The sequence below is a fragment of the Lepidochelys kempii genome, chromosome 11 (assembly GCF_965140265.1).
Source record: "Lepidochelys kempii isolate rLepKem1 chromosome 11, rLepKem1.hap2, whole genome shotgun sequence".
NCBI lineage: Eukaryota > Metazoa > Chordata > Testudines > Cheloniidae > Lepidochelys > Lepidochelys kempii.
The window spans coordinates 25575528-26728960 of record NC_133266.1 but is presented as its reverse complement, the minus strand read 5'-3'; the positions used below and the strand labels follow the sequence as shown (position 1 = coordinate 26728960).

At 40.9% G+C, this 1153433-nt stretch overlaps 7 protein-coding genes across 36 annotated transcripts; 1 reads left to right on the top strand and 6 right to left on the bottom strand.

Moving 5' to 3' along the window:
• Positions 1-15263: 15263 nt before the first annotated feature.
• Positions 15264-81879, bottom strand: LYPD6 (LY6/PLAUR domain containing 6). Of its 2 annotated transcripts, none has more exons than XM_073304729.1 (5): positions 81794-81879; positions 35522-35710; positions 30864-30962; positions 20641-20771; positions 15264-17052 (listed from the first exon to the last, which is right to left on the bottom strand). In XM_073304729.1, the coding sequence occupies exons 2-5, from the start codon at positions 35637-35639 to the stop codon at positions 16891-16893; spliced, it is 510 nt and encodes a 169-aa protein (XP_073160830.1). In that variant the 5' UTR covers positions 35640-35710; positions 81794-81879; the 3' UTR covers positions 15264-16890. The 2 variants fall into 2 exon arrangements, with proteins under 2 accessions (XP_073160830.1, XP_073160831.1); XM_073304730.1 differs by lacking the exon at positions 81794-81879 and adding an exon at positions 80610-80633.
• Positions 81880-137064: 55185 nt separating this feature from the next.
• On the bottom strand, positions 137065-267424 carry LYPD6B (LY6/PLAUR domain containing 6B). Of its 5 annotated transcripts, XR_012154247.1 has the most exons (8): positions 267171-267424; positions 164682-164770; positions 162425-162579; positions 161092-161190; positions 158175-158305; positions 152783-153283; positions 144415-144516; positions 137065-137093 (listed from the first exon to the last, which is right to left on the bottom strand). XR_012154247.1 is itself a non-coding variant. In XM_073305438.1 (6 exons), the coding sequence occupies exons 3-6, from the start codon at positions 162537-162539 to the stop codon at positions 153119-153121; spliced, it is 510 nt and encodes a 169-aa protein (XP_073161539.1). In that variant the 5' UTR covers positions 162540-162579; positions 164682-164770; positions 267171-267424; the 3' UTR covers positions 149049-153118. The 5 variants fall into 5 exon arrangements, 3 of the variants coding, with proteins under 3 accessions (XP_073161539.1, XP_073161542.1, XP_073161541.1); XR_012154246.1 differs by lacking the exon at positions 137065-137093 and having other exon boundaries at positions 144030-144516; XM_073305438.1 differs by lacking the exons at positions 137065-137093; positions 144415-144516 and having other exon boundaries at positions 149049-153283.
• Positions 267425-273666: 6242 nt separating this feature from the next.
• On the bottom strand, positions 273667-393259 carry KIF5C (kinesin family member 5C). Its single transcript, XM_073305437.1, has 26 exons — positions 392756-393259; positions 357828-357918; positions 348192-348265; positions 343315-343419; positions 341760-341808; positions 340681-340736; positions 339302-339389; positions 334853-334977; positions 332957-333061; positions 332426-332574; positions 326677-326825; positions 319344-319519; positions 316079-316147; positions 309426-309632; positions 307548-307694; positions 305084-305272; positions 302815-302932; positions 301318-301394; positions 297933-298042; positions 296814-296915; positions 294954-295014; positions 291122-291193; positions 289963-290067; positions 287944-288160; positions 286602-286711; positions 273667-277495 (listed from the first exon to the last, which is right to left on the bottom strand). Exons 1-25 carry the CDS (start codon positions 392879-392881, stop codon positions 286617-286619), a joined length of 2862 nt encoding a protein of 953 aa, XP_073161538.1. The 5' UTR covers positions 392882-393259; the 3' UTR covers positions 273667-277495; positions 286602-286616.
• Positions 393260-415965: 22706 nt separating this feature from the next.
• On the bottom strand, positions 415966-575704 carry EPC2 (enhancer of polycomb homolog 2). Of its 4 annotated transcripts, none has more exons than XM_073305427.1 (14): positions 575701-575704; positions 470762-470922; positions 458785-458930; positions 452869-453075; positions 450076-450224; positions 449650-449782; positions 445215-445406; positions 444145-444234; positions 440238-440383; positions 439783-440126; positions 422864-423000; positions 420465-420624; positions 418861-419194; positions 415966-417236 (listed from the first exon to the last, which is right to left on the bottom strand). In XM_073305427.1, exons 2-14 carry the CDS (start codon positions 470859-470861, stop codon positions 417164-417166), a joined length of 2211 nt encoding a protein of 736 aa, XP_073161528.1. In that variant the 5' UTR covers positions 470862-470922; positions 575701-575704; the 3' UTR covers positions 415966-417163. The 4 variants fall into 4 exon arrangements, with proteins under 4 accessions (XP_073161528.1, XP_073161527.1, XP_073161529.1 ...); XM_073305426.1 differs by lacking the exon at positions 575701-575704 and adding an exon at positions 500642-501066 and having other exon boundaries at positions 470762-470921; XM_073305428.1 differs by lacking the exon at positions 575701-575704 and adding an exon at positions 478662-478895 and having other exon boundaries at positions 470762-470921.
• On the top strand, positions 509041-916611 carry ORC4 (origin recognition complex subunit 4). 13 transcript variants are annotated; one of them, XR_012154236.1, is made up of 16 exons: positions 830135-830265; positions 852560-852619; positions 853840-853911; positions 859663-859739; positions 863067-863157; positions 869989-870064; positions 870420-870505; positions 872574-872622; positions 874250-874401; positions 877390-877563; positions 881156-881242; positions 886846-886954; positions 890537-890632; positions 890713-890780; positions 891656-891917; positions 893011-893099. XR_012154236.1 is itself a non-coding variant. In XM_073305436.1 (15 exons), the coding sequence occupies exons 2-14, from the start codon at positions 853855-853857 to the stop codon at positions 893197-893199; spliced, it is 1311 nt and encodes a 436-aa protein (XP_073161537.1). In that variant the 5' UTR covers positions 830135-830265; positions 853840-853854; the 3' UTR covers positions 893200-893230; positions 897246-899559. The 13 variants fall into 13 exon arrangements, 2 of the variants coding, with proteins under 2 accessions (XP_073161537.1, XP_073161536.1); XR_012154237.1 differs by lacking the exon at positions 852560-852619 and adding an exon at positions 842386-842474; XR_012154238.1 differs by lacking the exons at positions 852560-852619; positions 891656-891917 and adding an exon at positions 901589-916611 and having other exon boundaries at positions 893011-897416.
• MBD5 (methyl-CpG binding domain protein 5) lies at positions 560611-829934 on the bottom strand. Of its 7 annotated transcripts, XM_073305422.1 has the most exons (18): positions 829388-829934; positions 754464-754559; positions 690017-690153; positions 682561-682753; positions 676711-676768; positions 675750-675794; positions 672985-673054; positions 654701-654751; positions 648895-649590; positions 642731-642833; positions 641083-641263; positions 633708-635843; positions 612440-613465; positions 610562-610776; positions 607287-608495; positions 591175-591248; positions 566911-566986; positions 560612-564573 (listed from the first exon to the last, which is right to left on the bottom strand). In XM_073305422.1, exons 9-18 carry the CDS (start codon positions 649005-649007, stop codon positions 564502-564504), a joined length of 5205 nt encoding a protein of 1734 aa, XP_073161523.1. In that variant the 5' UTR covers positions 649008-649590; positions 654701-654751; positions 672985-673054; positions 675750-675794; positions 676711-676768; positions 682561-682753; positions 690017-690153; positions 754464-754559; positions 829388-829934; the 3' UTR covers positions 560612-564501. The 7 variants fall into 7 exon arrangements, with proteins under 7 accessions (XP_073161525.1, XP_073161523.1, XP_073161522.1 ...); XM_073305421.1 differs by lacking the exon at positions 654701-654751 and having other exon boundaries at positions 672985-675794; XM_073305419.1 differs by lacking the exons at positions 654701-654751; positions 672985-673054; positions 675750-675794 and having other exon boundaries at positions 648895-649029; positions 649464-649590.
• ACVR2A (activin A receptor type 2A) lies at positions 896707-1013671 on the bottom strand. Of its 4 annotated transcripts, none has more exons than XM_073305430.1 (12): positions 1011780-1013669; positions 960206-960413; positions 954576-954685; positions 951077-951231; positions 936771-936794; positions 931288-931431; positions 929669-929812; positions 918032-918177; positions 907274-907388; positions 905848-905986; positions 902522-902652; positions 896707-900635 (listed from the first exon to the last, which is right to left on the bottom strand). In XM_073305430.1, the coding sequence occupies exons 1-12, from the start codon at positions 1011832-1011834 to the stop codon at positions 900441-900443; spliced, it is 1566 nt and encodes a 521-aa protein (XP_073161531.1). In that variant the 5' UTR covers positions 1011835-1013669; the 3' UTR covers positions 896707-900440. The 4 variants fall into 4 exon arrangements, with proteins under 4 accessions (XP_073161531.1, XP_073161532.1, XP_073161533.1 ...); XM_073305433.1 differs by lacking the exon at positions 896707-900635 and adding an exon at positions 904908-905025 and having other exon boundaries at positions 902576-902652; positions 1011780-1013671; XM_073305431.1 differs by lacking the exon at positions 936771-936794.
• Between the last annotated feature and the right edge of the window lie 139762 nt (positions 1013672-1153433).

Here is a 1153433-nt window from a genome sequence, read left to right as displayed (position 1 = left end):
TTTCATGGGAACTTGATTAAACCTATTAGTTGGCCCACCAGGGCCTGGGTTTTAATCTCTGCAGTCCTCCAAGGCCACAGCTGTTCCAATTGCTCTTGTTGAAGTATGTACTATGCCTGTGGCGGGATAAGATTAGAAAGCCAAACTTTTTATGTTCTCCAGCCACAAAGCTCATGTTGCCTTTGCCATTTTGTAACAAAACCACAATTATCGCAGGCTGATTTTGACAGAAATTCAACACTGCTCAATAAAAAGGATGAGTTGAAAGCTCATATAGACTGGCTGCCAGACGCAACAGGGCTGTGAATGGCACAGTCTGTGTTCAGCAGAAATAGTCATTTTCAGATTAGGCTTGCTTGGCTATCTAATCAGATTTTCTACCTTTTATTTTTTTAGTTTGTTTTTGTTATTATTAGGTTCTTTTTACATGTTCACTTTAGGGCTTAATAGTAACCAGCAGCTAGCACTAAATAACCTCCTCGGTGGCTACTTTGCACAGGAAACTATTTGTTAGGCATCTTCTAAGTGATGATTCCCAGCTTCTCAGAAAACTATGCCACTTCACCAGAAAAAGACCACAGCTGTACCACTCTGCTGTCTCCTTATCCTTCCCCATCCCTGTATCTAGAGACTTGCTCACACCCTACCCCGGTACCTAGTAACCAATTTGTTTCCCTTCTGTTTATCATTGACTCCTTGCTTTCCCTTTCCACATCACTTCCCCCCAACCCCTTGATGAATTTGAAGTCCAGCTGCTCTTCTGGGCCCCAGTGATATAGCCACCCGCGTTCCCACACAAAGCCTTTGCAGTTCTCCATGTGCACACACATAATGGAGCGTGGGCTCAGAGCAGCAATGAGGAGACGTAAGACTATTTATGTGAAGGTTTTGACTTCACACTACTGTGTTTTCTCTTCTGTGTGGACATTCAGGACCTTTGAGGCTGGATGGCCTTTCCCCTTCCACTCTGCTACCAGCGAATACCAGCTTTGAGGACAATGGCTGGAAAACTCCATGAGGCAGGAATAACAAACAAATCGCTTGCTGGAAAGTCAATATCTAAGTTGAAAGAAGCAAATCTACTTCTGTATATTAAAAGGTGAAAAATATGGGTTGACTAAAGCTGGGTGGGAAACAGTTTTCCCATACTGTGAGAATCTTTGAGATTTCAAGAATATTTCCCATCCCAAATCAGGACCAAAAGGCAAAAATCTCATAAATTTGAACAAACCAAAAAAATCTGAAAAATTCTGATTGGGTCAATCAAAACATTGATTGTTGAGACTTTCAAAAAATTTTGTATTGATTTTGATCTTTTATTTTTATTTATTTTTATACATTAACTTAAAGTTCTAAACAAAAAGTAATTTTGAACCAAAAAATGGAAGTTTTATTTAGAAAATGTTGAAGTAGGACATTTACACACTTCCAACCCACTTTCAAAAATGTTGGAAATGTGAAAAATCATTGAAATGCCCCTTTCCCACAAACAGTTTCAATTTTGACAAATCAGCATTTGCCAAGAAAAAAGTTTCACAGAAAAAAGTTTCAGCCAGCACTAGTGTTACCAAAGTTCTGTTATTAATGGGTCAGGTCCTTCCCCTACATCTTGATAACCACAGAAGGGGCAGGGACTGTCCCCATGGTGCCATTCACTCTCCAAGGCTTTTCTTGCACAGTTTGCTCTGTAACCTTCCGTTGAAGAAGGTTTGGCCTCCTATAGAAGAAAGCAAAGGTCTGACCCACACATCTCTGACATGCTCCTAGTTACTGCAAACTGCTTGGAACATATGGCCATGTATGAGAACAGTTGCAAGTTGGTGATGTTCATTAGCTTGAACAAACTGCTGCAGTTCCCTTAAAACAAAGCTGCTTCACAGCATCAATTGCCATTCTTTGTTCTTTGCAGTGAGACTTAAAATATCATTTCAGGAGGTGCAGGACTGCAAAGGTCTAATCACTGTGGAGTCTTACTATGAAAAACTAACAGGATTATGAGACTGAAATTTCATGCCAACGGATGTCACGCTTCATCGAGAAGGTAATCTCTATTTCTAAACCTGCAGAGCCCAACAGGCAGGTAAAGCTTTAGGAAAAGTAATATGTGCTACTGAGTTTAACTTTGGAGAAAGTATTTTAAAAAATAATGCCCTGTTGTTTCATTTTATAATAAGGAAATTTGTACAAAGCTATGGAGAGACAAATTATTATGTAAACCTAGGCAAGAAGGGCAACATCACCTTTTAGAGAACAGGACTGATTTGGGGCATGCTTTCAGAAAGGCATGAACTCTAATAAGGCCCCAGCTCAAAAAGGTGCATATGCACATCCCTAATTTTAAGTATGTGTGACTAGTCATGTTGAAGCCAATGAGTTTAAAGTTAGGCCATGTGCTGAATTGGAGCCTAAGGCATGAGCAAGTCCCTTTGCTATGCTATTGTTCACGTGAACATTCTCCAAGTATTGTATATTTTATTTTCCAGTTCTTTTTAATGTCACTCAGTGATATTCTGTTTGTTCTAAGTATAGTAATGCTTTAAATGAAAGTCTATATTTAGGATGTGAATAACATTGTGTGCGACCATTAAAGGCTGGTAGGTGCCCATGCTACAACAATGCATTAACAATGAACAGTAAGTGGAAACTGGAGTTTCTGTGGAACATGATGGAAAGCAGAATCTTTACAGGAAATAGGAAATGCCATTGAAAGGAGATAATACTTTATCATTGCACTTGTTGACCTAGAATTTCATATCTATTTGGAGTGGGAATAATAAAAGACTCATCATGGGCTACCTCCCTTAGATTTAACTTTACCAGGCTATAACATAGTTTGATGATGGTGTAAATATCATGCTAGAAATTAGGAAAGTGAGCTGTTTGGCCTGATACTGTTAACCGTATGTTACACTTCTGTAGTCCTTTCCACCCACGGATCTCAAATCATTTTGCAAACAGTCAGTTAAATCTCACAACAGACGCTTTTTGCAAAAATAGTCAGTTAGTCAAAAACCCAATTTTCTGTGACAAAACATTGATGGAATATTTTGCACCACCTCCTGATCCCCCATTGATTGCTATAATTGACTTTAATGAATTAGATAAAGTAACAAATACCAACCCCACATGGTCTGTGGGTAGGATTTCTTTTCTAGACACAAAAAAATCATAGAATCATAGAATATCAGGGTTGGGAGGGACCTCAGGAGGCATCTAGTCCAAATCCCTGCTCAAAGCAGGACCAATCGCCAACTAAATCATCCCAGCCAGGGCTTTGTCAAGCGTGACCTTATAAACCTCTAAGGAAGGAAATTCTACCACCTCCCTAGGTAACGCATTCCGGTGTTTCACCATCCTCCTAGTGAAAAAGTTTTTCCTAATATCCAACCTAAACCTCCCCCACTGCAACTTGAGACCATTACTCCTCATTCTGTCATCTGCTACCACTGAGAACAGTCTAGATCCATCCTTTTTGGAACCCCCTTTCAGGTAGTTGAAAGCAGCTATCAAATCCGCCCTTATTCTTCTCTTCTGCAGACTAAACAATTCCAGCTCCCTCAGCTTCTCCTCATAAGTCATGTGTTCCAGTCCCCTAATCATTTTTGTTGCCTTGTTATGAAAGCTGAGATTTTTGGTCGAGAGGAGTGCACCGCACGATTTTCTGCTTTTCTGTCCGCTAGAACAATATGGGGCACTTTATGTGGATTATAGCAGCATCCATTTTAAGCAGCTACAAGGATTCAAGGACAGATGACACCACCCTCACAAGTGCAAGGATTTTTTTTTAAAGGCAAGCCCCTAGAAATACATGATTTAGAGATAAATGTGCCCACTCAGAATGGGAAATTCAACCCAGTGCAGAGGACCTGAACAAAACCCAGAGGGCCAACTTCTCTGCTGATGTAAATCAATATAGGTCCAAACGTGCATGCTAAAAACTTTGCAGCCCTAGCTGAGACTGAACAGAAGCTTTTGGATGATGTTGTAATACACATATCTCTTTTTAAAATTCATAGTCTTAATCTAACCCATTCACCAGTGAATCCTGTGCTACCACTTAGGGGTTTAAGAAACTATTAATAGAATATGGGAAAGGACTCAGTCAAGACACTGATGGTGGAATTATTGTATCTCACTGTTCCAATTAATGGTTTTTGTAATGATAATAGCACCAGTGAATTGTGGGATGACAGGCTTCCCACAGTTGTGCTGTATGAAGAAATGTGTTACAAACTAATTCAGTCCCATGTGCTGGGGCGTGAGAAGGGAGGGAAATGTTTGGTGGTAGGCTGCTATAAGCCTCAAATTCCCCAGAAGCAGCAGGCTCACAACATATACAAAGGTTTCAGAGTAGCAGCTGTGTTAGTCTGTATTCGCAAAAAGAAAAGGAGGACTTGTGGCCTCTTAGAGACTGAATGCATCTGATGAAGTGAGCTGTAGCTCACGAAAGCTTATGCTCAAATAAATTGGTTAGTCTCTAAGGTGCCACAAGTCCTCCTTTTCTTTTAACATATACAAAGTGTGCTACACACTATGCGTGGGTCAGAAACAAGGTGAGAGGTGTCATCCACAAAGAACTGTGATGTTGCAGAACACAGGAAAGGGGCATCTAAAGTTACTGCGGCTCGTGGCAGCCATAGCTTGCCATGCAATGTGACTGGACTACTGAGAGTTCTCGAGAGCGAGGAAAGAAGCATCAGGGAACCACACACAGAAGAGACATGGCAAAGGCACAGACAGGGACATGCAATGGGTATCCACAGCTACAACTCTTTGCATGCACATGAAATTGTGACGTCCACACGTACTCTCAGGGGCTGCGCTAAAGGTAGGCATTGGTTTGTGGAATATTCACTGGTTCTTCTCGTCTACATGTCTTCTTGTAACCCACTTTCTGCTCAGCTGTGGACATGCAGCAACGTGATTTTCCTTTGTACATTTTGGGATCTCTAGGTACCTACCACACTGTTTTGTGTGGGAGGGCACCAAGCAGCTCTGAATACAAAAAAATCACTCAAGAAAAATGACTTGGCTCACCATCATTATGAGTTGTCCAAATCATAGTCTCCTGGGGTAAGTTTTGTTTTTAATACTCGGTTATTTGCATAAAGCAGCAAAATAATTGCTAATAAGTTTTCACAGTTTGAACTTTAGCTCTCTTTAAATAGAGCTTCATTTACATTTTGTACTATTCATCTTATAATGCAAATCACTTTATCCTAAATAAACTCTAATTCATTGTTACTTTCTGTGAGTTATGCAAAGTCTGCGGAAGAGCAGAGTTAAATAAGCCAGCTTATTCAAGCTACCTTTACCAGTTTTATTTAGGCTGATTGTTGCATTTCTGTTGGGTTGTGGGGGGTAAGACTTGGGGGCATGCTGAATTTGCTGTACCCATAGAGATCTTCAGCTGGAGGAGTGCTGTTGTCATACCAGTATTCAAAAAGGATGACTGAGGGAACTATAGGCCGATTAGCCTCACATCAATCCCAAGCAAAATAATGGAAAAACTGATATGGTATTCAGTTACAAAATAATTAAAGGCTGGTGATCTAACTAATGCCAGTCAACGTGATTTTATGGACAATAGATCTTGTCAAACCAACTGGATTTCATTCTTTGATGAAATTACAAGCTTGGTTGCTAAGAGTACCTGTGTAGATATAATATACTTAGACTTTTGTAAGGCATTTTACTTAATACCCCAAGGATATTCTGATTAAAATATTAGCACTATACAATACCAATAAAGCACAGGTTAAATGGATTAAGAACTGATCTCAAAAAGTAGTTGTCAATGGAGAATTGTCATTGAATGGGTGTGTTCCTAGTGGGGCTCTGCAGCAATTGGTACAAGGCCAGACACTATTTAACGTTTCATCAGGAATCTGGAAGTAAATATAAAATCCCTGCTGACATAATTTGTGACTGATACAAAGATGGCAGAGTGGTAAATGATGATGACAGGGAAGGCATACAAAACAATCTGAATTTCTTAGTATATTGGGCCCGTTTCTTCTTTTCTACTCCCTCCCTGTGCTACCGCCTTTTCAGTGTTTTACACAGCCAGTTCCCATAGCAGCTGTTGTTGAGCCTGCATTAAAAACCATAATAAAATACATGTCCCAGGAAATTCTGTAACACGCTGTCCTTCCTCACTCTTAGAAGTCCGCTTCTGATTACACTGATGAAACCCAACTGACTTGCTGAGAAATAGCATTCCTTGCATCAGTGTAAATACTGTAATTATTAGGATTACACTGTACCCCAAGCCTCTAGGATGCCAATAGCATGCTCAGTGTTACTTGTCTTGGAGGAAGGTATTGTAGCTGATTCAGCACTGTAGCATTGTAGGTGCTAGCCCTTGTGGGGCCCAATAACCACTCAGACACATGGCTAAGGGAAAGGCTTTTGCTAGGGCTGGCAGGAAAGTGGAAAGGTTGCAAATACCTTAAATAGCAAGGTTTAAACAGTTACGGTTCAAAGTGCACAATAGCAGTTCTTGTGGGGCCCTGGTACAGCACAATCAAGAGCCAGGGCTCATCAGGCTAGTGGCCTTTGGTGCCCTCTCCAGTCTAGTCTCTATTCAAGCAAATAAGCATTTCTGAGCTTCCAGGTCAGGCTCACTTAGTGTCATTCATTGAGGCCCCTTTGCACTAGTTTCCTGCCCAGCCACTGCACCCCCATAAGTCCCACACAGACCTACATCCAACTGTGATATCCGTCAGTCAGAGACGGTTCCATCTGCAGCTTTGTCCACAGACTAAGGGCTGGGCTACACTGAAATTTTACATCAACATAGCTACGTTTCTCAGCAGTGTGAAAAGAGATGTGGCTATGCCAACCTAACGCCTGGTATAGCTAGTGTGATGGACAAATTCTTCCATCCACCTAGCTACCGCATCTCAACTAACTACAGCAACAAGACACACCTACACACACATCCCGTTACTGTGGTAAGTGTCTAACACACATACACTGCTGCAACTGTGCCACTGTAGCATTTTAAATATAGCTAGACCCTCAGTTCCTGGCGCTTCTTCTCTCCAGCTCCCTGCTGCCATAAGGCTCCCACTCCCTCCCAAACACAGCCAGCCACTTGCTGGTTCAGGACCTCTACCTCGTCTCTCCTCTTATCTGGCCAGAGGAAGGCGAGTGCAATGGGGAGGGGACTGATGGCAAACACAGTCATTACTTAGCCAGCAGGAAGGGAAGGTAGTCAGGAGGGGGCTGATGGGCATTGCAGTCCCTGTTTTGCAGCTCCATCACACTACAGAGTAAGATCAAAAGCAGGCCTTATGTATTTAGGTTCACTGATTCTGAGCTTTAGTTTAAGGTTGGTTTGTTTCTTCCTGTAGTTGCTAACCAAGCTCATATTGACCCAGAGCCTCATTTCCAGCCAACTTGGGCTTGGCACAAAGCTTGAGCGTGGGGAGGGTCAAAAGTGGTTTAAAGAGCTGGCACACTAAAAATAACAGTGTGGACATAACATAGGGTGGCCACTCATGCCTTCCTGGAATACCAGACATTCCAGTACAGGCAGGAATGCCATGGACCTGTCCCTGCTTGTGCGATCCTCACCCCTGCTGGTATGCCCGCAGATACATGCTGTGGATAGGGATGCTGGAACAATTTGTATAGTTAGGATGCTGAGAGTCATTGAACCAAACTGTAAACCATGTATATGATGGAAAGCACTTCAAGCCGGGGGTGTGTGGCAGCACCCCCAGCACTCCTAGTTCCAGCACCTATGACAGTGGGTGCCATTTTTCAGACAGCACTCAGCCTCCCCCTTACTTCCCCCTGGCATGATTTTTGTGTGTGCGGTCACGCTGGTGGGGGATGGGGGCAGCACGGTGCACTCTTCAAAAGGGCTCTTCCATCCAGTACCATGTCTGGTTTTGTCTGACTACTAGACAGGGGAGAAACCCTAGAAAAGCAAGACTGGCCAGTTTAATACTGGATGAGTGGCCAGCCTAACACTGCTGCATGGGCAGCAGCTGCAACTCCCCAAGTTCAAGCCTGCCCAACACCCCCTCTCACCCCCCGGCTCACCTTTTAGGGGGAAAACTCAGGCAACTAGCCTGAGCCACCCCATCTACACTGCTACTTTTAGCACACTACCTTGAGCAGAACTAGCACGAGTCTGTCTACACACAATGGGACCTCGCAGCTGCACAGACATATCTCTAGTGAGCCTTTACACAGGGAGGGATTAATGGAGCATCTGGCCCCAAAGTTAGCTATAGCTTATGAAGTCTTTGCCCAGCATTACACCATTAGAACACGTGACAGGAAAGCAATCCAATGTGTCATATGTTTAAATGCAACAGATCTTGTCTGTTCTTCAACTTGCTCTGCTGGTGATCTCACTGGTCAAGGCCAAATAGCCTGAATCAAACCAAGCCCTCCTCATCCCAAGAAATTTCCAATGAAAATTACCACGGACTCCATTTACTGATCAGATTCCTCTCCCCCGGCCCTCCAACATCAAGTATGTAGGGAAGTGTGTAGGGCAATAAAAAAAACATGCTGAGGCAAAAGTTTGCAGGCTGTTTGGTCTCTTCTATTGCTGCACCTGAATTTCTGGCACCCGCAGGCTTCACCCCTACCAATGTTTCAGATGAGTATAACATGATTCCCAGGTCTAAGTCCACGTGAGAGGTTTGTAGGCAATGCATTGTTGTCCGGTAGGTGGGATTCACGACACTGCTAGGAGCTTTCACTCTTTTCCCCCCTCTCTCCCTGGAGCAGAGACTTTGCAGACAGCTGATTAGAGTTCTGTGAATTTTCTTATTTGGGACAAGGAGTTTCCTAAGGTTAGAAGATAAAACTGAGGCCCAGAAAAACCTGAGAAAGGTTGCAAAAGGACTCAGACCCAGCACCAAAGGGACTTAGGTACTTAGAAAATCATAGGAACCGCATTGCAATCTACAAAACCTTAGTTAGGCTCCCTGTACAATGAATGGGGAGAGAAAGGTGCCTAAGCATGTGATCGACATCCTACTGTGCTAGGCGGGGAGCTACTGAGACAATCCATCGAGGATTTGGTAGTCCTGGTACTGTAATTAATAGGGTGGATGGTGTTAGGCAAGCCCTCATTTAAAAAAGGTGTCATGGGCCACTTGATATCCTTAAGAAAGAAACTCATGGCCTTTAGATTAAGACCAAAGGTGGTGGTGGTGGTGATTTTAAAAATAAAAAACAGCTAGATGAGCTAGATCATAAATGATATAGCTTGACTGGTCTGGCTGTCAGTGAATTTAAACACCTTGCAGATCCAGAAGTAAAACATTTGTGAATATTAACATCTGCTCACAGACACTTGAGTATCTCTGCTTTAGGAGGTGGGCTAAAATAAGTTCTGTAACCCTGGGATGGGCTGTAGTTTAGTGTAATTAATCTGCCCTTGAGTGTTGCTGGATGCACCTGTTGAAATATGAATGAGTCTTTGACCATGAGGCATGATTATAAACAGGCATATGTACAGGAGCTCGGAGGGCTCAGAGCAACGCATATTTTATGACCGAGGTGGGAGTGAGGAAATGCAGGTCAACGTGCTAGAAGGCAGGGACTGATATACAGAGTAGGAATGTGTGGGATGCTTCGGGCAATAATTGGAGAGAGACTGGTGGGGGTTAGCTTCAGGGGCAGGGAACGTGTTTTCACTTGTGTCGGGCAGTGCCTAGCACATTGTAGACACCACCCCTTCAAGGAGCAGTGGGCGCTGTCTGGGGTTCTCTGCTCAGTGTCCCCATCAGGTTCCCTTTGTTTAGCCCTGTGATCTCACTCCCGTTCCTATTATCTCATTAGTTGTCCCCTGCACTTATTTGGAATCCTGGATTTGTGAATCCTCCCCTTAGGCTAAAGGGAGGTCCTTTAGTAGTGGGCGGGCAGAAGCCTGCTCACCTCCTGGATACCAACAGGACATTGTAGACGCTACTAGCATACAAGTATATAATAATGAAAGGAGGTGAGCATTGGTATAAATTGCATAATCTCTGCTGATCTAACTAGTACATTTTGAAACTCTGCAGGGGATAAGTCTATGTGTGACTGCTGAGCACCATATTCCTTGTAGGTAAATATTTCACTGTTGATAGTGAATCCTATTCTTTCTTGATATGCCCTCTGACATTACAAACGTCCAAAGAACTGTTTTGTGTTTTCATTGGAAATTGCTGCTAAATCCTTGACCAGTGCCATTATTCTTTCTCCCAAGCAAGCAGCAACCTACTGAACGGTCCTGTAAAATTGGTTTATAAATTGTTAATGAACTCCAAAGTCAAGCTATTATCACATTTCTACTCCACAGAGAGAATACTGTCAATGCAAACGCTCTTCCTGATGCTTTAAGCGTTTAGCATAAATTACACTCTCCAATGGGATCTATTTTCATTTTTGCTCTCTGAGCATTTGTTATATCCTTCCTCGGTAAAGTTTGTTTAGTCTTTTTTTCGTTTGCCACAGCATCACCTTCTGCTGCCAGAAGACCCTCAGATCAGCCTTTCCCACTGCTAAAGTGGTCAGTGATCTGTAATGACCTTTATTATAACTTTCTACAACAGACTTATGCAAGCTTCTTTTCCATTTCTGACAAGTTCACTAACTGCCCTTCAGTCCAGTAGGGATAATGAATGCAGAGAGAAGCACAGAGACACACATAGCATTTGGAAACCATGCCAACAGCAACCTTGAACTGCTAGAGTCCTATTATTGTTGGAAACTATACCAGAAAAGAAGGGGAACCTCCCCCTACCCTGTATTAAAACCCATTTATAGGAAACGTATATAAAACGCTTGGTATTTTTCATAAGATCACTCTCTGGAGGGGATGTCTGGAAACTCTGCATTATATAACAGTGATTCCCTGTTGACTCTCACCACTCTCTTTCTTCAGGGATTTCACGTTTAAGCAGACTCACTGTATTGCAAACAGGACATTTATTTGTTTGGGTTTGATAGTGAGCTTTGGGTAGTCTTAGCATTTCTCTCTCCAGACCCTAAATAGTTATTACAGACCAGAGACAACATGTTTAAATGGGTAAGAGAGACCGATAAACTGTTTCATTAACCGTCTTTATTTTTTTTTCTATCTCAGATTACTTTCAGCTACATGGACTAGGTAGTTAATTTTTTTAAGAGGCCTATACATTTCTATGGGACATCTAAGGAATACCATTGCTGATAAGAACCCTCATAAATGTCTGGGGAATTTTGTTTATATTTCATGTCCATATGAGAGTAGTGCTTTCTCAAAGCAATTTCAGGACGCTATCAAGCTAGTCTACAGAGTTACTGGCTGCCTGGTCACACCACAGCCTTAACAAAAATCTATTGAAAAATCTTGTATTTCCAGTTTACAACAAAATGTTTCTTTTATGGTACAAAAATGAATCTAGGAAAATCAGCTAAAATTACTTCTGTAAATTGAAACTTTAATGAGAAAGCACAGAATATACAGTATCTTCTGAGCAAACAGATGTAAACTGTGTGCATCAGCTTCACAGGAAGTTTAAGTCTGAATTAGTTCTTTAGGTGTCTGACGTTTTTTCAATTGAATCAGAGCTCATAAGGATATAAATTGGAAGTAACTACATGAAAGCAACAGAAAGGTATACTGGTGTTAAACTGGTGAGAGAGAAGAATTAGGCCCTCTGTTTAGAAAATTACAATTTATCAAGAAAGCAGGAAATAGCTACACAACAATTACAAATTTGACTCATTTTAGGCTTGGCAGAATTCAATTTTCTTTGTAATTTCAATTGATAAGATCAATGTTTATTTTTAAGCATTTTTTTCCATTTTTACCAATTTAAATTTTCACAGCTGTGGGAAATTGAAGGGGGTTCAGGTATTGAAGGATCTGACAACAATTACTTGAAGACAGTAGATGTTGAGATTCAAAAAGTTAAAACTTTATAAACACTAAAACACAACTTGTCACCATTGCATGTCAAAATATACCAAGTAAATATCCTTAAAACAAACTCTAATAAGTTCTCAAGCAGCATTTTTCTTACTGTGGCATCTCTAAATTTCTGTTATCATCGATGGAAATATTTTTTCATTGGTTTGTGTGTGTGCAGAGAAATTGATGTTTACTGACATTTACTATTAAAAATCTAATCCTTCCAAGCCTATTTTATACTACCTCATATTCACTTTTTTATTATATGCTGAATTTTAATTAATGTCAACAGCAATAAGAACACAAGCTACTCACTGCTTAATATGGGATTTCTTGTTGGAAACCTGGCATGGTTGCAGTTCCTCCTAAACCTACAAGTAACAAAAATTACCTGGGAGGAATAACTGACAGGCTACATCCTTCAACTATTTTCATGAGAAGGAAGATTACTGACCTCAACGGAATATACTCATACACAGGAACACTTACGTCCCAATCCTGCTGGTATTCTGTGCATGGAACTACCATGGACTTCTCTTAGCGAGTGCCAGAGGATAAATATATAGGATCCAACCCAGCACCCACTGAAATCAAGGAAAAGTTTCACATGAGGTTTAGTGGGAAATGGATCAGACTCATGGGCACTTCTTTCTGTGGGAGCAATGAATGTAGTTCTTGACTTCAAAGGTTCTTCCTTTGCTAATGGGACCTAAAAGAAGCTAACGAAGGACAAAAGAAAGTTTGCAATTATTTTCTAAGAGGAGGAGGAAGAGAGGTAGAAAACCTAGTGGAAGAGCTGGAATTATCAAAACAATTTAAAATACATACAGATTATCAGACAAATAGGTCAACCTTTATATTTAAAACCTCATTTATTTGCACTATGTACAAAATTTACAACATTTAAAAATCAGATATTTAAAAAGATGATATGTTGTTCAGAGCCTAAAAATAAATATGTAGAATCTAACATTTGTGTGCTATTAAAATATCATACTACATCCACAGATTGGCTGGTGCACTAAGAGTTTGGGGCAAAGAGGAGAATTATGCACAGAGTCTCCGTAAACATTGTTTTCAGAGAATTTAATTTTTTTAAAACTATTATAACTATTATCTCCCACACTGTACAGTCCCAGTAACATGGACTTATTTGTTGACCACCCCCTGTAACTGTATATAACAGAACTGGTAGCAACTTCATTTGACAGTTCCAACTTCTCCTTTTAAGGGCAAGACAGGTCCTTGCACACCTGCAATGCACTGATGGGGATGAGGTTAGAGGAGATGGAGCTGCAAAGTAGAAGTAGCCTGAATCATTCTATCTATGCAATGATGAAACCATCAGAATAGCTTGGGTTGGCTGGAGAACATGATTACAGTGGCTGTACCTGTTGCTTTGGAAAGGTGAGTATGTGCCTTGACACAGCCTTGTACCTTCAATGGCTGGAGAGCACTACTGGGTTCACAAGCCATGTCTCAGTCTAGCACTCCCTTGATATGAGGTCTGCATAGGGACTGAGCTATATATGCCACTGGGGAGAGGCTCCCAGGGCCTGCTTGCCTATGAGTGCATCTGCACAGACACACCCAGAATTTGGCCATATGTCATTTAACTGTACAAATGGTAGGTACAATCCATTTTTAAATGCTTTACTACTAATAAAACATAATCCCTCCCTAGTAAAAAAAGATAGACACTATCGCAGTATAGTCAAGATGGTTCTACTCATCTAGCTCATCAAAATGTTGGTTACATTTGGTGAAGCTTCAGCAGTAACCTAAAAATATCACCCCGTTAATCAAGCATCAAAAACGTAATGTCTATAGGAAAAGTATTAAAAATAGAGATACAGCTTACATGTAGGGAGACTACTCTTGCAATCTCAGTGGCTGACCTATGCAGCCCTAATGCCAATGGGAGTTGAGGGTGCAGAGCAGCTCACAGGATTGGGCTTTAATAACCTAAGAAAGTCTACTCAAGAGGGGGTCAAACTTTGTGCAACTGCAGGCCACACCATTAACTCACCAGGAGCCCAAATGACATGCCTCCCTTGCATAAAAATAGTAGATTGCAACCACCCTTGTAATTAATACCAGGGATTGTTGAGATGGTCACTCAAATTAGAGATCCACATATTTTACTGCAATACCATAAAAATGATGCAACTCAACGAAAACACTGAAATTCCATGGTTTTTGACCAAGAACATGACCATTTGTGAATGAAAATGGGCCAACTTTCATGCAGTTTTATTTGTAAGTAAAATTAATTATTTTTTTTTAAAAAAGGGGTAAAGCTCAATTTTCACACTGAAATGTGTAAAAATATCTGAATTTTCACACAAGTAAAAGTTCTCCAACCCCTCAAAAATATGTGGGGCATGGGGAGGAAGGGTTCAGATGAATTGTGAGGTTTTGCAATTTTCCCATAAAAAAAATCTTTCACACAATCCTAAATAGTACAGATGTGTAGACCAAAAGAAGCCATTGATCATTACAACTAAGGGCTGGTCTACATTATGGGGGCAAGGGGGAGAATCGATCTAAGTTATGTAACTTCAGCTATATGAATAACGTAGCTGAAGTCGACGTACTTAGATCTACTTACCACGGTGTCATCACTGTGCATTTTTTGTTGAGGTGGAGTACACGCTAGAGCGATCGGCGGTTGATTTATCACATCGATACTAGACGCAATAAATCGACCCCCGCTGGATCAACTGCTGCCTGTCGATCTGAACGGTAGCGTAGACAAGCCTTAAGACAAGAGCATTGCTTACTGGGCTCAGTAGTGTCTACAGATTATTGATATTTCGAAGAAACTCTACCGGATTAGTGTTTGTGGACAATTTTTATGCCCTTTAGAAGGTACCTTCTTATCAAAGATTTTTTACAGAGCACTTGGATTCCAGCAATATTTCCTCCCTCTTTATAATACATTTCACTATATAAGCCTCGGAGCATAAACCTGTATTGTAATTTGATTAAGTGCAAGTTATCAGTTGATTCTTGCTAACCAAAAATAGCTCAAAAACACTTACATGGAAAATTACACGGTTGTACAATCTATCAAAATTCCACCCAGTTTTTTCTTTAGTTTTAAGTTAAACCAGTGAGGGAAACTTTAATTTACTACTGACCTTGTAAAGCAAGTTAATCTTTTTTCAACATTGGTGCAAAATATTATAAATTATCATAGTATATATTACAGTTTTACCCAATCTTAAAACAACTATCCTATTAGGGTAAATTGTTCTTAAGAATGTTTTTTTTAAAAAACAATACATTAGATTCTAATCATACCATACAAAAATAAATATTGTATAAATGATTTACAAGTGACATACACAACAGTTGGTGCCAAAATTATAGCCAAGACTATTAAAAGTTTCACCCTATATACCAGGAGTAAACATTAGAAATAAATGACGTTTTACTAGCCTTTCTTTGTCAGAGTACAATCATGCACTACAATGTGTTTCTTGACATGTGGCTAAACAGTTTTATACATTTTGATATATACTTTTAAATGTAAAACCTCAGGCATAGTCCTGCAGTTGTTTGGGATGTATAATTCTCACTGAAGTCAACAGGAATTTGGAGAGTGGGAACATTGCTGGATCAGTCCTTAATTTAGTAGTAATTTAATTCTAAATTCTGTCTCCAATGGTATTTAAAAATATTGTCATAAAAGTTGAATTTAGGCAAGCTTTATCTTATTCTCACTCTTAGTGTCCATACCCCAATGACATCACTGGGACTGGCATGCATGGACTCAGGCCAGAATATGTCTATGTGGTTGTTCCAAAACACAGTGAGTTCAATGGGACTTCTTACGTGCTTAAAGGTAAGCATGTGCTTAAGCGCTTTGCTAAATTAGAGTCAGTGTTAAGCACCTTGAAGGACTGGGCACCTACCTGTAAAAAGAAATAAAATTGTGAAGCACTATGAGCTGTGCTGCCTTGCCATGCACCATCATATTCCACAGGAGGCTTTCAAATAGCTTTTAATATACATTTTCCCCTCTTAGACTAAAGCTGGCTGGTTGTATTTGAGCCCATGTTTCAATCAATAAAGCTTAAAAAACTAAGGTCTCAGGCTTGACTTACAAAAGGTTGTGTGATGTCATTCTTTATAGAATAGATGAGTTTTTACAACAGGTAACACCACCATGCTCAGCACCACATCCAAACATTTTAAAAGTCAGACGTGAAGGTTTCTTTTTCCCCTCTGGGTTCTCATGAAGAAAAAAAACACATTTTCGCTGTTGATGGACTGCTTTAGAGAAGGCATTTGTGAACAGCTGAAGCCTGTTCACAATCTCCCATTGGACCCAGTTCTCCTCTAACTACTTTTATACTGGTGTAACTCCATTGACCTCAATGGAGTTACTCCTGATTTACATCACTGTAAGTGAAAGAAGCAGCAGATCCAATGGAAGTTTGTGGTGTGCAACAAAATGACAGGGCAGGCGTCGAGAGCTGAAAGGTTAGATTAGCTACTGTGAGGTTTCCAAACAAATCAGGAAGGTGCCAAAGATTGATATGAGAATCAAATTATTCTGTTGGAATCAGTAAATAAATACCTCTTCATGAGAGAGCTTCAAATAAGCTGCATAATATATCTTTAACAAATATTACCACTTCACAGAGAGAAGACAAATTTCTAGAATATTCTATGTACCAGTGTATATGGGTGACCCACTAGCTTTGAAAATATTTCAAATGTGTTTCTACTCAAAATATTAAGTGAAAACAATTGGATTATTCTCCCCTTCAGGAGAATACACTTCAGGAACATTTAGGTGCAGTACTAACCAAAATTAACAAAAAAAAATCAAGAAGAAATTAAAATTTTGGGAATGTTGTTGAAATACTAAGATTTTGAACATATATTAAGATAAGGTCATATATCGATACTAAGGTTTTCATCCAGTTGAGCTTTTCCAACTATACAAATGGCACCATATGACATCGCTATGAAGTAAATACCAACAGGAGACATGACGTTATTATTGATATATGTTGGGAAAGTCTTTTTGTCTGATTTATAGGGGATGTCGTTGCAAATATTGCATCAGTTGCATTTCTGGGTAATGGCAAGTTACAGATATTTCCTTCACAGCAGGAAGTGCAGATCTGAAAGAAATAAAACTGTTCAGTAACCAGAGTTATTCCACTTTTGAAGATACCTCAGTACCTCAGACTAACGAGTGGATTTATCATGATGTTTGCAAACCATCACATCGGTCATTCTGCTTGTATGTTATATCCCTGCCCCCAACTCTTTGTCTGTCTTTCCATTTACATTGTAAGCTCTTAGGTGTGGAGACGGTCTCTTATTCCATGATTGTACAGTGACTGGCACAATGGTGTCCCAATCTCTGTGGAGGTTCCTAGGGACTACTGCAATACAAATAACAACAGTCACCCCTCCTTATTCTGGAGAGGCCTGGAGACACTGAATTTGTCTAGGATAGTATTAAGGTGTTAAGAATAGCAATTTGGGGTCTGGCACGCGGTCAGGTGGGCAAGAGAGTTGTCTAGGACAGATGCGTGGCCTGGACAAGTGATGTCTGCTATAGGGAGGGCCGTAGCATTCAGTTTAAAACAAATATACTTTTTTTCAGAGTAAGCCATTTAAAAAATAACACCCATTTTGGCTGTATGCTTACAGCAGAGTCGATGCGATATGTAGCATAACTTTCAGAAATTAATCATGAATTTATCTAGGCCTTTCTAGGTACCCATCACCTGATATCTAGGCTAATATAATACTGGAGAATTAAATACACAAAGATACATGTTCTATGTATACAGCCTATTGGGAATAAATACTATTCAAAGGCCTGAATTCTCAGTTTCATTAAGGTCCCTTTACACCATTCTGGCAGCATAAAGAAGACTTAAAAGGTGTGTAAAGTAAAGTCAGCTTCAATGGGACTGCTCCCAATCCCATGTATAAAGTTTATCTTGTGTTTTTGTCTTGGAGGATCACCACCATAATCTGTCTTGGAGTTTAATTACCCGAGCAACTCTCTTTAGTTATTAAGAGTTCAAGGGCAGAGAGAATTAGAAGTTTGGTTCCACAACAGTTAGTGATAAAAGATTTTAAATGTTACCAACCGGTCACATTTGAGAGCAACATTCAGAAATATTAACTAAGTACATTGGACACCACGCATCTTAACTGACCTGAATGCTGGAAGTGTAGATGGGAAGGGGCGCATTTTAAGGTATATCACTCAGTTGTGTCCTAGAATTACTGAATGCTAGCATAGGATAATAGATAGAAATGAGCATATGGGATTTTTAACTACCCTGCAAGGCCCGCATGATGAGTGTCGCCTAGTGGAAACACCACAACATTTCAGGGGGTGTTGATTCCTGTCCAGTATCCCCTGTTAAAAAAAAGGAGCATAAAGTTGGTGCCAGTGACTGACACATACCCAGATACAGCAGGCGTTACTGCAAGTGAACATTTCAGGGAAGATTGTGCTTTGGTTCCATAGGACTATGCATGGACATGTAGGACCAGTCAGGAACTTGGCTCAGGGGACAGAGGAGTTGCATGCCACCAAGAACAAGTGAGTCAGGTGTGGGGGACGTGAGGGAGTGGCTTCCCCCCACTTTCAGGCATCATCCACTGATCTGGCCAGGCACCAGGTAAAAGTAAGTTGCACCCTTTTCAAGGCTACAGTAAGTTACTTCTCCTTGCAGAGGGAGCGAATAATTCCTTCCTGGGTCTACTGCATGATGTATCAATATTTAATGTCATTTGGGAAAACTTATCCAGTCAACATTAACATTCTCATTTCCTCCTCTCTTTGGGGGCTGGAGGAGTGGTTTTTTGGTCACCAGCCCATGTCAGCATAGTTCCTGCAGAAACAGTAGTGACATGGGCCAAAAGAGAGGCGGGGGAAGGAACAGGTGAAGAGGAACATGGCCTTCACACAGATGGCACAGGCCCCTGCGAATAGTGGGGGAGTCACTGGTTTACCCCTGCTTCTTTTGTCCCTCACCATCAAGTGATAATCATAGAATATCAGGGTTGGAAGGGACCTCAGGAGGTCATCTAGTCCAACCCCCTGTTCAAAGCAGGACCGATCCCCGACTAAATCATCCCAGCCAGGGCTTTGTCAAGCCTGACCTTAAAAACTTCTAGGGAAGGAGATTCCACCACCTCCCTAGGTAACACATTCCAGTGTTTCACCACCCTCTTAGTGAAAAAGTTTTTCCTAATATCCAATCTAAACCTCCCCCACTGCAACTTGAGACCATTACTCCTCGTTCTGTCATCTGCTACCATTGAGAACAGTCTAGAGCCATCTTCTCTGGAACCCCCTTTCAGGTAGTTGAAACCAGCTATCAAATCCCCCCTCATTCTTCTCTTCTGCAGACTAAACATCCCCAGTTCCCTCAGCCTCTCCTCATAAGTCATGTGTTCCAGTCCCCTAATCATTTTTGTTGCCCTCCCCTGGACTCTTTCCAATTTTTCCACATCCTTCTTGTAGTGTGGGGACCAAAACTGGACACAGTACTCCAGATGAGGCCTTACCAATGTCGAATAGAGGGGAACGATCATGTCCCTCGAACTGCTGGCAATGCCCCTACTTATACATCCCAAAATGCCATTGGCCTTCTTGGCAACAAGGGCACACTGTTGACTCAAATGTGTAGGAGAACTTCACAGATCTTCATGTGGCCCAGGCAGGAGGGAATGCTATGGCCCTAAATTGCTAGAATACCCCAGGGAACACAGAGCTTGGTTGGTTACTCATAGGAATATCTGACTGGAACCTACTTTTGAAATGTGTCAGGAGTTTGAAATCTTGACTTATTTTTCAATAAAACAGCCTTTTAAAATAACCCATTCCTGATAAAATTAGAAGATCCAGCTCATGTATGGAATAAATAAGTCACTGCATGATTACTGACTGGCCAGTGCCCTTTCACCTATCACCAATGCCCTACATTGGTGAGGGTACAAAAACACTTCACAGGACAATGTCCCCACTCATTAAAACTAACTGGGCTGAGAAAATCAGGAAGTATAATAGTATAAGCAAAATGTTGGTTTTTTTTTAAATTCATTAGAATGGTTCTCTTTCCTGCAGTACCAGTGGGTCTTTAACATACCATCAAAAACATCTAGCCATGTCCCTGTCTTTCGTCTTGTGGACCCAACATTTTAATTCCTCAAGGAGAGTGGGATGATGTTACTCTTTCCTGTGTTTATGTTTTCACACTTTTCAATCTGTATATATACATACTGGCCCAAATCCTTCCTCAGTTATTACCAATTTTTACTCAGACAAAGTTTCCTTTGCCTGAGAAAAGGGAGTTTTGTCACTGCGTAAAACCTGACTAAGGATTTCAGGATTTGCTCCTGTCTTTGTAAGGGGAATGTTTATAGATTTTGCCTAGCTCTGCAGAGTTCATGCAAATTATATGCTCTCATTATTTAACACGGACCAAATTCACTTAAATCACTAACATCAGTGGGAGCAGGAGTTAGCCCATAATCCTCTTTACCTAATGCTTAAAAGGATCACTTCCCTTTTTTCTATGAAACAAAGCAACATGAATATAGCAAAGGACTGATCAAAAATAGAGACATTACAATTTTGGTGATGTTGTTCCTCCTGTTGTATGTGTCAGACTTCTGGCTAAGAGCAGAAGATTTCTGCACAGTTTTTACCAAAGCAGATAGCTTTTGCTCCTAACCTTGTGGCCTTCATGTTTTGAATCTATGCATCCAGTAGACAAACAGTCCTCCAGTGGCACACAGCGCTTAGTGACAGATATACTTTCTCCACCAGCTTCCAATATGTGTTGAGTGTAGCAATATCTTGTCCCTAGAAAGAGAGAGAAAAGCATGTTTGGGTTTGGACAAATTCTATTTATAATTCATACTTCACAGAGTAGTTGTGATCACATTCTGGAAATATGGATGCAATCAGTAAGTAAAGAAAGTCATGGCAAAGACCAAAAAAATGGAAGAAATATACCAAATTCCTATCCTAGATCAAAGTGTAAATATATACACACTAGTGCTGTAAGCTCTTATACAGCTCCTCAGATCTCAAACATCTCTGAAACTTTTAAAGTTTTGATCCATATCATAGAGTCATAGAAGATTAGGGTTGAAAGAGAGGTCATCTAGTCATATCTAGATATGGATCCAAATATCATGGGTGAACTAAAGAGACCTCCAGACTCTGAGCATTTCAATATGGATCCAAGTCTAAAAATCAATAGCTCAGGACCTAGTGCTAGTTTATAGCACTGCTAGCTAAAAAAAAAAAAAGTATTAAATTCACACCAATTGCAGGAATTCGCCATTCACGTTTTGTCCCTAAAGCTGACCTTTCATGGCCCTTAACATCAATGTATATGGGTTTAAAGATTCTCTTCCACTAACTTCATGTACATGCTTTCCTTCCTCATGATTGAGATCACTGCAAATGCGAGTCATCCTTCCCATAGTCCATAATCTAGACAGAGGACTGAACAGGTGGTCAGGAATGCCTGTCTTCTAATCCTGGCTCTGCCACCAGCTAGCTGTGTACTCTTGGGCAAGTCACTTAGCATCTCCATACCTCAGTTTCTGCACCTATAAAATGGTGATTAATGCACTTCCCTACCATACAGGGAACTTATGAGGATTAACTAGCTCTATGTTTCCCAAACTGTAATGAAGTCAATGACATCCTCCACTATTCCCACTAGGGGCGAGGGTGTTAAACACCTTCACATCTCAATTTATACATCTTCTACGCCTTCCCTTCCCCCTGGCCAGTCCTTTGCACCCTTCTCCCACCCCCACAGGAAGCTGTACCCCACCCTTTTGGAAATGCTGAACTAGCTAATGTTTTTTAAATGCTCTGAAAATGTAAACCATTGTGTGAGTGATTTAAAAAATCATAATTGTCTTCAACTACAAAGGGAACAGAAAGCCACTGGGCTCTAATTTCCTATTTCTGTAAGATGATAGCAAAATAATATAAACATAGGAAACGTTTTTTCTCATTTTTATGTCCTGCTTGGTAGGTAGTGATGAACATCCTGCCTGCTTTCATGGGGGAAAAAAATGTGTAATTAAATTAAAGTGGATGTTCTTGTGCAGCTGTTATCTTTAACTGGAAGAGAATCTCTCAAACTTTTCCCTTTTTAGGTATTCATCAACTACAAAGAGAAGGATTATTGAACAAATGTGTTATTAGTTAACACGGGCAATAAAAATACCAAATGTTTGTCATAAGTTTGGCCAGCTCTGAACTTGAGTGGTGATACCCATGACAAACAGACTTGAGCATTTCAGATCTCTGACGATGATCTAACAGACTGCCTTTGCTTAAATCTACAGTCACTACAAATGCAAGACTTTTAATATATATTCTACTAAGAGGTCAGAGCCTAATTTTATCAGATGTTGAGCGCTCTCTACTCCCACTGAAGGTGACTGGACTTGAAAGCACTCAGGCCCAGATCCTCAAAGATATTTAGGCACCTAAATCTTATTGAAATCAATGGGAGTAAGGTGCCATTTAATACCTCAGCACCTCACAGGATTGGGCCTCTAGAGTAAAATCCATTCCCAATAAAGCAACAGAACAAGGCCTATGCATGTACCACTTTAGCCTCACATAAACCTTATCTGTTGCACAGAGCCCGTGCTGTCCCTCTGCACAGGGATGAAGTTCACCCTTTATACATATCAGCTGAAACCCATTTACAATTCCATGTTTCTAGAAGACACCCCAATATAATGCACCCACTGGCTCTCTTTAATAGGAGTTTCATTGTGATTCACAGACTTACTTTGGGCTGAAAAAGTTTGATAAGGAACAATATTTTACGTAGTTTTTTTGAAAATATTCTAGGTCATAACCAGTGAGATATGTGCATTTGTGTGTCATATGAGACCTACCCTTCCTCTCTTTCATAAATACTTCTTAGGTCATGAACATCTCCTGCAAGGTGAGGATCACCCTGAAATCCTGTTGAAGTCAGTTGGAATTCAGGGGCTCTGCAGCTTGGAGAATCAGCTCCCTAGTGAGCAACAAACTGTGTTTAAGTATTACTGAGGGTCAGATCATCCAAGGCACCTAACACCTATTAAAATCAATGGCAGTCAGGTACCTACGTATCTTTTAGGATCTGGACCAGAGTGCCTGGGTGACAACTGAGAACACCTGGCACTTCTCAAGACATGCTCAGTACCTCGCAAGATTGAGCTCTCACAGAGAAGCATTGCAATGCTTGCATTTACCAGCTTCCATCTACATGCACCAGTGAAGATGCTCTTATCATCCCAAATAAAAGTCTTTTTTCCCTGGATTCAAAATACATGCATACAAAAACACTCTCAAGGGACTGAAGTAAAGTAATGTTCTTTGTGCTTTCTAGCCTTTTGTTATATATTGCCTGTTTTCCCAGTGCAGGGTAAGAGCAGTGATCACAGCTGATAAGATGAAGGCATACCTTGGGTTTATATAGAGGACAAGAGGCAGCCCAGAGCAAAGATGAGTGTAAAAGTGAAATAGATAAATCTACATTACAGTTAATACCTTGGAAAGGTGAGAGCTTTGGTATGCTGAAGCTGATGGGGTCACAGGTAAGCAAATGGGCTGATGGGCCTGCCCACTACATAAAGTTAAACCAAATAATCAAAGAATTCATAATGGAGTCAGTGTCCTTTAGCTGTGCATCATCTCTTTGGCACTAAGGTGTCCAAGGCAATGTAGGAACTGTGACATAACCAAGAACAGAACAGAGTTCTCCTGTTTCCCAGATACTTGCCTTAATTATAAGATCATCTCATATCAAGTTAAATTTTACCCAAATTTTAAGTTGTGCAAAAAAATGAATTTTTAAAAAATAATATATGATTTAGAAGTTGAATATGTTTCTTTAAATACAGTTTCAGTTAAAGGTGGAGCTCGTACTGCCACCTATAGTTAAGGTTGCTCAACACTTTCCATTATACGACCCCGTTTTCAATGACTTATAAGTTTATAAACAGTTCAGGCTAAAATTTCCCAGGCTGGATGTCTGCCTCAGAAAGAACTGTGTTTTTTTTTTTTTTTTAAGTTTCAACAAAAATGCTTCAGTCATTTCAGATAATTAAGATTAGGGGAAAATCTGTTGTTTTGTCCATGTTAAGAGAAATTCTTTCAACCATTCTGTCAACAAGCTCTGGCACCTCCATGCTGTGCCATTTGCCATCACAATGAAAATTCGCCTAAATTTGATCAAGTTATAGCCTCTGGAAAATCTCCGTTTGCACATGCTCAGTAGACATTTGTTAGAATTTGGTAGCAAGTTCTCCAAAGACTCCATCTCCACTGAGCATGCTCAATCCCCTCACAGCTCCTATGAGCAACTGGACTGCATATGTCTATCCCCACAGAGTGATTGAGCATCCTGAAGCCTCAAGTGCTGAGCAAGCATTTCCTTCCAATTGCTCCTCCCAGCTGCTGAGAGCTGCTGGGGTGTTGGGCACAGGGAGCTGTCTTGGGAGAGAGGGACAGGATTTAAGTGGGGATGGGCTAGAAGAAGAGGGGGCAGAGGCTGGGATGTGGTGGGGGAGGGCAACAAAAGCCAGAGTGCAGGGGAGTTAAACAGGCATAGAAGTGAAGGGGGCAAGAGATGGGGCACTGGAGGGGTGGTGTTGGATGACAGCAGAAGAGGGAACAGGAGCTGGGGCTTGGGTCTGTTAGACAGTAGCAGAAGGGAAGGGAAGCAGGAGCTTTAGGAGGTTGGATAGGAGCAGAGAGGGCTTGACTTTCAGTTTTACCATGCTTTTAACATAGGATTTTTAGATGTAATATGTATACAGGATCTGACAGTCATAACCATGACGCTGCTTCAGATGGCACCTATCCACTTAACAGTTTGCCTCAGTTGTCAGACTCTGCTCAGTAGCCATTCAGGAACTGAATATCAGGAATACTCCTAGTGCTGGGTCATAACAGAACTGGATAACTAACCCACTGTGCTTGAGATGGGCCTACCCAGAAGAGTGGGCAGGCTAATGTACAATGCTAAGGCATGAGCCCGCACTCTTCTGCACTCTAGCAATTGCTGTCAGTCATTCATGTTCACTCCAGGGGTTGTTCATGTTTTAATAATACACTGCACTAATCTTTAGTTATGCAGAAATGTGCTTTCCATGGTAACTCTTGCATTTAAGCTCCTGTGAAAGTGACTTAATTTTTTAAAATATCTATTTAACTAAAACAAATTTTCTATTATTTTTTTAAATGCAATACCGAGAATTTTCTTATCTTGCAATATCACATAACACAAGCAGCCCAGAAAAGGCTCAGATAACTGCAGAGCAGGAGGTGCTGCAACTTTACTCCTCTAACCCCCCCCGAGATAAAATCACCAACCTATGGAATGAGTAAATAACTTCAGGTCTTCACAATTAGCCTGGGGATCAATTTTCAGTTATAAGGTAAATTTTTAGGCCTGTTTACTAGAACTGTGACATGAAATTATTTTTTCTTCTTTCAATTTGTTTAAAAAAACTGATAAATTAGTTTATTTTGAAATGATTTGCTTGGAAAGTTGGAGATAAAAAAACAAAAACAAACCAACAAACACACACAGACACTGATTTTGCATCCAGAAGGAACAAATACAGATCACATCTGACTTTCCTTACAATGTGAACTGGTAAAGTTTTCAGCCTGATTCTGACGCATGTAAGCCAATAGCACTGATTCATTTAGTTACACCAGTGTAACTCGACTGACTCAGTGGAGTTATTCCTGAATTACAATAGTGTTAGAAGACAATCAGGACCAACAGATTTACACCAGTTTAAAATCAGTATTAAGTGATAGCAGAATTAATGCTTCTCTCTCCCCCTTTCTCTCAAAAAAAAAAAAACCCACACAAAAAACAAAAAACAAAACAAGACAAAAAGAAAAGGAGGACTTGTGGCACCTTAGAGACTAACCAATTTATTTGAGCATAAGCTTTCGTGAGCTACAGCTCACTTCATCGGGTGCATAAAGTGGAAAATACAGTGAGGAGATTTATATACACACAGACCATGAAAAAAATGGGTGTTTATCATATACATTGTAAGGAGAGTGATCACTTAAGATGAGCTATTACCAGCAGGAGAGTGGGGTGGGGGGGAGAGAAAACCAAGGTGAAGTGAGTTGTAGCTCACGAAAGCTTATGCTCAAATAAACTGGTTAGTCTCTAAGGTGCCACAAGTACTCCTTTTCTTTTTGCGAATACAGACTAACACGGCTGCTACTCTAAAACAAGACAAGCTACACTTTGTTCCATCTCTCAGACTTTCCTTTGCATCTGTTCCAAAATCCATGGTCATAAATAAAAAATGCCAGTGCACGTTATACTTGTCATTTCTGCAAGCAACAGCTCATGGAAACTACTCCTTCCTTCTTCCAAAGAAAGAGCAACTCTGGCCTTGGCCCTTTAAATTTTCTACTTGTTCTGCAGAAAAGGAGAGCTGTTTCTTACAAGAATGCAGTGGAAATCACCTGCAGGACAGGAACACTTTAAAGAGCCAGAGCTGTAAAATGGAGTGTGTTGCATGCATTGCTGCCCAACACCAAAGTAACACCGTGCTGTCTAGGTTATTATTTTCTATTCATTCCAAAGAATGCCACTATAGGGAGGTGGCACACAAGGACATTGTCTCAGCCTCTGAAGATAAAAAAAAGTAGAGCATATAGTGAATCTGAGCTTGGTTCAGGCTGAAGTCCAGCTACAAAGTACACTGTTCCCAATGTACCTTGATAGTTTTAGGACTAAATGCTCCATGCTATGTGAGCAAAATGCCATCTGATAACTCCATTCTACGAAGATTTGGGTTTCTTTGTTCTAAAGATAAAAAGATGGATTTGAATTTCCACCTGGTCGATTCCGGGCTCCAAAATCCCATATTCTGTAAATACGTAGTGATCCTGCTGTGGTGAAATGTAAGAGAAACCAAGCATTTTTAAAAGCAGATAAAACAAACAAGCTTTAATACAAGGTAGAGTGGCAACAGTAGTTCACAGACATACCATCAAAAGCTGGTCTGCATGAGCCTGATTAACGAAATAAAGAGAGTCACTGGAAACATGATTTCCAAAAAGAAAGCAATTGGCATTGCCTAGCTATTGGCTTCCCTTTAATGTCTGAACCAGTGATTCTTTGAAGCTGGGAAACATTTTTATTGAAAGCAAGCCTTGCAGTCATTCTTTTGTGTCTGATAGACTAGTCTGCAGATTGTTTTTAGCCACTATCATCATTGTCAATTATTTAAAATAATGTGTATTCCTGCCAAAACAGGGTGGGAACTGCTACTATTGCCATCATTTGACACAAGCTGTTCTGATCTTTCATTGTTATTGAAGTTACATTAATTTAAACTCTTAAAAAAACAAATTAAATTCAGAAGGATTTCCTGCATCTCTTTGGTTTAGTCTAGGGACACAGGATGGCTGGTCTTTGCTATTGGGACTATTGTCTTTTGGTTTCGGAGATGCATGAAAAGCACTGACTACAGAAGGCATTTGCAATGGGCCAATCACCACCAAATCTAGGTACATAATTCAGAAAGATGCTGGATGAGAAAGCTAAAGGACATTATTAAATATATATTAAGTGCCGATTGAAAAGAACTGGCTAGATGAAGGCTGCTTTCCAAAAACATCAGCTGCTTACATCTTGAGTTCTGTAGATTCAGTTGCAAAAGGTCAGTCAGCAATATTTCTTGACCATTGTAAACTTCTCTCTGCAGCTCCTTTATTTTGAACAGTTTCATGAGTAACTGTCAGGGCCAAATCTGGATCCCCTATGAATGGCTCAAGAAAATGGACTTAGTCAAGGGGACTTGTACCGGTTTTAGAGGAAGACGTACACCAGTGCGGGTATCTAGCAGCAAAGTGGAGGATACTCACACACCTGTTTTGCTGTGGCTGGACTATGATAGTTTATACCCTTGGGCTTCCCCTATATATGGGAAGGATATGCTTGGCCAGTGGATCTGTGTAGTGTTGATCACCTGGCCCTGCCTGTCCCTCTCTCAATAGCACTGGGGAGAGAGACACCATGAATAAGGCTCTGTGCTTGTCACAGAGGTCATGGAAGTCACGGATTCCGTGACTTTCCATGACCTCCGTGACTTCTGCAGCGACCCAGGCAGCTGGCCCGGGAGCCACCTGAGCACCTCGGGCAGCCCCTGGGCCAGTCCCACCAGCTGCTGCTGGGGCAGTCTTGGGCCCACCCCCAGCAGCAGGAGTTTGGGTGGGTGGGAGCTTAGGGCTGGGGATTGGGCTGCGGGGCGGTGTTTACCGGGGGGGGGGAACCTCTCCAGAAGGGCTACAGGAACTCCCCTCCCTCAGCTCCTAGCTCCGCCCACAGGCACCACCCCCACAGCTCCCACTGGCCACAGTTCCCAGCCAATGGGAGCTGCAGAACCGGGGTTTGGGGGAGAGCAGAATGGAGGCAGCACATGTAGCTAGGAGCTGGAGGTCGCTGCTTCCCAGGAGCCGGGCAGGAAACCTGCCCCAGCCCTGCCAACCCCCCACCCGAGCACCTGCCGCACCCCTCAGGCTGTGGCGCCCCTCCTCCCCCAGCACCTGCCACACACCCCCAGGCCATGCCCCCCTAGTACCCACCACACCCCCTAGGATGCTCCTCCAAGCCGCCCCTCCTGTCCCCAAGTTTTAGTCAGAGGTATATAGTAGATGTCATGGACAGGTCACAGGCTGTGAATTTTTGTTTATTGCCCGTGACCTGTCCATGACTTTTACTAAAAATACCCATGATGAAAACGTAGCCTTAACCATGAAGCATTGCCTGTAGTACACAGTAGTACACAGTCCCCTGGTATCTCTTCATAGCCCACTCTCTGCTCCCCATGCTAGGCAGGCTAACTATGGGACTACATGGCCCCACCAAGGCTAGAAGGATTTCTCCCAACACACAAACACAAGACAAAATGAGGAAGAGCAACAATGAGAGACAAATGGAGTGTGAAGGTGATGTTATATAAAGGATGTCAGCGTGGGCAAGAAATGAAAGATGAAAGCAGGAAGCAATTAATTGAGAGAATTAGGAGAGACATTCAGAGCACGGAAGAGAAAATGAATGAAGAGAAGATAAAAAGCAGAAAAGGGCACCCACAGAATTTGGATCCCTGTCAGGATTTCAAAGACTTCAAAATTTCAGAGGTATGCAGATCTGTTGTTCTGCGCTGTGCTCAATGTCAGGCCAATGGGAACAATTAGAAATGAGGCAAGATTTTTAAAAAATAAATAGTTTTCCAAAAGGTGGAGTATACCTTTGATTCAAAGATTCTCACAACTATCTCTAACTAGAAATCATTTCTACTACCTGACCAAAACTGGTCTCCAGATCTGAGCTGCTTTAGTTTGATTCAAATTTATGTTAGTTGATTTTCTATGGGAGTTTTGCCATTTTGAGTAGAATTATGCACAATACTCTCTCATTATATACTATCTGGTGGATGATAACCCTGCCCCCCCCCAAACAAATCAAGACTGGTTCTTTTTCCTTGTATGAAACAAAACTTTCCCTCCCAATGTTCTTGTGGGTTTTTTTAGTGTTGCTCCCTGGTGTTCTAAGGGAACGCAGCAGAATACAGAAGTCTCATTTGCAAATTAATAAATATTTTCCACACTCTCCAAACAGGATTCTGTTACATTTCATGCCATTCCAGAGAGTCTTCCGGTCCAAGGCCAGGTCCTGTGCCACTTCCCCTGGCACCCAGGCCCACCCACTACTTCGAGTTCCAGCCACGGTCTGCACAATCTCTAACCTTGCTGCTCTTCCTTGGGTTGCTTACTATCCCACCTCCCACAGGCTTTCTCCACCTTTCTAGATGTAGGCAAGGATCCCAGGGCTTCTCTCTCTCTCCCTAGGGCTTTGTCTACTCTACCACTTTTGTTGACAAAACTTTTATTGGTCAGGGATTTGAAGAGAAACACGCCCCTCACCGACATAAGTTTCACCACCAAAAGCACCCATGTGGACAGCGCTGTCGGTGGGAGACGCTCTCCTGCCAACATACCTACCACCACTTGCTCGGGGTGGTTTAATTATGCCGGCAGGAGAACTCTCTCCCGCCGGCATAAAGTGGTTACACAGGAGACCTTACAGAAGTGCAGATGCACTGGTACAGCTGTGCCGCTGTAAGGTCCGTAGTGTAGACATAGCCTTGGTTTCCTCCTCCCCTTCCTCCCAAGCCCAGAGAGTGACTGACAGCTTCCACACTGTAGCCCCTTTCTGCTGGGAACTTCCTGGTTTCATACCTTATCCATCTTCTCCCCTAGCTGGGCTTTATTAGCCAGTAGTCATTTCCAATCATGCCAAACTCTCCACCAGGTGTGGCCTATAAGCTTAATTGGCCCCATCTGCACCACCATAACCCCTTCAGGGCTGGTGTGGGGTGAACACCTCATCACAGTCCCATTTCTAAAAGTGACTTACATACTTGGGAGCCTACGTCCCACTGACACTTAATTTCTGTTTCAGCTGTGGGAGAACATGGGGATCAATTAAAGCTCTAAACCCATCTACTGCAAAGGGAAGTGTGAGCGTTGGATGCATCATTTGTATCATCCACCAACCTTGCTTACAATAATTGAGGCTTACGGGTATGAATAGCCATCACCTGAATTCAAATACTTTTGGAGAATAATGAAAAGCATAGGATCATTGAAATGTAGGGCTGGAAGGGACCTCGAGAGGTCAGGTAGTCCATCACCCTGTGCTGAGGCAGGATTAAGTATATATAGATCATCCCGGGCAGGTGTTTGTCCAACCTGTTCTTATAAACCTCCAGTAACGGCGGGTGTTGGATACCTGTGCATGTTATCACTTAAATGGGACTACTTAGGCATTTCCTTAACATAGATTTAATCTAAACAGATAGCATGGAGCTAATTTACCTTTTGGACAATAGATATCTGGAGCCCATCGGTTGCATTCATAATTGTCTGCCGCCTTTTCACAGGTGAAACATTTAAATCCACCAGGATATGGTGTGGCTGAAAAATGTAAACAAAATTAATTTAAACTGATGATCATTTAGCCAGTCTGTACCATGCTTTTTAAAGGCACCATGATAATACTCTTTTTTAAAAATGTATTTGCTGCTAGATATGTGTGCCTCAGCCCCATCATAAATTGTTCTGGATTTTAAAATTCTGGAAGAACAAGTACAATGGCCCAGTAAAACAGTCATACTCAGGAAAATTGCCCACAGCTGACCTCCAGGGGAGTTTCATCTGAATAAGAGGTATGGGATCCAGCCCCGTAATTGCATTTGCTCATTCTCTGTGCAAATATTATTTCACAGCAGTATTCAATACTGTTACTCCAACATCACTATTAACAAAACGTCAGCTGGACTAAATACTTCTGAAATCGGTCTCACAGAGGAAATACACTCACACTTTTGAATGCCGACTGATCTCCCAAATGGAGAAAACATCAATTTGCTGAACCTCCAGCTATCAGTAATCTGCTAGAGTACAAGTTATTTCGCCAAATGTGAAACGAAGTTTTAAAGTGCTCTCTTGGCAAGACCTCTGCAATATATCCTAAATGAATCCAAGTAAATGGATTTTTCCAGATGCTGCCATCTCTCAGTACAATGCCCAGAAACTAACCAAAGAACAATAGGTGAAATGTACAATTGGCACAAAGCCAAGGCATTATGTGGGGCAATAAAATGGGGATAGTATAAATTAAATTTCACTCCATCTCATTTCAAGCAACCAATGCAAGATTCAGTACAATACCTCTATAGTCACTGTTCCAGTCCAAAGACTAGAGTAGTAACCACTGCACACCCTATACAGAGGTGTTTGGGGCCCTTGAATCAACAATCCGTGGCCAGTCCCTGGATCTCAAATGTACTTTGAATACCAACCTATATGGAGTTGGTATGCATCTCTGAAGGCTGGTCTGTCCCAAAGCCCAAAGAGCTTGTATGATTTAAGGCAGTGGTTTTCAAACTGGGGAATGCAAGGCACTAGGTTGCGGCGGCTCTGGTCAGCACCGCCGACCAGGCCAATAAAAGTCCCATCGGTGGTGCTGCCCAGCTAAGGCAGGCTAGTCTCTACCTGTTCTGACACCGTGTTGTGCCCTGGAAGTGGCCAGCAGCAGGTCTGGCTTCTAGGTGGGGGGGGCCAAAGGGCTCCGCACGCTGCCCCTACCCTGAGCACTGGCTCTGCGCTCCCATTGGCCGGGAGCAGGTTTAAGACAATCTGCAGCTCACCTATTTGCAAAGGTCTAGGTAAATGCTGTGTTAAACTTTGATTTTGTTGGACACAAAGCATTACATGGCACCTGACCAGATGTAATCTTCTGAAATTAAAACATAGGCCAATTTGTATTAGCAGAGACTGTCACAAAATATAGATTTTCTCCTCTATATGCAAAATACAAATCTGCCTATGAAATGATTATTAATTCAGTTTTGGCAAGCAACCCAAATGAGAGCACAAAAGTACTCCAAACTCTTCTTTATGGCTGTCTTCAGGCCAGCATCCCAAAACATATTCATCTCACAAGTGTCCAGGGATTGGGGGGTTTATTTTAAAAAGTAAATGGCTCCTCTGGATATCAAAAGGCAGGAAGGGTTCTCTGGAAATAGCTTCTAGACAACAGAGATGTGTGGCTAGACACACGTGTGTGAACACTGCTTCTTGTAGTAGACCATTAACTAATACTATATCTGATAAAACAGGTGAGCAAAAAGGAGAGACTGTGGAAGTTCCTGAGCTGCATGGTATTTTCTTTATCTTCAAAGCACTACTGGAGTAAAATAAAGTTTCAAACAGTTGTTGCCACAGCTGTGAGTGAATCTCATTTGGCTCTTGATCACAGAAGTTAATAAGCTCCATAGACTGTGTTTCAGGACATAAGGCCTCAGTCCCTCAGGAAAGGACGATTCTAAAGAAAAAACCAACCTCACGGTGCCCCGTAACTGCCTGTAACTTTATCCATCCATTAACTCCCTTGGTCAGCAGTGGTTCACTTTGTACCAGCTTTCTTTGGAAGACTACTGTGGAGATTTAGTCTTTGTTCAACATACACTAAAAAAAAAAAAAAAGGCTACATTTCTCCAACAAAGATGTTTGTTAGGGGTGCGCAAACACATTTTGCCTAATTTCAAACCCACTAGAACAAGTGTGGGTTCAAAAGTTTGACTCACAAAGTTGATCATCATCAGATTCCATTAGTGCGGGTGAGGGGGGGAAAGTTGGGTGAAAAAGGAACACAGAGCAAGCAGAATGAAAAAAAATACAATGAGACTGAGAAACTAATGAAAAATACATGCAGCATCTTATATTGCTATCGAAATGAAATGCCTTAAGGACTTGGTTGTGCAACCTTTGCTCATGTCAGTGAGCACTTAAATGAATAATCACAGTGATTAAATAATTGCTAACCACAATAAGTAAGACCTGCATAACTGAGTCCTAAATTGGGCAGCCTCTAGTGCCAGTCTAGCTCCCTTCTGCCCCTAAACAGAGCTGGTTGAATTTTTTTTTTAAATTGTCAATAATAGTTTTTGTTCAAAATTTAACTTTTGATTAAAAGAAACCTGAAAATGGTTGGGATTTTCAGTCACCTCTAGCTCCTAATACATAGGCTTCCCTTTAGCTCAACAGATATTGGACCAGACCTTTAGCTGGTGTAAATTGGCACAGCTCCACTGACTTCACTGACTCTATGCCCATTGACACCACCTGAGGATCTGGCTCATTATTTTTAATGACTCATCCTTGGGGCAAATGGATTTAAATTATATGGGCATAAGGACTGCAACCTCACACTAGAGCCAGAACCCATGAAAGAAGTTCACAAAATCTCAAGCTCTATGAGCTTCACCTCATTTAATCAATCAAAAAAACCAGAGGCTCAGAAAATTAACAACTTAGTGGCTGAGGAATTGCAGGGATAACATCCTTTCAGCTCTAGCTGAATGCTTTCAGTGTGGCTTGGTCAATGGTAACAAAGTCATTGCCATCCGACAGCTGTTCCCTGGCCCCTGTGAAGGAAATTAGTGATCTTAAACCATTTCCTAGGGACAGGTGGTCACGCTACCAAAAATTAAAAAATAAAAATAAATAACTATTGTTGGCAGAGAGCTCTTCGTAGAGAAATCAAAGACTGAGGACCTAATCCAAACTCACTGAGTCTTTCCATTGACTTAATAGGTTTTAGCCCAGGCCTTGATGAAGGACGGAGCCTTCACAAGGTTGAGCTGTATAGGCAGGGCCACATTAACAGGCGTCTACTGCTGTTGCTTGGGGTGCACCTGTTCTGTGATCAACAGTCGACTTCAATCTCCAGGGCTATCAATGTGGCACCTTTCCTGAGTGCTGTAAGTTGTGTTTTTATTTCCATGAGTCTATCACAAAGGACAAAAGTTGCCTATAAAAGTGAACTATGCTTACCTCAGCTGTCTGCCATTTACACACATTAGTAAAAGAAAATAATTGTCCTAACAGTCTGTAGAATTGAAACATAGGTGCAATGCTAGACTGGGGAATGAGATACTCAGTAAGCATTGAGGATAGCTTCACGTTATAAACAAGTGCCCCCATTAATCCCCTTTGCCAAATCCTGGGTACTTATGGCCCACACCTTGCAGCCTATTGAGCACTGCTGAAATAAATCTAGAGAACCAAGAACTAGCACCTGGCACTCACATTTACTCCACACTGAGGTAGGGAGGCTTCCACATAGTACTCGTTATAATACCAAGAGATGTTCAGCAATGTAAGCAAACCTCCACTGCCATACTGAATGGAGACATGGTGAGCAGGCGATAAAATGGGTGTGTCAGAGCCCGACAGAGTGGGACCACAACATGAGCAGTGAATGCCAATGATGTGTGTACCAGCCATTTTCACTACCAAAAGTAGTGAGTTACTTGAGTGTGCTGAAGAGCTGCACTTAGAGGAAACAGAGAGCAGAGACAGCCATGATGATCAGATGCTGCTAGAAAAATGTGTCCTAAGTTTACTGGGAAACAGTATCCCAAGGCCAACTGCTCAGTGCCTCATGACACGTACTAGCCAAAAGTGTTTCTGCCATCCCATTAGTCTGTAATGCCAATCCCGGTAGCTTACTTCACTTTATTAGACTCTCAGTAACAAAGTATCAGATTCAGCCATCCTACCAGTTGTTCAGTGCTGCTATCGCAGAGCTTTCATCTGAACTCCAGAAGGATCAAGCCCTAAGTATACATTGAGCGAGGTGACCTAGAAGATCCCTGAAGATACCTGTCTGGTCAGCTTTATTATATCATTTCAATAGCACAGGTAGTTTGGCTTTTAATCGTTTGTTGTCATGTAAACTGACCAAGAAATATTCTTCTGACACAAAGTATATTGTATGTACACACATATAAAACATACTTCCTTTCTATTTTAATAACTTACTTTCTTTAGTGCAGAGGCTAACATTACAAAAAGCTACATATTCCTGAGCTCAAACTACCCGATGTTTCTGCTGTCTGAATTCAGGGTTTTTTCTTTAAGCCTTGGCACAGTGACATCCTATTTTAAGCATGTGAAATGAATCTTACTTGAAGGATGAAGGTAGATAATATCTTTCACTGTGAAGTCTCTAGGTTGAACTGCTTTCAGACAGTCAGCGATCAGGCTAAGTAGCAGAACCCAGGCCAGGGTAGGCCAGGATTCCATTGCAGAGCGGGGCCTCACTCATACGGGTTTCTTGGGAGCACGCTTTCTTTATAATTGGAAGAAAAATGCACCTATGATACAAAGAAGAAAAACAAAGAAAAGTGAAAATATTACAGCTACTGTCTCGACAGCCCATCCAAGGGCCAATCCTCCTCTCAGCACACAGCCCAAGTAACCAAGCTGGGCACTAGGGAGTTGTGCAGAGGCCAGGAAAGAATTCTACTTGCACCCTAAGGCTACAGCTGCAGTAGCCCTCCTCCCCTGTAGTTGTGGATCTACCACCTCTGCCCCCTCCTTCCGTCCATCCCAGCCCTCCAAGCCCTTCTCTCAGCTGAGGCACAGGGACCTCCTCAGAGCTGTGCTCTGCTAGAAGCAGCTGTGGAGCTGAGTCCTGACTGCAGCGGAACCAGTCTATTTGCACTGCACAAAGTTTTGAGCCAGGATCTGAGAACTTCAATGGCATAGATTCTAGTGGGGTCAGCAAGCTCCAAAGCACACATGGGAGAGAGTTTTGCCCCTGAGCGAGCAGCAGGACAGCTGTCATAATCTCTGGCTTCTGCAATGCTACAACAAGGTAAGTTTAGATTGCTTGGTAAAATTCCATGTGACCTTTACTTTGTAAACAGGGATACTGTCATCCCATTAGAAGCAGTCCCCTGAAAAATCCCAGGGTGATTTTTATCGCATCTGAGTTATAATGAGATCTAACTAGTTCTATCTTAGAGACCATTGGAAAAGTGCCAGACTCAGACAATAAGAAATCCAGTGAGGAAATTCAATAGAAGATTCTTGTTAGCAGTGTGTGGTCTAAGGCACATTGGAGCAGCTTCTCTTCGTACACCTGTTCTTGGGAACCAGAAGGGCTTTAGGGCTCAGTATAAAGAGACTGACATTAAGTTGTTGTAGTCGCTGGTAATATGCCATTATGTACAACACAGCTCTTCCCCAGATCCTACCCTCTCACTAAAAACACATACAAGTCATTGCTTCTTCTGTCCCTATGGAGTCCTGTGAAGAGCTAAGCATCTTTGTCACAAAAGTGGCTTCTCAGTGATTCCATCCACAATTCAGCAGAGCAATTAAACATGTGCTTAGGTCCCTTTGACATGCTTCAGGGCTTTGTTGACGCAAAGCCTCCGTCCCTATGTCACCCTCTCCTTTGCAGGCAGTAGCTTTAGAGCACAGGCAGTCTCTCCGGAAGAGGTCCTTGTCAGGCAGGACAACAGCTCTGCCTCTTTTGGCAATAGTCTCACTTCCAATGTTGATCTGCTACCATTGAAAGATCATATGAATCTGCTGATATTCAACCACCAGAAAAGCTAAAAGTAGATTTCCATGTTTGTTAAAACTATGCCAGTAGCACTGTTATTCAAAACAGTGGGCTAGACCCCCAGGTGTGCCTAGAGCTGCGGTTGGTAACCTGCAGAGGGGACATGGTTTTACATCATTGCTCCACAACCTCCCACTCCCCTATCCTGAAGGGTTTGGGGGCAAACCAGCCCCCAGTCCAAGTTAGAGCAAACCCAGAGCTACTCCAATTTGTCGAAATGGACAGTGGTTCCCAAAGGAATAAAAAAAACACACTGCACGCACAATTCTCCCCCGGGAGAGAGGATGAGAGAAAGAATGAAGTACATGAGACAGATGTTAGTCACGTCATTTCATGGTCTCCTGGAACCACTCAGATACGACACTGGTTTAAGAATCAGAAAAGCATAGGAGCCAAGCAGCTGTCCAGGACAAAGGGAGTGTATCATCATCTCTCCTTTTCCTTGGCATGAATACCCTCTTTGAAGAGGGAGGAGAGGATGGTATGGGTGTAGGCAGCAAAGTAGTCAAAAAGGGTATTTTTTTAAAAAAGAAATTTCACAAAGTTTTTCATGATTCTTTCCCTCCCCTCTTCCCATTTTTCGTAGCCAGCTCCATGGTTTTTGTTCATTAAAGTTATTACTATTTTATATGTGGAAATTAGGACCACTCATTATCACAGCTGCAATGGGTCCATTAAAGGCCCACTCCTGAAGCCCAAATACAAATCCATAGAGCACAACCACAGAAATTCACACCTGTTCAGATACCTATATAAATAAATCTGTAGAAACTGACTCCCACACCTACATGCTGGTACACACATGTATTCATGTGTACACATCTAGCATGCACGAACACACATACTTTCACATTATTTATTATTACAATGGTTGTTTAGTGGCTAGAGACCCCAATTAAGATCAGAGCTCCAGGGTGGTAGGTGCTGGACATACACATAAAAACAGAGTCTGCAACATATCGTTTATAAGGTAGCTAGACAAAGCTAGGGAGAAATGTATGATATATTGGCTCTTCTGTAACAACATTCACTTTTTAAGAAATAATACATTTCTTTTAGAGTTCCCCTCTCTTTTAAAAACTTGTTATGGAATGAATACACACATTTTATGTCATCCATTTTTTTGTGCGCAAGCCAGCAAAAGGAATAAACATCAGAGAGTTAGGCTGAAAATTTTATTCACACAGGTACACACACATGCGGCAACACATGCACTTCCCTACACAAAGATACACACACAGTCTATGCATGCACACACTTGCCTACAGAGACACCCAGCCAGGAAGGGAGGAGGGTGGGCCGGAGGGGAAAAGATGGGGGGAGGAGGTGAGGAGAGAGGATGGGGAGGGAAAGAGGCCAAGGACGAGAGCAGAGTGGGGTGAGAGGAGGCAGTGAAGGAGAGAGGAAGGGGTGCGGGTGGGTATGTGGGATGGATGGGGTTGCAGGGGGAGGCAGAAGGCTACAGGTGCATGAGGATGTGGGGGGCACAGGGACATATGAGAGTGCAGCAGTGTATGGAGGTGAATGGGATGCAGGGCTTACGGGGGTGAGGAACATAGGGGTGGCAGCTCTGGGTGGTGGAGAAGATGGATGGGAGAGTGCTGTAAGGGGTACAGGGCTAGGATGGGTAGGTGTGGGGGGCAGGGTGGGATGAGACGGGAGACGGATGCAGTGAGGGGGGTGGGGGTGCAGCCCCATTCCCAGCACTCAGAGATGGGGATACATACCTCTAATTCCTGGGTGCCGGCGATGGAGCGACAGACTGTGGTTTGCTGCAGGGCACGCACCGCAGCTCAAGCCCAGCCACAGGACGAGCGCGAAGAGAAGAGGACCAGCAGCAGCGGGTTATGGAGGAACTGCTGATCTAAATCTGCTGGGTCCTTAGGGAAACATGCTGTGTAGACTGGCTGTTCCCCAGCTGCACCCCCTCTCTGCTCCTACATGCCTCACCACAGATCCCAGCTGAGCAGTGTCCACGTGGAAGTGTTCTGTTCGCTTTTAAGGGGGAGCGGATGGTGTGGTCACCACTCAATACCTTTCCACTCTTTTGTTCTGATCTGAGCAGACGTTTTCTCTTTTGCTCCCCTCCACGGTGCAGAAGGAAGGGGAGTATGGAGCCTACAAGAGTCACTATATAGCAGTTTAACACAAAGCCTGTATCCAACACAAACTACAGCAATGCTAATCAGAGAGGCTGGGGGCAACATTCGAAATAGAATCTGGATTGAGTTTGGGCTAAGGTTCGGGGTTTGGGTTTGAAGGCAAATGCAAGACAGGGTTTGGATTTACTGTCACAAAGCAAGACATAGAGCTCAGAGTTTCTGGCTTGTGGTCACTCAATTATAGCACACTGGCACAACACAGAGGGAATTTAGGTGGACAGATGACTGTTAACCAACTAAGGGTTTTTTATTTTAGGACATCAGATTTTATCACCACCATCCTAGTGAAAAGAGCCATGGATCTTCTATTCACATGCATCCACAAGTGTCAGGATTTTAGTTTTAGGTCTAAATTATACACATTTAACTATCACAACATATTTGCTGTACCACGTTTATTGTGAATTGTCATGGCATTCTACTAAACACAGTCCAAATACCTTTCATTTCATTTGAATGTCAAACTAGTTTTAGTTGAGTTGTGTCTTTGAACATTATGTCCATGTGATAAGCAAGTTCTCGGATAGAACACTGTACAAACAAGGCCTGGTTTTCATCCCATCCCAGTTTTACTCCAGATTTATGCTAGAGTGAGAGAGAGGTTCACCAGATTTATTTTCATGTCAAAAATCCTGCATAAAATGGACAGTGGAAGAGATTTCTCTCACCTTTTAACTCGATTGAGTTTTCCATTGCCCTATCTCCCCTAGCTAACTTTTTATGTAGGAAACAGGATGGGTGAAGCTGTTTATTTATTCAGACTGCTGTGGACTTCACATCATAATGAAATAATGATATTTGGTATTTTGATCTAATGGCATATTATCAGTAAATGCAGTGCATGTGTTAAGAGCTGGTCAATAGCTGGTCTAAACTACGGTCCCGAAGGACTCATTTCAGTGCTGAGATTCCTTCTCCACTGCCTTGTTTTTCTTGTGGTGCACATATCCTAGAGAATGCATGGAGCAGACTGAAGCAATATTAGATTCAAGTTTCTTCCAGCTCCTAAACTTGGTCACCACAGGTTTGGTGATGCTTAGATACAATAAAGTTGATTTAATATTCTTCTCTGGGACATTCTGAGGCCTTAGTTCCATTCTATGGTAGTAAGTATATCTGTATTGCACATTAGATTTAAAAGCACAGCATAGTTCCCCTTGTGGGGGGGGTCCCCTAGAGGAAGGAAAGTAATTTCTGCAGCCCTATCAGCACTTGTTTCTGCTATTTAGGAGGTTGTCCAAATGCAGTAGTACTTTGGCATATTTAAATCCATGCTTCAAATGTAAACATTTTGCTGTGAGTTGTCTCCTTGCTCAGTACCCTACACTCCAGAAAAATTCAAGATCTGTATCCGTACAGTGTTTATTACCATTCATAATAAACCTAATGCTAGTGAAGAGGGAAAACTTGTTCTTTAACATTCAAAGGGACAAAGGAACCCTCTGTTTTAGTTTCACTTTGCTTGATATGTTTCCCTTACATAGATACTCAAAATAAAATGTGAAGGAAGAAGAGGAGACTCTCTTAAAGTTAAGAGCTTACGGGATTAGTTTCACAATTCTCTGCAATCTGATTGGCTTGAAGAAGAGGGGTGGGAATCTGGGTTGTACAATAACTCAGTGGTAATTTCTCTTAGTGAAGGAAAGAGAACCTTCCTCAAAAAGCAAAACAGAGGAGGGGAAATATTAAGAAGATTGAACTGGCTGGGTGAGGAGGGGGCAGAGCTAAGGGAGCCATGTTTGCTGTGGGCATACAGATGGACCAGTCTAAGGCCTAGAATGGTAAATCAGAGTTTAGGGTGAGAAGGCCAAGAGCAACACATTGCAATATAACCGCTTTTAACTTAGCAATAACCATATTCTGTGCTAACAAATCCTCAACCATCAGTTCCAGAGTTTATGAGCAACCCAGATACTGTAATAAACTAATTAACAGGAAGCACCCCCAACTTACCATTTAAATAAACTGTTCAGATGGTTCACACTGACTGTTTTTTCTAAAAGGAGAAAGAAAAATTGATCCAAATTCCTATATGAAACCTCTTTAAAAATATGTATTGCTCAAAAAGGTACACTTATAAACTTCATACAGATATTTTCCCCAAGCAATTTACAAATTTTGATAAAGATTAATATAAAATAATAATCAAAAATCCTTGTTTGCAGTTAGGATGTTCCAGATCTGCGTAAGCTAACTTTCATTTCTAGCTCTGTTTCTCTCAGGCTCACTGTGGTAGTCACCAGGGGTGTGCACAGGATCAGCATTTAGATGAATATCAGAGGGTCTGACGTTTTCATTTGCTCAGATTTGGAAACAGCTTTTTTATTAAAATGGCATGAAATCCATAACAGTGAGGAAAGCAGATAACAGGCCTATGTGGTGCATTAAGCTTTGTTGCTGTAACCCTGAGAAGAAGGAAATGCCAATTTCCATTTATTTTATTTATTTATTTATTTTATTTCCACAAATGTGTATAATCCAGAAAAAAAGTCACCATTAGAAACAGAAAGGAAATAAAATTTCACTCCCAATTAAATGAAGGAGAAGAGAAACAGTTACACTTGGTGTGGTCTGAAATAGCACAGCCCCTTGCCCTGCACACTTAAAGCCCTGATTCAGTAAGGTACTTAAGCACATGCATAACTTTGGGACTATTCACATGCTTAAAGTTACTCACATGCTTAAGTATCATGCTGAATCAGAGCCTAACTGACTACCTGCTGGCATTGGTGTATTGGTCTGAAACAAAGGAAAATCAAATAAAAGAGAACTTGTAATTGCATAAAAATACAAGCTGAGTGAGAAAAGACTAATAGCCTGACCATGTAAGGTATGTAAGGGGAAAGGAGAGGAAACAGAGTGAATGTATCCTCAGGCCAAGCTTTGCTAGTGTACTCCCCAGCACGGCCCAAAGCCAACGCTCAGGCAGGCAAACCCTACAAATACCGAGTACAAACAGAATTATAATGGACACTCAGTTGCAGCCTTAACTATGGAGTGATAGGTATATTACATAGGGGTAATATTTGTGTTTTGGTTTTTTTTACAAGTACACTTACACACACACCCCAGTACAAAAGCTAGCCATTTATTTAGGCCCCTTGAACTCACTCCACCATCCCCTACACATCTCCAGTCATTCTTTTGCATCTGAAGACTGGTCTATACACATATTCCTAGAGTAATGGATCATTTTCTTCATTTTTTAAAGATTTATTTAAGTTTTAAGAAAAAAGAGAAACACCTGCATAGGTACAACAAGAAAAAAGATTCTTATAAATATGAAGCCACGTTTGTTTTAAGAAGTTATTGTGATACAATGAAATATAGTTGATTCACATGTATCAGCAGCAACTGGTTTTACAGAATAAAAAGCAAAACTTCGAAAAAGAAAAGGGCTATACATGATTCAACACGCAGTTTACATACAACATTTAGTATTAGCTATTCAACAAAAGGCATGCATAAACAATGCTTTCTTTGTAGTTAAACCAATGTAAAAGAACAGAAAAATGGGGGATGTCCCTGGTATGTAAAAAGAAAAAAATATGATGTAGAAAAGGAATTTTTAACCAGCCTAAAACAGGCATGTGAGGTGCTTGCTGGTCTTTTTCAGCAATAATCCAAGAAGGGGTTGCATTTTTTTGATACTAATCAAAGTCTCCAGGTTTAACATGCCAATCTTCCCCGTAAGAGGTATGGCTCCAGATTTTCTAGAACCAACTGCTTATTTTAGGCCAATACTTAGACCTCCAGTTAACTGCTAGTAAAAAACTGATTGACAGTATCATAAACTCAGTGACTGTCAAGACTGTGATAAATTTCAACCGAATGTCCAGGATACACAAGTTCTGGAAACCAGGCCAATTGTCTATTTGTAATTCATTATTTTTATCTGTGAACATTCCTTTTAATCTGTAGATGAGAAGCAAGAATGGATGTGTTGAAATGATATATGCAAATATCATCTGTCTCCATTTCTTGTGTTTGAGAGGGATTTTGTTACAATAGAGGAGTTAAAAGAAAACTCTGTATTCCATAGCAGTCAAATGCAAGAATTCCCAAACAGAATGAGGGGGGGGAGGGGCAGGAAGCACAATATGACCAGTATGTGGGGTGCAGGAGAGGGCTTGGGGCTGGGGCAGGAGCTTTGGCGTGGGAGGGGGTTTGGGGTGTGGGCTACGGGAGGGAGTTCAGGGCTGCAGCAGGGGATTGGGGTGCAGGCAGCGCTGACCTCAGGCAGCTACCAGGAAGTGTCGTCATGTTCCTCCAGCTCCTAGGCAGGATCTGCTCCAGGCACCAGCGAAGGAAGGAGATGCCTGCGGCGGCAAATACAAAGAGATGGCACGTCCGGGCCTTCGGCAGCAACTTCAACAAATTTCATAAGTATCATGCTGAATTGTATCTGATCAGCTATAGAGTTGGTGAAATACTGCAAAAGTGTTTTGAATAAATTGTTCAACACAAGCCAATGGAATTCATCAAATATAGTCAGCAAACACTATTCAACCTGCTCTTTGTTCTACCCACTCTCATTTTTATATAATGTAGATATATAATGAGATAAAATGTAGATATGGATATGTAGAAAATGTATGAACCATACTGTATATTATACATTCTTAATAGTACTGGTTGAAAATTTAATATCAAAACTATTTTTCATGAAAAATTGGGTTTTTGACTAAACAATTTTTGAGGGGGGGGGGGAAGTATATGCTGCTTTCCAGGGAAAACTGACTTTTCACTGAAAAAAACCCCCCAAAAACAAAAAGTTTCAGGCAAAATTTTCAGTTTTTTGGCCAAAAACTTTTCGGGTTTACAGTTTGTTAACAACATCATAATTTTGTGCAAAAGAGAATCATTTTCTAAACGCCTCCTATTGTTAACAGAGGACACTATTGGTTTAGACTATTAAAACAAAACAGTCTTACTCTTTGGAATACAGTACTGTACTTTTAAATTAACTCCCTTCTTTGACAAGTTTCAGTAGCCTCTTGTGGGTAATAAAATTTGCGCATCTAAACTGATATAACAGAAAATGGCACTGACCAGCCTGATTTTGATATCTGATTGTAGTGAGAAGAGAAACAAGGGGGTGAGATAATATCTTTTATTGGACCAACTTCCGTTGGTGAGAAAGACAAGCTTCCAAGCTTACACAGAGCTCTTCTTCAGGTCAGTAGTTAGGGGAAACAGTTCTATGGTATTTAGATCATATGGTCTGGTCTGTTCATAAAACGGCTTAGGACACTGACACAGAAATCCTAGCTAACTCATAATCCTTCCAGCCTTACACAGCACCTTTCATACAGAAACACATCTTCACTAGAGTTACACAGCAGGATTATCCCCTCCCTGCCCTTTTGCCCTGACACAGAGCTATTGAAATTCACCAAGCAGCAATCCAACTGCTCTGTCAGATCTGATTAAGGGGGCAACCTGTTGTCCCCACTGTCACCAGCTCTGGAGACAACAGAATGTAGATGTACTTAAAAGAAATAGTGTTATAGACATTTTCTTGTACAGCCAATAATTAAACATGCAATTTTCAGAAACTGCAAGCCTCTTGGAGAAGGGGATTATTGTAGTGGTTCTCCCCATTCAGTCTGTCCTGTCCCTGACTCTAATTCTCAGTCATATATACACTAGCTGGCCTTTGCTGGAAATTATTAAACTGTTCAAATAGTGGTACATATTATTGAATGAATTACTGCTGGTAGAAAATGGATTATGTCACAGTTTTAATTGTTTTCCCAATAGCTTGAACAAATTACAATTAAACAGGTACGTGTTTTCCTACTCCATATGGTCTTTCAATTTCCTCCAGCCTCTTTTCTAACCAAAACAGAAACTCTCAGTAGGAGTTTTCCATTGCTAAAACTACCAAAAATGCTCACAAATTTGTATCCTTACAGTGTCTAAAAAAATAATAATAATTTTAAAAAAAATCTAAATTTCTTATCAGCACTACCCCAAGATAATAAAACGAAGACTTCCCATCCAGCGTAAGAGTCTGACAACAGAGAGAACCTATTAATCAACATTAGTGCATTTAGAGAAGATAGACGCAAATACCAGTAACAATGACCTTGGGGAGTGCTGTATTAATTTAGATGGAATAAATGGGCCCAAAGTGTCAAAGGTATTAACAAGACCCTGTTACTGTCCAACAACAAACAGCGTTAAACAAGGTTCCAGTTTGGTATACAGAGATCTCAGTCTGCTTAATAACATAGCAAACATCATTAAAAATCTTCGTAACCTTTTATTAAAGGCACAGGAAAAAAAGGAAAACAATTAAAACGCTTGAAATGTAAAGAACTGAGTAAGGTTTTATTTTAACAACATCCTTTGTTTCCTTTCCCTTAGGCTGCAGGGAGATCTTAGAAAGAAACACCCAGTATGATAGTCTCTTAGACGGTAATAACTATTTTCTTTGGTGGGAGGGGCAGTTAGTTGACATTGGCTGGAGCTGTTGTAGTTGTTGTTAAAGTCAGATCCCATTTCCCAGAAGACAAATCAAGACAAATACACAAGGGGTTGAGAAAAGAACCACAAAGATAGAAAATGCAGCTTTTGTCTCCGACATTGACTTTTGCTTGCAAACTTACTGCTGAAAACCCAGGCCAAGCACATAGTCTTATTAGCCACTTTGAAATCTGGCGAACTTGTATGAGCATTAGCTGTTCAGAGCACTGGATTTAGCTGTTTTTCCGGTTACGGGCTTACAGTAGTGTTGCAAAACATTCAGTCTTGGCCAGCTGAGCCTGACTCTTATTAGACAGAAGGCAAAAGGAGAGGGATAAGAAAAGAAAAGAAATAAGATGGGGAAGGAAAAGGGACTCTTGGGGAGAGGTGTGACAAAGTCTCACATCCCAGGTGGTGTTTGGGATTTATCTGCAGCTGGTGGAGGTGGTGATGTCATCAGGGTCCCTCTCTCTGGCCCAGTCAGGTGTCAGCACCTCTCTCAGGATCAGGACAAAGAAGGTCCAGGTGCTCAGGAGACAGTTGGCATGACAGCCATGATGGTGAAGTTTGCTCCTTCCTCTTCTTTCAATCAGCCAGTGTAGCAGTAACCTCCATCCATATTTGCCACCCAAAGAGAGTGAGGATGGCTTGGCCCATTCCCCTGTTATTTTCTCCACCAATTAGGCCTAATTTCCAACACTCCAATGTTGATTCATTGATTTTCAGCCTCACAGACATGATGTTAACAGTCTTGAGTTATATTAGCAGGTCTTTTTGGTTTGGACTAATTTAGTTGGTTTTTTTCCCCTCATCTTTTGCACCTTTCCCTAGTAATATTTATTATTAAAGGTATTGTGACATGTTATGAACTTTTAGTTACTGTTTCTCATTTAGCTTACAAATAGGGTAAATTTGCAGGCCCAGTTACTACAGCAGGAGTCAGTATGGTTCATTAGGGCATGCGCCTGGGACTCAGGTAACCTGGATTCTATCTGTTCTCTTTCACTGACCTTCCGTGTGACCTTCATCTCTCCCTGCTTCTCTTTTTCTTCCCACCCTTTGTCTGTCTTGACTAGTTAGAATTAAAACTCTTTGGGGCAGGGGACTGTCTCTGTATTTGTACAGCACCTAGCACAGCAGCACCCTGATCTCGGACAAGGCTTCTAGAGACTGCTGTAATACAAATGACTAATAGTGCAGTCAGATCATGTCTGTTCACTACAGGTTCTCACTTCCATGTCACTGAGATAATGCTTAGGATTCCTCCCTGCCCCTGACAATATTTCACCTATTTCCACCCTTCAGAGACCATTCCTCATTACAAACTGTACTATAATCCACTTGATCTGAGAACTCACTAAAGCTGCATAACAGCTGTCACAAGGGGCTGACTCACAGTGCTGGGTTTTTCTTGTCACTTGTATTCGGAAAGCATTTTTCTTATTATTATGAATGGTGTAAAAAGATGCATAGTACAAACAGGCATGTCTTGCCTCCAGACAGCATAGAGGAGCATACTGTATTGACATACCTTACAACCTCACACAATGTTGTGCAACTTCATAGTATTCCACCAGAATTGTATGCAGCTGGCCGCTACATTGCTATAACCATATATTTAAAAAAAAAACAAACTGGGGCACATTTCTATTACTCTCAGCCTCCCACCGTCTCTTTTTTATCTCTTCGTGTTTCTGCTACGATGGTCTCCCATTCTCCACCCGCTAGCAGATATCTTTTCTATCCTGTTACTTTGTAGGACTCTCTCCTTTGAGCCACTTGAAAGTCCTACATTTTTGTTCCTTTCCTTCTGCCTGTGTCCTCCTGGATTTTCTTTACTTCTTTGTTTTTGTCATGTTTTCTGCTGATCCTCCCGTTTTTTCCTCTCCCTTCAACTTACCACTGGCCAGTAAAGGCTTTAATAGCAGCCTGTATTTGTTCCGTTTCTCTTCCCCTCAAATCAATCCTTCTTTCTCCTTCTAGATTTCTTCTCTTAGCTTTGGGAATAGTTAAAAATATTCTAGCCTCTTGAGAGTTGTGTGAGCTTTACGACACTGTACCACACTTAGTCATCAACAGGCCCTATAGCAGCTATTGTTAAGGGGTCACCATCCGGCCTCAATTACAGTAAGCAAGTGTAATTAAACAGTCAAACACAATTAGCGTACAAATTACTCTCCTAAATGTGGACCATCTAGTCTCCTTGCTGCTAATTACAAAGCTGTTCATTGAACTAAAAGCCTACATCTTTGAAAAAAATGTACAATAAACTCTTCTCTCGCACTATGTAATCATTACTTTAATAGGATGCATTACAAAGGATATTTTTAACCCAATTCCTAAAACATGAGCTTCTTATATCTTCTGAATGATTTCAACAATCTCTAATTTCATTTTATTTTTTTAGATTTGTACAAAAGCATCTATCCTAGGCCCTAGGTGTTTTGTCAACATTTAAAAAAAAAAAATCAAACTGATTCCTTGAATGCTAGTATTGCTGAAGAAAAACATAGAAGAAGAAAGCTTAAACAAACATACTTCTATCATTGGGCTGTACATCAGTATATTATTTTTATATTCTAGCTGTTAGTTATATTAGGATTGAAATGGGAGGACAGAAAAATGTCTCAAGTGCATGTGAATTTAGTTAGGTGCTTATCGACATCGCACACTGACAATACACCTCAATAGAGTGCATAAGCTCAGCGTTCATCCTAAACCTGGAAGTTCATGAGTTTGGGGGAACTGGAGCCAGATTCCTTACTCTACGTGGTCATTGTAGCAGTGGTTATACCAGTCCAGTCTCCCGCTCCTCCTCTGGCCCCGCCCCAAATGCCATTGCAGTTGACATGACCTCAATCCACACCCAGCTCTCAGACAGTCAGGCCCCACATGATACAGAGGACAAGAAAACCCTGAATGGGCGCTGGAAATCCTGTGATTTTTACTGCCTGGAGGAAGCAAAAATCACATCAGGTCCATTGCATTTAGGGCCCTCTACAGTTGCAGAGGTGAGGGCGGGGCTCTCCGCTATATACATGCATATGTTTGTTTGGGGACATTATAACTGCTCCTCTTTCACAGGTAGAACTCTTCTCGGTGGGCAGGGGGATTCTTTTTGTGGATTATGGGTTGTGTATGGCCCTTGGAGTCCTTTTAAAAATAGGTGTTAGGTAAATGATCAAAGCAGTTTAAAAATCTACAGGTAAGTCTTCTTAGGTACAAACTTTGAAAAGCTGGTCTATGACTAGACAAACTAGAGTTGCTCAATGTCAGTGAACACTTCATAGTATCCTTGCTACTTCAGTCATAACGCTTTTTGATATGGTTCTGTTTTCTGTCACAAACCAACAGACCCCAACTTTGTAATTTGATCAATGTGGGCAGATCCTTAAACCCACACAGAGACTCATTAAAGTCACTGGAGTGCCCCATGGGTGCAGGGGTCTGCTCTCTCAGATCAGACTAAAGAGTCAGACTGATTATTCAGCTCTTAGATGGAGACCTACAGGAAACACCTAGATTCTATAAAAAGTGTTTCTTGTAATTTGATGAATGTAGCTATCTTTGTGAAACAGTACTGAACTAATTCCCCTGGTTAGTGATAGCAGGCAGTGTGGGGCTGACTTTCAAAGGAAACGTGAAACCAAGGTCCAAAGCATATGTAATTAGTGAAATCTCATGGCACTTTGTGCAATAGACAGTGTGTTAACTATGTTGTCCTGGCTATATTCTAACCCCAGTAAGCACATGATGCCTACTTAACTCCCCACAGCCCTTCCTATCCTACAATTGTTGTGTAAGCATGTTGTACACTGTTAAACAGCTCAGGGGTGCTCGAACAATTTGTACAATGGGGGTGCTGAGAGCCATTGAACCAAACTGTAAACCCTGTACATGATGGAAACCACCTCAAGCCAGGGCATGTGGCAGTACCCCCACACCCTTAGTTCCAGCACCTATGAAACAGCTGCCTGATTTCATCCCAGAGGACCCTGCATTTCACTAAAGGACAAAATGGTCCCTATCCTATTATACATAGACTGTAATTTTGTAAAGTGTGGCAAGGTTTACAAAAGGTGCTATAGAAATATGTTGTTGTAATTACACTCATGGTTGCTCAAAAGATCTAATGTATCAATGCCTGGAAATTTTCATGGAATGTTTGAATACAGCTTTTGTACCAGTAGCATCTGATTTGCTAAATAAAACTTTTTTTCTTCCCAGAAAATCTCTTCAAGATACAGTACTAGTTTTATGGATAAGTGTCATGCAACATTGGATATTGCATGAGCTATACAAGATTCAAGGTTCAACATTCAAGCAAGTTATTTTTTGTGTTACAAAAAGGAGTACAAAAGAAATCTCAAAATAATCTGACAAACAATAACGAAACTGACTTGTGAAAAACATTGTGTGACCTCAATAGGACCACGACTGCAACTGGAGTTATCCGTTACATACAAGATAACCTCGGGTGTCCACTCATTCAGATTTGGCCCCCATGTTTTGTCATGATGGAAGACTGTCAGGACTAGACCTGAGTGCGCAGTGGGGCAGCCAGCAGTGCTGCTCCTCCTCACTGCTGCCAATGGTACCCACTGTGAGTAATATTCACTGTTACATCCACTGGTACAGCACCATGTACACCTGAAATGCTAGATAAAGAGTAATTAAAGTACCTTTCCAGATACATTTCAGCCCAAAGCAACTTTTTGAAAAAGCTATGATATAATCCCCTGAAAATATGGGCTTGTGATTCCAGTTGGTGCTGGTTACATAAATTCAATCTAGGCTTGATCCTACTCCAGCTGAAAGCAATCTGTGTTTTGCCATTGACTTTTAATGGCCTAATTCTATTACTACGATTATTTGTTTGTGCCAGTAAAGATATCAATGAATTCACATGCTTTTCCAATACATGCAACACTGTCCCGTGTTTTTCCACGGCAGTTTAACATGTGTATGTAGTAGTTAATGAAACACCAGGCATTGTTGTCCTGACTCTTCAGCAACATATAAATCAGTCTATGGAAATTCTCAGTTTCACTTTAGTTCATTCCAAGTTCATGTGAATTTATATTTTTCAATTCCTGAATAAATGTCCTGTTGACCATTCTACAAATACAGTCAACACGCGAAATGAAGGGATATTCAGTATTAGGGACAGAACATCAAATGTATCTGCATGTGGTAGTTTCCAAAAAGACACTGACATACTGGTGTAATTCAGGTTAAGACACGTTGATGCAGGCAGCTAAGTATTCATACCAGTGCAAATATAATTTATTAACTTCAATTAAAAATGTAGACACCTACATAAATATTTACAAACAACATATTGAGCCTCACAACAGCCTTGTGGAGTAGGTAACTGATCCCCATTTCGCAGACAGGAAGACTTCGGAAAAGAGAGATCATGTGACTTGTCCATGTCTACATAAGGAGTCAGACCCAAATCCACAAATGGACGTAGGCATCGCAACACTCACAATTGCAACGCATAACTTTTCGGTACTTAGGCCCCCTGTTGAGTCCCCACTCCGAGTTAGGCATGTACGGAGAGACTGTCACCAGAGCCTGCATTCTAGGCAAGGAGTAGTCTAAGCTAGCCAATAGCAGATGTCAAGGTCAGGGGTGCGTCCCCTCTTGTGACGTTTAGATCCCAAGTGTTGGGTGCCTAAACCAGGAACCCTCTCCTAGAATCAGACAACTAAGCCATTTCTTTCAAGAATGGCAGCAGCAAACATTTAACGCCATACAAAATGGATGGAGTGTGGGGGAGAATTCCATTATAACCTTAGCCCAGTGGTTACAGCACTCACGCAGGATGTGGGAGATGCTGGTCCAGTTCCCCCTGCCTGATGCAGAGAAGGAATTTAAACATACTCTCAGGTGAGTGCCCTAACCACTGGGTAGCATCATTCTCACTTTTCTTTGGCCCAATGCAGATTCAACAGGAGAGACTGAGAAAAACCCACATGGGAACAGCCCAGAGCCCTGTCATTCGGGCACCCACCTATCAGCCTCAGAGCTGGTAAAAGTAAATTTAGACCTTTCCCTTAAAATGCTTAACCATTAACACTCTTTTCTTTGCATTTCAAAGCATTAATAGACCCTGGGAAGAAACCTGTTTTTAATATTTTCCATAATTAGCCATATTATCTTAAGGGTGGAGGCTTCATCTAATGTAATATAGTATATCTGTTATATGCTCTTGAAAGTTCAAATCCAAATACGTCTCCAATAGAGCTCTGTATAAAATGTATTGTCCTAATGCTGTCTCGCCATCAGATTTTAAAGTCTTTTATTAAATTAAAATCTCGAAACATTAGAAGAGCTATATTCTTAATATTTAAATGATCGAAGACAGCCCAAATGATAACTGACTGTCAGTAGTGTTTCAGGTGTCCAGTTAATGGAATGAGTAAACATCACTAGTTAGTGCACTTCACCAGCTTTTCAGGAATAAAACATAAAAAAAACTGTCTTATCCAGAATTTCAATTTTTGCTGAACAGTTTCCTCACGAAGCTCAATTTCCTATCTGATGACTTGGCACCTTTCTTTCCTGAAAAAAGAACTCAAGGGTACACCTGTACTGCATTGGGGTGGGGGGGGTCAGCCTCCCAGCCCAAGTCCGCAGACTTGTGCTAGCACACTAAAAATAGGTGTGCACATGTTGCAGCTCAGGCTGTAAAGCCTGAGATGGGGGGAGTGGGCTCGTGAGCTCAAGTCCCAGCCTGAGCCACCGCATCTACAGAGCTATTTTTAGAGCACTAGCATGAGCCCTGCCAGCATAACCCTGTAGGAGGCTCGCTCCCAGATGTAGTACAGACATGCCCCAAGAATCATTCATTTTCACTAATACAGCCCTGGGGCTATGGGAAAAAAATTATAATCACTGTAATGGAAAGCTATGAAACAACCTCCTCACAACTAGCCATCTTTAGCAAGATTTGATGAGTTGTTCTTCATTCCAAAGTATTTACGCTGGAAGCATAAGAGAATGTGCTTCAGCTGACATTCCTTTAAGCTAGATCACTGCTGTGAGTGAGTATTTTACACGGCACCCAAGCATACGCTATTGAGCAAAACGGAAAGCTACACGGTCAGAGCTTCCTACTAAAACCAGACTATCATTATTGCACAAAACCTCTCTGCAATAGTTATCATCTGATCATTTTGCTGTGATGTCCATAGCGGATATATTCATTACTAATATATACTGCAGAATAAGCTCTTGGAAATGGAAAGCTTGCTTTGAGAAAGTAAAAATATACACTTTACAGACTGGGTCAAGCTATGAGCTTGCATACTGCAAAGACCAGTATTCCCCAAGGAAATCTCTCTTTAACTGCGTAAAGACCAAGGCAGATCGAGGCAGAACCCAGAAGCAGAGGATGCAGTGCCCCAGGTATCTCTTCGCATGTCACTTGCTGACTTATGCTTCTGTATACTGGCCACAATCCATGATGACAAATTGAATGAGAAAGCCTGAGGACCTGTCTCCAGCTACCAACAGGAGTTCTGATGCTCAACTGTATTTTAATCAATGCACTCCATAGTCCAAGCTGCTGGACATGCTGTTGCCAGATATTGGAAAGTGATTGTTTTGGGGAATTATACCATTTATATAATGAATAGGCAATGAATAAACATTAAGTGCATTATGTTCAGGGTGCTTATTGTCTAGTACACCAAGCATAATCAAAACACAGCATCAAAGTCATCCTTGCTATAACTCCTGCCACACCAGAATCTTTTGGCTCTTCTGAATTCAGATTGCACAGAGGATAGTTGAGTTACAGCAGAGTGAACTGATAGGGGGAAAAAAACCATTAAACTGACTCGCATCAAACTTCAGGACGGATTTGGATTCAGATCAATTCTTCACTCCGCAGATGGCAAGGAGATCCAGGATCTCAGCACGCACGGTTCTAACTGGTTGCTCGAGGCATGCTGTAGGGCTTCTGGAGCAATATCGCAGCAACGTCAATATATCTGAATCCAGGGGCAGTTTTTAAATGGGGAAGGGAATGTCAGGTCAACCTGACACCAGAGCAGCGTAAGGTTCTCAGGTAAACAAACAGATCAGTAACAGACACCCACAAAGTAGTGTAGGAGAGCATTTGGAGGACCGCCAAAATAATGTGCGGCAGCACACGAACAATACTCTGCACTAACTCAATAGGCATCAAACATAATACACTTTGCAAGGGACTCCAGAGGTCATAGTAAATGTGGAGTTACTGTGCTCTAATTAACAATGTGGTGTGTACGCAGGCATTTTCACACCAACCTAACTCGAGTTACTATGGATTAAACCCCTGGTGCAGACAAGCCTGCAGTGTAACTTATTTTATTTACATTGCATACACCAGTCCTTCATCAGAATTGACCACAAATGGCATGCACACAATCCCTTCTTTCAGGGATCTCAGCCCAAACAACAATGCCAAGTTCCCAGAAAGCAACACTGCCCCAAGAATTGACTCTTATGATGGAGATTAAGGGAGAGTAAACTCTTGCTGTTTGGCACAGCTTCCTCATGAGAAACTCCCTCACAAAACTAACAACACAGCATTTCTTCAATGACTGTACATTGCTCACATTTGGGATACGTCTAATCTACAGTCATGTATGTGACTGCAGCTCATGTAGACATACCCACGCTAGCTTTATTCTAGCTAGTGCAAGCACCGAAGCAGCGTGGGTTTCAGCAGGACTGCGCCCGGAAGCCTGGGTCATTACTTGCACGCTGCTGCTGCAGCTTCACCACTCTGGTACCTGAGCCACCTAACTCAGATGTGCCTACGTGAGTTGCAATCACACTCCGTGATTGCAACGAAGAAAAACTTGTGTGACTATGTGTGACAGTGCCATCCGGTGACTCCGGATAGAACTATATAATTTTACATGATCAGGAACCAGGCACAGTAATTGCTTTTCTTTCCCCGCTTTCAATCCCAGATAAGATAAAAAGAAAAAGGAAAGGTAACCAAACTGTCTCACTTCCCTCAGGGATGCTTCTCCGGCACCCTTGCCCAGAGCCTTCAGGGTAGGTCTGTCCTCTTCCCCAGCCGTCTCCCTTCTGAGCTGCGTTGCTCCCTTTTCAACCCCTTCTCCAGTTGGAGCATGCTGTGTGGGGTGGGAGAGGCAGGACAACCTGGGCCCAATACTGGCCTTTAACACCTTCTGACCCAGTGCTGGGTTTGTATGCCCCATCACAGAATCCCTGACCTAAAAGCAAGATTTATCAGCCTAGAAGAAAATATTCTAAACTTATTAAAATTTAGCAAAATTAGTACAATTTCTACACTACCTAGTGAACTAAAAGAAACAGAAATCCTAACAACCTCAGAAGGATGCTTCAGACCATATTTTAATAAGAGGAATTTTAAATGGCTTCCCAAAGGACTGTTCTGGATCTCAGTCTAGCTAACGAATTCGAAAAATAATTTAAGATGACCTTCCGCACAATTACATCATATCCAAGAAGATGGGGACAGTTAAAACAGCCTAAGGGCTACTGCAAGCTTACTGAAAATGAACGTGTCTCCAAGAATATTAAATATAATAAAGACATGATTATTGAACTGAAAAAAATAATTATTTTAAGATTAACAATACAGTATAACAAAAACTTTTTTGGGGTGGGGTGGATTGAATAGCAGCCAGACCAGCCTTTAGCAAACCTACACATTCCTATTTATAAAGATTAATTTAATTTCACAAACCTGAAATTCTATCACCATTTATTTACTACCAAACAGGCTACACACTTAATTATTACTTCATCTTTGGTACTAATTGAATCAAAATGCTGGAAGGAATGTTTGATCCCTCTTTCATTAGCACAGAGTAAAACACTATAATCTCAAACATACCATACAATACAAAAGATCATGTAAAAAACAGCTTAAAATTTAACATCTGTTTAAACCCTGAGCGGAAGGGGAGACACATTATGGAGCAAACCAAAAACAGATAGCGAAAAGAATTATTTGGTAACACTGGATACTAGAAAGTATAACAAATAGATCATTTATTTCAAGATGTGACTGCCATACTAGGGGGAAACATTTCAAGAAATTTACAATATAATGTTGGGGCCTATTTCTGCAAACTCCCCAGAAAGAGATCTCCCACTGAAGTCAACGTAATAAAAGAAGTCAACACTTGGTGTATTCAGAATTCAGGAATACCATTCAAACAACCAATTGGAAGAATGGCCCAGAACTGTCACAAGTAACATTCTGTTCAGAAATTCTGAGCCAAAGAAAATGCCATGCTGCATTAGTAGCTGAATAAACTAGTTCCAGAGGATGAGCCATATTGTGCTACCAGGTTTTAGTTATCCCAGTGAGGAATTCTGCTTAGAAACTCACAGCACAATATGGGGCTATGGAAAATGAGAACTATTTGGAACAAAGAGCTGACACTAAACATTAAAACTTACTAGATTTAGGTGCAAAATGACAGTGTGATCGTGATGTCTGCATTCTTTTTCTACCCTTCCCTGGTTCCCTCCATGCATTATCTCCACCCATTGTTTTCATTTTAACAAGTGCCTGGTTCTGCAATCTTCACTACTCTAGATAAGGACCTTAAATTGGAAGCTCTTCTAGAATCCATCTTCATTCATTCAGCAAAACACATCATGCCATCTATGTGCCTTATTTATAAGAAGAATTTTTAAAGCTCCACTTCCTCTTCTTTCCACTTGATCTATCTTTCCTTCCTTCCCCTGCTAAATACATATGCACACACACACACACCCACCAATTGCCAACAGAGTCATTTTTTATTCAATTACTTAAAAGCTGAAGGGATCAGGGGAAGCAGTACTTGACTCCCACCCACGAGCACTGAAAGCTGAGGAAGGAGAAGGATGGGGAGCTTCAAATATATGCATAATTAAATCTTTTTTAAAAGTTACTTATTTTTTGCAGAAGATCTTGGAGTTCGGGAGTTGTAAGGGCAGGAGTCAGAGCAGAGTGATTTGTAGTCAGATAAATAATCATACCGCCATTATGCAAATCAGGCACCTTCATTTAGTCAGAGTTCAGGGATTTCCATAACTGAGAAATAATCATACAGCTTTGAGTCAGCAACTGTACAGCATCCCTGTGCTAAGACTGGCAGAAATAATTCAATTTTGATATAATGCACTTTATTATGTAGAATTAAATAAGCCAATAAAACTCTAAGACTTTTCCTGTGCGGGTAGTTTAGGATCTCTGCCAAATGTTTATAAAGAGATCAGGGTGCTCTGCTGAGGCCCAACTGAAGAATTTGGGTCTGATTTATCTGTTACACCAGTGTAAAACTGGAGTGTAAGTCAGGCTCTGCGTTCTGACCCTGACATGCATAAAAGTATGAGCTAGGCTAGAGACCAGGGCACAGCATAGCCAACTGTTATGCAGAGAGAGGCGCAGTCTGGGCACTGACTAAGAGCTAGGAACTCCTGAATTCTAGTCCTGATTCTAGCACATAAGCGCCTTTGTGCATGTCATTAGCTCCCCATCTGCAAAATGAGGATCATGATTTCTCATTTAATGTCTACAAAGTGCTTTGAAGAAGAAATGAATTAAGTATTGTGTCACAGGGGGAGTACACACCAACCCCATCTTGGGGCTGGACAAGGGCATCACAGCCCTGTGGCTAAGTCCACCTGCCTGCCCTTGGCCTCAGGGCAGTCTGCCCTACCGGTCTGAGTCAATATGGCTCCCATCTCTCGCAGGGCTACGTGTCTAGTTGCCAGAATCAGTATGGTTGCACTTTCATGCAGGGCTGCATGGCTTAACAGTCAGAGCCAATATAGATGTCTTCTCTTGCAGGGCCATGCGACCTACTGGCCAGAGTCAACATAGATGAGGTTTGATGGCTGTAGGGGCGATAGGCCACCACCAGGAGGGGATGGTGGCTGGGGTAGGAGGACGTGGGCCCTCCCTACTCCACCAGGTCCCACCGAGGGCCCTGTCAGCAGTGAGTCTACACGTCACTGAGTAGTCAGGGATCCTATTGAAACATGCGGACATATCGCTCAGTTCTACAACCGGATCAATGCATAGTCCCCCTGGGCTACTTCCTACTCTGTCTCCCGATGCGGAGGCCCAGGCATCTCCGTGGTCTCCAGGTTCCTCAGCCTGTGCAGTTCTCTGCGGCTCCCCTCTCCCACAAGCATTCTCAGGTAGCCGGGTATCAGCCTGCATCTCGGTGGGTCTGGCTTCTGCAATCGGGGGCTTCAGCAGCTCCCGCACAGGAGCCAAGAACGTGTGTCCTCTCTCCTCGGCTGTCAGCCATGACTGAGCTGAGCTGCTCCCTTTTATACTGGTGCTCCAGTTGGAGCCTGCCGAGAAGGGGCAAGGGGGCGTGGCTTCCTCAGCCCACAATGTGGGATTAATCCTTCCCTGTCCTGTGTGGGATGAGTACATCCCATCACATACTAGTAGAAGCAACAAAGACCACAAGACTTTTTCAACTTACTAGGTCTCACCCTCAGAAATGGGCAGTAACCTTGCATTAAATCTATTTGTTGCCAACAGCCAAATGAGCTCTGTGCTTGACCCTTGAGAAATCATCTGCATACTTCTTGTCTGACCATTGAATCCAAAGTAGGTATCTTTTCCCATATGCAGTGAAAAGAACATTCAAATATAAAACACTGCTGAACAATTAATTCTGCGCTGTAATTGGGGAAATAAGAAGTGAAAGCACTTGCAACTACCCTTAAAGTCAGTCAGAATCCTGAGTGCTCAGTATCTCCTAGGATTTGACCTGTAATATTTTATATATTTATATATGTATATATTTGGTGTGAGGAAAGGGGGAGTCAAAGAGAAACCTTAAGAAGAACCCTTAGCAGGGAGGGCAAAACAGTCTCACCATAAAGCAGATGAAAGCAGCAACAGAGAGGAATGGAAGAGACTAGTTTGGGGGAAATATTGGCATGGGAAATATTGGCATGTAACACAATAAATACATTTTATATCATTATTTACCATTTACGATATTGAAAGACACAATATTCTGAAATAGGCTGAAAGAGACTCCACTCTATGTGGCTCAGTGTCACATCCCAGACTGTTGAGTACTGAAGCCATTCCCAGCGTACAACGTAAAAGAATTATGTTCTGTTTTTGAATCCCAGTGCTGTGTTTGTTCACACTCTGTTCATGCTCTGCAGTGCAGACATCAGCACTGATCCCAAGTACAAACCTTGGTTAAAGTACAGTGAAAGTTTTGTTATTGTCTGTTTTTTTCAGTTGGCTTGAACTGAATTGAACATGGATTGCTCTCCTTAGAGCATTCCAACAGGCTTTTCAAATAGATTTTCTTGTATAACTTAACTGAGAATATTGTCAGGGTCCTTTTATTACCATGGGAACAAAAATCTGCCCTAGCTTATGCTGCTGTAATTCCAATTCAATTGGCTTCTCTGGAGTTACTCCAGATTTAAATTAGAGTGAGAGCAGAAACTCGCCCTTTATTATCTAGGTTTTCCACATGATTTGTGAGGTTTTTCTTTTAATATTATATATTACATTATTTAATTTTGTAATTTTTCTTTTATTTTTTATTTAGGGAACCTACCTCAACAATGTGAGCTTCAATATCCGGAAAGATAATGGAGAAAATAATTAAGCAATCAATTTGCAAACACCCAGAAGATAATAAGGTGATAAGTAACAATCAGCATGGATTTCTCAAGAATAAATCATGTCAAACCAACCTAATAGCTTTCTTTGACAGGATAACAAGCCTTGTGGATAGTGGGGAAAGCAGTAGATGTGGTATATCTTCATTTTAGTAAGGCTTTTGTCTCATATGACCTTGTCATAAACAAACTAGGGAAATTCAACCTAGATGGAGCTACTATAAGGTGGGTGCATAAATGGGTTGAAAAACATTCACAGACAGTAGTTATCAGTGGTTCACAGGCAAGCTGGAAGGGCATATCGAGTGGGGTCCCGCAGGGGCCAGTTCTGGGTCTGGGTCTGTTCAATATCTTTACCAATGATTTTGATAATGGCATAGAGAGTACACTTATAAAGTTTGTGGATAATACCAACCTGGGTTGCAAGTGCTTTGGACGACAGAATTAAAATTCAAAATGATCTGGACAAACTGGAGAAATGGTCTGAAGTAAACAGGATGAAATTCAATAAGGCACAAAAGCAAAATACTCCACTTAGGAAGGAACAATCATTTGCACATATATAAAATGGGAAAGGACTGCTTAGGAAAGAGTACTATGGAAAGGGATCTGGGTATCATAGTGGATCGCTGGCTAAATATTAGTCAACAGTGTAATGCTGTTACAAAAAAACCAAACATCATTCTGGGATCTATTAGCAGGAGTGTTGTAAGCAAGACACAAGAAATAATTCTTCACTACTCCATGCTGAGTAGGCCTCAATACAGTATTGTGTCCAGGTCTGGGTGCCACATTTCAGGAAAGATATGGACAATTTGGAGAAAGTCCAGAGAAGAACAACAAAAGGTCTAGAAAACATGATCTCTGAGGGAAGATTGAAAAAATGAAGTTTGTTTAGTCTGGAGAAAAGAAGATAAAGAGGGAACATGATAACAGTGTTCAAGGACATAAAAGGTTGTTATAAGGAGGAAGGAGAAAAATTGTTCTCCTTAACCTCTGAGGATAGGACAAGAAGCAATAGACTTAAATTGCAGCAAGGCCAGTTTAGGTTGGACATTAGGAAAAGCTTCCTAATTGTCAGGCTGGTTAAGCACTGGAATAAATTGCCTAGGAGGTTGTGGAATCTCCATCTTTGGAGGTTTTTCAGAGCAGGTTAGACAAACACCTCTCGGGGGGGGTCCTAAATAATACTTAGTGCTGCCATGAGTGCGGGGCACTGGACTAGATGACCTCTCGAGGTCCCTTCCAGTCCTACGATTCTATAATTCTTTCACTCTGACCTTTCTCCATTGGTTGGTTCAATTTACAATACTGAATCACAAATAAAGCTAGCATCAGTGCTACTTATTACGCAGGGCCAACAAGATGTACTTAAAAGGTGTAGGCGTACACCTATCTTTGTACATGCTCCCATTCTCCTAATCTTTATATCAAGATTGGCTGTCTTTCTAAAAGATATGCTTTTGCTCAACCAGAAGTTATGGGTTTGATGCAGGAGTCTCTGGTCCTATGCAGGAGGTCAGACTCCCTGATTATATGGTCTCTTCTAGCTTTACAAACCTATGAATCCATGAACCACTTTGCAAAAATGTACATTGTCACATGACTCGAGAACTTTTGAATATGTATAGTAACTGATATACTGCCTTCTTGAATATGCATTTGATACACAGCGTTAACAAAATTAAGTATGCCATCTAAAGAAAATACAGCAGCCATGAAACTTTAATCAATATTCACTAACAGGAACAGGAAAAACAATTGGTAGATTTCACAAGGGCAGTCTTTGCAGGGTTTGGTCCCATGTAAACGTCTTGTTTACCTCTAAAACACACACACACACAAAAAAAACCTCCAGAATGACCCAGGAGAAGATGCTGCTTGTAGATTCCACTCCTCCTGTTCTACCTTACATTCTGGTGCTTTACCGGCTACATATAAAGTACAATAAAGGCCCTAACTGTGTTCCTCCACTGCAGAGCAGCAGCAGCATTTCTTCCTACAAAGATTGAGTAATGAAGTGAACCACAGTGTGATTCTCCTTACAAGGGATGCTGGAGTTTCAGAATACCTAGTGTCCAAGAGATTTGCACACAGAATTCTTACCCCAATATTTATGGTAGCTTACCATGTAAATTCATATTTATGGAGCTTAGCTTGTTTTTAGACTCCTCTCAATTTACATGCAATTTCTGAATGGATTCTTATGACCCTGTCTTTCCCTTACATAAACATAATGACAGGTTTCAGAGTAGCAGCTGTGTTAGTCTGTATCCGCAAAAAAAACCAGGAGTACCTGTGGCACCTTAGAGACTAACAAATTTATAAGAGCATAAGCTGTTGTGGGCTACAGCTCACTTCATCAGATGCATTGAATGGAACATACAGAACACTATCACATTTAGAAAAGATAAAGTCAGTTTTAAGATTCTGTTCTGTTGATGATGCATTAGCCTGAACAGAACTTAGCTCATTCTGTCAGCATCGTGTTGGCTGTGCAGTGCTAACAGGAAGGGGGATGGAAATCACTAAAAATCAGTATAATCAATCAAGAATCAAACTATACATAGGGAGAAGATGTGTTGAATAAAAAGGTGGCCTTTTTACAGTCACTTTTCAGAGAAAAACCACACTTTAAGTGCAGCTTAAGAAGTGCATAGGGCCTTGTTCAGTCCCTCTACACGGGTAATTTCACCCACAGAGTACACACAGCATGTCTGGATCTGGAGTTCTCTTCAATTTAACCTAAAGAAAAATATAGCTGCAAATATGTGGTAGGTTAAGATATGTAGTTACAGTGTTTGAGAGTGAGAGGAACCTTATCTTTTTGAACTCCTTACTAAGTTAGGCAGCAGTGTTAAAAGTTTCAGCAATTAATTAGAGGGCAAGTTTCAGTGCAGCTGTTTAAGTGATTGATCACATGCCTGCATTTCCTCCTATTGCGCTATTTACAAGAAAGAGGATGGAAAAAACATACACCTAAACTGGTTCATCTAGAATAGGCATTTACCAGGCACTCTCTTTAATGTCTTTTGCTTCAAAGAAATGAAAACAAGTAAAAGAGAATAAGAATTGCAAATGGTTGCTCAGGATAAAAACAGATGTGTGAGAAATTAGGCAGAATATTAAAAGGGCAGGAAAGGTCCCAGTGTGCAGAATCTAGCCCAAGGTTTGCATGTATCATCTCAAATGGAGGAAGATTTAACACCCTTATGCACCACTGGTATACAAATCTGAGCTTTCCTTTATTTTCTTCAGGTAATAAAAGGAATGAATCAGAGAAGCAGTACATGTCTGACCTCTGAACTGCGGGTTTCTGTCCAGATTAACCCACTGTAAAAATCAAAACTTTACATTCCCTTTACCATTCAAGAAAAGTCTTCATTTGAGAAATTTCTAGCGGGGTCTCTAACCCCATTTCTTTCTGTTTTTGGAACAAAAAGGGGCAACTTTATGACAGAAGAGCAGCAGCTGTAACTCAGGCTACGTCTGCATGTTTTCTGACCTACCAGTGCAACATTTTCCTGCCTCTCACCTTGCCATTTATTTATTAAAAAAAACAAAAACACACAAACACTCTCCAGGGAAATGTGTAAACATCAGATTTAGATATTGTAACAAGTCCCATGATCCATGACAGAGCATTGCCCACTAGAGCACACACAGGCAAAAAAACGACCATAAAGAAGGAAACAGGTGAAGTATAATTTTCAAAAGTGCTTAAAGGAGAAAATTTTCAAAAGCACTTAAGTGCCATAGGAGCCTGAGTCCCAATTTTAAAAAATGACTTCAGTACATAGGAGACTATGAGCTAGATCCACAAAGGGGAATCCGCAGCCCTGAGTTAAGTGCTGAGAGTCTCTATACAATGCACTGGGAGAGCTGGACTCTGAGACTACTGCGGGGGGTGGGCTTTCTGTAGTGTAGACAAACCCTCCATTGCCTAAGAATATGATTCACAGAAGCCAGCAGGCTGAGCAAGGAGCTATCTAAACTAGCTAGTAGGGAATGCGGAGGAGTGGGGTGGGACATACCTACCAGACAGGGCCCACAAGTGAGCGATAGGCAGGGAAATGCCTACTTTGGGATTCCTGCCAGGGCTTAGATGCAGAGGAGCTTGCCAGCATCAGGACCGAGGTGGCTTTGTGCCTGCACACTGTCAGAAACCTGGGCACCTATAGGTTTAACCAGTGACAGCTGAATAGGGGTTTTGAGGATCTAAATTTTGGGTGTAGGTGCCTATATCCCTTTGTGGCTCAATGCCTAAGTCACTTCTGAAAATGAGACTTAGGCTTGGTCTACACTTAAAACTTTTCACAGCATAGCCATGTGGGTTAAGGGTGTGATTTTCACCAACAGAGCTATTCCAGTAAAAGCCCTAATGCAGATGCAGTTACACTGGTATTGAAGTACTTACCAGTATAACTTATGCCAGTTCCCCAAACCAGTATAAACTATATCATTATAAATCACTGATATAACGGCATCTACACAAGTAGGGGTTTCCCAGTTTATCTATACCGGTACAGTTAAACTGGCAAAGCTGTTAAATGTAGACAAAGCCTTAGGCTCCTATGTCACTTAGACACATTTGAAAATTTTATCCTTGATCTATAGATGGAAAAGACCAAAGGAAAAATGTGACCTATTAACCATTTTGTATTAAGACTCATGATCTGATACTAACAATTTTAAATAAATGTTAATATTCCCTAAAATTAGATATTTATATTTAATTTTAAATGAATTATTTGGAAGATTTGGTTTCTATAAAGCCTCAAGTCATGTTGCTATGCCAGATAGGACATCATCTATCAACTGAAGTTAAAGTTCTAATACTCTGCCAGTTTGAGCTGCAATATTAAATGAAGGCATAATGCGCTTCCTGCTCTAAATTGGAAACAAAAGAGCAATTTATTTAAAAGTTGGCCCTCGAGAGCAATAGAAATTTACAAGTGTCTAATTTAAAACAAAATTCCTATCTTATCATACTAGCAACTTTCACACTGTACTGACATAGCACACAAATCTAATGCAGGACACTGCATATCATTACAATATTATACTGGATGAAGACAGACACAGACAGACCTCGGAATAATGAGATTCTGCCCACTCGAATTTGGGGTTTTTTTTGCCTAATGGATCATTTTCGAAATTCAGATCACATTACGTAGTCTTTGAAGACATACTGTAAACTGCAACCCCAATGAAAAAAGCTAGCAGAATGTCAGTGTTACCCTTTTTAAATGAAGAGAAATTATTTAAGTTATTATCTACTCCCACTACCAGTCTGCCCTGATGTCCCCAGAGCTCAACCCTGTGATATGCAAAGTATTCTCAAATTACGGTATATGGACAGCAATGCTGAACTCACTACAGGCCACACACACAAAAAAAACAATAACTGTAATTCACGGGTGGGAATAAGTCTCAGATTTCCTGGCTACCAGCTCTGGGCCTTACCCAAGAGACCATCCTTTCTACTGACAAAGGAGTGATACAGTAAATCCCTGATCCAACAAATATTTAAACATATGCTTAACCACAGTGGGACAATGTACAAGTGTTAAAGTTCTTAGCTGGACTGAGGCCTATCTAAATGGTATGCTTGATCTTAATAGAAACAAACTGTATTGTAGTTGGGAGACAGTGTGTCCTGGTGGATAGCTTGGACTTGGGACTCATGAGACCCGAGTACTATTCCAGTATCTACCACTGGTGCTGGTGACCTTGGGCAAGTAATTTCACCTCCATGCCTCAGTTTCCCCATCTGTAAAACAGGGGTGATGATACTGACCTTCTTTGTAAAGGCATTTGAGCTCTACCGATGAAAAGCGCTACAATCAGAGCTAGGTATTATTTATCCCTATTTTCTGAAATAGCCTCAACAGATTGTTGTCAGTCAAAAGAAGCAAGAAGGTTTCTATAATCAGAATGGCTGTAACAGTATTCTTATTCCTTACCTTGCCCCTCACCAGGTAAAATGTCATTATAATAAGATAATAAGATGCAGCTTCATTTTGTATAGCATCTTTCAGACAAGCTGCGTCCAAAAATGTTTTATAATGCTAAAGACAGTTACAAAGAGACAATCAAAAAGAAAGGAGAGAAACTAAAAGGGTGACAAGATAACAGTTTCAATAATTAGCTGAAAATGTAATGGGATGTCAATGAGGTAGAGAGCTACATAAAGACTGGGGTCCAGATGGAAGGAGCCATAGAGGTGAATGCTCCTACCAAGTGTGGGAAAATTGTGTGGAAGCTAGTGATAGCAGAGGGAGCAGGGAAGGGAGGAGAGACTGAGTAAGAAAAGGATACATGTGGTAGGTTGGAGACAGTCCATGGAGGGTACTAAAAACAAGAACCACCAAATGGAATGAATATGGAGCTAGTGGAGTTCTTTCAGAATGTGGGAAACGAGGGGAAGTTAATAAGTACAGCCCTGCAAATCTGTGGATATCCACTTTATATCCACGGACTATTTTTGCAGATCACAGATCGGATGCAGATATAACTTTTGTATCTACGCAGGGCTCTATTAATTAGAATTTTTGAGCATCACCTTTTTTTAAATGCTCATGTTATTTTGATCACTTTACAGATAATTTTGGGGTAAAATGTATCTTTTTCTTGGAGGCTAATAGCTGCTTTGAAAAGCATTAGAATTTTGTGATTTGACAAGATTCGCTGGACACACAGAATGGTGCTACTTCTGACCACTTGTGTGGTGCCATTATTCTAAACATCCACCCTACAGTACATACATGTACAAATAGGTTTGTACGATCTGCCATTCCTACTCTAGACAGATGCTTATTTTTCATTAAAAATAAAAGCACATGTAAGTCTAAAATGCTTTCACATGAATACAGAATGTCTTCTAATAACTTAGCAGATCAAAACATATCATACATGAAAACTTGCTAAATGTAAGCAAAACTATATTCAGCACCAGAATTGAGATTCCCCCGATGGTAGGAGCACATTATTAATAGAAAAATTATAATGCTGATCCAGCTGTCATTTAAATCAATGGTAAAATTCCCATTCATTGAAATTAGTGACTGGATTGGGTCCTGCCCTTGGATTCTTGATAATTAAGGTTTCTTTTGGCTGCCAGGTACAGTTCTTAAAGTCTCATATTCATATGCTTCATAGTGTATGAATAAAAGACGATAGCAAATACCACTATATCCCCTGCAATTAAAGCAATTTGGTGCATAAAGTACCAAGTACCAAAACCTGTAGTAATCATCTTGAGCTCATTAATTTACAAAGCTCTGGGCATTTGCCAGGCACTGCAGTTCTGATCAAGCCCTATTCCTGCTTAGTCCACACAATCCCAATTAATAGAGTAAAAGACATTTTCAAAACTAGCTAGAAAATATATTCACACACATATTGCATTATTAGAAATGGTAAAAAAATTAATCATAGAATCATCGAAGATTAGGGTTCGAAGAGACCTCAAGAGGTCATCTAGTCCAATCCCCTGCTCAAAGCAGGACCAACCCCAACTAAATCATCCCTGTCAGGGCTTTGTCAAGCTGGGTCTTAAAAACCTCTAAGGATAGAGATTCCACCACCTCCCTAGGGAACCCATTCCAGTGCTTCACCACCCTCCTAGTGAAAAAGTTTTTCCTAATATCCAACCTAGACCTCCCCCACTGCAACTTGAGACCATTGTTCCTTGTTCTGTCATCTGCTACCACTGAGAACAGCCTAACTCCATCCTCTTTGGAACCCCCCCTTCAGGCAGTTGAAGGCTGCTTTCAAATCCCCCCTCACTCTTCTCTTCTGCAGACTAAATAAGCCCAGTTCCCTCAGCCTCTCCTCATAAGTCATATGCCCCAGCCCCCTAATCATTTTTGTTGCCCTCCGATACCAAATTCCTCCGGGTGGGGGAAAGAACTTGTGTTGTTTACCTCTTCTTTCATTTAAACTTCTAAACACCAAGGGTGAGGCTTTCCAGTCACATATCCTGTCTTGCACCACAAGTGGTATCACGAACGGGTTAGCCTCTTAATCTTCTCTCTCTCGTTGTTAGAAGAAAGTACTCACTTCAGTAAAAAAGCATATCACTTCCAGTACTGTAAGATCACTCCATTTCTGCTCTTCTCCCCCATCCCCTCCCCCAAACCAACCACTCTGCCACAGGGATCTAAATCTCAGAGGTCAAATGATACAAGCCCAGCACCAACCTCTGCTCAATTATCTAGCCAATATTATCCAAAGGTCCTTGTGAGTTTTATTGTAAGCTGTTCCTAATTCCGAACCACTGTAATGAAATTATCTGTTTGTTCTTAAAATAACACTATTATAATTTATACTATTATAGCGCTAGGAACCCCAGTTGTGGACCAGGACCCCATTGTGCTAAGTGCAGAACAAACACAGAACAAAAAGATAGTTCCCGCTCCAAAGAGCTTACAGTACAAATGTAAGACAAGAGACAACAGACAGACCAACAGTGGAATACAAGAAAACAATGGGATAATATTGGGCTGCATGATAGGCTGTGGTCTCAGCCACCAGCAGCCTTGCCATTAAAAAAAGTGGAGTTTTTGTACATCTAAATAGGGTTGTTGATCCTGTCACAAACGGTTTGCAATAAACACAGCTTCAGAAGTGCAGGACAACTACATATTGCTGTACTAGAGAAGTGCTGTAAATCAGAAGCCATAAATAAAATGCCTGGATTACCGTATCACCCAGTGGCACACCATGGTAATGAAGAATGGCAGGTATACCATTACAGACTTGCTTCTATTAAAGCCCATAAGGTTTTAATGGCCACGGATGTAAACATGCCAGAGAGGAAGCCTGATGGAATCTCAGAGTTTTATTCACCCATTCTGTTAATCTTAGTTCTTTTAATCACTTTTTTTTAAATTGCACATGGCCATATAGTTATCTTTATTACCATTTTAAAGTGTACAGACAGGTCACACTTAAAGCAGTTCTTTTTATTATTATTTTAACCCAGTTCCAGAAATTCCCCATTCCATGAATAGGTAGTATCTCTCCACCTGACAAAACCTTTCAAAGCAGTAGAAATGTTTGAAGTGTGACTTTTGTACATACCACATGGTCCCTAGTTTAAATGCTAGCACACTGGAAGGTTTTATTTTTGCTAAAACAATCACACTTTCACCCTCCATAAGCATATTTATGGCAGCATAAATCAACAAGTGTTCAAAGAAACAGCTCCAAGGAAATATGATCACAACAGCAAGCAGCAATGAAAAAGAATGTGTGTGGTGATTTTACTGTCACACAGAAACAGGAGGTCTGAGATAAACCTTAGAAAATTGTGTCTTGGAACTACAAAAGCCAAAACTCTCCACCATTCTAAGCAGGCAACAATTAAGTGCTCAAATAACAATGTCAATTATGAATACAAATGGATCAAGATTTGATACAGGCACTCAAAGTTTAAATCATTATGAGCACTCACATTGCAAACTAGGGCCTGCAGTTCTTTCTCAACAATCTGCCATGGAAGTCAATAAATATCTTGGTTAAATGAAGAAGGCAGGATCTCACCTCTTTGTATGTTTATAAAATATGGGTTAAACTTTATAGACTGAAATATTCAACATGAATATATTATTAATATAAGTACTAATACATAATAATTAGCAATAAAATAGAATTGGTCAAAACATTTTGACCAAAAAGAAAAAAGAAAAACCATTTCCCATAAAAAAATATGCTTTCATTGAAATCAATTTTTTCTGTGAGAAAATGTTGATTTCAACAAAAATGTTCAGTTTTTCCAACTGGAAAATTTGAAATAAAGATTTCATATCAAAATAAGATGCTCATTTCAACTTAAACTGTCATTGCTTTTCAGTTTTTGGATCAAAAATATCATTTTCCATTCTCTCCATTTTGTCCTTCCTTCTTCCCCTTTTTACCTACAGTGGAAAAGAAGTGTCTGAAAGGAGAAAAGAACACACTTTTCACACTTATTTGCTGTTTTACAACCGGAAAAAAAAAGTAAAGTATATTTTCCAACTTGTTCCCCCTGTTTTCAGCGGTTTTCAGTCAAAAAATTTTGAAGGACTTTTTCCTTACAAAATGTTGCATTTTCCAGCCAGCTCAATAAAATAAAAATAGTGATGAATAATTCCCCTGAAGTAAATGGGAGTAAGTTGCTACACATAGTAAGTAAAAGTATCAGAATCTGAGCCTAAGTTATTATTGAGCCATATTGGCTTCTTGGTCATTGAATAAAATTCCCATTGGAGCAAGGACTGACTGCGGCCTGTAACATATAGCTGTATGGGATAAGAATAGAGAATATATTGGGTCTCTTGTTGCTCCTCAAGAAGTTCAAGATTTGCAATGTCATATTTAGACTCAAGTCACAGTCTCAAACTAATGAAAAACTAACTAACTATCTAAACAGACACATTGTGTTTAACTGTTGCCTGGTTTTTCAACATAAAACCAGGCACAAATTGAATGCAAATACAGCGTGAGTCTTATGGACACCAAAGTCCAAAGAGTTCAGATGGTCTACTTCAGGGAGATCACGAGTCAACTCCAGACCATGAAATCTTTTTATTTACTTATTATTATCATTATTGCTATTGTGGTTTGAAAAATGTTTCTCTGGAGTCTGGACCTTGACCAAAAAATTTGGACCTTGACAAAAAATAATTGACTACCCGCGTCTACTAAATAGGATTCTTCTATATCTATGACCAATTCTAGGTTGTCTCTGGTGACATCGGAAATATAGTCACTTAATAGTTAAATTAGCTTGGTAAAATGCTGCAGTACACTTGGGGTGGTCTCAAGGCAGGTGGTCTTTGAAACAGGATTCACTGTATTTTTCTATATAAGGTACATACTAACGAAGGCCTCCGTGATAAATAATAAACTTCACCAAATAAAACCTCACAACAAAGAGCAAGTAAACAAAAATATCAACATTGAAAAGAACAGCAGTATTGCAAGCCACACGCATTCAGAACCCATAAGTCAGGTCCCACAAAATCATGAGGTTTTAAACAGTGCAAAATTTTGGATTATTTTTTATTTGCCTTCAGGCTTTTGTCCTTTATGATGGACATTTTCAAGCTTTTCTTCACAGAGGGCTAGACAATCATATAGAAAAACTTAATTAATTAGCCTCTTACAGTTCATATGGCAACTTCCACCTTCTCTGTGTGTGTATATATATCTTCTTACTATATGTTCCATTCTATGCATCCGATGAAGTGGGCTGTAGCCCACGAAAGCTCATGCTCTAATAAATTTGTTAGTCTCTAAGGTGCCACAAGCATTCCTGTTCTTTTTATAAAAACTGAGATTCTTGTGCAATCACGTCTGCACTTCCACTTAAGTCAATGTAACTTACGTCGCTCGGGGGTGTGAAAAAGCTACCCCCATGAGCGACGCAAGTTACATCAACTTAAAGCAGGGTCCGCACCGTGCTATGCTGGTGAGAGACGCTCTCCTGTCAGCATAGCGTGTCTTCACCAAACGTGCTACAGTGGTGCAGCTGCATTGGTGTAGACTAGCCCTGAGAAGTTCAACATCTATAATTACTGATGGCCATTATACAACAGACATTGGCAGGCTAAGGATGACATTACAAACCTCTTATTTTTTGGGAAAGACCCAGTCAGGAGTAAGAAAATCTAAAACTGGCATCTTAAAAACAGTATAAACAAATATGCACTACAGTATATTTGACAGGATTAAGCAGTTTGGCATAGGCAGGCTAAACATGTAATTAAAAAGAATTCAACGGCAAGGAAAGCTGCCATAATTACACTGCAGCTTTTCTAATGTTGACAAAGCTACTTTTAAAGAATTTTAAAAGCTATAAAGGCCAGTCGATTGAAAAAAGAACGGAAAAAAACCCAAACAAATTCTTACGTATCATTGAACAGAGCCCGATATAATTAAAATGAAGCTGACATAAAGCATAGCCTTCCTCAAAACACACTGTAGTTTTCTTTTTTTCAAAACATCCACCCTCTTCCCATTCAAATCCCTGTGTACTTTCCCTGTGAAGCATTGCAATGATTATCCACCGAATAATGTTATTTAGTTTATATATATAAAGCAATTCAAAAGTAATCAGCATGAAATATGGGATTTAAATAACATTTACAATCTAGCCTGCACAGGAGAACTAAGCTCTCCATAGCACTCGGCTTTGCTTCTCCTCACCCAACATTGTCCAGTGTCAATTCTGTTGTGCCTTTGATTTAACTTTTAGACCACTAGTCCTGCAAAGACATAATACATTGTTTACAACCAAGAATAATCCCACCGATAACTGTAAACTCCTTGGGATGGCGAGCATAGCCAAATTCACCAGTGGTGTAAGCTTATTATGCCGCTCTAAATTCAGGTTTCAGAGTAACAGCCGTGTTAGTCTGTATTCGCAAAAAGAAAAGGAGTACTTGTGGCACCTTAGAGACTAACCAATTTATTTGAGCATGAGCTTTCGTGAGCTACAGCTCACTTCATCGGATGCATCCGATGCTCACGAAAGCTCATGCTCAAATAAATTGGTTAGTCTCTAAGGTACTCTAAATTCATGTATGGATTTAGACTGGCACCAGTTTACCCCAGCACTGAATTTGGCCCAAGTTTTTTAGTGGTCTGGAAAACACTATGAACACTTATTGTGCTAAATAAATAATAAAAACAAAGATTTCTATGAAATAAGTCATACATGCTGACAATAAATAAAGACTTTAAATAGGCAAGCTACTTTTTACATTAATTCTTTGGTTCACTGGCCATTGTTTAATTCTGAAGGCTATGTTAACAAAAAAACATCTAAGGAAAATATCTTCTCTTTACTAAATATTTAAGGCCACAAACATTTATTAATGCTTTTGAAATTTTCCCCTCATATCATAACTACTTCAGAACTCACCATAAAATTAAGAAACGAATCAAAACAGGTAATATAAAGCATGTTTTTGCTGCCTTATGGAACCTCCACAGATTATGAAGTCTGTTAAACATCTCTTTTGACAGCACATGTATTTAAATATTCACCACATATCAGTTTTAAATTACAATATATAACGAGGCATAGCACTATAGAGATGTGTGGATTTTAGTAATAGCTAGACCTGAAATTCCATTCATTCTTATGTCAAAACCACCTTCCCCTCCTCATTTGTATTGTTTAAGAAAAACAGAAACATACAATTATTTTAATTTTACTTGTTTATTTAGATTTATAGAACTATCAGAAGCTCGAAGCACTTAAGCAAATTTTAAAATACCATATCATCAGGTGTGTCAAATAGCTGCATTGTTTCATTCATAATTGCCCCACGTCGAAAATATAATTATGTTGTATCACATTCTGAGGCGGATGCGCTGCACTCCTCTCTTCTTCGTTCCTTGGTGCCGGCCCTGACGGTGGGCGCACATAAATGCCCTGGCAGGCGCCATGGCACCTGCGGGCACCGCGTTGAGGACCACTGGTCCAAATTGTTTGGGATTATAGGGTGAAATCCCATATCAACTGAAGTCAATAGGAGTTTTGGCATTAACTTCAATGGAGCCAGGTGGTCTACCAAATGTGCTGACATACTGTAAAATTACAAAGATTTCAAAAGTTTTAAAGACCCAAACTGGTCACTTCTGTTCATGTGAGTGCTATTTTAGGATGCAAATTGTACACATTCTTATATTTAAAATTTGCCAAAACGAAGAAAACACAAATATCTGATCTACAGTAAAATAGTATACGGGTGCAATTCCACTTGTAATACTTCCAATAACTAGGTTTAAATTGAAATTAAATCTGATATAATTTTAGGAAGAAAAGTGTCAAAATTTGGATTTATACAAAAAGTATTTCATTTTTTTCCCCCCACACAAGCTCATTTTCAGGTGACTGAAAGCTCTATGGAGGCCATTATCCAAAGTTCCAAAAGTCAAATGCAAAGACGCAGTATTTCCAAATAAAGACCCTAACGTTGTAACTGGATGTGTATTTACTGACCCCTCCAACTGCCCCGAGCCTCACAGACTTCACCTTATCCTCCACTGGGCAAGACACAAACCACACAGAGTTTGAGCCAGAATTACAGTAGGAACTATTTATTATTGGAAAATAAGACATTCAAATAGTGGTATGTCAGTGCAACAATTTCCAATGAACTGCTTTGAAGCAGTAAATGAGGAATATGTAATGCTGGAAGAGAACAAGCACTAAAAAGTTATCAATATGCTAGTATCCAAGAAAAAAACATCATAAATATTTTAACATGACCAAGGGGCATATTTTACAAGTTCTAATTCATAGGCTAAACAACAAGACTGGAGCGTGCAAGTTTAGTTTAATTAGAAAAGGAAAAATTTTAGACTGTCCTTACAGTACTGCAAGCACCAATAACCAAACCTAGCAAACAAAGTAGGAAAGATCGTGGGAATCCAGCCTTGTTCTCCTCTGAATGCAAAAAGCCAGGAAAATTCAGAGTTTACACGGATTTCAAGAATCCTTGGATTTCAAGAATCTTACTTTTCACTTCAGTGCAGTAAAGAAGGTTTCCAGATTTGAAACTTTCCATTTGTTAATCAGTTCATATATTTCTCTTCTTTTGCACAGTGATTAATTACACATCTTAGTTCAGAAATGCCATTGTCAGAACAAAACCCATGTAATTTTATAAATTGTCTGCTTTGGAAATACTTCACCTTTATGCTGCCAGCATTTTCCCAATCAAATAAATTCAGAATAGGAGGGCCCATCCAACATCCACGGCAGCCAATCGGTAAAATGCATGCAATACAACTGTTCTTTATGACATTTTCCCTTTGTACTACTGTTAGCTAGTATATGAATAATAATAAAAGAGTAGTAGTAGACAGACTAATTAAATGCCTGTCACCAAATTCTGACAAGACTTACCCTTCATCTAAATCTATTCAAGACAGCAGGTTGAGGAGGGTATAGGAGAGGGCAGAATTTGATCCCTGGAATTTAAATATAATGCAGAATGGTTTCTGTGAAGCTTGAATGCATATGAAAGAGCAAAAGTGAAAATATGACATTTATTTATAATTGACCTATATCCCTTCCAATTACTTCAGTGCAAAGTCCCATTTAATTTAATGGGATCATTTAATTTAATGGGAGTTGACTTGTGTTTATTTTGAAATGCTGCTGATGGAGCAGTAAGCTAGAAAGTTTATATCCATACCTTAGATAAATCCAAGGCTACTGCTTTATATTTCGAGTATTACAATTCAGCAGATTGTAAACTCTTACTGAGGCATCTGAGCTGTATTGTAATAGAAATAAATATTAATACCAAAAATGCTATTTCAGTGAATTCAGATACTCATAGTGAAGCAGGATGTTAATCTTGTATAGTTTCAAAGCCCTACAAAGCACAAATTGCAACACCAGTTATAAGGAACCTTTGCTTATTGTGAAGTTCTTCAATGGGAAATGGTGACTTCAGTACAAGAGAGGGCTATTGTTATTAGTTGTGTAACTGTAGCACCTAGGAGCCCTAGTCACGGACCAGTACCCCATTGTGCTAAGCACTGTACAATCACTGAACAAAAAGACAGTTCACTGTATGTTCCTCCAGCAAGTAGACACAGCAAAGTATTTAAAAGGCTCGTGGTGCTACAGTGGCTACAGAGTGCTACAATGGCTACAGAGCCATTACGTGGCTCATAATGAAATAACACCATTTACTTATTTGTATATCTGCTGCATACAAATGAAAACCTCAGCTCTTCCATATTAATCATAAGAAATAATGTATTAGATACAACAAAGTAAACACATAATAAAATGAATAAAGTTACTTACCTAGGACATCTGAAAATAAACATCTCCTATGATGAAAATAGGGTGTTTTTAATGTTAAGAATCAAGTTATTTCTACCCATTTGAGAAGCACACCAAACTTTCCATAGTAAATGAGATAGAGAAAATTCTAAGGAAGAGTTCATATGAGCTCTACTACGACTCTAAAAGGAAAAATCAGTAAGTAGTATAAATATGAAAATGTGAGTTCTCCAACACATCATATAGAAAAATGACATTCAAACTAAAAGAAAAGTGTTGAACTGTGGAGACAAAAACACCAATAAAACAAGTACAAAATACTTTGTGTTAATATGCTATAGTGCTGTTACTCTACTTTGCTTACAGTATAGGCTTGGCTTTCCACTTTGTAATCATGTTTACATAATGAGAACCAATCTGTGACTATTACAGATGGCCATTGTATAAAACAATAGTCTTGACCGATATCAACCACCCCTAAGATTCGCCAAAGTGTTGGTCAATGAGGTGGTGGATTTCATGTTAATTAAATATATCTTACAGTATCCTAAAAATGCACTATATTTTAATGAGTAATACAGAACCAAAATATAAGGTATGGTAATTCATTCTTTGGATCTTCTCGAAGCAGTTCACTGTAGGCCAGATCCTGCTCTCATATCACTTTACTCACAGAACTCATCCCACTGACTATTCATATGAGCAAAACAACCTGATAGTATCATGTTTAAGGAATTTTTGTTACTTATATATGGTGCACTGCACTAACCAAATACAATGTTTTAGTGGTAACTACGGTTCAAAGCCAACAAACAAGAGCCGGGGGTCAGCTCAGTAGTGGCTCTGCCCCCATACAGTCTTTCATGGTAATAGAATTGGATTATAATAGAATTGGATTATATTTTATCAAGTGTGATGATTATTTTTCATGCATTAAACTTATTCTTAATTCACTGTTTGATCAAACCAGTTTTCATTTTGTTGTTGATGATGCTTCTGAACTTGAAGAAAATTAAATAAAGTTAGGCTCAGTACAGAATATCTTTCTTGCCCATTCCAATTCACTTGTACTATTGCCAGCAAATAAAATTGAAAGATATCTATTTTTATGGCAAAATTCTGCTCTCAGATCAAGGTGGCTGATTTCAGCTCCAACTTTCTACTCTCCCTGACTGCATGGAATGTTCTTTGATATCAATGTAGAACGCTGCACACATAGAAGGAGCAGAATATCAGAGTCAAGAGCCATCATATGAACATTAGTTAATAATACTGATTGATCATCTTAATTGATAACTAAAGTTTCACACATTTCATATAAGAACATGTCCTCTGCTTTAACAGAGCAAAAGGGGAGAGCAACCCTCATGCACTCTGTAAATACACGTTTAAAAAAAAAAAAAAAAAAACAGAAATCAAGGGGCCAAATTCAGCCATGATTTCTGCCTCATAAAACCCCACTTAGGGTTTGATTGGATGACAAGTGTGTTTGGAAATTGTTTCAGGATGTTTGAGTACACCATTTTATCTGAGATATGTTGTTCCTGTTTATTAATGAATAAATCTTAACCCACAGACAAACACTTATGCCATACTTCTTTCAATCCACAGTAGTAGTGTCAGATTATTAGGTACTTGTTAACAATATATTTCATGGACTTACACATAACTTACAAACACTATTGACAAGAAATATTACATGGACAAATGATTTCTAATCAGCTCACTCCCCTGTGTTTTTTAAAATGCTAATGAGTGATGTGTACCAATTGATAGGCAGGAATATCTGCATGAACATTCCAGTTGTTCTGTCTTAAACATGCTTTTTAGGTCTTGGACAAGGATAAATAACATTAAATTTCTATGCTAGAAATGATGAAAAATCAATGTATTTTAGAGGCCTAAAATCAATGGAGTTACACTGATGTAAAACTGGAGTAACATAGTTGTGAAGCAGGCCTTATTATATATATGTGCCCATCCATATTTATTTCTAATGCAATCCAACCAGTAGGATCTAGGTGCCCAATGTAATTTCTACATCAATAAAATTGAAAAATTAAGAATGAAATACAGTTGTGAAGAAACTGTAGTGATAACTTATGAGACCCTCATGATGTTCATATTAAAATTTGCCATTAATTTCAACAGGAGAAAGTGATATGGAGTTGTATTATCATGATTTTTGTAAGTATACAAAGGTTGGAACCAACCCTGCCTACTGGGTGCGTTCGCTCTGTAGAGAATAAAAATCAGACTAAGACCTTGATCATGCAGAGAGATCCATGTGTGCATAAAAATTTGGTCATATAATCTCTTTGCAAGACTGGGGCCTAAGATACTGTGATGTTAACATATATATAGTGATGTTGGCATATAGGTCCTATTCCTGAAAACTTATATTCTTATAAGTAGTCCCATTGACAGACTACTTGAATGTATAAGGGTTGCAAAATTGTCAATATACTTTATTAAGCATTTGCTATCTAGAAAAAGACACATGAAAAGAAGTAAAATTAATGCATTACAGAGTATTTTGTTAATTATAAAGGCAAGCTGTTGAATTTATTTTTGTTCTATATGTCATTCATTATAGTAGCAATATTTACATTATTATAATTGAGACGGTCAATTTTCTGTTCTAAACTATTTCTGTTTCAGAGAAAATATAATTTAGCAGTAAAAATAAAATTTAAACTGCCTTCAGTTTAGAATACAAAATCTCATCTCAGAAAGGAATTTAATTTTATATATATTCAAGCACTAAAAATTATTTGGCTATTTTTAAGTAAAAAAAGCCATCAATCAAAAATATATAGGTTCAGAATATTTTTTCAGCAGTGCTGTAATTCCAGAAAGGCCTCCATTTCAATATGACAATTTGAAGGCCATAAATCCATTCCTTTTGCTATTTTGAAAATAAAACGTAAAGGACTTGATTTTCATAATTAGACACACAATTACATGCACAGTTACCTGCCTAATACACATGCACAATGTAATTGTGTATGTGAATTCAATAATAAAGTGTCAGTTGAATGTGGAAATGTCCAGTTACACATTCAATTACCAATCTGCACACTTAATTGCAGTAAATGCATAGACAAATTAGTCATGCATTTTTTGAGCATAATTACATATGTTTAATTTTGTACATCAGGTCCCAAATCACTAAGAGCTAATTCTTGCTCTCTTTAACGGCAGTGGCAAAACTGCCATTGATTTAAATGGAAGCAAAATCAGGTGTTAAGATGTCTTGTTTTATAAATAAGTTAATGTTCATTAAATCAAATGGAAAGCACTGTGAGCATTTTTAGAGATCTTTCCATGCTCCACAAGTATGCACCTGCAAGAATCTGATTCATAGTCTATCTAATATATTGGATGAATGAGTTGCTAAATAAGTCTTGGCACAACACACCCATTAAGACCGAAAAAATCATTGTAATATATTCACTCAACTGTATCCACAATGACTGTACAGATCATAATAGATCAGAGGGACCATTACGGGCTAAAGCTCACACATTCAATAAAGTAAACACTGCCAACAAAGCTGCAAGAATTCATCCACATCATCATACTTTGAAGGGATTCCATAACCTAATGCAAGTTTCCAAAATCATAGTATTCTTTATTGAATAGGACCCCATCAGATTAATTACTTCTAAGACATTTCTAAATAGGTCCTGACACAAATTCTACAAGACTTCATTAGTACTATACAGTAAATTTAATTTATTTTAAAAGATATGTAATTACATATTTCTAGTGTAACAGGGATATGGAGTAAATTATTATTTCAACTAGAAAACTGTTTAATTACATAGTACTAAATAAATATAATGGAGATGTTTAAAAATTGTATTTACATTAGAAAGCATACCTGGAATATATTAAATACAAATAACTTCTTGAATTAATGCAATGTACAATAAATATATTAGGGAAAGTCAGGAAACAAACAGTTAAGCTTCCTTGAGTGTACTCATTTCCAATTTTTTTTAACTGTGCAATCATAATGTTGGATTAATGAAGTTTTCTGCATTTAATTTCCATGTGTTTATTTTTTAGAAAAAAGAAAAGATGCCTCTTTGCTACCTTAAGGTAACACAGGCCCTCAAAGGGACAGATATTTAAAGACTTTGGGGAACATAAAGATGCAAACAGGCACATAGAGGGATTTTCAAAAGCACCTAGGCACCTAATTCTCAAGTCTTTAAACAAGCATAAGTTTATATCTCTATGACATATATTGACAAATGCAGATTTCTGAAAGAACACACACACACTGCATCTCTTCTGAAGTGAAAACACTCATGAGGGAGAAATCCTGATTCCACTGAAGTCAATGGTAAAAGTTCTATAGACATCAACAGAGCCAGGATTTCACCTTCAGACTAAGTGAAATGTTACATTACACATGTACAATACTTAGTTTTCAATCATTCAAACTTTATCAATAGCCAACCCATTTTTTTCAAATTTGTTGTGGAGATACTCTTCACTAAGGATCAATTACATTCAAAATTTCAAAGTTTAGCTATTTTTAAGTTAGCTGTGTGGAACAAAAGATGATGCTTATTTTTTTAAAGGAGGTGGAGAAATGTATGGATTTTATACAACCTGCACTTTTTGCCAGTTATTTGATATCTATGTGTATGTTTTCATTTCGGGGGCGCGGGAGGGAAAGAATCAAGGCCTGAAAAGCTTTATTCAAATTTAAACAAACAAACCATCTTTGACCAGAGACTAATATGAACAATTTGAGTCAAAAAGATAAGCTTTCTAGAGAGTTGACCCTGTGAAAACAGGTTACAACTGAAACTGTTTTTTTCATCATTATAGTTTTCTCTACCAAATGCTCACTATAATCTCTATTTACAAAGCACAAAGTGATTGATAATCAATTCAGGTGATTTCACTTTGTTTTGTTCAATTTGCACAGCAACATGAATTAAAGATAGGAAGGATTTTTACTCTCATCTTTGTAATGATCTTCGTAAATTCACATTTAAACATAGTTTCTGTAGTTGATTAACAACGCATTTGGCTGCAGTATGTTTTCTGCTAGCAGCAAAAATACCAAACCTCCCCCCCGCACACACCTCTAAAACAACTGACAACGTTGCAGCGCAATCCCTACTCGGCCGGAATTAACTTATTTTCTTTGGCTCTGAAGTTCATAAGCTAAACTAATTTGTATTTTAGCAACTATTAGAGACACTGAAGTTCCCAAGAGAAGAAAAAATGTACATTTCCAACCCGTTAAGCGTCTATTTCCCATCCCTTGGGCTATTAAACGACAATGACACTACTGAAGTGTGGTGTGAAAAGCAGACACGAGGGAAAATACAGCTCCTGAGATAAACTTGAAAATGATAATAAATTACTCAAGCCTTTTATTTGTTGCTGCTTTGGAAACTATCTGGGACGCAACATGCCCCCAGGGCCCTCTGAGACTGCTGCATGTGCACCATCCTCTGCACTTGAACTTCCTTTCCTTTGTGCTCAGTTAAATACTGGGAAGAAGCTTTACTCACCAAAGCAATGCACCAACTCCACCCTCCAGCCAGCCGCCCCATCCCAAGAATGCACAACGCAGCTACCCAGACAGCGCGCAACGCCACAGTCCTGCTCCGGAACGCTCGGCCGGCCAGGGGCCCAGCCTCTCCGCACCTTCAGCCAATCAGAAGGCCGGGGCCAAGGCTACGTTGAAAGTGTGCTTTTTAATTGGCTAGTCAATTAGCGTGGCTGCCGGATCAGCTGTGAAATAGAGTCGCTCGGCCAGCCTAGCAGCCTGTCATTTGCCTATGCAGGCAGGAGGGGCTCGGAGAGACAGTAAATCTTGCAGGGAACCAGTCGTTTTGGAGGGACCTACCTGGTGCCAAGGCTATCCGGCTCAGCTCCAGGAGCTGGCTGTGTTCCTGGGGTAGGACCGCTCTTGAAACTGCGATTCCCCTCAAACGACCGTCAGTCGTTTGGGAAACCCACTTTCCGCGACTCTGGTGGGGCCTGAGTTTTCCCTTCTCTAAGAGGCAAGGAAAATCCAACCAGCAACACCCTGTCCTCCCGCCCCTCTGACACTCATCCCTGAACGCCGGGTACCAAAACCCTCCCAGGCCCCGCAACGGGAGGCAACCCTAATTCGCAGCTGAAAAAACCTTCCCAGAACCTCCCTACCCCAGCTGCCCAAGCGCTCTCACATCCCAGGGGAGAGGAGCTCTGAACTTTCCCCTCAAGCTGCCAAAGACCCTCCCACGCCCACCAGGGCAACAAAAAGTGTCATCAAGCCCCTCACTGCCAAAAACCTTTACCGGGTCACCTGTCAAGTGCCCTGGACCAGATCTTCCCACCCCAGCCTGCACCAAGTGTCCGGAGCCCTCCGCCTGCCCCTGCCCAACAAACCCACCGCGGCAAGTTGGCAGACTCCCCCCAGCCCCCGCTAGCTGTGCCCCGATGCCCCCAGGAACCACAGTTCTCTCTGATCCCCTGGGACCGGGGCCCCCGTTCCCCACCTGTCCCCCACGCCCAGCCAGCCAGCGGCGCCCCCTTCCACCCGCTGCCCCACCGTGCTTGCTGCAGCCGAGTTTTTTCACCCATTGTCTCCTCTCACACCTCCTGTTTCATCAGCTTCTGCGCTGTCTTCTCACGCCCGCTCCATTCCCCCTGCCAGCCACCTTCACCCCCGCTGCCCCTGGTGTCTTCACCCCCGCTTCGCCCTTACCTGAGAGCCGTGAGGCGAGCCCGGGGGCAGCGGTGGCTTGACAGAGCCCGGCTCGCTCCCAGAGCACTCCGGTGTTAACAGCCGAGGACGCGGGCTACACTCAGAGGGAACCGGCAGCGCCGTGTGCACACAAGCGGCGCGGTCTGCCCCCTACTGCAGTGAGCGGAGAGCGCTGCCGGCCATTGCTGTCCGCTCTGCACCTCGGTGGAGGGGGAGCCTGGGACAATGAGCCCCACAAAGGTCTCCCGGCCGGCTGCGGACCTAGATAACCGGTCGTATGCGGAGTATCATGCAAGCCACAGCAACCACAAGTACTCCTTTTCTTTTAGAGAAAGGGGAAGGGCTCTCCTTGCCAAGGGAAGCGACTGAACATTGCAAGCTGGGGAAAGACTGACCTGGGCTTTCTCTGAAACGAAACCACCGACACCGAGACCATTTGCAGGATTAGGCAGCTAAAGGGGGGGGGGGGGATCTTGTTCACCGTTTTCCTTTTCTTCTCACTTCCCCCTTTCAATTAAAGCTGGTTCTCCTGTGATTGTGGTATGAACTAAAGGACACATATCTCTCCCTTAACTTTATAGCCCTTCCAGGAAACATTTATTATATTGGAAGTTTTCTGGGACCCATTTCAGTCCTCATGGTGCTAATCAAATACGTTGTAGTCTGGCGGCTAAAGAGTCTGACAGTTTTTCAGAAATATTGTGGTTTAAATCCTGTTAGGTTGGTACCTCTCCTAAAATATCTATTACTCCCCCCCCCCCCATCGATGTTATTCTAAATTATCTTTTACATCTAATCTAACTGCAAAAACAATGGGGGAAATTATACCAGATTAAAAAAAAAATCACATGTACAAAGGTAAGTTAGAGAAAAGAAAAACAGCTGAGCCATATAAAGAAGGGATAACTATGCCATGTTAGGAAAGGGGCAGCGTTTTAATGATCGAGTTAAATAAAACAATTAAGACTAACTTGCTCCCAGTCCTCTAATTCAGATGTCCCTTATGTGGGTTTGTACCAAAATTAATCCTAATTCCTTCTTGTTCCAGTGTTTCACTGACACTTTTAACAAAGCAGTTGAAAGAGACTTCACATCCTATGTTTTTTATATAATTTGCCTTTTTACATATGTGAAATATTTTAGCTGAGATAAAAATTACTGTGTGCTCTTTTTTCTGACAAAATACAAGGCATAGTCAATTATAGAATGCAGCTTTGTATTCAGACCTAAGGGTGGACAGGGTTTTGTTTTATCACTTTAAAATGTGACTGTTAATATATACATTTGTTGCTCAAAATATTACTGTGTTAAGTTTGAAAAATATAAATGAGGTGTTTGCTTCTCTAAAACTGCTTCATTTTAACTGACCCTTGCCCTTGGAAACAAGGAGTCTTTGAAAAATAAGCTGCTCTGACCATTTTACTGTAATACACAAAATAATTATTTTTATATGCACTCCATATTTTCTGCTTTACTATTCACAATGTGTTAATTATGAAGCATGTCCTTCAAATTTAGGAGATCTTACAGATTAGTACAGCTCATGGAATATTATGTCCCTTGTTCATCCAGTTCCTCATTTAAAAGGGTCTCTCTCCTAACTCTTTGGGCTCGAATTTGTCAGTTTCAGCATGGAGAAGCTCAAGGTTAAAACAGAGTAAATTCATTTCTCCAGTCCAGCAGGAGGTGCTTTCACAGAAATACATTTTGTTTTCTTTCCAGTAACAAACACATCTACTGAAGGCTTTTATACCGTGTGTTCTTTGGAAATCAACACAGGGATTAGAATCTTTCTTAACTGAGCATAGAATTTTATCTAAATGCTTTTCTTTTGTAGTTCATTTAAAAACTAGATGCTAGTGTATCCCAAATACAAAAATATCAACATCTGCATTCTCATCCCAGGCCCCTTTTTCCTTGTATCATGGGGAAAACGTGTATGTGATGCAACACAAATGCAAAACCATGGAGAACTCAACTCATTATCCTGTCTCAGAGGCAGAGATTATTGGCTGAACTAGAAGATGTGGGGAAATGGCCTTAATCACAAATATTTCTAGAGGGCCCTTGGGGAAATCAGGGCTATAAATAGGGTCCTACCAAATTCAAGGTCCATTTTGGTCAATTTCACCGTCATAGGATTTTTTAAATCGTTAATTTCATGGTTTCAGATACTTAAATCTGAAATTTCATGGTGTTGTAACCATGGGGTTCCTGACCCAAAAGGGGGTCATGATCAGGGGTTCACAAGGCTATTGTAGGGGGGATCACGGTTTTGCCACCCTTCTGTACTGCTGCCTTCAGAGCTGGGTGGCTAGAGGGCAGCTGCTGGTTGGGCTGGTGAGGGTCGCATGGTATGGAGGGAGGGGTTGTCACTTTTTCAGAGGCAGTAGGGCTGGCATTACAGGTGAGTGATGTGGGTTACCATGTAGGGCCGTGTGTGTCACCATTTCCCTTTCCTACCCATGCCAGGATCTCTGTGCCCCCTCATTTCCCTTCTATCCATGCCCACCATCCTCCCTTTTCTCTGCATCAGGGGCTCTGTGTGTTCCCCCTACACTCCATGCCCAGTGCTAAGGGTTCTGTTTATCTGCCATGTAATGCCTCCATATACCATTGTCCCCCATTTCCCCTCCCATTCTAGGGTATCTATGTGCCCCCATTCCACCTTTCCCCCATGCCCCTATTTTTCTCTTCCTCTCATGCCCTTATTCCCCTTTCTCCCTATATCAGGGTCCCCATTTTCTGTCAGGGTCTCTATGTACCTCCCACATTTTTCCCTTCCCCTCCACTGCCCTTATTTCTTTTCTTTCTGTCAGGGATGTAAGTCATTCAGGGTTCAACATCTTTTTTACCTGTATTGGGAGTCTCAGCAGAGTTGAGATGGGTATCTTCCATTTCCTCTTTCTGAAACATTCCCTGAAATTTTGGAATAGATTGGATGTGGCATTCAAAAGCTATCAGGAAAGAGACAGACAATCAGTGTACTGTTAGGCCTTGTAAGCTCAACCAACAATTAAAATGACACCTATATCATATGAAAATCAAGAAATAGGAAAAAGGCAGCTTAAAGCAAACATGATTGAGTACATCCCCTTCATTACAGTATGTAAAAGCTACAATCTGAAATAAATAATTGCTAATAAGACTGGATGTTAAGAAGAATATTAATAACTAATTACTAGAAGAAGTGGGAATTTTTTATCAGAATAATTTTCTGAGGAAAATTCACTTTTTATGTAATCAAAATGGGTCTGTGGGTTTGCCTGAAAATTTTCAATTTTCCATCAGAAAATCATTCCCAGCTCTGTCTCTTTTCCCCTCCCCACTCAATAGCCTTCCTGGTGGTCTGGTGGGGAGCTCAAGCTTTCAGGCTCCCCAGCTCCAGGGCAGCCAATGGGTAAACTGTCTCAGAGCTGGAGTTACCAGACTCCCCAGCTCTGGCAGACTGCACCAGGGAGAAGGCTCACAGGGTTTCCAGGCTGTGGGCTCATTCACTGTCCCAAAGCTGGGTCTCCTAGGGCTTCTCCGCAGCCCAGGAGCACCGTCTCCTAATCTCTCTGAGCAGTCCAGTTCCTTCCTGTTTGGCTGCTGGGACTTTGGGCAGCTCAGGGAGCCTCAGCATAATTTAGAAAAAGATCATAACAAAATTATGTTTTGACTTTTCCTAAACTATCTTTAAGAATTTCCATTCTGCCAGAAATTTCAAAATTTCAGGGACTGGGAGGAGGATGGGTAGTTTTTGGAATTTTCTGCAGAATGGGAATTCCAGTTTGTGGCCATCTGTACTAACAATTGCTAAAATTATTTTCTTTGAAACTCATTATTCATTTTTAAAAAATAAGGATTTTGTTTTCTAAACTTTCTACTGTAACTTTAGAAATCATCCTTTAGGGAAAAATCCTCCTCTCTGATCCACACTGCAGGTCCATCTCGCATATCCTTCTCTTTTTCTGTACATGAAATTCCCATTTTACCCTTAGAATGTCATGTGCATGAAAAATATTTTAAATGTCCAAGAGGAATCTAAATGAAAAACTAAGTTAGTTCAATAAACAAATTTTGGACTGCAAAATGAATCTTAGCCACAAACCAACTCTTTTTGAGTTTTAACACTTAGGATGTTATATTCCTGGTTTTGATATTTAATGTTTTTAATTCATGATGTGTGAAAGTCACAAGTTCAAAGCCTAGGTAAACACCTTGTTTACTAAGGAACTAAGTAAAGGTAGGAGCCTAAAATATAGCCTTTCAGGCAATTACACTAGTGAATGGGCTACAGCAGGAGCTAATGGGCCTCCGCACATTTATGTTAGAATTTCCAGCCACTGCACTTGAATCAACATGGATACAATGTCCCATTCACCCCCACACTTTACCATATAATATTGTAACTAATTTTGTAGCTGTAACTAGAATAACTAAAATGTATATTGTAAATATCTACTGCTAAGTGATTGTCTCATCCCCCTGGTTTTATCTTATGAAAACTCTGATGTCATATCTAAATGGGGTCAATATCCAAATGATTCTTAACTGCTTTCTCATCAACAGAGTATCTATCTTGGTATAAACCATGCTATCTTTCTATATTGGAGACATATGGAGACTTTAGTTGGAATCTTACCTGAGTAAGGAGTCCTGCATGAGACCCTGGGTTTGCACCTCTTGTCGATGTCAAGTGAGTGTTGTTATTGTTGTAGGAACATAGTTATGTCCATCTCACTATACTATACGAAACCCACTCCTCAACAGACCTAAACATGACTCCCTAAGTGTACCTTGGGGATCATTTTTATAATTTACACACTACACTCCATCAGAGTTAAATGGTTCTGCGCTAGCAAAGCGGCGTCCTGGTCTTGCGAATGTTACAAGATAAAATATTGAATACTTAAGACTAGAAAACACAGTTCTGTGCTTTGTTCATATCTGTAGAATTTAACGACAGATTTTATTTTATTACGTTATGTACTCATGCGGAAAGTATTCACAACAGAATACGAAACAATTCATCAAAAAAGCATTAGTATTAAATCTGCATTGGCTCATGGTTATAGTTAATAAGCACAGGAATTTTCTTTCTGATGTGGGAAGTTATAAAATCTGGCTCTGATTCTGAACTTACACTGGTTTTACATTTGTTGAGGTCCATTGATTTCAATGGAGCTATTGCTGCACACCAATGTTAGAGTTATCATAATCAGCCTGTTTCTGTCTTTCTTTCTTTCTTTCTTTCTTTTTTTTTTTTGAATGATCTTACAAATATAATTTGGCTTGGCAGAATTCAATTTTTATTTTTTTAAATATTTTGATGGATAATATTAATGTTTATTTTTAAACTTTTTTATTTTTATCTATTTAAATTTCACAGTTGCACAAAATTATGAGTTTTAAGCATTTTTAATTATCAGTTTAAATTTTCACAATTGTGGGAAATTGGGGATGGTCAGATAATGGGCGAGCAAACAGTTATTTTAAAACAGTAGATGTTGAGATTCAAAAAGTTAAAGATTTATAACTGTTAAAATAGAATTTGTCAGCATCACATCTCAAAATATCCAAAGTAAATATCCTTAAATCAAATGCTAAAAAGTTTTCAAGAAGTATTTTTCTTACAGTGCCTATCTGTAAACTTCAACCAATGGAAATATTTTTTCATTGTTTGTGTGTGTACAGTTCAATTGATTTTTACCAACATTTACTGATAAAAATCAATTACTTCCAAGCCTAAATATAATCAGTGGAATACAAGCTACCTTAAATATTTGTATGAGATTGTCAAAGATATTTTAGTTCTCTGGCTTACAAATCCTGCCACCCCCATTCATGTGAATAAATCTTATTTACATGAACATAAAAATGGCCATACTGGGTCAAACCAATGGTCCATCTACCTCAGTAGCCTGTCTTCTGTCTTCTGTCTTCTGACTGACTGGTCAGTGCGAAATGCTTCAGAGGGAATGAACAAAACAGGGCAATTTCAAGTAATCCATCCCGTCATCCAGTCTGAACATCTAGCAGTTGGAAGTTTATAGACACCTTGAGCTTGGGGCTGAGGCCCTGACCATCTTGGCTAATAGTCATCGAATTCATCTGATTCTTCCGGCAGCTCACGGAAGCTACTAGATCGCATGCCCTGATTCTCATGGGTGACTTTAATTTTCCTGATATCTGCTGGGAGAGCAATACAGCGGTGCATAGACAATCCAGGAAGTTTTTGGAAAGCGTAGGGGACAATTTCCTGGCGCAAGTGCTAGAGGAGCCAACTAGGGGGGGTGCTTTTCTTGACCTGCTGCTCACAAACCGGGTAGAATTAGTGGGGGAAGCAAAAGTGGATGGGAATCTGGGAGGCAGTGACCATGAGTTGGTTGAGTTCAGGATCCTGACGCAGGGAACAAAGGTAAGCAGCAGGATACGGACCCTGGACTTCAGGAAAGCAGACTTCGACTCCCTCAGGGAACGGATGGCCAGGATCCCCTGGGGGACTAACTTGAAGGGGAAAGGAGTCCAGGAGAGCTGGCTGTATTTCAAGGAATCCCTGTTGAGGTTACAGGGACAAACCATCCCGATGAGTCGAAAGAATAGTAAATATGGCAGGCGACCAACTTGGCTTAATGGTGAAATCCTAGCGGATCTTAAACATAAAAAAGAAGCTTACAAGAAGTGGAAGGTTGGACATATGACCAGGGAAGAGTATAAAAATATTGCTCGGGCATGTAGGAATGTTATCAGGAGGGCCAAATCGCACCTGGAGCTGCAGCTAGCCAGAGATGTCAAGAGTAACAAGAAGGGTTTCTTCAGGTATGTTGGCAACAAGAAGAAAGCCAAGGAATGTGTGGGCCCCTTACTGAATGAGGGAGGCAACCTAGTGACAGAGGATGTGGAAAAAGCTAATGTACTCAATGCTTTTTTTGCCTCTGTTTTCACTAACAAGGTCAGCTCCCAGACTGCTGCGCTGGGCATCACAAAATGCGGAAGAGATGGCCAGCCCTCTGTGGAGATAGAGGCGGTTAGGGACTATTTAGAAAAGCTGGACGTGCACAAGTCCATGGGGCCGGACGAGTTGCATCCGAGAGTGCTGAAGGAATTGGCGGCTGTGATTGCAGAGCCACTGGCCATTATCTTTGAAAACTCGTGGCGAACCGGGGAAGTCCCGGATGACTGGAAAAAGGCTAATGTAGTGCCAATCTTTAAAAAAGGGAAGAAGGAAGATCCTGGGAACTACAGGCCAGTCAGCCTCACCTCAGTCCCTGGAAAAATCATGGAGCAGGTCCTCAAAGAATCAATCCTGAAGCACTTGCATGAGAGGAAAGTGATCAGGAACAGCCAGCATGGATTCACCAAGGGAAGGTCATGCCTGACTAATCTAATCGCCTTTTATGATGAGATTACTGGTTCTGTGGATGAAGGGAAAGCAGTGGATGTATTGTTTCTTGACTTTAGCAAAGCTTTTGACACGGTCTCCCATAGTATTCTTGTCAGCAAGTTAAGGAAGTATGGGCTGGATGAATGCACTATAAGGTGGGTAGAAAGCTGGCTAAATTGTCGGGCTCAACGGGTAGTGATCAATGGCTCCATGTCTAGTTGGCAGCCGGTATCAAGTGGAGTGCCCCAAGGGTCGGTCCTGGGGCCGGTTTTATTCAATATCTTCATAAATGATCTGGAGGATGGTGTGGATTGCACTCTCAGCAAATTTGCGGATGATACTAAACTGGGAGGAGTGGTAGATACGCTGGAGGGGAGGGATAGGATACAGAAGGACCTAGACCAATTGGAAGATTGGGCCAAAAGGAATCTGATGAGGTTCAATAAGGATAAGTGCAGGGTCCTGCACTTAGGACGGAAGAACCCAATGCACAGCTACAGACTAGGGACCGAATGGCTAGGCAGCAGTTCTGCAGAAAAGGACCTAGGGGTGACAGTGGACGAGAAGCTGGATATGAGTCAGCAGTGTGCCCTTGTTGCCAAGAAGGCCAATGGCATTTTGGGATGTATAAGTAGGGGCATAGCGAGCAGATCGAGGGACGTGATCGTTCCCCTCTATTCGACATTGGTGAGGCCTCATCTGGAGTATTGTGTCCAGTTTTGGGCCCCACACTTCAAGAAGGATGTGGATAAATTGGAGAGAGTCCAGCGAAGGGCAACAAAAATGATTAGGGGACTGGAACACATGAGTTATGAGGAGAGGCTGAGGGAGCTGGGATTGTTTAGCCTGCAGAAGAGAAGAATGAGGGGGGATTTGATAGCTGCTTTCAACTACCTGAAAGGGGGTTCCAAAGAGGATGGCTCTAGACTGTTCTCAATGGTAGCAGATGACAGAACGAGGAGTAATGGTCTCAAGTTGCAGTGGGGGAGGTTTAGATTGGATATTAGGAAAAACTTTTTCACTAAGAGGGTGGTGAAACACTGGAATGCGTTACCTAGGGAGGTGGTAGAATCTCCTTCCTTAGAGGTTTTTAAGGTCAGGCTTGACAAAGCCCTGGCTGGGATGATTTAACTGGGAATTGGTCCTGCTTTGAGCAGGGGGTTGGACTAGATGACCTTCTGGGGTCCCTTCCAACCCTGATATTCTATGATTCTATGATTCTATGCTTTTGGTCTTCACTTTAATAGACCCATTGATGTAACCATGGAGTTTTCTCACATGCATAGGAATTACTGAAACTTTTTAAGTTACTTGTTTGTTACTTGTCTGTACAGCGCTTAGTACAATGAGGCCCTGCTCCTTGACTGGATTCCTAGGTGTTTTGATAATATAAATGAATAAATCTAAGTTTCTAGTTTGCAAAAAAAATATTATGTAGTAAGCAATACACAATATTGTAAGTGATGCTAATGTACATTTCTACTGACTGTTATCCTGGTTTTTTAAATTGAACTGAAACCCTTTTATCCATGTCATAATTTGTCCCAAAAATATTTATAGCTTCTTACATTTCAATGTATTCTAGTTGTTGAAAAATAAAAGGGTTTTGAAATAGCCCCGAACAATTCTTTCCCCTTTAGGGTACTGTATCCTGCCTTGCAGAGGAAATAGATTTAGTGATCAAATAGTTCCTTTCCATCACTAAGAGCTATGGGTGAAATCCTGGCCCCGTTGAATTTAGTAGTAAAACTCCTATTGACTTCCATGGGACCAGGATTTCACCCTATGACACTGTTAATTTGATTTCCATATTTCATTGAATGACCATTGCAAAACCATCTAGGCCACTGTACAGAACAAAGCAATAATTAAAATAATCCCATCTGAATAACTCAGATATAGCAGCCCTCCTTGCCACCAAGAACAAATGGGTAAAAAGAAAAATAACGTCTTAGTTAGAGTTAATGAAGACACCTGAGTGCTTGAATAGATTTTGAGTACAGCTAACCAAAGAACATCCAGTGGACATCTTCAGGGATGGAATTAGGGTGACCAGATGTTTCGATTTTATAGGGATAATCCCAATACTTGGGGCTTTTTTTTAAATATGGGCTCCTATTACCCCCCATCCCGTCCCAATTTTTCACACTTGCTATCTAGTCACCCTAGATGAAATTCCACTGAAATCATAAAAGCCACGAGCCACACAGAGGCTAGGAGAACTTTAGGCATTGTTAAGAGGCATACTGTGGTACAAATGTATGACTGAAAGAAATTTTATGGGGATCAGTCTATACCCACATCACTCCTGTTGGTTTGTTTCTTTCTGGTAAACTTAGCAGGGGAGCCTTCAGTATATGTGGGGTTTTGTAATACAGTATGAAATTGTTCCAAATTTAATCTGGCAGTATTATATATTAAATTACAGTTGAAATAACTGTAAAATTGTAAAGCAGTAATTGTTATGTGCCAGCCACAATTTTGGGACTTAACAAATAAATAATAATACATTATAACAAAAAATGTATTATTGATTCAATAACTATTCAAGGCTATTATATTGAATACTCCAGGCAAATGCTGTATATACTTTCTATCTCCTTCAGAGTTAAAGTTTTATAATGATCGTCAAGGTTCCTTCCCCACTTTGAACTCTAGGGTACAGATGTGGGGACCTGAATGAAAAACCCCCTAAGCTTATTTTTACCAGCTTAGGTTAAAACTTCCCCAACTATTTTACCTTTTGTCCCTGGACTTTATTGCTGCCACCTCCAAGCATCTAACTAATATAACCGGGAAAGAGCCCACTTGGAAACGTCTTTCCCCTCAAAATCCCCCCAAGCCCTACACCCCCTTTCCTTGGGAAGGCTTGATAAAAATCCTCACCAATTTGCATAGGTGAACACAGACCTAAACCCTTGGATTTTAAGAACAAGGAAAAGCAATCAGGTTCTTAAAAGAACAATTTTAATTGAAGAAATAGTAAAAGAATCACCTCTGTAAAATCAGGATGGTAAATACCTTATAGGGTAATCAGATTCAAAACATAGAGAATCCCTCTAGGGGGATTTCTAAGTTACAAAATGACACAAAAATAGGAATATACATCCCATTCAGCACAACTTATTTTATCAGCCATTTAAATAAACCAGAATCTAACGCATATCTAACTAGATTGCTTATTAATCCTTTACAGGAGTTCTGACCTGTATTCCTGCTCTGGTCCCAGCAAAAGCAACACAGACAAAGAGAACCCTTTGTTTTTTCCCCCTTCCAGCTTGTCTCCTCATTGGTCATTTTGGTCAGGTGCCAGCGAGGTTATCTTAGCTTTTTAACCCTTTACAGGTGAAAGGGTTTTTCCTCTGGCCAGGAGGGATTTAAAGGTGGTTAACCTTCCCTTTATTTTTATGACAATGATAAAGGGAAATTGAAGGGAAATTACTAACCAATAATAATAGATAACTACAACAGATGGTGAAGTCAAATAAGGAAAGTAAAAGCCCAGACAATATTTACTATTCCTTTTGTCTTAAAAAGTTCCTTGAATCACTAGTACATTTGCTTATTAATTATCATCATCGTTATGTTTTAAAGCTCATGTAAGTGAAAGGTTAAGAACAGTGGCTATTTGTATGTGCATTAGAAAACTGAAATTTTGAAAAAGTCCCATTTAGATGTCACTAGAGAAGTGAAAAAAAGATTAGAAGATACTCCCTTGAGAAGGAAAGGAAATAGTTAACCAAAAGTCCCAGGGGGCTAGATTCTGCCCTGGGGGTACAGGAGCAATGATGCGTGGCTGTAAGGAACAAACAGCAGCTGAAGAAGGTGTTGCTAATAATTCTAAAATATCACACAGTAAAAGAACCAAAGGTTTGAATCTGTTTTTATGATCCAAAAAATTGTTCCCCACTGAACTCTATATAAAAACAGAAACTTCATCTGAAGTTCTTAAAATGGCTTCACAGACATTTTCTATTTGCTTCTGTGCAATACATGCTACCATTCAAAGTCCTTTCCAGCACTGCCCATTATTTCAATGCTCAACTTCAAAGCATTTTGTTCATCTCATTTGCTACCTACCTCATCCTTACTTCCTTCTTGCTCATAAATATTCACTTTCTAGTTGTGAAAAGAACAGGAGTATTTGTGGTACCTTAGAGAAAAACAAATTTATTAGAGCATAAGCTTTCGTGGGCTACAGCCCACTTCATCGGATGCATTGAATGGAACATATAGTAAGACGATATATATATAGATAGATATATATATACACACACACACCCCCATACCGATAAGTTGGAAGTTACCATACAAACTGTGAGAGGTTAATTAGTTAAGATGAGCTATTATCAGCAGGAGAAAAAAACTTTTGTAGTGATAATCAAGATGGCCCATTTAGACAGTTGACAAGAAGGTATGAGGATACTTAACTTAAGGAAATAGATTCAATATGTGTAATGACCCAGCCACTCCCAGTCTCTATTCAAACCCAAGTTAATGGTATCTAGTTTGAATATTAATTGAAGCTCAGCAGTTTCTCATTGGAGTCTGTTTTTGAAGCTTTTCTGTTGCAAAATTGCCACCCTTAAATCTTTTACTGAGTGGACAGAGAGGTTGAAGTGTTCTCCTACCGGTTTTTGAATGTTATGGTTCCTGATGTCAGATTTGTGTCCATTTATTCTTTTGCGTAGAGACTGTCCAGTTTGGCCAATGTACATGGCAGAGGGGTATTGCTGGCACATAATGGCATATAATACAGTGCTAGATGTGCAGGTGAACTAGCCCCTGATGGCGTGGCTAATGTGATTAGGTCCTATAATGGTGTCACTTGAATAAATATGTGGACAGAGTTGGCATCGGACTTTGTTGCAAGAACAGGTTCCTGGGTTAGTGTTTTTGTTGTGTGGTTGCTGGAGAGTATTTGCTTCAGGTTGCGGGGCTGTCTGTAAGCGAGGACTGGTCTGTCTCCCAAGATCTGTGAGAGTGAGGGATCATTTTTCAGGATAGGTTTTAAATCTTTGATGATGCGCTGGAGAGGTTTTAGTTGGGGGCTGAAGGTGACGGCTAGTGGTGTTCTGTTATTTTCTTTGTTGGGCCTGTCCTGTAGTAGGTGACTTCTGAGTACTCTTCTGGCTCTGTCAATCTGTTTTTTCACTTCAGCAGGTGGGTATTGTAGCTTTAAGAATGCTTGATAGAGATTTCTTTGGCTGGGTATGGTTTATATAGATCGTTAGTTGTGTATATCTCTTGGCTCTTACCACAGCTGCGTCTCATTCTCAGAATCCCCCAAGAACATCAGCTGTCAATGGGATTCTTTTCCTTTATGTCATGTTGAGGTTTGCTGTGTCTAGCACACATTGAAATGTTGAATAAAATGTAGTAAAAGCACATTTTAGTCCAAAGGCTAATCTTTTCACTGTACCCAGATCACAGATATAGTAGCTAGAGTATTCAATACTTTTTTTTTTAAACAGTTCTCTGTCTTCCAACATCCACTCTAATTTGGTTGTCTAATTAAGTGAAACTATCTGCTCCTTCCAAGTTTTCTGCAAACATCCATCAACTGTGAGTCAGTGGCATTTATGTTGCAGCCTGAGAGTCTGACCAGCTTTTTGGGGATCTGCAAAAATGACTGGATTATTGCAAAACTAGGTTATACTCAAAGGTTACATTTGTAATTACCGCCCCCCCCCCCGATTAATTCATTGCCAGTCAGACAAAGGAGATAAACTCTACACAAAAGTGTCAATGTAGACCTTATAAAGTACACGCCCCTTACAATTAGATAGGTGCTAAAGCCTCAAAATTCAGATTTTGAAACACACTATCTTTTTGGGAGTATTTGGACCTCAGGTTTGGCAGAGTTGAGGACGGGCCTCAAAATTCTGATTGTACAGTTGAGTCATGATTTGGAGCAAAGAGTGGGGGGAGATGTGAGGGTAGATTTAAGGTGTTTGAAGGTATCTTTGAATGTGTAATGACCATCATCTGGCTTGTCACCAGGGATTGAACCTCGGGACCTCCAGAGCTAAGAGAATAAACTTCTCTGACTTGAGTTAAAGGAATGGGGGTGAAATCCTCACCCCATTGAAGTTAATGGCAAAACTACCATTGACTTCAGGGGGGTCAGTCTTTCACCTTGAGGTCTTTAGCTGGAAGCTGTAGTAAACCCATCCTCTGTAGATCCGACACAGAGAAGTACGTGTAATATACTTTAAATAGTAGGTAACGCCTGATTCCATCCATATGTGCTAAATTAAGAAATCTTTTCTTACAAATCTTTTTAAAAAAATGTAAGTATAACAGGAGAGAATTTAAGAATATCAGTTGGAAAGGTTATTAAATTCTCCAATCAATCTTCCAGAGAAAAAAGGATTGAAACTGGCACAGGTCAAAATTTTATGCAGGTTTAGTTGGGACTCCATCTTAAGATTTCAATGAAAAATTCCAGGTAAATTGTTTGGAGATGAATTCTAGGGTATGAAAGTGTTAGTCATACTTTATAGTCATAATATAAACATAGAATCTACTCCCATATTCCTTGCATACCCCAAACTTTTATTGACTTTAAATGGAGTTATTAACATAACTAATAACATTTGGCAACAATTACTTAACACTTTCACAGATATTCTGGGCCAGAAAACTGAATGAGCACTCCAGATGGTATTTCTCCATGATTTTGGCAAGATAGTGATTTTTTCCGTGAGCAATAGCACTTCCTTGTAAGGTGCTGAAGATCTACTGAGCGTCCAGAGATAAAACTCTGGTGTGTCCCAGATGGCAGAGATAACAGCTTACAACAGAACATGTTATGCAGTCAAAGAATGATACAGATTATTATTCTTAAAAACCATAGGTATAGCACAGTATCAGCTCACAGTGTTTTATGGACATAGTAAGTAAGTCACATTGGGTCATACTCTTGTCTCTTACCAGGTTTACACATGTTAGTCCACTGATGTCATACCATACAGGTTTCTGATTTACACGTTGGTGAGAATTCAAAATCAGGCCCTTTCCCTGATCTAAATGCTTTGATTCTAAGACCCCAATCCTGCAAAGGGATCTCCAGACCCTTATACTATTCAGCATTCCATCAGCTTCAATGGGTCTTGACACAGGGATAAGGATACACTCTTGTGGATCTCTTTTCACAGTGGTGGCCTAAGATAGATAAACATGCACAAGGCAAGATACAGAACACCACCTCAGGGAAGATACAGTGAGGAGAAATTACTGGTGAGAATTCTAGGAAGAAGGAGTTTTAAGGCAAGGTTTGAAAGAGAACAGATACAGTGCTGCAGGAGAGACCATTCCAAGGATAAGGGGTAGAGTGACAGTTGGAACAAAATAAGGAGTGTGAAAAAAGATGGAGGGAGCTGTATGGTAAGATGATTGGGAGGGCCCCAGATCTCAAATGGGCTGCTGTTCCTCTGGCATGTTTTCCCTCTGGATATTGGAAAAAGAGGAAATTGGCAGTACTTGTGAGGGATCTGCTGTACTTTCAGCCTTTTTTTTATTATTACTAGTTTTAAATTTATTACATTTGCTCTGTGTTATGTTAAATATTTTCTTGATGTGATAGTTCCAAGAGCATCTTGTAAGAAACAATAGTGGAAATTCAAAGCAATCCAAAAATGAACAAGGATGACCACATAAACCCCTTATTATTTATTATGTTATTGGAAAATAGTGTTCTTGGCACTGCCTGAGACAAAAAAATAAAAGTCTCTGCCCTGAGAAGCATACTGGGAGACCAAGGAAAATTTATCTGAACTAAATTACAGAAAGAAAAAAAATCACAAAAAGCAAATAAGTCAGTCTGAGAGACTAATTTTTCCCTTGCTTTGAGCTGTGCTATGTTAGAGATAAGGGGTAACATTTTCAAACGCACTCTAAGTCTTTACAGCCAAATTTACAAAAGTATTTAGGCACCTAAAGATACAACTAGGAAACTTGTGGGATTTTCAAAAGTGCCAAAGCAGGTTAGGCACCAATCGACAGTTGTAAAGGGCTTTAGGTGCCTAAACAGGTAGATAGGAACCTAAATCCACCATGTAGGTGCCACTGACATTTTCAAAGCCACAGCTCAGGTGCCATCTAATTCCCCATACTGCCTAACTCCCTATGATCCCTACATTGCCACCAGCCGGCATTTTCAAAGCAGGCTAAGTGCTGCTGCCACTCCACACCTATCAAGAGGCCCTAGCCCTAGCTGAAGCCGAGGCCTTGGGTGTGGGATTTTTGAACTACAGGGGAAAGCTGGGCAAAACTCAAATTTCTGTTCCAAGGGAAATCCCAAAATTTTGAAAAAGTTTTCTTTCTAATTCAGAACAAAATGTAGAAATGTTGACATTTCCTGTGGAAAAGGAAATTCCAAAAAAATTCATTTTAGAAAAAGTAAACTGTTTAGGAGAGTAAGCCCTGGTCCACACTACAGAATTACCCGGAGTGATGTAGTTATACTGACCTACCTCCCACCTTCCCCCCCGGTGTAGACAAAGCTATGTCGACAGGAGAGCTTCTCCTGCTGACACAATTATCACCTCTCACAGAGGTGGTTTCACTACGCCAACGCGAGAGCTCTCTCCCGTCAGCACAGAGCATCTTCATTAAAGCGGTACAGCTTTAGTGCAGCTGTGCCGAGGCAGCGTTTTAAGGGTGGGCCTGCCCTAAGTCACTTAGGGAACTTCTGAAAATTTGAAAATTGAAATTAGGGCTTGTGGGTAAGTGTGTTAAATGCATGTACATATAAATACACCACCTGCAGGGGAGGCTATTTTGGCAGTGCTGAAGTTCCAGTCTAGACATCATCTTATTTAAAAGATTTTTAAATCGTCACTTAGTTTTTCTTTTGATGAATAGAAAATGGGGAAGTTTTTAAGCCAAAGCCTTTTCAACTTAAATTTAACAAGGACCAATATGGACAATAGGGGTGGGGGAAGCACGGGACCACTTCTCTCTTTTCCATTAAAAACACGGGGTTTTTTTCCCTTTCTCAGCCCTATTCTCTCAAAAAAGTGCTCACTCAGAGCCTGGTAAAGCAGGGAACAGTCAGAGAGGTCCTCAGTATCCAGCTCTCACCCTCACCTCTGATTTCAGCTGCCAGTTTCTTTTACAACCTTCTCCGTCCCTGGATCTGTATTGGGCTCCTCTTGGTGGATTCTAAGAGGCTCATAATATAAATATTACTAATAAAAAAAATCTAGTAATGGTGTGCACTTATAACAATCATATAATGAGCATTTCAAAAGCATTTATTAGTTACACCTCACAACACACACTGTTATAGAGGTAAGTATTATCTCAGTATTACAGAGGGGGTAAACTGAGGCACACGGACATTAAGTGGCATAGCCAAGGTCACATAATAGAGCCAGGACTAGAACACAGTGCTTTAACCACTAGACTACATACATTCATAGCTATGATTCCACTTTCCTTTGTTGAGGTTAGTCATCCCACATCTATTTAAGACATTTGCATATGGCATGTTTTAATAATATGTTGCTTGTTTTACAGGGTGGAACTTTCTGTACTGACAGGAGTTGATTTAACGTGTACTCTACACGCACTCAGAGGCAGTATGTAAGCAAACTACTTAAAAGCATTTTACTCATCAGACAGATTTTGCCACTAGACACCTCCATTTCAGTAAGAACATGCTGCAGGCATATATCAGCCTTACGAGAAGAAAAAAAAACAGGCCAGAGAACCTTTCTTAAGGATGAAGTATGCTTCACAGAAAGTTCATTTCTGGATCAATGACAGCCATAAAAGCATTCTGACCATGAAGTAAAGTATTTAAAAGAAGATTTAGTGGGATAAAAAGAGGGGTTTTCGACATTTTTTTCCACACACTGGTTCCTTCCATAGAGCAGAGGGAAAAGTGACAGCCATGAAAGAAACCCTGATTGCCTATTATTAACTGCTAGTAGCACCATTAGTTTGTTTACTAGAGTGAAAACTAATAAGACTACTAATGAGAGGTCCAGTTGGAGGCATTGTGGCATTCCATTACAGTCTGGTGGAAAACTGGAAATGCACCTGATAGTTCTTTACTCTTGTAGCTCTTTCTCTAGAGTCTGTGTGCAAATGCAAACACACAGAGCTGTATTCACTTGTAATGATCAGAGAGTTCCTAATGGGGTTGTTTGGGGTTTTTTGACAGCTTTAAGCCTGGTGATAGAAGCCTTCCTCCCATATTTGCTCTTTAAGTCTAGTGTTGTGGTGTTACAACATTAAAATTAGTTTGCAGACAAAGTAATAATAATAATATGTTGCACTTCTGTTGTGCCTTTGATCAGAGACTGTCAAAGCACTTTACAAACTGTAACTAATTAAGCCTCCCAACACCGCTGAGCGGTGGGTACAGGATATAGAGAGATCATTTCACCTACCACACACATGCAGCTACCTAAGGGACACTTCAGCTGTTTGACAGTGTACAGAAACACTTCACAACAGCTGAAACTACAGTGGGGTAGATTTAGAAAGCAAAATGTCATTTGTTGGAATTGAGCGAGGACATCAGCGTTAATACAACTGTCGTATGGTAAGGGTCCCAGGAACAGCAACACTCTGATTGTACAGGTGGAGGGGCACAACTACCAATACAAATTGAAAATTCTCGAGCAAAAATTTTGAAACTATTTTTTTCTGCAAATTAGGTGGCCTAAACAAAATGCAAGGTGGTGAGATATGCAAAGTTTCTATGGTTTGAGATGCCTTGCATAGCACACTATGGGCTTTGCCCTTTGTGAATAACAAGGCCATTCCTTTCACATGGAGCTAAAATTTCTATACCAGTCCAGGCTCGCGCTCTCGCTCGCTCGCTCTCTCACACACACGTGTGGTCTCCAGTGGCTTTGCTATTCTGATTGTTGTTGCAGGCCCCAAGTAAACAGAAGTAGGGATCTAAATATGAAGAATAAAAAATGATTTATGCCAGTATTAAAACAAACAAAGAAGCCACACATGTTTTCCTTCCTCCACCTTAAAAAATGCACTGGGCATTGTTGCTGAGCATTCCATTGATTACCACCAGTTAGATAAATATTCCCTGCAACTGGAAAACATCCAGGTTGCGTCATGTCATATGACTTAATCCGGCATTTGCACAAGGTAGCCTCATCCCTTAAAATATGCTTTTTCCCCCCGTGAGCAACAGACAGAAACAAGTAATTGCCACTGATAGCAAGTATTTGACCATTACAATGTCTTTGGACAAAGTTAGGTAATTGGTATCCATTATTTTGCCTATCTCTAATCTTTACACCAAAGTAATTGGGGTGAAAAATGCCCATACCTTGTTCTGACGCCTGCTGTGTTTATAGATGACACTTTGGTTTCTTAAATAAGAGATTTTTGAGGAAATTCTCTGGCAATTTGTTATAAATATATATATTATAATGACTCTTCAAGTAGTCAGAGATGGGTGCTTAATTCAGTACTATGGAAATACACATACAAAGAAAAGTCTGCAACACAGTCTTGAGTCTAATGCCAACCTTTCCTTCCCCTCCCTCTGCCCCCAAAGAAGTAGTAGTCTGAAATTGACATGGCTTTCAAGTAACAGCCTCCCTTCCTTGGAGAGGGGTATCAGGCAATGCAGATGAGCTAGACAAGGGATGCAGCCTGCAATCCCACAAAGCTCTAGGTCCTCAGGGAAATCAGGCTCCAGTCTCAGAGTCATGGGTTCCCTTTCTCTGGACAAAGCCATGTTGCCATTGGCTCTATCCCTTTTCCCTTCTGCCCCTGCCAAATCTGTGTGCTCCCCTCGTCTCTAAAGAGCATCACTAAACTAGAACAGGGATTTGCTTGGAAAGCTGTCACTGGTTGAGGAGTGTGTGTTCTGTAAATGCCTCTGCCTCCTGCCTATCCCAAACACAATTCCTTCCAAATCCCACAGAGCCCCAGCCATGCCGTTTGAGCACAAAGAGGCTTTGTAGGCTCCTGGGAAGGGGGCAAACAGATCACAAACAGCCCTCCTCTCCAACACATATATACAACCACCACTAATTTTGAGATACTTTCACCCCTTTTTACTACCATTTGTTCTGCTCTGAGCTCCAGAGTGAAGGAAACCATAGGGCCCTTGTTTGATTTGGAGCTAGACATGAAGTATTAGTAAGGGTTAGATCCAATGTCCATTGAAATCAATGTAAAAACTCCCACTAACTTCTGTGGATGTTGGTTCGGGTCCTAAAACAGGTGTAAACTTTCCTATTCATCAGAGCTTACATACCCTTTGGTCACCTTTGGTGCATGGGATTTAATTATAAAGAAAATCCCTGCTCTTCTTTTGTGTCTCTCCTGCTTTTGGGTCATACTTTTATTATACTTCCATTTAGAATACCAAAACCTCTGTCAAAAAGTTAGTTACCTTTGCTTTTAACAGTAAGTTTCTTTTTCACATTCTCTTTTCTAAACTACATTATCATGTGAGAGAAAAAAATCTGAAGACCTGGAACGGTGGCATGACAAAAATGCATCTGTAGTGGACCTACAGTCATTGTTCATGCTAGTGAACATTACAGTTTTGCTGGGCTCTGATGTCATGTTGCCATATATTTAGTGTAGGGGATGAAAGGCTTTGAATTTAATAAAATAAGAGGAAAAACAAAGAACAAAACACTTCAAAACACTTTTCACCATCTTTAAAGTTTAGACATTAAACACTCCAAAATAACATCTCTGGTTTTCCTAGCTTCTTAAACATTATTTGCTGATTGTGTAGGTTTTCTTTGAAATCCCATAGAGGATCATTATTTCCTCTGGAAAAAATGTACTTTGTTCTTCCTACAATATCTCCTCCCAGTGATTGTAGCTTACCAAAAGAAGCTGCTTTGGGAACATGCCAAAAAGAATGAGACAATGTCGTATATTCTAAGCAGAGACCATTATGAGCTATGGGAGAAAATCCTTTTGTAATTCTAAAATCTGCATTTGGTGCAAGTTAATGAGAAACTTTGGAAAGGCTCAGGAGGTCTCATTACGAGATGTCACTCCAAGATTGCATCTTTGTTTTCTTCATTTCTTCTTTAAATGGGTCTTAAACTAGCTAAAGAGAACTTTTACTCCATAAGAGAGAATGGGGTAGACTTCAGGGATTCATATTTTAAAGCTGAATAGTCCAGATTTAAGCCAGTTATTATGTTAATATAGTAGGTTGGAACAGAATAGGCCTACCAGTCCATATCGAAGAGATACAGAAGGCATACAATTATATAAACAAATCTGCATCTTTCTTTCACAGTGCTGGAATCTTTTTGTGGCACGAGTGGTCTGGGGATAGAGCTGGTGAGATTTTGAATACTATTTGTTAGGCATTTAGTCCCTTTTTTTCTACTTGTGAATCATCTGCTAACCTCTCCTAATTTCTGAAAATATAGTCATTACTTCAAACTATTCACCAGACACTTTAAAATAACAATTTTCAGTCTGTGGGTTATTTGCAAAATGTTCACAGTGATTATTTGCTATTCATAGTGCATGACTGGTCAACTATGTCACATGGTATTGCTGTTTCTAATCCCCAGCTGGATGACTAGAAATATTTAAATAGCAGAACAATAAATTACAATTAGCTCTGGGAGAATATTCTTGTTCAGGCATATTCTCCTGTGAATCAGGATACTCCTATGAAGAACAGCCATTCCCAAACAATCATACAAACAAAATCCCATTCACATGAATGTTCATGAACATAGAACAGCAAGGGGACAAGAATCAACAAGAGTCAGGAGTGAATAGTGAAAGACAAAACTTGGTTATTGTTGAAATCTGCCATATTCACTTTTCTATGTGTAAGTATCCATTTGCAAATACACGACTTCATGTGTTTACCCATGTGCTTGGGTCAGTGTGGTCCTTCCATTGACTTCAGTGAGCACTGGATTGTGCCCTAATAATCCATCCCTTCTTAGGAGCATCACACCATTTCATATTCAGAATAATTCTCCATAATAAAATATTAATGTATTACTATTCATCATTATTATTATTTATTGGGTGCTGACATTTTGCTCAGGCAGCTAAACAGGATATGTCCTATTATCTAGAACCTCTGAGCAGCTGGTTTAGTGGTCCTACATTTTGGCCCACAGACACAGGGCATCTCAGAAGATAAGCTGTTCTGATAAAATATTTGCCATTTTGAGCATCTTGTGTCCTTATGAGGTTTTGGCTATATCTGAACCAGAACAGGAAAATAGGTCCATACCAGTTCTGGTGCCAACTGAGCACTACAGCTAGAAAGCTAGGTTTAGATTTAGGAATTCAGTTATGAACCTACCTAAAAAATTCAAAGCAATGAGACTGAACCAGCCCTTTTCTGAAAAGTAAAAATGCATAATATTTTAATCAGTTTGCCAATCAACAGTTTGCATTAAAGATATTGAATTGTTATCAGAACAGTGATTTCATATAGATTGAATAAAGTAATATCAAGCCACTGAAATCAATCACAAGTTTTAGCTTTCAAGATGCATAAGAGTATGTGAAGGAAACATATGGAAGCAATCCTTTTCCTCTGATAATCTCAAGTGAGAGTTTAATTGCAACAGGAAAATGTCTGCAATGAGTCTTTGCTTCAGTTCAACAGAAACAAAACTTTACACAGCATAATGAACATATACTCTTCCAAACTCCATACCCCTTTTAAGTACATAAATTAGAAAGCCACACAGGAAACATGAGCAAGTGTCATCCTGCTTTTAATAATAAAATAGCACAAGTAGTCAGAGAAGCTCCAGTGATTTAATAGGAATCAATTTCCTACTTATAAATATCATAACAGCGGAATATAATTTGACCTGAGAAGTTATAAAATATATACTGTATATTCATTATTCAGTAACTAATCCAATTGCCTGGTAGATATGTAATGATCCAGGATTTTTTAAATAATTTATATAGTGTACCTGACAAAACAGCATACCCTAAGACTCATTCTCGGGTTTATAAGCAGTACTTCAAAATGTGTGTAATGCACCTAAATGACAGAAAAAGATCTTTGGTGCTATTGACATAGATTCATAGATATTTAGGTCAGAAGGGACCATTATGATCATCTAGTCTGACCTCCTGCACAACGCAGGCCACAGAATTTCACCCACCACTCCTGCAAAAAACCTCACAACTATATCTGTGCTATTGAAGTCCTCAAATTGTAGTTTAAAGACTTCAAGGAGCAGAGAATCCTCCAGCAAGTGACCCGTGCCCCATGCTACAGAGGAAGGCGAAAAACCTCCAGAGCCTCTTCCAATCTGCCCTGGAGGAAAATTCCTTCCTGACCCCAAATATGGCAACCAAATAAACCCTGAGCATATGGGCAAGATTCATCAGCCAGATACTACAGAAACATGTCAATAATTAAATAAGCAATAATACAAATGTTTGTTTTATTTTTAGAACACATAGGACATGACCCTGTAGTCCTTTCACAAACAAAACCCTCTCTTCAATGGGAATTTTGGTTCTGCTAAGACTGCTGGATCAAACATTATGGCCCTGATCTTGGGGTACCTCCAAGCTGTTCTCAGTGCAGCCTAGTGTGGCAAAAGTGGCTTTACACCGTGCACTGTGGGGCCAACTGTGGACTGGTCCAGTTCTCTGTGCAAGTCAGAGGGGCTTGATTCCCAGCTGTCTGTGTCCCATGAGGGCATTCTGGCAACTGGAGAGTGCAAATGTGTGAAACATACTGGCCGTGTCACTTTCTTTCCGGCATGGCCTCAGAGCTACTGTTTACCACCTGAGCGAATCCTCAGCCAGTGGCACAAAGTAGCTGTAGGGGAATCTCATCCATTACACATACCTGTGCAAAATGTTGGTGATTCATTTGCTAATTATTTTATGTGGAATGCTGTCCACTCCTTGAACGAATGGCATTATTAAAAGTGCTAGGTATTAATATCCTTCTGGTTGTCAGTGCTTCAGGAAGAAATTACAGGTGACCTTCTAATAATCTCTGGTATAAATCTCATCTCACCTCAGAAATGTTTGAAAAGATTTATTACTTCAGTGCAAGAGAAACCAGCACTAGAGCTCATTTCATATTCTTTTCCAGACTTTGTGAAACCTTTAGGTAATTTACCACCACCAGAAATGGCCCTGCTCTCAGTATAATATATTGGCAGCTGGCTGTGTTAGATTTTATTTTCAGCATCTTTCTATTCTGAAACTTGAAATTGCTGTTTACTCCCACGCACAATATAATGAAATACAAACTCCATATTTAAGAAACATGAATGCTAAATTCAGAATTAGCTCATGACATTGGGAAAGGCTGGCACATTAAACTAGAACATAGATTAACAAGGATGGGCTCTACTCATCCACATATCGTGCACTATTCATATACACCGTGGGTCGGCAACCTATGGCACGCGTGCCAAAGACGGCATGTGAGCCGATTTTTAATGGCACGCTGCTGCCTGCCAGGTCCCAGATGCTGGCCCCGCTCAGCCCGCTGCCGAACCCAGGCCGGGACCTTGGCAGGCAGCAGCGTGCCATTAAAAATCCTGCCCGCCCTGGCCCGCTCTTGTGTCCCCCGCCGCCCAGGAAGGGTGAAGAAGCTTGGTCCTGCTGGCTCCTGCTGCAGGGCAGGCAAGGTCCCCTCTCCCCTGCTTCTTCCCCCAGCGCACTGGGTTCCTGCCCCTCCTCCTCTCCCTCCCTGCCGCCCATCAGCTGATGGCCCTTGAGAGGAGGGGGAGAAGCAGACCCGCAGCGCGCTCACTGCTCTGGGGAGGAGACGGAGAAGAGGTGGGGGCAGGGCCTTGGGGTGGAATCAGGGCATACCCCTTCCAGCCCCCTGCTGTGAGCCGCTCTGGGCAGTGGGCTGGGACCACCCCCACAACCCTAGCCCACACTCCCAGCCCTCTGCCCTGACCCCTACACCCCCCTACGACCCCAGCCCCCTGCCCTGACCCCTGCACCCCGCTCACACACACCCAGCCCTCTGCCCTGACCCCTGCATCCTCCCACGACACCAGCCCTGACTCCAGTACCCCACACACATACCCAGCCCCCCACACACACCATGCCCTGACTCCTGCACCCCCCTCACATGCCCTCAGCCCCCTGTCCTGACTCCTGCACCCCCCACACATATCCAGCCCCTTCACACCATGTGTTCTGACTCTTGCACCCCCCACATTCCCATTCCCACCCCCACCCTTAGCACCAAACGGGAGCTCCTGCACCCCTCACACCAAATGGGAGCTGCCCAGGTAAGCACTCCACACCCAAACCCCAACCCTGAGCCCCCTCCCTCATTCTAGCTCCTGGCCAGACCCTACACTCCAACCCCCAGCCTGCTCCTTCACCCCCAGCCCTGTGCTCAGTGCACTCCCACCCTCAGCTCAGTGCAGACAGAGAGGAAGAGAATGGGCTAGAACCAGGGAGAAGGTAGGTACCCACTCTATGTGGGCAGGGCCGGGATCCCAGACTGGCAGCAGGCTAAGCAGGGCTGGTAGCCGGGACTTTGGCTGGCAGGAGCCGGCAGACAGAACCCCAGACCAGCAGCGGGCTAAGTGGCAGCGGACTAAGCCACTCAGCCCACTGCTGGTCTGGGGTCCCAGCCACCAGCCCCACTCAGCCCGCTGTCGGTCTGGGCTTCTGTCTACCAGCCCCTTGCCAGCCAGGGTCCCAGCCACAGGCCCCGCTCAGCCTGCTGCTGGCCTAGGTGAATGGAACCCCAGGCTGGCAGCGGGCTGAGCGGGCCGGTGGCGTAAGATCAGCATGTTAATTTAATTTTAAATGAAGCTTCTTAAACATTTTGAAAACCTTGTTTACTTTACATACGACAATAGTTTAGTTATATAATATATAGACTTACAGAGAGAGACCTTCTAAAAAACATTAAAATGTATCACTGGCACGCGAAGCCTTAAATTAAAGTGAATAAATGAAGACTCGGCCCACCACGTCTGAAAGGTTGCCGACCCCGATATACACAATGCCACAAAGGTCTTTGTCCCTGTTTCTATGCTCACGCTAGAGAAAATGGATCAAAGTCAATGGCACTGCTCACATGTTTAAATTTACACACGTGCTTAAGTACTTTTCTGGATTGGGAACCAGAGCCCTTCTCTAGCAGCTGTAGCAGACTCATTAATAGGTTATGTGGACCAGCAACTAGAGGGAGATGCAAACTCTCATTGAGGAAATGTGGGTTACAGAAAGAATACAGGATTGAGGCCAGAAGTTGTGTACTCACCCTGAAAGGTCAGAAGGTTGGAATATCAGCAACCACAACAGAGATGACAACAACCACATCCTAGAGAACAACAATGTGCACACCTCCTTTTTCATGCTGACATTTCCTAATGAAAAATGTAAATATAAAACAAAAGCCACAATTGCGAACAGAAGATACACAAGTACTGTGCTAAATACATGACTTTAAACAATATAGTAATGAAAGAAACAAAATATACTGTAGTAGCAACACCAGGCTAGTGAGGTCCACTGGGGGGGTTCATCAAGAAGGATCATGGTATAGTTGCTTGCAGATACAATGAGATATAAGGCAACTTGTCTACTATATTCTTGTTTCTAATAAAATAAGAGTTAAATAGACTACAAAAAAATTACAAAATTATACCTTGAAAGGCAAAGATCAGATCCTCAGCTGGTGCAAACTGGCATAGTTGCACTGAGTCTGACAGTCTGGGCAAAAATTTATAACTTACAAATATAGAATGAGGCAGAGTTTTCTAATGGTCAAAGCAGATCCTGAGAGTCAAGACTCTGGTCTCTATTCTTGACTGCGATTGACTTGCTATTAAACATGAGCCCAAGCCTCAAAGATTTGATCAAGATTCTCAAGCTTCCTAAGCTTGAGATGGTTGTATCTAGGTTTTTGGCTTAGGCCCACCTCTATTCACTATGTGACCTTGCAAAAATAATTTGAATGCCTAAGCTCACCGATCTGTAAAAAGGGTATAATTGGGGTTTTGTGAGACTTAGTGTGTGTAAAGAGCTTTGAAATCCTCAGATGAAAGGTGCTATATACTGTAAAGCATCATTGTTGAAATGTTGCTGTTTTACAGTGGATTTGCTCACTCTCCAGTACATCCTGAATTCCATAGACTGCTGCATTTGCAAAAACTGCACCACAGTTTCAAACGGTGCTAGCATGTGTTAAAGAAAACAAACATGTTTTCCACGTTAGAGATACTGATCTATAAAACAAACAACTGTAATAAGCAGCCTTGCTTCTGTCGGCAGTATTGTGGGAACGTTACTCTCTAATCCCCCTTATTATCCAAAATCCTGTAAGGCTTTTATATATCAAAACACTGTAACAAAATAAAATGATGTAGCATTAATCTCATGGAGGTTTGTTTTTTCAAGGTCTGGGGGTGTTTTGTGCTGGTGTTTCTTCTTCCCAAAGTCACCTTGTCATTCTGGGAGCGATGAAGTTCCCAAACCAACATTTTCCAACTCTCTTCTTCCCTAGTTTTTTCCCCATTATGGCACTCCCCCTCCACAGCCAGGCTTATTGACTGTGTTTACCAGCCAGCAGAGGGCATGCATATAGGGCTTAAAACCCATTTCTAGGCCCAGAGTGGAGCAATCACCTCTTTTTTTCCTCCAAAGCCAAGTACTGCTACCAAGCTGGCTGGCATATTATGTAACCCTTCTGCCCGTCAGAGTTGGCAGCAACAAGGGCCGGGTTCAATATCTAGGGGATCCATTCCAATAACACAATGCAAACCGGCTCGAGCCCCCACCCAGTGACCTGGGACAAATATATACCACCCCCGCTGGGCGCCTCCAAGAGGCAATACTTCCCCTCTCGCAAGCACATAGTCTGAGTGTAGCAAAAGTCTTTTAATAACAGAGAGAAACAATGTGGCATTATGTTGGGGAAACACCACCAACAGGATTCATAACACAACCCATGAGCAAAAAAAACCCACCCCAGGCAAATTGGGGCATGCCCTTTTCCCTTTGGTTCTTGAGTCCAGCAACCCCAAATCACCCAAAGTCCCAAAAGTCCAATGCCCCAAAAGTCTCTGTCCCTGGTCAGGGCAGCCCCAGAGTTCAAAAGTTTATCTGCGGAGCTTTACCTCCCAACCTGGGTGGAAATGGGATGGGGGTAAGAGGCACCTTACGTGATCTGAAGCTGACCGCCCCATAGCTCCATAGCGGCGCTCCACTCCACCAGCCGCCCCACGAACTCCTTCGCTCAGCTGCGCTCCGCTCCGCTCCGCCAGCTGCCCCACGAACTCCTTCATTCAGCTCCATGGCCCACAAGCAGCTCCTGCCATCCACACACTGCTCCGCGTCAAACTGCTTCACCAGCCGTCCCACAAACTGCTCCACAATATATCTTCAGGCTCCCCCACTACTTAACACAACACTCAGTGATTTCAGCTCTTAGGTGAATTCAGCTTATAGTAGGGGAGCCCCAGTGCTGGTGCACTGTCAGCCCAAAGTGAGCTCAGCAGCCTATAACTAGACTTCTAATGAAATCAAAATTAGCTCTGATATTCCACAGTGGAGAGAGGAGGAAGTGCAATCAGCATGTAAGGCCCTCACCAAGGGGCCCATGCCACCAAGTATTAATACTTGTCCCCAGCCTCTCTCCATTCACACAGTTTTGGAACCCATGACCCTTGCCTAGCGAGTGCTACTTAGTTGATGGTGAATCCCTCCATCATAACAAAAGGCCACGTACAGTTCCAAGCACAGTTCCCATAATCAGGGTAATAACAATTTATTCTTCCTGCCCCAATAACAGAGACACTGGGGATCCCACAGCAGCCAAAGTGACCATTTGGGCAGCTATGGTCTCATTCTAGGCGTGATGGGTGTGCCTATGCAAATGAGATCGGCCCCTGAAGTTCTTTTCCACAACTTGCCACACCTCACCACCAGATGTCAGGGTGGAGCTCATCCTGACACTGCTTACATCAAAAGGGAAAGTAGGGCTTGTTGTGATAAAGCCTGGAGCTTAGGGAATTATCGGGGAGAAGCTTGTTGCAGTTAAATAGTTAACACACATTTCAAGGGACCATTCAAGGTGAAGTTAGCACCCCTCCAATCGTGGTGGGGGGGAGGAGAAAGAAGGGGATTATAACCCACTAACAACCTCACCCCAGCTGCCTCCCCCACCCACGACCAGGAGGGCTGTTAATGGGCCACTTCACCTTGAATGGTCCCCTGAAATGTGTTAACTTTGTATTTAACAGTGACACTCCCAGTACGTTTCTCAGACCTGAAGAAGAGTTCTGTGTAAGCTTGAAAGTTTCTCTCTCTCACCAACAGAAGTTGGCTCAACAAAAAAATATTACCTCACCCACCTTGTCTCTCTATCTGCACCTCTGACCAGCCCAGTCATCAGGCAGAGACAACGAAGGTCCATTTACATATTAGGTAAACAAAGTCATCAAACTAACAAGTGGAGGAGGAGAGAACTTCCAGCCAGAAAGAGAAACTTTATCTGGGCTAAAAAGACAGGGGTTCTGAACCCAAAGTGATAAGCATTTGAAGCAATTGACTGTATACAACATTATTGCATAATTAAAGCTAATCATCAAGTGAGATGTTTTATGAAAGCCTATGACACACTGGTGATTAATATCATCATAAAATACTATACTGTATAAGGAATTATGGATACTACTTGATATTAGGCTTTACAATCTGTGTTCAAACAAAGGGATAAACAGGTCAGTCTCAGACAGGAGAAAACACCACAACTATTTACCTGTCTCCTATGTAAATTAAACATGGTGACATCAAAGCAATGGAAGCCCCAGTTGTATGCAGGAGGATGGGAAGCCCATAGAACGCAAAAACCAGCAAGAGGTCATCCTGCCTTTTGAAACAAGGTCATTAGACTTTGGAAGATATTAGCAAAGACAGGAAGCCATTTTGGCATCCCTCACCAGACAGACACTAGGGAACAGAGTTCTTGCAAGCTGAGAAAGATGGGTCCTTCAACCCGAGAGGGCGGGGGATTGAAGTCTCTGGAAACTGAATATAGTGAGAAACCTGCTTAGGCAAAGATCTTTCACCTAGGAAGACAAGGGAAACCAGCCTCTTGTACTTCTGTAGAAGGTCCTGACTGAGGGAAAGTCAGCCATGGCTGGGAAGAAGGAAGATTGGTGAGAGAAACCATCTTGAACTAAGCCTGTAACTTGCTGCTAGGGTCAGTGCTGCTGTGACAGGACTTTCTAGCACAGACACTCAGGGTCTGACCTGCATGCTTGTAGGCTGGCTGTGAGCATCCCAGGCTGGGCGCTATAACAGCATAGCATTGTAAGGCACCCAGGGTTGCAGGGCAAGCAGGGACACGACCCCTTACTGGTCTGAATTTCACCCCCAGAATGCTGTGACATCCTCATTCTGCCTCTTGTCTTAATCTCCTGTCTTTCTAGTCTGTCTCCCACTTCAACCTCTCAAGTCTTTGCTGCTGGGCACTATGGCGGCCACCTCACATCCCTCCACCAGGTGCCCACTACTCAATGCTAGTTAGGAGGTGACAGCAGGGGAGCAGCGAGAGCAGAATAGGAGAGAGAGCGTGGTTTGCCTGCAGTTAATTGTCTACAGTGGCTCGCAGTGGCATGGCAAGGTGCAGGGGAAACCCCACTGCCTACCTGTATCCTGGCTTGATACATGATATTTCAGTGGGACTACACACAAGTGTTACTGAAGGATGGGGGGAAATGTGCGAGTGTCAAACCCAATGCATGTCAGTTGGCAGCCCTGTTATTAGTAGTCATTTCTACAGTGCTGTAAATTTGCATAGCTCTTTGCAAACAGAGGAAGGCATATTCCTTGCCCCAAAGAGTATCACCTATGATAGGCAAGACAAACAAAGGCAAGATGAGACCCAGGACAATAGTTCCAGTAAATAAGGAAGAGTGAGGAAATCACTGGTGAAAACAAGGCAGAAAGGATACCTGGAATTCCAGTTCTCCACCTGCCACGGCCCAGACATGAGATACAATGTGTGACAAAGACCCCAAATGGGGAACACAAAAAGGATTTGTGCAGGAAACTTAAATTCTGTGGGATTTGTCCCTTTAGTGTAAACAACTCTTTCCATAATTTCAGTTTAATGAGTCTTTACTTCAAAGTAAACCGTTTTCAACAATAAAAGTTCATAGACACCAAATTTATATGGATAAGAAGTGACTGTCTGTTCAAAAGCTTATCAGAGTCAATTGAGAGATCCCCATTGACTTCAGTGGACTTTGGAGCAGGACATAGGAGACTATTCCAATTACTGAAGTCTAGCCAAGAGGAAGGAGCAAAAAGGACAAAGGAAAGAGGATTCTGAGGCACAAAGGGAGCATGAAGGAGAGAAGAGAAAAGTTAAGAGATAAAGTCTGCCCATTTGTTACAGAGCTACTTCTATACCAGCTTGTGCATCAAGCTTCTCTTAGGACAGATTTACAAAAGGAAAGGCACACACAACTGTCTAGCTCCACGACCACTCCGGGCACAGAAGAAAAGGTCACAGCAGCAACCCCATGAACAGACGAGGAAAAGTATCCGTCCCAGAAAGATGAGCTCCACATACTTGCTGTGAGGTTTTTTTTTTAACCACAGTGTCTCCAAGTTATTTAAAAGTGATAATACTGGGTTTTCTTGCTAAAATGGGGTGGGAAATTTTCAATTACAATGGAAGGAATTCCCAACACTGGGAATCAGAGAGGCACCTGTGTGAGACCTTCAGCATGTAAGTCAATAATTTAGGTGCAAAGAAAGGTAAGAGAGGGTTACATGAGATGGTTAGGCTGTTACTCTTTGATGATGCATCTTCCTCTGAGAGGTGGCTATAGCCAGACTGATGACTGAGAATACGAAAGAGTGAACAATCTCGGATCAATACAATGCAACATAATTTAAAATATGAAATTCTCTCCACCTATTCACCTCTACCATAGTCATGGAGTTTAGGGCCAGAAGGGACCATCAGATCATCTAGTCTGACCTACTGTATATCACAGACCACCAACACCACTCTGCACTTGCCCTCTAAACCCAACAACTGAAATTACACTATAGTCCAATCAGACCACAGGCAACTAGATTATTGTGTGCCACAGGCAGACAATAGGACAAACGGAGGTGCACCAGTGCCTGAGACCCCCTGCAATGGCAGAGAAATGATTAAGTAACAGATGCTCAGATAATCCTTGCAAGTTACCTGCACTCATGTCCTGCAGAGGAAGGTGAAAAACCCCAGTCTTCAGCTAATAATCACTTTATTTCTTCCTACAGATTACTTCGTCTCCCATTTAGACGCCTCCATGAAATGGCCTGATTTTCAAAAGGGCTCAGCACCCTTGAGCTCCCATGGGAGCTATTGAGCTCTTTTGGAAATCTGGCCCCGAGTCTCTTTGATTTTTACTTGATGTAAACACAATCTAATCTAAGTAAACATTATTTTCATGAGTGTGTGTAGATGACATAGCTATTTCTAAATCTATCATCTTTGGCGTTTCACCTGGGCTGAATTTAATCTAAAGCAAAATTCTTCTTTCCATTCTAAGTGCCAGGTTACAACACTGACATTCTGATCTCCCTGTGCATGTGGATTTTCCGTTGGCATCCATGGGGAATTCTGCACATATAAAGAGGATAGAATATTAGAATCATGACCCACTGTGAGAATAACTTGGGCCATATAATATGGGTTAGGGGAATTTCTAGATTTCTACATTTTAAATTCAAACCCTGGATATTAATATAATTGTCCTATCCCAGGAATTGCATGTGTTTTTAAAAAGTCAGCCTCCAGCACTGTTATCTGACTCCTTGCTGTCCATTCTCAAATTCTCTTTGCTTGTTTTACAAAGGTTCCCCTTCCCACCAGCCTTCAGCATATTTAGGTCATTAAGAAATTTTAACAATTGGAAGATCTCCAGACATGTTGGTTTATCAGATTATACGACTGCAGTGTAAGGTGGCAGAGTGGATCAGCTAGTTCAGCAAAAAAAGAGCAGTCCTTTAGTCAGTGAGTTTTTCTCATCAGGGCTTCATTCCCGAGGCTTCATTCAGAGTGATGGGTTGCAAGAGAAGCAAAGTAAAATGATTTTACATAACAAGAGCACACAAAAACTCCACCCTGAGCTATACAACCTACCCTGCACCAACTGAGGGTGGTTCTGTCCCTCCCAAAGGCCCTCTCCCTATCAGACTAGTGCGTAGCTGTTTGTTGTATAGAGTTTTGTAACCATATGGGAACCCTAATACCACCACAATCAGTATGAATCTATCAAAAAAATCAATGTAAACTAAGCATCTGGTTCAGACTCAGAAGGAGCCAGTGCCTGGTAACATCTGCTACTAGAACTTTTCTGCCAAAAGGCAGCCAAGATATAGAGGCTTATTTTGAGTTGTTTCCCAGGGACCTGTTGCAGAGACACAAAAGTGGATAAGGACTTGTTTTAATCTGCACCCTGTCCTAACCCTGCTGCCCCCACATCTGATTCAGATTGCTATTCTATAAACCATGGGGCAGCTCCCCAACCATAACTGAACAGCGGGTAGAAGGGTGTTTGAACTGGAAATCTTGTTCTTCACATTCATACGAAGAGCGAATGCAGAATGAATACTATCTTGCCTGCCAGAAATGTTTCCATTTTTAGGATAATGGGATACTCACTAACTAGCTAGTTATAACTTTGCCCCAGCAAATAGGTGGCAGGCAGTGTAGGCTCTCAATGGGCACCATTGCGAGTGGCAGCTCTTCTGCAGGAAGCATCAATACCACATGCTTCCCTGTTTTAGGTGAGGGCACAAAATAATCCTGAGGAATGATGTTTTGCCTTGCTATAAATAAGAAAAGTGCTGAGGCAGGGACTTTGTTCCTGCATCCCTGACACTCTTTCCACATCAGTTGCCAAACGCTGGTTTGAGGATCTTATAAAGCTGGCAGGACACAATCAGCTTAATTCTCCTCTTTGGCTCTATCATTGATTGCTAATACCATATCAACCTGCCAAAGACACATCGCCTCAGCTTTGTTGCTCCACTCCTCGATGCTCTTGTTCTTAGGGATTAAACTGGATATTTTGTGTTCAACTGGCTAGGTGCTATAGGACAATGGTCTTTTAAACAGGACTATCCCTGTCAAACCTGGACAGGTGGCAGCTTGAAGTGGATAGAAGGAAGATATGTAACATTCATGGGTATTTCAGACTACCACAACTTAGACTGTGTTGCTGTGGGCACCATAGAAAACTATAAAGGTAACTGGAATGTAAATGTCCTTTGGCACTGTGACCCTAAGAGCATCACTGTGCCGGAAGTCAAGGGGCTTCCTGGTAACTAGGACTGAGTTTCAGCTGGCTGTACCCCAACTCACTATTGTTATAATCTATATCTGAAAGGTGTCATTTAATAGGTCACTGGAAAACTAATAACTCACTGATCATTAATATTCTTGCATGATGTATGTATGGGCAACCCATAAAGGATTATATAGATATGCTGAAATTATGGCTGAAACATGTTTAAACCAGGCAAGTCAGGGGGAATTGATAAACAGGATTTTTTTTTCCAGACAAAGGAATGCGGTTCTGCTCCTTGAATGTGTCTCCCATGTAAATTGAGCAAGGTATGACCAAAGACAAAGAAAAGCACATTTGCATGCCAGGCAAACAAAACCATCAGGAGAGCCGGTGGGGAAAAAAGTGATCACTTAACAATCTCAACAAGGGATGGAGACTGCACTCCCTAGGAAGCCTTCCTGCCTCTTGAAGCAGGGTCAATGAACTTCGAGAGAGATACTTTTCAAAGTTTTACTGGACTATAAAGAGAGGGGCAGAGAGTTTCTGGTTTATCCTTTATCTGAGGAGACAAGGAAAACCAGTGCCATGGACTCTGTGGGGATCCTGACTAAGAACCAGTCAGTTGTTGATAGACATGGAAGATTGGTGAGGAAACTACCTTGACCAAAGACTGTAGCTTATAATGTTAGGTCTTCGCCATTAAAAAGTGTATTTTTACTTCTGTTCCTTTGTAATCCTTTCTATCTCTATACCTTAGACTTGAACTCACTTAAAACCTCTCGCTTTTTGATAAAATAAATTCAGTTTACTTTTCATCTAAACCATCCCACTGCTTTGATTGAATTGAAGTGACTGTTAACTACAGTCAAGATAACTAGCTGCTGTTTCTGTCTCTTTAAAGGAACAGCAATATTAATAACTTCCATAAGTGTTCCAGGAAAGGGCTGGACACTGCAAGGAGACATTTTGGGGGGAATTCAGGACTGGCGGATGTTGGGGTCACTCTGCAAACAGTAACTGGGTGGTGGAAACCAGGATGTGACTTGCATGCTGTCTGCTCACTGTTGGTGTCCGGGCTGTGTGCCACAGCAGCATAACATTTAAGGCACCCAGAGTTGCAGGGCAGCTGGTGACAAAACCCCTTACTGGCTGGGTTGAACCCCCAAACCTCACATTTTGTGAGACATTTTGTGTGGAAGCAAATGAGAGCCGAGAGATCTGCAAAGGAAGGAATCAGAAAAACTAATGGTACAATAGTGCTCTTGGGCATCATTGGGCTTTATGACAATCAAGCTATGAAAAGTCCCTGAGAGGAGTCAGACAATCCAAAGTATAGAATCATACAAATAATGGTTTGGAAGGGATCTCAACGGATCACCTAGTCTATCCTCCTATGCTGAGGCAGGACCAAGTAAACCTAGACCATCCCTGGAAGGTTTTGTCCAACCTGTTTTTAAATATCTCCAATGATGGGGACTGTCCACAACCTCTCTGGGAAGCCTGTTCCAGTGCTTAACTATCCCTATAGTTAGAAAGTTTTTCCTAACATTTAACCTAAATCTCTCTTGCTGCAAACTAAGCCAATTACTTCTTGTCATACCCTTAGTGGACACGGAGAACAGTTGGTCACTGTCCTCTTTATGTTTGAAAAAAAGTGCTAAATTGCTTTTCTAACTCACCCAAGAATATTTTATCATGTTAGTCTAAAAAGATGCATATACTTTAACTGCCAATAGGCTTAATGGCAGGGATTTTTTTTAAAAGTGTGTGAAGCAAGTTTCCTGCACTTTGCAAGCATATTTTACCAGCATAATATAATTGACAATAGTGAAGAAATTGTACTAACTGTGAAATTTATTAATCAAAAAGTAGCTTCAAATTTTCATAATTAAAGGGTCTGCTCCTGCTCATGTTGGAGTCAATGGGAGTTTTGCCATGAACTTCAATGGAAGCAGAAACAAATTGTTGAGCCCGCAAGACAAGTGTTTGGCTAGAGAGTCTCACGTAGCCTTTGTCAAATGAGTTCACTGGTGCTGCTAACACTTCACTTTGACCCCAAGTCATCCCTCCATATAAGCTAATTTCCTAGCTCATATACAAATAACGGGCCAGATTTACATCTGGTGTAAGTCAGTTTAGCTCCACAGATTTGCACCAGCTAAGGATCTGGCCAAAAAGCACTACATTCTAAACATTTATCTCGTAAAGTTTGTCAACACTTAAGATAACTCAGGCTGAATAGTTAGAAACAAACCTATTAATCAAGTGGCGTTGGGTCAGATCAGCACCAAGATTGCCTAGGCTTCCTTATTGAAACAGACAGTACAGTCATAAATTCATATCTACCTACCCAGGCACTTAGATGCCCCGCATTGCTGTAGTAACTGAGTGCCATACAAGGAGTACTGTCACCACTACTAGGGAAGCTACACTCCGTTCCCTCTCTAGAGCCGTCCTGAGCCACTCTGTCTTTCTAGCTTGATTCCTTACAGTATTCTGTTAAATTAAACCAATCTGTCCATACAGTAAACATCCCAATAACCAGGTCAGCAAACAGCCTTCATATATTATTACAGAGCAACTCCACGTCTGTCACATCTATCTCATCTTGTCACGCTGTGTGGTATATGTTGGTCAAGGTCCGATAGACACTGGAGAGTATGCGAAGAATGTAATCCCTTCCACCGCGTCTGCTGGGAATGTCTAGCAACGCAGGTGCTGGAACGAATGGTGCTGGGGGTTCTGCCGCACCCCCTGACTTGAAGTGGTTTCCATTTTATACAGGGTTTAGTTTGGTTCAATGGCTCTCAGCGCCCCCACTATACAAATTGTTCCAGCACCCCTGTCCAGCAATTAGGAATTTGGACATTATCAGACATACTTTAGAAATCAGAACACAATTATGACTGACCATTGGACTATTAGCAGATGTCCATGTTTAACTGTGAATCCATCATTCAGCTTTTAACAGCCACTAGTGGCTCAATCCTGCTTCCTATGAAATCAATGCCCCGACTCCATTGACGTCAGTCAGGGCAGGACTGGGTCAGTGTGAGATGCAGCATGGTCTAGTGGATAGACCACCAGAATCAAGAGACCAGGAGTTTATTCTCAGCTCTGCCACTGGCCTGCTCTCAGACTGCTTCTGTCTTGCTTATTTAAATTGTAAGCACTTCAGGCAAGGCTCTCTCTTACTACGTGCACATAAGTTGCTTAGCAGGAGGGAGCCTCAAAGCTGGTAGGAACCTTTAGGCTCTATAGTAACAAATAAAACAAACAAATTAATAAATAATAATAATGAAATAGCACTACAGAGAATTTCTAGCTTCTGTTCTTAGCTCTCTGTGTGACATTAGGCCAGTCACTGAACAATTCAGTGCCTCATTTTCCCCATCTGTAAAATGGGAATAATACTTGGCTACCACAGATAATTATTTTAAATATTAAAGTTTTTAAAGTTCATTAGGCCCCTCAATTGATTCATAATACTATATTTTATCTATCTATAAAAGCACAAAGTGTTAGCAGAAGCAGAACACTGTCAGCAGGGGGTGGTGCCTACATTGGCATGTTAGTATGGCTGTATTTTAGCGACACAAATGAGATGGAAACTATGAGTCTTACTGGAGAAATATCAAAACTATCATTGGATTGGGTTATTCATTCATTCTGGGCCAGTATACACTGTATTGAAAAAATAATACAGCTGTAGCCCCCCCACACAAAAGGAGATTACAGTTTAAGGGCATAATGAGCATACTGCAGGACAATTCCAAACTGAACAACAGCAAAACACTGTAGGGACTCACCCGAGCTAAACGTGCTTGAAGTGACTTCGGAACCTATATCCCATGGCTTTCAATGGGATTTGGCTCCAAAGTCACTCAAGTGCATTTGAAAATTTCATCTGAAGTTCAGATCCAAAACCAGATCTCTAATTCTCCAAAGTTGAATAATATTTGAATTCAGAGCCACTAGTCTAGCTATTCTTGAGGCCTTTTGTTGAATTTGTAGTGGGAAGTATCTTGGCTACCTCCTCCGCGTATTGTCACAACCACCAGATTATTCCTCTCCTGAAAATTCAGAGTTCTTGTATTCTGATTAGAGTGATTTGGATTGATCATATTGTCCTTCTCTGTTGATTTTTTGGTAAATAGACAGGAGCAGATACCAAAATTCAAATTTGGGTCTGCATTTCAAAGAGCCCTGAAGTTGGGGATGTTTGAATGTTGTGGTATCTTGGAATGTAGGCCCTGATCCTGCACCATTAAACCAATGGCAAATTTACCATTCACTTCAAGCATAGGATCAAGCCCTCAGATAGTACGGCAATAGGCTACTTATAAATACAATAGATTTGCCTGATAAATCGGTTTGATGGATCAGGCAGACAATAATTTGTTTCAGCCCATTATTAGATATGTCCTATTTGCAAAATTCAGCTCTGGAACCAGATTTTGAGAACCCCCAACATTCACAGTTTTGGTTCACCCCCAGTGGTAGATGGTGACTTTTATTTCTGTAGTTGCAAAATAATGTTCCCACAACTTCATTTTTGTAATATCTCTTTCTATATACAGAAGGGAAGAATAGTCCTCATTTTTCTCTAACAGCAAAGGACAATCTATTTACTCACTCATTTTCAGTCCTTAAAGACCAGTATGAATAAGACCATTGTTACATACCAATGCTCAAGACTAGGATTTCATTTATATCTGGTAATAAATTACTGAAGTACTACCACTGCCATACAAATAATATTTTATTTTTTAAAATACAGTCATATACCAACTAAATATTATTTGCAGTTAAATGTAGCACTCTTCAGCTTTTATTCATGAATCAAAATTAGAGCTTTGGTTTAGCTGTCAAGATGTAAAACAATATCTTTCTTTCAGATAATGCAAATGGAAGGCTGGATTTTTTTGTTTCTCTCACTACATTTATCAAATTTAAAGTAACAATGGGAATATTGAAAAATCCAAAGAGGAAACACAGAGCTATTGAGCTTCCATAGCGTATCGAGGATTCTATCAATCTTATCGTCTAATGCTACATTCTTCTTCACTTAAATTTCAAAGGATACATGAAAGAGTCAAGTAAATTTCATGTAATTGCTGTGCACTTAAAAGTTCCAGAGGAAACAGCATTTCAAGTTTAGTTACTTTACAAAACATGAAACAGAAGTGCTGTGAAAACCTGTGCTAATGGTCACCTGCAGTCATCTGACTTAGTGGCCAGTTAAATCTCAGTCCCCTCACATTAATTGCACAGCATTATTTGGCCTCCTGTTGCAATGGCCAGACAAACACCAGTCCATTGAGTGATCCTTACTAATAAGTTTCACTGTGCCTTTAGATTATGATAAGACAGAGCTCTATGTGGTGTATTGTATTATAGCTAAACAGCCAGCATAATAGAGGGAGGAATACAGAGCCATAGTGAATCTGTATTTTGCTTAGGGACAAACTGTGGAGTTCTTAGGTTGATAAGCATTTGTTCATGCAAGTTGACCCATTGACATCAATAGGACAACTCCCATGAGTAAGTGCTCACAACAGTGGGTGAGTGCTCCACAACATGACTTGTAATGTTGTATCCCTGTTATTGGGAGCGTCTTAAATTAAAGCACTGAGGTTCAGTAGCGATGTATACAACTGTGAGTTTATCCATCATGGGTAAAATTTGCATGTGCCTAAGGCCCAGATCATCAAAGGTATTTAGGAGCCTAACTTCCATGGAGTTTAATGGGAATTAGGGGCCTTAATACCTTTGAGGATCTGGCCTTAGTGACTAAGGAGCCTACATCCCATTTTCAGAAGTGACTTAGCCACTTAGGGCCAGAATTTGAAAGGTATTTGAAAGGTATTGGCCAAACTTCATTGGCTTAAATGGAAGCTGCATTGCATTCCACATACTAAACTCTTGTTCACTAAACAATCAGTTTGGGTTTATTACAAGTGACTTCTCATGCCTGTGGTATTTCCTAACAACTAGTGCCCAGCTTCTGTACTGCTTTTTGGCCTTGGCAGTGTGGTTTCTGCAGGAGACATGTTCCCATGCACATGGAGTTGCCACTTTCTGTGATACTCTGCTTGTCTGTGTAACATGGGTTTGTGCTCCCACTGAGCTCAGAGACATAGAAGGAAGAGGCATAGGAGCCACTTTTCCTCACTTGCAGCCTTCTGCCCCATTTATACTCGCTCCTGCTCTTCCCCGCCAGTGCAACTCGAGGGAAGCATTGGGCCCTTTTACCTGGCATCTAATTGGCACCTCCCAGAAAACTTAGTACAACACTGCATTTAAAGACAACTCAGCTTCTCTAACCCTTGGCCCAGCTGCCACGTATGGTGCTTGCATGCTTGACAAAGAGGCTGGGGAACACTCTGAACTGAGTGTGCCCGAAAAGTTCCTTCCCCGTTGGATGAATGTCAGTCAGCCAGTCATGAATTTTAAAGAGGCCTTGGGCTAAAGATACCTGGATTTCCTTGTCAGCCACAGAGTGAAGGAAAGGGAACCACTGGGACAGACTAACCCCATTGAAAATAATGTTAATGGGAGTTGTGCAGGAAAATTCCCCTAATTATATTTTAATTCTTGTGAATACATGTTGGATGGTTATTTCATTATCAGAAGTTGTGTTGGTTTTTCAAAAATGAGTAATTAAACCCCTCTTTTATGGCTGAGTGGCTTGTTCAGCCTGCAAGTCAAGTGTGTCAGTTTGTCATTACCAGTGTTCAGCTCCCATCTGAAACCCAAGGTACATACACAGGGAGCTAGCCCATCCCGCTGCACGCACCACCATAACCACGCTATTTTTAATGCACCAGCTCAATCAGTGATAGTGGGGGGAAGGCTCCTAGAACTGGAAATTACCCCTCCAACTCCAGTGCTGATAGACCCCGAGAAGCAAGGAGATTAAGGCTGCGTCAGCGCTATGAGCGAGGGGTGTGATTCCAGCTCTTGTACACATTCTTGTTCTACCCCTCATTGAGCTGGCATGCTAAAAATAGTAGCGTAGCCATGGTAAATAAGCACCCAGAGTATGTCCCCATGGAGTGCAGGGGGGTTTGCACTTGGGGCATCTAGCCCATGCTGCTGATGCACTATTAATTTTAGCATGCTAGCTCAGGTGATAACTAGCACCAGTATGCTACGAGCACTAGAAATCACACCCCAGCTCGTAGAATAGATGTAGCCAAAGCGCTTGTCCAAGATCACGCTGGAAGTCTGTGACAGAGCCAGGAATTGAACAGAGATCTCCTGGGTCCCAGTCCAGTGCCTAATCACAAGCCTACCTAGTCTTCTGTATATTACATAATACATGAAATTCTCTTCCAAATGCCCAGGAAAGCACAGGGTTCATTAATCTGTAGAAAGCAGGTTAAAAATTTCAAAGCTTTATTTTGATTCTGTTTTGGTTTAATCAGTTGCTTTAGCCCAAATGGCTCACATACTAAGACCTGAAAGAGTTAATTATAATCTTATCTGTCAAATATAACACACTGATACTTACACTTTAAAGCTATCAAATTGTTGCTCCAGCTGTATGATTAACTGTCGGCCTGCTCTCTCAGCTCATTTTAGACAACCTGTAATTCAGCTGTCTTTACCCTCTCTAAATGTGTCGACTTTGCCAGATTCATACAAGAAAGATTTATAGGACAGAATGGCAGGAAGGGTTGGAGGTTAGTTAAGGAAGCTCAGAGATTCCTTGCCTTAGGACAGTGAATTTCAAAGCAGCTTCACTAGACCACAGGCATAATGACTGCTTTGCATATACTCATGACAGACAGAGATATACGATTAAGCATTAAATGGTTCAAGTTGTTCTGCATGCAGAATTCTCCCAATTATTTGTGTTTTCAGTACAAATCATTCATAGTTAACATACAAGGATGTTTAACACTTAGAACCATTTATAAGTCATTTATCAGGAGTCTGTAAACCTAAGATGTATAACACCAATGTGTTTGTATGGAAAGCTTAATCATTCTCCTTATCCATGTCATTCAGTACCTCTATGACACCTGCAGCTTCAGTTCGTCTGAGTTAAAAGGCAACTTCAGTTTAATCATCATTGCAACACAAGTTTTACATCCTGCTTCAGCTCAGCTGAATTTAAAGTTTCATTTCAAATTGTTCTCTGTAACTGTGATGTGGAACTACTGAGCTCTGCTCCACAGCTGCTGCAGCACCACAAATTGTCTGGTCATCCCACCCAGACCATAAGTATTCTATCCTCCTCCCTCCAAGAGTTGCTTCCCATGAGCCATGCTTCCCCATATTACTAATACTATTTGACTTTTCTACCAGACATTTAGGTTTCCCTTTCCTCAACACCTAACCTTCTTGCTTCCAAGATGACCAGGCTATCCAACCTTCCCTGCTGTTGGTCACCCAGTCAGTAACAACTGAAATTCCTCACTTCCTTCTCATTCCTTCCTCACACACAGCCACATACTGTACTCCACTGAGATCTCCAAATTTATTCTGTCTGCCCCGACTCCCCCGCCTTAGCCTTTTCCATTAAATCTAAGATTTTCTTATTAAAAAGATGGTCGTATCAATAAAACTCTTCCACCACCATAATCAGGATTTTCTGTCACATTCTCTTGGATATTTGTTGATTACTCTATGATCCTACACAAACACTACCTACCTCACCAAACATTTGTTAAAATTCAAGATTTTCCTGCTTGGTTTCCTCATATTGATGCCCACCAGTACGAATCAATAAATACATGGGGGGAAGTATTAATGTTGATTTTTTTTTTTACCAGTACACTTCAGTTGACCATATGTCTGTAAATTCATCCCCTATTCAAGATGCAGTAAAAAATCATCTTGATCAACCAAAGAATATTTTAGAAATATATTAATATATATATATATTAATATTCATATCCCTAAATCCTCACCCTAAGCATCTAATAGAAGATGTTTGGCACAACAAATTACTGTTGCTAGTTTAATTCAACTTTGGCTTTTAAGATCAAAACTTATTTTCTGGAGTCTTCTCAATGGCCTCTGCTTGCCATTTGCGTACGTTCACCAAAAAATTTTCCTCTGAGCTCATGTCTTTTAGTATTTTAAACTAACATGCCTTCTAAATACCCAGGATATAAATGACAGCATTAAATGTGATATGATGATATGAGAGGGGCATGTAAAGATAACAAGACTATGATAAGCAGGAATTTCATCCTCCAGGGTATTAATTGGAAACCATCTAAGACAGGAACATGAGAAAGATAGAAATGATGAATGTATTAAATGACAGCTTCTTAAGCAGAGAAATTATAGCACCTCTCAGTTTCTAAAGAAAGAGTAAGTTAATAGTAATCTCTTTCAACAGAGCAAAATAAGTAATTAGTAGTGTTATCAGATTTTATCCAAAATCTTAAAGGAAGCCAGTGAAAATATTTGCTTGAAAAGGAATGTAACACATATTAGAGAATTTTCAAGCAACTGAATATAGATTTTAAAAACAGCCTCTCAGACCACAGAAATTAGTGATTCTTCAGCTTACCAAAACAAAAGCTGCACAATGTCACTTCTAGAGCATCTGTCATCTGAGAATCTTGAAGCACTTTACAAATAATTAAGCCTTAGAAGGTAAGTATGGGATAAGCAGGAGTCACCAAGGCTGACTGCTAAAATACTCCAACCTGAAGATAGAGCCCAACTGCTGGTTTATAAAATATTTTAGGACAGGGAGTAAGGAAGTATCCGTTATCCAATTACAACTGCAGGGGAAATCGAGGTAGGCAGTCTACAATTACCTGAGTTAGAATTTGGCTAGAATACCAGTGTTTACACCTCTACTTTTATGGAGAGTACTATGGAGTTCTAAACTCGAGCATTCAGACCCTTGTTTTGTAATTCATCCAAAAGATTTCATCTGGCATCATAGTCCCTTGTCACGCCACGCTGGGACATTAGTTCGGTACTGACTTGGGTGAGAAAGAGTTACCTAGTAGAGCTGGGTGAAATTGCTCATGCAGAACCTCTCCCCTTCCCTCCCCAAAAATGCGGATTCAGGTCAAGCAAAGCAACATGAATTTGGGACAATTTTTGTAAAAAAAAAAAAAAAAAAAAAAGAAAGAAAGAAAGAAAATGTCAAAATGGCTCATTTTGGCATTTCTAAAATGATACGTTTTAACTTTTGTTTTGGAAAAAGGTTTCATTTTGGAATTTCTCCTAATTTTTTTAATGTAATAATCCTTGAAGTCCAAATGAATTTTTTTTAATTTGTTTTGTTGAAAAATTTGAAACATCTTTGCTTTGGGTCAACCAGAATTTTTTTTTTTTCAGACCTGCACCTGATGCAAATATTTAGTTACTCAGATAGCCCTATTACCTAGACACTCGCCAGCACTATTGCTCCTGGAGGCTTTTTTTCAAGTACCATCCAGTCTTAAGCCTGCTTAAATTTGATATTGAACTGAATCAGAACACATGGTGATATTGTTGCAGGTAAAGATGCTACTTAAATAATTTCTTAAATATCACAGGTGAATTTGACAACGATCATGTAGGTGAACTCACAGAGTTTTCATAATAATAAATGACATAGCACTTAATAACATTTCCCCCCCAGAGATTTGAGAGGTCTTTACAAAGTGGATAAAATATTAGCCTATTTTCAGATTGGGAAACTGAGATACAGAGAGCCATTGGAAGAATCAAGAATGGAACCCAGATATCCTGACTTTTAGCAATATTAGCAAAAATACCTTACTGCCAATATTAGCAAAAATTCCACTTAATGGGGATGCATTTGGCTAATGCCAAGGGGCTTAAGTGGGGCATACCAAAGTGCTAAGTAGGGATTAAATCTTAAGCATTGTTATATTATGCAGAAGTTGCCAACAAATAATTAAGATCTATGTGTGGGGAACATGCGAAGGCAGGAAGAGCCAGGACCAGAGCACACAGCTCTCTGGCAAACCTTGGACTGACTTTACGCTGTTCTACGTTATCCTGAGGGCCATTTCAGTGGCTTGCAGCCCCAAGCTGAAGGGAGCTGAAAAGTGATTTAGAGTCTTCTCGTTTTTAATAAACTATCAAGATGATATGTGATGAAATTTAAAGCATAAAGTGAGAATATGTGTTTATCCAGACCAATTCCAGGATTTTAGTTTCAGCACATCTTCTGTATGCGAATGAAATACTTTGGAATGGCTGCAATGACAGAAAAATCTAGCTCTAGATAAAAACCCATAAACAGGAGGAAATAAATAGCAAATCAAATATCATTCAATTAAATCCTGCAAAGCTGCAGATTTTTGATGGTTAGGGCAGCAACTGTATTTGATTTTAATTGCATTATTCGTTAAAAGACAAATTTGTCATAAAGCCAAATTAATCAAAGGGTTTTCTAAGTGAACAATGACAGAGGAGAAAGTCTGATGGCTGGAGAAGCTTCTTAGTGGGAGACAGAGCTCACTCCTAGGGCTATGTAACAAAACAAAATCAAACAGCTTAAAGGCTCAAGCTACTACCAGCAGAAATCTGTTACGGACGTACATTAAACCAATGGTTCTCAAACTGTGGGTTGAGACCCAGTACTGGGTCGCAGAACGTAAGGCACTGGGTCACGGCGGCTGTGGTAAGCACCGCCAACCGGGTTGTTAAAAGTCCTGTCAGCGGTGCTGCCCGGCTAAGACAGGCTAGTTCCTACCTGATCTGACAGCGCTGCACCCTGGAAGCAGCCAGCAGCGGGTCCGGCTCCTAAGCGGTGGAACACGGGGCTCCACACGCTGCCACTGTCCCCGAGCACCCAGCCAATGGGAGCTGGCTGGGGGCAGTGCCTGCAGGCAAGAGCCGCGCAGAGCCGCTTCTGCTTAGGAGCCAGACCTGCTGCCGGTTGCTTCCTGCGGGGAGCGCAGTCTGCGGTGCCAGGACAAGCAGGAAGCCTGGCTTAGTCCTCCCTCTGTGCCGCTGACCAGGAGCCGTCCAAGGTAAGACCACGCCCAAAACCTGCACCCCAATCCCCTGCCCCAGCCATGAGCCCCCCGCAACCCGGAGCCCCTCCTGCACCCCAAACCCCTCATCCCTGGTCCCACCACAGAGCCTGCACCCCAGCCCAGAGCCCTGACCCCCTCCACACCCCAACCCCCTGCCCCAGCCCTGACCCCCCTCCCACACCCTGAACCCCTCATTCCCAGCTCCATCCCACAGCCCTGACCCCTGCAGCCCAACCCTCTGCCCCAGCCCTGAGCCCCTCCTACACCCGAAATCCCTCATCCCCAGCTCTGTTGTGTCGTGGGCATCAACAATTTTCTTCAACTGAGTTGCCAGAAAAAAAGTTTGAAAACCACTGTATTAGACTCACACCACGGCTTTGATTTGCTATTTAAAACCACTTTGGTGTTCTCTACTTTGACAACAAAAACAATTGACAGATTCGCCTTCAACTTAAAATAATATGAAGAAAGGATCCGTTTCTTCAACGGTATTCTTAAAAGATTTTGATCAAGCTGGGTGATAAATATTGCTGTATAGAAAGTCACATGGGTATATAGTATGAAAGACTGTCATTGCAATTTCTGTTTTATAGAAGAGCAAACAAGACAAGAGAAATTCACTGGAATGCTACTGCTTTCCCAGACCATTCCTATTGCTCAATGTACATTTGACAATGACATTTCTTTCTCTAAATGTCTGAAATGTGGGAGGAAAATCAAGACAGAAGAGTGTCATTACTTTCACTTAGGAGTGGTAATTTAATGTGTACAAACACTGACATACACATTCTAGCATGATATGCACTCATGGAAACTGTACACATCTGTTGACTGCCTTCAGTTTTCTGACTTGAGTAGTTATGAAACTCTTTCTAGCTGGAGGTTGAAAACAGTTTTAACTCCACTCTCTGTAAGATGTACAGAATGTGGTGTAAAGTACCACAGGGCAAGATTTTCAAAAGTAACAATTGTATATCTATTTTCTTGCACTAATTTATAACTCCACAAGTGACTGCTGTTGTTCACTATTGCACAAGAATGTGAGGGACAGATCATTTTCACCCAAGAACATTATCTCACATTTTGGAGAAAGCAGCCATTAATCAATTTTAACATGCAAAATTATCCATATGTGTGCTCGAAAAGTTACATTTCTTTTAGGCATCCGTCAGCTGTCCAATGAAGTCAGTTGAAGGCTGTCCATGGACTTCAGCAGGAATCGGATCAGGCCCTTAGATTGCAGTTTCTATCTAATCTATCTGTCTCTGTTCTTATTTGTCTTCCATCATGGTGGAAGCTGACTGTAGAAAAAGCCACATTGTTGGAGTTCAAGTGAGGCTTTAACTGGCAAAGCAGAGAGAAGAAAAATGATTTTTATGGACTGTTATTAAATGGGACAAAATTATTTAGTGCACCACCACTTAGAAACAAGCAACCTTGAAACTTAGAAACAAGAAACTTAGAAACCTTGAAGGAGGGTTCCAAGGAGTTTCATGAAAGAATGCATTTGTATCCCCCTTGCATTTTATAAACATTTTTGATTAATAAGTATTTTTAGGCTTTTCCATCTCTAAAATTAAATACCGGTTGTTTGTGGCCACAGTGGATCACAGAGTGCACCTTCCCACGTTTAGGAAATGTAATTTGCTATTAAGCCTAAATGTTAAATAGTACCCAGACATTACAGTGATGGGTGCTTCATGAATGCTAATAAAATAATAATAATTACTAAATATGACATGTATTCTTTAGTATTTATATTGAAAATGCATTTTTAAAAGCAGACACTGGATGATCTGGACATTGACTTTGGGCACTGCTCCCTGGCCTGCAATGGAAGGCCGCAGTGGCTCAAGGCCAATGCTCCAGTGGAGGCAGAGGAGGGCCTGAAAACAACTTGTGGAAGTGCTTCCCAACTTCGGAGAGTCATTTCTCTTCCAGTAGAAGGGACCATCTTTTCTCCAGGTGCCTCAAATGTAACATGAACTGGTGCCGTCCAGAGGCAAAAACTCCAATCTATGCCTTAACTGCAAGGAAAAGTCATATCACATCACAGCAGCATCTTCTGTTTATTGATGGTAACTGGTTACCTGTCCTTTACAGTATCATCTTCCTTCTAATTTTACTGTTCATTTCCTGCACATTATATAAAAGACAATTTAATGGGTGTACAACTTCCTGGTTGATCTTCTCTGTCTTTTGAAGGTTGATACATTACCATCCCCTGGAAGCTATCTGATTTATTTCATTTGCATGTACTTTGAAAGCTTGAAAAGAGGCATCAGCTAAAGAAAATGTTTTCTCTAATGAGCATCCCTTGGGGATGTGATATCTGCACATAGGGAGTGAGAAGTAAAGACTTCAAGTAACAGAAGAGCTAACAAACATGATGGGTGAAAGAACTTATGAAGTGATGAAAACACAGAGGAGCCGTGCACCCCAATTAAAAAAAAAACGTTGAAGACTCAAACTTGTCATGCCTTCCAGGAGCATCCCTGGACCCCTCTGATATTAACATCTCAAATTTTAAGAAGATAAATGACTATTTTCTGTCCATTCTGATTCCCCTAGTTTTTTAGACTGCAAGCTCTTTGGGGCAGGGACTGTCACATACTGTATCTGAAGAGAGTGTAACATAAAGGGGGCCCAACTGAGCTGAGGCTTCTAAACTCTACCACCATATAAGTGATTAATAACAATCATGCACTGTAGTAACACCAGATTTTAATGGCTTCCTACCTCTGCTGTTCCCATACTGAGCTGAATGGACATTTTGGAAACACTGGGCCAAATTCATCTTTAGTGTAACTCCTTTGACTTCAGTGCTGTTATTTCAGGGGTGAATTAGGCTCAGATTCTTCTGTCGGGAAGAGCACAGTTTTCAGAAGAGCTAACTCAGCCAGCCTGGCAATGACAATAGGAAAAACTTAAAAGCACGTTAAAAACTAGATTTGGCCAAGGAGAAGAAAAGAGGAAGCAGAATTTATTCACTTAGTTTCTTTTCCCCCTTCTTTCACTCCTACCAATCCCAATGATGAAATATTCAAGCAGCCCTGCCCAGATTTATTAAAATAATTAAAACTTTTACACCGATTTGTTAAAAAAAAAATCCCAGTGGGAGTTTTGGTTTTATATAAGATCAAATGAACTGTGGCAACAAATAAACACTGTCGTTTGACTTTAGGTTTAAAATATTTTAGATCTGGTCTATGTTCATTTGACATTAACATAATAAAAGGTTAACTGAATTATTTGTATTGTATTTGTATTGTGGTAGCACTTGGGAGACCCAGTCCTGGATCAGGACCCCATTGTTCCAGGCACTGTGCAAACACTGAACAAAAAAGATGGTCCTTACCCTAAAAAAGCTTAACAATTTAAGAGTGAACATTAAAAGCAAGTAACTTTTCTGGAATATCATTTACAATCTGATGGCTGTTTGGTGACCTGTGGAAAATGGATTTGGTAGCCCTAGTCCGGTTCCTAGTGGATTGGTCCCTATCACAAAAAGTACCATGGTTCCGGGCACTAATTTCACTCTGGTTGGAAGTCAGCCGAGAGGAGAAGGGATAAATAGGCCTGGAGACTGAACCACTCTCTCCTGTCAAAGTGGTCGTGTTCTCTCGCAGAGGTGAAGGCACATTTTCCGCATTCTTTCTGCTGGTGATAAGCCTTTTGTGTGGATAAAACAGGGACTTCAATCTCCAAGGCTCTCACAACAGCATCTTTACCCAGCAATAAATTCATGAGGCATATCATTTTGCAGAGTTTAGTGTTCTGCTGACCGTTTGGCATCTCTGATATAACATTCCCCCAATCAGAAGCTTTGTGTTGTAATTAATGACAACGTGGACAACAACAACAACATGAAAAGAGGATCTTTACAGTTTGTGTTTGTGGACGTGATTCTCTTCTCCCTCCACCCCCCGAGGAAGATGTCTGTAATTTTGTCAGATAGTGAAGACAGAAAACTGTCTCCTGTTCTGTGAAAGACAAAAACTGATGGCCTTAGTAAGGCCTGGATGCAGACCTCCTACAGACACGCAGTGCTGAAAGATCTTCTCTATCTTTTTTACAAGAATGAAAAAAAGATAGAAAAAAGCTGCATTCTATACTTCCTACGAAATCTTAATGCAAAATATCCCACAGATCTTGTAATAATTTAACAACTGCTATGAAATAAGGGAGGGAATGCATTTGTGCTCAAAAACCATTTAGGACAGACATTATTTTACAAGGTAGCTCTATTTAATTTCACTTAGAATAATTTAAAAGGAACTAATTATAAAACCTTATTTTAATTACTACAGGTAAATTTCATTTGCAATCCATGCAGTTCACATACAGATGCTACCTGAATGTTTAAAGAGCAATTGTTTTTAAGAACTGTGGTTGAAAATCATTCTTATTATTGATCATTTTGTGGACTGGTGGACTAAAGGTTTTCTATGGACTTAAAACAATATTGTCAATTTAAATTTGGTCCAAACTAAAGTTTAATAAAAAGAAGCATTTATACAGGGTATCACCAAGAGAAATGTTTCTACATTTTAAAAGATTGCAAATGAAAAATATCTGTTTGTAAATAAACATCCCCCTTGAAGACTGTGAAATTCAAACACTGCAGCACTAATTAATTAAAGTGAAAATATCGGTAACATGGTAGAGGAGCATTTGCAGCTGTACTGGACTGTGAAAATAATTTTTAAAGAAATATGGCTTGCATCTTTTACAAATAAGTAACCAGTTGTAAGGCGTGTTTCATTAAAATTCACAGAAAAATGTGGTTAGGTTTTAACAAGACCAGATATTCCTGATTCATTTCAAATGCCGAGATCTTAAATCCCAGGCAAATATATGAACTTTAGTCTAACTTTAAAAAAAATTATTCAACTGTAATAGATACCCCTGTTATCTCCCAGTTTCTAAAATAAAGGATGCTGTATATAGAAATCTCTGAAATCTAGATGTTAAGTAGGACTACAATAATGAGAAACTAATTGCTGGTGTAAAGTATCCGATTTTTTCAAATCAAATCAAGAAGCAATTTACTATCTTCTGCAGTGTTCTCTGCCAAAGTAAAGATGGCAAGAGAAAAACTGAGCCCCATTCATTCTGTTTTGTCTTGCAGCACATTGCCAAAGGGTAGCTGAGTATTCAGAGGCCTTTCAGCACAAATGTATATTTCTGGGAAGTTTTTACCATTTCTCCAACTCATTCTTTCTCAGCTCTTCTTTTCTACTTCTTTCTCAGAAGGAAACTAGCTCCAAGCCATTGGCAGTGATACAGACCGGCTATACTTTTTACTAGGCTCAAATAAACCCAGTAAAGTTTGGGAACTTTCAGCATGAGGCCTTTTATTATGAATTGCACTTCACCTTTCACACCTCCCTAAGCCAAAAATCTCACCAGCTACCTCAATAATAACGTGACTGAGAAATCATCAAGATTTTGTATCCTGGGAGAGTAGCCATTTCTGAATGGCTGCTGTGCCACTGAGGATCTCCCCATTTCTTCCCCACCCGTGAAACCTCATGCAATGGTCACTATCACAGCTGATGAAAAAGTGCAATTACAATTAAAAAGCAAGAAATTACAATACTTTGGGGAAAAAAAGTCCCAAATTAGGATGAAAAGTCAGAATTTTTACATTTTCCATGAAATGCAAGTTCCAAAAAGATTTAGATTTTGAAGCATCAAATTGGTTCATATAGATAATATGAAAACATTTAATATAAATGTAAAATATAATACATAAATATAACATTAATGTTACATATAATGTAAAAGTCAAAATAAAATTAAACAAAGTAATAAAGCTGACATGAAACATTTCAACATTATCAAAATACAACAAAAAACTTGAAACAAATTGTTCTGAAGTTTTCCAGTAGAAAATGTCCCCAAAATTGACATGTTCCTAAACTGACATTTAGATTTTGATGAAACTGCACTTTCCAATGGAAAAATGTTCTGCCAAAAAAATGTTCAACCAGCTCTAGTCATCTCATCGTCTTTCAGGCAGGACTAGACAGAACTCTCTTTGGGGCCTCTCCTACTGCTCTTTAATTGACTGGAAAGTTCCCTCTGGAATGCTGCAAAGGACTCCCTTTCTAAGGCTCTAAGGGCTGAGAACGTCCAGAGAGAACACACAAACCAAGACTTGGAGTTCAGACCAGGCCTTCCACTGAAAGCTGAAGTTTTAAAAGCCGCACTATTTTCCATCCAGACTTATGCGAAGGTAGTGAATTGCACGGCATGCTTTCTTTTTCCCTTGGCGCTATGAAAATGGGTTCTACTGATAGGGAGGGGGACAGACACTCTCAGAGACATTATTTCCTCCCAACCCTGCAAGGACTCAATGCATAAATTCATAATGACTACATTAGTGTTACTGAATCCAAATTTATAAAAATTCCTGCCTCCTATAGGGAACAGGTTGATCTATAGTTATTGACCCTGTTTGGAGCAATGTTTTGAAGCTAATAGATTATTGTGGCAAACATGGTTAAGACATGAACCTCCCCCTAGGAGGAATCAGAATTCACTGTAGCCCTTCTCATTGCCCTAATGAGATATGTATTAACCCAGATAATCTGATGTGTTGGACAGAGGAAAGAAAACACAGCATGTACTAAATCCAACAATCTACAGTCAGCTGCATAAATATTTTAAAGCAGAGATTTGACAGCTTAAAAACTGTTTGTAAATATATGAATTAGATCCACACCATGTGAAAGCTTCTTAATCCTGTCCATACTCAGACATATAAATCAGCAGATGACATGACGGGTTCTGGAAAGTGAGGTCACTCATTGCTTATTTGCTTCATGCAGATTGATATCTACATCTCTAGTGCCAAGATCTATGCCCACATCCTGCTCACCTTACAGACTAACTGTGTAAGTCTAGCAGGATTTGGCGTTGAATCAGATGCCAAAATAAACAAGCCCTTAAAGCTGTGTGGAGGCCTGGCGGAAAAAAACTGCATATGTGTATGTTTATGAGAGTTATCTGGGGAGCACAGGCACAGAAAGATCTGATTATATTTCCAAATGCAGCAGCTTAAAGGAAGCTATGGTCAAGCTAACACAAAATTACTATTCAGTGAATGAGTGAGATAATTAAATTGACATTGAGCCACTAAAATTCCCCTTTAAGTGCACAAATTACAGCATTAAACAACTGTCTATGAGGAATTAATAAAAAGGAAAAGAAATCAATAGACTTCCCATAGTATGATTATTGCTGGTGCTTATTAGTTCGTCAGAATCTTTGGCTAAACAACCTAATGAGAAATTCCCCAGGATGCAGCGGTATAGCAAAAGGAGAAGGCTCCTTAACATCTGTAAATATAGCATACCAGTGGCGGATTAATGATTTTCCCACCCCTAGGCCCTGAAATAATTTTTGCCCCTGGCCCCATATGAACTAGTTTTAGTTTTTTTACAAATTTGTTTGAACTAAAATGAATCTAAATATCATTAAAATAATTGAACATTTACAAGTTTTATTATAAATAAAATTACAAGTACAGCAGACCCTCGCTTGAACATGCGTCTGTATAGCATGATTTTGCTTATAGTGCGGGACCGCGCATGGATCCAAAACCCCACATTCAAGCTGCGGTCCAGTGTATATCAAACATTTATTTTTTATTTTATGTAGATACTATAAAAGAAATAAAAGTATGTGAGTAGTAAGTAGTTACATTTGTTTTCGCCTACACCTTTGAGCGGAAAATTTATTAATTAATTCCGTATAATCCGGAGAAGTTGTTAGATCCTTTTCAATTGTCAGGAGAGAAAGGGAGTTTAATTTTTCTTCACTGAGATTAGCCCTCAAATAGTTTTTCACCCTTTTTAATGCCAAAAAATGATCGTTCTACTGAACAGTTTGTAGCAGGTGTGCAAACATTCGGAAGGCAATATCAATATTTGGATATACTGAATGAATGTTTTGATTTCGAAGAAGGCTGCAATATCTTAAAATTGACTTCTTTTCACTTTTCAGGAATTTCAACACCTTCCAAATACGATAAAAAAGGAAGACACTCATTCATGAATGATTCTTCTAAATCTCCTTGGTAGCATAGCTGTAATTTTTTAGCGTGAACTGTTATATCTGTTGTTGAAGTATTGGGAATGTTAGAGAGAAACTAAAATCTGCCATAAATTTCTTGATACGCATTATTTCTGCATTTTAATTCAGAGCATACAAGGTCTAGTATTGTTTAAAAGGTATCTACTTTAAATTTATCTCTACCACACATTTCCACTTCACCTTTGCGTGTCATCAGATTGAAGTTTACGCTTTCTTTTTGCCTTGTGTCAAATTCGTATCAGTTTCAGATTTTTCTTTGGCTTTCTCTTTGTACATATCAAACAAGCCCTGTACAGAGTTAATGTATCCTATTAGTGAGTTGTAGAGTTCTACAACTGTCTGTATATCAATATTAATATTTTGCAGTTTTTGGCTAGTTATATGAAATCAATCCAAGAGTGAGCTCCAAAATACAGCCATAAAAGCTGCCTTAAGTCGATCGAGTTTTCGCTGCAGGCCTGCAGCTTCATTACATGTAACAGGTTTCTCAGTAGCATCTTCCTTTACTGTATTTAAGGCTTTAATTATAGCATTCCAGTTTTCACTCAAATTATGACAAGCTTCCACTCGAGACGACCATCAAGTCTCAGAAAGTCTTTTTGTTATTTTACTGCCTGGCTTCAAATCAGATAGTAAAATCTCCCACTGGTGAGTAGAGGCAGAAAAAAATGAAAAGAAAAAAATAAAGATGTTGGACAGTTAAGAAAAATGAACGTGCTTCTTGACAACTTTCTGCTGCACATACTCCAACCAGGTTTAAAGAATGCGCAGAGCAAGGCACAAACACAGCATAAGGATTTATATTCTTTATTCTTGCTTACAACCCGCGATATACACCAGACATGTTAGTGGCATTGTCGTACGACTGGCCACAGCAGTTTGCGATATCTAATCCATAACAATTCAAAAGTTGAAAGTAGAGCATCAGCTAACTGTTCTGATTTGTGGCCAGTATTTGGTAAAAAAACAAAGAAACCTCTCTACTGGTATGCCATCATCATTTACATATCACAGTATAAAAGCCAATTGATCAACATGAGATATGTCGGGAGTTGACTCAATGCTTATCGAGAAATATTTGGCCTCTTTACTTCTTTAATAATATTTGAGATCACATTTGAAGCCATCAGTTCTATAAATTCATTACATGTATAGGATGAAAGATAAGATATGTTACCTCAACCTTCATTTCCGTAATGTGCAATGTGATTTGCTAAAAATGGATCGAATTCTGTGACAAGCTCAAGGGCCATCATGTAATTGCCATTATAAGGTGATCCACATTTTTCCACCTTACCTCTAAATGCAAGTCCTCTGCTTGAAAGTTTCTTTACCACTGCTACAATCCTCTTCAACACATTTCTCCAATAAATAATATCTTCTTCCATTTGAAATTTTAAATTCGTATAAATTCTTCCAGATATCTCGCCTCTCCTCACCATTGTCAGTACACATGTTTTATGTTCAGTCGAATTTTCATGTTCACGTAGTCGAGCTGATATGTTTTTCCAATCATGGTATCCACTCGTCACCAGACTAGAGATCCCTCCGAATAATCGACATGGGGCACAAAACATGGTTCCTTTGTTCTCCTAATATAGAAGATATTGCCGTGGCTTTACTTCACTGTTTAAAAGATGTCGTTCAAACACATTTTTTGTTAGAACACACATTTTATCAGTATATTGTCTTTCTGAGTTAGTAAAATCACTATCGATATTTTGTTTAATACCATGCTTTGATAAATACTCAATTGTAGCATCATTCAATATCCGTTGGGCCGGGTCGTCACTTATGGTAGATATTTCAGTGTCAGATTGAATTTCTGATTGACGTGATTCGCAAATCTCTGCAGTATTGTCAAAGATATCCAGATCAGCATGATTCCCGGTAGTCTCTGATATGCTAGTATTTGGAGTATTTTCTTCAACACTAACCGCAGCCGAAATTTCTCAGTTAGTTTCAATATGTACTTTAATCACATCAATATTTTCAATATCAACACCAATATTTTCACTTTTTACTTCACTACTACTTTCAACTATTTTTTCTGTCTCACTGTCAGCACTAACTGATATAACAAAGGAATCTATTTTGCGCATTTTTGCTGTCATTTCATTTTCCCTTTCTTTCTTTTGTATAGCCTTTTTTTGTTTGTTTGTTTGTTTTTTAACTGAGAACTGCTTAATTTCTTCCTTCCGGTCATATTATTAACGTTTGGGATTCTCGCGAGTATGTTTACTAAATGGTGTCGCACCGTCATTGGTGGTTTCAATACGTGCTGTGATTGGCAGAATCACGGCGTCACTGATGCCAAGATTACAAAAATGCTGCTATTATAAATTTGCCGTCCCTGCAAATTTGCCGGCCTAGGCGATAATAAGCCGCTGTAGCATACACATTTTTTTTTAAACAAACAAAAGTCTGCTGTTCTTCGAAGTAACTCCATCACCTAAACTCTGGACTTAAACACTCCTGAAATGAAATCCTGAAGTGAATTTGCTGGGTGTCTTGATTCTGCTTGCTATAGTGAGATGTTAGCACTATGATAGTTAAAGCTGAGCAGAGATTGGCTTGAACTGTGAACTCTGACCTGAAGTAGGAAGACCTGGTGCCAAGGTTCAATGCCATGTTCATCCCATCACTTTTTCCTTTGTGCTAATGGTGTTCTAAGGGATCACTTATTTAGATCCAGAAATGATTCCAGAATGCTAAATATTTAGCAAGAACACCTCCATTATTGTATTATTAATGGTGGTATCTCCTGAGATGGTTTATTCTTTTAAGATTAAAGAAAAGCTGATCATCAACAACAGAGAATGATGTCCCAATGGCAGATTCTCATTACTAAAATAGGTTTTCCATGAAACTCGTTTTTACAAACTTGATCTACTGCCAATATTGACAGACTAACTAAGAATGATAACTGTCCTCTTGAACCAACTGATGATCTTCAGCAACTGGGTTTTATGTATTAGCATGCACATTGTCCCAACAATCCAGAAACAGTTCTTTTGCCATTTGTGTCTCAATTTCAGATCACATAAGGTAAAAATCATCCATGCACTGAGAGATAGCAAAAGGCCTAATGCACCAAGATCCATTTTAACCCTATTTTGAGGACATGAATTTAGCACTGCATAGACCTCCTGCTGGCCATCATGATGGGGAGAATTCAACCCATGGGGAACATGATGTGACTTGTCTCCTTCTAGTTTCACATTTAATTTAAAAATATTTTAAAGTAATTTGTGCACATACATTTGATTTAGCAAAAGAGAGTTTGTATTCATCCCACTGCCATCTCTCCCTATACAAATCTCAGTTAATTTTAGCAAAATGAAAGGAAATTCAGAACATAAGCAGGCATTGCAGTAATTACTCCAGCCTTCTGCAATTCAGAGATATTGCATTAAAGCAAGATAATTTTTGTTTTCTAAAGTTCACACATTAAATGGACCAGTCATGCTCTGTAGCAAGAACAGGGAGGGAGGAAAATGTAAGTGCAATTGCGGTCCCTTGTTGACTAGTTTTCTGGACAATTTTTCACACAATAGAGAACGATGTCCCAATGGAAAAAGCTCATTAGTAAAATATGTTTTCCATTAAAAGTATTTTAATGAACTTGAGTTATTGCCAATATGAACAGATCAACTGAGCATGACAACTGCCCTCTCGAACCAAATTACTGTATTGTATTCAGCACAAGCCATAATTAATTATTGTGGCAAACTGTCTACTTCCCAGTGCCCGGGACTGAATTTTGGTTCTGCTAAGTGAACAAGATCTTTACTTTGCACTTTCTGGATCCAGTGCTTAATTTGTGCCATGGCTTGCCGGGGCTGAGCCCTGGCATCTCTGGGCTTGCTGTGTCAATTATGAAAGTAAAAAAATTGCTTGGGTCCCTTGACCTCTTTCATTACAAATGTCTGGATCAAATATGAGACAGCAAAAGGCAAGTTTCCTGTTTATTGTAAGTCTGCTGGCACTCAGGAAGATAAAAACTGTGCAGAGTTTCAATAACTCTTCCATAGCGTCTCCAGTGCTGAGCTTAATAATGAAGGATCCTACAATGGCTATGAACTCCCCTCATCAGAAGATATCATCAGGCACAGTGAATACACAAAATTCAAAAATGGTTGACTAGTGCTAGTGACTCCACCTCTGAATACAAAACATTACTAGTAGATGCAAGGTGCAATATTTGAATCAGATTTCAAACACACAAAATATATTTGGCTCCAATGTTTTTCACCAGCCTATTAAAGAGAAAAGAACAGTTGCTAATTTCAGTTCTGGATTTTTAACAAAATATGGGGACTCTGGTTCTCTGGTTTTGCTTTGGCCCATCTCTGTATAAAACAGAGATATTCATAAAATGAATAGTCAACATATTGTCCAAAATCTGTACACGGAGCTTTCACAGTGTGCTGTCCTGTCTTTTTAACATATGCATTCACAGAATATACAATAGTGCAGTTTTACAGAAGAATAAAACAAAGAGGAGAGAAAGAGACCACATTCTGCTGGTCTTCATTATTTATTTAGTTAGTTTACATTATTTATGTAAAAATATTCTGAATAAAATATTTTAATGAAAAAAGTAATAAGGGTGTAATGCTAATGAGAAAAGAGCCCCAAACTACAATGAACATCCTTATAGCAACCCATTTTCATAAATATTTTTTCCAAAAAATACCACTACAGGGAACGTATGCTTCCTTGGGTACATGGGTATAATTTCCAATGAGGCTAACCAGCATTACAGTATGTGAGCAACCTGAGGGGAAAATAGGCAGCGAAGGAATTAAAATATAGTAGTACATTCCTCTAAGCAATCTCTCTATCTCTCCCTTTCTTTCAAATGTAAATGCAGAGTGGCTTAGAGGTAGTTACAAGAAACTGTTGTAATCACTCAAATGCTCATAAATTATTACATTATCATAACAATCTCTCTTCAAAATGCTGAAAATATCTGGTTCTTTCCACTGTGAGAAGGCAGATTGCCAGGAAAGGGTTAAATGAGTTAGAAGGATAAAACATGGACAGGAATTGAATCGCAAAAACGGAATTACAAAGACTTTGGGCTCAGTCCTGGAAACCCTTACTCTGAACTCTACCTATTGAAACTGAGAACATCAAGAAGGGCTACTCACATGAGGAAGGGTCTGCATGCTCTATCCAACACTAGGTTTGATTTTTTTTTCCAATTAACAAGCCTCACACACAGGAATGATTAAGCCGCTCTAGGGCAGCTTGTAAGAAATGATAATTTTACATACAGCAAATTTCGTCCTGGTGGATGGTGGATTTGCATACTCTAAGCCTGATCTTGAGAGGGGTTGAGCATGTGCAATTCCACTGACTTCAATAACTGCGGGTGCTCAGGATCAGGCAGTTTATTCTTACGGGAACCATGTAACCACTCCTGGTGGTAGGGAGAGGAAGGCAGCAGTTGGCCAATGGTTTTGAGAGAAACCCTTGCTCTTATGAAAAGCGCCATGGGATATTTAATTTTCATAATGAGCAGAGAGAGCCTAAGTCACATGCCCATTACACTGCATGAATCTCACATTATCTAACACAGAAGGGCTGAGGTAATGGGGCCATGGTTCAAACCCATGATTTCAGGGAACCTAGGCATTTCACACCTGACACTTTAAACTACTAATGGTTTGTTTACATATGGAGTTATTCAGGAATAGCTATTCTGGAATAAGTCCATGTGTGGATACATGTATTGTGGAATAAGACTGCCTTGCTCCTATTTACCTGACTCCACTTTCAAAGTATGTTAAGCTAAACAAGAACAAGGCATCCTCATTCCAGAATAAGAGTGTCCACATGTGGAGTTATCCCTGAATAACTCCATTTGTAGACAAGCCCTTATACAACCCTTCTGAAATAAATAACTAGTCAAATACATTATTCAAAAAAGAAATGTCACCTAGACAACTTTTAGTATAAAGTCACCCATTTTTGTAGGATAATAGCTAGATGCATAGGCTCTGAAATTTGAGAACCCAAATGCATTTTTCCAAGGTTTCTGGAGAACACAAACCTAAGGCTGTTTCATGAGTTTATAGCATTTGTGGTGACTCAGTGCCATGCAGGATAATGTTTAAACCACGAAAACACAGTTGTTTTACACCCTCCACCTACCAGTTCTGCCTTGCCCCACATCTGAATATAAACTTTGAAACAGGAGGGGGACTTTTTCTAAAATAAATCTTGTGTATTTTTGGTCTCAAATATCCATTAACACTTCATTCAAGAGCTCATCGTTTTCCATTAAGTGAACCTACCCGCTCAATAATGTAACCTCAGCTGATCTGTACAGCACCTCCCAGGGGCAGATCAAGCCTTAATGAAAACTTCTGTAAAGCCAAAACCCTTGTAAAGGGTATAGTCTATTCCTTTCCACAGAGACATTGTGTTTTCCATGTCTTTCAAACGTCCAGGCTGTTTACATTAGCCATTCTATCTCCCTAAACGGGCTTAGACTGGCGGGGGTACCTGCTGGTTTTCAGCAGTGGCTGTTACTGTAAAGTAAAATGAAAAACAAACTACTCTTATTCTAGATTTTCCTCTAGGTACACCAAACTGAAAAAGAAAGGGTCAGGGAGAGGACTTCAGGGCTTCTCATAATGTATAAGTGAAATTCCAAAAGCAGTGGTGTTCAAATAAATGTGAAGAAATTGAGAGGAGGCACCATATGCTCCCACTTTCTCCAGGCTCTATAGAAAATAAAATGCTCATTAATCGAGTTCAACCTCCAGAAGACTGATCTATGAGTAACACACTCAGAGAACCTACTTTTTAGAAAGACCTTCTTGGTGTCACAATGGTGACAGAGCCAGTGAGAAATTAGTCAAAACAATAACTAATGACATTGCATGTTACCTGGAAGAGGCCCCTTTTTAAGGGTCAGAACCATAATGTGCATTATCATGGAAACTACAAGCAAGACATTGTAAAGAGGAGCTTCAAATTAACCTGCAAGGGTAACTATATGTACCTCTGGTCAGAGTTCCCATCCGTCTCTGCTTTCACTTTGCTGATTTTAAATTACTCAATTTTCTTTCTTTCAGATGACTAGGTTTTGCACACTTTTACGATGCCTGTTTATCTTAGCATTTTCTATGGTGCCTACGCCATAATTTTCTAAGCCCTTTATGCCAGACACACAAGGCTATTTCTTAAAGTGACACTGTCAAACTTGACCTATGATCTGCAGAAAATAGTCCTATTTGGAAGCTTTTTTGTTTCTCTCTCTCATGACCCTTCATTCATCTCCTTTCATAAAATAACTGAATGATTAGGAATGGCCCCACAGCTGGAGCTCCTTTTACCAAGCATCATCATGTTACCACTGTGTTTTCTGTAAAGTAAGCTGAGTTCAGTAACCTTAAATATTTCAGGAACTCATGGCCATAACACTGGCTAAGACACTGAATGGCAGTGGGGAATCAGGTGAAGAGGATGACTTCAGATTCCCAAGTTTCCTGTGATAAGCAATGTAAATTTAGGGCAGATTGTGTCACATTGGGTAAAACTTAGTCAACCCATAGCCTCATTCACTTCATTGGGACTATACATGGGGTGAGGTACTACCCAATATGACTAATGCTACCACAAGCTGGCCCTTAAAATCATGTTTCAAGTTCCAGAAAATTGGATACTGGTTGCCTTTATTTGGATGCACTTTGTCTTTATTTGATTTGGGGGAGAATAAAAATGAATAAAAGACAATACACGGAGAACCTTTGGAGGAAGATTCAGATTAAGGAGCAGATTTTCAAAGGCACACATGTGAGTTAAGCATCGAACTCCCACTGGCTTTCAGTGTGAGCTGAGTACCCAACAGTCTTTGTACCATGGGAAATATCCCATGTCCCTTAATTAAAATATATTGACAATTGTGTCTCCTCATAAGTGTGATTCTTGCAACTCTCATTGCATATAAAGACCCATCTTCATCATGTTTTTGTCCCAGGGTGATACACAGTGTACCTGCTGGCACCAAATTTAAAAGTTATAAATCAGGGGATGATGATTAATGTGAGATGTGGGTTCTCTTCCTGGCTCTGCCATTGGCCTACGGGGAGACCTTGGGCAAGGCACTTCACCTCCTTGTGCCTGAGTTTCTCCACTGTAAAATGGGGATAATGATGCTCTCCTCCATTGTAAAGCACTTTGTGAGCTACTGACGAAAAGTGCTATATAAAAAGCTAAGTATTATTACTGTTCTTTCAGATGGCGACAGTAACATTCTATTTCATTCTATTTCTTTAGATTATTTCTCCCAGCTAACATCAGTTCTTCCATCAATTCTGTACTGCATAGTTCATTTAACAATCACAATAAGAAGGTAAGGCTTTGGATATTTATTGCCTCAGGTCAATTAGCTTTGCCACTTTGGCTGTCAACTCAAATATTGTTTATACACACAAACAAATTTTCAAGTGCTAGGAGAAACAATTCAGTATTCTTCATATGATTCATCATATACAAATCACTTTAGCCAGCCTTATTTAAATTAGTAGGATCTACCCAGAATAACCTTATCACAGTAATTCATTCGTATTATCACAATAATGGCTTAATGGACTGTAGGCTGACAGATTTTTGCCTGCCATTTGTACTACTCTCATTTGTTTTAAAATAAGGAATTGTGCATGTAACCACCACATATATTGGGTGAAATCCTTGCCCAAATAAAGTCAATGGCAAAATTCCCATTGACTTCAATCAAGCAAGGATTTCACCTATTGTATTCAAAACTTACACTGATCATTTAAACATTGCTTTTCAAAATACATATCCCATGTTTCCTTTAGCGTGTCATACTGTTCTTCAGCCGTATATTCTTTTCAAAGTTAAACAACGTAGAAGAAAGAATAGTATAAGAACCTTGCATAGAGTTGGTTTGGGGACACAGTCTTGTTTGTCAAAGCCGTGAATGGAATTCCAAAATATATCTGATGATAGACTCAGTAGTGTTCTGAGTTCTACCTGGAAGAAGCATATAAGCATCATTAAACATAGATTGAAGAGGTATCTCACTACAAGAAAATAGCCATAATATAAGTCATATTCGCTTGTGTGTGTCCAGCTGACAATGTAGACAATGTAGCTGATAATTTTAAGGAGAAAGAAAGAGAAGCTAAGTGATTTCAAAATGCTAACACAATTCTTGGAAGCTGGAACATGAATCAAGAATTGCAGATCGAGAGGATGAGTGGTGTTGTGGTTAAAGCACTGGATGCACCCCTAGGAGAAAAGGGGTCTCTTGTATACCAATTCCTCTGTAAAGTGAGGATATTATTTCCCCACCATACTCAGGAGCCTAAATTCATTAATAATGTCTGTGAGGCCCTCAGATATTTCTGTCATAGACACAACATTATTCAAGCATGGAACAGAGGGCTGTTTGTTTATTTTTTGGTATATATGTTGCCTGTGGTATAACTGGTGGGGGTTACAATGTATATCTGTGTGTGTATGTGTGTGTGTGTGTGACACACACACACACTCTCACTCTCTCTCTCGTTTATTCTGTGAGTAGTTCTTTTTCTCCCTGGAATCCAAAATCAATGTCACAGAAAGGTCAATCAGCTACTCCTACTTACCAAGTGTGATACAAGAACAAGATGGAATGAATGAGAAGAGAAACACATTTAAAACAGATACTAGGAAATATTTTCCTAAACACAAAGTATATTCGGCCACAGAGTATTGTAAAGAAAAAATACCTTTCTAAACTTGGCTAATTGACTTGATTATACTTAACCTGAGTAAACGTAAGTTGTTGTTATTCCCTTCATCCTCCTTCCCTAATTCCTTCTGACTTTACATCCCATTTTAGCACCTTGTCACAAATTAGTCTGTTAGCTCTTTGGCGCAGGGACTGTCCTTTATTCTGTGTACAAACAGCACTTGGTGGGGCTGCCATCCTGAACAGGGCCTCCGGGTGCCACAACAGTAAAAACAAACAATAATAAAGGAAAGCTCAATAGGGATGAGAAATAGAGGATGAAAAATCATGTTAAACACAAACATTGGTATAATGTAGTCAAGTGTAACACTTCTGTAGGAACACAGTGGGAAAGGTCAGACAACACAACCTGTACAATGGAAACTAAAAGAGGAAAAACAAATGCAAGAATAATGTGTTTACAAAAGCCAAACGGAACTTTTGTTTAGTTCAAATGGAAGTTTCAGAACTGCTACACTGTACTAACCAAACACTATATTCATTTTGTTTTCATATTACTGAAATGAGTGGTTCTATCCCCACCTCCTAATTTGTACCTCATTCCAAAGTACATACATTCAACTTTACCATAGGATTGTCACTTCAGAATAGCATCACATCACTCTTTCTTCTGTTTATAGTGGCACAACATAAGGGGAGGTGGTTTAAAAACTAATAAGCAGCAGTAAAAGGCCAAAGCAAAGGAAAACAAAGGAACACTGTGATGTGACCTTTAAACCTTTTCCTGCAGTACCGTAGCTTTTATCCTTGCACAAATATATTCCATCATTCAAAACACTGAACATCTTCAGAGTGTTTTCCTACTTTTGATAATTGGAGCTTTCTAACAGAATACTTTCCACTCATACTAAATTTTAAAGCAACCATGCCAAATTGTAATGGAAGTTCAGCAGTCCAGGACAATGAGTATACATACAATAAGTATGTTCATTCCCCTTTCCATCCTCCACCCACATATTCACCAGGCCCAAACTTACTTACAAGGAATGATGACCACAGTCTGAGATGGCAAAACCCCCACTGACTTCACTGGGACCAGGATTCCACCCTACGTTTCCACTGGTGCTAAGTTAGTATAGTAAGCACACCCCACAAAGCATCTATTATGGTACATGGAGGGTCAGGGAAATGGTCTTATTCTTTTTTCCACTTAGAAAAGCAAGCCCACTCCCGAAAACAACTTCATCTTGGTCCACTTCTGCAGTTGCAAAACCATGTTTTGCAACCAGGAGGGGCAATGGGTCATTGGTGGTGCTACTTTCAATTATACCTATTGGCTTGCTAATTTCACACGTTGTCATGCCTGTGTATTATAACCACTAAAACTAACACAGACTTGCTAAGCAGTGGTGGATGTAGCCTCCATATTCAATGGATTCAATCAGGGCTTAAATTCAGCCAAGCTATTTTCAAAACCCCTGGAGGAGTTTGTATAGCACACTGCAGGGGATAGGGGAGGGGGGCACTCCAGGAAATACTCTATAAGAATGTAAGCCCTAGTTGCAATCCTCCTCCTTCTGATGAGGGTGCACTGACCATCCATAGCAGCACCCTCTGCCCCAGCACCACAATCCTAATCCTAGCCTGATGCAAAGGGGAAGCTCTGGAGTGGGTGGGGGAGGGCAAACCTGTCCCACACTCTCCCAGTAGCAGCGACTCTTGTTCCGCGGTGCTGGGCCCAGCTCCCTTTTCTGGGTATGGAGACCTTGTGCATGGAGAGGCCTGGCTGCCTCTCCATCATAGTGGAGGGGCAGTTGGACCAAATTGGAGTGGCACTGCAACATAGCCCACAGCTTGCTCTGTTTTCACCCCCGCCAGGGCCTGCCCTCTGCACCAGGCTGGGATTGGGGTTGGAGTGTGGGGCCAGAAAACATTGTTGTGCATGGTTGGTGCCCCCAGGTCACAACACCATAGCATGTGACAATTCATGTCATAAACCTCCTTTTGTCAGTTTCATAATATGCTTGAAAAGGCACTACACAGACACCTAATGGCTGCCGGGAGCGGAGGGGTCAATTCCTACCACTGGCAGTTCGTGTGAGCTAAGGGTGCTCAAAATACTGCAGGAACTGCTCAGCCCATATGAGAAAGCCCAAAATGAATGGAGATATTCCCCTGAAAATCTAAACACATACAACTTTTCTTTTCATTACAGGCAGCACGGTTTGGTAGTGGTCAACACTGTGGATCTTAAAGGCTCAACTAGAGCTGGCCAGGAAACAAAATCTCCATACCACTAAAAAAACAGCGAGTTCTGGGGGAGAAAAAAATTGGCCTGAACTGGGACAATAATTCAAAACCTCAAAATTTTTCATGGGACTAAAATGTTCCTGCTGCCTGGGCTTGCTGGCTCTCCAGCTGTCCCCCTGGCAGGTGGGTGTGACTGCCCAGCTCACCAGCTGCCTGGACTTGCCAGCACCTTGGTTGCCTGGGCTTGCCAAGCACCAGCTGCCTGCCTAGGAGACAGGCAGGCACAGCCTGGCTCTCTACCTGGTAGGCAGGCTGCCAGCTCCCTGCATACTGGCCAGGCAGCCTGGCATGCAGGCAACTGGACAGCCTAAGAAGCTCACCAGCCCAGGGAACTTGCAAGCCAGGCATCCTCAGAAGCCAGGGACCCAGTATCCCAGGTACCTGGGCAGGCAGCCAGATGTGGAGCCAGGCAACCCATCAGGCAGGATGCTGGGGTGCTAGGCAGCCTAGCAGGTAGGCTGCCAGGGAGCCAGGAGGGATGGCAGGAAGCCAGACCAACCTGCCTGTATTCTGTTAAAAGTTTTGATGGAATAGACACGTCCGCATAGAATGTTTAGATTTCATTGAATTCAGCATTTTCTGACGTAAAATTTCTGTCACAAAAGTTTGACCAGCTGAATTGCAACCTTGTTGGCCACCAGTTGAGGAGTCAATATGGTTCCATATGATTCAACATCTGGTTTTGTCAGGGTTTTTTTAAAATAGCAAGTTATATTATTAATAATAATTGAATTAAAAGAATATTAAGATTGCAAAATCAAGCACTCAAAAATTAGGAAATGCCAGATATAAGCAGCCCTTATTCAGTCTCCTCATTAAGAGCATGCAGTCTTTGAATACATGACAAAATACTATTCCTTCCACAGGATCCCTGTCTCATTCAGGGCACAGAGTTGTATTGTGAAGGAGGCTGCTGTCCATAGGACCCTGTCTCATTAGTTACAGAAGCTGGAAGCTATGCAACTGAGATAGGGGATTGCAGAAAAAGAAAGGATAGTCTTGTGTGTAAAACAGTTGAATGCTAGACTGGATTCTATCCCTGCCTCAGCCACAGATTTCCTTTGTGATGCTGGGAAAGTCAAACTTTTCACAGGTGATCACTAATTGCATGTTCCACGGTTTTTCTTTGTGCCCAACTGGAGACTTTTCCTCCATTGAGACGCTGACCTTCAAAGCCAAGAACTCTGCTACCAATCAGCAGAGGGACAATAGTAGTGTCAGAAGCTGGGCATTGCCATCGGAAGAAGGGGTAACAGCAATAAACAAGAAGAGTATAAGCATTACATCTAACCTCAAATTCTAGATCAATAAACCCCACAATACCAAAATCTGCCACTCTTACTTACCAAATTGAGTAATACATAAGTGCACTGGAATCAACGGACTGGAATGACTCCTCTTGGAGTCAAAGTGCTAGGAAGAGTGACAGTCTCTGGCCCACACTATTTAATTTTTTTTAAGTAGCAAAATTCAGTTCTTTCTTCTAGGCTATTTCAATATATAAATATTCTCCACCAACTAATATTTTAATACCTTTAATCAAAAGTGCCAGTTTTTCAAAGGAGACTTAAAACAGGAACACTGAGAGATAAGAAACACTGATACAGACACAAACATTGAATAGTTGAAGATGTTTTGTTACAAATACATTCAAACTTTGGAAAAAATAATCGACTCTAGACTGTCCCTAGTACAATGTAAAAATGCAATATTTAAATAAAGCTGTTTGCCACTCAACTGTACAAATTACTTCAAAGACAAGAGCAATACCCTTTTTGGGTCCTATTTGTTATAATCTTGGAATAACCATTTTGTGGTCATGATATCTTAATCTTCATAGCAGTCAAGGGCCAAATTCAACACTGGTATAACTCCATGGATTGGATTTCACAACATATATTTAATTTTATTTCAAAGCAGAATACAAAGGGATCATTCTGTCCTGGGATGCACTTGAGTATGGCTCCCATTGATTTTAATGATTGCTTGCTGCATCCAAAGACATTTATCCCATCACAGATGGCAGTGCAATAACATTTAATGCCTGTTTGGTAGGAGAACATTCATGTGTGTTTAAGTACATGCAATGCCTAGCTACTGAAAATCATACTCCTAGAGTCAAATGGTGCCCCCAGATGCTCCCACTGAAATTAACAGGACTTGCACATTGATAACTGCGGGTAGAACGTAGCCCATATTTTAACCTATTTCTTAAATGTAAAAATGTTACATTAATATAACATGATTCCACATGCAAGCCTTATAAAGTCAAAAAATGTGAAAGCTAAGCTTTAATATGAAATCCCTATATCCCATCGTGATGCAGTCTTAAATTATGTAATCACATCTTATTTCTCTAACACACTAGAACACAATCTTTTTCTATGAACTTAGATTCACAAGTACGTCCAAGATAAAATACAATCACAAATATAGAGGTTTTATGTATGTGCAAAACGGCAGAGGCAATGATGCACAATCAATCTTAACTTTCACATCTTCTGAGCCGAGTGCTTAATTGTACAACCCTCATGTTGAATTGACATTTTTTTGCATTTATTTCCTAGAGTTTCTTAACAGGGAAAAAAAACAAACAGTTCTATAACTAACAGGCACCAATTAACCAAGGCCAACTAGAGCCTATCAATGTCATTAGCAGCCTGCAAATGTGCCGATTTAAGAAGCACCAGACTGCCAATGAGGAACTACTGCCTCTTATTATTGTCAATTGCATTCCTCACCTGTGCATGCACAGGAGATAATCTCATCAGTTCAAGAAAATCTTAAAGTAGCATCAGCATGGCCAACCTTCTGGCCAGTACTTCAAGATCCTAGCTCTGCTCCCAAGTTGTGTAGTTTGGAATCTTATTTGCAAAATAAACAAATCTAAAGTTTTAGATCTTTTTAAACTATTTACAGTAAACTCATCTAAGGCCACAAGCCTTGTTAAGCTTTATATTGTCATTTTCAACTGCACAAATCATTCCAAGGAACAGAATTTGAGGGAGCACCTCGAGCCTGGAGGGCTGCCGGGGTAGGAGTATGCAGGTGAAGAGGCAGAAGTCAGGAAAGTGTATTTTTACATGCTTTCATAATTCAGAAAACCATTGAAAAGATTTTGCTTTAATTTTATTGAAGAATTCACCTTCGGGCAGAGAACCAAGTCCAGAAAATGTCAGCCCAAAAGAGAATGTTGCAGAAACCTAAAACCAGGAACTAATAATGGAAAGTGTTCTGTGATCTCAGCTACAGCTGTCATTACCTGCTAGACTGATAAAACAATTAAAGAAGCATTAAAGACATTACCTTTAAAGAAAGAAACATTTTGCTCAATACTAGAAAATTCTTCCTTATAGCTTGATCTACTGGACTTTGGAATAGTCAGTCTTCCATAAGAAGATGTCAAAAATCCATTGCTTGAAATAGTTAGATTTAGATGACAGGAGAGAACCCTGCACTGGCAAGCGAAGGGAGTGAATGATCTTTTCCATTTGTAACTTATTACAACTCTAATTATTTTTTGTAAGTGCCTCTTCATCAGATTGTGGCGATAGATTTTAGACATGTCACATATTTGCATACAGGAAAAATAGAAGAAAAAGGGTCACCATTCTAAGAACTTCTCTGGATATATGTTGGTGTAGATCATCATCAATTTTGAAAACATCAGTAAAGCAGGTTTTCCAATTGCCAGTTAAAATTAAAATAGCTAAGTGTACCTAAACAAGTTAGAGAGAAATAAAAAAGATTTGACACACACAGGTTGAAACTACAGAGTTGTTCAACATTTTCAGAGATTCAATTTTTGATTAAATCTTTATGTTGCACTGAAAATTTCAATTACAAATCCTACAAAAATATTTGGACAAAATTTTCACAACTTTTTCCCCCCTCAATTTTTCAACCAATTCTGATGGCACAGAAAACTTTTGATTTCTCATCATCTTAGCTTTTCAATAAAGAGTCTAACTTATTAGTGGTTACATCTATGAATTCACAAATAAAGTACTAAAAAAAAATTCTGAAACAAAAAATGCAACACAGTGCTCTGTTCAAACTGTATGGGTCAGACTCATGACCATGCTGCAGTGCAAAGGGGATGGTGGATCCAGTAAGTAAAGACTCTGGGCACAAGCTTGGGCAAAAAAGGAGGCATGGTTGAAACTTCCCTCCATACATAACCATCAGCACAGGTCCCAGAGAGTCCTGGGAGCCTTGAGGTTGTGCTCAGGACAGGGCTGACGTATGCTGGTACACAGGATCAGGGTGTTTGCAAGCACAGAGAATCTGAGCCAAAATATTAACAACAAAAATAGTCAAAAATAGTCAACATTGGCATATGTTGTAAATCAGACCGAATACTGACAAAGTAAGTGAAATCATTCTCTATCAGTCTTCAGAATTGACTTCTTCATGTGAAAGAGACAGACAGTGAATCTGAAAGTATCCAGCCCTTGAACCAGAGGGATGAGAATACACATAAATATGACACACACATTGTTCATTTCAAGGCTTACAAAGGAAAACAAAGATTTTTTTGTAACATGCAACAGTAACCTAAATTCTACCATTTTTAATTTTTCCAACTGGTCAGATGTGCAACATTAGTCAAAATATGCAATAAACCAGGCTTTAAAAAAAATCTACTACAACTGTGGGAAAAAAGGGTAAGATTGGCAACATTATTTTTAGAAACTTAAGCCATACTTTTCAAAGCTGGGTGCCTAACGTTAGGCTCCTAAATAAAAGTGGTGAGGTATCTGGAAGAACTGATCACCCACAAATCCTATCAAAGACAATGGGAGATACAGGTACTCAGCACTCTTTCAGACTGCTTTAGTTACATGCCTAAATAGAGACTCATAGGAGCCTAAGCAGTTGGTCATCTTTTGTTAGGATTTTATTTATTTTTTGGTGGATTCATCATTTTATAATCTGAGGAGGGGTCACAATGTTTTTGTAGGAGAGAAAAAAAAATTTAAATATTTTTCAGTTTTTCCATAGGACATCGAAGTTCTGACCAAAACTGAATAAAAAAAGCACTTTTGTCTATTTCTTAGACACCTTGTTCTCAATGAACATGGTGTTCATGGAGAACTGTAAAGGATGAACTTAAACATAACATTTTCTCATCAATAAGGCAGACAAGAGACTACAACACTACAAGTCAATACTCAAAGTTATGAAAAAAGTGGCTTCTCTTGAGATAAGCTTGGCACAGCTTTTGCATCTAGAAGTATCCCTTTATCTCACCTGGTAAATTGACTGCCTACAGACAACCAGTTTCCTTGTTCAAGTAATGTGCAGAGTGTACACACGCTTCCACCACCAAATGAAGAATTCAGATAACTGGTTAAAGTCTACTATAGTGTCTGGTCACCAGTTTGTTTGTTTTTAAATACTTCAAACTCTTTGCAAGAATTTTCAATAAATGATCAACAAACTTCATGATGTGCATGTCCATGTTTTCCTACCATCTTCTATCATCTGAAGGGGGCCGGAGTCTTTCTTCAAACTGAAATGTTCTTCTTATAGCTGAGCCCAGAAAGTTTATCCCTCTGAATCACATTTGGCACATGGAAAGCTGCATCATAACAACATAATTGTTATGACTGATGCAAATACTGGAATACTAATTGTCCTCCTGCTGCCATCTGATGTCCTCGGAGCATGCATTACTGAAAATACTGCATTTGTGCGATTGGTTGGTATTTCTACATTGCAGATCATCCCTTCACAGCAAGAAATGCATTCCTGTTAATAAAAAGGAGATTGGTAGGCAGGAGTGGCTGCAACAGAAGTTTATAGTGTACATGCTTTCAATTGCAAGGGTTATTACTAGAGCTGTCAAGCAATTTAAAAAATTAATCGCAATTAATCATGATTAATCACGCCATTAAACAATAGAATAGCATTTATTTAAATATTTTGGATGTTTTCTACATTTTCAAAAATATTGATTTCATTTACAACACAGAATACAAAGTGTATAGTGCTCAGTTTATATTTATTTTTGTTTATAAATATTTTCACTGTAAAAACAAAAGAAATATTATTTTTCAATTTCCCCATTGCAAGTACTGCAGTGTAATCTCTTTATCATGAAAGTTGAATTTACAAACGTAGAATTATGTAAAAAAAACCTGCATTCAAAAATAAAACAATGTAAAACTTTACAGCCTACAAGTCCACTCAGTCCTACTTCTTGTTCAGCCAATCGCTCAGACAAACAAGTTTGTTTACATTTGCAGGAGATAATGTTGCCTGCTTCTTGTTTACAATGTTACCTGAAAGTGAGAACAGGCGTTCACATGAAACTGTTGTAGCCAGCGTCACAAGGTATTTACAGGCCAATGCCCTAAAGATTCATATGTCCCTTCATGCTTCAACCACAGTTCCATAGGATATGCATCCATGCTGATGACGGGTTCTGCTCGATAATGATCCAAAGCAGTGTGGACTGACACATGTTCATTTTCATCATCTGAGTCAGATGCCACCAGCAGAAGGTTCATTTTCTCTCTTGGTGGTTCAGGGTCTGTAGTTTCCACATTGGAGTGTTGCTCTTTTAAGACTTCTGAAAGCATGCTCCACACCTTCATCACTCTCAGATTTTGGAAGGCACTTCAAATTCTTAAACCTTGAGTCGAGTGCTGTAGCTATCTTTAGAAATCTCACATTGATACCTTCTTTGCGTTTTGTCAAATCTGCGGTTAAAGTATTCTTAAAACAAACAACATGTGCTGGGTCATCAACCGAGACTGCTATATGGCAGAATTCAGGTAAAACAGAGCAGGAGACATACAATTCTCCCCAAAGAGTTCAGTCACAAATGTAATTAACACATTATTTTTTTAACGAGTGTCATCAGCATTGATGCATGTCCTCTGGAATGGTGACCGAAGCGTGAAGGGGCATACGAATGTTTAGCATATCTGGCATGTAAATACCTTGCAATGCCGGCTACAAAAGTGCAATGCGAATGCGTGTTCTCACTTTCAGGTGACATTGTAAATAATAAGCAGGCAGCATTATGTCCCGTAAATGTAAATAAGCTTGTCTGTCTTTGCGATTGGCTAACAAGAAGTAGGACTGAGTGGACTTGTAGGCTCTAAAGTTTTACACTGTTTTGTTTTTGAGTGCAGTTATGTAACAAAAAAAATCTACATTTGTAAGTTGCACTTTCACAAGAAAGAGATTGCTCTACAGTACTTGTATGAGGTGAATTGAAAAATACTTTATCATTTTAGAGTGCAAATATTAGTAATCAAAAATAATAATATAAAGGGAACACTGTAAACTTTGTATTCTGTGTTGTAATTTAAATCAATATATTTGAAAATATAGAAAAACATCCAAAAATATTTAATACATTTCACTTGGTATTCTATTGCTTAACAGAGCGAATAAAACCATGATTAACTGTGATTTTTTTTAAGTTAATCACATGAGTTAACTACGATTAATCAACAGCCCTAGCTATTACTAAAAAAAAAAAAAGCTAATCACTATTGCTGGGCAGGAAACCATTTTCCTGTCCCACAAGAGTTTCAGATTTTGAAATTTTTTCCCCACCCTGAATCTTACAAAAAGTCAACAACTCAAAAAAATTTGTGAACCTAAAATCCAAAAGAATTTTTGGAATGGGATCAATCAAAATGTTTCATTTAGATTTTGACCTTTTTAAAAATAAAACTATAAATTAACTAGTATTTTGAAATGAAAAGTCCTTTCAACAATTTCAATTCCCCCCCCCCGCAAAATTAGGAATTCAGATTTGTTGTAACTGACCCTTTCCCACAAATAGTTTCAGTTTTCACAAAATCAAAGTTTAGCCAAAAACAAAACAAAACAAAACAAAAACATTTTGCCAGAAAATTCCCAACCAGCAATACTAATTACTTTTGTCTGGTATCCTGTGAGCTGAGTTGGACTATCAGTTATATCTGCAAAACCATGCACAGTAGTGTTCTCACGGCTCATTATCATGCATTGTAATTAATGGAATCCTGTTACCATGATCTGATGATAGTTAACCGTTAACTATGTCTGACAGATTTCCCAACATATAAGAAAGTAGGGAAAACATCCCATAATTATCACCTTCCTATTTATTAAGCACAAACATGGTTTTGAATGTTTTCTTGTCACACATTTTTAATGAAAATAGACTATGATCATGTTTAATTTCCCTCATAAGCTTTTATGCAGCATTATCTCGTATTTTGATCTTTACATTTGCATCTCCTGTCAAATTTCTAGTGCTAGAGAACAACTGTTAATGTTCATCATCTTCTTCACTAGTAGTTTATTTGGGGAAATATTGAAACTGATTTCCTTATTGGAGCATGTGAAGATGCAGAGTGTACCCATTTCCACACAGCAGTTTGCACTGTATGCAAAGGAACATTAGTATATTTTACAAGATAAAATGCAGCATAAGACAGGCTGGAGCTTCTAAAGGCCATATACTTCCCTCAATCCATCAACACTCATTGACATCAATGGGAGTCTGTGCTCAGATCAAAGGCAGCATATATATGTCCTTTCATATTTAACATACAGATTGTCTGCTATCTTCAAGATATCTGAAATCTTACACACTAAGATCATTCAAATCCTGCTAAAAGATTTTACTATGACACTGATTTCAAAAATATCCTTCCAGTTCTGTATTATATAGGATATAAAACATTCTAACCATTTTACCTGGAACATTTGCTATACTTCCTTTTCAGAAGCAAGAGTTATAGCAAAGGTTGCTTACGTCAGTCAGTATGTATAACACACTACTACACAACTCTTCAACATTATACTGTACTCTATATTTTTAAAAATAAAGATATTCATTTTCACAGTGGATTGGACTAGAAGTCAATGGTTTATACCATCTATATAAAGTAATAATCTGTAATTTTAGCTATTTTGTAATTTACCAGATGCTAAAATTAGATCATAACTGAAATGGGACAAAAGCAATGTAGTAATAAGAATGACATGGTTTTAAAGTCTGGTATCTTGTTAATCAAACATATCAACAAATGTTGTAGTACATTTTTCTCCACTTACAAATGGTTGTGACCAAAAGTACTTCTCTATTCACACCCTACACATTATTGTATTAATCTTTGTGCAAAATATGCCTTGTAAGATATAATTTAAAAACTAATAAACAGATCAATATTCTTGTGTAACCTATGTACAACATGCATATTAACAGTTATGAACATAAGGTGAAATTATGACTACAGTATGTATACTGGACAAGTATACTGTATACTGGACAAGTATTGGGAGGGAATAAACTGGTTTCTCAAAGGCAAACGACAAGCTGACGCCTTTAGCCAGATGTCAAAGTTGTTTGGCAATCACTGGTCAAGTGGCCATTCTTTGGTAGTGAAGGGGGTGAGGAACAGATTGATCTGCATTTTAGCAAACAACAACATGGAACCTCTTTCACCACGAGATTCCATGTCTCTGTTCTCACAGCTGCAATGAACTTTATCTAGGGGTAACCCTCAGGAAAATGTATTTCAAAGGGTGACTGAACTATAAAAATGAGGGGAAAAACACCCTAAATTCTCTCTCTCTCTCTGTCTCCCCCCCTACCCCGCTAATATGACAAAAGAACCAGCCCCTTGACTTTGGGGGGAAATCCTGACCTGAGACCCAGCCCCTTAATGCGGCAGTACTTTTTCGACACTGCTGCCCAAAGAAATATAGCAAGTTCCAAGCCTAAATCTAGTGTTGTTTTGTTTCCATGACTTACACTGGGGAAATTATCCTTCTGACTGAATAAAGCTGAACATGGCTGCCTCCAGCCAGACAGGTCACTATAGAGCTACAAGAGGTGCATCCTCTCCAAAGGAAAACTACTCCTTTTATGAGCAAGACAGCCAATTGCCACCTAGAAAAGGAATGGCCAAGTTTGAATTGGAACTCGGATCCTCTACAAGGCAGCTTGATGTTATAATCACCATAGCAAATGGTGTTATAGAGCTAAGTTTCACTCAAAAATTTGACCCTCCCTCGCAACTACAGCTTAACTTCTTCATAGAAAAATAGGGAGAGGTGCTAATCTGAGTCCTGTTCTAGAACTTTGACTTCTATTACTAAAACATTTTCATGGTCCACAGGGTTTACAGGAGAAGCCACACTTCAGCCTTCCACTTGGCAGCCTGCTGACAACTGCTGACCCTGGACGCCTAGCCCCAGTTTGAGGCTCCACCCCTGACATGTCCAACCTACTTAAACCAGCAACAGGACGCTCTCCAAACAATTGGGATCCACCATGCTCAGGACTGTATACCTTGTGCCTCCTGCACCAGCTCACCTGGCTTGACTTCCTGGTGCCCTGACCTGGCTTGGCTCATGGCATCTGACCTGTGGTTCTGATCTCCAGTTTGTCTTCTGCCTCTGATCTCCCGGTACCTTGACCCAGCTGACCCTTGGCTCCTGACTGTGAACTGCAGCTCTGACCACAAGGTCCGGCTGCCCATGACCCAGCCCTGACAAACATTAGATAGTCTCATTTGGCAGGTGTTATTCACTCCAGCAGTAGTTATCTGAGTAACAAGTGCTGAACAGGACCCTTATTTAGAATGTCTTAAAAAAAACATTCACCATTACAAAAACTGATGCTTACTGTACGGCCTGTCTCTCTGCGTGGGTGACAGCCAACAAAACGGCATTCATCCCTGGTAGCACATTTTTTGGTCACAGATGTACTCCTTCCATGGCTTGTGAAATGATGAACTGTCAAGCAGTACTTTGTATCTAAGAAATACATCAAAATCAGGTTTATTTTCATACAGTGTGAGTTCTTTCACATACTTCAAAAGTTTTCACTAAATGACAAGTTACAATAAAGTGCTTGCACTTAGAAAACTTAGAGATTGTGTGGGGTTTAGAGCAGTAAAATAGCATTATATTCCCAAAAAATTGTCATTTAACAGTCATGATGTATTAGGTAGACCTTAAATTAAATGTGCCATTCGGCCCCTAGGCTGCAACTTATGAAAAAGGGCATTGAGATTTGTACTATCTATCTAACACTTCATCTCTAGCTAGCTAGTTTTAGCGGCTTCTCTCCTGGTTCTTCCTTTCCCTCTTGCATTCACTTCTCATTCCCTTTCCCCTCCACCTAGACTTCTTTACCTTTTTCATTTCCCACTTCCACCCTACCTCTCCCCTAGCCCCCAGCTCCCCTTCTTCCAACATCTTTCCTCCTTTCCCCTCTCTTCAGGGTATGTTACCTTCCCTAGTTTCAGTGACCCTGCTATTCTCTCTTCCAAGTGTGATCTTCAGGCCTTATTGCCAAATGTGTCTGCACTACCAATGGATGCACTAGCATGACACTTTCCATTTTGAGAGTTCACATACAACACATCTGAAATCACATGCAGCAATGATGTACGCCTACAGTTTAGCATAAACCTTGCATTAGGCCTTTTATATAGCTGTCTTTTATAAAAAGAAAAGGAGTACTTGTAGCACCTTAGAGACTAACCAATTTATTTGAGCATAAGCTTTTGTGAGCTACAGCTCACTTCATCAGCTTTATCGGTAGCTCACGAAAGCTTATGCTCTAATAAATTGGTTAGTCTCTAAGGTGCCACAAGTACTCCTTTTCTTTTTGCGAATTCAGACTAACATGGCTGTTACTCTGAAACCTGTCTTTTATGAAGTCATCCCTAATTAACAAAACTGCACTAAATATTAGAAGTAATTGTTTCAGCTCCTATGTTAATTTTGCAAAAGACACTAGGAATGATGGTAGATTTGGCAGCACATTTAGCTTTGACTGCGGGACTGAATTAAGAAATAGTCTTTGCCCTTGAACAGCTGACTCTTGGAGACAGTACTAAAGTAATAGCTGGCTTTGGCGAGGGGAATATAATTTGACAGTGCAAATTGTTTTCCCACCATGTATCAATGTTGGATAAGTTAACCGCTAAGTTCAGAGGAAATGCAAACAAGACCAATATTACATTAGAAGTATAAAGACAACCTAATAAAACTATTTGTTTCTTCACAAGCACAAGGAAAATAGGGAAAAAAGGATTGGAAAACAGGAATCCTGAGTCTGTTTATAGAGATTTACGATATATATTAGATTAATCTGGCATAGAACTACGAAGAGGGAGGATAACATAAGAATGGCCATACTGGGTCAAGACCAATAGTCCATCTAGCCCAGTACCTTGTCTTCCAACAGTGGCCAGTGCCAGATACTTCAGAGGGAATGAACAGAACAGGGCAATTATCGAGTGATCCATCCCATCACCGGTCACAGCTTCTGGCAGTCAAACATTTAGGGATACCCAGGGCATGTGGTTATGTCCCTGATCATTTTGGCTAATGGACATTGATGGACCTATCCTCCACAAACTCACCTAATACTTTTTTGAATACAGTTATACTTTTGGCCTTCACAACATCCCCTGGCAATGAGTTCTACAGGTTGATTTTGGGTTGTGTGAAACCACTTCAAGCCAGGGCAGCAGCTCCCCTAGTTTCAGCACATAGGTATTGTTGGATTGTTTTTTCTAGTTTGTACCACTTTGCACTTATTAACCACTGAAATTCATCTGCTGCTGTGTCACCCAGTCACCCAGTTTAGCGAGATATGTTTGTAACTTTTCACAGTCAGCTTTGGACTAGCTATCTTAAGTAATTAAATGGAAGTCTCAGCTAGGGCTGTGCTTTGATCATTCATTTTGAATCTAGAATGTATACAGGGCTGAATTCAGCTGTATACTTAATCTCAAATCCTATATTCTCCACTCACGGCACACACATCACTACAAGGCGTCCATCTACCCAGAAATGTGACTATGCTTTAAGACTACAGTATTCAAAAATTCCTCTAAAATCCTTAGCACAAGCTTGCCAACCCATAAAAATGGTAGAGTTACATTAACGAATTTCTAGTTATACATACTCTAGTGAGCAGCTTCCTTATTCTATAAAAAGATACTCTACACAATACTCATTCAAATATGTACTACAGTAGAATCTCAGAGTTACGAACACCAGAGTTACAAACTGACTGGTCAACCACACACCTCATTTGGAATCGGAAGTGTGCAATCAAGCAGTAGCAGAGACGAAAAGTAAAAAAAAGGCAAATACAGTACTGTGTTAAACGTAAACTATGAAAAAAATAAAGGGAAAGCAGCATTTTTCTTCTGCGTAGTAAAGTTTCAAAGCTGTATTAAATCAATGTTTGAAAGAACAACCGTAATGTTTTGTTCAGAGTTATGAACATTTCAGAGTTACGAACAACCTCCATTCCTCAGGTGTTCATAACTCTGAGGTTCTAGTGTAAGTCTAAACATACAAGGTCTTCAACATGATTTGCAATATTGCTTAGCGTATTCAAATGGCTGGAATATCCATTTCAAGAGAAATCATAAGGCTCATGATTACTAATTCTATCCCCAGGGCATCAGTATGATGGTATGTTAATCCTATATAACTAGCTGTCTGAGAGACAGTTGAAGAAGGGGAAAAACAAAATTAAATACCTTAAAGAATCTCCCTAAGACAGGCACACTTACTTTCAGGGCACCATTTATCTTCAGCCCATCTGTTACAGTTGTAATTGTCAGCTGCATTTGCACAGGTGAAACACTTAAAGCTGTTTGGAAATGGAGTGGCTTTAAAAATACAATAAGTATGTTAAGTTTGCAAATATCAAAAATTAAAATGTCAAACAAAAAATGCTTGCTTTTACATTTATTAGACAAAAATACTTATATATATGCTAATGTTTATATTTACACATATTCACACATTTATACACATATTTATAAGAATAGCACATACAGTTCATGTCAATCTATTGGGTAAATTAAGAACTATTTCATATCTTACCATAGAAGCTTTTACTTCTTGTACTAACATCATCATGCCTTAACTTTAAAACATTTCCCGGTCTTTTCATTCTCTCTCACAATCAAAATGCTGTTTAAATGGAGAGTGTATCATTGCACATTACATATACAGTATTATAACATACAAGATACACATATCTCCTCTGCATATATGCACACATGTACACTGTTGCACAATCTACATTTAATCAGCTTTTGCTTCCCTAGATGTGGCAGATACTGCTTTGAAACCAGCTCCAAGTCACTGCCTCCAACTCTGAACAAGCAGTTGCCAATTAGGGATTAGTGCGTTTGATTTCAAATTCTGTTTTTATAACATTTTATATACACACATACAGGAGTTTTAAAGCAGTTTGGCATCAAACACCCCAACTGCTAAACATCACTACTTTTCCACTTTAATCCTTTATATCACAGATACTCTTATCCAGTTGGGTGCACAGGGAGAGTAATCGGAGTGCAAGGTAAGAAGCAGACATATGATGCTATTACTGACAGCTGATTTCCCAGCTACGACAGTGGTTTTAACTTTGTACTAACTTTCATACTTTTACTTAGTGCTAACTTTAAAAGTGTTCAATACACGTACCTCCCTACCCCACCCACACAAAAGCAGTACAACAAACAGAAATGGATAGTCCATTGCATACATTTACATTGTACAAAATAAAGTTATTTTGAGACATAAAAGGGCAAAAGCATCCAAAATCTGAAACTGTTTATTATCAAAGTACAAATCAAAGAAAACACTTCTCTCCCTCTCTGTTCAACTTCATTCAGACTGTATCTTAAATGTTAGGAATGATACTGAGCAACCATAGGAGGCACCCAAATGAATGTTTTGTTTTAAACTCTAGAGGAGATCCCAAATGTCTAAGAGATAGACGCTTTATGTTTAAGAGAGAGCCCTGAAAATGAGGGATAACAATGGAAAAGGTGGTAGCTGAAATATTAACCTATATTCTCAAATACAAGAAAGCCAAAACTGGCTACTTACGGTCTAGTGGAGGTCTCACATTATAGAAGTTGATGTTCTTGGCTAGAGCCCAATTCTCTGAGAGGATGAAGATCTGAAGAGAAGCTAATGCCAACATGTGATAGAATAGTAGCATGCTGACGATTACTGAACAGGGAAATTTAAAATACTTGTGCCTAGAAGAGAAGAAACATACAATTATGACAGAGGAACCATAAAGAACTGAGAATGTGAAGCACTGGAGTCCTATATTTGAAACCTTGACAGTTCAGTGCTTGGATCCAGACTGCTAGTGCAGGTAAGCATACATTCCTAACCATTATGAGCAATTCAAAGCTGAGCAGCTGCTGCCTTCTACTGGTTAGCATTTTGTACAGGACAGCTACATTTCTACAATCAGTACGGTAGTAATTTTGTTATGCTATGTTATTCAGCTACACGATGAGTTCCCCCAGGCAATCAGTTTTAGAAACGGCTTATAAGGGTATGTCTACACTGTGAAACAAAACCTGAGGCACTGAGTCTCAAACCCCACGTCAGCTGACTTGGGCTCATGGGCGCTCAGGCTGCAAGTCTAAAAATAGCAGTGAAGACATTCAGACTTGGGCTGAACCCAGGCCCAAGGGTATGTCTACAAGGGGATAAAAGCCCCACAACATGGCTGCACCTGGCCCAGGTCAGCTGATTCAGTCTCACAAGGCTTAAAAACTGCTGTGTAGATATTCAGCAATTTTTCAGCCCCAGAGCCCAAGCCCCACGAGCCTGAGTCAGCTGGCCCAGGCCAGCCGTGGGTTTTTTATTCCAGTGTAGACAGAGCCTGACACCCTCCCTCTCATGGGAACTCAGAGCCCAGGCTCCAGCCTGAGCCTGAACATCGACACTGCTATTTCATAATCCCACAGCCCGAGCCCAAGTCTGCTGACCTGGGCCAGTCATGGCTGTGCCACAGGGTCTTTTATTGCAGTGAAGAACTACCCCCCTAGTTCATGGAAAAATACTTTCATATCTTGCTTATAACATGAGTTTGACTAAATTAAAATATCTGTAGACCAGGCAAGACGCAATCTCAGATATCATTCTTTACATCAGCAACGTAAAATCTCAGCTCAGAGGCCCAGATCCCAGCTGGCCTAAATTGGTGTAGAACTACTGACATCTATGGAGCTATGCCAATATACAGCAATGCAGGATCTGGTCTAAAGTGTTGGTCCTTGTTTTTTCATAAGCATACTTTTGACTGGCATGGTATTTAACTGCATAGGTTTTTACAATCTGATTTATCTTTAAAAAATGTATTTTTCAAAGAAAAGCCAAAGCAAGCTGTCATCATAACCACAAATTAGAGGGCGAACCAATAGCAGCATTCTTTCATTCCTTTACCCTGGTGCACTTAAACTTGGCCTCTTGCAGTACAGGGTCCAATCATCATATCAGCCCCACCTTTTTTGTACACATTCAGCTTGTGTTCATACTTTTCAAGCAACTGCATGTACAGGTGATAGGTCTTCAGTGTGAAACTCTATTTGTCTCCTCGGCTTGTGCATGTAAATTCTAGAGTTGGTCGAAATAATTTCACAACTCAATGTTTTTCTTTGAAAAACAGGGACACATTTTTTGCAGACATTTTCACAAACAACTCATGCTACTTGTCTTTTTTTAGCCAGTTCTAGTAAATTCTATCCCCTGCATTCACAGGTGTTAAGTCCTCTCCCCTGTGTGAGCTAGTGCAGGGGAAATACCTGTGCAAGCATTTACATGTGCATTATGGAGCAAACCCTGTGCCCCTCTGCATGGATGTTGAGGACCCCAGATTCAGTGGGATGGTGACATTCTGGATGGAGAAGGGTGGGGTTGGGATTGGGATGGACGCTGGGCAGCCCTTAGGGGCCCACTGCAAACAAATGTCTAGCAGACCTTTGAAGACAGAGCAGGGATGAGAAAGGAGAGCTGATTCCTGAATCCTCCAGTCAACCCAAGTCCATGGGGTGGGGAGAGTCAAAGTGCCATCAAGTCAACTCCAGGCCAGACACTACATGCAGTGCACATGTGGCACACTGAGGGGAAAGGGAGAGGGGCCTGAGACTTTCTTCCCATTCCTGTGCGTCAGGGAAGAACTACTTCAAACAGACTCTTGGCCTGCAACCAACAAGTGGCAGAAGGTTTTGTTTTGTGCACTAGGCCTTACTAACTTTTGTGAACATATATATTTTTTTAATGTGTGTTTATTTTTAGGATATTTTAACAGATATTTGAGAAACTGTTTTTGCACCACACTTACAGTGTATCCCCAGGGCTGTTTCCTGCGGATGCCCCAGGTCTTCCTTGTACTGGAGCCCAAATTGTTCACAAACAGATCAAGAAAAGCATCTGAAAGAACCAAACAGTGGCTTTGTGATCATTATTCGGTACACAGGGAAAGAGTCAGCTCAGATATAATATGCCTTTAATATTATTGATAATAAAAGAAAAGAACATAGGGTATGTATCTAGGCTGATAATATATATACCGTAACAGATTTGAACTCTATTGCCCTACTATTCACTAGTGAGTGCCATGCTAATCACAGTTGCCAACTTTCACACGGTAAATAAACACCCCGACTTTCACAATAAGCCAAAAATCAAGCTAATCCCATTTCAAAACAAGGCCCAAACAAGCCAATTCCTAAGAACCCCAACATTTAACCGATGGGATAAGTGTTTGTGCCATGAGTGATACTTTCCTGCTGGCAAGGCATAAATCAACATAACATTGCATCACAATGTTGTAAGTTGATGTCATGATGCAGTGATGTTTCATGGGAGCTGAAGTCTATTTAAGGACCCTTTAATATTTTACAAGATAGATTTGCAGAGAATGGGATTATCCCATAGAAATCAGAACCAACAATGGAAAAAAAACAGGATGGTGACCCCAGAACAACATGTCATCTGTCTTATTTTGTCCTCATTTGATCCTTCCTAGAACTAATTGTTTGAACCAACATTTGTTGAGAGAGCAACAGTCCCCCAAAAGTTCTGAGTGTTCTGCATTATTTGCTTTTATTTTAAATCAAAGCCTGAAGAAGGTCCCATGGCAGAAACACCACTTATGTTCTTTTCCTACCCTGTACATTATAAATCACGTGGCTCATTCCTCTGTGTCAGTTCTTGCTACTAGATTAACATATTATCCGTCTCAAGAGAGGGAAGTTTTTCAGTTCCTTTCCTCTGAGAGAGCCATTGAGAAAAGTGACTAGTTCCTTCTTTGCTTCACTGACAAAGCTAAAAAAGTCCTCACTCTTTCTGCTCCAGTTTCAATGCATCACACAAGAGAAGAAATCAAACGCTGCCATGCAGTCATTCATTAATAGAGCCATACCACCACTCCTGGATAAATGAAAAAGTGCAGGTGTATTAAAGGTCCTCAAAGTAAATTCCCATTTAAATAAATTTCCTATAAAGATGCACTTCCCCTAAAAACAGCCACATTAGAAAAAGGTTTTCTGTTTAAATGATCAAATTAAATGGTCAAGATACATTGGGGCTAAAACTTGGTTCTCTCCCCTAGCTCTCAAATGATAGCACCAGTGTGTACATTTAGAACACCTAGGAGGGGAGATTAATTAATCCTAATTATGATCCATTTAAATAGCCAGCTCTTTTCCATTATGCCTATTTTTACAAATACAGAGGGCAGTCCCCACTCACACAACATACCATATGGGTCACTCTGGTTGCACAAAGGGAACTAAGCTGCCCTAAAAGGGCAGGATGGGATTCTGCAGCAGTAGAGGTCGTTCAGATACAGCACCCCCTTCGCCCTCCCTCCTGCACATACCCTAGTATAACAGAGACACATAAGGGGTAAGGACATGAATGGCCACTGGTGCACCCCTAAAATTATGTCTGACCTCAGGCTGCTCTAACTAGTGCCAGGGCAAACTGGCTCCCAACAGGCCCCAGGACAGGGGTGACAGAAAGTTGCCTTTATGCCTCCACCTCAATCCCTGCACCCCTTAGACAGGCAGCATGATGTGTTTAATCTCAGAACAATTTTGAATGTTTGCATCAAACCCATAAGGGCTAAACACTTAATTCGGCCCTGAATCCCTGCATGATGCTTTGAACATTTTGGTGGGACTGCACCAACTCAGTTGCTTTTTTTTTTTTGTTCTGAATGCAAACAATTATTCTTCCATTCTTTCATTAAATAGCTCATGCTATGCTCTTCACTTAGTTGGTTTTACCTAATCAGGAGAATTTTAATCAATCTTGACTCTAAATGTACTTCTGACAGCTGGGCTAGCAAGCCTATTGTTTTATGCTTGCTCTGTGAAGGTTGAGTACTGAACCATTTCAATGCACAGCAGCAGTGAGGTTTATCTTCCTCATATACATTTCCTTTAGTTTGTATTGGCAATTTGCCTTCATATAAAGAAAGATCTATAAAACCAGTGAACTTTATCAAATACATCTGATAGCACACAGAAGCACAATTACACCTGTGCCAACTTTCTACAAGTTCAAGATTCCCCCACCCTATCCCAGTTCCCATGGCTCAAATCACATAGCCTGTGGCAAATGGCAAATTTTAGGGAATATAAATACAGAAAGGCGGGTTCTCATCCGTGCACAGGCAAGGACTTTTTCCCCACGACACTCCAGACACAGGGCCTCAGGATCGCCCTCCTTCACCCAAATCTCTTCTCCTCTTTCCCCAGGACTCCCATTCTCCCCTTCCCCCCCCCCTTCCCCTAGGACTCACTCTCTGCAATGAACTTTCTCGAGAAGCACTGCTCATGAGCCAGCACCCCCTGCTGGGACTCAGGAATCTAGCTCCACATACAGTACCAGGAATCCAGCAGGCAGGCAGGGCCCCTCCCCACGACACCCTTCACGGGCCAAGGTGGACAGGCATGTAGGAAGCAGAGTGGCTCAAAAATAGATTTGGGAGGTGAGGGCTGACCCTGCTCTAGCCCTGGCCACCTGCTGCCTATGACAAAGGGTGATAGACATATGTGGGCACTGGAATACTGGCAATCCAATGCACACACTATGGCCCCACTCCTGCAAATACCTATGGATGTGAGTAATATTAGAAATGGGAATATTCCCACTAAAGCATTTGCCGGATTGAGGGCTACATTTGTATAAAAACATACCCGCATGAAACCTCCAGGAATATGTCCAACCAAAACTGGCAACCCTACCCATGAGAAAAAGTGATATCCATTTAACATGATGATTTATCATTTACCTTTCACTGCCTAACCTGCTCTCTGCCTATTGATCTGTGTCCATGAAAATTATTCTTAAATTGCAAAACTCGGATCACCTTTGAATCGCCTTTTCCCTTCTTCCTTCCTTCCCTCCCTCTTTTAAAAGCAGAACCCTGTCACGAGAACATTTCCTCCTCCGCTCTCCAAATACTGAATTTCATCAAAGAATTACACCTGCCCAAGGGCAGGGATAGGCAGCCAATTCAATCCTGGACCTATAATAGCTATTATGTAGAACAATGTAATGACTTTAAAATCTGTATCTCCCAACACTAGAGAACTGCAAATGGGAGCTTACACTAGTCAGGAAGAGGAGTTTACTTATCTGTGTTCCACTGAGGGTTTCCACATGTGCGCCATGCATCCAGAGCCAGAGAATTTGAAAGTAGTAGTGTCTGTTGATCTGCACATACACCCTTGTTTTGCCTCATGGTTTTGACGGTAGTGATAAAAGGAGAGGCAGACCAGGGTGCACCTCCAGTTCCTTTTCCACTGCAAATTGAACAGATCTGCAGCAAAGGGGAAGGAGGGCGGGAAGTGGAATACAAATAGGGACCCCGCATCTCGAAGAACCTCCAGTTACAGGTAAGTAACCTCCTCTTCTTCTTTGAGTGATGGTCCCTATTGTATTCCACTGTGAGTGATTAACAAGCAGTACCTAATTTGGAGGAGGGTACGAGGAAGAGGATGGAATGGTGGATTGGAGAACAGCCATGCCAAATGAGGCATCCGTCACAGAGTCTTGCACCAAGATATAATGCTTAGCGAAGGTAAGTACCAAACTCCACATGATTGCCCTACATATATCTGGAAGCAGTATATTTTGCAGAGTGGCTGTAGTCGATGCTTGTGCTCTCGTCTAATGGGCTCTCACCCCAAGGAGTGGAGGAAGTCCCAACAACTTATAGCAAAGTGTAATGCATCACAAAATCCACTTATAAATCCTCTGTGTGGAGATTGCCTACCCCTTAATCCTTTCAACTATAGCAACAAACAGTTTAGGGGATTTCCTGATCAATCTTGTTCTCCGCAGGTAAAAGGCCAAGGCCCTGCGGAGTGAAGGCACCACTTCTCCATTGAGACATGAGGCTTCAGAAAGAAAGCAAGTGTATGGGCTGGTGGAGATGAAACCAGGATACAACCTTTGGTAGAAACTTGGGGTGCAGATGCAGGGAGACTTTGTCCTTATGGAATATGGTGAGAGGAGGAGTCTGCCATCTTGGCCCCCAGTTACCCTTCTCATGGAAATAATAGCTACTAGGAAGGCAACTTTCGTGGAAAGGTGGGACAGGGAGCAGGAAGCCAGTGGCTCAAAAGATGATTTCATTAACATAGAGAAAACGAGATTGAGGTGCCACTCAAGAGCAATAGGTTAGAAGGGTGGGAAGGTTCTGAGGAGACCATTCCAAAATCTGACAGTCAATGGATGCGTAAATATGGAGTGGCCTTCCATTGGGAGGATGGGGGGATGGAAGGCACTGATAGCCATTGTATGGACCTTGATGGAGTTCAGAGCAAGTCCCAACGTCTTCAAGGCAAGGATGTCTTGTACTCCAATGAACATACCCATTCTAGCAAAAATGCCCATCCAAAAACCAAGCTCTCAGGTGAAGTGTGTATAGATTGGGATGCCTGATCCTGCTGCCATGTTGCATGAGGAGTTCCAGAAAAGCTGGCAGGGGACACAGGGGACTAGCCAACATGCAAAGAAGCTGAGGAAACCAGAATTGGAATGGCCAGAAAAGGGCAACCAGAATGACCATGGCCTTCTCCTGCCTGATCTTGTAGAGGTCTCATTGCAGGAGCGGGAGATGGGGAAAGGTGTAATTGATCTGGTCCAATCAGTGGAGGACGAAGGCATCGCCTTGGGAATGGACACTGATACCCCTTCCCATGGAGCAGTAGATGGTGCACTTGCTGTTGGCATGGGAGGCAAAGAGTCCCTCATTGGCTGAAAATATCATTGACTACAGTGTCATGAAGTTCCCATTTGTGGTCGGCCATAAACTTTCTGCTGAGAAAGCCTGCAGTCACATTCTGAGTCCCTGGAAGATAGGCTGCTGACAACAGGATCTTGTGGGCAATGCACCAATCCTATAGATAAACCGCTTCTGCACAGAGTGCAGTTGACCTCATGCCCCCTTGTTTGTTGATGTAATAAATGGTGGTGGTGCTGTCAGACATGATGAGAACATGATGGGAGCAAATGGATGGGAAGAATGCTTGATATGCTCTCCATGTCACCCAAAGCTCCAGAATGTTGATGTGCATTCTGGATTCCCAAGGGGTCCAAGTCCCTGGCGTCATGTGCTCACCCATATGGTACCCCATCCAGCAAGTGATGCATCCATTATGATCATTGTGTCTAGGGAGGATAAGAGGAAAGGCATCCAAGCCCAGATCTGCCTCAGGTCAGTCCACCACTAGATGGAGGAGTGCATTTTGGAGGGGACTGTCAACAGAATGTCCATAGTATGTCGCATGGGAGAATAGACTCTCTGGAGCCACAGCTGAAGACAGCGAAGGGGAAGGTGAGCGAAAACAGTGATGTATATGCAGGCTGCCATGTGGTCGAGGAGGAATAGGCAAATCCTGATCGGAACAGAAGGACCGTGGACCACTTGTGTGACGAGTTCCTGCAGTACCTGGAACCTATCCCTTGGTAGGTAGGCTTGTGCTGAGACCACATCAATGAAGGTCCCTATGAAATCCAGGGACTGTGTGGTAACCAAAGTTGATTTTTTGACATTTACACTTACCCCTAGGTAGGAAAGGATTCTGAGTAACATGGAGGTCAAGGCTCGAGCCTCCTTTCTTGAGGACCCCATGACACCAGAGGTGGTCTGCTATGACAGAGAAAACCTTGGTGAAGACCACGGAGCAGCGGTGAGTCCAAATAGTAGAACCCTGTATTGCAAGTGCTGAGGGCCTACAAGAACCTTCTGTGGATTGAATGGATGTCTGTGTGAAAATAAGTACCCTGCATATCGAGAGCTATAAACCACATGCCTCTTTCTAGCAACAGTAAGCTGCTAAGGTGACCATACGAAACTTGGGTTTGCAGATGAAACAACGGAGGCGGCAGAAGTCCAAGATTGGTCTCCACCCGCCTTTCTTCTTGGGTAACAGAAAATAAGTGGAATAGAACCACACATTCTGATAGAACACTTTCCTTTGAACTATCACTCCCCTTTGAGGTAGGGAGTCTACCTCTAGAGCAAGGATACTGTCATGAGAGTGGTCCCTGAGGAGGGATTGGGGTAGGGGTTGTCGATGAGGTAGCATTGTGAATGAGTTTGTATAGCGATGTCCAATGACATCCAGGACCCACTTGTCCAGTGTTATCACACTCCAAGCTGATAAAAAGAATGCTAGATGACCCCCGAAGGGTCAGGTGCATGGCAGGAGGCAAGGTGGTTGGCAGCTCTCTAGGTGCATTCAGAATATCGCTTCTGAGAGGACTGAACATGTGGTGCTGAAGACTGTGAAGGTGGTCCTGGAAGACGGGATTGCAGGGACTTTTGTCGTTTGTGAGGTGGGTTGTAGGGTCATAGGTGGAAGAACTGGGGAGTCCTGAACCGTTGTGCAAGTGGCGGATGGTAGAATTTTCACTTGGGTGCACATGTATGGATACCCAGCGATCGTAGTTTGGCTCTGGAATCTTTGAGAGAGTGGAGGGAATCGTTGATCTTCTCATTAAAGAGGTTAGACTCATAGAAATGGAGGTCTTCTATGGTATTTTGTACCTCTCTGATGAATGTAGCCAGATGAATGCTGCCATGATTCCCTCCACATGACAATAACCATAGCCACAGTGTGAAAAGAGGTATTCGCGGTGTCCACAGCAGACTGAAGCACCATTCTAACTATCAGTTTGCCCTCTTCCAGGACAGCCAGAAAACAGGCTCAATCCTGCTGGGATTTGTCAGTAAAGTCCTCCGGTTTACTGTAGTTGAGAAAGTCATATTTGGCCAATAAGGCCTGATAGATAGAGATCTGAAATTGGAGGCTAGCCAACAAGAAGACCTTGTGACCCAGATGGTCTAGTCACTTACCCTCCCCGTCTGCCAGGGTGGATCATGGATGCTGTTGACTGGCCTGCTCCGTTGCCACTTGGATCATGAGAGAATTGGGCGGGGGGTGAGAGAACAGAAACTCAGACCCCTTAGCTGGTACATAGTGCTGTTTTTCTGCCTCTTGGAGATAGGTGCGCAGGTGACTGAGCTATGCCAAACAGTTCAAGCTGGCTGAAGAATGGAATCATTGATTGGTAGAGCAACCTGGGTCAGTACCAAGGCACGAAAGATGTCCAGCTGATGCTGTTTGTTCTGTACTTCCTCCAGTGGAATATGAAGGTCAGCAGCCACCCTGTGTAGGAAGTCCTGGAACTGGTGAAAATCATCTGGAGGCAAGGAGGGGAAGAAGAGGTCACACAGTCACACAGCAGTCACTCTTATCTCCTAAAAACTAGTACTTTACACGAAACTGACTTAACACAGCAGGTCACAGCACCACTGGAGAGGTTGGGAAATGTTCCTGTTCCATCTGTACCGAACTGAATGGCTTCTCCAAAACCAGTTCCAAAAGCCTACCCGAGAGTTGCTGAAGCAGGGATGGGGTGGACCCTCTCTTGCTGAACAGGAAGGCTCCAAAGGAAAATACTGAGACCAGGACTCCCAATACAGCCAACAGAATGGATCCAGAGGATGCTGCGGATGGCCTCATGGGGTAAGATATCAGTAGCTTCTCTGGAAAGGAGGGTACTGCCCATGAAGCTGTTGATCCCTTAGGGTATTCATAGTGGATGCGCAACCCCTGCGCTTCATCCAAATCCTCTGATGACAAAAACTCAGATGCCAGTTCCAATGGCAGTACCTGTGGAGCTGTGTACCCCATAGGGGAATGGGTGGAAGCAGGACGCAGTAAGATCATACCTCCCTAGGTGCAGACAGTAAACGAAGGCATGGAGATGACGGTTCCCCAAGGGCGAAGGGTTCATGTGGCTCCAGCGCAGTCTCCAACTTCCCCGGTGTCAGCGGCACACACTTTGTAGCCAGAACCAGAGCCGAAGTGGAGGACTGTCTCAAAATGATTACTTAAGGGGGGGGGCAACGTGGAAGGCATGTGTGGCTCAGTACTAGCAGATCTGCCGGTCTGCATGATTTCTTGTCCTGCTTGTGAGCCTTGGAACATGCCACTTCTCTGTGGCTGGAACTCATAGAAGGCACATCACCCTTCTCAGGCCTGGAGGAAGACTTACTGCCAGGCTTATGCACTTGCTTCCTTGCCTCCCGACTAGGCGACAGCACAGGGTCTGTAACACTGGTACCACTGGAATCAGACTCAATCTCTGCCAGAACTGGACTTGATCTCTGTGGTCAGAGACACGCTCCTGGGTTTCTCAGGCCGACACACTGGAGGGGTTCCCCAGCCTGGATCCTACTATGGCCTCATGGTGACCTCCATGAGGTGCTTCTTGAGGTAGAAAGCCCAACCTTCTCGGGTACAACTTGAGAAGGGCAGGCAGCTACTGCACCTGGATGAAATGTGGGCTTCTCCCAAAGCAATAGAGACAGCGTTGGTGCTCGTCACTTACTGAGAAAGAACACGGGCAGAAGGCGCAGATCTTGAATCTGGGTGTCTTTGGCATAATTCATATCCAGGCATGGGTTCTGGATCAGGGGTTGGGGAAGCCCCACTGGTAAACGGATTCCCCAAAGACTCTTATCTCCTAAAAAATACTACTTTACACAAAACTGACTTAATACAGCAAAAACTAGAAGAAAAATAATTTTATACAATTCTAATACTACCTGGGGATTTTTTAAATGCATCAGAGACAAGAGGACAGTAATAGCTCCAGCTCGGACCATGCAGCCATGAGAAGGAACTGGAGGCCCTGCCCTTTATCACTTCGGTTGAAACCATGAGGCAAAGCAAGGACACATGCATGGAGCAACGGACACTACTACTTTCAAATCCTCTGGCTCCAGACGCATGGTGTGCATGTGTATACCCTCAGTGGAATACAATAGGGACCATCCCTTGAAGAAGAATGACATGTTTCCCATGTAGCAGTAAGCTTTTACTTTCCTTGTGGAAAATCAGAAGGAAAGGATTTATCCACCCTTGCTTCAAATTGAAACACACACACACACCCCTTTCCTGCTACCTCTGAAAATATCTGAATGCATCTGCATTTCTCATTTCTTTTCCACATAGCCAAAATTTCTACATTTATGAGCTTAAGCTTCTTTCAATATCTCATTTAACTATTTTAACATGAGGGTACTGTATAAAATTGTAAAATATTTTATATTAAAGCTGACTTAGCACTTTAAATGGTCAATGACTGAGTATTATTTCTTTGCTAAAAGCACTCATAAATTAGATTGTTAGTTTTACTATTTTACACTTTTATGGAACTTATCATTCAAGTCCCTCGAAGCACTAAATCATCATTAACTAACTGAGTCTTAATACCCCTGTGAAGTAGGTAAAAATTACTATACTTCTTTTACAGTTGAATAAACTGAGGCACAGACAGGTTAAGTGATTTAAATAAGGATCATATAAAGCATCATCAAACAAGCTGGGAATACAACCCAGGATTCCTGACTTGCAGTCTCTTGCTCCAGATATGGCTCCCTTCTTATACATTATAATGTTCTACATTATTACGTACATAGTTTATATTTCTCTTTATTCTCTCTCTTTATTCTCATTTGTTTCTCTCAAACAGTTGCTCTGTCATTAGGTAAAATTATTATTCTTTTTGTGACAATTGGTACCATAAACAACTTTGTTCCAATGGGCTGAGATTAAATCATTCCTACCCTGTGTAATTCATGAATTGATGCAGTGTTAAACTGTATGTTCCACAAATGGCAAACCAGACTTGTCCAGTATATCTTCTGGGTGGGGGGGGGAAGGAAAAGGGAGGACAGACAGACAGTGGTCCAAAAAACAATAGACCAGATCTTAAATCAGCCTGGCTCTACTGATGTCAATGGTTTCATGCTGATTTATACCACATGAGGATCTGGCTCATCATGTGTAAAACTGAATAGAAAATGGAAGTGCCAACTTTTTGCTGTTTTTTAAAAATAGCATAAAATTCCAGTTGCTTCATTTTTGATGCTTTTTATGTTTCAGGAGGAATTCTGTTCCTGATACAAAGTGGGCTCCAATAACATACATCTGGATGCAATGCAAAGATTATGCACCTACAATCTATCTTGTAAAGAAAGTCATTCTAGGTAATAAAAACTGAGAACTTGCACAAGGTATTTTTGTTTATTATGAGTTAAAATGCTATCTTAAGCTTTTATCAAAAGGATTATAGCAACAAATAATCTTCAGTCACAGCAATGCAAAATAAATCTCTTTTGTACAACTGTATAACCAGCGAAAAATAAATTTTAAACTAAAGAAGCATAACTGTGATTAAGCTGGTTAGTAGATATGGCCTGACAGCTTTGTCTCATTCATAAACAATATTTCTCACAAGCTTCACTCTCAATTACATTTCTTAACCAAGATTTCAATAATTTGTCACCTTGATTTCAGAGCTGAAGAGAATGCTTCTCTCACTCTGGTAACCCAACATAACTGACACATCGGGCAAACCCCTTGATATCTATCAGCCTCCACTTATCTACACCTGCTCATTGATCTAATTTCATGACACTTTGTCTTCTTTCCCACCAGCAGAAAATTGATTACAGTCACACACACCAAAAATTTGGGTTCTCTCTACCTGACCTTTCCTATTCTTCCCCCCTTACAGCTAACGTCTTCCAAGTCAAAACCAGTTCAGAGCAGCATACGTGTTAATGTAAATTCTAATCCGTGACGCCAACTTCTGCTTTGAATAAGTGATCAACTCAAACTTTGGAGGAGGGAGTTTTTTCTTGCCAGAACCTTTCAGCGAAAGCACTAGAGGTTCGGAACTAAAAACTGTGTCACACAATAATAGCTCCACTTTTACAATGTGTACATGCTGTTTTTTCACATGTTTCATGCTGCAAACTTGAACAGCCACATTCCTAACCCTACAATCTTCTCTTCCCCCCACCCCCACTCCTGCCCCTATTAGCTCATTAACAGAAACTTTGGTCTCTTATCACCTATTTCTCCAAAGGTCAATTTTAGTAGCACACTGGTTATGTCATTTTTAACAGACAACACAAGATATAACACTCCAGATGGAACTAATCAGTTCCTGGCTCCAGCACAAAGCAAACATACAAGATCATCTTTCAAAATGTTTCTGCCCCCAGTTTATTTTGTAATTTTTGAACAAAGAACTAGGCAGGAAAGAGTTAACTTCCATTTTTTCATGTGAAAGATGAAGGGGGAAAAAACAAACAAACACAGCAAGCTACAGAGAAATATATTTGCTCTAGTAGCATGAATGACCCTAAATGGACAGAATAATAAATAATACATTACACTTAAATAGAGCCACAGTCTATCAAAGCAAATTACCAACATTAATGAATTTAGCCTCACAACAGCCTTGTGAGGCAGGGAAACAATCACATCTCAGTTTTACAAACGGAGAAACTGAAGTAAGGAGATTGGCTGACTTGCTTCACATTACACACGAAGTCTGTGGCAGAGCTGGAAATAGACCTCAGTTCTCCTGAGCCCCCAACTCATGCTTTAATCTCGACACTACCACGGACCTTAGTGAAAGGTCTGCATCTGTTCAACGCAACTGCATACACTCCAGTGTCCCGGGTCCCTAAATTATGCTCCTTTGGATTTCCTAGCACATCAAAATAGTTTGAATAAATAATGCACAATGTCAGTTTGTTGTACTGTTATTCATTTAAGTTCTGACCTTTTATCAGTGTATCACTGGAGATGCTGCTCGAAATGGGCAAAGCCTGACATATATATTCACGTGGAGATCAAGGCTTAATTATTCCCTGCATACAAGCTCTACTCAGCACAGAGGGGAGCATCAAGTAGTCATTTAAGTAGTCCCTGTTTCAGCATTGACAGACCCCTAGGCTACTTGAATTGGAGCAGCCTAGCTCTGCTATGCCACCACCCACCTTCTCCCTGTCCCAGTACATCCACCCCATGATGTGGATGGGAGAGGTGGCTGGGCTTCATGCCAGTGGGTAGCATTAGCCTCCACTGGCCAGAATCTGACCATTTTGTACTACCTGAGCACCACAAAGTAGTACAGATCTCAGACTTTGACACCCTCTCCCCAGAGTTCCCAAAAGATGTAGTGATGCTGTTCAGTCAGCCACAGTGAGCCTAAAATTCCATGCGGAGATTAACAAAATCAGTTGAGAATTTTGTTCACATGGCTGTTGTGACCTGAAGTGCCTAGGGTAGCCCACACTGAAAATGCCAAAGTCAGGGCAGACTGCAAAAAGGAGAGCAGATTCCCCCAAAACTGGTGGTTAACACTGTAGTTAGACTCACCGACCAGTCACAAACAGTGCTTCTGATCCCCAACATTAGTCATCAAGAAGCTGAAAAAAAAGAAATCACACAGCCCCCTTTATTGCATTCCAGTCTCTGACTCCCAGTCAGCCCAGTAAAGTGAGAAGATACTTAAAACTCTATTCAATATACAGAATGTTTTTCTGACATCCAAAGAGCCAGCCACATTACCAGATCAATACTAGTTTGGATGGTACCCAAATACCACACTGCCAGCCAATCCTTTAGTAGCTAAAACTAAAAGTTTATTAGAAAAGAAAAGAACGAGAAGAGAGCTGCTAAATGGTCAAAGCAATCATATACATACATGTGATTTCAGAGTCCATATATCATGTTCTTCGAGGCATTGGTGAGTCTGCTGGCTTGTAAAGTCCCTCTGGAACACATCCAAAGCTTGGATGGGTCTGTCTGTCAGTCCTTTATACAAAACGTCAGTTTGTAGAGAAGGTACTCCAGAGGTGTGAAGCAGGACTGAAGACAAAATGGAGAAGATGCAGCTGCCTTTTAAATTCTTTGCCATGTGGCTTGTACGTCCTTTGTCCCAAACACAAACTCACAGCACATGGGCATGAAAAAGCTCTTGGAGACCCCTGACCATATGCATGTCCCTACACATCCTGTTGACTCATAAGCGTCGCCCCTGGATTCTCTCAATGGGTTCATTGTACAGCTGATTGCCTTTGATGGGCCATTAAGCAGACTGGATAGTACTGATGCCAATCTGTCTGAGGTTGTCACCAGAAACACAGCACAAGTTTGAGATACAAATATAACACACATATTTATATCCCACAATACAAAGATGATACATACATATAAACAAGAGCATCATACTTAGCAAATCATAACTTTTCCACTGATGCCTTACATGGCGTATCTTGTAAGATTCGTTGCAATTTGGTAATATTGGGTATCCATAATATTATAAATGGTCATCTGTATTCCATAGAGCATCACAGGTTTCATCAACCTCCTTAGCTAGGCTGTTTTGTTTGATGTTGCTCATGAGCTTCTCCCCTTCCACCCCAGGCTCGCAAATGAAGCATTGAACAACAACAGGAATTACCTACAGTTCAACTACTGAGTTTTGTGGAATGTGGCATGGCTGGAGTTCATCAAGATTTTTAAAAGGCCATTTGTGATAGGTGTAGAGATATGTTTGTAGAAGATTATAATTTAGAGATGCTCCCTCATAAGAATTGAGCGATGTGCCCTGAAGGCACGGATTGGGAACACCACATTGCTGTGTGCAGCAGCTCACCAGAGCTCTCCAGTTTGTTTTATTAAAGTTTTATTCCTTTCTCATTCACTAGTTTGTTATTTAATGAACCCCAACATCATTACAATAGCAACAATGCAAATTCAATGTTAAGGGTATTTTAAAAGATAGGTTATGAAAGTGAAATGACTGAAAAACCCAGCCTACACTGAGTAAGCATTTAACAGGATTGTGTTTGAGAAAAAATCTGTGAAAATCTGTCAGCAGCAGCTGCAGAATGATTACATTTACAAATGTAGTCCGTACACCGAGACTTGAAATACTCTTATTTGGTTAATTGCACCCAGTGTTAGAGTAAGAGCATCATGTTTTGGCAGATGTGGTCTTTCCATGTTTATCTCCAGAGCTGTTCCTATTCGGCAACGAATTAATCCAAACACACAAACAGGAGAAAGTAAAACCAGGCAGAATTTTTAGAAACTCCCTGGAAAGCTAAATCTTGCCCTGACACTAGCAGGGGAAGCGTGTGTGTGCAAAGATGCTTTTAGGTAAGTCTTCTGCTGCAGGAGACTTGCCAGCACAAGACAATGGTGTGCACTCTGTTATTCTAACCCTCAGAAGCAAGATGTCCACCATCTACCAGGTAGTGTTTGCTGCTCATAGTGTTAAGCTGGGGAGGAGGTCAGGAGCACAGCCTGTACCAAAGACCAAGCCTACCTGGGAGATGCAATGCCCAGGCCAGTATACTAACAAAATATATGTCCTAGCTATGGATAAATGCTGCAAAGCAGCTGAAACCCCAAGCAGAGATGCTTCTGTAGTTGCCTATACCCTCCTTCTCTCCTGTGAACAAACAGGATAAGACATAGCCTTATGTTTGAATTCTAAACAACTGAAGAACAGAGAAGTCCAAATGCATATTATTATTAAACATTTTTATTGCATCTACCCGCCGAACCAGGGCCCTATTGTACTAGGCACTATATAAACAAGTTTTGGCAGGAATCACCAGATGATGCTGTTACATATAGCCTTACAAGTTCTCTTTCTTAGTTTGTGAGCAAGTTTTTAGTCTTTGAAGGAATGCTGTACAGTTTTGTTTGTAGCAGCCCTTGGAAAGACGTTGTGGCAGACAGTTTGCTCTCTACTTTATTTTCTATATTTGGATGCATTTCATGGGACAGAGTAGCTTCCTGAGAACCGGGCATTACAGTAGAACCTCAAAGATATGAACACCAGAGTTATGGACTGACGGGTCAACTGGACATTATGTGGAACTGGAAGTAACCAATCAGGCAGCAACAGAGACACACACAAAAAAGCAAATACTGTACTCGCAAAAAGAAAAGGAGGACTTGTGGCACCTTAGAGACTAACCAATTTATTTGAGCATAAGCTCATAAGTGCCACAAGTACTCCTTTTCTTTTTGCGAGTACAGACTAACTCGGCTGTTACTCTGAAATACTGTACTGTGTCTGTATTGCCTCTTAAAGGTAGACACATGTAGGCTGCCTGTCCCCCCCACTCCCCACCCCATGTCCATGCGCAGGGCATCCACTTACAGCTAGAAGCTCACTGAGATTCACAGGCAAAGCTGTGAGTCCCCACTGCCAGCCCAAGGCAATCGGAGCAGGAGCAGCACTGGGGTCTGTGCTGCTTTCCTGGGTGCTGTTTTCAACACCCCCCTCCCCATTCCCAGGTTGGGAGGGGGTGCTGTTTCACCCCACTGACCCCCACCGGGAGGGGGATGCACTATTTTCACCACAACCACCCTCCCAACCCCTGGCCAGGAGGGGGACAAGCTTGCCTGGGCAGGGAAAGAAGCTGCCTAGCTGCCTCTGAAACCTGGCCCAGAGCGTGAACTACTAGAGTCGGAGCTGTGTTTTGTTCAGAGTTACGAACACTTCAAAGTTATGGACCACCTCCATTCCCGAGGTGTCCGTAACTCTGACTTCTACTATAGTATATGGGCTGAGATTTCTGGATGAGGGCACTGACTATTCGCTGTGGCTGCCTCTGTTGCAGGAATGGTGTGTATGTGTAAATAAGGCAAATTATATCTGGAAGCATCTACATCACTGACATCTCCTCCACTAATTACACACTGGAATTTCTATTTATCATGTACACTGGTGATAGATAAGCTATACTCAGATCCATTTATCCATTCTTTCTTGGAGGTCCTATTGCTGAACTTCAGAGGATAAAATGAAACAGAGATATATCAGATCCAAGACCAGCCTTAATTCTGCCCATGTCTAAATCACAGATTAAAGGTTAGATCCTGCGCCCCTTATGCACACAATGGAAATCAATAGGACTATTTGCATGAGTAAGGGTTGAAAGATCCAACCTGCACTCTCTTTGCTCAGCATTTAATTGTGTCTCACTTGTCTTAAAATGTGAGCTACAAGGACTTGGAAAACAGAATGTAAGGGCTGTCTACACTACCGCCGAAGTAAAAAAAAAGCCACTCCCCTGAGCAACACAAGTTACATCGACTTAAAGCGGTGTCCACACCACACTATGTCAGCAGGAGACACTCTCCTGCCAGCATAGCTTCCGCCTCTCGTTGCGGCGGACTAATTATGCCAAAGGGAGAGCGCTTTCCCATCAGCATAGCGCATCTTCACCAGATGCACTACGGCATCACAGCCGCATTGGTGAGCTGCACTGATGTAGCACAGTAGCTAGACTAGCCCTCAATGTCTAGTTTTACTGTAATTTGTGTCAGTCTCTGGATCTCACAGTGGGATGTTCTTTAGTAACTTCCTACAGTAACACACCTCACTGAAACACAATAGATCTCCTCAAGACTTCAGCAACAACAGAACACTAGAGGGACTATTTCTCCACTTCTTCTCCAGCAGTAAAGCAAATGAACAATTTAAAAAAATGTGCCAAATCAAGATTCTGTCACTAAATGACCTTACATTTCAATTTAAACCTAAAAATTAAGCCTTGGATTCTATTAACAGGGATGTACCCAGTGGGATCTTCATCAATTAAAAGGCCAGAAGGGACCACTGTGCTTATCTAGACTGAGCTCCTGTATAACATAGGCCATAAAACTTCCTCAAAATAATTCCTAGAGCATATTTTTTAGAATTGCCAGTGATGGGGAATCCACCATGACCCATGGTAAACTGTTATGATTAATTACCCTGTCTGTTAACACTTTTTTTCCAGTCTGAATTTGTCTAGTCTCAACTTCCAGCCATTAGATCGTATTATAGCTTTCTCTGATAGACTGAAGAGCCCATCATCAAATATTTGTTGCCCATGTAGGTATGTACAGAATGTAATCAAATCACCCCTTAACTTTCTCTTTGTTAAGCTAAATCAACTGAGTTCCTTAAGTCTATCACTATAAGGCATATCCCCTTATCCTTTAATGATTTTTGTGGCTCTTCTTTGAACCCTCTCCAATTTATCAATATCCTTCTTGAATTGCGGACACCAGGACTGGAAACAGTATTCCAGCAGTGGATGCACCAGTGCAAATACAGAGGTAAAATAACCTCTCTGCTCCTGCTCAAGATTACTTTGTTTCTGCATCAAAGGATCGCATTAGCCCTTTTGGCCATAATGTAGCACTGGAGTTCACATTCACCTGACTATCCACCGCCTCCCCAAATCTTTCTCAGAATCATTGCTTCCCAGGATAGAGACTCCTATCTTGTAAATATGGCCTACATTCTTTGTTCCTAGAAGTATACATTTACATTTGGCCAAATTAAAACACATGTTGTTTGCCTGCATCCAACTTAGCAAGTGAGCCAGATCGCTCTGTATCAGTGACTGTCGTTTTCATTAGTTACCACTCTCCCAATCTTTATATCATCAGCATACTTGATCAGTGATAATTTTATGTTTTCTTCCAGGCCATTGATTAACATGTTAAAAATATAGGGCCAAGAACTAATCCCTGCTGGACGTCTCTAGAAATACACCCTTTTGATGATGATTCCCCATTTACAGTTGCATTTTGAGACCTATTAGCATGCCATTAACACTTGTCTGGTGTGAGCTTTGCCTCATGTTTGACGAAGTATAGTTACTGTACATGTTTTATGATTATAGATTTTGTAGTCCCCTCTAATGCACTGGGACTGACCACAAGGACAATTTATGGATGCCTGTAGGCCCATGCTCTGTAATTCCGTACCCAGTGAATCACAACTGTATTGCAGTAGCCATAAACCACTGCTCATGGTCTATCTAATTTGTGTTAAGTTTACAGAACCTGTCATTAACTTATCTCCAGCCAGTTACATTACAAAGAAACACTGCCCCTGTACACTACAGTGATCTGACAGCACTGGCAAATGAAACAAAGCCTGTATTGGCTTTCTGTCTAGGACAATGTTTTTGCTTAGGGCTGGAATGAGACTGTCTCTCTCACTCTGTATATAAAGCAGTACACAGCTGAGCCTAACAGCAGCCCAGGGAATGAACTATGACTTAGAGTTGCAGTTTCTACCTTGGTTCCATCTTGGATATCCAGAGAGAAATCAACTATCTCACCCCTTATCAGGCACAGATAACTTTCCTGCCCCCAAGCCAGGTCAGATCTGCAGACTGGCATGTCAGGGGCAGAACCAAGAATAGGAAGGAAGGGGAGAAGTGGCGGCCCCATGGAGCCTGGTTTCCCCCCTCCGACACATAGAGCAAGATCCAGGTAAGCTGTGCAGCTACACAGGCAAAACAATCATGCTCACAAATATAGGATGAAATTCAATAAGGACAAATGCAAAGTACTCCACTTAGGAAGGAACACTCAGTTGCACACAGACAAAATGCCTAGGCAGGAGTACTGCAGAAATGGATCTGGGGATCATAGTGGATCACAAGCTAAATATGAGTCAACAATATAACATTGTTGCCAAAAAAAAAAAAAAAAAGCAAACATCATTCTGGGCTGGAGTGTTGTAAGCAAGACACGAGAAGTAATTCTTCCGCTCTACTCTGCACTGATTAGGCCTCAGCTGGAGTATTGTGTCCAGTTCTGGGTGCTACATTTCAGGAAAGATGTGGACAAATTGGAGAAAGTCCAGAGAAGAGCAACAAAATAATTAAAGGTCGAGAAAGCATGACCTATTGGGAAGATTGAAAAAATTGGGTTTGTTTAGTCTGGAGAAGAGAAGACTGAGTGGGGACATGATAATAGGTTTCAAGAACATAAAAGGTTGTTACCAGGAGGAGCGAGAAAATTATTCTCCTTATCCTCTGAGGGTAGGACAGGAATCAATGGGCTTAAATTGCACCAAGGGCAGTTTAGGTTGCACATTAGCAAAAACTTCTAACGGTGGTTAACCACTGGAATAAATTGCATAAGGAGGTTATGGAATCTCCTTTGTTGGAGATTTTTAAGAGAAGATTGGACAGACAGCTGTCACGGATGGTCTAGATAATATTTAGTCCTGCCATGAGTGCAGGGGACTGGAGTAGATGACCTCTTGAGATCCCTTCCAGGCCTACAATTCTATCTCCAGCGCACGCAGGCTGAGGCTGCCTGGGCACATTGAAGGATCTAGCAAGGCCAGCTTTTATGAAACAACCACAAAAATGTATTTTTGTAAAACTTAAGCGAATGGAGATTTCAGGTCTGAATATTATGTTTTCATGGCTCATGTGTTCTTATGTTTATCACGTGAATTGATTTTAATCAGAAATATGTTGGAAGCCAGGGGTGAAAAAATCCTGGCTCTATTAAAATCATTGGAGAAACTCCCATTAAACTCAATGAAGCCAGGATTTCACCTATGGTGTTTGTGTTTTCTGAGAGGTTTGCTGAAAGCAGCAACTAGCTAATTCGTATAAAAACTCTTCACTTAAAATTTTGGACCCTACATGGTGTTGTATCATTATAACTTAGCATAACATGTCACATTTAATGCTGCAGTGAAGTCATGTAGCACAATTAATTTCAAACAGAAAATTATACACTGTATCACCTATTATACCTACCAGATAACGCAGACCTTATTGAACAAGTCTGAACTCTTCCAGATTTCTCATATAGACAGAGGTTCTGGCAGTTGACTGAAAAATACTGTCTCTCCCCACCCACATCCATCATGAGCTAAAGAGACTTCCCCAACTCTCCTCTCTGCTATCTCAGAAATTCCCCTTTCCCTAACAATAACCTCCTAAACGTCTTTGCTCTTGAGATGTCTCCACTGGACAGCCTGCAGAGCCCCTTTTTCTCAGATAAGCCTGAGCCACCTGATACATTCATATCATGCATTGCTCTGTGATTTTTCTCTCAAAAGCACTTTGCATAAATAGATCAGTGTGGATTGATGGATGCTCCAATTAAAATTTCTTAAAGATATAGTAGTAGGCAGTCTATAAAAAACTATGGAGAGAAATAAATGTGATCCGATTTTCACTATGAAGTTTTCTGTTTACAGTATCCACTGGGGACTCTTTCCACTTGAACCCTTTCACGCTCAGTACTTGCCATCAGATGAGATGACAGGCTGGAGTTGATGAGAGTTACTAGTGCTTGACATGTGTGGCAGTATACATGACAGCATTTGCTTTTTAATTCGAGTCTTGCAAACAAGGTACAGATCTCCTCCACCTCACAATAAATGTAAGTGATGGGGAAAGGAGAAGCAGTGTTTGTTTTTATGTTTGACAAGCGTTAAAAGTTTCCTATGAGTATTAGTGGACAGATGTAAAGTCAGTTTTAATTCCTTATATGCTAACTGTGGTGTATTGAGGGCCGTGTTGGATTTGTAAGCTATCACTTTAGGAGTGTGGTTGGGGTTTTCTTGTTTTTTGCTTGCAAGCTAGGAGGCAGGCTCTGCTCTGTGTGATCAGCAATCAGTTCTTCTGAAAGCCAACTTACAATAAGATGGGGCAAGTTGTGTGTGAGTCTACCCAAGGGAGCAGCCTGTTTTCTGTTTTGGGGTTCTTGCATGGTTTAATTCTCAATTCTCAGAAATGAAGTAGACTGTGTTGCAACTTTTCAACAAAGGTAATTCTATTTATCTAATTTTTCTGTGTGTATACTGTGAACATAAACACTAACAAACTCAAAAGAATAAAGAATTCATTGCTGTATCTCTGGGCCTGGTTTCACAGATTTCCTGCCCAGAAGGAACCGTTAGATCACCTAGTCTGACCTCTGTGTAACATAACTTTTGTTTCACACCATATAACAATACAACCCAGAAAGTGGAATGTAACAAATGGCAGATCATGCTGCTTGGTTTTCAGGCTTGCTAGCTCACAACTATTTTAGTGAAGCATTGTTTGGCTCAATTTATCTTTCCAACATAATATATTACTTTTGGCAATGTAATAGCAAAATGCATTGCCTATACTGCTGAATGGTGTGTGAACATAAATACCTCCTGTTCAGAAATGTCCAAACATGTATGCCGTAACTGCAACTAGAAAAAACAAATATTGCCCTGCTTCATTCCACTCTAAGAGTTAAATCTTCTACACAGTTGTGAGCACACAACTTCTACTCACAAAATCCCACTGGGACAATCTGGTGCTAAGCAATAGGTTTTGTACAATTTCTTATGCTCCATCCTCACTATGAATAACCTGTATCCAGACTATTGAGCTGGAGTTGTAGTTTATTCTAGAGGATACAAGAAACTTAATTAACCATAGCACATGCCAGCTGAAAGTGAGACCTAGCTTCCATCATCTCTAGGTTGCTAGGCTCATTTGCTAGAGTGAATCAACCAAACACCCATCCCAGGGTTCAGAAAGAATCAGAACATCCAAAGACAAAGGGCACTTCAAGATGCTTGTTGTCAAAGCCAAGCTGATATTTATTTTATCAGAGACACATGGTGAGCGAAGAAATAGTTTTATTGGACCAAATTCTGTTGGTGAAAGAAAGAAACTTTTGAGCTCCACAGAGCTCTTCTTACCCTCACCCACTTGTCTCTCTATTATCCTGGGACCAACACGGCTACAGCAACATGGCAAACAACATTTATTTTACAAAATCGTTTTCACCAATGATTCTCTTTTCTTTTAGTCTGATGTGAAAGGCACTGAAGCCTGCACAGGCCTGGGAATCAGGAGCACCTGATTGCCAACCCCAGCTTTGCCAGTAACTCACATGTGAACTGCAGCAAGTCACTTTATCTCTCAGTCTCAGGTTCCTTTCCAAACCCCTGCCTGTATCTGAAGAATACAAATCCCCACACTTGGGACCCTTCCATTCTCCAGATATTAGGAACAGTCCCATCCTTATGTTAGTCCATAGCACCATGGAAGGATGCAGTAGGCTAGTGCGCTCTAACCTTTTGCCTGTGGAGAACTGAGTTCAAATCCTGTTTTGATCACAAATCAAAGCAATTTTGGGCGCTTTTTTCCTAATCTGTGTGCATGACAAAAAACACTGTACTGAGCATGACTGGCATTCTCTGCTCAAACAGAGATCCACCAAATGGACTGCCTTTCTTAGTGCTATGTACACCTCCCTCCCCACTCAGAGGCTCTGTTTATCTTTTTACAAAGTGGTCCCAACCAGGCAAAGAGGATTTCCCACCAGCAGGGCTGGCTGCAGCATGTCCTTGGTTGGGAGGAGCCCGAAAGAGAAGTAAATAAGAGTTCTGTGCATGCCTGCTCTCCTCAACCATTGCACATGTATCAGGACAGATTGAGCCAATGATCCTCTCCACCTCATGAACAGAGGTCCAGCTCTCCTGTTGCATTCCTGGCATAATGACCAGCTACTACACACATGAGCAGTTTTTTCACTCAGTTGGCATGCAGAGGTTGAAAGGCCTAGGCACAGGAGTTGTACAAATTACATTGCTTTTAGGGGCTGGCAAAAACTGGGTTTGGCACTGTCAAGAACAGACCATCATGCTAACGATGATGCTATAAATTCACTAGAGGTTCTCCTGAATACAATATTTGTTCCACTGCTAGGAACTTTTTCCATTATACACACACACACACACACACAATCAATCAATCAATCTTTCCTTCCCTACAAAGTGTATCATAGAATCATAGAATATCAGGATTGGAAGGGACCTCAGGAGGTCATCTAGTCTAATCCCCTGCTCAAAGCAGGAACAATCCCCAACTAAATCATCCCAGCCAGGGCTTTGTCAAGCCTGACCGTAAAAACTTCTAAGGAAGGAGATTCCACCACCTCCCTAGGTAACGCATTCCAGTGTTTCACCACCCTCCTAGTGAAAAAGTTTTTCCTAATATCCAACCTAAACCTCCCCCACTGCAAACTGAGACCATTACTCCTCGTTCTGTCGTCTGCTACCACTGAACAGTCTAGATCCATCCTCTTTGGAACCCCCTTTCAGGCAGTTGAAAGCAACTATCAAATCTCCCCTCATTCTTCTCTTCCACAGACTAAACAACCCCAGTTCCCTCAGCCTCTCCTCATAACTCATGTGTTCCAGTCTCCTAATATTTTTTGTTGCCTTCTGCTGGACGTTTTCCAATTTTTCCACATCCTTCTTGTAGTGTGGGGCCCAAAACTGGACACAGTACTCCAGATGAGGCCTCACCAATGTCGAATAGAGGGGAACGATCACGTCCCTCGATCTGCTGGCAATGCCTCTACTTATACATCCCAAAATGCCATTGTCCTTCTTGGCAACAAGGGCACACTGTTGACTCATATCCAGCTTCTCATCCACTGTCACCCCTAGGTCCTTTTCTGCAGAACTGCTGCCCAGCCATTCGGTCCCTAGTCTGTACCGGTGCATGGGATTCTTCTGTCCTAAGTGCAGGACTCTGCACTTGTCCTTGTTGAACCTCATCAGATTTCTTTTGGCCCAGTCCTCGAATTTGTCTAGGTCCCTCTGTATCCTATCCCTACCCTCCAGCGCATCTACCTCTCCTCCCAGTTTAGTGTCATCTGCAAACTTGCTGAGGATGCAATCCACACCATCCTCCAGATCATTAATGAAGATATTGAACAAAACCGGCCCGAGGACCAACCCTTGGGGCACTCCACTTAATACCGGCTGCCAACTAGATATGGAGCCATTGATCACTACCCGTTGAGCCTGACAATCTAGCCAGCTTTCTATCCACCTTATAGTCCATTCATCCAGCCCATACTTCTTTAACTTGCCGGCAAGAATACTATGGGAGACTGTGTCAAAAGCTTTGCTAAAGTCAAGGAACAAGACGTCCACCGCTTTCCACTCATCCACAGAGCCAGTTATCTCATCATAGAAGGCAATTAGATTAGTCAGGCATGACTTGCCCTTGATGAATCCATGCTGACTGTTCCTGATCACTGTCCTCTCCTCTAAGTGCTTCAGAATTGACTCCTTGAGGACCTGCTCCCTGATTTTTCCAGGGACTGAGGTGAGGCTGACTGGCCTGTAGTTCCCAGGATCCTCCTCCTTCCCTTTTTTAAAGATGGGCATTACATTAGCCTTTTTCCAGTTGTCCAGGACCTCCCCCGACTGCCATGAGTTTTCATTGTATGAACTATGGGAAATGCCTCCTCAATAGTAAGATGGAAAAATTAATTGCCTCTGCTTAAACTTGGAATTCTTGAGTGAACTGGGAATGCCAGCAATTGAAGAGCAAATTCACTTCTCTTGTGAACAAATGCTTTGTGAACAAATGCAGCCTCTACAAACCCGGCTGACAATGGTTAGATTTTTAGTATGCATGCCAAGGTATAGTAACATTAAGCCTTATTCAAGTTAGAATTGTGAAAATTTGGCAGTGTTCAAGAACCTTTTTTTCATCCCAGTTCACATGCGTTCACAGCCTCTGGATTTAACTTAAGTCTGGGATTTAAACAAATACTGAGCTGAAACCAATAAATTGTACCTACTTCTGAGATGAAATCATGGGGCTTACATGGTTTCAACTACAGGCGGTCTGAATTAGAATATCAGATCCACATACACACATCAGATCTGGGGGTAGGTGGGGTTTAGAGATGATCCTATATCCAAATTTTACTGTTTGGCCATATCTCTGGTTTCAGGGCAAAACCATATATCGGTCCAGCCTTGAAAGTTAAGCAAAGATATTATTACCTTGACTATTCTGGGCCTTGTTTCTATTAATAATGAAATCCAGAGCAGGCATGCTCCTCAAGGGTGGAGCTTTTGGTTCTAGTGAGGTCTCACCTTCCATAACACCCTGCCTTTTCCCACCCTGCCTTCACCCCACATTAAATATTAAAAAGCAGCTGAGATAATCCTTGTTATTACATTGGAGAAATAAAAAGTCTCTTGGAAAATGGGCTGTTTAAACAGCAGAAAAAAAAAGCTGACTGCTTTGAACACTTCTAATTAATTATTGCCTACCACCAGTGACTTTATTAATCAAGTTGGTTTTGCAAGTGTAATGGTGTGTAACAGAGTCTGCTACTATATTGCTTCCTGAATCAAAGGGCAAGAACAAGTGAAGTTTAGCAAAAATCTGGCATTTCTTATACTCAGAAACTAGAGAGAATGCAATACCTCCACTAGTTTTCATTCCTATTTTTTATTAAAAGGTAAACAGAACTACTGACCGTACAGGGCATCCTTTTACATGAGGCATAAGAGCACTAGGTGTACATGAGAATACATTGAGTTATAGGTTAGTCTGAATTCAAACTAAGTCATAAAAGCTGTAACGGTGATTTGTTTTTACTTAATTCTTTCCACTTGCTCCAACTTTCCTTAGATCGTTGTGTTCAGTTACTGCAATACAGGCAGTAAGTCTTTACATTTCTCTTAATTTTTGGCTTTTATTCTTGTGAACAGCATTTTCACCTCAATTCACTGAAGTTTATTTAATGTATATTAATTTTTCTGTCAAACATAAAGGTTCTCTAAAGATTTGCACTGTACATTTTTTATTTATCAGCAAATGTCTGTCAAATCCTCTAAGACTAAGAATGAGTCAAGTGCTCACAGAACATTAAGATTCCCAAAAATCCACTTTCTAAAAGTAAAAGGGAGACACACTCCATGAGTGTTAGTTTTCGACATTTCCAAACCATTTTACCAATCCATTGTACTGCAGCTAAATTACAGCAGGGTTTCCCCACTACCATTGCTTTTGTTTTGTTCCATAATGCTAGTTCACTCAGTACAGCCTGGAATTCCTGAGTTCAAATCACTTAGGATGACAGCTGTTAAGAGATTGCTCTACATCTGTATATATGTAAATAGTTAATAAATAAGGTCTCAGTAGAGGGTGCTCAAGAATATTTAGCATAGATCCTGGGTTTTGTAGGACCACTAAAACTACTTGTTCTTCTGTACCATAAAAGGCTTCCTCTGTGGAGCATTTTACATCAGCAAATAACTTATCGTTATAGTGTCAATCAATATACAGTGAGTGATATTAACAAATAACATTTACTGCATGATATTTTACTTAGTTGGTTAACATAAGAAATACTGCAGATACATTGGTAAATTTATCAACCACAGGTATTAAATGCGAACTGTTTTTTAATGTAAGTTCCTTGGGGGTAGGAATCGCGTTTCTCCTCGGTGTATGTATTACTTCCTAGTACAATAAGGCCCTATCCAATGGGGGCTTTGAGTTGCTGAAATGATAAATTACAATAATGCCACCCAGAAAGCCTTGGACAGGGTCCCTCACCAAAGGCTCTTAGGCAAACTAAGAGGGGAAGTCTTCTTGTGCATCAGTAACTGGTTAAAAGATAGGAAATAAAGGGTAGGAATAAATGGTCAGTTTTCACAATGGAGAAAGGCAAATAGCTGGGTCCTCCAAGAATCTGTACTTGAACCTGTGCTGTTCAACATAGTCATAAAAGATCTAGAAAACAGGGTGAACAGCGAGGTGGCAGATGATACAAAATTACTTAAGAAGAGTTATAAAAGGATCTCAGAAAACTGGGTGACTGGGCAACAACACAGAGGATGAAATTTAATGCTGATAAATGTAAAGTGCTGCACATTGGAAAACATACTCCCAACTATGCATACAAAGCTATGGGGTCTAAATTAACTGTTACTAGTCAAGAAACATCTTGGAGTCATCACGGACAGTTCTCTGAAAACATTTCTTCAGTGTGGAGCAGGAGTCAAAAAAGCTAACAATGTTAGCAACCATTAAGAAAGGGATAGATAATAAGAACAGAAAATATCATATTGCCACTATACAAATCATGGTATGCCCCATCCTGAATATGCATGCAGTTGCGGTTGCACCATCTCAAAAAAGATATATTTGAATTGCAAAAGGTGCAGAGAAGGGTAACAAAAATGATCAGCTTTCATAGACAAGGAGAGATTAAAAAGATGGAGACTGTTCATCTTAGAAAAGAGGTGACTAAGGGGCGGGATATGACCGAGATCTATAAACTCATGACTGGTGTGGAGACAGTGCATAAGGACGTGTTATTTATTGCTTCACATAACACAAGAACCATTGAACATAATAGGCGGCAGATTTAAAACAAAAGGAAGGACTTCTTCACACAATGGACAGTCAACCTCTGGAACCTGTTGCCATAGGATGTTGTGAAGACCAAAAGTATAACTGGGTTCAAAAACAGAACTAGATAAATTCATGGAGGATAGGTCCATTAGAGGTTATTAGCCAAGATCATGAGGGATGCAACCCCATTCTCCATGTGTCCCTGAACCTCTGGCTGCCTGAAGCTGTGACAGAACAACAGGGGATGGACCATTTGAAATTGCCCTGTTCCATTTATTCCCTCTGAAGCATCTGGACCTGGCCTCTGTCAGAACAGGATACTGGGCTAGATGAACCACTGGTCTGACCCAGTATGACTGTTCTTATGTCCTTACTAAAAAGGAAATAATCATCAATTAAAAAAATTCTTTTAAGTATTTACATTGGGTTAAATAATAAATGATTTTTGCGAGTATGTCTATCCGTACTTTTTATGTGAAAATAAGAACAGCCATTTTCAAGTTTCCAAGAGGTCACCATTGTTCTACTGCTGGCTGTTCTCAGGAGGAGCTAATGATTCAGACTGTGCTGCAGGGTAGCAGTTTTGAAATTCTTCTCTTCTTTCTTTGCAAACCAGCTCTGGTATGCACGCTGTGCTCAGGGTCATGGACTTGCTAGCTATTGGCCCTACAATCTGAAAAAAATATTAAAAATGTTAAGCGACTATTTGGCCTCCACGTCTACTCAGCTGCTGCTTTGCCTCATTTCTCATAATGATATCCCCAATTTCCATGTTTTAGAATATGCGTTTCTTATTAGGCTCCTGAAGAAAACATGTATTAGAACCTGGAAGTGAGCTCTCCAAACAGAGGATAACTGTACATATCGTATGAGCTGCACTATACCATGCAGAATGTGAAAATGAATGTTAAATCATGGAATCAGTCCTTCCTCATATGGACAATCCTGCCACCATCAATGAGATTGCTCACGTAAGCAAGAGTGGAATCATAGTTTGTTATTACCTGTTATTTTAAAGTGGATTATCTAAAAATTGACAACAGAAAATTACTATCTACTGCTTGACTTTGTAGCTGTGTGTGAATATGTAGTAAAATCTTTCACAAAGCATTCCCAAGTTCAGATCTTCTAACCAAAGTGTAAGCCTGGGGCAAATTTTTATGGCTGAGCTACAGTATTCATTCTTGAAAACCGGGAGGGGTACATAAATGATATACTGACAGACTCTTAATTATTACTGTCCTGAAAAAATATAGCTTAACAAAAGAGCCGGGGGAAAAACCCTCTTCAAACATAAAACCTAATATGGACTGAATTAATAAAATAATTAGACAATAAAAATCATAGGCAACAGATCTAGGACTTAGCTCAGAATGTGAAAAAATGCACTGAATTAGTAAATATCTTTTATTTTTAAGCATACATTGACAAATTCTGTGGCATTAATTTACACAGCAGGTGGCAGGTAACTGTCTTCTATATAACCATGCAAATGCACAGGAAGCAATTAAGTTTATTACAGGAGAAAAGAAGCTCAGCAGCCTTTTGAAAGACGAGAACCTTCCTGCTGGAATTCTCTGCTTTCCACTTATCTGTCATGAATGGATTTGAGCGATTCAAATGCAACAGAAAAAACATTAGCACCACCCCTAAAACCTGGAACATGCTTATCCTAACCTAAACCAAACACACTGGGCATTGAATGCTATGGTATAGGGTTGATCCATTCCATAAACTAAGTTAACATATAAACAGAAGGACATGTACAATATCATGACATAATTATCAAGCAAAGCACTTTTACAATATATTTACATTTTAATACAATTTCTATAATAATTGTATTTGGATAGAGTAAATACAGCCACTGGACAGCTGATTATTAATAACTTACATCGTAGTCTATGCAAAGAAAAGGAAGCAGCAAGTTCAATGGTACACCACAAGATGGATCGATGAGAGAAGGTCCAAGTTTTTAGAATAGAGTCCTAACAATTGCAAATGAAGCACAGCATTGCTGCAAGTTAGATGGAGAGAAAAGCTGACAAAACATGCAGCAGTTGCTTGGATGGGAATAATGCAAAATCAAAGTGATGCTTAATAGGGGAGGCCTTTGCCCATCAGTGGTCTGAAAAGAGGAAGTTACTTACATGTAACTGGAGATTCTTTGAGATGTGTAGTCCTGATCTGTATTCCACTGAGGGTGTATGCATGTGCACCATGCACCCAGAGTTGGAGAATTTGAAAGTAGTGTCTGTTGGTCCATGTATGCACCCTGGCTCACCTCATGTTTCTGTCTGAGATGATAAAGGGAAGGGTGGACTGACAGCATTTCCAGATCCTTCTGCATTGTGAATCAGATCTGTAGCAGAGGGGAAAGGAGGGTGGGAAGTGGAATACAGATAGGGACCACACATTTTGAAGAACTTTCAGTTACAGGTAACCAACCTCTTCCTCTTCTTCAAGTGATGGTCTCTATTGTGTTTCACTGAAGGTGATTAACAAGCAGTACCTAAATCAGAGAAAGGTGTGAGGATGAAGATGGAATGGTTGTGTGGAGAACTGCCACACTGAAAGAGGCATCTGCTGCCAAGTTCTGTACTAAGATATAGCATGTTGCAAAGTTTCAGAGTAACAGCCGTGTTAGTCTGTATTCGCAAAAAGAAAAGGAGTACTTGTGGCACCTTAGAGACTAACCAATTTATTTGAGTATAAGTGAAGTGATGAAGTGAGCTGTAGCTCATGAAAGCTTATGCTCAAATAAATTGGTTAGTCTCTAAGGTGCCATAAGTACTCCTTTTCATGTTGCAAAGGTGTGTACAGAACTCCACGTGGCCGCTCTACATATGTCCAGGAGTAGCACATCCTAGACGGAGGTCACGGTCGAAGTCTGGGCTCTCATGGAATGGGTCTGCATGCTGGTGAGGGGAGGCAGACTTGATAGTTGATAGCAAAGTTTAATGCAACCCAAAATCCATTTAGAGATGCTCTTGGTGGAGATGGCTTTTCCCAAGTCTTTCTGCTACTGCAACACACAGTCTGGGGGGTTTCCTGATGAGGTCCATGGTGTAACATTTTGGTGGGTAAATGGTGTTGAGTCACATCTGGAGGCAGCAAAGATGGAGTTGAGTGAAGGCAGTCACATATGTACACGAAGCCAAGTGGCCAAGTCCTGGCTGGTACATAAAGCTTGTTGACGTTGTAGTATAATTTTTCTCATATGTGGAACCTGTCCATTAGTAGGTAGGCCCATGCTATGACTGGATTGATGGTGGCCCCCATAAAGTCCAGAGAGTATGTTGGGTCTAGGATTGATTCTCAACATTGCTGCTGACTCCCAGGGATGAAAGAAGGTCGAGAAGCATGGAGGTTGAAACTCTGGTTTCGTGCCTGATCGTGCGACTAGAAGCCAGCTGTAGAGATATGGAAACATCAGGACCTTGTAACATCTGATATAGGCCACTATGATGGAGAAGACTCTGGGAGCAATGGGTATTCTGAAGGGGAGCATGCTGTACTGGAAATGGTGGGTGCTGACTGTGAATCTCAGGATGTGTGTGTGGGCTGGGTGAATATCAATGTAAAAATAAGGGTCCTGCATATCAAGAGCTGTAAACCACATGCCTTTTCTAAGGATGAAATAATAGCTGCCAGTATGACAAATATGAAACTTGGATTTGTGGATGAAACAACTGAGATGATAAAGGTCCAGGATTGGTCTCCATCCGTTTTTCTTCTTGGGTATCGGGAAGTAAGTTGATTCCCATTCCCTAATATTCCAGGGGAATGTGTTCTACTGCTCCCCACTGTACTAAGGAATTCACCTCTTGGGTGAGAATGTTGTCATGAGAGTGGTCCCTGACGAGGGGAGTTTTGGAGGAGGTAGCATGATGAATTTGATCATATAACAATGGTGGATGACATTCAGCACCCATTTGTCTATTGTTATTGCATTCCAAGCTTGAGTAAAGAGTGCTAAACAACCCCCAAAGTGGGTAGCGTGGTTGTGAGGTGGCAGTCAAGGTGGTCAGTGGCTCTTGAGGTTGTTTCAGAAATATCTTTGTCAGAGGTTGAAGCTAGGAGGTGGAAACCTGTGAAGGGGGTCCCAGGAGGTTGGCTCTCTGGGTCTTCTGTCACTTCACTGGTAGATCATAAGGTCTCTGAAGCTAGAATTGGAGGGACCTGTAGAATGTGGGTGGCAGGCAGTGGAACTTATGCTTCGGGGCAGGAGTGTAGATGCCCAGCAAGCAAATGGTGGCTCGAGAGTCCTGGAAGGTATGTAGGGAATCATCTGTCTTTTGATTAAGATGGGATTCATCAAAGGGGAGGTCTTTGATAGCGTTTTGCATTGTCCTGAGGGAAACTGGAAAAGTGGAGCCAAGATTCTCTATGTATAACTATGGCCATACTCACAGCCCTGGAAGAGGTATCTGCTGCTTGCACAGCTGATTAAAGTGCTGTTCTGGCTACTAGCTTCCCTTACTCAGTGGGTGTCTGAAAATGAGTCCAGTCCTGTTGTGGAAGTTGATCAGCAAATTCCTCAAATTTGCTATAATTCAGGCAGTCTTATTTGGCTAGTAATGCCTGATCGTTCAAAATCCTGAATTGCAGACTGGCTGAGGAAAAGACCTTACTCCCCAAAAGGTCCAAATGCTTGACCACCTTGTCAGATGGAGTGTTGCAATGGTGCTGTTGTCTGGTTTATTCAGTGGCTGCTTGGACAACCAGGGAGTTTGGGAAGGAGGGGGTGTGAAAAGAGAAACTCAGACCCCCTTAGCCAGAATGTAGTAGCATCTTTCCGCCCCTTTGGGGACAGGTGTGCATGTGGCTGGGGTGTGCTATACTGTCCTGACAGGCTCAAGAATGGCATTCATTAATGGCAGTGCAACTCTAGTTGGTCCCAAGGAGTGGAGTATATCCTGGACTTAATGCTTGGTATCTTGGATTTCCTCTAGGGAAATGTGATGTTCCCCAGCCACTCTGCACAGTAGCTCTGAAACTGCCTAAAGTCATCCAAAGGTGAAGGGCATGCGTCATCGGGGAACAGGTGGGAAATATCACTTGTTCTGGTGGCACCATCAGAGCTGGGCTAAGGGGTTCCTCCTCCATCAATGGATCCAAGCATCTGCTAGAAGAGACCCTCAATGGGAAGAGAGATAAAGGTTCCTTCACAGGTTGAGCTGGTTCTGAGGAAGGGTATTGGGACCAGGGTCCCCAGTATGGCCAGTAGTTAGGATCCAGAGGATGTTGAGGTGGTCCCCATGGCATGGGATACCAGTGGCTCCATGGAGATTGGAGCAGAGAGTGGAGTTGACCGGGATGGCCTCCATGAAAGCCTGTATGGTGGTACGACATCAGTGGTCCCTCTGTGGTGTCCAATTTGTGGGAGTATGAGAAAACAGACTCCGGTTCCACTGGTGGTACCGTTGGGGCCAGTGGAAGGGTATAGACTGTTGGAGTGGGAAGCGAGGGGTCCCGCAGTGGTGACAGATCATGACAGGGGGAGAAATAGCCTCCCTAAAAGGAGGAGGGCCCAACAGATGGGATGATACCGGTTCTGATAAGGCAAATACATCCTAGGGCTCAAACACAGTTCCCAATCTCCCTGGTGTCAGAGATAACCTCTCTTTACTCGGTGCCAAAGACCTCCCCAGAGCAGGCAGATCCCACGTCTAATGGGGCACCGATGTTGATAGTACCGGTGGGCCAGTGCTCGGAACCACAGGGTACCCCACTTTTTGTCGTGTCTATATGGTTTTGTGTATGCTCAGTCTCCGTGGCTCAAACTTGTGGAAGGAGCATCCACTTCCTTTGCTTTTGAGGAAGACTTATTCCCAGTTTTATGGGTAGGCTTCCTTACTTCCCTACTAGGCCCCAGCATGTGGTCCACAGTGGTGGTACTGCTGGTGCCAGATTATATATAACCAACTTTTTAAATTAATCAGTGTTATGCTATAGCTGCAATACAACAGGACCTGTTACTATGTCATACTGAAACTAGCAGCTATGATGCGGATGAATACACAGTACGAGTTCAGGGTATCTGGTTGTATGGCAATTACAACACAGCTTTGACAAAGTTGATAAGATTATATCAAAAACAGCAAACTGAGCTGATTAGCAAGCTACTGGCATCTAAATGTGCCAGCACACAAAGTATCCTAGTGTAGATCCCCTGCGCCTCAAGCCCACATGGGCTAAGAATACTATAGTGGCAGCATACCAAGTTCCTAGGTGGAAGAGTGGGAGAGGAGAGAACTGTTTATCTCCATCAGGCCTGCCCAGACATTATTCCACATCTGATGAGCTGTGAGGATAATCTCAGGCAGCTTTCTGTACTACAATAGTCTCTTTGAGGGGACGAGGCAACAATGAGATGGACACAAGGGGATCCCAAGCTTTTCTAACCCAAAAATGTCTAGATGATGCAATGTGCTGTAATATTAAGTGCAAAACAATGTTAAAGCCTAGAAAAATAATCTGAAAACATTCCCGCCAACAGCGCTTAAACAAATCCTACAAGCCCCCGCCACATTGAAATCCTGCTGACACACACAAAACGCTACAGAAGAGCAGCTAACATTTAAACACCTAAGTGCTCTGTTAGTATGTGTGTGTCACTTCCTACACTGACTTTGGCTGACTCTTTGATGTTTCATAGATTTAAGGCTTAGAAAGGACCACCAGGGTCAGTCAGTCTTGTAATTCCACCACAGACAGTGTGCCTGTCTGATCTTTGATGTGCACTGTTTATTTGCAGTACTTAAAGATGGAAACCCCTTTGCCTGTATTTTAAATTTGCTCTCAAGTATGCAACTAGCAAAACTTGTCAGAACAAATCTGTGGCCACACACACCCCCTCCACCCTCACCAGCCATCAGCTATTCAATAAACACATAGCATATGGGAATAGAATATAGCAGTCGTTCTCAAACTGTGGGTCGGGACCCCATTTTAATGGGGTCATCAGAGCTGGCGTTAGACTGTCTGGGGCCTGGAGCCGAAGCCTGAGCCCCATCACCCTGGGCAGTGGGCCTCAGGCTTCGGCTTCTGCTCAAGTTACAAGCCCCCCCTTAGGCTTCCACTTTAGTGCCCCAGCCCAGGGCAGCAGGGCTCAGGCTTCAGCTTGGGGCCCCCTACCTGAAGCAGCAGGACTCGGGGGGCTCAGAATTCGGTCCCCCCTCCTGGGGGCATGTAATAATTTTTGTTATCAGCAGGGGATCATAGTGTAATGAAGTTTGAGAACCCTTGGAATATAGCATAATTTCCTCCAACACATAAGCCTCTACTGCTTGTGCTTGGAAAAATATCTGGTAGCTGCCAGTTGCATCACTGCCACCAGTAAGCTGTGAAACATTCACGCTTGTTTAGGATTTGTTTAATTTATTTGATTTACTATATAAATTGCACCCAATTATCTGTCCTAAAGGTTAGGACACTCTGGATCTATCAGGGAAGCAAGGGAAGCAAATTCCTAAATCAAGAGCACCCAGCTCAAAAAGGGCCCCATCAAAATGGGGCAGCCAGTTGAATCACACCAATCAATACTATCACAAAAGCAAGGTAGATAGCATTTTTACTGGGGAAAAGCATCTTCAGTGAGAGATAACAGAACCTTCTAAACTATTAATATGTCTCTACTGTGTCTGTAATTATGGCATATATATGTAGACTTTACTCTATCCAACGATGATTTTCATATACAAGTTAATTTGTATCCATATTGCAAACTCAGTTTCCTTATATTCTGACAAAGTAACTTCTGACTAAATGCAACAAAGCGACTTCTGACTGAATGCAAGAGACCAAGGAATTCTGCTCTTCATTCTCTAGATACAGGGTAAACATTATAACAGCCATGGGAAGATAAGCTTCTCCCTGCACAGATGGTTGCTACTGTTATCCCAGAATGGGGTCAGAAGTTAATGCACCCAAATTAAGCAGGCCCAGCTCAGGAACGTGATGCAGTTTTATTACAGCTTAAACTTTTGCTTTAGAGAATGAAGCTATAAAGCTGCTCAACTGGAGAATGAAGATATTTGCTTGCAAGTAAAGCAGGTCAGTCCACCCACGATAACAAGAGATAAGGTAAAGTTAAGGACCTGCTAACTTGCACTGAGAACAGCTTACTTGAAGCAATCTGAACAATAACTAGTGACAGGAAAATTAATGTGATAAAGGTGCTGGAATGAAAGAAGAACGCTTTAATCTCACTCCAGAGCATTAACTGTTGTACTACTCTTTGTATAACATATTCTAAAGATAAAGAACAGAGACAAAACTATAAACTGCAGGACTAAGTGGCCTAAGATAAACCACTGGCTATTTACCTGAAGACCTAGAAATGACGGATGGTCCAGTAGTTAAGGGCACTCACTTAAGGGTATGTCTATACTTTGAGTTGCGGGTGTGATTGGCAGCTGGATGGGACATACCCACACTAGTCTGATTGAGGTTGTGAGCAAAAAATAGAGTGTAGCCACAGCAGTACGAGTGGCAGGAAGGGCTAGCTACCCTATGAACATACCTGTCAGATGACAGACACAAACTCAGGGTGGCCAGCCTCTCACGCCACTGCTGCTATGCTCTTTTAGTACACTAACTTAATTGGAACTAGCATGGGCACGTCTCCTTGCGCTGGCAATCACATCTCCAGCTCAAAGTGTAGACATACCCTAAGATTGTGAAGTGTTCAGATCCTATGGTGATAGGGACTACTAAATACTTAAAATTGATACATATAGAGTTCAAATCCAATGCTAAATCACAAGTGAAATACGGTTAGTGGATTCCCCTTAACTCACAATAAACATTAATCCATATCACAAAACCCAGTACAGTTTAACAAAAATGCTTCTACTCTTGAAAGGCAAGGAAGGAAATGGGGGGGTTTACAGGCCAGGGCTGAAGTCCGTTGCAGTACTGCCAAATCTTCCTGTTTTATCATGAGTCTTGCAATATTTAGTTTTTTTCTTAAATCCCATGTTAGTACTCAGAATCTTAGGGAAAGGTGGGTATTTTTATTTTTTATTTTGTTTAAAGTTTCTAGCCCTCCCGGTAGTGGCTATAAACTTGAAAATGTGACCCCTACAGGGTCCAACATTTATTTTCAACCTCTTGTGATGTTTAATCCAGTCCCGTGATTTTCTGGGGCCAGCCTTGTGATTTTTGATTGTTTGTGACTGGTAACATTGCACTGGCAGAGGTCTGAATCAAAGCCTGCACAGCATTCTCCCTGACAAAGACTTGGCTTTACATTCCTAGGAAGGAGAGAGAGAGAGAGAGAGAGAGAGAGAGAGAAGCAGCCCACATTTTAAACTTACAAAAATAAAACTATGTTGTCTCCCAAAAAAACAATAGCTGTGAGATGTAGATGTCTAATTAGTCATCTACAGGACTCATTCATATCCAGAGCTTGGTCTCCAGTGAGTAAGGATTGAAAGTGTTGCATTTACAGTCACAGGGCAGCCCAGAGATCATGCCAAGGGGTAGCCAGGGATAACAGGCATCCCTCCAAAATATTTCCCACTACCCCTTCCACTACCCCACCTGACCAGAGAAGTAGAATAGCAGCCAAGGCAGTTTGTTCCCTTACTGTAGTGTACAAGATGTAACTGTGGAAGTGATTAGTAAAATACAAGCAGCTAGTTCTTCACCTCAGAGAGCAAGGAGATTGCTGCCAAACTGCACAGTCTACAGGACACGCCAGCATAAGTGAGATTCAAACCAATGACCATCCTGTGTACCTGCTTGCTTGGGGAATATCTCTGAAAACTATGTGTCTGCAATGGAGTGTCTCTCTCTCACACACACACACACACACACACTCTTACACTTCTCAGGCCAGATCCTGGGTCAAGTGAGTCCATGTGCAGAAGAATACAGTGCATGGATCCTTTCTTTTCCAGATGATATCCCATTGTAGGCTTGGGCTATGGGCTGGCACAGTGCCCCCCTCCCATATTCACACACATTCTTTCCTGATGTATGGACTCGGACAGGAAGAAGCAGCAAGGAGGCAGAAACAGGTAACCTGCAAGAGGGCCTGACCTGGGCCTCCGCCTTTGAGGGTCCCCCCCCGTTTCTGAACACAGGCAGCTAAAAAAAATACTTTCAAAAATGTCAAGCAAGTGATCATTGACAATTTCAGAACTCCTCATCGAACAAAATGCATCAAAGTGAAGCAAGTACATCAAAATTCAATACAATTGACCCTCAACTTCAGAAATAGGCCTAATTTAAGAAAAAAAAATCAATGAGTGAGTGCTCTACCTCTGACCTCTGTATTTTAGGTATTGACAAAAGAAGATTGTATTTTAAAAGAATCAAAAATGGAACATTCCATATCAGAAGAAGAAGAGGCGGAAAGAAACAACTGAGCAGTACGGTACCGTGAATGGAAAGTAGAAGAGAACCCACCTGGTAATAAAGTAAGCCCAGGGAATAAAATTCCACCAGGATCAAGTGATATTGTGCAAACTGTATCTGATGGCCCAAAACAACCACAGATAAAGTCTTATACTCAAAACAAAATACAAGAATGAGTGGAGAAGTTTCAAAAGAGAATGGTTTGGTTTGCATCCATTGGTTGAATATAGTGAAATAATGAATGCAGCCTACTGATTCCCATACAGATTTTTTTTCAACATCTATTGCTGTACAAAAATCTTTGTTGATTTGTAATGGCTTCAGCAACTGGACAAAAAGTTATGGATGCAGGATTCTGACAGCATGAAAATAGTCAATCACAAGAGCTGTCAAGTGCAACAGACTTCAAAGATATTTAGTCAAAAGGTGATGGTCTTTCAGTCCAGTTCAGTTGCAAATTACTGATGCATATTTTGTTTAAGTTCAAGAGAACGGCATGTATATCGAAGTTATGGCAGATGTCCTGCAACTCACTGCGGTCTGGGGGATTGCTCAAAGAGGAAAAGACGAGAGTGAAAGTATCGATGACAAGGGCAATTTCCTGCAGCTCCTGACACTAATCACCAAATTTAATTTTCTTTCTTACCAAGTCATTGTAAGTGGACCACGCAATGCAAAATATACCATTCACCAATACAAAATGAAATAATTCACATGATGTCAGAAATGGTACTTGCATGCAAGAAGCCAAGAAGTGAAAGAGGCTAATGTTTTCTCTAGAATGGCTGATGTAACTAAAAACAATAGCAAAGCAGAACTGTCAGTTGTGCTGAGACATTATCTGCACAGCACTGTATGTGAAAGATTTCTTGGTTTCCAGCCTGGCGAGTCACTTGATGCAAAGTGTCTGTTTCAGTATGTGAAGAGCACATTGTCACAGAGTAGTATGGATATACAGAATTGGATTGCCCAGATTAAGATGGTGCCAATGTCATGAGTGGAAATCTTAATGCACGCAAGCTCACTTACAGGAAGAAGTTCCTTAAGCATTGTACATTCACTGTTTCCATCACAGCCTCAATTTAGTTATTGTTGATGTACGCAAAGGAAACAAACAAGCATTGAATTTTTTTACTATTTTGGGGAAATTGTACCCTTGTCTCTCTGGATCAGCCATACACACTAAATTCATAGCCATTCAAAAGAAAGTACAACCCAAAAATAAAGTCTTAGAATTCAAGAAGCTCTGTGACACTCAATGAGCACGACAAGTTTCTGCTTTTAATGCTGTGAAAAAGAAAATTTCATCCATTCGTGTGACACTGTACTATCTTGAGGTATTTAGTTCAGTATTAGTCTTTGACTTTATTGTCCTCCTTTTGCAAGTTCACAAAAATTCTTTGACTGTTTAAAGTTATATCTGACTACTTGCAAGCAGTTCAGTGCAACTGTCTCAGGCATGCTTATGTGTGAATGCCCTAATCAGTGAGCTTCTGAACACGAGGGATTCATAAGAGGCTTTTGAGGAAATAGGCAGTGAAGCCATTACCATAGCTACAGAAAATTATCTGAAGCTGCCTGAAGTTTGGGGAGTATGCCATCACATACTAAAGCTGCCTAAAAAACTTCAGGAATACATTTTGACTGAAGAAGTGCCAAGTGACAAACAGTGCCTTTTAGACAAAGGAGACTTCAGGAAATCCACCTTTTTGCCAGTGCTTGATCAATAACTGGAGAATTTCAAAGAAGATTTTCTGAAAATAAATCTGTTTTTGTAGGTAGCAAGTGCCCTAACCCAGAGTATGAGAATTTTCTTGACTTTCTCAAAATAAAACCATTTGCAGAACACTGTGGCTGCAATACAGACAGTGTGGACACCGAGGTAAAAGTCTTGCCAAAAGTGATTAAACGCTATGCAAAAGAGCTGAAGTCCAAGACTGACAGTTTGCTGCAGCTGCTAACATTTTTGGATAAATACAAACTTGCCATCCACCAACTGCATAAATAGTGTGTGACTGGTGTGAGTATGCCTCCATCAAGTGCTGCACGTGAAATAACATTCTCATGCCTTCAATGGGTAAAAGGCTACACGAGGAACCACAGGGCAAATGACTGGTTAAGAGATTTGGCTGTCATGGCTATTGACAAAAAGTTGTTGAAGTCTCTTGATCTGAAGAGAGTTGTCACGGATTTGCTGCTGCTCACAAACAGGTGTATCCAGCTTCAATAAGGCAAATAGTCACTGATGTTATTTTCCCCATTCTATAAAGTGTGTGTAGTAAAATCCTTGCTCCCCCAGAACCAGTCTTTGCCACCCCTTCGCTCTCCCAAACTAATTATTCTAGCATTTTTATAAAGCTGTACCGAGATAGTTTTCTATCTTGCTCTCCTTCCTCTTTTCCAGCTGAGGCAACTGCTTTTAAACCCCAGTGAATGGCTTCTGCTTCTCACGCTCATTTTTTGGGCCTCTCCCAGCCTGCCTTAGCTACAACACTTGTCTTTGAGGGCAGGACCAGACAGTCTCAGTGAGCCTAGGGAACCCTAGTCACAATGTAGAGCACATACACATGTTCCAATACATACCCACATCTAGCGGCATGCTGATCCTAGCAATCTCAACTCCTCTCTCCTAGTTTGAGGTTTTGTGAGCACATCTTTCCTTGCTTTACTTGGTGGCAACAGGAAAAGGGCAGGGAAGAATGCAGCAGCTCTGTTTGTAACATCACTTCCCCCCCCCCCCACACACACACACACTTGACAAGGTTTTTAACCTATCACAGGTCTCCTTGCCACAAGCGCATGCTGGAAGCACTCCAGGAATAGAGTAGCCAGGGTACATGTGCCATAGAGCTGACCTCCCATCCGAAGAGCTCACTGAGACAGTGAAAAAACAGCGATAAAAATCCCAGACGCTTCAATTATAAATAGCTTTGGGTTCCCACCCACATCAAGCCTCTCTTGGCTTAAGCCAGGCATGGCTGCAGCACTCAAAAGCAGCCTTGAACAGGAAGCCCTTAGAACATGCTTCCTGCATGTGGAGTTTAAGCGGTTATTCATGTTGAGAGGAAAAGGGGATATTTCTAAATAAGTGTTCATTCCCCAAACACACAGAACCATGAGTTGTTTTACTCGGAGTCGGAATAGACTTGATATACCCACTGCCATCATATATGGTCTCCATGAATATTCTGATGACCACCCCTATGTCCCACTGGCAGTCTCAGCAGAGGAAGAGGGTTGAGCATTGAGACACTACTAGCATAGCTCACAGAGATCTGAAACTAAATTCTTGAGCTTCAGGCCTCCAGTGCGTTCTGTTGCTATCCAACTCCTTCTCTGCACTCTCTGCGCCTCACCATTATATGTGTGGGGGGGCCTATTTGGGGGGTTCTTTTTGTTTTGCTAAAGGTGGTAGCTCCCTGGAGCTTCCATGCAACCCTGATTTGTTGACACAACCATCCTTGGTTCTTCCCAGAAGGAATTTCCTTGTGAATACATGTGGAACACACCTCTGTTATTAAAAGTAAATCACCTTCGGGTACTCCTAGGTCTGCAAACAGCAACTTTTTCAGTATCACCTGGGTTTCTGGTTTATCTTTGTGCAAACAGCAGAGGAATGTAACTCGCTGCAGATTTTCCTCTGTGAAAATCAGAATTCTATAATTACCAGGCAAAGGGGAATTTGTCAAACCTGAGCAGAGATAAATTGAATTTACACTTCTGAGTTAGTCAGCCACTATCTGCAGTTTCAGAAACATTCATCCTTCAGCCTAGAATTGTAATAGGGAAAACATTCTAAGTGATGCATATAGAATAACAGCTCCACTGCAGGGGTCTGATATTAATGGGAAATAGGTGCATGCAGTTGATGGTCACAGAAAAAGTGGGGAAGAAATTAGCATCAGCTTTCTCTTCCTGGGATTGCCACTAGTGCAGGAGAGGTGGGACAAGGGGACCACACAGAGCAGCCCACTGTCAGCTTCCTTCTCCACCCCACCCCTTCACCCCCCTGAATTCATTACTGCTGGAGGGAAGGGAGACTATATAGGAGGTTTCCAATCAGACTTTTATACTCAAAGCTGCTGCTGCTGGGAGAAGATTCTTTGGCCCAGCTCAAATTACATAGCCACAGAACCATGGAGTCCAAATGACCAAACAAATACACTACAATATGCACAAAGCTCTTCTGAAGGATCAGTGAAGTCAGCTCACTGGACTTCACTACATAGATGACACACGATGACCAGACAAGCAGAGACTGTGCATCCCAAGTGTAAACAGAACAGATGAAGCACATAGATTTCCAAAGAAACCATTTAACTCTGCACTGTAAAACCTCCTCCTGCAACTGATCTGGAAAGCCACCAGCCTCTCCTTGAAATCTCTTCTCCAGGCCCACTTTGGCTGTGACTCCAACAAGGAATTTGCCAATAAATGCTGGCTGGGCTCTGGGACAGATGGAGATAGCTGCTACCATTCATAGATTTTTATAAAAACTTTCAAAAATTTGGAGCCATCCAGTTGTGTATAGAGATAACCTACGTCCTTGTGTGATCTGATTGTTGTTACTCTTGTCCTCCTTCCCTTCTGCTGTTCCTTACATGCACTTTTAAAATTAGATTGTGGGCTCCTGGTGGCCAATGACTGTCTCTCTTTCAATATGTTTACATAGTGCCTAATAAAGCTGGTCAGGAACTTTTCGACAAACAGTTTTTCATCAAGACCAAAACTTCTTGCAAAAATGTATCCATTTTGATAACACTTACCAGGAAGGTTTCTTAGTTCCAGGATGGAATCTCAAATAAAACCAAACCCAGAGTGCACACAACAAGAACAGACAACAGTCCAGTGGTTAGGGCACTCACTTGGGATGTGGGAGATGCAAGGACAAGCACATCCAATCTGATTGTCCTAACTACTTGGCTATAGAGTCAGCCACTATCTGGCCTGATGAATATTTAATAATTTACACATAGTGAAAAAGTTCCAACAGGGGAGAGAGACCCGCTCCAGAATAGCCAAAAGTCCAGTGGTTAGGGAACTCCCCTAGGATCAGAGAGAGCCAGGTTCAAGTCCTGCCTGTTCAGAGCAGGGATTTGAAACTGGGGTCTCCCACATCCCAGGTAAGCATCCTAACCATTGGGCTATTGACTATTTGGGCAGAAGTGGGGAGAAATATGCTTTCGCTCTCCCCCACCCCCCAAATGCAAAAAGTCTCAGTTTTGTTCAATGCAGAATGGGAACATTTTTTGAAATTGCCACAATTTTCACAGAACAGGAAAACTGTTCCCTCTTTGTTCTACTGACTAGCACAGTGGGGCCCTGATCCTGACTGACGCCTTTAGTCACTATTGTTGCAAAAGTACTAATATCTAACTCTTGGGAGAGTCATGGTTTTCTCCGCACTCAGAAATACTTGCTTTCTGTTCACTCACTAGAGAAATAAAAATAAAACCAGTATCATTCTCATTTATAGTGCATATCTCAGCTTTTATTTTGTGTTTACATGGAACCATTAAGATCTACATAGTAAAATAAATAAATAACTTAACAAATGGCAAGTGAAAGTCACAGTAATGACCTGAACCAAATTAGAAAATGAGCATCACTGTGACTACCAATACAGGGCCAGAATTTCTAAGAATCGTGTGGTACATGCCCTAACGACATCAAGCACAAACATCACTACGCCTCTCATGCACAACCCAAATCCCCAAAAGCAAAGGTAAAAATCTCACTAATAGGAGTCTTATTTATGGAGAAACCTAGAGCTATGTGCAGAAAAATTCTTGTTATGCTTACTTTTGCTTTTAAATTGAAGAAGACAAGAATAAATTAAAGCTTATTCTCCTGGAGGATTGAACGGCTAAGAGTTGCACCAAGTTTGGATAACAGACCTCAAGAAAAGTCTGTGTTGCAGGATATGGTGCTGGGGCTGCATTAGATGGTGCTTTTCCTTCCAAAACTTCTCTGAATCAATCATGGCATTAGGGGCTCTGTTGCATTGGAAGTAAGTACTGAGCTATTTTTCAGATGCTATGTAAATAAGGGGTCCTGAACACTTGTGATCATTAAACAACCCACAGTACATTTTGCAAGGGAATTTTATTATTGCTGCTGCCTTGGCCAAATCCTAATTTAGAGAACTACAATCTGCCTAGCTTAATTCCCCATGCAGTTGAATACAATGTCCTACATTTTGCCTAGAAGTGCAGAAGTGGTTGAATCTAGAGCTGGGGAGTAAATGGTTTTCCCATGCACTGAGAATTCAATTTTTTCCCCCATCCTGAATCAGTACAAAAAGTTGAAATCTGAAATTTTCATTAACCATACCCCAAAAAATCAGATTGGGCAAATCAAAATGTTTCATTTTGATATTTTCCATTTAAATTTTTACCAGGATTTATTGTTGAAAAAAATTTGAAATTGTGAAAAAAAGTTGTCATTTTCAAAACTTTTTTCAAAAATTGTTTAAAATGGGAAATTCATCAAAACTGACCCTTTTCCAATGTTGTCTGTGGTGTTGTTTTAGCTTTGTTGATCCCAGAATATGAGACACACAAAATGGGTGAGGTAATATATTTTATTGGACCAACTTCTAATGGTGAAATAGACAAGGTTTCAAGTTCCAAAGTTTTTCAGGTCTTGGAAGAAGCAGCTCTGAAGAACTAATCTGTGTAGCTAGAAAGCTTGTCTCTTTCACTAACAGAAGTTGGTTCAATAAAAGATATTACCTCACCCACTTTGTCTCTCCTTTTTCCCCAATAAAAAGTTTTGGTTTCAACAAATCAGAACATTTCTTTGAAAAACGCCTCAGCGGCTCTGGTTGAATCCAGTGATGCATAAAGTGATTAATTTATAAATGGGTTGGAAAGTGCTTTGGGACCCTCAAAGATGAAAGGCACTATATGCCAAATGAAGGAGGCCTGGTCTACACTCAAAATTTATGTAAATATAGCTATGTTGGTTACAGGTATGATTTTTTGTTTGTTTTCTTTTCTTTTACCAACATAGTTGAAATGATAAAGGCCTGGTGTAGATACAATTATACCAGCAAAAAAGTGTTTTGTCAGAATAGTGTATTTGCTTGGTATAAGCTACATCAGCAAACCCTTCATAACGTAGACAAGGCTTTAAACACAGACAGAACTCCAAACGACTTCAATAGAAAAGTTTATCCGGAACATTTACTGAAGGCAATGAGACTTTTGCTTCAGTAAAACTGGTAAAGACTTAAGGATTTGGGCCTTTAAGATATACATTTTGAGGAACAGATATAATTTGTGACAAGTCATGTGACACTCTACATATCCCCATGATTTTGAATAGACTAAGGACTTGGTTCTTGGGAACTATTTCTGCCTCTTCACCCTCCTTTCAACACGTATAGCTACAGAAGCACACTACTTACTTCACTCCACACTTTCATTAATTTGACAGGGGATGGCAAGGAATGTCTCAATAGGAACACATAGTGCCACCCACAAAGGATCTACGAGTCAGCAAATGGAACTATTCATTATTTACAGCTAATTAAAAAATCTAGAGTGAAAAGTTGTGTACTTATGTTTTATACATTTCACTTTCTCGTGTTTTATCTTGGTAAGAAATTATAAATACAACAGATACTTCATGCAATCCTGCCACAGAACCAGAAGTGATCCAATGAAGTGAGCTGTAGCTCACGAAAGCTTATGCTCAAATAAATTTGTTAGTCTCTAAGGTACCACAAGTCCTCCTTTTCTTTCTGCGAATACAGACTAACACGGCTGCGACTCTGAAAGAAAACACACAATCACTCTCTTTCACCTTAGAGATGGCTGCACATTATGATGGACCAACAACTCCAGTAAGGTAAGGATACTACTCCCATTAGCTGTGCTGACTCAGCTGTGAGTAAAGTGATCACTCCATTTTCCAGTATACTACACACTTTAAAGCACAACAGACAAAATACATCTTTCATGTTAGATCTTTAAAATATTGTACAGATCATGGCTATATTCCTCTCATTTCATGTCACTGAAATACTGTGCTGCATAGCTAATTCTAATTTAATTCCTCTAAAATCAAATCCAATGGTGTTGAAGTTCTACTGAATATTTATTATACTAAATGTAACATACAAGTTGGCTTTTTATTGCACTCTCTTTATATTTCTATTTGCTACAGGACTGAAACACATCCCATATATCCTTCACAATGAAAATTGCCCAAAGCTTACTGTTAGACATAGAGTGCAAGAAGTTATATGGTTTATCAATCTCAGTTTATTTAGGTTTGGCAGACAATGCAAAACTAACAGTGTCTCTGATTGCTTATGTTTCACAATATCCCTATTTACAGAAGTAGGACTGTTGGCAGAGTTGTCCACTTAAAGTACAGTACTTTGTTTCTAAAAATGCTGAACAGGAGTTTCAAGGGTTTAGCTATCTTGATAAATGTCACAGCTGCTAGGACACTAATAAACAATGCTATATGTGTTGTGCAACTGTACCATAGTTTTCTATTATGTTACTGACAGTCCCGTCTCTTTTCTTCTCCAAACAACAGACTCCAGCACAAATATTCTTTCATATGTCATAGGGCATTTTTTTTAAATTGCACTCAAGGATTTTTTAAAACCTGTATTTTAATATATATTCGTTGGACCTTGTTTTTAAGATCTAGCAAAAAGAAGAAAAAAAACAGAATCAAAAGAGGCAAAAAGCTTAAAATTCCCGAGTTTTAATCCCAGCTCTCATACCCCTTCCCTCTGTTACCTTGGGCAAGTCATTTAACTGCTCTGCCTCAGTTTGCCCTTACATAAAATGGGAAAATACACATCTCTGAGAAACTGCACACACATTCTGGGAGCACTAGGACCTAGGTGGTGTCCCCTGCATCCACCAATGCGGGCTTGGGAGAAAGCTGCGAAGAGGAGCTATCCTGAGACTCCATCCTGTTAAGGGCAGAAGCAGAACCTTTGGTCCTTTTGAGACCTTTCTACAGTTTTCTCTGGACTTTTTCTGCCCTGTGCTGATTGGCTGTTTCCTTTAACCATCCCACTCCTCCTCCTTCAGTCACTTCACCTCAGTGTCACTCTCTTACCCTATTCACCCCTTTCTTGTCCCCTGCACCTCCTTTCCCTGCAATCTCCCCTCTCCCTTCCCTGCAGCTTATCCCCTCCTAAGTGAACCCACCAAAGAAAAAGAAAAAGTCATGGAACTCAGAATCCAAGTACAGGAAAAATCAAAAAAATCAGAGAAGCTTCTGAGGTTTCTTACTATCGTCCATGACCACCTGATCCTGCTCTTGATGTTGGCTCTTGAGTAACATGTTTCTATTGCTTATGTGCTTTGGCAATAAATCATTTCACTCACAGCAGGTATGTACTTGCCTATGCTCAGACACCTGTATGATATAAACACCACAGACAGATGGGGCCTGATCCTGCTCCAATAAAAATCAACAGAAAACCTCCCATTGAAGTTAATGGGAGATGGATCAGGCCCATAGTGCTGAGTTTCCTCAGACAGAGTTGAGTTCCTCTCTAAGGGCCCAGTACTGAAGACCTGATGCACAAAAGCGATTCTACTGACTCCCAAGCCAAAGTCAAAACTACATGAATAAAAGCTACAAGAATAGGCCTTATTCTGTTCTTACTGTGGAACCCAGAGTCATTCCTAGGGTTCCCAGATGTCCAGTTTTCAACCAGAATGCCCGGTTGAAAACATACCCTGGTAGCTCTGGTTGGCATTGCCAACTGGGCCATTAAAAGTCCGGTTGGCAATGCAGCAGGGGCCCGGAGCTAAGGCAGGCTTCCTGTCTGCCTTGGCTTCATGTGGCTCCCGGAAGTGGCCGCCAGATCCTTGCAGACCCTAGGCTCTACATGCTGCCCCCACCAGAGTGCTGGGTCTGCAGCTCCCATTGGCCAGGAACTGCAACCAATGGCAGCTGCAGGGGCAGTGCCTGCAGGCGTGAGGACAGCATGCAGCACTGCAGAGCCTCTCTGGCTGCTCACGCATCTAGGGGCTGCAGGGACCTGGCAGGTGATTCCTGGGAGCCATGGTAAGCGCTGCCAGGACCCCGCACCCTCTCCCGCACCCCAACCCCCTGTCCCAGCCCAGAATCCCCTCCTGCACCCAAACTCCCTTCCAAAGCCCACACCCCACACGCCCCTCCAACCCCCTGCCCCAGCCATAAACCCCCTCCTGCACCCCAAACCCCTCATCCATGGCCCCATGCCAGAGCCCACACCCCCAGCTGTAGCCTGTACTCCCCCAACATCCTACAACCCTGCCCCAGCCCAGAGCCCCCTCCTGCACCCCAAAACCCTAGGCCCTGAGCCCCCTCCTGCACCCGAAACCCCTCATCCCTGTTCCCAAGCCCTCTCCTACACCCCAAACCCCTCATCCCCGGCTCCACCCCCAGCCAGAGTCCTCGTGACCCCCTTCACCCTAACCCCCTGCCCCAGCCTGGTGAAAGTGAGTGAGGGTGGGGGAGAGCAAGCGAGGGAGGGAGGGGGGATGAAGTGAGCGGGGGCAGGGCCTCAGAAGAGGCGGGGCATGGACCTGGCCTCTGGGAAGTGACGGGCAGGGGTGTTTGGTTTTGTGCTATTAGAAAGTTAGCAACCCTAGACTCATTCCCAAGTCAGAATGATTAACTTGTAGGCCAGCAGATAACGATTTCCAATGTTGTTTATATGTCTAGTTCCATCCTTGTAATGACCACTACACCAGGGAGCTGCGAACCTCTGAATGAGGCCCAGAAATTTGACTCTTTGCAGCCTTTTCTCACTCAGTTACCGCCAAAACTGAAAATGAGTCCTCACTAAATCTCAGAAGTTAGTCTAGCTGTGTTTCATCTCTCTCTCTCTCACTGCCCCTGAAGGGTTGTTGTCTACAAATCCCTTAAAAAGAAAATCAAATATCCATAATTAAGTCATAGATCAAAGTAATTAAGCCTGAACTGTTTATCTGTCCAAGTTATTTTTAATGGACCCATCCCCCGAATATCTCAACATGAGCATTGAGGCTCCTGCTCTATCATTGTACCCTGGTAAATGTTTACACTTAAACTAAAATCATTTTCCCCTTCACAAAAACTCTTATAATTTCTACTTATCCAGTTTAAGACAAAACAGTTACATGTTAAATACATGTTAGAACACCTGTCACCACTTACCATGAAGTTCTCTTGAACCAACACTCACAGCATTTGCATAAAATTCCTAGGTACTCCTGTAACATTATTACTAGACGAGATAGAAATGGGGTCACCTTAATGAGATGTCAGATTACATCTCCTGGTCTCCCTCTGAAAACGTGTACAGCTGAGCAGCATAAAGTCACTGTTTCTTATTTTTCTCTCTAACAGCAACGCTCTTTGTGCACACCTGACACAAAATGAAATGCCTTCATTCTCGTGCTAATAGCCCAAACAGAAACAGCAAGGATATCAGTGCTTGCATTCCATGAGAAAATCTGGGCTTTGTTAACCCACAGTGGCAATCATCCAGATACAAGGAAAATGCATTTCTATTGATATACCATTCTTTACTACTCAGAAGACATAAACAGGTTCCATTATATGGACACTGGGAAATTACATTTTGAACACGGCCCAATCAAAATAATTAGAGCTTTTTAAAAAAATGGGACAGGAGGAGAGAATCTGGGGGAGGGGGAGAGGGAAAGGATCAGAAACCATTTTTGTTGTTCAGATTTCAAGAAAGAAATCATTTTCCTTTATTCCAAACTTTTAGTGAATTTTTAATAGAAACTTTCCATTTTCATTCTCCCTACCTCTTTGCATTTTTTTGCCCCTCTTTTGCCATTGAAATGGGGAGAGAAGAAAGAGGAAAGAAATGGGGGGGGGGAGAAGAAAGTAATAAAACAAAAAGTAAGAGTTAATATTTCCAGTTTAATTGAAAAAAATGTTTATGGAAATTTTTGATTTTGAAAAAAGGCCATTTCTCAGACCAAAAAAAAAAGGCTTTTTCATTTGAAAATTTTTGGACCAGCTCTATAAATAATGCTAGATCAAAAAGACAGAAATGTCCAACGTTCAGGAGGGGCTTGGTTGGTAGTTGTTGGGAGGGGGAGTTTTAGGGGGGGGTGCATTTTTTAGCATGGCTGAAATCCTGAGTATTGAAATCAATGGCAAAACTCCCATTGATTTCAATAGGGCCAGGACTTAACCCTATATTTTCAAAAAGGATTTTCATTGAACGGTTTCCATGAACCCAAAAAGAAAACTGCAGAATACAGTTATATTTATATGAGAACTTTGTTTTAATGAACACCCAGAAGTTAAGACTGAAGATGTCATTCCAGCCTAATCCCCTTTTCTCAATTTTTTTTTTAATTGTAAGATGAAGTTTCTTGTGTTCCATATCATCTGACAAGTGGATTTGTTTCACATCTTTCTGGAAAGAAAATCAGGAAAGCCATATTGAAATAATGGGCTGTGGAAAGCATGTAAAAGGCCCACTAGTGGAGAGGGTAAGGGTGACTGCCAAGTCTCCAGGAAAGATAGCTTTCAGATTAGATGGGTACCAAGGCTCACCCATAAATTGATGAAATTATGAACAAAGTTAACTGCTCAAGTAACTTGAAGGACTTGAAAAATCCGGGAGCTCCAGAACCTATTTAAACAGGCCTAATGTCTTTCAGCAAGGAGAAGAGTAAAAAACAGTGGGAACATAACAGATTGTCAAGGCTTCTAGATACTAGAGACCATCCTTCTAGCTAAAGAGGACTGGATCAAATTCCCTCTGGAGTAATTCAGGACCTCTCTTTAATCTAGGGTCCAAACGGAGGAGAAAGCAATGGAACTCTGCTCATGCCCCATTTTAAACTGAATAACAATAAAGTCATTAGAAACAACCCCCACCCTGAAAACTGTGTTATAGGACGTTCTTATTAGTGTTTAATCATAAATGGCTAATAAAAAAAGGAAGAGGTGGAAAAACAAAACTGCAGTATGAAAAACCAAAACTAGCAGTAACTATGAAAGCAAAGCCACAGGGAGCAAATCAGCTAGCGCCTGCATAAAAGAGAAGACTATTTGTAGTAGGATGTGATGATGCTCATACAAGGCTGGATGAACCTAACCTGAACCTTCCTAAATATGATTACCCAACTGTTGTAATTAACCTTTTCACTGCTAGACCCCTTGCCACACATGTTGTGCTGCTATCATCACCTTCATTGGTATCTAAGGGTTGGTAGGATATACTTAATACATTCAGCAGGTGTATTTGACTTAGATGTGCTTAGATTGTTTCTTAGCAGTTAAAATTATAACATTTGTACACTCACAGTAGTAATCTATACTGCTAATCCACATGATGGGCACAGAGGGTAAAAACAATGGAGATAGCCTCTTACACAAGGTATTTAGGAAAACTTACACTAGCAAGCTACTTGGCTGCCAGTTTCCCTTCAGTTTAATACATAACTTGACTGCAAATATGCAGTATCTGTGCAAGTCTGGCCCCTGATCCCATCAATCTCCCCTCCCAATCCTAGTGCTTAGTTATAGCATTGCTTAAAAGAAGGGATAAGAAACAAGAGATGGCAACAGCTAACAAGTCTACAGCAAAGCCTATTGTTTAAGAGTGATATAGTTTAATTTTCTTTGCTCAGTGCCTATTAATTTCCCTGAATGGGAGCTGCAGTGCAAACACTTTGATAAATAGGGGGAAAGCTGGTGGGGTTTCACCATACCCCCATTGTGTCCTTTGTGGAAAAGCCATTTTTAACATCTTACAGCAAAACACACCAGTGAGTCCCAAAAGTTAGCCTGACACCTCTTAAAGGACACAAGTGCAATCATTTGAAACTGACAAGGGTTTTTCTGGTTTGGGATTTTTTAAGCCAGTTTTTGATAGAGCTTCCTTTACATCCTAGCGTTTAAAAAACAAACAAACAAACAAAATTTCAAAAAGTTATATGGTTTTCCCTATTCCCCTGTTGAAGTGTTTAAGGGGCTTTTCAACAATGAAGAAAATGATTGACTATAAACCTGGTGCTGTCAAATTAAAGTAAACAAACTGAAAAACCGATTTTTCTTTACTAATTTCTATATGGTCCAGCCATCTTGGAAATTATGAGTAAACTACAGGAAGCACATGTTTTCAGAGAGAAGTGTGATCTTCAAGTTGATGGTGCCTCTTTAAAGTAACAATGTAATAAAAAAAATCACCATTGTCACATAGCTCCATTACCAAAGATTAATTCAGTAGGTCCTACATTAACGTGCAGGCCCGAAAAGGAGAACTAAACTTGTATGCAGGATACAGAATCAGAGAGAAAAGCACAAGAGTTTCCTTGGTCACACACATAGCAGTTTGAGTTAATACTTGCAGCACAGATCCCCACCAGCATACACCTGGGTGCCCACAGCTACACAGGAAGTTGCAGAACCAGAATTAGATTCCACATCTCCTTATTACAACTCCTATGCTTTAACCACTATATCTATGGATATTGCAAATAGGACCATCACATTTTGATCTGTATTCGTACAGTGCCTAGTACAATGAGATGCTTTTCCATGACTGGGGCTCCTAGATAATACCAATTTTTTTAAAAAAATCAGTTTATATAGTTCCCAACTATGCACACAAACATTTCGATTATGTCAAGTCCTGATGCATTACCTGGTGATTTATTGCTTTAAAGGAAAGACATCATCACTGGAAAATAAAATCTGAATACCATATAGGTGGAAACACACCACAAACTAGACAAAAGAGCTTGACAGGTCCATTCCTGAGAAAATCCACTGTCAATGCACTAACACTGCAAGTAGCCACAGCCCATTTAACAAGTATCACAAATGCACCTTAACAACTATTCTTTTGTTCCGGATCAAAACCATGTGGAGAGAGTTGGAAACAGAATAAGCTTTTAGCCTTCAGAGTGATTACTATTAAATGAAGATCAATAATTACGATCAGTTCTTCAACAGTACTGGAGCTTACCCTAAAAGAAAGAGCTTCAATACACACAACATCTGATAAGTTCTTGGCAGATTTTAATTATAAACAATGGGAGTCTGTCTTGAAATCCACAAGGTATCCGTGTCCTGCTAAACTCCTAACTGCCAAGGAGCCATGAAGCACTGCATTTACAATTTTCTCAACAAGCTAAAGAAAGCAGGGGGACTAATTTAATGGGGGAGTAAGGCCAAGTACAATTAGTGTATATTCTACACCTGTAGGTCACATGCTTTGCTTTTAAGCAGTCTCAAATATACCTACCCTCTCCTCCTACCCAACCCCCATAATCTGTTTCCAAGTTACAGAACATCCCTTTCAGTTGGAGCACAGCATCTTACTAGCCCTTGATTTAAAAACTAAACCACCCCCTTCCTTGCACATTTTCATATAATTTTAGGAAATAAGAAACAAGTAATTAGAATTCAAAAAAGGGACATTTTGTTCAAGGACACAGAGGCAAACCACTAATTTTATGCCAAGCTTAAACAGGGTCTCTAATGTCCACATAGGGCAGACAGAACATCAGCTTGTAAGGTGCGATACAAAAACCATTCACACTATAAAATACCTGGGCTCTCAATTTCTGTACCCTGGGAAGAGGAAGGACTGGCTCTGGACATACAGCAGCAGCAGCACAGCACAGCTTTGTAGTAACTCGTAACCTTTCAGTGAGTTGTGCTAAGAAATTTAAGAATGTTTTTGCAGTTCAAGTAACCCAAAGGGAAACATTTCTGCATTTTGACCTTCAGCAACAGCTGTCAGTTTTGAGAGAAGGAAATAATAATTCAAATCCTATGTTAATCTTGGATCAGATTATCGGGCAAAAGTAATAAAAAATTATACAGGAGTGATAGACGCATGAACATCTACAAAATATGTAGAAATTAATATAGATACAAAATCAACTTCCAGAACAAGAAAGTCCGAATAGTGGACACAGGAAGAATTCAGTGAGCCAGTTAGCTTTGAAGGCTAAATACTGTAAGTAGGTTTCAGGATAAATCTGTCTTTTCACGCAGCAAACAATCCTACTATTCATTCCCCAGAACATCTATAGGGATTCAACTGTGCATTTCAATAAAAGATGAATTATTCATTAAATAAAAGATGCATTTCACAAGGTGAAAGTGATCATTTACAAACATGGAGTGGGCTTTATGGCAGGTGGCTGGCATTAGAGCTGTTTTCACACAACGGATCTTCTGCAGCACTCATGCATGACCTTGGGATGAAGAACAAAATACAGAAATGAAGAGCTAATTTACTGTTCATAAGGTAAATTTCATTTCACAGCACAGACAGGAACTACTTACTATGCAGCCTGTATCTTTTACAATTACATAATACGTGTGCATCACCAGCTCTGCATACAGCTCCCCAGCAATATCTTCTCCCCTCCCCTATTTCTTCTATTACCGTTTTGTAACTGGAAAGCCCCCCTCCTTTTTTTCCCTTTCTGGGGCCAGCCACCACACTTTCTCCCTGACTTTCATTTTAGCTCCCCCTGTGTCTTCCAAGCCATCTCCAAGCATGGATTTTCCTTAGTCTTGCTTCCTCAAACAAATGTTGCGTATTTGGTAGCGCCACATGATGAGGGAAGAGAGATGGTCAGAGGGCTCAGTTCTCCTGGTCTAATGGCAAGCAGCAGAGAGCATTAGTTTGATCAGCATTCAGTTCCCTGAAATCGGGGAAAGGAAGCTAAGCATTGATCCGTACTGTCATGTGACACTGGCAAAGCAGTACAGAAAGAGTCACTTCTAACGCTGAACAATGTTAGAATAAGGAAACAGCATTAGCCCAAGAAGCTACTCTTCCCCTCTCTTCTTCACTGTCCAGCTACTGCCGAAAACTTTCCCTAGCTTCCCTCCTACCTGACTTCCTGATGTAGAGATTTAAAGAAACAGTGAATGTATTCTCGCAAGCTCTAGCAACAGTTTACACCCTTCGGAGTACTTGTGGCACCTCGTTCTTTTTGCTGATACAGACTAACACAGCTACCACTCTGAAACAGTTCACACCATTAGTTACATGTATCATTAGTAGCTAGCCACAGTTCTACCAACACAGTTTGGGGGCACTGCAAGAATCAGGGGAGAGCAGCGTGACTAGAATGTAGCATTCTACTTTGAGCATTACAAGTTAATAGTGCTATTAGCAGCGGATGCTACAACTCTTCCTACTCTCCCATCTTAGTGGCAATCTCCCACGTGACACATAGAATCACAGCACAATGAGTCCCAGCAGGGGAAAAAAACGTGGCAAAACATGCAGTAAATGAGACAATGGATTTTTTTAAAATGACAAATGTCCATTATCTGCATAGCCCCATTTTAAGCAAGTCCCTTAAATAAGTAGTCATTTATCCCATATGAAGTCACACTAGAGTTGCCTGCCGAGCTACAAGTAGAATTAGATCCCCTAAGTTCCAGTGTTGTGCAAAACTACAAGTTCATCCCTTCCTCCGAGTCCCCATGACCTGTTCATCCTTGGCAAACCTTTCTGTGAAACTGACTAGACTTTTTGTAATAAAATGAGTTTGATTGCAAATGGACTGCACAGCTTCAGATATTACTCTCTAGTAAATAAGTAATTTAATATTATGTTTTAAACTAGCCCCCGACCAGGAGGATTTACTTGCCTTTCAAAAAATCAGTTTTTCACCGTATTTTTAAAAACAGATACATCATAAAAATATTACAATGACGCCTTTTACTCCCCCAAATCCACAATAATGGAAATTTTAGGCTTGGGGCATTGAGGAAGAGTGGATTTGCAAATAATATAGCAAGCACACAAAATACTTGCAAAGCTGTGCCTGTATGAGGCCTGTAAAGGTCATGGAGAACTTGGTAACAAGAGGCATCTCTCATCAACGCAACAGTTTAGCAGCCAGCAGCATACTATGCTGCTGTGCAGAACATTATTCAGTTACAGAAATCAAGCTACAAAGGGCAGCAACAAAAAGGTATTGAGATTTCTTCCAGGAAGAAAATGGATGTTAGGAACATGCAGTGGAAACTGAACACAGAAAACACCATGGATTCTTTTCCAAGGGATACAAATAGTCCTGAATAAATGTTTACACAGGAAATAAGAACTCAAACTCGTCCCCATAAACAGTCTGTGCATACATGACACATTACTGCTATCACAGGTGCCTTATAAATATAGGCTAGTGGCATCTAGTCCGGTCTCTTGTCTCCAGTAGTAGCTAATCCAAAATGCTTCAGAGGAAGGTGCAAGAAACACCACAGTGGAATACCTTGCCCATAAAGGGAGTTTCTTGACCTAGCCCATATCAGTTAGTGATTTGATTATAGAGTCATACGTTCCAAGGCCAGAAGGGACTGGAGGCATAAGGGCTTACATCCTTGATAACTTTGTCCTCTAAGAAATAATTGTGGATTCATTGTAAGTGTGGATCATCTCATTATTTATATAAAGTCTTATGATATGTGGTGGCAAGGAGTTTTGCAGACTAATTGTATATGGTGCAAAAAATTCCTCTTATCTTTAAATATATTGTCTTTCAGTTTTATTCTATTCCCTTATTTTTTATAATATGAGAAAAGGTAAACAGGAGAACCTGATTTACCTCTTCTCTACCATTCCATATTTTGTATTCTCATCTCTCTTCTACAACTATCTTGGTCTTCTCAATTTCTCCTCATACAGAAGTCTCTCCATGGCTCTAATCAATTTTGTCACCCGTCTCTGGACATTTTCAATATCCTCCATATCTAATTTTGAGAAGGGGTTAGGTCTCTGAACATAATATTCCAGATAAGAGTGAACCATCAATTTATATAACAGGACTATAATATTTTCAGTGGAGGGGATCAAAAATAAGGGGCATGTGGGGAGAGTGAAAATGTTCACAGCATTTGATTTCCATTAAAACTTTGTTTTTGTCAACATTTTTCTGACCAGCTCTAATATTCAGTATGATTTTCTATCCCATTCTTGAGACATTCAAACCACTCTGATTTTTGAACAATACTGTGCACTGAGCTAGACACAATGCTGTGGGTTTTTTCTTAGAGAAGTTACAGTTAATTTGCTAAAAGTTAGGCTATTTGGTGTGCTAGACAAGTATGAAACCAGCCTTCTATTTTAAATTGTCCTTGGGCTAATTGAAGTGTTGTATTTCAAAGGGATAAGGAGCATATAATAAAAAAATCAAATCTCCTGAGAGGCAATTCTTCAAGTCGGAAAACAATATCTTCATGGGTAGAGTACCAACGGCTTTTCTATAGAATGTATTTACCAAAGTTAAATCAAGATCCAGCAACATACAGTAGTGCTCAGCCTTTTCAAAACAGTTTGCACATCTGATGCTTTGTTGACTCCATTACAGAAACTTAAACAGAAAGCTTTAATGCTTTCATCAAAAATCTCCTAAGATGACCTACCTCATTCAGCAATTTTTCTTCCTTAGATTTTATTTTTTGAGCATTGCCTGCCTCCTTGAGAAAACTGTGATAATAGATGAATGGTTATGACCCTAAAATTCTTCAAACTTTTGTTTTTAATGAAATGAAGGTGGTTGTTGCTAGTTTCTGTGGGCTGGGAGCCAAATCATGTAATAGAAGTCTATGCTTCGCACATCCTTCTGAAGTTCAAAGTTAATGTGTAAAGTCCTGAAACAAAAAACATATGTCATGATTAAAAGAACATTCCAAAAGAAAGACTTTTTCCCCCAAGGGCTTGAAGCAAATGGTGTCAGGGAAATACTTCACTCATGTCAGAGATATAACATGACGCTCCCGCACGCAGTTAACTCTTATTCATCAAATTAAATTCAGGCATTCATGAAGTACTTCAATCATAGAGACTTCATAAGGTAAAAAAACAATAAATTGCTCCAGAGCATAATTCTTGCAACAGATTTATTCATATTACATCACAAGATCAAATCCGCACAGACACACCCCTGGAACCCCGACCTGGGATATTCTATCTACTACCCAAGATCCATAAACCTGGAAATCCTGGGCACCCCATCATCTCAGGCATTGGCACCCTGACAGCAGGATCGTCTGGCTATGTAGACTCCCTCCTCAGGCCCTATGCTACCAGCACTCCCAGCAACCTTTGAGACACCACTGACTTCCTGAGGAAACTACAATCCATCGGTGATCTTCCTGATAACACCATCCTGGCCACTATGGATGTAGAAGCCCTCTACACCAACATTCCACACAAAGATGGACTACAAGCCGTCAAGAACACTATCCCCGATAATGTCACGGCTAACCTGGTGGCTGAACTTTGTGACTTTGTCCGTACCCATAACTATTTTACATTTGGGGACAATGTATACCTTCAGATCAGCGGCACTGCTATGGGTACCCGCATAGCCCCACAGTATGCCAACATTTTTATGGCTGACTTAGAACAACGCTTCCTCAGCTCTTGTCCCCTAACGCCCCCTACTCTACTTGCGCTATATTGATGACATCTTCATCATCTGGACCCATGGAAAAGAAGCCCTTGAGGAATTCCACCATGATTTCAACAATTTCCATCCCACCATCAACCTCAGCCTGGTCCAGTCCACACAAGAGATCCACTTCCTGGACATAACAGTGCTAATAAACGATGATCACATAAACACCACCCTATACTGGAAACCTACTGACCGCTATTCCTACCTATATGCTTCCAGCTTTCACCCTGACCACACCACACGATCCATCGTCTACAGCCAAGCTCTGCGATACAACCGCATTTGCTCCAACCCTCAGACAGAGACAAACGCCTACAAGATCTCTATCAAGCATTCTTACAACTACAATACCCACCTGCGGAAGTGAAGAAACAGACTGATAGAGCCAGAAGAGTTCCCAGAAGTCACCTACTACAGGACAGGCCTAACAAAGAAAATAACAGAACGCCACTAGCCGTCACCTTCAGCCCCCAACTAAAACCCCTCCAACGCATTATTAAGGATCTACAACCTATCCTGAAGGATGTCCCAACACTCTCACAAATCTTGGCAGACAGGCCAGTCCTTGCCTACAGACAGCTCCCCAACCTGAAGCAAATACTCACCAGCAACCACATACCACACAACAGAACCACTAACCCAGGAACCTATCCTTGCAACAAAGCCCGTTGCCAACTGTGCCCACATATCTATTCAGGAGACATCATCACAGGCCTAATAACATCAGCCACACTATCAGAGGCTCGTTCACCTGCACATCCACCAATGTGATATATGCCATCATGTGCAGCAATGCCCCTCTGCCATGTACATTGGTTCAAACTGGACAGTCTCTACGTAAAAGAATAAATGGACACAAATCACATGTCAAGAATTATAACATTCATAAGCCAGTCGGAGAACACTTCAATCTCTCTGGTCACGCGATTACAGACATGGAAGTTGCGATATTACAATAAAAAAACTTCAAATCCAGACTCCAGCGAGAGACTGTTGAATTGGAATTCATTTGCAAATTGGATACAATTAACTTAGGCTTGAATAGAGACTGGGAGTGGCTAAGTCATTATGCAAGGTAACCTACTTCCCCTTGTTTTTTCCTACCCCCCCTACACAGACTGGATTTGTGTGTGTGTTGGGGGGGGGGAGAAAACCTGGATTTGTGCTGGAAATGGCTCACCTTGATTATCATACACATAGGAGAGTGATCACTTTAGATAAGCTATTACCAGCAGGAGAGTGGGGTGGGGGGAGAGAAAACCTTTTGTAGTGGTAAACACCCATTTTTTCATGCTTTGTGTGTATAAAAAGATCTTCTGTACTTTCCACAGTATGCATCCGATGAAGTGAGCTGTAGCTCACGAAAGCTTATGCTCAAATAAATTGTTTAGTCTCTAAGGTGCCACAAGTACTCCTTTTCTTATCGCAAGAGTTGTGCAACTTCCTTGAAATGTATCATAATATTTAAAAAGATACAGGTAGCCCCAATACTTTGGGGTTGGTTTTTTTCAAAGGTAGGGCACACCGTGCTGATGCATGGTTAGAGCAGGGGACTGGGAACCGAATTTCTGGACTCCATTCCCGGCTCTACCACTGACATTCTGCGTGACCTTGGACAAATCACTTCACCAGGTCTGTGGCTCTGTCTCTACTCTTCTGCAAAACGTTTTCCTACCCCAGAGGGTTGGTGTGGACAGTACGTCAACTCAGTAAATTCAGATACAACAAAAGTAACTTCACATAATGTTTAAACTTCCAAGTCTGTTCTGCTGTATCTCACCGTGTTTAACTTTTGAACTAGACATCACACAGATCTCAAGGTTGAAGTCTCCTTCAGGTTCAGCTATCAATTACTGTACAGAAGTGAAAACCCAGAGAATCTAGACTGACTTCAGTAGTGACCTCACCTACACACTGAAGTAAATAAGAGAAGAATCTGGCCCCTCTGTATTTAAATTGCATAGATCCCAATTTAGCAAAACATTTAAGCATGTGATTACATCTCATTTACTGCAGTGGAGCATACCACATGCATACATGCTGTGCTGAATCAGGGCCATGAAGCTGTGCACCCTCTCCTCAGAGCCCAGACTAGATTTAGTTCAGCAGTGCAGAACCCTACCTTACAGGTCCCAGGGGCCTTGTGCCAGCTTCCCTCTGTGGCCACTGACACACTGAATCCAGTTCTTAGGGTATTGTAGGCTCCCAAAAGCCTGATACAAATTCTAGTGAAAGCTATAAGGACTATGATTCCTGCTGAATCAGGGTAATATTCTGTAGAATTTCTCATTGTACAGTACAGCACCATTAGAAGCATTATCCCAATAAGTCAGAAAACTTCTCTGAAGCATTTGGCACTGTTGGAGACAGGTTATTGGAGAAGATAGACCTTGTCCATGCTAATATGGCAGCTGCTAATGTTCAGAAGATATCTATAAGTTAAGACTGGAAATAAATAGAAGCCAGGACTAGTAGAAGGGTTTTGGATTTCTGGTCTACAGTGTACAACCACTCTCTCGGCTTGTGTCTGTCATTACAGATTAACCCTCTAAGCAGCCCTGTATGAACTTTTGTGTGGTGATAAAAGTGAGCTTTTAAAGTTTTCATCATTCCCAAAAGCTTCATTTGATGCCTGCTGACAGTCCCATGTTAGGCTGACTTTTTAGGTCTTCTGCATTTACAAAGCAATTTCTTCTCTCAAGGATGTAGTGTGTGGGAAGGTGCAGGGGATACATCACTTTTACTCCTGGTACCTCATCATTCTGCTGTCTGTGACTATTTTTTTAAAAAGTTATACTCTGTTTATTTTGGGTTCCATTTTTCTTGCTTTTCAAGCACAAAATATAATGGTATGTATCATCATTGACCTCTCTTTCTGCAATGGTGTCTTGTACTCTTCCCTTGTCTTGATACCATCTGTTAAGGCTACCACAAGAATTTATTTTTCTAGAATAAGCCCAAGATATTAAAGTTGAAACAGACAAGGAAGAAAAATGCCAATTGTCTTATTAGTACCTTATTTTCACACTAAAAATAAGATTACAATGACACTGTCTGCCCCACGTCCAGAGTGAATGCACACGGCATTATTCAGAAATCTCACAAACAACGGAAAAGTGCCAAATGTTCATTCAGACGGTAATATTGCACTCCAGTATATACTGAAGGGTAAAATATCTTTAATAGTTGTCTTTCAAACTTCACGTTTCTCCTGTAACATCCCTGAAAACCATACTTGGAAAAAAGATCAGTGGAGCTCACTTGTTGAAAATACTGTGTGCTTTTAAAGATAAATACAATTGCTTTCTTAAAAAAACCTAAATATTTCCCATAGCCCATTTTTTTTAAGGGTAGAAACTCTGTGAGAAACTCTGCATCCTTAACTCCAGTGGAAGTCAACTGAAATTGATTGTACTCCTCTCTTAAGGTTTTATACTGCTGCCCATCACCATAGTCTCCCACATAAAATCAATAACAATAGCAAAGTTCCTAGGGGATTTTCATGGAGTCACTGACCCTCGTCCCGTTATAGGGTCAAAGCTTTGCTTGCAGGTAAGGGTTTTTGGTTTTGGTTTTTTGTGAGGTAGTTGGCAGGGGGTTGGGAATAAACGGAGTATTTTAATTGTGAGCATCACTTAACGGCAGAAATTTCTTCTCAAAGAGGAAGGCATTCCAATGTTTCCTAAAGATAGTCAGACTCTTGATTTGCTTGGTCTCCTGTGGAAGATTGTTCCATAGCTGGATGTCCTCAACAGAGGATGCTTTGACCCCAGCTCTCACATGCCATGTGCTGGGCTTTGAAATATGCATTGTCCTAAAGGAGCACAACCATCATGGTGGTCCATAAATCAAAAGTTAGTCTTAGATGTAGTTGGGGCTTGATCCATTAACTGCTTTAAAAATTTGGACCAGGGTCTTAAACTGGCTTTGGGAGGAGGTCTGGGAGCCAGTGGAAAGACATGAGCACAAGCCTGATAGCGCTCACAGTGATCTGAACCATAACTTCAGTTTTGCCTGGATTCAGCTTGAGACAGCTACTCCTCACCCAAGAGCCAGTATCTTGTAGGCATTCTGACATTTTAGCAGTTGCAGTGATTGCATCAGCTGAAAATGACATACAGAGTTGAGTGTCATTGACACAGTGCTGGCAGCCAAGTCCATAGCATCTCACTATCTCTCCCAATGGCTTCATGTAGATTTTGAAGAGAAACAGTGATTATATGATCCCTCTGCGACCCCAGAAGGGGAGAACCAATTACCCACCCCCACTCAGGGAGTTCTTCTGGAGAAGAACAATTGGAGCCATTATAGTGTTTCATCATCTACTCCTGCTAGGTCACATAGGCATCTGACAGTACTCGACTACAAATAGTACTAAGGCTGCAAAGGAGTCCAGCCGAACTTGTCAGCCACCTGTCAGGAAACACTTAGCATCACACACACCTGGGACCTTGGACAGCTGTGCATGAATGCACATGGAAAGCATGGACTTTGGGACTTTTCTATTGCACACTCTTACATTTCTGAACAATTAGAGCTTCATTAAACCAAAACCAAATTATTCTGTCCTAGCAAAGACACTACAGCTCAGTTAGATCTTAAAATTATTTCCAAGATCATACTCTGATGGGATAGCATCATTTTCTTTGCACAAAGTATCTTTGGAATTACACAACAGATGCTTTTACTGAAATACACACATTGCAAACAATTCAGGCTTCTGTAGCACTACATGAGACAATCTGGAACCAAATCCAATATAGAGAGTTATAAATACTATGGTTATCTCCAGCTATTGTCAGGCCAAGAGAGATGGCAACAGAAATGAATTGTGCCAGAAGTTTAATTTCATCCAAATTAAAGTTTGAATAGATTTCCTTAGGACCATATATTGCCTGTACTCTATGAACATCACTCCCAATGCATGGAATTCCACTGCAGATTTAAACTAAAATGTGGGCCTCAGAAAAAAATGATGTGTATTACAAGACTGAACTTGGTTTTCTGAGGGACATCTATGTTTATCATCAGCTGGAATCTGACCCAAATGTTTTGGATGATATGTACATATATCTTCTTACGCACATATATACACAGAGAGAGAAACCAGCCAGAAGCCTGCAAATAATACTGTAAAGATCATGGAAGTAACAATAATTTGTAGTTTTGACATGGTAGTAATTATTCAAGACCCCCAAGTCATGCCCTGAAATGTGAACTTAAGCTTTACTTTTTCTTGAATTGTTACATGCTGGTGAGATCAAAATGTAGAAAAACCACATTAGCAGGTGTTGTGGCACATATTTCTGAGGTGAAGAAAAAGATTGATGTGCTTTTTATTAAGTGTTTAGCATAACATTATAACTGCAGCCTCCAGGAACTGTCCTTGCACGTCGGATACATTGTTGGCCATTACACTGCAGGAAACACATACGCAGCCAAAGCCACTTCTGTTAAAACTTGGGTTAAAAATTCAGGAAGTTTTCTGAATCACTGGTCATTGCAATGACAGATCAATATGTCTAGCAGAGAAAGACATTTGGGTGATTTGTCAACATTCAGGATGTGAAAGTGCATCCATGCACAACCTGCTGCTAAGTCATTATTAACCCTTTCATGGCAGAGGCATCCAGGCTGGGAAAGAGTTACAAAGTTCTTTATTTGAACCATTCCTATTGCAAAGCTGATTGCATTAGCCTCAGATATCAAGGGAGAGTTAAATATATGTACATCACCATCAAAACTGCCACCAGTCCTGAAATTTGCAGAATAGCTAGGATGGAGGTACATAAAACCTCTGAATATTTTTTCTTCCATGGGACAAAAAGATGGCAAATTTATCTGTGTCCAGAGCAGAACTGTAATTAGTCCACAGCTATAGCAGATTGTCAAACAAATAAACAAACAAACAAACATGTGGTACTCTGTGGCTGGAAAAATCCCTAAATGACCACAGAGGGTTTAATGTAATAAACTTCATCAAATCTAAACCAGATACTGTTAGAAGCCTACAATATTTTATTGAGATTAATGATTGAACTCCGTCCCAAAGTGGGTTTGGAAGAAGTTGTTTAACAACTGCATCCGTGGTACAGAAAAAACAAGCTTTACTGGTGAATGTTTGTTCAACTATACTAAGGAGGATTTTGCTAGATGAGAATGACCACTTGACAAGGATTATAACTATTACCTGAGCCTCTCAAAGGATTCCCATGTCTCTTAGCTCCCTCTTCAAAGGGCACTAACTATATTTAGTTATATATATAGAACACATCTGTTTACATTGTGAGGATATTACACTTTTTTCCTGCAGTAGTAAAATGAGTAAAGTAAACATGAATCTTTCCCTGTAATTTTATTGCTCAGTTTATGTTTTTCCCTAACCTTTGGATAAGCTGCCCTTGCAGAAGGCAATCTTAGCTTCACACCTTTATTGTCAGTACTGCTGATGTCTAATACATGCCAAAACTCCACTTGGAATTTTTCCTTGGCATGTCAATTCTGCCACAAAATATGGTATGTTAGGGCAGGAGTTCCCAGACTTTTTTCCCCGAGGCCTACCTGTGCAACTGTAATAGGCACTGCAGCCCACTATTAACACTTCTTGAGGAAAACTATTAATTTGAATTATTACCTACATATAAACGTCACTGTAAATAAACAATGCACGTTTCCTTTTCATTTTAATGTAAACAATTGTAATGATAGAAATCCTGAGCAATATGCATTCAAAGAAATGCTGCAAGATCTTTGAAACCAACAGTTTTAGTAAAACTACACTTTAAAAAAATGTCGAGAGCAAAATGTGGTGCTCAAATAGGGAAAACACAATTTTGTATAAAACAGATTAATAAGCAACACAGCGCGAACAAAATTGTTTTTAAAAAACACTATTTGTTAATTTTAAAACAAAATATTTGTCCAACTACGAACACTGTATTCTGTTTTCAATTTTTATAGTGTAAAATCTAAATGTCTGTGCTGTTTAAGTAAAGGCCCAACCCTACTCTTTACAAATAAGAAAAAGTATCAAATACTGTAAATAAAAACCAAATTACTTACAGACCTGGAGTCTTCTTAATGAGATGAATGTGCCTGCTTCTTCTTGCACAGTTTTTCCAGGTGGGGACATATGTTAGTGAGGCTCAACCTGATCTCATCTTCAATTTTCATCCCCGTTTACTCCAGCCCTTGAGTGCAGACCCATATGCTTTCCCTATGTAGGCTCTGTCAGGCAGGGCAAGTGGATGGGGCCATGTACCCTGGAGCTGCGCTGAAGGGCTAGGGTCAGGAGGGGAGTGGAAAGGAAAGATGCAGCTTTTTGGGGAAGGAGCAATGCCCCTACATGCCCCCCCCCAAAAACCCCTCTCCCAGCTTAATTGGAGAATGCAGCTGTGTCAATGGACCACCAGGAACTGCGTCGCAGCCCACCTTCGGGCTGTGGCCCACAGTTTGGGAACTCCTGCATTAGAGAAATAAAATGCAATCCAAGTGAGACTCATCAACAGAGACCACAAAGAAAATTATATTCTGGGTGTGTCCAAACTTCACCCAAATGAAAGCCACAGTGACAGGTTTATAGGTGCTTCAAGCCTGGGATAGTGTTGTTTTATCTCATACAAAGAAATTAAATAAAATTTGCCAGGAGCCAAAGGGCTGTACTGTGGACCCAATACTGCAAGATGATGAGCACTCTCTTCTCCAAGTGAAGTCAGTAGTTGCGGATGCTCAAACCCATTGCAGGATCAGTCCCTTAATGTCATTAAACAATTCAGATTCCAGCTGACACCTTTAAAACAGAAATGAGGGGATAACTGCCATTAGTCCCAATGCAAAGTACTTGTTGACAGTGGAATCAGTGCATGTCACTGTATGAGAGAAAGTGGCAAAGTGGTGGCAAATAGAGGATGTGCAACTCCTGCACAGAGCCCAACCCAGGGAAAGAACCCTGTATGGAAGGTGCAGGGGAGGAGGGGCCAGGACACAGATGGGCAAGGGGAGTGATGAAGATGGAGGACCCATGACTGCACTGGTAGTCTCATTCTCCCCACATGTGTGGTCTGGGTAAAGACTGAAGGAGGCTATTTCAGCCATTGAGCTGAAATAACCTCTACAGAACAGCTCAGCAGGCATGGCATAGTCTGAGGGAACGTAACCCATGCATCTGTCTACCTGATCAAACTATTTTGGCTGAGTGCTGGGTAGTACATTTGCCCTTATGGTTGAAAAATATATGTACTGCAATCTCCGTACCATAAATGTGACTAGTAGCAAACAAAGGACCCAACCAGCATAACTAAAAAGCTCTACATCAACCATCACTTAACTGATAAGCCAATAGCAAACATCTTCAATTGTAACTACTAACTACTGTGCAAAGGTTGAGGTCACTGTTGTACTTAAGTACTTTCCATAAACTTAATACATGATACCAAAGAAACAAAAAGGCAGGTTTCATTATTCCCAGCTGTAGCCAAGGCAACCCATAGGCTGTGGCCATTTTCAGTCATATTTGTTTTAAAGGATTTCTGCAAGGCTTCATGTCATATCTTGCATATGACCAGACATATGATTTACCATATTAGAAAAATTATTAACACTCCACTTACAGCAGAAACCTCTGAAACAGAGAAGTAGCAGGACAAACAGGCATATACTGTAGGATTACTACAGGCAAACCATTAAGTATCTCTTCCTATTATTGTTCAACCATAAAGATTGCAACCATTTAATATGCTGATTAAATTCACTGCAACAACAACAAAAAAACCACTCTCAAAGCCAGGAACAGTCATTAAAACAATAAACAAAACACAAAGAAATAAAATTTAATTGTGAATTTTATTATTGCTCCATTGCATTTTAACAGTCCCTGTAAAAGAAGGCCCATGACATCATCTAGAAGTGGTTAACCACAGACAAGGTTGCAAACATGGATTTTACTAGTTAAAAGAGCATTCTATCAGTTAGACCCAGTCTCTTTTCTTATTTCTACACTTAGAGTTCATTTCCTCAGATCTGGCAGTGAACTGTACAGATTAAAATGTATCTTTCAGTTACCTAACCTCTTTAATGTGGGTTTACATCCGTTTTAACATGGAATTCATTCAATATGGATCTAGCCAGGTTGATGACTACTTTCAAAATATCCCTCTGCAATTTAATCACTTAACTTCCACACTGGCACCTACTTAAATATTCACACAGCCAAAAAATGTTTTTATATCTGTGTAAAAGTAATTACGTCAAGACCAATATATTACACAAGTCATCCTTTCCACTTACTACTGATGAAGTGTTGTGTCTTAAACAATAGTAATTGAGTCTGGAGGAAAGTTTTAAAAACAACTGGCGTTAAACCACACATTAAGAGATAAATTCCTCTGAGCTTCCACTGAATTCCATCATTTAAACTCTCAAGTAGGGCATCAATAGACTCAGAAGGAACACACTAGAAGCATTCTCAGCATAAGAATTCTCACAACGGATCACACCCTGAAAAGGAAAATGTATCTGTTGGGGTACCATTAAAAGCAACTTTATCAAGGCCCTAAAATTGACACACCCCACAAAATGCATTTGCAGAAAAATTTCTAATGAAGTTTCTTGATAATGATTCACAAACAAAACTGGACTTTGAATGAAAAAAGCATGTTAAATGTCAACATTTATCATCTTCATTACAGAATCATAGTGTGCTCTCCAAACTCCCCTCCCCAAATATATTACGAATATAACATAAACTGACTTATAACATTGAAAAATAAAAATGAAGGACTGCTAAATGGTAAAATTAAAAGCTTTGTTATATTTTAATTATGCGTATAGTGAATGAGTACAGATGAGGAGACACTTAGGCCAACACCTTGCTGGCAAGTGTGTGTTTTTGCCAATTCTTTGATATACATTGCTGAGCTGCTTAAAATGTGGTTATTGCTGACAGAACAAAGGTAACATATTGTGCTGGAAGTTTTGAGATAAAAATATTCAAACAACAAAAAACCCTTTTTCTGGGAAGACCCAGGGCAGAGACACAAAAACAATATGGCACTGAAACTGCAAAACCAGCAAAAACAAATGCAGAAGTTGGGTAATTGAAACTTGCAAATGCATAATATACACGTTACCACAAACCCAAAGGGCTGGTGTGTTAAAAGCCAATTGGATAAAGGTTAAGTAATCTATAATATAGAAATGTATAAGAGACCAAACTGGAGAAACACCAGACCAGAAACTGAAGGAAAGACAAGACCAAGGAGTCAGAGAAGGCAATGATTTCCCCAAATGTGGTAACTTGGGCCTATTTACCAATTCTGTCTGGTCTGTTATTATTTGTCTGGCATAAATGTATGTCCAGATACTCTAAGTGGCAATAATTCTCTCTGAAATTGTATAAATAAAGGCAAAAATTGATTAAGCCTAAATTGGATGGTCTTGTGACTCAGTTTCCCAAGTTTTACTCCAATATGTCAATGAAAACTGTCGGTGTCCTGGTTTTCAGAGCCCCTAAAAAAAAAATTATGTGCCAGGCGTTGTAACCTCCTGTAGACTCTGGCTGCCTGCAGGAACCACCAGCCAAGCCTACAAAATTGACAGCAAACTGAGTAAGTGGATATGAAATTCAGATGCCACCACTTGCCAGGCTGGTCATTTGTAGCCAGCCTGCCATTCTTCTCACCAGTAATCCGGTTGATCAGCTGTGACTGAGTCACATGCCACCATGAGTCAGCAGTGTGCCCTTGTTGCCAAGAAGGCCAATGGCATTTTGGGCTGTATAAGTAGGGGCATAGCGAGCAGATCGAGGGACGTGATCGTTCCCCTCTATTCGACATTGGTGAGGCCTCATCTGGAGTACTGTGTCCAGTTTTGGGCCCCACACTTCAAGAAGGATGTGGATAAATTGGAGAGAGTCCAGCGAAGGGCAACAAAAATGATTAGGGGACTGGAGCACATGAGTTATGAGGAGAGGCTGAGGGAGCTGGGATTGTTTAGCCTGCAGAAGAGAAGAATGAGGGGGGATTTGATAGCTGCTTTCAACTACCTGAAAGGGGGTTCCAAAGAGGATGGCTCTAGACTGTTCTCAATGGTAGCAGATGACAGAACGAGGAGTAATGGTCTCAAGTTGCAGTGGGGGAGGTTTAGATTGGATATTAGGAAAAACTTTTTCACTAAGAGGGTGGTGAAACACTGGAATGCGTTACCTAGGGAGGTGGTAGAATCTCCTTCCTTAGAGATTTTTAAGGTCAGGCTTGACAAAGCCCTGGCTGGGATGATTTAACTGGGAACTGGTCCTGCTTTGAGCAGGGGGTTGGACTAGATGACCTTCTGGGGTCCCTTCCAACCCTGATATTCTATGATTCTATGATTCTATGACTCTCTCAGTTTCAGGGCAATTCAAGCCCTCTGGTCAACTTTACATTAAACATAGCCCCACACCTCACCCAAGTTTTTGAAGACTGCTTCAGAGCTATTCCTAGCCACAATGTGTAGCTGCACAAGGAGGCAAGAGGAAAGCAGGGATTCCAGCCCCTCTCTCCAAGCTGTCAAAACCCTCCCTAGTCTGTACCTCGCAATTACTGACTCTCCACCATGCACTTGCCCAGACCCCAAACCCCTGTGAGATACTATCCTAGCTCTTTTACTTTGAAAAATCAGGTCACCCTAGCCAAAAGCCACCAACGATATTTCTAGTATAGTTCTGAAAGAAGTTGCCTCTTCCAAATTAACTCTTATGTGGACCACACAGACATCCCCTTAAGTATGTATGAATTCCCTAGGGGTGATCAAATTTTCAGGTGTTCAGCACCCCCAGTTGGCCAGATTTCTCAAGAGGGTCCTATTACTTAGGCACATAAAAAAGAGTTCATATTTTCAAAAGCGCTCAGCTCCTAGCTGCTCCCATTGTGACACTTTTAGGCACGTTGTCAAAAGACATCTGCACCCAACGCGCTGAGCTCCATTCAAAAATCTGGCCCACACTGTAGGCATGCAAGTGTTTTCTACTGGTCTAAGGATTTTGCAGAGTTGCTGTTTTGTTCTTATGTGATTTTGAAGTCTACGGCTGAAATCCTGGCCCCTTTCAAATCAATAGGAGTTTTATTATTGACTTTCGGGAGGAAGCGGGGGGAGTATTAATTTCATTAATGCAGCTAAAAATGAAATTCTTCTCTGGAAGGGAGGGCGACACTGCAATAGTTTGGAATTCAAACACAACGGCTACAGCCAAATAAAGGTGCAGCAGGACCGATCAATCCATTACTACTATTATATATGCAGCACTCAAAAATGTATTAGTCATTTTATTAAGCTGCTTTATTCTTAAATGCTAAAGAGAACCAGGAAGGATTTAAAAAAATGACTTGCTTCCTTTGCTGAAGGTTTACTTAAGTTTTCTAGCCAATGGCTCCTTTATGGCTGTCATTCCATAGTGGTTACTTCTATTTGCTTTGCTTTTCCCAGGTGGGCCTCCCCAGTGCAAAGTAAAATGGAGAGTGGATAAGAATTGACAGGGTGTTTACACTGGTGCAGGTGCTATCATATGAAGTTTTGGCTGTTTTTCACTGGTTGGACAGTTCTTGGATTCATTCCTTGCCAGGTAGTTAGTTGTCCAGGGCAACATGGAGTTTAGATTTTATGGAGATCTCTGCCTTCCTTTCCCCCAGGAGCTGCTGTAAAGATGTCAACATGTATGTGACTTGTTTCCGCCACAATTCAAATATGACACAAACCTGGAAGGAAAACTTTGAGTCTCTCAGTTTTAATTTAAATGTGCTATGTATCGTGACTAATACACACTATGCAATGCACTAAAAAGGACTTTAAAAACGAGTCTCTTGCTCCCTAAAGACTGGTCAATAAATGAAATCACTTCTGGCTTTGAAGCTAGTGTAAATAGAGTATGCCAGCTAGGAGTTTCCCTTCATTTCCTATTTATTCTTTCTGAGCTACCCCACTGTGCCTACTGCATCTGGCTTTGTTTGGACTGGTGCAAACAAGGCTTTCCTGCCAAACAACCCCTTATTTCTTAAATCACTAGGACGTTACTAGAGTCAATGGTGGACAGTAAAAGGTGGGAAATCTACTCTGGCATTTACCAATGACTATCTCTGGGCAAACACATGAGTTGACAAACAGGGTCAGAATTTCATACCGTGGTAGCACCCACAAATCTTGTGTTTACAGAACTTGCATTTGAACAAACAGCATTTGCACCAAAAAACAGGAGTCAATGCTACAGAACCCACCTAGCATGTGTAAATGCAGATTTAGCATACATGCAAAACTTGCATGCATGCGATTCAGTCTGAAAACATTAGCTTAGAACATGTTCCGCCTAGTTAACATCAGCTGATTCTCTTCACCCAGTTGGGACGTATAAATCCTAAACTGGCTGTTGTCCTCTGCTATTGTCTCTAGCAACACCACTGCATATCCCTGGGGAGTCAGGTTTCAGAGCACTGGGGGCGAACAAGTAATTACAAATGGCAAGTGTCAATGAGGATGGATACTTTTTGGCTAAGCAGACTCAACTTGATTCATTACTTAAAATGACAACTAAACCAACATCTAAAGACCTTAGACTGCCATCTACTTGCCCCCCATTTCAGTACTTAAAACCAGACCACACAAATTGTTCAAGATCTAACCCCAAGGTCCTGACAGACCCATTGAATGCCAAGCCTGTGGGCCCCATGTAAGTTACTGCATGGGGAACTGCTTGACCTCACAAGGGCTAAGCTGTTCATACCACTCTAATTTACATCAGCACAGAAGAAGGGCGAATGCAAAAAAGGGCATTTACCCTATTTCCCAATCTCCAATGGGCAGGGAACCAACCATCACACCTGAATGATTCTAACCCCACTAATAGGAGATTGATCCCTGCTGCTAATGTAACCCACAGACGAATGTGTGTTACAAGTCCCCCCTATGCCTGATCTGCAGAGGACGTGAATCTGTTACAGATCTTTAGCTCACGTTGTAGTAGCTCATGAGTTTTTGGAGGTCCTGAGTTGAATTCCCAGTGTGTTGATCGAGATGGCAGCCATCACACTAAGACAAATTGTTTCTATTGCAATTCTAAGAAAAACATATCAGTAAATTAAACCACAACACCCATGTTCATGTCTTGGGTATTTTGTGACCATTCAACATAACCTGCACAATTGCTTCGAAGTCCAAAAGGACCTACACAATCTGATGACCAAAAACCCGGCAATCACCTAAAGCATGATAAAAAAACAGAAAGCAACACTTTAAATTGGCTCAAAACCAGTGAGCTCTGCAGGAAGGAGGATATTTGTGATAGCAGAGATGGAACAGGCAGAGGCCTGCTTCTAAACTGCCTTTTAAGGGTGGTGTCCCATCAGCCAATCTTAGTTGCCTTTAGAGACCCCAAAATTGACTAATGGCAACACCCCCTGCAACAAGAAAGTTTTGGGGTTGGTCAAGAGGTGCCATAGCAACACACAGAGGTGGGGCTGGCCCTCTGGCCTCACAAAATGGCTCCAACTTAAAGGGTCAGTGCCCTTATATTTATGTCTGTGTTGCAAGCTATTTGTAAGGCTTGAGGAGAGGTAGCAGGGAAGCTATTGTGAACCTGAATGTTGAAATTCAGTTTATCCTAGAGTGTCCAAAAGTGGGCAAGTTCATTTTATTTTAACAACTCATCCTGCAGTCTTCCAAACTAGCATAGTGACAATTGCCCTTCATTTTTGAATGACTAATAGATTCTAAACAAGGTTCAAATTTGTGTTAAATTAACAGCACACTTGAATGAGTATAAATTAGGGCTCAAGCTTATACTTCAGAGCTTTGAGAATACAAAGTGTTATATAGCATCTGTGCACATAGCCAATTCAAATTTCCTTCTCAACCCTACACCTAATTTCTCTCAAGCAGCTATGCATCTGTTCCACACACTGAATCCCTTATTTCCTATAACTAATGAAGTAGAAAGCCTGGTTCATTTGTCACGTCTTCCTGGTTGTTTGATTAAACAGTGATTATTAACCACCTAAATGGATTCCTTCACAGGCAAATTGTGAGGGGCTTGACTTCAACGTTATGCTGTTTAACTTCCAATACTCTGTAGTTCTAAACCCTCCTATTTTCTTCAAGGAAAGGTTTTGAAAACATTCTTATTCTTGGTATTTGGTATAATAGACAAACTGTATATGTAATTCAAATTCTTGTTAGTCTTGAAATCTTTTTAAATCTTGAAATCGCCTGAAATGTGGGATTCACTTGGAAATTGCACTAGATGTATGGAGGTAAAATGAAGCAAAAAGTTGTTAAACAAATGCTACTAGGAGTAAAACACAGCTACATCTATTCCAATACCCGGTATGTTTATAGATAGAAGAATAAAAGGGTTAAGTTATTTGTCATATCAAAGGATGTACCAAAATAAAAATAACTTCTTATAAAGCCCTTTGCTTTGTGATCCCCATAATGGGACCACTTAAAACATGCATAGAAAATGCTGGTTTTAGATGCCCCTCTCTCTCTCAGAGCACTACACAATTTAGCTTGGCTATTATTCCCTGCTCAGGAGAGTATCACAACTGGAATTGTTGGATGATGCAGGGCACAGACAGAGGTGCCCTGTATGTTGGGACTGAAGATGCTACACAAGGAACCTTTAACAATACAAGACCTCCATTAGCAAGTTTTATTAAATTATCCTCCACCATAACTTTTAGATTGGAAGATCACTGAAGCAAAGACTGTCTGTGTCTTAATGTGATGAGCACTATTATTGATGCTTAACAGAACAACAAGCACTAGTATTGGCTGATTTTAATTGTTTTTTTTTTTAAATGTAAAAGCAGTGAAGATACCAGACCAACTAATGCCAAAGCTCATCACTCAAACTTCTGCTAACCTACCTGTATTAAATCACATCCACTCACTTAGGGAAAATAGGAATCTTATGGCCCAATCCTGACAAACCCTTAACCAGCCAAATTTCAATGGGTCTGCACTTGAGCCAGGGTTTACAGGATCAGGCCCTTAACGATGCGTTCTGCTCTAAAGCATCCAGCGTTTGCCAGGATAGCTTTATATTCCAGCAAAACAATAATTAAGTTAAATATGTTTAGTGTGGTAATTGCACAGCTATACAGACTTAATCTCCTGGGTGGAGCTGGGATGGGATACTAACTTGTGCCAGCAGAACCACCTGTCAGCCACGTGCTTTTAATATAACAGAGGTCTTTAAACTGCACAGGGTTTTTCAGGCAGGTTATTATGAAACATCAATGGCATTCACCTGCAGGTAGATTGTGCTCTAATCCTAATCTCTGTTTTAGTGTCTCTTTCCAGAGTTGAAAAGGATTTCCTGGAAGCAGAAAATAAGTGAGAAGATTTGAGAGGGAATTTTGAGAATCAACATCACAGCTTTCAGGCTATATCAGTTTCTTGCTCTCACATGAAAGCAGATGAATAAAACAGAGAAAGGAATAGTTGGTGTTTGAACAACTACCCTCAGTCATTTTATACTTGAGACATGAACTTTGGTAGCTCCATAGCTCCACTCCAGGAAACTACTCTCCCACCAACAGCCTTCCTCTAACTACCACGCAACAGCTACCCCTGTTCTGTCAGGGACTTTCCTTCCTTCCTTTCCTTTTAGTTCAGGTTTGTATAGACAATCCTTTGGAAAAGCTGCTCCAGGGCCTTCTCTTCCTCTCTCACTCTCTCACCTGTTCTGTGTCTAGCACTAAAGATAATGGCTGCTCAATGGTTATCCATGTAATCAATAAATATTTCTTTGCTATTTGGGATACGAGTTCCTCACTGGGAATTGACAGTTCGGGAAGAAGACGATCCTCTATCACCCAAATATGCAAGATAACCAGGAAAAAAGAAAGAAACAGTCACATCCATATCCTCCTATACAGGTCTCAAGTGAGTTCAGCTGTTACTCCTAGACTGCTCTTCTGTCTTATGGGAGTGCTATGTAGATGCTGACTAGACAATAGAAAGTATGTAAATGTCTGAACATTTTCATTAGTGGCCCACGTAATGGAGTGGAGGGTATGCTTATAAAATTTGTGGATGACACCAAGCTGAGTGAGGTTGCTAGCACTTTGGAGGACAGGATTAGAATTCAAAACAACTTTGACAAATTAGAGAATAGGTCTGAAATCAACAAGATGAAATTCAATAAAAATACAAGTGCACAATACCTCACTTAGAAAGGAAAAATAAAATGCAAAATAGCTGTTCTCCTCTGCTTGCTGATAAAGTAGTGTGCAATGTTAATGGATGCAATGGGACTTGATTCATTAGTGTGTATGCTTAATATGGGGTGACAAAGGCTATCTAGCAGGTCTTACTAAGCCACTCAGGATCTCATCTCCTTTACAGTCTGGTACTACAATGAAAACGGAGGGAGGGTTCGGGGTTGCATAGCTATAAGAAGAATCACTTAAGGGATGTAATGTTATGTGTGAGGGATGTTCTAAAGAGGGAGACCTCTAACCATGAGAGAGGTCTGCCCAGCACTGCCTTTTCTATACTTGTGGGAGAATGGATGTCTGAGCAATGCCACTTGCACCCATGATGAGAGGGCTCTAAATGTCTTAAATTTTCCAACTATCAGTGAAAACATATAAATGATTCATGTTTCATTTCTAAAAAAAAAAAATAGGGAATAACTGGCTAGGCAGTAGTACTGCTGAAAAAGAAGTGGGGTTTATAGTGAATCACAAATTGAATATAAGCCAACAATGTGATGCAGTTGCAAAAAAGGCTAATATTCTGGGGTGTATTAGCAGGAGTGTCATATGTAATACATGAGACATAAAATTGTCCTGGTCTATTCAGCACTAAGGCAGCCTCAGCTGGCGTACTGTGTCGAGGTCGGGGCTCCATACTTTAGGAAAGATATGGACAAATTGGGGAGTCCAGAGAAGAGCAACAAACATGATACAAGATTTAGAAAACTCTGGTCTTTGAGTTTTAAAAAAACCGGGCATGTATAGTCTTGAGAAGAGAAGACTGAGGAGGAACCTTATAACAGTCTTCAAAGGCATTAAGGCCAGTTATAAAGAGGACAACGATCGATTTGTTCTCCAAGTCCACCCAAAGGTAGGACAAGAAATAATCAGATTAATCTGCAGCCAGGGAGATTTAGGTTAGATATTAGGAAAAACTTTCTAACCATATGGGTAGTTATGTTCTGGAATAGGCTTCTGAGGGAGGTTCTGGAATCCACATTACTGGAGGTTTTTAAGAACAGGTTGGACAAATACCTGTCAGGTATGGTCTAGGTTTACTTGGATCTGCCTCAACATGGGGGCTGGACAAGATGATCTCTCGGGGTGCTTCCAGCCCTACATTTCTATGATTGTATAGACTAAAAGTTTGTAAATTTATTATGTACCTACTGGTGCATAACATGGAGCACTGTCCATACCTTAGTAGGTTCAATGAAGTTGTTATGCACTGCCAATGGGTTCTGAATTCTTCCTAAGTTCTTACTGTAGTATGTTTTTGCACTTTTGTTTCAATCACATCTTTTCTCTGTAAGCTAGGGGCTAAGAGGGAAGCTGGGAGGCAGCAGCCCCTTCTTTGTATGGGCACAGTGCTTTCCAATTCTGCTGCAGTGCCACGATAGACCTTGTTAAGACCAAAGCAGATTGCTTAATCCTCACAAGGCTCCTGTGAGGGAGGTGGGTAAATATTATTAGCCTCATTTTAATTATGAACAAAGCGAGCCACAGAGAAGTTAAATTATTTGCCTAAGGCCACACAACAAGTCAGTGGCAAAGTTGGAACACACCTCAGCTTTCCCAGCTTCCACTCCCCTGCCTCTCTGATGTAAAACAACAAGAGGCCTGAGTCTAGCAAAAAAACAAAACAAATGGATAGCCCCCCAGAGCAACATGCTTCAGCTCTGATTTGAAGGCAACACAACTAGGGTGAGAGAAGTTCCACTTCCATGCTCACTACGTCTTTCTGCATGACCTGCCAACAACAGTACTTGCTGGGATGTGTACATCTAAGAACTGGACTCAGACCACTGGACAGTTTTCTGACAGCAATAGTTTTCAGATTCTAATTACTTTTGCACAAGGACTGTCACTGTAGGTAATAATAGCCACACCTATTAAGGTTCCCTGACGGCTCCTATTATAAGATTCCATTTTCAGTTGTTTATAATTTTGTGAAAATTTAACCATTTGGCTGAAATTTTGTATGCCTGGTGGCTGCCTCAGCTGTTTTGTGTGTGTGTGGTTTTTATTTCAGCCAAAACGTTCCAGCCATTTTCTAAAGTGAAGCTAAAGAAAAATAAGTTCTTTTGCCCGTATTAAAAAAAAAATTGAGACCTTTGTTTTGAACAGTTGTCACACCTCCATATTTTGGAGCAGGAGGTTTTGATATTTGGCATGGAATGGCCTTTGTGTCAGGGATGTGCCATTTGCCATCCCCATGAAAATCCTCCCAAATTTGGCCAAGTTATAAACCTTTGAAAGATTGCAGATCGCATATGCTCAATAGAGACTTCTTAAATTGATGCAGCTAAAATGTCTGAAGATTCTATCCTTACTAAGCATGCTTGAGCCTCTCGCAGCTCCTTGCACTAACCAGACTGCACATGCTCCAGACTTGGGCTACTGGGGCTCAGAAAGGCTTTCTCTTAATGGATGTCTCCAGCTGCTCCAGGCCAGTGTGGGGCCGGGCACTGCAACTGACAGCAGGCATCCCATTTCTCCTGTGCTCTCAATCACTCCACTGTTGACATCCAGGCAACATGGAGACAGAAGCTGTCTGATTCAAATGAAAAGAAGGGACAAAAACTGGACTGAGGGGAGGGAAAGGAGAACTTGGGACAAAGAATCTAGGGATAGACTGGAGGGCAGTGGAGAGAAACCGGAAATTGGCAGGGGGAGATGGGGACTGAATGAGCAAGGAGGCTGGGTGCCCCAATGGGAAGGGCAGGCTACGACTGGTTGGGTGGGAAGGCTGGGACTAGGAGCCGGCAAGAGTTATGTAGGGAGGGGAGGACACTGAGATAAGGCAAGGAGCTAGAGGGGAGACTGAGAATGTCTGAACAAGGAAACTAGGATTAGGAACCAATATGTGGGGGGAAATGGAGACATGGGGAAGGGAAAAAGATCTGGCAAGGAGATGGAGTGCAGGGGAAGAGCTATATAATGCTAAGTGCCTTGGAAAATCAGGTTCTAGTCATCTATAGAGTGGGCACCAAAATTAGTGGAAATTGGAGCTTAATATCTCTGTCCCTCTCCTCCCCATCTGTAAAATGAGGCTAATACCTGTCAGAGGTGTGGGGAAGATAAATTAATGCTTGTGAAGCACTCGATACTGTTGTGGGGCACGCCAGAGAAAACTCCATGAGGAAATTAATCATTCAGTCTTCAGAGCTGGGTTTGAACAATATGCAGAAGATAAGGCCACACAGCTGTACGTTTGTACAGTGCCGGATATACCAGGACCCTGACCTGACTCCAAGCCTCTAGACATTATCATGATTTGAATGTTCAACAACTACTGATTCACCTAAAGGTTAAAGACACTGCAACCTATTACCAATTCCATGCACCATCTGGTCCCATTGTTATGTCATCTGAACGTATTATCCACATATAGTGGACAGCATTAAAGAGCCAATATTCCTTAACAGTTCTCACAAGTCTGTCGTACGCGAAGTACAGTGTGTGTGTTGGGGCAGGGGAGAGGGGTGGAATGTGGTAGTCTAACTGCTATGCTAGCAACTGCCAACTTGTTAATGGCAACCATCTATTGTACATAGTTTGTCAGCTCTGAGCCTAAAGATCTGCCAGACCTATTTGGAAGGATGCATTCTACTTTGTTTTAACATTTGTCCTAAGACATCTTCAAGTGCTATTATACTTTGAAAATTGAATAAGTACAGCATTTTTGTTTCTTCCAAATGACTCCATATCAAATGTACTCAGTTTATAGATATGGAATTTTTTTCCTGTTTGCCCTGTAAACTGAAGGCTAAGGGCGTATGTAGGTCATGTCTACACTACTCTCCTTCTGTCGGTGGTGCTCGTCCTCACCAGGAGCACTTCCATCGACTTATGAGGGGTGGTCCAGGTTTTCAGGTCTGCATACATCTCCTCGCCAGGACCCCAGCTGTGCCCTGGGCTCTCGGCTCTCTGCTATCCTCTAGGCTCTCAGCTCCCCTCCAGGAGCTGGCCTGCTCTCTGAGGTCCTCATTCCCCACCAGGAGCAGGCCTGCCCCCTGCTCTCAACTCCGAGCTGGGGAGCTGGGAGCCCGGGGAACAGCTCTAGCTGGAGCCCCACCCCCAGCCTAGGGCGACTGCCCAGCTGACTTGTCAATTTCACAGCTCCAGCCTGGAGTCGTGAAATTGACAAGAATGAGAGTCAACAGGCAATGTAAGTCATCCACAGCATCTAGGTGGACACTGCATCATCGTAACTACCCCTACGCCTCTCGAGGAAGACATAATCCCTACGCCTCTCATGGATGCAGAGTTATGATGTGGCTGTAGTAGGGCACTTACATTGGTGGGAACAAGACTGTAGTATGACATAATTGACATAATTAAGTCCACTTAAGTTGCCTTACCTCGACCTAACTCTGTAGTATAAACCAGACCTATGCTGTACTCTCTCTCTCACTCATACATCATTACACCAGACTTCAATAGGACTGTTCATATGACTAAAGTTAGACTTTTTTTAAATATCAGAATCACAGCCTAGTAATTTAGGGCCTTAGTTCTGAGAGGTTCTGAGCACACTCAAATTCCACTGAAATTACAGAATCATAGAATATGATTAATGGATATTGATACAAGTAGCCCTGTAAATTGCTGTGCATCAAGTCCTTAAGTTAACAATTCTGTTCACGTAAGACCCAAAATAGAATCCAGATCCTTCACCCTTGTCTGTATTGGGTATTAAGTGCTGACATGTAAAATGTGGTAAAAACCTATTTTATTCAGGAAAATAAGCAGACAAGATAGTGAATATACAGAGACAATCCTCTGAATAAGAATGGGTCATTTTTACCATCACTTTTCTGAGCATAACCCAATTTTAAACTGCTAAACTTTACACAAAATATTTAAAGCTTCCTTGGTGCCAATAAAATCATACAGATTTATAGGGGAAAATTATATGCATCACTCCTGAGACAAATCTTGAATGATAAATTTCAGTACTCAGCAAATTTTGTTTGACTGAGCTATAGATAAACCCCAGAAATCGCATTTAGAATGGCAACTGTGTCATGCCATGAATGGCACCTCCAGAATTCTGCCCAAAAGCATTACTCAGAAAAAAACAAATATTGACTCAGAAAGAATCTCATCTTCAGTAAAGCGTTCGCACGGTTAACGAGGGATTGCCATTAGCTCAGGAGATGTCCGTGCAACTCTACAAAGTAACTGACTTGAATTTTCTTGTGTTCCATTGTTTCATGTCAGGTACATTCACCAAACAAAACATAGGCCCAATTTATCAAACGCTTAACTGAGAGCATTTTGCAGCTTCAAAGTGAAGTACAAATATTAACTAATTAATCTTCACAACACCTTCAGGTAAGTAAACATAATTAGCAGCAATTTACAACCAGGAGAGAAAGAATGGTCCAGTGGTGGGGCACTAGCCTAGGAGCTAGGAGATTTGGGTTCAAGTCCCTATTCTGCCACAGGCTTCCTGTATGACCGTGGGCAAGTCAATTAGCCTCTCTGTGCCTCAGTTCCCCATTTGTAAAATGGGCCTACATCTAAGATGGCGGGTGATCTAGGTACTTACCTAAACCAAGAGACAGACAGAAGTCACCCTTACCCAATATTGGCATTGGACAAAGTAGATGAATGGTGATGATTTTACATATAGGGAAACAGACTAGGTCAAGTCACTTGGCCAAGGTCACAGCAAATCAGAGAGCCAGGACTATAACCCAGGATAGTTCTGGTTTTCAGTCCTATACCCGGCCCTCTCATCCTCAGTTTATGAGAATCTCATATTAATCTGCTATATTAATGCCACTTGAGGGATTAAGTCATAAAGGCCACAAAAAAAGGCATGGGTTTAGGTACTAAATGTTATACTTGGGCTTGATTCTGAATTTAAAGTGTACATGGATTTCAATGAGAGTTGTAGGTGCAGATGTAATACAAAATTTAAGCCTTTAGTCTAGTCCAAAAATTGACATTCAGTTTCTTATATATTCATAAAAGCCAAATAGGCAGCTCCCTGGGTGAAGTGTTTGTGCCTCAGAAGTGTATGAAGAACTATTTAAAGAGAAGAATTCTTGCCTGCAAAGTTCATGTTTAATCATAAAAATAAAATGTGAACTTTCTAAAACTACCAAGTAAAGTCTGTCAGAAGCACAGCAATGTGTGCAATCCTCTATAAATCGCATTGCATGCTCCAACATGTTCACTTAGCTGCATCTGGGCCTATAATGAAATCAGCTAAATTCTTACTTCAGTAAGAACATAGAGTCAGTTAACTTTACATGGGCCCAACTTGAAAATTAGATGTGCTTATGAAACTGGCAACTGTTGTATTAATTTAGATGGAATATATGAGCCCAAAGAGTTAAAGGTGTTAAGGTAACCTAGTCACGGTCCAATATTAAACAGTTTTAAACAAGGTTCAAAGTCTGGGATACAAAGACCTCATCCTGCTTGGTACCATGGCAAATACATCATTAACATCTTTTTAACCTTTTAATAAAGATACAGAAAAGAAAAACAATCAAGCATTTGAAATATAAAGCATTAAATAAGGCTTTCTTTTTAGCAACATGCCTTGTTCCCTTTAGCGAGAGAATTCTTAAGACAAAAAAAAACCCTTGCTTGACAGTCTAAGATTATATTAAATGTGGTAATAGCTGTACATTTTGGGGAAAAGAGAAGTCCGCTGAGATGGGCTGGAGCTGTTGTTATTGCTGTTATTGTTAAAGTCTGATCCTATTTCCTAAGACAACAAAACAAGACAAACACACACAAAAGATAAAAGAATAGCAAACAGAAAACACAGCTTCTGTCTCTAATATTGACTTTCACTTGCAACCTCACTGTGGGAGGGTGGGGGAGGAGGAAAAGAGAGCCTCACAGGCCCAGCACATCATCTTATCAGACACTCAGGCCTTGTCTACACTGCCGGTAAGTTGACCTAAGTTACGCTACTCCAGCTCCTGTAAATAATGTAGCTGGAGTCGACATAGCTTAATTAAATAATCCTGTGATCCAAGGCAGCTAATTGTGACCATGGGAAACAGGCAGATGTAGATCACATTTTTCTTAGCCAGTAAATAAATCTGAAGAAGTAAAATCTCCTGCTTTATTTGTATACTAAAATAGTTTTGCTATATGAGGCATGATCACTATTCGAGGACAGAAAAGGATTGTATGGGACAGGAACAGGCACAATGCCTTGGTATTAAGCCAAAAAGAATAAATGACAATCTGACGTCCAAGTGAACAACCACTCCTTAGATTTAGATAAGTGAGGTTATCAGAATGCATCTGCCAACTGACAGGCACTTATTACCTTAACCTCAGTGATGTGCTATTAGATGTTCACTATTCAAAGAGCAGTTAACAAGTACATGCTTGAATACCAGGTATCATCTGTCAGAAAGGGCAACCAAGTGGAATTGTCAATAGGATAATAGGCTGGGCTCCGAACTGGTTAAAAAAGAATGCCCTTGGTAAAATTTCCCTAGGGAAAGAGGCAGTTGAAGAATTGCAAAGGAATGTAAGGGCTCATAGACTGCATGTAAGCAAGCTGTAATGGCATTTCCCTTTCCCATTTTGAGCTTTATCGTCATCACCTGAGATCAAGCAGGGTGCAATAATAATCTTTAAGCTTTTTTTTTTTAAGTCGTTAGCATCTGGGTGGCCTTTAAGTTTTGCACAGGTAGGTGAGATCCCCTGAAACTTACAATCACATGGTGTTTCGATACAAGGTACATCCTAGTGGCTGTGCATGCTGCTCAACAAAACAATGCCAGATGAAGCCCAGTGTCTAATCTGGCTAGCCATGTTACACAATATCCATCTCACCTCTCATTTGCTTGGAATACTTTGTTGCTCAACTTTTGCTTTTTAAGAGAACAATTTTGATCCTTTTTTAGACAATTAAATAAATTTATCCTGAACTGGAACAGGTGTAGGAAATGATCATTAGCTTGTATTTGCATTCCACAAGAGGAATATCAAATTGAGGTTTACCAGCAAGGTACTGTAAAGGAAGTATAGATCTTCAGGTGTGAGGTTGCAAAATATAATCTCACCATTCACCCAATCAGTTACCAAAGCACACAGATGCTAATAATTGGAACGGCCTCCAGACAGTCCCAGGATCAGGGACAGTAAGCCATGCTTGTGCCCCAGCTAAGCACAGTTCAGGTGGATTGGAGGATCTGGACCAACATGCCAGCTTGCTGTTGGATTTTTTTTTTTTTAAACTGAAATAGATGTGGGCTTTTGAATGTTTTGTGGTTTTAATTATGTTGTTGTTTAATACAATTCTATCTTTTGAGAAAACGTTTTTAAAAAAATAAACTCAGCTTGTTTACATTCAATTCATGGACATAGATTTGTAGAAAGCAGACAAAGGACTTGTTGTGTGGGCAAAGTCGGATTTTGGAGTAGTTTGAAACTTTCCTCGCTAGCTCAGATTCCAGCTGATAATTTTCCCTCCCCCGTAACTTTTGTGTAATGAACATTAGGCAAAAGACAATACCATGCAGTCTTGCAACCATGAGGGGCTGAGAACTGGGTACAAATAATGGCAATGACAAGTATGAGTGAGGTGTTGCATTACCTGAGCCAGACAGGCAAACAATGGTCTTCTGGAAAGAAAGAAGATCCCAACCCAGAGTACAATGCTACTGTGACAACACTAGTCATGAAGCTATGAGCTGTGGGGAATCTGGTTGGAAGGAGCAATGGCCAAATTTCTTTTCCCAACTAGCCTTCACTTTTGATGGGAGAAACATCAGCAGTCCGAGCCACCCCCTTGAGCGATGTAAGTGACACTGACCTAACTGCAGATGTGGCCAGCATTATGTTGGCAGGAGAAGCTCTCCCGCCAACATAGCTCTCGCCACTCGGGGAGGTGGAGTAATTATGCCGACAGGAGAGCTCTCTCCCATCGGCACAGAGCATCTGCACTAGCCGTACTACAGCGGTGCAGCTACATCGGTACAGCTGCACCACTGTAGCAATTCTAGTGTAGACCAGCCCTAAGTGAAGCTTCATCTATGGCGGAAGGAAGGTCAGTGCTAGTAGGCCAGGCTTTGGAGTCAAGGGGACATGCATAGTGCATGCGAAGTTTCCAAGGCTCTGAGATACTAGGTTCCCTATGTTTTCCCTACTGATTTCAGAAACTTCTAATCCTAGCTCTATATATTCAAATGAGCTTTGAGTTTTAGTACCACTTTGTTACAACAGAATCATTGCAATCATCAAGACAAGTATTGTGGCTGCACTTTTTCTTTTTTTAAAGGAATAGCTGCTAGATGACTGTATAACTATTAACATCTGCAGTTATGCAAGTTTCAACTACAGTAAAGGTAATCACCACCACATTTCAGGGCACAACCTGTGAGAGTCAAAGAGGCATTCCTATCTGCAATCTCATGTTAAGGACATTGCACACGTGTATTATAGACAGATTTTAGTCTTCCTTTGAAACAGATGTTGGGCGCTGCCTGAGACAGATTACTGGTCTAAAATCTATGGTCTAGTCTTTGTGACAACTTGTGTGATCAAATATTCAAAAAAAATCTCTGTATTCTATAGTCTGAAGATTAAGTCTTATTTCAGACTGCAGTTATTTGCTCCTCTAGCTATTTAAGGATACATGACAGCAATCCACCAAATATCACAGAAGGATTTTCAGAATAGCAATACTATTACTGTCAATGGTTTATAATCCACTACAAAAAAAGTGGACAGTCTTTTATATAAGCTTGCCATTTAAATAAGTAGGCAAAAATCACTGCACTTCACATTTAAACCTAGGATAAACCAAATAAAATAAAGTGAAGCACTACTCCTACTCCTACCACTGGTGTCAATCTTTAATCCTAACTAATCACCTAATCCAGGGTGAGACTAAGTATTTCAGGTTCATCTTCTCTATCACTTGTATCTACAAGTACAATTTTATTAGGCTGTAAGAAAAATATTCCTAGAAAATCCATCAGCTAATTTGTCTGAAAGCTCTCACACACAGAGATATTCTTGACAGACAAAAATTTAAACATGAGCAAAAAATCCCAGACCTCCTGCCTCCTTGTATTGTGCCTCAGCCACATCCTCCTCCTATCATTAGGTAAGATAACAATCAGCTCTTCTGAAGCACCTATTGTCAACATGCCGCACTGATGTGTTTAAGCCTAACCCTAACCCAAACCAGGTTAGCCCATATAAATTTTCACGTGGTTTGAAATTCCTGATTTATAGGCAATGGGTTCATTTAGCTTAACAAAAAAACAAAACAAAACACCTCACTGGACTGAACTGTTTGTGCTGTAACTGATTTAATTTAGATAGGGGCCAAATTCTGCCCATGATGCACGTGCACAGCTTTCACCAACGTAAATGTAAATAAGGGCAAAACCTAACCTGGTACATTCTCAAATCAAATCACTTTTTCTCAACACTTTGAGTCTTTCAATACTTGGCTCAATTTTTATTTTTATTTTAAAGCTTCATTTTCAATCAAATAACTGCTTGGCAGAGGTCAGATTTTTATGGCCCATCTACACTACAGACACAATGGTGGTGAAATACCCAGTTCTATCACAGTAGTATCCGGTTCTGAGTACTACCCAGAGATGTAATCATAACTGGAAATGAGCCAACCAACATGCAGATAGCTGAGCTTGATTTGATAGTAAACCTAACAGAGCTGGAATGGGATCAGAGGATAGGCCCAAGACAAGACACACACCCGGGGGAGGAAAACCATCACTGAGAAACCCTGGGATGGGTGGGCAAAAGCAGTATTCCATACGTGGACAGCGGCATCACTTGGCGAGGGATTGCCCAATGCACGCACTGAGGCCCAGTGCAGTGCTTGAAAAGCCAGTTGCACCCTAGCCCCAAAGAGTTAGCTGTGTGATTGAAGCTCCGGTGGGAGGAAGTCACACAGCCAGTCTGCCAATGGCATATAATGTTCATGCTGAAGCATTTACACTTCAAATCACTGCCCACGTCATGCTACACCCTCCCAGGTACAGATCCATCTGTCCGTCAGTGGGAGAGGAAGGTGGTAGTTAACGGGGAGACATTCACTGGATGGAGAGATACTGGGGCTGCTAAGACTATAGTTAAGCCCCAAGTCATTAAACCCTATGAAATGCTCCCAGGGTGTGAAATCTGGTGTAAAGTTTCTGGTGTAAAAGCCTTCGCTCAGCCTACAGCACAGATGTCTATCCAGACCTAGGAATGGCCAGGGTGCTAGTACAGGCACATTGTCAGATATCCCACCGTCTTCCCTTTTGGGGAATGATGTTACGGCTTTAAAAGAAGGAGCGGTCAAATCAAACCCCCTCAGGTAGCTCCAGACATGAAAGTGACTGTCAGCCAAACTTCAAATGGAGTAGCTGACAAGGAGGAAGCTAGTATCCAAGAGGAATCAGGTTACCTCCAGAGGGTATGCAAACAAATACATGCGCGGGGGAAATGAAAGACCCCCATCCTTCAGAGAATTAAGCTCTCTGCCTACCCTGAAAAGAGAACCAGAGGCAGTACAGAGTATGGTGATGGCAGTGTCTCCAGCCAAAGGTAGGGATACCGACACCAGGGCAGGTGCGGTGCACTGCCAAACCTATGACTCCCACCTCAGAGGGGGAAATGCCCAAATAAAGTGCAGGACAGCTGCCTGGGAAATGATAACAGTAACTACAGCAAGGAAGGACAGGGAACTTCTTCCTACAGTCTCTGCCTGATTGTCTGTAAAAACATACAGCCAGATGGGACTGGGAGATGGCACAGAGAAAGGAATTTTGCTAAGGGGAAAAGTTTGAAGACTCTCCCTTGCCCAGCCCCTTTGCTGTTAAAAGCAGCTGCATGGTTGACAGCCACTTCACAGGGAAGTAGCCCTAACATGTTTCTCCCTGTAAAGTAGATAGGTAAGCATTATTACTCCCACTTAGATAGGAAAGCACAGAGAAAGTAAGTGGCTTGTCCAGAGCTAGTTAGTTAGAGCCACAACCAGAACCCAAGTCTCCTGACCACAAGTCCCATGATCTAATCACATCACTAAACTGCTCACAGAGTTCTCGCCATAGCTGTGTAAAATGAAGTAGATTCAGTGCACAGAAGTTTGAACAAACATTTGTTTCACTACACACACATGCATGCTGTAAGGGCAAATCTACACTATGAAATTAATTCGACCTAAGTTCCGTTGTCGTACAGCTGCCACAGTAATTAAATCACTTTTGCATGTCCACAATGCTCCTTGTGTCAGCAGTGTGCCCCCTCACTACCAGGGCTTGCACTGATGCAGAGAGCAGTGCACAATGAGTAGCTATCCCACCGTGCAGCTTGCCACCATCTTGCACAGAGTGTTTTAGGAAGGGTTTGCGACGCCTCATGAGGGCAAACGAGTTGCACAGGGGTGACTGGGAACATGGTTTCAACATCCCACGATGCAGTTTTCTCCTTCCCAGAATTTTATCTGCATCCCATAATGTTTCGTGCCTCTTTTCAAAAGCCCTGCAAACCAGCGCATCTGCCATTGGTGTGAGACGCATGGATCCTACACAGCTCTGCACAACTGTGATAAGCGTTGCGAGCACCATGTGCCTGATCCTGCAGTATTTGCAGAGCCGCCAGAGGAGCCGGGCAGCAGAACAAGACAATTCTTGTTCTGACCAGAGAAACAAGCACTGACTGGTGGGATCGCATCGTTATGCAGGTATGGGATGATGAGCAGTGGCTGCAGAACTTTTGGATGTGTAAGGCCACATTCCTGCAAGTGTGTGTGGGACTTGCTCAGCCCTCCGGCATAGCAACACCAAAACAAGAGCTGCATTGACAGTGGAGAAGCGAGTGGTGATGACTGTGTGGCAGCTTGCAATACCAGATTGCTACCGATTAGTCGGGAATCAATTTGGAGTTAGGAAATCTTCTGTGGGGGTTGCTGTGATGCAAGTGTGCAAGGCCATTAATCGCATCCTGCTGCAAAGGACTGTGACTCTGGGCAACGTGAAGGACATAGTGGATGGTTTGCAGCAATGGGGTTCCTGAACTGCAGTGGGATGACATATGACACACATCTCCCTATTTTGGCACTAGACCACCTTGCCACAGAGCACATCAACAGAAAGGGCTACTTTTCTATTGCATGCGGTGGTGGATCACCGTGGATGTTTTACCAACATCAGTGTAGGATGGTCAGGGAAGGTGCATGATGCACTAATTTTTAAGAGCACAGGCCTGTTCAGAAAGCTGCAAGCAGGGACCTTCTTTCCAGACCGACAGATTACCACTGCGGATGTTGAGATGCCAATAGTGATCCTGGGAGACCCAGCCTACCCCTTTCTTCTGTGGCTGTATACCGGCCACCTCAATAGCAGCAAGGAGCACTTCAGCTACAGGCTGAGCCAGTGCAGAATGACATTTGAATGTGCCTTTGGCCATCTAAAAGGCCACTGGTGCAGTCTACTCACAAGATTAGACCTCAGTGAAAAAAAAAAAATCTCTGTGGTTATAGCTGCCTGCTGTGCAATTCATGATATCTGTGAAGCAAAGGGGGGAAAGTTTCTGCTGGAGTGGAGGGTGGAAGAGGAATGGTTGTCTGCTGATTTTGAGCAGCCAGATACCAGGGCTATTAGAAGAGCTCAATAGGGAGCTATAGGGATTCAGGGAGTCATTAAAAGACCGTCTTAATAGTGAGCCACAGTAATGTGCGTTTATGTAGTGTGCTCTGCCTGGCATTGTTTTTGTGCACCCTGATATGAACCTTGTAATGAGTGCAGAGAGTAATATTGCACATGTACCTATTGCTATTATCTCTGAATGAGGCGAGACCCAGCCAGCATAGGTTGTGAACTAGTAAAGATTAATTCAGTTTCCATAACTAGCCATTTATTCCAAATCCAGGCAAATAGACATATTTATAACTGAATGAGACTTTATAAATACAGGGAAAAGAACCTTTGAAGGGGAAAAAACAGTCATTTTCATTTCACAAACGCATACACCAACCATGTCTCTCACAGGTCAGTGTATGTGCAGCTGTGATTGGTAGGTGTAGAGAAGTAGCCCCGGACACCACATGGAATGGGAGTGGGGATAGGGAGGTCCCGAAATGCAGTTCTCTGTGGGCTACAGAGGGAGGTGAGCACAAGTCTGTTGAAACTGAAGGTCAACAGGTGTCTCCAGCATGTCTGTTTGCGTCTTGAGAAGCACTATCATGTCCTGCTGCATGTCTCTCTCCTGTGCTTTTCTCCTCTCTGCTCTATCCCTGTCTGTTCTGTCCACGACAGTGATCCTCCAAGCCCTTTGCTCGGCTTGCAGGATCTCTTGGACCACGTCATCCCATGTCCTCTTCCTTCTCCTCCTTATCTGGCTGAGCTGCTCTGCTGATGTGAATGGAGAGTCCCTCAAGGCCATATTTCCAGCTGCAAAAGACACAATGCACAGAGCTACTATTGAGAGCGTATTCACAAGATAAATGGAAACTTGGCATACGGAACTCACTCTCTTTGATCCACACAAGTTTCAAGCACTACATTCTCACTTCTCCTTGGGATTCACAGAGCACGGTGGCAGTTCCAACCAGGGGACAGCTTGAGGGGCTGGGAGGGGCGGGAGAGTGGGCAAATTGGGACTATGGATGAGGGTGGCTCACAGGTATGAGTATATGCAGATAGGGCCATTGAACTGAATATTGGCACCATTTTCTACGGGTGGTGATTTTAGCTGATATCAAACTCCTGAGGGTAATGGAGACCAAAAGGGAACAGCTCCTGCACGCGTCTGGCTACAGACCAGGTCCGTATGCTGCTAGCTTGTGCTGCAATGGTGCCTGCTGAAGTAATTGCTTAGTGGTGTTCAGAAGTGTCCTACCACAGCAGAAAAAAAATAAGGCAGCCCTCCCCAGAAACCTTCAGCAGAGAATTGAAGACTACCTTCAGGAAACTTTTGAGATCTCTACGGAGGATTCACAAGACATCCTGGTGCACATAAACAAACTGTGCAGGACCCCCTCTGCCTAATTATGCAGGGGAATGAGAAGCAGATAGCAACTTAACCTCTCTTAGTTATTTCATTACCTCTTCCTAAGTCAAAATGATTAAAGAAGAGAAAATGAACAGATGTGTCCCTGCAATATCAAAGTAAACTGCATATTTACCAAAGGTTCCTTCCCCTCCATCAGGCTCACCCATGCTGGACTGTAGGGACTGGCTCAACTGCTCTATAGTCAAGAACAGATCCTGGTTCCCTGCACCACTGGATCCCCTGGTCGCCTGTCCCTCATACTCCTCCTCCTCTTCCTGCCCAATACCTCCTCCTCGCTGTGACTCCAGCTCCACCAAAGTATCCATAGGACTCCTGGCAATGATGGTGGGGTCTTTGGCAGGGATGGCACACAGCTCTTTATGAAAGCAGTATGTCTGCAGCTCCACACCAAAACAACTGTTAGCCTCCTTTGCCTTCTGGTACACCTGCCACAGCTCCTTGACTTTCAGGTGGCAATTCTGTCTGTCCCTCTTGTAGCCCTTCTCCACCATGTCACGGGCGATCTGCTCGTAGATATCTACCTTTCTATGGCTGGATCGGAGCTGTGCCTGCACAGCCTCTTTTCCCCACGGACCCAGGAGATCCACCGCCTCCTGTGTACTCCAGGCAGGAGTGCATCTGCACCGTGGGGCCAGCATGGTCTGCTGGGCAATTGCTAGGTGAGCTCTCCATGCCAAGCAAACAGGAAATGGAATTTCAAAAATTTGCAAGGCTTTAAAAGGGGAAGGGCGCATGCATGTGTATCTGGCCACCAGGCAGCAGAGTTCAAAACGGTGACCAGAGCGGTCATGGTAGGGCAGGGGTTCCCAAACTTGGTTCGCGGCTTGTTCAGGGTAAGCCCTGGCAGGTCATGGGACTCTTTGTTTACCTGAGTGTCTGCAGGTATGGCCACTCGCAGCTCCCAGTGGCCGCAGTTCACCGTTCCCAGACAATGGGAGAACCACAGCCAGTGGGAGCTGCGAGCAGCCATACCTGTGCATGCTCAGGTAAACAAAGCATCTCGCAGTCTGCCAGGGGCTTACCCTGAACAAGCTGCGAACCAAGTTTGGGAACCCCTGCGGTAGGGCACTGTGGGACACACTCCTGGAGGCCACTAAAGTTGATGCAAGTAATGCAGTGTCTACACCGATACGACCCTAACTACGTCAACCTAAGCACTTCGCCTCCCACAGAGGTGGAGTTATTAAGTTGGCATAGTGGGCGAGTTACATCAGCAGGAGGAACATTTTTACAGAGTTAGGTCAATGTAAGTTGCCTTGGGGGAACCTACAGGGCCGTCCTCAGGCATACGCAGCTGCATGGGGCACCACTGGGACAGCAGGTAAGAGCGAGTCGGCTCCTGCCCTCCGAGCGCGCGCTGCAGTCTCCTTAGGCAGGGGCTGTATTCAGAGCTGAATGCACCAGTGAGGTGCATTCTGCGCGAGGGAGAGGGTACAAGAGTCTCTGCAGAGAACTGTGATTCTGCCACCATGAGGCAGGCTGGGCGGCTTGGTATCCTTTTCTGTCTTGTCCATCCCCCATGGGCTTCCGCAGCGTCTGCTATGTACGAAGCTCGTTGTGTGTCAGCAATGTGTGTGGGGGAGGTCTTCTGGGGGTCTGCGGGCGGGGGAGGTTGCTGTGCCCCCTCGACACACTGGGGTCAGCGGTGCTGTCTGGGGACCGCCTTCAGTGGAGCTCCCACCTTCCCCTCCCCTCAATATCCCCCCCTCAGGAGTCCCCACCTTCCCCTCCCCCATCCCTCAATAGCATCCCTCAGGTAACTTGGGGGTTCACAAGACAAATTAGACTCCTGAAAGGGGTACAGTAATCTGGAAAGGTTGAGAGCCCCCAATGTAAATAGATCAATGGCATTATCCAGTTTAATAAGATGGGTTTCCAAGGAGCAGAGAAGTAGATATTGGTGAAGAAGGAAAAAAGTCTGTGAAAAAGGATACTGATGCTGAAGTTTTGGAAACTTTGTGGGATTTCACAGACCGTTCATGCACAGCTCTAGAGTAGAAGGAAAAAACCCCAACCCTACTTCTAGAAAGTCTTTCTTCACTATTGGACAGTCATTGTAATGGCTAGCCAAACCTGGCATTACAATAAGAATGTCATCTGTAAAAATTACTGTAAGGGAAGAAAGTTAATATCCAGTAAAGATCGCAAGTGATCGGAAGTTATCATAATCTGATTACTCAATTGTCTATGTAAAATGAACTCGTGATGGAAGTTCAGTGTCATAATTGACACTGTTTACCAGAAAGGATGAGTGACAAAACCTGGAGAGGGTCCTTCTGTTACAAGGGCACATTAGCTTGGAAAAAGAAATTAGCTTGTCTCTGTCCATGCTGTACTAATTTTAGTGGATAGGACTTCGGTAACATTTCTGTCCTACCTTAATCTAGATGAGATGATTCTGTGCTGGCTTCATTGCTGGTCACTTTGTGCTTTACCTAGGAATAAAACTAGGGTCCTATTTTCCCGCTGCTTGGAAACCTAGCTTATTAAACTGGATAATGCCATTGATCTATTTACAGTATAAGGTTGATATAGAGTTGTAACTAGCATTAAGACTGATGCCCACTACACATTTAAAATTAAAAAGGGACTTTGTAAAAATGACATGGTTTTCCAACTCTGTTGTGTCTCAGTCAGGGTGGAGCACCTTGTGAGGTGTCTCTACACTAGGTCACAGACTCACGGCTATCCTCTACTGGTTATTTTAAATAATATTTCTGATAATCTGACAATCATTTAAACAGTTATTTCCTTAAAAAAAACACCCTTATAAGTTATGTCATATCAAAAACAACCTTCCAGGTCGCAAAAAAGAAAATGAAAAGATGAAATAGAATTAGCTATAAAAGCACAAAAGGGTTCTCTACTTAAGTTTGTGTGTCATGAAAACAACAAAGTTGATCAAGATCAAGTAATTGCCGAAGAAAATTTTTATGCAGAAGTTCAAGAAACTCAAAACACAGAACAATCATTTGAAACAGATACAGACACAAAACAATAAATTACAACAGCTGAAACTATACTAGCACGGGATATAAATGACATTGGCGCATGGCCGCAATCTTTAAAAAACAAATTACATGACATTATACTTGAGAAAGGCCTTGTGAGAATAGAAGGTCTCAAATATCCTAAAGACATTAGAGGTAGGGAATTCACAGAAAACTATTACTATAAAAGACTTTCCAACAATGAAATTGTCAACAATGATGGCTTGTGTACTCTAAATGTAAGGATGCTGTATTTTGTTTTCCATGCAAGATTTTCAACAGTGGCAATTTTAACATAGCAACCGTGGGTATTAATGATTGGCAAAATCTTAGTCACACATTACCACAACATGAAAAGGCACAACACCACGTTGAAAGTATGCACAAATGGTGTGAGCTGATTTGTAAGTTTAAAAAAAATCAGACAACTCTTCATGCTCAAAGTCAAAGATTGCTGGAGTCAGAGAGGCAGCATCAGTGTTGTGTTCTTGAATGTCTATTATCTATTTTTGGATATCTATCAACAAACAATCTTGCTTTTAGAGGAAGCGTTGACAAATTATACCAGCCCAAAAATGGCAATTTCTTGGGCCTTGTACAACTGCTTGGAAAATTTGACACAGTGATGAATGAATATTTCCAGAGAGTAACTGAAAATGAAATACATGATCACTATTTGGGACCAAGAATTCAGAATTAACTGATAATGCTAATGAGTGGTAAAGTGAGAGACAAAATTGTTTCACTGGATTCTTTGGCAAAATATTTTGCCATAATTCTAGATTGCACTCCTGACATAAGTCATCAAGAACGGATGTCGTTAGTAGTGAGATTTGTCGACATTAGTGATTCAGCACAATTCCAGTTAAGGAATCATTTATCACATTTTTTGGACACTACAGGTTTTGGACTTCTTCAAGCTCTCCTTGATGAACTAAAACGAATGGGATTGTCCGTAATGAACATTAGAGGACAAGGCTACAATAATGGTGCCAAAATGAGAGGAGGTATTTCTGGCGTGCAAGATTGTTTGCAGAAGCACTCAGTGTAGAACCAAAATTTCCATGTCTGAATGTGACAAGAGTTTCGAGGAAAAAATGGCAAACAGAATATGAAGGAGCAGATGAGCCCATAGAAGATCCAGAAAAGAAATTTGAAGTTGAATTTTCTAATGTTGTGATGGATAAAGCACTACCTGCCGTTGATGGAAGGTTTAATACTTTACGAGCACCAGGAATGCTTGACTGGTCTTGCTATTCTTGCAATCGAACAAGATTGTCATACGATGACATTATTATTGATTTTGCAGCCAAAAAAGCCAGAAAGATTGCTTTTAATTAAAAACAAATCCTTGTTCCAATACCTCTTCATAGTAATTTCCAATAAAATGTTGACAAATTTAAAAAAATTGATTTGCATCTTTCTGTCAATAAATTAGAATTTTTTCTAGAGCACTACTTCTTTAGTGTAAGTAGAGTCCATCAGCATTATAGTGTGCTTAATTTGTTTAAATTTCTTTTTAATAAAGTGCATGTGGCAAGTTTTCCAATACTGTAAGCTTACGTTTGTGTTGCTAAGAGCAAGTCAGGCATGGTTTAATAATTTAATAATACTGCGTAGGGCCCCATATATCCTAAGGACGGCGCTGTCGACCTAACTCTATAGTGTGGACCAGGCCCCCCCTCCCTCACACTCAGTTTTGGGTTTAAACCCGAACTGCAAAGTGAAACACAGATGAAACTATCAACTTGACCTGGTTTTAAGCAAAAATAATACAAAACCACAATATTCCACCTCGTTCCTTCCAAAGGCCGTAGCTCAACCCAAGTTCATCAGAAAGCCCACAAACTTTGGGGAACTGAAACCTAAACCTAACTCTGTTCCAAATCTCAGGCACAGCTTTAGTGTCAGCATTTCCATAACGAAGCAGAACAATGTCCATTATGTTGTTCAGTGTATGATTACTCAAGAAAAAAGAGTAACTTGATTTTTTAAAAGGCATTTCAGCTACAAATATTCACAGCTATTTGGAATTTATATAGCTGTAGAGTTTGTCATTGCAAATAAAAGTTTTACTTAACTAATTTGTTGCTAAAGCAACCAAGCAGAAGGAGGTTTTTTCCCCCCATTTACATCTGCTTCCCATGTTAGAAGAATGCTTTTCCACACACTGAAGTGTAAATCCTGCAGTCCTTACTGCAAGAATTTAAAGTGGATTACAAGGAACATGGTTACATTTATTGTAAGGACTGTAGGTCCGGGCCCTGAGTGGGACAACCCCACCCCTCCCAGCAAACAAATATTCCTACATAAACCAACCAATTGGCATCAACAGTAACTAGAGAAGTAGAAAGCCTCTCAACATATGCTGCCATAATATTTTAGTGAAAACAAAAACAGCAAAGCTTTGGATTTTAACATATGTCTCGTATCCTGGTTCTGAAGTACACTTTGAGCATGAAAAGAGCACAGACAGGGGTAGAATTGAACTCTACTTTGGTTTCATTCAGGCATTCTGGGCTCAGAATAAAGAGCACTGTGATCAGCAATCTCCTTAAGCAAATACAAAGCCCGGAAGGTTTTTACCTACTATGTAGATTGAATGGCTCATTTAACAAGTAATAGAATAAAATGGAATCACACCTGCTGTACACAAGACCAGGACCCAATCTCTGAGTGAAGTTATTATTGGAAGTTTTACCCATGAAAATGTTTATCTTCATAACTGTACCTTTTAGTACCAATGGTTTTGATCTCTAAGTGTTAATGATAATTTGGCTCTGCTGAGTCGGAAGTTTATGAACAATGCCGCCTCAGCTGTCAAACACACGTTTCCACCTGCTCCAAACTGTCAAACATACACTTAATCTCAAGCCTAGAAGTCATTAAACTTTTACTCACTTTACATACATGTAACAACATAACTGTCAGTGTTCTTTGAATCAATAGAATCCCAGTTACAGGGTGTGAGTGTGGCATAAGGATAAACAACATTATTTTAATTTCTCATTTTCCATGTATCAGAAATGAAACCTTATTTCTGTATGTTGGAAGAGGGGATTTTCCCAAAAACCTTATGAAGGGTAAAATGGATTAGGGAAGTAATTTTCTTTATATCTGTTGTTCCTTCAGTACTCCCAGAAACTTGTGGATTGATGAGTGATGAACAATCACAAAAGTCAGATGTTCACTAAACAGCCAGACTAGCTCCTCATCCTACCAGGTGTCTCCCTTTCTCTTAGAGAAACCACCCATCTTGTGTTTTAAGAGATTTTCCTTATTAGGTTGAAGGACATTAGGCACCAATCGCCAGTAAGAAGCTAACAAGTATGACTAAAACATCAATTGTCTCTTGAAAACAACTGTATAGCAAAGGGGCCTTGATTTGTAAAGGCCAGTCCACCATCAGAATGACAAGCACAACACTGACATCTCCCTTCTATCCCTCAATCCCTAACAGCAGCAGCAACAACAAAAAAGGGAAATGAATAGTCTAAATCAGAAAACACCCCACTCCCCCCAAAAAACCTCTACTGCAAGTAGAGATTTTATCCCCAAAAGGAAAAAGTGCCAGAGACCCATTAAGTGACCTAGGGCCTTCACTATTGAAAGTGCTCATATATTATGGTGATGAACAAGGCTGATGAGAGGGGGGGAACAAGTGAAAATTGTACCAGGGCCCCAAGCTTGAGGGTCCCCAAAAACATATGTACTGTCTGTGTAAATTAAGTGAAATGAGAGGGGATGGAGCCCCAGCGAACATGATGTAGTGGGGCCCCAAATTTCTCTCAATAGACCTAGTGATGGGTACCAGGATATACCACCAAAATAGTTTTTTTATGTGACCTTTATTTTCCTGATATGTGGTTGGTCATGTCCCCTCTCCCCCTTAACTTTATTTCTCATTATTAATTATTTGTATTACCTTAAGCGGAGGTCATTGATTATTTTTGTCAAGGCCCAAAGTTCTTGGTCAAGGTATAGTCAAGGTCCAGATTCCAGAGAAGAAAATTAAAACAACAGCAATGATAATAATAAGTAAATAAAAATATCTTGAGGTCCATTCAAAGCATCTGGCAGTCCGGATTTGGCCCACAGTCCACCTACTTATGACCCCAGACTTAGAGACTTGTAGCCCCCATCATGGACCCAGACCCCATGGTCCTAGATGCTAAACAAACATAGAACAATGTCTCTCCTTTTTTCCTTATATGGCATTTGCTTTGCAGAAAAAGGCATCTCCAGAGGAGGATCAGCATTGTGCTGCTCCATACAAAATAGGGGGGTAAAGCTTATTTTTAATTTATACTACAGCAGTCTCAGATGGTTCCAGTCAGGAATCAAGGCCCCATTATTCTAGGCACTGTGCAAGCACAGAGTGAAAGAAAAGGAAAAAAGGAAAGGATAGCCTCTGCCCCAAATAAAGCAGCAGAATTAAGTGGATGAGAATTGCATGATGCGTATCAATTCCACTCTGCTGTGCCAGGTAAAGCACCCTGCTTTAGTGTCGCTCAGAGGACAGCATTATCCTTCATTTCTGGATTGTCCAAGACCAAAGTGATGAAAGTAGGAAGGGAAGATGACAAACCAGAAATGAATTATTACTAGGGCTATCAAGCAATTAATCGCGTGATTTAAAAAAGATTAACCGTGATTAATCATGCTGTTAAGCAATACATTACCATTTATTTTAAATATTTGTGGATGTTTACTACATTTTCAAATATATTAATTTCAGTTACAACACAGAATACAAAGTGTATAGTGCTCACTTTATTTTTATTACAAATATTTGCACTATAAAAAACAAAAAAAAAATTTCAATTCACCTCATATAAGTACTGTAGTGCAATCTCTTTATCATGAAAGTTGAACTTACAAATGTAGAATTATGTAAAAAAAACTGCAATCAAAAATAAAACAATGTAAAACTTTAGAGCCTAAAAGTCCACTCAATCCTACTTCTTGGTCAGCCAATTGCTCAGACAAACAAGGCTGGTTACAATTTGCCAGAGATAATGCTGCCTGCTTCCTGTTTACAATGTCACCTGAAAGCGAGAACAGGCATTCGCAGGTCACTGTTGTAGCTGACGTTGCAAGATATTTACATGCCAGGGGCACTAAGGATTCATATGTCCCTCCATGCTTCAACCACCATTCCAGAGGACATGCGTCCATGCTGATGATGGGTTCTGCTTGATAATGATCCAAAGCAGTGTGGACTGACACATGTTCATTTTTCTCATGTGAGCCAGATGCCACCAGCAGAAGGTTCATTTTCTTTTTTGATGGTTTGGGTTCTGTAGTTTCTGCATCAGAGTGTTGCTCTTTTAAGACTTCTGAAAGCATGCTCCACACTTCATCTCTCTCAGATTTTGGACGGCACTTCAGATTCTTAAACCTTGGGTCGGGTGCTTTAGCTATTTTTAGAAATCTCACATTGGTATCTTCTTTGTGTTTTGTCAAATCTTCTGTGAAAGTGTTCTTAAAATGAACATGTGCTGGGTCATCATCCGAGACTGCTATTACATGAAATATATGCAGAATGTGGGTAAAACAGAGCAGGAGACCTACAATTCTCCCCCCAAGAAGTACAGTCACAAATTTAATTGATGCTTTTTTTTTCTTTTCTTTTTTTTTTAAATAAAACTAGCATCATCAGCATGGAAGCATGTCCTCTGGAATGGTGGCATGGAAGGGGCATACGAATGTTCAGCATATCTGGCATGTAAATACTTTGCAACGCCAGCTACAAAAATCCCATGAGAAGGCCGGTTCTCGCTTTCAGGTGACATTGTAAATAAAAAGCAGGCAGCAGTATCTCCTGTCAATGTAAACAAACCTGTTTGTCTTAGCGGTTGGCTACACAAGAAATAGGACTTAGTGGACTTGTAGGCTCTAAAGTTTTACTCTGTTTTGTTGTTGAGTGCAGTTATGTAACCAGGAAAAAATCTGCATTTGTAAGTTACACTGTCACAATAAAGAGATTGCACTACAGTACTTGTATGAGGTGAATTGAAAAATACTATTTCTTTTGTTTACCATTTTTACAGTGCAAATATTTGTAATCAAAAATAATAATATAAAGTGAGCACTGTACACTTTGTATTCTGTGTTGTAATTGAAATCAATATTGAAAATGTAGAAAAACATCAAAAAATATTTAATAAATTTCTATTGGTATTCTACTGTTATAAGTGCAATTAATCACAATTAATTTGAGTTAATTGTGTGAGTTAACTGCGCTTAATTGACAGCCCTAATTATTGCATGACCTCACATCACACAAAATTCATCACATTTTGACAGAGGTATCACATACTGAGAGATGTGCTCTTCCACTGACTTGCACAGGGAAACAGAGCTGCCTAGTGTCCTGCAACTCATGTGACATGGATTTGGCAACTCCGCCACACACAAATAGCAGGGATTACTCTGCAGTACCATCTCCCTGCCACCTGGGGCCACAGCTGCTCCCCCTTCCCTCTCACTGTTCCCCCAACTGGATCTGAGTGGGGACAGCTGTAACAGAAGGAATGGTGGGACAGAAGTTGAGGGGGGCCCAGTGCCAGTACTGGGCTATCCAACATCTTCCCCGAAGAGCCCCCGAACACCCTCCCACCCATTCCAGATGCAGCTGCTAAGCTCCACCTCCCCACACTGCTTGGGAGTGTGACTAAGTCAAAGTTTATAGTGGATATGCAAATATGCTCATTAAAAAATCTGCACAGAATGTGTGATGCTACCAAAAGTCCAGCAACCTGGTATCGCTGACCACATAGCCTCTCCAAGCTGAAAGGTTCTACAGTCAAATGGAGGGGTTTCCTAATAGGTTTAACTTTGTTCACATTAGCATGTTTCTTTCTTTCTTTTCTTTTTTTTTTCCTCGCTCCCTCCCTCTCTCTCTCTCTCTCTCCAGGAACTCTGTCAATATACCTTCCATGGCACCCATGTAACTGACACAATGCCTGTGTGAAAGGGAGCATTCCCTGTCCCCTATTTCACATCTACAGATGGGCAGGGGAAAAGTCCTAGGAAGATAAATCCACTGGGTGGAGAGGATCGCATTTTGCCACTAATAGGAGGTGACACTCTCTCTCCCAAACAGACCCCAACAGTGCAGGAGGAGAAGTCTCATCTCCAGCAGTTCCTGTACCTTTCCCCTGAAGCAGCTTGTAGAAACTGCACTAGCTAATCACCATCCACAACTCATTGACTCTCCTCTCATCTCTGCTGCACCCATCCAGCAGAGAATGAGAGGGACAAAGCATGCACCATCTGGAGCCAGCAGGGGGTGGAAATCACCAGATGTGCTCCCTGGATCAACATGCTGGATCCATCCCATATAAGCTGATTACAGGATTTACTGGACTCCCTACAGTTAACATCCTATGGATAAAGGAAAGGAGGACTTGTGGCACCTTAGAGACTAACAAATTTATCTGAGCATAAGCTTTCGTGAGCTACAGCTCACTTCATCGGATGCATTCTATCCAATGAATAGAATGCCAGATGCCAAGTGTGCAAGACACAGCTCTGATAAAGCCGGGCTAACACCAAGTGCCCTATCACTGTCTGCTTTGGGAAGGATGTCATTAAAGGGAAGGAACTGGCTGCAAAACAGAACACAGTAATTGTTGTGTTGGGAAATCTAACCCACTTAAAGTGATCAAAGGAGGAGAAGGAGAGGGAATGGCTCCTGTGGCCAGAACTGGTAGCTAAGCTAATTGTGCTGATAAACTGGAAGAGCAAACCAATACCAAACATGAAGCACTGGCCTCTTCACCAGGGCCAAATGGGACAACTCCCTTCATCCAGACTATAAAATGAACATCTACAATTATATCTGGATGCCATTACTAGAACTACATAGGAAGTAGATGACCTTGTGCTACCCACTTCTTGCACAAAGCGGCTTGATTATTTGGATAGGGTGACTAGCCAGAGTTGGGTCATCCTCCATCTACTTTTGTATTCTCTGTTTTCTGGTCTGAACGTCTGTTTTCATACACTTTCAAGGGAGTTCTTTACCTGCTGTCATAATTTTAATCACAAGTTTTACATTTTGGGGTGTTTTTCTTTGTTTGCTTTCCTTTATTTTAAAATCTAATGCATTTATTATAAACCCCAATGAATCAGTTAATCTGCTAACATTACTATGACCAGGTAAAGCACTATCAGGTCCAAAGGAGTAGTAAATATAACAATATATACAAACATCTCATAAAAATAGGACATCTGGTTTATACTTTGGATTTAAAGCATTTAATAATGAACACCTGATGCCCTTCAGATTTTCACTCACACTCTTGTTTCTTGAATGTTAAATAAAGTTTCTGTCTCATTAATCCAGAAAATTTAGATCTGATCTCTCTCTTTGAAGTAAATGCTGTCTGCTTTCCCATGTATTATATGCTATTACAGTGGCTATAAAAAGAATGGTGAATTGTACATGGCAGACAAATGGATAGATCTGTGAGTAATGGAGTGTAAGGTTATACGGGATGCCCACATGCCTTGAATGCACTGAGAAGCATGAGGTCAAAGGCCAAGTGATTTCAACAATCCCAGAAGCAAAGGGATCCTCCATAACTGCACTGTTTGACACAGTCCATCTTCTGGGAATTACTTTGTTAAATGTTTAAAGCCTGTCAATGGGAAAGGCACAGTGTGATCTGATTGTTAAAAGCAAAGGCCAGTGTGCTTCTATTTCCTGATCTGACAATAATTCACTCTGACCACGGACAAATTGCTGCACCTGTACCTCAGTTTACCCCCCTAAAAAACAGAAATAATACTTACACATTCCACCTGAATTGGGGGGTGGGAGAGTGGGGAGCACTTCCCAATCCTAGGCTAAATGGTGCTGCAGGACTCAGACGCAAAGTACAGTACTAGTAAAAACGAACCCTAGCGAACCCTTCCCTGGCCAGGCAGATTGCCCCTGTCATAAAGCCCATGTGAAACACAAATAAAGTGACGACTGACTCGCTTGGGTGTGAAGTTTTCCACGGCAGCGATTGGCCGAGCTGTGCTCACAAACCGCAAGCCCGGGGCAGGCTCGCCGTTGTTGCTAAGCCGGCCGAGAGCCCCGGGTGGAAACCCAGCGCCCCGCCAGTGACAGCGGCCAGCCCGGGCTCTGGAAGGGCGCGGGCCCAGCGGGAGAGGGGGGCCAGCAGGACCGACCCTGCCCGCTCAGAACCGGTCCCAAAGCCCCGCGGCCGCCGCCATCCGTCACGCCCAGGCGCCAGCTGCCCGCCCCTGCCCCGAGGAAGAGAGTCCGAGCGGCTGCGAGCTGGGCAAAGCCGGCAGAGCCGGGAGCGCCCCCCACAGTGGCGCCGGGAGCCGCCGGCCCAGCCCCGCAGCGGCCCAGCCCCGAGCACTCACCGGTTAGCGGCAGCCTCCCGGCTCTCCGAGCGCCTCTTGCAGCGGCCGGGGCTGCCAAGCCCCTTCCCCGCCAGCCCCCAAGGGGCTGGGGACCGTCTGCGGCTCGGGGCCGGAGCGCGGCGCGAGGAGGCAGAGGGGCGAGCGCCTACTGCAAAACCCGGGAGGGGGGCGGGCACCCCCGGCCGCGCCAGACCCCAGCCCGCTGCCTCACACACACGCGCCTCGCCCGGGCGGCTGCTCAGCCGGGGCGGGGCCTGCTCCCTGCCGGGGGCGGAGCAGGGCGGGCTCCAGGTAAGGAGCGCCCGGTGCCAAGTGGCTGCCGGCTGGGGCTCGGAGCTCCGCGGGCCGAGCTGTAGAGCCTGGCCGCAGCCGCCTCCTCCCGTCTCGGCGAGCTACCGTGAAACCCCGAGGCGCTGGCGGGGCGCCAGGGGCTGCATGGTCCAGAAGGCAGGGACGAGGTCCGTCCCCGGGGCTACGCGCCCTGCCCCCTGCAGCGAGAGGGGGCCGGGCCGGGCCCCTGGGGATTTCCAGAGTGCTGCTTAGCAAGGGGGGAGGGGGGTGAAGGAGCAGGAGGCGCCAGCTCTGCCATGGGGCAAGGCTGCCCTGGGACCCCCCGCCCCTTTCAGCAGGGTCTGACAGTACTTGTCATGCTTGTGGGTACTTGGCACAGGCAGCTGGCCCCTAGCAGCGGGCACCCAGCCTAGCTGGGCTAGGCTTGCCACAGGAGAATGAGCCAGCCCCCAGGCACCTGCGAGTTTCTTAGTGCCTAGGTGGCTGGGCAGCAGTTAGTCAGCTCAGGAACAGCTGGGCCTGAGGTCAGGCCATGAGGGCTCACTGAAGAATGCAGAGGAAGCTCCTGAGGAGAGGGACTGCTCCAGGGAGCTGGTCCGCGAGTGCCCCAGGAAATGAACTCCTAGAGGAGGGGTGTGACACTCTGTGTCTCGGGGGAACATCCTGCACCCCTATGTTCATCCTTATGATTGTGTGGTACCAATGCAAAGTTTGTCATGTCAGGTGTTTTCAGAAGGCTCATGATGCACTGACCATTGTTGTGATAGTAAAGTTACAGGTTGTAATTTCACGTATATAGTTATGAGGCTGAAAAATGTGTCCTCGGGGCTTAAAACAACGCCAGGCAAAACTCTCCAGGAGCAGAGGGGCAGTTCACACCTCATCAGGGCATGTATGGGACAAACCCAGCCCAGGCTCACAGGAAAGAAGGACACTGGCCTAGGCACCAACAAAGGATCTGTTGGACGCTTGAGTGAGTCACACCCCCCCTTCCCTTGTCCAGTTTGGGACTACAATGAGGTAATGCTCACTTGACTTTGAAGGGGGAGGAGGGGAAGCAAAGCCAAGAGGGAAGAAAGAACATGATAAAAGGGGGACACGTTTGCCATGCTCTTCCTCTCTCTTCCAACTCCATCTACAGACATCACCACCAAGCGCCTGAACCGCTGATCAAATGGAAGAGCCTGGCTGAAGGATAACCAGCCACCCTGTAGTGAGAAGCATCTAAGTTTGTAAGGGTGCTGAAAATGTTAAGAGCAGCTTAGAATACATTTTGCTTTTATTTCATTTGACCAAATCTGACTTGTTATGCTTTGACTTATAATCACTTAAAATCTATCTTTTGTAGTTCATAAATTTGTTTGTTTATTCTACCTGAGCAGTGCATTTGGTTTGAAGTGTGTCAGAGACTCCCCTTGGGATAACAAGCCTGGTACATATCAACTTCTTTGTTAACTTGATGAACTCATATAAGCTTGTAGCGTCCAGTGGGCATAAGTGGACACCGCAAGACAGAGGTTGCTAGGGTTGTGTCTCGGACCGGAGATATTGGCTAGTGTCATTCGACTGCAAAATCCAAGCAGCTTACATGCTAGAGGCTGTGTGTGAACAGCTCAGGAATGGGGGTTCTCACAGCAGAGCAGGGTAAGGCTGGCTGCCAGAGTCAAGGATTGGAGTCAACTAGCAGGTAACCAGTCCAGATAACAGCAGAGGAACATCACAAGGAATTCTCAACCTTTTTCTTTCTGAGGCCCCTACAACATGCCAGAAAACCTCCAGAGCCCAGCAATGGATGGGGGAGGGGGAGACTCTGGCATAGGTGTAGTTTAACTTCTATTTTGGGTGGGCAGGGGCCAGCAGGGCTCAAGCCACCTCCACCCCCAACTCATCTCAGGAGGCCACCCACTCTCTAGCCCTGGGTGGTGGGGGGGTGCAAGTAAAAATTATAACTCAAAGGTGGGGGACTCAGCTCAAAAAGTTTGAAAACAGTTTAGGGAGAGGGGTACCTAAGGGCTGTGTGGGCAGGGAGGATAGTTCAGGGAGAGGGTAGCTCGGGATGCAAGGAGGGGGTAGTTCAGGGTGCAGGAAGAGGGGTAGCCAGGGGTTGTGCCTCCCCTGCGGCTGTAGTCCCTGTTCCCCCAGGGCTCTGCCAGCCATGGAGTTGGGCCCCAGCCCAACAGCTCTTACTGGCTGTGTGAGCAAAGGAGGCTAGCAGCTGAGCAGCAGCTTCAAACCACTGCAGCAGTAGGAGATGAGGGAACAGTGCCGTTGTCTGCTCCATGGTACCAGCCAGAGCAGCAGCAACTGTCCCATACTGCCCGGCTCTGGCTGCCCACCTTGATCTGGCCAAGGGGCAGGGAGTGTAGAGCCAACTGTGACAGGACTGCCCTACTCTTAGACTGCAGTTTGGGGGTGGGTAACACCCCTGTGCTCCCCAACTCTGCCCATGGGCTCAGGGCTTCTGCCCTGTGGAGGGTGCCAGGGAATAGGTCTTCTGCCTCACGGGAGGTGCTTGGGCTCTGGGTTTTAGCTGCAGGGCCCTGTGGGGGCTTGGAGCTCCAGGGCTACAGAGGAGCCCCCCACCGCCCACAGCAGCCGGGAGCTGTGGAGGGACACCTGCTGTCCCCAGCAGCTGGGAACTCCAGGGGCCCCCAGCGGCCACGAGGGGGAACCTTGAAGCTCCTGGTTGACTGAGATGAATTCACAGAGGTTGCTGGAAGTCATGAATTCCTCTGTGAAAAAATTCTGTAGCCTTAGTTATGACCCCGCTGTGAAGTCTTCCTCTTGTACCAGGTTGTGGCCTTTTGTTAAATAAACTAGACCTCTAAAAGCCTCACTGAAGTAACCGAAAGACCCTTGGGGAGGCCGAGACAAGGATACAACTACTTTCTGCAATGGGCTGTCAGGGTACGCTCTAGGGAGACTATGCATCATAACTATTTCATTGCTAATTAAAGTACCGTTAACCCATTTGTCATCCTTAAGCTTCTGAGTCAACAGCCCATTGCAATAGAGAAGGGACAATTTACATGCCTCTGAATTATATTTTAGGCTGTCCAAAGATTCAGGCAAAAACCACACCATTAGTTTACACTTAGTCAAGGGTGCTGGAATTTTTTTTTTTTTTTAAATAATGGAGGTGCTGAAAGCTATTGAAACAAACTGTAAACTATGTATATAATGGAAACAACATCAAGCCAGGGGGTGCAGCAACACCCCTAACACTCATAGTTCCAGCACCTATGCACTTTGTTCACATCTTTAAGATTATCTTCACAACCACATAGGCTAGAGCCTTTTTTATTTTAAATAAAAATTCAGAGTATTTCTGGCATTTGGCTTCTTGTAACTAAAACCAAAATCAACTCACCTGTCCCCTATGAATCAGAGTGTAGGGGTTGAATTGGGCTATGTATTAGCTTTTATCTGCATCACAGTTTACAGTTTCAGGACTGCACATCAGCTAGTAATTACTTCATTACTCCTAAACCTGAATGTTAAATCTTGAACTTACTTGGGGAGTTATCTTGCTTTACTGACCATGTATTGTTAATTTAATCTGAGCTGGATACCGCTGCCAAACCCACCTAAAATCAAAACAGTGGCATGAACACACTTAATCTACCTCCTCCCCAGTTTAAAGTTCCTAATCTTGTAAACTTTTCCAAGTATGCCTACTTGGAATCCTGATGAGTTGGGAGGGAGGGTCTGATAATGCAGAAAAAATTGCTGGATGAAGGCTTAAGACACATTTCCAATTAATTCTACAAACTGTAGTTGAGAAAATGTATAGAAAGACATTTCATTTTATTAGCCTGATCAGTTTTCAGAGTCGCAGAATTAGAGTGAAAAAAGAATGGAGTCTTGCAACCAAAAATTAAACTTTTTTTTAAAAGCTAATGTATAAGATAGGTTAGTGAGGTACATATATAGAACAATTGGTTATTTTTATTAAATGGAGAGTTAGTCTCAAACTAGATGTGTGGCACATTACAAAAGTGACTTACAACATAAATGTGTTGTGTACCATGCTCCTTGAACTTTAATATTTGTTCAGTTAGGTGGGAATCTGCACTGACTTTAGGATGGAATGAAAGAACAAATGTAAATTGGAGCCGGTATTTTAAAGTAAATATAGTGCTGATGAAAGGAGCTGTCTTGACAGCCCAGGTGACTGAAGCCATAAGAGATCCAGCATGGGCAGTGCGAGTGCACATTTAACCCACCAATGACCCTGCTGATCACCAAACTGTCATCAACTGAACTTTACAGACAACACTTTTTTGACATTAAGGACTGAATTGTCTACTAATGTTTCTGTTTCGGGACTGAAGAGCTTCTCTTTTCAAGACTGCTAAGCCAAATATTTTGCAGTTCCCATTTAAAAATTATATTGGCCTTCAATTTAAGCACCCAAGTTTGGCATGGTTAGAAGAGAAATGTACTGTATTATAGCGTTCCCAGTGTCTTGTCAAGGATACATTCTCATCTAAACTGGTAGCTTTAGGTGGAATTAACATTTGAGTACTTGAACTAATCTCTTCTAGAGATACAAAAATCTTATCCTTTGCTCTTTATTGCAGTTTGGCAAACTGAATTTTGAAAAGGAAGCGGAGAGAGGGAAGGTAATTAACTGATGCAATCCAACCCTCTGAACAAGAAAACTGTTGGGATAGTCCCGCAAGCCTTTTGCTGTTATTGAACTTGTCCTCCAGGCACAAGCTGATCTGTGGGGGCTTTTTTGGTGGGGGGGGATGTTTGGGGGTTTTTGTATCTGATGGGAAAATATATTCTCTCCCCTCCTAGTAAGGCAATTCACAATATCTGCCTTTGCTTGCAAGGCTGGGGAAAAAATGCCCAGGATTGAGTTTCCTGATGTATTCTCTCTAACTCCCTAAAATGGGAAAACTTCCTCATGCTGCTGAAGTGAAGCTGTTTGTTCTGTATACATGGCTTTTGAGCCAGCATATAGAAATTATTCCCCATACACTGAAAACTAATAAGAAAAAGTGTTTAAATTTAAGCATCAAAATAATCAATTGTTAACTCCCAGATTTAATGGCAGAATAACCTCCATTCCCACAGTGATCAGCAGAGAAACAGACTGGAAAATAGTCTATCCAAGAACAGGATTATGTACATATACTTTAGCTGGTCAGTGGCATAGTAGTCAGCAATCAGAAGGCCAGCAGCTGAAATTTGCAATGCCTACTGTGAAGTAAGAGGCCTTCATCTGGCATTGAGCAGCCATCATGAACAAGGAGCTGCCTATTGCTCACAGAAGAGCCTCCTGCCCAAGAATACTATTTTGAGTGTTTAAAGGTTGGTATGGATCCCAAATGAAGCAACAGAATGGAACATATGGTGAAGATTCAAGTGATGATGAATGTCAGCTCATGCACTTTTTCAACAGAAGGTATGTTTATACAGGAAAAAGAAGACCCGCGGCAGTAAGTCTCAGAGCACAAATGTCTACACAGCTATTTTCACCTTGTTTGTGCGTGAGCCCTTTGAACACATCAGTTGACCTAGGCTCTGAGACTCGCTAACATAGATTATTTTGGGGTTTTTTTTAGTGCTTATGAGTATCTAGAGAAATAATCAACTTTCATATCAAGCCTAAACTCCCTCGCAGTTTAATTCTAAAGTAAGTGTTTTAGTGCATCATTTAAACACAAATTTAACAATAAATATCAAACATTAGATAGCTCAGAAAGGGAAGTTGTGAGGATGCAAGAGCCTTCCCCCTTGCACTGTGTGTGTGTAGAGGCTTGCTATAATTGGAGCACAGAAAGCAGACGGTGTCACTATGATTAAGCTCCCTAAAGGGGATAGAATCAGAGAAGGACGATGCCCTACCATCTTTCCCTCACATATGCCAACCAGCAAAGCACAGGTGGATGGAAGATTTGGGTGGGGAGCTGGAAGGGAAGAAGCACTTCCAGCTCCCTACCCAGGAGGTAGAGTCCCCACACCCGCACATGCTCCCCCAGAGCACATGGAAAAACTTTTGAGTACCTCTCACACCTTCGGGGGAGGATTAAAATGCAGACGTTTTTCTAGTGCTCCAGTACATTTATACAGCTTGCCACAAAAATAATTAACTTCCATAATGCCAGGAGCTGAGATTTCTTGGTGAAAAAAGCCAAAAAGACATGTCGGCACTACAGACATTGTTAATACATGCCACAAACACAGCATACAAGAAAGTTTAATTCAATTTTATTTTCCACTTCAACAGTTTTTAAATGATACATCATGCAGTCTGCCAGTGTATCCATACATCTTTAATAGATAGTATTTTAGAACCAAGTTTAAAAGATTTATCCATGGAAGGGGGAGAGGGATTCAGATCTGCTGTTAAGAGTTTAATACATTACAGCATCATTTGCTGTAGTGGCAATTTATTCCCCTTGTTACCACCAAAATGTGTCCACAATTTAATTTTTCCTAAAATGAACACTACTGTACAGATACACAGAGCCCAGAAAATACACATCTGCAGTACACATTACACACTTTACAAACTAGACACGCATAATTCTACAGAATGCCTCAGTCCCCATAGTCCTCCTGAAATGAAAAGTATTTCAAATTGACAAAGTTGTTTAAGACAGGCTCTGAAGTGGTGTTTCTGTATTTGTTTAGCAGATATTTGTGTGTTTTTCAGTTCATAAAGTCCTTAAAGCAAAAAATCTCAGCAAGGGTCAATTAAGATTACCCTGCTAGTATGATTTAATGATTCCCTTTCTTGTCATGGGTATCTACTTTATATTATAAAAAGTTATTTTCTCCTCCTTGCTGTCCCTGCTCCCCCGCAACAGAAAATTACATTCACGCTATTGTATGAAGCCACAGTCCTCAAACACTTATTCCTTTCAGATATATGGAATCCAAAGACTAATTTGGTTTAGTTAGAAATTTGTTCATATTTAATGAACTGATGAGGATAGCACTCTATTTCACATATTCTACAGTTATAAATCTACCTGAGAACTGCAAAGGTATGTTAATTCCTGGTTCTTCATAAATTGAAGTTTAAAAAAGTCACTCAGAAGTCTGTTGTAGACAGACATTAACACACTTAAGAATCTATTTTTAAAAAAGTTTCCAATACATTCAGGATAATCTATTCTCACCCTTGTTTGGTGAAATACACACTTGGTTGCACATATCAGCCAAGATCTTTCCAGCTTTTAAAGCATTCCTTACTTTCAGCAAAACCAAAAACACATTTCAATAAATAAATGATGAATTTAAGGATAAAACACAAGATAATAGAACTCATTAGTAAAAAAAAACAACAGAGCAGGAACATGCTGTTAATTAGTAGCAAAATGAAAAATGTGCATTTTAGTTCCATATTGCAAATCAATCCATGAAAGTATCCCCATTATCTTAGTAAAACTTGTCCTGCATGAGTTTTACATATGAAATTTAATCTAAATCAGTTTCCTTGCAAACATCTAGAATAAATATGAAATTTGACATTCAAAAAGGAAAGAAGAAAGAAGCACAACAGCACTAAGTGAAATAGCAAAATACAGACTTGAGCTCTGAGTTTGAGCTTGAGCTCATGAGCAGAGGCATGGTTTCCATTTGTATATACGATATGTAAGATACTGTAAAAGTAGTACAAAAATGTTGAATGCAAATTATGTAGGATGAAATTAAACTGTTACCTAAAACAGTCTTAAGAATGGAAGATACTAGCAGCAGTATAAATTATAGCAACACATTCATGAGTTTAAATTATGTAAATTTTCAATCCTTCATTTTGAGGATTAGAGTATAATATACCTCTTCAACATTTCAGTGATAACGTGATCAAAGGCAGGATCTAAAAGTTAACTCTGAGACACTTAAGTGATCTAAGCTAGATGGACTGACTGGCTGATCAGCACTAGCATGATTATCTAAGAGACATCAGAGCTAACTCATCAATGAAACTGAAGAGAACTATCTAAACTGTTATGCATAACAGGATAGATTTTGCTTTTTGTTCTGATGTGGAACCTGGGCTTTGTTTTTAAGCTAGAAGAAATTTTTAAATATAGCTGTGTGACAGATTTCAAATCAAGGAGACAGGAAAAACATTCTACAGTAGTCCAGTTATAGGACTTCCGTGTATGAAGAAATAATACAGAATGTTTGATGTATAATAAAATGATAGTAATTCATAGTTGGCATTCCTCTCAGACAACGTCTTTTAGAAACAAAAGAAGAGGAGATTTGATATTTTTTTACATATACACATTGTAGCTATACACAGCTATTAAGATAGCACAGGGTAACTTTGAAATAGTCCCATTACTGGAAATTGCATATGACAAGTTCACAGTTCATTTTCCTGGTGGTGCCTATGCACATATTTAAAGAAAAATAAAAGAAATGAAACCTAGGAAAATACAAAATAAATTAAATGCAAATGTGAAGTCTTTATTAAATACTTTTAACAAAATGCTCCCCAAAATAGTGCAACATTTAAAAAAAATAAATTAAATCCAACTTACTGTGCTATAATTGAGAGCTTTCTAAATAATTTCTGTAGAAAAAAATGTCTGAAGTAAATTCAGAATCTTTAGATATTCTCTATAGCAGGTTAAATATTTTTAAATATATGTCTAACACCACACAGGACACATTCAGAACCCCAAAACTAACCCCAACATTAAATAAGAATAAACAGCAGCAACCAAGACTAAAGGGGTATAATCTCGCTTTACTCATCTTGAAATCTATACTGCTTTAAGACAGTTTGATATCCATATGTGAAACAAAAGCAGTAGGTACCCAACATAAGAGCTTTGACTTTGGCCCGCTAACCTAGCTTTTCCACGGTGAGTCCAGTGCCCACTGCTGTGAAGATGGAAACTTCATATCTGGCACTAAAAGAGAATGCAATAAAGGCAAGTAGTCTCATTACTGGTTGAATGAGCTAAAGTTACCCAGAGGCAGATTTAAATATTATCAAGTTCCAGTATGAATTTATCATTTACATTCTTTGCCTTTGCACAATGCTGTATTAACATGTGCCATCTTCCTAAATTCTCTTTCTACAGCACAATTGAAGTATGTACCCCCATGCTCTCTTAGGAGCACTTAATAGAATTTTCTCTAGGTACCCAAGAGACGACTCACTCCCATTTCTGAATTCCAATATGAACCGATCAGGGCTTGCCAGAAACATGATGGGAGGGGGAAGCATTTCATTTTTTTCAAACCAAGATTTCTGCAGCATTTTGAAAACTTTCAGAATTTCATGATGAACAGTGCTTATAAACTCCTGGCTAGCTATCAAATTCAGGGCATACCCATCTCATCATAGGCAGAATTACAAGCAGATCGGATGTTATGTTAGTTCGTGTGATCACTGAACTCCAAAACGTAATGCTATACTAACAGATTTCTCTCCATTCCATAGTTTGATCTTTAACAGGTGTGAGAGTAAAGGATATTTTTATACAGGTCCAAAGATTTTACCAGGATATTAAAAATGCTTCTTTGGGGAAATTTACTTCAGAAAATGTGTTTAAAATAATTTAATCATATAGCAGCACATTTTCATCTCCTAAAAATATAAAATAAATATGTATATTATACAGTAAATCAGTCATGATAGAACACAATCAACTGCCTTTGATGGCACTTGGTCAATGAATGATTAACTCTTTGATGCCAGAAGTCAGGATTTACTGATTCCACAGAGTATTTCAAACAGCATCAGTGCCAGCAGAGAAGCCCCAACCTAACCAGCGCCAAGGGGTAAAATTAAGTCAATGGAAGATATTTTGAATGGCAGACCTTCTATTGTTACTTAGATGGATATGTTACAGATATTGTACAGGTTTCCAAAGAAGAGCTGAGCTGAACACACTTCTGTACACATGGAGATTCTATGAAGCTCAAAGTATTTGAAAACAGCGCACTGCAGATAGCTGTAGAAAGTACATGGACAGGACACAGAGCAAGTTGAAGAAAAAAAATATCAGTGAATTAATGTCTGTCTTTTAACATGCTAAGTGGAGCCTGACCTGTCAAAAGAGGAGAAGAGAAAGAAAAAAAAAGTTAGCGAACATTTAGGTCAGCAAGGGAACATTTATTGGGCCCAATCCTGTAAACAAACTACCCACATAAAGAACTTTAAGCACAGGAGCAGTCCAGATATCATATATGGGATTACTCATATGCTTAAAGTTAAATGTGCGTCTAAGCGTTTGCAGGATGGGGCCTTAGACAATAAGCTACAAAGGCAGGGGATTTTTTATCTATTTTTAAAGCCCCGAGTAGACAATTGGCACAATACATAAAGATATTAATAACCCTGGTGAAAATCATTCTTTTCCATCGGAAATATAATGTATAATATAATGATATAATAATAATTTAAATATTGAACCATTTACAATCATAGAGTACTTAATTGTTTTTTCCTCCTTTCCCCTCAACCTTTTCTATTGCTAGGTATATGGATATAACAGTAGAGATGTACAATTCAGAATGGGATATCTTTACTAACAAGCCCATTTGTCTAAATATTATTCAGTAAGGAACGTATCTGTATTTGAGTTTGTAACCACAGCCGGATGTGGATAAAGAAAAAGAAATCACATCCAAAGGTGCAATGTATGTCTTTACATAGAGAGGCTCCTCTGATTGTTCAACCTCTATCCCTCTTATCCACCACAAGTAATGGATCAAACAATTTAAGGAAACAAAGTTCAAGGTATATAAAACAGCCAAGTACAAGGGGGAGCTACTTAAAGTACATTAAAATAATTTCACAAACAGCAACTTGGAAGAACTGGCTTCCAAGAAAAATATTTGATTTTAAATCATGTAATAGGTTTCCCATTATGTATATATCAAAATTCCCGGTTTCATTTGCTTATCACTAAACCAATTAATATATTTAATACTTTTCTGCATGTCTGGTTATAACAATAATTGGAGATTAGCAGAAGATCAAAGTCCTGCTCCCAGGCAATCCAATTATTCTCTTTTTCTTGTAAGTTTGTTATTGTAAATAAAAAAAGAATAAATGCTGTTATCCAAAATGCAATTAAAAAGTCAATGGACCCAATACTTCTTTTTATCTGTGTTTTCAATACCAAAACACTGAAATTTTTTCTTTAAGTTTGCTTTGAAACAAATGCAAGGACAGTATTTCAGCTTCTATTCACTCTGTTTGTAAATTCTTGCCAACTAACCAGAGCAGCTTTTAATATATGCTTTTTATTGGTTGATTAAATAATGTTCTAGCTTGTGTAAGTATTGGGAGGTGCTGGGAACATACCACAGATTTCAGGATTAGGAAAAGGCACAGAGATACATGACTAGCCTATGTTTACACAGTATTTCATTCACACACATCCCAACACATATTGCTTTAATAATTCCAGTAGACCACGGAGTGGCATTACTTCTATTGTAAAAGTATTTCCATTTGAATTTCCCCACCTCTTACTAAATAAGGTGTCATGCAAATTTCAGCAAATATCAAGAAAAAGTGGGAGGAGCAGGGAACAAGCCACCTTGAAGACTGAAACATGACGACATTCATATATCATCAAGGAAGAACTGAATACATTTGTAGGCTTCCTACCTATCGTTAGCTAGTCTGTTCGGTATTTCCACACAGATAGTGGGCTCCAAGCACATCAGTTTGCTTATTTGTATATCATCATCTGGTTGCAGGTCAGTATCTGAGTAGTAGTGCTGGTAGCAAACAAAGTTTTGGGGAATGCTTTTGTGTTCATTAAGCTTCTCTCTAACAAGGTGGTTTGTGAGAGAGAGAGTTGTGGAAAGCCAAAAGCTTTCACACTTGACCCTCCATGGCTCAGATCCTCAGCAGCACCAGAGCTCTACTCAGTGTCACTTTTCTGCTCCCCTGATTCCTGGGACTGTGGAGGCAGATCCAGCCCCAGCTATAGTTAGAGCAGAATCAGGAATGCTCTAAACTATGCCTGGATGTCACAGCCCCCCAAAAGCCACTGAGCAGTCATGAATGGCCACAGTGCCACACTGCTCTGGGCATGCCCCCAAAACAAGAACTGCTACATTTTTTTCTCTTCTTCAGCACCCAGCTCAAAGTCAACAATGTGAATTACTACGGTCATACTTCAAGGATCTGTCAGGCCCTGACTTTTTGTGTTTTATTTATTCACTTTTTTTAAAAGCTGTTATTAATACAAATTATTTCTATAACTTGAAAAAACACATGAAAACAACTCATTTAGGTTTGAGCATTCCCTGCAGTGTTTGCAACTTAGACAATTGCTTGACAGCATGAAAAGCAGAAAATGAAAACTGACTATTAGCATTGTCCAAACCAAGCAAAATGCAACAACCTCCTTCTCACCCCCTGAACCATCCCTTCTCCTCTTCACCAGATTAATGGTGAAAAATAAATAAGCCATTTGAAATTTGCAGTTTAAAAAAAAAACAGCTTAAGTTGCATTTAGTAACACAAGTAGATTCTTTTATTTTAAATGTAGTTTTTAAATTTGGCCACGTATCTTTAAATTCCCTGGCTAAGCATCACAGAAACTAAAATGCTCAACCAAGTTCTGGAATTTGGGTTTGATTTGTAGCTAGTCAGGAGGAGACTGTGTGCATGCGTGGTGAGAAGATTTTTTATAAATAAAACAAAAATCTCCCACCACACACTTTTCCCCAAAAGTCAAAATTTTTAAATTCTAAAAATTTCATTGAAATTCAAAAAAATTTTGAACAGCTTTAGTTTGATCTACTCTGAGTTTGTAATTAAAAGAATTGGTTCAGAACTGGTTAAGTAATTGTGGAACCAAAGTAGAAATTTTGAATTCCTTGATGTTCTGTCTCCATTACGCACTGGCACCAGAGTAACTACATTGATGTACTTACTTACTAGTGCAGACACAGTGCACAGTGAAGTGAAGATGACACTGGTTATACTTATCTAGTAAATTAATGGAGTAGCCACACCAGCAAAAAAAATCCCACTTCTTATCAGTGCAGCACATCTACATTTGAGGTTTGCACATTTTGCAAATTTCTCTAATGTGGATAGGGCCTAACACCTCTGACATGATGCTTACAAAACACTTGACAATGGTTAAGCAGCTAGTCTGCTATGACTGCTACTTATGCCAATTATTTCCCTGTTCCCTTCTTCTCTTCATTCCCCTTCTTTCTTTCCTCCACCTGCTGTCTTGTCATATGCGAAGTAACTTGAACTAGAGACTGTCTTTTTACTAGATGTGTACAGCTTCTAGCACAATGGGACCACGATTGGGCAATCAAAGTCTTGATTGAGTGACTTTGTTTCTTTGTCCAGATCTAGTTTTTTATACTTGCACACGTTTGGATAAGCATTGTACCACTGGAGCTAGTAGAAATGGCAAAAATAGCACTGACTTACCAACAAATGCTTTGCCATGCTGTGATTAATAAGTTAACATCAATAACCAGACCAACATCAATAAATGACTATTATCTCTAGTGTGAAATGATCAATGGCTATTAAGATAACTTCCCTCATCATGTCATAAAATTTCCATTCCGGAGACAGAGTAGGCTACGCCACTTAATAATAAACAGTTCATGTAAGAATCACATTCCTGTTTCGTTGCTGTTGAGAGATTATAAAGGAAGTTCAGCAGGGCACAATTTTATTTCACAAGTTCTAAAACAATTCAAATGATGGGGTGCCATGGTGATGATTTATCAGCTATGCTGTGAAAATAATCTGTGTAAGTATCCGTGCAAGACATTCCATTTTAATAATACACTGACAGTTATGCAGTGGCTTTCATCCAAATATCTCAAAGCATTTGGACAACTGTATCTAGCCAGGAATCACTTGCTCAGCCAGGTTGCAGCGTACTGGCACTTAGCTGCTGGGTCAAAGTAATCTCAGAGAGTAAATAATTTGGTAAATTGACCAAGGCATATTAATGGACTGGAGAATGAAGTTGCCCTCCTATATTTTTGCAATATAATTGAGTTAAAAGAAAAAAATTTAAAGCATATAGTTATATTCTGAAGTAGCAACTCTAAATATGGTAACACAAAGTTCCACATTTATTGTGTCAGTGACTTCCAGATCAAAGTTACTCAACTGACCAGTTATTAACTGTCATATTCTAGGATCTGAAATTCAAGTAATGTCTTTTATGGCCCAAGCATAATGATCATTAAGAAATATTCCCCATATCAAAAACTACCTTATATTACACATGTACCATTTTTAATAGGGTTGCATAGATGTAACAGAGTGAATTTGGTCCTGCAACTGGAAATTAAATAAAAATTCTATGGATGATGCAAGTACCAAAACAGAATCCTGCTCATAGCTGTGCTGGTTTTCTGTTCTAGTGAGATTAAAAACTTGAAAAGAAAATTAATATAAAGCATATATGACGGTTTTGTCAAAAATGCTGATTTGTTGAACCCAAAATGTTTTGTGAAGACATTTCAGGTTAGACAAACTTTCAAGAATCACCTCAATTTCATGCATAGCTGCTGATCCAGGGGACATGTTTTATTTTAGGAACATCATGTGTCAGTGTGTCCAAAATTTAAAAATTTCAGAATCTCTTTGCAGGAAATTTCCAGTTTCAGCCAGATTTAGTTCCGAGGTCTGTTGATACAGGGTGTTTAGCAATAGTGTGCTCCTGCAACATGGAAGCAGTGAACAGAGTGTCTCTGAGAAGATGACCGCTTCTGCAGTTCAGTTTGTTTGAGGGCTTCTTGCACCTGCTTTGTAGCAGATTTGATTTTGCCATTCATTATTGTACTTTTGTGCAGATGATTTCCTAAAGGCTCACTCATTATATGCCGATACAGTTTCTTCTTCCCAGAATAGTTCTTGTTGTAGAACTTCTTATGTGCCTCTTACTGAACACTTTTCCTTTGTACTTATGTGTCGATGACAATACAATGAAGTTCTTAGGTTATGTTGCTGGCAAGACCAAAAAGCAAACTTCAATTAAGAATGAGCTAATACATGAAAAACCCCATCAAAGGCTTGCCCATTTCATCTATAGCAAAAATATGCTGCCTGTAGCCACAGGGTTCAAGGCAAACACAAGCAGCAAAAACAACCCACACAGGATATTACATAGCTTTAATGTGATTAGACGAATGGTTTGCATGCATGTATGACAAGAAACATTCTCAGCAAAAACCACACAGTATCCAAGAATGCTTAGTGCCTAAAGGAAACAGCAAACTTTCAAAAAAGAAACCAGAGAAGAGCCACAAAATAGCAGAATAAGAGCCGTTCTTAAGGGAGGGGAAAAAGTCAAAATCACTGGACAGAACGTAACCATCCCCCAGCCTCTTCCACAATTGATAGGCACCTGGCTAGAGTCCAAGTCATTTTAGTCAGTGTGATGGAACTGTACAGTTAAATAAAGCTACTAACTGCCTAAAATAATAATTAGAATTTTAAAATTTCAAAGAAATAAGCACTTTTAAGAGACCGTGCGTTACAAAATATGCTAGAGAGGATACATTGCTGGTCCTACCAGTAGAAGCCCCTTTGCTCATTTGAAATCCTCGTGACTAATTCAAACTGTTAGCTAATAGTTTTTCAGTTGAAATCTGCCAGAAAAATGTAGAAAATATAAAAAAGCGAATAATAGGTTTACAAAAAACTTATGTATTAACATCAACATCAGCATGGAGTTAACCATGTGAAGTCGTCAGCACACTGTCCCAGCGCAATCCAGGCCACATTTACTAGAGTTTAAAGATGATGAATCTGCTGAGAAAGGGGGATAATCAGATGGCTAGGAATTTCCAGCCTTTATAGGAAACAAATTTGTGAAGCAGTCATGCACACAAAAAGGGGGAGGGAGGCTCCAACCAACCACATTTCCTCCCTTCATGAGCAATTCCTTTAAAAAAACATTTTCAGGAGCGTCATACTGGCTCCACCTGGTGCACAAATATTGAAGAACTTTCATGGTTCTCACTGCTTGACAAATGTTTTTAACTAGCTCCACATTCAAGGAACTAACGTAAATCAATGAAGAACGTATGAACAAACTATATCTGAATTGGGATATTTAGCCACAATCTATATATACAGACAAAAATTCCTAGATGAGGAAAAAGCCACATGAACATATCAAAGCTGTACACAGAGATAAATGCTTAGGCAAAGCTGAGAAAACAGAGAGGAGAGGAAACATTTAAAGCCAGCAAACTGATAAAAGGATTAGGCTTCACAGATGCATACATTTTAGGGTCAGAAGGGACCACTGTGATCACCTACTCTGATCTCCTGCATAACACAAGCCATAGGACTTCCCTGAATTAACACCTGTTTCACATCCAATAGCTAGAGTCGAATTAGAGCATATCTTTTAGAAAAACCAGTCTTGATTTAAATATTTCCAGTGATGGAGAATCCACCACAGCCCTTAATTAGTTGTTCCAATGGTTAATTATCCTCACTGACAAAAATTTGTGCCATATTTCCATTCTGAATTTATCCAGCTTCAACTTCCAGCCATGGAATCTTGGTATATTTGTGTCTGCTAGAAGGAAAAGACCTCTATTACCCAGACTTGGGTTCTGTTCCTGGTTCTGCCTCTGGCCTGCTGTGACACCTTGGACAAATTACTTCACCTCCTTGCCTCAGTTTCTCCTTCTGTAAACTGGGGATAACGACACTGACCTCCCTTTGTGAAGCACTTTGAGATCTACTGACGAAAAATGCTATACAAGAGCTAGATATTAATGTAACTATAAGCAGCCCTTTTGTCCACAGCATCACATTGTGAGCTCATGTTAGCTGATTAACCACCATGACCCCGAACTCTTTTTCAGTCAATGCTTCCCATGAGAGAGTCCCCCATTCTGTAAGTATGGCCTATACTCTTTGTTCTTAGATGCATTATTTTACATTTGACCTTACTAAAACACAAAACATTTGCTTGCACCCAGTTTACCAAGCACTCCAGATTGCTCTGTATCAGTGATCTGTCCTCTTCATTATTCATCACTCCCCCAATATTTGGGTCATCTGCAAACTTCAGCAGCAATGATTTTATGTTAGGTAGCATATGGACAACCAATCTCTGAGGTTGGACCCTCCATCTAGAAACACTCAATGATAATTTCTCAGTTACTAGAACATGGAGACCTGTCAGTTAGCCAAATTTTAATCCATTTGACACGTGTCATGTTGATTTTGTATTGTTCTAGTTTCTTAATCAAAATGCACGTGTGTTAAAACTGCAGCGATGCTTGATGTAGCGTAATTGCCTCTATTGCATATCCTGAACGTTGCTTGTATTGTATGATCCTAGGGGGAAAAAGCCCTCCTTGAAAGTCAGCTTTGCCATTCACGCCTTTGCTTACAATGCAGTAAGATCTTCACCACCACTAAACATCAATGAAAGTCATAATACATGAACTAGAGCTGGGTGGAATTTTTTTTCTGAACACATGTTTTCCATCAGAAAATGCCAGTTCATCAAAACAACTTTTTTCATAGGAAAGGGTCGGTTTTGATGAAAAATTTTCAACTGAAAGATTTTGAAGTTACCAGAATGTTTCAGTTTGACATTTTCAAAACAAAAATTCTGGTTTTCTGGTTCAAAACATCTGCTGTAAAATATGGTAAATAGTAAAAAATATGGTCAAATTCGAAATAAAACATTTCAAAATTATCAAAACAAAATGTTTTGATTGACCCAAACCAATTACCTTTGGATTTTTGGTTTGTGAAAATTTGCTATTTTGATTCTGCATCCCAATTTGGCATGGGAACATTTTTTTAAATCTCCAACATTTTTGCAGGATTACAAAATTGTTTCCCACCCGGTTCTAATATAAACAACCCAATTCCTCTTTCACTTTCCTAGCAAACACATACAGCTAATCTCAACATGTTGGCCAACACCGATCCCCTTCCTCCGGCTAAATGGCAGAGTGGCTGAGGCATTAGCCCACTGCCATATTGTTCTCCCTTCTCTTTACAACTGCTACCATTGCTCTAGCTGCTCGTGTTATTGAGTTTGGTAGAATGTGGTGCAAGAAATTGAACGTTGCTGTGTAACAGCTGCAGAGGATTAAAACAGAGGATGGTTCTTCCTGAAACTTGTTCTGCTTGCTGGCTGTCTGGAATTACAGTCACCTTAATTCAGTACTGGATAAAGCCAAAGCTAATCAAAGAGCAATTGCCTAATTTCACCTTCCTTCATTTTGCATCAAGGACACTTTTCATCAGCATTTTTATAAGACACCAGTTTTTGTAAATCCTACAAAGTTTCCAAATTGCTGCTTTTTGTTCCTCTTTGGAATGCCACTTTCCATAAGCAGCATTGACTGTACATGTTTTAAGCTAGGCCTGTATTGCTACAGGAATGACCTACCACGTCTCCATCTCTGAAGTGGTTTCTCACCTTTATGGCATGAGATCTGCTTCTCGAAGTTCACATTCTGAATGGGGTCCAGTAGACATCTTCATCACCCAAGCATCTAGAATCACTGAACAGCCTGTTTCTGCATGTGTGCAAGGGCACACATACAAAATAGTTGCTCTTAAACTTTTCAGCTACATAACATTACCTCTGGGTACCCTGGGTATTCTCTACCCTAAATATAGGGAATATTGCAAACAATGAGGGCACACTATATTATCCAAAGCAAAAAATGGAAAGTTTGCAAGGGCAACCACTGTACATAGGGAATCCGCTATATATAACATATGGAATGTACAAAACTAAACCCTAGTTTAGCTTATATTTGTAACAGTTCAGTTTACATAAAAAACATCCACAATGGGAAGGTTGCTTGCACGTTGTTGTAGCTGTGTTATTCCCAGAGAGATAAGGTGGGAGAGGTAATATATTTTATTGGACCAAATTCTGTTGGTGAGAGAGACAAGCTTTTGAGCTACACAGAACTCTTCTTCAGGTCTGGGCATAATGAAAAAGAGCAGATAATCTAAACCAGCAGCTTGCAAAGTGTTCTGACAGTGCATTCCTTCTCACTACAATGGTTATTAATGTTCTTCATAATTAAACCACCAGAAAAATAGATTCCATACAAAAGCCTTCACAGGTTTTCTAAAAACAAGAATAGGAAATAAAAGGAGCGAATGTTGAACAGCAACAGATTTAAAAGTCATCTTGAACTCACTGTTTATTTCATGTTCTAGCAGTAACTGTTGTTTGACATTCCTCCTCCTCGGATACCATGAACAGCTGTTGGAGAAGATGCTGGGTAATGGCCAGGGCGGATAGGCTTGGCTGTAGTGTGAAAATCAGAACAAAATTTAGCACTCACTTTCTGCTCTAGCACATCACTGTACTGTTATAAAAGTAACTGTTCTAGGCATTTCCTGACAGCTACAATAGTTTGGGCCAAATTCTGGCTGTGGGGAAAGTGGCAACTTCCCTCACCCTGCCAACAGCCACATGCTGCAAAGACGATCATTTGCACCTGTTTTCTGCCAGTGATCATCCCTCTATACAACCATTTCCTACATTCTGCTTCTGGAAAAAGAGCTTCTCAGTGCAGCTGAGTGGGGAAGACTGTACATGGTGACCACTGCTTGGCTTGGCCAGCCAGGTACTTGCATGTGCCCACTACTATGGAGGAGAGGAGAAGGTATCTTTGGGGGACTTTCTGGAGGAGGCAGAATGAAAGTATATGTGCTCCCTGCTGCTCCCTCAGGTTGTCTGGTGCTCCACCACAAAATTTGAAAACGGTTCCACAATGAATTCCACTTTAAACACCACGTGGCTGTGTGTGCAGTCTGTCCAGTGTCCTGGTAACATCAGACATGCCCAAGCTGCACAGCAATTACATTTTAAAATAAAGTGTGTACAGAAGTGAGAGGATGAGAAAGGGGGGAAGAGCAACAAGGGGGATAGAAGAGACAGTCCAACTTAAGAAAGGTCATTAGAACTACATAAGACACATTAAGCTATCTAAATCAGTAAACAAATATCTGAGGAGCTTTATCCTTCAGGTGGATTCTGTTCTACAAAAGTGAGGTAACTGAAGTGTCCCTGGGTGGGGCGTGCACATCCTGTTCGGGGAGGCTATTCCCTTGCCTCAGCCCTTCAGCTGGAGGCCCCGCCCCACTCTGCCAGAAGCCCCACTCCACCCCACCCCACCCCTCCAAGCTTTCATTCTGCCTCCTCCAAAGCAGTCCAGAGGAGCCCCGAGTCTTGGTAACCCAGACCAGTCCGGAGGAGCCCCTCGCCTGGGGCACCTTAAGGAGCCCTGAGCCCAGCCGTGGCCTGGCCCCAGGGCTGCAGCAGGGAGCATTAGCAGAGATTTGGAGAGGCTTAGCCTTCCCCAGCCTTCATTACCCACCGCCCATGGAAGTGTCCTTCCTGTAAGGAAGGGTGCACTGGTGAAATACAGCTGGGAATCCATAGTTTGCCCTGGAAGCCTTCTACTATCACAGCACTTTTAAAACCTACACAAAGTTTGTGAACAACCCAATACCTTGTTTGCTTTATGTCCTTACCAATCTGAGCAGAGTGTGCTCTCCTTGCCATGTTCTTGGCTCTTACAGCCTCTTTAATGCGATCTACCTCCTGCTGGTAGCGTTTGCGGTCCCGCATGGCATTCTCCTTAGCTTCCTTCAGTGCACTTTCCAGAGTCTTAACTCTCTCTGCTGTAGCTCGAAGTCGTTTTTCCAGCTTAGGAAGCTCACAACGAAGATCTGCATTATCACGTACCAACTGTAGTAGGAATAAGAAGAAATGGTATTACTCCTTTTGCAAAGCCATATGGTCTAGTGGATAAGCCATCATGACACACGGGAATAGAAGATTTCACTGTCATCCTTAAGGAAATGTACTGGGATGAAACAAATAGGGTTCTGTAAAATTCATTGTAAAGTACACAGGAAAGAGGAGGCTTTTTCAACTATAATGATTTAGGGTTTGGTATTCCCTTGTTCTTCCACCGAAAAAACCTGAAAGTTTTGTATGCTGTGTTTTAATAGCTGTGTTGGTCCCAGGATACTAAGAGAGACAAAGTGGGTGAGGTAATATCTTTTATTGGACCTACTTCTGTTGGAGAGAGAGAGAGAAGCTTTTGAGCTACACAGTGCTGCTCAAAGAGAAGTCCCGTAATGAAAGTTTTGGATATGCAAGGAAAGCAAGAGTCAAACCTCTTTCAGTGACAGCTGTGTTTAATTTGTAAACCTCAACACCATCTTTAGGAAATAAATCTGCCTAAATTTAATTTCAAAGATAAATAAATCAGCAAGCATAGCTTGTGGTCCAGATTCATACAAGATCAAAGCAGAGATGCTCTTTGTGTTCCATATCCTTAAACTTCATGCTACTAACAACAAGACTGTTTCATGTATTAGACTGCCTTCAGCACTACCTTCTTGAACTGTACCAGCATCAGTGGTTAAATGCATGTGAAACAGAGCCTAGTCTCCCATTTCCTGTCAGCTCTTTCTTCCAACCTCAGTAAGGATTTAGAGCTTGTTGAATCAGTCTGCTGCTGCTGAAACCTCACAAAGGGGAAAAAATGATCAAGCAACAATGAATTCATTAACCTTCAGCACTCTGACTACCCACAGATATTTAACATAGGGGGAACACCTAGTTTTCTGCGGTTTCAGATGAACTACTGGAAGCGAGTGGGCATTCCCCATCACAGAGGGCGGATGGGTTTCTGGCTGCCAGGAGCTGGGCTAGCATCAGGACTCTTGGGAGGAACCAGTCCTTAACCTGCACAGAGAACCCTACATCTTCTCTTCCATACTGCACTCCACTTCCCCCTGCTGTCAGTTCCAGATTTCTCCCTCAAGCCAGGAACCACTGTTGGCAAGATAGGTCATACCTGCAAACCCGTCTAGAGACAGGAAAGAACAGTCATAGAGCCAGCAACAGAGGAGAGCAGGGGGGAACAAAGGGACAGGCCCAATGAGGGATGTGTGTGTGCTTTATTCATCTCTAGTCCCTACATAAAAGGGCACTGAAGATAACTATCGGTCTTGTTTTTTTAAAATGTTGTACTGACACATTGACAAAGTCTTGCCCAAACAATTACCAAAGCACATTAGACTGGCATAAATATACACAAATGTATATTTATGCCAAGCATCACATATTCATGACACATGCATTCATTACACAAACACTGTGAGTATAGGAGACCAACTCAGACTCCGATTCACTCCTGATGCAATGAATTTTAACTGAATATCATGGGTATTTTGGCAATTTAAACATTATTTCAATCAATCTAACAATATCTGAGGCAAATTACTGTCAATAAACTATCCTGGGGTAATTATATAGATAATTAGTCTCAGTTAATTACAAAATCATCCATCAAAAAAGGTCAATTAAAAATGTGATTTGGAATCATATAAAATAGTAAAAAGTTAACAGGATTCTCCTAGGGCTAGAATTTCAGCGAAGACCATGGTTAAAAATTAACTGAAGGAAAACTACTAGACGAGCCCACTTTCTATTTAAAGAGTGACTGCTAAAATCAAAGCCAGAGGTATTAGTCCCACCTGTTTGTGAACCTTTGTAAGCTGCTCCAGGTTGTTCTCAAGAAAGGAAATTTTCTGCTTCTGAGCAGCACTTCCTCCTCCATCATCGCTGTCCAGTTCAACACTCTGCACAGAGACCAAATTATAGAATTAGAGCAAAGCCTTTGAACCCAGGGAGAGGGGAAAGCTAGGGTTTTGTTGGGGGTCTTGTAAGTCCCCAAAGGGAGACTACTTCTCAACAAACAGGTCAAAAAGACATTGCTTTTTCTGTTCATTTTGTGTTCTCAACAGCTACATTCCCTCAATATGGAAATTAAATAAATAAAAACTGTCACAAAAAAAACCTAAAGGATCTGGAAAGGGGAGTGCCGTGAAACCTTTTGACTAGCTTTCATGTTGACAAAAATTTCAGTTTGTCTGTGATAAAAAATACCTTAAATTCTGCTAAAAATCATATGTCGGAGGTGCACAATGAATTTCTCAAATTTATTTTGCCTGGGAAAAGGATGAGGAGTTTTGAACCATAAAAAAGTACCACAGCCCACAATTCTGGCTCAGGTCAGCACAAGTTTTAGGTGTGGGTTTGGGGCAGTTCTGGTTCACTAAACTCTGAGTCAGTAACTGAACTGATAAGAAAAGAAGTACTTGTGGCACCTTAGAGATTAACCAATTTATTTGAGCATAAGCTTTCGTGAGCTACAGCTCACTTCATCGGATGCAGTGAGCTAAGTGAGCTGTAGCTCACGAAAGCTTATGCTCAAATAAATCGGTTAGTCTCTAAGGTGCCACAGGTACTCCATTTATTTTGCGGATACAGACTAACACAGCTGCTACTCTGTGAACGGATAAGTGAGATCAACCTATTTCACTGAATAACTAGTTAGAGGAAAAAGCCTCAAAAACAGGAGCTGAAGCAGAATTTGATTTTCCTAGACAGATCTGAGAGCACTCCAAATCCCACTCTCCCAGCGTACAACTAGCAGGGGAACAGCAAGCTCTCAGGCTCCCAGAAACCAAGGTAACTGGGCAAGGTATAAGAACATTGATAAATAAATTACAAGTCTGCTGGATTTACACCAGGAATTATATACACTAAGCAATATAATAGCCTGGCAAGATTTTTACTGGGGGAAAGGGGGAGATTGTGTTAAAATAAAATCCAAGTAAGATTTGAACTTACTTTTTTGACTCGAGTGGTGAGGTCTTGAACAAAGAGTTTTCGTAGGTTGTGGAGGGTCTGAAGTTCTCTTGCCTGGAAATAGAATTTAAACAAAAAGTCAGTAAAATTTTTGCAGACACTGTTGTAAACTTTCTCCTCACATAAGAACATGTAGGGTAAATTATAGTATAAGTATATATGCAGGTATGCCTGAAAATATACATATATCATTACTGTTTAAGTAACTTTAAATTAATGAATTGCATTAGTTGACAGAAGGGCATGAATTTGGGATGTAATTGGTGTGTGGGAATCTGATGGTTTCACAAAAGTGATTATCTAGTGTGAAACAGTACCTCTATCACACCTCACTTTACTGTCCATAATCATTTCACATCAGCCAAAATTGAACTGATTGTAAAAGGGGGGAAAAAACCATCACAATGAGTTAAGGCTTAGTTCATGTGACTAAAAGAAAGCAATTGTAATTAGGAAAAAACCCAAACCCTTGTTTCTACATGTTCTGTCTCACTCAGTCACATCCCCATAGTTCACTGTTTTTTGCTATGTGTCTGCAGTGACGTTCTCTCTGAAAACACATCTAACAAACTGAAGAAAAAAATAAATCAACCAGAAAGACAGTCTCAAAAGCTGGCTGTGGTAACATGTACCCAGCTATTAAATGATGCTTAAATCATTGAGCCTTGGATTCATGCTATAACAATTTTGCTGATCAAACCTATGCACTGAAAGATGGTGACATTATACAGGCCCTTAGATACCAAGGTGATAGGTGCCTTATAAATACCACAGGTTCGTTCCTAATCTTTCAACACTACTTAATTTTGCTAAACTTCAGCATAATAGCCACTTCATTCAAAGAGAAATGCGAGAGGCGTGGCACAAAAAGTCTTAATCCTTTGCCCATTCTGTGAAGGGCAGAGAAACCAGTTACAGGAAGGAAATGTGCATAACTATTTGGATAAACAGTGAATTCCAACCCATTCTCCACTTTTTAGATGCTGCACTAGTATGAAGGATATGCCCCAAATTGATAAGCACAGCCTTTGCTTTTCTATCTTATTTTCCTCTTCTCACACACTGAAATTTGAACTGGCCACTCAATAAATCAGGAGCAATAAGGCTATAAGCTTTTGGACTGCCACTTCTTATCTTTATCACTTACTGGGAAAAACTAGGAAGTGATTCTGAACCCAAAACAGGAGATGTTACTGCAAAAGGACGGATAGAAGTGCTTACTTCCAATTATCCACAGACACAAAAAAAACAAAAATCAGTAGAAAAATGTGATGTACAATTATCCACATATACGGTTGTATTCATAACACATACCTTACACTGTTCTAATACAAACATACAGGTGGACATTACTACTCTCTGAAGGGGAAATGTAATTTAGAGCTAGACAGAGATTATTCTTATCCCACAGCTCTTATCCAAAGCAAGGGGCAGCATGAGTCCCTCTACTGCCCCAGAGAAACTCAGTCACAATTCCTTCCCTGGTTCCATCCTGAAACTAAGCAATCCGCTACTGATTACTTCCCTCACCACACTGGCTCAACTGTGCTGGTGGTCGGTGGGGGGCCAAGTTAAGGCTATGCCCATTCTCTAGCCCTGCTCACCTACCTGCACAGGACAGGGAAATAGCAACCCCATGGAGACAGTTCTCCCCTCCACACAGTGACCTAGGAGGCACACCGTGCTTGCAAGGGGTTTACAGTCCCTTACTTCTTTGTTCACTTGGGAAAGCCTCGATCTTGGACTAAAATGGCACATGTTGCATATAATTTGTTTTACTTGATTCTTCCTCCTGCTGCAGTAATTACCGATTGAAATTTTGATCATTGCTAATATTTTAATATAGCTGCTGCAACGCCCTCCGAGATGCCATGGGAATGAACAAAAGAATGCATGAGTGTACAACAGTTTAAGTAGTTCCTTGAATTTAAACAAAAACATCGTCTGATATAAATCAGTGCAAAATGTCCATGTCCTACTGCTTAAAACTGAGCTCCAACTATATCGCTTACTCACTGAATAGGACAATATCGTCACAGGTCATTCTTACAATTCTTGAGCAGTATGAGCTGCAAGAGAACTCATCTGAAATCAGGAGGGTAGTTAAACACTTTTTCTAAAATCAGGAAATGTTTATATCAAATTATATATATTTTATATATGAAATCTGGGTGCCTAAAGTTCAGCTTCAAAATAAAAATAGCCTGATTTTTGAGACTGTTCCCAGGGTCACAGCCTTAATTTTAAATTACGCTCCAAAGGAAAAAAATAAGCAAACATACATAAGCAATTATGCTTCTATAGTAACTGGAAGAATTACTAAAAAATGAAGTTCTGTAAAAAGTTTAAAAGATAATGTTTACCTTCTTGAGCAAAACATTTCAAGGAAAAACAAAACTGGCTAGAGCCAGACAAATTTTTGACAAGGGCTGAACAAGTTTCACCATACAGCTCTGAATACACACATCTTTCCTGAACTACCTCTGACATTCCAAACTTGAGCAGAAAAAACTGCCTACTGTGTGGTAGTTTTGGGGCACACACCAGTGTCTACCTGGGATTTGAGAAACACTACCAGATTTATTTTCCCTTCAGATTCAGTTTTCAGAAGTAAAAAGCTAGCATGTTAACCTACCATACAATCTACTCCTCCTTCATAGGCTGACAGAAATGTAGGGCAGGAAGGGACCTCAGGAGCCCCCTGTCCTGAGGCAGAGCCAAATACACCTAGACCATCCCTGACAGGTGTTTGTCCAACCTCCAGTGATGGGGATTCCACAGCCTACCTTGGAAGCCTATTCCAGAGTTTAACCATCCTTACAGTTAGAAAATTTTTCCTAATATAAAACCTAAATTCTCCTTTTTGCAGATTAAGCCCATTACTTCTTGTCCTACCTTGAGAGGACATGGAACACAATTGATCATCTTCCTCTTTAGAACAGCCCTTAACATATCTCAATACTTATCAGGTCACCATCAGTCTTCTGTTCTTAAGACTAAACATACCCAGATTTTTTAATGTTTCCTCATACATCAGCTTTTCTAAATCTTTTATCATTTTTGTAGCTCTCCTCTGAACTCTCTGCAATTTGTCCATATCTTCTTAAAGTATGGCACCCAAAACTCGACACAGTACTCCACCTAAGGCCTCACCAGTGCCAAGTAGAGTTGGACAATTAAGTCACTTGTATTGTAATCAAGAAGAAAACCACTATTGTTTCAACCAGCCTTTTACCTCTTCCAAAAGTCTTGTATATTACACAAAGCCAAAGTAAAAGAGTTTCACAAGAAGATTTCATAGCACTGATCTGAAGACAGAACTAGTTCTTCAAAAGAAGTGTCCTTTCAGTACGGATTGCAGAGCATAATGCATTTTATATAGGATTATACTGATTGCACAGTGACAAAGTACTAACATCTCTGAGAAATGCAATTTAAATTTATTAATACATTAGTTATGACATATTAAATCATAAATATCAAGTATTGAAAAACTTGTAAAGTGAGCCATTTGAGATGAGTATATGTAGGATCAGAAGTAAACAGATTAGTAAAATAGCTTTAGGAAATTTAGAAATAAGGTCTAACCTAGAGATGGGCAAAAAGTGGGTTGGTTCAGATCCTAAACTTATTCAAATCAAGTTCAAGACAGAAAGACAGTTTGGAAATATACTACTTTTAAAAACTTATTTCTCACCTAAACCGGTCATTTTCTTGCAAAAACACTGTAGGCAACAAGCACACATAAAAAGGCTCGCAACAAATCATTGCCCTAAGCCCTTGCAAAAAAGCTGATGTTTTAGTTATAACATACCACAGTTTCCTCCAGCCCTTTAAGATCTTCTCTTGCTTGTTCCCTTTTATCATTAAGCAGTCTAAAAAGAGAGACCCTTATGTAAGCCAAACAACAAACCGAAATCATGAAAATAAAAACATGAAATAGAATAGCATCAGTCAAAGTTTTCAGATTTGGGTGGAACATTTGCACATCTGAGTAAAAGGCACATCTGCCTGTTTGCATGTGCAATTACCCAGCTGCACACATACATGCAGGCTTTTTCAGCAGTAATGACTGAGCCACCATCTCCATTTTTACATAGATCTCTTAACTGTATTTGAAAATTTAATCTTCTATATTTTCAGGGAAGTCTGAGAAAGAGCCCAAATAAGCAACTAGTCGGTTTTCTTAGTGGTGGATTGTTTGTTTTTATAGTACAATAAGCCAATCTTCAATCTTGAAATGAGCAAGACATTTTCAGTTTATCTCCTTGCACAAGATAACAAAACCGAGCTCTGAAAAGCTTATTTTGGAATATACCAAAACAAAAAATAACCATGACATAACCAATATGATGTGCCCTGTAATTTGTAGGTTAGCCTGGTTATTGGGATAGTGTTTTCTGTATGGGTATTTTGGTGTAAATGCTTCTCACTAGGAGACAATCTGGGATGAGTCGGGCAAGAAGGAAGACATGGCTCAAGATGGTCAGCTTCCACTTAAGAGTTGTTAAGGGACAACACCATAAATATTAGCTCTGGTGACTCTGGCATGGTCCTGGACAACCTACAGAACTGGTCTGACCAGGATGGTTCAAAGCTGGCCAAGACTTGAAGTAGCCTCCTAGAGAACAAAGAATCCTTGTAGGGTTAAAAAGGACTCTCCTGAAGGTGTAAAGGGGGAAACCAGACAGACACTCTCAGACTGTACAGGTGTCTGAAGAAGCTAGGCCTGCCTCAGTTTCCATTATGGGATGGTAATGCTTTAGGTAAGATAGACATGTTTACATGTTGTAGACTTAAAATCCACTCTTCTCTAAATGTTTTGATCCAGTTGTTAAAAATGCTTTGTTTTAAGAAGATTGCTGGTCACTAGGGGCAGGTCTTCACTACCCGCCAGATCGGTGGGTAGTGATCAATCTATCGGGGATCGATTTATCGTGTCTCGTCTAGTCGAGATAAATCGATCCCCGAACACGCTTCCCATCAACTCTGGAACTCCAGCTCGCAAGAGGCGAAAACGGAGTCGACGGGGGAGCGGCAGTGGTCGACTCGCCACCATCCTCACAGCCAGGTAAGTCAACCTAAGATACACCGACTTCAGCTACGCTATTCGCGTAGCTGAAGTTGCATATGTTAGGTCGACTCCCCTCTCCCCCAGTGTAGACCAGGGCTATGTCACTTGTCTCTGAAACCCAACTGGATCTGCTGAGTGATATCCCATCTTCTGTGGTATCTATATGGCCTTCTCCATTCCCATAGTATCCAAGCACCTCAGTCTTTAGTGTATTTATCCTCACAACACTTCTGGGAAATAGGCAAGTGCTATTATCCACATTTTACAGATGGGCAAATGAGGCAAGACAGGCAAAGTGACTTGCCCAAGGTCACACAAGAAGTCTGTTGGCAGAACAGGGAACTGAACTCATGCCTGCAAATCCTAGGCCAGTGTCCTAACCACTGTACCATCCTTCCCCTCTAAGCAGCTGGTATACAAAGGGTAACAATCTAAGAATGGAAGAATTGTGTGATTTCACCCAAGACAAATAAGGCCTATCACCTGAGCAGGTGCACTCAAAGAGATCAGAAAGGGATCAGAGGTGTAGCTAGCCCATAAGTATGACAATATACAAGAAACAAAACTTAAAGAGATCAGAGAAGGAGACTGCAAACTTACATGAGCTTTTCCAGTTTCATTTCTCTTTCCTGATCCTCTATTTTCAATTTATCATAATCGGAGCTCAATTTCTCTTGTTCCAATTGCAGCTTCTGGTTCATACTGAAATGAGAAGGGGAGAAACCTATCCAGCTTGATACAGACCATTGTAGGTAAAACACTTAGAGAAACCTTCACATCCAGAACAGAGTTACCCACAGAGAATGAACCTGCAGTTCCGCTGAAAAATTCTTGTATTTACACTAACCATGAAGGATCATTAACTGGAGTAAAAGCCTTAATTTAAATATCTGGGGGAAACAAAACATACAAACATCTTTTGTCCCCTCCCTCCACATACTCTTTTTATACCTCAAAGGCACAACCTGTACTTCCAAAACTTTTCTGTTTTCACATTTCTCATTCTCCTATTATCATGCCTCATCCCTTTTATAAATGCAGTGGAAAATATGAGCATTACATTGGGATGAGACAGATTTAATTATTTACAGAACCAAGGATATAGCAGTAAAAAGCACAGTGCCCCGCACTGTACTTTACATCATAATTCTATTGAGAGAGAATTCCAGTGCAGAATTATGCACTAGAAGTACAGACGTGGCTTCAGTATGTTTTCGGGGTACTTCATTAACCAATATATAATGAAACTGGTGATGCCAAGAAAAAACACCCCAAGTACTGTAACAGGCAGCAGCTGGAGTTTACTGGCTAGTAGTTGTTTGAAGAACCAGAAAGGCTGTGGCAGGACCAGTGACCATGACAGGTGTTCAGAGTCTTTATTTTTCCAATTTGTTCTCATCCACTATTTCTATTATCTATAAGCCTTTAGGCATAACGTTATTCTGTCTTTTTCCTCCCCTCCACTATTCTTTTTATTGAAGTAGATATAAAATAAGGAAAAGGACAGTTTAATCCATAATATTCTACACTTTTCTGTCCCTTTATCTTCAAATCAGCACAGAATAGTTATATCGGTACCTGTACATGCTGGTTTCTAAGGCCAGCTAGTGCTAGTAGAACTCTTGAGATACATAGGTACGGATGGAAGAACAATCTTACAATGTCATTAGAACAGTATAGAAAAGGGCTAAATGACAGGAAAACAATGAGCAAGCGTACTCTCGGATTTCATCAATGATTTTCTGCTTCTCTTCAATCTCATCTCGTAGCCTGGACAGCTGTTTCTGGTGGGCTTCCCTGTGACTCTCCATCTGTTGCTCCAGTGCTTTCTGCAGTTTGAAAAACAGAAACAGTGTATTTCAATAGTTCATCTGCTTTTACTAATGCCTCATCCTTTCTCTTCTGTACATACGAGCTAAGTCAAACCTATAGTTTTAGATTTAAAAACTAAATCACAGCAGAACTTTACTCAATATACTGATTTACACAGACAGTGGTACCATCTCTTGCACCAAGTGCTTGACTCATGACAATGCAGCTGTCTTATGTGGGGAAGCCCTGATTTCTCTTTCTGTGGCTTTGAAAAGAACATGTACAGGAAGATGCCAGGTGTGTGTTACTAAGCATACCCCAAGAATTACAGCTGCTCCTGCCCTCTTCTATACCATTGTACCCATCTGTTTACCAGGAAAATCTTTTTACCACTGTAGTTGTGCAGATGAAGAACACCCAAAGGGGGGAAAAAAAGCAGCTTACCCATGACACTACTGCTGAACTCCTGAAGCTAAAGATATTTCAAGTACTTTGGAAAGCTACATTTTTATTCTCTCTCTTTTTGGCTTGATGTTACATAGGACTTTTTTCCTCACACCAGCCATGGAATAATTCTGCATGGCTATTTAATGTAATCATTAATTTAGGTTTTTGAATCAGAGGTCAAATTCTTGAAGATCAGTTACTATCCCTGTTAAATACAGGATTTTCCCCCCACTTCACACAAACTGTAATCCTCATCAAAAAAAGTACCAGTTCTCTACATTATTGCTTAATATTTCCTCCTTGCATTCTACTTGCAGACAGGAAGGATAAATATCAGAAAATGTGTTTTGGCTTTACAATTCATTAGGTCATTCTGAGGAGGAGGTACTCAACATTCTTTCCAGATGATTGGGCAATTGTTTTTATATGATCTGGCCTTTTCTTATTAAATTCCAGTATAAAAACCATATTGATCCACAAGGCCTGATTCACCACTTAACTAATTTACTTCAATAGATTTCCACTGGTATTAAACTGAAGTAATGCAGAGGTGAATCAGGCTCATTTTTGTGTGTGTGTAGGTAAGGAAACCATTTCCAATTATAGGTGCTATATTAGGCATTGTGGCACCTTAGAGACTAACAAATTTATTTGGGCATACCCTTTTGTGGGTTAGAACCCACTTCATCAGATGCATGGAGTGAAAATACAGGAGGAGGTATAAATACATGAAAGGATGGGGGTTGCTTTACCAAATGTGAGGTCAGTCTAACAAAGGAGGTGCTGCAGTCATCACGACTATGTCGGAATATGAACAAGAGGCTGCTAGACAACACTCTCTGACATGTTTCAGAGTAGCAGCCGTGTTAGTCTGTATTCGCAAAAAGAAAAGGAGTACTAGTGGCACCTTAGAGACTAACCAATTTATTAGAGCATAAGCTTTCATGAGCTACAGCTCACTTCATCGGATGCATCCGATGAAGTGAGTTGTAGCTCACGAAATCTTATGCTCTAATAAATTGGTTAGTCTCTAAGGTGCCACTAGTACTCCTTTTCTTTTTACTCTCTGACACCACATTCTACAGGCCATTACCCTCTGACTCCACTGACTCCACTGAGGATTACCAAAAGAAACTACACCATCTGGTCAAGAAACTCCCTAAAGAAACACAGGAACAAATCTACACTGACACACCCTTACACCTCCAACCGGGGTAGTCTACCTGCTACTCAAAATCCATAAACCTGGGAATCCTGGACGCCCTATCATCTCAGGCATTGGCACCCTGACAGAAGGATTATCTAGCTATGTGGACTCTCTCCTCAGGCCCTACGCTACCAGCACTCCCAGCTATCTTCGAGACACCACTGACTTCCTGAGGAAACTGCAATCCTTTGGTGATCTTCCAGAAAACACCATCCTGGCCACTATGGATGTAGAAGCCCTCTACACCAACATTCCACACAAAGATGGACTACAAACTGTCAGGAACAGTATCCCTGATAACGTCACGGCAAACCTGGTGGCTGAATTTTGTGACTTTGTCCTCACCCACAACTATTTCACATTTGGAGACAATTTATACCTTCAAGGTCAGTGGGACTGCTATGGGTACCTGCATGGCCCCTCAGTATGCTACCATTTTTATGGCGGACTTAGAACAACGCTTCCTCAGCTCTCATCCCCTTACACCTCTACTCTACTTGTGCTACACTGATGACATCTTCATCATCTGGACCCATGGGAAGGAGGCCCTTAAGGAATTCCACCAAGATTTCAATGATTTCCACCCTACCATCAGCCTCAGCCTGGACCAATCCACACAAGAGGTCCACTTCCTAGACACTACAGTGCTAATAAGCGATGGTCACATAAACACCACCCTATACCAGAAACCTACTGACCGCTGTACTTATCTACATGCCTCCAGCTTTCATCCAGACCACTTCACAAGATCCATTGTCTACAGCCAAGCTCTAAGATACAACCACATTTGCTCCAACGTGAAGCTGCAGAACTGGAATTAATTTCCAAAGTGGACACCATCAGATTAGGCCTGAATAGAGACTGGGAGTGGTTGGGTCATTACAAAACCTAAACTTAAATTTCCCCAATACTAATTTCTCCCTACTGTTACTTACACCTTCTTGTCAACTGTCTGTAATGGGTCACTCTCTTACCACTTCAAAAGTTATTTTTTCCTTCCCTTAGTATCCTGCTGTTAATTGATTTATCTTGTTAGACTGACCTCATACTTGGTAAAGCAACCCCAATCCTTTCATGTATTTATACCTGCTCCTGTATTTTCACTCCATGCAACAGATGAAGTGGGCTCTAACCCACAAAAGCTTATGGCCCAGATAGATCTGTTAGTCTCAAAGGTGCCACAAGGATTCCTCGTTATTTTTTGCTGATACAGACTAGCACAGCTACCACTTTAAAACATATTAGGCACTGAATTTCTTTCCTGGGTTCAAATGAAGAAGTGGATTTACTAAAACCTTTTAAATTCAATTTGTACAAATCTTTCAACTGAATCTTTTCATCTTTTGAAGTTAGCTCAACTTCCAAACCATCCACCTCCGATATTTTGGCTATAATGTACACCCCAGCTTTACGTAAGTGGCTTAACATTATCAAGCTCTTCCCTTTCAAATCAGGAAAGTCACTCCTGCATGGCATGTAGGTTTCCTAATGGAAGTTTATGGCTCTGATAGATTATAAAAGTTTGTTAAAAATTATTGAGCATCATGTGTGCGTCCGAAAGCAGAATTTGGACCTAACTGTCAATTTGACAAGTGTTCTTGGTGAGAAACAATCTATAATTGTGGCCTGCAATGCTACCTTCATTTCCTCTGCATCCTGAAGCAGGGTCAGATGCTCCTTCTCTTTATCCTGGAAGCTGACTTCATGCATTTTTTCTGTTAATAGTTTTAAAAAAAAAAAATTAAGAATTAACCAGAGACTTACTCGACACACTGAATCTGAGACCATTAAAAAAAAAAAAAAAAAATCACTACAACAGCTTTTTCTTTCCAGAAGCAGACAGAGAACTTCTGTGCTCACTTCAGGAATATCATATATTACCCATCTCTGATATAACAAAATACATGGGCACACTAACAATCATTTGTTGAAAAAGACTCACATATGGCTATGTAGGGCTCTATGTGAAGTGACATGTGGATAACCCATCCATCACCTTCTCCACTTATCACCAGGTCATACCCCCTCCATATTCCTACAACTCCTCCCCATTCCCAGCATCCTGATGTCTAGTTGTGACCCTTCCCACTCTCTTTAGGCCATGGTGACTTCCATCCTTTTCTTCTACCTTTTTTAGGGGATCCAAAGCATCTGATGCCACACTTACCCCTAGGAATAGATGGGGAAGCCTGAAGGTGGAGACAAAACTTGCCAGAACGTTAAATAATGAATTCTCTGATACAGCCTGCTGCTCCTGGAGTCCGAAAGGACCCCCAACAAGAAATATGGGGTGATGTTCTGGTTGGCAGGTGTATGGTGGAAATCAGGACCCATTGTGGCAGTGTGTGCTACAGAGGCTTAAGGACACTAGAGAGAATTGCTCTTTCAATAAATTTTGCATATGTTGTCACAAAAACCTAATTTGCAATCCATAAAATGAAGCCCATGTATTTGAAGGATGTAACATAGCAGCTAGAAAAGGAACATTTCACCCAGGATCAAACAGTGAGCAGTCTCCCCAGTTGTAAGCAGGCAACCCACAGGGCTTGTATGGGTCAGCAACTAGGGGGATTATTCCAGCTGGACTGAACTCCAAGAACATTACAATACCATGGAGGGCCTGATGCTGTTTCCACTACATGAACTAGGCTGCTGTGGCTTAGCTTTCATAATAAGCACAGTGTGCACTGCAAGTCACTGAAGTGTGTGACAGTGACTGCGTTGTTCTGTCCTAGGACTGAATACTAAGCATGCAGGACAATTTATTAGGAGGATGGAGGAAATCATTTGTTGTCAAGTTTTCACATTCAGGTTTCCCAATAGTAACATCCATGCAGCCTCTTCAGAGCTGCTTTTGCTTCAAAGAGACCCTGAGCAATGCCTAGGATTAGGCAAACAAATTAAAATCCCGACTATCCAGTCTGGCTCAGCCATGTCATCCTTCTAGTAATGGGATGAATTAATGGCAGGTGGGCAGGGGCAACCATTATTTGCAAGGAAAGCCACAACATGCAGGATCCCCAGAAGGTTGAGAATGTGCCAGTTGGACAGAACTCAATTTTCTAGCCTGTAGAGACAAAAAGTCTATGACTAGAGGCCCCCCACAATTAAATTACCCTATTTTAAGAACAGTACCTTGAGCACGCAACTTGGCCAGCTCTTCATTAAGCGAGTCTTGTGACTCTTCTAGGTGCCTTCTCTTCTGTTCCATATTTTGCATGTAATCTGTAAGGGACTTGATCTTTGCTTCATGCTTTAAAAAAGTGAACAGTAAGCAGATATAACTGGCAAAGTTTGTTATTTAGAAAATCAGGTGCTTTCTTCCTATAAAGATTAGGGACGTGTGAAAGCTCTCTGCATCCAGAGCTACCTACTAGGAGCATGTGCTGTACAGGATCTAAGATAGATGTAACACCAACACAATCTTAATTCTTTGTGGCCTGTGGTTAACACTATGCAGCATGACAGGGATTTTCACAGTACCATATGGAATGCAGGACCAGCTTGTTATCAAACTGCAGCAATATTTTAAAGTCAAATTCACTTAACATTAGGATGGAATATATAATTGAGTGGCTTCCTGGGCATCTCAAGCTGTACTGCTAGGAAACCAGATGTGTTGGTCAATAGCAACACTGACCATTTGCTCCTATTTTTTGTTAGCACATCTTTAAACAAGAAAGGTCACTTTAATTAATAAAAATAGCAGCTCACATTTCAAAAGTAAAAAGAACAAAATATATTTTATTTTGAAACAAATTCTATTCCTAATTTCTGAGTTAAGAGGGGCCTGTGTGGGAGCTATTACAGTTCTACTGATGAGATCATTTCATTTTAAGAAGACCTGCCTCGGCATGAAGAAGAGGTCTAGATTTTTGAGTTCACGTTATATTTCCGCGTTAAGGGCAAAAGCTTGAAAGGTTCCAAGTACCTCCTAACCTTAATGGGAGTTGAAAGAGTTCAGCACCTCTCAGGAGTGAGTTCTCAATGAAAAGTACATGTCAAATCCACATCTATCACGGTGACAGTCTGCTAGATTTCTAAGTTTGACAAGAAGTGTTTGGAATACTCATTCCCCAATGTGGGGAATTAGAGCAACACATGGCAGAGAGACTCAATTTTAAGGGCTCAATTTAACAGTCCAAACCTCTGTTAACTGTTACTAAGTTTCCTTCTAGGCTTAAATACAGATAGAGCCTCAGCATGGTCTTATTCACAGGGCTCCCAGAATGACAAGAAAAAAGTTCACAGGCTTGAAAGAATTAATCTGGTTGGTTTCCACACAGCACTAAAAGCATTCAAATGCCAAAACAGAGATATGGACCATCAGTCTCAGCACAGTAGTGAGTTCCACTCCCACTTCTGATCCTGCCTCATTCAATGGCCTCTGACAAGTCACTTCACCTTTTTCCTCAGATTCTCTATCTTTACAGGGGTGTTGAGGGGAATAATTAGGTAACATTTGTTAAGTGCTTTGGACATGAAAAGTGCTATGTAACTGTTAAGTATTAGCAGACTCCAGTACAGAATTTCATTGATTAAAAAAAAGCCCTGGGATCAGATCATTCATATGCATGGTTCATTTCACATTTCTGAACAAATGATCTATCCAGTCACAAATTGGTCTCATGTCTTTCTGGAACATTTAGAAGCACGTTACAACTTCTGCCTTTCCTTATCAAGATCTACAGTAAGTTCAATGGCTTGGAGAGCCACAGCAACTGCAAAACTGGGCCTGTCCCTACTTATATTTTAATGATAAACTCCAGTTTTTTCAGACTACGTGCCAGCAAATTACAAGTGGTGGCCTCACAATCCCTCCCCACAATCAGGGAACATGGAGATGACCATGTAGAATCAACAAAACCCCACCATATTGGCAGTAGCTGGTATTCAGCACATTTCCTTTCCTTTTTCCCCTTTAGGATCACAAAAAGTCTGACCCAGAGGGGAATCCTCCAAGCTCTTTTTCTGGTCACACAACAGCCACCAGGAAACCCTGCTGCTCAGAATTATATGGTACCATTCTCCATAGTTTTAACAGTATCATTTCATATACTGAACTGTAGATCTGCTAATGGAATGAATGCCTCTCCCGGCATGTTTTACGAATGAGCTGGATATTTGTTAATTTCATTTGCATGACATTTTTTAAGTTAAAGGCACAGTGTTAAAGGTATAGAGTTGCAGAAATAAGGTTGTTTCTTCAGCATGTGTGTATAAGCTGTACTTTACAGTGTGAGGGCGACAGAAATCTACAGCCAAGCAGCATGCTCTCATCACTGAGAAGTAGCATGTTTAAGAAGGTTGGGGTGGAGGCAGGACATTTCAATGAAGAAGAGGGTAAATCACTGAGACTTATGCCGAAAAGAGGAGGAGGAGGAGGAGGAGGAAAGAGGCATACTTGTGAGATGAGAAGCTGGCAGGCTGCAAGTTCCCTCTCACTGGCATTCATCTTCCTGTTGGAGTCTATCTGGGCACTTTCCAGCTGCTTGCTGCGGTTCACCAGAGATTTCACCTCAGACTTCATCTTACTGATGTACAGCCGTGCCATAGTGAATTCCTCCTCAATTACCCCATTCACATCTGCTAACTAAACACACAAAGAGTTGCATTGTTTAATACAGGCTTATAAAAGAAAACAGTCAATGTAGAAAACTTTCTACTAGTGAACCAGTTGTCTAGAGCTAGGGAAATCTCAGTAATACACAGCAGAACTCACAAGTCCTGCGTATACCAGCTCGGATTTTTTTCCATTTACATTCCAAGACGTCGTATCACTCAACTTCTCAGAAACTTCATGGATAAAAGTCAGACAAAGGCCAAAAATTAAGTCTTCCTGCTCAGATTATAACCACTGATCCACTGATTCAACATTAAAAGTGGGAATAATTTAGAACACTTGCCTTAATTGCAGTGACACATTGCAGAAGAGTTTTCCTATGCTGCTGGACTGGCCATGAACCTCCCTTTTTAAAGCGACATTATAAAGCACCCTCAATTGTTACTTGTTTACACTGAAAACTGCCCTGTAAAGCCCTGGATTCTTAATTAGTACAAAGCCTCCACTAAATGATAAGCATCTATTTTCAAGTACTGTACCCTTTAATATAATTTCATATACAATTACATGTCCACCAGGGGTTGCTGTAACATCTTATGCAAGATTCACTCTTGAGCTACTGGAAAAAAAATGGTTAAAAAGAACTTCCAGATCAGATTACATTAATTTGGACAGAGCTCCCTGTAGTCTTATATCAGCCCTAGATTTACTGGCTATTTGGATCAACTGAAAATTGAAATGGCATGACAGTTTATTTAAATATTGCTTATTTTGAGATTGCAACAGCTAGATTTCCAGAATTATCAGATATTTTAATATCAACTAATACACTGAGGAACATTCAGAACCTGTGGAATCCAATGATAACAGCAGAATTCCACAAAAAGAAAAGGAGGACTTGTGGAACCTTAGAGACTAACAAATTTATTTGAGCATAAGCTTTCATGAGCTACTAGTCACTTCAGAATTCCAGGTGCCCAATTTTCTCACCGTTCATTGAGCTCGGAATTCCTCAGCAAGCATGGATTTTCTCTCCCTCCCATACCCAAACATGCCTTCTAGCACCTCTTAAATGAACAGTTCATACTCCAGGAAATAATGATGCAGGATGTTTCATAAGAAACACGTTGCCAGATAAATAAGGATCATGTCCTTTGTAATCAGAGAGGAACTGAGCACTTGCAAATCCCATTGACCTCAGTGAGAGAGAAGCAGGTACACAACAACTCTCAGGATCAAGTCCAAGGGGTACAGTATATCATGGCCGGGTATCCAGAGGCACATACTGTTTTTTATCCTTGAAGTACGGGGAAAGAGTTTAAAAAGTAAGATGCTAGCTCCAATATTCCAAGTGAAGCAAAGAGGAGAAAGTTAGTACACTAAAAAGACAACATGAAACACTGCTTAGAAATAGATCTGTCTCATGCAAACTTGCCAGAAGGGTCTAGCAACTAGACAGAACATTTAGTTTCTAAAGAAAAAAGTGACATGGCCAACAGCGTAAAGAGAATGTGTACATGACCTACAGTGAATAGTTTGTGTAAACGGATGCACAGGTTTAGCCAATGGCCATTAAAATACTATTTCCAATGGTTGGAATTTCCTTTATCTACAGTGGGAGAAGTGAGAACCTTGAAGAACGTGGCCAGCTGTCTGTATTCAGAGGAGCCAGTCAGCATGCAAATTTCAAAGCACTGAGTGGCTGAAGATTTCAGGTATCTCCAGAATCATTTCCACACCCAAAGTTCTACTGTGTCAATAGCATTAGTTTATTTTCCACTTTGTTATTTCACAGAAGAAGAAACCATTAATAAGTTTCCTCTCCTACATTGGCTATAGTCAGGCATATGCTACAGCAAGGCTGACATATATTGGGTAATCAGAAAAATTCACCAATGCTGGAAATTGACAGATTTGAGTTTGTCACCAATACTTTGATTTCCCTGAAAATTTGTGAAATTTCTAAACTCAGCCAGTGTTTAAATGGTGAGCCACAAATGTTTCTCCTCACAGGACTCCGGCCTGATCTGCTGAACAGGTGCTAATACAAATCTCTGACTTCTCAAGAACAGAGCACGCTCATCACAACAGATTGCATAAGCTGCATGGTGGTTTTATGACCTAGAAAAACATCCACTAAGACCAAAACAAAATTATTTTAATTTGTGATCCAAGGAGGATTTAAATATCAGACTACAGAGGTGAAAGGTTGGAGTACCCAAAGGTTGTAAATACCCAAAACCACCCATCCTCAGAACTACATCTTCATATTCTTTTGAAAAAAGCAATACAAGATCTGGCTTACTGTTTTAACATCATTGGTACCAATGATTCCTCCAATCTCTCCCAGATCTTTAAGCAGTAAGTTCAAGATCTCTGTAGCTCTCTTTTTCTGATGATTGCTGAGTTCTTGCAACTGACCCAGCTCTCGTTGGGTGGCTGTCAAAGCCGTCTGGAAAAGATTTAAGAGATGAAATTACAAACCTGTCTAGTGATTTACCCTTTATACAGGGCAGCAACTATAGTTCAGAAACCCGACAGTTCATACTCTGAGCAGAACAAACCCACAGGAGTCAGTTTTCCTATTTCAGCATTTAAAAGGTTGTCTTTAAATGGTTGTTTTTATGTCTCCCCTTTGATAGAGGTATAATTGTGACCTCACTTTTTATTTTCCCTTGTTTCAGTGCCATTCCATGGGTACAGGCTGTTCAATTGTGGCTTTCAGGCTACAGGATTATTTATTTTATTCCTCCTTTTGCAGAATTCACTTAGAGTCTGACATCCAAGTTACATATTAAACACACCAACATCTACATCTTTCTAGTGTTTGTACAGTAATGCCTTCTATCTAACTGCCTGTCCTCATCACCAGGGCCCTCAGCAGACAGCCAGTATGCCTTTTAGCAAATAGCATAGTAAAATGAAAATTGCTAATATAATGTTAAAAGCATTACCAACATGAAATCAATATTGTTGGTATCAGTTACAAAATAATGGAAATCAGAACCTGACAATGACTCAAATAGACATGACTCACATGTGCTCCAGAGTCTATCCTGCCTAACCCTTTGGGTATTTAAACCAAATCTAGATTTGAAGATCTTGTAGACTAGGAAATAGTGGGTGATGTGGTTTGATCACATCCAAGAAGCTAAGGTGTGTGTCATGGGAGAAGAGAATAAGAAATGAATGAATACAAAATGTTCTTGTAAATATTGGCACTCTTACATCATCCCCAATGCCTGTGTTTTCTCTACTGCAGTCAGAGAAGTCAGGAAAAAGAAACATTTATGTTACATCCTGGTGGGGCTTGTCAAGATGCAGATTATTCCAACCTCCTTGAAGGGAGAGGGGTGAAGGAGGGAGATTTTCACCAACTTGGCAGTTTTAGGGTAGACCTACACTTCTAACTGGGTAAATTTCAGCTTGAAGCAACATACCCATGCTAGCTCCAATCAAGCTAGAACCGTAAAAAGAGAGCGTAGCTGCAGCAAGGTGAGTGGTAGGAGGGGTTAGCTGCCCTAAGTACATGCTTAGCATCTGGGATAGGATTGCACTTGAGCAGCTAGCCCATCCCACCACTCCCAACACTGACTATATTCATAGAGCACAGGTCCCTCAATCAGAGCTAGCGTGGGTATGTTTCCTTGTGCTGGAATTTACACTGCCAGCCTGAAGCTTAGATATACCCTTAGTGAGTGAGGCTGAGACATTGTAGTGACAAAGTTGATCTACATACCGGAATATTGGAAGAACAAAGAAAGGAGATAGCTAACAGATGCTGAGAAGAAAGTCTAGTCATTAGAAAGAACATTACTATCGTGCTTTGCTCCTACAAATTACCATTATATTTTAAGTGTTGTATGCAAGTATCTGCCAACAATTACCACATAATAGAATCAGAGTCTACCACAATTTTATTCTTCAAGATGGGCGATACAAGAGGTAACTCTTGGAAAATGTTGGCCTTCTAATGGCTTCTCAACTTCAGTTTTTAGCAACAGCAGCTAGTTATACACTTGACTAGAATATTAATAAAAGATTTATAAATTGGTACAGACTAGTGGATATCTGGGATGCCCCAAAAACTTTTACATCTTCCTAAAAGTCAGTCTTTTTGACAAAGATAAACTGCATGTGAAAAACAGACATCAGATAGAGGAATAACCAGCAATGCTCCTACTGTTTTCTGTGACAGTTCATCAGCCAGCTGTTCATTGGCTCGGGTCTTGTCCTCCACTTCTTGTGATTTCTGGTCATAATTGACAGCTAATTCCTCCAGGGCCTGAAGAACCTCTTTCACCTCATCTTTTGCAGCTTCGTTTTCAATCTGAAGACGGGTCAGTTCCTCTTGGATCTTCTCATAATCTCTTCTAGTGGAAGCCAAGAGCTGGAAATAGATGGCAAAGATCCCAAGTAGGTCACTGTTCCCCCAAGAACTAGCTCAAAAGAGTTACAACATTGACTACAGGAGATCTTGACACGCTACCAGAAACAAGAGATTTTGACTCTACCAGAAACAATATCAGCAGCAGGTGTAATGTGCAAATATATCTTTGAAGAAACTAAGCAAAAAAACCTCTGGACCCCATAGAAAAGAAAGCTTAATCAAATGCTATTATGCCACAAGATTCACACAGAAATACTTATTTTGAGCAGTTTCATAGCTTCAAATGCTTTTTCCACTCTGAATTCAATGCTGTCCAAGCTAAGAACCAAAATGAAAAAGACTTCAAGCCACAGTGTCACAACTTTGAAGTGAACCACATAGTAAGCTGCCTAAAGTAGTTTGGGGTGTCTTGTGGCATTTTGTTATAGGGAATATTTTAACAGGAAAAACTGTGATAATCATTTTAAGTTGAGTTAAAAGAAACTGTAGACAGACTTCTTTTAAAAAATTGCTCCTATTTTCAGAGATCAACTTAAAATAAGCAATTTTACACGCAAACTGTTGATTAATAAAAAGAACACAGGTTTAGCACAGACTGATGGCTGTCTCCAACCTTCCTGTTATACCCATCTAATCCATTTCATTCTCAAATAAGAAGGGACATAGGTAAGTTTATAGGATGGCGAAGAGTGTGCAGAGGTCAATTTCATATTCTACTCTCATATCCTATTCAATCTTAATAAAAAATTAAACCATGGAATATTCTTCAAAATTCAGATTGCACACACTCTGAACTGGAAAACCTCTCAAGTAAAGTTACCTCTAGGAGAACAGTGTCAAAATAAAAGAGAAAACTGAAAAGTATCTCCCAATATTTATTGCTAATAATACACTTTTGGAAAGTCACAAGTTGAAAAATCATTGTTTAAAAAAAAATAAAGGCAAAATGCAGCACCAAATAAAGACTACAAATTTCATGCATCAATTAAAAGAAGGGGTTATTGATCGGGGTCATCCTAATGGCAATATCCTGGACATTTATTCAGTAGATGCTTTTGTTTTTAAGGGTCTCACTTGATGGGTTGGCTGGAGCTTGAAGTGCTGTAGATGTAGTTCTCCTAAACTACTCACAGCCCTTAGTGCCAAATTAGTAGTCCTGATGGGTGCTGAAGAATTAAATCCTGTCCAGCTTAGCCAGAAGGATAATGAACATGCCATGGGAGTGGAGGGTTAAAACAACGAAGAAAAAAAATGGAGCTCTGAAAGATGGTGTGGTAGGCTCTTCTTTCTACTGCCATACTTCATAGGAGTGATAAAAAGTTAGGAAAGTATATGGTTATCAGCCTGAACTACCACTGTCCACTATCTCTTTGCCCCCAAGCCTTGAGGAAGTTCAGCTCTAGATACAAAACCAGAACTGAGATAGACATTTCTAGATGTTGAATATATAGAAAGAGAAGGTGAAGAGGAAAGCTGGAAAATAGAAAGCAAGCAGGTCAGTTTCAGGACACATGCCCCTGCACCAAAAGTGTGGAAGAGATGATTCATCATTAGGGAAATGCACCCAGCTGGTAATACTGTATCCTCAAAGTGAAGTGTAAGTTAATTTATCAGGACCTAGGGAAAGGAGATGATTTAACAATAATAACCAAACACCTTAAAACTATTTCTCCACTAAACTAACATAGACTACTCCTTACAATTTATTTCAGGTATTTTGATGTGCTTACCACTGCGGTTTCACAACACCAAAATCTATTGGTGCAATATACTACCTAATGTGTAAGTGACAACACTGCCCTTTACTTGATTGCAGGGAAAGGGGGGAAAATCAAGACTTCAGGAGCTTAGTTATCTCATTCTTTACCTACTGGTTCACAAAGAAGAGATAAGCCTTAATAATACTGACAGATAGGTGCAAGGAAGAGTTCTCTGTCTTAAGGGGTAAAGATCTGTGTTTCTGGAGTTCTGTTCCCCATGTTTCGCAACTTTGAGATGTAAGCTTCACTGTGGGGGCTATTAGAAGCAGTGTATTTACTACAGAGGCCAAAGAGAAAGAATCAGAATATAGAGGAGTGAACAAGTTATTGGACATCCATCCAAAGGAAGAGTGACTGAAATCTTAGGATGGTTGGAACACTGTGAAAGGTCAATTTATGCACACATACATACAAAGAAAGCAGACCAGAACAATTTACCAAGCAATTAATCTTAATTTAGTACATGGAGTTCTATCCCTCATGTTCTAGTAAAGTTTAGGCACGGCCTTCCTGCAAAGATTCAAAATTACACCTGAGAATACCGTATGGCAGTAGGTAGCCCAAGTGTATGTACTTTCACCGGAGAAAGAAATAGTTAACCCATGGCAAAGGAATTCTAAGGGTATTATAACAGCATGTGTCCTATCTGTAACATGGTTTATAATAGCATTGAATCTACTAGTTTAATCAGCCAGAAATAAGTGCTCTGGCTAATTAGGGAGAACAGCCACATTGCATCATATATCAATGAACTAATCACAAGCAGTAGTAGACTGCAGGTGGATCATTTCAATGAGAGCTGTGAGAAGCTGGTGAAGTTTACAGATATGAAGTCAAATCCCCAAAAACCTCAGTTTCATTCTCTAAAAGAGGAAATTAGCAAAAATATTGCACTGGCTTCCAGAAGTGACAGACTGCCATCCCCCACAACTTCCAATAAAGCTTCTAAGCCAGTGGTATACTAGCCTTAGGATTTTGATAATAAAGTTGGTGACGCAGGAATGAATGCAAAAAAGAAAGAGAATGGTCAACATGGTAGGGATTAGAGGCCACTGAAAACAAACTAATATTGAGTAAGGATCCAGACCGAGGCAGGAGATGAGCTAGAATACAGGAGACTCCCAAGTAATTAAACATCCAAAAGGAGAGTGATGCAAATAGCCCAAGAAATAAAGGTAAGAAAAGATGCCAGAACTCAGGAGTACAGAAACTATACAAATGGGAAACTAGAGAAAATGAGTGAGATTTGGACTCTAAATTAGACTTACAGACATTAGATCCACAAAGGACTACATTCTTTTATGAAACAGAAGTAGATGGTTTAAAACCCTATAAAGTTAAGAATACACACCAGCAAGTTGTAGAATGTAATTTGAAGTATTATTGCTGGCAGTATGTGAAATGCAACACTAATCAAGACACTCATAAGAACATAAGAATAGCCATACCAGATCAGACTAATGGTCCACCTATCCCAGTTTCCTGTCTTCTGACAGTGGTCAGTGCCAGATGCTTCAGAGTGAACGAACAGAACAGGGAAATTTATCAAGCGATCATCCCCTGTCATCCAGTCCCAGCTTCTGGCAGAGCATGGGGTTCCATCCCTGACCATCTTGGCTAATAGCCATTGATGGAGCTATCCTCCATAAACTTATCTTATTCTTTTTTGAACATACAACATCCCCTGGCAATGAGTTCAACAGGTTGACAGCTGTTCAAAGCTGAACAGTCCCGGTCTTCCTAATTTCTCCTTGTATGGAAGCTGTTCCATATCCCTAATCATTTTTGTTGCCCCTATCTGAACCTTTTCCAATTGTAATACATCATTTTTCAGATGGGGAGACCAGAGCCACATGCAGTATTCAAGCCTACCATGGCTTCACATAGAGGCATGATGATATTTTCTGTCTAATCAGCTACTCCTTTCCTAATGGTTCCTAACATGGTTAGCTTTTCTGATTGCCGCTACAGATTGAGCGGATGTTTTCAGAGAACGCCGTACAATGTCTCCAAGATCTCTTCCTTGAGAGTGGTAACAGCTAATTTAGACCCCATTATTTTGTATGTATAGTTGAGATTTTCCAATGTGCAGAATTTCATTTGCCATTTTGTTACCCAGTCACCCAGTTTTGTGAGATCCCTTTGTAATTCTTCATAGTCGGCTTTCGGATTAACTATTTTGAGTAATTTTCTATCATCTGCAAGCTTTGCCATCACACTATGTACCCCTTTTTCCAGAACATTTGATGATTACCTATTCTTTTCCTGAAGCTCGTCACACTGGCCATTGTGGGAAGACAGGATACTGGGCTAGATGGACCATTGGTTGGACCCACTATGGCCATTCTTATTTTCTTATATACTATGTTGAAATAGAGAGTGACCAGATGTCCCGATTTTATAGGGACAGTCCCAATATTTGAGGCTTTTTCTCATATAGAAGCCTATTACCCCCCACCCCCTGCCCCGATTTTTCACACTTGCTGTCTGGTCACCCTATGTTGAAAAGCACTGGTCCCAGTACAGATCCTTCGGGACCTCTCTCCCTTCTGAAAACTGATCATTTATTCCTACTCTTCGTTTCCTATCTTTTAGCCAATTACTGATCCATGAGAGGACCTTCTCTCCTATCCTATGACTACCTAGTTTCCTTAAGAGCCTTTAGTGAGGGACCTTGTCAAAGGCTTTCTGAAAGTCCAAGTACACTAAAACCACTGGATCACCCTTGTCCATACATTTATTGACCCCCTCAAAGAATTCTAATGATTGGTGAGATGTGATTTCCCTTTACAAAAGCTGTGTTGACTCTTCCCCAACATACTGTGCTCATCTGTGTTTCTGATCATTCTTTTTTTTTTTTTTTTTTTTTTACTATAGCTAACCTAGTGAGGAGAGTTCTAAACTACATTTGATGGGGGCAGAAGACAAAAGCCCACAGGTAAGTCAAAAACATGGAGACCTGGGACAAGGGTCAGAATCTAGGCGGAGCATGGGCCGTTACAGGAGGAAAAAGGGAAAGAAAAGAGAGAACATAGAGGGGCAATCAAATCAGTATCATGTCTGGACACTGATGTGAGAAATAGGAGAATAAGCACGAAGAACTCTCAAAAAAGAAAAAAAGAGGTAGGTGAAGGGGCGAATTTTTCTGTGTTTAACGGATCTCAGTTCACTTGCTGCACTGGTGTGTTAGAGTTACTCTGTATTTCGACTGCTTTAACAGCAGAACTTGACCCAAGAAAAGCTTAAAATATAAAAAAAAAGTTGGTCAAATGGCAAAAGAAAGGACAGCAAAAAATAGAGAATTTAACGCACTATAAAAACATTTCACCTCCTCCAATATTCCAAAAAAACCCACAACTACATTTGAGAAGCTCAGTAATAGTGATTTAGCATTTGTACCGTACTTTACGTCATGTTCACACAATTACTACTGTATCCTCTTACCATCTCTGTGCGGTAAGGATCATCCTCATTTAAACACACGCATATTCCTTTTCCAGACACAGACACTGATATAAAGAGATATTAACTGATCCACTTAAGGCCTCAGAGCACATCAGTGGCAGTGCCAGGATGAAAACTCAAGAAAAACTGATTCCATTTTCCAAAGACACTCCACTAAACTATGCAACCTACCAATCAGTAATGCCCAATCCTGGGCACTACTAATTCATCAGAAGTAATAATTTTTAAAGTGTCAGCATTCCCAAGGAACTCAGGTAATTGGCTAACGTCCACCTTGGCTTGCATTTTACAAGACAAACACAGTGAAAAATGTTTTACCAGCATTTCTCACTTTCAAACCCACAGAGGTACCATCCTGTATATCAGGAGTGGGCAAACTTTTTGGCCCGAGGGCCACACTGGGGAATAGAAATTGTCGGGTGGGCCATGAATGCTCACAAAACTGGGGTTGGGGTGTGGAAGGGGGTGTGGGCTCTGGGCTGGGGAAGAGGACTTTGGGGTGTAGGAGGGTTCTCTGGGCTGGGACCGAGTGGTTTGAAGGGCGGGAAGGGGATTAAGGCTGGGGCAGGGCGTTGGGTGTGGGGAGCGGCTCAGGGGTGCAGACTCTGAGCGGCGCTTACCTCAAGCGGCTCCTGGAAGAAGTGGCATGCCCCTTCTCCGGCTCCTACATGGAGGCGCAGCCAGGCAGCTCTGCACGCTGCCCCATCCACAGGCACTGCTCCTGCAGTTCCCATTGGAGTGCTGGATGGGGCCATTGGAGCATATAGGAGCCGGAGCGGGGTCATGGTGCAGCCCCCGACCCAGTGCCCTAGCCAGAGCACCGGAGTGGGGCCGAGCCGCATGGTGCGGCCCCTGACCCAGCACCCCAGCTGGAGCAGGGCCGAGCCACATGGTACAGCTCGCAGGCTGGCTTAAAACAGCTCACAGGCTGGCTCCATCCCACGGGACGTAGTTTGCCCACCTCTGCTCTATATTATGGCCCAGCAATATGGTGTACTCGAATGTGTGCCCATTTAGACTTCAAATTCTCAAGATGACCAAACTAACAAACCCAAAGTTTAAACCCTTCCATCTGTCATATAAGGCAACTCTCATCCAATAGATTTTTAGACAGTTATAACATTTAGCAGCATAGCTAATACGGTAATATTAAAAAACAAAAGCTCCCTGTGAAACAAAATTTTTCTAACAAAGGTTATTTGGATTTTTTTTTTTTTTTACCTCATCTTGATCCAACATTTGTTGTTTTAGTTTCTCAGCCAACTGGCTCTGCTGGTTGATTTCATCATCCTGCAATTTAATAAAAAGATTTATTTCTGTAATTTGGATTTGAACCCTTTTCTTTTCTTTTGCGGGACCTGTACAACAGTAATGCCCCAAGATGGAAATAAAATCAGTATAAATATGGATGGCAGAAGAAAAAGAATTATAAAGAACAGCTACATGGTTAAAAAATACATAAGTGATTAGATGTCTCAATAAAAATCATAACATGCAGCTAAGCAGGCTTGCCTCAGATCATGACTACGACACTGGAATGGCAGTAACTGCATCAAGCAAACAAACCAGTGTTAGTCAATTTGTAATTACATAACACAACAAGATATTCAGTGCTATGGTTGTAGACTCCAATTAAGGGCTTTTCCAAACACACATTTATATCTCGTCTCTCCCTCCTTACACTGAAAGAGTTCCAAAATCTTGACAATCCTGGTGACTCCAAAATGGAGGTGCTTTTATAGGGAAAGATCAGTCAGCAGTTTCACTGTAAATGTTTGATGTTCAAAAGTTTAATTTAGCTGTGATAATATAGATATTATTTTATAAAAATGTCTGCCACTCTATTCTGAATGGAAATGGATTAGAGGTAGGTTTATTAAACAAGAACTAGGACCAGTCCTGAACTTCATTAAAAAAAAATACATCATAAAACATGGGTACACTTTGTTACATTTATTTCTTTCCTTCCATATCAAAGACCTTGAAGGAAACATTATCCACCTTTGTGTGGATACTGCAATTCTATTGACATTTCAGGTTTTTAGTTAAGGCAATATCCTCAGGGCTAGAAATTGTTGTTGAATGCAGAAGTAGAAGAGAGGTGTCAGACTCCACTGAATATATTCTCTAAAAGCATGGATTCAGATAGACAGGTCAATCCTGGCAGCTGACAAAGTCGCTCTCATCCATTCTTGTGAAAAGGGATGTCTATCTGTAAAGCAACTCAGCATCGAAGTGACTGCTTTTGTGCCCCATCGGAGTCCATCAGAATTCTGAATTTTACTGGCAGCCATCCTAAACAATAGATTGATTTCTGATGGCAAGGCTAGCTATCAAGTATAGTATATAGGACACTTCACTCCCAACACTTAAAATGGTCTTTCAGATTTCCTGTAAACATAAAATGTGGGTTCTTGAGAGTTATAAATGGGAAAGTCTTGTTTTTATATTAGGGAAAATCACCACCCTTCATATTCCCTACAATCGTGTAATAATGGATTGAATTGTGCATTCCTATATTTCCTGGAGAAATAAATCTCAAAAAAAGTGCAAGTGACTACAACAATCTACAGTTAGTCCTCTGAATAATAATATAGCCTGTGTGGCTTTAGAGGGGACGGGGAGAGTAAGTAGTTAAGTACTTTATGACTAGAATTTTTACCTCTTGATAAGCTATGTCGAATATCTGCAATTTCACCAAGCAGCTCAGATGGTATTTTGAAAATCAAATCAAGGATTAAAACACTGCTTGATATTTCTGGGGTCAGACTGTGCATGGTTCTTGTCCAAGGACAAGAGCACAATGGAAAGCACATGTTCAAGTAGCCCTAACACTCTCTCCCACTGCATTCAGGACTCAGAGACAAGTGCAGTCCCTGTGCTCTCCTGAGTCCAACAGATTTTAGCTATCAGCAGACAGAGAGCCAATGCAGCTTTTTAGGCATGATTTTCCATTTGTGTTGAACAACCCTGATGAAAAAATACATGAGTTAAAATGAAGTTTTGATTCAGGAATATTTTTAAGCAATCATCAGTTTTTGCCAAAATGTTCTTATCTTTTGGCACTCCTAATATATATGTTATAGTTAAAAGAAAATATTTCTGTTCGGGAGATTTTGTCACCCAAGCCCACCTATTCAGAATGATAGGTGCCCAATAAATTCCTCTATCATATATTTGAGAAGTACTGATAATGTATTGTACCTGAACAAGACAAATAAAAGACTCCTGTCTCAAGGTACTTGCATTCTAGGAGACTGACATAGATAGACAAGATGCATTAGAAGACCTAAAGGATGGTCTCAGATTTTACTTATTAAATTTTAATTTAACATTTGTATCTCATGCTCTCTTCCCCTCCCACCCCTGCCTGCTCCTAAATAATGTTGAGATGAGGTGGTAGATAACTGATGTGGGTTCTGGATCTCCTGGAAAAGGTGAGGGATTCAGGAGGAAGGGGGACAGGCCCTTACAAATTAATGTCTATCTTTCCATAGACTTCAATGAGAGCTGTATAGAGACATACATGAAGAAACTGTGGAGTAAAATAGATGGATACAGGAGATCTGGTGGTGGGACTTCGAATCCTGGATTGCTTCCTACCCACCCAGAAAGAAAATTCATGGGGCTCAAAATGAAAATATAGAAAATCTGTGACCTCCACACTGAGTAATTATGTAAAATGGAGGATTGGTAGAGGTTTAGTGAGTTTCAATTATATGGCTCTGGTGCCAAAATTCACTAGATGTTTAAAAAAAAAAAAAAAAAAATCAAACAGGGCTGGAAGGCTCTCTCCCCTGTTCTATTTTCATATCAGCTAGTGAGTATTAAATATCAAGCTGTAGATATCAGATGAGCTTACTGTTTTTAGGATGATTAACCAATAATAGAAAAGTCAAAGTCTGTTTACTATTCTGTGCAGTTATAGTCACAGTGGGACTGCATAAGGGGAAAAAATAATCCATAGGACCAGTATTTACCATAAACAGAGACACTCAAGAGTAACAGCGGTAAGAACATAAAAGTTCCTATACACAACACAGAGAAATCCCTAAAGCAGTTCAAACAGTTCCATACTATGGTTAGACTGAAAATGAGCAACTTTGAGGAAGAAAACTGAAGGCAATTAGGCTATGGCTACAAGCCAAGAACACACACAGAGACTAGTTTAAACAAAAGTATATAGCAGAGAAAATGTTTCTTAAAACTATATAAAAAACTGAAGTAAGCCAACAGCCCCCTCACCTGTGGAGAGGGGCAGCCTCAAAGGTGCCTCTCACCACTGTGAGGGTAGGCAGCCGTGCACGTCCCTCCCAAGCTGTGAAGATGGAGTGTAGGCCTATTCTAAATAGTAAATAGAAGGGACAACAGCTTGAAGTTTGGGAAGGATACAGCACTGATAATGAAACAGCTGGGTACATGTACCCATTGACTGTTGGAAACAGTTTATGTACTTAGAATAGACTCAAAGAAACAATTTCCAGACCTTGTCGTCCAGCTGTCTGTAGAGACTGGTAATCTCTTCATCGTATTTCTGCTTCTCCTCAGTTGAGATGCTGGCAACAACAGGTGCAATGTTGTCAATGATGGGTGTGTTGTCACAGGGCTCCAAATTTTTCTGCTCCTTAGCACTGATCTGCTCATCCTCAGGCACTGCTTCTCCTGCAGTGGCAGAGAAGAAACAGTTGCAGGAAGCATGTTATTAGAATCCATGGGAAATAGAGGCAGTTCTGAAAACAAGAGGCCAGGAACTCAGCTGTCAGACTGGTCTCTAGCACAAGTCAAAGGAGCTAGACAGAAGAGATCATAAAAACAGGTATTAAGTCAGATTCACGGATGGTATGGCCACACCCCACACTGGTAATTAGGAGGAGGAATGATGTAAGTAAGAGACAAAAAAAAATCAGACTCATTTTAAAATATTAGGCTTAAATATCTATTTTCCCCATTTTCCTGCTGTCCTCTCCTTCCCACCCCTACGTATTGCTATAGGAATACAAAGATCAAAACAGTTGCATGAAAACAGCAAAGTTCCAATACAGTCACAGAGACTGAAACAGCAAAAAGCAACATGCAATTGTAACTCTGGGCATCTAAAGTGGAATGATTTAGATTGGTATGCAGTGGCAGAATAAAACTAGATATGATGTTCTTAAACTTTTTTCTTCCGAAGAATTTTCTCTGAACAATATTTTCTTTACAAAAACATATGTGCATTCCAATTACTAGTCTCTTGCAATTCATTGAAAAGGAACAGGCAAGTAGTTAATGCCAAAAATTGAATTGATGTTCATTATAATCTGGTGGAAACACTCCTGTAGTTGGTAAATACTGTGTGTATTGTATGGGGTTTGGGAAGGTTAAATTCCACTATTCTGCATGAAGGTTTTTTTAAATCGAGAGAATAGCTACAGTTTAAGTGAGAGCCTACGATATTGTTGTTCCATAGATGAAATAACTAGCAGTCACTCCTGTCAACTGTGCAGACACTATCCATAATGCTGCTAGGTAAACAAGTAAATAACGCAAATGTAACAAAACAAAAGGAGACATGGTAATTCAGCCCTGGGAGAAAGAACAGGGCTTGGGAGTGCAATGATCAATATTTCCCAGCTGTAATCAAATTTAGTGAGAAAATAAAATTTTCAAGCTTTAAAAAAATAACAAAATTATTAAACATATAACATGAAAATCAAGCACCATAGAAATCCAACATTAAAAATATTCCTGGTATACATTGCTGATATCACTTTATATGATTAATACTGAAAATGTTAAATATAATTTATTTTTCACCATTTATGCTATTGATTTAGCTTTTGCATTTCGCTCATATTAAACAATGAAAGCAGATACTTTTTGGCCCTTGGGAACTAGAACAGTGCTGTCACGTTTGGGTTCCCAAGATGTGTAAGTAACCTCTACAAAAAAAAGTTCAAACATTTTAATTTTCTTTTTTTGGTTTTTAAAAAGTCAAACTTTTCCATTCATATTGCTTTGTGTGGAAAAACCACCACCACCGAAATTTGGGTCTTAAAACTATATGACATTATCCTTCTTACTAGAATACACAAGTCAAATTCTGTCCTTGGGTATGTGCACACTTAATTGGCGCTGACTGACTTCAGTGGGATTTGTGCACACATCTTTGTTTCGACTACAGCTTCATTTGGAGAGAAAGTCACCTTTTACGGAGCCTTCCACCAAACAATGCTATTCAGAAGGTCAGACAGATAGCCAATAATATATTTCTGAATGCAGTTAATCTGCTTCTAGGCCAGGCCAGTGAGACAGAATTGGGGGTGAGAAAGTGCATACATTAAGAAAAAAAATAAAAGGAGACAGTTTTCTGTAAGAACTGGTTACTCTGCGTACAGCCATGCATCTGTGTTCCCTTTTCTAAAATGCTACTGTCCCTCTAGGATGGAAAGGAGATTTGGAAAGTTACATTTAACAAACATAGAATCAAACATACAAGCATATTAGGAGATTATAAATTCCCAGCACTACACAAGACCCAACACCAGGCAAACTGTCTCCATGGCAATTTCACTGCACTAATGGAGAAATATTCCCTGCACGGAAGTGGCCTGAGTCTCTAGAGATGGCCCAAGAAACCTATCATTGCAGTCAGTTGACTGTAATAAGGAATACAGCCACTAACAACACCTGGGGAAAGAGAGCATTTATATAAACAGAAAGGTTTGATTTCTCCTGCTTTCATCAAAATCAAAAGCAGTTGCCTCTTCCCATAGAAGATTTTACATATGATGTTCAAAATGAGTGTAATTGACCTATCTTCTGACCACAAATTCAAAGATTTTCATATCTGTCCATGCCAAATCACTGGTGTGCATTTACTTCAGACTATCAGCGTTTTTTGTATGTAGCATACAAATTAACCTTTCGATTACTAGCTGCATAAACACACAGGATTTGGCTGAAGTAAAAAAAAAAAATTTTTGTAATGACCCCATTCAAGTGGTCTTCCCCAGAATTACAGTTTATTTTTAAGAAGAAAAAAACTGCAGTCAAGTATTAAGTAAAGATAGTCACAGTTAACTATTTGTCAAAATGTCACTATTTGTCAGAATGCTGGAGTAGATAAAATCCTATAAATTGGCATTTACATGCTGAAATTTCAAATACAAAAACTACCAACCAAATTACCTTCTCTCCCCCTACATGAACCGAACCCTACACAGAGAATGGAATAGCAATTCCACTCTTTGTGCTACTCAGAGCAACACTTTTACTGATCTCCACAGAAATTCCATCTGAAAGCCACAGGAGGGCAGGCGGGTGATCAGACTGACAGTCTCTAATGCAGTTCTAACAGATTGCTTATTCTAATGACAAGCTCACACCAAGGAGATATCCAGCTATATTAGATGCACCATAAAGTAGAATTCCATGCTGGAAAATAGTGATTAAAAATTAAAATAAAGGTGAGAAATTAATAAGATCCTTTATAAATGTTTGTATCTCCTCTTCTGTGCCTTCCCGTGACCCTATGTGAATTTTATTACTTATGAAACATATTGTAAACTGCTTGCAGTCTTGCCAGCTGAAATAATTGGTCTAGCTCAAAAGTTTGCTGTGCAGCTTTTTACTTCCAGAAGCTGTTGGTACACTGGAAGAGAACAGAGCTCTGTGCAATTAGTGATAGCCATTCCAGAGGCCAATGTCTGCTTTCAGCTGTACCAGTGTAAGTCTAAAGCAAATCACTAACTTCAGTGCAGTTACTTCAGATTTACACTGGTTTAATTGAAAACAGACTTTGGAGCTAGATGCCTTATAATAGTTGTATGTATTGTTATTATGGTAGTTTAATTATTTTGTAACAAACCACAGTGAAAACCACATTAAAGAAGATCTCTTACAGGAAAAAAAAATCTTAACATTACATTTTCTGTTTATAAATTTCCACAGTTATTTACCAAGTAAATGCTCTATGATTTCATGACTACAACAGCCCAGTTACTCCAGATGAACTTAATTGAACATTGTAGTAACAAATAAATTAAAAATATAATTTTCCATTCATAGACAAGCTACTGTATAATTGCAGCTATCATATGACCATTTATGCTCTAGAAAAATTACCTGAAATTGTGTTCACTTGTAGTAAATTAATTCAATTTAGTGGTTAACAAAGACAAAATCATTTAATCACAAATTCCTTCATTTCTTTTGAGAAAAGCCATTGGCACATACCAAATTTTAAGGTTAAAATTAAACAAAAGACTTTTCAGATCTTGCTTCACATACACACACAAAAAATCAATACCAATATTTTGCCCCATCTGGGTGTTTTTATCAACTCCAAATGCAGAAAATGATCTTGTCCTAAAAAGTTATTACAGACAAGCGTGAGCATGAGAGGGATTACCAACATGTCCAATTCCAATATTACATGTATCTGTATGTAGGATTTTTTTTAAGCTTTGTTGAACACTAGGATCTTCCTTGCCTCTATGGATTTCCAGGAGCATGAACATTTCATCTGAGTGTTAAAGAATCAGGGGATTTCTACCATTCCGGGAAATGAGCTAAACTGGTGGAGGCTAGACTAGGATGAACCAGACAATGGCAGGCATTACTAGGTTTGGCTGCAAGTAGTTACAGCCTGATGGTCAGCAGTTCTGTTGCTATGAGGTGGAAGGTGCCATTAATTAGATGTTTGTTAAGTATGATAACTTAAAGCAATATTGATTATTTAGACTAGGGGTTGTTTTGTTTTTTTATGTTTTAAGATTTAGTTCTGTATTACATATGTTCCTAAAGTGCGCAATAGAGACCTGAAACTTTAAAAAAAAAAATCCAACCTGCAATAATTAGTATTGCTTATATAGGCTCCTAAAATTGTGGTTCATGGACTCCTCCTCCTAATTTTTTCAACTGCTAAACAGCATTAAGAGACACTAAAAATATATAAAAAGAAAAGGAGTACTTGTGGCACCTCAGAGACTAACCAATTTATTTGAGCATAAGCTTTCGTGAGCTACAGCTCACTTCATCGGATGCATACTGTGGAAAGTGTAGAAGATCTTTTATATACACAAAGCATGAAAAAATACCTCCCCCCACCCCACTCTCCTGCTGCTAATAGCTTATCTAAAGTGATCACTCTCCTTACAATGTGTATGATAATCAAGTTGGGCCATTTCCAGCACAAATCCAGGGTTTAACAAGAACGTCTGAGGGGGGGTTAGGAAAAAACAAGGGGAAATCGGTTACCTTGCATAATGACTTAGCCACTCCCAGTCTCTATTCAAGCCTAAGTTAATTGTATCCAATTTGCAAATGAATTCCAATTCAACAGTTTCTCGCTGGAGTCTGGATTTGAAGTTTTTTTGTTGAAGAATTGCAACTTTCATGTCTGTAATCGCATGACCAGAGAGATTGAAGTGTTCTCCAATTGGTTTATGAATGTTATAATTCTTGACATCTGATTTGTGTCCACTTATTCTTTTACGTAGAGACTGTCCAGTTTGACCAATGTATATGGCAGAGGGGCATTGCTGGCATATATCACAGTCTGCTGTTTCGACCTTCAGGAGGAGTCCACCTAGAATCCTTCTTTCTGTAGTGTTGGTAGGGAGGTCTCTGTGGATTAGTATGTTGTTCAGAGGTATGTTGGAAATATTCCTTGAGTCGGAGACGTCGAAAATAGGATTCTAGGTCACCACAGAACTGTATCATGTTCGTGGGCACTGCATTTAGCCGTATGGAATGGAAATCTATCAACTGCATGAAAAAACTTGTACAGATACAGACAGACATCATCTTCCTTTCCAAATGCAAACAGATGGACATCGTACCAAAAAGACTGAAGGTAAAAAATCCATTACAATCTACATACCACACAGACTATGCTGACAGCTTGTGCCACACGCTCTCAAAGAAACTGCAGAATCACCTGATCAACATCCTCTACAGCAAACAGGGAAAGATTAAGAATGAGCTCTCAAAAATGGATACTCTCATAAAAAACCAACCTTCCACACAAACTTCCTCGTGGCTGGACTTCACTAAAACTAAACAAGCCATTTACAACACACACTTGAATAGAGACTGGGAGTGGCTAAGTCATTATGCAAGGTAACCTATTTCCCCTTGTTTTTTCCTAACCCCCCCTCAGACGTTCTTGTTAAACCCTGGATTTGTGCTGGAAATGGCCCACCTTGATTATCATACACATTGTAAGGAGAGTGGTCACTTTAGATAAGCTATTGCCAGCAGGAGAGTGGGGTGGGGGGAGGTATTTTTTCATGCTTTGTGTATATAAAAGATCTTCTACACTTTCCACAGTATGCATCCGATGAAGTGAGCTGTAGCTCACGAAAGCTTATGCTCAAATAAATTGGTTAGTCTCTGAGGTGCCACAAGTACTCCTTTTCTTTTTGCGAATACAGACTAACACGGCTGTTACTCTGAAACCTAAAAATATATACTTCCGTAATACTACTTTTCTGCATAAGCAATGTTATAGTTGCCACAGACACTATGCAATCATAAATGAGAGGGAAGCAGACCACATACTCATGAAGAGGAGGAAGCAGATTGTTCATGAGACTCTCTCTGTAAAATATGGCCCTTATCATGGAAGGGTTTGGCACCTCTGGTCTATTATAACTTCAAGTAAATACCTCCTCTGTTTTATCTACCCTGAACTGGATCGGCTTGGGAAAGTGACAAGCTAGCTTTTTAAGAATATCATCTCTGTCCTCTCTCAAACCCTTAGAAGAGATTGTGACCACCTCTGATACTGAGATAAGCACAGAGGCAGCTATGGCTGCTGTTCCCCGTAAGGGCAATGAAGGCACCTGCAGTCACAAAGGATATGTCTACACTGCAGTTAGACACCCATGGCTGGCACAGGCCAGCCAGCTTGAGCTTGTGGGGGCTGTTTAACTGAGATATAGAAATATGGGCTCTAGCTGCAGCCTGAGCTCTGTGACCCTCTCACCTCGACTCCAGTCTGAGTCAGAATATCTACAATGCAATTAAGCAGCCCCTTCGTCCACTAGTCCAGGCCAGCCATGGGTTTTAATTGCAGTGTAGACATACCCCCCAAGGGCAAAAAGTGATCTAAAGATTCTAAGGAGCCATTAAAATGGCCAACTTTGCAGAATGGTAATCTTGAAAGGAATTATTCTGCTTTAGCACAGTGATTCAAAGTGGTAAGCAACATCAGTAAAAAAAAGGCAGAAGATGCAGCAATACATGAATTAAGCTTCTATGCACATCCATCCCCAAACTCAAAGGCTTTAAAGTTCTTCCAAAGACACTATGGTGAAATTAGGTACTCATGAAAGTGAATGTTTAGTACTGTTCTGAGACTAGTACAATGCAGACAGATGCTGTGCAAATTTCCTTATACAACTGTCACTCCAATTCAATCCTGATTTATTATTTCCTATTCCAGTGCTTGTATTTCTCTGAGCAAAAAAACCTGCTAGTTATGGCAAATAATACAGCAGGTCAATAGTTTGCGGTCTAATGGTGATGCAACTAATTTTTAGTTATGGCAACTCAAACCCAGTCTTCATGAGGTGAGACTAGTGAACTAACTCACTAGCCACCTTGGTACCCCAATGTTCCATTTTTTCTGGTTCTGTATTATATATATGAACCTAGTAGACTGAATAATCATTTATCATGGAAGTGTCTTTTACCAGTTCAGTATAGTTCATCATCATTTGGAAATTTTGTATTTGTGTGTTGAAAACTTGTATGACTGTTTTGCAATTCAAAGAAAGATTTAAACATCTAGAATTAAAAATAAATACATATTTTGTTTCACTGTTTCTTACCATTTCTCCACCTATTCAGTTCCATCTCCAGATGCTGGATAACATTCTTCAAACTCTTGTTTTTGTCTTTTTCCTTCTCATACTTTTTCTTCCATTCTTCTGCAGTCAGCTCTAGATTCACAGAAACTGTGTTCTTAATAGTCTTGGCTCTGAGCAATAATAAGGAAGGCATGAAAACAAGTGATTAAATTGTTTTCATCACATTATTTCTCTCAGTGTGACATAGCAAGGATTCAGATTTAAAAAAACAGAACCAAAAAACTGAATGCCTGCACCTTAGGAAATAAAGTACAATGCCACAGTTCATTCTTCTCTTAAACACCTTGGCTTCTTGGAGCTTAAATATGAACATTTTCATATAGCAAATACAGCAAACTGGTTAGTAAAGGGGTCAAGTCTCAAAAAGAAGATCCACTTTGAGGTACAGAAGTTCAAAAAAATCCCTTTTAAATTAACACACCCCCCCAAAAAAAACAAAACAAAAAAAAACCATGCTGTGGGAGGTGTTCAGCACCAGAAAGTTTTGCCTTAATTTTCTTCAATTTAGTTAAAACTCATGTCTGTGAAGAATTCTCTCCCACAGCTTGGTTAGAAGAAGGATTCTGCATGTAGAGTTAGGAACAGATTTTAATATAAATTTTGTGATTCACCTTGGACAGTATAAAGTAACACTGTGTACCACTTTAGCACAAAAATATTAGATCCAGCTGAATTTGCAGAGGGAGTTTAAGTAGGCAGAATGTAATTACCCAAACTGTAATGTGGTTGGGATGTCATGGCTAACCCTGTTCTCTCAAAAAGAGAGAAAAAAAATCTTTAATGACCACAGCTCGTAAAAATGGATAACACTACTTCCCCTCTAAAGCTGCCTCCGTCCATGGAATGCTGCCCCCCCCTAAAGCCATAGTGTGGCACTGTCTCAGAAATGATTAAATTATTAAAATCACAGCACAAGTGCATGAAGAACGCTGGCCTTTCCGAGGGTGTCTCCCATCGAGATTACTGACCAGGGCCAAAACTGCTGAACTTGAGAGATCCTGCCTGATGTGCTCCAAGAGGGATACAGGCCAATAATACTAATAAATGTTTAAATTGTTGGTACTCAATATCCAAAAGCCTTTGTGTGCCCTAGAAAAGCATAAACAAAACTACAAGCCTTATTATACTGTTAGAGTAGGAAGTAAGCAAAACCCTAATACATATATCAACAGTAACAATGAATGAAGTTGATTCAGTTGCAATTATTTTACCCCAGCAGGGATTGCAGTTTTGCACAAAAAAATCCCCACACAACTCACCACCCAAAACATGCAGAAGAATTAGCAGGGCATCTGCTTTTGAATATATATTTTCTAAAAATAAAATGAGTTAGGAATAGAACAGAGCGAATAACTGATTTTTCAGTTTGGGGGCCAAAGTGAAAAATTAAAAATTCAATTTTAGGTTCAAATCAATTTTTTTGTTTTTTCCTCACGAGAAGGGGTACAAAATTGTTTTGGGTCAAAGAAAACATTTTGTTCAACCATATATAAATGTCAGTTTTTTTGTTTTATTTTGGATCATTTTCAGGTGGGTTTTTTTTTTTTTACTTTAAATAAAAAATCTAAACTTAGAAACAAAATGCCATTTTGAAATGAAAAGTCAAAACATTTCAAAATTGTCAAAACACGCAGTTTAGATTTTAAAAAAATCCCCAATTTTTTTCACCTGAAACTATTTAATAAATTCAACTCAAATTAGCAAATAGTTTCAGTGACATGGAAAAAAAAATGCAGTTTTCAGTGAATTTACTGTTCGCCACACAAATATCACCAGCTCTAGTTAGTCAAGCTACAGTGTTGACTGCCCTTGGATTGCTCATCTATTGAGCCGATCAGAGTGAAGGCAACAGTATCAGGTTAAACAAACTTAAAGCAAAGGAATATTAAATACACCTAGGACAAGCAATTTAACAATCAAAAGATGCAGTGTATAAAAGCACATATGCAGAAGAGCTGATAAAGAAACTACTTTTCTAAATAGATTACTTCCAATGACTAGCCCAGAGACACAGGCTAATTATTAGCTGAAAAGCCTGATTATCACAATTCTTTTAACAAACTTTCTTCATGGCTCCATTAGGTGATTCTAAAAGCGTGGTTGATAACAAAAAAATCCTGAAGCCCTCTTTCACATTACCCACAGCCGGGCCGGCATCCTGGCCCTAAATAAGAAATATTATATATGATAAAAAATAAAACAGGTTTCAGAGTAACAGCCGTGTTAGTCGGTCTTTGCAAAAAGAAAAGGAGTACTTGTGGCACCTTAGAGACAAACCAATTTATTTGAGCATGAGCTTTCGTGAGCTACAGCTCACTTCATCGGATGCATACCGTGGAAACTGCAGTAAACATTATATACACACAGAGACCACGAAACAATACCCCCTCCCACCCCACTGTCCTGCTGGTAATAGCTTATCTAAAGTGATCATCAAGTTGGGCCATTTCCAGCACAAGGAGAGTGAGTTTGTATGGGGGTGGGGGTATGAGAAAACCTGGATTTGTGCTGGAAATGGCCCACCTTGATTATCATGCACATTGTAGGGAGAGTGGTCACTTTTGATAAGCTATTACCAGCAGGAGAGTGCGTTTGTGTGTGTGGTTTTTTTGGAGGGGGGTGAGGGAGTGAGAGAACCTGGATATGTGCTGGAAATGACCCACCTTGATTATCATACACATTGTGAAGAGAATGGTCACTTTGGATGGGCTATTACCAGCAGGAGATTGAGTTGGGGGGGAGGGTGAGAAAACCTGGATTTGTGCTGGAAATGGCCCAATTTGATGATCACTTTAGATAAGCTATTACCAGCAGGACAGTGGGGTGGGAGGGGGTATTGTTTCATGGTCTCTGTGTATATATAATGTCTACTGCAGTTTCCACGGTATGCATCCGATGAAGTGAGCTGTAGCTCACGAAAGCTCATGCTCAAATAAATTGGTTAGTCTCTAAGGTGCCACAAGTACTCCTTTTCTTTTTGCAAAAAATAAAACATATCTTGAGATAAAATTGCCCCTAAAATTCCCCCTCCTAGAAAAATACTTAGCGTTTTTAGCACGATACTTTGTTATTTCTAGTTTTACATATGACATAGTAAGTGAAACAAATTCACAGCACTGCATCTATTATTCATGCAGCAGAAATTAAGGCTCTCGTTAGCCAAGCTGTGCTAAGTCATACAGTTTCTAAAAACTCATTTGCCTTCTGAACATAAGGTCTATTTTTGAATCCCAGAGAGATGAAAATCCAAATACAGAAATTGGACTTCAGATGTTCAGTGAGCTTCGCTATGTATGTATAAAATGAGGTTTTGATACATATATCGCACTATCTACACACAGTGAATGTGCATATCATTTCCAGTAATATTAGAGGGGATTAATACACGTTTATGAAGGGAAAGTACCTTTCACGTTCTTACAGCTTTAAAAATATGTTAACCTATAGTCACCTAAACGGAACTGTAAAATTATATGGTATCCAACTTTGTAGAGATAAAGGTCAGAACACACCAACAGGCAGCTCAGTGTTAACCTCATCGAGGCCCCAATGAAGCATTTACTCACATGCTTAAAGTTAAGCACCTATTTTACTGCTTCACTGGACTGAAGCTCTATCCAAAAAGGAAAAGGGACAAGCAATTTATTCAGACAGATGTAGTTGGCGCAATAGGGACTATTTATTTTGTTATGTTATGAGGAGGTGTAAACATTCACCGCCAGAATGAACTGAATTCAAAGTGAAAAAATTACAGGTATGAAGTTGACAGCATTGTGACCCCATCATACTGTTTAACAGTAACTCCCTGCTCCCAGTCTCTAACACCGGGCAGTATTCAAGCCAATAAGCCACAACCACTGATCCATTACATAGCAATGTTTTTATAATTATTATTATTGCATCCTAATATTTGCATTTACTCAGTTTCACTACTCAGTTATTACATATCAATAAGGAGCAAATGTCTCCAAGAAATGTAATTGATTTTTGCATGATATACGTTTAAATGAAAACAAAATTAATGAACAAGAAAATCTTTAATAATCCCTCAGTCTAAGCATAGAAACGACTATTTCTCCATTTTATAGTGATTTTTGAATTATAGTTTTGTCATAACTACAATGGGCCAGATGTTCCACTCCCACCAAAAACCCAGAATGAAAACCCCCATAAAATTCTCCCTGGGGAGTTCTTCCGCATGCTCCTATTCAAAGTGAGCAGTTTATGGTGCCACAGAGTGGGAAGGGGACAAAGATCCTTCCCCAATGGCAGCAGAACTCACAGGAAGTCAGTCATGCTTCCCATAGCTCATGTCTGCTTTGCCACGTCTGGGTCCTAGCAGATGCCAAGGGCAAGTTAATACTGGAGCAGCATCAGAATGTCCATAAGAGAAGAGTGCTGCAGAATGGCTCCACTCACTGTCACCTCTGGCTCCACCCACTAACTGCCCCACACAGCAAAGCTCCAAATGCATAGGGGGGGACAGGAATTGTGAGCCTTTTCACCTCCTCCTTTGCCCCCTCACTGCTCCCCCACCCCAACATATTGCACTCTTTATGCCCCTTTCTGTCTATATGCAAGGAAGGCATCATCATCAGGCACTGATTAAGAAATACAGGTCCCATCCTTCTCCCACTGAAGTCAATAGCAAAACTCCTATCAACTTTAATAGAAGCTGGAATGGGGCCATAATGAATAAAGGGTTGCCAGGTAAAACTTTACACATTCTTATACTATCCCCTGTAAAATGCTCCTTCAGAAGGGTGGGTTTTGTTGCAGTTTGTGCACCTGAAAAAACATAACCCAATTTCTGACAGATAAATGAGATTCCAATATATTATACAATGGTTAAGTAAATTACATTGCAAAGAGCAATTATTAGCACATATTGTTTTGTTTATCAGTCATACACTACACAAAGCAAGTCATTTCCAAAAGTATCAGAGGCTCCATAGATTATAATAAAAAACACTAATTATTCAATGAGTCTGGCATATTTTTACAGACTCCCACCATGGACTTCATAGAACTGTTTCTTGTGGACCAGTGAGAGACAAAGATTTTCATTCTGACCATTTCCACCCTTTTTGCTTCATCCTTGCCTTCATCTCCAGAGATCTTTAAAAGTGGCAAGATCCCATTTATGCATAAACCTACTGAAAAAGACATTACACACAAATCCACATTATATTCCTTCTAAGTGGCAGCAGAAAATGCTTCCTTTGCAGTCCCGTCAGTTACATCAAGCTGTCATTCAAGGGAAAACTAAACCTCAAAAGCTTCAAAAGCAGCCTCAAGTGAAAGCTCTCTAGATGAAGCAAAACCAGAAGTTGGCTACTGGGTTAGCTCGGGGATGAAAAACACAGTGCTGTTGCCATTTCCATAACATTTTAAAGTGATGCTACTGTGCTTAGTCCTTCCAGTGACAAGCTTTGAACTCTTGACTAGTGTAGTTTCTTGCCATCGTAAGATTTATTTTTTCTTATAATCCAAGGAACAACTTTCCCATTTATATTTCTGAAGCATCCTTCAGGACAAAATAATTTTTTTTAACTACAGTTTGTACAGAAACTGAAGCCTCTATTTAAAAACCAATGTCCACCTAACATAGTTCTCTTCTAAACACTCTGCAGTTCAGCTGGTTCAGAACCTGCAGCCAGGGCGGGAAGACAGAAGAAACAACGTCCAGGCCAATGCTGGGTGGACTCACCTTTGTCCAAACATTAGGGTAGACTTGGTTTCTGCTTCATTGAAGATAGAGGGAGAACAGCAGATAACAATGGTAGTTCTGCAGTTCCCACCTAGGGAGTCTTGAAGAATTCGGGTCATTTTGCTGTCTCGGTATGGAACATGGGTTTTCTAATTGAAAGACAGATAAATTACTCTTCAAACAATGTTTTTAATAGGCACATTAGAAAGAGCACGAGGTACCAACAATTTAGACTTTACTGAGTTTGCAACGTGTGACATAGGTATACTTGTTTTAATTCTATTAAGATGTGTTGTGCCTGCTAATAGTTCAACTGGTAGTCATTAGCAGTTAGTTTTCATTATACTTTCTAGATTCAGTAGAAAAGGACAGTGTTATATTAGTTTACAGTTCAAAGCTAATACTCCCCTTTCTCCTTCCTAAATGGAGATGTCGGCTTATTTCATGTATCCATGGTAAAGAAAGCTGATTGACAAATATAGCTTTTTTTATTATTATTTAGTAGCACAAAAAGTAAAAAGGATTACTTACAGTTCCCTCTGCCAAGGCTGAGATCACGTTGCCCAGAGCAGACAAAGACTTATTGATATTTTTAGCTTCATCAAGAACAGAGCCCTCTGCTCCAGTTTTGCTGACCTACCAGATAGCAGAAATATGTCAGATTAAACTGTCAATGAGGGCTTGTGCAAATAATGTTACGATACAGAAAGAGACAATGGAAAAGTTACAGAACCTTGGAAGAGAAAAAAAATGTTACCCTCAAACTAAAGAAGTTATTTTAAAAAATGTATCTAATACTTTTAAAGCATCTTAGAAAAAGTCTATTTAATGGCATTTTCCCATCTTTCTCTTGGTTCTCTTCCCATTAGCTCAAAGTAGAAACATCGTCTATGGGTGGGTCCTTACTTGGTCAAAGGAACCACTGAGTTCAATGGGAATTTTAAGAAGTGTAGGATCAGGCCATATGTGTCTTTTTAATTGTACCGCTGAAGGTACAATATATGCCTGATATTACTTCTGCATCCAGCTGTGGGAAATGGATGCTACCTCACGGACAAGTGAAAAATTTTTCCACCAATGAACAGGCTAGCCTACTGAGAGGCTACATAATTTCAGGTTGTCTTCTGAATGCCCCCAAACCAATTTAACAAAATCACAAATCTGTGAATTTAAGGATGAGGGGAAGCTAACTGGGAACTCATTTTCCAAACTGCTGTAACAATATTCTGAATTCTCTAATGGACATAAAATAAATCCATGCATACATTTCTTTAAGTGAAAGTGCTTTTTGCTGCCAATCACCAATAGAATTATCAACCAATATATGAAGAAGGCTATTTTACCAACCATGCAATATACTGCAACTCAACATTTTATTTTACCCATTTGTCTCTAAAGTGAAAAAAAAAATAAAGTCTATTACCATTATGGAACACCCATCTATGCTATTTATGTTTGATTATTTTTCAAATACTTTAGTCCAAAGCGTGTGGGTGGACAGTGCAGAGATATGCAACAAAGTCCTAAATTAGATCTGAAGTAATCCTTCTAACCAAGGAATTTTTTATTACTATTTATTTGCAACCAGACATTCCTTTTGGCTGCATGTTAAGAACATTTTCTTTGATGTTCAGATCAATTCTGGGCAACAAAATGGAGATTTGTTCCATTGTAATTCTGTTTGGGCTCATTCTTCTGAGTAAACAGATATAAATTTCATTCTGCTTAACATTTTTTCTGTATCCAAATGAAAGCAAAAATAGCTTATGCCATCAGTGTTATGAAAATTATCATGCAGGGAGCCTCAATAACATATATGTAGCCTTCAGCGATATCAACTGTATTGAATACTAATATCTCAACACCCTAATATGCTAAAAAACGGAAGCACTGGAAATGGGGTATGTCTGAATTAAAACTACAGTAATGGCCCAATCTAACATCTTACAGAAAGGTTACATGACACACACACACCCAAACAAAAACTGGTGGAAAGTCTATACTCATGCCCATAACAGTTTTCTCTAGATGCTAGTGAACAAACCTGGCCTTCCATTAAAGTAAACATGAAGATACATGCTCTGATACAGGATGTGTCAAGTTACATGAAAATTATATTGTTGCAATTTGCTCCATTACAAATTAAAGACCAACTACAGATGCTGTGTTTTGCATTTCGTTCTAGTTAGTACTACTGACCTGTTGCTTTCCCCGACCTTGAACTCCAAACATGTCACAGATTAAGTTTGAGCCAATATTCTTACCTACATACTAGACTTTTAATAATAATAATAATAATAGATATGCAACATTTAAGTAGCATAAGCTACATCCATAGATTTAAGTTGCACCAAAACACACTCAATTTAGGAATACAGTAATACTTCTAAGCCTGGTAAAAATTACTGATAAAAATGTACTCATTACCTTTTCACTTCCAGCCAAGTCCACCAGATAAAGCTTTCCACTGAGTTTCTTTTCAGTTTCTACATTCTCTTGTTTAATATTAATCAGGAAGATACTGTGGCTTCTAGAGCTGTGTTCATTCATATCTATAAAGAAATAATACTTTTAATGGTTTTGTTTAACATTCCCATTTGTAGAAATTTTTAAAATCTGCCAATATGTGTTCTTATTTCATTTTATCATAGTTGGCCTGTGACTAGTCAATAAGCATGGAAACTCCACACAATAGTCTACTTGAAAGTATAAATTTCAGACAACAACTTCTTGAACCCTTCTGAAAGCAGTTGCCCCTCAAGAGTAGTGACTAACATTTATGCTATCTAGAATGAGCTTTTATTTTCCACTCACATGGCTAAAAATTAGCCAGATTCATGATAAATGACATGATCTTGGGGTGATGGGGTGGAAAATGTGAAGTGTTTCTTTAGAAGGACCCTCACCAAATAATTTTTCTTAAACAGCATACACTTTGGGCTTAAATTGAGAATCCTAATTTGTTTTCATTAAAATAAAAAGTCAATGAAAACCCAAGAGATTTAGGAGTACAAAGCAGAATTACAGATGATATTCCTGTGATCAGAAGTACCCCTATATTCACACCCTACACATTACTGTAATAATCTCTGTGCAAAATATGCCCTGTCAGGTATCATTTAAAAACTAACACCACACTGATCAATCTTCTTGTGTAACCTATGTATGAGATGCATATTAAGAGTTATGAACAAACTGAAATTACTACTACAGTGTGTTTACCAGACAAGTCTGGGGAGGAGGTAAACAAACGACAAGATGATGCCTCTACCCAGGTGTCAAAGTGGATTGGCAATCACCAGTCAAGTGGCCATTTTTTGGCAATGAAGGGGGGCAGGAACAGATCTATCTGCATCTTAGCAAACATGGAACCTCTTTCACCAAGAGACTTCATATTTCTTTTCTCACAGCTGGAATGAACTTTATCTAGTGGTAATCCTCAGGAAAATGAATTTCAACGGGTAACTGAACTATAAAAGTGCAGGGCAAAAACATCCCAAGCTCTCTCGTTTCTTTTCACATAAGATGACAAAGGAACCAGCCCTTGGACTTCGGGACCGACTGATCCTGATTTGAGAATTTGGTTACCCCTGTTGCTGGGAACATGTCGTAAAGATTTTACCTTAAACCAAGTCTAGCTTGTAAGTTTCAGCTAGTAGGAGGCGTTTTATCTTTTTTTTTTTTAAATAACCATTTCTAACTTTAATACCTTATACTCACTCAAAACTTCTCTTTGTAGTTAAATACATTTGTCTAAACTAATCCAGTTGCCAAATAAAAGTAGCAAATTGTTGAATATTGACCTTTTAGTGGGGGCAACAGAACTTTAATATCTAACCTGCCCAGGCAAGGGCTGGACAGTGCAGAACATGTTTCTGGGAAAATCTGGGACTGGGAGTGTTTTGGTATCACCCTGCAACTAGTAATCCAGGCTGGCAGAAGACAGAGTGTCAGCAGCCCTCTAGTCACAAGCTACTGGGGTTGGAGTTGCTGGACCAGGGGTGTAGCTATACACAGACACTCAGGGTGTGGCCTGCACGCTGTTAGGTTGTTTGTGAGCAGCCCTGGTTGGAAGCTACAATAGCAAAGCATTGTGAGGCTCCCAAGGTTGCGGGGCAGACGGTGACACAGCCTCTCGCTGGTCTGGATTGCACCCCCCCGAACGTGACAATTCCCCTGCTGTGTTTGGTAACAAGGACATAGCATGCGCACACACACACACACACACACACACACACAGGCATTATTAAGAAAGATACATTATTAAGAAAGATAGTACTGTAACAAGAGAATGACTACAGTATATTGGAATGGGAAGGAAGTTTGTTAAGGTGTGGAGTGCAAGTGTTTTTGAGAATTATGATGCAAGTCACAAAGCATCTGAGTTGAAATGGGTCTGGATGTAATCGTTGCCATGGAGTTCCTCAGAAATACACATGAGGATTTGTATGGGAATTTTAAAGCGATTTTTGTTGCTTGTGTGTCAGAGTGAGAGCCCTGGGGCCTGGAATCCTCAGTGATCCACACAATAGGTACAGCATGGTCAGGTGCAGTGCAAGTTTCCATACAACATAAGCTTGGATCTAACCACATTGTGTTGGAGGTTGTAGTGAGATATCCAAGAGAAGATGTCAGACAAGTAACCACCTCCTTTCCCTCCACCCCCACCTCTCTATCACCACTGGCTTTCTTCTCTCCCAAGCTTGGAATCTTTGTGTTCACTTCAGTTCCACTCTGTTTCTCCCCTCACTTTCTCTACAGCATTCCCAAAGTTTTCCTCTTCCTCTCCCTACTTTCAACCCTGGCACTAGTTCGTTCTCTGGTTGATTCCTGTCTGGACTTCTACACCTTGGTGTGGGGCTGGATATGAGGTTAGAGTAGATTTGGGTGTTCAGTCAAAAGAAAGACAGAAAGAAAAGCTGTTCTATAGAAGTTTTTTAGGTGTGGCAAGAAAGGCAAAGCAAAAGCAGAAGAGCACAGTACTTCAGAAAAGAAGGAGGTGAGAGTGTAGGGGAAAATCCACTGAGTAACAGCAAACTGAAGAACAAGAAGGATTCAGAAGGAACTGCCAGAATTGGCTAGGAGGTAGTCATTTGCTTTTTTAGGGAAGAAGTTTCCAAATATACTTGAGTAATGAGATTTGTCTGTGCCAAAGTCACTAGTTGCATCAAAGGCAACCTATGTTATAGTCTGGGGACTGGATCAAAGATATCGGTCTTTTTCATCACCATGCCTAGCATGGTATAATGCACCATGACAATAGTTACAGATCTGGTATAGGATGCAGTAAAAATACAAAATAATAAATACATGTTTTAAAAGGTTTATTTGCTTTCCAGCTACTGGAACTCAGTCCAGGCCACTGCTTCAGTGGGATAAGGAAACACAGCAAAAGACAGAGCAGAATAAGAGCCTATTCTGCCGTCTTTATGTGTTATTGTGAGCAACTGATTCCTCCACAAATTTGAATTATAATACAGAAAAAGGATAAACAATTCCACTTTTTAAAATCTTATTTGTTATATTCAGGTCTCAAAACTCTAAATGTAGCCAATGAAATGTATGCATGCAAAGAAGCCCAAAATCAGTAGGATTCCATCAAATGCATTCTGTAACAGCAGTAGTGACAATTACATTAAAACACGGCACCGTTCACTTAGTATCTCATCATCAGTTAGGTAGGAAACTATTATCTCTACTTTACAGATGAGTAAACTGAGGCAGAGATAAATCATAAACCTAGAGCAAATCACAAAGCGAGGGCAGGGGCATAGTGGGAATATGGAACAAAACCTAGAATTCACAAAACAAAACCCTCAGCCAGGAACCCATCAGATGCCTACATTCACGTTTTCAAGATATCAGAGGTTTATTGAACAGCAGTAAACTGTGGACAAACTAATACATTTTAGAGCCAAAGTTATGAAATCTAGCATTATAATTTGGACTGACTTAAATTACAATTGAATAGAAATCCATTGCTCAAAAGTAAAAATTACTTGTTTTCCCCTGGTAAAAGCTTAGAAATTATTTTTCAGGCATAATTTGTCAAACAAACTACAGTGAGCTATATGCAGTTACTGCATCCATCCACTGCTCATTTTCTTAATGAAACACACATCATAACTAAAGTCAACACTAACAAACTGTCTACACAACAGTCACCCACAATACAAAATAGCAATAACAATGATTTTAAAAAAAACACTAGCTTGATAATATTTCATAACTTTTCATTCTATAACTTTTGGCTGCTAAAATAAATATTACAAAATAGTATTTAAAAATCTTTTAATGTGTTTTCAGACAAATCTTAAAAAATAATCTCCATGTTATTTTGAAAACAGTATCACAAGCCATTCTTTAAAAAGTTATACCTTTCATTGCAGTTATACAATAGTATATATTGCTGCTAAAAATGTAAGGAATCTCACAAAGCCTATGTCGAGAAATTGCAATGCATGTTAAACTGAGGTTCCAATTCAGCTCCCGTTGAAGTCAATAGGAGTTTTCAAATTATCAGTTGGAGCTGGACTAGCCCTAAATGTGTATTTGCACTTGGTTTTCCCAATTGCTTTTTAATGTTCTCCAAGAGTCATTTATTGGGCCAAAGTAAAAGATCTTCTCACATCACAGATCATCATTAAAAAGTCAACATTCACCAACTGTTCTAGCACACTGGTATCTTAGAGTGAGTAAGTAAGTAAAATACTTAAACACATCCTTAATTGTAAGCACATGAGTAGTCCTGTTTACTTCAATAGAATTATCCACGTGCTTTGATGGATTGGGGTGTTATTTCCTAATCTAAGTAAGAGACAAAATATAGGTACTAAGCACTATTGTTTCTTTATATACTTCTTTGAGATCACTTACTTGTAACAGCTACATGGCGGTTTGCTTTCCCTTCATCAATGACATCCATAACTTCTTCAGGACTAGAGACAAACCTCTCTGTACACCCCTAGAAACATGTACATTCAGTATTTAGAAGTATAGAAAATGTGTCTTTGCATCTTTTCATAGTAATGTAAAATGTTCATCTTTCTCAGGCAAAAATAAATATCCAATATGAACATTTAAAAGAGATATGGCCAAAATCTGCCCTCATATTGACTTCAGTAGGTTTTATGGTGGGTAACTTGAGAAGATTCTACTCTCAGATTGCATTAAAGGATCAATCAAATCAAACACTCCAAATAAGAGGATTCTATACAATCAGAAAATGCTGAAGTATCAAATAACTTCCAGTAAAACCTCTAAGTTCTTTTAGATTCCGGTGCCATAATTACTTTTTCATTCCCAGCTCAACAGCAGGGGGGAGATTGCTCTCCTTCTCTCCTGTAATATGGTAATGTTTATGGAATGATTTGGCCTTCTTTGCTCTCCCATCTGAGGATAAGAGGTAAGAGAAAATAGAATACTTCCCCTTTTCATCAGAAATGTCCAATTTCATTTTCTATGGAATTTAAGTAGAGGAGCAAGAAGCTGATAAACAACAATCTACATTGTTGTTTGTAAAACAACAACATTTTGCATTGTGTTTGTTGGAAGATTATAGATCAACCACACATAGCATCCATACCAGTGAATTTTGAAGAAAAAAAAAATTATGCTCTTCAATTCTCTATCATGTTCCGTATTAAATATTAATAAAAATGTTTCACTTTAAAAGCGTGTATAACAAAATGTAATCATTTAAAAACACTTGGGAAGTGAAGCAAAGAGAAATGATTCAATCTGATCAATGTTTCACAAAACTGTTTAAATGCAAGGACTATTACAGCTACAATTCAGAACGGATTAAGCAACCAGCACCTACAAACAAACAATACAAAACCCACCAAATTCACTAGTTCAACACGTGTTGGCATGCACATGCACACACCCCTTATTTTCCTCACAATTGCCTACATGCTCAGGGTTTTTATTATGTAAATTTTATTTCCTCCACACACACACACACACACACACACACAAAGTATCAGAGGGGTAGCCATGTTAGTCTATATCCACAAAAACAATGAGGAGTCTGGTGGCACCTTAAAGACTAACAGATTTATTAAGGTGCCACCAGACTCCGAGTTGTTGTCCATCCGTCCCCCCCCCCCACACACACACACACACACAAAGTGCATGTTAAGGAAGGTCCAAATGGAAATCCCCACATAAAAGTAGAAGCTGGTTTAAGGACCCATGGGGTGGGGAGAAGGGGAAAATGAACTAAATCACACATATGAAAGTCTTCCTTATACCTTTACATATGGAACTCTGTTTTTATCTTCATGTACTGCAAGGTTCGTCTTTGACACTGGAAGAAAGATTACATGTATTAGGAGCATTTCACTTACAAATTCTGTCAATTGTAGGAATGACAAAAGAATAATTTGAACACAGTATAACTCATTATAAAACTCAAATTCAGAATGAGGATTTTTTTTCCTGTTCCTTACTTTAAAAAAGTTACCCTTAATTTCCGGGGACGGCTTTTTATCTAAAATGATTTTCATGGGTGAGAGCTTTCATTGCATGCTCCAATCAGTATAAACACGTATTGAAGAAACATGAAACCAACTTGGATTTCCTGAACAAAGCAAATATTTCCAAGGCTTAATAGAGTTCCAGCCAACTTCACTGCTCGTGTGTTAATATTACAGTTTACCCCCCTCCCACATCTCCAGACTAACTGAATAGGTGCAGGCTGGAACAACAGTTGAAACAATCTATTATTTTTGTAATGTTCCCAAGTTCTTCTAACCAACAGAAACATAGTAAAAACACTGATTAAAGCTTGGTCTATTCTCATACTCTGGGCTAAAATTTAATTATGTAAATCTAACCTAACTTCTGACAAATACTGTATAAAGTCTGCATTTCAATTGCAAACTGGCTGTAAGTCATGAGGCTTACATGTACAGTATGCATGAAAATGTTAGTTTGCAGGACTCAGAAGTAGTCTGGTTGGCAAGAAAGTACAAAATCTCAGAAGTCTATAGCTTATAAGCAAGCTATGTATATCGACACTGGACACAAATGCACCTCTGGCACTTGGATTTTGTACACCACTGAAACATCCTCGTTTACACAGAAAAGCTGTGGCACACAGTGTCTCAACAATTCAAATGCCTCTTCTATTATCATAAAGTAAGAGACAGATAATCAGATAACCTAAGCCAGTTTAAATAAAATTTAGAAATTCAGTCTTTCAACTGTAAATTTAATTCAAGCTTTTCAATACGACAGCATTGAATCAATTATAAATAGGAAAGAAACACATTCCTCAAACTCCCCACAACCCAGCCAGTGGGGAACAAAACAGCATGCTGTTACTTACCATCAAGTAAGTCCCTTATTTTGTCCAAGTAAATTTCAAAGTAAGAAACCTAGTGCAAAACAAGTGTTTGTTTTAGATTTATAGCACTGACTCAAAAGTGTTGTTCTTTACCTACACTGCCGTATCTATGAAAATAAGAGGAGGCAAATGACTCCACTAAAAAGGTGTACAGTACTACTCAGTGAAGGGTAATTTCACACTGGTCCATCAACAAAATAAGGTGAATAAATCTACCTTTGTTCTTTTCTTTCACGAAGTCCCTTGAGATATGCAGAATTGAAAATGCAAATTGAGATCACAGAAAATTAATAAGCTCAAATGTTACCTTAGCATATGTAGCGAGATACCACTTTGACATTTGCGAAAGCTATACTGATGTACATTACAAGACGACACTTTTAGCAGGTTTAGTACAACATCTGTATTAATCTAGTTAATCCAAGTTAAGCCCATCCTTAAAGTTAAGCACCTGCATAAGCGCTTTCTGAATCAGGACCAAAAGGAGGAGGAATGAGCTGAAGAGAAACGATGCTTTGTTTAAAAAAAAAAAAAAAAATTTGGAGAGACAATGAACAAAAACCTCAAAATAAAGGGCTAACTCAGCATTGGCACAAACAAGCAAAACCCCATTTAACTTAATGGAGTTGTGGCTTCTAGTATCCGGATTAAGTTTTGTCCAGTGAGTATTTGTATAGTTAGGCTCCATTTTATCTGAATAATTTTATTCTATGGAAAAAATAAGCTACACTCATAACTCTGTTGCCAATTTGTTTTAGAATGGCTCCACACAACTCCTGGAACTAGCGGCATGTCCCCCCTCCGGCTCCTAAACATAGGAGCAGCCAGGGGTCCCCACATGCTGTCCTCGCCCCAAGCGCCAGCTCTGCAGCTCCCATTGGCCAGGAACCATGGCCAATGGGAGCTGCAGGGGCAGTGCCTGCGGACGGGGTGGTGCGCAGAGCCGCCTGGCCGCATCTCCGCGTAGGAGGCAGAGGGGGGACATGCCACTGGTTCCAGGAGCCGCTTGGAGCCACAGCATGCACGGAGTGGGGCAAGCCCCTGACCCCGCTCCCCGGCTGCAACGGGGCAAGTCCCCGACCCCACTCCCTGGCAGGAGCTCGAGGGCCGGATTAAAAGGTCTGACAGGCTGAACGCAGCCTGCAGTTTGCCCACCCCTGCTCTATAGTCTCTCAGTAAAGTGCCATGCATACCAAACTGCTAATAACTAACTACAAGGGCTGATCTGAAACTCCATGTATTTGAGTTAGGGAAGGAATATAGAAAAACAGTGCATTATACTATTATAGAGATCTGAAAGAAATACAAACAGAAAAAAATCCCAGCAAGGATATTTCCCATAGCCTAACTACGGCAGACACAACTACATCAGATTCCTGTACAAAAACCTCTTTTATATTAATGGGTCTTTGAATCACCTAAGGAAAAATGAAAAACTCTGCAGTGAAATGTTACATTTTGTAACAAAATGGAGTTTTACCATCCAGTTCATTGTCTTCCATCTGACCCATTACATAACATGTCATTTTGCATTTACCTTTATGTGAAACTCCAGGTTTTCATCCATGGAATAGATGTGATCAAAGATGTCATGTGCAATTCTTGGAATTATTCCCATTAGCTGATGGTCGTGCAGCTTCCCCTAAAGACACAACGGCAAACTGTAACTTGGAAAGGGTTGTTTGTGTGTGCCAAAATAGAAAAGAAAAAAAATCTTCTGAAGCTGCATTTATCAGACTCTTCACTAGTGCAGGCAGCCAAAAGAGAGATCTGGGAAGGAGGGTATATTGGTTACACTGTGGCTTGTCAGGCCAAGTTGCCAAGATGCAGTCTTGCAAACAGGACCATTCTCTGTATTAGTGGGCACAGCCAGCTTCCTATGCCCTATCAAGCAGTTCCAAATATTAAGTAAAAACAGTTTCCCTAACTGCAGGACATACAGATGAATCAACCTTAAGTGAATTATGATGAGAGTTTGAAACAAAATCTTTCTATGAACAGAACAGAAAGATCTCACACCTTGTGCAGTCATTTACGTTCACACATAGTTAAAGAAAGGGCTTGATGATACAATATAAGGGATTTTTCCAGTGATTATGGATTATTATTGAAAAACATATGGACTCAAAGATATGGCCTGCAAAAACAAACCCCATACAAAAGTGTTAACATCACGAATAAAAATGGTCAACGTCAGAGAAGATTTCACGATCATACCCTTACTTTTAAAAATTGGGTAGATATCCATGTTGCCATGAATCATGAGAAATCATTTTAAAAATATAGTCAGTAGTCATTTCTATGAGTAAAACCCATTTCAACTGTAAAAGCAACACACACAAAAATCAGAGCAAGTGAGGAAGAAAAAACTATGAATTTACAGACTAGTTATACAGCTTTTTATATAATGTACAGATTTCTGTGATCTTACTGGTTTGTCATATACAACTGTCCTACCAATCAGTCAGCTATTATTACTGTTTTCAGATACAGTCCCTGAAGACACAACTTGCTGCATTTAAATACACTGGAGCGCGTGGAGTGACAGTCATCTTATAAACATTAAGCCAGTATGACAGAAATTAAACATGAAAACTGGTACGTTCTATATATATAGCTGTCTAGCTCAAGGGTTTTGTTCAAAGTATCCACTAGTTTTCTGCCCTTGAATTACAGATCCTAGTGAAAAACCGAATCATTTATACTGCTAAATGCCCCTTTCTAGAAAAGCAGAGCTCAGCTACATTTAGACTATGAATATTCAATTAATGTTAAAACAAACATGTATGTGTTTTGGTATTTATACAAAAGTCAACGTTAACCACTATATAGTTTCGCTTGGAAGAATTAGATTTTTATTGGTAAATGTTAGTAAACATGATTTCACCATACAAATACAAATCGCTGTAAAAGTATTTCCATTGACAATAATTAAAATTTACAGATAGGCAAAGTAAGAAAAATGCCTGACAACTTGGTGTTTGATTTAATTATATTTACTCTGTATATATTGACAATTTGTGATTTAATGGTCAAAGTTTAAACTTTTTGACTCTCAATGTCTGTCATTAAATAATTGTCTGATCTCATAATTCCCCACAACTTGGAACATTTAAATAAAAAAAAAATTAAAAAAATAAAGAATACTTAAACCCCATAATTTCACACAACTGAACACTTTAATCAATGGAAGTAGAAATGCTCAAAATAAACACTGACATCATCTGATGGGAAAAAAAATCAAATTCTGCCAAGCCTATATGTATGGCAACCCATTCAGCTCCTCAAGGAATGAGAAGCTTGCATTGTTCAGTACAGTGGTTCGCAGCAGTCAGTAAGAAGGAAAATAGAGGTGATATATTAAATTAAATATAAATTGTTTCTGAATCCCTGATTATTTTGGGGGGGAGGGGGAGGGAGCGGAGATGATCCCATGCTTTACCTTGCCACCAAAGGGCTCATGCCTCATTGCCTATATCTGTGCCATTAAGACACGCTATTACTGAACTGGCACTGCAGTATAACTTTAATGCCATTAATTCCTGCCCTTTGGATCAGTCTGCAATCAGCTTTGCAAGCACATCTGCCCAATAGTACTGCTTGGAGTGTGCTTTCTCTAATGTGAAGAGAATATCTTACACACACTCCATCTCACCCCAAATAAATGACAATGTAAAAACATAAAATAAAAAGTTCTCCTTTCCCTAATGAGCTCTCATGCTCCACCCTCTCCTCACATACATAGCCCAGTCCCAGAAAACAAAGCGTCTATGTGAAAAAGGATAAATGAAGTGTGCATGCAAATTGAACACCCAGTATACACTTTGTAATCCTCTTCTAGGGCCAGACCCTGTTTCCATTGAGGTCAGTAGGTACTTTCTTCAATGGAAGCAAGATCATGCTCGCAAAGACATTTTTCCTCCTGCCACACAGAAATACTTTTTTCAAGAGGCTCAGCATAGTGGGACTTATTAACATTTGCACATTGTGACGCACTGAAAGAGGAGGAAATTGTATTCTATTTCACGATAAATCGAGTTTCACTAAAAGCAGATTTCAGAGTAACAGCCGTGTTAGTCTGTATTCGCAAAAAGAAAAGGAGTACTTGTGGCAGCTTAGAGACTAACCAATAATGCTCAAATAAATTGGTTAGTCTCTAAGGTGCCACAAGTACTCCTTTTCTTTTTACTAAAAGCAGAGTTCACTGAAGCAGGTTCTACTGTATTAGAATTAAAAAAAAAAAAAATTCATGCCAACATTGGAAGGCAGAAGAAACCAAGGTGATCTAGTAACACAGAAGTTAAAGCTACAAAACTCTCAGTGTCCCAGCTGTAACCTCAAGAATGGGTTAGAGGAAAGTTCTACTGCTGCCATCCTGACAGCACGGTCAGTGAACACACCAGAACAGCAACACTTTGCTCATTAAAACCCTTTGTTTCAATAAGGGAACATTATTTCCCACATTTTAACATGGGAGACAAGCACCCACGAGCAAAGTGTAACACTGAGACAGTGCTCTTATTTCAGGCCGTTGATACAATAACTAGGACCTATGGCAGACTTGCTTCTGAAGAGTCTAGAGTGAGCTCAAAGTCCATGTGAATCAACTGAACGTAAGCTCATGTGAGATTAGTGGAGAAAAGAAAAAGGTACCTCCCTACAAATGCAGATTGATACGAGTCTTATCTAGTTCAGTGTGGCTCTCTCACAAATGCAAGACATGGTTTACCATAGCTCCATTGTACTACTTTGTCCTGTTAAATGTAACACTGAAATGTGACATGCATGCAACGAAGTGGGTATTCACCCACGAAAGCTTATGCTCCAATACGTCTGTTAGTCTCTAAGGTGCCACAGGACTCTTTGCCGCTTTTACTGAAATGTGAGATACTTCACATATATTGCAGAAAATCCACCATAAAAGCTTCACCTTGAGGATTTAATATTTCTTCAATTTTAGATCAGCTTATGCTTTCCCCCTTTAAAGTATTGTATTGGCATTACAAGAGGATGTTGGGTTAAAAAGAGGGATTAAAGCTGAAAACAAGACATGATTCCTCTTTAAATGTGACAGGTGGCTTTATTAATTTTTTTTTAAAAATTAAAAAAGGAAGAAAATACCCCTTTTTCCACAGCAGGCAGTTTTCCTTATCAGAGTCTGTAATTCTGAATATAAATTGACTTGAAGAGATCTTTCCTCACAGTACGTGAAAGCACCAGCTCAAGCCCTGCTGACATTTTGATTTAATTACATTCTGAGCTGGTGGATTATTCAGTCAGTCATCCCACCATCTGTGTGGATTGAGCTGATGTTTCCTCTCCCCTCCCACTCCAGCCCTCAATTTCCAAAAGGAAGCAAGGGCAGGCTTAATTAGACATGAGCCATCAGTTATTAAATCCCTCTGTAAAGGAGCAATTGTGCCAAACAAACAGCAATTCTACAAACACCTGAAAACAAAACAAAAATTAAAAAGCTGAAGAAAATATTACTGGCTTTCTCCCCTACACCCTTAGGTTAATTAGGTCACTTGTATTAATCATGCAGCAAATCTGCCTGATGCTGCTAAACAAGTTTGAGTAGGACTTCTTTCCTGGTTGGAGCTGCTTCTTTCACAGCCTCACAGCCCTCTATTTACGGTTTGTAGCTTGAACTGAAAATATGGTGGAAAAACGTTATCCAGTTTCTTATATACTGACTTTGGGAGGCTCTTGCTGCGAGACAGATCTCAGCCCAACACGCAGACTGCATCACATGTAAGTAAACCCATCACACAATTAAATGTTTGTAGAGATTCAGAGGATTAGATCAAGAAATCAAAATATCATCTAACCGCCTCTGCTTGTAGGGTACCTTCCCCTTGTTAAGGGTAAGATGCCCTGAGACTGTAGACCACATTATACTTCTGTGCTGGAAACATGGATATTCACAGGGACTTCAGCCTTTGGCCTTGCATTCCTCTCTTCAAGAGCAATGATTCAAAAGCTCAGCTTTTTATGCTGCAGCATGCATGAGTAGAATTTCCATAAGAGGATTGCAAAGGAGAAAAACAAAAATTGAAGGATGAATTTTCACAATGCTGCATGCAAGATGAGTACACAAATCCTTATTATTGCTTTTGTTTTGTGATTAACAAATCCCATTCAAAACCTCTAAAAATACATACATCTAACCTGGTATGATACATCTGGAGAAGCTGCAGTTTGCACTTGTCATTCACTGTTCCTTATTTCAGCTACTTATCAATAAAATCCTTGAGAAAACTCCACACTGAAGAAATTTCTGCAAGCATTATAAACAAGACATATGCCACAGAAGTACAATTCATTTTTCTAGACATCCAGATTGTCTGAAACAACTGATTCCATTTAATTCCCAAATTCCTGCTCAATTACAATCAAATATTGTTAATTTACCTCCATAGTATGTGTTTTTCCTGAAGATGTCTGTCCATAAGCAAAAATTGTTCCATTGTAGCCTTCAAGAACATCTGCAGGAAAGAAGAAAATAATCAAAATCCACATTGTTGTCTTAAATACTACATTTTCAGAAAAGAGTGTTTAGCAAATCACTATTTACATTGATCAAAAGTCAATAATAAAATCAAGAGATTTGTGGAAAGAAATAGAAAAGGACATAGATGCACTGAGTCACTATGTTAATGAAAAACATGGGATTTCTTTACAAGATCTAATTTTGATAATTAGAAAGTCATCTGTACCCCCTAAATTTATCAAGTGCTGGAGAGAAAATGAAAAACGCAGATATAAATTTGACACCTACCATTTCCCATAGCCATGGCATTGGCAATATTTACAGCTTCATTAATTTTCCAGGGAGTAGTGCGGAGGGGGCACCCTGAGAGCTGGAGGATTTAGAGTTTATTTTATTCTGATTATATTTGCTGGTGAATATTTATCTGTTAAGGCAGGATAAACAATCCTTTATAATGTGTTGTTAGCACTATGTTTTTAATTTATAGAATGGATGCCTATACACGTTTTTATAAAATCTAAAAATAAATAAATAAATGAAGTAACCAGAAAGTTCTAAACAAGGAGTTATCACACAAAAGATAAGCACTCTAAAAAACAAAAAAACATACCACCAAGTATTAGTTTCTACAAATATAAATACAGGAATCTCCCAGGAGTGTTAGCAAGGTGAAAGCTCACTTACCCATGAGAGTAGGAAGCTTTTCTAGACAATGACCATCTACTTACGCAGCTTTTATTACAACACACTAAAATACACGCACCACTTAAATTTCTAATCCTTATGGCTGCCAGTAAACAAGCAAACCAAATCACTAAATATGAATCGAGTATAACCAATGCAGTGCTGTCTTCCTAGGTCACTGCAGAGGGACAGCTCCAGAGCCTCTGTGGCTGCTCAGAGTTTCCCTATACTGCCACAAAGTGAAAAATGAACATCTTCTCAGTTTCTATTGCTGTAGTTTCACTCAGCGGTTGCAGAGGTAGGCACTGGAGCCGGCGTAGCCCACACCTGCTCTGGATAGTACAAACCCAGCATGGACACTGGGTACTTACTCTGCTCGCTAGCCTGCTCCGAAGCTCACACAGAGGTGTCTTTACTTCAATAGGATTCAAGCTTGCCTGGGTTGGCTCACCTGTGCACAGCTTTTGCTGTGTAGCTATATCCTCAGTGTGGCACTGTGTCCCATTCTGACACACCTCTTGCCACTGAGGAGTGGTATTAAGTACCAGAGACATGCTACCTGCCACTGTAGCAGCCAGACGGGGAGGGCGAAGAGAGACAGAGAAAGAGCAAGAGCCCGTGTGTACACAAGAAATAAAAATGCTCTCCCCCACCCTTCTAGAATGTAGAAAAGGCTGAATGGAGACTTCAGATTGGTCAGCCAACTATGTTTTATTTTTTTAAACTAACCTTCAGCTCAGAGTCCCAAGCAGTTCAGGGACAATAACTTCATAGGAACCCCAATACTCTGTCCTTTCTCTGGTGCATACAGGATGAGGGAAAATGAATCCTCACATCGGCACTGCCCTTTGACAATGGGCCCTCCATCTTTCCTAGCAGTCTTTGGCCTTTAGGTTTAGTCCTCTCTGGCTATTAGGTATCTGATAAGATTTCCAACCTCTGTTTCTGTGCAGGTTGATGGGTATTAGGAGGGTATGTGCATGGAGGGGCCCAGAGAGAAGAGGAGAGAGATTAACAGGATACATTAGGAGGGAGATGGAGATGAAGAGGGGAAAGTGGGACAAGAGAGAGAAAATACAGGGAGACAGTTGAAAATGATAAATGAACAGGAAAGGTGAAAAAAAGAAAAAGGAGGTAGTAGAGACTGAAGACAACTCAAGTGAAGAGACACCATGATCTGATGTACAATAAGACTAAAAAAAGAAAAGGAGCAAAGTTATATTTTAAAAAAATTATTAAAAATAAAGTTGATTGGTACAATGCTATACTTCAATACTGCACACAACAGTGCATAATTGTTTGTTTATTTACAATGTAAGCAAGATCTTCAGGCAGGTGTGGGGGAAATATACACTGGTGTTCATAACACTTGTAAGCAGTGTCAGGATGAGCTCCACCCTGACATCTGGTGGTGAGGTGTAGCAAGTTGTGGAAAAGAACTTCAGGGGCCGATCTCATTTGCATAGGCACACCCACCCCGCCTAGAATGAGGCCATAGCTGCCCAAATGGTCACTTTGGCTGCTGTGGGATCCCCAGTGTCTCTGTTATTGGGGCAGGAAGAATAAATTGTTATTACCCTGATTATGGGAACTGTGCTTGGAACTGTACTTGGCCTTTTGTTATGATGGAGGGACTCGCCATCAACTAAGTAGCACTCGCTAGGCAAGGGTTATGGGTTCCAAAACTCTGTGAATGGAGAGGGGCTGGGAACAAGTATTAATACTTGGTGGCATGGGCCCCTTGGTGAGGGCCTTACATGCTGATTGCACTTCCTCCTCTCTCCACTGTGGAATATCAGAGCTAATTTTGATTTCATGAGAAGTCTAGTTACAGGCTGCTGAGCTCACTTTGGGCTAATAGTGCACCAGCACTGAGGCTCCCCTACTACAAGCTGACTTCACCAAAGAGCTGAACTGACTGAGAGCTGAAATCACTGAGCATTGCATTAAGTAGTGGGGGAGCCTGAAGATATATTGTGAAGCAGTTTGCGGGACGGCTGGAGTGCCTTGTGGACAGGCTGGTGGAGCAGTTCATAGGACGGCGGGAGCTGCTGGTGGGATGCGGAGCAGTTCGTGGGATAGCAGGAGCTGCATAGCGGAGCGGAGCTGAGCGAAGCAGTTTGTGGGGCAGCCGGCAGAGCAGAGCAGAGCGAAGGCTTATGGAGCTGTGGAGCGGTCAGCTTCAGATCATGTAAGGTGCCTCTCACCTCCACCCCCATCTCCACCCAGGTTGGGAGGTAAAGCTCTGTAGATAAACTTTTGAACTCTGGGGCTGCCCTGACCAGGGACAGGGACTTTTGGGTCATTGGACTTTTGGGACTTTGGGTGATTTGGGGTTGCTGGACTCAAGAACAAAAGGGAAAGGGCATGCCCCAATTTGCTTGGGGTGGATTTTTTGCTCATGGGTTGTGTTATGAATCCTGTTGGTGGTGTTTCCCCAACATAATGCCACATTGTTTCTCTCTGTTATTAAAAGGCTTTTTGCTACACTCAGACTAGGTGCTTGCGAGAGGGGAAGTATTGCCTCTTGGAGGTGCCCAGCGGGGGTGGTATATATTTGTCCTAGGTCACTGGGTGGGGGCTCGAGCCAGTTTGCATTGTGTTATTGGAATGGATCCCCTAGATATTGAACCCAGCCCTTGTTGCTGCCAACTCTGACGGGCAGAAGAGTTACACACTCATGGATTTTTAAGAACTCAGGCTAGTAGTACTGGGTAAATTTTTCAGGCCCTGAATTCAAATAATCAGATAATGATGCAGAGCACCAGAGTATCTGTGCATCAAGGTGATTAAAACACATTTGTACTCAGATCGTTTCTCCTCTTTCCATATATAAAAATATCACAGAAATAAAATGTAATTTCCCCCTTCCCTAGCGAGAGAAGGCCCATAATAAATTCACAAATGGAAAATGGGTATTAAAAGAAGTCTACTCTGGTATAAACAAACAAGTCCATGAATTCAGCACAGCCCATTACATTTACCAAGGGGCCTCTAAACAGGTCTGAGTTTCTCTTTATTATTTCACAACATTCATTCAGAATTCCTTTTTGGAAGAAGCATCTTATTGATCTGCAGTTAAATGAAGTGTGAGCTTGGGCAGACAGAAATGCCTACAGCAGTAGTAGCCTGAATATTATAGACACAACAGCCTTCCCAGAGGTCTGGTTGCAGCTAGCCTTCAATTATTTATAGGCCCTGATTCTGACCATTATTATACCTACCTACACCAAAACTAAACAAGTTCACTTGTAATTTCATGGGTGCGATTTTAATGTCACTTTTCTAGAGAGCTTGAGGCACATCAGACAAGGTGTTTAGAAGATATGATGGTTAAAAGAGGGGGGAGTCTCTCTTTTAACATTTTCTTAACTTTTGTGGATAATCAAAACTTTAAAATGGCTTGCCCTAGAAACTTAAATGTTGAGTTTCTATCTGTTGGTCTAGGGGCAACGGACAATGCCTGGGGCAGCCCGGCAGGGCTGTTGTGAGTGGGTGGATAGGGAGGAATGCCTAAAGCAACGAGAATCTGGGAAATAGCTGTGGTGGTACTGAAAGTGGGAGGGAGAACCAGAGAGTCGACCTTAGGGGTGGGCGACATCCCAGGGCACCATACTCGGGTTGGGGTGCTGTGGTGAAGAGGCAAGGGCAGCAGGTGAAGCTTCCCCTGGGCCCCACCCCCTCCCCACTCAGTCCCCCCCCCAGCCACTGCTCACCACATCCCACCGCCACTCCTTTTCCCAAGGTGGGGGGTGGCCTCACAGGGAGGAGAAGGATATGGTAAGGAGGGGAGCCTTGCTGGGGATGGGGGTGGAGGAGGAATGCAGCGAGCGGCAGACATCTCGTGGGAAGGGGGTGGAGGAGAGGAGGGTCACACAGGGTATGGCTTGTGAGATATTTAAAAATTCAATTTGCTGATCAATAATATCATGCCAAAATACACATAACATTATATGTAAGGTTATGAACATAAGCACGTTTCCAAGATAAATCTGGGGAGAGGCTAAGCCAGTTCCTCAGAGAAAAAGGACAAGCTGACGCCTCAGCCAGGTGTCAACAAGGCTGATGGACCATGACGTGCTAAGTGGCCATTCTTTGGCAAGGAAGAGGACTGGGATAAAAATATACATCTTAGCAAAAATACTGCATGTAGCTTCCTTTCTTCACCAGCCTGCCTCTCCCCTTGACTCCCAGATGGAAATGCTTCTGAAAGGGAAGGGGGACAGGACTATAAAAAGAAGGGGCAGACAGCCCAAGAGATCCCTCTCTCTCTCTCCCTGCCCACTTCATTCTCTGCACCTGTGAAGACAAAAGGAAACAGCCATTGGACTCTGGAGGAGGGGTCCTGACCTAGGAGTTTGGTCAGTAATCTGCTGCAGCATATGGTGGGAAACTTGCTTGAAATTGAATATCATTTGACAAGTTAGGCACTAAAAGAAGTTCTATTTTTATTTTTCTTGTAACCACTTCTGAGTCTCATTACTTATACTAAAAATCTGTCTTGTTGTAGTTAATAAACTTGTTTTACTGTTTTATCTAATCCAGTGCATTTAAATTGGACTGTTTGGGTACGCTATTTAAAATAATAAAATAGCGTAGTATTCCTTTAACAGTATAACGGACTAAATATATTTGCAACGTTGAGGAGAGGGCTGGGCAGTGCAGGACATATATTTCTGGGGAACAGCTGGGACTGGGAGTATGTTGGGATCACCCTGAAGTATAACCCAGGCTGGTAAGAGCCAAGGCATGGCTGACTGCAGCACACAGCCATATCCGGGAGTGACTACACGCTGGAGGCTGTTTGTGAGCCATCCAGGTTGGAGGCTACAGTAGCAAGGCATTATAAGGGACACCCCAGATTACAGGGAAGGTGTGACAGAGCTATTCATTAGTCTGGATTATGCCCCGGTATATCATAATGGCATATTACACAATTGCTATGCAACATTCACTGGCTCCAGAATGAAATACGGCATTTGCTTCAAGGGATTGGTCCTGACTACTACAGCCCTGAAAGTTCTAGGTTCAGGTTCTCTTACACCACATTTGGATGGATGTGTGCACATGCATACACGCACACATACACACTTGGCCCTTATCACTTTCTATTTTCTCTCCCTTTCTCTCGCTCTTGTTTTCTGCTCTTTTGGCTCGTAGTCTCTTTGTGACAGACTATCTTCCTCTGCTTTGAGACAGAGCCTAGAACATTTAGGGTTCTGCTGCAATATATAAACAGAGAAGGTTCCACAATGGAAAGCTTTCCATGTAAAATGTCCTCTTCCTTCGTGAGAGAGATTTTTGCTCTGGCCTTTGTCAGTTATATTGCCTTCGTTGACTGCAGCTCCTGCAAAGGGTCATGGAGTGAGAGGTGGTCTGTACACATTCACACACACACACACACACACGCCCCTGTTCTGAGTCATTCTTAATTCCTGACCCAACCCTTCTCTACAAACACATTTTAAGTGTTATTCTTTTCTTCAAACTCATTAAAATCCAAACAACACTAATCCTTAATTCACAATATCCCCCTGTACCCACATGCCTGCCCTCCCTGCTTCCCTCTATCGACACAGTGAGCTCAGCCATTCAGCTTGTACTGTGTAGTAAATATTAATGCATGCTGACCACTGACGGTCAAGTCATATGGGACCACATTCTCTGGCCCATTCCATTCATTTTTCTCCTTTGTTATCATTCCTGTCCTTGCTACTTAGCCCTCTCATACTTATACCCTCTCACAGAGCCTGTCTGCTCCTTTCCACAGTTTCTTTTTTTTTTTTAAGCAGTGCTAAAGAATGGCCTGTAAAAAGAAACACTTAAACTTGAAAATAAGGCCACTTGTGTCCTTAAACCTCTTTGTAGACTCTGTATAATGAAAGTTTTCTTGCATGTGTTTTTAAATTTAAAAAAATAACTTCAGTGCTCCTATTTTCTGTGAAGAATAAATGCCTTCCTTACAGAATTCATGAACTGTTTTTTTTTTTTAAAATAAAGCTTGTTCTGCTCATTCTGTTTAAACAGACTACTGGTATTTATATCTGGTACAAGGTCCTAAGGCAAGACTTTCAAATATTAAATATAATCTAAAATAATATACAGTTTTAAAAATATTGTTGAATCAATTATCCTAGAGGTAGGCAGTATAATAGTATTTCTCTTCCACCTACAGTTCTATAATTAAATATTCGAAAAAGTACACAAGAATGGAAAGAGATGGTCAATAGGCTATTCAATGAGAACTACCCAGAAAGCAATTACCACAAAGAAATCATTAAAACAATTCATTATCTCTTCCTTCAAGGCTGCACACACACAGTAAAAATTGCTACAACTAAAAAGCAAAGCCCACTGAATAGCTAGTGTTGGCCATTACATATTGACCACGTAGTTTAACAACAATGTCTAGTAACCATGGTGTTTAATTCCTTTCAGTCAGCAGTATTCTTCCAACAGGACAGTGCATGAAATACAAAGACCTCAGACCTAATCATCTCTCTGTATAGGAAAAAAGCTGAAGCCTTTTTTCTGACGATAAAAGACCAGATGAGAGTGGAAAGCAACAGGAGGGTGGAAAATAGAGCAAAAGAAAAAAGAATGACTATACAACCCACCACTGCATATTATAATCCTTCCCAAAAAAATGGATTTTAAAAAATCACTACACTGGAGAGATTAACAAATGCCTCTAAAATCTAGATTATTGTCCTACATAGATTTTCTGTACAAAAGAGTATGGTTTCATATGTTCCATATACATAGGGATATGAAAATAATTTGACTTAGCTATTGCTGTTTATTAAAAAGGACTGCTGTTTTTCTGATCTTTTGCTAAAAGTCCTCATTTAGAAAATTCTACTGTCAATGCAATTATTATAACCATTTTAGAAACCAGTGGTCAGTCATTAAGCTAGCTGGCATTCTCTACAATTATATCAATCACAATGAAACCACTGGGTCCTGTGTGAGTATATTTTGAATAAGAATACAAGACAACTATTGGAAAGCTACTTAAACATAAAAACAATGGAGTCTGGCACCCAGGATGCCAGCAAGATAACATCAGTAAATATCTTCAATGGAATGCATTAAACCAGCGTTTTCCAAAAACATTTGAAAGCTGAGCCCCAGTTCCGGAAAATGAAACCAATCGCTTCCCTACTTCCCCAACCCAACTCCCATTGTGTTGTTAAAGGCAGACCCTTCCCAATTTACACAATCCCTACAATTGGGCCCCCTCCTTTGGAAAGCATTGGGTGTAGACCTTCATAACAGGATACCAATTTTTAAAAAAAAAAAAAAAATACCTTGAGCTGTGAAATAGTTAACGTTGATATTTAAAACAACATCACTGGCATCGGAGTTAAACCCCACTAAAAAGAATGAGGCAGTTCATACCTCAGAGCTGTTATTTCAGGCTCTCTATGAACTCGGGTAGATGGATATCCATCTGTTACACTCACTTCATGTTTTGAAGATTTCCTTTACAGCCATAACAGCTGAAGACACAGCTTTCATTGGGGGGGGGGGGAAGGAGAGTGAGACTCTGGAGAATAACCAAGAGGTCTGTCCACACTTCCCCAGCCAGCCGTTCACACCCCTAGGGAGCATGCCTCACACTGAGAGTAACACTGCATTAAACAACAAGCCAATGCACCTCTGGACAGTTTATAACACCCTAAAGGAGCGTTAAAAAGCTTCAAGCAAGGCTGTCAAGTGATTTCAACATCCAAAAAGCACAATCATCAACCTGGGTGTCTTATTTGCCATTATGAAACAGATCTGGGCTGACCCTGAGGGGTACTGAATAATTACATGGCCACCTGCTACTGCTCAGCACCTCTGGATCACAACCTTAGTGGGTGTCGAATAAGTTCAGGGTTTTCAAGTTAAATCATAAAACTGAAACGACTTCTAGTATTTTGTTTTTCAGATGCAGATGTGCAATCTGACAGTCACTACAGTACGTCTACACTGCAGCTTGGAGCATGACTCCCAGCCCAGGCAGGCACTCACACACATGCAAGCTCTACTTGAGCTAGTATGCTAATGAGCTAGCCAACCAAGCTCAAACTCAGGGGGTCAGGCATGCTCATACCTTGGTGGCTAGCCCATGCCACTACCCATGCCTCAAAGTCCACACTGCTATTTTTAGTATACTAGATTGAGCAGAACTAATGCACGTCTGTCTACCTAGGCTGGGAGGCATGCTCCCAGCTACAGTGTAGATGTACGCTTTTTATGTGTTTAATTCCCTTTAATGGAAATAGCAGCAGAATCAAGCCCTTCATGTTCTTAAACAAGAGACATCTTTGAGGCCATAAGTTGTTCTAGTAAAGTACATCAGCAGCAGCTGATCTCCATCCTTTTAGCAAAACTGAAGTTTCTCATCTTTCTTGAAGCCACTCTCATCTTCAGTTGGATAGGTGACCAGGCCCTGTCCTATGGTCCTGCCCACATTTAGGAAAGTTTTTAGAAAGCAGTCTCTACGACTGTTTTGTGGGATATTTTTTCGAAATCAGTTCCTGCTAACATGGGTTTAAAATACAGTTTCCTTAGTCACAGTACAGCAGACAAAAACACGTAAACCAATTTTAGAAAGCCATTTTCTAGACGAGGTGTTTTCCTATTGTTTTACCTAGTGGAGAAAATAGTTTCCGACAGTGTTTTAAAAGGATTCCACGCTCACTAAACAAACTGTGTTTAACCTACGTTAGCAGAAACCGCTTCTAAAACTCATTTAGAAGCTTGTTCCTACCAGGGGTTGAACTCCAATATAAATGGAACAATACAGCTTTTATAGTTAAATCCAGGAAAAAAACCTAACATTTACATTTGCTGTAATAGAGAGCAATTGTGACATCACTTACCTTTAACAATCTGCTTGGCACAGGCATTATAAACTTGTTCCTGGGTCGTGTTTGGTGGTAACACTCTGTCAAAGACATAAGGTTTTGCCTGCTGAAATTAAAAAAAACAAACACAAAATAATGTTTTAGAAAATGATAAAAACCTATAGCCAAAGCAAAAAGAAGGCAGAACCCATTTAATAGGCACCCTGATAAAAGGCATGGCTGTTTAAATTAGGGAAGATGTCCAATGCAACAGAAATGATGTGTTTCAGTGAACAAACAATGAATAAACAACACATCTAGTGTCTCAAAGTCTGTTCCCAGTCATTAGCAAAAATGGAGTGGCACACGTTGCCCTCAAATTTCCTACATATTTAGCTCATTTAATTGGATAAAGTTAAAGAAAGTGGTAGGAAACAATGGGCTAAAATGTGACTAATGTAATCCTGAGCGCTTCCCCCTCTCTTCCAGAATTTAAGACAGAAGATCCATATTTCTAACCCAATCTATGATTGAAAAGGAATCTGTGTCAAAGTTCATCACAATTTCCTACCATTCTAACCTTAGGGTAAAGATCACTGAAGACAGACCAAATGAATTCAAATCATCATCTGTTTTAAAAGCCCTGCACTGCTGTCTAACTAGCCCCATATCAATCTTGAGTGTTGTTAGCACATTTTGATTATGTGGAAAGAAAATAGCTGGGCTTCAGCTAAGTGCTGAAAATGCAAATAAGCTGAAGCATAGCAGTAACCAAAGAAAGAAGCCCAGGAGCAGAAGGTCTAGCCAGTTAGTAGACTGGTCTTTTACTTGAAGAATTACAAAGATTTTCAGCTTGAAAGATATGAATGCTTTTGTGTGTGCTAGAAACAAATATGATTACAAAGTGAAGCATGTGTTTATGAAACGAAACAAAAATGAAACAAAAAAACATTTGGCTTTGGGGATTTTATCAGGTTGCAGAGGATGATTCTGCCACAGAAACAAAGTTAGCCATGGCTTCTAAATACCATGGCAAATGGTGCACTGAAAAATACGTGAATAAGTAAGGGGAAAAACGATTTGCATGCATTAACAAAATGGACTCTGCTTTTTCTTCCTTCTGGCAGCAACATGGGATTGGTTACAAAGAAATACATGTCAGCTAATCTGAAATGAACCTTCGATGTGGAAGACATTAAAAAGTAAATCATTTTTAAGACAGAAGCTTAGATAGCTTAGCATTTACTTGTTTTCACTGATATCTGAGGATGCTATCTTCTTTTAAAATAAGATTTCTTCAGTTAAATGCCATGAAGAACAGAAGCCAATTCTTCTCTCTCTTTCCATCAAAGAATGCAATACTTCCAATCCAAAATACAGTATTTGTTCTGAAACAGCATTACAGGGATCTCCAAGTAACTGATCAATGGCTAAATCTGACATAATGGTCATACTCATGTCAATCATGCAATCACATCTGCCATCTGTTCAAATATTTGTGCTTGACTCACTGTTTTCTTGTTGCACCGATTTATTTTAAGCTATGTACCTGACATCTCCATAACTCTGAACATTCACTTCTTAAACTACAGTAAAACACATACAAGATAAATATAAAATATATTAGAAAAATCTCATCCTTGAGATATGAAATACTGTAGATAAGAATATATATTACCAATCATTTTTTAAAAAGTTGGAGGCACACAAAGCTATGTACTGACCTGTTGTAATAAAGCATGCACGGTATAGTCTCAAAGCACAGATCTCGAGTAGCCTATGTGAAATGAATGTAGTTGCCTTCATCCAGTTTCTAGTTAATAGGTTTCCATCTCTCTCTCATGCACATGCACGATCCCCTTTTTTGATATCGTAGGGGCTTATCTACACTGGGAAGTTATTCTGGAATAGGGTAGGATGTGAATTTAAAGTGCTATGGCTATTCTGGAATAACTTCCTGAGTAGAAAAAAGGACATTTTTTCCCCACTTCAATTTAATCCACAATAGCGATCCTGGTTAATTTCCCCATGTAAGGCAGGCCGTGAGCAGAATGGCTGAGGAAGGACTGAATGATGATGGAGCCTGAACTACCCTCTCACCCACAGAGACATTTGCCCCTGGTTAGGGTTGAGGCCCATTAGCCAAGCAATATGGCAGACCTTCCACCATGTTGTTACCATGTACACAGAGAACTTCAGTCTCCAGGGCAATCAATCCAGCTCTTTCATGAGCGCTCAACAACAAAAATGTCAGAGATCTTCAAGAACCCAGGTAGATTATCACAATTTTGCTGTACACAGCTGAAAGGGGAAATTTCACCACAAGCACCATCTGCAAGTTACAAACATTAAATCATTTTATTGATCAAACTAAAAAGTAAAAGAGTATGAGCAAACAGCTCAAAAAGTGCCAAGTAGGTTAAATTACCTCATACAGTTCTTTTGAAAAAAATGCCAGCTAATTTATTTTATATCACTTCTAGCAGCCTCACCACATTAATTTTCAACCCAGATGATCACTTGCACTTTAGAAAGGAGAACTTCAAAAATGATATACTAATAGCAACAATAAATAACTAAAGAAAATTAGACTGCAAGATTCATCACAGCTGTCTAGAACCATTCACTTCTGACCTTATGAGGTATCCCTGAAAGCACACACTAAAATTAGAGATGGACTCAAGGCACAAGTTTGGGCAATCATTCAAACTCCTAGAGTAAGGAGCTCTTTAGATCCAGGGCTTTGGTATAAAGTAATCTCTACCAAACACTGTTACTGGTAGCCAAATTCTGGAGCTATTAAAGAATGCGTCCCAATCCATCCAATTCAATGGACAGTGCTCTCTCTAGGAAAAGTTTATAAATTACATTTAAGATAGTGTAAACAGGGTTCTCCAACTCCTCTATCCCCCGCACACCCCTTCTTTAGGCTACCATCCACCCCCTACCATGAGCTCCTCCCACACCTGTTCGTTTTCAGGTTTAATCTTAACATTGTGCACAGCTGCCTTTGGAATGTTTAAAAGTATCATATATATAAACTCTTCACACCTTTGCTTTGTTTTTTTCTACATGTGAAAAAAAGATACAAGTGGCAAATGTTTTATAAAAGGGACTAATGTGAGCTCACTTTAACTTGTAACAGCAACATACACACACACAAAACCTATGTTAAAGGAACATTAAGACTCCAACACCAAGCACTCAAAAGTTAGGAAATGCAAGAATTAAGGTAGTCTACAACCTTAATTCAGACCCCTTATGTATATGCATGACAACACATTCTTCAATTACATGATCGTATATTTTTTCCCAAGATTATTGTGACAATTGGGCTACAACGTCTGCCTGCTTATGTATTTACCATGGAAAATAGGTCAAGACATTTTCAATAAAGAATGATACAAGCAAGTAAAAGAGAACATGGAGAGACTAAATTAGTCCGAAGATCATAGGCCTTAAGAAAATTCAAGGACAGTGTTGAAATCATGCTTGTATAAACGGATGGGGAACTGGAAAATAATGAACCAAAATTGGTGTGTCGGACATTAGGCCTAATTTGTTGACAATAAATAACAAGAGGATGAGCTATTCCAATCAGCATCCCCTTTTTGCAACCTTAAAAATTTTTTTTGAGGAAGAGATAAAATAACAGTTGTAGGCTACTGAAGCAAGCCTCACCATCCTGGCTGCTACCTTCACCATCTTCTGGAACTCAGAAGCTTCTTTATCCTAATCCGAAGAGATATCTTGACCAGACCAGGGGAGAGAGGGGGACCCAGATAACATCGCCACCCTCTGCCAGCTCCAGATGAATCTCAACCACTAACTTGAGATGAAATGTGATCAGACTAACAGCAACAACAACTGCTCCAGCCCACCTCAAACCTTAACTGTCCTTTTGGGGAAAAGAGATTACCATCTTTGATACCCTCTAAAAGACTGTCAAACAAGGGGAGGTTTCCATCTAAAAACTTTCTCCAGGTAAAGAGAAAGGAACAAGGGATATTGTTAAAATGAAAGCCTTACTTAATATTTTACATTTCAAATGCTGTAACTGGTTTCCCTCCTTTTCTGTATCTTTAATAAAAAGTTAGAAGGATTTTTAATGGTGGCTTTCCAATAGCATTAAGCGGGCTGAGGTCTCCGTATACCAAACCCCAAATCTTCTTTATACTGTTGAATAGTGACTGGGTTTTGCAAGGACTTTTGCCCATTTATTCCATCTAAATTAATACAGCAGGACCCCTCAGATCTTCCTGAAGATGGAAAGTCTGTACTATTTGAAGTACTTGTACAGGTGGGTCTAAGCCCACCCATAACTAAAGGTACTCCCCCTCAACGAAGGCAGAGGGACCACTCTATCCAGGTTCCAGCTGATTATGGGGGACAAAGGAGAAAACAGGAATGGGAATGAGGTCAAAGGCTGAAAAATTAAGGAACCAGAAGGGGACATCAAACAGAGAACCCCAGACAGTGCCCACAACTCCTCAAAGGTATCCAAGATGTCAGACACTACCCAGAGGAATTCTGCGAGGATATGAGAGCAGACAAGGGATCAGAAATAGGCTCTGCATATGCAGAGCGCCCCGTGTGCAGCTTCCTCCTCCTGGATGGATGTCCATCTTAATCAATGCCAGGAAGAGACTGATGAGGAGATCCTGCAATTTTTTAGGGCCACAAATAGGGTGTACATACATCGGGAGGTGTGGGGAACAATGCAGCCAGAACCTCAGTAGAAGGTTCTAGAGGAGCCGGAAGAAGGGCTGCAACCTGACACGCTAAATAGATGTGCACCAGGGTCTCCTTCTTGCAGCACAAGGGACAGGTGTCAGGGGAGTTTGTGAATCGCAACAGGTGCACACCCATGTTCACAACTCCATAGAGGAGCCACCAACTAGTAGCCCCAGAGGGCCATAGAACCAAAGTGGAGTACAGGCTGGCCCACTGGAGTTCCTCGTCCTTCTGAGGTGGTAAGAGGTCTGGCCACTTGGTGTTGGGGAAGGACACAAGAGCGAGGAAGTGGATATTATGAAGCATGACCATATACAGATATTCTCTGGATTAAGCTCAGAGGCAGACTGGCTGAATGTTGTGCAGGCAGCTCAGGTGGCATATTGGGTGTGTCCAGGGAGGCTCACAGGGCAGGGGCCCAATGATTAATTTCTGTGGGCCAGAAGTGAGGGGTGGGTGGGGAGCACCCTCCTGCAGGACCCACTCAAGAAAAACTGGAGAAGCAGTCCCAATCCCAGTCCCCAACCCCACTCCCAACTCGTGGTCCCATTTTCCCTCCCCGGCACTCCTCCCCTGCCCCCAGCTTCCAGATAGTTTTCGCTCCCCATCCCAGGCTTTTGTCCCAATCGGTGCTCCTTAACCCCTGCCCTGCAGAACTGGCTTTTGACCCCTCTGCGTTCAAATCAGGCAGTTTCCTCCTCAACTTTGTCGGTGTTTAAATCAGGCAGCTTTCTCCAGCAAGAAGAGAGAGACTCCCTGCTCTCAGTTCAAGTGCTTGGGCCTGACACAGCCTGCAGCAGCCCAGAGTTGCAATTGCAGGGAAAGACCCATCCAGCTATTTTGCTGTTTTCAAGAATGAAGCAAGGATAAAAGTACAGAGAAGAGTGCCTTTCACTGAGAGCCCTCTGCTCCCAGAGGTACAAATCTAGAGTCTATGGGCAACAGCAGCACTTCAGCTAATCAAGAGTAAAGAGCAAGAACAGGGAAAGAGATGGCAAGACACATGGAAAGACAGACAAGATACAAGGGATGTGATTTAGTGAGGCCAGTGGCTCTCAACCTTTCTAGACTAGTGACCACTTTCAGGAGTCTGATTTGTCTTGCATACCTCCAAGTTTCATCTCACTTAAAAATTACTTGCTTACTAAATCAGACATAAACAACTAGAAAAGTGTCACAGCATGCTATTACTGAAAAATTGCTTACTTTCTCATTTTTACCATACGATTATAAAATAAATCAAATAGAATATAAATATTATACTTACATTTCAGTATATATCATATAGGGCAGTATAAACAAGTCATTGTCTGTATGAAATTTTAGTTTGCTAGTGCTTTTTATGTAGCCTGTTGTAAAACTAGGTAAATATCTAGATGCATTAATGTACCCCCTGGAAGAGCTCTGCGAGCCACCAGGGGTACCCGTACCACTGGTTGAGAACCACTGAATTAGGCCACATCTTTAGTAAATTAATTCAGCTGGGAACTATCCAGCAGTGAGTCAGACTGTGCAGGTCATGGTTCCTTCCATAATTGCTTCCACCAGGTGGAGGGCTGCCATCAGTCCCACAGTGCTGGTCCTCCATCCATTGCTGGGACTCCACCAGCCTCCTCACCTGTACTAGAAAGCGGGTTGTCCCCTCACTGTACTAGACTCAGAAGCCCCAGTTCCATTCCGCCTCTTCTTTAGAGTATGCCTTCCCCCAATTCCCCTTCAATTTCTGATCCATCAGGGAGCTGGATTCTTTATGGGATGAGTACTTGCATTGGACACCTGCCAAAGGAGGCACCAGCTCTTAGCATGGCCAAATACCCAACAGGGCTCTCAGTTAACAGTTTCTGCCCTAACATCAGACACACTAGATCCTCTCCCCAGTTGGAGAAGGGTACTGTGCCTGGATAACTCAGGTAGCAACTACAATATTTTTGTGGGGGGATTACCAAAACTCCCCATTCCCAATACTTCACACGTCTTCTGGCCTCGTCAACTCATAGAAACCTGGCAGCTTCCTGCCACACCCTCCACTGCAGCATATCAGACCAGTCTACAGTGACCCTAGGGGAAAAAATCTTGGAACTGACCTAAATTTCTGTGCCCTGGCTATTAAGTCAGATCCCTAACAAATTACCAAATATTATTGTACATATAGATGAAAACTCATTGCAGGTGGCTACTTCCTGCCTGCTAAGGTCTCCTAAAAGAGGGGCATCAGCTGGTTCCAAAGCACATCCCTCTTTTGATGCCAACTCAGATTCACCTTGCCACCAAGATTGAGCTGTGAAACTCCAGGGGAGCTGGCCACCCGCCTGTGGGCCCAATACACAATACTGTGCCCGCAGACCTGAACACCAGCTCATGACCCATTCCCTTGCTCCCTGTAGCGTGCCCCTGTATCCACGCCAACTCAAGAGCTACCTCACTAATGAGGCCTATCAGTGAACTTCCAGGGGGAACTGGCCACCCACCTGTGGGCTAAACCAAAATATTATACCAGCACATCCAATTATCAACTGTGACCTGTTCAAGCAATCCTGAAGGAAGGAAGTTTAAATATAAGCCACTGAATTAACCTCAACACAGGGAGCCTCCATACACCCTTATATTCATTTGGATGAGACCAATAGCTAGGAATAACCTGTTGGGCTCCCATTCCAAGCTGTGCTGTGGATGTAACCAGTGCAACCCCGAACGAATGGGATCCCATTATACCAGGGAACCTCAACAGCATGCACTCTCTGACATGACCATGAACTGAAGTTTCCTTTTCTGAAGTAACTCTCTTCCCCATGAAGAGCGAGCAGCTTGACACCAGCATCCAATACTAAGCAAATCTGTCCTGCTTTGACTGGGAAAATCCCAGCTCCCCATACTCTCATAGTACGGTTATTCACCTTGCCAACATGCACCTCACCATTCCTTATTGTTTTGACACTCTCAGAATCAGAGTTTCACATCTCTCCCCCAAATTGCAGATCCCCAAATTCCAAAGCCCTATCTAAATCCTTCCTTGCTGATCCCCTTATTAACCCTGATAGAGGCTATCCTTGCAGTAGCCATAACAATGCACAGTGAAGTGTCAACAACTCAGAGGACAAACCCATGCCTTCAAATAAAGTGAAGTAAACTCCTCCATAATGTCAACCTGAATGTTCAAGATGTTAGTTGCTTGGCAACAAGTCAAACTGGTCAAGAACCAAGGTTCCAGAGATCTAGCTGCCCCTGAATGGCTGGCTGGCTCCAAACACCAACACTCAAATTTCATCCACCTTGTATTTCTAGTGATTTGAAGAACTGGCAGTTACCACTGTAGATCACTGCCTGCTTTATCCTTTAGAATCACCTCTCTCACTCGGGACTTCATTCTTGCAGGTAGTCTCTGCCATCAGGATGGGAAAGAGCTCCTGAGGGTTGAGCTACTAATCTGGAGATGTGAGGGGACTCAGGCTAGACTCTGGAAGCACAGGATTTAATATACCCTCCCCCACATTTGCAGGAGCCAATGGCTTACCTGAGCTTTGACAGCCGTCCCCCATCCCCACTCAGGTGATGGGGCCCCCTCTCCCAGTGACCTCCCACTCACAACCATCAAGGGAGCGGGGACTCTTAAATGAGCCACTACCCTCCTCCACCCCTCCCCCCACTAGTCCAGACAATGCCTTTGAGGTGCATTCAGAGATGTGACTCTGATAGTTACTGTCAGCCAATCATTTAGTGGCATCAAATCCTTTTGATCCTCTCAGAGGAGTTAGACCACATAGTTGTCTTTACCAGTTGGATTGCGTTCACTATGACTATGGAGAAAACTTGGTCATTATTCTGCATCATTGCTAATTCAGGTCAGAGATTTTTGTTGTTGATGCTAAAATTAATAATGTATAACTGGGTTTAACATATCAAGCAAAGTATATTCACCAGGATAGAGAAAGTTCTAACAGATGATCATATGACTTCATTATACGTATAATATCTCAGAGCATTCAAATATGCACACTTAAAAAATGACACCATTCACATACAACACAAACAAGAAAAGAATATTTGTTACATGCCTGAAAGGGAACATAAGAACATAAATTTTATGGAGAGTGGAAAGCAATGTATTATTCGAGGCTGTGGGAGGGTGCTGGTTGAGAAGCCCTTAATCAGCTCCTACCACTCCAGCCCCAAACAAGGGGTAAATAGCCCCTTGGTAGGTGCAGCCAGGCAGTCTTATTAGCCTGGCTATAAAGGCTGGGAGGAAGGCAGAGAAGGGGGGGGGGGGAGGGAAAGAGAAAGGTCAGGCACAGAAGGCAGTAGGAGCCTCCTAGTCTGTTGCTGGCCAGGCCTGTTGTAGGCAAAGTAGCTGTGAAGTCTGTATATACTTGGGAACTGGTAGTGGGAAACCTTTTGAGAATAAAGAGCACAGATGTTGCACCAGACTGAAGTGTCCCTAACTCATTGAAGGGGGGGCACAGCATGAACCCCATTACAGAGGCACTCAATCTTTAACTCAGCCACCCCATCTCTAGTACTAGTATTATTGCCAAGAAGAGAACAAGTATTTCATGTCATCTTCCTGGCCTATATTAGTGTCAAAATAGTAAGGCTGATGCCATCTCAAAATTTTAAGTGTCGGGACCACGTTGATTGCATCATAACTGCTATATCAAATTTGTTCCATTCACAAGTAGAAAGGGCTAACAGCCTTCCCTCCTAAGTCAGTCTGGGATCTGAAAGTCTAAATGGGTTCTTTTTCACCAATAATACAGATTCTACAATTGAATCTTAGTTTACAATTCCTGCTGATGCACAACAACAAACAGAACCCATCTCACTCTCTCATAGCTATGTTAGCTTCAGAGTGCCAGCAGAATTAAAAAGAGGTTAAAAATGTATTTGTCTGGAAAGTAAACAAATTTGATTAAATAAAAAGGAAGAGCCAGCGGTTTTACTGAGTAAGGATGTGCCTTTTTTAGTCAGGACATTTTCTGACTGTAACTGCTCTTTATTTAAAAAAAAAATAAATACATCTAACAATAAATAAGATTTAAAGACAGGTGTAAGAAAAGGTTTTACAGGTAACTAAATTAATTACTCAGCTCATAATCTTTCTGGAATACCATAATCTATGTATGCCAACAGCATTTCCCATGAACTATTAAATCCTGATAATAATCCTAATCCTCAACCAAAAAATAAATGAGACCAAGCAATTACATACAAACAGGCACCGCAGAGCAATTCAAGTCAGGAAATAGCTTGACAGCCCACACAGCAGACTTGAGTATTTTGCTAGGGTTGCTGGAATCTAGTACATAGCTGCAGTGCAATTTGTAACTTTCATTCTCTGCAGAAAAAATCTTTAACCTTTTGTAACACGTTCAAAGAGTACAGAAATTTTATACCATGAAATTGTTGATACAGTGGAATAGTTTGCAATCTAGAAATAGAAGTTCTAGAAGTCACTCCTCAGATTTAACAAGGAGTCTGGTGGCACCTTAAAAACTAACAGATTTATTTGGGCATAAGCTTTCGTGGGTAAAACACCACTTCTTCAGATACATGGAGTGAAAATTACAGATGCTGGCATTATATAATGGCACATGAAGGGAAGGGAGTTACCTCACAAGTGGAGAACCAGTGTTGACAGGGCCAATTTGATCAGGGTGGATGTAGTCCACTCCCAATAATAGATGACGAGGTGTCAATTCCATGAGGCAAAGCTGCTTTTGTAATGAACCAGCCACTCCCAGTCCCTACTCAAGCCCAAATTAATGGTGTTAAATTTGCATGAACATAAAAAGTCTCCATAATACAATGAAGCCAACTTAAATAGCTAACTGATAAAAGTAAATTCTTTAAGTGCCCAACCTTTCCATAAGCTTCAACCGCTAAATGCACTAAGTGAACAGAACATGCAGTCTTCACCATTCATAAATTTTGATAGTGTAAGCCTAGTGTCAACTGTCAAGAGTTACAGATGTATAAACTGTTTTAGGTCATCTAATCCATCCCCTTACCAGTGCAGGAGTGTTCTCTACAGTTCAACCTCCTGTGCTTAGTCCAGTTTTAAGTGTCCCAAGTGCTGAAATTTCCAAAACTTCCCTGGAGTAGCTATTCCACAGTAACTGGTCTTTGTTAGGAAACTGTTTAACTTAAATTTTCCTTCTGTGTAATTTTACCCTATTACTCCAAATTACACTCCATTCCAAGATACATCCTTCTCCCTTCTTTGTGATCATACTGGTAGACAATCATGTCCTACTTAAGTAGAATACGTCTCTGGGTATATCTACACTGCAATTAGACACCTGCAGAAGACCTATGCCTGCTGAGTTGGGCTCACAGGGCAGTTTAATTGCAATGTACACATTCGACTTCAGCCTGGAGCCCAGGCTCTAGGACCCTTCGAGATGGGAAGGTCCCAGAACTCGGGCTGCACCCTGAGCCTGAACATCTACACTGCAATTAAACAGCCCCTTAACCCGAGACCCACAAGCCTGAGTCAGCTGGCACGGGCCAGCCTTGGGTGTCTAATTGGAGTGTAAACATACCCTCAGCTTTCAGTCTCAGATTTCCATCATAGCAAGAATGACACTCTATTCAATCACCCCCTTTTCAAAAAAAAAAACAACAACAACAACAAAAACCACCACCAATTGGAAACAAACAGAAATCAAACAACAAAAGCCCTATACCCCAAGCAGGGATTTTACCCCTTTAAAAAAAGAGAGAGAGATTCCATGAAATTCATTCAGGACCTCACTATCACTACTGATTTTACATGGAAGGTGCTCAGATACTATGGTGATGGGCAGCAGTACAAAACTCTTATGGTACATCTACATTGAAAGAAGGGGGGCGGGGGGAAAGGGACATGGCAGCAAATCTCAGAGTTCAAGATAAACTGGCTCAGGCTTGCAGGGATTGCACTATGGGGCTAAAATGGACATTACTGCTCAGGCTGGAGCCCAGGCTCTCACATCCACCCCCCTTGACAGGCTTCAGAGCCCATGCTTCAACCTGAGCAGTAGCATTCACATTTACTTTTAGCCCCATAATGCAAGCCTCAGTGGGTCAGTTTGGCTGTTTTTTTGTTGTTGTTTTTTTTCTGGGGGGGGGCGGGGGGTGTTTGCATTGTAGACGTACCCTTTGAGATAGGACCCATGCTGAAGGGAGGAAGCCCCGCATTCGTCTTTAGCAATCTCCCCATGCAGATGCAAAGAATACTGCTGAGGGGCTCTACAGGGAGCAACATCCAGCCCTTATTAGCCAGAGGGTGGGTCACGACAGCACTGGACCTCTGAGGCTGCTTTGTGGAGCCATTCATCCAGTTTTAAGCCATACAGTCCTGTTTTTCTAAAGTACTTCCCCCTGTCCAGTAGCAATTTAGAACTGGATATGGTTGTCTGGTATTTTCACATGCAGTTGGTGGATGCATGGAGGACCCCATTTTTTCAATGTGTGCCACCCCCAGCCAGCGTGACCCACCTCACACATCACTCCGGCAGGGTGCAATCATGCCATTCCCAGAAGCACTAGAATGTCTGATATTCTGGGTATGCCACAGTGCCCATCCTATTATGGAGGAAACAGAAATCTAGTGGGAGGAAGAAGAAATTGCAGGGAAGCCTGAGGAAAAGAATTAACTACATTTTGTAGGATTCCCCAGATAGGTATGTTTGGTGCTTAAAGTGTCACTTATCTGCCCTCATTGTGACAGCAGTTCAGAACTCACCATTTTACTAATTGTAACAATTACACATACCAAGTTTAAATTACAAATAGGCCTTACCCAGAAAAAAAAAAAATCATATATGGATTTTGAGCACCTCAAAGTCAAAGGGTATCTGGATCCAGGATCTGTAGTTTACATAAGATCAGTTTTAATAAGGAACATTTTACACATTTCTTGTTTGAAAAGAAGAAGAAGAAGAAGTTTTGCCACAGAGTTTATATCTTTAATCAAACATGCATCTGTACTGTCAAAAACACCACCGATCATATACTCTAGCTTGCAAATAGACTTTTAAAAATATATATAATTACCTTGTTTATCAGGTTGATCTGAAGCTGCGATGTAAATATAATAGATTTACATGAAAGCTAGTCTAAAAATGGGGTATAATCAATTGTAAATTACCAGAGTTACTAGTAATAAACAAAGCAGAAATAGGAATTATCTCCATTTTACATCTGGAAATCTGAAGCAAAGAGGTCATATATCAAGTCTGTAAGAGCAAAAAAAAGAACCCAGATGTACCAAATCCTAAAAGTCCTGAGCTTTAACTAGGATACCCATTCCTCTTTTTCCACCTTCCATTTTGTTTGTATTAGAGTCCATAACAAAGAAAGTCACAGCAACAATTTCCTAGGTTTGAGCCCTGAATGCTTTTGGTCATTTTAGCAAAAATATATCAAGATCCAAAATTTATCAATGACAACATGGCCTCATGTTCAAAAAAAAGATATAATTAGGATGGCTTATCTAGCTAAAAATAAAGTAGTCTATATGAAACACGCTCATGTCTTTTTACAGCAAGTGACTTCATATCTCTAGGATAAATTTAAACTGTTCTCTGAGAACAAATATATTTAGAACCAATTTTGGTGCCTGGGCTATTCAGAATAAGATTCTATAACATTAATCTGGCATAAATACAAAAAAAAAATCCTACTTCGTATCAGTGATTGAGAAAATAAATCTAAACTCTGGTGGATTTTCCAGTTTTTAAAAATACTTACTAAGATGGCTGGTTCTTGCATTTGCGTTTTGGTAGAAGGGCAAGTTTATCATTAAAAATTACCAGAGTAAAGCCTCAAATGGATTTATCCAAAAGAATGGTAACAAACACCACCTTTCTATAGTAGAGTAGGATGACTTCTTGCTATCAGATATGATCAGGAATCCTTCTGCCTATATTAAGGGCAATAATGGACAAAGAATTAGGATGGGCTGATAGGTAAGTTACTGGAATGAAGTCAAAAGGTCTGGATTCTAGTCACAACTCTCCCACAAACTTGTGATATTGGACAAGTCACGTAACTTATTATTTGCACTTTAATTTCTCCTGCTGCAAGAGGGACATACTTCCCACTTCACAGGAGTATTGCAAGGATAAATTCATTTTGTAAGATGCTTAGATACTACAGTGATGAGCACCAAGAAATACCCATAAATCAGATAAATGAAATCCCCTTCCCCCCATTTCTTGTCTCTGAGAAAGTTTATAATATTTCTCTACATCTTAATTTTGGCCCTTATTTAGCAAGCTGCACCATGCAGGGGGACCCAAGCAGCTTGCAGGTGGGGCCCTTAATTACTTTTCAATGTACGTAACACCTCCCAATCAGGTTGTTTTTTCCCCTCTCTCTCTCATACACACCACTTGATTAATTCACAGCAAACGATGGGCATTTGAACAGCAGCACTATCTTTCTGCAGTCTAATTTAAGCTTCATTTTTAGTCTTCACAGAGAAGAAGCCATGCAGAGATGTTAATAATGAATTGGAAGGAGGATTTAATTTAGAGCCCCGTATAACACTGATTTAAGATGCACATTCACAACCTCACCATTTGGGTCATTTACCATGTGCTGTGGAATTAAAATCATGAATTTCCAACTTAAGTTGCTTTCATAAGGTTAAAGGGCTTCCCCTGGCCTTCCTCCCCCTCTTTTTCCTCTAAATTATATGAATTAAGGCAGAATAAAAAAAAATATTTCAGACACACAATAAATTAGGCATTTATTCCTAAATCACAGAAAGGTTGCTGCATTAAGAATCCAAATGTAGATAAAGGCAGATCAAAAAAGGGTAATTTTTTGCCAAAATGAGATTGCAAGGAGAAACCTATTCTGAGTTTGAGATGTTAGTTTGCACTTATCTAAAATAGGTGTACATCTCTCCCATTATATTGGGCCACTATATCACACAGTATGTATCAAATGAACCACTAGCATAAACAGATGCAATTCCAACACACATCAGTGAAACTGGATTTACTCTTTTACCTACAGATGCAGTTGAAATAGTACCACAAGAGAGAGCAAGACATTCTGTCCAACTTGTTCTCACAGTTTTCCACTAGTTTGTGTTACTGCATTATGGGGGAAAAGTCAGTGTTATTTTAGGTTAAAATACCCTTATTGATATGGAATGTATTTGCAGTCCTATTCAGCACAGTCACAAACCAATTCATTTTACTTCCACAAAACACAGCCAAAATCAGTCTAAACATTTTAAAATGCTGCTTTCCAACTGCTCTTAAGACAAGCCATGCTCTCTCAGACCATGTTCTGAAGTCCTAAGGTAAACAAAAGTCAGGTAAGGACACTAGACACATTATTCCAGGCCACAATTAACATATTGGCTTTCTTTTCCAACACGTTCAATGCTTTCCATCTTCAATGGTGACATTCCAGGGCCAGCAAGATGAGAGATTCCTTGTAAGCATCCAACTAAAGCATTGCCAAGCAGACTTTTGAATAAAAGATGGGCTCATGATTTTTCTGACAATCCTTTTGTCATAAATATAAAGGGAAGGGTAAACCCCTTTGAAATCCCTCCTGGCCAGGGGAAAGCTCCTCTCACCTGTAAAGGGTTAAGAAGCTAAAGGTAACCTCGCTGGCACCTGACCAAAATGACCAATGAGGAGACAAGATACTTTCAAAAGCTGGGAGGAGGGAGAGAAACAAAGGGTCTGTGTCTGTCTGTATGCTGCTCTTGCCAGGGACAGAACAGGAATGGAGTCTTAGAACTTTTAGTAAGTAATCTAGCTAGGTATGTGTTAGATTATGATTTCTTTAAATGGCTGAGAAAAGAACTGTGCTGAATAGAATAACTATTTCTGTCTGTGTATCTTTTTTGTAACTTAAGGTTTTGCCTAGAGGGGTTCTCTATGTTTTTGAATCTAATTACCCTGTAAGATATCTACCATCCTGATTTTACAGGGGGGATTTCTTTATTTCTATTTACTTCTATTTTTTAATAAAAGTCTTCTTGTAAAAAACTGAATGCTTTTTCATTGTTCTCAGATCCAAGGGTTTGGGTCTGTGGTCACCTATGCAAATTGGTGAGGCTTTTTATCCAACATTTTCCAGGAAAGGGGGGGTGCAAGTGTTGGGAGGATTGTTCATTGTTCTTAAGATCCAAGGGTCTGGGTCTGTAGTCACCTAGGCAAATTGGTGAGGCTTTTTACCAAACCTTGTCCAGGAAGTGGGGTGCAAGGTTTTGGAAAGTATTTTGGGGGGAAGGACGCGTCCAAACAGCTCTTCCCCAGTAACCAGTATTAGTTTGGTGGTGGTAGCGGCCAGTCCAAGGACAACGGGGGGAATATTTTGTACCTTGGGGAAGTTTTGACCTAAGCTGGTAAAGATAAGCTTAGGAGGTTTTTCATGCAGGTCCCCACATCTGTACCCTAGAGTTCAGAGTGGGGGAGGAACCTTGACACCTTTACTCAAATTTTACTGGGTTTGAGGACAAAAGTCAAGGATAACATGGCTGCTTTCCTGAATCATTGGGTTGTAAAAATTAAAAGATAGTGTTCCAATTCATCTCCCATGTTTGTTTTTGTGTGTGTAAAATTAATAACTTGGGTACACTATCAAAACCTAGCTTTACAGAAGGACAAGGGGAAGAGCAGTTACTGTTTGTAATACCCTCCCCTAGGCCTGAAACTAACACTCTAATACATGTACACTTCTCTAATAAGCCATCTTTATTCTCCCCTTGCACTAAAAGTGGCACCAGAATTACATCGCTTTTAATATTCCATTTTTTATAAAACACACAAAAGAACTCTGCTGCAGAACCACTAGAGAAGCAGCAAGTATTGTTTTTAAGTCCCATTTAAAGAAAACCAGAAATTTAAAGATTATACTACTATTCACAACGACTCAGAAATGAATTTATTAATAAGATATTCTCAGCCAGATCATAACCGTAGCAACAGACGACACACAATGCCCTCTCAAAAAGTCAATGGCAAATGGTCACCTTCAGATGAACTACAAATAGAGCAAAAAGTCTATTTAACATGAAGTTTTTTTACAAAAGCATTCCTAGAAGCACAAGAGATAGGCAAACGATCTGAGAAAAATTAAACATGCTTTTGGGGAAGCACAAATGATAAATGGAGCTGCTGATTATCAACTCCACATATGGAAGAGAAGTGCAGCATCAGTGACAATAGTATGTGACCCCCTTCATTGTAACCTCACTTTGGCATCTTGGGTCAAGGTATCACTTACAGATTTGTGGGAGACTAGATGGCTCAGGGGATTAGTAATTGGACACAGAGCATTCTAGGTCACAGATTCAAATCCAAGTCAGGTCAGCAAGGGGACATTGTGAAATAAGATGGCAGTCTTGGTCCACATAAACAGTATCCTTCTTGGCACTCTCAGCAAAGCCAAGGCCTGAATGGGAATGGAGAGCTAAATTAGCGGCTTCCTGCTCAAGGTGGTCCCTTCAGGTCAGGGCAGACATACATTCGAAGGAAAACGTATGGAAGCTTGCATGCCACTGCCTGTGCTATACAATACCTGTTCTGTCGGCAGGTGCACTGGAGCCAACACAACTCACAAGCACATATAAAACTTCCATATTAAAAAAAAAGCCCATGTATTTCTGCACATGAGATTCATTGCTTGTTATCCACACTGACTGATTTCCTCTGCAACACAATCCTGAAGATATATCCAAGTCAAAGTAACTGAGACACGGATATTTCCACAAACTCTGACTGTTTAACATCCAGACTACCATAACAGTAACAATCCCATTACTGTTAACGTGCAACCACAGATAGTAAATTTTATTACTAGAAACAATATTGGAACATTTAGGGAGTTTTTCCCATCCTACATGAGAAAAACTGTAGATTCTTAGATGTCAAAACCAAAGTAGTGTTGCAAGGTAGCAGAAAGAGCATGACAACAGAGCCTGTGATCTAGTATGTTACTAGGGCCCAGGAATGCCTAAATTCTGGTCCCTGCTGCATCACTGACTGACTCACTATGAGGCCATAAGCAAAGCACTTGAACATACTAACTCGTCAGGCGCATGAAGTAATTTCCAATCTTAGAGAAGGGTTGAGAGGCTCGATTATTTAATGTTTTTACAACACTCTGAGCATTTATATTTTGCTCTAAATTTTAAGTATTACCAGCCTACCTCAGCTTCTTCGCATGTAACACAATTTAAGAGACACTTTTTTTTAAAAAAAATTGTAATTGAATTAATGTTGGCAAACTTCAGCACAACCATTTGCGTACCTCCTTCCATCTCTCCATAATGTTCATCTTTGGGGAACTACATGCAAAATACATGGACATAAAAGATAGCAAACACTCTGATGGTAGCTTCCGCCTTGTCTACACTGGAATTTTAGCCACCAGCATAGCTGCACAAGCACACACTTCTCGCATGCAGCTTACCTGGTTTCAATCTATTTACATATTGTGTAAATTGTTTATGTAGGGGCTTGCACCAATGCACCTATACCAGGGATGAAAAATCCCATTGTCCAAAAGGCTTCCCAAATCCCAAGTGTCATCAAAGCAGGTACTGCCCTGTCTCCGTAAGTGATGCAAAGACTGGCTGCTCATGGCAGAATCCTCTTTTGAGATGGAGAGAGATCCTATTACACTTATACATGTGTAAACATTTTGATTATTAATTGCATGCAAGCCATTTCTCTTGGTAGTGGTACTTCTGTAGATTCCCCTCCACTGACTGCAGAGATCTGATTTCTGCTTTGTGTACAATATTATTACAGCACGGTATAAGCTTGATTAATGTAACTTGTACCTAGAAGCTCACTGTATAAGAGCAAGAGACAAACAAACAAACAACTATCAGTAAGAAATACACAGGATCTATTTGTTAAAGCTGTATTTTCCATCTCTTTGGTGTAGTGTTCCACATGCGGTTGGACATCATATTCTCTCTTCGCAATCGCTAAATTCTTGTCACCTTGCAACACTTGGATTTCATTTGTCATTTCCTTAGGGTGACCAGAGAGCAAGTGTCAGGACAGAGGGTGGGGGGTAATAGGTTCTATATAAGACAAAGACCTAAAATGTCAGGACTGTCCCTATAAAAATCAGGACATCTGGTCACCCTACATTTCCTTCAATTCTGTTCTCAGCTAGGCCGTTGTGTGCTTCTCTCCCCTCCTAACATTTCACGCTCCATCCATGACCATCTTTTTTAAACAAATCAGTTTTCTAATCTGAGGAAGGGAACAGCAGCCCAACCGAAAGGCACAAAGTGGTCACTAATTGAGTCAGTCACTGGAAGCTTTGATTCTAACAAGATGACCCTGATCAGTGGGGCTCCTGCCCTGTAAACATCAGTCAAGACCCTTCTAGTCATGATCTTGAAATCCATGAGCTTCTGCTGTTCAGTCTGAAGAAATATTTTCCTGATGAATCGTCTCTCATTAATTTGAGAAAGAAAACAGATCACCTTGATTTTAAGGGAGAGTCATCAGCATTGCCAGCACTCATGATTTTAAACACAAGTCTCACAATATTTGGTGTTGTCTTTAAAGCGCCAACATCTGGAACCAGGTGATTACATTAAAATCTCAGATTCTATAAATAAGGTTTCTAGCACTTGTGGTTGCAGGAAAAATATCTTGAAAAGCTGAACCCTAAAAGTTCAAAAACTAGATGGCAAATAAAAAGATCCCAACATTTATTATTTTTAAATCTCATACTTTAGGGAGAGGTGGACTAAGTTCCCGCTAAGGTGCCACCAAGGGCCGCACACCTAACTCCTCCAACCCCGGAGCTGCTGTGGCGGGGAGAAAGGCGCCTCCCCCCGGGCCCCAGCCCCAGAGCTGCTGTTGCGGGGAGAGGTGCTCTACCCCGGCCCAGGTGCTGCTGCTGGGAGTCCTTTCTCCCCAGCCCCACCCCAGAGCCCACACCCCTCATCCCCGGCCCCACCCCAAAGTCCACACCCCCAGCCAGAGCCCTCATCCCCCCCCCACCAACCCTCTGTCCCAGTCATAAGCCCCCTCCCACACTTCTCAGCCCCAGCCCCGCCACACATCATGTCCATATTGGTGTATAAAACAAAATTCATTCCGCACATTGACGGGAAAAATTAGAGGGAACATTGGGAGTGGACCCTGATCTAATGGTTGAATACTTAGAATTACTCAGTATAATCAACCTTATTTCAAGGAAATAAGGGCAGTCTTCATTTGAAAGTATCAACCTAGGTCTTTAAATCATATTAGGTGGGCAGAAACAAAGTTCAAGCTTGCAAGAACATTGAAGTACCTTCCTCTCCTAATTTTGGAGTACGTCATGAAGACAACTAGCATGCCTGAAACAGAACAACATTTTTCAGTTTTTTCCCACAAAATCTGGTCACACGGAGTAGAATTTCCTGACTTATCCTCCAAACAGTATATAGTCTTGCCAGTCTGCAGTTTCTTATTATACAAAATTAATTAATAAGACCTGGAGTCTTAAGGGAATAAAGGTAGTGGGATTCAGGTAGACAGTGTGAACACAGCCTCTGGAACACTAGTTTCAGACTCAAATGAAGGAACATAGGCTTAATTTCTCACCCTCACTGAAAAAAGCCGTGGAAAAAAGGACCATGTCCACATCAGACAACAAGATCAACCTCCTTATAATCCCAGTAATCAAAACAAGGGACTATTAACATAGGATCATGGCTAATCCAGGCCTCCTTGCATGTCTCCACCTAACAGAAGGAATCTGCAGGATGGAGGAAGAGGAAAGGACTACACCCAATTAACAGTAAACATATTGGGACAAACGTGCAAGAAGCGGCTAGTCAGCCAAGTTTTCTAGCCAAAAATGTCAGATTCTCAGATGGGGAAATACTGGTATCCCAAATCTTAGTACCAGGGAGAAAAAAACAAACAAACAAACAAAAACACACCAAAATATGTACTCCCTTAATAAACCCACGAGAGGATGGGTCAACTAGCTGTAATACGTAGCTCCTTAGGAAAGTAGAAGCAACCAAACCAAGAACACAGCATACATAGGATATTCACTGAAGATCTGGATTTCACAATACAGCTACTCAGAACAGCTAGACCGCCCAGAGTGCAGGTGGTCTTTATGTCAGGTCTCTCACACATTAATCTTCTTCCCAGAGCACGAAGGACCAAGATTGTCAGATAATTTAGCATCTGTGCTCCACTGGCGGCATTAAGCTCATCAATCTTGTTTGTACCATCAATGCATTCTACATAAATCCTTCTCTCATTGTGTCTGGCAGGCATTCCCTGGAAAAAACAAAGTCACTAACATCTCTGCACTGAAGAGCCACAAGCAGCTGCTCTTTTTATTAAGATACAAGCCATCTGACACAGTTTTTTGTTTGTTTTGTTTTTATTTCCAGTATTTCCTATCCCAATTGCCAGCATGCACCATCCTATCTTCACTGTCCACTAGGTAGAATATGCACTGTTGACTTACATTTTGAAAGGGCCAAAAACTGGACAGCATGTTTATTTTAAAAAAAAAAAACTACTAACCATTTGGCAGATTAATTTATTATTAGAAGCATTAGGATGGTTGTGGCCAACACATATCATCATCAGAACCACAATTACATTGCTAAAGACAGTCCCCGTCCAGAGGAGCTTACTATATAAATCAACAAGACAAACAAAGGTTGAGAGAAAGGGGATTGTGAGACACAGAAATTAAGTGACTTGCTCAAGGTCACACAAATCTGTGACAGAGCCGGGAATTAAACCCAGATCTCGTGAGTCCCTGTCCAATGTCTTAATCATAAAACCATTCAACTGCGGAAGTACTGTTAAATCTAAACAGGTTATGAGGTGCATCAAGCCAGAGCAACATGTAGAGAACAGCCCAATGGACATAAAACTTCTGCATTTCAGTTAAGGTCCAATGTAAATGCCTCATGCAGCCATTACAAGAGTAACAGGGAGATGGGTTAAAAAGCAGAAATACTATTCTGTGTGGTGCGACATTCACCAATTCTGCTGATGCAATAAAGTAGCAAGCAAATAAATGGTTCAGGCTGCAGTTAGAAAACATCCACTTCAATAAGCCTTTCCAAAAGTCTAGTACACAGTACTTCTGGGAGAATTCTGCACCATTGCAGACACACAGAATTCATGTTGCCTGCAGATTATTTTTTTCTCTGCAGAAAATAGGTTCTGCCAGAGAGCTGCTGCAATTACTACTTTTGATCACCAGGGGCTGCTGTGGCACCAGAACAAAGGGCAGCTGGCTCACAGGCCAGAGCAGCCAGCTGCAGAGAGGGAGGACAGCTGAATTCCCCACAGAAACCCTGCCCATGGAGACAGATAAGGAGACACAGGATATAGGGGGAGGGAAGGAAGACAGGGACGGACAGACAGAGCAGGGCACACTGGGCTGCTGGGGGGCACCTCACACAGACTGGGGTTCAAAAGGGATAGTGGGGGAACAGACTGGGGCAGGGCACAGGAGCTAGTGGGGTGACAGCATTGAGCTAGGGCTGAACGGTAGTAGGGGTGCAGGGACACATGGGGACAGGGGCAAATGTTCCTGACTGAATGGGAGGGGTTAGGGGTCAGCCAGAGTCTGCATGGTGGGATGCTCCCCAACTCCCTAATAATCCCTCCCCCACCCCACCCCCCAAAAAAAACCCTGTTCCATACTTCCCTCCCCAACCCTACTCCACACACACACCCCCAACAACCCTCCAGGTTCACTCCCAGGCTCCTTCCCAGCAATTATTTCCCTCTCCCTCAGCTTCTCTGTTACCCTTACCTCCCCCAAGCCTTTACACTGCCTTTACACTGCCCATTGCTTCTGAGGGTGCCGGAAATAGGTTTCTGTATCGTAGTTTAAATGAATTACTCCAAGTTCTGTATTAATATGCCTAATAAGGAAACTATTCGTCAAAACACATTTCCTGAATTTTTTGTTGTTGTCTATATTGTTACAGACATACTTGGTGACAGGTATTTTAAAATAAATTACCAAAATAATTGAAACTGGTATAATTATTTTGTGCTATTTTGACAAAATAAAATATGCAGTAATTTGCAGAATTTAAATTATTGTGTGCAGAATTTTTTATTTTTTGGCAGAATTCCCCCAGGATTAACATCAAATCGTCAGGAACACCACACAGCACCGGGAAAGGCTTCCCTGTCAGGAAGTGTATTCTGGCAGAGTGATTAACAGATGAGAGATCTACTGAACACTGCATTTAGTTACTGCAGCAAACAAGTTAGCCATTTCTGAATGTGCAGCACTGTCAGTTTTTACACCAAATTGAATAAGCAGCCTTTAAAATGTTTTTGATTAAAGGACAGGGACAGTTCAGACTCATATGCATGTTCTACCGCTGTGACAAATGCAGAAAGTCACAGAGCTATTTGGGGGATGTACTGCCTGCCTCAGCAAGATGGTGATAAATCTGATTTTAGATTAACTGGGTATCAATCAGGGTCATCACTTACAGGACAGACATAGAACAATCCATCCTTAACAAGATTATATCATAAGAGAAAAAGGCAGTGAAGCATTCTAGTCTAATGCTTGGAGCAGAGAATTGGCAGTCAGTTCATTCCACTCCTGAGTCCCATTCCCAGTTCTGACATCAGCTTGCAGAGTATCCTGAGGAATGTCACTCTCTATGCCCTCTTTGCCCTGTCTGTTAATGGAGGATACCACTTCACATGGGAGAGGAGAGGCTTAATTAACATTTGAAAGGTGCTTTAGGCTCCATGAGTAGTAGGCAGGAGCCATTTTTATTACAAACAATTAAAAAAAAAAATACACGCTCCACACAGTTACAGTTGCTATGTGACATTTAGAAGACCTAAGCAGCACTTAAGACATCATCAATCCCGCACTGTCCACAAACACAAATCCTCATCAAGTATAAAGAAATGCATATTTCAGCACAACCACCTTAACTCTGACTTGTAGACTGTTTTTGGGAGTAGTTATGCATTGCCAAAGGGATAAACAATTAAGTTTGAACTTGATGAAAAGAGGGAGCCATGGGATTGCTTCAACAAAGGAGTAATCAAGTTAGATCAACAGGCCAGATCATTTTAGCAGTTGCATTTTCTAACCAATTGAAAGGTTATGAAGTCAATATTGGGAACACTAGAGAGAAGGTGTCTGCTGTAGTCAGGAGAAAAGGGCATGGCAAGCATTTCTGCTGCATGGTTAGAAACAAAAAAGTTAGATCTTAGAAGTGTTTTGGAAGCAACAGCAGGAAAATCTGAGCAGATCTGAGCTGTAGGGAATGAAGGAGAACAGAAAGGTCACTAAACTATTTAATTAAAAAGGAGCACATGCACTGGCCAAGCCTAAACAACGAATCCTTCAGAGCCCGGTCTCTTTCAATGAGTACCTGACAAGATGTGCCCAGTGAATGTGCATTGTAGCTAAGTTAGTCCCAATTGCACACTCAGCAAAGTCCACCTTTGCTCAAAGCGTTGTCAAATGTGCAAGAGAGATCATAAATATATTGAGTGCTAGACCAAAGGTTAGCTTTTTGATTCCAGACAACACTTAACTCACTAGGCTCTGGTCCCTCCCAGCAAAGTCACTCTATGCTTTAGGCAACCTATTTGAAAAATGTAGCTAATAACGATTTGCTCTACAGATGTAAGATCTCAAACATTTTACAAAGGTGGATAAGTATTATTATCCAATCTTGGTTGATGTAAATACAGATATTTGAAGTATTTTGCAAGAGGAACGATGTAGTCAGGGTTTAGTTAACAACTCCACTAAAGACAAACCCTCTATTACTCAGTTACCCCAATTTGGATAATAGGCCTGTGCACATTCCCCTTAGGTGAAAGGATCAACAGTTAGGAAACTATCCTGGGACTCATGAGACCCAAATTCAATTCCTTTCTCTGCCACAGACTTCCCTGTATGACTCAGGGCAGGCAAGTCAGTCTCTCTGTGCCTCAGTTCCTGATCTGTAACATGTGGATAATAGTACTTTCCTATCTCACTTGGTGTTGTCAAAATACTTACACTAGAAAGATTGTGAGGTTAGTGTTTCAGCACCTTGCACAGCTCCCATTACGAACAGGCTGCAACATGGGAATTTAGCTCTCTGCCATGGACTCAGGCTCCTTGGCACCACATCTACTCATGTTCAGCATTCACCCATATGACAAAGCTGGAAACTAAGGATCACCAAAATTGCGCTCCTCTGGTCCAGAGTTTTTGGCTTGTCCTACAGTAAGTAAAGGGGTTCACCTTGGCCCGGGATCTGTTTCAAATACTCTTAATGCCCAGCTAAAGAAATCAGCCACAGCTCTTCCTGCAGCACCTAAGGCTGCATCTTCAGGAAACCTCCCACCATTAAGCTTTTGTGATGGTGCAATCACTGTTAATGAAGTCCAGCCACCAGCATTTGTACAATCACATCATCTAGCCTGGCTCATACACAGTGGTTTTAGACATTACCAATAATTAGTGTACACCAGAACTCCCACTGCTGCTGCACACAAGGGAAATTTCACAGAAACAGACAACACCAATGCGTTCCCGGTCTACACTGGCAAATAACAGCGCTGAAACTTTCTCGCTCAGGGGTGTGAAAAAAAACACCCTCCTGAGCACAGCAAGTTGCAGCGCTGTAAAGCACCAGTGTAAACAGTGCCCCAGCACTGGGAGCTATGCCCCTCATTGAGGTGGTTTTTTTTTTTTTTTAAGAGCGCTGAGAGAGCTGTCTCCCAGCGCTGCGCTGCAAGCACACAAGGCACGTTAAAGCACTGCCGCATAGCCAGTGTAGACTGGTCCTTAGAAGTGGCCTAATCATGTACTAACCCAGCCTAGCTTGTGAAATCTGGCAGGATCAGAGATGGAGGTGGTTTGAAGGAAAGCAAATTTAAATTTGAGAATACAGAAATGTCTGCAGAAAGCCCTTATCTGTACAAATATATATTTGCTGTTAAATCTCTCGTTGCCCTAAATTACAATTGAGAATGCAATATATTAGATTTTTAAATTCATTGGGTGTTGGCTGTTTTTCAAAGAGGGAAGCTGCAAAAATTAATTTCCTAATAAAGAAGGCAGCTGCAGATCCAGCCAGCCCTCATGTACCAGACAATTAACTCCTCTGTTAGAACCAGAAACTCTACTCCACTAATTATTCCACTGCAGTAAGAACTCCACCTCCTAAACAGCTTCCCCTTCAATCAATTAATTATTAAGCATAACAGAACCTAGAGCAATCTACTCTTTTTAGCAGTTCCAACAATTACTCCCTGGATGGCTACAACTACAGTCCTTAAGTTAGTGAAACATGTTTGTTCTGCAGCAGATTGGGAAGCCTTATAAACTGACAGAAAATGTGGTACTTATAAAAGATGTATCCCATTTACCTTAAGCTAATTCATGGGTTGGAGTAGGAGGGAAATCACCACAGAAATAAAGTGACAGATTTGCCAGCACTCCGCTCTTCCATCTCTAGAAATAATCAGGCATGGAAACAACACAGCCCAACACGACAGGAAAGTTAGCACTGCATGACACATCTTATACATAAAGCAGAAAGATGAAAGGCATCGGGATCAACCACATGCTTTGCAATGTATCAACTTATGTCATACTGAAGGAAAACTCAATGGTGTGCGAGGATTAGTCATGTTTTCTAAAAGAGAAGAACCCACCACACATTTGTATCATTTCATAGTGTCTTTGGAGATGATAGGCTTCAAAGACATAACATGTTTATCTCTGCAAGCTGCTTGTATTTCATTACAGGTATCTCAGACTAGCTCTTTTACAGAAACAATGCTTAAACTTCATGGGAATAAAGAAGTTAGGAGGGGGCAGGGAAATGAACTAAGGATGCACAGTTATAACACATTAAAGGTTTCCAGCTTAAGTTTTCCCACTAGAAAAATTGTAACAAAAAATATATCACACACCTAATGAATGACTGTACATCAAGTATGTATTGTGTGTGTTGTATAAAAGGAAAGAAAACAATCTCAACACATGGCGAAATATATTTTTTCAAAAAAATATTAACACATTTAACGGAACAAGTTGACAGGTTAGATTTTGATAAGTTAAAATAAAATCAACTTCACTAGCAATATAGACATTCCCACCCCACATCAGTTTATGAGAGTTTAATTTCTAGTATTTCTAGGGTGTCTCACATCAAGATATGTGAGTCTACCCTTGTGCATTCAGAGGTGGAAATATCGGTGTGGATTTCATTAAAAGAGCAATGTGCCATGCAGCAGCAAAGGGAACCACCAAATCATGTGAACGGCTTTCAAGGACCAATGAGGATTTTATGCCACAGTGTCACTGCTCTACTATCCAATCGTTTTAGGTCTTTTTGCTAAATAAGTTAATTAGGCATGAATGATCCAGATAAATAGTCTGCGAAGATCTTTAAACAGAAAGAATTTATGGATCTAATTCTCTTCTTACGAGTGCAACTTTCACTAACTTCACTATCATTCCTGCATGAGAGAGAGAGAATAGTCTGACCTGATACTTTAAGGGGAAAAATATAGTGTCAATAGTAAACGCATTAGAAAACTAGGTAAAAATAGACATTTTTTTCCCTAGAAGAATGGGCTGTCATTATTTGCGTCTGACAAGTACTGTGTTATGCTGTGAAACATCATTTGCTTTTTGCTCCCTACATGTTCTCTTGTGTCCGATTAACAAAAGAAAAAATTATTCAATGTCTCTTCACAAAAAATGTAGTCACTGAACACAATAAGGAATCTTTAGAGCAGATCAAGGCTGAAACAATAGATAGTAGGACTTCCCTCTGATGGAACAAGCCATGCTAGTATAGGTTTCAGAGTAGCAGCCGTGTTAATCTGTAATCGCAAAAAGAAAAGGAGTACTTGTGGCACCTTTGAGACTAACAAACTTATTTGAGCATAAGCTTTCGTGAGCTACAGCTCACTTCATCGGATGCTAGTATATGGACCCTTAAACTTGTTCCATTTTCCTTACTGGTTTTTCTCTCTCACACACACACTTTAAAGCCCACCAGTGCCACACTTAGTCAGCTGGAATGCATCCTGTTGAGCAACAACTAAAAACAAACACTCCTCTCCCTCCCTCCCCCTATGTTGCCTGCACAACAAGAGATGTGCAAAACTCAGCAGATTCAGTATGCAGAGGTACATGCCAATATTTTGCTCGCATTCAGCCCTTAGTTTCATCTCAAAAAGGAATGCGAAACCAGAATCAAAAAGTTAATTTCTGTCTCCTTCCTGGAAATACAGAACACTGACATTAGGACAGCCAGAAATTAGTTCAGGCAATCCACAATGCTAAATATCATAACTAAAACTAAAGAACATCAGTTTCTGCCTTTCACGAACAGCAAGCTTCAAAATGAGTGGGCACTACAGATCCACCTGAAGAACAAACTTGTTCCTGCATTTTTTCCCTCAATTAAGTTCAATTCCTTGCTCTTTATTTATTTTTTAAATTTGGGGGGGAAATATATTGCAGGCCCACAAACTTAGCTGGGAAAATAGTCTTTTTACATCACAGGCTGCTTATTTCCTTGCAGAGTCTCCCTGTGTATCCCTCCCAGTCCTCAATCCTGCAAACACTTAGGCATGTGAGTACAGTAGCTGCAGGTGTTAAGTGTTTTCAGGTCACCAAGATACTTCACTGGCTGAGCTGTGCACACCACTTAACACTCACAAAATACAAGGAAAAAAAAAACTGTCAAGGAAAATACATTTGCAGACACATCAGGCAAAACCAAATAGCTAACAGAGTCACCTTGATGGTACAGAGGAACAAAGACAACAAACTAAGCAGCAGTCTACTGAAAATCTGTTTGAAACTCAATAAGGAATCCAGTAGCTTAGTTAAACGTGAACTGCAAAAGAAAGCAATTTATTTATTGCTTTTGCCTCTTCGTGCCTACTATGATCAAGGTAAGTTGGCCATCATGGCAAAAAAAGGGTTAAGTCACAGTAAAAACGCAGGAGTCAATTTGAACTTAAAGATAAGTCTGACACACTAAAATTTTAATTATTATATTGTTGGCCATGAAAAATTGAGAAAAGGTAATTAGTCTCCAATTTGCCATTAAAAATTGATTAAAGCCATTTTATTATATTAGTTTATCCATACTAAACAGTACACATGTACAGCCAAATCTAAGAAGATTCATGGAGGAGGCTGGTTCAGGTGACAAAGACCATGGATGAAATCCCACTCCTATTAAAGTCAAGGGGAATTTTGCCATAGACTTCAATGTGGCCAGGATTGTTTTAGATAAGCAAATCCTGAAAGTCACAGAGTCATGGGTATGATAAAATACAGCTTTACTCAAGATGTATAGAAATAGACTCAAAGATATCCCAAAAGAAGTTGGGGGAGGAGGAGTCATTTGCCTTTTTTAAAAAAAGAAAAAGAAAAGAGAAAGCAGTAATTTTAAGTCTTCCCATCCTGTAGTTGCTGGAGGACCTTCTGAAACCCCATAAAACTGTAATAGGAGAAAACAACAGGAGGTGCATGATGTTGAATATTTCACAAAGAAAGCATTTCCCCGCAGTTGTTTGTCAGGAGCTTGAGTTAAGAAAAAAAAAAAAAATCTCACTTTAAGGATTCAGAAGAGTTGGATTAGACATCTTTTCCCCTTTCAGTTATTCAGGTTTCAGTCTTATCTTTTGTGATAACAAAACTCCACTAGTTTTACAGTCTTCTCATAGAAAAATCAGTCCTGATATTGCTGAAGAAAAAGAAAAAGATGCTGGACTAACAAAAGACCCACTTTGCGGCCTTTATTCAGAAGCAACAGAGGAACATTTGAAATTGTGGTTGATTTGTTTAATTTAGCTTGGCAGTTCCATCTTAATAACTTTATGAATGTTAAAGAAAAAGAGTGCTCTTCTAAAATGAAGACTATGCTGCGAACATTTTCTAGCAGAAATGTGATTTTTCTGTGGGTAAGTATTACTAGTTATTGGAGCTGAGCATTCAATCTGACACACTAAATAATGAAGATCAATAATACATTCTATTATTAATAGTATATTGCAGTAGTTCCCACAGGTTCCAGTTAAGGTCAAGGCCTCAAGTGTGAAAATATTCTTATGAATGTTTATAATTCGAAAACTGTAAAGAGATACAGAAAACATCAGCACCCTCAAGCCAGTTTAAACTAGCTGATTTCCTCACAGGCATCATGGCAACGAACCCAACTCAGGAGATACATTTTTTTCTCTGTTTAATGTGACAGACTTACAACTAAGCAAACCAAGGCCTGGTCTACACTATGGGGGTAATCGATCTAAGTTATGCAACGTCAGCTACGTGAATAATGTAGCTGAAGCTGATGTACTTAGATCTACTTACCGCGGTGCCTTCACTGTGGTGTGTAAATGGGAGATGCTCTCCTGTCAATTCCACTTGCGCTTCTTGTTGAGGTGGAGTACCAGAGTGGATGCTAAAGCAATCAGCAGTTGATTTATCGCGTCTATATTAGACACGATAAATTGACTCCTCCTGGATCGATCACTGCCAGTTGATCCGGAGGGTAGTGTAAACGAGCCCTAAGTCTCATTGGATGTCACTAGGTCTTCTTCCCAGACCCTAGCTATGTCATGAGAAAGAGAAAGGAAGAAGCTGTTCTGGTTGAGACAAGCTTTCCAGGATGATAAACTAAAGGTGCTGAAGATTTATCCTGCCAAACCACAAGCTATACACAAGGTTCAAAATACACCTTTACATGTCATAAATTAGAGACTAAGTCCTCCAGTGCATAAGAACTAGAAAATATCTGTTTTTCGTTTTTGTCTTTGGAGAGAGCAGCTAATGCTTTATAGTGATGTCTGAGCTCTTTCTTCACCTGAATCATTTTAAACTGAACTCAATGTTTTCCAAAGAACTACATTATAAGCAGAGATGAGCTATAACCAGAATTACAATTTGCACATGGTTTCACTTCCATGAAAAAAAATAAAATACCACTTTACATTCAAATTCTCTGTAAACTGATTTAGTCAGATTCCAGTTTTTTTAAAACAATTCTACTTTTAATTAATATACTTTATGTGTTGTTTAAGATCACTGACATTTGCATGGAGAAGATCTCTCTTTCATAAGGCTTCATCTCTTTCTGCCAGTTATTTCTCCTTCATTCTAAACATCCATTGCCTGAAGTCACAATCCTCTGTTTTTGACATCAGATTAATTGCTGTGAAGATTATTATGATTACAACTGAAGGTGAGGAATGAGAATTTGTCTGCTCAGAAAGCAAATATCCTGTTTTGATGCAATGCCCTCAGTAATTAAAAAAAGAGAAATAGACTTTTCTATAACATTTATCTCAAAACATTTCAGTTGTTCATGAGTCATTTAGCAGCTCTCTCATGAAAAACTGCTTGTCCTTCCAATAAATTCTGACAATACCTGTAAGTAGTTGAAATAAAAACCTTGTTAATAACCAACTAGCCATTTATGTGGTTTATTATTTATTTATTGATCTCAAGCACTTATCCAAGTATTTGGTTATAAAAATAAACCTTATAATGAGTAGCATAAATATGGCTGTGATCACTGCAGGCCAAAATACAAAACAAAGCACCAAGGGAAAACAAAATCCAGCAAGTCAGACAATTAACCACATACTAGCTCAAGTAGAAATTACCTGGTCCTACATCATGCACTGAAGATCACCAAAGCCCCATGCTGGCAGACTGCCAAAACGAGCCATTCAAAGATAAGGGCCTCCAGTGGAAAGCTTCAGCTCCAAGAACTTACAGCAAGCACACCCCAGACAATCTTAACTGCCATGATAAGCAAACAGTCTGTGGGAGAGTTGGGTCCCAGATAGGGTGACCAGATGTCTTGGTTTTAAAGGGACAGTCCCATATTTAAGCCCTCCTGCAGGTGTCCTGACTTTCTTAAAAGTGGGCGTATTTTCTGTCTCTCTCCCCACCCCGCATCTGTACTGGTGGTTCCTGCTGCTGGCTGGATCCCTGCTCACCAACCACCTGCCCACCAGCGGTGAGAGGGGAGAGGGCAATAACTGAGAATGAGGGTGGGTGTGCGAGGCTGGTGGTGGGATAAGGTTGGAGCACGCGGGGCCGGCCGCTCACCCTGCTGGTCCATCAGCACAGCCCCCGCTGGATGCCAGCTCTTGGCCAGCAGGGCCCCACCCCCATCCTGTTTCTGGCCGGCAGTGCCGCTGCAGTGGCTGGTGAGTGCCGGCAGGTGTTAGCAGCAGCTGGCTAAGTGTCGCCTCTGCTGCCCACCCATCTGCCTTTTATGTGCTCCCCCTCTCGCTGTCCTCTCCCTGCTTTGCCCCTTCACCGCCACCCCGCCAGCCCCGCTGCTCCTCTATATCCCCCCTGGTGCGGCGCATCCCATTCCCAGCGCTGTGCGGAGAACCAGCCCCGGGTCAGAGTGCTCAGCCCACCAACAGCCTCGCTGGCAGGCTCCTTCCTTCCCCAACTGCCTCTGGCTGGGACAGCACCCTGGGAAAGCCCAAGACCCTCCGGCCTGGGTCGCTGGCCAGGAGGAGCCGAGCCCTGGACGTGCCAAAGCCCCACACAGCACTGGCATAGGGAAGTGTCTCTGCCCCTCATCTAAGCTCTGGAGTAGAGGGGTGGAAGCGATTTCCAGCCTGTGAGCACCCTGACCCTGCAGGCTCCACAGCAGCCCCCTGGGCAGGGTCTTAGCATCCTCTTCACTTGACCTCGGTCCTGCCCCCAAGGAGCGTGGGGCTGCTCCGTACCCTAGGAACCCTTCCCTGCTGAGCCACCTCTCCCTAGGGGATAGGAGGCGGCTGGGTTATGTTGGTGGCCAGCAGCAGCCTGGAGGTGTTAGCTGCCTTTCGACACTATGTGAGACACTATGTGAGGAAGGGACAAGCTGCTTCCAGGCACAGCGGGGAGGGAAAGAAGAGATGAGCTCTGCAAAGACAGGGGCCAGGTCATCCCTTCCCTCCCCCCTCCCTCGACTGGAAGCAGCTCCGGTCCCTGCCCTCCCGTGCAGTGCCGAAAGTCTGCTGCTGGCCACTTTCTGGGGTGAACCCTGGCAGAAATCTGGCAGGCATATGACCCTGCATGCCGCCCCCATGTGCTGCCTCAGGAAGAGGCAACACCAGGTACCAGAGAGGTGGGTCCACCCTGGGGGCCCAACCAAGCATGGAGGGCGGAGATCGCCAGAAAGGGAGGGTTGGGTCGGTCACTGCCCGTGTGAGAACGGTGTATGGGAGTAAGTGTGTGTCTCACCTCTCCCATGTGAGCCCTAAAGCCTTAAAGATAAGAAGGTAAAGAAGAAGAATCCAACTGTGCACTATTTCTTTTTAACAGGGGTTCAGTTAACTTGATGTTACTTTGAACGTTTGTACTGCATAGTTCTGATTGATTGCCATTGAACTTGCTTGAATATGAGTCATTTTACTAGGTGTTCCATATTCAGCATAGGGAAATATGGTCACCCTAGTCCCAGATCATACAGGAATCCAAATAACCACATAGATTGCTTTTTTAGTGATCATGTTAGATATGCGCTAGTCAGTGATTCCAGAGCCCTTTGCTGTTATGAAGGTTACTTCTCAGCGTGATATGCTGGTGGAACAAGAATATTGGCCTGTCCAGAAATCTGTTGTCACTAGGACCTGGAGTAGTGAATTGATGCTTAAATATATATTTTAGACTTTGTGGTAGAACGAAACACCACATGTGGATCTACTTATCTAAGGATGAACATTTCAACTATATCACTAACTTGCCCACAGAATGAGATTTTACTACACTGCTTCCAGACGATTCAAATCAACGATTTGTTCTACTGGAATCTGTAACCATTTATCTATGTGCCTCTATAAATAATGCATAATAAAATTTAATGATGGCTTTGCATACAAACTATGCTCAACAACTACATACTGCAAAACTACACTCTTTTTTTCTGCTTCGAACGAACAGGTTAGGATTTAATCTCTGCCTCCTGCTCCTGACCTCACATGGCTCCAATGCAAACACAAAGCAAAACAGGTGCAGCAGAACTATCATTGACCGAGCACATTCAGGGAGCACCGATCCTGTTGTCCACAAAACACACTGGGCGCGGAGTAACCACGGGTCGGTGCTCAGACGCCCGTAAGAACGCCAAGCACGACTCCTCGCGTACAGCAAGAGTGGCGGAAGGCTCTTCGATCCATTCGAGCGAAGAAACTTCCCCGGGAAAGAAGGCGGCCTCCAGCGACTGCCGCACTGAGCTCTCTCTAGCTATGTGACAGCAAAGGGGCTGAAGGGAACCCATCAATCAGAGCACACGCAGCCCGTACACCTCTCTCCTTCCATCTGCACCGGCCGCAGCCTGGCAGGTTTTTACACAGCGCCGCTGGGGAGACACGGAGGCTGAGAGCAAGCCAGGCCCGGGGAGAGGGGAAGAGGAGAGAGACACGCACACTGAGCTCTGCAATTCTCTCCCGAAATTGTTGTCACCTGCCAATCATTTGAGGTACCCCACGAGCGAGGGAGAGCGCGAGCATGCCCAGTGAGCAGAATGACATCAGCCTAATCAATACTGGGGGCTGGGAGGCTGCAACCCAGGTGGGAAGCGAGGCCGACTCCATTCAATTCCTCCCCACCGCAGGTACGAGCGAGGGGAGCGCGGCACGCGGGCAACCCTCTGCCGCCTGGCCCCGGGGCCGGAGCCGCGGGCAGCGGAGGCGGTCACTGGTCCCCGGGAGAAAGCCGGGTTGTGCAGAGCAGTCTCGTGCCACCCGCCCCACTCTGAGGAACTTCTCCCCCCGCCCCACCCCGGCGTCTGCATCCCCCAGACCCTTCGCATCCCAACAGGGGGCCGCGTGCCCGCAGGGCTGCTTTCCCGGGGGGAGGGAGAGACAATAAACTCCAAGTCAAAGGAGGAGAAGAAGGAGGAGGAGAGGGGAGGAGGATTGGGAAGGGAGAGAAACCCCTGGGGACGTGCCCGTGCTCCTGCCCCAGCCCCCTCCTGGAGGAAGCGGGTTCCCCTGCAATTCTGCGGCAGGAGCCTGCCCAGACCCCGCTAGCTACACCGGAGCCCTGGGACAACCCGCCCCCCCGTCCTGGGGCGGGAACAATGGGCCGCGGCAGGGAGGCAGCCAGGTGCCCAGGGTGCGGGTGCTGCGCGGCGGGGGGGGGGGGGGCGATGGTGCTTTTTGCCAAGGCTGCAGAACAGCGGCCCCAGGATGCTCGGCCCTGCGGCAGCTGGGAGCGGGGGAGGGGGGCATCCCGGCGAGACTTACCCCGATCACCACCGTCTCCTCGCCTTTGAACTTGGGGATGAATTTGTCCCCGCGGAGGATCTCCGCCTCGTTGAGGGGCCGGAACCGGCACATCACTTTGATGCTGCATTCGGCTGGGTCCGCCATCTCGGAGGGGTGGGAGGGATGCTGAAGGGCGAGCTGCAACCCGCGTGCCTAATGCATCCAGCGTCTAGCAGGCAGGGACCGCAAACACCCGGGTCCCACCGTCAGCAGGTCATGGGGCGGGGGGAGTCAGAGAAAGCAGCGACCCTGCGTCGTCCAGCTTCTCCAGCAACAAACCAAGCGGCCCCGCGGCAGAACCACTTCTGCAGAGCGCCGGGGCGGGGCTCGCACCCCGTGCGGGGACTGCAGGTGGCTCTCTGCGGGCGGCAAACAGACAAAGCGGCCGCTCCTTTACCGCTTCAGCTTCGGCAGCCTCTTGCGAGCCCCACCGCCTCTCGCCTCCCCGAGAGGCTTTGTGACTTCACCGCATTACATCAACCCCGCCCAAAGCCCGGGCTCCAGGGGAGAGGAGCCAACAAAGCATGCTGGGAGATGTAGTCCTCCGAGCGGTGTACAGGTGGGGTGCTGGACGGCAGAGGGGGGAGGATAGGCCGTGTCCCACTTTCTTTGAGTGTCTGACTAACTACCGATAGCTGGGGAGTGAGGATTGATGGGTGGTGGCAGTAGGCGCTATTTTGAAAGCCGTTTACAGCTCCCCAGCTAGAGGAAATCCTCTTCTAATTAGATCAGGGTGAAATTCAAAGTTTCATAAATCACACACAATTTTAAAGTGTTTCACAATGACAAACGTATTTCCCCGGTTTTGGACAGCTCTGTTTCCAATCAGGGTCTTGAATTTCCAGTCCTGGTCGTTTTTGTTAATTTACATTCACATTACACCGCTCAGCTGGGAATGAGCTCTCAGAGAGTTATTTTTCATAACTCCTCCTCTCTCCCCATCCCCTAAACATTTTCAATACTCCAAAACGTGTCAGTTTGGGTGTTTGTTTAGCTTTTTTATTATTATTTTTCTTCCTTTTGTTTTGTTTCCAGTATGGGGTTTCATCAGTTTAACCCTAAATCCAGAAACCCCAGTTATGCTTAATTAAAAATGAGAGAGAGAAAAGGGGAATAGACCCTATGGTATATGTGGCTTGTTAATGTTATGACTTGTTCTACAAAGTACACTTTTAAATGCAGATGTTTCCTTTCCTGCTGCACCTGAGACATACACACACACTGTGCTCTCTTTTGCAGACTTTACCTTTGTTCCTTCTTGCTTTGTTGGACTCTTAATATAAAATAAAGGTCATTCTGACTGGAAGTGTGTGTTTGTTCTTTGCATATGGAAAATATAATAGAATCAATATCCCATAGTATTAAACCATGCTAAAGAGCTTCTGTACACCTGATTAGAGGATATGTCACAGGATTTTTTACTTTATAGTCACTATCCCATGCTTTTATGAAAATGTGAAATGAAGCAAACATTCTGTAGTAGTCTCTGGATGAAATCCAGGCCCTGTTGAAGTCAATGGGAGATTTATCATTGATTTCAAGGGGGTCAGGACTTCACCCCCTGTGTTTGTCTATAGCTCACGAAAACTTATGCTCAAATAAATTGGTTAGTCTCTAAGGTGCCACAAGTCCTCCTTTTCTTTTTGTGTTTGTCTATGTGACAATAGATTGGATTATTGTATGTTCTATTGGTGGGTTGGTTCTTTTAGCACCTAATGAATGGGTGTAAGTAGAGCACTGGTTCTCAACCATTTCCATACCGTTTGTGACAGATATAACAATATTCTGCAATATCATGTGCAAACCTTATGGAATTAAGTAAAACCGTATTGAATTACACTTAGTAACTTATGGGTCCATTGTATTGAAAATGAAAATGTTTGTGTACTACTGTGGCATTGTATGGAACTTCTTTAGGAGGAAGAAGGATTAATGTAATCTCTAGGAGATAATGTGAATTTCAAAAGACTATGATGAATAATATAGCAGACATGCTTGATCTTTTGGGACAATATGTGTGAAGTGGAATTCTTAGGAAGTTACTGGGGAGGAGGGGATTGCAACCCCCCCACCTACTGACTCAGCCTTTGAAGCTTTGCCCTGATGGGGAACCTTTTGTCTGCTGGTCACTTGTGACATGAGGACAGTTCAGAGACCCCGTCTGCATTCTGCAGGGAGTAACTGACAAAGAAAAAATGTTTGAATACAGAGCCTGAATTTAAGATGACTCAGGGCTTCTTTGTGATCCAGCAAATGGACAGGACCTCTGGTCCATGGCGGGCCCCAATCCTTAGGGAAGGGTTGGAACACCATGGCCTACTGGGGCTCCAGAAGACTAGGTGCTAGTTCTGAGCAGAGGCTGTTATAAATTTGTGACCACAAACAAGACCTCTTGTGGGAGCTCGCCTGCCAGCGTGCATGGTGCAGACAGTGGGGGGAGATCTCTTGCAAGCTTGTTTTTAGCATGCTTGTAGATTCTTTTATTGTTTTTAATGTATTTTCTCTAATACTTTTACCATGATAAATAAGCCTGCATAGGAAGAGTTGTGTGGTAACTTATAACTGTAGGAAATTACACTGTGTGCTGTCTCTGTGGGAAGAAGCAAGCATGTTTAGGTGGACTGTCTTTTGCTGGGAATAACACAGTGAAGGAACTGAACTGTTCAGCCTGGACATACCCAGGTCACGAGGGAGAGAGATGTAGATCTCCACCCAAGAAAGGCAAAGGCTAGGAAGCCAGAAGCCTGAGTGAAGATGCCTTTGCTGGATCACTGAGGGGAAATACAGGTGCAGTTGTCCTGAACTGTGATTCCATGTTACAACAAAAAAGGGTTTGGGGATCTCTGTTTTAGCACTATAGCTAGTCCATGAGTTGCAACCTTCTCCAGCTTGAGAGGCCATGAAGCAAGCTATAACTGCAGCCTACCTCAAATTCTAACAGGAAACTCCTCATTATGCAGTTTTATTACAAATAAAAGTTTTTAAATGGGCTGTTATCAATTCCTGGGAAGCTTAGAAAAAAGTTCTACTTAGAAACAAAAAATTTATAGGTGTGGCAGTAGGAAGGGAGTTGTCATGAGATACATTTGCATGAAAATAGAAGTTTTGTTTCTTAGCAGTTTATCTTGATCCAGGCTCCTCTGACGTGATAAAGGAGGAGCAAAGTGGTACATGGAAAATAAAACTTCTACTGAATTGTTGTCTATCCATCACCTAACCTATTTCAGTTTGGTTGGTTGATTAGGGTCACCCCTCATTAGCTGACATCTAGCATGGGCGTGGCTCTCTTTGCTTAACAAAGTGCTCAAAAACCGCTTTTACCTTTTTTTTTCCTTTTTGAGATTGTACTGAATTGTGGAGCAAAACAACTACATCTGAAATGATCTGGCTGTAAAATTCACAAGAGGTGTGGGAAGCCACAAAGTTTGAAAGAACATAGCCCCCTGTCAATAGCATTTTGTAATAAAGATGCTATTTTCTTTATTTCTTTAACAGGCATAGATCACTGTTTGTTTTATTATGGTCCAATTAATAACATGAAAGATACAATACCCTGCTTACTGTGCAGGATTAGTCATGGATCAAACAAACATATGACTACAGCTGTCATGCTCCAAAAGGGCAGTAATGTGCTAAGCTGTTGGGACTGTCCTGACTGGATTGTTTTTAGGGTGTCATAACTCAGGCAGTTCGTGAGCCAATCGCTTGATGCTCGAAACAATTCTACCTTAGGCTCAGAGCTAACCAACAAGTTTTGAGCCCGTTTTGTGTGTGTGTCTCTCGCTCTCTATTTTATTTTTTAGAGAAGAGATATGCAAAAATTTATAACAGAACCTCTGTTGCAACCTTATCTTTAACTATGGAACAACTGACATTATTCCATAATGATGGAAAGCCATCATCACCTACAACAGACTTTTTCAGTCCACTGCAGGATGCAAGCTTCACCTAGTGTCAAACGGGTATCTCTGGCTAAATACAACCTGCACAGAGTATCAGTTTGTCTCACAATTATTATTGCAAGTGGCCCTCACAGAAGTTGCTGTCCATTAGTTTTCATTGCTACAATCCATGGCCAAGTCAAAGGTGCTTTAGCTTCATTTTATTTTACCTGTTGGTTTGTTCTCTGGTAGATGCCAGACCTTCCTTGCTACCTATTCACAAACAATCCACTACTAAACCAAAACTACAGGCCACTGAGTATCATGTAGCAATTATTATAGCATTTTATCTTTCTCTAAAGCACTCTATGAACATTAATGAGACCTCTGACACCCCACCCCCCTTCACCCCGCAGAGATAAAGAGGCAGTTTTACCGATCTACAGTAGTTATTTGTTGAGAACCGTAAACATGCCAACTACTGTACAAACATAGAAGTCTTGATCTCAAGCCTAAGGATCTTACAAGTTAATCAGAGATAAGAACATTCAAGTACAAAATGCACTTTGGTTCAGAATCCCATGTGTTAGAAGTCCTTTATACGTAACATGAAGATTTTGCAACAGAATTTCAAGTGTAAGGGATAGCATAGAAGAGGACAAAGATACAAATGGGGAAACATTCAAAGAGGTTGGGTAGGAAGGAATTCTCTCTGTGCCACTCCAATAGTTTGCCACTGTATATTCTATACAGGACTAAGCCATACAAGATTTAGCTGTGGTTCCCCTCAATAAATGTATTAGAACTATTCTGTCAGTAAAATCGCATATTAACGCTGACCAAAAACAAAATATATGCTCATATGTTCCAAAAAAACTCAGCAAAGATTGAATAACAGAATATGTTTACCATGCTGATTTCTTTATAAAGAATCCGTGTGTGTGTGAGATGAAGAATGTAAAACAATATAAACTAGAAAACTCCAAACACTCTCTTCATTGCCTAGTGTCCATTAACATATTCACACGCACCTATCCTTGCCTAAGTATCCATCACCCATATATGAAATTCGGTACATAAAATAAAAATGTGAAGTACTGACCAAAAAAGGCCTAAAACCCTAGAAGTCAATTCTGCCCTCACATAAGTGCACACACTTCTCCTAGACTTCAATAAGAACTGCATATGCTTTTACAAGGGCAAAATTAGGCTCAAAGGAAGAGGAAGGTGGGGGGAGGCTTAAATGAAGTATCTGTGCTAATGTTGAGTGCCTGTACATAACTGAGAGAAGATTGATAAGCCTGATCATTTGCTGTTTAAACAATACTGACAGGGGAGCACCATTAGGCAATCAGAAGAGGTAAATGAAGCTCAGCTTGACAGGGACTGTGTATGGTTACACAGGCAGGCATTTCAGACTCTGCCACCTTTAATCTTAGAAAAGCAAACAAGCTTTACAATAATCACAAGCTAAACAAATTTCTTATTCTCAAACCCACTCCCCAAAGGAGCTCATCATAGCTGCTGACTGCTGTGAGCAAGAAACATTCTTGTCAGCTGGTAAGTAGGAGCTGTTACCTAAACGCGTGCATGGACTGAGAGAGGCATAGCTCAGTGGTTTGAGCATTGGCCTGCTAAACCCAGGGGTGTGAGATCAATCCTTGAGGGGCCATTTAGGGATCTGGGGTAAAAATTGGGGATTGGCCCTGCTTTGAGCAGCGGGTTGGACTAGATGACCTCCTAAGGTCCCTTCCAACTCTGATATTCTATGACTCTCAAACTCTGTGGTCAGCTTCCTTCAAAGAGAATTCCTACCAGGTTGCATTAGTGTGAGGCTGAATCACACTCATGCAAAAAGTGGGGGGCAGTTCTTTTGCATTTCCTAGGAGAGTCGTCTTCATTTCTCTCTTTAGATGGTGGTAACCTCATTATGGTGGGCTGACATAAACTCAGCAGGCAATTTAGTGTAGGCTCCCATACAGTTCTAAAAAAAAGCAACTACGTCTGTGATAAATTAAGGGGGGGGTGGGGGGAGAGTAGCTTCCTTTTATGGACACCCAGCCAGCCAGTTAGCTATAAAATCCCTCTTGGTACCAGTTCTCTACTTGCTTTACCTGTAAAGGGTTAAGAAAACCCATAGGTAAAAAGAAGGGAGTGGGTACCTGATCAAAAGAGCCAATGGGAGGGCTAGAACTTTTAAAATTGGAAAAAACTTTTCCTTTGTCCGTTTGTTGCTCCCTCCAGAGAGAGGAGACACAGAAACTGGGCTGAACTATGATGTAGGAAGCTTTAAGCCAGGTATGAAAAACCATCAGCTCATATCTAGAGATTGCTTATCTGAAACCCCAGATATGTAAGTCAGGGAATGTCTAGGAAGATCCGATTAGGGTTATTTCTTATTGGCTTGTGGTCTCCCCTGTGTTAACCCCAGTTGCTTTTGTTTTGCTTATAACCTTTAAGTTGAACCTCAAGAGAGCTATCTTGATGCTTAATTTTTGTAATAGATTTTTTTTTGATCTAGCAAAAAGCCTAAGTTCCAGATGTATTTTCTTTTTTTGTTTGTTTTTAATAAAATTTACCTTTTTTAAGAATAGGATTGGGTTTTTGTGTCCATAAGAGATTTGTTGTTTAATTAACTGGTGGCAACAGCTGATTTTCTTTGTTTTTCTTTCTCAGCTCTTCCTGGGGGTGGGGTGAAAGGGCTTGAGGGTACCCCACAGGAAGGAATTCCAAAGGGCGCCTTTCTGGGTTCTCAAAAGGGTTTTTTTGCATTTGGGTGGTGGCAGCATCTACCCATCCAAGGTCAGAGAGAAGCTGTAACCTTGGGAGTTTAATACAAGCCTGGAGTGGCTAGTATTATTTTTTAGAATCCTTGTGGATTCTAAAAACCTTCTGCACTCAAAGTCAGAGTGGGGAATCAGCCTGGACAACATCTAAGGTAGTTAGCAATGTGCAGTGTGTGGTAGACTATTACTGTATAGTCTGTATCGTGTGATTTGTTCCTACAGATTATCAACAAATTAACATGCCTCCCCATATACTTCAAGCTTTTCACTAGCCTCAGACTGCAGATTTACAATTCATGACCAGTGGGTGATGTCTTATGAAAGACCATTCTGACTAATTTATATTTCCAGTTTCTTCATTACTAAGGAACTATTTTTGAGCAAACTAGAACAGTTTTTAGTTTCTCATTAGAATGGTTGTCGTTCCCACCCCATAAGAAGACACACACTCTTCTGCAAACTTTTGTACTATAAAGTTTCCCCCACCCTACCGCACCGGCTTCCCTTCCCTTTATATAATATTGTCACAAAACAACCAGAGTCCTTGCTAAATCTTTCTTCAACATAGTCTCAACAACGTTATTGTCTCCTATGTTCCTACTAAGGAAAAAAAATAGGTAAATGGAGGCAGGCCAAACATTTACCCCTGCAGAACCAATATAGTGCTCTATATTGCTGTAGAACACAAAGCTTGCTATGTTCTCTGTTGAACTGCAAACACCCTTAGGAGAATTAGACGGAGCCCCATCTTACAGCATGGATGACACCTGTTCTTTCTCTTTTTGTGGGGTATATAAGGGGTTGCTGATACTTATGTGCAGTAAGGAGAACAAAGGACTAATCTTGGTATTAGAGAGAGCGAGAAAGCTGTTCCCATCTCACTGTCCCATAAGAAGGGAGCAGTCCTGTCCCCTTTCTGTCACTTGCTCACTAAGGTTCAGATCCTGCAGTGAACTCCACATTGGTAGCCCCCATACCTCTTCCCCCCCCCCCCCCCCCCGCCAGCTCCATTCAGTTAGGCTCTGTATGGGGGCAGGAATTTATCCCAATAGATCATCTCACATTGACATGCTTGTCATCTACTGGCTTCAGTCAGACTATCAGGGCACATGCCCAGGTGTTTGCAGGATCATTTGGCCTAAGCCATCAGCAGGAAGGCAAATCTCTGCAGGCAAATCACCGCAGCCACCTTGATAAAGAAGTTCACTGGGGAGGCCTGCTGTGACCACATGCTTGGCCCAGTTTACAGCATCAGGGCAAAAGATTGTTCTGCAAGCTGGGGCATGGTTGGTAATAGGTCAGTCTCCATTTGTTTTAAATGTTCTTTTATTGTCCATGGCTATCATGGGCATCTTTCTCCTCCTTGAAGAGATTTATTTAGGCTGATGCTTGCTGGCAGAGAGTAAATGGAAGCAACTAGTGCAAGCCCAAGCTTTTGCTGCTGCAGGCCCTGCCCTAGCAAAGCACATAGTCCCACTCTGACATCAATGGGATTGCGCCTATGAGTGAAATTAAGCATATTGTAAAACCTCAGTGTTACGAACACCAGAGGTACAAACTAACATGGGCGGTGCATTGCATAGGCTAGGGAATGCTGTGCCTCCCCAAAGACCCCAGCATGGCCCTGCCCATGCTCCTGCCTGAAGCCCTCTCCTGCTTGCCCTTCCCCCTTGGCCCCAGCCCAGGCAGGCTGCTCCGCTTCAGGGAAGCATGCTGGGGCTGAGGCCAGGGCATCCGGGACTTGAGGTGGCTGGAGCTGCACAGCACTGGAGGGCCCCCAGGTGTGGGGGACCATGCCACCTGGCATTGGGGAGGGGGCTGGAGTTGCTGGGGCTGCCCCCCTGTGCTTGAGGGCAATGGGGGTGCTGTGGGGGGCCCTGCACCCCCTTCCAGTCTGCACTTCGGGTCTGGGGGGCTGTGCGCTGCCCACCCACCCACCCTGCACTCAGGGGAGGCCACGCATCACCCACCTGCTCAGCAGTTTGAGGTGTGTGGGGGGGAACTGGTGGCCACAGTGGGGGGGGGGGCTCTGGCAAGGGAAGGGGTCGGATCTACAGCTGAGGGCAGGGCTGACCGGGGGCTAGTCTCCCTCAACTGGTGGTTCACCCACTGCCTATGCAAACTGACCTGTTAACCACACACCTCATTTGGAACCAGAAGTATGCACTCCGGCAACAGCAGAGCCAAGAAAGCAAATACTGTGCAGTATTGTGTTCAATGTAAACTACTAAAACGATAAAGGGAAAAAAGTTTAAAAAAAAAAAGATTTGACAAGGTAAGGAGATTGTCTCTGTGCTTGTTTCATTCTAGTTGGCAGCCGGTATCAAGTGGAGTGCCCCAAGGGTCAGTCCTCGGTCCAGTTTTGTTCAATATCTTCATAAATGATCTGGAGGATGGTGTGGATTGCACCCTCAGCAAGTTTGCAGATGACACTAAACTGGGAGGAGAGGTAGATACGCTGGAGGGTAGGGATAGGATACAGAGGGCCCTAGACAAATTAGAGGATTGGGCCAAAAGAAATATGATGAGGTTCAACAAAGACAAATGCAGAGTCCTGCACTTAGGACGGAAGAATCATAGAATATCAGGGTTGGAAGGGACCCCAGAAGGTCATCTAGTCCAACCCCCTGCTCGAAGCAGGACCAATTCCCAGTTAAATCATCCCAGCCAGGGCTTTGTCAAGCCTGACCTTAAAAACCTCTAAGGAAGGAGATTCTACCACGTTCCTAGGTAACGCATTCCAGTGTTTCACCACCCTCTTAGTGAAAAAGTTTTTCCTAATATCCAATCTAAACCTCCCCCACTGCAACTTGAGACCATTACTCCTTGTTCTGTCATCTGCTACCATTGAGAACAGTCTAGAGCCATCCTCTTTGGAACCCCCTTTCAGGTAGTTGAAAGCAGCTATCAAATCCCCCCTCATTTTTCTCTTCTGCAGGCTAAACAATCCCAGCTCCCTCAGCCTCTCCTCATAAGTCATGTGTTCCAGACCCCTAATCATTTTTGTTGCCCTCCCTAATCCCATGCACCGCTACAGACTAGGGCCCGAATGGCTCGGCAGCAGTTCTGCGGAAAAGGACCTAGGGGTTACAGTGGACGAGAAGCTGGATATGAGTCAACAGTGTGCCCTTGTTGCCAAGAAGGCCAATGGCATTTTGGGATGTATAAGTAGGGGCATAGCGAGCAGATCGAGGGACGTGATTGTTCCCCTCTATTCGACATTGGTGAGGCCTCATCTGGAGTACTGTGTCCAGTTTTGGGCCCCACGCTACAAGAAGGATGTGGATAAATTGGAGAGAGTCCAGCGAAGGGCAACAAAAAGGATTAGGGGTCTGGAACACATGACTTATGAGGAGAGGCTGAGGGAACTGGGATTGTTTAGTCTGCAGAAGAGAAGAATGAGGGGGGATTTTATAGCTGCTTTCAACTACCTGAGCGGTGGTTCCAGAGAGGATGGTTCTAGACTATTCTCAGTGGTAGAAGAGGACAGGACAAGGAGTAATGGTCTCAAGTTGCAGTGGGGGAGGTTTAGGTTGAATATTAGGAAAAACTTTTTCACTAGGAGGGTGGTGAAACACTGGAATGCGTTACCTAGGCAGGTGGTGGAATCTCCTTCCTTAGAAGTTTTTAAGGTCAGGCTTGACAAAGCCCTGGCTGGGATGATTTAATTGGAGATTGGTCCTGCTTTGAGCAGGGGGTTGGACTAGATGACCTCCTGAGGTCCCTTTGAACCCTGATATTCTATGATTCTATGATTTCAGGTGTGTGGCTTTCACTTTATTGTTCTAATACTATTTTTCAACAGTTATTTTTCAAAATAAAATGAAAATATAATCAGAGGATAAATACTAACAAATACATATTTCATGTGCCTAAATTTACCAAAATTATACGTTTTTGATAAATTTAGTGAAGTGTTTCTCATCTCACTGTAGCCAGCAGGAGTTTGGTGAATTAAGAAGCACTTAATTTTTAAAAATCTCCCATATTTCACTTAGAAACCTGACAACATGCGAACATAAGCCCTGATTCTGTAAACCCTTAAGTTACTACCATAAGTAGTACCACTGACTCAGGTAGTAGTAAAGTTAAGTGCATCTCTAAGTGTTTGCAGGATCAGAGCCATGATTAGCACAGCTTCATGTTTAGTTACTCTTCCAAGGCCCAATCCTGTGAGGTGAGCCGCACCCTCAACTTTCTCTTATTTCACTGGGACTAGAGGATGCTCAGCTTTTCTCAGGATGGTGTTTGAAAGCAGAACAATGGCTTGTTTCAAAAGAGAAATATACAATAAACCAAATTATTAGAGGTGGGGATAAAGTCAGGGTTTGTATTAAATTATTAATTAACATTAATAAACATTCTCTTAAGACATCTTTATGGGCTAGATGTTAGATAAAAAACACGCATTTTGAAAATTCCTACCCGTTTTGTATGCTTCCTTCAGAGTTAAGGCAGAAGCTCTGTCCCTAACTCACTCCATTGTTCCTGCTCACTATAAAGTTGATCACTAACAGAGGCTCCCAAGAAATGGGAGAGCTGCCATAGCCTGTGATCTGCAATAGTTGTACACAGTAGAGTGAGTTAATGACACAATTTTAGCCATTACTTCTAATTTCCTGGATTATATCAGTTTAAACTAGGGAGTAGTTATGTTAATGTAATGCCAGTCCTGGGAGCAATACTGATTTTTAGGGATAAACTGCTTACTCCCCAGCCTCCCTTGCAGACTCCATAAAGCTGCCTTTCCATGGAGGAGGGCTGCATGCTGCTCTTTCTGAAGCCTGAGAACATTGTTGGATGTGTTTATTATTTACAGAACCCCATAAGCATATGTGGCATTTAACAAAGAAAAAAGCCCTTGCCCTGAGGCACCTACAGTCTAAAGTTAGCATTAGACACACAGTGAACAAAAGGTGCTCCATCCCCCAGGGCAGAGCACATACAATCCTAGGTCCTGCAAGTTAACAAGAAGAAACCACGCCTGGATCTTGAACTCTAAACTTACCATACTAGATCAAAACAGTGGACCTTTTACTCCAGTATCTTGCCTCTGACAATGGCAAGTGCTTTCAGAGGAACATGTGAGTTAACACAGCAGTAAGTAGTTGTGAAATAACCTGCTCACAGGAAAAATTTCTGCCTAACCACATAAGGTGTTGCTGCGTTGTTTACTTTTTTGTTTCTGAAAGAAGGGTGATAGAGATAAATTCTAACCTATATCCGAATCACAGGGCATTTTGATTTGGCTAATACAAAATACTTTAGTTATGTTTAAAACTGTAATTCCATGGAAGGCATAGAGCTGTGCAAGAACCAGAACCTCTGTTTGGCAGGACATGCCAATGATTTTTACACTTGTTTTTGCTCCAAATTGGAATACAACCAAAAACATTCAAAATTTCCTGAAAAACAAAATTTGCACGCGCACACACACACAGTAAAAGGTTCAGTTTGGGTCCACTGAAACATCCCACTTCAATAAAATTGAAATATTTACTTCAAATTTTGACTTTACTATATTATAGTATATAAAATAAAAAATGGAAAGTTTCAAAACAAAACAAAAAAAATATTCTGTTCCCAAATGCTTCACTTCAATTTTTTAAATAACAAAATGTCATTGAAATCTGTAAAAAGTCAAAGTTTAGATTTCAACAAAATGGAATTTTCCAATGGAAAAATATTCAGAGGGAAAATTTTTGACCAGTTCTACTAAGAAGCATATTAAGAAAAGCCACTTTTGGCCGTGATTCAGAAAAAAAAAATGCAAGCCTGTGCTTAACTTCAAGTTTGAGTAAACCCATAAGCAAAGCACTTAACTATGTGCATAAGTCATATTGAATTCAATGGGATTAGCCATGTCTTTAAAATCAAACATGGCCATATGAGTTTTGCTGAAGTGAGGTTTGGTTATGTTTCATTTGCAAATGTGACTGTGCTTATTAAACACAATTGAGTAAGTTTAATTTTACTACTATTAATAATCATTTTAGGATAAAAGTACAAATGTAAGTAATTTTATAAGCATCCCTAATACAATTTTCTTTTATAGAAGATTTAGAACAGTGGCTCTCAACATTTCCAGACGACTGTACCTCTTTCAGCAGTCTGATTTTTCTTGCGTACCCCCAAGTTTCACCTCACTTAAAAACTACCTGCTTACAAAATCAGACATAAAAAAACAAGCGTTGCAGCACACTATTACTGAAAACTTGCTTTTTCCCATTTTCCCCATATAAATTATAAAATAAATAAATTGGAATATAAATATTTACTTACATTTCAGTGTATATTATATAGCGCATATAAATGTCATTATATGAAATTATAGTATGTTCCGACGTTGCTCGTGCTTTTTATGTAGCCTGTTGCAAAACTAGGCAAATATCTAGAAAAGCTGATGTACCCCCTGGAAGACATCTGTGTAATCCTGGGCTATATGTACCCCTGGTTGAGAACCACTGACCTGGGAGCTACATAAGAAGGCTGCCTCCTTTAATTTTCTTTCTAAACTATACCAAACATTTTCAATGATTATGCAAAATCCTCTGAGTTTTACTGTGTGGCCAAGTAACACTCTTGTTGCTTTTAAAAAGCAAAGCAAAATTCTTTCCGAGTAATGTCTACAAAGAGTGAAATACCACTGCAGGTTTATGGTGCCATCTTCTGGTATCATTTACAAAGCTGTCTCACCTAGTCACAAAGAAAAGGAGGACTTGTGGCACCTTAGAGACTAACCAATTTATTAGAGCATAAGCTTTCGTGAGCTACAGCTCACTTCCTCAGATGCATATCGTGGAAACTGCAGCAGGCTTTATATATACACACAGAGAATATGAAACAATACCTATTCCCACCCCACTGTCCTGCTGGTAATAGCTTATCTAAAGTGATCATCAGGTGGGCCATTTCCAGCACAAATCCAGGTTTTCTCACCCTCCACCCCCCCCCCCCCACAAATTCACTCTCCTGCTGGTGATAGCCCATCCAAAGTGACAACTCTTTACACAATGTGCATGACAATCAAGTTGGGCTATTTCCTGCACAAATCCAGGTTTTCTCACTTCCCCCCCACCCCCATACACACACAAACTCACTCTCCTGCTGGTAATAGCTCATCCAAACTGACCACTCTTCAAGTTAAAATCCAAGTTAAACCAGAACATCTGGGGGGGAGGGGGGGAGGAAAAAACAAGAGGAAACAGGCTAACTTGCATAATGACTTAGCCACTCCAAGTCTCTATTTAAGCCTAAATTAATAGTATCCAATTTGCAAATGAATTCCAATTCAGCAGTTTCTCGCTGGAGTCTGGATTTGAAGTTTTTTTGTTTTAAGATAGCGACCTTCATGTCTGTGATCGCGTGACCAGAGAGATTGAAGTGTTCTCCGACTGGTTTATGAATGTTATAATTCTTGACATCTGATTTGTGTCCATTTATTCTTTTACGTAGAGACTGTCCAGTTTGACCAATGTACATGGCAGAGGGGCATTGCTGGCACATGATGGCATATATCACATTGGTGGATGTGCAGGTGAACGAGCCTCTGATAGTGTGGCTGATGTTATTAGGCCCTGTGATGGTGTCCCCTGAATAGATATGTGGGCACAGTTGGCAACGGGCTTTGTTGCAAGGATAAGTTCCTGGGTTAGTGGTTCTGTTGTGTGGTATGTGGTCGTTGGTGAGTATTTGCTTCAGGTTGCGGGGCTGTCTGTAGACAAGGACTGGCTGAATCTTGGGAGACAGGCCAGTCCTTGCCTACAGACAGCCCCGCAACCTGAAGCAAATACTCACCAACGACCACATACCACACAACAGAACCACTAACCCAGGAACTTATCCTTGCAACAAAGCCCGTTGCCAATTGTGCCCACATATCTATTCAGGGGACACCATCACAGGGCCTAATAACATCAGCCACACTATCAGAGGCTCGTTCACCTGCACATCCACCAATGTGATATATGCCATCATGTGCCAGCAATGCCCCTCTGCCATGTACATTGGTCAAACTGGACAGTCTCTACGTAAAAGAATAAATGGACACAAATCAGATGTCAAGAATTATAACATTCATAAACCAGTCGGAGAACACTTCAATCTCTCTGGTCACGCGATCACAGACATGAAGGTCGCTATCTTAAAACAAAAAAACTTCAAATCCAGACTCCAGCGAGAAACTGCTGAATTGGAATTCATTTGCAAATTGGATACTATTAATTTAGGCTTAAATAGAGACTTGGAGTGGCTAAGTCATTATGCAAGTTAGCCTGTTTCCTCTTGTTTTTTCCTACCCCCCTCCCCCCCAGATGTTCTGGTTTAACTTGGATTTTAACTTGAAGAGTGGTCAGTTTGGATGAGCTATTACCAGCAGGAGAGTGAGTTTGTGTGTGTATGGGGGTGGGAGGGAAGTGAGAAAACCTGGATTTGTGCAGGAAATAGCCCAACTTGATTGTCATGCACATTGTGTAAAGAGTTGTCACTTTGGATGGGCTATCACCAGCAGGAGAGTGAATTTGTGGGGGGGGGGGGGGGTGGAGGGTGAGAAAACCTGGATTTGTGCTGGAAATGGCCCACCTGATGATCACTTTAGATAAGCTATTACCAGCAGGACAGTGGGGTGGGAATAGGTATTGTTTCATATTCTCTGTGTATATATAAAGCCTGCTGCAGTTTCCACGATATGCATCTGAGGAAGTGAGCTGTAGCTCACGAAAGCTTATGCTCTAATAAATTGGTTAGTCTCTAAGGTGCCACAAGTACTCCTTTTCTTTTTGCGAATACAGACTAACACGGCTGTTACTCTGAAACCTAGTCACATATTAGTCATGCAAGTGCGTGGGATGATGTGTGTTTAAAAGGCACTTTACGCTGAAAGCAACTTTTTCAGTGAAAAGACTGTGAATTCAGGAATATTCATTCTATTATGGATAATGATGGTGGGAATCAAGCACTAGTGCTTGTGACTAAGTATTTATCCACAGTGAAACTGTTATTGGGGAAAGAAGAGGGGGAGGGAGAGAGACTTTGTAGTCCAGTGGCTACAAAGGGAACCTACATGGAAGACCCTGAGTCCACTCCCCCTGCTCTAACCCCTCTCTTGTTACTTATCCTGCTTGGGTACATGGTTTTAACCATAGTTTCAGTATACACATGCAACTTTTTAATTAACATCTTAAACCCAAATTAACCTTCATCCCAAAGCTACTATTTACATGTATACCATCATTGGTTCACATGAGAAATGTTGAGTCATTAAGTGCATTTACTGGGTGCCGTATAAATACCTAGATAATTTGATATGCTAAAGAAAAGAATGCCATCTCCTATTATTTTGTATGGTATCCCTGCTTGTGTCTGTGTCCTACATTTGAAAGACCAGTTGGGTCGTAACAGCTTGTCAGCTATATTGCCAGATCTGCTGCATGTGTTTCCTTTCCCACTTAGACACGAATTTGTTTTACTGTTAATTGCTATCTAGGAAAGAAGGAAAAGGAAGGAGCAGGCTTGCTTTTATTCACGAGGGCTTGTGAAATAGGAAGAGATGTATTTTCCTTCATAACTTTGAGAGTGGAGCTAAGGATATCTCCAAACAATCTTGGGCCTATGAATGGAAGAAGCAGAAGTCTACATTTTGAAGACATGCCTCCCCTCCAAGGCTGAACCCAGAGAGCTGGAGATATGGCTGCTCTGGATAAATAGAATCTGTAGTTTTCTGTAGCTATTGGAACGTTTCCTTGGTCGAAGATCCTCCTTATAGCACCTTCCACCCCGGGGCTGAGTTCTTCTGAATAATATTGGAATCTAGGAGGCCAGATGGTTTTGAATGGGAGGCCACTGGTTAGACCACGTTGGAGTAGGCACGTCACAACTCTGGGAAAGCAGCATCTAGTTGGCAGATATTTCCAGCAAACTGAGAGCCATTGCAGGAAGTCATCTTGGAGACTGAGATAGGAGACACTCCTGATGTTCTCTACTAACCATATCACAGATGGCAGGGGAAGGGACAACCAGAGTAGAAGGCTCAGAGTCAGAGTCCTCTTTGCCTTCCAAAGTGTCCATAGGCAAGGGCAGAGCAGGAGGAAGGCTGCAAGGAAGATGGTCTTCTCTCCTGCAAAGGAAGGAAGGAACAAACCAAAACAAAAAAAAAGGATTGAGGAAGAGGGCACTGGTTAAATTTTTTGGGTTGGCAGGAAGAGAAAATGTCTACACCAGGAGAAAGAAATAAGGTTGCATAGCCTTGTCCAACTGAGGTGGGGGAGGGGGCCCAAAGAAAGAATGGAAATCTCTTAACTGTTTCAGCTTGCCATCAGTCCAGGAGAATCTCTTGTCTGGCTTCACTGATCAAGGGTCTGTTCCTGGCCTTTCTGCACAGCTTTGCAGGGACATGCAGTGTGATCACCTTTCAACCCAGAAGTACTTCCACTGCCAGCTGGCTGTTGAGGGCTCTCAGTGTAAACAGGACCCACATCAGGTAGCTGAAGTGGGTTGAATCAGGAGAGGAAGAGCGTCTTCCTGGTTTCTTCTGCTGCTGCTCCATAAAAACTTAGTGACCATCTGAAGCAAAGGAAAATGGTCTCAAGGAAGCAGGAAAATCTGGGTAGCAATGTCTGGGAAGGGTTATGAGAAAGGCTGGCTGCCAAACCTTTCTTGATATGCATTGGCTCCTTTTCCAAAAAAAAAAAAAAAAAAGGGAATTTCCACTGTTTGCACTGGCTTCCCAACCTTGGAATATTGAAGTCAAATGCCCACTTAGCTAGTAAATTTCTAGTTTAGTTTATATTATTAAACAGTTGGGATTCTGAAATTTCTGTTCTAAAAACAGCAATATTAGGACAATTGTCTTCATGATCTATTATTAAACTGATTATACTGGGATTCTGATTTGTTAGGTTTTGTTCATGAATCAGCATTTGGTTTGTGGTAGCTATAATCTGTTTCTCACAATGGGATACTTATCCACTGTGAAACGAAAGATCAGGAGGAAAGTCATGACCAATGCACTTTGTTTATACATGTGAGAGAGGTTCACGATACATCTCAACCTTATGCAAACATCCGACAGAACAGGTCAGGATCCCATGTTTGTTTTCACTGTTATTGTCTGTGTCTGTTTTGATCTGATTTTATTTATTTATTTTTAATTCTCAAATATAAAGTGGAGGATGCAAAACAGAATCTTTGAAACACTACAAAAGCAGGAACAATGGGTGGAACATTGCCCTAAGTTGAACAGAGGTAGCTCCAGTTAAACTAGCATGTAACTGAGGGTGGAATTTAGCCCATTATGTTTAGGAGGTATTCCTCAAACTCCCAGACACTACAGTTGACATTTTTTGCTGATGTGCTCCCTGACCACCTCCCCCTCCCGTCAGAATGAACACACGACTGATTTAGTACAAGTCAATATTTATAATTTAATTGCTTGCCCCACTATTAGACTCAATTATTTGACAAATCTCATAACGCAGTTTGCAGGGTCAATTTCTGATCACCTTGAACCCAATTTTCAAAAATCAGTATTTGGTGCAACTTTTAGGGAATATAATTTTGTTGTGGTGCACAGGTAGTAATTTGAAAGAAATTAACATTAAAATGTATCAAACTAATATGTCAAGCAATCACTCAGTCCTACAGTACTTAACATACATGGATGAATCTTTAGATTGTGTTAAAAACCCAAAGGAAAAAAACTGAAGTTGAATTACACTTGAACTATTTTTTGTTGCCAGACCACATCTTCCTTAATAATTAATAACCATTAAAGCACAAAACAGAGTTTAAATTATGCTGAGGATAAGTCTATGTTCACAATAAAAGTCAGAGGTAAGACAGATATTGTATCATTAACACACACCAGATTGCCATCACAGAAATATAACCCACTCGTTGGTATTCCCTGCTCCATTCAGGCATAAAGAGACATTAAGAATAGTTTCTCACTAGAGTTCTGATTTAATTTTTTTGTAGATTCATGCTGGAATTCAGGATTATGTGTCACTTCTTTTCTTTTTCTAATACTATTTAAAAGGCAATGAAATTGATGAAAATTAACCTGAGACCCCCTAAGATTCCTCAATATGGTTTTAAACAATATGCATACTACATATGGATTATGAATGGAGCAATCAATTTCATAATTCTTGGATAGTTTGGCTACATGTGCTCATACTGGAAGATATTACAGTATTTAGACATATATTTAAAAAGTAATATGCCTACCTGCTGTACAGTTATCTACATGGTCAATTAGCTGAATACTAATTAAACTGACATCCAGAGGACAGTAGACATTTTCTGGTTACTTTGTCCATTGTAAAGTGGCTATTAACTCCATTAGTTCCACTGCATGCTTTTAAGAAGTTACGTTGTTCCTGGAAAATCTAGAAGCATGTCAAAATATGACTTTAACCTTGTCTGTACTTTGTCAAGTACAGTAGTAGATATTTGGCCTCTTGGTCAAGTTAAACACCCATGATACCATGGAAATGGTTCTCTCAAATGTCTGAACAAAGGCACAAGGATGAGGACTTTCAGTAAAATTGACAGCAGTTCCATACGGGACTGGAAGATACTGAATGCTGTTTGGCATTTAATGCCACAGCAATTTATGAGCAGTCAATGAACAGGCTATTTTTGGTAGGCTTCTCTTTCACTGTTGGGTGCTAAACCAAAGATAAATGTATTTGTGGGACCTCTAAGAAGTGAGCTGTCAGGCTGGCGGGAGGTTACCAGTGGAGTTCCTCAAGGATCGGTTTTGGGACCAATCTTATTTAATCTTTTTATTACTGACCTTGGCACAAAAAGTGGGAGTGTGCTAATAAAGTTTGCGGATGATACAAAGCTGGGAGGTATTGCCAATTTAGAGAAGGACAGGTATATCCTACAGGAGGATCTGGATGACCTTGTAAACTGGAGTAATAGTAATAGGATGAAATTTAATAGTGAGAAGTGTAAGGTCATGCATTTAGGGATTAATAACAAGAATTTTAGTTATAAGCTAGGGACACATCCATTAGAAGTAACGGAGGAGGAAAAGGACCTTGGAGTATTGGTTGATCATAGGATGACTATGAGCTGCCAATGTGATATGACCTTGAAAAAAGCTAATGCGGTCTTGGGATGCATCAGGAGAGGTATTTCCAGTACGGATAAGGAGGTTTTAGTACCGTTATACAAGGCACTGGTGAGACCTCACCTGGAATACTGTGTGCAGTTCTGGTCTCCCATGTTTAAGAAGGATGAATTCAAACTGGAACAGGTACAGAGAAGGGCTACTAGGATGATCTGAGAAATGGAAAACTTGTCTTATGAAAGGAGACTCAAGGAGGTTGGCTTGTTTAGCCTAACTAAAAGAAGGTTGAGGGAAGATATGATTGCTCTCTATAGATATATCAGAGGGATAAATACCAGAGAGGGAGAGGAATTATTTAAGCTCAGTACCAATGTGGACACAAGAACAAATGGATATAAACTGGCCACCAGGAAATTTAGACTAGAAATTAGACGAAGGTTTCTAACCATCAGAGGAGTGAAGTTTTGGAATAGCCTTCCAAGGGAAGCAGTGGGGCAAAAGATCTATCTGGCTTTAAGATTAAACTTGATAAGTTTATGGAGGAGATGGTATGATGGGATAACATGGTTTTGGTAATTAAATATGCATGGTAAATAGGCCCAATGGCCTGTGATGGGATATTAGATGGGGTGGGATCCGAGTTACCCAGGAAAGAATTTTCTGTAGCATCTGGCTGATGAATCTTGCCCATATGCTCAGGGTTTAGCTGATCGCCATATTTGGGGTCAGGAAGGAATTTTCCTCCAGGGCAGATTGGAAGAGGCCCTGGAGGTTTTTCGCCTTCCTCTGTAGCATGGGGCACGGGTCACTTGCTGGAGGATTCTCTGTTCCTTGAAGTCTTTAAACTACGATTTGAGGACTTCAATAGCACAGATATAGGTGTGAGGTTTTTTGCAGGAGTGGTGGGTGAAATTCTGTGGCCTGCGTTGTGCAGGAGGTCAGACTAGATGATCATAATGGTCCCTTCTGACCTAAGTATCTATGAATCTATAAGTGTACAGCTAACCTCACAGCAAATTGAAAGAAAATTTCATTTTTAACAAAGCTCAGGCTATAGCCCTTATAAGCCCTAATAGACTGTATAGCAAGAGTGACATCTGAGTCAGACAGTTAAAATAATTATTCACTGCAAACTGTTAACAAAAATAGTGCGATCAGTTCTATTTTACAATAAAAATACATTACATTAATGTAATCCTTTACATGGAACACACTCTGAAGTGTGTAATATTGCCCAGGCATGCTTATCAAATAGCCTTTGGAGAATATAAAGATGCCCTCTCCACCACCACCACCACATTTGGTCATAATGCATTCTAGTTAAGCTCCAGCCAGAGGTTTTTCAAGTAACTAAAGACCAACTCTGCTCCAGAAAGCCACAAAAGGTGACTGCTAGGTAACCAACGCATTCTCAGTCTAATTTACCATGAAAATAGTCTAAATTAGTCATTAAAATAGTTTGAACTATATCTTAGTTGCAATCAGCTAAATACAATACTTTCAACCTTCAGCAGGTTGGCGTTCGTGTACTCACAATGCCCTGACATTTTTATGAACAAAAGAAGGCCTCTGGGGCTATCTTTCTAGACTAGACGTAGAAGTAGAAATGACAGAATTCTCTGTTAGCTATGTACAAAACAGAAGACAAATGGTTCTGCAATACGCTTTCTAATAATCTGACCAATAACTCAAGTGAGAAATTTAGCATTTGTACTTCAGACCACATAACCTGTCTAGCTATTTACAAAAGTAACACTAGTTCTACACAAAATCCAAAAAGAATTGTCAAAAGGTATGTGTATGTAAAGAACAATTTATCAATCATGCAAGGCACTGTAGCAGATCTGGGCTGAATATCCCATGCATTGCCTACCCAAATCCCACACTCATCCTTTACCCATTACCATTTCCAGTGGTACAGGGCTTCCAAGGTCTGTGGAGAAATATGCAGGAAATGCTCGTTGAACTGCCACCCACACACACACACCCCTCACCTTTCTCTTCCTATGGCCCTTATAACTTTTTTAAAGAGAAAAATGGTACTAGTTATCAGTAACAATAGGGAATACTTCTGGACCGCCTACAGCATCTCAGGCTGCTGGGTAGCTCTCTGATAGATAAGAGCTGGAAAATACTTCAAAACAATATCTACTGAATTACCTGTAACAGAATAAAACAGCTAATGGGAGGGAAAAGTGTCTTTGAAGAAGACAAACAATATATCTTTCTGAAACAGCTAAAAAAAGGCATAAATTGATATCTTGGCACCCAGGAAAAACAACAACATATAGACCTTGAAGGAGAAAGCACTATTTATTCTTTTTTATGTGTTTCTGTGCAAAACCTGCAATATGAACTGAAGAACTAATTAAAATCAACCCCCAGAGCAAGTCAGAAGTCTAAGTTCTCATTTTACCAGCTGCTCTACAATACACTTCAGTTTCAGTGAGATAGTTATAAAACATGCATGAACTCAGAATAAACCAGGATTTAATTGCAGGGTTTAACTGTGGATGTTACCCAATCACTCACCTGATGGAGTAGTAAATTGTAGTAAATTTCTAGTAAAATGGTTTTACACAAATAGGTCTTGTATGAAGCAACTCTTGCAACGCATTAGATGGGAATTATTTCTGTGATTTCTAATATACTCAAGTCTATCTAAGGTATGTACAGCAGAACCCGAGAGTTACAAACACCTCGGGAATGGAGGTTGTTTGTAACTCTGAACAAAATGTTATGGTTGTCTTTTCAAAAATTTATAACTGAACATTGACTTAATATAGCTTTGAAACTTTACTATGCAGAAGAAAAATAAGGCTTTTAACATCTTAATTTAAATGAAACAAGCACAGAAACAATTTCCTTACCTTGTCAAATCTCCCCCTCAAACTTACCTTTTATTTTTTTAGTAATTTATGTTTAATACAGTATTGCTCTTTTTTTGGGTCTCTGCTGCCTGCTTGTGTACTTCTGGTTCCAAATGAGGTATGTGGTTGACTGGGCAGTTTGTAACTCTGATGTTTGTAATTCTGAGGCTCTACTGTATATGGTTCCCATTACTCCAACATAACAGCACTTGACAATGTTTACTTTAATTCTCCTACTATTACCACCTCTGTTAGATAGTGAAGTGCTGTTATCCCCATTTTACAGATGGAGAACTGAGGCACAAAAAATAAGTGACTTGCCCAAGGTCACACACTAAGTTCTGCGGTGGAAACCCAATGGACTGAACCTGGGTCTCTCAAGTTCCAACCACTGGTCTACTGTTTCTCTCCTGTTATACTACAAATACATTAAAGGCAGGAAACAATCACTGTCTCACAGAAGTGGCAGTTTTAGTGAATATACTTGGTATTGGTAGTCTTCTGAGATGTTTTTAATCCACCTTAACATACAAATTGTTTTCACATTGTGAAATAAACACATATGCAACATGTCCATGTTTTGATATGTATTTTTATTTCCCTGCAGTTTTCACTTATCAAGAACAAGTAACAGGGAAAGTTGTCTGAACTAGTGCATAAACAAACATTCTGAAACACCACTACACGTATCTAATTTACAAGAACCATATAAAAAAAGTCACTAAAACACTACACTACGAAGGTGTCCAACGCTTACAGTCAGACTTTTTCCAACCCGTTACTTGCCTTGTAGCCACAGGAAAACTCTCCAAAATTGAAAAGACAATCTTGCCACAACCCTCCCCCCTCCCACCACCTGGGATGGCTCGATATCTAGACATCCAATAATTATTGCAATGATATATAATGCAATACATACCTGGTAAAATATCCTTTATGTGGTGTGTTACAGTTTTAAAGCCAGTTAAAATATGCAGTCTTCAGATAAAATGTAATCAGTTGAAAATTTTTCATATCTGCACAGTTTAATGTGTGCTAGAGGCATAATTTTTCCTAGTCAGTTTTTTCTGTGTAATTATCTTTTATAAACTGGTATTATAAATAGAAATATACATTCAAAATATATGGAAAAGTGAGTTACTACATTAAATTTGCATGTATCGATCCATCCCTTTCCCCTGCACAGTAATAGAAAATACTATTTTGCCTTGAACTTCATATTTGACAGTGAAATGCCACTAAAGTATTTACCAAAAAGTCCATCTAATCAAATTGTGAAACAAAATGAACCAAGTGAAAACTTTACATTTCCTTTAGAAAAAAATTACAAGAATTTCATTTCCTAGCTATGAATCTTTTAACTTTTTTTTTTAGACACAAAGTTGGATTTATTTGTACAAGATACAAAATGTAAACATGGCAAAATAAATAGTTAAAACAAGTGATGCAGGATCTCATTTCATGCTCATGATCCCATTAAAGAATTATTTTTTAAATCCATTCAGTTGCAAATTCAAGTGCAAAAGCATGATGATGAATATCTACTATTCAAGTAACAGAAATAATATTGATGATACAAATAAACTATTTTACAAGGTAGTGATTTTCCCTATTTTACAAAATGTACATTATATATCGACTTAATATACGATATAATGATAGTCCATTTAGGTCCGTTTCAGTTCCCTGTGATCCACAGAGTGTTGTATTTTGCATTCAGTTGGAATATAAATGACTACACCATCAGCACAGGTTAAGCCACTGGTTTGAGGTTATGTCACTTCCATTGCTACTGTTGTCTCTGCTATGCCATTTAAACCCAGTCGTTCTGGTTCGTGGTTCTCTCTGTAATAAAATGGAATATGGAATAGTTACAAGTAGAACATTAATATTTCTACATACAATTTCACAGTATTTTTCTTGATATAAGTGTTTCTGCACAGATCTCTTATTCAGGGAATGGAAAGACCATTAAACTCAAACAAATAGGCAGGAACAGGGAAAGTTCTGCTTGAACTTGCTGCTTAAAAACCAAACGTTCGCTTTAGTCCACCAATACCATGATCCTATTCATGCGCTGCCGCATTAATAAAGTACTAACAGCTAACTTTGCTGAAGCTGAAAAACCTATTGATGATTTCCTATAAGATAGTACTGAAGCTGGGGTGGGTAACCTGCAGCCCATCACAGTAAGCTGATTGCGAGCCGTGAGACATTTTGAGGATGGTGACCGTCTGCGGGCACGGCCCCCTGCAGCTCCCAGTGGCAGCAGTTCGCCATTCCCGGCCAATAGGAGCTGCGGAAAGCACAACTGTTCCGCGCATGCTGGTGCATAAATTACTGTTCTAAGGTAGCCCATCTTTTTTATCAGTTTAGTTAAAAAAACTTTTCAGCACTAGCATGAAGAATTTTTAATTTTGTATCAGTCTTTATATAATGCTCTTCGGGATTTTGCACCTGTTAGAACCCTAAGGCTTGTCTAGAGTAGGAATAAAGGTGCTTTTTAACAGTTAGCTAACAACTTGAAACAGCCCTTTGCATCTAGTGTAGCCAGAGCTGAGCGTGCTAAACATTCAAAAGGGTGTTTCTAGGTTGTTGGGGGTTGTTGTTTGTTTGGTTAAAGTACCTTTCCTCTAGTCTAGACATACTTGGACTTATATCCAGTATTTATTTATTAAAAAAAAAAAAACCTTCACACAAAAAAATGTAGTTATGAATGAAATTGCAAAGTGAACCATAACCCGTTAGTGCCCATTCTGTATTCCTGTACTTTATAAACAATAGATATAATTAATTCATAGATTATACAGTCCAGCAGACAAGTTTAACAAAAGGAAAATTTAAGCTTTTTTTAAAAGAAATTTCCAGATACTTGTTCAAGATCACCCTTCCTCCATACATAGTAATCTTTATTTACATATACTAAAACTGCAATTCTACAACTGGTACAGGGAACCAAATTATGCTCTGAGGGAATTTCATGGTAGAAGTGAGGTCAGAGTCCCAGACTGTGCCACTAAGATGCACCCATGGGAGTTTGGGGAAGGGCATAAGCATAATTCCTTTTGGGGAAAGCAGGGTCTGGGAAGCCTGGAAGTGGCTAGCTGCATTAGATTAATCAAATCAAAATGATTACCTGAACAACTCATTTTACACAGTTACCATGTAAAAATAAAAGTATACTTATATGTGTTCAATTATATATCTGTATTATCTTAGACCTCAATTCTGCAAAAGGATTATCTAGACACGAACTTGTATGACTGCTCAGGCGCCTATTGAAGTAAAGGATATACTGTGCAGGTGGGGATCCCTTTGTAGGGCCAAAGTCATAGACTGTGAGATCTTCAACCAAGGGACTATGTCTTACTTAACACTCTACTGAGCCTGGTAAATTTATGGAACTATTCATATTATAATAATAATACCGGAATTTAAGAAATTCTGTCCCAATATACTATATACACACCTTGCTATACTGCTGATGGCACTGCTGGGAGTAACCTTTGGCACTCTGTCCATACTGGCAGCAACTGTGGCAAGTTTTAAGGCGGTTGGCGATGGTGCTGAAGTCCTTGCATTGATATGTACATTGACTGGAGAAACGACACTGACATTGTTTAGATGCACTGCATTAGTCAGGCAAGAATTGTTCATGGGAAGTGTTTGAGGGCTGCTTGTGCACAAAGCTGGAATTAAGTGGTTTGTGGTGCTGTGGCCAACTGTCCTTACAAGTTGTACCGCTGAAATCCCTGGGCTGGATGATAAAGCCATGTTGGTGGAGTACAGAGTTTTAGAGGTTCCTGTTAGAAACAAAACATTTTCAGTAAAAATTACACAAATAAAACACATGTAATTGTTTAGTCACGAAACAGAAGTTTAAACATAAGCTTAAGTATAAGGCTGTAATTATCAATGGCAATAATTATCCCATAATCCCAATGCCAAAGTTACAGCTTGGGAACAAAATTACTAAAGTTTATTTGCAGTCACAACTTTTACAGTCTTTTCTGTTCAATTAAGAGGAAAAAACGTTTGCCTCCAAGTCCCAATTAGTGTAGACTCCTCAGAGCATTGCCCTTTCTCTTGCATAATGTGTTGAGGAATGACCTGATTTACCACAACTGGGCTGAGCTACAGTTCTCTCCTGGATCAATTCCAGCATTATGATTTACCATATATTAACTCTCTTCCTCCCCACCAGTGCACAGGTTCTATAAACCCCATTACACCATTAGCTGTTAAATAAAAAACCACCATAAAGCCCCTCTGATTTATTATCTAAGTCAAATCCCAATGAACTTTTGTCTCCTCCAGTAAGGCAATAATCCAACCTGTCTAATTTGGCATGATTGGTTTCTGATAAGTGGAGTCTCACAGAAAAATTGCAATTACATTAGGGCTTTGCAGCTAGGTTCGTGGTCTCTGGAAAAACTGCTCTAGTATGTGCCAGTCGTACATTTAGGACCTATTCAGAAAAGAATTTAAGCACATACTTAACTTTGGGTACATACTTACATCAATGATGTCAACAGGATAAAGATAAGCATATATGTTCTATGCTCATTTGGGGCTATAGTACTAAGTAAAGAATGAAATTTCTTAGACTGTAGAACCAATATGGATTTGAAAGTTTTAAACACCAACTCCCTCCCCATAAAACCATCCACAAGATCACGGGACACTGAATAATGGCATTTTTAAAAAACTGTGTAAATAGAGTCAGACTGCACCAATCATAACCAATCCATACTTTACAAAGAGTTTTTATTATTTGAAAAGAAAATGGAAAAGTTACTGAATTACTGTTCATGATTTAAAGATAGGAAGTTTTTGTTCTGAAGACACTATTAGATCTTCAACATTATCCAAATATAGTTTGTACTTTACTAACATATCAACATTAGATAAAGCCAGAGCATTTTGTACAAAACTGTATAATTAAAAGAGTAATAATTAAAATCTGCACTGTTAGTATATTTATTCAACTCAAATATATTTTTAGAAATTAGAAGTCCTTTGTTCAAAGATTCTAAACTCTCCATTAGACAGCTAACATTAAGAAATCATCACCTGAAGGCTGGACAACACCATTAATATTGTTGTGGCTGGTGTTCTGTTCCTTTGTTACCTCACTGCGACTGGGAGCAGGTGCACTGACCACTGCAGATGCAGCAAAGTGGGCACTGGCTGAGTCAAGTGTTTTGGACATACAGTCAGAGGTGCTTGAGCCCTATGGAATTAACCAAATAGTGTTTACAATTCTGCCAGTACAAGCTGACAAAACACATTAAGACTGATAACAACAGTACATAGCTACTAGTGAATTAAGGGGAAGCATCTTTTGAACCAAAATTATAACATGAAATATTTAAAGGTCATGAATCTAGTTTTATGCATCTCTCCCAACAATGGTCAATCTAGACAACTATGTAGAAAGTTGACAGGCTGCATAAGGAAGCTTCTTAAATCTTCAACTGCAAAAGGTCTCATTAGACTGACACATCAAATTCATAGTGTGTTTGACAAGTCTTTTGTATCAGTCTTTGGGAGGCTTTTTGAAATCCTGAAGGTTTTTTTTTCGTTTATTTTACTTATATACACTTGTGTCTATGCAAGGTCCAAAACGTTATTCTGTCAGGGATTAATTTGCCTCATAGGGATCTCGCGTACTGAGCTTTGGAAGGATATTTCTCCTACTAATCCAGCCACCTTGAAAACATAAGTACTAATATTCATTTTTTCAGCACTTGCCATCTTCCCTTTGATACAGTATCCTACTGGCTGTATATGGCAGAGGTTTTCAACCTTTTTCTTTCTGAAGCCTGCTTCCCCCCACACACACACCCACCATGCTACAAAAAAGCCACGGCCCACCTGTGCCACAACCATTTTTCTGCATGTAAAACCAGGACTGGCATTAGGGGGTAGCAAGCAGGGTAACTGCCTGGAGCCCCAGGCCATAGGGGGCCCCACAAAGTTAAGTGGCTCAGGCTTCGCCTTCAGCCATAGGTGGCAGGCCTCGGGGCCCTGGACTTCAGCTTTCTGCCCTGGGCCCCAGGAAATCTAAATGCTCGCCCTGCTTGGCGAACCCCCTAAAACCTGCTTGCAACCCCTAGGGGACCCCGGACCCCTAGTTGAGAACCACTGGTAATGGCTGCATATTTAATACACTAACTTTTCAATATCTAAACCATCAAATATCATTTCCTCCTCCTAGTTAGAAGCACCATTCCATATGTTATGTAAATAGACAAAAAAACCCACTTTGCAACCAATAATATATACAGGAAGATTATGATGAATAAATACAGAAAATGGTTGGGGGGGAGAAAGGAACACTGGTGTTCATGTATACACTTCTCATAATAATATAGGGAAAAGGTTTTTCTAGTAATGCTTAACAATATTTTTGATTTTATACATATATTTTTCTTTTTAATTTGCAAAATACTAGCTATGTAAGCCTGACAGTAAGTGCATCCTTTGTCCACAGTAGATATGACACTGGAAAAATTAATTTCCTCACAAAGAAATTCAGAACATAACACATTTAAAAGCTTTTTTTAATTCAATAACTACCAAAGGGCTAAGTTGTGCCACTCTTACTCACACTACCCGACTCCAAAATTAGTCACACTGATTTCAACTAGACTACTCACACAGTAAGGTACGACTCAATGACAGTACAAGTGGCATATTCTATCCCTAAACAAAGTGTATTTAATTTCTAAGAAATGTAAATATAAAAAAGAGAACAGATAATTGTGCAGGCAGTAAGACATCAAAGATTTGTAGTCTCTTTTCATATTCTCTTACAGGAACGCTTGTTAAGCAAATTTGCTTTAAAATCTAGTTTTGTTGGGTTCTGGATTTTTTTTCTTTCAAAAGAAAGTAAGACAAAAGCCAAGACCAACAGAAATGCTTTTGAGAGACAGTGTAACAATATTTTTATCTACTAAAAATCCCCAGCAATGTTTGCAATCCAAACAGTTCAGCATTGTGCATGAAACCCTGAGTGAAACTGGCAAACTGACAAAACGAAGTGAAACTGGCTATTCTGTTTCCGTTGCCTAAGTGTTAAAAGTAAAACAAATGTAAAAATAGTGAAACTATATTTTTAAAACAAACCATTTGCAACGCAAGTAAGAACGTTCATACTTCCAAAATACACACTCATTTAGCAGTGTCCCTTCAAAGTTTATAAGAAATACCACATTCTGAATTACAAGAAAAAATAAAAGCAAAAAAGTTATGGTAGCTAGAGAGATACTGAGTTTTCCAAAGCCACACAGAGATATTTAAAAGGATTTTGATCAGAATAATTTAAATGCATTTCACACAATTAGTACATTAACAAAAGGTTATCTTTAACTTGTGACAAAGACTTAACAAAAAGTGAGCAAGCAGGAGGGAGAACCTACTGTGGAAGACTATCGTGGCACATCAAAAAGATTATAAAGGAGTATTACCTGTGCTTTTGGATGCGTCTGTTGTGAGGAATGCTGAGACTGCTGCTTCTGCTGAAGCTGAGCAAGTTGCTGTCTTTGCATTTGAACTAATTGCTGTTGATGTGTCTGAAACTGCTCCTCTGTGATACCCCCCGTTACTGTGGAAGAGAAAAATGAACCCAGAGTTTAATGTACTTGAAGAAAACAAAATTTTCTAGAACAAAAATGAAGTACAAAGTAAACTGACATGGGACAATGAAATGTGAAAGCAAGACACATGAAAGGAGGGTACTGAACACTTGCACAGACCTCAATATATCTATGTTTGTGAAGGGCAAACCACCAGTTTAAATGCGTACCACTGGCCAATTCCCTTTGAGTATGAAGTCATCCATGATAAGGGTCTGATAGTTCAGAAACAACAGCTTCTTACTAGCACTGAAAAGTGCCTTTAGTGTGTTCCTTCTTTGTAGCTATGGCTATTGTATTAGATAGGCAACTTTTTGGCAGGCAAGTTAAACTGAGACTACATCAGAGCCACACCCACTAAATGACATCCTTTATGAAGCTACATAATTTCCCAACCATAAAGGAACCATAAAGAAATTTTTCTCCTGGCTTCTAGGAAATGAGGAAGGTCTCCCATTTCATGGCTGGGGAAGAGGAATGGTTCACTTTTCTTTACTACCCCCTATAGTAGCCTCCTTCTACCTTTCTTCCCTCTGAGATCTGGGGACGTGTTCAGAAGAAGAGCACCTGGTAGTTCCAGCACCACCAGCGTTTGTGCTATATGATCAGATCTCCACTCTACCGATATGTATTAGGCAATGTGAGTGGAGCAACATTCAGTACACTTGAGCAGCAGGTTCAGAGGTGCACCAAAAACTTGAAGACCAAGGAACTGGAGTAAGATGAGAAAAACTGGCTCCCCAGGTCTAAAATCTAGCATATGGCTCCAATAATTTCATAAAGGATCACAGTCAGTGTTTAAGGTTAATAAGCCATTTCTATCCTGTGATTTTTGAACTGCTCCTGTTATTTCATCTCCCCCTTATTATTTTTTAAAAGTGTGTTGAAGGAGGACTTGAGCAGCATTTTCTGCAACTAGATGGTATTACATCAAGGCCTCATTAATGGCGGGGGGTGGGGGGGTCAGATGTCAAGGGAGATTAAAAAGTTCGCTGACTAGTAAGAAACACATTGAGGCAAACCTGAAGGATATCACCTTCTCACAGGGCATTAGGAAGGGAAGTGCTGTGTGCCTCAATTTCCATATCTACAAAATGGGGATGATGGTGGCTATCTTCTTTTTATAAAGTGCTTTGAGATGAGTGGGTGAAAACTGCTAGAAAAATAGCTACAAGTTGCTGCATGCTGTTGAATAAAGGCAAGGTGCAGGCTGTCACTATTCCTGAGATTTTAATGCAGCCATAGGAATAATAACTAACCCAGTGATCAGTTTCATCCAGGAAGAGAAAACAGTTATAAAGGCCATCACCACCCCACTGATTTACTTTCCCCACTGGCTGCTATGAGAACTGCTACCTGTGTACTCATTCAGCCACAAAAGCAAATAAAGATGACATTCCTTATGTTGTTCCCATGGTGGGAAAGGATATGTCCCACAAGACAGACACCACCTGCACTGGCCAGCCTCAGCACAATACAAAAAAATGTCATCAATTCCCAATTTAATGAACTCCAAACCTGAAAGTCAAATTTTAGCACAGGATTACGTTTAGTGAAGTGCAAGACTGAAGAGGAATGTCAGGTTTTTTTTTTGTAGGTTACCATAATGAAAATATCAGTATCCCTATGTTATAAAAAATGAATTGAAATGACCATAATGAATAGCCTGTTTTTTCATCATACCAGCTTTTCACTAGGAGAAAAAACCTCTAAGTCTGTTGAGGGACCATATTTTACACTTGTAAAGGAATGGACTTTAATTCTTTCCCATATCCAATTACTGTATATGATCCTATGGTGACAACTATTGGATACTTTATTCTCTGAAGACTCACGTAAACAGCTGCAATACACAGTAAAAGCTGTTATCTGGCACTTTATCATCTGGAAAACTCTATTAACCGGCATTTCTGATCGCTCCCAATACAAATCTTCAATCTAGTAACCAGGACTAGTATACTGACCAGGAGGTTATGCAATTGCACATTCTGCACTCGACTTTTATGCAAAAGAGACAGAAGACAAGTAAGCAAACTGATATCAGGGATTTATTCAAAAAAGCAACTTCCACGGTGTGTCATTGGGTCATTACAGATTCAGCCCAATCTCCTACACCTTCTACAGCTACAATGATAATTTATGACGACGACCCTAAGGCACTGCAAGATCCTGAAGTGCCTTCTGAATCATCAAAGATTAAATTATGTTCAGTATAGTTTTAGTGTTAAGTGTATTTTTAGTGATCTGGGTGTAAACCATGCACTGCCCATAGTGATATGTAGTGTCATAAGATAACCTACTGTATAGAAAGCTTTACCTATATACACTTAAGTGCTTCAAGAAACCAACTACTCTGCAGTGCAGTACTACTGCTGGATTTGTGAGTACCTGTATACTATTTTATACTTCATTAATTTTATTGTATTCTAATTCTTTGAAAATTGGTATTCCGTTGGTAAGCATAACTCTTAGTTAATTGGAATTTTTGATTAAACAGCACCCCCTATTCCCCGAACATGCAGGATAACAAAGCTTTTACTGTAAATCTGCTCTGAACTGAAAGTTTTGTTAAGCATTTAGTCTGGAATAAGAAAAGGAGTACTTGTGGCACCTTAGAGACTAACAAATTTATTTGAGCATAAGCTTTCATGAGCTACAGCTCACTTCATCAGATGCATTATATATATAGATAGATAGATATAGATATATATAAAATTACATATGTCTGGAATAGTGTTTCAATGCCAAGATATTTTTCTTCAAACCAGAATTCAACAATTTGAAGGAAAACAAAGCATACCGAAAGCTAAAAGATTTAGGAAACACGGCTGCTTAAAGCAGAACTGAAAGGTCAATAGAGGATTATAGATATGGGTGGGAAAGGGAAAGAAATAGAGCAGAATGAACTCTCCCCTATTTCCCCTTCCTGTGCAAAACACACATATAAACTGAAAATCATTCAAAAGAAGTCAGAGGCCAGAATCTAAGCTATGATTGCAGTAATAACCACATCAGAATTAACACTGTGTGAGGTGCATGTAGAATACTAGGTATCCCTACGATAACAAAGCAAAACAATGTAAGACTATGCTTATTCTTGGTCATTTACTGGTTCATAGTTATGACAAATATACCAACCACCAACTGTGTTACCCTTATCTATTGTTTCCCGTATCTAATTTAGCCAGAATCCTTATTTCCTCAAGCAAATTAATTTAAAATATTGTCAACATCTTAATGCTACCTGGATTTTATTCAGTCATAGAATTAAGTTCTTTTAGGTGCTGACAAAGAGCGGATTTGATAGCCAAAGTTCCAGTTCATTAAACCTTGCAGCATCTCATTCTCAACTATAATTACATATGCTCAATGGTATTGCAACCCCAAATTATATCTAGAATCTACAGGAATAGTATCTGCTGAATAAAAAAACACCATGCTAACAATTAAAATATTAACCATTCTACACTTTCAGTGTTTGCTCTAGTTCATCTGCTACTTACAATACACCCAGCTTTATGAAAATCCCATTTTAAGTAAACAAAGTTACAGTCAAGTCAGACCATACTCAGAAACCAATATGCAAATATTTTCTCATAGCGCTCTATAATTAAGTGGGCTTCCCAACATCCCAGGAAAACCAACTTTTTGAGTCAGGTACTACTGCAATAGTAATTCTTTATTTATTGTTTAGAGGGATGCTGCAGGAAATAGCTGAAACAGGACTAGACACAAGAGTAGAATAGTTCATTCTGACTGATCTTTCTCACCACCCACTCTCAAAACACAGATGTTGAATCATCAGACTTGTAGACCTTTTTTTTTTTTAAACCAAGATTTTCTTTACATTTACGCCTAATGGGGCTAATCTGAGTAAGCAAGCAAAATAAATCTTTACTCAGCTTATTTGTTCTTCCCTTTTCCCTAGAATGAAATAAGATACCTGTAGTTCAAATATGATGACTAGTGATGTTCACAATTAAATCTTGTTAAATTTGCCACACAAAATATTACTCACTTCACAGCAAAATCCTTTTCAAACTACGTGTCGTGTGTGTGTGTGTGGTTAAAAAATAAAAAAGCTCCTGATTAATTTATAGGCACACACTTTATTGAGCTATGCCACCTTCTATAATGATTGCTAATTCTGACTCAGGTATACACTTTTATGTTTATGTTTCTATTTGTAAAAGTGTCCCTATTAGTTTACATCCACACATACACTCTTAAAACACATTAATAAAGCAAATTAATTCAGTTTTACATCCATAGGCATTGCAGTTAGCTTTTTGGTACTTTACCAGCCTTTCCAACATGGTTTAAAAAAATTGTACAGTGGTAGTTTGTTTTTATTTCTGCCTAGTTTCTTTTCTCTTTAATTTCCTAAATTCCATACCTTGACTGAATTACTGTTGAAAAGGTATGCACAACAGGTTCAGTCAGTGAACAAAACTTTGTGTGAGAATCAATCAATCACCTCACAAAAGTCTTTTAAAATTAGCAAAAATGAGGACAGTAAGGCCCAGTAAGGAACTGGGAAGATAAACCTATAGTTTTGTTCTTAAAATTTGGTAGGGTATGTTTGTTATTGCCTGATTCTTTAAAAAATAAACCTAAATGATGCATAGTCATTTATATCATCTACTTAATTATAATTTATTTTTATTATCTGTATTGCAGTAACTCAGGCTCCAATCAAGAATCAGAGCTGCAGCTTGTTAGACACTGTACATACATGTTGTAAAAGACAGTCCCTGTCCCAGAGAGCTCACAAATTAGTTAAGTGTTGACCCATATATCAGTTGCACAAATATTTCCAGATAGATTTTTTAATTACCTTTGACACATTACAAATATGAAATATTTCAATGTATGTAGGAGACTACAGAACCTAGGACTTTAGTAATGACATTCTTAACTATGTCACTGGTATGAATCCTAGCAACATCAGTATCTATCACCTAATGACTTTTTAGTGGTCAATCTGAAATTAGCTGGTGGTCTGAATCTGAAAATCACCTTTAATATCCTTGTCAATCTTAGAGCCCAAGAACTGAATGATCCTGCATTGTCACTCTCCGCATCGTGATTAAAGCAAATTAAGGGGATGTGGAAGTTTGCAAAGTTGTAAAGATTCCATTGTTTGAGGATTTTAATCTGTAGTGTTGCTATCTATTTTAGGATTTTCTAGGGCTGCCATCACGGTAGCATTTGAGTGCACATATAAATTAAATGTGCAGCGCAAGGTCCATAGTGAAATTAATGGAGTCTTCTGCTCTTCTCCCTTCCTCAGTAATAATAATCTCTGCATCAGAGAATGGTATATATCATTCCTGCTATGGTGAGAAAGCTTATTATCTAATACGAGGATTTTTCATATTGCCCTAAAGATGGGTAGACTTTTCATTAGTCTAACTGCTTCATTCCATGGCCAAATCACTCATACAAGTGTGCTTATCTATGACTCTTACATCCTTCATTAGAATCATTGTCCCAGAGAAACAACTGGCACGGGGGGAGAAGAGCTGATGGATTGCAGTGTAGTTACTGATGTTCACTGAGCCCTGACCCACTTGTAATTTTAAAGATCAGGCCCAAAGAACTTGAACTAGCAATGAAAGTGGACTGGGAGCCAAGAGCAACCTGCTCTGTCCTGCTCAAGAGGTGGACTGCTATAATATGCATAAACTAAAGCCATCACATGGCTTCCACCTTCAGCCTCACAAAGAAGTTGCAGTTCAACATTCATTTATCATCCCTAGGCTGGATAGTTGCCTCATAGTATCTAGCTACACATGCCTATTTCTGTTTCCCTCATTCAAACATTTCTTCCAGTTGTCTGTACACTAACACTGTTGTACCTTGCCTGAAAGTTCTTCAGGGAAAAGGTGGTCTTTCAACATAGGCCTGCACAGCACTGAGTACAACCAGACCTCTGGATGCTACAGTGATCATAAATGATAATGGAAACTGCTGGAAGTGGTCACATTTCCTAGCAAACTTGAGGTATTTGAAACTTGAAGTTATTTTTACCAGCAGTGTAACCTAATTGTCTAGGCTTAGCAATGGATCCATGAAAAGGGCCATGAAAGTTTGCACCACTTTGATCTGAAGGGGCACACTACTCCAGTGTCTATGCTAATTCTTCAAACCACTTCCCCCTTTCCAACTGATGTAACACGAGAAAGAAAGAAAAATTTAGTTTGAACCAACTGTTCTTTATTCATATGCTGATCTGGCACCGTCTATGAGCACTAGATTCACACATTTATTCTCTTAAAATCAAGTGCTTAGGAACAGACACCCCTCTTCACATATTTGTAAAGTAGCTAGAACATTTTGGGCATCATTGTAATACAAACAAAGCAAGGCAATAATATTAATAAATAAAATTGTGAGTACAAGGCAGGAGTTGTTTTACATATTTCTTATGCACTGAAGATCACAGCAGGTAACTGTAAGACTTATTTTCAGTTAAGACAACCTTTCCAAAAATGGATCTTTCCTGGTTCTTCATTGTGAGCTCTTTAAAGTTAGATTTGTGGTGGTTTTTTGCAAGTTAAACTCATGCTGTCACACCACGGGCTGACAATTATCTCCTGAATGGAACCACGAACCATGTCGTCCCTGTACACAATACTGATCGTAAGTATGTCGTTTTATTTTTCAAATTCATACATTATTAATTCTTGTCATTTTATAGATCTAAAATAAATAAATCAAGTGCCTACTTCTGTGGTTTATGCACTGCACAATTAAAAATACCATCAGAAACATATTAGGTCAAATGTTTTTAAAAATTAGATTCCAGATTTGCTACATTGCAAATTCAGCAAATGTTGTTTGGCAAGTGACACAACTGAGAGGTTAAAATTTTTTTTTACATATCACAAGCTGATGTTTCATTTTTAACAACAAGCGCAAGCAGTCTTCGTCCTTGTCTACACTTGGGTTTTTCACATCAGCATAAATGTACTGGTGCAAATCCGTTGTGTAGACACAATGCTCCGGTGTAACAAGTAACTTGCAATAGCTGTTTCTTTTTCTGTTACACTGTATTGTCTCCTCCTCATTAGCAGTCAATCATTCTTCTGTTATCTATCAAATTTAGGGCCCAATCCTACACATCCTTGCTGGTGAGGAAGCACTTAATACCTTGAGTTGTCCCATGGGCATTGTGTACTACACTTAGTAGTAAGGAATTGCAGAACTGGGTTCTTACATTTTAAAAATTATTCAGACCAGGACTATCTGGTTTAAAAAGTCTCACATGCCAGGAAAACCTGTGACACTATCAATATATACCAAAAAGCTGTATTAGTACAATGTTAAAGTTGCAATGTTAAATTTATGAAGTCAGAAAACGTACAAGTTAAGGTTCCTACAGCAACTTTAACTGGGTTGCATTGTACTTACGTATGGTCTCTAAAGACAGCAAAAGCAAAAAGCTTTGTGGTTTATCCTAAGCTTCCATTATTAAAGGTTATTTCATAGCTGCATAAGGAATAGAACATTTTACAAAAATATAACCAATTTTTGTACACTTTAAGTGATAAATAAAATGGAATTTAGATCTAAAAACACTGTCACAGGTAATGCTGTGTGTACAATCTTGTATTACAACTATAAAACATTAAATATGAAATTTAGAACATTTAATAAATTAACAATAAATCTTAAAATTGCAAGTACACAAGAATTCTCATCACTTTCATCTTTAGAGAAAATAATTTGTTTAATAAGTATTTGGCAAATATTAAAAACTGTCTTAAAATAAAGAAATCCTTCAGTTTAGTTATTATATGCACAAATGGGAGATTAAGTCCTGAATTCTGAAGTTGCTATAATTTACATATAAGACAACAACAGATACAGACAGATACTAGGGGAGTACAAGGAAACAATGAGCCAATGCTGCTCAGCATGACAGGCAGCGGTTTCAGAACACCAGCAGCCTAACATCAAGATTTGTGTAAACATCATGGCAAAGGAAAGTTTTAAGTAGGGATCTGAAGGAGGATAATGAAATAGCTTTGCAAATGTTTATGGAGAACTCCTCCCAAGCATGAGGGGCAACATGGGAGAAAGCATGAAAGTGCTTATTTGAAAATTTAACAAATGGAGACTGAAATCATTGGCAGACTGGAGGCGAGAGAGTCAACATTTTGATACTGAACAGGAGGTAGGGTGGGGTTAAGCCATGAAGAGCTGTGAAAGAAGACAAGCAGCTTTTCTTTGAGCAAATAAAAGAGAGGTGGGGTAGTTGAGGAACTCAAAAGAGGTGACATCGTTAAAGCAATGGGCTCAGAGAACAATCTCTGCAGCAGCATTCTGAATGGACATGAACAAGCAGGATTGCATTTGTCAAGGTCAGAGAAAAGGATGTTGCAGCAATTGAGATGAGAGCCTGAACAGGAATTCTGACTGTGTGGATGGCTAGGAATGGTCACAACTTAGAGAGGTTATGCAGAAAGAATCTGCAAGACTTAAACTATGTCTACATGACCACTTATGTCGGCAAAACTTATGTCACTCAGGGGTGTGAATAAACCTAAGTAGTAGTGTGCATAGGGCTGTGTTGGTGAGAGAGCTTCTCCTGTGGACATAGCTACCATCGCTTGTTAAGGTGGTTGTATTATGTTGATGGAAGAACTCTCTCCAGTCAGCACAGAGAGGCTATACCAGCGATCTTACAGCTGTAAGATCACTAATATAGACATGGCCTTAGTCTGGATGTGACGACCTACAGAGACATCAGAGTTGAAGATGACATTCAGGCCCAGTGGTGTTGCCCACAATGATCAAAAGAGGAAGAGAGGGAAAGGTCAAGTGCTGTGTTTTAGCCACACTGAACACGAGCTGACAGCTAGACACCCAGGAAAAAATGTCAGAGTGGGGCCAAGATTTTAGTTTAGATAGAAGGAAACCGGTTTAGAGAAAAGAGGTAGATCAATGAGTCAACAAAGTAGAAATAGTTGTTGAATTTCTGTTTGCAGATGAGATTACTCAGAGACACAGAAGAGAAGGAGACCAAGGACTAAGCCTTTTGGAACCCCCTCAGAAAGTTGAAAGGGGGCATGCTGAAGAAGTGATTACAGAGGAAGAAGCAGAACTAGGAAAGGACACTCATGGATAAGGTTGGACAAGATTGAGCATAGTTGGTGTCGAAGGCTGTTGAAAGGTCGAGAACGCAGACAGAGTACTGTTTCTAAGGTTGACTAGGAAGACTTTGGCATGAGCAGTTTCAGTGGAGTGCAGGGGATAGAAGCCAGACTGGAAAGGGTCTAGGATAGATTTGGAGGAGAGGAACTCCAGAAAGCAATTACAGACAGTGCATTCAATGAGCTTAGAGATAAAGCATTCACTGGAGAGGCACGTAAGGTCACAGGTGGGGTTTTTTGTTTGTTTTGCTTGTTGTTGTTTTTTTAAAAAAGATGGAACAGACTAAAGCATACTTGTATTGTGAGGGGGAAAAGCCAGAAGAGAGTGGAGGATGTGAATAGCAAATGAGAGGATGAGAGTGGGTGCAAGGGAGATCAGGACGTGGCATGGAGTCTCTGGGGCAAGTGGAGGGGTTAGAGGAGGACAGCAGATGAGAAACTTCTGCATCTGTGACAGTGGATAAGGAGAAGAGTTGTAAGGGGAAAAGGAAGGCAAGGCAAGAAGAAACTGATGAAGTGGATGATGGGGATGAGTCATGGCTGATCTTGTAATGAGAGTTAAAAGTGGAGTACAGTGATGCAAGGAGAGCAGCATAGTCAATGGCCCTTTAATGAGTGGGACAACTGGCAAGAGGTGCAGATCAAATGAAGAGTTGAGGGCGAGGAAATATGCAGCTAAGATGTCAGATGGGTCATGAACGTAGAAGCTGAATATGAGGAGATATGTGGGAGATTGTGGAAAGAGCCAAAAGTCAAAATGAGAGAGAAAGACTGCTGGGGAAGAGTTAGGTGAATGATAGTTGTCAGCAACTTGGAAGGGGAAGAGAGATGACAGTCAGATGCAGAGCTATTTGAACAAGGAGAAAGAATGGGAAGAGGGAAATGTTGGAAGCAGCCCAACACCCTCACCCCAGTCTGATCCAATGCGGAGAACATGAGATGAGAGGCCCATAAGAAAGGGCAGCTTCAGACGCAGCTTCAGCTAAAGGGATCCAGGTCTCTGTAAGAACTGTGAGCTGGAAGGAGTGAGATGTGAATACATTGTGATCTTAATAAAGATGAAGTGGTTCCAAAGTCAGCAAGAAAAGGGAAGAAGGGATGGGGGAAAAAAGGGATGGGTGTGAAGTTACGAATGGTGACATAAAAGGGGCAGAGGTGATGACAGAAGTGTGTGTAGGATGTGGAGAGAGTGGGCATGGAGGGAGGGCCAGAATTAGGATAAATGTCACCAGAAGTGAGGAGGATGTGGGACCTGGATTTCAGCTGGTGGGAAATGGGGGAGATTGGGATCAAGAGGGGAAGAAAAAGTAGCAGGCAGAGTTAGCTGAACTATAGAGAGGTGAGGGTAAATCAGGAAGGGATGAAGGAGCCAGTGAGGGAAAGGGAGGATTAAGTGAGAAGGAGAAGGTTGTTTTAATGCAGAAAAGGCGTTTGATGACAGCCGAAGATGAGTGGCAGATGGACAAGATTACAAAGGTTTTCTCCTGGCCCTGAGGCCAAGTCCTTGCCATCTGGGAAGGGTCCTCTGCTCTGTGCAAAGCTTCCCAATGCAGAGTCGCAGATGATGCTAAGGGGGCCACTCTAGACTGTTCAATTACAGTCAGTGGGTTGCTCTATGTTGTTACTTTATAGATCTCAGATATTGACACATTTCTGAAAAAGACAGAAGATGCTGCCAGTGTCTTGGTGGAGTATGCCTTGATGTTTGGAAATAGAGGTTCACCAGCTAATTGACAGCAGGTGGACATACAGTGAATGATTCAGTTAGATAAGATGGCTTGGCTTTTCGGCAAGCCTGAATCAACCACAAAGAGGCAGGGAGACTGTCTGAAAGGTAATAAAGCAAGGCTCTGGAACCATCCAAAGTAAGTAGCTTCTTCTCTCCCATAGAGGGTAGTATCAGGAAGAAGACTGGCAGGTTGATTGAAGTGAAACTCTAAGATTACCTTAGGGATGAGTTTAAGGTGCAGTCTCAGAACCACTCTGTCCCTATGAAATGAGATATAAGGAGATCCAGACATAAGAGTTTAGAGCTCGCTGATCCTCCATGCTGAGTTAATAGCTCCCAGAAAGCACATCTTAAGGGCAAGGTGATGATGCAGCTATCTGATGATAGCTTGAACGGAGGTTCCATGAGTTTCAGGAGGATGGTGTTAAGATCTCATGCAGGAGTCAGGTCTCTAACACATGGGTATGTATGCAGGAGGTCCTTGAAGAATCTGGATATTGTTGGATGACTGAAGACTAAGTATGACTGCATCAAAGTGTGACATGTTGATATTGCTGCAAGGTGGATTTTGCGAGCACTAAGAGTCAATCCAGCCTATTTAAAGTGTGGCATGTAGATTTCTGGTATTAACTGGAATTAATTTATGCTGGATTCCCCATAGTAGAACCATTTTCATTTGGAGGGGTAGATCTTTCTGGTAGACGATTTCCAGGCTTTCTATGAGGTTTTATTGAACCTGTCAAAAACAGTCTCTGCCAATAGAGCTCAACCAGCCTACTTCCAAGCTGCCAGGTGCAACAACTGCAGGGCTGGGTGCAATATTTGATAGTGGTTCTCAGATATCTGGCACATGAGATTGCTAGTCCAGTAGCAAGGATTTTTAATACCTCTATCTACTTGATGGTGGCACCACATGCCTGAAGGATAACGAACGTCATATCTATACTTAAGAAAGGAAAAAAACAGATCCAGGCAATTACAAATTGGTTAATCTGATCTCAGTAGTATACACAAACTTAAAACAAACTGTGATAGAAAGAATATTAAATTCATGGCAGTAAACAGAAAAGATGTAATGCAACATGGATTTACCAAAGACAGATCATGCCAGGCTACCCTTATTTTCTTCTTTAAGGAAATAACTTTTTCTAGATAAGGGAAGTGTAGTAGTGCTAATATACTTGGACTTCAGTAAAGCAATTGACCTGGTAGCTCATGGGAAATTATTAATTGAATTGGGGGAGATCAGTACAAGAATTATATAAGGTGGATAAGGAACTGGCTAAAGGAGAGAAGGCAATGAGATGTGCTGAAAGGTGATCTCTCAGACTGGAAGGAGGTCACTAGTGGAGTTACTCTTGGGACGAATCTTATTTAATATTTTTATTAATTACCTTGGCACAGAAAGTAGGAGCATACTAATGAAGTTTACTGATACAAACCTGGAAGGCAGCGTCAATACAGAGGAGGATTGGAACATTATACAATAAAATCTAATTTACCTTGAAGGCTGGAGTGACAGTAATGGGATGAAATTCAATAATATAAAGTACAAGGTCATGCACTCAGGGTCTAATAAGAATTTCTGCTAGAAGCTGCGGGGTCATAAGACAGACACAACAGAGGAGGAGAGAGACTTGGGTATGTGGGTCAATCACAGGATGACACTGAGCCATCCGTATGATGCAGCTGTGAAAAAGGCAAATGTGATGTTAGGACGCATCAGGTCCGGCATTTCTAGTGGAGACAGAGAAGTGTTAATGCCATTCTACAAGACACTGATAAAACCTCATTTGGAATACTGTGTACAATTCTGGTTCCCCAGGTTCCAGAAAGATTAATTCAGCCAGGAACCAGTGCAGAGAACAGCTACTAGGATGATTAAGGGAATGGAGGACACGAAAAACTTGGCTGGTTTAGTCTAGCAAAAAAGAAGAGAGGGGATATGACTCCTCTCTATAAATACATTAAAGGGGTAATACCAGGGATGGTGAAAAGTGACTGAAGCAAAAGGACAATGTTGGCACAAGAACAAATGGATATAAACTGGCCATGAACATATTCAGACTAGAAACTAGAAGGTGGTTTCTAACCATCAGGGGGTTGTATGAGTTGTGAAGGCAAACAAACTTAATTAGTTTTAAGAGCGAGCTAGACAAACGTATGAGTGTGTCTATATAACTGGGTTGCTTGTGATGGTAGAAGGTGGCCTCAGCTATTCTGGGGCTAACTTCCAGCTTACATCTTTTAGTAATAAAAGCTCTTGCTTCATGGTTTTAGATGGCCACCTGGAGGGGTCAGAAAGAGACACTTATTCTGGTTTTTGTTGTTTTAAAATCTCCTTCCTCTGAAGCATCAGTGATGGAAATGGGAGATGGGATAGGGCTCTGAGGTGGCAGCTAGAATTCTCTCTCTCAGGTAGCTGTTTCTTGCTCAGGGTCTCACTGGTCGCCATATGTGGAGGTGGACGGAACTTTCCCTCATGTCAAACTAGCAGTGACTTCCTGCTAGTTTGACACCTTCACCTTCCTCAGCACCATAAGGATGCAGGTCACTTGCCAAGATGATTGTGTGTGTGTGTGTCTCTCTCAGTCATCTCCCTGCCACTGCATGGGGCTTGGGCACTAATATACCTCTGTCCTTTCTATTCTCAGCCTGTGGCAGATTATTAGTCTAGTCTAGTCTCCTGTGGTCTAATTGTGGTTGCTGAGTTTAGTGTGCATGTGCTGGGGATCAGACTAGATGATTTGATGGTCCCTTCTGGCTTTAAACTGGCTCTATTTCATGTCTGGGCAGATGGGGGAAAAAACAGGAGATGGAACAAACACGTACAGGAATTCAGACACCCAAAATTTCCTCTGCCAGTAGGGAGCTATTAGGATCAAGACGGCTTTGTCCAGGCTGATTTTTGAGATCACCCTCAGGATCAGGAACACTGGGGTGGAGAGGAGGGAAGATCTGCAGACCACTGTAGCAGGAAGGTGTTCGGAAAGGAGACTAAGCTAATACCCTCCCTGGAGTGGAAGTCTGGGCATTTGGCATTGCCCACTGCGATGAACAAATCTATTGGGGAGTTCCCCATTGGTGCAATATGATAGACGTCTGTACTGACCATTCATAGCTGGTTACTGCATGCCTGCTTAAGAAATCCACCAGACTGTAACCAGTTCCAGGAAAGTGTAGATCCAGAGGGGTTATCCAGTGACACCAGGTCCATAGCCTGATGACCTCCTGATAGAGGGGTTATGGCCGAGCACTATTAGTGCCTATCTTGTTTATATAATACACTGTTAATGCATTGTCTGTCAAAATCTGTGCTGCGCAAATTGAGAACCACAAACCAAATCTTAACCTCGAAGACATGGAAAGATGGGAGGCAAGCATTACCACCTTGAACCTAAGATGGCGTAAGTACTTGCTAAGCCTTCTCAGCTCTAGGACAGGACAAAGACCCCCTTTTTCTTCTTCAGGATTAAGGAACTCCAGGAGTACAGGCCTCTTCCCCTGAATTCTGGTGCACCTCCTCCATGGCTTCCAATGCAAAGCAACAATGTCACCTCTGCTTTTTGCAGGCTCTTGTGCAAAGGGTCCCTGATAGGAAAAGGAGGTGGATACGGGTTAAAAAGTAGAATTGGATGGTGTAGCCATGGGCAATGATCTCTAACATCCATCTGTCCAAGCTTACGGCAGGCCACACACATGGGGTAAGGTGGGTGCTGAAGTTCATGCTCTCTGGACAAGATGTGATGTGGCTCCTAACCATCCTGTCAAATTTGCTGAAATTCTGTAGAAGCACGATGCATTGCCAAGTAGGAGGAAGGCATGGTACTCAAGTTGCCTAGGATGACAGGTTGGCACCTGTTGTCTTGATGGGGGTTGAGGGTGATACAGCTTATGGTACAGGGATGGGATGTAAAACCCAGGTAGTGCAGGATGCCCTTTGAATCTCTGAAAGGGTGCAAAGCACTATCCATTCACTCACTAAATAGTTCCATATAAGTCCTGGATTGTGACCTGAACCTCTCTAGGGTTGCACAATGCTTTGAGCCAGGAATCTCTGCTCATCGTCATTGTTGCGACCATATATCTGCATGTGGTGTCGGCGGCATCTGCTGGAGCCCGTATGGCCATCTTGATCAGCAACTGGCCTTCCCTGAATATTTCTGATCTTCTCCCAGTTGTCACATGGGAGTTTTGAGAGAGAGGGGGTTGCTCTATCCCAGGTCAAAAAGTCATATCTGGACAGTAGGGCCTGGCAATTTGCCACTCAAAGTTGTGATGAGGCAGATTTTTCTCCATGATGCCGCGTCCCTGCTTGGCTTCATCTTCTCCATTCGTCTTTGACATCACCTATCTGCTAGACAGTGTGTTGGATGATGCTAGCTTGTTATCTCCTCTCAGTTTGAAGAGACCCCTATATGTTGCTCCAGAAGATGAAATTTCAATTGGGTGTCTCATAACTTACATGTTCTTGCAGAAAATAGTAGGCACACCAACACACGGGATTCTCCTTAACAAAAGGCATACCTATGGGTGTCTATCTTTCAATGGAAATCAGTCAATCATAAGACAAGCAAGGCTTGAATCCCACAGTTTTCAAATCTGTCATATAGAGGAGCCAGGTATAGGAGAGTGTGTGCAGGGGGGAATCTGTTCATCAACAGTCAGCAGAGATGGGTAAGTATTATTCATGGTGGTCATATGTAAGTGAATCAGAAGACTACTGAAGATTTTTTTGAAGAATTTAAGATAATTTAGCCCAAGTTAAAAACTAGTGGGTCAGACGCTCATCATGTTCTATCTTGCTGCCACAGGCAACAAGACAGAACTGAGGGAGGGTCAAAGCTGCTCCACTCTTTATGCTGACCTTGTAAGGTAGCACAAGGAGGCACAAGACACTTGCGCAGCTCTGACAGACTCTGCTATTCAAATTACTCCAAGCACTACAAAAAAGGATCTGAATGACAGCTCAAAAAAATAAAAGTTACATCTAGGTACTGGATGCCATTTATACATGTTAAAGTTTGGGGGCAGGGGATGGATTTAAAACAGAAGAAAGAATTCCTAAATAGTCAATAATTGCACACAAAAAGTCCCATCAAAGACTACTTCACCAAAATTAGTTATACAAAATTATGACCTTCCACAAAAGCCATAAACAAACTGTCATTTCATGGGATGAAAATAATGCATCTGTTACTCACGACTTTCATCAAGATACAACTGACAACTCTTCTCCTGAAGCTAATGAGAGACAGTCAGACTGTGGTACATGTAGATATATTATACTTCAAGAACTGGTATTCCCTCAGACAGAAACTTCCCACTACACATACACATTAATGGAGTCAATACACACACATAAAAATAGTTATTGCACTGCTATTACAATACCAGTGCTTTATATAAACATATTCTTGCTCCTTTCTCTCTGCTTCAGCAGGATATGAAAGCCAAATGAATAAGCCCTTTAAAATAAATGCTGTTTTGCACTTACAAGGAGCATTTTTCCTTCCTCACACAGTGGTTCAGCTAACAAGATATGTTCAAAACTCTCAATCTCAGCAACTGGAGGTGCAGAGCAGCAGCACTGAAACACAGGTAATTCCTGACTTTTTGATCCATGAATACCCAAATCTGCATTATCTAACACATTATCTGGCCTTTTACCCAAATTTTTTTACAGAAACTTAAAGTTGTTTTTTGTGAAGATTTTGTGTATCTCAAACCTTCAAAATTACTAGTTTTTACCTGTACTTGTTTGGTCACGTATCCCCACTGATGGCGTTGTCAGCCCAATCCCAGGGATAACATAGGAGATGTAAATGTCAAGTTCCACAACAATTCAAATCCTTGCCTACCTGATATGCCATTCTTGCTGGTGTTCAATAAAGCTACAGATGCTGCAGAAACTCTTTTATTAGTCACAGTCTGCCCTGGTTTCCTTGAGGTACATTCTTCACTATCACTGTCCTGTAAATTTAGTAGCCTTGGCTGGAAACACTGCAGTCGACATGATCGGATATTGCTTAATATTTCAGAAAGGGACAGTCTGTTTTCACAATGTTTATTGGAAGCATTGGTCCGTGAGAAATTAGAAGAAAAGTCTACAGTTTGGGAAGAGCTTGAAAAACTATTTAGCATTTCGGGGTCTATCTGTTTCAGGACAGGATCGTGTTCTGTAGATATTCGGTCCATTATAACCCTGATTTAAAAAGAAAAAAAAACACAATTTAATAGACATTAGTTATGTGATCTCTTTTTAAGAGATGGGAGGGTTAAAAGGGCCAAAAGAATCAAAGCAATGCCACTCTACCTTCCTCCCCTCCCAATTCGCCTTCTTGCAAATCCTATGCATCTTCTTGGAACCGTAAGGGTTGTGAGGCAATGCCTATACCTCAGCTTGTCAAATTCTGCCAATTCCGAATCCTCACATGAATAATTAGTTTGGTCCAAACGAGGCTGGAGAGGAGAAGAAAATTACATTTTGTACAAATTTATGGCATATGTTTGGGTCAAGAAAACTATGAATGTATAATACCATTTCTTAAAAGTATCTTACAACATTACCTATGACTGAAACATGGAGGAATGCTCTCAGTATAACTGAGTTCAAAAAAGAACTAGGTAAGTTCATGGAAGATAGGTCCATCAAATGCTATTAGCCAAGATGGTCAGGAATGCAAACCCATACTCGGGGCGACCTTAAACCTCTACCAGAAGCTGGGAATGGAAGACGGGGCTGGATCATTTCGTAATTGCCTTGTTCAGTACATTCCTCCTGAAGCTCTAGTATGGGTCACTGTCAGAGACAGGATACTGGGTAAGATAAACCATGGTCTGACCCACTTTGTCAACTCTTATGTTTTCAAACTAGCAAAAGTTTAGATCACAAAACTAAGGGGTCAGACAACTCTTTCTGCAGGGGAAAAAAGTATGCCTGTGCGACAAAGAGGTGGGAATTTTGTGGGTTTGGGGGGGAGGAGGGGAGTGCCACAACGGATCTCCTTTCTTGATTGTACCAGAAAAAAAAGTGCACTCAAAAATCATTCATTTTGCTGCTGGAAGAGCTGAGGAGGAGGAAGCTACAGCCAAACCTCTACAGCTGAGCAGATTTAATGACTAAATTAGTGGCCAACCAGGGATGGCATTTGCTGCCAGCACTCAGAAAATTCAGCAAAACTGAAGAACAAACGAGCCAGCTAGTCACTAGGGAACCGGAGCTGGATGTAAATGTACAAGCCAACAGCCTGATCAATCGTAAGTATCTGCAAAGTAGAAGAGCACTAGAGTAATAACATCTGATAACCCGTAGGAACCTGGAAATCACTAAGATACGCCTGAGGCTACAGAACCATGAGATGCACTCAAGAAAACCTATGGGAGAAAAAGAGGAACAAATACAGAGAGTTTCATGACCCACAGTGTCCAAAGAAGGAATCAAGTCACTTGGGAGACTGCGGAGATAACTGAAGTGGTTTTTTACCCACGAAAGCTTATGCCCAAATAAATATTAGTTTCTAAGGTGCCACCGGACTCCTTGTTGTTTTTGCGGATTCAGACTAACACGGCTACCCCCTGATACTTGAACACATCTGACCTGCTTAGTCGAGACCTAAGATCCTCCTGTAGACTTTTAGGGAGTACACATTCTACATTCTGGGTATTGTATAAAAACTTTTTTGTCCTCTTCACCAACCAACCTAGTTCATTACAGGGAAGTTAATGTAATTAAATATGATGTTTTTAAATTAAATAGTATGTCTTTTAAATACTTGTATTTTAAGATTAAGTTTACAAAAAGGATTTTGTGTCACTACCCAGCCTCTTATGTCTCAGTAGCGCAAGCAAAGAGATTGGATCACTGTGTAGGTATGGTGGCAGCTTGCCTATGGGGTCCTCTGCAGTAGACACTTCACCAATGTCTGAGCAGCTGTTTGGTGAGTGATCTCAATGCCTCTGGAGCTAAGAAGATATGGTACTACAGGATTAGTCTCAATCCTGTTCCGTTATATGCATTCAGGCTGATTTTGACAGTGTTAAGCATCTACAGCTACCACTGATTTCAAAAAGGAGTTTTAGGTGATCAACACTTATGACCAATGAACCTATAAGTGTCAGGTATACTTAGAGGACTAAAGATCTCCCCCACTGCCACAGTTTCAAAACCAAGACATCTGTTTCAAGCTCTGAGGATTGAGTCCAAATCACACTGGCCTCACATTTTCCCTCTGTGATGCAGCAGCCTGTGTGTACAGAGCAGGAAGAAAAGTGCAAAAAATTTCAGAGTAAAGCTTACTTCTTAAGATTGACAAAAGCATACAGAGCTTATATAAAATAAATGCTTTCATATGTTAAGACTCAGGTTTTTCTTTTCTCGATATTTCAAAACAATAAAATAACAGAATTGTATTATCTTACTAATGTCCTTACTAAAATCCAGACTATCTAGAAAATCACAGAAGTATGCTTTGATAAAACATATGCTATACAAAACAAGTCAATTTCTGAAGGCAAAAAAGAATTTCAGGAGCTGAAAAATAAAATATATTTTAGCAGACGCTTCTTTAGTTTCTGTAGATGAGTATTTTAAATTCTAATCATGTCACTATTTTCGTCCTCTCCCGTCCCTACACCGCTGAGGTGGTATGGAAACACTTATGGTTGGACATTTTGCTAAACTGTTTCAAGTTTGAAGGCTGAAGCACCACCCGTGTCTGGGAGGTTATACTACACTTCCAAAGAATTTTGTACTCTTCTTATAGAATCTGGATGATCTCAAAGGATATTCACTTTCACTAAGTATTAATACATTTTGGTGTAATACGAGAATGCAAAACAGCATTTTTATAAACATATAAAAATGAATACATGTCTTTCTTGGGATGATAATTTTTCTGATGAATTTCACTTAATTTTTTTTAAGTAGTCCTCTTGCAGCTCATTTGCTGTGGGCCCCTCAAGGATGGGAAGAGAAAGACTGTCATTTAAGCTTGCCCAGTTACTGGATTATTCTGGGTGATCAAGAATTTGAAGCACAGTAATCTTCCTCTAAGTAAATTATCTCATGCCTGAACTGAGCCAATTTTCACACTGTTTATTCTAAACAGTTAAGAGATCTTTTACAAGAAGTTTATGATATTTCCATTTAGAATGCTACATCAAAGACCTTTCAAAGGTAGTCTAGTTATCTTCTGTATTTTAAAATTCAATTATTTCAAGCAAAAAAAAAGCATAATTAATGAAACTGCACATACAGATTTTAGATTAGTGTTCAAGACAGACCTCTGGTATAAAGGCAAAGTACTCTATTTTAAGTACTCACTGTAATCTATTTAAACAGCCTCTTGATATAAAAAATAAATCTCTATTAACCCCAAGTTCTTTAAAAAAAAAAAAAGAAGAGGAGTACTTGTGGCACCTTAGAGACCAACAAATTTATTTGGGCATAAGCTTTCGTGGGCTAAAACCCACTTCATCTGATGCATGCAGTGGAAGTTCTTTGACTCAAGAAGTATATTTATATAGCAGTTACTAAAAAGAATGTTGATATTTATTATAACTTCTGCATTAGATGACTTATGAGATGACTAAGTGACTTACACTTAGATGACTCTACATGGTTTCAGTTTAAATCTCTTTAGTTGTCCTAAATATTAACAGATCTAAACCGCCGTTTCTTGGGGCTTGTCTACACAAACATTTACTTGACATTTGAAACAGGTCTGGACCAAAGCACATTAACTATCAGTGCACATCAGTAGGGTCCATATGGACAGTTAGAACACAGCAAGCTACTGGAAGACAGATTCACATCCCACCTTGTTTGTGTAGACAAACACTTAATTAAATGTGCTATAATATGGCATATCCAGGTTTATGTGCCACCTCAGAACCCTTGATATTTGTGTCAGAACATTAAGGCTGAGGGGGAAAAGGAACTGGGAGAACTAGAAAGCAGTACGCCCTGTTTCTTAGCAGTGATGGTTCATTTGACTAGCTGGAAGTGCTCTAGATGATCTTGACGCACTCACTGAATCTACAGTAAGAAAAGAGAAAGAAAGATATGGAAGAAAGATAAGCCCAAAACGAAAGGTTATTGTGAAGATTTTTTTTGGATTGACCAAACAGCCTGTCTAATTCCTTGGCTCAGATAGAGACACTCCTCTTAATATTAGCATGCTGCCAGTACGTTATTAAAAAACAGCAACAAAAATTCTTACAGCATAATACTGGCATCCCGCTCTCCTTCTGAAAGCACAAGGTCCATCGGGATCATTTTCTTCTTCAGGTTCTGATACTGGTGAGGGTACCTAAAGCACAAGCAAATTCATTCTCTATAATCATACTATCCACAATTTAGAGATACTTCACGGCCTCTTTAAAGCCACCAATAATTAAATATAGGTCATAAGCAATTAACTATTTTTGATTGTATATTGAATAATGCTACTCTAAGTTTATGTAGTGCTTTGTATTCGGAGATTTTCAAATAGCTTACAAAAGATGGATTAAAAACAGGTAACTTTTTTGTGGGGGAGAGGGAAATGAAGCACAGAAAGGTAAAGTAACATCCCCAGGGTCATACAATAAATCAGTGGGAGAATCAGCAATAAAACCAAATGTCCTGACTCCCAGTCTTGTGCTTCATCCACTGAACCACAGCTGCCGAAACTGCCACCCAAGTTATCTATTTAAATGCTTAAAACTGAGAAAATCATACCAGAAATATCAGGAAAAAAATCTAGAACTGATGAGAAAGCATTTCCAACATAATTTATAATACGCTATTTTGGTAGCAGCATTTGTCAGAAAAACAGATGGTGGAAGAGGGTTCTCTAAAATACAGGTGTACAAACACCTACATAGAGTTCACAAAAATGAAGGGTATCTGAGATAAAAACTTGATGGCCACATAAGGAATTCTCATACTTGGCATTTATACAGCTTTTTTTCAGTGGATCTCAGAGCTCTTTAGAAAGTTGGGTAAGTATTATTAACCCATTTTACAACAGCGTCAGGAATATAACTAAGTCTATCTACCTCCCAGGCCCCTCCCTCCTCTAATTGCTAGGCCCCTCTATCTTTGTCAAAATAACAGAACCAATCTCAATTATTTTACATGATTATGCTATATAAGCATTTGTCTAAACCCAACTATTCACAATCTCTGATCAGGAGAACCACATACCCACTTTTGAGGTTAGATCACTTAAACTCAAGTCAATTTTGATTTTGCCCCCCCCCACCCAGCTAAAGTAACTACTTGTATTTTATTTTAGTTAAAAATTACCTGTGGGAATTCATCTTCATCTGAACTGTGGAAGTCATACTGTTTAATGTCACTCTTACTGATAACAGGCAATGTCTCAGTATTGGGCTGCTGAGGAGTTATTACACTCTCTATTTTAGGCTTCTTTGGATACTTCTTCTTTTGACGGACAACATCTGACACGTCTTCCTTTAGAGATGGGTGGTGAGGATGCTGTTTGTATAGAAGGGTTTTTTGGACAGGAGAAAGAAAACATAATATTCCTTAATTCATTAAAACTACTCTCCTCTTTTCCTGAAACATACATTTGGGAAGGCATTATTGTTTGCAATCTCAGAGTTAAACAAAAGGACCAATGAAATATCTTTTATAGTGAACAAATATCTTTTTTAGACTACAGAAGGGAGTTGTGGTTTTTTGGACCAATCAATTCAATATCCTGTAGCTGAAAATCCCATTCTGGTTATTTTCCAAAACTCAGGTTTCCTAAGCCACAAGACGTGCAATTCTCTTAAATGTTTTAAATTTGCTTGGGATATGGAACGAAGAACAATGATCTGGGTTTATTCCATTTATTTCTTATTTCATCACTTTTCATTTTGTTTAGACTCCAATGCTAATGGTTATTACTATTTCATCCTAGTAGCTTACTTCAGCAAGATTAATCTACAGTATAAAGCTTGATCAGAATTAAATCAAAAACTTTACTCAAGAATAAATACTCATCAGCAACAGTTAAACTTCAGAACTCTCAAGATACTTTAAAGGATGCTTATCTTCAATCTCTCCTTTTCTGTTATAAGAAAGACACAGTTTGGCGCTGAGGAAACAACAAGTTTTTCTAAGAATTTAACTTGTCAGCACCAATGTTGGATTGTAGCTAATGCAAGCAATTGAACTCATTTTAATAACTGATAATACACAGTACAATGGATAGGTATTTAGAAATTTGGTCACCCTTTCTAGAATGCTCAGAAGAGGAGGGCTCCCCAGCTAGAAAGACAGAATCTTTAGCCAGGATCTTTGAATAATATAACCTGATCCTACGCAAGTAAGATATGTAATATATTTATGTTTTATTGTATCTTTGCCTTAATTAAAAAAAAACAAAACACACACAGAGTACAAGGCAAGTAAGTTCTTGCAACAGAATAAAGGTAACTGCCTGAAATTAACTTAACTAACCAGTAGGTGTCACTAGTGTTAAATAAAAACTGTAATTCATAGTCATAGCTATAAAATCGTATTCTGGAATGATTCTAGAAAGCAAAAGGGCAAACAATTTAGGAATATCTTATAATAATTTCCTGCAATAGACTTTTGTCAATTCAATTTTTAAATGCTGTTTCATTACAATAAAACTGAAGTGTGCCCATGACCTATATACTTTTAAAAAAGCAGGATCTCTCTGACAGGCATTTCTTTAACAGAAAAAACAGTTAAATGGTGGCAGCAATCCACTCCCATTAGTCTCCTCTCCGCACTTAAAAAAACCCCTGAAAACAGATGTTGTATTCTACTATATTTTAAATGTGTAGATTCTGATGTCTGCCACTGCTTAAATTTTTTTCTTTTTGATGTGTCATTTCCTCTCAGAGCTCAGCAAAAGGAGAACCATCTGTCCAAATAACATTCAGTGCACAGTTCTGATTCTGCTTTGTCCCAAGTGGAAACAATAAAGCAAAAAGGAATTCCCATTTCCTTCCTCCGTTTTACCTCTTTTCTTTCCCCGGCTTTGACCAAGGCTCCTCATAGAGGCCAACCACAGTTTCAGAAATTCAGAGTTGCTCCTGTTACAATGATTGTTTTTTTGTTTTGTTTTTTTTAAATCAGGCACATAGGCAATAGAACTCCTCATTGTCTTCCCTGCTTTTTTATACTGATCTTTATACTTCACTGTATTTAATTCTGTGCTTCACAATCATTAACAATGATTTTGGACCAGAAGGACTTCTGGATTACCAGGAAATATTAACAGCCTCATCCTCTCCTGCATTACAATGGTGTGCTTCATGCAAGGACGGTCCCCAAGAGAACTGAGAATTGTATAGCTTGGTTAAGTGGGAAGAGGTAAAGACATAACCATATACAATTATTTGAAGGTTGTGAGCATCAAGAAGGGACAAATTATTTAGGAATTGTTTCACCTCTTGATGAGATCCATTAGGTTTTGGAACAGACTCCCAATGGTGGAAGTCCCATCACATAGTAAGTTTAAAACTAGACTAGACAAACCATTCAAAACCTACAGTACATACTATTGAGCATACTGACCTAATTGCCATTTCAATTTAAGTTCGAGTTATAGATGCTCAGCACCAATCAGCATTTGACACAAGACAAGGAGAAAAAAAAAACCTTAATTTTTTTCTCATCTGGAAACAAGGATAGCGCTCTTTTCTTGAAGTAGTAAGACAACATTGTGCAGGAATACCTGAATCTCTCATTCTATTCATGGTGTAGCCCTGAGGAACTGTTTACTTTAAGTCCTTCAGTACTAAGTATTTTACTTTATTTTGCACAAAAGGTCAAAACTATCCTCTAACGGAATATTCAAATAATTATGCTACAATCTTTTGGGGGGTTCTGAATACCTAATTTTTATCCATCTATTTTGAGCAGTCCAATACAATGGAGAGCAAGATCTCTCTACAGGATTTTTTTTCCTTGTTTTTTGAGCTCCGAGAATGTGTTTTTCAGGAAGCACTAAGAAAAAGGAAAGGATAAAGGTAAGCACTAGGTAAAAAAAATGATCAATGGAGGATGGATGTTTGGATCTAATTCCACTACATCGTAGGGAATTCTGATTTGATGATCTGGCTAGATTACACCTGAACTCTTGATATGTTTCTTCTCTTCTGATGTATCTGGACCAGGAGTTTTCAAATGTTTATTTGTTAGAGAGCATTTCTTTGGTGGAGCGTCTCCCACTGATGATTTAAATAGAGAAGTCTCCAGAAGATTAATTTTATCATCCAGTGCTTGAGTTTACAAAAAACTGTGCAGTGTGACTAGTTTGAAGGTGTCCAAAATTTCTAGCTATGGATGATTCTTTTAACCCTACTTTTCCGATGTTACAAACACTCCCAAGGTCAGTAGGTATAAAAATAAAACTAGACCAACTGTGGTTCAGCATAGACAGAAGGAAGTTAAGGAACAACACTCTTCTGCGAAGGATAACACTTCACAAAATTTGGCAGCCCACAGCTCTCCCAATCTCAGCCTGTCAAAATAATTAACGTGCACATGACAAACAGAATAGCATTAAGTCTTCCAGGTCTCTCCCTCCTAGTAGTCTGTGGTGCCTACGTAGAATTAAAAGGCTCACACCTTGTCTGCATTGTTTTCCACTAACAGCACACAGTTTCTGATACTATTACACTGTCAACAGAGGGAGGAAATCAGAATCACTGCTAGTTGATATCAATAGTGCACAGCTCTCAATAATGTCAGACTACTGACACACAACCCAAAGAATTTCCTGAAAATGTTGGTTGCTCAGTTTTTACTAAGCATTGACATTATACAAAATAAATAGTAAAGCTTGTATTCTTGAGCTAGCTATCTGCCTGGAAATGTTAATAGGCCTTGATCTCTGATGCATAATCCCTAGTTTATGTCAACCCCTAGAATTCTGTAGCTCTTTCATTGCCTTTTACTGACACCCTACATTTCCCTAATATTCTCATCTTTGTGTTGTGGAATGATTCTGTCCACAGCTATCGGTATCTGTGCTGCTGAAAAATGTTCAAAGCTCTACTCCCCAAAGGAACGCAAGAGAAAAGTAGTTCACTGTATGTCTCAGTATGTGATAGGTTTCAGAGTAACAGCCGTGTTAGTCTGTATTCGCAAAAAGAAAAGGAGTACTTGTGGCACCTTAGAGACTAACCAATTTATTTGAGCATGAGCTTTCGTGAGCTACAGCTCACTTCATCGGATGCATACCGTGGAAACTTCAGCAGACTTTATATATACACTATATATATAAATATATATAGAGAGAGACTTTGTATATATAAAGTCTGCTGCAGTTTCCACGGTATGCATCCGATGAAGTGAGCTGTAGCTCACGAAAGCTCATGCTCAAATAAATTGGTTAGTCTCTAAGGTGCCACAAGTACTCCTTTTCTTTTTTCAGTATGTGATATAGGCCCTTAAATTCACATTTAAATGTTTACATATGTATCTCCTTACAACTAAAAGAGAGTGTAGTGAGAAAGATAGGAACGAAGAATACTATATTATTCTTATTTAAAGAAAAAACTGTGATGTCAGGTGTCACTGATACCTAGACATCTGAACCACGTTAGACTATAAACTTTTCAGGCTAGGGACAGTCTTTTACTCTCTTTCCCAATGCAAGCACCTATTCTGCACATTAGATTGACTAGCCAACCCAACTATAAGAGCTGTTCAAAGCAACAAGATGTCTCAATGTGGACAAAAACAAGTTTACCTTAACTTTACATTCTTGAACTTTGTGGTGGTTTCCATTATGAAGAGTTGCTGGAGTGGTGCTCATCTCTTTGTCAGGTCTATTAAGCTTGACTTCATTAAGGATTTCACCTCCATAATCACCCAAGTGGTACCTGAAAGTTATAAAAGGGGATCTTTATACATATTAATGGGAACATCATATTATTAAAAAAAAAAAAAATTGTACAACAAATACAATTTTCAGTTTTATGAAGTTTACAGTGAGATTTAAGCCTTCAACTAAGCAAAAAAGTTCAAAAGTCATGTATACATACAGGAGCAGTAGCTTAATTTACAAAATGTGTTACTATGCATTTGAGATAGAACAAAACCCCTTTATTTAATGCAGTATTTTATACATATTCAAAGCGGGGCTCTCATAGTTAATGTTGGATAGTAACTTTACCTTTTTTCCACAACTTCTAAAGTTAAATGCAACAACTCCCGTTTTGTTTTCTCTCTTCTCTTAATCATCTCCAAAATCGTTATGGCTCTGCTAAACTCTCTTCTTAATTTCAACATTTTCTCATAAGAGGCTTCATCATTCTTTCGATTCTATTGAAAACAGATGGAATGTTAATAAGAGTATAAATCAAAAGCAAAATCTGGAAGATGTAAATTGTGTCGGTTTAGCAAAATATTATACATTGTAGGCCTGTGGTCAGAAAGCAGAATCTGACCATGTGAATCCTAGCATAAACCTTTCACAAGAATAAACTATTCAGTGCACCAAACCGTAAAGTATGATTACAAGAAAGGAAGAGCAACATCTCTGTAAAGTCAAATCCTAAGCTAATTTTTTCTTCCATAAAGCTCCAATGAAGTCAATGGAAATTTGTATAAAAGAGCTGAGGATTTGGCCCAAAAATATTTTGCTTACCTAGATTCTGCAAGTCATGAGTTTTACTATATTTAAGGTTGATATCAAAATATGGAAAACGGAGGACTTTATAGTTCCAGCTATAACCAACCTAAGCTAGTGATTAGCAACTCGAACAGCTGATCTGTATTGTGTTGTTCCTCTGTCTCCCACAAACAGGTTCAAGTCAATTGTGGTACAAATCAGATATAAAGTCATTACTAGGTTGGATTGACAATTTAGTCTTGACAAATCCATGATGACTGCTACTTATCACCTTATTATCTTCTAGTGTTTGCAAATTGATTGCTTAATTATTTGCTCCATTTTCTTTCCAGGTACTGAAGTTAAGCTGACTGGTCTGTAATTCCCTGGGTTGTTCTTATTTCCCTTTTGGTACTACATTTGCCCTATCCAGTCCTCTGGAATCGCTCTCATCTTCCATGACTTTTCTAATATAAATCGCTAATAGCTCAGATATTTCCTCAGACAGCCCCTTAAGTATTCTAGGATGTATTTCAACAGGCCCTGGTGACCTGAAGATATTGAACTTGTCTAAGGGTATGTCTATACCCTTATACAGCTGACTTTAAAGTGCTTCCGCGGCAGTGCTTTAATATGGCTGTGTAGTTGCGGCTCCAGCGCTGGGAGAGGGGTCTCCTGGAACTGTAATAAAACCACCTCTGCGAGGGGAATATCTGCCAGCGCTATCTACACTGCCACTTTACAGCACTGAAACTTGCATCGCTCAGGGGTGTGTTTTTTCACACCCGAGTGAAGAAAGTTTCACCACTGTAAGGGACAGTGTAGACATGGCCTAAGTAATTTTTAACTTGTTCTTTCCCTATTTTAGCCTCTGATCCTGCCTCATTTTTATTGGCATTCACCAGCATATTAGATATCCAATAACCACCAACTTTTTTGGTAAAAACCGAAATAAAATCATCCTACTTTCTGAGGCATTTTAAGGTGTAATTCTGTGGCAGCTATGAGTAATTTTTTTTTTTTTTTTTTAAATGGAGGGGTTTTTTTTTTAATTAAATAAGAAAATAAATGCTACAATCTGTACAGTATCCTACTCTAATATTACATTTTACACAATTTATTTTATACTGCCCCTTAAATTTTCAAAGCATGATAAATTTTTGTATTGAAAACGCTTAGCTACAGTGCTGAAGTTGTCTGGAGGAAGATGGAATTTGATGGAAGACGGATGTTTCGGAACAGTTGGAGCCTTTGGCATCCAAGAACGAATAGGATATTGTTTGGGCTGTTTGGCACCCTGTGATGGGACAGCTGCCCCGCACTGGCAGAAAAGGGCTGCCGACGGAGGCTGCACTGGACGCAGCCAATTAGAGAGGGGCTGCAAGGAGCAGCCAATCTTGGCCTAGCAGGCCCATATAAAAAGGGCTGCAGGGCAGAGCAGAGTTGAGTAGCTGACTGGAACTTGAGGGGAGAAGACTGGGCTCCTAGCAGGGGGAAGAAGCCCCAGCACCTGGGACAATTCAGTGCTGCAAGCAGGGACTGGGGAGCTAGAGAGAGCTCCTGGCTGGCTGCTGAGGCCCTGAGGTAAGGGCAGAAGAGGGTGCTGGAGCTGCATGGGAAGCGACCCTGGGACAACGGACTGCAGTTGAGGGAAGTGGCTGGATGGAGATTGCAGGTCCCCTGGAAGGAGAGAACACGGAGTGTGGCACAGTCAGAGGGCAATGTCATGAAGAGGACGCCACGGTCCTGGGAGTGATGTGGGTCCAGGAGCAGAGGTGATGGTGGGTGAGACACTATCAGAAGAGGGCGCAGAGCTAATTCCCAGGACAGCCAGGAGGAAGTGCCGCAACAGTGAGTCGCACCCTAACACACATCCAAGAAGCAGTTGAGAGGATGCATCACCCCTTTCCCTCCCACTTGTGACCAGGACAAGGTGCAGACTTAATACTCATTTCTTCACCTCAGTTACCAGTTCCATCATAACCCTCTACCGCTGCGTCCAACAACAATGGATAAGCATGCTAAATACACGTTTCTACTAAAATGATCAGGTACTACACAGGAAACGGACTGTAAAACCACAAAAGCAGGAGAGTATGACCTTAGCTACTTTTATTATTAGAAAACAGGCTAGATTACAAATTGATTGTGTCAGTTTAACAAGGTTCAAATTTATTCAGGACATTAGTTAGATACTACAACGATGAATGCAGTACAAAGAGACTAGTTGATAGATAACTAATTTTAGGCATATTATGGGGTTATCCTACAAAGTGCTGAGCACTCTGGACTTTGCTGGATTGAGACCAGAGTGATTAGCATGCTGCAGGATCCAGTCCTATATTCACAAATTACCTTTCGAGTCTGCATTTTCTCAGTTCTCCTCCGAAAGGCAACATAAGGGTCATTGTTGGTGGAGCCATCTCTTTTTTCTTGTTTGATTTGAGGGATAAGGGATGGCCCCCTGCAGTTCTTACGTTTTCTCACCCAGTAGTCATAGACAGCTTTAATAAGGTAATCATCCTCATTTAGCAGCAATTTAGCTTCCTGAAGTGTTACAAGCTGAAAGAAAACACAAAGATGTAGTTCAGTAAGAACAGCAAGGAGAAAGTCATTTACAATCTTCATTCATCCTTCTTTCTAAAGCTTCTAGATAAAGCTAACAATTCTCTTGTATTGAAAGGCTTGATTTGCACTGTAACATGAAGGTGATTACTCAACCTCAAAAGGAGTTCTGTGGCAGTGGCATGTGAGTAGTATTAAGCCTACCATCCATCCTAAAGTAAAAGGACATGATAAACATCAGCAGTGGAATTTTTTTTGACGTTATAAAATAAGTGATATCTTGACAATAACCACTGCCACTTAGCACTAACACAGTCGTTTTGTCTATTCTGACTCGTACGAGTACTAGCTATATAATCTGTAGCAGTGCAAGGAGAGCAATGGCAAAAAAAAGAAGGGAAGTCAGGAATTCCGTCCTTACACTACTATTATTCCCACAACACCAATATAGCAGTTTTACATCCATTCTGCCTCGAATGAATATTAGCCTTAGTGGCCACACGCACCTGCTCACATGCCCATACAATATCTACAGAGAAAAGTATATGTACTTCATCTATGTACAAATATATATTAAACTTTCAAAAAGCCACTCTGTCCATTACTGTGAATAGCATTTCAGAAATTCTAAAATACTCAGTTTTTCCTTCTTCGGTTTTCTTTATGAATTAATATTTTAAAAATATCAGTTCTGCATTGGGAACAGGATTCGTTATTTAATTTTGTTCTCTCTACTGTAACAGGAAAGTGGACTTTTGGCCAGCCCTACCTGCTAATTATATTTCCACAAGGGGCTCCATTAATATGGACACAGGTGGTGGTGGGGGGTTGTCCTTTTGCTTTCTCAGATAGCGCCTCAAATTGACTGACAGGATCATTTGGCATTTTTCTTCTCTTCAGCTAGCAACTGAACCTCACTGAACAGCTTTTAACTTCATCAGCAGGACCCACATTCCAAATAAAACGACAATACAAACTATGTACAAAATAAGATTCTTAGGTGGATTCCAGAGTTTTGGGAGCCCATATAGAAAAACAATTTACAGGTGGGATCCAACTTGTTTCTGCTTGTAGGGATCCAACAATCTAAAAAAAATTTTTTTGCCTAGTGGTTCCTAACACTCAGATTCAGTACTCTGAATCCTATACCCCAAAGTATCAGCAGAAGCGCCAGCATCCACAAAATGGTCCATGAAGTTATGCAGAGCACCAAAAAGCTGCGTGACACATTTCGTCAACTCAGACACTCCCCATGAAGCAGTCACATTATAATCAGCAATTCCTAATGCCTCCATAGGACACACAAAGCCCTTTGATATATATGCTTCCTTAATCCATACTCAAATCCATTTAGCAAGGACCAACAGAAAAATAAATTGCTCTTTCTTTGCCAGAACACAAGAATAACAAGGAGTTTGAACCACTGACTTCTTTGACTTTGTGTAGGTAAGATTTCAGGACCCCAATGGCATCTAGGAAATGCCAAGCTCTTTCATTATCAGAAGCCTAAAGGGAAGGAGCGTAATCTCTAGATTCCTGTGCAACTCAGCATTCAACTTCAACGTAAAGCTGAGAACCAAGAGATTTGTTACTTTAACACTGTGGAAAAACAGAAAGAGGAATCACCACGAGAGGACTTCAAGTTCATCCTAATTAGGGTCACCAGAAAGGTCATTTTAATTGAGAGCCAAAATAAGAATAACCAATGCCAGTGTTTTACAAGAGATAAATACTCGTTTGAAGCACTACACTGGCCAAGGAGTAACAATTATTTGTTTAGCCAAAACGTGTTCCAACTGCTCTGAAAAAAATCTGGCTACTAAGGGATGCGAACCCACTCAGTGTGTCTCCACAGCTCTCTCACTACTAAACCCTGTTTCTCAACATACTGAGAGAAAGACCTTTATCCAGTTAAAGAAACTCCAAGAACATAGGGAACAGAGCACCACTTTGGCCTTTTATCTTCTAGCATTGGTGCAAACCAAAAGAGTATTCCAAGTGGAGCTGTGGACCCTGGAGGCAGACAACTTTCTTAATCTCATCTAAGTGTCTGCTTCACTTTGAGAGACAGCCCCAGATGTTTCAAGGTTTGCTTCTCACACACCAATCCTTTCAATGTAGTTTTCCTTCGGCAGTAAAATGAAACGGCCCTGGAGACATCAAATCCAAAAAGAGTGGGCCCTTGTTGATTAGATCATCAGTTAACCAGCTTGAATTGTAAGGCCAGGCAAGAGAGACAAGAATCAACATTCCTTCATCTCCCTTTACTTTTAACACAGTCCTTGGGGGATTCATTTCTTTTCCCTCCAATCAAAATCATCAAGACTGAAGGCTTTACAACTCCATTAATCGCCTGCAAATTGAGGGCTCCAGGACACTTATTTTTAAGGCTCTGAGATTCTTCCCCATTTATTCTAAGAGAACATTCTTCTCTGATTCAAGTTCTATTCCTAGTGAGCATCTGGCACATAATAAACAAGACCACCACAGTTTTGTTGAAATGAAGAACTGACTAGCTTGGAGACGGTCTCTTAGAACAACATTAATGCTAGTCTCACGGCTCTGAGCTCAAGGAGACGGACACATGCATCCCTTTCTTGCTTATGCCATGTCTCCTGGGCTTTTTCCCAATTCCAGAAACTGGTGTTGCTGGTGATGACTGTCCTGTGGGGCTCCTGCACTGGAAGGGCTTTCAGTAAAATTCTCTGGGAATTTCCACAGGCAGAAATTTGTCTGATCACGTTGCCAAGAACAGACGCATGAAGCTCTCCTAATTGAGCCCCCCGAGAGTCAGGAAAGCACTTAGGAGATGACAAGAGTGCTTCCATCGCACCAGTTCTGTGAACAAAATCATAACTCAATACTTGTTCAACTTATGGAAAATTTCTCCCTGGACTTCCTTACTTTTTCACTCTCCTGCAAAGGGGAGGGTCTCTTAATAGCAGCACTAAAGAGAGCCCCCAGGCGTATAATTTACTGAGTTGGAATGAACTGTACAGTATTCAGATCCAGCTGTGACATATACAGAGGCTCCTCAGCCCTTTCCCTACCATGTTTCTCACTGTGGCTGGCCTCAGCTTCCCAGCAAGATACAGCACTAGCTAGAGATCCTAACCACTGTCTACCCAAGGGTGGGAAAAGGTTATGTGACCACTGTAGGCCATTCTGCTCCCTGGAAAGCGTACACACAGTCGACTCCACACAACGAGCACTTCTTGAGTCTCCTTTTCTGAGAGTCATTCATCTTTAACCAGCTAAGGGGTTCATTGAAGCATCTTATCCATGGCAAATGTAGAAAAGAGACCGGTTAATGAAGACAAGCTGCTAACTGAAGAGAAAAAGAAACCAAAATTTTCCTTCAGTCCTTTGCTGGAGCTACCCAACTAAGCAAAAAAACGAAGAGCAACCCAACTTCCAGTTTGCCGGAGCCCCCTGTGACAAGGTGTAAAAGCACTTTGGCATGAGAGGGGTGATGATCTAGTCCAGGAGTCTCAAACACACGGGCCGTGGGCAGCCAACCGGGTTCTTCCCTGCGGCCCACCAAGCATCCCCTCCAAGCACCCTTGCCACAGCGCGCCGCACCCCAGCCTACCTCCAGGCCAGGGGTGGGCAAACTACAGCCCCAGGCCGGATCTGGCCCCTCAGGGCTTTCGATCTGGCCCACGGATTTGCCAACACTGTGGTGCTGAGGGCACTGCTTCCCTGCAGCCCCAGAGGGAGGGGGAGCAGAGAACTCAGTGAGCCTGTGGTTACCTCCCCTGAAGCTCCCATTGGCTAGAACGGGGAATCGTGGCCAATGGGAGCTTCGGAGGAGGTACCCACAGGGAAGAACAGTTCACAGAGTTCTCTGCTCCTCCTCCCCCGGGGGCCTCAGGGACAGGGTGCCCACCGCTTCCCGGAGCGCAGCGGCCAGGGAGCCCACCATGGCCCTGGTGCACGCCCCTGCCACCCCGGAGCCACTCAAGGTAAGAGGCGCCGGGCCGGAACCTGAACCCCTCCTATACCCCAACTCCCTGCCTTGAGCCCCCTGCCTGCATCCCAATCCCCTGCCACACTCTGCACTCCCTCCTGTACCCCAACGCCCTGCCCTGAGCCCCCTGCCGCTCCCTAACTCCCTACCCTGAGCCCCCTGCTGCACCCCGCACTACCTCCTGCACCCCAACTCCCTGCCCTGAGCCCCCGCTGCACCCTACGGGGCAGAGGAGGGGGTAGAGTGGGGGGCAGAGACAGCGGGGGACCGATGCGGCCCTTGGGCCAACGTACGAGTCCTCATGTGGCCCTCCTGGTGATTCGAGTTTGAGACCCCTGATCTAGTCAGAGTTATAAAACAAAAGCAGAAGCTGGTGCAAAAGCGGGAATCAAGAGGAAATGCATGTCCTTCCCCACACAACTGGTTGAAATGTAAAAGGTCACAGGTGGTTATTACCCAGTAGTTTGAGTTGATTTGTTCTTGAGTTTTATTTTTTGAAAAGAAGCATGCCTGAAAAAAGGAAAGTGAAGTGACCAGTCACTGGGATTTTTATTTTTCCTTTCCTGATTAGTGAGTCTTCACATCATCTTACACTCCCTACAAAAAGAAAAGTAATCTGTATCTACAACCTGCAAGATGTGAGATTTAAAAAAAAAAGAAAAAAAAGAAAGAGAAAAATGTATCTTAGTAACAGATTAGTTTATTTACTTGACACTCCCCATCAGATTACAGTTTATTATTGCTAAAATTTGAACCAAAAGAGGTTAAAAGTGCCCTCAGAATTACCTTTCATAATTGTAGCGTAATATAGAGAAACTATTTAAGAAATTTCTAATACACTTTTTGCATATTTAGGGTAAAACATTAAAATAGTAAATCATTAAGGGATTTTTATAAAAGACACAGCTCAAATTAGAATCCAAACTAAGAGCTGGTTCTGCAAGAGGGATGTGCACCACCAAGTTACTGAGCACTCAACTCCAAATGAAGTTCTAGGATTTCCACTGAAGTCAATGGAAACAGAGTGTTACCCAATTCGCAGGAACAGGAACTAAGTTTGGAAAGTAAACTAAAGCTACTAAAGATCAGCCTGTCACAACAAAGAAAAATCCTGAGTTTAGCTTGTTTCAGGCTTTTTGGTTTTCTTTTTAAATTACAATACAAATTAAAAATGTCAGATTTTTTCCCCAAAGTTATAGAATTTAAAGACAAAAGGGACCACCAGAAGCTTTAGGTCTGACCTCCTGTGTATCATTGGCCACCAACACCACCCGCACGCTAAATCCGAAACTGGACCAAAGAAATGGAAAGCTAAGGAAAATCAGGATGTTCATGCAAAAAACTGTCAGCCTACTAAAGTTGATATCTCTTTAACACTGATATTGACAAAACAGGATGATAGCTGTCCTCTTCTATTGCACTAAATTTTAGAATTCAACGAGGACAATAAAAAAAACAAAAACACTATTTCACTTACCGTTTTCATTCTAGGTAATTAAACATTTAGCGACTCTGACTGACTAATAAGATAAAGAGGAGTACAGTGGTTTTATGAAACCACACAATGCATCTGGGGTTGTGTTTTTCAAATAATTAGTGGGATGCAAAGTAATGATACTCAAGGGTTAAGAAAAATATGTAAAAGATTAAATAGAAGTGAAACAAAATCAAAACATTGATGAGAATGATTATCAGTAAAACAAGAGAGAATTATTTCTTTAAAAAGAGTGAAATACCTGATTAGAACTAGCTTTTTCAAGCCTGTCAATCATAATTTCAAACTGCAGCGGCTTGATTTCCATCTTCCGATTGAGTCTGTTTAATAATGTCTCATCTTCAGAGTCCATATCGTAATCTGGTTGTTCATTGTCCAGATTGAAGGCTGAAACAGAAACATATATAAAAGCTGCTTTTAGTTACAGAAGTCACTTATTTATGTTAAGGATTCCAAATTAAGGTATTACAGTAACGTTTCAGAAAAACAAAACAAAGCACCATTTTTAGCTGCAAATTAACACCTTTCAAACTAGATGACCTCTTATGTCTTAAATTTGTAAGTTTCACATCCGTTCATGGTAATGTTTTCCAATATTCTGATATATTTAATTTAAATTAAAACCTACTTTTCTTTAGTATGTATTCAGCAAAGGGGAAAAGGTCAGAGCCAAGTTATATTAATATCAGATGCTGAATTATAAAGAGATTGAGTCACTTTATATATCAGTCACCGTAAGATTTAGTTTAAAAAAAAATCTAATTTAAAATTCTCACTAAAAATCAGGGTTAACATTTTACCCAGGCCAACTTAACTTCTCTCCCTCCAACGCACAAAAACAAAAAAATTTAAAGTGGCAGCTAAATTGAGATAACTTAGATCATTAGCGTATGTAATATATTGTGGGTTTTTAATTTTTTTTTTTTAATTTGTATTGTGTTTATAAAAGTGCTCGATCAACACCAATGGAAATTAAGGCACTATTAATGCCCAAAACAGGTACAGCACAGGAAGAATGAAAAAGCGGCCAAGTCTCTTTTCCCCTTCCGTCCCCAACCATACTGCCCTGATGACACGCCCCAGCTTTGACCTGGAAATTGTTTCTCTAGAATTTAGAGCATAACTTCAGCTTCCACGAATATTAAATCTTTGTCTCTGTCAGTTAAAATGTAATCTGGACAGGACAAGTATCAGGTAGATAATGCAGCAATGCCAATTCATTTCAGATAGATTACTGAAGTCCTAACAATGGCAAGAACATCCAATTAGTGCTAACATTCAATTAGTGAATGTTTCAAGCTAGGAACCTAAAAAGTTGAAAATGGCATAAGGAGTCTTTCAACCCCCAAATCATTTAATTTTCATGATTACTGCAGTAAAACCAGTGAAGATGTTTTATTTATTTACCTTAGGGCAACAAAAACTTTAGTATTTAATTCAGAATTGAATATAGGTGCTGTGCTATAAATACATAGATAATAAACATTATCAAGTACTGAATCACTGAAATTGTATTAAAAATAGCTCCACAGTGTGTGTCAAAAGTTTATGTAAGATTTTATTTAAACGGAAATCTGATAATCAATACAATTTATTACTTAGAAAAAAAGACTTGTGAGAATGTTACAGTTCACAACACTGGGTCCTAGCTTCTCAATTAAAGTCCATAGATTGAAAAGATGAAAACTGAACCATGAATTTGTAAAATATTGTGGAAAATTGTATTTATAAAATCTTGCAAACTTGCACCTTCGTTCATCCACACCAAAATAAAAACAGTTTAAATAAAAAGCCAGCAGTCTTTCCCCTGTTTAGAGTTGCAGTAGTGAGACTTCATGTTACCAAGATTTCATTATTTTAAATATATATTACAGTTTTTGAAGAAATTGTAAAAGATGTGTAGGAAATTTTTACTGTGAATTAGCTGGGTCTAGAGTTGTTGGAGGAAAAAAACGCCATGTTTTCAGTGTTGCCAACTCCAGAAATTTTATCATGAGTGCTGTGTTATTTTATGTTTTCCCTTAAATACCTAACCGCTGGAGACTCATGTTTACATGAGACTCAACTCTCATTAAAGAAGTGTGTAGCCCTCATGGATTCAGAAAAAGCCTTAAAACACAAACCCTAATGGTTCAGACATCAGAAAGCAAAGAAAAAGAATAAAAATTTTATAACCTTATGATTTTTAAGACCCCATTTCTTGGGGGGGGGGGGGGGGCTGATGCATACATTTTGAATGGTTGGGGCTGATAATGCTCAGGTCTAAATTAGGACTGCGATTAATCGCAGTCAACTCATGTGATTAACTCAAAAAAATTAATCAAGATTAAAAAAATTAATCATGATTAAGCACACTTTTAATCACATTGTTAAACAATAAAATACCAATTGAAATTTATTAAATATTTTGGATTTTTTTCCTACATTTTCAAATATATTGATTTCTATTACAACACAGTGCTCACTTTATTATTACAAATATCTGCACTGTAAAAATGATAAACAAAGACCATTTTTCAATTCACTACATGTAAGTACTGAAATGCAGTCTCTATCGTGGAAGTGCAACTTACAAACGTAGATTACATAACTGCACTCAAAAAACATAATGTAAAACTTTATAGCCTACAAGTCCATTCAGTCCTACTTCTTGTGCAACCAATCGCTAAGACAAATAAGTTTGTTTACATTTACAGAACATAATGCTGCCCCCTTCTTATATGCAGTGTCACCTGAAAGTGAGAACAGGCGTTTGCATGGCACTTTTGTAGCGGACATTAAAAGGTATAAACATTCGTATGCCCATTCATGCTTTGGCCACCATTCCAGAGGACATGATTCCATGCTGACGACGCTCATTAAAAAAAAATGTGTTAGTTACATTTGTGACTGAACTCCTTGGGGGAGAATTGTATGTCTCCTGCTCTGTTTTACCCACATTCTGCCATATATTTCATGTTATAGCAATCTTGGATGATGACCAAGCACATGTTCGTTTTAAGAACACTTTCACTGCAGATTTCACAAAACACGAAGAAGATATCAATGTGAGATTTCTAAAGATAGCTACAGCACTCAACCCAGTGTTTAAGAATCTGAAGTGCCTTCCAAAATCTGAGTGGGATGACGTGTGGAGCACGCTTTCAGAAGTCTTAAAAGAGCAACTCTCTGATGCGGAACCTACAGAACTGGATCACTAGAAAAGAAAATTTATCTTCTGCTAATGGCATCTTACTCAGATGATGAAAATGAATATCCATTGGTTCACACTGATTTGGATCATTATCGAGCAGAAGCCATCAGAGGCATGGACACATGTCCTCTAGAAGGGTGGTTGAAGCATGAAGGCACATACGAATCTTTAGTGCATCTGGCACGTAAATATCTTGCAACGCTGGCTACAATAGGGCCACACCTGTTATCACTTTCAGATGACATTGTAAACAAGAAGCAGGCAACATTATCTCTTGCAAACTTATTTGTCTGAGTGATTGGATGAACAAGTAGGACTGAATGGACTTGTAGGCTCTAAAGTTTTACACTGTTTTATTTTTGAGTACAGTTATGTTTTTGTACATAATTCTACATTTATAAGTTCAACTTTCATGATAAAGAGATTGCTCTAGAGTGCTTGTATTAGATTAATTGAAAAACTATTTCTTTTGTTTTTTACTGTGCAAATATTTGTAATAAAAATAATATAAAATGAGCACTGTACACTTTGTATTCTGTGTGGTTACTGAAATCAATATATTTGAAAATGTAGAAAACATCCAAAAATATTTAAATAAATTATATTCTATTATTCTTTAACAGTTCAATTAATTTTTTAATCACTTGACAGCCCTAGTCTAAATGTTTCATTTATTTTTAAATTTGGGGAAGGAGTACTGTACTTGCAAGAAAGAAGAAAATACGGATTTATTCACTACACTCAATGAGGGGGGATCTAAAAATATGCCTTAACATGGTCTTAATCACATTAATAGGGTTTTTTGTAATAGATTAATTGCAATGGATTTAAAATTTTGTGGGTTCAGTTAGAATCTAATTTTGAAATGCCTCTATTTTATTTTAAAAATAAACAAGGGTTGCTGGGAAAGAAATGCTACCGTACCAGGATACTACTACCTTTTCTCACACCAACAATTCAGAAATTAACAAAAGGGAACTTACTTTTATTGTACTGTAAGTAATGGATTATACTTAATACAGTAAGCCACAGGGGCTGAAATTTAGTAAAAACCCTTGCCTTTTAATTTTAATAGATTAATGTTTTACATAATATACAAATTAGATTATCCACTTTTTTTAGAATATTGATTCCAAACCAAAGAATTCTATTAAGACTGTGTTCCTTTCTACATCTTTACTGTTCAAAACATTAATATCTAAACAAAGACATAATAGTGGTGCAAGAGTGCCACTACAGTTAAGATTACATCATATCATCTTTTAAAGTTTAAGATTTCTAAATCCTCTAACATCAACATGCTTAGTCAGATTTCTTTGAAATCTGGTATGCCTCAGAAGGGTGCAGGGAAACAATCATTGGTGCTAGGGGTTCCGGAGAGATGAACCCCACCATCACCTGCCATTTTAAAAAAAGTTTCTAGGGGCCACCTCCCTCCCTCGCCAAGGAGAGATCAAACTATGTGATGTGATATGAGTCAAATAGGTGTCAATCTGTTGCGTTTTATTCAAGGTTGTTCATAGAATCAGAGAAATATAGAACTGGAAGGAAACTCAATTTGTCATCTAGTCCAGTCTCCAGCACCAAGGCAGAGTTAAGTATTATCTAGACCTTCACTGACAGGTGTTTGTCTAAATTGTTCTTAAAAACCTCCAATGACAAAGATTCCACAACTTCCCTAGGTAATTTGTTCCAGTGCTCAACTACCCTTACAGTTAGGAAGTCTTTCCTAATGTCTAACCTAAATCTCCCTTGCTGCAACTTAAGCCCATTACTTTTTGTCCTGACCTCAGTGGTTAAGGAGAACAATTTATCACCCTCCTCTTTATAACATCCTTTTATGTACTTGAAGACTTATGCCCCCAACTCAGTCTTCTCTTCTCCAGACTAAACAAACCCAGTTTTTTCAGTCTTTCCTTGCAGGTCATGTTTTCTTGATCTTTAATCATTTTTGTTGCTCTTCTCTAGACTTTCTCCAATTTGTTCACATCTTTCTGAAAGTGTGGTGCCCAGAACTGGACACAATACTCCAGTTGAGGCCTTATCAGCGTGAAGTAGAGCGAAAAAAGCACTTCTTGTGCATTCTTACACTCTTGCTAATACATGCAGGATGATGTTCACTTTTTTTGCAACAGTATTAGATTGTTGATTCATTTAGTTTGTGATCCACTACAACCCCCAGATCCCTTTCTGCAGTTTTCTTTCGTAGGCAATCATTTCCCAACGTGTATTTGTGCAACTGATTATTCCTTCCCAAGTGTAGTACTTTGCTTTTGTCCTTATTGAACTTCATCCTATTTTATTCAGACTTTTTCTCCAGTTTGTCAAGATCATTTTGAAATTCTAATCCTGTCCTCCAGCATGCCTGCAACCCCTCCCAGCTTGGATTTGTCCACCAACTTTATAAGCGTACTCTCTATGCCATTATCCAAATCATTTACAAAGATACGGACCCCTGACAGATCCATGCAGGACCCCAACTTGATATACCTTTCCTGCTCAATTGTGAATTATTGATAACTACTCTGACTACTCTTTTCCAGCCAGTTGTGCACCTACCTTACAGTAGGTTCATCGAAGCTATATTTCTCTAGTGTTTTCTTTTTTTTTTTTAATGACAAGGTCATGTGAGAGACAGTGTCAAAAGCCTCACTAAATTCAAGATACATCACATCCACTGCTTCCCCCCATCCACAATGCTCATTACCCTGTCAAAGAAGGATATTAGCTTGGTTTGACATGATTTGTTCTTGACAAATCCATGTTGACTGTTAATTACCTTATTTTCTTGTAAGTGCTTACAAATTAATTGTTTGATCCATTATCTTTCCAGGTACCAAAGTTAAGCTGACTGGTCTATAATTACCTAGGTTGTCCTTATTCCCCTTTTTATAGATAAGTACTATATTTGCCTTTTCCAATCCTTCGGGATCCCTCCCCTTCTCAAAATTATTTCTAATGGTTCAAGGATCGCTTCAGCCAGTTCCTTAAGTATTCTAGGATGTATTTCTTCATGGTCTGCTGACCTGAAGGCATCTAACTTATTCTTTCCCCATTTCAGCCTCAGATCCTATCCTATTAACCATGTTCACTATGTAGTCATCCAATGACTGCTACCTTTTTTCATGACACTTTAGCCATTATGGTGTTTTCTGTTACTGTCTTTCCCTCCTCATTGAGTAATGGGCCTAAGCTCTCCTTGGTCTTCCTCTTGCTTCTCACGTATTTGTAAAATGCTTTCTTGTTACCTTTTATATTCCTAGCTAGTTTAATGTGGTTTTGTGCCTTGGCCTTTCTAATTTTAACCCTACATACTTGTGTTGGTTTTTTATATTCATCCTTCATATTTTGACCTAGTTTCCATTTTTTGTATGACTCTTCTTTGAGTTTCAGGTAATTGAAGATCTCCTGATTAAGCCAGGGTGGTCTCTTATCATTTTTCCTATCTTTCCTACACACTGGGATAGTTTGCTCCTGTGCCCCTAATAATGTCTCTTTTAAAAAACTACCAACTCTCCTGAACTCTTTTTTCCCTTAAATTTACTTCCCACGGGATCTTACCTACCAGTTCTCCGACTTTGTTCAAGTCTGCCTTCTTGAAGTCCATTTTCTTTATTCTGCTATTTTCTCTCCTATCATTCCTTAGAGTCATGAACGCTATCATTGCATGATCACTTTCATCCAAGCGCCTTCTACCTTCAGATTCTCAACTAGTTCCTCCCTGTTGTCAGAATCAAATCCAGAAAAGCCTCTCCCCTAGTCACCTTCTGTAATAAAAAGATGTCTCCAATATGTTCCAAGAACTTTTTGGATAATCTGTGCCCTGCTGTATAGTTTTCCCAACAGATGTCAGGATAGTTGAAGTCCCCCATCACCAACAAGTAGGCAATCCACCTCCTAGAGAGAGACAGTAGCTAGGTTGATGGAATAATTCTTCTGTCAACCTAGCACTGTCTACACTGGGGTTAGGTCAACTTAACTACGTCACTCAGGGATGTGGATTTTTCACACCCCTGAGCAACATAATTAAGCAGGCTTAATTTTCTAGTATAGTCCAAGCCTAAATGAGAGTCTGGGGTGGCAATTTCATTTTGGGAGGAAAATAATCTAAGTATTTGTGGGGAAAATATTCTTGGGAAGGGAGAGATATTAGGGGAACTAGAGGAAAGGAGTTTGGGGCTGCAGCAAAAAGAGGGTGGTTAATGGAGATGGAGGGTAGGGCTCAGGTGAGGGAGGCATGGCACCCTCAGCCTTGCCTGTGCACCAAACCCCCCTGCACCTCACAGCTCTGCCAGTGCACCCCAACACTGCATGAAAGCTATTAGTAAGTATTGGAAGAACATTAATTGGAAAATTGTAGGGTTCATGGCTGACTGGAAACGATGTACTGTATGGCACAGAAACATTACAAGCTCTGAAACCTCAGTGTTTCTCAGAGATGGGATACATCTATTAGACAGGGGTCTAACGGTCAGAACTTTGGAATGGAAACCCATGCCAACCCTGCAACAAACTCCACCCTCCAACCACTGTGAAACAAAACCAGGAACACTACTCCTCTGTAATACAGTTGTCTTTCACTCCAGGTACTATACGTGAGTTGGTTACAGGAGGGGAGGTATAAGAGAAAAATGGCAACAGAAACGTTTGTATACCAGGGAATGAAGATTTTAAGATTTGTCCCCTACTTGTTGGGGGGAGGTGTGAGTACAGTAGTGGAGATGAGGCCAGATTGGAGGAAGAACAAGGTGAATAGGTCAGTGGCATGTCTGGGGAGGTGTGAAAGCAAAGTGAGTGGGGGGCTTGTGCGCAAGGGGGAGAGAGGGGTGGCACTGGCTGAGTTTGCTAATTGCAAGACATTATATGTACATCTGCCTAAATGATTACTAACTCCGAAAAACAACATATCTAAAAAAAAATAATAAATTCAATGGCAAAAAAGTATGTTAGTGCAAGGTTAAGATTGCTTGGTGGTACATCTTCCCACTGCAGAAGGCGGAGTTGCACAAAGCTCAAACTTCTGAAAAATCAGGAAATGGAAAGTTACGGTTGCCTTAACTGTCTTCTTTCAGCAATGTTCCAATATGCCTCATTAACACATACCCTTTACTCTGCCAACCCCCAAGGTGCTGAAATGTACCATCTCTTCACCTCCTTCTACAACCTACTCACTCTCACCCACAAGATTCCATCTAACACTATTAGAGGACAAAAAGGAAAAAGAAAGGTTTCCCACCCACCTTCTCTTTATCCTCCTTGAGCAACACTTCATTCAATGTGTACATACTCACATTAGCCTCTCTCACTACAAGATTTGGATCCTGGAATACACTCACATACTAGCCAAAAATGCACAGAAAAAGTTTATACATATGGTATTTTAAGAGTCACCTTGCAACCTTTTACAACTCCTTTACCCTGAGGATACATCTACATTTGGGCTGGGAGGTGTGACTCCCAGCTAACAGAGATGTACCCATGCTAGCTCTGCTCGAACTAGCACGCTAAAAAACAGCAGCGTAGCTAGGGCAGCACAGGCAGTGATTTGAGCTATCCTCCCAAGTATACACCCCATGGAGTCCAGGGTGTTTGTACTCTGGCAACTAGCACAAGCCACCACTCATGCTACTCCAGTGCTATACTGATATTTTTAGCATACTAGCTCAAGGAAAGCGTGCGTGCGCGCGTCTCTCTCTCTCTGCAATCTAGGAATAACACCTCTTACCTCAAAGGTAGATGTCCTGTTACTCACAGGATACCATCTCAACCTACATGTTCACTTAACCATCATTAAAGCATTAGAATTCGTTCATATTTCACCTCACTACTGACAATAATCCTTTGTAAAAAAAGCCCCACCACTGGCAATCTCCACAGTGCTGTACAGAAATTATGAATACTGCATACTGAAATACACCTATTTCCTTTCCTCATACATGAGACGGTACAAAACGTAGAACTCCTCATATCTCAACCCCAGCTCTGTCACACACCTCAAAGTAATCCACAGATCTCGCAAACACACCTCTACCAAGCAGAGCTAACTACTGTCAGCACCATTCAGGTCAACACCACCTGTTACTGACCACACTCATTTTACCTGAAGTGCTTGCAGATAATAAATGCTCAGGCTGCTCTCATACCCCAGCTCACGATGGACAAAACCCTTTGTAATAAAACCCCTGTGCCCTACTAATTATAAAAATGTGCATAACTCTGCACTGAAATGATGCATGCTGGATCCTGAAGGTACACATGCAGCTGTTCCCTTTGCTCACACACAAAAGGAAACCTAGATCTCTTCATATTATAATCCTATACACCTCAAAGCAATCCACACATGTCCTCATCTCACAAACACACCTTTAGCAAGCAGGCCCAATTACTACCTCTCCCATTTAATGCTGGTAAACCTAACACACTGACTGCACCTGTAGCATATGCACATAATTCCCACTGGCTACTGCAAGCTCCAAAAGGAGCAAAGGAAAAGTGGCATTGGCAATCTTTTTTCCCCCCTCCTTCTTCTCCTGTTTGTGCTTTAATAGTGTTATGTGGAATCCAGCAGGTGACAGAATACTTTGTAAAAGGAGGTGGCACATTACAGCAGCTGGGGCATTGGCAGAATAAAACTGTATTAACAGGGCATCTTGGTGCACTGCCTAGCTTTCAAAAGTTTGAGTTTTGCTCAACTCAGCATTCTGCAAGGAGACAACATACTACCAAACAACATGAACTCTGCATTAACGTAGTTTTTTACCACTGATTCTCTTTTACTTTTAGGCCTGGTGTACACTTAAAACTTGAGTCAACCGACATAACTATAGCACTCAGGGGTGTGAAAAATCCACACCACTGAACTATATAGCTACGTCGACCTAACCTCCACTATAGATGCAGCTAGGTCAACAGAAGAATGCTTCTGTCGATAAGCTGCTGTTGCTCAGGGAGGTAGAGTTCCAACAGCAACAAAAAAAAAACCTTTCATGCTGTAGTCTGCATCGACACTACAGGATTACAGAGGTGTAGCTACGGTGCCTACAGCATAGACATGACCTTAGTTTGTTCATCCTTTCCAAACTAAGTCACAGCCCAAGATTTATGAAACCACAATTCACTATCATAAGAGCAACTGTAATATGAATGGATATCTACTTAAAATAAAAAGATTAATTGGTTAATGTCGGTACATGTAACAAATCACAAAAGAGAATCAAAGTTCATTTTTCTGTGAACTGCTTGCTGACAGTGTAAACTATATGGAACTGAGCAGCAGCCCCTTGGCAACTAAGGATGGTCTATGAACAGTTTTTGTACCAATGTAACTATTTTGGTTAGGCATGTGAATTTTTTATTTTCATTTAAACCAAAAGAGTTTTATTGATACTATTTCCTTTGGCTGCTTCCTCACACTATTAGCATCATCTCCGTCTTATCCAAAAGGGGGCTTCAGCCAACTCATCTTCATACAACTCCCAATTTTGGAAATATACTAGGAAAGACAAGAAAATACACCACCCAGGTGCAATGAAACAGAAATAGAGGACAGCATCAGCAGCATGCAGATGACAATTCAAAAACTAACTAATAGTACTCTTTGGGTTCTCCCCATGAGAAAAAAAACCAGACACATTCAAATAAGTCTATCTCCATCTATATTCATAGACAGCTCAATGGCACCTTGTAAATAATAGATTCATGGATGTTGAAACATCTTCAAAGAACACAGAGAATCAATAGAGGATCTATATCTGGCACAGGATGCAGAACAATAAAATCAACATAGTATGTATCAAACAAACCTAACAAAAGAAGTCAAGGGGATCAGAGGACTTCTGTATTATCCAAGACACTTCAACGTAACTTTGCCAATAATCCTTACAAAAAATTTAAAAAATAAAATAAAGAGGGTCAGGCTGACAACCAGCAAGGAGGTCAGCGGCAAGAGAGGATTTCTTGAGTATGGGCTTAACAATCAACCATTTGAAAAGTGCTTGGTTTCACGCCTTCCCAGAAAAACATTGATAAATTCCACCAATAACTAGACCCAGTGTCTTACCACAAAGTTTTATTATTTTGATTTATTTGTACTGTGGTAGTGAAAAGGAGCCCCAGTCACAGACTAGCACCCCACTGTACTAAGTGTGGTACAAACACAGAACCTAAAGATGGTCTATGCCCAAAGAGTTTACAATAATCAGACAAGTAGGACGAGTCCAGTCTACAAGCTGTCAACCTAAATACCTCAGAGAACATGACTATTCAAAAACAAAGCAAACAGTGACCTTATGTTTGTCTCCCCCTAAAATGCACCTATTACCACACAGGTAGTCAATCCCATCCAAATCAGGGAAGTCTCAGGTATGACAAATTGAAAAGTCTTTGCAATAATAAATATGCAATTCTACATTTTTGCAAAACCTACACAAATTCACCAAAATTACCTGTAGCCCAGAATATTTCTGCAAGTTGGAACTTCACATACACTACAGTGAAGAGCCCGTTCTTTTGACCAGATACAGTGATTTCTACTATAGATATTCTCCTATTTAATCTGTCTTCATGCTAAAGTGATCTGCGAGTACAGATAACAGGCAACAGGAACCAGAGCATCAAAAACTGATGACAAAAAACAATCATCACAGACAACTTTTAGTATGGCTCCTTCAGTTATTCCACCTCAGAGTTAGGAAATCAAATGGATTCTATGATGGTGTGATCAACAAAACAGATAACTAGTAGGATTTGTCCTCTGGTTACTGGCTATCTTAATCACATACAAAAAGTCACTATGGGAATCCACAAGCCAGCCATGCAAATAATACCTTCCTCTCTCCCTCAATCCCCAAATCCTCCAGGCTACTTCAAAGGAGAAACAAGGACTTAGCTACTTTAACTCTTACCAGGTTTTTTGGGGATCCTTCCACCTACCCCACAAATACTTTTATAATTTTGCCTCTGCAATCATTAAGAACATTCCCAAGTTAACTTAAAGGAAGACAGAACAACATATCCATGAACTTACGCTGAATGTGAATGAACTGCTTTGGTTGTTTAAACTCTCCTTTGTACAGGCGATTGTAATAGTTGACATTGCTCTCTGCCTCAGGAACTGGGATAACCATGCTCTCTTTCTTTTCTCTAAAGACTTGCTGTGCCGAAATAGCTCGTTGTAAATGGTGTTCCTGAAAGAGGAAAAATTTAGAATTTATTTAGATGACAGCATTTATTTTTTTAAAATATAAAAAAAGGATAAAGTTAGCCCATTTTCCTAGCAGTAGTGTTCTTCAGTGTCATGGAGAAGATCCTAGTAAAATTGTTGTTGGTGTTTTGTTTTTTGCTTCCAGGCCAGCAGGGTACAGTAATGGGAGAAAAAGAGTCCTCTGCATTTACCACCAAGTCATAGGCAAATTCAGCTGTTGACAGGTTCCAAATAAGGAAAAATATCTCAAGCTTCCATAAATGATATAGGGGACTCTAGAGAGAGGAAAACATCTTCTAAGCATACTCACTACCCTTTTTTTAAAATGAGAAAAACAGACAGCAGGTGTTGCAAGTTAAACAAAATAATCTAAAAGGGGTATAGAAAGTGTCATGGCTCAAAATTAGCAATGTATGCACATTAATTCCTTATAGAATGGGAAGCCCACGGTTCAAATCAAGATCCTGAACTAACTTGATCCACTCCCAAACACAAAAAAATACCATGTTTTTATTGAACATTGTTCCACCAGCCAGTTTTCAGAATGGAAAGAAGACAACAAAAAATGATTAAGGGTATGGAACAGCTTCCATATAAGGAAAGATTTAAAAGACTGGGACCATTACGCTTGGAAAAGACAGGACTAAGTGGATATATGACATGTCTATAAACTCATGAATGGTATGGAGAAAGTGAATAAGGGTAAATAACACTTCCTTTCTCATAACACAAGAACTAGGGGTCACCTAATGAAATTAATAGGCAGCAGGTTTAAAACAAACAGAAGGGAGTACTTCTTCACACAACACACAGTTAACCTGTGGAACGTTGCCAGGGGAGTTTGTGCAGGCCAAAACTATAAGTGGGTTCTAAAAAGAATTAGATAAGTTCATGGAGTAGGTCCATCAATGGTTATTAGCCAGTCAGGGATCCAATCCCATGCTCTTGCTGTCCCTAAGACTCTGACTGCTAGATACTGGGACTAGACGACAGGGGGATGGATAATTTGATAATTGCCCTGCTCTGTTCATTCGCTTTGAAGCATCTGGCATTGGCCACTGTTGGAAGACAGGTTACTGGGCTAGATGGACCACTGGTCTGACCCAGTATGGCCATTCTTATGTTCATTTGTTACCTGCTTCCATTTTGTGGTTTGTTTTTTTTTTAAAGAATACTATAATAGGCAAAAGTAACAGGCACATATTTCCCCACAGAAGAACACAGAGAATATTTGTGGAACTCCAATTACTCAAATATGCAACAGTGTTCCTTTATACCAAGGGTCAGCAACCTTTCAGAAGTGGTGTGCTGAGTCTTCATTTATTCACTCTGATTTAAGGTTTTGCGTGCCAGTAATACATTTTAACGTTCTTAGAAGGTCTTTCTCTATAAGTCTATATTATGTAACTAAACTATTGTTGTATGTAAAGTAAACAAGGTTTTTAAAATGTTTAAGAAGCTTCATTTAAAATTAAATTAAAACTCAGATCTTATCAATTTAGTGCAGTGGTTCTTAACCTGGGGTGCATGCACCCCCTAGGGGTGCGAGATGCCCTTTCTGGGGGTGAGACACATGCGAGTTTTTTTAGAAGGTAAATCATCGAAAACACAAATTAAGCACAGGCACGTAAGTACAACTACTTTGTTTCATCAAACCTACGTATTTATTATTTTAATTTTAAGGATTACTGTAATATACAAAGTTTTTAAGTTTTCTAGTTTTTAAGCTAATTGTAGTGTAATTTTTGAATAAGGGGTGAGAGAACATATTTTAAGAACTCCAGACCGTCAGCAGGCTCTGCAGGGCTGGGTGTAGTGTATTAAATTGCTCCCCACAGGAATGTACTACTTACGGTGTCCTGCTTATGGCTGCTGGTTCGATAGGCGTGGGAGTCCAGGGGGGCCTGTTAAGGGTTGGGGGTGTGGATAGATGTCGGGGCAGTCAGGGGACAGGGAGCAGGGGGGCTTGGATGGGGGGGCCGATGGAGGGGGTCCTGGGAGAGGGCAGTCAGGAGAACAAGGAGCAGGGTGGGCTGGATGGGTGTAGGGTTCTGAGGGGGACAGGGAGTGTGGGGGGGGGAGAGGGGGGGTTGGATGGGTCAGGGGTTATGAGGGGGGCAGTCAGGAGGCGGGAAGTGGGCCAGCTGTTCGGGGAGGCACAGCCTTCCCTACCCTGGTGTAGTGTATTAAATTTTTCCCATAGGAATGTGCTACTTACGGTGTACTACTTACGGCTGCCAGTCCTGGTGCTCGGCAAGTAGCACATTCCTACAGGGAGAAATTTAATACACTACAGCGGCAGACAGAACCCCAGACCAGCAGCTCCTGCCAGCCGGGGACCTGGCCGCCAGCCCCACTCAGCCCGCTGCAGGCTTGAGGTTCCATTCACCCAGGCCGGCAGCGCGCTGAGCAGGGGCGGCGGCCAGGATGCCGGCTGGCAGGAATGTGCCAGTAAAAAAATCAGCACGCATGCTGCAGGTTGCCAACCCCAGCTTTATACTTTGTACTCTTACCCTACTGGAGACAGAATAACCAAACCCAAGTCACAGGAAGTATGAATTACACTATCCCTTTATTAGGTTACCAGAATTCTTTATCATCCATATATCTCTTACTAGTTATTTTGGTGCAAATCCAACTACACATGTGGATTAGCATAGGATAATTGTGATTTTTCTCCTTCAATTGATTTTGTAAAATGTTCACATTATAATCCATGAAACAAAGAAAGAAAGATGCTAGAAAACATAATATACAATTATATTTGCAGTGTAACTTTGCATAAACAATGGTTTATGCAAACAAGGCTGGGAAAATGTATGAAACCTACTAATCAGAGACTAAACCTCCTAGCAATAAAATGGACATGAAAAGGTAAGTGGTGAACTAGGAAGACCCAGAGAAAATGCCAGATGCACACCAGATTTGCAGCTGCTGGGAATGGAGAGGATGACATATTACGGTCCTTCCATGGAACCTTCTTGGGGGCTTCATCTTTCGTATCAGGCTAACAGGATTATGACAAACTTGAAGCCAAATTCTCTCTTGCTGCCGTAAGGGAATTTTTAATCTCTCTGACTCCACCACTGCCTTGCTGTAAGGGGTTCAGATTCTCTATTCTACCTATTCCTTCACACTCCTGGCTGTTGGAAGAAGGGGTGAATAGAAAAAAGCCCCCATTACTCTCTTCCCTTCCCAGCATCTTGGGTTTTGGATGGTCTTCCCTCCCACAAATAACTCCAATGTCCGTCTCTTGTGCTCATACTTTCACCAAGCAGTGACACTAATTGTTATCAATACAACACATCAAGCGGACCAGAAGACTGATCTACAACTGAGGTGGGAAAATACCAACAGTTTTTTCCTGCCATTCCTTTTCCTCAGATAGGTCACTGAAACTACGATTCCTGCATTTTATTCTAAAAACATAAATTTCTAGTATCCCTGATCTTTCCCGAGTCTGTAGGACATGCCCTTATTTTACTTCTTCAAAATCTTCTTCGTCCAGACCACTATTTTCATTGTCAGCACACCCTGAAGAACGTACCTGTCCCCTTACCTGGCTGTTGTAACTCCTGTTTCCCTAAACATACTTAGAGAGGACCTTTTGTTTTAATTTATATGGATTGCAACCTGCATCAACATAAAATCTGCAACAAGTGAGAAGATCAGTACAGGAGACCATCACTGTCAAACTACATGAAAAATTTCACTGAAGTTTGGGAAGTAGAAGATGGGATAGTAAACTGTCTAGTTCTCCTCCCAGATGAACACCGTACGTAACCTGGTGCCTAATCCCAAGTGTTTGATGAAGTGGCAAGGGTATTAAATTTCTCTTTATGGAGAATCTGTGACCTTGGAGTTTTTTATTGCAGACACAGCTTTGAAGTAGGCCTGGGATGACAGGATGACCACACAGAGTCAGATTCACGGTTTAAATTATAATAGCATTCACCTTGAGAATCCCTAGTTTTCAAGGATTCCATGCACTGATCTAATTCCGATTGACACCACTTCATCTGTAATCCAACATTACAAACGTTATTGATGTACTTACTAACACCATCAATGCAGCCACTACTATCTCTCCTGCACTGCGAAGTAACCTTATTGCAAGGTGGTAATGGCACCATCCCATTTTATGGCCTTGTACAGCTTCCAGAAACCACTTGTTTGACTGACATGTAAATTTCTCCTATTCAGACCTTAATTGGATTTCTAGTCATTCCCAAGGCACTTGCTTTTCCCTCCTGCACTTAACTTCCCGTGCTGACATTTCATACTTTCAGAAGTCATATAATTAATTAGATTTAGCAAGTTTTCCTCTGAGATTTTGTTCTAATACATTTAGTTAAATTCTCTTGCACCTTTTATTAGTGAACATACTGCACGGTGTCAAAGACTTACTCAATCTGTGCAATATAAATGTGCAAGGCATCCACGGTCAAACTTTGTCATGCAACAGAATTCCTGTTCCTTTTTCAATTTGACATTTTATCCAAAGTAACCATAAATTTCTATTAAAAGGACCGCAAAATAGATGCTGAATAAAGTGCTCTGAAATCGTTGAAGGCAACAAGCCTCAAGCTACCTTAGAAATGCCATACCAGGGGTTAAATCACTTGCATTTTAAAAACAAACTTTTTGAAAATAAGATAAAGTAACCCAATTTGTATAGAAAGTAAGGAATAAAAATGTACTGATTGATGAAGGGACAGAGAAAGTTTACCTGTTTGAAAGGGAAGGCATATAACAATTGAGATTCAGGAAACCTTCTTTTGCTCTGGAAATATTTCTATATTTTATTTAATAATGGAAATAAAAAAATTCACATTTTCTTAAAAATCTTTAAAAAATACCACAAATAAGAAAAAAAAGTATACAAAGAAAGTTTACAAAAACTGAGAGGTAATTAAGGATTACTCTGTCTTAATGAAAAAACAAACAAACATGAATTCTCAACTATAAATAAAAACACAGTACTGAAACATACTATGATTTTCTGAAACAACTGTCCTTTATCTCAAGGGTCACAGACTAACCAACAAAATTTTGCAATTGCAAAATCCTATCAAAATTTTCTAAAGAGTCAAAACTTCATGAAAAAAAAATCTATACAAGCTAAATGTCAATTCCTACAATTGAAATCCTGTTTGCTGTATTAAAGACTTTCATATTAGACTAGATCTACTAAAAGGGATACAGCAAACTTGAAATATAATCAGTTTTCAAGAGGAGTTAAAAGAAGTGTTGGACATACTAAGACGAAGTACTCTTCAGTATATTGCCTAAGATTTCTGCCATTTTTTGTGGTTTTAATCTCCCCTGCTGGTGAATGAAAGGTCCATACAAACAACTAACTGAATTACTATAAAGACAAAACAGTGAAACTGAAAATGCAAGTGCTGCCAAATGAACAAAGAAAGAAACTAAAAGGTAGAGAAACTTTTTTCCCATTTCTAATGTCTCAAAAAGTCAGACAAATGTGATTTAAACTGATATATCACTTTAATGCTAAAAACAAAAACTGAACATTCAAATCAAAAATAGCTAAGTTTAATATGAATTATTCTTGCAGTTTAAGCATAGTTTGTAATATTCAAATGAATCACAATTTTCCTAAGAGAGAGTTAAATATATATGTAAACATTCAATTAAGCAATGAGTGTAGATTTAATTCATAGCATTAAAATACAGTCACAACACTGATGAAAGATTACAAATGATATAGCTTAGGGTCATTCACTTTAGTTACTAAAATAGAAATATCCATGGTACACTCGAAGAGCAGACTTTTCTAAAAAATAAATTGCAATGGAAAAGTAAGATCTAATTTGATATAATCTTCACATTGAGAGGAAAGGTAGTTAAGAACAATGATTTAACAATCATCATCAAAAAGTGAAAACAGGTTAAAAAAGAATATTCTGTTATTTATTCATCCTATAAATAACTAATTTGCGTATAAAAACTGTTAAATAGGAGTTAAGTACATATCAGTAATTTAAAGGTAAAAAATATTATAGGAATGTTGAAATTATCCTAAAGGAAGTTTTACAAACCCAAGAAATTTTAGCAGGTAAGAAATTAGTTTTTTTGTAACTCAGGGTATGTCTTCACTAGCAAAGTTAAAAAGTGCTGACACGGCAGCACTTTAACGTGGCTGTGTAGTCGTGGCACCAGCGCTGGGAAAGAGCTCTCCCAGTGCTGTAAAAAAAACCCCACCCCCAAGAGGGGAGTAGCTACCAGCGCTGAAAGGCCTTGTCTACACTGCCACTTTACAGAGCTGAAACTTGCAGCGCTCGGGGGGCGGGGGGATGATGTTTTTTCACACCCCATAGCAAGGAAGTTGCAGCACTGTGAAGTGGCAGATGTCACCACTGTGCTTCCCCAAAACTCTACGGAAAATTCTTAGACAGATTTCTCTTATCAGATTAAATCTCTTCCAGGCCCACCCAGAAGTAAGCAGCAGCCTGCTCTATTTCCAAACCAAAACAAAATTAAGGGAAGGAGAAAGACGGAAACCGTAAAAAGGTTACTACACTAAAGCTTGGATGTCCGATTGTGTGAACACTACATCTACTGAATTTAGGACATTAAAGTTATAGGTTGAGATTTTCAAACCTGATTTGGGGACTTATTTGACATAACTCCCATTAAAATTGGAGTTGTGAATCTTCGTCAACTCTGAAAATCTCAAATACAGATTTTAAAGAAAGTGTGTAGGATGCTGCATTAACACCTTTGCACAACACTGACAAGATCCCTAATAGTTATGGAATCTGATGACAACCCTGGTCAAGTGGTCTTTAACCTTTTCAGGGCTAGGCCAATTTGCTTTCTTACAGATTTCCAAGATGCAAACATGAATCTATTAGAAATTGTACAAAAGGCAATTTTAGTAAATCGCATTTCTGGTCTTCGAAAAAAACAGAAAAGGGACACCTTTTGTTTTCTCCTGTGGTTAGTCCATCTATTCTGTAATTGCACTGAATAGTGGCCTTGTGACTACATTCATCTGCTCAGCCAGTCTGCTATTTTGTTGATCTTTTTTTACAATATGGAAGTCTACAATGGAGACTGGATTCCTCTCTGTCCAACAGGATATGACAGTTTCTCTTAGCAAGGCCTTGTTTTGAGCTCCCCTGATTTATGCAGATGCATTGTCTCTTTTGGAAAGAACATACTTCCCGTGCCTGCATTCTTTTCCCACCCTAAAAGTATCTATGACTTCATGTTTTATAGAAGACCTGTCAGAATTCTCTTTGTGTGGAAAGAGCATAACTATAGTACTTCCATCAGCACCATACAGAGCCTCTGCACTGGCCAAAGTGAACTATTAGCTAGGATTCTCCACCCCCAAGAAATTTGGCCTCCCTTGGAACTCCAACAGAGCGAACTGACTGAAATAAGGAAGTCAGATATAGGACAGAAAGCATGCTTGAAGGTGCTCTCTCAATAGCTGAACACCTTTGGGGGGAGGGGAGGAAGGTGATCATCTTCAAGTTTAATGGCTTTGTTTGCTTTTTGAAAGACAAGTGTTTTAGTGCATTAAAATATCATAAATATAACTAATGTTTTTCAAGAGACCTAGGAAAAAACTTTCCCCAAGGATTTTAAGGGATTGAGGTCCCTTCTTGATATTTGGTCCTTTAAAAGGTGAAATTAGGGCTTGGCTACACTTGCATGTTTTACCGCAATAAAGCCTCCTAGAGCACTCTACCTTACTCCCCGTCCACACTGGCAAGGCATGTAGAGCGCTCTAACTCCCTGGCTGGAGTGCTCCTGGTACTCCACCTCCACGAGAGGATTAACGGCTGGATGAGACGCTGCAGCTCCAGTGTAAACGAGGTTACAGCACTGACCTCCGGAAACGACCCATTAACTGAAGTGGCCTCTCTTGCTTTGTTGTGAACTCGGCAGGAATGCGGAAGTGGCCCTTTCAAAGCTCTGTTTCAGAGTGCTGGCTGCTTATCTGGTCTGAGAAAAAAACCGAACAGCTAACGTTTGCTTTGAGTGAGTGAGAGAGGCGCGGGGGAATGAGGGAGGCCTGAACTTACAAGACAGCATGCTCACGCTCTTAGCGCCCCAAAAACCCACTCTCTCTCCCCCGCCACATACACACAACACATCCCACCCTCCCCATCTGAAAAGCACATTACAGCTACTTGAACGCTGGGATAGCTGCCCATAATGCACTGCTCCCAATACAGCTGCAGCGTGCTGCAAAGGTGGCCACGCCATAGTGCGCTTTCAGCTCTCAGAATGGACAGACTGGAGCACTTTCCCTAGTGCGCTCTCCGAAGGCTGGTTTAACCCAAAGCACTCTGCCGCTGCAAGTGTAGACAAACCCTCAGATATGCAGTTACATGGAGGATAGTCCAAACAACAAGAAATGCATTTAAAAGATTGCAACTCAATTTGGATAGAGTGTTGCAAATATCCAAGATCCTCCTTCATGAAGGGATTAGATTGGATTCAAAACTCTGATCTGGATGTCTCTAGGAGATTTCTGACTCCTACTGGTAGAAGCCAGAGAAAAACTGGTGGCAATGGCCATGGTTCCTGTCTCAGGGGTGAAAAAGGACTGGTAGAAATAGTCCTCAATTTCACTTTTGGACCCACCATATTGTTCAAGTACAATTAGACCATTTCAGAAAGCCTTAGGAGGGAAAACTCAACCATTTCTACTGCTACTGACTGTTCATGTGGACCATGACTATCTAGAGGGCATCGGAAAGAGGGTCTTGGCTATACAGAAGAACCACCAAATCTCAGGAAAATCAAGAGCTGGGCATTTGGGCCAACTGTTTTTTTCCCCCTTCAGTCCTATTTTTACTGCTAGAGCATGGCTAAAGGAAAGAAATATTTTGTCAACAGCAACATGAGCTATGCCATTCTGTTGCATAACTCAGCAGAACATCAACAGTAAGGTGGCAGAGGAGTGTTAGAATAAGCTATACCACCCTAGAGATTCACAAAGGGCCCTGTAATGGAGAGTTAAATCATATTATTTTTCTATTTAATTCACTCCAATAATCATTTCATGAGTGAGGTGGAGGAACTGGACTTCCCCTCCACCCCAGCCCCTTTCCCTCATTCTCTCCCCTGTTCTGTTTCTCCCAAGCAGGAGATGGGAAAAAAGAAGGGCTAGAAAATAAAGTTTTCACTAGCCCTGTCTCCTTTACAAGCCACTTTGTGCCTAAGGGCATTCAAGTCTGTGAGGGACCTATACATCTCATGGGAAAGAGTCTACTGAGAGCGTGGTAAATGCCATTAAATTCCTCTCCCCTTCTCTCTGCCAATCTAATTCAATCCAGCAAATGAAGCATATGTACCATGAGTGTAACTGGCTTCTAAGGTTGAAGGATATGAAGGGGAAAATGAGCCCTGGTGTTAATACCCTCTCTGAAGTCTCTGGAACAAAATGACACATTCACAGTGGTCTTCTGCACAGGAACTTCACTAAAAGTTTTCCTGCCCTCACCTGAACTTGCTTGTACATTCTGTGGCATTATGAAGGTTCTGTTGGAGGTGAGACTCTCAGTACTGGTTCAGAAACTGCTCAGAGCTGAGGTCCTTAAGGTAATAGTTTGCCAGCAAACCAGAAGACTGACTTGAACGGAGACATGATGGGACTCAGAAAGGGGAGCCGAAGGAGTATCAGACAAACCGAAGGAGGAATCTCCAATCCACTCACTGTGTATATAACAAAGCTAGTGGCTGTTCAGTTATTCACTGCAGGAGCAGGCAAGGAGCTGAATGCTACTAATAGAGAGTAAAGATTTAGAAAAACCTTGAGCACCAAGGGTATCTGCCCAATGTGTTATACTTCATTCAAAATTGCAAGATTCCTTGGGAAAATGTATCAGCCAAGCACAATAATCTATGCTCCCATGTCTGCTGTTTTGGGGGGAGGGGCAGGGGTGAGAGAGGTGGTGGGGACAGAAGAGAAGAAACATACTCACAGCTACAATGATTAATCCTAACAGTAATCAATCTGCCTTTTTCTGGGGGGGGGGGGGTAGGGATACTCTGAATAATTAGAAGATTACAGTATTTATAACCTGGATAAATACCACTGAATAACTCTTCAAATATTAAAGTTAAATAATATTTAAGTTTAAAAAAAACCCATACAACTGTCCCCTAAACCGACCAACATAGCATCGATCTAACTATTTACATGTAGTGTTTCAAATGTCAGCCATTTTTTGCTAGACCAGTGACTTAAAACATGAGTTCAGAATTTTATAAAACAAGAGAGCTATTTTTTCATCTTGCCAAATTAAAAAAAAAAATACCTGAATGGATTTTGCCTCAAATTAAATATTATTACTGTTATTATTAGAAATTCACTTATGAGCTGAGACCAATCATGGAAAGTTTCAGCTGAACAGGAACATTTTTCACAAAGTTATGAGCACTTCAATACAGAGGATCATAAGGTGGGTAGAGGCAACCTTACCTCTACAACTTTAAGTACCAGCAAAAGCTATAATTACATTTAACTATAAATACTAACAAAATTTCAACACAAGTACCACCAACCCAAATAATAAAAATCAAAGAAACCCAATTAAGTTATGGCAGCAACCAATAAACAAGAATTTACAGAAAGCAAAATCTTCAGCTAGCCCCGTTCAACACATTTGTGTCATCCATCCCACGCATAAGCAAATGCTCCACTGAAACAACCTCAACTGTACCTATGTAAAAAGCATCTGTCCCCATCCAAACTTAAGTAAGATTTGTATCTACAAAGTGGACCTTATAAGAAAATCTACTTCAGTAACTGACAGGTTTCAGAGTAGCAGCCATGTTAGTCTGTATCCAGAGAAAGAAAAGGAGGACTTGTGGCACCTTAGAGACTAAAAAATTTATTTGAGCATAAGCTTTCGTGAGCTACAGCTCACTTCATCGGATGTATTCACTGATGAAGTGAGCTGTAGCTCACGAAAGCTTATGCTCAAATAAATGTGTTAGTCTCTAAGATGCCACAAGTCCTCATTTTCTTTTTTCAGTAACTGAGTACCCTGATTCAAATCCCCAAATTCAGGCAAAAGGAAGGATGAATTTTTCAGAGGATCATACTTTATGAAGCAGTTTCCCCCTTCTTCACAGGTACCAAAACACACAGGATTCCAACTCTTGGGGCAAATCTAAATTGCAATTCAACACCCATGGCTGATCTGTGTCAGCTGACTCAGGCTCATGGAGCTCAGACTGCAGGGCTGTAAAATGGTGATGTAGATGCTCTGGGACCCTCCCTGTTCTAAACCAGCCTTTGATTACTTTAAAAAGGTAAAAAGAAAAGGAGTACTTGTGGCACCTTAGTCTCTAAGGTGCCACAAGTACTCCTTTTCTTTTTGCGGATACAGACTAACACGGCTGTTACTCTGAAACTTAAAAAAGGTAAAATGATTTAAATCAAATTTTGCAAAAATTAAACTTATAAAGATGCAAAAATAATACATCTGGGGCAGATCCTCAACTGATATAAATTGACTAAGAACATGTCCACACTAGTGAACTTACAGTGGCACAACTGTATCAATGCAGCTGTGCTGCTGTAAGACTGCTCATGCAGACACTCTTTGCCAATGGGAGAGAGCTCTCCCGTTGCCATAATTAAACCACCCCCAACAAGTGGCGGTAGCTATATCAGTGGGATAGCACTGGTGCTGTCAGTATAATTTATGTCGCTCAGAGACAGAGGTGTTTTTTCCCACACCCCCAAGCCATGTAAGTTATACCGACAAAAGTGCTAGTGTAGACATGGCCTTAGGGCCATCAGCTTCAACACAGCTGTGACAATTTACACCAGCTGAGGATCTGCCACCAGGGAATAACTATCCAAAACGGAAATCCAGCAGAATGAAGAAAAATCTGTATTTTCAGTGGCCAAATGTGAGGAAGCCACAGGAGCAATAATTAGGGCCCTACTAAAGTCATGGTCCATTCTGGACAATTTCATGGTCACAGGATTTTAAAAATCATAAATTTCATGATTTCAGCTATTTAAATCTGAAATTTCACAGGGTTGCAATCATAGGGGTCCTGACCCAAAAAGGAGTTGTGGGGGGGTTGCAAGGTTATTGTATGGGTGGTTGCGGTACTGTTACCCTCACTTCTACACTGCTGCTGGCAGTGGTGCTGCCTTTAAAGATGGGTACCCAGCCAACAGCCACTTCTCTCCTGCCACCCACCTCTGAAGGCAGCATAGAAGTAAGGGTGGCAATACTGCAACCCCCCTAAAATAACCTTGTGACTCCCCTGCAACTCCCTTTTGGGTCAGAACCCCAAATTGAGAAATGCTGGTCTCCCTCATAAAATCTGTATAGTATAGGGTAAAACCACACAAAAGACCAGATTTCACCAGGAGTGGGGGGGATGGGGGAGAGAACATGACACAACAGACACCAGATTTCACGGTCCATGATGTGTTTTTCATGGCCGTGAATTTGGTAGGGCCCTAGCGATAATGGACACCAAATTAAAAACATGAGTCTGCAAAACAATGCAACAGCAAATTCATCATACAGAGGCATTTACAAAGCAGAGACACAGTAATCCATCTCTTTGTGGCTTTGGTACAACCACATCTGGAGTAGTGTGCTGAATTTCAGGAATCAAATAGCCACAAAGATAAATTGGAGGGACTTCAAAGAGAAGAAGTAAAACTGATCAGAAGCTGAAGGAACTGAATTATAAGGAAAAATGAAGAGAGTAGGACATATATGCTCATGGCATGATTAGAGCAGGAGGGAGCGAGCGAATATAATTAATATTTGACCAACATAACTATGAATATTTAGATGGGCATAATGAGATAAAGTTAAGGGAGGAAAAATTTGCTGTTCATCATGAAAAACTTTCAAGAACTACATTTAGCAAACTGGAAAATAGCCTCTAAAGGTAGAAATCCTAATGCTTATCAACAGTGATAAAACACTAGAAAATGCACTGCTGGGGAAAATTCCATAGCAGTAGAAAGATGGACTGGACGTTTTATAAAGTATGCCAAAGTTGAGCCAAAAGAACAGTTAGTTCCTTAATCACAAGCAGCACAATTCTGCTCTCACAGAGATGCAACTTTTGTTAACTGGGGGAAGATAGTCCTCTTTCCTCTTAAATTTTTGGATTTCTTTAAGAGCAGATGACTCTATCAGCTGACCTATTATATCCACCTTTATTATATTTTAGACAGGCAGTTTTAAACAGAGAACTGTTTATGCTCCAGAAGCCTAAACCTCTTTCACTCTCTGCCAGCTCTCTTGTCAGCTTACTTCTGGCAAAAGCAGATATAGGAAAAGGGCAGATATAATGAAGTTGTCGCTCTTTTTATTTTACGTGGCTAGGCATCCTGTGAGTGTATATGCATTCATTACATATTCCCATAGATTTCAATGGGACTTGCACCTGTGTAAGTGAGGGAAGAATTTAACTCAAGATTTTTAGCCTGGAATTGCTGACTTCGTACTCAACTTATAGCAAAGCTGCTGAATAGGAGTACCGTATTTTTTATTACATCCCTCAGTAACAATATATTATGTTTTTTACAAATTAAATAATTAAAATATATGTACACTGAATACCCTTTTAAATTTTGTGAAGCACAAGGAGCATGAGATTTGGCACTATAGGATCCCCCTTCTCCCTTAAAAGTCAACTTGTCTGAGGAATCTCTTTCCATAGTTTCATTAAGATTAAAGACAAGGAAGCTTTAGTAGATATATTTGGGAAGCTCCAGTGAATTGAGATAAGGATTTAAACTGGACACAGAGAATCAGATTTTCAAATAGTTTCTTAAATTAACCCTCAGCTTGAGTTAAGCCTTGAGTTAAATCTGAAATTTCACAGGATTGTAATCACAGGGGTCCTGACCCAAAAAGGAGTTGTGGAGGGGTTGCAAGGTTATTGTATGGGTGGTTGCGGTACTGTTCTCGTTCAACAGAACTTTCTTGACAATACCAGCAGTTAGGTTTGTGTGATTCTATCTATTCAGTTTTAAGCCTACAATGCAAGTACCTACAGGGAATCATAATGCACAAGAGAACTGAATGGTCATTTCTTCTGCTATGAAGATGCTCTGCAGGTGGAAGACTGAAACCACTGGAAGACAAGAGAATGGCTGTTGATAACAGGATTGAGGTCTGGGAAAAGGGGATAAATGCAATGTGCTTGGAAGGAGAAAGAGATACAGTGAAATAAAACCTCCCTCCTTATGAGTGTATGGAGGGGGGCGGTTCTCATTACCAAATAAATTTTAGAAGTCCATGTACAAAGCAGTGTTATGCTGTCTAGTGTTTGCCAAGCTTCAGCAACACAAGCAATGTCAGAATACTGTATATACAAATTAAATGGCAAAAAAATTGTTAATACAAAGTTACGGTTGCCCAGTGAGATCTCATGCCCTTCCACAGAGAGTTCTGCAAAACTCAAAACTTCTGAAAACCAGGAAATACAGTGTTAAGGTAAACACCCACACAACCTTAATTCTGCCCCCCTGCAGCTGTGAATAGCCACTGGGAATTATCTGCATGCACTCCAGCCGCATTCACTGTGTTAGGTGTAGCTGTACTGAATGGTGGAGGAATAAGTAAGAGCAGCTTAGAAGAGCTGTGATTATGATATGAGGTGATCCGGGTCTGAGCCCTCTCAATGCTTGTTACCAAAGGAAGTTAATCCAACAGAAGATATTACTTCACCTGCCTTGTCTCATAAAGGAAAGAGGTACAGCAGTACCTGGAGGTTCCAGTCTGCATCATTTCAATACAAAATTGTGTAAATCATGTTAGTAGAAGGGCACTGGGGTCCTCTTGCCATGGGTACTGTCAGTAGCGTGGAGGGATATGAGAACAATCTGTGAATTTAATAATGGGTAGGGAAAAGTATAGGTTTAGATAGTATTCTGTGTGCAAGCGTGAAGGGGCTGTACAAGGGTATGAAGTGGTTGTTAAATTTTACAACTATGGTAGTCTGTTGGGGGAGCAGCTTCAGTGTTTGAGAGTAGGGCAAGTGCAAGTAGCACCTGTCCACTACAGTGAAAAGGGAGAGTGCGAGCATCTGTGTTATGGGCACCGTGGAGCATCGCTCAAAGAGGGTACAATTAAGACTGCATGGATGTTTATCTTAACTCTGTATTTCCTGGTTTTCAAAAGTTTGAATCTTGCTGAACTGGATGTTGTGGATGGGTACAAACTATCACAGTGCAATCTTAACTCTATTTAACTAATTTTGGGGGGCATTTAATTTGCTAGTTTTTTTAAACAGAAACCGTTGTGGGTAGGAGTTAGTGGACATTCAGGCAGCTGTAGTTCTCACCTAGGTTTGCAGCAATAATCAAAAGATCTAGGGCTTTTTTTGTTTTGTTTTTTAAGATCAGTAGATCTCAAATGAACTTTACATCACTGTCCCCATTTTACAGATGAAAAACTGAGGCATTGAGAAGTGAAGTGACTTGCCTAGGGTCAACAAGTAGGCCATGGTAGAGCTAAGAATAGTCCCAGACCAGTGGTCTTTCCTGGCATCTATGTGATTCCTCAGTGCTCCTACCCCTCCAATACATTTTGTTATAGCAGTATGTGGATAATAGTCATGCTTTGAAATGGGTAGCTGCTAACAAGGCCAGTGAGAGAAATCTATCGTCTATGTCCCAAAACCATGACAGTTTTATTTAAAGTTACTGTAACATCCATTTATCATATGAGAGAAGATTGCTGTCTCTCTTTCCTTCTCTACCCCAACTCCACTATTCCCTATAACATAAAGCCCCTCCTGACAACATTTCCAGCTCTCCCTCCCCTTCCCATTAAGCCATTAGTTGGCACCACAGAGAAACACTAAATCTAAGAAGTTAGTCCTTGCTGTCTCCTACCCTATGCTGCTGTGTTCATATATCACAGGCAGCAGCTTACTAGGTTACATAATACCTTGGTTATGTAGCCCTTACTGTTCACTGAGCTAGCCCCTCATTCCCATCTCCAGCTGGGAATGCTGCTGCTGCAGTCAGGTTTACCCAGTCTATCCACTTAGTCCATCCCTCCCCTACCCACTCTGGCACACTCCCACATCTCACACAGGGGTGATGTGTATCTTAACCATTTATTGTCTGGATTTCAGATGTTTAAATCTACATTGCCTTCAGTCCACCCAACCCAGATCCAAGCTCACTTGGAGGGGCAAAAGAGGGGTTCAGACATCGCAAGAACAGGGACCCCCAGATTCCAGAAAATATAGCGAATAGGGAAAGGGGCTCAGACCCCTGCAGAGGAGTAGGGCTCCCAACACACACAGAGATTTCAGGGCTGACTGACCCCCACACCCCAAAAACCCCAACTTCCTCTCCTACCCCCATATCCCCAACCCCTCCTGTCTTCTCCCCGACCACTCCCATCTTACCTGAGCCCCTCCAAACCCTATTCTCTCCCCTACCAAACATTCCCATTTATCCCCTCCTCACAATATCCCCTTCGCTCACTGCAGACCCAAGTCCCTCTTCCAATATTATATTAATAATTCCAATATTAATAAAGTGTAAACCCACCTACTCTTCCACTCCTAATCATCTCTCCCCACTTCCAGTTAACATTTGCATGTATAATTTATTTTCTTTTCAAAAACTGTTTCACCACCTTCCAGATATTCTGCAACACACACACGCACACTTGACAGAGACAGTTCATTCTCAGATTTCAGCCAGGGTGAGTTTCAAACTTTAACGTTGCTAGAATCAGTGAACAATGAAATGTTGGGGGATTTTCCACCTCGGGCTATTTCTTAGGAACTCCTTGCTCAAAAGGCCCACTAATTTGGATCACTGACTATACTCTGTGTCCCCAAGAGGGGCACCACATTTCAACGCAATCACGTCAGGACATGTTTTAGACTCCACCGCAATCCAGTCAGTCCCAGCGTAGCAGGGGAAGGAACTTCAAGTAAGTGTGCACATTTATTTCCCATTACAGTGATGGTGCCCCCAACTTTGCAAGTCACAGATATTGATTTTGCATTCATTTACTCGTACCAGAAGAGGAATCATTACAACAAAGAGAGGTAATATTATCTGCTTTTCATTCCCCTGTAAAGTTGGGCGGAGGGCAGGGATGCAGAGCAGTTTGTCCCTTGAATCATCCTGAGAGATCTTGACAAAATTTTTCTGGAAGTACTCTGCAATCCTCTCCTGAAAGTTTCTAGGAATAAGTTCCTTATTTCTTCCTTTTAGGTAGGAAGCCTTCCCATGCCAGTCAGCGATAACTTCGGCAGGCACCCCTGCAGTAGACAAGCTAGCAAACATATAGGCCCGGACAGCTTTGGGACACCAGCAGCTGCTGTGTTCTCTGTGCCTTTTTGTTAGCCGCAGAAATAAGATGTCACCACTGCCTGTGGAAAATTGTGCCAGTATTCAGTGCCACTGCCCTGTACTCATGGCTTCATGCAACTAAGCAATTCTCTCATTTCCCTCACCCCTGGTGGGCCATACTCACCTGGCTGGAGCTATGAATGGCACCATGCCTCCAAAGAAGGAAAGTCAATAAACCTGTCTTGTTTAAAACTTTATGGGAGCAAGCAAAGGGAGTTCTGAATCTTTATTTTTGCTTTCCGTTGTGATATACTGACAAGGTAACCTCTGTGTTTTATCCTTCACTACTGCCATTGCAGCCTTGAGGGGTTCCCCCTCCACACTCACAGAACACCTGAGCCAGATGAGAAGGAGAAAGAAAAGAACTCCGGATGATATATTCAGCGAGGTCCTGCAAGACAGTGCTGAATCAGAGGGCTTTGAGGATGAATACTGCAGACTGTATGGAAAAGGAAAATGCAGACAAAGAGGGAGATGCACTAGATATAATGGGGCTTCTCCGGCAGCAAACACCTATGCTGCAGACGCTTGTGGACCTACAAGTTCAACAATTCTCAGCTTGCCTATCTTGCAGTTCATGGAGAACTCCAGTATAGCCCTCCCTACATAACAGCCCTCAACATTCCACATGGCATCAGGGGCCACATCCCTCCGCGACCATTATACCTCAGGGAACATTAAGGAAAACCACAGCTTCACATACATCAACAATGGCTCTCACAGGTCACTGTATGTGCAGCTAAAATGGACATGAATGTTCTTTAAGCTCCATTCCATAAATATGTTAAGGATTTCATGTATTTGCTTTTAATTTGCACAGAATTTTTTGAAATGTCTTTGTTAAGCAAACAAACTCTATTGTTTGGAAAATAATCCATCTTTATTAGTTCCCAACATATACCGTAGAATGCCTGCCGATATTGAAAGCACCCACTTACTTGTTAGTGTACACTTTGACACAACTCTTAAGATCATTGACTAACACAGTGTAATAATCGAAGATTTACAGCAAGGACTATAAAATGAACAGATGCAATGTCAGTGTTACATTCATAGATGTGCACACAATTCCTAACAAGCCCCCAAACTGTATGGCCAGGGCACAGTACGCCACAATGCATTACTGTGGCTCGCTGTTAGAGTGCTCTTTCAAACCATCCCTGAACCAACAGCATTTCACTGAGCTCCTCCGACAGCCCTTATATCTGGCTGTTCAAACTGAGAAGACAGTTGCTAAACCTCCGCCTGCAATCACAGCAGCAATTTTTCCCCCTTTGCTTCACAGATCTTATGCAGGACACAGCAAGCAGCTAAAACCATTTGGGATATTTTTCTCACCGAGATCCAGTCTGGTGAGTAAACAACACCAGTTCCCCTCCAATCTACCAAACGCACATACAACTGTCTTTCTGCACCTGCTGAGCCAGGAGCTGAATCTTTCCTTGGTGCCGTCAAGGTGACCAGTTTCACAAGCCAGGGAAATAAGAGACAGGCTGGGTCCCCCACAATCACTATTGGCATTTCAACATCACCAATGGAAATCTGCCGATCAGGAAAGAAAGTCCCTATTTGTATCTTTTTGAATAGTCCTGTGTTCTTAAAGATTCAAGTGTCATGCACCTTCCCTGACCAGCCCACACTGATGATGGTGAAATGTCCCCAGTGATCCACCAGTGCTTGCATAACCATAGAAAAATAGCCATTTCTGTTGATGTACTCTGTGGCAAGGTGGTCTTGTGCCAAAACAGGCGTATATGCTTACCATCTCTTACTCCATCGCAGTTCAGAAACGTCACTGATGCAAATACATCCACTATGTCCTGCACATTGCCAAGAGTCACAGTCCCAAAGAAGAGGAGACGATTAATGGTCCTACATCTTTGCATGACAACTCCAAAATGATTTCCCACTGACCAGTAGCAATCTGGTGTTGGAAGCTCTGCAGTGCGATCACCACTCGCTTCTCCCCTACAAGTGCGACTCTCAGTTGGGTGTCCCTGTGCTGGAAGGCTAAGGCAAGCATGGCACACAGATACAGGAATGTGGCCTTGAACATCTGAAAGTTCTGCAGACACTGCTCATCTTCCCAAGCCTGCATTAAAATGCGATTCAACCAGTCAGTGCTTGTTTCTCAGGCCCAGAAGTGGTGCTCCACATCTGCATCTGCTTCATGAATGCAAACAAAAATTGGTTCTCACTCGGACTCACAGCAATCTGTGACCTCCAGGAAACAGTCACACAATCATAAAATCGTATGACTGGATGTCAACAGATCATCTAATCCAGCCTCCTGCACTCATGGCAACACTACATAAAAACTAGACCATCCCTGACAGGTGTTTGTCTAACCTGCTCTTAAAAATCACCAATGGTGGAGATTTCACAAATTCCCTAGGCAATTTTATTCCAGTGCTTAATCACCCTGACAGTTAGAAAGTTTTTCGTTCAATTTAAGCTCAATGGCCCACCTTGATCATCACTACAAAAGGTTACCCCCCCACACCCTGCTCTCCTGCTGATAATAGCTCACCATACCTGATCACTCTCATTACAGTGTGTATGGTAACACACATTGTTTCATGTTCTCTGTGTATATAAATCTCCCCACTGTATTTTCCACTGAATGCATCCCATGAACTGAGCTGTAGCTCATGAAAGCTTATGCTCAAATAAATTCGTTAGTCTCTAAGGTGCCACAAGTACTCCTTTTCTGTTTGCGGATATAGACTAACATGGCTGCTACTCTGAAACCTATAGCAGAGGAGTTGCTCTGCTATAATACATATATAAATAATTAAAATCTAGAAAGCAGACTGCCAAAAGTAAACTTCTATGCAGAGATGCTTTCTTCAGCTTCTAACACATTTCTCCCCTAAGGAAAGAAATCCTGTCTTGACTGTACCTATGCTTAGAAAGATTAGGTTTCACTGGTAAACCATACACAAAAGACAAAAAAAAATGTCCATCAATAATAAACAAAATTTACAGATAAGCAACATAAGAAAAATGTTGCTTTAGAGTTTGTTTTAAGGATATTTATGTTCTATATTGTAACATGTGATGTTGCCAACTTGTGTTTTAAAGGTTATAAAAGCTTTAACTTTTTGAATCTCAATGCTTACTGGTCCCCTGTGATTAAATTATTATTGTCTGACAGCGCCCACATATTTCCTGCAACTATGAAAATTTAAATAAAAAAAATTAAAAAACGCTTAAAATCATCAATATTATCCAGCAAAATAAAAAATAAAAATAGAATTCTCCCAAGCCTAACTATACCTTTGCACAAACTCTACTCTTGGAGATACCAGACCTAGAATCACTTGTTCCCAAGTTCTGACCTACAGAATACATTGTAAGGAGAGGTTTTAGAGTAACAGCTGTGTTAGTCTGTATTCGCAAAAAGAAAAGGAGTACTTGTGGCACCTTCGAGACTAACCAATTTCTTTGACCATAAGCTTTCGTGAGCTACAGCTCACTTCATCGGATGCAGCATCTGATGAAGTGAGCTGTAGCTCACGAAAGCTTATGGTCAAAGAAATTGGTTAGTCTCGAAGGTGCCACAAGTACTCCTTTTCTTATTGTAAGGAGAGTGATCACTTTACATAAGCTATTACCAGCAGGAGAGTGGGGTGGGGGGAGAGAAAACCTTTTGTAGTGATAATCACCCATTTTTTCATGGTTTGTGTGTATAAAAACATCTTCTGTACTTTCCACAGTATGCATCCGATGAAGTGAGCTGTAGCTCACGAAAGCTTATGCTCAAATAAATTGGTTAGTCTCTAAGGTGCCACAAGTACACCTTTTCTTTTTCAGAATTTTCCATGGCTCAAACCATTATTATACTGACTTTACAGCCCCTGGTCTGACCATTTGTACCCTTGCTTCTTTTCGGTCTACTCTTCTTAAGTCACTCCCGTGACACTTACTTTGGTGGATTCAGCTGCATTTCATCAGTGTATTCCCAACACATGAAACTTTCAACTTAAAACAATCTCTCTGGAACAGTAGGTCCTTACGGGGAAAAAAATTCTCTTATTTATACAGGCTATAAGGGCACTGACTGATTTGATTACTCTCTGCCCCCAATACTCTCAAATTGCCCCACGCAACACTTAAAAAAATTACCATGACAATCTATTGCATATATATTTTCAATAAATTTTCATCTTACAAGTAGACGAAAACCTGCTCACAGTAATTACACCTTTTATATTAATTAGTAGCCGATACTATGAAGAATATGAGTTAGATTTGTATAGTATCTCATTTAACACTTAATTCCCATACAAATAAAAAATTAATAAAGTCGAGGCAGTTTATTTGTCACATAATTCAAGCTCTGCAGAAAAAACACAATTAGATAGAATATATCAGTATCTACATTAAGCCAATAATGTATACTTTTGAAAAGAAATTTTGTTTTACTGATTCCTGAGATCACATGCACTTGGTAAAACTAATCTCTCTCTCTTACACACACACACTTTACTGGGGGAGAGGCATATTTATAGAAAGGACAACAGGCACTTAAACAATATAAAAGACATCACTGGTGTGCAGCACCTGGCACATATCCTAGTTAGTTGAGGAATGACTAAAAGAAGCTGCTTATCACCTTACTTCTTGAAAAAAAGTTCGAGTTGTAAGTGTAATATTAAGCACTCCTTATTAAAATCCAACAGAAGACTGAACACTATATATGATATAAGCCGAACACCTATGAAATGTTTCCTTCAGTTCAATATGGAGGGGGGGAGCAGAGATCCTATATATGGTTAGGAAATCATAATTTCATATAGCCAAAAAAGTACATAAACATTATGTTCAAGTATGAGTGCCAACTTTTGTATACAAGAAGCAACTCTTGATAAGATATAGTTTTGTTGTTGTAAAGACATTACATAATTTACACTTATATAGCAACTTTCATACAAAAATATCCAAGTGTTTTCCAAACATTAATTTAGCCTCACAACACAGCTGTTAAGTATCAGCATGGCCATTTTACAAATGCAGAAATGGAGGAAAAGAGGCATTAAGCGACTTTCCCCAAATCATACAAGTCAACACAGTCCCAAACAAATATGGAACTTGGGGACTAAGGGGGGGGGGGGAGAAGGGGGCATTCATTAAACCACTGCTGTCCAATGGAAATCTGGTCAATTTAAAAACGTGAGTTAAAAAGTAGTTTAATGCTGAGAGAGAGAATATGACAGAGGTCTATAAAATCATGACTGGTGTGGAGAAAGTAAATAAGGAAGGGTTATTTACTCCTTCTAATAACACAAAAACTAGGGGTCAAAAAATGAAATTAATAGGCAGCAGGTTTAAAAACACACAACCAAAGGAAGTATTTTTTCCACACAATGCACAGTCAACCTGTGGAACTCCTTGCCAGAGGATGTTGTGAAGGCCAAAACAGGGTTCAAAAAAGAACTAGATACGTTTATGGACGATAGATCCATTGATGGCTATTAGCCAGGATGGGCAGGGATGGTGTCCCTAGCCTCTATTTGCCAGAAGCTGGGAATGGGCAACAGGGGATGGATCACTGGATAATTACTTGTTCTGTTCATTCCCTCTGGGGCCCCTGGCATTGGCCACTGTTGGAAGACAAGATATTGGGTTAGATGGACCTTTGGGCTGACCCAGTTTGGCCGTTCTTATGAAGTGATCACACAGTTGTAACCCAGTTTTATTCACACATGAGTTTTGAAGGCATAGTCATAAGTTTTGAAGGCATTTACCAAAATACAGTGTAGCACTCAGCTAGTTTTTCCAGTGTAAAGATGGAATCTCAGCCTTGAAGGCCTTGTGTCATGGTCACTACCCTTGAATCCCATAAAACAGTGTTTCCCTAAATGTGGAACATGCACTCCTGGAAATGTACCTAAGGACACCTTGGGGAGCTGTACCTCCAGAGTCTCAGCTTTACTGTAAAAAGGAAAAAAAAAAGGCCCTATACCTATTATGGGTACAAAAAACCTAAATAAAACTTCAAAATGAGAAGTGAGCATACTAGATACAGAAATATTTGCTTGAATTTGCAGAGTGCATGAAAATTAGCTCTGAAGTGCCAGTGATGATAGTCAACAATGCTGATACTTAAAGTATTTCACTGACCAAAGCACAAAAGAAAATAAAATGGTATCATATTATGGAGATTAACACTGCTATTTCCCAAAGTGGGGTGAAGGGTTGTGAAGAACAAGCAGGTATCATGTATAAATTAACCTGACAACAAGGACTTTAACAACATATGCAGGGGTTAAAGGGAGAGGGGCATGACTGGTTTCATGTTCCTGATGAGGGACCCAGTTTTCAAAAGTTTGGAAAACATTCCCAAAAGGAACAGGTACAACTATCTTTAGAACCCATCAATGCCAGTCATTAAAGCACTGCTGTCCAATGGAAATCTGGTCAAATTAAAAACGTGAGTTAAAAAGTAGTTTAATGCTGCCCTTGACCCTCCCACAAATGATGGTGGTTTTATGCTTTCACCACCACCGTATGAAAAACCCACACAAACAAAAGGGGAAAAATTACTACTGGCTCTGATCCTGCAACTGGATCTACAGAGAACTACACTCACTTCAGTGGAACTCTACCTCAGGTGGACCCTTATGCGTGAGCAATATATGTCTTGGATTGGGACCTAACCACACCTCTACCCCAATATCATGCAGTCCGATATAACACGGTAAAGCAGCACTCTGGGGAGGGGGCTGCTTTACTTCATTATAGCTGAATTCGTGTTACCACAAGCGGTTCCTCTGCACCCCGCCCCAGCTCACCTCCACTCCGCCTCCTCCCACGAGCGCACCGCAGCTCCGCTTCTCCTCCCTCCCAGGCTTGGCGCGCCAATCAGGCAGAGCAGAGGTGAGCTGGGGCGGAGAGCAGTTCTTCTCCCTACCCCGATATAACACGGTCTCACCTTTAAGACAGTAAGATTTTCTGGCTCCCGAGTACCGTGTTATATTGGGGTAGAGGTGTGTATAAAAAAATAAAAAGATGAGGAGACGAGTGGAAATGTCTATATAGGGAGTAGTGTCAAATACCAAAGACAAACAAGAGGAAAAATATTTTTCTACATCTTTTTTGGATATAGTAGTCTTCACTGTTGCTTGAAATAACAAATGTTCAGAATTAAGAAAGAATTGTAATTTGTGCAAAATGAAAGCACTCTAGACCAGCGTTTTTCAAAGTTTGGGTTGCGACTCAGTACTGGGTCACAGCATGTAAGGCACTGGGTCACTTTGGTCAGCACCGTCGACCGGGAAGTTAAAAGTCTAGTCGGTGGTGCTGCGTAGCAAAGGCAGGCTAGTGCCTATCTGTTCCGATACTGTGCTGTGCCGGAAGCAGCCAGCAGCGGGTCCGGCTTCTAGACTGGGGGTCCATGGGGCACCACGCGCTGCCCCCGCCCTGAGCACCGGCTCCACACTCCAACTGGCCAAGAACTGGGGGGGAAAGGGGGTGCCTGTTGGCAAAAGCTGTGCAGAGCTGCCTGCACGCCTCTGCCTAGCAGCCAGACCTGCTGCTGGCCGCTTCAGGTGCAGCATGGTCTACAGTGCCATGACAAGTGGGAAGCCTGCCTCTGCACCCCAGCTGCACCGCTGATCAGGAGCCGCCAGAGGTAAGTCCACACTCCAACCCCTTGCCCCAGCCCTGACCCCCCTAAACCCGGAGCCCCTCCTCCATCCCAAACCCCTCATCCCCAGCCCACACCAGAGACCTGACCTCCTCCCACATCCCAACCCCGTCCCCCAGCCCCAGCCCCACCCTGCAGCCCTCACCCCCATACCTCAACCCTCTGCCCCAGTTCTGAGCCCCTCCCACACCCCAAACCCCTCATCCTCATCCACTGGGTCTCGAGCATCAACTATTTTCTTCAACTGGGTCTCCAGAAAAAAAGTTTGAGAACCTCTGCTCTAGACCAATTGCCTCAGCTGGGGAACAAGTGTGCTGCTTTGGAAGTACGACCAGCTCCAGGCAGCTCGGAAGTAAGATGATGAACTGAAATCAGGTTTCCAACATTGCAATGGAAGTAGAGAATGGAGAAAGACAACAACAAAAAAAGAAGACATAATACAGAGACCAAGGGAATTCAATTTACTCTGCCAACACTCAAAATTACATGATGGTTTAAATGAGTATCTCAAATGCCTGAGTCAAAGACTTAAAAATGAAATGTACCCATTTCAATTTTATGATATTTTTCCCCATTCGTACATTAAAAATATCCCGCATTTTAGCATCATCTGACAATAGCCTTACCTTGCTGCTCTTGGGTTTCTACTCTGTATAACCTTTGACTTTAAATATGAAGTCATGCCTAGTTATAAATGAATGAATGCTCAAATCTAAATTTCTGAGTTAAATCTCTAACAGCACTTCAACTGCCCAGTCACAACTATCAATTATTGTGATGTATTTGTGTGTAGCTACACAAAGAAAGTCAAATCCACCTCTTAAAACCTTCAATTACTCTTGTTTTTTGCTCATATTGTTATTAAAAATTAATTTGTACCTAAAAGGTATAACACAATAGCCTCCGATAATATGTATTTTAATTCAGATTTGGTAGATAAGCGTTAGGAAATAGGTCAAGGACTAGTGCACTGCACTTTTTTTTTCCTCCTGTTTTCTGAATTAACATTAGTAAGTAGATTTTCAATATAGCATCCGAGGAATTTGACAATGCTCCCCTTCTCTGCACCTTCTAATACTAAACACACAAAAAAGAGTGAGAAGTTCTTTTATCACTTACATCATAAATCCAGATTAGTTCCATTTAAATCAAAATAGTTTCTCAAGATTTATGCAATTTTAACTGAGAGCAGGATGTGGCCCAATAGCTCAATTCAGGGTTAAAATTGTGCAGTAGATTCAGATCTTGGAGTACAATCCTACACTCCCTGCACACACAGAGCTCCCATGAAAATTACAGATACGTGGGAACACAACATTGGACCTCCAGTTTGTAGAATGTCATATCAGCATAGGTAGCTGACAAGGTAAAATACTGAAAATGGCAAGATATTTCCAGAATTTATTTGAAGATTCACTAGTAAAATGGTAATACTAATACTAAAATGGTAAGATTGTGATACTGCACAAATTTTTCCCACTGAATTCAATAGGATTGCTTTTGGTGTAAAGTATTTTTCAACGTAAACAGCATCACATCTGGACTTAAATGTAGTAGTATGACATTATAATATAATGTAAGAGTAGTAGAAATGAATGATAAAATTTTAATAAAAAATTTAAACCTCCCATTGTAATCACAATATAGTGTTCATTATGTGAGAAGAATCTAATACTTCAAAATTATCAGAATAAAACACATACCCAGAATGTATGTAGAAAAATACCCACAAACCTTTATTCATTACAGGTAACAGTTTAATTTGAAACTCAGCTTTTGTTATGATAATAGTATAAGAAAATTGAAATGCTATGAAACAACGTATTTTTGGTGCAAATTAAGGTTCAGAGAAGTTCAGTGGCTTCTTATGAGCCAAAACTACACAGCTTATTGCACACAAGAGGACCCCTGCATGCACATGGGTCCCACTAACTTCACCAAGGCTTCATACAAGGGAAGGCCGTTTACATGCAGGAATGGGGCCAGAGAAACATCTCAGTTTGCTTGCTTGTACAGTGAATTTAAAGTATCAAGCGGTCTTACTCGTGCTCTTTTCAGTGTATTTCTTTGTAGGGGTAGCTTAGTACCATTCCCAAACCTGAAGAACTCTGTGTAGCTTGAAAACTTGCCTCTCTCACCAACAAAAATTGGTCCAATAAAAGATATCACCTCACCCACCTCTCTATAATCTCTAAGTAATTAAACACAGAGTGACTAACATGCTTAATTGCAAGTCAAAAAAAAAAAGCCCAAACCATATCCCCAAAAAGAAAAGAAGAAAAAAAAAAAAGCTGCATGAAGTAGATCTCTCTGTAGTAAAAAACTGTTGCAAATGTAGTGACAACAATAATCTTAATTTAACATTAGACCTTGGAATTCAACCAGAATTGATGTTTGAATTCAACCAATTTGATGTCTGAAGTGGCAAGCATTTATGCTTATATATTAAGCCATAACAATTCTAGTATGGAATGACCTAAGAATTGAAAAGTAAACCAAATCCAGCCACAACATTTTTAGTGCAGTGGGGACACAAATTCTGTTCATAAAATAGAGATTATTATTTTAGTAGATTATTTAGCAGATCATTTACACATAAAAAGGGATTTTACAATGCATAAATTAGCCCAATACTTCCCCCCCCACTGATTTTACTGGAACACAGGCAAATTACTTCTTTTCCCCTCAAGCATAGACTATAGAATTCAGAAAAATTATATCTGTTATTTACTTAAAGTGTAATTTAACAAATCACACTCTGAAAGTTAAAATATTTTAAGAGTAATATTGTTTTAAAAAGAGACTGCCACATATATTTTTTTAAAGATATAAATCAGGAATCATGTTTGCAATTTTAAGAACTCCCATACTCAACAAACAATATGTCACACGGTCTACTAGCCGGTCTTTTACATTACATTTTACTGCAAAGGAAAAGAAAGACGTATCACCTCCACGTTTGCTTTGTTAACATTAATGTTATATTGCTGTTAATTTAAAATTACACACACACACATTCCAGGGCTCTAACATCAAAATACAGTAGAGCATCGTAAGTATTGAGCACTATACATTATAATTTGTCATACAAGGGCAATACAGTGAGGTCAGAACTATGAGTAACCAATGGAAGACACAAAAGATTTCTTTCAATATTAATAGTTAAATGAGAAAGCCAATCAGAGAGAGTTGGAGCCTCCTTTTGACAGCCAGAACCTCTGAAAAGCCAATCCACAAACATAGTGGGCTGGCTACAAGGCGGAGACAGAGATTCATTGAAGAAATTCTTATGGGTGCATTTACTCTCAACTCTGCATACAAGTACAGTCACACGAGGGGACATCCTGTGTGCCTGCAGTGAGCCAGATGCAAATCTAAGTGTTAAGTGTCAGTCTTTAAGAAGGACAGTGACAAGTTCAGACAAGCAGCACTGCAATCACGGACAGCAAGTATTCACAGTGCTGTCCTAATGCTCACAAGACTCATCTTAAAATTACTTTCTAGTAAAGATACAGAGAGTAATGTATCTCTACCTACAGTATTGCAAAAATGGACAGCAAGCATTCTACAGGCAATACATGTTTCCTAACACTGACTAGCTTACTTAAAATCATCTTAACACTAAACAGCATGGTGTACACTGCAAAATCTGGGAGGAGTTATAGAGCCAGCTACAGCCATGCAATAACAGTAGGTATTTTACATAGACAACTGAACAACATCTAGTTACTGTGTTTCTTAAACATTCAAGTACAAAGCATTCTTATAGCAGTTATATTTCCAACTATGAGATCTGCAGACAGCTGGTATTCTACTTGCAACCTTTACAAAGCCCTTCCTCAAGAGTGTAGTAATGCAGCCTGCACCAGAATGTGTATATGTTTTGCAGGTTGCAATATCACTCCAGTTTCAGCAATGAACAGATAACGCAGCTCCCAACATGTTATTTAAGAATCTTGAGCTACAAAGCACAAAAGCTTTCCGGTATGATGCACACAGCAGTATCGTCAGCTACAGCACCGCAGCAATGGACAGCTGAAAGATATTACATGCCAGGCATGCTCCCGACTTCGGATGCAACAGTTAACAACCAAACTCAGAACATAAGCGCAGTCTGTCTGTATATATCCAGCTGTCAATAAAGGAATGGGGGTTCCCACCCCCCCCCCGCTATTTCACTCTCCTTTAGTGTCAGTCCCATTACCCCTCATGGTAGGACAATATAAAAGCAGGACGTTCCTATTTCACAATGCAAAGCCTTCCTAATTGCACGGAAGGAGCACAGCCCGCACAGCCCCCTCCAGTCCCCTGCTGCCTTGGAGTCCCACATACACAACAGTAAAGAGTGCAGCAGCATCGGCACGCTACGCCGAGAGCGTCCGGCACGCACGCTCCCCCATTCAAAGATGCCTCTTGCGCCTACATCTCTCTTACGCTAGCGTAAGAGCCTCCCCTAGCTAATCAAAACACTCGCGAGTCGGGACGCAAAGAAGATGGCGGAGCAGGGCCCGCTTACGGCGTCGGAGGGAAGTTTACGCTGCGCTACTTGCGCACGACCCATAAGGAACATGCAAGGCTGCGGCGTGGAGCGTGCGTAGCGCGCTCAGTGAATACCAATGGCCTATTTCCCGGGAGGGGAGGGGGTTGTCTGATAAACAATGGTGCCCCCCCTGCGCGACTTCCTTACCGATTCCTCCTCCTTCTCCATGCCCGTGGGCATCTGCGGCACGGCCCGGTTGATGGAGACGCAGTCGTTGAGATCGGGCATGTCCTTGCCGCGGTAGATAGGCAGCGGTTTGGCGGCGTCTAGCGCCCGGGCTCGGAAGGAGAGTTTGCTCATTGTCTCCCCCTCACAATAACACCCCGGGGCCGGGCGGGCGGGGGGCCCCTCACTGCGGCCGCGCCGCCGCCTCCCAGCCGCTCCCGCACCCGGCCCGCAACACCATGGAGGGCCCCGCCGCCCCGGCACAGCTCCCCGCAGAGCCGCCCGCAGCTCGCCGCGCACGCCCCGCAGCCCTAGTTCCGCGCCGGGCTCGCTCGATCCGCTCCCTGCGCCATAGCAAACATGGCGGACATTAACCAAAGCGGCCAGCGATCCCGGCAGCCAACGCGAGAGCGGGGGGGGGGATGGAGAGGGAGTGAGGGGGGCGCCGGGCTGCGCGCGCAACCAGGCCGTGGGGACAGGGAGAGCGAGCGAGGCGCCGGCAGCGCGACCGTGGCTGTGGGGCGAGAGGGCCGGGCAGGCGGCCGGGGAGTCTGGCCCGCGGCGCCGCGACACGGCCACATCCAGTCTAGCGGCTGGGAGGGGGGAGTTCGTGCCCGGGGCCAGACAGATGCGTTCACCCGAACCCTAAGCACCTGAACCAGGCATCAGCTCGTGTCTGCAGACACACCTGGGCTCGCGTGCGCAAATACCCCTTCGCACATGGACAGCTGCACCACCGCACGCAGCCCCCAGCGCGCACACCGCTGTACGCACCTGCGTATTGCTGCAGTTAATGGAGAGGAGTTGGGGACAGGTACACCCAGATGCACAAATGCCCCTTCCCGCCTGTACACGCTACAAAACACCACCCACAACAGACAAGGAACTAGCTCTCCACCGCCATGAAATATGTAGATGTATAGCTGCACAGTTCCCAGCTACAACTTTACGCCCATTCAGGTGCAGATCATACACAAATCAAATATACAGATCTACATCCACAGTATAGATAAGGTGGCAGTTTATAGCAATGTGTTCTTTAAATATTGTCATTGAATGCATTATTAATATAATTAAAATGAAGGAATACTTTCCAAAGTGAAGGTCAGTATACACATGATGTAATTGAACCAAATGGGAGTTTTGGCCATAAGCTTCTGTCAAGGTTCCTTCCCCACTCTAAACTCTAGGGTACAGATGTGGGGACCTACATGAAAGACCCCCAAGCTTATTCTTACCAGCTTAGGTTAAAAGCTTCCCCAAGGTGCAAACTTTGCCTTGTCCTTGAACAGTATGGTGCCACCCCCAAGCGTTTTAAACAAAGAACAGGGAAAGAGACCACTTGGAGACATCTTCCCCCAAAATATCCCCCAAGCCCTACACACCCCCTTTCCTGGGGAGGCTTGAGAATAATATCCTAACCGATTGGTTACAAAATCATCAAAGACCCAAAGCCCTGGATCTTGGAACAATGGAAAAATCAGTCAGGTTCGTAAAAGAAGGATTTTATTTTAAAAAAAAGAAAGGTAAAAATCATCTCTGTAAAATCAGGATGGAAAATACTTCACAGGGTATTCCGATTCAAAACACAGAGGATTCCCCTCTGGGCAAAACCTTAAAGTTACAGAAAACAGGAATAAACCTCCCTCTTAACACAGGGAAAATTCACATCAAACAAAAGATTAACTAATGCGCCTTACCTGGCTTACCTATACTGGTTGAAATATTGGAGACTTGGATTAGGATGGTTTGGAGAAGGTGGATTTCTGTCTGGCCTCTCTCAGTCCCAAGAGAGAACAACCACGTAAACATAGAGCACAAACAAAAGCCCCCCCAAGATTTGAAAGCATCTTGCCCCCTTATTGGTCCTTTGGGTCAGGTGCCAGCCAGGTTAGCTGAGCTTCTTAACCCTTTACAGGTAACAAGATATTGCCTCTGGCCAGGAGGGATTTTATAGCACTGTATACAGAAAGATGGTTACCCTTTCCTTTATATTTATGACAGCTTCGAAGAGACAAGAATTTCAACCATGGTTCCCAAAGTAGTTCAGGGTTAGCTAGAGTTACCTACACGTGAGGTAACTCCTTGTGGTAGCCTCCCTCCAGTGAGAGCAGTCTCACTGCACCCCACATCACCCCACCACTCAAATTGCACAGAATAGTTGTATTAGCATCATAGAGTAGCTCAGTCCTCACTGTATTACTGCCTGAGTGTCAGCAGCACTTAACGCAAGATAGAGACTTTTGTGTGTGCACAGGTCAGAAGTTAAGGTTAAGGGCAATGCAAATTTAAGTCAAGCTAATGATGCAATAAAGACAAGGCACAAACAAACAGTTATCCATTTGCTCTTTTACCTCCAGAGTGGATTGCCAGAAAGGTGTCTACACCAGCCAGGAGCGCCATCTAATGCAGAATGCAGCTGCTTTGTTTTTTGGTGGTGCTTCTCACGTGCAACATTTTCTATAAAGAGTTTATCTACATATGGAGTCTTTCACGAACAGCTATTCTTGAACAACCCCATGTGTGGACAGACTTATACTGCAGTAAGAGTGCCTGGTTCTACTTAACCCACTTTTAAAGTGCTTTAAGCGAAGATAAACAGGAACAAGGCACCCTTATTCCAGAATAACACTGTCCACACATGGGGTTGTTCCAGAATAGTTGCTTCTGAATAATTCCCTGTATAGACAAGCCCTGATGCATCTATTGTTCTAGCTACCTGTTTGCTTCCTGGTCCAGTTCAAGGCATTGATTTTGATCTATAAAGCCCTCTATAAAAGGTCTTTACTACTTTAGAGACTACTTCTCTGATATGCCATCTCAACATTCTGTTCGTGAGAGAGACAGAAGATGATCCAACAAAAGATATAACCTCTCCCACGTTGTCTCTCTAATATTCTGGGACTGACAATGCCAGTTTTACAATGTGTTAATTGTTTACGCTAAAAAATCTGTTCACCTTGTATTTAGCTGTGACATTGAGTACCTTTACCAGACCTGAAGGAAGACTCTGTGTAGCTCAAAAGCTTGTTTCTTTCACCAACAGAAGTTAGTCCAAGAAAAGATATTACCTCACCCACCTTGTGTCTCTAATATCCTGGGACTGACACAGGTACACCACTGCAAATTACTTATTTAGGAATTTAACTAGGTCACCTGAGTTAAAATACATACATTTATGAAAATGAATGGGATCTTTACTGACCAACAGCAGTCAGAGCCTGTATTATAGATCTCATCTGAAAGCTGTTGGGCCAGATTCTCAACTGAGATCTGGCCATATTTTGACTGATCCAGTGCCCACTAAAATCAATTGAAATCTTTCCATGGACTCCAGTGAGCTTTGGAGTAGGAGGTTCATCATAGTCTCTAATCATGTAGCACTTAGGCAAAACTCTCATTGACTGCTATAGGTCCTGTACATGTATCTGTCAAATACCTGAGTTCAGGGTTCCATGTTTCTCCTACAGCAGTTGATAATATAATGCAGGGGACTAGCTAGCTGTCTGAAATGTGGATACAAATTAAATAGTGTGATGCACACTGTCATCCTACCCACCAATGGAAGAACATCTAAACTCCTAAAACAGAATATGTTCACGAACACAGAAAATGCTGTTACATTTAGATATGATGAAGAATAAAAACAGTACAAGTCAGACACTCCTAATAAAAGGAATAATCTTCTAGTTAAGGCACTGGGGACTGGGACTCAGGAGATCAACTCCCAGCTCTGTCACAGACTCAGGGGCGTACAGAAGGTGGGGATGACCCAGGGCCTGGGCCTCCCCAATAATCAGTGGGACCACAGAGCTCCTCCGGCCCTGGGGCTCCATGCGACCCCCAACACATTGGCAGGGTCACTGAGCTCCTCTAGCTCTGGCAGCCCTGGGGCCAGAGGAGCTCTGTGCCCCCACTGCAATCTTGAGGCCAATGCTGGAAGAGCTCTGCACACACACACGCACACACCCTTTGCTATAACAAACCCCTGGCTATAAAGGCCAAATGGCTTGGAGCCCCAGGGGTTCAGTATAGCGAGGGTGTCCTGTGTTTTCTCATAACATCATGTGTTTAACATGCCCCTCCAAAAATGGTCAGATTTAAACTCCTGCGCCGGTGCACAGACACCTTGTGTAACACTGGAAAAATCACAGTCTCTCTCTCAATTTCCCAACTTTGAAATGAGGATAAAATACTTTTTCTCCAATCTTTTGTCTATCTAGTCTGTTTGGATTATAAACTCTTCTATTTGTACAGTATCTAGCACAATGAATCACTGATCTCTGCTGAGGCACGTAGGCACCACTGTAATTCAAATAATAATCAGTATGCAATAAAAAGGGAGTGGAGAAAATTGTGGTAGTGAGACAATTATATTTGCAGAAAATGGCATCCCAATGCTCCCAATTCAGAGAGGATTTTCCCCAATTTTGAGGGGACTTTTTAAAACCATACATTTGTATGTGATGCCACATGTTAATGGAAAAGCTTTTCTTTAGCTAAGGACAAGCAAAATTCACAATAAGAATTATAAAATTTGCAAGAAATTTTCTACAAAATTTAAGCTTTGGTCTCCCCACAGCAATTGCACTGTCTTCATCTATCTTCTATCTAACTATTTTCATTTCAACAGCCTTATAAGAACACTGTTCAATGGTTTTAAGAATGGCAGATATTGATTTAGTTAGTTACCACACTAATTACAGTGTTATCAAATAGTGCTTCAACCTTGCAAGATCAAGAAGTAAGCATAATATAGGAGCATAGTTAAAACACAGTTTTGCAGTTCTATCTACGCTGTCATGACTGAAGCGTGTTTTAAAGCCATCAGGCATGTGTTATTACCAGGCCTCCCAGCATGGTAGAATTTAGTAACATGGATTAGACCTTTCATGAGACCCAATTAGGCCTGGTCTACACTAGAAAATTAAATCAGCTTAATTATGTCGCTCAGGGGTGTGAAAGATCCAGACCCCTGAGCGGTGTATTTAAGCTGACCTAACCCCCAGTATAGATAGTGCTTGGTTGATGGAAGGATTAGGGTTACCGCCTCTCAAAGAGGTGCATTACCTATGCTGAAAGAAGAATTCCTCCTGTCAGTGTAGGTAGTGTCTACACTTACATGTTACTGCAGCAGCACAGCTGTAGTGTTTTAAGTGTAGAAATATCCTTAATACTATACATGAAAACTACTCCCAAATCTGTTTTAGGTGCCTGTGATTTCCATGGCAGACTCTATTTGTATTAGTGTCACAGATGAAGAGAGGATATACCACTCACCAGTGGCATAGGCTGTATTTGACTGTAGTTCCCCCAAAGCAGTTTTATTTATGTAGGTAGCTGCAAAGTTAAATTAATGGCTTGTCTGCACTGCAGGCTGGCCAGCCAATGATCTAAGTTCACCCGTGCAAACTTGTAGGATAGACAGTCAAATGTGCTATTTGCACTGGTTAAGATAACTCCTTTATTAAAACCAGGGTAAGCTCCAGTATATTTTAGAAACATAAATGGCGAGACACATGTAATCCATTGAGGATTTTTTTTTCCATTGCCATTCTTACTGAGAACTTGTGTTTTTTATGTCATCGCAGTATGATTCTAAATAGCCTATATTAGGGCAAGCCTACACTCCAGCGCTATATCGGTGCAGCTGCGCCACTGTATGCTGACAGAAGAGCACCCTCCCGCCGATATAGCGCCTATGTGGACAGCACAAAACTTGCATCACTCGGGGAGGGGACCTTTTTCACACCTCTGAGCGACATAAGTTATATCAACTTAGGCTGTAGTATAGATCTGCCCTATATTAAGACCGCCTCAAAAATAGGGGTAACAGCAGATTATTACACTAGCTTTTCTCCTCTGGTGATCTAGGTACAAATGGGTTTTAGGACAACCAGAAAGAAGGTCTCTCCTGATATTTTAGGGAAGAGAGGCAGACAGGGATTGAATGGTTTCAATGTGATACCCAGGAGAAGATGGAATATTTTTTTTAAAGTTCATATTATTGATTATAGTATCACTTAAGATTAAATTAAAGGTTATGGAGGCTTCCCAGAATGAAAAGGAATGGGTTTATAGAAAATAAATGCTGGGTCATCACCTTAAAGGTCTATAGGTGGATTTGGTCTCCTCAACTTCCATTGTGAAATCATTTAAATCATACACAGATCCAAACAGAATTTAGAGCCAATACCATTCAATCTGCATAGAGACAGACACTTTTCACATACTGCATCACAAGGGGGGGAAAAAACAGAAAAGAAACAAGTGTCAACCTTTCCTCAGGAGAGGTACAGGATTGGAATAGCAAAAACATGGATATTAACTGGTAAAAATGGTAATGTTACCATTGCCAAGTGTGGAAACTTGCACTGTGTGTGTGAATTAATGTATTTTTAAAACTAGCTATCACATCCTCATTTTGTGAGTAAATTCACCTTTTAAAAACAAATAGATTTAAAAATAGGATGCACAATACAGCTGCCAACACAAAGGTACATATACACAAAATAGGATAAATATGTGTTGGAGTCTATACATTTCAGTAGGCACTAGTAGCAACCCCTATAGGTAAAATTCTGTACTTTTTCCATTATAACTTCCTGTTTTCATATGCACAGAACTTTTTGCAATGTTTGCCTTTTTAGCTGAAATTATCTGTTTTCAGTACCTTCCCCAGTTAGTTGTTTAGGAAAGGGAGTTTTTTTTATTATTATAGCAGAGTGAAAAGTAAATTTTATCCACTGTAAAAACCCACATTTTTGCCTTCTTAGAGGCCACAGGAAAAATGCCTAAAACCATAGCTGTTGTAAGAAGTTTTATTTCTGTGCTACAACAGAGGTGTAAACTGCTTTCATTTATCTCAGTGGTATGCTAACTCTGTTGATGACCATATAAATATTAAGCTTGTTAACTATTTGACTGTTGATCATCTTTATTAGAAAAATCCACCATGGCTGGATATCATACAAGTTCAAAATTGGCAGGGAAATATCTATTAAATCACATCTATTCCAGCCCCTGAAGCTAGTGGTGGACTGTTTCTCGCAGTATATTCTCCAGTGCTTTGTTCTGTATATTACACACATTCACACTATTGCTAAGGTTCAAATTCTGTGATCTTACTCATGCAAGATTCCTGCAAACTTCAAAAAGTTTTGACTGAGTAGGGATTGCAGCATTAGGCCCAGAGGTTGGTATGTTTCTTTCGATTTTGTATTTTAGAATTGTAAGTAAAGCACCTCCTTACTATGGCAACAGTCACTGTAAAATTAAATGCATACTTAGGGGCTTTTTAAATGGAGATTGTATTATCTGATAGACCACTCCATGAAAACCGTTACGTTCTTGTGTGTGACACACACACACACAAGGAGAATTTTTTGCATGTGCTCAAACACAGAAATATTCCCACAGATATACATTAATAACATAGGTCCAATAGAATAATCTACCAGGTAAATAATAGGCATTTAAAAAGTCTTTACAGTTGCGATTACACATTTCTTGCACTTACTGCCATAGGAACAAGGTGTTTTATTTACAAAATAATTTAAAACCAATTACTACCTGCATGGGGCCAACCTTGTTTGACGTATGTATTACATATGCCCACACATGGTGTGTATAAATATATACAACACACACACAGAGGTATGTATGTATAATACACACATGTAATGTAATGTTTCCCTTGGATCATCTATTATATGAAAATATCCTTTCATTTTATTTATGTTACCAATTTTTACAGTGCCTATTATGATAGGGGATTCCATTTCATTTTTTAACTTATTTTTAAAAATTGTACTGCCATAGTGGGTGTCACCAGTCTACATTTAATAAATAGCATATTAAACATTCAGAACAGCCAAAAATTAACAACCAAAACAAAACATGTAAACATAACACAGAATAAACTCACAACAAAACTAAATCAAAACAAAGAGAAATTCAATGTTGATAAGTGCAAAGTAATGCACGCTGGAAAACATAATCCCAACTGTACATACAAAATGATGGGGTCTAAATTAGCTGTTGCCACTCAAGAAACAGATCTTGGCATCATCATGGCTAGTTCTTTGAAAACATCTGCTCAATATGCAGCAGCAGTCAAAAAAACTAACAGAATATTAGGAATCATTAAGGAATAGATAATAAGACAGAAAACATCATAATGCCACTATTTAAATCCATGGCATGCCCATACCTTGAATACTATATGCAGTTCTGGTTGCCCCATTTCAGAAAAGATATATTAGAATTGGAAATAGTAGAAAGACAACAAAAAAGATTAGGGGTATGGAAAAGCTTCCATACAAGGAGAGATTAAAAAGACTGGGATTGTTCATTTTAGAAAAGAGATGGCTAAGGGGGACTATGATAGAGGTCTATAAAATCATGAATGATGTGAAGAAAATGATTAAGGAAATATTATTTACCCCTTCACATAGCACAAGAACCTGAAATTAATAGGCAGCAGATTTAAAACAAAAAAATGAAGTACTTCTTCATGCAATGCACAGTCAAGCTGTGGAACTCATTGCCAGGGGATGTTGTGAAGGGCAAAACTATTTGTGGGTTCAAAAAAGAATTAGATAAGATCATGGAGGACAGGTCCATCAATGGCTATTAACCAAGACTGTCAGGGATAGAATCCTAGGCTCTGGGTGTCCTTAAATCTCTGACTGTCAGAAGCTGGGCCTAGAAAACAGGAGATGGATCACCTTGTTTTGTTCATTCCCTCTGAAGCACCTGGGATTGGTCACTGTCGCAAGACAGGATACTTGGCTAGATGGACCATTGGTCCAGGGGCGGCCCACAACATTTTGGCACCTGAGGCGGGGAGCTCAAATGATGCCCCCATGCCCCCTCGCTTGGGCCAAAACTTTGACAGGTCTCAATTCTGCCTTCTTCCTGTTCTATTCCTCTCATGGTACTGCTCTGCTACCCCAATAAAGGAGAACTAACAACTTAAAATGCCTTGTTCAAAAATTTTAAGTGACACTTAACTTTCAAATGCCTGAACAGCAAATGTAACTTTTCTAGTCAGCATAGTAAACACTGGCGTTTTTATCTGTTTGAATAATCAAAGTAGTGCTTTCCATGCCTTCTTGGTTACAAAGATTTGAACTGCTTCCTGCTGAAGGTCCACAGTCTGGGCCAGCTCATGCTCTATTGAGATGGCTGCAAGGCTGACCAGCTTCTCCTGTGTCATTGTGGAGAGTAGATGTGTTTTTATTAACTTCAGCTTGGAGAAGCTGTGTTCTCCTCTGGCAGCTGTTACAGGAAGTGTTAGAAGTATGTGCAGAGCAACAATAGCATTTGGAAAGAGGGTGGTCATCTTATTTGTGTAATATATGTTCCAGAACAGCCTTTGGAGTTGATCCTGCTGAAATGTATCTTGAAGGGGCTTTCAGTTCATCACTTAAATCACTCACATCAATATCATGCATGTCATCATATGTCAACACTGTCTCTAGTGCCCTGCATTGCTGGTGGAGGTCTTCTTCAGGAATAGTGAGGAGTTTTGGAATATCATACAACATCCCAAATATACTGCTGTGTTCCTTGAGCTGCATGAAACTTTCTTCAACTGACTGTATTGCACAATCTAGCACCTGGTTAAAGAATTCAACTTTGAATTGTTGTTTGGGGTCTCTTATGGGATTATCCCGTGCCTCGTAATCAAACTGTCATCTTCTTCGGTGACTCTTGTATTCTTAAATGGATGGGAAAATAGCTTCAGTGTGAAGTTCCTCTGCCAACTTCTGTGCACTTTTCAGAAGGTTTTGAAATCCCTCATATGACTGGTCAGACTGTAAGTATGACTTTGCTTTGTCCAGTTGTTCCATTGCTCCAGATGTATCAAGGCCAACACCTTGGAATCTCTGGCTTACAACATTTATTTCAAACAGTATGTCATGCCACAACATGAAGCGACACAGAAATTTGAAGTTATGTATGTTTCTGGTGATTCCATTTCCCTCTGCCACTGTTCTCCCACGAACAGTTCCTGTCATAGCATTATCCTCCATAATGGTAACTATGGGATCATCTATCTTCCCAGTTTGGTGTTTGATAGGCTTTATCGCCTCCACTTGACTTTGCCATCGTGTGGCACTCAGTGGTTTCAGTGTCAGAGATGATGTTCCCAGATGTTGCTTCAAAATTTGCCATTGATGAAGAGAAAAATACATAGATGCTTTGAATTACATTAAAAAATTCAGCAGCCTCACTAGAAGCTGATGCTGCATCACTGACCACCAAGTTCAGTGAATGAGAACTGCATGGGACAAAAAAAGCTTGAGGGTTTAACTCTCGGATCCGTGTCTGCGCTCCTTTGTTCTTTCCTCTCATGTTGGCACCATTATCGTAACCCTGACCTCTCATGTCAGCTATCGCAATTCCCGTATCTTTCAGCTTTTTAAGAAGCACATTTGTCATACCAGCTCCTATAGTATCATCAGTGTCAATAAATTCTAGAAAATGCTCTCTGACAGTCACCATTGCAGGGACATTTTCACTAGGTTCTGTTGTTGTTACAAAATGCACCAGTAAAGTCATTTGTTCCATATGGCTGATGTCAGGTGTGCAGTCCAGAATAACAGAGTAATATCTTGCTGACTTCAGATCTGCCACAATCTTCTGTTTGACTTTTGTTGCCAGTAAGTGTATGATCTCATTTTGAATGGTTTTTCCAAGGTAGTGGTGTGTGTACATTTCTTGGGTGGTGACTCTTCTTAGATGCTCCTGGAGTACAGCATCAAACTCAGTCATCAGCTTCACAATTTTAAGGAAGTTTCCATTGTTTGGCATATACAGCTGATCTGAAGTGCCATACAGTACTAAGGTTTTGGGTAGTAAGCATTCTCACAATGGCAATGAGCCTTTTCAGAACATTTTCCAGTAAAGAGACTCTGATGCAATCTATGGTGGCCTTTAACCTTAGTCTCATCTCAAGCTCTTTCCACTTATGGAATGCTCTCTGGTGATTTGCTGCCTTCTCATGGCATACCAGATTTCTAGCCAGATTTTTCTAGTCCTTTTCTTCCTGTAGAACCCAATGTGGCTGGAACATTAGACTGGAAGGGTTTGCAACAAAACCAGTATGCTGCATTCTGGGTTTTTGAGTACATAAGCCATGGTCTCTCCACTTTGTCACCATTAGGGATTTCATGCCAGTAATGTGTTGGATGGAAACTTCTATTTTCATTGTCTTTGGGGAACATGAAATTTTTCACTTTCTGTGGCCCAGGCAGTACAATGAAGTCCCTTAGGCTACTGATCAAGTGGGTCCACAGACCTGGATCATCTAGACTTAAGAAACTAAACTCAGCAGCGGCTGTTTCTTGCACCTCCACCAAACTCTTCTCTGATCTACACTTTTCTTCAGGAATGTGCCTGGTTACATCCATTTGAGATGGAGATGTGGATGCTGCAGTAGGTGCCAGGTCACTTGCACTCTGACTAACTGGAAGATCAGGCATCTCCTCACCACTCACATCCTCACTGGGGCCGGAAGGCTCACCGTGAACATTTGTGTCTATGTATCTCAGGAGAGCTCCTTCCTGCTTAGATAGAAAAGCTTCCTTTGCTTTCTTTCTTTTTCTGAATGCTGCCCCAGAGGGGTGTTTTCTTCTTTCACTCATGACTCCTGTTCTGTGCCAGCTATAGTGGCTCTCAACACTCAATTGAAGGGGACAAATAAGCAGGCTGGTAGCAGGGCCTGAATGAGGGAAGATATCAGCGTCTTAAGGGCCTAACTGGCTCCTACTACTTCAGTTGACTGCCTGTTCTCCTCAAGTGGGTTCAGGGAAACAGCAGGAAACAGGAAGCTCCCTGAGAAGCTGGTGTTAATCAGTCCAGGCTCCTGGGGGGTGCTAGAGAGGTACATAAGAGGCTCCTCCTTCTCTCTCTCCCTGCAGCTCCTGCTGCTTTCTGTTATTCCCTCTCACCTTTTCTCCTGTCTGCCTGTTATGTCTCTTGTGCCCTCCTTCCTCCAGCACAGCATTCCACCATCTCTGTGCATCTAGAGCAGAGAGAATACATATGCACCAGCAGCAGACACAATTTTCTACATTCTGGGTCCTAGTGGTGTCCCACCCCACCCAGTCTGGCACCTGAGGCAGGCGCCTCAGTTTGCCTCATGGTAAGGCTAGCCCTGCCTGCTGGCAGACCCCACCAATCAGTGCCTATTCCCCCCTCCCACCACAGTGGAGACTATGGGGGGAAAGGGGAAGGAGCGAGGGCATGAAAGGCTCAGGGTAAGGAGTGGAGTGGGGGCAGAGCAGGAGGTTGAGCACTGAGCACTCCCCAGCATATTGGAAAGTTAGCATCTATAGCTCCAACCCCGGAATCAGTGCCTCAGTAAGGAGCTGCATATTAACCTCTGAAGAGCCACATGCAGCTCCGGAGCCACAGGTTGGCCACCCCTGGTTTAATGGCTAGTGTAGATGAGATAAAACCATTTTCAGCACCGTTACAGAATGCATTCTAGAAATTAATGCTGCTGAAAATGGAATTATCTTCTCTATGCTATACATTAAACTATTTTCAGTTCCAGTACAAGGGAAACCATTGCTGACAAGCTTTGTCAACAATTGGTCAAATTCCTAGTGTAGACAGGACTTGATGACCTGATTTTGGTTAGTGTAATGCCAATGACTAGTGGAGTTGCTCCTGATTTACATCAGAGCTCTGATGTGGGACTGGGATCCTGCAGGTCCCACAGGACCCGCTCCCACTATTATAGCACCTGATAGGTTTTTGTCTAACCTGTTCTTAAATCTCTCAAGGTAATTTGTTCCAGTGCTTAATTGCCCTTACAATTTGGAAGTCTTTCCCAATGTCTAACCTAAATCTTCCTGGCTGCAATTTAAGCGCATTACTTTTTGTCATGTCCTCACTGGATAAGGAGAATAACCACCTTTTGTGTACTTGAAGATAGTTATCATGTACCCCCTCAGTCTTCTCTAGATTAAACAAACCCAGTTTTTTCAAACTTTCCTCAGAGGTGATGTTTTCTAGACCTTTAATAATTTTTTGTTGCATTCCTCTGGGCTTTCTCCAAGTTGTACATATGTTTCACAAAGTGTGGTGTCCAGAACTGGACACAACACTCCAGCTGAGGCCTTATCAGTGTTGAGCAGAGTAAAAGAATTACCTCTCGTGTCTTGCTTACAACACTCCTGCTAATACAGTCCCAGAATGATGTTCGCTTATTTTGCAACAGTATTACATTGTTGACTCATTTAGTTTGTGATCCTTTTCTGCAGCCCTCCTTCTAGGCAGTCATTCCCAGCTTGTATTTGTGCAACTGATTATTCCTTCCTAAGTGTAATATTATGCATTTGTCCTTATTAAATTTCATCCTATTTATTTCAGACCAGTTCTCCAGTTTGTCAAGATCATTTAGAATTCTAATCCTGTCCTCCAAAGCATTTGCAACCCCTCCCAGCTTTGGTATTGTCTGCAGGTTTTATAAGTGTACTTTCTATGCCATTATCCAAATCATTTATGAAGATGCAGAATAGAACCGGCCCCAGGACAGATCCCTGAGGGACCCCACTCGATATTACCTTCCAGCTTGACTGTGAACCTTTGATAACTACTCTGAGTACACTTTTCCAACCAGATGTGTATCCATCTTATCGTAGGTTCATCTGGGCTATTTTTCCCTAGTGTGATTAAGAGAAAATAACTTGAAACAGTAGAAAAAGTCTTACTGAAGTTGAAATATATCACATCTATTGCTTTCCCCCATCCAAAGGCTTGTTATCCTGTTAAAGGAGGATATTAGGTTGGTTTGACATGATTTATTCATAACAAATCCATGATGATGTTACTTATCACCTTATTATCTTCTAGGTGTTTACGAACTGATCATTTGCTCCATTATCTTTCTGGGTACTGAAGTTAAGATGACTTGTCTTTAATTCCCTGGGTTACCCTTATTCCCCATTTTATAGCTAGGTACTATATTTGCCCTTTTTTAGTTCTCTGAGATCTCTCCCATACTTAGTGAGTTCTCAAAGATAATTGCTAATGGCTCAGAGATCTCTTCAGCCAGTTCCTTAAGTATTCTACGATGTATTTTGTCAGGTCCTGCTGAGTTGAAGTCATCTAACTTGTCCTTTCCCTATTTTAGCCTCAGATCCTACCCTATTTACACTCATGTTCACTATGTTAGTTGTCCAATCACTGCTAATATTTTTGATGAAAACAAATAAAAAAAGCATTTAACACTTTGCCCATTGCTTCATTTTCTGTTATTGTCTTTCCCTCCTCATTGAGTAATGGGCCTACTTTATACTTGGTCTTCCTCTTGCATCTAATGTATATGTAAAATGTTTTCTTGTTATCTTTTATGTCCCTAGCTAGTTAAATCTTATTTTTGCCTTGGCCTTTCTAATTTTGTCTCTACATGCTTGTGGGGTTTTTTATATTAATTCATTATAATGTGACCTAGTTTCCACTTTTTGTAGGACTCTTTTTTGAGTTTCAAGTCATTGAAGCCTCCTGTGTAAGCCAGGGTGTTCTCTTTCCTTTCTTCCTATCTTTCCTATGGATTGGGATAGTTTGCTCTTGTGCTCTTAATAATGTCTAACTCTCCTGAACTCTTTTTTCCCTTAGACTTGCTTCCCACAGGAACTTACCTACCAGTTTTCTGAGTTTGCTCAAGTCTGCCTTCTTGAAGTGCATTGTCTTTATTATGCTCCTACCATTCCTTAGAATCATGAAGTCTATCATTTCATGATCACTTTCATCCAAGCTGCCTTCCATCTTCAAATTCACAAACAGTTTCTACCTAAATGAAAACAACCTCTTCCCTAGTCACTTACTCCTTCTGTAATAAAAAAAGTTATCTCCAATACATTCTAAGTACTTGTTGAATAATCTGTGCCATGTTATCTTATTGTCCCAACAGTTGTCTGGGTAGTTGAAGTCCTCTATCATCACCAAAGTCCTCATCCACTTCTTCTTCCTTGTTAGGTGGTCTATAGTGGACTTGACCATGACACCACCCTTATTTTTTACCCCTTTAATCCTTACCCACAGAGACTTTCAGCAAGTCCGTCTGCCACTTCTATCTCAACTTCAGTGCAAGTTTATACATCTTTGATATACAAGACAACAGCTCCTCCTTTTTTCCTGTCCTGTCCTTCTTGATCAAGCTATACCCTTCCGTACCAATATTCTAGTCATATGAATTATCTCACCTGGTCTCTGGATGCCAATTATGTCATAATTTTGATTATTCACTAATCTTTCTAGTTCTTCCTGTTTATTTCCAATACATCTTGCATCAGTATACAGATATCTAAGATGTTCATTAGATTCCCCCCCTAAATTCCTTCTTGTCTCTCCTTTGTCCCTGCTATGATTGCCCATGTTGCCTCCAGATTGTGACCCTTCACCCATGTTCTGGACTTATGTGTGGGCTTTTATCTCCTGCCCCCATCGAATCTTAAAGTCCATCTCTCTAGCTTAGCCACGCTGTATTCAAAGATACTCTGTTCCTTCTTTGATAGGTGGACTGCATCTCTTCTCAGAACAGCATGCCAAGATCAAAGAAGCCAACGCTCTCCTGGCAACTCTATCCATGCCGCCATATGTTCACTTCCAGGATGTGTCTGTCTCCAATTGGCCCCTACCCTTGACCAGAAGGATCAATCAGACTGCTGCCTGAGACCCCAGCTCCCTCACCCCACACTCCCAGATCCCTGTAGTCACTTCTGATTTTATACCCTGCAGTATCATTAGGACTCACATAGATGAGCAGCATGGGATAGTAGTCAGAGGGCCTTGGCAATCATCATAGTATCTGAATGCCTCCAATGAGGTAAAATGAGAACAGTGATTTTTCTGTCTTTCCCTGCTTCCTTTCTATCAAGAAATAGACATCTCATACATTTCCATGACATTCTTTGTCTTTAGTTAACACAAATGAAATGAGAGATGTTGATAACCTTTTTCCCTTTGTGTTTTCCCTTTTTTTCACTGCTTAAACTTAGAAAAACAAGCAAAATTTGAGTAGTATATTCACACTTCAACGTGGCTCTAGGTCCTAAATTCATCGCACTGTGCCTATATATTGCATGTAATGCCTTTTTTTAAAAACCAAGGGCCCTTTACGATACTGGGTTATTTTATGTACTCTGAGAGCTGCTGTGCACAGGCAGAAGCCATGAGCTGAAGAAAGTTTCAACTCTAATTTAGAACTTATTCTTGCTTTTATAACTTGAAGCCAAATCCTTAAATTATTTTATTATTTATTCATCTCTCTCTGAAATGTTACAGATTTTGATAGAACCCAGACGATCAAGTACAAACTGTTTGTACTTGACCCTCAGAAAAAAGAACTGACTTCTGAAAGGCAAAATCAAAGAAATAATGTCTCAGGCAAAAATATTTGTTCAACAGTTGAATTGTCCTTACGTGTTACTTTGTAATTGATGTGATGAGTATACATAACTACATATGGGGCAAATCCTAAAGTACTTACTTAGGTTTCACTCAGTCCTTACATCAATCAAGATTTGCTTGAGTAAGAATGGAGTGAACACTGAGTGAGGACCTCAGGATATGGCTCACAGTACGTCTATGGATATTCATGTTTTCCTCTCAATAGGATTTATTTTTCTAATTTCTGTTTCTGACACCATTTAGTCCATATGACCAAACCCACCCATTTTATCATTTATATAGTTAACGTTGTGGAAGATTGAGTTAATTTATAAAAGGCAGGGGAACTTAAAGGATGTAGTTATGGATGCTAGGGAAAGGCATGCAGCAATGCCTAGATAGATATCGTTTGGGATGCTTATCGGCTTCAACTCAGAATGTCCTTCTTTTGGTGTCTAATCCCTGATGTTATTTAAACATTATTTGAGTTAAATGACATTCTTACCAGAAATAGGAAAAAAAAAACCACATTACAGAAAACCCACCAAGCAAGCACACCAACAGGTTCTGATCCAGCCTTTAATTAGCACTAACATCTTCCACCTCATCACCCTAACCCTAGACTTCTAAGCAAGACATTGATGCAAATTTTTCAAATATGTACATGGAGAATTACCTCAGTGTACAATATTCCATCATGACCCAACTGTGAACATTTAGTATTCTCTTATTTTACATTTTTATCTGCATGTTTGTGATCTTGTAAATAGACGTTGGTTTGAAATATAAAAAAAATGCATGAACACTATAAAGAAATTCATAGGGACATCGCTGAAAGAATCCTAAACGTCCTCTGAACAAGGTATGCTGCAATTCATTTTTTTAGGTGTGTTTACATAATTCAATTGTATCATATTCAAATAGAGGTTAAATGGATGTTAAGGATGGTAATAATTTAATTATGATAGGAGCTCACAGAAAACAATATAAAGAGACAAGAAGCTTGTAAGAATCAGCTTTAAACCTGGATCTCCCACATTGGAATAACATATATTTCTCACATGCTAAGCAAACGCAGCTCAAGTAGGTGAAAAAATGTGATTATGAGGGTGTGATGATGGTTGTTTGTTCATAAAACAATCTCCAGATTCACAGATACAGATATATGTCATATATTCAGGGGGCCTCTCTTAGTGGGGGTAGAAAGCTACTCATGTTACAGTTTTTTGATCGTACGTTTGAAGTGGCGCTTCGCTGGAAGGTAACAGAAGCATAGACACAAAACAAGCGCAGTATCTTCAGCACAAGGACAAGTGCTGAGCATTCTAGGGGATCAATGAATGGACTTGGAGTCTTTTTAAAGCCTATGAAGTCCCTCTTTCTCCCTCTGTCTGAAAACTCTCATTGAAGTGAATGGAACCTCTGTCCTATGCATTTCAATGGGGGTTTTGTCAGGGGAAAAAAAGCTTGATCAAAGTAGATACTAAGCATGCTTAGTGTCTAATGTTCAGAGTTAAATATATCCGCTGTTCCAAACTATTTCTATTTCAATTATGCAAAGAGTTTAGGTAACTAACTCTCTGCACATTTTCCTCTTTTGAATTAAGCCCCTGTTTTTGAAAGTTAGCCAGAAACCATCAGAAATCTACCATGGAGTAGTTTATATGTAGCTTATCAGATTTAAACCAATAACCAAAAAACAGAAAGCCCTTTAGGCTGAAAACTTCTAAGTTAAATGCTGAACCCAATGGCAATAGGCACAACATAAATCCATAAATCTATGAAGTAACTGTGGAAATATCCAATACCAAAATTAGAGCATGAAGATCATATGATGAAAAATAAGCAATATTCAGTAATTTTACACCAAACCATGTATTTCAAGAATTACTTTTTAAATTAAAAGAGGAAATAAGCTTTTTGAGTGTGAGCCAAAATCCAAGGTGTTATTCATAGGGGTTCCCAATCCCACTGAATGATGTAGGTACAACTGTTTTCCCTCTACACGTGTATGGGGTCGTCATCAACCGGCAAGCTTACCCTACTACAGTTATATTATACCACTCTAAAACCAAACCAACAGTAGTACAATTATAACTCAGGGGTGAGTTTGCCTTTTCCTTATACTACCATAAAAGTGTGTCTGCATGGAATAAAACTACTGCAACCTGTTCCCTTCAGTGGCCTTTTTTGCATACCATATATAAAGTAAATGGAGAGCTCAGCAACATCTGTGGTTAAGGTTGCAAAACCTTTTTAATTTTGAAAGGAGCATTTTCAGATGCTTATAACATTGTCAGACTTCGAGCTTACAGGCTGAAATTTATTTGTCGCAATCTGGGAGTGAATCTATTTATCAATATGGTATGTGGAAAATAAAGCAAAAATATTAGGTGTTTTAAAGAATTCAGCATGCATGCATAAGGAAGTTGAGTTGAATTGTATTTGTAACATATAAGGGAGTATAAAATACGACCTGGTGATGATGTATCTGGAACCAGGCAAGGTTTTAAAGGACTCTTCCTTCCTCCCATATGATATGCAATAATGAGTATATTCATAGAATATTCACTTTAAATATGATTAAAATTAGGACTATACATAAAACTCCATGCTTCAGGGCACAAGCCAACCAACAGCTGTAAACATTGCAAAATTAAAGTTAAGTCAAGAATATTTTGGATCTGTTATGGAGCATAATGTTAGATGGTGGTTTTAGGATTTGGTGACTCTGCTGTACCTTTTGTGGTTTCTTATGTAAAACTTGCTAGGAGATGCAGGGATGCATCACATGGCCCAGTCTCACGACCATGTGAGTAACTTTACAGTCTCACTGAAGTCGAGTGGATGGATCAGTTACATGTATGTTTGAAGGATTGTCCAACAGAGTATAAGCAGTGGCTTTTTCTGTGTCGTTAAGTAGGGACACATTGTTACATCTATACCAAGTATTACATTTTAGATCCCTAAATTGCCCCCCTCTCTCTGTGGTTAAACCCCAGACTAGATTTTGTCTTTTGCTTTTTTAAAAGCCGACTAACCAAACGAACCAACCCACCCACAACCCTTGGTGTACTCGAGTTGTGCGATCACACTTCCTGGGCTACATTACTCTCTTCCCCGCCATTATGAGTCACACTGGAGCTTTTTCTACCATGAGGGATGCACAACTCAGATAAGTATCACAATTTAACATGCTTAGCTCCACAAAGAAAAAAAGGGTAACTGTTACAATTAATTGACTTGCAGAGGAAAAGCTAATCACCACGATCAGAGCTAAGTGGCAACCATTGTACTTGGGGCATCAGTTCCACTCAGGCTGACCAGGTGGAGCTACCCGGGAACTGAGGTTCTTGGAGGCAGGATGCAGAGTGCCCTTGGCTCCCTTGCAGGGTAAGGCTCTGATTGCAAAGTATATTTTAATTATATGTTACTATTAATTATATTCATTGTTACAGAGAAAGGATTTTTACATATTTAATAAAGTTAATTAAATCTGGGCAGATTGTTTATTTGAATAGTATTCTATTTTAGAGGTAAGTGAAATAGAGTATATGGGAACTGTGGAAAAAGTGAGTTACTAGATAGAACCCTTTAGTAACAATTCTCCAATTCATCTGCTTCCCTATAATTAACCATTACAGGAGGGGCAGGAACCAAATGAGCATATTAGTGTTGAGTTAACTGACCTTATTAATGAAGCATGTGGCAATACAGTCTAATAAAATTATATCTCCTATTGTATACTAGTTATAAGTGCTCAGGAAGTAGTCTCCAGTACTGGATGGTGTCTTAAATCCTGCTCACTTGTATGTAGGCAGAGGTCAGCACTTTTCCGTTTCTATGGATCTGCACTCCTTGCTTGCACACAGTCACAACATTCCTCAAAAACTAGGATCCAAAGAAAATGATCAATCAAAACCAGAAACCAGAAACTCTGCTGGTCAACTAAAATCAAATTAAATTATGAGAGTTATCCTGTTTTGAGGTGAATTGTTCTGGCTGTAGAGAACTGCTAACTACCTAATTTACAAATTAAAGGACTTAAAGTATTTCACCTGGAGGACTTCCATGGATTTCAATTATTTCTGCCCATGATCGATTCCTAAATAAAAAATCATCATCTTTTAAAAAGTGCATCACACACACAGGAGGCAGAGTGGTTGAAACTAGAGAGAGTAGTGGTAGTGAGAAACTCTGAGTTTTAATCCTGGCTCTAGCACTGAATCCATGAGTTTTCAGGATATATATTTATGTTTGTAAAGCACTTTGAAGGTAATGTGCGAAGTAAGTGTGAACTATTAGTACTACTGAGATAAAAACATAAGAAAAGTCCAAGTTATACAGGCAGTCTGTGATAAACTTTCAAAGAAACCATGAAAAATGTGGTATGAAAAAACAGTCCTGCACAAACTAAATGCATAATCCATTCAAGAACAAGTACATAGAGAAAAATAATATATATAAAACCTTAGACACTGACTATTTTTATGTCCTTCCACTTATCCCTACTTAGGCCTTTGACACCACAGATCTTTATGGACTCTGAGGGGGCATAATTGTTTGGGTAATCCCTCTGCAATAATAAAGTTGAGCATATGCATTATTTGAAAGTGGAACTAGTGAAAGCAAGATCAATGCACAGAAGTAATTATAGGCTTATATTCCCAGTTTTAGGATTTAAGATCAAGCTGTCAAAATCAAGCTATCTGAAGTACTGCTGTTCATTCAGGCACTCTGAAAGCTCTTGGTAATTGTCTGTAAATAATGTGAGGACAAGAATGAGGTGTTATGAATAATCTGTAAGAGGGATCTTGATGGAATCTGCCCACAGCATAGGTGCAATATTTCAAACTCTAAGCATTCAAAATTCATGAGTCAGGCCCCCAAAATCATGAAACTGGCTTAACAATTAGGAGGGTTTAAAAAAAAAAAAGTTGGGTCCTTTTTATTTGTCTTCTGGTTTTTTTGAGTCTTGAGGATAGACTTGGGTCACTTTTTCAAGCTTTTCTGTGCTAGAATTTTTTTTTTTAAATGAAAGCTGAGATTCTCATTAAATAACATGTCCCCAGGAGCTGGGACTTTAAAAAAATATCATGAGACTCAAGATAATATCACAAGAGTTGCCAACACTGTAAGCGCTACAGGGTGTTTAAAGTGGTGTGTCTTTGTGGTGTGTTCAAAGTACTCATCACATTCAGATCCCAGAGGGTATGTCTCTAATTAGAAATGGAATCTGTGAGAAATTCTGCCACCACCTGAAAAGGTGCTCTCTCTCTCCTCTCCCCAAACCTGCAGAGTTCTGCTGAACTTTAAGATTAGTGTGGTTGCCAGGTGCTTTCTACAAATGAGTTGACAGGTATATTTGTGAAAATACGAACCACAAGACATCTGAAATGATATAGTGGGGTGTTAGCATTACTCTAGTTAAGGTGAAAATGGACTTACTGTTTAACTGTAACTATTTGTATAAGTTATCTAAAATCCACATGCTTACTCGAATTATCTTGTGACTCCTCTGAGTCTTGGGTTAGGTTATTGGTCCAAATTTGGGGTTGTTTGGGCAAGAGGGTCCCCAGATACAGTCCCTTTAAAAGTCACAACATCAACAGTTTACAGTTCTTATTTTTTTGCGCACACCTGGAGCTCAAACCTGGCTCTGATCCTTTACAGGATCTAACTACTACCCAGCACCCACTGCACCTCTGGGGAGACTACTCTGAAACCTGTCAATATTTAAAGAGTTATTCAGAGTAAAATTTGGAACCACAGCGTGGCTCATGCCAAGCTGACAAGCCAGAGAAAGTCATTGCGCATGAACAGCAGAACTGTGGTTCCATCGTAAGCTGGAGTGCTTCTGGACAGCCTGATGTTAGAGTAACTGATACTCAAGGTAACCCGTTGTGGCCAGTAACCCTGAGCATTACTCATGTACTGTGAGTTCAAGTCCTGCCATTGGCATCTTTCTGCACAAGTGATTTGTGTGCTTTAGCTGCTCTCTGTCTGCATGCTGCAGGGTGTCCTTCTGGAAGTTTTGTCCTGAGAGCAAAGCTCCTGGTTTATTTTTATTTTAGAAGTATTGTTGTAGAAAATAGTATTACACAGAGGGAAGCAGGAAGACACTAATAAGCAACATTATGGCAGTGTGACCATGACACATGCTCCTCACCCATTTGCTGAACAATGGGACCAAGTGGGAACAAAGCAAGCAAGTAGCTGTGACTTGTCAATTGTCAGCATGATCACAAGGGCCACTGGGCATCAGGAAACAAATACATATTAGAGAGCCCTAGTCTAAGGACCACTGTAAAGTTGGTGTGGCAGGATACTCTTCTCAAACCAAAAAGTAACTTATGTTCACCATGAAAAATAAACACAGAAAACACGTCAACTTTCTATAATAATTCACCCAATCTACACAGTTCACACCGATCGATTTCCTCCCTAAAACTGCGGTAGTTCTTTAGAGAAAGGTGTTTGAAAGGCACGGCTGACACTATCAGAAGTTTAGTAGCATGGACCTTTCTAAAACGATCATAGCAAATCTCCTAGGATATTTCCTCCCACCCCAAGCTGCTAGAGAAAACTCAAGCAGTGCACACACTACAATAAACATTTTTAAATGATTCTCTAACCCAGAAGACAGAATTTCTGGAGACTTTTTAACTCCTGTTAAAATCCTGCTGCCACCTGAACTGTGGTGCTCCTACTGCCCCACTATAATATTGCTAGGTTTCAGAGTAGCAGCCGTGTGAAGTGAGCTGTTGCTCAGGAAAGCTTATGCTCTAATAAATTGGTTAGTCTCTAAGGTGCCACTAGTACTCCTTTTCTTTTTATAATATTGGGGTGTCACATTAGGGTAGAGTTAGTGGTGCAATTTGGCATCAAAGGGTTCCCTCAGATCCAATACCTCATTAAGGAGCTAAGAATAATCAAATTGCTCTGAAATGCACATCCATAGGGATACTGTCTTGAAAACTGGTATGCCAAAACAGGTCTGTGCTGGGCCTAGGAACAGGCATGCTTGGTGCATGGCATAGTCATATACTACTGAGACTGGGGAGGGGAGTTGAAAAGGGTCATGCTCAGCATATGCACTAAGCACACAGCTGGGAACAGGCGTGTTTGGTGCATAGCTGAGCCCCACATGTACTGAGATGAGATGGGGAGCTGAGAACAGACATGCTTGGTCCCTGGCACAGCCACATTGTGCTGATACTAGGGCGGGGAGCTAGGAATCCCCATATTCGATGCATGGCCCAGAACATACCTTTGAGATTGTAGGTGCGAGTTGAGAATGGGCCTGCTTGGAGCATACACCAAGCACTAAGTGCTGAGAGCAGCGTGAGGAGCTGAGAACAGGCATGCTCAGTGCATGGCACAGGCCCTCAAGTGCTGACAGTACAAGACAGTCCCACCACCTTTGTGTTTGCCAGCGGCATCTAGAGGCAAGGAAGAGGGTGGAAATGCTGGCTGAGTGGTGGTGATGGGGGGGGGGGGCTTGGAGCAGCACGGGGTGACAGAATCTGGCCCTTTGTGATTAAAAGTATTTGTATTTAAGCAGTGGTTAAGAGCATAAACATTTCATAAGTTCAACTGTGAGCTTAAATATCTTCTAGACAAACTTTTAACTGTTAGTCCTTAACTTGAGTAGATTTACAGGTAGATTCTGCTCTCACTTAGACCAGTGTAAACCCAAAGTCAGTCAACTGAACTTGTTCTGTATTTACACCAGTGGAACCAGAAATAGAAACTAACCTATGGAAGTGAAGTCTTTTCTATTGCTGTGGGCCCAGTTGTACAATTGTTACTGACACTGAGTAGTACTTAACATAGGTAATCCCATTGAACTCAATGTGAGCTGCAGAATTGGGTCTTATTAAACCAATGGTTTTCAATCTCTGGTCCGCCGACCCGTGGGGGTCCGCAGCCTTTGCCTAAGATTTCCAAAGGGGTCCTCACCTCCATTCAAAATTTTTAGGGGTCTGCAAATGAAAAATGGTTGAAACCCACGGTATTAGACCAACTGGTCAAATGGTTTTCAAACTACAATCTCTGGAACTCCAGTGGATGAAACATTTTGAAAACTATGCATCAACTTGTGATCTGTAGGCAGATCTTTTTCCTGAAAAAGTGGTCTGCAAAATCCTTGATCTCATCTATCCTATTGGAGGCCAGTGCAGAGCTAATATTTGTTGGTCTCCAGACTAGTCCAGAATATTGCCCCACAATAAACAGATAACATCTATCAACACAAGTCTGTATTAAAGGGGTTAATAGAGAGGAGAATATAGATATTTGAAGTTAATGTTCTATGAAGATGAACTGAGGAAATCCACACCTTTGCTTGTGCTACAGTGCATTACTTCAGCAACAGGACAGGAGTCACTTATTTACAGGGAGCAAGGGTTGTCTGCCCAGCAACATAAGCTCAAATCCCTATTCTTTTCCCCATTAATTAAAGAATTCTCTTGCAGACATAGGAACTGCATAATGGCTCTTTGGCCAGGTCTACATTACAAACTTTTGTCAGCATAGCAATGTTGTTAAGTGGTGCAATCTCTGACACAGCTGTGCCAGCAAAAGTCACTAGTGTAGATGCAGTTACCCCAGCAAAACTGCATCTGCACTTTGCCACTTTGTTGACCTGGCTTTCTTCTGTTACCAACAAAATGGCAGATAACTACCAGTTCAGCAAATCCATGATCATCAGCAAACCAAATGATCATGTCAACGCATTATCATCAATAATAAGAAAACTCTTTCGTGAAACAGGTCAGTTTTTTCCTGAAGATTTAAATAGGAATGTTTACTTCATTATCTGCTGTAGCTTTTTTTTTTGTTTTCTGATACAGCTAGTTAAAAATAAACAAATGACCAACATTTGTGTTCCTCGGTGGCTATCGTTCCTGCTAAGGAGTCTGCGCAAACATCACTCTAGATTTACGGATGTCTAGACTTTAACGGACATAATTTGAGCAGCCGTCAAAAGTTATTTTAAGGGAATTATCTCATTTAATTACATGTAATAAAATGCTTTAGAATGTCCAAGTGTGTAATGGTGAAGTCATTTATTTGAGTTTAAAGGTCACCTCCCATCTCAGAATTTCAATCTGACTGCTGTGTATTAACTTTAGTTATAGATCAACAAGTATTAAATGAAGACATACAGAGAAATAAAGACAGAAATTCTGAGATTCAAACTACTGGGCCACAGACAGTACAGTCTTAATATTAATCATCTGATTTTAAAAAAGTTTTTTCGTAGACACACAGAAGATAAAATCGTTAAGGAGATTTAGAATTACACAGGTAATTGCCCAGAATATCCTATTTTAGTACATAGATACAACATGACTCAGAATGTTAGTCTCCTTGATAATGCTGAAAAGCAATTACACAGCCGCCCTAAGAAGCATGACAGGGCAGCAAATATAGCTATAGTCTTATCTCTGTGTTAAACAACTGCCCTGCTGCAAATCATTCAACTGAAATAGTGTAACTTGTAACATAGTGTATAACATCTACAGTAGCCACCCTGTTTCAGGTGCACCAGTGCACTGCATGCTCTCTAACCATTGTAGTGCAGGACATTGTGCATACCTATCCCACAGGTCCCAGGTATGAGAATTTTGGGGAGGTGTCATTACCAATTGAATAGATGCTGTATCTTTTTTTTTTTTAATAAAACCATACAAATTACTATTTTTCAACGTACATGCAGCGTTTGAAAAAAAATCAGTGGTGTCAGTAATGCATTAAAATATTCTCTTTTTTGAACCAAGAGAAGCCTTAGGGTTGCATACATTGCAACCCACAGAACAGAAAACTCAATGCAGAACATTACACAAGCTGCAGTAGCTCAAAAGTAATTAAGCATACATGAGACAGGGCACCCTTCACAGAGCGATTCCAAGAGCATTGTTGGACTGTGGGACAACAAATTGCAACAATGTAGGTACAACATTTTTTCACCTGCTGTCTACATTAGCATTGCAATGATGCATGTTAACCTAATGCAAGATACAATGATGATGAGCTTTGCTCAAAGCAAGTGCAATTATAAAGGGAATGGCAACACTTATGCACTCTTGCAAGCACTTTTGTGTGTGAACATCAGGTATGTTCCAGGCATGAATCCTGAAGTGTAGGTAAGGCCTAAGAGATTCCATGCCACTAAATATAAGTGTGATTACAATCTCCAGGTGCTTCACACTTGAAATGATCACTGGATATGCTCCCATGTTCAACTGCTGACAATAGAGAGAGCAAAAGCCAATGGACTTCATAATGTCTTGAGGACTCATTGAATGGATAATATCCCTACTGAGTCACCATCTGAAATTGAATTTGATATAGAAAGGGAAAATACTTTCATGTTATACGTAAGTAAATTGCTTGGAATAATGAAATAATCTGTAAATTTACAATAGTCTCCAAATTCAAAAGATTTCTTTATGATGCTTGGCTTTTCAAGGATCTGAATTCATCTATTTTCTTCAAACTCTCCCCCAACTCATGGTGATTGTTAGTTTAAGGAATTCTTTTTCCAGCTTTCCTTGGATTTTAACAAGAAAGATTTTTTTTTGTGAGTGTTTAAAAGATTTTTGCCCTTAAGGTTATATGTAGGATAACCCATTAAAAAAAGATGTATAATATCTTTCTTTTACCAGACAGCAAAAGTGGTCATGTGAAGCTAGCCTAGTAAACAACAACTTTCACTGTGAGCAATCTCCGCAAATCCAACCAAAACACATCTACAAACAACCGGGTTTTAATTGTCAAGGTAATTACAATGTAGTTAAAACTACTTCAATCAAAAAAGTACCATGGCTTAAGATATGCCCAAAAGCAGAAACACAAAGAGAAAGAATAAACGGACACTTCTGAGACTAAACAAATAGGTTTCAGTAGCTGCAGGGTCACAGACATTGATGCAACAGAATCAGACAAAGAAACTATAGCCACACATATAGTAGAAGAATGGAATGTGAATGGAATGGAATGAAACAAACTACATTTCTCTCTGCAACAGTGAACATAAGAACGGCCATACTGGATCAGACCAAAGGTCCATCTAGCCCAGTAGCCTGTCTTCCAACAGTGACCGATGCCAGGTGCCCCAGAGGGAATGAACAGAACAGGTAATCATCAAGTGATCCATCCTGTCGCCCATTCCCAACTTCTGGCAAACAGAGGCTAGGGACACCATCCCTGCCCATCCTGACTAATAGCCACTGATGGACCCATCTTCCATGAATTTATCTAGTTCTTTTTTGAACCCTGTTATAGTCTTGGCCTTCACGACATCCTCTGGCAAAGAGTTCCACAGGTTGACTGTGCGTTGTGTGAAGAAATACTTCCTTTTGTTTGTTTTAAACCTGCTAATTTAAAAGAGTCGCTGGATAGAATGATGGATAAATTGGTTGATCATTCTGTGGAGCTAGAACAAAGAATCATCCTGGCTGGAGACATGTAGCAGAATCATGCAGACAGAATTCATACTTTGGAAAATGACTCCCAGTGCTCCACTTACGTACAGGAAACCTGTGTAGCAAGGAGAAGCACCTTATAACATGGGGTGGGATAAAGCTCATCCAAAGCTCTTTCCAGCCCCTGGGATCTCCACCTGGGCCTCATTCACAATCTGAGCACATGGTGCCAGGAAGAGCTACAGTGGGCCCCACATCTCCAAACTGCTCCCCGTGGGCCGTGTGAATGGGTCAGCGCTGCTCCATCTCCTTGGCAGGGGAGCGGGATGTAGGGAACATGCCCTGGATCCCAGGTTAATGTGAGACCATCTTTCCTCCTCTGCCACACCATGACAAATGCACTTAGAAGGGATGATTCTATGAAATATCTCATCTGGTGAAGCTTGAGGAAGTACGGGTCAGCTATTCTTGATGGCCAGCCCTTAGTTCTGGAGTTACAGTTAGTCAGAAATGCACCTTGATATAAAGGAGCTCTTCTTTTCTTGTTTTAAAGCCATAATACACATCAACTTTACTTAGCATTCTGTGCCACAGAAAGACAACTGCAAAATCAGCCACAGCCATCTAGCAAATAAGCTTCCCTTCTATAGGGACAAATACTACCACTTTTCAAAAATGACTAGTGATTTAGTGTTTTGGGTGGTCTTGATTTTGGGATGTCCAACTTGAGACACCTTAAGGGAGCTTGATTTTCAGAGGATGAGAGCTCAATGCTATCTGCAAGTCAGGTCCATAACATATAAAGCATCCCACCAGGCTTTATCTGTTTCAAGAGGTTTTCTCCTCGGTCAGAGTGGTTTCCTATTTTTCTCCTATAAAGATAGACACAGCTGTGGTTTTCGTCTATTATAGTATAAGCTCAGCAAAAGGCAATCCAGATCCTGAACTACAAAATTTTTCCTGCCCCAAACAGATGAAATTCTATTAACATGAGATTAATCAGTTAAGATCAAATCAATCAGTCTTTGGGTTCCATGATTGTCCCTGGCTACTTGGGAAAACTGATCCTGTAAACTTTAACAGCTCTTCTACTGTATGTGTAATGACTACTTGTGACATTTGTGATACACAGCACCCCTGCTAAGTGTGGCCTTTGAAGTCTCCTATAATATGACATTGTGTAGGCTTAAACAGAATTTTGTTATGGTCTGTATATTTTTGACAAAGGCTTTCTTCATTCTTTAGTGAGGCTTCACCTACATGTTTCTTTTACCAATTTGAGAGTATCATTTTAAAGACATACAAATAAGAGCAAGATCTGAAATAGAAAATATTCCTAATAAAAACATCCAGGCAAGCAAATAGTTCCTACAAGGTGACTGAAATGTAAAATCTCACTCCTGGACTATGAGGAATGCTAACAGGAAGAAAAAGAAGGATAATTCTTGTTTTGTTTTTGAAGGATTCTAAAACCTCCAGATATTCCCTAATCCTTGCTCTTTCATTCAGATACTTGGCTTTTTAGGATTGTCAGTCATGGATTGGTAGACCTTGATTTATTCAAATAGATATCCTTGCCCATCAGTGCCCAACAGCATATGTGTATCTTGTCTTGCCAACAAAATGTGCTCTGTTTCACTAGAAACTATTGCATTCCACTTAACTACTATCTGACCCATAACTGTATTTAGGGCTCTAGTTTGATCTCTTATCTACACATCAATCACATCTAAGAATACTCCACACCGTGAATCTTCTGGGATACCTCATATTTCCTCACAAAACATCTTGGGTCATGAAAGCATATCTGCTGCACCTGTACTCAAAGATGACAAAAGTATGAAGTTTCACCTAAAGCAGGATGTCAGCCCTACGCTCTGGTTACATGCATGCACACTGGTTGCATGCAGACAAGAGTATGATGAGCACAATACATTCCATATACTGTTGGAATAAACTGCACACCCTCTTCTCAAATGAACAGCCATTAGGAGAGCAGTTAGGATTATTTCTTTTTATTTTCGGTCTATTTTTCTTCAATACTGATGTGTGACATTTGAGGAGAATTTCACTCTGCAGCCATGTTTGAGCGAATAGGTGCTATACCGTTATGTTCTCCAGAACACCACTAACAAACTGGAGCAAGATAAAAAAAAGAACAAACAGTTATGTTAATTTAAATATTCTTTCACTATAGTCAGTAAGTAAAGAGAGATTCAACTGAAAGAAAGCCAGATTTGGGGAGCAGTGAAAAGGAAAAGGAAGAGAGAACATGGGCATGAACAAAACTGTCTTCCAGGAGCTTAGAAGGGCCATGAAGCCACTAGCCAATTAGGAACCAGCAGGCAAATTAAGAAGGCTCACCTGCGTCATCTCAGGTGAAGATGGGTTGGGAGAGGAGCTCCTCAGTCCTAACCCAGAACACTAGACTAAGTCATGGCCCTGTGCCCAAGCAGTTAGATTTTGTGTTTGGTTACAAGTTCAAAGACGCAGACAGTAAAATTTTGAGTTAACCTTAGCTAACTATTAAAAGATTGACACAGAGCTAGCTGCACAAACCATGGTGCTCTGGACTGCCACACCTTCTATCTTGCTGACCAGCTGCGGATCTAAACCAGTGAATGAAGTTACAGATTTTCGAGGAGGAACTTCACATGTTAACAGGCTGGAGTTTTCATGCAAACATTGTCAACCAATCACAAAGCCATTAACTAAAGCCAAAGCCTGGTTGCCACTGGCCCTCAGGAGTTTCATGCATGCACGTTTTCTTAGAAGAAATGTTAGGGTTTCGTGTTCCTGTGGTAAAGCTGGCACTGACAGACCTCTGTAGCCACAGGTTTTTCTTGCTCTGTAGCTGGACTGATGGGTTTTACCTTTAACTGCCAATCCATAGAAGACAAACTCAAACAATGAGTCCTTTGATTTATTGTGCAGGTGACCCTATATCACGTGTGAGTAACCAGCCAGGTATTGGCCTTCCCAATGCTGCTCGCTTTTCATTAGCAGCTATTTCACAGTCTGATCTGTTCTTATTCTCTATTTGCCCCTTCAATAGTGAGTAGCGGGGGCTAGATTTTGTGTGACAAAAATCATAGCTATTTCCAGACTGTTGCAATTCTTGTAAATTGTACTGTGGACCATTTTCTGATAACTCCTCCAACTATTCCATGTTGGGCAAAGATTCCTTTAAACTTACCAATCACTGGGAAATTTGTGTTTCTCTCAGTCTCTCCAGCTCAGAATAACAATGGTAATAGTCCACTACAAGCATATAGTTTTATTAGTCAGTGCCAAAAGATCTGATGGCACCTTTTCCTGGGATGAAATGGCATGTTTTGAGGGATTGTGGGCTAAAGAGTTTAACTTGCTATGCGGAAGACAAATTGGAGCTTTTAGAATCTCTTCTTCATTTCTGTATTCACGTCAGATCAAAATAGCAAATCTCTGGCCCTGTAAATAAACCATGTGTCCTGAGTGAATGATCGTTGGAATGTTCTATCTCACTGACTGTGGAACCACAAGTCTTTCCCCTTTAAACATCAGATCATTCGTAAATGTTAGTTCCTCGTGATACATCCAGAACCCTATAATTTGTGTCTTATACAAATATTTTTCTTTTGGCCAACCAGCAATGATAAATTCCACAAATGTGGAAAAGGTAAGGATTTTGCTTTCTTGCAACAGTTACTTCTGCCAATTTCTTGTCTGGCATAGGCAAAATGGACAGGTCTAAGTTTACTGGAATAACTCTGAATAAACAAAATGGTTTGGTTTGAAATTAATTACAATTTGTTCCTCTTTTGAAACGTACAATTCATCTGTTATGTAGAAAAATCTTTTTTCAATGCACAAATCATGATAATTTCTTCTGCCTTCCTTTAACAAGATGTCACAGATGCTCTGAAACTTTATTTTCACAAATGGATTCATTTACATGATCTGACATCACTGTTTTTTTCCCCTTCAAAACCTCAGCTATACCTCCCGTTCCTCCTCCTCTGTGGCTAGATAGAATGGTGAAGTTTTAAAATCCATGTAAATAGCCATCTGCTGATTATTTTTCAGGAAAAAAAAAAAGTGAAACCCATAGTATTGTTCTAGGACTAAAAAACAAACAACCTCAAAAGCCCCCAGGAAAAGGCCATTTTACATCAGCAGAAATAGAGCACAGGATGTGGTGATACTAGAAACTATCATTACCACACCTATGTGTGGTTAGCAGCAGGGGGCATTTTAGAGGATCTCCACACCCTGTTGTGGCCTGACACTAGTTAATTACAAAACACGCAAAAAATAACTTATAAACTGGATCTAGCAAAACAGATTTCATCACACATGAATTCAATGGTTTTTTTTAGTCAATTTGCACATAACTTTTACACCAAATTCAACCTTCACATTTTAATTGTGAATTCTTCCCACTCATTGAATTGCTCCTAAAGCCTGCTCTTGTTTGGGACATGGAAAAGCTTTTGTGATCGTTTACATTTTTAGTCTCCAGTTTCTCCAGTGCTAGGCTTTTCAGTCTCTCTGTGACCAGCGTTCTAGCCCTTGACCTGGCAGAGCTGTCACAACCCCAGCACAGCCTGCACTGAGTCGGGGTTTGTGGCCCTCAACTGATGTAATCACAAGAAATTGACCATCACATTTCTGCTCCTTCCTTGGCCCAGCCCAATCCCCATCACCCCCTGAGCCCAAATTTGCTGCGTACGGGGGAATGGTGTGCTTTGTGTCTGCTCCTCAGCTCTCTTTCCCCTATGCTGTTCCAGTACATTGGGAGCTTTCCATTGCCCTAATGTGATGGGTGATTTCCACCCTTACTGAATAGACACTCTGTGACCTTCCTCCTGAAGAGAAGACTACACAAAGAACTCTATAGTGTTTGATCAGTTCAGCTCTGCTAGGTCGGCACACTCACAGGCTAGGTTTACATTACAAACTGGTGCTTGTACTCCATTACAACCCCTCAATGTTTTTAATTCCTGGAAGAGCGGTGGTAACCTTCCCCCCTGGAAGCAAACACAGTCACACATAAGCCATTCATAAATATAATACCATGATCCCCAAAGATACCAAATGGGGTTGCAATATCTGTCACAAGGGCTATATCCTGCTAACACCTTGCAGGACTGAGGCCCTCGAGTATGTCAAGTGCACCCAGAGACCACAATCATGGGCATCTTATAAATACAACAATAATAAAATACATGCGTAATCAATAACATAATTATACGCTTCCCACCAGATCCAAATGCAGAACTTCAGCATCACAGCACAGAGCAATATTCTTGGTCTCCTATAATGATTACAAACAATTCTGTTGTATTTCGTCTTACCTTGGATGAACAATGCCTGATTAAATCCAGACTGTTGTATCCAATGGCATGGCTCCCCCATCTCCCATCATTTGTATTTATCTTCTTAAGAGGAAGGTATTGTTTCTGCAAGGTCTAGGTCTACATTTTTAAAAGTGCAGGAACACTTTTGTGAGCTAAAACACCTGTGCAGTTTTGGGTGCAGCCAAGATACATATGCCAAATGTACATATGCCAATGTGTACAGCTATAATGGTTCAGGAGTGAATCACACCTATGATCTCTGCCCCATGGGCACTCCTTCCAAGTGACAGGCCTCCACCTGTACTTTTCCCAGAGTGAAACTCCACGGTACAATCCACTTTAGATTGGATCACCAGGCTACAACATCCCCTATTCCCACGGTACTATCATGATTACAGGGCGAGTGGACCCTTGGACCCCCTTTACAGTGCCTCTTGTGCGTACCTCCTCAAGTGACAGATTTTGCTATCTTTACCTCTCTCTAGGTGTAACCCAGCAGTTCTGATGCTCAGACTGGATCCCAGGTGGTCTACTTGCTGTCTACTGTGTTAACATGACAGGTTGAACTGTATTTGGCACCTGTAAGAAATGTTCCTCTGGAAACTGTGACCGGCAGTTGATAAAACTGACTAAAACGGTTCTTCAGAAGAAACATTATTTGCCTACAGGTACACGGCAAGCAGAGAGAAGGGTTAAAACAGCAGCAGCTGGTCTTGCCTATATTTAATAAACTCCTTGCAAGTTTTGGTAGTTTCCACTTAGCCCAACTACCTCTCTGGGGGAGTGAGACTGTTCCGCTGTAGTTTTTTTTTTCCTCTCTCTCTCTCTCTCTCTCACAATATTTGTCCCCCTGAGCAGCTGCTACCTGCTCATATCCCTTTCCTCTTTAGGCTGGGACCCTGAATGGTTTAGTGCCTCTTTGATTCTAGTCCTGGGCTTGGGAAAAATTAATCTGGTAGCCTGGTTGGAGCTACACAGGTGGACATTTCCCGATTAATAGCTCCCCCACTCTTTCCTTAAGGTCCTTTGATATTCTTTCTGGTGGTACCTTATCTTTGTCATAATTTTCTGTTTGATTCCACTTAGCAGCCCCTTTGATTTAATTTCATGCAGTTAGGTAGAATAATATAAACCTAGTAAACTAACGTGCATAAAAAAAGAACACAGATAACTCCTTCATTCTCCAAATCTCTCCCCTTTAAGAAAAGAACTGAGTGGAAGTATTCATCAAGCATTCCAGGGTAGCTTTGCCATACTTGTCCTCCCCTTCATCTGGATGGACCATCTATTATCATCTGTTATGATGTTACATTTCTTACAGCAGACATTTCCATCACCAAACATACAGTTTTCATAAAATACTATACAGCAGTTTCAGAACAATCATATATATTCTCTTTTAGATCACACTAGCTGGATACACACGGGAGTGGGAGGGAGAAGGGGGTTATGCACCACCATGAACCTTTGCCACCCCAAAACTTTTGGGTTTGAACCTGGGATCAGGTCCTGTTACTGCCTCCTCCAATTCATCTTCCAGGCAGTGAGGAGGGTGGTGAACCCACATGCCTCAAGTTGCCAACTCCCCCAGCTATAGCCTGGAGTGTCCTTCCCACCTCGGTGATATAGGGAGCAATCCTTTGAACTTTTCTGGGCAGGGAGCACAGGAAGGGAGATCCTCTGAAAAGCTCTACTTGACCCAGCAGTAGCTCCTGGGCTCTGGTAACCCAGGCACAGGTAAGAAAGGGGTTCAAGGGCCCTCCCCAGCATTGTACAAACACCCTTAGCTGCAAACTAACTAAATAAACCCTTTGCTCAAAACTCCCCAGTATTGGCTTTGACTCCTACTTTATCCCATTTGATGCTTTCCTAACCCCACAAAGCATTCTTCTAATCCTACCACTCACCCCTTATTCAGTGAGCTAATTGGGTAGCTGGACTGCCTTGTCTATGCTCTAGCCAAGCCTCTCGCTGTTGATTTAGAATTTCAGCACACATTTATTGGTCTGAGTGAGGATATGCATTGGCCTGTGGAACTCAATGGCTCAGGAAACTGCTGAGGAGAAAAAAAGCTAGGTATATACATTTCAAAATGATTAGATATTCTTATATTAATCAGAATAGCATCTGCAGTTATATAACAGAACTCCCTATCCATCCCAGGTAACTCTATTGGTGAAATTAGCATATTGAAAATTATCCATGTTAATCTGCATTACTCAATAGATTATAATTGGAAAAAAAACAGCTAGTAGTTATTATTCTGTTTGTGGTAATTACTCTCAGTTAAAGGGCCAAATTCATGCCTGTATTAAACCAATTAAAGTCAATTGAGATATATCTAGAATGAATTTGGCCAGGGTACTATTTATAAATGTATTTGACTATAATGTTGTCTTTTTCTTCTGACTGCATTTGGATAACTGTATTCGTGTTTGAATTAGTCACCAAGACAAGGAAAGCACTGGGAAGAGGTGAGGGATTTGACTGCAAGGGGAGTTTATCTAATATGTGTCAAAGGGTGGGTCATTTTACTAGCAATAAACCTCATCTTGTTGAGGACTTGAAGGTGTTCTGACAGAACAGATAAGTTCTCCTAGTCTTGAGAGTTCACTGAGGAGGAGTCTGGGGTTTGTCCTCATGTACAAGTTGCACCAGTTTAACTAAAATAGATTTTAAAATCAGTTTAGTTAAGCTGGGGTAAACTCCTGTACAGAGACTCTTAATTCAGTTTAACCCTGGTTTAAAAAGAATGTCCATGCTGCAGTTTGCATCAGTCTAACTACACTGATTTAAAAAAATGTACTGTTAGTTAAACTGGTCTGGCATCTTTGTGTAGAGACTGGGCCCGTGACTTGGGCAGATTGTCTCAGCAGGTTTTCTTGTAAAAGCTTCTGATATAAACCTTGGAAGTTCTTGTATGTGACCCTTTCTTTGGTATCCCAGAAAGAGCTCAAAAGAATCCACTGACTCTTTTGAGACAAAATACTACATACACTTCAGTGGAATATAAATATGTCCTCGCTGAAGCACGGACACTTGGAGGGTGAACAGGATAACAGAAGGAAATCACTTATAAATTGTTTTACCAGAGACAATATTGCATGGAGCTCCAGAATCTGCTCCATTGATGGAAAATGTAAAAGTGGCATAGCAGCTGAAGAGATGTGCAATGCGATGGAAGCAGAAACAACAGGATTCACACAGACTGGTGTGAGTGAGAGGCGGAGGCACGGGCTGGCTGAGAGAGTTCAAGAAAATGGGGTGTTGTTGGTTCAAGGTCCCCCAGGGCATATTCATAGTTGGGGCAAGACAAATTGCTTCTCTTTCTTCAGCTTTACAATGAGGTCTCTGGACCAGGAAAGTGAGGCAACATTCTTATAATGTTTAGAGCCATTAGGCCAGATTCGGAAGTGGTGGCGCAAGTCTGATGACACAGATTATGCCACTCAAATGTAGGAAATAGGCAACGGAAAGCAGGAGAAAAGACTCCAATTCAGTAAAGCACTAAAACATGTTTAACTTTAAACATCTGAATAATCTCATCTGTATTCAACAATGTACTTAAGTGCATGCTAAAGGCTCAATTACTTCAATGGCACTTGTGTGCTTAAATTACACACACACACTTAAGTGTGTTGCTGAATAGGGATGGGATTCCTCACTGCTTGAAGCAAACACGTGCCTTGCTGAATGGGAACCTAAATGTGTTCCTCTGTGACTCACCAGTGGGTAAGCAAAGGTCTGTATCTGAGGACAAGTTAGAGAATATAAACCCAATTTTTCAACAATAAGCTGGATTTTCCAAGAGGGAGTCAACTAAGCAAGAAAAGAAAAGCCATCTAGAAAGAATACTGTCTTTGAACTATTTGAGTCATTGTCCTGCCAACACACAGGCCATTTTCCAATGTATACTCTTTATCATTGATTTAGACAACGTGTGTGAACATGGATTTGTCTGAAATAAAAGTGCAAGATAACTTGTCATGGCTATGATGACAATTAACTTCCCAAGACAAAGACTATAATTTTATTTGGAAGTCCTACTTATGATGCTTTGCAGATGATTGGAGAAATAGATGCAACAGCCAAATTGAATTTGCAGGAATCAGTGAGTGTTCGTAAGGGTGTGCGCAAAAATACTAAGGTGTCAGTAGTAGAACTTTTCAAAGTTGCAAGTAAAACAAAATTAGTGATATTTGACCATTTTGTAAAAAGATGGAAAAATGACAAATGCTGCAATTATCTTTTACTCTTAAAAACTGAAATTGAGTCCAGTCACCAAAGGCTTTGTTGTTTCTTTTAGCTCTTTCATGGCTACATGTTTCGGTGGAATTATAGGCTTATTGGAATATAAGGTTGTAAAAGATACCTCACATTACATTGGAGACCATACCGGTTTCATTTTTGGAAAGATGCACTTAAGACTGTAAGTGTTACAGTGGAAAAAACCAGAACTCTTGAGCAGTCATTGGGTGGTTCCGAAAATGTAGATTTAAAAGTGCGGGCTGCAATGCTACAATAATTTTAATGGATCATACTCACCTTAGGACATCTTTTCTTTTCATCAAGCCTAGTAACACCTCCATGGGAAGACTATCAGGGATCACTCCCTAGACTTACAAAGAAATAAAAAAAAGGGGAAGCCAAAAAAAAAAACCCTCATTGTCTTGCTTTCCATTGGTGGAGTCTGCCCCAAGAATGCCAAGTCAGTCTGCAGCCTTGTGGTCCTCTTAGACTCCTTACTATTATTGGACACATTAATAGCAGCAACTACAAACAAAGTTTTTTTCATCTGTGACTAGTCATGGACCAGGACCCTATTGTGCTGGGTGCTCTATAGACACAGAACAAAAAGAAGGTCCCTGTGCAAAGAACTGGACAATCTAAGTATGAGAAATAAAAATGTCAAACTATTTTGGTGCAAATATCAACAAAATGGGTTAAATTTTGCATTATAGCCTGCTAAAACCTAGCTGCAGTCTCAAGTTTGGAAGATTTTATGACTCACTCCAAAAGGGGGAAAGCAGCTATTTAAAATTTCACATATGACAGCAGTTTAAAGAGCAAGGGATACAATACCACCATGACAAAACAAATCTCACCCGCAGAGTTTCCAGATAAAGTGCTTTCAAAACTTTGCAAAGGTGAAAGTTTTTGGCCTATCTGAGGGCAACTGAACAGGTTCAAGTTTCTAGACTGACCCCCGCTGAAGACCAGTGCCCACTGTTTATCTACACAACAGGTGCAGCAACTTCCCACACTGCCTCTTCACTGTGGCTCAGTCCTGAGCTGGAGGGAACTCCTCCTACAGGGAAGAAGGTAGCTCACTTTCCATTCTCAGTCAGGCCCTAATTCAGTCAAAGCCTTCAGCATATGCATAAGTCCTTGTTCAGTGTTTAAGTCTCATTGACTTCAGTAGGATTTAAGCATAGGCTGAAGTGCTTGACTGAATAGGGATACATTCCTGAATTGAGTCCTCAGACTTTTGCATCCCTGCAGAGGCTGCCAGAATGAGTGCCATGGGCCAGCCAATTCCCAACCAAGTGATTATTTTAATTTCCTGTATTGTTGTGAAAAACTTGTGCACACATGACGACAGAATAGCTCTTTGTTGCAACTCCAGATTGAATGAGAAACATTAAATTTTAACCCAGTATGTTCTAATGACAGTAAAATCTTTGCATTAATTATTTTCATTCTTTGAAATCCATTAATACATATATTACAAATGGATAGTTCAACTCTCACTAATGATCTGTGTGACAGGGCACTGAGCAGAAAGACTGCAGAATCAGCCCCCTGTCGCACCAGCCCCATTTAGGTGAATAAAGTGGAGCTGGCTGGAAAGAACCTGCCCTAATTGGGGAATGAAAGCCCGCTGCCAGCCCAATTAGCCCAGGGCTATATAAGAGGCTGAGAAGAAGGAAGCCAGGGTGGTGGGATGGAGGACAGCGAGGGAGTGCAGCCAGGGAGAAAGCCCTTCCTGCCTGGGTTCAGACACAAGGAACCCAGAGCTGTATAAGCTATATGGTGAGAACGTGGTGGGAGCGCAAACTTGTAAATAAAAGCATCAGTGATTCCTGAACCAGAAGGTCTCTGAGTGACTTTATCTGAGCCTAGCAGAGGCAGGATCCAGGAGGGCCAGCTGTGCTCTGTTACAGTCTGTCATGGTAAGCATCTATGTTCTCATCATAGGACTGAAGATATTGTTCCATTAGAACCTAATTTCTTCTTTTTGTAAAGGGTATTTGTTTCAACATCTAAAGACTAAATATGGAAGGGAATCACCATCATGATACTTGGGAGTTTTCTATGTGTGAGCATATATCTGGATTTGTGTGTGCAATGACTCTAAGAATAACAAACCCGAGGGAAAAAATTTATGGCCTCATTTTCAATGGTGAAGAACACTTGCAGCTCCTCCGATGAAAGATGGGTTTACTCAGCAGTTCTGAAGATCAGGCCATTGGAACTTAACACTGAAGTAAATTTTCAAGTAATGCACACTAAGTAAAATTCACTCCCCTGCACAGGGCCAGCCTAAGGCCCATGGGCCATTTAAGTCCATTAAACCCTAATGTGGGTGTACAGGCACGTAACTATCTTGAGGGCTTAAGTGTTACATAGACCCTTGTGCTTGCCCTTTGTACAGGGGTAAATTTCACTCAGTGTACACTGGAGATTAGACTGCGGCTTTAAATAGTTTTTTTTGTTTAACCTATTTCTATGGATCAAATATCTGGAAGCCAATGAAAAGAAAAAAATCTTTATAGATAACTGGAAACATTAAATACATGTGTATTATTTATAGCATTTTATGAAGGCTCAATCCAAAACTTCAAACAAATTATATGCAGTTGTAGCTAAAAAGCTACAATTCCTATGGATGATGAGTGCTGAAAACCTTATCTTCAATTCATTGCTGCACACATTCATTTTCTTGGCATTAGTGAGTTTTGGAATGTTTTACTATAGCAATTTTAGAGGCTTTAATAGTAATGTTGTTTCCAAATTTGTTTTTTGTTTTTTTTTAAATTCAGAACTTTGAAACTTTTCACTGCTTCTTTGGAGTTGGAAACAGGGACTAGAATGTTAATTTCTGGTCAGTATGAGGCTGGTGGATATTTCTGAGCTGTTTCGGCTGAAATCTCAGATAAGGTACTTTGATTTATGAGGCTCCCAGATCCCCAACTTTCCCATAAAACATTATATCCATTAAGAAAACAACTCCAGAAAAAGCTAGGCAGACATAATAAAGAAAGGCCTTTAAGAGTCTAAGGTCTGCGCTCTCAACACCAATGCTTACACCTTTACATACAATCATGACCACATGGGAATTAATTCTGTTAATGAGAGTACAAAAGAACTGGGATACCTCCCATTCAGATTGCTTCAATGTGCCTTGAGGGTATGTAATTTTCAAAAAGGACTCAAACTGTGAACAGCTATGAAATGTAATGGTGTAATATAGGCTAAAATTCAGTCCCAGCTTACTCAGGCACACTAGATTGTAGGATAAGGCAGTGCAGAAGACCTCTCTCCCCCTCACACTACCTGTGTCACCTACTCAGCAACCCTGGAGAATGGTGATCTAGCAGTCTACTGACTGTTAGGTGGATGGTCTGGCTAACATGCATAACAGTGTTTCTCAGCCCAAAGAGTATGGCCGATTAGCTATGTAGACAGGACCATGCTCACATACATACCCCATACACGAACAGGCACTGGCGATTACACAAGTTGTGTCTTTCTGGGCCAGACAAAGGAAGCACCTTTGAACACATAATCATAGAAATGCAGGAAGGGTCCCTCCAGAGTTCTTCTAGTCCTGCCCCTGTACTGTGGCATGTGTCCTCCTTGCCAGCCAACCTGTTATGACTCTCCTCTGAGAGCTCCTGCTTGTGGCTACAGATCCCTGCCCCCTTAACCCTCAAGTAAGAAGAGTCAGAAATTAAACCCTGTACCATTATATATTTAAATACGGGCTCATCAGCACCCTACACACTGGCCTCTGTGACAACCTCCATCAGGCACATTCCCTGAAGCTTGATTCCCTTCCCTTCATGAGACCTCACTGGCCACGCTCCTGTAACCAATTTTCAGTCAATCTGGTAATATTCCTACTCAAACTATTTTAACGTATAAGAAAGTTACTCATGTAAACACAGCACATCTTACTGCATGGTCTTAATCTCCTACTAGGTTGGTTTGATTTGAATTTCAAAATTGCCATGTTCATCAGCTATGTTGGTTTTTGTTTAAATAAACCTGTTGAGGTTTCTATCCTGGTTCCATTATCCTTCAGGTATGCAAATTATTTTCTCTTGTTGTCTGCCCCATCGTTTTACTAGAAAGTTAAGTTGGACTCACCAGATAGTTATTGCCAGGATCACTGCAAATGGTTAACAGCAGCATCACTTGAAAATTAATTTCTTGGCATGAAAGATTCATGTCTTTCAGGATTAGTGCGATACGGCTCAATTTATGGCCCATGCTAAGGAAGCACAAGAAATCACATTAAAGATATTCAGAGATTCTTTGATGTTCAGAAAGTGCTAATTGTGCTTCCTGAATCTTCATATAGCACGCTCAGTATGCTCAGCATTCACTTCCAAAGGTAAAACAGAGATGAGCGCTTAGGCTCTGATCCTGCAAAGACTTATGCACATGTTTAATTTTATACACTATGAACTAAAGTGACTAAAGTTTATACACTATGAACCTTTGACTAAAGTTAGTGCATGAAGTTAAGTACATGCATAAGTCTTTGCAGGAGTGGGGCCTTATTCAGTGAGATATTTGCAGAGTATTGGACATATTAATGTTTGTGGCTGGGTTCTCACTTGGATGTCCCCAGACTCTGTATTATATTAAAACTGGCTTTGTCTGAATTTAATTATTTGGATACTTGGATATTTGGATTTGATTTAGTTGGTGTTGGTCCTGCTTTGAGCAGGGGGTTGGACTAGATGACCTCCTGAGGTTTCTTCCAACCCTAATCTATGATACACATTACAACCAATAAGTAATTCAGTCCTCTATATAAACTTGGTCATTGTTAATATGAAAGAAAGAAAATCTACCAAATTGGATTGAATTGCCATTGTCTTGTCTGGGCAGAGTCAATACAGATCAGAACCAAAAGGTAATACAGTTGTAAAATGTTTTACAGTTTGGTTGTAAACTACACTAATCGCTGTGTTACTTAACACTATTTAAAAGTTGTAGTGTCAAGAGGACTTAACAGAGCCAAGCTTTTTGGTAATGGAGAAGATACCTTTCTTTAGTAAGAATAAATGAATTCATTCTTGCTCCTGTCCATGCAGGAGCAAAGACTATTTCAATTGCTTTATCTCCATTCAGAGAGAATACTATTGCAGTATTACTAACTTGAGCTTTTTATCTAGAGTCTAACAGACATTTATATCCAAACTGAGTTTTCCCTGTGCAGATGTAAGAAATTCTAATGGAACAAAACTCCGAAAGCTAGCCAGCATAACAACATAGATGCCAATTTAGCAGACAATTAACTCGTAACACATGAAAAAATATCAATTTCTTTGAAGCTATTCAGTAAAATACTAGCACTTCTGCACTTCTTGAACTGAAGAGCAGCAGCTAGTTTAAACCTATCTGCCTTTGTGGGATTCAATATGTGTAAGCCTAGCTTTAGTACATTTTTTCAGTTTAATAAAAGACTCAGCGATTGGATAGTTACTAAACCTATCTTGGAGTGGTTGCTGATCACTAACTACTGCCAGAAGAGTCATTCCTATACTCTGGAGTATCAAATCACCACTAAGTAAGAGAGACTGGGGAAAACTGAGCTATCAAATTTCTGATGTAGAAATAAAAATCATACTAGCTGCCACAAAGATGGAGAGAAACAACAGATTTGGGGTCAGATGGACTTGCTTAATGCCAAAACCTTCCAAACAGCTATTCACTTCTAAGATCACTGTGGTTTACTATTCACTGCAATTGTTTGTGAAGAACCACACTCTCTTGAAGATTCTTGTTCCTTGTCCCTTTTTATTATTCGAATTACAGTAGCACATAACAGCCGAACAAATAGATGGTCCCTGCTCCAAGCCTTCCCTTCCTCTTTTCATATACTCAACCAATACGATTGTTTCCTGAGGGCTTAGATATTCACTTTTGTTGTTCCCATACCTTTATAATACAGTATATATATTTCAATATATTTAAACATGATCTCAGCCAAAGCTCTGGGTATAAAAGTACAAAACATTAATAACTCTATACAATATACAAACTAGATCAACATTCAAAACCTAAGAACCCTCCTACCTCTCCAAATTTTGACTCTGGCTCAAATCCTGGCCCCATTGATGTCAATGGCTAACCTCCCATTGACTTCAGTGGCTAACATTTCACCCTCCAACTACGCCTTGCTTATCCATTCAGGCCTCCACATAAAACATTTAATATGCTGTTATTTGTTAATTAATTACACAGTCTCACTTAAAACAATATCAGCTTCCTTGAAAAACAGGATATTCCAGATCAGATGTTCCATGGGGAAAAACAGAGTTTGAAGGCAGAAGCATGATTTTTCAAAGGTTAAGTCTCCACACCAGATTGAAACCTGAATGACAAATAGCTTAGTAATGCTTTTTAGCATTTGAAGTAGGACATAAATACTAAATTCTGGAAACCTTCAGTAAAGTTTCTATAACTTATCTTGTATGAAGAATTTGTGGAAATTGTTCAGGATTTACATAACTCAACTGTCTCATTAGAAGTCCTGACCTCTAAACAATTTTGTAAAAGACACATAATCAGACGAGAACATGCCTCTGTACAGAGATTTGCTCCTGTGGTTTTGTTAGTAGATGTACTTTCCTAAACTGTTGGATAATAAGAGTCTCAAGCCAGGATGAATATGGCCTGGAAGAGAGGAACCTTTCGAGGCATCTGTCGCCTTACTCTGCCGGGTGAGTGCTAATGGGTGGTGCCTTTTTTTTTTTTTTTTTTTTTTATCTCCGCTCCCCCTGTTTTCTCCACCTGGCTACGCCACTGATCTGTCTAAAAAAACCAAGCATATGAGGGAGACAAGTGAAAGGCAGGGTTAACATAACATTTTCGAAATCCCCCAATTTAATGCTAAACTGGCTTCTGAAGTCAGAACAACTGAGTTTTCCCAATTTGAATCCATTTTTTCTCAGAGGCAATGGTAAATATTAACAGGTTTCAGAGTAACAGCCATGTAAGTCTGTATTCGCAAAAAGAAAAGGAGTACTTGTGGCACCCTAGAGACTAACCAATTTATTTGAGCATAAGCTTTCGTGAGCTACAGCTCACTTCATCGGATGCATACTGTGGAAAATATAGAAGATGTTTTTATACACACGAACCATGAAAAAATGAGTGTTTATCACTACAAAAGGTTTTCTCTCCCCCCACCCTACTCTTCTGCTGGTAATAGCTTATCTAAAGTGATCACTCTCCTTATAAAGTGTATGATAATCAAGGTGGGCCATGACCAGCACAAATCCAGGGTTTAACAAGAACGTCTGAGGAACGGGGGGGGGGGGGGAGAATAATAAACAAGGGGAAATAGGTTACTTTTTATAATGACAACCATTCCCAGTCTCTATTCAAGCCTAAGTTAATTGTATCCAATTTGCAAATTAATTCCAATTCAGCAGTCTCTCGTTGGATTCTGTTTTCGAAGTTTTTTTGTTGAAGGATAGTCACTTTGAGATCAGAAATAGAGTGACCAGAGAGATTGAAGTGTTCTCCCACTGGTTTATGAATGTTATAATTCTTGACATCTGATTTGTGTCCATTTTGTTCTTTTACGTAGAGACTGTCCAGTTTGCCCAATGTACATGGCAGAGGGGCATTGCTGGCACATGATGGCATATATCACATTGGTGGATGTGCAGGTGAACGAGCCTTTGATAGTGTGGCTGATGTTATTAGGCCCTGTGATGGTGTCCCCTGAATAGATATGTGGGCACAGTTGGCAACGGGCTTTGTGGCAAGGATAGGTTCCTGGGTTAGTGGTTCTGGTTGCTGGTGAGTATTCGCTTCAGGTTGGGGGGCTGTCTGTAGGCAAGGACTGGCCTGTCTCCCAAGATCTATGAGAGTGTTGGGTCATCCTTCAGGATAGGCTGTAGATCCTTGATAATGCGTTGGAGGGGTTTTAGTTGGGGGCTGAAAGTGACGGCTAGTGGCGTTCTGTTATTTTGTTTGTTGGGCCTGTCCTGTAGTAGGTGACTTCTGGGTACTCTTCTGGCTCTATCAATCTGTTTCTTCACTTCCGCAGGTGGGTATTGTAGTTGTAAGAATGCTTGATAGAGATCTTGTAGATGTTTGTCTCTCTCTGAGGGTTGGAGCAGATGCGGTTGTATCGCAGAGCTTGGCTGTAGACAATGGATTGTGTGGTGTGGTCAGGGTGAAAGCTGGAGGCACGTAGGTAGGAATAGCGGTCAGTAGGTTTCCAGTATAGGGTGGTGTTTATATGACCATTGTTTATTAGCACTGTAGTGTCCAGGAAGTGGATCTCTTGTGTGGACTGTACCAGGCTGAGGTTGATGGTGGGATGGAAATTGTTGAAATCATGGTGGAATTCCTCAAGGGCTTCTTTTCCATGGGTCCAGATGATGAAGATGTCATCAATATAGCGCAAGTAGAGTAGGGGCGTTAGGGGACGAGAGCTGAGGAAGCGTTGTTCTAAGTCAGCCATAAAAATGTTGGCATACTGTGGGGCCATGCGGGTACCCATAGCAGTGCCGCTGATTTGAAGGTATACATTGTCCCCAAATGTGAAATAGTTATGGGTAAGGACAAAGTCACAAAGTTCATCCACCAGGTTAGCCATGACATTATCAGGGATAGTGTTCTTGACGGCTTGTAGTCCATCTTTGTGTGGAATGTTGGTGGAAATGGCTGACCTTGATTATCATACACATTGTAAGGAGTGTGATCACTTTAGATAAGCTATTACCAACAGGAGAGTGGCTTGGTGGGCGAGGGGGGGTGAAGGAGAAAACCTGGATTTGTGCTGGAAATGGCCCACCTTGATTATCATACACATTGTAAGGAGAGTAATCACTTTAGATAAGCTATTACCAGCAGGAGAGTAGGGTGGGGGGAAAGAAAACCTTTTGTAGTGGTAAACACCCATTTTTTCATGGTTTGTGTGTATAAAAACATCTTTTGTATTTTCCACAGTATGCATCCGATGAAGTGAGCTGTTGCTCACGAAAGCTCATGCTCAAATAAATTGGTTAGTCTCTAAGGTGCCACAAGTCCTCCTTTTCTTTTTGGTAAATATTAAGGGATTTGGACATGTCAAGTTTCTGCTTCACATGCTGGCAACTAAACTAATAAGGAGGCTATCACAGTAGGTATGTCCCATTGAGAGACCCTTTTGGACTGTAACACTGGTTGAAATTTTTGTAAAATCATACCTTTATTATAAAATTGGAAGTCTGAATTTTTTGAATAATTAAAAAACAAAATACTGATGTTTGTTATGGCTTCAAACAGGTTCTCCCCCCCCCCCCAATCACCAGGACTTTAGCTAACAGACATCAAGACTTATATCAAGACCAGCAAACTTGAATATCATCTAATCACATTAACAATATGTCTCCAAGACAAGTCAAGATGGCCATTACAGGACACAGAAGCATAGTTCTTATACCAGAAGCACAGTTCTTATATAATTTGACAAATCAAATGTTTCCTTCTGTTGATATAAAATTATCTTCCATTTGAACCTGAAGAACTATTTCCAATTTGATGAGCCAGGCTGTTTAGATCTTGTGTGGCTAAAGGGTTACTTATGTAAGTGCTCATCTTTGACTCCCTTTCCAAGCACAGTTCTGCTGTGAAAAAACATGTGCTTACATTAGTGAAAGAGAAAAAAAAGACTGCTTTTTATTCCCGTTAACCCTGCAGAGCCAACACATATACAGGAGAATGAACTAGATTATATTTACTTTTGACTATCTTGGACAGAATTGTTCACCAAAGGCCAGATTATGAACTCACACACCTTCTGGGTGTGGTGTTCTGTCCCATCTAGTGGCCCTGAGACCACATAGAGAGAGAGAGAGTGATTAATGAGTCTGCTCTATAACCCTAGCTAACAACCATATGGCTTTTAGCTCATGCAGTAGAGGCTCATGCATTTAGCTCCTGAGGTCCCAGGTGTGATCCTGCCTGTCGACAGGCAGATCTGTCGGTGTTGGTTCCACTGATTTTAATGGACTCCTGATCAATGTGAGAAAGAGGTTCATAATCTGGACCTAAATTACCATCAGTAACCCCTGTGCACACTAATTGAAAATAATGGAGTCACATAGAGTGTAACTGAGAGCTTAATTTAATCAGTAGAATTTTTGTTTCTGGTGGTGATACTTATGAAGGAAAGAACCCAGTTTGACTCTCAGATCCCAGGTTGAGTTTGCATTTATAGCAGTTTGGAAAAATCTTGTTAATTGCAAACTGAGCAGATTTGAAATGGAATTCATTGAAACAAACTTGGAACAGCAGCACTTTGCAGTAACATTTCAGATTAGAGCCACTTCTTAAAGACTTCCTCTTGAAATGATTACTTTTATAAACTTCCTGATTTTAAAAACTTGCAACGAATTTTGATCTCATTTTAATTCCTGGGGTCTTACTGCATTTTCCAGATTCTTTATCAATTGTATTTTTACCCTTTCTCCAATTTAATAAAATATAATATATATATTATTAGATTGTACAAACTCAGACACGATTATAGTCTCCCTGCTTGCCTTAGGTATTGAGCTGGTAGGAGCAAACAGAGGGGCTGTTTTGCAGTTCAATTTTTTTTCTGTTGGTCACTCAAATGAATACCCACCTTTAGTTACCACTGGACAAAACCTGCATCCTCTTGATGTAGGAAGAATATCCTTCTGGCTTAGACTTTGAAGAGCTCAGCTGATGAGCTAGACACCAGAGGTGGAGGTATTTAGGTTTAATAAAAAAGTATTTTCAAAATTAAGGACTTCTGAAGATTTAAGGGCTCTTATCTATGCTGCACAGACTAAATTAATTTCTTGTGTGATCAATTCATAACCCCACGAAAATCTGAGGATTCTTGTTACCTTGGCAAAGTGTGTCCAGCTGATGCTTAGGCATCATGGTGGTTGGTCTCCTGGAAACAGGAACATGAACATTTAAAAACTGATCCTTCTTGTTTGTTGTTCTGTCTCTGATTGTGACCAGTTTCTGATGCTTGAGAGGAATGTGTGAGAAATGCTGTAATGGGTAATTATTTAATAACTTGCCGATAGAAGGTATTTCTTCATAAAGCCAAAGGCAAATAGATGGAAAGACTTTTCAGTCTGACCATTTTCCTTATCAGCAGACACATTGTCTGGAGCGCTAGATATCTTCAACTTGAAATGCCAGAATACATTTAATAGCAGCGCTAAACCGTATTCCCCAGTTTAATTTTCAGTTCATTTCCTATAGAAATACGTTTTTTGGTCATCAGAAAGGTGGATAATAGTTTTGAGAAAATTAGAGACATATAATGAATTCAGACTTAGAACTCTAATACAAACTCTCAATCGCTAGTCACATGCAATGAAGTGGATTATTAAAAGATCTCTGACTTTTTTTTTTAAGTTTTCCTTCGATACTAGCAGTCCATTTCTCCTGATCAAAGGTAAGTCTTCCTGACTGACTCTTTCCTCAATCTGACAGTTTTGAACCATATAATGGCTCCATGTTGCCTACCTCTCCTCCCATTAAAGTAACTGATAAAACTCCAATTAACTTCAATGGGAACAGTTAGGCCAACACGGAGTGGTTTTGAAAATCCCACCTCAGAAGTTTTTCAGCTCTTTTGTTTTTTCTAGTTTTCTTGAGAAGGTGCTAGGTCTTTCCTATCTTCCAAGCAGGACTGCTTCATCTCAGAGTGCCTCTGTTTTCCCAGAGGTCTCTGAAACCCACAGAAATGAGAGAAAACATTGTTCTTGCCCCTAGAAATAGAAGGAGAAAAATCTTCCTCAAATTTGTGGCTTCTGAAGACTACTACCCTCTGCTCCCTGACCCAAACATTGATCATTTCATTGCTCCCTATCTTCTGAATACTGTCTCCATGTTGAATGAGTCAGATTGCTGAGACAGTAAAAAATGCTTTTTTAAAAAATGCTTTTCAAGTACTACCCAGTACTTGAAATAACCTGTCTTGCTCTGAAGAAGGAACAAATCTATCTCTTTTGAATCTACGCAATGCTCCTTGACCTTGTTATACTCAACATACCAGGTGAAAAAAAATCTTTATTTCTCAGGGCAGAGAACCTCAAAATGAGATTTTTAAATGTGATGAATGGATCAGCATCTGAGAATCTTCACGGGATTAAGCTCATTTATAAACAAAGATGAGTCATTATGCATGACATTTGAGAAACTTTTTTTTATTCCAGGAGCTTTTCTAAAGCTCCTGTTTCTATTCACATAGTTATATGTATTTTCTCGTTCTGATTAAAGGGAAGAAGGAATATAACAATATCTTGGAACATTTTTCATTTCCTTTGCCTCCCTTCTTTTTGTTACATTTATAACATGGTAGTTTGCTTGTAACAGTGTCAATTTTCTCCCTAGCTTGCTTCTGTTCTTCAGGATACACTCACTGTTGGGCATTTAGGAAATAACATGCTCCTCCAAACCTCAACTATTTCTTAGTTCTATTGATTTCATTCTAAGATGTAGTTCTTGAAAATGTGTTCTCCTTGTAATAGTATAAGTATCCCCCTACCTGCTAAGACTATGTACTCTCACCATCAGAAGTTGGTCCAATAAAAGATTTTGCCTCACTCACCTTGCCTCCCCAAGGCTTAAAAACATAATTTCATTCTTAGAATGCAAAGTTTGAGTGTATTTTTTGTTGTACATAATAACATGAGGTCATACTTTTTAAAACTAGTATCTAGCTGGTAGGTAACTAACTTAATTAAAATCAAACATATTTAAATAACATTTTAGGCACACATATTCCCATGTAACAAATTGTGGCCAACAGCTTTAAATATGAGTGCCTACAGTTAGGTTCCTAAATCCATATTTAGGCACCTGAATAAGGAAAGCTTTTTACAAGTCCTGAGCACTCAAGCAGCTCCCATTGAATTAAAGTCTGGTACCTATGTATGGATTTAGGAGCCTAACTTCAGGCATCCATTTCTGAAAATCTTGGGCCATACTATTTGTTACCATTTTATTTATTTGTGGACATTAAAAGACAATAAAATAAAACTTAAAGATAGACTTATAATGGTATTAGTATGCACATAACAATTTTGGCTGGGCTTTTCAAGGGATGCTAGGTCAACTCCCACTGAATTTCAGTGGGAACTGAGCACAGCTCTCTTAAGCTCATTTGAAAATGCCAGCTTTTATCTTCAAAGCACTTTACAATCACTAATTCATACTCTCAAATACAGCTGGGCAAAAAGATGTTGATGGCACATTTCAGTTGAAACCACACTGTTTTGAGGAAACACATCAGTTTTGATAAATGTTTGTTGGAAGGTTTTAAAGGTTGGGAGACCCACCCCAACAGAATAGCCTAGTGGTTGGATCCTTACCTGGGAGGAAGACCCGGGTTCAAGATCCTGTTTTGCCTGCTTCTTCTCTGGATATCCTTAGACCCATCAAAGGGCCAGAATCCCCAACACTTCCATGGAGTGGAGTAGGGGGTGAGCCGGCAACCGCCCATGTTGACTGCAGAATTTGGGAGAAAACTCAGGGCCTGACCTGATCCAATGTCCAATGAAGTCAGTGGGAGCCTTTCCAATGACATCAATGATTATTTTTTCAGGCCCCCAGTCTCACCTCAGAATTTCTTCTGCCTACACACCTTATTCTCACACGGGAAACTAGAGTCCCACCTGAATGCACACAGGGAACTAGTGTCAGCTAGGATTATAAATGAGTTCCTGCCTCCATCCTGTACTCAAACCATGTCTCTGTCTTCTTAAAGATGTTATTTCCCACTATCTTTTGTGTGTGTGTGGGAATTCTTCAGATGGAATGAATGTGCACTTGGCTACAGCTGTCACACATCAACTTTCGAGATCATGGTAACCCCTACGTGAATCTAACACACTTTTATTGTCTATTTTGTCTACATCAATTATTGAGCTACTTCTGTTTAATTTATTTCTCTGTCAATGGGGAGAATGAGTAGATGATCACGGCTTTTTACTATTACTGGAAAAATACCTTTCTTTATATCCAAATTCTTTTTATCCTTTTCCTGACCTGACTATTAGATTTGGAATTAGATATTAGACCAGTTAAGGTTTTTAGAAACATTTACATTTGTAGTTGACAATAGATTCAGAGGAAAGCAGGTAAGGAAAACATATCAGGTAGGCATAATGTCATAGATGCAAGATATATTTTTTAAATGAGTAACTAGCTTCAAAATAATAGATATTGAGCAAGGAAAGAATACAGTTAAAAATGACAGTCAGGCACGAGATCAATAAACAATGAAAAATTGGGACTTTGATATGAGGTCAAATACAAAATAAATGCATCTTGTATTGTCTTCCTTTGTCTCTACCTCTTTACAAATTGCTTTATGGAGACTAAGTTTTCTGAGACGTGGATCTGTCATTTCTCATATTTAGCACAATTTTGGGCATCAAATAAATAAATAAATAAATAAACACAGTATGAAAGCTTGCTTTGAATTTCAGGAGCTTAATCCTCCTCTTCAGAAGTAGGCTTATCCTCAGTTGATAGTGAATAATGGCAAACTTTTCAATTTATTTATTTATTTTTATATTTCTTAAATTTCAATGACTTTTATTTAACTAGAGAAAAGTCAGAGAAATGAGAGAGGAAGTTACCTTGTACAGTAATGATGGTTCTTCGAGATGTGTCCCCCTATGGGTGCTCCACTGTAGGTGTATCTGCACCCCTGTGCCTCTAATAGGAGGTTTTAGTTAGCAATGTATCTTTGGTCCACATGTGCTCCCCCTCCCACATGGTCTGCCTTGAGGCTATCTAGCACTGCGCAGGCAAACCACCCTCGGTTCCTTCTGTATTGCAGAGCCCCTTATAGAGAACTCTGAAATAGAGGGGAGGAGGGCAGGTTGTGGAGCACCCATAGGGATACGTATCTCAAAGAACCATAGTTACACTGTACAAGGTGAGTAACTTCCTCTTCTTCGAGTAGTGTCCCCATGAGTGCCCCACCATAGATGACTTCACAGCAGTATCCCTCATGTAGGGCTGGGGCTTCATAATGGAGGCTGTTATTGATGATAGTATTGTGGAACTGAAGATGACATCAGAATAATCGTGTAGTGTTCTGCGAAAGTATTGGCAGAAGCCCAGGTTGCTGCCCTGCAGATTTAGGAGATGGGGACATCTTTAACAAGGTAGAAACAGATCTAGTGGAGTGCATGTGGATTCCTGATGGGGACAGCAGGTTACATGCATGGTAACAGTGGTTAATGCAATTGGCGACCCATTTGGAGTCTTTGAGCTGATATTGTAGAGCCAATGGATCTTTCTGCAAATGTAAGGAAGAGTTTAGGAGACTTCCTAAAGTCCTTAGTCCTGTCCAAACTAATATTCATCATATGAAGTATCGCCACCCTGTTGTCACGATGTGGTTTTGGAAAAAGGGTTGGGGGCGGAGGGGGGGGTTAATTAGTTGGCTCATATGGAAGGATGAGGTTACCTTGGGGAGGAACTTGGGAGGTGGCCTTAGGGTGGCTTTGTCTTAAAAAAAAAAAAAAAAGACCATGAACGGTGGTTGCACCACCTACAATGCTATTTCCCCTATTTGTCCTGCCGAGGTAGCAGCCACTAGAAATGCTGTCTTCATGGACAGGCGTAAGAGGGAGCAAGTGGCCATAGGTTCAAAAGGATGATCTAATTCAGATTTTCAGCACCAAATTGGTATCCCATGTTGGAGTGGGTGGTCTGATGTGCAGGAAGAGGTTTCTTGTGTGTCGTTGGATGGGTGAATACTGAGTATCTGTCCACCTGATGGTGGAAGGCCATTATAAGAACGGCCATACTGGGCCAGATCAAAGGTCCATCTCTCCCAGTTTCCTGTCTCCCAACAATGGCCAATGCCAGGTGCTTCAGAGGGAATGAACAGAACTGGTATTCATTGAGTGATTCATCCTGTTGCCCATTCCTACCTTCTGGCAAACAGACGCTAGGGACAGCATCCCTGTCCATCCTGGCTAATAGCCATTGATGGACCTATCCCCTCTATGAACATATCTATTTTTTTTGTTATTGCCGCTAGATGCATTTTAAGTGAGCTAAAAGAGAGACCTGACCTCTTGAGATCTAGAATATAATCTGGAATCAAAGGGTGGGGGGGGGGAAGATGTGGGAGCCACTTGTTTGGAATTGCACCAACTTTGGAAGCATTTACACTTTTGCAGGTAAGTGTGACGAGTCATAGATTTCCTACTGTATAGTAGGATCTCTTTCACCTCCTCAGAGCATTCACTTTCTAATTATTGGAACCATGAAGGAGCCAAGCCTGCAGCCAGAGGATCTGTAAATTGGGGTGAAGGATCCATCCATCATTTTGGGAGAGTAGGTACGGAATGGCCAAAGAGGAATTGGAGGACCTACTGCCAGCTGTGCAAGGTATGGATACCACAGTTGGCTCGGCTAGGAGGGGGCAATCAGTATGACTTTTATTCTCTCTCTCACCGTATCTTTAATAGGACCCTCGATATCAGAAGGAATGGAGGAAAGGCATATAGAACCTGCATGAATGGTGGCTTGTTCTTTCCACTAGACCAGGGAGTGTTTGACTCTGGAGGGCATCAACAACGGTTTGGTTAGTCCATCCTTGTTCGGAGAGTAAACAGATCTGTGCCATATTTGTAAACATCTCATGTACAATTAAGCATGTGGAGTCACAAATGTGTATACCACCATTTGCCCGAGAAGTTGGCTGGAGTTTGTGGGCTGGCCTGGACTGTCTCTATAAGACTCATCGGGTGCTGGATCTGTGCAGCGAGAGGAACATTCTCTCTTGTACTCCATCGAGTTCAGCCCCCAAAAATTCTAGATGTTGTACTGGGGTCAAGGTAGATTTCTGGATATTGAGCTGGAGCTCTAGTTGTGCAAATATATGCATAGCCCTCTGGTGGCTCACAGGCCATCCTTGAAGGAATGAGCCTCAAGAAGGCAATTGTTCAGGTCTGGTTAAATGACAGTACCTAATGTCCATACGATAGAGAGGACCTTGGAGTATACCATGGGTGCGGATGGGAGACTGAATGGGAGCACTCTGTACTGATAATGGTCCTGCTGAAAGGTAAATCGAAGGAATCTCTGTGAGGCAGTTGGATTGAGATGTGGAAGTAGGGATTTTATAAGTCAAGGGCTGAGAACCAATCTCCTTGTTCCAGTCATGGAATAATGGCTGCTAGTGTGACCATGTCATAAATATAAAGGGAAGGGTAAACCCCTTTGAAATCCCTCCTGGCCAGGGGAAAGCTCCTCTCACCTGTAAAGGGTTAAGAAGCTAAAGGTAACCTCGCTGGCACCTGACCAAAATGACCAATGAGGAGACAAGATACTTTCAAAAGCTGGGAGGAGGGAGAGAAACAAAGGGTCTGTGTCTGTCTATATGCTGGTCTTCGTTGGGGATAGACCAGGAATGGAGTCTTAGAACTTTTAGTAAGTAATCTAGCTAGGTATATGTTAGATTATGATTTCTTTAAATGGCTGAGAAAAGAATTGTGCTGAATAGAATAACTATTTCTGTCTGTGTATCTTTTTTGTAACTTAAGGTTTTGCCTAGAGGGGTTCTCTATGTTTTTGAATCTAATTACCCTGTAAGACATCTACCATCCTGATTTTGCAGGGGGTATTTCTTCATTTCTATTTACTTCTATTTTTATTAAAAGTCTTCTTGTAAGAAACTGAATGCTGTTTCATTGTTCTTAAGATCCAAGGGTCTGGGCCTGTAGTCACCTAGGCAAATTGGTGAGGCTTTTTACCAAACCTTGTCCAGGAAGTGGGGTGCAAGGTTTTGGGAAGTATTTTGGGGGGAAGGACGCGTCCAAACAGCTCTTCCCCAGTAACCAGTATTAGTTTGGTGGTGGTAGCGGCCAGTCCAAGGACAACGGGTGGAATATTTTGTACCTTGGGGAAGTTTTGACCTAAGCTGGTAAAGATAAGCTTAGGAGGTTTTTCATGCAGGTCCCCACATCTGTACCCTAGAGTTCAGAGTGGGGGAGGAACCTTGACAGACCATCTTGAACTTCTGTGTCTTCACATATCTGTTTAGTGCTCTTAGATCTAATATGAGTCTCCAACCTCCCTTTCTCTTGGGGATCAGGAAATATCTGGAATAAAAAAAACTTTGCCTCTGAGGTTAGTAGGGACTGGTTCTATGGCCCCTAGGCATAACAGGTGATCTATTTCCTGGTGTAATAGTCTCTTCTGAGAAGGGTCCCTGAAGAGAGATGGGGGAGTGGGTGAGGGAGGGACATGAAATAGATTGAGTAACCCTTTGAAATAATCTCCAAGACCCATTTGTCAGAGGTGATGTTCTCCCGACTCCAGAGGAGGAGAATCAGGCGACTTCCGAAGGGATGTGGAAGGTCTATGTAATAGCTGTTGTTGCAAGGAGTACTTAGGGCCTTGATCAACGCATCAAAACTGGTGTTTAGAGGATGAGGGTTGAGAGGTTGAGGGTTGCGAGGGTGAAAACTCTGCTTTGCATCCTAGGTCTCTTTTGCTGTGGCTCATAATACCATTGTGATGGGGGGTAACTCAGGTGGCTGGGATCTGTGAGGTGGTTGTGAACTGAATTTCCTCTTCTGTCCCAGTGTATAGATTGCTAGCGAGCACAGTGTGGCTGTAGAGTCCTTTAAGGTGTGGAGTGATGCACCCGTTTTACACCCAGTGCTGTCTGTAGCACTGTTTTTGCTATCCCTGTTGGACAATGGCTTTAAATTTGTTCCTTTTGTACTTCTGGCAAGTGGTCAATAAAGGCACTGAGTTTTCCATAGTTTACGTAGATGTATTTGACAATTAGAACTTGATAGTTTGAAGCCCTGAATTTTAAAGTCACCAGTGAATATGCCTTCTTCCCAAAGAGGGTTGAGCCACTTCCAGTCTCTATCACAGGGGGGTGGATTTGGTGTGATGTCGCTTTCCTCATGTGTTAACAGCTTCCATGAGAGAGCTGGGCTGAGGGTGCGCGAAAAGAAAATCTGCCTCCTTGTGGAGCACATAATACTTTGTATCTTCCATCTTGTATGCTGGTGCAGTAGAGGCTGGTGTCTGCCAGATGATCTTGACAGGGTCTAAAAGTGCCTTGTTGACTGGTACTGCAAGCCTCAAAGAGGAAGAGGTATGTAGTATGCCCAACAATTTGTGGTGTTAGTCTTTCACTTCAAGAATATGCAGAGCCTCAACCACCCTCTTAGTAAGATCTAGGTAAAGCTTGAAATCATCAGCTAACGATGGAGGAGGGGGCATCCCTGCCTAATCAGGTGAGGAAGAGAAGGGGTTCATCGGTGGAGTAGTTTCTACCTTTAGTCTGGCCTCCTACTCCTATGAAGTTTCTTCCTGGGGCTCTGGATACAGAGACTGGTGGGCTCTCTGCAGGAGATATTAGACACCTGATACAAGGCTACCTACAGATTCCAGTTGCCAAGGGTGACCAGACCAGGAAGATTGGGAATTAGAGCATCCCAGATGCTGTAACGGAGGGTTGTGATGTGAGACCAGAGGTAAGTTGTCATGTTGGTCACTATCTGAGTCCCCACTGGTGTAAGGTGGGGCTGATAGGGGTGCTGGAGGCAAATATCCCTATGCTGATGGTGGTTCTGAGACTGAGACGTGCTTGGTACTGGAGCCCCAGTACCAAGTACCAGGAAATCTGGTTCCTCCACAACTGTAGGGTCCCCAGAGAAGCGGAACGCCTATGGTACCAATGTTGCGGTAGTTGCTGCCAGGGATTGTCGGTACTAAGGGCTTTTTATGGAAGATACATTCCAATGGGGGCTGCTTTGAAGCACTTGGTGCTGAGGACCTTTTTGTCAGTGCCAATTTTGTAGGGATGATATGGTTTCTATTTTTATCTTTGGAAGGTGGTGCCATCACTCCTGAGCCTGTATCCTATGGGATCTTAGGTTATTACTGTAGAGCTCTGGGTTGTGTGCTTCAGAGCCATCGGTGCCACTGGTCCTGAGGTGACCAAATGCACAGGGGATCCCCTCTGGCTGGTCAAGAGCTTGGTTTCAGGGCTTGCAGCCCTTTTTCTAGAAGTTTTGAGAGGGGAGTCAGCTGACTTCCTCTGCAATTCTCTCTAGAAGTTGAAGGTTCTGGGGACAATCTTTGTCCTGGAGAGGATTCAGAACTGGGGTCAGATGCTGGTTTAAAAACACTGTCCATGAGGAATAGTTTCAATTTTTGTTTCTGGTTCTTTCAGGATCTAGCCTTCAGCTGTTGGCAGAAGGTATACTTCTGTGAAATATGTGCTTCTCCGAAGCACCAGATGCAACCTGAGGGAGGGAAGGCACATGTGAGGGCCCAACAGACTCTACTACCTAAAATCGCTGATTAGAGGCGCATATACACCTACAATGGAGCACGCATATGGACACTACTAGAAGAACCATAAATTCTTTTCCTTGAACAGGAGGACCATCCTTATACCAACAGGAATTAAGTAATACTTCTACTTTAGAAATACAAATTGGTTTAGAGCTTGATAGATACTGCATGCATGCAAACTTCTAGAACTGGTAGGAGTAACCTAATATGCCCTCTCTAAACCCAGTTCCTTGCACTGGGTCATCACAAATCTTTCTTTTGACTAGCTGTCTATCACACATCTCAGCTTTGGTGGAGTGAGCTTCCCTTTCTCATGCAGATTATAAACTACCTCCCAGATCCTTCTGTGAAACAGAAACCCCTTGAATAATAGGTCATCATCATCATGTTTTGCCCAAAGTAGCTTTCCTTTCTTCCATGTTTTTGTGTTCTCTCTGCTGTCGCACAGCCATGTTCTGCTGCCAGTTCTGTTGCCATTTCTAATTTTGTTGACCCAACACTTTCCTCAAGACAGGAACATTGAATACTTACCTGTCTGCACAGCACTATGGACACCACTGGTTCTAGATAAAACAGTTTATAAATAAATATATAATTATAATTTTAGCCCCTCACTGAAATAATCTACACCACTAGGACTTACCTGCACATTTTTTCATCATCCAAGAACCCTGTCTCTCATTGACAGGCCTTGACCTATGCAAATGGATGGAATGGAGACCTTTGTATTTGTTACTACAAGTCTTATCAATGCTATTTAAATCTGGACCCAGACTGTAAATTCAACTCCAACATCCTTTGCTATGAGTTTCTACTGGTAGGTTGTAAAGTATTAGCTAATACAAAATATGCGTTTGCTCTTCTTTATCTACTGATGATCTATTCTGATGAATGGCCATTAATCTGTCTTTCTAAGGTTTGCCTACACATGGGGTTATTCTGGAATAGATATTCTAATAACTCCATGTGTGGAATAATAGTGCTTTTTCCAAAGTGGATTAAGCTAAGACAGAAAAAGGACCTCTCTCCAATAAAGAATGTCCATACCTGGAGTTATTCCAGAATAACTATTCCACTTTAAATTCACATCCTACGTTATCCAGAATAACTTCAATGTGTAGGCAAGCACTGAGTTCACAGCAATTAGACCTGAAAGGAGAAAAACCTCTCCGGGCTGTGATCTCAGGGGAAATAACCAAAACCAAACCACAAACATTTCCACTTTTTTTTTTGTTCTCATTGCTCAAAATGAACTAATAAAGTAAAACCTGGTGAAGAGAGAGACAAGCAAAGAGGCTGGGCCTGATTCTCCATTGCCCTGCTTCTTGTATACTCATTTACACCAGTGGAATGCAAGTGCAATAACCTACCATTCTGACTGGGTAGTGGTTTACACTACCTTGCACACTTGTGTAAATGACTGCCCAAAGTGCAGGTCATTGAGAATCAGGCTCTTTGCCTTTAAACCACAAAGGCAGAACTTCTGTTGCACTTGTAACTGGGCAAGGTTTATTAGGGCAATACCCTTTAGGGGCAATCAAAGTTCCCATAATCTCTTTTGAATAAACCCAACCTTTCAGTACAGGACTGATGGATATTTAAGTAACAAAGGAGCTAGCCTCTATAGCTGAGGGCTGTCATAAATTTTTTTTTGTTTATCTTTTCCACAGAGAAACCCTGCCCCTGAGGCCAGGGGGAGACCTTGATAGTACAGTACTATGCTGGCAGGGAATGGGAGGGGTGGGGTGTCCAGATCCAGCAGTTGGGGGAGCTGCTTCCCACAGAGAGCTAGAAATTTTCTAGGATTGGCAGAGGGGCCCCCATGGTTTGTGTGGTATGTGTAGGCAAACCCTGGATGATCAGTGACAAATTCCATTATGAGATCCTTTTGGAGAACTCTTCATACAAGGTCTGCTCATGTCTGTTTCTGACATGTGTAAATAACCCCACTGAGTTGAACTGTATTTGCACTGAATCTGACAGTGTGTCTATTATATGTGTTTTACCAGTACACAACATCAGATGCTAATGCCTATTGGTTAAAGATACTTACTGAGGGAATTTTGAAATGTGAATTGAAGATTTCAGTTAGTACTGTTAAAAACACAGCAAAGGGAAATAACCAAAAACTCTGTTAAAGCAGCAGTTATGTTTTGACTTATGACAGAATATTCTGTTTTTTGTGGGTAAAAGAATCAACAGCTGATCAGGCATCTATTTTCTAAACTTACCTGGATGATTTTACATCTGTGTGGTAATAGCTGAGTACAACAGATAAACTAAGGATAACTAATCCGATTTTCACTCTTATTTGTGAATTCTCTTGTGTTTTTTGTGTTTTGTGTATTTTACTTAACTGTAACATCATTATCTAATATTTAATACTATGGTAGCAGCCAGTGACCCCATTCAAGATCAGGGTCCCACTGTGCTAGGAATTTTATAAACATAAAGGAAGACATGGTCCCTGCCCCGAAGAGAACATCACAGTAACTTTTTTTGGTGATTTAATCATATCGACAACTTTATCAAAAATTACAAAACTGATATTAATTTTTTTCTAATTCTTAGTAAGACTAGAATGGATTTTTTTTTAAATAGAAAAGCATTTTTATGCTAGTGCTCTGCTGGAATTCTCACATTACAACCCTACATAGCAAAATACAAACTGTAACTAAGAAAGGTAGTATTTCTAAGGTAATTCAGTCCACCACAAGCCCTCTATTTCATCAAACTCCAGGACTCAGATGGTAGTGCATTACTTCTAAACCTTCTGCAAAACTGACTTAGTAAATAACTTAACATTTGAATTTTTTTTTTTTTAAAAAAGAGCAGCACTTTAAATCTTAGACTGAGTATAACAGACCTCGCACATCCAAAATGTGTTGTTTGTTTGTTGGGCTATGGGAAAGCTATTTTCATAGCTGATTCCAGCAATTTTTTTTGTCGGAAGCAGGAATACAAAGGAAGTCCATTGAAATGAATGGAAATATTTTTTCTTAAATGGTGTTTAAAAATGCACCATGATAGAAAGGGGAATAATACTTTTGATTTTTATCTCATTTGGAATGACTCAACATACTACAACCCACTTGATAAATAAAGCATAATAAATAAATAAATAAATAAATAATAATGAGGATACTTTGTATCCTCAAAACACCATACAAATTTTAAATAATTAAGCTGATTAAAAACTAATTCCTCTTGTGGGCTCACTTTCATCAGTCACTTAAGGTTCACAGGGTAACGTGACAGTGCCAAATTAATGACAATTAAAATATTATTCCACTTTCCAAAATGGGGTATTTTGTCACCCTCTAAATATAGGAGTACTCTCTTAAATTAGAAACTAGGCAAAAAGTATTTTTAAAATTTTTCATTTTAAGTCTTCTATTAGAAAAAATATAGATTTGTTAAACAAAAAATAATAATGTAGAAAGAAGGTCTTGGCCTCCATCAAAAAACTATATTATGCTTTAATGCAAAGAGAAAGAAATGGCTCTATGGGCAAAATTCAAGTATGAGTGACCAGTTTTTTAATTGTAAAGTAGGTGCAACATTTTTTAAAATGTTACAACACTGCATGACCTGTAATGCTCACAATATTTACATTAACTGCTTACATGAAACCATAAAAACTCTAAAAGAGAAAAAAAATCTGTATGGACTGAAACAAACTATTCCTAGCACCCACATCAATGCCATTATTAACCAATGAAATCAAGTGCACAAAAATACTTTACATAGTCTACTAATGTAAAGTATACATTGGTGAGAAAGTACAAACCTAATTAGTTAAAATGCCAAAAGAAGGGTTGGTCAATACAAACTCAGTGTTAGGACAGAAAAGCAAAAGGTAAAAAAACCAAACTAAATATAAACAAATGCACGCGCACACACACACACACACACACACACACATATTTATGAATAAAAACATTGTGTAGACAAAACAGCAGAAAAGCAGGCTGATACGAAAAATGGACAACATTAACTCTTTAAACATAACAAACACATCAACTTGTAACAAAAAAGTGTTAACTAAACTATACAAAAGATCACTTCACATGAGTTTGCATGTAGGACCATGGCAGTCTGTCCTGCCATTACACAAAAGACAAATGAACCTACCCAGTAGAAGGAAGGGTTCCTGCCTCCAGGCCACTGTAGCTTAGTGTAGCTAATTGCATTCCATCAGGTTGGGGTGGGGGAAAAAGAAATAAGAGCTGTCTGTATGAGACATGAAAAAGTAGGTTAGCCCAGGGGTAGTGCTATGTGCTGTGGCACAAGAAAGCTGAGTTTGGAAATGTCCTCAGGTCTCTTTATTCTCTGGGCCAGTGGATCTCAGTCATGTCACACAGATAATTGAGTTTGAGTTCTGGGGAAAGTCAATGGGGAGAGGAATAGTTACTCACTGTACAAGTGCCAACTGGTGGTTATCAGTAGAGTGGCAAGGTCATCAGCCTCAGAGGATGCTGATTTCTAACAGTCTTAACTATAGGATGCCATTCCAGGGAAAATGGAATTCCAGGTTAAAGAGGTGGTGGTTCCCAGATGAAGAGGTCCATCTTAAGGACTCCTTCTTGGAACAAGGCAGGGCAAAATGAGAATTTACTTTGGGAAGGGGGGTGTACCACCACCACAATGTGAAAAAATTGAAAAAAATGATGACAATGTGCTACACTTATTAACTTTTTGTTATTTTTACAATGGCTCACAGCTTTAGGCTTGTTTATCTGTAGTGTATTACTTCCTTTCTACATATGTTTCACATTATTCACTTAATATAACATAAATAATTTCGTTAATAGATTTAACCTGCACATTTCAGCCACATTAATATATATAAGAATCTGTTAAGGGTATAAATAATTCTTTTTAAATAAAATAAATCTGATATGTTACATAATACTGATAAAATTACTGTTGCTAATAGTGTTGTAAGCCACCTTTAACTTCTAATTTAATAATACTGTATGAGGGATACTAGAATTATTTTTTAGGAATGCTGTGGAACATGCCCTTTTATTCCATTGCAAAATCAAATTGTAATTAACATTAATATTCATATTTTCAAATAGGGCCATTCCCTCATATATGTAAACAGAATGTTTAATCAGGCTAAATAACCTCGGTTAACAAATATAGGGTTTGGGGGGAGTTCAAAGTCAATGGTGGTATAAATTGCTTAGTTTAGAAGGTGGCTATGAAACTTCAACTACAGAAATGGCTGACTAAAATATTCCATCTAAGCTTTCTTTTTACTTTAATAAAAAAATCTACAGCATTCTACTTTAAAACTTAAGTAAATAAAATGCAACCAGTGGTTTCAGCTTTTGAATTCTTAATTAGACCTGTGATCCCACATCCCTTTAGGAATCTGCAAGGTTGCACTCTCCTACAGAGACCTGAAATGGAGTACAGTACTTCCAGGCAAGGTTCATTCCAAACAGACAATATAAATGAACACTCAGTGGTGTGAAGTGTATGTCATAATTAAGGTATTACATAATCATGCCTTTTCTCTGCTGTTAAATACAAAAACAGCATCTTTTACATTATCATATAAAAGCATTTAGGCTGTATTTTTATTTATCACTTTACACTGGTAGTCTCTTGTATGTGTACTCAATAGAAACCAAAGAATTTTGTACACTATTTTTTTGTACAATAAAAGATAAAGTGTGCATTAGGTACGCTTGTACATGACAATATTGTACAATATTTACATTTCAGATATCACCATGAAATTCTGTATTATCTATATACACAATGAAAATTTATCAGAAACATTTGGACTATTTTTATAATCACAATTTTAGTATTATAGAAAAAATTCAGTAATCATCTGACATTTTTACTGTAATCTTTCAAGGAATCTGATTGGTTTATCCAGCATTAACTATCCCACATGATCAACAAAAATATTGTACCCCTATTTCGCTTAGCACCCTTTGATGGTATCTATCTGTCCTTGATATAAATATTGATATAATATATATATCAATACCTATATACTGATTTATGTGCATGTTCAATTTGATAAGTACTGGACCAGTAACAAAGACATTCAATGTTATCTAGAGATCTTCCTCCTCTTCGGTTTTGGAGGTTTCACCTGTCTGTCTCCCTGTGGGATTTGGTGTACCTAGAAAATAAGTATATGAAAAGGTTAGCATAGAAAATTAAATAAAGCAACCTGTTAGTGATCAATCAATTACAGTATTGTTTGAAAAGTTATGCTTCCCTGGTGATACAGCTTTTAATTTTCCACATTAAAAGCAGAATTAGAAGTAAACTCAAGAACATCAAGCTCTGGGCTGAAGGGGGTTGAACATAGGTGTCACAGTGTGGATACCTCAAGTCTCAGGAGACAGATACCACTTACACATTACTATATAGTATACAAGGAACTGAAGCACAAAGCAGTAATAATGTTAGGCTCCAGGGGAAACTGTTTACAAAACTGGGATAACAGTAGAAAGAAAGAGGGATATACTGGGAAACAGAATGTGGAAACAGAGACAGACTTACAGCACTACCAGAGACATGAATTTAAGGGATAAACTATTTTGAGCAAACTGTTTTCATCCATCATCATCAACTTCAAGTTGAACAGTAGATTAATTAGCATGTGAAAATGTTTTAAATCAATTATTTTCCATTCAATGTCTATTATTAGTTCCCAGTTCAAAGCTGGGAGAAAAGATCATGATCATGTAAAACTATTAAACACATTTATAACACAGCTATGAGAAATGGAATGCAGAACAATGTTCTGCGGTTTTATATGGAATACCACCACCATCTGTTGGTAGAAGTGAGGCTGTGTATTCTGGAAAAAAGCAATCTGTAGATTACAAATAACAGTTAATCAAAAAATACAAATCCTTGAACAATATGAAAAAATTTCTTTGTCATGATCATATCTCTTAAATTCTAGCTGTCTTGAATAATTTTATCATATAGTCAAAAGATGTTATTGCTAGCATCAGTTATGCTCTATGTCAATTGTACCGTACATGTGTTACATTTAAAATTTACTAGTCCTGCCTGAACAGTGATAATTAAAAAAAGCTTATTTCAAAATGTGTAAGAAGTACATTTGGTGACCTATGATTTTCTGACCCTATTATTCCCAATCATCATACTATTTATGAAAATAAACTTCATCTTGATTAAGGATTTGTGACAAAGTAGCTCACGAGAGATTATTTTAGGATACAAAATTTGTTACATCAGGCTTGTCAACACAACAAAAACAACCTGGTCAGGGAACCTGATTACAGCACAGTTTCTCCCTGACCCAGCTTGCATCGTAGTTAAGAGTTGTAGCATGTATCTGTTTCATTTGGGTTGCATAACTGGATGAAAGCTATATGACATGGGTACAATAGAAACTGCCCAGGGAAACATTTTTAACTGTGATGTAATAGGGTTAGAGTACCCAGATCCCCTGCTTTGGTTATATTTGTAGGATAGATGGTCTTATAGAGACCTATGATCAGATCTTACCTCCCCTGCAGTCAGTTGCAAAATTGCCATTGAGTTAGATGAAAACCCATAATTCTGTATTAGTAAAACTAACAACCAAAAGGTTCAGCTTTATCAACAATTCAAAACAGACAGCAAGAGATAGAGACAGTAATATTATTTCCAGATGGTACTAAAACCAAGTCTAAAGTGCCAATCCTGAAAAGATTTCTGCATATGCATAATTTTATGCACCATAAAGAGATCCATTTAAGTCTTATTGATTGTGTAAAATTAAGCATGTGCATAAGTCTTTTCAGGGTTAAGGTTTAGAATATCAGGAAAAAAAATCAATTTTATTTTAAAAGCTAAACCATTAATACTTACTAAAATATTAATTAGAAGTTTTGAGTATTTTAATGTATTGTACTTAATTTTTAATCATCTGCATGGACTTCTGTTATAATAAGAGTACAAAAAAAATCTCCAAATGTATTTTAAAAGTGTATTACATTATCAGAGATTTCTTTTGTCTGTATGCCACAAAATAAAAGTGGAAACAAAAAATAAAACAAGCACAGTCAGGTTCTGATGTTAAGTTTGTTCATCTTAATTTACTTCCTATGATATTTTTCATTTCATGTTAGATTAAGATTATTCACTGGAGTGTTACAGTCAAAAGATTTTTTTAATGTCGTTTCAACATCTTGATATACAAACTTTGAAAACAATTGGGTCTAGTTCTTGCACTCCTTATTCAGGCAAAACTCCAGGCATGTTAGTGGGAGTTGAGGATCTGTTCAAAATATTGGTCGGCCTCACACATGAAAGATTTGTCCAATAATTACAGTGGGTGGAGAGCAATAATGCAGAGTAGTTACAATCTAACTGAAATTATAAATCTTTTTCAACTTTTAAGTTGTTAAATCATAATAATTACAAAAACTGCGACAGCTTGAAAACGCCACAAAAATGAAAAAAACCTATGTAACTAGAAAGCAAAGAGACTTACATTCCCAGACATTTTGTCCAGCTCACTCATGGCCTCATGTATAGCAGCTTCTAAATGGTTATTTAGCTTTCCGCTTCTAGAATGAAAAAAAAAATTCTGTTAATATTTGTTTTCAATGGAAATACCCCATTTTCAAAGACTGTAGATAATCAAAATACATACATAAATAACCCATATTCTACTAACTTCATTCAGCATATAGATCTCCCATTGACAGCCAAGGAACCATTTGTGCAAATAATAAGAGTAAGTTATGGCCCATATATGTGTTCTCCTTTAAAATAAAGGCTTGTGCTACCCCTTTGTTTTATTTATTTTATTTTTAAAGAGAAGATTTTTATAAATTAAACAGGAATTATAATCTCCACAAGAGAAAAGATATCTATAAACAGAATGCAAAAGCACATGATATCATCACTAGATTGATTTTCTGTGTTTAAATGCAAAATGTGGCATGTTGTGCTATTTGACTTAGCTGTCAGCGTTAAAGTTTGTTTTTTGTTAAGAGAGCAACAGGTATTACAGAACAGCGTCTCTTTCATGAACTTGACCCTGAGCAGTCATTATGCATGCCAAAGAACTGTCATTCCCTGAAGATTCAGTTATTTTGGGCTACTTCAAAGAATGACAGAGAACTGACTAACCCTTAATGCTGGCCTGCTTTTATCTGCCTCCCATATCACATTTACTCTGTAGCTGGAGGCTACATTAGTACTTCACAAGAGGGCTGTTGAAAAATAATACAGGTTGACATCCACCTGGAGAATGACACTGTTTTGCAAGGTTTTCATTTTCCCCAAATACATGGAGCTCAATTGTGAATGTGTCTCTTTAGTTAGTCATAGGAGAGAAGTCCCATTGTTTCTCTGAATCGTGGCAGTCACACACACTGCCGCCCACTGTTTTTAGCCAAATCACTGTGCTGCTCAGTTCACTTCCAAATATTACACTCACGGATTCAGTTTATGTGCATTACATTTATTAAAAGTAGTTTTCCATTTTAAATACCACACGCAGCATTCTGGGTCATATTTTTGTGCCTGGCACTCCCAGAAGTGCCGACTTATTAAACAGTATTTCAAACACATTATTAAGGTCATTCCCGCATTGCACCAGACATAATTTGTTGACAACTTTTTAAGCTCCTAGGCATATATGTTCAGCTGGGCTTTATTTTTAGTATCCAGTGGAATAAATTAAAATTGAAATTTAGACCCGGCACTTGGCATTCGTAGCTGGAAAAAAAAATAAAGTGAATTTGAAAGGTAGCAGACTGATAGCCCACTTGATCTAATGTTTATCTGTCTCTGGTACTTACATGGCCCCATTACTATAGTATCTGAGCACCTCACAGTCTTGAATGTATTTATCTTCACAACAGCCCCATGAGATAGGGACGTGCTATTATTTCCACATTTTACAGATGGAGAACTTGGGCAAAGAGACCTCACTGATTTGCTCCACGTCACACAGGGAGTCTGTGGCTGAGCAGGGAACTGCACCCATGCAGCTGGAGGCCCTGGCTAGTACCCTAAGCATTGGGATGATCCTTCTTCATTTCAGCAGTGCACGACCAAGCCCATAATCCATGGAACAATCCCCTTTTACATTTCAGCATTTTTAAAAAAATCACTTTTTTTTTTTTGCTTTAAGAAAGATAATTATGCTACCTGGGCCATGACTGGAAGCCCCACCCCAACTGAAGACAGACAAGGGTTCAAAAGGAATACTGTCCTGACAGCAGCATGAAAAAAAAGAAAAAAACCATTCTACAGTAATTCCATTCACCCCAGCTAGTCCACATATTGAATTCAGTAACTATCAAAAGCAATTGCTAGATCCCATATAAAGAGCAGTGAGAGCTGTGTCTCATCCATTACCTAAAGAAAATATTCCATGACACATACTAACATCTTGTCTGTACTATACCCAGGCTTGGACCAAAAGGAATGCATAAAAATTCCCACATTCCATCCATTTTTATTATTCTGCAGTATGCAAAAGCATGCTGGGCACTTTACAGAACAGACAGAAAGACATGACTCCTGCCTGAAAGACTCATTAAGACTTATCTACATGCAAAATTGCACCAGTTAACTAAATGTTTGATTTAAAAATTGATTTGGTTAAACCAGTGCAAAAAGCTATGTGGAGATTCTTAAACTAATATAAACTTGTCTTACATTGATTAGGAACAGATTTAAACTAAATTGACCTAAGCCACTTTTAAACCGAACTACTAAATCAGGGATTTAAATTGGTTTAACTAACTTGCTTTAAAAAACAAGTTTCAGAGTAGCAGCTGTGTTAGTCTGTATTCGCAAAAAGAAAAGGAGTACTAGTGGCACCTTAGAGACTAACCAATTTATTTGAGCATAAGCTTTCGTGAGCTACAGCAAGTGAGCTGTAGCTCACGAAAGCTTATGCTCAAATAAATCAGTTAGTCTCTAAGGTGCCACTAGTACTCCTTTTTTAAAAAACAAGTTTAACTTAAACTGGTGTAAAATCTATTTCTAAACAAGCCCTTAGACATGTCTGAACTGGGAGTGCTTTGTTCCAGGTAAGCCTTGAGTGGGCCTGACTGTTATAAAAAGCCAGTCAGCTGCGAACCAGCTGAGCAGTAAACACAGGGAGTTCACCTGCGGAGAGCCCACTGAGGCTTTCATCTTGCAGGCTTCTCTGAGTAGTTACTACAACACCTGAGGAAGCTCTTAGAAGGAAGGTAATATGGATGGTGAGCATTCAGCTGTTGTTACCTGCACAGGATGTGCCATGTTTGTCTTTCTTTCACAGGACAGAAGTGACTTTGTCTGTACAAAGTGCAAGCTGGTCTCCATATTGGAAGAGAAGGTTCAAGGTCTGGAGAAACAAGTATCGACCCTGAGGTGCATAAGAGAAACTGAAGATTTCCTGGACAGACGTCAGGATATGCTTCTATGGACACAAAATTCTGAAGATTCAGAGCAGGCTGCGCAGTGAGGACAGAAGGACGGTGAAGAAATTTGGCAGCATGTTAACTCCAGAAGAAGAAAGGGGAGCATCCATGTACTAGCAATGCAAATACAGGTAAGCAACCGTTTTCATGTTCTCTCCACAGGTACTAATGCAGAGAGTGGACTAGATGATACATCTGAGGCAAGAGAGCAGAAAGAGACTCCGCTGATTGGAAGGCATGAGATGCACTGTCCTAGGGATGGGGGTTCCACGACCACCGCTCCCAAGACAAGGAGGCGGGTGGTGGTTGTCGGGGACTCCCTCCTCAGGGGGACTGAGTCATCTATCTGCCACCCCGACCGGGAAAACTGAGAAGTCTGCTGCTTGCCAGGAGCTAGGATTCACGATGTGATGGACAGACTGCAGAGACTCATCAATCGCTACCCCTTCCTGCTTCTCCACCTCGGATCGCTACCCCTTCCTGCTTCTCCACGTGGGCACCAATGATACTGCCAAGAATGGCCTTGAGCAGATCACTGCAGACTATGTGGCTCTGGAAAGAAGGATAAAGGAGTCTGAAGTGCAAGTGGTGCTCTCGTCCATCCTCCTTGTGGAAGAAAAAGGCCTGTGTAGAGACCGTCAAATCGTGGAAGTCAACGAATGGCTATGCAGGTGGTGTCTGAGAGAAGGCTTTGGGTTCTTTGACCATGGGATGGTGTTCCAAGAAGGAGGAGTGCCAGGCAGAGACGGGCTCCACCTAACAAAGAGAGGGAAGAGCATCTTTGCAAGCAGGCTGGCTAACCTTGTGAGGAGGGCTTTAAACTAGGTTCACCGAGGGAAGGAGACCAAAGCTCTGAGGTAAGTGGGATACCGGGAGGAAGCACGAACAGGAGAGCGCAAGAGGGGAGTGCTCCTGCCTCATACTGAGAAAGCAGGACGATCAGCGAGTTATCTTAAGTGCCTATGCAAGAAGCCTGGGAAACAAGCAGGGAGAACTGGAAGTCCTGGCACAGTCAAGGAATTATGATGTGACTGGAATAACAGAGACTTGGTGGAATAACTCACATGTCATGGATGGATATAAACTGTTCAGGAAGGACAGACAGGGCAGAAAAGGTGGGGGAGTTGCATTGTAAGAGAGCAGTATGACTGCTCAGAGCTCTGGTATGAAACTGCAGAAAAATAAACTGAAAGTCTCTGGATTAAGTTTAGAAGTGTGAACAACAAGGGTGATGTCGTGGTGGGAGTCTGCTATAGACCACCGGACCAGGGGGATGAGGTGGATGAGGCTTTCATCCAGCAACTAATGGAAGTTATTAGATCGCAGGCTTTGGTTCTCATGGGAGACTTCAATCACCCTGATATCTGTTGGGAGAGCAATACAGCAGTGCAAAGACAATCCAGGAAGTTTTTGGAAAGTGTAGGGGACAATTTCCTGGTGAAAGTAGTGGAGGAACCAACTAGGGGCAGAGCTCTTCTTGACCTGCTGCTCACAAAACAGGAAGAATTAGTAGGGGAAGCAAAAGTGGATGGGAACCTGGGAGGCAGTGATCATGAGATGGTCGAGTTTAGGATCCTGACACAGGGAAGACAGGAGAGCAGCAGAATACAGACCCTGGACATCAGAAAAGCAGACTGACTTCCTCAGGGAACTCATGGGCAGGATCCCCTGGGAGAATAACATGAGGGGGAAAGGAGTCCAGGAGAGCTGGCTGTATTTTAAATAATCCTTATTGAGGTTACAGGAACAAACCATCCCGATGTGTAGAAAGAATAGTAAATACAGCAGGCGACCAGCTTGGCTTAACAGTGAAATCCTTGCTGATCTTAAACACAAAAAAGCAGCTTACAAGAAGTGGAAGATTGGACAAATGACCAGGGAGGAGTATAAAAATATTGCTCCGGCATGCAGGAGTGAAATCAGGAAGGCCAAATCACACCTGGAGTTGCAGCTAGCAAGAGATGTTAAGAGTAACAAGAAGGGTTTCTTCAGGTATGTTAGCAACAAGAAGAAAGTCAAGGAAAGTGTGGGCCCCTTACTGAATGAGGGAGGCAACCTAGTGACAGAGGATGTGGAAAAAGCTAATGTACTCAGTGCTTTTTTTGCCTCTGTCTTCACGAACAAGGTCAGCTTCCAGACTACTGCACTGGGCAGCACAGCATGGGGAGGAGGTGACCGACCCTCTGTGGAGAAAGAAGTGGTTCAGGACTATTTAGAAAAGCTGGACGAGCACAAGTCCACGGGGCCGGATGCGCTGCATCTGAAAGCGCTAAAGGAGTTGGTGGATGGGATTGCAGAGCCATTGGCCATTATCTTTGAAAACTCACTGCGATCAGGGGAGGTCCCAGACGACTGGAAAAAGGGTAATGTAGTGCCCATCTTTAAAAAAGGGAAGGAGGAGGAACTACAGGAAGGAGGAAGGATCCTGGGAACTACAGGCCAGTCAGCCTCACCTCAGTCTATGGAAAAATCATGGAGCAGGTCTTCAAGGAATCAATTCTGAAGTAGTTAGAGGAGAGGAAAGTGATCAGGAACAATCAGCATAGATTCACCAAGGGCAAGTCATGCTTGACTAATCTAATTGCCTTCTATGATGAGATAACTGGCTCTGTGGATGAGGGGAAAGCAGTGGACGTGTTATTCCTTGACTTCAGCAAATCTTTTGATACGATCTCCTACAGTATTCTTGCCAGCAAGTTAAAGAAGTATGGGCTGGATGAATGGACTACAAAGTGGACAGAGATCATCAGGCTCAACGGGTACTGATCAATGGCTTCATGTCCAGTTGGCAGCCAGTATCAAGCGGAGTGCCCCAAGGGTCGGTCCTGGGGCCAGTTTTGTTCAATATCTTCATTAATGATCTGGAGGATGGTGTGGATTGTACCCTCAGCAAGTTTGCAGATGACACTAAACTGGGACGAGTGGTAGATATGCTGGAGGGGAGGGATCAGATACAGAGGGCCCTAGACAAATTAGAGGACTGGGCCAAAAGAAATCTGATGAGGTTCAACAAGGACAAGTGCAGAGTCCTGCACTTAGGACGGAAGAATCCCATGCACCGCTACAGACTAGGGACCGAATGGCTAGGCAGCAGTTCTGCAGAAAAGGACCTAGTGGTTACAGTGAACGAGAAGCTGGTTATGAGTCAACAGTGTGCCCTTGTTGCCAAGAAGGCTAATGGCATTTTGGGCTCTATAAGTAGGGGCATTGCGAGCAGATCGAGGGATGTGATCGTTCCCCTCTATTTGACATTGGTGAGGCCTCATCTGGAGTACTGTGTCCAGTTTTGGGCCCCACGCTACAAGAAGGACGTCGAAAAATTGGAAAGAGTTCAGCGGAGGGCAACAAAAATGATTAGGGGGCTGGAGCACATGATTTATAAGGAGAGGCTGAGGGAACTGGGATTATTTAGTCTGCAAAAGAGAAGAATGAGGGGGGATTTGATAACTGCTTTCAATGACCTGAAAGAGGGTTCCAAAGAGGATGGATCTAGACTGCTCTCAGTGGTAGCAGATGACAGAACAAGGAGTAATGGTCTCAAGTTGCAGTGGGGGAGGTTTAGGTTGCTTATTAGGAAAAACTTTTTCACTAGAAGGGTGGTGAAGCACTGGAATGCATTACATAGGGAGGTGGTGGAATCTCCTTCCTTTTAGGTTTTTAAGGTCAGGCTTGACAACGCCCTGGCTGGGATTTAGTTGGGGATTGGTCCTGCTTTGAGCAGGGAGTTGTACTAGATGACCTCCTGAGGTCCATTCCAACCCTGATATTCTATGATTCTATGACATGATGCAATGAATATTTACAATAAACAAGCATGGAGAGAACGGGGGAAGGAAGACTGAGGGTTAAAGAAACAAGACCATGTTGTTCATTTTAGAGAAAGGAACATTCTGATGGTTCAGGTACCTCTGGCGTTGCTCTGTGATCACTTTCTCAATCACCTTCTGCTAAAGTGGGAAATAGACCTTGTGAGCCTTTAAATTAATGTCTTAATAGGACTAATGGTTTTACAGTGAATGCCAGCTAAATCATTTGGCATTTAATTAAACTGATAGAGCAATAATTAAAAAAAAAAGTGTCAAAAGCACGAGAATTTGTTTTCACTGACAATCTTGCATTCATAATAGGAAATCTACCTATATGGTAGATCTCAGGTTTCCCAATAATATGTTCTTTCAAGCTGGCTTGGAAAGCAGTATTTGACCAAAGCTGCAGCAGATAATGGTTTTCTCTGCCTAGAAGGTAGATCAGCATATGGAGGTATTTCAAAGATAAATAAGTGTTTCAGACTCCCTCAAAGGCAGTCTCTCATCGATAGCTTGACTCCTAGACATGCATCTGTTTCTATCCAGAATACCACTCATTAACTATTGAGCTTCCTGGAGAGGTAATAACATGTTTTCTGACTAGAAGGCAGATTAGCATAGGAAGATGTTTAATAGGTAACTATATATTCTTGCCTGCTAGCTACCAACCGGCATTCATTGTATTTCTTTCAGTCTACCTCCGCTTAAAAGACTGGACGTTATCTTTGGAAATGTTAAACAAACAAATAACATTGAATTTTGCATTGCCACCTTGGGACAGACTAGATGATTTATTCACTTTCAGCAGCTAATTTCTATGATTTTATGACTTGGACAATATATATTAATGTAAAAAAAGTTTTTTTCTTAGAGAAAGAGACATCATTGTCTTAGTTAACTACTATATCAGAGGCTGATTAAAAGAATTGTAGAAGAAATTAAGTTTATTCGCTAGAGTCAAGGAATGATGGATTTTTTTAAAATAAAATGATAAAAATAAATCACTTAAATGTATAACACCATCTATCAACAAAATATCCTCGGTGTTTCCAAAAACAAAACAAAACAAAACAAAAACAAAAAAAATCCAGATTAAAAAACTAAAAACATACAATAATTAAAATCAGATTAAAATTATAAATAAAACCAATCTGCTGTGCTAAAAGCCTTTTAACATCAACATTTTTAAGAGATCAGGAATCATGGCTGTCAGGCCAGTATGCAAGATACATGGCTATAATGTGGAAACATTTTTAAAATAATGATTATTGCTTGACTAAATTATTTACTCTCATAAAATGTAATGAATCTGTAGACTTCCAAAATAATCATTTTTAATTCATCAGTTTCTGCTACAAAAAACCCTAGTGATTATGGAACTATGGAACAGAACAAAGGCATAACACTACAAAATTTTCAATTTTGTTCAAGGATAAGATAAATTGTATTCTGATTGGACTGGCTACCGGTCTGGTAGTGGGTCTATGCTGATAGGAGACAAATACACTATATTATCAGTGATGTTTCAGTCTGTTTTGCTCACCAAGATTCTGGACATGGTGGAAGAGGTTCAAGCAACTGTGAATTAGACTTGTTATCTTAATCTTGCATGTGCTCTCACTCTCTCTCTCTAGCTGTAGCTACATATATTCTCTTTGATTTCTCAATGCCTGGGGGAAGACTGTGTACTGGATGAGAGCAAGTCTGTTGAAGCTTAATACACAAGATAGAGATGATGGTAGTAATGCAGTAGGAATCACTGGGAGAGAATACCAGTACTCCTTTCTTCATCAAGGAAGTTCACAATACAGGGATCATCAAGTGTCATCAGTAGCCATCAGTATATTTTCAATTTCATTTAGCTCGACAAATAGCAACCATTTCTCTGCCTGCTTACTTAGAGGTGACAACAGTAGGGAATATGTGTGTGAGTGTAAAACATCTGTTCTCCATAAGTAGAACTGGCTTTCTATCTGCTTCCAGGTGCAATTGAAGATGTTGATTTGTGTTTACACAGCCTTGTACCATTTTGAGTCCTCATTACAGGGAGATTCCTCCCTACCTCTATCTGTATTACTTTGGCAGCTCAGATCACTCTTTTGCTACCAGTTCCTACATTTGTACCTCTAGGAAAAGAAGGCAGGGTGTTCTTGATGGAAAGTTCTTAACTCTGGAATTTGCACCCTCTCCTGTTCAGAGCTCACATCTGTTGATCTTCAAGGCTTACTGCAGAGCTCATTTATTCACTCAGGCATTTCATTGAGAAGGGAGTATGACTATGGGAAGAGTAGAGATTCTGGGAAAGAGTTACGGATGGGAGTTCATTTAATTTTGATATTGTTAATGATGGCGACTTCAGAATTTGTATGTGTGTTTAGAGGAAGCATTTAGGAAGGACTGAGTGGGCAAAAGGCAAGAGAGAGTGCCACTGTTTCCGAGTCAGTAATAACTCAGAAGAACATGATCTTGAATGCTTTTGGATCAGTGTCCTAAAAGATAAAGCACAAGATGGGCTATTAGTTGGTGCTTGCTACAGACCTCCAAATCACATAAAGGAACAGGATGACTGCATCCTAAAACACCTATCTATAGTATTGGGGGGGGGGAAGGGGGGAACGACCCTGCGTGATCATGGGGGACATCAATTTGAGTGACATACACTGGAGGTTTCAGGCTACCAGTACTAAAACATCCTTGCAATTTTCAATATTATAGAAGACAATTTCCTAACACAAAAAGTGTTGTACCCACATAGGGGAATTCTTTATTAGACCTTGTTCTAACCAGATAAAGAGGAACTGATCACTGAACTAAAAATTAATGGTCGTTTAGGCAGAAGTGATCATGACTTATTCAGATTTATGATATACAAGCAGAATAATGTCCAGACCAGTAATATATACTTGGTGCTTTAATAGGGACAATTTCAGAAAGCTGAAAACAATTAGGAGCCAAATCAGCTGAGAGGGAGAATTTAATTTAATTTAATTAGAAAATGTGAATGATAATTGGGAAGAATTTAAGAACACCTTACTAAATATCCAAAAAACATAATCCCACAATTGAGGAAGAAGGCTGTGCTGTTTAAAAAACTGACCTGGTTTAGAGCAGAAGTGAAGGCAGCTATTAAAAAAATAATATATTACAAATAGAAGGAAGGGGAAGTAATGAATATAAATCAGAAGTTAGGAATTGTAGAAAAGGGATAGGGGAAGCAAAGGAACACAAAGAGAAGTGTATGGCTAGCAGGGTTAAGGACAAAAAGAAGGAATTTTTAAAATATATTAGGAACAAAAAGAATCCTGACAATAGTATTGGTCCATTACTAGATGAAAATGGTACAATTATCAATAACAATTTAGAAAAGGCAAAAATATTCAATCAATATTTCTGTTCTGTATTTGGGGGGAAAATAGATGACATAGTCTCATCATATGGTGATAACACTCTGTCCATTTCACTAGTATCTCTGCAGGATGTTAAACAGAAGTTACTGAAATCAGACAGCTGAAAATTGGCAGGTCTAAATAACTTGCATCCAAGAGCTAAAGAGCTGTCTGAGGAGCTTGCTGGACTGTTAATGTCGATTTTAATTAAGTCTTGGTGCACTGGGGAAGATCCAGAAGACTGGAAGAAAGCTAATTTTATGCCAATTTTTAAAAGGGTTAAATGTGATGACCCACATAATTATAGGCCTGTCAGCCTGACATCAATCCTTAGCAAGATAATGGAGACAGATATGGGACTCTATTAAAAATGAACTAAAGCAGGATAATGTAATTAATGGATTTATGGAAAATAGGTTCTGTCAAACTAACCTGTTTTTTTAATGGGATTACTAGTTTTGGCTGATAAAGGTGATAGTGTTGATATAATATACTTAGACTTTTGTAAGGCATTTCACTTGGTATAACATGACATTTTGATTAAAAAACTAGAATGATATAAAAATAACAAGGTATATATTAAATGGATTAAAAACTGGCTAACTGACAGATCTCAAAATGTAACTGTAAACAGAGAATTGTCATCAAGCAGGTGTGTTTCCCAGGGGGTCCCACAGGGACTGGTTCTTAGCCCTATGCTATTTAACATTTTTATCAATGACCAGGAAGAAAACAGGTAATCATCACTAATAAAATTTGCAGATGACACAAAAATTGGGAGAGTAGTATATAATGAAGGGGACAAGTTGATTCAGAATTCTCTTGGAACGTTTGGTAAAGTGGGTGCAAACAAACAATATGCATTTTGACATGGCTAAAGGTAAATGTACACATCTAGGAACAAAGACTGTAGGCTGTATTTACAGGATGTCCTGGGAAGCAGCGATTCTCAGAAAAAAGATTTGGGGGTCATGGTGGATAATTATTCGCTCTCAGTGTGGTGGTGCGGCCAAAAGAGCAAATGTGATCCTGTGATGTAAGACTACGGAAGAACCGAGAAGGAGTAAAGAGGTTATTTTACCTCTATGCTTGGCACTGGTGCAGCTGTTGCTGGAACACTGTGTTCAGTTCTGGCATGCACAGTTCAAGAAGGATGTTGATAAATTGGAGAGGGTTCGGAGAAAAAAAACATGTGAATGATTAAAGGAATAGAAAACAGGCTTTATAGTGATATTCAAAAAGCTCAATCTATTTAGCTTAATAAGAGAAGGTATCGAAATATCTGGCTGTCAGATGGAGGGAAGCTATATTCGGATCCTGACCTTTCACTTCACTTGGGTCAATAGGTCCAGGAAGAATTCAATACTGACGGTTAGGCACGCTAACATCTGAAGAATATTGGGGAACCACAATTTTCTGAGCCATCTGGGAGAAATTAGGATGACCACTGCTCTATCCTGCTTGATCTTCCTCAGAATGAAAGCTAGACATGGAATGGGAGGGAAGGTGTACGTTAGCTTTCCCAATCAAGGAACTAGAAGTGTCTCTTCCATGGAGTCCTGACTTTGAGCCCTCTGGAACAGCAGATTGGGCATTTTCTTTTCTCTTGAGATGCAAGCAGATCACAAAACCGAGACTAGCACTGCCGAAATATGTTCTGTACCATGGAGTCATGCAGCTGTCATTCGTGGTCCTTGGAGAAATGTCTGCTGAGGCTGTTTGCCAGTGTGTTTTATATCTCTGGGAGGTGCACTGCTAATACAGATTTGGTGGTGAATATACCAGTTCCAAAGATTGACAGTTCCTATATATAAGGGGTCGACCTTGCTTCTCCTTGTTTGTTGATGTAGAACACTGTTGTCTAACATCACTTTAACATGCAGGATTTATATGAATTACTTGCAGGTCTCACAAACATCTTGTAGTTCTAGGAGGTTTTTGTTCACCCACAACTCGAGGACTCCATGTTTCCTGCACTATATGCTTGTCTATATGAGCACCCCAACCCAGTAAAGAGGCATCCATGATCAATGTCTCCTCAGGTGGGGAGTAGTGAAAGGACTTCTTCCCCCACACACTTGTTCCCTGTACCCACATCCTGCAGGCTAGAGAAGCTCGCACTCTGAGGGGAAGTGAGACTAGTTTGTCTATACTGTGTCTGCTCAGCATGTATAACGACCGAAACCAAGCCTGTAGACAATGAAGGTGAAGACTCATAAAGGGTGTCTCCTAGGACAGGAACCCATATGACCTAGAAGGACGAGACATGATCAGACTGACATCTGGGAGCTCAACTGTATTGACTGACAAGGTCCTTTGTAGACTGGACTCTGCCCTGAGGAAGATATGCTTTGGCACTTAGAGAGTCTAGTGTTGCCCCAATGAACTCTACAGTCTGCACAGGTACTAAGACAGACTTTTCTGTGTTTATGCAGAGTCCCAGCAAGTGAAGAAGACTGAGCAGAGATGCGGTTGTTGTCAGTACCTCCTGATGAGATCTCCCCATCAATAACCAGTCATCAAAGTAGGGAAAAACTGATGATTCCTGGTAATGGAAATGAGCTGCCATAACTGATAGCACCTTTCTAAATACCCTTGGCACTGTAACAAGGCCAAAAAGGAGCATCCTCTGTTGACAGTGGTTCAGACCTACAGGGAACCTCAGGAATCTTCTATGCGGATGTAGGCAACTTTCACATTGACAGCTGTGAACCAGTTGCCATTGTTCAGTGAGGGATACTGGGGTGAGCCATTCTGAACCTCAATTTGTGGATACACATTGAACTTTCTGCGTCTAAGATGGGTCTCCATTCTCTCTTCTTTTTTGGGGATAAAGAAATATTTAGAATAAAAACCCTTTCCCTGGTGTTGAGGAGGTACCAACTCTATGGCTTCTTGATGACAGAGGGAGTATACCTCTTGAATGAGCATTCTCTCTTGAAAGTGGTCCCTGAAGATGGATGAGGAAAGAGGTTTTGGAAGGTGAGGGGAGAAGAACTCTATGGTGTAGTTGGTATGAACTATGTTGAGGACCCATTTGTGTTTCATCTGCCAGGCTTGAGAGAATGGGGAGAGATGAGCCTGACGGCCACCAATTTGGGTACTGGGATCTTGGGTAGATGGATGCAGTAACTGGAGTGATTCACAGCTCTTAAAGGTCCCCCAAAAAGGTGTTTCTTAGCGGGAGGTTGGGAATGGAAAGAAGAAGAGGGGGGAACACTGTGCTTGTTCTTCTGAGAGTGTTTCCTACCTTCCTCATGTCCCTGAGTAGAAGAGTCTTTAGCTCTACTCCTTTCAGCTCCAGAACTGGAGGTCATCATGCTTGGAGGAACACTGTCTCAATGCTGCTGCATACTGCACATGGAGGCTTACCTAGTCTGGGTCAGAGTGGGGCCTCGCTGCTTGATCCCCTAATCTTCTAAGCCTGTACTCATAGGTTTGACAGGTTTGGCTGGGAAAGTATTGGCGAATGCTGCTCTTCGAGGGAATGGAAGCTTCTACAAGACATTAGAAGCCCTTTTGGTGGTCATCGCTCAGGAGGACTGCCTTGGTGCAGGAATCCCAGTTCTTGACTCCTGGGATCCTGGGCTCTCAGACATATTACTCATTCCTTTGAGGGGGGCATGGGGTGTGAGGGGAGAGGACCCTAAACTTACCCTTAGTTAGCTAAAACTAAGAAATTATCTAAAACTACAATGAACAAGTAAAGACTATTTACAGATAAAATGCTGAAGACGACACTGAAGGGTTCCAGTCTCAGACCATGAATGGTAGAAAGGAACTGGAGTTGGGCTGCACAGCCCCTTATGCCCTAGAACAGGGCATGGGGAGGAGAATGGTGCAGGTGAAGACCAACTGATATTGCTAGCAAAAATCTTAAGAGTCTCTGGTGCATGGAGCGCATGTGAACCTACCCACCGTGGAATACAGATAGAGATCATCAGTCAAAGAAGAAGAGATAGTTATCTGATCTGGAATATAAAACTCTTCCTAAATTCTCTCTACTAATTCACATAATCCCATTTCTTCAGGTGGCTAAAGTCAAACAGTGGATGCACAGCCAAAACTAAACACTTGCTAACATTTACAGTGTTTATATTTTTAAAAGTCCACTATTAAGTTTCACTGCAGTTTATTACAAACATTATTGGACAAATTCATCCCCACTGTAACTCCTTATAGTATACAGCATGAAAATGAAGACAAGATGCAAATGTTTTTAATACTCCCTCAAACAAACCTAGCCATACAGTATATTTTACAAATTCGAAAATTATGTGCTGAAGTTATAAGTTTGAACTTTTATTTTAATATCACTCATTTTGAATTTATATTTATATATGAAATTAACAGTATAACTGCCTTGATAGGATTACAATTGCAGAAATAATCAATTCTCTAAAATATCAGTTCTAAAATGGAACAGTACTTTTGCAGGATTACTTTATCAGAATAAAAAAACCCTGCAATTCTTCCTCCATAAAATGCATTTTTTCTCCATGAACATTTTAGGAGAGCCAAAGTGACTTCATCTTTTAATGAAAGTAGTATCTGTTTGAGACTATTATGTAATTTATTTGTTTTGAACATTTCAAATTGCATGTGTTGTTCTTATGAAGAGAAACAATACAAGCAATGTAAAATGTTCAAGACAAATAGATTACATAATATCAAGATTCTATTTTCCATTGCTGTTTAAATATACTGTTTATATTTTTTAAATCAAACTATTAAAAAACTCGAATCGTAAGAACGGCCAGACTGGGTCAGACCAAAGGTCCACCGAGCCCAGTATCCTGTCTTCCGACAGTGGCCAATGCAACGTGCCCTAAAGGGAATGAATGGAACAAGTAATCATCAAGTGATCCATTCCCTGAAACTCATTCTCAGCTTCTAGCGAACAGAGGCTAGGGACACCATCCCTGCCCATCCTGGCTAATAGCCATTGATGGACCTATCCTCCACGAATTTATCTAGTTCTTTTTTTAATCTGTTATATAGTCTTGGCCTTCATAATATCCTCTGGCAAAGAGTTCCACAGGTTAACTTAGCACTGTATGAAGAAATACTTCCTTTTGTTTGTTTTAAATCTGCTGCCTATTAATTTCGTTTGGTGACCCCCTAGTTCTTGTGTTATGACAAAGAGTAAATAACACTTCCTTATTTACTTTCTCCATACCAATCATGATTTTATAGACCTCAGTCATATCCCCCCATAGTTGTCTCTTTTCCAAGCTGATAAGTCCCAGTCTTATTAATTTCTCCTCATACGGAAGCCATTCCATACCCCTAATAATTTTTCTGCCCTTTTCTAAACCTTTTCCAATTTGAATATATCTTTTTTGAGATGGGGCAAGAACATCTGCATGCAGCATTCAAGATGTGGGCATACCATGGATTTATACAGAGGCAATATATTTTCTGTCTTATTATCTATCCCTTTCTTAATGATGCTCAACATTCTGCTCGCTTTTTTGACTGCTGCTGCACATTGAGTGGATGTTTTCAAAGAACTATCCACAATGATTCCAAGATTTCAGACCCCATCATTTTATATGTATAGTTGGAATTATATTTTCTAATGTGCATTACTTTGCATTTATCAACATTGAATTTCATCTGCCATTTTGTTGCCCAGTCACCCAGTTTTGAGAGATCCTTTTGTAGTTCTTTGCAATCTGCCTGGCACTTAACTATCTTGAGTAGTTTGTATCATCTGCAAATTTTGCCACCTCACTGTTTACCCCTTTTTCCAGATCAGTTATGAATATGTTGAATAGGACTGGTCCCAGTACAGGGACACCACTATTTACCACTCCCCATTCTGAAGCTGACCATTTATTCCTAGCCTTTGTTTCCTATCTTTTAACCAATTACCAATTTCTGAGAGGATCTTCCCTCGTAACCCATGACATCTTACTTGCTTAAGAGCCTTTGGTGAGTGCCCTTGTCAAAGGCCTTCTGAACATCTAAGTACACTATTTCCACTGCATCCCCCTTGTCCACATGCTTGTTGATCCCCTCAAAGAATTCTAGTAGATTGGTGAGGTATGATTTCCCTTTACAAAAACCATGTTGACTATTTCCCAACAAATTATGTTCATCTACATGTCTGACAATTTTATTTTTTACTATAGTTTCAAACAGTTTGCCCTGTACTGAAGTCAGGTTTACAGGCCTGTAATTGCCAGGATCACCTCTGGAGCCCTTTTTAAAAATTGGCATCAGATTAGCTATCCTCCAGTCATTTGATACAGAAGCTGATTTAAATTATAGGTTACAAACTACAGTTAGTAGTTCTGCAATTTCACATTTGAGTTCCTTCAGAATTCTTGGGTGAATACCATCTGGTCCTGGTGACTTATTACTGTATAATTTATCAATTTGTTCCAAAACCTCCTCTAATGACACCTCAATCTGGGACAGTTCCACAGGTTTGTCACCTAAAGAGAATGGCTCAGGTTTGGGAATCTCCCTCACAGCCTCAGCTGTGAAGACCGATGCAAAGAATTCATTTAGTTTCTCTGCAATGGCCTTATAGTCCTTGAGAGCTCCTTCAGCATCTCGATCATCCAGTGGCCCCATTGGTTGTTTAGCAGGCTGTCTGCTTCTGATATACTTAGAAATGTTTTTGATATTATTTTTTGAGTCTTTGGCTAGCTGTTCTTCAAATTCTTTTTTGACCTTCCCAATTATATTTTTTAGACTTCACTTGCCAGACTTTATGCTCCTTTCTATTTTCCTCACTAGGATTTAACTTCCACTTTTTAAAGGATGCCTTTTTGCTTCTCACTGCTTCTTTTGTTTATCCATGGTGGCACATTTTTCGTTCTCTACGTTTTTTAATTTGGGTTATACATTTAAGTGGAACCTCTACTATGGTGTCTTTAAAAGTTTCTATGCAGCTTGCAGGGATTTTACTTTTGGCGCTGTACCTTCTAATTTCTGTTTAACTAACCTCCTCATTTTTGTGTAGTTCCCCTTTCTGAAATTAAATGCTACAGTGTTCTGCTGATGTGGATTTTTTCCCCACCACAGAGATGTTACATTTTATTATATTATGGTAACTATTACCGAACGGTCCAGCTATATTCACCTCTTAGACCAGATCTTGTGTTCCACTTAGGAGAACACAGGATCCGGAATTGCCTCTCCTCTTGTGGGTTCCAGGACTAGATGCTCCACGAAACAGTCATTTAAGGTGTCAAGAAACTTTATCTCTGCAGCACGTCCTGAAGTGACATGTACCCAGTCAATATGGGGATAGTTGAAATCCCCCATTTTTATTGAGTTTTTTATTTTAATAGCCTCTCTAATCTCCCTGAGCATTTCACAGTCACTATCACCATCCTGGTCAGGTGATCAGTAATATATCTCTACTGCTATATTCTTATTATTAGAGCATAGAATTACTATCCATAGAGACTCTACGGTACAGTTTCGTTCATTTAAGATTTTTACTTCATTTGATTTTATGCTTTCTTTCTCATATAGTGCCATTCCTCACCAGCACGACCTGTTCTGGCTTTCCAATATATTTTGTACCCTGGTATTACTGTGTCCCATTGATTATCCTCATTCCACCAGTTTCTGTTTTGTGTCTATTATATCGCTATCCTCATTTAATGTGAGGCACTCTAGTTCACCCATCTTATTATTTAGACTTCTAGCATTGGTATATAAGCACTTTAAAAACTTGTCACTTTTTAGCTGTCTGCTAATGTAATTGAATGGGACTTTTTTTTCTTTTTCATTTGACTGCTTCTCATCAGATCCCACCTGTATTTTATCATCTTCCATCCTCTCCTACTTACTAGGACATGGAGAATCTCTATTAATAGATCCTCCCTTAAGAGATGTCTTTGTCCGAACCACGTGCTCCTCCGCACCTGTCGGCTTTCCCCCAGACCTTAGTTTAAAAACTGCTCCACAACCTTTTTTTAAAATCATAATAGACCAAAATCATTATTGTAAGGCAATCTAGCCAGTTGTAAGAAGGTAAGACGAAAAATACAATTATTTGAATTACAATGAGGATAACATCTTCTAGAATTGTTCTATGAAAATATTGATGACAAACAAAATGTTGAATGTATTACAGGGAGTTCCTGGTATATGTTGGGGTTGTGTTCCTGAAAAGGGCGACGGATACTGAAATGACGGATATGGGGGAATTTTTCCCCATAAGAAATAATTGGTCACCCCGCCTCTTCCTGACCTCTCCCCGCCCCACCTCTTCCCACCCAGTTCCGCCCCCTCCCTCCCAGCGCCTCTTGAACACTGGGGGAAGCAAAAAGCCACACGAAAGGTGATGTGACGGAGATGCAGTTCGGGACCGATGTGAATCGGAACACATTCTCCTATTGATGAGCAATGGATACGTGAAACGACGCATAAGGGGAGACATATACCAGGGACCACACGTATTAATAGATATCTATTTCTAAAATGCCTATCAGGGTAGTACCTGGGCACTCTCAGTACAATCTCAATTTAGGAGCCTAAAATTAGATACCTAAAAATTAAGCACCTAAATACACATTTTAGGCGCTTTAGTATTGGCTGGATCACCTAAGTCCCTACCTGAGCATCAACCTATGAATGTTACCATCATCATCATAGTTTATTTAGGGGACTCAATCAGTGCTTGAGTGCTGAAACCTGTTATTCTGGTATGTAAATTTAAGTGCCCACATTTGAGAAGCTATGTAATAGACCACAATAGCTTTGGTCTACCTTAACTTGACAGACAATATTACAAATTAATTACAACATAGGGTATGTTACTGGACAACTAGTGAATGCCTTGGGTGTATTTAAACCCTCTCCTTTCCACTACTGAAGAAGTGAACCAACAATCATGTAATGCAAATCACACCATAACTTAGTTATTAGAGAACATTGAAAAACTGAAGAAAAATGAACAGTTTGGTATATTTATTAATGCACAATTATGGCATTTTCATTACTGATCATACAGTTTTGATGTTGCAGTCTTAAACTTATGCACTTATTGAGAAACTGAAAATTATAGACTTCCCTACAATTATAACCTGGCCATATTGGCTAAATTTACGGCGCATGCTATTGGTGGAGCTGGTAGCACTAACTATTAACATTGTCTGGCACTTCCCCTTATAAGGCCCTATTTTCAATTACTTATAACTTTGTTAAACTAACTGCCTAAGCTGAAATTTTCTATGTTGGGGTGTCTATTTTAGGCTGAAATCCCCCCCCCCCGCCCAATTTCAGCCAACATGCTTCAAGTGTTGCCAAGAATGAGGCTAGGGACAAATACATTGTTTTGCCCATGTTAAAAAATTCCGGCTATCTTTTTATTTTTTTTTTAAAAAAAACCTCTCTTGCCCCCATACTTTGAAGCAGGAACTAGAAATTTGACAGGGGATGTCTTTTGCTGTCCCTGTGAAAATCAACTCAAATTTGGCCAAGTTATAAGCCTCTGAAAAACTGCAGTATACACATGCTAGTTTAACAGTAAAAATCTCAGAAGAGTTCATCCACACTGGGCATGCTCCAGCCTGGGGCCAAGCAAGACTTTCCCTGAAATTGCTGCTCTGGGTCATGCTAGGTGCAGGTCCCAGCAACGGAACTGAAACCAGGGAGACTGTCTTTCCTGTTCTCTAAATGTCTCCCTCACAGTAGGAGGAAGGAGCTGACTGATTCAAATGGAGGGGGGACAAGAAAAAGACCTTTGAGAGCAGAAGAGTAGACTGGGACATGGAGTGTAGAGTGGCTGGAACACTGGGACTGGAGGCTGGCAGTGGAAGGGAAGCGGGAAACTGGGATATTGAGGGGAGACTGGGACTGGCTGGGCAAGGAGATTGGGATTGGGAATCCAGAAGGGAAGACTAGGACTGGCCCGCTGAGGAGCCTGGAATTGGAGTGAGCAATGAGAGGTGACAAGGAGACATGTTGGGGAAGATTGGGCAGAAAGGGTCAAGCTTGGAGGGGGGAGATGGCAGAAGGCTTTGTGACCAGTACAGTACGCTCCCCTCCAAGGTCTGCAATGGAACACAAGATTCCTGAGTCTCACTCTTCCATTGCTGTCAGAAAATATTTGTGAAAGCCATGGACAAACTATATCATCCCTCTCTAGTATTGATTGCTAGAGGTCTGTGCGGTTGATCTAAAGGTTCCAACCCTGCTGATGAACCATGTGGGTGTCAATATGATGTCAAATGATGGAATTCCTGTTTTTTCAATTTGTTTTTTAAAAGCCTAGGAAATTACACACAAAAACTTGATTCAAAGAACATTAAGGTTCTAAAGTCAAGCACTGAAAAGCAACAAATGCCTAATTAAGGCACGTGTGCAACTTAATTTGGCCTTGTATATATGAATTATGATACAGTCTTTAATTACAAGACCACTTAATATTTGCTGCACAGGACCCCTGCCTTATTTAGTGGACAGTATGGACCTGCTTTGGGAATGAATTGGGGCTGTGTAGCGAAGGAGACCGTTGTCTGTAGGACCCTGCCTCATTTGTTGCAAAAGCTGGAATTGTATGTAGTGAATGAGACAGTGGATTATAGGAAGAGAAAGGATGATCTCATAATTAAGGCAGTAGAATACTGCCTTGGGGAACTAGATTTTAACCCTACTTGTAACACACAGTGCCTATGCGATGCTGGGCTAATCACTAAAACCAAACTTGTATGTTCTTCATCTTGTGGGTGCCTGACTTGAGACTGGAGTCTGATTTGCAGAAGTGTCAAGCACTCACAGCTGCAACTGAAGACAATGAGACTGTGTTTTTAACTTACATAGTGCTATACAATGCCCAGGACTTTGAAAAACCTGGTTCTAGGCATCTCAGAATGGGTACCCAAAATGAGGGGACACTTTTGATCTTAATCTCTCTGTGCCTCAGCTTTCCATCTGTAAAAGGGGGATAATAATACACCATCTCACAGGAATGTTGTGAAACTAAATTAATGTTTGGTTTCAGAGTAGCAGCCGTGTTAGTCTGTATTCGCAAAAAGAAAAGAAGTACTTGTGGCACCTTAGAGACTAACCAATTTATTTGAGCATAAGCTTTTGTAGCCACTGAATGCATCCGATGAAGTGAGCTGTAGCTCACTAAAGCTTATGCTCAAATAAATTCGTTAGTTTCTAAGTTGCCACAAGTACTCCTTTTCTTTTTTTAAATTAATGTTTGTGAACCAATCAGATACTATTGTGATGAGCATCACAGAAAAAAGCCAATGAGAAATTAAAAATTCTGTCTTCAGACTAGGCTTTGAATAGTGTGTAGTAAACAAGGCATGGGGCCACTTATTGAACAATGAGGAGAAAACAAAATATTGAAGAACCACTTATTAAGCATGCACTGAAAGAGATAGTCCTATGGAAAAAATAACGTGATCATGTAATAGATAGACTGTATCATAATGCATATGCACAAGGGAACCAAATTAATAATGCACAGGCAACCTTAATTCTGGCATTTCCTAACTTTTGAGTGCTTGATTTTGCAATGTTAATTGTGTTCATTTAACATGGATTTTTTGTGTGTTCCATATTAAGTATTAATGATAACACCATATAGTAATACAAACTGCTACATACATGAAAGGTGGTAGGCTGAGTCATGGTTGTCATGGGAACTGTAACTTTGAATTTCCTGACATTTGTATAACCACAGCATTTCACCAATGCACATTTTTGCATTTAAAATTCTCTAATGTTTCCATATGTACAAATATTGAGCCAGATTCAGCAAGGTCTCTACTTTTAACTGATTTTTTCAAAAGATCTTTAAAGTTGTTCATTGAGTCATTTTCCTAGTGCTAGAAATTTTGCTTCAGGAACAACTAATGGCAAATAACTGAAATGTTGTCAAAGGCATTTTTATGTCTGCAGCATGCACTCATACAAAAAACCCACCGACATGTTTCAGGATGGTGCTGAAAGGATAGCACTGTCTCACTGGCACCAGCAATATTGCTCAGAAAATACCACATGGATAGAGAACAAGAAAAGCGTACACCTTAAAAGGCGTTAAAGACAAGTACAGCGGAAACCTGTTTATCCGATTTCATTATCCAGCTCTCCGTATTAACCGAACAACTAGTGCACAGACAGGAGTATGGGAAATTGACGTCACCTCCCTGGCAACACTACTGTAACCATCCTGTCTTTTCAGCCTTGTAAAATGACTGCGACTACTAAGCGAAATCATGCAGTACTATCATTGGATGCTAAAATAGAGAGTATTAATAAAATAAAGGCCAGTCACTGGCAAAAAACAGCCCAAGATTAGAACACTGGAAAAAGCATAGTATCGCAAACTGTCAATTTTTTCCCAGCCATTATAAATATGAGTGTTGCTGTACTTACCGTTGTCCTGTGTACAATACTATATGTTAATTTAATACTTTATGCATATTACATATTGTTATTGTTGTTAGTTACCATGAGTATTGGGGTTGCTGCAACTTAAAATGATCATGTCTGCATTTTTAAAAACTGGCACTGTTTATTAATAATGGTTTGTATTTGCTGTAAAGAAGGGGGCTATGTTTTAATGCTTAAGTTTATCATTTCTGCATTTTTAGAAACTGGTACTCTTTACTAGAAGTAACGGTTCGTGTAAGCTGTAAATAAAGATGACAACTTTTCAGGGAGGGGTCAGCTAGTTTAAAAGCAATTCCCCATCTTAAAACAACATTTTGAAAGCTCTTTGTCCACTTTCCTGATTATCCGAATTTTTGATTATCTGATCTAATTGGAACCAGGGCCAGATCGGATAAACGGGGCTCTACTGTAATTATTTGATTCCTTTAAGCCTGTACTTATTGTTTTGAAGACATGAATTGTAAGCCTATAGTACTTTAAATTCCTGTTCAGATACAAGCCAACAGTTTGTCAGTGCGACAACAAGTAAACAATAGCACACTACAACCCTGTCAACTTCTGTATCTTTTTATAGCTGTCTAGGTCTTCTTCCTCTAAACTCAATTTACTTCTCCTCTTTTCTTCCATATTTTTTTCCCTCTTCTCATATTTCACATTGCTCAAAATCTCTCGCCTAGTTTTGTAAAATCTTAAATAAAGTCCAAAAAAAACAGATAAAACCAAATATAGTTCAAATATACATCATTTGTTATATTGTATAATAAAAGATTTGCATATGGCAGCCAGTCTGGTTACACTAAACATAGCTGGGATTAGGGAATTCTGAAAAGCTTGCCAGCAATGACAAAATATACTGAACTTATCTGAAGTAACCCTTTCCATACCAATTTGGTGCTGTGTGAAAAAAAAATGCTTGTCACAAAGTCATATAGTATTTGTTCAGAATACTTTTGACTTACTAATATGCAATGAATGATTTTGGGTGTAAATTTCAAATCTACACCTGAAAATTCACATGGGTGTGCTGGCATTTTCAAAGATTGCTGGTGTATCAGAAAATGCATACATACAAACCCCCAAATTACAAAGTTATAAAATTGTAAAATTCATAACTTGCATAAAATAAGGAATTCAGAAACTAGGTGCTCCATTTCTGCAGATCTCCTAAGCTCCTCAGGACTGAAGCTAGGATCCTTTGTTCCTCCTAATAATTGTAAAGCAGCTCCTTCTTGTGTGGACTTTTGCAGGAGTCTAGCTTCAGCCCTGCAGAGCTGAGGTGCTCCAGAGGAATGGTGCATTAGTCAGTGCAGTCCAGAGTTTTGGTTCATTAGATTTCACAAAAAACTGTATTTCAGTATATATCATTTCTTTCTCTCTTCCTCTTTCCCCCAGGACACACACACAGACAGACATACAGTAAAATGAAGAGGCAAATTATCTGGATATAAAACACACTGTAATAGTTAGAAGCTGCCACTGGGTTTTTATGCTACCACCATCTACGCTTTCCCTTATAAGAAAGCTGAGCCTAAACTGTCAGAGGTGCTGCCACAGGATTTCAGAAGCCTCCTGTTGCAGGATCAGAAAGACATGCATTCCATATAGGCTGCAGGTTAATAACTAACAACCAAATCCTGATACAGCCAAGATTCCGACTGATGTCAAGGATACTTCTGGGAGTGAAATGAGAGTCTCTTGGTAGACAAGAGGACCTCATGATTTTAATTAATTTGTAAATGAATAAGCATCTGCTTACTTTCTGTTCCTCTTCCTGGCTCGGTTGTAGGCTTCCAGACCTTCTGTTAGTGTCTTCAACTTCTCAGGCTCCACCTGAGTAAAGGTATGAACATCAAACTACATTACCCAGACTGGCAATTATTAAATGCTACTTTTACTTTACTGCTGGACATGCGGTTGTTTAGGCTATGGAGACTAATTTTCACTGCATCCACAAAACATTTCTGTTCCCCAACAAAAGAAGAAAAGTAGTATTTTTACAATTCCTCTGTATGCTCATACCAATAGCAATAAAAATGCAAATAATCATGGCACAGTCCAAAAATATTAGAATTAGGGACTAAAATTAGAATGTTACTTTAAAAAATTTAATCCTTTTTGCTTCATACCATAAACAATATAAACATTGTCTTTGCCAGAGGATGTTGTGAAGGCCAAGACTATAATAGGGTTAAAAAAGAACTAGATAAAATCATGGAGGATAGGGCCATCAGTGGCTATTAGGCAGGATGGGCAGGGATGGCGTCCTTAGCCTCTGTTTGCCAGAAGCTGGAAATGGGCAATAGGGGATGGATCACTTGATGATTACCTGTTCTGTTCACTCCCTCTGTGGCACCTGGCATTGGCCACTGTTGGAAGACAGGATACTGGGCTAGATGGACCTTTGGTCTGACCCAGCAAGGCCATTCTTATGTTTTTACTGTTGTCAACATCTCACAGATCCTAATTCTGACTGCACACACATTTAACTCTTATTGAAGTTTGCTGTGCTTCATAACAACCTTTTATGTACTCCTATTACAATATAATATATTTTAATATGTGCCATCAACCTTTTTAAAAAAAACCTGTTACCTACCTTTCATAACTGTTGTTCTGAGATACACGTTGCTCATGTCCATTCCATTCTAGGTGTGCGCGCACCCATGTGCACAGTTGTTGGAGATTTTTGCATTTGCAGTATCCGTAGTGTTGGTTGTGACTCCTTCTTGAGTGCCGTGCTCATGCGTCAGTATATTAGGCGCTGCCGGCCCTCTAAGTTCCTTCTTGCAGGCAATTCTGACAGAGGGGCAGAAGGGTGGGTAATGGAATGGACATGAGCAACACATCTTGAAAAACAAGTTACTAAAGGTAGGTAACTGTTTTTTCTTCTTCTTCGAATGCTTGCTCATGTCAATTCCATTCTAGGTGACTCAAAAGCAGCATCCATGGAGGTGGGCTCAGAGTTCACGGTCATGCAGCTTGCAATACTGCTTTACCAAAGCCAGCATCATCTTGGACCTGCTGGGTAAGCGCATAATGCGATGTAAATCTGTGGATGGATGACCAGGTGGCAGCCTAGCATATGTCCTTGTGCTCTGGTTGATGGGCAATTACAATCGCCAGAGGAAGCACCTTGGCCTGGTCATAGCAGCAGCGGATACAGGCAGTAATCCAAGATGAGATTCTCCGAGTCGACACTGGATGACCTTTCATTCTGTTGGCCACTGCGACTAACAACTGTGTTGCCTTACTAAAGGCTTGGTCCTCTCTATGTGGAAGGCTAATGCCCTTCTGATGTCCAGAGAATGCAACCCGCGATATGCCTCTGACTTATGAGGTTTAGGGAAGAAGACAGGTAAGAATATGTCCTGGCTCATGAAACTGTGAAACAACTTTGGGTAGGAAGGTCAGGTGCTGTCGCAGTTGGACCTTGTCCTTGTAAAACACTGTGTAGGGTGGCTTTGAGGTAAGTGCCCTAATCTCAGAGACCCTGTGGGCATATATTATTGCAACCAAGAAAGCGACCTTCAAGGAGAGGAGAAGGGAGCATGAAGCCAGAGGCTCAACGGGGGGCCCCCATGATCCATGACAGCACAAGATTCAGGTCCCACGGAGCAACAGAGTCCCTGACGTGAGGGCAGAGGTGCTCTAGGGCCTTGAGGAACCTGGCAGTCATGTCCTGGGCGAAAACTGACCTGCCCTCGCGCAGGGGACGGAAGGCCAAAATAGCAGCCAAGTGGACCTGAACAGATGAAAGGGACAAACCCTGGATCTTAAGATGCAGGAGATAATCCAGGATTAACTGCAGTAAGACCTGCTCAGGTTGAATACCTTCATCTGAAGTCCAGCATGTAAACCGTTTCCTTTTGCCCAGGTAGGTCGCTCTGGTTGAGGGTTTTCTGCTGCCTAGCAGGACGTGCTGGACACTGGCCGAACACTCCCACTCATCTGCATTCAACCATGCAGCAGCCAAGCCGTCAGGTGCAGTGCTGTCAGGTTCGGATGCAGCAGTCTGCCATGGTTCTGAGACAACAGGTCCAGCCAGAGCAGTAGCTGTAATGGGGCGGCCACTGAGAGGTCCAGCAGCGTGCCGAACCAGTTCTGGTGCGGCCAAGCCAGCGCTATGAGGATTACCTTCGCTCTGTCCTAGTTGATCTTCACGAGGATTCTGTTGATTAATGGCACTGGAGGGAAGGCATACATCAGGGGTCCTGACGACAGAAGTAAAAAAGTGTCCGACAGGGAGCCTCTGTCAATCCCTCAAATCGAACAGAAAGCGTGGCACTTCCTGTTCTGTCTGGATGCAAACAAGTCCACCCAGGGAGTCCCCCACCTCTGGAAGATTAGGCTGACCACCTCCGGATGGACTGACCACTCACGGCAAGATGAGAAAGTCCTGCTGAGGCGATCTGCCAAAGCATTTCTGGCCCTGGGGAGGTCTGCGGCCACAAAATGAATGGCATGCTGAACACAGAAGTTCCAGAGCCTGAGAGCTTCTTGGCCAATGGCAGAGGACCGCGCACCACCTTGCTTGTTGATATAGAACATAGCGGCAGTATTGTCCATCTGGGCTTGAACCACCCTGCCTTTTATCTGAGGCAGGAAAGCTTGACGGGCCAAGCGGACCACTCTGAGCTCTCTGAAGTTTATGTCTAAGGAGCAATCGTGACTTGACCAATATCCTTGCATGCCAAGATCGTCTAGAGGGGCTCCCCACCCCAGATCCGAAGCATCGGAGACCAGGGTAACCGATGGGGATGGGGCCGCGAAGGGGACTCCCTCCAACACTGATGCAGGGTCGAGCCACCGGGCGAGCGATGACAGTATGTGGTCTGGAACCTTGATTACTTGGTCTATGTTGTGTATGTTGGGGACGTAGACCGACGCCAGCCATGCCTAAAGGGGCCTGAGATGAAGCCATGTGTGCCAGACCATGTAACTGCAGGCTGCTGTGTGGCCCAACAACCTGAGGCACCTGTGAGCAGTGGTGAGAGAGCAGGCTTGCAAATGCAAGATTAGGTCTTTCATGGCATGGGATTGGTCTTCAGGGAGGAAGGCTCTGGCCTGAGTAGAGTCGAGGACAGGTCTTATGAACTCTGTGCGCTGCACTGGAACTAAAGTTGATTTCTTCTCATTTATCAACAGTCCTAGATCGTGACAGGCGGTGACTAGATCGCAGTGCTGCCGCACCTGGTGTCAAAACTGGCCCTGGATTAGCAGTCATCGAGGTACAGGTAAATCCGAATGCCCTGATGCCTCAGGTAAGTCGCCACTGGAGCCATCCACTTTGTAAACACTCTCAAGGCTGATGAGAGACCAAAGGGCAGTGCTGTGAATTGGAAATGGCGGTGGCCCAGCACAAAATGGAGGAACCGTGTGTGCCCTTAGAAGATGGAGATATGGAAGTATGTGTCCTTCAAGTCGAGGGCGGTGTACCAGTCTCCTGATTCCAGGGAGGGGATGATGGAGGTCAGGAAGACCATGCAGAACCTCAACTTTTGTTGAGGCAACGCAAGTCCAGGATGGGTCCTAGGTCCCCTTTTGCTTTTGGGATTAGGAAATATCGAGAGTAGAATCCTTTTCCCCTCCTATCCCGAGGGACCTCCTTTACCGCCCGCAGCCTTAGGAGTTTTTCAACCTCCCCAGTGATGAGTTTCTCATGAGAAGGGTCCTTGAAGAAGGATGGGGAAGAGGGGTGGGAGGGAGGGGCAGTTGAGAACTGTAGGTTGTAGCTTAAGGATATTGTGTTGAGCACCCAATGGTCCGATGTCACTTGCGACCATGCCGACTGGAAGGGGTGCAGGAGGTTGAGGAAAGAATAGGAAGGTGGATCCAGGTAATTGACTGGGGCACCATCCTTAGGTGCACCTTCAAAATGCCTGCCTCTGACCCCCGTGATGTTTTGAGGGGCCGGGTTGAACCGGCGAGGGAGAGGACCAAGGGTGTCATCGCTCAAATCCTTTGTCTTTGTCCTTTCTCCTGGAGGCATCCTGTCAGGAAGACCCCCAGGACCTAGAAGGAGAAGGCAGAGGAGGCCAGAACTGCTTTCTGGCCTGCTGCAAAGTGTGGAGGCCCAGTGATTGCAGGGTGGTCTGGGAGTCTTTAAGGCCATGCAGCCTTGGGTCCATGAGCTCAGAGAAGAGCCCCGTGAACTCAAACAAGAGGTCCTGGATTGCGGCCTGCATCTCTTGGGATAACCCCAAAGATTGTAGCCAAGAGCTGTGCCACTGCCCAGGCAACCACACTGGCGGCAGAGTCTCTAGGATCCCAGGCCATCTGGAGGGTGCCCCTTGCCACCGCTTTGCACTCCTCCAGGATCATGGTGAACTAGTGGGCCAGGTTCTGTGGAAGGGCCTCCCTGAACTTGCATGAGGAGACCCATACATTAAAATTGTACCTGCCCAACAAGGCTTGGTGGTTGGACACCTGAAATTGTAGACTGGATATAGAATAATTCTTTCTGCCAAAGAGGTCTAGTTGTTCGGCATCTTTATTTTTCAGTGTGCCACTTACCTGTGCCTCTCGTTAACTGCGGACACAACCAGTGACCCTGCTGGTGGGTGTGTATAGAGATATTTGAACCCTCTTTTGGGAGGTAATACTTCTTTCCCACCTTTTGGACAGTGGGCAGAATTGAAGCTGGGGTCTGCCAGAGCGTTTTAGCAATCTTTTGGACACCTGGGTAGACAGGCAGCGTGATGCGGGCCAGGGTGGAGGATGGTATGATGTCGAACAGTTCATCTGATTGCTCTGCCAACGCCTCAATTTTGAGGTTTAAGTTGTCAGCCACCCTTTTAAGAAGAGCCTGGTGCACCTTAAAGTCGTTGGGGGACTGCCAGTCTGGGAGGCCCACGCCACCACTTCGTCCGACAATGAAGACTATGAGGACATCGCAGGGGGATGGGCGGCACCTGTTGTGCTGCCCCTGTGATGGACTCTGCACCGTGCTCTGAACCCGGTGCCAGCAGTGCCGGGGGTTTGTCCAAGGTGGCCAGAATGGTGGGAGTATGGAACCGGCATCATTGGTACTCCCTAAGCATTCCAACATGGCCACTGAGCAGGCCACTGGCCCTGCTGCCACGCCACCGCCACGCTGTTCTTGTGGGCTGATGGAGATTCGTACCCTTTCGATGATGGGCTGAATCTTGGCTCTGATATGGACCAGTCCCCTTCCAGTGACCACGGTGGGGCTGGGGAGGCCTGTGTCTGCCAACTAACCCTTGTTGGAGACCTATGTCTAGAGGGAGGGGATTTCCACTGTAATAGACCCAGGCCAGTTGGGTACAGCAGAGTAGCAGAAGGCAGATATACTGGCCACTGGATTAACAGTTTTCTGTTCCCTGACTGACCAGAGCAGAGGCTGCTCCAGGCTAATGAGAACACCTGAGTCTAAAATTAACCTGCAAAGAGTCAGGTAAGGTCATTAAGCTAATGTGACCATCTGACTCAAATTAAGGCCCCTCTGATAATATAAAAGGGCTCACTCCAGTCAGGCAGAGAGAAGCCAGGGAGCCAGAGGAGAGGAAGTGCGACTGAAGGGCTGGTTAATGAAGACACCCTCAAGTCATTGGTAAGGGAGCCCTAAGGTAAGGGTAAAGAAGGGAGAAGCAGGAGAGCTGTGGGGAAGTGGCCCAGGGAAATGTAGCAACTCTGGCAGTGAAAGGTTGGCTGCCAACAGCTGCTACCATTAGGGTCCCTGGACCGGAACCCGGAGTAGAGGGCGGGCCCAGGTTCCCCCCAACCCACCACTACAGAAACAGCTCCTGGAAGGGGAAAACAGGCCCCTGTCAGGACAGGAGGCTAAACTATTTTGGCATGAGGCTGTAGGAGCAACAGACACATTGGGAATTCTCTCACCAACCTCCATTGCTGGCTTATGATGAAAAGAGCTCAGTAGACTGTATCCCTTGCCCTAGAGAGAGAAGGGCTAAGTGGAGGGTTGCAGTGAGCCTCTGAAGCTAGCATAAACCGCCTGGAAGTGCAGGACCCACTGGGACGAGGTCGGAGCTCTGCCACACCACCTTTCCCTCGTGCGGTACTGGGGCAGTGGAGATTGGTGCCATGATGGTGAGCAGTCCTGCACTGGCAGGGACGGACGCCTAGGAGACTGCCTAGGGGATAGACATCTGTACCAAGGAGATCTTAGGCGGGAGACTGGCTGGTGCTGGGAATGCGGGGACCAGTATCTCGATTCTGGCATTCTGTGCCTCAGGAAGGAGAGTGCAGTGCTGGGGACCCGGGCCTTCTAGCCGGCAATTGAGGTTGTGGGACCGGGATCCTAGGCCATGGGGATGGGGACGAACGCCTGTGGTCTGGGCATTGATGGCGCTCCCCTGCCCTTTGCGGAGGTCCCATAGCTGGCTTGCCCTTGGAATGCAGGGCCATAGCCACGTCCACTGCCTGGTGTGGCATCTGCAGTGCCAATAGGCCCACCAGATCTTTGGCTGCCTGGGCCGTCTCAGGTGACGAAGATCCCTGTTGGAGCCGGGATTCCCTACCACTCCTGGGATTTGGATGCAGATTCCTGGCTGGGCCGGGGGTCCGACCATAGCGGTACTCCCCTCTAGCTCCAGGGTGGGCACATGACCTGAACTAGGTCCTTTGCCCAGGTCCCCCTTCCCCTGCGTGGATGGTGCTGGGGAACCCTTCTTCTGCTGCTTCTTGGGCACCAGCAGGGGAAACAGCGCTGGGAGGATCCCAGTGCCGGTGGGGTACTCCACACTCATGCTGAGGTGCTGGGAGCAGAGTCCAGTTGGGAGGGATCCGATGCCAGGCGCAACGGCCTCCATCAGGAGGGCTTTCAGGCAGATGTCCCTCTCCTTCTGGGTTCTGGGACAAAAGTTTTTGCAAATGCTGCACTTGTCCTTTACATGGGATTCCCCCAAGCACTTCAAACAGTTGCTGTGGGGGTCATTGATAGGCATTGGCCTGTTGCATGACAAACACAGCTTGAAGCCCAGGGTGATGGCTCAGCCGTGACTCTAGCCACTAAACCAACAACTAACACTTACTTAAATTGACTGAGTACCTAAGAACTATATACAGAGGGAATAACAACCAGCTCTTAATGCTCTTGCAATGCAAAACAAGGTGCTCCAACCGACTGTCATGGGCAGTAAGAAGGACCTGAGAGGACTTAGGGCAGGCGGCGCCTAATATACTGATGCATGAGTGCGGAACTCAAGAGGGCGCCACAGTCGAGCCTACAGATACTGCTAAGGCAAAATTCTCCAACAACTGTGCATGTGGGAGCACGCACACCTAGAATGGAATCAACATGAGCAAGCACTCAAAGAATTTTATATTACTTCATACTCTACTATATTTAAACTTAAATTTAAGTCCCTAAGGCTCCATTTCAGAAAAGTAGTGAAGCACATGTTCAAGTCTACCCCTATTTAACAAATCACTTAAACATGTGCTTAAATTTAAGCATGTGCTTAAGCCCCTTTAAAGTCAATGGAACTTAAGGGCTTTGCTGAAAGAAAGGTGCTGAAAGAATAATCATGGAAAAAAAAAAAAAAGGTATCTGCACTACTGCTTAAAGAAACCCCACCAGGCCAAACACTAGCTTTGGTAATGCACAAACAACTATCATTAAAATCAATTGAAATTATGAATTCATAGCTCACTACTGAATTTAAACCGCTGGATATAAAAATTGGTACCACTTCACAGGTACTAACAATTTTTGAAATAAAATACTACTACTACTACTAATTTTCTAGAGCTGCACATTTTCAAATGATATCAAAACATTAACCATTTAAACTTCACTTTTGATTAGCAAAACAGCTTTGAGCTTAGTTTAATTTACAAAAGCACATTTCAAACATTTAAAAAAATCTAACATTCATTCTCTTATCTTTATTAATAGTTTTGTGTTTGTATTTCTTAATTTTTATCTGTCCCTTGCTTAACAAGAGCTTTTTGTAAAGTTTGTTGCATTAATGATAAATATAAAAGATTTTATGAATGCATAAAGCATAATAAACCATTAAACAGAAATTAAGCACTGATATAAATTATATGAAAGATCTTGATTAAATTTGTTCTGAAAATTCAAAATTTCCCTCCCAAAACACCTTAACTGAATCAGTAAAATAATTTAAATGCATTATGAAGCTGATTTTCAGGAGTGCTAAGTTGAAGTTAATGGACCCTGCAAGGTTCTCACCACCATAAGGCCAAATGTGATATATTTTTAATTCAAGTGTAACATTTCTTCAGCTTATATATCTAAAAATGAAATATGGGGATACAGCAGATCCAGAACTTGACAAGATAAGAGCCATTATGGTGAGGTCTGCACATGGGGATCTCATTTCCATGAAGCAAGACTAAATTGTACAATAGGCTAGACTTTGGACACTTCCAAATAATTAAACAAAAAAAACCCTCAAGTTGCTTTTTCTTTTACTGTAAGACTGATGTTCCATCAGGAAATTGCTCAAGAGAATTCCTTTCACAATCTAACTTTATAATAGTATACATTTCTATATAAACACACACAAATTATTTAATTTTAGCTTGAGACATCAAAGAACTAACTCCCTGGAGCTGTGAGCAAAAATATTTCTCAGGATGTGCTACTGCAAAAGGTATAAAACACTTGGTAGTGAAAAATCAGCTTCAGCAACACCAAAGGGGTTAACATACAAGTACCATATTTATAATGCTTAAAATGTTTAATAATGCTAATGGAAACAATGTTACTAAATATGAAGTTAACTGGAGATCAAATTAACCATTTCAATCTTAATTAATTTTATAACACATTTGAAGAATTGCTATCTAAAAAAATCTGGCATTTTTCAGATTTAACAGAATTACAGGGTAATACTGTATTTTGTCTGAGCCTTCATCTCCTAAACTTTACTAAATTATAGAGGAAAGAATGAAATGCTGAGAGATATAGTATCTGTATCCAGGATATACTAAACAGTTAGGTATACACAACCTCCTGAGAATTGTATGCCTTATGTCTCCCAGTATAAATGTAAACTACTTTAATGGTAAGCTATTTTATTATTAAGCACTATTATTCAGTTTAGTGATTTACCTGAACATGTACTGAATAGTAATAGATCTTGTACTAAATAGTTAATTGGAATTAACTCCTTAGTGAGGGATTTTCTTCCAGGTAAATATTATAATGTGAAATCTATTAGCATTTACTTTTGGGAAGAACAGTTAATATCAACATATGGTCAACTTAACATTGTATTAAAGAAAAAGTTATGTTTAGTGAGGAAAGAAAGTTATTAATTTCAAGGTAAAGGTGTATGACACTACCATTTACATTAGCAAACAATATGTACAAACTTTTCAGAAGTACTGAGAAATTACATCTATTGACTTCAGTTGGAGCTGGGAGAGCTCAGCCCCTCTAAAAATCAAGCATTATACACATCTGTGGGAAAATATTTATGACAGCATAACAGCAGGTCAAACAGTTTTGTACAAAGCTTTTACGATACTCGGTAAACTGAATTTCCTCAAAAGTTCCAATAAATAGCATTTAAAAACCTCTGCTCTTTGAGACTGCAAACATTTCACTGTCAGATAGTTATTAGCTAAGAACTTGAAAGTAATCTGAAAGAGAATAAACCTGGAAATCCTAGGCACCCCATCATCTCAGGCATTGGCACCCTGACAGCAGGATTGTCTGGCTATATAGACTCCCTCCTCAGGCCCTACGCTACCAGCACTCCCAGCTATCTTCGAGACACAACTGACTTCCTGGGGAAACTACAATCCATCGGTGATCTTCCTGAAAACACCATCCTGGCCACTATGGATGTAGAAGCCCTCTACACCAACATTCCACACAAAGATGGACTACAAGCCATCAGGAACACTATCCCCGATAATGTCACGGCAAACCTGGTGGCTGAACTTTGTGACTTTGTCCTCACACATAACGATTTCACATTTGGAGACAATGTATACCTTCAAATCAGCAGCACTGCTATGGGTACCCGCATGGCCCCACAGTATGCCAACATTTTTATGACTGACTTAGAACAACGCTTCCTCAGCTCTCGTCCCCTAATACCCCTACTCTACTTGCGCTATATTGATGACATCTTCATCATCTGGACGCATGGAAAAGAAGCCCTTGAGGAATTCCACCGTGATTTCAACAATTTCCATCCCACCATCAACCTTAGCCTGGACCAGTCCACACAAGAGATCCACTTTCTGGACACTACGGTGCTAATAAACGATGGTCACATAAACACCACCCTATACCGGAAACCTACTGACCGCTATTCCTACCTACATGCCTCCAGCTTTCACCCTGACCACACCACATGGTCCATTGTCTACAGCCAAGTTCTACAATACAACCACATTTGCTCCAACCCCTCAGACAGAGACAAACACCTACAAGATCTCTATCAAGCATTCTTACAACTACAATACCCACCTGCTGAAGTGAAGAAACAGACTGACAGAGCCAGAAGAGTACCCAGAAGTCACCTACTACAGGACAGGCCTAACAAAGAAAACAACAGAGCGCCACTAGCCGTCACCTTCAGCCCCCAACTAAAACCTCTCCAACGCATTATCAAGGATCTACAACCTATCCTGAAGGACGACCCATCACTCTCACAAATCTTGGGAGACAGGCCAGTCCTTGCCTACAGACAGCCCCCCAATCTGAAGCAAATACTCTCCAGCAACTACATACCACACAACAGAACCACTAACCTATCCTTGCAACAAAGCCTGTTGCCAACTGTGTCCACATATCTATTCAGGATACACCATCACAGGGCCTAATAACATCAGCCCCACGATCAGAGGTTCGTTCACCTGCACATCTACCAATGTGATATATGCCATCATGTGCAAGCAATGTCCCTCTGCCATGTACATTGGTCAAACTGGACAGTCTCTACGTAAAAGAATAAATGGACACAAATCAGATGTCAAGAATTATAACACTCATAAACCAGTCGGAGAACACTTCAATCTCTCTGGTCACACGATTACAGACATGAAAGTTGCGATATTACAACAGAAAAACTTCAAAACCAGACTCCAGTGAGAGACTGCTGAATTGGAATTCATATGCAAATTGGATACAATTAACTTAGGCTTGAATAGAGACTGGGAGTGGCTAAGTTATTATGCAAGGTAACCTATTTCCCCTTGTTTTTTCCTAACCCCCCACCCCCCCGTTCCTCAGACGTTCTTGTTAAACCCTGGATTTGTGCTGGAAATGGCCCACCTTCATTATCATACACATTGTAAAGGAGAGTGATCACTTTAGATAAGCTATTACCAGCAGGAGAGTGGGGTGCGGGAGAAAACCTTTTGAAGTGATAAACACCCATTTTTTCATGGTCTGTGTGTATAAAAACATCCTCACTGCATTTTCCACTTTTATGCATCCGATGAAGTGCGCTGTAGCTCACAAAAGCTTATGCTCAAATAAATTGTTTAGTCTCTAAGGTGCCACAAGTACTCCTTTTCTTTTTATGGTAGTATTTAAGTAATAAGGCACTTAAGACAGGTTGATTGTTATCATGGTATGTTGGCATCGACGACTACACAGAAATTTAAATTTTGAATCACTTTGTTGGATTCTATTTTTTTATTCCATTAGATCTGGCCCACTCTAATTAACTATTTGGCTGATTACATCCTGCGTTAGTCAAACTCAGGTCAGAAACACTAATCTAGAGCCTAGGGAGACAAGGTAGGTGAGGTAATGTCTTTTATTGGACCAACTTCTGTTGGTGAGAGAGAAACTTTTGAGCTTGTCTAGAGCCTAAGCAGCTGAGAGTCTTAACATAGTCAACCATCTTCATCCTGTAGTAACGTCAATATCTGAAATTCAATTCTGGATTTCTTCAAATCACTACCATAGGGCTAGCTATTGTTTACACCCTGTCTCTTAGGTGGAAAGTGGGTGATTTTCTACATTCATACAGGTTTTAGATCCCACAAGCTGTTTTGTTTTTACCATCCTGCTCTAAAAATCATCCTTCCTGTTTAGGTCTGGAAGGACTCACTTTGACATTCCTCATTACTGCCCTTTAACTATTTAGTGAAAACCACACCCTCCTGTCACTGGCTGTGCATGCAGCTTACACCATGCTCCAGGCCTTATTGGGTTTGAGAGAAAAAGTCAGAATTGAGAATCAAACTCTGCTGTGCACCAGTGCAGGAACTGTATTAGCAGTGGCTCACTGGGATGATACTGTAATTCTTTTTTTAAAAGATCAAATTCAATATTCCACGCCAACCCCACCTTCCCAAGCTCTATAAGGATCCTTCCATGATGCAAATCATATGATAGAATAATGGTGTGTAAGCCTGGCCACAATAGTTCTTTCCAGAACAATGGATTTCCTGTGTATGAAAATTACCTATTCTGGCAGTTGCATCAGTAACCCCATATTGCAAAGCAGCTTCTTGCTGCCTTACTGATAAGATGTTATTCATCAGGTGTAAAGAAAAGTTTTAAATTGTATATTCAAGCCTATTTACACCGTCAGTGCAACATGAGACAGCCAGCAGCATTATCTTTTCAGGTGGATTTCTCAGCAAAGCTTTTTCTCTTTTCTCACTTTCATCCTTATTCTGCTGACATCTTCTTTTTGCTTTCCACTTCCCTTGTTTTTCCTCAGACACTAGTAACCTAATCTACATGATCATTCCTTGTTTCCTCCATCTGGATTCTAGATGGTTTTGCTGTTGCCACTGCACTTTCTTCAGTTTGCTCCTTAATTTTCCAATTGCCCAAAACAAAACAACAGAAAACTTTGGTTATCATTCCTTCTTTCCTGATAGAGGAACACCATCCAAAAGCTTCCAGTTGCTATTTGAATAGAAACAGATGAAAAAAATTCAATTCCATATGTATTCCCTTAAAAGTAGTAAAATGCTATTATAAATGGAAGTAAAGTCAAACAGACACTTTCTACGTAATATACTACAGAACTCTTTTAACACAGCAAAACTATTGCCATAGTGTGAAAAAATTAATATATCATAGGTACAAATGTGTATAAAGATAATTTAAAAGTTCCTCATACAATAAATTTTCAAAACTACTAATAGGGAACCATATTAAAAGTTCTATCATTCCAGGGTTTCTTGGTACACATCATTCCTGAAGACCTTTTGCACTGCAGAATGAGTTGACTTTGCTGGCTTCACACTAAACTGCCAAAACATTCAAAATATGTAGCTGTGCAGCAGCTTATAGAGTGGTTGGTCATATGCACAAGAGAACGAGAAATACAATTATGAACATCAGAGTTCCTCTCTATTTTCAACCAGAAATGGGACTACGTATGTCTTTTTTCTATTTAAGTCATCTCTTCTGTCTTTCACATTCCTCTACTCTCCAGTATTCAATCTCAATCCCTACCCTGGTAACTGCCATTCACACTATCTTTCCAACTGGGGAGGCTAAATACATAATATCCTTCTGAAAGATGGAGGGCCTTCTGATCCAAAGCTCCTTTAGTCAGTCACAGTGCTTGTTGACGAACAGCGGGACAGACTCTCTCTTACCAGGGATATGAGCTGCCTTTACAACATTCTGGGAGCAGCAACATTTTGAACTACAAAGAAACAGTTTAGAAGGTATTCAGCAACATATGCAATTTTCATGAATTTTGTTTCGGCTTCTGCATACATTAAATTTCAAGTCAATTAATATAATATTGTGCAATAAAGTAAAAAAAAAAAAAAAACCTAAGAAAAACAAAATGGAAGTACTAAGGCCTGCATAAAAACAAATATACTTTTGGTAGATAAGAAATTAACTTTTGATATTGTTCAGCTAATTGATGCAGTACTCTTAAGGAATGCAACTGATGATCTATAGATCTTCTCTGTTGTTTATAAAGGGTACAAAGAGCAACTTCTTAAAAATTTACTGAAACAATCTTACAAAGAGGGACACAATTACTGCTGTGAAGTAAATAAATAGTTGACATAAATGCATTTTGAAAAATTTGTTCTTTAGTACTATATCGTTCATAAAGGTATTGAGTGGCACCACAGCAGAATTCTGACAGAGAGTACCATACTCTCCTCTCCCTCATTTCACACTTATTTTTTCCTTTTCTTTTGAAGTATGTGGTCAACAGATTTGAAAAATTAGGCCTACATTTTCAAAAGGGGCTAGTGATTTTGGGATCTAACTTTGTAGCTGAATAAGTTCTTATTTATGGAATTACAATTGTTAAAACAAGTTCATTTATTTGAAGTATATACTTGAAGATCAGCGTGCATCTCTTCAAAACCTATGTGGGGAGTAGAGAACTATGAACAAGCCATCTGAAGAATGAGAAGGTTTGGCTGAAACCACGCTAGCCAAACCATCCCAGACAATTTATAACAGTTTCATAACACGCCTATTACAGTTCGAGGGGAAAAATCCATGTACAATCTGGTTGGAGAAATCCTACTAGAAGTAGGATCAACTGTGCTTAAATATGATAGTTTCTATCATGGTTTCAATTGAAGTAAATTAGATGGGGGCATGAAAATAGATAATAGTTTTTGGATTAATTTCTTTATGTCAGAAATTAAAAATTCTATACCTAGATTTTGATTTGTTAATTTAAAGGTACAAGCAGTATTATTTCCTGAATGAATGTTTAGTAACATATTTTTTATTATATAATGAGTGTGGGTGTGAGAGAGTGTGGAGGCCTAACAGATGGGTCAATACTCTGATTACTGTGGCCTCAATTAGTTTCTCTGGCGATTGTTGATTGAGGGAATAAGGAGGAATTAGCTAATCAGACAGGGGGGTTGGTGGGTGAGTTCAGGAACTAACTAGCCCATCAGCACAATAGCTTGATAAAAGAAATGAAGGGTCAGAGGATGGAGGACAAGGCTAGCTGAGCCCAAACTGAAGGAGTTCCCAAGGAAGGGAGATCCCTGTTCCTCCCAGGGCCCTGATGAACAGGGGCTGAAGGCAACAGGGTCATAGGTATTAGAATTGCTGTACTGCATGTACAAGTGCTGGTGGAGAGGACTTGAATAAATTATACAGAGTAGAGACTAAAAGAAGGGAGTCTGAGTGGTTTCTGCGGTGGCTCAGGAAAGGGAGGGGCATACAGTATGAAATACTTTTGTATTTATGAGGACTGCAGAAAAACAAAAAGTTTTGCAAACAGTAGAAAATAAGGATTGAAATAATTTCCTCAATAAAACAGAATACACTGTTAAGTCATTGGTAACGATAAGAATTCCCTGCCAACACCTTGTGCTAGGGAACATTAAACTCCAGCACAAAGGAGCAAACTAAAACCACTATCACTAGAAAAGGATCTTTCATGTCCTGCTGTGCAGGCCAAATTTTTTTAATAGTTTTTCTGCTTCATACTAGAAGTATCAGTTGGGTAAGTCAGAGATAGGGTGAAACTGCTTTAACTTATTTCAAATTCCTTATTTTGGTTAGATCAGCTTTACATTTTGCGATTTCTGCCATTTCTAGATACCCACTCATGCCTTGCACATCAAGTCAGTAACCATAGGCACAGCCAGAAGTTCAGAAGGCTATAAATCATAAGTTAAACAATAGTGCATTAAAGCAAAATATTTTTTGTATAATAAAAGTCTTATGTGAACAAGTGAATTAGCAGGACATAATTCAGGCCAGAATACAGCCTAATATGTTTCCTTATGGGATTTGTATAAGTTTCTCATTGTGCAACTACAACATTTCTAGTGAAATAAATAGTTTCATAAGCTATCCTCATGAACCAGGAATCAAAAGCCCATTAGTACTGCAATTCATACCATTAAAATAAATATTAGACCAAGATAATTCTTTGACTATATATACATATATATATACACAAAATATATATGCATGTGTATATATACCTTCCCTTCCTCAGTGTTTTGTTGACATGAATTGTGAACGTCTTCTTCTCTTACTAATTTTCCAGGCCATGAAGTCAGTCCTTTTATTTGGCCCCAGACCAAGTCGCCAACATTAAACGTCCTCGGCCTGTAATGTATCAACTCATTTGAAGAAGGGGACTCTGGATTCCTTAGGTCATCTTCACTGCTGATGCTTTTAGCATCTGAAGGGCTAGGCACGCATCCATTAATGCTTTTGGCATTAAAGTCTCCATTATAATGGATATAGTCTTTAACTAGAGAACTTTCCAAACTATTTGAGGAACTTGGAGATTGCTCCTCCATGACTAGGTCTTGTTTAGAAGTGTTCAGCAACTCTCCAAACCCTCTACTTTGTTGAAGCCTATTTCCATTTATGTGTGCACATGTTTCCACAGTGTTCTCCAGTCTCTCTTTAAAACTCATCATAGTTCTTTTGTAATTGTTATACCTGAAATTCTCCTCCAACAATTTATCACTTTGACAGTTTCTCTGTGGTAACAGTATCTGATGCTGCTCACCATGTAACAATGGCAGCGTGGAGACGTTATTGGGCCTTTCATGGCAAGGACTGCTGTGGACATGGGTTGAATGGTCTAAAAACTCCTCACACTTCCACCTATGTATCTCTCCTCCAGGGTTTTGCTCCTCTTCCCACTGTTTTCTGGATGTATTGCAACCTGCTGATTTGTAATATTCAAATCCATCCCCTTCACTTGAATTTTTACTATGTTCTGAATTCTTCAGGATTCGTGTCCCTCTAGTGTTTCTTATCCTACCGTCGTGATCAGAAACACCAATGTTTCTTCCATGGATTACTGCACTGACAGCACTAGAAAGATTTAATGGGTCACCAATTGAGGCTGTGAAGGCACTCATGGCACTCAGAGCTGGAATGGGACTCATTTGTGTTGTACTGCTAACTGCTGTGGTGATTACGACTTGCATTCCTTTGCTTGCAGCATCTACGACTGCTTTGTAGATAGCATCGACTGAAGAATCACCCTGAGCAGCTACATTGAGGCCATCCTTTGCCTGTTGTCCTAGAGTTGGTTCAGTCCTTTGCGGCAAATCACAAGATGTATCTTGAAAAGGAGGAAGGGTAGTGTTGGAACTCTCAGGAACTGAAGTTATCCCCATTTGAGTGATCATTCTTTTGTTTAAAAGAGCAGCATCTTCCTGCATTCTCACCTTAAAAATAGGAAGGAAAAATTATAGAAATTTATGTTTTCATTCAATGCTATATTTCAGAAGACACATTCATTTAATTCAGTAACTGTGATGGTTACACATCAGTGACACATTTTGTCATGGTTGTACATAAGCAGAGGTCTACTTAAATTGTGGAGAAATCACACGTTTTTCACTGATTGGCATAAAAAGCAAATTTTGCAGATGTGTTCAGACAGTATATTCCAATCCACCTTCCCTACAGCTGCTGCTGGCAGTGGCACTGCCTTCAGAGCTGGGTGCCTGGCCAGCCACCTCTGCTCTTCTGCCATCCAGCTCTGAAGGCAACACAGAAGTAAGGGTGGCAATATCGCGACCGCCCCCACGATAGCCAGATTTCACAGTCTGTGACGTATTTTTCATGGCTGTGAATTTGGTAGGGCCCTATACATAAGGAACAAAGATTGTCACTCAATGAAGAGAATCAGAAAATGAAAAGGCAACTCAAAACATAAAATAATATGCATATGAACACATAAACTAGCTTTCACACTTTGTTCAAAAAGACAAAGCTTTGTAATAACAGGTGGTATTTGAGATGATAAAACTTTCAAATCTCTCCTGTTGTAGCCGCATTTCTACCCACCTTTCTGAGTCCCTCTCCTTTTCTGAATGAAGTCCAAGATCCTCATTCTTACATTCAAAGTCCTAATCAACTTAATCCATGCTTATATCACTGTACCCAAATCTATTACCTCCTATTCTTCCTTCAGTCTCTACTTTCCTCCCCAGTTTCACTCCTAAGTGCTTTTTTTGTCTCTACCCACGCTCTGCTTTGTATTTTCTTTGATGCAAGCCACAGGCTTAAATTTGCCTCCTATTTGTCATGTGCAAATGACCTACCTTTCTCTTCTTATACACTTCTTTTGGGAAGTCTTCCCACTTTTAATCCTCATCAACCAGGTCTCCGACCCTTTGCATTGAAGCTATTTCATGCATTGTCTATTATAAACTAAATTACATTATGAGGAACCTTGTATATTATGTTTGTATTTGTCATGTACATGTCATGAGAGTGACGTAAAGATAATAAGCGATATTCATACCTGTGAAAGTCTGAATAGAAAAGATGCTTTAACTAGTGAAGCCAAATATTTGTAACTACTGCTTTAAATACTTACCATTACAAAACACTTACATAATTCAGGACACACAGAGAAAATATGAAAATACAGCTAATGTAACTCACATAATTAATAAACTGTGAAGGGGTTAATAGGCAGTTAGATTACTGTGATTTTGCAAACACAGGGAAATTTCTAGTTGTCTAGACTGACAAAATGATATGTTGTCTTTTTCCTTCTTAAAGAATAAAAGCTTTTCTGGCACTATCACCTGCATTTCTGCAGCCTTCATGTTCTCAGATCTGCAGCACTATAATAATGTTAAGTACATACTGTAACTCTATTTTTGTTCTCTATCTCAGTTGATACTTTCACTGTCATTCTATTACTTTAATATTTGAATTTACATTATCAACAGAATTGTCTGTTTGGATAGAAATGTGAAAGGGGGCTACCATTTTTTCAAAATTTTTATTATATGCCTGTCCTTAATTACTATGGACCTGATCCAACATCCCCTAAATCAATGACAGTCCTTCCATTTACTTTAATGAGCACTATTAGAAAAAGTCAGTTACTCACAATCACCTCCTATTTCCTATTAACTGACAACTATGTTAACTTTTTACCATTCAGTCTCTACAATTTATTCTCAACCAGTAGTTTATGATCACACTTCAAAAGTGAATTAACAACTCCTGAAAGTTCAGAACAGCTGTCAATAGATGCACATCATAAGGAGTTCCAGTAAAATAAAAATGACACTAAACTTATAAGTAAAAGATATATAATTTCAGTAATGTGTTTCTGATTTGCGAATACAAAATCCATACTAAAAAAGGGCAACCAACTGCAATAAAACAGATTGTTTCAAACATTCAATGAAAAAGCAGAATACAGATACCAATTCTACTATTACAGTTTTTTTAATTCACTCAATATTGATGTCAGTTTGCTCTCTACCTGAAAATTCTGAAACAGACAAGCCATGGGGTTTGGGTTGTTAGCTGGTCCAGGAATTGTGGGTTGCCCTTGAAACCCCTGGAGATTCTGGTACCCCTGGAGAAGCTGATGTTGCTGCTGATTTGAAGGAAACATCTGATTGTTGTTCAACAGTGACTGGAGATGAGTCAGTTGATGGTTATTCAAAGTAGTGTTTATCGACGACGACATGTCACCTGCAGTTCCAAACATATGGTAAAGTAAGTCAGCATAGTTTTCAGGAGTCCACGAGAGTTTCCTTGAGTTATATTTTAACTGACAAATACTGACACTCTCTGTACAACAAAACTTCTGTACCACAATCTCAAGGAACATGTCTCCTACTATTTATTCCTTCATTTCTCAGCATTCTTTCTTTCAGGTTACATCTATATGTGGACTCTTTCTAAAGGATTCTGACATGACTGTCCTTCATTCTGGAATGGCACACAGCCAGGTACAGGAAAATGAGCATCAGTGGTATTCATTTTCTTGGAAATCCATTCTGAACTTCCAAAGAGCGACTGCTTCATACCATACCAACACCTTCCCCTCCCCCAACCTTTTGGTAACTATGACACCACTGTTTGACCTGACTACACAACGATCCAAGGCCTCTTGAACACAAAAATACACTGGCTAACTCTACTAGTCTTCTCTTTTCTAGATATAGGAGAAAAATCTCATAAGAAAAACAAGCTAAATTAAAAAAACTCTGCATTTTGTATCAAAAGAAAAATCTCTTATGTAAATTAAAATGTAAAAGAACAATATCACAAACAATAGGAAAACAAACACTTTGAGGCCCCTGATCCTATGAAATTATCAAATAAAAGAAGCCTGAAATGGATTTTGCACTTGAGTTAACACAAACTAATATTTTTCCGAAATTTTATGCTTGTGGAATCAGCTGATGAAAATCAACAGACATTTTATTTTAGAAAAAAAATTAATCCTAATTCAATAACAATCCTAATGCTAAATTAAATTATATTGTAAAAGTAGGGCTGAGTTCACAGTAACAATCTTGTAGCTTGACATAAGTAACAAAGCTGCAATGCTTTCCAGCTCTTTGACACAATATTTTGGTCATCCTACTGGTATAGTTATTTGCTTATTGAGTCCAAACAGCACAGAACACAAAATATATCACGTTCTGGGTAAATTCATCAAGGGACTAGAGATTTAGGAGAACAGTTTAGGCTTAAGATTTCATCAGTTATGTAAGGGCTTGTCAGGTGTGATACCCTCAGTTTCAAAACTACAACGAAGAAACGAAAAACAAAGAAATATGAGAACAGAAATGTATAATCAAGGCCTAGAAAGGGCAACCTATTTCACTGAACTTGTGCAAGGCTTTACTTGGAGTGCTTTATAGGACACGTGCTACGGTTTTGGCGTATTTTTGATTTAAATGGAAAAAATGCACTTGGCCATTTTTCATCAACTGCACAGCTACTCATACTAACCCTGTGATGCCACATATATTTGAAATAAAACACTGCATCCCAAAGATGCACCTGTGCTTTTATTACATGAAAAATAAAAGGAGTCCAATTTGCCTGACTGAATTTAAGTGTGTGTAGTAGGTTTGGTGGCATCAGAATGAGGGAATGGAAAATAAAATGATATCCAAAAACAGTATTAAATATTGCTGAATTTTTAAAAATTGCTATTTAAAATTTCTGACAGTAAAGGTTGTTTTTCTCTAGAAGTATTCAATGACCTGTGACATACAAAACCCTTTTTTATAAATAGTGCAATGAAATGGAGTCTTTAATAATAGAAAATAGAATCAGAAACTCTCCCCCCAACCGTTTTTTTTTTTTTTTTTTAAATCTGTGAAAAAATTTAACTTACCAAGCAGACCTGTCCCCAGTAGAGGGTTAAGTAGCTGTGGCACCACAGAGTTATTGTTGAGTTTAGCTGGACCAGATGTATTCCCAGCATTATTAGATATGTTCAGCAATGTTTCTGCCATTGACACCACTGCTGTCCCACCAAGTGTTGAGACAGACAGTGCTGTCACTGCTGATGATGTAGTGGTTGTGGTAGTGGTTGCCTGGGAGGAGGTTGCTATGGATATCTCTGGATGATTAGCAGTGTTGCCCGATGCGGAGTTCAGGACACCTCCCAACAGCTGGGGATTTAAGGCCATTAATCCCGAGGCCCCAGTGACAGCTGGGAGGAGCAAGGGGTTAGAAGTAGTGTCAATGCCTGTAAAGCTTGGTATAGGGTTTCCCAGGGGGTTGGTTAAAAGGGTCTGTGCTCTGTTGCTGTCTGACTGATTGCTTGGCAAATGGTCTGGTGGGGCTGTCATCTGTGTTACTGAGGGTAAAGGGTTATTTTGCTGTTGTAACAAATCTGAGATGGTCAAATTGAAAGATGGTAGGGGAACCATGGCAGCTGCTTGGGCTTGATTCTGAAGTAGGGCTGCTAGAAGCTGAAAATGAGCAGGTTGTAATACCTGCCCATCCATGTCACTGGAGAGAAAAGCTAGCGCAGCATTTACACTTGGGTTGAGTAAACCTAAAGGGTTGAGTATGACTTCAGACTTGCCTTCTCCTGCTGAAGGCTGTAGTATATTTAATAGATTCTGGTTTAAGAGATGTTGTTGATTCACTGGCAAAGAGATAGGTAGAGAATTGAGAAGGTTTGGATTCAAAGAATGCGGAAGATTGTTGTTTGAAGAGCAGTTCTGTGGAAAGTGAAGTGTGTGTTCGTGGCCAACAAAAGGGAAATCACTCCCAATGGGCAGCTGGCTCGGAAGTGGGTTTGCAGCTGCAGTAGTGACTATAACACCATCTTGAAGAACGGATGTTGTCTTTGTGATGGCTGGTTGGCTGGTTCCAGCTATGGCTATGGAAGATGATGGTCCTGAACCCCCTGTAACACAAAACAATACATACATTAATAATGTCTATCGAAGGACAAATATTATCATTACTGCAACGATAACCAGACTCATCAAAAGTTAGCTATATCCAACACTCAGAAGAAGAAAATTCAAACAGCATGATTTTAACATTTTTTTAATAAGAAAGAATTTGCAATGAATTATTTCTGATACTACACAGAAATGCCATTGTCACATCACAACTGGAATCCTGCTTAAATGAAAAACTTACGCTTCTTTTCAAACTCCTTCAACAGAGAATTGTATAAGAGGATTTCATTATTTTATTAAATATATTTTGGATTCGTCTAGGACTGAAAACCACCCATCTGTTACTATGTTCAGTCTTGAACCCACACCACATCCACTGCTAAAATGATCAGCAACGGCCTTAAAACCTAATGGTAAAGAGTGTGGTCCTAAGATTAGATCCATGAATTCTGGCTCATAGTTTCCTGATTCTATTCCCAACTCTGCCACTGTATTGCTTTTTCCATCTGTAAAATGATCAGAACATTTCCCATCTCACAGTATGTTTTGTGAATTATTGTTTGTAAAACATCATTTCTGTCATCTTTGGAGGAAAGCATAATTATTATTATTAGTGTGTAATTTAACTGGCAAGCTCCAGAAAACATTAAAGACAAATACAAGTTGCCAAGAAAAACAACAGAAGTTTTCTGGAAGAAAAAGGTAAAGTCATTTCGGTGGCCTGGATGGATTCTTTGCTTGGAGTGGCAGAGAAGTCCAAAGCTTCCCTGCTAAGTGGATCTACAATAAAGGCTATTTATTCAAGACTGGTTATTCTTTTTCTGTTTCTGCATATCTGTCTATCATCTTTAAACAATTTTGGACTCCACAAATAAATTATCTGTTTTCCCCTACCTGAAGGAGATTTCTTGTTTGAATTGACAGTAGTTGTATGCAAAAGATGTGTGTCAGAGGAGCAGAAGAAATAAAACAGAATGTAACCACCTTCAAACCATACTTTTCAACCTTACATGGTGACCAAAGAGATGCCTTTTGTCTCGGAAAACATAAATAGTAAAAATGCAGATTAATTTTATAGCAATAAAAGCTATTTATTTTATCTTCTATTAAAAAGCTGCAGCAAATTCCATTGCGTAGCCCCCTGATCATATAAAAATCAGAAAGCATCAATTATAATTTAGCAAAACTCCAGAAACAAATACTACTGGAAACTGGGAGTTCAACTACCTTCAGAGAATTGTTAAAGACAGAATCCAATTTTTTATCGGACAACTCACAATACCATCATTCAAGAAATGTAAAGTATTGACAGCTAAACATTACATATAGTTATATATATTACATGAGATGTCAACTGTTGAGCTCCTTGGGCCAAGGATCATGCCTTCTTTTCTGGGAAGCAACTACAATATTATGGCACAAATAAACAAATAAATAAAATATTGCAGCTGAAGTTGACAGAAATCAAGTTAGTAATCATAAGAACAGGATTTCACAAGCTCCCCGGGCTAGCATGTTAGCGGACTGGTATAAATGCTTTTATGACTAGTAAATTTCTCCAGGTGGCAGTCTGGAACCCGTGACAAAACAGTAAAACAAAAGACAAACTGTCCCTCTCCACATGGTACAGTACACAGGAATTAATATGTGGTCTGGAAATATATATCCAGAGTGGTAGGCAACTTCCCCAAAAAAGCTAATTAAAAAGTGAAAATAAAACAAGTTCATAAGGAACCTTTCAAACACTGAGATGACAAGGGTGGTGAGTGGCAACTGAATGACATGTAAGAGAATGAGAATTACAAGTATGTCAAGTAAGTTTGTTTTCTGTCAAGATTATTCTCCTATTAGATACTCATTTCTGCAGACTGAAAGTCTCTAAAACAAAATGTCATAGAAAAAAAATATCTCTCTCTCTTTTGCACACACACAGATTGCATGGAACATGACCACATCAACATAATGGAATGGTACGTTAGAGGTTTTGGATTTTTCTCTTTTTAATATGAGTTTGTGATGGTCACATTGGCTCCAAAAGGCAACAACATGCATGAAATGTGTAATTCATCCCAAATGAGAGGGATTAACAATTTACAAATAATTTTAGCATGTTTTATTGATACTATTTTTCATTTCTCATATCTATAAGCCAGACATCCTTAGTACCATGAGTTTGACTGTACAGGTCCCAGAGAACAGAAACCAGAAATAACTACTATATTTTAGAAATCCCTGAAAACGTTAAGTAACTTTTTCAAACATAATGTAGCATATTTTAAGGACTTTCCAGGACTAGAAGCATTTCACTGGAAAGCAGGGAAACTTCCTTTTCTAACAGTATAAAACTCCCATTTCTAGCTCTGATATGTCAGGTAAATATTGGTATCTGTTTGTAGTGCAGGATTGAATCCTGAAAGACAAAAAAAGGGTTTATCCACCTTTTGTAATTGTGGTTCTTTGAGATGTGTTGCTCATGTCCATTCCATTGTGGTGTATGTGCGCCCACATGTGTGGTCGTTACATACTTTTGCCTTAGTGGAGGGGTTCTCAAACTTCATTGCACCGCAACCCCCTTCTGATAACAAAAATTCCTACACGACCCCACAAGGGGGACCGAAGCCAAAGCCCAAACACAAGAGCTTCAGCTCCAGGTGGGGGGCCTGTAACCTGAGCCCTGTCACCCAAGGCTGAAGCCTTTGGCCCTGGGCTGCGGGGCTCAGGCTTTGGCCCCGGACCTCAGGAAGTCTAACGTCAGCCCTGACAAGCCCATTAAAAGGGGTCCCGACCTACTTTGGGGTCCTGACCCACAGTTTGAGAACTGATGCCGTAGCGGGATCCGGAGGGCTGGCTGTGGCACCCTCTGGAGTGCCGCGCTCATGCGGCGGTATATCAGGTGCCACCAGCCCTGCGCCCTCTCAGTTCCTTCTTGCCGACTACTCCGACAGAGGGGCAGGGGGGCGGGTAATGGAATGGACATGAGCAATACATCTTGAGGAACAACAGTTGCAAAAGGTGGGTAATCGTTTTTTCTTCGAGTGCTTGCTCATGTCGATTCCATTGTAGGTGACTCACAAGCAGAATACCTGGAGGTGGGCTCGGAGTTCACAGTCTTTCAGATTGGAGTACTGCTCTGTCGAAACCAGCGTCATCTTAGCTTGCTGGGTCAGCGCATAGTGGAAAGCAAACGTGTGGACAGATGACCAGGTTGCGGCATGGCAAATTTCTTGGGTTGGCACCTGAGCAAGGAAGGCTGCCGATGATGCGTGCACCCGAGTCGAGTGAGCCATCATGATCGCTAGTGGGGGCACCTTCGCCAGCTCATAGCAGTAGTGGATGCAGGCCGTGATCCAGGCCCAGATTCTCTAGGTAGACACTGGGCAACCATTCGTCCTCTCCACGACAGCAAACAATTGTGTAGACTTACAGAACGGCTTTGTTCTATCTATGTAGAAGGCCAGTGCCTGTTTGATGTCCGAGTATGCAGCCTGCATTCCTCATCAGTCGTATGAGGCTTTGACAAGTATGGAGCTGGGAGACGACCTTGGGCAGAAATGCTAGGTGCAGACGCAGTTGGACCTTGTCCTCATAGAAGATTGTATAAAGCGGTTCTGACATGAGTGCCCTGATCTTGGTCACCCTATGGGCCAAAGTTATGGGAACCCAAAAGGAGACTTTCTAGGAGAGAAGCAGGAGGGAACAGGAAGAAAAGGGCTTGAAGGGGAGCCCCCATGAGCCTTGACAACACAAGATGCAGGTCCCAAGGAGGTACCAGGTCCCGGACATGCGGGTAAAGGCGCTCCAGACCTTTCAGGAACTGCACCATCATGGGATGGGTGAAGTCCGTTCTGCCTTGAAACGGAGGGCAGAAGGCCGAAATGGCCGCCAGCTGTACCTTGACTGAAGATAGCGACAGCGCAGCAAATAGTCCAGGATGTCCTGCAGTGGGGCCTCTTCCTCATGAATGCGGCGATCCGAGGCCCAATACGAGTACCGCTTCCACTTTGCCATGTAGGTAGCCCTGGTGGAGGGTTTTCTGCTGGGCACCAGTGGAACACCGCCATTCTTCCTCAGTTAGCCACCCAGTAGCCAGGCAGTCAACTGCCGCGCTGCCAGGTTTGGATGCAGTAGATCACTGTGGTTCTGTACAGCAGATCCGGCCAAAGAGGCAGCTGCAGTGGGATGGGTGCCGAAAGACTCAGCAGCATGCCAAACCAGTGTTGATGAGGCCACGCTGGGGCTTTGAGGATGACTGTCACTTTGTCTTGCTTTACCTTTAGCAGGACCTTGTGGATTAACGATATTGGCAGGAAGGCGTACATCAGTGCTCCCGACCACAGCATCAGGAAGGCATCCAACAGGGAGCCCTTGTCTCTGCCCAGCAGAGAACAGAACACGTGGCACTTTCTATTCTGCCTGGACGCAACAGGTTCACCCAAGGAGTTCCCCACCTGTGGAAAACTAGGCTGACCACCTCCGGATGGAGTGACCATTTGTGGCAAGACAAGAAGGTCCTGCTGAGGTGATCTGCCAGGATGTTCTTGGTTCCGGGCAGGTGGGTGGCTACCAATGAATAGCCTGAGACACACAGAAGTCCCAGAGGTGCTGCCCTGCCTGTTGACGTAATTAATCGCAGCAGTATTGTCTGTCAGAACCTGCACCACCTTGCCTTCCAGATGGGGCAGGAAAGCCTGGCAGGCCAGGCGAATTGCTCTGAGGTCCCTGACATTGATATGAAAGCCTAGCTTGTGTTGTAGCCAGAGATCCTGGGTATTCAGCTCACGCAGATTGGCTCCTGAGCCAAGATCAGACACGTCTGAGACCAGGGTGAGCGACGGAGATGGGGTTGCGAAGGGGACTCCTTGCTGCACCGAATTGGAATCCTGCCACCAGTCCAGAGACAAGAAGAAGATGTGGCTCAGCACCATGACCTGCTCGGTCCAGGGGATGCTTGCTGGGAAAACTGACTGAGGCCAGCCACGCTTGCAGAGGCCTCAGAGGAAGCTGGGCGTGGTTGACCACGTATGTTCATGTGGCCACGTGGCATATCAGTCATAGCCATGTGTGGGCTGTGGTGAGTGGTTGGCTCTTTATGAGGGAGATCAAGTCCATCATAGCCTGAAAATGCACTTCTGGCAGGAAGGCCCTGGCCCGTGTAGAGTCGAGAACTGCTCCAATGAACTCTATGCGTTGGACCAGCGTTAACATGGATTTTTCTGTATTTATTAACAGGCCCAGGTTGCCGCAGATGGAGCACACCAAATCAAGGCTCCTGTGCACCTGCTCCAGGGACCTGCCCTTAATGAGCCAGTCGTCAAGATATGGGAAGATCTGGATCCCTCGACGCCTCAGGAAAGCTGCCATCGGCGCCATGCATTTTGTGAACACCCTAGTGGTCAAGGATAGGACAAAGGGTACCGCTGTGAACTGGAAGTGGTACCCAGCCACTATGAAATGCAGAAAACACCTGCGTCCTGGGAATATGGAGACATGAAAATAAGAGTCCTTGAAGTCAAGAGTGGCGTACCAGCCCCCTGGATCCAGGGAAGGGATGGTGGAGGCCAGGGAGACCATGTGGAACTTCCAACTTCTTGAGAGCCTTGTTGAGGCCCCACAGGTCCAGAATGGGTCTGAGGCCCTCTTTTGCCTTCGGGATTAGGAAGTAGCGGGAGTAGAATCACCTTCCTTCCATGTCTCGAGGAGCCTCTTCCACAGCTCTCGAACTTAGGAGCTTCTTGACCTCCTGATCGAGTTGCTCGTGAGAAGGGTCCCTGAAGAAGGATGGGGAAGTGGGGTGATGGGAGGGAGGAGTGGCCAGAAATTGCAGGGTATAGCCCCGAGCCACTATGTCCAGGACCCAGCAGTCCAACATAACCCACCACCAGGGGGGAAAAGGCCGTTGAGGAAAAAACGGAAAGGATCCGGGCAGTTGACTGGTGCATTGTTCCTGAGTACACCCTCAAAATGTGCACTTCTGGCCCCTCCGGTGCTTCTCTGGGCCAGGCTGTGCAGGAGACTGGGATGACCAAGGGTGGCAGTGGCTGAACCCGACGTCCTATTTCCTTACAGGCCCTTGTTGAGGCTGCCATTGTCAAGGTGGCGGAGGAGGCCAAAATGGCTGTCTCAACACCTGAGGAGTGCGCATCCCCAGAGAGTGGAGGTTGCCCACGTGTCTTTCAGGCTGTGCAGACGCGCATCTGTTTGGTCAGAGAACAGGCAGACACCGCCAAATGGGAGGTCCCGAATAGAGGCCTGCATCTCCTGGGACAGGCCAGCAGTCTGGAGCCAGGAACGGGGCCGCATGACCACCGCCGAAGCGACCACCCATGCAGCTGAACCTGCCATGTCCCAGGCCATTTGGAGGGAGCACTCCTTGGCCATCGCCTGGGACATGGAGTCCTTGAACTTGAGAAGAGTCCCACAACTTATTGCGAACCCCCAAGAGGGCCTGGTGTTTACCACCTGAAACTGGAGCTGGCCATAGAATAAATTTTGCAACTAAACAAATCCAGCCTCTTGGCCTCCTTATTTTTATGGGTGGAACTGATGGGCCACCATTTGTCCCTCTTGTTGGCCACCGAGACGACCAACGAACCCGGTGGCAGGTGGGTGTACAAGTACTCAAACCCATTTGCGGGGACAAATTACTTCTTTTCCGCCCTCTTAGAAGTGGGTGGGCTGGAGGACGGGGTTTGTCAGCTGGTTTTGGCAACGTTCAGGACGCCCTCATGTACTGGGAGCACGACATGGGCTGGGGTGGACCTTGAGAGCACATAAAACTATGTGTTCGACTGCTCCTCCATCTTCTCCGCCTTGAGACCCAGGTTGGAAGCCACTCTGCGGAGCAGCGACTGATACTCCCTAAAATTGTCTGGCAGACTAGCTCTCAAGGGGCCTGCCACCACTTCGCCTGGAGAGGAGGATGAAGATTGGACGACCGGGGGAGGTCTGGCGGTGTCCTCAACCATTGGAGAGGGCAGCCTTGGGGTGAATACCAGCTCCTCATCAACAGTGGCTGCTGGAGCGTCCTGCACTGAATCCAGTGCTGTCGGTGCCATGGGTGCTGACTTTGGCACGTCTGACATGGCGACCGAGGGCTGGCGGGAGTGGGGTAATGGCGTGATGGGAACACCCTATGCGTTCCAATAAGGCCTTTGGGTCGGCCACTGGCCCTGCTGCCAGGTCAGCACCAATGCTGCGGCTGTGCCCTCTGGGCAAGGGGTTGAACTGCGCCTCCGAGCCGAAGAAGTCGTCATCTTCTGGTGAACAAGGTGAGGCTGTGGAGGCTTGGGTTTGGCAGCTCACTGTCGCCACCGGTGACCGATGCCGGGAACAGTCCAACCAGTACCAGGAGTAGGGCGAACGGCGCCATGTCAGGGAGTGACCTCAAGGTCTCAGCGATGGTGACCAACAATGTGACAAAGATGGGTGCTGGGGAGATTGTCAACCCCTGGGCAAGCTCTGGCCTGAAGATGGGGATCGGGATTGCTGTGACGATGACTCGTAGCAGCGAGCCAGAGACCTGGGCCAATGTAGAGACCAAGAATGTGGCGATCTAGGGCTCTGTCTTGGCTCCGGAGACCAGTGGCGCTCACTTGTTTTGTGTAAGGCCTTGCCAGAGGATTTGCCCTCATGGGATCCATTGCCGCATGTGGTGCTGGCTGTGGCAGAGGTGCTCTTAGCTCTCCAGGTGCTGGGGGTCAGAGCGTTGACTGCACTGTCAGCTTGGGCCCTTTATCACTCCCTGAAGTCGGTGGCGGGTCCTTTCAGGGGGGGAACTCCCCAGGGCTGAGAGCCCTTTTGCGGATCCAGAGTGGGCGTAAGGCCTGAGCAGTGTTCTTTGCCCAGTGCACCTTGGTTAGGCTTGCTCAGTGCCATTTTCTTCTTCTTCAGCATAGGTGAAGGGGACGCGCTATGCATCGAAGTTGATGGGCTGGGTGCCGGTTCAGGCCATGATGACTCTGAAGCTGGGCATATGGCAGCCTGGATCAGGAGGGCCCTGAGGCATATTCGCGCTCTCTTTGTGTCCATGGATGAAAGTTCTGGCAGATGTAACACCACTTCTTTACGTGGAATTCCCTGAGGCACTGTAGACAACTCTCATGTGAGTCACTAACAGGCATAGGCCTATTACACAAAGAGCAGGGCTTGAAAACTGGAGAACGGAGCATGTCCCCACTCCACCTGGGGCAAAGTCCCTGCCGGGACACTAACTAAACACATAACAGGTACATAACAATCAGCTAAAAAATGATTAAACTATTTACAGCTGGAAGCACAAAGCTAAGATAAAAGAGAAAACGCTGACCGCTTGCAAAGCAAGGGACAGAGGTGCTCCAACTGACCACCACGGGTGGTAAGAAGGAACTGAGAGGGTGCAGGGCCAGCGGCACCTGATATACCGCAGCATAAGCACAGCACTCCAGAGGGTACCACAGCCGGCCCTACAAGACAAAAGTCTCTGACAACCGCAAACGTGGGTGCACACACACCTACAATGGAATCGACATGAGCAAGCACTCAAAGCACGCAAAGAAGGAATTCCCTATTTGAAAAAAAGGAAAAAGTTCTATTTTTTTTAAATGTCAAGTATTTAATACTGCTCAGAGGGTGTGACTATTAGAAGAAGTCCTGAAGGCCAGGCTCAGAAATACTACAAGAAAGACATTCACACATGGTTTTCTTTTAACAGCAGAATCTGTCAACATAACATAAGAACGGCCATACTGGGTCAGACCAAAAGGTCCATCTAGCCCAGTATCCTGTCTTCTGACAGTGGCCTTTGCCAGGTCCCCCAGACGGAATGAACAGACCAGGTAATCGTCAGGTGATCCATCCCATCCCCCATTCCCAGCTTCTGGTAAACAGAGGCTAGGGACACCATCCCTGCCCATCCTGGCTAATCACCATTGACAGACCTATCCTCCATGAATTTATCTAGTTCTTTTTTGAACCCTGTTGTAGTCTTGGTCTTCACAACATCTTCTGACAGAGTTTCATAGGTTGACTGTGCATTGTGTGAAGAAATACTTCCTTTTATTTGTTTTAAACTTGCTGCCTAATTATTTCATTTGGTGACCCCTAGTTCTTGTGTGATGAGGAGTAAACAACACTTCCTTATTTACTTTCTTCACACCAGTCAAGATTTTATAGACCGTTATCATATCCCCCCTTAGTCATCTCTTTTCCAAGCTAAAAAGTCCCAATCTTATTAATCTCTTCTCATACCGAAGCTGTTCCATACCCCAAACATTTTTGTTGTCCTTTTCTGAAACTTCTCCAATTCCAGTATATCTTGTTTGAGATGGGATGACCCCATCTGCACGCAGTATTCAAAATGTGAGTGTACCATGGATTTATATAGAGGCAATATGATATTTTTTCGTCTTATTATCTTTCCCTTTCTTAATGATTCCCAACATTATGTTACCTTTTTTGACTGCTGCTGCACATGGAGTGGATGTTTTCAGAGAACTATCCACAATGACAGTTCTTGAGTGGTAACAGCTAATTTAGACCCCATCATTTTATATGTATAGTTGGGGTTATGTTTTTCAATGTGCATTACTGTGCATTTATCAACATTGAATTTCATCTGCCATTTTGTTGCCCAGTCATTCACTTTTGTGAGATCACTTTGCAGTAGGGTTGTCAAGCGATTAAAAAAATGAATCGCGATTAATCACACAATTAATCGCACTGTGAAACAATAATAGAATACCATTATTTAAATAGTTTTGGATGTTTTCTACGTTTTCAAATATATTAATTTCAGTTATAACACAGAATACAAAGTGTACAGTGTTCACTTTGTATTTAGTTTTTATTAGAAATATTTTCACTGTAAAAAACAAAAGAAATAGTATTTTCAATTCACATAATATAAGTACTATTATGCAATCTCTTTATCGAAAGTTGAACTTACAAATGTCAAATTATGTACAAAAAAATAACTGCATTCAAAAATAAAACCATGTAAAACTTTAGAGCCTACAAGTCCACCTAGTCCTACTTCAGCCAATCGGTCAGACAAACAAGTTTGGTTACATTTGCAGGAGATAATGCTGCCCACATCTTGTTTACAATGTCATCTGAAAGCGAAAACACGTGTTCACAGGGCACTGTTGTAGCTGATGTTGCAAGATATTTACATGCCAGGGGCGCTAAGGATTCATATGTCCCTCCATGCTTCAACCACCATTCCAGAAGACATGTGTCCATGCTGATGATGGGTTCTGCTCGATAACGATCCAAAGCAGAGTGGACTGATGCATGTTCATTTTCATCGTCTGAGTCAGATGCCACCAGCAGAAAGTTCATTTTCTTCTTTGGTGGTTCGGGTTCTGTAGTTTCCGCATCTGAGTGTTGCTCTTTTAAGACTTCTGAATGCATGCTCCACGCCTCGTCCCTCTTTGAAGTGCCATCTAAAATCTGATTTTTAAACCTTGAGTTGAGTGCTGTAGCTACTTTAGAAATCTCACATTGATACCTTCTTTGCATTTTGTCAAATCTGCAGTGAAAACGTTGTTAAAATGAACATGTGCTGGGTCATCATCTGAGACTGCTATGAAATATATGGCAGAATGCAGGTAAAACAGAGGAGGGGACATACAATTCTCCCCCAAGGAGTTCAGTCACAAATTTAATTAACACATTATTTTTTTAATGAACATCAGCAGCATGGAAGCATGTCCTCCAGAATGGTGGCTAAAACATGAAGGGGCATACGAATGTTTAGCTATCTGGCACATAAATACCTTGCAATGCCAGCTACAAAAGTGCCATGCAAATGACTGTTCTCACTTTCAGGTGACATTGTAAATAAGAAGCAGGCAGCAGTATCTCCCGTAAATGTAAACAAACTTGTTTTTTCTTGGTGATTGGCTATACAAGAAGTAGGACTGAGTGGACTTGTAGGCTCTAAAGTTTTACATTGTTTTGTTTTTGAGTGCAGTTATGTAACAAAAAAATATAAATTTGTAAGTTACACTTTCACGATAGAGATTGCACTGTAGTACTTGTATGAGGTGACTTGAAAAATAGTATTTCTTCTGTTTATCATTTTTACAGTGCAAATATTTGTAATAAAAAAGAATATAAAGTAAGCAGTGTACACTTTGTATTTTGTGTTGTAACTGAAATTAATATATTTGAAAATGTAGAAAAACATCCAAAATATTTAATAAATTTCAATTTTTATTCTATTGTTTAACAGTGCGATTAATCACTATTATTTTTTTTAAAATGCAGTTAATTTTTTGACTGCATAAGTTAACTGTGATTAACTGACACCCCTACTTCGTAGCTCTTTGCAGTCTGCCTGGGACTTAACTATCTTGAGTAGTTTTGTATCATCTGCAAATTTTGCCACCTCCTTGTTTACCCCTTTTTCCAGATGATTTATGAATATGTTGAATAGGACTGGGACCAGTACAGACCTCTGAGGGACAGCACTATTTACCTCTCTTTCTATTCCGAAAGCTGACAATTTATTCCCATCTTGCGTTTCCTACCTTTTAACCAATTACCGATCCATGAGAGGACCTTTCCTCTTATTCCATGACAGCTTACTTTCCTTAAGAGCCTTGGATGAGGGACCTTGTCAAAGGCTTTCTGAAAAGTACACTTTATCCACTGGAGCACCCTGGTCCACATGCTTGTTGACCCTCTCGTCTCGATCATAACAGTGCCAAATGAAACAAAAAGCTGGGTGGACTCCTGTCCACTCCATATAAAAACAAAGGGAACTTTTAAAATCAAGCTTGTGGAGAAGGAACTCACCTGGATGGGAATACAGTACAGGTATGTTAAAAATGTTGGCAAGATAATTAGATCATTGAATAAAGCTCGTTGGTATGCTTCGAAGGATTATCAGTTGAACAGCTGTACCTACGCCCCAACTACTCTTTGTAAATTTGGCATAAGATGGATCAGTCTAGATCCCTGCGAGGAACTATTTTTTAAACCTCGCGCCCATCCTGCCTCCTGCATTGTTTCTTGCACTTTTATCTTGCTCCCACCTGCAGAAATCTTCGATCCCACAAGAGAGTCAGATTCCTCCATTTTACAAAAACAAACAAACGAAAAACAACCCCACCACACCACAGTCAGTTAAAATATTATATATATAAATACGGAATGCAGGCATAATTTTTACCACTAAAAGAATAAAACAAATCTTGCTTAAACTATGTAAAAAAATACTTTAGCCCCTGTTATAATAGACATCAAATCTCCTTCTATCCCTTGCTTAAATTTAGGTACTAAAACCTTTATTTAAAAAAAACCAAACTTGCTTTACATTGTTGAAATTTTATTTATGAACAAACTGACAAGAGATTTAATGTTTTTCCGCAAATTACTGCAGTCTGTTTTTTTTCCTACCCAATCCAGCCCACAACAAACATTTTATCTGCTCCCACTATCATGGCAGCAGGTTGTGTGGGACCCACAGGATCCCAGTCCCGCTGCAGGGCTCTAGATCAGTCAATGGAACTCAAAGTATATTCACTCTGCAAACTGACCTTACTTACCAAGAAAATGAACTTCCATACAAGAATGGTAAGATCATAGGTATAGAGTAGATAAAAACAGCTTTCCCCAGCTTAGTCTGGACCTCATTAATAACCCATGAAGACTCTTTAAATTGGGGTTTCAAAGGCATTAAACCTGACATGAACCTTGTGAAACAAGGGATTACATGGAAACTGGTCTACCTTCATCACACTCATAATAAGCTGAAATAGCTGCCAAAGTAACATGGAGGGAATTTCTCTTTTACCTTTTTGCTTTGTTTTAAATAGAATTAAAAACGATGGGTGTCTAAATTAGCTGTTACACTCAAGAAAGATCTTGGAATCATTGTGGATAGTTCTCTGAAAACATCTGCTCAACGTGCAGTGGCAGTCAAAAAAAGCTAACAATGTTAGGAACCATTAGGAAAGAGATAGCTAAAAAGACAGAAAATATCACATCACTATATAATTCATGGTACGTCCACACACCTTGAATACTGTATGCAGTTCTGGTCACCTCATCTCAGAAAAGATACATTTGAATTGGAAAAGGTACAGAGAAGGACAACAAAAATGATTAGGATTATGGAACAGCTTCCATAAATAAGAACGATAAAAAAGACTGGGACTATACAACTTGGAAAATAAATAACTAAGTGGGGATATAGTAGAGATCTAAAAAAATCATTGATAGTATGGAGAGAATTTATAGGGAAGTGTTATTTACCCCTTCACAGAAGACAAGAACCACGGATCACGCAATGAAATTAATAGGCAGCAGGTTTAAAACAAACAAAAGGAAGTATTTCTAAACACAATGCACAGTCAACCTGTGGAACTCATTGCTAGAGGATGTAGTGAAGGCCAAAAGTATAACTGGGTTAAAAAAAAAGAATGAGGTAAGTTAATGGAGGATAGATCTATCACTGGCTATTCACAAAGATGGTCAGGGAAGCAACCCCATCCTCTGGGTGTCCTTGAACCCCTGACTACTAGAAGCTGGGACTGGATGACAGAGGATGGATCACTCAAAATAGCCCTGTTCTTTTCATTCCCTTCAAAGCATCTGGCACAGGCCACTGGCAGAAGACAGGATACTGGGCTAGATGGTCTGACCCAGTATGGCCATTCTTAGGTTCTTATGTTCCCTGTCTGAGGCTTTTTTCAACTCACTAATGAAAAAGCAGTAAAATGTTACCACATCCTATAAGAATTTAGGTCAGACACCTATTAGAGGTGTCTGCCTCTAAACCCCATTATAAATCAAAAGGATTATACAAAAAAATGTTAAAGAAAAGGAGTTTTTCTTACCCATAACTTTCAGGAGAGACCCAACAGTAGGGCATGATTCCATGATAAAGGGCAGGGTTTAGCTACTTTCCAGAGAACCTTGCTCTTGGCAAGGATTATATGGCCACCCAGTAAACCTGTGCTCCTACATCTGAGAAAGAGGCCAACTGGGAGCTACCCCAAGCCACCTTGTCCCTCCCTACTGAGGGTAATCTTAGCCCATTCGGGTCATGAAATTATACTCTCAGACCCTGTAACATGAGTCAGTAGCATAGGCACTTTCTTTCTTTCTTTCTTTCTTTCTTTCTTTCTTTCTTTCTTTCTAAAACAAAAGTCTTGCCTGAGACCCATTTCTCTCCTCGGACTCAGGGACCATGTCCTCATTCCCACAGGTATTGTCGCAGGAAAACCTGTATCAGAGTAGTAGAGATCCAGGAGAGTTCCTCTCACAAACCTTAAAAAGGCCTACACACACTTTCATAGTTATTGTTTCCGATTTAAAAATATAAATTTGCATTACATGACTGTAATATCTATATAAAAATATCCTTGCATTCCTTGCCTCAAGTTCTACTGATATAACAGTTCAGCTGTCTTATTATTAATTATTTGTATTATTATGTATTTGTATTATAATAGCACTGAGGAGCCCCAGCCATAGACCAGGACCCTGCCGTGCTAGGTGTTGTAGAAACACAGGACAAATAGTCAGTTCTTTCTCTACTTTCTCTTAAATATAAAAGAAAAGCAAATGGATAGACAGAGAGACAGGGGAGTACAAGGTAATAATGAGACAATATTGGTCAGCATGACAGGCAGTGCTTTCTGCAACCCAGCAACTTAACTGTTGTCAGTATTTTGTAGGCTTCACGGCAGAGGAGGGTTTTAAGGAGAGATCTGAAGGAGGATAATGAGTTACTTTTGTTGATGCTTAGGGAGGAATTCATTTAAAGCATGAGGGGCAACATAGGAGAAAGCACAAAGGTGCTTGTTTGAAAATTTCACAAGTGGACAGTGAAGACTGGCATCAGGAGTTGATCGCAGGTGACAGCTGGCCTTTTGATACTTAATAAGAGATGATAGATAGGGTGGGGATAGGTTGTGAAGGGCCTTTAAAGTGAAAAGAAATAGATTAAGTTTGCTATGATAGCAAAAAGGGAGCCAATGGAGAGATGCAAAGAGAAGATGATATGGTCAAAGAGATGGGCTAGGGAAATGATCTTTGCAGCATCATTCTGAATAGATATGAGTGCTTCAAGATTGCATTTGTCAAGAGGTAAGGGTGTTTCAATAATCACGATGCAACATGATGAGAGCCTGGACTTTGAAGATGGACTTCCTTCCTTTGAAGTTTTTAAGGTCAGGCTTGACAAAGCCCTGGCTGGGATGATTTAGTTGGGGATTGGTCCTGCTTTGAGCAGCGGGTTGGACTAGATGACCTCCTGAGGTCCCTTCCAACCCTGATATTCTATGATTCTATAAAGAGTTTATATTATATTTTGTGCATGGATCGGAAAGGCTGTATCTTATGTTATGCAGAAAGAATCTGCAAGACTTGACCTAGTCTGGATGTGAGGACCTAGAGAGAGGTCTGAGGGCTTGTCTTTACTACAGGGAGATTGATGCTGCTGCAATTGATGCAGGTGTTGATTTAGTGGGTCGAGTGAAGACCCCCTAAATCGACGGCAGAGCACTCTCTAGTCGACCCAGGTACTCCAGCTTGCTGAGAAGAGTAAGGTAAGTCTCTCCCATTGATGCAGCACAGTGAAGACACTGCGGGAAGTCGACCTAGACTACATTGACTCCAGCTTCGTTATTCATGTAGCTGGAGTACCGTAACTTAGGTTGAGCTACTCCGGTAGTGAAGACAAGCCCTCAGACAACAACTGAGTTAAATAACAAGGGAGATGGGGGCTGGCATTCATGAGTCCCTTTAAAATTTGTTAGCACTTATTAGGAATGAACATTCAAGAACAGAGGCACCTGTATCGAAACAAGGAAATAAAATCCACCTGCAAAATTCTTCACCTACCATAAACTTTACAGTAACAAATAAGTATTTCCAGCTCACCCTATCAAGGCCTTCCTTTTTTATGAGTTGTGGCCACATCTAATGGCATAGACGATTGATGTGGTGATTACTAGGTCAATTAATAACACCTCTCAGAAGGGAAGGATGGTCTTGTGGTTAAGGTATTAGATTGGACCTTAGGAGCTCTGTGTTCAGTTGCTGGCTCTGCCACAGTCTTGCTGTATGACTATAGACAAGTCAAGGTGGGTAGTAACAGAAGTTTGTCCAATAAAAGATATTACCTCACCCACCTTGTCTCTCATATACTTTGAGACCAAACACCACTATAGGCAAGTCACTTCATCTCTCTACACCTCAGCCCCCAGCTGTAAAATGAGTATGAAGATAATACTGAGTTCTACTATCCCTTGTCTCTTTAAATTGTAAGCTTTTTAGGACAGGGATCATCTCTAACTCTGTATTTGGACATTGCCTAGTTCAACAAGGTCCTGAACTCAGTCAGGACCTCTAGGTGAGGCTGCTGCACAAAGAGTAAATTAATAACAACATTGACCTGATGGACATGGGTTAACTCTGGAAGAATTTGTTCTATCCTTCAAGCAGGAAGTTTCCCCTGAATCTTTCAGCCCTCATTTGTTAAGGATATTGGACAGTAATCTGACCTGTTAACATCCTAACCAGGGAATGCGTGACAAAACGTGGAAAAAGAGTTAAAAATGTGTAACACTACCTTTCTAAATAAGTGTAAACGGTTCCTCCTGGTTAGAATCATATTATGCACATTGTTTTCTTTCTTTTGGTGCATTCATATAACCACCCCACACTATTTCCCCCCCGCCACCCCCCGGATGCTAATCTCTTCTATCCTGTTACTATTTCAAACCTCAAACTTTTTCAAAACCTAAAGCCATTTAAAATGTTTCATTAATTGTTATGTTTCAATTACATACAAAAACTACATTAAAAGAAAATTATTTGTGTAGCACAACCATCTAGAAACTAGGTAATGACCCTTTATGCATAGCTCATCTTAAATGATCACTCTCCTTACAATGTATATTTTTTCATGGTCTGTGTGTATGTATAAAATCTCCTCCCTGTACTTTCCACTTTATGCATCCGATTAAGTGAGTTATAGCTCACGAAAGCTTATGCTCAAATAAATTGGTTAGTCTCTAAGGTGCCACAAGTACTCCTTTTCTTTTTGCGAATACAGACTAACACGGCTGTTACTCTGAAACCTGTCTTTATGCATATGCACTATGATGCAGTCTTTAATTATATGATCACATTTGATTTTTTCCACAGGATCCCTGCCTCATTCATTGCAGAGGATGGACAGTGCTCTAGGAATAAGGCAGTTACATTTTCTCAGTCAACATGTAGCCCAATGCATTATTCACTGCACACCACCCAAACCCAGTACTGAATATGTAATCATTTTTTTCCAAGTGTCTCATAAATATTAATGAATTTAACCTGCACAACTCCCCCAGGAGATAATGAATTTAGCTTCACAACTCCCTTGGCAGGTAAGGAAGTATTATCATCCACAATTTACAACAAACACATGCATCATGATCAGGATTAGAACCCTGAATCTTCAGTACTGCAGCACAGATCTCCACAACTACATCTACTGGACTAACTATATTAGCTAGCAGCAAGAGAAAGCTGTTCTCCTTTAGTGGCTGGTTCACACAGGCTGATGCACCACACAGTGATACAGTGGGTTATCTATGCCCTGTTTTACAGACAGCATAGCCAAGGACAAAGATATGGCCGTTTATTTCTGAGAGGCAGTGGGGCTCAGTGACTATAATTTGGGTCTGCCATATTAGAGCTGGGATCTTCAACTTCTGTAAACTCACAATGGGGTAGGAAGCACTGATTAATAGTGAGAGATGTGAAGTGAAGGGTATGGAAATATTAACGCCAGTCATCAGAAGAAGTGAATCTAGAACTCTAGTGTCCATGGCAAATGGTGGTGAGTTCCTGCTCCAAATGGTATCCTAGAAAAGGGGGGATGTGCTGGAACCTTCCTGGATGTGGCTCAGTTAGCACAGCTCACTGTTCCCCTTTCCCATCCCTCTGCTCTTTCAGCCACAGCTGGGTAGTTTCTGCCCTGAGGATTTCCAGTGTCAATTGCTGTTGCAATAGTGGCCATAGCGGCCCAGCCTTAGATTATACAGAGATTTTGTTATCCTGCAAAATTATGCTGAGCACCACAAATCAGAGATGGGACATGACAATTTTCAATACCTTATAACAGCCAAATTTAAACAGGATTTCATGAGATGAACAGAAAAGGCCTGGCCCTACTCTCAAGGAAATTCCATGACCTAATTTCAAAGGCATGCTGCAAGCAATGGAGGAGTTAGGATCTTTTGTAATGGAAAGTGATAGATAATCTGTAATGTAGGGGTTTTTACCGGATTCCTCTATGCTTCAGTTGTTTTTGAATAGTGTTTGCAATCAAAATATTACAGCATTGAGACCCAGAAAAATGAAATTGACTTAATTGATTTTCACTGCTCAAGCTGAGAGAAGTGCAAAAAATACGAATAGTAAATTGGATTTTTTTAGATTTCACTTTTAGAGCCAAATTTTGTCATCCTTATGCTTAAGAGTTCCTTGAAATAAAAGGTGCTATTTGTGGAATAAGAAAACATGGAGTTAGGATGGAAAAATCTGACCCTCTGATCTAAAGTATTATTAAAAGCACATGCTAATAGCCAGCTATCTAGTTCTTGTTGATTCTTCCATTTGTCACAGTAACTAGTTTCTGATTAGTAAACATTAGGACTACTTGTCACTCAAACTGGCATTTAAAACCAATTAAGGAGTAACTGTTTCACAATGAATTAGCAACTAAAATATGTAAAAAACAAACCAAAAACCCCACAAAACTAAACTCAAATAAAGTAGAGTATCCAAAATCCACAGCACACTTCTTTGGCTAAATCACTCTTGTACATTGGTATAGACTGTACATGTCTGACACTTCCTAACTTCTTATACAATAGTTATGATCCTGCTGTGACTTTGACAAAAAACTATAGTGGCATTGTATGGTAGTGGGTGATCCTACAAATAACACAGAAATGCAGATGGACTGCTAACTTTTAGTACCAGCTTACTAGTTATAGAATATGTTTAGAAAGTTCAGGTCTGTATAATTCCAAGGTCTGTCTGCTAAATAATTTAGAGGAAATGGATTTACCTCAAAATCAAAAGATAATCATCATCCCATCACTAGCAAAACAATGTGTTATGGAGGATTGGATTTGGTCAATCATTAGACAAAGGACATAATGCCATCAGTGCTCAATACATACAGGGAGTGTTACTGAAAGGGAAAGATGGAAGTGTTTTCAGTTTGCTGATATTTGGCTCTCTATCTCCATTTTATCCAACACAGAAGATGTGGCTGAGCTTCTTTTGCAGTATTGTGTAGTGACTGGGCATCGATTTGAATGAACTGGCAGAGGCTTAATCCAAAGAAGACTCAGATGGCATTGGTAGGTTGGGAGAAGCAGCCACAGAATGTAATAATGATTATGTTGGTTTCTGTTATTAAGGGTGTTTGCTTGCTGCTTGTCACTTAACTTAGCAATTTTGGGATCTTGTTACCCATCCAGCTGTTAGATGTTCATAACCATGATGGTATCTTTTCCCATCTGTGTCTGGTCAGGAGATTACAACCTGCACTCTTGGATATGGACTTTGTTACCTTTATCCGAGTTTTCGTCGATTAGACTACTGAAATGTGTTCTATATGGGGATTCCTCTTAAATCAACCCAGCAACTGAAGCTGGTGCAGAAGGCAGTGCTCTGCTTATTAAGCGTATCTTGCCTTGACCATGAGCAGTGCACCAGAGTCTGCCTGTGGATTTCTGGGTAGAGTTTAAAGGTGTTGCTTAGGACATATAAAGCTCTGATCATATTGAGAAGTGATCCCTTGAGAACCCTCTCTGTCCGTGCCATACTACCACAGCCCCAGAACTCTGAAATTCACTCCCCTGGGTTTTAAATAGCCCCAGTCTGTTGACCTTTAGGATATGCTCAAAACTCATCTATTTGGGCATATGTCTGGGGACAGTTGAGGTTTTTATCAGCCTGGACAGGTATATAGATTTTATCTATTGGGAGTATTAGTTTTGTAGGCGGTAATGGGGAGGGGGGCACTCCGCATTTTGTGAACATGATGCTTTGGTGTAAAGAAAATGTGATTTTAGTCTACTGCTGTTTTTGTCTTGGTCTGTTTGTGTTTTTATCTGGTAATCAGTCTGAGACAGGCATACTTTTTATGCCTGTATGAGTAAATGACAATATACACTTAGAAACAATTCATAACGTAGCTCAAAACTGTCAGACATTCAGGTACTCTTTTAAAAGGAAACCTACCTGCTTCAGGACTTGTTTGATTACAGCTGCTAACAATGCTGTTTGGTATCACTGGAGTGGAGGAGGCGTGGATTCTTGACTGAGGTGGGTTCAGATGTAATGAATTTCCTAAAGCCATTCCTGACTGACTAAGCACCCCACAGTTCCCACTAGCCTGCATCTGATTTATTAAGCCTGCAAGATGGTTGTTTGGGCCTGGGCTAGTACCATGGACAAAGTTAGTGTTTGCATTCTGGCAGTGCATACCTTCCCCTCTTAAAGGTAAGCTCTGTGTCAATGAATTCTGAAGAGTGCCAGAGTTCATATTGGCGTCTGTAAAATGCATCTGGTTAGCAGAACAAGGCAAAACAGTATTTGAGCTCCCACAACCGGTGGTACTATTGCTGTTCATGTGAGAACTTTGACAACTCATGGACTGAAGTAACTGAGACATAGAACTGATGGGAAATGAACCTTGATTTTGCTTTCTTATCAAATCAGATCCAGGCTTAGGAACTCCAGAACTATCCAAATGAGACTGTCTAAGCAAACTCAATACTGTGGTAGTTGGTTGTTTTCTTTTCCTCAAAGGGTCTTTTTGCTGAGACATCAGTTTATCTCGTAGTGCTGCTCGACCACTTTGCCCTTCACTTGTTGGTAGAAGCATGTTGGCAGCAGGAGGAAACATGGTGTTTAAAGTGCTATGTCCTTCATTGTTGCCACCACTGGCAACAGTTCCAGAATTGCTACTGCTGCTATTGTTGTTACCAGCAAGTTTATTTTGATTTGCTAGCTGTGCTTTGGCTGCTGCTGAGAGTAAACTACTTGCTGGAAAAGAGGCAGCATTGTGCTGATTCAAGATCTGATTTAAAGGCATTCCCAGCAAACCAGGCTGACTCTTCAGGGGACCACTTCCAGCAGATGCAGTAGGAAAAACTGCATTGCTTGGGGGATTTAATACATTACTCATTCCAGCAATTATCGGGTTAGGGATGTCCTTGTACTGATGAAGTCCATCAGGCTTGGTGGAAGGGCTTGATGGCATAGATGGTCTTGGAGACCCTATTGTTGATCTTGGTGACCTGGGAGGAACTTTGATACCACTACAGGATGACTGTGGTCCTACTGGAGGCAGCATGAAATTTCCATGATCTGATGATGTGGAAGATGAACGTGATCTTTGGGGAGACGCCTCAATCCTTCCAATCCCAGATGCCATCATATGGACTGGGGATGTCACTGGTGAAGGAGAGAGGGAAGTTGAAGCTGAATGCTGAACTCTTTGTACATGACTTCCATGGTTCATGTGACCAGGTTTTACAGTTGGCAAAGGGAGATTGCTTGGCAAAGGGACAACAGCAGGAGGCATGCTTACATTCATTACAGGTACCTGAGAATGGACATTAGAATGGTAAGTAGTTGGGTTAATGATAACAGGATTCTGATTAATTGGCTTGCTAGGAATAGGGTCAAGAATGCCAAGTGGATCCTTCTCTGATGTTAATGGCTTTTTCTGAAGAGCACAAGAAGGTGGAGGAGGTGGAGGTGGGCCTTGGGGTGGTTTATGGTGAAACATTGCTCGTGGTAGTTCCATACTAGCTGAAAAATTACACATGGGTTTTTTCATTACTGGGCTTTTTGTGGTCAAGGTTGGGGAAAGAGGTATATTAGTCCTTCCAGCCATTGCACAGGATGACTGAACTGGAGAACCATGTAGCATTAGTGAAGGTGGAGATAAAGGAGTCCTGTTCACGTGAACAGGACTAGAGTTGGGCGCTCCATGAAAATTGGAATTGTTTCTTGTGAAAACATCAGGGCTTCCAAGTGGATCAGTCCTAGGAGAGATTGAGCCATCTCCATATATCTGTGATCCTGATGAAGCTGGACTAGGCATTCCACCATGACTGCCACGATATGGAGACTTCTGTCCATGATCGTTACTGCCCAATCTCTGCCTAGGATAGACAGAATGAAGATCTTGTTGCTGGCTTCCAGTCACTTCTTGTACATAAAGCCTACCCATGGCATTAGATGCCCCTATCATTAACTTGAAAGGAGTTTTACATTCTGGGATCACAGAATTTGTAATTCCTTCGTGTGATTTATTCCTTATTGATCTTGGAGTTGTTGCTTGAGAAGGTACTACTGGAGTTGCACCTGATATTAAAGAAACAGTAATTAATATTTTGAAATCTGTTAAAAAATTAAGTTTTGCACATTCATGTACATCTATAGCTATTACATATAAAAACAAAGAAAAAGTTATTTAGGTTCCAAAACAAATACTCAGAAGTTAGGAAATCCAAGATTTATGGTTGCCTGTTCAAAAATAGTACACAATCATATAATTAAAGACTGTGTCATAATGCATATGTACAAAAGAAGCAAAACTGAGGTTGCATGGGCAATCGGACACAAGTCATTTCCTAACTTTCAAGTGTTTGACTTCGCTATTTAAATAACTTTCTTTTGGCATAGAAAAAACTAAATTGTTTCATATTTCCCCCCCAGATGATTGTTTTCACCTATGTTTTGTGCAACTGTAACAACCCTCCCTGCATCATGCATCATCATTAAGGCTACGTTTTAGTCACAGGTATTTTTAGTAAAAGTCATGGACAGGTCATAGGCAGTAAACAAAAATTCACGGCCCGTGACCTGTCTTTGACTTTTACTAAATACCCCTAACTAAAACTTGGGTCAGGGGGCCGCGAGTGCTTGGGGGGGAGAGGAGAGGCGGTCTGTGGGTGATGGGGGGGGGGAATCCTGGGACCTGCGTTGGAGGGAGCGGTGGCACGCGGCCTGGGACCCCTGCTGGTGCTGGGGGTGGGGTTGGTAGGGTTAGCAGGCTCCCTACCCCTCTCTGACCGGCATGTCGCTGCAGCTCCTAGCGGGAGAGGTGGCAAGGGGGGCTCCGCATGCTGTTCCTGCCACAAGTGCCGTCTCCGCAGCTCCCATTGGCTGGGAATGGCAGCCAATGGGAGCTGCAGGGGAAGCACCTGTGGGCGTGGGCAGCGCGCAGACCCCTGGTCCCTCCGCCTAGGAGCTGCAGGGACATGCTGGTGGGAGCCGGGTAGCCCCCCTCCCCAGGTAAGTGCCACCCTGCACCCCAAGCCCCTGCCCCCTCCCACACACTCAAACTGCTGCTGCTGGCCACTGTAGAAGTCACGGAGGTCACAGAAAGTCACAGAATCCATGACTTGTGGGACCTCTGTGACAGACACAGCCTTAATCATCATCAGGGTTTGACCCCCCAAACTTTCAGCACTTCAACACAGGCTGCTACCACTTCAGCTATCAGACTCACTAGGTTATCTGGCAGCAGCAGAAGGTGGTTATTCCAAAGGAAAAATGGGCATCTGGCATCATGCACTGGGTGCAGTGGGCATATGCTGTGCCCAGTTCTGCTCTCTCTCTGTCACACCCCGCTCCACAGGAGAGGAGGGGCTCCTGTTCCATATGGGAGGAGAGGATGGGCTGCTGGAGTCATGTACTGGGCCTGAGGGGCTTACAGGGCGAGACCTGCATCTCTCTCTCTCTCTCCCTCCCTGTGTTCCCCTAAAAGTAAGGGTAGCTCATGGCTGCTGATGGAAAATATGGGATAGAGTCATGTGCCAGCTCTGGGAGTGTACTGGAGGTGGGGGCTCCCAGTCCAGCTCTTCCACAATTGTTGCCACAATAGCTGCTCTTGCAGCTCCTCGGCATTCCCAGTGCAGTGTATGGTTGTGTTGCTGCTGCTACTTCAGCGGCGGCTTGGGCTGAGCTCTTTAAAATGTTTGTATGCAGTTATTCTTTTGTTGTGATGCCGAAGTTTTCCTGTGGAATGCAAACAACTGAAGGGAAATGGTGATTTTTAAACAGTCTATAAGTCAGCTACACCTGATTGAAATTTCAAAGGCCTGTTGCAAACAACAGAGACGTTCAAGCGTCTCAAAAAGTAAAAATAAAAAATCCCAAGAAACTTTTATAATGAAAAGCACTAGGCAACTAATCATAAAGGTTGCTTCTCGTTCCCCCTGAAATAAAACAAGGAACCATGAAAATAACCATCTAAGGCAAACAGGGCTAAATTCTCTCCCCAACATGCAGCTTGAATAAAGTGGGCCTTGTGCTGGAAAGTCTCTAGGCTGGATATGGTCCTTCCTAGTCCCCCACCTGGCTGCTCTCTAAGCTGCAATAACCCCTGGAAACGCTGCATCACACTCAGTAAGGGACTATGGCCAATAACCTGAAAGCCCCTTTTCACACTTACCGCTCTTGGGGTATGTCCACATAGCAGCTGGAAGTGTGCCTCCCCCAGGTAGACAGACTCACATTAGCGCTGGTTGAGCTAGTTCAATTAAAATAGCAATGTGGATGTTCTGGCACAAGTGACGGCTTGGGCTTGCCACCTGAATCCAAGCCTGCCCAACCCTGTGGGTCTGAACGCAGGTGACTAGCCTAAGCTGCATCCCTGCCGCAACATCCACACTGATGTTTTAAGTGTGCTAGCTCAAGCAGGGCAAAGATGAGTAATGTCTGCCCAGGCTGGGAGGCAAACTTCCAGCGGCAATGCAGACGTGTATCTAGTGGAACAACACAGGGCTTTCCACGGCCTTTATTTGGGCCATATGATTTGGCTCTTAAAGTGCTTCTACATTGATTATTAAAATGTAAAGTTAAAACAATAAGTTTAAATGTATCATCTTTTTTCATTAAAATTTGAAGTCACCTTTTCTGTCTCTAATTGTAATTGAGGAACCATGTGGGTTTTTAATTATTTATATTTTAATTCTAGGCAATCATGTATATCAATATTAGCTTTTAAAAAATAGTATGCTGAAAGTACAAAATGGTAGGACTGAACAATACTTTGAGTATATGACGACATTAGAATATCAAAAACACAAAAAGAAAAAGCCAGGCCAAATTATTTAGAATGAATGGATATATTACTATGAAAAAGATATTCAATTTTGAAAAGTTTAAACAAAAACCTTTCAATTAGGTGAATATAAAATTATTTATTTTATCTTTGAATTGCAGAAATGATGTCATTGTTGTCGTCGTCGTAGTATTTATTTATTAAGGATTTACAGTATGTAAGCTCAGTATGTTAGGATTTGAGTTGCATGTAGGGGGTTGGAAGGGAACTCTCTTTTTTTTCACGGTGGGGGGGCCTTATTTAGAGTGTGTACACATGTGTACATATGCAAACGGTGTACTTTTGCATTACAGATATACTGTAAGTGCATAATAAATTAGGTAGTCCTGATTCCAGCCTCAGTACTAGTTCTCACACATAGATAAAGATTGCTTTCCTTTTCTACCTACCAATATCTATTTTTTCTAAATCTTCTATTTCCTCTTTTTGCCTTAGTGATGGCATCATAAGCAGCAGAAACAAGTACGGAAGCTTTTATGACAAGTTTGCTTACTTCTAGGTACTTGCACCTCAGATTGCATTTGTTTCACCTTACAGAGCACCTCTGCATTCTTGGCATGCAGCCTCAGAATATGCAAAATTTAATTTGGATAAGAGAAACTGCACATTCAAATACATGCAAAGGTGCATATAAATCCCCCCATTGACAAGCAGTAAATTCCCACCTCCCCAGCAACTAGCGTTGCCAACTTTCTAATTGCAGAAAACCGAACACCCTTGTCCCACCCCTGCCCCGAGGCCTCACCCCTTCTTACTTCATCCCTGCTTCCTCTCCCCCACCCTTGCTCACTTTCACCAGGCTGGGACAGGGGATTGGGGTGCAGGAGGGGGCTCCGGGCTGGGGGGTAGGATCAAGGGGTTTGGAGTGTGGGCTGAGGGGTGGGGCCAAGGGGTTTGGAATGTGGGAAGGAGATCCGGGATAGGGCAGAGAGTTGGGGGGGGAAGGAGGGGATGAGGACTCTGGGGTGGGGCCAGGGATGAGGGTTTGATGGGCCTCCAGGCTGAGGGGTTTGGAGTGCGGGAGAGGGCTTAGGGATAGGACAGGGGTGCAGGAGGGGGTACAGGCTCCAGGAGGGAGTTTAGTTGTGTGAGGTGGTTCCGAGCTGGGGCAGGAGGTTGGGACATGAGGGGCTTGGGCTCTGGATGGTGCAAACATCAGGTGGCCCAGCATTTCCTGGGGATGGAGAAAGTCTGCGTGGTTCCTGGGAAGCGGCAACATGTTCCTGCCGCTCCTCGGCAGAGGGGCAGACAGGGGGCTCTGCACACTGCCCCCGCCTGCAAGTGCTGCCCTCTCAGCTCCCATTGGCCCATTCCCCGGCCAATGGGAGCTGTGAAGCCAGCGTTCAGGGCAGCGTCTGTGGGTGAGAGCACCGCGTAGCGCTCCCCTGGCCACCCTTCCACCTAGGAGCTGGAGGGATATGCCGGCCGCTTCCTGGGAGCCACGTGGAGTTGGGCACAGAACCTGCCTGCCCCGCTGCAGCCAATCGGAGTTTTCGAGGCCCAGTCAGCTATGCTGACTGGAGCTGCCAGGGTGCCTTTTCGAGAGGGCGTTCCGGACATAAACCTGATGCCTGGCAACCCTACCAGCGACAAGGCCACCATGCACATGCGCTGCAGTGACAGGACAGGCCTTCATCCTAGTTGCCAGTCTCTCCCTACTACACTACTATGACAAACTGCCTTCCACTACTCCTTAACAGCTGCAGAAACTAACCCAACCTGTACGAAATATACATAAATGTGTATGTTTCAACCGCAATCAGATGGCTTATTCAAATGCATGCAACATTTGACTCTGTGACTAAATTACAAAAGCAAATCTATCCAAGTACATACCACGGAACGTGGCCTATAGACACATATTACAATGTATGGAAGTGTGCCTATCTAAAGAGGCAATCTTCTTATATTTGCTGGGGCACTTAGTTTTGGGAGGAGCTGTGTTTTGGAAGGGTTTCTTCAACTGGGAGATGGATAATAGTGTAGTCAGGAAGGAAAGTAGGGAAAACTGGGCAGCTGGGATTAGTTGGCTGGGGATAAGCATATCATTTTATTTCTTCTTTCCTTTTATAGAAATAGAATATAAAAACTACATGAAGAAAGCTACAGTACATTCATGCAAAGATGAAGCTGAAAATAGAAATGCACAGCAGTCACAAAACTCCAAAGTTAAGGATCCTAATAGCATTAGTTACATTGAACATATGTATTAAGGCAGACCTTTAAAATCATAAATGGTAATTAAAAAATACTAAAGTACATATGTACCATGTACAGTTGTGTCTGTTAACATCTCTATATGTATCTTAAATTTGGATTTTTTGTTACTTTTCTACTTTAAAATTCTCCTCCCTAAAGTTTCATCAGCATAGGGGGTTGAAATTAGTTATTTACTGTTTTAGAGAACTAGTTTCTAATTTTAAAAATCATGTAGTCAAATTAATCTTTCTTTTCTTGAATAATATTACTCACTTGTTCCACCCCCAGGACTAGTAAGAACCAGTGAAGGATGCGGAACTTCCATGCTTTTATGAAGTGTAGCCACAGCAATAATTTTCCGTTTATGGATGCATAGCTTAGTGACATCTTCATCTGCTTTAACATCTTCAGCAGTTCTCTGTTTCACAGCAGCTCCAGGATCAAAATTAAATACCTGAAAAAAATAATCCTAATATTAGATACATTCATAACAAAGGTAGCAAACTCCAAAAATATACCTTAACTGGAAATGCAATCAGGTTAGAACTAAATGTGCCTTAATTCCTTAAATAAACTCCCTCACATGTCTTACATCTCATGGTCTGTCAGCCTTTATAGCATGTTTTGGAGAATCTCTTGCCTCACTCCTAGACTGCCCTAAAATATCCTCTATTGGATGCTGTTGGCAATCCCACCACTCCAGCTGCAGAAAGAGCCTGCTGAATGCAGACAGTGGTGGGTGGTATACACCTTCTTGCTTTTCCTGCTTCCACCATGGAGGGTTGGTCCTCTCTCACTTCCACCCATCACTCACATCTCCTTCTTTCTCTGTCCACCCAACTAGGGGAGACTGATCCAGAAAATGAATTCCTGAAGCAGTTCAACCAGCCAGCCACTAATCAAGAGAGGGCTGGGTTAGAGAGGGTAAAGGAAAGAGCACCACAGTCTTGTATGACAAAAAAGAGTGGATGCCTAAGGCTGCTTGCAGTAGTAATGAGGCTACATGGTAAGGGAGGATGGAGGGAAATAATTTACTACATTTCCCTTTTGAGATGTGTGTTTGGGTGAGCGGTGGTAGGGAAGGAGAAAGAATCTGTGTCCCAACCACATTGCAGCATTGATTACTGTTAGGAATAGAAAGGCAGCCCTGTAAACCAATGATAATTTTGATAAATATAGAAAGCAAATACAGGTATGCAACCTGTCCTTTGTTTTATTTTAACAGAATTTTAAACAAAACATCATTAGTGCACTAATAGTCAGTTAAAAAAAATCCCATGGATGTCTGGGATTAAGGATAATAGTTTACAATTGTACAATATTATGAATTTCAGGATTTTACCATTACTTGACCCAATTTCTGGATATTATATGAAAGCTACTCTTATATAGCTCTTTATTGCGTGTAAATATAATGAATAGCTATATAAGAGTGGTGGCACTCAATGTATACTAATAATGTATATTTTATAAGCAGAAAAAAAAATAAATTATGGGCCAGAACCCAAAGGTATTGGGAATCCAGTGGAAGGTGCTAAATGTCATCAGATTGCCTTGAAACTACTATATTAGTTAGTTTCATTTTCTGGTTCCCATGCACTAGTACAATGCTATTGCATTACGTTTCCAACACTAGAGGCATATGTGTAAACAAATGGAAAATTTAAATAAAAATTAAATAATGAAAAATATTTGTATTCATGTTAGGTTTTATACTTCCCCTGCCATGACTCCTCCTTCCCTCCAACCAACCAACCTCTGTACAAAAACAAAAATATCCTATATTTTGGATCTTAACTTCATGATATGTCCTTGTAAGTGTACCATTTAAATAGGAATGAAATTATGGCATGGCAGAAATAATGACATCAAAATTTATTTGACAGGCACTGTAGCATACATATTTAAAGCTACTTTTTACCTTGGGAAGAATGAGAGGACATTCCAAGCCACATTTGCAGGTTCCATCAGTCAGCAGGTATGTCTTAACCTGCTCCAAGCAGGATAATAAAGACCCACTGGGACTATAAAGGAATAATATAAATGAATCAATACTTTTAGGTAATGGTTTCCATATACAGATATGTGAAAAATAAAAAAAAATTAAGATAGTGAATGATTCACATTTTTATTATGTTTGATATCTTGTTTTTCATCAGCAGACAGTATTTTATTGGTCAAGATCACACTACAGAAAAAAAAATGCAGATGCAAAGTTGTTTGTGCCAGACACAACATTATTTCTGAGAAAACCACTGATTTTAATGCAGAAACAAAAAGGTGGCCCCACAGAAAAAAACCCAAGGTAACCAAATTTATCAGTATTTATTTATTCATATTGCAGTAGTACTTTAAGGCCTCAAACATAATTAAGGTCCCATTGCACAAACTCACTTATGGCCCTATAAGATCCATGGGTGGACTGTAGCAACCACATAGATCCACACTATGAAGTCAATAGAGCTCCAAGAAGGTGCAGCAGTTCACCTGCACACTGTACTTCACCTGTTCAGACCCTAATATAAGGAAGGATGTCACAAGAGGATACATAGGCCAGTTAAGTGTACATCTTGATTTTGCTGAAACTAAGCTTACAAGCAAGAGATGTTAACTCCAGGAGGACAGTAGTTACATATATAGTTTTTGCTTATTATAGGTTTGGTTTTTCATAAAACACGGGGGCCCAAACCTTGGTTTCTGATAAACTGGACAATTAATACATACTTGGGGCTCTGTAACTCTCTAAAGAAGATCATTGTTTCCATAGCCAAAAAAGAAATCATGTTCCATCCAGACCCAGTAATCCATGAAAGGAGGAAAGACTGTATAACTGAAATCTTATGCTCCCAGAGTGCTCTTGGTTACTTGGTTGTCTAAGCTTTTTATTAAGGAAAGACAAACAGAACTAGAGTGGGATGGCTGAATTCTTGGTGAATAAAAGAGTAAAGAGCCAATTGTATAGAGAACTCCTATTTTGAACAAGCCAACAAACCAACCCTCTCTGCTACATTGATATTTGGATCCAGGAGACAGCCGAATTCAAACACCAAAACATTAGAAGATTTCACATTTAAAACAGATAAATGAACAACTAATTTTAGATGATAAAAATATTAAGCTACACTCAGGGTCAACAACTGCATATGACATTTCTATATGACAGAGGTTTAAATTAATTAATTAATTTTCTTATTGAAGTTGACTGGAGCATTCCAATTTATTTATGAAATAATTAACTTAACAATACTTTAAGTTTTTATATATAACACAGTCATATAAGATCTGAACTACATGGGATGTTAAACTTTTAGATTAAAGTTTTATATGAAAATAAATAAAATTAAACAGTAATTTAAAAGCATACAACAAAGGTATGAGGCAAAAGAGTCAGGCTGGAAAGCAAAACGTATCCTCCTCTAAACTGACACACTTTAGAACAGCGCTTACTCCTCTGAAAAGACTCAGGCATAATTCTACTGTAGGATGATTAAAGCAAGATCCTCTCATTATTACTTCTTCACTCAACAAGTATTATCCCTAGTTTTCAATATTGTCTCTAGAATTCCAGAACTAATGAGTCACATAGTGCTAAATGGAACCGTTACAATCTGTTCTGAATAAGCATACCACGGAACAAATTGTCACTTCGGTTACATCGACGCTTCTAAGTTAATTTAGGTTCTTATCCATGTGTTGTCCCAACCCCCACTCTTCTCCATATAAAAAACCCTCTCACCTGAATTTAGTGGTGCTTTAAATACAGATTAGTTGGCACAGCTGGGGATGAGAGTTAGCTCCAGGGCATGGAGGCCAGGAAAACATTCAAGAGCTTATGTGAGATCTCTTGTAGACTGGTACCTTAAGGAAACTGGCTACATCTCTGAGCAGACCTTGAAAGCTCTTGCAATCATCTGGGTGAGAAGGTGTAGATGGGATGATAGCAGCTGACATCACCTGATACTGAGCCCGAGGCTGTTCCTCCTCAAATAGCTCCTCAGGGAGCTCAGATTCATGGGCTACAAACTGAAACACTGTAGTTTTCCTGGTATGGTGTAAGGGAGGAGGTTCTCACCCACAGAAGTCATGCAGAAGTAAGACATCTTGAGTGGTGAAGATAGCACAATGTTGGATTACTACAAGCAAAAGGGTCTGAGGGCCAGAAAAAAGATACTAGGGTATATGCCTTATCCTATACCCCCTATGAGATCTAAACATGTCTGAAGCCTTTGACACTTCCTCATTCATAAGGTTAAAAAAGGGGCCCCTTGGAGAATATGTAGGAGATCCCTCCCTGCTGTGCTGGGAATCTGAAGATGACAAAAAAAGGATTGTAGATCTGAAAGGCAGTGAGGAGCTGCCAAAGCTGGGGTGGTAGGTTGTAAGTTGAGAGGTAACAACACTAAGCCAGAGCTCAGTGCTATTATAGTGGCAATATTTAGATCTGTGGAGTGCAGCAGAGATCCCAACTCATCTGAAACCTGAAGATCCCTCAGTACCACATACTTCCTTGGTACTGAGAGAAGTGGTCCCATAAACCTAGGGGTGGGAGCAGACAGCATTGGGGTTGACAGTGCTGACGAGTCTCGTTTCACACACTCATGCTGAAGTGAGCAGCACCAAAGAGACCAGTACCAATGGTATTGGTACCATAATAGCCAGTGCAGAAGTGCTTAGTGCTGAGGTAGCCCCTGATGCTCTGGCCTCAGTACCAGACACAGTTAAACTTTCAATCCTAAAGCGGTGAAGGAGTCCTGATAACATGCTCCAGAGGTCTCAGAGTGTGGAGACGCCTTTCTTTGGGAGCAGTGGGGTGACCTGAACTTTGTTTTTACTGGAAATTCCCAGCGGGCATTTGCCTTTGCTTTTCTCAGAGGGGTGATGCTCCTTCTTCTCTGAAGACTTAGCTTTAACAGTCCTACCTACAGCCAAAGCTGGTCTTTGAAGATGAAGCCTGGGAGCTAGTGGATCCAGAACTCACAGAAGCACTTCTGGACAGAAGTGGAACTTCTTCAGTGGTGCCTGCCCAACCCAGATCAGACCCCAGACTAACAAAAAAAAAAAGTTAGGCGTGCCCTCTTGCCTTTTGAAGTCTTCTTAGAAAAGAACTTGCACACCAAGCCATTGTCAGGGATATAGGCTCCCCAAGACAAAAATGGTAACTGATGTTTCCCACTGTTAAATGGAATTGCCACAGCACAAGAAGGGCACAATACTTAATAGTTGGACAACTTAGTATGGGACATCTCTAAGCCCCAGGATTGGGAAGAAGTTCCTGACCAGATTTAAAAAAAATAAATAAAAAAGGAAGGAAGGTAAAACTTCCAAAACTAAAAAAAATATCAAAAATCTGTGAACAGTAACTATCTTAACTAACCATACCTATCAGTAATATACAGAATCTATGAGAAACTGTGAAAAATGTTGCACCCAGATGCAGACGCTAGGAAGCTCCATCTCATAGTCACGAGAAATAAGAAGGAACTGAGTGATGGTTGAGCCCACTCCAGCATTTCTGACCTTGGTATGGGGGCATGCTGACAGTCAGGTTACATGAGTGGCCCCAATGGACACTGCTGGCCAGAACACTCTGATCTCAAATGCCTGGGGTGTATGCGCACCTAGAGTGGACAAGCACGTGAAGCAGCAGCAAAAATTTGGATGCTTCCTGTTTATGGCTGACGGAAAGGAACTTAGCGTGGCTGGGGCTGTGGTCTCTTGTACTGTATTAACTCACCTAACATCTGGATCTGCAAAACGGTACTGTACATGGCATACAGAAAGTTGGGACAATTGTGGCCAGGAGCTGGAGATCTGCAGAAGCAGTTCTTGATGAAAAATAATGGTGATATCCAGTAGGAAACATTTGCAAACCTTTTCAAGATTCATGTTGTTTACAGCTATTACAGGGATTATCCTCTTAACTTCCTTGCACAAGGAACAAGGAAGTTTAAAAAAACTGTAAAAACAATGGATATTTGGAACAAGCCTTGTGGTGAGGGGGAAAGCAGTAAACGTGGTATATCTTGACTTTAGTAAAGCTTTTGATACTGTCTCGCATGACTGTCTCATAAACTCAGGAAATGCAACCTAGATGGAGCTACTATATGGTGGGTGCATAACTGGTTGGAAAACCATTCCCAGAGAGTAGTTATCAGTGGTTCACAGTCATGCTGGAAGGGCATAACGAGCAAGGCATAAGAAGTTCTGGGTCCGATTCTGTTCAATATCTTCATCAATAATTTAGATAATGGCATAAAGAGTACACTTATAAAGTTTGTGGACAATACCAAGTTGGGAGGGGTTGCAAGTGCTTTGGAGGGTAGGATTAAAATTCAAAATGATCTGGACAAACTGGAGAAATGGTCTGAAGTAAATAGGATGAAATTCAGTAAGGACAAATGCAAAGTACTTCACTTAGAAAGGAACTATCAGTTGCACACATACAAAACGGGAAATGACTGCCTAGGAAGGAGTACTGCAGAAAGGGATCTGGGGGTCAAAGTGGACCACAAGCTAAATATGAGTCAACAATGTAACACTGTTGCAAAAAAAGTGAACAGCATTCTGGGATGTATTAGCAGGAGTGTTGTAAGCAAGACATGAGAAGTAATTCTTCCGCTCCACTCAGCATTAATTAAGTCTCAACTGGAGTGTCGGGTCCAGTTCTGGGCACCACCTTTCAAGAAAGATGTGACTTATGATATGACTTATGAGGAGAGACTGAGGGAACTGGGATTATTTAGTCTGCAGAAGAGAAGAATGAGGGGGGATTTGATAGCAGCCTTCATCTACCTGAAAGGGGGTTCCAAAGAGGATGGATCTAGACTGTTCTCAGTAGTACCAGATGACAGAACAAGGAGTAATGGTCTCAAGTTGCAGTGTGAGAGGTTTAGATTGGATATTAGGAAAACCTTTTTCACTAGGAGGGTGGTGAAACACTGGAATGGGTTACCTAGGGAGGTGATGGAATCTCCTTCCTTAGAGGTTTATAAGGTCAGGCTTGACAAAGTCCTGGCTAGGATGATTTAGTTGGGGACTGGTCCTGCTTTGAGCAGGGGGTTGGACTAGATGACCTCCTGTGGTCCATTCCAACCCTGATATTCTATTATTCTATGTGAACAAATTGGAGACAGTCCAGAGAAGAGAAACAAAATGATTATAGGTCTAGAAAACATGACCTATGAGGGAAGAATGAAAAAATTTGGTTTGTTTAATCTGGAAAAGAGAAGACGGAGAGGGGACATTATAACAGTTTTCAAAGACATAAAAGGTTGCTACAAGGAGAAGGGAAAAGAATTGTTCTTCTTAACCTCCGAGGATTGAACTAGAAGAAATGGGCTTAAATTGCAGCAGGGGAGGTGTAGGTTGAACATTAGGAAAAACTTCCTGTCAGGGTGGTTAATCACTGGAATAAATTGCCTAGGGAGGCTGTGGAATCTCCATCATTGGAGATTTTTAAGAGCAGGTTAGACAAATACCTGTCAGGAATGGTCTCGAAGATAATACTTAGTCCTGCCATGAGTGCAGGAGACTGGACTAGATGAACTCTCAAGGTCCCTTCCAGTCCTATGATTCTATGATAAATCTAGGAAAACTAAGGCAAAAGAGGTAAATGTAAAATATTTTGAGTTTGTATTACATGGACTGAATAATAAAAAATGTAAGTGGTGTTATATCTGACATACTTATCAGCTATAAAAATCTATGTGAACAATTCAAAACAACAGAAAAGTAAGAAGCAGCACAGAATTATTCATGCTACTTTACATCCGGCCTAGTTAAAAAAATACAGTAATTAAAACTGGATACTGGAATTTATCAAACAAAGCAGCAACAAAAAACAAACGACAGGCCGAATTCTCAGGTGGTCCAACCTGGAACAGCTCAGCTGATTTAGACAGAGCTGCACCAATTAACACAAGCAGAACATTTGGTTTAATATTTCCAGAAGGAAAAATACATAAAGTTACTATACATCATCAGGAGAGTCACTGTCTTAAACTAGTATATGCTTTCTGTCATGACTAAAATAAATAAATAACTAAATAAATAATAAAAAGAGCACACAATTTACATAATCCTCACCTGATATAGAGCACTCCATTTTGATCCACTCGACGTTGCCAGCCAACTGGAACTTGTACTGCTGGCAGACCTCCATCTTTGTCCCCTCCGTCACACTCCTTTCCGCCATTCATTTTTCTGTTTCTGCTTATGACTCTTCAAAGATATCAACAGTAAGATGATATCCTTATATTACATGTCATTATGGCCTTCAAAAGAAGGACATTCAATACATCTTTACCCAGATTGTACAAAGTGCATTGGGAGGCTCCAGCTCAATTTGGAACCAAGTCCTTAAAATTTGCCATTTTTTTTTGCTAATGAGTCAGTTTCCCATTATAATGCACATTAAATATGCAATGTTTATTATGTATTCATAAGGATGAACTACATGGGTAAAAATGAGTGCTTCCAATTTAGGAAAATCATAATTCACCAATGCTCTATTACCTGTCAGAAAGGGGATGGGGGGGGGGGGGAAGTGAATTTCTTAGTTTGACAGCATGACTCCAAGCTTGATGACTGTCTAAGATAACTTGTATTTTGTGAGAGCTAGTCTCATTTTTACAGATATGAGTCAGAGTTAATACCTCCAGGTATTACACCCTTTATATGCCACATTCTTTTTGCTTTCTCTTTATCTTCCACTCATTATCCAAGGTGCTGCAGGTATCTTCTGGTGATTCTTTCATGACTTCACAATTCGAATAAAACAACCTGAAAAAACACACAGCTGTGTAAACACATGCAGCTAAACAAATGTGCAATAAAATGATCTGACAATTCAAATACCATAAGCCACTTATTTACTCTCTTTCATCACCCAAGGCCTGATTTTGTAACCTTTACTCACTAATATAGCCTCATCCATTTAAGGTACTCAGAATCAAACCTTTAACCCTTAAAGAAATTTTCAAAGTAAACCTGAGCGGAAGTGTAAACTTGCAAATGTATATCGTTTACATATGAATGCCACTGACGTATTCACATATTAAATCTAAGAGTGTGTGATGTTAGTCACCAAGAGGTTACCACACAATTTGGATCAATGAAATAGCCCATTTTAACTCAATGGTAGTACAGAAGTATTCTCATACAAGTTACAACTGAACCACTTGCCCCAGTTAATGGCTTAAAAAACTTATTTCTAAAATGAAATTTAGTTAAATGTTTTTAAACTGAAAAGAACTGTAGAACAGTCTAATATATTTGAGCTTTAATTCTACCCAAGTAATCAAATAAAAAAAATCATTGCAAAAAATAAGACTGCATCACTTGATTTCTCAGTGCAGATGTGGTATCCTAGTTTGCATGTTCTTCTGCATGATCTCATCTGAGCACCTACTGAACTGCCTGATTGGCACAGAAAAAGTAATAAACTTGTCTCATAACATTATATTGTATGAGTAAGCCCTATTGTTCACAATGACATGAACTCCTGTTATCTCCCCAAAATGAAGACTTATAAGTATTTCAAGAGAGAATTAACTCTCTAGAAAGCAAGTTTTATTAAGGTGAAGCTGAATAGGAAAGATTTAGTTTGAACGCTAAATATACTGTAAAAGCTATAAAACAATAGTTCTAGAAATCAAAAAGTAAGACACTGATGAATCTCCACAGCAGTATTGATGCTGTTAGAGCTTTTATTTTGAAATAGTTTAATGCTATATCTGCTCTATCTTTCTTGCTAACTATTATTTTCAAATACAATACTTTGCCTGTTGAATCAGCTGATTGTAACAGGGAATGTGCTTCAAGAGAGAAACAGTTCAAATGTATTGCATATCAAACATCCTATGCCAGTGCAACAGTAAGGTTGCAGAGAGAGAGAGAGAGAAAGAATGCAAAAATTAAAATTTCCTACACCAACACCGGCTTGTCCATAATGCAAATATTTTGTGGCATATACTTAAAAGCAAAGCAATTATAATATTAAACTATGGATTTAACAAGAAAAAAAGAACAATCCCCCACCCACAAACACAACGTTGAGCATTCTATAGGACCACATACATTTCTTGTATCATATGGATGTACTTAAGCAGTGCACATTCTTTGAACTGAGCTATTTTTACATATGAACATCAAGAAGTTTACACTTTCTTTCTTTAGACCCTTGTGTGATACTAGAATGGCATGGACTAGAAGGACAAGGATGCAGGCTGGACACTGTCTTGTTTAAGGTTACAGAGACTTGGGAGTAAACCTTCAGTTGGGATAAGGGAGCTAGATGCTGGTTTTGGGACTTGTTCCTCAGCCATGAAGAAGGTCCAAGGAATAGCCTGTAATCTTGCTCTGAAGAAACCCATCTTACATTTTCCCCACCCTGGAGGTCCCTTATGGGGATGTAAGCCTTGAGAACACATGATATTTTAAATAAATACAAGTTTGGTGGACAATAAGGGGCTTAAGAATTGGTCAGGGAAGGTCCTGGTTAAAAGACAAAAGTCAGGCTAAATCCAACTGCTTCTTCACACCTCATGAGCTGCCCAACATATGCAGGGCATCTTGTCTGAAGTATGCGCCTCTTGACTTTACATTTTGCGCTGTGCATGCATGCCTTTCAATTTTTAAGTAGACATAGTTTATTTTACTACTAAATTGGGAGGTCTTACGAGCACCAGTGAACACAGAGAAAGGACACAAAGGAACAGAGAGATTAGATACACAGGCAGGAAATAAATGTAAAAGCTTGGAAAAAATTATACTAATTTATCTGCTGAAGAACAACCATTCAAATTGGAGGGAGAAGCCTAGAATTTAGGTGTCTGGTATCTTCAGCAGTGCTCTCTGAGATGAACGTCCCTGCCTTTGGAACTTCCTACCTGCCACTGCCCATACAAGCCTGTAAGGTGGATGACTACAATGAAATCGATCTAGGTGTCACCATGAAGGCCATACAGAGGTTTCAGCTGACACAACATGCAGCCTCATGTCTCTTTCAGAGTTACATGTCAATAAAAGCATATTACATGTCATGCTATGCTCTACACCAATCTACCACCCAATATCAGATCTTTTTCAAGATCCTGGTCTTCCTTTATGAGTCCCTCAATGAGAAATAAATTGGAACCTACATATATAATCTATTGACACTGCAATGATGGACAAATACACTGCAACTGATGGAGCCTAAGATGAGCTTCATTGAAGTTAGAAGCAGAGCCCTGCACTATAAAATTCTCTTCCACCACAGATCAGATTGAACTCATATCTTGTCACTTTCAGAGTTCAGTATCTTCTCTCTTCTTTTCAGAGACCTTTCCTTCCTATACTGTCACAGTAAAATTGCCCCATGGGAATATCCCAGTCACAGTAAAATTGCCCCCGCAGGGGGGTCCCATGGGTAAGCCGCAGCATTGTATATTGCTAATACTTTCATATGCATTGGAAAGGATCTTGGGAAGGGCTGAAGGTGTGAGTGTGGAGTGAAAGATTCCTTTGCAGGTTGCGAGATGCTGAAGGGGGAGGAAGGAAGAATGGAACGGGTTAACTCAACGATTCAGCTAGGCTTGAAGATAAGGGGTGAAACTGCCACTCAAGGCCAATGCACACACAAACAAGCTCCCTGCTGCTAAACAGCCAAAAGCGTGTGGGAAAGGAGAACTGAACCAGACAGACCTAAAAGGGGGGTGCAAAACTAGCGAAGGTCAGAGAATGAGGACATAACAGTCTTGCGACCCTGAAGCCGATGTGTTTTGGGGAGACCGAGGAAGCCTCGGAAGGCCGGTTTGGACTGGTACAGAGAGCATGGGGGATAAAGGACCCTGGACAAAACGCCCCCAGAAGAACCCAGGACTTAAAACCCTCCCAAGAGCTAAAGCAAGTTGGAGATCAACAGCAGACCCTGGACAGCCTGTGCACAGGACAGAACTCTCGTCCACCCTTCCCCCTCTTCTTCTTAAGTTACATCCTGACTTGGCCAGCCTCGGGTGGTGCGTATGTGAGTATGAAAGTGGGTTAGGGCTAGGGCACTAACACTTTCTTTCTTCCTCAGAGTGATGTGGGAGCATTCCCAGCACTCACCGCTGTTATTTTATTAATAAAACTTTACATTAAGTCACTTGGTGTGCTCCTTCATCTCCTCCCTTAACAATCCTGCGGCCTCAGCCTGATCAGCTGATGCCTCAGGCAGACTGGTAACATAAATCTGTCACAATACCACCAATACAGGATGGTACCAAAGAGCATGAAGACACTTCTCTCTCCCACAGAGTTCATTCACTATGCAATGTTATATGCTATAACTTAGGGAGCAGCAGAGAATATAGTCAAACAACTAAAATATAGTCAAACAACTTGCCTAGCGTCAGACAACACTAGACCTATCTTTTAATCTCCATATATGGCAATCAGAAACCATGGTGATAGGCACATTGGAAATACAGGGACAGGATAGACTAGCTAGAGTTTGGCAAAGCGCAGGTCGCACTGCAAGACTTTTTTGTGCAGTCACGATTTAGCGGAACATTATTTTATTTTATCTTTTCTATTTTATTTTTGTTTGCTTTGTTCTGATTACTTGGATGTCTTAGGCCAGGTCAGTTTTTATGAAGTGCAAGACTAAGTTAGTTTTTAGCTCTGTATATTATTATTGTACAGTGTACTTTTGTTATAAATTCTGCATTAGACAATGAAATAAATCAATATTTTCAGTTAGAATTAACTTTGTATAATAACAAAAAATCATCAAAATTTAAAATACTGAGCCACATTGAAGCAGGTGGGATAAATATTAAGGAGAACTGCTATCTCTCACCCTGCTAATAGAAGTAATTTGCTTGTTCATGCTGCTATTTAATGTAACCATATTGGACCCATTATTAGGAAATTATAGCCAATATACATTTGAAAATATATTTTAAATGATTTTTAAGTAACTCTGTTTTATTGGTTTTGCAATGTATTGTGTCAGCTAACACTGATTAATACCATGATATTTAAAAGCATCTTGTGTTGATCAGATCAGCCATTTCCTGTTATACATGGCTTGAAAATATGATAAACAGTGAGAGTAATTTGCATAACTGCCTGTGTAGAAAATTTTCAAATATTTTTAGCTAGTACAGTAAGGAGGCACAAAATGCTTGTTTCAGCCAAGAATATCTTTTTAGACTAAGGCTTCTTTCTGTCAAGCCTTTTGACCTTGAGAAGTGTTCAAGGCTGAAGGATTTGCGAACAGCAACAGCAGAATTTTAATATCATAAAAATAGGAGCATATGTATGATTTTAACACATAGGCCACATGGAATTAACATGTCAGTTTTTTTCAGGTATAAGTATTACATACAACATACCGCAGTGAAGGCCCTAAACAGAAAACACTGAACTGTGCTACTCAGCTTGGCAAACATGGGCTTCTGATCCCGCAATTTACTGCACCCGTGTGGAGCACCACTGAAGCCAGTGACTCCACCTGTACTGAATTGCAGGAACAGGGCCTTGGTTTTTGTCTAGAAGTTCTCACACACAGTGGCACATAACATTATAATTTCATTCTTTGCCTAGTCACGTGCATATGTCTGTGCATGTATATGTTAGGGAATGCTAGTGGAAAGTGAGCTTAGTGTAATATATTACAACAGTATTGTATGCATTTCCACTATATTAAGTGTAATGATAAATTATCAAAAATTATTTATTGTAGCCATTGCACATTAATATCAATATATAATTAATAAAAATAAGCAGCTGACATGAACATTTTCGTACAAATCTTTTGTTAGCCACATTGGTGTGGTGGCAATCTTTAATTATTTTATTATGTAGAACCTATAATAAGATATGCATGATACTAGAAATTTACATTTTAAACATCTGATCTTACCAAGTGTTGATCACTTCCAAAGAAGCACTCAGCATATCCCTATTATCAAGCCTTCAGGCAGGCAGTAAAAAATGATAATGGAGTCCAATGACAGATAAAGGAAAGGGGAAAGAGATATAATTCAAATTGTTTAATCATGGTACACTTTTTTGGTCCTAGAGGTCTTTAATAAAAAACAAACAAACAAACAACTCAATTATAGAAATGTAGGACTGGAAAGGACCTTGATTGGTCACCTAGTGCAATCCCGCTGCACTGAGGCAGGATCAATTTTATTTAACCATTCCTAATAGGTGTTTGTCTAACCAGTTCTTAAAATCCTCTAAGGACAGAGACTCCACAACCTTCCCAGGTAATGTGTTCTAGCACTTAAGTACCCTTAAAGTTTGGAAATCTTTCTTAATGTCTAACCTAAATCTCCCTTGCTGCAATTTAAGCCCATTACTTCTTCTGTCCTCAGTGGTTAACATGAACAAATTTATCACCCTCTTTATAACAATTTTTTATTTACTTGAAGACAATTGTGTGTCTCTCCCCCCGCCCCACAGTTTTCTCTTCTCCAGACTAAGCAAATCTAATTTTTTCAATCTTTCCTTGCAGGTCATGTTTTCTAGACCTTCAATCATTTTTGTTGCTCTCCTCTAGACTTTCTCCAATTTGTCCACATCTTTCCTGAAATGTGGCACCCAGAACTGGACATAACACTCCAGGTGAGACCTTATAAGTGCTGAAGTGCTGAAAATGGAAGAATTACTTCTCATGATGTTGTTTTTATAATAAATATTATATGAAAGCATAGGGCAAAGGATTCTAGGTGGACAGTTAGTAGTGCAGAGCTAGACAAAAGCAGTAAGTTCTTAGGAGAGAACTGAAGGAGGAGGGGAAAGACGGGCAGTGGCATAGCAGCATCACACTATTAAGTTAGTGAACATTTTGGTGAATCAATGTAGATTTCAATGCCAATAAGGATCAACAAGTGAAAGATGGAATTAAAGAGAATGACAGCTTCCACGGTGAAAGTGTGTCACCGACAGAATACATGGCCTTGACCTAGTTTCTGAGATCCCTACTTTTCTCACCAACTCAAGTCTTCTACTAAGTCAACATCACAAAAATGACTGCTCCTCCTGACTAGCAATTTTTTTTTTTAATATCTTGTCTAAATTCTCCATATACTTGCTCCATCCTAAAGTAATGACTCTCAGACATCAGGGCCACCCATTCTAATATGTATATTCTCTGTGTAACCTTCTTAGTAATTTCAAGAGTTAGGGAGTTGCTCTTTTGTTTATGTTGTCCTATCTATCTTGAATACTCTTCCACTCTCTCCACACCAAGTCACTGCCTCTCCTTATACTGTGCTTTAAACCATTCTTTTTAGCTTTGTTTTGAAGTTAACTCAGGGAAATATGTTAAAAGATATTTCATGTAAACACTATATAAAAACACTGTACTGGTATTTGTGTTATCACTTTTTAAAAAAAAGCTTCCTCCAATTATTGCTTAATATGCTTTAGTTTTTAATAATCCATGTTCTTACTTTTTTGTAATTCTGCATTTTAGGATCTACCAAACCTATCCCTCTCCATGCTATGTAGTCAATGCTTCCAAGTAAAACATTATCAGTTCTTTTTAAACCCATGGTAAAATGGGAAAATTTAGTGAAAAACAAAAAGTACCGGTAATTTAGAAACTAAAAACAACAGTCTAAACTTGTGCTTTATCACAAAACTACAAACATAACATTTATTTCACTGAGTTCAACTAATAAGAACTAAACTCAGCTAATTAAATTTTGGTGACCTAATATATCCAAACTAGTCTATATAATTCAAAAAACTAATAATTCCATGAATGTCCAAAGCATCTACTGCACAGCCAGAGAAAGGATACTTATACGACTTGATGGATGTTTGCTGACTTCTGTGTGTGTGCAGAAAATAGGGCTTGCTTTTTCTTGGAGAAGGGCCCCAGACTATAGACTTAACTTTTGCAAGAACTAAGAGCATCCACAAAACTCCCACTTCATGATCCAAAGACAAACCTCACTTTTTAAAAACTTTGCTTTCCCTTATAGAATTACTTATTAGCCTTCTTTATAACTAAAAACAAACACCACATGCACTTTTCCTTCCGGTAGGGAGAAGTTGAGAGAAAAACTTTCCTTGCCTGAAAGTCAGTTTATTTATTTTTAACGTTGGAATAATTTTAGATAACACAGTGATGAGTGTCACATAAGAACACAGAACAAACAAACTACATGCTAACAAAAGAGGAAATGCCATTACAAAGCATAGCTCTGGGGATGGAAGCACATCATCAATTTTTAGCTTCCCAAAGTAAAGATCTTGATGTTCAGGCTATGCAAAGTTAAAATGAGACCTCATTTGGCTATTACTTACTAATTATTAATTTCTGTTTAAGTATTTAAAAGCAATTAATTAGGATTCTCAACTGTCATCTAATTAGACAACAATGCTTGTTGATTTAATTTCTGGAGTGTTTTTAATTTTTAAAACTCAGCATTCTGCTGACTAATGAGATTAATTTTGAACATTTTGTGAAGTGTTATTTTCACTTAAGCAATTAACTTAATCACAACAAATGTGAGGATAAAGGTTTCCTCTCTCTGCTGTTCTTACTTTGTTGTACTGAATTCTAGGAGTAAAGTATTGCTGCACATATGACGACATAATACATTACTTTCTATTTTGAGAGAGAGCCCCCTGCAAACCTGCCCATAAATGGGGAAAACAAAGGATAGACTGTGGCAATCTTAAAATTGAGCTACGATGAATTGAAATGATACAGTTTTAAACTGCACCAGCTTGGGGTGGGGTTTGAACTACTGCTGCTTACTTTGTTATGATACTGGCCTCAACTGTACCAGTGTGAGCTCTGCTTTGTGCTGGTGCAGTATTTCCGCACTGCGGGGAGTGGAGGGCTGGGGGAGGCAAGGGGCAATGGTGTAACTTCACTGGCCTAGTTGCACAGGCATGAATTTCCTTAGAGCAGACAGACTGATTTAACCATTCTGTAAAATGCAATAATGACATCCTTCTTCAGAAGAGTCTTATGTTTAATTCACTCATGTTTATAAAGAATTCCAAGATGCTTGAATGAAAGGTGCTATAGAAGTGCAAAATACTATATAATACATTTTTTCCAATATACGTGGAATTCATGTCTTTAAATCAAGATTTGGATGTCTTCCAAAAATTGTGATGTTGTTAACCAGAAGATATGGACTTGATGCAGGAATTAGTGGTGAAATTCTGTGGTCTGTGTTTATAGAATCATAGAAATGTAGAGCTGGAAGAGACCTCAAAAGGTCATGTAGTGTAGTCCATTCCCCTGTGCTGTGGAAGGACCAAGTACACCTAGACCATCCCTGACAGATGTTTGTCTGACCTATTCTTAAAAACCTCCGATGATGGGGATTCCACAACCTCCCAGCAGTTACCTATCCTTAAAATTAAAAAACTTTTCGTAAAACCCCTTCTAAATTTCTCTTGCTGCTGGTTAAGCAGATTATTTCTTGTCCTACTTTCAGTGGACCTAGAGAACGACTCATCACCATCCTCTTAATAACAGCCCTTAACTTATCAGGTCTCTACCGTTCCCAGTCTTCTTTTCTCAAGACGAAGTATGCCAAATTTTTTTTTAAACATTTCCTCTTGTTGCTCTCCTCTGGTCTCTCTCCAATTTGTCCACATCTTTCTTGAAGAGTAGCGCCCAAAGCTGGACGTAGTACTCCAGCTGAAGTGCCAAGGGGGACAATTACCTCCCATGTCTTACATGACACTCCTAATGATATACTGCAGAATCATATTAGCCATTTTCACAACTGCACCACATTGACTCTCATTCAATTATGATCCGCTGTAACATGGGTTCTCAAACTTCATTGCACCACGACCCCCTTTGGGCAACGAAAATTACTGTATGACCCCAGAAGGGGAGAACCAAAGCTTGAGTCCGCCTGAGCCCCACTGCTCCGGGGGGGGGGGGGGGAGGGTGGGCAGGTAAGGGCACAGCTGAAGTCCAAGGGCTTCAGCCCCAGGCAGGGGGCCTGTAACCTGAGCCCCTCCACCCAGGACCGAAGCCCTTGGGCTTTGGATACAGCCCTAGGCGCTGGGGCTCGGGCTCCAGGCCTGGGCCCCAGCAAGTCTAAGTCAGCCCTGGCGACCCTATTAAAATGGGGTCACAACCCACTTTGGGGTCCTGACTCAGAGTTTGAGAACCTCTGCACTATAATATAACCCCAGATCATTTTTGTCAGTACTACTGCCTAGTCAAATATTCCATATTTTGTATTTGTGCATTTGACTTTTCCTAAAGTGTACTTGTGAGAGAGTGTTGAGCAACAGCAGCTGTACCAACACTCTCATCACTGTGTCACCAATTACATCGCCACAGAGTAAACCTAAGAGGCAAAGTTGTGCCTAATTGACAGACTGGGAATGGGCTGGAGAGAGCTCCAAGGCTAGTTAACCTATTAGCCCAGACAGTAGAAAGGCACAGGAAGGAAATAGGGGGTGGGGGGAAGACTGGCAGGCTTTTGAGAGTCAGAGCCAGGAGATATCTCTGAAAGGAAAGATACCTTCTGTCTCCCCTCTCCAAGGCTGTGCGCGCTAAGCAATTGTATGCTATTGTACATACAATTCTGCACAATTTGTAAGGATGGTGGGGAGAACATTGTAAATAAATTGCACAAGGTGTTTGACCAGAAAAATGTTTCTGAGTGGTTTGTGGTTAGAAAAGAGAAAGGAGTTGGACGACACCCTGTCATAGTGTTACTTTGCACTTTTCTTTATGGAATTTCATCTTGTTGATATCAGACCAATTCTCCAATATATCAAGGTCATTTACTCTCCAAAGTGCTTGCAACCCCCCCACAGCTTAGTATCATCTGCCAATATTATAAGCATAATCTCCACTCCATTATGAAAGTCACTAATGAAAATATACCATGGTTCTAGACCTAAGATAGATCCCTAGATATATCCTCCCAGCTTGAAAGCAAACCACTGATAATTACAATTTGAGAGTGGTTTTTCAACCAATTGTACACCCACTTTACAGTAATTTAATCTAGACCATATTTCTCAAGTTTGTTTACGAGAATGTCATATGAGACGGTGTCAAAAGCTAAATCTCGTCTACTACTTCCCAGCACACAGTAGGCCAGTATCCCTGTTGAAAAAGGAAATTAGACTGGTTTGGCATGTTTTATTCTTGAGAAATTCATGTTGGTTATTAGTTATTTATCACTGGGTTATCCCCTAGGTACAAATTTATTGTTTGATAATTAACAATTTGTTCCAGTATCTTTCCAGGTAGGCTGACTGATCTATAATTTCCAGTGTCTTCTTTGTTCCCTTTTTTAAAGACAGGTACTATATGTCTGCCCTTCTCCAGTCTTCAGGGACTGCATCTGTCCTCCAGGAGTTCTTTAATTTAAGACAATTGCTAATGGTTCACAGATTGTTTCAGCTAATTTCTTACATACCCTAGGATGAATTTTGTCAAGCCCTGCTGACTTGATTACATTTAATTTATCTAAATATCTTTTAAATTGTTTCTTTCCTACTCTGGCTTGTGTTCCTTCCCTGTTATTGCTAATAATAGTTGTGTTAAGTATCTGGTCACAATTAACTTTCAGTGAAGACTGAAGCAAAAATAAGCATTTAACACCTCAGCCTTTTTAGTGTTATCTGTTATTGGCTCTCCTTTCCTGTTAAGTGGTGTACCTATACTTTCTTTCATTTTTCTCTTGCTCCAAATGTATTTGGAGAACCTCTTTGGATTGTCTTTTATGCCCCTTATTAGGAACAACTCTTTTGTGTCTTAGCCTTTCGATTTTGTCCCTACATGGTTGTGCTATTCTTTTGTACTCATCCTTAATAATTATTTCCATGTTTTCACATTCTGGCCTCTTCCTTTTCCTCCTATGTTTCCTTTGCATTGGGATAGTCTGCTGTCATAGTGTGTTATGCAGGTGGTCAGTCTACATGACTACAAAAGTCCCTTCTGGCCTTAAAATACATGAATCAATGAAAGCATGAAGTTTTTATATTGTTTCAATGTTGGCTGGGGAAAAAAAGAAAAAAAACTTTAAAAAAATGTCATTGATAATGTGAAGGGTACATTACCTATCAATTTCTTTGAATACTACTATTGATACTGAACATATGATACTATAGGTACTACAGTGATAAAGTAATAATACTGTCTGTTTTGAGTGGGGAGGAAGAGTTGATGAATCTTTACATGGAAGTACAAGGAAGTTAATGGTGTAGGCCAAGCCTTGTGCCAGATCTTCCTACTAATGCTCACTGCGTCGGAGGAGAAATAGTCTCCACAGAACTGTGGTGTCCCTCCAACCATGCAGTAGCCAGGATGGTGCACTGGCCAGCATACACTGTGCCAGGTATAGATCACCCCTGGGTGTTTCTGCCTGTGGAGCAGTGAGGGAGTTTGTGACTCTCTAATGCCCTTTATTCAGGGCAATTTATTTTTCATAATCTAGCACTATAGTTGGTGAACAACAATTAACTTAATTTTAAAGAAAGAGTAAACTATGGTATCACCACATATTGCCAAACTGAATTTAAAAATATAATGAAGCAAGAGGTTGTATCTGAACAATCCATGACAAAGACTGAACCATTGGAAAATTCACTGTAAATGTAGAATGATTGTGTCTGTAAAATATTCGCCTGTACCAACACTATTTCAGAACTATCAGGAAAGAACCAGGTTCCCATCATGCAACAGGCGTACACTGATAAACTAAATAAGGATGGTAGAGCTGGTGTAGTATTAGTTTGTGAAGTCGTCACCAATCAGGGACAGGTTTATTTCAGTTCATGCAGGATCTGAACTGATAAGCAAAGGGCCTGTGTGCCAGTTTTACACTTCCAGTCTCAGATCCTCTAACCCAAAGGGCTGTTGTAGCAGCTAGCAAATGCTGGAGGGCAGCAGTATTCTGCCCATGTCTCATTCACTTATTAGGGACTGCTGAGGTGGGGTTTAGCTTAGGGCCAGCTATGCAGACTCTCTTTATAGTACAAGACTTGGTACTGTATGACATTTTGATTAAAAAACTACAACAATATAAAATTAAGATGGCATACATTAAATGGATTAAAAGCTGGCTAATGGATAGGTTTCAAAATGTAGCTGTAAATGGTGAATCATAAATCAACTGGGTGTGTTTTAATGGGGTCCCGCAGGGATCAGTTCTTGGTCTTACGCTACTTAACATTTTTATCAATGACCAGGAAGAAAACATAAAACCTTCACTGATAAAGTTTGCAGATGACACAAAAAATCAGGGGAATGGTAAATAATGAAGAGGACAAACCACTGATACAGAGCAATGCAGATTGCTTGGTAAGCTGGGTGCAAGAAAACAATATGTAGTTCAAGGATCGGCAACCTTTGGCCCGCGGCCTGCCAGGGTAAGCCCCCTGGTGGGCCTGGCCGATTTGTTTACCTGCTGAGTCCGCAGGTTCGGATGATCGCAGCTCCCACGGCCACAGTCCGCTGCTCCAGGCCAATGGGGGCTGCGGGAAGGGGCGGCCAGCACATCCCTCGGCCCAAGCCGCTTCCCGCATCCCCCATTGGCCTGGAACTGCGAACCGCAGCCAGTGGAAGCTGCGATCGGCTGAACCTGTGGACGCAGCAGGCAAACAAACTGGCTCGGCTCGCCAGGGGGCTTACCCTTGCAGGCCACATACCAAAGGTTGCCGATCCTTGATGTAGTTTAACATGGTTAAATGTAAATATATACTTCTAGGAACAAAGAATGTAGACTATACATTCAGGATGGGGGACTCTATCCTGGGAAACAGTGATTCTGAAAAGGATTTGGGAATCATGGTGGATATTGCTGAATCTGATACTATGATCAAAAAGGCTAATGTGATCCTTGGATGCAAAAGCAGGAGTACAGAAGTTACTTTTCCTCTGTATGAGGCACTGGGGCAACCAGTGCTGGAATGCTGTGTCCAGTTCTTGTGTCTGCAATTCAAGACAGATGTTGATAAAATGGAGAGGGTTCAGAGAATAGCCATAAGAATGATTAAAAGTTTAGAAGCTTTATATAGTGATAAACTCAAAGAGCTCAATCTATTAAGTTTAACAAAAAGAAGGTTACGGGGTGCCTTGATTACAATCTATAAGTACCTACATGGGAACAAATATTTGATAATGGGCTCTTCAATGTAGCCGATGAAGACATAAGATCCAAAGGGTTGAAGTTGAAGCAAGACAAATTCAGACTGGAAATAAGGCTCACATTTTTAAAAGTGAGGGGTAATTAACCATTGGAACACTTTACCAAGGCTTGTGTGGATTTTCCATTATCAGCCATTTTAAAATCAAGATTAGATTTTTTCCTAAAATATATGCTCTAAGAATTTTTGTGGGGGAACTTCTATGGCCTGTGTGCTACAAGAGATCAGACCAGATGATGGGTGGAACCCTTACTGAATGGGGGACGCAACCTAGTGACAGATTGTCACAAATATAAAGGGAAGGGTAAACATCTTTAAACCCCTCCTGGCCAGAGGAAAACCCTTTCACCTATAAAGGGTTAAGAAGCTAAGATAACCTTGCTGGCACCTGACCAAAATGACCAATGAGGAGACAAGATACTTTCAAAGCTGGAGTGAAGAGGGTAGGAGGGGGACGGGACAAAGGGTCCTCTCTGTCTGTGTGATGCTTTTGCCGGGACCAGAGCAGGAATGCAGGTCAGAACTCCTGTAAAGAGTTAGTAAGCAATCTAGCTAGATATGCGTTAGATTCTGTTTTGTTTAAATGGCTGATAAAATAAGTTGTGCTGAATGGAATGTATATTCCTGTTTGCAAAAAGAAAAGGAGGACTTGTGGCACCTTAGAGACTAACCAATTTATTAGAGCATAAGCTTTCGTGAGCTACAGCTCACTTCCTCAGATGCATATCGTGGAAACTGCAGCAGGCTTTATATATACACAGAGAATATGAAACAATACCTATTCCCACCCCACTGTCCTGCTGGTAATAGCTTATCTAAAGTGATTTCCAGCACAAATCCAGGTTTTCTCACCCTCCACCCCCCAACACAAATTCACTCTCTTGCTGGTGATAGCCCATCCAAAGTGACAACTCTTTACACAATGTGCATGACAATCAAGCTGGGCTATTTCCTGCATAAATCCAGGTTCTCACATCCCCCCCACCCCCATACACACACAAACTCACTCTCCTGCTGGTAATAGCTCATCCAAACTGACCACTCTTCAAGTTAAAATCCAAGTTAAACCAGAACATCTGGGGGGGGGTAGGAAAAAACAAGAGGAAACAGGCTATGACTTAGCCACTCCAAGTCTCTATTTAAGCCTAAATTAATAGTATCCAATTTGCAAATGAATTCCAATTCAGCAGTTTCTCGCTGGAGTCTGGATTTGAAGTTTTTTTGTTTTAAGATAGCGACCTTCATGTCTGTGATCGCGTGACCAGAGAGATTGAAGTGTTCTCCGACTGGTTTATGAATGTTATAATTCTTGACATCTGATTTGTGTCCATTTATTCTTTTACGTAGAGACTGTCCAGTTTGACCAATGTACATGGCAGAGGGGCATTGCTGGCACATGATGGCATATATCACATTGGTGGATGTGCAGGTGAACGAGCCTCTGATAGTGTAGCTGATGTTATTAGGCCCTGTGATGGTGTCCCCTGAATAGATATGTGGGCACAGTTGGCAACGGGCTTTGTTGCAAGGATAAGTTCCTGGGTTAGTGGTTCTGTTGTGTGGTATGTGGTTGTTGGTGAGTATTTGCTTCAGGTTGCGGGGCTGTCTGTAGGCAAGGACTGGCCTGTCTCCCAAGATTTGTGAGAGTGTTGGGTCATCCTTTAGGATAGGTTGTAGATCCTTAATAATGCGTTGGAGGGGTTTTAGTTGGGGGCTGAAGGTGACGGCTAGTGGCGTTCTGTTATTTTCTTTGTTAGGCCTGTCCTGTAGTAGGTTACTTCTGGGAACTCTTCTGGCTCTATCAATCTGTTTCTTTACTTCTGCAGGTGGGTATTGTAGTTGTAAGAAAGCTTGACAGAGATCTTGTAGGTGTTTGTCTCTGTCTGAGGGGTTGGAGCAAATGCTTATCCTTGCAACAAATGTTATCCTTGCAACAAAGCCCGTTGCCAACTGTGCCCACATATCTATTCAGGGGACACCATCACAGGGCCTAATAACATCAGCCACACTATCAGAGGCTCGTTCACCTGCACATCCACCAATGTGATCTATGCCATCATGTGCCAGCAATGCCCCTCTGCCATGTACATTGGTCAAACTGGACAGTCTCTACGTAAAAGAATAAATGGACACAAATCAGATGTCAAGAATTATAACATTCATAAACCAGTCGGAGAACACTTCAATCTCTCTGGTCATGCGATCAGACATGAAGGTCGCTATCTTAAAACAAAAAAACTTCAAATCCAGACTCCAGCGAGAAACTGCTGAATTGGAATTCATTTGCAAATTGGATACTATTAATTTAGGCTTAAATAGAGACTTGGAGTGGCTAAGTCATTATGCAAGGTAGCCTGTTTCCTCTTGTTTTTTCCTACCCCCCCTCCCCCAGATGTTCTGGTTTAACTTGGATTTTAACTTGAAGAGTGGTCAGTTTGGATGAGCTATTACCAGCAGGAGAGTGAGTTTGTGTGTGTATGGGGGTGGGGGGGATGTGAGAACCTGGATTTATGCAGGAAATAGCCCAGCTTGATTGTCATGCACATTGTGTAAAGAGTTGTCACTTTGGATGGGCTATCACCAGCAAGAGAGTGAATTTGTGTGGGGGGGTGGAGGGTGAGAAAACCTGGATTTGTGCTGGAAATCACTTTAGATAAGCTATTACCAGCAGGACAGTGGGGTGGGAATAGGTATTGTTTCATATTCTCTGTGTATATATAAAGCCTGCTGCAGTTTCCACGATATGCATCTGAGGAAGTGAGCTGTAGCTCACGAAAGCTTATGCTCTAATAAATTGGTTAGTCTCTAAGGTGCCACAAGTCCTCCTTTTCTTTTTGCGAATACAGACTAACACGGCTGTTACTCTGAAACCTATATTCCTGTTTGTGTGTCTTTCTGTAACTTAAGGTTTTGCCTAGAGGGAGTCTCTGTGTTTTGAATCTGATTACCCTGTAAGGTATTTACCACCCTGATTTTACAGAGGTGATTCTTTTACTTTTTCTTTAATTAAAATTCTTCTTTTAAGAACCTGATTGCTTTTCATTGTTCTTAAGATCCAAGGGTTTGGGTCTGTGTTCACCTATGCAAATTGGTGAGGATTTTTATCAAGCCTTCCCCAGGAAAGGGGGTGTAGTGCTTGGGGGGATTTTTTCTTTGGGGGGGGGAGACGTTTCCAAGGGGGCACTTCCCCTGTTATTTTTGTTAGACATTTTGGTGGTGGAAGCATAAGGTCCAGGGACAAAAGGTAAAAGTTTGTATCTTGGGGAAGCTTTTAACCTAAGCTAGTAAGAATAAGCTTAGGGGGTCTTTCATGCAGGTCCCCACATCTGTACCCTAGAGTTCAGAGTGGGGAAAGACCCTTGACACAGATGATGTGGAAAAAGCTAAAGTACTCCATTTTTTTTTGCCTCTGTCTTCACAGACAAGGTCAGCTCCCAGACTGCTGCACTGGGCAGCACAGTACAGGGAGGAGGTGAGCAGCCCCTCGGTGGTGAAAGCACAAATAAAGGACTGTTTAGAAAAGCTGGACATGCACAGGTCCATGGGTCTGGATCTAATGCATCTGAGGGTGCTGAGGGAATTGGCTGATATGATTGCAGAAATATAGGAAATTAAAACTTTGAAAACTCATGGCGATCAGGGGAGGTCCTGGACAATTGGGAAAAGGCAAATATAGTTCCCATCTTTAAAAAAGGGAAGAAGGAGAATCCGGGGAACTACAGCCTCACTTCAGGCCCCGGAAAAATCATGGAGCAGGTCGTCAAGGAATCTATTGTGAAGCACTTGGAGGAGAGGAAAGTGATCAGGAACAGTCAACATGGATTCACCAAGGGCAAGTCATGCCTGACCAACCTGATTGCCTTCTAGGATGAGATAATTGGCTCTGTGGATATGGGGAAAGTGGTGGGCGTGATCTATATTGACTTTAGCAAAACTTTTGATACGGTCTCCCACAGTATTTTTGCCAGCAAGTTAAAAAAGTGTGGATTGGATGAATGGATATAAGGTGGATAGAAAGCTGGCTAGATCGTCGGGCTCAATGGGCAGTGATCAATGGCTCGATGTCTAGTTGGAAGCCGATATCAAGCGGAGTGCCCCAGGGGTTGGTCCTGGGGCTGGTTTTATTCACCATTTTCATTAATGATCTGGAAGATGGGATGGATTGCACCCTCAGCAAGTTCATAGGTGACACTGAGCTGGGGGGAGAGGTAGATATGCTGGAGGGTAGGGATAGAGTCCAGAGTGACCTAGGCAAATTGGAGAATTGGACTAAAAAAAATCTTATGAGGTTCAACAAATACAAGTGCAGAGTCCTGCACTTGGGATGGAAGAATCCCATACACTACTACAGGCTGGGGACCGACTGGCTAAGTGGCAGTTCTGCAGAAAAGGACCTGGGGATTAAAGTGGATGAGAAGCTGGATATGAGTCAATGGTGTGCCCTTGTTGCCAAGAAGGCTAACGGCATTAGTCGGAGCATTGCCAGCAGATCCAGGGAAGTGACTATTCCCCTTTATTCGGCACTGGTGAGGCCACGTCTGAAGTACTGCGTCCAGTTTTGGGCTCCCCACTACAGAAAGGACGTGGAAAAATTGGAGAGAGTCCAGAGGAGGGCAACAAAAATGATCAGGGAGCTGGGGCACATGACTTATGAGGAGAGACTGAGGGAACTGGGCTTATTTTGTCTGGAGAAAAGAAGAGCGAGGGGGATTTGATAAAAAGAAAAGGAGCACTTGTGGCACCTTAGAGACTAACCAATTTATTTGAGCATAAGCTTTCGTGAGCTACAGCTCACTTCATCGGATGCATACTGTGGAAAGTGTAGAAGATCTTTTTATACACACAAAGCATGAAAAAATACCTCCCCCCCCACCCCACTCTCCTGCTGGTAATAGCTTATCTAAAGTGATCACTCTCCTTACAATGTGTATGATAATCAAGTTGGGCTATTTCCGGCACAGATCCAGGTTGTCTCACCCCCCCCCCACACACAAACCCACTCTCCTGCTGGTAATAGCTTATCTAAAGTGACCACTCTCCTTACAATGTGTATGATAATCAAGGTGGGCCATTTCCAGCACAAATCCAGGGTTTAACAAGAACGTCTTGGGAGGGGGGGTAGGAAAAAACAAGGGGAAATAGGTTACCTTGCATAATGACTTAGCCACTCCCAGTCTCTATTCAAGCCTAAGTTAATTGTATCCAATTTGCAAATGAATTCCAATTCAACAGTTTCTCGCTGGAGTCTGGATTTGAAGTTTTTTTGTTGTAATATCGCAACTTTCATGTCTGTAATCGTGTGACCAGAAAGATTGAAATGTTCTCTGACTGGTTTATGAACTTGCCCATAACCTCAGCCGTGTGGAACACAATGCCATCCATAGCCTCAGAAACAACTCTGACATCATAATCAAAAAGGCTGACAAAGGAGGTGCTGTTGTCATCATGAATAGGTCAGAATATGAACAAGAGGCTGCTCGGCAGCTCTCCAACACTATTTTCTACAAGCCATTACCCTCTGATCTCACTGAGAGTTACCAAAAGAAACTATAGTATTTGCTCAAGAAACTCCCTGAAAAAGCACAAGATCAAATCCGCACTGACCTGGTATATTCTATCTACTACCAAAGATCCATAAACCTGGAAATCCTGGGCGCCCCATCATCTCAGGCATTGGCACCCTGACAGCAGGATTGTCTGGCTATGTAGACTCCCTCCTCAGGCCCTACGCTACCAGCACTCCCAGCTACCTTCGAGACACCACTGACTTCCTGAGGAAACTACAATCCATCGGTGATCTTCCTGAAAACACCATCCTGGCCACTATGGATGTAGAAGCCCTCTACACCAACATTCCACACAAAGATGGACTACAAGCCGTCAAGAACACTATCCCCGATAATGTCACGGCTAACCTGGTGGCTGAACTTTGTGACTTTGTCCTTACCCATAACTATTTTACATTTGGGGACAATGTATACCTTCAAATCAGCAGCACTGCTTTGGGTACCCGCATGGCCCCACAGTATGCCAACATTTTTATGGCTGACTTAGAACAACGCTTCCTCAGCTCTCGTCCCCTAACGCCCCTACTCCACTTGCGCTATATTGATGACATCTTCATCATCTGGACGCATGGAAAAGAAGCCCTTGAGGAATTCCACCATGATTCAACAATTTCCATCCCACCATCAACCTCAGCCTGGTCCAGTCCACACAAGAGATCCACTTCCTGGACACTACAGTGCTAATCAACAATGGTCATATAAACACCACCCTATACCGGAAACCTACTGACCGCTATTCCTACCTACATGCCTCCAGCTTTCATCCAGACCACACCACACGATCCATCGTCTACAGCCAAGCTCTGCGATACAACCGCATTTGCTCCAACCCCTCAGACAGAGACAAACACCTACAAGATCTCTATCAAGCATTCTTACAACTACAATACCCATACAATCACCAGCAACCACATACCACACAACAGAACCACTAACCCAGGAACCTATCCTTGCAACAAAGCCCGTTGCCAACTGTGCTCACATATCTATTCAGGGGACACCATCACAGGGCCTAATAACATCAGCCATACTATCAGAGGCTTGTTCACCTGCACATCCACCAATGTGATATATGCCATCATGTGCCAGCAATGCCCTCTGCCATGTACATTGGTCAAACTGGACAGTCTCTACGTAAAAGAATAAATGGACACAAATCAGATGTCAAGAATTATAACATTCATAAACCAGTCGGAGAACACTTCAATCTCTCTGGTCACATGATTACAGACATGAAAGTTGTAATATTACAACAAAAAACTTCAAATCCAGACTCCAGCGAAAAACTGTTGAATTGGAATTCATTTGCAAATTGGATACAATTAACTTAGGCTTGAATAGAGACTGGGAGTGGCTAAGTCATTATGCAAGGTAACCTATTTCCCCTTGTTTCTCCCCCCCCCGAGACGTTCTTGTTAAATCCTGGATTTGTGCTGGAAATGGCTCACCTTGATTATCATACACATTGTAAGGAGAGTGGTCACTTTGGATAAGCTATTACCAGCAGGAGAGTGGGTTTGTGTGTTTGTGTGTGTGTGTGGGGGGGGGGGGGGGAGAAAACCTGGATTTGTGCCGGAAATAGCCCAACTTGATTATCATACACATTGTACGGAGAGTGATCACTTTAGGTAAGCTATTACCAGCAGGAGAGTGGGGTGGGGGGAGGTATTTTTTCATGCTTTGTGTGTATAAAAAGATCTTCTACACTTTCCACAGTATGCATCCGATGAAGTGAGCTGTAGCTCACGAAAGCTTATGCTCAAATAAATTCGTTAGTCTCTAAGGTGCCACAAGTACTCTTTTTCTTTTTGCGAATACAGACTAACACGGCTGTTACTCTGAAACCGGGGATTTGATAGCAGCCTTCAACTACCTGAAGGGGGGTTCCAAAGAGGATGAGCTTGGCTGTTCTCAGTGGTGGCAGATGACAGAAAAAGCAGCAATGGTCTCAAGTAGGAGTGGGGGAGGTTTAGGTTGGATATTAGGAAAAACTTTTTCACTAGGAGGGTGCTGAAGCACTGGAATGGATTACCTAAGGAGGTGGTGGAATCTCTATCCTTAGAGGTTTTTAAGGCCTGGCTCGACAAAGCCCTAGCTGGGATGATTTAGTTGGGGTTGGTCCTCCTGAGGTCTCTTCCAACGCTGATGACCTCCTGAGGTCTCTTCCAACCCTGATTCTATGATTCTGTGATCACAATGGTCCCTTTTGGCCTTGGAATCTATGAATCCTCAGTTGGTCAGAGTAATGAAAAGCAGAATTAGTGGGGGCCACAATGTTTAGACAACAATATAGAGTAAAAGAATGGAGAAAGCTGCCTGTAATTTTTCTGGAGATCTGGTGACCATTGTTGGCTGCTACCATCACCGACATACCTCCGATAAAAGAGCTTTTCACCCGAATTTCAGTAACCAGACAATCTCAATGGAAAATGAAGACGCAAAACCATAAGTAGCTTTCTTAGAAAGGACTAAATGCTACTCTCTAAAGTGAACAATATTCTTATAATTATGTCCTTTTTATATGCTCCATACAAGAATCAAAGTGGATTTAAGATACCTTTTCAAACACCCCACAACTTAGAACATTAGAGGGGAAAAGGAACTCAGAATTGGGGGGGGGGGGAGAGAGAGAGAGAGAGAGATGCCCTGGATATGAACAGATAAGAAGGTAACAGCTTTTCCTTCTTTCTTTGAAAAAAAAACAAACCATATTCTATACTTAGCAAAGTATCACTCCATATCAAGAAATAAGTACCCTAAAAATTAATTCTTAAATATATTTCTAATGCATACATTAGAGCTACAGAACAATTTTGTTAGTTTAGGTTTGTTTTTCTTTTTAAAAATAAAATTTGTATTCAGTCTAACAATTTACATTCCAAGTATGAACCTGAGGCAATTTAAAACAGTGAAGTTACTCTGTAGAACGGAATTTTAAGTCATCTTTATGAATACAATCCACTTGCGTCACATTCAGGATAGACTCATTGTATATTACCAAGTGCCTCTGGCTTGAGCACCATACAGATCTATCAAAGGTGACCTGGAGAGGACCACAATGGTTTGTCTCCATTTTAAAATGTCTGAAAGTCATTCCTATTATTTTCAATCACTGGCCTCTTTTCAATCCACAAACATGAAACTCTAAGGAACTCACTTCCTAATTAAAACGGATAGAAAACAAGTTCTAACTTTAAAGAAGCAAAAAACAAAGTACTATGTAGCAAGAACCTGTCTACATAATAAAGATTCCGGTCACATATTTCAAAATATTCTTTGTTATAATGTTAATTTAGATGTTTTGAAATATTTTAAAGACATTCTAGCACATAAAGAGCAACAATATTTATAACTCTCTTTCATAAGGTTGCTTTTTTTTTTTTAAACAGACACTATGGCTAACAAAAACAGACCTCCAAATGGCTGGGAAGCATTTTTTTTCCATATCTTCTGTCTCCCCCAACATTTACTTTCCTATGGGAGAATTTCCTGACCCTTACCATATTTTAACTTCTAGAAGAGCAGTTTCCCTCTAGATGTTAATTGTTTGGGGCGAGAATGAGTGGCTGATTTTCTGGTTGCATGGCTTTTAGCTTAATTCTATGTGGCTGATTTGTGAGATGGATTTATCATAAAAGCTCATTTCAGGTCACGGCTTCAGCAAAACTTTCCCACAGCTCATTGACATTCAGTTAGCTCTGGAAGACCCCAACACTGATGGTATTACATACTAGTAAGAAAGATTTCGAACCAAGAAACAAGGAGGCTTCAAAAGGCCAAACACAACATTCTGCAGCTGAAGGAGAGGGAATTTGAACTTCCAAAGTGCAATAGGCACAACAAGAAGGGTCTTTAATATTTAAAAAATGTATTCAACATGTAACAGGCTTAAATGCTTCTCTTGCTGACTTAAGTTAATAAATCTGTTCACCAGAAAATTATCAGTGTAGTTTCTGAATTCTGTCAGATCAAGAGAGAAGGAAATGAAAACCAAGTTAAGAAAATCTTTGAAGGTCACATTCTGATTATGACCTCATATCTAATTCAGCTGCAAATATTTTTTAAGCACCGGACCAATGTTGCAAATACAGGAACTAGGAGTTCAAAAGTTGATCCAAGAACATAACATAAAAAGACCAAATTTATTCACCCAAACTCCGGACCCTTGGTTCCCAAAGGCCAAATCACTTAAGGTGAACTCAGTTTTCATCAGTATTTTTAGACTGCAGAATATATGGCCAAACAATTACACGAGTACCTTTTTGCTGTACATTCTAGAGGCACTTAATAAGTAAGTGCAGAAAATATTGACCCAATAAATATCAAATTAACTATTTGAAAATTTTGCTTTTATCTGACAGCTTCTCAGTAAATAATTTTGCGTACAGGCCATTAAGTTGTGATAAAATACAGAATAATAATTAAAAAACTGATGTAAAAATGGAACCGAAAGTCTCCATTAGTTTTTACTTACATGTTTTTTTAAAAATCAGCCCGCTGGAAATATAGTCAGTGGATATGATCTGTTGGTACGACACTCTTCCCTTGCTTAAGATGACCCCAAAAGTTCATTAATTGTGCAATGTGTGAATTCAAAAACAAAGCATTCGAGAGTAAAAAAAAAACAACAACAAAACAAAAAAAACAAAAAATCACACTTGTGCAGAAAGAATGCAGAGACCCAAATTGTATAAATTACACTAAATCATCTTGCTTTGTACTAGGTACCGAGCACTCAATGCAGAGAAATATTAAGTCATTTGAGTCATTCAGACTGAGCTTCTGTGCAACAGAATGTCAAAAAATATAGTGGGATTGCAAATTAAACCTGTAAATTATGCTTTTGTGCTAAAGTATTAAGTCATGTGACTAAGCTATTTTTAGAGACATGAAATGTTTTTTTCCTCAAGTGCTGTTCTTAAAATTGTTTACTGAAACATTCAGCAAATAATTAACAATTTCCCTAGTCTTTCATGAGAAGAATACTCTTAAAATAACAAATTATGTTAACATAAAATTAAATATTCAGGCACCTTAATACAAGCTCTGTATCATTACTTGGTCTAATAAAACAGTGTTTAGTGAGCTCATGCTGGCTGTCTGCAATGTAGTATGCTACAGACCTGTACAGAATGATTTATTAATGTTTCTATTGCAATAATACTACATCTTTCATTGTTTTACAAAATCTAACAATTAATTATAGTGGATTTTTTCCTCAAAAAGTGATTCTCAATAAACTGAAACGGAAGACCAAACCTTCTTTTATTGTAAGAAGATAAAAGATATAAACCCCTTGATAACTTTATTTGAATTTTTTGGTTTGAATATTGAAGCAACTCAGTAATATAGGTTAAAGTACAGCAGCAGAAGTTGAAATCCTAATGTTTTTGGATCAGCCACATTGGTCATGAATGCTTCAAATTATTCTTGTTGTCCAATGTGAATTTGTAGATGAAAAATTTTGTAAATTAAATTCAAGTATTTAGATAATGTGGTGCTCACTATGAACAAGCAACAAGAATCAGAAAGAAGGAAGTAAATCAGTATTTGAGGATGTGTTCAAACCACCCAAGCATCCAAGAAGTCTATTGGTTATTTTAAATAGGCCATAGACCTAATTATACTTTTGTGTAATATGAGCATTTAGCAAGTTTAAATAAACACACACACACACACACAGAGTCAAAAAGACAATAAAGTTGTTACTCCCAAAGGACTGTATTTTTCCCTTCTGTGCATTTATTGCTTTGGTTAGCATTAATGGGACTTGTGTGCGCAGATGGAAGAAAGATTATATACAAAATCTCTTTTCCATTTAGTTGTGAAGATAAATGATACTAAATCAATGCTCTTTATTTTGATAGATAAAAATGTTACCCTAATGCTTTTTCTCCCCTCGGGGAAAAATTTCTTTGACTTATTTTTCTTTTAAGAAAAAAAACCTATGGCAGATTCAATATTTCAAACAATTTTATTTGTAACATGGTTGATGAGTCACTTATAGCATGTTTTGAAAACTAAAACTAGCTGCTACCAGTAAAGAAGGTTTGGCATTCTTTTTGAAAGAATTTAGGATAACATTTAATGGTGTTTTGGTGCCAACCTGCAATTATCATGCAGTAAAATAAAATGAATGTCTCTTTAGGATTCTAATCTATGTAGATAAAGACATTAAGATCAGTTCTTATATTTTTAATTTGAGTGATTCTGAGCCCTGAAGAGACGTTTGCAATTTTTGGACATGATCCTGCACACACTTACTTACATAAATATTCTTACTTTTTTCAACAGAGTTGCATGTGCTATCAAAGGGTATTCATAGGATTAAATGTGCACAGGATTGGTCCCTTGAAGGTAGATTAAAAAAAACAAATAACTGCCTACTCTAAGTCAATGTTGAAATATTAGGGGCAAGCCAAATATCATATACCAATTTCAGCTTACTTTTCTACTGTGTGGTAAAAAAGCTGACAGGTAACATCAGTTTACTATTACTAAAATTACATTAATAGGAAATTTAGATATAAACAAAAGACCAGATGTGGATGATAAATTATAGAAAATTGCTGGAGTAACTTCACACCACATGTGCTTATAGTCTGCTTAGCCATACATATGGAGAATTCCCCCCAGTGTAGGGAAATCATTGGGTTCATTGGAAATCAATCCTCTCTCCCTTCCTCTTGCCCCAGCTTCAATATTAATATGTACGCCATATAATTTCTTCTAGGAGGTATGTGGTTGTGGCTTTTTTTTTTTGGGTACAATTACAGTATTATCCGATTATCATCACTTTAAGGGACAATATTTCAGATGTGCAGCCGCTACACTTGCATCAGCATGAAATGCTCTTGCACTTACTCAGTTAAGTATGACAGTTTATGCTTTAAAATATATGGCAATACTTGTCACTCATGTGGGACTAAAATGTGGCTCTTATACTTTTGGATTGAATCCTGGTCCTATTGACTTTCTTGGGACTAAAGTTTTGCCCTTAAATTGTGTAGGAAAATATAAATATAAAGTAACTGTCAATAAACAAGCAAACAAAAAAGAAAACCATTTTAACTTCTGCAAACTCTCTCACACATGAGTAGTCCCCCAGTTCAGTTAATGGGTATACCATTAATAAACATAAGAAAGAACTACTTGTGTACATAAGGATTTGGCCCTACTGAAACATTTATAAGGTATTCTGTATTACGTTTTCCCATTCTTAACCAGTTATCTCTACACCTGACAGATGGTTTCCTGAAAAGGGGTCCAGAAGCTCAAGCATTTCTACAACAAAAGAAAAGTGGGTGATTTTACCCCTTTTATTTGCCTCCACTCCATGAACAATTACCACACATACATATTTCATTTGGCCCATGAAGCCCATTAACTATAGGGGTAATACTTTAATAAACAAACAATCCTTGTATATATGACCTTTTCTTATATCTTTATCTTCTCCATCTGCTAGAGCAAGTCAGAAAATAGAAACTCCTTCCAGAAATTTTTTTTTGCAAGGTGGGGGAGGAGGATGGGCAGGGGATCATTCCAAATTGGGACAAAAAGCCAAAAATGCAACATTTTTTCCAGGAAGGGATTTCTAGAAAAATTCAGTTTTGGAAGAACCAACACAGAATTCTTCCGTTTCCCATCTGGAAGACTCTTGTCAATTTCACTTCCTCACAGCAGACAAAGTGAAATTGATAAGAGCCAAGATGCAGAGAAAGGGATGCTCAGCCTCCTTACCTTCTTCTAAGACAAGGGCTGAGTGTCCTGCTGTCTGCCTCTCTTGCAGTCAGACTGAGTGCAGAGGGGTAGGGTTGGCTGAGAGCCAGAGAGTAAGGACACAGCCTCCGGCAGGCTGCCTGGAGGCCATTATTTTGATTTTCCTCATGGAAAATTGAAATTTTCCTGAGAAAAATTTTGATTTTCTGATAAGGGCATTTTCTATTGGAAAATCATTCAGACAGAAAATTCTAACAGCTCTTCCATCTACATCATCTACATTATGCGACCTGAGTGAGTTGTTTAGGGAATACACTTCTAAGTTATAAAATTCTCTCTCTCCCCATCCCAACATGCATTATTTTGATTTATTATACAAGTCATGTGATCAAAAGTGGTCCAACTAAAAAGTACTTATTGCTTTGCAATTAACAAAGTAAGATACAGTATTTAATTGTAGCAGGAAGCAAAAACTGACCTTTTTCCTTGTTAAGGATTAGACATAAGGTGGGTATGTTCATCCTGTTCATTCTAAGCTGAAAAACAAAGGACTAGTTGATACAGAAGATACACAAATGTATATTAAAAGTTTAACCTTTAATAATTCTCAGTTTGCCCTAAATTTTTTATAAACCCACTTGGGTAGACAAATTTCGTAGTCTTTTATTTCTACTAACAAATGACTTTGAAGCAACTACCTACTTGTTAACACAAAGGCACATAATTTTGTTTAAAACACCACAAACATGGCAAAATAAATCTGATGTTTAAGTCTGTTCTAATCAAGATTATTTTTTATTTTAGCAATAATATTAATAAAGTGCTCAATTGTGGGTTTGCCTTTACTTCAGAGTAAGGGGCAGTGTGGTTTTGTACTCCCTGAATCACAATCTCCCTCCTGTTCCAGCAAGGGATTAAAATTATGCCAGGTTTATTCCTACTCTCTGTTGCCTGATGTATTGCCAGTGGAGGTGACAAACTCAAGACTCCATCCAGTGACTACCCCCTTTCTGGTCATCTGCAGGAGGGAGGGATGCAGCAGCTCTGTAGTCTCTGCTTACCCACTCAAGAGGTTACCCATTAGGGGATACTCAAAGCTGCACTGCAAAGACACATTTTGCACTCCCTTCTTCTCGTGTGTGCTGTATGCAAGCCAGGCCAAAATTTGGCCCTAAATAGTAATTTTGGGTATTTACCCCATCAAGTCCCCAGTTGCCAAATAAAAGGCAGCTGCAGAAGTGTCTGTCATGCTTGTAAATATTTAATCAAATCATTTTTTTTAAATAAAACAAATAGGAACTCAGAGGTAGGTCTCTGAGTGCTGTTATTGACTCTTGAGGATAAATTCATGGGATTAACTATCACTTCCACAGCCTCTCTCTATTAAAAAATAGGAATTTTAAATAAAGATTACTCTACATTTGTGTGTTCTTTTATCCAATCACCAGTCAGATTACTGGCCAATCAAGAATTTTTTTAAAATTGGCCTTAAAAAAGAATTTTAACAACAACTAGCAAAAGAAAAAAAAAATCCTGTTAGTCTTCGTAAGTACATCAGAAGTAGGAAGCCTGCCAGACCACCAGTAGGGTCTCTAGATGACTGAGGTGTTAACGGAGCACTCAAGGAAGTAAAGGCCATTGTGGACAAGCGAAATGAATTCTTTGCATCGGTCTTCACCGGAGAGGATGTGAGGGAGATTCCAATACCTGAGCCATTCTTTTTAGGTAATAAATCTGAGGTGCTGTCCCAGATTGCAGTGTCAATAGAGGTGGTTTTGGAACAAACTGATCAATTAACAGTAATAATGATTAGAAATATGGAACAGCTCCCATGAAAGGAGAGATTAAAAAGATTGGGATCATCTTGGAAGAGTGATGGCTAAGGGGGGACATGATAGAGGTCTATAAAAATCATGAATAGTACAGAGAAAGTGAATAAGGATGTGTTATTTACCCCTTCACATAACACAAGAATGAGGGGTCACCCAATGACATTAATAGGCAGCAGGTTTAAAACACACAGAAGTAAGTGCTTCTTCACACACCACACAGTCAACCTGTGGAACTTGTTACCGGGGATGTTGTGAAGGCCAAAAGTATAATTGGGTTCAAAAAAGAATTAGATAAGTTCATGGAGGATGGGTTCATCAATGGCTATTAGCCAAGATGGTCAAGAATGCAAGCCCATGCTCTGCGTGTCCCTAAACCTCTGACTCCCAGATGCTGGGACTGGACGACAGAGGATTTTTACTAAAAAATAAGCCTTATTGTGAGGGTATAAGTGGGAAGTAATTGGTGCAATGGCCATGTGCTGGCTCTTTCTACAGGGATGAATTTCATCAAAAAAGATTTGAATTTTTGAAAAATCACATAACATTTAACATGAGGTATCTACTTGTCTGTGTATAATAAGGATAAAAAGTAACTTTGCAAATGTGGTATTACAGGCATTTACCAAAGTATAATGAACAGAATACATGTGTTGCTACTGCAGCAACATACAAAAGTTTTCTACTAAGGAAACTCAAGAGGAGACTGCTGAAATATTTTTACATCCAGTGAAAAAATGTACTCAGACTGAGGTCTCAGAGGCATGATTTCAGAATAAAAATGGGAGAGAGAGCCAAGAACAATCATATTTTCTTCATTTTTTAGGTTATGGATAACATAACCACAAAAGTCTATTAACTGTTTTACTAAAGAGTCCTCATGAAATAGCCATCTGAAATCTCAAACACAAACTGTGTTGCCAGCCAGTGTCACACAACTTTAATAAAGAATTTTCATTCTAGTCCTTAACTGGCGTTGGTGAAATACTGTGTAAAGAAAAAAAATGGAGAGGAGTACCCAGATACCCTGTTTCCAGCATGTGAGAGATAGGATGTACATACTCTACACTAGATTGGAAAAGAAAGGGTTCTTTTCATAAGGAATGAAGGAAGCCAAAGGCTTGACCCACCCCAGAAAAACTGCTCAGTCTACCACCTGGAAAGAAGCAAACTACCTGGGGTCATCAAGGGGGTGAAGACAAAAAGGAGGGTAAGGAACATATGGATGTGCAGAGGGAGGGAAAAAGTGTGCTCTCTCTCTTGGAAGGCAATAGAGTGAGGAAGCTGCTAGATCCTCCCCAAAAGGATGGAAAATCTGGAAATCTGATTGCTTTGTCACAATGTAAGAACTGGAGTACTTGTGGCACCTTAGAGACTAACCAATTTATTTGAGCATGAGCTTTCGTGAGCTACAGCTCACTTCATCGGATGCATACCGTGGAAACTGCAGAAGACATTATATACACACAGAGACGTTGGTCTCTGTGTGTATATAATGTCTTCTGCAGTTTCCACGGTATGCATCCGATGAAGTGAGCTGTAGCTCACGAAAGCTCATGCTCAAATAAATTGGTTAGTCTCTAAGGTGCCACAAGTACTCCTTTTCTTTTTGCAAAGACAGACTAACACGGCTGTTACTATGAAAAATGTAAGAACTCTACTTCTTGCCAGAGACAAAAGTTAAAACTCAAGTGAGCTGGTTTGAGTCTTCCCTGTGAATGAAGCTGAGAAAAGCTGTGGTCCAAACTCTCAGCAAGACCAGAGAGTTCCAAAGATGTGTACATAAAACAGATGATATTTTGTTTCTCCTTGTGTTATGTTTTCTTTTATATCTGAGACTATGTAACATCTTGTGTGCCCTTATACCTAATGGTAAATGAGTCCTATTAATAAATATTAATAATGAATATTTGTATTACTTAAAATATAAAAGTATTTTAACATGTTTAATGCACCATAAATACATTAATGGAGTAACAGAAGTGTACTGTGTGACACAAATAAAGGTAAATAAATGCAACTCCCTGTTTCATTTTAGGTGTTTGTGAGGTCATTAACTCTTTCAGGAAAAACAAAGATCCCTGAACTCACGCCTCTTTCAGATAAAACACCTTTCAGTGCTATTTTTAAAATGTATGCATTTCCAATGTTTTAGCTACCCAGGTGTCTTTGCTCCACTGAAGCTTCCATTGACTTCAACAAAGCCAGAATTTCACCCTGTTTTGGATGTAGTGTCTTAAGGAATGTTCATTTACGTATGAAAAAAACCACTTATTTCAGTTCACTTTTATATATTAAAAACTACCATCAATGAAGATAGACTTTAAATACCTGTACCACACATTGAAACTTTTTTCACACATATCAACAATAGCAATAACTTTCAGGAAAATACAAAGTGAGGATAAAACAACACCAACAATTTGTGTGTTTATGCAAAATTAGAATCCACTAGGATTGGAAGACCTGTGATCTAGATTTTTCGTGTGTGCTCTGTTCCGTTTCCTCTAGCGTTGGGTATTCAAGGAACACGAACATGAACACACACAGGTCTAAGATTCCTGGAAATAGTACAATTTCCTAAAAGTATTACTCAAACAAAACAGAGGTGCAGGAATCAAAATGACATTTCATGAGTGGAGAGTTCTTACATTTTAATTAGTCTGGATTCTGTCTGATCACTCTCCAGTGACTATTGCATTTTGCTAACTTCAATAGGGAGTCCTAAGAGACTCTTCATCCTTAAAAAGGAAAGGCGTTCTTGTGGCACCTTAGAGACTAACAAATTTATTTGAGCATAAGCTTTCGTGAGCTACAGCTCATTTCATCAGATGCATTTGAAGTGAACTGTAGCTCACGAAAGCTTATGCTCAAATAAATTTGTTAGTCTCTAAGGTGCCACAAGTACTCCATTTCTTTTTGCTAATACAGACTAACATGGCTGCTGCTCTGAAACCTGTCTTCATCCTTACAATTTCATGCTTTTTGCAGTCAAATATCAGGGGCCCATAAAATCTCTTCTTTCTTGGATACACATACAAAAATAAAATTAGCTCTGAATTCAGGGCTTCTCTTAGTGACATCCTGTCTTAGGGCCTATTAACTATTGTAGTGATTCTGTGACCTGGCTACGGTCTGCTACAACAGTAGAGTAATACACTACTTAGCATAGCCTTTCTACTGGAAAAAGACAAGCAGTCACTTACTTTTAACATACTACACTGCACTGGCATCAGAGTTTGGAAATCTGGAAGCCATGCAGCTTTGGTGAGTCTTGCTACAACAGTGACTGTGACAGAAAACATCCATGACTTTATGGGCCACCCAAGTCTTCATGAAACTCAGCCAAAAGGCTGGCTGCTATCTTAACCTATTAAGGGAGAGCTTGACCACTGAATCTCAGATTCAAAATGAGTTGAGGCACACAGGAGTCTGAGTTTTCTGGTGGAGCATTTCACACAAGCGGAGATGGTTGATTATATACAGTGATGTACTATAGTCACAACATGCTATATTTGCTCCTCCCCTCCATTTTATGGATTGTTTGCTTGAAACTACCAAAGGAAGAAACAATGGGTGAGCAAGGAGAAATCTAGAACAAAGAGGTATAGAAAAAATAACTTCACACAGAAGGTGTGTTTTAGGGACAATATCTCAAGGCAGTACCCTAAATAGCCCTATGGAAGTTTAAGACAATCTTAAAAAAAAAAAATCAGATAAAAGGACTACTAATAACTCCCTCCCAAAGAGATTAAGAAATGCTCTAAAAGCTTTGGAAAAATCTTGAAGCTCTGGAATTAGCCTGGTATTTATAGCATAGCTTCCCAGTGTGTTCTTTGAGCTTCCTAATGTATTGTTTTTTCCATCTGCTGTCAATATGGTATAACCTTATATTTCGATTATAAAAATGTACAAAAAGAGCTATTTAAAAAAATTACAGTAGAGTTTTGGCTTAATTTCTTAGTGCGAGTCAGCTACTCTGGCATCAAAAATGTAATCTAGGTCACAGATAATGCTGAATCTTTTCTGATGTAAATAAATAGCATTCCACTGTTTAATTATGTCAAAGTATATTATAACCATTTATGACTAATGCCTATATGAATCACATTGTCACAACACATGTTAAGTTTATCACATGAAAATATTCAACTTCATATACTGTCTGAATGAAATCAATTAAAACCAGGTCAAGAATGTATTTTTCCCCTCACTTAATTAGCAGCAAAAACATGTAAAGCATGCCCTGCTGGTCTTAAACAAAGAGTATGAATTGCAAAATTGTTTATACTTTCAATTCATCTTGGTTAAATACTGAAATTCTCTGCTCTATGCTGCTCTCTTGATTAGTTTTCTAATATTAACTCAAACTTTTGTAGAATTTTATTGCATGGAATATATTTAGCAATAATCTTTCCCATTGTAGCATGCTAATACCAAAATAAAATAAAATAAGTCTCAGTATAAAAACGTATTGATTTTTTAAAAAAAATACTTACTTATAATGCTCTTCATGGCCTTGCTTCTAGTTACCTTACGGACCTTTTGGTTTCTGAAATTTCTGGGTGCACATTCAACTTTGCTTCAGAGACTCTCCTGTCTGTAGTTTGGCTATGGACTTGGGTCACTGGGGGTAGGTCCTTTTCTTATTATACCCCTCATCTGTGGAACTCTTTGCACCCCAAGTTACATCTGTTGAGTCAGTAATATTGTTTACATTAAACCACAAATCAAATCTTTTGATTTCACTTTTTCACTTTTCTTGGCTGTTCTGTAAAACATTCTCAAACTACTTTATACTCTGTACCATAATTTTATTTATTAAAAGAAAAAAAGGAGGAAGGGGTGGAGAAAGAAATAAAGATATCTTTTGCTAAATCATGGAGGCTATTACAGTGTACATCCAAGAATAAGAAACAATTGATCTGTTAAAAATGGATAATTAAGGTTTGTGCAATGATATTATTGTATAAAAAGTATACATTTAAAGAAACACTTTCTCAAACAAATTCAGTTATATTACCCATCGCTGAGATGAGCTAAACACTCTAGGTTTTAAGTATCATAGCAAATAATCCTCATAATTTAAAGACAATTCTGTAGTTAATATCACAAGATAAAAGATGTAAAAAATATGCAACTTGCAGTAGTATTTCTCTCTCTCTCTCTCTGTATTGCAAACTGAATGGCCTCTATTCTGCAAAGCAATCTGCCAATACAGGTTGTGAGCCATTCACTAGGATTTTGTGCAGGTACATGAATTGCTGGCACATTCCATTGCAGAAACAGTGCACGGATGGCACTCAATGCTGCTATCTTTTAAAAGAAGACAGCACTACATTGTCATTGAGCTGCAACATAGTGTGCTGCAGTATGTAAGTTTCTCCAGAGCAGACTTTTAATGTAGCAGTTTCAGTTTCTCTGCCACTGAGAGCAACTAGGAGTCATTGCATAGCCCTTTAATTCAATTAGCTGGTTTCTTTTAAAGGAGAAAAGCATTGGATCCAATCAGATTGAAGGCAGATTGAAAGGAGAGCTAATGTAATCTCCTAAAAGGCAATACTTGGAAAGTCTGCTAGTTTAACACCAGTATTTTGAAGACCCATTAGAAATACTCTACTGAAAACCAACAGAATTATATCAGAATTGATTAAAAGTGCTTTATCAAAAGAAGTGCAACAAACCTAATACATATTTTCGGGATCTTACACTATGTCTGTTGAATCAGTTTTAGTTTATAGAATATATAATTAGGATCTTAGTAGGGAGCTGGTACAGTTGGGTTTTACAATCAACAAATAACATCCCCTCACATATCCAATCCCACTCCCATAAAACAAAACAATCTACCAGGTTTACTGGATCTTCACTGTAATATGAAGATTCTTACAAGGTTCAGTGTAGTACCAAATCTTGAATATATTAAATTACAAACTTAATCCATTATATTAAATATTATTACTGAATGTCTTAATTAAGCATGTAAACAAAACCCTTCCATTTTCTTGGAGAATATTTCATCTTTATCAATTACCAGCACTAATGAAGTCAACAAAAACTAATCATGAGATTTTATTAGTTGAAAATAGTACTTCCTCAATGTAAGAGTAAAATTGAGCCAGGGTTTAATCAGAGAATAGGTATCAATACATTAAAAAATAATCACATTATTTCCTAGGTCCACTGAATCTCTTATGGAGCTGTTATAGTCTTTCACAGGCAGAGGATTTAAATATAAGCTTAAATATGTTCATCTAAACAGTATGTTTTAAATATATATTATTGTAGGGCTTTAGCATTTAGGTTTTCTTAAAATACGGGACACTGTCTTTTGTGTGTGAATAGATATCTCTTCATGAAAGGTGATAGACTAAAATCCATTCACACTGGATGCTTCTATCTATGTACAAAGCAGGAGTGGACAAGACAGCGGCCCCCTGATATGCCTGAAACCTGATCTATGGAAAAGATCACCTATAAGGTTAAAAACAGTTCATTCTTCACAGCCTTTAAGCCTATGGCCTCTAGTCAGATGGCAGATGATACCAATCAAATGTGGTAGCATCTTTTGTCATATGGCCTCTCTAGATTTCATACATAGGTAGCTGTCTCCCCATTAAAAGTATTTTCAATCCCTAACTCAGGCCAATGGTTCCAATAGAAGCTTGTGTGAATATGGTTTTACAGGACTGGGCTCTCAGCTGTGAACTTTAACTGCTAGTTTGTAGGTATTCAAGAAAATGAATACTGTAGAATTTTCAATCCAGAATTTTCAAATCTTAAACATAGACACGACACTTTACTGCATAAGGATTTTTTAACTAGAGAAAATATCTGAAATCTGCAACAAGGCAAATTCATTCCTTTGTGTATATGCTACATACAATCTTTTTCATTCAAAGAATTAAACTTTAACCTTATAATGGCATTTTTTGTAAGACCCTCTCTGAAATAACTGAAATTTCTTAAAGAAATTGGTGCATCTAAATAAAGCATTGCATCATGCATAAACACCCTGTGCACCAGACGTTTAACACAGCATTTGTTTACCCAAGCAAAATAAATAAAGCTCTAAAAAAACATGACGTAACATAGTGTTTAAAAATGTATTATGCAAAATATTTAAGCCATGCATCTTTATACCATGAATACAATACACTAGAGTAAAAATTATTTCTTAATTTCATATTTAAATGTATTCCTAATGTACAGTTGAAGTAAAAGTAATTTACAAAAAATGTACATATCCTCCCTTAACCATATAAGTCTAATTAATGTACATATTACATAACAAATTTACTGGGAACAGCATATTTCAATGAATACAGCATATTTCCACCTAGGATTTCAGTACCTACATCACATGGACAATTGGCAATAATCTTAAGTATAAAAAGTCTCAAAGTCACCAAGAATTCTAGAGCACCTTATTTTCTAATCTCAGCTTGAATGTATACATGATTTCTCCACTAATAATTTCTAAACCAGATAACCTTAAGCTACAAAAAGTGACTTTTTGAATACATGGAAATGTACAAGACAGAAGATTATTTTTTCAATAAAAACTGTAATGTTAATCATTACTTCAGACATTCACCTTCATTATACGTATATGTACATGTTGTGCTCATCAGCATTATAAATGCCACTGAACAGCTATGATGTGTGATTTTATAAAACACATTGCCCAGCTATAGTTGATAAAGAGAGTGTCCTATGTGCACTGGCTAAGGGCATTGCTGTTGCTCAGAGTTATCAAACGGACACTCCCAACTATTCTGCTTCTCCATTACCCAAAAGACCTCGCCTTTTTTCTGTCTCCTTCTTCTTCTCTACCTCTTTTGGTCAAAGATTTATCTTTTGTCTGATCGGTGTTCTCAGGGATTGGGTTCTAGACCAGTCTTTTGGTTGGATGGTTTGTTCATGCAATGCAACTCTCCTAGAATGACAGCCCCATAAAATATGGCACACTGAGCAGCACCTAACTTATGACGGAAGATTCCACTGGTGATCAGGAGCTGTTATTTTCCTTGGTAACAAGAAGAAAGAATCAATTTCTAACAAGATTTAATAACTCCATTATTTTGTATTGGACTAACTTAATGAATGCCTGTGAAAATGAGGTAGGATCAGAGGCTATAATCGGGAAAAAACAAGTTAAAAATTACTTAGACAAGCTAGCTGTCTTTAAGTCACCAGAGCCTGATGAAATACACCCTAGAATACTCAGGAAGCTGACTGAGGAGATATCTGAGCGATTAGCAATTATCTTTGAAAAGCATATATAAGCATTTATAAGCATGGAAGCATATAATTAAGCATTCAATTTACAAACACCTAGATGATAATAAGGTGATAAGCAACAGTCAGCATGGATTTCCTGTCAAACCAACCTAACAGCTTTCTTTGACAGGGTAACAAGACTTTTGGATGGGGGGGAAGCAGTAGATGTGGTGTATCTTGACTTTAGTAAGGCTTTTCATACGGTCTCGCATGACCTTCTCATAAACCAACTAGGGAAATACAACTAGATAGAGCTACTATAAGGTCAGTGCACAAATGGGTAGAAAACTATTCCCAGAGAGTAGTTACCAGTGGTTCACAGTCAAACTGGAAGGGCATAGCTCGTAGAGTCCCACAGGGATCCGTTCTGGGTCCAATTCTGTTCAATATCTTCCTCAGTGATTTACATAATGGCATATAGAGTACACTTATAAAGTCTGTGGACAACACCAAGCTGGGAGGGGTTGCAAGTGCTTTGGAGGATAGGATTAAAATTCAAAATGATCTGGACAAACCGGAGAAATGGTCTGAAGTAAATAGGATGAAATTCAATACTGCACAATGCAAAGTACTCCACAAATGCAAAGTACTCCACTTAGGAAGGAACAATCAGTTACACAAATACAAAATGGAAAGGACTGCTTAGGAAAGAATACCGTGGGAAGGGATCCGTGGGTCACAGCGGATCACTAGCTAAATATGAGTGAACAGTGTAACACTTGCGAAAAAAAGCAAACATCATTCTAGGATGTATAAGCAAGAATGTTGAAAGCAAGACATGAGAAGTAATTCTTTCACTCTACTCCACACTGATTAGGGCTCAACAGGAGTATTGTGTCCAGTTCTGGGTGCCACATTTCAGAAAAGATGTGGCCAAACTGAAAAGCCCAGCAGAGAAGAGCAACAAAATGATTAAAGGTCTAGTAAACATGACCTATGAGGGAAGATTGAAAGATTCTATGATTCTGTGTTTTCTGAATCTAACCCTTTTGCTTTTATGTTAAAAAGTGTCCAAAAACTAAAAAAAAAAAAAAAACATTTAGTTTTGGGTCAAACAAAATATTTCTGTTGACCCAAGATGAAATTTTTGTGAACTTTTTAAAATTCAATTTTGGAATTTCCAGGTTTAATTCAACCAGAACTCCCCCCCCCCGCACCCCCTGAATGCCAGTGAATGGAAAAATCAGTATTCACCCAGACCTACCTACCATTCCAGCATTTTCATATAAATGTATTGATGAAAGCCTGCCTTAGAGAAAGTAATGAATTTTAACTTTCCAAGTTGGAGAATGGGTTGCTGTGTTACTGGAAAGGAAGTATATTAAAGCATAGAATCGTAGGACTGGATGAGACCTTGAGAGGTCATCTAGTCTAGTTCCCTGCACTCATGGCAGGACTAAGCAAACCATCCCTCACAGGTGTTGTCGAACCTGCTCTTATAAATCTACAATGATGGAGATTCCACAGCCTCCCTATGCAATTTATTCCAGTGCTTAACTGCCCTGACAGTTAGGAAGTTTTTCCTAATGTCCAACCTAAACCTCCCTTGCTGCAATTTAAGCTCCTTGCTTCTTGCTCTATCTCCAAAGGTTAAGGAGAACAGTTTTTCTCACTCCTCCTTGTAACAAACTTTTATGTACTTGAAAACAGTTATGCCCCCTCTCAGTCTTCTCTTCTCCAGACTAAACAAACTCAACTTTTTCAATTTTCCCTCATAGGTCATGTTTTCTAGACCTTTAATCATTTTTGTTGCTCTTCGCTGGACTTTCTCCAACTTGTCCACATCTTTCCTGAAATGTGGCACCCAGAACTGGACACAATACTCCAGCTGAGGCCTGATCAGCATGGAGTAGAGTGAAAGAATGATTTCTCGTATCTTGCTTACAACACTCCTGCTAATACATCCCAGAATGATGTTTGCTTTTTTTGCAACAGTGTCACACTGTTCACTCATGTTTAGCTTGTGATCCACTCTGACCCCCAGATCCCTTTCTGCAGTACTTCTTCCTAGTCATTTCCCATTTTGTGTGTGTGCAACTGATAGTTCCTTCCTAATTGGAGTACTTTGCATTTGTCCTTATTGAATTTCATCCTATTTACTTCAGACCATTTCTCCAGAGATTTAAAAAACACAACAAAAACAAAACAAGTAAAGCAGCCACAGAATTGGAAGGTAAGAAATAGGGCTTATTTAATCAGGAAAATGAGTTCTTGTGAATAAGCTTCCTCCCATCCAGTCAGCAACTGCTTTCAATTCTGTGTCTGGTTCTTTCTCTACTAAGGAAAGCTATTACTGGCTAGGGGCTGCAATAAACTCCAGATGAACACCAGGGAAGATATGGAAATGGGTCACCTTGTTTTATGTAAACGTCACCACTCCAACTTGTGTCACTGTGAGTTTCTCTCTCTAATGATGCCTGGAGAGAGGTAGTTTTGCAAACTCTCCTTCCATCAGTGGGGGAGTTCCATCCCCACAAGACTGTGATCGCTATCAGTTACACTTGTCACTATTAACTAGTTGGCATTGTATTACACATGCTAGTATCAAATTACCACAGTTTTCCACTACTTAGAAAATAACTATGATAATTACATGATGATGGTTGGCAAAATGTTTACCTTTTATTAGTTTCTACTATATATACACAATGGAAAACTAGAAGGAAAGTTGATTTTTATATTTACTTCTATTATCGTTCTGCATTTTGTAAAAATGCGTATGACTGAGTAACCTGTTTGTGAAGGGAATTTCTGGAGAAATGTTCGGCATTTCAGAAAATCTGCTTTCCTACTTGCTTTGTGTACAGTGTGCTTAGCTTACTAAAGCTGTTCAAGCAGTTTTTAAAAAAAAGCATCTCCTAACCCTATTTAGATTAATAGTTGGACTAATGAAAGATTCAGCACAATTTTCAGAAAACATAAACATGAATCAAATAATGCCAAAAAGTAATATACAAGTAGCATTAAAATAACCAGGGTACGAGTGCCATTCAGAAAATTAGTTTAGAATTTAGCTTTTAAAAACTGTTTTAAACTCAATATCCAGCATACACTGTGCTGAAATTTGGACATCTTTCTAAAAGAGATGCTCCAGCTCAACCAGAATTTGTGGGCTTGACCCAAAAAACACATGGTGAAATTCTATGGCCTCTATTTACAAAGGTAACCGAAGTCCTGTCTTTATTTACTTTTTGGAACATTTAATATTCCTTATTTTATTAAATAGTTATTAAAATAAATCAACTACTAAATAAGAATATTAAAAAACATTAAACTCTTACACAAGACTGTAACCAAACAGGCTTTATTTTATGTATAGGCTGGCTATACTTTCCAGTGGAGTTCCAGGGTGGGAGTGGCATCAATAAAACAATACATCCTGAAATGCCATAGATAAGAGCCATCCACAGCAGTGCTATATATGGTGGACCAAAGAAAGATAAAACATATAATTATTAAATTAATGAGCTGAATTGTCCCTCTTATCCTGGTTACCTGGGGCACTCAGCACATAAATCTAATGTTGCTGGATTATTTTCAGGTTATCTTTAAGAGAAAAGGAAAAACACAATAGAACACTTAAAAAATAATTCTGAAAGCTGCATCAAGTATCTATTGGTGGGAGTCAGGGGAGGGGGGAGAAGATGAAGGCGAGAGAGATAATTTACTTACCTAAGATTAGGTAAACTGGTGGAAAAATCCACCAACCTTGGGAAGTTCACTGAACCCTTGCAGAGAATTAGTGTTATAATGCTCCAAGAGGCCTCTATATTTCCTTGTCTGTATTACTGAGATGACACCTCTTCTTCCTATAACAAAACATCCATTGTATTAAAGTCATCTTTACAGAGACACAAACTACTTCAATTATCAAATAGCTGTACTTCATATCATACATGTGATGTGCCTCTGACAAACTGCTTCACAGCATAAGGGTGATGGCTATATAATGGGAATTTGTAGAATGAGACCTTTAAAAAAAAGGAGGTCATTTATTCGTAGGGCAAGAAGAGGGACAACTGCTTTTTATCATGTTGTTTAGAGGAATTACCAATAAAGCTCAGAAGAGTTAAAAATTTTGTACTGTGATTTCCATCTGTCAGCTCATCAGCAACAATGGGGCTAAATATCTTCTTCCCACTCCTGTCCGTCTTGTACCAGCTTCACAGCTTTGTCAATCTTTAATCATTTTTGTTCTGTCATTCTTTATCATGTCTATCCAATGCATTCTTGATTTTCCTCTATTTCTAGTTCCTTGCACTCTGGTGTGTATCGCCATGTATGGCTTTCTTTTCAGGACCATTCTTGACATGTGTCCAAACCACCAGAGTCATCTTTCTTGAATCGCTGTTGCCTTTGCAGTGTAGATTATAAATTAATTATATACATAGGGTGAAAACTTTAGAAGTGCAGAAGTGATTTTAATGAGACTTCGGTGCTTCTGAAAATGAGAATCGGGCTCCAGAGTCACTTATACACTTTTGAAAATTATAATGGCTAAAAAATAATTTACAAACTTATTGATAAAGAGGTATTTACGTTTTCTTCCTTGCTGCATATTTACCTACCAATAATCTCTGAAATTCCTAAAAGGTTGAAATAAAAAATAAATCAATATGTGATTAAAGTTACATTATGTTGAGCGGTAAATGATATAGTTAAAGTTGTAGCAAAATTTTCATTTTTACAGCAGTAAATGAATCTTTATTTTACAGAAGTGTAGTAAAAAACAAATTAGAAGTCAGAATATTTGATTTTTTTCATGTTGGTTTGGTGCAGACTGATACACACAGGTTGATACACACAGAATCACAGGACTGGAAGGGATGAGAGGTCATCTAGTTTAGTCCTCTGCACTCATGGCAGCACTAAGTAGACCATCACTGACAGGTGTTAGTCGAACCTGCTCTTAAAAATCTCCAATGATGGAGATTCCACAACCTCCCTAGTCCATTTCTTCTAGTGCTTAACCACCCTGACGGGAAGTTTTTCCTAATGTCCAACCTAAACCTCCCTTGCTGCAATTTAAGCCCACTGCTTCTTGTCCTATCCTCAGAGGTTAAGAAGAACAATTCTTGTCCCTCCTCCTTGTAACAACCTTTTATGTACTTGAAAACATATGTCCCCTCTCAGTCTTCTATTTCCAGACTAAAAAAAAACAATTTTTTCAATCTTCCCTCATAGGCCATGTTTTCTAGACCTTTAATCATTTTTGTTGCTCTTCTCTAGACTTTCTCCAATTTGTCCACATCTTTCCTGAAATGTGGCACCCAGAACTGGACACAATGCTCCAGTTGAGGCCTAATCAGCGTGGAGTAGAGCAGAAGAATTACTTCTTGTGTCTTGCTTACAACACACCCCAGAATGATGGTTGCTTGTTTTTTGCAACAGTGTTACACTGTTCACTCATATTTAGCTTGTGATCCACTATGACCCCCAGATCCCTTTCTGCAGTACTCCTTCTAGGGAGTCATTTCCCGTTTTGTGCGTGTGCAACTGATAGTTCCTTCCTAAGTGGAGTACTTTGCATTTATCCTTTTTCAATTTCATCCTATTTACTTCAGACCATTTCTCCAGTTTGTCCAGATCATTCTGAATTTCAATCCTATCCTCCAAAGCATTAGTAACCCCTCCCAGCTTGGTACTGTCCGAAAACTTTATAAGGGTACTCTCTATGCCATTATCTAAATAATTGATGAAGATATTGAATGGAATCTGACCCAGAACTGATCCCTGCGGGACCCCACTTAATATGCCCTTCCAGCATGACTCTGAACCACTGATAACTACTCTTTGGGAATAGTTTTCCAACCAGTTATACACCCATCTTATAGTAGCTCCATCTATGTTGCATTTCCCTAGTTTGTTTATGAGAAGGTCATGTGAGACGGTAAAAAAAGCTTTACTAAAGTCAAGTTATATGACGTGAAATAAGGCAATGTCCAAAAAGACCACTTTAGAGTAAAGGTTCTTATATTTCTTTGAATCCCGTTTTATGAAAATGTTTAAGCTCCTGGCATCTAATTTTCACTTCACGTTATTCTACATATGCTAAGTAGGACAGTAGCAATAAGAAGTAGGAGCTCCTTCTATTTTGTGTTTTTTCTTCAATTTTCCAATCACTGTTTCTGAATATATTGATATGAAACAAAAATACTAAATTCTGCCGACAATATCATCCCCATAGCAGTTTGTATGATAAAATGTTGTCTGCATAGGACTTCAGACCAATGTTTCCAACTGCAGCTACACAGCAGAGGAAGAGAGACAGATACACACATACAGTTTAAATCTCACTTGTACTAATGGAGGTTTACATGCCAATTCTCTTTATCAGCTGAGGCCATAGCTACAATCCTAGACGTTGATCAGCCACCGCCACATACCTCTTTACAAATAAGTCAACATAGAGGTTACATGACGCCACAATTAGGAATAGAACCCAAGTTTCCAGTATGGTAGCCCCAAATATTACCCACTTAGCAACAATGTCTTTCAGATAGATTGTTCAAAAATATACATCCTTTTATTACCCTAGCTCTAACTAATATATTACACAGCCCTTCAGAGACAGGATTCCTGATTTCCACATTGTCTAATGCTGTCGAGCAAACAGTCATATAATATACCAGAGATGTGTGTGTCAGCTCCTTCTCTGCTGACTGGTCCAGAAAGAGACTTGTAATTACTCCTGTTGCTGAAGTGGTAGAAGTTTGAGTTGAGGATTCAACTCAGGGACAGGATTCAAATCCTGCTGCCAACCAATATCACAGGATGTTATGAATACATGCAATATAATTTATTTTTGAAAACCTAGTTTATTTAATTCACACAGTGAGAAAATATCCTTTAAAAGCAGTTATTTTTTAAACTTAAAAAGCCATTATAATCTATAAATTATGGAATGACAACAAAATACAGGTTTTTCACATTTCAATTATTTGTCAAAGGTTTTGTTTGCAGGTCTCACATATTGGAAGGTTTGAAAGTTGAGAGATATGCTTCCCAATGGCAGGGATAGGGGACCCAGAATGAGGGGTTGCACAGTAGATAGACCTGCTGCTGGAGTGCCACCATGTACCTTGTGGCTACAGCTGCTCCGTGCTGTGTCCAATTTCTAGAAGCTGAGAAGTTATGGTATATTTTGGGAAGTGAGTGATGACACAGAGTCCTTCATGGAGGTTCCCTCCAGCTGACAGATTATGTCATCACTGATATATGCGGGTGGTTGCTTTTAGCATATTTACTTTGAGTAACTTTTAAATAGTGTCAAAATAGAGACAAAAATCTTCCTGAGACATACCACATGTTTTAGGAGGAACATCATTGACAGGAATGGATTTAGTGTTGCAGTTTATTCCTCTGACTCCAAGCCAGATGCCTGTCCCTGCTCTCTTCTCCCTGACCCTGTGGAGCTACCCACTGAGGTACACCAATCCAGTACGGAAAAATTAGGGAATTAGCACAAACAAAAGTTTGACAAGTTTGCATCAGGAAACACCTCACCCACCTCAAAACCTTGAAAAGATTAAATAAGAAGTCAAGGGAAAAGTTTCCTGCATTCTTTGCCTCCTTCATCTATCTACAAAGTTGTCAACAACATAATTCCATAAGGCTTTCACTTCTACCTCCAACAGGTGCAAAAACCAATATGTAACCTGCTTCATCAAGCCTACACTCCAATGCAAAACCTTAACAGCACCCTCATATGCTGTTGCCTCAACCCACAGATGGGCAGATCTGCCAGTCACACTTTCAGTGTTTTTGGGAAATTACTATACCTTAACATTTCTGAGCTGTCCATAAAGAATGCAGGAAACTTCTCCCTTTGAACTTATTTCCATGGTTTCAAGATTTTGGGTGTACGTAAAGCAATCTGTCACCGCAAGTTTGTGTGTGTGTTGTATTTCAATAAAACAACTGACATATTAGAACTCACTGATTCATTTTAGTGAGGTTGCCAAATACATGAAAAAATAGGTCTCTTACATTTGAACAGACAACGTTGAAAAAAGATGACATGAAGAAATTATTCAGGCTTCTGTATTTTACATGAAAGATTTTATAGCTGTTATACCACAGACTTATATTCAGTGTTATGCTGGAAGCATTTGTTTTTCAAGTGGTTATAATAAACCCTGTATACAAATGCTTTCCAGGTTTACAGAATACATGCACACTAACAATTGCCATTCTTTAGAGGCATAGACTTTTTCATGAAGTGGATTTAACTTGTCAAACACACAGTTATTAAAAGGTATGGAATGAAATGAAAGTAATTTTTTTTTAGAAGTGCGTTATATGGAATAAGGCAGGGGTGAGCAAACTACAGCCCGCAAGCCGTTTTAAGCCAGCCTGCGAGCTCCCGCTGGGGAGCGTAGTCTGGGCCTTGCCCCGCTCTGGCAGGAGCGCTGGGACGGGGGCTGCAGCACATGGCTCGGCCCCACTCCAGCCAGGGCACTGGGATAGGGGCCACAGCACGTGGCTCGGCCCCGCTCTGGCTGAGGTACAGGGTCAGGGCTGCAGCATGCGGCTCGGCCACGCTCTGGCACTCCGGCTGGGGCACTGGGTTGGGGGCCGCACCATGCAGCTCCCGGAAGCTGTGGCATGGCCCTGCTCTGGCTCCTACGTGCTTCAATGGCCCTTTCTGGCACTCCAATGGGAGCTGCAGGGGCAGTGCCTCTGGATGGGGCAGCGTGCAGAGCTGCCTGGCCGTCCCTCTGTGTAGGAGCTGGAGAAGGGACATGCCACTGCTTCTGGGAGCCGCTTGAGATAACGCCACTCGCAGCCTGCACCCCTGAGCCTCTCCCCACACCCCAACCCCAGCCCTGATTCCCTCACGCTCTCCAAACCCCTCTACCCCAGCCCAGAGCACCCTCCTGTACCCCAAACCTCTCATCCCCAGCCCCACCCCAGAGCCCGCACCCCTTCCCACACCCCTGCCCTAGCCCTGATCCCCCTCCCACCCTCCGAACCCCTCAGTCCCAGACCAGAGCACCCTCCTACACCCCAAACTCCTCATCCCCAGCCCCATCCCAGAGCCTGCACCCCTAACCAGAGCCCTCACCTACTCCCGCACCCCAACCACAATGTTGTGAGCATTCATGACCTGCCATACAATTTCTATTCCCTGATGTGACCTTCAGGCCAAAAAGTTTGCCGACCCCTGGAATAAGGGGTGGTACAGTTGGGCATATATAGTTCCTCTAAATATTCTGGGGGCATTTGCAACAGGATAATGACAAAAGAGAACAGAATTAGCGAACAGAGACCAAAATGAAATGAAGCTATTCTCATGCCTACAAAGAAAAGGGAGCAATATAGACTTTTAAATCTGTATAGCAAAATATTATTCTCTTGCAAATGCATTACATTTAAGCTACACAAATATTTTGGTTAAGTAAAAAAAAAAAGCAGTCTGGCTAATTTCCTTTCACGGAAGAGGAGCAGTTAGTTCTATGGAGTATAGGAGTGGGAGCCAGGACTCCTATTCCTCACTTAGTTAATGGCTTACCATGTGGTCTCAGACAAGCAAATAGACCTCTCAATATCTGGAGTTTTCCCATATCACAAAGCTGTCAGGAGGCTAATTAGCACGGGCCAGACTATGATACCCTTACTCACACTGAGTAATTCCCTATTCTACAAGTAACCATATTACCTTCAATGGGACTATTTGAAAAGTAAGGTACAAAAGTCAACAAGGTACAATAGATCAGAATCTGGTCCTTAATGTGTAAATGCTACATAAATATTATGTATTGTTGTGAGCCCTACTCTAATACCCTTACTCATGTTGAGTGTTACCTTACTGTGAGAGTATTCTAACTGGAATCAATGAGACTACTTGAATAGTAAAATATTTGGTGTGAATATTTTGGACATTATTATCTCTTCTCTTCTTTCATCCCATAGCATCTTGGAGGCACAGGGAGCAGTACAACTTCCATATTCATTCCTGTCCATGGCTTATGCCTCCATTAAGCCCAGCCTGGTCACGTTCTTGAGTACTATGTTCCATTATTTAGCCAGTGGTTAGCTCAGTAGGACTGACCTTACTTGCGTTTGCAGTGTTCTTTGGCATCTCATCATCTGTCTTTTGCAGTGTCCCCACTATTGTAATCTTTTTGACTATTGCCAATCCTGTTCCCTTGATTACACGTTCTACTCTCTTTCTAACTTCATTTGTCTTAAAATCATTCCACTTTACACATACCATCTTTCAAAGAACTCTCATTGCTACTGCCTCCAGCCTCCTGATGGTGTTTTCGTTTAATGCTGCTGCTTTCAGACCCCAGAGTAATACTGTTAGTACACTGGTTTGATAAATTTTCACTTTAGGACCAAATGTAATGTTTTTTTCAGTCCATAATTTTGTCAGTTTCTGTGCAGCACCCACGGCTAATGCACATTTTCTTTTAACTTCATCCTTAATGGAACTATCAACACTGATAGGATGTGGATAAATTGGAGAGAGTCCAGAGGAGGGCAATGAAAATGATCAGGAGGCTGGGGCACATGACTTACGAGGCGAGGCTGAGGAAACTGGGCTTGTTTAGTCTGCAGAAGAGAAGAGTAATGGGGGATTTGATAGCAGCCTTCAACTATCCAAAAAGGTTCCAAAGAGGATGAAGCTTGGCTCTTCTCAGTGGTGGCAGATGACAGAACAAGGAGCAATGGTCTCAAGTTGCAGTGGGGGAGGTCTAGGTTGGATATTAGGAACCACTATTTCACTGGGAGGGTGGTGAAATCTGGAATGGGTTACATAGGGAGATGGTGAAATCTCCATCCTTAGAGGTTTTTAAGGCCTGGCTCGACAAAGCCCTGGGTAGGAGGATTTAGTTGGTGTTGGTCCTGCTTTGAGCAGGGGGTTGGACTAGATGACCTCCTGAGGTCTCTTCCAACCCTGACATTCTATGATTCTATGATCAAGCTTCTTAGGTACACGCAAGATACTATTTGTTCTAAAACTTCATCGTTGCTGCCTTTCAATGGTTTAACTAGTTTCCCTTTTCCAAGATACAACCACTTGACTTCCTGGCATTGACTGTTTGTCCAAGTCAACTACACCAGTTTCCCAAGATAGTAATATTATCATAACCAATTCCAACGTGTCTGCTAGTTGTATGATGCCCAAACTAAGGAGCTTAACTCTAGATCATCCAATGCCACACCCTCCAATTTATCTAATGTTCTTAATGTCCATTTTAAGAACAGGATGAAAAATTATGGTGATTCCATGCCCCCTTATCTTATATCAAACTTTGACTTGAACAAGGTTGCTTAATTTTCCACTAATTCTTACAGCACGGCAAGCGTCTTCCTACATAGCTATTATAATTGTAATAATCTTATCTGGAACTCCATATAACTGCTACTTTCCATAATGCTTCCCTCCAAACAGAATCAAATGCCTTTGTAAAGTCAGTGAAAAGAGCAGACATCTTTAATCTTCATTCTCCATCAACAGCTGGAGCGTGAATATGTTATCAGTGCAACTTTGGCCTCGACTAAAGCTTCCTTGTTCTTTGCCTACTACAACTTGCCTGCTAGATGAATGGGGAAGTTTGCAATGCAGAATGGATATCAGCAATGAACCACCATCAAAAAAAGAAACAGAAAGAGCAGTAAAATAGTTTAAAAACGGAAAGCTGCAGGTATTGACAATATAACAGCAGAGCTGCTAAAAGCTGATGCGACAAGTGCTATAAAAAAATTATAAAAGCAGGCGTGAGAGCAAGAGGGTACCAGATGACTGGCTACAGGCAGTAGTTGTACTATTCTTGAAGAAAGTAGATCCAGTTGATCCATATATTTAGAGGTACAAGTTTAGAGTACCAGGGAAGATAATGAATAAAATAACTGTGAACAGATTAAGACTTTATTCTAAAGATATGTAGTTACATTTATTTCTAACGAGAAGTTTAGATAATTAAAACACATTCCTAAACTATTGCATTTCATGGAACTTGGACAATTCTTGGTCTGCAAATCACTCAGTTTGCACAGTAAATTTTACAATATAAAAGCCATTTTAACCGTACTTTTAAAACATTAAATAAAAAGACTCCAGCATACTATTCCATTTCCTAATAGAAAGGATAATCAGCTATTTGCCTATTGAGAACTTGTAGTCCTACTTCTAATTTTAGCTATTATAACATCCAGGGGTACCAGTACACTTCTTAAAATCAGCTGTGAGTAACCAACTAACATTGCCATCAGGCTGTTGGGAATACACTCTTCTACTGCATTACATCTTGGCAATAGATATACATTAACAAGAATTTATCTAGAAAAGATTTTATCCTCAGACAATGAGGCACAACACCACACTGAGAAAGCATAAACAAAGATATATCTAAAACAAATCCCTGTTGGAGTGGATTTGTGGTCTTTGGTAAGTTTACTATCATTCTTGTCTCCCTTAACAGTTTGAGGATTACATCTTTTATGATAACTATTGCCATATGTTTTGTGGGCCGATGAACACCATACTATGAGGCAATAATACAAGTTAAGAATCAAAAGGAATTGAAAATCAAAAACAAAACATAAGAGACCTTAAAAACTAGCTATAATAATATAATAGTAACCCAACCATTCTTATCAAATTTGGCAAAGATGTCCACTCCCAGCTACCTTCGAGACACCACTGACTTCCTGAGGAAACTTCAATCCATCGGTGATCTTCCTGATAACACCATCCTGGCTACTATGGATGTAGAAGCCCTCTACACCAACATTCCACACAAAGATGGACTACAAGCCGTCAAGAACACTATCCCCGATAATGTCACGGCTAACCTGGTGGCTGAACTTTGTGACTTTGTCCTTACCCATAACTATTTCACATTTGGGGACAATGTATACCTTCAGATCAGCGGCACTGCTATGGGTACCCGCATGGCCCCACAGTATGCCAACATTTTTATGGCTGATTTAGAACAACGCTTCCTCAGCTCTCGTCCCCTAAAGCCCCTACTCTACTTGCGCTATATTGATGACATCTTCATCATCTGGACCCATGGAAAAGAAGCCCTTGAGGAATTCCACCATGATTTCAACAATTTCCATCCCACCACCAACCTCAGCCTGGTCCAGTCCACACAAGAGATCCACTTCCTGGACACTACAGTGCTAATAAACAATGGCCACATAAACACCACCCTATACCGGAAACCTACTGACCGCTATTCCTACCTGCATGCCTCCAGCTTTCACCCTGACCACACCACACGATCCATCGTCTACAGCCAAGCTCTGCGATACAACCGCATTTGCTCCAACCCCTCAGACAGAGACAAACACCTACAAGATCTCTGTCAAGCTTTCTTACAACTACAATACCCACCTGCAGAAGTAAAGAAACAGATTGATAGAGCCAGAAGAGTTCCCAGAAGTTACCTACTACAGGACAGGCCTAACAAAGAAAATAACAGAACACTACTAGCCGTCACCTTCAGCCCCCAACTAAAACCCCTCCAACGCATTACTAAGGATCTACAACCTATCCTAAAGGATGACCCAACACTCTCACAAGTCTTGGGAGACAGGCCAGTCCTTGCCTACAGACAGCCCCGCAACCTGAAGCAAATACTCACCAACAACCACATACCACACAACAGAACCACTAACCCAGGAACTTATCCTTGCAACAAAGCCCGTTGCCAATTGTGCCCACATATCTATTCAGGGGACACCATCACAGGGCCTAATAACATCAGCCACACTATCAGAGGCTCGTTCACCTGCACATCCACCAATGTGATCTATGCCATCATGTGCCAGCAATGCCCCTCTGCCATGTACATTGGTCAAACTGGACAGTCTCTACGTAAAAGAATAAATGGACACAAATCAGATGTCAAGAATTATAACATTCATAAACCAGTCGGAGAACACTTCAATCTCTCTGGTCACGCAATCACAGACATGAAGGTCGCTATCTTAAAACAAAAAAACTTCAAATCCAGACTCCAGCGAGAAACTGCTGAATTGGAATTCATTTGCAAATTGGATACTATTAATTTAGGCTTAAATAGAGACTGGGAGTGGCTAAGTCATTATGCAAGGTAGCCTGTTTCCTCTTGTTTTTTCCTACCCCCCCCCCCAGATGTTCTGGTTTAACTTGGATTTAAACCTGGAGAATGGTCAGTTTAGATGAGCTATTACCAGCAGGAGAGTGAGTTTGTGTGTGTATGGGGGTGGGGGGGATGTGAGAAAACCTTGATCTATGCAGGAAATAGCCCGACTTGATGATGTAAAGAGTTGTCACTTTGGATGGGCTAGCACCAGCAGGAGAGTGAATTTGTGTGGGGGGGTGGAGGGTGAGAAAACCTGGATTTGTGCTGGAAATGGCCCACCTGTTGATCACTTTAGATAAGCTATTACCAGCAGGACAGTGGGGTGGGAGGAGGTATTGTTTCATGATTTCTGTGTGTATATAAAGTCTGCTGCAGTTTCCACGGTAAACATCTGATGAAGTGAGCTGTAGCTCACGAAAGCTCATGCTCAAATAAATTGGTTAGTCTCTAAGGTGCCACAAGTCCTCCTTTTCTTTTTGCGAATACAGACTAACACGGCTGTTCCTCTGAAATTTGTGTAGGTGTCAACTTCTGGGACAAATAGACGCCAATAAAGTATTTCTCCTTGCATCTGCTTCTCTACACAATTATAAAAACAGAAAGGAAAGGATTATAGATTCACAAATAGAGAGAGTCAGAGACATCAATTTAGTCAATAAACTGAGTACTAGTAAAATGCCAACCTGGTCCCTTCAAAAAAGAAATGACAAGCTCAAATAATATGTTTTATGAATGTGAACAGACTCATTTTATAAAAAACATCCTAGTTTTGACAAGAAAGGTACATGTTCCAGATAAGAAATGACATACGCACATCCTTTACCCAACAGTTTAAAAACAGAATGAAAACATGGTATCAACAAATAACTCAGCTCCAAACAATAAGGAAGAAAACTATACACATGTGAAACCTATTGTAGTAAAGAGAAAAGAATATTGAAATGCCATATATTAGAGCACTCATCTCTGTTAGTTGTCATAGCAAGCATCTGCCTATACAAACAAGATATCCTCCTAACTCTGGGCTTAGGGGGCTTGTTCTTTATATTTTGAAGAAGTTAATGACTGAAATTGGACTCTTATGGAAATTAAAGGCTTTCTGAAGTAACCATAAAATAAATTTCAATTTATTTCAGTTTTGTGGAAGGGTCTTGCAACTATTTTAAAAAAACATCTCTACTCATTAGTAAATATTTTGAAGTAAAGCATATTTGAAACCAGTGATGTATTTCTACTAGCTGCTTTGCATATCTATGATGGTACATCTCTCCATTTCCTAGGCCAAAATATAAACAATGGAAATGAAATCTACTTTTCTACTTCACTGAAATTTAATTTAATATGGAGATAACTCTAGGATTGATGAAAGCTGGTATGATCAATAAAGAATTTTAGTTTCTCCATCATACTGAGTTGTCTTATTTTTTAGAACACTAATTTACATATGAAGAGTACCATAAATACAATTAACCTTAATATATTTTGTGTTTAATGGTTACAACTGTAAGCAAATATAACTGACTATCTGAATTTGTTTCCATGTTTTTCCATTTTAAATTATATTGATGTTTTAGAAAGGTATTATGGCTAATCACCAGTATATACAAGGATCATTCTAATGAGCACAGAATTATATTAATCCAATGCCTACTCAATACACTTTGTAACAAAACCATAATGCACAAAATATAAATACGCAGAAGCAAATGCATTTGGCATGACTAATACCTCAAAGGAAGAACAAATAGTTTCCAAACCAAGAGACCACATCAGGCCACATTATAGTCCAGGTATCAACAACTGACAGAACAATTCCAGACACAGCTTCCAGGTAGTCAAAAACATTTGTCTTAATATTTTAGGCAAAGGGAGCTTTTTCTGTATACTGAAAGTTGATTTTTTTTAATATCAGGAAGTTACTGCATCCCCTATCCTTTCCCGCATGCAAGGTGAATAAAAATCAGATTTTTTTCATTCTATTATTTAAATTATAATAAGTTATTCTTTTAAAAAATAAACATGTTTAAAATAAAATCTGAATTTAATACAAAATATGGTAAGGCCTAAATTTACTATAATTTCTTAAAACCTTTAAATACAAAATAAATATGCTGAGTCCACGAGCCTCCATAAAAACTTGGAGTTAGAATTAATGTCTGCTTTTCTATATAATGAAACGGGGGAAAACATAACTTTTGAGGCTAAGCCTTACAAATATGTAGGGTTTCCACTTGTCTGGTTTTCACCCGGACAGTCTGGATTTCGGCTTATGTGTCCAGGTGTCATTTGACAAGCCCTGGTGTCCAGTTTTTTGATCTGGGGGGGTGGGGAAAGAAGCAGAGCAGCAGGTTGGGGGGAAGAGGCGGTGAAGGAGGTGGGGCCTTGGGGGAAGAGACAAGGGGCAGGACCTGAGTGGTCTGGTTACCAGCCATTAAACAGGCAACCCTATAAATACGGCACAATAAATCAGCCTAATTTAAGGTATGTCTACAGTAGAAATGCTACAGTGGCACAGTTGAGCTGCACCGCTGTAGCATAGACACTTAGTACAGCAATGGAGAGGGTTCTTCCATCACTATAGTAAACCAGCCTCTCCAAGAAGGGGTAGCTAGGCAAAGAGAATAATTCTTCTGTCAGCCTAGTGGTGTCTACACTGACACTAGGTCACAGAGTGCATGAAAATTTTCACAGCCCTGAATGATGTAATTAAGCCAACCTAGCTTTGTAGCGTGGACCAGCCCTTAGGAGACAGGCTGATTTTCAAGAGACTTAGGTGAGGATGAAGCTCCAGTCACTTTCACTTAGGCATATTTGAAAACTTTCCTAGGCAGACCTGAAATAATCAGTTTAATTTACTGACTACAGTTAATGCCTCTGTTTAATCAGTCATTTAGTGGTAAATGTGAAACATGTTTGTATAAGTTTATGTATTCAAAATATTTAATGCCGTTATGTTTAATAAGAATAAATTTTATATGCTGTTGTGTGTGTTTAATTAAATTCCAGTTACCATTCTAATGCAGCTTGGCACAAATCATGAGCAAAAAGTCAATTATCTAGTAAATAAGCAATATATCATTCACCATTTATTAACATACTAAAATGTAAATTAATAATAATCTGAAAATATTAAGCTACATAATTGCTTAAATAAATATCTATAGTTATAACATACCCTCGTAGGTAGCAAAAAAGTACCAAATCTAATGTAAAAGCTCTATTTAGTTGTAAATCAAAATGTTTTAATAGGTATATCAACCAATGAGAACATACTTTTTTTTTTAGAAACTGACTGAAGTAGAAATGGAAAAGTTGATTAAAATTGATTACTTAAATTGAGGCTTTCCACTTGGTGATTTAAATCACCTTGATTTAAATCAATCCGCCCTGCCCACAAGTACTGTTAAAGGAATTGTACAACCCTTAAACTGTAGCTTTCACTTCTGTTATTTCTTACCATTCAGATGCTAATAAAATTAAAGGGAATTTTGCATCAGGGTCAGCAGTCCTGGATTATTGCCGGTTTTAGTCCTGGATTTGACAGTTTATTTGATCTTGCAAAAATCAAGTCTCAAAGGGGGCTTTATAAATTTTGTAAAGAATATTACACTATATAGGCATCCTGTTCATATAACTAGGGCCCTACCAAATTCACAGCCATTAAAAAAAAACGCTTCACGGACCATGACATTTGGTCTCCCCCTGTGAAATCTAGTCTTTTGTGTTCATTTACCCTATATTATATAGATTTCACAGGGGAGACCAGCATTTCTCAAATTGGGGTCCTGACTCAAAAGGGAGTCGCAAGGTTATTTTAGGGGGGTCACAGTATAGCCACCCTTACTTCTGCGCTGCCTTCAGAGCTGGGCGGCTGGAGAGCGGTGGCTGGGTGCCCAGCTCTGAAGGCAGTGCCCCACCAGCAGCAGTGCAGAAGTAAGGGTGGCAACACCGTACCATGCCACCCTTACTCCTCTGCTGCCGTCTTCAGAGCTGGGTGGCCAGAGAGTGGCAGCTTCTGATTGAGGGCCCAGCTCTGCAGGTAGCAGCACAGAAGTAAGAGTGGCAATACCATACCAGGCCATCCTTACTTCAGTGCTGCTGCTGGCGGCGGCTCTGCCTTCACAGCTGGAATCCCAGCCAGCAGCCGCTGCTCTCCAGCTGCCCAGCTCTGAAAGCTGCGCCGCCGCCAAGGGCAGCAGTACCACAACACATGCGCACAACTCCTCTTTGGGTCAGGACCCCTACAATTACAACATCATGAAATTTCACATTTAAATAGCTGAAATCATGAAATTTACTATTTTTCAATTCCTATGACCATGAAATTGACCAAAATGGACTGTGAATTTGGTAGAGCCCTACATATAACCATATATAATTCTTGAATGACTTAGCATAAATGGGATACAGGGCACTTAAATACTATAGAGAGTATAGTTTTATTAGTTTTATTTCCTTCCTAGCTTCCCTACTAAACCCATGGTTCTCAGGTGTGTCTTCAGACAGAATATAAATCTCTTCACAGCTAGACCAAGGCAGAAGTTCTCCCAACAGAATTATGTACCCAGAAACCTGACACTGGCTGCTTCATCCTTCACTGTATTCTAAACTGGATTACATGTATGCAAAAAATATCAATTTCCATCATACAGCCTTAGAATTCAGGAGCAGAAATTCAGCATACTGTAGAATAAAAAAAATTCATGCCTGAGAAAACATGAGTACAGTGTAATATTTTTATTCTAACTCTGAAACAGGTTCAATATTTTTGTCATTGCACAGACACTTCAGGAGGTATTTTGTATTTTTTAAATAACATTCTTCAAAAAATATAGAATGATTTCCTTGCCTAAAAAAATAATGAGGAACAGTTCTTTCCATATTCAAACACTGCACCAAATTCATGCTTGATGTAACTCACTGAAGACAACCCCATGCCTGAAAATCAGTTAGGCAAGTGGTGAGCTGAGGTTCCTAGGTTGTTCATTTTATTACCTCATCCTTACAACCCTACCCCCCTCGTCTATCTTGTTCTCTTATTGCATTTTTTTTCTGGATTAATCTATATGGGGCATGTAGCAAGGTACAGTATGCTCTTGCCTCTTTGCACCACAGAAACTGGCTGAGGCTCTATTGGTAGTGTATCCACCATGTAATTTATTTGAATTCCCTCCACCAACACCATTACAATTCTATGAAACAGTACTATCTACAATATCACCTATGCTTTAGGCCAGTGATCAGTATTCCCTCTAATTTTTCCCAAACATGTGCGGAATGAATTTTGTTATGTGCACCAATATGGAGGTGATGTGCGACACGCTGAGTATTGCCTATTGAATATCACTGCTTTAGGCCCTTTCCTCAGGAGCTGAGAGGAGCAGAGGTCTCCATTCCCTGACTGGGATCAGCAGTTCCTCTCTCCTCAGCACTTCCTTCCCAGACTTCATCAGCCTTGAGCTGGTTGGCTAACTGGCTTGTTAACTCACCCAGGCCACCAGCCTGATTAGCTAATTACCTTTAATTATGCCAATTAGCTTTCTCCAGGGGAACTAATTAGTATCAGAGTGATCAGAGTGCAGGCTCACCTATTAACTTGCTGCACTCTGTCATAGGTAGGGACTGTTTTCTTCCTTTGTCTGAATAGTGCCTGGCACAATGGGGTGCTGATGCTTGAGTGGGATTCCTAAAAGCTATTCTAAAGGGCTTGTCTACACTACCCACCGGATCGGCGGGCAGCGATTGATCCAGCAGGGGTCTATTTATCGTGTCTAGTATAGACGCAATAAATTGACTGCTGAGCGCTCTCCCGTCGACTCTGATACTCCACCAGAACGAGAAGCGCAAAAGGAGTTGATGGGAGAGCATCAGCTGTCGACTTACTGCAGAGAAGACACCACGGTAAGTAGATCTAAGTATGTCAACTTCAGCTACGCTATTCACATAGCTGAAGCTGCATTTCGTAGATCGACCCCAAGCGGTAATGTAGACAAGCCCTAATATAAATGTATTACAAAAGTAGTTTTTTTAAGTAGTAAAGAGCAAACTGGATTCTAGGGTGAATCTATTATCCAAAGATTCTGTGAGGTAAATCAATCAACAGTTTACTGTTCTGGTTCATAGTACTTTCTCATTGTATTTGTCATGGTCAGGAGTTTTTTGTCAGAATGATTTTCTAACAGAAAAATGAGAATTTTGCAAAAATCAAAATTTCCCACAGTAAAATTTCCAATCTTGCTGAAAATTTTCAATTTACCACTGGGAAAATCCAAGTGATTCTCTACCCCCCCCCCCCGGCCGCAGCTGTGTGTCTGGAAGGCTAGAGTCAACTGCAAAATTACAAAACCCTTCAAAGGAATGCTCCGAGGCTGAGCACTCACTCTCTAAATCATCCCGAACTCTGGGGCTGGAAAGGCAGAAAGCCAGGGCACTCAGTGTTCTTGTCTCTGTTGTATTAATTTAAATGGAATATATGGGCCAACAGTGTTTATATAACACTCTTTAATGTTGGACAGTGACTGGGTTAAACAAGGTTCAGGGTTTAGTATACAGAAACCTCAGCGTGCTCAGTACATAGGCAAGCACACCATTAAAAATAATTGTAAATCTTTTAAATAAAAAGATACAGAAAAAATGAAAACCAGTTAATGTTTTTCAGAAATGTGAAGTATTACGTAAGACTCATTTCAACAACTTCCCTTGTTCCCTCTCCTTTCATCTGGAAAAAAAAAACTTTTCTGACAGTCTTTTAGATGGAATTAAAGATGGTAATAACTGTCCTTTTTAGGGAAAAGAGAGGAACTTAGTTGAAATGGGCTGGAGCTATTATTGCTGTTGTTGTTAAAGTCTGATCCTGCTTCCTAAGATGACAAAACAAGACAAACATACAAAAAGGTGGAGGGAGCGAGAAAAGAACAGCAAAGACAGAAAATGCAGCCTTTGGCGGCAGTGTTGACTTTCATTTGCAACCTTGTTGCTAGAAAAAACAGGCCCAGCACATGGTTTTACCAGCCACTCAAAGACTTGGCATTAGGTTGTCGAGGGACTGCATGTAGCTGCCTTTTACTGGTCACAGTCTTACAGCAGTGTTCCAAAACATAGTCTTGGCTGGCTAAGTCAGTCTCTTATTAGACTGAAGGAAAAAGGAGAAAGATACAAATGAAAAGAAATAAGATCTGGAAGGTAAAGGACACATGGGGAGAGCAGAGGGACGATGAAGTCTCAAATCTCAGATGTTGTTTGGGATTTATACAAAGCTGGTGGAGATGGAGATGTCATCTGAGTCCCTCTCTTTGGCCTGCGGTGGGCAGGACATCTCTCAGGATGATGAAGGCCTGGGGTCCCAGCAGACAGTGGGGATGACACCCACTGTGGTGAAGTTTGCTTCAGAAGCTGTTGGCAGAACACTATTTCTTCTGAAAAATTTGCCCCAAAGTCTTTTTTTATTTTATTTTTTTTAAGAATCTCAAAATGGAGCGTTGGGCACAATAGTCCATCCTCTCATTATTTTGTCCATCAATAGACATAATTTTCAACACTGATTTTGGTTAATTGATTTCCACGCCTCTACTCCTTTATTTTAGCCAGCCTGGGACAGCTCAGTCAGCAGAGCGTCAGACTCTTAATCTGAGGGTCTAGGATTCGAACCCCCATCTGGGTGGTTGGCTTTTAATTGGGGTTAGACTAGATGATGCTTGTGGTCCCTTCTAATCCTACGATTCTATGACAACCTTAACCGAGTCCTTGACTGGCATAAAACCCTTTTAGTTTAAATTAAATTAATTCAGTCTGTCTTTTTTTTTACATTTTTATAATAATTTTATATAACACATCATTGGGGCAATTTATGAACTTCAATCACTTTTTTTTTTAATAGTTGCGCTTATAATTAGGTTAAGTCTGTAGGCCCAATTAGCACCTAGCCAGCTCTGAAGTCGGGTTATTTAGTTTAGTTATTCTGTTCTTTACAAGTAAATAGTTAGATTTTAAAACATAAGTATTTAAAAATCTGATTTTCTTCTCTCTCTCTCTCTCTTTATTTTAACTTCTTAGTTTGGATATGGGCTCCCCATAGACACAGGCTCTCGCTACATCCCTACACAGCTCTGATTACTTCCTCCCTATTGGTAGAGATGTGTCCTGCCTGCCCACTGCCGGGGCAGGGGAATTGGCCAGAACTTGATTGTCTCTCAGCTCCTAAAAACTTGCCAATGTGTAGACAATAAATGAAGCTGGATGGCGAGGCCAGTGCTGATGGGATAGTAGACCCAAGAAGAATGGTATGAGGCAGCAGCTGCTTTACTAAAAGACCGATACCCTCAGTGACCCAGTTCAATCTTTTTTTTTTTAAAAAAAAAATCTGTATGGCCCGCCAAAAGGTTTTAAGAGGATTTTGTGACCTTCTATTATCTAAAGTTGCTCATCCCTGGTTTAGATGATGCTTTAGCATTGTAACACTATAAAGTACCCTACAGTACAATCAATAATACAAATGAAGAAAATACATAGAAACTAAAAAAAACCAAAAAGTAGAATAAATTTCCAATTCATCCACAGACTAAATTTTAAAAGAGACTTACAAGTTTGATCCTGATAATACCCAGAGGGGACGTCTTAGTAAGTAAAATGTTAGCATAGAGATACAAACACTTGGCCCAATTCAAAGTCTATTAAAGTTAATGAAGAAATTCCTACTGGAAGGTGGGACTGACGAGTCCTGAATGCCACTAGCTAAACAATGATTTCAAAACTACTCTACCAAATTTGGCATTTGATCTGCAACTTGGTCAAGGAGAGCTGCAGGTGTGGTATGCATTGAGCAGCCAATGGGCTGCTTCAGCAGCAAGGCTCAAGTAGCAGACTCTGCCTGATCAGAAAGCACAACTGTTTGGAGGGAGCTCATTGGGCCCAAATGAGCTTGCTGGGTTGGCTAGCAACTATGCTAGGTGCTAGCTGTGCTCCTGACAAATGGCCCTGTAATTGCACGTTAAACATTTTGGACTATATGATAACCATTTATCTTCTTGTACTTTTGATACTGACAAAAGTTCTGGCAATGAGTCTGGAGAAATGTTTGGATCTGTCATACACCCAAATCAAGTTGGGTTTGTCAGAGACCATCATGGCTCTGGTAACCTTTGACAACTTATTGATATTATAAGCAATGAAATAAGATGAGCCTGAACAACAAGCCATTTTAGGCTTAGATGCAGAAAAGGCTTTTGATAGGGTAGACTGGAGATATATGTTTTATATGCAATAAAAATTTAGATTTGGATCTGTTTTTCATTGGATTAAATAGTTATATTTCTCTTGCATCCCAACCAAAGTCATGATCTCAAATACCTGTAGCCTCTTCAAAGATATCTGGCAAGGATGTCCACTGTCTCCATTACTGTTAGATTTAGCTTCTGAGCCCCTGGCAATAGCTATACAGGCTCATCCAAATATCTGAAGCATACAACTTGGTTTCATGAAGTATAAATTGATTTTATATGCAGACAATGCTCTTTTGCATATAGCCAGGCTAGAAAGCACAATTCCAGCCCTCTTATCACTGATTCAAATATTTAGATAAATACCTGGTTACAAAATAAACTGGGAAAATTGGAATTATTGGAAATCTCCCTATTGCCATCTAGTTGGGCTCTCTCCCAATGGAATTTCCAGAAGTAAATGGATACAATTAAGTACCTAGGTATAAAAATACCATGAAATATTCAACTAGTGAAGACAAATTTAGATCCTGTATACTCTCAAACAGTGATACAAACAAGAGGTATTCTCTTTCCTTGAGCCTGTGGAGAAGTTTTTACACAATAACAATGAATATTCCACCTAGACTCTGCTATATTCTAAGCTGCCTACCTACATATGTCCCTCTGTTTTACTTCAGAAAATTTAATAGCAGTATTATTGCCTTCCTATGGGACCCTCGTCAATGTTCATGACTATAATTTAAAAACCTGGAAATGGCCCACCTGTTGATCACTTTAGATAAGCTATTACCAGCAGGACAGTGGGGTGGGAGGAGGTATTGTTTCATGATTTCTGTGTGTATATAAAGTCTGCTGCAGTTTCCACGGTAAACATCTGATGAAGTGAGCTGTAGCTCACGAAAGCTCATGCTCAAATAAATTGGTTAGTCTCTAAGGTGCCACAAGTACTCCTTTTCTTTTTGCAAATCTACACAGTTACTATTATGCTTTTATCAGGTCACAGATGTCAAATGGATTTCAGCATGCTAAAACCCTTATACCCATGAGGGTGGAAACTAAGTGTGCATTAATGCATCCGACAGAACTTGTTGTTCTCTTCGTTTCCTCTTTATGACCAACAGAGAAAAATAAGGTGTCTATGGTGGTGAGGTGACTGTGTGAAAGGTCTGGGCTATCCTAGCTAAGAGGTACCAATTTCAAACTTGTTGTCATTGCAAAACATTGATACTGCTCAAAGAATGCGTGACTTCTAGTCCACTTCTATTCCTCCTCTTTTTCCCTCCCTTCCCTCCATTAATGTATATCTTCTTCTCTTTTATATTCATGTCACTCTAACAGGTTATGTCTATATAGTTTTGTCTGGTTTGGTACTGTCTGGTCTTCCAGCTTTGACAAATTGTAAAACTGCATAACTCTATTGGAGATCTTGTGAAGTGTGCAGTATTTGGAAACATATATAAGTGTGCTTTTTATTGTCTGTTTCTTTATGCAAGTCAATTAAAATTAATCTGTCAGTCAAAAAAATAAAAAAGGATTGTCTATAGGTAGCACAGGACTCTTCCTGTTTCATCCTGCATAGCTTCAAAATCCAATAATGTCTCTCTTAATTTTAGTTACTAGTAGCAGGTTTTTTAAACAGGTTTATTTTCCCTACTGTCAATTTGTGTGGGTATCTTGACTATATATTTTTGCAGGGTTTGCACAGTGAGAGAATGCTGATTTAGAATCAAGTTCACAGGTATGTTGGACTCTGACAATTTTGCATGTTACCAGAACCTATCAATTTTTTCTAACTCTGCAGACAGGTTGTATGTTCACTGAACTGCTTTGGGCCTCTGTCTTTACTTACTTGTGTTTTGTTTCACAGAATCCCATCTACAGGTAATGGTCTAACCGTAGGGACTGGGTGCTTCATTTTCTTGACCTTGCAAAAGTCAGGAGTTTGGGTGAAATCAAGCATTTTCTCTGAGCATTAGGCATAAAGCCACCTTCAACTGAAAAATGAGGTTGGATCTCTAGGTCTATCTGAGTTCTTATAGGATGATTACTGTTTCTTCCTAGAGAGTAGCATGCTGGTGCCAGTGGGTCTTGAGAGGTCCTGAAGTAAGACTGGATCTGAGAGGGTGTTGGTGTTAAGTGGGCTTGTTAAGCCCTGGGGATAGTAGGATGGATTCTCAGGATCAATGGCTCCATGTCTAGTTGGCAGCCGGTGTCAAACGGAGTGCCCCAGGGGTCGGTCCTGGGGCCGGTTTTATTCAATATCTTCATAAATGATCTGGAGGATGGTGTGGATTGCACTCTCAGCAAATTTGCGGATGATACGAAACTGGGAGGAGTGGCAGATACGCTGGAGGGCAGGGATAGGATACAGAGGGACCTAGACCTAGACAAATTGGAGGATGGGGCCAAAAGAAATCTGATGAGGTTCAATAAGGATAAGTGCAGGATCCTGCACTTAGGATGGAAGAACCCAATGCACAGCTACAGACTAGGGACCGAATGGCTAGACAACAGTTCTGCGGAAAAGGACCTAGGGGTGACAGTGGATGAGAAGCTGGATATGAGTCAGCAGTGTGCCCTTGTTGCCAAGAAGGACAATGGCATTTTGGGATGTATAAGTAGGGGCATAGCGAGCAGATCGAGGGACGTGATCGTCCCCCTCTATTTGACATTGGTGAGGCCTCATCTGGAGTACTGTGTCCAGTTTTGGGCCCCACGCTACAAGAAGGATGTGGATAAATTGGAGAGAGTCCAGCGAAGGGCAACAAAAACGATTAGGGGTCTGGAACACATGACTTATGAGGAGAGGCTGAGGGAACTGGGATTGTTTAGTCTGCAGAAGAGAAAAATGAGGGGGGATTTGATAGCTGCTTTCAACTACCTGAGAGGTGGTTCCAGAGAGGATGGTTCTAGACTATTTAGTGGTAGAAGAGGACAGGACAAGGAGTAATGGTCTCAAGTTGCAGTGGGGGAGGTTTAGGTTGGATATTAGGAAAAACTTTTTCACTAGGAGGGTGGTGAAACACTGGAATGCGTTACCTAGGGAGGTGGTAGAATCTCCTTCCTTCGAAGTTTTTAAGGTCAGGCTTGACAAAGCCCTGGCTGGGATGATTTAATTGGGGATTGGTCCTGCTTTGAGCAGAGGGTTGGACTAGATGACCTCCTGAGGTCCCTTCCAACCCTGATATTCTATGATTCTATGATACGAGCATGAAAGTGGGGAGGGTAGATGACAGTTTGGGGCAGAGTTGGCTCATCTTCCCCACTTGGTATTATTGCCAGGATAGGTTGCATTCAGTGGTCATTCTGTTTAAAGCTTGTATGTTTGACTAAATTTATCACCACCTGGTCAAAATACAGATTTCCACCGCCATGCTCATTTCTCCCTTCACACTGCTATTCATAATTCTTTTAGCTTCTTAATCACAATGTGAGTACAATGGAGTAACACATACTTAATGTATACCCAATCTCTCATATACCCTGTTTTATCAGCACTAATTCAAAATTGGCACCCTGGTCCACCAACTAAATATCAAGACTCTTGAATGGAGTTCAAGCTATTGTGTTTTCTTGTTGATTTAGTACATCTATGATCCTAACTCATTTAGTGAATGACACATACCAAGCAGGTAGCACTTGGCTTGAGTGGCAATGGCCAAGGTCCAAAGTACATCCATTAAGCACATGTGAATAGGTCTTTTTTCTGGGTCAGACCCTAACAGGGCCAAGTTTTGACAAAGTTTCTAGCACACAACTGGCACCCCAGAATCCAATAAGGAATATCATTAGCTACCTCAGGCCAATAAAATCTAGAAGTGAAACAAACAATCAATTTACTATTCGTGAAATTCTTAATTGGCCTGAACTAGGATATGGGTGACACTATTTTAGCACCTCCACCCTTAATGAGATGGGAATCATAGCAGTGCTCTTTTCCCTGCTCCATGACTGTCTAGCTATGATACTACATGAGAAAGACTCCATTGAACAAAATAGCTAGTCCCATGAGTGCTGATACAGTTAACAAATGGCTTTTATTTCCTACTCTGCTGCTGATGGTAGCCTATCAGCCTTTAGCTGTTGTAGAACCAGAGATATGGTTTTGTTCTGCATGGGTATGTTTTTTTCCAGCCCCTGATACAGTACATGTGGGACTAATTTGTACTGCAATAGCTGCATTACATGAACACAACTCTGGTGCCACTTAACTGATTCCAGGTCTGCTGCCCCTGGGTCTTCACCTGAAATCAGAATAACTGAAGTGGCCCATGCACTCGGAGAAGTCTCAATTTCTCCTTTTTAAAACAAATCTTACACTTGGTCTTTTATCATCTGATAGAGGGGTATAGGTGTGCAGCATCTTGTGTGAGATGAGATGAGAATCTCTTGCATCAGTGCTGTGTTCAATCAAACATAACACTATCTGATTTCAGGCTATAAAATCTATTCCCAGCACACTGTTATGGATCATATCAATAACCAAAAAGTCATTTCACCCTCTCTGTGTACTAACATGAATAGTGGGATATGCCACATCTTTAACTGAAAATTCTTGGTCTCCAGTTCCTGGGCACAATGATATTGATGATCAAGGGAAAATTTGCAACAAAGTTCTCAGTAACTAGAAAAACAGCAGCACCAGGGTTACCACAGGAAGGCAACCCTCTATTTCAGTGCAAAACTCAACGGTTTGCGTAAGCTAGTTACATAAATGGCTTCTTGCTTTTAGCTCTGCTTGGACTTGTGCTGATCAATCAGACTAGCTTCCCCTTCTGCCCCTTCCTGAAGGTTACCAGGCATGGTTTCTAATCCTGCATTCATACAATCATGTCCCACCTGTCCACGTATGTAACACGGGGCCTTTCTCCATCCTCTAGGTACTCCTATATGATATCTCCAAGGGCCACTGAAGTAGCACAAAAGAAACATACTCCCAGCTGGAACTAAACCTGAATATTCATAAAGCATTATTCAGTTCGCTACAGTAACAGGAACCAAACTCTCCCACATCCCCAGTAATTTACCTATTACTAGGTTTGTTTTGTTACATTTTCAGTAGCAATGCTTTAAGCTGCTGTTTTAAGCAGTTAACTATCGAATATAAATGCTACATAAAATATTTCTAATTAATCATTCTTCACGCAAATCTCATTGAGAACTTGTTTTAACAAGCAAAACTGGAGCAAGAGTTGCATTTATAAAAGCCTGCCAGTCAAGCTACTCTAAATGTAACTGAATTTCCACAGCATTGTCTAAATTTGTACGATAAAATACCATGATCCTTCTAATTCCTTGTTGTAATGTAGTATTTTGTGATTTTATGTCTATGCTGCATAAGCAACAAGAAATGAGTGGGGGAGGGTGGAAATGTCACCAACTGATTAGTCTGATTTGTACATTTTATTATGCAGAAAAGCAATGATGATTTTTCATCAAATAAAGATCCATGTTTGTAGTTTTCGTTCTTCAAGTAATTCACAAAGCAAGTATAAATAGCATCAACAAATCTACACAAGAAAGAACAGCACTGGATCTCAAGTCAGTAATTAAAGGAGCTAATATATCAAGAAGTGTCAGCTATTCCTACTAAAGGTGAAAGCAAAAAGAAAAATTTCTATTACAAAAAAAAAAGTATGCCATTTACATTTTAGAAAGCCAGATCATGTGGTTCAATTAAAAGAAAATTTACCAAAATGAATGGGCACTAAATAAACTGCATAATTATTGTGGGAAGGGAATAAAGTTAAAACTAGAGAAAAATGTCTTGGCAAAGAAAAAATCCTTCTATTGGAAAACATGGATGTGATTTTCTACCCACATCTACTCTATGAGCACTATTAGAGGACAAAAAAGATGAGACAATTAAAAGCAAACATTTAAGGCTGTCAACTTATTTAGTAGTAACATCACAATAATAGAAGTCATATGGTAAAACCAGAAATTTCTAAAGGAAAATATACAAACAAATGTGCAAGACTTAAAGATAGATAAGCTGAAGGAAAATAAATCCATCAAAATCACAGATTTAGCATCTTCCTACTGAGTTTGCTATATTCCCAAGAACCTACAAAATAAATTTAACACACAAAATGTCAAGATTTTCTGCAAGTGAAGAATCTTTCACAAAGGTAATACAAATGCAATGCTATACTGTTAAATCGGCTGACAGAGCAAGATCAAGACAGATGGGAATTTAACGTACCATATACAGTAAGTCAAACAAATGTTTGATCCAGTTTAGCTGGAGTATCGTGTCCTGAACTTCTGTTCACATCAACGTAGAGTCCAAAGAAAATTGCTCCCAGAACAATAAATTCCAGCAACAAAGATAGTTGAATAAGTTGGATCTATGCTTGGTCTTGATTTTGAGGATCAATGCAAACTCTCTGTCCATCACCCACAAATAACCAAAACAATTTCTAAATTATAACCACCAAGACCTAAAAAACAAGCAATGCAATCCTTGGAGGCTGCCTTTACTCACCAACAAGAAGCAAAAAAACTTTCTTTGCATTTGCAAGATTATGATGAATAATAAATTAAGGATATACACATAGATATAACTATATAGTTTTAAAAATTATGTGGATATAATGCTGGTGAAATGCACCATCAGAAGGGCTCCATGTCTGTTATGGAGGTCGCGGAAGTCAGAGATTCCATGACTTTCTGTGACCTCTGCAGTAGCCAGTGTGGCTGACCCCAGGGTCAGCTGCTCAGGTGACCCCAGGGTCAACCACACTGGCCACTGCTGGAGCAGCCCCGCAGCCAGCCGCACCGGCCACTGCTGGAGCTTCCCCGGGGCCAGTGACATTGGCTCCTCCTGCCCCCCTCAGCAGCAGCCCCCCCAGAAACCCTCCAGAGCAGCTGCTCCCCCCGAAGCCCGCCAGTGAAGATTTAGTCAGGGGTATTTATAGGACAAGTCACGGACAGGTCAAAGAGCCATGAATTTTTGTTTAGTTCCAGTGACCTGTCCATGACTCTTATTAAAAATACCCATGACTAAATCGTAGCTTAATCATCAGATTGTCAACTCTGGTGAATGAAATCCTCTGTTTATCTACAAGCAATGCTTCTCATTCATGTTGCCCTGTCAGCATGCCTCAACACTGATCTGGTGCTGGGGGAAGACGTTGTCTAGAGATGTAGTAGGGCTCGCTTAAGTCTCCATGGCTCATACACTCCTTGTGTTCTCTGCTGAGTCCATCAGCTAGTGCAAGAACATAGTGATGGGTGCCAGCTGGAATGGAGATATACCAAACTCATCTCACATGGTGGCCACCAAATATCCATTAGATAGGAACAACGTCTAAATCCCTGATGAGCTGGGCTGGGTTCAAACTTTGGTTACTCAGAGGTAAAAGGTTCTGTAATTCATTAGCAATGTCCCAAAGCATTCATTTCCCCTAATAAGTGCTAACTGGGTGGGTAAGAGGAGATGTCTATATTTACATATAAAAACATAAGAAAAAAAAGATTAAGAAAAAATGTCAAAATGTCTCAACATCCAGGGCTCAAAAAGCCAGGAAGTACTAAAATTGAGGTTAACTGTGCAGTTTTAATTTTGCCCCTCTGTACATTATGATCAAGCCTTTAATTACATGCTCTTTTTTTTTTTTTTTCCTGCGAGGGCTGGCAGCAGGGTTTGAGCCCAGGACCTTCAGATCCAAAGCACAGACCTTGAGATGAAGGACTACTACTAGCAGAAGTAGGCTGCTATTGCCTAGACAGGTGACAAGACTCTTTGCCAATGAAATAAAAAATAATTGTGAAAAAGTCACACAACACTGGATATTAGAATTCCTGGGTTCTGGACCTGGCTCTGTGATGAGAATTTTGTCTAGTGCAGTGGCTCTCAACCTTTCCAGACTACTGTACCCCTTTCAGGAGTATTATTCGTCTTGCATACCCCCAAGTTTCACCTCACTTAAAAACTACTTGCTTACAAAATCAGACATAAAAATACAAAAGTGTCACAGCACACTATTTCTGAAAAATTGCTTACTTGCTCATTTTTGCATATAATTATAAATGAATTGGAATATAAATATTGTGCTTACATTTCAGTGTAAAGTAGATAGAACAGTGTAAACAAATAATTGTGTGTATGAAATTTTAGTTTGTACTGACTTTGCCAGTGCTTTTTATGTAGCCTGTTGTAAAACTAGGTAAATATGTTGATGTATACCCTGGAAGACCTCTATGCACTCCCAGGGGTACATGTACCCCTGGTTGAGAACCACTAGTCTAGTGGTTAGAGTAGTCATTACAGAGAGCATAACCAGGCACAAAGATTTAGCACTCAAAGCAAATATGTCAAAGCAGATGATGCTTGGTTCTGTGATAATTAAAGATTTGGGTTCTATTCTCAGTTCTGAAGTGGCCTTGTATAATCTCTCAGTTACCCTATTTGTAAAATGGGTGGAATGATAGTTGCTTGACTTTAAAGTAGAAACACAAGGCCTTGGCCAGGAATTAGGGCTGTCAACTGCACAAATATATTAATGCCAGTAAGTATAAGACCAGAACCATAGTGCAATTTCTCTAAGGCCAAAGGATATTAAATACAGGACTCTCCTTTCTTCCTTCCTTCTGGAAATCTGTGGCCACCAGCAGGTCTGGGAGTGTCTCCTTTGCATTTCAATATTTGTGAGTTCAATCTGCTAACATCCCAATCTTGCAAACCTGTGGTACAAGCTTAACTTTAAATAGACGAACAGCCCATTTAATTCAGTTGGACGACTTGTGCTTAAAATTAAGCTTTGCCAGATTGGGGCCGAAGTTTGTTAACATTAAAATATCTATTAATGTAATACTTCTTAGGACTGAAAATGATGCACATAAAAGGCACTATTTACAACTATAATTAAATTAACTTTCCTGTAAAAGAACAGAGGCACATATTTTCATTGGATAGCAGTGAAAGAAGGGTGAGGTACTAAACTAACTGTACTTAGACACACATGATGTGACAATACATGTAAAAATCCCTCTTATGATTCCTTCTGATTAGCATTTGGTTTATGAGTTTCTTTACTAAAAGTAACTAAAAACCCCAACGTTATGAACTTAGCTTTCTAAAACAACCCATTGACGTATCAAATTTTAAAAAAAATTGACTGCTTTAGGGCTTAGCTTTGCCCATTAATGTGCTTGAGTACCTTGGAATATCAGTTACTAAATTTACCCAGACATTTGTGGTGAACAATTTTAAAAGATATGTCATGTGGCACACCTTTTTACCATGAGATTTTAAAAAGCTCTTTACAAAATAGTTAGAATGGATATCCGGATAATTACAATAATTCATTTTCATCAGTGTTTTGAAGCTTTGGGAAATTCCAAGTCCCACTGGGACAAAACATAGTTATCCATTTTATTTCAAATAAGAGTATTCCACATTTTTTTTTTTTTGAGGAAGCAAAACCATAATTGCACACAGACTAATAACTTATAAAATCTGGAAGGAAATGTCACTGCATTAACTTTTGACAGGGCTGCATTTGGCCCATTAAATTCTAGAACAAAAGCTTTACAGTAAGCATATTCTTATAATCAAGTTGATGACTTCATATGAAAGATTGCATGCTAAATATTAGATAAGGAAAAAAATAAAGCATGTCTTGACATCTATAATTTTACTTTTATCTGCAACATTATTGGTCTTACTTTTTAAGTCTAGACAAAAATAAAGTTAATTTAAAAGCCCAGATTTTAAATCTCAGACACCGCTGGGTTGGTTTACTTTTTCTGATACACAGCAATCAATGATATGGTTGAGATTAGAAACTGTATCAAAATCTTTACATGATAGTTGTGTTTCTTTTTTAGCAGCCATGAATCATAGAAAACGTGGCTTATAAGGGACTGAGAGTTCATTTAGTTCAACTCCCGGCACTGAGGTAGGACCATCCCTGACAGGTGTTTGTCTAACCTGGTCTTAAAAGCCTCCAGTGATGGACATTCCACTACTTCCCTAGGTAACCTACTCAACTGTTTAATTATCCTTATAGTTAGAAAGCTTTTCCTAATGTCTAATCTAAAACTCCCTTGTTGCAGATTATTACTTCTCCTACCTTCCATGGACACAGAGAACAATGGATTACTATCCTGTTTATAATAGCTTTTAATATATTTGATGACTGTTATCAGGTCTGCAATCCATCATCTCTTCTCAAGACTAAACATGTAGAGTTTTTTCGTTTTTGTTTATAACTTTTCTTTGTAGATCAGGTTTTTTGTGGGTTTTTTTTTTTTTTGGAGGGGGTACATAAGGTTTTTGTTGCTCTCCTCTGGACTCTCTCCAATTTAACCACATCTTTCTTAAAAGTGCGGCTCCCAAAAGTGAACACAATACTCCAGGCAAGGGCTTGCCAGAGCTGAGTAAGAGCAGGACAATTACTTCCTGTGTCTTATATATGACACTCCTGTTAATAGACCCCACAATGATATCAGCCTTTTTCGAAACTAGATTACACTGTTGGCTTATATTCAGTTTGTGGTCCACCAAATCCTTTTCTGCAGTACTACTGCCTATCCAGTTATTCTCATTTTGTATTTGTGCATTTGATTTTTCCTTCATACTTTGTACTACTTTGCATTTGTCTTTACTGAATTTCATCTTGTTGATTTCAGACCAATTCTCCAATTTGTAAAGATCATTTTGAATTCAAATCCCGTCCTCCAAAATGTTGCAACCCCTCCCAGCTTGGTGTCATTCATAAATTCTATAAGCATACTCTCTACTCCATTACTCAAGCCATCAATGAAAATATGGAATAGTACACGACTCAGGATAGATCCCTGTGGATAGATCCTGCACTCGATAACATCCTCCCAGTTTGACAGTCAACCATTAATAAGTACTCTTGGAGTATGGTCTTTCAACAAGTTGTGCACCCAACTTACAGTAATATAATCAAAACCACATTTCCCTAGTTTGCGTATGAGAATGTCATGTGGGACTGTCTCAACAGCCTTACTAAAATCAAGATAAATTAAGTTTACAGCTTCCTCCCTATCCTCTAGACCAGTAACTCTGTCACAGAAGGAAATTAAGTTGGTTTGGCCTGATTTCTTCTTGACAAATCAATGCTTGCTAATACTTATTACCCATTTATCCTCTAGGTGCTTAGAAAAAGATTGTTTAATAATTTGTTCCAATATCTTTCCAGGTATTGAAGTTAGGCTGACTGGTCTACAATTCCCCGGGGCCTCTTTGTTCCCCTTTAAAAAGAAAAATCCTATGTTTTTTATTTCCCAATCCTCTGGAACCTCATTGAGTTCTTGAAGATAACTGCTAACAATTCCAAGATTATTTCAGCTACTTCCTTAAGTACCTTAGGACGAATTTCATCAGGCCCTGCTGAGTTGAATACATCTAACTCACCTAAATATTCTTTAACTTGTTCTTTCCCAATTCTGGATTGTGTTCCTTTCCCCTTGTTCTTAATATTAAGTGTATTAAGTATTTGGTTACCTTTTTTAGTGAAGACTGAAGAAAAATAAGCATTAAACTCCTCAGCCTTCTTGATGTCATCTGTTATTAGTGCTTGTCCATTGCTAAGTAGAAGACCTACACTTTCCTTCAACTTTCTCTTGTTTCTAATGCAGTGGTGCCAAACTTTTCCTATCACATGTCCACTCCCCCAGTAATGGAATCTGTCTGCACCCCCCCCGCATTGCAGATTTGCCTCAGCAGAGGAGCTTGGGCTGACCGTGGAGTTGGGGCTAGAAGCGGAGAAGGAATGAGGGCAAAGCTAGACTGGGGGTGGAGAGGAGCTGCAGCTGGGTCTGGTCTACATGAAAAAGTTAGGTTGATCCAGCTACATCACTCAGGGGTGTGAAAAGTCCACACCTCTGAGCAATGTACTTAAGCTGACCTAACCACCATCATATACAGTGGTATGCTGATGGAAGAATTAATCCATTGACCTAGCTATTGCCTTTTTGGGTGGATTATGTACACCAATGGGAGATCCCATCCCCCTGGAATAGGCAGTGTCTATTATTGAAATGCTACAATGGTACAATGCTACAGCATTACAGCTGTGCCACTGCAGTGTTTCAAGTGTAGACAAGCCTCAAGAAAGTCCAGAAATGTTCCCAGAAGCCCACCAGGATCTCTTCGAAATCCCAAGCTATCTAGAAGTCTGGGTGGTCACAAAAAAGCACAAGGGAACTCTATCTGACTACACTGCCATGACAGTTTACATTTGGTGGATTTAGCTACAGGAAAACAGTGAAGTGACTACCCTCCAGTACCAAACTGTAGTTCCTCTGAACCTCCATTCCCTTTCCCATCCAACCCCCTATAACCATTACCCACCACACCACAATCTGCCTTTCCCTCCCTCACACCAGTTGGGCTTCATACATCCTTGCTTTCCCCCTTTCCCTTCCTTCTCTCTCTCCTGTTTACCCCACCACCCCCAACTATGTGGTAAGTCACAAATGGCGTGAGGGGGGGCAAAAAAAGGTAAAAACAGCTATTGAATAAAATAAGAAACATGTTTAGATGTGGGAAAAGGGAAAATTCTGTCTTACCTGTAAACTTTCATCTTAGGACTCACTACATCAGCCTACAAGTGGGGCATTCTCTGTCTCCATGGCAACTGGAGACAGACTGGATACTTGTATTGACCCTGCATTTAGAACTGTCCCTCAGGAAGAACTCTCCAGAATTATGGCTTCCAAAGCTGAAAAATACCAACTATATAAAAGTTTAGATCTGGTATTCAATTCAAGCCATTTGCAGTAAAGCCTGCATGTGAAATTTAGGGATTTCCTGGAGGAACACTATCCTCCCTTTCAAACCACTTAAAAGTAAAAAATAACAAGTACCAGAAGGGTAGCCATGTTAATCTGGATCTGTAAAAGCGGCAAAGAGTCCTGTGGCACCTTATAGACTAACAGACGTATTGGAGCATAAGCTTTCGTGGGTGAATACCCACTTCGTTGGATGCATGTAGTGGAAATTTCCAGAGGCAGGTATAAATATGCAAGCAAGAATCAGGCTAGGGACAACAAGGTTAGTTCAATCAGGGAGGATGAGGCCCTCTTCTAGCAGTTGAGGTGTGAACACCAAGGGAGGGGAAACTACTTTTGTAGTTGGCTAGCTATTCACAGTCTTTGTTTAATCCTGAGCTGATGGTGTCAAATTTGCAAATGAACTGAAGCTCAGCAGTTTCTCTTTGAAGACTGATGCTGAAATTGTTTTGCTGCACGATGGCTACCTTTAAATCTGCTATGGTGTGTCCAGGGAGGTTGAAGTGTTCTCCTACAGGTTGTACATTGCCATTACTAATATCTGATTTGCGTCCATTTATCCTTTTACATAGGGACTGTCCAGTTTGGCCGATGTACATAGCAGAGGGGATTGCTGGCACATGATAGCGTAGATTACATTGGTGGACGTGCAGGTGAATGAACCGGTGATGGTGTGGCTGATCTGGTTAAGTCCTGTGATGGTGTTGCTGGTGTAGATATGTGGGCAGAGTTGGCATCAAGGTTTGTTGCATGGATTGGTTCCTGAGTTAGAGTTACTGTGGTGCGGTGTGTAGTTGCTGGTGAGAATATGCTTCAGGTTGGCGGGTTGTCTGTGGCCGAGGACTGGCCTGCCTCCCAATGCCTTTGAAAGTGAGGGATCGTTGTCCAGCATAGGTTGTAGATCACTGATGATGCATTGGAAAGGAAAAATGGACACAAATCAGATATTAGGAATGGCAATATACCAAAAAAAAAAAAAGCGCGCCTCTGGAAATTTCCACTACATGCATCCGATGACGTGGGTATTCACCCACGAAAGCTTATGCTCCAATACGTCTGTTAGTCTATAAGGTGCCACAGGACTCTCTGCCAATCAACAAGAAAACCTTGGTCACAAAGCAACCCTCTAAGGGAGGATCAGACTGTCGGACATGGAGGGTTCCAGAATAAAAATTCACAGATAAGATAGAATTTTCCCGTTTTCAATCCCCTCATGTCCTGCAGACAGTCTTCACAGTGCAATGTAGAGAGCATTAAATCATCCCTAAAGTGGAAGGAATATTAAAAAAAAAATCTACCCAAGGAGGGATGAAAAGGAATTTAAGGATAAGTGAAGATGTCCAGTGTTTGAGAAAATGAGAGACCTTTCAGACTTCCTTGTACTATGTGTGATCTGTCCACTCCGCATTTGCTGCTTCTTTTCCAGGAATGTGTGATACAAAGCAGAGTTATACCTGTGGCTTTGAATGCCTCTGCTACATACAACTTCATTCCCATGATGTCTATGTTCATACCTTACTTAAGCATATCTAATACCTTAGGGTGTTTGGATTCAACCAGAAGGACAATTATATTCCAGTTATATGAGGAAGACTGATGAGTTTGGGGATGGAGATTTACTTAGTTCACAGAACTACCATGTTTGATAGAATGTATAAATGTGGTTTCATTGAGAACACACTAAGCTCCAAAACCCCCTTGGCAAAAGTGGCAGCGAGTAGGCAAGATATTTGCAGTAAGAAACAGAAGGGAACTATCACCTGTGAAGTAAAAGGAGGTTTTATTAGGACTTGTAGCCCAAAGATCAAGATCATGACAGGAAACTACATATTGCCAATTGATAATATTGGTGGTCCTCAGAAATCTTTTGTGACAGCAATGAGAGATTCTCACGTCTACAGTCACTAATTTACTTTCCAATAAGGGTTGGCTTTGAGCCCCATGGTCAAGCCGTGTTGTAAAAACACCAGCCTGCCCTTTTCTTCAGCTGACTTGGCCCTTGTAATACCAACATCTAAACCTCATAGGCAAAAATTCCTCCAAGATGCTAGAAGGGTGTTTGTAACAGTCTTAGAATAAGTGACTGTAGTTCCTTCCTCTTAATTTCCCAGCTGATAAGCTAGGGAACATTGGATATAAGTTCAGCTCCTGTTGCACCATATTTTGTGTTTTTGTGTTTTGCAAGTTAGAGATGAGGTTCCATTAACATGTAAATCAGGTCTGAGAACCAAGACCTGAAGGTTAATGAGAAGGTGATTATAATCACAGTGGCCAGTCCCTTCACAATCTTCTTTACCAAGTGTTTATGCCTCATGTAGTACCTCTTCTGGTTTTCCAGCTGCTTTTGGATGCAAACAGATGCCTCAATAGGCTTCCAACCAGATCTTTGATGGGCTGAAAGTCTAGACCATCTAGCCTGACTCCTACTGACTGTAAGTGTGCACTACTCAGCCAGCTGCCCCTGACTTTCCTTTTTGGTGCAGACTCCTGCTGAACAGCGAGAGCTTCTGCCCAAGACCTGAATAAAGCTACTTCTCTAAGCAAAGCTGAAAGATATATAAACACCATGTTTCTAAAGAATCATCTGCTGGAAAAGAGGAGCGAACTTGATGATTTTTTGCATTAGATAGGTTACACTCCATGTCTTCTCCTTGGGCCATACCATCATCCCAAGTCACACAGGAGTCCAGATGTGTCCCTCCTACATGGGGCTTGGCATCTGTACTGATGACCAGCTTCTCTAGATCTGACATCAGATAGCCATTAAAATAATATTAAGATTGAGTTAATTAAGAGATGCTAGTTCTGGATCTGATCCAAGATCTTTATACATTTCCTGCCATTGCTGGCTGGAAGCAAAGCAAGAATTATACTGGGTTTTCATATGAGACCCACTAGCCCAAGAGATGTGTCAGATTTTATCTTAGAAGAGGTGTGGTCACATTTCGAAAATCTGACACTATCTCATTCTTCTCTCTCTTCTGAAGTAAAGATTGTTGTGGATGGTAATTTAGATGTTGGAGTTTTGTGAGGGCTGTAACTGGTCCTTCCACTTCCTTGTTCAAACCTTTTTTTTCTGAAGGCATGTAGACGTCTGGGTCCAAAAGGAAAATACTCTGCATTGAAAATGCTTCTTTCTGTAGCAGTAACTAAAGGATCTTAGAGTGAGTTTCCCTGATCACATTTTCAATCGCTTTCCATGAATTTTGTTTTCATATTCCGAAGTTTTGGGAAAACAATGCTGTAATGACAGATTTAATTATTTCCATCTGGAATATTGATCAACATATGGAACTGCTGAGAGACCTGAGGTTTAAAATGGGCTGCATGCCATGATTCTTCTTTATATGACAAAGAAGCTGGTGCCCTTTTCAAAATCTCCCCTTCCAGACCTGATTCTATCATTCCAATGTGGAGATGGCCTATTGCACCATTCATCTTCTGATGCTATGAAGAGTCTTGCTAACAGTGCTCGTGTATTTTACTTTACTCTGGGGAAAAGAAACTTGTCCCTGGAACAATGAGTGACTTCTGTACTTACCTGATTATCTCAAGCACCCATTTTCTGCAGTGGTTCAGTGTCAAATGAGGGTCCAGACTTAAGCGCCCCTTACAGCGTGTGTGTGTGAGAGAAATATACCCAGGCTTTGAAAATCAAGAGACACTTTAGGAGTTGGATGGTCTTTCAGACAATCCCAGCCTTGGTCTTTCAACAGTTAAGACAACAATGGCCTCCTAATGTGTAATCTCGACACCTGCCAAGATAATGTACAGCAGATCACAGTCCCGTGATGCGTCAGTCCTGAAAAAATGGTTAGGAAAATCTAGTTTAAAGTAGATTTTAGGGAAGGACAGGTCGAGGGAGTGTGTGTTGCATGCTCACAAAGGACTCCCAGTTGAGAATAGTCCTCCACAATGAAAGACTACAACCAGTACATTCAGAACTCAGGCTACTGAATCCATGTTTAATCTAAATGATTATCTTATTTTCCTCTCTCTCTCTGTTTGACAGAAATATTCTATCAGTTGATATGACTATGCGCTTCACTAGGAGGCTGCATCAGGTAGGCTTAGGCAGAGTAATGAACACCTTTCAGTCCTTAGGTACAACTAGTTCTTGACAGGGAAATCCCACTCCACCTCAGTCACACCCTCAATCCACCTCAATTCTTCCTCACTTGCTTTATGGCTCATAAAACAAATGAGGAAGAATTATACAGATTTTCTGCAACTTTGCAAGGTTTTTTTTGTGTGTGTTTTATTTTCTAAAAACAGAAGCACCTGTGAAGTTAGACCCCCACTCATGCTAATTTTGGGAAGCTTAGTTGAAAGTCGGAGGTCTCTTACTCAAAGTCCAAACTTTACAGATTTCTCCTGCTCTTCAGAAAGCCTAGACACAAGATCTATCAGAGATTTTAAAATTTTTGTGCTATTTGTTCCTTTCTGCTTCTGCAAGCTGTGAGAATAGGGGTTCCATGCCTAGGGGAGATGCAAGGGGGCTCTGAAAAACTTTTCCCCCAGTTCCATGCCACTGGTTCTGGCCTGGTCTATGTGAAGGGAGCTCCAATCAGCCTGCTCAACTGTCTCAGCTTAGACCTTGCCCACACACTAGCTGGGAGCTGGTTTCACTGTGGCCTGCTCAATCAGCTTGGGTTGGACCTGGCCCACACAATGGCTGGGAGCTTTCTATCTACCTTTTCTGAGTGGGGATGAGAGAGGAGGTGCTGTCTGTCAAACAATCCTCAGTAAGACTTTTTTTTTTTTTTTTTTAGAATGAGGTTTTTCTCCTGAAAAAGCCAAAAAAGAAACTAAAGACATTTAGATAACTAAATCTTTTAAAAATCCAGTGCAAGCTCTGCTTCAAAGGGAAACCTGGAGACTACCACATGTGTTTCTTGGATGCAGAGAATTCTGGGGAATTCATCGTGAGAGGCAACCCTGAGTCCAGAGTCAAAGAAAAAGATGTGATCTGTCCCCCTGCTGCCATGGAGATGGGGAACATCCACTGTGAAGACTGTCTGACGTGAAGGTGAATGAGAAAGTATGATACTTAGACCGTAAGCTCTCTGGGACATGAAAAGTCTTTTGTTAAATGTCAGTACAGCATCTCGCATAGTGGAGTGCAGCATCCGTAACTGGGGATCCTTGGTGCTACGGCAATACAAATTATTAATAAATAATAATATGGAGTCTTGGCCACAGCACTTAAAAATCATTTTTTGTTTGAATTCTGAGTAGCCATAGCATTTCGGGATTAAATCATTTCACATTACTGAAGCCACAACTTTGGTTAAGCTGAATAACCAACATCACATCATGTTGTATCTGAGCAGCTACAGCGTTGTGAGCATTACAAGAAATTCAGGATTTCAAGTATTTCATGTTATTGTAAAGGCACTGCAATACACAAAAGTACCTCAAATGAAAAATCATTCAATGATTTATAAGCTAAAGGTACTTAAACATATGTATCACAGACTTAAAAAACCTATTGATTTTAAGGTGTAATCTTCTCAGTTGGCGTTATTATAGAATGCACTGGCACAGATAATCTTGTTTTGCACCTCACCTTTGGTCTCATAAGTGTGCAACATGCAGCCTGCACTAATAATACACAGCAGACATTACTCAGAATTCCAATGTTCAGTCATGAGACATTTCCACAGGCCTTTCAATGTTCCAAATGCACACCCAACAGCCAATCTACAGGTACTCAGATTGAAGTTAAATATCATAGTTCCTTTCTCTGATCCACATTTCTAGTATAAATTCTGGAGCCAAAGAAGCAGAGATTAAGCAAAGAGTAAATCTACACATCAATAAAAGACTCTCAGCATGGCTGCAGCTGACCCATGTCAGCTGACTTGGGCTCACAGGGCTAAAAATTGCAGTGTAGATGTTTGGGTTTAGGCTGGAGCCTGCGGTTTGAAACGCCATGGTGGGAGGGTCTCAGAGTCCAGGCTTCAGCTTGAGCCTGAACATCTACACTGCCATTTTTAGCCCCACAGCTCGAGCCCCCCAAGCCTGAATCAATTGACTATGGCTCTGAGACTTGGTGCTGCAGGTTTTTTATTGCAGTGCAGCCATATCCTGAGTCATGAGAATCCTCGTTGGCACTTGCAGCCCATTCATGTCCATGGTACAGTTGGTAGAAAAAAATCCATTGTTCATTGCTACCAACTGGTAAATATCTAAAGATCTGAGAATCATGATTTACTGATGCATCTGCCTCAGTGAGCCACTAAGCCTTGCAGAACCATGGAGGAATTGCTCTTCCAGTTGTTTAACTCTGAAGCTTGGTGGGACAGGAGAAAACAGTAGACAGAACCCATGTGCCAACACAGCACCAACATAATCTGGAAATGCTAAGCATTCAAAGCCATTAGTAAGTATCTGCACATTGCCTAACTAGGTAATCCAAGGAAGCATCACCCACTAAATAGTGATGCACACCTCCACAACAACAGCCTCAACTGCTGATCTAACAGAAGCAAGCTCTGTACTGGTAAGAATCTGGGGTGGCAAACTTCCAAATGGCAATCCTCATGCACTGTGCCAAATGGGGCTGGGAGGAGGGAGAAGAGGGGGGAAATCTCATAGAGTTGGTTTGGCACTGGAGAGTTTAAGTGAGCTCCGCACAGACTTCCAGACAAGTTGTCCTTTTACGCCCTGAAGTTCTGAAACCACTTTTGGTCATTATAAGTCTGCATCACTATCCTAACACACCAGATCGTGCCAACTGGCCAGGCCTTGGCCCAGTGCTCCATTAATCAAAGATGATCAAGCGGTAGATCATATGGAAGAGTGACTGGAATGTGTCTCTGCTTCCTCCAGCAAGTGCACAAAATAAACTGGCTATGATAATTTGCAATGTGCTTCACTGATGGCTCACTTTAAACTTTCCATATTAATATCAACAGACAGGATCACAGCATTCACCTGGGAGTCCTACATGCTGGAAGTGAATAGTTTTCAAAACAGCACAGGCAAAAGAGCAACAGATGAATACTAGGACAATATGGGAGAGATCATGGGAGTTTGATTCAGAGTACCATGGTTACTTCAGCCTCCAGGTGGTACCCCATAGTGCACTGCAAAATTTACCCAGAATGCATCAAGCCTAGAAGCAGTGGTAGGTATCCTGGGATACCTGTCCATAGCACCCTGTGATGCCTTCCTAGATCCCTTGATACATGTTTAGCATCTTGTAGTATTTTTTACCATTCCTCTCTACATAAACTGATGTTATTGTCATATTCATTCAGTACATCTTTACTGATTTTTTTATATTGCTGTTCTTTTGAGGAATGTATTTAATAATTTTTTCAGTATCTATATACTCTATTTTCTAGTGAACAAGTAGCACATTATTTCTTAGCTGCAAGTTAGGGGATAAGGTAGCTAAGCATGAAAGTAATATAGCTGCAAATCTGGGTGGCCTATATAAATTAGTATACATTACTCTGTTGTACACTTAAGTATTGTATTATGTTTAACAAACACAGTTTACTATATACTTTACAAATTAGTGACTTTCATGTAGTCTACCCACTGGTACATAAACAACATGATTTTAAACAGTACTGCAAGATGCAAGGGCTCTAAAGCTTGTTTCTTTCACCAGAAAAGTTGAAGCAGAAGTTGGTCCAGTAAAAGATACCACCTCATTCGCTGCTCATGTGCATATAAGGGAGATGACAAATCTATATTGTACTACAACAGAAATAATATGCAACAATACCATTTTAAAATATATATACAAGAGTGCAGATTTAAGGTTGCATATATGGAAGGCAGACTCCAGCTTGCTCTTCCATAGCTTTGTGGGCTGTGCACTGTCAACTGTTGTAAAAACTTGTTTTGGTCGGGAAAGTAAATATATCTAATTTAAAGGGAGAATCAAAGAAGCTATGTGAGTAAGAAGTGGCTATTGCTATTTATCACCAAAAATATGTTTTAGGAATGTTTTCTCACTATAAATTTAATTTGAAAAAAAATCATTTAGTTGTATTTGTGTGTGTGAGTGCATGTTTGGTTTTTTGTTTCTTTCTATTTTAAATCCCTAAAATATAATGTGGGGCATCTTGTCAGTGACCAGTGTGTGTGATCAGGCCAAGTGGTTAGAGCAGAAGTCGTAGTCAGGATTTGGAGCTGACGTTAGGTGCAGAGGCTAGATGCCAGAGCTGAATTCAGAAGTCAGGAATTGAAGCCAAGGGTCGGAGCCAAAAGCAGAGGCCAGAGCCAAGGGTCAGAGCTGAAGTCAGGAATCGTAGCAGAGGGTCAGGACCAGACTACCTGAAGATAGATAAGGCTGGGGCCAAGGCAGGAGCAGGGCTGAACAAGGCTGGATCAAGGCAGGAGCAGGACTGGGAAAGAGCAGGTGCAGAATCTATTGCAGCTGTGGGCAAATGCTTTAAGCTGCCGTTGAACTACTGCTGGGCTTAAGAGCTGGGCTGCTGACTCTTACAACCTATCAGGCAGTGTAACCAATCAGACAGCCACTACAGACCAGCTGCACTCATTAGCTGCCCGGAGACTGGCTCTGCAGCAGGTCTTGATTCCAGACACATCACGAGGATAGGTTTTTAATAGGGCTGTTGATTAATCGCAGTTAACTCATGCTATTAACTCAAAAAATTGAACTGTGATTAAAAAATTAATCGCACTGTTAAACAATAGAATATCAACTGAAATTCATTAAATATTTTTGGATGTTTTTCTACATTTTCAAATAGATTAGGGGTCTGGAACACATGACTTATAAGGAGAGGTTGAGGGAACTGGGATTGTTTAGTCTGCAGAAGAGAAGAATGAGGGGGGATCTGTAGCTGCTTTCAACTACCTGAGAGGTAGTTCCAGAGAGGATGGTTCTAGACTATTCTCAGTGGTGGAAGAGGACAGGACAAGGACTAATGGTCTCAAGTTGCAGTGGGGGAGGTTTAGGTTGGATATTAGGAAAAACTTTTTCACTAGGAGGGTGGTGAAACACTGGAATGCGTTGCCTAGGGAGGTGGTGGAATCTCCTTCCTTCGAAGTTTTTAAGGTCAGGCTTGACAAAGCCTTGGCTGGGATGATTTAATTGGGGATGGGTCCTGCTTTTGAGCAGGGGGTTGGACTAGATGACCTCTTGAGGTCCCCTCCAACCCTGATATTCTATGATTCTATGATTTCTTTTACAACACAGAATACAAAGTGTACAGTGTTACTTTATATTATTTTTGATTACAAATATTTGCACTGTAAAAATGATAAAATAAATAGTATTTTTCAATTCACCTCATACAAGTACTGTAGTGCAATCTCTATCATGAAAGTGTAACTTACAAATGTAGATTTTTTTTGTTACTTAACTGCACTCACTTACAAAAAACAATGTAAAACTTTAGAGCCTACAAGTCCACTCAGTCCTACTTCTTGTTCAGCCAATTTGCTAAGACAAACAAGCTTGTTTATATTTACGGGAGATACTACCTTATTTACAATGTCACCTGAAAGTGAGAAAAGGCGTTTGCATGGCACTTTTGTAGCTGGCATTGCAAGGTATTTATGTGTCAGATATGCTAAACATTCATATGTCCGTCCCTTCACGCTTCGGCCACCATTCCAGAGGACATGCTTCCATGACGATGATGCTCATTAAAAAAATAATACATCAATCAAATTTGTGACTGAAGTCCTTGGGGGAGAATTGTATGTCTCCTGTTCTGTTTTACCCACATTCTGCCATATATTTCTTGTTCTAACAGTCTCGGAGATGACCCAACACATGGAGCATGCTTTCAGAAGTCTTAAAAGAGCAACACTCTGATGCAGAAACTAAAGAACTCGAACCACTAAAAATGAAAATAAACCTTCTGCTGGTGGCATCTGACTCAGACGATGAAAATGAACATGCATCGGTCCACTCTGCTTTGGATCATTATCGAGCAGAACCCATCATCAGCATGGACGCATCTTTCTGGAATGGTGGCTGAAGCATAAAGGGACATATGAATCTTTGGCACATAAATACCTTGCAATGCAAGCTACAACAGTGTCATGCGAATGCCTGTTCTCACTTTCAGGTGACATTGTAAACAAGATGTGGGCAGCACTATCTTCTGCAAATTGTAACCAAACTTGTTTGTCTGACAGATAGGCTGAAGTAGGACTGAGTGGACTTGTAGGTTCTAAAATTTTACATTGTTTTATTTTTGAATGCAGTTATTTTTTGTACATAATTCTACATTTGTAAGTTCAACTTACAAGTACTGTAGTGCAATCTCTGTCATGAGTTAGGTGAACTGAAGTATACTATTTCTTTTTTTTTTTTACAGTGCAAATATTTGTAATAAAAAATATAAAGTGAGCACTGTACACTTCGAATTCTGTGTTGTAACTGAAATAAATATATTTGAAAATGTAGAAAACATCAAAAAATATTTAAATAAATGATATTCTATTATTAACAGTGAGATTAATTACTTGCCAGCCCTAGTTTTTAATTACAAGGCATCAATTAGTTTCTCAAAAGATATTTAGCTTTGAGGTCCTGTGCCCCAAAACAAAACCATTCACCAGAAATTCATAATGTAAACCCAAAAGGGACAATCATGATAATTTGTCTGACCTGCGTAAAAGAGTCTATAAAATTTCAAGCCCAATAACTTGTTCTATAACACAGAGTTACTTTCTAGAAAGACAATGTATCTTAAAGACACATTGCCCCACTCAGCCATGCTGGATATTTATTTTTCTTTTTTCAAAGTGGAAATGACAAAGTCCGTACAATGTATCAGAACTGCACTTTTCAAAAACAGTACATAAAAGCAATAACCCATTCTGATAACAAGAACCTAGAAGCTTTAAAACCCTTTCTTATGTCCTTCCTACAGGACATAGAGAAACCATTTTATAAAAGTCTTTTGTACAGTCAAGATGAAATATCAATATTTTGCACACACACTGAACATGGCACTCTTTTCTTTTCTAAAACAGGGGAACAAACAAAAACTGGGGCATTAAAATTGGCACTCCCAGAATTTGAAAAACTGGGAGGTTAAAGACAATCAAGCTATGGGGTCTCTAAGTGACATGCATTTTTAAATACAAACAGCATATTTTTAAACATTTTAGAACAAAATAATTAAAAAAATAGTATTTATAAATGAAAACTTCTGAGAGGTTATGTTTACAGGCATGTACTACTTGTTCTTAATGGCTTCCATGGAAAGAAAAAGGCATCAGAAAGAAACTTTCAAATATAAAGACGATTATGCTACAGAAAGACATTTGGTAAAGGGGAATGGAATTGTACATTGTCATACCAAAGAAGGTACCTGACAAGGCTCAGAAGAACTTTATTTTTCTCGATTCCTTCAACTATTGAATAGAAAACAAACTTAAAACAAACTAGAAAAATAACTGTTTTGCCGGTATTGCAGGCACTACAGACATTATATCAGAAATAATCCCATATTAGTGAAATTGTGTGACATACTGTATTTCATACCAAACATTAGTAATATGGCATTTAAAAAATATAACAGATTACTTGAATATTTTCCTTCTATAGTTGGTGATTTGCTGTCAGATTTACTACACAGCAAGATGTTTCAGGTTTTCCAATTTGAATGATCTGAGTGTATTAATATGCAAACTTGGAGGAACATCACATTTTACTTTCATCATTGATCACAGCCAGCTTTTAATAAATATTAAACCTGATGAACTCACATGCATCTATTTCAGCTGATGCAACAACGAGAGCCAAGGCAGTAACATCATGTACTAATATCCTTATGCTTAAAGGGACTTGCAGCAGACAAGAATGGTGAGATTTGAGCAAAACAACATACAGTATTGATCAGTCTTACACATAACTGAAATTGTTCACCTGTATTACCTGAGTTAACATCAAATGTACCATATCTTTCAGCCAATGGACAAACGTGGAGTGAAATCCTGGCCCTACTCAAGTCAATGGAATTTTTGCTATTGACTTCAATAGGGCCAGGATTTTACTCATGTTCTTCATTTATATCATCTGACATATACAGAAAATTCAGAAACTGTAGCCAACTCTCTTGATCATGAGTTATAGGTCTTTAAATCAATGGTCAGCACTTGAGATAACAAGATCAACCACAACGAAAAATAAATGTATTTTGAATTTCTTTACTTATCATAGATCTGTGTAGTTGGAATGTCTTATATTGTAGAGAATATCACTTTTCTTCACACCCGTGGAAGCTAAAACCTAGGACCTTGACGACTGCCTCTTGATCCTAGTATCTGTTGGATATCCCTTCTGCATACACTGTCACTACTTCTTATCTTAAGGATACAATAGCATAAAGTACCACAAAGATCAAGCACACAACATCTGGAGATTGAAAACGTTCAATACCAATTTTCCTGGACACAAGCTTTGATGCTTAATTCATTTAACACAGGAAATGTCTTTCAGTCACCATGCCTACATATGCATCACATTAGCCAGATTTGCCACTGTTGATTGTTTAGTTACCTATTTAATCTATGCTTTACAAATGTCTACTTATTTCACTCAAATTCCTAGGTTCACCTAGAGAGAATCTGTCATGTACTGTCCTTTCACTGGTGTCTCATAATTGTAACTGCAGCCAGCTTTGTTTTCCATTTCCAGTTCGCATTTGTGAGAATAGCAATTAATCCATTATACTATATGATACCTTCCTTTATTTTGTAAGTTTTCTTTCATCTTCCAATCATAATTTACATATCAAAATGACAAAACACAAAGCCTGTTTCACAATGTTGGAATACATATCTGAATTGCATTCTCAGTTACTTTTATCATTTCATACTGGGCTGTGTCCTAAATAGTTGTAGTTCTTTCAGGCCGACTTCAGGAATTCTTGCATAAATGAACAACGTGTCCAAATACTGAACAAAATTGGCTAAAGAAAATTTTCATTATTGTTGTTTTCATGACACACTCTAAATGGAAAGTTTAATTTCTCTATAATTTTTTATGAGGTCAGCTAATGCCATATCTTTTATTCTCATGCCTGTAAGGCTATGTCCAAACTTTGAGTTGGGACCATGATTCCCAGCTCAAGGAGACATACTAGCACTCACTGAGCTAACATGCTAAAAACAGAATGCAGTAGTGTAGCATGAGTGGCAAGATGGTCTAGCTCCCTAAGTACTGCCTAGGGTATTGAACAGGTACATACTTGGGGTGGCTAGCTTTGGTGAAAGCCTTTTAATTCACTTGGATTCTACCAATTGCAATTGCTTCTATTTATAAAATCATTCCTATATTTCCAGGAATGTGGTAGCACATTATCCAGAAAAGAAAGCAGAATGCTGCATCTTTGGAAGAACCATACTGAAGACTGGACAACAATGAGGGAATATCATACCAATTCTTTAGTTTGAATGGTCATCTTCAGAAATATTTACATGGGATTGAATTTAAAAGGATCATCTGTGTCAATTTCAAAAATGGTTTGCTGGGTTGAGTTATTTTCATGCTAAGAAATGTAAAGTTTTTATGAGAACTATTGGGCCAGATCAACTGGCATAAATTGGTGTAGTTCTACTGTAATCAATGGAGCTATGCCAACTTAGACCCGATGAAGGATCTGGCCCATTCTAACTTATTTTAAGAAAAATGTCAAAGACTGTCATTTCAGCACTTCACGGTTCATCATAGGGAAGAGAAGTTGTAGTTCTATCGTGCTTGCCATGCGACAAAAACAAGAGGTAGCTAAGAAGTTTCAGTTTGCAACCATTTTTAAAACCATAAACCTGAACATCCATTTTTTTAAATTGTATTGCTGCTTTTGCTTTTCTTTTCTTCCATTTCTGGACTAGCTCTTAAAATATAGCGTAATTGTTGTAGAAATTCTTGAGTAATTGCTCCCAGAATAAAGACAGTCAGCCCCTATCTTGGACACAGAAATGAACTGTTCTGAATGACTTTAGTTTTATTAAATATGCCCTGTGTTAAAAGTTTGTGTTCAAGTTGACTGTAGACCTGCCGGCCTGTTTCCCCAGTCCAGGCAGGATTAAATGCCTGCCAAGAGACGGTTCAAGCCCTTCCTTCAAGGCAGTTTATTCTCCAACCAAAAACGTACATAGTAACACCCAAACAGAGCTATCCCCTGATCAAAGCAGAATGAAGCAGTGAAGAGACCTCTCCTCTTGCTTATCACCCAGCCCTGCTAATGAGCCACCTTCCTTCTTGCAGCTCTCTCTTCAATGGACCTCTTTCAGCCTTTTATAGGAATCATTTGAACTCCTCGCCAGCTGGTCTGATTATCCCCCTCCCAGGCTCAAACACCTGTACATACAAAGTCTGTCTCCAAACAGGGCTGGCCAACGCCAGGCCCTTAAAAGGACAGACCACCTTGTAAATGACTGGGATAGGGTTGTACATGTGTGTTTTACTTTATAAATATAGCAAGTGTGTGTGTGTGTTTTACTTCAGAAATATTAGCAAAGTGAAGTCTGGTCTTCTCTCTAGGACCCCTGGGGAAATGTCTACACTGCAGCCAGCAGCATGCCTCCCAGCTCGGGTAGACACACACATGCTAGCTCTGCTCAAGTAGCACACTAAAAATACCAATGCGGAGGTTATGGTATGGGCTACCTGCTCAACCCCCTGCTTCCGTACTTGGGAAACTAGCCTGTGCCACGCCAGTCTGTACTGCTATTTTGAGTGTGCTAGTTCAAGCACACTACCCTGAGAGGTCTAAAGAATATTTGTTGTGAGCTATAATGTCTTAATTGACGAGGAGAAGGTGTTGCATTTTTAACAGTTTCCTTTATTCAAAGTATTAATCAGTCACTGAAATTACAGGTGATTTTCAGAACTCCCATTTATACTTATTTTTTATTACAATATAAACATGTTAGAAGGTATTAAGTAATGTGTGCAAACTAGCATGTTATAAAAAACTAGTGTACAGAAAGCAGCATAACCATGCAATGCTGGATGAGCTGAAGTCTACAATGTCTTATCTACACTGCAGTTTTTAATGTATTCGTTACTACTTTTTAAAACCACACACTTAATTCCTAGTCAAAACAAACCTACTTCTGGCTCCAAAGTGTGACAAGTTAGGACAATGCTAAGTGCTTTTGAATATCCCAACCAAAGAATTTTAAACACTGAGTAAAAATCCCTCTTTTCTCTTATGTTTAACTTTCACTCTCGTCTCGGGATGTCACCATTTCTCTAGTTCTGCGTTATGATGGAGACTCTTCAAGCCAAAACAGGTCCTAAGTTTCTAAAGAGGAAACCAACAAGCAAAAAACTTAAAAATAATAGCAAATCCCACAACCGTTTAGGCCTTCTTTATGTATCATGAAAAAAAAACTTACTTTTTCTTCATTTGCTGGTCACTTTTAAAATTAAAACTTAGAAGAAAATCTGCTAGGTTTAATAGAGTAACCACCTTTGAATTTCTCATTATGAATTGTTCTATATACTTAAATTGGAGATAAACTAAAATATTTTAATTTGGCTTGTTCATATGGCAAAAATGAATAGTTTTCTTTTACTTTCCACACAATTTCCAGTATTTCTCTAAATGTATTTTTCCCTTTAAAAAGCTTGTGCAATTAAGCTAAATAACGAAGGTAGATCCTGCTCCATTATTTTAGCCAGAGTGCTCTCCTCCGAAAAACAAAAGCTGATATGCAACCAACTGAGGGATTATAGATAGTGCCTTACCAAATTCCCGGCATGAAAAACATGTCACAGACGGTGAAATCTGGTCTCCCCCATGTGAAATCTGGTCTTTTGCATGCTTTTACCCTATACTAGACAGATTTCACGGGGAGACCAGCATGTCTCAAAATGGGGGTCCTGACCCAAAAGGGAGTTGGGAGGGGTGGTGGGGACTGTTGCAAGATTATGTTAGGAGGGTTGCAGTACTGCTACCCTTGCTTCTGTGCCGCTGCCAGCAGCAGTACTGAAACTACCCGACAATAACCTTGCGACCCCCCGTCCCCCAATTCCTTTTGGGGTCAGGATCCCTACAGTGACAACACCATGACATTTCAGATTTAAATAGATGAAATCATGAAATTTACCATTTAAAAAATCCTCTGACCGTGAAATTGACTAAAATGGACCATGAATTTGGAAGGGCCCTAATGATAGACATCTTCTGATGTACTACATCCAATATATGTGAAACTGTCGGACAAGATTTTACAAACACTTCCTGGCAGAATTAGAATATTAGAATTAGAAAAACAGTACTTGTTCTAGAGTTATCCAAACTGCTGAGGTTGTGCGAATTGAAACATGTGGATGACATGCAAATAAACCTAAAGCTTTGCACACAAAAGCCTTCACTGCTTATCCCACAAGGTCTTTAGGAAACAGTTGATACTACAAGAACAGATGAATTTTAACAGTTTCTGCCACAGAAATGTCAATTTTAGAGATAGAAAACCAATTCACTTTAGTATCAGAGCATTTTGCAATATTTTGCCGGTTAGCAATAAATCAGACAATATTCAACACAATTTGATCAATTAGGTAACAGAAAAAGCTGTATGGGGATTTTTATTTTCCCTTGAAAAAATATGCTTATTTTGCACCAACTTCTCATTATGACGCTTGGAAGCCACTTTAATTTGCAATTTATTTACAGTAACTGCTTCAAGAGATAGTTGAAATCTTCACTACATTCTTGATAAAGATTTTCCTCAGCATGATGCAACTGCAGAATAACTGGGGATCATTAAATTTAAATAGGAATTCTGTGTGTTTAGTTTTGGATTTTAACCTTCTTATTCCTAAAGAAAGGGAATTTGAACTTGATGAAAACGGTAAGAGAATTCTGTTTAGGCAGACTTCAGCTTCTTTCTTTAGTCCAAGATTTCACTCAAGCATTATTTAAAAAGTCCCCTAGATTTGGCTGAAGTCAGTGACACTACAAAAGCGGTACATTCACTACTGTTTATTATTTTTTAAATTGTTTTTTGGTAATCACAAGCAAAGTAATATTCAGGGTCAATGGGTCCCTAACAAATTTAAATATTTTTGAAAATCCCACCATAAGATCTAATGTATGGGTGGAGAAAAATGGCTCAGACCTTCATGAAACAACTGCTTTCTCAAATTGAAAGAAAATATTAGCGAGACAGATAGCCACACACAAAGGGGTCGCTGCTATAAGACATAAAAAATATCAAACATGGCAAATGGCCACTTAGGGCTGAACGACAGATCAGAAGAAACTACCTATTAATTTGGACTGGAGACAGACCTAGAAACTAGGGCTGTCAAGCAATTAAAATTAATGCAATTAATCATGTGATTAATTGCATTGTTAAATAATAATAGAATACCATTTATTTAAATATTTTTGGATATTTTCTACATTTTCAAATACATTGATTTCAATTACAACACAGAGTACAAAGTGTACAGTGCTCACTATATTTATTTTTTATGACAAATATTTGCACTGTAAAAAAAATTGTATTTTTCAATTCACCTAATACAAGCACTGTAGTGCAATCTCTTTATCATGAAAAAGTTGAACTTACAAATGTAGAATTATGTACAAAAAATAACTGCATTCAAAAATAAAATTATGCAAAACTTTAGAGCCCACAAGTCCACCCAGTCCTACTTCTCGTTCAGCCAATTGCTCAGACAAGCACGTTTATTTACATTTACGGGAGATAATTCTACCCACTTCTTGTTCACGTCACCTGGAAGTAAGAACAGGCATTTGCATGGCACTGTTGTAGCGGGCACCGCAAAATATTTACATGCCAGATCCACTAAAGAGTCATATGTCCCTTCATGCTTCAACCATCATTCCCAGAGGACACGCATCCCTGCTGATGATGGGTTCTGCTTGATAACAATCTAAAGCTCTGTGGACTGATGCATGTTCGTTTTCATCCTCTGAGTCAGATGCCACCAGCAGAAAGGTTGATTTTCATTTTTGGTGGTTCGAGTTCTTTAGTTTCTGCATCAGAGTGTTGCTCTTTTAAGACTTGTGAAAGCATGCTCCATATCCTCCTTCCTCTCAGATTTTGGAAGGCATTCAGATTCTTAAACTTTGGGTTGAGTGCTGTAGCTATCTTTAGAAATCTCACAGGTACCTTCCTGTGTTTTGGCAAATCTGCAGCAAAAGTGTTCTTAAAATGAACACCATGTGCTGGGTCATCATCCGAGACTGCTATAACATGAAATATATGGCAGAATGCGGGTAAAACAGAGCCATAGACAAACAATTCTTCCCCAAGGAATTCAATCAAAAAATTTAATTAACTCGTGTTTTTTCAAACAAGCAGCATCAGCGTGGAAACATGTCCTTTCGAATGGTGGCCGAAGCATGAAGGGACATATGAACGTTTAACATATCTGGCACATAAATGTGCAATGCCAGCTACAAAAGTGCCATGCGAATGCCTGTTCTCACTTTCTGGTGACATAAATAAGAAATGGGCAGCATTATCTCCCCTAAATGTAAACAAACTTGTTTGTCTTAGCAATTGACTGAACAAGAAGTAGGACTGAGTGGCTAGTAGGCTCTAAAGTTTTATATTGTTTTGTTTTTGAATGCAGTTATGTAACAAAAAAAAATCTACATTTGTAAGTTGCACTTTCATGATAAAGAGATTGCACTACAGTATTTGTATGAGATGATACTAAACTGGGAGGTGTGGTAGATACGCTGAAGGGTACGGATAGGATACAGAGGGACCTAGACAAATTAGAGGATTGGGCCAAAAGAAATCTGATGAGGTTCAACAAGGACAAGTGCAGAGTCCTGCACTTAGGACAGAAGAATCCCATGCACAGCTACCGACTAGGGACGGAGTGGCTAGGCAGCAGTTCCCGAGAAAAGGACGTAGGGGTTACAGTGAATGAGAAGCTGGATATGAGTCAACAGTGTGCCGTTGTTGCCAAGAAGGCTAACAGCATTTTGGGCAGTATAAGTAGGAGCCTTGCCAGCAGATCGAGGGATGTGATCGTTCCCCTCTATTCGGCATTGGTGAGACCTCATCTGGAGTACTGTGTCCAGTTTTGGGCCCCACACTACAAGAAGGATGTGGAAAAATTGGAAAGAGTTCAGCGGAGGGCAACAAAAATGATTAGGGGGCTGAAGCACATGACTTATGAGGAGAGGCTGAGGGAACTAGGATTATTTAGTCTGCAGAAGAGAAGAATGAGGGGGGATTTGATAGCTGCTTCCAACTACGTGAAAGGGGGTTCCAAAGAGGATGGAGAGGGTTAGGTTGGATATTAGGAAAAACATTTTCACTAGGAGGATGGTGAAGCACTGGAATGGGTTACCTAGGGAGGTGATGGAATCTCCTTCCTTAGGCTATGTCTTCACTACCCACCAGATCAGCGAGTAGTGATCGATCTATCGGGGATTGATGCCTGTACTCCACCTTGGCAGGAGGAGTAAGCGGGGTCAACAGGGGAGCCGTACTGGTCGATTCGCCGCTGTGAGGACAGCCAGGTAAGTTGAACTAAGATACTTCGACTTCAGCTACGCGAATAGCATACCTGAAGTTGCGTATCTTAGTTCGAAAGCCCCCCAGTGTAGCCCAGGCCTCAGAGGTTTTTAAGGTCAGGCTTGACAAAGCCCTGGCTGGGATGATTTAGTTGGGGATTGGTCCTGCTTTGAGCAGGGGGCTGGACTAGATGACCTCCGGAGGTCCCTTCCAATCCTGATATTCTATGATTCTATGAGGTGAACTGAAAAATATTATTTCTTTTATCATTTTTGCAGTGGAAATATTTGTAAAAAAATAAAAATATAAAGTGAGCACTGTACACTGTATTCTGTGTTGTAATTGAAATCAATATATTTGAAAATGTAGAAAAACATCAACAATATTTAATGAATTTCAACTGGTTTTCTATTGTTTAACAATGTGATTAAAACTGCGATTAATCATGATTAATTTTTTTGAGTTAATCGAGTGAGTTAACGGTGATCAATCAACAGCCCTACCAGAAACCAAAACACCACACAGGGTTTCTTTACTATACAAGTTTAAATGTTAGAGAATAATTCCCCTTGCAATAAAAAATATGTAATTGCCTATCTTAGGGTAATGGCCAATCAATACAGTGGTGATAAAAGTTATTTAATTCGAACCCCCCCCGTTTATATTAATATGGTGTGTGTACTGCTGAATCATGTACTCAATAGTTTACTCGTACTTAATTACAGTTATAAATTCTGAAGTTTGGATATTGCAAGACCTCATTTTTGTACAGAGTATACTATGAATCTGGGATTTATAAATTTCAGAAAGGACTAGAAAGTTGATTGTAAGAGGCTCTATTAGGGTTGCCAACTTTCTAATCGCACAATATTAAATATCCTTCCCCCACCCCCACCCCTTCTCTGACCCCCTGCTCACCCCCTCCCTCTGTCACTCACTCTCCCCTACCCACTTTCATTTTCACTGGGATGTGGCAGAGGGTTGGGGTATGAGAGGAGGTGAGGGCTCCGGCTGGGGGTGTCGGCTCTGGGGTGGGACTGCGGATGAGAGGTTTTGGGGTCTAAGAGGGGCTCAGGGCTGGGGCCAAGGGGTTTGGAGTGTGGGAAGGGGTGCAGGCTCTGGCTGGAGGTGTGGGCTCTGGGGTGGGGCCAGAGATGAGTGGTTTGGGGTGCAAAGGTGGGAGCTCCAGGCTAGGGCCGAGGCGTTTGGAATGCAGGCTCTGGGACAGTGTGTGGGAGAGGGTTCAGGGCTGGGTCAGGCAGTTGGGATGTGGGACTGGGAGTGGGTTTGGGTGCGGGCTCTGGCTGAGTGGTGCACTTCCCTCAAGTGGCTCCCAGAAGCTGCCAGCACGTCCGGCTCCTAGGTGGAGGTGCCAGGGGGGTCCGCATGCTGCCCCCACTTGAAGGCGCCGTCCCCACGCTCCCATTGATTCCTGTTCCCAGCCAATGGGAGCTGCAGAGCCAGTGCTTGGACTGGGGTCAGCACGTGGAGCCCCCTGATCACCCTTGCACCTAGGAGTCAAGCTTGCCGGCTGCTTCCAGGAGCTGTGCAGAGCCAGGACCGGCAGGGAGCCCGCTTTAGCCCCGCTGCACTGCTAACCAGACTTTTAGTGGCCCAGTCAGTGGGCCGCCACTGTCCCTTTTTGATTGGGTATTTGGGTTGAAAACCGGATGCTCGGCAACCCTAGGCTGTATATGTCTTGCAAGCTGGACGTGACATTCACCTGCTCTGGAAATTTGGGAAAGAAAAGTAAAAGTTGTGTTCTTCCCTCAGGTTACAGATTGGTTAAGACAGGGGTCGGCAACCTACGGCACACGTGGCAAAGTCGGCACGCGAGATGATTTTTAATGGCACGCTGCTGCCTGCCGGAATCAGGGCATATCTCTCCAGCCCCCTGCTGTGAGCCACTCTAGGCAGGGGGCTAGGAGCACCCCTACGACCCTAGCCCACACACCCAAACCTCTGCCCTGACCCCTACACCCCCCCACACACCCTAGCCCCCTGCCCTGACCCCAGCACCCCCCACGACCCCAGCCCTGACTCCAGCACCCCCCAACATACCCAGCTCCCCACACCCCATGCCCTGACTCCTGCACCCTCCTCACACCCCCCAGCCCTGTGCTCTGACTCCTGCACCCTCCTCACACCCCCCGCAGCCCCCTGCCCTGACTCCTGCATCCCCCACACATACCCAGCACCCCCACACCCCATGCCCTGAAAAATCTTGCATCCCCCAAATTCCCACCCCCACCCTCGCACCAAACGGGAGCTCCTGCACCCCTTGCACCAAATTGGAGCTACCCAGGTAAGCACTCCACACCCAAACCTCTTGCCCCAATCCTGAGCCCCCTCCCTCATTCTAGCTCCTGGCCAGACCCTGCACCCCAGTCCCCAGCCTGCTCCTTCACCCCCTGCCCTGTGCTCAGTGCACTCCCACCCTCAGGTCAGTGAAGAGAGGGTGGAAGAAAATGGGCTAGAACCAGGGAGAAGGTAGGTACCCACTCTGTGTGGGCAGGGCCGGGATCCCAGACCAGCAGCAGGCTGAGTGGAGCTGGCAGCCGGGACCCTGGCTGGCAGGAGCCGGCGGACGGAACCCCAGACTGGCAGCGGACTGAGTGGCAGCGGGCTGAGCCGCTCAGCCCACTGCTGGTCTGGGGTCCCAGCCGCCAGCCCCACCCAGCCCGCTGCTGGTCTGGGGTTCTGGCTGCCAGCCCCTTGCCAGACAAGGTCCAGCCACAGGCCCTGCTCAGCCTGCTGCTGGCCTAGGTGAATGGAACCCCAGGCTGGCAGCGGGCTGAGCGGGCCGGTGGCGTAAGATCAGCATTTATTTTAATTTTAAATGAAGCTTCTTAAACATTTTGAAAACCTTGTTTACTTTACATACGACAATAGTTTAGTTATATAATATATAGACTTACAGAGACAGACCTTCTAAAAAACGTTAAAATGTATCACTGGCACGCAAAACCGTAAATTGAAGTGAATAAATGAAGACTCAGCACACCACGTCTGAAAGGTTGCTGGACCCTGGGTTAGGGCAACCTGCTTCTCTTGATGCTATGCTTTATAATCTGTGCTACAGGAGGGCCAGGGAGCAGTGGTAGAGTGGAAGAGGGGAAATATATAAGCCCTAGGCTAATTAAGGCGTGGTTCCCCGTAGACTAGGGAGGGTTGCTACAGGTTAATTGGAGCACCTGTAGTCAATTAAGGAACCTAATAAACCCCCCTGCTTCAGGCAGTCAGGGGAGGAGGAGGAAGCAAAGAGGACTGGAGCTTGGAGGTGTGTTGTAAGATTTGAAAAACCAGAGAACAGAAGTAAGGGAGACCCTGCCCCAGCAGGGGAGGGAGACTTCCTTCCCCAACATCTAAGGGCCGAAGGTTCCCCACCCAAGGGGGAAGAGGGTAAGAATCCACAGGGGTTGAGAGGGGCTAGGGCAGAGTGAGGAGGAAATCCAGACCCCTCCCCCACTTCTCTCCTCTACTACCTTCCTGGATCACTATCGGGGACCTCAGCGTCCCAAGAGCAGGGGCAAGGAGTGGCATCTTAGCCCCCTGCCAAGAAAAGCACAGGACCCACCATACTAACATCGGCCACCTTGCCACAACTCATTATAGATAATATAAAAATGTACTAACTATTTCAATCTTCCATGTACAATTTTAGAATGTTAAAATCCAATACAAAGTTTAACAGTATACCCTGTCCATCAATCCTCTATTTACATACACAGGGCCTGAGCATGGCACACTTATTCATGTGAATAATTTCATTATTTACCAAACGGGTGCACAATTAAGTCCTTATTTAGGGTTATATACTGCCCACTACAGAAAGTTGTTAAATCAAAACAAAACAAAAAAGCCACCACGCATGGATCAAGGAGAGAATAGATCCATTAAAGAATCAGAATGCCTGGGACACTGGTATTTCCATTTTGTACAATCCTTAATCATGGTCTCTTGCATCCAGCCTATGTGTGAGTCATGCATTTATAATACAGTTGTAAAAATAAAATGCCAAAATGTAGGTTGATAAATGGATGAGGTGGACTGTTAGCTCTGATGAATTTATTTGTATTTGCTTAGCAAAGAAGTATCTTAAGGCTTCTTGGGAGACCCTTACTGGTCAATAAAGTAGTAGTAACACTGATGGCTAAGAAAATAATAAAACTCCCAGACTAGACGTGGCATGTCATATAGTATTCTATTCTGTACAAAACAGTCTTAATTTCTACAAGTATTCCCCTTCTTCTATCCAAATTCTAAAACATGTTAAAGCACTCATGATGTTAAGTAAGGCTCTGAACACTTTAAATAAGCCAGATCTAACAAACAGAGAACATAAGTAAACAAAAAGTGCCATCTCACTGTACATAAAAAATAACCCAGGATGCTCACATTAACAGTGCTGTATGTACACTGAAAACCAAACCAAACCCACACTCTCTAATACACATTTTTCAGGATTTTTTTGTAGAAAAGGTTAAAAAAAATTCTGGTGAATGACTTACCCTAAGTAAAATCAAATAAAGTGAAACTTTGGGGGCACGTCTACACTGGCAGAGTTACACTGCCGGCAGTTACAGCACCGTTCAGAGAGCGCTGAAGGGAAACCGCTGTTGTGTTTCAGCTGCCTGCGCAATAGTGGGTTCACACTTGTGGCACCTGCAGTGATATTCGGAGCGTGCACTCTGGGCAGCTATCCCACAGAGCATCTATTCCTCTTCCACCACAAAGAGTGGAAAGGTGGAAGGGGTCGTGGGGCATCCTGGGTCCTGTCCCAATGCTCCATGATGTATTGTTTCGCATCCCAGCAATCCCTGGGCTTCCGTTCGCATTTGGCGCCATCTTTCAACGGTTCGTGTACTGCACTCTCTGCCTCTTCGGTCTGCATGAGTGGATCCCGCACTGTTGACCAGTATGTTGCTCGCTCTAACACGTCTCAAGTGGCAGTGGAGTTATTCCTTAAACTACAAAGGCAAGAGGAGTGCAACACTGATCTTGCAACACGTAGCAGCTATGACATGAGATTACCTGTGGCCTTCACGGAGGTGCTGACCACAGTGGAAGGCTGCTTTTGGGCTCAGGAACAAAGCACGCGATCCACCAAAGTATCCACAGTGGCCTTCGCAGTGGAGGTGGGGTTGCCACAGAGTATTGCGTCCAGCTCTCTGTAGAACTGGCAACTCATGGGCACAGCACTGGAGCAGCAGTTTGCCTTGTGGTAGGCGTTCTGCAGCTCCTTCACTTTGACCCTGCACTGCAGCATGTCCCTGTCATGGCCCCTTTCTGTCATGCACTGTGAAATCTGTCCATAGATATAATAATTCCTATGGTTGGAGAGCAGCTAGGACTGGACAGCCTCCTCTCCCCAAATGCTGATTAGGTCCAGTAGGTCAGCATTGCTCCAAGTGGTGGATCGCCTGGTGTGTGGAGCAGACAGGGTCACCTGGAAAGATGTGCTGTGACCACTGCACGCTTCACCGAACAAACAGGAAGGGGACTTTCAAAATTCCCAAGGAATTTAAGGGGTGAGAATGACGGTTGGTCACCTGAGGGCAGGGCAGTAGAGTTCAAACCGATGACCAGAGAGGCGAGAACACCTCCCGGCAGCCAATCGCAGCGCTGTAATTGACCAGGGTGTCTATAGTGGCACCGCAGCACTGTACCCCCAGCACAGAAAGATGTATGCCTCTCGTCAGGGTGGTTTTCTTACAGCCTTGCAACTGCACAGTTTCTGTGCACTAAGTGGCTTGGCAGTGTGTACATCTCAGGAGTTACAATGCAAAAAGCTGCTTTACTGTGCATAAACTTGCCAGTGTAGACAAGGACTTAGTAAACTTCATTTATGTTGGTTGATTTTTAAGTTAATATAAGCAACAAGCAATTCAACTAAATGAAACAGGAAAGGACAGATAAACTAGACCACATTTTAAAGGCTGTGCTTATCCAAAAGCAAATAATCTGTTCATTGAGAGTCTGTATCATAATGTGTACACAGTCAGTCTTAAAAAACTCAGAAGCTTTTCTGGGTTCCAACAAAACAGACAACACTAGAAGAATCCATCTACACTATGTAGAAAAAGCTTTCTATTTCATACGCTTGTTGAACAGTACATTTAACACAGTTGGAGGAAAACTGCCCTCTTGATGAAGTCTTGGTACTGTATTTATGCTTATGCCAATAGGTGATAAAAATATGGAGCATTGGAGATTAGTCACCTTCAGATGTCCAAAGCAGAAGGAAGAAGTGGTTTCTCTACCAACCTTCCCAAGCAAACTCTCTAATTGGGAAGCCTTTCAGAAATGCTATCTCCTTAGATACCACCACTGTACCATCATCCAAAGTATTACAGATGTACTGCATTGTAGAGATCTAAATTAGGTTACTTGGCTCCTTAGAGCAGTGTGTGTGTCTATATGGACACACAATACTCAACAGTCTGTGCTTAAATAATCATGATATTAACATTATTGTTCATTACACATTTTATAATGTGATCATCACTTCAGTATTTGTAGATACTGGATTCAGAAAAGTAATATACGGATGAGGAAAATAAGAGCAAAATTCTATTCAGCTTTAGGCTGAAACATTTAGTGATACATGACCATTTATACGTTAAAAGTTAAAGGAAATAAATAACTGGTAAAATGTTAACACTATAAAAGGAAGTGCCTTTCTTCACCCAGACTTTCAGATCACAGGTTTTTCATAACCCAAATGCAAAATATGATATCACAGGATGGGTCCTCCCTCCCCAAAGGTGTGAGTAGTCTACACCCAAGCAAACAAAACACATTCAAAGGCTTCCCTTCCCAAAAGTTAACAGGCCAAATGTCACAAGGATACAAGAACAGTTCATGCAAATATGCCTCCCTCTGAAGGATTAAGCCAATATCTTTTAAAAAAATAAGTTCTCCACCGCAGGGTTCAAGTGGAAAACTACCTTCTCTCCTTCTCTAGCTTGGTCTCTCTCCAACAAGATTGCCATTGTTTGTTTCCTTCTTTTATATTTGGCAGCAGGACTTGATAGGTCATGAACAGGGCCCTACCAAATTCACGGCCACGAAAAACCTGTCAGACTGTAAAATCTAGTCTTACCATCTACTATGCAGACCAGATTTCACAGGGGAGACCAGCATTCCTCAAATTGGGGGTCCTGACCCAAAAGAGAGTTGCAAGGGGGTTGCAAGATTACTTTGAAGGGGTCGTGACATTGCCACCCTTACTTGTGCTCTGCCTTCAGAGCTGGGCAGCCGGAGAACAGTGGCTGTTGGCCAGGAGCCCAGCTCTGAAGGCAGTGCCCCGCCACCAGCAGTGCAGAAGTAAGAGTGGCGATACCATACCATGCCACCCTTACTTCTCCACTGCTGCCTTCAGAGCTGGGTTGCCGGAGAGTGGCGGCTGCTGACTGAGGGCCCAACTCTGCAGGCAGCAGTGCAGAAGTAAGGGTGGCAATACCATACCAGGCCATCCTTACTTCTGCGCTGCTGCTGGCAGCGGCTCTGCCTTCAGAGCTGGGCTCCCAGCCAGCAGCCGCTGCTCTCCAGCTGCCCAGCTCTGAATGCAGTGCCGCTGCCAGCAGCAGTGCAGAAGTAAGCGTAGCAGTACTGCAACCCCCCTACAATAACCTTGCGACCCCTGTCCTCCACAACTCCTTTTTGGGTCAGGACCCCTACAAATACAACACAGTGAAATTACAGATTTAAATAGCTAAAATCATGAAATTTAGAATATTTAAAATCCTATATCCATGAAATTGACCAAAATGGACCGTGAATTTGGTAGGGACCTAGTCATGAAGTTCAGTTGTGTGTATTCCAAACCCTTTAACTATTTCTTGTCTGCTTTCATCTAGCAGAGTGGACAGGGAAACAAAGTATTGAGCTAAGGTTGCCCAAGTGGATCCCAGACCTAATAAACTAGGGGCCTATTTGGCTCATATGTATATTACACCCCTTAACACTGGATAACAGAGGTGAATGATATTAGGTGGCAGTTAGCACCTTTACAGTTAAACTTGGGTGAAGAGCCAAGAAACTGAGAAAAATTATAATAAGAAAATTACTTAACCAGGACAGATATTTAAAAGAAATGAAGACACAAACACACTCCACACTTCCAATAATATTAATTTTATAATAATCCATATTTGGGCCACTGAGCCGTGTCCCTATTTGAGTCTAGTCCTGATGCTCTTATCAGTCTTGGTCTGGCCCACTACTAAAATCCAAAATTCACAATTTTACACTGCTAGAATCAGGCATAAAGATCTGCAGAGTGATCTCTTCCCTGTCACATCACTGCTGCCCAAATGTGTAAGAAGAAAAAAATTATTTTTACAGGTTGAACAAACTTTCTACTAAATAGATCAGTTTTCAGTGGGTTGCACTGAATGGTCTTGCACTGCTGATGAAAAGAGCACATCAGAATTAGCAGCATCCTACCACAAAACAAGTTTTAGAAAACAAGGAAAAGCCTACAGCACTAAAATTATTCAATTTTTACTTACAATTTAAAAAAATGCAGATGTGCAAGCTAAAAATAATGGTTGCTTACAACTCAATGAAAATTAGGTACAAGAGCATTTGTGTATTCACATTTAAAACAAATGCAAATTTGGTATAAAATAAAATATGATCAGCTTGCCTGCCACAAAAGAGGAGAGGTTTTGTTTGAGCAGGAACTCCTAAGGCATAATTTCTGTTCTTAAACAGACGTACTAAATAGCCTTAGACAAGTTACAAACTCTTTGATAAACCCTTCTATAAAACAGGGATAACAGGATTCTCTCTCACACAGAGGTGGACATTAGTTAGTGAGTTAAATTCACATGGCAACATGTATTATTATTATTATTATTTCGACTACAGTAGTGGCTATGAATCTCAGTCAACGATCAGGGCCCCACTGTGCTAAATACTGTACAAACAATCAACCAAGATGAAAATCTTGGCTCAGAGCACTTGCCATCTAGGCATCAGACAGGACAGAACAGGTAGATGAGATGACTATGTGAGGCTGGGAGGATGAGGTAACAATTAAAAAAAAAAGCAAACAAAAAACAGTATTGCATAAAAACAGAAGTTTCAGCTTGCCACTTGCCTAACAAATGCCAGAAAGTACTGATTTGTAAATATCGCTATGTAGGTATGTTTTAGGGAGGGACTGAACTTCAATGGAGTTTTACCAGGTAGGAAATTATACCAGATATGAATCTGACCCAGAGTTTCAACATGGAAAGCACTGTATGGCCTCCTTACTGCAGGAGGCAAGGAAATTATTCTACACATTTGATATGTACTGATAATAAAATATGTAACAAACAAAATGCCTCTTGAAATGTGTGTGTGTTAACTGAAGTAGCTTCATTCTTTACTTAGAATATAGGAAAACAAAATAAATATTATGAAAGTTTCAAAGATGGAAACAATAGAGTCCCATTTATCGTGCAGGAGGGTATAATTTCTGATCCTGAAACATATGGCTATCAAATGGAAATCTGAAGTATTAACCCAAATGCACAATCATTTCAGAAGCAGAGATGGTTCCTGCAAAGTAATCTGGTTTAAAATAACCTCTACATAACCGATATAACACGAATTCGAATATAACATGGTAAAGCAGTGCTCCGGGGGGGAGGGGGGCGGCGCGGGGCCCTGCATGCTCCTGTGGATCAAAGCAAGTTCGATATAACGCGGTTTCACCTATAACATGGTAAAATTTTTTGGCTCCTGAGGACAGCGTTATATCGGGGTAGAGATATAGTATAAAGGACTGCCCTACTAACAGGAACTATTAACAAGCTTTAACAATCTGTACAAATATTTACTGAGATGATGAAAAATGTATTAAATGTCAGATAGATACCTGAAGACTGGTAAGAGGAATTAAAGTAACATGCATGTAGTTTCAAGGTTTCATTATACATTCAATTAAACAAAAAGACATTATGTAATTAAATCCTAATTTAATTTTAAAGTCTATAGAAAACTTTAAGAAATGTGATCTATAGAGTATGTGTAAGTTAACCAGAAATGCCATTTAAACTAGTTTTATTTTTTTAAGTTACATCTATTTTTTTAATAAAAGTTTTTCAAAGAAAATAAATGAGCAAGAACAGAAATTATAGTATAGGCAAGAAAATTTTACAAATGTGGTAGCTCTCCATCCCAAGATGCAAAACAGAAAATAAATTTTGGTGCAGTACCACACACCTATTTGTAATCTGAAATGCACTACCTGAAAAAAACAACCACACAATAGACTGGTCAGTTATGATACTTTTATTCCACCATGTAGAGAGAGTCTAAGGACTAAGTTACTTTTTAGGATTTTGGTATTGTAGCACATGTTATGCATCCTAATAGTCTGCACTTTTAAAAAATACATCCTCCATCCTACAAATGCACAGAATATGGATGGGAAAGACCCAAAACTGATAGATATTTAAAATCTCTATCACAAAACTAAAAATAAAAACAAAAAGCTCTGAAATGCGTAACTAACATTCACAAAGACATGCTAAAACAATAGAGAATCCAGGCTAAGGAATCTTCTGATAGCACAATAACTATAAGAATAATGGCTGTTCACTTGGTCCCTTGCTCTGTGGGCAAGCAGAGATTGGAAGCAATGGAGAGACAGCCAACTAAGCTCCTGTAGTAGGCAGGGACTACCTCACATTGCTATCTTTCTGATGAAGAGAGGCATGGGACCTCTGAAGAAGTAGGGAGAATGAAATGGGAGGAAAAATTGGTATATGTCAGTCCATACCTGAAAGTGGCTTTTTTGGGGGGGGGGGGGACGACGTGTAGAACATTTAATTTGATATTGGAAGGCCTCCTGGGCAAATCATATTTTTGAACTATACGCAACTGACCCTCACACCTTAACATGCAGTTTCACTCTGAAAACTGACTTTGTAAAAATACATGTATGTGTGTACATATATTCTCAATTACTTCCATAACAATTTTCTCAGGCTTTGTCTACACCACTACTTTTGTTGGTTGGGGTGTGAAAAATACACCCCTGACCGACATAAATTTCACCGGCAAAAGTGCTGGTGTGGGCAGAGCTATGCTGGCAGGAGAGGCTCTCCTGCTGACATAGCTAACTGCCACTCATTGGGGGTGGTTTAATTATGCCAGCACTGCTGGCAAAGAGCAGCTACACAGGAGACCTTACAGCAGCATAGCTGTGCTGCTGTAGGTCTGTAACATAGACAGAACCTCAGTTTACAAGCAATAATTAGGTCCCTACCAAATTCATGGTCCATTCTGGTCAATTTCACAGCCATAGGATTTGAAAATTAGTCAGTTTCACATTTTCAGATGTTTACATCTGAAATTTCACAGTGTTGTAATCGTGGGGGTCCTGACCCAAAGAGGGGCATGGGGGTTGCAATGCTGTTGTAGGGGGGTCATGGAATTGCCACCTTCACTTCTGTGAAGTCTTCAGAGCTGGGCTCTGAAAGCAGCAGCTGCAGCTGGAGGAGGCTCCTGGAGGTGGCGGTGAGTCTGATCTCCCCCATGCTGCTGGGAGCACCCTAGCCAGGGGCTCCTAGCTGCTAGTCCAGACCAGCTAGGGTGAGACAGGACTTGCTGTTCCCCTGCACACCCTCTCAATGAAGTAACTTAGAAACTGAGCTACATGTCATTCCTAGACCCATCTAACTAAGTTGCACGTGAACTAAACTGGCCTGCCAAGAATTTACTATATTACAAAATTATTTCTTGATTGCTTTGCTTATTGATCACCTGTACTGGTAATCAATGTTTACAACATAGTCATCAACAAATTCCACATATTGTCACAGATTAAATTTAACAAAAACAGAAAGGGAGATGGGGGCGGGCAATAAAATTTCAGATCTCCATTTATTAAGTTAACTATAAATAGAATAATTCTTCATGTTACAATAGTATCTAAAGTTTTCATTACTTATTCAATTTACCAATATGTATAATGGAAAGAAAATTGCACATGAGAAGTCTCCTGAATGTCTGACATTTGTTTTGATGGCCAGAGTCCATACACTTCAAAATAAAGATAAATATTAAAAGCAAAGCACATGCTGGGTTTTAGAGGCACAACTTCAATTAAAATCAATGAGAATCACACACCTAAAATCCTACACAAAAATCTAACAACATTTATCACTATTTTTTACCTTATATGTTGTTTACCATTTCTTTTCCATATAAACTCTAATCCTCCAAATAGCTTATCTACCTGCTCTTTATATTCCAAAACATGACATAGTCTAGGTATGACAGGCACTATGCATGGATAGTGCAGTTATGGGGGGCTATAGAAGACTAGACAGAAAGAAGGCTAGTTGAATAAAGGTTCCTATTTTTATAACCTACGTAAAAAGAAAGCTGTGCTTTCTTATTAATACTATGATGATTACTCTTATTATAGACAGTCACATTTCTGAAGAGTTGAGTTGGGCTTCCTAACTTTTGATGCTGTTCTTTTTAGGACATATTTGAGATAAAAAAACCAAACTCAATGTATTAGTTTGTATACATGTATTTAAATATAGACAAACTTTTACCTACCTTTGATGTCTAAAAAACAGATTTTAAAGATTTTGTCTGTAAACACTACGTTCTTCAACACTTATATATCCAAAAACCAACATTCTCCAGCACCATCTAAAAATACAAACAGTACACAAAAGTCAGACTGATTTTAGCATAATTGGGCTCTTTAAAAAAAAATTAAGTACAAAAATGAATAATGCTGTTAACTTACAATACATTCTTTTTCATTTTAATTCTTTAGCTATGTTAATATAGTATTTTGGTTATGATTTTAAATGCACCAAATTCAAGAAATCAATAGTTATGGTTCCCAAAGCAATAACACCATTAAAATGACCACCTAATATGTTAAAAATTACATAAAATCAATACTGAACATATAGACTAGAAGTTAAAGAAAAATACTGAAAGAAAATTAAACTATATCTAGTACAACTTTGGAGAATTAAAATCATTTAGAGCAGTGGTTCCCAAACTTGCTCCGCCGCTTGTGCAGGGAAAGCTCCTGGCGGGCCATCCAGTTTGTTTACCTGCCGCATCCGCAGGTTCAGCCCATCGTGGCTCCCAGTGGCCGTGGTTCGCTGCTCCAGGCCAATGGGAGCTGCTGGAAGCGGCGCGGGCCGAGGGACGTACCGGACGCTGCTTCCAGCAGCTCCCACTGGCCTGGAGCTGTGATCAGCCGAACCTGCGGATGCAGCAGGTAAACAAACCGGCCCAGCCCGCCAGGAGCTTTCCCTGCACAAGCGGCGTAACAAGTTTGGGAACCACTGGTTCAGAGATAACTTTCAGAAGAGAAACTTAAAATTATAAGTTGCAGTTTTCACAGACAACTTTGTTAAAGAACAAATCTAATAATAAAATGCCATCTGTTAGTATTTGTGTTCTCAAAAATAAATAAAATATGGATTAATTTATTACAATGGATAGAATTTTCTGTACCTACATACATTTACATGTCAGAAATCAAATTAAATTTTCAAACTGTGGAGGGACATGACATATTGATTCATCTAGAATTTAATTTATATGTTAAAATGCCAAGGAAAGACACTCCACCGATTGCCAAGACAGCATGATCAGGTCAATAGTTCAGCTATCAGTCTAACACATACAGTAAGTAGTTTCATTTATCTTTAATTATTTTATTGTGGTCAACCATATTTCTCCAGATAAGTATTTGTTTTTGCAGGATTGGAGCCTATGATTGCAATGTGTAGTTTGTGGGTGGACAGCTGCATCAGTGTAAGGCTCCATTAATCATATAAACAGACTCCACATAGACACTGTAGCCTACCCACAGGATACCCAAGGCAGGATCAGGGCCACAGTGATTAAGTACATTTAATGGCAACTATTTTTTGTCAAAAATTCTAAATCTGTGTAGCATGCCTGCTATAACTGAGAAGCTATACTATCTCAGCTTTGCTGTATGGCTTTATCTGTACTGCCAACGTTTGAGCTATACAGTCAATTTTTTATTTTTTTAATCTTCAATAAAAAGTCAGTAAATGAGGGCTTTATGCTGTACCCAATGAAGATGATTGTAAAGTTCCCAGTAACTTCAGTGGTGCAAGACTAGGTGGTAAATAACTTTCTTCTGAAGGATTCTTAAATCAAACTGGTTCCATCAGTCTCTGAAGATGAACTTTTCAAATAGACTCTCTGCCCAGAAAGTATCAAAGGAGAACTATTTATTATATAGGTTTTATATATATTTCAATTACTCTATGACTGCATTTATAATGTTTGTAGAAAAAACCTGAATTAAGCTATTTTTTTTTAAAAGTGCATTTTAGTGACAATTCTTTCTAGACTACTTGAAAAATACAACAAAAATAGCAAGAATGAGATTTGTCATAGTCGTAGTTTAAAAACAAATCCTCTGCTCCCCGATAGTACATTACATATATTTCTACTTTTTATCATGAGACAGCCCCACAAATAAACAAAACAGACAAGTTTATCAGTGGTATATGGATATACAACTCCCTTGATTGAGGTATAAAAAATTGAGAACTGATGTTTTCTGATTAAACAGATTTCATTCTTGAAAAAAAATTCTTGGTTACTTGGACTGGTCTGAATACCACACCTCTATTCTGAGCAGAAACTTATTCTTCCATTTTTGTAAAATCATCATTGGCGCTCTCAAGAACCAAAGTCTTTGTGGCAGAGTTAAATTTAGATTATCAAGTAAATAACCTAGGACATAATTTTCGGCTGAGGTCTGGCGGCTGAAGCTGTGCTTGTCACCACAGAGAGCAGTTATATAAATTTGGACTATGTTTAAAGAAAGAATGGCATTCCTAACACTTTTTCTTTTTAACTCCTCCCTCCCGCCAACCCCTTCGTTCCCTACTGTTGCTATTCATGTACATCTTTTGCTATTTTATTACTATTACCCCAACATTAACATTTCATGTCTATGGTAGCATTGTCTGGTTTTATTTGGTCTGGTCTTGCAGCTTTGACATGTTGTAAAACTGCGTAATTGGCTAATTCTACTGGAGATCCCCTGAGGCGTACAGTATTTGGAATCATATCATCTACTCTTTTGTACTTTTCATTGTCTGTTTCTGTAGAAAAATCAATAAAAATTAATCAAAACGATTTTGGATTACTATTGTTCTTAAGTCTACTATACAGTATACAACTCTATTGTAAGCCTTATGAAATCATAAAAATTTACAGACAGCTAGAAAAAATATGTATTCACTCTTACTATAAGAAAAACAAGCTCAATATTTTACTATTCTTAAAAAAAAAAGTTACCAAAAAAAAAAAATGTGGGCAAATAACATAGAAATGGCCATGCTAGGTCAGACTAATGGTACATCTAGCACAGTAACCTGTCATCCAACAGTGGCCAGTGCCAGATGCTTCAGAGGGAATGAACAGACCAAAGCAATTATCGAGTGATCATCCCCTGTCATTCAGTCCCAGCTTCTGGAAGTCAGAGATTTAGGGATATCCAGAGCATGGGATTGAGTCCCTGACCATCTTGGCTAACAGCCACTGATGGACCTATCCACAGATTTTCCATTGCTGCAGTATAAAGTAAGCCATTTCTAATAAAAATAAAAACAGGATATATATTCTAAACTAAATTTAAAAAATAATCTAAAGATGTAACAAATAGCCAAACATGTTAATATTTGCCTTCAGTTGGCCCATTATGTCATCCTCCACTGTCCACTTGTTAAAATGTTCATAACAAGCATGCTTTCATCCGAGCTGTTCATCAATCTTGAAATGTGCTCCTTGTAAACATCAGCAAAGCTACCTCATTATCCATCTTCAAAACTCTCCTTTGCCGTGATGCCTACTGTCATAAATATAAAGGGAAGGGTAAACCCCTTTAAAATTCCTCCTGGCCAGAGGAAAAATCCTCTCACCTGTAAAGGGTTAAGAAGCTAAAGGTAACCTCGCTGGCACCTGACCAAAATGACCAATGAGGAGACAAGATACTTTCAAAAGCTGGGAGGAGGGAGAGAAACAAAGGGTCTGTGTGTCTGTTGGTATGTTGCTTTTGCTGGGGATAGACCAGGAATGGAGTCTTCGAACTTTTAGTAAGTAATCTAGCTAGGTATGTGTTAGATTATGATTTCTTTATATGGCTGAGAAAAGAATTGTGCTGAATAGAATGACTATTTCTGTCTGTGTGTCTTTTTTGTAACTTAAGGTTTTGCCTAGAGGGGTTCTCTATGTTTTGAATCTAATTACCCTGTAAAGTACCTACCATCCTGATTTTACAGGGGTGATTCCTTTACTCCTATTTACTTCTATTTCTATTAAAAGTCTTCTTGTAAGAAAACTGAATGCTTTTTCATTGTTCTCAGATCCAAGGGTTTGGGTCTGTGGTCACCTATGAAAATTGGTGAGGATTTTTACCAAACCTTTCCCAGGAAGTGGGGTGCAAGGGTTGGGAGGATTTTGGGGGGAAAGACGTGTCCAAACTACATTTCCCAGTAAACCCAATTAGAGTTTGGTGGTGGCAGTGGATATTCCAAGGACAAAGGATAAAATTAATTTGTACCTTGGGGAAGTTTTAACTTAAGCTGGTAAAAGTAAGCTTAGGAGGTTTTCATGCAGGTCCCCACATCTGTACCCTAGAGTTCAGAGTGGGGGAGGAACCTTGACACCTACAGAACACTTGACAACACCTAGGCTGTTCATGTGCACCAGTCACTGCCTACCATGATGACTAATATTTCTCATTGTTCACTTGTACTCCCCCATCTACCAGTTGTCTCATCTTATGGACTACGAGCTCCTTGGAGCAGGGACTATCTTTTTGTTCTGTATGTGTACACACCTAGCAGAATGGGGCTCTGGTCAATGACTAGGGCTCCTAGACGCTATGATATTACAAATAGTAAACAGCAACATTAAGTTAGATTCATGAACAGATAGATCATATATTAACATGTCATACTTAATTTATTTGTTCCTGAATCCAACTGGTTTTCAAATACAAAAAAATAATTTCAATGTGTGTATGAATATGAGTAAACACAAAACATTATGTTTGCATGTTGATGCAAAGACAACCATAAGCTTGAGGCTGGCACCAGACCCCTGGGCATTCCTTGACACTAAAAAGTGAATTTCTTAAAACTGCACAAATGTTTGATGAAAAGGGTGAGTGGAAATGAAGATCTGATGTTGTTTTTCAAACTGACAAAATGTCCTTACAAAGCAGATCTCTCTGTTTTCTTGAGGTGTTGTTTTCTTTTTACATTACCTGGTCTAGCTTAATTTTTTTTTTTCATTATTTTATACTGTCAACACATTTTGTCCAAATATAAGAGGAAACAGTCGCATACCGTAAGAAGTTACAATCTAGATCCCAAATCCTGCAATTGGATCTGTCCAGGCGGGGTCCTTGTGCCCAGGTGGAGCCCTATTAGTTTTAATGAGGCTCTTAGTGGGGGTAGGGCTCTGTTCATGCAAAACCACAAAAAAGCGTGTGCGTGCTTAAAAGGAATTCCTATAAGAAGTCTATAAGTTTAGCAGCTAAAAATTCACAGTTGCTTCAGCTTTTTCTTCTTGAGAAGGCCAAATTCTACACTGATATAAATTCAATAATTCCAACCAAGTTAATTGTGTTACATTATTGTAAATAAGCCTAGTCTATAGCCCACTAAGGAAATGAAAAGATTCACGTTGAGTTCATAGGTGGGTTTGGACCAGGACCAACAGATACAGAATTCAGACCACTTTCCCCAGTTAATGGAATATTTAGGAAAGAAGCCATTTCAGAACCAGCAAAATAGATTTTAGTATCCAACAATGAATTTCCACTGAAAGACGTTTCTTTTCCTTGCATGAAAATAAATTAAACAAATTAGTTGGAAGGAACTGGAGGGAAATTAGCTAATTTTTTAGTTTTAGGAACAAGCAAGATATAGTAAGCAAATTATTTTCAAATTATACGTGTCATGTGATCTACAACATAATATATCTCTCTCTAGATACATATGATGCTCTTTTTCACTGTTTAGAAGGTTTCAAGTACATTCACCTCTGACTTATGTTAGTTGATATAATCCTAACAGCATTTTATAGTTCCAAGGCAGCCTCTGCCTATAAAAACTCTGACATCAGTTTTTCATAATAATGCCCCTCCTCCCCCCACCCCTGCACACCCCGTTGGACATAAAGTTAAAGACTCTTTGAAAAAACTGTTTAATACAGTTGTGGTAATGAATACTTTAGCTGCCGAGCAGCTATTTTCAACCTCATCCTCCATTTTCAGGCATTTAAACTTTTTTAAAAGTTACCATTTGGGCAGGAGTTTTAATTTTGGTTGATTTTGAGATATAGTGATTACCATTTTACTGCTGACATTTATTGTTTGAAAGTACACCAATACTAATTACTTTCAAACAGTAAATTTTAGCATTTAAATGATAACCACTGTATCAAAGAGTGAAAAAAAGAATGCTTTTAACCAGATTAAAAATAAATATAAAACCATGAATACTCTTGAGATGTTACCTTTTTGAAAAGTAAAAAAAATGGCATGTTGAGTGAGAATGATAAGTGTTTGATTGCAAAATTTGATTTTTTCGAAGTATAAACATTTTCAGGAGATAAGCACAAAGCCACACAATGTTCAAACATGTACAAATCTGTGATGTATTGATTGCACAAAGAAATGTATCTGCACCATTCTTTATGTATTTCCATAGGGAAGAGTTGGACTGAATGTCTGTATTACAGCAGACCACCAGAAGATGTTATAGAGGCTTTAGCTGGAGTTCCATAGTGAAGGTTAAATTGAATTTTGCACTTAAAACAGAGACTCAACCTTTTTTAAGTAGGAAAAATGCAGTGTATTATCACCAAAAGTTACATCACTTACCCCGCACAATTATACCTTGCTACTAGTACAGGAGAACCTAGAAGTAAAATTAACTAGACAATGACTATAAATTAAAAGTTAAACTAATTGGCATACTGACAAAATTCAGAGAACTGCAAAAGATAAACAAAGAGTGTAGAGAGTAAATTCCACTTTTAAGTTATGAAAGCTGAAATTCTAAAATGCTATTTATAATATATTGCACGAAATATATTATTAACTATTTTAAATACAGTATATAATATATGCTACAATTAAGTATAATTTCTAACTTTCATCTCTATCCAAATATAAGGGGGTTTTTTGGGGTGGGGGAAAAGGAAAAAATGGTTTGTTTACATTATGTGATTATTAAAAATATATTCTGAAGAATCACTGGGCTGAGGTAAGTAATAAACAGCACCAATATTCATCCACTAATTAGTTAATGTTTATACAGCTCTTTGAAATTGTAATCCATGAAACAAGCACCCAATATCTTACCCACTATCATCTCTCTCTTTTTTGCTAGCTGTCACACAGATTCTCTCAGATAATATTGTGATCACTATGCTCTTACTCCAAGCTGTCCATCTTCCCTCTTTGGGATTTAATAACAGCATCCAATGGACATTGATCCTGCTTTGTATTTAAGGCCTATCAAGAAGGAATTTTGTTTTCAACAAGATCTGCCAGCTCAGGAAGCAACCTGTTTACAGGGACGCAAAGGATCCAAATGTTTCTAAGTTTTGACATGGTTTTCATAGTACTCCATTCTATGATCTTTAACTAAACATTGCCTCTCTGTTTTTAATTAACAAAGTATTTAATGACATTTTATCTGAACTGAGAACCTTCTTCTTTACTGAGGTCAGTCAGAGTCCCATTGACAACAACTCATCAACTAAAATATTAAATTTAGATGCAAGTGTCCATCTTTGTCTTTAACACATAAAATATATCTTTCAATTTATTATGAATCTCTTCAGATTTACTGGCCAGCATTTCTAATACGTATTTGCTGATCAGGGGTGGGAAGGAAAGAGGTGTATGGCAAAAAAAAAAAAAAAAAAATCCTACCAAGATAGCCAATAGATCAAGACTGAGTGCCAGAACAACTTTTCAAAGGGACAATATCTTTGCAAACATTTGTAACCCTAGCTCACAACTGAAGTTTAAACACCACAGCAAACTTGATTTGAAATAATCTTATGACGGTGGAGTTATATAGCGAAATGCTGATATGACCAATTTTTAAAGAAAAAAATTACAGAGATGCAGACAGTGAGAGTTATAGACCTAAAAGCATCTCTGTGTCCTGTAGCCCATAAAGCTAGCTTTAGCATTTATTTTATTAAACAGTAATGCAAGGCATCCAGAGGCCTGTATTCTGTAAGACATTGGCTTCAGCAGTTACGATAAGGCTTGAGGCCTATGAACTTTGGCTCAGATAAATGGCCTTATGGTCACCCCTAATATTGGGGAACTGACAATAGAGCATTTAAGGGGAAAGTCTGACCAAAACACCAGCCAATCACAGGAACATGAGCTAACACCAGCTCTTGGCTATCTTAGGATGGGAACATCTGCAGATGTTTGACCACAAGAGTGCCATGGCAACGAACTGATGTATCTGATAAGCTGAGATCATTAATATACTAAATGATAGGAGAAGGGCACCCCAACATTAGTAGGGTGAGGAAATACAAATAAGGAGCATGGGAGAAACCCCTCCTGAATATACATGAGACATAGTGGCATCAGCGTAACATATTATAGAAGTTGTATCCCAGTCTGTGGCCAGGAGAAGAGACATAGCCCTTGGGAGATGCCAGGACGATTGCCACTTATGATGATGAGGAAGACAATGACTAACATTTCAGGTTGTTCTGCAAGGGATGGTCTGAGGATATGGACGTTCAGATGTACAGTCTGTATTATCTCTATTTACCTTGTTGGGTTAGAATGTTTGTGACTTTGCTAAATGTATTAATAAACTATTACAAATACAGAAGCGTTCCTAAAGTGTGAGTGTTGCAACTGTGCACATCAGGCTTCCCAGTTAAACAATAAGTTTAAAAATACTAGTCCTGATCTTGGGACAAAAACCTGTCAAACCCCAGAGTGATACCTGGAAATTCTTAAGTAATCAATATAATTAACGGTTCATAGATTGGGCTACAGTCAAAAATATTTTGCTGAAAAAATAACCTGTTTAGTTCTAAAAAACATATTACCTTTAATCAAGTGTGTTAACCGTTCTGCAAGTGTATTATGTCATTGTCCACTATCTGTGAACAAGTGTTTCTTCAACAGGCCACAGGCACATCCTCAGTTTATTGCCATAAATCTTTCCTTTCTAAAATTACCCCAACCTTAACAGAATAATAAAAATTACAAATAGGAAAGACGCAGATTATTTTCCTGCTTGTGCAGGTTTGTTCCCTATTAAATTAAACATTAGCATGGTCAAGACATGCATATAAGAAAACCAAGAAAACCACAAGATCTTTATATCACCTTCATCCTTGTCCTCCCTTTCTTCCCCGCACCTTCAATCTAACTATTCATTGCTCTTACCCACTGCATCATGTCTAAAATTGAGCTGATCTGGATGGGTAGACTCTCATGCCCACGTAGAGTCACAGAAGTCAATGGGATCCAACATATGCACAGGCGTCTACCAACACAGATCAGATTGCAGGATCAGAACTATATACTGTAAATTCTTCAAGCACAAAGATTGTGACTTCTGTTCGCTCTGTAAAACTTAGCAGAATTTAAGCAGTATGGACAATATTTTGCAACTTAGGTGCATAGAATTAAGCACTTAAATCCATATCTAGGCACCTAACATATCAGACCACTCATTCACGTAACTAAATATTAACTTACTTTATTAATTGTAGGCACCAAAGTTGGAAAAAGTTAGTAGTGTTTTTCCTGACATTAAAGCCTTAATCTTCTCTTATGTAATTTCATCCCTTTATTTCCTAACTATAACCCCCTGTACCACCCTAAATATTTTATCGTTACCTTCAGTGCTTACCATTTTTTATATGTGTAGGCTGTTCTGTCTTCCCTTTGCAGTTTCTTAGCCAAACTATCTAATGTACACTTAGCTCTTTAAATTTTTCTTCATAAGTCAAGACAAGAGTATGCAGGTATCCATACAATAATGCATAATACTAGTTCAGTCCCTGGAGTAAATTATTAAAAATGTGGGCCCTGATCCTCATTTGTGACTGAAGATCACTCTTAAGAGGTGGTATGTGTGTAAAAATGACTGTAAGCCCCAATCATGGCCTTTCCAGTGGCTAGGGGAACCAATCCAACATACAGGGCTCACATGATTGAAACACTCATTGCTAGCTCTAGTACAATTTGAGATATCAGGCTTTAAAATTACAATTTTATTATTTAGAGAAAAGCTATTTTAAGTAAGTTTTAGAAGTTTCTAGGAGTCCTGTGAGCCTCGTACAGCTGATATCATATGAGCATGGCTTTCAAAGTTGAGGGATATGAAAAACAGTACACAAAAAACCTCATCCTCTCTAATATTGCTAAAATAATTTTTCTGTGAAATACATGGCATAAAGGAAATAAATGATTGCATGGTTTGGTATAAAGTATCAACAAACATGTATAACTCTCATGTCACTTTGCCATTGATAAGTAATGTTACCATGCCAATTAAAACAATATTAACTGACCAGATACTTCATTAACACAAAACCAGGGTTGCCCAGTGATATCTTGTGTCTTCTGGAAAGCTGAGCAAAACTCAAACCTCTGAAAACCAGGAAATCCAGGGTAAAGATACATTGAAAAGCAACCTTAACCTGCCCCACCTCCTGGAGCTGGCAATTATTGGCCTGAACCCAATTGTGTTAACTGTTTTAGGTGTAGCTGTATTGAATGGTGGAAGGATTAGTTAAACCAGCTTGGCAGAGCTGTTTTTGTGATACGAGATCTGTGGAGCCCTACTCTCCAGAGCGTGGGTATCAGCCCTGAGCCCTCCTCCCAACTGTATGTGATATCAAAGTGAAGAGGTGCTTGTGTACCTTGAGTGATCCAGTATGCCTCATTTCAGCACTGAGTTCTATAGGTTGTGGAAGTAGTGGTAAACAGGGATCTTCTTGCCAAGGGGATTATTAATGGTCAGACATGATGCGAGAGTGGTCTGTGGGTTTAAATATGGAAGTACAGTGGTAGACAGGTAAAGAGGTTGTGAAAAAGGGTGAGGAAGTTGTAAACTTCAGTGGGTGTGGTGTTGTTTCTGTTGAGTCGGTTAGTTATACGTAGCTTCTGTTCAGAACAGCTTACCGAAACACACATTTTGCCTTAGTAAAGAGAAGGAATTAAATTCTGTCCTACAGTGGTCATGTGCCCTACTCCCTGAGCGTTATGCACTTGGAGTGTGAGTATAGATGAACTGGATCATTACTCTAAGAGGACAGAGTTAAGGTGATATTGGTGTTAACCTTAACTCTGCATTTGCAGGTTTTCAGAAGTTGGAGTTTTGCTGAATCCAACATTCTGAAAGGGCACAAAATACCACCCAGCAACCTTAACTCTGTGACTATGAAGTTTTGTCAGTCAATCTTCTCATTTTTTTGCACAGAAAGAAGGTGGTTTGTTTGTGGAGGTTGTGATCATTTAAGCTGTTGTGATTATGTGTTTGCGGTTGAAGGGTACAGTGGCAGACTAAAGATAAAAGACGCTATGTGATCCTTAATCCATCCTCCCCACTCCTATACCCTTTGTTATAGTGGAATAGTGATAACGTTTGTGCTTTGAAATGTTTGGAAAGTGGAGCTGTGGACAGGATGGAGAGAGAAATCACAGACGTAGTCTATGTCCCAAAACCATGACAGTTTTATTCCATGACTGGTGTATCTCTCCCCCTCTCCCCTACTGTCTCCCTCCATACCAACATTTCCAGCTAACCTTCTTCCTTCCCGTTAAGCCATTATCACTTTAGAAGGCGTTAGGACATAAAAGTTACTCCTTGCTGTCTGGCACCTTCTGAAGCTGCATACTTATAGCACAGACAACAGCTTACAAGAGGGTCATGTACTTCTTTGATTACGTATGCTGAGTTGTACACTCAGCCAAATCCCATGCCATCACTAGGTTCCCCTCCATTCCAGCTGGGGCCTGCCCTCCCTCCAGTCAGACTTCCCCAGCCATGACCCTTCCCCAACTAGTCTACTGCTCTCCTCACTCTGGCCAGCCCCCTAGCCCCATGTACCATTGGCAATTACCTTAACTTTGTATTTCCTACTCTCCACATTCTGGAAGGCCACTAGGCACCAATGGGCCATCTTAACTCTGCATTAAATTTTTTAGGCATGTCATTTTCCTGGTTTAAAAATAAAGTTCTCAGCACCCCAATTTACCACAAGTCCAACTCTCCCCCTCGACTGCCTCTGGCTCCTTGACAGTGTTTACCATTGGCCACAGAATGTACTAGCTGAGTGTTCGTCCCATCACACTACCTCTGTATCATCTCTCCTCACTCTGCCTGCCTAGCACAGCCTGGCTCTCTCCCCAGAAATGTCCTCCCCATAGAGGAGGCAGGCATCAACATGGGACCCATAGGCTGAGGAGCTGGGAACAGGATGTAGGAACAGTGCAGAGACTAGGCTGGAGTCACAGGGACATTTTTTGAATGGGGACAGATGTGGGGACTGGGCATGACAGGAAGGATGCCCTAGTTGTTAGGACTGGGGAAATCTGGGTTCACGTCCTTGTTCTGGAACAGATTTCTTGTGTGACCTTGGATAAGTCACTAGGATATGTCTACACGTCACCTTAGAGGAGTAATCTCCAGACTGAAGACCTACAGTGCTAGCTTTGATTGAGACAGCACGCTAATAACAGCAGTGCAGCATGGACAGCAGCCCAGGCTAGCCACCTATATATATATCTAGCATATCAGACAGGATAGTATTCTGGTGGCTTACACTATTTTAGTGAGCTAGCTTGATCAAAGCTAGCACATGTACTTCTACCCAAAATAGAAATTACACCTGCAGCTGCAGCATAGAAGTATTCTTAATCTCTGTGTCTCAGTTCCCCAGCTGTAAAATGGGGACAATAGTACTTCCCTACCTCACAGGGGTGTTGTGAGGATAAATACATTAAAGACTGTTAGGCACTCAGATACTATAGTGACAGGGGCCATATAAGTATCTGTTACTTATTGACTGATGTGGGATTTTTTGGGCAACAGAGCTGAAGTGTCAACCACTGCACAGCTCTGACTCCCTTCCTTTTTACCCCACTTTTCTAACGCTCTCCTTCAATGCTCATATTCCTATTCCCCTCCCACCAGCATCATGAAGGAGCAGTAGGATGGAGATAAAGCCCTTATTCCAAATCCGGGCCTAGTCTATGGGAAAGGGGATCTACTCCCATGTCCCCCTCCCACTATTCCACCCCTTCCTTCCAATTCCTCCTTAGGGTGAGCTATACACCGATCCTTTAAATGCAACCTTTGAAATTGTAACCCCAAAGTGTCATTATAAATATGTACTTTTATTTCAAATAAGAAAACTGATTAAAGACCATAACTGAAAGATAATGATCAAAGTTGTCAAAGTCATAGCAAATATTAGGCAAAACATTAAACTGATATGTTGTAAAACCAGTGAAAATATTTAAGATAAATCCTACCAAAGTATTTTATGAGGAAGTGAATGACCACATGGGCTGGTTAAATACTTTATATCTGATAACACAAAAATGATTCTACCATATAAATTAAAAAAGAATAAGTGGAAAATGAAGAAACAGGTGTTTATAACAAAGATTAAAGACTCATACAAGTTTCATCCTAGTGGTGTTGAACCAAACTAAGACTGTTGGAGCACAGATGATTCAAGTGACCGTACAGCTACACAATGGACGCATTCAATAAATTTATAAAAAAAACTTCAAAAATGTGGAAATACTTTACACAAACACTAGAAACCTTCAAAATGGACTTTGGAAAGAAGAGAAATTACAATATGAGAAGGAAAGAAGAAGCTTTGGAAAGACTGTAGAACTGATTATGGCAGGATGGAAGGCACCAGGAAGAAGCACAGAGCAATTGCTCATCAGCTGTTCAAAAGTTTCTGAAATTCCAAAGCTGAGCTGGGATGTTCTAATGAGGTTTGGACAAGAAGATTTCAGACCTTGAATTCTGGGAACAAATCCCACATAATGGCATGCAGTTACAAATATAAAACCACAAGAAGAAATATCTGCTTTTTAACTGGATGGAAGCCATGACACATGAATTACAATTTTAATTGTGATTGGACCATCACCGTTTTTCAAAAAGGCAATCAGTCAATGGACTGCCCATCAAAACTAAACCAAAAGAAGCTGGAAGTCTGAAATAAATCACTTCACACAAACTGAAACCATCAGAATAGAACAAGAGATCAGTAACTTGATTTTTTGGCTAGACCCAAGCACTCCTCCTAATGGTAACTAAGACTTAGCACATATAAGCTCTTTGAACTGTTTCTGAAGGGCCCTTAACGGAAGACCATGGTGATATCAGAAAAGACTACTACTGTAATACCACCCTGAACTGAAGTTTCTGCCTATTTTGAAAGATCAGCCTTTGCAAGCTGCCAATATGAGTACAGAATTTATATGAACAATAGAGAAGTCAACTTTTAACTGGGTTGAAAGTGGACCAGAAGCTTCATCACAGTAGTTCAGAATAGCACTACTTTAACAGTATAAAAGAAGAATTGAAAAGTTGCTTTGAAGCACTAATGGCATCCTTGGTAGTAATATTATGCATGGGCGTATATGCTGCAAAGGAAAAAAAATGGCTATATATTATTGTCCAAAGAAATGTTTACATTAAATTGATATTTCAATAGATAAATCCCTGTTCATATTTCTAAAATTTCTAACTTTGTAATCACTGTTGGTAGAACTGTCACTGACAGTCCCATAACTTTAACTGGTACAGCACTTGACTAACGAACAGTTGAAGACCTGTATTAATGACTCAGTGTTCCACATTAGCACAAAATCATCTCCCTTTTTATACATTTACCATGATTAAGAAGACTGCTTTACTGTGATTTAATAGAGTGATTCCTTGTAAGTGAACATTCCTATATTAAATTTGTTTAATTGAGCTTTGTAAACATCATGAAACCATCAATTGCCATAAACTTTGTAATTATCATCATAAAACCAATATATTTTATTTAGCACATTTTCCTATTTAAACTCTATTTTGATTAATAACATGTATAAATATATAAGGAGTAAGACATATACTTACTCCTACCTACTTTCCGTGGAAGGAAAAGGCCTAGGTAGGGAGCGTCGAATCGTGGAAGTCAACGAATGGCTACGCAGATGGTGTCGGAGAGAAGGCTTTGGTTTCTTTGACCATGGGATGGTGTTCCATGAAGGAGGAGTGCTGGGTAGAGACGGGCTCCATCTTACGAAGAGAGGGAAGAGCATCTTTGCCAGCAGGCTGGCTAACCTAGTGAGGAGGGCTTTAAACTAGGTTCACCGGGGGAAGGAGACCAAAGCCCTGAGGTAAGTGGGAAAGCGGGATACCGGGAGGCAGCACAGGCAGGAATGTCTGTGAGGGGAGGGCTCCTGCCTCATACTGGCAATGAGGGGCGATCAACAGGTTATCTCAAGTGCTTATATACAAATGCACAAAGCCTTGGAAACAAGCAGGGAGAACTGGAGGTCCTGGTGATGTCAAGGAACTATGACGTGATCGGAATAACAGAGACTTGGTGGGATAACTCATATGACTGGAGTACTGTCATGGATGGTTATAAACTGTTCAGGAAGGACAGGCAGGGCAGAAAAGGTGGGGGAGTAGCACTGTATGTAAGGGAGCAGTATGACTGCTCAGAGCTCCGGTACGAAACTGCAGAAAAACCTGAGTGTCTCTGGATTAAGTTTAGAAGTGTGTGCAACAAGAGTGATGTAGTGGTGGGAGTCTGCTATAGACCACCGGACCAGGGGGATGAGGTGGATGAGGCTTTCTTCCGGCAGCTCACGGAAGCTACTAGATCGCATGCCCTGATTCTCATGGGTGACTTTAATTTTCCTGATATCTGCTGGGAGAGCAATACAGCGGTGCATAGACAATCCAGGAAGTTTTTGGAAAGCGTAGGGGACAATTTCCTGGCGCAAGTGCTAGAGGAGCCAACTAGGGGGGGTGCTTTTCTTGACCTGCTGCTCACAAACCGGGTAGAATTAGTGGGGGAAGCAAAAGTGGATGGGAATCTGGGAGGCAGTGACCATGAGTTGGTTGAGTTCAGGATCCTGACGCAGGGAACAAAGGTAAGCAGCAGGATACGGACCCTGGACTTCAGGAAAGCAGACTTCGACTCCCTCAGGGAACGGATGGCCAGGATCCCCTGGGGGACTAACTTGAAGGGGAAAGGAGTCCAGGAGAGCTGGCTGTATTTCAAGGAATCCCTGTTGAGGTTACAGGGACAAACCATCCCGATGAGTCGAAAGAATAGTAAATATGGCAGGCGACCAACTTGGCTTAATGGTGAAATCCTAGCGGATCTTAAACATAAAAAAGAAGCTTACAAGAAGTGGAAGGTTGGACGTATGACCAGGGAAGAGTATAAAAATATTGCTCGGGCATGTAGGAATGTTATCAGGAGGGCCAAATCGCACCTGGAGCTGCAGCTAGCCAGAGATGTCAAGAGTAACAAGAAGGGTTTCTTCAGGTATGTTGGCAACAAGAAGAAAGCCAAGGAAAGTGTGGGCCCCTTACTGAATGAGGGAGGCAACCTAGTGACAGAGGATGTGGAAAAAGCTAATGTACTCAATGCTTTTTTTGCCTCTGTTTTCACTAACAAGGTCAGCTCCCAGACTGCTGCGCTGGGCATCACAAAATGCGGAAGAGATGGCCAGCCCTCTGTGGAGATAGAGGCGGTTAGAGACTATTTAGAAAAGCTGGACGTGCACAAGTCCATGGGGCCGGACGAGTTGCATCCGAGAGTGCTGAAGGAATTGGCGGCTGTGATTGCAGAGCCACTGGCCATTATCTTTGAAAACTCGTGGCGAACCGGGGAAGTCCCGGATGACTGGAAAAAGGCTAATGTAGTGCCAATCTTTAAAAAAGGGAAGAAGGAAGATCCTGGGAACTACAGGCCAGTCAGCCTCACCTCAGTCCCTGGAAAAATCATGGAGCAGGTCCTCAAAGAATCAATCCTGAAGCACTTGCATGAGAGGAAAGTGATCAGGAACAGCCAGCATGGATTCACCAAGGGAAGGTCATGCCTGACTAATCTAATCGCCTTTTATGATGAGATTACTGGTTCTGTGGATGAAGGGAAAGCAGTGGATGTATTGTTTCTTGACTTTAGCAAAGCTTTTGACACGGTCTCCCATAGTATTCTTGTCAGCAAGTTAAGGAAGTATGGGCTGGATGAATGCACTATAAGGTGGGTAGAAAGCTGGCTAAATTGTCGGGCTCAACGGGTAGTGATCAATGGCTCCATGTCTAGTTGGCAGCCGGTATCAAGTGGAGTGCCCCAAGGGTCGGTCCTGGGGCCGGTTTTATTCAATATCTTCATAAATGATCTGGAGGATGGTGTGGATTGCACTCTCAGCAAATTTGCGGATGATACTAAACTGGGAGGAGTGGTAGATACGCTGGAGGGGAGGGATAGGATACAGAAGGACCTAGACCAATTGGAAGATTGGGCCAAAAGGAATCTGATGAGGTTCAATAAGGATAAGTGCAGGGTCCTGCACTTAGGACGGAAGAACCCAATGCACAGCTACAGACTAGCGACCGAATGGCTAGGCAGCAGTTCTGCAGAAAAGGACCTAGGGGTGACAGTGGACGAGAAGCTGGATATGAGTCAGCAGTGTGCCCTTGTTGCCAAGAAGGCCAATGGCATTTTGGGATGTATAAGTAGGGGCATAGCGAGCAGATCGAGGGACGTGATCGTTCCCCTCTATTCGACATTGGTGAGGCCTCATCTGGAGTACTGTGTCCAGTTTTGGGCCCCACACTTCAAGAAGGATGTGGATAAATTGGAGAGAGTCCAGCGAAGGGCAACAAAAATGATTAGGGGACTGGAACACATGAGTTATGAGGAGAGGCTGAGGGAGCTGGGATTGTTTAGCCTGCAGAAGAGAAGAATGAGGGGGGATTTGATAGCTGCTTTCAACTACCTGAAAGGGGGTTCCAAAGAGGATGGCTCTAGACTGTTCTCAATGGTAGCAGATGACAGAACGAGGAGTAATGGTCTCAAGTTGCAGTGGGGGAGGTTTAGATTGGATATTAGGAAAAACTTTTTCACTAAGAGGGTGGTGAAACACTGGAATGCGTTACCTAGGGAGGTGGTAGAATCTCCTTCCTTAGAGGTTTTTAAGGTCAGGCTTGACAAAGCCCTGGCTGGGATGATTTAACTGGGAATTGGTCCTGCTTTGAGCAGGGGGTTGGACTAGATGACCTTCTGGGGTCCCTTCCAACCCTGATATTCTATGATTCTATGATATTGAGTCTTGCTACCCCCTCATGCTGGTCCGGGATTTTATATGCAGAAAATAGTTATTGTGGCGCAGGTGGGCCGTGGAGTTTTTTTTATAGCATGTTGGGGGTGGGGGTTGGGCTCAAAAAGAAAAAGGTTGAGAACCCCTGAGCTATACGTATACATTTATTCAGTTTTACTCATAAGCAGACTATAAGAAGATACTAATAAAAAGAAAACACTATATCTTCTGAAAGATGATCATGACAGTCCCTTCTAACCTCAAAGCCTATGAGTCTATAAAGGTCTGGATACAGCGTTAAAAACACAGGGCTGAGAGCCAGGAACTCCTAAGCTATAAATCTCAGCTGTGTTAAGCAGTCGCTCTGCAGCTTTGGGCAAACCAAAACTTATCAGATTCAGTTACCCATCAGATAAATAAGGTAATGTTTTCTTATCTGCTTCACACAAGTTTTGCGAGGATTAATTAATATTTGTAGAGGGCTTTAAAAACATGAAGTGCTAATTATTATTTTAAGTAGTGTGTAAATTTGCCTCTTAACAAAAATATGTCTAGGCTATCTACTTTTATACAACCTGACCAACTCCCACTGAAGTCAAGTCAATGGGATTCTTTCCCTAGATTTTAACAGAAGTTGAATTCTGTCTATAGACCTTAATGTCTAATCATATGTAAGAGAAAGAGTATATAACATTTCTATATGAGGCTATGACCTATTGTGATATTATGGAGCTTAATGAAATGACAAAATGTAGGTTCTTGCCTATGCAGAATGAACGAGTTGATGGGGCCTCTGGCAGGATGGCACGAGAAAGAGCTCCCAATACAACAATCCATAAGAAAGGAAATATTTTGCACATGATACACCAGCCTGCAATTAGTGGATTCAGAGACCACCAGTCTGTCATAGGACTGAATGGCCAATTGCTCCAAGGGACAGAATGGGGGAGGATAAATGGAGTTTTCGTAAGTGTAAGGCATACCCAATCTCCCTTGATGCCAGCAGTAAAATATTTCTTTCCTTCACCCCAGTTTCTCCTTGAATATCCTTCTACACAGATTTCTGCTGGTACCATACTGGTCCTCTTAGCATACATAATGGGAGACTGGTTCAGAAGCATGTTGCATGCTAAGGTTTAGTCAATTTAATCCTTGCTCAGACGCACATGATATATCACTTAATGCTACATTTGAGATTGAGAAGGAATTTTTTCCTCAAGGAAAATGCATCAGATCTTGTTCCCATATTCATCCACTTCCTGTCTTCTGTGCACCAGTATGGGTATCATTTAGTTTGGATATGCTAGTTGGGGAACTGGCAGGCTGCTAATAACAAGCATTTTATCCCCGATCCTACTGGCTGTCTGTTTGACACTATACAAGAATCTTAGTGAATAGCTTATTTTTTATCATTATTTTGTAAGCAGGGTTCCTTGTCTTACGAAGATGAAAATGTTAGCCCAGCATCCTAAAATCTGACCCTGAATTAATAAGTAGTAAACCAAATGTTGGTGCAATTACTGATGGAATTGGGGGCCTTGTAGTGGACACTACTGTAAGGTTATTCCACTAAAGTATCTAATTCTCCCCCAAAGAGAAAAAATGGGTTGGAGACTTATGTTTGAGGTACCACATCTCTGCCTCAGTGGGGCACATGCAAATGTGTTAGTTCTACATTGGATAAAAGTTGAGATTCCCAATAAAAGTGGCACTCATAATGCTAACTTTGCTGTGATAGACAATGTTTGTTTTAATCTCTGTTTTCTTTAAAATACTCAGCATTTAACAAAATCAAGGACAAAAATGAAGCAATAATTAATATAAAGACTGAAATATCAAGAACTCAGAAGTATAGAAAAGAGGAAAATTAAACCAAGAGAAACAGAAGATCTATCTTAGGGAACTTTATAATGTTCTCCATCAACATAGTATCTGAACACCTCCCTCCAAAACAGTACATATATATGTATGTGTGTATACACACACACCATTGCTCCTACAGCATTAACTCTGCTATGTTACATATAAAGACACAATATCTTCAAGTTTCTCTTGATTTAAAGTAAATTTGTTTCAACTGTGAACGGTGTACCATAAAAATGCAGGACATGAAACACAGCTGAATTAATACCACAGAAGCAATTGGAACTTCTTGACTTCCGAGTGCCTGATAATTCAACCTTAATGTCACATTATCATTAGTTTTCTTGCTTTACAAAACTAAAAACGTGAAAAGGAAAGAAAGAAATGTAGATCTATTCAGCTTGGAAAAAGTTGCAAGCTCCATTCCAGTAAAAAGCTTAGAATCAAGCTAAATAATAAAAGCATCCTTTTTTTGTAGATACAGATAGGGGAAAGAGTGAATGTAGCTGAAGAAGTAGAACAACAGTCTGTTTGCCAGCCACTGACAAGTCTAATAATGACCCTGAGTTGCAACAGGCTGAAAACCTACTAGAAAGAATCCGTGGATCTTCTTGCACAGTCATACAACAGGGCTGCAATCTTAGTCTTTTTAGGAGGTCTGCAGGAAAGGTGTTTTAGCAATTTAAAGTTGAATGGGATGTACCAAAGTCAAATCAAGTTTAGAATTTCTTCTTTCAGATGTTTCTGAGTAATTAATGGCTTAAAAACCACAGGTCAATGGATTTTGCTCAAATTTTGAAAAATATTGTAAATTCCTACTTCATATGGTCTTCTAATTGCTTGAGCTTGTTCAGAATGAAACAGCACATATGTGTATGGACTTGAATTACTGTGAGCATACTGGACTTTCTGTGTTCCTTATACTGTCTGCCTATAAAATAATGAAATTACTAGAAAGCTGGCATTGTTGGTTTACAAAGCCCATAATGTTATCAATCTTTTCTGTATTAGAGACATCCTTGAACTTGACCCTGATAATTACTTGTACTCATACACTACCTACTATTTAGGGATTCCATCTTCATTCCTTAAGTGATCAATAATGTACTTTGGTTGGCTCCAGGTGGTGGAACTTGCTCCAGGTGAAGTCTATCTTAGTCCATCTTTATTACCTATCTTCCTCATTCCTCCCCCCCCCGCCTTTATACTGGACTTCCTCATTTATTTTTCCCATGTATGAATGTTAAAAGGGGAATTTTAAGTGTTTTTATTGTACTGTGGGGTGTTTTAAATTGGCTGTACATTGCCTAGAGCATTTTGGAGGGAGTCCTTATGAATAACATCAGCATTAGGAAGATACCTATGTAATGTGGTGAGAAGACTGCAACCACAGCTATCAGCCTAGGTAGATCTTCTGTTACGAGTTAAAACAACACTGAATTGTGAGCCAATCTTATGAGACGTTAAAATTTCAGTCTTCTGATGATTGATTATTGTTTGAAGTTGATATACTAATATTTCAGTCTTCAAACAATAATCAATCACCAGAAGTTGATATACTAATCATCACATTTTACAATAGAGGTGTAAGCACTGTGTAATAAAATAACATTTTAAATATACAAAGTGATAGTCAAGGTATTAGCCAGCTATTTATAATGCAACAGATCTCCAAACTCTTTGTCCCCTCCTCAACTGAAACAATGTTAACTTAAACTTGCTATTTGACACTATTGCAAATATTCTGACTGTGGCATAAAAATCGGGTCTGGGGGTCTTTTGATTAAATTTTCTACTTAAATTGTTCAGTAATAGCTGTGATATTTACTTCCAAACCACTGGACTATATACTAATAAATTTTCAATGGCCAAGTATAGTGACAGACTCAGGTCACTACTAATTTTGACCTCTGCTCTATTTGTTCAGAAAATGGATGGAAACGATCAAGCTTAAGCTTTGCATCGCACATCTAAGGAAATATGCTCCTCCAACTCATGAATGACTAGTGTGATCTGGATAGGAGGGAAAAAATGGATATTACATTCAACCAGGAAGTGATAACGGTGATTCTAGAGAATTGCTGTACCATGCTGACGGTGATCCAAAATGACTCCTAAATTATGAACCTGTCTCACAGGCAGCTGCCTCATCCCATGAATAAATGGGCTCTCATAAGAAATACATATGTTCCTCAAAATGCTTTCTTCAGTCTTGTTCATATGGAATTTAAGCCACTTGTTCCTCATCCAAAACTAAATGTCTCAAAAATAAAAACAGCTAGACGACAGTCTATCATGGATCAATCAAAAATGATACATAGAGCCAAGCAGCAGGAGACTGATGACCTCAGATTGTACAAAGCAAAAACAAACTTTCTTCTGAAAACTGGATGCCCTGATACTTGTATGCATACACTGTGACCAAAAAGAATTTCAAATTAAATCATATAATGAAGTTAAGTAAATGTGTGTCCCATCTCTATGCCTATTCCCTGCAATCACCTGAGAAGAATTCATGAAGACAGACTATTATCTCTAGGTACTTCTATACCAGGGGTCTCAAACACGCAGCCCGCGGAGTTATTTGCTGCGGCCCGCCAAGCTCTCCCCCCACCATTTCCTATGGCCGCCAAGCTCCCCCCGCGCCCTCCCCAAGTTATTTCCTGCAGCCAAGTCTCCCTCCCCCCCAGTGCGCCACATCCCCGCTCCTATGCCTACCTCCAGGCGCTTAGCGCTTTCCAGGAGGGAGGAGCAGGGAGCTGCGCACTCAGGGGAGGAGGTGAAGAAGAGGCGGGGCAGGGGCGGGGATTTGGGGAAGTGGTTGAAATAGGGGCTGGGAGGGGGTGGAGTTGGGGTGGGGACTTTGGGGAAGGGGTTGGAATGGGGTCGGGGCCAGGGTAAGTGGGGTGTATGTGTCAGTGATGCAGCCCTCGGGCCAATGTACTAGTCCTCATGTGGCCCTCGTGGTGATTTGAGTTTGAGATCCATGGTCTAATACTGTCGTACAAAACCATGACATGGAGTCTCAGAACTGGGTCAACTGAGTAGGACTCACTGGGCTCAGGCTGTGGGGCTAAAATCTGAAGTGGAGACATTCAGGCTTGGAGGGACATTCAGGCTGGAGCCTGGGCTCTGAGATCCTCCATCCTTACGGGGTTTCAGAGTCTGAACCGCCTCATCAATGCCTACACTGCAATATTTTGCCCCACAGCCAAAGTCCTATGAACCTGAATCAACTGACCCAAGTCAGCCACAGTTGTGCCACAGGTCTTTTATTGCTGTGTAGATATACCCTCAGAAGCTAAATGTTGTGTATTTGAAGTATTCAGCGACCAACATCCTATGTGACTCAATTCATATTCAGAGGTCTGTAGAAGCATAGCAGGGTGGCACATGTTCAATAGACCATTGCTCTTGGGTGGGACAAACTGTATTGTTTAGATCTTGCCATGCATCATGATAGGTGCTAAAGGAGCACTCAGGGATGATAAGGCCATTGCGGAGAAACTAAATGAATTTTTTGCGTCGGTCTTCATGGCTGAGGATGTGAGGAAGATTCCCAAACCTGAGCCATTCTTTTTAGGTGACAGATCTGAGGAACTGTCCCAGATTGAGGTATCATTAGAGGAGGTTTTGGAACATATTGATAAATTAAACAGCAATAAAATCACCAAGACCAGATGGTATTCACCCAAGAGTTCTGAAGGAACTCAAATGTGAAATTGCAGAACTACTAATTGTAGTCTGTAACCTATCATTTAAATCAGCTTCTGTACCAGATGACTGGAGGATAGCTAATGTGACGCCAATTTTTAAAAAGGGTTCCAGAGGTGATCCTGGAAATTACAGGGTGCAATCCATCCCATCATCCAGATCATTAATGAAGATGTTGAACAAAACCGGCCCCAGGACCAACCCCTGGGGCATTCCGCTTGATACCAGGCAAACTGGTTGAAACAATAATAAAGAACAATATTGTCAGACACAGAACATAATTTGTTGAGGAAGAGTGAACATGGTTTTAGTAAAGGGAAATCATGCCTCACCAATCTACTAGAATTCTTTGAGGGGTCAACAAGCAGATGCACCAAGGGGATCCAGTGGATCCAGTGTACTTAGATTTTCAGAAAGCCTTTGACAAGGTCCCTCACCAAAGGCTCTTAAGCAAAGTAAGCTGCCACGGAATAAGAGGGAAGGTACTCTCATGGACTGATAACTGGTTAAAAGATAGGAAACAAAGGCTAGGAATAAACGGCCAGTTTTCAGAATGGAAAGAGGTAAATACTGGTGTCCCCCAGGGGTCTGTTCTGGGACCAGTCCTATTCAACATATTCGTAAATGATCTGGAAAAAGGGGTAAACAGGTTGCAAAATTTGCAGATGATACAAAATTACTAAAGAGAGTTAAGACCCAGGCAGACTGCAAAGAGCTACAAAAGGATCTCTCAAAACTGGGTGACTGCGCAACAAAATGGAAGATGAAATTTAATGTTGATAAATGCAAAGTAATGCACATTGGAAAGCATAATCCCAACTATACATATAAAATGATGGGGTCTAAATTAGCTGTTACCATTCAAGAAGGGGATCTTGGAGTCATTGGTACCATTATACAAGGGACTGGTGAGACCTCGGCTGTAATACTGTGTGCAGTTCTGGTCTCCCATGTTTAAGGAGGATGAATTCAAACTGGAACACGTACAGAGAAGGGATACTAGGATGATCCGAGGAATGGAAAAGCTGTCTTATGAAAGGAAACTGGAAAAGCTTGGCTGGTTTAGCCTAACCAAAAGAAGGCTAAGGGGAGATATGATTTCTCTCTATAAATATATCAGAGGGATAAATACGAGCAAGAAAGAGGAATTATTTAAGCTCTGTACCAATGTGGACACAAGAACAAATGGATATAAACTGGCCATCAGAAAGTTTAGACTTGAAATTAGACAAAGGTTTCTCACCATCAGAGGAGTGAAGTTCTGGAACAGCCTTCCAAGGGGAGCAGTGGGGGCAAAAGACATATCTGGCTTCAAGACTAATCTTGATAAGTTTATGGAGGGGATGGTATAATGGGATAGCCTAATTTTGGCAATTAATTGATCTTTAACTATTAGAGTAAAGATGCCCAATGGCCTATGGTGGGATGTTAGATGGAGTGGGATCTGAGTTACTACAGAGAATTCTTTCCTGGGTGTCTGGCTGTTGAGTCTTGCCCACATGCTCAGGGTTTAGCTGATCGCCATATTTGGCATCGGGAAGAAATTTTCCTCCAGGGCAGATTGGCAGAGGCTCTGGGGGTTTTTCACCTTCCTCTGCAACTTCGGTCACGGGTCACTTGCTGGAGAATTCTCTGCACCTTGAAGTCTTTAAACCATGATTTGAGGACTTCAATAGCTCAGACATAGGTTAGGGGTTTATTACAGGAGTGGGTGGGTGAGATTCTGTGGCCTGCGTTGTGCAGGAGGTCAGACTAGATGATCATAATAGTCCCTTCTGACCTTAAAGTCTATGTGTCTATGGATAGTTCTCTGAAAACATCCACTCAATGTGCAGTGGCAGTCAAAAAAAGTGAACAGAATGCCAGGAATAATTAAGAAAGAGATAGACAATAGGACAGAAAATATCATCTTGCCCTATATAAATCCATGGTATGCCCACATCTTGAATACTGTGTGCAGATGTGGTCACCTCATCTCAAAAAAGATATATTGGAATTGGAAAAGGTTCAGAAAAAGGCAACAAAAATGATTAGGGGTATGGAACACTTCCATATGAGGAGAGATTAATAAGACCAGGACTTTTCAGCTTGGAAAAGAGACGGCCAAGGGGAGATATGATTGAGGTCTATGAAATCATGACTGGTGTAGAGAAAGTAAATAAGGAAGTGTTATCTACTCCCTCTCATAGTACAAGAACTAGGGGCCAACAAATGAAATTAGTAGGCAGCAGGTTTAAAACAAACAAAAGGAAGTATTTCTTCACACAACGCAGTCAACCTGTGGAACTCCTTGCCAGAGGATGTTTTGAAGGCCAAGACCACAACAGGGTTCAAAAAAGAACTAGATAAATTCACGGAGGATAGGGCCATCAAGGGCTATTAGCCAGGATGGACAGGAATGGTATCCCTAGCCTCTGTTTGCCAGAAGTTGGGAATGAGGGACAGGGGATGAATCACTTGATGATTATCTGTTCTGCCACAAGCTGCTAACTCTTCTCTTATTATTAGACCCTTTCCTTAGACAAGCTCCCCCGCACAGATGAATTAAGACTCCCTCATGTGCTGATGTACACCAGCATGGTGCTCACGGTACCCTCTCCTTACCACCCTTTTTCCCCTCATTGCATTTATGCTGAAATGGTCCTAATTTGGCTCACTGGCTACTAAGGTCTTTAAATACACTTAGGATTTTGTGTTTTTCCTTCAGCAATAAATGTCATCTCTCACACCTAAAATGCAGTGTCAGACTCCTAATCCATTTATATAGCCCCATGATAGATTATTTATTATTTGTACTAAAAAGAAAATTAAACTTGTAGATTTATGATTTTAAAGTTTTCAATGTGCAATGATGTAATGCTGTTTTATCCTCTAACAACAGTTCTAAGGGAGGCATGAACTATTCTCATTGCTCTTAATTCAATATAAGCTCTAAAGCCGATTGGTAATACTTCAAGGGCCAGCTTTTCAAATAACTTTAGGTGTGCAGCTTGCACACAGTCACTGTGTGTGCACACGTGTGTGCGTGCATGCATGTAAGGCAGGTAATTAACCAAACAAAAGGCCATAACAACAGTGGCCCTAAAAGTTTGTTGGCATATTTCCCTACAATGAACGCAAGAGTAAATTTACAACTTGAAGTTTAGTTACTACTTAAGGACCAGGTTCTAACTTCAATCTTTATGCAAATCTCTAACAGATAATTGTGGGTGATACACTACAGAAGGAGAATAATACATATTTTTCAAATTATATAGTCGAAGCAATGGATGCATAAGATGTGTACACAGAGTAAGTCTGATTCAACCAACTTAAAATTTGCAGAGATTTGCATCGTGACACACAGCTTTAGTTGTTTTTAATGCCATCATTCAAAGAGATGACACTAATCTCATTGGTGGGAAGTGGGGAGGCACAACAAAAACGTGAACTCACATTTTGAAAGGTATACAAAGGAAGAACTAATTTCAAGTACTCTTTTTAGAAATTTGGACTCCAGAACTGTTTGCAGGGGATCCTCCATATGCACAAGTTAATTGTCGCTGTTGCAGCTTTCCTGGATACCCAGGGAGAGCCCTCCATGGGGCAGTGCATGATAATATTCACCTCTACCTTGGAGAACTCATGGAAACTTTATTGCAGTCTCAAGCTACATTTACTTTTGCGCAGAGCTCTCCCTCAGTGAGAGAGGGGGGACTGGCTTGTAGTGGCAGCAATGAGTTCAATGGACCCAGTGCTACCATGGAGCCACAAGAGGAGGGCAGGGGAAGCCCTATAGCCATTAGGAACCAAAGGACCTCTTTGCTGTGGATCTCTGAGGTTATTACACACCATGACTGAACCTTTCCTCCCTGACTGAAGAAGTCTTAGGGAAACATCACAATGTAAACATTGTAGATATTGTATTTCCTTCACCCTCCATTGGTTTACCAGCAGAGGGATCTGCTTATTTGTCATTCAAGCATAAGTAAATATCTGTAATGGATTTTGAATCTTGAACATTTTTCTTTTTTTAAGCATTTTAGTTCGCTTTTAAATCTTGCTATTCCTCTGACTCAGCCATGGATTTCACCATAACTAAACTGATTTGGTTGGTCACAACCTACTTAAAAATAGAAAGTAATTCACTTCTGTATATCCAAAACCAGCTACAAACCAGGAAATACTAGAATTGCTGTCCAATGTTTTTGCATAACTGAACTTCCTCATGAAAAGTATGGAAACTACCATTATGCTAGTCTTTTCACTGGTTGCAAAATCTACATTATATGACTAGGGAAAAGAAGAAGAAAAAAAAGATATGAAACTATCATCCTAATGAAAATAATAACTAGACCACATCATACAAATACTTATCTACTTCGTCTATAATTCAAATAAACAATGTTAAATGACTACCACAAAAACAAATTAAGACACCTAAAAAAGATTCAGATTTAAGGAGAACATCCAATACTACACAATAGGCAAAATCTATCATATGAAGAAGGTGCTTCGGACGGCATCCTCAGATACTGAAATTTGAGGCTAAGAGTGGAATTTACCTTAAAAAAAGACTTAATACTAAGGTTTGAATAAAAATGATTTTCAAAATAATAAAAATACTTTGTACTGAAATAGTGTGGAAGAGCCTGCAAGGGAAAAATCAGAACCCAGAAAATTCCGTGAGTGCAACAGCACAGAGTTTCTTCTGCACGTTCCACGCAGGAGTGATGATTTTTCAGCTTTGTGGCGCTGCCTCTTGACCCTGTGCAGTGAGGGTAGTCAGTCTACAGACCCCTACAAGCTAATACCTGGCCATGCCAACAGTTGCACAAAGTTGTTAATGTATTTTTCCTGTCCCTTCCAAGGGTTGGCAGCTAAACCCATTGAAGACACAAGAGAATCAACAACCACCACCAACGTAGGTAGTAGTTCAAAAAAGTTGTTTAAATCATATAAATAGTAGTTTCTAAAATGTGTAACCTACACTACAAACAGTATCAACACAAGAGTTCTACACTGAAAAGTTAGCAAGCCAAGGAAGCGCTGACCCCTGAAAACACCTAGTACCATGGTAGTATGCACCACACCATAGTTTCATTACTTTCATGTGGGATTACCGATGGTAGTAACCACTACAACTGATTGATTGTCTTTACAGGATCAGCACCAATAATCAGTTATGATAAAAATAAAAATCTACTGGGTGGGGGAGGGAAAGAAAGGGAAGGGAATCCACTAATCCTATAAGGATGACAGATTGAAGATTTAATAGTTTAAAATATTATCTGTTTCAAAACACCTTGAGAAAGTTTGTCTCTATCCAACCTCCATAAGGAGGACTATAATAGTGTTTAAATCTCACTTATACATCAGGTAACCTACAACAAACTCAGATTACCTGGTGCATTGTTACTCAGAGGGTACTTCTATACCTCACATCATTACTCTGTCTGCCATGCTGGTCTATTTTCTTGTAAACAGAGTAGACAATTGAAAAATATTCTTTTTGTTCCAGAGTTGCAGGGAGTAACTGTTGTGTTAGTTTCAATAAACTGCTATTTTAAAAAAGAGGTTATATTTTAGAACTGGTCAACCTTTATTATGTTCCTTTAAGTGTCTGACAGATTTAATATTTCAATGTCTTTTTCAGTTAAGGAATTTATTTTTAATTAATCAAATGTATTTTTACCCTCAAATTTTATATATTCATTTATGATAATGGACTTTGGCTGAACCATAATTATTATGCACACACAGATACAGTAAAAATCTAAGAAAACTCATAAAAACAGTTTCTATTCATACATGGTATATTATTTTTAACTAAATGTCTATTTTACCAATTTTCCCTTTCTAAATGGCAAAAGTAATGAGACCATAAGATGGCCAATTTAAAATGAACAAGCTCCCCCCCGACCCACCTCAATGTAAATGAGTCATACAGGCTCAAAGAATGGTCTGGACACACTAGTCTTCTACTTATCACTTGGGTTCATGCAGCTTGAATTGATCAGATGTTTTCATTTTATTTTATTTTAAAAGTGTCCTTGAATGACTTAGGCCTGATTCTGACCTCACTTACAAAGCTGTAAATTAGGAGCAACTCCACTGAAATCCTTGGGCGTTAAACTAGTGAGGATTTTTTATTTTATTTCCAGTTTTGCCATGTACCTTATTAAAGTAAAACTGTGTTCTAGTTATATCTGGAAGAACTGAATACTGCTCAGCTCTTTGGAGTAATAGACCTATGCCTTTAACACTTATTATCCTCTCTCTCTCAGAATAAAGAACATAGATTGCCTAGATCAGTGGTTCCCAACTTTTTACATATTAGACCCCCCCCTCCTGTCTAGCCAGGATGCCCCATTACCTTCTCCCATCTGGACCCTCCTTGCCCTTTTTCCATTTAGAAAAGGAAAGGTGTCATGACCTCCTGACGCTTGTTTGTGAACTCCTAGAGAGAGCGCCATGGACTAGAGCATCTCCTCCTTTTGAGAAACAGACAAAGCCTTCCCTTCCCTCTTAGAAAGTTCAGTCAGATCTGTTTTCCACCCTGGAGCAAGTAGACAGCAAAGGAGCCAAGTATACCACAATCCTTGCTACTAGTGGTCCTCACACATCCAAACCCATAATACTATACTCCTCCCACTCAGATCTCTTGGCACATCATTAAGGACTACAAGAAAGCTCTTCAGAACCTCCACGGCACTCTTAGAGCCATAGATCTTACAGCAAGAAGGCTCACAGAGAAGATGTTTTGTCTTCCTCCAACAGAATGGCAAAATGATCTAATGCCCCTAGAAATCTGACCCTCTAGCGAGGCACAGGCCCTCCTTACCCATATAATCCTCATTTATATGAGGATTATATCATCATGAGTTATTCTTATACCATTTTAAGTATGCATAGCATGTACCTATGAAAAAGGCAAAATCCAAATCACAAAAGGACCTCTGTGAAGAATGATTTTATACATAATGTTCAGACACAGGAAAAATTAGAGTTCAGGCTTTCTAAGAAAGATGATTTACCTAACATAAGGTAAATTGTTGCTACTCTCAAAGGGGAAATAAAGAACTACTCTGTGGGGACCCTATTGTTTTCATCTTATTCAACCTTTCTTTTGATCAGTAGTCCATCATTCTGTTTAAGAGATGACTGATTGTTATAGTTACTGAAGAAAAAGGAAAAACACAGCCATTGGTTCCTGACGAATCTAGATCAATTCAATTGAAGAGCTGCAAATGTGAATAATTACAAAACTAACTGCTCATACTTTTACTGACACAAGTAATTTATCCAGCTAAACTAACACTAAAATTTAGAATATATTTGTATACATACATTATAGTTTTGAGGTTTCAGTGATGTAGAAAAGATGTTAGATTTTAAGTACTATGCCCTCAAGACCAAGAAGAGTAGATACATCTGTATTTAATGATAAACAATGATTGACAGAGAAGTCATCTATCTGAATCTTAATCACTTGTAGAAACTCATTTTATAAATATATTAATACCATTTGTACTTTTGGTGCTCTGTATCTCAAAGTAGCACCGTGGAACCCCCGTATTCACCACTGTGATATGATTTATGTGGTTTGTACAATGCGTGCCTTGTGAGGTATCATTTGAAATGTCTTGATCTTTTGAACATTAATATCCTGTTCGATTGTATATACTATCATTGTATGTGAAGTTATGAAGTACTGCAATCTGCGTTACTGAAATATGTTTTGAGGTTGGGAGATGCCCACAGCCAACCTTTCAATTAGATCAAAGGACCAGCCAGAAATGTGATGATGGCCAATTAAAGGGAATCCACTCTCCAAAAGGCCATCCCAGAGACTTCTCAGAAAGATCACGTAGGCAATGGAGACTGCCTAACCAGTGGGGGCTGCAGCAAGCCACAGCAAGGATCTTTCTAGCAGCTAGGAGAAGTGAAAAAAGAGAAACAGTGACTTCATCACTTGGCCTCCTCCCCCAAAGTCTCAACACCTGGAAGGTCATCTGTAAGACAAGACTTGGAACTTGAGAGATTGGTAACAGGCTGGAAAGGAAGTCCAGTCCGTGTATTGAGAAACTGTAACCTGCTTGTACTATCTGCCAGGGTGAGACACTGCTTGATTCAAATCCTGCTTAGTTTGTGGAACTTAAACTGTTGACTTTTTATTTTCTTAGGTTAACTAATAAAAGAAACGAGAGAGTTATAACAAGGTTAAAGCAGGCAAATATATATACACAAGTGAGTTCCAGTCTATGGTTTCCAAGAGGTGACAGGGTTGTAGTAATCTCTGTCAGCTCTGAATGTCTTTTAGGGCTAGCCCAGGTTGACACTGGTGATCTCTGCTTCAGTTTCACAGCTTTGGTCCTGTGAGAATCCAAACAGCAGAAGATGAAAAAATTTCTTGTCAGCTGTTTTTATTTTCTTCTTCCAGAATTCAAACTCATGAGATGAGATCTTTTGCACATTGCCCCTTCACACCCTTGAAGAGGCTATTAACAAAGTCATTGTATTGTGAAGTCCCACAATGGCCCATTTAATTTTGATAGCCTTATTGATGAGCAAGAGATGATCCCTCCTGACAGGTTCACAGTTTTAGAGCAAACGTCTTCACAGGAATAAAGCAAAAATTCAAATATTACGTTATAGCACGTGATAAAGATATTATAAAAGAGACATTAACGCATGCAGCAATTTACAAGCCTTTCATAAAGTCTAAACACTAAGCGCATTGTTATAAATTCAATATCAATCTTAATTATATTAACGCAGATTAAACAGACTTGTTTCTAGCAATGAATTTCATCAGTGCTCAGCTGAGTCCTGAAGCCTTAGTAAGAGCTGGCACCAGGTTTACCAGTGTCACACCTATCTTATGAGAGGAAACTAAAAGTCTGGTTTGTTTAGCTTAACAAAAAGAAGGCTGGAGGGGGAGGGTGTAATATGACTGCTCTCTATAGATATACCAGGGCTGTAAACATTAAGGAAGGAGAAGAGCTATTTAAGTTAAAGGAAAGTCTTGGCACAAGAACAAACTGATATAAACTACCGATGAATAAATTTTAGGCTGGAAATTAGAAGATAATTTCTAACCATCAGAGATGTACAGCCTTCCTAAAGAAGTAGTGTGGACAAACAACTTAATTATTTTTAAGATAGAGCTTGAAAAGTTTATGAGTGGGATTGTATGGCGGGTTTGCCTGCTATGGTGGGTGGACTGGGCTCAGCGGCCCAGGGAGTCCCTTCTGGTCTTACATTTCATGCATCAGTTCTTCTGCCAGTCTCCTGAAGGAGTTGTTGGATTTTTTCCCTTTCCTCTGAAGCATGAGAGATGGCCATGGCTAGAGATCAGGAATGGAATGCAATTTATCAGGAGGTGGTTTTTACCACCCTGGGAAAAAACTAGTTAGTTCAAGTTCACTATGTTGCTCAGGGGTGTGAAAAATCCATACCTCATAGTGACGTAGTTATACCAACCTAATACCCCATGTAGATAGTGCTATATTGACAGGAGGACTTCCACCATTGACATAGCTCTCCCAGGGAGGTGGATTAACTATGCTGATGGGCGAAGCTCTCCCATTGATATAGTAGTGTCTTCACTAAAGCGCTGCTGCTGCACCACTATAGCGCTGTACATGAAGACAAACCCTTAGTTTTAGTTACATATTCAAATTGTGGTTACATTAGGCAGTAGATTCATGGATTAATTTAGGGTTATGCAAATAAAAAGTAAAACCGTTCTGGGCAGAACACTAACATATGTAATTAAAACACTGAACATACAATGTCTGTATACATTTTGGTTCGGTATTTTCTCAAGGAAGTTATACATGTCATGAGGCATTTCGGTTTTTAATATTATATAAATAAAAATTGAAACATTTGATTATATGAAAACAACAATAATGCAGAGCTGTAGGCTTGAAGCATTAAACAATCAGAAGCACTTAGAGTTGCAGATTACCAGCCCTGGTTCATTTGGTCATGCAGAATTCTGTAGCAGAAGACCAACTATGATGTAGTAGGTTGAGGAATAGGCTCATTCTGTTTTGAACTGATGTGTTTAAAGTTTGAAAAGATTCATTCTATGCTTGCTGAACCTGTTGGACACGGATGCAATTAATTTCCCACGTTTAAACTGGGTGTAAGCTGGTATTTACCAGTGCCCTGTCCTAAACTAGTTTTTCCTAGGAAAATTACTAACCCTGCTAGAAATGGGATGCCATATAGAATTCTCCTTTATAGGTATTAAACTGGTGGGTCTTGCACACATACTCACTGATTGCCAATTCAGGATGGGGAAGGAATCTTCCCCCAGGACAGTAAGTAGGAACCTTGTGAGTTTTTTGCCTTCCTCTGCATCACAGAGCATGTGTTGCTTGCTAGGTTGATCTGGGTATATTTTACTAAATCAATTCCCGGCCATGCAGGGGCCTTGGTGTGTCTCAATCCATCCTATTCTCTGTCTGTGGCCCACAACAGTCTCCAAAGGGCTGTGATATTTTAGTGTAATCCAAGTTAAAAGGTTAAATGCAGGGGTAACAATGTGGGGTTTAGTGGTCTGTGACGTGCACGTAAGACTAGATAATCTGGTGGTCCTTTATAGCCTTAAAAACTATGATTATGATAGATAATAAAGATAAAAAATTAAATTTATTTTACAAATCTCTTCTTTAGAACTAGAGCCCATTCCTGCAACTCTTAATCTTTACTTGGTCCTATTTTCAGTGCAAAACACTAAGAGGATAAGTTTGCCTTATTAATTTTTCTCTACTTTTTCTATATATATTTTCCTTTACAAATGTAACTGTGTGGATAGTTAAGAGACCACGTACTTACCCCATTCTTAAAATTTAAAAAATAATGATTTTGTGACAAGTTTACAAAGAACAAAACCACAAAAAGAACAGTCTCCCTCCACCTCAACATGTTAGGGGCCATTGCTAGCACACCTGCTAGCTCATTACTGTCCTGTTAGTTCAGACAAAGTCACTTTCCTAGTCCAAAGTTCTTTACTGTTTCTTCTACAGATGGACTCAAATATTGCCTCCAACACAATGTGGGTGTGACTATTCCCACTAAAGTCCATGGCCAAACTCCCATTGAATTCAGTAGAAGCAAGATAATTCCATGTCCCTTTCATCTATTAAATCTTCCTGCCGTAATGGTCTGGGGTGGAACCATGTTGGTCTTAGTGCTCAGTTTTCTTCAAATCTCTGACTGTACAGATTCACCAGTGCTAAGTATGGTGGGAATGCTAACTGTGAAAAAGCTCTGTCCTTGTCTCCGTGGGTCCCGCGTTTCCGGGCAGATTTCGCTAGCCTGTGAGGCTCACTGTGACCCTCCACGTAACCCTTCTCTCTCTAGAGACAAGGGTCACAGTCTACTGAGCCATTTTCATCATAAGCCAGTGAGGGAGGCGAGGAGAAGCTATCCTCCCTTTCACAGTCTCTGTTGTCTCCCAGTCTCAGAGATTAATCAGAGAGAAGGCAAAGGGGGGAGCCTGGGCCCGCCCTCTACTCCAGGTTCCAGCCCAGGGACCCTAATAGTATCAGCTATGGTAGCTGACCTTTTAGAAACAGGACACGTACAATTCCCTGGGCTACTTCCCCACAGCAGCCCCTACTTCCTCAGGCTCCACTTCACTCTTACCTCAGGGCCTCCTTCCTTGTGCCTGATATGGTGCGTACTGCTCAGTCTCTCCAACAGCGCAACTTCCTGCCACAGCTCCTGACATCCGCACCCACCTGACCAACTGGGAGGCTTTTAACTAGTTTCAGCCAGTCCTTGATTGGCTTCAGGTGTCCCACTCAACTTAGCATTCTCCCTGCCTTCTGGAAAGTTCTTAATTGGCCCCAAGTGTCTTAAATTGACTGGGAGCAGCTGCCATTTAACTTATCCTGGTACCAGGGATTTGTTTAGCCTGGAGCTAATATATCTATCTCCCACTACTTTTCTATAGCCATATGGCCTTGCCCCGTCACATAACATAGACCACTTCCTGCTGTTTTTGCTTCAGTGAAGATGTAACTATGCTGATGGGAGAATTTCTCCTGTTGGCGTAGTTAATCTACCTCCACAACAGGCAGTAGCTGTATCGACGGGAGGTGCTGTCTACACCTAGGATTAGGTTAGAATAACTGTCGCTCAGGAGTGTGGATATTTCACACCCAGAACGACATAATTATACTGATATAAGTTTGTAGTGTGTACCTGGCCTAAGCAGCGTTAGTTGACAGGGTGGTAAAAAGGACGACAGCCAACCTGCATTACTGCTATCACCATTGTCAGCACCACTTAATCTGATCCAGTGCTCTAGTAGGGGTAGGAGATTTTAAACAAAAACTCATTTCAGAGACAGACGCATTCTCAACCAAACACTTCTCTTGAATATTTGTGTGCATATAAAAATTACACAATTTATTCATCCCAAAGTACAAATGTTTATCAATTATTTAAGTAAATTTTGATACCAGTAGCTTTAGAAATATTTAAGTGGGTGCATATTTACACCTAAAAAAAGCTTAATATCTGAAATATGAAGGACGGTTGTGTAGTTGCAAGGTAAGAGTGGTGATCTGTGCTCTTCAAAGAGTAAACAGATGTGATTAAGGCTCTCTCTACACTAGCACTTTTGTTGGTAAATCTTATGTCGCTCAGGGGTGTGGGGAAAAAACCCACACCCTGACTGACATAAATTAAACCAAGAGAAGCGTCAGTGTGGACAGTGCTATGTACGCGAGAACTCTCCCGCCGACATAGGCACCACTGCTCATTGGGGGTGATTAAGTATGCCAGCTGGAGAGCTCTCTTCCGCTGGCATAAAGTGGCTATACAGAAGATCATACAGCAGCGCAGCTGCATTGGTACAGCTGTGCCGCTGTAAGGTCTCTAGTGTAGACATAGCCTAATGACCATAGATTTGGACAATAGAGAATGGATACATGCATTTTGGCACCTTCTAAAAGCTCTTATATTTGGCATCTCATAATTTGTAATAAGAAGAATAATGTATTCACCCAATATGTAGCCCTGGAGTCAGGAACAAGATCTCTGATCCTGACTTGCCCAAATACACATAACAAGTAGTTAACCTCTCTAACTCAGTTTCCCATATGTCAATTTTTGCTTACCTCACAGGGTGTTGCAAAAATATATTAATGTATGCAGCTCTGAAATCCAGAGCAAATTGAGCAAATGGGGGAGGGGAACTATGGCAGTTAAAACGGAAAATGGAAATTAGGAGACCTAAGGGGCAATCTGAAAGCCAAATAACTACAGTAAAAAAAAAAAAAAAAATTAAGAATATCAGAAGCAGAGAACTTGCAACAAATCAGTGAAACAGCTAAACTACGAGCGAACAAGCAAGCAAATAGTATAAGGACAGTCAAGAGAAAACAATACAACTTATTTGAATTCCTGCTCTCACAATGAATGTTGGGGAGACACATGGTTTCAAACTTACTCTTTTTAGGTAACAAAGATAAGACATCACCAGAGTTGTTGGTATGAAGAGAGAGATGTTGAAACAAATTTAAATTGCAACCAAATATGCATTCAAGAGCTCTCAAACTCAAGAACTAAGCATTTGAGCTGCTAACAAACAAGGTGTTAAAATCTATTAACATCAGATACTGTGCTAACAGCCAATATTACTGCTCTCTTTTTAAAACACACTAGTATTAATCATGGGAATGAGATAACAAAATATTTTACTCTAGTATCATCTGAGTTAGTTGGGGGAGGAAGAAAAGTCTCTACTCTTGCTCACAGCCTTTCAAAACAGCAGGAAATTGACATGATTCTTTCTTTAACAATTTCTGTACTGTCTACAGAGCTCTGAAGACAAGTCTTATTCATTTTGTTCTGCTGCTACTTTACTGCTTAACAAAGCCAGGAGCAGGGAAAAGATACAGGAACTGTCTTTCTGCAGTCTCAGGAAGACTATATTGCATTGGTTTACATTTGAAAGGTTATCTTTGCAACTATGAGGGACAGAAATGGACATTTTAAAGTTAACATTTGCAGTCTACTTGATAGCATACACTCTTATGCTCACCAGAGAAATTTTCCTATTCACAGATAGGAAGTAGATTTTTCAATTCCTGTTTGTAAAGCAACTATTCTGTGGCCCTAGAGCGCCAATTCCACCTTTGTGTTTATAAATAAAACACAAAACCAACTATTGTTTTACACCAACTTGGTTTTCAAACTGATTTCACCATGTTTCTAAAGCACAAGGATATTGAAAAAGTGTGACTAAAGCAGAAATTTGGGATTGCCTATTACTATGTTTCTGTGAGTTATTTCTCCCAAAGCACATCTTGATAATTTATGGAAACTTTATCAGTCAATTTCTTCCATGTGGTACTTGTAAACAGGGTGGATAAAAATCAATTAAAAAAATTTTTTTTAAATCAGATCTTTTTTATAAAATGCTTTTTGAGGAAAAAAGCAATCTAAAAATAGTTTTTAATTAAGATATCTTTGAGCTACAATGTATCTCATCATGGAATAGGGATTATAAATTCTAATTCTAGAGTATAAGACAATATATTCATCTAATATTTAAGAAAAGTTTTGTAAATGAGTTCCAATTGTTCATGGATTAGGGACCCAATCTTATGGGGTTCCAGGGGCTTCTGTAATAGATTATTTAGATTAATCTTTCTACCTACTGTGGAAGTATAACATTGTATAAGGGGACATGCTGGATACACTGTATACAAGAGGGCATGCCAAAACATGTTACAAAGTATCTGAGGGAGCACACGTAGGGACTGTTAGCTTTTGAATGGAGAAGCAATTAAGATAGAGCCAGCACGTCTAAGAAGCAGGCATCAGAATGGAAGGTGTGAAGGGCAATTAGTTAAGTTAACTGGAAGCTGTTAAAGGAGATTGTTAAGGGTGGCAGGTAATTGAAGATACGTGACTGGTCTCAGGGATCTTGAAGGGTGGTGACTAAAATCTTTTTCTTCTTTTGTCTGTAACTTCTCTGTAACTTGTTCTCCAAAAAACTGTATAAATTAAAAGACACAAGCCCCACTCGGGGGGCTCACTTCTAAATGTATTAGCAGAGCAGCTTTGCTAATAAAACAGAGTGGTCTGATAAATTGTGAGTCTGAGTCAAACTTTGACAATTTGGAGGTTCCACCGAGATGGCAAGCGGCTTCACTGAGGCTGTGTGATCCCTGACTGCCTTGCAGGACGATCGTGGCAGCCGGCACCTGGACGCTTAGTCCAGGCGATCCTCCACAAGACAGAAAGGTACACAGCAGTAGCGCAGTCTACGCCATTGAACTTGTTGGTTCCCACTCTGTTCGGGTAGGGGGTCTTTGGATCCAGCTTCTGGAATCAGACATCTCAGGTAATTATTATTTTTGTGCTTTAACCTGTTTGAGGACTGTCTTGTCTTTGTGTCTATCCGTCTTCCCCGTGGTGTGTGTGTTAATCTGGGAGCCATCTCTGTCCGGAGACTGGCTGACCAAGGGGTCCCCGTCCCCACGGTCTGAATAAGTGGAATCTGCACAGCTGCAGCCGCACCACGCCTTGGGTATAACCCCTGGTGTGAAAGCAAGGGCAGTTGAGGCAGTAGCCTGTGGGCTCCTTTCTGTGTGTTGCACCGGGTACCGCTCTGCTGAGCCTGAATTTCCTTCTTGTGTGAATGCTGTGTGAAGTCCTCCTGGATGGGTAATCAGAAGTCTAAGGTAGAACAGTTCCCTAAGGGAACTCCAGCTTATTTTATGTATTTTAGAAGGGGTCCGGACTCTTGTAGGTTTCTTGAAAAATGGTCCAAATTAGCTCTAGAGAACCCCAAATTACAGTGGCCACTGTTAGGTTCTTGGGACAAGGATCGAGTGGACGCTTTAAAAGGCAAACTCGTCCTCCCAAAAACCAAATTGGAGAGAGGAGAAGTAGACTGCTTCATGCAGTGGTGGGAAGAGGCAAATCGTAGATGGACTGAGTCAAAACTCACCTCTCTTAAAAATTCTATCAAAAAACTAACAGTTCAATTGGATGCAGTCTCTCCCACCACTAGTCCGAGCGCTCCCCGTTGCCCAGTCCTGTGCAATGATCCGGATCAAACCCAACCCCCACCATACTCCTGTGCAAATAAGAAATCAGAAAAGGAAAAATCTTCAGTGACTACAGATAATGAAAATGAAGAAGATACCCTCATTGGCCTTGCAGCTCTGCAAAATATTATGAAGAAGAAATCCAAAGCAGACTGCAAAGATTCTCTTGACATCTCTTCTTGGAAAAGAGAACCTGATGGGAGGTTAATGAGAGACTCTGATCAAACTGTTGTGGCACCCTTACGAGTCCTTAAGATGGGAGAAAGTGAGTCCATATGGGATTATAAGCCCTGGTCTCGTACAGAACTTTTATCTATAGTTAAAAGTTTTCCCAAACCACAGGAAAACTCTGTCTAATTTGCTGAGGAGTTTCTCTTAATCTGTGAAACCTATGAACCCTCTGAGACAGATCTCCTCCAACTGTGTAAATTGTTTGCTCCTGCCAGTTATTATGAAAAATGGTTGGCTGCCGCAGACTGGCCAGCTGAGGCACGCCACTCAACCATAAAAAGTACTGGCCCAGATTCGGCACACAGAGACCGGTGTATGGCTCTTTGGAAGCGCCTGCATCAAGCCATTCCCAAAGTGTGGTCTCCTAAAACAAACTGGACAGCAATACGTTGCTGTAAGCAAGGGCAAGGAGAAAGCCCAGGCGACTGTAGGTCCCGGCTAACTGATATTTTCCTACAACATTCAGGAATACAAGAGCCCGATGTAAATGGGCAGGGGGCCTTGGCACATGCATTTGTTGATGGTCTTCTCCCCACCACAGGCAGCATGTTAAAAGGAATAAGTGTGGGATGGGAGACTGAAACCATGGACAAATTGCTGGCAGTAGCAGAGCATTGCCACCGCACTTTAAAAGGAAAGGAGGAACAGTCCTCCCAAAAGTTAATGGCTCTGCAGATACAGCATTATTCAGGACTAAGCAGATCACACTGGGGACAGGGATGGGGTTGCGGAAGGGGGCGGGGGGCTGGATTAACTGGGGTTTGTAACTACTGTAAACAGCCTGGACACTGGAAAAAAGTGTGTCCAAGACGACCTAATAATTGTATGGGAAATCAAGTGAACCCCCCGCTGGTTCCTCCAGCTGATCCCCAACCCTATTTTTCACCCCAGCAATGACGGGATGCTGGGGAACCTCACAAAGTTTTAGCTCCCTTATTACCTCTGTCCCCTACTGGAGAATGTGTCCTGACTGTAAATGATCTCTCTCTCCCTTTCCTTGTTGATACTGGAGCTTCTCTTTCTACAATCCGCACCACTGACTTGCCTGAGGTTCCCCAATCTGGAAAATCTGTGTCTGCTGTTGGCATTACAGGGATCCCTACCTCTTTTCCCCTCAAAACCTTTGTCTGTTCAGGTCGGTCCCCTCTCTGAGGAGCATGCATTCCTCCTCTCTGATTCCACCCCTGCAAACCTTCTGGGACGGGACTTGCTATGCAAACTTGGCTGTTCTATTTACTGCTCCCCAGATGGTGTCTATCTGCAAATCCCTCAGTCTCCCTTATGTGATTCTGTAGCCTCCCTGCTATCTGAAACTTCCCTCTCCACTCCAGTCCCTTGCTGTCCCTTAACTCCATCCCTAGAGCACCTAATCTCTCAGATTCCTTCCTCCCTATGGCATCTCACCCATCTGAAGTGGGCCGATTAAATACTGACCCAGTTCGGATTACTGTAGACAATGCCAAACCTCTGCCTCGTCTGTCTCAGTATCCTTTGAATCCTGAGGCAGAGGCTGGGATTGCTCCAGTTATATCTGCATTAAAAGAACAAGGAATTATTGTCCCTTGTTCCAGCCCCTGTAACACCCCTATCCTCCCAGTTCAAAAGGCTGATGGCAAATCGTGGCGATTTGTTCAAGACCTTCGAGCTATTAACCGTATTGTCATACCTTCTTTTCCAGTGGTTCCTAACCCTGCTACAATACTAGCGTCTATTCCTCCAAATGCAACCCACTTTACTGTTGTAGATTTGTGCTCTGCTTTCTTCTCTGTCCCAGTTCACTCTGAATCCCAGTATCTCTTTGCCTTCTCCTACAAGGGTCAGCAATATACATGGACTACCCTTCCCCAGGGGTATACAGAGAGTCCATCCTATTTTTCTCAAGCCCTAGCCAGGGATCTTGCTGATCTGGTTTTCCCATCAGGATCCACACTGATCCGATATGTGGACGACTTACTCCTGTGCTCCCACTCTCTGTCTGCCTCAGAAACTGATTCACTAACACTTCTCACAGCTTTAGCAAACAAGGGTCATAAGGCTTCTCGCATAAAATTGCAGCTCTGCCAAACCTCTGTCACATACCTAGGCTTCCTTCTCTCCCAGGGCTCCCGTACACTCTATCCAGCCCGGGTACAAGCCATCCTTAGCTTTCCCCAGCCTTGCTCTCCACGCCAGGTCAGAAAATTCTTAGGCATGACAGGGTTCTGTAGGCAATGGATTCCCCAATATGTTTCTCTGGCTAAACCACTCCAAGAACTCACTCGATCCTCTGTACCTAACCCCATGCCATGGCCACTTGAAGCAAATGCTGCTTTCATCTCCCTTAAGCAGAATTTAGCCTCTGCTCCTGCCTTAGGGTTATCTAACTATGACAAGCCTTTTACCCTTTTCTGTCACGAACAATCTGCTTGTGCCCTCGGGGTTCTTACTCAGGAGCACGGTGACAGAAATCGCCCGGTGGCTTATTTTTCTGCAACCTTGGACCTTGTAGCCCAGGGTTTACCCCCTTGCCTACACGCTGGAGCTGCTGCAGAGCGCCTGGTCGAGATGTCCGAGTCCCTTGTCCTCCGCTCTCCTCTCACTCTCATTGTTCCCCATTCTGTGGAAACTCTCCTTCTGCAACGCAACACTGCTCACCTCTCCTCTGCTCGCCTCACTAGGTATGAACTTTTGCTGCTTTCAGCCTCACATATCACTATTAAGCGCTGCTCCCGGTTAAACCCTGCTACCCTCCTTCCTTTACCTAGTGATGGTGAACTACATGACTGCCTTGCAACCGTCTCCGCTATCACTGTCCCACGCCCCGACCTTTCAGATGTACCTCTCCCTAACTCTGACCTGGTATTATTCACTGATGGGTCCTGTTATAGAAATGACCAAGGCCACCTTCTTGCAGGGTACGCTGTGGTCTCTCTCTCTGAGACCATAGAAGCTGCGCCCTTACCCTCTGTGACCTCTGCCCAGGTGGCTGAACTGATTGCTCTAACCCATGCCTGCTTTCTAGCCGAGGGGCTCTCTGCCACTATTTTTACTGATTCTCGGTATGCCTTTGGGGTTGTGCATGACTTTGGCACCCTCCGGCAGGCTCGAGGTTTTCTTACCTCTACTGGTACCCCTATCAAGAATGGCCCCTACATTGCCGCCCTCCTGTATGCAGTTTTACTACTATCTGCCTTGGCAATTGTTAAGCGTACTGGCCACTCAGCGGCAGACACCGAGGTGGCAAAAGGTAATGCACTTGCTGATGCTGCTGCAAAACATGCCGCCACTATAAAACCTTCACCAGAAGTTTCTTGGTCCCCTCTCTGTCTCTGTAACGCCACCATCCCTGTCTCATCTTGCTCAGCTCCAGGATTCTGCCCCAGAAACAGAGAAAGACTCCTGGAGTGCTTTGGGTTGCTCTTTGCATTCTGATTCCCTTTGGCGATCGCCCACCGGTACCTTTGTAGCCCCCCTCTCACACTACCCGTCTCTAGACGCCCTGCTACATGGTGTTTCGCATGTCGGCAAGGAGGGGATGGTCTCTGCTATGAGTAAGGCGGGGTGGTGGGCTCCCCATTTCAGCTCCTTTGCAACCCGCCACTGTGCCGCTTGTGTTACTTGTCAAAGCCACAATGTAGGCAAATCTGTAAAAGTAACACAAGGGTTCCGGTGTTTGCCTCAAGCACCTTTCCTACACTGGCAACTTGATTTTGTACAAATGCCAAAGTGTCAGAAATATGAATTCATTTTAGCTATGTCTGTTTTCGGGTTGGATTGAAGCCTTTCCCTGTCGCAAAGCTGATTCATTGTCCGTTAAAAAATGTCTGTTAAACCACATTATCCCTACCAAGGGAATTCCTGCCACTTTGTCTAGTGACCGGGGAACACATTTTACTGGAAAAATTGTTCAACATCTAAACCAGGTATTACATGTCACCCACCTGTTGCACTGCCCTTACCATCCACAGAGTGCAGGGGCAGCTGAAAGCCAAAATAGTGTGCTTAAAAATAAGCTGGCAAAAATCTGTAGTTCCACAGGGTTAAACTGGCCAGCTGCTTTACCACTGGCCCTTATGAAAATTCGGTCATCCCCATCCCACAGACACAAATGGAGTCCATTTGAAATCATCATGGGACGCCCTATGCGAACAATGGCTACTATTATCCCAGCCCCAGACCTAAATCTAACTCACAGCATGCTCCTGCAGTACTGCAAAGGGTTAATGCAAGCTGTGAGCTCCTTCCATTCGCAGGTGCGAGCAGCTTGGCCGACGGAACCCACCTCTGCTGTCTGTCACACTCTTGAGCCTGGTGATTGGGTCTACCTGCGGCACCACCTTCGGAAGCACGCCTTGGAACCCCGGTGGAAGGGTCCATACCAGGTACTGCTCACCACCCAGACAGCAGTGAAATTATCCGGCATCGCTGCATGGATCCACGCCTCACAGTGTAAGCCAGTGCCACTTCAAGGGGACCAAGCACCTCTGCAAGACCACGCAGAACCAGCTTCAACCCCAGAAGACAAAGAGGAACAGCCTACAATACCTTACAATCTGCACTCTCGTAAGGGTTGCCAGAAGCAGAGGGTAAGCAGATAGCAGGACCCAACAAACAAGAAGCAGTAGCGAGCCTAGCGCCTGCTGCCTGGTGGACGTAAAACTGTGACTGCGGTTCCCTCGAAAGGGGTTGTCAGAACCAGAAAGGGTCCTGCTTCCAACATGTGTCCTTTGAGAAGCTTAATCCTCAGCTACTGTGTCCTGAGGGTCTGGGGAATCCAGAGTGACAGTGACAATTCTTTCATCCAACAACAGGTGCAGATAGCCCAGATCCTGAATATTTCTAATTGCTGGGTCTGCAGCCACATCCCAGCTCACTCACAAGCTAGTATCCCCACCATGGCAATCCCTTTGAATTCCTCAGAGCTTGCTGGAGAACCCTATCCACTTAAAAGGACATGGAAGGAAAATGACACTTGGGGGCTGGGAAAAACATATGTTCCTAAACTTATAAGTGTGGTGAAAGGAAAGGGCCACTGGTGCTGGGTGTGTAATGGGACAGGGCTGAATCTAGGGAGGAGCAGCTGTCTCCAATACATCGTGTCCCACGGTGTATGGGACTATTCAAACAAGGTTGGAGAATGGCGAACCGGGTATGGAAAGATAAACTTCCTCTCAACCTGGGATCAAACCAAAGATTCAATCTCTTGCTCCCCCTACAGCCTCCCTGAGAAAAACAGCACCACCATCTACAAATGTCATGTGAATGCTACCTCTTCTCCCAGTGAAAATCATCCTGTGCCCTTTGGGGGATACTATTCCTCCTTCGTAAATTCTTACATGTCAAAGGGTTGCAGTCAACCCTTCCCAGCTTTAATGGGACATCATTGGGTTTGTGAGGAAAATGCTTACACTGTGTTACCAGCAAATTGGTCAGGTATCCTGCTCCGCTTTTCCCACAATTCTGGGTGCTTCAATCCCTCCCACGAAATTGCCTCCGTAATTTCAGGCGAAAAAGGAGGGACTTGCCAGATGCTAAATGGTATGTGGATAACATAAGCCCCCTAACTTGGGAAGAAGCTGTTGGCATTTCTTTAGTCCCAGTAGGGGGGGTAATCCACCATGCAAAAAGGCTTTTAAGATTACAAGCGGTGGTTGAGATCATGGCCAATGAAACAGGAGAGAGCTTAAAAGCTCTAGCCAAAGAAGCAGGAGCGGTCCGACAAGTGGCCCTCCAAAACCGTCGGGCATTAGATATAATACTGGCAGCCAAAGGAGCGACCTGTGCTCTAATTGGAACAGAATGCTGTGTATACATACCTGATAATACTAATGAGGTAATAAATCGTGCTAGCCGTCTGGAGCAAATTGCATACCTTCCCCACGAAGAACCAAGTTCCTTGTGGAAATGGATAAGTAACTTATTCAATTTCTCTAGTCTGGGAAACTGGTTGTTTCAAGGAATCCTGACTATCCTATTTGGAATTCTAATAATCTTTGTGTGTTTTCAATTGATTTCTTGTTGTATCCAAAACTGTACAAGATACACCATCCATCAGGTTACCCCTAACCAGAGTGCTAATCTAATGTTGTTAAATGTCAAAGTAATGAAAAAGAACGATTGATGTATGGAATCCAGTAAGTCATTGGTCATGGGCGTAGCCTTGACCAAAAGGGGGGATTGTGGAAGCATAACATTGTATAAGTATAACGTTGTATAAGGGGACATGCTGGGTACACTGTATATGAGAGGGCATGCCAAAACATGTTACAAAGTATCTGAGGGAGCACACGTAGGGACAGTTAGCTTTTGAATGGAGAAGCAATTAAGATAGAGCCAGCACGTCTAAGAAGCAGGCATCAGAATGGAAGGTGTGAAGGGCAATTAGTTAAGTTAACTGGAAGCTGTTAAAGGAGATTGTTAAGGGTGGCAGGTAATTGAAGATACGTGACTGGTCTCAGGGATCTCGAAGGGTGGTGACTAAAATCTTTTTCTTCTTTTGTCTGTAACTTCTCTGTAACTTGTTCTCCAAAAAACTGTATAAATTAAGAGACACAAGCCCCACTCGGGGGGCTCACTTCTAAATGTATTAGCAGAGCAGCTTTACTAATAAAACAGAGTGGTCTGATAAATTGTGAGTCTGAGTCAAACTTTGACACTACACAATGTGGCTCAGTCTAGAAGATACCATCAGAGATGCTTAGTTTTGCAGTTCTCAAACTGTGGATTCGTGTCTCCAGAGGTAACATGCTTGTTAACAGCAAAAATGTTTTAAAATAAATACATAATATATAGAGGTGAGAAATAACAGACCTCAACCCTATTGTGCCTCTGCAAATTTGTGTGCACAAAGTCAATCTCTTAACTTTCTTTAAAAAGTGCAAAGTTTCAAAAAGTTCAATTAATGGAAGATTTCTGGGGGCGGAACATATCTGGACAAGGAGAAGAAGTCTGGAGATAAATGTGAGAAGGGAGGGACATTCTCTCACTAGAAGGGAAAACCTATAATGGCAGCACGCCATAAAGGAGACCCAGTTTGGGAATATTTTAATGAAGTTCCTCTACCTGTGGGTAAGACAGGCATGCATGCAAAATGCAAACAGTGCAACAAAGAAATGCAAAGCTTGGTTGCCCGAATGAAACAACATCATGAGAAGTGTTCCTTCTCAGGAGCAAGCTGCATTGAAGATGATGAAAGAAACATGTCTGAACATGCAGGATCTTCAGGTTGGTAAACTTTTTTATTTCACACTTCTTTCTTAAGGACTGCCTGTCTTCCTTCTGGACTATTCTTGAATTCTCATATTTGAGGAAAAAACATAGTTGTTTCTCTATGGTACTTGCATTTTAGATGCAGTTGAGATAAAAAAATCAATAGCTGAAATAGGCAGATCTTCCTTTTACAATTTCACCTTTAAAGTAGTACTGAGTGTCAGTGAATGCAATGAGTAATACTAAATGAGCAGTACGGTAATAATAATTAAATAACTGCATTGACTTATTTTGTTTAGGAGAATCCATCCTCAACATACAGGATTCTGAAGACTATCCAGCTTCAAGATCACCATCATTTTCTATAGTTTCAGAGTTATCTGTCAATGACAGTGTTTCAGTCACATCATATAAGTCACAAAGCCAGATTATATCACCTGTAGCAAAAAGAAAAAAATAAAATCTCCTTCATCCAGAAACAACCATAGATAAATCTGTGATAAGAACCAGCAGATTACAAAAAGGTAACTGATTAAAAAATTGCCTGGTTTGTTTATGCAACAAACTCTCCTTTCCGTATGATCGAGAACCTATACTTCATTAACATGGTTCAGTCATTAAGATCAGGATACAGTCCACCCAACAAAGCAGATGTCGCAGGCAAATTGCTGGATAAACTGTATGAAAGAGAAATTGAGCAGTGTAAAAAAAGGTTGAGAGGCTGATATTGTTAACCTGAGTCTTGATGGGTGGAGCAATGTCCACAATGATCCTGTTGCATGTGCTTGTGTGACAACAGAAGAAGGGAATGTCTTCCTCACAGAAACAACTGATACATCAGGAAATGCACACCCAATAGACTACTTACAAGAAGTAGCAGTAAAAGCTGTAACAAACTGAAAAAAAAAAAAAAGTCTAGTACGAAGCTTGGTCACAGACAATGCTGCAAATGTATCCAAGATGAGAAGAAATTATTTAGAAGAGAGTCCCAAACAAACAATATACGGTTTCAATGTTTATTTGATGCACCTCCTAGCCAAAGGCTTCAGTGTTCCAGAAATAAAGGCTAATGTTGTTGAAATTGCAAAATACTTCCCTAACAAACACTTTGCAGTAGCTGCTCTGAAAAAAGTGGAAGGAACCAAGCTAACTCTCTTACAAGACATGTGATGGAGCTCAGTAGTGGACTGTTTTGAGCACTATATCAAGAACTGGCCTAATCTGATGACAGTTTGTGAACAAAATCGTGAAAAAATAGATGGCACTGTCACAGCCAAAATTCTCAGCATTGGGCTTAATAGAAATGTTGAACACATGCTGAGTACCCTGAAGCCTATTTCGGTAGCCTTGAACAAAATGCAGGGAAATAGCTGTTTTATTGCTTGCGCAGTTGAAATTTGGAGTGAGATCTTAAAAAGAGAAATATGCAATGACAGAGTTAAATTACAAGCATTAAAAAAAACAAATGGGACAAGCGCTATCTCCAGCTCATTTTCTTGGAAATATTCTGAATACTCGGTACCAAGGTCAAACCTTAACTATCGAAGAAGAGGAGGTGACTATGACATGGACATCCAGCAATCATCCCTCCATAACGCCAATTATAATAAACTTCAGAGCTAAGGGTGAACCATTCAAGAAATATGTGTTTGCTGATGATGTTTTAAATAAAGTCACACCAGTGAACTGGTGGAAGTCTCTTAAGCCCTTGGATTCAGAGACTGTTGAAGTGATAATCTCACTTTTAACAGCAGTATTTTCTTCTTCCGGTGTAGAAAGAATATTTTCTTCCTTTGGACTAATTCATTCCAAATTGAGAAATTGTTTAGGCCCTGAAAAAACAGGAAAGCTTGTTTTTCTCTTCCAGATTATGAAGAAACAGGAAAACAAAGGTGAAGACGACTGAGTTAACTGCAGAAGCCAATATTTTAAGTTTCTCATGTTGACTGGCTGACACAGTCGATTTAATTTTTTTTTTAAATATTTCATTTAACTATTTTAGTTTAAAACAATTTTAACAAAAACAAAACTGATTTTAAAAAACTTGAATGTTTAACTAAATTCAAAAAACCATCTGCTTGTTTTGTTAAAATATTATATGTTTGCTGTTGAAACGAAAAAAAAAACAGAATACATAACGTTGTTTTAGTTAAAAAAAACAATTTAAATGTCTGTCTGGTGATGTTCTCCTCCTAATACAGTATGGCAAGAAAATCCTCCAAATATTAAAGACTAACCTATTGAATTGGAGATAGTTCACCTCCCAATGACTTCATAAATAACTGCTTCAATTACCTTTGGCAAATGAAATAACAAACCATCATTCATTTTCTGATATAGCTGTAAAACTAATCTGAAAAGTTTTCAAAATAAATCACTTAAAAATATATAGTGTGTACCTTCTAAAAATGAAACCTACATCTATCTCTGAGTTGTGAAGAATACGTATTAAGGTTTTAACAACCAACAAGAATGCACTTTTATGTAGAAATCCATGATTAAATCAAGTCTTTCTGCCTACTGATTTAAATCATGCTTTAAATCAATTTGATTTAAAATCAAATCCACCCTGATATATACATAAACACACACACATATATTTTAAGAATTCAAAGCTATATAAAATTATGCTCCACTGAACACACAACTGTAAAAAAAATTGCAGTATGGCTATGGGAAACCAGGTATATTTAGATTTTGCCTCCATAAAACAGAGAACAGAAGCTTTAACATAAATGTGATGTTTATTCAGTGAATGCCCTAAATGGGAAGGATTAGAGTGTATGACAGTCTATTACTTTTAGACGTTATTTCCTTACTTTTTTAACTGCATTCTTTGAGAATGTAAAATGAGAGGAATGGATTTGAATCAAGGAATTAAAGGGTGATTTTTTTTTTTTAAATTAACTGGGTATGTTCTGGGGAAGGAAGTAGGCAAGAAGGAGGGAAAAGTTTAGACAAAGGTTTCCTCAATTTCGATTATTTGGCTCCTGGGGCACCAGTTGCAGGCTGGGAGCACAAAATATGAAGAACCACTCCGATTTTTAATGTCCTCAGACAAAGCAACAAATTCTTCCCCAACCACAAACATTTTTGGTGGTTTCAGACATTTCAAAGGGTAAAAAGAAGTGCAACAGCAGCAGCCAATAACATTTAGTTTGTTTTACAGTCATCGAGTTGCTGGTGCTAGAGAAAGCGAAGATCCCTAAAAATATTAGGGAAATCTGTGGCAGTAATGGAAGGGTGAGGAAAGCTACAGTAAGTCCTCAAGCTACTGTCAGTCTACCACAAAAGCTACTCTTGTGCTGGGCTGAAAGTAGTAGATGTCTCCTTAAAAGCCCGCCAGAACTCTTATTTTCCTATCTGCTCTTGAGTCATGCCCTTGCCCCTGGTGCAGTGGCAGGAGCACTGAGCAGGCAGCCAATCAGGAAGCGACTTCAGCAGCTCTCATCCTCTGTTCTTCTTCTCTGCTCCTGAACTCAGGAGAACCATGAGGAGCACACACAGTTGCAGCCTCATACTAATGTATGTTAGACCCATGAAACAAAAAAAAAGATGTTCTTTGTTGGCTTGTCTATGTTCTAGCATATCTATGAGGATTCTGGTAATGTGGGGATTCAAGCAATTAAGGGAAGTAGATTGAGGGAGAAAAAAAATCTGATTGCTTTTCCATGGGAAACTGACCTGATCTATTTCAATGCAAGATAGCCTTACAGAACTTACAACCCAAGGGTTGACATAACATTAGATCTCTCTTGTAATACACTGATCTTAGAAACGAGGACCAAGTGGGTGCTATTGACAAAACTTTTGCTTCAACTTTCTTGGAGAAATTCCACAATTTTGGGGACAAAAATCTTTTAGTTGATTTCCCTTTGTTTCTCTATACTATGATGGAAGAACAGGATGTTTCCTGCATTATAGTAAGCTAAATCCCTTTTCTTCTTGTGAGAAGGTAGAAATATACAGACAATTCTGTCTTATATCTCTCTTTTATTTATGACTCCTTGCTCACAAGCTAGAGTGATAGCCAAAGAAGACTGGAATCTAATGAAGGAGGGGGGTTTTGATACAATAAGTCTGGGATCAGGGAAGAGTTTGAGGGAGAGTTGCCATTTTACAACGGCTTGCATATCAGTAGTATCTAGGCCAACAGCAAATCACTTGAATTAAGATACACAAACCTGCCTCCCCCATCCCACAAAAAACACATTTTTCAGTGGAATGTGAGAAAGTATGGGCAGAAAAAGAGATTGTTCTCAAACTTTAGCCCATTGGACCATCAGTGTTTCATGGAACTTAATGATGATTCTGAGAACCAAGAACTGGGGCTTCAGAAGAATAAATGATTCATCAGAGTATCATTTTTAAGATTTTGTCCTACAGAGTGAATCCTGACCAGGACAGAAAGAAATTCAATACAATGAAAGGGGCATGAGGGAATTTCTTTCAGTGCTGTGTCTCGAGGGTTTTCATCCACAGAAAACAACACGCCCCCAAAGTGTACTTCCCTCTAAAAGTGAGAGAAGTCCAGTTTGGGTATACTCCACCTCACTGATGTATTTACAAAAAGTCTTTATTTTGCAGTATTCTCTCAATGCAATCTGTTTCCATCTTAGATAATCTGTGATCAATTGCTGGACCCTGGAGGTAGAAGTGTGACATTAAAAAAAATCCTTTTCTGCCCATTTAAAGAGGAGCGTGGATAAGACTAAATAGTAGACATTTCAGCTAACCGAATCAATCTCGACATCCTCACTTACAGTAAGTGAGATACCAGTATGAAAATCCCACCAAAACACTCCTCTGGGTTTCCCAATATATATCCTGCCTTCTACCTTTCTATCTCAGACTGTAAGCCCTTGCTAGGGAAATGTGATCTAGATGAAATTATTGTAAGGTGGATGCCCAAGAGTAGTTATCAATGATTCTCAGTCAAACTGGGAGGGTGCATTTAGTGGGGTCCCACAGTGCCAGCGCTGGGTCAGGTACTATTCAATATTTGCATTAATGATTTGGATAACGGAGTGGAGAGTATGCTTATAAAGTTTGTTGATACCAACTGGGAAGGGTTGTCAGCACTCTGGAGGACAGGAATAGAATTCAAAATGATTTTGACATATTGGAGAATAGGTCTGATATTAACAAGATGAAATTCAATAAAGACATGTGCAAAGTACTTTACTCAGGAAGGAAAACTCAAATGCACAGCTACAAAATGGGGAATAACTGTCTAGGTGTCCCTGATGGGACTTAGGCAGATAACATTCTAGGTACATTTGTGGGGATAATGAACTTCCTAAAGATTGCACACGCCATTCACACTTCCAAAAAGAGCCCCACTGTGGTTCCAGACATAAAACTAAAGACAAGTTGAGAACAGAAATGTGCACAGCATGAAAATCTCCCAACAAGAGAATTCAAACTCATGGTCCTTGGGCTGAAGGGGCAGTTCTTATTCCCACAAGCCATTCGTTTTCAAACTGGGCAGTGGCCCTTTGGGGAGGGCTGGTGATGAGTTTATCAGCAGGGTGTGAGGTGGGGAGCAAGGTGGGGCACAGAGCTGTTGTATGCCCAGCAAAGCCAGATGAGAGAGCACACAGAGTCTCCTCAGTGGTCAGGGGTGGGGAGAGAACAGCCCCGTACTGCCCAGTCCAGCCGTGGCTGCAGCCCTGTATATTTTAAACCCACTGGGGCTTTCAGGAGCAAGAGACTCTTGGCAGGAGGGCAGGAAGGTGAGGAAGCCCTGTCCGCTCCACTCCACGCCACCAAGGCCTCTCCTGAGGATGAAGCCAGCTGGGTCTTGCTGCCGTCTGGATGTGAAGCACCTGTTCCCTTCAGTGAGTCACTTTCTGTCCCAGACAAATGGGGGTTGGGGACAGGAAGGGGCACTGTTACATGATTCCCATGGAAAAGGGGGGCACAGCAAAATAAAGTTAGGGAACTTCTGCCCTAAGCCACCAAATGAGTAATTATTCCGTGTGCTTCACTCACAAAGGAGGTCCTGAGGGAAACAAAGCTTGCAGAGGTGTGAACTGACGGTAAGCAGAGGTGCCCAAGTTTTCATAGTGCAATATAACTTTTGAAATATTTCTAAACTGGACCTTAGTATCATTGAATAGATGATCCCAGGGGCAGTCTAATGATATGACTTTGAGGGTCAAAGCAACAGTTTTTCCCTTGAGACTGTGCAAAAATACGATATTGCTCCAACCCCTCAGACAGAGACAAACACCTACAAGAGCTCTGTCAAGCTTTTTTACAACTACAATACCCACCTGCGGAAGTGAAGAAACAGACTGATAGAGCCAGAAGAGTTCCCAGAAGTCTCCTACTACAGGACAGGCCTAACAAAGAAAATAACAGAATGCCACTAGCCGTCACCTTCAGCCCCCAACTAAAACCCCTCCAACGCATTATTAAGGATCTACAACCTATCCTGAAGGATGACCCAACACTCTCACAAACCTTGGAAGACAGGCCAGTCCTTGCTTACAGACAGCCCCCCAACCTGAAGCAAATACTCACCAGCAACCACATACCACACAACAGAACCACTAACCCAGGAACCTATCCTTGCAATAAAGCCCGTTGCCAACTGTGCCCACATATCTATTCAGGGGACACCATCACAGGGCCTAATCACATCAGCCATATTATCAGAGGCTCGTTCACCTGCACATCCACCAATGTGATATATGCCATCATGTGCCAGCAATGCCCCTCCGCCATGTACATTGGTCAAACTGGACAGTCTCTACGTAAAAGAATAAATGGACACAAATCAAATGTCAAGAATTATAACATTCATAAACCAGTCGGAGAACACTTCAATCTCTCTGGTCACGCAATCACAGACATGAAGGTCGCTATCTTAAAACAAAAAAACTTCAAATCCAGACTCCAACGAGAAACTGCTGAATTGGAATTCATTTGCAAATTGGATACTATTAATTTAGGCTTAAATAGAGACTGGGAGTGGCTAAGTCATTATGCAAGGTAGCCTATTTCCTCTTGTTTTTTCCTACCCCCCATTTCCCCCCCCCCCCAGACGTTCTTGTTTAACCCTGGATTTGTGCTGGAAATGGCCCACCTTGATTATCATACACATTGTAAGGAGAGTGATCACTTTAGACAAGTTATTAGCAGCAGGAGAGTGGGGTGGGAGGAGGTATTTTTTCACGCTTTCTGTGTATATAAAAAGATCTTCTACACTTTCCACAGTATGCATCCGATGAAGTGAGCTGTAGCTCACGAAAGCTTATGCTCAAATAAATTGGTTAGTCTCTAAGGTGCCACAAGTACTCCTTTTCTTTTTGCGAATACAGACTAACACGGCTGTTACTCTGAAACCTAAAAATTTTAGAAGCAACATACTTTGGGCAGATGTGGGAAAAGGGGTTGTTCTTCAGATACCCTTTGCCCAAATGACCCCAAAACTGCAAAGCACACCCCAATACCTGCTGTGGTAAACTAACATTCAAGATAATCTCCAATGCACGTGGATTTTAGAGCTCTTGTGCAGAAAGCTCTGATCATCCTTAACTATGGAAATCACTACTGCTCCTCTATAATGCTGTGTGAACTGGGGGCAAAACTTCTGAAAGGAGCCTATGTGAAGCCCCAGAAGAAAGCAAGCCAAAGTGGTAAATCTGCATAACAGACATTTCCAGAAATTCGCTGAGAGCACAACTTGAATTGATTGTCCTTGGTGGCTTTGGGGAATACAACCCTAAGACTTGTATTCACTACAAAGGTTAGCTCAAGTTACTTACACTCTAGGGTACACCTGTAGTTTGACCAGTAATTGTGATTTTTCAAGTCAGAGACATACCTGCATTAGCTCTGACTGCGTTAGTGTACAAAACATAGCAGCATAGCCCTGGCAGCATGAACAGTGCGTGTGGGTGTGGTGGTGATGGTGTTAGCTGCACAGATACGTTCCAGAATCTTGGATGGGATGGTACTCTAGGCGACTACCATCCCCTTCCACTGGCTGCACAGCTAGCTTGGATATGTTTCCTACAACTGGGAATTATACCTCCCGCTCATAATGTAGATGTGCCCCTAGTTACTACACTCAACCTAGTCTGAGTGAGAGTAGTCCCACTGCAAAACAACAGAAGCCACTTTTAGTGACTGGATAAGCAGAGTGATTAGATTAACAGATGATAAATTGAACTAATTTAAGATATAGCCAGTAGCTGCATTTCCACACATAGAGCATCAGCAGCACTCCTGCTTCAACCCATACCCCTTGACAAGCCAGTGAGCTCAAATTTAAAGCATCACTTACTTTGAGCTAGAGATGTTTGTGTGTGGACGGTACCCAGGTTAGGGCAACACTCAAGTCAGTACTGCTCCAAGTGATTGTGACATGAGCCGAGCTCACATATTTCACAGCCACAGAACAACACACCAGGCTCAAGGTGCCCCAGCCTCAGTGCATGCACAAATCACTTTCTCTAGTTCACATTACAGAAGCACGCAAATTTCCAGCGCTAGACAGACCATCTAATAATTTATTATATATTGCTTCCCTGACTTGGAACTGGGTGATGGACACTAGCCAAGATCATATCCAATTGGGTAGTCTCAGTTTGGTGCAGATCAGTGCCATAGTTTGAGCCATCGGCATGAACAAAAGAAAAACAAATAAATAAAATTTTACGGACTGGAGCTTTGTTTCCTACCATTTTATCTCAGGAATCCCCTGACCAGAAGACCCTAAATATGTATCATGAACCCTGTGCTGGGCCCTGACGAGGCACAGCAATTTTCAAGACAATATGAGTACGCACATGGATTTTAGAGCACTTTGCAAAAGTGTGTATTAAACAGAAAGTCCTGCATGACCTTCACTGTGAAGTTGCTATTGCTCCTCCATCATCACTAGTTCATCTCTAAAAACAAAAAACTAGTATATTTTTCATCAAATATCTATTTCAAAGTATTAATCTGCTTCCCTCAAACTTGTATCACACTGCAGCTCAAGAACTGAAGAACCAAGAAGATATCTAAAGCAAATGCAGTTTCATAATGGTATAATATCTTAATATCTATTTATTTGCCAACAGGACAAACAGCGTTCCATTCATGTCTTTTCCATAGTTAACTACTGTTTGTTCAAGATAATCTGTTCCATGACTCCCAAATGTTGACACAGGAACCTCAATAAACATACTGTATAACTTCCTTTTCCCCTTGAAAATATTTAATAACCTGGTACTTTCTTGTTTGCCCTACTTGTAGTCTTTGGTTTTCTTCCTTCTCCTTGTATCAAAATCTGCTGAAATAAAATTAAATATAGTGTCAGTTCAACACAAGAACTATAAAGCTATTTCTGACAGCTACTTTTCTCAAAAATGTAAGCTAAAGGATATAAAAACACTTTGACCTTGAAAGGATGGATTGAATAGCCTTAGGAATTCTACGGCTCTGTTCATAAAACGTTCTTTGGACCCTCTGCCCACGAGTCTTTACAGCTTACACAGAAATGTGGAGTTGTGTTGTCTAAGGCCTGGTGTCCTCTAGGAAATTAGGTCAGTATCATTCTGCCAATCAGGGGTGTGAAAAATACACACTCCTGAGCGATGCAGTTAAACCGACCTGAGCCCCAGTGTAGAGTGCCAGGTTGATGGGAGAATTCTCCGATCGACCTACTTACCACTTCTCAGGGAGGTGGGTTTCCCATGCTCATGAGAGCACCCCTGCCATTGGCAGAGACAGGTGTATTCACTGAAGCACTACAGCAGCGTAGCTGCAGTGGTGCTGCTGTAGTGGTTTATGTGTAGATAAGCCCTAATTCACAGTCCCTTTTTTGCTTTGCACATAGGAAGACAGATGAGTGCTAAAGTGCAATGTAACGGGGATGCAATTCCGAAAAGGCAAAGAAACACTAATAATGAATTAAATACCTACTCAAAAATGTGCGTACACATGAGCTATTGAAGTTCTGGGGGAGCAGTAACTTGTGTACCAATATGCATACAGATTCTATCCACTGCGTATTCTAATGTTCAGTTAAAAAAACATATATTCAGTATCTAAAGTGGCAACCCAATAATCACAACATAGGTATGTATTATAATGTTCACCACTATTGAATATGATAGATAAGGGTACATAAAACTGCTATATAGGGGGCTGATACTCACTCTCATTTACAATAAGGTCCTTTTACGCTGTATTTAGTGTGAATGAGGTGCAGTATACCTTCTTAAATAAGCACACCTAAGCCATGCAAAACTTGAACACTTTTGTTTAAGAATTAGAATGAGAAATATAAGCTACAGAAAATCAGTATATTTTTCACTTGTATTTCAACATAAATTTTAACAAAAATCAAATTGGATCATCTACAATTTCCCTTCTGTGTTACAGTTTTGACAACAGTATGTGAAGAGAATAAGAAGTTATTATTCTGTGACATAAGAGTTCACATATATTATAGTTGCTAACCATACCATTGGTACTTCAGGCTAAAAGAGGCATTTTCCCCTTTGGTGTATTTTATATTTATACATGAATCTGCAGTTATCAAAGTCCCCATCTACATGATGCTACAGAAAATGCAAGAGAAAGTAAAATCTGAATTTTCTCCTTTAATACCTTGATAAAAGTATCTATGAACATTCAAGGCAAAGCCATGGGGAAAACACAAAGGTATAACTATTTTTTGACACAAATGAGCTCATTGCTATTTTTAAAATAAAATTATTTAAATTGATTAAATAGATTTACCCCATATCCAGTTTTGCATACTTCTAGCAAAACTGAACCAGATTGTTAGTTTACTAGTATGAATGATACTCTTGGAACTTAGACAAAAAACAGGCATTGAAGAGTTTTGTAAAACATTTTTTAAAAAGTATTAAATATAGAATGTAGATATGCAAAAGATCTATTACAAAATCATTAAGCCTATTTCTTTAACAAAGCAAAAATGTTCCTGAGTAAAAACATTCCCAAAAATTCTTTCAGAACACAAGTTTGAATAGCTCCAGAAATGGGAATTCATCACTGTTCTATAAATCAAATTTATATTATTGTTATAAACTTTTTCTTGATGTTCATTCTAAATTATCACTCAATTTTATTCCATAAGCTCCAATTATTCTTTTCTGAACCATACTAAAAATCATCCCACTCCATTAGGTTCACTCCCGTAAAGCCAATGAAAAATATCACTTATTTTATTATTTTGTGTTAAGGTAATGCCAAGGCTCCAGTCAGCACTGAAACAAATCCCTAGGAAGCTAGTCTCCACAGGTGTTTATGAATTAATTTAGTTAGCCATCAATTGCAAGGCATGCAGAAAACAGTTATAATGCAAATTGTTTGTCAATTACTCAAATTACACATATTATTTCCTTTAGTTTTTTCCCCATATGTCAGTACATCCAAGCTTTATATTTGTATTTAATTCCCTCTACAGTGTTTCTTATTATTTGAATATTGCAAAAACCTTTTAGTCTTTTCTGTGCTTTTACCCTATACTATACAGATTTCACGGCAGGAGACCAGTGTTTCTCAAATTGGGGTCCTGACCCAAAAGGGGGCAGTGAGGTGGAGTGGGTGGGTTGCAAGACTTTTTTGGCGCTGCCTTCAGAGCTGGGTGGCAGCTGTTGGCCAGGCACCCGGCTCTGAAGGCAGTACCCCAGCAGCAGCAGCAGCAGCAGCGCAGTAGTAAGGGTGGCAATACCATACCAGGCCATCCTTACTTCTGCACTGCTAGTGGCAGGGGTCCAGTTTGACCAATGTACATGGCAGAGGCCTAATCACATCAGCCACACTATCAGAGGCTCGTTCACCTGCACATCTACCAATGTGATATGTGCCATCATGTGCCAGCAATGTCCCTCTGCCATGTACATTGGTCAAACTGGACAGTCTCTATGTAAAAGAATAAATGGACACAAATCAGACGTCAAGAATTATAACATTCAAAAACCAGTCGGAGAACACTTCAGTCTCTCTGGTCACTCGATTACAGACCTAAAAGTGGCAATACTTCAACAAAAAAACTTCAAAAACAGACTCCAACGAGAGACTGCTGAATTGGAATTAATTTGCAAACTGGATACATTGAATTTAGGCTTGAATAGAGACTGGGAATGGATGGTCATTACACAAAGTAAAACTATTTCCCCATGTTTACCCCCACACTGTTCCTCAGACATTCTTGTCAACTGCTGGAAATGGCCCACCTTGATTATCACTGGAGTAATAGTAATAGGATGAAATTTAATAGTGAGAAGTGTAAGGTCATGCATTTAGGGATTAATAACAAGAATTTTAGTTCTAAGCTAGGGACGCATCAATTAGAGTAACGGAGGAGGAAAAGGACCTTGGAGTATTGGTTAATCATAGGATGACTATGAGCTGCCAATGTGATATGGCCGTGAAAAAAGCTAATGCGGTCTTGGGATGCATCAGGAGAGGTATTTCCAGATAAGGAGGTTTTAGTACCGTTATACAAGGCACTGGTGAGACCTCACCTGGAATACTGTGTGCAGTTCTGGTCTCCCATGTTTAAGAAGGATGAATTCAAACTGGAACAGGTACAGAGAAGGGCTACTAGGATGATCCGAGGAATGGAATACTTGTCTTATGAAAGGAGACTCAAGGAGCTTGGCTTGTTTAGCCTAACTAAAAGAAGGTTGAGGAGAGATATGATTGCTCTCTATAAATATATCAGAGGGATAAATACTGGAGGGAGAGGAATTATTTAAGCTCAGTACCAATGTGGACACAAGAACAAATGGATATAAACTGGCCACCAGGAAATTTAGACTAGAAATTAGACTAAGGTTTCCAACCATCAGAGGAGTGAAGTTTTGGAATAGCCTTCCAAGGGAAGCAGTGAGGGCAAAAGATCTATCTGGCTTTAAGATTAAACTTGATAAATTTATGGAGTAGATGGTATGATGGGATAACATGGTTTTGGTAATTAAATATTCATAGTAAATAGGCCCAATGGCCTGTGATGGGATATTAGATGGGGTGGGATCCGAGTTTCCCAGGAAAGAATTTTCTGTAGCATCTGGCTGATGAATCTTGCCCATATGCTCAGGGTTTAGCTGATCGCCATATTTGGGGTCAGGAAGGAATTTTCCTCCAGGGCAGATTGGAAGAGGACCTGGGGGCTTTTCGCCTTCCTCTGTAGCATGGGGCACGGGTCACTTGCTGGAGGATTCTCTGCTCCTTGAAGTCTTTAAACTACGATTTGAGAACTTCAATAGCACAGATATAGGTGTGAGGTTTTTTGCAGGAGTGGTGGGTGAAATTCTGTGGCCTGCGTTGTGCAGGAGGTCAGACTAGATGATCATAATGGTCCCTTCTGACCTAAATATCTATGAATCTATGAATCACTACAAAAGGTCCTCCCCCCCAGCTCTCCTGCTGGTAATAGCTCACCTTAAGTGATCACTCTGGTTACAGTGTGTATGGTAACACCCATTGTTTCATGTTCTCTATGTATATAAATCTCCCCACTGTATTTTCCACGGAATGCATCCGATGAAGTGAGCTGTAGCTCACAAAAGCTTATGCTCAAATAAATTTGTTAGTTGCTCAGGTGCCACAAGTCCTCCTTTTCTTTTTGCGAATACAGACGAACACGGCTGGTACTCTGAAACCTGTCATTATGCAAGGCACTGAATTTAGCCGTATGGAGTGGAAATGTATCAACTTAATGAAAAAACTCATACAGATACAGACAGACATCATCTTCTTTTCCAAATGCATTGTACCAAAAGGACATTGTACCAAAAGGACTGAAGGTAAAAAATCCATTACAATCTACATACCATACAGACTATGCTGACAGCTTGTGCCACACACTCTCAAAGAAACTGCAGAACCACCTGATCAATATCCTCTACAGCAAACAGGGAAAGATTAAGAATGAGCTCTCAAAACTGGATACTCTCATAAAAAAACAACCTTCCACACAAACTTCCTCATGGCTGGACTTTATAAAAACTAGACAAGCCATTTACAACACACACTTTGCTTCTCTACAAAAGAAAAAGGACACTAAACTATCTAAACTACTACATGCCACAAGGGGCCACAACAGTGGTTCCCTTAACCCACCCAGCAATATTGTTAATCTATCCAACTATATTCTTAGCCCAGCAGAAGAATTTGTCCTGTCTCGGGGCCTCACCTTCTGCCCCTCCACCCCCACAAACATGATACAGTTCTGTGGTGACCTAGAATCCTATTTTTGACGTCTCCGACTCAAGGAATATTTCCAACACATGTCTGAACAACATACTAACCCACAGAGACCTTCCTACCAAGACTACAAAAAGAAGGATTCTGGGTGGAGTCCTCCTGAAGGTCGAAACAACAGACTGCACTTCTACATAGAGTGCTTCCGCCAACGTGCATGGGCTGAAATTGTGGAAAAGCAGCAACGCTTACCCCATAACCTCAGCCGTGCAGAACACAATGCCATCCACAGCCTCAGAAATAACTCTGACATCATAATGAGAAAGGCTAACAAAGGAGGTGCTGTCGTCACCATGAATAGGTTGGAATATGAACAAGAGGCTGCTAGGCAGCTCTCCAACACCATTTTCTACAAGCCATTACCCTCTGATCCCACTGAGGGTTACCAAAAGAAACCACAGCACTTGCTCCAGAAACTCCCTGAAAAAGCACAAGAACAAATCCGCACAGACACACCCCTGGAACCCCGACCTTGGGTATTCTATCTGCTACCAAAGATCCATAAACCAGGAAATCTGGGACACCCCATCATCTCAGGCATTGGCACCCTGACAGCAGGATTGTCTGGCTATGTAGACTCCCTCCTCAGGCCCTATGCTACCAGCACTCCCAGCTATCTTTGAGACACCACTGACTTCCTGAGGAAACTACAATCCATCGGTGATCTTCCTGAAAACACCATCCTGGCCACTATGGATGTAGAAGCCCTCTACACCAACATTCCACACAAAGATGGACTACAAGCCATCAGGAACAGTATCCCTGATAATGTCACGGCTAACCTGGTGGCTGAACTTTGTGACTTTGTCCTCACCCATAACTATTTCACATTTGGGGACAATGTATACCTTCAAATCAGCGGCACTGCTATGGGTACCCGCATGGCCCCACAGTATGCCAACATTTTTATGGCTGACTTAGAACAACACTTCCTCACCTCTCGTCCCCTAATGCCCCAACTCTACTTGCGCTATATTGATGACATCTTCATCACCTGGACACATAGAAAAGAAGCCCTTGAGGAATTCCACCATGATTTCAACAATTTCCATCCCACCATCAACCTCAGTCTGGACCAGTATACACAAGAGATCCACTTCCTGGACACTACGGTGCTAATAAACGATGGTCACATAAACACCACCCTATACCGGAAACCTACTGACCGCTGTGCCTACCTACATACCTCTAGCTTTCATCCAGACCACACCACACGATCCATTGTCTACAGCCAAGCTCTACGATACAACCGCATTTGCTCTAACCCTTCAGACAGAGACAAACACCTACAAGATCTCTATCAAGCATTCTTACAACTACAATACCCACCTGCTGAAGTGAAGAAACAAATTGACAGAGCCAGAAGAGTACCCAGAAGTCACCTACTACAGGACAGGCCCAACAAAGAAAATAACAGAACACCACTAGCCATCACCTTCAGCCCCCAACTAAAACCTCTCCAACGCATCATCAAGGATCTACAACCCATCCTGAAGGATGACCCATCACTCTCACAGATCTTGGGAGACAGGCTAGTCCTTGCTTACAGACAGCCCCTCAACTTGAAGCAAATACTTACCAGCAAGCACACACCACACAACAGAACCACTAACCCAGGAACCCATCCTTGCAACAAAGCCCATTGCCAATCGTGTCCACATATCTATTCAGGGGACACCACCATAGGGCCTAATTAAATCAGCTACACTATCAGAGACTCGTTCACCTGCACATCTACCAATGTGATATATGCCATCATGTGCCAGCAATGCCCCTCTGCCAAGTACATTGGTCAAACTGGACAGTCTCTACGTAAAAGAATAAATGGACACAAATCAGACGTCAAGAATTAAAACATTCAAAAACCAGTTGGAGAACATTTCAATCTCTCTGGTCACTTGATTACAGACCTAAAAGTGGCAATACTGCAACAAAAAAACTTCAGAAACAGACTCCAAGGAGAGACTGCTGAATTGGAATTAATTTGCAAACTGGATACAATTAACTCAGGCTTGAATAGAGACTGGGAGTGGATGGGTCATTACACACAAAGTAAAATTATTTCCCCATGTTTACACCCCCGCACCCCTCACTGTTCCATTCTTGTCAACTTCTGGAAATGGCCCACCTTGATTATCACTTCAAAAGCCCCCCCCTCCCCTCCTGTTGGTAATAGCTCACCTTAAGTGATAACTCTGGTTACAGTGTGTGTGGTAACACCCATTGCTTCATGTTCTCTATGTATATAAATCTCCCCACTGTATTTTCCACGGAATGCATCCGATGAAGTGAGCTGTAGCTCACGAAAGCTTATGCTCAAATAAATTGGTTAGTCTCTAAGGTGCCACAAGTCCTCCTTTTCTTTTTGCGAATACAGACGAACACGGCTACTACTCTGAAACTTCTAAAATAAAGGGTACTGTAAATTTTGCTTTACAATAAAGAAAGTCAACTTAGGTGCAATGACACAGCCACGTTTTATTAGAAGAAAATAAATTCCTGTTTTTTTATTAGCTATATATTTCAAAGTTCATTTAGTATGAAATTTCTTTGGAAATTATTGTTTGGAAATTAATCAATTTAAAAATATTGCACTCTGTACTCACAGAATCACATTCCCTCTGTGCATTCCTGTACATATGAACCTAGAAGCTCGAAGAATTCTCTCCTGGTGATAGAGTACACTTTGTAGCTTACAACGGTGTGGGTATAAGGGCAGAGTCGCGCTGTCATAAGGTGCGCAGTGTAGACATAGTCAAGTGATTTAATTATCTAGCAGAATCCTTTTGCTAAACTGTGAAGCCAATAAATACTATCATATTTGGTAACTCTTGTGCATTTCTGAACTATTAAGTATCCATACTATTCATTGATTAGGACTTGCACAATAGTGGATTGTTACAGAGTCATTATATCAGTGGTACATTAAATCAGTGGTATCCCTTTACCTGGAAAACTGTACTCACTTCTCATCACCTGATCTCAAAAAGGATACAACAGAAATACAAGGGTTCAGAGAGAAGCAACAAGAATGATCTAGAGACATGAAATAGCTTCATATGAATAGAGATTGGGACAGTTTACTTTAGGGAAGAAAAATAAGAAGCGACATGGGAAAGTATACAAAACGATGGATAGTACAGAGGAAGTACACTGAGTACAGTAAAACCTCAGAGTTACAAACACCAGAGATACAAACTGACCAGTCAATCACACCCCTCATTTGGAACCAAAAGTACACACCTGGGCAGCAGCAGAGACAAAAAAAAAAGAAAGAAAAAAAGCATATAGAATACAGTATTGCGTAAAACGTAAACTACTAAAAAAAAAAAAAAGAAAAAAAGAAAAAAAGGGAAAAGCCGCATTTTTATTCCGCATAGTAAAGTTTCAAAGCTGTATTAAATTAATGTTCACTTGTAAACTTCTGAAAGAACCACCATAATGTTTTGTTCAGAGTTACGAACAACTTCCATTCCCGAGATGTTTGTAACTCTGAAGTCCTCCTGTATATCTATTTCCCCCTTCTCAGAACATCATAATAATGCAGACTAAAAGGCAGCAAATCTAGAATTTTATTTTATTTTTAAACACAAGTAGCATGTGGAGTTCATTGCCACAAGACAGCACTGAGGCCAAGATGAGGCCGTAAGAAAAAGTGGCCCAACAATGACAGCACTAGCCTGGGATCTTAGAAATCACTTACTGACTCAATCTGTAATATTGGAATAAATAGCACTTCCCTATCTCACAAGGGTGTTGTCAGGATAAACATGCTAGGGGGACACCTTTCGCTGCTTTTGTGGGCCAAGCAAATTGCACCTAGCAGGGGTTCCCTTACATTCCTTATTTCCCATGCCCACAAACTCTGTGTGTCACCCTCCCTTGGCCACCACATCCATCATGCCATGGGATCTATGCCCCCCCATTTCCCTCTCCCCATATCAACGTCCTTCATTCTCTATCCTCATGACAGAGGCGCTGTGTGACTACTCCCCATTTCGATTCCCCCTCCTCTGGATCTCTGCCCCTCCCCCATCTTCACTCCAGGCATCTTCTGCCATGCCTACCCAGTCACACAATTCCTGCTGTTTTGGTCCCTGCTTCCCTCATCATCACCACTTCCCAACTCTCCATTCCCTTGAGGATCCCTGCTTTGCTCCCCTCAGACCTGCACCCGCTCTCCCTCTGGGTTCGTGCTCCCAATCACTAAGTCCACTTTGTCCCTTATACTCCACTCCAGGTCTATGCTTGCCACCCCACACAATCCCTGCTGCTTCTACCCACCCACTCTTGCCCCTTCTGGGTTTCTGCTTCCTCCTCCCTCAAATAAACTCGCTCTGTAAAGTTCTCTTATTTCTGTTGGAGTCCAGGTATGGACAATCTCCCCTTGCAGCAAGTTAAGCTGCTTCTTTTGATATGCTTAGGTAGCAACAGGGGCTGGCAGGGGGAATCCTTTGCCTGTGAAGTGAGGCAGTCCTGTGAATCAGGCTTTTCCAGTATACCAATTTGCACCAAAATCAGTTGGATTGTGCCAATGATGTCTAGAAGATTCCCTGAAATTCTGGAATGGATGGAGGCAGAGCTCAAAATCTATCATGTTAAGTCAAACTAATGCCATCGAATTGAGTATTAGACCTCGCTTCATTTGGCCAGTTAAAGTTTGCTGCTCAGATATTGCAATAATGGAGAACATACAAGTACAGTACCTAAGATAAAGATCTTAGCAGGGCAAAAAGAGGACTGGACATTTATATGAATAAATGCAAACATTCAGAGTTAAGAGACTGATCAAAAAACAAAAGCTAAAAATAATAACCCCCCCCCCAAGAGGTTTAGAAGAGATATAAACATTAATGCTGCATGGCATAGGCCAACCTCTAATAACAAAGATCAGGTAGAAACTATCTCTATGGTCAAACTGCTCTACAACCAATTACTGTTGGAATTTGTGTACCTCTGATTCTGCCCACTGCCAGAGACAGCATAGTGTACTAGATGGACCAATGGGTCTGTCCTAGCATGGCAATTCCTTGCAGAAAACTTGCATGATGATATACTGATAGAGGCTTGGATCCTGCATTATGATTTACTAATGAGGACCCCTATTCCAGATGGAATCCCATTGTTATTAGGGTTCGGCATTGAGGCCTTAAACATGATTTGCTCTCAAGTAAGAGGAATTAATGACAAGTTGAAGTGCCCTTCCTTAAGACTTTTGCAGTTCCAGGTGCAGATTCATCAAAAGGATTCATCATCTTACATGATTGTCACTGGAGACAAATTAATGACTTTGCATTCATGTCCTTTACATCTAAACTTTGATTATTTCAACCAAACCGGTGATAGTTAAGAAGCTTGTGAACTATTTTTCAATTTCTATTCTTCTAATAGAAAACCAAAAATCACTCCATAAATATAGATACTATAAATAAGAAAATCAGGTGTTTATAAAGTACTAGTTTCCTGTAAACAACAAAAGCTGTAAATTACCGTTCAAATTCTTATTTATATTTTACTAGTTTCAATAGAAAATAAAGAAGGCATGTCATATTAATTAAAATTCTCCAAAGAACAAATGTATTCAGGATCATTTGGATGAACCCGAACCTTTGTTCCAAGGTTTGAAAAACAAAACAAAAAAAAAATACATTTGCCAATACTGATCCAGTAGAAAATAGTTTGAAAATTATGAGTATTATTGATATTTGAAATTAAGTGAATCATAGGTGTAAATAATACACTATTGGTTGTTTACAGATTTATTTTCTTGGTGTAGAATATTATATTATTCATTCTGATAATTAAAAAGTTATTTATGAAAAACAGGTAGCTCCTGTGTACTATCACCACTTTACTGAGATAAAAATGCTTACAAATTACTTTTTAAACTCCAGATTTACAAATGATTTTGTGCTTTAATTTCCTTTATATTCTTTCAGGGATCTCAAACTCAAATCACCATGAGGGCCACATGAGGACTAGAACACTGGCCCGAGGGCCGCATCACTGAAACCTTTTCATTTAACGATACAAAAGTATAGTAAAAAATGGGGGTTGGGGAAGAGATAGGCGGGCTGCAGGAAATAACTCCTATGCGGCCCTTGGGCTGCGTGTTTGAGACCCCTGGCTTAGAGCATGTTGATTATATCAACTTGTGTGTACAGTTTCCTAGTAGAATATTTAATTCAAATACATATTTGTCATGACAACAAATGGTAAAGACTGAACAATAATTTTTCAGTCTTAGTTACAGAACAGTGCAGTGTCAAAAAAAGCATGACAGTATGAGCAACAGAGATGTTATATTATGTGCAAGTGCAAAGCTAAGTATTCAAAGTGTGAATATTTTTCTAAATGGATTATAAGGTGATTAAGTATTTGCTATTTAATATAAATGGAATGTCTGCTTACCTACTCTTTGGATCTTTTCATGGTTAGAACAGTTTATTTTACAATATCTTCTCAAAGTCAGAAGTCATGCAAAATTCAGATTTAGGACCTGATCAATCTCCAATTTAAGTTAATGAATATTTTACCACCAACTTAAATTGGAGATTGATCAGGCCTTTTACATTTCTCCTTAGTATGAATATTTTACATACATATACTTTAGTACACAATATCAAGTACAATGTTCAAATGAAGATGCCATATAAATAACAACAACAGTATAGGGGTACAGTCTATAGAAATGCAGTAATAGCATTTCTACATATCCAAGGTATTATAATGAACAATGTCTTCTTTAAAAATGCCATAACAGAGATGCTATAAGTATACCAACTGACAGACGAAACACAATAAACAGTGCAACTGCAGACTAGCCAGTACATCCTGCACAGAATTATAGGCAAGTTTAAGAATGAACCACTTTGCAAGTGATTTTACTGGTTTTAAAAATATTCCAATGTAACATTTAAAAACAACATACCGCACTACCAGCACTATCAGATTGGAATACAATGTATTAAATTAAAATAAATCTATATTATTAATTCATAAACTTAAAAAAGATTGTAACAAACTAATCATAAATGGTTAAATTCTCCTCTATTAAAAATAGAACTACAGTATATGCTCACGCTGAATTGAGAAGGGGGACTTCATAGTTCTGAAGATCTAAATCATCTTATCAGAGAACAGTTAAAGCCAGTTTATATTTGGACCATAGCCTATGTGTTGACCAACTTAAATGTATTTTGACATCTGCTAAAAACAAATACTCTGCAATCCTAACTTAGGCAAAACTTCTACTCAAATCAGTGGAAATTTGTCCCCAGAAGAACTTGAGCCATAACAACAATTATTTTTTCCAATACCACCAACTATCACACCCAAGTGTAAACCAAAATTTTTAAATCCCAATAAATTTATGTAGGCCTTCTATGTATGAAATACAAATAAAAAATATAGAGTTTAAGAGCAGTGTATTGGGGGAGGAGAGGAACCATAGGCTATCATACTACTTCCATAATTTCTGGTAATTATTTGAAGCTGCCATGAACATATTGATATTTAGTAAACTTAACACTGTAGCTTTAATTGAAGTTTGAATGTTATAAACAGTTAGATGTCTGGCTCGCATTCTAATACCATCAGCAGAACAGAGATGGGAAGTATAAACAAACCTTTTAACTAGATTACAGCTTCTAAAATGGCCTAGAAACCCTTCATCAAGAACTTCTGTGAGACAAAATGTTAAAAGAAGGAAAATATTTTCAAAGAGTGGGGTTTTTTTTGTTTTTGTTTTTTTTAATTCTAACCTTTACTAAGACTGTTCTAAACTGGAGTTTGATCTCACATTATTTTATAAGAAAGATGATCTTTACGTTTTCCAATAAGGGCTATCCTGGAGAAACTTGATCTAATCCTTCAAAACTTAAATAAAACTTTTCAAAAGAGCACTGCAAACAGAACATTTCTCAAATGCTTTGTTCTGTCCTTCAAAATGGAATGCTTTATTAAACTTTGAAATATTAACATAGCCTAGTTTTGAAATAATTTCTTATTTCGAAAAGCGTTGAGTCAAGTACAACATAATTAAATTATGCCATTATCAATTTAAATCAACATTTCCACTTTTTCAAATCTTCACTGTCAAACAAAACTCATGTTTTATCCCATGAAACAACCTTCACATGCCATAGTGAAACTCAGAAACTCCCAAACAGGAAATTCTATACTGACAAAATCCAGAGTTTATCACAAACATCTGAAAACTTTATAACCTTCATCATGGATGACTCTGCTCATTTACTTTTTATATCATGATGTTATCTTAGTAAAAGCACTAGATACATAAAAATTCTTCTTTTCTATTACATTTGTTTCCTTTGGCAGCAATGTGTGTGGCAACATTATTGCAAGCTTCTCTTTATCTAAATGTTGAGAATATCACCATTCGATCCAGAAGGATTTGTTGTGCAAACAGTTTGACAACTGTTCTGGTTCCCCAACTTGGGAATTCCCCTTCACTCTTAGAGCAGCCAGGCTAGTTATGCAATGACTGAAAGACCCTAAAACTGAAGCTTCAATTTTCATTTCAAATAACTGTAAAGTTCTTCGATAAGTCACAAAAGCAACTTCTGATTTAAATGCTTAGGTTGATTAAAATCTATACTTGTCTGAAAACCTGAGAATTTTAATCTTTACAAATACTAGATCTGATTCTCTTCCCACTCTGGAATAAAACAAATAAAATGAATAATCAGCTCTGCAGGGTTTAGTTACCAGCAATTGTGTTAACTAATAATTGTTTTTAAACTTACTGTACACTTATGTTTAAATCATCGCTGTAGAGGAAAATTAACTAAGCTTTAGTAAAATGATCACAGTGCATTCCACATCTTAATCCCACAGAAATGAATGAAATCCTTTATCTTCTGTTCTAATGGAAATTAATATAACTTCTAAAAGAATTTTAAAAAAATCTCACCTATTCAGTTTTTAAAGACATCAGTGTTCATAAAAAGAGTGCCAACCTGACAGGGTTGAATCCTCTTTCTCTCCAGAAAACTGAAGTAGTGCCAGCAATTCAAGAGCTTCTCTGAACTGCTGTGACAATGTGCCTCAATTCTATTTCAGATGAACCACCCCTATTGATGAGAGGGGCATTCATGCCACCTCCCACAATTTATTCCTTAGTCACTCGGATGAGAAAGACAGGAAGTAATGGAGATTTTTGTGATGTGGACACCTGTCATCTAGGAGCTGAACTGAGATGGTCAACACATTTGAGAAAGGTCAATGACTCGCTATCACATGGTAGGTTTCAGAGTAACAGCCGTGTTAGTCTGTATCCGCAAAAAGAAAAGGAGTACTTGTGGCACCTTAGAGACTAACCAATTTATTTGAGCATAAGCTTTCATGAGCTACAGCTCACTTCATCGGATGCAGTGAAGCGAGCTGTAGCTCACGAAAGCTTATGCTCAAATAAATTGGTTAGTCTTTAAGGTGCCACAAGTACTCCTTTTCTTAACACATGGTAGTGACTTTGGTTCCTGTTGCTGGATTCAAGTCAACAATCTAGATATGAAAGACTCTGTACTCCATTACCAATTCCCTGAGCCATACAGTTTTCTTTAAAAAAAAAAAACAAAAAACGTCAGCCATCATAACCAGAAATTAGATTAAGAATAATTTAAGAAATGTTTATATACACACAAATGCATATATACACACACAACTTCATAATTATCTTACACTTCACTCTGTTTAGGCAGCCTTAGCAAAGAAGCTAATGAATTCATGAGTGTAAGGCCTGAACCTTCCTCTCACTTTTAGGTGGTTAATCTAAAAATAGATACTATATAAATGTAATTAACAATCAAAGAATGATTTGGGATCAAAACTGCTTGAGTTAGTTAAAACATTAGCACAACTTATTTGTGTTAACTGTACTTAAACAATGAAACCCCTTAAGTATTACAGGAGTGAGATCTGAGTCTCCAACCTTTTTGTACAATTTCATGTTCCTTTTAATAACTAATGTGTATTTTGCTTCTTATACAGGCTAAATTAACATTATTGGCAGCTGTATGAGTAATATTACTCCAGGTAACAGTTTGAAAAAAATATTTACAGACACTAACAAATGAAAAGTAAAGAAGGCTCTCTATTATGAGCTGTCTTGCTCATGTTGAAGTGACTGTCAAAACTCTCATTGATTTCAATGGAAACAAAATCAGGGAATGCATTTTCAAAAGCCTCTGTGACTAAGGGCCCAAGTCTCAATTTCAAAGTGACTTAAATTCTTATCTCCTAAGTCTCATTGAAAGTTAATGAGATTTTGGCTTCTAAGTGTCTAAATCACTTTGAAAATGATACGTAGGCATTTTTGAAAATTTTACCCTCGGCGATTTATAACTAAGGCCCCTATTCTGAAACCTGCACTTGTGGGCTCTTACACTGCATGAAGCCCCACTGAAGTCAATGCAACTCCACATGGGCACAAGGGTCTACCACCAAAGAGTAGCTTGCAGGAGTGAGGTCAAGGACTCAATGCTGATTCACAAGCTAACATTGTAGTTACTGGCTGTGTTCAAGCGACTAGTTCCTGAACGCTGATCTCCTTACATAAAATCACTGTGAGGAATATAGTGAAACAGTCTATTAACAGATTAGTAACAAAAAGCCTGAGTGAAAAACAAGACAGACAGTTTTTTTGTTAGTAAAGTTGTTAATGATCCCACAAAGGCTCAGTTTTTCCTAAGAGATTCAGAGAACACTAAACTCCCAATGAAGAGAGCAAGGGTCAGGACCGCAGAAAGGTAACAACTTTTGTTTAAGGGGAAAAATAACACTGCTTTACAAAAACATTTATACCTGATTAAAATGAAGATCAACATGCTTACCTAAAATAACGAGCAAACCAATAAACGGATCGCCAACTTAGTACCGGATAAGCAAGAAAAGACCGATAATTTGGAATTTAAAAATACCGAGGTACAAGTCTGGCCTGAACAAGACCTTTAAATGTTTTCCTTGTTGTTAATCTAGTATATCTTATATATAGTCATTGTAGATTCCTTATAAATTCAAAATTAACTCTCCAGACACACGTTTTTGGTAAAGACAAGAAATAAGAGACATAAAAATAGTTACTAATGTTGGATATACAAATGATCCAGTTAAGCAACAGGGAAAAATACATAAACGTTCCTCAATGCCTAAAAAGCAATCAAGAATCTTGATTACTTTCCTATGATTCTAGCACAAAGACTTAAAAACAGAACAAAAAAATTTGCTACTTAGTAATAATTGTTGGTTCCTAACAGTTTCCCATAATTCCAGTTGACAGATGCAGTTCTTAGAAAATTATTGAATATTTCATATTATGGCAGCATCCTGAGAACCCGTATTAGAGTTAAGGCCTTCTTGCAGTATAGTGCACTATAGGCCACAGAAATAGACTGTCCCTGCTCTGAATGGATTATTATCTAAGGCCTTGGACCTATATTCCACAAGATAAGCCTCAGTGGAATCAGTGGTGGTCTGCCAGCACAGACCTGACTGTAGGATCAGGGCCTAAGAAAGCTGAGGTTTCAAACACAGTTCCTCTCTATGGAGAAGAATCTGTCAAGATATTGGATTAACAAATCAAAACTGGGATTTTAGAAATTTTACTCAATTTTTTACTGAGCAATCAGTTTAAAAAGTGTAATTTACATATTTTTTAACATTAAACCAATAAGGAAAGTGTTGCCCTATGTCATAAATAACAAATTCTCCATCTGAATATCCGTGTTTGCACAATAAATTGCAGATGGACTTGAAATAATACTGATATTGGGGACATAATCTTGAACATAGTATAGGTTTCTATGTACAGATGAAACACATCAACGGTAACTCAGAGTAAGAACATAACTATTTGATGATAGGTTGGTATGAAACATGAAAAAATGTTATTCCTGGATAAGCTTTTAGTTGTGTGTTTCCAGTGTTGCTTGTAATAAAATAAATAGACAACCACAGTTTTCAAGAATGAGCTCCTATACATATTTGCTGATCTTTAAAAGAAATATTACTTTACAAATTTCATTTTTTAAATAGTTCTGAATATAGAAAGTTGTTTTGTCTTCATAAGCTAAATAGAAAACAAAAAGGAAGACAATTCTACAGAACATAGCAACATTTGCTACTCCAATCTCTTCTCACAATATTTGTCAAGTATCCTTCTAAATGTATTTTTCTCCAATCCTTTCCAACCTGATCAAATTGCTGTTTTCATATTGCCAGCTTGAACATGAAATTGCTGCTTTAAACAAACTGTTTTTTGATGATGCAAATTATGGGATCAGAGATAATAAAGCATTTACAAGTGAAGGCTTTTTTTGTGTATTCCTCTTCAAATAGAGGATAAAGATGCATATATCAAGTTGAATCACATTTTGCTGAGATGCCCCATTGAAATGTACAATCCCTGGCCTACCTCACAGTCCAGAAATACCTTGCATTATTTACTAAATTAATAACACATAGTTCTCTTTTTTAAAGACAGTTACATGAAAAACAAACAAATTATTCGCAGACAACAGTGTTTTTTTAAAACAAGTGTCCTTTTTGTAAAAGAGATGACATTGAAATATAAAACCAATTTATCATTAACTCCTAAACTCTTTCTTATGGATTTTTATGACTCTAAAAGGACTTTTCTGATGTTTTCCTGAAAATATATTCAGAAGTTTTATTGTCAACCTAAGCTATACAAAACTCAGATTTTTTTGACATGTGAATCTTACATTAACAAAGAAACTGGCTAGTTAAAACTGAAACTGGTACCTAAGCCAGACAACTATTTAGTGCAGCACAAATACTGCTGGAGAAGTTTGGTCTTCCTATCAGAAAACCATGAAAAAAAATTAACATAAAAATTTTAACAAGAGCTAACTGTTTATTCTAACTAAGTATTGAGATGATTTATTGCATAGGCCCTGATCTTGCTAATATTTACATATTAGAGTAGTGCCATATTGGGACTACTCAGATGCTTAAAGTTAAGCAAGTACATAAATCTTTGTAGGATCAGGGCCTTAATGATTATGTAACTAAGTTCAGTTATTCAGACTGTTAACAATAGCAACATGCAACTGCACAAAACAAAGACAGATGATAAATTCCAAAGGGTTTCCAGCTCTATATTATTCTTTTTGTCTTTTGAATTTCCTATTTTGACACAGAAAATACAAGCCCTTTTGAAAGAAATCACAAATAAAACAAACCTTGGCCAAAACACCTTTTAACACTTGACCTACCTCTCTACAAAGAAAAACTATTTATTAAAAAGACAACTACCAATGAAAACCACAAGACAAATACTACTCCCAGAAACAGCAAATTCCCAAATCAGAAGCAGCTCTAAAAAGAGGGTGATACTGAAACCCACTTGAGAGTACCACTAGCAACGCTTGATCATCATTTACTCCATGACATTTCCTTATACACTGAAAAAGAAATAAAACTGAGGCAGGACATGGAGAAAGGTTTCCACTTCCTCAAAGAGTGAGTAAAAAGTGACAGATATGAACACTATAATATCTTCTTCCCAAAGAGGGGCAGCAAGCTTAGAGTAAAACACAAAATTGAAGTGTTTCATTTGGAGCAGGAAAAAATAAGCCACTTTGTCAAACCAGTAAACAATCAAACTATCATCAAAGCTAAAAGATGGATCCAGAAAACAAACACCTTCCCAACCCTCAGCCCCCAAATCTGTCTGCCCTAGAGTGAGAGACAGAGCTGTGAGAAGGTATTGCTTCCCCACACACAAACACACTTACCTTGGCTGCACCCCACTTTTATTCCCTTCCCTGGAGCAGTGGAGAAAGAGACACACACAAAGGGTAATAAAGGGGGAGGAGGGGAGAGCAGAAGGTGGGGGAGCTGGTGAACTGGCTGCTGCTCCTCTGTGTGTGTGTGTGGTGAGGTGTCTCCAGCCAGGGCCAAGCAGCAGCAGAGAGAGGAAAAGGGGCTGTTGCTAAGAGGCTTTTGGTCTCTTTCTCTCTCCTCTGACGGCCAAGGGGGGTGGGGGGAAGAAACTCTCCTTCTCTCTCTGTGTCTCCCTGGGATCCTCTAGCTGAGCTGAGCTGGGCTGGGCTGGGGGGAAAAACTCAGGCCCCTCACACCAACCCCCTCCACACACACCAATTCAAGATGGAATTAGTGCTCTGTCCCTTTAACAATATAAATAAAAGGTCCCCCAGTCTCCCCCTCTCTCTTCATCATCAGCTGCTGCTGCTGCTACTGCTGCTGAGGCTCTGGCTCTGCCTAGGAGAAAGATGGGAGGCTGCTACTGCGCATGCGCCCCAAGGGGGCTCGGTGGGTTGAAGGGGGGAGGGAAAGAGGTTGCTCTCCACAATGCACCGCGCGGCAGGCGAACCCGGAAGGAGATGCCGTCGAGGGACAGGAAGCTGCGGGAGGGGAGGGAAGTGGAGCGGAAGTGAGTGAGTGGGCGTGAAAGGGGCAGAGTTGAGGCGAGTCAAGAGCGGGCGGGGGAAGAGAGGAGGGGGTGGGGCTGCCATCGCCACGTGACGAGGAGCGATGGGCGCGGGGGGTGCCGGGAAGGTTTCTGAGGTACTAGCGGGCGAAGAGGAGGACGGTTACTCTGCTGGAGTCCGAACTACGCGCTCAGGCGGAGGCAGGAGCGGAGCCGAGCTAGGTAAGGGTTCCGCGGGAGCGGGGCTACGGGGGTGGGGACGGGGAGGGAGGGAGGTGACATGACCTGGCAGGGGAGAGCGGGCGAGAGCCCTGACCTGGTGCGGGCGGAGGGCGGCGGTGTCCCTTGGGGCAGGCTCCCGGCAGCCGCGCTGTGTTCGCGGGCCCCAGGGGGTGGATGGGTCTCATCCCCAGTTCGTTGGGGCCAGGTGTCATAAGGCGGGAGGGCCGCTTGCCGGTGTCCTGCCCTGCCCCGGGGGGGCCCTTCGGCAGCGCCAGGCGGGGGATGATGCTCATGGAGCCTCGGAGTTGAGGGCTAAGGAGGAGCGTCGCGCGCCAGCGAGGCGTCGTGGGATTCCTGCAGGCGCCGCTGAAAGGCACTGACAGAGTCCTCGCTGCCTTGACCGGAAACGCTTCCTGCTCAGTGAGCCTGGCGCTGATCCGGGTGGTCGTGCTGGTCTTGGGGGCAACTCCGGGTTACTTGCTCTGGCATGTTGAAAAAAACTGAGGCGTCGGAGTTCATCCCCAGTGACCTCCCAGCAGAGCCGCGTTGGTGTCTGGTGTGCGTCCGCTTCCAGAGCGCTTTCCATTGAAACGCTCCTGTTCCATGCTCACAGATGCTGACGTCTCCTGTGTTGCAGAGTGATGCATTGGGGAATGCTCTGGAAGAAAGATCAGACTTTAATTCCGACTTCATGCAGCTTAATTCTGCTCCTAGACATTCACTTGTGCTGGTCAAAGGCACTTCTTAATTCTTCTTTTTCTTCTTGTGAGGAATATAGTTGCTCCTTAAATGTTTGGGACTTTGCTGTATTTCTACTTTTTGTAAAGGAGCTAAAGCTGTGTCCCACCAAGCTCTTTAACATTACAACTAGATTGGTTTCTTAGGCACTGAAGATGAAAGCTGTTGTAATTTTACAATTGAAGGGATTACAGCACCTCAGATTAAATTTGTGAAAAACTGAAGTAACTAATTTTATTTACAAAGGTGGTTATAACTGCCTTATCTTGAACATAGATAACTTCCCTTAAAAATTGGATCACATAAGTTTGTGTGAGTTAATGTGAGCAAAGGGCAGACTTTGGGTGTAAAAAAGGTGGGGGTACTTTTCCAAACTTCACCCATGTGAATCACCAGAATAAGAAGCCACATTCACTGTGGATTGTGCATCATGTGAGAGCTCTACTGGACTCTGAGCTAGGGTTTCCTTAGATGGGTCTTCGGCCATACCTGCACTACCACTAAGCTAGTCTTAGACTTTGTCTACACTACCACTTGTCAGTATAACTTATGTTGCTCAGGGGTATGAAAAAACGCATCTTCTGAGCGACATAACTTACACCAAAAGAAACCCTGGAGTGTGCAGAACGGTTGGCAGGAGAGCTTCTCCCTCATATAGCTACTGGCACTTGTGGAGGTGGTTTTATTATGTTGAGTGGAGAGCTCTCTCCTCCTAGCATAGAGTGGCTACAGGAGTGATCTTGCACTGTCACTGCGGTCAGCTCGCTAGTGTAGATGTGGCCTTTAACTATGCTGATGGACTGAACTAAACTTTCTTTGATTGGATTAAAAAAGTAAGTGAGGGTCCTCTCTCAAATGCCAGCCACTTAAAGTGAGTCACTACATCTCTGTAAAACTCCTTCTCCTTTCTTATGAGGAATAAAATTGTAACACCTTAATGAAAGGAAGAGGTTAGGGCGGGTCGCATATTTTGGAGCTACTGTTGTTTAGGTCACATAAGAGAGGTTTTCGCTGCACTGTTAACTTGCATGATTTGTATGAGGGTTAGTCTAGTCCATTTGTGAGCATCCCCACAGCAAGTCACTACCTGTAATATTATGTCCTCATTGCTTCTGCTCTTGTCAGTGTATATCTGGGATCATACCCCATGTTTCTTTGTGCTGAAATGCTCTAGGATTCTTTCCCTGTCAATTGTACAATTTGCCTGTCCCTCATGAGGAACTGTGGGGTGTGCCTGGAAGGACTGTCAGCAAAGTGAGTTGGATTTTTACCTGCTTCCTCATTGCAAAGTGGACATGTGCCAGGCAAATCTGGGATACTGACCTCAGCACCCAGCCATGTAAGCTGGCCCAGGCTTAGAGCACCTCTGAAGCCTGGTCGAATGGTTTTCTGGGTGGATGGGATGGGTAAGGGTGGTGGGGCTAAAACCCAGGGTCCACTGAAGACATACCCATTGTTATAAATATAAAGGGAAGGGTAAACCCCTTTAAATCCCTCCTGGCCAGAGGAGAAACTCTTTCACCTGTAAAGGGTTAAGAAGCTAAGATAACCTCGCTGGCACCTGACCAAAATGACCAATGAGGAGACAAGATACTTTCAAAGCTGGGGGGAGAGGACAAAGGGTTCTCTGTCTGTGTGATGCTTTTGTCAGGACCAGAGCAGGCATGCGGGTCAGAACTCCTGTAAAGAATTAATAAGCAATCTAGTTAGATATGCATTAGATTCTGTTTTGTTTAAATGACTGATAAAATAAGTTGTGCTGAATGGGATGTATATTCCTGGTTTTGTGTCTTTTTGGAACTTAAGTTTTTTGCCTAGAGGGATTCTCTGTGTTTTGAATCTGATTATCCTAATGGTAAGGTGTTTACCATCCTGATTGTAGAGAGGTGATTTTTACTTTTTCTGTAATTAAAATTCTTCTTTTAAGAACCTGATTGCTTTTCATTGTTCTTAAGATCGAAGGGTTTGGGTCTGTGTTCACTTATGCAAACTGTTGAGGATTTTTATCAAGCCTTCCCCAGGAAAGGGGGTGTAGTGCTTGAGGGGGTTTTTTTTTTTGGTGGCGGGAGATGTTTCCAAGGGGGCACTTCCCACTGTTCTTTGTTTAACATTTTGGTGGTGGCAGCGTTTAACCAAAGCTGGTAAGAATAAGCTTAGGGGGTCTTGCCTGCAGGTCCTCACATCTGTACCCTAGAGTTCAGAGTGGGGAAGGAACCTTGACATGGTGGCAGAGCGGTGGGATTAATTTGAAATCATATTGAGATTTTTATTTTTTTTTTTGAACCAGAAGCACAGAAGGATTTTAAAAGATTCAAGCATAACAAAAGGGATTTGTCTTTTGTGACCTGGAGTTTCTCTGCCTAAAGGCAGGGTACTTAACCTCCTGCAGGGAAATTCACAATTTCTTCACAGACCTGAAGTTTTTTTTTTTAGCTAAGAGCAACTAGAGCGTTTTTCTGTCTATTTGCCTGGAGAAAAAGGTGTTAGTTTGTTTTTTGTTTTTTAAGAATTTTTCTGCAGGCTGACAATCACTATCGGAGAACATGGGTATCCGGTTACAGCACAACCTTTTTTCTTTTTTTTTTTTGACAAGCCAAGTTTTGTTTCAGAGTAACAGCCATGTTAGTCTGTATTTGCAAAAAGAAAAGGAGTACTTTTGGCACCTTAGAGACGAACCAATTTATTTGAGCATAAGCCTTCGTGAAGTGAGCTGTAGCTCACGAAAGCTCATGTCAAATAAATTGGTTAGTCTCTAAGGTGCCACAAGTACTCCTTTTCTTTTTGCAAGTTTTGTTCGTTAGTTTGTTTTTTTTATTTCTAACTCTTGTAAAGTTAGTTAAAAACAGAGAGGGAAATATGACAGAGCCCAAGGCAGAAACAGCCAAAGAGGCTTCCCACAGGAGAGCTATGGAGGCAAAGGAAAAAGAAATGGAGAAGGAAAAAGAGGAAGCATGAACTGGAGTTGGAGAAGGTAAGGGCTGAGTGGAATCTACTGGATAACCCTAACAATCCTTCCCCAACAATCCACAAATGGGAGCGACTATGTCCACAGTATGATGAATCCAGTGATATTGCTGAATATTTTCTCACCTTTGAGAGACTGTGCACTTTACATAAAATTCCTGAAGCTCACAAGATGACCACATTGGTCGCAAAATTGACTGGAAGAGCTCTGGACATATTCAATAAGAGGCCTATTGATGAGGCTTCTAACTATAATAAGTTCAAGGATTTTGTTTTAAAGCAATTTCAAATTACACCTGAAACTTACAGAGTAAGTAATGTGGCTTATCTAAACCAGATGAAGGATCTGTTAGATAAATAGGTCCAAGGAAGGGGTGTCACTAGCTTTGAAGGAATGTGTGATTTGATAGCTCAAGAGCAATTCCTGAATATGTCCAAGGAGGAAATAAAACAGTATTTGTGGGATAAGGAAATGGACTCGGAGAAAGTCTTGCTTCTTATGCTGATCGATGCAAGCAGTCCCAGACCGCCAGAGAGGCGGGGCAAGCCGGACCAAAACGGGTGGAGGGAGGAGAGAGGAACAACCCTGGTCACAGTTGGAGCGGATACCAGAAGTGACACCCTCAGATCACACCCTACTACCGGGGGCAGCCCAAGGCCCCAACTACCCCCCCAAGGAACCCTCCAGACACCTTATCATCCTGCCACACCGTTCTCCAGCAACCCACCTCGCCCCAGTGATCCGTCATCTGGACAGTGTTTTAAATGTAACGAGCCGGGGCATGTAAAGGCCAACTGCCCCAAGAACCCCAACAGATTACAGTTCATTGCACCGGAATTACACCAGAGGTCCTCAGGCCCAGATACCTCCCAGATACCCTCGGAGCAGAGGGAAACTGTGAGTGTGGGCGGGAAGAAGGTCACCGCGTGGAGGGACACCGGAGCACAAGTGTCAGCTATCCAGGCTTCCTTAGTGGACCCCAATTTAATCAACCCAGAGATCCAAGTGACGAGTCAATCCTTCAAGTTCAACTCTTTCAATTTGTCTACAGCCAAGTTGTCCAGTACCAGGGCTGGTCAGGAACATCATAGACTGCAAAAGTCCACGATTATCCCATCCCCATGCTGTTGGGGAAGACTTGACCAATCATGTGAAGTCAGCCAAGAGGGTGGGAATGATCACCCGCAGCCAGGCTAAGCAAGCCGTCACGCCTAGCTCTGTTTCAGAAACTTCTACCAGGACCTGGTCAGAGGTGATGGAATTGGACCCCATGCCAACATCTGCAACAGCAGAAGTGGATCCAGTCCCAGAGACCCAGACAGAGCCAGCCCCAGAACCGGAACCAGTGGAACAACCAGCACCAGACCCATTGCCAGCACTGAATCCAGTACTTGCAACCCCAACACAAAAGGGCCCCACTGAACCTGAACCGGCAGCAGCCGATAACCCTATACAAGAGGCTCAGCTGGAGCCTGAATCCTGAAGTGCACCAGTGGAGAGCGGTTTACAGTCAATAGAAACAGCTCCATCCCCTGCATCGATTCCAGAGGGACCAAGCCTAGGTCCACAATCCAATGAGGAACTGATGTCTCCGGCATCAAGGGAACAGTTCCAGACCAAACAGGAAGCAGATGAAAGCCTCCAGAGAGCATGGATGGTGGCACAGAGAAACCCACCGCCTCTCAGCTCTTCTAATTGATCCAGGTTTGTTGTAGAAAGAGGACTTTTATACAAGGAAACTCTTTCTTGTGGACACCAGGAAGACTGGCATCCTCAGAGACAGTTCGTAGTTCCAACTAAATACCGGGTAAAGCTCTTGAGCTTAGCCCACGATCATCCTAGTGGCCATGCTGGGGTGAACAGGACCAAAGACCGTTTGGGGAGGTTATTCCACTGGGAGGGAATGGGAAAGGATGTTTCTACCTATGGCTGGTCTTGTGAGGTGTGCCAAAGAGTGGGAAAACCCCAAGACCAGGTCAAAGCCCCTTTCCAGCCACTCCCCATCATTGAAGTTCCATATCGGCGAGTAGCTGTGAATATTCTGGGTCCTTTTCCAAAAAAGACACCCAGAGGAAAGCAGTACATACTGACTTTCATGGATTTTGCCACCCGATGGCCAGAAGCAGTAGCTCTAAGCAACACCAGGGCTAATAGTGTGTGCCAGGCACTAGCAGACATTTTTGCCAGGGTAGGTTGGCCCTCCGACATCCTCACGGATGCAGGGACTAATTTCCTGGCAGGAACTATGGAAAGCCTTTGGGAAGCTCATGGGGTGAATCACTTGGTTGCCACCCCTTACCATCATCAAACAAATGGCCTGGTGGAGAAATTTAATGGAACTTTAGGGGCCATGATACATAAATTCATAAATGAGCACTCCAATGACTGGGGCCTAGTGTTGTAGCAGTTGCTCTTTGCCTACAGAGCTGTACCACATCCCTGTTTAGGGTTTTCACCATTTGAACTTGTATGTGGCCGCGAGGTGAAGGGGCCATTACAGTTGGTAAAGCAGCAATGGGAGGGGTTTACACCTTCTCCGGGAACTGACATTCTGGACTTTGTAACCAACCTACAAAACACTCTCCGAACCTCTTTAGCCCTTGCTAAAGAAAACCTACAGGATGCTCAAAAAGAGCAAAAAGCCTGATACGATAAACATGCCAGAGAGCGTTCCTTCAAAGTAGGGGACCAGGTCATGGCCTTAAAGGTGCGCCAGGTCCATAAAATGGAAGCGTCGTGGAAAGGGCCATGCATGGTCCAGGAGCGCCTGGGAGCTGTTAATTATCTCCTAGCATTCCCCACCTCCAACCGAAAGCCTAAGGTGTACCATATTAATTCTCTAAAGCCCTTTTACTCTAGAGAATTAAAGGTTTATCAGTTTACGGCCCAGGGAGGAGATGACGCTTCGTGGCCTAAAGGTGTCTACTACGAAGGGAAAAGTGCTGGTGGCATGGAAGAGGTGAACCTCTCCATGACCCTTGGGCATATGCAGCAACAGCAGATCAAGGAGCTGTGCACTAGCTACGCGCCAACGTTCTCAGCCACCCCAGGACTGACTGAACAGGCATACCACTCCATTGACACAGATAATGCTCACCCAATTAAAGCCCAACCTTACCGGTTGTCTCCTCAAGCTAAAACTGCTATAGAACAGGAGATCCACGATATACTACAGATAGGTGTAATCCTCCCCTCTGGCAGTGCATGGGCATCTCCAGTGATTTCTAGTTTCCAAACCAGATGGGGAGAGATTTTTCTGTGTGGAGTACCGTAAGCTAACTGTAACTCGCCCAGACAACTATCCAGTGCCATGCACAGATGAACTATTAGAGAAACTGGGACGGGCCCAGTTCATCTCTACCTTGGACTTAACCAAGGGGTACTGGCAGGTACCGCTAGATGAATCTGCCAAGGAAAGGTCAGCCTTCACCACACATGTCGGGCTGTATGAATTTAGAGAACTCCCTTTTGGGCTGCGCAATGCACCCGCCACCTTCCAAAGACTTGTAGATGGTCTCCTAGCGGGATTAGGAGAATATGCAGTTGCCTACCTTGACGATATGGCCATATTTTCGGATTCCTGGGCAGAACACCTGGAACATCTACAAAAAGTCTTCGAGCACATAAGGGAGGCAGGACTAACTGTTAAGGCTAAGAAGTGTCAAACAGGCCTAAACAGAGTGACTTACCTTGGACACCAGGTGGGCCAAGGAACTATCAACCCCCCTACAGGCCAAAGTGGATTCTATCCAAATGTGACCTGTCCCAAAGACAAAGAAACAGGTCCAGTCCTTCTTAGGCTTGGCCGGATATTACAGGCGATTGGTACCGCAATACAGCCAAATTGCCGGCCCACTGACAGACCTAACCAAAAAGAAACAGCCAAATGCCGTTTAGTGGACTGAAGAGTGTCAGAAGGCCTTTAACCAGCTTAAAGCGACACTCATGTCTGAGTCTCAGGGCTCCAGACTTTGACAAACCGTTCTTAGTAACCACAGATGCGTCCAAGCGTGGTGTGGGAGCAGTTTTAATGCAGGAAGGACCGGATCAAAAATTCCATCCTGTAGTGTTTCTCAGCAAGAAGCTGTCTGAGAGGGAAAGCAACTGGTCAGTCGCTCTGGAAAAGCTACGCCCATATATTTGGGGACGGTGTTTCCACCTCCAAACGGACCATGCTGCGCTACAGTGGCTTCATACCACCATGGGAAATAACAAAAAGCTTATTTGGTGGAGTTCAGCTCTCCAACATTTTGATTTCGACATCCAACACATCTTAGGATCTTCTAACAAAGTGGCTGATGCACTCTCCTGTGAAAGTTTTCCAGAATCAACTGGTTACAAGCGTCCTTGAGATGTGGAGAATATTGTTCATCTTTATATACTTGGTAGTATATTTAGAGGTGCATGTGTCTTATTAACTCTGTTCTCTCCTAGAGCTCCAGGAAGAAATCCCAGCCAGCGTTTCACCCTATCTGTGATTTGGGGGGCATGTCATAATATAAAGGGAAGGGTAAACACCTTTAAAATCCCTCCTGGCCAGAGGAAAAACCCTTTCACCTGTAAAGGGTTAAGAAGCTAAAATAATCTTGCTGGCACCTGACCAAAATGACCAATGAGGAGACAAGATACTTTGAAAGCTGGAGCGAAACAAAGGGTTCTCTCTGTCTGTGTGATGCTTTTGCCGGGACCAGAGCGGTAGTGCAGGTCAGAACTCCTGTAAAGAGTTAATAAGCAATCTAATTAGATATGCGTTAGATTCTGTTTTTTTAAATGACTGATAAAATAAGTTGTGCTGAATGGGTTGTATATTCCTGTTTGTGTGTCTTTTTGTAACTAGAGAATCCTTCTAGGCAAAACCTTATGTTTTGAATCTGATTACCCTGTAAGGTATTTACCTGATTTTACAGAGGTGATTCTTTTACTTTTTCTTTAATATTCTTCTTTTAAGAACCTGATTGCTTTCTCATTGTTCTTAAGATCCAAGGGTGTGTGTCTGTGTTCACCTATGGAAATTGTTGAGGATTTTTATGAAGCCTTCCCCAGGAAAGGGGGTGTAGTGCTTGACGGGGATATTTTGGGGGCGAGGGGAGACATTTCCAAGGGGGCACTTCCCCTGTTCTTTGTTTAACACTTTGGTGGTGGCAGCATTTAACCTAAGCTGGTAAGAATAAGCTTCGGGGGTCTTTCATGTAGGGCCCCATATCTGTACCCTAGAATTCAGAGTGGGGAAGGAACCTTGACATCCATAGACATCTTTGCTGGTTTTTTGGCTCAAATTTTGAACCATTCTGTGCAACTCTAACAGTTAGAGACTTTGTTTTTTTAGTGAAAGCTGAAATTCTGTAGAACATGATAGTACCTTCAGAGAAATTTCAGTAAGGCATATGCACATTACTCCTGGGGGAGTAATGTGCAGAATTCATGTCACCCACAGATTTCTTTGCTTCCCTGCCAAAAAATGACTTTCTGATGGGGAAGCAAAAGGAAGCCAGAAGTGCAGTCCTGCGACCGTCCCCATCAGTGAGTTTCAGTTGCTAAGGGCAGCTGGCCAGAGGTAAATGACTGTGGGGCAGGAGGCGGGACTGGGGAAGACCCACTGGTGGTTCCTACATTGCACTGTGCTTAGCTGGTAGTCCCGGCTTGGCTGGGGAGGATGGGATTTTCTCTTCCCCTGCATGGCATCCGGGGCTGGGTCAGACCTACCCCCAAATTTCTTCTCCGGCTTCAGGAAGCTCTGCAAACTCCCCCCGCTTCCTGCACCCATTGCTCTTCAGCTCAGGGATAGGGATCCCTGTACAGAGAACTGTTCCCACATCTGATCTACTTCCTCTGTGCAGCTAGTGGCCTGTGTTCCCCAGTGCCATGCTGGAGCCTCCACATTTATTTGACAAATAAAATTTGCAGAATTTTTAGTTTTTTGGTGCATAATGCCCTCGGGAGTAGAGCATGTAGCAGCTGCTTCTGAGCCCTGGAGATGAACCGAATTCACACTGTATTGACTGTACATACCATTCTAGGGAGTTAGGCCTTGTCTACAGTACAGACTTCTGCCAGTACAGCTGTGTTGTATTGTAGATGCAGCTGCACTGGCAAAACTGCTTTTACTGGTATAGAATGTGGTTTGCTGTTTTGGCTGCATCTACAGTAGGAACACTTTGATGATACAGTATACCATTATTTCTATACTGATAACGATCTCCTAATGTGGACATAGCCTTAGCTATAGTGGAGGTAATTTGAAACTTTTTGACTAGTAGCTTCTATGTCATCTTATCAAAGGCCAGAAAGGACCATTGTGATCACCTACCGTGACCTGTGTAACACAGGACATTAAATTTCCCCCAGTAATTTCTGTATCAAGCTCATAATATGTATAGTGTAAATCAAACATTAACCTTGCTGAGAACATATATAAATAATTATACACACAGGGCCTGATTCTGCTACTTTTATTCTCAATGAGTACGTAATCCAATGAGTTCAATAGAACTACCAAATGTAAGAGAAGGTGCCATATTCCGGCCCTTCACAAATAACTCAATTAAAATTAAGTATGTCTGAATTTATTAGATATTTCAAATTCATTAAGAAGGCAGTCTGAGGGCCAAATCAAGTCTCAGATCTTAATTTCATTAATATGTTACAAAGAAGCTTTGTAACTAAAGAAAATTTGAACATACACCGGTCTTGCAGAAGGCTACATTCTTTGTTTTTTTTTAAAAGTAGAAAAATCTATCTAAACTAGTGGAGTTCACTGTGCAGCTTAGCTTTTCAGAGTACTTGCTATGATTGGTCTGCTGCTGCTTCTCTTTTTAGCTGAGGATGTGGGCATGGAGGGAGGAAAGAATTCAGTCTTTTTACAGCAAACTGGTGACCAGGTTAGGTGAATATTTAAATTATTGTTCTGAAAGTGCAGGTTGTTACACTGCTCAGTAAGAGGGGTGACTTACTTGCAGCAGATTGTGATTTGAAATGGGAAACTCGTTTCTCTCCATATAATTTAAATCACTGTGCCTTTAGAAGTGGCCCCCATGTATATTGGAAATAGACTCTTCACTAAAACATGTATGTCTAGAAGTAGACCGAAATTGATGGTTGTTAACAGAGGAGTTCTGCTTACTAAAAGGTAACTAGAGAATGAGGTTCTTCTTGAAAGGTAAAATATAATAAAAAATTTGACTTTGACAGTAGGATGAAACTGATTTATAATATGAGAACATTCCTGGTGTACTGGAATCGCCTAACATAAAATACATACAGAAGTTTACAAGCTTTTTATGGGTTGTTTGTGCCCTCATGAAAAGTTACTAGATTAAAATATAAAAGAAATTGTGGCTTTACGATCACTACAGCCATTTGGGGAGCAAATTAGCAAAAATTCAAGTGCATTAAACATGAGTAATTGGCAAGTCAGTAGGACTTTTGTTTTCTTTATAATCTGATATAGAATAAGATTTAGGCTGAAAGCACAAAGCAGGACTTACAAAGTTACACAAGAATTGGCTAATTGGACGAGACCCATAGTTCATCTAATTCAGAGATTTCTATAATAGCATTATGATTTCCATATTGATCTCCCTCCCATTCCTAATGCATCCTAACATCGTGTGACCTTTTTTACCACAGGGGTACATTGAGCTGTCTACAGTGATGCCCAGGTCCCTTTCTTGAGTAATACAGTTAATTTAGTTAATTTTATTCCCCTCCAATGTGCATTACTTTGCGTTTATCAACACTACTTCATCTGCCATCATGGTGCCCATCCAAGAGCTGGTCTCTTGTAGGCATACTAATATCCTGTTAGTGGCAGTAGTTGCATCAGTGCTGAATGAGAGAAATAATTGTGTTGTCTGCGGATTGTTGGCAACTAAGGTCTGGTCTACACGAGGAATTTATGTTGGTATGGCTATGTCTCTTCCGTTGACATAGCTACTGCATTTCGGGGAGGTGGATTACCTACGCCGATGTAAGTAGTATCTACACTGAAGCACGCTGCTGCAGCATCTTAGGTGTAGACAGGAGTAACTCAGAGAGACATCAGGGGCTTCACAAAAGTATGGAAGAGAAATGGGGCAAATAGCATGGATCCTTGAGGGACTCTACACTTGAGCACCTTTGGAAAGGAGGAGTAATTACCTCTTACCACTCGTCGTTCTTCTTGAAAGGAATGATTGGAACCACTGTAATTCTGTAATGTTTATTCTTAGTGTGTCATAAGGCTTCTTAATAGTACATTAAGGTCTGCTCTGTGGAATGCTGTAGAGGTCCATCAGTATGAGCATTAAGATTTTGCCTGTGTCAATGATCTAAAGTGCTACTAGAGTTGCCTCAGTGCTGTGCCCTGGCCCAAAGGCTGATTGTAATGCATGTGGGACATTAGTTGATGTAACATGTGCTTTCTTGATTATTTTGCCCAGGAAAGGAAGGTTAGAGAGACAACAGTAGCTGGAGAGGTTATCAGTGTCAAGAGAGAGCTTCTGGACTATTGCATTTTTCAAGAAGTTTGGCAAGTATACTTCTCTGAACAAGGCCAGAACTATTTCTGTTAGTATTTGGCATAGTTAATGTTTACTGGCTCTCACCATTCTGTACCATTAAAATGGCCAGATCCAACCCTGAGATGACTCTCCCATTCACTGAATGGCACCTCTGAAAACAGTGGTTTCTGAAGAAAATTGAAAATTCCTTTTTAATATTGTATAATAAATATTGTGCTACTGAAGGAGTTATTTGAAACGGCTTCATATGTAAAATTCCACTGACTTCAGTGACATTACCAACTGTGGAATCTCTGCAGAATTGAGCTCTTTATTATGCTGAAGCTTTTTTTTAAAAAAGGGAGATTTTTATTTTAAAAACAATGCACTGATTACATACCCAGCAAAATTGAGAGAGGGGAAAAATAGAAACAGATATTTGGTTACCATGTATTTAATATTCAAAGTATAGTCACTTAAAAAAAAACTAGTATACTTTTCCAACTTTTTTGAATATTAACATTTGATCGACATGGTTGGCTTGTTAAATGTGGTAATCGGACATGTCACTTAATGTAATAAAATTGCCAGAAACAGCATGTCATAGGTAATGTAAAGATGCTCACTCACTAATATGGTAACACACTGTTAAACAGAGAGATCTGATTATATTACTTTTTCTCCAAACAAAAGCTTACTGTTGTAGTGATTTTATTTTTTTTTGGTCCCGGATACTTACATGGCAAGGATTTGTAAACCTGTTAAAACTTCCTAAATAAATAAGAGAATAATTACACCTGAGAATGATGGCAGATAAAGCACTTAAACATTGGGACAGTGGTTATTGTGAATACAGAAGGGTAATGAGTGTTGACAGTGTCCATGCACTTCTTTGCCACTCAAAATAGCTTTTTGAAAACTTCCCCTTTTTAACAACGGCAACCCTCTTACTGTTGTGTTCTAGTAACTTTTCTGAAATCACTTGTCCAGCTTTTTCTTGCCTTCTATAGCTCAGTTTCTCAAAATGTAAATTTTAAGGACAGCCAAGAGTTCTGTACAACTCTGGTTGTCGGGTGTTCTCCAGATTCTAAACTTCATCCTTGAAAATAAAGCCATTCAGTGCCTTGTTCTTTAATGCTATGCTGCTATTGCTTCCTCCACTACCCCACTGTAAGCAAGCAAACAAAACAACAAACAACTATAGGATGCCATCTTCTTAAGATTCATCTCTGGGATTTCCAAAAGAAGTTATTTACTTGACCGTATGTGACAGTTTCTTCTGTCTCATTTTCCCAGTCCTTATGCTGATCTCATATTTCCTTATCGCTTGTGTATGAACCAGTGCCTCAATTATGTGAATTTAACTTGGCTGCAACACAGCAGAAGAGTAGCATGTGAGTGAGTCTTAAGAAGGGCTTTGGCAATGTGCAAGTGATCCACTAATACACTATGTCAGTCAGCACCTTTTCTGGCCCCAAGCTATTGGTCATCTCCTGCTACTGAAAGTCATAGAATTGGAGGATTGGAAAGGACCTCGAGAGGTCATCTAGTCCTGTCCCCTGCACTTGTGGCAGGACCAAGTATTATCTAGAGCGTCCCTGACAGGTCTAACCTGCTCTTAAAAATCTCCAGTGATGGAGATTCCACAACCTCCCATTTTTTCCAGTGCTTAACCACCCTGATGGGAAGATTTTTCCTAATGTCCAACCCCAACTGCCCTTGCTGCAATTTAAGTCCATTGCTTCTTGTCCTAGCCTCAGAAGTTAGAGAACAATTTTTCTCCCTTCTCCTTGTAACAGCCTTTTATGTACTTAAAAACTATTTAAGTCCCCTCTGTCTTGTCTTAAGACTAAACAAATCCAATTTTTTAAATCTTCCCTCAGAGGTCATGTTTTCTAGACCTTTAATCATTTTTGTTGCTCTTCTCTGGACTTTCTTCACTTTGTCCACATCTTTCCTGAAATGTGGTACCTGGAACTGGACACAATATTCCCGTTGAGGCCTAATCAGTGTGGAGTAGAGTGGAAGAATTGCTTCTCATGTCTTACTTACAACACTCCTGCTAATACATCCCAGAATGATGTTTGCTTTTTTGCAACAGTGTTACACTGTTCACTCATATTTAGCTTGTGATCCACCATGACCCCCAGATCCCTTTCCACAGTATTCCTTCCTAGATAGTCCTTTCTCATTTTATATGTGCAACTGATAATGCCTTCTTAAGTGGAGAACTTTGCATTTCTCCTTATTGAATTTCATCCGATTTACTTCAGACCATTTCTCCAGTTTGTCCAGATCATTTTGAATTTTAATCCTATCCTCCAACGCACTTGTAATCCTTCCCAGGTTGGTATTATCTGCAGACTTTAAGTGTACTCTTGCTGCCATTATCTAAATCATTGATAAGCGGCTGGGACCTGGGGTATGGAGGGAACAGGGGTCTGTATGTTGCCCTGGCTGCTCCTCCAGGTACCTCCCCTGAAGCTCCCATTGGCCACGGTTCCTCATTCCCCGCCAATGGGAGCTTTGGGGGAGGTACCTGGAGGAGCAGCCAGGGCAACACACAGACCCTTGTGCCCCCTGGGTCCTGGTCGCTTCCTGGAGCGCTGCGGGGGCAGGGCACACAGGCAAGGAGCCTGCCCTGCCCCAGCGTGTGCTGGGCCAGATCCGTGCCCCTAGCCCTCCTACAGCTGAACCCCCTTGTCCTGAGCCCCCTGATGCACCCCTCCTGTACCCCCTGGCGGTGGAGATTTCAGGGAAGGGGTTGGAATGAGGGAGGGGCAGGGCCTCACAGAAATGGTGGAGTGGGGGCAGGGCTGGGGCGGGGGGGGGGAGTGTTGGTCAGTGGTGTGGCCCTTGGGCCAATGTACTAGTCCTTATGTGGCCCTCATGGTCATTTTGAGTTTGAGACCACTGATCTAGGTTGTGTTTCCCTAGTTTGTTGGAGGTCATATGAAACAGTATCAAAAGCCTTACTAAAGTCAAGATAGACCACATCTACCACATTCCCCTCACCCTATCCACAACGTTTGTTACCCTGCAGGGTGGATTTTATTTAAATCAATTTGATTTAAATCAGTAGTCAGGAAGACTCTATTTAATCATGGATTTCTACATAAAAGTGCATTCTTGTTGGTTGTTAGAACCTTCATACATATTCTTCACAACTCAGGTAGATGTAGGTTTCATTTTTAGAAGGGGTACACAACATTTTTAAAGTGATTTATTTTGAAAACTTTTCAGATTAGTTTTACGGCTATATCACAAAATGAGTGATTGTTTGTTATTTCATTTACCAAAAGTAACTGAAGCAAATATTTATGAAGTCATTGGGAGATGAACTATCTCCAAGTCAACAGGTTAATCTTTAACATTTGGAGGATTTTCTTGCCATGCTGTAATAGGAGATCATCACCAGACAGACATTTAAATTGTTTTTTAACTAAAACAACAACAACTTGATATATTCTGGATTTTTTTCTTCAACAGCAAACATATTTTAACAAAACAAGCATATGTCCCTTGCGTCTCACATTTATCTTGAGACTTTTTCTTCCTTGTCCCAACAATCTTCTATTCATTGAACTTTTTGAAACTTTGCACTTTGAGAGAGGTAAGGGATTGACTCTGTGCGCACAAATTTGCAGTGGGATAATAGAGTTGAGGTCTGTTTCTCATCTCTCTATTTATTTAAAAACATTTTTGCTGTTAACAAGAATGTTACCTCTGGGGAGACAAATCCAGAGTTTGAGAACTGCAAAACTAAGCATCTCTGATGGTGTCTTCTGGACTGAGCACTGAGTCCCATTGTGTAGATAGAAAGATTAACCTAAATCTATACAAAAGCCTGTGGAACCACATAAGATTGGGTCCCTAATCCATGAACTATTGGGACTTGTTTACAAAGCTTTTCTTAAACTTTACATGAATATATTATCTCATACTATAGAATTAGAATTTATATTCCCTATTCCATGATGAAATATCTTTGAGCTATCATATCTTAATTAACTAATTTTAAGATTGGGGGTTTTTTTTGATAAAACGCATTGAGGGGAAAAAAACCGGTTTTTTTTTTTTTAACGAAAGCCTTTATTTTTACCCACCATTAGCCTGTCAAAGAAAGCTATTGCTTGTATTTAACGTAACACTTGCAAATGCTCAGTAAGTACACAGAAATTCAAAAATTGTTTAAGGATATGTATCTAGTTATTTGAAATGCTTGGTTCCTTACTTTCCCTTAATATGTATTGACAGTACTTGGAAATGTAAGGGGTTTTTAGGAGCTGTTGAGGTATATCCCACCCACACTAAGAAAATCAAGAGGATAAATTTCTATATGCATTAGTGATAGTAATAGCTATCCAAAGTGGAGAGAGAGAACAATTCAGATTACCAGATACCTACCAACCATAACTTCATATGAAATGTGGTTCCCTCCCTAAACCCCAACCCGAGGAGGTTCAGGGACATCTGCTTGAAGAGCTATTTTCTTCCCTTCTTGTTCCCCTGAGCTTCTGAAAGAAAAAAGAAAGAATGGGGTGCTCAGATTGTCCTTGGCCCAGTTCTACTCTCTGAATGGACACCAGATGGTTGTGATTGGATCTGACTGCTGAATCCCTAGTGCTCCAGAGTCCCCTGGGTTTGGGTAGTGACTGATAAACATATTCACAAATGCAGATCCAGTGTTTAGCTTTCTTCTTGGGTAGTTGGACCCTACAGTCTGGCCACTTAGACCAAAGCAATACCTCAGCCCTCCTCCACCCCCTAGTTACTTAAACATGAAACTGCACCAAGTCCACTGACTGTGGAAAGTTCTGTTTTTGTTTGTTTTTGTTTCTCCCTCCCCCCCCTCCATTACACCCTTCAGGGACTCTATGGCAATAAAGGAAAGGAATCTCTTAATCACAAAAGTTTTCACTCTTAAGTAACCCTAGCATTACAGATCTTAAGAAAACAACAAACCCTTAAATGCAGTCCCCCTCAGTGTGTCCTTGCCACCTCAGAGAGTCCTGGGTTTTATCTTAGGCCATGGAATGGCTGCTTGTTTAGAAAATCATTCTGAAAACAATTTCTCACTTTTCTTGCCCATGTTCTTCCACTAGGTTACTTCCAGGGCCCCAGTAGGTTGGAGGAACCATGGAGAGGAGTGAAGATGGTAACTGACCCATTTATCTCAGTGGGTGAGCTGATGCTCCCCTTCTCCCAAAGTCTATCTTATTGTTGTGGCATAAGGAACTTAAAGACAACCTTGCTATGCCTGGGAGCTTCAAAGCCGTTTAAATGTTAAAACCACCTCCTTCTGGAGGGGGGCTGTAGCTGAGAAACACTTTGCACCAGTAGTTCTACGCATGGATCCTGTGTGGCACAGCAGTGTTATGGTAGGGTGTTAGCTCCATCACAGTCAAGGATGCATCAGGAGTTCCATTTTAACATGGGTTACAATGTAACTTTTAAAAGTTTATTGTAGCTTGCACACTGCTTGAGTTTGCTGTAGCAGTTTGTGCAGGGAAAATGTGACTTGAAGTTTGCTGTAACTGTTTTCAAAATGGCCACACACCTAAAATTTTCTTGAATCCAATATCTCAAACTACTGCACTTGGAAGAATAAAGCTTGTTTTGTAGATTGGATGAATTATTGTCGACAGTTGAAATTTATCTTTATTTTTCACTATAAACATGTTAATGTTTTGATTGGGGATGGTATGCTGGTACAATCTAATTGTTGACACTACACATGTCCTTCGACTCAGGCTCTCTCTGAGGGTATTTCCTGGTTTTAGTTATCCTTTTGCTCATGCTGACATTGAGAGCTGCAGTTACTTGCTTTTCTTTGATTATAGTGTCCCATTGATTAGGAAATGGGTTAACAGCATGTGGCATAATTACTCCACCCAGAGCTGAGCCATCCCATCCATAGGATGGATGCGAGGTCCAGGGCAGCAGCGAGCGACCCAGCCTACCCTGCCAGCTCCCAGCGTTGCTTTGTGGGGAGGGTGCGAGTTTGGGGGAAGGAATGGAATGGGGGTGGGAACAGGCAGGGCAGGAGCTTGGGGGAAGGGTTGGAGTGGGCATGGGGCCTAGGACAGCAGGAGGGGTTGTCCCAGGCCCTATACCCCACAGGGACAGCCCTGACTACCCTAATGTAGTTGCTTATGAGGCATGGTCTACACTAGGAAATTAAGTTGTATAACTGTGTTGCTCAAAGACGTGAAAAATCCACATCCCTGAGTGACTCAATTTAAATCAATCTAACCCGGGTGTAGACAGTGATAGGTCAAGTAGTGGGAGGTAGCCTGTGTACACTGACAGGAGATGCTCTCCCATTGATGTGGATAGCGTCTTTGCTGAAGCACTGCAGCATTTTAAGTGTAGACAAGCTCTTGAACTCTTATCCCCTCTCACCTTAATACTTTCTTCCTTGACTTCCTTGACTTAATACTTCCTTCCTTTCTTTAGGAAAATCTGAGTATGCATGTGGATTTTAGAGCATGCTTTATTGGCTCTTAAAACAAAGTATTACAGCAAAAACTCAAGAGGCAGCCCCTAAAGAATGGAGACAGAGCAACTAATGTCTAGAGATGGGTGGGGAAACTTTTTTTGTCCAACAAGAATTTTCACAATTTTTGAAAACTTCCTTTCTTGATTCAGGATAAAAAGTAATCTCAAATTTTCATGAACTGGCAAACTGAAAAACTCTTTGAATCTAAACATTTCATTTTGACCTTATTTCGCCCCCCCCCCCCTTTTTAGTACAAATTAACTCCAATTCTTAAACACAGCCATGTCAGACCAAAACATTTAATTTTCAAAATGTCAGTGGGATATTTCAATATAGAAACTTTTTTCAAAATTCTCATTGAGAGACTTGTTGAAAGCAGCTCTTTCATATGAATACTTTTGGTTTCTGTGAAGTGGCATTTTCTGATTTATAAAAAATTTTCACTGGAAAATTCTTGACCAGCTTTCCTAATGTGTGCAACGCCCATTCTCAGACCTGCCACTGGCAAGATTCAAACTCATGGTACATGGGCTGAGCTCAGGTTCATCAGCCACAGCATGTCTGAAGTCATGCTACCTGCGAACACTCTGGCTTGCATCAGAGGCTTGTGCAGTAGGGTGGAGGCTGTCTCAAGATCAAGTAAGCTAATGCCTCACTATGTTACTGAAGCTTATAAAGTTTACAGATCAGTGGTTGTCTGGCATAATTTTAATCCTTTGGTACATTAGTTTAGACTTAAACCTAGTCTTAGGTTTTATCTATATGAGCACTTTTGTTGGCAAAACTTTGTTGATCGGGGCGTGTGGAAAAAATACCACCGAACACGCAGTAGCCAATATAGCTACTGCCATTTGTTGGGTTTGGTTTAATTATGCTGGTGGGAGAATTTTCTCCTGCCAGCGTAGAGTGGCTACATAGGAGACCTTACAGCAGTGTGGCTGCAGTGTTATAACTGTGCCACTATAAGGTCTGTACTGTAGCCATAGCCTTAGTGTAAAAAGTGAATTTAAATCTTTAAGAGTCTCTATCAATCACTAAGGTCATTGTAGATTTTAAAATCTGTTAAAATGGGGCTGATTTTTTTTCTCTAGCCTTGAAATATTGTCCTGAGAAAACACTTCTCACAAAACAATCACTCCATAGCTGATCTCTGTTCGTCCTCAAAGGAAACCTGCACACCTTCAAAAGACAAGCCTAGCAGCTTAAATACATAACTTTGCTAGCCTCTAAAATCATGGTCTTAAAAAAATATATTCAGTGTCTGTCTTACTACAACAATCTGTAATCTACAATCCCCCCTTATTTTCTCCTATGACTGGCTAGGTGTTAACAGGCAACTTCACCTTGAATGCTCTTAAAATGTGTGTTAACTAGTTATGCTAAACAGTCTGTTCCACCTTGTACTTAGTTGTGACAGTCGGAGTACTTTTCCCAGACCTGAAGAAGAGCTGGAAAGCTTGTCTCTTTCACCAACAGAAGTTGGGCCAGTAAAAGATGGTATCTCACTCACCTTATCTCAAAGCATTAAAGGAGTTTTAATCAACACATTTCAGGACTTAAGAATGACTCTTTCCCTCTTGGTAGGGTCAAGGGTCGGTCCTCGGGCCAGTTTTGTTCAATATCTTCTTAAATGATCTGGAGGATGGTGTGGATTGCACCCTCAGCAAGTTTGCAGATGACACTAAACTGGGAGGAGAGGTAGATACGCTGGAGGGTAGGGATAGGATACAGAGGGACCTAGACAAATTGGAGGATTGGGCCAAAAGAAATCTGAGGTTCAACAAGGACAAGTGCAGAGTCCTGCACTTAGGACGGAAGAATCCCATGCACCGCTACAGACTAGGGACCGAATGGCTCGGCAGCAGTTCTGCAGAAAAGGACCTAGGGGTTACAGTGGACGAGAAGCTGGATATGAGTCAAGAGTGTGCCCTTGTTGCCAAGAAGGCCAATGGCATTTTGGGATGTATATGTAGGGGCATTGCCAGCAGATCGAGGGACGTGATTGTTCCCCTCTATTCGACATTGGTGAGGCCTCATCTGGAGTACTGTGTCCAGTTTTGGGCCCCACACTACAAGAAGGATGTGGAAAAATTGGAAAGAGTCCAGGGGAGGGCAACAAAAATGATTAGGGGACTGGAACACATGACTTATGAGGAGAGGCTGAGGGAACTGGGATTGTTTAGTCTGCAGAAGAGAAGAATGAGGGGGGATTTGATAGCTGCTTTCAACTACCTGAAAGGGGGTTCCAAAGAGGATGGATCTAGACTGTTCTCAGTGGTAGCTGATGACAGAACAAGGAGTCATGGTCTCAAGTTGCAGTGGGGGAGATTTAGGTTGGATATTAGGAAAAACTTTTTCACTATGAGGGTGGTGAAACACTGGAATGTGTTACCTAGGTAGGTGGTGGAATCTCCTTCCTTAGATATTTTTAAGGTCAGGCTTGACAAAGCCCTGGCTGGGATGATTTAGTTGAGGATTGGTCCTGCTTTTGAGCAGGGGGTTGGACTAGATGACCTCCTGAGGTCCCTTCCAACCCTGATATTCTATTAAATGATGTGGTTTCATTGGGGGAGATGTTCATATCTTCAACACAGGAGGAGTCCAAGATCAGCACTGAGAAGACAGTCTAATTTTGATGCTGGGCATCACTTGACAGCTAGCTTGTTTTACTGCTGTTTGCGTTCTGGTTATGCAAAAAGGTGAATCAGAATTTTCAGACTTATTTCTCTGCTCCTGAAACAGTGTAAACCATACTAAGGAATAGCACTTCAATTAAAGGGTAAACTTCCTTCCTACCTGCCTGTAGCAATGTAATAACTCACTGGTGCAGCGCCTCCTGCTGGTTGTCTTGGGAATTAGCTCTTTCCAGCCTTCGGAGCACCCTCCGCTGGTCACTGTCTTGCCTGCTGCTGGCCCTGTGTCCCTCCCAGACACCGGTGTCCTTTACCTCAGGGTTCTGCCCCAGCACTACCCCACAGTATCCCGGGGAACCCCCAACCCTCTAAACTCACCTTGACTCAGTGGCTACTGCCAGTCATCATCTAGCCCCCTTTCACTGGGGCAGACTGCAGTCTGTTATGGCCACTCATCATTGGCAAGGGGGTAGGACCTGCTGCCTTTGCCTATCCCCAGGCTTCCCCTCTGCAGCCCCAGTACCTTTCGTAGGCCTTCAACAAGACCCGCAGCCTGGGGGTTTACCGGGCTGGAGCCTCCCCAGCTCCCTTTGCCCTTCCCCAGCAGTGTCCTGCTCTGCCTCAGGTACTTTGCTTCCAGGCAGCTAGCCCTTTCAGCTCCAGGGCTAGAGTGAGAGTGCTCCAGCTCCTGGCCCCCAGCCCTCTTATCAGAGCCAGCTGGGCCCTAACTGAGCTGACCACAGCTGTGGCTGTTTCCCTAATCAGCCTAGCTTGGCTGCTTTTAACTCCTATTTTACTGGAGTGGGGCAGCTGGCCCACTATGCTGCCCCAGGAAGATCGGAGACAGGAGTGCCTTCCTGAAGAAACAAACCCTTAAAATTCTGTGTATAACTGCTGCAGTCTCCATCTCTATGCCTATTTGTTCCCCTTCATAAGGATAAGAACACTTTTTGCTTACTACTCCTTTCTCTGTTGACAGTGCCCTTCCAGTTCCTATCATAATCTGAAGTTTATATTGTACGTAAATCTCCTTCTGAGGGTAAGAAGCCTTCACTTCCTAGATGTTACAAGGGCCACAAAGGCTTCTGTGAACATCTGTTGCATGTTTTGTTTACTTACGTGGGGTCAGAAAAATGCCTGAGGCTTGTAAATTATTTATTTATTTATTTATTTATCTAAATGGATTGTAATAGGTTATCTCTGTACAGATACAGATCACACTTGCTAATTAGGATTCAAAGATCACCGAAAGGAAAAAAACTGCATGTCACCTTTACAGTTTTGTGTTTGTTCTTCCACACTACTTTTATCTATTATGTGGCATACCTCTGCTGACAGGATTATTTTTCAACCACAGAAGCTAGAACAGCTTCATCAAAACCTTACTTATAGATGTGTAACTGCCTGTGAAGCTAGAAACTGACCTTCTTTAGAAGAGCAAAATATTCTTCAACTGATTTCGTTTAAAAATTGGTCAACTCAAACATAACCATAACGGTTAGCTCTTCTAAGGTTCTTGCATACCTTTGCTCACTATCCGATTGCTACTGAAGCCTGTCTCACTGAGAGTCACTTCTCTGGACTGTAGTTTTTCACTTGGCTGTGGGTTGAACTCAGTCTTTCATTGCAACTAAGTGCCTTTCTTTTCATTATTATGGAATTGCTTGTTGGGCTCCTGGCAGGAAGCTTTAGCCTGGTCTACACACCAGTTTTGTACCAGTATAACTGTCAGTGGTATGACTTCTTTTTAAGCAGATGTAGTTATGCTAGTGCAGTGTCCTAGGGTGGACAATTATATCCGTATAAAGATTCTTTATAGTGGTATCACTTATTCATGTATATAAAGGGGAATAAGCTATACTAATGTAAAACACCTTTATGCTGGTATAACTGTCCATACTTGGGGGTTGTATTAGTATAACCATGTTAATACAATTATATCAATACAACTTGTGAGTGTGTATTTGTGTAGACAAAGCCTTCATCAAAGCTGGCATGGTGCAAGACTTTCTTTCAATATTATTAGTTGTTTGTACCAGTAATATGATGTAACCAAAAATGTTGTTAGACTGCCTGTTTATCCCATATGAAAAACCTGACTACTCAAAAAGTTCAGTTTATGAATGTGTAAACATTGCCATAAATATTGATTTGGTATTGCATTAAGTGCGGTGTGCAAACATCTCAAATTACTGTTTTTTGACAAGCATACAGTTGAACAAAAAGCAAAACTTAGAGAAAATCTTTTTTTTATTTAAGATGTGAATTACTGCAATGAGTAAACGTAAGTCAAAGGAGACAAGCTCTGTAAATGAAGAATGCATCTCACAGGTGGGCAACCTTTTTCTATCTTCCTTTGTTGTTTTAATTCATTGGTGTAGGGTGGGTGACACTGACCTCTTCTAGTGTCTGGCTTTAGTGAATTTCTACCCTTCCCCTACAAAACAACTAAGGGAGTCCTCTTGTCAAGCATTATCTGATCCTGAAGACCCTAAGTTTGATCCCTTTTGATTACTGATGTCTCTGTACATGTCCATGCATCATCAGTTATGTACCTGCATCAGGTTGCCGCTCGATAATTCACTCGGTTAGATACAGGTATTCAAACAATTGGTCTAATTATTTTTAATCATTTATAATAAAAATGCTTAGGGACAATCCTGTACTTTGTCACATTTTGAAAGTAGTCTACAATTAGCTCACTAACAAGTCTATCACACTTCATAAAAGTAAGCATTCAAGGTAAGTAAATAGCAAATCCTGGCCTGTCTTCAAATTCACGTTTGGGGTTATTGACTGATCCTATCCTCTTCCTATGTGCAGTGTGAATCACAGCCCAGGCGAATTCCTCCTTCACTGAGGGGCCAGGTGAGGTAGGACAGGAGCTCTCTGAAGAGGCTGCAACTGCACACCTGTGCCCTTCAACTCCTCAAACTGACTGTCTAGATATTATCCAACATACTTATAGTATATTAATCATTCAGTGGTTGTAATAGGTTTCTTACATTTCTGGTATTGCTGCCTCAGTTTCTCTTCAGCTATGGATACACTGTCTTCCATGGTAGATGTGTGACTTTCTTTTTTAACTATGAACATGTTGCCAGAACTTAATGACTACAATTAAAACTGAGTTTTGCCATTGGTTGTACTTGCAATCCTGCTGTTGACCTATTTTAAAATAAAATTAGGTCACTCAGGTATACATCTATATTCCAGCTTTCACACTGCATTATCAGAAGGGCCACTATATTTAAAATGCTTATGCTACTGCGCTAGCTAATAAGTTCTCAGAACTCTGCAGACCTTGCTGACACCCACAGATTTTTGTGTTAAAGCACTGTCTCACAACTCTTGACTTGTGTAAATAGCTATGTTAATTCAAAACAGGCAAATAACCAGTTTGTCTAAGAGAAGATGAATCTGTTAAGATAATTTTAAGCTTCTCTGAGGAACTTGTAAATGGTGGCTCTCTGGGTGAGGCTCAAATTATTTTGAGGCTTAGATTCATAACAAATTTTCACATTAAGAGACATGAAAAGTGGGGTGGGGAGAAGTATAGAATTTTTCTAATTTGTACTTAGGACAGGAAGAACAATTACTGAATACCACACTTACAAGTAAGCAAGCAAAACAAGAATGATGCATCACCATGTGCCCTGTTCATCTATTTGCCATGATTGCACTTTATAAGTAGTCAAACATCTTTAGTATGTTATGTAAGGTATAACAAGGTCTTGCTACTGAACTTACTTGTCAGGGATTTACTTCCTTTGTTTGTGTGGTGGTACGGGATGTGCAAACCTAAAAAAAAAATTCTTTTACCAGTAAGACTATTGGCTAAGTCTCTCGAAGTAGAAGAATAAAATCACTTTAACCGTACTGAAGACCCTTGAAAAAGGCTTTATATGATTAATGTAGCCCTCTGAAAGCAAGTTAATATCTTGGAGGTACCACCAAGGCTTCCCTCTTGCTGATGGACCAGGCATTAAAAGTGATCTGCTCTACCCATCACTGATTTCTCTAGGCTTTTGGGGGATGAATTTGACAGACATTTAAGAAAACTCAGAGTCTTCTGCCTGGTGGTTTTGCTGACTCTTCTTTCTTATTTCAAGAAATCCTCCATAAAGATTACTGGATTCCTTTCTTGTTACTCTTCTCCTTGTAGATCTTCTGTTAAAGCATAGGTAGTTCAAAAACATTCCAAAAGAATGTTTCTTAGAAGTCTGGCCAAACCAGCAAAGGTCAAGAGAAATTGTAATGCCTCTGTCCCTGCTTCACCCAAACACCTGTTGCAGAGGTGGCTTTACAAGTTTTTCTATTCTTGAGTAAGGACTTCGTAAGAAAATCTTCATTGTAGCTCAAGCCTATTCATATAATTCCAGCTGTGTCCATACCTGCGGAGTTTTTCTTCAACTATCTCTACAGCCCTTCTTCCAAATTCTTTTTTTGTCATACCTTCAAAATGAAGATCCTCAGGTCATCTTAGGGGAGCCCACAATCCTTAGGACTACTTAACATTTATAAATATGCAACTGTACCTCCCCATTGCCCACATGCACATGAAAGTTTACTCCTTTTCAGGAGGACATTCCTTTTTCAGTGTCCCTGTCTGTAGGCCTGGCTACTGCTAGACAGACCATTCCTAAAAGTTAGGAGCATAACAGCCTTCAGGAAACATCGTTATAGTGCCATTTTTGGCAGCTTCTTCAGCTGTCCCTCTATGTGAGGATGATGTCTCCCAAGGTGGGTTAATTGGCGAGTTTTTAAGTGTCCGAGGAGCCCAATTCTTGCCCTGCAGGTTTTCCCACAGCAGTGACATTGTTGCCTGGAGTGTTGTGTCCTTTCTTTCTTCCTTTGTTGCTTCTCTGTCTCATGAGCACATCTGTTCTTCTCAAAGTGAGCTGTGGCTTGGTGTATGGTGTGGCACCACTGTGTTCTGTTCTGCGCCAAGTCCTCCCAGTTTGTTGGGTTGATGCCTCCCTTTTTAAGATATACTTTCAGTATGTCTTTGAAATGCTTGCACTGCCCTCTGTGAGCCCTTCTTCCCTGACTTAACTGAGAGAAAAGTACTTGCTTCAGGAGGCAAGTGTCGGGCATACGTACACAGTGGCCAGCCCACTGGAGTTGGTATTTCATGACTTGCGCTTCTATACTGCTGATGTTGGCTGCAGAGAGAACGCGTCGGTCTTCCCAACTGATCCTGAGAATCCTTCTGAGACAGCAGTGCTGGAACCTCTTCAGCCGCTTGAGATGTTGTCTGTTACCCAGGTTACCCAATAGAGAAGGGTGGGGAATGACAACTGCCTTGTAAACCAAGGTCTCGGTACTTGTTTGTAGATCCCTGTCATTGAAGACTCGTTTGAGTAGTCTTCCAAAATGTGCTGGCATAGCAGATCCTGTATTCAATTTCAGAGTAACAGTCATGTTAGTCTGTATTCGCAAAAAGAAAAGGAGTACTTGTGGCACCTTAGAGACTAACCAATTTATTTGAGCATAAGCTTTCGTGAGCTACATCCGATGAAGTGAGCTGTAGCTCACGAAAGCTTATGCTCAAATAAATTGGTTAGTCTCTAAGGTGCCACAAGTACTCCTTTTCTTTTTGTATTCAATTTGTGTCAATGCTGGCTGTTTGGGAGAGGTGGCTGCCAATGTATGGAAAATGGTTCACATTCTTGGCTAACTTGACCAAGCCAACTTCTTGCATTCTGAGAGATGTATGCAAATTCTTTCTTGATAGTCTCTATCAGTTGTCATTGAGAATAGCTGACTCCATCTTAGACTGCAACTTGAAGCAATTATGCATTTATACTTGAGCATACCTTGTCACAGAAATTATGCATACTGTTAAAATGAAGATCAAGGAATGCAAGAAAGTTTGGTTAAATTGCAAGATACTTTTCCAGCTGTCCTCCTACTCTTCTGGGGGTGGGGGAATTCACCCAAACAAAGCCTATAAAATGGCATGGAAGTTGAGAATACTACGAACAGAAAGCTAAAGACATAAGAAATGTTTAGTTTCTTTTTAAGTGTTGCAGAAATGGAAAGCTTGAAAGAATTGGTGGGTATATGCCAGGCTGTCAGGAAGTAAAACTGAAGATGAGCTGTATGGGTAGGGTTTGTGGGATTTTGGGTTTTGTTTGTTTGTTTTTGTATCTCTGGTACTTCCTCACTAGGAGTAATGCATTTTGTTCTGGACACAATCTCAAAAGAGTAAGTAGGAATAGAGGAGGATCCAATAAGAGAAGAGGGATTAAAAGACATGAAAATATTTTCATGTGAAGGGATAGTGAAAAGACTTGGGATGCTCAGTTTAGAGAAGGATAAAGGGATATGATAGCGAATGACACAACTACTAGCTTAAAGAAGGTAAATACCTATCAAATACTTCTACTTACCCTTCTTCAGAATACAGACTGAAAGGGGCATTCAGTTAAATTGAAAGGCAACATACTTTTTGCTGCTAAAAAGGGAATACTAGTTGATAGTGTGTAATTATTCTGTGGAACTCATTGCTCCAAAATAAAATTATGATGAAGAGCTTAATAGGATTTTTTTTAAAAAGGTTTAGATTATGGATGAAACTCAGGTACACTAGGATTACCTATTATATTATATTATATTCTTTTTACTGGGAGAGCTAGTGATTGCCCTTGTATTTAGGTTGTCATAACACTTGCCATTATAAAAGATTCTTGGAAAGTTTTTTTTTAGAAGCTTTAACGCTTCCAATCTTTGCAACAGGCCTTTGAAATTCACAGGGAAGTAAGTCCTCTGGTTAAAGAAGCAACTCTTCTTCAGTCTGTCAAATTCTGTTCACATTCTAATGAGAGAGGAAAAAGTCATTTTTCCCTCTCTTGTTTCAGTTCTTCAGGAAAAACTTTGTCATGATGTCAGACATGGAATTTCTAAGGTCAGGTCCATGCTACTGCCAAAGCAGCAGCATGCATTGCCCTGGGGAGGCCAGGAAGCTGTCAGAGCCATTGTAGTGTCAGGGTAAGTGGGAGAGAAGAACTGGGTTGAGGTGTCCCTGACCATCTCCATATTGCAGGTTCCTGTCCCTCTCATGGGGTAATAGTTTTCTACTGGTAGCTAATGTCCTGTAGTTCAAGTAGTAGAAGGCTCAGCTTTAGTGCTGAAGATTGAGGCTTCAAAACCTACCAATGATAAATGATGTGTGAGGTTTTCTCCCCAGAAATCTAGGAAATTATATACGGAATAAAGCTTTCAGTGTAGTTAGGTTGCAAAATCAAGCACTCAAAAGTTAGGAAATACTAGATTTGAGGTTGTCCAGGCAATCTTAATTCTGTCCCACTATGTTGTCTGCATTATGATATAGTTTTAATGACATGATCCCACGCTATTTTTTTTCCCCACAGTGTATCTGCACAAAATAGATGAATAAGGAGGCAGAATTAAGTTGTATGGGCAACTGTAAATTTGTCAGTTTCTAACCTTGAGTGCTTCAGCTTTCAGCTTGAATAACATTCTTTTAACATGCATTACATAACAAAAATAGTGTGTTGTAGTATAAACCCTCACTCAGTTCTTTGGAAGAAACTTCAGCTTTAAGTATATTATTCTTTAACTGTATACAATGGGTTTTCTTGCACCTTCCTGTAGTACAGGGTACTGTCAGAGATAGGACACAGGATTAGAGGGATCACTGGTCTAATGGTCTAATCCAGTGTGGCAATGAGTACTACATTATGTATTTTTTGGGGTGAGGAGAGAAGCAACAACAGAATATCAGGGCACTAGAAATGGACACCCTGCAGAAATAACACTGCTTTTCTCTCTTGGATAGATTCTTTTTGTCTTCTCTGCTCCTGGTCTCTGACTGTGTCACTAAAGACTGTCACTAAAGACTATGTACCATGATTGGTTTCCACTCTGTATCCTTAGTGACAGCTAACGTGTGCATTTACAGTTTGAGTCGGTTTCATTGCATGATGCCCAAGTTGCTATAGCACAAATAACTAATGAATCTTCCAGTAATCCAGCAGAGTTGACTAAGGGTGCTAGTATATGTCTCTGTGTTAAAGGCATTACGTATTTTGTGCCAATCTTACTTTATCTCAATAGGTACAAAGAATTTTACGTGAAAGATTTTGTCACCAGTGCCCTAATGGAAAACTGTTTGGGGTTCAACTTCAGTACAAGTGAGTAAGCAACTTCATAACTTTGTGGGCAGCTGCTTTAATATTTTGACCTCAGTTTAAACATAAATTCTGATTTGTACAGGGCCTGTTATGCCTTTGATCTTTTTTCTGTTAAGTAGTGATTTTAAAATGCACTTAAAAGAAGCAGCTTCTTAAAACTTCAGTAGAGCTTGAAACTCATTTCAACTTTGTTTTAAAATTAGATTATTAGAAAGACTTGCATTCCTGTTTTTCATGTGTATAAACTTCTAAAAGAAAATCACCTTCTGGGCTGAATTTTTCTCCTGTATGTTCAAGAAACTCCTACATTTTGTCCATTCCCATCCCTTCTCAGGTTGTTTATTTAAATGTTTGAATGTTTGTTAGTTTAAGTTCATCCAAAAGTTGAGAGACCTTGGTTTGTATCTTCTTCTCCCAGGTCTTCCTGCCTGGAGCCTTTCCTGCTTTGTCAGAACACTGCAAGGAGTTTCTGCTAGAACCTGCACACCCCTAGCAGTCTAGTTCCTGACTATTCTCCCCTTCATTGCAGCCTCCTGCTGTTCTTTATAGGGCAGTCACCCTGATCTTGCCTAGATGTGGCTTATTCTGTAATCAGGGTGGCTAGCTCCAGCCTTAAGGGGTGAGCGACCCTGTTACAGGAACCAATAATGAAACATTTGCTAGTATAAATTAGGACTCCAAAAAATAACATGGTGCGAGGTAAATAGTGGTGTCCCCCAGGGGTTTGTACTGGGCCAGTCCTATTCAACATATTCGTAAATGATCTGGAAAAAGGGATAAACAGTGAGGTGGGAAAATTTGCAGATGATACAAAACTACTCAAGATAATTAAGTCCCAGGCAGACTGCAAAGAGCTACAAAAGGATCTCTCAAAACTGGGTAACAAAATGGCAGATGAAATTTGATGCAAAGTAATGCACATTGAAAAACATAATCCCAACTATACATATAAAATGATGGGGTCTAATTAGCTACTACCACTCAAGAAAGAGATCTTGGAATCATTGTGGATAGCTCTCTGAAAACATTCACTCCATGTACAGTAGCAGTCAAAAAAGCAAACAGAATGTTAGGAATCATTAAAAAAGGGCTAGATTACAAGACAGAAAAATCATATTGCCTCTATAAATCAGTGGTTCACCCACATCTTGAATACTGCATGCTGATGTGGTTGCCCCATCTCAAAAAAGATATATTGGAATTGGAAAATGTTCAGAGAAGGGCAACAAAAATGATTTGGGGTATGGAACAGCTTCCATATGAGGAGAGATTAATAAGACTTTTCAGCTTGGAAAAGAGATGGCGAAGGGGAGATATGATAGAGGTCTACAAAATCATGACTGGTGTGGAGAAAATAAATAAGGAAGTGTTATTTACTCCTTCTCATAATACAAGAACTAGGGGTCACCAAATGAAATTAATAGGCAGCAGGTTTAAAACAAACAAAAGGAGGTATTTTTTCACACAATGCACAGTTAACCCATGGAACTCCTTGCCAGAGGATATTGTGCAGGCCAAGACTATATAACAGGGTTCAAAAAAGAACTAGGTAAGTTCATGGAGGATAGGTCCATCAATGGCTAATAACCAGGATGGGCAGGGATGGTGTCCCTAGCCTCTGTTTGCCAGAAGCTGGGAATGGGTGACGGGATGGATCACTTGATGATTACCTACTCTGTTCATTCCCTGTGGCACACCTGGCATTGGCCATGGTCAGAAGACAGGATACTGGGCTAGATGAATCTTTCATCTGACCCTGTATGGCTGATCTTATGTTGTTAACATTTATTGTCTTCCTCTTTTGATAATGAAGAATTTATTTTGAATATTGATCACTCATTGCTGAAAGACATCCAAGATTCTGTAAGAGTTACTTTTTTCTCTTTTCTTCCAAGTGTATTCTTCCCTCTCAATGGAAGATTGTTTCAGTTGTTAACAGTAACTCCCATTCTTTTCTCTTTTTTCCCCATTGTCAATGTAAGAAAATTAGTGTTCCTACTATAAAATGCATATTGTAACCGACTTTTAAAAAAAACGAATAAAACAAATGTTATGCTCGCATTCTTCACTGAATTAATTCAGTTTTTGGGGGAAATAAATGTAGAATATAAAACCTGATCCTCATTGTTACAAAAAAAATATCGTGTGGACCCCTTCCATATGTTTTTGGGGTCTTTAAAAAAAATTACCAATCGCAGGGGATGATCTCCACAGTAACAAAGGTGGCACTGATGTTGTTACGCTGTGGAGAGGCAACATGATGAAAAACTGGAAATCAGCAGGACAGTTTTCATTCCTCAGTTATGGCAGAGAACTGAAAAAGCCGTTGTGGTTACTAGAATCTCTCTACAACCATTTCAGTGTTTTACAGTAACACTTCAATGAATCACTTACATTATCTTAATATACAGTAAAGATACCCTAAAGGGAAATAGCTTTGCCTTAAGGAAGGACATCTAGAACTGACAGCTTAGTAGTTCAGTAATTGTTTAAATTTCTAACAAGAAGTATTTGTCTGAACTCCAAGTAACATTCCCATAACTCTAGATTGGTGTGAAGTTTGAGTAACACATTCATAAAAACCTGTGTGAAGAATTCATAGTTCCGTATTCGTACCAGAATAATATAGAATAAGTGTACCACTTTGTGATAAATGACTTCCTGTTTCTATTTAAATTCTAACATTCTATGCTAAATCAATTCACTTAAACTCTGAACACTATTCTAGCCATCTTTATTTTCTGTAATTTCATTGTAAACTTAAGTTCTGTCAAAGTTCACCTATGCTGTAGTTTAAACACCCTGAGTTTCAGTGAATGCATCAGAAGCTTAGTATGGGTAATCAGTTGGTTAAAATTATTTAGTCGGTGATTCCACATCTGTCCTCATGGTCTCTTAGCTGGCACATTTTGAAGCATTTTTTCTCTCTTCCTTTTGTTGTTGTAACACCATTTGTTTGTCAACCTGTTGCTGTTTAAAAGTCTTAATACTAATTGAGGTTAGTTCCTTTCCTATTTGAAGAAAGGAGCTAAGAACTAAATGTAATAGTTTTTCTCTGAAATTTGCCTTCCATGTATGGCATAGTGGTGCGTAACATGGTATTTAGAAGAACCAGTGATACTTTTTATAACACACATTTTTAATGTTTATGAAATCTGAGTCTAATCTTGGATTTTATTACATTTTGCACCCAGTGGATGTTACTGTGATTGCAGTTAACCGGCCATCCTGTGTTAGGCTTCTTTTTTTCTTATCTGAATTCTCTTCTACAGCTACAGCAAATACTCCTGTTCCTAAAGTTTTAACTTACTGTCATTGTCATTATAGACATCTACTGGAGCTGCTGAAACGAACCATTATCCATGGAGAAAGTAACTCTGCACTCATCATTGGACCCCGGGGATCAGGAAAGACTATGGTAAAAGCTCTTAGTACAAGTTGATGTAGGGTCAAATTGTACCCTGGTGTAAATGGGTGCAACTCCATCGGTGTCCCTGAAGTTACACCACAGCGGAGTTTGGCTTTTGATCACTTCCTGTCTTTGTGGGGTTTTATTTTTAAAGATATCTTGTTTTGCTAATGCTTTTTTTATGAGCATTTCAGGAGATGTATTAATGAGGCTGTTCAAAAGAAAAACCTTACTTAAATTTTTCTTTGTCTTTCTGAAATTATAATATTCAGATGTCTGTAGTTCAAATACAAGAATTTCATATTTCAGTCAGATTTTATGTGCAGTTTACAATAAAGCGTGTAACAGGAACGCTGCCTCCAGCCTGCCCCCTTGTGGTATAGGGTGGCTCTGCAAGCACCCCGCTTCAGTTTTTTCTCTCTGGGGTCTTGGAAATAATCCACCAAGCTTTCTTCTGGCTAATGGTACTCTTGGTTGGGCTGGTTTACTAACAAACAGTACAGAACACTCAGTGCCCAAAGTAAAGTCATCACTGTAACACAAGCTCATACTCACTCTGGCACCTTCATTCCAATCTGCCCTTTATCCAGCAGCCATTGCCAGCCCTTTCTAGCAGGAGTCCTTCCCTGTTCTTCAAACAGCCACTCCCACTCTATCCTTCCCTCCCCAGGAAGGATCCAAAAATCCTCCTTGATTTGTCTTCTCTCTGGCTCAGAGAGGCCATCAGGCAAACCCCCTCTTTTGCTCTCCCCTAGTATCTTGGTCTCCTGCAGGAGCCTTGCTACTCTGCAGCCTTCTCCATGCTCCCTTTGTTGAAGTGTATGTCTCTGTCCACCTGGGCTTCTTTCTTATCCCAGAGGCCTGATCGAACCACATGATCCCTCCCTTCTGTGGAAAGGTGAACTTGTATCAGAGCTGGGGCTGAGACCCATTTTCCTTTAAAAGTGCATCCACCCTGTGACAAAGTATAACAGATTCCTTGTGTGACTGGCAGGAAATTCTCTGAATGCTACACTGTCCCACCAGCAGAATGTACCAGCTCTTAGGCATTATAGGCTTCTCTTACCTCAAACTGTAGGCTCTTAATTCATCATAGTGAGGAACAGAGGTAACTTGTGCTGCTGCATTAGTGGTGTTTCTCTGATTTGGCTTTGAGTGGCTGCACTAATGTTTGACCTGCTACTCAACTGACTTTTCCCTTTTAAAAATTGAGGGTTTTTTCCTACCAAAAAATGGGAATTTGTCATTGGAAGCAGGTCCTGCTTTATGAAGTTTCGATTTGCTTTAACTGTTTTTCATTCTTGTCTGTGAAGCTCCCTGATGTCTGTATAAAATCTGTAACTCAGACTTGTTTCTACTGAAGTCATTGCAGCTCTACTTAGAGTTGTCAGTGTGGATCCCACTGTAGGCACGTGCACTGTGTGAGAGGCCATAATCTTTTTTGCTTATCCGTATCCACGTGGGCTGCATATGCACCTTGTGCTCCAATGCAAGGGCATAAAGGCAAAGTGGCCCTGACTCTCCCTCCATTCCCTCTTACTACCTGTGGTAGCAGTACGGAACCTGGATTGTGTCTGACCCATTTGGATTTTTGTCTAAGCTCCAGATTTATCTAAAACACTCATCACTACTTAGCTTACTTCATAAAGTTCCTCATTTTTTGGACATTCCAAAAAAGCCCAGACATGATGGGGGAAACCCTTTGCAGACCTGTTTGTGCACCCCTGTACAGCAGGACAAAGTTGTACAATGGTTAAAATATGGCAAACTGTAAGCCTTCAAAGTTTACATCCTGCTCTGTGTTACTGTCTAATGCCCTGCTGAACACAATCTGTCCCTCTTCTGCCTTGGGGAAGCTCTTATCCCCAGTGAACGCTTCTTTTCCTTGTGCTCTCAGAAATCAAGGGACACAAGGCTCAAATTGCATCTCTTGGAACAATCCACTGAAGGTAGCCTCAGATCTAGAGGAAGAAATGTCATCCTGTCTGGAACCTAGGAGGCTTTCCTCTGATAGTGCACCAGAAACTAGGTACACCTCCAGTTTCAGCAGGGAGAAGAGATCAAAGAAAGCAGTTGAATCAGCACAAGGAATCATGGCACCGTTGGATATGTTCTCTATACTAATGACATCAATGCTGTTGTCTTTATTGCTGGCTCTAGGACAGTGACCCAAAACACTCTCCGCATCAGGTATGTGCGCAGAGCTGCGTTTGCAGTAGTGCTTGACGTAACGTCCTCCTCAGAAGGAGGACTTAGTCCAAGGGTGGTAGTTCAAGGCCATTCAGCTTCAGAGATGGTAACAGAGCACCAGCACCCAGTAAGGTCAGAGACTTGGGCTTTGGTACCAGCACTGACTGAGGAACCACTCCAGATGCAGGGGTTTGCCTTTGAAGATCCACCTTTACTTTTCTTCCTGGCACTAACATCATTACTACTGAGCTTCATAGGAACTGTGCCTGATGGCATTGCTTATCCTAGAGGTGTTCTACCCCTGATCAGACCATTCTAGTCTCTTTTTAGGAGGGGACTCTGATGGAGACAGGAGAGATGAAACACCTCTAGGACAAGCAAGGGTGCCCATTACTATTGCTCTTATAAGACTGGTAGTGGATGGGTTACCCACAATCTGGCCAACACCAGTACAATATGCCATTGTGGCCCTATTGGCCTTGATGACTATTGCTATCTCACTGGTCCCAGAGTTGTGCCCCATCACATATCTCCATGAGGAGGAGGTGATTACCAGTTCTCCTTGGCGTCAGTAGGCCCCCTTTGCCAGAACCAGAAGAGCAGCTGGGTATGCTGCCAGAACAAGCCTGGGGGAGACACACCAGCTTCCCTCCCCTCCCCAAGAATCTTCTTCCTCCCCCAATGAGGCAGTCACTGTGGATACCTTGGATATTGAAACTATTCAGTTCAAGAGAATATTTGTGAACTATTTGACATCTTAAGTTCTGCTGTTCCACAAGAATAGTCCTATCCATCAGTAAGGGTTTGATGGAGCCTACGATGGAATATTTGGCATGCACTGGCCTTGCCCCCCCTCAACCTCATGCAAAGAAGAGGTGCAAATACCACCTAAGGTGGTTGAGCAGTTGTGTGTGCACCCTATACCAGGGTGCTTGTTGTCAGCAGTACAAAAAAACCCAGTCAGCTCAAGGACAAGGATCTGAGAAAAATTGACCTTTTTGGCAAGAAGACAAACTTGTTTCACGTTACAAATTATCAAGCACTATGAAGTGCACATTCCTTGTATGGGAAAGGATGACCCCATTACTCTCAACTCCCACAGAACTGCATGGTTCTTTGAGATGATGTCACTGTGGATCCCATGACCTTCCCTCCAACCCTGCTTTGAGTCCTCAGCTAACTTGTGCTTTGAATTGTGAGGGATCTGTTGGAGAGTTGCAGCCACTCCATCCTTTATGCCCTTGCACATGAGCATAAAAAGGCACAGGGTGCGTGGATGTCCTTGACAGACTGCTATGCAAAAAAACTCCAGCCTCATGCATGTGAGGTGCATGCTCACCTGCAGTGGCACCTAAACTGATGACAACATCGCAAAAAAAAGCTACTTTAGGTAGCATAAGTAACTGTTGATTTGTTAACCTACACATATAATACACTAATTATGGCTCCTCTGTTGGGATCAGGATCTGTTATGAGCCTAATTTAAGTGTGTAAGCAACTTCCATTACCTGTAAAATGCTGACATAATGGACTAGAGTATGGTGATTCTGGTTATAGGACTTGATTAGAGTACATACTTAATAGGTGCTTTTCCTGTACTGTATATCATGTCACCTTGTTCATAGGGAGCCTTTAGTCAGAGTACGTTGAGTAACACTTAAGTGGTTGCTATGTACATGCATTTACAGTTTTACCAAACTGAATAACAAAGCTTAAAAGGCTATATTATATATTTGTTATAAACTGTGTGTAACCTTTCAGCTAAAAAAATTACCTTTTTGTAATATAAAAATTGTCTCAAACTGGTAAGCTATAAAATAGCTGAAGAATTTTCATAATTGTAACATTAAAAAAAATTGGTATGGTTAACAACTAAAGTACCTTTTTTTAAAGCCCTTTAAGAGATGGCTTTGTGATGGAGACATTGACAAACATTTCGCTACATAAAAGTGCTTGTACCAACATTTCGATGGTTTTGTCTACTGCACTTTTTGAAGTGCTAAATAGTAGTATTCTTCCAATATCATTGGGCTCTCACTCTTCAGAATTGAAAGTATGCTAATGTTGCCAGTACAAAAACTCTGCATAGAGCAGCCCTAAAATAGAGATCATACCCACAAAGCAGACCGTGTGAAGGACAGACTGAGATTGTTGACCTGAATTTGATGGGTTAGTGATTATGGCTCGCCACTGATCGCAACCGACCAGAAGATTTATAGGTTCTTATCCAATTCAGACTACAGAGTTTAAGAACTCAGAGAGTTCTATATTGGGAGAGGATTCTCGGGGTGCTTGGCAAGAACAAGTACACTGAGGACAATACCAAATTGATAAAACCTTTATTGAAATTAACATAAAAATAAGAAATGCAATTAAATTTATAACTGCAAAACAGTAAAAATTCTGACACTCCTGGTGGTACCATCTCTATTATAAGTACCTTAACCTAACGTACTCATACCATTCCTTGAGGACCTGGGAATAGGAGATAAAGGACCAGCCTCACTCCTGGCATGCCCGATGATGCGATGGTGCTGGCTTCCCCAGTGTTTAGGAATGTTGAGTAGTTGTACAATACTGCATAAGCTGAGCTGATAGCGTGAAAGAAGATAGGATAGATAGACAGAGCTTAGAATTTAGAAGAGCGGAACTTATCCCTAAAGCTATCCCTAAAGACTGACTATTGAATCTCTCTTACAGGGTATTATAGGATCCTGACCTATGTAATTCAGGCTCAACGTACTATACCCAATCTTATTTCCATACCCTAAGAAATTTATGGGTACCCTTCTCCTATAGGTTAGTGGATTATGACACTTCCTTTCTAAATATATTAATAAGGATTATCTCATTCCAAAACTGCCAGCCTAGGCTCTCTTGATGACCTCCAAGTTGTGGTGTACCCTGCAGTTACCAACCGGTTGAAGAAGTCAGATAAACATGTGATGCGATGTGGATAGTTCCTCCCTTTGGTTCCCCGAAGTTCAGGGACCATTCTTATCTGTGCCAAAGGTTGCCAGCTTTTATGCTGACATAACTGATCATAGTTTTTGCTATATTGCAGATCTTACAAGCCTGTAGGCTTCTTGCATTTTAACAAAACTTCTCATTAGGAAATACATGCCTCAACATATCCTAAATTCCAAGGAATTAATACTAATAAAAAATAAGAATTAAATGGATTAATTTCAGAAAAGAAATATATTAATTGATACTGCTGGCTGGATTAGTAGGAGATAATAGTTAGCAAATAATCCTATGGGCTACAAGATGGAGGAAAGGGATACAACATGTAAGCAGAGTGATCATAGTGGTGACAGACAAATGTCTAAATTATGTGTCTTGGGGCTTTCTACAATTAAAGACTCTAAAGTCTTCTCTTCCTCACCACAACAATTTCCAGCTTCAGTGTTCTTATGATCCTTTTCCCAGTATATGACCCATTTTGGCTATGTAAGTGAGCAGTTAATTCATAAGACAAATGAAATGTGTAAGTGTATTTAATTAGCTTCTTGAAGGTGAAAGGGAAGAAGTGGGTTTTCAGGAGAGCAATACTAGTGGAGAGGAAGTTGGATTTATGTTTAAAAGGAACTAATGATGTTGGATAGAGGAGGCAATGGGGGAGGAGAAGTAATGAATAAATATCAAATTCATACTAGAATCTAAAAATACTTACGTTTAAGGTCAGTTCTTGCCAAGGGCTGTGTAGAAAACTGAGAGCACAGATAAGTCTTTAAAATGGTGACTTTTTAAAAAAGTTGTTCTTTGGAACTATCAAGTTATGCACATTGTTGATTTATGTCATTGTATGCTGCTGTTAACTTTGTGCACCCTTTCCTGTCTTAGTGTGTAAGATGCAACGTGTGTGTGTGTGAGAGATGTCTTTAATAACATTTTCCACTCTTCAAGGTAAGGACCTTAACTACTTTTGTGTCTTGTACAGCATCAAGCACAATGGGGCCCAATCCTCATTGGGGCCTTTGGGTGCTACTGAAATCTACTAAATGAAAATGCTAGAGCTACCATTTTAGAATCTTTTAAAAGGCTTTTTTGCATTATTGGATTTTTATGTGCAGCTACAAAATAGTCTGCATGTTGTAACTTGAAAATTATTGGGAATACTTTTATATTCTGTTCTCACAAAGAACTGATACTACTCCTCCTCCTCCTCCTCCTCCACTTAACTCATGAAACATGGAAATAACAAAAGTTTTAGAATTTTGAATTTAGCCACAGTATCTGTCATCTTTCCTGCCAGCAACATGCTTCTCATGAAGTTTCATTCATGCCACAAAGTTCTGGATCCTTGCATTTCCTTTTTTAAAGATAGGAGTGATGAGCCCATATAGAAGGGTTTCATTGATCTGATTTGAAAGACTGATTTGAAAAACCTGAACAAAACATTTTTTGGAAAGTGTTTTTCCTCTACGGACGCAAATGCTAGATGTCAAGAATGTAGTTAATACAGGAAGTACTCATGTTCTTTTGAGTATCCTCAACCCAAACTAATAAAGGTTGATTCGATCAGTCACAAAGCAGTATCTTCAATTTTAGTAGATGTTTGATCCTCTTGTTTTATTTGCAGTTTCTTCTTCTTACTGTTTTTAATACTGGAGGTATTTTAATGTGAATTACGTTATTTTTTTCTAGTTATTAAATTATGTCTTAAAAGAGCTCATGGAAGTAAAGCAAGTGAGAGAGAACCTCTTGCAAGTTCATCTAAATGGCAAGTTATATTGCATTCTTTTAAATTAAAAATACTATATATTTGCTTTTTGTAGTGGGTTTTCACTTACTGTAAATCTAAACTAATAGTGCCTTTAAAGATGTTTCAGAATATCTGCTCTCATAAAAATCTTTGCCTGCTATCCATTGTTTAGTTATGAAAGATAGATTGTCTGAAGCAACATTTCAAGAGGTGTACAAGTAGTCTTACTTCAAAAATAATATAAAGTCCCACTTCGGGAAAAAGTTCCTGGAATAAGTCTCTTCGCTGGTGGCATAATGGTGTGACAACTGGGGTGTAGAATGAGCGAAGGAGGTAATTTAGTGTTTGATGTGTAATCACCACTTTCTTTTAGGGCTCTTACAGACAAATGATAAAATAGCACTCAAGGAGATCACGAGACAACTACAAATGGAAAATGTGGTTGGAGACAAAGTTTTTGTGAGTATGAACTTCTTGCTGCTCTTTTAGGCACCGCTTAAAAAAAAAAAAAGAGCATTACAAGACTTAAACAAAAGATCTCCCGTCAGAAAAATAACCACACCAAATAAGTAACTTTTCCATATATTGACCAGACTAAAATGAATAGATTTGAGCCTTACTGCAAAACTGATGGACTGTCTCACTCTTCACATAATTATCTTTTCAGAATTTATAAATGATTTTGAATACTACTGATATGAGATTTATGGAATTAGAAGAACAATGTTAACCTGTTAAGGCCCTTGTAAAGTATTTCCTAAGTCCGTCTGTCTTGACAGTAGAAAATACCAGACAGTACTTATGAATGTACAGTCAATGTCACCATGCCTGTTGTCGATCACACTTGAGAAAGTCAATTTCAGGTCAGACTGACAAAAACTGGGTAGACGCTACCACACTGGTGGTTTATTCTGTAATCCAGATTTAACCAAACCTGCAACAAATGTGGCTTCTGGATCACTAAACCAGCTTAATATAGATCCACAGGGCATCTCCTGAGGCCTTCCAGCCTATGTTGCTACCCAGACAAACTGGACTTCTTTGGTGAAGGGTTATTAAAACCAAAAATCACCCCACATTAGCTTCTTTGAGTCCCAGGGGGCCAGTCATTTACCCAGGTCAATAGATGCTCAGGACCTTACACAAAAAATAATGCTGTAGCCAGTACTTAGTAAACTAAGAAAAGGAGTTATTAAAAGGTTAAGGCATGTAAAACACTTTACAGTTGGATTGAAGTACACAATTCAAATTGTTTGTAGGAATGTTAAGTCTGCTAGTCATCTCCCTCCCCCCACCCCCACACACAAACCTGGCTCTGTTACAGGTCAGGCAGTTCCCTGGAGTATATGCTCTGCCATCCTTCCATCTGAATTGTAGATTTTGGCTTATACCTTTGCCTACCTGCTTTCTGAGGTGTTTTCAGGGATGAGTCCAGATGCCTTTGTTTACAGCTCCTTTGTTACTTCTAAAGAGCTAACCTGTGGGCATTTCTCATACCCACAACATGTTTGAGTTAGACACCGAGCAAAATTTCATAACTCCATACATAATGTCGATATACACCTTATAACAAGATAATAGTATTCAGCAGGTTATAACTTTTTTTTCAGTGATGCCTCACAAGGCATACTTTGTATAAGATTTATCACCACTTTCAGTGATGACCATAGTAGTGTAGATGTCACCTTCCCCTTTAGACAGTATTACCATATATTTATATGCAATGTTGAGTGTAATTTTTATGAAGTTAACTTGTTTTTCTGAAAAAATCTTTTTTTAATCAGAAATTTTAACTATTTCATCACAAAATAGTGAAAAGACCCTCTTAAAACTTGCTTGAAATATCTAACTATATAGATGAGGCAAAGAGTTCTAGTGGAATTCAAAATTGATAGTTCCAAATGTATTGCTACTAATAGACTGGAGCATCTGGATAACATCAGCTACAATAGGTATTTCTTTACAAATAAAGGATTGATCAATAACGTACTAAGTATTTTAAATATGTTGTTCAACTAGCAATATTTTTAGAAGTATTAGTCTGAAGCATGTTAAACTGTAGTTTATTACTTCTTCCTAGTAAGCTTGGCTTTAAAATCTGAATTGGATAATGAGGACAGTGGGTATGAGGTCTGCCAGGTGCCTTAGAGGAGAAAAAAGTCCCTTATCTTCTGACTTTAAGGGAGACAAGATTGAGTAAGTGGTAGATTCCTGACTTTTAAGCTAGTATTTGTAGGGTTTCAATATGGTTAAAACTTAGCTAGGTGGGCACCAACTTTAAAAAGATTTAGCCTAAATATTAGAAAGTGCTTTCTAACTATAAGGATAGTTGTATTCTGGAATAGGTTACCAAGGGGTGTTGTGGAATCCCCCCTCACTGGAGATTTTTAAGAACAGATTAGACAAACACCTGTTCAGGATGGTCTAGTTATACTTGATTCTGCCTCAGCACAGGGGAATGAACTAAATGATCTTTGAGGACCTTCCTACCCTACATTGATATATTTTATATCTTTCTTTCCTTTAGGGTAGTTTTGCTGAAAACCTTGCATTTCTTCTTGAAGCTTTAAAGAAAGGTAAATATTTTGTATAAGACTTTAAACCCCCGGTGAGTTTTAACAAACTTTCACCCAAATGCTGTAGAGAAATCAAAGATTACCTCACGCTCTAGACAAGTGGTCTCCAATCCTTTTTAAGCCCAAGATAACTTTTTGAATCTAAGGGCAACCCAGGATCTACCCTGTCCCTTCCCCAAAGCCCTGCCCTGCTCACTCCACCCTCCCTCACTTTCACTGGGCTGGGGTAGGTGGTTGTGGTTCGGGAGGGGGTACGGGGCTCTGGGCTTGGGCCAAGGAGTTTGGTGTGTGGGAGGGGGCTCTGGGCTGAGCCTGGGGCAGGGGGTTGGGCTACAGGAGGGGGTCCGGGGCGCTAGCTCTGGGAGGAGGTTAGGGTGCAGGAGGGGGTACGGGGTGCTAGCTCTGGGAGGGGGATCAGGGCAGGAGCAGAGTGTTGGGATTCAGGAGGGGGGTTGGGGTGCTGGCTCCAGGAGGGGGTTGGGGCGCAGCCTCCTGCTGGGCAACACTTCCTTTCGGCAGCTCCCAGTGGGCGGCAGGCACAGCGAGGCGAAGGCAGGCTCCCTGCCTATCCGGCCCCACACCGCTCCCGGAAGGGGCCAGTGTGGTCCATGCGCTGCACCTCTCTGCAAGCACTGCCCCCACAGCTTTCCTAGCCAATGGGAGCTGCGGGGGCAGTGCTTGCAGGCAGGAGCAGTGCGTGGAGGGAGACCCCTGCTTTTCCCCCTCACCCCCGGCTGGGGGGCTGCACTGGCGGCTTCTGGGGGCAGCGTGGGGCCAGAGTAGGCAGGGAGTTTGCCTTAGCGGTAGCTATACTACACCACCGGAGATCGCGATCAACTGGGAGATCCTCTAGGATCAACCAGTCGGTGACCACTGCTCTGGACCATAGTACAAGACACTTCTGCATGAGAATGAACCTTGGTTGCAAAATGGGTAGAGTGAACGGTCGTGTGGTCATATCAAGCATTGTGATGTTTGAATCAAATGCTTAAGCTTAATTTACAGGAGCAGCACTAAAGACTTCTTTCTACTGTTCATGGAATGGCTAAGGATGGCAGGTTTAAAAAAAAAAAATCTGAAAATAGTATTGAACTTTTTTCTGTTGCTTTTAAACAGTTACTGTTTGGTTTTTTTTTTTTTTTGGTCTCATTCATACCACCTTCCCCCAGCAAAATGCAGTCAGATTTTTGCAGGTTTTATTGTTCATTCTACCAAAAGCAAATATTTGCTATGCATTCAGGTGTAGAATGCAGTGGTGGATGTGCATGTAGATTTTTGCAATGCTGTTATCAAGTCTGTTTGCCCATGATGAGAATTGATATAGCCTTCTTAAAATATTAAAATGATAAATGGGCGTCTTAACTGTCTGTTGTTTTCACTGTTTATTTGTAACCAAAAAATATCTTGACAAGCTAGTTTAACCTCTGCAGTATTTTAAGCTAAATAATCATCATCAACCATGGCATGTAGCAAATACACATGAGATGGGGGTCTTATGAATTAGCAAAGATTCTATAAACAGGTTAAAACTTGAGGGCACACTAGAACAAAAGTGCTGCAAAGGTAAGAAGTCTAATAGTTGTGTACTTACCAGTTCAGTAATATACTGTTTTAATTCCTGTCTTAGGTAACCGAGATAGCAGTTGTCCAGTGCTCTTTATACTGGATGAATTTGACCTCTTTGTTCATCACAAGAACCAGACATTACTGTACAATCTTTTTGATATATCCCAGTCAGCACAGACTCCGGTAACAGTTATTGGACTTACATGTAGACAAGTAAGAAGTTTTTTTCTTTTCTGTTTTATAGAGCTTATGTTTCTGACAACTGTAATGTTTCATATTCTTTTCATATTTTTATTCTTAAGAGTCATGTCTTAAGGAGACAATTCTGCTAACTTCGGAAACTTCTCCCCCTGACCTAGCGTTGTTATATTGGCTTACTTTAAAAATTGATTCTAGTACAGATACAAATTAAGTGACACAAAATAGTAAATATTCAGAGCAAATGGGAACAGAAGTAGGAAAACAGGAATATGCTCCAGTAACCTCTCTTACTAAGAAAATGAAGGAGGTTCTTTCAGATTTAATAGGAAGCAATTTTTTCCTGCATCTTAATATCTGTCTTAAAGATGAAGCATCTCACCAAAAAGTACCAAAAGTTATAAAAAGAAAAGGACAACACAAGAAGCTATTAAAGTTAATGCCATAGAAACAATGTCAGTGCTATGTCAATTTCTCCTATGTCTTAACCAGACTGTACTTCAGGAGAAAAAGCTGTGGTCACCCCACTTAATCTTTGCGTTGCCTATGTCTGGACTTAAAGATGGAATTCGCAAAAAGAAAAGGAGTACTTGTGGCACCTTAGAGACTAACCAATTTATTTGAGCATGCGCTTTCGTGAGCTACAGCTCACTTCATCAGATGCATGCCGTGGAAACTGCAGCAGACTTTATATATACACAGAGAATATTTTCTCTGTGTATATATAAAGTCTGCTGCAGTTTCCACGGCATGCATCTGATGAAGTGAGCTGTAGCTCACAAAAGCGCATGCTCAAATAAATTGGTTAGTCTCTAAGGTGCCACAAGTACTCCTTTTCTTTTTGCGAATACAGACTAACACGGCTGTTACTCTGAAAGATGGAATTGAGGACAGGGTCATCTTCAGGGTATAGTAACAAACTTATCACTGGTATCCCCCACAAAAAAGATTTAGAATAAGCACTAGAAATGACTTTAAACCACACTGACACTGTCAAAGAAGAATGCCTTTTCATTTCAGGTAATTAAAAAGAAATAAACTACTACACCCTTAAGACATAGGGGAACACAGAACAACAATAAGCATTACCCAGTGTAACATTGTTGTTTTGTTTTGTAATTAATATAAAGAACTGCTAAAAAGTTTAAACAAACTAAATGTTGCAGGGATTACATACAGTATGTAGCCACAAACTCAACAGTAGTAATTGTGAATCTTCAGGCTTGCCTTATATGTAACTAGGCTCTTCGGATCTCTGCTTTTTTTGTTCCCTGTTAGCTTCAGTTTTACTGCTTAAAAATGGTTACATTCTGGAGAAGAGGGCAAAAACTTGGACTTCTTTTACTACTTTGCAGGAGCCATGATAATCCATTTCTCATTAGTTTTCCATCTAAAAAATATCAGGATCAACATTGTTACCTATCTTTTGTTCTACAGGCTGCTGGTCTCTTCCTTTCCTCATTCACTATTGAGCAAGTGTAGAAACTTGGATCAAACTACACTGTCTTTCTACCACACTATGAAATATGACAAATGCTTTTTTAAAAAACAAACCTTTTTCACCAGTAATTGCTGCTATAACACTGCCATACTTACAAAAGAAAAGACTTCTGATCTAGACTAATTTTGGGAAGTGTGGAGGTGGGGTAGGGTAAAATGTTTCAGGCTTTTCTTACGTTCACTTTGTTAAATATAAGGCAGTCTTGCTTATCATTAAACACTAAATCTGTGCGTTACTACAATAAGGTATGTCTTCGTGGCATACAAACTACGTGTGTTTTTAAAAAGCTGGTTAAACAACCATCATTCCTTCAATCAAACACTCGTGATGATAACATTAACAATCTAGAAAAGTATTATTAAAGATTATTTTAACTTTTTTTAATGCTCTTAAAGCAACAGTTGAAAAGATGACTAGGTTACAAAAAAAGGAAGAGGAAGATGTCTTAGAAAACAATGGGCCTCCAATAGAGCAGAAGTTTAGAGGTGCTTCTGGTTTTTGGTTTGGGGCAATGTCTAATGGGCAAGTTACTTGAAGTTAATATTGAACCAATTTAATGTACAGAATGTGCAGTTAATGTACAGAATCTTTTCTGTTATAAAGGTTCCTGTTTCCAGGGTCCACTACACTCTCCATCAGTGATTTACTTAATTGGATTCAGGAGCAAAATCTTTTATAAAAAGACTGATTTTAAACAATCTTCCACATCTTTTTAGAGAGTCTCATTAGATTTCATGAGAATTGGAGGTTGATATACAGTGGGTCATCAGATTGTATATACAAGATTGTGTTTTTTGTCCTATTACTACTGTACTTACTTTTAGTTTGTCTTGATTTCATTCTCTTTCTGGAGATGATTTCATGCATTTTTAACAAAGCCTAAACTTTCCCAATTTCAGGGCAAGTAAAAGGACTGGAAAAAGTAATCCGTCTCTTACCCAAATGTCACTGTAATAGGGAAGCAGTATTTAATTTTCCTTTTAATAGACAAATGCCAATTTTCTCTTATTTCCTTCTGTGACAAGCTCTTTATTACCTCTCTAGAGAAAATCAGATTATTCTTCCTGCTCAAAAGCAGCCTAATAGTATTTGTGTGGTACAAGAGAATTATTCTTCTAAAAGAGAAATGTTGGCTCTTGAAAATTTTCTGGCAAGATCAGGTTCAGCCTTCCAAAAGACAGGTGAAATGAGCCACCAACCTACACATTTTTACAGTCCTGATACAGTGGCTGAAGTCTTGAATACAACCCAAAGTAATTGAAATATTTAGTCTATGGAATAATTACTGTGTGTCCCAGCAACTAATTACTGTGACTTAAGTAAATAGCTTGTAGTTGGGCATTTAAAAGAAACATTGTCAATTATATTATAAATTAGCAAGTTTGTTACTAATCATGCTTTAGATTATTAAAACAAAACTTTAATAATCCAGTTTTTTCTATTTCTGCTATTTGTACTTTCCTCTTAGACTGTTTCACTGAATCTGTCTTTTTTTAAACAAGGATATTCTGGAACTCCTGGAAAAGAGAGTGAAGTCAAGGTTCTCCCACCGACAGATATATTTGCTGAATTCATTTGATTTTAAACAATATCTTAAAATATTTAAAGAACAGTTGTATCTACCTGCAGAGTTTCCATACAAGCCTTTCACACAGAAATGGAATAAGAATGTTCAGGTAACTTGAAACAAAGGTATTAATAATGAAGTAATTAATTTGTCTTACTGAAGTGTTTGAAAAAGTTAAAATTCATAATTTTTCTAAATTGCTGTGGTTTATAGTGTTTTTGTCTTTAGTGTCCTCTGTTTATTTTTGGTATTCACTATTTAAGGAAGGAATAAAATGTGAAATAGCCTATGTTTTCTCTTTTGCTTCAGGTTTTTAGAAAAATAGTGTGAATTTAACTGTTTGTATTATCATAGCTCCTAGTAGCCCTAGCCCCATTGTCCTAGGCATTGTACAAATAGAACAAAAGTACAAGAAAAACAGTAAGACAATATTGGTCAGCAGACCAGTGGCTGAGCCCATTTTCAAGTAATTTATTAATCTGAGTAAAGGATGATGTGATGAATCATGTGAATGTTGAATCACGTGCCATCTGAAATAATCCTGAGCAGATTGTGCTTGGATTTAAGCTCTCTTGAGGGAATGACGTTTACACTGACCATGTGCCTTGAAGAAACTGTGTACATATGATATAGCTTGTATTGTGAATGAAACCTTGGACTTTGTTTAATAAGCTGATTGTTAACATGTATATCTCTAGCTGTATTTCACTATTTGTGATATGAAACTGCCTTGGGCTGTGTTAGATCTGTCAGTTAGGTAGTGAGCAGCACGTGGATGGGAAAGCAAATCTGGGAAAGGAAATAGTGCTGGTGACTTGATAGCACTTCGGTGAGCTGTTGAGTCAGAATGCCCCAGAATAGCATTAGAACCACAGAGTGATCGTTTGTGCTGTCTTTCCGAAGAACCTTAGAGGTCCTGTTTCTGGCCATTAAAGAACCCATGGCACTTTGTATGAAGAGCAGATATTAAAATTAATAAAGTTTAAGGCCAGATGTAACCACTAGATAGTCTATCTTGGCCATGTGAAAATTATAGGCCATTACATTTTACCCAGTTACCTCAGTATCGAGTTCAGTTATTCATTTGTTTAAAGCATATTTTCCAAAAAGACACTCAATCTTCATTTGAAGACACTGAGATAGAGAATCCACCTCTTGCCTTGAGATGTTTTTAGGCATAAAAAGTGCCTTATTTCTAATTTGAATTTCTCTGGCTTCAGCTTTCAGCCACTGGATCTTGTTGTTCTCTTCTCTGCTACATTAAAAAGGACCTTGTTTTAAGCCGCCTCTTCCTAAAATCCCTCGTTTGACCTTCAAACTCCAAGCTCTTCCTCCTCAGAAGCAAGTTCCCACAGTGGGGCGGCTGATTCTGCCTAAAAGTGTGTGTGTGGGTGTGTGCGCGTGCGCATGGAGGGGCGGGATGAGACCCTGCCCCCAGCCAAGCTGGAGCCTGGCCAGGGAGCCTGGGCCCTCTATCTGCCCAGAGTGGACGGGCCCAAGAGCAGCCCCTGACCCGTGTCCCCAGGCCTCCTGCCCAAGGCAGGAGGAAGGTCAGTGGCTCCTCACAGCTGCTCGTGCAGCTTTTACCCCAACCCAGCTCCAGCTTCCAGTCTGGCCTGGTGGTGGGGTTGAAGAGCAGCAGCCGGGCCATGGCAAAAGCCACCTGGGCAGCTGTCGGGAGCCACGGACCTTCAATCTGCCCTAGGAGAGGGGCCCAGGAGGCAGGGACACTGGCCAGGGGCTGCTCTTTGGGGGGCCTTCCCCACCCTGGGCAGATGGTGGGTCCATGGCTCCCCACAACTGCTTAGGCTCCCGGGGCCGGGCTTGGCTGTGGGCGGGGCCTCAAAGGGAAGAGGAGGGGCAAGGGGCCAGGCCTGGGCAAAAAGTGGACAGGCCATGCCCATCCACTTTCAAAAAGTGGCAGAGCCAAGGCCCCTTGACAACCCCCCCCCCCCCCCCCCCACCAACCCTCCTGCCCCATTTTGGTGCCCTAGTCCCAGATCAGGACACACCAGCTAAAACAAGCATCAGATCTTGCCACAACAGATGCAAAACCTGCAGACCTATCTCCACTGCTACAATGATCAACACCCTCCACAACACCTCTTTCAAGGTCCGTGAGTCGTACAAATGTGGTATACCTCACCAGTGCACTAAATGCTCCCACACCAACTATGTGGGTGAAACCAATCACTGCTCTTGAATGAACTGTCACGGGGGAAAAAAAACCCACCATATCACCTGTGGGCGAACACTTTTTTTTCATAATGCAGTCACTCTGTATCTGACCTATCAGTACTCTTAATCAGGGTTTTGGAGCAGTGCCTGGAGCTGAAGCACGGAGCTGCAGGTTTTTGCCTGGAGCTGGAGCGGAGCCAGAGCACAGCTCCAAAGCCCTGCTTAGAATCACAGAAGAGTAGGGTTGGAAGAGACCTCAGGAGGGTCATCTAGTTCAACCCCCTGCTCAAAGCAGGATCAACCCCTACTAAATGATCCCAGCCAGGCCTTTGTCAAGCCAGGCCTTTAAAAACCTCTCAGGATGGAGATTCCACCACCTCCCTAGGTAACCCATTCCAGTGCTTCATCATGCTCCTAGTGAAATAGTTTTTCCTAATATCCAACAGAGACCATTGCTTCTTGTTCTGTCATCTGCCACCACTGAGAACAGCCTAGCTCCATCCTCTTTGGAACCCCCCTTTCTCAAAGGAAACCTGCAGGGATGTTAGTGGACCACTTACCACATTTCAAGGGACCATTCAAGGATAACTACTTTATGCTAAGCAATCTGTTCCACTTTTCCCAGACCTTATGGGATGGCTCCTGAAAGAAAGTCAGTCAACCTAAGCAATGCAATAGCTACACTGACACACTGCTGAGCTAATTACGTCAACCATGACTCTATGCCAGTCAGGGAGGTGGTGGTGTTAAATTGGTGTAGAGGCACCCGGGAGCTAAATTTAAGTGAAGACACTTCCACAGCTAGGTTGATGCAAGGCAGCTTATGTCAACATAAACATATAGTGTAGACCAGGCCTAAGTGAGATCTTAGGAGAGGGAGTATCATTTGAATAATCCATTTGAAGAGTCTCAATAGTATGGAAATACAGTGGAGGATTTCTCATTTAAAGAGACTATAAACTTGTCTGCTGAGAGGTTGATTTACAAAAAACTAAGTGTTGGCCAGAGGAGATAAGTTTATCAGAGAAGGCAAGTTGAATTGCTTTGTGTACAGCTAGTTAAATGATTAAGAATCAGATGTGGTTTTAAAACCATTAAAATATGGATACAAATGAGAAAATACATGAATTTCTTTCAGTAACCTTTTTCAATAGGTGTGTATATATAATCTAGAAGTTCTACAGTGATCATATAATTAGGCAAAACATTGAGAGTGCACCATAAAATATGTATTTTAGAGCTGAAAGGGGATTCAGCTAGTGGTGGCATGTTTAGTATTGCCTAGTTCAATATAAAATGGACTGTAATTTCACTTTTTTCAAGTTATACTTGTGGAAATGTTCTCTACAAGAGCTTGGCCTGTCTTTCCCCCTGAAAAGAGATTTCAGTGAATTTTTTTTCCAGAATTTTGCTCTGATTCCACAATAAATATTAATATTGGATAATAAAAATAGGTCTGGTTAGATGACCAAGAATTTTCCAGTTGGTCAAGAAACAGTACATCTTAAAAATTCCATTTTTAGTCTCTTTCAGAAGACAGAACAGTGCAAGATGTGCTACGAAATCATTTCCACTGCAGCAAAGACCTGCGATCACTTCACATGCTATTGGTATGTATTGATATTTGTCTCTAAAATATTGTTAAATCATGAAATTGCTAATACAGTAGCCTGTAAGCTAGTTATTTTTCATACAAATTAATTGAGCTTTACTTGAAACATCTTCTTGGATAGGTTTTTTCAAATGTCATTAGCAGTGTATATTTGTACATTCCTTCATTCACTAGTGCATATTTTATTCCTTATTAAGTATATGAATAATTGTACTGATTTATGACTGTCCTTTTATTTAAGGATACACTTATGGTTCATGAGTCTTCATTATTTGACTGTGTAGTCAACTGCTTCGTTCAGATTTAGTCCTTGCTTTATTGTAAAATGTATTGCTGAGCTATATAGTGTATACATATATAGAATGAATGTTTAAAGCATTTCACTCTTAAGAGACAACATCCAGTTAATCATATTTTGCCCTGAATAAGATTTTTTCCTACCTCTAACTGCTGAATCTGAACTATTTCTACTTCTTCAGAGTCCCTTTACTTCCGCTATCTTAACCACACAGCTGTACTACTTCTCGCACAAGCCTACTTGCAAGTCTGTAGCCGTAGCTGCTTTTTCCTAATCTTTGACTCCCGCCTCACATTCTTCTCCCTCTCTTTCCTCCCTTTCCAGACAGGATCCTAATTATTTCTTCAGAGAAGATCAATAAGTTCTGATTGTCTCCCTGTTCCACTTTTTTACCCCCTACGTTTTCCTCTCTTGCCTCTTAATATGCTTTTTTTTTTTCCTGTCATGGACACTGAGACTTCATGTCTGCTCTCTTCCCCCAACCTCCCATTGACCATCTCCCCATATCTTCTAACCTTCCTTGCCACTGCCTTCATCTCTACTCTCCCCCTTCTCCTCAGTCTCTCTGTCATCAGGTTCCTTTTCCTCCCAGTACAAGCCTATTTTGATCTCTCCTAAGTAGACTTAAAGAAGGTGTTTTGGTTTCCTGGTCTCCCTCAAGCCCAAGCAGGAAGAACTGGGTATTATCTGGGGCCATTCAAGTGGCTTCATACCTTTTGTGATGTGGTCTTCAGCCGTCATGGGTTTCCATGGTGGGCTGTCACAACAACTGGGTTCCTAATTATAGTGCAGAGAGGAACACAAATTGGCAGAGCTGCCCTCTAAGCAGCTTTTTGGGAAGAATCTGGCCAAATCTCTCAAATATCCATCGACCAAGTCCTCTTAGTGTTCTCAAGGTTTTCAGAGGGAAGGGGCTTACACCAGTCCTCCACTTGGAGGCAATCTTGTTCCAGGGCAGTCCAGGGATCCTTCACTTCTTTATGAAGGAGATTCCCAACAGACAGAACTCCTTTTTGCATTGCTGAACGCTGACCTCAAGCAGCCCTAATACAGCCTTGCTGGCCAGCACCCTACCCCTTTTTCAGTCATTCCATTAGAACAGTGGTGGGCAACCTCTGGCCCGCAGGCCGCATGTGGCCAGTCAGGGTAATCCACTGATGGGCCACGAGACAGTGTTTACATTGACTGTCTGCAGGCACGGCCACTCACAGCTCCCAGTGGCCACAGTTCGCCGTTCCCGGCCAATGGGAGCTGTGGGAAGCGGCAGCCAGCACATCCCTGAGGCCTGCGCTGCTTTCCAGAACTCCTTTTGGCCAGGAACGGCGAACTGCAGTCACTGGGAGCTGCCTGCAGCCATGCCTGGAGGTGGTCAATGTAAACACTGTCTCGCGGCCTGCCAGCAATTACCCTAACGGACCCACCACTGCATTAGAAGGTCAATTCAGATCTTTCTCTTAGGCCTGGAATTATGGATCTTCAGTACCTGTACACAAGAAGAGATTAGTTTAGGATATGCCACAGTTCCTTCCTGAATCTCCTCCTGCCCATCAAATCTGGAATGTAGAGGTAGACAGCTGAGATCTTCTGAACAAAAAGGCCATCTGTCTTGTCTCTGACCCTACACCTCCACTTCCTGACCAGAGGCTAGGGATTTTACTCCTGATATTCCATTGTTTACTAGTGCACATGGAGCTCTTGTCCACTTTGAAACTCAACTACTGGATCTGCTGTAGAAAATTCTGAATTGGAACCACTCCTCTTGTCTATTCTTCAACCCATCTCACCCTGCAACTTCTTTTGCTTTGTGCACCTGTAGGATCTGTACTTTTCTCCCCCCTCATGTTAACACATTGGCAATACCAACACTTGACGATGTAACCAGAACATCCACTTCTGCCCGTCCTTTGGTCTTGCTTCTGACTTGTGTGTTTTCTGCAAAACCCTTAACCTTCATAACCAACTTGAATGAGGAAAATTATTCACATTGTATCTCTGCCTGAACATGATTCAAACCTCAATCTCCTCTCCAGTCCATGAACAGTTTCTCTCTTACAGACCACAGACACCTCTTCTGCAGGGAATTCCTATCTGCTTCCAGCCTTGGTAACCAAATATCAAGGTATGACATATTAGAATCTTTCCTCACCTGTGTCAGCCACACTTTTCAGCAGATAAATCACTGTGTTCTGAGTGGATTTGGCACAATTGGGTTAGATTCTGCTTATGCCTCCTGCAGAACTTTATTTTCCAGAGATGGTGCACACACTTACCTGAGGAACTCTGTGCCCATCCCAACCAAGAATCCTTTCTGTGTTACTCTTCCCCTTTGGACGCCAGGGAGCTAAGTTTCTCTGCATTAAACATGCCGCCATCCTATCAGGCTGGTGAGTTCACTTGAGCAGTTTATCAGCCCAAGAAATGTGCCCTCCTCAATATCCAGATCTCCATGTGCTATTTGCTCAGCTGTATTGAGCATGGAACCACTTTTGAACAACAGTTTTACATTCTGGTTTGCTGTGTTAACAAGTGAGGGTAGACTGCGTAGATTTCACTACAGGAACTTAACCCAACTGTCTTGGGAAAAGATATTTTCTCAGGGGATAGGAACAGAGAATTGAGCTGCTGCTTCCCTGGTATCTAGCCTAAGAAAAATTAAACAGGACGAAGCTGAGAATTTCTCTGGATCTATTGCTTCGGATTCTCCACTGGCCACAGTCCTCTATTGATATTCCCCTGGAAACTTGACCTGTTATCCTGAGGCTAAAGCATCTTCTGCAGCTTGGAACAATTAGCTTTTGTTTCCTGGGGGTTAAGTGGTTTCCACTCTAACCTAACTGCCTCTCAGAGATAACTTTACCTGGTTCTGGAATACCTTTACCAGTAGTCAAAATAAAAGGGCTGAGGTGCTGAATTGTTCTCTCTAGCATGTCCTGAATTCCTTGTTTGGCTTGGAAAAGGGGCTGAAGGTGAGGTGAGCCCTGAGTTTACTCTTTGGCAATAAGAGGAGGTCAGAATACAGATTTTGTTCGTCTCATTACAGCACCCCACGCGCAGCCCAGTTTCCCCTTAATAGGACTTTCCCTTAATTTTGAATGTAGTTGTCTGCCATTTGAACCTGTGGGAGCAGTATCCCGGAGGTTGCTTTCTCTCGAGTTAGTTTGTAATTGGTGACTTCAGTGCAAGGAATCAGATGACCTTGCTAGTTATCTTTCTACCTTAATTTTTTTCCTATATCAGCACATTTTTACTTACCCCTGCAGTTGGTTACTTAAGTTTAATTCAGAAATAATTATTTTACTTCATTATGTCAAGAACCTTTCAATTCTCTTCAATGGAATTTATATTCCCTTAATGTGGAACAGGCCCTGAAGTTTTGTCTTGCTCAGACTCAGTAATTCAGAAAAGTTCAGTACTTCAGCAACAGCAAAGCTGTTTGTAAGGCTACAGTAAATGACTGAACTTGGGAGTGTAGCCTAGGTGCTTATAACCCTGTTGGTAAAATCTAACTAACTGCAGGTTAGACAGGTTTTACCAAGACCCATTCTCTCATGACCACCTCAGGAGTGTGAAGGACTTAAGTATCTCCCAGCTGCAAGGCAGTCATCAGGCTGTCTCTGTATGCCTTCATCTGTGAGTATTTACTGAATTTCTGTATGGCAGAATTGCAGTGCAGTCATTCAGTGGTCCAAGCTCCACTCTAGGTAAGCTCTTATCTGTAGATATACTGCTCACTAATTCCACTGGTATAAATGTAGGATAAGTGAAAAGGGGCTCGCAACAGAAAACTTTTGGTAAGTTACCTTTATAGTCCTCTTTCTATTCTACATGTTTCCCATTTCACATTAAGGCTGTCATTTGTGAAGTCTTAGCTGTTTCTCACTCTGATTTTTACCTAACTCAGTCCTTCAACTGGCAAGAAAGAGGCACTGATGCCTGTATACCTTGAATGAATGATAGTTCTGGTTCCTTCTTCCTGCCACTGAATATAGTGACTACCAGACAGGATAGGAGCAAAGGACTGTGATAGTTGTCAGTTATCTTTGCTTACAGCACCATGCTCTATTCTTACACTGGGACAAAACCCTAAAGATATGGGACTGGTCAACATTCAGTAGATGATTCTTGATGATCACTTAACTGAATGGGGTAGAAACCAGGCCTTCTTTCAGATGGACCCACAGGAGTGTGGGAGACAGCAATAAAACCCATAGCTCACAAGACAGGACAGAAAACTTCAAATGTTTATTGTTTTAAAAAGTAAATCTGCCATGGCTGAGATTTAATCTCCTGTTAATGTGCCTGTTTCCTCCCACCACCATCTAATATGCAGGTTTAAAGAATTAAAATTATATCTTTCTGTTCCACTGAAGAACATTGCTTGGCTGTGTATTTAAGAGTAAGTTATCAGCAGCTTTCTTAAATACTTGCCTTGTGAATTTGTATAAATTCTGAAATTAAAACAAATGTACAATGGTGGTATGGGATACCAGTCTGGTCTGAAACAAATTAATTTCTATTTGCATTGTATTATTACTGGCTCAAATGTCATTTTAATGTTGGTCTTCAGTTATCAGCCATAGAAAAGTATCAGTCTACTGTATTCTGAATTTTCTAAAATTAGTGTTAGTTGTTTTGTACTTTCTAAAAATTCTGGCATGTCTTCTAAACTAGTAATTGGGTTCTGCCCACAAAAACATTTTAAAACTGTAATTGATATAACTTTGTATCTTGCAGGATAGATATAAACTTATTGGGGAACCTTGTCTCTATACTCCACAGGGTCAGCTAACTTTCATTTTCTATAAGTGCATTGGGCAAGTTGCTCCTCCCTGTATACAAAAGTAGTATATTTGAAATGATGTTCATAGTAGGATAGTCACTTGAAGGTCAAGTGAAAGCTAATTAATTAGGAATATCACTTAAGGCCAATTCTTCATTGAAATTTGTGTTTTCAGCCATTCATTGCATCAATTTGTGAGCTATTAGTGTCTTGTCATTTTGCGTTTGGAATCTAAATGTGGCTAGGCTGTACTGTTACCCAGATATAAGGTTTTTCTTTCTCCAGTCTTCAGAACAAATAACTCAAGATGAGTCAGTTGTATTAATGAACTAGCTGCCAGATTTTTAGTTGTCTTTAGTGTTGTAACTTCCACTGTAAAGTAATGCACATATCAGCTTTATTTATAAATGTTTCCCGTTGATTACTCTAGGAAGCATATACACTTTCACATATGAATGTCATGAGTATGGAATGTATATAATCAATATTTGTATAAGAAACCTTTCTCTTGCTTTATTTTCAGATGCTTGCTTTAAGTAGCATAACAGTATCTCACCCATTTATGACTGGATCAGATCTTCTTGAAGCAAGCAAATTGTGCAGAATGGACTCAAAAGCAAACATTGTACATGGTAAATTCCAGTATTTTTTACTTTAATAATTTGTGAATATAGAACCCCTGAAGGTGCTAAGGTGATGGCCCTTAAGTTCTTCTCTTGCACTGGACAAGTAAAGTTCAGGAAACTGTCTTCTTCCTCACAAGTCCCCTTTAGTTCAGCTCCCTGGTGGGGGAACATCTCTGCCCCTGGGTAGTGCCCCCTGCTACTTTCCCATTGCATCCTGTTACCTTACTTTTGAAGCAATGAAGTGTCTTTGGTCCTCTAGTCTAAGTGTTGGTTGATAGAAGCACTCCATGCTTTCATACCAGATCTTTCACTCCTGGTCTCTGGATATGAGTGAACTTTTTACAGGGTTTGTTTTTTTTAAAATGAGAATGTAGGTCTTGTCAAAGGTGCTATAGTTAGGGAACTTCTGTCTCCTGTGCCCTATCTACAGAAAGATAGTATGGACAAAGGTAGTATGAGGCTTCTTTCCCTGATCATCTGCCTTCCCTCATGGCTGGAGGAGAAAGTAATGTTCTCTGTAAAGGGAGCCAGAGGTTAGTTTTAAGTGGTAACCCTTGAGGCAGAAGAGCAGTTTCCTGGGACATTGTCATAAATATAAAGGGAAGGGTAAACCCCTTTGAAATCCCTCCTGGCCAGGGGAAAGCTCCTCTCACCTGTAAAGGGTTAAGAAGCTAAAGGTAACCTCGCTGGCACCTGACCAAAATGACCAATGAGGAGACAAGATACTTTCAAAAGCTGGGAGGAGGGAGAGAAACAAAGGGTCTGTGCATCTGTCTATAGTCTGTCTTTGCCGGGGATAGACCAGGAATGGAGTCTTAGAACTTTTAGTAAGTAATCTAGCTAGGTATGTGTTAGATTATGATTTCTTTAAATGGCTGAGAAAAGAATTGTGCTGAATAGAATAACTATTTCTGTCTGTGTATCCTTTTTGTAACTTAAGGTTTTGCCTAGAGGGGTTCTCTATGTTTTGAATCTAATTACCCTGTAAGGTATCTACCATCCTGATCTTACAGGGGGGATTTCTTTATTTCTATTTACTTCTATTTTTATTAAAAGTTGTCTTGTAAGAAAACTGAATGCTTTTTCATTGTTCTCAGATCCAAAGGTTTGGGTCTGTGGTCACCTATGCAAATTGGTGAGGCTTTTTATCCAACATTTCCCAGGAAAGGGGGGGTGCAAGTGTTGGGAGGATTGTTCATTGTTCTTAAGATCCAAGGGTTTGGGTCTGTAGTCACCTAGGCAAATTGGTGAGGCTTTTTACCAAACTTTGTCCAGGAAGTGGGGTGCAAGGTTTTGGGAAGTATTTTTGGGGGAAAGACGCGTCCAAACAGCTCTTCCCCAGTAACCAGTATTAGTTTGGTGGTGGTAGCGGCCAATCCAAGGACAAAGGGTAGAATATTTTGTACCTTGGGGAAGTTTTGACCTAAGCTGGTAAAGAAAAGCTTAGGAGGTTTTTCATGCAGGTCCCCACATCTGTACCCTAGAGTTCAGAGTGGGGGAGGAACCTTGACAGACATAAGTTGCAATTCTGTTTTATCACTCATATTGTCAGACCAGTAGGGAAGAATGAGATGGCTTGAGGTGTAGTGCCATTAGTTTACTGATGATCTGAAGTTCTGTTTCTCCTTTTCTTCAGTCTAGTAGATCCTTCTCCAATGTCCTAAACAAGATGGGTTTAAATGAATGAGCTGGTTGAGGCATCGCTCAAATAAGAGCTGCAAGTGCTGCACTAAGAAATCAACTTGAACTGAGAGCTGATTTCTGACCCTTGGGCTGGGGGGGAATGTGCAGCAACAGGGCTTGTGCTGACCTTTTGCTACCAAAGTTGGTGACCTAAGTCTTTGGCTCCTCAACTGTTTCTGTATGGTCAGTGTCCCAAAATGCTTCTCTGTGGGCACTGTAACAATCTATATCTTGGACACCTCCATTGGATTATTGCAGTGAGCTCTTCTTGAAGATATACCTAAGGACTACTCCAACTTCAGCCACAGCAAAATGCAGCTGCCCCTATATTTCTCAGTTTCATGAATGGTGCATATTACAGATGTGCTTCTGGAACTGCACTGCCTTGTTTCTGATACAATTCAAGGCATTGATTGTTGCTCTAAAACACACAAACTTCAGGGCCTGGCTCTCCACGATTGATTTTTTCTCTATGCTTTATCTAAGTAGAGGAATACTTTAGCTAAAAATTCCTTGATTTGTTTCAGAATACCTTGGCCACAGCTCCAGAATTGACTTGTCCCTATTGGCCTGACAATCTAGGTTTGTGTGTTTCTCTTAACTCTCCAGGAGCACACTAAGGCTCATTTCTGTTTGGTTTATGGGTGAGAAGGTAGTTCCTTTTTAATATGCTTGTCTGCTTACTGGTCTCTGACAAGGAAAGACACATGTTTATATAAACCCAAAATTAATTGTTGGGTTTGGCCTCCCTTCCATGAGAGATACTACTAGTGGTGATGATTCTTAATAGATACCTGTTTATAAAAAGGTGAACTGGAAATACCAAATAGCAATCAGAAGTTAAGTTGTTTCTAACGAGATGGGCTGAACTGAAGTAGCCCAGAAAATGTGCAAATGGTAAGTTGAGAAATAAATGTCCCAGTGGTAAAACTATTACTAAGGTAAATGTAGAGAGACAGACAAGGTGGGTGAGGTAATGTCTTCTATTGGACCAGTGTTGGTGAGAGAAGCTTTTGAGCCACACAGTGCTGTTCTTCAGCTCCGTGGGGCTTGAAAGCTTGTATCTCTCACTAACAGATTTTGGTCCAATAAAAGACATCTTACCCACCTTGTCTCTCTAATATGCTGGGACTGATGTGGCCACTACTACACTATATACACCAAGGTAAGGGTGTCAGTGTAATAATTGTTTAGTGATTCCTTAATGTAATTGGGTGGTGGTGATATACTTATCAAAGGATTGATTAACTTGACCATTAGACACAATTTATCTTAAGCTGACATTTAGCTTCCTTAGGGCTTTAAGATTGAAGGCCTTTTGTTTGGTATCTTAAAAATCTTTTCCTAAACTTCCTGAGTTATTAAAGCAGTACAACAGGCAGCAGGGCCAGCTGATTTACCTGCCTTTCAGAAGGATAGGAATTTAACTCCTATAACACTACTTCAGTTTACATTTGATCGCATTAAGTCTGAGGCCTTAACTACACTGCCACTTAGTGCTGAAACTTCCTTCGCTCAAGGGTGTAAAAAACCACCCCCATGAGCGGTACAAGTTTCCGCGCTGTAAGTGGCACTGTAGACAGTGCTGCTACTCTTGCAGAGATGGTTTTATTAGTGATGGAGCTGCCACTACACAGCCACATTTAAAGCATTGCCGCGACAGCAGACATACCCTTTTTTTCACTGAGGAAAAAATGAGGAGAGATGTTTAAGTTTAATCTAGTCAGCTTTTACAGCTCTTGTTCAACCCTTAAAGTTATATATAACAGTAATTTTGAATTGTTGATGTGCTTCTGTTAATTTCAAAGTAATGCTATATTGTAAATGTGCCTGTATTTTAATGTGCCTAGAAACATGCATATACATGTGAATGACCGTTCTAAATATCTTCTTTTCTCCATATAGGTTTGTCTGTGCTAGAAATCTGCCTAATTATAGCTATGAAACATTTAAATGATGTTTATGAAGGAGAACCGTTTAATTTTCAAATGGTCTATAATGGTGAGATGAAAGTATCAACTTTAAAAATCTATAAATATCACTTTACTGTTACTCAAGTAATATCATTTTCCTTGGTACAGAATTTCAGAAGTTCATACAACGGAAAGCACATTCCATGTACAACTTTGAGAAACCTGTTGTTATGAAGGTAAATCCTTAATTTGTTTCCTTACATAACTAGATATTAATCTGTACTTGGGTTATAGGTTTCTAGGAGCTACTTTTAAAAATTGATATCTGTTCCATAGCTAAAGATCTAAGGGATTTTGCTGTGTAAAGTGATTAGATAGTAGATAATAAAACGATCAGAAAGGTCTCTTATAAAATGAAAAACACATTTGTGTGGTACTTGTACTGCCATCTGCTGGATGGGTGTTGTATCTCAGTGTCCATGGTTAAATATAAAGACAGAATTTTGGGGGGAGCTAATATCTGACTTATTGAAACATTACATACCTTACCAAAGTGGACTTTATTTTTAAAGAGTTCAGCAGCCGAACCCAAGCACCCGTTGCCATTTATCAAGGGATAAGTTTGGCAGTGAGTGAATTTAGACTGTCATTCCTTTGCGTGGAGATAATTGTTTCAATTGATATAGAGCCTTTTATTCAGAAAGACAGTATTCTGGTTTCTAGCAGACTTCTAAAGCGTTGCCTTGTGTGGCATGTAGGGGTTTTTTTGCTGCCCCCAAATTACTCTGATACAAGGTGCAGGACAGCTAGTATTTAGTCCTGAATCAGTAACCGGTTTAAGTTCCAATATCTCTTAAACAGGGCTCAAGGTAGCTTAATATCAGTAAAGAGCTGAAACTCCCTTTTCTGTCTGGAACTAAGGTGTACTGATCTGTTGGTGAATCTTCATCATACCTGCATCTTTTGGACATAAAACTAGACCTATCAGTCACTAGCAGAAAAGGGTGTGGTCCAGCCCCTGAAGACCCTGTCAGCTTGTAAAAAGCTGCTGCTCACTTGAACCCCCCAAATGAGTTATGCTGCCATCATTTTCTCTCTGGCCTTTCTTTAGACTTGGATGAGACTCCAGCACTTCAACCTCAGTTTCTGGTCCTCCGGGTCACTTGCACAAAAATACAGCATGGCGGATAAACTGTGCTGGTTCCCTTTGACCCCCCAAATTCTCAAACTAACTTGGCCTTCAAGTGTGGCCACACACCTTTGTGCCAGTGACAGACAGACAGGTATGGCTGTGCCTGAAAAAGTGCAAGTAGCCTGAAGAGCCATCATAACAGATCTGTGGACTATAGTGCTTAGTGAAAGGAAGCTTTCATGTAAGTACAAAAATTTTCCTCTTCCATAAGGAAGCATTTGACTGAGCTGTTGGGAGGAACCTTAACATTGTGACTTTTTTTTACATGAAGAGGATTTTAAGTTTATTTGCTCCAAGCCTGTACTGCTAGTTTCACCTTAAGGGAGCTTGGCTTTATAGGGTTAAATATTTCTGAAATAATTCTTGTAAGTTGTGGTGAATAAGTGACTTATGTAGGATAACCTTCACAATTGATTCATCCATTTGCTGCTGCTCTTGGGGAAATATAACTGCCCCAGACCGAAAGGCATCTGTACCACCCCTGTAGTCTATCATGAAAATCTAGCTATTGCCATTCAAGTTTGAGAAATCAAACAAGTCAGGAAATGCAGAGTTCAATTTTTAAGCATAGAATCTCCTTCCTTACACTGAATTATGCCAGACACTCTAGAAATTAAGAAATTATTGTTTTCAGTTTAATGATACATTGTATGCTTTAAACTCTAGTATCTGGTTTATTCCTTTAATTTTGTAAATTATATCAATTGGGCCTGGGTTGGTTTAAATCTGAGATATATACAAGTTTGAATTTTTCATTAGATTTTATAATTTAAATACTACTCATGGCCTAGAGTTCAAGATGGACCACCCTTTTCAATTTTCCACTCCCAGATGAGCCCCAGCAACTGACAGCTCACTATTCAATCTTACATAAGTTTGTCTTGGTTAAACTGAACAAAAATCAAGTAATTTCATTACTCTACAAGTTACTAAACAGTGACTGAAGGCTATATATTCTGTACTTACTGTGGGTGAGGTATTGCAAAAATGACATGCTCAAAACTAATAAACGACTTTTTCAAACTTGTCTTGATCCTAGAAAGAAAGTCAATGAACAAAATTCATTCAGCCAGTGAGAATACCTTTAGTGTATCCTGCTCAGGCTTTTTGAAAAATCCCAGTTAGTATATCAAGCCCAGAAAACTTAGTTTTTGCAAGAACAGGGCATTTGAGTAACGGAGGAGTACAAGCAGCTGTATTTGTCTATAGTAGTTGCTGCTTCTGCTACTGTAAAATGTTTGACTTACCCCAGACTTGCTTGTTTTTTTCTTTAGGCTTTTGAACACTTGCTACAACTAGAGTTAATAAAACCAATAGAAGGACTGTCTGTGCGTGCTCAGAGAGAATACCTACTAATGAAGCTACTTTTGGACAATAATCAAATAATGGATGCTTTGCAGGTGTATCCAAACTGCCCAACAGATGTGAAACAGTGGGCAACATCCTCATTGAGTTGGCTGTGAACTTTCTGAAGCTTATTAAAACCACATTAAGGTGAAATACAATAAGTTGGGTTGACTCAGCATAATTTCAGTGGATACTGCTCATTCACTTGACATTAAGAGCATGTGTTTTTTTAAATATGGTGTACTTTTCTGAAGTGTTCCATGATATTGAAAATAAAGTCAAGAAAATGATGTTTACAGTGCCTTGTTCAGGGAGTTTAAACACCAGTCTCACATTAAAACACTATTTCCAGTCTTCAGTTAAAAACACTTCTCTGTTCATGGCCATAGTGCAGCTGGATTTAGGTTTTCTTCAGGAATCTGTTGGTCGGATGTTTGGCTAGCGCCAAGTGGGATTTTTGGTTAAACTACAGGAAAGAAACCCACCAGTTTAGACTTACACATTGATCCTAATGCTGAGTTGAATAAAATTTGAAGTTGATATTCCCCTGCAATATATATTAAATCTTTTACAGTTATCAGCTCAGCAACGTAAGAATAATTGTACATCCTGTTACTGTGATACTTTGCTCAAGAGGGACAAATTGATGGAATTTCCCAGCGTATAAAATTTAAAAGGACTTTTCTGGGGGGATCAGAGGCTAGTAAGGACTGTCTTCCTTTCCACTGAGGTAGGAAAATAGGGTGATTTGACCTAGAACTTAAGAAAAAGCATTTGGTGCCAGGGTGTTAGTGAAAATGGAACTGATGGATAAAAGCACTAAGACTGCTGTCTACCTTCCACAGAAGCAAGCTGCTGGTTGGTCAGGCAGTTAAGTGTTTTAACTATCAATCCACAATAACTCCCCTTAGTGTTAAGAATGCATACCAGTATTACCCAGGTCCAAATTTTAAAAAAAGCCAAGGTCGGTGAAGTCCAGTTTCAAACTGAAATCTGTTAAGGTGACTCAGTATCAGACACCTGCTACTGCCAGAGATCTTACAGAACACCCCAATGTTTAAATTTAAACACCCCCTAGAAAGGATGTGCCTTAACATCTCTGGTCCAGCACTACATTATGACCACTTTGTATGATTTACAGCTATTGCTTGTGACTAATTCTAGCTTGCAGGTACAGGGCATAAGCTAAAGAATTATTCCCTCTAATTTGAAAAGATCTGTATAGTCCATCAAGAGCTGGCTAGTTTATGAACTCTGCCATAAATCCTGAATAATTTTATATCACTATTGTTTCTAAATCCTTTTGCAAAAATCAAGAGCCACCAACTTTAAGAAAATTCTAGATTCTGTAGCTCTCAAGGAACTTCAGGTTTCAGTGTAGCAGCTGTTTTAGTCTGAATTCGCAAAAAGAAAAGGAGTATTGGGACACCTTAGAGACTAACAAATTTATTCGAGCATAAGCTTTTGTGAGCTACAGCTCACTTCAGTGGAGGAGCCCTAGTCACCTTGATTCCCCTAAATCCCACAGCTCCTGCATCTTGAACCCCCACCACCACACCCCTGTGAATCCAGATCCCCCACTGAGCTCCACACCCAGAACCATCTCACCCCACACCTAGACCCTCAGGGTGTGCCTGGCATGGAGGGTTGGGGCCCTATGTTGCTTCTGGCACAGGCCAAGCCCTTTCACTGTTGCAGGGTCAGGTACCATCTCACTGTTAAGTCCTGTGGGCTGCAGAGCAATCCCCCCACCTCTGTGCAGCCACTGGCCTCTGCTCTCCTGTGCTATGCTGGAATCTCTACCTTTGACAAGTACAATTTGCAGAATTTTTTTTGGCACAGAATTCCCTCAGAAGTATATAGTAAAGGGTCAGTGATTTTTTTTTTTTAAAAGAATATTTTAAGGAAGGGTACTTTTGTGTGTCAAAGATTAGAGTTTGGGGGCTTTTTTGTTTTTTCAATAAAACCTAGTGTATACACAATAGCATGACTTGAAAAGTTGCAGCACTGCTACACTGGTAGGGTGTGGACCTTGCAGACACATGAAATCCCTTTACAATTATTTCAAAATGTTCAGCTTTGGACATTTTCAACTGGGAATCAATCAGGTATAAGGAATCAGGGAGCTGAGAGGCATGGAAGTCCTGGATGAAGGTAGCCTACACCTTACAAAAGGGGGGGAAAAAAGGTCAGAATTTTTACCTTTTGGATCTCTTATCCATTTGGGTATAAACAGTTCCTACTGGTCTACTGCTGGTATTCACCTCAAAAAGCCCCAAGCATTTGGGGTCTGGTGGGGGTAGGGGAAGACATTCAGTGCTAGATTTAAGGCCATGTGCAAAATAAGATTTGGCACTTGATTAGATTGTGTGTTCTCACATTTGGCATTTTCAGACAAAAGTTGACAGTATTCTGTTTGGATTTAACTACAAGCATGCAACCATGTACATTTTTGTATGCATACAATTTACATAAGATGAGTTAAGGTATGAGTCACTATAAAATTACTAAATAGAGCCATACTCTTTAAACCTATCATCAGGAGGCCAGAGACTTGAAGATAGTTTATTTGGTTCCTAGACAGCAGGAAAGCTCTAGTAACCACCAGAATGATCATTTAACATCAGTTAGAAATTTTCAATTTGAACAACATTTATCATCCATTCTAAGTAAGGATTAGTTATTCCCTTATAAAGAGCTTCAATTTCTCTATAGTCTGAAATCCTTTCTAAAGAATAGCTATGGAAGTTACAGGTGATAGTACTTGCAGAAAGAAAGATGCAACTCTTTCCAGTATCATTAATCACAGGGCCACTCCATCACTAGCTGTAGTGCACCATCACTCCTACAAATTATCAGCTCTGCAGTTTTCTACCAATGAGTGGAAATAATCTGACAAAAGCAGAACAGCTGGTGCCCCTGGCCTTCACATAAAGTTGCCAGAAAAGGGAAATGGTGATAAACAATTGTCAGGTGGTACATAAGACACTTACCTTTTCCAGCCGGTTTTCCCATGGTTTAGGCTGATGGAAGAGTACCATACCAGAAGTTGCCTCTTGAAAGAAAAACACTTCTTTGGTGCTATTTTTTTTTTTATTGTTGCTGCCTATCTGGGGAGGGGCAGTAAAACCCAAATTTGTGGATAGAAAGGTATAATCAAAGAATATCAAAAGCAACTGTAGTAAAAGGCATTACCTACTTTCTGCTGACCTAGCATCCTAGGACAAGTGCTCTTCACTTATATACACAATACTTGGGTTCAGTTCTGGAACTCAGCTCTTACTCATGCGGGGGAAAAAATGCCTAGCAGTCTTCTGGAGCGAATTCTACCAGGATATTTGTTAACCACAGTTCCCCCTCATCCTTCCTGTCAGGAAAGAATGGTAACTAATGCATGGGAATGATTACCTTCTACATCAGAAATGCAAGAGATAAGAGTCTGCCTCTGCTCCACTTCTCCATTGTAATGTTGCAAAAAAAGGGGGAGAAGAAGTTTTCCTTCCTTTTTAACCTTTTTCAAGCTGCAAGGTTTCTGAAGGTGAAGTGTCAACACAAAATGCTACCTAGATCTATTTTTTTCCTGGAGAAGATATGAAAAGTTGAAAAAAGGCATATGCAAGTCATACAGTAGTCACTTTTTTTTATTTAACTTTTGGGGTGGGGCAGAAAGAGCATACATGTTTTATTTGTACAATATTTAACAATCACTTTTATCCTGGGCTGTAGTTTTTGTTTTTGATACTTGCAGAAAAATAGCAAGTATAATCTGACAGTAGTACAACAACCTGTGCCCAAAACAGACAAATACAGAGAGTAAAGCTAAAATAATTGCTTACCAATATCTTGAGAGGTAACGAATAATATATGAACTGAGACTGCTTTTTAAAAAAAAAAAAAAAAAAAGTACTGCTGGTTGAATATCTGAGGTAAATGATGTTCCATCAAGGATGCTACTTGTGTCATTTTGCCCATAAACTGCATATAGCTTTCTGCATTTTGTACCAAATGTTCCTAATAAAAATAAATGCATTAGAAGTTAAAAAGAGAAATTGGAAAAAGATCAGTCAAACTGGTAATCCCACTTGTTAAACTACAATCAGCAATTCTGTTGAAACCTAGTATGAACAAGGAATATTCACTCCTGTTTCTGCTTACATTTTAGCTGGAATTCCAAGACTCTTTAAAAGCTACTCTACATGAATTTTGCTATTTCAAATAGAAGACAGAAAGTGGTGAATTTCAATCCTGATTTATAGTTTCAGAACGTCACCATGAATGACAGTGCTAGTTCAGGAACTCCAAGAACTGAGACAGTTTCTTCTGAAATGCTAAGGTACATGTAGTAGTAGGTGTACAAAGTAGTCATGCATCATGTGATATAAAAATTTCCTTGTAGCTAACACAAACTTAAAAAAAAATGCAGGGCTTGGACTTCCAGTAAAGCCAAAAACTGGCTAATCCATCAGTCCTGTGGCAGTTATACAGCAATCATTTAAATAGACAGGCAAAGCCAACAAGTTGGAAGTGAGAGCCAAGGGACTGACTTTTCTTCACAAGCCAAAATACAGGGTGAACCACTGGAATAGACCATACATGTACATATACACCACCACACATGCTGTAAGTACAAAGAGGGACAATGGTCACTACTTCTGCTAGTAAGTAATGCCAGAATATTTTCACTAGCTTAGTTCTTATTTATTCTTATCCTCATTCATGAGTCTGGCTCAAGCATTTTAACTTACATCTATATTTACTGTTCTATAAGTGGAACACACATAGGTTAAAATGCCCTGCAAAACAGAAGTCTTATGTATAAGAACAGCTCACAAGTTTAGTTATTTCACCAATTATAAAAACACTTTTACCATGAACATCCTTTTCAGTGTGATACTATACTATGCTGTTAAAAAGAAACATCAGAAAATACAGTTAGTACAATATTCACACCTGTGGGGATTTCTATGAAAATAAATATCATCCCATTAAATTGTCAGGCTTTGCGATTCACCTACATCACTTGCAAACACGAAGTGCACTAACAACACCAAGGAGCCCCCAAACAGCCTGGCCACCAGGGCCCATACCAACAGAAGTTCAAGGATCATGCATGGAGGCAGCTGACACTGACATGTCCTTAGCTAGGTATGACTTCTGCATTGAATCTTGAATAACTGATCTTTTTATCATCCATGCTGTTCCTTCTACTTTTGCCAGTGTTGGGGTTTAAACTTCAAAGAGCAATACAAGTTTTTCAGTAAAATATGACTGGTTTTGTTCTAATCTCTTTAGCCATGATCACTTGATGTATGTTTAAGATATTTTATCCCTGCACTGAAGGTGGAAGCAAAATAAAAATCCAGATCAAGAAAATGGGTGCATGAATAGTTTGTTTTATAAACAAAATGAGCAAGTTGCCCTACCAGTACCAATAACCCATTAAAGCAGGGATTCTTATGGCTACCATGAAACCCTAGGAATAAGAGTGACAAACAGCAAGCAGAGCAGTATTGAGTGGTATGTTACGCATGAACAATGTTGCTATTACCCTTCTTCCCCCTCCCTGCTTAGAATATGGTGACCTAGATCTTGTTTATAAATAATTTTATTGTTCCCAGAGATTAAGTGCATATTATATGTAAAATTGAGTGTATTCTGTGGTTTTACAAATAACTGTTTAAAGATAACATTCACAGTGAGCTCCTGATTGTGACATTAAAAACTTCCTTAAAAATCTAATAATGCATGATTTAAAAAAAAGGATCTGACAAAATACATAGCATAATACTGGCTATTGTTGGTTCAGTACTTGAGTATTTTAGAAAGTTAAATTTTTTACTTTGATCTGTATAAATGTAAAGGATCAAATAACTAGTGTAATATTAATTTTGAAAAGACTTTGGCACCTACGGTCAATTCAGGTTTTTTATGTTACATAGTATATAAGGCATGATCTCCTAAACCCTAAAATAAATGTTGGAGTCAGCTGTGAAAGTAATTTTATTATTATTTTTTGCTAGACTGTGCTACCTATGTTGGTATTCGTTACCTCTAAATAGTCATTGCATATTTGAAATTATAGCATAATAACTAAAGTTATCCCTGAATATTTTTAAGCAGTTACATCGGAAGTCTGTAGCTATCATTTTTAACATCACTCCAGGATGAACCTATGCATCACAGACATCAAATATCACTCTAACAAGATGGCACCAAGCTTAAGTGTAGAGAAGTTGCAAATCTCAAAGCAGAGAGAGTGAGGAGTTCTGGGTAATTAAGCTTCCTGAGGTGATCCTGAAACAGTGATACAGAACACACTGCACACTGTTAGTGAAACAAAATACACTATGCAGAACTTTTTACATACATAAATAGGAAAAAGCCTTCTTTAGAAAGAATAAGAATTAAGAGCTTTCCAGTGTCATAGCTCACATAAAATTAAAAAAAAAAAGTCATGCTTAAAATTTCAAATATTCCTCAGACACAGCAAACCTAAATAGTACTTAGTAAAAATAAAATGTATGCACTATTTTGGGAACTGAATGTGAGATAAAAGCTTTAAACTAAAACAGAAAGAAAGTTTTGTTTCAAACCCAGCACTTTTATACACAAGCTAGCACAAGAAAGGTCTAAAAACACTGCTTTAGGAATGGCCATTTACTCTTGGCATGAAGCATAGCTTACCCTTTTTTAAATAACAGTGAATTTGTAATACAGCATTTACAAAACATGGATCAATTTATTATTCAAATTGTTAGTGTTGTCAATCTCATAATTTAGCAGACGTGGAACTGAGGTATACCTTGTTGAGGGAGGTTGAAGTAATGCTTGGAAGCCTCTTTGCTATATCCCACTTGATTACTTTTGTTTATGTACATATAACAGCAGCACACTAAACATTCACAAGCTGTGTCATATTGGCATTACAATAGTCATTTATATAAACACAACAGCAAATGCAATAAAAACAAGTTACCCTTTTTTTAAATCTGAAATGAAATGTTTGATTTAAAAAAAAAATAGCAGTAGTTCATTTAAGGAATTAGTCTCTTCTGACAGATATTAAGAAATCTGATGTCAGTTTTTAAAACACTTGATTAGCCCAGATAGGTCCATATTCTTCATTTATTTAAGTTCCTTAACATTTTGCCACTTCTCAGGTCAATGTCCTTCAGGATGGGAATGCAGTAGAGTCTCATGTATTCATGTTTGGAAAAAAAGTCTCCTTATTGACATTCCCAAAAAAAACTTACCATTCCTCTTTTCACACAGAAAGTAACAACCGTAAGCAGTCTCATTAGCTTTAGCAGCTCCAGTTCAGAGTCCTGTTGGTCAGAACACACAACCAGTGCAACTATCATAGACTGGATTCTTTGGGAGGAAAGTCAACGTTTGTCACCATTGTGACCACTGTCACAATGTCCTCTGTTGTTATAATATTAGTCAGTCTTTGCATCTGAATAATCCGTTCTTCTACGCAACCAGCTGATAACCTGGCTTCTGCATCATGATCCCAACATTCTTCTATTGTTTCACAGAGCATTGCCATTCCCTAAAGAAAAAGTAATATATAAGTGGAGCTGGTAACTGAGTTGCCTTATACTTTCATTATAAGACCCTGTTTTCAGCTGGTTATAATTTTACCAAACTTAAACCACTCAAGCTGAAATATTCTATGCCAGTTGTCTGCCTCAGATTTTTTTTTTTTTTTTTTTTTTTTGCCAGAATGTTTCAGCTAAATCAGTTCAACTGATTCAGATTGAAGTTAGGCAAAATATGTTGATTTATCCATGTTGACTAAATCTTACATCTGAGAGGTTCTAGCACCTCCATGTTTTGAAGCAGGTACTTAAATTGGGCAAGGCGGGGGGGGCGGGTCACACATGTTCAGTAGAAGTTTGGTGAATTTCATTGCAAGCCTCTAATAAAGACTGTCTGCACTGACTATGCTCCATCCCCTCACAGCTCCTATATGTCAAATGGACAGCGCATGAACCATCCTCACAGAGTGACTAAGCAGGACTTTTCCTCCAATTCCTGCAGCCTGGGAGCTGCTGTGATACCAAAACAGTGCAAAGAGACTGTTTCTCCCATGCTCTCAATGCGCTTGCTGGAGCAGCATGGAGACATAACCAACCTAAATGGAATGCAGAGGGGTGAGAAGGGTACGACACAGACCAGAAGGAGGGCACAAGTGTAGAAAGATGACTGGGTGGAACAGTCTTGTAATCACTTAAACTTCTCCAGAATCTGAAACAGACCCCAGGATACCAGAGTCTCAACATTTCCATGCTGTCTAGCAAATCGCTGCGACGTCCACTAACAAAAGTGTTTGTTTCATCCTCCTGTAGCGGCTGGAACAGAGGGTAACAACCTAGTCCGGCTACAAGTTACTCTCAGCTAAGGTTCCAGGAGATCTGTGCTATGAATCTAAAGGTCCTAACTCTGCTGATGAACTATGCTGAGGTTAATATGGTTCTGCATGATCACATTTGGTTTTTTCAGGACATTACATGAAGAAAGCTACATTAAAAGAATGTTAAGGATGGCAAAGTCAAGAACTCAGAAATTTGGAAATGCCAGAACTGAGGTTTGTCCATGCCTTATTCACATCAAAGCACTTAAACCCTGCCCTGAGTACAGAATGATTGATTTTCCTCAATATATATAGCAACTTTGCCATCTTAAAATATCATGAGATCTTTAAGAACTACTGGTCCTGTTCAAAATTTGAACAAAATAACTCCAAGGAAAATAAGGGTTCAAGCCAGGGTGTTAACAGTCAGACAGTGGATGCATGCTTACTTTTCAAGTCATCATGGAGTTAATACCCTAGCCTGCTATTAGGGAGAAGCATGCTGTGAGAGGTGCTGATTTTTAGAGGAGACAAAAAAAATAGTCAGAATTCTGAAAATGACATGCTGCTTTTTCCAAAAGTAGTGGCATCACTCAATATCTAGCCCAAACCCAAATGCAGGCAATTCATTCTGCCTACCTAAGTTATCCCTGAAGTTTCAAGCACTCTTTACCTTTCTGAGATTATTGCTGTGATATTAAAGGCAACTACCAAATTACCCCCGGGGAGGTGGCATCATTTAAGTAATGAGTGAAGAGTATAAATAAGAATCTTTATATGAAAAAAATATAACAGAACTGCTTAAGACTAAAATTGAAGAGTCACTTCACCCACCAAGGAAGTTTAAAACTTTTATGAAGTACTTTGGAATCCTTTGGTATGAGCACTGCATTTAAAAACAAAGTACTATAAAGCATATTGGTATACAGTTTATTAATTTTTCAATCGAGCTAATTATATAAAAATACTGTATCAGAAGAAAAAATGTCCACAGATAAGAATTAAATCAAAATATCCTTTCATTCAAGTTTCACAGTTCAAGCACAATAACACTTTCAGAACTTGGTTATTTTACTACTTACAGCATGTTTCTGCCAGCACTCTCTTAAAACAGGCCTCTTCTTTTTGTGCACTACAACTTCCTGCATGTCTTCAAGGGATGGATGCTGGCCAATTTCCTCTTCAAATGGCAACATGTACTCATCCACTGGTCCTATATTTAATAAAAAATAAATTTTGCTTTTCAGACAATTACCACATCACAAATTTAATAAGTATGTCAAAATACTGTACAGCCATTTACTCACTATTGCCATGAAAAACTCATATGATGCCAAAGTGGCAACAAGCAATGCTGCCATGTGAGAAGCCTGAGAAGCAATGAATGCTAGACTACATATCAAGAGAGTGGCCATGTTCTTAAAAAAAACTACCATTCAACTCATGAAGTTACATTAATAGCAACTTATCCGCTTCAAGCTGAAGGCAAAGGGCACCTAGATTGTAAAAAGATATCCAGGAAAAAAAAACAGCGACAAAAAAGCACAGAATAAAAATTTAAGGTGCAAAAACAGGTTGTAATGTAACCTCTGTAGGGCCACCACTAAAACTCAGAGCCTACAGTAAGAGCATTTTGCAAGTACACTATACCAGCGAAGCTTTTGTAGTGTACACGCAGCTTATATGGAGCTTATTCTAGTCTATCCTTTCCCCTCCCACAATGGAACAAGGGTATTCTTACCAGTGTTACTATGTCTACCCTAAGGACATCTGGCAGCACAACTGTCGGTTAGGGATCGTACCTTTTCACACAGCTAACTAACATAGATATGTCAGCAGAAGTTTGCAGTATACAAATGAACTTGGCATTACACAGAGTACAGGTAGTCATACCTACAGTTAGGGTTGACCAACACTTCCCATTTTAAGACCCTGTTTCCATTTACTTATAAAGCTAGGAAGAAAATGTTTTTCTGGTCCTACGACAATTTTCAGGATGTCAACAAAATTTCCTGTTCCAAATATTGACAAAATCATAATCACGAATTTTCACAAACCAAAACAAAAACCAAAAAACAAAAAAAATTCCCACCAACAAAACCCACCACCTGCTCTGGGTCCATCCAAAAGTTTTGGTATTATAATTGTGTAATCTTTCATTCTGATTAACCTGTAAAATAATGATTAGCTTAGATTTTGAAATAAAGTTATACTGAACCCCAAAACTGGAATTTTTTAGAAAATATCAAAAGATTAAGAATTTTGAAACTTATTTTTCAAAATGGCTTCAAAGTGAAAATTTTGTTGAAACCCCTTTTTCCTCTTAGAAATTTTGGTTTGGAAAAATCTGCTCTCTTTGACAAAGCATTTTGTCAAAAAATTGCCTGAACAACTCTACTTATAAAACTTTGCCAAACTTAAATCATTCAGGCTGAATTTGTCTATATCAAGCGTGTGTCTCTGGCTAAATTTTTTGAGGAAAATTTCAGAAAAATGGTTTAGCCATTTCTGAGAACAAGATTAGAGAAAAAAAATTTTCCTTCGGAACAGGGTCTTGGTATCTGACCTGAGGGGGGTGGGGGCATGGAGGATAGCCATGCTGTCAGAAATATACTTTCTGCTTATCTTTTGAAAAAACAAAAGCCAAAAAACCCACAAAACTTATTTATCCAAATAATCAGACTTTGGAAAAAAATGCAATTTGCACATCCTCAGTCGAGACTTAGAATCTGGTTAGTAAATTCTCTGAACATTGTCTGTATTGAGAATACTCCAGCCCCTCAACTCTTACATGTGATCAGACTGTGCATGCAATGCAATGACTAAGCATGCTCCATCCTAGGGTGCAGGATTTGTTCCTTGTATGTACTGAAGTCACTTCTGATGACTTTTTAGAAAAGATTATTTATTATGAACTAGGTACTAAATTAACAAACATCTGTCTGGAACGCACCCAGCTCATAAGAAAGAAGTTACCCTGGCTCAAAGTTCTTACAATATATGAAGGATGGACAGATAGAGGTTAGATGAATAGACAAAATTCCTCCTAACTTAAATTAAGGAAGTACCAATTATGACTCCATAATTAAGGCTGAGAAATTTTACATGCAAGAGCAGGAATTCCTCTGTTAAATATGAAAATTACACCATATCCTCTCCAAAGTTACATCTTTGAGTAAACAATGACTTGTGAGAATTCACAAGTAAATTGGTTAGTTTATGAATTTAAATTAAGTTTAAAAATAGGTTAAGAAATTTGGCACCCTATCAGACCTTTATTTTGTTCCCCTAATATCTTAATGGAACAACACTGACTCTTCAAACTTCCCATATAATTAAAATTTGCTGAAATACATTTGAAAAAAAAATTAGTTTAAATGGACATTTTGGTGTTACTCTTCATAACTGAAAGTTCCTGCTTCAGGTTAACCTGAAGGATAATTTTCAAGGAGTTACATGAAGAACTGCCCTCTTGAAAAATAGCTGCTGTCTCTTATTGCCATTCATCTGCTCCTCAGTGTTCCCCTCTGACTTCTGACTGCATCAAGGGAATACCATCTTCCCTGCAAGGAGCTTGGCTTCATTCCTATTGTGAATAAAACAGAGGCAGTGGCCATTTTGAGAGGGCAATTCTCCATAAGTTTCTCAAGAAAATTTCATGCACCAGTGTACACTGAGGGACAAGCTTTCCAATATGGAAAAAACAACAAAAGGTTAAAATATTTAGGATTAAATGTTCTTTACAAAAACTACTTGTTGCCCCTTATCTATTCAGAGGACAAAATGGTATAGGGGCAAGAGCCAGCACAAAGTGTGTGCAGAGGAACAGAAGGGTGCAGGAGGGAAATAAAGTTAGAATTTGTGCACAGTGGACTGTGGAAGACAAGAGGGAGGGGGAACGTGTGTGCACAAGGAAAGGTAAGGAATAGGAGTGAGGGGAAAACTGGGGTGTTCAGCAGCTGCTTTGTGCTGGTCTGGCAATATAAAGTAGTTGTAAACCCGTTTAACTGGCCAGCATGATCTGGCTAAAAAGGGGCATAAAATAGCCAGAGAGTAATGTGATCTATTAGAAATATCACATAGGAGATTCTCTTTGAAATTCTTGTTTAGGATTCATGTATGCTTTAAAAAAGAAGAAATTCAGACAAAAGATATGTTAAAACGGATTTATTAAGACTGAGATACATATCAGTAATGTAGGGTAATACATATTACAGTGATGTTGCATGTATCCTACAAAATCAACCATTTTTAGCCTGGGAAATTCAGAGCTTAAAAGAAAAGACAGACAGACATACACATGACTCCCCATCCCTGACTCCCCCTCCCCACCCCCCACAGCTGATTCAAAGCTTTAAAGTACTGCAGTATCAACTATGTATTTTTATAAATTAAACACTTTGCTTACCATCTGACGCAGTACATCGGGATGCCAGTTCCCACAGGACTAATCCCATGGCATACATATCTATTCTCAGAAATGCATCCCTTTGGAAGTTTATCGCACCTTCTAGTACCTCGGGAGCCATATACCTTCGTGTACCAACCTTTTAAAGACATTCAAGCATAAAGTGTTTGCACTAAATCGTTTATTTCACAATGCACAAAAAGACAGATTGATCTTACTGTACAATTCCCCCCCCCCATTAAAAAAATCAGTTGTCATCACTGCCTTTACTTTGGACACAATCTAGCAAGGTGCTGCATGCCCTCAACTCCCTTAGAGAGGTTAAGGATGCTCAACACCTGGATCGATTGGGCTCCCAAAGTGGATTTCCAGAATGCATAAAAGTCTGCATATGTGTTAATAAATAAGTTCTACATTAAATTTTCCTTCAGCAGACCTGGTCTTTCCCTATCCTCTCTTGTATCTTATTTTCCTCCTGGTTGCTAAAGACCGTGACTTTCTCTGCAATTAATATCAAAGGTGTCACACACAGAATCCTCTAAGTAAATTCTCCAAGGCAGCAGGTAGGAAGGCAGATGACTCTGAAGAAAGGAAGATCTTCAGATAGAATTGTATTAGTTGGCCATGATCAATTATGAAATTGAAACATCACATCAAGTGATTTACTGAATTAGATCTAAAAAGAAAGCTATATTTCTTCTGGTTAAAACTCATTTTAGTACGAAGGGTCAAGACAAGGCACCATTCACAATTTTAAGCCCTTTCCACAGGGCTTTTGTCCTGAGTTTTAATTGGCTGAGATTGTGAAGGCCTTAAACAGAACATGAGAGCATTTCTGTGCCTGTAATATAATAGCTTTTGAACACCATATCTTATCCATTTCAGAATTTTCAGTTAACATTCTATGCAGCAATGGCTGGAATCCTACTAATTTAAGGGGAAAACCAGAAAACCAAAAAGGGGCACACACATGAAGCCTCTGCCATCTGTTGAGAAAAAACACAGCTTCAAGGACCTCTAATTGTCTATGGTTGACGGCACCCATTAATGCCTTCCAGTAGCAAGTGCTCAGCCCCCCAGCACAGGGAGGAGAATGAGGGATCTTGACATGGAGTGCAAGTATGGGAGACAGATAAAGCCTCTGGCGTGGCAGAGAGAATGGGGGACCCTGGAATGGAGGACACATACACCTGGGTGGAAGGAGATTGGGGGAGTTGCAGGATATCGGGTTGGGTGAGTGGCACACAAAGTTGGGGGAGGAGTCGGGGGGGTTGGAGGGATGCAAAGAGCTCCTCATTTGTGCAATAAGCTCAGCCTACAGATGCAACCAAGTGTGTGACCGCCTTGTAAATAAATACCTTCCAAGCTACAAACTTAAATTACTAACAATGATTATATTATTTCATTTTTATATAGATCAATTTACCTGTCCATGTGTGTCACCTGCAGACTTTCCAGCCTCAAACTTTAAAGCTAGACCAAAATCAGCAATACAAGCTGTAAGGTTGTTTTTCAACAGCACATTCTTGCTTTTGATGTCCCTTCAAATTAAGGGGGGGTGGAGGGGGAAGGAGAGAAGAGAAAGAAAAAATTACCCAAATAATACATCTAAAAGGTCTAACAATAAAAGTGTAAATGCAACAAAACAAAGGATCTTGCCGATGCACAATAATTTGAAAACATAATTATGGTCTAAAAGTATATTTAAACAACATTAAAGGGATGACAACAAAAGCTAAGAGACAGAATGCTAAGTGTGGCTGTCCATCCTTCAAATCATGCTGTTTAAATATTTTTAAAACAGTGATAAATTAAAAAACTGAGTACAGCAAATTCTTTAACTATGAATTTATTATCTTTCTGGTTTAAGAAAATCTTATTTGTAAAATAAGAAAATCTGATGTGGAAGTATCAGCATAAACAGGACAGAATGTACTTACTGGTCACTTTCTTGACTTTTAAATACTACATTGTGCTTCAAATTCAGCCCCTTCCTGCCACATAAACGGATAAAGGAGAGAACCCCTTGAGCAGAGATAAGAGCCTTTTGATTTAAGTTTTTATGATATGGGGATCAATAGCCCAAATAAGTAAAAGCAAATACTTGTTCTACAAGGTGGCAGTCTATCTTCCACTCAATTTTCAGAGGATTCTTCCCAAAAAATCATGACCTTCATCTTACTGAGAACTAGGTCTTAAGAATTACAAAAACAAGATAATCGGCACAGGCCTTCTGTCACAAAGTCATGTAACAGGCACATAACACCAGGATAAATCTACCCATAATGTGTGGGTGGAGAGAAATGCTCTTTCTTAAAACATCCACCATATCATTAATACTTAAATTTAAAAGAAAAGGTGCTAGCTAGATGGCATCCCTGGCATACTCCAATACTTTAGTTCTTACCCCAGCCATATTGCTCTGGTGTACAGCCTCCAAAATATATAACAGTCTTAGATTGGTACCTGTCTTTCTTAATTTCACCCAAAGTTTGTCTCAGTTAACAGACTCAAATACGATCTTTAACTCTATGAAAGCAGCATATAATTTAGTTTCCTTAACCACAGTATATTTATAAATCATGTATGAACATAATAATCAATTGTGGATCTATCAGCCTTAAAGCTGGACTGCTCTTTGTATAGTAAATTAGCCTCTGAAGCCCATTTCAACTGAGATAGTAAGAATCTGGAGTAAGTTTCTTTGCCACATCTCACAGACTAATAGGGTGAATGAAGAGGATTCTTTAGGGAATAGGATTATTTGTCCTTTTTTAAACGATAGGAACTATGAGACTTCCACCCAGATGGAATCCATCCAAGATGATTAATGACAGTAAATAATTTAGCCAAAGACTGGAAATTACCAATTAAGATTCTCCTGAATAACTTCAGCAGGCAAAAAGTCTTCCCCTCGACTTTTTTCCATTGTTGGGCTACAATAAATGACTGGATTTAATTGTCCTTTACCAAAGGACAGAGTGATAAGTTTATGGAGGGGATGGTATGAAGAGGTTGCCTACAATGGTACACGGCCCATCTGCAACTAGCAAATATCTCCAGCAGCCAAAGACTGAACACTAGACAGGTAGGGCCCTGAGTCACTACAGTCAATTCTCTTCCAGGTGTCTGGCTGATAGGTTTTGCCCACACTCTGAGGGCTTATTTGAAGTTGGAAAGGAATTTTCCCCCTTGAGGTCAGATTGGCAAAGACCTTGGGTTTTTGTTTTTTTGTTTTGGTGTTTTTGGCCTTCCTCCGGAACATGGACTAGAGTAAATGGTGGATTCTCCATAACTTGAACCCTTCAAATCATGATATCGAGGACTCTAGTAACTCAGTCTGAGGTTAGGAGCCTAGTACAGGAGTGGATGGATGAGGTTCTATGGCCTGTGATGTGCAGATGATCAGACCAGGTGATTACGGTGGTCCCTTATGCTTATGAGTCTATAAATCAAAGAGTGGATTTCTCATTGCACCAACTACAGAAGAATAAGCGTTAAAAAAAATGGTTGGAATGCGCTATCCAGGCTTCATCATTAATATGGGGTTTCTCATCTGGAGTATATCTACCAAGGCTTGAGGCCACCATGTTCCAAAACATGGAATAATTTTTAGCTTTAGCTGCTGCTTCAGAATTGTTCCATAAGGATCTCAGATATTTTTGGTTTTTATTACATAATAAACCTTGATATCTTCTTCTGGCAGCTACTAAATTCTGAAGTAAATTAGGAGAGGGATCTTATTAACTGTATGTGCAACAGCAGACTTTTCCTTCATGCAGTCCACATCAAACCAAAGTGTGCTTAACTTTGAAAGCATTTCTGGGATAATTAAAACCAAAGTCTACTTGTTTAGAGAAAAGTGGCTGTAAGGACTTGACCAGAATTCATATGATTCACAAATCTGAGAGGAATTCTCAGACTTAATAATTAGGTCTCTGAAAAATCTAACATCAGTCCTCCAATCTCCTCGATAATTTGTCATCAATGGCTGGAATCCATTTTAGTCTTTTACAGCCACATTGTTCCAAAGGGACAATTAAAGCATCATCATCCATCGGAAATAAAAACTCTCTCCAAAAAGGGCATATCATTCATAATTATAGAGAGGTTGGCAGTCACTACCTGGGCAAGAAAATTTACAAAAATCCCTAAAGGAGGACCAATTAATTATAGGGATAATTATATAATCAATACTACTAGCACCATTTGATGAAATATAGGCAAACTGTCCACCTCTATCTGCCACACTTTTTCCATTTACAGGTATCAGATTAAACTTGTGTAACAAAGCCTTAATTTTTGACCAGCAATGACTACCTGATCTCTAGAGTTGAGAGGGAAGTTCAAAAATCTCCTCAGGGTTTTCTTCCCCTGATACGGAGTTTGTTGGAGGACCTATTCGAGCATTAAAACCTCCCAAAATTAGATAAGCTATATCAATTTGCTCATCCAGGCACTCCCACAATTACTCCAATAAGACGAGGAGAATGAGAGGAAAATAATATTTAATACTAAAATTTGGAGATCAGGAAAAAAATAAAATACAGCCTAAATGCCCTGACAATTTGATTCCAAAGGTAAAACCTGGGATTTCAGGCATAAGGAAACTAAGTTGCAAGTACTCCAGCTATATGACCCCTTATTGACAATCAATTTCCTCCTTGAAGGATTCAAACCCAAGAAAGATTATGATTTCAGACTCAATAACCATGTTTCTTGTTAAAATTCAAAAGTTTCCAAAAATTAAAAAAAAAAGAAAAGATCCATATCATTCATCTTATTTTTATAACCACACAAATTCAGGATAAAATATGTAAATTGTTCTGGCAAAAGCTCTTCCTGGGTGCAGGGAAAGAAACTGGACAATCTAGTCAGACATAAGAAACACACCCAACAGCCTGACTACAAGAATTTGATTAATCTCCAAATACCACTGTATTCTAAAAAGTAATCTATGTGGGAGATTTTGAACGTAAAGGAAGTCTATCTCAAGGCTCCCATAAAAAATAACACTATTTTGGGGACGGGGAATTGTAAAGCTTGTGGGTCTAGAAAAGACTGAAAGGTCAAACTTAGGCAACCCAGTTAAATAAATAGCACAAACAGTTCTAGAAAGTAGATGTAAAATCCTGAGATATATTCTCATAAGATAAATAAAAAACAGATTCTTTCAGTAGATCCGAAGAATTATACCATATATTTTTGAGAATGTCCTATAGAGCAAGGATCTCGCAAGAGTGTTTTCTACTCTAGAGATGAAGACACCTCAGAGCTTTAGCTGTTTCCTCAAATTCCAAATTCTAGAACCTATGTGCCAATAAAAAAAAAACCCATCTCCCACCTCGTGCGCATTTCAAAAATAAAGGTGCCTTAATCAAGTTAGATAGTAAATACCAAATGAACCTTGTCAATTTATAATGGATTTAAATCAATATCTGTAAGGGGCTGTCTGCCTGAATATAATCCCCCTGAAAAAAACTACCAAAACTACTATCAACACAAGGCCCAATTATGTAGAGTATCAGAGGGCCACATTTTTGGCATTTTCCGATACTGACATATTTGGAGGATTTCTAAGCGATAGGGAATTATTCTCGGAAGTATTTAAATCAAGAAACAGGATTTCTGTATGGCAAGGCAAGACGATGATGATAAGAGGTGTCAATTTCTCTTAATTTAGCCTTACCTCACTAATAAAGCTCTGTATATTCCTATCATCAGTATGAGAGAAATCATCTATAACTTTAGGTTCTTCATTGTCCAGATCTGAATTAGCAGTGAGGGGCATCTAGCTTGCCGGTTAGACCAATCCTCTCATAATCCACCCAACAGAATTTTTCATTCAAAGAGCTCTTAATACTTGCTAATGCCTCCATAAGAAGTTTCAACAAAGAAAACCAATGGGATCTGTGAATAATTAAAAGAAAGATGGTCATAATTCACCAAGTCTGATGATACAGGTTCACAGATATTGCTCCTGCTATTCACAAATTCTAAATTTGCAAGATCCTTGTCTATAAGATCCTTAGTCGATAAGATACTTCCAGGGTTTTCCTTCCCTCAGAATTCAAAGTATCAAGAAAATCAGAACTCATGTGAGCCAAACCCCAGATGGCGAGTAGAGGAGTTTGCTTCTCATAGAAGAATTCAGTTAATTTAGACTACAATAGATGAGGATACACAGGACAAATCGGGGGAGGAGGGGGAAGGAGAGCAGACCATCTCCAAGGGGATGTCTACATGCTTTTAAATCTCCCACATTTGGGGGAAGCATGGAATAGAGCTCACAGTCTTTAGGGCCATTCTGCTAATCCCAAAAGAGTTGAAGGAAGAGCTCCTTCCAGCTCATTCACCACTAAGCGATCAATACAGTGATACTGCAACTCCCTACAGAGGGGAGAGGTGAGCTCCTCTCCAAAACAATCAGCACCTTTAACTTAAAAGTTCTATTTAAGCTTCACAAACTCCTACCAAGGAGGAATGATTCCACATCAAATCAGGCCTCAGTTCAACTTAGATGATATGACCACCTTCAGAGTGGTTCACTACATCTGCCACTTGTTACAAATCTCCAGATTCTCCAAGATTACAGAACAATATTGCCATATAGAGGAAATTGCTGCTTATTCACTCAGCAGCACAGACTCCCTGCAGCTCCCAGCACTACTCATCAAACTTCTGAGAGGTACTGCCTATTTTGTTTGAAGGGTAAACGTACGTTTGGGCTTGTGTAAACATGCATTTAGGTTATTTAAAACAACATTTTACACTATAGCTACAGATACGGATTACACCATGCTGAGTAGCTGAATAGTGTCCTTAGTTATTTAAATATGCAAAATAGAAAATATAACACCACCACCAACCATGATCACCAGAACATATCATGTAAATCAGCTTATCATCTGGTTCGGTAGAGATACTTCTATTATCAGACCTTTTCCAGGCTAATGATTTTTCTGAAAACTAGGAGCAAAAACAACCTTTAAAGCTGAAAATTCTCTTGCTTGCTCTCAGTCTAGAAGTGGTGATTTCTGTGTGGATGTGGGAGCAGAAAAAGGAGATTTTTCTTCTGTAATTAAAATCTCAATTATAACGCTATTAGCGTTAAAAAAATTGGGCACACTGAACATAAATGTATATTGTGCAAGTAGGTACTAAAACATCCCCCTTTGCCCTTTTCAAGTATCCTTCTACTGCTTTTCTAGGAGTATTTGATTTGCAGGAAACTATAATGCAGATTTCTTCCCTCCTCAAAATTCAGCCTCCTTTTCTTTACCTTTCTCTTTTTCAATGCTGCCGTGACAGTCCAGGAACTTTATTTATTTCTTCAAAATGGGACCTGTTTAAAATCGTACATTCCTTTTGGAAAAGTTTAAAAAAAAATAGCACTCAGGCTGTGAGGATAATAATTGTTAGGGTACTTGCTTGAGGCAAACAAACCCCCCTGCTTTTGAAAAGGCTTCTGCAGCCCACAGGCTATTGTTTCAGCATGTCCTTGCAGGCATCTAGGTTGCTTTTGGCGTCTTAAAAAGGCTAAAACTTTTTAATAAAAGAAAATCAACTTCAAAGCAGTACATCCACTGAAGATAACAGGAAAATAGACAGACTGAAAGGAGAAGGTTATTTGTAATTGTCATCATATTCCCACATGAGGAGTTTCTTTCACGCAATAAGGGCCATTTATGGCCCATGCTCCCATGGACCCACACCACTCCGAACCCAAGATGGTCAACGTATTTTAAGGACAGCGAAGCCATCAAAGTCAGATGGAAGGAGCATTTTGAGTTACTCCTGAACCGTGAGTCAACCGTCTCCGATGCCAATATCAAATCATATCTCCAAAACATGAAAGAGAATCTCTTGCTGATTCTCCCCACCCCGAAGTAGTAACATGAGCCATTATACAAACTAAGAACAACAAGGCAACAGGGCCAGATGGCATACCAGCTGAAGTCTACAAATTTGGAGGTGAAGTGGTAGGAAAGCTCCAAACACTTTTTCTTCATATCTGATATAATGAGAAGATTCCAGAAGACTCAAGAAATGCTAACATTGTTACAATCTTTAAGTAAGCAGATAAGTTGGAGTGTGGAAACTATCGAGGCATTGCCTTGCTATCTACAGCAGGGAAAATCCTTGCCCATATCCTCTTAAACTGATTACTTCCCCTTACTGAGGAAATATTGCCGGAATCTCAGTGTGGTTTAAGACCATCCCACGGGACAACTGACGTTGCAAGCCAAATCCAGGAAAAATCTCAGGAGCAAAAATCAGGACCTGTACTTGGCTTTCATTGATTTGACATAGGCCTTTGACTCTGTCAATCGCGAAGCTCTGTGGAAGGTGCTTGCCATATCCGGCTGCCCTCCAAACTTCATTAAGGTCCTAAGGCTTCTCCATGATCAGATGACTGCCACGGTTCTCTGTAATGGCCCTGAGATAGAACCTTTCGTAATCAAAACTGGGGTTAAGCAAAGATGCATTGTTGCCCCAACCCTGTTTTCCATTTATTTAGCAGTCATTTTGGTCCTCGTTAAAGATCACCTCCCCAGTGGAGTTGACATTCAATATAGAATGGATTGGCGGCTCTTTAATCTTCGACATAGAATCATAGAACATTAGGGTTGGAAGAGATGTCAGGAACTCATCTAGTCCAATTCCCTGCTCAAAGGAGGACCAACACCAACTAAATCATCCCAGCCAAGGCTTTGTCAAGCCAGGCCTTAAAAACATCTCCGCTCAAAGTCTAAAGTCTTCAGGGCGTCCATTACTGATCTTCAGTATGCTGATGACTGTCATCCTCACGCACACTGAGAATGACCTTCAGTCCATACTGGATTTTCTTGTACAAGCTTACCGAACCCTAGGACTCTCAATCAATACTGAGAAGACTGAAGTGTTCTATCAACCTGCTTCAGGCCTTGCACATGACCCACCACAAATCAACATTGGAGGGTCAAACTTTGGAGACAGTTGAGCACTTCCACTAGCTCGGTAGCCAACTTTCTCAAAATGCAAAAAATCAACACTGAGCTCCAGCACAGGATCCAGTCCTCAAGTGCTTCCTTTGGGAAATTGCTCGGACACGTTTTCAAGCACCGTGACCTACAGCAGGACACCAAGATCCAGGTCTATAAGACAATTCTTACACTCCTCTATAGATGAGAAACCTGGGTGACCTATCGACAGCACCTCAAGAGTTTGGAGAGGTATCACCAAAGATGCCTCCAGAAGATCCTTCACATCAAGTGGCAAGATTGCTGCACTAACGCCTGCATCCTCGCTGAAACTAATATCACCAGCATTGAAGCAATGATCCTCATGCACCAACTTCGCTGGGCTGAACATTGTGTACGGATGCCAGACTCTTGCCTCCAAAACAAGTCCTCTACTCTCAGTTCACCCATGGTCAGAAGAAATGCTACAAAGACACACAAAGTGTATCTTAAGAAAAATGATGTGGACATCACAAGCTGGGAAGAGCAAGCCACCAACCAACCCCAATGGCACCATATCCTCCATCAGACAGTGGCCTGCTTCAAGGAGAAGCGCCTTAGTCTCAAAGCTGAAAGGAGAGAGAGGAGGAAGGAAAAAGAAAGAACTTTCTCCCAGCAGGCTGCTGGCCTGCCACAAAATGTCTGTACCTACTGCGGGTGGATTTGCAGTTCCAGAATTGAACTCCTGAGTCATCTCAGGGCCCATATGTAAATCCACGGTAGAGATCATCCTGGAATCAAGGGATCACCAATCATCATCATTTTTCCATTCTCCTTTAACTCACTAATTAAGTCTGACAAACAAAAGAGAGAACTCCACATACTACAACCTTATAGGACCACTAAAGATTAGAATGTACGAGTTTGACATGTATTAATTGGCCCACAAAAGCAGCACAAATGTGTCCTGCTTATATACTGAACTGATTCAGTACTTTTATTAAAATATATCAAAATAAAGATAATAAATAGCATCTTTATATATTAAATACATATACCAATTTTGAAAATTCTTATTTACCCAAAAGAAACTTCTTAAGACAAAATGTTTCCCCAAAGCGTGGAGCATGCCAACTAGGAAAAGACTAGTTGAGGAGAACACTAATATCTCATTTGCTCTCCAGAGTGGTGGGTTTTATTTATTTATTTATTTTAAATTCAATCTTAGGTTGCAAGGAAAATCTTCAAAGTGTGAAGTAATCTGTAACAGAGATAGAATCATCGATCGGCCAGAATGTCTGAAACAATAGCTCTGTTGTGTGAACTGCCCATTTAAGTTGATGCTAATTCAGGTGCCCCGTTAATATTTTAAATAGCAACATACAACTATTCCACTGCTGAAAGCATTTGAGAAAGGAGGGGGAAATACATGATGAAGACCTATATCAATGTTTCCCAAAGCGGATGGCAGAGCAGAAAATGTAAAAATTAAAGTGTGTAGCCCTTTCATACCATCATGAAGTGAGATGGTATTGGTTTTATTTCCTGAACCAGGGTATCACTTTCAAGAGTTTGGGAAACCCTGGTTTAAGACATTACTCATGTCAATATGTACATAGTACATCGGGCCCAGATGCTGCAAAGCCTTACGCACATGCTTAACTTCACACACTTTGAGTAGTCCCACTGATATAAATAAAATTAAGTGGTTGTACCAACTTTAGCCTTATTATCTCTATTACTGTAGTTCCTAAGATCCCTAGTCATGGACCAGGACACCAACTGTTACTGTCATACTCCACAAAAAGCCTACTTTCCAAATTCCTGATTAATAAAATAGGATAATATGGGCAGTCATTCCAACTGCTAAATAGGGACCTGATCCTTTGATGTGCTCATTACTTTCTACAAAAAGTGTTCCAATTAGATTACATTTCTATAATATCAGACAATCTACAGGTCATACTTGGAGCTAGTGTGTACACAAGGGAGATATTAAACCAATGGTGATGCATATTTTCAGCAGTCCACCTACAAACTGTACAAGGATAGTGACTGTTCAAAATTTAAGTAATGAACTGTGCACTCAAGTTTAAAAAAAAACAAAAAAACGCTCCTGATCCCAAAATACATCTTACAAAGCAGGCATTAAAGGAAATAAATTACAAAGCAGGCAATAAAGAGGAAAAATGCAAGGTTAATTGATATCACTAAAGGAAGTATAGTTAAGGAATTTGGGGTACTTTGTGAAATTCTGTACTTTCAAATTTTTAGGTTTAAGTCATATCTTTAATCTATTCTAACCTCAAGCTCAGGGATCCGAGTATCTTTAAGTTACTGCTTTGTACTCTTATGTTCACCTTAACTAAGTTTTTTTTTTGTCTGGGTATAATTATAAAGCAAATCTACTGAAAATATTAACACTTTCATTTGCTTTCAGAACTGTATGAAGGTGGAGTAACTAGGAATAGAGAGTAGAGTCAATATGCCTCTAACAGTTACAAGGAGTTTCCCAATTGCTTCCCAACCCAACTAAGCACATAAGCACGTATTTAAGAAGGTGAACAGACCCACTGAAGTCAAATTCGACTCCAGATAAGTTCAGGGCTCCACCCATACAGAACTCAGGTGGTGGTTTAAGGCTCTGATCCTCACATAAGTCCATGATAAAACTCACATTAGACATCAGTGGTATAGAACAAGGCCTAATTACTTTTGAGTTCCAGGAATATGCATAACCTTAAGCATAGGGAACTGAGTAGGTACTATAATAAATGCAAAGTAGACTTGACTGTGTACTGAAATACTTGAGTTAAGTATCTATTCTCAGATAGAGTAGATACAGTGTAGTCATCTAGACATGAAGAGATAGATGAAATATATGGAGATCTGCTTTTTAAGCAGCTTACTGGATCTCTCACATTGGGACTAGTTGTGTCATTTTCAGTAGTAATTCACTTTACATTTTATAACCACAGAATGCTTTATATCAGACACATTAACCTGTAGTTTAAATAGCTGCAGTTCAAAATTATAAAAATATTTTTTAAAAGAAGTTATCTAGAACAGATTTTTCTTGAAAGTGCAAAGTTGCAATGCTGTTTTACTTATTAATCTGATTTTAAATGTTTATTTTAGCTACTATAAAGTATTTCATAGCCATATTGTTCTTATATCTTTACACAAGATTAAGATAAAGCTTAATACACAAGATAATAGGCAATATCTGAAATATAGTATACCTATGGGATATAGCAGGTTTATGTCCATCTTTCAGACCTGGTATATCCTCATGAAGGTAAGCCAAACCTCTAGCCATAGTTTCAGCAATATGACACAGCTCATTCCAAGAAACCACATTTGCCTTGAGAAAGTCAGATAATGAACCCTGTACAGCGGAGGGAAAAACAATTAAGAAGGTAAATCTCAGTATTATTTCCCCTTAAGGAGAGATTTTCTTAATGATAAAGTGTACCTAGAACACAGATACAAAGAATCATATCCATTTCATAAACCATATAGTAGAACCTCAGACCAGTCAACTACATACCTCATTTGGAACTGAAAGTATGCAATCAGGCAATAGCAGGGACCAAAACAAAAAACAAACAAAACAATCCAAAAAAACCACCCCAACACAAATACATACACTACTGTGTTAAACTACTAAAAATTAAGGGAAAGTTCTAAAAAAAATTTGACAAGGTAAGAAAACTGTTTCTGTGCTTTTTTCTTTTAAATTAAGATAGTTAAAAGCAGTATCAAAGTTGTATTAAGTCAATGTTCAGTTGAAAAAACTTTTGAAATAACCATGTTTTGTTCAGAGTTGTGAACATTTCAGAGTTATGAACAACCTCATTCCCTAGGTGTTTGTAACTCTGAAGTTCTATTGTATAACCTGTTGGTATTTAGAAAAAAAGGTATAATTTCCAATCTAATTGGTCATCTCTTAACACAATAAATACTGACAGGATATATCTATAGTTCACACAATAACCAAACTATTTAATAAAATTAAAGAGATGTGAAAATGTCTGACCCTCATTTATTAGAAGATTAAACATTTGCACATTTGACTCATATTTTTTTAAACTAAAAAAGACTAGAGATGAAGATAGACAATTTATGATAGATATTAAGAAACTACTCTGTAAAAGAACAGTCAAGGAAGAAAATGCTGGAATTTCTTTGCGTTCAAAACAGGGTGATTCGAGTTTCTGGGCACAAAGACAAGAGTTTTGTGGATCCACCCCCAAGCATCATGTTGAATCATGTATGTACTTTCTCACAAGCATTACATTGATATTCAGAGCCTTTTTTAGAGTGAGGGGGATCTAGGCAAGAGATTGTTTCTTTACCTTTTCTCATATTATGGACTACAAATAGAGTCAATTATAAACAATGAGTAAAAAAATATTTTCAGATACTACACTACTACGCTTGAATCCTCTATGCCAACATTTTGGGTTTTAAATATCACTTTTTAAAAACCAGAGAAGTGTCTGTCTCTCACTTATTGCTATGAGTAAAGCCCATACAAAAGGCAAAAATTGGATTGACTGCTCAAGGGAAAAAACGGTTACCTAACTTTCATAACTGTTGTTCTTTGAGATGTGTTACTCATGTCCATTCCATTCTAGGTGTGTGCACACTCATGAGTACGGTCAGAGATTTTTGCCTTAGCAGTATCTGTAGGATTGGCTATGACACTCTCTTGAGTGCTGTGCTTATGCGTCAGTATGTTAGGCGCCGTCAACTCTATGCCCTCTCAGTTCCTTCTTGCCAACAACTCCAATAGAGGGGCAGGAGGGCAGATAATTGAATAGACATGAGCAATACATCTTGAAGAACAACAGTTACAAAAGGTAGGTAATTTTTTTTTTTCTTTGAGTGCTTGCTCATGTCAATTTCATTTTGGTGACTCAAGCAGTATTCAGAGGTGAGCTCGGAGTTCATGGTTGTGTGGCCTGTAGTACTGCTCTGCCAAAGCCAGCGTCATCTCAAGCTTGCCGAGTAAGTGCATAATGAGATGTGAACGTATGGACAGATGACCAGGCAGCTGCTCTTGGATTGTGCCAGGAAGGCCGCTGATCATGCTTGTGTGCTAGTAGAGTGTGCCATCAGGATTGCCGGCGGAAACACTTCTGCAAGCTCATAGCAGTGGTGGATAAACTAAACTGGGAGAAGTGGTAGATACGCTGGAGGGGAGGGATAGGATACAGAAGGACCTAGACCAATTGGAAGATTGGGCCAAAAGGAATCTGATGAGGTTCAATAAGGATAAGTGCAGGGTCCTGCACTTAGGACGGAAGAACCCAATGCACAGCTACAGACTAGGGACCGAATGGCTAGGCAGCAGTTCTGCAGAAAAGGACCTAGGGGTGACAGTGGACGAGAAGCTGGATATGAGTCAACAGTGTGCCCTTGTTGCCAAGAAGGCCAATGGCATTTTGGGATGTATAAGTAGGGGCATAGCGAGCAGATCGAGGGACGTGATCGTTCCCCTCTATTCGACATTGGTGAGGCCTCATCTGGAGTACTGTGTCCAGTTTTGGGCCCCACACTTCAAGAAGGATGTGGATAAATTGGAGAGAGTCCAGCGAAGGGCAACAAAAATGATTAGGGGACTGGAACACATGAGTTATGAGGAGAGGCTGAGGGAGCTGGGATTGTTTAGCCTGCAGAAGAGAAGAATGAGGGGGGATTTGATAGCTGCTTTCAACTACCTGAAAGGGGGTTCCAAAGAGGATGGCTCTAGACTGTTCTCAATGGTAGCAGATGACAGAACGAGGAGTAATGGTCTCAAGTTGCAGTGGGGGAGGTTTAGATTGGATATTAGGAAAAACTTTTTCACTAAGAGGGTGGTGAAACACTGGAATGCGTTACCTAGGGAGGTGGTAGAATCTCCTTCCTTAGAGGTTTTTAAGGTCAGGCTTGACAAAGCCCTGGCTGGGATGATTTAACTGGGAATTGGTCCTGCTTTGAGCAGGGGGTTGGACTAGATGACCTTCTGGGGTCCCTTCCAACCCTGATATTCTATGATTCTATGATACAGGCCGTGCTCCAGGATGAAATTTTCTCATCAGGCACTAGGCAACCTTTCATTCCGTCTGCCACTACAATGAACAGCTACACTGACTTGCGAAATGGCTTTGTCCTATCGATGTAGAAGGCCAAAGCCTTCCTGACGTCCAGGGCATGCAACCTAGGTTCACCGGGGGAAGGAGAGCAAAGCCCTGAGGTAAGTGGGGAAGTGGGATACCGGGAGGACGCACGAGCAGAAGCGCGTGAGAGGGCAGGGCTCCTGCCTCATACTGAGAAAGAGGGACGATCAGCGAGTTATCTCAAGTGCCAATACACAAATGCAAGAAGCCTGGGAAAACAAGCAGGAAGAAATGGAAGTCCTGGCACAGTCAAGGAATTATGATGTGATTGGAATAACAGAGACTTGGTGGGATAACTCACATGATTGGAGTACTGTCATGGATGGATATAAACTGTTCAGGAAGGACAGGCAGGGCAGAAAAGGTGGGGGAGTTGCACTGTATGTAAGGGAGCAGTATGACTGCTCAGAGCTCCGGTATGAAACTGCAGAAAAACCTGAGAGTCTCTGGATTAAGTTTAGAAGCGTGAGCAACAAGGGTGATGTCGTGGTGGGAGTCTGCTATAGACCACCGGACCAGGGGGATGAGGTGGACGAGGCTTTCTTTCCGGCAACTCACGGAAGTTACTAGATCGCAGGCCCTGGTTCTCATGGGAGACTTCAATCACCCCGATATCTGCTGGGAGAGCAATACGGCGGTGCACAGACAATCCAGGAAGTTTTTGGAAAGTGTAGGAGACAATTTCCTGGTGCAAGTGCTGGAGGAACCAACTAGGGGCAGAGCTCTTCTTGACCTGCTGCTCACAAACCGGGAAGAATTTGTAGGGGAAGCTAAAGTGGATGGGAACCTGGGAGGCAGTGACCATGAAATGGTAGAGTTCAGAATCCTGACACAAGGAGGAAACGAAAGCAGCAGAATACGGACCCTGGACTTCAGAAAAGCAGACTGACTCCCTCAGGGAACTGATGGGCAGGATCCCCTGGGAGAATAACATGAGGGGGAAAGGAGTCCAGGACAGCTGGCTGTATTTTAAGGAATCCTTATTGAGGTTACAAGGACAAACCATCCCAATGTGTAGAAAGAATAGTAAATATGGCAGGCGACCAGCTTGGCTTAACAGTGAAATCCTTGCTGATCTTGAACACAAAAAAGAAGCTTACAAGAAGTGGAAGATTGGACAGATGACCAGGGAAGAGTATAAAAATATTGCTTGGGGATGTAGGAGTGAAATCAGGAAGGCCAAAGCGCACCTGTAGTTGCAGCTAGCAAGAGATGTTAAGAGTAACAAGAAGGTTTCTTCAGGTGTGTTAGCATCAAGAAGAAAGTCAAGGAAAGTGTGGGCCCCTTACTGAATGAGGGAGGCAACCTAGTGACGGAGGATGTGGAAAAAGCACTTAGGACGGAAAAATCTCATGCACTACTACAGACTAGGGACCGAATGACTCGGCAGCAGTTCTGCAGAAAAGGACCTAGGGGTTACAGTGGACGAGAAGCTGGATATGAGTCAAGAGTGTGCCCTTGTTGCCAAGAAGGCCAATGGCATTTTGGGATGTATATGTAACGGCAATGCCAGCAGATCGAGCGACGTGATCGTTCCCCTCTATTTGACATTGGTGAGGCCTCATCTGGAGTACTGTGTCCAATTTTGGGCCCCACACTACAAGAAGGATGTGGAAAAATTGGAAAGAGTCCAGCGGAGGGCAACAAAAATGATTAGGGGACTGGAACACAAGACATATGAGGAGAGGCTGAGGGAACTGGGATTGTTTAGTCTGCGGAAGAAAAGAATGAGGGGGGGATTTGATAACTGCTTTCAACTACCCGAAAGGGGGTTCCAAAGAGGATAGATCTAGACTGTTCAGTGGTAGCAGACAACAGAACGAGGAGTAATGGAGGGTGGTGAAACACTGGAATGCATTACCTAGGAAGGAGATTCCACTACCTCCCTTAGATATTTTTAAGGTCAGGCTTGACAAAGCCCTGGCTGGGATGGTTTAGTTGGGGATTGGTCCTGCTTTGAGCAGGGGGTTGGACTAGATGACCTCCTGAGGTCCCTTCCAACCCTGATATTCTATGATTCAACCTGCGTTCCTCTTATGATTTATGAGGCTTCGGGAAGAAGATAGGTAAGTATATGTCATGGTCGGTATGAAACTGGGAAGCTACCGTGGGCGGGAAAGCTGGGTGCAGGCACAGCTGAACCTTAACCTTGTAGAATACTTTATAGGGCAGTTCTGAAGTCAATGACCTGATCTCAGACACCCTGAGGGCAGATGTTTTGGCAACCAGGAATGAAACGTTCCAGGAGAGGAGAGCAGGAAGCCAGAAGCTCGAAGGGAGGCCCCATGAGCTGCAACAGCATGAGATTCAAGTCCCAGGGAGGGACAGAATCCTGGACGTGAGGGTAGAGACGCTCCAGACCTTTCAAAAACAGGGCTGTCATGTCTGAGCGAAGACCGACCTGCCTTGGAACGGAGGGTGGAAGGCCAAAAGAGCAGCCAGGCAGACCCTGATCGAGGGACAATTGATCGAGGGATCAAGCGACAGGGACAATCCTTAGAGTCTGAGGTGCAGAAGATAATCCAGGATCGCCTGCAGCAAGGCCCGCTCAGCCCGGATACATCGTTGTGAGGTCCAGCACCATGAACCTTTTCCACTTGGGCAGGTAAGCTGCTCTGGTAGAGGGTTTTCGGCTATCCAAAAAGACCTGTTGAACCCGGGCCGAGCATTCCAGTTCTTCCACATTCAGCCATACAGTAGCCATGCTGTCAAGTGCAACGCTGCCAGGTTTGGGTGAAGAAGACTGCCGTGGTTCTGGGACAGCAGGTCTGGCCAGAGAGGTAGCTGCAGTGGGGAGGCTGCAAAGAGATCCAGCAGCATGCTGAACCAGTGCTATCGAGGCCATGCAAGAGCCATTACGATAATCTTTGCCCAGTCCTGTTTGATCCACAGAGTCCGCGTGAAGATCAATGGCACTGGTGGGAAGGCATACATCAGACCTGACCATGGGAGCAGAAAGGCGTCTGACAGAGAACCTCTGTCCATCCCCGAGATCAAACAGAACACACTGCATTTCCTGTTCTGATGGGACGCAAACCAGTCCACCGGGGGGAGGGGTCCCCCTCCTTTGGGGGATCATACTGACTGCCTCTGGATGAAGCAACCATCGAGACGAGAAGGTCCTGCTCAGGTGATCTGCTAACACATTCCTGGTCCCAGCCATGTGGCCTAACAATTGCAGGCAGGTGTGAGCAGTGGTGAGTGGATGATTCTTCACATGGGAGATCAGGTCCAACATGGCCTGAAAACGTACCTCCAGAAGGAAGGCTCGAGCTTGTATGGAGTGGAGAACCACCCCAATGAACTACATTAGTTGGACCAGCCTTAAGGTGGATTTTTTTCTCGTTTATCAACAGGCCCAGGACGCAGCAAGTGGAATGCACAGATCAAGGATTCTCTGCACTTGTTCCAGAGACCTGACCTTGCTGAGCCAATCATCAAGATATGGGAAGACCTGCATCTCAGGTAAGGGGCCACTGACACCATACATTTTGTGAATACCATTGGGGCCAACGAGAGGCCAAAGGGCAGCACCGTGAATTGAAAATGGTGTCCACCCACTATGAAACGGAGGAAACGTCTGTGACTGTGGAATATGGAAATAAGTGTCCTTCAAGTCGAGGGGGACGTACCAGTCTCCTGGATCCAGGGAGACCAAGTGAAACATCAAACTTCTTGAGAGACTTGAGATATCGCAGGTCCAGAATGGGTTTGAGGCCCCCTTTTGCTTTTGGTATTAGAAAGTAGTGGGATTAGAACCCTTTTCCTTTCATGTCCCAAGGGACCTCCTCCAATGCCCCCAGGTGCAGGAGGTTCTCTACCTCCTGAACAAGAAATTGCCCATGAGAAGAGACCCCGAAGAGGGATGGGAAAGGGGTGATCGGGGCGGGGGGGGGGGGGCGGGAGGAGAATTGCAGGATGCAGCCCCGAGATACTATCTCTAGCACCCAGTGGTCCAAGGTGACCCGTGACTAGGCAGAACAGTAGGGACGAAGACAGCTGAGGAAACAATGAGGTGGATCCGAAGAGTTGACTGGAGCATCGCTCTTGAGCGCACCTTCAAAATGAGTGCTTATGGCCCCCGGGATGGTTTGCCGGACTGGGTTGCATGGGTGACTGGGAGGAGGAAGGGCAGCGATGACTAAAGCTCATGTCTCTATCCCTTGTCCTTGCAGACCTGTCGAGGCTGCCAAGGCCTTGGCGGTGGCGGCCAGAACCGTTTCCTTGCCAATTGCGGCATACGCAGACCCAGTGAGCAACAGGTGGCCCAAAGTGTCCTTTAGGCTATGCAGCCTTGCATCAGTCTGTCCCACAAAGAGACCATTCCCATCAAACAGGAGATCTTGAATTGAGTCCTGCATTTCCTGAAACAGGCCAGTGGTCTGACGCCAGGAGCTGCGCCTCATGACTACCGCCCATGCAACCACCCTCACCGCCAAGTCGGCCACATCCCATGCCATTTGGAGGGAGCACCTCACTGCTGCAGTGGCCTCCTCCACCAAACTCCTGGACCAAGTCCTGGGCAAGGACTCCTTGAACTTACAGAGGGAGTCCCATAAGTTGAAGCTGTATCTGCCCAACAGAGCCTGGTGGTTTGCCACCCGGAACTGAAGGCTGGCTGCTGAATAAATCTTCCAGCCTCTTTGCCTGTTCATTTTGGGGGGTCTAACTGGTGTGTCCCTGTTTGTCCTTTTCATTGGTCGCAGAGATGACCAGCAAGCATGGAGGCGGGTGGCTATACAAGTACTCAAACCCCTTGGCTGGGATGAAGTATTTTCTCTCAGCCCTCTTGGAGGTGGGAGGGATGGATGATGGGGTTTGCCAAAGAGCTTTGGCTATTTTTAAGACTCCATCATCCACTGGTAGTGTAACATCAGCAGGGGTAGAAGCCCAGAGCACACTGAACACAGGCCATCTCCTTTATCTCCAGGCCCAAGTTCTTGGCCACCCGTCGAAGCAGGAACTGGTGCTCTTTAAAGTCCTCTGGCAGGCTAGCACTCAAGGCCCCTGTCACCGCCTTGTCCAGGGATGATGATGTTGATGACTGAACCACCGGGAGAGTCCCTAGGGCATCATGCTCTGTGGGGAAAAGGGGTTTTGGGGTGGGCACTCACTCCTCTACCCTGACCTTTGAGTGCACTTTGTGCATCGAGCCTGGTACCACCGGTGACGTCAGCTGTTGCACTGAGGCTTTAGAGGGGGCACTGGCATCACAGGCATGCCCCATGTACTCCAGTAGAGCCACTGTGCTGGCCAATGGCCGTGTTGCAAAGCTGACAACACAGAGGTCAGCCTAAGGTGCCTTGGGTGCCTAAGCATGCTGGTGATGCCTCAGCAAGGGACTGAATTCCCTCTCCATGCCGGAGGAATCCTCTTCCTGTGACCACGGTGGGGCTGTCTATGCCTACATCTGTCTACATGCTGTCTATGCCTACAACCATCGCCGCTAGAGACCAGCATTTTGAATAGGAGGACCTGTACCAGGGGTGGTGGGACCAGTACCAGGACTGAGAACATTCCCACGGTGCAGGGAATGGGGATCTGTGCCAAGACGACAACTGGCAGGATGGCAAATGGTGCCAGCGATACAGTGACCAGCACCTCCCTCAAGGCGATCCACTTAAAGAGGGCGGAGACCATGATCACAGTTCCAGTGGTCTAGAGCGACCTGCAGAGGACCTGGGTTGTGAAGCCGGGGAGATCTGCAGCATGGAGACAGAGAGCATTGTCTCAGCTCTGGGGATAGGCAGCGCTCACTTGCCCTCTGGGAGGGTCTAGATGGCTGGCTTACCCTCATAGTGAGCCTTTGCCGCTTCCGGTGACCCACACGGCGCCGGTAGAGGCCTCTGCTCTGGAAGAGCCTGGGAAGGCATCAGCCCCACCACAAGCCTGGGTTCCCTACCGCTCCCAGGAGTGTGGCCCTCAATGGGGTGGCAGGTCCACGTAGCTCCAGTGTGAGCTGGCGGCCTAAACTGGGTCCTTTGCCAGATACCCCATGGCCTTTCTTGGACTTCTTTTTGGGCACCGGCAACAGAGAGTGGTGCCAGGCAGAGCCTGGTGCCAAGGGTGCACTACACACCAAGACCAAAGTACTAAGGGTAGAGTCTAGCCGGGAAAGCTCGGAAGCCGGACAGAGAGCAGATTCCATGAGGAGGGCCCTCAAATGGATGTTGTGCTCTTCCTGGGTCAAAAGTTTTGTCCCTCATATGCAATACCTCCAAGCACTTCAGGCAGCTGCTATGGGGGTCACTAACAGGCATAGGTCTGTTACAGACAGAGCAGGGCTTAAAACTCAGAGGCTGGGGAATGCACACCTCACTGGGACTCTAACTTCTAACTACACTACTTAACAACTACTCAGACGCTAGCTACAGTAACTCCTCACTTAACGTCATCTCAGTTAACGTTGTTTTGTTGCTGATCAACTAGAGAACATGCTTGTTTAAAGTTGGGCAATGCTCCCTTATAACATTGTTTGGCAGTCGCCCACTTTGTCCACTGCTTGCAGAAAGAGCAGCCTGCTGGAGCTAGCAGGTGGGGGCTTGGAACCAGGATGGACTGGCAGCCCGCCTAAGTTCCCTGTGCGGCAGCTGCCCAGCAGACTATCAATTGCTGGGCAGTTCAGCTGTCCCTCCCCCCACTGCCATGTGCTGCTCCTGCCCTCTGCCTTGGAGCTGCTCCCGGGAGCCTCCTGCTTGCTGTGTGGTGGGAGGGGAGGAGGAGAGGTACTAATGTCAGGGTGTTCCCCTCCTCCCACCCCCCGCTCCTTTACCCCATCTTCACAGAGCAGGGGTGGGGGGATGATGACACAACAGAGCTCAGGAAGGAAGGAGCTTGCTGACAGCAGCTGCTGTCTCAATTTGCTGATCTACTTAGAAAGGCAGTGTACTTAAGAGTGGGGTCAGCATACTTAAAGGGGCAATGCGTCCCGTCCCTGTCCCCCCCACATACAGAGCGTGTCGGTCTCTCTGCCATGCTGTCTCCCCTCCCTCCATTTTGTGCTGCCTTGTAGAATGTGAAGCTACATTAACAACAGTGCATTAACCCTTGAGGGCTCAGTTGAGTGCTAGTTCATCATTTAGCAGTAAGGCATTCCCTCGGAAATATCCCACCATCTGACTCCACCAGCAAAAAAAATTTCCCTGGAACCTAACCCTCCCCCCCCATTTACATTAATTCTTATGGGGAAATTGGATTTGCTTAACATTGTTTTGCTTAAAGTAGCATTTTTCAGGAACATAACTACAACGTAAAGCAAGGAGTTACTGTACTATAAACAAACTATTTACAAGACCCTAAGGCTCGAAATAAGTAACGATGAAACCACTAGCCGTTGCGAGGCAAGGAAAAGGCATTCTGACTAACCATCATGGACTGAGAGGGCATAGGGCCAGCGGCGCTTAATATACCGACGCATGAGCATGGCACTCAAGAGGGTGCCACAGCCAACCCTATGGATACCGCTATGGAAAAAATCTGACGTCCATGCATATGGGCGCGTGCACACCTAGAATGGAACAGACATGAGCAATCACTCGAAGAAGAACTTAATTGCTAACAAACCAAATGCTGACAAATGTACAAAAACTGGGGGAAAAAACAGATTTCTTTCTCCTGTTCTTCAATGAGAGTAATTTTGGTTATTAAGAGATAACAATAGTTAAAAAAATTTCAGACAAGCAATTAAATAGATCATATCCTTCTAGAAAGGGAAATGTTTATCTGTTGGTTTAGTTTGATATAACATGCATAAATAAATTTAACAGACAGGTATCAAAAATGTGAGGTAGCTGTCTTGTTTAAAGCTTTACAGTAACCAAAGCAAAAATTAGAATCAAAAGCTACATTTAACCTGATGGATGTATTTATGAGGATTGAGGTGTGATATCTCTCGAACTAGAAATACTGACTATGACAGCATAAATCAATTTTCACATTTACATTATGTAGAATTTTTATATATTGAATAATTATTTTTACAAGACTGATACAGGAAATAACCTTCCTAAATTTACATAATTCATAGCAAAACACTCGATTTTCCCTTAGCTGTTTATGCTATTACACAACTGCTTTAATTTTACAAGTCCCAATGTTAAAAATGTCTGAAAATATTTTTATTCTAGTACAAGAAATTTAAGTTACATCACAAAAGCTAGATGGGGCAGTAGTAATAATAATGCTCTTATTTTGTTATACATACACTTTGATATTTCTTATTGTAGGGAGCTTTCCATACTGAAAACCATTAAAATTTGTGATAAAAATTTCATGTATGACACTCAATTCAATTGATGGACATTAGTTAAAAAAAACTTTTGAAGACCTACTTCATTAGAAAGGCCCACAATCAGAGTGAAACACTGAGAAAATTATATTTTTGTGTTATTTTAGTAAACATCTTCCTCTGGCAAGGATCAATGCCAGTGACTTTTCCAGCTTCTCTACTAGGACAAAACCTGTTTTGGTTTGGTTTTTTGGACGGGGAAGAGGGTGAGAGGAGAATAATTATCTCTGACGTAACAAAAACAGGGGAGGACTTGGTGGGTAAGTGAAACTACTTTCAATTCTTTTTTAAAATTGGCTGGAATTCCAAATTACAATTACACAGCCTTCCTTTCTTTAAGCTTGTTCATAGGCTACAGGATTTTAATAAAATTACAATGAAACTAAATAGATAAAAACAACATTATTCGTTGTCAAAACTGACCATACCTTTTCATGAAATGCTGTAATTAACCATAGATCTACATCAATGCTGGTGCCTCGTTTCTCTGCACCAATGAATTGTAAGATATTTTCATGCTTCATTCCAGGCAAGCTGTAAATTTCATACTCATTTTGCCATGACTGTTTGTCCTTAATCAAGCACAGATATTAAGTTAGTACACTTATTATATTCTGATGGGGAAAAAAAACCCCTCTCTTCTACAAGTCACAAGTTAGCTGCTGTAATTCATTGTGAAAAGTTAACTGACCTTCTATAACAGATTAAAATATGTTCTGACCTGGTATAAATTTGAATCAATGGAAAGAAAGGCACATTCCAAAATATTACTATTGACGGACTGGATTGATTATTTTAAAAATGCATACAAGTACAGGATAAATCTTAATGTACCTATATAAGTTACAAGGAAACTGTATTTGGTAGTTTCCCATGGAAATCTGTTTATTGCAACAGTACTATGCAGGTTGGCACCAACGTGAATCTCCATAGATACCACACATTGGAATAGCAGAGAAGCTAGAGGTCAGGTCTTGGGCACTGTTAGCTGAGTGAAGTGTTTGCATATTGCCCACCAGATATAATGTTTGGCTCTTGATAATGCTAGCAATATTAACTACACTGATGCTGAAGATCATTGCTCAAAAATTATGCTCAATACAAGTTTTAATAAGATTATTATATAATTTTAAAGAGTGGGAACAGCTTTTTCTTCATTAAATTGAATCCAGGTGTAATGGATTTTATTTTGGGGTGAGAAATTCCTACTAGAGAAAGATTATATCTATAGATGTGTTTATCAGCAAGTCAATATGGATCTACCCATTAGAAAATATAAGTACAACTCACCCCTCCTTAACTGGTAAAGTGTATTTTTAAGTACTGTAACACTCAGATTAACAAAAAGAAAAGGAGTACTTGTGGCACCTTGGAGACTAACAAATTTATTTGAGCATAAGCTTTCGTGAGCTACAGCTTTATAATACTTCATAATACTCCCAGTGAGACTGCACTTCTAACAATTTAACAACAGCTCAACATTTCCAGTACTGCAGTATACTTCACTTAATGGAGACATGCCTAACTGGAACAGCCACTTTACTGGGATCTCTTTCAGGATACCTATTTCTTCTAACAATTGCCATTCATTATGACCACCACAAAATTTAGACAGAATTAGCAAAAAAATCTCCTTAGTCGGGACACATTTTTTCAGTACCTAACAGCAAAATACTACTTAAACCAGTAGGAGGATGGACAGCAGGTGCAATGGGACTAGTAAAGTGCTTAAAATTACTCAGATGCTTAAGAGTTTGCAGGACCAGAACCTCTCTTTTGAATTTCTTAACTTTTAACTCCATTTCCCCAATGTTGAATTAGAGCACATATTTTGCATTTAATTGTAACTTATTTTTAGTTCAATTAAAAGATATGCCATCATCTACCTTGTTCACTTTTGAGCTGCAAACATTTCCTTTATTTGAGAACTTAATTTTTTACAGTTACTGACGTTTGGGGAGATGACAACTTCCTATTGTATACAGAAAAGTCTGCTTTGTATATTGAGATTTTAAATTGCCATAGGACAATACGAACGTTTACATACCTGAATTGGGAATATTTTGACAGCAACATACTCATTTAGCAACTGAGCTTTCCATACACAACCAAATCTTCCCCTAGCTTTGATCTCTAACAACTGCAGAGGCTTCAGACCCATCAAGGGTGAAGGTGGTGGTGGGCCAGGGTCCTGAAAACAGATACAAGTGTATAATTGAAATCTAGCTATTCTGTGTGAGATCTAGGATGACAGTACTAGGAACATAAAGACAATTATATTGAAAAACATTTGGTGTCAAATTCTGCCGAAAACAAAACAATCTTTAACCCTTCTTTACAGGAAGGAAACAGGACTCCGTCAGACACACTGAGAATTAAGACACAAATAGAAACCTAACATATTTCTAATATTTAGTCTTCTGAGATATGAAGGCAGAAAGGCACTAAAGAGAATGAAAATCAAGCTTTAATTATGATAGAATTTCAAGTATTTTTACAATAGCAGAGCAGAGAACATTGTGTGTGTGTGTGTGTGTGTGTGTATGTGTAAAATGCAAACTAGACCAAATGTATTTCTGTCACTAACTAGAAGATGACTGAAGATTCAACTTGCCCACTCACTTCGTTGTACTCTACATAGCCATAAAGAAGACCTAGGTTCAACTACCATTCCATCTCTCTTTCTCATGAAGTTAGCAAACAGTGTTGCAGAATGTTTAACGTTTAGAGAAGAGGCAGTGTCTCATGTCACACTCAACAGTATTTTCTCCAACTGAAGGAGTAGTGCTGGTGAGCTCCAAAGGGAAACCAAACCAATCTTTTTCAAATACAAAAGAAGTTGAGAGGACTACAGGAAGGCAATGGGACAAGTGTCTGAGGGTGTCTATGCAACCAGCTGATTACTCTGGGTAGCTTCCCTTTCTGGGAAATATTATTACAGTCACTGTAAATAATAAAAGCCCTTACATATTTTATTATATACATATATATTCATTCTACATGCACCTTCCTCTATTGAAATGGCACATTTTCAATATTTTTGGTAACGGCAAGCACTTTGGGTGTTTTTTTTTTCTTCCCAACATACTGTGTTTATGTAAGCCATTACTTTACTCTGAAGAAAATGTCAGGCCTACTTGTGTCTGCACAAGCATATCAGAATTTTCCACTCACTGATCTAACAGAAAATTTAACTCTTCAGGCAGAGGCCAATTTTCTGGAGTCAAATGTTGAGAGTTATTCTTGACTGTACACATACACCATTCACTTGTAAAGTTTGTGTCTGATACTACAGATCATTAATTCTAGTCCCCCTCTACTGATCATATAGATAAGATTCAGACTGATGTAGAAAAGGAGTTTTAGTCTATTTTTAAATCTTTTTAATGCACACATTTTGACTTCCCTAATGGACATTACTGCACTGTTTATGGGGGAGGGGGAAAAGCAAGATAGGAAAGTGATTTGCTACTTTTACATAACAAGTGGTCTCCCTCACCTCCATATTTGGACACTACAATGAAGGGTGGTATAGAATACCCTTAGACAAGTGTGACAACTACAATTGTTCAGAAAATATGAGTCTTTAAATCTGCTTCACTATTGTGAGAACAAACAAAATACAAATGTTTTTGCCCCCATTTTAATTAGAAGAAAATTATAGATGAACAGATTTCAGTTAGCTAAAGTTGTTGTTCACATAATGCCAATTTAATACTTCACCAGGTCCTAGTTTAAACGTGCTAAAAGAATAACATTTCTTCCCAGTAAGTAACTAACACCAGATGATTACTAAGGAAAATGATACTTTTCAAGGAATGAATGTAATTAATGAATGTCAATTAATTGCAGTTAACACAAGCGATTAACACAAAACAAATTAACTAGATTAAAACAATATTCGCAATTAATCACAGTTTGAATCACACTTTTAAACAAAGAGAATACCAATTTAAATTTATTATAAACATTTTTGGATGTTTTTCCACATTTTCAAATATATCCATTTCAATTACAGAGATACAAACTGTACATGCTCACTTTAAATTTTTGATTATCTTCTTTACAGTGCAAATATCTGTGAACAAAAGAAATAGTATTTTTCAACAGACCTCATACAAGTACTGTCGAATCTCTATCGTCAAACTGCAACTTACAAATATTTTTTTTTTAACATAACTGCACTCAAAAACAATATAAAACTTTAGAGTCTTCAAGTCCACTCAGTCCTAATTCTAGTTCAGCTAATCGCTAAGACAAACACATCTGTTTACATTTGCAGGAGATAACGCTGCCTAGTACTTGTCTGAGGTGAATTGAAAAATACTATTTCTTTTATCTCTTTTACAGTGCAGATATTTGTAATAAAAATATAAAGTGAGAACTGTACACTTGGTATTCTATGTTGTAACTGAAATCAATATATTGAAAATGTAGAAAGACATCCAAAAAGATTTATAATAAATTTAAATTGGTATTATCGTTTAACAGTGCGATTAAAAGTGCAATTAATTGTGAGTATTTTTTTAATTTTGCGATTTATCACAATTTCTTTTAATCATTTGAGCGCCCTAATAAAGATTAAGGGTAAAATTTTCACACACCCCTATTTTCACACATTTTCAAAACCACTTAAAACATGTAAACGTTACCCTTCATGTAAGAATCTGAACCTTTGAAGAAACATGGGAGTGAGTGATGCTTAAAAACAAAACTAAGTTAAAATACTTTAAAAATGCTTATTAGAAAAATAAAGCTGTTAAAATACAAAACCAGAGCACCAAGATTAAGCATTATAATTTTGTGTGAGACATTCAAAATGAAATAATTATGTCTCACTGATAAATTCACTAACACAATGAAGTATAATTTCACTCCTATAATGGCTTTCATACAATTTCAAATTCCTTTACAAAACACCTTTGAAGAAGTTATCCCAATTTTGCTGATGTAGAAATTAAGGCAGAGGGGTTAAGGCTATTTTGTTCCAAAATGGATGCCTGAAATTATTTGTAAATCCAAATCTTTGTACCAATTTAGTAGGCTTATCACAAGTGTTCAGAGCACCCAGTAGTTCCCATGGATGCCTAAATATGGATTTACACATTTAACTTTAGGCACTCATTTTTGAAGTCTTGGCCCTAATGAGTTGCCCAAATTAAAGAAGCAGCTCTGTGACAAAGTGAGCAATAGCACACAGATCTAGCTTTCTTCATTTAGACATTAGAACAACGTTCCTCTCCCAAATCTAGAATATTTAACTTTCTGAATTCACTCTGTACCATATAGCAAGTGAATGTTCAAAACTTCTCATTTACTAATAGTGATTAAAAAAATTCCACTGCAGTACTTGACTTCCTAACCACTAAATACTACATACTTCTTAAAAACTTCAGAAAGTACACAGACAGGAGAATGTATTCTCCACACTGTTGGTGATATTTATATTATCACAGTATACAGAGAATATTTCTTCCACAACAAAAACTAAAACTTCTAATTAAATGTTTTCTTGTTTTCACAGTGGAACACACAGAATTCTTCTATAAGGCAGAAACTGGACTTACTGTGCCATGAAATTCTGTAATTAAAAAAAAAAAATTCTGAAAAAAAAAATTCAGTTTCCTACACAACAAAATTCTGAAAAAAAAAATGGTAGTTTTCTATTAAAATGTTTTGTTTTGACTTGACAAAACTGAAAAGTTTTACTTCAATTTAGAATTTTATTTGGGTATTAAAAAAAAACAAAATTTGAAAAATAATTTTCAACAAAAAAAAATCCAAACATTCCTTTCTGAAAAGTTCAAAATGGAACACTGTTTCATTTTTCCTGAAGCAAAATTTCATCAAAATCTACATATTTCCATGAAGTGTTTCACTTTTTGAAAAAAATCAATTTCTTCCAAATAGACAAATGTTCCATTGGAAGAGTCCCAACTAATTCTAGTTTATGCAAACCATTTAGGTGCCACAGGCATAATTATTTCTAAATAATCTTTTCAAAAGATCTTTGTAGCCTTAAGGTCTCTAAATTTTCTGAAAAGCTTAACTGACTGGCTAACCTAGTCAGAAGAAGACCAATGTTGATGAACTGACTAGGAGACAGAAAGCTCAAATTTAAGCTCCACTTTTCCCATAAGTCGTAAAGCTAATTTGCGTTAAATACTGCACCAGACTATGGTTGCGAACCTAGGGAGCAGCAACACCAGAGAAGCAAACAAACAGAGGCTTGGTGGGACAACATTCCTGGTTGGAGTACCAGTACTGAAGGATATAGCTTGTTCTGGAAGTATAGGTATGGGAAAAAAGGAGGACGCATTGTGCTGTACATCAAGAATGTTTACACTTGTGACAAGGTCCAAGAGGAATTGAGCAGCAGACCTACTGAGAGTCACTGGGTGAGAATAAAAAGGAAAAAGAATAGTAGTGATCTTATGGTGGGGGTCTATTACAGACCACCAAATCAAGAAGAGGAAGTAGATGAGGCATTCTACAACCATGTAACAAGATTAGCTAACACACATGAGCTAGTATTAATGGGGGATTTTAACTTCCCTGATATCTGCTGGAAGACTATTACAGCAAAACACAGTATGTCCTGCAAGTTCTTAGCATGTATAGGGGACAATTCTCTGAATCAGAAGAAACAAGTATAGGGTCATCCATTTTGGATCTGGTACTGACCAACAGGAATGACTTATTTGCAAAAATGAAGGTGGTCATAACTTTAAGAACAGTAGGACAATGGAACAGACCGTCTAGGGAGGTAGCAGATGCTCCTTCACTGGAGGTTTTCAAAAGGCGGCTGGATAGCCATCTGTCTTGGATGGCTTTAACACAACAAATCCTGCATCTTGGCAAAGGTACAATAAAGATTAGTAAATATCTGTAAATGCTGAAAAACCATTACATACATGGTAAATAGCAATGAGTTTCCTATTTTAGTTTCTTCTGAACCTGAAGAGTTTCATTTGAAGCTGAACAGTGGTGTAAGTGGAAGGAAATCTCTATCAACTTTTTACAAATTTAAAATTTGCAGGAAAGCAATTTAAAACAGCAAAAAGCAATGTGCCATTTTCTCTAAAGCATATTTCCAATGGGCTTGTACTATGAATTAGCAAGACCGCTTATAAGAGAGTGAAGGTCATATCCACATCAATTTAGAACTTAACTCTCTTATGACTGCCAACAAGGAACAGCCAATTGTCAATGAAGTTTTATGTGCAGACACTTTAAAGTGATTCGTTTCTTTCATATAAGCCTCTGAAATCTCAAATGCCGAATTCAAACCAGTAACCTAAGAAGTGAAAGGTGGTGTATTCCATTATCAATCTCCACAGACATTCAACTCTATTGCACAAGAAATTCTAGTAATTTTGAGAGTAAGTTTACATTTTGACCCAGCATGCTTACAGTATTTTGTAGCAGTGCTCAGTAAAGAACTTAATTTATATCAAAGCAACAAAAAATAGAACATATTACATGACCACAAAGTTCCACAAAATACAAAAACACATCAGTACAGCTTACCTCAATCATTATATGAAAGGCATGCTTGTAAAACAAACAAACAAAAACAGGCAAAGGAAGTTACTAATTATATCAAGAACAAGGTGAAAAGCATTTTGTAAGAAAAGTGACACAGAAGATTAGTTTGTATAAAACAATAATTTGTTACAAAAAATATCGAAGGGGATATCAATTTTTGCTTGGATAATTAACTGATTTAGAATAATAAATCAGTCACTGATAATGTCATGTTAGGAAAGTAAATAGGTAAAAGAATAATTGTAGTACGGGATGCCAGTAGAAATGACCTTATGATTAAACACAGAATTGCTCTTTTAAAGTATATGAAGAATCAGTATGACAAAAATGATTTTTCTAAAGATATTTTATAAACAGTAATGAAATAGAAAACTTACAGCACAAATATGGGACATATAGTCCACCATCTACCTTTTTCATATGCTACTTGGATTTCACAATTGTTACTCATCTGTTCAGCTGCTCATTATTCCACATATTTACACAGCATTATGTTAATTAGTCTATTTGCCACTACTCAATTTGAAAGATTTATGCTACTAGAAAAACATTCACATTCCTGCTAAAACTTATTTTCCACTGTGGTCACAAGAGTACAGCAGATGGCAGTGTTGCATTTTCTAAAATTAAGAAGCTATATTGTAACTAAAAACCATGTGTATGAAATGAAACAACCTTTCTTTAATTGCACATCATATGGTAGATCTGTATTACTAATTTAGAAGATTTGGACATGTACTTCTGGGGGTACAATTTAAATAACAGATCCTAGAAATGCAATATTTGACAGATGTAAGACATTTGAAAATACTTAAGGGCTCTTTCAATAAGTCCAAATAGTTATTTATGGATTTTTCACTGAAAAGCTTTGTAAAAAAGGAGGAACAGAGAATTCAATTATTGGAGAAAATGATTTAAATTAATGTTGATTGTTTAGCCAGGTTAACCCCCCAAAACACACACCTTCTTAATCCAAATGGCATGTCACCTGCAGTTTACTACTACACTCATTAAGCATTAATTTTGAGACTTTGTTAACTTACATGATTGGTTGGTTTGTTTTTAATTGCCCTGAATGACTGGGTCCTTAATTAGTCCTTTTATCTGGACATCAGCATCATCAATCATGTCATCAGATAAGTGAGTGCTATTGCACAAAATTCAAACACTTAGGGTACTCATTTTTAATGGCAACTATCCCTATCCACCACCCTTTGTCTGTCTTTATCTTCTGAGATTACACACGTTGCAGGGCCAAGGACCAGGTCTTCCACTGTGCTTGGAAACTGCCTAGCACACGCTGAGCAGTATCTATATAACAAGCTAGATGAAGTATTTCTTGAAGGCTAGATTAGCCAGAGTCAGACTTATGAATCCTACAGTAGGGCTTATTGCTACTGAAAGGATGACCAAGTTCCAACTGATTTCCCGATGATCCCTTTACTAAGAAAAAAAAAGAAAAATGGGCAGTCTCCTTTCTTGCCCCCGAAGTCCTGAAGCAAAGCCTGGCACCCACCTGACACAGAATCCCAGAAATATAGATGGAAAGGACTTTGAAATGTCATCTAGGCCTGCCCCCTTCACTGAGGGAGGACCATCCAGGACAGGTGTTTATAGCCTCTTCTTAAAAACCTCCAATGACAGGGACACCATAACCTGTCTTGGAAGCCTGTTTCAGAACTTTATCATTATAGTTGGAAAATTTTCCCAAATATCTTAACCTAAATCTCCCTCACTGCAGAATAAGCCGATGACTTCTTGTTCTAGTTTCAGTGGACATGGAGAACAACTGATCATTGTCCTTTTACACAGCTGAAAACTTATGCCCCCCCCCCCGCCCCTCACTCTTTTCTCAAGACTAACATGCCCAGTTTTTATAAAAACAAATTTTCCTCGTAGCTGAGATTTTGACATGGTTTATCCTTATTGATGCTTTCCTCTGGGCTCCTGCCAATTTGTCTACATATTTCTTGAAGTGTGGCACCCAGAAAGGGACACAGTAGTCCAGCTGAGGCCACTGTTAAGTAGAACAGAACAGCACAATTACCTTCCATGTTGTACATACAAGACTCCCGTTAATACACCCCAGAATGACCATCTTTTTCACAACTGCATCATACTATTGGCTCATATTCAATTTGTGATCCATTATAACCCTCAGACTGTTTACTGCAGAACTATACCTAGCCAGTTAATCCCAATTTTGTATTTGGCATATGTTTATAAAACACATCAGGAATTATGCAGAAACTTCTTCTGATGTGACAGGATACTGGAATTTGTAAAATGTTAGACCCTCCCTAATGAACTCATATTAAGACCACAAACTCAACACTAAGGGTATGTCTACACTGGCAGAGTTACACTGCCACTCAGAGAGCGCTGAAGTGAAACTGCTGTTGTGTGTTCACACTGTCAGCTGCCTGGGCAATAGCGTGTTCGCACTTGCAGCGGTATTCGGAGCAGTGCACTCTAGGAAGCTTTCCCATGGAGCATCTCTTCGTCTGCCACTAAGAGTTGTAGCAAGGCAGAGGAGGTCAGGGAGCATCCCTGGTCCTATCACAATTCCCTGTGATGCACTGCTTCGCATCCCAGCATTCCCTGTGCTTCTGTTCGCAGTTGGTGCCATCTTTCAATGGTTTGTGTAATGCACGCTCTGCCTCTTCAGTCTACAGGAGTGGATCCCGCACTGTTGACTAATAGGCTGCTAGCTCTCACTAACACGTCACGAGTGGCAGTGGAGTTACTCCTTAAACTACAAAGGCAAGAGGAGTTAGACATTGGATCTCGCTATGTGTAGTAGCTACGACACGAGATTGCTTGTGGCATTCACGAAGATGCTGACCACAGTGGAAAGCCGCTTTTGGGCTCAAGAAACAAGCACTGAGAGGTGGGATCACATTGTCATGCACTTCTGGGATGAAGAGCAGTGGCTGCAGGACTTTCAGATGAGGAAAGCCACATTCATGGGACTATGTGATGAGCTCGCTCCAGCCCTGCGGCGCAAGGACACAAGAATGAGAGCTGCCCTGCCACTGGAGAAGCGCACTGTGGAAGCTGGCTACTCCAGACTGCTACCGATCAGTCACTAAGCAGTTCAGAGTGGGAAAGTTGACCGTTGGACTCGTGTTGATGGAAGAGTGCAGGGCCATTAATCACATCCTGCTCCAAAAGACGACTCTGGGCAATATGCGTGACATTGTGGATGGCTTTGCACAAATGGGCTTCCTTAACTGCGGAGGGGCGATAGATGTCATGCATATTCCAATTCTGGCACCAGAGCACCTAGCCACCGAGTACATTAATCAGAAGGGATATTTCTCTGGTTTTCCAGGAGCCTGTGGATCACCATAGGTGTTTCACAGACATTAACCCAGGCTGGTCTGGAAAGGTGCATGATGCACGCATCTTTCAGAACACTGGCCATTTCAGGAAGCTGCAAGTGTGGACTTCCTTCCCAGACCAGAAGATCACTGTAGGGGAAGTTGAAATGCCCATTGTGATCCTGGGAGACCCTGCCTACCCCTTAATGCCGTGGCTTACGAAGCCATATATGGGGCAACTTGACAGAAGCAAGGAGTGGTTAAACAATAGGCTGAGCAAGTTCAAAATGAAATGACAGTTTAAAGGCCCGCTGGCTCTGCCTATATGGGAGGCTGGACCTGGCCCATGACAATATTCCTATGCTTATAGCCGCGTGCTGTACTCTCCATAATATTTGTGAAGGGAAGGATGAAAGCTTCACTCAAGGTTGGACCGCTGAGGCTCAGACCCTGGAGGCTGAATTTGAACAGCCAGAGACCAGGGCTGTTCGAGAGGCACAGCGTGGGGCCATAAGGATCAGGGATGCCTTGAGGCAGCAATTTGAAGCTGAAAGCCACTAATATTTGTTGCTATGCTTGGGAGTGCAGTGCTTGTAATGTTAGGAGGTGATTGTGATTGATGCAGACGATGCACTATGAAGGTTTAAGAAAACTGCCTGTTGCTTTGCAGGGCTCTATTTTCTTTCAATTAATATAATAAAGATTGCTTTCAAATCAACACAATTATTTTATTAAAAACAACAAACCAGAGGAGAGAGACAAACAAAAAATACACATCAGAACTGAGGGAGATGGGGGGAGGGAGGGTCCCGGGACGGTTAAAGATTTGCGTATGTCCAGGTATCATATCCAACCTTCTCCTTTGGAGTACAGTGCAGCGGGTAACGAACTTCAGCAGGGCTAAACTACAGAGGGGCAGGTGTTGAGTGCAGTGCGTACTGGGAGTCCGCAGTGCTGGACTGTGATGGGAGAGGAATGGAATGCCGCAGGTACAGACAGGAACCAGGAGATTAACAACAGTGTGATGGCAGTGTCTAACGGGCGCATGGGAAAGAGTTTTGTGACAGTGGCTGCAGAGGAGGACAGTTGCGGAGCTGCTCCGTTTGCAGTGCTAGTAGTGCCTGGCACGTATCTGCTTGCCACTCCATAATGTTTTAGAGCTGCTCCATGACTTTGTTCTGGCACCCCACGTTCTCCTTTCGGTCTCTCTTCTTACTGTTCCACTAACTCCTTCAATTCTTTTTTTTTCGGCCACAGAGTGTATCATGACATCACGCAGAAAAGTCCTCTTTACTTTTCCTTGGTTGCTTTCTAATTCTGCACAGCCGTTCAGCTGGCGATAACAAAGAGGGAGGCTGGGCTCCCTGGGTCATATCTGTGAAGCCAAAATGCAACCTTTAACAGAAGCAGTATTGTTTGCAACACACAGACCACTGATTTAAAAACACAGCCACTATTCACGTACCTGTCACTAACTGTCTGCTTGCCTGGGGTCAGCCATGAGCCACAAGACCCCCCAAAATGGTGAGTAACCGCAGGGGCAGAGGAAATCGGTGTTCCATGACCATACTGTGCACTGGGGCAGGGGACTTATAATCATTCCTGTCCCCACATTTTCCACAGGCTGTGTTCATTATGGAAGATCTCGCTGCTGAGGGTGAGTAGGGAATCAAGGAAGGGTCTTCTCCGAGACTGTGGCTTTCACCCTGGCCCTTATGCGGATCACCTGTATGCAGCAATGGTCCCCCTGCCTGTTACGGCAGAGTGGTGCGGGAAAGTTAACCTTAATACAGCAAGAAACAAAGCAGTTCTGCCAAAGAACCTGCAGCAGCAGATTGCCCAGTATCTCCAGGAGAGTTTTGTGGAGATCTCTATGGCAGATTCCCGTGAAGTGAGGGAGTCAATCAACACCCTGTTCCGCCGCTCAGACTAGGCATATGGTGGTACGTGCATCATACAGACACAAGCCCGCTTTCTGCAACCCTCCTGTGCCCAACAACTCGCTTCAGCGATTCCCAGAAATCAAAGCCACTTACCAGGGCCTCTTCTCCTGTTTGTACTTTGCCAACCTCTTGACACCTGTGACTGGCTAGCCTCCACTGGAGTAAAGAAGAGCTCCTGGCTGCATGCAGCTCTGACCTCCGAGTCATCCTCTGCCTCTGGGTCCCCCTCCTCCTCCACATCCTCGTCCAAGGTTTCCTCCTCCTCCTGGCTCGATCCACTTTTGACTGGCATGCGAACCACCAAAGTATCCACCGTGGCCTTCGCAGTGGAGATGGGGTCGCCACAGAGTATTGTGTCCAGCTCTTTGTAGAACTGGCAACTCATGGGCGCAGCACCAGAGTGGTGGTTTGCCTTGGTAGGCATTCCGCAGCTCCTTCACTTTGACCCTGCACTGCAGTGTGTCCTGGTCATGGCCCCTTTCTGTCATGCATAGTGAAATCTGTCCATCGGTATCATAATTTTTATGCCTGGAGTACAGCTGGGACTGGACAGCCTCCTCTCCCCAAATGTTGATGTCCAGCAGCACAGCATTGCTCCAAGCAGGGGATCGCCTGTGCATGGAGCAGGCATAGTCACCTGGAAAGATATGCTGAGACCACTGCACACGTCACCGAGTAAACAGGAAGGGGACTTCCAAAATTCCAAAGTAATTTAAGGGATGGGAATGACGGTTGGTCACCAGAGGGCAGGGCAGTAGAGTTCAAACTGATGACCAGAGAGGTGAGAACAGGCATTGTGGGACACCTCCCAGAAACCAATTGCAGGGCTGTACTCAACCAGGGTGTCTACATTGGCACTGTGGCGCTGTAGCCCCAGCACAGAGAGCTGTACGCCTCTCATCGGGGTGGTTTTTTTTGTTTGTTTGTTTTTCTACAGCCCTGCAACTGCACGGGTTCTGCGCACTAAGTGGCTTGGCAAGGTGTACACCTCAGGAAAGCTGCTTTACTGTGCAGAAACTTGCCAGTATAGACAAGGCCTAAGTTTCTCTACATAAACAATTAGTTTGTGGCAAACAGGGTTGTTAATCTACCCTCACTAGATTGCCACATACCAACTGTGTATGTGGACCCTGCTCATGTCCATTAAATCTGTTAAAGAGCTTTGATTCAATCCCGATTCAAAGAGGTCTACATCAAAGAGCATTAACAAATAGCTAATGAGCATCAGAGTCCACATGGACAGTTAGTCTGTGGCAGGCTAAACTCATATCCCAGACTACTGTGAACTAAATGTGCATGTAGACAAGCCCCAAGGTCTCGTCTAATAATTTAGACTAAGTCCTTCAGCAAAAATACAAAGAACAATTATATACACTTTTTAAATTAGAGAATCTTACTGTACAAATTTTAAGGGGAATTCACCTCTTAACTACTTCCTTCCTATAGTCAGAAATCCCTCCCTATTACTCTGACTTGTCACTACTGCATGTGGGTGCAGTTATCCAAGGATCTTGACCCTTGAACTCTTAAATGACTAGATTTTAAGATGATGTCCTCTGACAAAGTTAAAAGTAAAGTAATAAACCCTATGCTCCAAGACAGGAGGTTCTTATTCTGGACATAAACTATAAAAAAAATTCCAATGTTTACTTACTGGAGCTACTGTAAAGGTATGAAATTGTCCTAGTTAAAAGTCGGGATTAGTACAAATGAATGGAGAAACTTGTTTTACATTATTGCAGAAAGTTTAAATTTGACATTTTATTCAGCTGTAAAATGTTCAGATCTATTAGGTATGACACTAGTCACACCACAGACACAACTGGTATTATTTGACATCCTTGACAGTAGTCTCAACTGAATGAGTATGGAGATTGAACTATTTGGTTATCTACAGAGGTGATTCTCCCCAGAACAGAGGGATTAGCAGGGTAGTGGAAAGAAGCTTGGATAACTGCCATTTTTTCCTACACCTTGTTCTGTGGATAGGACTTCACTCTCCAAAGCTATACCTCTGGCAATTTTCCACCAGCACTAAACACACTAAAAATGAAGCATTTTACATGAACAATTTTTAAACTGACACCGCATCTAAAGTGTCAAATGAAATTCCTGTTCAATGTGATCAAGCACTTGTATAAATATACATTTGCAGTACGACAACTGGCAAATTGAAGAGGGGAAAAGAAAAAGAAAGACACCCCCCCCATACCACACCAGCCCTTTCTAGCTTTTGTTTTTACAAAAATTTAGCAAAAGCTACATTCCTGTGGTACTTAAATAATTTTAAAGGCACAGCAGTTACGAAAATCAGAGTTAAAAACTAAAGAAGCTTTAATGTGGTCATACTGTAGACACACATTATGGCATGAAGTTAACAGCATAAACAATACACCCAGATGATGAAATGTTTAAACAGTCTGTATATGGGGATCTCTCCATGAATAAATTACATTTTAATCCCACATAAAATTAATAAGAAATTGAAAGAGTTAGTGGCTCAAACATGGGCAAGAAGTGTTGTACTAGGTATGCTACCTTTCCTTCCCTTCCCTCCCCACAAACATATTACTTTTAATTGTAAGATACTAATACCAAAAGGTAAAAACCAAAGGCAAAAGGTAAAAGCTTTAACCCATTTCCAAAATTAAAACCCTGAATCAAAAGTTGTACTAAGTTCCTAATTTTAACTGAAGTGAGATTTGTCTGGCACTGTTATGGTGCCAATCAAGTTGTAGATAGCTAAGGTAACTACAAATGAACATACAGTATATTTATTTCAGTAGGTAAGAGCATGCCTACTTTGACAAGAGGAATAGGTTTACAATGACAAATCCAGTTTTCCAATTTATCACATCTGTGCACAGCAGCAGCAAAGACAAAACAAAATTAACTGTTAAACCTGAGTTAAAGTTCATAATTTAAGTATTGCTAACATTACAGAGAAAAACTTTAATCTCAGTCATTACAATTTTCTTCTAACTGTTGGTTACATTTCCACTATATTTATATACATATATACACCTTCTGGAAACAAAGTTAAGGTCATTGACACAAACTTAATTCTAGCCACCTCCACCTACCCCGCCATAGTTCATTGACATGGTCATACCAGGTAAGACACATCTACCAACCCGACTGACAAAAATACCTGGGCTTTCAGCATTCTCCAAAAGCATGCTAATTAAAAACCAAACAGTCAGATATTGTTTATTGTGAAACAAAGTTGTAATATTTTTTTAAATATTGTTTGCCGCCTTTTTCTGTTTCTCTTGTCCTTTTCTTTATCATCGCTTATGTCTTTCTAAATTGTTTTCTGTGTTTGTTCCCTTTTTCACTTTCCAATCCTTCAGTTACTTCTCTTTCCCCCTATACTGTGTTTCCTATCTCTTCCTATAGTTTCACCCGCCTTTTCCCACTTCTTCACCCACAATCCCCAATTTTGTACGTCTTTGTTCTTCTAGGTTCAGACAGACTGGAAGTGGTAAGAAATACAACATTCCGATAAATTCTATTTTCATGAGATTTCCATCTAAATTTTGCATACACAGGCACTTTAGATAAGAAAGTGGAGTGTTGGTTGCTTAACCTAATCATACACCAATCCCTAATGTCATTATTGAGTATTGACAGGTTGTTCAAGCAATATCAATTTGAAACATTTAAGTTTTACATGCAAATAGTCACTGTCTATCTGGAATTGCTGCATCCAGTGCTGTACAAAACAGACAGTCCACGACACAAAGGTGTACTCTCATTGAGAGCTTGAGCTATAATATTCGTCAGGGCTTACTTATTAATTACCACAGACTCACTTCTCTTGGGCATTGTAGAAGAAAAGTGTGTCTTTAGGAAGGATTCAGAGTAACAGCCGTGTTAGTCTGTATTCGCAAAAAGAAAAGGAGTACTTGTGGCACCTTAGAGACTAACCAATTTATTTGAGCATGAGCTTTCGTGAGCTACAGCTCACTTCATCGGATGCATACCATGGAAACTGCAGCAGACTGTATATACACACAGAGAATATGAAACAATACCTCCTCCCACCCCACTGTCCTGCTGGTAATAGCTTATCTAAAGTGAGCATCAGGTTGGGCCATTTCCAGCACAAATCCAGGTTTTCTCACCCTCCACCCCCCCACACACAAATTCACTCTCCTGCTGGTAATAGCTCATCGAAACTGACCACTCTCCAAGTTTAAATCCAAGTTAAACCAGAACATCTGGGGGGGGGGGGGGGGGGGGAGGTAGGAAAAAACAAGGGGAAATAGGCTACCTTGCATAATGACTTAGCCACTCCCAGTCTCTATTTAAGCCTAAATTAATAGTATCCAATTTGCAAATGAATTCCAATTCAGCAGTTTCTCGTTGGAGTCTGGATTTGAAGTTTTTTCTTTTAAGATAGCGACCTTCATGTCTGTGATTGCGTGACCAGAGAGATTGAAGTGTTCTCCGACTGGTTTATGAATGTTATAATTCTTGACATCTGATTTGTGTCCATTTGTTCTTTTACGTAGAGACTGTCCAGTTTGACCAATGTACATGGTGGAGGGGCATTGCTGGCACATGATGGCATATATCACATTGGTGGATGTGCAGGTGAACGAGCCTCTGATAGTGTGGCTGATGTTATTAGGCCCTGTGATGGTGTCCCCTGAATAGATATGTGGGCACAATTGGCAACGGGCTTTGTTGCAAGGATAAGTTCCTGGGTTAGTGGTTCTGTTGTGTGGTATGTGGTTGTTGGTGAGTATTTGCTTCAGGTTGCGGGGCTGTCTGTAGGCAAGGACTGGCCTGTCTCCCAAGATTTGAGAAAGTGTTGGGTCCTCCTTTAGGATAGGTTGTAGATCCTTAATAATGCGTTGGAGGGGTTTTAGTTGGGGGCTGAAGGTGACGGCTAGTGGCGTTCTGTTATTTTCTTTGTTAGGCCTGTCCTGTAGTAGGTAACTTCTGGGAACTCTTCTGGCTCTATCAATCTGTTTCTTTACTTCTGCAGGTGGGTATTGTAGTTGTAAGAAAGCTTGACAGAGATCTTGTAGGTGTTTGTCTCTGTCTGAGGGGTTGGAGCAAATGCGGTTGTATCGCAGAGCTTGGCTGTAGACGATGGATCGTGTGGTGTGGTCAGGGTGAAAGCTGGAGGCATGCAGGTAGGAATAGCGGTCAGTAGGTTTCCGGTATAGGGTGGTGTTTATGTGACCATTGTTTATTAGCACTGTAGTGTCCAGGAAGTGGATCTCTTGTGTGGACTGGACCAGGCTGAGGTTGGTGGTGGGATGGAAATTGTTGAAATCATGGTGGAATTCCTCAAGGGCTTCTTTTCCATGGGTCCAGATGATGAAGATGTCATCAATATAGCGCAAGTAGAGTCGGGACTTTAGGGGACGAGAGCTGAGGAAGCGTTCTAAATCAGCCATAAAAATGTTGGCATACTGTGGGGCCATGCGGGTACCCATAGCAGTGCCGCTGATCTGAAGGTATACATTGTCCCCAAATGTGAAATAGTTATGGGTAAGGACAAAGTCACAAAGTTCAGCCACCAGGTTAGCCGTGACATTATCAGGGATAGTGTTCCTGACGGCTTGTAGTCCATCTTTGTGTGGAATGTTGGTGTAGAGGGCTTCTACGTCCATAGTGGCCAGGATGGTGTTTTCAGGAAGATCACCGATGGATTGAAGTTTCCTCAGGAAGTCAGTGGTGTCTCGAAGGTAGCTGGGAGTGCTGGTAGCGTAGGGCCTGAGGAGGGAGTCTACATAGCCAGACAATCCTGCTGTCAGGGTGCCAATGCCTGAGATGATGGGGCGCCCAGGATTTCCAGGTTTATGGATCTTGGGTAGTAGATAGAATATCCCAGGTCGGGGTTCCAGGGGTGTGTCTGTGCGGATTTGATCTTGTGCTTTTTCCAGGAAGTTTCTTGAGCAAATGCTGTAGTTGCTTTTGGTAACTCTCAGTGGGATCAGAGAGTAATGGCTTGTAGAAACTCGTGTTGGAGAGCTGCCGAGCAGCCTCTTGTTCATATTCCGACCTATTCATGATGACAACAGCACCTCCTTTGTCAGCCTTTTTGATTATGATGTCAGAGATGTTTCTGAGGCTGTGGATGGCATTGCGTTCTGCATGGCTGAGGTTATGGGGCAAGTGATGCTGCTTTTCCACAATTTCAGCCCGTGCACGTCGGCGGAAGCACTCTATGTAGAAGTCCAGTCTGCTGTTTCTCTCTGGTCACGCAATCACAGACATGAAGGTCGCTATCATACAACAAAAAAACTTCAAATCCAGACTCCAGCGAGAAACTGCTGAATTGGAATTCATTTGCAAATTGGATACTATTAATTTAGGCTTAAATAGAGACTGGGAGTGGCTAAGTCATTATGCAAGGTAGCCTATTTCCCCTTGTTTTTTCCTCCCCCCCCCCGATGTTCTGGTTCAACTTGGATTTAGACTTGGAGAGTGGTCAGTTTGGATGAGCTATTACCAGCAGGAGAGCGAGTTTGTGTGTGTGGTTTTTGGGAGGGGGGTGAGGGGGTGAGAAAACCTGGATTTGTGCTGGAAATGGCCCAACCTGATGCTCACTTTAGATAAGCTATTACCAGCAGGACAGTGGGGTGGGAGGAGGTATTGTTTCATATTCTCTGTGTGTATATAAAGTCTGCTGCAGTTTCCATGGTATGCATCCAATGAAGTGAGCTGTAGCTCACGAAAGCTCATGCTCAAATAAATTGGTTAGTCTCTAAGGTGCCACAAGTACTCCTTTTCTTTTTAGGAAGGATGTAACTGAAGAGAAAGATTTGGCTTGGTAGACTTAAAAAGGGAGCAGGTGTTTAAATGTTACGGTATGTATCTTTTTGCTTTGGTAATTTTTGCAGAGACCAAATTTAAAAATCCAACAGGTACTCACTCTATTTTCAAAGTTAGTGTACCCTGAAGAGGCAAATTAAATTGACGCATTCTCATTTTGTTGAAAGCTTCACTTTACTCTTCAAAACATTTCATTGAGGACTCTTATCAAATTATCTAGACATCGTGCATAAAGAGAACATGACATAGCGTACAAATACCCATTATATCGAATTGTTTTCTTGCAGTGATTTTGAGAATCATCATTAAGTGCATTATCAGTTCTGGCCTTGATCCTATGTTGAGCTCTGCTAAGAGTGGACCTTTAAACTTGTGTGGAGTCCATTGAGGACAATGGGATTCTGTGTGGGTGGAAAGATACATGCTAGTAGTTCCCAATGATGGAACCTGCCCAAGTATCAGTAGGTATTATCCTGAGCTGTTGGAAATACTCTCTCTGAAGTATGAAAATGAATATTCTTGTTTTAGAATTAGAAGTCCCCCCCCCCCCCAATTTCTCATTTGACAAATACTGATTCCCCCCCACATCTATTAATAATGAACCAAACCAACAGATCTCACTCTGTGTGTGAACCACTAACATCTATAGAAATATGCAGAAGTAGCAATTCTAGTACTGTGGAAAGTGGTGTCAGCAGAGCACAAGAACATGTAAAGTTTTGATTAGGTCTTACCAAAAAGTAGTGCGTTTTACAATTAGATTAATCAATGTTACCCATGAGGCAACGTATTCTAGCTCAGGGGTTCTCAAATTTAATTGCTCTGCGACCCCCTTCTGACAACAGAAATACAATAAGGGGGGACCAAAGCTGGAGCTCGCCCAAGCCCCAATGGGTGGGGGGGCACCGAAGCCCAGAGGCTTCAGCTCCAGGCAGGGGGCCTGTAACCTCAGCCCCGCCACCAGGGCCGAAGCTCCTGGGCTTTGGCTTCAGCCCTGGGGTGTGCGGCTTGGGCACTGGCTTCAGCCCCAGGAAGTCTAATGCCAGCCCTGGCGACCCCATTAGAATAGGGTCGCAACCCACTTTGGGGTCCCGACTCATAATTTGAGAACCACTATTCTAGCAGATAGGGCATTGCACTGGGAGTCAGAAGACACAGGTTCTATTCCCAGCTCTGCAAAGCAATCCAATGTTTGATCTTGGGCAAGTGATTTCACCTCTCTGTCACTCTGTCCAGTCTTTTGAGATGTAAGCTCTCTGGGAGACCGTCTTACTGTTTTTATAATACCTAATGAGGTGCTGATCTCAGGTGGCACCTTTGTGACCAGAATATATTACTTACACACACACACACACACTTAAAATAAAAGTAATATTAACATTAACTTAATTTTTAATAGTACCCGATTGGCACTCTAGGTATTGGGGCCCCATCATGCTAGGACTATACACAGTTTAAAAAAAAAAAAAAAAGCTAGCCTCCTCCCCTGAATAACTTACAGTCCAAGATCACGTTCCTCAAACACTTTCCATTTAAAGCATATACAGAAGTGTTTACAGGATTTGGAACTAATTTAAAACAAGACACAAAATGCTTGTTTAACAAAAGGAGAGAAAATGGGAAGAAGGTCAATCAAGTCATGCAGTAGTCAAGCTAACTAGTACACAATCCAATGACTGTACTTCAATTATTTACTGCTGTCTAAGCCAATCTTCATTTTTTTTTCATAACCTCTGCTTTGCTAGTTACCAGTTTTTATCCTCCTTTTTTACTTTTAAACCACATACAGACACACATCCCATCCCACTCCACCCCACCGGAGTAGATCATGAGCATCTTATTCCCTCTGATGAATAGGTAGTCCATTCACATCAAGGCAACAATTTGAACATGGACTTCCCACAATTTTCCCATAATATTGAGTCTTTACTGTTTAAAATAGATATGTGGACATGTTTACTTAATTTGTTTTTTAAAGCATACTCTGTTTTTTAAAAATGTTAAAAGGTGAACTGAATCTTGACTAGGTTCTGATAATTTTAGAGCCTAACCTACCAGTACTTGATTTTGATAAGTTTCCTTACGTAAGGAAAACCAAGCACCTGCTTCAGTATGCAAAGGAAGATAGATTTCAGTCATCACTTAAAAACATCCTCTCTTTCTCCCTCACCACATTGTTTTAGAATCACTATCTTTAAAACATTAAGATTACAATATAGCAACTTACTTGGGTTGGTACAAGTACTGGAGGATATGCTAGTTTATGATGTCTGTACATCCAAAATGAAAACAATACGATCACCGCAATTCCCATTATAGGCACCAACGAGTAAAGCAGGGTATTGAACAAGGGTGGTTTAGGTGTAACAGGATTGGAAGTGGCTGAAGAACAAAAGTTACAATTAATCTTCTGTGATTACAGATTTTAACAAGTGCATCCAACGTCTAAACTTGATTATTAAGTTCTACAAGAAATGAACACATTCATTAAGTAGCAGAACACAGTGGTGGAACCTAATTCAACATAACAGAGTTTAATAGCCAGATACAGATTTTAAAGATTTATCAGAGATTTTCAAAAGCATGTAAATTCATGTTCCATTGAAAGGACTTATGTTCCTAAATTCCTTGGTTGCTTTTGAAAAACCTTCCTCTTATCCATCACAAACTGTTTAATATTCATGCAATTCCTAAAATAAATCCTCAAAACTGCCATTCCAAGAAAAATAAATTCACACAGCGGATGCTCAAACTTTGGGAACTATATCACAAGGCACCATTTTACAGAGTTTATTTAAATCACCAATTTTAAATCACGATATAAATCAGCAAATAGGACATTTTAATTTATATTAATTGTAATCTTCTTTTGTATTTGTACTTTTTAGTTGTTTTCCTAAAGAAAAGTGGATGCTCATTAGTTACTAACCATTAAAAAACACAGTGACTTGAATGAAATAAAGCCTTTACACTGTGATGCTTCTCTTTGCTAATTAGGAAGTTACAATATATCTATATAAATTTATTTAATCAATTATATAGCTTAAGATGCATGCGTTCAGATTCTTAGTTTTTCCTTTTTTTTAAAACCTTAAATAAAATAAGTTAGTCATCTTTTTCTATCAAATGATTAATTGACTTGTGATTTGTTTCAAGCTCCATTTGCATGGAAATTGGAAATCAATTAAAATGCACAAAAACAGCATTTTAAAAAAAATTAAATAAAACTATCTTAAATATGCTGGATGTTTAAGAAAAAAGTTTAACATGTTTTGCATTTAAAATCCAACTACTTTATTATACATAGAAATCATCATCTGTAATAAGTTAACTGAACTGACTTTCTGGTCACTGAAAGCTTGTATACCCTAGCACTTCCTTTGGTGTCATTTAAGTAATTAAGGAGTGTGGAAAAGCATGTGACCTCCACAAGTTCAGTGGTTTAACTTTCTTTAAAACTTCCTCAGCAAAACATGTACTGCTTAATATTTTATGATTTAATTTGCATTATCTTTTTACAAAAGTATTTATTGATTTTGCTTTTCCATACAAACATCACACTCCAGGAACAAAAAATTATAAATGTATAATTACCTTCTGTAACATGCAGCATAGTGTTAACATGCATTTGCAAAAACCCATTTAATCAACCTTAAACTATAAAACTGAGGAAATCAATACTTTTGAACTCATGGGGAAGAACAATGCAGACTAGCTAGGGTCATGGCAGCATGGGTCAGGCAGACTAGCAGAGGCAAAAAGGCGAGGAAGGAGGCTTGAATGGGCTGTTGAGCCTTCAGACGTTCCCTAGCTAACTGTTTTTTTTAATATAGCAAAGATTTCCTCAAATTCACGTCACTGATCCGGGTGACAGAAAATGACCCTTTCTTTGTCCGGTAGGTCTGAATACCATTGTCCTACTGAGCACATTCATTTACTTTTCCACCTCTGTAAAATCATTTGCTTTGTAATCATGGACTTCTCTCAAGTACACGAATGCTGTGCCAATGAGACCAAAATTTGCAGCAAAATATTCTAATATGCAGTTCTCAAATTATGTTTGATTGCTAAATCCAAAAATAATTTTAATTCTAATGTCAACTTATTTCTATAGAAAGGGGACATTCCCATAGCCTGCGCAGAAGTGCACCCCATCTACCATAGCGCCAGCATGTATCCAAAGGGAAAAATAATCTTCTATAGTCTTTGCCATACTCAATTCATTCTAAAAAAATTTTTTCTTGAATTAAACAAGCGTAAATCTTCAGAAGCACATTTTGCATTGTGTAGTAAAATGGACCATTGTAATGTCTTTAAACGATGATCTAGCTCTTTATCCCAGGATTTACTAGTAACTTCAAGATGAAGTCTTCTGTTTTCAAAAAGGCATGGGTCTGGGGAGTTTGTAGAGTATCTCTACTATATTTTGTACTTGGGGGAGCAGGGTGAGAGTGCAGTGAGTCACTAGTGGCAGTACCAAAGTGATAGCTCAATTAATTTTTTGGCTGTATATCCTGCTATATTGCTGTGGTTAGGAGGTCGTACTGTTTTAGGACCTGGAATGGAACTAACCCCCCTCCCCACCCCACAAAAGAAACCACACATCCCAACCACCAAGTGAGAGAGGAATAATTTAAATGAATAGATATTAAGTTTAGTCTTTAACTTCGTTGTCATAATTTCAAACTTAATTTGAAACATTTAAAAGCAAACAATGTAAATAAATGTTTTTAAAATAATTACTTATCCACCCACTCACTCTACGGATAACCCATAAAACAGCACTAGTGTTCACGTAGATGAAAGCAGATCATCTCACCCTTTTAATGGATGCTTTTGCAGGGTGTTTCTGGTGGGGTGGTGGGGGTGCGGTGCGGGGGAGTTGTATAAAAATTAAAAAAACACAACAACATTTTACTATACTTTTCAAATTGATATAGTCGTTAGGGAGACCTAGTAGTGTTTAATAGGTTAGGTGCCTTAGATGGAAGGCATGGAAAAATAGCCTGGCAAATTTTTGAAGTTATTACTTAAAAACATCATGCACTGTTTTTTTTTTTGTTTGTTTGTGACTAAACAGATTTCCAGACAGTTTTCTTAGTAGCCTTTTGTGTGTTCTTTTCAGCAGACTTCCAGGTTTTTGTTTTGTTTTTTTAAATTACAAGTGTGCCCAGCAATGACAATGAGTGCACTTAATAATCTACAACATTAAACAGACCAAAGAAGGTAAATACCGACTCCAAGGTATACACCTGTAAGGCAGTACTTGCACATGTTGGGTGTGCTATGGCATCATGGCCAGTTCAAACACAACCAATTGCATTTACTTACACCTAAAATGAGATTTAAAATAATGGATTTTTGTTTAGATTTTCAAAAAAATGTGAATTAGCCTTCCTGATGAGATTTTTCTGAACAGGTTGCCAAGGATAGATCCCCCTACTAGCTTAGAATAGTTTTATCGATTTGAATGTTTTGTTCCAAAACATGGACCTTTCATTTCAAGCTGAAAAAAGTTAATTGCCCAGATCAAAATGATTTAAACTAATACAACCCACTCTGAACCACTATAGTTACCAAAAAAACCTCTTCCACACGTATGTTTGGAAAAGGGGAAACAGAAGCTATCCAGAATATTTTGGAAAAGTCTTCTCTCCTAAACATACAGAAACTGTATTCTGAACAATACTGCAAAACCATTTCTTTAGAATGTTAAACCAACTTACGCTGTGTTACTTCCATCTCTGGAAAATAGAAAAAACGTTCATTACACATGTTGCCTTCACAGCAACAGAAGAACACATCAGGGCTGTCTTTCTTTTCTATACAATCAGTCCTGTAAGAGAGCAGCAGAAAAGTCATTTTTGTTCATTTAAAACTGACTTCCTTTGTACAAGAGCAAATAATTGCATAATTAGATACAAATTTAATCTTGGAAATGAACTTTTGAAAACTGTGATCCACCAGACTAAGATGGCGTTCTCAATTTAGCATAGTATTCTGATGAGAAAAATATTTCAATACAGATCTACTTCCATTTGCAGAAATATAGCATTGATGAACCTTGATGACAGAGATATTCTTCCTAACCTTGCAAGTTGCAAACATGTTAGAATCCCAAGAAAGCCACCAGCAAGCTGGGTTTCAAAAATTCCTCTTGCGAAGGGAGGGAGTGGTTTGGGGGAGGTTTTAACAATCCATGAACCCAATTTAAATGTGGCATAATAAATAAAATGAGTACTTTGAATGCCTTGAGTTTATCCACGAAACCCTCAGTGACAGGCTTATGGGGGAAACACCCTTTAAAAGGAAAAATACAGGCAATTTCTGTGCAGCCAAACATTAACTTTGCCCAGAGCCAGAGCTTATTGCAGTAACAATCTACACTATGACACATAAAAAGACGTGCCACAAATTGGTGAGGAAAAACCACCAAAAAAACCCCTAAGAACTCAGGTTTCAGAGTAACAGCCGTGTTAGTCTGTATTCGCAAAAAGAAAAGGAGTACTTGTGGCACCTTAGAGACTAACCAATTTATTTGAGCATAAGCTTTCGTGAGCTACAGCTCACTTCATCGGATGCATACTGTGGAAAGTGTAGAAGATCTTTTATACACACAAAGCATGAAAAAATACCTCCCCCCATCCCACTCTCCCGCTGGCAATAGCTTATCTAAAGTGACCACTCTCCTTACAATGTGTATGATAATCAAGGTGGGCCATTTCCAGCACAAATCCAGGGTTTAACAAGAACGTCTGGGGTTGGGTGGGGGGGATAGGGAAAAACAAGGGGAAATAGGTCTGAATAGAGACTGGGAGTGGCTAAGTCATTATGCAAGGTAACCTAAGTTAATTGTATCCAATTTGCAAATGAATTCCAATTCAACAGTTTCTCGTTGGAGTATGGATTTGAAATTTTTGTTGTTGAAGAATTGCAACTTTCATGTCTGTAATCGCGTGACCAGAGAGACTGAAGTGTTCTCCGACTGGTTTATGAATGTTATAGTTCTTGACATCTGATTTGTGTCCATTTATTCTTTTACGTAGAGACTGTCCAGTTTGACCAATGTACATGGCAGAGGGGCACTGCTGGCACGATGGCATATATCGCATTGGTGGATGTGCAGGTGAACGAGCCTCTGATAGTGTGGCTGATGTGATTAGGCCCTGTGATGGTGTCCCCTGAATAGATATGTGGGCACAGTTGGCAACGGGCTTTGTGGCAAGGATAGGTTCCTGGGTTAGTGGTTCTGTTGTGTGGTATGTGGTTGCTGGTGAGTATTTGCTTCAGGTTGGGGGGCTGTCTGTAGGCAAGGGCTGGCCTGTCTCCCAGGATTTGTGAGAGTGTTGGGTCATCCTTCAGGATAGGTTGTAGATCCTTAATAATGCGTTGGAGGGGTTTTAGTTGGGGGCTGAAGGTGACGGCTAGTGGCGTTCTGTTATTTTCTTTGTTAGGCCTGTCCTGTAGTAGGTGACTTCTGGGAACTCTTCTGGCTCTATCAATCTGTTTCTTCACTTCCGCAGGTGGGTATTGTAGTTGTAAGAGTGCTTGACAGAGATCTTGTAGGTGTTTGTCTCTGTCTGAGGGGTTGGAGCAAATGCGGTTGTATCGCAGAGCTTGGCTGTAGACAATGGATCGTGTGGCATGGTCAGGGTGAAAGCTGCAGGCATGTAGGTAGGAATAGCGGTCAGTAGGTTTCCGGTATAGGGTGGTGTTTATGCGACCATCGTTTATTAGCACTGTAGTGTCCAGGAAGTGGATCTCCTGTGTGGACTGGACCAGGCTGAGGTTGATGGTGGGATGGAAATTGTTGAAATCATGGTGGAATTCCTCAAGGGCGTTGGAAAAGAAGCCCACCTTGATTATCATACACATTGTAAGGAGAGTGGTCACTTTAGATAAGCTATTACCAGCAGGAGAGTGGGTTTGTGTGTGTGTGTGGGGGGGGGGGTGAGAAAACCTGGATTTGTGCTGGAAATGGCCCAACTTGATTATCATACACATTGTAAGGAGAGTGATCACTTTAGATAAGCTATTGCCAGCAGGAGAGTGGGGTGGGAGGAGGTATTTTTTCATGCTTTGTGTGTATAAAAGATCTTCTACACTTTCCACAGTATGCATCCGATGAAGTGAGCTGTAGCTCACGAAAGCTTATGCTCAAATAAATTGGTTAGTCTCTAAGGTGCCACAAGTACTCCTTTTCTTTTTTCCTAAGAACTCAGGAGAAGAAAGTAAAGACAACGGAAGTTGTCTCTATACCAGAGAACAAAAAATAGTGAAGAATTCTAGAAAGAGTTTGAATCTGTCGGAGAAAATCGGTGAAGGCTGCTGTTTTATATACAAATATAAGACTTGCTTATTATAATTGCAATTTACTGTTTCTGCCATAATGCAGTCATTGCTTGGTATTCTTTGACTGGCACTATTTGGCGTTTGGTAATACCATAAGCTTAAAAGTTTAATGAACTGCAATAGTCCTTCACCAACTAATAAAGTTACATACAACAGATATTATAATGTTTCAATTACAACACTGTATTCAGAAATCTTGTATTCTGATAATAAATATAAGTGATGTCCTGGCACAAAGACAAAAAAGTATTATTTGTTTACCGAAATGCACTAGATAATATTGATCTATTACCATAAGCAATGGTTATTTAACAACCAGAGTGAAGTTTTCTAAAATTTATGAAGTTTTAATATCTTGATGATTTTGTTCACTAAATGGTGTGTATAGTATGCTACAAAGAAAAAAAGATTAGCATTCTCTCCTACTTCTTCACCCTTTTTTCTGTGTTTATTATATTTAAAGACACTTCCTTAGTTCCCTTTATTTCTCTAGAAAATTTAGGGCTTATCAACATCCGTGGAATTGCACCAGTTAACTTAGAGCTTGTCTACACTTGAAAGTTAATTTGGATCAAGGTAGAGTGTGAATTTGCAGTGTAACAGCTATTCCTGAACAACTCCATGTTTAGACAAGCCCTTGAGATTGACTCATCTGTTGAAAAAAGACTAACCGGTACAAAAACCGTGAATATTCACATGGGGTAATTTAAACCTGTCTTAAAAGAAAAAGCCACTCTTACACTGAGAGGAGATTATCCACCTGGGGATGTAATAGTTTAACTATGCTAGTGCAATTTTGTTTACTCACAAAGTCTTACTCCTCCTTCTCTTCAACTTTTCACTGCTCCCACACCCTTTGACTTCTCCTTCCAAAAATCTTTTTTCATCTTCATAGGCAGCTTTGAGTGAGGCATTTCCAAGCACTCTTGAAAATTTCTAGCTCTGCTCTCATTTGTAATCAGTGCCAAAATTCTCATGGATTTCCAGTGAGTATTAGGCCAACAATAAGCACTGTAGAAAATCCCTCCTTAAAGTTTTAATATTTGATAGTAATATCATTAAATCTCAAATTGTAAACCTACCCCTCCCTCACCCCTGGAAAAGGAACATAGTTTAACTACCTCCCCACGATGGCTGAAATACAGTTCTACAATACTGTACACAGCCATTAACAAGGTTTTATAAAAACTGCCTTTTTCTCTTCAGCACAGCAACACTTCAGTCAGAGAGGGGAAACTACTCTATAGATGCTTTGCTACCGCCTGAGGAACTCGCAAATCAGAATTACAACTTTTCCTTAAACCGCATTTTACTGACAAACTTAAAGCTATAAAACCTCTTTATGAGGTAAAGAGGACTATAATGAATATCACTTTCCTCCACTGATACAAGGAAAGTTTAATTTTTTTTTTTACTTAAAGATATGAAGATTTGTAAGTTATTTTTTTTTTAAAAGGTTTTGTTCAAGCTTTTTGGAAACATTTTAGTAATGCGAATACAATACTATAAATTTAATGCATTCTTTTCTTCCTTCTCCTTCCTCTCCCAACATTGGTATAAAGACAAATTTTGTAGTTTCAAAAGAATTCTTCAGAGTACAGTGATCAATTAGACTGTTGTAATCTTTAGCATTTGGCCTAGGACCTAACCAATGCCTACTGATATCCCAATACAACTATGATGTGTGTGTTACTGCTTACACATGTCTGTGACTAGCAATCAGCTACACAAAATAGGCCAGGATTTCAGAAATTATGAACACACTGAAGCTGCCACCAGCCTCAGTGGGAGCTTCTAGGTGCTCAGAAATTTTGACAATCAAGTAATATGTCTGAATAATGGTTTAGGGTCCAGTGAGAGCTGGACTTCTAAGTAAATGCTTTTAAAATTCTACCCCAGGAGTATAACTTAGGCACTAGTTTGAATACTTTACTTTAAATCATTCAATAATAAGCAGCACTTTTAAAATAAACTTTAAGGCACTAGAAGGGAAAATTTAAAAAATATGAATGATTAAAGTTTGTCACTTCAATGGAAGATGGAAGTGTTCAGCCTCTCTGAAAATATGTTCAACTGCAGTACAAGCTGTGTTATCTGGCATTTTATCAACTGGAAAGCTCTATAAACCAGTATTTCTGATCTGGTTTATAGAGAAAAGTCTGGTTTATAGTCCGGTTGGTGTTGGTCCAGGAGGCTCCCTACCTCGCTCCTCAGAAGCGGCGACATGTCCCTGCTGCTCCTAGGTGGAGGAACAGCCACAAGGGGTTCACAGTGTGGGAGGGGGTGTAGGACACGGGCTCTGGGAGAGCGTTTGAGTGCAGAAGGGGACTCTGGGCAGGTACGCGAGAGAGGGTGGGGGGTGCCAGATCCGGGTGGCGCTCACTTCAGGCGGCTCCTTGCAAGCAGTGACCAGTCCCTGCTGCTTCTAGGCAGACGCATGGCTAGGTGGCTGTGTGTGCTGCCCTGGGGTAGTGCCTGGGGGTAGAGGTGTGGCTAGGTAGAAATTCCTGGAACCAGTGCTCAGGGCAGGAGCAGAGACAGCACACAGAGCCACCTAGTTGCGCCTCTGCCTAGGAGCAGCAGGGACAAGTCACCACTTGTGGGAAGCCACTCCAGGTCAGCACCCCGCACTCCTTCCCACACCCGAGCTCCCTCCCGCACCCAAACTTCCTCCCAGAGGCCATGCCCTGTGCCCTAACCCCCAGCCCTGAACCCCTCCCACACCCAAACTCCCTCCCACTTAGTTAACAGGAATTTTTTTTTTTTAAACTTACTGGCACCCTCCATTCTTCCAACATGCCAGATAAAAGTATTTAACTACAGTAAAAGCTTTGTTAACAAATTTAAGTGGGAACTGTAGGCACCTAAAATCCAAAAATTCTGGTTTATAATAAATATAGTGAACAACGTATGTTTGGTATCCTGCAATGTGTCTCCTAACTAGCCACTTTTTTGGTAAACGTAGTTTAAAGCTTTATACATAAGATAGTTAAAATTTTCTCACCTATCATAACAGTTGATATCATCCAGCCAACAACCTTGTTTCACAATATCAATTGATCCAGAAATATTCTTCCATGTAGCGAAGCAGTGTCGTCTTTTATCTTTATCACCATAACAAGGTTCAATGCCACTGCGATTTGTTTTATCCTTTTCCCAATTAGCATTATAGTAGATGCATTCCTGTGTTTCCGATCTGCCTAGTATGGCACCTATTTGGAATTAAAAATAATTTAATGTTAAACCACTGGATTCTGAAGGCTGAAGCACATTTGAACATTAAAAATCAGGCTCCATATAAGTTCCTTATATTGATTCCATTATTAATATTCAAGTTCTATTCTCATTAATTGTTTTTATATTTAAAGTTAGCATGCATTCTAAACAGGTGCTGAAACAAAACAATAGCTAAAACAAATGGTCTTCTGTTAAATTTCATTATATAGCCTGAACGCATAGCTTGTCAAGATTTGTAGAAAAGCTGGATAATATTTCTTACCAAATAAGGGACAAATTTTGGCACAGCTTCTCATTACATGGCTGTAACCAAAGATTTTATTGGCTAAAGGACAGAGCTTAGTCAGTAAGTATTAGTCAAATAATGGTGGTCTTAAATTCCAAAGCAGCATTAGTTAGCAGAATTTACCCAGTTTTCAAAGGCTGCCTCACTTCCTTGTCTTGTGTTGCGTCACATGTAAAGAAAACGACGGCAATTCATTTCATTTCATCTTAAAATTATTCAAATCAAGCTAAGACCAAATGGCTATTCAGTTTCACCCACACCCTCTCTCTGAGGTAGTCAACTTTAACACTGACCACTAAGTGCAGACAGACACTTCACAATGAACACCCTTTATATCATTCTGCTCTGTCAAGGGAGGGATTAAAGAAGAGGTGGGCAAACTATGACCCTCCTGCCCAGCCCCTGAGCTCCTGGCCCGGAAGGCTAGTCCCTGGCCCCTCCAATGTTGTTCCCCCTCCCCCGCAGCCTCAGCGCACCAAGCTGCCGGCGCAAAGCTCTGGGTGGCCGGGCGGTGCAGTTGCAGAACCGCAACCTGACCTGGTGCTCCAGGCAGCACGGTAAGGGGGCAGGGGGTATGTGGATAGGGGTCGGGGCGGTCAGAGGGCAGGGAACAGGAGGGTGTCAAGAAGGAGAGGAGGGGTTGGATGGGGTGGCAGGGGGAAGTCAGGGGACAGGGAGAAGGGGTGGTTGGATGGGGCAGGGGTTCCGGGGGGCAAGTCAGGAATGGGGAGTGGGGGGGGTTGGATGGGGTGGCAGTCAGGGGTGGGAGGTCCAGGGGTGGTCAGGGAGCAGGATGGTGGTGGTGGGGCAGGAGTCCCGGAGGAGGGGGGGCGGCCTCAGGGAGCGAGAAGCGGGGGGGTGAGGGGGAGGGGTTGGATAGGAGGCGGGGGCCGGGCCAGGCCTGGCTGTTTGAGAAGACACAGCTTCCCCTAACCAGCCCTCCATGCGATTTTGGAAACCTGATGTGGCCCTCAGGCCAAAAAGTTTGCCCGCCCCTGGATTAAAGTATAGGTACTGTAGGCCTTTGCCTAAAACCACCCCCTCCATCTCCTAGGGTCATGTGATTACTTCATTAGCTCAGCTCTTAAAAAAAGTTTCTAACCCTTGCAGTTGTGAAGAAAAGCTTGAAAAAATAACCCAACTAATGGCATAGAGTTCACCTACATTTGAGCTAAGAGGTATGCTTCCTAGCTCATGTAGATGTCCCCATGCTAGTTCTGCTCCAGCAAGCACACTAAAAATAGCAGTATATCCATGGTAGCATAGGCAGCAGCTCAGGCTAGCTGCCTAAGTATGTACCCAGGGGTTGCAGGCTGATGTTTAACTTAGTTTTCAAGATACTGTTAAACTCTTAGACAGGAACCTCACATGGTTTGAATGTGGGTAGGATTCCCATCTCTTTGTCTGTCTACAGGAAATTAAATACCAGAAATGGGTGGCAAAGCGTTGGCTTTGGGGGCAAAGTCAAATAAGCTGTTTAGGAAATAATTTTCAGTGTGACCCAGACAAATCTAAAGTTTCCAGAAGTCAAACTTCCTGATATCTTAAAAAATCCCAACCAACAGTTTTCACCTCAGATGTGAAGCTATGCTTGCCTCTTATGAATCAAAAAGGTACTATTCTCCATATGTGGTTAACCTTGTTCCTTCAAAATAATGGTCTTGTTATATTGTAAACCTTAAAAAGAGGTGAAATGCTTATACATAAAATCAAGGAACGCATGACTAGGTCTTCTAACTTTATAGAAACTATAAAGGTTTTGTTTGGTTTCCTTTCCAAATGATTGTCACACTCCAGAAATGTAGATTACATAGCACAAGGGGGAAAGACTATTTAAAGCTGGTCTATGCTAATCATTTACAAGACTGCATGCATGTTGTGTTCAGTACCTGCCTGAAACATCTGTGGTAGTTACCCTTATGTAAATAATCAACAATTCATAGTTGAATTAATTTGCCCAGAACCACAATCTATTGATTGGTTGAGATCTGAGAAATACTGTCCAAGATAGAAACAGAACTGAAAAGAATTTAAGAGGTAAATTAATAAGCTAGAGCTTTCTGGACTCAAAAAAGAGGTTATCCTAATTATATTACTTTCCAGTACTGGTCTATTACACTTACCAAATGGGCAAATCTAATTTGTTGGATTTCAGCTTTAAGAAAAAACTAACTAACTGGTACCTCAGCAAGTTAATACAATTGATCCTCAGTTCACGCCTACCCTTACCCAACAATAACTGTTGATGAGAGGTTGAAGGGGAACACACACACACACACACACACTTTTCAAAAGAGCCATATCTCTCAGCATGTTTCCTGTGCCTCCTCATGCTTTTTGCGTGAAGGCATAAGTGGCCACAACCCTCTCTCAGTTCCCTAACAAGTCAAAGTCCAGAGGAGATGAGAACTCCAAAAACCACAGATGAAAGTTGGGTTGAAGGGTCCACCCTGAAAGAATAATAGTTACTGAAGGGTAAGAAACCCCTCTCACTGAGTGAGAGAGAGTTTGGATTCCACTGTAGGTGACCGGCAAGCAGTATCCCCTCAGGATGATGAGAGTGAGGAGTTTTGGCAGCATCAGTTGAACAATGATTGTAATATTTTCTTCCACTGGTTTTCAGTCAGCTTCCAGTGCAGTTTAAGAGCCTTAGTCCTAATTTTAAAGGTTTCGGAATAGCAGCCGCGTTAGTCTGTATTCGCAAAACAGAAAAGGAGTATTTGTGGCACCTAAGAGACTAACCAATTTATTTGAGCATGAGCTTTTGTGAGCTACAGCTCACTTCATCGGAAGATTTTAAAGTAACTAGTGCATGAATCCCCAGCTATATCCAAGACTCATTGATCTACTGAACACCAACCATTACAGCCACACTTAGGGACTATATATATATATTTATCTCAAAGTCCACGATGAAACATGCGAAAGTTGGGAACAAAACAAACATTCTCTGTTCCATAGCTAGAGCCTCTCACCAATCTTCCAGAAGAGATCAGGGAAATCTATCTTTAGGAAATGCTGCAATGCCTTCTTCTTTGCAAAGGCCTGCCACCGTAAGTGACACAATTCAACCCCTCCCCCCCAAAAAAAACCCCAACAAAAAACACCACGTACCCCAAGCAGAGTTCTGACCCCAAAAAAGGAGGACATGCCAGAGGCTCCATGAAGTTCACCATGGAATTTGCTATTGATTTTACATGGAAGGCACTCGGATACTATTGAGATGGGTGGCAGTATAAGACCGTAAGATAATAATGTTTCAGAGCAAAATGATGACAGCAATGGTAACAGAACCCAGATTTTTTTTTTTTTACACGAAATTCCATGCTTTGTTTACTTTCATACACTGTGTAAAAAATGGGAACTAGAATCTTTTACATTCCCCTGAAATAGAATAAACTGAGCTTCATAAACTAATTACTCTCAAATGATCTGACTATTAAGTGGACAAACAAGCATGATGAGAGCAAAAAATCCACAAATATTAGGAGCAATGACTCTCTGGATATAGTCTTCCTGAAGCAGAAATAAAAAAGTTAGCCTACCTAAGAGACCAGAAAGGAACTGATTGATTAGGTGTTTTGCTACATTCTTGAGGACTTCCTAGTACTGGTTGGTAGCTGCTGTTTTAGCATTCTGAGCTCATGAACTGTACATAAGTACTTAAACTGGCAACTCTAATTCAGGTAGTTCCTGAGCATTACATAGGTATTTGGGATATATTTTGTAGAGAAGACCTTCAAGTTTTAAAAGTTTTCTTTTAATTGAAGTCATTTCCCAGTCTTCAGATTAAATGAATAAATAAGAATTAGAGTAAAAACCTAGCATAGTCACATAAAAGTACTCTAAAATAGAGGACCTTATCAACTCCTTTTCCATGCAACCACGTGCTGCCATGTGTGAAAATATCCAAAATTCTTTCAGCCTTCAACAGGATGTACTTCTTGAAACTAAGTTCCTTTTACCACCATTTGCAATTGTGTTAAACAAAAACATTACCAGACATTTCTCCTGTTTCATCATCAAATCAATCTGTACACCACAAGTTCCAACATAAATCACTAACAGATATTTCTCATGTTCAGTGTTAAAAAAATAAAATAAAATTTGAAAATGTGATTCACTTCCCTACACATACAAACAACAATATGACACACACAAGTGATGGACACTCTTATCACTCTCTCCAGACAGTCTCTGGAGAAGAAACTTGCACATGGGTGAACATTTCAGAATTTCATCATCTCTCAACCACCAACAGAAGGTGAATAGCAGCTTTTTACAGCCCAATGCCTACAATGGAAACAGAGTAGGAAGATGTGAGGAGTTAGACTGAATACTTCAGTGTGATCCTTACAGACACAGAAGATGAAAAATGAAGACATTATAAATTGATTTGGAGTGCACAGCACATGATTCAGACAAAATTCTCCAGCAACACAATAAGTATGCACTGTAGAAGAAACACTAGAGCTGGTTATTAATGAATCAATACAATATTCCTCTTTGCAAGACTGTGTGTGGGAACATTTGTTTTACAAAACATCACCACAGATCTTTCTTGTGGAAGTTCAGAATTCAGATTTTAATTGTTTTAAATAAAAGTTATAAAGATGTTGAAACTACACTTTCAACATCTTTAATGTTAAAACAACACAAACATAATTAACCAAGAAGTCCCCTCCAATATAAAACGCTGATTCAGGAAAACCTTATTTTGGATAGCACTTTGGCACATGCTTAAGTTCCACTCAAGTCAATAGGACTTATCATGCACTTAAGTGTCTTGAATAGGGATGGTCTTAAACATAGTCTAAACTGATTTCCTGATTTGGAGTCTTAAACTTGTGCAGAATCTTGCTGAAGCTAATGCTGTTAAATTCAGGATTATATTGCTTTGCTCATTCTGGTACCATATGAATGTTTAAGAGAAATAGTAGCTCAACACTTCACAAAACAGCCACTCCATATTAAACCTCTCAGTGCTCGTCCTCAGTGGAAACCTGCACACCACCTTCAAAAGAGGAGCTCGAAAACTTAAATTCATAACGCTACTAGACACTAAAAACATGGACTTGACAGTGCTTTTTTTGGCTCATTGCAGCAACTTGTAACAAACCCTGCCACCAACTAACCCTCCATCCTCTTAAGAATGCAGAGGTGTTAACTGCCCAGATCATTTTAAGGGCTCTCCTATAAACATGTGAGCCCTTGATGTTTAATCTGTCCCAGCGTTTATTTACCTTGGACACTCATTTCCTTCTCCAAACCTGGAAAAAAAAAAAATGATGAAGCTTGAAAGCGTGTCCCTTCCACCAACAGAAGTTGGTCCAATAAAATATATTACTTCACCTACCTGGTCTCTCTGTTAGAGAAACAGTCATGCCAAATTGTGCTTAGCTATATGATATCTAGTTAGGATTATGATATTCTGTGCAACTCCATTAGGTACAACAAGGCTTGGCTTTACAGAGTGCAAGTCAAGGAAGAATTTGGCCTATCTGAAGAAAAAAAAGTTACTTTATTCAACTACTAGACTGTCTTTGTTTACTTAACCTTACAGGAGAGTCCTGAAATACAGTTTAACCCAAACAAACAAACCACACACACCAATGAACAGCTTTTATGCTCTAATTTCAATGTGTTAATACCGTAAAAAATATTTTACCACGATTCTATGAAAATGAAAGCTTCCCAGGAAACTTAGATGTGTGTGGAGAGACTAAAAAAGTTCCACCTGATTCTCTCCCTCAAAAAAAAAAAAAAATTACATCAAAATTGGACTAATTTTCTTATTACACTGAGGTCCAAATTATTTTATCATTTTTCTGGGCTGACCAACTAGGCAAGTTATTTATTTCTCCTCTAATATGGAACACTTACACAAAAGTTTATGAATATACAGTGTTCCTCTACAAACAAAAGGCTTGGGAATTGAACTATTTACTAAAACCAGAGAAATACCAGCTTCCTGTTTATTGAGAGAGCATTAAGCTCTATCATATTACCCATCCCACACAAGTTTCTATTTCCTACTCATGGGAGAATTCTGCGCCAATGCGCATGTGCAGAATTCATGTATCAAGCAGAATTTTTTTTTTTGGCAGAAAATACATTCTGCTCCAGAAGTGCTGCAATTCTGTCTTTCGCCTACCAGAGGTCACTGTGATGCCAGAACAGCCAAAGGCATGAATGTAGCAGGCTGTTCTGGTGCCAGAGTGGCCTCTGGCGGGCAAAAGGCAGAACTGCAGCACCTCAGGGGCACAATGTATTTTCTGTGCTCATGCAGTGGCACAGAATTCCCCCCAGGAATAGATGCAGGGACAGGGCAGATGTGCCTGACTGAATGGGAAAGGCTTGTGATCAACCAGGTTCTGCATGGGGGAGACTCCCTATCCTGCCCCTCCCCACCAAAAAAAACAAAAACAAAAAACAAAACAAAACCGCTGTTCCATACTTCTTCCCCACCCCTGCACTCAGCAACCCTCCAGGTTCAGTCCAGGCTCCTTCCCTCTCCCTCAATGCCTCTGTCAAGGTTCCTTCCCCACTCTGAACTCTAGGGTACAGATGTGGGGACCTGCATGAAAACCTCCTAAGCTTACTTTTACCAGCTTAGGTTAAAACTTCCCCAAGGTACAAATTATTTTACCCTTTGCCCTTGGACTTCCACTGCCACCACCAAACGTTTATCTGGGTTATTTATTAGGAAAGCGTTGTTTGGAAACATCTTCCCCCTAAAATCCTCCCAACCCTTGCACCCCACTTCCTGGGGAAGGTTTGGTAAAAATCCTCACCAATTTGCATAGATGACCACAGACCCAAACCCTTGGATCTTAAGAACAATGAAAAAGCATTCAGTTTCTGAAAAGAAGGATTTTAATAGAAGTAAAAAGTAAAAAAGAATCACCTCTGTAAAATCAGGATGGTAAATACCTTACAGGGTAATCAGACTCAAAACATAGAGAATCCCTCTAGGCAAAACCTTAAGTTACAAAAAAGACACACAGACAGAAATAGTCATTCTATTCAGCACAGCTTAATTTCTCAGCCATTTAAAGAAATCATAATCTAACGCAGATCTACCTAGATTACTAACTAAATTCTAAGACTCCATTCCTGTTCTGTCCCCGGCAAAAGCATCACACAGACAGACACAGACCCTTTGTTTTTCCTCCCTCCTCCCAGCTTTTGAAAGTATCTTGTCTCCTCATTGGTCATTTTGGTCAGGTGCCAGCGAGATTATCCTAGCTTCTTAACCCTTTACAGGTGAAAGGATTTTTCCTCCGTCCAGGAGGGATTTTAAAGGTGATTACCCTTCCTTTATATTTATGACAGCTTCCATTACCCCTGAAAGTCCCAAGCCTTTGCGCTGCTTCTGATGGGTACAGGAAATACAGTTCTGTATTGTAATTTAAAAAAGAATTACTCTAAGTTCTATATTAATATGCCTAGTAAGGAATCTATTTGTCAAAAAAAAAAAAATTAACAATACGGACCAAAAAAAGATTCTGGTACATACATACTTGCTGATAGATATTTTGAAATAAATTACCAAAATAATTGAAACTGGCATGATTATATTGTGTTATTTCGACAAATAAAATACGAAGAATTTTGCAGAATTTTAAAATATTGTGTGCAGAATTTTTAATTTTTTTGCAGCAGAATTCCCCCATGTAGTAAACATTTCCCTACAGATGTACAACAGAACCTCAAGACATCTGCTTGCAGCCTGATGTCCCACTGTTCAAAGACCTCTCCCCACCGACAAAACCTAACCCTCTTCACGGAGAACTGTGGTCTACAAACAACCTTTTACTTTTCCTTTATTGTTCATGTAGAGGGGCTGTGCTATAACAAAACAAATGAGAGAGAGGCTTATATCACAGTTCAGGTGTGGCAATCCAACAAGGCCAAAGCCTACGTTTTCTATATTTGCCCTACACGTGTGTTAAGAGGTTCAGTCACATCCCAGGGACAGGGTGCAAAGTGGTGGCACTAATGCATCACAACCACAATACAGAGGACAACCTTTCCTGCCATTTCAGCCGAAGAGCCTTGAAGAAACTGCTCCTAAGTTAACTTTTCCACCCAAACTAGGGCTCAAAGTAAGCCAACATATTATGTTTTGACACTTCTCTGGTGACCCTAGACTTTCCAGAGAGACTGGAAATAAAAGTTTCAATTCAAGCTCTTACATTGTTCCATGTACGAACAGATATAGTGCTCCCTTCCTAAATCTGCAGGGGACAGCGTCAGCCACATTCACTTCATTGAGATTAACAATACAAAACTTAATGCCGGCATTTCATTACTACAATTTTCTTGTTTGATCACTGAAGTAAAAATAGCCAGTTAAGTTTTTCTAGCATAGCTAGATATACAAGCTAAGATGCAGGCTGATACTCTGCACATTCAGTATGGCTCTCCACACACTGAGTCTCTTTTTTCTGGAATGCCAAAATAGTAATTGCTACAGACTTCAACATTATATGTAATAAATCCAAATAAATAACTTAATTCAGTATTAACGTTGCATGGTTCAACACTGAAAGCAGGCAGTACCAAAGTTCAGCACAAATGTGCAACCTTAACTCTCCTCCCTTGTTTGAATGTATTTACAATAGCCTTATCTAAATTAAATAGTCATTTATTTGTCTTAGCCATCTGTCGCATCTTGCCATACATATAGCTTGTAAGAGCTTTGGGGCAAAGATGGTCTTTTTCATTGTGTTTATATAGCATCTATCACAATGGGGCCCTGATCACTGATGGGATGTTGATGCTACTGCACTATAAACAGTGACCTATAACAATTTGATCCCACAAACTTCATACGTTGCATCTTGATATATATTTTTATTAATTTTATTCACACACTATTTTCACTGTTACAATGGTCTTGTATTAACAATTTTTGACAATTCTAAATGTGAAGTTTTAATTTCACAAGACTATTCAATGTCTTAATGTTCAAATACTAATTCTGAGTACTGAATGTTCCTTCTTAAAATTGAGAATTTGCATCCTACTGATTTTAAAGTTAAATATATTTCTAAATAAGCAGCTAACCAAAACAAAAAAAAAATTTTTTTTAAGGTGACAAAACTACATTTCCAACAGCAGTGCATTTAATGAAGCATCACCAAGAGAGAGAGTTTATATAGAGGGGTAAAATAAAATTGTTTTGTTCTGCTGGTTGGGGGACATGGACTCCATTTTCAGTCCAGGTCTCTTGCTCCCCAAAATGGAGGTAGAATATGAATTCTACAGAAGCAGAACACCAAGCCCCAATTCAGAAAGGTAATCAGATGTTAACAATTGTATTTGTTTAGCTTCTTACACCATGTGCAGTATAACTCCTTTACCCTATTAAAGCCTGAAGGCAGTGCTGCTCAGTCATCCTCAACTACAGGAATAGGGGCTAGAAAATACAATCTTGGTGATACTGGAGGAAGTGAAAGGCAAGTGGGTCAGTGGTATCAGAGCTCTGATAAACAAAACAAAAAACACACCACAAGGATAGATTACCAAAATGAGGGGGAGAAACCAAAACATCAGAGACTGAACTAGAAGTCAAATATCTTTAGGCATAGTACCAGCACATAAGGAACAAAAAAATTATAATGGCAACATTTTGAACTAATTTTTTTGGTGCATTTAAGTGACTGTTTATTACAGTGAAGTTACACTTAAAGTATCTAAACAGAGCTGAATGTTCAACTCAAGGTTTTTGGGAGGCAGAAGACTATTTTTTGCTGCTTGCTGAACATGTAAAACATAAAAGCTCTCCTAAATAGCAGTTTTTACTAGGACAATTGCCCTCACACATACATAAATATAATAAAATATATATAAAATCAGAGTTAAGAATTTTCTGAGGTTAAAAATGGAACATGATAAATGTAGTACAACTGTTTTAATTAAGGATCAAAGCTGTAACAGAATGCAGACAGACAGTCTAGACTGTCTACTTCAGAAAGCCTCTGAAGCATATAAAACAACATCTGCAAAGAACATTAATCACATTTTAGTCCACAATCACCTCCTAAATCAAGAGAAACAACTTTTACTTAAAACACTGTATGTACATATGATAAGCCAATTTTTTAAATAAAAAGGTATGCTTAAGTTACTGTAATCAATGACCAATAATTATCTATGCAGACTCAAAAAAGGATAAAATATAGTTAGATTTAAAATATGCTTAATGGAACATTTAAATCTGGAAAAAGTAGTTCCCTTTGGAGATTAGGGGGTTGGAGCAAGAGATCCACTGAAAGCTACTACAAAACCATTTTTGCACTGGTCCTACAGTACAAGAATTGTTTTAACATCATAAAAAAACAGATTTACTCTCGTGAAAATAGAACACTCATATCATATAATGCAGTATGCAGCAATAGTACGGAAAAATGCACAGGTTCAATGATCCTTTTTCCAAGGCAATGTCTCTATTAAAGAGACCTCAGAATCCAGATAGCTTACCTTTAGCCAAGATGGATTGATTTTAATCGTGTTTTCCATATGTACTTTTTAATTATTTTCCTAAAGAAACATTGATTCTCATCCACTAGTAACCGCTAAAACACAATTTGCAACTAAACATAGCCTTTAGATTAAATACTATGCTTCTTTTTGCAAACCACAAGGGCTACCTTTATTTAGCAATTATACAGCAGATCTCAAAGAAAAGTAAAGAACCTGAATAAATGTATTATGGTAACTGATGTATTTCTTATTTACCAGATTAATTTTTAAACTCATGATTTGTGTCAAGTTCTATTTGTATTGATATTGAAAATGCACAAAGACAGCATTTTAAAAATTACTTAAATAAGACTATCTTAAGGGTGCAGATACATAAGAAATCAAAATATTTTGAATTTAAAGCCAACTAATTTATTAAACAAAAGGAAGCATTACCTGTAGCTAGTAAATTGAACTGATGGTGTCAAAAAAAAAAAAAAATGTCCTTCAAGATTTAAGAATGAGCCTCAAGTACACAACAATAGTTCTGGACCAGTAACAGGTGCAAGGGCCTATTCTGAAGCCAATGGTGCTGGAAACAGAGCAGCTTATCGATGCTTGTCTGAAAATTTCCTTTTATTCATCAGAAAGGCCCACAAATTAATCATGTAACTTCAACCTGTTTGCAGCACAGAGGGACAGAATCACATCTGTCCACTATTAGCATGGTGGGAGTAACCTACCCACTGCAGAACCCCTCAGATTGATTAATTCCATACCTGCTGCCACAGATATAGATTCATAGTTTAAGGCCAGAAAGAACCATTACAATAATCTAATGTGACCTCCTATACAACAGTCCAAAGAACCTTACCCATCAATTTTTGCATCAAGCCTACAACTTCTGTTGGAGCTATAGCCTATCTAATTTTATAAAGATATGCAGTCTTAACACTGCACGTAATAGAGAAAAGCCACATATCTAAGTAAGCTGTTCAAATGGTTAATTACTCTCACTGTTAAAAAAATTGCACATTATTTCTAGTCTAAATTTGTCTAGCTTTGGCTTCCAGTTATTGAATCTCATCATGCCTTTTTCTTCAAGATTAAGCAAACCATATACTACCAAGAATCTCTCACATACAGGTACTTGTAGCAGTATTCAAGCCAACTCTTAACCTTCTCTTAGATAAAGTGAATAGAGACTAAATAAGTTCAAGACATGTTTCCCATATGTCAAATAATTCTTTTAACTTTTTTCTGAACCCTTTATAGTTTGTCAGCATCCTTTTTGAAGTGTAGATATTGAAACTGGACACCCTATTTTAGTAGCAACCACACTAGTGCCCTATACAGAGATTCTACCAACTCGCTACTCCTAGTTAATATTCCCATTTATATATCCATCCTCTGAGCTACAATATCAGAGCGGGAGATCATGTTCAACTGATTATTTACTGTCTTTCTGAGTCACTTTTTTCGGGTGTAAACCCCTAATTTTACTAGTCTGCCCTACGTTGTTTGTTCATATTATATAAATAAACAGCCTTGCATTTGGCAGTATTAAAATTCATGTTTAAATGAGCCACTGTACAAAGTGATCCATGTTGGTTTGTGTAGTTGACCTGGCCACACCATTATTTACTACTCCACCAATTTGTATACTTTTTATATTTTCTTCCCTATCACTGATTAAGATGTTAAAAAGCACTGGGTCAAGAACAGATTTCTATGGGATCTCACTGCAAATACCCCCTTTAGATGAAAATTCCCTATTTTACAATTACTTGTTTTCATCTTTGGAAAAAATGGCCTTTTAAAGCATGTGTATATGTAAATTGCTGACAATATATTCTGTTTTCACATAGCAAGTGAAATGAGATTTTTATTATTTGCAGCTAGGCAGCCATCAATTTCTCTTTATCAATAAGAGGTCTAACAGAATAACTAACACACAAAGTAACATATACTTTAGAAACTCCAAGGATATTTTAATCTAGACATTAAAACAATTTTTTTTTTTAAAAGGACTTAGTTTCGTTCTTCTAAAAAGTACAACCAAACAAGATAGCTCTGTTGGAGAACATATGCTATCAATCTTTGTCCCACTTCTTAAAATGTTGCCCCAGCAAAGAGTAGGGGCAGAGGGGACAGATGTGGACCTTCCTAATGGAATTTTTCAGGTAAGCAAGAGAAATACATTTTTTTTTGTGCAGGAAAGTACACATACCCACAATGGCATTTTAAGAAACATGTGTAGGCAAGAACAATTAGATACCAATATTACATGGGCAGCTACCAGATTCCCATATATTTAGGCTACTTTAACACTTTCATTTATAAAAAGATTCTTGCTACTTTTTTTCAGAAGCTCTAACACCTAATTGCCTTGAAATAGACCCACAAAATATTTTAAAATTTTATTAATATAAAACATACCTAACTCTTATATAATGCTTTTCATCACTAGCTCTCTTTACAAAATGGATAGTCATAATATTTTCTCCCCCTTACAGATGGTGAAAAGGAAAGGACAGTGCAGTGAAGTGACTTGCCCAACATCACTCAAGAGGTCAATGGCAGAGCCAGGAATAGAACCCAGGTCTCCTTAGTCCCATTCTAGTGCTCTATCCACAAGACTACACTGCCTTTCAAATATGACAACATGAGAGCTTATGTGCAGTTTTCTTTGTCCTATGAAATTCCATTCAGGAATAGAAGAGTTCTGAACTATTAAAGTCACCATTTTCCTTCTCACTTTAGATCCTTATAATTTTGGCACTATGCTAAAGTCAACTGCACATGAAACTTAAAAAGTAAGGGCCACCCCACAGCCAAAGCAGAGGTAGCAGCAAGCTTCTGGGAACCACCACAAACACTTGTAGCATCAGGGTTGGGGGAGAGGAGAGAAGAGGAGGGGGACAGACTCCATTCCCACCCAAGCCCTGCCATATGGCCCCAAGACCTTATTCCTATTTCAGGAGATACAACAAGGTGCAGGAGTTCACCCAAGAAGGGAGGGTACTAGGCAGCAGTTAGAGGCAGTAGTGAACAAAGAAAAAAGACGACCTCTTCCTGGCAAGCGCATGGGACTAGCGGCCAATTTCTCCTGCTGCCAGAATGTATATGCACAAGGAGCAGAAGTAAGGTGGCACAGATAACCATAAAATACAGTTCCCAAACTTTTTGCCAACATGACCCAATTTTAATAATTTATTTCCTTCCCAGGACCCCAAGCAGCAATGACGACGCTATTCTGATGAGCATAATGGAGTCCTTCATACAGTGTGACCCTGCACGTGGACCGTGTGTGATGTCATGCTGTGCATTCTCCACACAGCATGACCTTGTATGTATGGTGCATGCGAGGTCAAGCTGTGTGGAGAATCCCGTTTGGTAAAGCAAAATGGCATCCCCGCGCAGTGTGACCTCATATATACCATGTGCATGAGGTCATGCTGTGTGGGACAAATTGGCATCCTCCACACACTAGGGATTGCTGCAACCACCTTTGCCGATGCAGTCACAATCCAGTTTTGGAACCTCTGCTATAAAACTATCATTTCCTAACTTATGATGCTTACCTTTGCAACCTAAATAACTCTTAATTTATGTTTAGTTATATAGAGACTTTACTCAGCTTTCTAGACATTACTACCTGCAGAATCCTTCTACCAAAGCATGCATCAAAAAGGACACCAAAATCTATCTTGTAGAATTTATTCCTACATAGATATCCTTCCCCACCAGCCACCCTCCTTTTTGCAATGGAGACTCTCTGCTCAGGATGTTGCTGTTGCCTTTAAAGAATAAGCTCTGCCTCTTGAAAAGAGGGAAACAACTCCAAAGGCCTCTAAGTTTTCAGATGGCTGGGTTGGAGCATGAGGACTTTGAAGCCTTCTGGCCCTTTGAAGCCAGGAAATTGAGGATGAAGAGATCATCAACTCTTCAGAAGGATAATGTGAGGTCTACAGCGCTGTGTGTTTGGTGCTCAAAATCTAATTTGTTAGCTAGTCCCTCTAATGCAGTGGTTCTCAAAGCCGGTCCGCCGCTTGTTCAGGGAAAGCCCCTGGCGGGCCAGACCGGTTTGTTTACCTGCCGCATCCGCAGGTTCGGCCAATCGCAGCTCCTACTGGTCGCGGTTCGCCGCTCCAGGCTAATAGGGGCTGCTGGAAGGGCGGCCAGCACATCCCTTGGCCCGCGCCGCTTCCCGCAGCCCCCATTGGCCTGGAGTGGCGAACCGCGATCGGCCGAACCTGCGGACACGAGAGATAAACAAACCGGTCCGGCCCGCCAGGGGCTTTCCCTGAACAAGCAGCGGACCAGCTTTGAGAACCACTGCTCTAATGGATACAACAGTATCACTATTCTTCACTTATCTGTAGAATAAGGACTTAACCTTGGGACATGGAAGCAACATTCTAGATATAACAGAATTCTGAGACACTTCTCACCAAGGCAGAAGTTATTGGGGAGTGGGGAGGAAGGAAAAGGCAGAGGTGTACTTTGGTGACAGCATTTAGAATTAAGTTAACATTCCAATGTTGAGTCCCGTCCTCCCCCATGCCCGCGAACCCAAGTTCTGGAGGATAGGAGAAATCAATGAAGCTACTCTAAGGAAGTGTTGAATGTACTCATGGAAATAAATCTGCCTGCTGCTTGTAGACTTAGTGCTGCTTCCTGGCCCTTCCGTGCAGAAAAAAGCTAGTATTTACATTGATGAATCTGCAAGATATGACTGACCCTGACCTTAGCTGGAAACAACGGACTCTCCTTGCATCAGGACCCAGATGAACACATACTAGGAAAGTGGCTGGTCCGTAACACGGGGAATCTCTCCTGCCAGCGCAGCTACTTGCTCCTTGAGCTCAAGTGTTAGAAGTTTTATATGATCCCAATTTCAAACTCTACCAATGGATCAAGGAGGCTGTCACTATACATGCACCCAAAAAACAAAAGGAGGCAGCCTCCTTCCTTGAGGTTAAGAAAACTTTGGCAGACTCTACCAGCTTACTTCTGTTCCTGGGGAAAGTCGGCTGGTAGAATATCCAGAACAGTGTCTTATAACACCTGTTAGGAAACCAGTGGGAGTTGGAGCAATCCCAGAAGGGGGAAGAGAAGGAAGATTTCTTTGGCTCCGATAAGGGCATCTTTTCATCATGCCAGTCTTGACCAGAAGCTTTTTGCCCTTAAGTAGGGTGACAATGAGACTATGGTTTGTTTGTAACTGCTTACTCTAGAACAGTACCCACAGAGTTCTTCTGCAAGTGAGTTTATTGGTGAGCAGGAACAAGTTTTCAGGAAAACACATTGAAAAAATCCACAAAAAGGCAGAGGTAGGCCTTGAGATTCCTCAGCACCTCTGAATCGATAGTTTACAGCTAGACAGACATGGCAAAATGTATCAAGGTAAGTCTTGACAACAGATCCAGGACTTTTGGTATATAAAGTCATCAACTGGCTTGCTCTTTGATCAGGGGAAAAGGCCTTCTGTTTCTCAAAGGAGCATTTCCTCCCTTTCCTCTAAGCTCTCAAAAAAGCTTAAAACAGCAAATGATAACTAACCATGGCCGAAGAGTAAGAACAGGAGGACTGACAAAAGGAAGATGCCTCAGTACGGACACCTTGGCACTGCTCCCTCCCTCCATCCCGCCAAAGACGACAAGGCTTTCTTCCGGCAACTCACAGAAGTTACTAGATCGCAGGCCCTGGTTCTCATGGGAGACTTCAAATCACCCTGATAACTGCTGGGAGAGCAATACAGCGGTGCACAGACAATCCGGGAAGTTTTTGGAAAGGGTAGGGGACAATTTCCTGGTGCAAGTGCTGGAGGAACCAACTAGGGGCAGACCTCTTCTTGACCTGCTGCTCACAAACCAGGAAGAATTAGTAGGGGAAGCAAAAGTGGATGGGAACCTGGGAGGCAGTGACCATGAGATGGTCGAGTTCAGGATCCTGACACAGGGAAGAAAGGAGAGCAGCAGAATACGGACCCTGGACTTCAGAAAAGCAGTTTGACTCCCTCAGGGAACTGATGGGCAGGATCCCCTGGGAGAATAACATGAGGGGGAAAGGAGTCCAGGAGAGCTGGCTGTATTTTAAAGAAGCGGGTCCACGCATTCCTAGGCGTGGTAGGCTACTACCGACCGTTTATTCCCCACTTCGCCACTAGGGCAAGTCCCCTAACGGACCTGGTGAAGTTTCGAGGTCCAGACATGGTAAAGTGGACTGACGCAGCAGAGGAGACATTTACAAACCTTCAGACGGCCCTCTGTAATGACGGAGGGCAACAAAAATGATTAGGGGTCTGGAACACATGACTTATGAGGAGAGGCTGAGGGAACTGGGATTGTTTAGTCTACAGAGGAGAAGAATGAGGGGGAATTTGATAGTTGCTTTCAACTACCTGAAAGGGGGTTCCAAGGAGGATGGATCTAGACTATTCTCAGTGGTAGCGGATGACAGGACAAGGAGTAATGGTCTCAAGTTGCAGTGGGGGAGGTTGAGGTTGGATATTAGGAAAAGCTTTTTCACTAGGAAGGTGGTGAAACACTGGAATGCGTTACCTAGGGAGGCCGTGGAATCTCCTTCCTTAGAGGTTTTTAAGGTCAGGCTTGACAAAGCCCTGGCTGGGATGATTTAATTGGGGATCGGTCCTGCTTTGAGCAGGGGGTTGGACTAGATGACCTCCTGAGGTCCCTTCCAACCCTGATATTCTATGGTTCTATGATTCTTTTGGCCCAATCCTTGAATTTGTCTAGGGCCCTCTGTATCCTATCCCTGTCCTCCAGCGTATCTACCTCTCCTCCCAGTTCAGTGTCATCTGCAAACTTGCTGAGGATGCAATCCACACCATCCTCCAGATCATTAATGAAGATTAAAACTGGCCTGAGGACCGACCCTTGGGGCATTCCACTTGATACCGACTACCAACTAGACATGGAGCCATTGATCACTATCCGTTGAGCCCGACAATCTAGCCAACTTTCTACCCACCTTATAGTGCATTCATCCAGCCCACACTTCTTTAATTTGCTGACAAGAATACTGTGGGAGACCATGTCAAAAGCTTTGCTAAAGTCAAGGAAAAACACATCCACTGCTTTCCCTTCATCCACAGACCCAGTTATCTCATCATAGAAGGCAATTAGATTAGTCAAACATGACTTGCCCTTGGTGAATCCATGCTGACTGTTCCTGATCACTTTCCTCTCCTCTAAGTGCTTCAGAATTGATTCCTTGAGGACCTGCTCCCTGATTTTTCCAGGGACTGAGGTGAGGCTGACTGGCCTGTAGTTTCCAGGATCCTCCTTCTTCCCTTTTTTAAAAGATGGGCACTACATGAGCCTTTTTCCAGTCATCCAGGACTTCCCCGGATTGCCACGAGTTTTCAAAGATCATGGCAATGGCTCTTGAATCACATCCGCCAACTCCTTTAGCACTCTCGGATGCAGCACATCTGGCCCCATGGACTTGTGCACGTCCAGCTTTTCTAAATAGTCCCTAACCACCTCTTTCTCCACAGAGGGCTGGTCACCTCCTCCCCATGCTGTGCTGCCCAGTGCAGTAGTCTGGGAGCTGACCTTGTTCGTGAAGACAGAGGCAAAAAAAGCACTGAGTACATTAGCTTTTTCCACATCCTCTGTCACTGGGTTGCCTCTCTCATTCAGTAAGGGGCCCACGCTTTCCTTGACTTTCTTCTTGTTGCCAACATACCTGAAGAAACCCTTCTTGTTACTCTTGACATCTCTTGATAGCTGCAACTCCAGATGTGATTTGGCCTTCCTGATTTCACTCCTGCATGCCCGAGAAATATTTTTATACTCCTCCCTGGTCATCTGTCCAATCTTCCACTTCTTGTAAGCTTCTTTTTTGTGTTCAAGATCAGCAAGGATTTCACTGTTAAGCCAAGCTGGTTGCCTGCCATATTTACTATTCTTTCTACACATCAGGATGGTTTGTCCCTGTAACCTCAATAAGGATTCTTTAAAATAAAGCCAGCTCTCCTGGACTCCTTTCCCCCTCATGTTATTCTCCCAGGGGATCTTGCCCATCAGTTCCCTGAGGGAGTCAAAGTCTGCTTTTCTGAAGTCCAGGGTCCGTATTCTGCAGCTTTCCTTTCCTCCTTGTGTCAGGATCCTGAACTCGACCATCTCATGGTCACTGCCTCCCAGGTTCCCATCCACTTTTGCTTCCCCTACTAATTCTTCCCGGTTTGTCAGCAGCAGGTCAAGAAGAGCTCTGCCCCTAGAAATCTGATGAGGTTCAACAGGGACAAGTGCAGAGTCCTGCACTTAGGACGGAAGAATCCCATGCACCGCTACAGACTAAGGACCGAATGGCTAGGCAACAGTTCTGCATAAAAGGACCTAGGGGTTACAGTGGATGAGAAGCTGGATATGAGTCAATAGTGTGCCCTTCTTGCCAAGAAGGCCAATGGCATTTTGGGATGTATATGTAACGGCAATGCCAGCAGATCGAGGGACGTGTTCCCCTCTATTCGACATTGGTGAGGACTCATCTGGAGTACTGTGTCCAATTTTGGGCCCCACACTACAAGAAGAATGTGGAAAAATTGGAAAGAGTCCAGCGGAGGGCAACAAAAATGATTAGGGGACTGGAACACAAGACATATGAGGAGAGGCTGAGGGAACTGGGGATGTTTAGTCTGCGGAAGAAAAGAATGAGGGGGGATTTGATAACTGCTTTCAACTACCCGAAAGGGGGTTCCAAAGAGGATGGATCTAGACTGTTCAGTGGTAGCAGACGACAGAACGAGGAGTAATGGTCTGAAGTTGCAGTGGGGGAGGTTGAGGTTGGATATTAGGAAAAACTTTTTCACTAGGAGGGTGGTGAAACACTGGAATGCGTTACCTAGGGAGGTGGTGGAATCTCCTTCCTTAGAAGTTTTTAAGATCAGGCTTGACAAAGCCCTGGCTGGGATGATTTAGTTGGGGATTGATCCTGCTTTGAGCAGGGGGTTGGACCAGATGACCTCCTGAGGTCCCTTCCAACCCTGATATTCTATGACGACTCGTTGGATCACTGGTCTGATCTGAAAGGATCATTCCTATATTCCTTGTTAAGGCACTCCTCAGTTTTCTTTCCCTGACATATGCAGACTCTAGATCAAATTTTACCTCCGACTGAAGTTGAGTCTCTCTCTTATTAATGCTTGTAAAGTTCTCTAAAGGCCTTGGACAGATAGCAATTTCATATTATAAAAACATTTTGCACTAACTACTATGGATTTCCTATAGTTCCAGCAGTGAGGATTCTCCATAATAAAAGACAGATGGCCAATACTTAATATCTGCTATAAAAAGTAGTGAGACGAGGTGGTGAGGTAATATCTTTCAATGGACCAACTTCTGCTGGTAAGGGACAAGCTTTCTAATTCACACTAGAAAATTAAGTTTACCTAATTTTTGTCACCATACAGCTGCTACAGTCATTACACCACTTGTGTGTGACTACACTTTGGTCCTTGTGTTGGTGGCATGCATATTGACCAGGAGTGCTTGCATTAATTGTACTGTCAGTGTGGAATGGCTCCTGAAAGCCAGTAACAGTTGATGTAAGCAATGCAGTACTATCCTGACACTGCGTCAATCTAACTACATTGACCTTGATTCTACGTCGCTCGTGGGGTGGAGCTATTAAGTTGGCGTAGCTGGGCAGTTAGGTCAGCAGGAGCCAAATTTAAGTGTAGACACTTCCACAGTTACGTTGACATAAGCTGCCTTGCATCAACTTAACTCTGTAGAGTAGACCAGACCTTAAGGTCCGAGAAACGCCACAGCTAAATACCAGGTGGAACAAATCATTTAGCACAAGGAGTTATTTTGTAAGAGACAATTCAAAGTGAAGTGGGCAGTTAACACTTCTGCAGTCCTTGGACAAAGGCAGGTTAGTAAGTTACAGATTGTTAGGAGACAAATTCAGTGTGTTTATTAAGACCATGATTTTTAGTGTCTAACAAAGATCTGAATTTAAGCTCCCAGGCCTAAAGTAGTACCAGGCATGAGCATAATAATATTACAGTAGGGCCCAGATGCACTATTCAGGAATGGGGCCCCAGGAGGATAGGACTAGTACACACATGAATAAAGACAGTCAGTACCTCAAATAGTTCCTCAACTATAAGACTAGATTCTGCAATGAGCCTCTCAGTAGCACAGAATAAACTATCCAAGCAGGGCAGGGCCCCACAATGGGGCTTTAAGCCACCTCTGTGCCTCCAAGGTTCTTGGCCACTTTGGTGGGCCCAGAAGAAATTAGAGCAGTTCCAGTCTCCTCACAGCCACTTTCGATTGATCTGCAGCCAAGAAGAACTTGGAACTTTAGCCCTTACCTCAACATGCCCCTGTGCCACAGGCAAGGTGGGGCTATAAAATGAAGTATCTGAGGGCACTGGAATATGGCTCATAGAATCCCAGAGAAGGGCTAGGTCTTAAAAAATAAAAATAAAAATAAATGCATAGCCCTATTATGAATGCACTGAGCAGAGAAATTTTAGAGTCCATTACTAAAATCTCAAAAATCCATCTGAGAGAACACTGCTTTCTACAGATCACATCAATGAGAGTGGCCACAGAACCAGAGAGAATAACTGTTTTAGAAACCTTGTGTTAAAGTACAGATACAATACAGAATACTAGAGGGATAAGAGAACTCTGGGCTCCATTCCCAAAGTGCACTGTTCTGGGAAAAAGCAGCCATGCTACTGTCCTCCATTACTCTTCCAAAATTATTCATGTTAGATTCTGAGTGGGGAGCAGGATTGGTAAATATAAGCTGGTTCAGATAAGAATTCCCTTTCATGAAAGTTACTGCTTGGACACTGGCAGGACAGTCATCCCACACTATCAAACACTCAGGATCACGTTTCCGTGACAGGAGAGAAAGCAGGTCTTGGTGGTGGTGGAGGGTGGTTTCATACTTGCTTAAGCATGCAAGAAGGAGGACAATTACGCTCAAAGAATTAGGAAGTGTGTGACAAATGGAGAAAGAATTGTAATTTGACTGATTGTTCTTGGAGGCTGTTTTGCAGACATTTAAAGGACACCAGAAAAGTAGTAAGGAGGCCCTGAGCTATCTCAGAAGTGTTGCAGAAAGACAGACGTAGTTGAAAAGGGATCGTGGAGGCAAGTCATGAGAGTACACCTGAGAGCCTTCTGCTGTAAAGGAGGGAACACAGTAGAGAGACAAAATAATTAGTTTTCTTTCCAAAACTAAAGAGTTGAGGGGAAAGAAAATACTACATCCACTGACTTGTGTGGTAATAAGAGGAATAAACGAATACCAAAATGTAAAACTTCTACCCTGGTAGTACTTCTGCCTTTCTGGAGTTACCACAGACAAAACTAGTTTTAGAAGAAAATGTGATACCTCAGATACTTTTGTTAAAGTTGGAAAGAGGAGAATACAGAGGGCAAGTCAGTCATACAGAAATTACAGAAGGTTTTTCACCTTGTTGACTATTGCTCAAATTCGTGTTGTAGGATCTAGTTCATATTTTTCAGATCCAAGGGTTATACTTTGGAGACTACATCAAGATCATCAACTCTAATACAAAATCTGTTCCAATGAGAATTCTGTCATCTAATCCTGTATCCTCTGTCAGTCACCAATGACAAAGGCTGCAGAGAAAACGTATAACTCACCCTAATGCTCCTGTTTCAGAGTAACAGCCGTGTTAGTCTGTATTTGCAAAAAGAAAAGGAGTACTTGTGGCACCTTAGAGACTAACCAATTTATTTGAGCATAAGCTTTCGTGAGCTACAGCTCACTTCATCGGATGCATCAATTCTCCATCATATATTGCGTAAGTTTCTTCCTAAGTATTTAGTGATCACTTTATGCCCTGACAAAATAATAGTTCTTGAAATTTTATTGCATCTGTAGGTGCATTTTTTCCTTAACAGTATCCAACCCAAATTTTGAAATTTACTAAACTCAGTAATACCTGTGTGGCAGCAAGTTTCAGACTGACACAAATGACATGTAATAAATATTTCCTTTTAGATTAGTAGGAAGGGTGACAAGGTCTCTTTCACTGCCATCTTTTAATGTAAACTGATTTGGTAAAGAAAGGTCCACAAGATTAACATCTCGGAGCAAGTAAACCCTGAGGTTAGCTAATCCATTCCAGAACAAGAATCTAAAAAAAAAAAAAAAAAAAAAACCAATAAGCTGCAGTGAACCCACACAGTATCATAGAAAATACCCAAGGGATCTTATAGTCAGATTACTACTCTGAAACAGCAGCACAGAGGATCACCACAATGTAAAGCTACTTCTTTGAGACAAAAGAACAGGAGTACTTGTGGCACCTTAATAAATTTTTAGTCTCTAGAGCATAAGCCTTTGTGGCATTAAGTCCAATTACTGCAATCTCAGTCTTTCTTTCCTGGAAATATAGTGTAGTAACTAACAGATGTGTTTACTCCTGAAGTCATTAGTGTTATCTCAGTTTCATCATATACAAAGCATTTCTAGAAGTAGTGTCTTCCCCTTTGGATGTAAATAAATCACACTGCCTTAAGTACAGCCAACATTAATAATTAGAATGGTACAGTAGAACCTCAAATATATGAACAGAGTTACAGAATGACAAGTCAACCTGACACCATGTAAAAACCGGCAGCAACCAATCACGCAGCAGCAGAGACAAAAAGGGCAAATAATGTGCTGTGCTTGTATTGCACCTTAAAAGGTAGACACATCTAGGCTGCCTGTTCCCAATGCCACCCCCACAAGCAGGGCAGCCACTTACAGCTACAGTAAAAGACGACAACACTGGGGCTGCCAGCCCAAGGCAGCTGGAGCCAGCAGGGAGATATACTGTTTACATACACACACACACACACACACACACACACACGCGCACAGCTGGAAAGTGGACAAGCTTGAAAGATGCTGCCTGCTGGAGCTGAGGAGGTAGCTCAACTGCTGCTGAAGCATGGCCTGGCATGTCAGCTGTTAGATCTGGAGCCCGAACTGTGCTTTGTTCAGAGTTACAAACAACCTCCATTCCCGAGGTGTCTATAAACTCCAAGGTTCTACTACATAGTAATTAATTTCTATATGGACAAGTCCTTTTCCACCAAAAAAGGATAGTTTTGTCTCAAATCGCCATTTTGGGACTACTTATGAACTCACTAACAGGAACACAACATAAAGGTCAAGCAAAGAAGTCAACAAGTTTATCGGAGGGCTTGCTGAGAAGTATAGGCATAACCATGGGATTGCAGATGCTAGTGGTTCTTTTCTCCACATGGTGGTGCGCACCTCCAGTCTGATATATACTTGGAAAAACTAAAAAAGCAGCATAGTACAAGAACACTCTTTGAAATGTGAGTAGGTCAATGCAGATGAGGACACTTTTAATGTGTGGTAGCAGGGTCCACATGGAAGTTCATGGGCAGCATGTTAATGCACTGTAGCTTCACATGCCAGCTTGTCACACACTAACTGTTCATCTACACAAGACCTGCTACTTCATAGTAAACAAAGCTACACTTTGGATGTCCAAAACATTAACTCTCAAGCCAAACATAAAAGCAAAGACAAGATTTTGTTTAAGAGCAAGTATTGAGTAAGTCTAACTGCTGCTATCAGAAAAAACATTCTCTTTCATAGAGGCAATATTGTCAAGGACTTTAATTGTCCCTGTCTTTATCTGTTAAGGAAAAGAGGGGGGGAAAAAACATACCCCATTTGTTGGAACAAAATTAGAGACAAAAATCCTCTGAATAATTTAGCAAAGCTTTATTTGTGGGGCAAAGGTTCTCAAACGGTCTCATTGTGGACACATTAGTAGAAGTCTGAAAATCAAAGTTACTTCTCAATATGTACATTTAGTTAACTCTTAGATTAACAAGGTGGAGAAGACAGGAAAAAGGAGAAAAAAAATGTTTCCTGGAAGAGAAGTGTGCAGGTAGAAAATGAAAGCTTTGTAGTATTCCTTCTGTAGGAGACTGATGGTAAAGGACACTGAATAAACACATTGTTGAATACCCTTTTAAAGCAAAACACATTTATTATAACGCCATTATATAAAAACTATACATTTTTCAATATTAACTAAAAATTGAACATTTAAGCACGTTAAGTCCAAAATTTAGCCTATAAAATTGTTACATCAGCTGGGAAAAAAGATCTTCCTAGACACTACGTATTTAACCCTGCCACAACTAAAAAAAAAAAAAAGAAGTGGTGGACACAGAGCAGGACAACAGCAGCTAGCGGGGAAATAAAAGGAATAGCCATTGCTGATATGTAGTCTGCACGGGTACTCTGCCACTGACTTGCTATATGGCTTTGAGCAAGTCACACACTGTAAAAACTAGGGTACCATCAGCTACTCCTGAACAGATGGCAAAAAGTTTAATGTCTGTAAAAGCACTGACTATATTTAAAAGAAAGCAGTTTATTTAAAACAAAAAACAAAACAAACCCCCCCCCCACAGTGTTTTTCCTTCACTAACTTGCTTGCTATGGCTAGAATTCAGGCACGCCCGCCCCTTCATTAGTTAATGACACTTCACTCAAACATATCCTTTATGTACTGGTTTAACTTTCTGCAAGGTCATCCACTACTACAGGAGAAACATAACCCTCAACTCAAGCACAGGCAGAGGAAAAAAACGTTGGATAAAGAGGAATTAACAGAAACAGTGAAGTCCTCTATCATTTCTGCTTTCAGAACTTAACATTTTTCTATAGTCATTTTTATACCTAGTAACTGTTTTCAATCAAGTAAATTGTACAAACAACACAAGAAAAGAATGATTTCTAAGCTGCAAGTCCGCTAAATTTAAAAGTTTAGTAAATAAATTAGAATCTCTATGAGACTTGCACTATGGTGAAGGTCCCATTGGACAGAGAGCAGCAAGTCTAGTTAGTTAGTAAATAAAGACATTAGCTGTCTGATCAAATTTGACTCATATCTGCTACGAGATGTATTGGAAAAAAGTCATTAACATGAATAAGACATGCATAACTTTTGAGCAAACTGGTCTTATGTTTTTCCACTGCACTCAGAGTGCAGACAAGTCTGAACATTAGTAGCTCTAAAGTCTTGTATAATAAACAATTTCATGCAGTTTCTCAAATAAAAAATTGGAATGTACAGCTAAGTTAAATTACCAACCAGATCTGAGACAACTTGAAGTACTGGTCCTAAAATGTTTACTGGATGTTCCATTCCAGTATTTACTGTTCTTTAGGATCCTGTTTTCCCATGTTTAGTTTGGTGTTAAAAACTGCACTTTCATTAGAGATACAGATTGGGAAATTTTATATATGCTTTACCAAAATGTTTGTCACAAGTGAAAGCAACAGAAGATAAGTGGAAAAAATAGTTTGTACACTTCATGTTTATTTAAATTTGTGGCATTTACCTTTGGCAATCTGGGTGTGTGTGTGGAGTATAAGGGTCTGAATTTTTAAAGCACCACGAGCGATTTCTTAAGCATATATGAAAGGACAATGCTTTTTATTTTTCTATTTATTTAAAGAGGAGATATTTTGTGTGATAGAACATTCATGGGCATGCACTACAAACACTTGTCAAACTAAACAGTGACATCAATGCCTCTGTAAAAGACAGGAAGTTTAGTCGCCCTAAATTCAGACCTAATTCAGTGCTGTCAATAAACTGAGGGTTTTTTGCTTGCTAGTTTAATACAAAAAAAAAAAAGTCCTCCTAAGAAGTGGTTGGAATCCATTTATTTTCATCAGTGTCTACTTTTCCCCTAATGTACAACTGTCTATAAAGAATTAAGAGACTGATGAGGTCTTTGTTCCTCCCCTGCTACTAAGTTATGGGTTTTTTTGGACTTAAACTTTACATTCTGTAACCCAGAATAGTTCCAAGATATGTTTTCTGGTTTTGGAGGTATTTGGCTGTATTATACTACCTCGGACTTCATCCTTATTTAGTGTGGGGTGACAACTGAAATATACAACTGCTTCAAGTAAAAACAGAAAAACCAAGTACCCCAAATGAGATATTAATGTAATATTTAGTTAAAATCTAAATGGTCAATATCAAAGCATACAAAGCATCTTTTCAGTCAGAAAATAAGCCAATCAAGGGAGAAAGTCAGATTAGGAAGTCCATGTATTACACTTTCAAGTAGGTAACAGACTAAAATATTTCAGATTGTGATGTTACCTGAAGCTTTGATAAATCATTCTTGTGTTACATAAGGTTAAAAATATATATGTATATCAACTAATCCTTAACACTATTAGACTGACAGAGAAGTGATTTCATGTTTAGTATAAGAGCTAGGTATTATTAATATTACTTATAAAGCTGCTCTGTAGCTACAGTTAAACATTACTCCTCCAAGATGGAGTAACTTCAGCGATGAGGCTAATGGACAAAAATACATGTTAGAGCAATCTAGTCAGAAAAAAAAGTCTTCATAACAAGAAAAAAGATTGGAGAAGGGAAGGAGGAAAAAGTATTTTCATCTACAAGGATATTACAAAACAATGCCACATTAAAGCCATCTTAATATATTAATGCAATGCCAGGTCATTTCCAATTGCAAGTTTAATGTTTCATCTGGCAAATGCATTTATAAATATTTCAGTACTCTAATTCAGAATTGACAATCATGAGTTTGTAATTCAGCTCATCAGGCAGCAGCGAACAACTAATTGCAAGTCCTGTGGTCACCTCACCAGCTGGTACTCTAAAGAACTGTAATCTCTAATATGCACTTGTTAAAAATGATCTTAAACATTTTACCTTTAAGCTTCCAAACATTTTAAACTACAGAGTAAAGAGAACAAGCTTCATGTTAAGAAAATATGAAGAATTCTTCCCATAACAATACCCAAAAGCCTCTCTGTTTCTGTATCTTCAGTATGATCCCCAATTACCAGCTGGTTACTCTCCATTATGCAGTTTAACTGATGGGATTCGAATATCTATCTCCATATATAAACTAAAAAGTGCACTGGGTACTAAGAGCACTGAGTCTTTGAAAAACACTACTGCTCATATAGCCGGTAGTGCGAAAGTTTACTCCACAATTCACACACTGTACTGAACTGGCTGAGCACTAATACATCAGCAGAGGACAGTGTGATTACTATAGCAATGAAACTTCTACTACTTTTCTGGTTCAAGAATAGAGAGAGTGATATGGCAGCCATAAAAAGGAGGTTCTGTGGTAGCTGGCAGGACAGCTGAAGACCTAGAGAGACAGCAATGAAGGTAGATGCCCCTGGGTGGCTGCTTGGTGTGACTTGGCTGATTTCCTTGAGTTGCCTGCATATAATTAAAGTCTATCTTTGTTTAAAAATACACTCATGTATATAAAAGATAGATAAGATACACAGGGTAAACCAGTTACAACATACCCAACTCCATGACAAGCCAATGGAAACTGACTTGGTACAACAAACAACAAAGAGACTACTGCCCAGCCAAGGAGCAACATGTTTCTCACCGAGTCATCAATATTTTGTTTATCTACAGAGTAGCAAACTGGAGTTTTTTGGGGGAAGGGTTGTTTTGTTTTTTTAGTATAAATTCCCAAGTCAATCAATCAGATCTTACATGGACTGTTCTCCCTCCAAAGTTTTTCTGAGAATGTGTCGATAATTAAAAGGTTTTGCCAGTATAGATATATATTGGCAGTCCTTCAGTGGAAATGCAGCTTATTTTAGCAAAGGAATTCTTGTCAGTATAGCTTCAACTACTTTCCCCCCCAAAAAAAGAAAAAAAAGTTATACTGGCAAAAGGACTTTTTCTTTGCTGGTACATCTGCATTGATACTAGGGCTTTTGACAGACAGTTATGTTGGTATGGGGTCCTAACAGGCATAGCTATGACAGTAAAACTGCTGATTGTAGGCCGGGCCTAAGGTGCCTACTCCACAGTATTTTGGGCCAAGCCAACTATTCTTGATAAGCATTCTTCCACATAATATGTTAGAACTTCAGTCTTGAAGTAGGTTTTACATGCCAGCCTAAGAATGAAGTTTCATAGGTGAAAAAAGCCTATGTCCCTGTTGAGAGCTAAGGTCAGGTGTACACTATAAACTTACAATCAGTATAATTACGTTGCTCAGGGGTATGAAAAATCCACACCCCTGAGTGACACAGTTATACCGACTTAACCCCGGTCTAGACAGTGCCATGTCAATGGGAGGTATTGTCCGTTACATAGTTACCACCTCTTGTGGAGGTGGATTAACTATGCCAACAGGAGACAAAGTGGGTATTCACCCACAAAAGCTTATGTGCCAATACGTCGGTTAGTCTGTAAGGTGCCACGGGACTCTTTGCTGCTTTCACAGGTCCAGACTAGCCAACAGGAGAAGCTCTCCTGTTGGTGTAGTAGCATCTTCACTGAAGTGCTAGAGCAGTGTTTTAAATGTAGACCTGCCCTAACTCTCCTTGCTGTCTGTACTCTATAAGATCACTCACCCTTTAGTTTGTAACCCAGGTGGGAAGATGAATATTGGAACTGGACATTTTTTTAAAGCTGTGCCTCTGCACTAGGAGAAACAGGAGACATCTGGCATGTATTAAGACCCACAGAACTACTATGAGGCCTTGACAAGCTAGCACTTTTCTTCAGAAGCATCTTCAAAGTAATTCAATCTTTCCTTTAATTTTTGTGAATCAATATGGACCAGGAGAAACTCTGTTCATTTACTGTGACAATGCATCCCCATTTTGTTTTGTATTCTAAATAAATAAAACATGAAGTGATAAGAAAACAGCTAGGGCAAGAAGTAAAACAGTTACAGAAAATTCAAGAAAGAAGATTGCAGTGGTTTGGACACATGTCAAAAATGGACCTAGAAAAGATGCCAGGTATGTCAATACACAGAACGCAAGCAACTAGAAAAACAGGAAAACGGAGGAGGATTTGGATACACAGTGAAGAATGACATACAACAAAAACGCCTAAAGATGGATGAAGCCACGAAGCTAGTACAAGACAGAATGTGGTGGACAGAGGTCATTTGACCTCATCACTACTGAGTTAAACAGGGATCAAAGAAGAAAGATTCTCCTTGTGTTCCATTTTCTAGATCAGCATGTGTAGATTCCCCACAATTCCGAGTTTTCAAAAAAACAAGCTTATCACTGCAGATGTTGCTACCAGATAACAAGCCAGGTCTGATTAGCCACTCACTGAGGGCTTGTCTACATGGGGACATTTACAACTATACCAGTATAAATATACTGCTACATAACTCCCTGCATAAGTACTCTTATTCCACAATAAGAGTGCTTTTTTCTGGTCCAGTTTCTCATATTCAAAAATCTGCAAACAGGTTTCATGGTGGCTGTAGGCACACTCTCTCACCTTTTCACTAAAAATATATAATACATTAGATATTAATATAAAATATAGTCTTATCCTTACAGTTGAAAATAACTTTGAAAACATGAGCCAAGCATAAATCAATGCAGACCCAACCAAATCTTCAGACAGCTTAAAATAGCTCTAAAGGGTGTTAACTGTCCCATTCATCTCAAATGCCTTGTGGTTACTGCCATTCTGCTGCTGTGGAATTTGACATTTTTCTATGATGCTATAGAATGGAGCATTATTTGCCATTTTACCACAGCCAAGTGTGCTCAACCTTTTGTTTTGTCTCCCTTCCCTGCCACACCGACATTTGTCTGCACCGGTCTCTTGTGCCCCTGCTAACTGGATTGCATGCTCCCTGCACTATTCCTCTGAGCCAAGTGGCAGGACAGTCCCAAGCACCTTCTTTTTCTCTCTCTTCAGTGGAGCTGCTGGTTGGTGCCTGACTCTCCTCTCTGGGGGGGAAAACTCAGAACCAGAATGCACATCAGCTACCACAGTATTTCAAAGAAGTTTTCTGTGAAAGGATTCTGGGGCACGCATATTCCCCCTAAAAGGGGCCAACTGGAGACAAGCACTTCTCTCCATATAAACAACCTACAGAATTCAAAAAGAGCTTATATATTTACAAATTCAGAAGACTGTTACAGTCATGGCAATACTAAAACACAAAAGCCTTCTGAGCATCATACTTGGTGTCACTATAAATAGCAAAAACTGTCAAGCCTCTCAACTGGGGAAACACAGATTGTGCTCAGAGTAACAGCCGTGTTAGTCTGTATTCGCAAAAAGAAAATAGAGACTGGGAGTGGCTAAGTCATTATGCAAGGTAGCCTATTTCCCCTTGTTTTTTCCTACCCCCTCCCCCCCCCCCGACGTTCTGGTTAAACTTGGATTTAAACTTGGAGAGTGGTCAGTTTGGATGAGCTATTGCCAGCAGGAGAGTGAGTGAGTGTGTGTGTGTGTGTGTGTGTGTCCCCGGGGAAAAAAAAAAGGGGGGGGGGTGAGAAAGCCTGGATTTGTGCTGGACATGGCCCACCTTGATTACCATGCACATTGTAGGGAGAGTGGTCACTTTGGATGAGCTATTACCAGCAGGATAGTGAGTTTGTGTGTGTGTTTTTTGGAGGGGGTGAGAGAACCTGGATTTGTGCAGGAAATGGCCCAACTTGATTATCATGCACATTGTGTAGAGAGTTGTCACTTTGGATGGGCTATTACCAGCAGGAGAGTGAGTTTGTGTGTGGGGGGGTGGAGGGTGAGAAAACCTGGATTTGTGCTGGAAATGGCCCAACTTGATGATCACTTTAGATAAGCTATTACCAGCAGGACAGTGGGGTGGGAGGAGGTATTGTTTCATGTTCTCTGTGTGTATATAAAGTCTGCTGCAGTTTCCACGGTATGCATCCGATGAAGTGAGCTGTAGCTCACGAAAGCTCATGCTCAAATAAATTGGTTAGTCTCTAAGGTGCCACAAGTACTCCTTTTCTTTTTACAGATTGTGCTGTGTGCTTCAGATGTTTTTTAATGTTTTGTTAGGATCTACTGTTGCCAGTCAAGCCAAGGTAATTATCCTCTCCAGTTATGCAATCATTAGATAAATTGATGATATAACTGCAGACATCCAGGAACAGCTGTTCGGATGAGCCAGTACAACTGGACAAACTACAAATGTTCCCTTAAGATTTGTCCTCATTTATCGTCCCCCTAATAGAGCTGCCCGTTGTGCTGTCCACTGATAGGTGTGCTAAACAAGAAAAGTAATATTTGAAGTTTTCCAAGAATCAATTCTTGCAAGCATCATTCTTGGTATCTTCATTGAGGATTCCCTAGTTGCAACTGGAAAACGGCACCCTTGTGACTAGAATCCAGTCTTTCACCTGAAGCTATTGGGACATATTCAATTCACCAGGAAGTAGAGCTGGTTGAAAAGTTTCTAATTTTGCAATTTTTGGAGGAGGGGAAAAAAAACCTTCATACCAATTTTTGCAAAAGTCGGGTCCTTTTTTTTTTTTTTTTTTCTGATCAGCAATACAAAGCAGCTTTGGTGGAAATAGGGATGCTAATGGAATTGAAAGAGGCACTTAATGAGTTTTTAAATGTTGTGAAAATTAACAGAGGTAAGCCCACCACTGCATTCCTCTTCACTATTTTACATGAAAAAAATGGGCACTTGATAGTAGTAAGTTCTTTTACACACTGAAGTTCATTGATTTTCATATGGCAAAGTTCTGAGCACATAGTCTGAATTAAGACAGCATGCAAACATTTTCTTTGGTAAATGTGGCTTTGCCTTTAATCAATTGCTGATCAGGATTTGCTTGCTCTGAAAGCTTCTTTTCAGATGCAAAAATAGGACATAGGTTCTCATATGGAGATCATGAGCAATTATCAGTGTCATATTGCTCAATGAAAGGGGTTCCCTACCTGGTTCCAGTTTGGAAAAAGGTTGAGAAACATGATTTATAACATTGATGAGCCACTCTTCTACTATGGGTGACTAACTGTGTAATGTTTATTTTTAACTATAGAAACAAAAGCAGTAGCAAAAGTCCTCAAGAAACTCTACCTTTCTTGACCCTTAAAACTACCCAATAGATTGGACTTCCCCCACTCAAAACTCCCATCCCCAACAACAGTTGCCCAAGTAAGCCTCACTCTTTCAAATCTGGGGAAGAAATTAAATAAAAATTACATCATGTTCCCTGAAGTCAGTAACCTTGGACTGTTTCAGACCAAGAATGGAAGCTCATTCACTTTTTCCACCCCCATCTTTGGCATTCTACCACCACCCACGTCTGTCACTTTTGTAAATAGTCGTCACACTTTTGAGCATCCAAATAGAAAAAGCACAGTATTGGATGAGTGAATCAAAGGTCGTACTGATGTAGCAGGCCACCCCAGGAAACGTGCAGGCTGGTTTCCTTGAGACAACTCAGGATCAATAAATCCTCCGGAATGCAAGGCAGGATCACCATTTTACAGACTTCATCTTGAAGTGCCTCCAGTAAGTGCATTGGTTCAGTGATCTTAGATTCCAGGGGCATGCAGCTGGTGTCCTGCAAGTGTTGTTGGGGCAGAAGATCAACTTCTGCCCACGTACAAAAAAAAAAAAAGAGGAAAGGAGAGGAGATGCATCCCCTCTCTCCAGTGTCAGAAGCCTCATCTCTCTTAAGTTTTAAGCTATTTGCCCATACCATCTGGGTACTCCAAGTCCAAACAAACCCATTACCAGCTACTAACACTGTAGGTTTCTCCCAGTAAAATCTGTAATGCAATTGGTTTTAACAACATACAATTCTGACACTGAAAAATTTAACATTTGTCAACATAACACTGAACGGTGTTCCACAATGCGTTTTGAGTAATGTACTATCTGCATTGTTTACACTTTAGTTAAGTCAATACAAAGTTTAAAATTTGAATCTTGTGCAGAAAAATCTGTTCACCACACAATCAAGTATCACTATGCCACAAAAAAAAGGGCCTAGCTGCAGAATTTAGGCCCAGTTTCTCCGAGTACAGCAAGACCCTTGTTACATAGTGAACAGCATCAAAGATAGAGAAGTGCTGTTTTATTTACCACTAATGACAGGAGTTTTCTTATACCACTAGAAGACCATGGGTAGGTCTACACTATTAAGTTAAGTTGACACAAGTTACACACCTCCAGCTATATGAACAACATAGCTGGAGTTGACGTCCCTTAGGAAGGCTTATTGCTCTGTCTACACTGCACTGGATCAACGGGAAAGTCCCGTTGACTTATTATGCTTCTCGTTCCGGTGGAGTACTGGTATAGCCAGGAGAGTGATGAGCAGTCGATTTAGCGGGTATTCACTAGACCCGCTAAAATCGATTCCCAGTCGATCGATCACCACAGCATCAATCCACAGTATATGGAGACAAGCCCTATGTATTAGATCATGGCTGAAACTTTCAAAAGGGGCCTGAGTGATCTAAACACCCAAATCTCAGTAGAAGTAAAAATGGGTACTCCGAACATAAACTCCTTCCTGCTCATTTGTAAATCCCAGTCTAAAAATATTATGGGTGTCATTAAAGATTTTGTAAAAAAAATTGATGTGGTAGAACAACAAGTGTCCTAATGTTCCAAGTGGTACAGTTTGTAAGTTTGAGACGTATTGGTAACATTTGTTTGGCAAGAAATTAAGAGAATCAAAATAGTACTTGGCTTTTTAATGGAACTGCAAGCAAGTTAATCCATGGTCTCAAATGATGTTTTTCATGCACACATGGTTCACAATTAAGGTCCCCCTTCATTCGCAATATTGCAGAAGTTGTGGATTCTGCACTAGTAGGCTTCTACCGCAATTTTTGTTTTAAATTAGCTTACTTGGCATAGTCCAGAATTTTGCATGCGTTTTGAGGTTTCCACTATACACTCCCCCCTAGTAGTGCATTAAATGATCTTGGAGAGTTTGGGGCATGGACGTAACCAGGGCGCAATGCCTGGGGGCAGGAGAGAGGGAGAGGGAGAAGTCAGGGGGAGGAGCAGAAAAATGGGTATGGGGGGAATGGTAGGGGTTAGAGCCCTGCAGCAGGCATGATATTGCCACCCTTACTCGCTGCTGCTGGCAGCAGGACTGCCTTCAGAGTTGGGCAGCCAGCTCTGAAGGCAGCGCTGCCACCAGCAGCAGCAGCGCAGAAATAAGGGTGGCAATACCATGCTCTAACCCCTACCATTCCCCCCATCCCCATTTTTCTGCTCCTCCCCCTGACTTTGAACCATGGATGGCTGTCCCACTCTGGTTACAGTCCTTTAATTGCACCAAATTGTCTGGTTATCAAAAAAAATTTACAGGCATAACATAATAGTTGAGTGTTTATATTATTCCAGCAAATTTTTCTTAAATACGTCTGCTGTGGCTTTTCCAAGTTACGACAATTAATGAAGGTCCATTATTACCGTACTTTTCCATGTCTTCTTCATAACTCAACTGCAATTATTTGAAGATCATCCCACAATACAGATCAGGTCTTACTCATAATGCATTAATCTGATATTTTACTAATGCTAATACAGAACACCACAAGTTAAGGATGGATTATGAGTAGTAACTCACTTTTCTTAGTGTATGCCACAACCTATGAATTAATCAAAATTTACATTAATCAGTGCATGAGACCAATGTTTCCATTAAGTAAATACATAAGCAGACTTTTAAAAAGCAATCAGTGGTATAAGCCATGCAAGCAGGCTCTTGGATCAAATTTAATATAGTACAAATATGATTTTTAGTTAATCTGCTAATTAGAACTGGTCTCCCTGCCAAATTCAAAAATCAAGAATAAAATCTTTAATGAAAATTATAATTGACAGCCTCAAAAGGTGTTCCGGCAAACCATTTGTTGCCTTAGAAGGGGTCAGTGGGATGTTACCCAGGTTGCACTCAGCAAGGACTGGTGAAACGCTGACCTCGACTGAGGAGGCAGAGACGTGGAAGGAGCACTTTGAGGAACTCCTCAACCCAGCAGTGGGCAAACTATGGCCTGCGGGCCAAATCCGGCCCATGAGCCATTTTAAGCTGGCCCGCGAGCTTCCACTGGGGCGTGGGGTCTGGGGCTTGCCCCACTCCGGCACTCCAGCTGGGGAGCAGGATTGGGGGCTGCACCACGCAGCTCTCAGAAGTTGAGGCATGGCCCCTCTATAGCGCCTATGCACTCCAATGGCCCCGCTCCAATGGGAGCTGCAGGGGCGGTGCCTGTGGACGGGGCAGCATGCAGAGCTGCCTGGCCGTGCCTCTGTGTAGAAGTCAGAGAAGGGACATGCTGCTGCTTCCGCGAGCTGCTTGAGGTAAGCACTGCTGGAAGCCTGCACCCCTTAACTTCTCCCTATGCCCCACCCCCTTGCCCTGATCCCCCTCCTGCCCTCAAAAGCCCTTGATCTCAGCCTGGAGCAGCCCTCCCCGCCCCCGCATCCTAAATTCCTCATTTCTGGCACCACCCTAGAGCCCTCACCCTCTCCCACACCCCAACCCCAATTTTATGAGTATTCATGGCCTGCCATACAATTTCTATTCCAAGATGTGGCCCTCGGGCCAAAAAGTTTGCCCACCTCTGCCTCAACCTAATGGGCACACCCCCCTTTCAGAAGGCAGCACCGGAAACCTCCAGTGAGATTGGATCTCTTTCGGATACTGAAGTCGATACAGTGGTACAGTGCCTTCGTAGTGGTAGAGACAGCAGGGGTGGAGAAGATTCACCTGGAGATGTTGAAAGCACTGGACAATGTTGGGGTGTCATAGTTAATGTGCTTCTTCAATGCTGCATGGAAGGCAGGTGCAGTTCCTCTGAACTGGCAAACTGATGTGGTGATCCCAATCTTTAAGAAAGGAGACCACAGGGTATGTTCCGACTATAGGGGAATCACACTCCTCCGCCTCACCGGCAAAGCCTAAGCCAGGGTGCTGGAGGGGAGGTTATGCCTGTTAATTGAACCTCTGATTCAGGAAGAACAATGCGGATTCCATCCTGGCCATGGAACAACCAAACATCTCTTTGCTGTCTTGCAGATACTTGGGGTGTCATGGGAATTTGCTAATCCAGTCTACCTTTGTTTTGTAGACCTAGAAAAGGCATATGACAGTGTTCTCCAAGATGTCTTGTGGGAAGTGCTGCAGGAGTACGATGTGTCAGTGCCGCCTGTGTGTGCTATCCGGTCTCTCTACTCTCAGACTCTTGTGTTTGTATTCTTGACATTAAGTAGGGGTCAGTCAAGGTGGGTGTTGGACTCCACCAAGGGGTGTGTTGTCCCCACTCCTGTTTATGATTTACATGGACAGGATATCAAAGTGCAGCTGAGCTGTAGAGTGCATCCAGTATGGGGACTCGGAGGTGGCATCTTGCTTTGCAGATGTGGTCCTTCTTGATTCTTCAGAGTGCAATCTCTGACGTGCACTCAAATGTTTCATGACTGAGTGTGAAGCGGTTGGGATGAGAATCAGCACCTCCAAATCAGAGGTCATGGTCCTCTCCTGGAAGAAAGTGGACTGCATTTTAGGTAAGGGGGAGTAGCTGCCCTTACTGGATGAGTTCAAGTATCTAGGGGTCTTGTTCACAAGTGGTGGTAAACAGGAGCGAGAGATTAACCAGCAGATTGGTGTGGTGGTGACAGTGATGCAGGCACTGTACTGATCCATAGTGATGAAGTGGGAGCTGAGTTTTCATACGAAGCTCTACGTTTACTGGTCGCTTTATGTCCCCATCCTTACCTATGATCATGAGCTTTGGGTAATGACTGAAAGGATGAGATCACAGGTACAAGTGACAGAAATGAGGTTTCTCTGCAGGGTGATTGGGCTTACCCTCCAAGATGTGGTGACTAGCTCAGCTATTCAGGAGGGCCTCAGAGTAGAGCCACTACTCCCCCAGATCAAGAGGAGCCGGTAGATGTGGTTCAGGCACCTGATAAGGATGCACCCTGGGAGGCTTCCGTTGGAACTCTACCGGGCACATCCCATTGGGTGGAAGCCCCAAGGCTAGCCCAGGACACACTAGAGGAATTATATTTCCCAGCTGGCCTGGGAACACTGGGGAATCCCCCAGGAGAAGCTGGAACCTGTTGCTGAGGAAAAGGAGATCTGGGCCTCCCTACTCTCCATGCTGCCACCACAACCTTCACCAAGAAAAGCAGCATAAAGGAAAAAAAAATAAGCAGCACCGGTCCCACACTAATCTCAGTTTAAAATATCTCCACAGGAAAAAGCAAAAATGATATTACTGGCTAAATTACATGGCAGATAATTTCTGCTCCATTTCAGATTTGTCAGTTCTCTTTAAAGTTCTGTAATTGGGTGAAACAGTGAATAGGCTTATGCTTTTCAACTGTGAGATACGAAACCACATAAAATAAATAAAAACCAAATAAAACCCTTCAGCCATTTAAAATGGATATCAGCTTAAATAATATCAGTGTAAAGTATTTAGTGTTACCAATTAACACCCAAGATTACTACAACTAAGATATTTCTGCATCCATTTTTAAGTCTGATTATGTTATGCATTTGATGACAGTGATGTTAGTCAGTCAAACCATTCCCCTATTTGTGTGTTTCTTTCCCACAGCAATAGAAGGTCTGGCTAGGGAACATGGGGGCATATACAATATCTAAACCGTCACTCTTCAAAAAGGGGACTAGAGTTCACATTTGCAGGGATGCTTTAACAAAAACGCTTGTCTGCAATGCTTTAAAATACAAAGACAAACCACTACAACAGCTTGGGCAGCCTTTAAGACTCAAAGTTAGAGATAACCAAATGAAAAAAAAAACTGCCCTATGAAAATATGTATTTTTTGAGATTCAGGTGCCTCAGTCTGGAGTGACTATTTCCAATAGAATGGGCTGAGTCAAATCAATAAGTGGTTTCTTAATCAAAAATTTGTAAAAAAAAAAAGTGATTGGAAAATAAAGAAATAGATCATTTTTTAGCTTGGTTTCACATTATATGATCAGTAGATGAAGTGAGCTGTAGCTCACGAAAGCTTATGCTCAAATAAATTTGTTAGTCTCTAAGGTGCCACAAGTACTCCTTTTCTAGCTTTTAAGAACGCTAAAGTAACCTTACAAAACCATGCAGCATTCGCTTCCTGAATCTGCATAAAGTTTAAGTATCTGCTGCTGCTCATTATACAAATCAGGAGAGTGGAATTAAGTCAATAGGACTTCAGGTTAAACTGCTGCTATTCAGAAATCTACTGACAATAAAATTGTAAATATGCCATATCCACGCTGCTGCACGGAACAGTTTAAAAGAAGGAAGCCCTGGTGTCACGGATAGATGGAAGAAAGAAAGGATGCAGGGGGCTTAGAATGGATGAGAACCATCCTGCCCCATCTTTCCAGAGCCCCCTACCTGTGAAGTGGGGTAGAGCTTCCACAAGACTTTGGGGTAGGGAGGCAAAAGAAGATTGAGCGGAAAGAAAAAAAAAAAAAAAAAAAAACCAGAAACCTCCTTCCTCCTGGCTACTAGAAAACGATACATCTTCAAAATTTGTCTCACATCTACTAACTAGAAGTGGCTATAAAAGATAAAGCCTTTTCTCTTCAAAAGGCAGGATCAACAAACCGCAATAGCCACCATCTCAGCAGCTGAGGGAGGGTAGAGTGGGAGAAATGAGCTTCTCACTCGGATGTTGCCTTTTCCCCCCCATCATCTCCAGTTGTTTCATATTTAACTTAAGATTTAGATTTCCAGTAGCATACAAACTTTGTCCATTTTTTTCTAGCCACACTTAAAAATGTGTTTCCAGCTCCTGCTCTAAATAAAAGGAGTACTCGTGGCACCTTAGCCCTGATCTACACTATGAGTTTAGGTCGGATTTAGCCCTGCACCCATACACACTATGAAACAATTTTTTCCCCGACTTCAAGGGCTCTTAATACTGATTTCTGTACTCCTCCCCGACAAGTTGATTAGCACTGAAATCTACCCCGCTGGGTCCAATTTGGGGTAGCGTGGATGCAATTCGACAGTATTGGCCTCCGGGAGCTATCCCAGAGTGCTCCATTGTGACCACTTTGGACAGCACTCTCAACTCAGATGCACTGGCCAGGTACACAGGAAAAGCCCCAGGAACTTTTGAATTTCATTTCTTGTCTAGCCAGCATGGTGAGCTCATCAGAACAGGTGACCATGCAGTCCCGGAATCACAAAAGAGCTCCAGCATGGACCGAACAGGAGGCACTGGATCTGATCGTCTATGGGAGAGACGAATCTGTGCTATCAGAACTCCGTTCCAAAAGACGAAATGCCAAAATATTTGAGAAAAAAAAAAAACAACAAAAAACCAAACCTCCAAGGGCATGACGACAGAGGCTATAACAGGGACCCGCAGCAACGCTGCGTGAAACTTAAGGAGCTCAGGCAAGCCTATCAAAGAACCAGAGAAGCAAATGGCTGCTCCAGGTCAGAGCCCCAGACGTGCTGCTTCTATGATGAGCTGCACGCCATTCTAGGGGGTACCCCCTACAACTACCCCAGCCCCATGCGCGGACTCAATCAATGGACTCTCAAGCAACAGGGATGCGGATTTTGAGGATGAGGAGGAGGTTGAAGCACAGCAAGCAAGTGGAGAAACTGTTTTCCCCCAACAGCCAGGAACGGTTTTTCACCTTGGATCTAGTACCCTCCCAACCCACCACAGGCGGGCTCCCGGACCTAGAAGGTGGAGAAGGGACCTCTGGTGAGTACACCTTTGTAAATACAATACACGGTTTAAAAGCAAGCGTGTTTAATGACTAATTTGCCCTGAAGACTTGGGATGCATTCGCGGCCAGTACAGCTACTGGAAAAGTGTATGGGATGGAGCGGAAATACTCCAGGAACATCTCAATGAAGCTCTCCTGGAGGTACTCCCAAAGCCTTTGCACAAGGTTTCTGGGGAGGGCAGCCTTATTCCATCCTCCATGCTAGGACACTTTACCACGGCAGGCCAGTAGCACGTAGTCTGGAATCATTGCATAACAAAGCATGGCAGCGTATGATCCCGGTGTTTGCTGGCATTCAAGTAACATCTGTTCTTTCTCTCACTGTGTTATCCTCAGGAGAACGATATCATTCGTGGTTGAAATACGGAAATTTTATGAAGGGGATATTCAGAGATGGCTGTTCCTGCTGAGCTGTTTGCCTGTGGCTGAACAGAAATCATCCCTGTTAGCCATGCAGTGGGGGGAGGGGTGAAGTGATCATCCCAGAGAATTGGGTCTGTGTGTGGTGGGGGGGTAGTTGGGTTTGTGCTGTATGTTAACCTGAAAACCGCAGCCCCTCCTTTTAAATGGCTACCCCATTTTAAAGAGCTAACCCAATGGGTGCTTGGAATGTGAAATGAGGGCGCTGCTGTTTGAAACAATTCCCACATGTTAGGACAATTAAAGAAGCCAAAAGACTGTGGCTTACCATGTCTGCCTGCAAGCTGAATTCTGTTGCCCACCAGCCCTGTGTGGTCTCTCACACCGTGCCGGCAGGCCCTGGATGAGAAGCAAAATGCGACCTTGTAAAGAAAGCACACGTGCTATGTAATGTTAACAGCTTGATTCACTGTGGAAGAATCTATCCATTGTTCTCTAAAATCTCCCTCTTTTCCCCTCCTGCAGCTGCAAATGTTTCATCGCTCCATGTATCACCTACATCCCAGAGGTTATCAAAGATCAGAAGCTGAAAAAAACACCGCACTCGCAATGAAATGTTCTCTGAACTCATGTAGTCCTCCCACGCTGAAAGAACGCAACACAATGCATGGAGGGAGACAATGTCAGAGTCCAGCACAAAATGAACGCGAGGAGAGGAGGAACAAGCGAGAGGAGAGAAGGCAGGATGCAATGGTGAGGCTACTGGAGGATCAAACTGATATGCTCCAGCGTATGATTGAGGTGCAGGAAAGACAGCAGGAGCGCAGACCGTTGCTGCAGCCCCTGTGTAACCAATTGCCCTCCTCCCCAAGTTCCATAGCCTTCTCACCCAGATGCCCAAGAATGTGGTGGGGGCTCCAGGCACCCAACCACTCCACCCCAGAGAGCTGCCCAAGCAACAGAAGGCTGGCATTCAAGAAGTTTTGAAGTGCAGTGTGGCCTTGTCCTTCTGTCCTCCCCTCCTCCACCACCACCCCACCCAGTACTTCCCTCCTCCCCCACCCCTCCAGGACTACCTTGGCAGTTATTCCCCCATTTGTGTGATGAATTAATAAAGAATGCATGATTTTGAAACAACAATGACTTCATTGCCTCAGCAAGAGATGATCAAAGGGGGCAGGGGAGGGCAGTTGGCTTACAGGGAAGTAGAGAGAACCAAGGGGGCAGGTTTTCATCAAGGAGAAACAAACAGAACTGTCACACTGTAGCCTGGCCAGTCATGAAACTGGTTTACAAACCTTCTCTGATGCGCAGCACACCCTGCTATGCTCTTCTAACCGCCCTGGTGTCTGGCTACGCGTAATCAGTGGCCAGGCTATTTGCCTCAACCTCCCACCCCGCCATAAACGTCTCCCCCTTACTCTCACAGATATTATGGTGCACCCAGCAAGCAGTAATAATGATGGGAATGTTAGTTTTGCTGAGGTCTAACCAAGTCAGTAAACTGTGCCAGTGCGCTTTTAAGCATCCAAATGCACATTCTACCACCATTCTGCACTTGTTCAGCCTATAGTTCAACAGCTCCTTACTACTGTCCAGGGTGCCTGTGTATGGCTTCATGAGCCATGGCATTAAGGGGTAGGCTGGGTCCCCAAGGATAACTATAGGCATTTCAACACCACCAATGGTTATTTTCTGGTCTGGGAAGTAAGTCCCTTGCAGCAGCTGTTCCCACAGATCAGAGTTTCTGAAGATGCGAGCATCATGCACCTTCCCAGCCATCCCACATTGATGTTGGTGGAATGTCCCTTGTGATCCACCAGTGTTGCAGCACCACTGAAAAGTACCCCTTGTGGTTTACGTACTGGCTGCCATGGTGGTCTGGTCCCAAGATAGACAGAATGCATATCCCTATCACCCCACCAGTTTGGGAAATGTGGAGGTCATAGTGGATGGCTTTGCTGCAGTGGGGTTCCCTGAGTCACTACCCTTGATAACAGCAGATCAGTGATCGCATTGGCTACTTGGATCATAACAGCCACCACAGTAGATCTGCCCACTCCAAATTGACTCCCGACTGACTGGTAGCTGTCTGGCATTGCAAGCTTCCACAGGGCTATCGCCACTCGCTTCTCAACTGTGAGGGCTGCTCTCATCTTGATGTTCTTGTGCTTCAGGACAGGGAAAAGCAAGTCAAAGTTCCATGAAAGTGTCCTTACGCATGCAAAAGTTTCGCAGCCACTGGGAATCATCCCAGACCTGCAACACTATGCGGTCGCACCAGTCTGTGCTTGTTTGCTGGGCCCAGAATCAGTGTTCCACGGCATGAGCCTGCCCCATTGCCACCAGGATGGCCAAATTGCCGAGGCCTGTACTTTGAGAGAAATCTGTGTTCATGTCCTCATCGCTCTCCTCACCGCGCTGTCGTCACCTCCTCGCCTGCTCTGCAGGTTCTGGATCTGCATATAATGCTGGATAATGCACGTGGTGTTTAGAGCAGTCACAACTGCCGCAGTGATCTGAGTGGGCTCCATGCTTGTTGTGGTATGGCGTGAGCAGGAGAGCAGAGTGGCAGCAGAAGCGGCAGGTGGAGGACGATGCTGACAGCAATATGGCACCCGCACAGAAAAGGCGCAAAACGATTGTTGGCCGTTGCTGTCACAGATGGATGGATGGGGGGCCTGACGACATGTACCCAGAACCACCTGCGAGAATGTTTTTTGCCCCATCAGGCATTGGGATCTCAACCCAGAATTCCAATGGGCAGTGGAGACTGCGGGAACTGTGGGATAGCTACCCACAGTGCAATGCTCTGGAAGTCTATGCTAGCCTCAGTACTCTGGACACACTCTGCCAACTTAACGGTCTTAAGTGGGGACACACCCGATCGATTGTATAAAAATAGCTTTCTAAAAAATTGACTTCTATAAATTTAGAGACTAAAATTTATTTGAACATAAGCTTTCATGGGCTACAGCCCACTTCATCAGATGCACAGAATGGAACATATAGTACAAAGATATATAGACACATACAAAGAACATGAAAAGGTTGAAGTTGCCATACCAACTCTAAGAGGCTAATTAAGAGGAGCTATTATCAGCAGGAGAAAAACGTGTAGTGATAATCAAGATGGCCCATTTCAGACAATTGACAAGGTGTGAGGATACTTAACGTGGGGAAATAGATTCAATTTGTGAAATGACCCAGCCACTCCCAGTCTCTATTCAAGCCCAAGTTAATGGTATCTAGTTTGCAAATAAATTCCAGTTCAGCGGTTTCTCATTAGAGTCTGTTTTTCAAGTTTTTCTGTTGCAAAATTACCACCTTTAAGTCTGTTACTGAGTGACCAAAGAGGTTGAAATGTTCTCCTACCAGTTTTTGAATGTTATGATTCCTGATGTCATATTTGTGTCCATTTATTCCTTTGCGTAGAGACTGTCCGGTTTGGCCAATGTACATGGCTGAGGGGCATTGCTGGCACATATCACATTGTTAGATATACAGGTGAACGAGCCCCTGATAATGTGCCTTATGTGATTAGGTCCTATGATGGTGTCACCTGAATAGATATGTGGACAGAGTTAGTGGTTAGTGTTTTTGTTGTGTGGTTGCTAGTGAGCATTTGCTTCAGGTTGTTGGGGGGGAGGAGGGAGGCTGTCTGTAAGCGAGGACTGGTCTGTCTCCCAAGATCTGAGAGAGTGAGGGATCGTCTTTCAGGATAGGTTGTAGATCATTGGATGATGCGCTGGAGAGGGTTTTAGTTGAGGGCTGAAGGTGACGGCTATTGGCGTTCTGTTACTTTCTTGGTTGGGCCTGTCCTGTAATAGGTGACTTCTGGGTACTCTGTCTCTGTCAATCTGTTTTTTCACTTCAGCAGGTGGGTATTGTAGTTGTAAGAATGCTTGATAGAGATCTTGTAGGTATTTGTCTCTGTCTGAGGGATTGGAGCAAATGTGGTTGTATCTTAGAGCTTGGCTATAGACAATGGACTGTGTCCTGGATGAAAGCTGGAGGCCTGTAGGTAAGTATAGTATAGCGGTCAGTAGGTTTCCGGTATAGAGTGGTGTTCATGTGATCATCGCCTATTAGCACAGTAGTGTCCAGGAAATGGACCACTTGTGTGGATTGGTCCAGGCTGAGGTTGATGGTGGGATGGAAATTGTTGAAATCATGGTGGAATTCCTCAAGGGCTTCTTTTCCATGGGTCCAGATGATGAAGATGTCATCCATGTAGCGCAAGTAGAATAGGGGCATTAGGGGAAGAGAGCTAAGGAAGCTTTGTTCTAAGTCAGCCGTAGAAAATGTTGGCATACTGTGAGGCCATGCGGGTACCCATAGCAGTGCCGCTGACTTGAAGATATACATTGTCCCCAAATGTGAAATAGTTGTGGTTGAGGAAAAAGTCAAAAGGTCAGCCACCAGGGTTGCTGTGACATTATTGGGGATACTCTTCCTGATAGCTTGTAGTTCATTTGTGTGTGGAATGTTGGTGTAGAGGACTTCTACATCCATAATGGCCAGGATGGTGTTTTCTGGAAGATCCTGAGGAAACTACAATCCATCGGTGAAGTCAGTGTTGTCTCGAAGATAGCTGGGAGTGCTGGTAGCGTAGGGCCTGAGGAGGGAGTCCACATAGCCAGACAATCCTGCTGTCAGGGTGCCAATGCCTGAGATGATGAGGCATCCAGGATTTCCAGGTTTATGGATCTCGAGTGGCAAATATAATACCCCGGTCGGGGTTCCAGGCATGTGTTAGCACAGAAACAGATCTGTGCTTTTTCAGTGTTCTTTTTTCTCCTGCTGGTAATTGCTCATCTTAATTAGCCTCTTAGAGTTGGTATGGCAACTTCCACCTTTTCATGTTCTCTGTATGTATGTATGTAACTATATGTTACATTTATTTTAGCATAAGCTTTCGTGGGCTACAGCCCACTTTATCAAATGCATAGAATGTGTTAGTCTCTAAGGTGCCACAAGTACTCCTGTTCTTTTTGCAGATACAGACTAACACGGCTGCTACTCTGAAACCTGCTCTAAACAAGCAATTCATGGAACCCTGTTCTGTAAAAATTCCAATCAGTTTTTCTCCTTGTAGCCAAGTAGTATTCTACCGTATTGTTAAACTATTTCAGTCTTGTATCTTTGCAAGAACTAGTGCAGGTATGTGCCATGGAACATTTTCAGGAATTAAAAAGTATTTGGCTTAATTAACATATGTCCTCCATTTCTAGCTATAAGGGTTTGGGATTTGAGCAATATGGTGATAAGCCTACATTTTCTGTGGGATGGCATCTATCTTGCCAAGCGGTTGGACAGCACTTCCTGAGATTAAAAAAAGAAATTTATTCCATACCCTGCATGAAGAAAGTAAATGAGAATTAAGTCCTACAGTACCACTTTGAATCAACACAAGTGTTTCCAGAGGGAAAGAACAGGAAAAAGTGCCTTGTAAGGAATCCTTCTGTGACAATCTAACAGGTTTATTGAAGTATCACACAAACACAAAACAATGCACTTGGAATCTGTCAATTCTCAAGAATACTTTCTGGATGCTAGACCAGAAACTTCTGCCTTTTGTTTTGGCTGCTTCCTCATGGTCTAACAACTGACTAATCAACTTACCATTCAGAAGCACTAACAGAAAACAGATTTAAAGGGTGGAGAAGTGTGTCCTGCAGAATCCTCTATCATCCCAGTTTATTATTGCCTTTTTCCACCCCATGTTAGCTCAACCCTTCTTTCAGGTCTGAACATTGCTACCTTGAAAACATTAAACTTTAATCCCAAGTCATATAGTTCTCTAAATGGCTAGACTTGACCATTTCTACCCAATAAATTTGCCTCCCATGTCTTCCATGTAAAGTAAAACATTTTTATGCTACTGTGTGGCTTCCTGGACTCAGAAAGAGAAGTGTGATGTTACTTCAGAAAGAACACCTAGTTCAGAGTGAAATAAGTTGCAAAAAATGAGATCCAAGTCAGATTTTTAAATTTCTGGCATATAAACATGCAACTGAGGGCCTTTTCAAGTGAGATGTAGGAAAAGCAATCACTTTAGAAGACTCCCATACTAACTGCTGCCAACCTCAAAAGTTAGAAATGCTAGGAAAGGTTAAACAAGTTGTTTTTCTGTTATTTGTATGCAAGTTGTGATGAAGTCCTGAAGAATTTTTTGGCATAAAGAGCAGGAATGCCACTTAGATGTTGAAGCAAGCTATTAAAAACAGCTGAAAGCTATTAAGACCCATATACCAGGATTGCAATAGTCATCCTTTTGCAACTGCAACATAGTATGACAATGCCTTAGCCCCAAACAGAGAAGCTTCCACAGCACTGGGCATATGTAACAGTAATTCTTAAGCAGCTCTTACTAAAAGACGTATCTATAGCAGATATACAGCAACAGAATTCTACTAGCTAAAACCGTGTTCATTAAACAGTTGTCAAGCACAGTTCTCTTAGAACAATACTGAAGTTTTCAAACACAACTGTTAAAACAATTGTAATATGGCTTCCATGTCCCATATTAACAGTATTTTTTTAAAATTAGCAAAATTAGAGAGACCTCCCTCAGAAACTCTATTGTACTGTTTCTGAGCATAGTGATAACGTTAATGTAAGGCCACAATAGGGTTGTAACCTAATTTATAGTCACACCTGTCTGGTGTAGCCATGTTTGAAAACTATCATAAAAGGCTACTGTCAACAGTGCTGCAAAGATTGTGTTCTGAGCATCTGCCACTAATGGTGAAATTGTGCTGCTACTGTTCTTTTATGTACAAATAGGAACTTGGTACTACTTTTAAAAGTGTGTACAGTACATCTTTAAAGTGTTTAATCACTTTATTTTACAGATAAAGTGCTTAGGGGGTTCAACCACTAAGCACAGATTGATTACTGGTGGGAGTACACTGTTGGAGTCAAGTACATAAATGATGCTCCTGAACCGTTGGCAGGATTCTTTAGTGCCATGGTTACTGGCGGGGAAAAAAGTCTGAAAAATTCTACTCACTAGTTAAATAAAGAAATCACCTCTTTTCTTCTGCTCTGTGAGAATAGCTAACATTGTGCCTCCAAACCTTTAAGAATATTAGGCTCTCAGTAATTATTTCTCTGATATCTGAAAAATGTATTTGAACTTTTACTAAGGGGAGGAAAAAGGAGTCTCTGTAAGAGGGCATAAAAGGTATTTTTTACTACAGAAGAATTTTGGACCTACCACTTTCTTTGAAACACAAAAGCCTCTCCAAAAATTGAGTAAATTGAGGGTGACCTGCAAATAAGTGAAAAGCTGCGCTAGCACCCTTTTGTTTGCGTGCTTCTCTGGCATGCTTAAGGCAGTTTTTTTTAAAAAAAGGCATAAGCAACTGAAGGGGACTCAAAGCTGGAGAATTATTGAAATGACAACCTCACAAGTATCAAGACAGTGAAAGCTAAGCCACAGGTGAGAAAGGTTTCTTTTTTAGTTTAAGTGTTTAAAAAAAAAAGTCACCTTTTTGTTAACACTGCCAATGACTGCATATTGTCAAGAAATGCTGCCGAAAGTTTTAACCATTCCCCTTCAGTTAAAAAGATGAGGGAGAAGGCATCACAGTACACATGCTTCAAGACATACAAGAAAACCAAGGAAGACCAGCCCTGGCCTTCCTGATGTTAAGGTATAAACTCCAGCAAAAAGGAGGGGTGGGGGGGAAGCATACTTCCCTCTTTTCTGAAGAAACTGTAAATCACCTCTAAGTTAAACAATGAGAAGTTTCTTGTTACAAGAGTGCAGATTTTTATTTCTTGTACCATTAATACGGAGATGCATAGCAAGTGTATCCATGAGCCATAGGGCCCTGTTTTACTTTGCCTTTTTTTTTTTTAAAATAAAGGAAAACACTTTCTGAATTGAAGTATACATATAGCATGTTAAAGGACCACTGACAACTTTGATTAGGTATTCTATTTAGCTTCCGTCTTACTCTCTGGTTTGTACTGATGCATAGATTCCCACATGTGATTATCTCTTGGGGTAAAAAGAAAAGGAGTACTTGTGGCACCTTAGAGACTGACCAATTTATTTGAGCATGAGCTTTCGTGAGCTACAGCTCACTTCATCGGATGCATACCGTGGAAACTGCAGCAGTCACTGTGATTTAGGAATGAGTACTAAAGGGGAAGGTGGCATGAGGAAGAGGCATTAATCCTTTTCCATACTCATGTTAGAGTGAAAGATATTTCGGTTTCTTCCGTAAAAAGGGCTGGATTTTGATTTAGAAGAGGTGATGGAACCCAAATAAATCTGAAATCAGTATTTAGTAAGGCAAAGTGCCCCAAAATTACAGACCCCACCCCCAACGCTTGCAAGAAGAAATGTGCCCTTTTTATTTGAAAAAGGACAGATGATTATGATGAACCGCTGTGCACGTAACTTTAGCAGTTACTTGTAGACCCAAAATGTTCAGTGAACACCCATTAAGAGGAGATGAAGACTTGCAACCACAATGAAGAAATATCAATAGAAACCTTAGAATTAAGTTGTAAAAGTTTCTTCACACTGGCCAACATACTTAATAAAGGCTAAGGCAGAAATCCAGATTAGTGGGGAAAATAATTTTATTCTAACTTCAGAGTTTGAAAAAAATATTTATAATTTTGCCATGCTAGAATTCATGCTACATAAAATCAACATGATCAGCAGAAACACTACTTTTGCCTCTGTGTTCGTGTTATTTCGTATTAAGAAGCCTAAGTAGCCTCAAACTCTGAACTGTAAAAATAGTCACATTTCTAACTGGATGTATTATTAACCATTTATATAGCTAGATCTGGAATACTTTATAAACTCTGAAATACTCCATTACACAGAAATATTTGCTATGACACTTCAGAATAACTGAAAGACAATATTTTACAATAGCTATGAAATGCATTCTATAATATTTTAAGCAGCTTCCTGCTGGCCTAGTACAAGTTATTTCCACTGTCATAGACAAAATTAACATTCAGTTTCTGGTCTACTGTTGCCAAGAACAATAGAGGCTGGAAGTACTCTAGGGAGGTTTGCCCTGTGTGGATCAAGAATGCTTCTAATTGATTATCAAGTAGGATAAGTAGGTTCCTAGGAAAGGACTGCACTGTGCTATCCTGTCCTCTAATCAGGCAGGGTGAAGAGGCAAAAAAGAGGTAGAGACCTGATGAAAGTAAGAGGCGCTTTAAAATGCAACAAGACTAAAGAGTCCCCTATAGAAAATGTTCCTGAACTCAAGAGCAATTTGATTGAAAACAAAACAAAAAAAGATAGCCTTATTAAAATTGAAGGTCATACTTTCATAGAGAGGCTCTCAAGAAGGCTTTAACTACTTCAATGCAAGACATCATGAATTTGTTAAAAATCTGGTATCATTTTTCTGATGTTAAAAAGGGTCATGCTGTCTTTAACATGTTCTTCTGTTTAAACAGATGTAACTCTTTTGGTTAATCTCTGGCAGTGATCGCCATTTCACAGTACATTCAGCCCACACAGAACGGATCAATAACACTACAGACACAAGACTAGACTGCATCCATTTAATAACCACAAGGAAATGTATCATTCAGCAAAATTCTATATATTACAGGGTTCTGATTTTTTTAAAAAAAGCTTTGTTGTTACAGAAAACTAGCCACCCAGCTATGGGAAACAAAATGAACATATGATCAGATAAAACCAGTTGTCAAATCACAATTAAGAATACTAAGTAATTTTACTTTTGCACACAACACTACATAAACAAAAAGGAATCAGAAAGAAAAAGTCAGTATAGAACAAGTTGTAAAACTAAAAAAAAATAAAATAAAATAAAAATGAAAATCAGTTACAAGACCCAGGATCAGTGGATCACAGAAGCTCTCAGAGAAGGCTAGTTTCAAATAAAGGCAATTGTATTAACAATTTCCAAACATTGGTTACTGCCATGAAAAATGCTTCTACAAGCCTAAACAATTCTTAGACCACATTATTTCATGTGACTAAAAATAGTAATTTAAAACTGGCCTTTTGTATCTAAAAATTATAAAACAGCACCATGTATTGGGTAGCTAAGAAAAAGTTAGGTTTTGCAAAATATCTGGATAGGGATTTGAAGCGTAGCTCGTTCTGTCATGTACACACAAAGGCACAACTCCCTCTCCATATAGCACTAGTTAGTGCTTTCAGAATAAGTAACCATTTTTAAACACACTAATGGAGGCGGAAGCTCACCACTGAGTACCCCAAAATAAGATCTAAATGAAGTTAGAGATGTGTCTTGGTTATATTTTCCTGACCATTCTGAACATGAAAACACTCAATTAAATTACAATATTAGTCTAAATGATTAGCTTTAAAGTTACTCCATTAATCAACTCTGCAGTGGACTAATTTAAAACTAATTAAGTTTACACACTGCATACATTAAAAGTGCTGAACTGTGATATTTTAAGATGAACACAATAGCTGCTATCACTACAGTCGTCATCTACAACCACCTTATCACTTCAAACAATTAATCACTGTCAACGAGAAACTATTCCAAGACAAATATACTCAAAAAGGAAAAGCTAATCGAAGTTTGCAAATCTCAGCGAACCCCACAAAGATAATTTTGGTCAGTTTAAAGGTAAGTTTACTTACCTGAAGAACAAGAGATCAGAAAGACAGCGAACGCCAACTTGGTAGCAGCTCCCATTTTCGAAATACAGTTACAACATACAGATGGTGTTTCTACTATCGAGTTTCCTGGTTCTTCCAAATAGAAAAATCCACCTTTAAATTTAACTGTTATAAAGCAATCTAAAGCAACATTTTTGGAGATTAGAGTGTTTATAAAAGAAAAATCAGATTTATTTAGATACTGACGATCCCTCCAGCTCCTTCTAGTGAGATCCCCAATACAGGGGTGTATATATTTGGAGAAGCATTTCAAAATACACGTGTCATTTGGCTTCTGTACAAATGGTGGAAAAATGCAATTCAGAAAAAAAATGTTAAGAATCCATAAAAAGTCAACAGCGGAAACCGTCTTTTAGGAAAAGAACCAAATCTCAGAGCACAGTTCAGCTTTTTTTCACGTCAAGCTCTGTAAAGTATCCCTCGTCGTGTTGGGCCAGGCAAGTTGTACTGAAATTAGTAAACAATATATTTTCAACCTTACTCCCGTTATACATGTAGTGTTTGAGCAAGTAGTTCCATCTCCGTTTCAAACGTCGAAAACAAGTAAGCCACTGACAGAATTGTAAACTTGTCAGTTTCTTTATAAAATTGTCTAAAAAGGAAGTTACCAGCCACACGTGGGCAACATTGACGTTTACTTTAATAATGCTGGGAGATGTAGAGTGACCAGAGGAAAAGGACGGGGAGAGAAACAACAGCTATATAACAAACACGCCTTTACAGTTCCACGAAGGTAAATCTCTTGGCTTCCCTTCACCAGTCAATGAAAGCCGCACGTTTCCCCTTCTCTCCCCCCACCTCCCTCCTACTTTCGCGATCCTCTCCTTGTCCGTTCAACACCGGCTGTACATTTCAGACATTCTTGCCTCAACACAGAATTTCAAACTCCTTTAAGAATTCCCTCCAAGAGACTATATTTGGTGTTTAAACAGTGAAGAGTGACTGAAAAAACAACAACAAAAAACCCTGCAGTCTCCAGCCGCTGGGGAGGAGGGTGATCTATGGGCTCGTGGCAAGTCTCTTCTTCCTTGATTGCTGTGCTTCTAGGAGAATTCCGCTTCTATGGAGATGAAGAAGGTACCAATATTATATACACATGATTGGATGTGGCCAGTATATTCGTGTTTGCTGGGCTGGTGACAGCTTTCTTCCTCCAGTGTGCTGGACTTGAGGCTCTTCTGTTTGATGCACAACCGTCTCCCAACTCCTCACGGATACATATTCCCTCCCTGCCCCCAACGTGGTTAGAAGAGAGAAACCTGGAGAATTTTCCACTCAGTCCAACTTTTGCTTTCTTAGGAAGAAAAACTCCCCAATGGGCGGGGGTTGAAAGCCTGGTGAACTCTTACTGCCTTCTCCTTGTGCCTCCCACCCCACGTTCCAGGCAAGCCCTGGGCAGAGGGTTGGAAAGAGGGCGGAGGGGAATCCCCTCTTCTCCCCCTCCCCTAGCTCTGTCCCCGGCTCACTCCTTGCTCTAAGGAAACTGCTGCAGGCTCCAACCCTCTCGTCTCCCGAGCGGCGCGACACACAACAACTTTGCCCCCCCAGGAGCGGAGTTTAGGGGTCGACGACAATGAAAGGCCAAGCCGAGAGCTTTTCTCTAGGCGGCGACGGACGAAGGAGCCGGCTTTATCGTCCCCAGCGTCCGGCTGGCAGCTCCGAACGGCCCTCCGTACCGTGCTGCTGTTGCTGCTCGCCTGTGGTAATTTCATATCTACCCATTCACCGTGTGATGTGCAGAACGAACCCAAGATGGCGGCACCCGGGCGATTGTTTTTGTTTCCTCGCCTGGCTCCCCTCCCCCAATCACGGCTGCCTGTCGCGCGACTCCCTGCGTGCGCGAGTCGTCCCCAATTGACAGCCCTCGGAACCACTCAGGGCGGAGCACAAGGCCTCGCCTTGCCGGCTGGGGCGGGGCTCTGGTGGTCTTATGCGCGAGGAGGAAGGCTCCCGCGCCCTGTATCTGCGCGCGCCTCCTTGCTTGGTGAGTGGGTCTGCTCCCGTTCCTAATCGTCTCTCCTCACTTCTTCATGCCCCTGGGCTGCAGGGGATGTCTTGGTGGGTGCTACACCCGTCACCCTTGCTCCCCTTCCTGGCTTAGTTGATCTCCCCTCTCCTCCCGTTTGCCGTTTCAAGTGCAGCCAGCGGAAAGGAACCCCCTGGAAGAGACCTCAGGAGGTCTAGTCCAACCCCCTGCTCAAAGCAGGACCAGCCCCAACTAAATCATTACCTCCCTCATCCCCCTTATCACTGTTGTCAACTAGTCTGGTGCCAGATCTCTGCCCAGACTCTTCAGCCTCAGTGTGCTGTCCTGGGGATCCTGAGGTTACCCTATATTTTCAAGTTTATTTTTAATAGTTTTGGGAGATAATAATGCTCATGTTTAAGCTTTTTAAAATCCATATAAATGTTTGCAGTTGCTGACTATCAGGGAGTGGGGGGAGAGGGTCAGACAATAGGTTTTTTTATGACAGTAGATGTTGAGATACAAACAGTTAAATTTTTGTAGCTGTTAAAACACAAGCTGTCAATGTCACGTCAAAATATATCAAGTAAGTAGCCTTAAAATTAAACTCTAATAAATTCTCAAGCAACATTCTTCTTACTTTCATGTTTGACCCTCTGTAAATTTCTATTATTATCCCTGGATTTATTTTCTTGAGTGGTGGAGGGGGAGGGTTTTCATGTGTATGGTGAAATAGGTGTTTACCAACATTTACCAGTAAAAATCTAATCCTAAACCTGGCCATCTGGGTTTTACCAGTGCAATTTCTGGTTTGGGAGTGGAGAGGGAAGGAGCAGCAGAAAGGGGGTGGAGGGCAGCTTGGATTGCTCCTTCCCTCCCCCACCTTCCCTTATTTTTGTTTTATTCTTTTTCATTCATTTTAGTTTTTCGTCTAATCAAAAAAGGCCATAGCAGGCCCTAACCCTTTTCCTCGGAGGTCTTACACTTGGGCACTTGTGAGGAACAATAATCTGTCCTCAGTCACCCACCTACCGTCCCTACCATGCCTCACCTCCCCAAGAACCTTAGAAAGCTGCCAGAGCCACAGAATGAAAATCCTGATATTGACTTAAAAATCATGGATTTTTAGAAAAATAATAAATTTTATTTTAATTCTTCTTGAGCCTTTTAGGGTTCATGTTTTCATGCTTTCTCTGCAATCCAGGGCTAGAAACTTTCCATTTTTAAAATAAATGCTCACGTCACATACCAATAATCACATGACTCCAAGAACTGAGGATTCAAGGAAAACAGCAAATATATCAAGATTTGAGTTAAAATTGTGAGAGTTAGTAACACTAAATTATCGATAGTGGTTGCCACCAAATCCTTCACCAGCAAAAAGGGTCCTGCTTCTCAGAGTAGGGCATATGCCCAAGTGGCTGCAGAATCTTCAGCAGTAGCTGTCTGCAATTCCACTAGCAGGGCCCCTTACTCCAACTTTACTAGGGGTATGTCTTAAGTGAAGAAAAAAGAGGTCAGCTAACTTTAAGTACCAGTGTAGACACAGCAACTTGACTTTTAACTGAGGTTAGCAGCATCAGTTAAATTCTATAAGGGAACTTGCATCAAACTCAATCTGCTGACCCAAGTTAAAAATCAAGTTGCCTTCTCTTCACTGCTGTTTTAATCCAAGATTGCTAACTTGAGTTAGCTAACTCAAGTTAAGAACACACCTTTTTTGCAATGAAGATATACTCTGTGAAGCCTGGCCTATGCTGCTTCTTGATGGCTGCCTTGCCCCTTGTGGTAGTGTGCAGGTTGGTCGCTATTGTCACAGCAGCCTCCAACATGTGTGATACTGGCAAGGCTCTGTAATTCCTAGTAGGTGGTGCAACTCAAGATGTGGCAGCATTAGGGATCCCAGTGGAGAGTATCTATGTCTCCACTGAGCCTCTGGAGGTTCTAGATGCCAAGCTGGTCCTCACAATTGTTCTGTGCTGCTTCTCCAATTCAGCCTCCCTGGTACTCCTCTGTACCCTCAGGAAACTGTTGACTAACCACTCATCTTCCTTTTGGCTTGAAGGACCCAGGCCTTCACCAGTTATTATTATTTGTATTGTGATGGGGCCTTGATGCCCCAGTCACAGACCAGGACCCCGTTGTGCTAGGTACAAACACAGAACAAAAAGACAGCTCTTGCCCCTAAGAGCTTGCAATCTAAGGGCTTGTCTTCACTATGGGGATAAGTTGACCTAAGTTACGCTACTCCAGCTACGTGAATAATGTAGCCGGAGTCGATGTAGCTTAGGTCAACTTACCCCGCTGTCTTCACTGTGCTGCATCAATGGGATACGTTCTCCAGTCAACTTCCCTTACTCTTCTCAGAGAGCTGGAGTACAGGGGTTGACTGGAGAGCGCTCTGTCATCGATTTAGCAGGTCTTTCCTAGACCCGCTAAATTGATCCCTGCTTACAGCAGCATCGTTCTCCCCATAGTGAAGATCAGCCCACAGTATAAGATAAGAAGCAACAAGTGGATACGGGCAGGCAGACAGATAGGGAGGACAAAGAGACTATCACCAGCATTCTCCTAATGAAAGTTATACATCTTGCTGATGGCAACTGTGAAATAGTTTTCTGAGGTGCCCTTCCAGAGGACCCTGTACAGAGTCCACTACTCTGAAGACCAATGTGTACACAGGCAACAAGGACCAGCTGAAGCTCCTTTTCACTCTGGCCAAACTCTGAGAAAACACCTATCTGATGCCCTGTAATGAGTCCCTAAGTAGCCACAGGCTGACTGTGGAGTTCTGCCATGTGTTCTGGGATGTATTCAGGCTAGCTCTCCTGATAGTGTAAATCAGGGGTGGGCAAACTTTTTGGCCTGAGGGCCACATCTGTGTGGGGAAATTACATGCAGAGCCATGAATGTAGGGCTGGGGCAGGGGGTTGGGGTGCGGGAGGGGGTGTGGGAGGCAGTGTGATGTGCAGGAAGGGGCTCAGGGCAAGGGATTGGGGTGCAGGAGGTGTGTGGGGTGTACAAGGGGGCCCAGGGCAGGGGGTTGGGGTGCAGCAGAGGGCTCAGGGCAGAGGATTGGGGTGCAGGAGGGGTGTGGCAGGGGGTTGGGGTGCAGGAGGGGTTCAGGGTGCAAGCTCCAGCCTGGCACTGCTAGAGCGGCTCCGGGGTGGCAGTGGCACATACTGGGGCTAAGACACGCTCCCTGCCTGCCCTGGCCCTGCGCCATGCCGCTCCTGGAAGCTGCCGGCACCACATCCCTGCGGCCCCGGGGGTGGGGGAGAGACAGAGGGTTCCGCATGCTGCCCTCACCTATGGCTAGTCCCCTGAAGCTCCCATTGGCTGCGGTTCCCTGTTCCCGGCCAATGGGAGTTGTAGGGGGCAGTGCCTGCAGGCAAGGGCAGTGCGTGGAGCCCTCTGCAACCCCCATCCCACCCAGGGGCCTCAGGGATGTGGTGCCAGCCACTTCCAGGAGCGGCGCGGGACCCGTAGCCCCACAGGGGTGGCAATCCCGTGGGCCGCAGTGTGCCCACCCCTGGTGTAAATCAATGATCTGGGCCGCATGAGCAGCAAAGTTTGAAAGAACATGATCATGAAGGGCTACCCCTTCTCTTACAGAAGTAGTCAGAGTTGAGTAACGTTGTCCATCAATCTGGAGGAAAAGTGAACTAACACTGCCTGAGTTGTATCCATTTCATGGATAAACACGATTTAAATTGACAGAGCTGGCAAATCATCACCATTACTTAAATTAACAAGGGCACAAGCACACAAATTTATATATATTATTTATTTGTACTGTGATACCTCCTAGGGACCCCAATCAAGGACTGGTATCCCATGGTGCTCAACACTGTATGAACACCTATTAAAGAGACATTCCCTGCCCCAAAGAGTTCACATGATGACATTTTGTTTGGAGGCCCTCAAAAGTAAAACTGAATATGAGATCGTGCAACTCTGGAAATATCAGGACATGTGGCAACACCTTGTATGCTGCTTTTTATTCAAGAACTTCAGAATGATTTGCAAACAGTAATTAATTAAGTCTTGCAACACCCCTATTTAATCTGTAGTTTTTATAGTGTCCTATAACACAATATTCAAACTCAACTTGTTCTGCAGGTTGTATTTTCAACTGGCTCAGCTTCTTCAAAGTGTTAATCACATTGCCGCATGAGCTGAAAATTATAGCAGAGAGCTATCAATACCACCTTAATTTAAAGATGTTTTTTGTTTATTTTTGGCAAGTTATAGCTCAGTTTTAGGATTAAAAATGGGCTTTTAACTATTGTTTTTAAATTGTTTTCCTTGAATTATATGGAAACATGGCCTCTTCTAATGATATGCTCACAGTGGGAGATTATTTGGGATCCTCAAACAGGCGTCAGCACTGCAGAAATAATAATTAGGTATTTTCTATATATACCGTTTAAAAATGTATTTCAAATGTTTGCTTCAGTGAGGTTATTTTATTACTCTAAAACCAGAAGACTTCAGATTTTAGAGAGCTACAAGTACGTTGTTAATATCTTCAACAAATTTTTACTGACAGCATTCAGATTTTTGTTTAAACCAACATTTTTGCCAACAATTTCAAATATAAAGAGATCAATCAATCCTGATTAAACATTATTATACAATGCCATTTCTGTGCATGTCGTATTACAAACTTAAAATAAGATTGTGTTCCTTCTTTATGGGGCTTACAATCCTAAAATCTGATTCATCATTGGTCTAAGGCTTATTTGAACAGTCATAAGGCCCCACCTACTGAATATTACTAACTCATGATCTGCTCAATCAGGGCAATCTTGGGCAGTCATGGGGCTTACCAGGGCAGGATCAAGCATGGTAGGAGCCTCCTTATGCCCTTTTTGTTCCCCAGCTGTGCAAGGGACATAGGGGCTATGGTGCCTGGTGCAGATTAGCATAAATATCATTGCCTGGAGCTAAATTAGCCCCTTAACACAACCATAATCAGGTGGATGCAAACTGCCTCTCCTCTGATAGTGTGTCAGCATGGGAGTCAGTCCAGGGATGAATTTGATCCTAGGTCCCAGTCCTGCAAAGGACCCTTGCATCCCTTTGTGGAATCCCTCTGTGGAACCTAAATTAGTTTGATAACATAATGTATAAATATAACCCTTGCATCCCTTTGTGTAATCTAAATTAGATTGATAACATGTATAAATATAATAGGCCAACAGAGGTACATAAAAGGGGAGAGACAAGAGTAAACAGTAGGAAGGGAATATTACTCTTGGAAGAGCACTGATATATATGTTAATAAAACAGGAGCCCAAGGATTAGACATGGTTCCGGCTTCTGCTGAATCTTGACAACACTATTCCCTTGGTCAGTAAGAGCTTGTGATGGGGCGCCTGTCCTGCACTGGCCCTGAAAGGGTTAAAACCTGCCTAGGGAGGCAGGTAGCAAAGGAGTGGCTGCAGGGGAAACAGCCAATTAGGGCGGCAGCTGGACCAGCCAATCAGGGCCCATCTGGCCCATATAAAAGGAAGTTGCAGACCAGAGCGAGTAAGTCTGCCATAGGGAGCTCTAGCAAGAAGATTGGCTTCCTGGCAGCCTGCTAGGACTTACAGGCTCTGCAGTGATTTCCCTACACTCCCCCTGAATTTCCCCAATACCCCCCTGTCAAGGTTCCTTCCCCATTCTGAACTCTAGGGTACAGATGTGGGGACCTGCATGAAAACCCCCTAAGCTTATTTTTACTAGCTTAGGTTAAAACTTCCCCAAGGTACAAACTATTTTACTTTTTGCCCTTGGACTTTATTGCTGCCACCACCAAGCGTCTAACAGGGAAAGAACCCTCTTGGAAATGTCTTTCCCCCCAAAATCCTCCCCAAACTCTACACCCCCTTTGCTGGGGAAGGCTCAATAAAAATCCTCACCAATTTGCATAAGTGAACACAGACTCAAACCCTTGGATCTTAAGAGCAATGAAAAAGCAATCAGGTTCTTAAAAGAAGAATTTTAATTGAAGAAAAAAAGTAAAAGAATCACCTCTGTAAAATCGGGATGGTAAATACCTTACAGGGTAATCAGATTCAAAACATAGAGAATCCCTCTAGGCAAAACCTTAAGTTACAAAAAGACACAAAAACAGGAATATCCATTCCATTCAGCACAGCTATTTTATCAGCCATTTAAACAAAACAGAATCTAATGCATATCTAGCTAGATTACTTACTAAATTCTAAGACTCCATTCCTTTTCTGTCCCCAGCAAAAGCATCACATAGACAGAGAGAACCTTTGTTTCTCCCCCCCTCCAGCTTTGAAAATATCTTGTCTCCTCATTGGTCATTTTGGTCAGGTGCCAGCGAGGTTATCCTAGCTTCTTAACCCTTTACAGGTGAAAGGGTTTTTCCTCTGGCCAGGAGGGATTTTAAAGGTGTTTACCCTTCCCTTTATATAGGCTCCGCAGTGATTTCCCTACACCCCCCCCTGAATTTCCCCAATACCCCCCCTTCCACCCCCAGTTTTGTGAACTAGTTACATGCCAATTTAGTGACTGTCTGGAAATTTGAACTGAAATTGAAACATTAATACACACTTTAAAAGCATATAAAGTGTATGATAAAATACATGTATCTGAAAAAGTATCATAGATTTGAAAAGTATGAACATAGACTAGCTTCCTTGTACAGCTGTTGTTTTTTATGACAATGTCAGTGCATTCATTTCGGTGTTGTTGGCCAACCTAATAATTTCAAATTATGATTTGTAAGCAAAGTCTAGATGGGCTGGGGGGAAAGGATTCAGGACCAGTTGTATTTACATTCACACCTAATCTACCGAGGTATCCAGCAAACAGAGCTGTGTTGCCCAGTTGATAGATTTTGGCTGGGGTTGGGTTACAAATCACCTGAATGCAGGGGGCAGGGGTAATGAAATGTTATTCTTATTGTATGAGTAAAGGGCAGTAGAACTGTACGTAGCCTGTGTTGATTGAAGGCATCGAGAGAGAGAGAGAGGATGGGGACAGGTGTTTTGTTTGATGGTCTGCCTGAGTCACAAGTACTATTTGACCTGCCCCTCTCCGCTGTTTAAAGACAGAGCTGATTAGGCTCCACAGATAGTCTTTTGTTTTGTTCAGTGACCACTACGGCTGAAATCACTGATAATTAGGTCTAAGTGCTTCGTCCTGCTGTGGAATAGTGTTTCTGTGAAAGAGACGGCCCAGCCTGCATTAGCAGTGAGGTTCCCCCAGTGAAAGCTCAGCTGAAATCACTGAGAGCCAGTGAAACCTCAAGAGACTAACTTGTAGAGACCACAGTGGCAGCAGAAGGTGACAGTACAGGACCATTGGTAACAGAGCAATGGAGTGAACGGTGGCATAATGAACAACAGTAGACAGAGAGAACAATGAGTAGCTGGAGGAACGAGCAAGGTGCCTTCTTGCCCGTTACCTAGGAGGTGTACTCATGTGAAAGCACCTCTGAACTTTGAGTCTCCACTGACCAAGGACAACACCGGTGAGTTGGGTGCAGTGGAGGGAAAAGTGAGGGGCATGTTAAATAAACATTTGTTTGTTGGACTATATTTTAGTGATTTTGCTCCAGAATGCTGGATTTGTGACTGGGGATGGGAACTTATATAAATGTTTCCTAGTAGGCCAAGATTTTTAAAATGCATTATTTGCCAAGGTTGTTATCTCTCATCGTTGCTATCTTGAGAGGTCATTATGTTGGGGAGTTTCTGTACTAAACATTTTTATTATTATAATTAATTTTTACATAAGAATGGTCATACTGGGTCAGACCAATTGTCCATACAGCCCAGTACTCTGTCTTCCAACAGTGGTTAAGGCCAGGTGCTTCAGAGGAAATGAACAGATAATCATCAAGTGATCCATCCCCTGTTGCCCATTCCCAGCTTCTGGCAAACAAGCTAGGGACACTCAGAGCATGGTGTTGCATCCCTCCCCATCCTGGCTAATAGCCACTGATGGATCAATTCTCCAGGAATTTTTCTAGTTTTTTTTTTTTTTAATCCTGTTATATTTTTGGTCTTCACAGCATCCCCCAGCAAAGAGGTCCACTGGTTGACTTTATGTTGTGTGAAGAAGTACTTCCTTTGTTGGTTTTTTTTTTTTAAAACCTGCTGCCTATTAATTTCATGGACTGACTGCTAGTTCTTCTGTTATGTGAAGGATTAAATAACATTTCCTTATTCACTTTCTTCACACCAATCAAGATTTTATAGACCTCTATCATATCCCCCCCAGTCGTCTCTTTTCTAAGATGAAAATTCCCAGTCATTTTAATTCTGTTTCATACCCCTAATCATTTTAGTTGCCTATCTCTGTACCTTTTCCAATTCCAATATAACTTTTTGGGGATGGGGTGACCAGATCTGCACACAATATTCAAGGTGTTCACATACCATCGATTTATATAGAGGCAATATGATATTTTCTGTCTTATTATCTATCCCTTTCTTAATGATTCCCAACATTCTGTTTGCTTTGTTGATTGCCGCTGCACATTGAGTGGATATTTTCAGAGAACCATCCACAATGGCTCCAGCATCTTTCTTGAGTGTTAAGAGCTAATTTAGACCCCATCATTTTGTATGTGTAGTTGAGATTATGTTTTCCAATGTGCATTACTTTGCATTTATCAACATTGAATTTCATCTGCCATTTTGTTGCCCAGTCACCAAGTTTTGTGAGATCCCTTTGTAACTCTTCAGTCTGCTTTGGACTTAACTATCTTGAATAACTTTGTATCATCTGAAAATTTTGCCACCTCACTGTTTACCCATTTTTCCAGATCATTTATGAATATGTTGAACAGTAATGGTCCCAGTACCGATCCCTGAGGAATACCACTATTTATCTCTCTCCATTCTGAAAACTGATCATTTATTCCTGCCCTTTGTTTCCCATCTTTTAACCAGTTACTGATCCATGAGAGGACTTCCCTCTTATCCCATAATGGCTTAATTTTCAAAAGTCAATTTAAATTAAATATAAATTTTTTAAAAAATGTATTTTTTTCAAAATCTAGACCTGTTATATGTTTTGGTGTATTTTGCATTATCCTTATGTTAAATTTGCATTCTACTAACAAAACATTTAATTTATTCATATCTCTTTTATATGTTGCAGGTCAAAGTGAAAATGAAACGACAAAAAACAGTACATTAATTTTTCCACTCAAAGGCCTCAAAAACTATCCAAGGTGAAGAACACATCAATAACCAAGAATATATCAACATGTCATCTGAAGGTTCAAGTGATGTATCTACGTCCGACCAGCCCAAAGCACAAATACAGCTACCTATTGAAGAAACAGTGTCTCCTAAACCTAAAGGCAGTTCCCAGTGTTTGTGGGTCAAAGTGTTCCCATTTATTGAAGTTACAAAAGATGGCTAGTGGTGCACCTTTTGCAAAAAAAACTTACGAAGAAAGAAAGCTTTCCAATGCTATAATTGGTAAAAGTGGAGGAGCTTGGTTTGTCAGACTGATCAGCAAAGCCAATGCTGACAAACTACGTGAACAGGCAGTAAAACGCCAGGCCTATGGGCTGTATCAACATGCAGAAAGCCTTATAAACCCACTTTCAAAGCCAATTTTAGAAGTACTTAATGAGGCTGTTAAGAATGCTGGAGACACAACACAGTTCATGCGAACAAACATGGCTGTGGCATCATACTTTCTACTTAAGCAAGAGATACCACACACTACAAACTGGAAGCCAATTTTAAGTGCGTTGTCACATGTTCATCCTGTAGTTGAACACTGGTTCCAAACACGACCAGCAAATGCTCACTATCTTTCTGCAAGAAACTCAACTGACTGGCTAGAAGCATGCGGTTCAACAGTTGAAAAAGTGAAGAACTCTCTCACCACATTCAAAAAATTTCCATACATGGCTGATGAATGCACTGATGCAAATGGACATCAAGTATTAAGTCGTGTATGTTATCTTGATGTCAGTCGTAGGCCAGTAGATGCATTTCCAGATGTTCAAGTTATAGAAGACACATCGGCTGCATCTGTGACAACCCACATCTAGAGTTTAAATGCTTGTCAATTGGACCCCAAACAGATGGCTGCTTGTGCATTTGATGGAGCTGCAAACTTCTCAGGAAGACATGGTGGAGTACAAGCTTTGCTCAGAGAGAAGTGCAACCCTAATCTCTCCTATACACACTGCAGAGGCCATCTACTCCAGCTAGCACTCGTACAAGCTGTAGACTCTTCAAAATACATTTTAAAAGCTATACATTTAATGTCTTCATTATATTCATTTTTCAGCAAAAGTCCAAAGACTGAATATCTTGGAAAATATACAAGGTACACTGGGACTGAAGTTCATATTAGTCCAACCTGGGAAAGCCCTCTGGCTTTCTTATGAGCGATCCTTGGCTGTTGTCTTAAAATTACTCCAGCCATTTTTACTGGCTTTGGAAAGTATCTACCAAGATGGGATGGATCTAAGTAGTGAGGCTTGTGGATTACTTTTGCTATTACATTCAGAAGACTATTGCCATTCTCTCTCTCTCTCTCATAAGTCTGCTGTTGAAACCACTTGAGTCATTAAACAGTGCCATCCAGGCATCTGCTACAACAGTAGTAGATCTTTGTCCAGCAATAGAAGCTACATTTGGATCAATCAGAGAGCTATCCATTGAAAAAGTACTGGAAGAAGCAAAGACTTCAGTCCAGAAGTTGACTAATGAAAGCATTTATATTGAATCCTTAAGTGAAGAAGACAAGAAGTGTTTGTTAAGACAACTGAAAAAGTACACAGACTTGATTCTTAAAAATCTACAACAGTGATTTCTAGAGTCTACTCAACCTCTACATAGCTTTTACTGATGCCTGTCCTATAAAACACCAACAGTTGAGTGGAGTGAGGCACTACCAGCAATGGGGCTGCCATGTGCTCAGGACAGAACAGAATTTGAATAGAGTGGAATATCATATGATGAATGAATGAAGATTTGACTTCAACTTCTTTTTTATCATCACTGGTGGCTAGACCTGATCTTTGTGCTGTGTTTCCTGGGTTGAAAGAAGTAGGAATTCATCTCTTGCTACTCCCAATCATAACAGCTACAGTTGAGCGTTCTTTTTCATCACTGAATAGAATTCTGTGTTCTGAAAGAAGTCGCCTTTTGCCTGATCATGTGAATGAACTAATGAGCATATCAACTGAAGGAATGGAAGTACCGGACACACGAGAAGCCACCAAAGATGAATGCATTGCGTTCAAGAAGTTCATTAACAGAGTTGTGCAAAATTATGACAAGAAACCAAGAAGGATGTAGACTTAGTGCTTCATAGACGGCTTGAGTAGCCAACTTTTAATTTGTGTGGTGATTTTAAAACATGAGTTAAATCTAATAAAATGGTCATGAAACATTTTTTCAGTTTTTACTATAGTGCCGTACAGCCCACCCTTCAGTCTCACCCCTCATCAGCCCGGACACCCACCCTGTAAATTCGAACACCCTTCCCTAATTTCAATTCCTGGGGAAACCACTGGAAGGTCCTGGGAAGAGGATAAAGGAGCTGGAGCCAGTGGCAGGAGCAGAAGGAACTGAGGCTGTGGGGAAGTAGCCTAGGGAATAGGGACAGTGAGCTGGAAGGAAGAGGCAGCAGAAAGCTGCTGTTTGCAGGGTCCTGGGGCCTGGAGTAGTGAGCGACCCTGTCTCCCTGCTGCTGAAAGAGTTGCCTGGCTGTGGACTGCTAAGCCGCTGAGAGGAATGTCTGGACTGTTTTTGGAGGAGTCCTTCCAGAAGTGGGGGAAGCGGATGGTGATACAGCTGGAGGGCTGGGCTACAAAACAGATACCAGCATAAAGGCATTTATATCAGCATACCTTGTTTTGTAATTTTCCAAAACACACTATATTTATCTAATAAACACTTTTATATAAAACCAACTTACCTAATTCGGTGCAATCTCCAGTGTGGATGCAGTTATACTGATAATATGTGTTTAGCAATATAAATGCATCTGCTCTAGAATGTTGCACTGATTTAACTAAGTTGGTTTTTCTATCAAATAAGTTAAATCTGTGCAAAAACTGAATGAGGGCCAGCCTTCAGAAGTGATCACTGCTGACTTTTGAAAGTGTTTGCAAAGTGCTCCAGGGGTTGAGTGCTGTCTCTGCAGGGCTGTTGCCATTACGGTGAGGTTGCATAGTGCTGAATTCTGTCCCAAATAGATGTGAGGAACATCAGTGCAATGTCAGTCTCCTCCCTTTGTTTGCATCTCTTCCCACTGCCATTTTATGTTGTTGTTGCCCCTTCTCTTATTTTTTTCTTTCTTTCCTGGCTTTTCCCTTCCATTCTCCTCTTCCTGTACACTTCTGGTTCTTTTCCCTCTTCCAGGACCAATCAATTTGATAACTATTTTGATGGATCTTTCCCTGTGATATGTGAGCATGCAAGATATAATACCTGGGATCTGTGCTTTTACACAGAGTTTACTCTGATGCGGCAGCAACAGCATGAAATGTATGTGATCCTACCTAGTTTTGTTCTTCTGTTCCTGGTGGGGAGCACTTTTTCTGGAGACAAGTGTGAATATAACTTTCCATTCCTTCTGAGGAAATAAGGAGAACAATGGAAAAAACAACTGTGTGTCTCTTTTTCCTCAACAGAGCATTCATAACAGGAACACAGAAGATTTCATCTGTGCCTCTGCTGCTTTTACACTTATCACTGAACAAGCTTTATGTACTCGGGAGCAGCAGCATAGGCAGGATCCTATGCTGCAAAATTAATCTACAGTCTCCACAGAGGTATTTCTAAAATGTGGTGGGAAACATGGGCTTCCTGTGATATTTTTTTTTTGTATTGAATTTCAATCCAAGATTTATTATCTGATTAATCCAATAATCCTCTGAATTATTGGATCTTCCCTCACTGTGTGAAATTCTTAACGTTATATTCTGAAGGAATGAGAAACAAATTTGAGTCAGTGACTTTTGATGAAAAAAGATAAATGGTCCAAACAGCAGGAATGAATCCCACATCCAAGTCATTCCTATCACACCAGCCAAGCACGAGACTATTTAGCCTCTAGTGATGCTGAAATACAAATACAAGAGGCCTGGTTTATATTTTTCTCATTTATTTATATTTATATATATAATATTTTTAAAGTAGCATAAAATGTTCCTAATTTGACCTAGGATTCATGAATTATAAATGATTTGTGTGAAAAATTGTATTTCGTCCAAAAAATCTGATGTTTGAATATAGATTTTTATTGTAGACCATCCCAGATGTATGTTACTGGGTAAATAAAATTATATTGTTGACCAAATATGTAATTATATTATATATTGGAAGCATCATATAAATAACAGAGTTTGAGAAAGAGAGACTGTCTTAGTTTATTTGTCCATGACAGTTTTTTCTCCTGTTACTTTTAAAATCAAACTTACAAATTTCACGTGCTGCTATCAGGCCCAGTGAAGTACTGTCTTGCTAAAATAAAAACAAAAATAGGCTGAAACACTAGCCTCAGTTTGTACCCAGGTGTTTTGGCTAAATCCTACTTGTTTTACTCATGTGAGTAACCCCATTAATTTCAAGTGAACAGGATTTGGCCTGTATTACATTGTAATAAACCATCTCTAGAGATCCATGCAATCCTTGGAGACGATTGAGTAAATTAAGGGCAAAATTTAAATTTTAAAGCTAAATTTCCATGTGTCAAATCCATCCATAGTGTGATTTCACTAAGTTTACTGGAGTTGCACTGAGATGAATTTGGTTCCTCTCCTCTTTCTTAAAAACAACCAGGTATCAAAAGTTTGTCTGAATATTTAAACAGTAGCAAATCACTTTAATCAAAATGTGAAAGATTACCTTCAAAACCAAAAATTATCTCTCAGTTAAAGTATAAGATAGGGTACTATTAATAAAAAGACAAGGAGGACTTGTGGCACCTTAGAGACTAACAAATTTATTTGAGCATAAGCTTTCGTGAGCTACAGCGCACTTCATCGGATGCATTCAGTGGAAAATACAGTGGGGAGATTTATGTACATAGAGAACACGAAACAATGGGTGTTACCATATACACTGTAATGAGAGTGATCACTTAAGATGAGCTATTACCAGTAGGAGAGCGGGAGTGGAAAAAACCTTTTTGTAGTGATAATCAAGGTGGGCCATTTCCAGCAGTTGACAAGAATGTCTGAGGAACGGTGGGTGTGGGGAATAAACATGGGGAAATAGTTTTACTTTGTGAAATGACGCATCCACTCCCAGTCTTTATTCAAGCCTAAGTTAATTGTATCCAGTTTGCAAATTAATTCCAATTCAGCAGTCTCTCCTTGAAGTCTGTTTTTGAAGTTTTTTTTTTTTTGTTGAAGAATTGCAACTTTTAGATCTGTAATCGAGTGACCAAAGAGATTGAAGTGTTCTCCGACTGGTTTTTGAATGTTATAATTCTTGACGTCTGATTTGTGTCCATTTATTCTTTTACATAGAGACTGTCCAGTTTGACCAATGTTTATGGCAGAGGGGCATTGCTGGCATATGATGGCATATATCACATTGGTAGATGTGCAGGTGAAAGAGCCTCTGATAGTGTGGCTGATGTGATTAGGCCCTATGATGGTGTCACCTGAATAGATATGTGGACACAGTTGGCAATTGGCTTTGTTGCAAGGATAGGTTTCTGGGTTAGTGGTTGTGGTGTGTGGTTGCTGGTGAGTATTTGCTTCAGGTTGGGGGGCTGTCTGTAGGCAAGGACTGGCCTGTCTCCCAAGATCTGTGAGAGTGATGGGTTGTCCTTCAGGATAGGTTGTAGATCCTTGATGATGCTTTGGAGAGGTTTTAGTTGGGGGCTGAAGGTGATGGCTAGTAGCTTTCTGTTATTTTCTTTGTTGGACCTGTCATGTAGTATGACTTCTGGGTACTCTTCTGGCTCTGTCAATCTGCCATAGTCTACCAAATCCTATTAAGGAATGGGATGACCAGCTCCTAAAGCACCTATCTATAATGTATAGCAAAAAAGTTGCATGTTTATGGGAGACTTCAGTCTGCCTGACATATGCCAGAGGTCTCAGACAGCCAGTGTGAAAAGATCCTCAATTTCTAAATGTTACAGATGACAATTTTCTGATTCAAGAAGTGTTGCATCTAGCACAGAGGGATTGATGGATAAAGAGGAATTGATCACAGAACTAAAAATTAGTGGTTTAGGTGCAAGTGAGCATGATTTGATTGTATATGTTACGTGCAAACAGAATAAAGTCCGAACCAGTAATATAATTACTTTGTGCTTTAAAAGGGCCAAGTTCACAAAGTTGGAAACATTTATAAGCCAGATCAGTGTGGAGAAAGACTTTACACAGAAATATGAAATAATTGGGGATTGTTTAAGAACACTTTTATTAGAAGCTTCAAAAGCCACACAATCAAGAAAGAAGAACGCACTCGTTTAAAAAAACAAACCTAGCTGAGAGGAAAAGTGAAGGAAGCTATAAAAACAATATATAACAAATGGGAAAAAAAGCAACATTGATAGAAATGAATATAAATTAGAAGCTAGAGATGGTAGAAAATTGATAAGGGAACAAAAAGGACACAAGGAGAAATCTCTGGCCAGCAGAGTTAAGGACAATAAAAAGGAATTTTTAAAAAGTATATTAGCAACAAAAAGATTGACAATGGTATTGGTTCATTACTAGATGGAAATGGTAAATTGTCAATAATAAGGTAGAAGTGTTCAATAAATATTTTCATCCTATACTGGGCAGTGGGGGGGGAGCCAGATGAGGTAGAAATATCGTGTGATGGTCAAACACTCTCCATTCCAATAGTAACTTAGGAAAATGTTAAACAGCAGCTATTAAAGTAAGACATTTTCAAATCAGCAGATCTGGATTACTTGCATCCATTTAAAGAGCTGTCCGAGGAGCTTGCTAGATCATTAATGTTGATTTTTTTTCACTAACTCTTGGAAAACTGGGGAGGTTCCAGATGACTGGAAGAAAGCTACTGTGCCAGTATTAAAAGGGATAAGTGGCTCTCCAGTCTAGCACACAAAGGTATAACATCCAGTGGCTGGAAGATGAAGCCAGACAAATTCATATTGGAAATAAGGTTCAAATTTTTAACAGTGAAGGTAGTTAATCATTGGAAAAACCTACCGAGGGTTGTGGTGGATTCTCCATTACTGGTCATGTTTAAATCTTTTTCTAGAAGAGATGCACTCATTCAAACAGGTATTATTTCAGAGAAGTCCTATGGCCTGTGTTCTACAGGAGGTCAGATTAGATGATCATAGTGATCCCCTCCAGCCTTATAATCTATGAATTGTTGATACGATACACAGGAGTTATTATTGAGATTTTTCTGGCGCTTCAACAATATCCAGCCTAGTTTTTAAAGGCAAAGTGATGTTTCTTTCTAGGACTTATGTTGTCTCACCAGAAAACTAGGAACCACAGCCAATGGGAGCTGTGGGGGTGGCACCTGCAGACAGCGGCAGTGCGCAGAGCCACCTGGCCACACCTCTGCCTAGGAACAGCCGGGATGTGTCACCACTTCTGGGGAGTCACCCAAGGTGAGCGCTGCCCGGATCCGGCACTTCAAAACCCCACCTATGCCCCGCCTCCTTGTCCCCTCCCAGAGCCCATGCTCCTGCGCCCCAGCCCTGTGCCAACTGGAGTATAAACTAGACTTTCAATGCAGATCCGGTTTATAGAGCTTTCTGATTGGTGAAGTGCCAGATAAAACAGCTTTTACTGTACATATATTTAAGATGTCACAGGAAATGAAATTGCAGCCTTTTTATGCACTTTTGTGAGTGGGGAAGTGCAGGACCGCATACATTACAGACTACAGGTCTTGAACTCTGGTCCACAGGGCTCTTTAGGCTTAATAAGTTCCAGCATACTACCCACTGACCTGCTCACTGCTCTCAGTAGAGAAGCTGAACACTGAAAGAGGACCCTAGTCCTGGGACCTATTGGCAAAATGCTGGGCATCCTGATTGGTTCACAACTCCTATTTAAACCCAACAGAGGAGCAGGCAGTTGTTTATGTAACTGGGTTCTTGCTGCTTTGGACTGTTTCCCCTGCAATACATGGTCCTACTGCCTGCTGCTGATCTTCTGATCACCAGAGCCTGCCTGATTCCTGGTTTGCCCTCTGGCATATCTTGGACTGTGGTCTCTTGGTATTCTGACCCTGTCTGCCTCTGGATGCCTGACTCTTGGTTTTGCCCTCTGTCCTGCCTCAGATTCTGACATCCTGGTAGCTGACCAAGCCTCACTCCTGCACTGACCATTTGGTTAGACTACCCATGTCACCATAATGATAGTGTGCTAACCTCGAAAGCTTTGGTATGTATTTTTGGCTTTGGGGTTTAGCCACAAAGTATGATATTTATACTGCAAAGCAAGCCTAACAGAAACTGCACTTCAGAGTCCACAGTTCAGACTACAGAGGTGTGAATAGCAATGCGGACCAAAGGGCTGCACTGTAACTCCCTTATGTGGACCCTGGGCATGACTTAAAAGGTTTCTAGTTCATATTAATGTAATCCCTTCAAACATAATTACATTAATGCAAACTAAGCATCTTCTAGGTCATACCCGAACTCCTCTATGTGGATGCTGTGAGCATGTCTACGCTTCAGTTAGATACCTGAGGCTGGCCGGAATTAGCTGACTCAGGCTCGTAGGGCATGGGCTTAGGGGCTGTTTAATTGTGTGTAGATGCTGAACATCTACACCACAGTTAAACAGCCCCTTAGCCCAAGCCCTGTGGCCCCGAGTCAGCTGGCACTGGTCAGCCAAGGGCTTTACTTGCAGTATAGACATACTCTTACAACACAGTACTCCTGTGCACACTGCTGTTCACAGCCGCAAAGTTAGAACTGCGGGGCAGTGCAGACATGACCCTAGTTTCTGCCTAGGATCTGTGAGAGAATAACTCAGCATGCATAGATCCTTGTTGAGGTCCTCTGCAGCAGAAAGTCTATGTGGGTGTTATGGGTTGGTTTAAACTTCATTGAAGCTGGTGGGTATACCAGCTGCCTTTCATTCAGGATAACTGTAAAAAGCAGTTGAATTCCTTTAAGTAACTGGACTCAATAGGAGAAATCATCCAAAACACAAATACATGGCAAGGCTTGAACAGAATCTGAAACATGTGGCTCAAGGGGTTTCCCTGAGGACTGATATAACAAACTCATGAGCTAGGGCATTGATTGGTAGAGCTGTGCATGTCTGTACGTGTGTGAGAGAGAAGTAGTGAGAAACTTCAGAGAAGATGGGAAAGAAGCAGATGAAAGCCAAGGACACAGCCAGAAAGGCAAGGTTAGTGTGACCAGGAAATAGGACTTTATGTGCACTTCCTGTAAAAAACCAGGATTGCATCAAAGAAATAGTTGACCCCATCAGTCATTTTCTTCCTAATGGAAACAACCTGCAAGACCCCCTAAATTGCCTAACTGCTCAAGTCAGAAGGGGCAATACTGTTGTCAATGGTGGGATCCTGTTGCCAAGAAAGAAATTGTGAGTTGTCATTCAAGGTGAGCAAAGCTAAAACAAATAATGGAGGTGCTTGCAGAAATCAAAAATCTCCAAAAGGAATTGAAAGAAGACAGAAGGAGTTAAAACAGGATTTAAAAGGTGAGCCAGAGATTTCACAAAAAGAATTAAAGCAGCATCTCGAGACTTCTCAGAAGGAGCAGAGAGATGACTTGTAGGTGGAGATGAAATCTCTGTTGGAGTAGCAAACTGCAAAGGATTTGGACAGACTGGGAAGCACACCTGCAATACTCCCAGTCTGGAATGACAAGATGAACCAATGAGGTAACCAGCAATCTGAGTGCCATAGAGCAGAAGCTTTTCCATGAAGTAAGGCAAAGCTTTGGTTACCTTGGCACTTGTCAGCAGAGATGATCTGCAATAATGACTTAAGGAGCTGAGAAATCACCTTGAGAAGGAAATTAAAGGGTCACAGGCCACCGTGGAAGTTAGTTGTCTGGATATGGAATTGGAGCAGACAGAAGACAGGGGAAAGACTGGACGTCGCAACAGTTTTCTACTCCATTTGTAACTCTCAGAGGGGAAAGACTTACAGCTCATTTCAACTTCATAGTCCAAATGAATGCTCAGCAGATGGGCAGAAAAAGGGGGTGGTCCAGCTCTGATAGTGCTAAAGAACTTACCTTAGTCTCTTTGCATATTAAGGACTTTTATCCAGAAATGTGGAGCCAGCTATCAGTCTGAGCTGGCCAAGGCACAGCTATGAGCTAGAAGGAGAGAGAAGAATCTCCAACTGAACTGACAGAGGAACTGAGGAGACTTGTGTTCCTGGCATATCTAGATACCAAGTAGGACTTCCAGGAGAAATTGACAATGGATCAGTTTATAGATGCTTAGTTGGACTCTGACTTGTAGATCAAGTTCAGCAAAAGGAGACCCAAGATACTCCAGGAGGTTATGGAAATTGCCATGGAATTTTAATTATTCCTTGCAGCAGAAGAGGAAGCAGCTGGGAGTGAGGAAGACAGAAGCTGATCATCATCAAGCCCTTGCAAATTAAACTGTTTAATATGTATGATGGAAAAGGGAATCTAATATTGTTTGACATTTTTGAATAAGTGATAAATATAATTTGTAAAACAAGGGACATTGGCAATAATACAAAATTAAGGGCAGCTGTTGAGTTAGATGCTGATGTTTGAAAAAATTGGTCACAAAAATGCCAATTATAAATACAAAGCTGTCCAGAACTGTGTCATACATTTCTAGTGAAAGCCCCCTCTCCCAGTTCAGGAAACACTGGGACATCAACCTGAAGGGACAGTTAGACAGTAAAAAGGTCATCCCCGCACTTTTTATTTAAATCTAGACAGTTAAACAGTAATGGGAGTTTGGCTATTAAGTGAGTAGTAGGATCTGTATGAACTTCATTGGAATAGTGGACACTGGGTCAAATGTAACAGTTATTAGACCAGATATGCTAAAAAGCCTAGGGACTAGGGGACCCAAAACAGAATCACTCAATTGGTCTCAAATAGAGAGAGTGCCTGGGAAATGTGCACCCATCCAAGAAACTGGGCCTATGGGGTTTGAAAAGCAGATCACTAGAATTTGAGCATGAGAACTAGATAGCCAAGGTAGTGAATGAGCTCATAATTGGTTTGGGTTTAATTATGGCTAACAGGTAGCCTGTGCCAAGAAATGTCTTACAATGTGGAAATTCCCTTTAAAGATGTGGCTCAGATGAAACAAATTATTTGTAGGCATTTGGTTTGCAGTGGACAAGTTGTCCTGCCTCCAAGGGCAGAAGTGTTAGCGGCAGCTAAGGCAAGATTGAAGTAATTGAACTTGCTTTTGAGACCCAGTGTCTCAGGGGAGTCTTAGCTGTCCTTTTTTCAGAGTAGCAGCCATGTTAGTCTGTATTCGCAAAAAGAAAAGGAGAACTTGTGGCACCTTAGAGACTAACAATCATCACGAAAGCTTATGCTCAAATAAAATTGTTACTCTCTAAGGTGCCACAAGTCCTCCTTTTCTTTTAGCTGTCCTTGTGGATCTGAATCAGGAACAGATTCCTGTTCATCTGCTGAATGTTTCTGGCATTAAGGAAATAGTGCAAAGGGAAACCACAATAGTAAAATGTGAACTAGTGGATCAGTAAATGCTTCTATAGAAGAAAACCACAAAGGGAAGGAGATGGAGGTGATCTCCCAGAGTTTCTGTTGGGCTTATTTCAGTGCAGTGCTGTACATTTTAAATGAGGGGCAGCAGAACAATCTAAGACTTTCTTAGGTGAAAATAACTGCTGATTCCTAATCAGAAAGTGTATTGCACTGGTCCAGCACAAGATAAGTACTTAATGGGCTGGCTTACCCCAATATCCGCCTCACCATTTACCAGTAACCAAGAGGGAAAGAGGCATTATATGGCATTGAAAAATTGGGCCTCACCCATAGCGCTGGTTAAGGAAAAAGGTGGCAGCACAGATTCTGTGTGAACAACAGAAAAGTAAATGAAGTCACTTTAAAGGATTCATATCCATTAGCATGTGTAGATGATAACCTGGACACTGTAGCTGGTTCAATTTGATTTTTCTCACTTAATCTTAAAAGCGGGTATTGGTAGGTGGAAGTAAATCCAAAGGACATGGACAAGACTGCTTTCATGGCAGCATAAGGCCTATGGCAGTTTGTAGTGACAGCTTTTGGCTTGTGCAGTGCACCAGTCACTTTTGGGAGGTTAGAGGAGAGAGTATTGCATGACATGCCTCTCATCTTGTCTGCTATACCTAGATCATGTCCTGGTGCATGCCAAAACCTTTGACCAAGAACTGATGCAAATGATCTGTGATAACCTTAAAGTTGCCAATCTGAAATTGAATCCAAATAAACGACCTCTTTTTGAAACAGTTCACATTTATTTGGGCACACAATCAGTAAGGTGGCAATTTCCATTGACAAAAAGAAAATTGAGGCTGTGCAGAACTGGCCAACTCCCTCGACGCTCGTAGATGTGCAGAGTTTTGTAGTGTTTTGCTGTTACCTACAGAACATTTATTTGAGTTTGCATGTAATGCAAAACCATTGCATAAGTTGTCTGAGAAAGGGAAAGTGTTTTAGTGGTCAACAGAGTGTGATTTAGCATTTTCAGAGTTAAAAAGGACACTTGTGACTGCTCCTGTCTTGGCCTATCTGTGTTTCAAAAAACACTTCATATCGGACACAGATGTTTGTGCCAGCAATTGGGGGCAGTATTAACAAAAGAGCATAAAGGACTTCAGAGCATGGTGGCTTATTATAGCAAAAGTCTAAGTTCTCCAGAGGGGAAATTAATGCACCATCTGGTAGGAAATCCTGGCATAGAACATTCTCACCACTATTTGTATGGGAGAAGGTTTGTCAGGACAGACCATGTACCTGACCTATGGCTGTTTTGAAGGGACAACTTGCCAGGTGAAAACTGCAGTGCTGTGGTTTCACAATTATGCAAAAGCTTGGGCACGAGCATGGTTATACTGATGCCTAGTCCAGATGACCTTGTTAGCAGGCTAACTGCAAACACTGGCTGGAGTTCTGTGGGGTTACTAAAACAGGGTTAAATTCTGCCATATGTATGAGTGTCCTTTTTTTTTTTTCTTTACACAAACCTCCTGTTATTTTTAATGTGAGTTCTGTATGCAGAACCATAGCCTAAACATTTTACCTAGGGCCTTGTACTGATGGACTTTGTGTGTGTGTGTAAAATTTGCTTTTAGGTGGAATGGGTATTGTATAACCTCTTTTAAACAAGTTATTTTAAATGTGGGCCTCATACCAGGCCACAGAAATGGATTGTGCCTAATTCTCCTCTTGTTTACACCGGTTTATTGACTACAGTGGAGTTATGCTTAAGCTTACACCATGTAAGTGAAGGGATATCTCAAAGTGCCTCACAATCTTTTAATGTTTATTCTCCTACCATCCTTGTGAGATAGGGAAGTATTATCTCCATTTTTAAAATGGGGAGTTGAGGCACAGAGAGGCTAAGTGACTTGCCCAAGGTAACACAGGACTTCCTTCATGGAGCAGAAATTTGAGTTCAGATCTACCCTGTCCTAAGCCAGTATCTGAACCACTAGACCATCCTTCTTATTTATTTCATTTGTATTTCTACTACTCTAGGCTAAGAGTGCCCTCCTAAGGATCTAGGTGCCCTTGACAATCTTTGAAAAGTATGCATATAAACATTCATTAGTTATCCCAAGGTCAAATCAAATGACTACAGCAGGGGCTGCTAACTTGTGGCCTCAGAGCCACATGTGGCTCTTCAGTAGTTAATACACGGCTCCTTGTATAGGTACTGACTCCGGGCCTGGAGCTACAAGTGCCAACTTTCCGATGTGCTGGGGGGTGCTCGCTGCTCAACCCCGGGCCCTGCCCCTGCCACAGGCCCGGCCCCAACTCCACCCCACCCCTGCCCGTCCCCTCCCCTGAGCCTGCAGTGCCCTCACTCCCCCGCCCCCCTCCAAGCCTCCTGCACACCAGGAAACAGCTGACAGGCACGATTGCCAGTGGGTGGGAGGCACTGGGAGCAGGATGGGTGAGTTGATGCAGGGGCTGCTGACATATTACTGTGGCTCTTTGGCAATGTACATTGGTAAATTCTGGCTCCTTCTCAGGCTCACGGTGGCCACCCCTGGACTACAGCAATATAAATATAACAATTAATTATAGTGAGCGGAGGTGGCAGGGTTGTATAATTTTTGGTGGTGCCCAGAATGGGTCCAAGTCCTCCCTCCTGCCCCCCAACACCTGCCTAAGGCTCTGGGAGTAACTTTGGGTGTAGGAGGGGTCAGACTCTGGGAGGGAGTTTGGGTGCAGAAGGTGGGCTCTGGGCGGGGTGCAGGAGCAGGTGTGGGGGGTGGGCTCTGGGAGGGAGTTTGGGTGCAGAGTGCGGGGTCTGGGCTGGGGAAGGGGGTTGGGGTGCAGGAGGAGGGTTCAGGGGTGCAGGCTCTGGGAGGGAGTTTGGGTGCAGGAGGGGTGAGGTGTTGGGCTCTGGGAGGGAGTTTGGGTGTGAGGTACAAGCTCTGGGCTGGGGCAGGGGGTTGGGGTGTGGGAGACGGTAAGGGGTGCAGTGCTTACCTTGGGCAACTCCCCAAAGCAACCTGCATCCCCCTCTGGCAGCAGCTCCTGGGTGAGGGGCCAGAGGGGTCTCCACGTGCTGCTGCCTGCAGGCACCGCCCACACAGCTCCCATTTGTCGCAGTTAGAGCTGGCACTTGGGGCATGAGCCACACACACACACACACACACACACACACCACACACACACCCCCCCCCCGGGCTGCAGGGATGTGCTGGCCACCTCCGGAAGTGGAGCAGGTGGGCAGGAAGCCACCTTAGCCTCGTTGCGCTGGTGGTGGCAGGGGCCCCTGGACCTTTTAAATTGCCCCAGGGTGGCAGGGGGGGCCGGGGGGACACTCCAGGGGAGGTGCGTGGGGGTGGCAGCTGGGGCCAGGGGAGAGACCCAGCCCCAAACTTTGGTGGAGATGGGCCCCCCGGCTCTCATATTGGTGGAGCACAGGCACCACGGGCCCACACAACTCACCGCCCCTGCAGGTGAGAGCACTCCCAGCTTCCTCCAGAAGCCAACACTTCATCTCCCACCTCACAACTGTCTTTTGTTCTCAAGATGGGGTCTTTGCTCAGTCTCCCTGTTGAGAAGTAGGGGAATTGCATAAATCATTGGAGCTTGCATTGTCTCTCTGACCCCCATCTCGCTCTGGGTTGGTTTCAAACAGTTCTTTAACGACTCTTCATTCCACCCGGACAGGGAGGTGACACCCAGCTATGTATTTTAGTCTGCCCTGGGAGCAAATTTAATTCCTTTTTCCTTCACTGGGTAACAATGTAATGTATGTAGGAAACTGAGGCACACATACGTTTAATAAAATATTCCAAAACTTTCCACTTCATCGCAACCTCTCTCACTGGCCTACATCAGATGTTTGGAAACTTTTTAAGTAGTACCCATTAAATTGGGTGAGGATCGTCATCTGATATTTCTGGCAAATGAAGCATTCAACGCGGCATGCATGTCTAGCCAAAAGAGTTTGTCAAATGGGTGAAGCACAACCCAGGGGGTCACCATAAAAGTTTCTAGAAGAGAAATCCTGATCTTTCAACCAAAATTGCAGTCAAGCAACTGCTCTGGTGGACTGAGCCCTTAAACCATGGGAATCTCTTTCCTGAGAGCTACTTAAGCTTCCATAATACTCTTTAATCCACCTTGATATTGAAATGCTAGACACTCTGGCACCCAGCTTCTGACTTCCATATAAGACAAATAGCTGTTTCAAATGTCTGAGTGCCTGTGTGCTCTCAAGGTAAATTGTTAGTGGCTGTAGGACATGACTGAGTGATGGGTTTTTTTTTTTTACATGTGTATTGGGGAGTTCAAGGAAAATCTTACTGAAAATAAGAATCTATCTTTTTTGGGGAGGGGTGGGGAAGGAGGTTGGGTCACCAGAAATCCTTGTTCACAATGATACAGCTAGAGCTCTTCTATCCAGAAAAAAAGGGCACTGCAATCTGGGGGACTAAGCACTAACAATTTGTTGTCCTAGATCTACCATTAGCCACAAGACCAACCATCCTCTCTTAGTTCACTGTGCAACCATGAAGAAATCAGGGATTGTCTTCCTGTGCACGTGCGCTACTTAACCCAAGAGGTCCCTGATCTCAGTTGGGCCTTTAGGAATTATTGTAACACCAACAACATTGTGAAGTAGGAGGATTTGGTAATTCCTCTGATTCTGAAAAATGAGATATCGATCACTGGCAGATCTCTCCCACAGGGTGACAGATATTTCAGAGCACATCTGTACTTATTAGCACTGAAGATTTTCCTAACAGGTGATTTCAAAATAAGGCATGATGGTTTGTTCCAAATAATTCATAAAGTGTGATCTCAATTTTTCCAACAGCTGAGACAGGAGCATAACTTCAAATACCAAAACCCAGGACAGACACATCAAGAGGGAGGGGAAAAAATCAAGTTTAAAAGGGACGCTAACTTGGAAACAACATCTATATATTATGCCTTACTAGTAATACAGACACATGGCTGTGTTCTGTCACCATTGTTTAGTATCTGCATTGATTGGTGGATAAGCTTGAGGTGGTATTGAGCTGACAGTCATTCTGCTTTCAGATCTTGAATATATAAATGACATTGTCTTGTTGGCTCAGTTTGGAGAATCATGGAAGATGATGGATGATCTGGTTGGGCAAGAAGCAGTGTGCATTGGTCTGATTATTCAATGTTGTTTCCAAGTTGATGGTGTCCCTTTTAAACTTGATTACTCCCCCCGCCCCCCTTGATGTGTCTGTCCTTGGTTTTGGTGTTTGAAGTTATGCTCTTGTATCAGCTGTTGGGAAAAAAAATTCTGTGGAGAGCCTTCCAAAATTTTTGATCTCCATCATTCTCAGAAAGAGTGTTGGTTCTGGAAATTTCGGAAGAATGACAGGTGATTGTAATACATTTTCTCTAAGACCATCCCTTTAAATCTGTTCCTGTTAGGTACTAAACACCTACACATGCAACTATCATGTAGAGATCATGTGACATATTGCCACGTTTGTGGTTAGTAGAGGGACCTGAGCTGGAGTCCTATTGGTATAAGAGGGAGGAGACAGCTAGCAGGACATTCTCTGTTAGGACACTGAACCTTTAGAATTTGTTTCCCCTTAAACTCAGGCTGTTCCTCCTTTATTAGCCTTCTCAGTATGCTACAAGGCTAATCTTTTCCCCTTAGAATGATGGGAAGTGTTGAGCACTGACTGTAAGGGACACTGGTGGACTTTGTGGAGGGGCTAATTAATTGTTATATTTATATTCATAGAATCATAGAATATCAGGGTTGGAAGGGACCTCAGGAGGTCATCTAGTCCAACCCCCTGCTCAAAGCAGGACCAATCCCCAATTAAATCATCCCAGCCAGGGCTTTGTCAAGCCTGACCTTAAAAACTTATAAGGAAGGAGATTCTACCACCTCCCTAGGTAACGCATTCCAGTGTTTCACCACCCTCCTAGTGAAAAAGTTTTTCCTAATATACAACCTAAACCTCCCCCACTGCAACTTGAGACCATTACTCCTTGTCCTGTCCTCTTCTACCACTGAGAATAGTCTAGAACCATCCTCTCTGGAACCACCTCTCAGGTAGTTGAAAGCAGCTATCAAATCCCCCCTCATTCTTCTCTTCTGCAGACTAAACAATCCCAGTTCCCTCAGCCTCTCCTCATAAGTCATGTGTTCCAGACCCCTAATCATTTTTGTTGCCCTTCGCTGGACTCTCTCCAATTTTTCCACATCCTTCTTGTAGTGTGGGGCCCAAAACTGAACACAGTACTCCAGATGAGGCCTCACCAATGTCGAATAGAGGGGGACGATCACGTCCCTCGATCTGCTCGCTATGCCCCTACTTATACATCCCAAAATGCCATTGGCCTTCTTGGCAACAAGGGCACACTGCTGACTCATATCCAGCTTCTCGTCCACTGTCACCCCTAGGTCCTTTTCCGCAGAACTGCTGCCTAGCCATTCGGTCCCTAGTCTGTAGCTGTGCATTGGGTTCTTCCGTCCTAAGTGCAAGACCCTGCACTTATCCTTATTGAACCTCATCAGATTTCTTTTGGCCCAATCCTCCAATTTGTCCAGGTCCCTCTGTATCCTATCCCTGCCCTCCAGCGTATCTACCACTCCTCCCAGTTTAGTATCACCCGCAAATTTGCTGAGAGTGCAATCCATACCATCCTCCAGATCATTTATGAAGATATTGAACAAAAACGGCCTCAGGACCGACCCCTGGGGCACTCCACTTGACACCGGCTGCCAACTAGACATGGAGCCATTGATCACTACCCGTTGAGCCCGACAATCTAGCCAGCTTTCTACCCACCTTATAGTGCATTCATCCAGCCCATACTTCTTTAACTTGCTGACAAGAATACTGTGGGAATATTGCTGTAGAGTCATTTGATTTGATCTTGGGATAACTGACAAATATTTACTTTTCAAAGATTATCAAGGGCACCCAGACCTTTGGAAGGGCACTCTTATCCTGGAGTAATAAAAATACAAATGAAATAAATAGGAAGGAGATCCAATAGTTAGGACACTGTCTTAGGATATGGTAGATCTGAACTCAAATTTCTGCTTCACAATGGAAGTCCTGTGTGACCTTGGACAAGTAACTTAGCCTCTCTGTGCCTCAACTCCCCATTTGTAAAATGGAGATAATAATGCTTCCCTGTTTCACAAGGATGTTGTGAGAACAAACTTGTGAAGAGAGATCACTTCACTTACATGGTGTAAGTCAGTAGTAACTCCACTGTAGTCAATAAATAAACTAGTGTAAACGAGAAGAATTAGGCACAATACATTTTTGTGGCCTAGTTTGAAGACCAAATTTAAAATGTCTTCTTTAAAAAGGGTATACAAAATTAATTTCACATAAAAGCAAATTTTATACACACATACACACTTTTGGGCTCCAAAACTGCCCCAGTGGAGGCTTCTCTCCTCGGCATAGTTAATCCACCTCTCCAAGAGGTGGCAGCTATGTTGACAGGAGACTATCTCCCATCAGCATGGTGCTGTCTACATAGAGGTCGGCCGAGTGGTTGTTTCAGTTCTTGTGGGTACCACTTGGTGACAGCTGCAGTCCATTAATTGTCAGCGAGCCTTGCTGTATGCCTGGCCCATCCCATTTTACTATGCCTGCTTTCATCAATGACATCCTGCAGTCCACTCTGCTGTCTGACACTTCACTGGGGACTCAGTCGTGGATTGACATTCCCAGAATTCTTCTTTCCATCGCCCTCTCCCTGACAGACAGTTGCTGCTCCTTTGTCTTTGTCAGAGCCCACATTTCGCTGCCATACAACATTGCTGGCAGTACTGTTGAGTTGAAGAGGCTGGCACGTGTTGCCTTGTTGATTTTTTTCCTTGAAGGACATCTTTGATAGAATTGAATGCACTCCAAACTGCTTTCTTCGCGAGAGTTCAGCTTCCTGATTGTGGTGCATGTTAATTTCTTGGCCCAAATAGTCATATTGCACAACTGCTTCTGATTGTTCTCCCTTTATTATTTGGACTTTTGGCAAGCTATCAGACCGCATACATGTAATTTTGGAGCAGTTAATTTTCAGTCAGAGTTGGCTGATTTTTGTGTTTGAGTTCTTGCAGCATTTTCTGTAGTTTGGTAGTATTTTTGGCAATCAACACAATCTCATCCACAAATCTGAGATGGTTTAACTGCTCTTCGTTGATGTTGATTCTACCCTTCCAATTCATCCACCTCATTACCATTTCGAGGCAAGCTGTGAAGAGTTTTGGTGAAACAGTCTCCTTATTTCACACTTTTCTTAACTGGGATGCAAAGGGGAATATCTATAGTGCAGTCAGAAGTTGCTTCCTTTAATAGTTTGATGTAGTTTGTGTGATGTCCTGCTCTGCAATTGATCTCTATGCTGTCAAACCTTTTTTCATAGTCAACAAAGACAATACATAAAGGGAATTTGTATTCCCTTGAGCATTCCAATAGCTGGTTTATAGTGAAAAATATGGTCCATTGTGCTGAAATTCCTTCAAAAGCCTGCCTGCTCTCTTGGCTGCTGCTCGTCCAGACTCTGAGAGTTGGTTTATTATTTTGATAATAGCTTGTAGACATGGGAGGGCAAGCATATTGGACGATAGTACTTTAGATCTTCACGATCACCCTTCTTGTACAGCAGGATTGTGTTGAATTCCTTCCAGCTAGATGGTATCTTCTGCATTTCCAAGTAACAGCTAAACCTCTGAGCAAGGGTTTCCCAGAGGTCTTGGCCTCCATCTCTTATTTCAATTGTCAGTCCATCTTTACCAGGGGCTTTTCCTTTCTTCATATGGCGGACTGCATGTTGAACTTCGCAGACAAGGACTGGGAGTACATGCTCATTGGTCTGTTGACGTGTTGGTACAGGGACATTTATCGGAGGTATGAACAGTTCAGTGTAGAAATCTTTGCAGACCACTTCCATCCCTGTTCTGTCAATTACTGGTTTTCTGTCCCTGTTCTTTAGTGCCATTATTGTTGAACCTTCTTGATCAGTCCTAACAGCTGCCCCCAGGTCAGTCCAGGTCCCAGGGCATGAGGAATACATATTCCATGTTGTTCTCTAAACTGCAGAGGGAGAGACTGTACTATTTAAGTTGTTAGTCTTGAAGAGCACTCCTGGGGATCAGCTGACCATGCCCAACCTGGTAAAGTTTCATTGTGACCACCTGCATAATCCAGACCCAGTGCCCAGGTAGAGGAAGGGCACTCTGGAAGAGGGGGCTGTGTCAGGATCTGTGGACATGGACTAGAACTTGGGTGTGGAGACCCTGGGATGGCTGACATTCCCATAGTGCCACCAGGAGGGCATGCTGAGTCACATCCAGGAAGCACTCTGGAGACTCCAGCTTGGTACTACCTCTCATCTCCAGTCTCTAACCCTGGCCTGACTCTTGCTTATTGAATCTGGTTCTAGTGATTTCTCTGATCCCTGCTCACTGACTGCCATCCTTGACGTGTGAATCCCAGACCAGCTGTGGCTGCTACACCAGACCACCTACACCCCAGTCCCTTACAGTTAGTTCCCAACATATGCTGCAGAATACCTGGTGGTATTGAAAGGACCCATTTACTTGTTAGTGTACAGAGAGACACAGCTCATAAGATCCAGTGTAATACTAAATGCACTGCAAGCACCATAAAATTAATAGGTGCATTGTCAGTGCTATATTCATAGGTGTGCACCAAGAACCACAGAATTCCTAATAGGTCCCCAAATTGCAGGGCCAGGTGGAGCACAGTCCACCACAATGCATTACTGTGTCTCACTGTTAAAGTGCTCTTTCAATGCCTTCCTGAGTTGTATAGCTCCACATTGAGATCTTCTGATAACCGTGGTGTCTGGCTGCTCAAATTCAGTAGGGAGCCACTCCACGTCTGTCGTTCATCCAGGTGGCAATTTTCCCCCATTGCTTCACAGATATTATGCAAGACAAAGCAGGCAGCTACAGCTGTTTGGATGTCAGTGAGAAAAATATCCCATCTGGTGAGCAAAGGGGCACTGGTGGTGTTGAATTTGCTTTGGTAGATTAAACTGCCTTTCTTCACCTGCTGAGCCAGTAGTTAAATCTTTCCTTGGTGCTGTCAAGGTGACGGGTGTATGGCTTCATGAGCCAGGGGAGTTAGGGGGAGCCTGGGTCCCCAAGATCACTATTGGCATTTCAACATTGCCAGTGATAATCTGCCAGTTGGGCAAGAAAATCTGCACTTATAGCTTTCTGAACAGTCCTCTGTCCTTAAAGATGCGAGCATCATCCACTTTCCTTGATCAGCCAAAACTGATGTTGGTGAAGCATCCCCAATGACCCACCAGTACTTGCATAATCAGAGAGAACTAGCCTTTTCTGTTGATGATGTATTCTGTGGCAAGATAGTCTGGTGCTAAAACAGGGATATGTGTGCTGTCGTTCCACCACAGTTCAGGAACGCCATTGCTGCAGATCCATCCATTATGTCCTGCACATTGTCGAGAGTCACAGTACTGCATAGCAGGGGATGGTTAATGGCCCTACACACTTGCATGACAATGGCCACCCATAGTGGATTTTCCAACTCCAAAATGATTTCTCACTCCCTGGTAGCACGGTGTTGCAAGTTTCCACAGTGCAATCACCATTCACTTCTCCACTGTCAGTGCTTCTCTTATTCTTGTGTCCTTGCACTGGAGGACTGGGACGAGGATGGCACACAGATCCAGGAATGTGGCCTTGTGCATATAAAAGTTCTGCAGCCACTGCTTGTGGTCCCAAGCCTGCAATACGATGTGATCCCACCAGTCAGTGCTCATATTTTAGGACCAGAAGCAGTGCTCTGCCATTTGCAGCTGGTCTGTGAACGCCACCAACAATCTTGAATTGGTTCACGCTATGTCCCACAGTGTTCAGACCTCCAGGAAAGCATCATGTTCCCTGCGGCTCTTCTTGCGGCTTTGCAAAAATTGGAAGATTGTGTGTCGTGTGCTTGCAACACTCATGTCAATAGTGCAAGTTCCAGGCTTCTGTCAGACATGGCAAACAGCAACAAGTCCCACACAGGTTTCTGGGATTTTCAAAAAAGGTACAAAAATTATTGGATGGAGATGGCATTATGGTATGGAAAAAGTTGCATGAGGGGAACTTGACCCCGCAGTCTCTGTCACCCCTGTGTGACTCATTTCTGCTGCATCATGCATTGCCAAAACTTCCCAAAAGACCGTGTGCTGGATGGTGGTGAGTTGCATATTGGAATAACTACCCATGGTGCACCACACTATGCATCAAAACAAGCACTCCTGGTGAGGACACGCAACACCAAAGCAAAGAGCCAAGTATGAATGCACTCAAGTGATATACTAACTGTGCCAGGTTTATGTCAACATAACTTACGTCCGCAAAAGTTTGTAGTGTAGATATGCCTAAGTGAGAGGCGATTCAAACCCTTAGATTTTCCATGAAAGTTTGTCCTTCATTTTGAACAGCTACACTCTAATATAAATTGGTTCAACCTGAATTATAGTGAATACATATGGACTAAATCATATATAATATAACCACATGTACCATACTCTGTAATGAGCACCAAAATTTTAGCATATGGGGTACCATGTAATGTAATGCTTTGTTTTTAAAAGCATTATTTTATATTTGAATGTTTTCTTAACTCTTTACTTTAATCCAAATAGTGTCATATTGAATTATTTTTTAACATTTGGGGTAGGCTTTTTAAAACAAATTTGATATAAATTAAAAATACTCAAATTTAATTGATGGTAAAATTCATATTATCAGAAGAGATATTGCCTTCATACAAATGCCCAGCAAACTGTGCCATCGATGTTTCCAGAAGGCAATGAACAAAGATTTTCTCAATACATGCAGCACTACATTCTCTTTAGTGGGTTAGTTTCTAATTAGTATTCAGGTGGTGCCTAGAAGAAATATATGAAAATAAATGCTAATGCTGTTTCATTAATACCTTATGACTATTATTGTGATTTAACATGTAGTCTATCACAATAATGGCTGTCCCTATATATCATATTGCTATATATATGCTATATGTTCATATATTTTTTGCCATATGTATACTTTTTTGGTCTGTAGTTCAGTCTTTCAATGGTAGGACATGAGTCACTGTTTTTACTTTGCTTTACCGGAATATTCTGTCACTGCTATCTCCAGTGCTGATATCCTGTCTTGGTGGATGTATAGAAATTAATGTCTCAAAATGTGCTGAAATCTGATCCTAGAAAGACAGAATTTCTGAGTGAGACACTTGGCAATAGAGATATAGCAGTGCTGTCCATGATTTAATCAGTGCTGTTTTATATGGTTTGGTTTTATTAATATGTAATATTCCAAAGTACCACAACATACACAGCATGAAAAACACTTTGCAAGTGCAGTTATTGCATATTGTTGTGTCTGTGAACCTTCTACATTTTTTTAATGTTAAATTTGCCAAAGTTAATGTGTTACAAAGTAACAAGCTACCAAGTTAGTTAGCTGTCTCTTCCCTGAAGAAAATTACTATAATGGTTACTTTTGCTAAAATGCAATTACTGTCACTGTAACAGTCAATCATATTTTCTTGCATAAGGAACTTTTAGCTACTTCTGAATGCATTAAGGAACCTAAGATCAAGTTGCTCAGTGTAAAATTAGATGCAGAAATCACATACTTTTTAGTGAAATCTAGTGAAAGTTGTATAAAAGCGGTTGTCCTTGAGATCATTTAAAAAAAAACAACAACCCAGAGATGTTAAAGTCCTTTGATGAAATATAGCTTTAATATAGCTGTAGCTCACAAAAGCTTATGCTCAAATAAATTGGTTAGTCTCTAAGGTGCCACAAGTACTCCTTTTCTTTTTGCGAATACAGACTAACATGGCTGCTACTCTGAAGCATAGCTTTAATGACTTGTAAAAGAGAAAATAGCTTAAAAATACTGTTACTGCTGTACATGGCACAGCCTTAACTGACTAGATCCTACATTCCATTTACCAGTTCAGTGAAAGGGACTAAAAGATCTAATAAGCAATCTGGACTCCCTATGCTTTTAGTCTCTGCTGTATGGCTGTTTGCCCTATCTTCCTGCTGTTCTCTCTTGCAGTCCTGCTGCCTGCCTTTCTCCCCTTGCCATCCCTGTTCCCCTCCTTCCTCTTTTTACCTATCCCTCATTTCCTTCCCCATTGTGTCTCTTCTGAATCTCTTGGTCTTTAACTACTTTATTCCTGCCACCTCACCCCACTCCTATCCCCAATTTAAAAGAAATCTTTAGCTTAGAGAAAAGATCAGCAGGGAAAAAATGTACTGCTGATGCGACTGCAGCTAGTAATAATAATTTTTAAAAAGTGATACATTTGAGTCTCTTTTGCCAGTAGATCAGTTCCAGAGCTAGCGTTTGGGGGACGAAGAAATATCAGAGCTAATCTCAGTTCCATGCACCCTCATCTGTGCATCCATGCAAGGGACAAGGACAGGCCCTTACATGGAGGCAAGGGGAATTATTTCAGAGGCCCATTCAAAAATACTAAGACTGCTTTGAACTATTTGCAGGACAACTGACAATGCCTTGCTCTAAGGAAGATTCCTTCCCTCTAATATTTCCTGATAACATATGAGGAGTAATGCTAGAGAACGATTTCCAAACAGGTAGCTGTATACACATTTATCTTCCATTACAAATTGGCCAAGAATACAAATTAGCATTTCTTAAAAGATAGCTTACAAAAGTCACAACCACAAGGTTTCTATTTACTAATAATTAAAGCGGAACAACTGGTTTTTAAGATAATTTGGTAATTTCTTTCCAAGTTTTGAAGCAAGGAAACTGGGATACAGCATTGCTTTGCTAACTATAAGAAGTTGCATTTTGTTTGTAAGGCAATCATGTTACATTCTTTTCTCCTACTTCTGCTCCTCCTATTTCTGGCTAGAGCTGATGTTCTATGTTTGTACTACAAAGTCATGGTAACTGGAAAAGAAGTGAGAAATACTACCAAAGTACTGGATTTAAAAAAAAATCACTGAATACCTTATTGTTTGTTTAATGGCTTGGGCATTGATCTTTGGGAATGCATCTTGTAATTTTTATTGTATCTGATAAGTGAATTTATGATATTAGATAATTATAATATTAAATATGATTTTAACATCACAATTGAAAAATATGCAAAAGAGTATTTTGTTTGAATTTTCAGTATGAAACATCTTAGCTAGAACAATAGAAAGTTTTTAACTTCCCCTTCTGCAGAGAAGACCCAGGTTTTAAATTTTCCAAAATTACAAATGATTTTGGGTACTCATCTTAAGACACCTTAAAGAGAGCTTATTTGCAGACAGTGCTGACCATCACCTGAAAATAAGTCCCCTTTTACAGTATCTCAGTTTGGGCATCCAAATATTGAGGCACCCAAAGTCAATAATAACTTTTGAAAATGTTGGACTTGATAGTCTGGACTTCTGCAAATCTGCAGTCAGGCTGTGGAAGCTCCAGAAAGTCTGGTAACTTAATGTTTTATTTAAACCACAATATCTCCACAGATAACTTGGTTAAGTATGGAACATACATGGTGAAAACTCAGCAGGCCATTCTTGTTTTCATGGTAGTATTTCATATTTTGAAGTTCATGCTAATACATACTGATTTTTATTGTTATATATTTTTCTGCAATAAAATAAGAAATTAATATAAATCATATAATATAAATGACAAGGCTTGGTTTATCATGCATGCCGCACATGTGTAGATACTTAGAGAAATAGTCCCATTGGTTTCAGTTGACCGCATGCATAATTAAAGATGTGCCAGACTGTGCCCAGGTATTGTGTAATCATTTTTTTAAAAGACATAATTTTGCTTTCTTCATTCTTTTATACATCATATTTGAGTGGAAGAAACATTTACAACTTATAAGAGGTATAATCAGGTCACCTTTTGTTTAAAAATATGGATATATTTTCATTTCCCCATATACAATTAAGCAAATTATTACTGTAACTGTATTTTAATAGTTTCTTCAACATAGCAGAAGAAATGTTACTTATCAGCAAAGAGTCATGTAACTAATGGACATCAAAACATTACTAATAATATCCATTGTTTTGTTGGTAATATTGTCTTTTTTTTATGCTGTGTGAGTTAGTGTTTAATTAAAAATCTATAAACACAATTTTACTTTTTAAATTGTATTGTGATTTATTTTAAAAAGTTATCCAGTGTAAAACTTCAGGTTCCTTAGACATATTTTAGAGAGATCATTAACCAACTGTTGTTTAATAGCTACCATTCCCCAACAAAAGTCAGCCCCTAACTAAACTCTCCACTCCCCCACTAACCTTAGTATTGTGGAAGTATGAAATGCATAATAGTATGGAATGCCATGGAATATGGCTGAATGCTATACTAACCTATTCTGTGCCAAATTCTTCCCCAAATTATTGGGTAACCAACCGTTACACTACTAAATGATTAACCCACATACTACATTAGGTGGAGAAATTTGGAGAAACACTTCTTGAGTAGGACTGAGAGAGAGGTTATAGTAGAGTAAGCATTTGAAACCTCAATTGGCCGTGGAATAACCGAACAGAACACAGCACAAAAGTGACTTGTGTAAAGCTCTGGCAGAAAGTGGAATTAGCAATATATGTAATGTGACATGTACAAGCATAAATACAATAATACAGGCTGTACACTTAATTTAACAAGTGAGGAACTTGCTTAAAGCACATAATGCATCTAATCAACAGTTAACTAGATTTTTTTTCCTTTAGGGAACGTTTCTGAAAGTAGATAGTTCATGCTAACTTACTTATATTTACAGCATGCACTTAACATAAAACCTTCATTCTACTTGCAGCCTACACACTGATGCGGGGTGTGTGTGTGTAATTGTGCCTTGTTAACAACGTGACATTTGATGTCTTTCCTACGGGGATAAAGGAAGAAAGGAGGCTATATGTGTTCACACTGCATGTAGAAAAGACTTGAATCTTAGCATGTGTACAGGTAAGAGCACATAAAGTAGATAATCTGGTTCTTACCAACAATGAGCACATAAAGAGAAGTAAATCAATGCACTTGCCACTATGGCAAATCAGAGCCTGGAAAAAATATTTGCTTTACAAGTCTATGGTAGACATGACCAAGAAACCTGTTTTCCTTGAAGAACCGATTATGATGAAGATGGTAAAGCCAGTGTCAGCCGAATGCACCAGTAATTCCTTACTAAACTAAAGGATTTCTCACTAGACTACAAAGTATATGCTCTCTTGTTTATCAAATTCTTCTCTGTTACTTGGTATGAATAGCTATATTTTTTAGCATATCTATTTTTGAACTTGTTTAAATGAATATATATTGTTCTGGAAGAACTGTCTGTTAATAACTTTGTACAGCCTATCCAATCATTACTAAATTTTTACTGTTCCTATCTTGCAATATACTTTTAAAATAGTGAATTATTTTGCTGATATGGTAAGAAAAATAATAGCATTGTCTATGTACTCATAAAATTGACATTCTAATTAGAATTCAGAAAATTAATTGACATACAGTTGATTTGCTGGCTCTCAGCCTAATCTTGTTATATTGTTTTTAACTCTGAAGAGAGCGGGTTTAAAGATCTCCAGCAGTGCAAATAAGATGAGGGAGTAGTAAAGAGCTTAGAAGCAGAAAAGTATAACTCCTTCAAAACAAATTATGTTGTATATGTGATATTTTAAAAACTTTCTTGAAACATTTTTTAAAAAACAGGATTGTTTCCAAAAGCCACTCAAATGACTGGTGTCTTTTAAAACTTTTGGAAAGCATTTGCAAAAAGAAAAGGAGTACTTGTGGCACCTTAGAGACTAACCAATTTATTTACTCTGTGTGTGGGGGGGGGTGAGAAAACCTGGATTTGTGCTGGAAATGGCCCAGCTTGATTATCATACACATTGTAAGGACAGTGATCACTTTAGATAAGCTTCAGAGTAACAGCCGTGTTAGTCTGTATTCGCAAAAAGAAAAGGAGTACTTGTGGCACCTTAGAGACTAACCAATTTATTTGAGCATAAGCTTTCGTGAGCTACAGCTCACTTCATCGGATGCATACCGTGGAAACTGCAGCAGACTTTATATACACACAGAGAATATGAAACAATACCTCCTCCCACCCCACTGTCCTGCTGGTAATATCTTATCTAAAGTGATCATCAGGTTGGGCCATTTCCAGCACAAATCCAGGTTTTCTCACCCTCCACCCCCCCACACAAATTCACTCTCCTGCTGGTGATAGCCCATCCAAAGTGACAACTCTTTACACAATGTGCATGATAATCAAGTTGGGCCATTTCCTGCACAAATCCAGGTTCTCTCACCCCCTCACCCCCCTCCCAAAAACCACACACACAAACTCACTATCCTGCTGGTAATAGCTCATCCAAACTGACCACTCTCCAAGTTTAAATCCAAGTTAAACCAGAACATCTGGGGGGGGAGTAGGAAAAAACAAGAGGAAATAGGCTACCTTGCATAATGACTTAGCCACTCCCAGTCTCTATTTAAGCCTAAATTAATAGTATCCAATTTGCAAATGAATTCCAATTCAGCAGTTTCTCGCTGGAGTCTGGATTTGAAGTTTTTTTGTTTTAAGATAGCGACCTTCATGTCTGTGATTGCGTGACCAGAGAGATTGAAGTGTTCTCTGACTGGTTTATGAATGTTATAATTCTTGAAATCTGATTTGTGTCCATTTATTCTTTTACGTAGAGACTGTCCAGTTTGACCAATGTACATGGCGGAGGGGCATTGCTGGCACATGATGGCATATATCACATTGGTGGATGTGCAGGTGAACGAGCCTCTGATAGTGTGGCTGATGTTATTAGGCCCTGTGATGGTGTCCCCTGAATAGATATGTGGACACAATTGGCAACGGGCTTTGTTGCAAGGATAAGTTCCTGGGTTAGTGGTTCTGTTGTGTGGTATGTGGTTGTTGGTGAGTATTTGCTTCAGGTTGCGGGGCTGTCTGTAGGCAAGGACTGGCCTGTCTCCCAAGATTTGAGAGAGTGTTGGGTCATCCTTTAGGATAGGTTGTAGATCCTTAATAATGCGTTGGAGGGGTTTTAGTTGGGGGCTGAAGGTGACGGCTAGTGGCGTTCTGTTATTTTCTTTGTTAGGCCTGTCCTGTAGTAGGTAACTTCTGGGAACTCTTCTGGCTCTATCAATCTGTTTCTTTACTTCTGCAGATGGGTATTGTAGTTGTAAGAAAGCTTGACAGAGATCTTGTAGGTGTTTGTCTCTGTCTGAGGGGTTGGAGCAAATGCGGTTGTATCGCAGAGCTTGGCTGTAGACGATGGATAAGCTATTACCAGCAGGAGAGTGGGGTGGGAGGAGGTATTTTTTCATGCTTTGTGTGTATATAAAAAGATCTTCTACACTTTCCACAGTATGCATCCGATGAAGTGAGCTGTAGCTCACGAAAGCTTATGCTCAAATAAATTGGTTAGTCTCTAAGGTGCCACAAGTACTCCTTTTCTTTTTGCGAATACAGACTAACACAGCTGTTACTCTGAAACCTTTTGGAAAGCATTGTTATTATGTGGCTCAGTATATAGCTGGCTAGTTAGATAATAGCTTCATGGATTCAGTTTAACAATTCAGATTGAAATGAGTTATATGGGAAAATGCAGTTCACACACTGTCAGATAATCCGATATAAAGTGTGGGCCAAATATACCACTGGTATAAACATGCCAACTGCACTGAAGTGAATGGAGATGCACCTAATTATAGCATTGGTAAATTTGGACCTATTGTGATAGACTATGATTTTCAAAGGAGCCCATGGAATTTCAATAGAACATGGGTGCCTAATTCACTCAGGCTTTTCTGAAAATCACGGCTATAATAATAATGCTTTGCATTTATAGAGCACTTTTCATTCTAAAATCTCAAAGTACTTTATAAATGTGGCAAATAAATAGTATTCCTGGGGCCCAGAGTTTAGGTGATTTGCTTGTGCTAACAAACAAATCTGTGTCGGAGCCCAGACTTCCTGATTCTTCTTTGAGTGTTTGCTCATGTTGATTCCATTTTAGGTGTGTGCGCACCCACATGCACAGTTGTCAGAGATTTCTGCCATAGTGGCATCCATAGGGCCGGCTGTGGCACCCTCTGGAGTGGCGCTCCCATGCGGCAGTATATCAGGCGCTGCTGGCCCAGAGCCCTCTCAGTTTCTTCTTACTGCCCATGACAGTTGGAGCACCTTGTCTTGCATCGCAAGAGCAGTAGCAGTTTTCCTCATAGACTTTGTTCTTTTGGTTGTTGTATATAGTTCATAGTAGTTAGTTAGTTAGAGTCCTGGTTGGGAGTTTGCCCCACGTGAGGCATGCCCCACGCTCCTGGCTTCAAGTCGTGTTCAGCATGCAGCGGGCCAGTGCTGATCAGTGAGCCCCAAGACAGTTGTCTCAAGTGTCTGGGTGTAAGCCACAGAAAGGACAAGTGTCATATTTGCAAGAACTTTCATCCTCAGAAAGAGCAGGATATTCACTTGAGGGCCCACCTGATGGAGGCTGCTCTTTACCCCGCATTGGAGCCCACCACCGCAGATAGAATGCCGACTACATCGGTTTCAGGGTGCAGTGCACCACCAGCACCAGACTTGGCCTGATACCACTCCTCCTCACCAAGGAAGTGGCCAAAAAAGCAGAGTCCCTCGGCACTGAAGGACAGAGGGGTCACAGGCAAAGGACTTGTGTCAGGCCATTTGCCTGCTTCGGGGCTTCATGGGGATACTGCTGCAGTTGGACCACCCAGCCTGGCCTGGGACCTGCTCCCCCTCCCCAGGTAGCGGCAGGGGCTCCCAGCCTATTGTGGGGCCTTCAGTGCCCGAAGCAGTCCCGGCAGCTAAAGAGCAAGGCCAACCGGCTCCACAGGTGCCACACAAGGTGACTGAAGTGGCTCCATCCCCAGCACCAAAAAGGAAGACCACCAGGCTGCAGCAGCATAGACTGGCGGAACACCCCTGGTCACCAGACCACGGGCTCAGGTCTCCTTCACTATGACCCTGGCAGTGCACCCCAGCTCTCCTGCCAGGAGGCCTAGGTCCCTAATGAGATCCATGCCGACTAGGCATGAGACTCTGGACTTGAGGCACCATTCCCTGTACTGGCAAATGTCTGGCCACCGGTCAAGGAAGCGCTGGTCACCCTCTCTCAGGCAGTCTCTTTGTCAGTCGCCATCCTGGAGGGTTTGTTCGTGATCTTGGCATTGGTCTCGTTCTGCCTGATACCATTCCTTGGGCAGGCTGCGCTACTCAGTCACCCAGACGATCACCCACCAGGGTCAACAGCCCCGTCGTGGTCACCGATCAGGGTCAGCCTGATCCCCGAGAAGGAGCAACTCTCCTCCAACACGGGAGACTGGGGCAGCACCAGCCACGGTGCCACCCCCGCCCCCAGTAGCAGTACTGGAACCCATCGGGGGTGACAGAGATGCCGGTCCAATATTCCTAGCCCTCCCTGGCCACATCGGACAAGCTGGCCACGGTTGATAAGGGACTGGTCCCCGGGTCAGTTGCAGAGGCATCTCGTTCTGGTATGTTCCACCTGTTGCAACCTGGTGTTGATAATAAATGAGAGAGTCAACCTTAACCCCAGTACAACGCATAGAATTCATTGGAGCGGTCTTTGACTCCACTCGGGCCAGGGTCTTCTTCCCTGAGACTCAGATCCAGGCCACGGCAGACTTCATCGCAGGCCTGCAGGCCCACCCACTCACCACCCCCCACCATGTGCCTGAGACTGTTAGGCCACATGGCAGCATGTACTTATGTGGTCTGGCACATACGACTCTGCCTCAGACCCCTTCAGGCATGGCTGGCATCAGTCTGTGTCCCCAACTGGCACAGCCTGGACTGGGTGGTCAGGATTCTGGACAGCGTATTGTTGTCCCTCATCTGGTGGCGGATCCCACATCGATGCAAGAAGGAGTTCCCTTCGCAGCCCCAGCCTTGTCAGTGACCCTTGTATCTGGGATAGGGAACCCACCTGGGTGCGCTCAGCACTCAAGGTCGTTGGTCCAGTCACAATCATTCCCTGCATATCAATGTCAGGGAACTCAAGGTGGGTCAACTAGCCTGCCAAGCCTTTCTACTCAGATTCAAGAGAGGGTGGTCCAGGTCCTGATGGACAACACAGCTATGGTCTTCTATATCAGCAGGCAGGGTGGAGCAAGGTCGTTGGCCCTCTACCAGGAAGCCCTCTGGCTCTGGGACTTCTGTCTGTAGCACAACATCCATCTCATAGCCTCTCACCTTCCATGGACCAAGAACACTTTGGCAGATCGCCTCAGCAGGACATTCTTGTCTCGCCACGATTGATCCCTTCATCCGGTGGTAGTCAGTTCCCTCTCTCGCAGGTGGTGAACTCCCCTGTTGGACCTGTTCGCATCCTGGCAGAACAGGAAATGCCATGTCTTCTGCTTGATTGGGGGCATGGACAGAGGATCCCTGTCAGAGGCCTTTCTGCTCCCACGGTCGGGGGCTCTGATGTACTCCTTCCCTCCAGTGCCATTGCTACCCAAGATCCTCACAAAAATCAAACAGGACAGGGTGAGGGTCAGTCTCATAGTGCCAACGTGGCCATGCCAACACTGGTTCAGCACTCTGCTGGATCTCTCGGTGGCAACCCCATTCCAGCTACCGCTCAGGTCAGACCTGTTATCCCAGAACCACTGCAGTCTTTTGCACCGAAACCTGGCAGCGTTACATCTGACTGTCTGGTTGCTGCATGGCTAAATGAGCAGGAGCAGCAGTGCTAGAATGAGGTTCAGCGTGTCCTGTTGGGAAGTAGGAAGCCCTCCACCAGAGCAACCTACCTGGCCAAGTGGAAATGGTTCAACTGCTGGATTGCAGACAAAGGTGTTTGCTCTGAGCAGGCTTTGCTGGAACTTATTCTGGACTTCCTTCTGCATCCCAAGCTCCAGGGCTTATCCCTCTCATCGATCAAGGTCCATCTAGCAGCCATCTCAGCCTTCCATCTGCCATTCAAGGGCAGGTCGGTTTTTGCTCAGGATATCATGGCCAGATTCCAAGGGCCTATAGCACCTCTACCCATAAGTCAGGGACCCCATCCCACTGTGGGACTTGAATCTGGTGTTGTCACAGCTCATGGGTCCTCCCTTCAAGCCTCTGGCTTCTTGCTCTCTCCTCCTCCTTTCCTGGAAGGTCACATTCCTGGTCACAGTGACTTCGGCCCGCCGAGTATGCAAGATTTGGGGGCTCACCTCGGAGCCGCCCTACATGGCCTTCCACAAGGACAAGGTCCAGTTAAGGCCACACCCAGCTTTTCTTCCCAAGGTAGTGTCTCAGTTTCGTTCAAGCCAGGACATTTACTTAACAGTCCTTTTCCCAAAACTGCATAAATCAGAGGAGGAGCATAGGCTACGTACCCTGGACGTCAGGAGGGCTCTGGCCTTCTACATTGACAGGACCAAGTCATTCCTTAAGTTGACGCAATTATTTGTCACTGTAGCCGACAGAATGAAAGGTTGCCTTGTATCTACTCAAAGAACTTCTTCTTGGATCACTGCCTGCATTCACTTCTCCTATGACCAAGCGAAGGTACCACCCCCTGCGATCGTCACTGCCCACTCTATCAGGGCACAGTCTTCTTCGGCAGTCTTTCTGGCCCATGTGCTTACCCAGGACATCTGTAAAGCGGCCTCCTGGTCATCAGTGTATAGGGGGACTGTCATAAACATACAGCTAAGGGTAACATAAAATCCCTCCTTTACCTGTAAAGGGTTAAGAAGCTCAGATAACCTGGTTGGCACCTGACCAAAAGGACCAATAAGGGGAGAAGACACTTTCATATCTGTGGAGGAAGGTTTTTGTTTGGTGCTTCTTTGTTTTCTCTCCGGGACAGTGAGGAACCAGGGCAGGGAAAATACATCTCCTAAAGCCATACCTGAACTAAGCATCTAAGTTTACAAATTGTAAGTAATAGGAAGGAAATGTGTTAGGTTATCTTTTGTTTTAGCTTGTGAATTTTCCCTAGGCTAAGAGGGAGGTTTATTCCTAGATTGTTTTTTTTTGTTTGTTTTTTTTGGGGGTGGAGTGGGGGTTTGTTTTGAATCTGTAAAAATTTTACCCTGTAAAATTACCTTCCATCCTGATTTTACAGGGGTGCTTCTTTTACATTTTCTTTATAATAAAGTTCTTCTTTTAAGAACCTGATTGGTTTTTAGTGTCCTAAAAACCCAAGGGGCTGGTCTGTGCTCACCATGTTTACTCTCAAGCCTCCCCAGGAAAGGGGGTGAAGGATCTTGGGGCGATATTTTGGATGTCAAAGTTTGACTCAGACTCACAATTTATCAGACCACTCTGTTTTATTAGCAAAGCTGCTCTGCTAATACATTTAGCAGTGAGCCCCCCGAATGGGGCTTGTGTCTCTTAATTTGTACAGCTTGCTGGAGAACAAGTTACAGAGAAGTTACAGACAAAAGAAGAAAAAGATTTTAGTCACCACCATTCGAGATCCCTGAGACCAGTCACGTATCTTCAATTACCTGCCACCCTTAACAATCTCCTTTAACAGCTTCCAGTTAACTTAACTAATTGCCCTTCACACCTTCCAATCTGATGCCTGCTTCTTAGACGTACTGGCTCTATCTTAATTGCTTCTCCATTCAAAAGCTAACTGTCCCTACGTGTGCTCCCTCAGATACTTTGTAACATGTTTTGGTATGCCCTCTCATATACAATGTATCCAGCATGTCCCCTTATACAATGTTATACTTCCACATGGGGAAACAGGAACTCCAAGTGGTCCTTTCCCTAAATCTTTGTCTAACTCACTTGGTGGTGGCAGCGATACCATTCCAAGGACAAGGAAGAATTTGTGCCTTGGGGAAGTTTTTAACCTAAGTTGGTAGAGATAAGCTTAAGGGGTCTTTCATGCGGGTCCCCACATCTGTACCCTAGAGTTCAGAGTGGGTAGGGAACCCTGACAGGGACTTAAAGGTATGGACAAACCCAGCAGGCCCAGGACAATGCTGGCTTTGGTAGGCAGTACTGCAAGCCGCTAAGCTATGAACTCCGAGCTCACCTCCGTGGATACTGCTTGTGAGTCACCTAAAATGGAATTGACATGAGCAAGCACTCGAAGAAAAAATGGTTGTTTTTTGTCGATGTATTGCTCATGTCCATTCCATTTTCCACCCTCCTACCCCTCTGTCGGTGTTGCCAGCCAGAAGGAACTGAGAGGGCCATAGCGTTGGTGGTGTCTGATATATCACCGCATGGGAGCGCCACTCCAGAGAGTGCCACAGCTGGTCCTATGGATACCGCTAAGGCAGAAATCTGTGATAACTGTGCATGTGGCCCCCACACACCTAAAATGGAATGGACATGAGCAACACATCTTGAAGAACAGTTATGAAAAGGTAGGTAACTGTTTTTTCCAAGTTTTTTCTCCATCATTGCAATAGTCCGTCCCACCTGACATTATGGACATGATCATTGACTTCAGTGGGTTGGAACCTGTCTCAAAAGGATGTCAAAAGTAGGGACTGATCCAGAGCTCTTGCAGGTCAGAGAAGGTACTCGAGGAGACTTTTTTATACAGAAAGTAACTTGTGTCTAACTGCATACAATGTGGATAGTTCTAGCCCAGGGGCTCTCAACCTTTTCAGACTACTGTACCCCTTTCAGGAGTCTGATTTGTCTTCTGTACCCCGTCATAAAAATAAAGGGAAGGGTAATCACCTTTCTGTATACAGTGCTATAAAATCCCTCCTGGCCAGAGACAAAACCCTTTCACCTGTAAAGGGTTAAGAAGCTAAGATAACCTCGCTGGCACCTGACCAAAATGACCAATGAGGAGACAAGATACTTTCAAATCGGGAGGGGGAACAAAGGGTCTGTCTGTCTGTCTGTGTGATGCTTTTGCTGGGAACAGATCAGGAATGCAGACTCAGAACTTCTGTAAAGTTAGTAAGTAATCTAGCTAGACATGCGTTAGATTTCCTTTTGTTTAATGGCTGGTAAAATACGCTGTGCTGAATGGAATGTATATTCCTGCTTTTGTATCTTTTTGTAACTTAAGGTTTTGCCTAGAGGGATTCTCTGTGTTTTGAATCTGATTACCCTGTAAGGTATTTACCATCCCGATTTTACAGAGGTGATTCTTTTACCTTTTCTTTAATTAAACTTCTTCCGTTAAGAACCTGATTGATTTTTTATTGTTCTTAAGATCCAAGGGTTTGGGTCTGTGTTCTCCTGTACAAATTGGCGAGGATTTTTATCAAGCCTTCCCCAGGAAAGGGGGTGTAGGGCTTGGGGGGATATTTTGGGGGAAGACGTCTCCAAGTGGGCTCTTTCCCTGTTCTTTGTTTAACACGCTTGGTGGTGGCAGCATAAGGTCCAGGGACAAAAGGTAAAAGTTTGTATCTTGGGGAAGCTTTTAACCTAAGCTGGTAAGAATAAGCTTAGGGGGTGTTTCGTGCAGGTCCCCACATCTGTACCCTAGAGTTCAGAGTGGGGAAGGAACCTTGACAACCCCAAAGTTTCATTTACGTGAAAACTACTTGCTTACAAAATCAGACATAAAAATACAAAAGTGTCACAACATACTATTACTGAAAAATGGCTTACTTTCTCTTTTTACCATATAATTATAAAATAAATGAACTATAATATAAGTATTGTACTTATATTTCAGTATATATAGAGCAGTATAAACAAGTCATTATCTGTATGAAATTTTAGTTTCTACTGACTTTGCTACTGCTTTTTAATGTAGCCTGTAGTAAAACTAGGCAAATATCTACATGAGTTGGTGTAGCCGCTCAAAGACCTCTGCGTACCCCCAGTGGTACAAGTGCTCCTGGTTGAGAACCACTGGTTTAGCCAATCCTACTAGTCCTTTAATTTCAAGTTCTCTTAACTGTGCATGAATTTAATAATAGAAATATCTAACAATGGCCTCTTGCGTTTTCAAATTGACTATAATGAATTGAGGAATTTTATTTAAGATTTCTATATATAAACTAAGGGCTAAATTGTGACCCTTCTCTTCCCCCTTACTCACACAGGTGAACCGTTTCTCCCCTAAGAGGTTCCATTGTTTCCAGTTGAACTACTCATTAATTTTGAACAAGGGAGTCCCAATCTGTCCATAAGTAAGTCTAATTCCCAAAATTTCATTGATTTTCATTTACAATGTACTACTTGAGTCCAGAGTGACACCCATGCTGCTGAGGAACTGGTTTGCTCAATGTGAAAATCTTAGCTTTACTTCCACTCTCATAAGGAATAACATTAACGATTAGTAACAACAAAGTACTTTCTTCTCATACCTTTAAAGGAATCTCTCTTGCATTCGTCTAAACCATGCTGTAAGCTGTAATACCTGTCTCTGAAGAATTTAAGAATTCTGTATTTGTTGACCTCCAAGGCTTATATTAGATCAGTTTAACATGTATGCTAATTTACTAATAACTTGGCAACACAAAGTTGGGGGAAGATGCTCACATATCTCTTCACTACAGAATTATTCAAGTGTTAACCAGAAATACAAAATAAGATTCTTGAAAGCAACACTTTCCCACACATGATGTGGAAAAGTATAAATTTATGGACACCATCCTCATCCTCCTTGACCTGGCAGCTGCCTCCTATTCTTGAAATCATGTCTTTCCTTTTGGCTTCTGTGATTCTGTCCAGGTTCTCTTCCGACCTTTCTAATCATTCCTTCAGTGTGTCCTTAAGACAATCTTCCTCATTACTGCTCCAATTTTCTGTTGGGGTTCTGTAGGGCTCACTTCTTGGTCCTCTTCTCTTCTCCCTTTATACCTTATCGCTGGTAATCTCATCTACAAATACAAATTCAGTTATCTCTCTGCTGATGACTCATGGATCTACCTCTCTACGTCAGACTGCTTCCTATCCAAACTATAATTTCAACCTGTCTCTCTGACATCTCCTCATGGATGTCCAGCCATCAGCTCAAGCTCAACATGGCTAAAAGAGAGCTCTTAATCTTTCCCCCAAGCCTTCCGTCCTTTCTTTTTTCTTGATCACTGTGATCAACACTACTATCCTTCCCTTCACCCAAGCCTGTAGAGAGTGTGTGTCATCTTTGACTTGGTCTCTCTAGGTCTTCACATCCTGGCTGTGTGTAAGTCTTGTAGGTTCTTTCTGCATAGCATTACGAAAATATGGCCTTTTCTGTTCATCCACACAGCTAAAACTGTCAGCTGAATTCTCATCTAACATCTTGATTACCTCACCTTCCAGTTCTCTGGCCTTGCAAGATTGGATTTGTCATATCCATCCAGGATACTGTTGCAAAGATAATTTCCCTACCCCATTGCTTTGATTGTCACCTCTCTCTTTGCATCCCTCCATTGGCTTCCCCTTCTCTGTTGCATCAAACATAAGCTGCTTGTCTTCACTTTCAAGGCCCTTTATGACCTACCTCAACACTACCTATTATCTCTCAATCACTTCTGAGATGTTATCTCCTGCCTCCAATCAATCCATGATGCCCGTTTTCATCACCCATTTGTTAAATTTCCAAACGAGCACTTCTGTGCTTTCTCCCAGGTTGCCCCTCACGCTTGGGAGGAGCACCCCATAAATATCAGCAAAGCTATTCATTGTCCTTCCAATCTCTCCTTTGCCATGTTGCCTACAAAACACTTAAGAAGATCTGGTCTTATTCTTAAAATGTGAGCTCTTTGGAGCAGGGACTATCTTTTTGTTCTATGTTTGTACAGCATCTAGCCCAGTGGGGTCCTGGGCCATGACCATGGTTGCAAGGTGCTATAGTAACATAAATACTTCTATTTCTGTATTATCTATTGTTTACAACTTCTGTTATATTCCTATGTGACTGGATATTGTTAATCTCAGTGCTCTGGACTTTAAGTCTCTTAGAACTAAATTAGATTTAGTGTTTTTTATTTTTATTTTTTTTCTGGAATTTAGCTACATCATTACACCTAAATTTGTAAACGTCTACCCCAGAGTTTAAATAACACAGGAAAGCCAAAAGCTTTAAAATACTTTTTTTATTATTCCTTTCACTTTTTGAGGAAAGATTCTGTTTTGAGATATAAGCAAGTGCAGAACAAATTAGAAGTAAATGTAAAAATTAAGATTTTTTAAAAATATTTTTATTTATTGCTTTAGAGTTTAATTTGTACATTTGATCACTGGAGGGACACTGTCATTCTATGTTGAGCTTATTCCAGACCGAGTGGAGAATTATAGCCATAGTCGCTCATTATTACTAGTGACTTTCCAGTTCTCAGTATGTTAGGCAGAGAACTTCACTACTCCTTTGGGGGAGGGAATTATAGACCTATTGTCTTTTGGGAGTTTTCAAATTCCATTTGGCATCATTGTTGTTATTGTCAGGGGGAGGTTGAATATGAGGCAGAGATGAGAATTTGTGTATCTACTTAGCCATGGTGGTTGTATTGTAATTAGTTGCAAAAGAAACATCAATCATTTTTATGGGAACTATTGTCTTGCATTTTTGGGCTTGCTACTGATTTCAGTGGGACCACTTGAGAAATAAGTTACTCCTAACTTGATGGTGGAATCTGACCTGTAACGTTTAGTAAGCAATCAGGAGTAAGGTTGGCTGGAGGGAAGGCACAGCACTTCTACTAAATGCATAAGCACACAACTAAGTCTGACTCTCCTAATGGGGGGAGGAGGAGAAACGAGAAATTGTATATATTTTCGGTCTTTGGAAAGTCCACAGAACTGACTGTCGTACTTCTTAAGTCTTCCTTTTATTGAAATACACAGTTCTGTAATCTACTTTGCTCTTTTTAACCTGAAAGCATTTATCTATCTTATCTCTTTATCTTAGAGTTTTATACTGCCACTCATCACTGTAGTTTCTGAGCACCTTCCACATAAATTAGATTGACAATAGTAAAGCCCCTAGTGTACCTAATGGAGTCTCTGGCTCTGCTCCCTTTTTGAGTAATAGAAACTCTGGAGCAGAGTTTCTTTTGTGGCTGTGTGTGTATAGATAGATATATGGGGGTTTGGGTATACGTAGATGACGGCGTTAGTGTTGTGAAAGTTATTCTTATTCTAAAATGAAGTTTGATTCACTAATATATATGATGCAATAAGTAAGACCATTAGGGTAGCCAGTTTCTGTTGGACCTATTCCTAGAGATTTAATCTCATGACATAATCTTTAATTAAAACTTGATCTTTAATTCCTGGAGACTCCAGGCCAGTCCTGGAGTGTTGGCAACCCTAAAGACCATGTTCCAAAACATTCATCTTATCAGCCCTGCTTCAGGCCCAGTTGTTTCTCTAAGAAAAGAGAGGCTCCATTTTTTTATATCTCCTAATATTTTAGGAGTATAATAATCATAGAACTATGGAATTTAGAGCTGGAAAGGAGTAAGTTTCAATAGGTGGATGTGATTGAAAAGTGGAAACGTTTTTGAAAAATTTTGCCCCACATTTTTGTGAAGAAATTCTGAAATTATAATTTTTTGACCAGCTATGCTAATAGTAATTGATCATTGTAGAGGGCATATACTCCCTAAAAGACCAATAAGCTATTAGTATGAATGCTCCAAAAATTAAAATTTCAGATTTTTTTTTAAATACTCACATTATATAAATAAAATTTGAGTTGAGTCAGAAAGGGATAATGAATATTATACCATACAAGTGTTGGGGTAATTCTAGTTTTGATTTTACTCCTGAGATTGAATTCTGTTGCCATTGTCTCCCATTATACACTACTGTGTAATATGTGGCATAAATGCTTTTCCTATGTTACTGCACAGTTATTTTCCAAGTGACTTCTTGTAACAGATGTTGTCACGCATGGACTTTATTCTCTAGCATACTGGTTTTCTACATAAACAGCATGTTACGTTGATGACACCCTTTTTATCTAAAGGAAAGCAACCCAACCAGCAGCTGATTTGTCTTTTCATTCTCTTTGGTAAAGGTACACAAGGAAGGCATGTACATCTTAGAATATCAGAGTTGGAAGGGACCTCAGGAGGTTATCTAGTCCAACCCCCTGCTCAAAGCAGGGCCACAATCCCCAATTTTTGGCCCAGATCCCTAAATGGCCCCCTCAAGGATTGAACTCACAACCCTGAATTTAGCAGGCCAATGCTCAAACCACTGAGCTATCCTTCCCCACCATACGATCTTGCTCTTAGCAAAGGCAGATCTTTTCTCCATCCTCTTTATTTCTCAAACTCTCAAGGTTTATTTTAAAACTTGTAAGGTTTATTTTAAAAGTTGGTTTATGCTGAGCCTCTGCTTTCTTTATCAATATCACATTGTTGTCCTCATATGATTCTGTTGATGATTTGTTGGCACTAGAATCCCAGGCAGAACCAAGAACTTAATTTTCTACCTACTCTCTTTTCTTCTAGGGAGTATAATAGAGTGGGAGGGAGAAGCCTCATATTAACACTTTTTATTTTAAATATATCTACCCTCTCCATGCTCCCACATATCGTGCTGCCTATAGATAGTGAAATAAGTCCTTAATCATAGAATCATAGAATATCAGGGTTGGAAGGGACCTCAGGAGGTCATCTAGTCCAACCCCCTGCTCAAAGCAGGACCAATCCCCAACTAAATCATCCAAGCCAGGGCTTTGTCAAGCCTGACCTTAAAAATATCTAAGGAAGGAGATTCCACCACCTCCCTAGGTAATGCATTCCAGTGTTTCACCACCCTCCTAGTGAAAAAGCTTTTCCTAATATCCAACCTAAACCTCCCCCACTGCAACTTGAGACCATTACTCCTTGCTCTGTCATCAGCTACCACTGAGAACAGTCTAGATCCATCCTCTTTGGAACCCCCTTTCAGGTAGTTGAAAGCAGCTATCAAATCCCCCTCATTCTTCTCTTCCGCAGACTAAACAATCCCAGTTCCCTCAGCCTCTCCTCATAAGTCATGTGTTCCAGTCCCCTAATCATTTTTGTTGCCCTCCACTGGACTCTTTCCAATTTTTCCACATCCTTCTTGTAGTGTGGGGCCCAAAACTGGACACAGTACTCCAGATGAGGCCTCACCAATGTCGAATAGAGGGGAACGATCACGTCCCTCGATCTGCTGGCAATGCCCCTACATATACATCCCAAAATGCCATTGGCCTTCTTGGCAACAAGGGCACACTGTTGACTCATATCCAGCTTCTCGTCCACTGTAACCCCTAGGTCCTTTTCTGAAGAACTGCTGCCGAGCCATTCGGTCCCTAGTCTGTAGCGGTGCATGGGATTCTTCCGTCCTAAGTGCAGGACTCTGCACTTGTCCTTGTTGAACCTCATCAGATTTCTTTTGGCCCTATCCTCTAATTTGTCTAGGTCCCTCTGTATCCTATCCTACCCTCCAGCGTATCTACCTCTCCTCCCAGTTTAGTGTCATCTGCAAACTTGCTGAGGGTGCAATCCACACCATCCTCCAGATTATTTATGAAGATATTGAACAAAACCGGCCCCAGGACCGACCCTTGGGGCACTCCACTTGATACCAGCTGCCAACTAGACATGGAATCATTGATCACTACCCTTTGAGCCTGACAATCTAGCCGACTTTCTATCCACCTTATAGTCCATTCATCCAGCCCATACTTCTTTAACTTGCTGACAAGAATACTGTGGGAGACTGTGTCAAAAGCTTTGCTAAAGTCAAGGAATAACACGTCCACCGCTTTCTCCTCATTCACAGAGCCAGTTATCTCGTCATAAAAGGAAATTAGATTAGTCAAACATGACTTGCCCTTGGTGAATCCATGCTGGCTGTTCCTGATCACTTTCCTCTCCTCTAAGTGCTTCAGAATTGATTCCTTGAGGACCTGCTCCTTGATTTTTCCAGGGACTGAGGTGAGGCTGACTGGCCTGTAGTTCCCAGGATCCTCCTTCTTCCCTTTTTTAAAGATGGGCACTACATTAGCCTTTTTCCAGTCGTCCGGGACTTCCCCCGATCGCCATGAGTTTTCAAAGATAATGGCCAGTGGCTCTGCAATCACATCTGCCAACTCCTTTAGCAGTCTCGGATGCAGTGCATCCAGCCCCATGGACTTGTGCTCGTCCAGCTTTTCTAAATAGTCCCGAACCACTTCTTTCTCCACAGAGGGATGGTCACCTCCTCCCCATGCTGTGCTACTCAAATCCCCGGCCACAAGATGCCAATTTGATTACTTTTTATTTTATACTAATGCCACTAATTTCACCTTGGACACTCTTATAATTGTTGCTTCTCTTTGCTTCACTGATCTTTGTGGTGTTATTTAAAATGAACCATTATCATTGATTTGAGGTAAAAAAATAATCCCCATCCCAAGAAATGAGATAGAGGAATACTGCGATAAATATGATGATGCCACAGATGTAGAATATGTTGTCAGCTAATCCCACAATAAAATAGTGTGCATGGGAAAACAAACAACCCCATAAACTAGTACAGATTGAGATGAATATGGGGGAGGCTGGTGTGTCATTACATCATTCCCTTTCAGGGAATGTAGCATACTCTGGACTGTGCACCCCACCTTTTGTGCACCCAAGCATTAGTAGGACACAACTTGACCTTTAGCAGTAACATCTTGCTAATGTGCTCATCCAGCAGTCCCAAACTCTCCCCCAAACCTTTCCAGGTGCCTGAGGCCCCAAAGGTAATGTAAAGGCTTTCAGAAGCAATGATGTAATGGCACACCAGCCTCCCCCATGTTTCTCTGAATCTATAGCAGTGTATGGGATTGTTTGCCTTGCTGTAAAAGCTTCTGTTTTTAAACAAACTGTCCTTATGACTTCTTCTCTTATGGCAATTCCCTTTGACAATTATTTTTGGCTACTCAAATTTCACTGTACATTTTGATTCTTTTGATAACAATCCAAGACTCTACATTTCCATGATGTAAAATCTCTCAGCTGTCTCAGTGGCTATCTGAAATCAACACCTGGATAAAGTATAGGTGGCTGGGCACTGATCAGCCAGTATGTTACAAATGTACACTGAAAAAAATGTACAAATGTCGAATTTGTATGTTTGCATTAGAAGATTTAATTATTCATTATGGGCCAGATTCTGATAGATTGATCTGCAGTGAGTAGCACCTTACTCCTCAATAAAACTGGTTGAAAAATGGGGAAACATTTTCAGAAAAAAGAAAAGATCATTCCCTTGGTCCTACTTTTTTTTTTTTTAATTGTTTTGACATTGTTCTACTCCAGACGTGTTTTCATTGATGTCAGTGGGACTTCTGGTAAAGTGCGACGCAACATGAGGTAAGGCTATCCGAATCTGGCAGTATTTCACTGAAAGATAGCCCAAGGAAGTGAGGTCACTTGCAATCAGGGATCAACCAGATGTTTCAGTATCACAGATGTGTTTATACAGGCAACTGGTAATAGTTTGAAGAAATAAAAGCGTTTCCTAAATAGATGAAAGAAGTTAATTTTATTCAAGAACAGCAATATGAAGATGAGATTGGTTACCACTACTCTTGAATGAAATTTCAAGGCATTCACATTAGAGTTGTACAAAGTTCTGAATTTTGTTATGTCAGATGGCTCTCAGTTTAGTTTCTGTGTAAGCTTTGCAGCATTTTACTTGTTAGATGACATGACATCTGAAAGTATGTTACATGATTAGCTCCTAACAATACAGAAAAACAGGAGGTAGTATCAGTCCAGTTTCAGTCGTTTATTTTTTTCTAAGCTTAAATTGTTTAAATCCATTTGTCTTTATTGTTCAAAGTAATTACTTGTGGGTGATTAGCATATGAGCTGAAAGTCTGCAGGCCAAGGGGAAGTATAGACCTGAAAAGATAATCAGGGACACATGACCTAGAAATCACTGCTATTTATTATATTTAAACAGTAATTTGTAAGAAAAGCTAGGTCAAAGTAAGATTATATTAGGGCTCACCATAGAGGTGATGTGAGATGACAGGAGGGGTGTACCAAGTAAAATAAGAGATTTCTCTGTTAAGGCACATATGATGGTACATAAGAACATAAACATTACAAATACCTGTTTTTCCCCCTATGTTCCCCTTCTATTTAAAGATGGATTGCTTGAACTCTGATGGTGAAATTGCCAGATTGAAATATATACTGCTCAAAGTCATCTGTCTTTATTTGCTTGGACTCTACCCAGTTCTAGAATTGTGGGAGTGTTCCAGGTTAGGACTGAGGTGCTTTGGTAGAGCTGTATGTGGAAAATTTGCTCAGCCTAGTCTTTCTTTGTCTTGATTTGGTATTCCCAGTTTCCTGGATGCACTAAAACGCACTGCATTTCAAAAACTGGAGTAGGGAAGATTTAGATATTGACCACTAGCTTAATTGTAATCATCAGTAAGTAAAATGCTTACTTTTTATAACCAATGTCAATACTTCACAAGAAATAGCCGCTTGTTACCTAGGTCAAATATAAAATTCTTAAGATCAGTGTTGACCAACAGATATTGAGCCAAATTCTGCTCTGTTACCCCATTTGTAAATCCAGAATGACGCGCTGGGCACAAGTTGTGCTTTAATCAGACACAAGTTATTGGGCTCAATACAGGGGTAACTGTGTAAGTGTAATAAAATATTAAATCAGTGGCACCTTTGTCCTTTAGGTTGTTTAGCCTTGTTGCTGTTCGGAGAGAGAGACGAGTATGGTGTAATTTTTATGGATTTTTAAAAGAGAATTAACAAGAAAATATAAACTAAACAAACACCTTTATGGCTAAATTAATATAATTTCCCTAAGTGAATTGAGGATGGAGCAGTACAATGTTCCAATCAAAGCTACACTTGGGGTTGAATTAATAAATCAGTGAATTAACAATAACAGGAAATAGGATCAATAGTTGATCAAATCAACACAATCAAATCATGAGGTCAATGTAATACTGATGAACCTGATACACATACTAACCCCAGACACTCAAGAAGGCACAGTTTCTTTCTCAGCCCTTGAAATATTACTACACCCATTCAAAGCACTATTTATTAATTGATTGATTAATTCTCCCCTCCTAGCTAATTTCTCTATTTCAATACAGCAACTTGGGATTCCCCTTGCATGCAGAGTAGTATAACACTAACACTTTTAAGAACCTAGGTTACAACCTGTGGGGTAGAACATATTTATAATTTGGATTGGTAAATGATTAATGGGCCTTTCTTCTATAGATTTACACATGCTGTTACTTACACACTCTCGCTCTCACTTTGGCAAGGTTAGAAAAATCAGAAATATTAGTTGAGGGTGCCCCTGCAACTATATTAAAGTTAAAAAAAAAAAGTTTCTTAAAACGATCTGCTCTTCAGCTTGCTTGGTTGTAGGGTTGTTGCAATTTGGGGACCTGGCTGGTATCTTACATTGCACAGCAGGCTTCATCAGGGTAATTGACTGGGCAGGTGGACATGGCCTGTGATGGTCTGGATCCCTACTTTCCTTGGGACTGGTTCAGGAAAAAGTAAGGGCATTAGCCATCCTTCGTGGTGTTGTGGTGGCCTCAGAGAGAACACGTCTTCTGCCTTTATTTTTAGCTTTTAATGTTGCAATTTGACCTCGTTCCATGCTACCTCTCAGGAGATCTTCCCAGTGGATCAGAAGGTCACATGTCTTGCACCCCAACAACATGGTCTAATCCTAGTAATTTGAGATCAGTCTTAACTTTTGATCTGTTTTGGAGGCTGCCCTTCCAGCTGGCAGTTCTTTTACTGTTACTGTCCTAGAACATAAGCATGTGCTTACTTTCAAAAATATAAAAGCATAAGTTCAATAGGAGATAATTCCACAGAAGATACTTTAAACCCTTCTGCTGGGTTAATGATTAAGGGGTGCAGCTTACTTATCCTCACTGCTTCTATGGACATGATTTATGGCCGATGAAAACTATCATTGCTTCTAGCTCATTCACACCTCTTGCTTGCTCAGAACTTCTTAAAATGCCCTTTAAGGCTTTTTTACCATAGCAAAAAACTTAGGAAACAGAGTTTGTGGCCTAAGTAAAAGGTTGCTTTTAATGTGACCCTACCTATGGACAGAGCTGTTTTTAAGACACTGTTAATCAAAATCCCGTTTAAAATAAAGCAAACCAAAGTTTATAAACACTAGGCCATGCTACTGTAGGCCCATACAGCTAGCAACTCAGTGAAATGTAATGACCTGTGATATACATGAGGTCAGACTAAATGATCAAATGATTCCTTCTGGCCTTAAATTCTATGACTCTATGAATAGTATTGTTTTATCAGACATTAATGTACCATCTAGATACAGATTAATGAAAAAAATGGCAATTTAGCTTCTTGAAAGTAAAACAGTGCCAAGGCAGAAAATCTATATTAGTAAACTTGTTACTATGAGCAATAGCTATCAGTAGGGCTGGCTGGAATGTAAGAATTCCAGTTTGCCAAAAAAAGTTGAGTTTTTGAAATTTGTTTTTATTCTGCATTGGAAAGAAAAAAAAAACCTTTCCAAGTTTCTTTCTCACGCACACTCATGGAAAACATAGAGAGAGAACCATCCCAAAATAGCCCAGGTGCTAGAGAGTCTCACCCTCCTGTCACAGCTGTTCCACTTTGTATACATAATATTCATTAGGCCAGAGAGACTGACCCTATATGCTGGTGGGTAGGGCACTTACATGGGCTATGGGAGACCCACATCCTGGATGAATGCTTTATCCACTGGGCTCTTGGCAATTTTGGGGTCTTTCCTCTCTCTGACTTCCAAATGAAAGTTTTGGTGAAACCAGTAGATTTCCATGAACAGTTTCGGTTTTGACAAATTGACATTTTCTGATGAAAAAACATTTTGTCAAAATATTCCTGACTAGCTCTAGTTATTATCGTTACAGGTCCCTATATAATTTTTTTTAAAAGTCAGTAGGATCTTGCTGAAGCAAAGGAAAGCACACCCGAGCCAAAACTAGTGTAATAATATTCGCTTTGGTAGAATTGTGGAGTAATGACCAAAGAGAAACTTTGCACCCAAAGAAATGTCTGATCCAATGGAAGTTTTAATTTCATAAAGAACTGAGTCTGCCCCTTGTGTGGTATGCATTTTCATTATGAAACACAGGATCAGAGAAACACATCTCATTAATACTGAAAATTACATTGTTAAATCCCAGTGTTTCAGTATGAACCCCTGAGTATCTTGGCTATTTTTACTGTAAGCAATTGCCTGTCTCTTTGGTTTTGGAACTTCTATTTCTGTCTCTCACTCCATGTTCTGAATGTTTTTGTTATATATTTTTAAAAGCTAAAAATAATCTGCTACTTTGCTCTTTATTTTTTCATATAGAACAAAAATATATGTTGTTCTCACTACATGGCAAGCTGTCTCCACGATTTTATGGACATTCTGTAGGAAAGGCACTTATCAAGGTTTTGTGTAAACCTAATCAGAGTTTTTTTTCAAAAATTTCAGAAGAATAAGCATGATGCACAGGGAAAGAATCAAATAGACAAAATAAATGTGGACTGACTTACAACTTGTTTTTGTTCGCTTTAGTGCGTGATTGTCCTTAGATATTTAATGTCCCAGTTCTGCTTCTGTCAAAGCTCCACCCTGAATTTCCAGAGAATGCAATAGGCAGTGGTGCTGGAACAATTTTTATAGTGGGGATGCTGAAGGCGGAAACTATTTATTTGGGTTGTTGTTACTATTTCAAGCCAGGGGTGCAGCAGTATCCCAGTACCCCTAGTTCCAGCACGTACAGCAGTAGGCCACCTATTGGCCATACTCAGTGAAGCATTCTACTGAAAAGTGATTCTGCCTGAGCTCTTCTGTCTCCTTGTTCTAAAATAGAGGATTATATTAGTTAGCATGCAGGTAGATTACTGAATTGCCTGTTTTCTTGATTTTTCTTATAAAAATAATTTGGTTTCCCACACTGTTCTTTTAAACCTTATTCAACAGCAAAACCAAGTATACATCACCCCCCAGCTAAGTTAAACTAGTTTCAGTATTGCATGTGATTGAGGACTGCTGTGTCAAAAGCCTTACTAAAGTCAAGATACCACATCTACTGCTTCTCCCCGATCCACAAGGTTTGCTGCGCTGTCAAAGAAAGCTATTATGTTGGTTTGACAAGATTTTGTTCTTGACAAATCCATGTTGACTTATCACCTTATGATCTTCTAGATGTTTGCAAATTGATTGCTTATTTGCTCCATTAGCTTTCAGGGTACTGAAGCTGAATTGACTGGTCTGTAATTCTCTGGGTTGTCTTTATTCCCTTTTTTATAGATTAGCACTATATTTGCCCTCTCCCAGTCCTCTAGAATCTCTCCCATCTTCCATGAATTTTTGAAGATATTTGCTAATGACTCAGATCTCCTCAATCAGCTCCTTGAGTATTTTAGGATGTATTTCATCAGGCTCTGCTAACCTGAAGACATCTAAGTTGTCTAAATAATTTTTAACTTGTTCTTTCCCCATTTTAGCCTCAGATGCTACCTCATTTTCACTGGCATTCACTATGTTTAGACATCCAATCTTTACTAACCTTTACTAACCTTTCTGGTGAAAACTGAAAGAAAAAATCATTTAGCACATTTTCTGTTATTGTCTTTTCCCCGTCATTGAGTAATGGGGCCTACCCTGTCCTTGATTTTCCTCTTGCTTCTCATGATACAAACTCTTCACTGTAAAAATCACAGACTGTGGTTCAGGGAACACATTTTCTATTAATGATAAATACAAATTTCTTAAAACAGTGGCCCTTGAGGGCTACAATTCTTAGCCTTGAGGGGCACAAGTCAGATAACATTGGCCTAATATACCAAGCAATATAGTGATGACACCTGCTGCTTCTTAGTTGCCTTTTTTCCCCTATACACACAGATGAGAGGTCAATTTTAAGTATGACTATTTATACTCCTCAAACAGTGGCTTATACTGGATAGTGAATATGTTAGCATTTAAGGCCATATTAATTCCTGGCATTTACCTCTACTCACTAATAATAGAGTAGAGCACTCTGTGTGGCACTAATAATAGATTTCAGTCCTTATCTGTGTCAGATATATATATATAATACACCAGGTTTCAGAGTAGGTTATATACTATAATACACCAGGTTTCAGAGTAGCAGCCATGTTAGTCTTTATTCGCAAAAAGAAAAGGAGTACTAGTGGCACCTTAGAGACTAACCAATTTATTTGAGCATAAGCTTTCGTGAGCTACAGCTCACTTCCTCAGAAGCTTATGCTCAAATAAATTGGTTAGTCTCTAAGGTGCTACTAGTACTCCTTTTCTTTTTATAATACACCAGACACATTTGTCAAAAGATATTCAAGAGAGTGGGAAGGACTGCATCAAATAGGTCTCCACAAAATATATATTTAATGGGATACCAGAAGCCGTTACAAGAGCTCTTTTTATAATTTTTCTTTCTGGATCTTAAATTCCTAGCTCCTGTATCTTCTATTAGATATCTTGGAAAGAACGCAATGATTTTGGAGACCTATTTGATGCAGTCCTTCCCACTCTCTTGAATATCTTTTGACAAATGTGTCTGGTGTATTATAAAAAGAAAAGGAGTACTAGTAGCACCTTAGAGACTAACCAATTTATTTGAGCATAAGCTTCTGAGGAAGTGAGCTGTAGCTCACGAAAGCTTATGCTCAAATAAATTGGTTAGTCTCTAAGGTGCCACTAGTACTCCTTTTCTTTTTGCGAATAAAGACTAACATGGCTGCTACTCTGAAACCTGGTGTATTATAGTTCATACTTGCCCATCATCTCCTTTTTCACTCTCTCCAATATACCTACCAATCATGTCTCAAGCTCACTTTCCTTCTCATCACGATGCACAAATCACTTTTTGGGTGAGGTGGTTTTATCTTGAACATACTGGGCCACATCCTGTCCATCCAGTGTGGTTACTTTGCATGGCACCTGTGGTGTATTCTCACCCCAGGAGGATCTCTGCAATGTAAGGATAATCTTCTGGTAGTATAGAGTCAAATGTAGGAGCCCTTCTGCCACTCAGTGCTCTACTGTTGGTGTTAATGGGTATGATGGTAAGGGATATAGCCATAGGAAAGGCACATGACCAGGCTACCCTTGCATTGTGCCAATCCGTGGTTGCATTTTCATCCTCCTGTGGATGTAGCAGCTATGTAAGTTAGAGCAACTATTAGGCTGCTTTAACATATCACAGGAGGACTGATTCCAGAGCAGCAGCAGGATCAGAGGAGTATAAAAGTGACATTTAAGCCATCTTTGTGTACACACCATAATCTGTGTTCTGTGTAGTTTAGCTGCACCCCAGAATCTGTCCCATTTTTTCAGTTCAGCAGCTATTACACTGTAACCTGTGAGATATCCAATGTTCATATTTTCTTCAGTCTCACACTTCACAATGGTTTCAAGGTTAGAAGAGCCTGTTTGATTGAACTTGCCAGCAGGAATTGTTTGCTGTAGATCTAGTGAAATATACACTTTAAACTGGACTCTTAAGTCTCTGTTGCCAAAAATAACAAAACCAACAGGTGTCTGTAAATCTAGGATGTATAGCCAAACATTTGACAGTTGTGCTTTCTTTTTGTTAAGCAGGAATGTTTTCATTCATGTAGCCAATTTCAGTTTCAGAAAGCAAGTGATACTATGAATGACATGTATTACTTTTCATCCCAGGAGCTCTTCAAATTGTACAAACTATCTATAAGACTGACTTTACACATCATTGAATTGCAGCCAGTTCAGGCATGGGGAGCAGCAGCTGTTTAACAGTGTATAGCAACAATCCACAACAGTTCAGCATAGAAAGTGAAGAATACTGTACTCTAATTGAAATTATAAGGGTACATTTTTCTGAACAGAAATACAGTCTTACTGTTGGGGCATAGACTCAGTAGAAGTTTTTCCTACTGAAACATTAACACTCCTTTCTGCAGTTTCAGGCTTTTCCCATCTACATACTGTGGACAGGCCCTGTCATTGCTTAGCTTAGGAGATCTGACATCTTGACAGTCTGAAGTTCAGGGCTGTGGAGTATTGTACACATTTTATTATGCATAAGCATCAAACATTCACTCTATGAATTTTTGTTGTGAAATTTTAAAAGTGTCAACATTTCAGTCAGTGTTCCACAAACATTTCTATTGATGGGCTTGACATCTCAGACTAAATCCAGTTTAAATTAGTGGTAGTGGTGGAAAGGATTTTAGAAAGCTCCTTTGCATGCTGTAATATGCCCTTCAGCTATCATCTTACGTCTTATCTGTCTGTGCCACTGAATGGCCATGGTGGTGTAGAGTTTGTGGCTGAGTAAACTCCTGGTTTGCACAGACGTCTACTATTATAAGGTCAATTTAATCAACCATACATGTTTAGTTTTCACAAGGCTCTTCATTTTTTTGTTTTATTAAAAAATGATTTTATTGAAACTCCTTTATGTCACAGGAGACACTGTGCATCATAAGCAAAAAGTTGAGTTGCTTTTAATTGAGTTTTTGATGTATCTTTAATGGTATAATACAACTTTCTCAATGCTTTGATTTTCTGCTAAATATAAATGATTGAATGAGCTGTTGGTTTTTACCATGGTTGTATGAAATTAGTCAAAAGTACAAATGTCCTTTCTTCACTTCTAAAAAGAAAGGAGTTTTATTTTTTGAAAATACTAGCAAGGATCCCAGTCCTGAAATTAGGTAAGTATAGCTGGAACCCTGTGCCTGTGCAGTGCCCAAATGAAGTCAGTGAAGCACCACATGGAATAGAGGTCCAGCCATGTAGATTGGATTACAAAATCAGATCTAAAAAACATTATTTCAAACAGACTTTTTGTATACTGGTCCTATTCCCCCTTTGAAATTCCTTGACTACCTAAAAAGAAAAGGAGTACTTGTGGCACCTTAGAGACTAACCAATTTATTTGAGCATGAGCTTTCGTGAGCTACAGCTCACTTCATCGGATGCATACTGTATGCATCCAGTGAAGTGAGCTGTAACTCACGAAAGCTCATGCTCAGATAAATTGGTTAGTCTCTAAGGTGCCACAAGTACTCCTTTTCTTTTTGCGAATACAGACTAACATGGCTGTTACTCTGAAACTTGACTACCTAGTTTAACTAGTTAGTATGGCTAACCGATGGGCCTGTCACTGGGAGATGGGAAATCTGAGTTTTAGTCCTAGCTCTGCTACTAGCCTGCTGGGTGACCTTGAACAAGTCACTTGACCTCTCTGTGCCTCTAGTCTCATGCCTTGACTGTCTTTTCTATACAATTGTAAGCTCCTTGGTGTTTCTCACCATGTGTATGTGTAACACCCATTCATCAATGGGTTACATATGTACAGTGGGGATGATATTGGCTTGGGCCTCTTGGCACTATATTACTAATAGTGTAATAACTGGAGAATCATAGAATCATAGAACTGGAGGTCATCTAGTCCAGTCTCCTGCATTCATGGCAGGACTAAATATTAACTAGACCAGAGGTGGGCAAACTACGGCCTGCAGGCCACATCTGGCCTGCGGGACTGTCCTGTCTGGCACCTGAGCTCCTGGCCGGGGAAGCTAGCCCCTGGCCCCTCCCCCACTATTTCCCCTACCCCGCAGCCACGCCACCGCGTGGGCAGCCCTCTGGGCGGTGCTCATGCAGGGCAGTGTGTCTGATTCTGGCCAGGCAGCGCGGCTGCCAGACATGCTGCTCTGAGCGGCATGGTAAGGGGGCTGGGGCCGGGGGGTTAGATATGGGGCAGGGAGTCCCAGGGGACAGTCAGGGGACAGGGAGTAGGGGCGGTTGGATGGGGCAGAGGTTCGGGTGGGGAGGGGATGGGGAATGGGACAGTTAGATAGGGGGCGGTTAGGGGCTGGTGTCCTGGGAGGGGGCAGTCAGGGGACAAGGAGTGGGGGGGGAGGGTTGGATGGGTGGGGGTTTCTGAGGGGGGCAGTCGGGGCGGTAGGTCGGAGGGGTCAGATAGGGGGCGAGGGCCAGACTGTTCAGGGAGCCACAGCTTTTCCTACCTGGCCCTCCATACAGTTTTGCACCCCAGTGTGGCCCTTTTGCCAAAAAGTTTGCCCACCCCTGATCTAGACCATTCCTGACAAGTGTTTGTCTAACCTGCTTTTAAAAATCTCCAATGATGGAGATTCCACAACCTCCTTATGCAATTTTATTGCAGTGCTTAACTACCCTGACAGTTAGGAAATTTTTCCTAATGTCCAACCTAAACCTCCTTTGCTGCAATTTAAGCGCATTGCTTCTTGTCCTATCCTCAGAGGTTAAGAAGAACAATTCTTGTCCCTCCTCCTTGTAACAACCTTTTAAGTACTTGAAAATGGTTATCATGTCCCCTCTCAGTCTTCTCTTTTCCAGAATAAGCAATCAGACAAGTTTCAATTAAAATTTTAGTCTAAATTCTATGAGCTAGAAAGAGATAATACGCTTTTCACTATGTGGAAAGTTCTAGTGCAATGTAAAATCTCAAAACTAAGGAAAATGTATTATTTTGCAAGATTGAGGCAGATCTTTCCAAAGTCTAAATTTTTATCTTATGAGGAATTTAGAACACAATTAAAATCACTTCCCAATAGATATGACCTAGGAATCTGTATGGTAAAAAATAAAAGTGATTTCATTATTTTTAATACTCATAATTGGTGTATTAGAAATAGTAATTCTTGATGACCAAAGTTATTTTTGTGCTATTAAAGAAGGTCTTGAGAATTTAACATGAAGTCAAGTATGTTTTGTGGAATATTTTATTTCTCCTCTGTTCTAGCTGTAAATATGAGGAACTCTTTACTTGACAACTATAATTACTCCTTGGCAGTTTGACAGCTAAATTTGCTTTCTCTAGTGATGTTATACCTGATACCATTGTGGCCACATCGCAAAAACTTTTCTCTGTTTGATGAGATTATTCATTTTGATGCTGTTAACATTCCACAACAACATTCTAACCCTTCTTACATTATTCATTAATCCATTGTATTCTGTGGTGCTGCTGTAGTAATGTGCAACTTCGAGCAATATGCAGAGGTCCATCAGTGCTGAGACCAAGTAACAGCATGTGAAATTAATACCTGTGTATTATGTGGAAGTTTTCTTCTACAAAGTTTTACATATTTATAGTTCAGTAGTGTCTTGAGTGCTAGCTATTGCAGATCTGGGCCCTGAACTTGTGTGATTGCTCAATGCTTGGAGTTCTCATTGTAGTCAAGTAGCTTGCAGGATTCTGCCCTTGGATACACACACTTGGGTTTTTTGTTTATTTGGGTAAATAAAACAATAGAGCAAGGGTCTGGCCATACAGATTCTGTTACAGAATCAGGGCCTAATTTTGAGATTTGGTGGGTGTTTGTGTGTTGCGCAGTGGGGTCACTCAATCTTATGTGACCAGGAACAGGATCCTACAAGTTATGTTGTGTGGTCTCTTTTACATCTACAGTTTGTCTCATTATAGGACCACATGTCATTCCCTTATTCTCTTGAGTGGTACCTTACTCTAAAGATAGTCCTATTTATTTAAATGAGACTACTCATGGTATAAGTTGTTATACTCATGTTGTGTCGGTGTTACATCTGGACCTATATTGTTATACAATAAAGACCACATTTATTTTTTCTGTGTGGGAATTGGTGTTACTGCATGATCTTTTTTTATCCCTAACAACTATGACTATTGATCAAATCCTTCAAGGTGCTGAGTCTCTTTTCAGGTTTGGGCTCTAATAGATTAGTCTCATGCCTTGAATTTTTGCTTTCAAGTAAAAACTTCCCCACAAAACTACAAACCACAGGTGTCCTTTGTTCTCTCTGGCAGATGGAGTGTATCCAGAGTGTGCTACATGGTCATGCCCCTGGCTTATCCTGATAATAAATTAGTTTCATTTAATGATCCTTAAAAAGCCTTCACATTAAGAACTAAACATTAAATATCTACTAACCACCTGTTCATTTACATACATGTAAATATTTACATTTTGTATGCAAGAATCAAACTTAATCTTCATGTTATGGCAGCAGAGCACTAGAATGCAAAGCTTAATAACTCCTAATATTACGTGTATTTCCAAACTATTATACTATTTACTAATTGTGATTGTAGACTCTACTGAAACAATCAGGACTGGGGCTCTTTTCTGGTGAGGATGTACAAACACGTAGCAAAACCTGGTCCAAGGTCTGAAGAGTTTACAATTTAATTTAAGACTAGGTGTAATAAAAAGTAGAGGGGAATAGGAGTGGAAGGATGTGGATAACAGTGTTAAGAAGAAGTGATAAGCTAAGTGTACAACCTGTTGATTCCAAGGCTAAATTCTTTAAATATATATCTGTATAATAAGATTCCAAGATTGCCACCTGTCTGTGTGTCACTATGAAGCCTAGAATGTCTGCTGAGTCAGTGTGAAGTGATAGAAGTCGCTACAAACGTGATGGAGAGAGGGGTTTTTTTTGTTCAGAAGATGACCATATTCAGACACAGATTTTGAATCAATTACTGTCTAATTTTTAAATTCTTAGCCATTTTGCCTTTATGAATTACACCCATGCATGTACAGCTACACTAAGCATGTATCTATGCCATGCCAAGAGTCCTAGACCATTGAGAGATCAGAGCTAACTCAACCAATCACTACTTTACTGTGCAACTAATTTGCATGCAATGATTTTATTGGTGGTATGAGAGAGATTGCCAGGTGGTGGATTACTTGGTCGAACTGCCACACCCATGTGACAGCATGGGCTTTCAGCTACTAGTAAGATTGGCGATCCCTCGATTTGAGGATGATCTCTACCGTGGATTTACATATGGGTCCATATAGATGACTCAGGAGTTCAATCCTGGAACCGCAAATCTGCCCACAATAGGTACAGATGCTTTGTGGCAGGCCAGCGACCTGCTGGGAGAAAGTTCTTTCTTTTTCCTTCCTTCTCTCTCTATTTCCAGCTTCGAGGGCAAGGCGCTTCTCCTCAAAGCAGGCCACTGCCTCATGGAGGATATGGTACCATTGGGGTCAGTTGGTGGCTTGCTCTTCCCAGCTTGTGATGTCCACATCAGTTTTCTTAAGACATAATTTCTGTGTCTTTGTTGCGTTTCCTCTAACCACCACAGGATCTTTGACCAGGAGTGAGCTGAGAATAGGGTACTTGTTTTGGGAGGCGAGAGTCTGGCATCCGCACGCAAAGTCCAGCCCAGCGAAGTTGATGCATGAGGATCATTGCTTCAATGCTGGTGACATTGGCTTCCGTGAGGATGCAGGTGTTAGTGCGGCGATCTTGCCACTTGACATGAAGAATCTTCCGGAGACATCGTTGGTGATACTACTTCAAACTCTTGAGATGCTGTTGATAGGTCACCCGAGTTTCACATCCATAGAGGAATGCAGGAACAACAGTTGTCTTATAGGCCTGGATCTTGATGTCCTGCCGTATGTCATGGTCCGTGAAAGCACATCCGAGCAATTTCCCAAAGGAAGCACTTGCACAGTGGATCCTGTGCTGGATCTCACTGTCTTTTTTTTTTCTTGCATTTTGAGAAAGTTGGCTACCGAGTAGCAAAAGTGCTCAACTGTCTCCAAATGATGATGATTTGTGGTGGGTCATGTGCAAGACCTGAAGCAGGTTGATAGAGCACTTTAGTTTTCTCAGTTTTGAGTGAGAGTTCTAGGCTTCAGTAAGCTTGTGAAAGAAAATCCAGTATGGTCTGAAGATCATTCTCAGAGTGCAGAAGAATGACACACTGATCAGCATATTGAAGATGAGTAATGGACGCCCTGAAGACTTTAGACTTTGAGCGGAGATGTCGAAGATTAAAGAGCTCCCCATCCGTTCTGTATTGAATGTCAACTCCACTGGGGAGGTGTTCTGTAACAAGGACCAAAGTGACTGCTAAATAAATGGAAAACAGGGTTGGGGCAATAACACATCCCTTGCTTAAGCCCAGTTTTGATCACAAAAGGTTCTGCCTCAGGATCATTACAGACCTAACTAGCTCTCTGTCTAATATTATCCATTGGCAGTATCTTTTAGGCATCCTGGGTAAAAGTAGGTTCTGAGCCAGGATTTAAAGGAAAGAGGGATGGCTTTATAATCTGTTTCAAATGGGATATTCCATGTGTAACATGGGTGGGATGGAAGAAAGCTTGAAGATGCTTATGTAAGAAATAGATGATTAGGAAGCAGAGGCTGGCATCATTGGCAGAGAACAGAGAACTAGAATGGAAGGGAGGCAATGACTTGATAAAATGCAAGTGCACTCCTACCACAGTACTGAGAGTTCTATAGGAAAGCATATAGATTAGAAATGAGGGAGAGTTAGCTAAATCAAACAATATTAATTAGGGACTTCTCATCATGTATAGAATAGTTTTCCCATAACTTTATTTGACATAGTGACTACCTCAGTTTATTTTTATATCCATTTGAATATAATTATGTCCAAGCCTGTGCAGGTGGGCAGTCAGGGAACAGGTACAGTGGCAAGGACTGTGCCAAGGTTGTGCTGCTACTAGGCTTACCCTCCCAGATGCAGTCAGACTTTTACCAGTAGAAAATTTTGTAAGAAGGGAATCCCTAGATTGTAGCTTCTGTGCCAGCCCCAGTCCCTAAATTAAGAGAAAAGTGGCATGGTTAGATCCTAGTGATCCCTAACTACAGGAATGGTAATTGGTATAAACTAGGCATAAATTACCACAGTCCTGAAGCTATTCTTACTTTATGCTTAGGACTCACCTGGTCCTTGGATGGCACCAGCATTAAGAAAGACATAGTAATGGAGGTATAAAACCTCCTTTATCTGCTCCCCATCCCCTTGAGCTAAACAAAACTCAGTCCAAGGTATGCTTCATAGACCATTAACCAATGAGCTGATTTAAAAAAAGATTTTAAAAATTGCTGTGAATTTGCTAATTCAGTGAAAACGTTATTGATATTTTTAATCACAATTAACTGGGTGAGAAATTATCAGATTAGCTGTCTTTTTTTTATTTTTACTGTGTTAATATTCTAGATAATATGTGCATTGTAATGTCAAATATCTGAAACTTGGATCCTGAATGAGTACTGTTGTTTGCATACCATGATGTGGTTTCACTTCAAAAACAGTATGGTCATTTGTAAAGGAACTATATTTCTTTGTAGACAGCTAGCTAATCATCCATGCATAGTTGTAGCCAAAATAGTCCTAATATTCTTTTTACTGCTACTACAGTATCTCTCAAAATGAACCATGAGATCATAGTAGCATTTAGGTTATTAGTTCAGTTTTCTATTTTTTTCTAGATCTTTTTAAGCTAATACTGTCCTTATAGAATGACCTCCTATCTTACTGTATGTAAGCATGTGACCAGCTGTTTACTGTGTTTCACTGTGTCCTAGTTTGAGTCCTTTTGATAACCTAACAGGACATTTTTAGCTGTACAGTTTTATGGGAGGTTTCCACAGGGGTGTGTTATTTATTTCACAAGCATGTTTCAGAATCCCATGAAAGTGACACTGGCAAGAAGCAGTCCAACTAAACCATATTATAATTTAAGATGAGATTTGATCATTAACTGCTAGGCTATTGTTAATATAGTGTCATAATCTATTATGTCCTTAACAGTTCTGTTGAAAAGTAAAATGTCCAGTTTTCCTTACTGTGGTGTCTGCTTTGTTCTAAGATGTGTGGTTGAGTCACTCATTTTACTTTGGATCTGCAAAGATGCTCCACTGTGCTATGCAAGTAATAAAATTTAGTTTATTTTCCTAGAAAATAAATGTTTATTCTGTAACAGAAATATTCGGATGTTTTGAAGTGTCCAGTATTTACATCATGGATTTGTTACTACAAGTTCATCTGCCTAAAGAAAACCTCTAAATGAAAGCTACTGAAAGGATTAAACCCCATTCTGCAAACACTAATACAGGGGGTAGTGCTTACTGATCTGAGAAGTCCCAGTGATGTTAATAAACTTCCTATTTAAATTAATCCACTATGCTTAGTAGTATATATTTGAAAGATTGGGTCTTTAGTATCCAACTGTATTAATAAACTTGTAATATAGATATATATTACATCTCATATCATAAGAATATGCATACCAAGAACTTCCTTGAAGGGAAGATATATTTCATTATATTTACAGGAGAGAGAGAGAGAGATCCTCCTGAATTTTCATTTTCTTGAGGTGTAAAATGTTTCATACAGCTGATCTGGATGGCAGAGGTTCTGTAAAAATTGTGTTTAAAAATATATAACATACTTTTTCTATGCCAAATTTTCTTTTGGGTGGCTATTTTTGTATCCAGGCCCCAATAGGAACGAGAAAATTATTGCACTGAGTTATTTTAAAGTGGTTGGAAATAGTGTCTATATTATTTCAGGGTACAGCTGAATAAAATCTTTGTTAGAAAACATTGGTAATTTGTTTATTGCAATATGGCAGCCCATTTATCTGTTCTTAATTTTTAGAAAGGTGTCAACTGAAAGAAAAAATATTTTTACTGTTTGAGTCAGATTCTAATCTAAGATGAGCAGCACATATCCCCATTTATATATAAAAAAACAACAACATTGTGACTATGCACATGTGTAAATTAGGAAGGTTAGTGTTCTGTTTTCCTGTAATGCAATTAAAAAGCAGGGTCCCTGATATTTAAAAGCTGTGATCTGTACATTTTAGCTGTCCACAGAAGCTGAATCAGACCATTAATATAGCAACTGTTTAGAAAATAAAATGGTGACTAGTTTGAATGAATCTGAAATGATTCATATACATTTCCAGTGTGTTGAACTGGCTTAATAAAAATATGCCAACAAAGTATTTTCTATAGACTATGGGAAGTTAGATTGCACAGATCATGTGACTAACAACTTTTAATATCGAGGACTAAATTTTCAACTACATTATAAAGGGGTAACGCCAATTTTCCCAGTTTATGAATGCACAGTCATTTTCGCTAACAGAGGATGCATGCTACATATTTTAGATTAGAATTTGCTTCAAACAGTACAAATCATTTATTTTCTGTTCTGACATTTTTTGAAAAATGATCACAGATGAAAGTGCTGACCTATAGCAAAAATCATAAGTGGTCAATGTTTTCTAACATGATTTTATGCATGGGAACAGTGTACTATTTTTTAAAATCACAATAAACGCTCTGTTTACATCCACTGTGTGAAGTCAACCCATGAAGACATTGAGTGTATGTAGTGTATTTCTTTTAATATATGTATATCCTTCAAAACAAATAGGATAATCATTTTTAGGTTCTATTTTTGCAGTTCAATTTATGGGGTTATATTATTACATAGGTAGGTATATAACAAAGAGTGCTGAACATAAACCATTGTTTTAAGCAGTGGAAAGTTTTCTTATGAGTCATGAGGTTCCATATGTACCATAGTTTTTTTTTTAACCTATCATAATGTAATTAGTTTCACCCCTAGTATGTAGATGGAATTAATTACTTGTATCATAGCAAGTGAAATAGGCTATGCAATTACCCTACATTTGAAATCTACAGAAGAAAAAAATGGTAGGTTGCACTTATGAAACTCAACTTTTAAAACAGCAGAGTGTGTGGTTAATATATAACATTTTTTGTTACCAAACTGTAACTAATCAGATCCTTATAAAGCAATGCCATGCATTCAATGCATGTCCCATAATTCTCTTTGGAGACAGTGCACAGCTGCTCCAGTTAGTATTAGCTGCGTCTTATGCCTGGTATCTTCTTTCAATAAAAATCACAGATGGTGGGGTGTCTTTCACACTCTGATAGTAAATATGAGCATGGGTCAGGTGAAGGGGTGATGTAAGTACATGTAATTCTACTTTACGTATAAAAATCCTCCATCAAGCCCAAGTACTATATATTTTTAATTTAATCCTCTAAAATGTCCAAACCTTTTCCAATGATAGTGGTGATGTAAAGCACCAGAAAAGAAGAAAAATATTACTGTTTTTTCGCAATGGAAAACTACTATCATTTTGATGTCAAAATAATAAAAGGGCAAGGTAGCAGTTTCCTACTTGTGAACTGAGTTCTGTATGTGTAGCAGATATGTAACTATTAACATTTTGCTCCAGGTACCTCTAAGTGTATATTCCCCTTTCTTATAAGTGCTAGCTGGCACCTTGCTGAAGTTGATAGGCCCAGTATGCAATTGCTTCTGTAGATGACTTTTTTCCCCTCCAATACTCACATACATTGGTCACATATTTTTTGTGGGGGAAGAGTTGGATGATTTACCCACAAGCAACATTTATTTTGCTGTTTGGTGGTGGTTATCGTGGTTGCTAGTTTGAGGGGGGCAGGAAACAACGATGCTAAACATCTTATGTTAACAAGAACAAATTTCCATTTTCTCATCCACTGAAAAATATCACTAAAACCCTAAGATCATGTAGAAGTCTGCTGCAGAGCTAACAAGCATTAAAGAATTTTGACCAGGTTGTACCATTTGTTGCTGTCTAATACCAGCTAAAACAATCTACATCCGAGTTAAGTGGGAGGATATAGAAACAGAATCTGATAGTGACTCAGAGTCAGGGAATATACAGTAGAGACTGACTCAAGCAAAGAGCCTATTAAGGACTAGGATTATTATTAGAATTAGTTCTGGTAGACATGAATCTCTCTCTCCCTCCCTTCAAACTATCTGCTGACCTCTTTAATTCTCGTGCAATATTAGTGAAGACATAATCATCAAGCCATAGAAATCAGATATGACAGACGATTAATTAATCTGATCCATTCAATTACCAACACAGGATTGGTTCTGGAAATTAATTGCTAGTACATTTTCCAGTCGCATTTTAAATACCCTACGTGGTGGAGCTTCCACTGCTTCTTTTGAGAGTCTATTCCAGTCCAATATATCCTACTTTTAGCATGCTTTCCTGAAACGCTGTCAAAAGTTGCTTTTCTAAATCTTATCCCATTGCTTCTTATGCACTCCTTATGCCATAAAAAATAATTCCTCTCCTTTCTGAAATTGAAATTCTGGCCCCATTGACATCAACAACAAAACTCCCATTGACTTCATTGGGCCCAGGATTTCACCCTTAGTTTTTACATCATTCAAATATTTGTAGACACTCTTTATATTCCCAGTTTGGTCATAATGTAGCTAAAGATTATGATCTTATAGAAGTCTGTTGCAGTGTGTGTGTCTGTGTATACATGTGTGTGTATATATAGTTAATTCTTTAACAGCTCCTCATTTGTCAATCCCTCCATTCCCCTAGTTATTTTTATATTCCACAAACCCTCAAAACTTTCTATAGTTAATCTAAATCTTCTTGGTAATGAAATAAGATCAGACAGAATTTCTGCGTATGCAGGCCTTGTATAACACTGACTGCTTTTTATTATTGCCATAATGGATTGCAAACTCTTAAGAAATTTACAGTCCACTGTAATCTCCATATCTGTGTTAGCCTTTTTGTTTTGAAGTTTCTTCCTCACATTGCAAATTAGTTTTTAAGTTTTCAAATATTTTTCCTTAGTTGTATTATTTTGCTTTTTTCCAAAGCTGAATCTTTTTTCTTTTATATCAATTTTCTACCTTCTTTCTACTTCCCTTTTTATATTTTGTTGTCCTCTCTGTTTGCAACATCCCCCTATTTTATGACCTTTGACTTTCATTTATGTTCTGATCACCTCCTCTTCCAGAACATTAATGAAAGAAATAAACTCAGTCTTACCACCAATCCTGGTGGAACCTCATGAGACATAGCAATTCAGCACATAGCCATTCATTTGCACTTATGTGCACATTCTCTTCAGTTTCAGTCTTCATCTAGTTTTCAGTCTGTCTAGGTATTTCTAGTGCTTGTGGGCATTAGAGGGCTGTTTGTGTAAGTCATAGATCTGGTACTGGATCGGGATCCAATGGAGCACAGAGCACGATTGTGATGTTTTCTCTCCAACTTGTTCCTGGTGAAGATGTGTTGCTGCACCTAATCCTAGGTGGAAAATTGAAATTCTGGCCATGGGTGATATTTGGATGACCAATTTTAGAGCTGAATCAAGGAGAATTCCAAGGTTACTCACCACTTGGAGACAAATGCCTTCAATAAAAGGATTTGGCAAGGTCCAGTTCATCAAAGAGCTGTGCATCAATGACTTATTATCAGTATTTTGTCAGATACCATGGACTAAACTCCCCTAATGTTCTAATACAAATTTATTGAATAAGGGAAACATTTATTTTAACAAATAAAAAAAAATGCCTAAGCCAAGCTCTAGGTGCCAGCACTATCAATTATAAAAATACAGTGCATAAACATTAAAACCATCACAAAACACTCACTTCTACATAAAACCACTGGCAGACAAAAAGTGATATAAAAATATCTCCCCACCCTATCCAGCCACAAACTTGGAATACCGTTTGAAGTTGCAGACAGTGAAAAACCAAGACAGTTTTCAGCAAACTGGAAAGGATTCAAAAAGGGTAACAAAATAGATGTGTGGGTGGCCTGACCAATTGTAGTAGCAAAGTTAAGAGATCTAAGAACTAAATGGTCCCCAACACATCTGCAGGCACAGAGAGAGAGAAAATCTGCTAGATCTAGGGTGCAAGGAGTAAAAATGTATGGTCATCTGCCTCTTGGACCCTGGAGAAGCTTTCTGTACTGGAGATCTGCTGTACTTTGGGGTAGAGCAATTCTTCTTGGAGTGATTGCTCATGTCAATTCCAATTAGGTGTGCGCACGCTGTATGCACAGCAGCTGGAAGGTTTTTAGCAGTACCCATCGGGTCAGTCCAGGTGCCCCCCGGAGTCGCACCTCCATGGCACTGAATATAGAGCCCTGCCAACCCACCACCACTTCAGTTCCTTCTTCCCGCCTATGACGGTTAGCTGGAACGCTCATCTCTTGCTTTGCAAGTCTAACTTCTCTAGCAGCCTTGAACTTTTTTTCCTGTCAATAGTTAGGTTATAGTACTAGTTAATACAGTACAGTTTAGATACGTTTGATTTGGGGGTACCCCCCCTTTCCCTCCAGTACCGGGGCATGCCCCGAAGCTCTGAACAATGTGTCAAGTCTATGCCAAGAAGTGACCCCCACATTTCCTGCTTGAAGTGATCAACCAGTTGGTCACCAGTTTACACCATGCCTACAAGAAACGAGCTAATAACATTTAAAAAAAAAACTCCACAAACATACAGTTACTTCCTCCTCTGTGTTACCCAATGTTTGCTGTTTTCTATTATCTTTTTAAATAAACTGTAAGCTCTTTTATTTTGTGTCGTGCCTAGTCCCTGGCAAGTTATCATTAACTGAGTCCTAACAATATTATTTGAAGGGAGTTAGCAACAAAGAAGCAGGGAAATTGTTCATTACTGTGCAGTACATTACTGGCTTACCCTTTAAAGACAAGGTGGGTGAGGTAATATCTTTTATTGGACCAACTTCTGTTGTGAGAGACAAGCTTTCGAGCTACACTTGCTCAGGTCTGAGAAAGGTACTCCAATTGTAACAGCTAAATACAAGGGGAACAGATAGGTTAACCTAAGTAGTTAGCACATATTCTAAGGGACCATTCAAGGTTAAGTGCCCTGTTAACACTTCTGTAGTCAGAGGACAAAAAGGGAGGTAAGTGGGTTACAAAATTTTGATCATAAAAACACTGGATTTATGGCTTAAAACCATCATCTTTAGTGTCTAGCAAAGTTATGAATTTAAGCTTCCAGGCTTATCTTTTGAAAATGTCAGTGCAAGTTTTCTTAGAGGATGAAGACTGACAGGTACGATATAGAATGATCACTTTGTGAAAAGTGTTCACCACAGATGATATGGTGTTTTTATCTTTTATCATTTTCCTGTGTGAGTTCATTTGTGAGCATAGTGATTGTTTGGTTTCAGCCACATAGTTGTTATTAGGGCATTTAGTGCAATAGATGAGGTCAGCACATGTTGTGATCGGCATGTGTAAGACTCATGCATTTTGAAAGCTGTGTTGTGCAGGGTGTTGTAGCAGTGGAGGTATGTCTAGTGCCGCTTTGAGTTGGTGTCTTGCTCTGTGTGGAGCTTGCTTCTAATGATGAGCTTGGAGAGGTTATGGGATTGTTTAAAGGACAAAAGAGAGGGTTCAGGAAAGATTTCTTTCAGGAGGGTTGTAGGTACCCTATCGAGTATGGGTTGTAGTTGTTCGATGATACACTGTACGGGTTCCAGTGTGGACTGGTAGTTGACAACTAGGGGTATGCGGTCAGAATGGGGTTTATTTCTGTATTGAAACAGGTTCTCTCAGAGTATTTGGGTGGCCTATTCCATGACGTGATGTACTGCTCTGGTGGAGCGTCCTTGTTTGGTGAAGGCAGTTTTGAGCGTGTTAAGGTGTATATCCTGGGCTTTCTCCTCAGAGCATATTCTGTGGTATTGGAGAGCCTGGATGTAGATAACAGATTTCTTAGTGTGTTTGGGGTGGTTACTGGAGCTATGAAAGTAAGTGTGGGGTTACGTGGGTTTCTTGTGTGTCGTAGTCTATAGGGTTCTGTTGTTGAAGCTGATTGTGGTGTCCAGGAAGTTGATGCTAGTCTGGGAATGGTCCAGAGAGAATAAACTGGACAGGTGGTGGTTGTTGAAGTTATGGTGGAAATCTATGAGGGAGTTTAAGTTTTCTGTTCAGAGCATGAAAATATCATTGATGCATCTCAGTTATGTCATTGGTTTCATGATGCATTTGGTCAGAAATTCTTCAAGGTAGCCCATGAAGAAGCTGGCACATTGGGGAGCCGTCATAGTACCCATTGCTGTTCCCATGGTTTGGACAAAGTGTTTGTTGTTGAATGCAAAATTGTTATGGGTGAGGATGAAATGGATGAGTTTGGCCATGTGTTCGGGGTGGATATCTGAGGGTTGTCCATTGTCTTGTAAATATTCGAGGCAGGCAGCTATGCAGTCATTTTGAGGACTGTTGCTGTATAGGGAGGTAACATCCATGGTGGCCAGGGTGGTATTCTGAGGGAGGATGTTAAGGTTGCAGAGTTTGTGGAGGAAGTAGGTTGTGTCCTGGAGGAAGCTGGCCTTTTGTGTGGTGAGTGTTTTGCAGATGGTTTCTATGAGTCCTGATATTCCTTCAGTAAAAGTGCTATGGCCAGTTATTATGGACCTGCCTGGAACCCACTTTTTCTGCCTTATACTCGTCTGTCTTTCATGATGAGCTCTGGCCAGTTTATCAGATTTCAATCTCCCCTGCATTTGAGTGATCTTCCCAGAAGGATGCTGTAAAATGTTTAGCAGGAGAGCCCCACACCTCAACATCATGAAGTCTGTTTGTTTTTCAATAGGAGATTTTGGCAGGTGTAAGATAGGTGGAGTGTGATTCAGATATCCCTCTTGAGAAACCAGAGCTTACACAAATCTTGCTAAGATAAATCCTTAATTCAGAGCCAAATATGTATGTTGGACCTGCCCTTTAAGATCTTAAATTGTATCTACACTTGTCAGGCGTCCTGAAAATTGTATAAATCTATTTCCATTTCTCCTATCTTTTTCATTTAATTTCCTGCAGAAATTCCTCAGTGCCAGTCTATTGACAGAAAACCTTTGAGATGGAAAATGCCATTTAGAACTTCCAGTCACCTAATGAATGGTCCCTGTAGACATTCATGAGTGTGTTGTCCAGGCATTTTCCTTATAGTACATTCAAGAATGCCTTCTCCAGTCTCAATTTGTCTAACTCCAGTGGGTTTCAGTGATTTATTCCATATAATACAATTTCAATAAAGTGATTGCTAAGTGTTTTCCGAATGCACAACTTAAATTTCCTTTTGCTAAATAGCTTAACATTACATGTAATTATTCCTGTCTGAACTACATTAACATTGTCCTTCCTCACCCCTGCTCCCTATGAGACCTTTTCAAATATTTGTAAATGGTTATCAAATCACCTCACCCTTTTAATCAAGCCCTGTATGTTTAAACCAATGTTATTCAAATGCTCAGTATTAGGCACCTAAATAAAGGTGGTCTGGTTGTCAGAAATGCTGAATGCTCACGTTTCATTGAAGTCAAGGCTCAGCATCTCTGAAAATCTGGTCAATTATTCTGATGCCTATACATGGATGTATGTGCCAGATATAAGTTTGAGACTTTTGCCAGTATTCTAACTTTTCCTGTACCACAAGATAATCCGCCCAACCTTGTAATCATGTTTGTTAACCATCTTTGAATACTTCGCTGATATCTATTTTGTGTTGGACCACCCAAAATTGTGCACTGTATTCCAAGTGTGACTGTAGCAATGGTCTGTTAAAAAGGGGTTTTCTCTTTCATAATCGATGGCAAGATTTTTTTTTTTTAAAAATCCCACTGCTTGCTACTCTTCGATTATGTGTAAATCCATTGTTCCATACTTCAGTCAAAATGTGATCCTGCCAGGAATATAGCATGCAGGTTCTGATTTTTTTTATTAGCTCATTTGGAGCAGCCCATCATCTTTTTAAAAATACTTTTTCAAAAAATGTAATATTTTAAAATTCTACAAAGGAAAAATATTACGTTTGTTATAGTTAATGGAATTTTATTGGCTGACTTTTGTCTGACAATAGTTTTGGGGTTTTAATTAAGAGTTCTCATAGATTATTAATAGCTCCGGGCTCTATTAACTAGAATACTAATCAGCTCTCCACCCCTATGTGACTCTGCAGGAGTCACCCAGGCAATCAGGAAAATTATTCAATCCATCCGAGCTAGCAGTTGAACAGCTAAATGGGATGAAGAAGCCAAATGTACAGTTTACTGTGACTTCTGCTCACCTCTGCAGCTTGGGAGTTTGTGGATCTTTGATGAACAGGGCCATCATACAGAAATTCTTACAGCTAATATTTCCAGATAAAATGGTATCCAGAGTAAAGAGAATTGTACCTGTCACTGTTCAGTATTATCTGACCCTACAAACATTTAAACATGTACATAACTTTATTCATGTGAGCAATCCCATTCCCTTAAGCCCTGATACTACAAGCTTATGTGAGTGGGTGGATCTCCCTGCTTCCAGAGAACCCCACTGACTTCACCGGGACTTCACACAGGCAGAGACACCTGCCCATGTATATGAGCTTGGAGCTTACAGATTTGGGGCTCTAGCGTCCAGTCCTGTACATCTTACCAAGGGACAACTCTTGAATCCTAGGACACTTGATCTGTGCTGTAATGAGTTAGACTAGTATATGAAGTTTGCACAAACAGAAAATATGAACACCTATGTTAAAATGGCTTTGAGAATGATAGTCCAATGTGGACTATGACTGACTATGTATGCAATTAAATTAGCTCTGTCTAAAATACCAAGCCATGGAGAAAAAGTGTCTCCGTAATATTTATACTAGGATCTCCAAAATGGAAATTATCTGAATGTGACTATAGCTCTGATAACAGTTAGCATTCAGAAAAGGAGTACTTGTGGCACCTTAGAGACTAACCAATTTATTTGAGCATAAGCTTTCGTGAGCTACAGCTCACTTCATCGGATGCATACCGTGGAAACTGCAGCAGACTTTATATATACACAGAGAATATTTGTGTATATATACAGAGAATATGTGTATATATAAAGTCTGCTGCAGTTTCCACGGTATGCATCCGATGAAGTGAGCTGTAGCTCACGAAAGCTTATGCTCAAATAAATTGGTTAGTCTCTAAGGTGCCACAAGTACTCCTTTTCTTTTTGCGAATACAGACTAACACGGCTGTTACTCTGAAACAAGTTAGCATTCAGTTTGGCATGCCTTGCACACCCTAGGTCCCATTGACTTCAATAATTTAAGTTTAAGGAATGAACGCATCTAAGAATACTGTGGACAAACAAAATAAATAATCAGTAGAAAAAATAGTATTGGTGGCAACTAGTTCATTTTGCTTTAATGAGCTGAATATCTTTCAAAATACTTTCTAAAGAATGTTTTACTTATTTCCAAATTTCATCACAGTCAAACCCCAATTATCTCTGTTGGCCACATTTAGATTGTCTTCTTAAGTCCATTGGTTACATTAAAATCTTCTTTATTTTATTTGAACTACCTATTTTCTTAAAAAAACAAAACAACCCCCCCCCCAAAATCACACCCCCATTTGTTATGAAAGAACAGCATTCTCATCTGTCATTTTTCAGTACTTTGCCCTTAGAACGTAAAGAAACTGATCAGAGTATGTGTAACTAGAAAGGTTTCAGAGTAACAGCCGTGTTAGTCTGTATTCGCAAAAAGAAAAGGAGGACTTGTGGCACCTTAGAGACTAACCAATTTATTAGAGCATAAGCTTTCGTGAGCTACAGCTCACTTCTTCAGATGCATATCGTGGAAACTGCAGCAGGCTTTATATATACACAGAGAATATGAAACAATACCTATTCCCACCCCACTGTCCTGCTGGTAATAGCTTATCTAAAGTGATTTCCAGCACAAATCCAGGTTTTCTCACCCTCCACCCCCCCACACAAATTCACTCTCCTGCTGGTGATAGCCCATCCAAAGTGATAACTCTTTACACAATGTGCATGACAATTAAGCTGGGCTATTTCCTGCATAAATCCAGGTTCTCACATCCCCCCCACCCCCATACACACACAAACTCACTCTCCTGCTGGTAATAGCTCATCCAAACTGACCACTCTTCAAGTTAAAATCCAAGTTAAACCAGAACATCTGGGGGGGGGGGGAAACAAGTAGCCTGTTTCCTCTTGTTTTTTCCTCCCCCCCCCCCCCCCAGATGTTCTGGTTTAACTTGGATTTTAACTTGAAGAGTGGTCAGTTTGGATGAGCTATTACCAGCAGGAGAGTGAGTTTGTGTGTGTATGGGGGTGGGGGGGATGTGAGAACCTGGATTTATGCAGGAAATAGCCCAGCTTAATTGTCATGCACATTGTGTAAAGAGTTATCACTTTGGATGGGCTATCACCAGCAGGAGAGTGAATTTGTGTGGGGGGGTGGAGGGTGAGAAAACCTGGATTTGTGCTGGAAATCACTTTAGATAAGCTATTACCAGCAGGACAGTGGGGTGGGAATAGGTATTGTTTCATATTCTCTGTGTATATATAAAGCCTGCTGCAGTTTCCACGATATGCATCTGAAGAAGTGAGCTGTAGCTCACGAAAGCTTATGCTCTAATAAATTGGTTAGTCTCTAAGGTGCCACAAGTCCTCCTTTTCTTTTTGTAACTAGAAAATCATCTGGAATGTGATAGTTGATTATAGTTTAGACCAGTGGTTCTTAACCTTTACTGCAACCTGCACCCTTTTGGTTCTCAAAATATGTTCTCGCACCCCTTATCAAAAATCGTTGAAGTAGGTCAGTTCTTTAAACCTAGAAATATTTTTTGTTTGCATATTACAGTAATCGTTAAAAAAATCTATAATGTTAATAAATACATAGGTTTGATGAAACAAAGTAGTTGTACTTACGTGCCTGTGCTTAATTTGTGTTTTCGATGATTTACGTTCTAAAAAAATCTGGCATGTCTCGCACCCCCAGAAAGGGCATCTCACACCCCCAGGGGGTGCGTGCATCCCAGGTAAAGAACCACTGGTAGATTTTATTTAGAATAGCCAAGTTTTTTTTATTAAAATGAATGATCTATAGAAGTGTATTAATAATGAGTCTGCCTGCTGCAGAGTGGTGAAATCTTAACTGTACCAGCAAAGGTAATGAGGAATTAAAATAATATTTTAACAATGAATTTATAGCTAGTGTGCAACCATTTTGACATAGCAGTTGAAAATGAGATGATATAAATCAGAAGTATATTTGACATTAAAGAGGATACAAATAGACCAAATTTCATAAAGCACCTGATAAAAAACTAGAGTTGCTAAAATATTACTCATGCTGAAAATGTGCATGATTTGGCAGCCTCCAGCCATCTGGTTATAGTCAAAACACCCATTTCTAAAACCTTTAGATTGTACAACTGGCTGGAAGGCTTGGAGATAGAATAAGGAGGTATGTTATGCTCAGATTCTTTCAGTTCTTACGTATATTTCCATAAACAAAATATTTTAAAAGAAATGCTGGGAATTACAACATTTTGCTACATTGCAAAATGTTAATGAGCTGGTTCCTTTTAAAAACAAAATTGGACAATACCTTATTTAGATATGTTTCTGAATCACTCACTAGCCTGTTAGTATCACTTAGATCTGAGATTTTTCAAAGGTGCCTAGGATACATAGGTGCCCAAATTCTGTTGAAAGTCCATGGGAGTAGCCTGATTGCCTTAGGCTACTTTTGAAAATCCCAGAGTAGATTTTTACTATGTACTTGGCAGTATTCTGACCTGAGGTATGCAGGTACCTATTACCATGTACCTTGCAAAAACCAGTTAGGTTGTACATTAGCAGGTCTAGGTATATAGGGCCTGAGTCTGATCTCTTTTACATTAGTTTAACTCTATTGACTTTGATGCAATTACTTCTTATTTTCAGGCCTTATTTACACCTGTTAGAGATCAGGCCTAACATTTTGTACATCTGCGTTCAGAATGAACTCACCCTAGGTTAGATAAACTTCTCATGAATAGAATCACCCATTGGAGTAAATACCTTTATTATAACTTGCTTTAATGTTGAAAGCAATTTTAACACAAAATTTGTTACTGTAAACCAATTTAGCAATTAAAATTTACATACTCTGCCTGTCACCTGCTTTACAATGTATTTAACTCCTTTCTTGATTTCTCTAGACAAATGCAAAGTGACACTTATAGGAACAGCTGCTATTAGAAGCATTCAGGACTTAAGGCAGTGACCAGGTATGCCCTCTATGACCTTAGCAATATCAGACAGATTAGTAGTTCAGTGCATCTTTCTGTTCAGGTTTATTTCATTCTGGATATAGCTGTTGCATTCACACACCTTGCAATCTGTGAAGTTAAAATTAAACAGTTTGCCAACCTGTCTAGCAGTGAGAAACTGAAAATCGCACCTTCTATGTGCATCAGACAGTGTTTTGTATTGGTGTATATTTTTAGTAGAAGAAAGAGAGTGAGACCCTTGAGAAGACAAACAAATTTCAGGAACTTCAAACTTATACTTTTTGAAAAGAGTTAACTATAAATGCCAAAGCAATATTTAGAAAACAGGATATGATACACTTTACTTCAATACATCAACACAAACATTTCCAAAACTATGACTTCAAATGCTCCTGTGCCCCATAAAGTCATAATGGGACATGTGTAACAATCTAATGAACAAGACTCTTTCCAGTAATAAGTACGGCAACTTCCTTTTTAGGCCAATGCTACAACTGAACTAATAGTTATCTCCTGCCAACAGCTTAAAAAGCTGCCTAGCTAATCTGCTTCTCTGCTTTCTGTGTCAAAGGTGAAATCTATCTTGACTTCTGCAGGAGTTTTTATGTTTGTCAAAGCATGTTGACTGCTGGCATTTCCTGCTGCAAAAGTGCCCTAGCTGAAAACTTCTCATCATGTTGCATTGTCACATCAATTGGACTGGAGCCTAAAAAGATGATAGAAGAAGAATCAGAGAAATAATACAAGAATGTTTGCTGCCCCATCATTCAAAGGGTCTAGCACAATAATATTATTTCCTGTTGATATCAATATCAGATCTGGCATTTGTATTTACTGTCTTTTATTACATGATGTTAAGAGGTGACATCAGATGAAAACGTGTGTGGGAAGCAAATTTAATAGTACGGTGTCAGTCTTCTTTCCATCCTGCTGCCATGACCATTATCACCAATGTGCTTCTTCGCTTCAGGGGTTTCTTCTCTTCTTCCATATCAGATTTAAATTCATAATCCTGCCCTTCATAGTCTTGCACAACTCTGCCCTGCTCTCATTTTCTCTTGCTCTTCTCAGGTGTCTTTAGATTTACATCTTCTCTTTTGTCTGTTCTCACACTCTTAACATCACTCCTTCTGTGACCGTGCAATTTGGAATTGTCTCACACATCTTGTGTGCCAAGCAATGTCCCTTTCCTTTTCTGAATCCCTCCTTAAAACTACAGAAGGGTGAATTCACTGGGGCTAATTTTGAATAATCAATTCAGAAATCCTGGATTCAGGAGACTTGGGACATGTCTACACTACCAATTTTTGTCAACAAAAGTGATGTTGACACCCGAAAGTTGACGTAATAAAAATTGGAATTCCATGTTCACACTTGCTCCCTCTGTCGGCAGATCACTTACACTTTGGGGGCACCATCATCAACAGTGTGAGCATTGCACTATGGGTACCCATGGGTACCTATCCCACAGTCCAGCTTGACACCTTCTGTTGCTAGGTGTTGTGGAAAGGTGGAGCGTATCGTGGTGCATCTTGGGACTTGGCTAAATATCGTGTGATGCATTGCTTTGTGTCCCAGCACTCCATGGCCTTCCGGCTTTCTTTCACAGCACTTTTGCAATGGCCATTCTCTGCTGTGCACCCCGGCATCTTTGTGAGAAGGGATGGTGTGCCATTATCTGATAAAATATGACCATGTAGATCATTGTTGCTACTACTGTTATATAATTGCGATAAATCTTGTATAAATTATGTCAAGTAAGGTGTCTATGGAAAGGTTATGATTTGTCATGAAGACCTCGCGGATGGCAGTGCAGTTAATCATCAAGTTCCTAACTGAAGAAGACTCGCAGGTGCCCAACATTCTGCGTGATAAGGATAGGAGCAACTTTAGATTGCTTTTGGCATTCACTGAGCAACTGCATAGGGTAGGCCAATGCTTTTGGGCTCGGGAAACAAGCACTGAATGGTGGAATTGTGTCATCATAGAGGTGGGGAATGAAGAGCAGTGGCTACAGAACTTTCGGATACATAAAACCACCTGGAACTGTGTACAGAGCTCATCCCAGACCTGCGGCACAAGGACACCAGAATGAGAGCTGCCCTCTCGCTAGAGAAGCGTGTGGCAATCAGTGTGTGAAAGCTGGTGACTCCAGACTGCTACCAATTGGTCGCGAATCAATTTGGAGTGGGGAAGTCGACTGCTGGGGCTGTGTTAATGCAAGTGTGCAAGGCAATAAATTACATCTTGCTACGAAGGACTGTGACTCTGGGAAATTTGGTGAGATAGTGGACAGCTTTGCAGAAATGGGGTTCCCTAACTGTGGAGGGGTGATAGATGGCACACACATTCCAATTTTGGCACCAGACCACCTTGCAACAGAGTACATTAATAGGAAGGGGTACTTCTCCATGGTGTTACAGGCATTTGTGGATCACTGAGGGTGTTTCACTGACATCAATGGTGGGTGGTCCGGGAAGGTTCATGACACACGTTTCTTCAGGAACACCGCCCTGTACAGAAAGCTGCAAGCGGGGACTTTCTTTGCAAACCAGAAGGTTACAGTGAGGGGATTTTGAAATGCCCATAGTGATCCTGGGAGACCTGGCATAACCCTTATAGCCGTGGCTCATGAAACCTTGCATGGGACACCTGGACAGCAGTATGGAGCGGTTCAGCAACAGGCTGAGTAAGTGCTGGATGGCAGTTGAATGGGCCTTTGGCAGATTAAATGCACGCTGGCAGGCTAGACCTAATGAGGATAATATTCCCATGGTCATAGCTGTGTGCTGTATGTTACATAATCTCTGTGAAGCTAAGGGTGAAAGGTTTGCTCGCGTGGAGTGTTGAGACAGACCACTTGGCCACTGATTTTGAGCAGCCAGGTACTATGACTGTCAGAGGAGCCCAGAGGGGGGCAATTAGAATCAGGGAGGCTTTGAGGCAGCATTTTGAAAATGAGCACCAGTAATATATATCTCTGTTACTGGTGTTAGTTTTCCTAGGATGCAATGGTGTCATTTTTGGCCTTATATTCCTGTGAGACATGATTGCAATGCCTATGCATGTATTGGTTCTGCCTGCAATCTGAATTTGTAGGAAAAAAAATAAAGGTGATTCACCATTAAAAACGTTTTGCTTTTATTGAGCAAGAAACAGCACACACAAACACACAGATGCCGGTTGGGAAAGGAAGGACCAGGGAAGGCCAGACTTTCACAACTATGTGTAGGTCCAGCTATCATTGTGAAAGTTGTATAAGGGGGTGGAGTGAAGGGGAAACCGAGAAGTCCCAGAAGGTGGAAAGGAATGTGCGGGTAGAGTTTGTGGGGGAGCATGGAAAAGTGTTTTGAATATGTTGTAGGGGAGGGTAAGCATGGATCTGCTCAGTCTGTAGCACTATTAAGGACTGCAGCATCTGCGTTTTCTCCTCCAATATTTTAATCGTCCTCTCAGTTGTGTCCTTAACAAATGCTTGATTCTCTTTTCTGTCCTACTGTTTGGCTTCCCAGAACTCCTTATGTTCCTTTTTTCTGCATTGGACCACTGCAGTACCTCCCGGAACATGTCTTCTTTGCTGCATCTTGGGTGCTTACTTACCTGGCGGAGATGCTTGGCAGTGGTGCGTGGGGTGTTCCTGAAGGCCACATCTGGAGAAGCACAGGGGACAATGCACAGAAGTGGGATTATTAAATTCACGCACAGCATTGTAACATTTCAGTTAAATACACCTTTTGCACTCACTTTCTCACTGACCCTAGCCAGGCACACGTCTCCGCGAACAGCCAAAGCATGGTGAGTGTTGGCGGGGGTGGGGAGTGCTCCACATGGGGAAAAGAGCACACACTCTTTGCAAGGGTTGTGGTGCAGCATTCTATGGAAACATGCTAAAATTCTCCCGCACTTTTCCACAGGCAGGGGTCATTCTAGCAGACATCTCACTCCTAAGGGTAAGCAGGGAAACCAAGGTACATCTACTCCATGTTTGTGGCTTCCATCCTGTTCCCTATGCTGCGCGCCTATGTTCCGCTTTGGTCCCTGCACAAGTGATTGCAGAATGGCGCAGGAAAGTTTCCTGAAGTGGGGGAAGGAACAAAGCAGCTCTGCCATGGAACCTTCATCAGAGGATTACTGAGTACCTCTAGGAAACTTTCCTGCAGATCTCTCTGGAGGATTCTCATGAGATCTTGGTGTGCATCAACACCTTGTTCCGCTGTACTTATTAGCTACACAGGGAAATGTCCACTTCACAGAAACACAGCTAGCCTCCCACATTTCCATACTCTGAACCCAGCTCCGCACTACACAATCCACAGCCACTTACCAGCCATCTCATCTCCTGCTTCTTGCTCCCCGAAGAGCAATTGCTGAGACTGACTAGATACCTCTGGAATGGAGAACAGTTCCTGGCTGCCTGCTCCACCGGGCGACCCTGCCTGGAGCTGCACATCCTCATCTAACTCCACCTCTTCATCAATAACTTTGTCCTCCGCATCCGTAACCTCTGAAGTATCCACGGCACTCTTGGCAGTGGAGGTGGTGTTGCCACCAAGAATAGCGTCCAGCTGCTTACAGAACCGGCAGGTTTTAGGTGAAGCACCGGAGCAGCGTGTCCCGCTCATAACCCTTTTCGCACAAGCCTCAAGAAATGTGCCCTAGGTATCTCAATTCCTACGGCTCAAGCGCAGCTGGATCTGCAGAGTCTTCTCTCCCTGTATACTGGTCAGACCCAAGAGCTCCACATTGGTCCAAGTGGGAGAGCGTTTAGTGCAAGAACCCGCCATGGTCACCTGGGAAGATGTGATGAGACCTCTCCGAGCCAGCAGGAAATGGAATTTCAAAAATTCCTGGGGCTTCTAAAGAGGAGGGCAGATGTTCCTTTATCTGGCTTCAAGGCCATGGGGTTCAAACTGCAGACCAGAGATGGGCATTGTGGGACACCTCCTGGAGGCCAATTAAAACAATGAAATCAAGAGTGCTGTCTACACTGGCAGTTTGTCGAGAAACATGTAGAGGAAAAAGACGTAAGTCTCTTGTTGGGGTTGATGTATTTAGTCACCAAAACCAGGCATCTTGCCTGACAAAAGTCGTATCGCAGTGTGTATGCACGCCTTTTTTGGTCAGCAAAATGCAGGCACAACTTGCTAGTGTAGACAAGGCCTTACCTTCACCCCCCAATTTGCCCTAGGTCACACACCTATCTTGTGTGACCTAGGGCAATTCTGTTTATGCCTTAGATATCTATCTGTAATAAGATAATGTTTTTTTCCCCTATGGAGCTTATTAAGGGTGTTTAGGATAAATATATTAATGTTTATGAATAAAGCTTTGTGAATAATGGATTTTTTGGTTTGCAGGCAATTTAAAATAATCAGAAAGAAAACTCTTTTAGCATTGAACCAAAATCAAAATTTTTGACAAAACAAAAAGTTAAAATTCATTTTGGGTTGAACAAAATGTTTCTACACAAAATGAAACAATCTGGCTTGAGCATTTTTAAATGTTTTTAATTTTTTTTTGATAAAATGAATGGAAATTTCAAAATGAAAAGTTGTTTTGAACTGAAATTAAAACATTTCATTTTGAAAATGTCAGTTGTTTTGGAGGGGGGTTTCAACTGAAACAATTAGGTGACAGCGACACAAATTCATGACACACGTTGGTATTGCTGGACCTGTAATTTTTTTCTGGAAAAAAGTAGATGATGAAAACAGTTGACCTGCTCTATTTGTGAGGCACTCGGAGGGGGGTCATAGAAGTATGTAGATCGAGAAGTGGGAAAGATGGGCAGACAGTAGGTAGGGCCATGTCCTCATCGCCCACTCCAGTGAGCAGATTTGACCAGGAGCATTGCAGCCGGTATCAAGTGGAGTGCCCCAAGGGTCGGTCCTGGGGCCGGTTTTGTTCAATATCTTCATAAATGATCTGGAGGATGGTGTGGATTGCACCCTCAGCAAGTTTGCAGATGACACTAAACTGGGAGGAGAGGTAGATACGCTGGAGGGTAGGGATAGGATACAGAGGGACCTAGACAAATTGGAGGATTGGGCCAAAAGAAATCTGATGAGGTTCAACAAGGACAAGTGCAGAGTCCTGCACTTAGGACGGAAGAATCCAATGCACCGCTACAGACTAGGGACCAAATGGCTCGGCAGCAGTTCTGCAGAAAAGGACCTCGGGGTTAAAGTGGACGAGAAACTGGATATGAGTCAACAGTGTGCCCTTGTTGCCAAGAAGGCCAATGGCATTTTGGGATGTATAAGTAGGGGCATTGCCAGCAGATCGAGGGACGTGATCGTCCCCCTCTATTCGACACTGGTGAGGCCTCATCTGGAGTACTGTGTCCAGTTTTGAGCCCCACACTACAAGAAGGATGTGGAAAAATTGGAAAGAGTCCAGTGAAGGGCAACAAAAATGATTAGGGGACTGGAACACATGACTTATGAGGAGAGGCTGAGGGAACTGGGGATGTTTAGTCTACGGAAGAGAAGAATGAGGGGGATTTGATAGCTGCTTTCAACTGCCTGAAAGGGGGTTCCAAAGAGGATGGCTCTAGACTGTTCTCAGTGGTAGCAGATGACAGAACAAGGAGTAATGGTCTCAAGTTGCAGTGGGGGAGATTTAGGTTGGATATTAGGAAAAACTTTTTCACTAGGAGGGTGGTGAAACACTGGAATGTGTTACCTAGGGAGGTGGTGGAATCTCCTTCCTGAGAAGTTTTTAAGGTCAGGCTTGACAAAGCCCTGGCTGGGATGATTTAATTGGGGATCGGTCCTGCTTTGAGCAGGGGGTTGGACTAGATGACCTCCTGAGGTCCCTTCCAACCCTGATATTCTATGATTCTAAGTGGGGAAGAAAAGCACAACACTATAATAAGGGATAGTTCACTATGTGTGTTCCACCTGTGCACCTGAGACATGATCCCTTTATAACTCCTGCTTAGTCAGTGCATCTCCGTGTCATTCCTAGCAAAGAGCAGCGTGTATTTTACTTATTTTTCCCCTTCACAGTGGTTTGCTTCTCCGGGGCAATTCGAGGAGGTCAGTCCCCATGTTTTGCATGGACAAGGCACATACTAGTACTAGTTATTAAAATTTCTCTTGACATTTTTTCAAGAGAGTCAATTTAAGATTTTCTATCCACTATATTTTCCATCTTCTGCTAAGATTGATTTTGTCCGCTTTTTACATTTGTTTAAAATGTCCAAGTAAATGTGTCATAATTCAACTAATAGGTTGTTTTCAAAGGATCTGTAATCCTATTCAGAACTTTTAGCTAATCAACCTTGTTTTTTAATAAATCACAGAACACTTATCTGGGTGGTTCCAAAAAGCCCCCAAACAAAAACCCCAGAAGCCCCCAAAGCAAAACCGTGCCAGATAAGAAGTAGATCATGGAGATCACCAAAATAATCTATTTTTGCATGATGTAGTTCTAACTAAAACTAGGCCAAACATATTAATTAAATGTAGTATTCTGTTATTCAGACTATTATCTGCATGTGCCAGCGCTATCATGTTGTTTGTCGCCTTCTGAAGTTGTCTGTCTGTTGTTTCTGTTTAGAAAGATGTCATGGCACCAACCACATGTTTACGGTACCATTGTTCCTAGAAGAACTACCTTCTGGAGATGATTTGGGGTATTTGGTGAATGGATATTTTGAATCTGAACTATGATGGGTGGGTCAGCAGGCAGCACTTTATTTTAGTCAACTCCATCTATCAATAAACAGGAGAGCAAGCAGATTCTACTGTTCAAAGTCCCTTGGGAAAGGTTCACAGCAGACTGCCTTATTTCTTAGGGCACAAACTCACATCCTTTACTTCTCCTAAACAAAACCTACAGGGGTCATTTCCCCCCTTTCCGTCCCCCATCTTTCAGGTAATAAAACCATTCCTCTTTCTTCAGAGAAGTAAAAATTAAGTTGCTTATAATCCCATTGCTTCAGGGAGTATTTGGCAGTCAGCTTTTTCACAGATGGATAAGTAAGAGCTGGTGCCTGATTTGATTAGGTTCAAAAATGAAATGTTTACCGTTATGGTTTGGTTCAGGAAATATTCTGCTGTTTGCTTCAAAGCTCAACAAACCAAGTGTTCTGCAGGTGACTGTGAAAAGAATTGTTGTTACAAACTCAGCATAGACACTATGCTGATAATTACCTTTAAAAATACAAAACATAAGTGATCAAGAGGACTCTTCTGCCTTTTCCCATCTGCAAATCCATCTAGCCTATTTCCTCCCCTTCCTTCAAAGCTGCTGTTTAGAATATCACAGCTAGAAGTTCTTATAGTATTATACAGTCATAGAAATGTAGGGCTGGAAGGGATCTTGAGAGGTCATCTCATCCTACCCCCTGTGCTGAGGAAGGAGCAAATATACCTAGACCATCCCTGACTGGTGTTTGTCTAACGTGTTCTTAAAAATCTCCAGTGACAGGGATTCCACAGCCTACCTTGTAAGCCTATTCCAAAACTTAACTGGCCTTACAGTTAGATAGTTTTTCCTAATATTGAACCTAAACCTCCCTTGTTACTGATTGCTTTTTATCCCACCTATATTTCTCTCCCTCCCCTCATTGAAATGAACTGGGTCTGGTTTATATAGGCCCAAACCTCTCTTACTCCTACTCTTACTGATAGGACTGATTAATGAGAGGCAGCTGCTTGTTTTTTTTTCTTGCCCCCAATGTGACAGTCATTCTGTCACATAGGCACTGTGTTTGCCCTTCTTCAGCGAGAACTCACCTGTCCACCATGAGTTCTCAAAAATGATGAGATTGGTTCTGAGATTGTTTCAGCTAATTCTTTACATATCCTAGGATGAACTTCCTGAATATATCTAACTTGCTGGTTCTAAACTGGGTGTCAGCTCTCTGTCACTCCAGTCTCTTAGCCACTCAAACAATCTCCTCAGAAGCTCTGCCAGACTCTGTTTTGCCGTGAAGGTTAACTTTAGGTGCATCCCAGTCCTTAAGCTCCCTTGAAGAGCATTCCTCTGTAGCATTCAGACCCTTTTACTTGGAACTCACAGAAATTACCAAGTTTGCTGTCTCCAAAGAGAAGGTGTACACACCAGCATGTTTGGTTCAGCTGAGGAGTCATATTTTACTTAATAATAAAGCACCAAGATGATTTTATAATAAAACCAAGAATAAGTTTATTAACAAAGAACAGAGATATCAGGGATACAGAGTAAGGGTCGTGAGAACAGAATTAGTTACAAAAAAACCCAAAGCATACATTTATTCTCTTAGAAATATGGTAACTTCAGCAGGATACAATTCTTGTTTGCAGTGGTTTCTCACCCTCAAAGACTTTCTGCGGAGTTTGCTGGTTTTCAGTCAAAACCAGGATCCATAGCGGTCATGAATCACTCCAGTTTGCCAAGAGTGTCCCTCAGTGAAATAGATGACAAAAAGTCATGTGGGTTCTCCTTATATTTTCCCAAAACTCATTGTTTTGACCCCAGAGATGAGACTGCTCCTTGTGGTTTGACTCTCTGTTGTGTTCCCATGCTGATTTCAGATCCCCCCCTCCGCCCATCAACCTGTTTTTTCCTGTTGACTTAATATGCAAATGGTGCTTCCTTTGTGTTGGTTTCACAATGCTTAATTTACAGTAGAGACAGGGTGGATAGCTGATTCCACAATGCTCTGTCTGGCAAAAGCTGCTTGTCAATTCTGCCTGGGACACCAATTGTAAACATATTTTTGGTACATACATACAACTTCTTAAATAACACTTGTACATACATTTCACAATGGTTATGATGACTAGTGGTATATGAGCTTTCTTTTGATGCCTGATGTGATGCTCTTTATTGATAAATACTACGAGAGCAATGTGCTAGGTGTAGTGAGTTTGTCCAGCCTGACAAGAGTTGCTAACAGAGTAGTGAACTATCAGTGGGCCTGTGTGTCACAGTTGGTCTAGAGACCACTGTGACATCAACCCCTGTTGTTTTCCCCTTTTATTCTCAGCCAGAGACTTCAACTGGTCTGATTCTCACTTCTTCTGGACCTCAGAACAAGTGTATATGCTCTTGATGTATAATATAACACCTCTCCCCCCCACTTTCCCTGCCTTTTCTTCCTGAAAAAGCTATACCCATTGTGACAGAGTGCAGGGAGTAAATATCTGACCTGCAACCTGATCACTTAGAGGCTAATTAGTGCCCCAGGAGACGCTGATTGGGGATAATGATCTAATCAGGCTGATGGGCTGGCTGGGGTAAGAACTCAGTTGGTCCCATTATCTGAGGGCTGATAAAAGAGGCACAGGAAGGAAGTACCTGTGGGGTTTTGTCACCAGCCCCCTTTGAACCTAGTTTAAAGCCCTTTTTACTAAGTTGGCAAATTGGTGTCCAAAGATGTTCTTTGCTTTCTTGGTCAGATGGACTCCATCTCTTCCGAGCAGTCCAACTTCCCAGAAAAGGACACCATGGTTGAAAAAGCTAAAGTCCTTCCATCAACACCATCTGCACAGTCATGCATTCATTTCCAGGATGCACATGTCCCTACCTGGACCTGGACCTTCAACCAGATTGCCTCTAGCCTTGGCAATTCAGACAGTTTGTGCAGGATCTTTCCCCTTTTTCCAGTGAAAGATTTTAACCCTTAGTTTCCCGTGTTGGATGTGGAGTTTGCATACCCCATCACATACCTACCTTTATTAATAATATGCATTTATTCAATTGACTAACTTTTCTTGACAGTCAAATTATGAGCAGCAGTAAAAAGTTTCAAGGTAGCAGCCCTTTTGTTAAAAGCCTCAATCATATCAGGTGTTATTAAGGACAATGATTACCTCTGGAATGTTAGAATATTTATTCTTCTTGGGAAATTTAGGTTAGGTTTTGCCATTACAGTTCAGATTTATTCCAAAGTGTTTAGATTCAAAAGTAAGTGAAAAGACCCGGGATTAAATATGATTGTTATTTGATTATTATTACTTGACTATACATGATTATTATTACTTCAGATATTAAGTACTAGTAATTAAAAGAGAGGCATTAACATTTGGGTAACTTAATGCAATCCTTCTTATGCATAATTCAACACTGCAATGTGCAGCACAAATCTTCATAGTAAATAAGAATACCTTTTATTAGACATACTATGGTGCTAAAATAATGTAATATCTTGAGGTTGTTTTTGTTCCCTGATCAGCCAGCGACTCCATCTGTGTTCACTTTGAGTGAGCTAGTTCTCATTAACTGTTCAAGATCACCTGGTATTTTGTTCCTGGTTGTCATATCCATAAGTGCATGAGGTAGCACCCCCTCCACACTCAATTTTAATATTTTTATATATACCTTCATTAAAAAGTTATGCTGTCTGCTTGTGAAGATAACCTGAATACGAATTGATGCATTGCAATCTCTTACTGCTTTTTGCATACATGCTGAAATAATAGCACCACAACAAATGAGCTGACCCTGTTCATCTCAATAGGGTGTTATCTCTTCAGCTAAATTATGGCAATTTAAACATCAACAGAATAATTTTACTACTGATCATTTCAGTAAAAGCATCCAGATAATGTGCTTATCCCATGTGACTGGATGTCCCACTTATCTGAAAAGACATTCCCCAAGAATAAGGCTGCAAGTTTTAAATTGGGATGGATTAGTAATCTAAGTATCAGGTTAGATTTCCTAGACTAATATCTAGACTTGCTGGAACCACAGTTTCAAATCCTGGCAGGCAATCCTGCCAAGTGTCATACTTTTCACTTGATGCTCATTTGCTTCTCAGTATTCTGCTCCCTCACAGCTCTGCTGACCTCTCCCACGTCCAGCAAGGAGTGAATAAGCTTTTGTCTGTAATTCCTCCCCTGGACACTAGGGCACACAAAGATGGCTGTTGTGTAGGCAGCTGGAGCTGTCTCTTCTCCTACACTTTCTCTGCTCCTGTACTCTCACTCCTACACCATAGGGAAAGCAGAAATTGCAGGCAGATTGAAGAGGCCAGAGCTGGTTCTCACTGGCCTGCCTCATGACCTCAGCAGTGACCACATCAACTTTCTCTGCAAGAGGAAAGAGGGCAGAGACATGACCAGTGGTGGAGGAGAGATGATGGGGATAGGGTAATAGTAGAGATTATGAAGGGTACAAAAGATATTACGGGGGAAAGGAGCTGAAGGAGGAAAAGGAAGGGGAAATTGATCTGGGGAAAGAAATTCTTAATGGGAAGGAACACAGGAAAAATGGAAGCAAGAGAGGACCTGATGGGTGAATAAAAAGAGTATGGAGAAAGGGAGGATAGAAATGGGTAGTGAGAGGGGAAAAACCATTGAGGGTAAAAATCTGAAAGGGAATCAAGAAAAAAAATATGATTTGAATGGGGAAAGGTTGAGAGGCGAAAAAAGAACTCATTCAAGAAAGGATGAAATGTCACGGAAAATTACAGTGAGAGAAAACAGTTGTTACCTCAGAACTGGATGCCTCAGAGTTTGGAAATGGAATACTGAGGTTTTCACTCAGTTACCAACTCAAATCCAGTCCAGTCATTAACCTCAGACAGTTGTTTGTTCACCTAAATAAGATTAGTTGGTGGTCTTGATCTAGATCCTAAAGGCTAAGTTTCCACAGCAGAAAAAACACCATCATAATTGGCACCCTTTTTGGCAATTTCAGCAAAAACGATGAAGCATGAATAGGCACATAGAGTGAAGTAGTCTATCGTCTCCAGAGGTGGTCCCTTCTGAGCAGGGGTGAGGTGCGTTGGCAGAGAACTGTTGTAGTATCCTATTTAGTGAAAAGAGAGGACTTCCTGGGCTGTTACAATGCCACATTTTATATGCAGTAAACTTAGTGATTAGTCTGTTTTATTTTGTACTTTAAAAAAAGTAAATTTAGTTCTCTCATTAATAGGCACCTTGTGTGAAGAGGCATAAGGATAGTATTGGCCTGCACACTATATATGAAAGCTAACAGTATTTTGAGACTTGACAGTATTTAGAGGATAGCAAAGTATGTTTGTGTCTGCCTTGATACCACTCCCACTCAGTTGAATGGTCACATTCAATGCATTGAATTGCATATTAATTGAATATACTTGTGGATTCTGAGTTTGAGTACTGAACAGACAGGTTCCATATATACAGTTTCATATATTGGATAGGTTAAGTTACTCACTTTCAGTAGGCATTTTGATGGTATGTGAAAAGGATGGATATTTTGACTTTTCCCCACTTCTAGTACTTTTAATTGTAAAAATACCATTTGGTTAAGAAGTGAGATAAAAGAGCACTTCAGAATTGTGACTTACAAACTGTCGTTCTCTTGAAAATAGTGAAAATTAAATTTAGAAATAGCAATCCTATTTTATAATAATATTTCATATTTATACAGCAGCTGTGCATCCCAAAGGTGTCCAAAATGCCTCACAAACTATGTATGTACTGAAGTGCTGAAATGCAGCCACCTCTTAGTTCAAGTGTGGTAGCCATCTGGCACAAAACATGCTGTGTAACGATGAGTGGAGGAAGGCCAAAGACACCAGAGCACATTCTTTACACAGTGCTGTGGGATCTTCAGCATTCCCACAGAATGGACAGGACTTTGTTGCTTAATTATACTCCAGAAGTCTCCCACATGGTAAGAAATATGGTACTCAATTTCTGTAGTTTGGATGGGTAAAGGGCTGAATGAATGGTGCTAAGATTTGAACTCACATGTGGGAGTAAATATCCCAAACCACATGCTGAGACTTCACATGGTCTGAAGCAAGTAATCACTATAGAAGGGATTTTTGCTCTTATTTATTGCCTCAACCATCTTGAGTCACAGGAGTAAAAAGCAGCAGACCTTTAAAGATGCCCCATTTTAAGAGCAGTGGCTTTGGCTCCTTTGCATAGGACTTGGTGCCCAGTTCTACAATCCCATACTCACATAAATAATCTATAGTCAATTAAGTGGCCCCAACTGATTTTTATTTTAAGTGTCATGAGGGGGGTGATTGAAAGGCCCAGGATGAAAACCCTGGCCACACACCCAGATGCCGTTGAAATCATTTACTATATGGATGTTGATCTCTAAGGAACAACTTGTGAAGAAGGGCTGGGATGAAGCAGAGTGACAGTCCTGCCCTCCTCTGCAGGTCTGTGGAACAGGACTGACACAATGTAGGAGCAAATTGCGAACCTCTTGTCTACATGGAACAGCTCTGAGGCAGATTGTACTCTGCCCCACATCCTACACAATCTAGCCTTCCGTGTTCAATCTACTCTACTACCTCAACTGCTGCTCCAAACCACTCTACCGTGCCAGCTGAGAAATGTTGTCCCACAGGCAGTGGTTGAGTGGTATAGGAGATTAGCAAATGCATCCAGAACTGGAGTGTGTGAAGGAAGATGGGGTAATAGTGGATGGAAGTTTTCTGTTGAACAGCAGGCAGGGGAGTTTTTGCAGTAAATGGGGGAGACATCCTAGTTCCCAAAGAATGCTCATGTTGTTGTTCCTGCAGAGCTGTAGCAACACAAAGCCACTTGCTCATGGGCTACATGATGCAAGACTGGAACATGAGCATAGACTGAGCTACCCTGTCTCCCTGTGCATCATAGAATGATCCTCCTTATGCAGCTACAGGTTTGTCCCCATTGCCTAAACTGGCCCTGCGTGGGTCCCTTGAAGACTGGAAGGAACTATGTCCATTTTTAAAATAAAGTTGTTGTTTTTTTGTTTCTTTTCCCTGTGTAGGAGGGTTTGTTATAAACTAAAACACGCTTGGTCGTTCCTTTTCCTGAGATGAATAGCTGTTCTCAGTGCTATGCCAGCTGGCTACTCACATGTAGTTCTGTGCTTTCGTTTTTGCACGTGCTGTTAAACTTTGAAAAGTTTGTTGTTTTATTAAGACATCATATTTTTCCAGACAGAGCTCGTTACCTGATATTGAATAGATTAATTTCTCTTTGTACATGGTTTGGCGCAAAATAATTGCTTATAAAAAACAGTTTTATCTTTTTATTAATATGGTAACACAAGACTTTTAGTTATTCTTTTTAAACTTTACTAAAGAGAAAATTAAGCTTCATCCTTTTTTGAGTCAGTTGGCATGAAAATAAAAATCCAAAGAGAAAAAAATGAAAACTATTAAGAGATGTAAGGACATAAGGAACAAGACCTTTTAGAAGAGATTAAAGTGTGTGACAAGCATTAGTAATTCAAGGTGCTAGTAGTGATCTACTCATGGATTGATGTGGCTAAAAATGAGATGAGGCACATTAAAAACTGAGATAATTCAAGCCTGTAAGAAACTGAGATAATTCAAGCCTGTAAGAAACTGAATATGAGTAATTATGAAATAGGTAAGCTATTAAATAAAATGGATAATTTTGTGAACCTAGAGTATATAAGACACCTTTTGTGGTGACCAAGTGCTCAATCACTAAACCTTCCTCTTGAAATATAAACATTAGGAAATAGTGTTTAGTGTGAAAACTAGGATGTTTAAAAAGAAACAGTACCTATTTTGTGCAGCAGTCTATCACTTCATTTGGTGAGAAGCATTACTCATTGTGAATAAAACATTACATTCAAGTGTTTAACTTTAGCATTTTTGTTAGCAGTAGCCATTAGAAAGTAACATCGTTGGCATATGCAGTATAGGAGCTGTAGTGTAAGACTGTAAAGTAGCCTCTGTCATGCTTATATAATTCTAAATACTTGTATCTGCAGATTCCATTAGGAGGCTTTTTCTGTGCTAAAGAGCCTGATTCCTTCTGGTTAAAGCTATTAAAGCAGAATCCTCTTAGGACCCATCCAAAGAGTTTGCCTTAACTGGCATACCATATTGGGCAGCCTATCATCCCAGTTTAGTGGTTGTGCCAATTGAGAAAAAAGGTCCTTCCAAAAAAAAATCCCATTTTCAATAGTCTTTTAAAATGAAATATTGAATAGAAATGATGAAAGGGGAGAACAATGTCTCATCCTTATTTATAACTTTTCCAAAATAAATACAGAGAAAACCTAGAGTATTATGAAGGACCTGATGATCTCTCTCACCAGTCGAGTGATTCTGCTTCGACTGAACTCAGTAGAAGTTTTGCCATTGAGTTGAGCAGGAGCAGGCCTCAATACCATAAAATCCTGTGCCCCCATTAAAAAGAGACATATCCATATGTGAAATGAAATGTTAGAAAAGGTATCTCAGGCCATTAAAACTTCTGTTATTTCAGCACAGTAACATCCAATGGCCAAATATAGTGAACAAAATATTTTCACAATCAGTAAAATATATGCTTACTAATTCAGAATTTCAAAATCCAAAACTATAGCTTCAGGTTATGTTTTAATTGCAAAAAAACCCACAACCCATATCTTAATATAAAATCCTAGAGGAGATAAGGCACTGGTCGTTTTTACCTCCAAGTAGCTAGTCAACGTAAACTCCAAGTGTGTGGGAATATGTAGTCTACCTTGACTGGTTACATAGAGATAAAAGCTACCTCTACCTCTATTAGGATTTTGCATTTGGGTAGCTATCCTCATGTAAAAAAGGTGTGTATTTTTGCAGTGAAGACAAATCCTCAATCTTCATATCCACAAGAGAGAAATCACTTCTGCAAACCCTCTTGACTTCAGTGGTAATCTGCATAGGCTTCTTGTGCCCCCCTACACATTTCTAAACCACTTTTTAAAAATGAACATAATTTTTATGAGATGTAAAGGGCCATGTTCTCAGCTGAAATAAATCAGCATAGCTACACAGAAGTCAATAGAACTCATTAACATCAGCTGAAGTCCTATTGCAATGTTTTCAGTAGATCTAAGTTCAAAAAATGTTTGATTTTTATGGGCTACATGGCATCATGATAAAAAAGTTTAATTTCAGCTTTTATAGTTTTGACTTTGAAAACTAAAGAGAATTTCTTCTTTTCAATTTAACTGGTAATTTCTGCATTAAAAGTCCAGAACTAAGTATCTTATATCTGGTTAAGCATCACATAACCCATTGACCTGGTAAAATGTATCCCCATTAAGTGGAATGCATGCTGATTCTGTATGGACTAAGCAGCAGTCATTACCACTCACTATCATTAGCTAACTACAGTTCCCTTACACATCATAAACATTGTTTTGTGGTACATTTTTTTTAACATGCTCTAAATATAGTGGTAACTAGTTTCATCTGAGTTTCTTGCACTAAAACTTTATATTAATCTTTCAGGGTTGACAAGGTTATTTGACTGCTGACATTAGTATCTTGTGCGTGAATCTAGCCAAGGTTTGGCCCCTCTCTCCATATTCATTTTTGTTAGTTCTTTGTGTTTATCAGATTTAAGTTAGACCATAATATGTATTTCCAGTAATAAGTATGATTTAAATACTTTTTTAACAGATATGTACTTACTTAGAATGCCCACACTCAAGTTGTGGCCATCAAACCAAAACTCTGGATATGTAATCAGGGTAATGGAATTAACTCTGAGTCTCCTGTAGACTTATGATCAGTTGCCTTAGATGTTTGTTCTTGTTGCAAGTTGTGGAACAGCTGATCTGTAATACTTCTATCCTGTGTCTATATACTTACACCATTTACCCTGCAGATCACAGTACTTTGTCAGTTGAATTCAGTGTTTTCAGATTGCTGTTTGTGTTGCTTATACCAATCATATGTCCCTTCTGGTTCATGCATGACACAATATTTCCTGTTCTTACTTATTTTAAGCAATATATAGTTCAGTGGTTTACTTTACTATATTCCAAATCCCCATGCAGAGCATGATTTCTTGCTGCAGAAGAAGGGAAGCCATATTTTGAGATACTGATATTTCTTCCACTGATGGTCCTACAACATTCTTGTCATGTTGTGTACTGAACTCTCATTCAGGCCCTCAAAAACTATACTCGCCTTGCAATTGCAGGCCTTCAGGGTTTGTGGTCTTGTGTCTAGAAATCTTTAATCCTGTGACAATGTCACATGTTGACTTGGGTGTATTGAGGGCTTGGACAGAGATCATATCTGCTACTACATATGCAGAGCTTTTTAAAATAAATCCTACTGTAGGGTGACTCGATAGGATACAGAGCCTTTCACCTCGAGATCATACATTCAAATGCATCACACACTGATGGTGTCTGAAAGTCATTACTATCTGATGACTGTTTATGGCTTTAATCCATTTCAAAGTGTCCACACACAAAAACCACCATCAAAATTGGGAGTCTCAGCAGAGAGGCCCAGGACTGAACATGGGTGAAGATTAAGATACCCCTCACCAGTAGATAGAGTCCTCTGTCATGGTTGGAGAACTTTGATGGAACAGTATAGGGGAGCTTTCACTGCTGTGGCTGGTTCTGAACCTGCTCTGGACACAGGACTTCAGACTCCAGGATCACTATTCTGACAACGTTTATGAGTACCAAATTCATGTAGAGTTGTATTAAACATCACCAAAGCCTATTGCTGAGTGAATATGTACCAACTCTTGAGTTCCTAATGGTGGCTCTAGTGTAATAAGAAAAGACTACATAGGTAATGTATGAATGATGAAATTTCACAGTGAATAAGTATAGTAAAAGAAAATAAGACAGAGAAACTGGAAAAATAACAATGACAAAAAGTTTGGATCAAGAGGAAACCAGAAAAGTTTCTGAAACTTGAAGTGTAGCAGGCATCACTGACCTCATTTTTCACAATAGTAAGGATAAATATAAAGAAAATAACTTTATTTTTTTAAAAAAATACATTATTTTAAATTTCAGATTGTGTCTACCCCCAACATTCATTTTTCTAACAAACTGGAAGGAGAGGTGGTATAGGTAGAAGAAAGGCAACATTTGCCCAAATGTAAAAATTTCAGTCCATGCCTTCATCCTCCTTCTCCAGGGACCCTCATAGCTGAGAGTTCCTATTGTCATAGGATTTATTCTAGGATGCCAGTAGCCCTCTAAGGAGGTAACGTTATGTTTGTAACAACCACAGGGAGACAGAAGATGCAGTTCTCAATTTTACTCCTTGTGAATGAAGGTGGGTGGAGGCAGATCTTTTCTATTGATAGTTGGGGCTGGTTCAGGTACAAAAAGTGTGAGAGCTGGCCAGCTGATTGTTCTCAGTATGCACTGATGGGTAGGAATGGGAGTGAGAGGAATATAGAGCACTGGACCTTCCTATCCCATCTTCCCAAAATGTCTTAATGGGTGTCCCAGAGTCCCAAAGGTATCCCCTGGAGGAAAAGAGGACATCATAGATGTTAGAGAAGTTCCTGAACCACATTGTTAAGGGTAATGTGTATAGTGGGTGAGGAATAGCCATGGGGACTGTTAGGAAGGGAGAGGAGGAAGAGTAATGAAATATACCATTATTGTGTAACTGGTAAGGGTCACATGGAATTTCATTTGGAGTTTTTGGATTCATGTCAGTGTGAGACTCCTAGCAAAACTCGGGGGTTATGCACCTGGCTGCACTGAAATTGCATGAACAACAGTTGGCAGCTTTTACACAGCTCTGGTTCTAAAATTTTGCTATAGTGATGATAGTAACATTTCTGCTAATGTGTTTGCCTGAAGAAACTGTCAAAATCTTGTATGGAAAGTATTTGAGAGCATGGTTGTTGTTAGCAGTCTCTGCTTCCAGTGTGGACGGGGCCAAAACTTCCGCTTCTGTATTTTTGTTGGCAGTCTCTGATAAGTATTTTGGATCAGGGACAATGGGAACACAGCACTTCTTTACTCGTTTAGAGTCTACAGTGGAGTCTGTTGAGAAGTTCTTTTTTACTCTCTTACATAATTAAAGTCACACTTAAATCAATTTATTGTAATGTAGATTATTGCCTTCATATGATGGAAGATAGTTCAAGGTAAAGAGGAACTTGTAATTTGCCTTTAGGTCAGTGGTTTTCGACCTTTTTTTCATTTACAGACCCCTAACAAATTTCAAATGGAGGTGCCAGGCCCCTTTCGAAATCTTAAACATAGTCTGCAGACCCCCAGGAGTCCGCAGACCACAGGTTGAAAACCACTGCTTTATATAGAATCAAGGGTACATCTTTAATGTTTTCAATGTATAGTATCTGTCTAAAGAGTTTAGCAATGTTAATTTTAATGGTATTTTTGAAGGATGCATAATATGAGTTTTAAAATTATATTTAAAATACCAAAATGCTTAGAATTACACATTAATTTTATATTAGTAACTGAAGCATGGGATTGCCCATTCCAAAAGAGGTAAAATGTTAAAGTGAAGAAGGAACAGAAAACAAAATTAGCACCTTTAAAAATAGCTTTTCCTCTTTAAAAAGTAGTTTATCATTGGCAATTTTAGGTGTGTAGCTAATGTTCAGTGGGGAAATATTTTTATGTCAATAGGCCAAATAATTGAAAGATGTTGGGTAGCATTTAGTAATATAACCAGTGGTTCTAGCTTTGCAGATAACCTGTTGGGGTTGCTGACCTAAGTAGGAAACATACACACATGCCTGATGGAATAATAAAGTATTTATGTCTGGTGTGGTAGGGACTTATGGTTCTTTGAGCTGAGTAGCTCTGGAGTATTTTTTTGGACCTCAGCCTACTAGATTCCCCAGTGACCCAAAATTAAAACAAAAACGCAGGGTTCACTTTCAAAGTTGCATTTTGGAATTCACTGTATAACTTGTAAATGAGAATCATGCCCCAAAATTATATCACTCATATCCCTGAAGCTAAAAAATATTGTGAATCTCAGGCCATTCATCTAGTGTTAACCTCTCCTTTCTCACATTCTGTTATAACTTATTAAGTCACTCTATATTTCAGAAGAAGAGAGAAAACCAGGAGCACTCTGAGCCTAACTGGGTCTTAAGTTGTACTAGAAATTATTTTTGAGAAACCAGAGTTTAATGTGGGAAACATGTTACTGTAAAGGCTCTTGCTGTTTCTGAACCAACCAATACCTTTCAGCACAAGCTGTCAAATTGGTATGTGCTGTTAAAAAGAAATATCAAGCACTCAGTCGTTCCAATCATCAGGGTATGTTTACATTACAAAATTAGGTTGATATTATACAAGTAGATTTTTAGAAATCTATTTTACACAGTCAATTGTGTGTGTCCACACTAAGCGCATTTAGTCAGTGGAGTGCGTCCTCACTACCGTGGCTAGCATTGACCTATGGAGCGTTGCACTCTGGGTAGCTATCCCACAGTTCCCACAGTCTCTGCTGCCCATTGCAATTCTGGGTTAAGCTCCCAATGCCTGACGGGGCAAAAATATTGTCGCGAGAGGTTTTGGGTACATGTTGTTAGTCACAGCTCCCTCTGTGACAGCAAGGGCAGACAATCGTTTCGCGCCTTTTTTCCGCGCAGACGCCATACCACAGCGAGCATGCAGTCCGCTCAGCTCACCGACAGTGACACTGTTGTGTCCTGGGTCCTGCTGGTAGCAGACGGTACAGTAGGACTGCTAACTGACATCATACACTGCTTCCGCTGCAACTCTGCTCTGCTGATACTGTCTGAATAGCGAATTTCTCCGTGTTGTCTGTCATGGGCTCCCGGGTACGTGTGTTCTTCCTCGGGAAATGTGTGCAGTGCTAACCGTCATCCTCCACCGCTTCCGCTGCAACTCTGCTCTCATGAATCCACCTTGCAGGTCCTCTCGTCGTTCTCTATAAATATCTATTCTTGTGGCATCCGTCGTCAGCCACCGCTTCCGCTGCAACTCTGCTCTCCTGCAGATGACATACCACAGCAAGCATGGGGCCCGCTCAGATCACTGCGGCAATTATGAGCATTGTAAACACCTCGCACATTACCCTTCAGTATGTGCAGAACCAGAACCTGCAAAAGCAGGCGAGGAGGTGATGGCAGCATGGTGACGAGAGTGATGAGGACATGGACACAGACTTCTCTCAAAGTACGGGTCCCGGCAATTTGGGCATCCTGGTGGCAGTGGGGCAGGCTCATGCCGTGGAATGCCGATTCTGGGCCCAGCAAACAAGCAGAGACTGGAAGGACCACATAGTGTTGCAGGTCTGGGATGATTCCCAGTGGCTGCGAAACTTTCGCATGTGTAAGGGCACTTTCATGGAACTTTGTGACTTGCTTTTCCCTCCCCTGAAGCACAAGAATATCAAGATGAGAGCAGCCCTCACAGTTGAGAAGTGAGTAGCAATAGCCCTGTGGAAGCTTGCAACGCCAGACAGCTACCGGTCAGTCGGGAATCAATTTGGAGTGGGCAAATCTACTGTGATCCAAGTAGCCAGTGCGATCACTGAGCTGCTGCTATCAAGGGTAGTGACTCTGGGAAATGTGCAGGTCATAGTGGATAGCTTTGCTGCAATGGGATTCCCTAACTGTGGTGGGGTGATAGACAGAATGCATATCCCTATCTTGGGACCAGACCACCTTGACAGCCAGTACATAAACCACAAGGGGTACTTTTCAATGGTGCTGCAAGCACTGGTGGATCACAAGGGACATTTCACCGACATCAACGTGGGATGGTGGGGAAAAGTACATGATGCTTGCATCTGCAGGAACTCTGGTCTGTTTGAACAGCTGCAGGAAGGGACTTACTTCCCATACAAGAAAATAACTGTTGGGGATGTTGAAATGCCTATAGTTATCCTTGGGGACCCAGCCTACCCCTTAATGCCATGGCTCATGAAGCCGTACACAGGCAACCTGGACTGTAGTAAGGAGCTCTTCAACTTTAGGCTGAGCAAGTGCAGAATGGTGATAGAATGTGCATTTGGATGTTTAAAAGCATGCTGGTGCAGTTTACTGACTCGGTTAGACCTCAGCGAAACCAATATTCCCATTATTATTGCTGCTTGCTGTGTGCTGCACAATATCTGAGAGAGAAGGGGGAGACATTTATGGAGGGGTGGGAGGTTGAGGCAAATTGCCTGGCCACTGATTATGTGCAGCCAGACACCAGGGCGATTAGAAGAGCACAGCAGGGTGCACTGCGCATCAGAAAAGCTTTGTAAACCAGTTTCATGACTGGCCAGGCTACAGTGTGACAGTTTTGTTTGTTTCTCCTTGATGAAAACCTGCCCCCTTGGTTCACTCTACTTCCCTGTAAGCCAACCACCCTCCCCCCCTTCGATCACTGCTTGCAGAGGTAATAAAGTCATTGTTGTTTCAAAATCATGCATTCTTTATTAATTCATCACACAAATAGGGGGATAGCTGCCAAGGTAGCCCGGGGGGTGGAGGAGGAGGGAAGCACCGGGTGGGGTGGTGAGTGAGGGGAGGAGGAAGGACAAGGCCACACTGCACTTCAAAACTTCTTGAATGCCAGCCTTCTGTTGCTTGGGCAGCCCTCTGGGGTGGAGTGGCTGGGTGCCTAGAGCCCCCCCACGTTCTTGGGCATCTGGGTGAGGAGGCTGTGGAACTTGGGGAAGAGGGTGTGCAGTTATACAGGGGCTGCAGCAGTGGTCTGTGATCCTGCTGCCTTTCCTGAACCTCCACCAGACGCCGGAGCTTATCAGTTCGATCCCCCAGTAGCCTCACCATTGCATCCTGCCTCCTCTCATCACGCTGCTGCCACCTCTCATCTCGCTCGTCCCTCCTGTCCTCATGTTCATTTTCTGCTTTCCTGGACTGTGATCTTGTTTGCCTCCACGCATTCTGCTGAGCTCTTTCAGTGCGGGAGGACTGCATGAGCTCAGAGAACATTTAATCGTGAGTGCGGTTTTTTTGCCTTTTTATCTGTGCTAGCTTCTGGGGCGGAGATGATAGGGGAAGCATTGAAATATTTGCAGCTGCGAGAGGAAAAAAAAGGAAAGTAGTATTTAAAAAGACACATTTTAGAGAACAATGGGTAGACTCTCTCAGTGAACCAAGCTGTTAACATTACATAGCACATGTGCTTTTGGTACAAGGTCGCATTTTGCCTCTTATATTGAGTGCCTGCCTGTTTGGTCTGAGAGATCACACACGCAGGGCCAGGCAACAGAATTTGGCTTGCAGGCAGCCATGGTAAGCCAGTCTTTCAGCTTCTTCAACCTTCAGAAGATGTGGGAATGGTTTCAAACAGCAGCGCCCTCTTTTACCATACCAAGCACCTGTTGGGTTGGCCATTTAAAATGAGGGGCTGCAGTTTTCGGGTTAATGTGCAGCACAAACCCAACTAACCAATCCCCCCCCCCCCGCCTCAATTCTCTGGGATGATCACTCTCCTGAGTTTAACAGAGAGATAAAGAACGGATGTTGCTTGAATGCCAGCAAACCCCAGGACCATACACTGCCATGCTTTGTTATGCAATGATTCCAGACTACGTGCTACTGGCCTGGCATGGTAAAGTGTCCTACCATGGAGGATGGAATAAGGCTGCCCTCCCCAGAAGTCTTTTGCAAAGGCTTTGGGAATACCTCCAGGAGAGCTTCATGGAGATTTCCCTGGAGGATTTCCGCTCCATCCCCAGACACGTTAACAGATTTTTCCAGTAGTACTGGCCGCGAATGCATCCCAAGTCTTCAGGGCAAATTAATCATTAAACATGCTTGCTTTTAAACCATGTATTATATTTACAAAGGTACACTCACCAGAGGTGCCTTCTCCGGCTTCGTGGTCCAGGAGCCCGCCTTGGGAGGGTATTGGCTCCTGGGTGATGAACGGTTCCCGTCTGTTTGGGAGAATGGTTTCTCCGCTTGCCTGCTGTGCGGTATCTTCCTTGTCCCCAAAATCTTCACCCCTGTTGCATGAGACTCCCCCCTTGCAGGTGTCCACAGACAGGGGTGGGGGTAGTGGTAGGGCCCCCCCCTAGAATTGCATGCAGCTCATCATAGAAGTGGCATGTCTGGGGCTCTGACCTGGAGCGGTCATTTGCCTCTTTGGTAGGCTTGCCTCAGCTCCTTAATTTTCATGCTGCACTTCTGTGTGTCCCTGTTGTAGCCTCTGTCCATCATGCCCTTGGAGATTTTTTCAAATATTTTGGCATTTCGTCTTTTGGAACAGAGTTCTGATAGCACGGATTCGTCTCCCCATACAGCGATCAGATCCAGTATCTCCCGTTCAGTCCATGCTGGAGCTCTTTTGCGATTCCGGGACTGCATGGTCACCTGTGCTGATGAGCTCGCCACGCTGGCCAAACAGGAAATGAAATTCAAAAGTTCCTGGGGCTTTTCCTGTGTACCTGGCTAGTGCATCTGAGTTGAAAGCGCTGTCCAGAGCGGTCACAATGGAGCACTCTGGGATAGCTCCCAGAGGCCAATACCATCAAATTGTGTCCACACTACCCCAAATTTGACCCAGCGATGTTGATTTCAGTGCTAATCCCCTCGTCGGGGAGAAGTACAGAAATTGATTTTGAGAGCCCTTTAAGTCGGGCTTCGTCGTGTGGAAGGTGCATGGTTAAATCAATCTAACGCTGCTAAATTCTAAATGCTAACGCTGCTAAACTCGTAGCGTAGACCAGGGCTCAGTGTTGCTTTCAGGCAGATTACTGAGGAGATCCCCATCAACAAGTGTGGGATGTTTATCTCTTCTTTGTGTGTGTGTTTAAATCCAAACCTCTACTGAGCTGTTGCAGACTGTTCTGCTGAAATATCTGTCCATAGAGGGGGAAAAAGGATCACTTGTAGGTCTGAAGCCTAAACGCTGGTTTTAAAAAAAGAAGTCCTTGGCACAGAATTTTATTGATTTTAAGTACGTGTCAGTATCTTGGTTTCTGATTTGATTGGGGAATGTATCTATTTATGTTCAGGTATTTACATATATTGCTTTAATAAAGCACACAAACTTGTTTCCTGAAGTTTCTGTTGGATCGAAATATGGAATCAAGCCATAAAATTCAGAAGCAGATCCAAATTTCAAACACTGCAAAGTCCATGGTGCTAGTATCTGGGTTGTAGCATGGTTCCTAGTTGGTTCTAATAAACCCAGAATTGGAGCAAAAAAAATGAAATTTGTTCAAGTTAAAATATTTTGCTGACTTTCAGACTTCCCACTGAAATCAGATGCCTATATGCCTTTTATATACCTGGCCCTTAAGGGATGTCTAAACTGCAATTGGACACCTGTGACTGACTATGCTCACAGGGAATTGGGCTAAGGGGCTGTTTGATTCTGGTATAGACATTTTGACTACGGCTGCAGCCAAGCTCGGGGACCCTCCGATCTTGCAGGGTCGTCTAGCCCATGGCCAAATGTCTACGCTGCAATTAAACAATCCTTAGCCCGAGTCAGCTGGCACAGGCCAACTGCAGGTTTTTAATTGAAGTGTAGACATACCTTTAGTGACTTCAGCATGTAAGTCTCATTGGAAGTCAATGGAACTTGGGCTCTGAAATGCCTTTAGTCCCTTTAGAAAATAGGACTTGGGTAAAATTTTCAAAAGTGCCTAAGTGTTATACTGAACTTCTAAAGAAGCCCTTTCTGTGAGGTCCTTGGTAGCATGGCTCCCCTAAATATATGTTAACTGACTGTTCTAAGCGAACATGAAAATATGAAAGTCTGCAGTGTATTTTAACTTGAACAGTGGGCTGACCTGAACCTTTGTTGGTTTAGTTAATCTTTCATACTTGTTTGTCAGAGTTCACTTTTGGTACAGAATGACTACAGTACAATATAAATAACAGTTATAATGAAGTATTAGTTCAAGCTCAGACATAGGGGTAAACTTGTAGAATGTTTCTAACCAAGACTCCAATTTTGCAAGCACAGTTTTAGGCCAGTTAGTTGTAGCTGCAAATTCTAGCATGTATTGGCCTGTACCTAAATTCCTGGCATAAGATTGCACCCATGATAATGGAGTCTGTTTTGCATCATCAGGCCTATCATGTTTTTGTTAAATGAAAAATACATAAGACTGAAAAACTATTGGGTTCAATAAAAATGCTATTGACTTGCACTGAAATTAAGTTTATTTGTAATATGGAGTTGGTATAGAATTCAATAGTAATCTTTGAGAGATTGCTGTGGAACTTTCAGGCTGACATGTTATAATTAGATGCATGTCTCTGATAATTAGACAAAACATAAAATATCAGACATGTAAGGAATTGTTCTCTGTGCGTGTGCCATGCTCCTAGACATACCTACCTCCTACCCTGAGCATTACTACTGGAAATGTTGCTACTCAAGTGACTTACCTTACAAAATAATGGTGGGTGAGGTCATATCTTTTATTGAACCAACTTCTGTTGGTGAGAGACAGACTTTTGAGCCACACAGGGCTCTTCTTCAGACTGCCATCGCTACAGCCACGCTGCATACAAAAATAGTCGTGTGGCATTCTTGTTTGTCTCTTTGTTTTGGTTTTTGAAATTATTATAAACCACCTTAAATGCTGTGTAACAGATGTTCTATACAAACAGAGTGTCCTGTGGAACTCTTCTTATGAAGTAATTCATTCTTCACAAACCAGCCCCTTTGATGCAACTGGAGCTTGCACACTGCTGTACATTGAGAGGTTGGGACTTTCTACCTAACTATACATGAAATATGCTTATAACATAGCTCATTATAAGCAGGATCCAACATTGTTATATAGAACAGTGTGTGAGCATTGCTCGTTTAGAAGGTTGGGCAATATATTAGGATTCCAGAAAGAGTGTTTCAATCCAGAATGGGTTGTATATTGATCAAGGCAAATATTTATTGATCTTGATTAAAGATGCATTTTATGTATTTTAATAATATATTCATTTTTGAATATATGTGTTTGGGAGAATGAGGAGAGATGTTTTACTGTGTGATCTTTCTCCCCTCAGGTATGCAGCATATATTGCTGCTACTTTGGGATTTTTCTTGTAGCTTTAAAAAAGCAAATCCTCACTGTAAGATGGTCTGCACTCTGCATGGGCTTGATCGGATACCCATTGAAGTCAGTGGCAAAGCTCTCATTGACTTTATGGGGGAAGGGTTGACTTTATATGAGAAATTTTGGGGGAAAACTCCTTTAATTTATAAAGTATTGCCTTAGGTGTTCCATGAAATATAAGTAAATATCAATTTAAAAAAATGTAATGTAGCTCTTACTTCTAGGGCCAAATCTTAGTTCTGTTGAATTGGCAAAATTCCCATTCACTACAATTGGATCAGGAATAAGCCCTTATTAGAATATCTAAATATTTATGGTGAAAATGAGTTTGTAAGAGAAATTGAGTAGATATTAGCAAGGTGACCCTGAAGTCCTTGATTTAACAGAGATTAAAGTTATTCGCATATGTAACACAAATGAAGAAAAATCATCCCATAAAATGTAAAGGACCAATATACTTAAAGTAACATTTATTCATTGAAAAGTAAGAGGGACAGTTGTCACCCCTTGAGGGCTGTAATCTGTAATGTCATTCTTGTTCCAAAAAGTATGGCAAGATCTTAAATCAAGGACCTCAGGGCTGTGTCACTAATGCCTATTTAAATTTCTGTGTCAATACTTTTTCTCTGAAAACAGTACATTATTCAGTGAAACCATCAGAGTTTTTAATGAATCCATTACATTTCTGATGGAGACAACATATATGTTGTGTTCTGGCACCAAAGTCAGTGTACTTCTATGAAAATTAAAATATTTCCTTAATCCAATATATATATATTGGATCTAGCAATTATATATATGCTAGATGCCTTTTTGATTTACCTCAAACAATTCTGTTATGATGATGATTGAGTTAAACATCATTGAAGCTGGTGGGCCATCCTTCATTCATGATAAATACAAGGCACAATTAAGCTCCTTTTTGGAATAAAAAGATGTAACAACAATAGCTGCCACCCAAAACTCGGCTGTACAGGGGTGGTCAGAAACTGAGCTGTGTGGGCCGAGGGTTTTTAATGGGTATTTGTATATTGGAGCTCTGTGTGTGTACGTGCATGTGAGAAAACAGAGAGAGAAGGAGACATAGGCCTGGTGTACATGACAAAGGTAAGTAGACCTACGTCGCCTTGCATCGACTTATTTGTGCATGTATCTACACTCAAATCGGTCTCTCACCGACATAAGCGCTCCATTACGGTGACACAGTAACACCACCTCCCCAAAAAGCATGGAGTATGTAGTGCAAGTGTGGACATTGTGGTCAATGTAGTGCAAGTGTGGACATTGAGTGACCTATGTTGACGTTAACGGTCCTCCAGCAGCTGTCCTACTATGCTCAGCAGTGACCGCTCTGGTCACATATATAAACTCCACAGCCATACTCACCATGACTCCAGCTGCAGAGTGGTACTGTGCAGCAGCACTCTAAAGCTGAAGTGTCAATAAGCATGTCTTATTTACAACTCTTATGGGGTAAGAGAAAGGAGTTCTGAAACTTACCTTTTACTTTCCATTGTGACTATAAATATGATACACCTTTCTGTTTTACCTGGAGCTGCTGCCATTGAAGACTTGAGGGGTGCTCCCTCCACATCCACAGAATGCCTGACCCTGATGAGGAGGGGAAGAAGTGGACTAGGGAGGACATTTTTGCTGAGATCCTGCAAGCCAGCGCTGCACTGGACTGTGAACAGAAGGGCTGGAGGGTGAATATAGCTGACAGCCTGGTGAAGGAAGGAGTGGACAGGAGATATGCCCAGGAATCCCAGTAGGAAAAGGACAAGGCGCTGCACCAGGGCATAATGGGGTTTCTCAGACAACAAACACAAATGCTGTAGACCTACAGGCCTAATAATCATAGGCTCACTTCCCTTTGAAGTCAATGGTGAATTTCAGTTCAGCAGCTCCTACAGCCCCCAACATTCCACTTGGCATCCTAGGCTGAATCCCTACCACTGCATGCCAGGGGTCAATAAAGAAAACCACAGCTTCATATATGCTGACCCGTGAGAGGCCCCATTGGGGTATGTTTGGCAGAAATGGTCACAAATATTTTCTACCATTCTAATTTTAAAGTTTTGTTCTATTAATTTATTTTATAAGTTAGCACTGTATTGTTTTTAATTGTGCATTAAGGTTTGGCATTGGTTTTGGAATACAATGCATTTTTATTTATTGGACATAAATTACTTCATAACACTGTGACACAATGGCCGATGTTAGTCTGGTGGGTCCTGCACTTTTCTTGGTGGGGAGCTAAGATGCCACCCCTTGCCCCTGTTCTTGGGGCATTGATGGCCCTGCTAGTGGCCCAGGAAGGTCATAAAGGAGGAAAGTGGGGGAGAGGTCTGGGTTTGCTCCTCACTCTGAGCCCCAGCCCCTCTCAACCCCTGTGGGTTCTTACCCTCTTCCCCCTTGGGTGGGGTACCTGCAGTCCTTAGATGCTGGGGAAGGGTCCCCCCCTTACTTCAGTTCTCTGATTTTTCAAGTCTCACAGCACACCTCCAAGCTCCAGTCCTCTCCTTCTCTGTCTGCCTGAAGCAGGGGTTTTTATTAGGTTCCTAACAGGGCCTTAATTGACTGCAGGTGCTCCAATTAACTTGCATCCACCTTCCCTAGTCTACAGGGAACCATGCCTTAATTAGCCTTGAGCTTATATATTTCCCCTTAGCACTCTCCCACTGCTCCCTGGCCCTCCTGTATCACAACACATATTGCAGAATGCCTAGTGCTACTCAAAGCACACATTACGTGTAATAGAACTCATAAGTTCAGTGAAAAACAGTATAATTATTATAGATAAAAAGCAAGCCCCACATAATTCATAAGTTCATTAAAAAACACGTGAAATTCATAAATGTGCATTAAGCACTACAACTTCCTTACGGCCTCCAGAATTTTAGGACCAAGTATAGCAGTCCACCATGCCACATTACTGTGTCACACTGTCAAAGTGCTTTTTCAATGGATCTCTCAGCCGCATAGTTCTGTGTTGAACTCTTCCAAGGACCTTGGGTCTGGCTGTTCAAAGTCAGCAGACAGCCATTCTACCTCCTCCCTCCACTCTGGTGGCAACTTCTCCTTTGCCTCACAGATATTATGTAGGACACAACCGGCAGCTATACTCATTGGGGTATTTTTCTCACTGAGCTATAATCTAGTGAGTAAACGCTACCAGCATCCCTTCAATCTGTCAAAAGCACATTCAGTTTTCATTCTGCACCTGCTGACCCAATAGTTTAATCTTTCTTTGGAGCTGGCAGGGTGCCAGTGTACTTCTTCCTGAGCCAGGGGAGCAAGGAGTAGACAGGGTCCCCACAAGATCACTATTGGCATTTCAACATCACCAATGATAATCCACCAATCATAAAAAAAGCTTCCTGTACAGTCCTGTGTTCTTAAAGATGCAAGCATCATGTACCTTTCCTGATCAGCCCAAACTGATATCAGTGAAATGTCTCTGGTGATCCACCAATGCATGCATAACCATGGCAAAGTAGCCCTTCCTGTTGATATACTCTGTGGCAAGATGGTCTGGTGCCAAAAGGGTGAGATGCATGCTGGTTATCACCTCACCGCAGTTCAGGAACCCCCATAGCTGCAAATCCATCCACAATGTTGTGCACATTGCCTAGAGTCACAGTCTGGCTTAGCAGGATACAATTAATGGCCCTACACACTTGCATGACAGCAGCCTCCACTGTGGATTTTCCAACTCCAAAATGATTTCCCACTAACTGATAGCAATCTGGCATTGCAAGCTTTGACAGTGCAATTACCACTGGGTTCTCAACTGTCAATGCAGCTCTCCTTCTGGTGTCCATGCGCTGGTGGCCTGGTTTGAGCTTGGCACACAGATCCAGGTGTGTGGTCTTTCACATCCAAAAGTTGTGCAGCCAGTGCTCTTCATCCAAAATGTGCATTATGATACAATTCTGTCAGTCAGTGCTTGTTTCTCAGGTTCAGAAGCAGCACTCCACCATCTGCATCTGCTCCGTGAATGCCAACAACAATTTTGAATTGTTTTTTGCTATGTCCCTTAGCAATCTGTTCTTAAAGAAATCATCATGTCCCCAATTGTGGTACTTCCTGCGGCTCTGCAAAAACCAGAGGATCGTTCATTCTGTGTTTGCAACATTCATGACAATAGTGCAGAGTTGTTCAGCCTCTATGCTTCTGTCAGTTCTGATTCCACTGATGTCAAGGCCAAAACTGTTAACATAAAAGGGAGCAGAACAGAGCCCATAAGAAGTAGGGTCAGAAATGAGGCGTTCGGAGTGTGGGCTGGGGCAGGGGATGTGGGGGCGGGAGGGGGGCTCTGAGGGCTCCAGCTGTGGGTGGGGGCTCTAGTGTGGGGCCGGGGATGATGGGTTTGGGATGCAGGAGGGGGCTCCGGGCTAGGGCCGAGGAGTTTGGAGTGCGGGGGGGGGGAGGAGCGGACTCTAGGAGGGAGTTTGGGTGGGGGAGGGGGTTCCAACCTGGGGCAGGGGATTGGGGTGTGGGCTCTGGGCAGCGCTTACCTCAGGCAGCTCCTGGAAGCAGCCAGCATGTCCAGCTTCTAGACGGAGAGGCCAAGGGGCTCCGCATGCTGCCCTCGCCAGTAGATGCCATCCCCGCAGCTCCCATTAGCTGGGAACTGTAGCCAATGGGAGCTATGGAGCGGTCGCTCAGGGCGCAGGTAGCACACAAGCCTCCCTGACCACACCTGCACCGAGGAGCCAAACATGCCGGCCACTTCCTGGGAGTCACATGGAGCCAGGGCAGGCAGGAAGCCTGACTTAGCCCCGCTGCGCTGCCTACTGGACTTTTAGCGGCCTGGTCAGTGGTGCTGACCAGAGCCGCCAGGGTCCCTTTTCGATCAGGCATTCTGGTCAAAAACTGGACGCTTGGCAACCCTAACTTTGAAGTCAGTGGGCTTTTGCTTGAGTAAGGAGTATACGATCAGACCCTTACCTGCTTATAGTACGAAAACTGAAAAACTTGAGATTTTCATTTTGATTATTCCCTGTATTCTCTTACTTTAAGTGATTCCCCATAACAGTGGGTTACAAGAGCTCAAGAACTGTCTTCTTTGCATGCTGCCTAAACAGGCTACAGCTCTGTTTTGCTCTTCTCTTCTAGCCAATGTTATTTGCACAGCTGCAGAGCTAAAAGTTTTGAGATTTTAGACACAGGCCTGAGAAATCCACAAGATCCCAATTCTCAGTCTGAAGGCCTGAAATTAGGCAGATCAGATTAACTTTAACAACTCATTTTTTCCAGATATCACTTTTTTCCCCTTAAAGTTGCAATTATATTGAAATGAAGAGAAACAAATGGACTTTTATTTAAAACCAATGCACATATGTTACAGTATAAGCAATTTGGACTGAAATGTTGCTCTGTGTTTTTAAAGCCAATACATTTACCTAGCCAGTTTATTTCAACTGAAAGTGATGTTTGCTGAAACTGTTTGAACACTCTAGGTGAGATCCTCAGTTGGTGCAAATGGGTGCAGTTCTGTTTATGTCACTATTAGAGGATCTGGTCCTCTATATCTAGTGGGAAGGCTTTTCATCTGAGGGCCCCTTCAGAATTTGCTCCCTGAATATCTATATTGCATTGAATGTTCCTAGTAGACCCATTGGATTTCAGTGTGGAGCAGCCTCAGAGGGGCCCAGCGAATATTGGAGTGACATCTTCAGAAGAGGAGAGGAACCAACAGACTTGCACAGATTTAGGAGCTGAAAATGAAAAAGTGGAGAAACTGTGTGTTTTGAGTACAGGCAGTGAGCAGACTTATGACACAATTGGTTCCTAAAAATTGCATTGTAAGTCGAAACGTGTAACTCGGAACCGCAATCCACTCCATTGTGGGACCGAGCGTTGTAAAGTCGAAACCGATTGTCATAAGTTGAATCAGGGTGTCAATTCAGAAATGTCGTAAGTGCTGTTCTTCGTAAATTTAACATTGTAAAGTCAAGGACTGCCTGTAATCTGAACAGCTGAGTGTTTGGGGTTCACTAATGCTTGTTAGCATGTAACACTTGCATTTTTTCCATTTTATTTTTATCTTTATTTTTGCACATGTAAAATATTTGCTGAGGTAGTTTCTGACTTCTGTCCTTATTAGCAATGGTGAAGGATAAGCCTTGATCCCAATTTCGATGAGTATAGCCCAACACTTCTGTATTTTTACTCAGTGGCTTTGGGCAGCTTGAGCCTTTTTTAATTAAAACATCACTGGCTTTTTGTGAGCAAATTAAAAAAAAACCCAAAAGTAAGAGTATAGATCAATAGTTTTTTCTACGAGATAAGAAATTGTTGGGAAATTAAGCATTGATTTGGAAACCTTGTGATACTCCTATTGATTTAAGATCATGTGCTTAAAGTTAGGCATATGCTTAAATATCTTCCTGAATCAGGGTCTCAGAAATTGAGATTGGAATGAAAAAACAACTCCTCATCTCCACTGAGTCCCTTGGGTTCATTGACTGGCACTGATGTAAAAATTCTACAGTTAAATACGTCGAACCTGGTAAGCTGAACACCGTTGTAAGTGGCGGGAAAAAGGAAATGTTTTTTGACATCACCATTTAGAAGAGGAGGCAAATATGTAAAAGCTTTAGCAGAAAGAATATTGAAGAATATTGAAAGAATATTAAATGGCACACTGAAGAGAAAATTCAGGGATCGGTAATTTTTGAATATGTATGGTAGAGGAGTATGTCACAGTAGAGACACCTCAGGCATTTTATATTACGTCCCAGTGATAAATTATTATAAGGACACAATTGATCTGGTGCCTCTGTGTTTCTATCTCTTCTTTTTGAATTAGCATTTGTCCCCTACAAATTACATTTTTAGAATCTATGCTGTTCACACAGAATCAAGAAAGAGAGAGGAAATACATTATTTATAAGGGATTTCACCTATAACGATTATCTGAAGAAGACATTAACACAGCAGGAGGTATTGAAGACACTGGGTAATGGAAAGATCAAGATAAATGATGGAGTAAAATTCCATCTGAATGTTGTAGAACATATATTTAAAGTTACTTAACTGTAACTTTAGTTAGAGCAATAAATAATTGGTTACAAAAACAAACAATTCCTACTCCCTGAAAATTGCTGTTATTCTCCTCTTGTGCCCAGAGATGTGCCCAGTGGCAAATACTACCTGCTTCAACCAATGCTGATTCCTAATAAGAAAAAGATTAAATATAAAAAAACCCCTTAACCTCAGCTTTTTGCAGATAGCAATCAATGTTATATGGCAGAATAATAGCTACTGCTATTTATAAAGGGCATAGTCAATTTATACCAGCAGAGAATTTGGCCCACAGATTAAACATTTACTTTACTTTTTTTTTTTAACATTTTAAATTTGCACTTCAGAAGTTTGTCTTTAATGATTTTTTTATTGCAAAAAACATTCTGTGACATATATCACAGAGATACATCTGACATATCACTGGTGTGATGTGCCACTCGAGATGAAGGAACCAAAAGTGACTAATGTTAGTGTATGAGCTGTTTCATTTCTATATTATCAGTGTAGTGAAGATGAAAAAAATACAGTAGTTAAAAAGTCAGATAAAAAGGGTCCTTTGTTAAAAACACAGACAGAAATTCTTTTATCCTCAGGTAGAAGAGTCTAGTTTTTGTGATCTTGCCATTGAAGAAATTTATTTTTTATGTTTTTGTTATTGCCAACTGTCTGTTACATGTTCAGTTTAATGTTGTGTTACATTTAAAAAAATGACGAGGTTTGGAAATACCTGATTTGCGCCAGGGTATCATTGGTAATCTGACCTGGCAACTTGTGTCTCAAAAATTCAGCTTTGGGGTTTACTCAAACACAATACCTGTAAAAAACATCAGAGATTAAGAAAGATATCGAAAGGGCAAGAGACTTACTAACCTTTAAAAAATGACTGACTCCATTGCACAATATTCACTAGAGCTACTTTTAAATGGCACAGATAATGTTTCAAAAAATATACCTTAAGACAAACTGCATTTTTTTTGGATGTTTTACATTGTATCAGTCAACTTCCAGAAGAGGATATGTAACGTATGAACATTTCTCAGGGTCTGACTGTATTTCAAGCAACTTGGATTATATCTTCTGAGTAGTTTCTTACACTGGTTTTCTAATAGTTTCAAAGGATTAATATCAATGCAAGTTTTGTAAGATTAAGAACTGAATGATCAAGGCTCAGAAATAGATTTTTTTAACTGAAAAGCATGATCCTGCATTTAATTGGAAGCTTTAAAATTCCTTCCATCTACCCTAATGGAAGTAAAGTTTCTTGTTTAATTTTTAGACATCTAGCCATTGTGACAGGGTCAGGCCAGATGGCTACAGGAGGGTAATTTATTTTTTTTAAGCAAAAGATGTTTTTATTTGCATAATACACTTACAAAGTAAAATATGCAATGTGTAACAGCATATGCAATGTGTAACAGCAACCAATCACAATTGTTTTCTCATTAGCTTCAGGGGAGGGAAGTGTTCAAGTTTGCCTGGGCCCAGAGCGGGGGGCTTCCTCAACTCTCATGGTCTTCCACCCCCTCGAGTTACCTGGCGCCACGCCCAAGTATCACCAACAATTCCTTCCTCTGAAAGCACCCAACAAGAGGGGCAGGCTGTAGGGTGGACAATCCGGGGGGGGGCACATGCACCCACATGTGAAAGGACCCCTCTAGGGTGGTGGTGTCCGCAGCAGCAATGGCTGGGGTTGGGGTCCCTTACTCTCTCCCCCAATCAAAGGGTCAGACAAAGGGAGTCGGACGGGGACACCGAGCAGAGAACCTCGGACAGCGCCCACTGCTCCGTCAAGGGAGTTGGTGGATGCTGCAAAGAGGAACTCCGGCCGGATACGTGAATGGACCGAGGATCGGAAAACGGCCCCCCAGTCACAGGAAACTCCATCAGCCAACTTCCTCTCTCTGGTTTTATAGATGGCCATTTTAGCCAGGGCCAGGAGGAGGTTAACTAGGAGATCCCGCGACTTTGTGAGGCCACGGATGGGGAGTGCATAAATAAAAAGGTGAGGGGAAAAATGCAACCAAAAATGTAATAGGAGATTTGTGAGGAGCTGGAAAAGGGGCTGCAGCCTGGCGCATTCCAAATATACGTGCGCCAGGGTTTCCCTCACACCACAAAAGGGACAAGTATCTGGGATGGGGGTGAACCTTGCCAAGTACGTGCCCATGCTCACAGCTCTGTGAAGGAGCCACCAACTGATGGCCCCGACGGGCCTCAGAACCAAGGTGGAATATAGGCTGGCCCACCGGGGCTGCTCACCCTCCAAAGGTGGCAGAAGGTCTCGCCACTTTGTGTCAGGGTGGGACACTAGGGTGAGGGCATGAAGGGTGTGGAGCGCGAGCGTGTATAGATGTTTCCTTGGTGTAGTTTGGAAGCATACTGGCTGCAGTTCATGCAGCCGGCTCTCAGTGAAGGGGTGGGGGGGTTGATTGGATCTGCGGGGTAGGGGTCCAATTAAAAAGTCCGGTGGGCCTGGGTAGAGGGTGGGCGGGGCGTGCCCTCGAGCAGGACCAAGTTGAGGTAAGCTCTAACAGCGGGCGGCAAAGCGGCCTTCACCTCCTGAAGTACGCGCCAGGGGGTATGAGGTCTGGAGAGGCCCATGCGCCAGGCGAGCGTCAGGGATCCAGCCAGTCTCCCCGGTTGTAGTCCAGGAGGTTTCCGACTCTTGTGACTTCTGCTAGGATCAGGCTCTGGTGCACCGAGCGGGACTCCGCCACCTGCACACGGAGCTGGGGGTTGTGTAGCAGGGGCTCTGCGAGGAGATCTGCCCCCTCGGTGGCCGCCACAGACCTGGTCGTTAAAAACAGTTTCCAAGTCGGAGGAGGTCCTGGTAGAAGACCGGCAGCCCGGAGCGGTCTCGCGGAAGACCTCCCGGATGGAGATAAAAGAGCTGCCGGTCATATCGGAGCCCTCGGATGCAGCGCAGGATGGTGTGCGCCAGTGTGCTCCACGCCGAATTGCCTGCACCATAGAGGAGCCTCTGTAGGGCCTGGAGGCAGAAGACACGGACCTGAGTGTGTAGACACTTCAGGCCCCGTCCTCCTTCCTTTAGGGGTAGATGAAGAACCCCTGCAGGGGCCCAGTGCATTCCTGACCAAAAGAACCCCAGAACCGATGTCCGGAGGTTGGTCAGGAAACCCGGGGCCGGGACCAGGGTGTTGAGCCGGTACCAGAGCACGGACAGGACTAGTTGATTAAGCACCAGCGTTCTCCCTCGGGGGGAGAGACATCAGAGTAGTCCCGTCCATTTCCAGAGCCGCTCTATCACCCCGCCCTCTAAATTTCCCCAGTTCTCCAGCGGAGAGGGATGCGTGGCAGAAAAGTATACGCCGAGGTAGAGCAGCAGACCCGCGCTCCACCGGATGGTCTGAAGCGCGGGTGGGAGGGAGCTCACCTGCTGCCAGTCTCCTACCGCCAAGCCAGAGCTCTTGACCCAGTTGACCCGGGCAGAGGAGGCTGCCGAATAGATGGCCTGGCAAGCCTCCACCCGCGCCAAGTCACCCAAGTCCTGGATCACGAGGAGCACGTCATCAGCGTATGCCGACAGGATCAGCCGCAGCTCCGGCTCCCGCAGTACCAACCCTGTCAACCTCCTGCGGAGGAGACAGAGGAAGGGCTCAATCGCCAGAGCGTACAGCTGGCCCGAGAGGGGGCACCCCTGCCATACTCCTCGCCCGAAGCTGACCGGTTCGGTCAGGGTCCAGTTGAGCTTAACCAGACACTCTGCGGAAGCGTACAGCACACGGAGAAAACCCACAAACTGGGGTCCAAAGCCAAACGCCTGCAGAGTGCTCAGGAGGTACCCATGGTCCACCCTATTGAACGCCTTCTCCTGATCTAGGGACAGGAGGGCGAATGACAGACCGTCTCTACGCCCGAGTTCCAGAAGGTCCCGAACCAGAAATAGGTTATCAAAGATACTGCGGTCCAGGACGATGTAGGTCTGGTCTGGATGGATCACGTCTGCCAGCTCAGACCTTAGCGGCAGCGGGATTGCTTTCGCTACGATTTTGTAGTCCGTGCTGAGGAGCGAGACAGGACGCCAATTTCGTAAATCGCGGAGGTCCCCCTTCGGCAATAAGGCGAGCACGGCTCGCCTGCACAAGAGAGGGAGGATCCCGCTCTGCAGAGACTTGGCCCAGACGGTGACTAGGTCTGGGCCAAGGACGTCCCAAAACACGCGGTAGAACTCCACGGTCAGCCTGTCCATGCCTGGAGACTTATTGGTGGGCATACGACGGAGGGCTTCCGAGAACTCGGCTAGAGTGAGAGGCAACTCTAGCCGGTCTCGGTCACTCGTGCTGACCGTGGGGAGCTCCTCCCAAAGCACTCTGCAAGCGCTAGGATTGGTCAGATCCGGGGAGAAAAGACTTGCGTAGAAGGCTCGGGCCCTCCCACACATCTCCGCCAGTTCCGTGAGGGGGGTGTCGTCTTCTGCCAGGAGGCAGGTGACATGTTTCTTGGCCCCCCTCGTTTTCTCCAGGGCATAAAATAAGCGGGAGCCGCGATCCATCTCCCGAAGAAGGCGGGTGCGGGATTGAACAAAGGCACCCCGGGCCCGATGGTCCTCGAGGGCCCGGAGCTCCTCCTGCTTCTCCCGGCATGCTCCACAGAGGAGCGGGTCTTCGGGGCTGGCGACCAGATGCCTCTCCAGCTCTAAGACCTTCCGTTCCAACTGCTCTATCGCCGCATTTCTCCGTCGGCTGGTGCCCCGGGTGTAGTCATGGCAGAAAAGCCGGGCGCACACCTTCCCCAGATCCCACCATCGCTGCGCCGAGGAAAAGGCACGCCGCTGCCCTCGCCAGGACAGCCAGAATTCCTGGAAGGACGTCACGAAGCCCTCATCCTCCAATAGGCTGTTGTTAAAATGCCAATAGGCCGGCCCCGGCCTCTCTGCACAGAGGGAGGCTGTCACGGTGGCTAGGTGATGGTCAGAAAATGGGGCCAGCGAAATGCTGGAGGAGTGGGCTCGTGAGAGATGGAAGCGTGATAGATAAATGCGGTCCAACCGGGAGTGGCTCGACCAATGGGCTTCCACCTGGACAAAGGTGAACGTGGAAGTGTCGTCCGGGTGGTGGTCACGCCAGATGTCCACTAGGGAGTGATGTTCAACTATCTCCCGGAGGGTGTCCGCGATGGCCAGGCACTGCTCGGTCCCCGAGCGGTCTCGCTCCTCGAGGGTGGTATTAAAATCCCCTCCCAGGACCAGGCACTCATGAGAATCTAAGGTGCCGAGGAAGGCGGACACCTGCTGATAGAATTGCAGCCGCTCCAGGCCCGATGTCTGGGCATAGACGTTAACGAGGTTAACCACGAGCCCCTCTATACGGACCCGGAGATGCAGCAGGTGACCCTGCATGGCCTCGGCGACCCCTAGCACCTCGGGCCATAGGTCGGGGGAGAACAGGGTCGCCACTCCAGCCTGCCGAATCATGGAATGGCTAAAGTAGACCCTGTCCCCCCACTCCTGGTTCTGGGTTTCAGGAGGCAAGCAGCTGGATGGTGGCGCCTCCCAATCAGGCTCGAGGGTTAAGGGAGTGGGGAGGGAGCTCTCAGTGATACCGGGCGCGGGCTCCATGGTGGATTTAGGGGCTACAGCATCAGGAGGTGGATTATCTTCTGTTGGGCCCCTGTCCGGGAAGGAAATCAATTGCTCCGCACCAACCGGGGGTGCCCCTGGCGGCTCGTGTCCCGGTCACGTGGTGCCAGCTGTCACCTGAGCAGGCTCGGTGGTCATCAGCGGGGTGCCATCAGCGGCCGGGTCGATGGAGGAGTCCAGGGGCTCCTCGGAGGTGGGAGCAGAAGCAGCAGTTAGGGGGAGGGGGCATGGGGAAAAGAGGGGTGGAGTGAGGTCTCCCAAATCGAGGTTTGCTGGCAAAAGGTCGTCCTCCCCCTGGGCAACCGGGGTCAGATCTAGGGCCTCGATCTCCTCGAACATGGAGGAGAGGACACTTTCTGTCGCCCCAGGGTTCTCCCCGCTGGCACCAGCCACGATGCTTGTCTCGGGGTTCACGGGGGCTTCGGGCAGTGTCAGGACAGAAAGGGCTTCCTCAAGGGTCTCGGAGGGGAGGGTCTCCTGTGGAGGGGAGACACTACCTTCCGGTGCTACCACGTCTTTCCCGGCTGATACTGGTGGATGGGACGCACTCGTAGACAAAGCGGAAGGTTCGGCATCGGTGCCCCCCTTCCTGGTCTTCCGGGGGGCCCCTGCCTCGGATAGATGAGGCGGAGCTCGAGCCTCGGGCCCCCTTGTGGGGACTAGGAAGGACCCCTCGAGCGCCTCTCCGTCACGCACCGCCGATGGCAGTAGAAGCTGCACTTGCCGGCGTAAGGAAAAGATGTGACAGAGGGTGGGGTCCTTGCAGCCCAACGGGAGAGGGCTGATGACAGAAACAGGTTTCCCCAGGGTGGAAAGGGCGGGTAACAGGGCAGCACTGGGGAGAAAAGGAGGGACAGAGGTCAGGACCAGGCAGACGCCCAGGTCCTCTAGCGGCTCTAGGGGGACAAACACCCCCCCCTCACCGCCATGCGCCTCTCCACCGCTTCCTGGGTGGCAGCCTCCGCTGCTAAGAAGAAGACAACCTTCCCATACATTTTGGAGGCCACCACAATGGCCAAGGGCCCCACCACCCTCGCCAACGCCCGCATATAGGTCTCCACGTGGGGCGAGGCAGGCACCAGTAGGCATCGGACTCTGTGCTTCCTTGTCATGGTGGGAAAGGGGCCCTGGCCGCTATTGATGGTGGCTGAGGCAGTGGGCGGGAGAGATGACGAGGTGGCAGGCGGGGGGGCTGCTGCCACCCGGGCATACGTCCTGGGGGCTGAGGGAGGGACATCTGCAGAGCTGGTGAAGAGGGTAGCGGGGGAGGACGCTGTGGTCGGTGGCGGAGCCGCAGCAGCGGGGGTGGCCCCTGCCACGGAGGACCTGGTGGTTTTAGTGGGGCCCTTTCCCTTCTTCTTGCCCTGGCCTTTCCCGCTGGCTGGGGGGACTTCTCTAGAGTCTGGGGAGGCGATGGGCATGGCAGCAGCGGAGGTCACCCCGGTGCCCTCCATTGCTGATGCCCCAGCGGGGGCGGTGGCAGGTGATTGACAGGAGTTGGGGTCAGGTAGAAAGGGACAAGCTGTGGGGTGGACAATTTGGGGTGGGGGGGAGCACATGAACCACCGTACGCTTGACCAGAGAGTCCTGTTTGGTTGGCTGGTGCTTCTGGCCCACGCAGTGGAATCAGGGCGAGCAGCTAAGTCCAGAGACAGGTGTTAGACAGCCAGCAAAGATGGTGGAGGAGGCAGTTGTGAAGATGGTAGCATGGGGGTTGGGAGGACACAGATGGATCGGGGGGCAGCTCCGTGCCACACCCCCTGTGTCCCTACAAACACAGTTAAGACACAGTCAAGGCCTCCCCCCACACAAGAGCACAGTTCGAAAGTTACTCAGTCTTAGGCCCCCTCCACGGCGATTTGTAGATTCCCCGGGCAGTGTTCCTCTGGTAGACGGCTTTTTCTCTGTCTGTTCTGGGTCGCAGCTGCAAACATTCCAGGGATGCCGGAGCGGATGATAAGAAATTCTCTCAGCCGGAGATGGGTCCACAGACAAACAGCAAGCGGCTAGGTCTGGGGGCTGGGTCCTTCCACTCCCCCCCTCCAGGGAGCGGGTCAGCAGGCCCCCCTTCTCAGGGGGGGGTTCAGCTGGAGCAGCAGTGGCAGGTGGGGGGCTAACAGCCGGCCGGCAGCCAGCCAGCACTCTAGCAACAGCAGAGAAAGAAGAAAAACAACAAAAGGAAAAGAAAGGGGGAGAGCGTCTGGTCTGGTCTGGTCTGGTCTGGGCGGGGCGGGAAGCCGAAAGCAGGGGCAAAAAGCAAGAAAAGCCCAGACCAAGGGTAGCAGTAGGAGAGCAGGCTAAGTACCTCCCTTTTCCCTGTGTAAGGTAACAGGGAAGGTTTGAGAATAATCAGGAACCTTCTGGAGACAATTAAGACAGACAGGCTGATTAGAACACCTGCAGCCAATCAAGAAGCTGCTAGAATCAATTAAGGCAGGCTGATCAGGGCACCTGGGTTTAAAAAAATGAGCTCACTTCAGTTTGTGGTGTGCGTGTAAGGAGCTGGGACCAAGAGGCGCTAGGAGCGAGAACACGGACTGTGGGAGGACTGAGGAGTACAAGCATTATCAGACACCAGGAGGAAGGTCCTATGGTGAGGATAAAGAAGGTGTTGGGAGGAGGCCATGGGGAAGTAGCCCAGGGAGTTGTAGCTGTCATATAGCTGTTCCAGGAGGCACTCTAGACAGCTGCATTCCACAGGGCCCTGGGCTGGAACCCGGAGTAGAGGGTGGGCCCGGGTTCCCCCCAAACCTCCCAATTCCTGGTCAGACACAGGAGGAGTTGACCTGAACTGTGGGTTCACGAAAATGGCCAAGCTGAGGGCTACCGTGAAGCTCCAAGGTGAGCAAATCCACCAATAAGACAAGGCCCACCAAAGTAGAGGAGGAACTTTGTCACACCATCTAGATAATTGTTTAGAGTTCTAGTCATATCTGCACCACCATGTAAAGCAATTGGAGGTTAATAGTTTAAAATTATTGTTATGAGTTTATAGTTGTGCGTGGCAATTCACAAAACTAAAAAGACAGGACACTTGACCAAGGAGTTTACAATCTAGAGCCCAATCCTGCAAATCCATATATGAGTAAATTTACTCATGTGAAGTCAATGGGCCTATGAATGTGAGTGAAGTTGTTCACATATGTATTTGCAAGATATGCCTTAAATAAAACACAGCTCAGTGAGTGATAATAGACCTTGGGCAGAAATAAGGGATGGGTAAGGGATAAGGTTAAATCTATTATTGTGTGTGTGTTTTGTAAACTTACAAATCTGCCTGCTTAGTTCTGAATTTTTAATTCCCTCTCCCCCCGCCTTAATTTTCTCTATTCCCCAACCGCTTTCATCCCTTTCCATTTTGGGAGAATAGGGTCAGGCAAGCAGGCAGATATTGATTGTGCAGGACTGTAGGCCAGGAGTGTATTTTGAGGAGGAATTTGAAAGAGGAAAGTGAGGATGCAGGCCTCACTGGATTAGCAGGGTTGTTCCGGACTTGGCAGAAAGGCATAGGCATTAGTATGAAGGATACGGTTGCCAGGTGTCCGGTTTTCAACTGGAAGAGTTGGTTGAAAAGGGACCCTGGCGGCTCTGGTCAGCACTGCTGACCAGGTCATTAAAAGTCCTGCTGGCACGGGCTGGCAGGCTCCCTACCTGGGTCCACGCTGCTCCCGGAAGCAGTGACATGTGCCTTGGCTCCTAGGCAGAGGGACAGCCGGGGGGCGCTGCCCCAGCCCCAAGCGCTGGCTCTGCAATTCCCATTGGCCAGGAACCATGGCCAATGGGAGCTGTGGGGCCAGTGCCTGTGGGCAGAGGAAGTGTGCACCTGGGATCTGAGGGACTTGTCGCTGCTTCCGGGAGCTGCCTGAGGTAATTGCCGCCCAGAGCCTGCACCCCACACCTCCTCCCGCATCCCAACCCCCTGCCTCAGCCATGAGCTCCCTCCCACACTCAAACTCCCTCTTGGAGCCCATGCTCCCACCTGCACACCAACCCCCTGCCTGAGCCCCCTCCTGCACTCCGAACACTAGAGAGGGGTAACTAGTGGTGTTCCCCAAGGGTCAGTCCTAGGACCAATCCTATTCAACCTATTCATAAATGATCTGGAGAAAGGTGTAAACAGTGAGGTGGCAAAGTTTGCAGATGATACTAAACTGCTCAAGATGGTTAAGACAAAAACAGACTGTGAAGAACTTCAAAAAGATCTCACAAAACTAAGTGATTGGGCAACAAAATGGCAAATGAAATTTAATGTGGATAAATGTAAAGTAATGCACATCAGAAAAAATAACCCCAACTATACATACAATATGATGGGGGCTCATTTAGGTACAACTAATCAGGAGAAAATTCTCGGAGTCATCGTGGATAGTTCTCTGAAGACATCCATGCAGTGCGCAGTGGCAGTCAAAAAAGCAAACGGGATGTTAGGAATAATTAAAAAAGGGATAGAGAATAAGACGGAGAATATTTTATTGCCCTTATATAAATCTTTGGTATGCCCACATCTTGAATACTGCGTACAAATGTGGTTCCCTCATCTCAAAAAAGATATACTGGCATTAGAAAAGGTTCAGAAAAGGGCAACTAAAATGATTAGGGGTTTGGAACGGGTACCATATGAGGAGAGATTAAAGAAGCTAGGACTTTTCAGCTTGGAAAAGAGGAGACTAAGGGAGGATATGATAGAGGTACGTAAAATCATGAGTGATGTGGAGAAAGTGAATGAGGAAAAGTTATTTACTTGTTCACATAATATAAAAACTATATTCCACCAAATGAAATTAATGGGTAGCAGGTTTAAAACAAATAAAAGGAAGTTCTTCTTCACTCAGCACACAGGCAACCTGTGGAACTCCTTGCCTGAGGAGGTTGTGAAGGCTAGGACTATAACAGGGTTTAAAAGAGAACTGGATAAATTCATGGAGGTGAAGTCCATTAATGGCTATTAGCCAGGATGGGTAAGGAATGGTGTCCCTAGCCTCTGTTTGTCAGAGGGTGGAGATGGATGGCAGGAGAGAGATCACTAGATCATTACCTGTTAGGTTCACTCCCTCTGGGGCACCTGGCATTGGCCACTGTCAGTAGACAGGATACTGGGCTGGATGGACCTTTGGTCTGACCCAGTATGGCCATTCTTATGTTCTTTAAAACCTCAGCCCCAGTCCAGAGCTGCCTCCTGCATCCCAAACCCCTCATCCCCAGCCACACCCCAGAGTCTGCACTCCCAGCAGGAACCCTCACCCCTCCCATTCCCCAACCCCGTGTGCCAGTCTGGAACCCCCTCCTGCATCCTGAACCCCTCATTTCTGGCCCCACCCAGAGCCCACACCCCCAGACAAAAGCTTGTACCCCTTCTCATGTCCGAACCCCCTGCCTCAGCCCGGAGCCTCCTCCCACACTCAGAATACCTTGGCCCCAATTCCCAACCTGGAACCCCCTCCTGTGCACCAAATCCCTCATCCACGGCCTGACCCCAGAGCCCACACCCCCAGCCAGAGACCTCAGCCCTCCCCACCCCCTGCCCCAGCCCAGAGCCCCCTCCTGCATCCCAAACCCCTCATCCCCAGCCCAGAGCCTGTACCCACTCCTGCACCCTATCTCCCTGCCCCAGTGCAGTGAAAATGAGTGGTAGAGGGTGGGGGAGAACAAGCGACAGAGGCGGGGGATGAAGTGAGCAGGGGTGGGGCCTCAGAGAAGGAGTGGAGTCTCAGGGCAGGGCAAGAGTGTTCGGTTTTGTGCAATTAGAAAGTTGGCAACCCTAATGAAGGACTTGACCCAAAATCTGTTGAAATCAATGTGCTCTAAATCAGACCTAAAGGTAGCAGTAGGGCAAGAAGAATTAGCAGAGCCTAAGGTTTTGAGAGGAGAAGGAGACAAGGAAAGAGATATAAGACGAGGCAGAGTTCTACAGCATTTTAACAGTGAAGACATGGGGTGAAAGCCTGCCCCACTGAATTTTGCTATTGACTTCAAATTTCCAATGAGTATCTTATTAATTCAGTTCAAATTTAATAACAAGGAATATACGTTCAAATGGTATCAAAGGCAAAGAAAACTACATCACCATCTCTGTGACATGTATAGTATGGTCTATAATTGTCTCTCCCCATGTTCCACAGCTACTTCAGTGGTTATGCCACCATTCTGGTGTTTCACTATTTCTGTTATAAACATTTCTTTTCTTTTCTGTAACTTAAATGTATGGTATCTTTAACTGCCATTAAAGTGCCATTACACGTATTGTAGAAGGCATATTTGTGGTATTCACTTTCGTTCTTACTCAATCTGTCTAAGATGCAAACAGCAAATAAATTAGAGATGAATATGTTTACCAAACAAGGAAACTCATCTATCGTGGAAAATTTCTTCTGTGTTACATCATTCCTTTCAGGTGTTTGTAATTGTAAACATCCCGTGTTTTTAATTCCTTGTCCGCTTAATCTCATTAGGAGAATATCAGACGTTAAATCTTTTAAGTAGCATTTGAGTATGTGTTCATCCAAAACATATGAGGATGCTAGCTTGTTCTTATCACTTAGCTTTCACATAGGGCATGCTGTTCTGTGAGTTACTGTGTTCAAAACAGAGGTTTGCTTCCATGAAGATTTTGCTGGCAATGAGTGCTGTGAATTAAAATATCATTGTTACAAATCAGACTGACAGTATAATTACAGAGAGTAAGAAGGGGCCGGGGGGGGGGGAGGGCACGAGACAATTTAACCCTGCTGGATTATCAGCCTTGACAATGAGAGAACTTCAATACAAGGCTAAAGTTTTGCATTCAAAAATGGGCGTCATGATACAACTGCATTGATCAGTTGAAACAATTACTCTTGTGTACAAGGTCATAGGTTATAAGAGATAAACATACAAGGGGAAGCTATAAAACCTCTTCTCTAAATTGTCTGCTTTTGTGCATCATATAGCTTTCAATGGAATACATAATCCACATATACCGTAACTTGGGAAATATCTCAATTGCTAGTATTGTCAGTTTTGACTAATTTTAGTTAAAAGGTTTAATATACTTCCCTCCATGCTCTTGATCCTTCCCACCCTTCTTTCTTCCTCCCTTCCTCCCTTTTGCTTTCTTGCACTTGTTTACTCGCCCATTCCTGCCATCTTGCATCACCCAGCCTACAGCATAAACACAAATGCAAACTAATTAATAATTTTAGAAGACATGAAAAAAACAAGTGATGGGCCCCCTGATTCCTTTGCCTGCATGTTGTGCCCTCTTTCCCCACTGTCCTTCATCTATTTTTTGCCTTTTAAGATTGTAGTCTCTTTCGGGCAGGGTTCGTATATTCATACATGAGTTTGTGCAGCACCTAGTATGATGATTGAAGCCTGCAGGTGCTACTGCAGTATAACTTTATGTGGGGACTCAGTAGTCTGTGGATAGCAAAAACCACAAAAATGCAGTAGATCAGATTCTGAGGCTACTGGTCAGGCCCTCATTCCTTGATCAACAAGGACTAGGAATGCTGTCTTGCCCATTAATAATTATCTTTGGACCTAGGAGCCCTAGTCATGGACCAGGACCACATTGTGCTAGGTGCGATATAAACACAGAACAAAAAGATAATCCCTGTTCTAAAGATCTTGCAATCTAAGTTATTTCCTGGAAAGAGAGACAGTACCTCTGTGTTGCTCTGCTGTGACCTGTGTTAGCTTTAGTACATTGGTGACGGGGCTTTCAGGGGTCGTGTCCAGCTTTCCTTAGCTAACGATAGAACAGTGCAAGATCTTGAGAGCGAGAAGAGTCAAGGAAAACCGTTGGTGGAGCTCTGAGGACTTTCTGAAACTTCTTGAAAGAAAACTTGCCATGGCAATGTTAGCTGTGTCCATCAAGGGAGAGAAAAGATATGGATATAAAAGAGGTTGTTTATTAAAATCAGTGAGCACAGTCCAGAGAGGGTCCTGTAGTTGTGTTTGGCTCTTTTGCTCCCTAACTAACTAACTGCCTCCTGTGCTGTGTAATGTCTCCTTAAATCCTGGCCTGGATTCAGCATTCTGGAAGGGACTTCTGACTACAACGATACTGATTTTTTTTTCTACAAATATTAAAGTAAATTATTCTTCTTACAAAGGACAAGAATGGATAGTGTATGCTCTGATCAGTCTGTAGATTCCCTGATGTAAACTTAATTTTATCCAGAAACCTGGGGAGGTATCTGAGACATTTCATTCTCTGTAGATGCAGTTAACCTACAGGTCATTTTACTGTTGTGCACACTTTCCCATGGTAACCTGGGAAGCTGGACTTGTGCTGCCTACTTCATTTGAAATAATAAACCACACTTTTGTTAAGAACGCAGAGATAAGGCACAAATTGTGTTTCATGTGCAGGAAGACCAAAGTTCTGTTTTGTAAAATCACCTGGCTGTTGAGTGAAAGCCATCATGAATCTCTTTTTTTGTCCTACCATCCAAATGTGGCTAAAATATCTATTCAGCAAAACACATTTCTTTCTGTCTGATAATCCTAACATTTATAGATGGCTGATTTGTCTACTGCAAGTACTGTGAAACCTTGTTTAAAGATTTTAGGATCTTTTTAATCCCTTCCCTGATAATTAACCCTTGCCTGAAAGCTGGTGGGGAAAGGTCTATCTGTCTTGCATCATTTGTGTGTACACTATAAAACCAGCAAATACAGCACATAGTTTGCTGATAGTAATGAGTTCCATTTAGTCATACTTTGGGATACACAGTATTGCTACTGTTATAGAGCTTTCACACATCTGAGAGGCAGGTATTGCTAGTTACCTATTAGAGGAAAATCTGTGAGTCAAATATAAATTAAAGAAACACTTTGAAGAAGTTCAGTGTAACACTTTCAAACTGTTCTGAAAAGGGAATCTAAAAATGTATGTGATGAATATGGAGAAGTATCTTTTAGTATATTGCTTGTATGTGTTCCTGTTTTGAACATTATGGCTATGATCCCCTTCTCACTTTACGCCATTATGCATTATGGGTAAAGCCATTGAAGTCAATCGATATACACCCATGTAAAGGAGATTCAAGCCCTGTGTTTTGAATTCAGTCTGGTACAACATGCTAATCTGTTTCTCCTTGGAGGGGGATAAAATCAGTACCCCAAGGATACTAGAAGAGAATGTTGCTTATCTGTGTATATGTGAGTAGCCACTTTGGTTGTAGCTCCTACTAAACCCATATGAAAAATTTTACTTGAATTGCAAAAGTAATCCTAGACAACCCGAAATAGTTCGTTCACAATATTTTGTCGTAAACTGTCCTTTGACTTTTTTTGTCAACTCAATTTAGGTTTTCTGAATATCTCGCAGCAGCTGGTAAATTCTGAGTTTCAACCGTGTTTGCCTGGAAAAGTCAGACGGTGCAAATCACATTATATTTTCCAGTGTGACCTCTTCTGTTCCACTTTAGTTAATCTGCATGGACTGGTTGTAAATCTGTAGTCAAGATTCAACCAAGAGAAAGTCAGGCAGAGGCAGCGAATGGAACCACTTGCCCTCCCATCCCTGGGAGACAAGGAAGTTAGAGTACTGAGGAATAGAAGTTGTTTCTGATTTATTGAGATATAAAACAAATAGCTTCTCTTTATCACCATTGCTTTTGGTTCGATATTTCATGATATCAGAAGGTTTTTTGTTTAAAAATAACCACCCCAAATTATGAATTACACTCTGGTCTTGCACCGCCCCTCCAGTGCCTACGTGGAATCCCACTTCAATGGTACAGCTCACAGGTCCAGAGGTCCCTGCCAGCAGGTCCCAATGCCGGATCAGGAACTAAATGAGATGGCAGCATTTGTCTAGAAATAAGAGTTAGTGAAAGATCAATTCAGAACTCATAAGTTCTTTTTAAAAAAATATATTTGTGGTATTATTTTTTTAATCTCTTTCCCATTGAATAAAGTTTATTCTGTCTGTATCTCTCTCTCTTGTGCTTATATACCTCCCATTACCATTGTATATTAGCACCTCACAATCTTTAATGTATTTATCCTCACAACACCCCTGTGAGCTAGGGAAGCATTGTTATCCCCATTTTACAGATTGGCAACTGAGGCACAAAGAGGCTAAGTGTCTTGATCATGAACATAGAAACATCCTCAGTCATTGCACTGTCGTGGTTGCCCCAGAGATTTTAGAAGAAATAGTTTGTTTTTTTCCTCCATGTTTTAAATCATGACTGGACTCATTAGACTTAACAGCATTCAATAAAGATTGTAGCCTCCCTATCAATGTTAAGATGTCTTAGATTTCATTGGAGGTTGCACATTGCATAGTAAAGGGCATCATGGAGGAATAGTTGTCTGATTTGGATGTTTCTTCATCCCTGAAAGTATTGTTTTGTAGAAAACTGTATTTCCCTTCAATTTTTGAACTACAAATTTTTAAATAATTAAAACAAAACCCAACCCCACACCAACAGATGAAGATTGTGTGTGATATGTGGCCTGTTAAAGGATCTAGCTACATAGGTACAAGGGTGAAATCCTGGCCCTATTGAAGTCAATGGGAGTTTTCCCATCGACTTCTGTGGGCCCTGGATTGCACCCAATATTCTCTCAACAGCACAGGATATTTAGAGAATGGAAGTCCTTTTGCCCCAGGGCTAAATATGGTTCTGGGAGCAGGTTTTGGCTGATCTGCTCTGATCTTTCATCTTTCATATCAGTTAGAAGCAACAGAGGATAAGAGAGACCCGGGTATACTGGTCGATTACAGGATGACTATGAGCTGCCAGTGCAATGTGGTCATGAAAAAGACTAAAGCTATCTAAGGATACATCCGGTGAGGTATTGCTCGTAGGGAAGTGTTAATACCATTATACAATACACTGGTGAGACCTTATCTGGAATATTGTGTGCAATACTAGTCTCCTATGTTTAAGAAAGACTAATTCAAACTGCAGTAGGTGCGGAGAAGGGCTACTAGGATGATGAGAGGAACAGAGAACCTACATTATGAGCAGAAACTTAAAGCTTGGCTTGTTTATCTTATCTTAACAAAACAAAGGCTGAGGGGAGATATGATTGCTGTCTATAAATACATCAGAGAGAGAACTCCATTCCCTGCCTGGTGTTTATTTAAGTTAAGGGTCAGTGTTGGCAGAAGGACAAATGGATATAAACTGGCCATCAATAATATTAGGCTTGAAATTAGATGAAGGTTTCTAACTATCACAGCAGTGAAGTTCTAGAACAGCCTTCCAAGCTGTGGGGGCAAATAACTGGACTTGTTTTAAGACTGAGCTTGATAAGTTTATGGAGGTGATGGTATGATGAGATTGCCTACAGTGGCATATGGCCCATCCACAACCACTATTAGCAAATATCTCCAGTGCCCAAAGATGGGACACTAGATGGGCAGGGCTCTGAGTTATTACTGAAAATTCTTTCCCAGGTGTCTGTCTGGTGGGTCTTGCCAGCATACTCAGGATCCAACTGTTTGCCATGTTTGGGATTGGGAAGGAATTTTACCCCAGGTCACATTAGCAGAGACCCTGCGGGTTTTTCACCTTCCTCTGCAGCATGGGACACAGATCACTTGCTGGTTTGACCTACAGTAAATGATGGATTCTTTCAAGTCTTTAAATCAAGATTTGAGTAACTCAGTGAGAAGGTATGGGCCTATTGCAGGAGAGGGATGGGTGAGGTTCTGTGACCTGCAATATGCAGAAGGTCCACTAGATGATCACGGTGGTCCCTTCAGGCCTTAAAGTCTGAGTCTTCCCTCTGCAGGGAAGGGAACAGAAAAATGTCTGATGCCAATAGCCACGATGTCTCCCTGGGGAAGGGAGAAAGTACTAAACCTTTCCCTTTCTCTTCAAGAGAGTGAGGGTTATGATGAGTTGTCTGATACTGGAGCAAGGCATAACTCTGGAATTTTCATAAAGGATAATTAAACTCACTCTAAAAGGAGAACACCTCATTTTTTAACTGACCTTAGCTCCACCCACACAGAGAGCCCTAACCCACATTTCAGGAACAATAACACTTATGAGTAACTTCAGAGTTAGCAGGTAAAAGGCATATGCCTGAGGAGGAAAATAAAATTCACATTCTCTGGGGAGAAGAAGAAATCCTAGCAAGTTCCTCTCTCTCTGTCTAAAATATAGGGGGAGAGGGTGGGAGTGTGCAGGAGATGCAGTGTGATTCAGTGTATAGGAGATGTGGGTTCTGTTCCCAAGCCTGCCACTGGCTCGGTGGATGACATTGGGCAGTCACTTCACTTCACCTCTCTGTCCCCGAGTTTCCTCACCTATAAAATATGACAAGGCCATTTACCTTCTTTGTAAAGCTCTTTCTGTTCTATGGAAGAACAGAACATATGGCAATTGGTGAGGAGTTGCTCAGGAGCAGTACTGTTGACTTTACTAGGAACGGTCAACCTTCTGAATAAGGGGTTTGCAGTCTGGTCCATAGCAAGCAGAAAAATTACTTTCTTACAGCATGTGGTGGTAAGTACAATTTTTATTTGTTGCGTGTATCTGTGTTGTGAAAATATCTGAGTTTACAAGTCAGTAATGAGAAGAAAGTTTGTACTACTTGCTAAAACTATTTTAATTTTAAGAAGTATAATATTTCCAAATCTCACTAGCAGTGCATGTCATAGTTTGAAAATATGTTATGAAATTCACATGGAAATCACTGGGACAGTTTACAAAAAATGAAACTTTGCCTCTTGACAAAGGAAGTGGGTGGAGTAGAAATCTAACTTACCTTGGGGCATAACAAGCCACAGTTATGGTTCAAATAACACAGATTTTTTTAAAAATAAAGCTATGCACAATATGTACTGGATTTTCAAGGATATTATGTAAATCAGCAACAATTGCAATCAAAAGAAAAATAAGGATAAAAATCCAGATGTGACAAGGGCCATGACTTTACTCTGCTAAAGAGTATTGAATAAAAATGGCAACACTTCAAGAGCTGGCCACATGTTTAAAGAAGAAAAATTGTATGAAAATTCTCTTTCTCAGGAAAAAAAAATCCTATTTTTCTTTTCCTTTTCTTTCTTATCCTGCCTTTCTCCTTCCCCCTTCCCCAACTTATTTCTGAAAGGAGGTCTGTGAGAAGGGTAATTTTTCACCTTTCTACAATATAAATTTCTTGCCCAAGGGATAATCACAATGATTTGACAGGATGAATTCTGCATAATCTATGTACCTTTTTTGTAAGGTATTGGATAGTTTCCAAGCACCGAACTACATTTTGCTTTAGCCAACCATCACAAGCATAAAAATCAAATGTGACTGGGTGACAACTTCGCTGAAGAAAAAAATGGAGAAAAATATCCCCAAAATTTTTTGTGAGAGACAGACTGTTTGATCACATCATTAGTTAAAGATCTCAGGGTTTCTATCTTTAGCAATGTGTTCAAAGTGAATTGTTAGTTAGTTAGTTAGTACTTTACTGTTATTATTTAAATAGAGGAACAGATTATGGCCAGCCCGGTGCATTTGCAGGTATGGAAGAAAGGGCACAAGGAGCCTTTCCTCACTTCCTTGCTCTTCTGTATAGGAGGCCCACCACAACATAGCTGCAAGGGTGAAGGCAATACACGTGGCTAGAGCCACAAGCAGCATTATCTTCCCCCAAACGTGGAGGAGTGGGTAGGGCCATATGGCTGACTCAGCCAGACATGCTGCTGGGAGGGATTGCAGTGCAGATCATCCCCAGTGTGAGTAGTGCCTTTAAACTTTAATCCAACCCAGACACATTTGAAATTAGGACATTACAGTGACTTCAGTGGATAAAAATCTACCAGAAGATCCTGGAGGTCTTCATTATACAGGAGCTAGGGAACAGTAAAAGAAAAATCAAATTCAGCAGAGATAAACTGCACAAATACTTTCTGTTGATCAGTAACTGGCTTGTGCTACTAACCAGGCTGTATTACACACTCTTTCTCAGAGTCATTGGGGAGTAAAGTTTTGATAAGCTTTTGTCCTATGAGAACTTTACAGTAACTAAACATAAAGAAAATGTGCACCAATTAATGATTTTATGGTAGAGTAATGTAGGTTTGCTTTGTGAATATGAACTAGGAGAATTATTATTATAATCAAAATGTAAACAGCTGCAGTAAAAAGGAATCCTATTAGCTGATACAATATTTCCCAACATGATGTTTGCCATGTCTAATATATTAAACTATGGGCTGGATGCTGCATTCTATTCATTCCCCAAACAATGGGAGTTTTGGGTACATGTGGAATGGAATCTACTGATACTTTGTAAGAGAAGTCAGTATTAATATTATTAACTTATATCACTCATTGTACAGAACAGAGCTTGCAGGTTAGTAAGATGAACACTAAAACTAGGCATGCTCCAAATTGTGCAAAATATTGACTGCAATTGGTTGGTGGTAAATTTTAACCCATAATGTGGAGTATGAGAACTAGTATGAATGTCATGATCTTAAATTGTCTGAGTTTTTTGTTTTTGGTTAGATACCGATAATGCACAGAAAATAAGCAAATACATTGTTGCATTTTATTATAATTTTTTTAGTCTAGGTATGGAAACAGGATGTTTTATTTGATACAGTGTTATTACTGTGTGCTTTAGGTAAGGTTAATAAAAAGGAAATTCAATAGATGGTGGCTAAACATACTAGTGAGTTAGACCATTGACCTCAATGCACTTAAAGGCTGTGAGTCAGACTCCTGACGCCATAAGACAGTAAGGCTGAGTGTTTGTGTATGTGATTTGGGAATTTGGAAAGATTTCTATTACCCAGAACCTTTGGGTCTTCTGATACACTGAAAACAATTTAAAGCAGTTCTTAAATACATTCATTCACACTATAAATTTGAGGTGAATTTGATTCAAAATCTTTGCCAATTGTACATAAATTCTATGTACAGTACCATGAAGGAAAATGCCTTTGTAATCACAATTATTTTCAGTGCTCTGAGATACAAATGCTGAACAAGTTTATTTGCATTTTATTATTGATAGACTGTTGCTATACTTAATTATTAGCATGAGATTAGCGTTATGGTTTAGTACAGATCAGTCAGTGACAGGTACCAGGCTTGAATAGTGAAGAAACTCTTCCCCAAGCAAAGGACAATAGTGGGAATAGCACATAAAGGTTAGCTAGTGCAAAGAGAGTTGGAAATAGCCATGCTAGTGACTTTCCTATCTCCAGTTCCTCAGAGGATTGTTAGGCCTGACTCATAAGGTAGATATAACTGTGCCCACTTAAAAATGTTGTTTTTTCAACCAGCTGTACTTAAAACTTAATGCGTTTCATCCATAAATTTCAAAAATGCTTTACAAAGTGTTGTCAGTATTATTATCCCCATTTCATACATGGGGTAACTAAAACAATTTGCCCAGTGATACGCAACAAGTTAGTTGAGATTAGAATCCAGGTTTCCTGACTCACAGGCTTGTGCTCTACATGCTAGACCACAACTGCTGATTTCCATCTAACTAATCCTGCACAAACTGATCTTCATCAGAGAAAAGCTTTGAAAGTTCAAAAATGTTTAGGGTTTTCCCTGCTTCAAAAATAGGGCCAATTTTGTGAAAAGAAAGGGAGAAAATTGCAAAATCTTTGCAAAATTAATGCATTTTTGCAATGAAACAAATTCTTCCCCCTTCCCCAATTTCTAGGTTTCTGAATCTAGTTTATTTTATACTAACCTACACATGAAGTAGCTATAGACTATAGCAAATGCAGAGAGGAGTATGCAGTTTTTAACTGGATCCCGAAATGAATGTGCGGTGTCTATGAGGAGCCAGTGGAGGTCTTGGAGAATGGGTGGCATAACAAACAAGCATTTCTCCAGCAGTCACAGCAGGGACTCAATGGAGTGGGAAGAAAGTGCTTCAGAACCCCTCTCTAGCAGGATCAGCAGAACTGGAGTCAGAGGGTCCATGTTCTCTGGAGGCACTATTAAGGGCCCATGAGGAAAATAGGGAACAGCATGGTCCCTCTGACTCCAATGAATTCAGCTTTACATTTTGCTAATGCAACACTCTCCCCTTTTCTTTAAGGAGCATGGGAGTGAGGTTATTCCTCACTACTTTGCCAAATTGGCTTTTGTGAGAGCTGGGAATTTGCACAAGGTGTCTCTGAAGGGAACATGCTCACTTTCTAGGCCCACACACAGAACCTCAAGAGCATTGCCTGCTGAACAGATGAGAACTCTTATAGAAAGGGGAAAAAAGTCTTTTAGAATGTGTAGGCTTGGTAGGAAGTACATTGGTACATTAACAAAAATGTAATTTGCATTAAAAATTTCAATTCTGCCACTGGTCTTTTAGGACTCGATACTGCAAGCTGCTGAGGACTCTGGCTGCGATCCAACACAGCACGTAAGAATGTGCATAGTTAAATTGACTTCAGTGGGACTACTCAGACTATAAACATGTATTTACTTGGGTGTTTTACTGGATCTGGGCCATAGTGCTCAGCACCTATCAGGTTTAACACCTACATGCTCGAGTATCGGCTTTGCAGAGGTCATGAGAGGGAGCTGCAGTAGTCGTTTGCCTGAATGCTAAACTCTCCTAAATTAAAGAAACTCTTAAAAAAAAGAAAAGCCTGGGAAATAACCTGCAGAAGAGGTCTGTGAAGCTCAAAACTTGTCTCTTTCATCAACAGAAGTTGGTCCTATAAAAGCTATTACCTCACCCACCTTGTCTCTCTGGGAAATAATGGCATTCTTAGTGTTCTGTTTCTTTATCTTTATCAGTATGAAGCTGCTCCCATAGACAATCTGTAAAACATGATAACAAAGGTAAGCAAGAGGATAAATGTAAAACCTCAGCTATATCTGGAGCTGTGTATGCATGGAGTAGTTGTAGTTGAATATCTCTTAAAAATCCAATTCAGTGTAGTTCACTGTTGAAGAAGAATCCAAATAATGTGTTGAATATTTTTACAATTGCAAGAACACATATCTTGGCCTGCTGCCTGACATAGTAAATAATCACCAGGACAACAGCATAACCATAATTATTTGTGATATTTT

Excerpts from the sequence above, each read along its gene's own strand:
- EPC2 (XM_073305426.1), bottom strand. The coding sequence starts at position 500,794 with ATGAGCAAACTCTCCTTCCGAGCCCGGGCGCTAGACGCCGCCAAACCG. Across the intron at positions 450,225-452,868 it reads AGAAAATGCAGACTCGAAAG|AATCGAAAGAATGATGAAGC; the intron begins GTAATTTGTGAA and ends TGTTTTCAATAG. Across the intron at positions 440,384-444,144 it reads CGGGATGCCAGTATTATGCT|CCTCGTTTGGACCAAACTAA; the intron begins GTAAGAATTTTT and ends TCTCCTCTCCAG.
- KIF5C (XM_073305437.1), bottom strand. The coding sequence starts at position 392,881 with ATGGCGGACCCAGCCGAATGCAGCATCAAAGTGATGTGCCGGTTCCGG. Across the intron at positions 340,737-341,759 it reads AATAAGGGACTTACTTGATG|TGTCAAAGACGAACCTTGCA; the intron begins GTAAGTAACAGC and ends TCTTTCTTCCAG. Across the intron at positions 332,575-332,956 it reads CAGCCTTGGCAGAGGGAACT|AAAACCCATGTTCCATACCG; the intron begins GTAAGTAATCCT and ends TCTTTCAATTAG.
- ACVR2A (XM_073305430.1), bottom strand. The coding sequence starts at position 1,011,834 with ATGGGAGCTGCTACCAAGTTGGCGTTCGCTGTCTTTCTGATCTCTTGT. Across the intron at positions 929,813-931,287 it reads TCAAAATATTCCCAATTCAG|GACAAACAGTCATGGCAAAA; the intron begins GTATGTAAACGT and ends TGCTTGATTAAG. Across the intron at positions 907,389-918,031 it reads AAACCTGCTATATCCCATAG|GGACATCAAAAGCAAGAATG; the intron begins GTATACTATATT and ends CTTAATTTGAAG.
- ORC4 (XM_073305436.1), top strand. The coding sequence starts at position 853,855 with ATGAGTAAACGTAAGTCAAAGGAGACAAGCTCTGTAAATGAAGAATGC. Across the intron at positions 859,740-863,066 it reads GGGGTTCAACTTCAGTACAA|ACATCTACTGGAGCTGCTGA; the intron begins GTGAGTAAGCAA and ends TTGTCATTATAG. Across the intron at positions 890,781-893,010 it reads AGAAACCTGTTGTTATGAAG|GCTTTTGAACACTTGCTACA; the intron begins GTAAATCCTTAA and ends TTTTTTCTTTAG.
- LYPD6B (XM_073305438.1), bottom strand. The coding sequence starts at position 162,539 with ATGCTACTATTCTATCACATGTTGGCATTAGCTTCTCTTCAGATCTTC. Across the intron at positions 161,191-162,424 it reads TGTGAGACCTCCACTAGACC|CCACTCCATTTCCAAACAGC; the intron begins GTAAGTAGCCAG and ends GTATTTTTAAAG. Across the intron at positions 153,284-158,174 it reads GCAGAGAGACAGGCCGTACA|GAATGCATTTCTTGCTGTGA; the intron begins GTAAGCATCAGT and ends TTTTATTAACAG.
- LYPD6 (XM_073304729.1), bottom strand. The coding sequence starts at position 35,639 with ATGGAATCCTGGCCTACCCTGGCCTGGGTTCTGCTACTTAGCCTGATC. Across the intron at positions 20,772-30,863 it reads AGATATCTATTGTCCAAAAG|GGACAAGATATTGCTACACT; the intron begins GTAAATTAGCTC and ends CTCTCTTTCTAG. Across the intron at positions 17,053-20,640 it reads CAAAACATGAAGGCCACAAG|ATCTGCACTTCCTGCTGTGA; the intron begins GTTAGGAGCAAA and ends TATTTCTTTCAG.
- MBD5 (XM_073305421.1), bottom strand. The coding sequence starts at position 649,007 with ATGAATGGCGGAAAGGAGTGTGACGGAGGGGACAAAGATGGAGGTCTG. Across the intron at positions 591,249-607,286 it reads AAAACACTGAGGAAGGGAAG|GTGGAGCCTGAGAAGTTGAA; the intron begins GTATATATACAC and ends ACCTTTACTCAG. Across the intron at positions 564,574-566,910 it reads TGGACAAAATGTCTGGGAAT|GTACACCAAATCCCACAGGG; the intron begins GTAAGTCTCTTT and ends CTTATTTTCTAG.